Source organism: Thermobia domestica, chromosome 9 (assembly GCF_964235325.1).
Source record: "Thermobia domestica chromosome 9, izTheDome1.hap1.1, whole genome shotgun sequence".
NCBI classification, from domain to species: domain Eukaryota; kingdom Metazoa; phylum Arthropoda; class Insecta; order Zygentoma; family Lepismatidae; genus Thermobia; species Thermobia domestica.
This window is the reverse complement of record NC_137462.1, coordinates 224,254,927-225,227,660: the sequence shown is the minus strand read 5'-3', so window position 1 is coordinate 225,227,660 and position 972,734 is coordinate 224,254,927. Positions and strand designations below refer to the sequence as shown.

General features: G+C 36.1%; 1 protein-coding gene across 1 annotated transcript; it reads right to left on the bottom strand.

The window, feature by feature from the left end:
- Positions 1-374,353: 374,353 nt before the first annotated feature.
- Positions 374,354-886,201, bottom strand: LOC145660612 (trypsin-1). The gene is made up of 4 exons (XM_081725880.1): positions 886,089-886,201; positions 504,380-504,560; positions 473,427-473,868; positions 374,354-375,854 (listed from the first exon to the last, which is right to left on the bottom strand). The coding sequence occupies exons 1-4, from the start codon at positions 886,156-886,158 to the stop codon at positions 375,699-375,701; spliced, it is 849 nt and encodes a 282-aa protein (XP_081582006.1). The 5' UTR covers positions 886,159-886,201; the 3' UTR covers positions 374,354-375,698.
- Between the last annotated feature and the right edge of the window lie 86,533 nt (positions 886,202-972,734).

Here is a 972,734-nt window from a genome sequence, read left to right as displayed (position 1 = left end):
TTTTAAAAAACAAGAGTTTCTAAAGAACATTTTGGACTTAAAAACTACTACTCTTATCCTAAGTATTCTAAATTCATGTTCCAGAAAATGATCAATCATTTAAACAGTACTACATGCATGCCTTCTGAATGCCAAATTCTCCAAATTCGTGGAACCCCTACTATTATTAGAAAATCCTGCATGATCCTCGAAGAAATATTCTTTGCTTTAAGTGCTCCTAGCAATACCTCAGATAAGGTATCTCCATAGATCATAATTTATCTAAGCCAAGGGTGAAATACCTGTTTTATTTTAAAGACTCATTGACATTGTCATTTCTCAAGGAAGCCGCAAACAATAGTTTAAAGTAGACCTATTTTTAGTTATTTAATATATTTTAAGTAAATAGTAATCTTAATAATTTAAATAAAAATGCATTTCATTAATGAAATATTATTTGCTATCTGTTGCTCCAAAATTAATTTTCTCTTCTATTTCATATTCCTTCTATAGTCTATCATTTTTCAAAAGAGGCCCATAAGACCATATTTTATGAGTCAAAATCCCGTAGTTTTGCCATCCCTGGTCTAGACTATATTGCATAATTGTTAAGAATCATTGAACTGTTGATAGGTAAGGGAATGGAAAACGTTTTCTAGATGTTGCGACATAAAAAATACTCACGAAGCTGACACAATTTGTATTTGATGAGATTATACGTATGATCCACGAAATTTTCCGGATAATTTTCTCAAAAAAATGCCTTTAATTTCAAATCCTTGAGAGATTGTACGCATGTGCCATAATCCACGAAATTTTCCGGAAAATTTTCTGAAAAAGATGTTTTTAATTTGAAACCCTTGAAATTTGAAATCGTAGCGAAAAATCCATGAGAGTAAGATACCTTCAGGAAAATAAACCAATATATTATATTTGTCCTGCGATATACAATTCTCACATTTTAGTGAAATAAGGTTAGCAGAATATCTTTAATCACATAAATGCTTTTAAACAAAATTCAAATTTTGCACTTAACAGCATTTGAGAGAGAGACAGAGAAGAAGAAGCACAGCAATTATGTTTTCTTACAGAGACTGTTGCATGTAGACTCAAACGTAAGACGTTTTGTAAGCAGCACTTAAAATGTAATTAAGTATGTTTACCTATAAATACCAGCCAAACGACAACAGTTGACAACGATGTGTTTGTCGAGTCACTTGTTTTGAAAGGGTAGATGAAGAGAAGCTAATGTAAAGCAAGAGGATTGCATTTAAAAGGGCTATTCACAGTAACGTAGCGTGAAGTTTAGAAATGGGTAGACTGAAATTAGATTCGTAGCTAGAGGGTGGCTACGAGGGGCCCAGTACCCTCAAACTTGCAATTGTTTGTTGTATGTATAAATGAGTGTAAAGTGAATTCAAGTTACCGCTTCTCCTCACAAAAAAAGAAAAAAAAAAGATCCCGCCCTTATTAAAACGATCACGCCCTTATTGTCCTAACTACGGACCTGGCTGTAATGCTTAAAGAGAAATGCTAATTCATGCAATATGTTTATCATATAATGCAAGAAATAGTATAAGAGTGGCTCTGCTTCATACTCTCCCTACATATACTGTTCCAATTTATTAGACAGTCAATGGATTACTTAAAAAATCCAATCAAATATTTAAAGAATGTAAGAAATGAAGTAATAAGAATTTCATATAGTGTTTCAAAGAAACAAATAAAACCGGATATATGGCTATATTAATTGTAAATTTCCGAAATCTTACACACGAACTTAACCACTTCACCCATAACAACACACATCAACATACTACTGGAAAACAGTGGAGCAGCAGCTCACAGTTAATTGATGATTTTTACAGAGAAAGCTACTTTTAGATTGAAAATATGAAAAAGAAACTATAAATCATCTGAGGTCTTCTTCAGTATCGATCTTCGAAAAACTTACTGATAGCAACGAAACGCAAAAAAAAAAAAAAAAAAAAAAAGCAATTATAACTGCTATGGCAATCATCACCAACTAAAATGTAAATTTTACGCTGTGATAACGCAAACCAGCACGCAATAAGGTCCCTGATATATTAATACCATTCATAATAACATAACATTTTTATTCTCTCCCTCTCTCTTTTTTTTTGGGGGGGGGGGGTCAAAACTTGTTACTGAATGTGAGCTTCTAAATTTTTCATAATCTCTGTTCTATAGTTTCTTACAAGACCGCATCCTGTCGCTTTTGTTTCGCCAAACACTCGAAAGAATAGCCTTTTGTCAACATTTGTCCACTTTCGTTGCATCGTGTTGATTTGTGTATAGCTTAACCCTTTCACAGAGGAAGTCGACTTTTGTCGACAGAAACAAAATTTCCGTAACATGCGAATGTCGACTATAGTCGACGTGTTAAAATTTGTTTGTCCGTATCTTGGCTTTGTCGAGAGTAGTCGCCAAAGTTGTACCGTTCATTTTTTTTGTGTTCTATTGTTTTCGATAAACAATAGAAATCACACAGAAAACATTTGGCGACTACAATCGACAAAACCAAGATACAGACAAATTTTAACACGTCGACTATAATCGACATTCGCAGGTTAGGGAATTTTTTTTCCGTCGCCTTCCACAGTGAAAGGGTTAAATAGTTTTTGTCTGCTGAGGGTGGCGGGAAAGTGATTGTCACCGCCCCACTCTTCTAATTCCATGAGAAAAGTGGAAGGCTAGCGGCCGATAGCCTTCAATGCGTTCTTGCAGAAGCTTCGCTTCAACTCGCTTGATGTTTAAACAGCGCATTATAAAATAAATCCATTTTAATAAAATTAATTGTATCAATGTCCAAAAGCAACATTTCAGGCTGATCTATAAATAAATGGATAGGCTAAGCCTTATAGCCTTATTGGACACTACTCCCTGGCTATGAAAGCAATATTGTTTAAATAAGTGTACCTGAGGAAGATACAATACTTCTCATTTAAGAAAAGGAAAACATACTTGTTTATTAATAAAGGATAATTTCTTTGCAAATTACATTTCAGAAAACGCAAAAAATAAAAGTTGTTAGGAAAATATAATGAAGAAAATTATGTTTCTTTTTTTAAATAAATATTACATTTGAAAGGCTTAATATACTTTCTCTTTTAGTAATGAGTAGACAACGGAGGGTTATGCAGTTTAACTTTTTTAGAAAGTGTGCAAATATGCATTTAATATTCAGTGTCAGATATAAAGCATTTTACGAAGATTGCAACAAAAAGAGCAACACGTGTCTTCGAAATAAAATTTATGCCACAAATCTGTTTAATGACTACATAGAAGTGGTTACTTTACAGTTGAAACTGAAATGTCTCTAGCTTTTATAAGTCACATATACTGTAGAGACTCCACGCACTGCAAGCAGACCCCTTATATATCACGGCACCGAATCAAACAGAAGTTTAATATTTAATTAATCCTGTAATACGCAAGATGATTTTTCTGACATGGATAGTCACGCGGGCTACCACTGTAGCCATTTCTTTTTATTTTGTTATATTACCTACCTTTATTAGTCTTTCTTGAAGAGAATTGTATTTATAAACTATTTTAATATTTTTACACAATTTGAGAAACATTTTCATTTGGAATGCTATGTATACACAAAAATGCCAACACCATTCTTTTCTCAAAAGTAATACACAAATAACACTTTAAAAGTTATTTGTATTTAGCAATATATATACCCTTTCGGCGAAATATATATATAATATATATATATATATATATATATATATATATATATATATATATATATATATATATATATATATATAATATATTATATATATATATATATAATTTGTTACTATCAAAGCTTATTATGATTTTGCGTAATTATACATATGCCATTACATTTGTATATTTTTCTTTTTCTGTTTTCCTATTCATGTCCCTCTAAGCATGTTCGGCACGTAAGTGATGAGTGGTCAATGCACACTTACCTTCAAGCATTGACCACTTATCAAAAGCATCAAAATGCCAATGAAAGCACGTGTTACAGTCTCGTCCGTAGGTTTAGAATCACGGTCACATACAAATATCTTTCTAACACTGTCAATGTAAATATTCGTACAATGTGTCTCAAAATGTTTGCGTGTCAAATCAGTTTTAGACATTCAAGTTGTGACAACGCAGACCTAGCCTTTTATGTCCTGGTAAACGAAGCACCGAATTAAGGGTTCCAAAATTAGGTTCCACTTCAGATCTTATCGTCTTATTGAATCCTCAGAGTTCGGAAATATACTGTAGTTTCTTAATATAGGCGTCCAGTGCACTGTTTGGTCATTGTGGACACCTTTCAAGATCCGTACCTGAAGGCCCTTTCGGTACTTAAGAATATTTTGAGAAAAAGTGTGAATATTACGAGTAGGAGTGTCCTTTTTTATTTGAAATTGTCTTTTGATACTAAATAATTTACTTCACAACTGTCTTCACTACCAGTATCATCAACAAGCATCAGTGATCCCTGCTGGCCGGATTTTCAGTCACATTTTCTGAATTTTCACTATTTCTGCCGAAAAATGCATTTCTTCGGTCTCAAAATGTTCTTCACCATCACTATCACCTAGAAAACATTTTTCATCAGAGTTGGCATTTTCCCAACTGATTGACCATCTAATCAACACTCAAACTATGATGAAAAAACTTTTAACATTTTGGTACAGTCATGACAGCAATAGTCGCGTGTACTACAGATGTAGCCCATGAAACTTTCAAGCAGTATAGCAATTAGCTCCTTTGGATTTTACGTTCGACCACACACTAAGCGAGTAGATTGTGTGTTGAAAACATTTTATGAAAAAAGAAAAGAAATGGATATCATAATTTAAAAAGAAGTGCTTAAGTGAATTCTAAGAAAAAGCCTTAAAAAAAGGAACCATTAATATGTTTTTCTTTATTATAATAACTTGTCCTAAGGAGCAATGGAAATAGAAATTAATAAAACTTTTTAATTGTAAAAAAAAAGTCATAATCTGAAGTTAAAAACTAATAAAAGTTAGAGATGCAAAAAAGCTAGCTTTTTTGAATCGATGGTTGTTTTCTCATAAAAAGCCGGCTTTTTTGGAAAAAAAACGAGAATTTTGCAAATTTTGGCTTTTTTCATTTTCATGATTTTTCTATCTAAATAGCTTTCTTATAGTATATTCTATAGTTAGATAAGAATTCCATGACCTAAATGCCATATTTCGCTCTGAAATTCACCATTAAGATGGATGGAGCACATGTTTTACGAAATAAAGCTAACATGAAGAATGTAGTATTTGAGGGCAATTTTAGAGGTTATTTAACTTTATTTTAACTTTTGAGTTATCGACATTTTTTCTTCTCTAGATCATTTCAATTTGTCATCCGTGTTTCATTTCTAACAACTTAGTACTCTAGCTTCTAGCGCAAAAGTTGAACTTACGTTTTTCTATATTTTCATCAAAGCGTACGTTTTCAATATATCCGTCAAACCGTACTTCCACATTTCTGTTATAATGTAGCTGTGCAGTGATTTAGCAATAATTTTCCAGACACAACCTTCAATACCAATTTATACAAATAATCAGTAGCAGATTTAGAAAAGTACTTTAGGAGGGGTTTCTCTGATTGTTTTGTTTTCTAAAAAGTCCTAATTTTATTTGGGAGGTGCTTGAAGTTTATGAGTACAGGCATAACTAATATTTCGTTTTATTTATATGTTTAGCAATAATCTTCCGGATCATTTTAAACTGAGAATCAGTGGCGAATTTAGAAAAGTATTTTGGGAGGGGTTTTTCTTACTAATGTTTAGTTTTTCTAAACATTCGTAACTTTTATTTGACGGGAGCTTAAAGTTTATGAGTAAAGGCATAACTAATAGATATTTTGTTTGCTGTAGGCATTCCGTAACTTTGGGTAACAGGCTTCAGTCTAAAAGACCGCCCCCTAACCTTCGCAAAACCATCACTGCTGGTAATTAGTAATAATAACGATTTAAAAACAATAAGAAAGGAAGTCGGCCAACTCGCAGTACACGCACTATTTCTACATTCACAGATGGAATGGAGAAAAGCTTTGTCAGAATGGTCGAATGCTGGGTTGAATCCCGGACTTCCCGATAGAAGCGCAAAAGCTAACTACTCAGTCATGTTTGTTGTGCAGTTGTATTTAGCTTAATTTAAATATATTCCGTAGTCCTTTTTTTGGGGGGGGAGTTCCGTAATGATATGTTGAATCCCTCTTGTTAAAAATTAAGAAAACTTGAGGATTAGGTAAACCGTGATGGTGGTTATATAAAACTTAACTGTAGAATTTCAAGAATATACAGAACCAAACGCTCTAGATGTGCAGCCTAATATTTCTCTTATGTTTTATTTTAATTTTATTTTGTTTCAAAAAGAGGGTATGGAATATTTTGAAGTAAAAATACTACATACAATTTTGCTAGTTATTTATGTATTTTTTAAAAAGAAGTGTTAACTTTTAGGGTTAGCTGGTTTACATCAACTTTTTTTTTAATAACTGGTTTAAACCAAAAAATAAAAAGAACGAAAAATGCGAATTGTGTGAACTTCATGGGGACGTTTCCAGATATCAAACCACCTGCATTAGTTTTTTTCCCTTTCACCTTTTAATCAAGGTGTCCCATGTTCAATTCTCGGTCGAACCACAACCCTTCTTTCATGCGTAAACCAAGTAGCGGTTCGGATGTCACTTTAAGCGAAAGTCTTCACCTTGATAACCTCGGTATTACGTAAGGATGTTAAGCCTAAACATACGAAACGAAACCAAATTGTATATTTCTGCATGCCTAAATGCCTGTTGTTTTATAAAGAAGCCAAGATTGCTTAAATATATTGATAGAAAATGGCAAAATTTATTGATTGCCTACGTAGCTTCCAACATTAGCTTGGATTGGACTTTCAATGATATCTACGTACTAAATTTGTAATTTTAATACCTCAGTTTCAGCGTACTGATTATGATACGTTGACCTTTAAATTTTACATGCAAAGCAATAATATGATTTTCCCGTTATTGTTTTACATTTCAAGTAATGACGGGATTTTCCCGATGGCTAGGGTGGGAGCTTCTCAATATAAGACATTTACTGACCGGACTTCTTTAAGCTTATGGGACTTCTTCCAGCATAACCCCGCTGTTGCATAACAACACCAAGGCGAAACAAACTTATTTCTGTGAATATGTAATATAAACACATAAAGCAAAATATTTAAATCAAAAAATCTGGTTTAAATCAAAAAAGCCTGCTTTAAACCAAAAAAGCCTGATTAAACACCTAGTTTAAACATGCCCCCAAAAACGGGTTTTTGGCATTTTCAAAAACAATCATGGTTTTTGCCAACTCTGCTTACTTTTGTATATAGGAAGTTAAAAACTTTTTATTATATACATTGGTTAATTCTTTGGAATTCATAATGTAAATATGTTGAAGTAAAATTGTTTGCAATATCTTTTCGAAATTCATGGTTTATTTTCAAGGTTTTATATTATTATCAGCATCAACCACTAATTAAATGACTTTTTGTGTTATAGAGAAGCGAAACAATGTCTGCTTTATCAATTTAAAGCAGAAATTTGAAAAAAGCCCAAAATTTCCCAAGCAAAAAAGCGAAGCAGAAAAAACCGAGTTTTTTTTAAAGCCGTTTTTTTTTCGAGCCCTTGCATCTCTAATAAAAATTGAGAATATAGTGGAGATCCAGGCTGGCGAGAGGAGCAAAAGAAATGGAGGGAGCCGAGACCTCAAGAAAGATTACTTAGCCATGTGGAAAGGGAGGAACATTGGACATCGGGTGAGAGCCTATCGCATACTCCTGTGAGTTCAATTACTACCACTTCTAAAAACGTAGCTGAAGAAACAGTCTGGGCTATCAAAGTTTGGTTTCCTAACAAAAGCAGTTTTTGTGATTAGTAACTCAAATATTATACAAACAATCTCAGTATTATCATTTTATACACGTTAAAATTCTCTTGGTATAAATTAAATTGTAAATAAGCATTTTTAACGTAAATAAGTTTCTTTTACTTTACTTCTGCAAGAAAAACAAAAAAATTAAAAACTACCTCTCATGCACAGGTACAACAGCGTGGGATCCTATTTAATAGCAAATAATATAAACTAAAATCATATAACATATCTTACTCAAAATATTTTATTAATCATTTTTGCTAATCAAATGATAGTTTATAGAAAGGTTCACAGACACTCTTTGTGTTAACATCTCGAACTACTAGCCAGCAATGAAAACAAAAAATCTGGGCTAGCCCACGCGTCAATTGTAGGGTTATATAAACTCACTTTTTGGTAATCTTTTATGTTTTATTTCTTCTTTTATTTTAACTGAGACTTCAAACCACACATACTGTGTTCGTTATCAAAGTATCATGTAAACATGTGGTAAATATAAGCAGTTGAATCAGTTCGTGAAAGGTAGCCTCTTATGATATTCACAAGAATTAGGCAACTATGATGAGGACAGCGAGAATGCACATTCCAAGTTTGTTCGATGGTATAATATAATTTCCATACTCAACGCATGATATGCACTGTACTACCAAATGAGATATATCTTTTTTTGGCTGGAGAATTTAGTCAACAAGGTATTCTATTTTTGGATTAAATTTTAAACTTTTGACGCGCCGGTTAATCAATCTTACATGATAAAAACCTTGAAGTAGGTACTGCCTTCCGAAATTCATTTTATCGGGGTAATCCATTTTGCGTGTGCGATCAGAAACAACAGATAACATAGAATCCAATGTTGTAAAAAAGTATGAGTCATTGCTCCTTCCTGTCATAAAACGAAATTTTGGAAAATGCTGGGTGGTGTGTCCGCTTATTTGTGGTGAGAAGTTTTTATAGTGTTTCATTTTTCTTAATTGAGAGCTGCTGAGACGTTAATTTCATACAACCATACTTTCTTGAAAATATGATTATTCATGATTTTATGGATAACGCACGCGCTGTTTGGAGTCAGAAACCCACGTTTGATCCTTAATAGAAGACCACTCGTTTGGCTGTACATCCAAGTCTGACATTTCACACTGCTGAACTTAACATTAAACTTTAAGTAAACCCTTCTTTCAAATCAATGGTTGAAATCTTGCTTGAGGTAGGTATTACATATGTTTCAAACTTCACTTTAATGCTTTCACCCACTTTTTCGTGATGCAATCACAAACAACATACAACGTTGCTTTGAATGCGTAGAAAAGAAATATAGAATGCCTCGGGCTTCTTAATACACCAATTCTTATAAATGCAGTAACATATCCGCTTACTTTTAGTGAAGAACACATTTCTTAAATTTCTGGACAATTCTGGACACAATGTTTGAACTCTTTCAGAATCCTTAGGATATGTGTAAAAAAAATTTTTATTCATTGTTCTTATAAACAAGAAAGTTTCTGTTCAAATTTCACATTTCTAGGTATAGTATAACCCAGGCTTCTAAATAGTAAGAGTGACTCTTTTTCACTCTTTCATATAAAAATATAGATATTTCTTGATTGTTCCTGCAAAAGGGACATTTTCTAAAACGTTGAAATATTCAATTAATTATTTATATTAAGATTTATACAGGATGGAAAGTAACGACACCGAAAAATTTTCCTTATATGAAATGAAAGAAGAAAAGTTCTAATAAACATGGTTTGAAAAGCGTCTCCTTTCAGAGTTATGAACCACCGAAAATTCGAAAGATCACATTTCAAAACGCCCTGGCTTAGAAATTATAGCTCCTATCCCAAGCAGTTTAAGGATTTACACATGAACTAGTATGCGCTCTATCTAAATATCCATGTTTTACCATCCTCCGTTATCTGCGAATCGAACTTTAAAAGGGACATTCAGGTGTAGGGATACTCCTTTATGTACTAATGGTGCACTCGCTTCGCTGGTACCCGTGAATACTTAAACATGGATATTTAAACAGAGCGCAAACTAGTTCCTGTGTAATTCCTTAAACCACTTGGGATAGGTCCTATAGTATCTAAGCCAGAGAGTTTTGAAACGTGATTTTAGGAATAATCGCCAGTTCATAACTCTGAAAGAAAACTATTTCTGACTCATGTTTATTAGAATCTTTTTCTTTTATTTCATATAAGGAATCATGTCCGAAAGTTTTTCGAAATTGTTACCTTTCACCATGTATAACACATTTTACATCTCCACCTTAGATAAATCTTTACATTAAGCATTTTTTAAATAAATAGTTGGAGATCTTAATAGAGTATTATTATAGAAAGTGTTCTACTACAGAAATTCTTGAATTATAGAAATAGTCTCCTTCCTTACGATTCGAATTTTTGAAAGTGATAAACATCTTTTACCATTATTATTGATGAAGAATATAGGAACGAAGTAGTAGGTGAGCCTGAACTTTTCCACCCGAAAGGAAGAATGTTAACGGTACTTTACGTAATAATTATGTTCTAACATAGTTCTTTAATGGATGTTGTCAGAGGGGGGCGTGTATGTCATTATGGGTTGATGACCTGCTTACGTGTGTTGGAAAGTTGTTATATTTCTGTTTTTAGTTGTGCTGACATGTCTGTATTGCTGGAAAAGGTCATGTGCTCTTTTTTGAGTCTGTATGCGTGTCTGTAGAGACTTTATACTGGCTATTTTTAAAAATAATAATGGAAATTTGAATTGGTTCGATTTGAATTAAATCTGTTGATACGTCATTCTGTATCACTTACTTACGTAGTAGTGATTAAATTAATATTTATATTATCCTAATAAATTAGTCGGAACAAATAAGATGATTGAACAATATGTGGAGAGAGAGAATAAAAGATATTCTCCTAATATATTTAACGGTTCGTTTTTTATTAATTTAACCTCTCGTAATAAATTTACTCGAGCAATATGTGAGAGAATAAAAAAGATATTATACAAATGGATTTGACTAATAGAAACTTACATTGAGAAATATATATAACTTGGAAAAAATGAAATATTTGAGTCCCACCTGTTAGGCTAAAGGAGATGGTGATTATTTTATTTGTTAAAAAATAAGATGTTCGAACAATATGTGGAGAGAGAATAAAAGATGTGTAAAAGTTTATGTGATACGTACTGGGATCGAACCCGGGACCCTTAACACTATTGGTGAACGTTGCATTGTACGGGGATTGAACATGGGACTTTTAGTACAAGAGATGAATGCTGTATTGTACGGGGATTGAATATGGGACCCTTAGCACCAGAGGTGAATGCTGTATTGTACTGAAAATGAGCCTGGTACCCTTAGCACCAGAGATGAATGCTGTATTGTACGGGGATTGAACATGGGACTTTTAGCACAAGAGATGAATGCTGTATTGTACGGGGATTGAATATGGGACCCTTAACACCAGAGGTGAACGCTGTATTGTACTGAAAATGAGCCTGGTACCCTTAGCAACAGAGGTGAACGTTGCATTGTACGGGGATTGAATATGGGACCTTTAGCAACAGAGGTGAACGTTGCATTGTACGGGGGACTGAACTTGGGATTTCCAAGCACCAGAGGTGAACGCTGTATTGTACGGGGACTGAACTTGGGACCCCCCAAGCACCAGAGGTGAACGCTGTATTGTACTGAGAATTATTGCAATCCTTACATGTAAATTGGCGAGAAAAAAAAACATATGGGAAATACGAAGTGTATGTGTGTGTGTGTGTATGATTTGAATGGATTATTTATTCATCGTTTTATTGATTTGTTTATTCATTATAGTTAACTTCGTGTTTACAGCCAAGTTTGAAATACGGAGCGACTGATTGTTGTTCCGTCTTTGAGAGAAGGCGAGCTTAGAATGAACAGAGTTTTATTTTTGTAAATGCCATTACTTCCGGGTCACTGCCTTACACGCTTTCCCCTTGCTTCCGTTAGAACTATGACTTGTGACACGCATGTATAGAGTGTCAATGCACTTTCTACTTTTATTTCCGCTTGTACTGGAATAACCGTAGACGCTTTCTCCTTGACCGTGAGAAAACTGTCTGGCAACATACTGAAATATTTTTCCATTAACTATGATTGTCACTGCTATACTTATCGGCAGTGATGAAGAAGACAGATAGAAATTTTATGTTTCTTCCCTCTTTAGAAGATGTATTTTTGTGGCAATATCTGATTTTGGCAGAATATCTAATATCTGATGAAAGTTTAACATGTAAGCATTTTCCTTAATTAGATGGGAACCGTACATTGCTACAAGGCCCCAAATGTTGATACCCTGTCTGAATGAGATTTCACCAGCGGTTGACGAAATTGTAAATAAGAAATGTTTAGATTTCTTGCTGTAGTGGACATGATGACTTTAATTATTTATAATTAATGAAATCGGGTTGAAAACCCGGTGAAAACATGATGCTTGGGGGAGGGACATAATGAAATCTTTATATATATATATATATATATATATATATATATATATATATATAGTATTGAAATAAAGTTTGTTATTATTGTTTTTACACAGTTCCAAAGTGTGTGTGTGTTGAACTTTTTTCGTCAGTGATTTTAACAGAACGAACTCTGATTTTTAAGGTGAGAACTTTTTTTTAAAAATGCTAAACTGCCATGTATTATTCACTTAATTATAATGAAAGTTTTTTTGAATAATTATTGGAAAACTACACGATTTGCTTCTGAGAAACATTATCGGGGAAATAAACCTACGACCATTTTGTAATCATGCAAGAGGGACATTATTATTATTATTATTATTATCATTATTATTATTATTATTATTATTATTATTATTATTATTATTATTAGAAGCTCATTCTTATTTGCATTCTCCTAATAAATTAGTCGGAACAATATGTGTGAGAGAATAAAAAGATACTCTCCTTTCTTATCTTTTACCGATTGCTTCTTATTTTTATTGGTTTGTATGCCAAAGCATACTTCTAAAAGTAGCTACGCTGCGAACTATTAAAATATTTTATTGGTTTATTTGCTAAGCAAGCTCAGAACACTTGTAGTGTGATTATTTTATTCGTTCGTGTTATTTTATTTTATTGGTTCGATTTCTATGAAATCTCAGAACACTTGCAGTGTGAACCTACAAATAAAAGGCCTAAAGACGGACCATTTACTTGTAGAGTTTTATTTCCTTAATTATAGGATGCTTAATTACAATACGTTTGATTCATTTGTTACGATTTTTAACTGTTATACCGATCACTTTAAAATCAGTTATACCTAATATATATATATATATATATATATATATATATATATATATATATATATATATATATATATATATATATGTACGTTGTACAGATGGGACTTGAACTGTTTAAGTAAGCTCATTTGCCAATAGATGGCATAAAAGTACGCTTTGGTAACACAACTGATAATCTTTTTAGGAACGCAAATGTTTGAAGTAAGATTAGTATTTGCAGAGAGAAATGTTTTAGTCTTGGGGGAGCGCTTTCCCCCCAACATTATTGTGTTTTAATAGTAAATATTACTGAATGTTAGTTATTGCGGGGGTTTGGTAGCCACATAACACATACAATAGCTTTAATGTTAAGAAAGAAAATTTTACGGAACCCCTAAATACATTGGTTATTGAACACTGTCTTTTGATTTGAAAACCTGTTGTGTATCCGCGAAGCAAAATGAAATTATGTAGTCCTATTTGTACTATATCCCTCTAAGTGGCTTTTGCATGTCATATAGATTGCCTAGATTTTAGCAGTATTATAGCAAAAAAAAAAAAAGAATTACGTACGACTATTGTAGTATATTTCTACAAGTAACGGGAGCCCTTACCCTCCTTAGTTACAGGTGACCCGAGATTTTACCAGTATTATATTATAGCAAAAAAAAAGAGAGAATTATGTGGGGCTGTTCTTTCCGGTTGAGGGCATGTTTCCCATTAGTTAATTCCTACAATTGTGGGTTTTTCTGAATAGGTAATAACATGATGATGATTATGTTCAACTGAAGGTCCATATGTGTTGGTGGGTCCCCCTTAGGGATTTGTAATATAATGAACGTTTGGTGGTTTACTGATAGAAGAAGAAGAATCAACTATGCCCTTACAAACCATGTTTTATTAACAGAACACAACTGCGAGAAGGGTTCTTGGTACTTATTTAATGTTATTAGTAGTATTTTACGGATAAAAAAGAAATATATATCATACTGTACCTTAAAAATATAAATATATATATATTCAGGACTAATAATAAATACGTCAACACGGAACACGACGGTAAAGTAAACTAAAGTTAATTTAAAATTTCTCCGACAGATGGCATAGAACCACAATTTTCTATTATAGTTGATTTCGTATTAAAGTACTGAAAACAAATGATTGAAGAGAATTATATAATAATAATTAGTACGGGGTTATTCGATGAAAGAAAGAAAGAAAAAAAATAAGTATAGAAGAAGAAATGTAATTTTACTGTTTTAATATGGTTATTGAAAACACATACACAATCTTATTTTTGTTTCTTGTTGAAAGAATATTTATAAGTTTAAAATTGATATAGAGATGCATAAGAAAACTGATATACATTTCGTTTGTTCATTTATGACCGATTCAAGGTTTGAACTAGAGACAATGCTTATATGAAGCGAACTTAATTATATATTTTATTTTTTAATAATCACTTTGTTTGTTTGAGTTTGTCCGGGTGGAAATTTGATTTATATACAGTGAAAAAAAAACAAAAAACCTAATTTGTTTAGTCCGTCATATTTTGAGGGAAATGGCGTGAAAGATATATTCAAATATTGCAGAATACATTTGAATGTGGGAGAATATTTTATAGCTAACTGGATTGGAGTAACATTGAATAAAACCCGAGATTAAATATAATACTTATTATTGAAAATTAATTTTCAAACCTTTGCAGCGTTGTTGCTGTAGGGCATTTAAGAGTGGTTTGTTTATACGCGTAAGCGCACCTGGGATTTGAACCCGAACGCCGCTGTTAAGGTGACTTTGCTTATACGCGTAGGCCCGCCCGGAATTTGAACCCACGCACCATTGTTAGGTTTACGCGGGAATTAAACCCGCACGCCGCTGTTAAGATGACTTTGTTTATGCGCGTAGGCTTGCCCGGGATTTGAACTCGTACGTCAGTGTTAGGTTTACGCGGAAATTAAATCCGCACCCCAGTGTTAAGGTGACTTTGTTTATGCGGGTAGACCCGCACGGGAATTAAAATTGTACGTCCTAGCACAAAAGGCAATAACATTAAAAAATTATGACATGCGAAATTTGTAGATGAGATGGTAAATATGTTTGCAGTAAAGATGATGATAACTTTAGTAAATACGGTACCGTGGTTTTGTTTGCACCAAAGGCAAAAGCATTAAGGGGTTAGAACATGTCGAACCATTGGAAATTAAATTGTGATTCATTTTAACAAAATGCGTCAGCCTTAACGTGAAACTTTTAGGATACAACCGGAAATTGAATTCGTGTTCGTTAGCAGCGTTTATTAAAATATATGATCATACTGTAAGATTTAATAATAGTAGCTTAATTTCGGTTAAGCAAGGCGTTCAGCAACATTGATATATGAGACATGAACCTATTAACTAACAATTATTGGAAAATAAACTTGAAAACTTCGAGACGTATGCTATTGCCTAAGTTAAATTGATTTTAAGTTTGTTGTTTTCTTCAGTAGTATGGGTTTATGAGACGTGTACCTACATAAAGTGAATTGATTTTAAGTTGGTATCCCGTTCAGTATTATGGGTATATGAGACGTGTACCTACATAAAGTGAATTGATTTTAAGTTTGCTGTTTTGTTCAGTAGTATGGGTATATGAGACGTGTACCTACATAAAGTGAATTGATTTTAAGTTTGCTGTTTTGTTCAGTAGCATGGGTATATGAAACTAGTATTTTACCACCACCGGAAATTAAATCCGGGACAGTTTGTACCAATAGCGTAATTATTAGCGTTAATCACTATGTTAGGCTACACAGGAACACTAGACATGATTTAAGAGTGATATTTTTCTTATAGGTTTTTTCAGAACAAAAAACTGAAAATTAAACATATATTTCACACAGATTTAAAACTTTGACCCAAAAAATTCCCATCGAAAACCAAACATAACTTCTTACATAGCGGTCAAATCTTTTGTGAAGTTAACCCCTTTAAAATTATATATATAAGTTGTTCAAGTTAAACAATGTAATTGAGTTTGTGATTAGAATAATAGAATTTTATTAGTGTTGATTATAATTGATTGCATTCTGCTGAAAATAATTTGTACTAATAATACTTTTCTTTATTTTGCAGAAGAAGAAAATGAGTGAAATTGAATTTGAAGCGTACACCGCAAACGACTACTGCCGTAAAAAAATAAAAAACCGTGGTGATCGAAAATCATATTTTTTATCATATGCATGCCCACAAAATAAAAACAAAACGGAAAAATGGCATACATGTGATATGTGTGTAAACATGGAACTTTTAAAAATGTATATAGAAGAAAAAGACAGAAAGTGTAATGATGGGGAAATAATCGGGATACCATGGGACTTGGAGGGACGGGTGAGGGAAAAAGAAGAAGAAAAGCAAGACGAAGACAAGGACATGATGGAGAAGGAGGAAGAAGAAATGGAACAGGAAGAGGGAGGGGAGGTAATTTTGGGGCTTTAATTTTTTTTTGTAAATACTTGTAAATATAATGTAAATAAATCATGTTTTTGGGTGAATGGGTAAATTTTGAGTTTCCTTTCCTTTGAATTTTTAAAACCTACCTAACAAAAGTCATAAAAATGTCTAACTTTTTTTTCCGTGTCATATTGAACTTATAGATACCTTTTATTAACAGTAACGTTTCGAAGCATAGAAAAGATATTTTCAGAATAAGAATTGTTGTTAGAATTTTTAAAAAACCAGGAAAAAAATCTTTATGCTTTTCAGTACGTTGCACTATTTAGTTAACAGTTTCAATTGAAAAGATTTTAATTATGCTATCATAACTAATTTGATTTCCCTTCAATATCAAATTGTACTTGAGTTTTCCTTTTATTTATTTATTTATTTATTTTTAATCAATATACATAGTTGTAGGGTGAAACAAGCTTAATGAGATATTTGCTGGTGTCCATAAATAAGATTAAATAAGATTAAATCAACAACAACATTTTTGTTTACTAATTAGTTGTTGGTATTAAATGATAGCATACTGAAAGAAAAGTTTGAATTTTACTTTTTGATTAAATCCGTTTAAGATGAGTGAATGAATTTATTTTATTCACTCACATGTATAAGATGTTCGAAGAATATGTGGAGAGAGAATAAAAAGATACTCTCCTTTCTTATTTTTTACCGATTGCTTGGTACACAAGCTAATAGCAGCTACGCTGCGAATTATTAAAATATTTTATTGGTTCGTTTGCTAAGCAAACTCAGAACACATGAAGTGTGAACGTACAAATAATTTCGAAAATATTTTAAAAAATTGCGAACATATTAAAAAAAAGTATATGATGAGAGTGGGGAAAAAACGGGCGAATGTTGAGAAATTTTATGCAGACAAGATAGGGAATTTGAATACTTTTTTTTCTTCTGTGAACACTAAAATGTAGTTGGTGGCAGGGAACATACAATGAAATCAGTTTTTTTATTCCTTGAATAATTAACTAGGTATTTCTTTTGGGTTTGAAGCTGTGGATTTGCGAGCCACGGTATTGTATATAAAATTTTGTGCAAAAACACAATAATATCCAACTATTTAAGGTAAATATAGATAAAGGGTTTCAGTGTAGAATGACATATATGTTAATTGGCATACCATTATCTATTTGGATGAAAGAAAAAAATGAAATGGAGTCCCATACACTTAGGTCATGAAGATTTGTTGTATAAAAAACTCTTAGACACTTTATAAAAAGCGGCCCTGAAAAAACATAGATACAGAGTGTTTAACCATTACATAATTCAAAACTTGATACTTGTAATAAAAAATGTTTAAATAATTGGAGTATCCTAGGATCGACCCCCAAGCACTAAAGGTGAGCGCCTTACCACTAACCCACCGCAATCCCCAAAGAAAAAAGAACTTTAGTTCAGTTTAGATACTTAATGCTGCCATCAGAATATTTTCTTTGTGCAGCACGGAATCGAACTCTGAAGAAATGTAAAGATTAAATAGCAAATTGTTTCTTAGAAATAAAAAATTACTTACTTACTATGGTATCTGTGTACGCTTAATTATGAAATTATTTTGAATAATAAATGAAATCTGTGAGTCCCACGATTATGTCGGATCACTTTAGAAAGGTTATGAAATTGGTGGAATGAAGAACAAGTGGGAGAACACGTTGTTTGTCCAGCACAATTTATAAGAAATAAATCCAAACTTAATGTTGTCATAAAAATGTTGAAATAATTGATGCAAGCGGTAATCGAACCAAAAACCCTAAACAGTGGAAATGAACGCTTTACCACTGAGCCCTTATGGCTCCGCTATGAGAAATAAAATAATTGATGCAAGCGGTAATCAAACCAGGGACCCTAAGCAGTGGAAATGAACGCTTTACCACTGAGTCCTTATGGCTCCGCTATGACAAATGAAATAATTGATGCTAACGGTAATCGAACCAGAAATCCTAAGCAGTAAAAATGACTGCTTTACCATTAAGCCATTATAATCCTATATTGATAAATGAATACCTAATGAAGAAAAGTCTAACTGTAGAAACCAACTAGCACTGAAAAACTAAACATTGAAACTTTGTCAGCATAGTAATTTTCTAATTTTATTTTATTGGATGCTCAAGGAAATTGTATTTTCAAAAGTGTTAAAATTGAATGTGAATCATGGGACGGACCTGTTATGAAAGAATAAAAGTTTGGTCTCGATAAGAAAACAATAGTGAACTATGGCTAACGTACTTATAGATTTATTATCAAATCTTTGAAAAACTTTGAACAAATCTTTTCTGTTTTGAACAGTACATAAGTAAAATTAACGAACAACTGTGTGTCAAATAAGTAAGATTAATACATACTAAAAGATGGATGTTTTCAGGACCTTGAACTGAAAATTGTTTCTACTGGCCTTCTTTTTTTAAAAAACAAGTGGTTAAATGAAGTGATAGGAAAAGGTGGTAGTTTAGTTGACCTCCCCTTTGAACAGTAATGGGTATTTTATATAATCTCACAAAGTTAATGTTCGTGAAGAAAAGTGTAAATAAAATGATGATTTTTTACATGACTATGGTCTGTCACCACCGATAACATGTACGCTATCCGTTGAGCAAAGAGGAGGAGGGTCATGTTGGGAGATTGAATCTAATTCAATACAATAGAGATATATAACCTAACGCATCGACATAAAAACCTGTTTAAATAAGTAAATGATCTTTGAATATATGTCATATAGACATGAAAAAAGAATACAGATAAATAGGAAATAAATCAGTGATTACTTGTACAAATAAATTTTAGTTTCATGAAACTTCAGACATAAGAAGAAGAAGTTTGTGAAACAGTTTATTCTCCTTTGCCATTGCAAAGTTGGTGTTAGTTTTTTTTTCTTTCCTAAGCTTTTAACATATAGCCTACCTAATGAAAATTCACAGGAATTTCTAGCACTGATCAAATACATAATGTAGGCTTCAGTTTTAACATATAGTCACAACTTACTAGATGGATTGTTTACAAGAATCCTTAACATTTGACGAGTTTGCGATAGCATTTGTTCCTCCCTATTGTACGCAATACTTTATCTGTAAACATATTTAGCGAAAGTTCAATAACTATTGTCTTATGATAACAACAGTAATAAATTTTTTTTCAAGTATGGAGTATTCTGTAAATAAGATACCACCACTCGTTGCTAAAAGGTATCACAAGAGGAAGTAATCCACCATGTCTTAAATGTAAAATAACCAAAAGTATATTTTTAAAAAAAGATTTAAAAGCATTATTATTTATCGATACGTTGGAATCAGACAGGTTAATTAAAAACAAGCAAATACAAAGGAGCTATTGGGGGGTTTAGGTATCGTGATTTCTAATTATTGCTTTCAATGTCAGTAAATAGAAATTCAAGCGCGCGCAGTAAACGGTCTGGGTGACTTTGTCGCTTGTAAAAACTGATGCAAAGATGAAATATTCAAGCTAATTTGGATAAAAAAAGAATAGTATCTAAAACTAATAGGGGGTGGGAACTATGAGTTTCAGGTCTACCTTAAACTTGTTCAAACCTGTTTTCATTGGTTAATTCAAACATGCCATTACATCCCACGGTGAAAAGTATAAATACCGCGGTTATGAAAAGCTACATAAGAATATTCTTGTACTGGCTGTAGTCGATGAAAAGATTTCTTCTTCTTCTTCGTACGGTGGTCAATAAAGATATTTGTGGATAGTGTTTTTTTTTATTTTAGTTTGATCACTTCTTATTAATTTATCATCTCGTAATAAATTACTCGAACACTTACAGTGTGATTATTTTATTCGTTCGTGTTATTTAAAATTAGAAAATCGTAAAAGCAACTACGTTGTGAACTATTATATAATTCGTTTACTTTGTCGAACTGAAAAATGGCTAATGCTGAAAACGTATTGGTCTGTTTCTGGGATAATATTCACATAACCATTCAGTGCTTAATAAATGCTTTTCAAATGTGGGAATCTAAAAGAAGAAGTATGTTTCTTTGCAGTGGGTGTGCACGTGGATTGAAAGACGCAATAAACCATGACTGCATTCTGTTACATAAAAATATATTGAAAACGAAAGTACTAAGTGTTATTATGGATATGGACACACAAGATGAAATTTGGTACACGTTTCAAAAAATGCACGACAATACTTTTAATAAATTAGAACAGTTTTTTCATATATATGATGATGCCGTTCATAATGATACATTTGTTAATCAACTAATAGAAATATTTTTGCAGAAAGATTTTAAGAAATTCTTAATTTGGAATAAAAAAAACATAGTGATAGTGATAGTGTTTGTGATTGAAAAAATATGAAAAGTAATTGACGTATGGATGAAAATGTTATTCTTCTGTAGGTATATTACATGTACAAACTGTAAAAAGGTACAATTTGCCATGATTTTTTTTTATTTCTGTGAACGTTACAACTAAATCTTACTCAAGTAAATATCTAAGATAAAATACTTACTGTGTAGTTCAGTGCAGTGTAGTGCAGTGCTATCATACTAAACATTTCTTCAAATATTTATGTGAATGAGTTGAAAACTAATTAACACTACAAATTTTTTAAAAAAATCGTGTAAAAACCAATATAAACTAATGAAAGATGTTTCATATTGTTGAATAAATGAAGACATTATACAAGCTTCATATTGCTGAATAAATGAAGACGTTATACTAATAATAATAAATCGGAGATTTTTTTTATTGTACTTTTTGCAACAATAATAATCGCAAAAGCCTTCGGCTAGCAAAAGTTTACGTACACTAGTTATTAATTGGTAGTGATTATCTTCATATAAAATGTAAATCTGCTTACCACCCTTTATTTCTGGATATATCACATAAAATTCACGACTATTAAGTTTCTTTTCAAAGACAATGATTTGGTACTTGGGTGTCAGGTATTGTTGAAATTTTTTCACATCATTAATAGTACATCCATTTCGATGCTCAATAGTAACATTGGCATCATCACACAAATCCTTAGTCTGCTTTAACAATCGCTTAGGATTGTTTTTTTTTAAATTTATACATTTGTTTATATTTTTGATCGGCCCTAGCCTTTTCGAGGATGATAGTCTTAGAAAGACATTATATGTTCTTGTTTAATGGGATGGTACACTTTTCCAAAAGAGTTGTATATTCCTCATATTTGCCCGATCCATGGGTTCAACACCTTCCCGTGCGTGGATTAACAATGTGGATTTTACAATCCGCCTTTTTTCCTCTTCCTTTACGGAGATGTACACTATGCACCTTAAACGTGACATCACCTCCAATTAGGAACTCCTCATTGCTATTGAGGGTATTTTCCACTATGGAGAAGAGGGCCTCCGGGTTCAATTCCTTTTTTAGGACGTCATGTTATGTACATTGTTTTAACTTTAAGGTAGTGCTCTCGATAGTTATTCCTATATAGGTGTTCTTGTCAACATCCCTTTATTGTATAGGTCATTCCGAAATCAAACAGATTTCGTATATATATATTTTTTTCCTGGTCTTCTTCGATTCCATACACTTAATGATTATTTCTGTCCCTTTTAACCCAAAGTAAACATATGTTTGTGATATACTCTTTACTATTTCAAATTCTGATGCACCCATACCATCTATTATCTTAGGTACTTCTTGAAACCCAGTTTAGTTCTTAGGTTCCCCAGAACAAGCAGAACTTGGTCGTGATAAGCTTACCTATTAGTTTAGCATTGTCCTTAACAAATAAGTGAGCTGTTTTACATGCTGCTTGAACTTTTTAGAATCCTGATTTTTTATTTCACCTACTCGAAAGAACCCTGTTCGATATAAATCAGAAATATCAGCAGCGGTTTCACAGGTTGCCAAAATAACATCCTGTTTTCCTTTAAATTGTTTTAATAACTCTGTTAACATTTGATAATATTTTTCATTGGGTACACGCACACCCTTAGAATGATAACTATCCACCAAACGCTTCCAAAAAATCGTTTCTACTCAAGACTACGTGCATGCATCCATTGCTATGAAATTTATCTACTATCATTTTCCATCTGTAGTAAACAACTTCGGATGCCTCATATCCGAAACGTTCGGCCAAGGTTAACAGTTGGGTTAAATCGTTTACATTTGTAGAAGTCATCTGTAATCGAAATAATGTATTCTTCTAATGAAATAATAATAATAATAATAATAATAAAAACCTATAAATTTGTCTATTTCCCACCCCTCTTTTACTTCGTTGGTTAGTTCACCCAAGTAGGGCTCTAATGTAAGCGGAGATTTCTCATCACGGTGTTGTACAAACATTATGCTGACCGTGTCACAGTACAAAACATTTTTAAGTCCTACTAATGTCAATAGGTCATAAAGTCGAAACCTTGTCCATAACGTATTGAACGCCACAAGAACAAGGTTTGAGAATTTCCATGGTTTGTTCTTATTCTCTGTATTGTGATACGTAAGAATAAGATGTTTATCTCCAATGGTTAATACGCTTTGTACTTCGTATTGTGGTGCCCATAGATAATACAATCACGAATTGCAACAAGTCCGTTCTTTGTCCACATTTCCCATAAAGCCAATTGAGGAATATCTTGGAGATATACCTCAGTCCCGGGTTTTTCCTGATATTGCTATGATTTAATTGAATGCCTTCGTGGGCATGATACTATTTAATGTATTTTTGTTTGTCTCCTTTGGTTTTGCACCAAACAGGAAATCCTTAAGATTCCTGCTTCATTTGAAGGAAAGAATTCACATAGTCTTTAAACAAACTATCTGAATTACTAAGTTTGTAAGCACATGAATTAAAATCCAATCTTGTTTTCTCTGATATCATAATTTATTTATTTATTTATTTATTTTTCAATATATATATCGTTTGTGCCAAGATTGCTTTAGCAAACACTAAGTGTTAGTAAATGACTTACAAAGTATGAAATTGTTAATATTATTATTAATTTCATCCCTAACAAATCACGTACATGTCTATTATTACATATAAATGTTCTAATGATATAATAATGGTATGAAAAAACTTTATATAATCACACCTGTTACTTTTCACGATGTATTTAGACATAACAATATAAATTCTATGCGTATGTATACTTGTACTTGTTTTTCGCGCATGTCAGATGCGTATGTATACTTGTACTTGGTCTTCGCGCATGTCAGATGCGTATGTATACTTGTACTTGTTTTTCGCGCATGTCACAATATAATATAAAAGCGCGCATGCGTATAGCTGTAGTAAATCATATAAAGGAAGTGATACGCTGTTACAATGTACAGTCAAAAGCAATCTGTTTCCAGAGTTAAAAAGCAAAAAACAAATTCTGGTTCATCTCATAATAATAAAAAACGAAAAGGTGAAATTGAAACCAATCTTTCTTTATTGCAAAGTGAATGTGTAAAATCTAAATACATTTCACCACGTGAAAAACGTTTTCAACTTGAAAAACAAAAGAAAATTATTCTTGTACATCCAAATGATCCTGACATTCCTGAAGAAGACGCTGAAAGATATAGGATTATTTATCCAACACAGGAAATTACCATAGACGATGCTGTGTATAGACGAAATTTCAGATACCCAAATGAAATACCCTTTGAAGAGGAAGTTGTAGTAAATCAAAATACAATTTCTAATGATATTCTGATATTCAATGCTGTGAAGTGTGGCTGTACTCCTAATGAAGTAAGCGAAATATGTGTAAAACAGTTACTAGAAAAATATAAACTTTCTGAACCACTACTTTGTGAAGGCTGTGCGAATCGTAGTGAAAAAGAAACTGATCATAAATGTGTGAGTGAAAGTGATGAAGAATTAAATACTATTGTGTGGAATTTCCTAATGAAGAAATCAACACGTGATCAAATATTAAAGCAATATCTAAAGATACATGTGAAATATATAGATGTAAACATTATTCCCCATCTTATAAACAAATTTAATTATTCATATCAAGAAATCACGTTTAATGATTATCATATTTCTGACTTAAGAGAAAAATATCTTGAGCACGATAAATATGTGTATCAACAATCCAGACTGTGAGTACCAATGTCGTTTCCTAAATACATACGACAATTGCGAATATCAATGTTCTTCTTTTTCTATAAAAGAACAATGTGTATTAATGTGTATTGACCGTTGGAAACCCCCGCGAGAACTTTTATGTTATGGGTGTTTTCAAAACAGGAGCAAAATAGAAGAACACGATTGTATTACTTCGGACTATAATATGTTATGCTATAATGCATGGCGTACAATGGTAAGCGCACAAACTTTTGATGATTTATATGAAGAATTTGCAAGAGTGCATTGTGATACTGAAATTGATGATTGGGAATTTACATGGACATTATATAACATTTTATTAAACAAAGATAACATTCAGTTAATTACAGAGTTATTCTTACAAAAAGATTTACATTATAATATGCATAAGAAATAGTAATAATGGAAAATAAAAACTCTTGTGTTAATCAATTACAAAATAATAATAATAAAAACAATGTATATAAATTAACAAAACCAAGTGATAAAAGACTTTCAGCAATAAATTGGCCAGTATGTAATTGTGCATATACTAATATAAATATAGATTGTATTAAACAATATATCAAGGAATGTATGTGTATGTAAACTATATATATATATTATTGAAATTTGTAAATAAATTTTTTTCTCATTTTATATTACATGTTTTATTTATTTCCTTACACATCTTATATATTTTACTTCAACGCGAAAAATTTCAATACACTTACAGTGTAAAAGTAAATTATGTTTCAAATATGATTTACAATTTATACGTAGGGAAAAAAATTCTTTAAAAAATTTTTCATGAAATTAGAACTTTAACATGGGCATATAACAAAAATCCGTATGTTATGATTCGCCTACATAAAATTTGTTTGTGCATGCATGTGAAAAACGCTTTTCACATTTTTAGTTTACGGTTCTGCATTTTCACAATTTGCATTTTCATTTTCGTAACTTGCATTTCTAAAAATTTTTGAAAAATACATTTTCGTAACTTGCAGTTTTTTCGTTTAACAAGTTACATTTTCACGTTTGACAAGTTGCATTTTCATTTTGAAAATTACATTTTTCGTTTAACAAGTTACATTTTCACTTTTAATTTTTGTTCAATCACTTCATATTTTTACGGATCGTATCTTTTTTTTCATTGGTTCGTATCTTATTTTTATAATCTCCTTTCTTAGAGAAAGTCGTAAGAGCAGCTACGCTGTGATTATTTATTCTCTCGTCTGTTACACAAACTCGTTTTTAAAATTGGTGTTAATTATTTGTTTTTGAAAAAACACTTTTCAACATTTATATCACGTGTATGTGAAAAAACTTTCTGCATGTTAGGATTCGCGTTTGTAAAATTAGTTTCTGCATGTTATATTGCATGTATGTGAAAACTTTTTGCATTTTGTAAGATAAGTATATAAATCATACTATAATATTACTGAGTTTTTTTAAATTAGTTATTAAATCATTTTCTGTTTTATATTCTCCTCTGCCATTGCAAAGTCGGTTAATTTTTTATTCTGAATATATTAAAATATTTGTGTGGAACTCTGCTTAAGTAATGGATCGTTTCTTATTTTACGGAAAGTATGTTATACATACATACTCTGCTTATGTATTGGATCGTTTGCTGTGCAAACTCATTGTTAAAATAGATTGTGAAAATATTAAAAAGTTCATTGTTAAAATAGATTGTGAATATTTTATTCGTTCATTTACTACACAATTTCTGGTTATTTGTTTTTTCGTGTTATTTATAATACTCGTTTTTAAAATTGGAAGGTCGTAAGAGCAGCTATGCTGCGAACTATTAAAATATTTTCTTATTTTACGGATCGCTTGGTGTACAAGCTCAGAGCAGCTACGCTGTAAACTTGTAAATAATTCGTTTGCTGTGCAAACTCTTTGTTAATTTTAATTTGATCGCTTCTTATTTTTATTGGTTCGTATCTTATTTTTATAATCTCCTTTCTCAGAGAAAGTCGTAAGAGCAGCTACGCTGCGAACATTTAAATTCCTATGGAAACTCCTAAGACCAGCTACGATGTGAACTTGCAAAATAAAATCTCATAAAGAAAAACTTGTTTCGAAAATACTAAAAATTGAGAACTTGTAAATTAGTTGAACACTTCATGTGAATTTTTCGTTACATAAACTTTTCTTATTCAAGCTATGTTTGTTACACAAACTTTGAGGAACTGTTTACAAAAATCGCAAGCTTGTCAATGTAAAATACTCATCAAACTTTTAAATACTTCAAAGTATTAGTAAAAATCAAGAAAAATATAAACTCTTCTTATTCAAGCTGTTTGTTACACAAACTTTTAAATACTTCAAAGTATTAGTAAAAAATCAAGAAAAATATAAAACAGTCATCAAATACTAATTTTAAACGAGGTTCCAAAAAAAAGTACACGATAGAAAGCATAAATGAGTTTCACCTTGTAAAATGTCAATGATACCTTTTATTTAGGACAGTTTTAATATTAAATAAAAATCAAGAAATGAAATTCGTATAAATTTATTTGGATATAAAGATATATACAAACAAACAAACAAACAAACAAACAAGGATAGAAAATAATAATATATATGTACAAACATAATAACACACACAGCTATGAAAATAATATATACAGATTATATTATATACAAAAAAGAAATCACTTTGTAGTGTTTCTATCTTTTTCTAATAAGATGTTCACTAGTCCTTCAATATAATTTGGGGTCTTTAATAAGTTGTCATAATTTTCATTAAATAAATGTTCATTTCTTTTGTTAGCAGGATGTGACTTCACATATTTTTTATACACTTTGTCTCGCACATTTTTGTTGCTCATAATTTTCCATGCTTCTGCTTCAAGAGTCAATATATCTGCAAGAAGGCACCGATGCCCCAACTGATTGAAATAATTTAGGTTGCAAGCCATGCAAAGTAAAACTGTATTTGGTTCCCACTTTAAAATACTATCCTTAACACATGTTTCACTTATAAAGTCATTACCACATTTGCACTGACACTGTTTCCTCTGCTCACGCAAATCCAGTGGGGCCTTTTGGGGTGAAAATGGATAGTCCAACTGTGAAACACTTGGTGATGGCGTATTGGGTTTGCACTCTTCTATCTCACTCAATAACTTACAAATTTCTTCCTCCTCTTCCTCATTAAATAAATCGGGAGATGTTGGTCTTTCTTCTTCTTCTGCTTCTTCAGCAAGTGTCCACTTTATGGATGGAACTTGAAACTTCTGGTTTGGTGTTTCTGCTACTGGTACTGGTAAGGTTGTTCTTGATCCAACAGGGGATGTTGGGATTAATACTGGATCTTCTCTTAAATCAATGATTTCTTCCTCTATAATAACATCTGGGGAAGCCGGAAAAAAATAGCACGTTTCTTCCTCTATAATAACATCTGGAGATGCTGGAGAAAAATAGCAAGTTTCTTCATCGATAAACAAATCCGGAGATTCTCTATCGGATTTGAACTTTTTGTTCGGAGATTCAACAAACTCAAACGAAGAATTCCCAATCTAACTCTTCGCACAAGTCAATTTCTCGCCGTACTTGACTCTGAATCGACTCCATGATGATACTATACCAGTCTTCTCTTCATACCCAATATATAAGGAAAACTTTACCGATAACATCATATCACGTGATACTTTAAACATTTTCAAACAGTCGTACCACGCCAATTAAAATATTTTCGCATGTTCTTTTCCAATTCTCTATAAAATTTTTATAAATATAGAAATAGAAAACATGTTCTCATATAATCTTTTAAAATATCAACATTTGATATTTTCACTTTGGTAAAATCATTCCCCCATTTTACAACGGTATTCATAATGCGTACTATTTAATCATCTGTCGTCTATGTGCAGATCTAGATAAATCACGTATAAATAACTAGTTTACATGCTTTTAAAATAAAATCTGTTATGTACAACTTCTATTATTATTCTTGTAAACAAGACATCGACCCTACATACACCAGCATATTGTCCACGTAAAATAACGGATGCCACAAACTATCTTTGTATTTGCATTCATTCATTCATTATTATTATTACATTAATATAACAATCTTCTATTGCAATCGTATTTAACATCCATTCATGTTTCAACATGATCATCATTCAATAGGTGAATGTTCTTTTGCATTCGCGTTCAATGACCTCATATGTTCTACCATTCGTAATGTAAAACTTTCTTTGTATTCATTATTAACAAACTATCATAAAACTTGTTTTTTATTAGTCTGTCTCCAACCTGTGATGTTTATCTTTCACGTTCCCCAATCTTTCTTTTATGTTTTCGCCGACATCGCCAAAGTTATTTCTATTAGTTTGTCCCCAATTTCTAATGTTCTACGTCCGCAATCTTTCTTTTGTTCACCTACCGCGGGGCCAAAGTTATTTCTATCAGTCTGGCGGTATTCTGTAATGTTTACCAAACGTGTCAATGGTCTTCCTTTGTATTTAAATTCAAGTTTTAGCAAGCACACATCATCACTCCTACCCAACCGGTTTTCCAAAAGCGCGCGAAAAGTTCAGTTCATGTCTTAAGTTCATCAGCAACAGACGGACGAAAACCACGCTCTGTATATGTACCGGAATTACATATCATACCAAAGTATACATATTTTATACACGACGTCTTTCAGACGGAGAATCCACAATGTGTACCGCATGAATAAATATTTCCCTCCCATCATACATTGTTCACCGCCAATGCTAAGGGTCCCGGGTTCGATCCCAGTACGTATCACATAAACCTTTACACATTATAAGTGTTCTCACCTTCTTATTTTTAAAATATTTTCGAAATTATTTGTAGGTTCCCATTTTTAATATGTTCGCAAATACAATTTGCTCCGACTAATTTATTAGGAGAATATCCTTTTATTCTCTCTCCACATATTGTTCGATCATCTTATTTTTTAACAAATAAAATAATCACCATCTCCTTTAGCCTAACAGATGGGACTCAAATATTTCATTTTTTCCAAGTTATATATATATATATATATTTCTCAATGTAAGTTTCTATTAGTCAAATCCATTTGTATAATATCTTTTTATTCTCTCACATATTGCTCGAGTAAATTTATTACGAGAGGTTAAATTAATAAAAAACGAACCGTTAAATATATTAGGAGAATATCTTTTATTCTCTCTCCACATATTGCTCGAGTAAATTTATTACGAAAGGTTAAATTAACAAAAACCGAACCGTTAAATATATTAGGAGAATATAAATATTAATTTAATCACTACTACGGAAGTAAGTGATACAGAATGACGTATCAACAGATTTAATTCAAATCGAACCAATTCAAATTTCCATTATTATTTTTAAAAATAGTCAGTATAAAGTCTCTACAGACACGCATACAGACTCGAAAAAGAACACATGACCTTTTCCAGCAATACAGACATGTCAGCACAACTAAAAACAGAAATATAACAACTTTTCAACACACGTAAGCAGGTCATCAACCCATAATGACATACACGCCCTCCTCTGACAACATCCATTAAAGAACCATGTTAGAACATAATTATTACGTAAAGTACCGTTAACATTCTTCCTTTCGGGTGGAAAAGTTCAGGCTCACCTACTCGAAGTTTTATGTGTCTAACTTCAGAGATTCGTTAGATACACCATTAGTGTCAAAAGTGTGGAATAAAGAGAGGATATTTGCTCGCTACATAAACCACCCTTCTTTCCTTCTTAGGAGCTAAATTTTGGGAAAGAATTTTATATGTGTTCTGTTATTTTCTAAGAAGAGTTCATATACCAAATTTCAGAGCACGAGGTCAACATATCTGACCAGAAGTACTTTCGGCAAGAAGTACCCCTTTGTATAAATTCAATAGGCAAGAACTACCTTCCAAGAAAATATTGTTTTTTTGATAAGAGAGCTATTTCCTGCCTAGACAATTTATAGCCCGTCCCATGTTCCAAAACATAAAAATTAGCGAAAAATCAAGGTGGCTTAATATTAACACAACACAAAAAATTACACAAATTAAAAATGGAAACACGGATATCAAGGCCGACACCATTGGAAAATGAATAATTAGGAACAATACAGCTGGTCTCTTCTGTGTCTGGTTTAGCGTGAGACATGATCGCCTCATTATCTTAATTTATGATTCCACTTTTATTATCAGCACTCAGAAACTAGCAGGTCTTTACCATTTGGTTAGCTTTCTTCGTTTTAAGAATTCTTCGTACCATCTAATTGAGGGACAAGAAAAAATAATTTCATACTTGGGTACAATGACCTTGATTGTAAATCAAAATCTGGTAACTCTAAGGTGATTAGTGTACAGTTAACTCATTAAGGACTCACTATCACGCCACTGCAGATCATATTTCAGTGACTCAATTTATCGTGAGTTAGGATACGCGCTTTGGATGTTTTGCACCAAGGTTCGATTCCTGGCGGGAGTTCATGTGGTTCGGATTCCACGTTAATCAGTAGGTCAACGTCTCAATTTATCGGGACTTTTCGTATAACTCGAATGCTAACACAAATAAAAGAGCATTGAAACAAAAGGTAAGGTAAGGAGTCAGGCTCTAGGTTACCCAAATTAAATGTGCTCTTTTAGTGGGCGTGGGTAAGCGTTCAAACCTCGCACGCCCCTTAAGTTTAAAATGCAGTTGTACAGAGCTAAGTTTACCAGAATCTGTAAGGGTCGTCCTGAGAAACTCATATGTTCGTTATATAGTCAATAATGTAATATATTAATTACGATCAGAGGAGATTGGTGGTAGTATCATATACTACATACAATTCACATATAAATGTAGTAGACCTTAATATGGAATTAATATTGATTGCGTCAAAGAAAAAATGGAAGGGAGCAGAAGACAAAGGTATTTTAAAAAATCTGTCACATCTTAGACGAACCTGTAAGTTTCTGAAGACGACTCTTACGGATTCAGATAAAGCTAGTTACGGATCACTGAGTTTAAAAATTAAGGCCCCTACAAGGTTAGAACGTAGGCCCACGCTCACTGTAAAAGAGCACAAAAACTGTAAATTCGCGTAATCTCATTAGGAATTTTCTTTTGTAAAAAAAGGCAATTAAAATTTGGCTTCCTCTTACATTATCAACACTTACGGTTCAATTGGAAAGTTTTATTTAATGTATGCCGTTTGTCTGAGTTGTTTTTCAGTTGTTCTGGTTTTCTTTAATTTTCCCTTAGAAAGAAGGGTATATACTGTTAAGTGCTCAACAGATTTGTGCATGTACAATTATTTATAACTTAACTGCCTGTTCTTCTCACGGGGCAATAGGTTTATGGTAAATATTGGAATCTCATTCTCTTTGCAATATTTATTTGAATGGAAGTTTAATGAAAAATACAGAACATATTCTACTTTTCAAAACTATCGAAACACCTTACCTCCACAAAATGTGCCTTTAATTAAATTGGTGTGGTTAAAAAGACAACTTGAAATGGGTACTAGCTATTTCCAAAAGTCATTGTTAACAGATAAAAGGTTTCCTTGATCTCAAAACCTATGAATTCGACAAAAAATATCGTCATTTTTAGCATTTTATTTTCCATTTTCCCATCCCATTTTTCTGCCGATGGGGAAGAATAGTGATTTAAACGCCATTGTGAACGTCACTGTTCACTTCATCAATCTTGAAAACCATGGTAGTTTTGCATTATTTTTTACATGTCACTACTTCAAACTACCAACGTTGTAGTGTCTCACTCACATAGTATTTTTCCAGATAGAATATCATATGAAGACCAAGTTTGTTTAAAATTGGTCGAGAAGTGACGGAGTTACGCTAGAATAGACATTTATATACCCACTTCCAAATAGATCTGCGACCAACATCTTTAGCGATATCCCTGTAAATTTCCAATTCAGCAGACCTGCTTGTCTATGACTAAACTTGGGATTAACTGTCAACGCGATTGTATCTTAATTTTTAGACGAACTTGATCTATCGATTCGACACTAATATAGTCATTCCAGATATTTTAGCTTTCATCTCTTCTTAACCTCCTAACAGATGAGGGCTGAATGTGGACCTTAACGCTATCGGGATTGTAATTATTAATATTATCGACATCGAAAATTATGGATTGACACTAATATAGGATGTTTTCGATTGCTTTATATGTCAATTCCTTTCTACCACTTCAGGGATGCTAATGGAAATTATACATAGACTTAAATTATGTTGAGAGTTTCGGCAATGAACATAAAAACCCAGAAAGCTGTGGATTAGATACTAATATCGGTCGTTTTCCAATATGTTTTCGTATGTTTTCATGTCACTATTCTTCTCTCTAGATATATCAATAGGGCTGAACGTGCATTTAAGAAACAACGGAAGTGTTGCTATTCATCGGCACTATCCAGAAAACTAAACAATCTAAATTAGTATCGGTCGCTTTCGATCATTTTGTGTGTTACCCCTCCACTCTCCCTAGGTGAGCAAGGGAGTCCTACCCCTTCTGTAAGCTTAACGTAAACATAAAATTCATCGGAGCTGCTACCAATCAACTTAGGGTAATCCCTAAAGCTATGGAGTCAGCACTAATATCGGTAATATTAAATTACTTTTATATGTCATAAATTCACTCCTCTCTACGGAGAAAATTGATGTAAACTTGATATTAAATGGCATCTGAAGAGTTACTCCGTACCTCAGCAACCCCGGAAACTGTGGTTTGGCTTAATATCGATTATTTCTTAAAAAGTTTTGAGTCTAGCCCTCCCATTCCCCCTAGGATTGATTAGTGGGATCTGAGCAAATCTTCGGACTGAACTGGACTTAAACAGCATCAGAACTGCCTAAAATTAGCTTAGCGACGCAGCAAACAAATGTTTCCACACTACTATCGGTCGACTTCAATATGTGCACATGTCTCTATTTGACTTCGGGGGTGATATCCGGGGACTAAATCTTAAATTGCATTAGGAGTGAAACTAATTATCTAAACGACCACAATACTATTAAGTATTCAACAGTAATATCTGATACTCTCAATCACTCTTAAATCTGTCCCTCCTTCCAATCCCCTGGGAATGCTAACTCTAACGAGGACTTAGAGAGTACCAAAGTATCACTAACCAACTTCGGATGGCGTAAAGTATGGATTCGGCACTAATATAATTCATTTTTAAATAAGGGGGCACATTGCACAGTAAGTTGAAATCCCAGAGAGCTGGTCAAAATATGAAAACGTTTTCCAATTTTCAAGATATAATGAATATATAGGTATTCGAGGTCGCTGATAACGATTATAAGTTAAAAGTCAAAACTTCAAAATGGCAGATCCAATATGGCGGACAAATAACTTAAAATTTCCAAACAGGATGAAACAAGTATCCTCATATTTTTGACGTAGCTGGCAACGTTTATGAGATCAAAGCTCAAAATTCAAAATGGCTGGCTAATGTTATAAAAATTTACAAATAGGCTGAAAACTAATTTCGTCATATTTTTGAGGTCACTGATAACGATTATAAAGTCGGAATTACAATATTCAAAATGGTTATGGAGTAACTGAAATTAACATATATATTTATTATTGTAAACTTTGTGGTGGACAAACACCGCGTGCGTGGGTTTTCTCGGGGTTCTCCCGTTTCCTCCCACTTTCTTCATTCCACCATTTCATTCATTACTCATCATCATCGTCTCCTTTAGCCTAACCGGAATAACAGTGGGACGTAAAACTCAAATATTTCATTTTCATTTTTATATTTATTATTGCTATAGTTTGTAATCACTAATAACTGTTAAAACTTGGTATTCTTAACATCTATTGGGAAACAGGTGCATAAATTTCGCAAAGGATCTATGAATAGATTCTTTTGTGAATTCCGTTAGCTTTTAGTATTGCATGTGTCGTAAAATCAAATTGTCCACAGAGTTATACTGAATCCACAAATGTTTTTCTGCATTTATCTAGTTTTCGTTCTTAATTTTTAAATATTTTTCAATAAATTTAATGATAATTTGTGCTAACTTGAATTGTTTTCTCATCTTAAACTATTCAAATGTTAATTCTACCTACCTTCATCTAATTTATTCATTTTGAAAATAAAAGTTGAAAATTAACAATGGTATGATACTTTAAATCATGAAATAGGAAATCGTCGTGATTGGGAATATGGCTGTTTTAAATTGAATCTTTAATTCGATAATTTAGCCAAATATGAAATAAAGAAAATAAATAAATTTTCGAATTTTTACTTCATATGTATGTTTTAGGATTAACTAATTCATATCAGACTTCTGAAGAGGAAAATCAAAGCTATTTAATGACCGTGTCTCTAGCGACAACTTCTAGTCACACTTCAGTTTTATTAGAAAGAGGAAAGAAAGAAGAGAAGGAACGTAGGAGAAAGGAGGAAAATAGGAAGAGGAAAAGGAGAAAGGAAGAAGGAACTAGAGATAAAGGATTACTGGATAATTATGGAAATATGGTAAAAGAACTTGAATAGTTATTGAAAAGTGATTCATACTCAAATGTTATTATTTGTAGATCGTTTCTGAAATGATCCTGAAAAGACACGTTCCTTCATACTACCCCAAACTGGATCCAGGCAACTGCACAAGTGGGAGTTGCCCTAACCCAGCCCAGGTGATGAGAAGTTTTAATTTATCGTTTCCCTGTTATTTCCAAACGTTAAATAACCTTTTATCCAGCATCTACATATCCATGGTAGAGATCAAACATATTTGAATTAGCCAAGTGAAAGAAGAAAATTCACAGTAATGTACCTACTTTTCACAAATAGAAGTTTTGAGATTCCTGAAAAGATTGTCGTTATTTAAGCTTATCCCGTTATTTTGGCTTTCCTCACAGATCCGATTTAGACTAATTGAGAATTAGTTATCTTTCATAACCTCCGTCATACACCAATTCATATAACATGCTATTACACACTTATTATAAACACTACCATAGTAAATCAATATTAAATGCTACCACATAAAACTAAATTTATCATTCATTCACACACACGCACATACATACAGAACAGCGTATCGACATGGGTGAAAATAGTTTAAAAGAAGCCATCGAACTACAATTGATGAACATTTATTACATCTATTGAGAAATTAAACACAGAATATTATGAACATGCAATAAGTATAGATATAAGTGTATCAATCCCCATACGAAATTGAATAACAGCATTGTAATGGCGTATATATATTAACAGACAGATGAATATATATATATATATATATATATATATATATATATATATATATATATATATATATAATTATAATTATTTAACTTTTGGTAAAATATGATGTAAGTCTGTGAATATCGTTACATTCTACAATATTATGAGAAAAGAAAAAAACTTGAGATTAGGGTTACAATGAGTCTTTATCTCATATATAAAGAATTTTAATTACTTCTACGAGTCCTGTCTCGTACTTTTACACGAGCTATAATATCACATATTATCAAAGCACTCTTTCTGGTGTCCATGCATTCAACTTCATTTCATTTTAATATACACACATAAGGTTTTGTTTATTAATCATAACCGACACATATTCGGTTTGTAGAAGTATTTATCGATACATTTCTCCCATTTCCGGGATTAAGAGAACGAACTTTCGTCATAATATCACGATGACTCTATTACTTATTCGGTCGTTCCACCTATTATAACATTCACAGACTATCTTTAAATCAATATTACCTTGTATTACCAGGTACACACATTTGTCGTTAGATTCACACAGTTTATGAAGGAATGAGAATTTTCCAAGTCCAGAAGGATTTTTTCATTTGTATCGGAAGCACGATTACTGAGGTGGAAACACTGGTCAGGTTTGAGGATTCGTATAGGAGGTATGAAATTGAAATGCAATTTTACAGGATTTCAGTTCACTAATTTGAGGGTAAATTTAACAATACATTAGAGTTAGGATTACCTGTCTTAATCCCATGCTACATGCAATTACTTTAATACAGACCATGTTAATAGTTACATATGTTACTTAATAGTATTACAAAGATTAAAGAGAATATCTAACATGAGGCGGTATTTTCTAACATTCACTTTTTATATTCATCGGATATTTCGGAACTATGGCAACGAAGGACCGTTCGTGGTAGGTACCAAGACCTTTTACACATATTTGTTTACTCAATTCATCATTATACATTTTACTTTAATATCATACTTATATTCCACACGTATTAATATCTCAATATGAATATACTCAATAATCATTTAAACCTTCAAATTAATAACCCCGACAAATTAAATTTTTAGGTTGCAACACTCCACATAAGAAAATCCGACTATATGACAAATTCAACTAATCGACCGCACAGAATGAATTTATATTCTCAAGCATTCTGTTTAAAATAATGGACATTTAGTGTGGGAAACAGGCACGTAAGTACATAATATATATAAATATATGACTCTAAAATGTTAATACTACTTTTGGGCCCAAACAACTACGGCAATACTCATATTTATGGTTACAAATGGAAACAAAAGTAGAAATAACTCATAGTCTAACGGAGAATTCTGACCGGATCATGATAAAAGAAACGAAAGTAAAATTTAATCGTATACTAAACCATCGCTCGCTATGGCAGTGGGTCGAAATGTGATGGAAAATGGTCCCTTAATATTCAACATCAACGAATACCTCCACGAATCGTGTCTAGCGACATCTCAGTTGGTAATTCAGGTTCAAATGATATATGTTAAATGGTTGATATATGTGAAGTTGAAAACTGGGGGTGGGGCCAGGTTGAATTTTTTTTTTAAAAATCTCGAAGAAGAGAATTGAGGCATAGAGAAGAGAAAGAAAGAAAAACGCGATGCGCCAAAACAATAAGCAAGGACACTAAAACTACAAAGATAAGTGGTCAAATTTTGACATACAACAATCCACAGTCAAATATACCTTCGTATGCTGAAAAAGGTGGCCTACTAAAGAGCGTGGCCCAAGATAAATATCTCCAAGCCGACGAGCTAGTCTGTGGCCTGAGCGAGATTTCCACAAAGACAGTGACTTTATGAAAATCTCACTTTGCGCCGTGTCCGGCCGGGACCTTGGGGACTCCGGCCCTACCGGAAGGTCAGTGTTCTCTAAATTTAGAATTTCTTAAAAAAAAATACCCGACCCCTCAGAAACTGAGAGAAGTTTCCAGTAGAGTATGGAAAACTAGAATAAAGTCAGTAAATAGAATAATCCTAACAGTTGTTTGCCAAAATTAAAAAATAAAAAATAAAATAAATTTATTACTAGTAAGTTATCTGCCAAATCTTACTAGTCGCTACCAGTCCGCACGGGCGTTAACTTTGAGGCGTCAACAAGTTTTGAAACACTATATCTACCGGTAGTAGAAGAAGTGAAAATTCATGGACATTGGGGATTGTGAACGCTTTGGTACGGTATAACGTGATTCTGCTGTAATAATTATTCAACCCTATCCACCTCATCACCTCTGCGAACAGCAATGAACCTAGCTTTATCAGGTGACGTGAAAAGAATTCAAAGTTGCAGGGTAGTATCTCAAATAGAAATTAAACGCATATATTTAAACTGTACCAATTCTGCAAACAGCTATTGTGCTCTGTGATTAATTGGAGTGTATATATACAATCAACTGGACCGGGAAGTTCATAACTTCAAAACTAGGACTGTCCTAAACCTTGGGAAGATTAACTTTAGAGGCGAAGATCGCCAAAACTAATAGCTATTGAGATGAGGCGGCATTTTATTGTCTTAGGCTTTTAACCTGCTCTGTCTAAAAATGCATGATTCTGAATCGTTTAGTGGTGGCGTAAGTGAGTTCCCCACAGGAAGTGGGGAGTCCCAGATATTCCTTTATTATAGATGGATCCGATTCATGACATGTAAACAGCGTACTACAAAGTAACAAAAAGTAGTCGAAAGGCCATTAATATTTTGAACAGAATGAAGATGGCGAAGGATTTTTGGTTTGTTCTGCATGGTTGTGTAACTTCAGTTGGGACTGAATGTAGTGAAAAAAAGGAAATTAAATAAAATCATTACATCTGCAGGTTCATGACCCACAATCATGATCTATGTGCAGAAGGAGACAGATATTAATAATATGTAATGATTTTTGAAGAATTGATCCAATGGGGATTTGCAAGAATGTGAGTACCCCGCGAAAGAAGACGAAATTAAGAAGGATAGACACAATGTTTCTCGTCACAAACTCACTTATCGTAGATCTAAAGCGGAAGCCCTTCCCATATAAGTGCACAGTAACTCTGAGATACCATGTATCCCCTTACCCCTCCCACGTAGCGAACAACAGATTGTTTACAGCGTATGGGAGCTGATGATACATAAAATCTGCAGTACTGGTCATGTAAAAAAAGAGGAAAAAGTTGTGTTAAGGAGGTAGAAGAGTTAGTAATTTAACCTTTCACATTCGTTTGAAACAAATTAACGTTCCACAGTGTTGCCTCTTAGGCTAAATCGGCTCTTGGAGAAAAGCCAAAATAACAGGATGAGCCTGAATAACAACAGTCTTTTCAGAAATCTTGACAACTTCCATTTGTGGAAAATAAATACATTACTTTAAACTTTTTTCTTGGCTGATACAGATGTATGTTTGATCTTCATTATAAAAATTTAGATACTGGTAAGAGGTTATTTAACATTATGAAATAATAGACAAACAATTAAATTAAAACTTCTCGTCATCTGGGGTGCGTTAGGGCAACTCTCACTTGTGCAGTTGCCTGGATCCAAGTCGAGACAGTATGAGGGAACATGTGTCTCTTCAGGATCATTTCAGAAATTATTAAGTAATAACATTCGACTACGAATCACCTTTTTAATAACTATTAAAGTTCCTTTACCACATTTCCATAATTATCCTGTAATTCTTTCTCTCTAGTTCCTTCTTTCTTTCCCCTTTCCCTCTTCTTCTTTTCCTCCTTTCTTCTACCTTCTTCTCTTTATTCTCACCCTTTCTTACCTCTTTCTAATAAAAGTGAAGAGGGGTCGTGACTGGGAGTGGCCGTTATAGTCACGGTCATTAAATTCCTTTGATTTTTCTCTTCGGAATTCCGATATGAATTAGTTAACCCAAAAACGTACATGCAAAGCAAGAATTCCAAAATTCATTTATTTTTATTTCATTTATTGTATTATATTGTTATAATTTTTTTACAGTTTACCAACAAATTTATTACAATTCAAAATTATTCGACATTCAACTAAAACAACAACAGGCATAAATGAGGAATGGAACAGACTAACAGAAAAATATAATTAGAAAAAATTGTAACAATTGCATTAAATAAATCTAGGAAACATATAAGAAAAAATAATTAACTCAACAGGAAATATATTTCGATAGTCGAACCAAAGGAAGGGATAGAAAACCGCCCATCAACGACATCATATCTAGTGTTACTGTGTGCTTTTCTACGCCATCCAATGATATTACACCTTATTTGTATAGTATGTCGTCCAGTTGTATAAATGTTCAGTGTTGTCTTTTGTGGTAGAAAAGAAATACCTCACCTAGTTCTTTTCCATGTGGTAATGTGCCAAGAACCGACGACACGTTGCCACGTTGGATGGCAATAGATATGCGTTGAATTAGGAAAAATGTTGAACAAATATCTCCAGTAACGACAGAAATACGTCTGCCTACTTCTCTAATAAAATCAAGGCTTGCAGATCCCCAAGCACCACTAGTCTCGATGGCAATTGGAGCAAAAATAAATTTATCAAGGAGGTTGTTCTATTTCCTTTGCTTTTCTACTTCTCTACGACTAGCAACAGCTCCAGCATTCACAGAGGAGTGTCTAGCGTGTCTACCCATGCTCTTCATGCATGAAAGGCCATGCAGGCCACGTTGGTTAACTTGATCCCCGCAAGCTGGACAGTGATGTGGCGTACAAATATCTGCACCTAATCTTAAGGCGACAGAGATTCGAATTGCCTCATTAGTCATATGAAGACCTAAGGCTGGGGAGGGTATTGCATTCAACCATGCCCCAGCATGTAGGGATGAGGCAGCACGAATCCTGGCTTTATCCTCTAGAGCAATAACTGACTGTAAGAGAAGTTAATGAAAATGCGCTGCAATTGGTGTGTACCAAGATGCCTAAGAACCTATTTTGTTAATTTCTGGAAGATTTGTATCTGGTAATTTTTTCCATTTGGTACCCTTCTTGAACTGTACCATATGGCTCTAGGTGGTAACTTTGCTGAAGAAGAGTCTCGACTAAACGAAGAGATCCGTGGTAGGACGCTAAAAACGAAGAAATCGCCGAATACCAAGACCCCTAATCTCACAGGTAAGGATGCTTGAATCCAAGATTCGTCGCTTAAGGAGCAGTTTAAAATTAATACCAGGACCATTTTAAGGATATGATCGTATTTATCCAGTAGTGGAGTCTCATTCCAAGATGGAAAGCATCGTAAGAAGTAGTTTAAACGAGGGATCAACAAAAAGGCACTTAGAAGAAAGAAAGCTGCATGGACAGAAATCGAGACGAGTATAGACAAAAAATATTCTAACTTCGATATTTTGCTTAACAGGACATTGGTAAAAGCTTCCTTTGTGAGAGCGGCGCCTAGAAGACAAGCATCCTGGTTAGTTAAAGAGACGTATTCCTGAGGCAGTTTCGTCAAATTTTTTAAATAATAGGTAAAACTTGGCTTCGTCTGACCCAGGAAAACCAACTTCAATTTTGAAAAATTTAAATACAGGCAAAGTGCAAATGCCTTCTCATTTATTTGTGCTAGAGTTGAAAGAACTACTTCAGGTTCATCAGCGATAGTTCCATCATCCAAATACCAAATGTTTAATTCAGTGTTGATTGATTTCACTAAGGAATGAATGGTTCTAGCAAAAAGTGCTGGGCCCAGGGGATCGCCTTGTTGTACTCCTCTCTGGGATGAAATAGTGTCTTCACCTAGAATAGATCACTGGGTTGAGCGTAACATTGGTAAGCATATGGATAGATTGAAGGAAATTCATTCAACACTGTAGTGAGCATGGAGTCCCGGCGAAGCTCGTTAAATGCGTTGCGAAAATCCAGCTTTAAGATAGCCTTAGCAGCATTGTGAATGGAGGAAAAATAAACCTGGGTTGCATGTACAGGTGCTTCGGCTCCGTTCGGAGTACAAACACCAAGTAAAAAGTTCTTAAAATACTCCCGTGTTCTGAAGCATATAATTTTTGCTGATATTCTGCGCCAGACATTACCAACGGCAATAGGTCCAATTCCACCAGATTTCTTTTTTAGAGCAGTAAGTTTGGCTCCGAAAAACAATGGCCGAACTTCCAAGGGAACTTTTCCTGAAATAATTAAATTAAACAGATCGCATAATGATTTTAAGAGCTTTCCCTTCGATTCAAGTACCTGACAGGATAGGAGATCTTTGAGAATCGAAAAGCGAAGACCATCGAGACCTCCCGCGCTACCAGATGGAAAGGAATTAATAGTTACCTTAACTTCATTAATCGAAACTCCTTCACAGTTGTTTGGGTAATCTGGAAACTTCGGTAAAGTAAATTCACCAGGATGGGCTGGATGCTTCTCCAATAGAGTCTCAAACACAGAAATATCGGGGGCTGCAACAGTATCATCTTACATTAGTAGACGGAACTGCTCCACGGATGTCAACTTCTGCAAATTTGTTTTCTACAATCTTAAGATTGGAAACATTCTGCTTTGGAAGAGATTTTCTGATCTTTGTTGGATGCCAGGTTAAGGCGTCAATACCTACATCACACCAAAGACGAACTCTTTGTTTTACCCACGAGGTAAGATTTTTTATATTTTCTGATTTTTTGGGAGCTGTTAGTACAACTAATGGAAATAGAAAGATGTTGATATAATCTCTTTCGTTATTTGAAATGTTTCTTGAAGTAACACATCGGCAAGTGTATCAGCAACTGCAGCTCGAGCACCTCGAGGGACACGTCTTAAAATATGTGTTGAGAATCTTAAAGATATTAAAATTTTCCCCGAGTTAGACAATATCAAATCCTGTGTGCCTTTATTGCGGTCAGAGATGTTAGTTCTTTTAGTTTTATAATCAGGATAGCTATTATTAAAGATATGACAACACTCTTCATCCCCATTTATAACCTGATGCTTTTTACCTATGTGTATAGCTAATCCTCTGGAATTCACATAATATTTTACACAGTGAGGACATGGTAACACATTCTTAGAGTTAGTAGATAAACGGCCATTACCAGGCCTTAATGTTGGCAACTGAATCAATCTTAGATATATTAGATTCACCTGATTCGGCTGATTTAACCGATGGAACTCTTGAACTGTTACTTTATGATTCCATTAGTTCACTCTGCAATTTTTTAAAATCGTTGAAACTTATATCATTTTAAAATATATTTAAGATACTGTTCAAAACCCTTCATTGTTGAAAGTTGCAAAAAAATTACCAGTCATAACGTTCCGTTAATCCAAGATAGTTTATGGAAGTTTATTTTACTAATACTTAACGGATTTGGAAACCAATTTCACAACTTTCTCTTCTTAAATCTCATGATGACACACGTTAAAATATTTGTACACTATTTCAAGTTAATCTATCACTTTTTGATTGCAACCTCAGATCCGATCTTACCATTAACTGAATACTTCAACAATAAAAAAAATGTAAAAGTAAAAAGTTTGTTTATTTGATCGATTTCGTCGTTGTTTCTAATTTCATATTTTCTATTTCATATTCTCTAAATTATCAAATTAAAGATTTCAGTTTAAAAATAAGTCATCGGCTACATTCCCCAATCACGATGTCATTACATGTTTTCGTCCTCAGATCTCCAACATTATCACCAGACGTTTTACATGGCTCATCGTCACCTTTACTTATACAGGTGTGACATATATGTTTACAACACACACACACTCGTTCCCTTTCAACGCGCGCACTCGGTGCCTTCAACATCGTCTCTACTTCATATGCGATGTATTATCTGTCAGGAAAGTAAATGTACACCTGCTTTTTGAGCATGGCATTCCTGTGCTCCAGCCACGGAGAGTATGAGAATTAAATCAATCAAGTGTTTAGTGAGGGGCACGAAGAGAAGTCCAGTCTGAGTAAGACGTTGCAGAGGGGCACAAACTGTGAGTACGAATAGTGTATGATGTAAATAAATTACGACACCAAAAGAGAAATTCAGAAACAGCTGGTAAACGAAGAAAAAAGAGTAAAAGTTGTCGAAGTGGGAACAAAATCAAATACAAACAAATATACCATCAACTGAACACTTGCGTTTTTTGGAATCTATATTGATTAGCTGTATTACTCAGAAGTGCAGCACTTCACCCCTACACAACATCGTCTTCTCATGCAACATCATAAGCTAAATATTGCTAAGTTCAGCCCTAATGCTTGGAACGAACCGGTAATTTTCTTCCTGTAATGGCATTTCCACCGAAATTCCATGCCGAAGTTAATTTATTCGATGACCTGCAGACAATTTAGTGCCCACTAATAAACTAAATAACATACAATGGAGTAAAATTACAGAAATGATATCGTATTATCCAGTAATTTCGCCGTGCAAGTTCAAAAGTATGATAATCAGTGGCGTATTTAAGAAGGGGGCTTCCGGGTTTAACCACCCCGAAATATTACTTACTATAGTAAAGTATATGAAATATTTTGCTGAATTTTGACATTTTCAGGCAAAGCCCCCTCCGAAACAAAATCGTAAATACTCCACTGATAATAATAATAATAATAATAATAATAATAATAATAATAATAATAATAATAATAATAATATTCCTTCTGTTCTGCGCGGAGTGTGTGAGATTAAAAAAAGTTCTTAAAAGAAAATTTTCTTACGGCCGGGTTTGAACCCACGCCAAAAGCGAAATTCTTTAATAGCCTATACACTAGAACAGTCGGCTACAAACGGCGACAGAATCTAATACTTCCTTTCTGTTATATGTATGTTGCATGACGAGAAGCGGATAACACCAACCAATCAGAACCGTGTGTTTAGTTTCTACTTCTAGAGTATTACTTCTCCGAATGAGTCGTGCACATGAGACGTGGTAAAAGAGATCATATTACTCGTTTAATATGTTAAGTGAAAATGAGCTAAAAATTCCATTGACATTTATTAGAGAAGTCAAATAATGAAAACGAGGAAGCAGGTAATGTAATCAGAGGTATGTATCAGAGCACAGTGATCGGAGAAACGAAACTTCCCCGATTTGGCACATGTGATTCTCTACAATAGGAATTTCTTTAAAAAAATGTGCCTATTGCAGAGACCATCACGTCAGAAACACCGCAAAATATATATGCACTTTTGCCGAACATGACCCTCTGAGACGAAAACCATTCAACCATTCTCAGATCGAAAGTTTCGCTCTCTCTATATATATATAACGTTTTTGTGAACGCAACAACTGTCGTAACTTTCAGCGTATGGAGATTAAACTTGGCACAAACATTATTGTTGAATTATCTTGGATGAATACGTTAACCATAATAATCAGTTGTAAATATTCAAAATGGCGGCAGTTCAAACTTTTAAAAAGTTCCAAGGAACCAAATTTAGCTTATAAATGGGTATTCACGATGTTTGAGTGACTTTTCCTCTTTTATTGAGATATTGGTGTGGAGGGATTTATCTGCGTTTATTGAAGTATTGGATCCGATTAGTCACTTAAAGAAGGTTCACGTGCTACGGCCAGGCTCAGGTTTTGGGAGGGGAATATTTTCCTATCGAAACAATACGATTGTTAGTGATGATGTGAAATTACACATTGAAAGTGAAGTAAATTGTGAAACGTTTTATTTGAAAGAATAGCATAATAAATGTGCTTTCCGCTAACACAGAAAATTATAAATGAAGTATTTGATGTTCGAGAGCGTAAATTGCGTGGAATATAATTTAATTTCTTTCTTTAGTAACACATTGCATTGGAAATAGTGATAAGCAACATTAGTGATAAGTAAAATAATAATAATAATAATCACTAAAAGGTGTTGTTTATGGCAACTCCGTATCTACCTCAATTCTTTATCAAACGTAATGATTGAAACACCATATCTCCGTTACAGGAAAAATATTAATAATTTATATCTAGAGAACGGGAGATGGTAGAAGAATGGGAGCAACGATGGACACTATGCACTCATAAGGCCCATCGAAAAAAATACGTCGATGCGTTAGCCCCCCACAACTTGATTAAAAAGTAAACAAATGAAAATAAGCGATTTATGTCCAAATAATAATGAAGAGCATCGTTCGGCGCATCGTCATGTGGAGTAGTGCGGCCACAGTAGATCCCTCCACAGGCAAAATGTCAATACTTGACATCGAGAGCAGGAGGTGGTAGAGGGATGGGACCAACATTTGGCATTGTGAACCCATAAGGCGCATGAAAGAATATGAGGGGCACGCCAGCTCCCTTACTTATTTTCACATATTAATATTAAATTATATTGTGCGAAATTTACGCATGGGTCAGATAGTAATAGTTATTATTATTATAATTATTTTTATATTTATTATTATTATTATTATTATTATTATCAACAGCGTCTCTCACTACCTGCTCATGTTTGACATGGAATCAAAGAGAAGATCTATCATTCGTACAACGAATAAGAATAGACAGTTTTCTTTTTTAAAATGCAAAGGAGGACAGAAAATATGAAAAGAGTGACTACTTGTAACGAAAAGAAACAATATTTTCTCTCAACTGGATAAAAAAGCCAAAATAGATTCCAACTCGGGTGGCCGGCACGAGAAGCCAGTGCTTTGTGCATTCACCCACTGTATCGTTAGGGACTACTATGTTTAACAGCTATCATTTCCGTGGGTTGTATATTCTGATCACGTGTTCCTTTTTTGCTGGTAGTCGACAAATGGCATACATGTAGTTAAATCTACATGCTATATGTAATACATGAGATATTTAAACCTACATGCTCCCCATATAATTAGGAAGAGGTTCATGCTGAAATAAGGAACGGAATATTGATTGGACGAAACGGAAATTATTGGCATCAGAATAAATATTTATCTACAAGACATGCGCAGTAACATAAATCAGAATAAGTACTGTCTAATTCACTAAACGAAGACAAGGGTATAGAAACAAACATGTCGCGTCAACGAGATCGACCAGAGTTGACAGAGGCGGAAGCAGATGTGTAGTAATAAAACAACTTTGATTAAATTGATAATGAGTTCTGTATCCTGTAGTAGATCGTATCACAACTTTACGGGAGAGCAGAGAAAGACTTACTAACCCTATCATATAGACGCAAATGGATGCAACTGTGAATACTACAACTTGGACTTAACGAAAGCCGTTTAGACATTCACAGGTTTGCAGGGGTGTATAAGACACAAAAAGATAAGACACAATACAATTCTTCATACCTCAACTTCCAGTAGCTAGATATATTCAATTTCTGGTTAGATACTGAAACTGCTGTCGGATTTTAATACATGACGTATTGCAGGATACAAAATGCTTTGCATTACTTCTTTGTTTGTAGACAGCTATTAGTTTAGTGTTCTGAAAGGTTGTGTGTAAACTAGGGATGGCCAATTCCGGAATTTTTACTTTCCGGACTCCCGGAAGTAAAACCGGACAAATTCCGGAATTCCGAAAAATCCGGAATTTAGAAATTTCTGATTTCGTAAACATTCCCAAATTCGGAAAAATCCGGAATTTTTCCGAATTCCTGGATTTTTCTGAATTTCGGAATTTTCTAAATTCCGGATGCTTTCCGAGTTCCGGAAACTTTCTGAATTCCGGAACTTTACCGAATTCCATAAGTTTGCGAAACGTGACATTTGGAAAGAATATTTCAGTTTCGTTTAATGTTGCCCACGAGAAGAGGAATTTCTCATGAGAATTAACATTTTACATTCGACACGGGACAAGGGTAACTCAAAATTTTCGTCTTGCTTTGGAGATGAGAATCATCGTAAATATTTCTCGTCTTGTCTCTATTCTCCAAATAGTGTATGCCCATTCTTTAAATAACAATTGCTGTGTAGACTGAATCTCATAGGCTGTTTTGTTACATTGTATTTCAGAGCTCATTGAATTATGGTTTGTGTAGGTATTTTTGTAGCAAAGCTTTTATATTTACCTTTGCATATCCTAAAAATTAGTTCATTATATGCCTTACCGTTGCGTGATATTCAGTTACTTTTATTACAGTTATCCTTAAAACATACAGTAGAATACTTTCTACATGAAAGTTCAGTGGAACGCTCTAGTTTAAAATTTTTGTAGTTGCAGAGATGTGTCTTGAAAGTACTGAACCCTTTAACCGAAATCTATACGTTTAATTAAGTTTTGCGAAATTTTAGAACAAGTTTAAAACTTTTAATACCATTATTATTATTATTATTATTAATATTATTATTAAGACCGTGTATAATCTTTAAAAAATTTGCGGTTTGTATCTAAATAGTAAAAGCTAATTGACTGTCGATCTCGGTCGTGGAAAATTCTTCAGGAAATCGGTCACGTTGTGGGCTTGAGATCCGAAGGGGCAAGTTTTCGGGCTCAAGCCAAAAGTTGCTAAACGTTACCTGGGACCTGGTTTAGTCTTTTCAACGGCTCGAGTGGCTCGGCTTACAGCTCATTCACTACCGAACCGAACGGAGAAGTGAGCCGAGCCAACAGGTCAGCCAACCGAGCCGATTTGATAACTTTGGCTTACTTGAGCTGAGTCGAACCGTGCCGATGGACCAGTTTCAACTTTGCTGGCTCGAACCGGTTCACATGAGCCGAGTAGGTGACCAATCCCAACGGAAAAAGCTCTTACCATCGGTTCAATTGAGCCGAGTCGATGGCTCGTTCCTACTGAGCCGGCTCAAGTGGTCGGTTCAATTGGGCCGAGCCGACGGCTCATCCCAACCGAGCCGACTCGAGCTCCGCTCAATTAATATGAGCGGAGCCGGTTGATATCACTACCTGGGTTTATATTCTGCTTGGGCTCAAGATTTCGACCGTGCCTTGATTTTAAGAACTACAGTATATACTTATATTTGTGATTACATTTAAGGCTCTCTCGTAATAATAAAAAAACTCTTGTCCTTTCGTTATCTATACGAGACTAGATACACTAAATTGCCCCACGAGATGCATTAAAATTACGAGACGAGATTCACCTCTTTCGTGAGCAACACTAAAAGTATTCCACATTACTCCAGTCTAATCAGGCCATTATTTCAAAACGAGTTAAAACAAGCTGAGCGAACGAGCGAGGCATTATCAAACTTGACTCAACTCGAAACTCGTCCTCGAAAACAGTGACTTTGCTCGGAACTCAACTCAAGAAAATTACCTTTGATTCGACTCGAATTGAACTCGAGTCGAGTCGAATTTGGCTCGACTCGTCTTCATCCCTATTCGTATTTGTATTTTGTTTCCACTTCAACAATTTGTACTGTTTTTTTCTCCGATTACCTGCTGTTTCCGAATTTCTCTTTCGGTGTCGTCCTTTATATACACCATGCACTATTTTTATTCCCAGCTTGTGACCCGCTTCAATGTCTTATTCAGTTTAGGCTCTTATCCTTACTATGACTATACATGTGATTGATTTAGTTCTCACTTTCTGCGCAGGACCGATAAAAATTATAATAATAATAATAATAATAATAATTATTATTATTATTATTATACTATTGAATTTACACTGTATAATATTATGTCATTTCTGTAATTTTACTCCATTGTATGTTATTTAATTTATTAATGGTTCGTTCCAAACATCAGGGCTGAACTTTGCAATATTTAGCTTATGATGTTGCATGAGAAGGTAATGTAGGGGTGAAGTGCTGGACTTGTGAGTAATACGGGTAATCAATATAGCTTCAAATCCTTTTCAAGTTACTTTATTTTCATAGCAATTGTGAAAAATCAAAGAGTGACTTCTCATACTAAATGAGCAAGCCTTAAGAAAGTGGACGCAAACACTTGTATCATGATAGAGACGATTTACACATGTTAATTGGGAAAGGGCAAGGAAATTACTAGGACATTCGAAACACTTCGTTCATCTGCAGTATGCATTTTTTAATTTATCGTTCTAAGGAAAAGAACATTTGTTATTGTTAAACTAACTTTGGCTAGCGCAATCAGTGGAATATGATGGTCTCTGTAATACGCATAGTTCTGAAGAAGTTTGCCTATTGTAGAGACTCACATGTGTGAAATTCGGGAAAATTTCGTTTCATCGATCACCGCTCTCTCATTCATACCCGTAATTAGATATAGTTACTTCCTCATTTTCATTGTATCACTTCTCTAATAAATGTCAGAGGAATTTTTACCAAGTTTTCACTTAACATCTCAAACGGGTAATACGCTTTCTTTTACCACTTCTCACGTGCTGTATGCATTACTAAAAAATCATTCTACTTGTAGTGGATTCGAATTACGTCGTTTGTATTTTCAATCTGGCATCTTAGCCACTACATTCCTGCTCTCTAACCATCTAGCATATGAGAATTAAATCAATACAGAGAAAGCGGAGAAAAAGTAGAAATTGTCGAAATGCGAACATAAAACACATATGCGAACATTTTTCCAACAACAAAACGCTTACCAAACAACGATCTTCGTGTAGTGGTTAAGGCGCTAGAATACAAATCCAAGAGACGGCGGTTCGAATTGCTCCAAGTAGTATATATATAAATATATTTTTTTTAGTTTTTTAAAAATAATGCATAGAACACATGAGAGGTGGTGAAAGAGAGCGTATTATCCGTTTAATACGTTAAGTGAAAAAGAGTTTAAAATTTCGGTGAAGTTTATTAGAGAAATGAAACTATGAAAAAGAGGAAGCGGGTATATTTAATCAGGGGTATGTATCAGAATGTGGTAATGTCAAAAACTGCAAATTTTCCCGAATTTCGCACATGTGAGTCTCTACGATAGGCAAATTTCTACAAGAAGTGTGGCTATTGCAGAGACCATCTTGCCAGAAATGTCGTAAAATTTCTATGCAATTTTGCCCCTTTGTGTATCATCACCTCTGAAACGGAAAGTGAGAGAGAGAGCGAAAGAGGGAGATGTTCCCGGAACTGAGAGGGAGGTGCTTCCATTCAAATCAACGAGTTGACAAATGGACTATAAAACTATAAAACATCAAAGTGATAATTGCAAGCATTATCACCTAAGGTTCCGGAACCGTGACGGTCAACTAAACATGATTCGATGTCGGAGATCGGGAAATAATTTGATAATGAAATAAAAACAGAACTTTAGAAAACAAATTATTATGATGCACTAGACACAACATGATTGCCTGTGTCTTCTCATGTTAAATTGTCTCATTTTAGCGATGCGAGACGAAGCCTGTGACTTGTGTCATGGCTATCCCAGTGTCATCTCGTGTTTCCGAAACGAGACAAAGTGTTATCTCGTCTCCTTTCATCTAATTTTCTTTAGTAAACCTCATAATAATAGAAGTAAAATTGAAAGCCATGCGACTTCCAAATGTAACGAAGACGGATATATCACGTCTCGTCTCGGATTTAACAAACCTATATTGTCTCGCACATGCTGAATTGGAAACATCTCACCAGAATTGAAGTGGGTTTAGTGTCAAATGAGACATGTGGGTCAAGATGTGTAAGTCGGTTAGTGGGTCGTCGGTCAACAGAATGTGACCCACAGAAATCCACCACCCACCGTGACTCACCATAAACCATAACCTACAGACTCACTACGACCCATCGACACACTCTGCTTAGTGCATTGTATATAGCATCCTCTGAAGAGTGTTGAATTTGTCTACAGTTTACTTTTAGGGTCTCTGGTGGGTCGCTGGCTTATGGTGGGTCAGGGCGGATTTGGGTTGTAGTGGGTCAGGTCCTGTTGACCCACATCCCACGGTCTACTTCATCTTTGGTGAGAGGCTTCCAATTCAGCATGGGCGAGACAACATAGGCTTTGTTAAATCCGAGACGAAACGAGACAAAGCCTCTGTCTTGTCTCGTCTTCCTAGGCGAGACGTGACAGATCCTTGTCTGAAGTCGTCGCGCTTTAAATCTCTTAAAGGCATTCCATAACCCTCTCTTGTCCGATTATCAATTTTAACTTGTAAACTTCGTTATATTTCGAAGCCGCATGGCTTCTAATTTTACTTCTATTATTATGAGGTTTACGAAAGAAAATTAGACGAATGGAGACTAGATAACAATTTGTCCCTTTTCGGAAACACGAGATCACACAGGGATAGCCACGAAACCAGTGGCAGATCTAGAAGGTAAAAGCTGGTGGGCCTGCATTAATGTAGACTATTATAAGTATATCATGACCTTACTATAAATTTTCAAAACAATATAAATAATAGTTTAAAATCTTTTCGTCAATATGAAAGTAGGGTGGCTAGGCCCTCATCCGCCACTGCACAAGAAGAAACAAAGGCTTTTTCTCGCCTCTCTAAAACGAGAAGTTTTCACATGACGAGACGAAACAGGCAACCATGTTATGTCTAGCGCATCATAACCATTCCTTTTATAAAATACTGTTTTCATCTCATTATCAAGTTATTTCTCGAAATCCGGTTTCGGATCATCTTCTTTTCATGACCGTCATTGTTTCCTTCACTAACCTGTGTTCATAATTGTACTTTTTTTTAAAAAAAATCATTCTTTTTTTACGGTTTTCATTCCACTGTCAGTCTACGGTTTTCATTCTACCACTTGTGAAGTGGAATTAACATATGATAAGTTATAATTGTGTTGCGAATGTTTGTTATGTGTCTAATTGTTTGAAACCACTGTATATTTAGGCAATAGATATTGTGCGGGGTGAATTACATTCATCTGTTACTACTTAACTGTCTATGTATGGTATATCTATAAGTGCAGTGTTCTATGTTTCCCTTCGTTGAACAAAGTTGTTTGAAGGCTCTGGATTAAGTGTAATGGAATTGTATAATAGTTTACGCATGTAACTTTAATGGGGAAATGGAAGTTAGAATTACAGCATGAAGTGTGAAAAGAGGGATCTTTCTTTTTTTCTCTTGAAATGTCTGTAACGCATTGCTAGTTCCATTCACTGTATCGCTATCTGTCCTCACTGCTTCCTTCAGGCGTTATTCAGCGTGCCTCGGTGGCAAGCCTCTGCATAGCAAAACTCACGAGTGTAATATGCATGATTCACTGTGTAACGTAGTGTTGCAATATCTTCCCTTTGTCGTTAACAAATATAGTGCTTTTGCTGTCTTGAATATCAATAAAACTGGTTGTGGAAAAAAATGACTGAATATGAATCTGGTAAAAGTCTACTTATATAGTTTAATATTGCAGTCTCAATATGGTCCCTCATAACAAAACTTGTTATTGTTTTCACAGGGCATATTTGGGGAGAGGGGGAGTTGTGTAAATCACAACATTTTCACACTCGGGATATTAGTGATATGTTGTTCGGATCTTGGAACCTTAGGTGATAAAGCTTGCAATTATTGGTTGCAATTATTGCTTCTTTTATGGCTGTCTATATTCGGAATTGTTATTATGTAAGCGTCTATTTGTCATCTCACTGATTTGAATGGAAGCACCACACTCTCAGATCCGGGAGTATCTCTTTCTTTCTTTCTTTCTTTTTTTCTCTCTCTCTCTCTCTCTTTCTGCAATACGCACATTTCTGAGGAAATTTACCTATCGTAGAGACTCACATGGGTGAAATTCGGGAAAATTTCCAATTTTTTCGGTCACCACCCTCTGATGCAACCCCTGCTTAAATATATTTGGTTCCTCATTTTCATTGTCTCACTTCTCAAATAAATTTCACCGAAATTTTAAACTCGTTTCAGTTAACATATTAAACGGGTAATGCGCTCTCTTTAACCACCTTTCATGTGCTGTATGCGTTATTTAAAAATAAAAATATACTACATGGAGCAGATTCGAACCCCCGTTCTTTGGATTAGGAATCTGGCGCCTTAACCACTACACCAAGATCGCTGATTGGTAAATGATTAGTTGTTGGCATATTTGTTGTATTTGTATTTTATGTTCCCACTTCCGACAATTTTAACTCTATTTTTCTGCGTTTAGCAGCTGTTTCTGGCTTTCTCTTTCGGTTTAGCTGCTTATTTGCACTATGCAGTATTGGTATACTCAGCTTGTGCCCCTCTGCAATGTCTTATTCATATTAGACTTTTTTCTTGTCCCTCAGTAAATATTTGATCGATTTAATTCTCATACTCTCCATGGATGAAGCCCAGGAATGCAAGACTCGAAAAGTAGGTGTACATTTACTTTCCTGACAGATAATACCTAAACCTATTAGTATATACAGGCTTTTGCCTTCGTAGAAAAAATGTTTGGTTTATATCTACATGCATGCTACACGTTGAACAAAAATGATCACCACACACGTGATCAGATTTTGGACGCTTCTTATCAAAGATGACACCTCAATCAATGCAGACCTTAACATTATCAGAAACAGATCTACCTGCTTTATTACGCTTCACATGATTTTCAAAACATACACTCTCAGCAAAATCTCTATTGCATGCATCACTATTAGTTTTGTTACTAGTATAATCGCGTTCTTGAGTGTGTTTGCAAAAAAACACGGTTTCACACTTGTGTTTACATTATCATAACCTTCCAAACAATAATAACAAAACTTTCGTTTACTGAGAAAGCTTGTAATGTTACGAATAGGTTCGGAATGGCCAACAGTGTCACCTCTTTTATAATAGATTAACATCTTATTTTCTCCATACTCTGCAGGTAACGAACTATATATTCCCGGTCATTCTTTTGATGCTCCTCCTAAATTACAATTTCATACTCCCTTTTAAATACGATTGGAAAACATCAACCTATGTACAGTCACAGCCTCCCTTCGTTTTAGCGTTAACTCCTGCCATCTCGCAGAGAACTTCTGCTTAAGAAGGCATGTATCCTAATCTCTTGTTTTTAAAAGATACAAACTTTGAGCATTTGGCGCATTTTTCGTTATCCAATAAACAATCTCAACGGAACGGCACTAAATACTAATTTTCTATGCGTATTAAACTCCTTTCCAAATAATCCTGATACTTTGAATATTTTTGACAGCACTCATGGCATTATGTGTTCCCCTTCCATTGATGCTGTCGGCAATACGAAACCGAAAGAGTAGTTCATGCCCCAAAAGAAACTCCTTATTTGAATTTAATACTCGTTGAATTGAGATAAGGACTGTTTTAGCTGAAAGGTCTCCCTTTCTTCTTCATGGCGCATACACAGACTTGTTGTTTGTACTGTTACTGCTATCTATGTGTAGCCCAAAGTAATACATGGAAAATACGCCTTCGTTGGATAATACATGTTCCAACGCAAATTCAATTATAAGCCTTTCAATATAAGCCTCTTGGTTATCAATGCTTCACTCATTAAACACAGCTCTGACGGTGATTGATGGCTTGTTAAATGAAACTTACGAAACCTTATTCTGCTTTCTCTAACAACTTCGAAGTTGCTATTTCTCCGATTTTGCCCTTTATTATTATAATGATTATTATTATTATTATTATTATTACCACTTGTATTACTACTACTACTAGTATTACTTGTACTATTACTGTTATTGCTCCCATATCCAATCTATGCTGTATCAGGCGTATGACAAATGCTTATGTATGGGCCAGGCTGAGGATCAGATTGGTTTGTATAGTCATGATTACCCTGTACACAAATTTGAGGAGGGGGTTGTATACAGGATTTTGTTCCTGGACCTGTTGCGTGGATCTAATCACAGCTACGTCTACATTTTCAACCAATCTCCCCATTTCCTCTGCAACGGAATTTAGATTTCTAAATCCATCTAATTCATTTAAAAATGCATTTTCTGATTCGTTAATTGATTTATATTATTATTATTATTATTATTATTACTCAAGTTTATGATTTTCTTGAGGGATCACGACTACGGGGTTTTAAGATGGGATTAAGAGTTGTTTGGAAACAAATCCCGTCCCAAAACCGAAAAAAATATGACAGCTCCGTATCCTTTATTCAGTCTATCTGACCTTCCCCACAAGATAATAAGGGGAAAGACATCTCCTTAGCTTGGTCATAAGTTTCATATGTACGAAAAAATCCGTCAACAAACAAGTTCAAAACATCAGCGATGGATACAGAGTGCTGAAGAACTCATTTCATAACTTTCAAAGGTACGAATGGCGTGTAATAGTGCATCGAATCTCTCCGACTCCCGATGTCCAAGTAGCTACAGCTCCATTACGGGATTACAGACTCTAAAGGCTTTCGGTAATCGTTTAGACCGGGCACCAATTCCTCGAGGTAGATATCATCAATTATGTTCAGTTCTTCCGCTGGGAAAGAAATCCATCTAAAACAGACAAAAGAGAAACAACTTTTTTGAGTTATCAAGCTCACTTTAGTGATGATGTTTAAAAAAGATTAATCACTTATTATCAAGCTACAGTTAAATATTGTGTAAAAGAAGGATTAATTATTTGTTTTCAAGCTACGGTTAAATAATAACAATATAAGTAAAACAGAAAGACATCTATCAAATTAGTTTATGCAGAAGAATGATAATTAAAAAAGGACTAATCACTTATTTTCAAGTTACAGTTAAATTATGTGTGTGAGAAAGAAACCAATCAATTATTTCTCAAACAACAATTAAATATTGTGTAAAAGAAAAATCAATCACTTATTTTCAAGCTACGGTTAAATAATAATAATATAAGTCAAAGAGAAAAACACTCAAATTACTTTATGAAGAATGACTACAATTTAAAAAGGTCCCTCTCTCCTCTCTCTCTCTCTCACTGTTCATTAATAGTGGTTGAAAAATAGCCAAGGAAAAGTGCAAAAATATTTGATTTGTTTTTTTAAAAATTCAGAAACTAGATGAAATATAAAATACACATCTGTTAATCTGTACTTATTCGCTGGTAAATATCCAAACAACAATAAGATGACCTGCCCACGTCGGTAGTCCGGACGCTGAACAAACTGGTAGCCTCCCCTTAAAACTGGATTGTTTTTTCTGCTACTGCTCTCACTAATGGATTAGCAAGGATTAGCTCACTGTAATGTAATAATAATGGAGCTTAGAAAAACTTATCTCCTAAAATTTTGCACCAATCACCAAAAAACTAGTTCGATCACACTGAGTGTTCGAATAATTTAATAGCATTTTCTTACTTCACACAATATTGACCTTTCCCAACACATTCTTTTTCCCTTTCCTCTGGAAAGTTCGGGGGTACACAGCAGTTACGGTGGGTTTCCCCATGTACATATATTGAGCTTCCTTCGCCAAGGGAATCTTCATATAATTCGCATGTTCACACTTATTCATTGTTAAAAGAAATATTCTGACCTTCATATCCAAGCAGTCCGTAAATAAAGAGTATCTTTATCCGACTTTCCTGGGAAAGGGAACGGTAAATAATTACTATGCTCACACTGAGCGTTCGAATAATTATGAGTAAATAACTTTAATAAAGACGAAAGGACACATAGTGTTTGTCAAAATCATCTATTCAGAGCTTCTTTGGCGTTAAAAACTAAGTTCGAATCCGGGCGGTGACGGGACGCATTAAGACCCCGAAAATAGGGCGTATCGTTTGGACCACTAGGAATGAAACTCGACTGGTTAATGTGCGTGACTTTAAATTAAAAACCCGACTTCGAAACCCGAATTAGGCCCGAACGTGGTACCGCAAGCTGTTTACGATTTCAACGTTAAAAAACTCGCGTGCTTTAACTCATATAGTACACACTTCTAGTGTGAAATGACCCGGGTTCAAATCTTGAACATAAAAAATTATGTGGATCCGTAACCTCCCTGGACAACGAGGGCTTATGCAGTTCGCATTGTTGGTAAAATCACTAGAAACAAGCTGTTGTTAAAATGTACAAAAATATAGCTTTCTTAATTATGTAGGTAGCTATTAATGTATTGAACATTAACCAGTAAAAAACTATAGGTTCTCGTCTCATACATCCTTTGTGTTGAACAATAATTCAACACTTAGTTCCTGAATTCTACCCACTACTTTTTCAAACACTGTAAACATCGTCTTAACCCTTTATCATAAGTTAGCTCAACAACTCAATAATTTACAGTTGTACCATACAATAAGTGTGTCCGTGGGTTTTCCCCGAACTTCTCCCTTTTCCTTCCACTTTCTTCAGTCCAATATTTCATTAATTTCTCAAAGATTATAACTTAATATCGACTAGTCTTATTAGGAGTCGTTAAATATAATACACAATGTGTTTGTCGCATAGGTTTTCGCAGGGTTCACCCATTTTACCACGTTCCTATTCTACTATTTTTTCAAAGATAGTTCCTTATTACTGCATAAGTTTATGCTAGGTTGGTTTTCAACAAGCTAGGCTTGTATTAAATAATTACATTATCAGCATGGTTTTCACCGAGGTTCTCCCGTTTCCTCCCGCTTTTCGTTTTACTATTTTTCAAAGATAATACCTTATTACAGGATAAGTTTATGCTGGGTTGGTTTTCAACAAGGTAGGTTTGTACTAAATAATTACATTATAGCCATGGTTTTCCCGAGTTCTCCGATTTTCCCACATCATCATTCTACTATTTTTAAAACACTGTAAACTTCCTCTGAATCCTTTTTCATACAACTTAGCTCAACAACAGAACAACTTAGGTTTATAGTACACAGTGTGTTTGTCCCTGATTTTTCCCGGACTTCTCCCGTTCCCCTCCCACATTCATATTCGACCATTTTTTCAACAGTCTAAACAAGCTCTTAACCTCAAACAAAAAAAGAGCGCCAGAAAAGAAAAAAGCATAAAAGGAGAGGACTTACGTGTATCTTCTAAGACAAAGAAGAAAAAACAAAGCTCAAACAATGAGTCGCAAATAATCAACACACTGTACAGCACAGCTTAATATCAGAATATAACGAAAAAAGGAATGGATTTAAGATTTATATAGTCTTTATTTCCCACATTAGGAGGTCATTCATTCGGCATTACATAACATTTTTCTGGAAAAATTCATAGAAGACATTAGATTTTTCAGTGCAAATAAGAGACTGCATTACATCTTTTCTGGAAAAAAATTTCAAGATGCGATCTACATAGATTCTGGGATACTGCAGACATTTATTTCATATTACAATTGTGGTTTGCATCCGGACTTCATGTACAGCTTGTATGATAAAATTTCATTCTAATGTATGGCCATTAATTTGTGCTGATTGCAAACGGTGATAGTACTATTTTCTTAATGCCTTTAAAGACAAATGTTCTGTTCATCTTGTTCCAACAAACATTTTTTCAAGTAACCAAAATCAATTATCTCTCTACCAAGACGAAAGTTGGTTGCAACAAGGAAGCAAAAGTATGTAGGGCTGAGGTCAATGAAAACTGTTCACAAGGAAGCAGTGAGATAGCTGTCTGGATGTACATATCAAACAGTATGCAAAAGACGGAAGAGGGGTGTTTTTGGCTGCATATTATTGCTAGCAAGATTATGTCCTTACTCGTATATCAGATAGTCGCTTCCTCCTCCTCCGCCCTTCATCCTCCTAGCACGCATCAAAGTACTACTTTAATCACATAGATACTCGCTTGTTTTCCTCCTCACTCAGGTCAATCACATGCAGTATGCCGAAGAAAGCAGCGCGATCCCCAGCAAGGCGAAAGTTCATACGTATTTCCTTGTACGGAGAATGAAAACCAGCCACATTGCAATGTGATGTCAGAGATACAAATAAAAAACATTCACTTGACACAGCTGCAAGCTTTCCTCTTAGCTTCTAGTTACTCTCCTGACTTCAGCGAAGAAGGATGTATGAAGACCATGGTCTGTGTATAGTACATGAACCAGGATAAAGAATGTGAACAATAAAATAAATAAATGAATAAAAATGTTCCTTCCCTGCATATCCTGTATTCGATTCCTGTTGGATTGTCTTCCTCTACCCCACCTCACAAGTTCGCGACGTCTTTCAGACGGAGAATGCACAACATTTCTCCCTCGCAATCGACTCCTCCTTGTTAAAACACTTTCTGTGCATGCCCTTAACCTAGGAGTCCCGGGTACGATTCCCATTGTTTTATTTCTACAAAACTTAGTTTCTAATGCCATAGTTAAGCACTTACTGTGCACGCCAGTAACGTCGAAATCCCGGGTTCTATTCCCATTTTTAGTACACTCACGGGGTCTTGGGAAGCCAGGGCACTTTTTTTATATTCGAGGACCCAGGATTGTACTAAATGGAGTGGAGCTGTTCTAGAAAGATCCTAAAACCATTGAAGGGGTCCTGGAATCATTTTAACAACGAATATTATTGTAAATAATAAGAATGAAATAAAAAAGACAGAATCATTGACCTAAAAAAATTGGAGGGGTCCTGGAAGAGTAATATAGTTATTTTCTACAGGAGCAGGGTCCTAAATCCAATGGAGGGTCCACAGAGGAGTCCTGACGCATCATTCTTTACAGGGTCTATAGGTATCAAGTTTTAACAACTAATTTTTATACTCTATCTATAATCGAATCCTTAAAGTCAGGGAAGAACGAGTTTTTCAGGATCCAGGGGTTATACGAGGTCCCTAGGGGTTATACGAGGTCCCTGGAAACCCAGGGGTCATTCTCAAGCCATAGATCATGATCATGCTTGGCAACAGCAAGCGTCAAGGGTCATTCATTTTTCACAAATGGCATTAAACTTTTCCAGAAAACAGTCAGACCTACTTTCTTCTCAGGTAGCACTTAACGTTTACAGGACCTTCTATACAATATCTAGTTACTTTTACAAGATGCGGCTTTTGCTTTGATGTGGATCAATTTGTCTGACTCTACTATTGGGTGATGGGCAATATGCACAGAGTGCAGAGGACACATCTTCTGTATTTATAAAAATTATACTATGGAATGTTATAAACGATTTAGATTTAGCAGAAAGGCTATATGAGATCAGCTCTGACATTCGTAATTTAATATGTATTCTTTTCTTACATATTGACACTTCATATTTTTCCCATTCTTGCTACAGACAGAACTATTTTATATACATTTCTTAAGTATATAGGATTACGCTGGCTCATTGATAGCATTCGCTGCTGGTACGTGCGGTGTCTGCTTCGATCTCAGCTCTCGCGAAGTGGGATTTCTGATGGAGAAACAACGTGTACGTGTTTTCTTCGGGTTCTCTCTGCTTCCTCTTACCTTCTTTATTCCAGAATTGCCATCATCACCGTTTCCTTTAGCCTACCGGTCATAATTGAGGCACCTCAAACCGAAATATCTCATTATATTTTTCTTAAGTATATAAAACCTAATTCTTTAGTTCTTTAGTATAACGTTATATGACAGGAGGTAACAAATACGTTAAAATAGAAAATGCAATTTAATCAACTTATGATGTTAATGTGTTAGCAATGATGTTTTGTCTTCGTTTGTTTGCTACTTAATGTCCTTTTTTCAGCAGCAAGACCAATGAGATCTATCTCCTTCCAAACGCGAGAACACTTATCACTTATCCACAAGATTTCAAAAATATGCCTAGTAACCCTTACATTTTACATCAGGTGTGTGTGAATCTTCACAATAATAATGTCTGATAAAACCGCAATAAAAATACTGTCTGAAAATCGCGGCAAACAAACCAAAATCAAGTTGTGGCAAACGGTACCGTGGGAAACCAGCACAGCAGCCGTACACCAGCAAAGGTTCTGATGCAAAGGGAAGTAAAAACAAATCAGTCGAAAAAGAAGAGAATAAATCAAGGACTTAACGGATTTTAGCATAACAGGCAATCGTTGAAACTATTTTCCCCTGAACCTAATGCGTGTTAGACAATACGTTTTAGTCATATTTATGATGTCTTCAGAGTTCATTACAATGAAACTAAAAGGAAAAGGTGGATCTAATGGAATTCAGCATAGTTGCCCTCATTCGTAAGATATAATGCTTAAGAATTACATACCTTGTTTCACATTAAACTTATATTTCACTCTCAGGTTCTTAAAAAATTATGTGGAAATTCAACTCAAAACTTGAGTTTTCTTTTATTATTTATTAAATAAATATGCGAAGTTAAAAAATATCAGAAGTATGATTCTTAATATTTTATGATATGGATGGATTGAATCAACACAAATCACAACGTCTCCTTTTCTTTATGATTATACTTTGCACATGATTTCACGCATACGAAATATGTGTGCTGACATTACTTTCTTCATCTGCCTACTTTCTTTATTTGGGTAATATAAGAGTATGCATTATATGTATGCCAATTAAGATTATGTACCCTCATGGATTTTGTTAGTTAAACATTTCCAATGCTTCTCAAAATACATTTTCATAAATGTTAAAATTCCAACGTTAATGCACAACAATGTCATTTGCAGTAAACTAATAACATTTTAAAGAATTTTCGACGCAATGTTCTTTTAAGTATTGTTTGAATCTTTTTCGTTTCAGTATTCCTATTCCGCTGCGATGTTTGTCGCCCAGGCAAGGACGAAGGAAAATTAAAATATTATTATTTATTGTGTCCGTTTTAAACTATCAACTTGGAGGAAGTCATAAAAGTCACGTGAGTTTCAAACAACAAAAAGGTAAATGACGTGAATCACTACCTATTGTTTGCTTAACACTCTTGAAGACCATACTGGATCAGTCAGTATTATTCTGGATAGGAAAAAAGATGGAAACAACAGCATCAAATAGAGGTCAGTTGAAACCAATTATTAAGACAATTTTATATTGCGCTAGGAGTGACTTACCATTAATAGGACAAGGAGATGATAGGTCACATATATACGATATGTAGAAACACATGGAAATTGTTTATTTTTAAAGAAGGTACATACAGATAGGAGTTAGCACTCAGGTTACGTGCCGGGGACAAAATTCTCTAAAAGCATTAAGAAACAGCGAGGATAAAACTGTACACTTGGAAACAAATCTATTCAGAATAAAATAATATCGTATGTACTTGACATTATACGCTCTTGAGTTATGTAAAATGTACACTCCGCATCAAAAAATTGCAACAGCAAACGCCGTGCAGCTAGCCACCCAATATAAACCATCTAATCCCATAATCGTGTCTGGTAAACAGACCCCCACTCTCTCCTCCTTTCTTCTCTCCCATACTAAAATTAGAATACAACATGAAGGCAATTCTAATTTCAAACCACATATATTACTATCGATAAAATGAAATAACAAAACCGAGACGAAACAAGATTCATAAGTTGATTTAGGGGGAAACTAAAACACACACAATGAAAAATTCAAATCAATGGATGTCTACTACACAGAGGTTCAGAAATGAGACAGAGAGAGAGAGAGAGAGAGAGAGAGAGAGAGAGAGAGAAAAGGCGAGAGAAGAAGAAAAAGTAAAGGAAGAACAGATAAAAAAGTTCCGTTACCAGATATCCAACAGTAATATAGAAATAACGTTTGTTTCTTTAAATATTTTTCAGGACTATTTGAGTATATAGAGGGTGCTTGAAACATTCATTAAGTCACTTTCAGAAAAAGTAGCATACTCAATTTCCAGTAGAACTTTAGATCTCACGAGACACATCTAAGATAATCAGAACAGTATAACACATACTTTGTTTCCGTGTGGTTCGGTTGTAAATTCGGTAGTGTTCATTGCACGTACTGACGCAAACTAAATTATAATAAACCCAGTAGGTAACGTAGGTCATATCTTCCATTCCAGACTACTAATGCAAAATGAACAAAAGAAACCGAAAAAAAGAAGAAAGGGAGAAAGATAAAATTGAATGAGTGCTATTTAACTGGTAATTTTTTATCAGAAATACCCATGTTAAAAGTCCAAACTCTATCATAATAAAAAGTTACAAATGTTCAAATGGAAAATTGGATGTTCCTTATAGATGTAGCAGACCTTGCATGTTTCAAATTTCAACGTGAATTAATCACATTGAATTATAGGATGGAAACAAATTTGTGTCGAACTAGTATAAATAAAATTCTGTTTCCAAATAACCAAAGAGGTTGCCATTTTCTAGTCTTTTCCGAAGATTTATCTGTTCCGAACATCCAGCATCACTTTCATCTCTTGCGGATATAACGTTGTAATTTACACAGATAGAATGAACACGCTACAGATCAAACGGATCACAGTGTCTGTCGGGTAATGTTGGATAGCTTATGGACCACCACTGGATCGAGGATTCAAACCCGTAGTGACCCGGCAATTCGACTGAGACTCGGGAACCCAGATGATGAAAAAGATATTTTGCTTATTCCGTTGCTTTTAAACAGTATTTCTTTCAAAGATGACCAGGACTCTAGATGTTATCTCCAGAGCACGAAAAACTCGACGCTGAAGTTGCCAGTTAATTATATTTTGCAGACCAGGTCTATCGGTCTCTTGCTCCGTTTCAACTTTGGAACACGCACACGCACATGACGTGCGTGTGTACGTGAGAGACAGGGGAGAGAAGTGAAAAATGCAACGACAGGATAGGTAAACGTCAAGAAAGAGAGAGAGAGAGAGAGAGAAAGAGAGAAGAGAGAGAGGGAAGAATATAAATGTGAAACATACTTATCGTTACAGTGTATGATGAAGAACGCAAACACTATTCATTCGCATTCTCGCCACCGATGCTTTGTAAGTTCTCCACAAAAAGATAAATCTCTTTTTGCAACCATTATTTTATGCGGAAAAGTTATACAACCTGACAAGGAATAGAACCGAGATTTCCCACTTGAAAGTCTGGTACTTTACCACTACCAACCGATTGCCTCACCCAAACTTTCTTCAACAAATGCTGTAATATTTCTTTCCGAGAACGTTAATAGGAAAAGTGTTTACTTCAGAGCAATGAAGTATTTCGAAGGTCCTGGTAAATCCCTTGCCCTTTCCCAACCAACTTTCGTAAATCGTCTCTATCATGATAAAGGTGTTTGCTTCCACATTCTTAAGTATTGCATGTCGAATATGAGAAATCGATTCCTCACTATTACTTTGTAAAAAATGCAATATTGGCGTGAACAGGATTTGAATCCATGCTGGAGAGCCTTATTAATCGTAACTCCATTACGTTACCGGTACACTACCATTCCACCTGAAAATAGAAGCTAAATATTATTTACTTTAGCCTTGATCTTTGGAACGATGAAGCTTCTTCCTATAAGATTATTTGCACCTAAGTGCACAACGAAATTCATTTATTCTCCTAGAGAGAAATTAGTGCCCACTAATAAGGGAAACAACATAGAATCAACGAAAAAATACAGAAATAAAAACATATTATACAGTAGTTTCGCTCTGCAAGTTAAAAAATACGCTATTATTATTATTATTATTATTATTATTATTATTATTATTATTATTATTATTATTATTATTAATAATAATAATAATAATAATAATAATAATAATAATAATAGCATCAATTGGCTGCTTTGTTTAGCTAAATTGAGAATAAATAATAATATGCTCCGTTATTCAGTATGGTGGTTCAAGACTTCTTGGGGCTTATGCAGAGTCATTCTGACGCTTTATTAGTGCCATACTAAAGAGTTAGACTAACATATGATTCATGGGGTAGTGAGGCCTTTAGTATGACGTTAACCATACGTCAAAAAACTCTGCATAAGGCCCATTAAATTTTATTTATTTTTACATATCTCCTTTTCCCATTCCCCTTCTCTAAGTTCTAGCGTCAAAGTGAAATAATGTAAAAACATATCAGGCCCGAACCTCATCTATGTTAAAAATTTCATTGAGATAGGTGGCGTGGTTCAAGAATTATTAAGTTTTATTTATTTTTATATATCTTCCCCATAACTCATTAACATAGTCATTTTTATCTTTATTTACATTAATTTTTGTATATCTCCCAGTCCTCTCCCTTCCCTCCATTCCACCATCAAAGTGAAATGCTAAATGCATTCCATTCACAAGCGAAACCTACGTTGAAAATTCCATTCAGATTGCTCGTTTGATTCATGACTTATAGTTTTCTATATTTTTATATTTTTCCATCCTCCCCGTCCCCTAAGTAACACGATCAGTACGAATATATAAAAATACTCCCAGGTTTGATCATTATCAATATTGAATATTTGATCAAGATCGGTCGGGTAGTTCAAGACACTATAAGTCACAGTCGCTTTCAATTTTATAATATAGGTTACTATTATTATTATTATTATTATTATTATTATTATTATTATTATTATTATTATTATTATTATTATTATTATTATTATTATTATTATTATTATTAGCGTCCTTTTGAATTTGCACGGCGAAACTACTGCACAATACGCTTTTATTTCTGTATTTTTTTTCTGGATTGAATGTGGTTTACTTTATTAGTGGCCAGTAATTTGTTTCTAGGTCGTCGAATAAATGATTTTCGTTGTGCACTTAGGTGCAAATAACCTTACAGGAAGAAGTTTCATCGTTCCAATGACCAAGGTTAAAGTAAGTAATATTTGGCTTCTAGTTTCAGGTGGCATGGTAATGTAATGGAGTTACGACTAATAAAGCTGGCCAACATGGGTCCGAATCCTGTTCTGGCCAAAGCTGCAATTTTTACAAAGCTATACTGAAGAATCGATCTCTCATAATAGACCTGCAATGCTTAAGAATGTGGAAGCAAACACCTTTATCATGATAGAGACGATTTACCAAAGTTGGTTAGGAAAGGGCACGGGATTTACCAGGACCTTCGAAACACTTCACTGATCTGAAGTAAACACTTTTCCTATTATCGTTCTCAGAAAGAAATATCACAGCATTTGTTGGACAAAATTTGGGTAAAGCAATCGGCGGTGTAGTGGTAAAGTACCAGACTTCCAAGTGTAAAATATCGGTTCGATTTCCCGTTAGTTAGCATAACTTTTTCGCATAAAATAATGGCTGCAAGCAGAAATTTGACTTCTGTTAGAGAATTTACAAAGCATCACTGGCGAGAATTCGAATGAACAGTGTTTGCGTTCTTCATCATACACTGTAATGATAAGTATGTTGCATATTTAAATACGACCCTCTCTCTTTCTTGACGTTTCCCTATTCTGTCGTTGCATCTTTCACTTCTCCCCCTTCTCTCTCACATACACACGCACTTCATGTGCGTGTGCGTGTTCCAAAGTTAAAACGGAGCAAGAGACCGATAGACCTCTTCGGTCCGCAGAATATAATTAACTGGCAACTTCAGCGTCAAGTTTTTCGTGCTCTGGGTATAACATCTCCAGTCCTGGCCATCTCTGACATAAATACTGTTTAAACGCAAGGTAATAAGTAAAATCACTTTTTTATTTTCTGGGTTCCCGAGTCTCAGTTGAATCACCGGGTCACAGCGGATTTGAATCCTCGATCCAGTGGTGGTCCATAAGCTATCCAACATCATCCGACTGACACTATGATCCGCTTGAGCTCTAGCGTGTTTATGCTATCTGTGCAAATTACAACGTTATATTTGCAAGAGATGAAAGTGATGCTGGATGTTCGGAACAGATAAATCTTCGGCAAAGACTAGAAAATGCAACCTCTTTGGTTATTTGGAAACAGAATTTTATTTATACTAGTTCGACACAAATTTGTTTCCATCCTATAATTAATGTGATTTATTCACGTTGAAATTTGAAACATGCAAGGTCTGCTACGTCTATAAGGAACATCCAATTTTCCATTTGAACATTTGTAACGTTTTATTATGATACGGTTTGGACTTTTAACATGGGTATTTCTGATAAAACAAATTATCAGTAAAATAGCACTCATTCAATTTTATCTTTCTCTCTTTCTTCCTTTTTCTTTTCGGTTTCTATTGTTCACTTTGCATTAGATGCCTGGAATGGAAGATATGACCTACGTTACCTACTGGGTTTATTATAATGTAGTTTGCATCAGTAAGTCCAATGAACAATGCCGAATTTACTACCGAACCACGGGAAAACAAAACATGTGTTAAACTGTTCTGATTATCTTACAAGCAAGGGGCGCGATATCGAGACTCGAATTGCGCAATAAGAGTTACATATACTGAAAGAGCATCAGATAGTTAGTAAGTTACCAAATTATTAGCTGCAGTCCGCCAGTATTGAAAAAGTTATGGGACTTTAAAGTTCAGAGCCTGGCGTACGAAAACCACACCAAACTTAGCATTTGGCTTGTTCCTCTTTGTATTGACAAGAGATAATGAGCTCTAACGTATTCCCATCGCCGAACATGATGTTTGACTTAAGAAAATCTGTATGAGAAGAATTGTCAGTGTTGCCATCCATAGAAATTACAGTGTTGCCCGAATAAGAATACCGCGAAAAGCTTGGTTTGCAGCGAATGAAAGAGTGAACACAACGGTGTTTTGTGACATCATGTTTTCGTGGTTTGCACGGAACTACGTTTTACATAATACGTTATTTAGTTTGTAAGAATCAAAGTAGTTATACTTCTATTAACATTCCAGAATATTATTTCAACAGAAGTGCAAAAGCTACCAAGAGAACACTAGTATGAAGGTGCTTCACAAAGTAGACCTCATGATAAACCTGTGAAAATGTCATTCGGGTAGCATCAGTTTGTTCGTTGGGCATTTATCGTGAGGCATACCGACAGACAGACAACACAAATGAAGAGCATCGCGAATCGTAAAACTCGGTTCGTGTTGTCAGTGATATATCATCCAACGCTGTGATATATCATCCAAGCGGGATACATGGACATCGCACCGGAAGCATTCCAGACACCAATTCAGTACTGTTTTGACTCTCTTACCACAGAAATGTGTTATTACTGCGCGTCGCTGGCTATCGTCCGATGTGAATATTGTACTAACTGTTTTTGTTTGGATCACTCGATACTTTCTGCTCTTCATATCAATTGTGTGGCTTAAAACTGTCATTTACATAGCTATCTCCCCTTACCAAACAAATACTATTTGCTATTGCACACACAAACAGGTTATTCATTGTGTTTCCCACAGACTCTCATGTTAACTTTGCACCCCCATAATTTTGCCCTACTGGCGGACTGGAGCTAATAACGTGGTCACTTCATGATTGGTGCTCTTTCAGAATATACTTTATAACCCGTACTGTGCAACGAAAGTCCCGATCGCGAACTATTTCCTTGTAAGCTTTTCGAGGCATTCTTATTCGGGCAACACTGTAATTTCTATGGATGGCAACACTGACAATTCTTCTCATACAGATTTTCTTATGTCAAACATCATGTTCTGTGATGGAAATACGTTAGAGTTCACTATCTCTTGTCAATACAAAGAGGAACAAGCCAAATGCTAAGTTTTGTGTGGTTTTAGTACGCCAGGCTCTGAACTTTAAAGTCCCATAACTTTTCCCTACTGGCGGACTTCAGCTAATAATTTGGTAACTTACTAACTACCTGATGCTCTTTCAGTATATGTAACTATTATTGCGCAATTCGAGTCTCGATATCGCGCCCCTTGCTTGTTAGATGTGTCTGTGAGATCTAAAGTTCTACTGGAAATTGAGTACGCTATCCTTTTTCAAAGTGACATAATGATGTTTCAAGCATCCACTATATATTCAAATATTCCTGAAAAATATATAAAAAAAACGAACGTTAGTTCTATATTACTGTTGGATATCTGGTAACGGAACTTTATAATTTTAGGTTATTTTCTTACTAAGTTCAAAATTCCACATTTTTATCTGTTCTCCCTTTTCTTTTTCTTCTTCTCTCGCCTTCTCTCTCTCTCTCTCTCTCTCTCTCTCTCTCTCTCTCTCTCTCTCTCTCTCTATAGTAGTAATCCATTGATTTGAATTTTTCATTGTGTGTGTTTTAGTTTCTCCCTAAATCAACTTATGAATCTTGTTTCGTCTCGGTTTTGTTATTTCATTTTATCGATAGTAATATATGTGTAGTTTGAAATTAGAATTGCGTTCATGTTGTAATCTAATTTTAGTATGGGAGAGAAGAAAGGAGGACAGAGAGGGGGTCTGTTTACCAGACACGATTATGGGATTAGATGGTTTATATTGGGTGGCCTAGCTGCACGGCTTTAGCTGTCGCAATTTTTTGATGCGGACTGTACAAAGATCCAAAACGTAATCGGTTATCCATGAAGAAACAACTAACGTTAGTAATAAGTCACAAATTACTATATGTGAGATGTGTTGAATACGTGCGTGAAGCTGGCCCATCCCAATTGAGCACATTTTTAGAAAATAGTACCAAAAGTAAGCTAACAATCTGCTTCACAAAGTACAAAATTTTAAAAAATGTGCTCTTGAAATTACCAAGATATTAGAAGATTAATTTGAGCGGAACTACGCTCACGGTAGCCCCGCCCACCGAACGGACGGTTCCCATACTAGTGCCAATAATAGTGCTAAAATGTGCTCCCAGAAAAGCATCAAAACATAAAATGTTATCAATTATTTGCAGCAGAGACAGAGTTGCTAAGTGGGGGGCCTGGGTGAAGCGAGCCCCGCCCACACAACGGAGGTACCCCAAACGAGTGCCAAATAATAGAGCGAAAATGTGCTGCCAGAAAAGCATCAAAACGTAAAATGCGCTTAATTATTTACCGCAAAAACAGAGTTGCCCTTCTGGGGGCCAGGGTGAAGCTAGCCCCGCCCACTCAACGGAGGGCCAGCAAACTAGTGCCAAATAATACTGCTAAAAATGTGCTCCTAGAAAAGCATCAAAACAAAGAATGTGTTCAATTATTTACAGCAGAAACAAGGTTGAGAATTTGGGGCCACAGTTAAACTACCCCGCCCACCCAACGGAGGGCCAACAAACTAGTAAAATAATAGTGCTAAAAATGTCCTCCCAGAAAAGCATGAAAACAAAATATGTGGTCAATTGTTTACGCAGAAACAAAATTGCAAAGTTGGGGCCAGGTTGAAGCGAGCCTCACCCACCCAACGGAGGGACTCCAAACGAGTGCCAAATAATAGTGCTAAAATGTGTTCGCAGGAGAGGCATCAAAACATAAAATGTGCTCAATTATTTACCGCAGAAACAGAGTTGCCAACTTGGGGGCGAGGGTGAAGCTAGCCCCGCCAACCCAACGGAGGTCCCGAAACGGGTACCAAATAGTAGTGCTGAAAATGTGCTCCCAGAACGCATCAAAACCAGAAAACGTGGTCAATTATCTACCACAGAAACGGGGCTGTCCGGTGTTAAGTGCAGGCAACTGGAGTTATTATAGATTACTCATTCCTACTTTTCACCATGGAATATTGACACCTTTTTTTTAATTATATATAAATTATTAAAACAATTTAGATAATATTAATTAACAAACGATATCTAATAATGATTTTAGCCAAAAAGATAGTAATGTTATATAATTAGCACAGTTGCTAATATTTTTGTATTCGCCAATTTAAATTTTAAGTTGCTTTTTTTGTTAGCGATAGTTTTTGGATACATCGATTTATGACTTTGTATTAATTATCATTTTAATATTTAGGAGAGTTTTTTATCAGACAATTTCTTAGGAGATTATTTGAAACCATGGTTAGACTTTATGTTGTTTCATTTGAAAGAGAGACATTTTTATATAAATGAAGTACTTATTTAGTGGCTAGAAGAATTTGAGTACAATAGATGAAATCCTTTTATGAGATACATATACTTTTATTTAATATTGAATTATATTTGATATATTTAAGTATTTTATTTATATAGTGCCATTAATATAGATTTTTATTGCAGCAATTGAAAATTTATTAATTTAAATAAAGGTTATTAAAGTTTGTGAGGACTTAAAGTTTTAATTTTTATTTTTTAAGTGTTTTTAAGTTAAATTTTTTACTAATCCTTTACAGATTATTTAGTGTTACAGCTTTTTCCTTTTTGACGAGAGAACAATGAGTTTTTTAAAGTGGAAATTGATTAGTGTTTTTTAAAGTTTATTTGACTTTTATTAGACTATTTTCTACTATTTTTACTATTATTTGTATTAACTTTTGTTGATTAATTTTTACCGAAAGTAATTTTTTAAAATTTAAAATTTAAAAGAGAGCAGCTAACGTAAGAAGCACTAACCAGCCTTAACCAGTGGGAGGGAAGAATTTGGTGGTTAACAGAAAATGTTACATAAACTATTTATAAGAGTTGACATTGGAGAGCGGTGAGCAAGAATTACAGCGGAGGGGACAGACTCTTGCCTTTAGACACTGCGGTTAACTGCTTTTTTTATTTTTAGTTTCATAATATATACAGAAAAAGAAACTTGTAGAATAATATTTTTTTATAGTTTCTTTTCTTTTTAGTAGGCTGTTTTTAGATATCTAAAAAAAATTTAATGATATATTACAAATTAAAATTGATGTGAATAAATTATGAATATTACGTGTACCCATAAGAATGTGTACCCATAGAAAACACTAATATTGGATTATAATAATAGTTTTTAGTGATTATTAAAGAATGAAAAGTCACTTATTGAACTATACAAGATAATTAATTACTTTACAAACTAAACGAAGGGCACGGTTAAAAGTATAAAAGAACATGTAAACACTTATCAAAAATTAAGTGATAAAAAAAAGGCCGAATTAACGTCTCTTCAAATAAAACACAGATATATTTTCGATAAAAAAAAACCAGGGACTATTGTAAATTACAAACATAAGATTAAGTTAACTGTCATCACCCCTACTAAATCAAAAATATATAAATTTCCATAAAATGCCAAAATTAAGTAAAAAATAAATTAAGCGTTTGTTGGCGTCGGGGATCATTAGAAACTGCTCTTCAAAGTACAGCAACCCTCTTGTAGTTGTCCCAAAACGTAATGGCAAAATTAAACTCTATATTAATGAAAGAAAACTGTCACAAGTAACCCGTGGTAAGACGGATCAACCTATAGCACCATTAAACGTTTTGCAAAAACTGAGTAATAAGTGTTTCTATACAAAACTTGACATGGTTGAATTTTTCATTCAGAGAAAGGTCAAAGAGAAAAACCAAAAGTATTTAGATTTTGTCCACGACTGCATTTCCGATTGTTTCATAAAGTTGGTATTTGGGATGAAAACAAGCTTATCGTCCTGCATAAGGGCACTTAATCAAATACTTGGAAACAAAGTAAAGCCTTTTTGTAATACGTATGTAAACAACACCGTTGTGGTCTCACTCAGCTTTGCAAAACATCTGATGCATTTGAACAAGGTATTAACATTATCAAAACAAGAAGGAGTAACACTCAAATTAAAAAATATGAATGTGCAAGGCCTAAAATGAAAATTATTGGGTATGAGGTTTCACAGCATTGCATTGAAAAAGAAAAAAAGTAAAAAAAAAAGTTACTGAGATCCGTACCGCATGCAGAGTTATTGTGGGTCAATGAAAACTTGACGCACGGCCCACTGACCCACCATCCACTGTGACCCACCGCGAACCACGTCCCACTGTGACCCACTCTGACCCACCACCCACCATGGAACACCCTCATCCACTGTGACCTACTGTGACTAGCCAAAATCCATCATCATCAACTGTGAACACGATCCACGGCTTCTTCTGTACTGACTAAAGAGTTTACACTTGTATGAAACAAGACTGTGAAATTGTCACTAATCGGAGCTTCAATTTCCAGTCAATCGCTCAAGCACCACTCTGTTACAATAACGGGGTATCTGACTTTTACAATATCAAATGGTAAAGTGTTTGTCAGTGAGGAACTTGAAGCACTTCGAGGTGGGGGGAAAATAGTGTGTGTCTAAAATATACTTGTACTAAGAGAGTATTCTTGCAAGTGTTAATTTCTCAACGCATTCCAAAAGAAACTCCTATTCACAGGAAAATACCCCTGTACAATTTGGGAAAGGTTCACAGTATTTTTCTCACAAAAGACTTGAAAAATCAGTTTTTCATAGTGCGTAAGGTGCTCGGGTACCCTCTGTGAGAGCATCTCCATAAAGCATGCTCATAATTGTAATTTGTGTAATCATTAAAACACCACGTTAAATTGAAATTACGAATATGCATAATTGCAATTATTATGAATACTTATTCAAAGTAGTTTACTAAAGCAAAGAAGAGACTTATTAAAAATTAAGTACAAAGGTGAGTAACACAAATAAGCTATTAGTAATACAAGTATACATTTTCCATACTCGTAATTTTCCACCTTAAAACAAATCTGAAATCGGGTTTACTTCCTGTTGGCCTCCTGAATTTTTCGTGGTAAATCATCCGCAGAGGAAGGATGTCCATCCTTCAGCCAAGAAATTACTATCTCGTCTACTTTGAGCTTGTCTAGCGGTGGGCCATTAACATTGATGAACAACAAGTTAGACACTGTTTGAGCACTTAGTCTATTTCTAATATCAGTCATCTGTAAATTCATAAGGGGGAACCCCGTTCTCACACTGTCGTGGAAATTGATAATACTTCTACCCGTCTCTGCAACTTCTCATTGACAAAATGCTTGTTAGACTTAAGTCTGATAACGATTTTTCACGGTGAGTTTTGAGATACTCAGCAAGAAGTATCATCTGTCTATCACCATACATCTTTTCCATATCGACCATGTGAATTAACACTGTCGACTCATGGAGAACAGAAACTTCATCTACTACACCTTCGATAGGGAATCTTCTGCATAAATTATCATTTAAAGCCTGATAAACTGATGATTTCTTATTTATTTATAAATTTAATTTTTGTAATTACACATGAAGGTTTGATCTCATTACGAAGTTTCCTCCCCCTCTAGAAAGCGAAAGGGAACGAGGTTCCTGGAAAGAATTCAGAGGTGAATGGGAATTTCCGTCCTTCTTTCCCTCCAATCACCACGCTGCGGTTTGCCATGGGCCAAATTACGATGAATTTCAATTAAGTGATCATAGTATAATTATTTCCTTGATGAATTATCTATACTTTTCAGTGGAAAAAAGGATGAAAGTTGAAAGCCCCAAATCAAAATAAGAAGACGAACGTCAAGAAAAAAAAAAGAGTAAAATTACATAATTATGCGTACAATCCAAACTTAAAATTTCCGTGTAATTAAGCTTACAGTACAAATTTTATGTCTATTTTTCTCACAATTTTATGGGTTGATTGCCCTGTGCTGTAAGCGCTCCATATAATAAACAAGCTTCAGCAATTACTATAGTAGAAAGCAATGGATATATGAAGCAATGCACTGTATTATTGTTTCTGATTTCTTTCTTAACTAATATCGACCGTTTTCGATCATTTTTATAAACCAACTCACTACCAATTTTTCATATATAGAAAGTGCTTGTCTCCATAAAGGAGAATTTTAAAACGTGCTAGTACACAATCTGTTTATTTTCAATAAAAAGTTAATACACTAAATTTCAGCTCCATAAGTTTAACGGCTTGCGAGATCATTTTTTTTTTCGTAAATATTCGGATCCTCACTACCTCCTTAGTATATTAAATATTATAATAAAAGCAATACAACATCCCAGTTTGGACTAAGGCCTAACTATATACCAAAAGTAACTTCATTTGACTTTGCAATTTGACCGTGATGATCAAGCACACATAGTTAAATTCAATTTTTATATATTAATTTATATATTACAGTGATACAAAAATGTATTTTTTTTCAGTAGTTAGCTCATCTAAAAACTCACAGGTCTCGAAAGCCAAGTATTGCTATTATTACAATTACAAATACCAATATCAAAAGTGCTTGAAGTTGTTTTTTCAATTGGTTAGATATACTCACCTCAGGTAAATAGACAGAAACAAATGGAAAGGGAGGGGAAATGAAGGTCTTGAAAGTAAAACGAAGACAAATTTCCCAGTCTTCAGAAGATACCGTCTACAATGCAGTGAGCAGAGTGGAACGGTAGATCAGACTGAGTCCGTGGGTCGCAGTGGGTCACGGTGGATGGTGGGTCATAGTGGGTCACATACTGTTGACCCACGACCCACTAAACCATTCAGAAAACTTGACCAACTTGATCCACTGACCCACCGACCTACTGACCCACTCCACCTCTGGCCCCGTGTAATGTTAAAGAATTCCGTAGCCTAATAAAATACTTAGGATACTAGAAATGTTTTAGGACAAAGAACTCTGACGTTTTGTATCTGCTTTTTAATATGTTAAAAAGGTATTAAGTACAAACAAACAAATATACCAAACATTTAAGTACACCAAGCCGCGCTTAAGAAAATAAAATGTATTTTTTTAATTGTTCTACAGAAGCCACTTCCGAACAAAAAGATAATCTTAAAAGTAGATGCATCTAATAAGGCATGTTCGAGTTATGTATATCAAATAAATAACGACAGTTAAACGTATTATAAAAATGTCGCCTCGAGTCTTCAACCGGCCGTCAGAAAAATTATACTACCACTGAAAAAAACATGCAGCACTTATAGATGGCGTGTTAAAATTTAAATACTATTTAGTAAAAAAAAACGCTTCAAAATAAAATAGAAACATCAAGCCCTAAAATTTATCCTACTATGTGGACTTATCAACCAACAAATAACACGTTGGGTACTCGCGTTAGCAAATTTAATTTCAAATTTAAACATGTTCGCTCCAACGCTAATATGGCAAACTTTGAATGAAGCTACCCTCCAAAGAAAAATATCAATTATAAAATAAACGCTAAACCGGTTCTCAAGAAATCTCTAATGAGAATATTAAATAAAGTCCCGTGCAAGTTACGGAGTCTCATTGCAATGTTGTGAGAGCTATAAACGTCAAATAATTTTTGTAAACCACTTTTAAAAAGTTAAAAGCAATAAATTTTCAAAAAAAAAATAAAAAGAGCCACAGGTATAAAATTCTAAATAAACGTTTATGTAAACAAAACAGTAATGGTGTGCGCATATGTATCCTTAAAGTTGTAATAACACCACTATTAAATTTACATCACAACCATAGTGGTAATCTTTCAGCCAGCAAACTAGTACGACAACTTTCAAAATGCTATGTATGGCCAAAAATGAGTCAAAATATTAAAAAAAATACTGTAAAACAAGCCTAATATGTCAGCGGGCAAACCCCACTGCATGTTACACAAGTGTGCCATTAAATCCACTAGTCCCAAATAAAAAAAAGTTTTCCTATGTGCATAACAAAAATTAAAGGTGTAAAGTACATTTTAGTATTCTTAAATGCCTTTTCTAAATTAGTGAAACTTTACGCATGCAAGTGAGCAACTATAAAAACAGCCATTGAAAAATTTTTTTTAAAAAAATTAAAGCTCTGCCCAAATGCCAAATTCCTACTAACAAACAAAAGTTCACAGTTCACCTCAAAAAAGTAAACTAAACTCTTAATAAGCACACGTTATTATCCACAGGATAACATGGCAAAAACAGCTGGAAAAATACAGTACGCAAGTTGCAAAAATACAGTTACAACACTCAAAAATCTTGTCCAAAATAAAGTAAAAAAAGTCTCAATTCCGGAAAACATCTAAGCACTCAACTATTTCCTTGTAAGGTCCTCTTAAGAGTTCATTCAACCAGCAAAGTCCGCTAGTTATTAAAAATTCCAAAAGTTAAAAGACCAGCAAATGCTGAGTACTTTGTAAAACTCGCACATAAAAACCTAAGAAAAAGCAATGGCCTAAAAATATTTCAAAGCACACCATAAAACTGTACAATATAAAATTAAAAAATTGATGCTGGAGCAACTTTTTCAAGTCTAATGCATTTGCAGGCGTGTAAAAAAATTAATATTGTTATATTCAAGCCCTTAAAAACAGTCAGAAAAACAAATACAAATGTGTATACTTACATAAATCCTAATAAAAAGCTGAAAATTATCAAAAAATGCATACCTGTTTAAAATGTATACACGACTCCAAAAGTGCATTATTACCTGCAATTCTCCTTTTCCTGCAATAGCAGGCAACCCAAAAAGCTCGGCGGTTGAGTTGGTTGCAAATTCGAAAAACGTTGGATTGAATCTCAATTTTATCACAAATATATCAGTGTGGCAAACTGCAAATAAGAGAATAAAACTAATTGTTAAGAATGACAATTTTATTCTTCTGCCGGACTTGGATGAAATCAAAGTTACAAAATGACTTACTTAAACAGTTCAAACAAGATGAATGGTAAGAAACACATATAAGAAGAAAGCATTTCTCTCTTTCTCCCCTCCCCACCTAAAAAAAGAAACTCATAAAAAGGAAGTTATATAATATAAAGGTTTCATATAAAAGCCTAACAGCACAAAACAAATAGCTAAACGAAACGAAAAAACAACAAACACAGAATAGGGGACACCAGTGGCGTAGCAGACTTGCGGCACTCCCATGCAAGATAAAGAAATGGGACCCTAGTTGTAACCCCATTGTGATAATAATAATAATAATAATAATAATAATAATTATTATTATTATTATTATTATTATTATTATTATTAAAAATTCGTTTCCTTTTCATAATCTCTAACTCTGCCTATGAGCATGAATGCATATAGCGATCATGTGTGTACGTTTTGTCAATGAGCGGTACCAAAGGCCAAAAGGGGTGGAAATCTCTAAGAGAGAAAAATAAAAATCTTTCTTATGGTAAATTCTAGTTCAAAGTTCGAAGCACTTTCTTTTGCACGTGATTTTTTGTTTCTTTTTTCAGGGAACAGAAAAGTTCTGGTTCCTAAGAAATTATACCATATAATATTGCAAATTTGCAAGTGGATGTCTTTACATTGCAATTTGTGGTAATAAAGATATTATGATTAGAAAACAATATTGTAAAAAGTAAGTTTAATTTCTTCATCCATCGCAAGTCTTAGGGATCCCTTATATCTCGAACCCCCCGAGTATCGATATCGAAAATTTAGAATGATATATTCATGTCCATATATTCACGATATCGAATGTTGATATATGATAGTATAGATATCGACGATAGCGATGTATCGACATATCACAGGCCCAGGTCCGAGAAGTGATGCTGAAATATACTGGAATCAACAATCAAATTCTAAATAAGTTCTCCATTTTCGTATTCAATGTTGAGGGGGAAGGGTGTGAACCCGAATAGACATTTTAAGAAAAACAAATGTTAAGATAAAAGTAGGTTTTCCGTCACCTCTTGAATACAAAAATTAACAGAAAACTATTACTGTAATATACCTTTTACTTCTCTTTCTGATTGTTATCACAAGTCAGTGACAGTACACATACTTAACATAGTATACTAATACACTCTATAACTTGTCACAACCAAGCAAGCCGGAAGATGAATTTTCTGTGATATTAAAGTGGAATGTTCTACAAACTAGTCATAATTCAATGGCTATATTTCTATCAGTACTTTGTCACGGACTAAGAGCTACAAGACTAAGAGAACTAGAAAATAGAGATTTCATTCCTTTTTTTCTCAGACTAAAAGACCTGAGATTTTCATTTTCTTAATATAAGTCCCCTATTCTGGGCTAATTCTGGCTACCGCGGTTTCGAGATAATCGGTAAACGAAAAAGTAAAGTTTGTCGACTCTCAACTCTCGACAGTTTGTGAAAAGATATTTCACAGTTCATGTTGTTATTTCTTCGTTACAAAAACACTTCTAGTTGACTCTATTCATGGTTAATTACTGAACTGACAAACATTTACAATTATTGAAAAATGAGTAATTATTTTTAAACATAAAAAGTCGTTACAGTTCAGTAGAATGCAGTAGTAGATGGAAGACAGTGAAAATATTGTTTATTTGTTGAGATGTGCAAACTGAATGTGAATAATAAGTGTTTCCCATTTTCTTGTGCAGAAAAGGATCTACGATGTACTTCTAGGGGCTCGGTGGTTGATAATACTCCTACTTATAGCTACTTTTAAGAGCTCCAAGCTGTGGAATGGGTTTTATTTATATATAAAATAAGAACGATTCCCTTTCTGGGGGACAATCGCCATGATCGCCCCTGGATCTGCCCCTGCTCTTGTATAGCCAACTTTGAAGACAATTAGTTTGTGTATGCTTTTGACGGTGCTGATTAGGAATGGCCACATTTGGATATTTTTTTTATTCTGATATAGGATAGAAACTTATCCTTACTTGCAATATCCGGTTGACGGATAACAAAACGGATGACGGATAACGGATAATATCTTGATAACGCATGACAAATAAGACTCGGATAACGGATAATATATGGATGTCGGATAATATCCAGATAATGAATTTATCCGGATAATTTATAAAATTTAGATAACGGATAATATCTGGATGCCGAATAAAGGATTATAACCGGATAATGTATATGGTTTTAAAAAGACATAATACGAGAGGGACGTATCAGTCTTTTATGCTCATGGAGTTTTTAAAAGACGAACATCGGGTAGTGGCCTTTATCATTGAAAGATATTGCTTCTTAAAATGTTTCCTAGTAACTTTAAATTTCTTGTTCCTCTTGTTGGGCGTGGTGGATCAATGGTAGACCGCTTAGTCTGGTGTGCGGGGCCCATATTGTTTCGATCCCCGGCAACTAAGTTAGCGGTGGGCAAGATCGTATCCGTGGGTTCTGTCAGGGTACTCCCGCTTCTTCCCACTTTTCATTCCACCAATTCCTCTATTATCATTGACTTGCTTTAATCGTTGGGCGCGGTGGCTCACTCGCAGAGCGCTTGTTCTCGTGTGTGGAGTCCTTATGTTTTCGAAACCAAACCCAGTAAGTTGTATGGTGCACAGGATCGTTTCCGTGGTCTTTCTCAGGATACTCCCGCTTCTTCCCGCTTTTCATTCCACTAATCCGTCTATTATCACTGACTTACTTTAATCATTGCACGGTGGCTCAGTGGTAAAGCGCTTCCTCTGGTGGACTAATTAAGTTTGCGGTTGACAAGATCGTACCCGTGGGTTTTGTCAGGGTACTCTCGCTCCCTCCGACAATTCATTCCACCAATTCTTCTATTATCATTGACTTACTTTAATCATTGAACGCGGTATCTCAGTGGTATAGCGCTTCGTCTGGTGTGCCAACTGAGGATGTAGTGGACAAGATCGTATCTGTGTTTTTTGTCAGGGTACTCCTGCTTCTTCCTATTTTCCCTCCACAAATTCCTCTTTTATCATTGACTTCATTCAATGATTGGTCACGGTGCATCAGTGGTAGAACGCTTCCTCTGGTGCGTGGGACCTTATTGTTTCCATCCCCGGCCAAGTAAGTCTGTGGTGGACAAGATCGTATCCGTGGGTTCTCTCATGGTACTCCCGCTTGTTCCCACATTTCATTCCACCAATTCCTCTATTATCATTGACTTGTTTTATCATTGGGCGCGGTGGCTCAGTGGTAGAGCGCTTCCTCTGTTGCGTGAGGACTTAATTGTTTCCATCAGCGGCCAAGTAAGTGTGGTGTACAAGATCGTATCACTGGGTTTTCGCAGGGTATTCCCGCTTCTTCCCACTTTTCATTCCACCAATTCCTCTTTTATCATTGACTTGGTTTAATCATTGGGCGCGGAGGCTCAGTGGTAAAGCGCTTTCTCTAGTGGACTAATTAATTTTGTGGTTGACAAGATCGTATCCCTGAGTTTACTCAGGGTACTCACGTTTCTTCCCACTTTTCATTCCACCAATTGTGCTATTATCATTGGCTTGCTTTAATCATTGGGCGCAGTGGCTCAGTGGCAGAGCGCGTCATTTGGTGTGCCAAGTAAGATTGTAATGGACAAGATCGTATCCGTGGCTTTTGTTAGGGTACTCCCTCATCCTCCCACACTTCGTTCCACCAATTTCTCTATTATCATTCACTTGCTTCAATCATTGAGCGCAGTGGCTCAGCGGTAAGGTGGTTTTTCTGGTTGGCCAATCAAGTTTGTGTTGGACAAGATAGTATCCGTGGGTTTTCTCAAGGTACTGCCCCTTCTTCCAAATTCTCACTCAATCAATTCTTCTATTGTCATTCACTTCTTGTAATCATTGAGCGCGGTGTCTCATTGGTAGAGCGCTTCGTCTCGTGCGTGGGGTCCTATTTGATTCGTTCCCCAGCCAAGTAAGTTTCGTAGTGGACAGGATCGTATCCGTGGGGTTTCTCAGGGTACTTCCGTTTCCTCTCACATTTCATTCCACCAATCCCTCTATTATCACGGACTTACTTTAATCATTGAGCATGGTGGCTCAGTGGTACAGTGCTTGCTTTTGTGCGTGTGGTCCTTCTTGTTTCGACTCCGGGCCAAGTACGTTTGTGGTGAACAAGATCGTATCCGTGGGTTTTGTCAGAGTAGTCCGGCTTCGTCCCACATTTCGTTCCACCAATTCTTCCATTATTATTGACTTGCTTCAATCATTGGGCGCAGTGGCTTACTGGTAGAGCGCTAAGTCTGGTGGACTAATTAAATTTTTGGTTGACAAGATCGTATACATGGGTTTACTCAAGGTACCCCCGTTTCTTCCCACCTTTCATTCCACCAATTCCTCTATTATCAATCTCTTGCTTCAATCATTGAGCGCAGTGGCTCAGTGGTAGGGTGGCGTTTCTGGTTGGCCAAGTAAGTTTGTGATGGACAAGATCGTATCCGTGGCTTTTCTCAGCGTATTTCCGCTTCTTCCCACTTTTTATTCCATCAATTCTTCTATTACCATTCACGTCTTGTAATCATTGGGCGTGGTGTCTCATTGGTAGAGCGCTTCGTCTCGTGCGTGGGGTCCTATTTGTTTCGATCCCCAGCCAAGTAAATTGTTTGGTGGAGAGGATGGTATCCGTGGGTTTTCTCAGGGTACTCCCGTTTCCTCTCACATTTCATTCCACCAATTCCTCTATTATCACTGACTTACTCTAATCATCGGGCACGGTGGCTCAGTGGTAGAAAGCTTCCTCTTGTGTGTGCTGTCCTTATTGTTTCGATTCCGGCCAAGTACGTTTGTGGTGGACAAAATCGTATCCGCAGGTTATGACAGGGTACTCTTGCTTCCTCGAACATTTCACGCCACCAATTCTTCTATTGTTATTAACTTGCTTCAGTCATTGGGCGAGGTGGCTCAGTGGTAGAGCGCTTCCTCTGGTGGACTAATTAAGTTTGTAGTTGCCAAGATCGTATCCTTGGGTTTTGTCCTTGTACTCTCGCTTCCTGCCACATTTCATTCCACCAATTCTCTTATTATCATTGACTTACTTTAATCATTGAACGAGGTGGCTCAGTGGTAGAGCGCTTCTTCTGGTGTGCCAAGTAAGTTTGTAATGGACAAGATCGTATCTGTGGGTTTGGTCAGGGTGTTCCCGCTTCTTCCGACTTTTTACTCCACCAATTCCTCTTTTATCATTGACTTGATTCAATCATTGGTAACGTTACATCAGTGGTAGAACGCTTCCTCCGGTTCGTGAGACCTTATTGTTTCCATCCCCGGCCAAGTAAGTCTGTGGTGGACAAGATCGTATCCGTGGGTTTTCTCGGGGTACTCCCGCTTGTTCCCACATTTCATTCCACCAAATCCTCTATTATCATTGACTTGCTTTAATCATTGGACGCGGCGGCTCAGTGGTAGAGCGCCTCCTCTGGTGCTTCGAGACTTTATTGTTTCCATCAGCGGGCAAGTAAGTTTGTGGTGGACAAGATCGAGTCACTGGGTTTACTCAGGGTACTCCCGTTTCTTCCCATTTTTTCATTCCACCAATTCCTGTCTTTTCATTGAATTGGTGTAATCATTGTGCGCGGTGGCTGAGTTGTAGAGCGCTTCGTCTGGTGGGCCAAGTAAGATTGTGGTGAACAAGATCGTATCCGTATGTTTTGTCAGGGTACTCTCATTTCCTCCCACGTTTCACTCCACCAATTCTTCTATTATCATTGACTTACTTTAATCATTGAACGCGGTGGCTCAGTGATAGAGTGCGTCATCTGATGTGCCAAGTAATATTGTAATGGACAAGATCGTATCCGTGAGTTTTCTCACGGTACTCCCGCTTCTTCCTACTTTTCACTCCATCAATTCTTCTACTATCATTCATTTGCTGTAATCATAGGGCGCGGTGTCTAAGTGGTATAGCGCTTCGACTCGTGCGTGGGGTCCTTAGTGTTTCGATACCCATGCAAGTAAGTTGTGTGGTGGAGAGGATCGTATCCGTGGGTTTTATCAGGGTACTCCCGCTTCCTCCCACATTTCAATCAACCAATTCTTCTATCATCATTGACTTGCTTTAATCATTGAAGAGGTCTTGGTCCCTTGAGGATGGCAGTGATGTGAGAAATCAGATTCGGTTCCAAGCATTTGGGTTGTGATGTATTACTTTGCTGTGCTTCAATCTCAGTATTTTATTACGCGAGTTAAAACCATCCACACAGCTATAAACGTTGTTCTATCTTCCGCAACCAGGTATTGAGATTAAGCTAATTCGGAACCTCATTTCTGGCGCTTTGTGGCCAGGAACTGATTTCGGACATTACGCTGTCCTCAAACTACTAGTATCTTTCCAAATGTTATCATCCGCGTCCAACAACCCCGTTTTTAAAGGAGGATAGAAAGGGCCCGCCTCTAAAACTTCCGGACCCAGTTTCTTGAGCTTCAAGGCTAGGGATCGATTTTTGACACCACAATTGTATTTAACGGATAGAAACCTTTCAAATGCCGCCAACGCCGTCCAACAAGTTCATGTTTAATACGTGAATAGAATTGACCCGAACCCATAACGTCAGGGCCCCATTCCTTGAGCTTGGTGGCCTGTTCTTGATATCTGACATTACTAATGCACTCATGGATAGTGGTAATGTCTGAAATGATTAACCTAACTATGCGGGCGAATGGGTATCCTCCCTGCTGGTCTAGTGGCTAGCACGTGATCCTTTATTACCCCAGAGTTTTTCAATAAATGCATGTTTTACTAATTAAACTATATTTTCTTTTAGAAGGGTGCAATCAATACGTTTGTTTATTAATACGTAGTCACTGTTGAACAAAGTTCTCATTTTTATATCTGGCAATAAGACCCCCTCTCTTCTGTCTCTAGACTCAGTCATATTACACTTAATAAATGCCAAATTACGATTTTTATCAACAAAGAGAATCTGGTAAATAATAATAATAATAATAATAATAATAATAATAAAGATCATCTGAGTAATCTGAGTAATAAAGATATTTTTCACCCTTCTTTAAAATTTCTGTGGGCTTCTCTGAATCTGGATATGTTGTTCTATACTGTACAACGCAAAAAGGTTTCAAACAGCAAACCGGCAAAAAGTATTTGTGTAAAAGACACAGACGTGTTATCAGTAGTTCTCAAAGAACTAAACAACTGACCTTGCCTTTAAACACAATGATACGATTTACAAGGCACAGACAAAAGTAGAGAGCAACATGATAATTCGCCTAAGGGCAGGTTCGTTGCTAAACTGAAGACTAGCACTCTGTCAACATAATGCATAGCTATCAATAAGTCACATTAACAGGTTCTTTCCAAATGTCTTGTATAACAGGATAATCAAACTACGTTGTTGTAGTTAAGGCATGAGACTCTGAAAGACCGATAAGTGTTAGAGCTCAGAGTCGTACCTAGATATCTCGTTGCCCGGGGCAAAGTAGAATTCGGCGTTCCCCGACACTCACCTTACCAAGCTTTGACTTTTCCTTTCTGTGCTTTTATTTTTCACATATAAGCGAAACACATTTTTGTTGTTATGCTACGCTGATTTTTTTACCAAGCCGTTTCGACAAAACATCGCCACAGCCAAAAGTGATCGTTATGTATTCTTTAACAAATAAGAGCCGCTCTCAAGAAGCTTATTTTAGACCTGCTACCTTATATACAAATCCTATTGGAGAATAATTATGAAAAAAGCATGGAGTCGATTCTCCTACGTCAGAGGGACCATGTTACACATGGAGTTGGTGGACGAGAGTGGAAGCGTTGGAAATGTTCGGGTCCCCTGAGTGCGGTAGTAATGTCAGAAATCAGGCCCAGGCCACGAAGCTCAAGGAATGGGGTACTGACGTTATGGGTTCGGGTACATTCTATTCACCTATTACACATGAAGTTGTTGGACGGTGTTGGCGACATTTGAAAGGTTTTTGATCAGTTGAGTACAATTGTGATGTCAGAAATCGATCCCTAGTCTTGAACCACAAGAAACAGTGTCCGGAAGTTTTAGACGCGGGTCCATTCTATTCCCCTTTTAAACATAGGGTTGTTGGACGCGGGCGGTAACATTGGAAAGATCCTAGTCGTTTGAGGACAGGGTAATGTCCGAAATTGGTTCCTGGCCTCATAGCGCCACAAATGAGTCTCAAAATTGGCTCAGTCTCAATACCTGGTTGCGCAAGATAGAACGACATTTATAGCTGTATGGATGGTTTTATCTCCCGTAATAAAATACTGAGATTGAACCACAGCAAAGGTTTACATCACAACCCAATTGCTTGGAACCGAATCTGATTTCTGATATAGCCGCAGTGCTCTAGGGTCCAAGACTTCTCCAATGAATAAAGCAAGTCAATGATAATAGAGGATCTGATGGAATGAAAAGTGGGAAGAAATGGGAGTACCGTGACAAAACCCACGGATACGATCTTGTCCACCACAAACTTCCTTGGCCCACCAGAGGAAGCGCTGTACCAATGAGCCACTGCGCCCAATGATTGAAGCAAGTCAATAATAATAGAAGAATTGGTGGAATGAAATGTGGCAGAAATGGGGACTACCCTGAGAAAACAAACAGATACGATCTTGTCCACCACCAACTTACTTGACCCACCAGAGGGAAGGATTTACCAATGAGCTGCAGCGCCCAAGGATTGAAGGAAGTCAATAATAATAAAAGAATTGGTGGAATGAAATGCTGGAGGAAGCGGGAGTACCCTAACAAAACCCAAGGATACGATCTTGTACACCACAAACTTACTTGGCCCACCAGAAAAAACGCTATATCATTGAGCCACTAAGCCTAATGATTGAAGAGAATGAATGGTAATAGAAGAATTGGCGGAATGAAATGTGTGAGGAAGCGGAAGTGCCCTGTCAAAACCCACGTATAAGATCTCGTCCACCACAAACTTACTTGGCCCACCAGAGGAAGCGCTGTACCACTGACCAAATGCGCATAAAGATTGAAGCAAATCAATGATAATAGTGGAATTGGTGGAATAAAATTTGGGAGGGGGCGGGAGTACCATGACAAAACGAACTGATACGATCTTATCAAGCACAAACTTACTTTATCAAACAGAGAAAGGCTTTACCACTGAGCCACTGCGCCTAATGATTGAAGTAAGTCAATAATAATATAACAATCGGTGGAATGAAATGTGGGAGGAAGAGGGAGTACCCTGACAAAACCCACGGATAAGATCTTGTCCACCACTAACTTCCTTTGCCAACCAGAGGAAAGGCTTTACCACTGAGCCACTGCACCCAATGATAGAAAAGAGTGAATGATAATATAAGAATTGGTGGAAAGAAATGCGGGAGGAAACGGGAGTACCGTGACAAAAACCATGAATACGATCTTGTCCACCACAAAGTTACTTGCCCCACAAGAGGAAAGTCTTCACCACTAAACCACTGCGCCCAAGAAATGAAGCAAGTTAATAACAATAGAAGAATTGGTGTAAAGAAATGTGGGAGGAAGAGGGAGTACCCTGACCAAACCCACGGACACGATCTTGTACACCACAAACTTACATGTCTCACCAGACGAAACGCTATACCACTGAGCCACTGTGCCGAATGATTGAACAGAGTGAATGATAATAGAAGAATTGGTGGAATGAAATTTGGGAGGAAGCGGGAGTGACCTGTCATAATCCAAAGATACGATCTTGAACACCCCAAACTTACTTGGCCTACCAGAGGAAAGGCTTTACCACTCAGCCACTGCGCCCAAGAATTGAAGCAAGACAATTTCAATAGATGAATGGCTGTAATGAAATGTGGGAGGAAGCGGGAGTACCCTAACAAAAGCCACGGATACGATCTTCTCCACCACAAACTTACTTGGCCCAGAAGAGGAAAGGCTTTACCACTGAGCCACTGCGCCGAAGTATTAAAGCAAGTCAATGATAAGAGTATAATTGGTGGAATGAAATGTTGGATGAAGCAGGAGTACCCTAACAAAATCCACGAATACGACCTTGTACACCACAAACTTACTTGCCCCACCAGAAGAAACGCTAAACCACTGAGCCACTGCCCCCAATGATTGAAGAGAGTGAATGATAATATAAGAATTGGTGGAATTAAATGTGGTAGGAAGCGGTGGTACCCTGACAAAACACACGTATACGATCTTCTCCTCCACAAACATATTTGAAGACCAGAGGAAGTGCTGTACCACTGAGACAATGCGAACAATGATTGAAGCAAGTCAATCATAATAGTAGAATTTGTGGAATGAAATGTGGGAGGAAGTGGGAGTACCCTGAAAAAACCCACGGATACGATCCTCTCCACCAAAACTTATTTGGCTCACCAGGGGAAGTGGTGTGCTACTGTGCCACTTCACCTATGATTGATGTAAGTCAATGATAGTACAAGAAATAGTGGAATGAAATGTGCGAGGATACGGGAGTAACCTGACAAAACCCACGGATACGATCTTGTCCACCTCAAACTTACTTTGCCCACCAAAGGAAAGGATTTACCACTGAGCAACTGCGCCCAAGGATTGAAGCAAGTCAATTATAATAGAAGATTTGGTGGAATGAAATGTGGTAGGAAGCGGTAGTACCCTAATAAAACAAACGATTACGATCTTGTACATCACAAAATCACTTGCCCCACAAGAAGAAACGCTATACCACTAAGCTACTGCTCCCAATGCTTGAAGAGAGTAAATGATAATAGAAGAATTGGTGGAATGAAATGTGGGAGAAAGCGGGAGTACCCTGACAAAACCCACGGATACGATCTTATTCACCACAAACTTACTTTACCCACCACAAAAAAGGTTTTACCAATAAGCCGCAGCGCCCAAGGATTGAAGCAAGTCAATAATAATATAAGAATTGGTGAAATAAAAACTGGGAGGAAGCGGGAGTACCCTGACAAAACCCACGGATACGATATTGTCGACCACAAACTTACTTGGGCCAGTAGAAGAAAGGCTTTACCACTGAGCCACTGCGCCCAAGAATTGAAGCAAGTCAATTACAATAGAAGAATGGCTGTAATGAAATGTGGGAGGAAGCGGGAGTGCCCTAAAAAGAGCCACGAATACGATCTTGTACACCACAAACTTACTTGCCCCACCAGAAGAAACGCTTAATCACTGAGCCAATGCGCCCATTGATTGAAGAGCGTGAATGGTAATAGTAGAATTGGCGGAATGAAATGTGGGAGGAAGCGGGAGTACCCTGACAAAACCCACGGATACGGTCTTGTCCACCACATACTTACCTGGCCTACCAGAGGAAAGGCTTTACCACTGAGCCCTGAGCCCAAGAATTGAAGTAAGTCAATAATAATAGAAGAATTGGTGGAATGAAATGTGGGAGGAATCTCGATTACCCTGACAAAACGCACGGATACTATCTTGTCAACTAGAAACTTACTTGCCCAACCAGACGATGCGCTGTACGACTTAGCCACTGTGTGCAATGATTAAAGTAAGTCAATAATAATAGTGGAATTTCTGGAATGAAATATGGTAGGAAGCGGGAGTACCCTGACAAAACCCACGGATACGGTCTTGTCCACCACATACTTACCTGGCCTACCAGAGGAAAGGCTTTACCACTGAGCCCTGAGCCCAAGAATTGAAGTAAGTCAATAATAATAGAAGAATTGGTGGAATGAAATGTGGGAGGAATCTCGATTACCCTGTCAAAACCCACGGAGGCGATCTTGTCCACCATAAACTTACTTGGCCATCAGGGGAAAGGCTTTACCACTGAGCCACTGCGCCGAAGTATTAAAGCAAGTCAATGATAAGAGTAGAATTGTTGGATTGAAATGTGGCAGGAAGCAGGAGTACCCTAACAAAATCCACGAATACGATCTTGTCCACCACATACTTACCTGGCCTACCAGAAGAAAAGGCTTTACCACTGAGCCACTGCGCCGAAGTATTAAAGCAAATCAATGATAAGTGTAGAATTGTTGGATTGAAATGTGGGAGGAAGCAGGAGTACCCTAACAAAATCCACGAATACGATCTTGTCCACCATATACTTACCTGGCCTACCAGAAGAAAAGGCTTTATCACTGAGCCACTGCCCCGAAGTATTAAAGCAAGTCAATGATAAGAGTGGAATTGTTAGATTGAAATGTGGGAGGAAGCAGAAGTACCCTAACAAAATCCACGAATACGATCTTGTCCACCACATACTTACCTGGCCTACCAGAGGAAAGGCTTTACCACTGAGCCCTGAGCCCAAGAATTGAAGTAAGTCAATAATAACCGAAAAATTGGTAGAATGAAATGTGGGAGGAAGCGGGAGTACCCTGATAAAACCCACGGATACGATCTTGAAAATCCTCAATCTTACTTGGCCTAGCACAGGAAACGCTCTACCACTGAGCCACAGTGCCCAATGATTGAACAGAGTGAATGATAATATAAGAATTTGTGGAATGAAATGTGGGAGGAAGCGGAAGTGCCCTGTCATAATCCAAAGATACGATCTTGAACACCACAAACTTACTTGGTCTACCAGACGAAGCGCTATACCACTGACCCAATGCGCACAATCATTGCAGCAAGTCAATGATAATAGACGAATTCGTGGAATGAAATGTGGGAGGAAGCTGGAGTACCCTGATAAAACCCACGTATACGATCTTGTCCTCCACAAACATACTTGCGACCAGAGGAAATGCTGTACCACTGAGACAATGCGAAAAATGATTGAAGCAAGTCAATCATAATAGTAGAATTTGTGGAATGAAATGCGGTAGGAAGCGGTAGTACCCTAACAAAACAAACCGATACGATCTTGAACATCACAAACACACTTGCCCCACCAGAAGAAACGCTATACCACTGAGCTACTGCGCCCAATGATTGAAGAGAGTGAATGATAATAGAAGAATTGGTGGAATGAAATTTGGGAGAAAGCGAGAGTACCCTGACAAAACCCACGGATACGACTTAGAAACCTCAATCTTAGTTGGCCTAGCAGAGGAAACGCTCTCCCACTGAGCCACAGTGCCCAATGATTGAACAGAGTGAATGATAATAGAAGAATTGGTGGAATGAAATGTGGCAGGAAGCGGGAGTGACCTGTCATAATCCAAAGATACGATCTTGAACACCACAAACTTACTTGGTCTACCAGACGAAGCGCTGTACCACTGACCCAATGCGCACAATCATTGCAGCAAGTCAATGATAATAGACGAATTGGTGGAATGAAATGTGGGAGGAAGCTGGAGTACCCTGATAAAACCCACGTATACGATCTTGTCCTCCACAAACATACTTGCGACCAGAGGAAATGCTGTACCACTGAGACAATGCGAAAAATGATTGAAGCAAGTCAATCATAATAGTAGAATTTGTGGAATGAAATGCGGTAAGAAGCGGTAGTACCCTAACAAAATAAACCGATACGATCTTGAACATCACAAACACACTTGCCTCACCAGAAGAAACGCTATACCACTGAGCTACTGCGCCCAATGATTGAAGAGAGTGAATGATAATAGAAGAATTGGTGGAATGAAATGTGGGAGAAAGCGAGAGTACCCTGACAAAACCCACGAATACGATATTATCCACCCCAAACTTACTTTACCCACCACAAAAAGGTTTTACCAATAAGCCACAGCGCCCAAGGATTGAAGCAAGTCAATAATAATGTAAGAATTAGTGAAATGAAAAGTGGGAGGAAGCGGGAGTACCCTGACAAAACCCACGGATACGATCTTGTCCACCACAAACTTACCTGGGCCAGTAGAGGAAACGCTTTACCACTGAGCCACTGCGCCCAAGGATTGAAGCAAGTCAATTACAATAGAAGAAAGGCTCTAAGGAAATGTGGGTGGAAGCGGGAGTACCCTAACAAAAGCCACGGATACGACATTCACCATTAACTTACTTGGCCAACAAGAGGAAAGGCATTACCACTGAGCCGCTGCGCCGAAATATTAAAGCAAGTGAATGATAAGAGTAGAATTGGTGGAATGAAATGTGGGAGGAAGCGGGAGTACCCTAACAAAACCCACGGATACGATCTTGTACACCACAAACTTACTTGCCCCACCAGAAGAAACGCTATACCACTGAGCTGCTGCGCCCAAGGATTGAAGGAAGTCAATAATAATAAAAGAATTGGTGGAATGAAGTGCGGGAGGAAACGGGAGTACCGTGACAAAAACCATGAATACGATCTTGTCCACCACAAAGTTACTTGCCCCACAAGAGGAAAGTCTTCACCACTAAACCACTGCGCCCAAGAAATGAAGCAAGTTAATAACAATAGAAGAATTGGTGTAATGAAATGTGGGAGGAAGAGGGAGTACCCTGACCAAACCCACGGACACGATCTTGTACACCACAAACTTACATGGCCCACCAGAAGAAACGCTATACCACTGAGCCACTGTGCCGAATGATTGAACAGAGTGAATGATAATAGAAGAATTGGTGGAATGAAATTTGGGAGGAAGCGGGAGTGACCTGTCATAATCCAAAGATACGATCTTGAACACCACAAACTTACTTGGCCTAGGAAAGGTATTTTATCATTTAGCCCTTTTAGTATGTTTTTTATAAGCGTATATGTTGCCGTAGTTGTGTTTTTCCCAGTTACAAAACCGTGTTGTTCATGGCATAGTATCTGCTGTTTATTCAAGAAATTTATTAGTCTCTTTTTAATTAGTTTCTCAAATATTTTTTTTATTGGGTGTAAGAGTGATATCGGTCTGTAATTTTGTACCAATGTTCTGTCTCCCTGTTTAAAGATTGGTTTTATTTTAGCTTATTTTAATTTTGTTGGATATTTTCCTGTATTGAGACTTTCATTAAATAGGTATGTGAGTATAGGTACTAAATTCTGGCTGTTCTACTTGATTATTTCAATTGGAATTTCGTCGCTTGTTGCTTTATTTGGGTTTAATATATTTATTTCATAAGATACCTCATGTTTTATTATCGGCAAGAGGAACATAGTTTTGCATGTCCTAGGTTTAAAATTTCTTAATAGTTCAATAGCCTTTTCGCTATCTTGCATCTTATTCGTTAATTTATCTGCAATATCGATAAAGTAATCATTAAATATTTCTGCTATTTGGTCAGGATTCGTGATCTGTATCTCATTGACATAAAGACTATTATTGTTTTGTGTACGTTTATTTTGGTTCCATAATGTTTTTGTTATTTGCTGTCATTATTTTGTTTGTGTAGTAACCTTGTCTAATATTACGTATTTTTCTTTTGTATTGATTTATAAATGCTTTATTTAGTGTTTTATTTCCTGTTTGTTGGGAGTTTTTCAGTAAACGTCTTTTTATTTTGCTGAGTTCCCTAACTTCTGGTGTTACCCAACATTTTTTAGTGTTTTTTGTATTATTTTTTATGTTTATTTTCGGGAAGAATACGTCAAAAATGCAGTGAATACGATCAAAAAAGGCGTTATATTTTTCGTCAGTTGTAGATTTGTTATACACGTCCACCCAAGTTTCGTTTGTTACTAATCTCGTAAACTTCTCTTTATGCCTTAGCCTGTAGTTTCTGATTGTGCTTGTTTCGTGTGTATTGTCAAGTTTTTGTTGTGTTTCTATGTACATCATCTGGCATGTGTGATCAGATAGTCCATCAATTATATCATATTTGATGTCATCTTTTACATTAGTAAACACATTGTCAATAGCCGTTTTTGAGTGTGTGGTTATTCTAGTGGGTTCATTTATGATGTATGTTATGTTATACATGTTTAGAAGTGTAATTGCGCGTTCTTTTTCTGAGCAGTTTTTTAGGAAATATATGTTGAAATCTCCGCATATTATAATTTTTTTCTTATGTATATTCCGTATGCCCTCTAGAAACATTTTGAGTGAATTAAAGAAGGTGTCAAGAGATCCCCGTTGGCTACGATATACTACAGCAATTATTAAATTTAACTTTTCTATAGTAATGACTGCACATTCATAAGCGAACTCGGTACTTCGCGTGTCTATTTTTTTAACATCTTGTGTCAAGTTTTCTTCAACTAGGATTACTAATCCTCCCCTGCTGTTTATTTTTCTACAGAAGTGACTAACTACTTCATAGTTTTGAATTTTTATTTGTTCAATATTTTGTTTTGTTAACCAATGTTCGGTCAGGCACACGATTTGCGGTTGTTTGTCTATTGTATGTAAGAATGCTTCAAGGAAAGTTATTTATGATGTCAACCCTTGGATATTCTGGTACATTAATGTCACAATGGGTTTCTGCGTGTTTCTCCTTACCTGGATATGTGGATCGATGTCCTGTCCTCTCTGTTCTGCATTCGTTCCATCTGTTTTTCCACTCCCTTCTATTCACTTATCACTGTTGTTCACTAACACTTCACTGCCACTTTTTCCTGAAAGCTGATGTTACCCTCATATTAAAAATGCAGGTGGGGTAGTTCCGGACTGAGTCCCATAAATTTTTGCTAATGGCATATACAGTAGACTTTGAATGAAGTATTGCATTTACTGTTTGAGCAAAAATGACTACATTTACTTCTGGCAATGTGACAGTATTATTTTTAGCTACCGGTTTATCCTTAGTGTCTAAGAAATGTTTAAAAATAGCATTAGCCTCTGAAATGTTGACTTATTTAAAGAGACTTTCCTGCCATTTCTTAAAAATAATGCGAATGAATTGACATCCGGGCTAGAAGTGGTGGTATTAAAATGTTTTTTTACGTACTATTTGTTCACAAACCTTATATTTGCTTTATTTTTTATTCAGCCTGAAACTTATTACTTTTACTTCTGTTTTTCTATCATTACCACAATCAATATTACCATTATAACTATTGTAATTACAATTTACCACACACTGGGTAGAATTTACCGGCAGAAATTTTTGAACAGTTCTCTGTAAGTTTGTATCCTTTAATCTCGCAGTGCGTGCTAGAATTCCTTATTTAGTTTTTAAAGAAGAGTTCCTAGCACTCTTATTGTTTTGCGCTTGATTTCGGCTATTTGTACCCTGAGAATCATCTGGTTTGAGGATTTGTATTTGTTCCTCGTCACTGTATTCACTTTTATTGCTGTTCCGTCTGAAGCGATTTCCCTTTGACTCCCCGTTGAACCTTTTTGGGAACTTTTATTGTTATTTAGGTTATGGTTTTGGTTATTTGAATTTTTATTTTTTGTTTTCCCACGATTATTTAAGCTAGTTTTATTAGTTTCGGCATTTTGGTTTGCTCTTTTTAATTTATTTTTATGATTACGCTTATATGGATATTGAGTATGCTTGTTTCTTTTATTCACTCTACGTCGTCGAGAATTGATTGTGTGCCACGTGACACTTGCATCATATTGATGCTCCTTTTGTGTGGAAAATTGTCACGTTTTCTATGTTTCCTACTGCTTGATTGGATTTCCTGAACAATAGTAAGCAACTCACTGATAGTTTTTTGCCATGTTCTATGCATTTTCTTTTAGATTTATATAAATATATACTTAATAATAACCACTAACACAATAATAGTTGAAAACTGCTGCTAGATAAATTATATGATTTTCAAAATGCAAAGCTTACGAAATAACATGAAAATTAATTCACACATAGAGTTTTAGGCTTCAGGTGAAAGACTTTTAGTAGATTTAGATGGGAAATATAAAACCCCAATGCCACAATGATATTATGAAGATACAGAGCAAGAAATTACAGATATGAAAAAAATATAAGCTATTTATGCATTATGATCTTTTGAATCCGTTAAATAATGGATATTATATACATCAAATATTTTTCAAGAATGAGCCGCTAAAATGAATTATTTTTGAAAATTTATAAGGGAAAATTTATGTTTAATGAAGATAAAAGATTTCTTCTAACTTGTGTGAAGGGAAGGAGCTTAAGATACTAATCGCATTGCCTCTTTGTATAGCTAGGCTAATGCGTTGTACTAAAAATTGTTGGCTTCTGGCGTCGCCTGATTTAGTAATCAAATTGGAACCCAGTTCTTTCAAAAATTTGTGAGCTTCTTTGCTGAAAACCCCCATAGTTTCAGTTGCAAAAGCAACGAAAAGATGCTCTTCTTTCAGTTTAGAATATTTGCAGTGTTTTCTGTTGCAGGCCACTTCAGCTGCACTACGTGCTTCGCTTTGTGTTGATGGCAAATAAAATGGTGAAAAGGTATCCACACATGTGACATCCCATATCAACCGTTGACTCATTTTCCATGGAGTTAGGGTAATTCCATCCGGCCGCTTTCCATCTTCCCAAAACATTCCTGATGGTTCCAAAATGCTTGGAACATCAATGCTCGCCAGTATTCGTTTTATTATGTTGTTCAATTCACCATGGCGTACTAATCTTCCTCCACTTTTAGTACAACTTAGTGCGTGTAACCCTTTTTCATCCATTCTGCTTTGGCGTGTATTATCTGTCAGGAAAGTAAATGTACACCTACTTTTCGAGTCTGGCATTCCTGCGCTCCATCCGTGGAGAGTATGAGAATTAAATCAATCAAATGTTTACTGAGGGGCAAAAAGAAAATTTTAATCTGAATAAGACATTGCAGAGGGGCACAAGCTCTGAATACGAATAGTGCATGGTGTAAATAAAGGACGACACCGAAAGAGAAAGCCAGAAACAGCTGTTAAACTTAGAAAAAAGAGTAAAAATTGTCGAAGTGGGAACATAAAACACAAATACAACAAATACGCCGATAACTTAACGTTCACCATGCCATGATCTTGGTGTAGTGGTTAAGGTTCTGGCTTACAAATAAAAAGGTTCGGATCCCCGTCAAGGACATTCTTAAAAATTTTTGTTGATAATACATACAGCTCATGAGAGGGTGAAAGAGGTCATATTTAGTTTTACGTAGCAATTATTATTGGTAATGTTTAGTACTGGTAACACTTTTTGTCTTTGCGTATTGCTTTTATTCTTTTCTTCATTTCGAAAGAGAAGAATATCCGAACAAATGCCACCAAAATTTGTCTTATTTTGAATGTAAACGCCATTTGCGATTAGTGGAGAATAAAAATTGAACGTTCCGAAGTAGCTGCAAAAAGTAAAAAGAAAATATGGAAATGGACCATACTCATGGTTAATAAAAATACAATTTCTACATGCCTTACACCTCCCGACCACATTTCTACGTTAGCAAGTAAGAGGCTTGTGTTTACGTTGAGCTGGTCAATACGTTTTGCAAAGGGGCCCGGTTTAGCTTTGACGCACCACAGGTGCGAGAAGGGAGCAAAACACTTTTTCTCTCTCCCTCTGTGTGTCTATTTATCTATCTATCTGGATATATATAACGCTATTTGTGAATGCCATAACCATCCTAATTTTCAGCGGATTGAGACGAAACTTGGCACAAACATTAATTGTTGAAATATCTTGATGCGTTCGTTAACCAAAATAATCAGATGAAAATATTCAAAATGGCGGCCATTCAAACTCTTAAGAAGTTCCAAGGGAACCAAATTTCGCCCATAAATAGGTATTCAGAAAGTTTGAATAACTTTTCCTCTTTTACTGAAATATTTGTGTGCAGGGACATATCCTCTTTTATTGAAAAATTGGACCCGATTAATCGGCTAAAGAAGGTTCACGCCCTTTCGCTACGGTCAGGCTTTTCTTTACTTTTTTTTGCAGGAGAGGGTTATTTTCGTATCGGAACAAGATGGTTGTTAGTGATGATATGAAGTTACACACTGAATGTGAAGTAACTTATAAAACGTGGTATTTCAAAGAATAATATAATAAATGTTCTTTCCTTTAACACAGAGAACTGTAAATCATGTATTTCGAGTTGAGTTAAGTTGATTTTGAGTTTAACGTCCCTTTTCAGCAGCGAGGCTATATGAGACGTGGACCTACTGATTAACGTGGAATCCGAACCACATGAGCTCCCGCCGGAAATCGAATCCGGGCGTCATGTATTTCGAGTTCGGGAGCGTGAATGGCGAGGAGTGTTATTTGATTTGCTTTTTAGTAACACATTGCAATGCAAATGAAGGTAGGCAACATTAGTGGTAAGTAAAACAACAACAACAACAACAATAATAATAATAATAATAATAATAATAATAATAATAATAATAATAATAATAATAATAATAAGTGTGTTGTGTGTGTAATCTTCCTCAATTCTTCTTCAAACGTAATGGTTGTAACGCCATATCTCCCTTACAAACAAAATATTAGTAATTTATATCGAGAGAACGGGAAATTGTATAGCGATGGGAGCAACTTAGGACAGTATGCACTCATAATACTCAGAAAAATAAGCGATTTCAATGCAAAATGAACGAAGAGTCATTGTCAAGGGGAGTCATGGGGCCACAGCAGAGCCCTCTTTAGGCAAAATGTCGATATCTTATATCGAGAGAACGGGAGGTGATAGTGGGATGGGACAAACGTTGGACACCGTGGACCCATAAGGCGCATCGAAAAAATTCGGGGGGCGGACGCCAGCAAGCCTTACTTATTTCCACGTAATAATATAAAATTATAACGTGCCTGAAGTTGCCCCCCTCCCAAATTACATCAAACATTGCACATCGTTAGTGCATCGTTAGTGCACGTTAGTGCACTCAGGAAAAACGTTACTGCTATCAGCGTTTACGAGATATTGAAGATTTTTGGTGGGGGGGGGCAACTTCATATGAAGTTAGCCCCCCACCCATCTTTATGCAGACAGATTTTCACAAAACTTAGCATATCGTTAGTACATCCTTAGCGCACTTAAACACACTAAGCACTACCGTTAGTGCTAACATATTTTGGGATTTATTCAAGATTTTTGGTGGGGGGGGCCAACTTCAGAAATATCAAATTCTATACAAATAGAGGTAGACACACGAGGTTAATGGCAATCGTTAGTGCATCGTTAGTGCACCTAAACGCACTAAGCACTAACGTTAGTGCTACAATATTTTGGGATTTATTCAAGATTTTTGGTGGGGGGCTGACTTCAGAAATATCAAATTCTATACAAATAGAGGTAGAAACATAGAGTTAACGGCAATCGTTAGTGCATCTTTAGTGCACCTATAGGCACTAAGGACTAATGTCAGTTCTATAATATTTTGGTATTTATTCAAGATTGTTGGTTAGGAGTCAACGTCAGAAATATCAAATTCCATACAATTGATGTATAAATATGGGGTTAACGGCAATCGTTAGTGCATTGTTAGTGCACTTAAACGCACTAAGCACTAACGTTAGTGCTACCATATTTTGGGATTTATTCAAGATTTTTGTGGGGGACTAACTTCAGAAATATCAAATTCTATACAAATAGAGGTAGAAACATGGGGTTAACGGCAATCGTTAGTGTATCGTTAGTGCACCTAAACGCTCTAAGCACTAACGTTAGTGCTACCATATTTTGGGATTTATTCAAGATTTTTGGTGGGGGGCCAACTTCAGAAATATCAATTTCTATACAAATAGAGGTAGAAACTTAGAGTTAACGGCAATCGTTAGTGCATCGTTAGTGCACTTAAACGCACTAAGCACTAACGTTAGTGCTACAATATTTTGGGATTTATTCAAGATTTTTGTTGGGGGGGCCAACTTCAGAAATATCAAATTCTATACAAATAGAGGTAGAAACATGGGGTTAACGGCAATCGTTAGTGCATCGTTAGTGCACCTGAACGCACTAAGCACTAACGTTAGTGCTACCATATTTTGGGATTTATTCAAGATTTTGGTGGGGGGCAACTCAGAAATATCAATTGCTATACAAATAGAGGTAGAAACATAGAGTTAACGGCAATCGTTATTGCATCGTTAGTGCACTTAAACGCACTAATTACTAACGTTAGTGCTACCATATTTTGGGATTTATTCAAGATTTTTGGTGGGGGGGCCAACTTCAGAAATATCAAATTCTATACAAATAGAGGTAGAAACATAGAGTTAACGGCAATCGTTAGTGCATCTTTAGTGCACTTAACGCACTAAGGACTAATGTCAGTTCTATAATATTTTGGTATTTATTCAAGATTGTTGGTTAGGAGTCAACGTCAGAAATATCAAATTCCATACAATTGATGTATAAATATGGGGTTAACGGCAATCGTTAGTGCATTGTTAGTGCACTTAAACGCACTAAGCACTAAGTTAGTGCTACCATATTTTGGGATTTATTCAAGATCTTTGGTGGGGGCCAACTTCAGAAATATCAAATTTTATTCAAATAGAGGTAGAAACATGGGGTTAACGGCAATCGTTAGAGCGTGATTAGTGCACTTAAACGCACTAAGCACTAACGTTAGTGCTACCACATTTTGGGATTTATTCAAAATTTTTGGTGGGGGTCAACTTCAGAAATATCAAGTTTCATACAATGTGTCAGTATTTTCAGGAAGCACTAACGAATGCACCAATTACTTTGTTAGTGCTTGTAGTGGGCGCAAATTCACGCTGACCACCAAAGATATTTTACTAATATCATCTACACTAATTAAGCACTAATGTTAGGAGTTGGTGCACGAAGAAGCACTAACGATGCACTGAGGATTGTACTAGAAGTGATCATTAGTACTTTTTAATTTGGCAGAAATTTGACACAGTGAAAAACTCCCCTTAAATTTCTTATGTGAGTTTCCTGAGATGTAACTGGTCATAACTATACTAATAGTGAAGCACTAACGAAACTGAAAGTATTTTTTAGAACCACGAACGATGCACTAACGAACGGCTTTAATTTGTTGTTATTGGTTGAAGTGGAGCCGCCAAGTTCATGAAGGCTACCGAAGGGTTTTTTTTTTACTTGTAGGACCTACATTAATGAAGAACTAACGTTAGCTGTTAGTGCGGTATGAAGCACTAACGATTTCAGTAGAAGAGGTCATTAGTGCTTTTGATTTTGGCGGAAATTTGACGCAATGAAAAATTCCCCATGAATTTCTTATGGGATTTTTGTGGCATATAATTGGCCATATCTACATCAATATTTAAGCATTAACGGAACTATGGGTGTTTTGCAGAACCGCTAACGATACATTAACGAATGGACTTATTTTTCGTTAGTGCTTGAAGTGGGAACCAAGTTTACGCTGGCCTGCAAAGGTTTTTTACTTGTAGCACCTACATTAATGAAGTATTCAACTTAGGTGTTGGTGCACTAGGAAGCACTAATGTTACAAGTAAAGAAAACTTTCGAAATTAGCGTGAACTTAGTCCCCACTACAAGCACTAACGAAAAAAATAGTTTTAGTCGTTAGTGCATTGTTAGTACCTTTAGAAGATACAAGTAGTTTCGTTAGTGTTTCACCATTAGTGTGAATATGGCCAATTATAAGTCAGAAAACTCCCATAAGAAACACATGGGGAATTATTCATTGTATCAAGTTCCCATCGCATTCAAAAGCACTAATTACCTGTGTTAGTGCAATTGTTAGTGCATTCTAAGTGCTTCTTAGAGCACAAATACCTAACGTTAGTGCTTCATTAGTGTAGGTGTTACAAATAAAAAAAACTTTGGGGAAGTCAGCGTCAATTTCGCACCCACACTTTAAGCACTAACGGAAAAAATAGTGCCGTTCGTTAGTGCTTCTATAAAGCACTAACAATTTCATTAGTGCATCAGTATTAGTGTAGTTATGGCCAATTATATATCACGAGACTCACAAGAAATTTATGGCAATTATTTATTGAATCGTATTTCCGCCAAATTCAAAATCACTAATGATCTCTTCTAGAGCAATCGTTAGTGCATTGTTAGTGCTTCTAAGTGCATCTACACCAAAGGTTAGTGCTTCATTAGTATAGGTGCTACAATTAAAATACCTTTTGAGGCGAGAGTGAACTTAGCGCCCCCACTTCAAGCACTAACTAAAAACTTAGTGCCATTCGTTAGTGGATTGTTAGTGCTTCTAGAAAACACTAAAAGTTTAGTTAGTACTTCACTATTTAGTTACACTATTTAGGCTAATTACATGTTACGAAACTCACATAATAAATTTATGGGAAATTTTACATTGCATCAAATTTCCGTCAAATTCAAGAGCACTAATGATCTCTTCTAGTGCAATCGTTAGTGCTTCTAGAAAATACTAACACTTCCGTTAGTACTTCAATATTAGGGTAGCTATGGACAATTACATGTCACGAAACTCCCATAAGAAATTTTTTTGGATTTTTAATTGCATCAAATTTCCGCCAAAGTCAAAAGCACTGATGATATCTTTTAGTGCAATTGTTAGTGGTTCTTAGTGCACCAACCCCTAACGTTAGTACTTCAATAGTGTAGGTGCTACAAGTACAATATCTTTGGAGGGCACGGGAACTTGCCCCAACTTCAAGCACTAACAAAAAATTGATGCCATTCGTTAGTGGATCGTTAGTGCTTCTAGAAACCATTAAAGGTTTGTATGGACTTTGATATTTCTGAAGTTGGCCCGCCCAACAAAAATCTTGAATAAATCCCAAAATATGGTAATGCTAACGTTAGTGTTTACTGCATTAAAGTGCACAAACGAAGAACTAATGATTGCTGTTAACCCCATGTTTCTACATCAATTTGTATGGAATTTGATATTTCTAACGTTGACATCTAACCAAAAATCTTGAATAAATCCCAAAATACGGTAGAACTGACATTAGTGCTTACTGCCTTTAAGTGCACTAACGATGCACTAAAGATTGCCGTTAATCCTATGTTCCTATCTCTATTTGTATAGAAATTGATATTACTGAAGTTGCCCACTCCACCAAAAATCTAGAATAAATTCCAAAATATGGAAGCACTAACGATAGTGCTTAGTACGTTTAAGTGCACTAACGATGCACTAACGGTTGTCGTTAAAACCATGTTTCTACCTCTATTTGTAAAGAATTTGAAATTTCTGAAGTTGCCCCCCCACCAAAAATCTTGAATAAATCCCAAAATATGTTAGCACTAACGTTAGTGCTTAGTGCGTTTAGGTGCACAAACGATGCACTAACGATTGCCGTTAACTCTAAGTTTCCACCTCTATTTGTATAGAATTTGATATTTCTGAAGTTGGCCCCCCCACCAAAAATCTAGAATAAATCCCACAATATGGCAGCACTAACGTTAGTAATTAGTGCGTTTAGGTGCACTAACGATGCACTAACGATTGCCGTTAACCCCATGTTTCTACCTCTATTTGTATAGAATTTGATATTTCTGAAGTTAGCCCCCCCACCAAAAATCTTGAATAAATCCCAAAATATGGTAGCACTAACGTTAGTGCTTAGTGCAATTAAGTGCACTAACGATGCACTAACGATTGCCGTTAACTCTATGTTTCTACCTCTATTTGTATAGAATTTGATATTTCTGAAGTTGGCCCCCCCCACCACAAATCTTGAATAAATCCCAAAATATGTTAGCACTAACGTTAGTGCTTAGTGCGTTTAAGTGCATTAACGATGCACTAACGATTGCCGTTAACTCTATGTTTCTACCTCTATTTGTATAGAATTTGATATTTCTGAAGTTAGCTCCCCACCAAAAATCTTGAATAAATCCCAAAATATGTTAGCACTAACGGTGGTGCTTAGTGTGTTTAAGTGCACTAACGATGCACTAACGATGTGCTAAGTTTTGTGAAAATCTGTCCGCATAAAGATGGGTGGGGGGCTAACTTCTTATGAAGTTGGCCCCCCCACCAAAAATCCTCAATATCTCGTAAACGCTGATAGCACTAACGTTAGTTCTGAGTGCACTAACGTGCACTAACGATGTGCAATGTTTGGTGTAATTTGGGAGAGGTGGGGGGGCCAACTTCAGGCACGTAAAATTATATTGTCGAAATACACACACGAGTTAGCTACTAATATTTCATATTATTATTATTATTATTATTATTATTATTATTATTATTATTATTATTATTATTATTATTATTATTATTATTATTATTATTATCCACATCGTCTTTTCACTACGTGAGCATGTTTGACATGAAACCAAAGAGAAGATCCATCATTCGTAGAAAGAATAAGAATAGCTAGTTACTTTAAATGTGAACGATGGCGAAAAATATGAAAAGAGTGACTACCTGTAGCAAAAGGAACAATACCTTCTCTCAAATGGATAAAAAAATCAAGCCAAGATAGATTCGAATTCGCATGGACGGCGCGAAAAGCATGTGCTTTGTCCACTTTTTTTTAACTGACTCACTGAACGTGTTTCAGTAACTTACTTATTGCTAATTTTATTTGCTTCACTCGTTTAACTTGCTTTTTCTAATAACTTATAACGACAGGGACACGAACACAGAAACATCGAGAACAGTTAAAAATCATAGATTCTCTCCCGCCGGAATCGAACTCGGGACACCATACAACAAAGGCTCACGTGCTAGCCACTAGACCAGCAGGGAGGGCACAGCTCGATTAGGGATTACGACCACTGTATTGCCAGCTATCACTTCTGTGGGTTGTATACTATGATCACATGTTTCTTCTTTCCTGGAAGAGTAAAACCTACATTGTATGTAATACATGAGGTATTTAGACCTACATGCTCTTCATATAATGTAATAAAAAGGTCAAGTTGGGAATAAGAAAAAGAACATTCCTTGGAGAAAATGGAAACTATTGGCATCAGGAATATTTATCTACGAGGCATGCGCAGTAGTATATATCAGAATAGTTACTGTTTAGTTCAGTAAACGAAGAAAGGGGTATAAAAAAGCAAATATGTCGCGTCAACGAGATCGACTAGAGTTGGCAGGGACGGAAGCAGATATGTAGTTATATAAGAACTTGGTAAAATTGATAATTGGTTCTTTATTCTGTAGTAGATCGTATCACAACTTTACGGAGGAGCAAAGAAGACTTACTAACGCTGTCATGTAGTAAGCTTTAGTAACAGGATCATATAGACACAAATGGATGTAACTGTGAGTACTACAACTTGGATTTAACGAAAGCCTTTTAGATATTCAGTGGTTTGCAGGGTTGTATAAGACACAATACAATTCTTCATATCTCAACTTCCAGTAGCTAGATACATGTAATTTCTGGTTAGATGCTGAAACTGCTGTCGGATTTTAATACGTTACGTGTTGCAGGATACAAAATGCTTTGCATTACCTGTTTGTTTGTAGACAGCTACTAGCGTGTTCTGAAAGGTTGTGTATAAACTAAGGGTAGCCAATTCCGGAATTATTACTTTCCGGACTCCCGAAAGTAAAACCGGACAAATTCCGGAATTCGGAAAATTCCGATTTTGGAATAATTCCGGAATTCGGAAAAATCCGGAATTTACAAATTTCTGATTTCGTTAACATTCCGGAATTTGAAAAAATCCGGATTTTTTCTAAATCCGTAGTTTTCTCAATTCCGAAATTTTCTAAATTCCGGATTCTTCCCGAGTTCCGGAATTCTTCTGAATTAGGGAGTTTAACTGTATTCCATAATTTTCCGAAATCCGGAAAGTGAAAGTTCCGTTTCCGAGAACTTGTGAACCAACGGTTTAAGAACAACTCAAATTATTAATGTAAACTTTGCCAACATCATAAAAGAAATACGAAAGACATTTTGAATCGAGGAAATATAACATACAAGTTTGCAAACGGAGACAAAGAAACCTCATGCAAAACGACTAAAAACGAATCGTTCACCGCGTAGCGATCGCGGTTCAGTGGTCGAGGTGCTTGTGCGAATGCACGTTGCATATTTTTTAACTCTAGGAATTTTGATGGCGATTGATCAGCGATAACATACGTTTTATTATATTCAGATATTTGAATACTCGGATGTTTCATTACTTGAACTATCAAATCTTCAGGAATAATAATAGTAATAATAATAAATTAATAATAATTATTATTATCTCGTAGAAGATTAAAAGCTAGGAGCTAATTATCGCTCAGGTCATACCACTACAAGCAGAAACGTGACATTTGGAAGGAATATTTCTGTTTGGTTTAATGTTGCTCAGGAGAAGAGGAATTTCTCATCTTGTTTCTAAAATAAATAAAATAACATGAGAATTAATATTTTACATTCGAGACAGGTCAAGGCTAACTCAAAATTTTAGTATCTCTTTGGAGAAGAGAATCGAGACGAGACAAAAAGTATCGTAAACATTTCCCGTCTTGTGTCGATTATCGAAATAGTGTATGTCCATTCTTTAAGTAACAATTGCTCTGTAGACTGAATCTCATAGGCTATTTCCTTACATTCTATTTCAGAGCTCATTGAATTATGCTCTGTGTAGGTATTTTGTAGCAAAGCTTTTATATTTACCTCTGCATATCCTAAAAAATAGTTTATCATATGCCTTATTGTTGCGTGATATTCAGTTATATTTATTACAGTTATTTTCCTTAAAGCATACAGTAGAATACTTCCTACATGAAACTTCAATCGAACGTTCTAGTTTAAAATGTTAGTAGTTGCAGAGGTGTGTCTTGAAGGTACGGAACCCTTTCCCTGAAATCTCTACTTTTAAGTAAGTTTTGCCAAATTTCGGGGCGAGTTTATAACTTTTATTATTATTATTATTATTATTATTATTATTATTATTATTATTATTATTATTATTATTATTATTATTATTATTATTATATTGGCACCGTGTATAATCTTTAAAAGATATGCGGTTTGTATCTGAAGAGTATTAGCTAAGTGACGGTCGATTTCGGTCGTCGAGAAGTCTTCAGGAGGCAAGGACATCGGTCACGTTCTGGGTTTGTGTTCCAAAGGGGCAAGTATTCAGGCTCGAGCAAAAAATTGTTAAAAGTTATAGGCTTCAGCCAAACATGTTCAAAACAGCTGGGACCGGGTTTCGGCTTTTCAACGGCTCGAGCGGGTCGGCTTACAGCTCATTCACTATCGAACCGAAACGAGAAGTGAGCCGAGCCAACAGCTCACCCAACCGAGCCGATTTGAGCCATCGGCTTAGTTGAGCTGAGTTGAAACGTGCCGATGGACTAGTTTCAACTTAGGTGGCTCGAACCGGTTCACATGAGCAGAGTAGGTGACCCATCCCAACCGAGAAAGCTCGACCCATCGGCTCAATTGGGCCAAGCCGACGGCTCATCCCAACCGAGCTGACTCGAGCTGTTCGCTCAGTTGATACGAGACGAGCCGGTTGATATCACTACCCGAGTTGGTCTGCTTGGGCTCAAGAATTCGGCCGTGCTGGTCTCAGCCTTGATTTTAAGAACTACAGTATATACTTATATTGGTGATTATGACATTTGAGGCTGTCTCGTAATAATAAAAAAAACTCTTGTCTTCTTGTTATCTAGACGAGACGAGATACACTAAATTTGCCCCACGAGATGCATTAAAATTACGAGACGAGACGCACCCCTGTCGTGAGCAACACTAAAAGTATTCCACGTTACTGCTTACATTTCTCATGGCTTTCGCTTTCCAGTCTAATGCGGCCATTATTTCAAAACGAGTTAAAACGAGCTGAACGAGCGAGCGAGCCATTATCAAATTCAACTCCACTCGAAACTCGACCTCGAAAACAGCGACTTGGCCCGGAACTCAACTCAAAGAAATTATCTTTGACTCGACTCGAATTGAACTTGAGTCGAGTCGAATTTTGGCTCGACTGGTACTCATCCCTATTCATATTTGTATTTTATGTTTCCACTTCAACAATTTCTACCGTTTCTTCTCCGTTTACCTGCTGTTTTTGGATTTCTCTTTCGGTGTCGTCCTTTATTTAGACCATGCACTATTCTTATTCCCAGCTTGTGACCCGCTTCAATGCCTTATTCAGTTTAGGCTTTTCTCCTTATCTTGACTAAACATGTGATTGATTTAATTCTCACTTTCCGCGCAGGACCGATGAAAATTTATTATTATTATTATTATTATTATTATTATTATTATTATTATTATTATTATTATTATTATTATTATTATTATTATTATTATTATTATACTATTGAACTTGCGAAATTACTGTATAATACGATAATATTTCTGTAATTTTACTCTATTGTATGTTATTTAGTTTATTAATGTGCACTAAATTGTCTCTAGATCAACTAATAGATTAACTACGGCATGCAGTTTGGTGGAAATATCATTACAGAAACATTACTGGTTCGTTCCAAACATGTTCATGTAATGATATTGGCTGAAGCCTATAACTTTTAACAATTTTTAGCTCGAGCCCGAATACTTGCCCCTTCGGAACTCAAACCCAGAACGTGACCGATGTCCTTGCCTCCTGAAGACTTCTTGACGCCGAGATCGACAGCCAATTAGATTCTACTATTCAGATACAAACCGTATATCTTTTAAAGATTATGCACGGTGTTGATATAATAATAATAATAATAATAATAATAATAATAATAATAATAATAATAATAATAATAATAATAATAATCAAAGTTTTAAACGTGCCCTGAAATTTGGCAAAACTTACTTAAAGGTAGTGATTTCGGGGAAAGGGTTCCGTACCTTCAAGACACACCTCTGCAACTACCAACATTTTAAACGAGAACGTTCCATTGAAGTTTCATGTAGGAAGTATTCTACTGTACGCTTTAAGGAAAATAACTGTAATAAATATAACTGAATATCACGCAACAGTAAGGCATATGATAAACTAATTTTTAGGATATGCAGAGGTAAATATAAAAGCTTTGCTACAAAATACCTACACAGAGCATTATTCAATGAGCTCTGAAATAGAATGTAAGGAAATAGCCTATGGGATTCAGTCTACAGAGCAATTGTTACTTAAAGAATGGACATACACTATTTCGATAATCGAGACAAGACGGGAAATGTTTACGATACTTTTCGTCGCGTCTTGATTCTCATCTCCAAAGAGAGACGAAAATTTTGAGTTAGCCTTGACCCGTCTCGAATGTAAAATGTTAATTCTCATGTTATTTTATTTGTTTTAGAAACAAAGTGAGAAAATCCTCTTCTCGTGGGCAACATTAAACCAAACCGAAATATTCTTTCCAAATGTCACGTTTCTCTACAAGATAATAATAACTATTATTATTATCAATCGCCATGAAAAATCCTAAAGTTAAAAAAAATACAACGTGCATTCGCACATGCACCTCGACCACTGAACCGCGATCGCTACGCGGTAAACGATTCATTTTTAGTCAGGTTACGTTAAGTTTCTTTGTTTCCGCTTGCAAACTTGTATGTTATATTTCTTCGATTCAAAATATATTTTCGTATTTCCTTTATGAAGTCGGCAAAGTTTACATTAATTACTTGAGTTGTTCTTGAACCGTTGGTTAACAAGTTTGTTTTTTCTGTACACAAAACTACAAATATAACAGATTGAATTCTCATACTCTCCATTTCTTTCAAAGCAGTCGCCATTACCTGGTCAAAGACTTATTTCCGCCACGATTCATATTAACCAAAATAAATTTATTTTTCGGAAGCGGAACTTTCACTTTCCGGATTTCGGAAAAATATGGAATTCAGTTAAACTCCCTAATTCAGAAGAGTTTCAGAACTCGGAAAGAATCAGGAATTTAGAAAATTCCGGAATTGAGAAAAACTCCGGATTTCGGAAAAATCCGGATTTTTTAAAATTCCAGAATGTTAACGAAATCAGAAATGTGTAAATTCCGGATTTTTCCGAATTCTGGAATTATTCCAAAATCGGAATTTTCCGAATTCCGCAATTTGTCCGGTTTTACTTTCGGGAGTCCGGAAAGTAATAATTCCGGAATTGGCTATCTCTAGTTTATACACAACCTTTTAGAACACTAAGCTAGTAGCTGTCTACAAACAAACAGGTAATGCAAAGCATTTTGAAACACAAACAAACTATTTGCTGAGCAAAACAATATATTCACATAAAAAACTACATGCGTGTTACAGTTTCGCCAACTAACATTTTGGCTTTATCAGACACTATCTAGAGATAGTGTCTGATGAAGCCAAAATGTTAGTTGGGGAAACTGTAACACGCATGTAGTTTTTTATGTGAATATATTGTTTTGCTCAGCAAATAGTTTGTTTGTGTTTCAGTATATACAAAGCAAAGCTTCTACTTATGGAAAAAAGCATTTTGTATCCTGCAATACATCATGTATTAAAATCGACAGGAGTTTATGTATCTAACCAGAAATTGCATGTATCTAGTTACTGGAAGCTGAGGTATGAAGAATTGTATTGTGTCTTATACAACCCTGCAAACCACTGAATATCTAAAAGGCTTTCATTAAATCCAAGTTGTAGTACTCAAAGTTACATCCATTTGTGTCTATATGATCCTGTTACTAAAGCTTACTATATGATAGTGTTAGTAAGTCTTTCTCTGGTCTCCCGTAAAGTTGTGATACGATCTACTACAGAATAAAGAACAAATTATCAATTTAACCAAGTTGTTATATTACTACACATCTGCTTTCGCCTCTGTCAACACTGGTCGATCTCGTTGACGCGACATATTTGCTTTTTAATACCCCTTTCTTTGTTTACTGAACTAAACAGTAAATATTCTGAAATATACTACTGCGCATGCCTCGTAGATAAATATTTCTGATGCCAATAGTTTCCGTTTTGTCCAAGGAATGTTCTTTTTCTTATTCCCAGCATGACCCTTTTATTACATTTTATAAGGAGCATGTAGGTCTAAATACCTCATGTATTACATAGAATGTAGATTTAATTCTTCCAGGAAAGAAGAAACATGTGATCATAGTATACAACCCACAGAAGTGATAGCTGGCAATACAGTGATCGTAATCCCTAACGACACACAGATTGAGCTATGCCCTCCCTGCTGGTCTAGTGGCTAGCACGTGCGCCTTTGGTGTATGGTGTGTCGGGTTCGATTCCCGGCGGGAGAGAATCTATGATTTTTAACTGTTCTCGATCTTTCTGTGTTCGTGTCCCTGACGTTATAATTTATTAGAAAAACGAAGTTAAACGAGTGAAGCAAGTAATATTGGCAATACGTAAGTCACTGAAACACGTTCAGTGAGTCAGTTAAAAAAAGTGGACAAAGCACATGCTTTTCGCGCCGTCCATGCGAATTCGAATCTATCTCGGTTTGATTTTTTATCCATTTGAGAGAGTATTGTTCCTTTTCGCTACAGGTTATCACTTTTTTCGTACTTTTCGCTGTCGCTCACTGTTAAATTAACTGAGTATTCTTATTCTTTCTACGAATGATGGATCTTCTCTTTTTTTTCATGTCAAACATGCTCACGTAATGAAAAGACGCCGTCGATAATAATAATAATAATAATAATAATAATAATAATAATAATAATAATAATAATAACAATAATAATAATATGAAATATTAGTAGCTAATTCGTGTGTGTATTTCGACAATATCGTAAAACAGATCTAATTTGTAATTTCTAAAAGGAAAACAAAATAAATCAGAAAAGAGTAAAAAGGAATTAATCGAGAAACGCGATTATTCTAAATTTAATTTTACATTGCAGAGAAACGATTTCTTTTCGTGTCTCATGCAATTAGCTTGCAATCGTTCAACATTAGCCGGAAGCAAACATGCAGATAGAGCAGAAAATAGAAAAAAACATACAACGAAACTGCAGACATAAGATGGAAACACACTGAAGAGAACGTTCTCATCACAAGCAATTGATTTGCTGAGATAGGGACGCCAGATCCTTCGAACAACGCCAAGCGAAGTTACAAATAGAAGCAATAACTTGTAACACTAAGCTTTTTACCTCGGTATTTCAAACTCGCAACACCTCTCTGTGCGAGATACTCCGATTTGTCTTATTTTGTTATTCAAGCATATACGAATCTGAAGAAGAAAATACCTAAAATGAGAAAAGGACTGTCATAGACTTTTAGGGTATTTTAGAACCTTAGGAGACACCCTCGTACTCCTCCCAAAAGAGGGAAAATCACCGAAAACTTCGTCCATACAGAAAAGAAGGAAGAGATGGTTGCCTAGCAGTCTACGATGCTGGAGTCCAGATTCCTAATTGGTCGCCGCCCAGAGCTAATCTCCAAGCAATTTAGATGCTTAATGGACTAAAGACCTTCCCACCTCATTTTTCGGACTAAGACAAGTGTCACTTAACAACCTTCAGGAACTGTGTATTAGTGAAGTGTTAGTGTGAGTGTTAATACAGACTACAACGGACTGGAATGGATGGAACCAAAGCCGTAAGTAGTACTCATTTATTGACAAGTCCGAGTCAGTTGCAGTTTCTATACATATACTCTCCGTTCTGCTCTTATATCTGAATGTTTCCTTTTAGGCTGTGTTGTTTCCAATCCAACACTAACCCAAAATTTTATCGGGAATTAAATTTCAAATTAGATTCGTTTTAAGAAACAAAGGCACTCGCATTAAAGCCTCACACATTGCCTTTGCTGTGAATGAATGTTTCCTTTCTACTCGCACATTTTCTCCTCGAAAAGTATGTACCTTTCATTCACCCAAAATGCTCTCCCTAATAATATAAAAATGAAGATACGTTCTAGGTTGCAGGTACGGAAACCTCATCTAGACAAGAACGTTCAATGTGCGCTGTGCCCTGAGACCAGGTAAGACTCAGGAGCATATGCACACAACGTGGTGCCGAAACCCGTTTTACACGAACTGTGGTGCCGAAACCCGCTTGTACACTTGTGGCCGCTGGCTCACAACGTGGTGCCGAAACCCGCTCGTACACTTGTGGCCGCTGGCTCACAACGTGGTGCCGACAACCTCTCTTCTACCGCTCGGAATTGAACCAGTGGTCCTTCACACACAACGTGGTGCCGCACCCCGCTCGTACCCTTGTGGCCTCAGGCTCACAACGTATTGCCAGAAACCCGCTTTTCCCGTAGTGGTCCTGCGGACAAACAACGTGAAGCTGAAACCCGATTTAGCCACAACGTGGTACCCGTGCTTTCTATGCACCTTACTTTGGTGATACCATCACTCGGATTCGTACCTAGGGCCTTTAGTATACTTTTACGGCTCTTCGCCTTTAAGGATATTCGCTTTGTTTATGGCTGAACATCAGAGTGTTTCTTTTACTAGAACGACGCACTCCAAATGCTCTTGGATTTTGTGGCCGGGGTTCCCCGTTCATTCCCCGCCAGGGCACGAGTCCGAACCCGCTCCCCTTTTTGGCCGTTGTCGCCCTTACGCCCTAAGCGTGGTTTTGTGCGAGGTTCTGATGCTTCGTCCTCATGCTTCCCCTGGATCCCCATTTGTTGGCCGCACTAACTTTTCTATGGATCACTCGTCTCGAGTTCGACGTTCGCATACGTACGCCTTTTGTGGTGTCTGTACTTTTCCAGATATTCACTGAACTAAGGACCATGTTTAATACATTATCCATAGACAGACCCTTATAGTTCGCGTAAGTTTTATCGCGGTTGTTTACTATGCCATATTCATACCGACTACCCCATATCCTGCAATTCTCTCGTTTTGTCGTGTCAGCTTCAAGTGAGTTACGTGCAGACGCGTAGACTTTTACTTGCTTTAGGTGAATAACCTCCTTATCATCATGAAGCATGTCATCTTGCTTGTTTGTGTAATTGTCTTCATAGTTAGTAATGGTAGTTCTTTCTCAGTCCCGCTGTCCGCGCAGTATTCATTCCCATCTCTTGGAACAGTGTTTCAATCCCAGGGCTTGGCCCTTCTTTATTCGAACACCTATTTTGTACCTGTTCGTATCCATTTGGATTTTGGCTTCCAAACTTATCGATTGTCTGGTTGCCCTACTTGGAATAGACATTTGTCGTCTCATAGAGAAACTAATCGGGAATTTCGTGACAGGATTATTTCTCAAATCCCTTGTCATTTTCAACTCGCGGAAAAACAAGACGACTTAACTTGTTCCAATCGTCGTACGAAAAGGGCTGTTATTCCCTTTTTACTTGGTATTACCACCTTGGGACTATCGTCGTACAATACTTACCAAATACACAAGATAAATGGTGTGGTCAACTCCTTAGAAAAACATGATCAAATTTTAGCGTCGGAAATAGACTCTCTTAAACGTACGCTTCACAGGGAAATTTCTATCATGCATGATGTTGTCCTTACTGTTAGACGGACTTTGGCAGGAATTCAGTCTTCGTTAGGAGCCTTGTATTGTCATCTTGCGAATACAGAGGGCTTCCTTATTGCTAATTTGACTCATATTTTGACTAGAGAAGACATAATTCGTATGTTTGAAGATATATATGCCAATCATTTAACTATGCGTTTGTTGCCATCACATGTTGCTCGCCAATACATACAGGGAATCAAACAATTACGTGATACAGTATACCTTTCGGACATAGGTTTGTTTTACTCCGTTAGGAAGGTCTCCTTATTACAATATTCCCTTGACCATGATGTGATTACCATTCTATTGGAGATCCTTCTCGTATCCCACACGGATATAGCTCACCTCTATTCCATTGTTAATACCGGAGTTTTATCTAAAAACACGTTAACATCTCTAGTTTTACCACCATTTGTTTAACTGCATAACACCCATTTTTATACTGTAAATATGGCCCATTGTCAATGGCATAGTCATATCTTCCTTTGTCAGATTGATGTCGTCTCTCCAGAACGTCCTTCGCTTTGTATTACTGGTTTATTGTTGTCCAACTCTACATCCAATTGTGAATTTCGTTCCATTCATACTTCGGAGAAATTTGTGTATCGCTATACCTTGGCTGGTTTGTTATTTACGTCTCTGTTGGATGTACACATTATTAAACGCTCTCGCAATAGACCGTTTTATACGAACATGTCAGCAATGCACGGTTTGACCCGATTTCTCCCTTACGACAATTTTGCTACCCTTATGGCTGGTTCCTTTCTTTTAGAATCGAGAACCCCCTTGGACGTTAATCATACCGTCATTCCTGTTGTAATGCCGAATTTCAGCTTTTCCACTAATTTTGACGAGTTTACAGTGAAATTGGATCTTTTAAGTGACGAACTTAGTAACTTGTCAGTTAATAGTCAATTACCAACTTGGTCCAAATCTACGATCGTTACTTATCCCGCTTTAACATTGGCATTCATTTTCATAGCCATTTTAGCAGGTTTGTTGGTCTGTGCATTTATTCGCATTCGTTCCATCACTGTCGACCTTCTTCAAGTTATGAAGACTTATAATGACTCTCATCCTATGGCGGAATCGCGCGATGTAGAAGTACAATAATATCTTTCAGAATGTTCATAACCGTTCCTCCTAAATTCCCCCTTATCCTTATTGGCTTCGAAAGACTTGATTATGTGGTGAATAGATAACCCTTCTTTGGTACCACAATGCTAGCAATGGTAGTTCCTTCAGTTTTGGAGGTGAACTTTGGTTTCCTCACCCATTGTGGCGTTCCGAATCCGTTCCCGCTTGCCAAGCAAGGTCCCATTTCGAGTGTTCTCTCTTACCCACATTCGTAGTCTTTCTTAGGTTGGTCTGGTTTTCTTCGTAACGACATGGCGGTTATTCGAATAGGTTCTTAATTCCGTTATCTACAGGTTCAGCTGAAAACATTTCCATGAGAGGTTAACTTACTTTGTTTAACGACATGGCCGGTTACTTTTGTCTTTAGATCGTCTCTAGTTGTACACTTTCGAATGCTTGGTCATTCTCGTGTAGGGTGATTTTATTTAGACAATGCTTATACCAGGTTCAGCTCATGGATTTTTCGGAGGTTTTCCTACTCGTAGGTTATACGACATGACCGTAGGGAATTTACTATTTCGATTATAACACGTTCAGCCACGTTAGTATGGAGGTACATCGTTCACATTTCGTAGTGAGCGTATTCAGGCTTACTCTTGATTGTTCCTCTTTTCAAATACTTTGTGGAAGTTACGAAACTCTTCAGATCATACGCCTATTTCGAAACTCATTTCGATTTTTTTTTCGCGTTCATTTTCAATTTTTCCGATTTTTTTTTTATTGTTACGACTGACGTTCTTTTTGAACATTTCGACATTTACTAGTTTCTTCAGTACACCGTACTTTTGCCACTGTTTCGAATTTGTTCTTTTCTTTGAGTTTCTCCCTTTGTTTATTTCGAATCACATCATACGTCGTAATCTGTGATCCATTTTTTAACCCACTTTTTTTTTGATCGGTTATGTGCTCCCCTTTCTTTATACGATTCCCCCCTCCTAGGTCGTTTATGTCATCTTTGCGAATCACTTTTTTCGTTATTTAGTTCAGTCACCTGCTTTTATCCTTCGTGTTTGAAAGACTTTGGACTATTCAAAATTTGCCTTTGGGATATAAATTTCAGAGTGCACTTAGGTTGCCTTGATGGTACCGTGTACGATTTATTCCCCCTTTTTGATGTATACCACGCGTGCCCTTTGTCCGCTTTGTATACACTTATACAATTTGTCTTTGTTCTCCGTTGTCTTCCTTTCCCGACTTGTTTTGTACTTATCCCATGTGGGAATGACATAGGCACTTGCATTGTATTCTCTGGTAGGAGCAAACTGATCATGTATAGAGGTTCCATTCTCATACTTCAGTTTACTTCGTAAATATATATGTTGTCAGGTTCTTTTCCGTACCTTTCAGCATCCAGATGAATCTTACATGTCATCCTCGTGAGCACTTTTAAATAGGAATGACATGGTGATCAGTCTTACTCAAATACGCGCATCCTTTTGTTAGTACGTATGTGAGTCCTACTATGGCATTACCGAACACACCTCTAGACTGTATCACGCAAACCGGAAACTCAACTGTGCGAATATTTGTGTGTGTATTTCTCGTTTCCTCTCCTTTTGTGCACATCCCCCTTTGCCTATCGGGCTGGTCCTGTAGTCAGACTTTTCTTTCTTCTCCTTTGAGAGACCGGAATACGCAACCCTACATATACGCCAGTTTTGAAAAAAAAAGCATCTGCATAACGTAAACAGGGTGTTAGACACACTCAGTAGTCAATGCACGCCATACAGTAAACTTCCCAATCCCAATCGACGTCACCGACTTTTGATAAGTCAAACAAGTATGTTGGGAACGCAGTAGTTTCACGACACGTTAACTGGAATATTTACCCTTGGTATTTTGAACATGCCTACGCAGTCTTCTAGTTTTCGTTGCCAGTAGCCTTAGTTTAAGTTAGGTTAGTTTACAGGGATCGCACCTTCCCGCCAGTCATTTGCTCATGTCATTCTGTTCTGCTTACCACATGTGGATACTCGGACGTACTCGGTGAACTTCGTAGATCCTCGTTCTGTTGTGTTTACGTTGTTCCAGTTCTGGAATTCCGCGGATACATTTGAGTCTGTTTCTGTTGGATACGGATACTCTTTCCTTAAGGATTTTTGTTTGTATCCTTACCTTTTGTTTCCGTTCCGTATGAATAAGCTTACTTGTCTGTGGTCGTTTCCATTCAGACTCGATGTCCAATTTGCTACTCTTAGAATTTTGGTTCTTTTGTAAGCATATTCACCAGAAATTCCTATTATATATATATTTTAGCCGGCTTTTAGATAAATACTTAAGTCTCACAAGGTGCCGACTCAAATAGGTAATCTGCCGTTTTCTACGAACCCTCCTTGGTTTTTCCATACCCCTTTTAATGTTTTGCGATTGTTAGAAACTATTTAGCGTATTAATTTTACTTGTAGATTAGGTTATGATAGGAAAATCGATTCCAAGTTTAAGGGTTGTTTATTTACATATACGTTTTAATACACATCGTATACGGGAGACTAAAACGTTTGTTGCATTATGCGTTTTATTTGTTTTAGATTTACCTGGAATCCTTCCCTTACCCCTACCCTTATAATGGGGCTTTACGGAAACATTTATTTACGCTATATATATGCTCAATTTGTAGCTCCGCATGCTTTATCACAGGAAGTTGATTAGATACCCACGTGCGATGATCTGCTTGCTGTTTACACACACACATGTATCGCATTATTTTCATTCCATGCAGCACTGCCGTGCTCCTCCTCTGTTGTATGCAGCGCATGCGTATTTATTTATCTTATCATATGTTGCCCTTGACATAGTGACGGAGTGGAAACATAGTAGCTTTTAAATCCCTCCTCTCCTTATAAGAAACTGTAATATGATTTAGAGGATTCTTGTCTTTAAATGATTACTATTATGATAGTTGTTCATTCCACAAACAGATATTGAATCTACTTAATAGAGACAATCATTTCAGTGCTACAGAAATATACAAAATGACATTGATATTTTGCAATTAGCGATGAATTAATTTTACTCCATTTGTGTAGGATTCGTGTTTTTAGTGTCTTCATGAAACACAGGACTATAGAAGCGAATATGATTTCAATTTATTTACATGTTGTTTTAGATTGATTTTCAACTCATTTTGCATTTTATTTTAGTTGGTAATATTCATTATCCATAACTACGTGGTGCTTGCTAAATATTTAAGTAAGTACTCATATAATTTTCATTTCAGGTACATTGATTTAAATTTTTTATCGTACTTTTCGTATATATTTTCTGTTCATTTAATGTTTAATTTTCACTTTACTTTTGTTTATTGAATGATACACACATTATGCAATTTTAAGAAATCTTTTCCAGCTTCATACATTTTTATTTTATGAAATTTTAATAATTTTCATTACTTTGAGCTTTGATTTTATGTTCAATATTTGCATTTATGTTTTGATTTTGATTATTGTATGTTTATGTCATTGTTAGTCTTACACTTAATTTACGTGTTTACGACCTGAATGATATACAGGGATTTCCATTTTAATTCGTCCTTATTTTGAGTTTAATTTTCACATATATATACATGTTTCAATTTTGTTTCACATTCAAGATTCATTCACTTTTCTTCTGTTTAAGACACTCATTTTTTTCCGTTTTAGTCCCTATTGCATATTTTCAAGTTTTCAATTTTGTATTTGAGAAAATTGCAACTTCGCGGAGGGAGCGTAAAACATATCTAATTTGTAATTTCTAAAAGGAAAACAAAATAAATCAGAAAAGAGTAAAAAGGAAATTATCAGGAAACGCGATTATTCTAAATTTAATTTTACATTGCATAGAAACGATTTCTTTTCGTGTCTCATGCAATTAGCTTGCAATCGTTCAACATTAGCCGGAAGCAAACATGCAGATAGAGCAGAAAATAGAAAAAAACATACAATGAAACTGCAGACATAAGATGGAAACACACTGAAGAGAACGTTCTCATCACAAGCAATCGATTTGCTGAGATAGGGACGCCAGATCCTTCGAACAACGCCAAGCGAAGTTACAAATAGAAGCAATAACTTGTAACACTAAGCTTTTTACCTCGGTATTTCAAACTCGCAACACCCCTGTGTGCGAGATACTCCGATTTGTCTTATTTTGTTATTCAAGTATATACGAATCTGAAGAAGAAAATACCTAAAATGAGAAAAGGACTGTCATAGACTTTTAGGGTATTTTAGAACCTTAGGAGACACCCTCGTGGTCCTCCCAAAAGAGGGAAAATCACCGAAAACTTCGTCCATACAGAAAAGAAGGAAGAGATGGTTGCCTAGCAGTCTACGATGCTGGAGTCCAGATTCCTAATTGGTCGCCGCCCAGAGCTAATCTCCAAGCAATTTAGATGCTTAATGGACTAAAGACCTTCCCACCTCATTTTTCGGACTAAGACAAGTGTCACTTAACAACCTTCAGGAACTGTGTATTAGTGAAGTGTTAGTGTGAGTGTTAATACAGACTACAACGAACTGGGATGGATGGAACCAAAGCCGTAAGTAGTACTCATTTATTGACAAGTCCGAGTCAGTTGCAGTTTCCTATACATATACTTTCCGTTCTGCTCTTATATCTGAATCTTTCCTTTTAGGCTGTGTTGTTTCCAATCCAACACTAACCCAAAATTTTATCGGGAATTATATTTCAAATTAGATTCGTTTTAAGAAACAAAGGCACTCGCATTAAAGCCTCACACATTGCCTTTGCTGTGAATGAATGTTTCCTTTCTACTCGCACATTTCCTCCTCGAAAACTGTGTACCTTTCATTCACCCAAAATGCTCTCCCTAATAATATAAAAATGAAGATACGTTCTAGGTTGCAGGTACGGAAACCTCACCTAGACAAGAACGTTCAATGTGCGCTGTGCCCTCAGACCAGGTAAGACTCAGGAGCATATGCACACGACGATATAATTTTATATTATTACGTGGAAATAAGCAAGGCTCGCTGGCGTCCGCCCCCCGAATTTTTTCGATGCGCCTTATGGGTCCACGGTGTCCAACGTTTGTCCCATCCCACCATCACCTCCTGTTCTCTCGATATAAGTTATCGACATTTTGCCTAAAGAGGGCTCTGCTGTCGCTCCATGACTCCCCATGATAATGACTCTTCGTTCATTTTGCATTGAAATCGCTTAGTTTTCTGAGTATTATGAGTGCATACTGTCCAACGTTGCTCCCATCACTATTCAATTTCCCGTTCTCTCGATATAAATTGCTAATATTTTGTTTGTAAGGGAGATATGGCGTTACAATCATTACGTTTGAAGAAGAATTGAGGTAGATATTGCCTTGCCTAAAACACTTATTATTATTATTATTATTATTATTATTATTATTATTATTATTATTATTATTATTATTATTATTATTATTATTTACTTACCACTAATGTTACCTACCTTTATTTGCATTGCAAAGTGTTACTAAAAAGCAATTCAAATAACACTCCTCGCCATTCACGCTTACGAACTCGAAATACATGATTTACAGTTCTCTGTGTTAGAGGAATGAACATTTATTATATTATTCTTTGAAATACCACGTTTCACAAGTAACTTCACTTTCAATGTGTAATTCCATATCATCACTAATAATCATCTTGTTCCGATAGGAAATAACCCCCTGCTGCAAAAAAAAAAAAAAATCCTGACCGTGGCGAAAGGGCGTGAACCTTCTTTAGGCGATTAATCGGGTCCAATATTTCAATAAAAGAGTCCCTGAACACAAATACTTCAGTAAGAGAGGAAAAGTTTTTCAAACTTTCTGAATACCTATTTATGGGCGAAATTTTGTTCCCTTGGAACTTTTTAAGAGTTTGAAGGGCCGCCATTTAGAACATTTTCATCTGATTATTCTGGTTAACGAACTCATCAAGATATTTGAACAATTAATGTTTGTGCCAAGTTTCGTCTCAATCCGCTGAGAATTAGGGTGGTTATGGCATTCGCAAATAGCGTTATATATATCCAGATAGATAGATAAATAGACACAGAGAGGGAGAGAGAAAAAGTGTTTTGCTCCCTTCTTGCACCTGTGGTGCGTCACAGCTAAACCGGGCCCCTCTGCAAAACGTATTGACCAGCATAACTTAAACACAAGCCTCTTACTTGCTAACGTAGAAACGTGGTCGGGAGGTGTAAGGCATGTAGAAATTGTATTTTTAGTAACTATGAGTATGGTCCACTTCCATGTTTTTCTTTTTAATTTTTGCAGCTACTTCGGAACGTTCAATTTTTATTCTTGACTAATCGCAAATGGCGTTTACATTTAAAATAAGAGAAATTTTGGTGGCATTTGTTCGGATATTCTTCTCTTTTGAAATGAAGAAAAGAATAAAAGCAATACGCAAAGACAAAAAGTGTTACCAGTACTAAACATTACCAATAATAATTGCTACGAAAAACTATTTACGACCTCTTTTTTCCTCTCATGAGCTGTATGTATTATCAACAAAAATTTTTAAGAATGTCCTTGACGAAGATTCGAACTGGCGACCTTTGCATTTGTAAGCCAGCACCTTAACCACTACACCAAGATCATGGCACGGTGAACATTTGTTGTCGGCGTCTTTGTTATGTTTGTGTTTTATGTTCCCACTTCGACAATTTTTACTCTTTTTTCTAAGTTTAACAGCTGTTTCTGGCTTTCTCTTTCGGTGTCGTCCTTTATTTACACCATGCACTATTCGTATTCAGAGCTTGTGCCCCTCTGCAATGTCTTATTCAGATTAAAATTTTCTTTTCGCCAGACTCGAAAAGCCAGTTCTGCAGGCCATTCGCCAGACTGCAGGAATGCCAGACTCGAAAAATAGGTGTACATTTACTTTCATGACAGATAATAGAAGTAAATGTATGGCAGATATTTACCTCCAGATGCAAAGCTACACATATTTGAAGAACTTTATTATCTAAAAAGATTCCAATTGTTTTAGATGGCGTGGCTTGCAACCAATCACCGTCTCCTTTTTCTGTAAAGCTTTCATACGCACACTGTCAATTATACTTTCAGGAATTACTTCATTATTTATTACTTCCTGTAATAATATTGCACCTCAACTTTTTTGTAATTCTTTTGTCTCAGGAATTTTACTGTTGTAGATCCCCTTCTAAATTTCCAAAGCCTCATCCATGTGATGTAAGGAGTGCGATTTAAGTTAAGGGAACTTTGAATTTTTCTAATAACTTTTTTATTTCTTGAGAAATCACAACACATTTTAATATAATAAACAAATGATATCTGAAAAAAAAAGAAGTAGTTTACTATTTGACGCTGTAGACACCCTAGCTGCCGATTTCTCGAAGCTTGAACAGGAACTTCTGGAAAAGCGCTTGTCCACTACTTTTTGCCACTTCTTTTGATATTTCCGACCACTTTGTTTTGCATATCTTTCACATCCTTGATGAAAGTAAGATTTTAGCCATTTCGTGTTTAACTAGAGCCCAAAAGTGTTTAATGTTTCTAGCTTGAGGAAGTTCTGGCGCGTTCTCGTTTTTACCGACAAACCCGATACCAGCATCAGTAAGCGCGTCTCGCACTTTTTTTACATAATGCGAGGATGCCATACCGAGCCAAAACACAATGTCATGTCCGCTGAACTCTTTTTGTGTCCATAGAGACAAAACCGTTTCAATGTATGCAAAATACTGGTCACCGTTGATTGTCCCACTTCGAACAAGAGCAGACGAAACTTTACAGTTTGCCGCGATCGCTTGCCAGATCAAAAACTTTTTCGTATACCTTTCTTTACGTTTCACGAACTTGCTAGGATTAACTTCATGTTTACCAATGTACGATACATACTTGAAAACAGGTGCGAACGCTAAGCTTTGGTAATACTAAGTTTCATCATCTATGATCACAATCTTGTTCGCGAACTTCTTGTCGGAGAGTTTGCGGCAGTTGATCTTAGTGCGCTTCTTCTGTTCGTCTGTATAAAATAGTGCACTTTTACATGTTTTAACCTTGAATCCGTATTCTCTCTTGATCTTCCTTACACTGAATTTAGAAATTTGATATTTTCGTCCTAAAAAGACGGTTTAACAAGTTAGGGTTCTTCAAGAGTTCTCGTCTAGTCGAACTTTTCACTTTTTGTGTACATTTTGAAATTGAGCAACCAGATTTCTTCTTTCGTGATGCTTCACCAGTCTCCACATAATGTTTCAACATTCCATGCACTATAAGGATATTCACACTTAAAATGGTTTAAAGCAGTCGTAAAATCACACGTCCACTGGTTCTCGTAGAATTGGATAAGCCTCTCGCGGACAGCCTTACCCTGTTCGGCTGTCATTCACTTCCCGTTTACGTTTACGCGCTCACACTTAGCATACACTCGTGAGATGCTATGACAAACAAAAGGGGAAACTTTCATTGAGATCGAACGAGTGGTTTTCGTTTTATGCATGCTTTTTGCTAGTAACCTTAACTTAAACCGCACTCCTTATATCCACGTTGTCAACTGAACTATTTAAAATAGTTTTTGGTTTTCCTGTTATGACAATTAGGAACATCCATTGTGGCAATTGTTGAGGAAGTAATTTTAACATTGTGTTTTGATCCATGGGAAGGTCAAATACAGAATTTTGGTTTAACATTGTTAATAAATATTTAGGGGGCTTTTTGTATTATAGTGCCTTGTTAGAATATTTGCCTTCTAGGTGGCCAGTTTCTTATGATTTAAGTATGTAGATTTGAATTGCGTGATAAGCTCTTCATATGTGGTTATTTTGTTTTGCATTACCTTAAACCAACACAATGCTGAGCCCTTGAGAGTCCTTGGTATGAAAGAGAAACGTAACTTTGGAGCTACACCTGTTAACTTAAAATAATTACACTGGCCGCCATGAAAATGCACCCACGAGGGTGAAAGGATGTACCGGATAGATTTCGAGAAGCTGATTACGAATATCTCATCGAGAAAGTTCAAGCACGTAAGTTTCTTTTTCCTTTTTTTTTTTTTTTTGGCGGGGTGCTGTTTCCATAATTGACAGAAAAATCGTATTTTTCGTACTTAATATGTGTTTTCAGTGTTTAAAGTGCATAATTCTCAATTTTTATCTTAATCCAAGAACTGTTACTAGGCTATATTCCAGGAACATTCTTTTCTCTAGCTCACGACCCACTGGAAACGTACCCCTTCCCCTTGGGTTGCAAAGATTTATTGTCGTTCCACACTGCATACAATAAAACCTAGGCGTTATTGACTGAGAAAGGTTTCGTAATCAACTTGCGATCATTCGTCGGCTCCCTTTTGTCTAGACGACACACAGATTGTTGAAAAAACGGCGCCAAGACATACGCCACGTTGTCGCCTGAAACAAATATTTCAATTTCGAGTTGATCTTCGTGTTAGAAGGTGGTGTTACGCTGTGTCTGTGTATACCCTAGGTGAAAAATATTTCTGTGTGAAATATTGAGGTGTGTGTTAAACGAACATGCCGAGAACTTGCAACAACTCGACAGATTCATTCTGCTACATATGTGAGGAAGTGATTTTCAAGGGACAAAGTAGGCCATTGTCACCGTTCCTGAAGACAGCCTACCATCTGTACTTCGGATGTAAAATCAGCGACCAGGATCGCGTTTGGGCTCCGAAACAAAGTTGTAACTCGTGTGCGCGTACTCTCACAGGATTGTTAAAAGGTACACATAAATCGATGCCGTTCGCCGTAGCTATGGTTTGGCGCGAGCCCCGTGATCATGTTTCAGACTGTCACTTCTGCCTGACTAATATAAAAGGTTTATCAAAAAACATGAAGTATAAAATACAGTATCCTAACTTGGATTCCCCGAGGAGACCTATAAAACATGATCTTTGTCTGCCTATATCCGTACCACCAGACTCATACACCCAGTGCAGTGTTTCATCCATTGAAGAACCTGCTGCGTCGGAGGGTGTTGCACAATCTCCGAGTACACAGTCAGATCCCAATTACACTCCTGTGCCAGACACTAATGAACCAAATGTGATGTCAGGAACAGCTGAATGATCTGATGAGAGATTTAAACCTTTCCAAGTCTAAGGGCCTGTTGCTTGCACCACGACTTCAACAATGGAATCTACTAAACCAAGATGTGAATATATCGATGTATAGGAAAAGAGAGGTGAGCCTGGTTCCTAATTTTACAAAGGTTGGTGATTTGGTGTATTGCAGTAACATTCAATTGCTTATGGGACAACTGAAGTTGAACTACAGCACTGAAGATTTGAGGCTATTCCTAGATTCCTCTAGGATAAGTCTCAAGGCAGTGTTACTACGCAATGGCAATGAAAAGCCAGCCATCCCTATTCCTCATGCTGTACATATGAAAGAAACATACGAGAACATGCAAAAGCTAGTGGATAAAATAAAGTACGAACAGTTCCAGTGGTGTGTATGTGCTGACCTTAAGGTTATTGACATCCTCACTGGTTTAGAAGGAGGTTACACAAAGCACTGCTGCTTTTTGTGTCATTTGGATAGTCGAGCCAAAGATCAGTACACCATCACAAAATGGCCGCCAAGGAAGCAACTGGTCCCAGGGGAGATGAACGTGGCTAATAAACGTCTTGTGGATCTGGAGAAAATATTCTTACCACCCCTTCATATCAAATTAGGGCTCATGAAGGTTTTTCTCAAGGCCCTGAACCGGGATGGTGAAGCATTTAATCATCTCAGAAAACTATTCCCAAGACTCAGCGAGGCCAAGGTGAAAGAAGGCGTTTTTACGGGACCTCAAATCAGAGACGCTTTTAAGGATACTACATTTTCTTCTAAGCTTAATGAAGTGGAAAGTAAGGCTTGGGAGGCCTTTCGAGAAGTGTGCAGTAACTTTCTAGAGAATCATAAGTCATCTGATTACAAAGACATTGTGGGCAGGTTAATTACTTCATTTCGTAACATGGGATGTAATATGTCCCTAAAGTTACATTTCCAGCATTGCCAGACCCGGGTTCGATTCCCGGCGGGAGCTCATGTGGTTCGGATTCCACGTTAGTCAGTAGGCCCACGTCTCACATAGCCTCGCTGCTGAAAGGGACGCTAAACTGAAATTCAACTCAATTCAACAGTAAGAACATATAATAGCATGTGTGGAATTAAAAATATAAGTTGTTAATTAATTCCCAGTTTCAAAATAACTTTTGCAAAACAATCCTCATCTATATATTTAATGCGCGTGTCTGTCTGTCTATCTGTACCCAAAATATTCACAGACTAAAAGCTACCCACACAGCAATGAAATATTTTCAAAACGTTTTTAAAACGTGCCACCATTTTCCTTGAGAAAATGTATCCTACTTCCCTTAAGGAAATATATTCCATACGTTGTTGAAAACATTTTCCAATTAATACTGAAAATATTCTCGTAACACACTCAAAAACGTTTTAGAAATATTTTATACGCCGTTAGAAAAGTTTTCCAAAAAATGTTTTCCGTACGATTTCCAAACATTACTGAAAATGTATTTGAAACATTTTATACAATGTTAACGGAATGGTTTTTAAAATGTTTCGCATGGAATATTTTAAAATTATTTACTAATAACACAGAAAATAATTTGTCAAGAATGAAGAAAATTGTTTTGTAAATATTTTTAAAATTTATTGCGTACATTAGTTGAAATATTTTCTGAAGATTTCTAATTCATTTTTAACAAAGATTAATGATCTGTAAAATAATAATTTTAAAATGTTTTCCATACATAACAAAAAAATATTTCCTGTATATCACAGAAAATATTTAGTGAATATTTCCTGTATATCACATAAAATATTTAGAGAATATTTTCTGTATATGACAAAATATTTAGAGAATATTTTCTGTACATGACAAAAAATATTTTCTGTATATGATAGAAAATATTCAGAGAATATAGGGTAGACATATCAAAAACATTTTCAAATTAATTTCCTTGGTGTTCTGTAACAGTAGAAAATGTTTAGCAAATACTAAACTAGTTTCAGATATGAATTTGTGATAACAAAGAAAATAATTACGAATCATTTTTCAAATAGCAATTGATATGTTTTTGATTTGTTGTTGTATGTAGTTTCAGAACTTACTTAAAATATTTTTCTAACATTTTCTAGTTTTCAGAGAAAACTATTTTAAATTCTTTCTGAATATTTTTCATTACCACAATAACACCTACAGTTTGAAATACATTTCTTTCTTCAAAACTGAAGGAAATGCATATGAACAGTTTTCCAACTCTTGTGAGTTAAAATATCTGGATTTCATTTATACAAATTCATGGGGTGGTAGAAGTTTGTGTATGCTGGAACCGGTTTAGAATACACGCAAACTTCTAGCATCACATAAATTTGTGGAAATAAATTCTAGTATTTTAACTTACAGGTTGAAGAAAGAAATGTATTTCAAAATGTACGTGTTATCGTGGTAATGACGAAAAATATTCAGAATTTAAAATATTCCTCTGCGAAAACAAGGAAATGTTAGAAAAAATATTTTAAGTACGTTCTGAAACTACATACAATAATAAATCAAAAACATATAAATTGCTATTTGAAAAATGAATCGTAAATATTTTCTTTCTTAGCACAAATTCATATCTGAAACTAGTTTAATATTTTCTTAAAAGTTTCTACTGCTACAAAACACCAAGAAAACTAATTTGAAAATATTTTTGATGTGTCTACCTTATATTATCCGAATATTCTGTCATGTACCCGGGATCCCTTAATATTACAAGGCGAGAAGACAGGGAACACTGTACAGTATAAGTGGAGAAAAACTAAATCATCTTGGACAGAACACATTCTATATCTATGACAATATTCATTGAAAAATATGGAGGAACAATAACAATCGGAACAAGTCACATGCATTTTGAGAAAAGTATTTATAATGGAACATACATTATATACATTAGTACAATTTCTTACAGAAGTATTAAAATATACGAAACTTACAAACACGTGTATATAATGAGCTTTTCTTTTAAGGAGTCATTATAAAACGTGATCATACCACCATGAAACCATTTTATTGCACCATGTCTCTCAACATAAGGACGACGTGGACCACTCAGATGTTCACAGGTGGGATGTCTTCATTGTTCTCTTCGTTGTGTTTTACACAACACTAAAATAGCTATTGTAGTGCTTAAAATAAATGACTGAGCACAAGAAAGACACCCCGGGTGTCAACATGTGAGTGGTTCATGTCGTTTTTGTGGGGGGATCACCGGTGGTTAGATATATATATGATAAATGGAGAAAGTAACTGATTTTATATCATGTAAATATTTAATGTGATATACAATCGATTATTCCCTTGAGTTATCGTATATAATAAGAGAAATTAAACCGTTTATTCTTAAAAATTATCTAAATTCCAACATCCTACATTACTTAGATTGCGTAACAAATCGAAAGCCAAATAAAGGAACGAAGGTTTAAAAGACAATACATAAAATAATATCCTGTACATTTATTGAGATTAATTTCTTAATTTTACATCAAGTATGAATTTGTTGTACACAATACTGAAAACTACATACTTAATGTGAATACATAAACAAAAAGTCTATAATAAGTCTAAGTCTAGTAATTGCATACCGTATATTAAAATAGTTTGAAATGTATATACACCTCATTAGTGTAATATTAACTAGTGTTATATAACATTTTTAAAAAGCACTTACTTTGTAAGAACAGTTCGAATAGAGTTGCAGCTTATACCCATTTTGTCTTGTCCCCACATCCTAGCATTGTGGTTCAGAAGGTGGCAGTACCAATCACCGAAAACCAAGCACCAGAATCATGCGTTTACTTACGTTTCCCACTCCTTCAACACACATCCACAATATAAGTTAAACTATTTCTTGGAAAGTTCTCTGCTACCTTCTTCTAAGAATATATTTAACGATACCAAGTAGGTATATTAACATTACTTTAGCATTTGAAGTGTGATTTAACTGCCATAAATTGAAATTGAGGACAATATTCATGCAAATTAGCTTAAATGGGTACCATATACATTACACTAAACGAACTATGCCAATAAAAAAATCACAGTCAATAAGAATTAGATCTTCAGTCTAGATTTTTAAATTCCTGCTATGTTAATGCTATGAATTTTGGGCTTCCCACACCAAATGTCTCTATGCCAAACGTTTTTGGTCGAAGCTGTGAGCAAACCGCAGGCTAATGATCGGATGATGATGATAGCACACAGGCTGATGATAGTTCATCACTTATAGGAAGACAGTTCGAAGTACTAGGTGGGACAGAACACTCTTCTTTTTCCTGGGATTCATCCACACTTACCGTCAAATTTAGTACCGTCTATGTAGTATCTATGTGCGGTATACCTTGAAATCATCTCGGTTGATAGCCTCCGCAGTGCACTCCTAAAATAAAGCAATTGTTTTAGAATTATAATTTGCAGCATGTGTGGCAAAATTTAAAAACGTAATACATCTCAGAATCAAGGCTAAGTCAAACGAAGCGATATATGGGTATTTTTTTTATCTTACTACAGGCTATCCAAAACACTAAAACATTGTTTTCTATACTTTTGGAAGTTGTATACTAAATATCTTAGTAGCTGTCAATCAAATTTGGAACGCTGAATAAGTTGTAGTGAAGATATACAATTGAAGCTATGATCCAAACATAAAATAATGATATTACAAATAAATAAAATTATCTTAGGGTGGAAATGGAAGCTGTAGACGCATGAGTATTACTGAGTGAAGGAAGGAAAGTACCAGCGTTATGGCACCTTCAGCTGGGTTACGAGTTTGACGCAGTTCATACACAGAAATCGTTCGGTGGTTTATATTTCCTGCTTCGACTTAAAAGATAAAGAAAATTTGCTCGCTTTAAAAGAGTTAAAAGGTAAAAACTTTAAAAAGATTTAATGTATTGTATTTTTGTTAATGTAAATCAATAATGTAGACAACTGACACAGAGCTTGCCCGCTGGACCTTGGCGCCCTAATCCAACTGCCATTTATATGCCTGCCATAAAGTAATAAAGATATAAACTTTTTTAAAAAGTGCAGATTAAAGGTAGCTTAATATTTACATTTTTTAACGATACCTATAAATTAATAAGGTAAAAGTATATGTGGTCCTTCTCACTATGCTTGCTTATATGCCTTATATATATATATATATATATATATATATATATATATATATATATATATATATATATATCTTAAAGCCTAGTCATTAATAATACCAGCCCTCTGCTCCTATACCACCCTGTGATACCGGAGCAGGTCATTTGGACGCAAAGCCATATACCTAAATAGGTTATAATGTATTTCATAACCAGAGATGATTACGTACTAAAAGCCTTAAAAATAGGCACTAATATCACAAAAACTCTTAAAAAATAACTGCACAAGCTAAAATCAAGAAGTTCAGAAAGGTGAAATTTGATCTAAATTTTCTTTAAAATGCCATCTTCAAAACTCTTAAGTTTTCGTTATGTTACAATATGTCCTATGGTAAACAGTCACTGAAAGTCTCAGTTGCAACAAATGCTTAATTTAGTTCTGAAAAATTTTTGTGATGCAGAAAGAAAACATATGGGTCTAATTATTTTGTTTTTAGAATGATATATCCTAATTTCAGGAAAATCACAGACAATGACCTGTAGAATTTCTTTTTCAGCATGAATCTATCATGAGCTAAAATAAAACTTGCTGTAGGCATCCTATAACACCCCAAAGTAAACTTCTGCGAAGTTACCTTTATAATATCTCTAACATAAAGGATATTCATAACTTCATAGCAACTCATAACATTGCATTACTGCTTATTACTATGTATTTGCAACAGAGATACTTGGAAAGGAAACAACAGTGAAACCAGAAGTAAACAGTGAAATCTAATATACGTATTGAATAAGATATTTTGTCTTATGTTACAATTACCATGACATTATCATTCCATGACGGAATTATGGGCCAAGTCGGTCCTCGTGGCCGAGTGGGCTAGCGCTATATGCTAGTAATGAGAATCTCTTTTCTCATATGGCCTCGCTGCTGAAAGGGACGCTAAACTAAAAATCCCCCCCCAAAAAAAATCAATTATGGGGCAAATCCAGCATTATTCTACAATTTCAAAAATTTCAAAATTCTGTACGGCGAATTCTTTCATCTGCCTGAATATATTTCTTTCTTTTGAGTTGATTTTGAGATTAACGTCCCGTTCAGCAGCGAGGTTATATGAGACGTGGACCTACTGATTAACGTGGAATCCGAACCACACGAGCTCCCGCCGGGAATTTTCTTCTTTTCTTGGGCGGATCTTTTCTCGAAGCATTGCCTCGTACACTAAGTCCTGCTTTTTTTGTCCGAAATGCATCAATAAAGCGCCAAATCGACCAATATCGTTCCTTTACGTTAGATATACTATAAAGAACAGGAGTTATTTTATTTTGGGGTATCACAGGCTGCCTAAAGTAAATTTTATTTGGCCCATTCTTCGTATTTAAATGTATAGTTAGTGCCTATTTTTATCAAAATTTATTATTATAATGTCTCAACTTTCTATTAATACAATAGTCTTCACTATCTAGTCTAATGGGCATATCGAATAACAAAAAAGTGCCTTCCATTTCAATTCAGGTAGAACATGTACCATCACCATCTCAGATATTGATGAAACGTTTTTTATAGCAACTAGACATGTTTTTAAGGGACTCGTATTTTTTGTTTTGTTTTGTCGAAAAAACTTTTCCCGCCAAGTAATGGGCCATCAAAGATGGGGAGTACAATTTATGAATTTTAGAAAAAATGGAAATGGTCAATTTCGGAGCACCACCATTCAGCTATGGAGACAGATAGAGTTATAATTCTTGTTGTGGTATGTACATAAGAATATACGTAAATATATTTTATTATAGTTCGTTTGCGTATTTGTATCTTTCTGTATATAAGTTAACAAATGAAATCCAGTTTATTTGAAAAGTCGAGGTTTGCGATTTTTTCGAGCACTTCCGATTCGAATTTTAAAATTCTGTTTTCACGATTAGTGAGACCTAGTTACCCGCTTTCCGAAAAAAAAAAACATTGCATTGCTTCTGTCTGCAACCGTTTTGTCGCAAAAAATTTGAGAAATCATAAAATTTTTAAAAATTGCCAATTTTGGGTGCCATTTTCTCGAAAACACCATAATTTAAAATTCTGAAATTTTGTCAATGGTTCAACTTTACATGAATAACAAACACACCAAATAGCATTCTCGACCATTGCTTCATGAATTAACTATAGCCTTTTGAAGTTAGCGAAGATTCGTTAACTTTGATGTCACAGTTGGCAGCATTGAAAACAATGAAAGTGAAACAATTTAATGATGCTTTTGGTTCACATTCATTAAATAAAGAATAAAAAGTTTTCCTGGCTGCTTTTTATTACTTTGATCAAAATGGCTCTCTGAAATGGTAAAATGAGCCTCCAACTACTCCATCTTCTTAAATCGATCTAATCTGATATGGAAATTACGATTATGAAACACACACATTTTAAGTTTACTCTAAACGGCCATCCAATAGATCCTGATGATCTACAAACAACCTGAACTATTACCTCAATGATGAACTGGAATGCTCCAGACAAAATTCCGATAAGTGCGATGTCATTACAGTGATCGAAAATAGACAAAAAGTTAAAAAACCGAAAGATTTTCTTACGCGTACTATCAAAGATATTTACGGGCTGTTTAAACAGATCAATTCCAGCATAAGAATGGTTCACTCAAATTTTATAGTATTCGACCAAAGTGGGTCAGTCCGCAACCTGCGAGGGAGGTGTCTGTGTGTTGTGCAAATTTTAAGTTAGCTGCTACTGCGTTGCAACAAATCAAAGGAGCAGCCTGTATTGAAGCTGTCATGAGTGACCTATTTCCATTAGTAGTATGATTCGTATAAAATGACAGCTATCTTCTTCAATAATGTGGTGATTGTCATGGAGCGGAAGGAGTAAGTGTGGAGTCTTTAATTATTGATCCTGATGAAAATGAAAATATTACATATGCCATATGGGAAAATAATGATCTTGTTAAAAAAAACTGTGACACTCTGTTGCTGGTTAAAACTAAGAATTTTAAATCATGAATACATCGAGAAAATCGAAAGAGAATTAATTGCTACCGAAAAGCATCGTGTAAAATTTCAAGATACAAATTCTATTTTACTGCATGTGGACTTCGTTGAAAACTGGACTGTTATTCTGCTAAGTGAAATTCAGAGTAATCACTGAAAAACGATCAAATCTCCATCGTTACGGCAGTGGTATATTATTATGAAACAACTGACAGTTTTGCTGTAATAGGAGACGACAAAACACACGATTCCGCTCGTACTCATAGTCATGGATAAGATTCTAAAAAAATACTTGAAGAAAAGCGAAAATATAGGTTTTAGAAAAAGGTTCGAATACGTGTGTAAAATTTATCAAACCGTTTCAGTGATTTCTAATGATGCTGCATCCCACTTTAAAAATTGCTTTCAGATGTTCGAGACGCGGACAGGTCCGATAAAGAAGTGCCTTTTCAGTGAAACCGGCCACGGCAAGGGTCTCTGCGACGGTAATGGGGGTGTGGGGGGAAAGGTATAAAGAATGTGGCAACACGGCATAACCTTAGGCAAGAACAGATTCACAATATTAAAACTGCAGAAGAATTCGTGAGTATAGTGCAAGTACAAACTCAGGGTATTGTTCTCGTAATGTTGTCAAGAACCGAATTGGACAATTTTAAGAAATAGAAAAAAAAAAAACAATGGGAAAGTGTGCGACCGGTAACTGGTATTCGACGAAGTCATCTCTGGCTTTTATGGCAGTAACGGGTCACCATGGACTAACTTCGTGCTTTCCCCAAAATCGAGCTTCTGCAATTCAAAGTGTAAATTTACGAAATCTGCAAAAATGATTGCATACATGCATACATGATAACCAGTGATGGATAGGAGAAATATTATCAAAAAATCATGAATTACATGAAGTTGAAGTGTTCTTTATGTTTCCACATAGACCATCAACAGGGTACAGGTTTCCAAAAAGGCATAAGAGAAGTGAAAATAAGTGTTTTGTGACTATCGACAACGTGCTAAGCGTTGTGAGTGCACCAACACCTATTGGAGCATCTGCACGGTTAGATGCTATTAGCGAAGAAGACACTAAGCAAGCAAATAATTACTTCAGTGTGATAAAATCAGTGAAACTTTGATTTCGAAAACCATTTTAAATAAGTTAGTTTAAAATTTGTGTTTTTCGTAATCGTAATTTTTATCTCTGATTACATCGGTTTAAGAAAACGAAGGAGTAGGGGGGGTTCATTTTACCATTTCAGAGATCCATTGAGATCCATTTCAGAGAAAGTTAATGAAACTTCGGTAACTTCAAAAGGCTGTAGTTAATTCATGAAGCATTGGTGGAGAATGCTATTTGGTGTGTTTATTATCCATGTAAAGTTGAACCATTTGACAAAATTTCAGAATTTTAAATTATGGTGTTTTCGAAGAAATGGCGATTTTTAAAAATTTGACGATTTCTCGATTTTTTTTTGCGACAAAACGGTTGCACAAGAAAGCGATACATTTTTTTTTCGGAAAGCGAGTGGAAACAGAATTTTAAAATTCGAACCGGAATTGCTCGAAAAAAATCGCAAACTTCGACTTTTCAGATAAACTGACGTTCATTTGTTAACATATGTACAAAACGATACGCATGCGCGAACCATACTATAATAAAATATAGTTTATTTATATCCCTATGTACATACCACAATAAGAATTATAACTATCTGTCTCCATAGCTGAATGGGGCTGCGAAGTTGACCATTTTCCATGTTTTCTAAAATTCAGAAATTGTACTCCCCATCTTTGATGGCCCATTACTTGGTGAAAATTTTTTTTCCGACAAAACAAAATATACAGGTCATTTAAAAACATGCCTAGTTGCTATAAAAAAAAATTCAACAATATCTGACATGGTGATGGTACATTTGGGGGGGGGCTGAGAGGATGGTACAGTTTTTTTGGGCTGTTACGAATACAAAAAAATCCCTAAAATATAAAAAAAAAATATTCTCTTCTTTATAATAGCACTATCTTATTCTAGATTCCTCGCTCTACTAAATGAGGATTCGAACTTATGAAAGATCAATAAAAACTGTATTCTATAACCATAGCCGCCCGCTGCAGGGAACAGTTGCTTTCCCCATGGATTTTCAAAATACATAACAAAATTTTAAATTTTCTTATTCACACACAACAGTTAGTGTAGTGAGCAGTGAATGTAAATAATTGTTTTTTACATTAAATATTATATGGTTCTAGGTATCTGTATTCGTGACTTTCCTCGTATGACGGTCCTTTTGCCCCATCCCCCCTGTAAAATATCCTGTGGGAGTTACTATGTCTAAATTTCCCTTTAAAATTCGCTTATATACTACATATACATTTATATAGCAACTAGTTATTAAAGATGAATATATTTATGATTACACCAACCAAAACGATTAAATTAATCGAGAGCCGTAATTAGTAGACACTGCTTTACTCGGTTAGTGCATTGCATACATGACAATGACAACCAGCATATCTGATAATGTTTCATACTGTGAAGAGATAAATTTACTTCGAAATATCCCATACTACAGCTAACTTAATATTATATAAGAATTTCGATACTCGAAAAGAAAGATCAATTGAGACGTGCAAATTATCCTGAATTAATCGAGTCCTGTAACCAAAAAAGAGGGGTTAAAATAGCTAATTGTCTACAACAGCTCAAGTGCCCGGCAATAATTAAGTGCAATGAGCAATTACAAAGAAGAGACGGTTATGGTTACCGGAAAACCGTACAATTGTTATTCCTCTTGCTTAATGTAACCAGGTAAGTTGGTTAACACCTTTTGCTTCTTTCTTGGTAACTAAAGTCCAGAAGGTATAACGTCATTGACTTCCCGCACTTGGACATGCTCGTCACTGAGGGTGTGGTAAAAGGATAGCCAATCACCAGCCACAATTCACCGCACTCAGCGAGCCTTGAGTAACCGAGCTGGCAACTCCGCATAAACGTCACTACATCTTTTCGCGGGAAGCAAACTACGTTATACCTTCCGTATTATAGTAATCCAGGAAAAGGCAAAGTGTACTTTCACTGAAAAAAATGAAATATTTAAGTTTTACGTCCCACGATTATGCCGGTTAGGCTAAAGGAGACGGTGATTGAGAAATGAATGAAATGGTGGAATGAAGAAAGTAAGAGGAAACGGGAGAACCCCGAGAAAACCCACGCACACGTGTTTGCCCACTACAAAGTTCACTTGGCGGGAGCAGGATTTGAACCCGGGACCCGAAGCACCAGAGGTGAACTGTACTTTCACTGAGTACTGCTCGGTTACTATTTGGCTACACGATTTCTAGCGTAGTTTTAAACGAAAATCGACTACTAGCAGCTAAGTTTTCATTTAATTCTTACTCTGCACACGATAAAAAAAAGTCATATGCACCCGTGGTGTGAGTTATTAGTTAAAATTTATTAGTAATTTGTTACAATTTTAGACAATGCCTTTCTTTTAAAAACAAGACAATACTGCATAAATTCTAAGGGGAGAAGTGACACCAGTGCTTATAGTGTAAATCTTCGTACATATACATATAAGCTCTAAGACAGCCTTTCCCAACCTGGAGTCCGCAAGCCAATCTGAGAAAGGCACACACATACACAGTGATGAGAAATACACCATTCACACGGTGCGAGCTGGGTTCGAACCAGGGACCCCAAGCGCCGGAGATGAACGCTTTTCCACTGAGCCACCGCGACCCCCGGATTAGACTTGATGTTGAGGCGGATCGTCACTTAAAAGTTTCTTTTTTTGATCCTGACATTTCCAAGTTAGTGGCTGAAAGATAACACCACTCATCACATTAATGAAGTTGTGTATCTCGGTGAGTCATACACTTAGTGTCAGGTTAATTTGTTGAAGTTAATACATTTTATATTCTTCCAGAAAAAAATACGTTTTTCTATACTGGACGGGTAGGCTATTGTGGTTTTGTGTTGTTTACGTACTGGATTTATTTGTAACATCTTAGTCAAGATATCCGGCCTGAGATTTGAAACCAAGGACCACCTGATTACGCGATTGGCATCATACAACTCTAACATGATTATACCACTGCAAAGAAAAACAAACACACCCATATATGCACTAACATGGGAAAAAATATAAACACTAACCGTATATTATTGCAAGGAGTCCATCACATGCATTGTAGACTCTAAAGTAGGCCGCAGTGTGGAAAAGGTTGGGAAAGGCTGCTCTACGATATAAAGGGTTGCGGTGGCTCAGTGATATAGCGTTCACCTCTGGTGCACAGGGTCCTACGTTCGATCCCAGCTAACGCTATATGAACTTTGTGGTGAACAAACACTGTCTGCGTGGATTTTCTCGGGGTTTTCCTGTTTCCTCCCACTGTCTTCATTTCACCCTTTCGGTCATTTCTCATCATCGTCTCCTTTAGCGTAACCGGAATAATCATGGGACGAAAAATTTTCACAATATCAAATAAAGAATATATCAATTAAATAAATTTCCGGTATATCACATTACAATTGTTAGCGTATATAGGGAGCAAATTTTTACTTTGATTCGAACAGTGACTGCAACCAATTCACCTGACCCGGTTCCCGGAGCAGTTTAGGAATCACAGTGAAGTTGCTCCACCAGGTCGTGATGTAAGGTCATGTGGTATTATCATGAGGTAAAAGTGGAATAAAACGAGTTCTGCGGGACTTCTAATCCAATTTACTCGCTAACGCTCGCTCAGCTACGTTTCGTTGCGTAAGTAAATCACTTTTTTTAATTAAATTTGTGTTTGCAAAGTGGAGCACCAAAGGCATGAACAATTCAAACAAGTGACTGAGGCACAAAACATTTCCAGGAAGTGAGTGAACCTATAAGAACCGATTGAAGTTACTGTCTGACTCAAAGTAAAATCTTGCCTAATGGGTATACTCGAGCAGACGGTTCTAATAAATTTTGACATTTCTTGTAGCCTATTTTCAGGTTAGGTAAGCGTTCACTAAATGAGGAGCTCCATTAGTACTAGCAGATTGACTTACGGAGGGCTCATTATAAATACAATGTGAACGTATGTCATAAAAAGTACAGTTCATAAAACACGAACCAACTTATGCTATGTGGGCACTAAAAAACACAAATGCTATCTAACCGAGTCAGGGCAGGAGTGAAGCAGGGGCAAGCGTTAGCGAGGGGGTGAGTCCGTAGAGAGCAGAAGATACTGGAAGAGCACACTTACACATACAATACTTTCACTATTACTCAAAATTCATTTCAATATACTGTGCATTGACGGTAATTACTTATATACACACTCGCATCACTTCACGTGAAATGTTTCACATAGTAGTTTACCTTTAAATTTTCTATTTGCTAGAACCGTCTGCTCGAGTGAACTTTATGTTGGCTCTTTGTGGCCCAACATTTTTGGTAAAAATTGGCTAATTTTAGTTAGGTCACGTTAGTTTAGCTTAATTTAAGCCAGGTCTAGTTTGGTATTTCGTAGTAACGTAAATTTGTACAAATAGAAAATTTATAGGTAAAGTACGATGTGAAACTTTTTTTGTGAAGTAATGACCGAGTAAATATAACCAATTACTGTCAGTGCACAGCATATTGCAATGAATGTTGAGTAACAGTGAAAGCATTGTATGTGTTAGTTAGTGTGCTCTTACACTATCTTCGTTTATGCGCATAACCCCCGTTGCTGACGCGCCTGCTCCCTACGGACGCACCCTCTTGTCGCTCGGGTTTACGTGCTGCACTCCTGCCCTCACTCAGTTAGGTAGCATTCGTGCTTTTCAGTGGCCACACAAAAAACTGTTTCGTGTTTTATGCACCGTAGTTTTTATGCCCTACGTCCACACTGTACTAGTACTGACCTCTCCTGATGCCAATCTGCAAGTAGTAATGGAGCTCCTCATTTAGTGCATGCTGTTAATAGAAATACAAAACTCTACCCTAACCTGAAAATGGAAGAAATGTGTTAAAATTTCGTACAACCGATTCCTCGAGTAATGCCATTAATCTTCCCAAAAGACCAACTCTTCACTTTGTCCAACGTCGCCTATTTTCAATTGTTTGCGCGTGGATGACAGTTTAATTGTAATAGTAGAATATTTATTGTCATTAAACAACATTATTATTATTATTATTTCGGAACACCTCAGCATTGCGTTTCTATTGTATGCAGCACTTCACAAATTTTTCACACATCAATACCCTTCCAAAGCACGAACTCATTTCTCCTGTAAACAATGTTTTTTTAACCTACTTTTGGTTCCAAAAAGCCGATATTACCCAATTGACAATAAAAACAGTGGATCTTACCTTTGATGTCTTCTTTATTTTCTAAGTATGGTCAGTTCTCTCCAGTCACAAACCTCAGTTCAAAAATATACTTGTATTTAAATATATGTAACACCACACAAACCTTTGTTTCTTTTTCACCTTAAATGATGTTTTAAAAATTTCACTGCACCAACATCTATGGTTTTATGTGGAACAAATATAAACTTATTGACTTACTTATGTAAAATTGTTCTGTGTGTAAAATTGTATGTTTACTAAAAAAAAAAAAAATTACAAATGGCTAACACCGCCATTTGCAATGATTAGCCGACTTAAGAGTCGAAGTGCCTGTCATGTATAGTAGTTAATTGATATAAGTTATAAGAAAATTAAATTCAATGTGACCTGTTCATGTAAGTTGAGAAGCATAAAGTCAAAATCGGGAAAAATATAAGATTGTCATAATCAGTAAGTATTGTAGTCTAAATCGAGAAGGGGGTCCAACGGGACGAAGAGGGCCAGCTACCCAGTTTGTCAGGCTGTGATATGTTGGTACAAAGTGAAAATACGTGAATTTTTGATGAGTAGGATTATTGTGGGTGAGTGTAAATGTGTTTATGAATAACTGTAATTGTGTGAATTGTATGTATAATGAACACTTTTCACTTTAACCACTTCCTCTTCTTGATCACACTTCGGGAGATGTTATCCCTGCCAAGGTCACCGCTGAACATATATATAACACCACACAAACCTATACTTTGAAGTCACCCCACCACCACTACGACATTCATTTGTTTTCAAAACTCGCTCTGAATTCAGTGATGCCAGTTTTGTAACAGCGAAATTCCTGTCCGAAACCATAAATTTCCCGATTACATACAATATTTACCGTCAACTTCAGTAGATATAATTTACAATATCTATAGCAGGCCAAAATTTAAAAATAAATAAATAAATAAATAAAATAGAATGTACACTATTTTTGCGAACAATATGGTGTTTTCTGTGTTTTGGAAGGGATGTTATGTTCAGCAAAGCAACACTTAATTAAATTGTATTAGCCTTAACACGATTCTGGTGTTGCTTGCACACCGCTTGTTCCTTGACACAAAAATAAATAAATAATTATTTAAAACGTTTAAAAATGCAGCGATAAGTAGGGTATTTTCCAATAGTTTACATTAGCTTGATGTTTCAAGTCTTTTGTGTGTTTGTAATGTTCACTTTTACCCAGGGATAAAGTAGATCTCAGAAGGTAGGGGGACACATTACGTAAAGCCGTCTCCTGTACCTATCTTTTCCCATTGTAATTTTTAGAAGCGTGTGATACCACAGATATTTTCTGGAAGTGAGGAGACGACATCCACCTGCGTTCCCCTCACTTTTAGCTCTGCTTTTACCCAAGGGTAAAAGTGGATCTGAAAAGGTGGGGGGACGGTAGCGGCATGACGTCACGCCGTTCCCCCAGCCTATCTTTGCCCATTGTAATTTTTTTAGGAATTGAGGGGACGCCGTATCTATTTTTTTCGAGGTAGGGGGACGGCGTCAACCCGCATTCCCGCACTTTTATCTCTGCTTTTATCAAGAAAGCTCAATGTTGCAGGCTAGGTTGTTCTACGCCTAGAAAAGTTGAGAATGCAAGAATTTCCCGTTTTCAGCCTATTTAAAAAAATCTCCGCATTCCCGTCAGTGCTCAGAATTTTACGTTTTACGGGAAATTTCCCGCCAACTGGTATCACTGACTGAAGTTGAAATACTTGCTTCCTGGTGCTGCAAACTACATGTAATAGAATTAAGTGTAAAAAACATCCACATGTATCTTAACATCGTCATTTTTGTTATCATTATTTAACATAACAAATGACGTTATATTTCTTTGCCTGATGTAATTTCATGACCAACTTTTGACGTTGTTATGACGTAAGTGTGCTACTAAGGCCGAGTTCGATTCCTAGCGTGAGCTCATTTAGTTAGGATTCCACGTTAATCAGTAGGTTTCTTTAAGAAAATTTCCCTCGAGTGACAAAATTTTTCCTTTTCTTATGAATTTTCCCTGGTTTTTGAGTGTCCAATACCTATGACAGAAGTTATGTAGTAAGATTAATTTAGCTATATTAAAGGAACTACTTACCGCATTTGTTTGATTCATTTGCTTTTTGCTTCTATTTTTTCGTGTATTTTTCACGCATTTTTAAAAAAATATACACCGAAATACACCAAGCCAACAAAATGAAATGAAATCTTTCGGTTTAACGTTCAACGATTATGCCTTTAGGCTGAGAGAGACGAAGATTAAAGCAAGTGAACGTTAATGGAAGAATTGGTGGAATGAGAAAGTAGAACAAAACGAGGGTACCCCGAGACAACCCACGGATACGATGTTGTTTACAACAAGCTTACTTGGCTGAGGATGTAAAAAGGGACCCCACGAACCAGAGATAATCGCTCTACCACTGTGAAACTGTGACCCACCCATTCAGCCAACAATGGTTGCAAATTATGCTACTTTCAGCACACAAAATCTATATTTATTGTATTGGTTTAATTCTGAAGAACAAAGAAAAATTTTAAACATTGATATTTGAGAATTTCCCTGGATTTTTCACGTTTTATCGAAAATTTCCCTTTTTGTTAAATTTACCTATGAAATTTCCCTAGATTAGGGAAATTTCACTCAAACTACGAACACTGTAGGGATGCGCACGAGACAAGAATTGTGGCTGTCTCGTCTCAAAAATGTTCTGTAAAAGTGGTGTCTCGACTCGAAAAACACATTTTTCTATTGGAAGAGCCGTGTCTCGACTCGAATTTTGTCAGGAAATTCCTGTCTCGACTCGTCTCGTGCGCATCCCTAGAACACTGATCAGTAGGTCCATGCCCCGCTCCTAAAAGGAACGTTAAACTCAATATTAACTCAACAATATATATATATATATATATATATATATATATATATATATATATATATATATATATATATATATATATATATATATATATATGTGTGTGTGTGTGTGTGTGTGTGTGTGTGCTTATGTGAATTTCCTCGCGTCTGTATGGTTAGCACATACGCCTTGAGCGCGGGAGACCATGGTTCGATTTCCGCTGGGAGCTCATGTAGTTGTTATCCCACTTTAAACTGTAGATCCATGTCTCAAATAAGCACACATATATTATATACTATATATCTTTGGTACACTTATCTTCTGATTCGTCGAAAATTTCGGAACACAGTGTCCCGCAGACCGAAAAGTGAGTAGCATGGGTACAGAGAAAACTAGTCATGGAAATTTAAGCTTTTCAGGCTATGTTAATCCTTACATATAATGAACTAGCTTCACCAAGTTACAATGGAAGAAATGCAATCACCTGTAATACCTTGATAGCAGAAAATATTCTCCAGGTATCCCCCTCTCCTGCAGAATGAAAGCCCTGACGAAAACGCAGTATTATTTACATATAACTACAACCTTAAATAACTAACTAACTCTATAGCCTATGGAATCCGGAGGTTCAGTGGCGCGTTCACAAAAGCTCTACACTGACTTCTATCCTTAGTCAGTTGGATCCAGTTTCTACTTTGTATTCCTATCTCTGCGAAATCCATCTTAATATTTTCCTCCCATCTGCGGCTAGGTCTTCCTAATGGTCGTTTTCCGAGTGGTCCTCAAGTCAAGACTTTGAAAACGTTTCAACTTTCTTCCATTCTAGCTACACGACCTGCCCACCTAAGCCTTCTAGACTTGACGACCCTAACAATGTTGGGTAAACCGTATAAATTATGTAGTTCCTCGTTATGAAGCTTCCGCCATTCCCCATTCTCGTTCCTCTTGGGTCCAAATATTCGTCTCAGGATCTTGTTCTCTAATACTTTTAGTCTATGTTCTTCCCTCAGGGTAAGCGACCATGTTTCGCAACTATACAGAACAAAGGCAAGATTATCGTTTTATATATATTAAGCTTCAAATTCCTCGACAGAATTCGCGACGACAAGAGATTTTGAACCGAATAGTAACACGAATTCCCTGCTTTTAGTCGACATTTAATTTCTTCGTGAATATGTTTTCGTCTGTTAATATTGATCCTAAATATTTGAAAATATCCACTTTATCAAAAGTATTATTTAATATTTTAACGCCTCCACAATTTGCCGTATTACGGTCCCGACGCACTTCCATGTATTTAGTTTTCTCTGCATTTACTTCTAAACCCATGTCCCTGCAAGCATTTAATAAGATCTCTGCATTTATTTTTACTGTTCTTTTATCATCCCCTATTAAATTTACATCATCAGCATATGCCATAACCTGGTGAATACCTTTCAACTCTAGGTCCTGGTTGCTATCTTTGATTTTCCTTATGGCGTATTCCAGCATAAAGTTAAATAATAATGGTGACAACGCATCTACTTGTTTCAGGTCATTTTCGACGTGAAAGCTCGTGGACAAAAATTTTCCTACCCGGACTTTACTTTGGGATTCACTTAAACATATCTTAAAGTTTTTCCAGGAACACGAACTTTGTGGCGCTCTCTAAAGAGGGCAATGCCATCGCGGACTGACCGCGCACTCTGTGGCGTTTTTGAAAAGTTTTTCAAAATGTGTTAGGAGTAAAAAGCTAAGCGTTGCAATCTTGAAATCTTTGCACCAACACGGTCGAGTGACACATGCGGATTTCTGAAACAACATATATTTCGAAGTAATTTGTTTTCCCACTCCCTCTCCCGTTGTTGGGAAGGAGAACCGGAACCGGTTTCTGGTTTCAAAGCATGTGGTAAAGACTAGGAAGACTGTGTGCGGTAAAAGTATACGAATGGCATGCGAATTGTTACGAACTTATGAGTCTTGTATTGTTCCTGTGCCACCACCCTAACGAGGAGGAGAGTGAGTGAGTCCAGCATGCTGTGTCTTGTTCAGAGAATGGTGGTGACTTCAGAATTCTTTTCCATGATAAAAGTCTTTCTTCGATGCATAGTGTCTGATAAACATCGTTGCTCTGCGACAGTAGCGTAGCCAGGATGTGTGTTTGGGGGTGGGGGCAAGTGCTGTTATAGGTACATATAGAAACATTACAAACAAAAAATATATAAACATAAAAATATATAAAAAATTACAAACATCAAAGTACCAAAGTACATTGTCGGACCTCTTAGGGAGGGCCGGCCCCTCTGGGCCCCCTTCCCTACTTCGCCACTGCTCTGTGATGATGTACAACACAAAGTAGATGTTATTGGCAGTATTACTTATAAGAAATACGAAATGAAATGAAATGAAACTTTAACGTCCCACAATTATGCCGGTTAGGCTAAAGGAGACGGTGATAATGAGAAATGAGTGAAATGGTGGAATTAAGAAAGTGGGAGGAAACGGGAGAACCCCGAGAAAACCCACGAGCACGGTGTTTGTTCACTACAAAGTCCACACTGCGCGAGCTGGGATCGAACCAGGGACCCCAAGCATCGGAGGTGAACCTTCTACCACTGAGCCACCGCGCCCCTTATAAGAAAAACGAGTCATAAAAAAAACTTTCGATGCAGATAGAATTATTGCATATGGAACTAACACCAATATTTTCATCTTCCAATGTAAATCACATTACACAGAGTATCTACCTATATGTGCAATATAGGTATGCGCACGAGACAAGATTTGTGGCTGTCTCGTCTTGAAAATGTGCTGTAAAAGTGATGTCTCGACTCGAAAAATGTATATTTCTCTACTGGAAGAGCCGTGTCTTGACTCGAATTTTGTCAGGAAAATCCTGTCTCGTCTCGTCTTGTCTCGTCTCGTGCGCATCCATAGTGCAATACTTACGTCAAGGTGACAAGAATAGCAAGACCGAAATGCATGAAAGGTCCAGAGGCGTAGCCAGAAACTCGTCAAGGGGGGATTCACAAAGCATATTCCTCTCTGTCTCTCTCTCCATGTATATATATGTATATCCAAACACTGTGGGGGTAAGACACCCCAGTCATCTCTACGGGAGTTACAGGGGAATAGTAGAAGTAAAACATGTATGTGTATCTGTCTGTATGTATGTAGGGGAGACCGGGGTATTCACGAACACTTAAGCTTTGATTATAAATAACTCCTTTGTTTTTAGAGATAAAACATTAACATTTCTTGTGTATAGAAAGCTTGGAGCTTTTCCTTTCTACTAAAATGCAGAGGAAAGTCAAATTAACATTTTTCAATAAATCAGTGAGATGTTTTAAAAATGTTCCTATGTTCGGGATTGCCCCAGTGGTCGGGGTAATCCCGAACATACTGTTTACTTTAAACTTGCCTTTACGAAAGAAGGGAAATGCATTAAAATACATTAAAATTATAGTGTAATTTAGTATTTAAATCTTTAATAGGAATTATAATTACAAACATAACTCAAATTAATGAGAAACGTGTCCAGACCTCATTATCTTTGAAATTATTACACATGAAAGTCAATAAATAATAGGCTAAACAAATGCAATCTTATGAAATAAATTCAGAAATAACGGTACATTAAGGAAAATATTCATTAAAATGAGAACATTATTTTGAAATGTAGAAATCACATATATACGCATTTATGTTTTCTCCCAAAGACAGTATTCTTTATTAGTCCAGTGTTGAAATGCGGTTAATAGGCTGAACAAAACTAGCTAACTGCTAATGAATGCTACTAGGCTAAATAAATGTGTAAAACACTCTGTGAATCACACACAGAGAAAAAAATGCAGCCTATGATGAAAGATCAGATATGTAAAATAGGATTACTGACTATGAAATAATGAAGTAATCATCCTAAAAATAATAAATATAGCAAACTAGTCTAATTAACAAAGCTAATAACGCTCAATACCAAGACATGATGTATTTCCCAAACCAATTTCATTAACTTATTACTTACATTTCAATAAGGAAAAACTATTTAAAAATTTTTGATAATTTATTTCACACCAGAGATGTGCGTCTACGCGTAAAAAACGATAGTTTAGTTTACGTGTCAACTATGCGTAGACAATGTAAACAACGTAGACTATGTAGAATATGTCAACAACACGTAATTTAATATGGCGTCGTGGACAATAAAGGAGCTTTCTTTTGTCGTTACCTTGCGAAATTGCGTACAAAATAAAATGCCTAGACCAGCGAGTAGTAACTTTCGAATACTTAGTTTCGTCTTGATGAAGGAAAATGAAAAATATTATGCATTTTGTAAAATATGCAAGAAAAAATTGGCAAATACAGCAGATTCAAGACTGAAAGCCCACAGGTGAGAATTAGTTTTGTAAATTTCATTATAAAAGCAGTGCTCGAAGTGGAAAATCTAAGGAAGTGGTATGTGCAGAACAGAGTAAACATACAGATTAGATAATTCCCTCTACTTTTTATATGTTAGTCGTTTCCCTAATCTTTCGCTGCACCGAAGCAAAACAACTGAATGAGGAAATATGAACAAATGAGCAACGAAATTCTTCCTTACATTTGATAGTGGTTGTCTACATAGTCTACGGGGGAAAAGGTGTAATGTAGATTACGTATAGATTACAGTAGACAATCGCGTAGACGTAAAATTATAGTTTACGGCACATCACTGTTTCACACCATTGGGCAATCCCGAACACTCCAGGTAATGGTGAACATTCTGTATGTCGTTTCCCCGTGAGGCGTCATTTTATTGTTAAAATTGAAACTAATTGTTGACTGCATACTGGTTAGTAAGATTACAAAAAACTAATGCTCAAATATAGGGAAATATATTGCCTTATCTGTAATAATATAGATAAGAGAAGAGCCAAGTTACGTTGCGCAGATTATTGAATCAATTTCATAAGTGAATCGACAAACACAACAAAACATCTTCTTCCTGGTAATCCACTCAATTGGCTGTCATCAAATGTATGCTACACTTGTCCAGGTCCCTCCGCTAGCATGCAGCAAGATCGTCTGTATTCTTACAAGTTTCCTTCGGTGTAAACTTGGGTGTTCGACATTACCTCAGAGTTAGAGAATACCCCGGTTTCTCCTATTTAGTCATGATTTCAGGGGGTGGTCCGGGGGGAATTTCCGTTTTATTCAAGTTTCCCTCTCTATATATATACATATACGAGGGTTACTACGAAAGTTTTGAGATACGCATTGTTGTGGTACAGTATTTGAATTCCAACAATTGCGTTCGGTAATGGTATCCAGAGCAAAGTAGCGAAGCAAGTTTCAACTTGCCTCGCTTATCGACGTGGCCGTATTGCTTTCACTTGTTTGTTGATGTGAACAGTATTCGGCTGTCTAGAATGGAGCTCGAAATGGAACATTTTCGGGCAATGATCCTTTACGATTTCAAAAGTGGTTTGAACGAGACACAAAGCCTTGACCACTTGCAGGGGGCATTTGGGGACCTTGCTCCTTCCCGTGCTACAATTTTTCGGTGGTTTGGTGAATTCAGAGATGAAGAGAGAGCTGGACAACAGCTGTGTCAGATTAAAATATTGCCGCTGTGGAACAAATGATTCGAGAAAATCCTCGAACAACTTTCAAGGACATTGAATCCTGACACAATGATTGGCGCACACCATTTGGTTACATAGCGCCCGTACGGAACTCTTTCAATAATTCTTGCATCAACACTTGAGTCCCCATCCGCAATGAATTTCTTATAACGAACGCCATGCATTTCTTCGCTCTTTTGGAAAGCTTCAACTATAATGGCAGCTTCCATTGACGAGGAAGATGAAGACCAATTTTTGTAGCATTTGTGATTGCTTGGCTGTTTTTTCTTAGATTCAGCTGAAGCGCACACTGAACAATATTTTTTTTCCTCACTCCAACAAATAACAGTTGCTTCGTCGCTTGTCTAACAACTCATGCCTGAAATGTAAAAATTAATTTTCCTATATACCCTATATTGGAAATATTTTACAATATACAAAGCACAATATTACTCTTCATTACAATTTAACACAAATGTCTAAAAGAAGAAGAAAAGTATAAAGAACACAATGTGTGCGGCTATATACATATTTCTTGTTTTAAAATTATGTGAAACATATTTCACCATTTTATTGGTTATAATACTCCTTTTAGCACAGGGCTACAGAAGACACACAATTCTTTTAAAAAGCCAAACGACTGTCATTTTGGTTTGTTGGATCATGCTGATTCTCACATTTAACTCAGATATTGTACATACTCACTTTTGTGCTAAGTTTGGTTCCGGTCGGTTAAAAAAATGTGTAAATTACGATTTATAAAAAGTTCCACCCGTTGTCCAAGATATATGTAGCGTGTGCAGGAAAAACAGTATGTCAGAAAACAGTTTTTCAGAACATGCTTTTTTTCTCTCTCTGACATATAGTGAAGCACATATACTATAATTTTCAAGACTTGATTATTCAATTCAGGTTTAGAATTAACTTACAAAAATTGGACCAAAGTAGGGAACCAGTTATAGATATCAAACATCGATTTATCTCATTTTGGCGAATTTCTAACATACTCGTTTTCCTCCGTACGCGAGATGTATGCAACTAAATTTTACGCCAAATTTGGTTCTAACCCGTTAAAAATTACGGCAGTTATCTAGTTCTTAAAAAAAAGGATATATATCTCGACCCTCTCAAGAAGGTGGTATCTACTTGGAAAAAATCCTGAGAAAATACACATATTCAAGAGAAATAAATATACCTTTTGGCACACTGCAACAGCAGATGGATTTCTCAGAAAATTTTAAAAACAGACACTATTTTGAACGTTTCTCGTCAGATAGTTTGTATTTCTTAAAATAGTATGACCGGTGTGAGAATTACCAGGGAGGAAGGAGGGGGAATCTCCCTGTGCAGGATTAGATAACTTCCATAAATTTGAATTTCCCCATGTTAATTTTCTCGGATGTGCATTTTATCTCCTTTGTAAAATGTCCTCGCACACTGAGTCTGGCATGAAATAACTATGTATATAATACTGGCCCGTTTTATCGATGTCCCGTATAATTAGGCCTACAGGAAGTCAGTCACATATATATTTTTCATTGTTTTGTTAAATACCTGACAACAGTTACACATTGATGTTTTCTTTCTTCCTAATGTTGCTCATATTCAGTTATTTCCTTCATAGCTTCCTATTGCGCAGGGACAATCTAAAATGTCCCTTATAAATAAACAATAAAAAATAGTTACAGAAATTATTCTGCAAAACTGGATATCATGTTTTTCTTTGAAATGAAAATCTTTATAGGACGGATAAATAATAATAATAATAATAATAATAATAATAATAATAATAATAATAATAATAATAATAATATTTATTATTATTATTATTATTATTATTATTATTATTATTATTATTATTATTATTATTATTATTATTATTATTATTATTATTATTATTATGTCCGTGTCTCAGAAGCCCATGTAGGTAGTAAAGCTTTCCGCGTAACCCCATCACTGAGAAAATAGCTCACACTTTACTTTTCAATGTAATACCGAAGATGATGGAATCATTTATCTGACCGCGTTTGTGACAGAAACTAGAAAACAGGTCTCTGCTCTTAGATTTACTTCGTGGCAGCTGTTTGGACTTCATCGTTTTGCGAGGATCTCCTAAAAATACACAACAAAGAAACCTTTCCTTGAAAGTTACAATGTCAGTGAATAGCTTGTCAAGAGGTCAGCCACCTTCCACCCCAAAAGAGAAGACGCCCTCTTCTCCCCCTCTTCACCTCGTTGAGAAAGGACACCTCCGCAGTAGGTAATAGTTTGTGACGTCACTAAGCATTTATTCCGGGGTTGAAAACAATTTCTTTGTGTCTGACTAGGCCAGAAAAGGAGCTTGCTGTCACTATTTGTTGAGTGCTGTATATTGAGCAAAGCCTTAGCTAAAACTTTTACTGGAGTGAGGCTGTTTTTATTTGCGTAAAAACCAGCTGAAAACTTGTTTCTGTATATCAATGAAATGTTTATACCTATATTATTATTATTATTATTATTATTATTATTATTATTATTATTATTATTATTATTATTATTATTATTATTATTATTATTATTATTATAGGATCAATATTAACAGAGGAAAATCATATTCACGAAGAAATTAAATGTCGACTAAAAGCAGGGAATTCGTGTTACTATTCGGTTCAAAATCTCTTGTCCCGAATTCTGTCGAGGAATTTGAAGCTTAAAATATACAAAACTATAATTATGCCTGCTGTTCTGTATGGCTGCGAAACATGGTCACTTACTCTGAGGGAAGAACATAGACTGAAAGTATTTGAGAACAAGATCCTGAGACGAATATTCGGACCCAAGAGGAACGGGAATGGGGAATGGCGGAAACTTCATAACGATGAACTACATAATTTATATGGTTTACCCAACATTGTTAGGGTCGTCAAGTCTAGGAGGCTTAGGTGGGCGGGTCATGTAGCTAGAATGGAAGAAAGTAGAAACGCTTTCAAAGTCTTGACTGGAAGACCAATCGGAAAACGACCATTAGGAAGACCTAGGCGCAGATGGGAGGACAATATTAAGATGGATCTCGCAGAGATTGGAATACAAAGTAGAAACTGGATGCAGTTAGCTAAGGATATAAATCAGTGGAGAGCTTTTGTGAGCGCGGCATTGAACCTCCCGGTTCCATAGGCCATAGAGTTATTATTATTATTATTATTATTATTATTATTATTATTATTATTATTATTATTATTATTATTATTATTATTATTATTGACTTCTCTCTAATAGACCTCACATGGATACATTGGTATTAAAAGAATTAGGAAAGATACGAAAACTAGTCCGAAACTGGTATGTAATAAAAGTCATATAATTCTTAACTTTGCAACTTACAGCAGCATGGCGAAAATATTTGGTATTATGGTTCCATATTACAGCTCTAATGAGCAAAGAGAAAGAAAATTATGGTTCTTGTTACATACATACGGTACCATAGTATGGTGGGAACAATAATAATTCTTATAATATACCAGAATGCTATTACAAGAATTTTCGCACTAGAAGGTGATAGTACCATATATTTGTAGCACGAATCATAATTTCTTTCTTCGTACTCATATAAAGCTGTAATACCAAACTATAATACAACATATTTTCGCCAGTACTAGCGTTTTTGTTAATAATCAGAGTTTCATAATTTATTGCTAATTTAAAAATCGCTCCGAATCATGGTGGTTGGGAGTTACATCTCCGGAAATAGTTACGGATTACGTCTTCAGAAGTACATATTCTTACTTACAGGTAACTCATACTGGCTCTCTTCGCGTCAGTTGCATAATAAACTCTGCTCTCTTCTCATGGGTGCATTCTACCTCATTGAATTGCGTCGACTATTTCGCAATATTCGTACATTTAAACTTTTCCGATATCTCTTCTCGTTCTCGCTATATTCCACATAACCTCATTTTGACCCTATTTTTATGCCCCTATTTGACCCTTTCAATATGCTTGTTGGCCGATATAAAAAAATACGTGTCGCTTATTTTTTAATGTTCTTTATGTATGTGCAATCTTATCACAATTGGTGTGTTATACCTGTGTACTAGGGATGCGCACGAGACAAGATTTGATGCTGTCTCGTCTCGAAAATGTGCTGTAAAAGTGATGTCTCGATTCGAAAAATGTATTCTTTTCTATTGGAAGAGCTGTGTCTCGACTCGAATTTTGTCAGGAAAATTCTGTCTCACCCCTAAATACGTCACTGCTGTTCACCATCATCTTCAGCTTTTAAGAAAAAGTATTCTTTCAAATGTTCGAACGATAAAATATTTTCGTTCTCCATCTTTATAAAAACAACACCATTCAAAGTAAAATAGACTACCAGTACCATTGCACTCGTAGTTCACTCACTGAATGTATTGATTTGGAACTGTCAAAATCTAAGACAAAATCTTCCAGGTGCTTGCAATCAGTATAAGTGATTTCCCTGAGGCTGTCCTCATCTTCCAAAAGCAGCAAGTGGCACTATATTTTGTTATGTAAATAAACAAATCAAATTGTATCTATGAATGTATTTGCAAGCCTACCGACATAAATTTCGTAAGGCGAAACGGGAAAATGCACATCGAGATTTCCCGTTCCGCTTTGCATTAAGATGAAAAGTGATAACAGGTTTACATGCAAATTTCATTGCTAGAGGTCACAAGGCGAAACGGGAAAAGGCGAACAGTGCAGGAATTGTCGGTCAGACATAGTTCATGCTCCATTGTTCCATTCTGAGAAGTTCACTTACAGGAAAGAAAGATTTGTTTCTGAAAAAAATATACATATATTGTAGTTACTCATCCGAAATGTAACGCGAAAAAGTAACGCAAACTAGGTACGTTACTTAAAAATTTGTAACGCGTTACCGTTACAGTTACTTTGGAAAAAATGTAACGCGTTACTAGGAAACGTTACATAAAAAGTAACGCGTTACAAGTAACGCGTTACTTGCGTTACGTTACTTCCCAAGACTGGAAACAACCAGGAAATCTAACATTGATATACAAATGTTAAGATCATGTCTTGCCCCCCCCCCTTACTTTTAACGTCCAACCGCCGCCACTGACTCCAGAAGCTGCATTATGTCCATGACCATAACTCCTTTTACTCCAGCCACCATCAACGTACACTGTTATGTATGGAACACCATCGGGGTCAACATGTCCCTTCTCGATTGCAATTTTTCTTTCTTTTTCTCCATTTTGTTTCATTTGAGACCATAGACTATCAGCCCAAACCTGCAGACAATTAGAAATAGAAAAATAAGGATGACTTCCTAGCACAAACTTAGTCGAAATGTTTGTGACATAAATCCAAAATGTGTTGAAGCAATTTTGGTGTTTTTACTGAAAATGTAAAATCAACTACATATAAATAAATACAAATAAATAAATAAATAAAACAATAATTTAAACTTTGGAACTACAATTCCAGTTTTCCATTATAATTTAAGAAATGTAAGTAATACAGATCTAGAAAGACAATTGCAAACGTAGTAATTATAATAAACTTTGAATGTTCAAAGTTACAATGTTGTAGGCCCAAAATAAAGTTTAAGGAAGTATTCTAGTTTTCTCCAGAATGAGTTATTGTTAGACGGAAATTGTAAGCCTATTCTTATTGCATATCAAACAAATGTATTACTTACCGGTTCTAGGTGCTGTTCAGTTTTACTAAACAGATCATTACTCATGCATGGAATGTTCATTACACTGAGTAGCTCCTGAAGATGGGAATAACCACTTCCAATTGTTAGAGAACTGCACTTTCATTTATTGTCATAACTTTTGACCTGGAAGTTTCTTCAGTTGAATGGACTATTTCTCTGTTGCATACCCTGCACTTGAAATAACATAGAATGGTTCGGTTTCGGTACTGTGGAGAAAAAAAACTCAATATGAGAATAAGACTTTTCCAATTTTATCATAAAGACACAAAATGAAATGTCTATAAATTAATAATAGCAATTCGAAATTTAAATTTTAAAATTATTTATTTTAATTACTTAATCTGCTCTTATACCTCCCCTCCATGGGCGCCCTAAGGGGGGACGGGGGCACGGTCCTCCCTGACTCACGAAAATGTATAATGTATAGATCCAGCATTGGGACCCGGGGTTGCATTTTTCCCCATTCCACCAGCTCCAACTATACCCCCCCAGAAAATTTTCTTCGGTAGTCGTTGCTCCCCTCCCCTTGTAACAAAAACTAATCATATCGCAGACCCGCCCTCTCCCCTAACCTGATTACGTAATAACTCTTTTGTACGTACAAAAGTATTCTGTGACAGTCCTTGTATTAATCACATTTAACTTGTTCATATACAAAGTTACTTTCTTGACAGGATATAGTTCTCAAACAGATATCCGAGTCCGGTGTGATCACACCAGGAGCGTCATTTCAGATTTTGCTTGGGGCGGGACAAGACCCCTTGATATAAGTAAAATTTCGCGTTTTCCAGTGATTTACTACTATTCTATTGATAAAATCTATATACATCCCAAATTCAGGGGGGGCAAATGCCCCTCCCGGCCCCCCTAAATGACGCCTCTGGATCACACCACTGTCTACGTACGATATGTAAAACGTAGTGCTGTAATTTTACTACATAGCTGTTCTCAGTAATATAATAAGCATATTATTATTATTATTATTATTATTAATTTTAATTATTATTATTATTAGTTTCTGAAAGAACATAGTTCTACTCTGCTTTTTTTGTGTAGAAAATATATATAAACTATTAAGTAAACATCCTTACCTCATATTAAAACTATCTTCCTGTTGAAAACTTCTACAAGAGCTCGTAGATTCTTCACCGATGTCTTGGTCTGTCCGAAGGCTATTGGCTCCCTGTAGTGGAGTATCTTCCAAATTCTTTGTAACGGCATTTTCCGGTACATTATCACATTCAAGTTTTCGTAGTTTCCACGCTAGACGAAGACGACGTGCTTTAGATTGCTTATTTCTTTTTCTCGTCTTTGACAGTGGTCGTTTCTTTCTAGCCATTATCACGGATAGAAAATCACGCACCACCTTTACAATAGAAAAGAGCAGCAAGTGGTTAGTAACACTGATGCTTTCTACGCTTATGGATGAAGTATGGCTACAGTTCACATGGCGGCGCCACCGTACGACGGGAAATTCAAAATTATCGAATGTTGTCATAAATTCCCACTTTTCTCGAAATACGTACAAGTTTAAAAGTAAATAATTATTGCAAAAGAAAGGACAACAATCAGGCTATAGAACTATATATATTAATTCATAAACATATTCACTATCTTAGTGTAACGGAAAGTAAAAAAAGAGTGTTACTTTGCAGCGCGTTATTTTGCCGAGAATTGTTGTAATTGAATTGCGCACGTCTTCAAAGAAAGTCACATAAAAGTTAAGTAAACAAGAACAAAACTTTGTAAAGTTACTAGATCTCTTAGAGAAAGTGTAGGGAGTAATATGTTTTAGTTTCACTGTTCTTGCTTTATTAATTTAGTGGAAAAGTAGGAATAGCTTATCGTTAATTAATTGTTAATTATGTCATAATTAATTAATTAATCTTCGGAAAAAATATTTAGGAACGATATAAATATCATCATTGTCAGTCTTCCAATAAAAATCAGAAATATTTTCCCATTATTTTACGAAAAGCTTGAACGTCGTGTATGCCCTTAATTAATCTAATTAGCTTTCTCGGTATTCCAAGTTCTGTAAAAACGTTGTATAATGTTTCTCTCCTAAATGAGTCGTAAGCCTTTCTAAAATCAATAAATAGTTGATGTACCGGGGTATTGTATTCCCACTTTCTTTCGAGTATTTGGCGAATGGTAAATATTTGGTCGATAGTTGATCGATTTCGTCTAAATCCGCACTGATAATCTCCAATAATTTCATCTGCGTATGGGGTCAATCTTGGTAATAGAATATTTGAAAGGATTTTATAGGATGTTGACAGAAGAGAAATGCCCCGATAATTATTACAGTCAGTTTTGTCGCCTTCCTTGTGAATTGGAACAATGTAACTACAACTTTACTTTGTGTAATATACCAAACAGTGGCGGTTAGAATCCAGTCTTTCTTTTTTTCAGAGATCCTTCCGAGGGTTCGCTTCCATCTCCCCCTCCCCCAAGAACTAAAATAAATAACAATTGCGATTACTTTTTATTTTTGCACAAGGGACGCAATTAAAGTCCCAGTTAGATTTTGCCCCTGGAAGAAATTTTCTGGAAGAAAACCTATTACCATTGTTTCTTGGTTTCTCATGTGATCTCACATACATAAATAAAGTATAAGAGTGTAGAACTTCATATGCCATAGTTAATGGAAATTTTCTCCTGAAATCAGGAATTCTTACACGGATAAAATTAAAGGATGGAACATGTTTAGAGGGCTTGCTCGTGATATCTAACTATAGTTCTCAACAAATGTGTTACAAATGAAGATGTCTGACTTGCCTCTATTTTCTGGTACTTACGTTTTATTTATTTTATGTTCCTCAAATTCATTGGGAAGCAAGTAAAGACTGTGCCTGTGTGCGTGACAAAACATAAATGTACCAGATAATTATTTCTTCACTTCCTTGAAAAAAATACAAATTTAGTCCATCTCATATCTGCTAACAAAAGGAGGTAGCAGACCAAAGGTAGCCGCTGTTTATTAAAGGTCGTTATCTAGCAGAGGATTCATTCAGTCAGAGGGGAAAGAAGAATAATTGGAAGTTTCTATATTCGTTCGAACTGCAATATACAATTATTTTAAGAACCATTTCCTTGCTATTTGTCTGCATCAGGAAGGAAACGCCATAAAAATCACTAGAATGTGCAGATTTACCCGAAGTACATACTAGATCACTAGTTCAATAGCAAATCACTAAATCTATGACGAAATTACTAAATGTGGCATATATATTAGAGACATGCAAGAGCCGAAGTTTTCGCCCCGAGCCTAATCTGGCTCGAATGTAGATAGGCCCGGCCCAGCCCAACTCAGGCCCGGGAAAATTTTGGAAATTTTTGGCCCAAGCCAGACCCGGAACAAATTAATAGTGGAGCCAACCCGCCCAAGTCTGGTCACTAGGGAGAACAATTAATTCTCTATATAGCAAAAGTGGAGCCGCTGAGCAATACCAACTGTAAAAGTTGCATTGTTTTTAATACCTTTTAGTCTTTTTTTTTTCTTTTGCAATCACCATTTAACTAAAGTCAATAATTATTAAAGAACTGCAAATAATCGTCCGAGCCCGGCCTTACCTGAAGCGCAGGCCCGCCCAAGCCCGGCCTGGGGTAAGGAAACAGCATAGCTGGACTTCCCAAGCCCGACTCGTGCAATGCACACACACACGCATATATATATATATATATATATATATATATATATATATATATATATACGTTTTATTGTTGAAATATTAATAGCATACATTGTTATCATTTTACAATTAAATTATCTTATATATTTTGTTATATGTATTGTAACAACAAAGCAATTTTTGCCTAATTATTTACATTAAAATTTAACAATGAAATATTGTTAAAACCGACGGCCTCATTCAAATTTGTAACATTCAAAGTTAATTAAAATTAGAAATTAGACAACAATAAGATCCCACAATAAGTCCGCTGGCAAAACTACAATATTATATATATATATATATATATATATATATATATATATATATATATATATATATGTGTGTGTGTGTGTGTGTGTGTGTGTGTGATACTATCCAATATAATATCTAAGGATATTCAATTTAAATTAGAAAAATGTTCCAGAAACATTTCCCGTAAAATTCATTTTAGGTACAACAAGGTATATTACTTTTATGTAACTGAAGCATATATTGTGAGAATAATGTGAAAGTATTTCTTTGATATATCAGAAAATATTATTAGTTAAAAGTACAAACTATATTTCAAAAACGCGATGGTAAACAGCTTCTATTCATTAGACCCTACTAATATATGTTTTAAATGTTTAAATTAAACATTAGATAAAATATTCTGAAAATAATTCTAAAATAATGTATGAAAATATTTCATTTAAGTTACAGAAGAAGGTAATAAAAACATTTGCATACAAAATTAATAGGCGTTTTAAAAATATTTCTGGAAAATATTTCTAATATTACGAACGAATTTATTTTTAAAATACTCGAAACATTTTAAAAATTGTATTTCATACGTTTTCTCGTAACAATAGAAAAGATTGCAAATACTACATTGGGAACTATTTATAAAATATGTGGAATACATTTCCTATTCTGTTTTCTATATCATGTATGTAAAACATTTTTAGTATTACTTCGAAAACATTTTCTCTCTCAACATTGAAAACATTACATTGCATTCAACACAATATTTCTAGTACAATTTGTGGAAATTTTCCTTACATTATTTTTTCCATAAGTAGAAGCTTTGCTTTGTTATAATTAAGTATAAACTAATTATTTGCTGAGCAAAACTATATATTTTCATTAAAATTCAACATGTGTTACAGTTTCGCCAACTAACTCTTTGGCTTCATCAGACACTATGTGATACAATATAACTGTACAATCGTATATACAGTTTTGCTCAGCAAATGATTAGTTTATACATTATTTTGCTTCTAACTTTCTAAAAAATATACTTCCTTTACTTCATAATATGTTTTCTAAACATTTCTTTAAAAAATATTTCCGGTAAATATTTGGGATATTTCTCAGATATAACGAGGAATATATTTTCTCCAGTAACGGAAGAGTATATTCTGAAAACAATGTAAAAATGTTTCTATAATATATCAGAAAATCTTGGTAACTAAAAACACAAAATATTTTCCAAAACATAACGGAAAACATTTTCTATTCATTTTTAATGTGTTTAATTTTCCCTGTTTTGAAGTTTTATATTCAAAATTCGATAAAATATTCTGGAAATAATACTAAAATATTGTACGAAAATATTTTATTTAAGTTATAAGAGAAGATTACCAAAATACTTTTGTAAAAATTAGGTAAACCTTTTTAAAACATTTCTGAAAAATATTTCTTATACCACGAAAGAATTTATTTTTAAAATATTCTAAACCTTTTTAAAAATATATATTCAATATGTTTTCTCGTAAAAATAGAAAATATTGCAAATAACGTATTAGAAAACATTTTTTAAATATATGGAATATATTTTGTTTCATTGTTTTCCGTATCATATATGGAAAACATTTTTAGTATCATTTCGAAAACACTTCCCTTCTCAACAGTGAAAACATATTACATTACATCCAAAACAACATCAAAACAATTTTGAGAATATTTTCCTGGATTTACTTTCCGGCTAGCATTCTCAAAATGTACTCTAGGTAATTTCTAAAATGTTTTACAAACATTTTTGGGAAAATATTTTCGGGAAATATTCGGAATACATTGGGGAAACCAGCATGGAAATCTCCAGAGAATGAAAACCTTTTGGAAACCAAGGAAAATATTTTCTTTTGATTGAGGAAATATTCCTTGCTGTTTGGGTAAAGGGGCTACGGGTACCAAATCTTGACGCATTCGCAATTTGCATTATCACAATTCCGGCGAACTTCCATGTATTTAGTTTTATCTGCGTTTACTTCTAACCCCATTTCCCTGCAAGCGTTTAATAAAATCTCTGCATTTCGTTCTATTGTTCCTTTATCTTCCCCTATCAGATTTACATCATAGGCATATGCCATAACCTGGTGAACACCTTTTAGCTCTAGGCCCTGGTTGCTATCCTTTAATTTCCTTATAGCATACTCCAGGACAAAGTTAAATAATAATGGCGACAAAGCGTCTCCTTGCTTCAGGCCATTCTCAACTTGAAAGCTTGCGGAGTAGTATTTTCCTACGCGGACTTTGCTTTGGGATTCGCTTAAACACATCTTATTAATCTAACTAACTTTCTCGGTATACCAAATTCAGTAACAACGTTGAGCAATGAGAAACAATAGACAGTGTACTTTTATTATTGATATTGTTATATATATTAATTTCTACACTTTATTTTAAACCGTTTGCCAGCAGGATATTTTAATTGCATTATACTTAATCAGATGTTGTATAATTTTAATTGTTTTATTTTACAATTTTAAATTTTTAATATGTAACAATCAGGTATTGTTCAATTTACTAAAATCTTGAAGGTATACAGGCGACAAGGAACAACAAATTAAAACTGATTGATACAAATAGATTTGGGGATCATTCCAACTATTTGAAAATTAACAATTCTATAAGGATTTTTTTTTTTTTACATTTTTTCCCCACTATAATCACTTTATTCTGCACACATTGTTTCCAGAAATCTAAAGTCATTAAATACACAATTAATTTCTGATGTGAATGAATTGTACACTCATATTCATATTATTATTATTATTATTATTCATTTCAGTTTGCGTCTCAATCATGTCTAAAAAAGCTACTTTTTCGAACGATTGGCTGTCCAACCCAAATTTCTCATTGTGGCTTTCTGCTGTGAAGGACAACAGGAATACTGCATTCTGTAAGATTTGCAGAAATAGTTTTAGCCTCAACAACATGGGGAAACGGGCTATTATTAGCGACATGGAAGGCAAAAAAAAAACTGCAGCTGCGAAGAACTCTCTAGTAACTCGGCCGATAACAAGTTTTTGTCAGCAAAAGAATGCAGTGGAATGTAGTGGTCAGAATCCAGGTCCTTCTTGTGCCGCTGAAGAACCGGTTGTAAGTAAAGAGATGCTGGTGGCTTCTGAAGAATCTATTAAAAAACATGCTAATGTTATGAAGTCTTTTCTAGTGTCTAAACTAAACCAGTAACTAAAGTTGAAGTTCTGTGGTGTTTGCAGGCAGTAATGGAACACTTGTCATTCCGATCTGCTTCCCGACTGGCAACAAATTTTAAGCTCATGTTCCCTGATAGCGATATTTGTAGTAAGATGCAATTACAACGTACCAAGTTAGCTTATACTATCGTTCATGGTCTTGGACGACTTTTTAAAGGTGATCTTCTCAAAGAAATAGAAGCTTGCAAGCATTATGTTATTGGGTTTTGATGAAAGCGTTAACAAAGTCTCGCAAAAGCAGCAAATTGTCCTTACGATTCCGGTTTTGGGACAATGCAAGAAACCAAGTGTCAGCAAGATATTTAAATTCAGTGTTCCTCGGACATTCAACGTTACCAGACATTCAAGTTAGTTTTAAGAATGGTATCTTAGGTGGTATCGATGGATGGCCCACATGTTAACTTCAAATTTTTAAGTGACCTGCAGAAAGATCTTGCAAATTCACCTTCAGATCCAATTCTTCTTGATATTAGAAGTTGTGGGCTGCAACGATAAATTGTGCTTTTAAAGCTGCCATGCAAGCAAGAGGTTGGAAATTAGAAGAATTCCTAAGGGCGTCTTATAATTCATTCAAAGACGTTTCAGCTCGTCGTGCAGATTACATAAGATGCACAGGGTCTTCTGTGTTTCCGAAATTTTTTTTGCAGCATTAGATGGACAGAAAATTCAGACGTTGCTTCCCGGGCGATGGAAATATTACCGAACGTAATGAAATACGTACAGTGGGCTGTTGATGAGAAGAAAGTACCACAGTGCAAAAGCTTTGATACTATGAGACATTTCACAAATGATAACCTGCTTGGTGCAAAACTTGGCTTTTTCACAACATTAGCAAAAACTGTTGAACCTTTCCTGGGGAGAAGCTCCATTAGCTTCTTTCCGTTCCAGGCCATAGTATTGTCTGTTGCAGGTCGTTTTGTGAAAGATAGTGTTTTGGAGGGCCGACCATTGGTTAAGATTGATTTCAATAATAGCGAAAACTTAAAGCCAGCCAAGTTTGTAAACATTGGGTATACATCAAAGGATGCTATACGAAAAGCAAGTACCGTATCGGATAGAGAGACTCTTGAATTTCAACAAGACTGTAGCGCAGGATGTCAGAAATTCATACTGAAAATAATGGACAGGTCACCTCTAAAATTCAACCTGACAAGAGGAATTTCTTTCCTGGATCCAAGTGTGTTTGTTATGGATGACACTGTAGCTACAAAGAGATTGTCCAATTGCCTAGAAATTGTAGTATCCAAGAATTGGATTTCAGGAACATTAGCTGGTGAAATCCATAGTGAATTCAAAGATTTTGGTAAAAATCCTCTTGTATTGGAAGCAATGAGGACTTATGACAGGAAAAGTAAGAGATTAGATGACCATTGGATGGAGATGCTGCATTTAGGCGCATGCTCAATACATATGACTGATTTTCTGAAATTTCTCCTCATTTTATCTCATGGAAATGCTAGTGTGGAGAGGGGATTTTCAATCAACAAAGAATGTTTAATTGAAAATCAAAGCGAGTTGAGTATAATTGCACTCAGGCAGGTACATGATAAAATTTCAGCTGTGGGTGGTATTGATAAGTTTCCAATTACAAAGAGGGTTGTCCATGCTGCCCGCAATGCTCATCTCTGAGGAATCAAGAAGAGGAAGAGAAGAAACAGAAGAGAAATGCCATTAAGGATAAAGTTATTGAACTCGAGGCGAAGAAATTGAAGTTGTTGAATGATGTCAAGGAGAAACTGTCTGCAATTGATGATGAGCGGTCTTAAAACATTTAACTGGATGTTGTCTTAACTCAGTTTGATTTTAGTGAACTGCAAGTCTGTGATTTGAGGTTTTAAAACATTTCAGTAAAGTAGTGTTCGTTCCAGTAATTTGTGTTTTAGTAGTAGACTGTAAGTGTGTGTACTTTTGTGACTAGTATCAAGCTTACGGTTGGAAAGCGATAGGGATAGACATTCCTCTTCTCGTTCTGTGCAACAGTTGGTTACAGTGGAGTGGAAACACACAGGAGAATTGAAAATTAGGCAAGTAAGTGATTAAAATTAGACTATTTATCCTCGCTAGTGTTTTTTGTGATTCTTTTTTTAATTAGACTATTTATCCTCAACTCCACATTGCATTTCACTTGTAGCTTCTGTTTAAACTTTGTAAAACAATGATATACCAATTTTAGATCTCTCTAGAAATTTTCTGGAAACCCGGGAAAATTTCTGGAAAAGTCAGGGAATTTTGAAATTGAAAATGAGTGGCCACCCTGTGGCCAAATTATGAAATGGTCCTCCCTCGTTTATTTGAATGGTTCAAAATGATTACTTGGTTTGGACAAAAATGGTAAAAAACTGGACCAAATTCTGAGCTAGTTAAATTTCAGATTTGAAGATGTCGAACTATAACTAATTGGACCCGACATTGTGATACACCTGGACGGTTCCTGGAATCGTAAACCACAGTGCAGATTTCTAATATGAACCTGTTTCAAAGAGGCAAAGGAATAAAAGGTTTTATTTTTTCTTGATATTTGTCATATCATAAATACTCTAAAAAACAAAGAAATCGTAATTTCGTTACAAAAATGAAACAGCAGATTCAAAGTTACTTAACTTGAACGAAATCATTACATTTTTCAGGTGTTTTTGCTAAAGATTTAAGAATATCCTAGAAAAGTTCCAATCGTGTGTCCGTTTTCCAGTCGAATGGAAATATGGTTTGGTTCCTGAAATAAACCGACAGATTTGTTTAAAAGCGAAATTTCATGGAAGCATCTGTTGCGTCCTTTCCTTGCGATGTGGCTGAATAGCTAATGGAGAAACTTGGTTAAGTATGGTTCATGGTTCTACGTGTGACACAACTTTCTGTTGGCTACACATTGAAATCGTAAACAACGAACACAACGGACGCATGCATGAAAATCCGTTCTAAACCTTAAACCGAACCTAAACCGGTTAACTTGTAGTATCGGTATTTTTTATCACAATGAAACATTTCTCGAGGTATAAGAATATATTTTATTAAATCATAAGTTCTTCAGGAAAGAATATAAATTTCATTACTGCCAATTTACGATGAATTATTACAGAGCAACCAACGCAAACCGTCTAGAGCTCTTGTAAGTCACTCACGAAGTATTTTTCAGGTTCAAATTTCTTCTTCCAATAAAAGGAATTGTTCTAAGTACAGTAGAAAAAGATAACTCAGAGGCCAGTCAAACACTAAAGATAAGGGGAGGGTGAGCCGCTATGAAGGAATTGTTAAACGAAAAACCGTATTATTTTTCTCGACAATGAAGCTCAAAAGTGCGATCAGTAATTGTGTAGAAAGTTTTACGGAATATTCATTTAATGAGTTTCTGCATACACGATGTATTATCTGTCAGGAAAGTAAATGTACACCTACTTTTCGAGTCTGGCATTCCTGCGCTCCATCCGTGGAGAGTATGAGAATTAAATCAATCAAATGTTTACTGAGGAACAAAAAGAAAAGTTTAATCTGAATAAGACATTGCAGAGGGCACAAGCTGTGAATACGAATAGTGCATGGTGTAAATAAAGGACGACACCGAAAGAGAAAGCCAGAAACAGCTGTTAAACTTAGAAAAAGGAGTAACAATTGTCGAAGTGGGAACATAAAACACAAACATAACAAAGACGCCGACAACCAAACTTTCACCATGCCATGATCTTGGTAGTGGTTAAGGTGCTGGTTACACTACCTGAAAGGTAGTGGTCTTTTGCTTACAAATGCAAAGGTCGCCAGTTCGAATCTTCGGCGAGGACTTTTTAAAAAATTTTTGTTAATAATACATGCATTTCATGAGAGATGCTAAAAGAGGTCGTATTTAGTTTTTCGTAGCAATTATTATTGGTAATGTTTAGTACTGATAATACTTTTTGTCTTTGCGTACTGCTTTTATTCTTTTCTTCATTTCAAAAGAGAAGAATATCCGAACAAATGACACAAAAAATTCCTCATATTTTGAATGTAAACACCATTTGCAATTAGTAAAGAATAAAAATTGAACGTTCCGATGTAGCTGCAAAAAGTAGAAAGAAAAAAATGGAAGTGGACCATACCCATGGTTATTAAAAATACAATTTCTACATGCCTTACACCTCCCGACCACGTTTCTACGTTAGCAAGTAAGAGGTTTCTGTTTAGGTTAGTTATGTGGTTCGGATTCCACGTTAATCAGTAGGTTCACGTCTCATATAGCCTCGCTGCTGAAAGGGACGCTAAACTAAAAAACTCAACTCAACTGTTTAGGTTAGGCTGGTCAATACGTTTTGCAAAGGGGCCTGATTTAGCTCTGACCCACCACGGGTGCGAAAAGGGAGAAAAACACTTTTTCTCTCTCCCTCTGTGTGTCTATTTATCTATCTATCTGTATATATATAACGCTACTTGTGAATGCCATAACCACCCTAATTTTCAGCGGATTGAGACGAAACTTGGCACAAACATTAATTGTTCAAATATCTTGATGAGTTCGTTAACCAGAATAATCAGACGAAAATGTTCAAAATAGCGGCCCTTCAAACTCTTAAAACCTTCCAAGGGAACCAAATTTCGCCCACAAATAGGTATTCAGAAAGTTTGAATAACTTTTCCGCTTTTACTGAAATATTTGTGTGCAGAGACTTATTGAAATATTGGACTCGATTAATCGCATAAAGAAGGTTCACGCCCTTTTGCTACGGTCAGGATTTTTTTTTTTTTTTTTTTGCAGGAGGGGGTTATTTTCGTATCGGAACAAGATGATTGTTAGTGATGATATGAAATTACACATTGAAAGTGAAATAGCTTGTGAAACGTGTTATTTCAAAGCATAATATAATAAATGTGCTTTCCTCTAACATAGAGAACTGTAAATCATGTATTTCGAGTTCTGGGGCGTGAATGGCGAGGAGTGTTATTTGATTTGCTTTTTAGTAACACATTGCATTGCAAATAAAGGTAGGCAACATTAGTGGTAAGTAAAACAACAACAATAATAATAATAATAATAATAATAATAATAATAATAATAATAATAATAATAATAATAATAATAATAATAATAATAATAATAATAGGTGTTTGTGGCAAGGCAATATCTTCCTCAATTCTTCTTCAAACGTAATGATTGTAACGCCATATCTCCCTTACAAACAAAATATTAGCAATTTATATCGAACAACGGGAAATTGTAGAGTGATGGGAGCAACGTTGGATAGTAAGCACTCATAGTACTCAGAAAAATAAGCGATTTCAATGCAAAATGAATGAAGAGTCATTCTCATGGATAGTCATGGGGCCACGGCAGAGCCGTCTTTACGCAAAATGTCAATAACTTATATCGAGAGAACAGGAGGTGATAGTGAGATGGGACCAAGGTTGGACACCGTGGACCCATAAGGCGCATCGAAAACAATTAGGGGGGGCTTACTTATTAAGCCAGCCTTACTTATTTCCACACAATAATATAAAATTATATTGTCGAAACACACACACGAGTTAGCTAGCAATATTTCATATTATTATTATTGTTATTATTATCATTATTATTATTATTATTATTATTATTATTATTATTACTATCGACAGCGTCTTTTCATTACGTGTGCATGTTTGACATGAAGCCAAAGAGAAGATCCATCATTCGTAGAAAGAATAAGAATAGTCAGTTACTTTAACTGTGAACGATGCCGAAAAATACGAAAAGAGTGACTGCCTGTAGCGAAAATAAACAATACTTCCTCTCAAATGGATAAAAAATTAAGCCAAGATAGATTGGAACTCACATGGACGGCGCGAACAGCCAGTTCGTTGTACACTTTTTCTTTAACTGACTCACCGAACGTGTTTCAGTAACTTACTTGTTGCTAATTTTACTTGCTTCACTCGTTTAACTTGCTTTTTCTAATAACTTATAACGACAGGGACACGAACACAGAAATATCGACGAAAGTTAAAAATCATAGATGCTCTACCGCCGAGAATCGAACCCGGGATACCATACACCAAAGGCGCACGTGCTAGCCATTACACCAGCGGGGAGGGCACTGCTCACTCCCTGTGTCGTTAGGGATTACGACCACTGTATTGCCAGCTATCACTTCTGTGGGTTGTATACTATGATCACATGTTTCTTCTTTCCTGGAAGAGCTAAACCTACATTCTATGTAATACATGAGGTATTTAGACCTACATGCTCTTCATATAATGTAATAAAAGGGTCATGCTGGGAATAAGAAAAAGAACATTCCTCGGACAAAACGGAAACTATTGGCATCAGAAATATTTACCTACGAGGCATGCGCAGTAGTATATTTCGGAATAGTTACTGTTTAGTTCAGTAAACGAAGAAAGGGGTATAAAAAAGCAAATATTTCGCGTCAGCGAGACCGACCAGAGTTGACAGAGGCGAAAGCAGATGTGTAGTAATACAACAACTTGGTTAAATTGATATTTGGTTCTTTATTCTGTAGTAGATCGTATCACAACTTTATGGAGGAGCAAAGAAAGACTTACTAACGCTGTCGTATAGTAAGCTTTAGTAACACGATCATATAGACACAAATGGATGTAACTGTGAGTAATACAACTTGGATTTAACGAAAGCCGTTTAGATATTCAGTGGTTTTCAGGGTTGTATAAGACACAAAAAGATAAGACACAATACAATTCTTCATACCTCAGCTTCCAGTAACTAGATACATGCAATTTCTGGTTAGATACTGAAACTGTTGTAGGATTTTAATACATGACGTATTGCAGGATACAAAATGCTTTGCATTACTTGCTTGTTTGTAGACAGCTACTAGCTTAGTGTTCTGAATGGTTGTGTATAAACTAGAGATAGCCAATTCCGGAATTATTACTATTCGGACTTCCGAAGGTAAAACCGGACCAATTCCGCAATTCGGAAAATTCCGATTTGGGAATAATTCCGGACTTCGGAAAAATCCGGAATTTACAAATTTCTGATTTCGTTAACATTCCGGAATTCGGAAAGATCGGGATTTTTTTCGAAATCCGGAGTTTTTCTCAATTGCGAACTTTTCTAAATTCCGGATTCTTCCCGAGTTGCGGAATTCTTCTCAATTAGGAAGTTTAACTGAATTCCATATTTTTCCGAAATACGGAAAGCGAAAGTTCCGCTTCCAAAAAATGAATTTATTTTGGTTAATATGAAATGCGGCGGAAATAAATCTTTGACCAGGTAATGGCCACTGCTTTGAAAGAAATAGTATGAGAATTCAAACTGTCATATTTGTAGATTCGTGTGGAGAAAAAACAAACTTGTGAACCAACGGTTTAAGAAAAACTCAAGTTATTAATGAAAGCTTTGCCGACATCATAAAAGAAATACGAAAGACATTTCGAATAGAAGAAATATAACATACAAGTTTGCAAGCGGAGACAAAGAAACCTAACGTAACCAGACTGAAGATGAATCGTTTACCGCGTAGCGATCAAGGTCAGGCTGTTTTCGAGGTCGAGTTTCGAGTTGAGTCGAGTTTGATAATGGCTCGCTCACTCGTTCAGCTCGTTTTAGCTCGTTTTGAAATAATGGCCTCATTAGACTGGAAAGCGAAAGCCATGAGAAATGTAAGCAGTAATGTGGAATATTTTTAGTGTTGCTCACGACAGGGGTGCGTCTCGTCTCGTAATTTTAGTGCATCTCGTGGGGCAATTTTAGTGTATCTCGTCTCGTCTAGATAACGAGAAGACAAGATTTTTTTATTATTATTACGAGACAGCCTCAAATGTCGTAATCACCAATATAAGTATATACTGTAGTTCTTAAAATCAAGGCTGAGACCTGCACGGTCGAATTCTTGAGCCCAAGCAGAAGACCAACTCGGGTAGTGATATCAACCGGCTCGGCTCGTATCAACTGAGCGAACAGCTCGAGTCGGCTCGGTTGGGATGAGCTGATGCCCTGAGCCGGCTCAGTTGGAACGAGCCATCGTCTCAGCTCAATTGAGCCGATGGCTCGAGCTTTCTCGGTTCGGATGGGTCCCCTACTCGGCTCATGTGAACCGGTTCAAGCCAGCTAAGTTGAAACTAGACCATCGGCACGTTTCGATTCAGCTCAACTAAGCCGATAGCTCAAATCGGCTCGGTTGGGTGACCTGTTGGCTCGGCTCACTTCTCGGTTCGGTTCGATAGTGAATGAGCTGTAAGCCGAGCCGTTGAGAAGCCTAAACCCGGTCCCAGATGTTTTGAATATGTTTGGCTGAAGCCTATAACTTTTAACAATTTTTGGCTCGAGCCCAAATACTTGCCCCTTCGGAACTCAAACCCAGAACGTGACCAATGTCCTTCCCTCCTGAAGACTTCTCGACGACCGAGATCGACAGTCAATTAGCTTTTAATATTCAGATACAAACCACATATCTTTTAAAGATTATACACGGTGTTGATATAATAATAATAATAATAATAATAATAATAATAATAATAATAATAATAATAGTAATAAAAACAACAATAATAATAATTATTATTATTTTAAACTTGCCTTGAAATAACTGTAATAAATATAACTGAATATCACGCAACAGTAAGGCATATAATAAACTAATTTTTAGGATATGCAGAGTACTTACACAGAGCATAATTCAATGAGCTTTGAATTATAATGTAACGAGATAGCCTATGAGATTCAGTCTACAGAGCAATTGTTACTTAAAGAATGGACATACACTATTTCGAGAATCGAGACAAGAGGGGAAATGTTTACGATACTTTTCGTCTCGTCTCGATTCTCATCTCCAAAGAAAGACGAAAATTTTGAGTTAGCCTTGACCCGTCTCGAATGTAAAATGTTAATTCTCATGTTATTTTATTTGTTTTAGAAACGAGATGAGAAACTCCTCTTCTCGTGAGCAACATTAATCCAAACCGAAATATTCTTTCCAAATGTCACGTTTCTGCTTGTAATGGTATGACCTGAGCGACAATTAGCTCCTAGCTTTTAATCTTCTACGAGATAATAATAATTATTATTAGTTTATTACAATATACATTCGCACAAGCACCTTGACCACTGAACCGCGATCGCTACGCGGAAAAGATTCGGTTTTAGTCTGGTTACGTTAGGTTTCTTTGTCTCCGCTTGCAAACTTGTATGTTATATTTCTTCGATTCGAAATGTCTTTCATATTTCTTTTATGAAGTAGGAAAAGTTTACATTAATAACTTGAGTTGTTCTTAAAGCGCTGGTTCACAAGTTTGTTTTTTTTTCCACACGAAACTACAAATATTTCAGATTGAATTCTCATACACCCAATTTATTTCAAAGCAGTCGCAATTACCTGGACAAAGACTTATTTCCGCCACGATTCATATTAACCAAAATAAATTCATTTTTTGGAAGCGAAAATTTCACTTTCCGGATTTCGAAAAATTATGGAATTCAGTTAAGCTTTCTAATTCAGAAGGATTTCGGAACTAGGAAACAATCCGGAATTTAGAAAGTTCCGGAATTGAGAAAAACTCTGGATTTCGAAAAAAATCGGATTTTTCCGAATTCCGGAATGTTAACGAAATCAGAAATTTTTAAATTCCGGATTTTTTCGAATTCCGGAATTATTCCAGAATCGGAATTTTCCGAATTCCGGAATTTGTCCGGTTTTACTTTCGGGAGTCCGAATAGTAATAATTCCGGAATTGGCTATCTCTAGTTTATACACAACCTTTCAGAACACTAAGCTAGTAGCTGTCTACAAATAAACAAGTAATGCAAAGCATTTTGTATCCTGCATTACGTCATGTATTAAAATCCAACAGCAGTTTCAGTATCTAACCAGAAATTGCATGTATCTAGTTACTGGAAGCTGAGGTATGAAGAATTGTATTGTGTCTTATCTTTTTGTGTCTTATACAACCCTGCAAACCACTGAATACCTAAACGGCTTTCCATTTAGATCCAAGTTGTAGTACTCACAGTTACGTCCATTTGTGTCTATATGATCGTGTTACTAAAGCTTACTATACGACAGCGTTAGTAAGTCTTTCTTTGCTCCTCCATAAAGTTGTGATACGATCTACTACAGAATAAAGAACCAATTATTAATTTAACCAAGTTGTTGTATTACTACACATCTGCTTTCGCCTCTGTCAACTCTGGTCGATCTCGTTGACGCGAAATATTTGCTTTTCTATACCCCTTTCTTCGTTTACTGAACTAAACAGTAACTATTCTGAAATATACTACTGCGCATGCCTCGTAGGTAAATATTTCTGATGCCAATAGTTTCCGTTTTGTCCCAGAAATGTTCTTTTTCTTATAACCAGCATGACCCTTTTATTACATTATATAAAGAGCATGTAGGTCTAAATACCTCATGTATTACATAGAATGTAGGTTTAACTCTTCCAGGAAAGAAGAAACATGTGATCATAGTATACAACCCACAGAAGTGATAGCTGGCAATACAGTGGTCGTAATCTCAAACGACACAGAGGGTGAGCCGTGCCCTCCCTGCTGGTCTAGTGGCTAGCACATGCGCCTTTGGTGTATGGTATCCCGGGTTCGATTCCCGGCGGGAGAGCATCTATGATTTTTAATTGTTCTCGATGTTTCTGTGTTCGTGTCCCTGTCGTTATAAGTTATTAGAAAAAGCAAGTTAAAGGAGTGAAGCGAGTAAAATTAGCCATAAGTAAGTTACTGAAACACGTTCGGTGAGTCAGTTAAAATAAAAAGTGGACAATGAACTGGCTTTTCGCGCCATCCATCCGAGTTCGAATCTATCTCGGCTTAATTTTTTATCCATTTGAGAGAAAGTATTGCTTATTTTCGCTACAGGTAGACACTCTTTTCGTATTTTTCGCCGTCATTCACAGTTAAAGTAACTGACTATTCTTATTCTTTCTACGAATGATGGATCTTCTCTTTGGCTTCATGTCAAACATGTACACGTAATGAAATGACACTGTCAATAATAATAATAATAATAATAATAATAATAATAATAATAATAATATGAAATATTATTAGTAGCTAACTCGTGTGTGTGTTTCGACAATATAATTTTATATTATTGTGTGGAAATAAGTAAGGCTGGCTTAATAAGTAAGCCCCCCCCCTAATTTTTTTCGATGCGCCTTATGGGTCCACGGTGTCCAACCTTGGTCCCATCTCACTATCACCTCCTGTTCTCTCGATATAAGTTATTGACATTTTGCGTAAAGACGGCTCTGCCGTGGCTCCATGACTACCCATGACAATGACTCTTCATTCATTTTGCATTGAAATCGCTTATTTTTCTGAGTACTATGAGTGCTTACTATCCAACGTTGCTCCCATCACTCTACAATTTCCCGTTGTCTCGATATAAATTGCTAATATTTTGTTTGTAAGGGAGATATGGCGTTACAATCATTACGTTTGAAGAAGAATTGAGGAAGATATTGCCTTGCCACAAACAACACCTATTATTATTATTATTATTATTATTATTATTATTATTATTATTATTATTATTATTATTATTATTATTATTATTATTATCGTTGTTTTACTTACCACTAATGTTGCCTACCTTTATTTTAAATGCAATGTGTTACTAAAAAGCAAATCAAATAACACTCCTCGCCATTCACGCCCCAGAACTCGAAATACATGATTTACAGTTCTCTATGTTAGAGGAAAGAACATTTATTATATTATGCTTTGAAATAACACGTTTCACAAGTTACTTCACTTTCAATGTGTAATTTCACATCATCACTAACAATCATCTTGTTCCGATACGAAAATAACCCCCTCCTGAAAAAAAAAATCCTGACCGTAGCAAAAGGGCGTGAACCTTCTTCATGCGACTAATCGGGTCCAATATTTCAATAAGTCTCTCCACACAAATATTTCAGTAAAAGAGGAAAAGTTATTCAAACTTTCTGAATACCTATTTATGGGCGAAATTTGGTTCCCTTGGAAGGTTTTAAGAGTTTGAAGGGCCGCTATTTTGAACATTTTCGTCTGATTATTCTGGTTAACGAACTCATCAAGATATTTGAACAATTAATGTTTGTGCCAAGTTTCGTCTCAATCCGCTGAAAATTAGGGTGGTTATGGCATTCACAAGTAGCGTTATATATATACATATAGATAGATAGACACGCACAGAGAGAGAAAAAAAGTGTTTTTCTCCCTTTTTGCACCCGTGGTGCGTCAGAGCTAAACCGGGCCCCTTTGCAAACTGTTGATTAGCCTAACCTAAACAGAAACCTTTTAGTTGCTAACTTAGAAACGTGGTCGGAAGGTGTAAGGCATGTAGAAATTGTATGTTTAATAACCATGAATATGGTCCACTTCCATGTTTTTCTTTTTACTTTTTGCAGCTACATCGGAACGTTCAATTTTTATTCTTTACTAATTGCAAATGGTGTTTACATTCAAAATATGAGGAATTTTGGTGGCATTTGTTCGGATATTCTTCTCTTTCGAAATGAAGAAAAGAATAAAAGCAATACGCAAAGACAAAAAGTATTATCAGTACTAAACATTACCAATAATAATTGCTACGAAAAACTAAATACGACCTCTTTTAGCATCTCTCATGAACTGCATGTATTGTTAACAAAAAATTTTTAAAAAAAGTCCTCGCTGAAGATTCGAACTGGCGACCTTTGCATTTGTAAGCCAGTACCTTAACCACTACACCAAGATCATGGCACTGTGAACATTTGTTGTCGGCGTCTTTGTTATGTTTGTGTTTTATGTTCCCACTTCGACAATTTTTACTCTTTTTTCTAAGTTTAACAGCTTTTTCTGGCTTTCTCTTTCGGTGTCGTCCTTTATTTACACTATGCACTATTCGTATTCACAGCTTGTGCCCTCTGCAATGTCTTAATCAGATTAAACTTTTCTTTTTGTCCCTCAGTAAACATTTGATTGATTTAATTCTCATACTCTCCACGGATGGAGCGCAGGAATGCCAGACTCGAAAAATAGGTGTACATTTACTTTCCTGACAGATAATACAACATGCATCAAGCACGTAGCGAAGCGGGGGAGTCCGGGGGGTCCCGACCCCTCCACCGTTCGAGACCAGAAATGAAAAAAATAAGAAAGGATGAAATAAAAATGAAATGAGAAAAAGAAGGATCAGTTTTAAAAATAAACTACAGGTAGCTTTTTTCTACTCTTTCTTATGAGGAGATTTGTTTTACTTACAGTACATGGTTTCGAGGTGAGCGATATTTGCTGAAAGAGTCAGGGAATTTGAAATTTCTAGAAAAGTTGGGGAATTCTCAGAGTTTCTGCTACTAGTCAGGGAGATTTCAAGCTTCCGAAAGCATAGTGCCGTTGTGTAACAGTGTGGACATTTTTTATAATAATTTTTCGTGATTACATCCTTGTAGTGTCAAACATATTATTTCAAAAACAGTTTTCTACTATTCCTTTAACCTGTCATTTGGAACAGACAGTAGTTTACAGAATAGTAGAAACAAAAATATATGCGGAAAGAAGGTCGTGTTAACATTTAATTCAACAGAAAAAGGAACGCAGATATTGCAAAATATTTTACAAGACATTGAGTATGTACTCTTTATAATAGTGAATATGTACTTTTTATAATAGTTGAAATCACAATGAAAGGAAAATTGTTATATTTGAATAAACAGAGGAAGGATGTAAATATTTTATAATCTCTTTCAATACTTTTTATTTTTATTTTTCTCGAGATTTCTTCATAGTTTATTAAAATACTTACCAACATATCCTCAGAAACCAATATATGTTGATAATAAAGTAGTTTAGATTGATCGAGCTCCTGGGCCTTCAGAATTTCATGTCAGTTTCCCCCCCTCCGTTACGAAATCCTGGCTAAATGAACCAATATATGTTCCAGTGAAATTGTTTAGAATGACCGAGCTCCTGGTATGATGACCACAGTATTTCATGTCACGGACCCTCCCCCCTCTTCACGTAGTCCTGACTACGTGCCTGCATGCAGTTGCAAAGATGACTAACTTAACGTCTTACAGATATCACAATTAACTAGTTATTATAAACACATTATCACTGTAGCATGTATGCATTATGTTCAAGAAACGTGGTAAAAAAAATATACAATATAATAACTATGTATGCGCTACCAGTATACCCGTCCAAAACTAATTTCAGAGAACCAAAGATATCAATCTACATCTATTTTACATCAATAACATTTACCAATCCACCTATGAAATAAGATACGAGTTCAAATTATGCATACCTATATAAACTCTCAATATTTCTAGTAGAAAAATTGCCACCTAATCTCAAAGGGCATTTTAGCGTTACTATTTGGTATTAGATGGGTCGGGTCAAACTTGGCAACCCTGTTTCTGCGGTAAATAATTGAGGAGTTCTTTTGTTTTGATGTAAACAATTTAGCACTATTATTTGGCACTAGTTTAGGGGCTCTTCGTTGGGTGGGCGGGGCAAGCTTCAAGCTGGTCCCCAACTTGTCAACCCTGTTTCTGCGGTAAATAATTGAGCATATTTTTTGTTTTGATGCTTTTCTGGAAACATATTTTATCACAATTATTTGGCACTAGTTTGGGAGCCCTCCGTTCGGTGTAAGGGGCTAACTTCACGCTGGTCCCCAAATTGGCAATTCCGTTTCTGTTGTAAACAATTGATGCACAATTTTTGTTTTGATTCTTTCCTTGGAGCACATTTTAGCAATATTATTTGGCGCTAGTTTGGGGGACCTGCGTCGGGTGTGGAGCGCTAGCTTCTCGCTGGCACCCAACTTGGAAAGTCTGTTTCCGCGGTAAATAATTCAGCATATTCTTTTATGTTTTCCTGGGAGCACTATTTTAGCACTAGTTTTGGTGCTCTCGGTTGGATTGGCGGGGCTAGTTTCATCCAGTCCCCAAACTTCTGTGGTAAATACTTGAACACATTTTTTGCTTTAATGCTTTTCTGGGAGCACATTTTTGCACTAATAGTTTGCACTAGTTAAAGGGCCCTCGATTACGTGCGCGGGGCTAGCTTGACGATGGACCCCAAATTGTCAACTCTTCTTGTACGGTAAATAATTTTGCACATCTTTGTTTTGATGCTTTTCTGGGATCACATTTTTAGCACTATTGTTTGTCACTACTTTGTTGGCCATCGGTTGGAAACAAAATTGCCAACCATGTTTCTGCTGTAAATAATTGAGCTCATTTTTGGTTGCATGTTTTTCTAGGAGCACATTTTTTGCACTATTATTTGGCACTACTTTGTGGGGTCTCCATTGGGTGGGCGGGGCTAGTTTAATGCTGGTCCCCAAACTGGCAATTCCGTTTCTGCTTGCAAATAATTGATGCAGTTTATTTTTTTATGCTTTCCTGGGAGCACATTTTTAAGACTATAATTTGGCACTAGTTTAAGGGCCCTTCGTTCGGGGGAATTAACTTGCTTCGCGCTGGATCCAACTTGCGACCGTGTTTCTGCGGTAAAGAATTGAGCACATTTTTTGTTATTTAGCTTTTCTTCTAGCACATTTTTAGCACTATTATTTGGCACTAGTTTGAAGGCCCTCCGGTGGATAGAGGAGGTTAGCTTCACGCTAGCCCCCAACTTGGTAACCGTTTGTGCGGTTTTGCTCCTAATCCATCTTATGCCATAGCTGACGATATTAGAGAACAAGAGATCCAAATATGATGAAAGAGAGAGACAGTCACATGCGCAAATTTAGAATTTGAGGTAAAATGATCAGATAGCATCCATATTTTTTCGAAAATTTTGATTTTGTAAGTAGACATGTAAAACCTCACCCGAACCTGAGAGCATCCCACTACCGATTGTTGAATTCAAGTGGACAACTTAGTTCAGAGCCTCAGATGATTTCGGAGGAGAAGAAACATCTTAAGATATGTTAAACAAAGGATGAAAAAATGTCGACCCTCCTCAACGGGATTCGATCCATGAACCTCAAGATTACCAAACAAAGACTCTACTCACTCATCTATGGAGCCACACAGAACTACATCCAGTCATACGTTAGACATAAAACGTTTGTTAGTTACAAAACGTTTATTTGTAATTGGGAAAGCTAGGGAAATTCCCGTCTCTAGTTTTTCTTTCCCCGGCACTAACATTATTACTGTTGTCCCAGCCTGGTAAGAATATTTTCCACCCCTCTAGAAACTTTCATAACAATTTTCATACATTTTTAGGAACACAAAATATTTATCCATGGCTGTTCTGCATAATTATGCTTATACAAAACAATTACTTCCTGTTCTATAAATTCCAGTACCAAGTAAACAGAAATAACGGATATGGAATTCTATATCTCGCGAATAGTCTTGGAGAAAATATCCAAAATCAATTTTTCTATTTGGAACATGGGGAAGAACACGCGGGGTTTAGGGAGCAGAAATTTACATTTGCGTGAGATTTTCATTTGCGGAGACGGGGACAGAAATTTACATTTAAAATGGCAAAATCGCATGTTTAATTTAACATAATTTTATCTTTAAGAACACCAGATGCGAAGGAGAACGAATGTATTCTCATTGGCTTGAAAGAATAAAATAATGGATGAAGGTGGGAGTTAAAACAGAGTGATGTTTAGGAACAATGGATACTACAAAAAAGTGGCGTACCCAGGAGGTCTGGAACCTTGGTTGTTTGATTAAGTTGTTAAAATAAGGCCTATGGGTAGAAACATACCGAAGAGATCTCGCAATCGAGGTCGAGGCTCAAGTCACGGTCGAACCCTCGATACTGGCACAAACACATGGATTCAAATGAGTATTCTCATGCAGAAGATGCATCCCTTGTGTGAAAAAGGTTGAGCGCATTCTTTATTGCTGTTCTGAGAAAAAAAAATTCAAAGTCCAACTTCGGGTATCTTCGGAAAAAAGTAAACCAAGTTCGAACCTCGAAGCCAACCTTTGCAATCGGGAAAAATTTTGCAGATGTCTTTCTCATCTTTTAAATATAGTAGGACTTGCTACCAGTTGTATAAAAAAGCAACATTGATTGAAGTACTTAATGATACAATATTTCGAAACTTTTATTAATGTCAGCACATGCTTGTTTGTCATTTAGCTCTATATATGTAATGGAACATTTAGATACGTAAACGAATCTTTCTATATGTAAAAGAGTGCTGAAAGTTAAGACATAGAACATAAGTCTCGCCTGAGTGCTAAAATAGAAGTCAAACTAGAACAAAAACAGCGTTTGCAGTGGATATGGATGTCATAATTATCTAGATAGACGCTATGCATATTCCGAAGAGCGCTTGTGTTAACTCAGCGGTAAGCCGTTGGATTTCAGATCGTAAGGTTATGAGTTCGATTCTCATCTGAGTCAATGCTTTCTTTTATGTAATTCGATTTTCTGGAATGCATGAAAAATTATATAAAAAATTACATTAAAATACATCAGCTATATATATATTTATAACATAACCATTACAGAACATAGTAATTATTATGGTTAAAATATGATATCTGAGATTGATGTTCGCTCTACGTAGATATATATGGGAATGTTAGAGACAATTTAAGAAAATCGTTTAATAGCAATAAATAAATTGTGCAGTGTATTTATTTGCAACTATTTTTCATATGGAGGTTACTTCTCAACATTCATATTACAGCATGTCATTTATGTTCTTGCCGAGTCATAAAACGAATGTATAAACAGAGAATCCAAAGTCGGATCGCTCGCAAGAAATTCATGAACCCCATAGATCACGTAAACAGACTGGAATTGTCCTTATGAAACACGCCACAGCAGAAAGTATTTACATAGATTTCAACTCAATACCTGAGATATGCTTCTGAAAGTGACGATGCCTTAGGTCGCTCTCTGGCTCACTCTGTATTTATATTTATAAAAGTGGATGTATGTGTGTGTTTCATATAATTCTGATATGTCTAGAGCAATTTTAACCATATTTCTTACAGACTGCGAAAGAGTACTGTCGGGGCACATATCAAATATGCTAGAAAAGGACCGATATTAGTAATGAATTCATAGTTTCGTGGTCGCTTAAGTAAATAGTTCTACTTTCAATTCAAGTCCAATTAAGCTCCCATTAGCACCCAGGGTGATTACGTAGCGACATAAAAATATAGAAATCAACCGATATTACAGTCGAATCGTAAGTTTTCAGCGCCGCTAACAATGCCACATTTCGCATTAGTCCAACTAGGCTCGTGCCTAGAGGGCAACATATTTGAAGAGCTCTAAGTTCAATAATTAAATAATATTTTAATTCTTTTCGTGTGAAAACGTTAAAAAATTAAGAACAAATATACTATTTCATGAACAATCCTCTTTTACTATTCTAATATGTTTCTAAAAATAATTCAGAACATCTTTTCCATTTATTATTTTTTGTTACGTAGTTGTAGCTGTAGCATCTAGTGAGTGGTATTTAAGTGTAATAAATTCACTAATTAATCATATTCGAATTAAGTTTTGTTTTTAGTTAGAGATGAAGGGGCGGAGAAATATGTAATTATTGAAGGGCCGATAGCAAAGTGCATAGGGACGCCGAGCTTCTAAATGCAGCACTGGTCTCTAAATAAATTGGTAGAAATTTTAATGTCATTTAAGACCAAATTTAGTCCTAGCGGTGGCAGTATCCATTTGGTCTCCTAGGAGAAATGAAAGGGTCTGACCACAAAATTATAGAAAGACCACATTAGTGTCGAATCTATAATTTTGGGGGTCGCTTAGATAGAGTGGCGCTCCAGATGCCATGGAAATTAAGCTCACATTAAAACTCTGAAACAGCGTGCGCAATTATGACATGTAGAAGTAATTGAAAATGACAAAGGTTAGTGTTGAACCCATATCCTTCGGGGTCCCCAAGTTCACTGGGAGCAGTTCTGATGAACTTCAAGTTTAACTTCCAGTAGGAGTAAGATCTCCTAGCACATCTAATAAGGAGAGCGGAAGGGAGTAACATATACAATGCTTCAAAACGACCGATATTAGTGTAGAGCCCATAGTTTCGTTATCACCGAGATAACTAGCAACACTTCTGAACGAACATGTCAGATGGATTTTGAATTTACAGAGGCAGCATCGAAGGCATTGCTCGCACAGCCCTCGGTATTTTAATATTTCTGTATAAATGAATATTCCAGCTTAACTCCGGAATGTTTGGACAACTTTTACCAAACTTTGGGGACAAATTCCTTTCAACATAAGAAAATATTGTAGTAGTATGAAGTTATGGAAGTTGGGAGGTGTGACATGTAAAAATAATATAAAACGGCTGATCTTTGTGTTTTATCCATAATTTTCTCGGTCGTTGAGATGGATACTAATGTTCCCAATGGAGTTTATATCCAAATTCATCCCCACCTTCACAGGATGATGGGCTGGTAGAGCTAACAGTAAAATCTCGAAAATTACTGAAATATTTGTCGAATTCATAGTTTTCGGGGTTGAAAAAGCGTTTCTATTATCTTTGGGAGGTAGTTTGTACCCACTTCAAGATGGGCTTTTTAATCATATCAATTTCCCACCATGAGAAGAAATGACATTTCAACTATTATTAGTCCAAGAGCCCAGACATATTTATTTAACCCAACGAGGCCAAAAGGTTTGAAAGTCGATTCTAATGTGAAAAAGTCTCAGGAATTCGAAAATGTAACTCTTACAACTGTAAACCAGTCATGATACGCGCTACAGGGTGTTTAAGAAGTAAAAGTGTTAAAATTGTAAAATTTCACCTCATATAATTTAAAAAATAATAACTTCATTATCGTTCAAGATAGAAACTTCTTTCTTGCTTTATTTCCGAGAATATACTCCAGATCTCAATCTCAATAGTAAAAACTTTTTATATGGCCGCCATTTTAAAATATGGCGCCTGAAAACGGAAAAAGGTCATTTCTGAACTATAAGTCCTGTGTTTCAGGACTAATAACTAGGAAACAACTACGTTTTCGAAAACAACTTGAAGTAAATGTAATTAAGCATTTCAAAAGCTTGCAAATGACACCTATATCATTGTTATATCTTTAAAAATAATTGAGCTAATTAATTTTATGTAGTGTTATGTGTATTTGTTTTTAATTTAAATGTGAAAAGTTTTAGGAGATTTATAGCAAGAGTCCATACACATTTATTTAACCTAAGGAGGCCAAAAAGGTTTGAAAATCGAATATAATGTGAAAACGTCTTAGGAATTCAAAAATGCTACTCTTACAACTATAAACCAGCCATAATTCGTTCTACAGGGTATTTAAAAAGTTAAAATATTTTTTAAAAAAAGACGCTCTAAGAACATTTATTTAGCGCAAACTGTTACTTGAAACTGTAAAAGTAATTCCTAATAGAGTCATGTTTCAAAATGCTAATAATATTATTTTTACACAATATTTAACTTTTTGTGTTATACAGGGTGGTTCCAAAGATGCCTCGTAAAAAAGTAGTACGTACTGTACTTTAGTGAACTAAGAAATCTAATTTATACTCCCACAATGCGAAAAATATTTTTAAGATGCATCAAATTTCAAACCTTTTGGCTCATGTGGATAAAACTAATTTGTTTAGGTGTACAGTTTACTTAGCGCAATCATTTGTATATACAATGCAATGAGGCTGCTGCCAGCTCAGTTAGACACCAACTGATCCAGATCCAGCTATCCTCAGATCTAGTGAGGAATCCATTACCAATATTTTTGAGTCGTAGACAATGAGTAATTTCCTTGACAAATACGAGGAATACACTGCTAAAACAAGATCTGGTGAACATGGTGAAACAGCACAGTTCTGGTTTATGTATATTGATCTAGTTCAGCTATACTTCAATTTCAGTAGAGCATATCGAACTTGTGATGTGGACTTGTTCACTTGTTGTTTGGGCAAGATGTGCTATGTATTCTTTGCAGTTAACCGTCCAAACTATGCACGATGGATTACAAGATACTTTCTAAATCTGCTTAATATGGACACAACACACCCTGGTGTCCGTAAAATGCTGGAAGATAGTGGCTTGTCAGTTAAGAGAACAGCAAAGGGGTTTTCTCGTGTCCCAGTTGATATGGCATTAGAACAAACAGTGAATGCAGATGCCGCTTCTCGCTTCACAGGAATCATCCTTTTCACAGTACATATCTGCACGTAAAAGATGGATGGTTACAAGAGCAATGAGAACTTGTATTGCTTCAGTGTTGATGGATATGGTTGGACTGCAATGCAAGGAAGATGTTTTTCAAGAGTGCAAAAACAATAGAATACAGAGAGACCACCAAGATTTTGATAAGCTATCTGATGTTATAAACAATAGTATGAATCCTTTTTCAGAGGATAATGTAAAAGCTTTATGCAATATATCAACTGGAAAATTTGTATCTTCTGATCTCTCGAGAGACCTTCTTGGATGTATGGAAACAGGACAAAACTGGTTCGATGGCTTTACAACGGAATGTTTTGAAGATCCTTCCAGATTTGAAAAAACCCTGAAAAGAAGGAAAATTAAGAATTTCGCAACTGATTCAATGAAATGTAGATTATCAGTGAAAGATAAAAAAATCTTAGAACTCAAATGCACTCGTGACCTTCTTGGAAGATTACTTTCCCTTGCCTCAACTGCAAATATTGATCTATCCTCTGACACCAGTGCCTCTTACATTAGCCCAATGTGATGGATCATTGAACAAAACAGACAAATCAAAGTTGGTTCATTATCTTGAGAAAAAGTACGAAAGCCAGCCTCCCATCCACATTGATGTGTGTCTTGTAAATGCAATGTTTTTTATTCATTCTCAGACTAATTTACCATTAACGTATTCTAAGATTGCCAAGGTATTGTGGATTCCTCTCTGTCAATTAGCACCTTGTGTACACTTCATTTGTGACACATATCAAAGTCCTTCCCTTAAAGATGTAGAAAGAATAAATAGAGTCTTGTGCTCTTCATTATTATCTGTAAGTGGTGGACAGCAAACACGACCAAAAGATTTTCAGTGAGCTTTAAGATCACCACATTTTAAGGAATCACTGTTTACATTTCTATGTATGGAGTGGGGGAAAAATCAGTGTGTTACAATCCTTGAAAATCATATTCTCTATCTAGCAATACAAAACACATGTTACGAGTTTTTTTCCAACAATGGAGTAGTAACTAACATCATTAAGCCAACACTGTTGTGCCAACATGAAGAGGCTGATACAAGGCTTATTTGGCATGCAGTGCATGTATGCAAAGAACTACAGAAACCCAATATAATTATGCGCTCGTCAGACGCAGATGTTTGTATCCTGCTGTTGTTTCATCAAAAACATCTTGAAGGTTACATTTGGTTATATGCGGGAAACAGCAGTAACAACACAAGAAGGTACATAGATATCAGTGCCATTGCCAACATACTTGGACTTGATCTTTGTAATGCGCTTCCATCATTCCATGCTTTTACAAGATGCGACTATACTGCATTTTTTATGAGAAAAGGTAAAATTCTGCCCATGCGCATACTGGAAGCTTCAAATTGTTTTAAGCAAACTTTCGCCACTCTAGGAAATTCGCAGGACGTCAGTGATGACGTTATCAGAAATTTAGAACATTTTGTATGCTCCATGTATTCATTACCTAAGTGTACTTCTGTTAACAAAGCACGATTCGATTTATTTGTACGAAAGTATGGTCCTGACAAAGGTAAAAGCCCTCTTGGTAACATAAAAGGAGTTGATCAGAGTTCTATTCCACCATCACTACCAGTCTTAATGCACAAAATAAACAGAGCAAATTATGTTGGAAGTTTATGGAAAAATACCAACATCCAGAACCCTGTTCTCTTTAGGCCTGAGCGCAATGGTTGGTGTATAATTGAAGGAAATTATGAATTTGTATGGTTTGAGGGCAAACAAATTCCTCAAAACATACTACACCAGTTTTCAGCAGAACATGATGATTGTGACTATGATACAGACGAAGAAGTTCAGAGTGGATCTTCCAGTGAGGAAGATATTAAAAGTGAAAGTGGTGAAAATTAAGAAAAAAATTACAAGTCTGTCAATTGCTTTGACACATGTCTGTCAACAGTTTCAATATGTATACTCTTGTATGACCCTACAGTTAATTTCGGAATTTATCAGAATTTGTATTAAAATGGCCAGTTTCGAACCATCCTGTATAACACAAAAAGTTAAATATTGTGTAAAAATAATATTATTAGCATTTTGAAACATGACTCTATTAGGAATTACTTTTACAGTTTCAAGTAACAGTTTGCGCTAAATAAATGTTCTTAGAGCGTCTTTTTTTTAAAAAATATTTTAACTTTTTAAATATCCTGTAGAACGAATTATGGCTGGTTTATAGTTGTAAGAGTAACATTTTTGAATTCCTAAGACGTTTTCACATTATATTCGATTTTCAAACCTTTTTGGCCTCCTTAGGTTAAATAAATGTGTATGGACTCTTGCTATAAATCTCCTAAAACTTTTCACATTTAAGTTAAAAACAAATACACATAACACTACATAAAATTAATTAGCTCAATTATTTTTAAAGATATAACAATGATATAGGTGTCATTTGCAAGCTTTTGAAATGCTTAATTACATTTACTTCAAGTTGTTTTCGAAAACGTAGTTGTTTCCTAGTTATTAGTCCTGAAACACAAGAATTGTAGTTCAGAAATGACCTATTTCCGTTTTCAGGCGCCATATTTTAAAACGGCGGCCATATAAAAAAGTTTTTACTATTGAGATTGAGATCTGGAGTATATTCTCGGAAATAAAGCAAGAAAGAAGTTTCTATCTTGAACGATAATGAAGTTATTATTTTTTAAATTATATGAGGTGAAATTTTACAATTTTAACACTTTTACTTCTTAAACACCCTGTAGCGCGTATCATGACTGGTTTACAGTTGTAAGAGTTACATTTTCGAATTCCTGAGACTTTTTCACATTAGAATCGACTTTCAAACCTTTTGGCCTCGTTGGGTTAAATAAATATGTCTGGGCTCTTGCTCTATATATAAAGCGAACCTTCGGAATCGATGAAAAAAATATGTGGATGTGTTTAGTTTTTTAAATGAAATAAGACATGTTAAAATCAAAGATGCAGTGGGTCATTTGGTCGGTTGGTAAGTGGGTGAAATGGGTCAAGGTTTGTGAGTGGTTCAGTGGATCGTGGGTCAAAAGGGCGTGACCTACTGCGAAACACCACTCTACGTGACTCACACTGACCTACCGACCCATTCTGTTCAGTGTATTGTAGACAGCATCTTATGAACACTGGCGAGCTTGTCTACGTTTTGCTTTCAAGATCTCCATTATTATTCTTTTTTCATTTGTTTCTAATGAAAAAAGTTAAGGAACTTTTGGATTTTGATATTTGCAATTGTAAGAGTGGCAATAGCAATAGGAGTTCCATTTTTAAATGCAGCTTGTGAGCTTTTAGAGGACTCAACTGCTGGAAAAATATTATTATTAAAATATGAATTACTCTATAAAATATTTAAACTATGTCTGTGTGATAATTACGGTCAAATTGCAAAGTCAAATGAGATGACGTTTGGTATATAATCAGGGCCTCATTGCAACTGGGAAGTTATCATACGCGTATCAGTTTCATTATAATACATATTCTTAGGGTAGAGTAGGGGTTCGAAATTTTGCGAAAACTTGAGTATGTCACAAGCCGTTTAATTTAGAGAGCTGAAATTCAGTATATAACTCTTCATTAAAAATAAACAGAACGTGTCCTGGCATTTTTTAAAATATTCTTTTATGATTTCTCCTTCTTTTTCAATTATAAATTGCTTATTTCTAATTTTTTATTGAAATACTTTTTTTTATAGAATATGCGTTTTCTTCCTCTGCATGTTTCCAAGAAAACATATGACAATTTTGATCATAAGAAAGAGGGTTATCATTTACGTAATTTCTAAAGACATACTACACAAATTCTGGACAGAAATGTACCTACAGGACATGAGGAATTACAACAAGACTATGTGAACGGCAATACGCAAAAACTAAACGAAGGCGGTTTTTTATATTTTGCGGTACCACTCACGCGTCCGTATTATACACCTGAAATGGAGAAATCGGGAAAAACCCGGAATATTTTTTTGAAAATCCCACCAAAAACTTTGCCGTAGGGATCTGACCTTTTTTGTAAGTAATACGTTCTTATGTATATACATAACACGTGTGCAAAATATTTATCTTGTATCTAAAAACATAGGTTGGAAAAATTGTTGAAAGTTTGAATTTAGGCCCTATACACATACATACAAATATATATATATATATATATATATATATATATATATATATATATATATATATATATATATATATATATATATATATATATATATATATATATATATATATATATATATATATATATATATATATATATATATATATATATATAGTGGCGGATCCAGGATATGATAAAGGGAGGGGCTAAACCCTAGTTTAACTCTTTATCCAATGTAAAGCAGGATTAAAGCCCATTTTATCCAGTGTATACCTGAGCATGAAGAAGGGACTATAGCCCCCCTTGGATCCGCCACTACATATATATATATAGTAAAAATTTACTGCGTGATTACTATTAGGTCTACAGTCATGGTTCAAACGTCATTTTCTTCAGTACAACAAGCCCTTTCCAACGATACCAATCACATGTCCGTATCGTAAAATTAAACGGGAAAATCGGGAAAAACTGTATATTTTCGTTAGAAAAAACTCCTTTTAACACTTGCGCCCTTCAGATCCGACTCCATATTCGGGAAGGGGTCTCCAAAGAAAAATTGAGAAATACCCAATGGTACACACAACCCGTATGCAAAGTTTCAATCTGATATCTTGAAAACTAAAGGCGTGAAATTTTTTTGAAATTTGCCTTAAGAAAAAATAAAAAGGCATGACTCTTCACCCCCACTTGGCGCCGCCGAGTTGACCAACCGGTTCCAAAACGCAACTTGGCTATTTTGTGGTCCATCCACCATTTGACCAATTAAAAAAACGGCTTAAATACTTGTTATAGAACGTAAATAATCGACCAAAGACGATACTACGCCATGGTAAGAAAAGTTACAAAAAATCCTAAAAGGGTAATCAAACGAGTTGAATCTGAATATTACAAAAAAAAAGTAAATAAGTAGATTAATAAATAAAAAAAATAATTAAATCGAATTTTTGTCCTTTTGTAATTACGTCCATACATTCTAAGTGGGCTTAAATTTGGGTTTTATGAGGATTCATATTGTATACTTTTGATTAAGATTCATATAAGGTCACTTCCGCTTTATAGGTTTTGAATAATTAACGAGTTCAAACTGAATGTATAAAATTATTTTTATTAATAATTCTTATTTTTGTCCGTTTGTAATGACGTACCTACATTTTAAGTGGGTGTCGATTAAAGTCAGCTTCATGAGGATTAATATTGGGTAATTTGTATTACGATTCAAGTAAGGTTACTTCCCGTTTATATGTATTAAATAGTAAATAAGTCGAAACTGAGTGTATAAGATTGAAGGGCCCTCTGCAATAACAAGGTAAGTGAAATTAAGGTTTTGAGGTAGAAAGCTTATAAACTTAAAGTACAACGTACAAAATGCAAATAAATTGTGTTTTACTCACAACAGACACTTCGTATATGCACTAGAGAAGACGAAAAAGGAAGGTAAATCCACACGCCTTATTTATCTATGTTTTACTAGGAATCAAGGTAACTCGACTTCCCTTGTTATCGCAGAGGGTCCTTCGATTACTTATAACAACGCATGGTATATTTTTGTAATTATGTTCATACATTCTAAGTGGATATCAATCAGAGTGGGATTTATGAAGATTCATATTGTATACTTTGGATCAGGATTCATATAAGATCACTTCCGGTTTATGTCTTAAATGATAAATGAGTTGAAATTGAATGTAAAGAAATATTTCTTTTAAAAAATCCCTTGAATTTTTGATCTTTCGTAATGATGTCTCTATATTCTAAGTGTGTTTCAATTAGACTGGGCTTCATAATGATTAATGCTGGATAATTTGTATTATGATTCATGTAAGGTCACTTCTGGTTTAAATGTCTTAAACGATAAACGAGTTGAAGCTGAATATATAAAATTATTTTTAAAAACGCCTGGAATTTTTATACTCTTATAATGATATCCCTACATTCTAAGCGAGTGTAAATTAGACTGGGATTTATCTAGATTATTATTGTAAAATCTGAATTTGATTTTTATAAGGCCACTTCCGGTTTATAAGTCTGAGAAAAAGTCTTTTTAAAACACCTCATATTTTCGGTCTTTTGTAGTAGCGTCCCTAGATTCTTAGTGGGTGTCAATTATATAGGAATAAAGTAGATTATTACTGTATAATTTAGATTTCGATTTCTATAAGGTCACTTCCGGTTTTTGTGTTTTAGATGATATGAGAGCTGGACCAAAAAGTATACAATTATTTCTGAAACCCCTCATATTTTCAGTCTCTTGTAGTACCGTCCTTAGATTATAAGTGGGTACTAATTATAGTGGCTACTAATTACAGTGGGATATATATAGATCATTACTGTAAAAGCTGGATTTTTATTTACATAATGTTACTTTCAATTTTTGGGTCTTAAATAGTATGGGAGCTGGGCCCAAATCTATAATTTTTATTCTTTTTTTTTTTTTTAAGTATTTTCGGTCTTTCGTAGTACCGTCCCTAGATTCTAAGTGGTTGACAATTATATAAGAATCTATGTACATTATTACTGTAAAATTTAGATTTCGATTTCTATAAGGTCACTTCCGGTTTTTGGAATGTTAAATGATATGGATGCTGCACCTAAAAGTATAATGCATATTTATGTATATATATATATTTTTTTTTTACAAAAGCACCTCGAATTTTCGATCTTTTGTAGTACCGTCACTAGATTCTAAGTTGGTATCCATTATATAATAATCTAGGTAGATTATTGCTGTATAATTTAGATTTAGATTTCTATAAGGTCATTTCCGGTTTTCGGGTTTTAAATGATATGGGTGCTGCACCTAAAAGTATACATTTTTTTAAGAAAAAAGACATCGAATTTGCGGTTTCTTATAGTACCGTCCCTAGATTCTAAGTGGGTGTCAATTATATAAGAATGTACGTAGATTGTTACTGTATGACTTAGATTCCGATTTCTATATGGTCACTTCCCGCTTTTGGGTTCTTAATGATAGAGTGGTAGACATAAAAGTATATATATTTATATATTTTTTCTAGAAAAAACACCCCGTATTTTCGGTATTTTGTAGTACCGTCCCTAGATTCTAAGTGGGTGTCAGTTATATAGGAATTGAGGTAGATTAGTACTGTATAGTTTAGATTTAGATTTCTATAAGGTCATTTCCGATTTTGGGGTTTTAGAATGGGTGCCGCAACTAAAAGTATATATTATTTAGAAAAGCACCTCAAGTTTTCGGTACCGTCCCTAGATTCTAGGTGGGTGTCAATTATATAGAAATCTAGGTAGATTACTACTGTATAATTTAGATTTAGATATCTATAATATCACTTGCGGCTTTTGGGTTTTAATTTATATGGGTGCTGCACCTAAAAATATATAATTTTGTTTAGAAGAACCTCTTGTGTTTTGGTTCTTTTGTAGTACCGTCCCTAGATTTTAAGTGGGTGTTAATTATATAAGAATCTAGGCAGATTATTACTGCATAATTTATATCTCGATTTCTATAAGGTCGCTTCCGGTTTTTGTGCCTTAATTGGTATGGGAGATGAACCTAAAAGTACAAAATTATTTTTTGAAACACCTCGTATTTTCGGTCTTTTGTAGTATCGTCCCTAGATTCTAAGTGGGTAATCATTATAGTGGGATCGATGTAGATCATTATTCCATAAATTGGATTTCGACTTCTATAAGGTCACTTCCGGTTTTTGTGCCTTAATAGGTATGAAAGCTGGACCTAAAAGTAGAAAATTATTTTTTTTAAACACCTCGTATTTTCGGTTTTTGTAGTACCGTCCGTTGATTCTAGTTGGATATAAATTATAGTGGAATCGATTAAGATCATTACTTTATAATCTGTTTCAATTTCTAAACGACCACTTCCGGTTTTTCTGTCTTAATTGGTACAGGAGCTGGACTTAAAACTACAAAATTATTTTTAAAACACCTCGTATTTTCGGTCTTTAGTTCTACCGTTGCTAGATTCTAGGTGGGTATAAATTATAGTGGTATCGATATAGATCATCATTCCATAACTTGGATTTCGATTTCTATAAGGTCACTTCCGGTTTTTGTGTCTTAATTGGTATGGGAGATGAACCTAAAAGTACAACATTATTTTTTGAAACACCTCGTATTTTCGGTCTTTTTTGTAGTATCGTCCCTAGATTCTAGTTGGGTGTAAATTATAGTGGTATCGATCTAGATCATCATTCCATAACTTGGATTTCGATTTCTAAAAGGTCACTTCAGGTTTTTGTGTCTTACTTGGTATGGGAGATGAACTAAAAGTACAAAATTATTTTTTGAAACACCTCGTATTTTCGGTCTTTTGTAGTACCGTCCCTAGATTCTAGGTGGGTAAAAATTATGGCGGGATCCATGTAGATCATTACTTTATAATTTGGATTTCAATTTCTAAAATGTCTCTTCCAGTTATTGTGTCTTAATTTGTATTGGAGATGAACTTAAACTACAAAATTATTTTTTAAAACACCTCGTTTTTTCGGTCTTTTTGTACTACCGTCCCTAGATTCTAGGTGTTCATAAAGTATAGCGGGATCAATGTAGATAATTACTTTATATTCTGGATTTCAATTTCTAAAAGGTGACTTCCGGTTTTTGTGTCTTAATTGGTATTGGAGCTGGAGTTAAAAATACAAAACTATTTTTTACAACACATCGTACTTTCTGTCTTTTTTAATACAGTCCCTAGATTATAGGTGGGTATAAATTACAGTGCGATCGATTTAGATCGTTACTGCATAACTTGGATTTGTATTTCTATAAGGTCACTTCCAGTTTTTGTGTCTTAATTGGTACTGGAGTTGTACTTAAAAGTACAATATTATTTTATAAAACGCCTCGTATTTTCGGTATTTTGTAGTACCGTCCCTATATTCTAGGTGGGTGTAAATTCTATTGGGATCGATTTAGATTATTACTTTATAATCTGGACTTTAATTTATAAATGGTAACTTCCAGTTCTTGTGCCTTAATTGGTATTGGAGCTGGAGCTAAAACAAAAAAAAATATTTTTTAAAACACCTCGTACTTTCGGTCTTTAGTTCTACCCTCCGTAGATTCTAGGTGGGTGTAAATGATAGTGGTATCAATGTATATCTTTATTCCATAACTTGGATTTCGATTTGTATAAGGTCGCTTCCGGTTTTCGTGTCTTAATTGGTATTGGAGCTGGACCTAAAAGTACAAAATCATTTTTAAAACACCTCGTATTTTCGGTCTTTTGTACTACCGTCTCTAGATTCTAGGTGGGTATAAATTATAGCGGGATCGATGTAGATAATTACTTTATATTCTGGATTTCAATTTCTAAAAGGTGACTTCCGGTTTTTGTGTCTTAATTGGTATTGGAGCTGGAGTTAAAAATACAAAACTATTTTTTACAACACATCGTATTTTCGGTCTTTAGTTCTACCGTCCCTAGATTCTAGGTGGATATAAATTATAGTGCGATCGATATAGATCGTTATTGCATAACATGGATTTGTATTTCTATAAGGTTGCATGCAGTTTTTGTGTCTTAATTGGTATTGGAGTTGTACTTAAAAGTACAAAATTGTTTTTTAAAACACCTCATATTTTCGGTATTTTCTAGTTCTGTCCCCAGATTCTAGGTGGGTATAAATTCTAGTGGGATCGATTTAGATTATTATTTTATAATCTGGCATTTAATTTATAAATGGTCACTTCCGGTTCTTGTGCCTTAATTGGTATTAGAGCTGGAGCTAAAACAACAAAATTATTTTTTAAAACACCTCGTATTTTCGGTCTTTAGTTCTACCGTCCGTAGATTCTAGGTGGGTGTAAATTATAGTGGTATCAATGTATATGATTATTCCATAACTTGGATTTCGATTTGTATAAGGTCACTTCCGGTTTTTGTGTCTTACTTGGTATGGGAGGTGGGCTTAAAAGTACAAAATTATTTTTTAAAACACCTCGTATTTTCTGTCTTTTTTAATACAGTCCCTAGATTATAGGTGGGTATAAATTATAGTATAATGGATGTAGATCACTACTGCATAGCTTGGATTTCAATTTCTATAAGGACACTTCTGGTTTATAAGGTCGCTTCCGGTTTTCGTGTCTTAATTGGTATTGGAGCTGGACCTAAAAGTACAAAATCATTTTTAAAACACCTCGTATTTTCGGTCTTTTGTACTACCGTTCCTAAATTCTATGTGGGTATAAATTATAGCGGGATCGACGCAAATCATTACTTTATAATTTGGATTTTAATTTCTAAAAGGTCACTTCCGGTTTTTGTGTCTTAACTGGTATTGGAGCTCGACTTATATGTGCAAAATTATTTTTTAAACACCTCGTATTCTCGGAGTTTAGTTCTACCATCCCTAGATTCTATGTGGGTATAAATTATAGTCATATAGATGTAGATCATTATTCCATAACTTGAATTTCGGTTTCTAATAGGTCGCTTCCGGTTTTTGTGCCTTAATTGGTAATGGAGTTGGACTTAAAAGTACAAAATTATTTTTTAAAACACCTCGTACTTTTGGTCTTTCGTAGTACCGTCTTTAGATTGTAGATAGGTATAAATTATAGTGGCATCAATGTAGATCATTTTTCCATAACTTGAATTTCGATTTCTGTAAGGTCACTTCTGGTGTTGGTGTCTTAATTGGTATGGGAGCTAGACCTAAAAGTACAAAATCATTTTTAAAACACCTCGTATTTTCCGTCTTTTGTAGTACTGTTTCTAGATTCTATGTGGGTATAAATTATAGTTGGATCGATGTAGATCACTACTGGATAACTTGGATTTCGATTTCTATAAGGTCACTTCTGGTTTCTGTGTCTCAAATTGGTATTGGAGCTGGACTTAAAACTACTAAATTATTTTTCAAACACCTCTTATTTTCGGTCTTTTGTAGTACTGTTTCTAGATTCTATGTGGGTATAAATTATAGTTGGATCGATGTAGATCACTACTGGATAACTTGGATTTCGATTTCTATAAGGTCACTTCTGGTTTCTGTGTCTTAAATTGGTATTGGAGCTGGACTTAAAACTACTAAATTATTTTTCAAACACCTCTTATTTTCGGTCTTTTGTAGTACCGTCCATAGATTCTAAGTGGGTATAAATTATAATGGGATCGATGTAGATAATTACTTTATATTTTGGATTTCAATTTCTAAAAGGTCACTTCCGGTTTTAATGTTTTAATTGGTATTGGAGCTTTACTTAAAACTACAAAGTTATTTTTTAAAACGCCTTGTATTTTCGCCTTCTGTAGTACCGTCCGTAGATTCTAGGTGAGTATAAATTCTAGTGGGATCGATTTAGATCATTACTTTATAATCTGGATTTTAATTTATAAAGGTCACTTCCGGTTCTTGTGCCTTAATTGGTATTGCAGCTGGACTTAAAACTACAAAATTATTTTTTAAAACACCTCGTATTTTCGGTCTTTAGTTCTACCGTCCTCTGTATATACAAGTGTGCAGGTGGAGCATCGAGCCCGGTTCCTTAGTGTTCACCTAGCTTCATTTCCCTTGGTCAGTGGAGCTTAGTTTCTCCATTTTTCCAGCGTCCGTGTATGATGTATAGTTCTTTCATTTGTTCTTTTTTATTGTTGCTTTTGTTTCGATTTTTAGTTGTTATTATTGTTCGTTATAGTATTTTTATTCTTCGTTTTGACTTTAGGTTGGTACCACAGTTTCTAGTTCCTCATAGTTGTAGTGTCTTCCAGAGTGTCATTCCACTCCGGCAGGCCCATGTTCAGATCGTCCACCATTAGGATGTCTAATTGTTCTGCCATTTCTGCTGTTCTTCTGTTTCAGGGTTTAAAAAGATCACTGCACTATTGGGGGATTCGTACTAACAAGTACGGTTTCGATGCGGGCTTGTACTTAGTACAATTGCGGTTGTACGAACGTGTGTTTTGTACTAAAAAGTACAGTTTCTGTTTCCTCTTAGACGTTTGGACTGCAATGGTCTGCCTTGCTCCAGGATAGTAGGGCTCCAAACTATTTCGACTATTCGCCTCGTCAGCCGGGGCTTCTTGCGAGTTGCTCGCAGTCTTCTTGAGAAGTGACTGGTTTGTTTTTTTTAAATAGAAACAGAAAAGTTAAAAATAAGGACGCCCCTCGGGAAAGCCCGCGCCCTGGATAGTGGGTAAGGCATCAACCAACATTCTACATGCCTCTCCCCCATGCAATTAGTAGCCTAAAGCTGCTGTCGGTGCGTGTGTCTCGCGGTTTCCATCTTTTCGGAAGACATTTACTCGCGTATCTGTAAATAAAATGTAAATAGAAGGAAAGAAGAGTAAATCAGAAGATAGGAAAGCGCGTAAGAAGATTTAAGATCAGAAGATAGAGGGACAAAAAACCTGGAATCCAGGGAAAAAAACCCTGTATCGGTCATTCTGCATGCAATAGTATTTACATGGCAAAACCATTTGAGAAGGGTGGTGAAAATCCATGTAAAAATGTCTGTATTAATAAATTAATAAGTTATATTTTAATTTAAATTACTAATTCCTATCTGTATATGTTACACTAGCTGTGTTGTCTGTATTTGGGAGGTGTTTGGTTAGTAGGGAAGACTGTTATTTTTTAAGCATGCATATCTGTATTCATTGTCCATGGCCTCGCCAGGTCGTCATCGGTTTGCATCAGTCCCAGTTGCGTTGATTACCCCTGCTCTATACTGTTATCTCCGCACTGTTTCTTCTGCTTTAATGGTGGTCTGTCTATGGTTGGGTTTCTCTTCACAGTATCTGCATAGGTGTTGCTGATGTAGATCTGTCCTGTGGTGGTTGTGATTGCATTGACTGTATTTCCAAAGATTTTTCTAGACGCTGCTTTCATGGCTATTGTTAGGTTTCTGCGTTGTTGCTGGCTTGTGGTTGTTGTAAGTATGTATGTCGTCCAAGTTACTATTTTGTTTGTTGCTATTTCTATTGCTTCTTTTATCCATTTTTTCATTTCGCTGTTGAATTCTTCCTCATTGCTGGTTGTGGGCGTTTGTGGTGACTGGTGGTCCTGATAAGAGCCTGTGGTTGGATCTGATTTGTCTTCTATTGTTATTAGTGTTGGCGGTCGTCTTGGTTGTTGCGCTTCGGTCTTTTTGGGCAACTGCTGCTACCAGTACGGTGGGAATCGCTGATGCACGTGGCACAGAAGTTATTGTTTCTTTGTTTGTTGCACTCTTCTTTGTGCTGTTTGCCACAGCGGTTGCATACTCTCTCCTCTTTGCACCAGTACTTCAGATGCTCGTACTGTTAGCAGTTATGACATGGTATCGGCCTTGGGAGCGTCCTCGAAGTTTCTACTTTGTATAGTTTTTGTTGTATCTTCACTCCGGTTGCTAGTAGTTGGTTCACTTGCTGTGGGTCGTCAGAGAAAATTCTCAGTAATGGTGTTGGGCCTCTGTCCGTTTTGATTCTTGTGATGTTCCGGATATTGAGTTTTTGTTTCCTAAGTTCCATCTTTATTTCCTCCACATCTAAGTTAGTAGGTACACTTTTTACAACGCATGTAAAGGTGGTGCTGGTTCTTCTGCTTTGATTTGTTCTGCTCCTGAATTCTGCTGCAGCTATTGGTCCATCATGATTCTCTCTATTATTTGGCAAGGGTGAATAGTGGGTTTGGTTGCTGGCTGTTGTGGGTGGTCGGTGCTCTGTCTTCTGGTTTTCTCTGGGTGGTTGGTCCTGAAGAGGGCCGGTGTGCTTTTGTTTTTCTTCTTGTGTGGCTTCTTTCTTTTGTCTTCTTGGCTTCACCAGGGTGAAGCCGTTCGATTCTTCTGGAGATCTTCCTTCATTGGTTTCTTGGCGTATGTTGTTCTTTCCTACGGGAAGTTCGTCTTTGTGCGTTGTTGGTTTCATCCTGTCTTGATCTTGTTTGTCGTATTTCTCTTGTTGGGCTTCTTCTTCTGTGTTGTTGGCTTCTTCATCTTCCATGAAGTATGCTTGTGGGCCGAACTCGGAAGCTCTGAATAGCCGAAGGAACATCTTTCTTGTAACAAGATTGGAAAAAAGAAAAGTAATTTCCCTGTGTCCAGTTTTTCTAAACTTCACGTTTGTTAGGTCCATCTTCTTTGCTACAAGGTCCATAATGTCCCTTCCTTTCTTGAACCCTCCGCTAAAGTTGGCTACCGTTACTGGCAGGTCAAAATCTTCTGAGGCATCTGGGTTGGTGAACTCGAAGGAAGCTTCCTCTCGCTCCGTCTTGTCTTGCACGGTTGGCACTCTCCGGGTAGGAGTCATCTTTCTTGGACGCGGCATGATTGGAAACACTTTGCACTTTAGTCCTGAAAAGGGCCACCCTTTCTGAGTACACACAATGTCACTTTTTCACTATAGGGGTGGTTTGGTCCTTGAAAGGGCCCGTTAGTCTCTAATTTTTAGTGTCTTGCGCTTCTCTAAGCTGGCCCGGGGAGATAGTATTGCGTTCTCGTCAGCCGACTGTCGCCAAAGGCTGTACAACCTATATGGCCAGCGCGAAGCTTGACTCACAATAGGGGGTCCAGCCGACGGAAAACAATGCCTATTTCCACAGGAAGCGGTGTGTGTTAAATGTGTTGTGAATTTTCCTTTATTAGAACACAGTGAAACACACTTTCTCTTCTCTAATGGACTTTATCACGTTTCACCTGTGCGTTTGCGAGCGTGCTTTTGTTCTGTTGCCCGCCTGGTTCTGTTCGTTTGTTTCTCCATATACTTTGTTTTGAGTTTATTTTTGTGTGGCTTTCTTTTTTGTATCTGATTCCATGTTAAAATTTTTCCACTTATTTGAGAATGAAGTTTTTTTGAGGTTTGCCCTCTTTTCCTTCCAATCCGGAGGTTTTCAGTTTCAAAGGAAAATTTCTGTGCCTCATGTCCGCTAAGTCGTGGTTCTTGGTGTCCATAGAGAGTGAGCAGGGATCAAATAGACCTAACGATGCCCCAGTCGTCCTAGCTTGGCGACTTCCAGTACTCTGTATATACAAGTGTGCAGGTGGAGCATCGAGCCCGGTTCCTCAGTGTTCACCTAGCTTCATTTCCCTTGGTCAGTGGAGCTTAGTTTCTCCATTTTTCCAGCGTCCGTGTATGATGTATATCAATAAAGTTCAAATTTATAAGGGGTTTGTTCCCCCTGAGCTTCCTTCGTTTCTTTCATTAGTTTCTTTTCTATTGTTGTTTTTGTTTCGATTTTTTAGTTGTTGATTATTGTTCGTTATAGTATTTTTATTCTTCGTTTTATCTTTAGGTTGGTACCACAGTTTCTAGTTCCTCATAGCCTGTGTTCCTTCCCTTATTTCTTTTCTTGGTTTGTTGTTTTGGGTTTTCCTTCTTTCTTGTGTTTACATCCTAGTCGTCTGGTTTCTTTTTGTTCCGTTTTCGTTTTTTTCCGTTTTCCTTTTTCCTATGATATTTATTTCTATTTCTTTTGGTTTTGGTTTTGCTTCTTTTTTGTTGGGGTCTTCCTTTGATTGGTTTGTGGTTTGTCTCAGTTTGTGGTTTTCAGTTTGGTTTAGAGGCCTCTGGTTCTGTTTGGTGTTTGTTTTTTTCTTTTTCCATGGTTTTTCCAGTAATTTAGTTTTCTGTTTTTCTGTTTTTTTGTTTTCTGGGGTTCTCTTTTCGTTCCTATTTTCCTTTTCCCTCTTTCCTTTTTCCACTTTCTGTTTCTTTCCTTTTGCTTTCTCTTTTCTATTTTTGTCCTACTTTTTTGCTTTCTCTTTTCTATTTTTGTCCTTCTTTTTTGCTTTCTCTTTTCTTTTTCGTTTTCATTTTGTTCTGTTTTATTTTTTCTTTGTTTCATTCTGCGTTTTCTTGTTTCTTGTGTGTTTGTCTCTGTTCTCTTTTTTGTTTTCCGGTGTGGTTATTTGTTTCTTAGTGTTTCCTTTTTTAATTGGTTTATCATACGTTGCTTTTGTGAGGTATTGTTTTAGCTTTCTGCGTCTTCTGTATGCTATCATTGGGGTTTCTTGGGGCATCTTTTGCCACCAGTCTTCAGTTTTGTATTCCTTTTTTACTCTTTCCCAGAATTCTTGGATAATTGTTTTCAGTTTTTTCTCATAGTTCGGGTGGTAGAGTAGTGGGAATATTAGTCTGTCTATCCTCTGTTTTCTCTTTTCATTTTTTTGTTTTGTTAGCAGGTTCTCTATTTCGGTTTTGACGAATGCTTTATTGTAGCCTCTTATTATAAAGGTTCTGCCTAGTAGTTTTAGTCTGTATTTTAGTTTTTGTTTGTTTTCAATGACTCTTGTTAGTCTTAGTCCTTGGCTTGTTATTAGTGACTTTTTCAGTGCCATGGGGTGTGCTGAGTTTGCTCTCAGGAATTCTTGTGTTTTTTTGTGGGTTTGTAGTAGATGTCTGTCTCTAGACGGCCGAATGGCCTTTTCACTATTGTTACATCCAGGAAGTTTATTCGAGTTTGGTCTGTTTCCATGTGAATTCTAGTCCTCCTTTGTTTTTTTTCTAGGTATTCAATATATGTTTCTAGTTGTTGTTTGGTGCCTGGGAAGATTTCCATGATATCGTCTACAAATCTATATTCGTGTAAAGGTTTTATGGGGCCCGTTTCTGTCTGGGTTAGCTCCATGTGAACATAGATGTTCGCATAGGCCACCGACACCGAGGCTCCCGTGGCCTTTGCGTTGGAGAAATATTTTGTCACCAAATCTGATGTAGTTGTTGTACAGTCAGCGACAGTAATAAGTGGAGGTTGGATACATAAGAAATGATAGCTTTTTCCAGTAGCAGAATAGTTTCACTCTATGTCTGATAGTTGGACAGCAAATGCATGCCCGAAAACATAACATGCCAGGATATTCCTCCATTTGGAGGAAAAAGTATTACTATCTGAGACCATCACTTAGAGAAACAACCACGAGATAAATCTGCAGAAATTCCATTCAGTTTAAGATCAAAGAGATAGGAATTAATGCAAAGGAAACGAAAAGAATAATACGCATCATGCAGAGACCGAAAAAGTATGGAAAGCTAAACAAAATGAGAAAAGAAGAAAAGAGGGAAAGCAAAGAGCAAAAGACATGGGAATAAATTAAATTTTAACACTTAAGGATAAACAGTGTCCGTCTTTCCCACTGCTCCCATCTTGGGTTTTCTCCCTTCATAGGATAAATCTCTTTCAGTATCAAACGCGAACATCATTTATAGTGTTTAATTCCTTGATAAAAATTTAACTCAGTCCAGGCCGAGACTCGAACCCCAGACCCTTAGAATGACAGTCAGACGCTGTAACCACTTACCTACACACGCCACAGCACGTATGTTTATAAATCAGCCATTACCCGCGCTATCAAACGTCTTAAATCAGCCATTGTCGGAAGTTACCCCAGTTACACTTGAAGTTTGAATTTTATTTACGGCCTTTAGCCATCTACGGCAACAGGCCCCATGTTTTCATTAAAAGCATTTGTTCTTGTTCTGTAGACTAAGATCAAGAATAACCTAATCTATACTCTTGCTTACTGTTGTCAATATATATATATATCTATATATCTATATAGATATATATATATATATATCTAGAGAGAGAGAGAGAGAGAGAGAGAGAGAGAGAGAGACAGACAGACAGACAGGGAGAGATAGGTATATAAAAATCGGATTAATGGGGGTTAAAAGAGTGATTTCGTAACTGCAAAATGGGTCTTCCAGACGGTGATCGCACCATTACTGACATCTGGTAGCGGTATTACGTAACACACACATTAGAAATAAAGCTTCGAAACGACAGGTTGCAGGTTGTGCCGTGGAAAAGTCGGTAAGGTGTCTGTTTACTGAGTAGGCAACTCGAGTTCAAGTCTTGAGTAAACCAATTATTTTTTCCTTCAAAAGACATTTCTATATTTTTATATAATTGCTTTACTGCATTTTTTGAAAATTATCTTAAATTAGTGAAGGTTCAGTAAAATCAAGAAGGTTAAAATACATATATATGATTGTTTTATCCGTATGTACAGTCCAGAGATGGAGCGGGTCGGGGGGCCGCGGTCAACAGAACGTGACCCACTGCAACCTCCCACCCACCAGAACCCACTCTGACTTAACAACGTATTACGACCCACAGACTCATTCTGCTCAGTGCACTGTAGACAGCTTCTGAACACTGGTGAATTTGTCTACTTTCAAGGCATCCTTTTTCTTTTCATTTGTTTCTATTGACAAAAGAACTTCAGGCAATTTTAGATATTGATATTTGCAACTGTAATAATAGCAATAGGCAATAATCATGTGTAATATATGAATTATTATAGAAAAAATTGAATGTAACTATGTGTGCATGATCATCATATCCAAATTGCAAAGTCAAATGAAATGATTTTTGGTATATACTTAGGCCTCAATCTCAACTAGGAAGTTATCATACATTCGGTATCGGTTTCATTATATTACATATTCTAAGAGGGACCGAATTTTTGCGAAAAATTTAGTATCTCACAAGCCGTTCCAGTTGGAGAGCTGATATTCAGTATATTAATTCTTTATCTAATATAAATAAAATAGAGTTTGTTTGTGTCTGTCTGTCTGTCTGTGTGCGGCCTGGGAAGCAGAGAAGTGGACCGAGAGTTACCAAATTTTGGTCAAGGGTACCTAGCCCAGGCCCCAGATCAAGACGAAGCCGTTTTTTCGAACCAGGGGGACTCAGGGGGCTTTTACCGGAACCGGCTTGGGAACCAGACAAATAGACCGAGAGTTACCAAATTTTAGTCACAAATACCTTGGTCCACGCTCCAGATCAAAGTTAAACGTTTTTCTCAAAATTCGAACCAGGGGGTCTCAGGGGGGCGCTTATTGGGACATGTAAAAGTAGTAGAAAATTTCTGATATTAGTGTCGAATTCATTGTTCTCGCGGTCGCTGAAATCAATGGTGAAACTCTGATCACATTAATTTCCAAATTCACCTTATTCGAGCCGGGAGTCAGCGGGGAGGGGGGATACCGAGAAATTTAAAAGTAATCCAAAATGACCGATATTAGTGTCCAATCCATAGTTTTCGCCGTCATTGAGATCAATGGTGACACTTCCATTAGCGAAGATTTGCAAATTCAGCTACAATTGTGTGCAAGCCGAGAGTCAGCGGGAATACTGCGAAATGTAAAAATAATGCAAAATGACCGATTTTAGCGTCAGTTCCATAATTTTCGCAGTCGGTGAGATCAATGCTGACACTTTCATTAGCGATGATTTGCAAATTCAACTACCATTGTATGCGGGCCGGGAGTCAACGGGGCGGGAGGGGGTCACGGAATGCCGAGACATGTAAAAAAAATCTAAAATGACCGATATTAGAGTCAAATCCATAGTTTTCGCGACCGCTGAAATCAATGGTGACACTTCCATTAGCGATGATTTTCAAATTCAGCTACATATGTATGCGGGCCGGGAGTCAGCGGGGAATACTCAGGCATGTAAAAATAATCCAGAATGACCGATATTAGCGTCAATTCCATAATTATGGCAGTCGGTGAGATCAATGGTGATACTTTCATTAGCGATGACTTGCAAATTCAACTACAATTGTATGCGGCCGGGAGTCAGCAGGGAGGGAGAATACTGAGACATTTTAAAGTAATCCAAAATGATTGATATTAGTGTCACATCCAAAGTTTTCGCGGTCGCCGAAATGAATAGTAATACTTTCACAAGCGTTGACTTCCAAGTACTGGCCCCATGCGAAGAACGGGTATATTCAGCTGGTATATACGAAGATCATTCAATAAGTAAAGAGACAGTCTATATTTTTAACACTAATCAATTTTTTTGTTTTGTTTGTTTCACGGGTGTTAGCTGGCAACCTTGGGATATGCTCTGATCTACTGTTTCGTAATTTTATGTCAACATAACTTCAAAAATAACAATTCATCATGGCAAGTCCTCTAGAAGATTGCACCTGAGAAGAACAGCGCTCAGTCATTAGGTTTAAGTCGCAGAAGGTGTAAAACCAAGTGAAATTTTTTGTCGAATGTTGAGACAGTACGGTAACAGTTGTATGAACCGTGCGAATGTGTACAAGTGGGTTGATCGGTTTAAAAGTAGCCGAACAAGTGTAGGTGATGAACCCCGATGTGGACGTCCAGTGGAAGTTTCTGGTTCTTCGTTGGAATCGAGGATTGACGGACTTATTTGTGATAACAGAAGAATTACTGTTGAAATGATAGCTGAGGAAGTTCAAGTAAGTGTTGGAACTGTTCAGAATGTCATTAGGAACATTTTAAAGTACAGAAAAACGTGTGCCAGATGGGTTCCCAGACAGCTTACTGACGCTCATAAAGAATCAAGGCTTTCCATTTGTCAAGCCTTAACGCAACGAAGTTTGATTGAAGGAGACGCTTTTTTTGAAAGAATAGTGACTTGCGACGAGGTCTGGATCCATCCCTACGACCCTGAGACCAAAAGGCAGAGTGTGGAGTGGAAACACACTAGCTCTCCAGTTCGCAAAAAAAATCAAGGTTTAACCTTCCGCTGGTAAAGTGCTGCTGACCATCTTCTGGGACTCACAGGGTCCAATCTATTGCGATTTCCTGGAAGATCAGCGAACTATCAATAGCCGAACTATTCTGAGATGCTAGAACACAAAGTTAAACCAGCTATCAGAAGCAAACGCCGTGGACTCTTGTCAAAAGCAGTCATTCTTCAGCACGATAACGCCCGCTCTCATACAGCCCAGCTGACCCGAGATAAGCTTCAAGAATTGGGTTGGGAGGTCTTACCTCATCCTGCCTACAGCCCAGGCCTTGCCCCATCTGATTTTTACCTGTTTGGACCACTCAAAGACGCCCTACGTAAAAAAAGATTTGCTAACAATGAGGAAGTTAAGGCAGCGGTGCAAAGGTGGCTTCGGGGTAAATCGAAAGATTTCTTCGCCAAGGAAATTAGGAAGCTGCAAGAAAGATGCGACAAATGCATAACAGTAAAGGGTGATTATATTGAAAAATAGCCTTAGTTTTGAAAGATTGAAATAAATCTTTATTGAGCTATAGCAATTTGTCTCTTTACTTATTGAATGCCCCTCGTATATATATATATATATATATATATATATATATACTTCTTTAGTTCTTTAATACCAATTGTGTATGTGCTTTGCCAGTACATGCCCCATAGCGTTAGTTTTTGTTGGAATATTTTATTCCCCCCACTCAGACTACGTTAACAAAATCGTACTCGTAATTATTCGTACTAACTAACAAGAAGTAACTATAAAGTTATGTAGCTTCCTGTGTATTTATATAATCTTGGTATTTGCCTACAGTCTTCTTGTTCTATAAAATCCCTATATATTTGCTTAAAACAATTTGAGGATATATATAATTTTGTGTATATATACATTGTTACAATTTATATTAATGGTTATTAACTTCTATCTTAATATCACATTCATATTGAACCAAAATAATCAAAAATTGTAGCGAGAATTGATGAGATTAAGTAACTACGAACGTCATGATAGTACATTAACGAAAGCTACAGACACTTTCGTCGTGATCCGACTTGTTGAGTTGACTTTTGTTAGTTACTATTCATAATGGAACCTTAGCAATTCGAAGTAGCATTCAAATCAGTTAGTGTTAAATGTCTTTTCTAATGGCTGGGATGGAATTTTTATTCAGAAAAATGTGAATACAATACTCAGATAGACGACTAACAATTGTCTTTGGCGATATTTTTGTCCTCTCGTAGAAACAGAGAGTGATCATAGCAATTGTTTGCTTAGTAGCGATAGCATTAAGGGACGGGTTTTGGTTGACAGTGTGTGTGTGAACACAGAGCCAAATGTCGTTCACGCGAGTTGTTTAGATGGCTTGGCTGATAAAAATTCATTCAGGGGCTCGTGCGAATCAGCTGTTTTGAAGTCGAAGGAAAATGAAAACGAAAGTTATTTTTCTTTAGGCTTTAAACTTGGAAGAATTGCGTCTGGTAATTCACGTGTAGGGAATTCATTTATGCCTTTTAATACTAATTTAGATAAAGTAAGTGTAGGCATTGCTTCAGACAGCTTTAGTAATTTATATAAACAAATCCCTATTTGTGATGGACAAGATGATTATGTATTATTTCAATTTCTCTTGTCAGTTTATAAAATAGCTAGATTAAAAACCTTCCCTGAAGAAAGCATTCTCACGGCAGCTACAGGAAAAGTCATAGCCCATTCAGCCCTGACCCACACAATTGTGCAGGTAGAATGAATGACCAATATGCGCAATGTCGGCCGAACATACACAATTGTGCAGGTTACTTTTTCCGAAAGCTACTAGTTTAAAGAAAACACGAAATCATATTTATAAAGGGTAGTAGGTCGTACTATCTAGCGTCTCACCCTTAGATTGCAGTAAGTAGTAAATGAAAATGCTTTTCCTTACGCTCATTGTTGCCAGACTTAACCTGAATTTTAGAAATAGTATTTTACGGTGATATGGATAAATTATTGTAAAACGTTGTATTCTCTATCAAATAATGTTGTTATTATATCAAGAAGAATTTTCAAGTATTGAAAGAAATTGAAATAGTGAAATATTGCGAATGGCAAATTCTATCGTCGCGTTAAATATTCACGTCTTAAGTTGTGAATTATAAAAGATACAAATTTGAAACTTATACAGCTATTAACAACATGTTTGGTGCCAATGGTGGGAAAGTTTACGTTAAAAAAACTTTTTGAATTTTACAATAGAAAAGAAACTGTAAGAGAAAGTACGTATACTATTGCAATGCAATATCAAAAAAATTTACTAGTGAGAAACATTTTTACTTTTCAGGTTAGATGGGGCTACAAAGCGAAAAAAATATTGAGAAGTGGTTGGAATTATTTTTAAAACAATTCGCAGGTCCATATCTTTATTTAGGCTTTATAACTTCTAATGTTAAGAGTTAACTTTCCAAAGCGCGCGCATATGACCAGAAGAAAGGCAGAAACAAATTTTGCTAATGCTATTTTCCTTATAATGTTTGTTTGAAAGTTACTGATGTAGTGTGTCATGCTATACAGATGAAATATTCGAATATTCGAAAAATAGTTTTATGCATTGCAAGAGCTGTAACGTCCAAGTATTCATCGTAAATTCATAGTCTTACCGAAAGAAACAAAAGCTAGTGTAGAACAGAAAACTATTTAACACCAAAGTCAAAAGACGATCTACGAATGCATACGAAATGATCGAGCGGTTTGAGTCAATAATCTAGCAATCAGGTTTTGGTGTGTTCACACCTAGTAGGAAGTTATATTTTTTTCGAAATATGTTCCTATTTTCATCCGGAGACTGATAACCTTTGTTTAAACAGCTCTTAGCAATTACTTTTCCTTCAAATTCGATTAGAATGGACGTTATATAAATTGCAAATGTAATATCCATGGCTTAAAACAAAAGAGTGATTATACTCAATATTCCATTATTATCCTCTGATTTGTAACGAATGGGCCGCGGTGGCTCAGTGGTAGAGCGTTCACCTCTGGTGCTTGGTCCCGGGTTCGATCCCAGCCCCCGCCAAGTGAACTTTGTGGTGGACAAACACCGTGTGCGTGTGTTTTCTCGGGGTTCTCCCATTTCCTCAAACTTTCTTCATTCCACCATTTCATTCTTCACTCATCATCACCGTCTCCTTTAGCCTAACCGGCATAGCCGTGGGACGTAAAACTCAAAGATTTCATTTCATTTTCATTTGATTTGTAACGAAAAAATATTTATAAATAGTGGTGATTTCCGAAGATTCTCCCCGGAGATTGTCAATACATGAAGGAGGGAAAACAGCTTAAGCACGGATAATCAACTTTCAGCTAGATCGAATATAACACCCAGAAGGGGAATTTTGTTAGCTCGAGAGGGTCTCAAATTCTTCCTCAAGTCACCCCATTAAATCATCATTGTTTGAAAGGTTTTCTTAACAAATTGAATGTTACATTTATTTCTCGTTCCAGATTTTAAAATGGCAAAATCATAACTTAAAGAGAATTATAATATGTAAAGGCATAAAGAATTATAGTACTAATGAAGTAAACATTATCGTATAAGTTATGGATTTCTAGTCGGAATAAACCTTGAATATTCGTTTGGATTCCACTTTAAAGTAAGTTCCCAATAAAAAAAACTTACCGGAAAGGCATATTTATCGCGAATTACTTAATCAATATCGGTATTAATACATTTTTTGTAACATATTTACTATTCAATGTTGGATATACTTCATTTCCTAAAGCAAAATCTCGCAAAGGTATATTGGACTAGTGAATATTCCCAAATAAATTATCTAGTTTGTGTAAATGCTGCATTGAATAATTTTAAACTTGTACTTTAATTAATTAATTAATAAAATTTAAACTTCAAATGGAACTGGGGTGGATCGCAGACAGTGGCTAATTTAACAACACGTTTGATTATAGCGGGTGTAATGCCTAATTTAAAAGTCTACTTGATATGGCCTCTATAGCTGAGTGGACAGCATGTGTAACTGTCGTTCTGTGGGTCCTCAGTTCGAGTCTCCGACCAGACTGTTACATTTCTTTCAAGGAATTAAACACTATAAATGATCGCGTTTGATACTGAAAGAGATTTATCCTATTAAGGAATTAAAACCAAGACAAAAAAGGGGAAAGACGGACACTGTTTATCCTTAAATGTTAAAATTTGATTTATTCCGATGTCTTTTGCTCTTTCCTTTTCCTCTTTCCTTCTTTCCTCATTTTGTTTAGTTTACATACTTTTTCGATCTCTGCATGATGCCTATTGTTATTTTCGTTTTCTTTGCTTTAATTCGTATCTCTTAGAACTTAAAGTGAATGGAATTTCTACAGATTTATCTCGTGATTGTTTCCCTCGTGAGTTACCGCAGTTACACTTCAAATTTCAATTTTATTAACGACCGTTAGCCATCTACGGCAACAGGACGCATGTTTTCATTAAAAGCATTTGTTCTTGTTGTGTAGATTAAAATCAAGAATAAATTAATCTATACTCTTACTTACTGTTGTCAACATATTATATATATATATATATATATATATATATATATATATATATATATATATATCGGATTCATTGAGGATTAAAAGAGTTATTTCGGAAATTTACGAAACGGATCTTGGAGAAAGTCGTCGCAACAGTACTGACATCTGGTTGCGTTGTTACGTAACACACCCAATATAAATAAATCTTCAAAACCCACCGATCCACTCTGACTCACCGACCCATTCTGCTCAGTGCATTGTAGACAAATTCTGAGGAATGATGAAATTGTCTACGTTTTACTTTCAGGGCCTTCCTTTTTCTTCTTTTTTCATTTGTTTCTATTGAAGAAAGAACTCCAGGCAATTGACCATATTTGCAATTGGTCATATCTATTATTATTACTTTCTTTCTTGCAATTTTTTCTACATTATCTTAGATTAGAGATCACGGTCTTCAAGAGAGTGATCGCACCACAACTGACATCTGGTAGCGGTGTTACCTAACACACATATTACAAATAAAGCTTCGAAACGACAAGTTGCACGTTGTGCCGTGGATAAGTCGGTAAGGTGTCTGGTTATTGAGTAGTCAACTCGGGTTCGAGTTTCGAGTACACCAATTACTTTTTCCTTCAAAATACATTTCTATATTTTTATATGTTATTAATAATTGCTTTCTTGCATTTTTTGTAAATTATCTTAAATTAGTGAAGGTTCAATAAAATCAAGAAGGTTAAAATACATATATATGATTGTTTTATCCGTATGTACAGTTCAGAGATGGAGCGGGTCGGGGGGCCGCGGTTCAACAGAACGTGACCCACTGCAACCACCCATCCACCAGGACCCACTCTGACTTAACAACGTATTACGACCAACAGACTCATTCTGCTCAGTGAGCTCCCTCGTGGCTAAGCGGTTAGCGTACGCGCCTTTGGCGTGGGAGACCCGGGTTCGATTCCCGGCGGAAGCTCATGTGGTTCGGATTCCACGTTAATCAGTAGGTCCACGTCTCATATAGCCTCGCTGCTGAACGGGACGCTAAACTAAAATCAACTCAACTCATTCTGCTCAGTGCATTGTAGACAGCTTCTGAACACTGGTGAATTTGTCTACTTTCAAGGCATTCTTTTTCTTTTCATTCTTTTCTATTGACAAAAGAACTTCAGGCAATTTTAGATATTGATATTTGCAATTGCAATAATAGCAATAGGACTTACTTGAGACGCAGCCTGTGATTTCGTAGAGGAGCTAACTACTGGGATAAATGTTTGAATCATGTGTAATATATGAATTATTATATAACAAATTGAATGTGACTATGTGTGCATGATCATTCAAATTGCAAAGTCAAATGAAATGATTTTTGGTATATACTTAAGCCTCAATCTCAACTAGGAAGTTATCATACATGTATTGGTTTCATTATATTACATATTCTAAGAGGGTCCGAATTTTTGCGAAAAAGGACTCCGCACTTTTCTCATGGAAAGTGGCTTTCGGCTAATGTTGTTGAAACTTCGCTGGTTGATAGTTCTTAACATGTGGATCAAAAGTCTCAATGGGCACAAAGATCGAAATCCACTCCTTCCCCCCAAAACCGCCTCCAAGTAGCTGAGAGGAAGAACTGATTTCAGCATGTAAAACAATTTTTGTTTTAATCAACTCAACAAGGACCCCAAACAACCACATGTTAGACTATCAAACTACCCCACTTGACACCGCCCTTTGCCCCCACATACCCCCTCCCCGCGAATTACCTTACGAATGTTCCATATTACTGTAGTTTATAGTTGCGCGTATGTGTTGAAATACCTACAGTTTTGGTCTCACCGACGATGTAATGGGTTTCACGTATCGCTGATTACGAATCTGAGGTGAGAGTTCTAGAATTCAAGATGGAGGATCAATATGGCGGATCAAAAACACGAAACTCCTGAATGTAGCCACAAATAGCTGTTTACTAGGGTATTTTGGGTCGTTGGTTACGAATCTGAGGTCAAAATTCTTGAATTTAAGATTGCAGATCCAATATGGTGGATAAAAATGTCGAAGCCACAAACCGTAGTAGACTAGAGTAGTTTTAGATCGCTGTTTAAGTGCACAACATTCCTTGATACTTCAGCCACCATCACCTTTGCCCTTTACCAAAACCCACCACAGATATCTTAATGCTGAACGGTGTTAAAATAATTCATCAATTATCTGTTCATTATTTTCATCATTTCGGTTTGCAGCATGTAATGTGGTACTTAGCAATGAGTCATCGGGATATCTAATATTCTGTAAATGTCGTGCATGGCCTAAATACCACAAGACACTTGCAACGTGCGCACATGTACCTAATGTACGAGCACCGCTTTAACATATACAGTAGTAACCTTGAATAACATTTTGATCATAATCCTGGTCATTGTGTTAGTAGACAGAGGATACCGCGATGCAATTCCTTTACTGGAATATTTAGGAATTGATCATAGAATGCCCGCACTCCTACTACCACGTGAAAGACAACTATCAACAGAAGATGCGAATACTTCTCGACTAGTTGGATAGTCGAGGCAAGAAACGGGCATCTAAGATCTGTTTTTAAGTTTCTAGCATAAACGTTGAATCTGCAACATGCAAAGAAACTGAATAGTTTCTATCGCATCGCTGGAGCTATTTTGAACAGATACCATCCCGTTATTTTCATGCAAGATGCAACCATTGAATTAGCTAGAGAAATGAGAAATAGGTCAATCATGCCGAACGTTGTTAAAGCAAGAGTAGAGGTAGATAATCTTATTAGAAGGAACGGTCAATGGGTACCGCTGAATGATCAAGGCCTAATTGATTTCTCTGTACTTAACTTAAACTACTTACGAGATTTCACTGTAGGCACATATCAAGTAGATCTCTCATCCTCTTACGTCCAAGATAAACTAATACGAGATAAGGATGAGCAATTCCAACTTGACGAAAACGTAACTGAACCGGGATTCCTGCGCATACGTCTCTACTCAAGGTTCCGCAATGCAACTAAGCATCAAGTTTTCATAGCATATGTAGCCAATGATGAAGATGACCAGGATTATGATCAAAATGCTATTCAAGGTTACTACTGTACATGTCAAAGCGGTGCTCGTACATTAGGTACATGTGCGCACGTTATAAGTGTCTTGTGGTATTTAGGCCATGCACGACATTTACAGAATATTAGATATCCCGATGACTCATTGCTAAGTACCACATTACATGCTGCAAACCGAAATGATGAAAATAATGAACAGGTAATTGATGAATTATTTTAACAGCGTTCAGCATTAAGATATCTGTGGTGGGTTTTGGTAAAGGGCAAAGGTGATGGTGGCTGAAGTATCAAGGAATGTTGCGTACTTAAACAGCGATCTAAAACCACTCTAGTCTACTACGGTTTCCCAGACAGCACAATGCATGTACAGTATCCGTATAGTACATGTACAATTGCACGGATGCAACATGTGCATCATCTGTATAAATGCACGTATACATGCCGGGTCCTATTCAACATCTTCACGTGCACAGAACATGTGCAATGCACACGTACACGTCCTGCACAAGTGATTTACACCTACCGCGCAGGTGATTTACAAGTAGCACGTATTCGATTTACATGTAGTTCATAGGTGATTTACATGTAGGACAGCAGCGATTTACACGTAGCACACAGGTGATTTACATGTAGGACAGCGGTGATTTACACTCAGTAACCAGGTGATTTACATGTAGGACAGAGATGATTTACACGTAACACACAGGTGATTTACATGTAGGACAGAGGTGATTTACACGCAGTACCAAGATGATTTACATGTACGATAGAGGTGATTTGAAGCAGTATCCAGATGACTTACATGTAGTCCACAGATGATTTCATTGTATTACAGGGGTAATGTAAAAGCAAATTCGAGATGCAACGAAAAAAAGGAGTTTATATATTTGGTGTCTTACGCAGTAACACCATCTATAACTGCAAAGACATCACCTTCAAAGTATATAACAAGTAACTAATAATTGTCAGTGGGAATTTTAGTTTTGGAGTTTATTATTTGCAACGAGCAAAGCTTTAGCGTATCTTTGACATGTTTGCCAAGTAACAAATAACGCAACATATTCTGCTGTAATAGGTCACGAAAATAATTTTGTAAACCTATGAACTGTCTGACTGTAGTTACATCAGTGCGATGCTGCCACCTGTCGATCTTGTATCCTAGCTCAGTGGACGTTATGGAGTTTTTACAATCATTCAGCTGTTATTCGTCGAAAAGTCTCTATAACACCGCTGGAGGAAAAACGACACTTACCAAAAATTGAGGTTACTTTCTATTAATGAGAATGAGAGTAAAAGAATGAAAGTAAAAGTATAAACTTGCACGGTATTATGGACGTCTCATACGCACGTGCAGTAGCCGTGCAAATACCCATGTGCACACAACGGCTTAAGCACCGATAATTTAAATGTGCTTCATCCACGCAAATGCACATGTGCGCATGCGTGGCTCAAGCATGGGTTATGTACATGCGCTGCATCCACGCAAAAGCACATGTGTACATAATGGCTACAGCACGGGTTATATAAATGTGTGCTTCATCCATGTAAATGCACATGTGCACATAACGGCTTAAGCACGGGTTACGTACGTGCGCTGCATCCATGCAAATGCACATGCGTACATAACGGCTTAAGCACGGGTTATATAAATATGTGGTTCATCCATGCAAATGCATATGTGCACATAACGGCTCAAGCACGGGTTACGTACGTGCGCTGCATCCATGCAAATGCACATGTGTACATAACAGCTTAAGCATGGGTTATATAAATGTGTGTTTCATCCATGCAAATGCACATGTGCACATAACGGCTTAAGTTCCGGTTCTGTACGTGCGCTGCATCCATGCAAATGCACATGTGTACATAATGGCTTAAGCACGGGTTACGTGCGTGCGCTGCATCCACACAAGTGCACATGTGTATATAACGGCTACAGCACGGGTTATATAAATGTGTACTTCATCCATGCAAATGCACATGTGCACATAGCGGCATAAGCACTGGTTCTTTACTTGTGCTTCATCCACGCAAATGCACATGTGTATGTAACGGCTTAATCACGGGTTATGTAAATGCGTACTTTATCCATGCAAATGCACATGTGCACATGCACGACTTAGTCACTGGTTATGTACGTGTGAATAACCCACGTAAATGCACATGTGCACATACACGGGTTAAGTAAGTGTGCTTCATCCACGCAAATGCACGTGTACGGCTTATGCACGGGTTATGTATGTGTTCATCATCCGCACAAATGCACATGTGCAAATGTACGGCTTATGCATGAATAGTGCACATGTGTCGTACATGTACGTGTTGTCTGGGTTGTGGCTTCGACATTTTTATCCACCATATTGGATCTGCAATCTTAAATTCAAGAATTTTGACCTCAGATTCGTAACCAACGACCCAAAATACCCTAGTAAACAGCTATTTGTGGCTACATTCAGGAGTTTCGTGTTTTTGATCCGCCATATTGATCCTCCATCTTGAATTCTAGAACTCTCACCTCAGATTCGTAATCAGCGATACGTGAAACCCATTATATCGTCGGTGAGACCAAAACTGTAGGTATTTCAACACATACGCGCAACTATAAACTACAGTAATATGGAACATCCGTAAGGTAATTCGCGGGGGGGATATGTGGGGGGCAAAGGGCGGTGTCAAGTGGGGTAGCTTGATAGTCTAACATGTGGTTGTTTGGGCTCCTTGTTGAGTTGATTAAAACAACAAATTGTTTTGCATGCTGAAATCAGTTCTTCCCCCCAGCTAATTGGAGGCGGTCTTTTGGGGGGAAGGAGTGGATTTCGGTCTTTGTGCCCATTGAGACTTTTGATCCACATGTTAAGAACTATCAACCAGCGAAGAGTCAACAACATTAGCCGAAATCCACTTTCCATAAGAAAAGTGCGGGGTCCTTTAGTATCTCGAAAGCCGTTCAGTATATTAATTCTTTATCTAATATAAATAAAATAAAGAGTTTGTTTGTGTGTTTGTTTGTATGTCTGTCTTCTTGTGTGCGGCCTGGGAACCAGACGAGTGGACCGAGAGTTACCAAATTTTGGTCAGGGGTACCTAGCCCAGGCCTCAGATCAAGACAAAGCCGTTTTTCAAATTTTGAACCAGGGAGGTCTCAGGGGGCTTTTACCGGAACCGGCTTGGGAACCAGACAAATAGACCAAGAGTTACCAAATTTTAGTCACAAATACCTTGGTCCACGCTCCAGATCAAAGTTAAACGTTTTTCTCAAAACTCGAACCAGGGGGTCTCAGGGGGGCGTTTATCGGGACATGTTAAAGTAGTAGAAATTTTCCGATATTAGTGTCGAATTCATAGTTCTCGCGGTCGCTGAAATCAATAATGAAGCTCCTCTCGCAATAAACTTCCAAATTCCCGCTATTCGGCTCCTTGCCAGGGGTTACCGGGGAGGGGCTGAATATCGAAACATAAAAGTAATCGAAAATGACGAATATTAGTGTCAAATACATAGTTTTCGCGGTCGCTAGGATCAATGGTGATACTTTTATTAGCGATGACTTGCAAATTCAGCTACCATTGTATGCGGACCGAGGGTCACATGTGTGTGTGAGGGGGTGGGTACCAAGATGTAAAAATAATCCAAAATGACAGATATGAGTATCAAATCCATAGTTTTCGCGGTCGCTGAGATCAATGGTGACACTTTCATTAGCGATGACTTGCAAATTCAGGTGAAATTGTATGCGGGCCCGGGTCACATGTGGGGGGAGGTTACCGAGACATGTAACAATTATCTAAAATGACCGATATAAGTGTCAAATCCATAGCTTTCGTGGTCGCTGAGCTCAATAGTGAAACTCCGAGCGCATTCACCCCATTTGGCTAAGGGCCGGAAGTCACGGGGAGGCGACACCGAGACACGTAAAAGTAATCCAAAATGACCGATATTAGTGTCAAATCCATAGTTTTCACGGTCGCTGAGATGAATGGTGATTCTTCGAGAGGCGTTGACTTCTAAATACAACTCCCATCGCCTGGGGACCAAAGACGTTCTTTTTAAATTTCTAACAGGTGTGTCTCAGGGCGCGTTTACAGTGATATGTAAAAGTAGTAGAAAATTACCGATATTTTATCGTTTCGTTTTTCAGTTTGTTTACATAGATATTTTATCTGACCCTAGCGAAAAGTGGGTATTTCAGCTAGTTATTAATCAATGCAAGATATAAATTAATAATAATATACAGGGTGGACCAAAAATAGGTGTACAGTACCGTACTGATAAGCTCATTGCACTTTATATAACTTCTTATTGTTATCCATCAGGTAGACTTAGTTTCTATATTATTTATTTTAATGGGTTTTTACTTACATCTTGAGCTCAGAAGAGTCAAAGCAAGTAAACTCATAAACTAGAATGTTATAGTTGATCAATGCAGAGGTGTATGCCTACTTTTGGACTACGTAAACAGATAGGAATGTATCTTAAAAGGAAGAGACGAAAGTGTAAACATACATAACCGTACTTGACTTTATATAATCTATCTTAAACCGCGGTCACTAATCTAAGATAATGTAGGAAAAATTGCAAAAAAGAAAGTAATAATAATAAATATGACCAATTGCAAATATGGTCAATTGCCTGAAGTTCTTTCTTCAATAGAAACAAATGAAAAAAGAAGAAAAAGGAAGGCCCTGAAAGTAAAACGTAGACAATTTCATCATTCCTCAGAAGAATTTGTCTACAATGCACTGAGCAGAATGGGTCGGTGAGTCAGAGTGGATCGGTGGGTTTTGAAGATTTATTTATATTGGGTGTGTTACGTAACAACGCAACCAGATGTCAGTACTGTTGCGACGACTTTCTCCAAGATCCGTTTCGTAAATTTCCGAAATAACTCTTTTAATCCTCAATGAATCCGATATATATATATATATATATATATATATATATATATATATATATATATATATATATAATATGTTGACAACAGTAAGTAAGAGTATAGATTAATTTATTCTTGATTTTAATCTACACAACAAGAACAAATGCTTTTAATGAAAACATGCGTCCTGTTGCCGTAGATGGCTAAAGGTCGTTAATAAAATTGAAATTTGAAGTGTAACTGCGGTAACTCACGAGGGAAACAATCACGAGATAAATCTGTAGAAATTCCATTCACTTTAAGTTCTAAGAGATACGAATTAAAGCAAAGAAAACGAAAATAACAATAGGCATCATGCAGAGATCGAAAAAGTTTGTAAAACTAAACAAAATGAGGAAAGAAGGAAAGAGGAAAAGGAAAGAGCAAAAGACATCGGAATAAATCAAATTTTAACATTTAAGGATAAACAGTGTCCGTCTTTCCCCTTTTTTGTCTTGGTTTTAATTCCTTAATAGGATAAATCTCTTTCAGTATCAAACGCGATCATTTATAGTGTTTAATTCCTTGAAAGAAATGTAACAGTCTGGTCGGAGACTCGAACTGAGGACCCACAGAACGACAGTTACACATGCTGTCCACTCAGCTATAGAGGCCATATCAAGTAGACTTTTAAATTAGGCATTACACTCGCTATAATCAAACGTGTTGTTAAATTAGCCACTGTCTGCGATCCACCCCAGTTCCATTTGAAGTTTAAATTTTATTTACGGCATTTAGCCATCTATGGGTAGCAGTCCCCTTGCTTTCATAAAAAGCATTTGTTCTGTAGATTAAAATCAAGAATGAATTAATCTGTACTCTTGGGAGCTTACTAGTGCACCAACATACCTATATATATATATATATATATATATATATATATATATATATATATATATATATATATATATTATAGGCTGATCCAAGGGGGGCTATAGGGGATATAGTCCCCTCTTGACGCTCAGGTATATGTGGGATAAGATGAGCTTCAATCCAACTTTATACGGGATAAAGACGCAAACTATGGTTTATCGAATCCCTTCGATCATGCACTAGATAATAATCTGACACACACACACACACACACACACATATATATATATATATATATATATATATATATATATATATAGTGCTTGTCAAAAGTTCCGGAACGAATAAATATCTCGGATAGAATGAGTTTTTTTTTTAAAAAATATGACAGATACAACAGTTGCAGGATACTAACAGAACTATCGGAAGCTCGTGCCTGTCAAAATATGTGCGGCCATGTGTGGGCCTCACGGGGCCGAACTTTGATTTTTCAAATGCGAATAGAGACCAAAATAAGTATATTTATAGAAAGCATACGTAGTATATGATTTCGAAGAATCTATTTATTGACTGAGGATGACATTTTCTGAATAAGATATACTATGATATTAGTATTAATTAATTAATTAAAGTAGAAGTTTAAAATTATACAATGCAGCATTTACACAAACTAGATAATTTATTTCATTCAGCTTTTTATCTCCTTCGTGCGTCGTTCTCCATACCAAGAATAATCTATTTTTTACGCTGTTCTACTTCTTGGCGGGAAGTCGATTTACTAGAGAAGTTTGACACCGTTCTGAAATGTGGACTGGAATCGTTACTCAACTGTAACCTAAATAGCAACGCATGGATACAGGCCTCCCTTCCAGTTGATTCTGGAGGTCTTGGTATTCGTCGGGCTGTCGATTTGGCGTATCCTTCATTTTTAGCGTCGTTCTATGGCTCCCGCCATACCATTGAGATACTCCTCAACCAACTGAATGAGCCTCACATAGAATTTGACGTCCAAGACTGCATATCTGACTGGTCTAACCTAGTTGGTTTAAGCCCTCCTGAAATAACGGGCAGAAGTTCGCAATCAATTTGGGACAAGCCAATCATCAAATTACATCAATCAGTGTTATTACAAGAAGCAGACAGTCAAGAGGATAAGGCTAGACTTCTCGCCTCCTCATCAGCAATTTCAGGTGCTTGGCTACAGGCATTACCTTCACACACCCTAGGACTGCACCTTCCAAACGAAAGTTTTCGTATTGCAGTTGCACTTCGCCTAGGAGTAGACATCTGTGAATCACACAACTGCTCTAAATGTGGTGCATCAGTCAAGCAGAATGGTCTACACGGTCTGTCTTGTATAAGTAGCTCCGGAAGACATGTGAGGCATTCGAACGTGAATGACATTATCTGGAGAGCACTCACATCGGCGGAAGTTCCATCTGTCCGTGAACCTGTGGGGTGTAACAGATCTGATGGCAAAAGACCAGATGGCATGACGCTGGTACCATGGAAGAGGGGAAGGATTCTTCTCTGGGATTTCACCTGCTCTGACACTTTCGCGTCATCTAATTTGATTCTTTCTTCATCTCGAGAAGGGGCTATTGCAGCCCGCAGAGAATGCGAGAAAAGAAGAAAATATAAAGAGTTGCTCAATAGATACATGTTCGTGCCCGTAGCCATTGAATCGAGCGGCATTTGGGCCTCGAAGGGCTCAATTTCATCAAAGAAGTAGGCCAACGTATAACACACCTTACTGGTGACAAGCGGGCTACTACTTTTCTGATACAACGTATCAGCATAGCAGTTCAGCGAGGAAATGTGGCTTCCATTTTAGGTACATTACCTCCTGGAAAATTATTAGAAGAAGTTTTTCTTTTATAACTAACTGTTCAAAATTTGCTGTTTATCTTTAATTCTTTCAATTACATTTCATTTCAACATATGTCAAGAACATACACAATAAGATGTTGGTATATCTAGTAAATAAATAAAGATTGTTGCATTTATTTGGGAATATTCACTAGTCCAATATACATTTGCGAGATTTTGCTTTAGGAAATGAAGTATATCCAACATTGAATAGTAAATATGTTACAACAAATATATTAATACCGATATTGATTAAGTAATTCGAGATAAATATGCCTTTCCGGTAAGGTTTTTTATTGGGGACTTACTTTAAAGTGAAATCCAAACGAATATTTAAGGTTTATTCCGACTAGAAATCCATAACTTATACGATAATGTTTACTTCATTAGTACTATAATTCTTTATGCCTTTATGTATTATAATTCTCTTTAAGTTATGATTTTGCCATTTTAAAATCTGGAACGAGAAATAAATGTAACATTCAATTTGTTAAGAAAACCTTTCAAACAATGATGATTTAAAGGGGTGACCTGAGGAAGAATTTGACACCCTCTCGAGCTAACAAAATTCCCCCTTCTGGGTGTTATATTCGATCATGCTGAAAGTGGACTATCCGTGCTTAAGCTGTTTTCCCTCCTTCATGTATTGACAATCTCCGGGGAGAATCTTCGGAAATCACCACTATTTATAAATATTTTTTCGTTACAAATCAGAGGATAATAATGGAATATTGAGTATAATCACTCTTTTGTTTTAAGCCATGGATATTACATTTGCAATTTATATAATGTCCATTCTAATCGAATTTGAAGGAAAAGTAATTGCTAAGAGCTGTTTAAACAAAGGTTATCAATCTCCGGATGAAAATAGGAACATATTTCGAAAAAAATATAACTTTCTACTAGGTGTGAACACACCAAAACCTGATTGCTAGATTATTGACTCAAACCGCTCGATCATTTCGTATGCCTTCGTAGATCGTCTTTTGACTTTGGTGTTAAATAGTTTTCTGTTCTACACTAGCTTTTGTTTCTTTCGGTAAGACTGTGAGTTTACGATGAATACTTGGACGATACAGCTCTTGCAATGCATAAAACTATTTTTCGAATAAATAATATTCGATTTTAAGTCTTAATAACTTATATAAAACAGGTAGTATCTTTGAAATGATTGGGGTTGGAGTTATCGTAAATGTTTTCATAGTTAGGAGTAGGACATGCAAACGAAACTGGCTTAATGTGGGTACCAACGTGGGTACCAAGAAGTACTGTATTCAAAACATCACTTCATTTTCTACCTAGAATAGGGGCGAAAGGAAATTCATTACTGCTACCAGGTAAAAATATTTATTCTCCAATTTTTGGTCATAAAATGAAAGTTGTTTGCAAATCCAAAAACGTATTAATATTATTACGTTCATGTGTAAATTAAAGAAGCATCTGACATATACAGGTATCTCTTATATTCCTATCAATAGCTACGGTATGACTCTTTCTTTCCATCTTTCGTAATTACTAAAATAAAACAATACTGTTTTTGTGGAAAACTGAATTTGTGACTTGTAACGTAGCCTGAGTGGAAGATAAAATATTTCCACAAAAAGTAACGCTATAGGACAAGTACTGGTAAAGTACATAAACTATTGGTTTTAAATAACTAAAGAAATATATATATATATATATGTGTGTGTGTGTGTGTGTGTGTGTGTAATAAATAAGCTGAAACAGAAGCATTAATACTATCAACTGAGTAAATCGCTCAATAGGCTATTTGAATTATGCAATGAAATAATACATAAAGTTCGTCGGATTATAATATGTAAATTTCATTAAGGAAACAGAACATAAAATTTGACTTAAATAATTTTATAAACAATTTGATCACTCCAAAATAGATCCTACAACAAATATAAAAAATTAATAAATGTGTATTCATTGATTATCAGCACAAATATATTCAATATTCTATTAAAGTTATTTTATTTGATAATCTTCAATAATCTTCAATCAACTTAATAGGATAACTTTGAGATAAAAGAGAATTCAATTAGGAAAGTTAACATTTACCAATATTTTTCGCATATCACTACAACATCTTTCATAGCGAATATTACACTTTATACAATAAATATATGGTTTTGTTCCAAAACAAGCTAATAAGGAACCTTCAAAACAACTTTAAACACAATTCATTTATACTCATTACTCACAAGAATTTCACTAATACATACACTATAGCCGTATTCACAAAATTCATGAAAAGCAGAATAGCATTTGCCACTAATAAACTTCAACATATTTTCGGATCAATCACAGAATAAAGAATAAATCTTGAGATATTGGAAGAAATTGCTATATAACTCTACTATCCATATAGCAATAACTTGAACGTTGTTATCACAAAATTTCATACAAAACATAACTTCCCGTAATAACATACAGATTCTTGCCTTTCACGTTTCTCTTCCAGTTTCGGAATGAAATTATTACAGAAAACATTTCGTCGATATTTGATAAATAATACCTTACTCATGAATTTGTATACATTTCCATGTTTTCACTTCTGACTATGTATAACTTGTAGAAAACTAAAATGAAGACCCAGGGTCAGATACTAGGGTGCAGCGTTTTACCACTTTTTTTTCGGAACGAAATGTAATACCTGGCAAAAGTGGCCAACCCACATGGACATTACAAGTATAGATTTTTCTTCAAATCGGATAATATCTTCTGTGAGAACTATTGCCTCAAAGTTTCAAGTAAACATTTTTTGGGTTAAACACATGTTAGTTGCTTAGAAAACTGACATTCAAGTATAAAAATGCCAGTTATGTGACCTTGGGAGGATAAAGATGCCTTCTTTGGGGCCAGAAAAGGGGGCAAATTCAGTACATTTAAGCGGTTGTGCAGGTCCTGGCTCACCTGGTCATCTAGCCTGTCCAAACGTCCCAGAGTCTGCCACGTTGAGGTGGCTGCACCTAGGGCTCCTGCGTCAGCCCTACCCAACCAACAAACCATATATAGGGACGGATGAACTAATCCAATTCGTCACTGTCAGGAAAAATTGTCACAAATTGGTACTTTGATTGCAATTTAGACAGGCTTGCCTAGAAAGTAAGGTTGACCTGATTATCCCGTCCCTAGCATCACTGCCACATACTCGAGAGGCTGCTAAAGTGACTAATTTCACTATCCGTTCTACTGCCATCGTGTGGCATGGATAGACGGTATAGGACTATTCTGGCACAGTGTTGTCAGAAAGTGAAAGGTTGTCCATAAGCTATTTGTTTGATACGTCCTTAGAACTGGTGGTACAGTTATTAAAACATCAGTGCTTTCCCAAAAGATCATTTCAGTGTAGTCTTTCGCCTCAAAATTCAGTCTTTGAATGATGTTACATCTAATAGTGTTATGAAGATTCTCTGCTTCGTGTTTTTGAGCACTAAGAATCTTATGTAATGCATCTTGTCGGACAGCAAGTAGACCATCAGTCATCATGGCGAAAAGAACATTCTCTAGGAGTGCGAGAAATGCATTCGTCTGAATGGATGAACGGATTATAGCCTTTTATTCATTTGGTAAGTATCTAGACCTATGAATGGTCTCAAAGACGTGACGAGGACCATTAGCAATGGAAGACTTAAGATAAGTATCTCAGGTCTTTACTGAGTTTTCTGAGCTCTTCTGACTATGATGAGGTAAGTCACATTTTATTGGTTTGAATGACACAACTGGAAGTTTTTCACAGTCAGATAGTTTTGAACGTAGGGGACTTGTGTAATAATAGGGGCTTGAATTAGCGCCAATATGCGTGAAGAGAGCTCGGAAAGGCAGTTCATTAAAATGCAAGAGACAAATAGCCTGTTAGTTCCTTTAATCTTCGACGAATACCTCCCTTCCAACCAGTGTTAGTGTTTGTTCCATCACACCTAAGAACCTCTTCTTCATCAAAGCCACCTTCGATTTGGTTCATGATGTACTCGAAAATAGCCGTGGTCTTGTCATGGCCAGAGCCAGAGGATGGTGTCACGTCACCAACGTATTGAGAGTTAGGTTCAGCCACAAGTGATAAGTGATCTTCTCTAACGATGCCTATGTGTGTTTCAGTGTCTTACCTTTGACCATCAAAGTATAGGCTTTTAATAAGATCATCATTTCTAGAACTTACTTTTAAATTCCGAGCAACTTTAAGTTTCGCAAGCCTAACTTCTCTCCTGTCCACAATTAAAGCAGAGAGATGATGCTAGATTGTTGAGAGGTTATAATTCTAGCCTTTAAAGCTGCCTGAAGCTCAGTTGATGTTATATGTGCCACAGCCCTTTCGCTTACATTGTATCTCTGAACAATCATAGCAGTTTCAGTCAAATCTAGCTTCGGTTTAGATGTTCTGTCTCTGGGTTTGGTCTCTTCGAAAAAAGAGCTTTCCTCTGATTTCTCTTCAAGGTCTGCTTCATTGTCACTGAAGTCATTTTTGTGATATAATAAATAATATTGACTTTAAAAAAAAAGAAATAGAGAAGTTTCTGGGAAAATAGTGTTCAGCAAACTATTATCTGTAACGGCCAATTCATATAAGCTGAAGGCAAATGTAACCAAATATAGCGCTTGAGAAATGGCGCCCAATTTGAAGCGTATCCGGCCCGTTCCTGATAGTGACGCTGAGTTACGCAGATCGGGACAGGAGAAGGGCGTTGCAGTATTGTGAGGTGGAGGGGTGGGAGTGTCATGGTGAAAAATAACAATGCTCTGCTACCACTATGAACCACCAGTAGAAGAAAAAGGCAAAGACGAAAATAGCTGTAGTAACGCTGAATTGTACTGAATTTGCCCCCTTTGCCGGCCCCAGAGTAGGCACCCCTATCCCACCGGAGGGGCATATAACTGGCATTTTGAGACTTGAATGTCAGTTTTCATAGCATCTGGCATGTATAAATCCAAAAATATATTTACTTTCACATAACTAAAAATAATGAACGATTTTGGTATCTTTTGTAATTTTCAGCGGAATTTTGAAAGTTTGAGGCAATAGTTCTCACAGAAGATATTATCTGATTTGAAAAAAAAATCTATACCTGTAATGTCCATGTGGGTGGGCCACTTTTGCCAGGTATTACATTTCGTTCCGAAAAAAAAAAGTGGCAAAACGACCCACCCTAGTCAGATACTGAACCTTGAGAATTCGACTGTCCACTTCTCTATCGTAGTCGTGATTATGAACATACGGACGGCTACGGACAAATCACAGCCTAGCGCACGACTTCCAATTCTATCCACTATCACATGAGAAGTGCTATTTATACTATAAATTGACTGCCGATTTCCTCACCTTTTTAACTTCAATGAAATCGTTACACACATCCAGCAGTATATTTATAAACAAATGCAACGTATATTTCTTTCCTAATTATGAATGTAAAAGTACAATAGTCATCTGTCAAAACAAAAATCAATAATTTAATTATCTATACCCAAGTAATAATAATATTCTAACTACAAAATAAAAATCCCCAAAACTACAAATTCCCAAAATAAACTACCTAAATACAAACGAGAAGTCCCAGTCTAAACGTCAAAACGTAATCTATAGTCTTAAAAGTCCAAGTACTAAATACATTCATAAAAAAACATATAAATAACTAGAATCCTGAAATAACTATAGAAATCAAATTTTCCATAGATATGTATAAATAAATGTACCAAAATTCACAAAAGTAAATCCCCACGTTAAGCGGGTTTTCATATCCAGGCTCCTAACTATGAAAACATTTACGATCACTCCAACCCCAATCATTTCACAGATTCAAACTGTTGTATATAAGTTATTAGGACGTAAAATTGAATGTAGTTTATACGAAAAAGACTTTTATGCATTGCAACACCTGTAACGCCCAAATATTCACCACAAACTTGTAGTCGTATCGAAATAAACAAAAGAAAAAAAATGTGGAGCAGGAAACTACTTTACACAAAAGTCTAAAGAAGCTCAGTGAAAACGTACGAACTGGTCGAGCGGTTTGGGTGAATAGTGTATCAATCATAAGTGTATGTGTTCAAACCCTATAGATATCTTTAAATTTGTTTTTTTTCTTTCTTAAAAGTGTGTTCATATTTTTATCAGAGGACTGAGAACATTTCTTTGAACACATCTTTGGCAACTACTTTTCTCTCAAGTTGTCCCTATTTTCTTCTCGGTTATACAGGTTTTACGATAATTTTCTTTAAGCTTGAACGACAGGAACACGAATTCAAAAACATATAGAACAATTAAAGTTCCCCCACCGGGAATAGAACCCGTGACCCCGTACACGAATGACACACGTGCTAGCCACTAGACCAGCGGTAATAACGAATGATATATATTTTGAAGTGTTTGAAATTTATATCTATTTCACCCTGATGTAATATGTATTGATGTTTTTATGTTTAGCGTATTCGTTACTTTGCGGAATGATATGTTATTCATATAGGTTCTCTTATGTATTCGTGTATAAATATTATATAAATTATCAGAATTATTCATGATCTTTCATACAAATAAGCTGGTGCATGCACAGTAGACAGACAGTGTAATTGGAAGGTGAGTTCAAGAGAGATTTTCGCCGACATTATTTAATAGCTATATAGAAGATATAGTGAAAAGGAGTCTACCTAATAAAGATGGAATTTCGGTAGGAGATAAAATGAGGTGTATACGGTTTGGGGTTGATATGATTGTTGTTGCAGAATCTAAAAAGAAAATTGATGTAGAAAACTTGAGAAAAGCTTCTGAAGAATATGGGATGAAAATAAATGTTAGAAAGACAAAATCCATGATGATTGAAACGAAGCGATCGGTGTCAAATATGGAAGTGGGAGCGGAAGAAAACAACAAATGACTAGTTTTCGATATCTGAGTAGTATTATTAGTGATGATATGACATGTGAACGTGAAATAAAAGCAAGGATAGAAATGGCGAAAGACGCCTTTAGGATGAAGAAAATACTATTTTTTGGAATCTTGAATAGAATTGAAAAAAACTCATAAAATGCTTCGTGTACTGTATTTTACTGTATTTATAAGGCAGAATCATGGACATTATGCAAAAATGATGAGAAACAATTGAAGGCTTTCGAAATATGTGCGTGGAGAAGAGTGGAGAGAAATAGCTGGGTCGAGAGGAAAACGAATGAGAGTATGTTAGAAATGGAAGGAGAAAAATATTATTAAGAAGAGGAAGAGAAACTGGTTGGGATATTGGTTAAGAAGGAACTGTATCAGAGGGATGTGCTAGAGGGTATGATGGCAGGAAAGAGAGGGAGGGGATTAATTAGACTATATATAAACAGAATTAGGCTATTGGCGATATCAAAACAGAAAAATCGTATGTGAAGATGGAAAGGTTATCAGAAGATCGTAGAGCATGGCTGTTTCTCAGTCGCGGTAAGTGACCCGCTGGTAATGGCGGAATACTTCTTATATAATGATGCTGATGATGCACAGTAGAAACAGAAAAATCTACTTTACTGTCATTACTAATGCGAATCACAATGCAAGTTTCTACAGGCTGTCAAAATGCCTTGCTATAAAGGCTGTAGAGAACTATCTGTTACTATGCGAGGGGAAATTATAGATCGTTTAACTATGGAACAAACTGCCATTCAGATAGCTATGGGTATGGGCTGTGACAAGAAAACAGTGAAGAAATAGATTTAGTGGTATGAAGAAAGTGGTGAATATTTCACATCTCAGCCAAGAAGTGGGAGACCAATAATAATAATAATAATAATAATAATAATAATAATAATAATAATAATAATAATAATAATAATAATAATAATAATAATAATAATAATAATAATAATAATAATAATCTCAGGTATTTATATTTATTTCCAGCAAGTCTTTAGCATACCCTCCTAGTTCAGTATTATTTTTTAAACGGTCATTATAAAATTGTCAATCTAAATTATAGAGTCATTATAAGTGGTGCTTTATTTATATATTTCACAATTCATTTCTGCCAGTAGTTTTCGCCCCTTCATGCTTAACCAGGAGTAAGCTGCGCGTTCTCAGGTTGGGAACCACTGCTTTCATTAAGGAATTCTGACAGCCTGTTAGAAATTTCCATTCGGACTTATATCAATAAACTGCATTCTTCTGTTTCTACTGCGCATGCACCAGTGAATTTCCATGAAAGATCATGAATAATTCTGATAATTTATATATTATTTATAGACGAATACGTAATAGAATCCATATGAACAACATTTATCATTCCTCAAAATAACAACTACGATAAACATTAAAAATTCAATAGACAAATTACATCAGGGTGAAATGCGTATAAACGTCATACACTACAAAATAGATTTCATTCGCTCTTACAGCTGGTCTAGTTGCTAGCACGTGTGCCTTTCGTGTACGGGGTCACGGGTTCGATTCCCGGTGGGGAACTTCGGAATTTTAATTGTTCTATATGTTTTTGAATTGGTGTTCCTGTCGTTCAAGCTTAAAGGAAATGATTGTAAAACCTGTAAAACCGACTAGAAAATAGGGACAACTTACTCAGATACGTTCAGTGAATCAGTTAACTTAAAGAAAATAAACAAAGTGTCTAAGGCATTTGTCTGTAAATTGAAAGGAACTCTTAAACGTTAGTTCCAATCGCACCAAAGTAACATCTTTCTTTTACCTGTTCTCGAAGTTTCTCTTTATATTTCTATCGGATTCGAACAAATAGAACTTCGAATAGAGACCACGTTGAATTTATTTATTGAGTAAACCTGACATTTTTATAAAACATGGCTATAATTTTATTATTATTATTATTATTATTATTATTATTATTATTATTATTATTATTATTATTATTATTATTTTAGTTAAAGTACGAAGTTTGAAATCAGGCGATGCAGTATTTACGTAAACTAAATGATAATTTATTTGATAATATTTACTAGCCCAGTATACATTTGCGAGGTTTTGCTTTGGTAAATGAAGTGTATACGACATTGAATAGTAAAAATATTACAATAAAAATATATTATTACAAATATTGATTGAGTAATCGGAGTTAAACATGCTTTCCAGTAAGAATTATATAGAGAGGATTTACTTTAAAGTGCATGCAAACGAATATTCTAGTTTTAATCCGATTAGAAATCGATAACTTACACAATACTATTTACTTCATTAGTTCTATAAATATTTATGCTTATCGTATTATAATTCTCCTAAATATTATGATTTTGTCATTTCAAAATGTAGAACGAGAAATAAATGTAATAATCTACCCACGGGCGGATCCAGGACCGACTTTTTCGGGGAGCGCGGTGGGTTGTCATAATGCAACTTCTAAGGGCTCCAAATTCTGGGATAGATTTTATTTATATATATAAAGTAAGAAAGTTTCCTCTTCTGGGGAGGCGATAGCCCCGATCCCCCCTGGATCCGCCCCTGATTCTACGTAGGTATTTGTTAAGGAAACCTTTCAAACAGTGATGATTTCAGGGCATTACCTGTTCGAGAATTTGAGACCATGTTGACATAAATTTCCCCCTTGGTGGCCATATTTTCGATCATGCTCAAAGTGGACTAATAATTTTTTATCAGTTTTCTCTCATTCATATCTTGACCATTACCCGGGGAGAATCTTCTAAAATTATCAATGCTTATAATTAGTTTTTCATTACAAATCAAAGGATAATAATGAAATATTGAACATACTTAATATTTTGTTTTCAGCTTTGGATTTTAGATTTGCAATTCACATAATGTTCCTTTCTAATCGAATTTGAGAGAAAAGTAGTTGCCAAAGATTTATTCAAAAAAATGTTCTTAGTCCTCTGATAAAAATATGAACACACTTTTAAGAAAGAAAAAAAACAAATTGAATAATACATACAGGGTTTGAACACATACACTTATGATTGATACACTATTCACCCAAACCGCTCGACCAGTTCGTACGTTTTCACTGAGCTTCTTTAGACTTTTGTGTAAAGTAGTTTCCTGCTCCACATTTTTTTTTTATTTCGATACGACTACAAGTTTGTGGTGAATATTTGGGCGTTACAGGTGTTGCAATGCATAAAAGTTTTTTTCGTATAAACTACATTCAATTTTACGTCCTAATAACTTATATACAACAGTTTGAATCTGTGAAATGATTGGGGTTGGAGTGATCGTAAATGTTTTCATAGTTAGGAGCCTGGATATGAAAACCCGCTTAACGTGGGGATTTACTTTTGTGAATTTTGGTACATTTATTTATACATATCTATGGAAAATTTGATTTCTATAGTTATTTCAGGATTCTAGTTATTTATATGTTTTTTTGTGAATGTATTTAGTACTTGGACTTTTAAGACTATAGATTACGTTTTGACGTTTAGACTTGGGACTTCTCGTTTATATTTAGGTAGTTTATTTTGGGAATTTGTAGTTTTGGGGATTTTTATTTTGTAGTTAGAATATTATTATTACTTGGGTATAGATAATTAAATTATTAATTTTTGTTTTGACAGATGACTATTGTACTTTTACATTCATAATTAGGAAAGAAATATACGTTGCATTTGTTTATAAATATACTGCTGGATGTGTGTAACGATTTCATTGAAGTTAAAAATGTTAGGAAATCGGCAGTCAATTTATAGTATAAATAGCACTACTCATGTGATAGTGGATAGAATTGGAATTCGTGGTAGTGGATAGAATTGGAACAAAACCATATATTTATTGTATAAAGTGTAATATTCGCTATGAAGGATGTTGTAGTGATATGCGAAAAATATTGGTAAATGTTAACTTTCCTAATTGAATACTCTTTTACCTCAAAGTTATCCTATTAAGTTGATTGAAGATTATTGAAGATTATCAAATAAAATAACTTTAACAGAATATTGAATATATTTGTGCTGATAATCAATGAATACACAGTTATTAATTTTTTATATTTGTTGTAGGATCTATTTTTGAGTCATCAAATTGTTTATAAAATTATTTAAGTCAAATTTTATGTTCTGTTTCCTTAATGAAATTTACATATTATAATTCGACGAACTTTATGTATTATTTCATTGCATAATTCAAATAGCCTATTGAGCGATTTACTCAGTTGATAGTATTAATGCTTCTGTTTGAGCTTATTTATTACACACACACACACACACACACACACACACACATATATATATATATATATATATATATATATATATATATATATATATATATATATATATATATATATATATATATATTCTTTAGTTATTTAAAACCAATTGTGTATGTACTTTACCAGTACTTGTCCTATAGCGTTAGTTTTTGTGGAAATATTTTATCTTCCACTCAGGCTGCGTTACAAGTCACAAATCCAGTTTTCCACAAAAACAGTATTGTTTTATTTTAGTAATTACGAAAGATGGAAAGATTGGTCATTTATTCTGCGTGCACAATTGTGTGGGTCAGGGCTGAATGGGCTATGACTTTTCCTATAGGTTCCGTGAGAATGCTTTCTTCAGGGAAGGTTTTTAATCTAGTTATTTTATAAACTGACAAGAAAAATTGAAATAATACATAATCTTCTTGTCCATCACAAATAGGGATTTGTTTATATAAATTACTAAAGCTGTCTGAAGCAATGCCTACACTTACTTTATCTAAATTAGTATTAAAAGGCATAAATGAATTCCCTACACGTGAATCACCAGACGTGCCTAAAGAAAAATAACTTTCGTTTTCATTTTCCTTCGACTTCAAAACAGCTGATTCGCACGAGCCCCTGAATGATTTGTTATCAGCCAAGCCATCAAAAAAACTCGCGTGAACGACATTTGGCTCTGTGTTCACACACACACTGTCAACCAAAACCCGTCCCTTAACGCTATCGCTACTAAGCAAACAATTGCTATGATCACTCTCTGTTTCTACGAGAGGACTAAAAATATCGCCAAAAGACAATTGTTAGTCGTCTATCTGAGTATTTGTATTCATATTTTTCTGAATAAAAATTCCATGCCAGCCATTAGAAAAGACATTTAACACTAACTGATTTGAATGCTACTTCGAATTGCTCAGGTTCCATTATGAATAATAACTAACAAAAGTCAACTCAACAAGTCGGATCACGACGAAAGTGTCTGTAGCTTTCGTTAATGTACTATCATGGCGTTCGTAGTTACTTAATCTCATCAATTCTCGCTACCATTTTTGACTATTCTGGTTCAATATGAATGTGATATTAAGATAGAAGTTAACAACCATTAATATAAATTATAACAATGTAAATATACACAAAATTATATATATAAATCCTCAAATTGTTTTAAGCAGCTACATAGGGATTTTATAAAACAAGAAGACTGTAGGCAAATACCAAGATTATATAAATACAAAGGAAGCTACATAACTTTATAGTTACTTCTTGTTAGTTAGTACGAATAATTACGAGTACGATTTTGTTAACGTAGTCTGAGTGGGGGGAATAAAATATTCCAAAAGAAACTAACGCTATGGGGCATGTACTGGCAAACTACATACACATTTGGTATTAAAGAACTAAAGAAGTATATATATATATTATATACCAGCTGAATATACCCGTTCTTCGCATGGGGCCAGTACTTGGAAGTCAACGCTTGTGGAAGTATTACTATTCATTTCGGCGACCGCGAAAACTTTGGATGTGACACTAATATCGATCATTTTGGATTACTTTAAAATGTCTCGGTATCCCCTCTCCCCGCTGACTCCCGGCCGCATACAATTGTAGTTGAATTTGCAAGTCATCGCTAATTGATCTCACCATTGATCTCACCGACTGCCAAAATTATAGAATTGACGCTAATATCGGTCATTCTGGATTATCTTTACATGCCTGAGTATTCCCCCGCTGATTCCCGGTCCGCATACATATGTAGCTAAATTTGCAAATCATCGCTAATGGAAGTTTCACCATTGATCTCAGCGGCCGCGAAAACTATGGATTTGACTCTAATATCGGTCATTTTGGATTATTTTTTACATGTCTCGGCATTCCGTGTCCCCCTCCCTCCCCGTTGACTCCCGGCCCACATACAATGGTAGTTGAATTTGCAAATCATCGCTAATGAAAGTGTCAGCATTGATCTCACCGACTGCGAAAATTATGGAACTGACGCTAAAATCGGTCATTTTGGATTATTTTTACATTTCTCAGTATTCCCCGCTGACTCTCGGCTTGCATACAATTGTAGCTGATTTTGCCAATCTTCGCTAATGGAAGTGTCACCATTGATCTCAATGAGCGCGAAAACTATGGATTGGACACTAATATCGGTCATTTTAGATTACTTTTAAATTTTTCGGTATCCCCCCCCCCGCTGACTCCCGGCTCGAATAAGGTGAATTTGGAAGTTAATGTGATCAGAGTTTAACCATTGATTTCAGCGACCGCGAGAACTATGAATTTGACACTAATATCGGAAGTTTTCTACTACTTTTACATGTCCCGATAAACGCCCCCCCTGAGACCTCCTGGTTTGAATTTTGAGAAAAACGTTTAATTCTGATCTCGAGCCTGGACCAAGGTATTTGTGACTAAAATTTGGTAACTCTTGGTCTATTTGTCTGGTTCCCAAGCCGGTTCCGGTAAAAGCCCCCTGAGACCCCCCTGGTTCGAAATTTTAAGAAACGACTTCGTTTTGATCTGTTTCCTGGGCTAGGTACCCCTGACCAAAATTTGGTAACTCTCGGTCCACTCGTCTGGTTCCCAGGCCTCACACGGACAGACAGACAGACATACAGACAAACAAACTTTTTATTTTATTTATATTAGATAAAGAATTAATATACTGAATATCAGCTCTTCAACTTGAACGGCTTGTGAGATACTAAATTTTTCGCACAAATACGGTCCCTCTTAGAATATGTAATATAATGAAATCGATACCGAATGTATGATAACTTCCTAGTTGAGATTGAGGCCTAAGTATATACCAAAAATCATTTCATTTGACTTTGCAATTTGGATATGATGATCATGCACACATGGTTACATTCAATTCTTATATAATAATTTAGATATTACACATGATTGAAACATTTTTCCCAGTAGTTAGCTCCTCCAAGAAATCACAGGCTGCGTCTCAAATAAGTCTTATTGCTATTATTACAGTTGCAAATATCAATATCTAAAATTGCCTGAAGTTCTTTTGTCAATAGAAACAAATGAAAAGAAAAAGGATGTCTTGAAAGTAGACAAATTCACCAGTGTTCAGAAGCTGTCTACAATGCACTGAGCAGAATGAGTCTGTGGGTCGTAATACGTTGTTAAGTGAGAGTGGGGGGTTGCAGTGGGTCATGTTCTGTTGAACCGCGGTCCCCCGACCCGCTCCATTCCTGGACTGTACATACGGATAAAAGAATCATATATATATGTATTTTAACCTTCTTGATTTTACTGAACCTTCACTAATTTAAGATAATTTACAAAAAATGCAAGAAAGCAATTATTAATAACATTTATAAAAATATAGAAATGTATTTTGAAGGAAAAAGGAAGTGGTGTACTCAAGACTCGAACTCGAGTTGCCTATTCAATAAGCAGACACCTTACCGAATTACCCACGGCACAACGTGCAACCTGTCGTTTAGAAGCTTTATTTTTAATGTGTGTGTTACGTAATACCGCTACCAGATGTCAATAGTGGTGCGATCACCGTCTTGAAGACCCATTTCGCAGTTACAAAATCACTCTTTTAACCCCCATTAATCCCACTTTTATATACCGATCTCTCTCTCTCTCTCTCTCTCTCTATCTATCTATCTATCTATCTATCTATCTATATATATATATATATATATATATATATATATATATATATTGACAACAGTAAGCAAGAGTATAGATTAAGTTATTCTTGATCTTAATCTAAAGAACAAGAACAATTGCTTTTAATGAAAAAATGGGGCCTGTTGCCGTAGAGGGCTAAAGGACGTAAATAAAATTCAAACTGAAAGTTTAACTGGGGTAACTCCCGACAATGGCTGATTTAAGACGTTTGATAACAGCGCGGGTAATGGCTGGTTTATAAACAGCTTTGCTATAGCGTGTGTAGGTAAGTGGTTACAGCGTCTGACTGTTATGTTAAGGGTCCGGGGTTCGAGTCTCGGCCTGGACTCAGTTATATTTTTTCAAAGAGTTAAACACTATAAATGATGTTCGCGTTTGATGCTGAATGAGGTTTATCCTATGAAGGGAGAAAAACCAGGACGGATACAGTGGGCAGGAGGAAAGACGGACACTGTTTATCCTTAAGTGTTAAAATTTAATTTATTCCCATGTCTTTTGCTCTTTCCTTTCCCTCTTTCCTTCTTTTCTCATTTTGTTTAGCTTTCCATACTTTTTCGGTCTCTGCATGATGCGTATTATTCTTTTCGCTTCCTTTGCATTAATTCCTATCTCTTTGATCTTAAAGTGAATGGAATTTCTGCAGATTTATCTCGTGGTTGTTTCTCTAAGTGATGCTCTCAGATAGTAATTCTTTTTCCTCCAAATGGAGGAATATCCTGGCATGTTATGTTTTCGGGCATGTATTTGCTGTCATGTTGGTTGTCCAACTATCAGACATACAGTGAAACTATCCTGCTACTGGAAAAAGCTATCATTTCTTATGTATCCAACCTCCACTTTTTACTGTCGCTGACTGTACATCAGAATTTCCAGTCCTCTCTTTACTAGAGCAGGGGCTGGTGGTTGCAGGGTTTCTCCTTCGCATTCTTTTTTTAGCCAGTCATATCCAGAAGTGTAATAGTGTGACACAAGTTCTATGCCTCTTTTGCTTTCTATGCTTGGGTATAGGTTTTTTATGTCTGTGGTGTATAGGAGGTTCTTGGGATTCGTTTTCCTTATTTTTCTGATTCTCTGGAGGAAATCTGTGCTGTCTTTTAGCCATTCCGGCAGTGTTGGTAGGAGTTTCATAAGAAAATGTGTTAAGTATTTGTCTAGGTTTTTGGTGGGGCCGTTGCAGGCTGATACTATTGGTCTCCCTGGGGGGAAATTCGTTTCTCGTCTAGGTTGTTTATGTGTTTTTGGTAGTAGGAAGAAGCTCGGTAGTTTTGACCCTCTGTTTATTAGTCTTCCTACATGGAAGAGTTTTAGTGCTCCTGTTTTAATGAGTAGGTTCTCAAAGAAGGTTATCTTGGTTTCTATCATTTTTATGATTGCTTCTTTTGGTTATTTTATTTCTCTGAACGTGGTTTTGTCCTCCAATTGTAGGAGTGCTTCTTTTTCATAGTCTTCTTTGTTCATTATTACTATAGTGCGTCCAGTAAGAGAACGTCTCTGACAGCTCGCAGTGACATTGCCACTACTCGCTTGTCAAGGTTTTTTTCGGTGCAACTGTAGTAGCAATTTAATTAATGGTATAAGACAGAGTGATCGTGGTTGGTAACACTGGTATCAAAGTAGGGGCTGCAATGTCCCACCGTATGTTGTAAGAAACGTCAGAGACCATCTCTTGTTGGCCGTGTTATAGTCCTCCTGATTTGTCAGTGGGTTTTATAATTATATCCCTTTTTGATTTAAGTTGGTATAGTGCGTGTCTGTGGCGTCGGGATAGGTTTGATTTGTTTCTGTTTTGAAGGACTTTGAGGATTTTTTCTTGTAGCTGACCGATGTGTTCCTGAATTCAGTGTATGGTCAGGTCTGGGTCTTTGTTCTCTTTCTTTTTTAGCAGCGGGGTTTGTGGTTTGAGTTCTGTTCTGGCTCTTTCTTTTCTTATTGCTGTCTGGTAGAGTTTATTTCGTTTTTGTGTGAATTTTTTCAGGTCCTTTCTCAGGACCATTGAGTTTGTTTTATATGTTGGGCAGAAGGATAGTCCTTTCTCCAGTACTTCCAGTTGGTTTGGCTCAAGAGTTTTGTTTGAGAGGTTGTGTATGAGTGATTCTTTCTTTTTCACGTATTTGTTTCTGGGTCTGCTTTTTTCTTTTGATTTTTGGGTTTTTCTGTGGGTCTCACAGACGTGTTACGGTTTGGTTCGTTTGATTCGACTCTTTTGTAGGATTTTTGTGGCCCTGAGAAGGACCCTTGGTTTTGGTTTGGGTATAGCATATTCAGTTTTTCTCTTTCTAGAGGTTTTGGTGGTCCTAAGAAGGACCGATGGTTTTCATTTAGGGTTGGCATATTCAATTTAACTCTTTTCTGAAGTTTTGGTGGTCCTAAAAAGGATCCTTCTTTGTTTCTGATGTTATGTTTGTCTACTTTCGGAAGTTCTTCAAGAACTCCATTAGTTCTTCTATTGAGTCTCTCCTTGGTTTCCTTTGTGTGGTGTTCTGTCTTCCTCCTTGCGTGGTTTTGGTCCTCTTGTGTTGTTGGTTCGTTTTTCGTTTTTTTTTTGAGGTTGTATCTTTCTCTTGAGGAAATTCAGAGCCACTTTTTTTTACCTCTCTGGACAACCTCTTGGTTTCTCGTGGCCCAAAGCGGGATTTGCATTCTTTTAGGGCAAACTCCCATTCTTCTTCTAGTTTCGGTCTTAGTTGCTTGTAGTGTTCGATCACTTGTTTGTTTATTTCACTTTCTGCTTTTCTCAATATGCTTTGGATATTCTCTTCGAATGTGGTTGGTACTTTATCGTATTCAACCAAATTCAGGTCTGGTTTGTGAAGCCTTATCAAGGGCTTGCCAAGTTGGATCCCCTTTTTTGTGTTCGGCCTCGTAGTGCTGCGTAGTGCTGCTGTCTTTTGTATACAAGCTTGCGTAGCATTTTGAAGCAGTCTCCCCTTTCCTCACCCAACCTGTAGTTGGGCCGAGAGGTTCCGGGTTGGTTCCCCACTGCTTGCGGGAGATCCGGTCGTCTGCTGGGTCCTGGAGTGCTGCTCCTGTCCTCTCTCGCCGTGCGGTCCTGGTTTTCTCCCTCCAGCTGGATGTCTTCCAGAGTGTCATTCCACTGCGGCAGGTCCATGTTCAGATCGTTCACAATTAGGATGTCTGATTGTTCTGCCATTTCTGCTGTTCTTCTGTTTCAGGTTTTAAAAAGATCACTGCACTATTTGGGGGTTCGTACTAACAAGTACGGTTTCGATGCGGGCTTGTACTTAGTACAATTGCGGTTGTACGAACGTGTGTTTTGTACTAAAAAGTACAGTTTCTGTTTTCTCTTAGACGTTTAGACAGCTATGGTCTGCCTTGCCCCAGGATAGTAGGGCTCCAAACTATTTCGACTATTAGTCTCGTCAGCCGAGGCTTCTTGCGATGTGAGTTGCTCGCAGTCTTCTTGAGAAGTGATTTGTTTGAAACAGAAACAGAAAATTTATAAATAAGGACGCCCCTCACGATAGCCCGCGTCCTGGACAGTGAGCAAGGCATCAACCAACATTCTACATGCCTCTGCTCCATGCAGTTTGTAGCCTATAGCATCTGTCAGTGGGTAGTGTGTGTACCGCAGCCTGTATCTTAGCGGAAGACATTTACACGCGAATCTTTCATTATGTGTAGATAGGAAGAAAGAAGGGTAAACCAGAAGATAGGAAAGCGCGAGAGAAGATTTTATTGTTTTGATGGACGGACAAAAACCTAGAAGCCAGGAAAAAAAACCCTTGTCGGTCGTGCTGCATTCATAGGCAATTTACATGGCAAAACCACACTGGAAGGGGTGGTGAAAATCCATGTAAATAAGTCTGTAATTGTGTGTTTATAATACAAGTTCTGTCGTTGACTAATATTTAATCTGTTGTCATGTCTGTGTTGTCTGTAGTAGGAAAGCGTTTTGTTAGTGGGACTTTGTTATTTTTTTCATATGTCATGCAATTTTTCTGCTTGTTCCGTTGCCTCACCTGGTCGTCGTGATTTGCTCCTGAAAAGAAACTTATGTGGCTTTTGTATTAGTGGCTATTGTATGTGACTATTACTCAGTTTCGTCTACCTGTGCTATTTTTATATATATTTGTACATATATACAGATATTCAGTTACGTATACTCATGTGCTATACATATACATACTTAGGTATATATTGCCATATGAATTCATGTTTGGTTAAGTTTTGTTATATATATCTACTCATATATATATATATATATATATATATATATATATATATATATATATATATATATATATATATATATATATATATATATATATATATATATATACACTTAAACATTCGATCATGCATATAGATTTTTATTTTAAACATTTTTTCCTGTTTTTTTTATTTTTTATTTTTTTATTCATTTATTTTTCATTATTTAATTTTTTAAATATTTTTTCTTCTTCTTTTTTCTTTTTTGTTTTTTTATTATATATATACATATATATTTATATTTTGTAGACACACGCACATACATTCACACACACATACATATATATACACAACCATACATACATTCATATGCACATACCTTCACATATACACACCTTTATATACATTTAACATAAAGTTAAGGTAAATACATTTGTATCCTCTGAGTAATAGGAACTTTATGGGTTTAATATTAGGTGTAGTGGTCTCTTGTGTTTGGTGTACGAGTTTATTGTGAAGGTGCCAAGTGTGTTTATTAAATTGTTTTCAATTTCATTTTTGTTGTTGTAAAAAGTTTTTGCTTGTGTCTTTTTTTATTTCAGCAATGGGCAGGATGTTCATTCTATATTGTAATGGTTTAATCTAGTATACCTAGGACAGTTTGAGATTAATTTTATGATTTTATTTTGAAATATCTCCAATTTCTTCATATTTCCTATCAGTGCATGTCCCCAAGCAGGGGCTGCATATGTAAGTATCGGTCTTATGAGCGTTTTGTATAGAGTTGCTTTTGCATTACTACTAATGTATGCGAATAGCGGCTTTAGTTCTGTAAGCCGGCCAGTGGCCTTGCCTATTTGCAGCTTGGTGTGTTCTTTAAAATTTAGGTTTCTATCTAGGGTGACACCGAGGTATTTGGCTTTATTAGTCTAGTTTATTGGAGTATCAAAAATTTCTACCTTGGTAGTAGGGCTCTTTTTACGTTTTGTGAAATATACAGCCTCACATTTAGTACTATTTATTTTTATTTTCCATTTGTTAAACCATTCTTCAAGTGTCGGAATGTGTCTCTGAATATATTTTATTGCCTGATTTGCTTGCCAGCTATCAGAATATATACATGTGTCATCTGCAAAGAGTGCTATGTTGGTGTTTATGTTTCGGTATGTCGTTTACATAGATACTAAAGAGTACCGGGCCTAAGAGAGATCCGTGGTGGACAACTGCTTCTATTCTGCGATGGGTAGATTGAGAATTTACAACTGATACATAGAATTTACGGTTTTTAAGGTATGAAGAGATTAGTTTAATGTAAATATCTGGTAGGCCAATGTTTTTTAACTTATATAGTAGACCTGATTGCCATACTCTGTCAAAAGCTTTTTCTATGTCAAGCTTTGTCTATGTTTTCAAAAGCTTCAATATGCGGGTGGAGGGCAAACATTGGTAGTCGACATTGAGCACGATCGAATATATGGTCCTGAAGGCGGAAATTTCTTAGCTCGAGAGGGGTCTCAAATTCTTCCTCAGATCACGTCCTAAAAGCATCATTGCTCAAAAGCTTTTCGTAACAAATATAATATTACACTTGTTTCTCGTTCTACATTTAATCTGGGTCAGATTAAACTTTGGGTCATATTAAAACTCAAATATTTGTTTTCGGATTGCACTTAGAAATAACTCCTCTCTATATAATCCTGATTGGAAAGCCATGTTTAACACTAATTAATTAATCAATATTTATACGAATATTTTTTTATTTTACTGTTTTTACTATTCAATAGTATATACACTTCATTTCCAAAATCAAAATCTCGAAAATGTATATTGTACGAGTGCAGACTCGCAAATAAATGATAATTTATCATATATATTGGTCTGTATTTCAAATTCTATTTAATGGAATCCGACAGGAACACAGACAGAAATATCGAGAACAGGTGAGAAAAAGAGAGAAAAAAGCGTTGTACCCGGCGGGGACTCAAAGTAATTTCGAATGGTGCTTTACAAGCCGAACGCCTTAGACCACTTTTTTTAACAACTTTTTATTAACTAATAGAGTTGGATACATACGATCATTAACACAACTGCAGAACAATATAAATATATACAGCTAATAATGCATAATATAACTCAAGGGAACAGAAAAAAAGAACTGCTTATGGAGCATAGATACAAGATGTACATTTTGTGCGTTATTTTAAAGAACGTATGTAGCATATACACAAGTTTTATAAATGACTAAAAACTCATTGGAAGAACAAAGGAGTACAAGTTAATTACGCATATATGGTATTGTCGAGAAAACGAGCAAAAGTACAAGTTTTCATAAGGGAGCTCATTTTGTCATAATTAGTTTGAAGATATTCAATATAAAATGAAGAATTACCTGCAGTTTCCACTGAGAGTACATACGTAATTGTTTGCGCTATAAGCCAGGTAACAGCATTGTGTTTCGTTTTGGGATACAGAGAATATTCCAGTCGTAACAGGAGATTGACCTCGATTGAGCGACGAGGTTGGCGCATAATAAGACCCAAAAATCGCTGCAATTGGTACCAAATTTGTTTGCTGTTCACACAAGTTGTTAATCTATGACTTAAGGAATCAGTAGCACCGCAGAAAGAACATATTATATCGGCACTAAACCTACATTTATTTCGTTTTACTTTCGTATCTACAATGTCATTCACTACTATGTACCAAAAGGATTTATTTTCTGCTGTTAAATGTTTTGAATGTATATTACGAAATATTATATGCCAATTGTATTCTGGTTCTCTTTCTATTAATTTGCATGGTGATAACTGTTGTAGGTGGTGCATGTACCATTGTTTACTTGTTAAAGTCAAAACATCGGGAGTTCGATGACATTGATAGATATAGGCACACAAGACATTAGTTAAGTAAGAGCAACTGGAGGGGAGGGAAGTGATCGCCAACGGCAGTGTTGGATCGATCGTATCCAATAAATATCGCAGCAAGTGTCTAGTGGGAGAAGATACACCTTGTCTCAAAAAGGTTGAGTGCATTCTTTATTGGTGTTTTGAGGCAAAAATTTTCTAAGTCCAGCTTCGGGTATCTTCGGAAAAAAGTAAACCAGGTTCGAACCTCCAAGCCAGCCTTTGCAATCGGGAAAAAGTTTGCAGATGTGTTTTTCTTCTTTTAAATATAATAAGACTTGTTACCAAGTGTAGAAAAAAAGCAACATTGATTGAAATACTTAATGATACAATATTTCGAAACCTTGTATTAATGTCAGCACATTCTTGTTTGTCATTTAGCTCTCCATACGTAATGGAACATTTAGATACGTTAAAGAATCTTTCCATATGTAAAAGAATGCTCAAAGTTAAGACAGAACATAATTATCGTCTGAGTACTAAAATAAAAGACAAAGTAGAACAAAAACAGCGTTTGTACTGGATATGAGTGTCATAATTATCTTGAGAAACGTTATACATGTTTCGCTAGAAGCATGTTTCCGTAGATCCTTGTGTTAGCTCACAGGTAAGGGGTCGGATTTCAAATCTTAAGGTTACGAGTTCGATTCTGATCTCGGTGAGTGATTTTTATGTAATTGTATTTTCCGCAATGCATGAAAAATCATATAAAATAATTACATTAAAATACCTGAGTTGTATATATATCACATAATCATTGCAGAACATAGTAATTATTATGTTGAAAATATAACATCTGAGATAGGTATGTGTTCACAGTAGGTCGGTATTATATATGAGAATGTTAAATACAAGTTACGAAAATCGTTCAATAGCAATAAATAAATTATGTAGTGTATTTATTTGCAGCTATTTTTCATACAGATGTAACTTCTCAATATTCTCATTACAGCATGTTTTTACATTCGTGAAATACAGTATATTCCTACGGATATAGAAAGTGTATAAACAGAGTATCCAAAGTCGGATCCAGCTTGAAGACACATAATTTTTCCCGATCCCCTTAACGTCACGGAAAGAAACACAAATTCTCTTTAGAACGGAATGTCGTTACTTAGAGTCTCATTCGAATACGTTGAATATGCTTTTGTATATCCATCTCTCTCTCTCTCGCTTTGTTTATGTGTGTGTGTGTGTGTTGCGGAATATCCCAAGTTGAATACACCATTTGCAAAGTATATGAGCATCATTGTCATCGAATACCAGAAATTGAAAATCGTGTTTGGGTTGCGTGTTCATGTTAGCTCACTGGTAGAGTACGGGCTTGGTAATGAAGAGGTCTTAAATTCAAAGCCTGCAGCGATTTATCGTTTTTTGTTATTAGTAGAATTGCACTGAAATCGGATACAAGGAGTGGTTTACTTCTAGAAATATTTTCAGAAGCGTTTAGGTAGCCCTGAAAAGGGCTGTTTTCGGGAGTTAAGGCGGGGACATTAATATTGTGTCCAAGACCCTTCTGAATTTATTTCACGCTCCATTCTTCTGGGCATGGAATCTATTAAATGGGTGACAAATCTATCTCCTTCCCCTACCTCCAGCCATGCTCCGGAAACAAGATGCCACAAGTCATCCTGAGTTCTTGGTGGATCTGCCTCAGGCCAACTGTCCCTTAGAGTACGCTTCACTTCTGCCCACATATTTTCTATGGGATTGAGGTCTGCTCCACGAGGCGGCCAGTCAATTAAATCAATCTCAGACTGCCCTGCGAACCATTCCTGAACCACACGGGAAATAGGTATTGGCGACTGGTCTTGCTGGAACTGAATTACACCATCAGGCTGAAATACTCGTACAGATGGCACCATGATATTACTCATAATGTCTAAGTACTGAGCACTGTCCAGATGTCCTTCAATTCTGTGAAGCTGTCCTGCTCCGCGACTGGAAATCCATCCCCAACATGAAATAGATACATGGCCACTGCGATTGCAAGCAGCCACATATCCAGGGTCATATCGGGTGCCTCTCGGACGATACACAAAACGGCGTCCCTCATTTGATGTGAATATGGATTCATCTGAGAAAACTACGTTTTCCCAATTGCGGCCCACATTCGCCTGTGCAAACGCGAGACGGTAAATTTTGTGGTCGTCTGAGAGTTTTTCCTTCACGGCAGCAACACAGCCACGTAACCTAGCATGACGAAGCCTTCGCAGAGCTGTATGCTTACTACCAGGAAAGAGAGAAGCTTCCCTTAGCTCTCTAGACGTCTTTAGTGGGTCTAACCGGGCTTCGTTTACTAATCTCGAATCTTCGGCTTCGGTTGACACATGCGGACGACCAGAAGATCGTAAATTACCAGTCTGACTTGTAGCACCATATTTCCGAATCCATCGCCTTCCTGTAGGCCGAATCCATCGCGAGTAGGCCGGGACACCTACTCGCCTGCTAGCTGCAGTTGCAGAATAGCCTTCCAACTCCCATAAAGCAATTATTGCTGTACGTCTATCCATAGTTACCAATGTTCTGAGCTGTGAGCAGGAAGCAATAGGTAAAAGCTAGTACCTGACGTGTGATTGGTTACTTGCGCGACACGCCTATTGTGGGGAACGACTTGGTCAACGACTCGCAAAAGAAATCTGAAAATGGTGCGCCGTAATAATAATATTATAAACAGTTTTTATAAAGGAATATTAATACATACGAAAAGCTGTTTAAAGAATAAATTGTTATACTGACTTTATACGTATAAAAACATATACCATATACCAAACAGATTGAGCGATATGATGATAGCTGTTTTGAGACAAACACTTTCGAAGTCCAACTTCGAGTATCTTCGGAAAACAGTAAACTAAAGCTGCTAGTTCGAACCTCCAAGCCAAGCTTAGCAATCGGGAAAAAATGTAGAGATATGTTTTTCCTTCTGTTAAATATAATAAGACATGTTGAAATGGTATTATGTGTAGAAAAAAAGAACATTGATTGAAATACTTAATGATACAATATTTCGAAACTATGTATTCACACTCTTGTTTCGTCATTGTGATTTCCATACGGAAGAGAGCATTTACGTATGAGCTCAGTTATATTTCAGAAGCAGATTCCGAAAAGCGGTAATGTTAGCTCAGTGGTACACCCCGAGCGTTTAAATCGTGAGTTCGATACCCGTTCAGGTGAGATTCTTTTATGATATTCTACTTTCCCTCAATGCATGAAAATTATGTAAAATAGTTAAATTACAATTCATCGGTTATATATATATATATATATATATATATATATATATATATATATATATATATATTCATATCATTTCACGACATAATTAATACTGATCTTTAAAATATAACATCTGAGGTATTGACAGAACGTCGGTATGTTATATGTGAATATTAAATACAAATTAAGAAAATCGTGTAATAGCAATAAATAAGTTATGTAATGTATTTATTTGCAGCTATTTTCATACGCAGGTAACTTCTCAATATTCGCATTACAGCATTTAGGTAGAGCATATCGAAAATCGGATCGTGGTTCAAGACAAAAAACTAGCTAGCCCCAAACTGTCACGTAAGAAATTTACGAATTGCAAAAGTAAAGTGAAGAGATTGAGAGCGGTAATACCTTAATCGCTCTCTCTCAACCCTCTCTTATCTTTATTTATACACATAAAAGTGTATGTATGTATGTATGTTCCAACATAACTCATGTATGCCTAGAGCAGGGTTTGTCAACCTGGGAGTCGCGGCCCCTAGGGAGTCGCGAAGATAAGCGCAAGAGATAAATATAGTTAAAATCTAATACCGGGGATTATTTTTAAATATTATTTTGAATTTTGTTCTGATAGGCATACTTTTATTTTTATACATAGGCCTACTGTAAAGCACAATAAAAAATAAGTCTACTGAACATTTTCAAAGGGTGCAGAGTTGTTTAAAAATGAATTTAAATGAAAGGGGTATGATATGAAACTAATGAGAATTGTATATAGAAATGCTAGAAAAATACACAAGGAACAAAACCTGCACATTGAAATACAATTAAAATTTAAACCTAATGAGATACCTAAGCATGGTGTAATTTCACTAGTACAGCAATGCCCGAGTTAATAAATAAGCTTCGGTATCTCATTAATACGGTTAATACGGTTTCACTAGTTCAATCTTCGTGACGAACATTATCAAGCCATTTTCAACTGATAAGCGATTTCTTGTCTTTGTTTTAATGTTTACCATGAAATAAAACACACACACCCACTTTCGCACAGGTACGAAATAGCAAATGGAATTATTACTTTTAAAGCAGCAGATACCAGACCAGGATATTCTTTTATCCTCATCCGGCACAACTTGTCCAAGTCTTCGTTACAGAAAACCAGTTGCAAAGACTTGTCGCATGATCATTCGATTGATTATGTGGTCAAGAAGTTGTGGGCTTAGATCAGATACGTTAATGACCTCCTTAATGAAGGAGTTTAACATCCATCTTGAACCAACACCTTCGTCGTTGGGAATATAGATATTACAGTTACTGAATCCACTGTCAGTGCCGGGCGCCGAAAAAAGGGGGCACAAATTTCGGAGGAAGTGTGTTACTCATGTTAGGAAGGTGCATGTGCACATGTATAAAATAGAAGGAAAAAGTAATAAAATGTCCTCAAAATCAAGGAAATGCAGGGTTTACTTTTGAAAATTGTATTGAGCTTCGTGCCAACCATGGTGGCGCTTCGCAGTTAGTCTGTCGACTCACTCATATGTACGGAGACATCGTCATATACTCTCGCCCCGGGCGCTGATTTTCCATGCCACGGCTCTGTTCACTATAAACAAGAAATGGATTCTACTATTATAGAAATAGGTATGTTAAAAATCCCATACAAGCTTATTATAAAACACAATTTATAAAAGGGTCGCTGGCAAGAGGATGTGTTAAAAGGGGATAGGAATTAGATTGAGAACCACTGGCCTAGAGTAATTTTAACCACATTTCTCATAGTCTCAAAAAGAGTGCTGTTGGGTTACCTATGGTGAATGGGAGGGGGATACATATAAAAGAATGATAGAAAATGATCGATATTAGTGTCGAATTTATAGTTTTCGGGGTCGCTTAGAGAAATAGTGTGACTTTCGATTTCGCTTAACTCCGATTAGCTCTCATTAGTTGGAATGGGCACGAGCGACTTTTCTTTGAAACTCGATTCGACTCGAAACAGACATCTTTGAGGTCTACTCTAGGACCCGGCGCGAAAAATTTCCTCCAACTCGACTCGGATTAGAGTCGAGTCGAACCAAAACGAGCCAAATGCTGTGTGTAGTCCTACCGAGACAATACATAGACAATATAATTATTCTATTATCAGTTGTACTACTATTACTACAAATAATAATAATAATAATAATAATAATAATAATAACTCGGTAGTCATGAAGTCTACAAGGCAAAGACATCGTTCATTACTCTAAGCTGTAAGCGTCGGTGGACTACATATGGTCAGCTATTGACCTCTCGCCAAAAATTGGTGATCCCGCAGTGACGATCAGCTGTGGCACCAGTTCCATTTTGAAAACTTTACTACCATTGGCAGAGATGCGATGAAACGCCAACGAACCACAAAATTACTCTCCCAAAATATGTTATATTGCCTATATCTGTGATTTGTTTATACTTAGGTGAGTCAAAAAAACACTAAACAAATACTCCGGGGTGGACGCGAACTATCAATATTACGATTACTAGGCACGTGTTCTTCTGACTTCCCCACGGAAACGATCATAAAAAGCTTGCTTGTTGAAGGATAAATCATTGAGGTTTTAATTTAGCCAATCAGACAAACCCCTACATCTCGAGTTCTAGGAGGTGGTACCGTGAACCATTTCAGATTTATTGCTTTCTGGTGGGGTACTATCTATGTGCAAAATTTGAGCATAATAGCCGACATACATCTTCGGTGCCTCTTCTCTTTCGTACAATTTTAACCAGAGATGGTGTGGGTCAATGAAAATTTGATCCACGACCCACCATGACCTACTATCACCCAACACCCAAATGACCCATTAACCCACTCTGACCCCTCATCCATCGTGATCCACTCTGACCTACCCCCAACTATGAACTACCCTGAACCATTGCGACCAACTCCGAACGACCAAAACCCATCGTCATCAACTCTGCCCCATGATTCACGTCCTTCTCTCCATTGACTAAAGAGGTTACACTTGTAATAAAACAAGACTATGAAATTATCACTTATCGGAGTTTGAATTTCTACCATCAATGGCTCATTGCACCTCTCTATTACAATATTGGTGGATCTGACCTTTAAGATATACAATGGTAAAGTGTTTCTCATCTTCCGAATTAAAATGAATTTAAATTTATCATATATAATTATTTCTTTGTTGCCTTACATACACATTTCAGTAGAAAATAGGATGAAATTTAAAAGTCTCAAATCAAGGAAAATTAGACGAACGTAAAAAAGAAAGAAAAACTAATTTTCTATATAATTAAGCATGACGTACTAATTGAAAATGCCCATGTAATTAAGTTCAGAATACCAATTTTATGGCCATTTTCTCTTAACTTTATGGTATGATTGCCTTATGTTCTGAACGCTCCATATATTAAACACCAGCTTCTGCAATTATAAATAGAAAGCAGTGGGTATAAAATTCGAAGAACTGTAGTTTTCATTACTCAATTTCTTTCTCAACTAATATCAAACGTTTTCGATTATTTTTACAAATCCACCCACTACCAATTTCCAATATATAGAAAATTCCCCCCCCCCGCTCACAAAAAAATTAAAAAAATGTCAGGACATATGCTGTTTATTTTTAATAAAGAGTTATATGCTGAATTTCAGCTCTTAGTTCAACAACTTGTGAGATACTCAATTTTTCGCAAAAATTCGGACTTCTACTCCCCCCCCTAAGGATATGTATTATAATTGTTAAGTTTGTTTATTTTTGGTACCTTCAGTGAAGCAAAGTATTACTTTAATTAACTTTTCAAATCTACTAGAGTTTACAAATGAAATATAAAATTTTCTTTTCACTGTCAACCTTTAATTGACTTACACCAATACACTCAATTAAACAGGAGCCTTTCTGAATCCCAAAAACTATAACAATAACTATGATCCCACTTGGCGTTACCATAAGCCACTAAAATATCAAAAGCCACTCTTGGCTCATCAACCTACCATAACAGTGTCCACTCTCCGCTCTTCGACCTTATTATCAGCAGCCACGCTTGGCTCATAAACCCTAAAATATCAATTGCCACACTGGCTCTAACTTTCCTTAACATAAAAAAGACTTCAGCCACTTATATGGCTCCATTTCTACATCAACACGATTACACATTATTTATTTCTACATAGTAACATCCTTCATTTGTTGTTTCTATTTTCCAACACTTTGTCCGATTATTCATAATCAACACCATGTCCGGCTAACTAATATAACCCAATACTCTCCCGTGTATTGCCAAAAACAAATTGTCAAAAGCACAGTCTCATCCCAATATTCTCCCGGGGCTTACCGAAATAAAACAGCAAAAGAATTCAAGGTCTACATAACCAGGCCGGTAGCCAGCCCAAAAATTTAGGGGGGCCCGGCTGAAGTTTGGGGGGGCCGATCCAACAATTTTTATAGTTCATCACCATATTATAGTTCATTTGCAAGCCTACCGTGAAAATTTTAGAGGGGGCCAGCAAAAATTTAGGGGAGGGCAGCCCCCTAGACCCCCCTGGATACGGGCCTGTACATAACTACAACAAAAGATGATCTCTAATCCACTAAACATACGCACTTTTGCTCTCGTCGTCCCCAATAACTACATATTTCTCCGCCCCTTCATCCCTAACTTAAAAATAAAACTTAATTCTAATATGCTTAATTAGTGAATTTATTACAATTAAATACCACTCGCTAGATGCTACAGCTACAACTACGTAACAAAAAATAACAAATGTGAAACATGTTCTGAATTATTTTTAGATTTCTAACGCTAATATTAAACATATTACAATAGTAAAAGAGGATTGTTCATGAAATAGTATATTTGCTCTTGATTTTTAACTTTTTTCATAAGGAAAAAATTAAGATATTATTCAAGTTTTAAACTTCGCACGCTGCAAATATGTTGCCCTCTAGGCAATGGGACTAATGTGAAATGTGGACCAATGTGGACTAATGGAAAATTGCGGCACTGTTAGCGGCGCTGAAAATTTACGATTCGATTCTAATATCGGTTGACGTCGATACTTTTATGTCGCTACGTAACCATCCTCGGTGCTAGTGGGAGCTTAATTGGACTTTAATTGAAAGTAGAACTATTCATCTAAGGGACCACGAAACTATGGATTCGATACTAATTTCGACCCGTTTCTAGCATTTTTGATATGTATCCCGACAGTACTCTTTTCCAGACTGTAAGAAATATAGTTAAAATTGCTCTAGATATATCAGAATTATGTTGAAACACACACATACATCCACTTTTATATTCTGTATAAATAGAAAGTGAGCGAGCGAGCGAGAGAGAGCGACTCAAGGCATCACCACTTCCACATTGCAAAAGCATATATCAGAAATTGATATAGGCGGAACTAGAAAGGGTCCATTGGGTGCCGGCTCCCCCTAGAAGCAAAGCTGGCCCTCCCCAGAATTTTTATACTGGATGAAAATAATGTTATTAATTTACCTCAATTTACGCATAACAATTTTAATGATGTTTGCATTCTACATGTTTAATAGTGTCTACACTCGTCCGCCTATCGACTTTTTTTTTAATATGGGTCTATGGTCTTGTGCCTGAATGTAATAAAATATTTGGACTAATGTGATAGTGGGCAGTACAGTGACCTCTCGACTTGAGCTGTATGCGACTTTTTTTATTTGATAGCTTCATTAATGTAAATTATTTTTGTATTCTTTCAAGTAATTCACTTATTGACGTAGTACAGTAATTTTTTCTTGTTTATATATGTGTGATAAATCAGTCTTATTGTTATTATTTTATTTATGGCATACTGTAGTAATGTTTGAACAATTACGATTCTCAGAGCAAATTATTAAGGTACACTAAAAAAACAGAAAGGAAAGAAAAAAAGAAGCCGAACTCTTGAACTGCTAAACTGAAGCAATTACGCATATAATACCCATTCAAAAGTCACTATTCAATATCGTTTGTTGCTTTTCCTCCTTCTTCTTAGTATTAGTATTATTTATGAACTGAAGTTTGTAGTTACATTCTTAAGGTATAAACTGTAATCAAGTGCGCACCCAGAAAGTTTTGTTCAGAGTGTCGAAAGTTGGGAGGGGTACAATATTGCAAAACAGACATATGACGTTATTCTGCGTCCGAGTAAACCATAAATAATTTCCAAGTAGCGTAAGTTGTGCACCACATGAACAATTTTTATATTTTGCTTTGGAAAAGGGAGTGTATTTGTGCTATGCTAAAGAAAAAAATATGTTCCTGATAATTTGATATTGTAGTTTCATGCTGTAAAAGTTACATGGGTATCGCAGCAATAACAAGCAGTGTTCGTAGTTTGGGGGAAATGTCTCTAATCTAGAGAAATTCTTGCGCTTACTGATTAGCCAATATAAATATTTAAGTTTTTCTTTGTTCGTCGAAAATAAACCAATAATAATTTCACTGTTAAGTCAAGTATAGTTTTATTAAGGAAGTGCACATATGTACTCGTATGTCAAGTCACTAAGATTTAATGCGATCCAAATTGAATAGACTTTCCATGAGTGCTCCCTGGTACAGACAAAACACAATCATTAAATATATATATATATATATATATATATATATATATATATATATATATATATATATATATATATATATATATTGAGTGTTCGGGTCCGGTGGACCTCTTTGTGGGTGTCCCCTGTCTGTAATGATATTTCCCAACGGTTGACGCTTCTCTTAAAATATTGTGATCAACATTATTATCAATCAATTCTGCTGGTTGAATCTTTGTTTCATTAAATGTTTGTTTTTTTTTAATTTTTACAATCACATCTGCTTGTCCATCAGGGCCACTTATCATACGTCCTCCCGAAAATTGTAAGGTGTGTAATTTAATATTTAATTGAAAAGATAATGGGAAACATCTTTTATAGGAAAACGGGTCCCTCTAGTCCGTCTACATGTCTTCTCTCGTATTGTTGATCTGCTTCACTCTAATTGTATTTTTTTTTAAATATTTAAGTTGTTCGGGAGTTAGCCAACTATATTTCTACCACTGTTTTGTATACCATTGTTTCTGTTTTTTTAGTTAAAAATGTTTTGTGTATAAAAATTTATTGCATTTCTTTGTTCGCAAAGATTTATGTAATTAAACTGCAATATTAGTAAACGACAATGAATAGCCCATGACTGATTTTTGAAAAGTTATAACTTTAAATTATGTCACTTCTTGTATATTTATTTGTGTTTCTAAAAGATGTAAGAGCAGGAGTAAAAGTAAAGGGGAACACAGGATGACACCCTTCTCCTAGGGCTGTGCGATATCGAAATTTCGATATCGACATTCGTTATTTTTCTGATATCGATATCGAATAGATATATCGATATCGACAATATCGATATCGGATATCGACGATATCGGATATCGACAATATCGAATATCGAATATCGACAATATCGATATCGACAATATCGAATATCGATATCGATAATATTGACAACATCCAATATTGATATCGACAACATCAAATACGGATATTCAACATATTGATTGGTCTTGAATATTCATGTTGATGGGGGCCGCGGTGGCTCGGCTGTAGAGCATTTACCTCTGGTGCTTGGGTTCCGGGCTCGATCCCAGCCCCTGCCAAGTGAACTTTGTGGTGGACAAACACCGTGTGCGTGGGTTTTCTCGGGGTTCTCCCGTTTCCTCCCACTGTCTTCATTCCACCATTTCATTCATTTCTCATAACCACCGTCTCCTTTAGAATAACCGGCATAATCGTTGGACGTAAAACTCAAAAATTTCATTTTCATTTTCAGATATGGACGAATGACGTACCTGATCAACAAAAGCAAAATCGGGGAATCCCCGTTTCTCTTTTGTGCTAATCATTTGATGCCTCACTGCAACAGGAAATCGATGCATATCTTTCAGTGCCATCTACAGACAGTGGTGCTATTCAGCCGGTTCACACCGGTTCGATAGAACCGGTTGTTAATATATTTCGAGTTTGCTAAACCGTTTGTTATATCCAGGCATAACAGTAAATTTTATTCAGTTATACCCAAGAACGAGCAAGTTTCAGTTTGTTTAGCTTTGTTCTAAGAAATTCTTACAGCTACAGGGTTAGATATATGATCTCTCAGAATAAGGTATAAGCGATTTTTTCTTAATTTCAAATGGGCTGGTTAGATATCAAAAACGAAAACTGGGATCACATGAGTACAGTGGTGAGGGTTATTTACATTTGAAACGCATACATACCATTATCAATAATTGTTGATCCATTGCTGGGTTAAAGTGTTTCCAATACTTCTTGACAAACATCTATTTTGGATAATTCGTTTCCAAGATATTCGTAGTGCTACCTAATTTCGTCACAACACCTTATATTAGGGTGCTGTGTAGGTGTCTACTTGTCACTTGTGGTCCAGTGAAAAATTTGCATTTGTCTATCTTTTATGATTTGCTTCCTAAGAGAGAGGGAGAGAGACAAGGGCGTAAATAATGACCTTTATTTAATTACGTATACTACGTCAGTACGCGTGTCGATAAAACGATAATTGTTGGCGATCAAATGCGATCACACCACAATGATAAAATCTGATCCAATTCCGTACAAATTAGTTTCGATGGAGGCTAACAGGTTAACCTGTTAACCCCTCTACCTAATTACTTCTATTATGACACTACGCATGGCGATCAAACGAAAATTGTTGGCGATCGAACGCGATCAACGACAGTGAAACGATGTGAAAGAATTCCCATCAAATTTTGTTCGATAGGGAGCTAATAATAGCCATCCTAACTAATTACTTGTACTGCGTCACGACGTGTCAAACGGCTATCAAACGAACTGACCAAATTCCGGTCAAATTTGTTTAGGTGTTGCTTGTAACAGGCTAACATCTTAGCCCCCTACCTAATTACTAGTATTATGTCACTACGCGTGGCGATCAAACGATTATCGTTGGCGATCGAACGCCATTAAACTACATTCAAACTATCGGACCTATTTGCGATCAATTTTGGTTAGAGGGGCTAACAGATTACCCTTTTACCCTTTTGACCTAATTACTTATATTACGTTCCCACGCGTAACGATCAAACGATATTTGTTGGCGAGCAAACGAGATCAAATTTCAATGAAACGAACTGACCCAATTCCGTACAAATTTGGTTCGATGCGGGACCTGTTAGCCCAATATATAATTATATGTGTTACACCGCTGCTGTGGCGATCAAACGACAATTGTTGGCGACGAAAAGCATGAAACGAGTAAAACAATTTGACCCAATTTCAATCAAATTACATTCGATGGGCGAGAACAGGTTTACCTGTTAGCTCTCGTACGTAATTATTTGTATTACGCCAGAACGCGTGTTGATCAAACGATAATTTTGGCGATTGAACGTGATCAAACGACAACGAAACGATTTGATCTGATTCCGATCAAATTTGGATCGATGGGCGACTTGTTAACCCCGCATTCGTAATTACATGTGTTATGCGACTACGCGTGGCGATCAAACTATTATTGTTGGCGATGAAACGCGATTAAACTTCAATTACACGATCTCACCCAAATCCGATCGTTTCTTTCGATGGGGGCTAACAGGTTAACTTCTTAACCCCCAATAATTACTTGTATTACGTCACTACGCACGACAATCAAACGATAATTGTTGCCGATCAGACGCGATCAAACGACAATGAAACGATCAGAGAGAATTCTGATCAAATTTGATTCCATAGGTGGGCTAAGAGGTTAACTTGTTACTTCCCCTAAGTAATTAATTTATTAAGTCACTACGCGGTGCTATCAAACGCGATCAAACGAGTATAAGATGATCTGAACCAAGTCCGAGGAAATTTGGTTCGATGAAGAGATAGCAGGTTAACCTCTTATCCCCCCTAAGTACTTACTTGTATTACGTCACTAGGCGTGGCGATCAAACGCGATAAAACGACTATAAAATTATCTGACCCAATCCAGGTAAAATTTGGTTCGATCGGCCGGCTAACAGGCAAACGTGTAATTCCTCCGTACGTAATCATTTGTATTACGTCACTACCAGTGGCGAACAAACGATAATTGCCGTGATCAAACACGATCAAGCCACAATCAAACGATTTGACCCAATTCGGATCAAATTTGTTTCGTTGATGGACTTACACGTTAAGCCCCTACCTAATTTAACGTTTTACGTCAATATGCGTGGAGATTAAACGATAATTTTTGGCGATCAAATGGTATCAGAGGACAATGAAATGATCTGACCCAATTCCGATAAAATTTGGTTCGATAAGAGCGGGTTACAGGTTAACCTCTTACGCGCCTAGGTTATTAGTTGTATTACGTCACTACGCATGGCGACCAAGCGATAATTGTTGGCGACCAAACGCGATCAAGCGACTATGATACGATCTGGCCCATTTCCGAACAAATTTGATACGATTGGGGGACTAACAGGTTAACCTGCTAGCCACCATACCTAATTATTTGCAACACGTCACTACGATTGGCGATTAAACGATAATTCTTATCGATCTTACGACAGTGAAACGATCTGTCCAAATTCCGATCAGGTTTGGTTCGATTGGGAGGCTGACAGGTTACCCTGTTTGCCGCCCTAACAAATACTTTTATTACGTCACTACAGGTGGCGATCAAACGCGATCAAACGTGAATAAAACGATCTGACCCTGTTCCGCTTATTTTTTTTTCGATTAGGGGCTAACAGGTTGTTTTGTTAGCCGCCCTAATCAGTTACTTGTATTGCATCACTACGCGTGGCGCCCTAACGATAATTATTGTGATCAAACACGATTAATCGCCAATGAAACGATTTGACCCAGTTCGGATTAAATTCGGTTCGATGGTAGGCTAACAGATTAAGCACCTACGTAATTACATGTGTTACGCCTCTACGTGTAACAATCAAACTATAATAGTTGGCTATCAAACGCTGTGAGACGACAATGAAAAGATTTGACCCAATTCCGTTCAAATTCGGTTTGAATGAGGGCTAACACGTTAACTAGTTACCCCAGGTAACTAATTACTTGCATTAAGTTACTACGAGTGGCTTTCGAACGATATATGTTGGCGATCAAACACAATCAAACGACAAAGGAACGATTTGACCCAACCCCGATTAAATTTGTTTCTATTGGGGGCCTGTAAGCCCCTTGCCTAATGACTTGTATTACGCCCCTACGCGTCACGGTCAGACGTTTTTTTGGTAGCCAGACGTCATCAAAGGACTATGAAACGATCTGACCCATATCCGATTAAATTTGGTTCGATGGGAGGCTAACAGACTAACCCTCTACGTAATTACATGTGTTACACCACTACGCGTGGTGATCAAATGGTAATTGTTGGCAACTAAACGCAATCAAACGACAATGAAACCATCTCACTCAATTCCAAAAAAAATTGGTTCGATTGGGGGGCTAAAAGTTTAACTTCTTACACCCCTTAATGATTACTTGTATTATGTCACTACGCTTAGCGATCAAACGATAATTGCTGCTTAGAAACGCTATGAAACGACTATGAAACGATTTGGCCCAATTCCGATCAAATTTGGTTCGATGGGGGTCTGACAGGTTATCCTTTTCGCCCCCCAACCTTATTGTATTACTTCACTTCGGGCTGTGATCAAACGCGATCAAACGTCAATGAATCGATCTGACCCAATTCCGATCAAGTTACGTTCAATAGGGGACTAGCAGGTTAATCTGTTAGCCAGGCGCTAGAAATTACTTGTATTACGTAACAACGCGTGGCGATCTTACGATAAAATTTCGGCGGTCAAACGCGACCAAACAACAATCAAACGCTCTTACCAAATTGCGATAAAATTTGGTTCGATGTAGGGTAACAGATTAACCTTTTATCTCCCCTAGGTAATAATTTATATTACGTTACTAGGGTTTCGATAAAACGATACTTGTTGGCGAAGTAAGGGGTCAAATGACAATGGAATGATCTGACCCAATTTCGATCAAATTTGGTTCGATCAGAAACCAGTTACCCCACTACGTAATTAGATGTGTTACGCCGTTAAGCAGGCGATCAAACGCTATCAAACGACAATGAAAGGATCTGACTCAATTCCGATAACATTTGGTTTCCTTGGGGGGCTAACATTTTAACCTGTTACCCTCCCTACTTAATTACTTATGTTATGCCACTATCCGTCGCTACTAAACGATAATTATTACTGAAAAAGCACCATCAAACGACTATGACACGATCTGAATCAATTCTGATCCAATTTTATTCGATGTGGGGCTAACAGGATAAACTGTTAACCCCCTAAGTAGTTACTAGTATCACGTAACAACGCATGGCGATCAAACGCGATCAAACGACTATGAAACGATCTGACCCAATTCCGATCAAACTTGGTTCGATTGTGGAAGGTGGGTTACAAGTTAATCTCTAACCCACCCTAAATAATTACTTGTATTACGTGACTACTCCTGGTGATCATACGGTAATTTTTGGCTATCAAACAAAATGAAACGACTATGAAACGATCTGAACAAATTCGGATCAAATTTGGTTCGATAGTGCGGCTAAATGGCTAAATGGCTCACTATGCGTGGTGATCAAACAATAATTCTTGGTGATCAAACGCGACCAATCGCCTAAAAACGATTGGACCCAATTCGAAAGAAATTTAGATCGATGGCGGTAGAACAGATTAAGACCCTGCGTAATTACATGTGTTATTCCACTACGCGTGGGGATCAAACCATAATTTTTGACGATCAAATGAGATCAAATTGAAAACGAAACGATCTGACCCAATTCCGATAAAATTTGATGCGATGAGGGAGGTTAAGAGATTAACCTGTTACCCTCAGTAGCTAATTACTTATAATACGTCACTACGCGTGGCGATCAAACGCGATCAATCGATAATGAAACAATCTTACCCAATTCCAATCAAATTTTCTTCTATGGGGGACTTGTTACTCCCCCTCGTAATTACATGTGTTATGGGACTACGCGCGGCGATCAAACGATTACTGCTGGCGACCAAACGCGATCAAACTATAATGACGCTATCTCACCCAATTCCAATCAAATTTCTTTCGGTGGGGGCTAACAGGTTAACCTCTTAGAAACCACATTAATTACTTGTATTACACAATACGCATGGCGATCAAACGATAATCGTTGGAGATCAGACGCGATCAAATGACAATGAAACGATCTGACAGTATTCCAATCAAATTTGTAAAGGGGGTCTAACAGGTTAACTTGTCATTTCCCCTAAGCAATTACTTGTATTACGTAACTGCACGTGGCGATCAAACGATTATGAGACGATCTGACCCAAGTCCGATCAAATTTGGTTCGATGGCGCGCCTAAGAGGCTAACATGTTAGCTCCCCATACTTAATCAGTTGTATTACGTCACTATGCAATTCCATCAAACGCGATTAATCGCCAATGAAATAACGTTACCCTATTCGGATCAAATTTGGTACGATTGGTGGGCTGAAAGGTTAACCTGTTCGCCCCTGACCTAATTACTTGTATTACGTCACTACGGGTGGCGATCAAACGCGAAAAAACGTCAATGAATTGATCTGACCCAATTCCGAGCAAATTTCTTTCGATGGGGGCTAATAGGTTAACCTGTTAACCAGCCCCAAGAAAGTACTTGTATACGTAATAAAGCGAGGCGATAACACAATAAAATTTTGGCGATTATGAGCGACCAAATTACAATGAAGTGATCTGACCCAATTCCGATAAAATTTGGTTCTATGTAGGGTAACAGGTTAACCTCTTAACCACCCGTACGTTATAACTTACAGTACGTCACCAAGCGTCTGGATAAAACGATATTTTTTCGCAAAGAAACGTTATCGAATGACAATGGAACAATCTGACCGAATTCTGATGCAATTTGGTTCGATCGGGAACCTGTTACCCCCCTTGTAATAAGACATGTTACGCCATTAAGCCTGGCGATCAAACGACAATGAAAGGAAATTACCCAATTCGGATAAAATTTGGTTCGCTTGGGGAGCTAAGGTATTAACCTGTTACACTCGCTTCCTAATCACTTATATTACGTCACTACGCGTTCCGGTAAAACGATAATTGCTGCGTATCAAACGACAAATTAACGATCTGTACAAATTCAGATCAAATTGGGTTCCATGGGGCCTTGTAATGGTTCCTACGTAATTACATGTGTTATGCCACTACGCGTTGCTATTAAACGATAATTGTTGGCGAACAAACACGATCAAACGACTATGAGCCGATCTGTGCCAATTCTGATCAAATTTGGTTCGATGAGGGGCTAACAGAATAAACTGCTAGCCCCACTAACTAGTTACTTGTATTACGTCGCCACGCGTGGTGATCTGACGCGATCAAACTACTACGAAAAGATCTGACCCAATTCCGATCAAACTTGGTTCGATGGGGGGGGGGCTAACAAGTTGTCATCTTCCTCTCCCTAAATAATTACTTGTATTACGTCACAACGCGTGGCGACCATACGATAATTGTTAGCTATCGCGATCAAACGATCTGAACCAATTCCGATCAAATTTGGTTGGATCAGGAAGCTAACAGGTTAACCGGCTAGGCACCCTTCATAATTACTTGTATTACGTCACTACGGGTGGCGATCAAACGATAATTTAAAGCGATCAAACGCGCTCAAACGTGATTGAAACGATTTGACCAAACTCCGGGAAAACTTGGTTCCATGTCGCAGCTAGATAGCTAACTTTATAACTCCCAATACGTAATCGTTTGTATTACGTCACTATGCGTGGCGTTCCAACGATAATTGTTGGTGGTCAAACTCGATCCATCGCCAATGAAACGATTTACCCAATTCGGAACAAATTTAGATCGATGGTGGGCTAATAGGTTAAGCCCCCCATTAATTATTTGTAGTACACACTACGCATGGCGATAAAACGATAATTGTTGGCGATCAGACGCGATCATGCGACAATGAAACGATCAGCCCCAATACCGATCAAATTTGGTTCGACGCCGAACTAACAGATTAACCCGTTAGCCCGTGCGAACTAATTGCTTGTATTAAGCACTACGCGTGGCGGTCAAACGATAATTGTTTGCAATTAAACGCAATCAAACGACAATGAAACGATTTGACCCAATTCCGTATCAAATTTGGTTTGAAGGGGAGATGACAAGTTAAGCTGTTCGCCCTCCGACGTAATTACCTGTATTACATCACTACGGGTGGCGGTGAAACGCGATTAAACGTCAATGAATCGATCTCATCCAATTCCAATCAAGTCTCGTTCGATCGCGAGGTAACAGGTTAACCTGTTAACACACCCCAAGAAATTACTTGTATTACGTAATAAAGCGTGGCGATCAAACGCGACCAAATGGAAATCAAAAGATCTGACGAAATTCCAATAAAATTTGGGTCGATGTAGTTTAACATTTGAACCGCTTAGCCCCTTTACGTAATAACTTATATTACGTCACTAACGTGTTGATAAAAAGATTGTTGTTGGCGAAGGAACGTTATCAAATGAGATTGGAACGATTTGACTCAATTCCTATAAAATTTGGTTCGCTTTGGGGCTAACAGATTAACCTTTTACCCTTCCTTCCTAATTAGTTATATTACGTTACTAATCGTGTCGATAAATGTTAATTGTTCCGGATCAAACGCGATCAAACGACAAATAAACGATCTGAAAAACATTCGGATTAAGTTTTGCTCGACGGTACCTTGTAATGGTTCCTACGTAATTGCATGTCTTACACCACTACACCTCCCCGATAAACACCACCTTTACGAAGTCACTTATGTTTCGAGTGGGTAGGATTGCGTGCTACAGTGAAATTTAGAGCTGTGTCGGTGGTAGTTCACTACCAAAAGGGCCATCCCTACCGAATTGGTCTAAATGGAGTAGCCAGACGAAGAGTGTTCTGGGAGAAGGCGCAGTTCTCCAGTAGCCAAGTTGGCGGAAATCATAGTGATTTTTATGGCAACTTGGACATTAATCCCAGGCATGGTCAGGGTGGCTTTAACGGCTGGGATACTGCGGGGTGGAAGGCAACGGGAAATCACCACTCTATTTTCCCTAGTTTGCTGGCAGCAAAAAGAGAACGTATGAACAATGGTCTTTCGCAGGTCAAAATCTAGTTCAGGAGGTAAAATATCCCCCCATTCGGATCTCCTGAAGGGGGATGGCTTGGGAAGAACTATTGGACGCGAAAGTAATAATGGGGGGAAGACAAACAGAGAAAGAAAGACAAGGAAGAGCAAAAGGTTTAGGATAGGGACATGGAACGTACGTACTATGTTACAGGGAGGAAAATAAGAAAATCTTAAAGAAGAAATGAAACAAAATAATTTAGATTTGGTAAGCACTTGTGAAGTTAGATGGGAAGGTAATGGGGTATTGAACAGCGAAGGATATAGAATATTTTATTCAGGTAATGAAAAGGACGGTTATAATGGCGTAGGAATAATTCTTGGAAAGCGCTTAAAGGAGAAGGTAGTGAAAGTAGAATTTATTGATGATAGAATTATGATGTTAAGACTTAAAGGGAAAACGAATTATCTAGTGGTTATACAGACATATGCACCGACGAGTTCGCATGCAACTGAAGAAGTAGAAGAAAATTATGAGAAAATAGAAAAAATTATAGATAGGGAGAAGAAGGGTGCATGCATAATTCTAATGGGAGATTTCAATTCAGTTGTGGGAGAAAAACAGGAAGGTAGTATCGTAGGCAAATATGGTTTAGGCAAAAAAAAATGAAAGAGGAGAGGGACTGGTTAATTTCTGTAGACAGAATTCACTAGTAATTGGGAACACTTGGTTCAATCAGCACAAGAAAAGAAGATATACATGGAAATCGCCAATAGACGGCGGAAGATATCAGATAGACTATTGTCGTGCCGGACCTGTGGAAATGTGAGTAGAGAAAAAATCCCAAGAGTTAGCACAGGGGCGGCTCGGCAAAAGTAATAGAGTGGAGCAAAGTCGTTGGTCTCTTAACACTAATGAAAAGCACTTAGAGTTCTTCAAGGATCGAACTGAAACTCTCTCGGATTCCTTTTTGCTGTTTATTTCCAATAATATTTGATTATCTACAAATTTATTTACACGACGGTGATGTGTTTTAGAGAAAACTCACAAAACTACGTAGGAATCCGCAAAACCGGCGAACTAACACATAGTACCACGAATTGTTAGAAATGGGTTCGGAGTTAAAATACTTTGCAGTAGAATAGTATGGACTTAGTGCGAACTAGTACAAACTTGGTACGAACCTCGAATGTACTACGTATGAACTACAACAGAGGAAGGACTTAGTGCCCCTCAACAAACGCGATTCAGTCGGTAGCAATTTGGGATTGCAACTGAATGACGGTTTTCGCACTCCAAGTGGTTTTGTTGAAGTCTTATCTTTATCCACGTGCTACCATCACCAGTTTTGGGGATGTACATCGAGATTTTGAGAACGCGTGTGGTCAACGGTCAGTCGGCCTAAGCGCCCTGGAAACATGATCATTCAACGAGATCAACGTGATTGACGTCTTAATTTTGTGAACCCGGGGTAACCAAGGGGGCCCCGAGGTCCTTTGGTTGACGCCAGCATGGTGCTTCTAGAGGCAAAAAGACATTTAGCTTGTCAACAGACAAGGAACTAACGGTAATTTTGTACTTTATTTATTTCGTTTATTAAAGAATTATAAAGAAATAAGCCGATATGGTTTGTGTTTTTGGGTTACGAAAATAAGTGAATGCCTCATCTATGATTTTAGTATCAGAATTCTGGCACGGGTGTACTGATCTTTGCATCATCTCACATCATGATGCGTATTAGGAAGAAAAGAAAAGAACAAAAACAAATGAAGTAATTTTGATTAGCGAAACTCAGTATCATTTGTCCTATGACCTGTCCTTCTTTAATATTGATATGTTGTTGCTCGCGTTGAATGACTTAACTAAATCTTTAATTCAAAGAAAAATCTCAATTGCAATATACGACTACCTGAAAAAAAAACGAAAAATGAAAAAAAATGTCACTTGCTCCTTTCTTTAGTTGTACCCACACAGGTGAGAAGCTGAGAGGTACGACACCTCCTCTCTTATTAAAAAAATGAGAAGCACATTTTTCTCAAACAAACATGTTTACCTATCGACCCATGGCATTTGTTGCTAACGGCTTCTTACCCTAGACAATACCTTTCGTGGTTTGGCGCTGGGTTTTGTACCTGTGATTGCTACCTCCAAATCAGTCACACTACCTTGAGTGCCTAATTCAGACATAGAAATAGAAGTGAGATTAGTTTCTTCTTGGTTTGTATGTATCTTATTTATTATCATAGGTTTAAAACATATACTCTTGCAACAATTTTCTTTATTATTACACCAATTATAAATTGATTTGAGACATTTACTTCGTTTGCAACAGCACAATATTATTAAGAGTATTACGATTGCAGAACCAATATAAGCCAAAATTGATAAACCTTGGATTTTACTGGTGTGAGTTAACTTCCATTCTTGATCGGCAATTGCTTTATCGATCTCGTCTATTTTATGAGATACAAATCTTAAATCGTTTACATTATTAATTACATGTTTAACAAGTAAGTTTAATTCGATATTGTCTATTGTAATTTGTTGACCATGAATTTCGTAACAGTCATAATTTAAATTTACCTTTGGAATTACATCCTTGTTTGTAATGTTTAGTTCATATGTGTTTTCAGATTGAATTAATGTTCTAACCCCATAACCTTTACAGTTTGGTTTTAAAATTAATTTACCTGAGCCCTGAATTAGTACATCATAAGGTTCTTGTTGTTGACAAAGTATGGTTAATTTTTCCTGTTGAGGACTTACATACAACCATTCGTTATTGTCTAGTTGCGTCCATAGTGTTTCAATTAAATGTATAATTTTTTTTGTTGCAATCGTCGGGTATAGAGCGTGTATATTGTAACAGTTTCGCTTCACACTCGTCATGAACATGAGTAGACAAAATTGGAAATGATTGTTTACACACATACCATTTGTTTTTTAATCTTTTACATTTCTCGAACTCCTGATTAGTTAATTTGTCGTAATATTGTTTGGTGGTATCCATAATCAAATAATCCTTTTCCGGTTGGATGAAAATAAATTTATTTGTTGCATTTTTTATTTTAATAGGTAGTGTCAACACATGATAAATATCATAATTTACGTGTTCGGTTAATGGTAAACTGATCACATAGCCTAAAATGGTGACAAAATACTTCAAGATCTAGAATTTGTAAGAGAAAGTAGCCATTTGAAACACTTAACGGGAATGGAAGGGAGAGACCTCGTGGTGAATTTTGAATATCAGTACGGAAATGGTTAAAGATTTCGGCTGGCGAAATAATGTGTGGTTGAAGAATTCCTTTTTGAGCATTAATAATCGCCTGTAAAATTGTTTCAAAATCGGATCGGATATCTTTCAATAGCCGATCGATTTTTTGTATATGTTCATTAAGGGTGACTTTCATATCGAGAGTGAAATAATTATGAACAAGCTTTTTCTCACGTATATTGATTTCTGACGTTAAATAATCTAATCCCTTCTTTAATTCATTTCCATTCTCTTGAACATTAAATATGGTATTGTTAACTGTTTGTAAACTACTTTTGACTACTATCATTTGTTCTTTAGATAGTTTCAGAAAGTCCGCTTGTTCTTGCTCCAATTTCTGGATGTGCTCGATATAGTATCAAGCATCATCCTCGTCAAGGGTACCAGACAACGTTTTGCTAATTGCCCCGACGATATTAAGTATGCCACGTCTCTTCTCCGTAATTTGTTTAATCAGAAATTGCGTGTCTCTAATGGCCTTCACCTTCTGACTTACACCATTTTCTAAAGTGGAGGTGCAACCCGTCTTATTACTTTTTACCAAGTTGTGTTCACACATCTCTTCTGTACGTTTGATGTACATCAACACTAGTTCAAAATTTTTATCTAACCTAGTTAAATTTACATACGTTACCAAGTGCCATTTTGTATTGTACAGTTCTGCTAGTCCTTTGTACTCATAGTATAGTCCTGGACTGTCTTGAAATTTTTCAAATCGGACACTTACCCCCATACAAACGTAAAGAGTGGCGAGAAGTACAGAGAATATCATAATTTTCTTCATCTGGAAGAGAAAGAATGAATTTTAATAATACAGTTTAAATCTATTGGCGTGAACCTTCATCGCCTTCTTACGCTTAGTTTCAATAATACAGTTTACTCCATCGTCTTTTGAACTTTGTATGGTCCAATCCATTGAGAGGATAATTTCTTAGATCTACCCCTTCGGACTGTTTCGTCAAACAACAGTACTGAATCACCCTCCTTAAAAATAGTTTCATATGCGGTCTTATCATAGTGTACCTTATTCTTTTCTTTTGATTGTACTAAATTTCCTTTGGCTAATTGAAAGGCTTGTTGGAGTTTTTCTTTTCATGTTTTCACAAAATCGTCATAGTTATCATTTGGCTCCGTCACTTTACGTTGCAGAATACCAGGGATATTCGGTGGGCACCCAAACATAAGTTCATGGGGTGTGAAATTTGTCGCCGAATGTTTTGTAGTGTTAATTGCAAACACGACATACAGTAACCAAATGTCCCAGTCCAATTGGTTTTCTGAAACAAAGTGTCTTATAATTTGAATAAGATTTTGATGCATTTTTTCTATGGAACCGTTACTTTGGGGATGATAAGCAGTTATGTAGATCTTATCTATCCTGAGTAATTTTCAAGTTTTTACAAACACTTGGCTGAGGAAATTAGTTCCTCTGTCAGTAAGGAGTATTGAAGGAATTAGAAATTTCAAAATTATTTCTTCTACAAACGCCTTGCTAACGGTATCCGCATGTTGTTGTTGAATAGGTATGGCAACCACATATTTTGACAGATCGTCCTGAAAGGTAAGAATGTATCGGTTGCCTAAGGTAGTGGGTATGAGCGGCCCGACTAAATCCATTGCGCATCGTTTGAAAACGTGTTCCGGGGTCGTTGTAATTTGCATTGGCATTTTTGTTTTGTGGTACGTGATTTTATTCTTTTGGCACGAATCACATTTTTGAATGAGTTTTTCAACATCTAATCGTAAATTTGGCCAATCATCTAAAGTATAGTAATTTAATTCTAAGTGTTGCCTAATTTTATCTATTGTTCTTTTTATACCAGGGTGTCCTGCTAGGGAAGAATCATAAAATTCTTTTTAGATGTGATCTTTTATATTCTGACTTAATGACTTATTTTCAATTGTGAGATTTCTACTGAGGACATCGGCATGGCAGTTCTTTTTGCCTGGCCGGTACCTAATTTCGTAATCAAACTCCTTCAATTTAGGGTAGCTCCAATCGCAGTCCCTGATGCGTCACTACTAATTTGGAAGAGTTCAGTAAAGTCCGGATGGCGTAACACTGGATAAGATGTTATTTTAGTTTTTAGTTCTTCAAAAGCTTGCGGTTGTTTCTCTGTCCATTCAAATTTTGCGTCCTTCTTGAGCAGCAAATGAAAAGGTCGTGCAACTTTACTAAAGTTGGAAATAAACTTCCTATAGTATCCGCACAAAGATACATAACTTTTCACTTGTTTGATTGTTTCTGGGACTGGGTAATCCGTTATCTTTTCCACTCACCTAGGGTCGGGGCGAATCCAATCGGCTGAAGTAATGTGACCTAAGTATACGACTTCTTTTCTTAAACTCACATTTGGTTGGCTGCAGCTGGATGTTATGTTCCCTAAATCGTTCAAAAACCTCAATTAACCTCTGATTATGGTCCTCTAAGGTGGGACTATATAAAAGTATATCGTCCAGGTACACAAGACATTTTATATCTAAAAGACCTGCTAGAACTGTATTCATTAACCTTTGAATGGTACTTGGTGCACCTTTAAGTCCGAATATCATTCGATCAAATTCCCAATGACCGTCTGCTGCTGTGATGGCTGTCATAGGTCTGTCAGATTCTCTTATTTCGAATTGCAAATATCCATTTGCCGTATCAAGAGTCGTAAAATACTTGGCCTTATCTAGCTGATCTAGAATGTCTGAAATGTTTGGAAGTGGACAACTATCACCTACCGTTATCTGATTTAATTTTCGCAAATCTGCTACCAGCCTCCAACGGGGTTTGCCAGTAGCATCAGGTTTTTTAGGAACCATTAAAAGTGGAAAATTCCAAGGACTCCTACTTGGGCGTATTATGCCATCGTTTAGCATTTGATGTATTTGAGTTTTTATTTCTTCCTTGTGTATTTCGGGGATTCTATAATTCTTTTGAGTTACCACAGTGTGGGCATGCTCTGGGAGTAACTGTATAATATGTTCCGTTGTTTTAGTACAAGTTAATTCATCACCTGGGAGGAAAAATATATCATGAAAATTAAAACAAATATCAAGGAGACTTTGTTTTTCCTCGGATCTTAAGTGTCTTAATAGTCTTAATAGCTCTAAAAGTTTTTGTGTTCTCTCTTTCTGAGAAGTAAGGCGGGGCAGAATAGAGTTACTATCATCTTGAGTAATGACCTTGATTTGTTTACTTTCTACGTTTTCTGGAAGTGGTTCTAAAACTAAAGGTTGGACAGTTAAATTTAGAGGTACTTCATTAGTATTCGAAATACATGCTATGAATTTGTTATTTTTAGCAACCGTTATAGCTTCACCAAGGATTACATTATCAGCTAGCTCTTGTTTGTTCACTATACATATTCCGTGATTATAGGTGGGAAGTTCAACTATTTGTTCACACCTTTCTGGTATTTCAAGGGTTAATATTAATTGATCGCTACGCTTGAAATTCAGAGTGCAATTGTGCAAGGTTAAAAAATCTACGCCAATGATCCCACTATAGGGTGAAGGTATGGTAACCTCATTTGAGATTACATGAAAGTCATGTTTAAATTTATTTCCATCTACTCCTAAGGTTAATGGAATACTTCCGTAGGTGTAAGAAGTTGTCTTCTCAATTCCTTGTATTCGTGTTTTCGTATTGGGATTCACTGAATGGAGTAACTGAGGGTTCAATTCACTTTTCTTGATTAAGCTGAGTTGTGACCCAGAATCAGGAAGAAAATTTAATGTTTGGTCAAGTTCACAAATTCTTATTTTCAAACAGCTAAGGTGGCCCAATTCATTATTGCAACCAAGGTCAATGGGTTGCCACATTACCTTCCCTAGTGAGAGTTTCCCTGCCTGGCAACATTCCTGCTCGCTTGACCTTGGTCTGCAATCTCCTTGGAGCAGTTACGCGACAGACAAGTTCCACAGGTGGGAGAACCTTGTGCGGCACCTGTATGTCTGGATGCGCTAACACTCGAGATATCAGAACAGTGGCCGCTATTACCTTTACAGTGTGCACACTTAACTTCGACTGAATGGTTGCAATCCAGGGTCCCTTGTTTCTGAAATTTACGCCTAAATCTACTCTTGCTGCCGTCATTAGTAGTGGCTTGTACCACCTTTACCTGAGCCGTTTTAGGCTCGCGCCCCTTACGCAAGTAACATTTTGTGGCCCTGTTTTCCGCAATTGAAACAAATAATTTTTGTTTTATCCGCTTTTATTGTTTTCCTGGATGAGGTGGATTTATCTGATTTACTCAATTTCTCTTTCTGCAAGAGTATATGACTCTCTTCCTCCAAGGCAATCTCTACAGTTTTACTCAGAGTTGTCTGATCTTCTCCTTTACTTCTGACAATAGTTTGTATCCTATCATTAGCTAACCCTTGTATGAAACTGGCTTTCGATAAGTGCTCAATTAGTGAGATTGCTCCAGCAATTTCTTCATCGTCTAACACTCTGTTTGAAGCTTCCTTCAAATCCGACTGAAGGGAGTCGACCTGCGAAACCCAGGAAGCTGTTGTCTCTGTTATACCTTGCCGGGCATTGAACAAAGCGCATGCATGAAAATCTAACGTCCGTCGGACAGCGTAATTTTCTTCTAGAATAGCCTTAACTTGGTCCCAGCTTTCCGCGGTATTACGGACCAGTAACCTTTGCGTCACCAGTTATTTTTGCTTTTACAAACTTAAGCAATTTATCATGCTGTGCTGGGTCTACTAACTCAAATGCTGTATCTACGTTATCAATAAATTCTTTTAATTTCCTTTTATCGCCACTAAAGGGTTCAGTGATTAACTTTATAGCTTCATTTACTGTACAATAATCATTAAGTTCGCCATCAGCTGCCATGGTTTACAAGATATTTGTAAATTTAATGTATTGCACCTATTATAGCAAATTAGGCAACTAAAAATTTTTGTTGCAAAATAAACACAAATAAATTTTCAGAAGGTTATTTGCAAACGAACGTAATTACTAATATTTCGTGCAAGAAAATTTCGAATAGGAAACAACACTTACGTTGCTGTAGCACTAGGATGTTGGAACCACTAACTCTCAGAACTGCTGATCCTTACTGGAACTTCACACAGAACACTCCTTTCACTGGTTAAAACAGAAAATAGAGGTTTTCGTCAAAATGGTGACCTCGGAGACGTGGTGCGATATCCAGAACCTCCTGCGGCCAATTCGGGAACGGGAACTGGAAAACCTTGGTTGTTGGTGAGTGGTAACCAAACGCAGACTCTGTGCGCGAAATCGGCGATGTGTCGGTCAAATGTTGTGGGACGATCGTATATCCAAAAGACCAAACGGCTAGAGTCCTGGCTCGGCTCCTACCACCAGTGGCGTATTCGGAGGTGCTGCAGAAAAGTATTTCCTCGTCCTCGCAGTAGGTCTCAAGTCCAATTCCTGCGTCTGCATCGTGAAGACAGGGATTGTCTGGGTGGAAGTCTATGAGGACCTCGTCGTCAATGTTAATAGTTTCCTCCTCTTCGCACAATGGTTCCACTAGAGGTTTCATCCGGAGTATAAGATGCTTAAATTCCCTTTTCTCCTTTTCTTGCGTACACTATTGCCTCTGTTGTAGTTATACTCTTAGCGTTTGTTGAGAGCACTTGGCACAGTTACGCACTTCACTGTCAGTCACTACACTTCACTTGAAGGCACTGAAAGATAGAGAGTTATAATTCGATGTTCTATGATGAACTACTATATGCTTCGAGACCACCCCACACCTGACACCAGGACCTGTGGAAATGTTAGTAGAGAAAAAATCCCAAGAGTTCGCACAGGGGCGGCTCGACATAAGTAATAGAGTGGAGCAAAGTCGTTGGTCTCTTAAGACTAATGAAAAGCACTTAGAGTTCTTCAAGGATCGAACTGAAACTCTCTCGGATTCTTTTTGCTGTTTATTTCCAATAATATTTGACTATCTACAACGCGATTCAGCCGGTAGCAATTTGGGATTGCAACTGAATGACGGTTTTCGCACTCCAAGTGGTTTTGTTGAAGTCTTATCTTTATCCACGTGCTACCATCACCAGTTTTGGGGATGTACATCGAGATTTTGAGGACGCGTGTGGTCAACGGTCAGTTGGCCTAAGCGCCCTGGACACATGATCATTCAACATGAGCAAGGAGATTAACGTCCTAATTTTGTGAACCCGGGGTGACCATGGCGCTTCTAGAGGTAAAAAGACATTTAGCTTGTCAACAGACAAGGAACTAACGGTAATTTATTACTTTATTTATTTCGTTTGTTAAAGAATTATAAAGAAATAAGCCGATATGGTTTGTGTTTTTGGGTTACGAAAATAAGTGAATGCCTCATCTATGATTTTAGTATCAGAATTCTGGCACGGGTGTACTGATCTTTGCATCATCTCACATCATGATGCGTATTAGGAAGAAAAGAAAAGAACAAAAACAAATGAAGTAATTTTGATTAGCGAAACTCAGTATCATTTAGCCTATGACCTGTCCTTCTTTAATATTGATATGTTGTTGCTCGCGTTGAATGACTTAACTAAATCTTTTATTGAAAGAAGAATCTCAATTGCAATATACGACTACCTGAAGAAAGAAACGAAAACGAAGAAAATGTCACCTGCTCCTTTCTTTAGTTGTACCCACACAGGTGCGACACTATGTTATGATTCAGGATAGGTATCGGAATAGCTTAAAGAACGCGAAGACCCTTCCCGGGGCTGATATTTTCCCTGATCATAATCTTGTGCTGGCCGAAGTAGATATCCAACTGAAAAATGTAGGCAGAAGGAAAGTAAGTAACAAAGTGTTGAATACTGAAAAGTTGAAAAACGAGGAAATAAGAAACCTTTTGTTAAAAAATTCGAAGAAAAATGTTCAAACGAGGAAAGAATAGGTGCAGGTAGTAACGCACGTTGGGAACATATTAAACGTGGCTTACAGCAGGCTGCAGAAGAAGCAGTAGGTTACCGCGAACACAAAACTGCTAAGAAACCATGTGTTACAGAGCAGATGTTACAGAAAATAAGGGAGAGGAAGATGAAACAGAAGAGGGCAGAAAGATGTACAGAAAGTTAAATAATGAATTACGAAGAGGAACAGACAGAGCGAGGGGAGAGTTTTGTGAAATGAAAATGCGGGGACAGAAGAATTAGAAAGAGTTGGGAAATATGAGGAAATGTACAAGGAGGTGAAATCTATGGAATTTGGGAAGAAACAAGGGAGTATTATGATGGCAGTAGAAAATAAGAATGAGAAGGTAGTCAGCGAGAGAAATGAGGTCATAGGAAGGTGGAAAAAATACGTTGAAGACTTATATGAGAGTAGTGATAGACCGTACAGCCTAAATATTGAAGTAGAAAATGAAGTAGGCGAGAATGATAAAGGATTTAGTATTCTTAGGGATGAGTTTGAAAAGGCTATATCTGAGATTAGGAATGGAAAGGCAACCGGAATAGATAACATACCAATCGAATTCATTAAAAATATAGGAGACAAGGGAAAGGAAGAATTGTTCCGACTATGCAATTAAATATATGAAACGAGAGAATGGCCAAAAGACTTTCTGAAAACGATCATAATACCGATGGCTAAGAAATCGAACCCAAAGAGATGTGAGGATTATAGAAGTATTAGTCTCATACCTCATGCAGCTAAAATTCTGCTCCGAATACTGAACAGAAGGTTATATGAAAGAACAAATAAAGAAGTTGAGGAGGACCAGTTCGGGTTCAGAAGAGGCAAGGGCATAAGAGATACAATTGGATTAGTAAGGGCGATCGGTGAAAGATTTATAGAAAAAGGGAAAGAGGTGTATGTTATATTTATTGATCTAGAAAAGGCTTTTGACCGCGTGAATTGGAAATTATAGTTGGGAGTTCTAAGATAGGGTTGGAATGGAAAGATAGAAGACTCATAAAAAACTTATACATGAACCAACAAGTAAGTGTTAGGATAGGGGAAGAACTGACGGAAGAGAGTGCAATTGGAAGGGGAGTTCGACAAGGATGCTGCCTCTCGCCAACACTATTTAATGTCTACCTAGAAGAGATAGTGAAAAAGAGTTTACATGATGATGATGGCATTTCGGTAGGAGGTAGAATGGTTAGACACATAAGATTTGCAGACGACATGGCGCTTGTTGCAGAATCTGAAAAGAAAATCAATAAAATGTTAGAAAAAGTGAGAAAAGGCTTTGAAGAATATGGGATGAAAATAAATGTTAGAAAGACAAAAGCCATGGTGATTGGAAGGAAGGGGTCGGTGTCAAATATAAAAGTAGGAGGGGAGAAAATAAAACAAGTGAATAGTTTTCGATATCTGGGTAGTATTCTTAATAATAACATGAAGTGCGAACGTGAAATAAAAGCAGGGATAGGAATGGCGAAAGAAGCCTTTAGGAGGAAGCAAACTCTGTTTTGTGGGACCTTGAATAAAGAGTTGAGAAAAAGCCTCATAAATTGCTTCGTGTGGAGTGTTATACTGTGTGGGGCAGAAACGTGGAAATTACGTAAAGGTGATGAAAATCGACTGGAAGCCTTCGAAATGTGGGTGTGGAGAAGAATGGAAAGAATTAGTTGGGTCGAGGGAGAGAGTGAGAGAGTGTTAGAAATTGTGGATGAGAAAACAAGACTTCTAGATATTATTAGGAAGAGGAAGAGGAACTGGTTGGGACATTGCCTAAGAAGAGATTGTATCATGAGGAACGTCCCAGAGGGTATGGTGGCGGGAAAGAGAGGGAGGGGGCGAAGGAGACTACAATTAATGGATGATATAAAAACAGAAAGATAATACGTGAAGACGAAGAAGTTAGCGGAGGACCGTGGAGCATGGAAGCTTCTCAGCTGCGGCAAGTGACCTGCCAATAAAGGCAGAATACCTATGATGATGACACCACTACGCGTCGCTATTAAACGATAATTGTTGGCGAACAAACATGATGAAACGGCTAATAGACGATCTGACCAAATTCTGATCAAATTTGGTTCGATGAGGGGCTAAGAGGATAAACTGTTAGCCCCCCAACTAGTTGCTTGTATTACGTCACAACGCGTGGCAATTAAACGCCACCAAACGACTATGAAATGATCTGACCCAATTCCGATTAAACTTGGTTCGATAGGGGTGGGGGTTAACAGGTTAATCGCGCATCCGCCATAAATAATTATTTGTATTATGTCATTACGCGTGGCGACCATACGATAATTGTTGGCTATGAAACGCGATCAAACGACTATGAAACGATCTTAACCAATTCCGAATAAATTTGATTGGATGGGGTCTAACGGGTTAATCTGTTAATCCTCCTACATAATTACTTGTATTACGTGACTACGGGTGGCGATCAAACGATAATTTATGGCGATCAAACGCGCTCAAACGTCAATGAAACGATCTGACCAAATTCCGATCAAATTTGTTTCGATGGCGCGGCTAAATGGCTAACCTGTTAGCTCCCCATACGTAATCATTTGTATTATATCAGTATGCGTGGCGATCAAACCATACTTGTTGGTGAACAAACACGATCAATCGCGAACGAAACGATTTAACCCAATTCGGAACAAATGTAGATCGATGGTTGGCTAACAGGTTAAGCCCCTGTGAAATTACATGTGTAACTCCAACACGCGTTGCGATCAAACGATAATTTTTGACGATCAAAGCAGATCAAGCGACAACGAAACGATCTGACCCATTTCCGATTAAATTTGGTTCGATGTAGGGTAACAGGTTAACATCTTAACCACTACTACGAAATAACTTATAGTACATCACTACTCGTGTCGATAAAACGATAATTGTTGGCGAAGGAACGTTATCAAGTGATAATTGAACAATCTCACCCAATTCTGATCAAATTTGGTTGCACCGCGGACCTTTTATCCCCCTATGTAATTAGATGTGTTAGGCCATTAAACCTGGCGACCAAACGACAATGAAAGGAAATGACCCAATTCGGTTGAAATTTGGGTCGCTTTGGGAGCTTACGTATTAAGCTGTTACCATCACTACCTAATAACTTATGTAACGTCACTACGCATGGCAATCAAACGCTATCAAACTACAATGACGCGATCTCAACCAATTCCAAATTCCAATCAAATTTCGTTCTATGGGGGCTAACAGTTTAACCTCTTAGCCCACACATTAATTACTTGTAGTAAATACTACGCATGGCGATCAAACGATAATTATTGGCGATCAGAGTCGATCAAACGACAATGAAACGATCTGACAATATTCTGATCTAATTTGTAAAGGGGATCTAACAGGTTAACTTGTTTGTTCCCCTAAGTAATTACTTGTAATACGTAACTACGCGTGGCGAATAAACGATAATTATTGGCGATGAAACGCGATCAAACGACTATGAGACGATCTGACCCAAGTCCGATCAAATTTGTTTCGATGGGGGACTAACAGGTTAACGTGTTAGCCCCCAAAGTACTTAATTGTATTACGTCACTAAGCGTGGCGTTCAAACCCGATTAATGGACAATGAAACGATCTGACCCAATTCCAGTAAAATTTGGTTTGATGGCGCGGCCAAATGGCTAACCTATTAGCACACATACTTACTCATTTGTATTACATCTCTATGCGTGGTGATCAACGATAATTGTTGGGGATCAAACGCGATCAAACGCCAACGAAACGATTTGACCCACTTTGGAACAAATTTGGAACGATAGTGGGCTAACAGGTTAACCAATTACCCTCCCTCCCTATTTACTTATATTACGTCTTTACTCGTGTCGATGGAACGATGGATGGATCTGACCCAATTCCGATTAAAGAAGTTTCGATGGGAGTCTTGTTAGCCCCACCTACGTAATTACATGTGTTACGCCAGTACGTGTGGCAATCAAACAACAATTGTTGGCGATCACACTCGAAAAAACGATAATGAAACGATCTGGCAGAATTGCGATCAAATTTGTTTCGATAAAGAGGCTAGCATTTTAACTTATTACCTCCCTAAATATTTATTGTATTACATCACTACGCGTGTTGATCCCACGCGGTCAAACGACTATGAAACGATCTCACCCAATTCCGATCAAATTCGGTTCCATCGGGTGGGTAAGAGGCTAACGTGTTAGCTCAGCCTACGCAGTCATTTGTATTACGTCACTGCGCGTGGCGATCAAACGATAACTGTTGTCCATCAGACGCGAACAATTGCCAATAAAACGTTTTGACCCAATTCCGTTCAAATTTGGTTCGATGGTCGTCTAAGAGAGTAGTATACATTGGTTAATTCTGGGCCAAAATTCCAGGCCAACCCATTTTGGAAATATCTTTGACCAGCACAGATTGAGTAGTGTGAGATTGGGCAAGGTGCTCTGCACATAGGCTTTTATGACATTTAAAATCATAAAATACTTACATCTAAAACTTACATCTTAAACTAACACTCTTCTTTCTTACAATGTTCCCATTGCAGGGTATGTAATCAATCGTCCAGAACACATCTCTTATCATCTACACAACTTAAAGCTAACTTATTTACTTCTATACTGTACAAATCTTGCTTAAAACTTCTGATTAAAATCATCTTTTTATAATATTCTTTTTGATTGAACAAACAGTCTTTATAATCGTTAAATGAAAGTTCTTTACTTGTGAAATTTTTCTTAACTCCTTTTGCTTTTTTTTTACAACATTTACCTTTTTCGAACTTCATTGAATACATTTTTGATCTTAAACCAACAAATTCTTCTATGAATGCTCCTTTAAGTTCATCTTTCATCCTACCAATTTTTTTCTTATTGATCTGATGTATCTTTTACACGTTATCTTTGGAGTAATCGCTCGTCTCGAAGTAATCAATATAATTTTTCATGTACTCGTACACACTTTCTGTTTGAATATGGTATATATAGTTATCGGTATCTGTGCAACAAATTTCTATTTTGTCTTGATAGTTAGGTTTCATCACATTATAGTGAAAATCATACATTAAATGTTTTGACAAATCTAAAATTGACATACCCGCCTAAATCGGTTTATTAAATTGCACTTTAAGTTTATTCATGTGAACAGCTACTAAATTTTCCGTAAAAACGGTAGTGCTTTTATAGTTTGGTTTTTTTTATAAGCTTTCAAATGTTTTCCCATCACTTACTAGTTTAATGCTAACTCTCTTTCTAATATTTTCCATAGTCTTTCCAAAAACTGAATTGTTCATTAGCTTATAAAAGTCTTTCTCAAAATCATTTGTTGCTCTGGTTCTCATCTGTGTGTTTAAATTTATGTAATTCTTTAACCAATCTGTTTGTTGAAATTCTATAACACGATGAATTTTCTTAAGTTTTAAGCCAAGTTATAAACATTGTTTTAAGTTTCAATAGTGAATTGCATTTTTTTCTTTATCGTATAATGTTGTTAATAGTTTTGATTGTTTCGAACCAGTCGGACATATGTTTTGAGGTGCTAATGGGTAGTCTTTGTAATAGCAATGCAATTCTTTCGGATATTCAAGATCAACTTCTAAATTGTAACCTTTTTCACAAATATCAGGAACATTTGCAAAGACTGTTTCTTTTATTTCTTCTTCACTTAACCAATTAAATCCCTTAAATGGTAAGTATTGACTCATTGCCCATCCATACAAGTTGTTAGCGTCCAAGTACATTTAGTAAGAATCATCGTTATTCTCGTCGTAATTTTCCATATACTTGCTGTTTGCTTTTACATATTTTTTACTACATTGCGAAATTCCTCCTCTTATACCTTTCTCTATCATCAATACCATATCATAATCTGTTAATGTTAATCTGTTAATCTGTCTAATTCTATATTTGTCATCTTTGACATTGCATCTTAAGCTAAACCTGGTGCTGTCATATACCAAGCTGGATCAAGACCATAAGCTTTAAGACATGTTTTTCTAAAGTTCTCAAACACATCTGCTAATAACAACACATTAGTTTTTAGGTATAGATCATGATACTGTCCGAGATTATTAACTTTAAATGTGTTCCATACTTTCTTTCCATGCCCATAATCATCATCACTTATATGTGTGTTGGTAAGCTTGTTGTAGAATGCCTCCTTTGGTGGTAATTGTCTCTGTCTAAACTTATTCCAGTCACTAACATAATCGTACGGGTAAACACCTTTTCTTGTTACAAGGTTAAATTGTTCTTCATTAGGGTAGAAGTGTTGGATGTGAATCATTTCTTCTCTTGTTAGGTTTGATGTTACTTTGTCTAAACTACATGCTATAAATTTAAACGAATCTATGAATTTTAATTTGATAGTTCTAACCTTTTTACTAAATGAAATGTAGCGTTCTACGTTATTAGGTATTAAATCGATTGTTTCTTTATTCCATCCAACCTCTTTAATGAATAAATGTAAGTTGTATCCTGTTATGTATAATGACTGGTACAAACTTTGGAACTTTAACTTTTAAATTGCAATTATTACATAAAGGAGCTATAAACTTCCCTGTTATATGATCATGATGTTTAACTTTATAATTATTTTTAATATGTTTTTCTTTACTGTAATAACAAAATTTGGATTTATTAAACTCTTTTCTCTGTTTCTTTGTTAAAGGCAATTCATTGTTTTGCTTATAAAAGTTTGATATCATTTTAGCTTCTTTCTGTGATTTATTTATGAACCTTTTAGCTGCATTTTTACCTCTAAACAAAATAGGTTCGGTTTTAGTTCCATTACTTTGAACAATGTAATAACAAAATCCAGAAGGTTTATGTTGTTGATATTTTTTGTATATAGTTTATTTTCTGGATAACATTCTTCACATCCCATAACCTTATGTAATAAGCATTCAAAATCGGCATAGATTTCAAAGGGCATTCTCATTTTATATTGATAGTTCTTAAATTTAACATATGTGTTTTCTTCAGGCATTATTATTTTTATTGCTTTATTCGATGAACAATCTTCCTCATGTTGATCTAATGCACTTTGTGAGTAAAAGTATAACAAACATCGATCACACGAATATTTTCGAGCTCTCTTTTTTGTCATTTGAGAACTAACTAATCTACTCAAGTCTTTAATCCAACAATAATATGTTTTGACATTTTCTTCAACAAGTTGTTTTATATATAATAAATTCACATGTTTTTCTTTTTTGATCTGTGTGTGATGTAATATATAGATTGAATAGTCTTTACCATACTCATAGACATTTATAGAAATATTAAGTAATTTTTCGACTTTTGAAATATCGCTTAGTTTTACAGGAAAATGAATATCTTTTAGTTTAGTTTCTAAGTTTGACAATAGTTCATTATTTTTTGGCACTCGTTCAGGATGTGAATTTGTAGGATATAAGGCTCTGTATAATGAGTATAAGAGGCATTTTTCATCTTCATTCTTTACATTAATTACTGCCTTTTTGTTTTGACTCTGTTTAGGTAATTCTATGTATGATGATCCACTGTATGGTACATATTTAACGATTGCTTGTTCTAAAAAGTTAATGTTTATAAGAGCCCAGCCAGAACCTCTAGCTTGAAACTCATCCATTCTTGTCCTTAATGCTTGTTTCATATTGGTTAGTGCCTCATTTAAATTGGTTGATTGATATATTTCTCGGTTTTCAGTATTAAAATAAAACTCTTGAATTTCTTTCTCTTTCTTATATTTAGAACTTAAACATAGATTAATCTTTAATGAGCCATGGTTTTGTAAGGTGCGTTGTATTCAGTTTAATATAGCTTTAGATGTTCTTTAATATAATGTTTTAATGAATCTTCTGGTTTATATTGTGGTGTGAATCTCCATGTTTCTAATCTTGATTTAAATGTAGTATTTTGACGTTTTACATCGATTGGTATTGATTCAAGTTTGATTTTCGGATCTTCAAATATCACTTCTTTAAATGGAAACAGTTTTAAACCTCTCTTCCTACCTAATCTCTTAGGTTTTGGTTTTTCAAAGATATCTTCTTGGAACGGAAATATTTGCCTAAAGTTTAATCTGTTTTGTTCATCTTCATGTTCCTTAATACGGTCAATAAGTTCTGCTTTTCTTAATTGGAAATAGCCTTTTATCCCCTTTCCTTTACATGAGTTTTTCAATTCAACTACTGTATGTTTAATTAAATCAATCTTTATTATTATCTCGTTTTTATTATATAATAGAAACAAATTTAATCATTTTTTTTATCTATTACAACAGCTAAAGTGGGTTCTTTTTACCACGGTATGGCGCGTTCTCAGGTTGCGGATCGAGGAGACGGCCTCTAGATATAGAGGTTAGCTGCGAATGTACTGAATAAGCAGTCGCGGACAGCCGACTAGGAGTGGTCCTCCAGCTTGGGGCTTTGGGTGAGGCTAACAGCCTCATCCCGTAAAAAAAAAAGCACTTGTTCAGAAATATTCACAAAGGCCTTGGACAAGGCCTCGGACAAACTTGGCACAACCTCAGCAAAAGAAAATGGACATGAGATTTGGAACATGGAATATTAGGAGTCTTTATAAGGCAGGCGCGTTAAAATCCGTAACGAATGAGTTAGAGAAATACAGGATAGACATAGTAGGAGTTCAGAAAGTTAAGTGGGAAGTAAATGAATCTGTGAATTCCGGAAATTTTACGTTCTTTTACGGGGAAGGAAATAAAAATCACCAGTTAGGAACAAGGTTTTTCGTTCATATACGAATATTATCAGCAATTAAATGGGTTGAATTTGTTACTGACAGACTTTCTTTTATAACTCTTAAGAGACGGGGGTGTGATATTGTTTTAAACGTACACGCCCCAACTGTAGATAAGGATGACTTTATAAAAGACAATTTTTACGAAGAAGTGGAACGGATATTTAACGAACTCCGCGATACGATATGAATATTCTGTTAGGGGATTTCAATGCGAAGGTAGGACGAGAGTATATTTTCAAACCGATTATAGGGAACGAAAGTTTGCATAAGGAAAGTAATGACAACGGTGTTAGACTCGTGAACTTTGCAACATCCAAAAACCTAATCGTGAAGAGTACAAAATTCCCATATCGCAGCATTCATAAATACACTTGGATCACCAGACCGAAAAACACATAATCAAATTGATCACGTTTTAGTAGATAGAAGAAGGCAATCTAGCATAATTGATGTCCGGTCGTTTAGAGGCGCTGATTGTGACACTGATCACTCCGTGCTAGCAGCGATAATATGAGAGAGATTATCGTTGAATAAAGGTAATATTCATTGTCCGAAAACGGATAGATTCAATTTAAAGAAATTAGAAGAGATCCAGGTAACAAAGAAGTACCAGATTGAAGTTTCTAATAGATTCTCGGCTTAAGAAGATTCGGAGTGCACTATCGTTGAGGATACGTGGATTGAAATTAGAGATAGCATTAAAATTTCAGCAAAACAAAAATTGGGACACGCGGAAATACGTAGGAACAAACCATGGTTCGATCTGGTATGCATAAAACTAGCAGAGAAGAGAAAACAAGTAAAATTACGGTGGCTACAAAATCCAAATGAAATAACTACACAAAATTTCGCAGATATCAGGCGGGAAATTCCAAAACCTTTAGAACAAAGAAACGCGATTTTCTGAAAGCTGAACTTAAGGAACTTGAAGATAATAGTAAAAATAAAAACATCCGCGACATATGTAAGGGGATCAGCGAATTTAAGAAAGGCTATCAACCTCGTGCTTATATATTAAAGAAATCTGACGGTACAGTTCTCACTGATACGAAAAGCATCTTAAATAGATGGAAAGATTTCTTTGACGATTTGCTTAACACGCAACCAAAAACTAGTGTGCGTGGAGAAAAGGAAATACACACCGCAGAACCGTATATTCCAGAACCCAACCGAATAGAAGTAGAAACCGCTAAAGAACCACAAATCTCCGGTTGTAGATGAAATTCCGGCTGAGCTAATTTTAGCTGGAGGCGAAAAATTGTGGAACAAGATTTCTCTTCTGTCAACCTCCTATCCTTTCAAATATTCTATTAGCAAGACCGACCCCATAGGCAGATGAAATTATTCGAGAATATCAGTGCAGATTTAGACGAAATCGATCAAGTATCGACCAAAATTTACCATTCGCCAAATACACGAAAAAAGTGGGAATACAATACCCCGGTACATCAACTATTTATTGATTTTAGATAGACGTACGACTCGGCTAGGAGAGAAACATTATATAACGTTCTTACAGAACTTGGAATACCGAGAAAGCTAGTTACATTAATCAAGATATGTTGAAATAAATCCAAAAGTAAAGTCCGGGTAGGAAAATTTTTGTCCACGAGCTTTCACGTCGAAAATGGCCTGAAACAAGGAGATGCGTTGTCGCTATTATTATTTAACTTCGTTCTGGAATACGCTATCAAGAAAATCAAAGATAGCAACCAGGGCCTACAGTTGAACGGTATTCACCAGGTTATGGCATGTGCTGATGATCTAAATTTAATGGGGCATGATAGGAGAACAATAGATAGAAATGCAGGGATCTTATTAAAAGCTTCCAGGGACATGGGTTTAGAAGTAAATGCATAGAAAACTAATGGAAGTTCGTCGGGAACGGAATACAGCAAATTATGGATGCGTTAAAATATTAAATAATACTTTTGATAAAGTGGATAGTTTTAAATATCTAGGATCAATATTAACAGAGGAAAATTATGTTCACGGAGAAATTAAATGTCGATTAAAAGCAGGGAATTCGTGTTACTATTCGGTTCAAAATCTCTTGTCGCGAATTCTGTCGAGGAATTTGAAGCTTAAAATATACAAAACGATAATCATGCCTGTTGTTCTCTATGGGTACTAAACATGGTCACTTCCTCTGAGGGAAGAACATAGACTGAAAGTATTTGAGAACAAGATCCTGAAGCGAATATTCGGACCCAAGAGGAATGGAAATGGGGAGTGGCGGACCTTCATAACGAGGAACTACATAATTTATATGGTTTACCCATCATTGTTAGGGTCGTCAAGTCTAGAATGCTTAGGTGGGCGGGGCATTTAGCTAGAATGGAAGAAAGTAGAAATGCTTTCAAAGTCTTGAATGGAAGGCCAATCGGAAAACGACCATTAGCAAGACCTAGGCGCAAATGGGAGGACAATATTAAGATGGATCTCGGAGAGATGGGAATACGAAGTCGAAACTGGATGCAGTTAGCTAAGGATAGAAGTCAGTGGAGAGCTTTTGTGAACGCGGCATTGAACTACCGGGTTCCATAGGCCATAGAGTTAATTAGTTAGTTATACAACAGCTAATACACATGTGACGTGGGAAATGTTAATGTTTATTAGTATATTGTATTAGTATACGGCTCTCATAGGATTACCCCATCAAAGTCACTAATAATAAAATAAAAAAAATAATTCATTTTTGCTATTCTTTTTACAAATCTACCTCATCATGATCATTACTATCATTTGTTGGGTCAAGCTCTTTGTCACTATCCCAATTTGATTCTGATGTATATCTTTCTCGTGCTGCATTCTCTTTTTCTTTTAATAACATTTCCTTTTCTTTTAACAATATTTGTTTTTCCAGTAGTGTTGCTATCAGTTTAAGATCTTCATGACTAAGGTTAACTTTATTATGTATCAAATCACATTGCTTATCCATATTTATTATATACAAAATTTAACAAAAATGAATAATTATTTTTTCCGTATTATAGAAAACGAGGTTATGGAAAGGAAAACTATTCCCCAACTTACTGTAGAGAGAACAGAATACATGGTTATTCGAAACTTAGGAAGGCAGAAAAAATAGCCTTAATTAACGAGGACAGAAATAAGTCTTTAGCCACAACTGTCACAAATTCACAACAACCAAATAAACAAGATAAAACAATGACGAATAAAGATGAACTTATAAAAGACATGATTCAAAAATAAAATCCTGAGCATATTGTAAACTATTTTCAAAATCCGCTTTGTAGAAATATAGCTATAGATGCACTTAATCGTCGAAAATTCAGAGTGGAAACAAATTTCAGAAATAAAGAACTTATCCGATGACTTTCTACATACCTTCGAAAACAAGATACATTGGTATTTAGTTACATCAAACCATAAACTATCACTTTCTTTTATTGAACGTTATGAAGAACACATTGATTGGATCAGATTATCAAACAGGGAAGACTTACTTAAACACTAAGACATTATTAATAAGTATAGTGATAAACTTTTCTGAGGCAAATTGTGTGAACGAAGGTATGGGTCATGTTATTACCATCATTTAAGACCAGAATTCGTACTAAACCATACAAGAACATAAAGAACATACAAGACAACATATTCATTGGGAAGACTACACGTATGAATACGCTCAATAAATGAGTGAAGATTTTCTTAATTAATTTAAAGAAGAGGTTAATTGATTGGCTCGTGTTTAGTGAAGAAAATAACTGGGGAAAGTATTCACAAAAACAAGCTATTGAGGTTTGTACACAATTCAAAGAATATTTACATTAGGGCATACTTTCTTATCAAACAGATTTACTCAAACTTACGTTCCTAAAAACCTTTAAAGACAATCTTTATTGTTATATAGTTTCTAATAGTTGCCGCATCTCAGGAAAAGAATTAACAGCCTTCTTGAGATAATTTGGTTCTCTTATCGATTGGTACGATATTACACCACTGCTAGATGAAAAACACGTGAGAAAATATCAAAATAATGTTTATTGGCCAAAAGTTAGTTTACACGATAAAAGCGAAAAATTCATTCTCGAGTTCGAAAGCAAAGGTTAAGAATTAAACAACATAATAGACACTTGTTACGATAGAAAGTTCTCTAAAGACTTTTTAATAAAAATCAGAGGCCAGATCGATATGTTTGAATTTTTAAGAGTAAATAAGCATGTTCACGATTCACTCAAAAACAAGCTAATACTACTCTCAACAGGTTTACGCTTAATAAAAAAAACTCAGAAGAATGCCCAATATGTAAAGAAACAAAATCTCAATTGTATAAATCAACGTGTAAGCATGTGTTCTGTGTTGAGTGTATGCTTACCTTGTTAAGAGATAATAACAGTTGTCCTTTGTATAGAACAATTATTACACTTAGCAACAATAACAACAATGAATATCCTGAAGAAGATCCTGAAGAATATCTTGATTTTGATAGCCCGGTTAATTTTGATTACATTGAAGAAGAAGAAGAAGAAGAATAGAGTTCGGATAGTACATTGGAACTAAAAACAGCGAAGATTGATATTAAGCTTTTATGAATAATAATCGTAAAAGTTATATTAAAAGTTGTACATGGGATTAGATATTAACCGATCATATAAACAATCAATTTCTTTAATCCAATCTTCTTCTGATAGGGATGTCCAAAACTCATTACCCTTGCCTTTACGAATATCTAGTTCTTGTTGTATCAAGTTGAATAACTTAGTACTGTTAGGATCTCCAAACTTTTCCTATATTATTATCTCATGATTTAGATATTTTTCTTCGGCTTCATAAGACTTATAGACTTCTCTTTTGGCATCTGATTGCGTAACCTTTTCAGGACGAACGGCTCAACCCATGAGCCAGCAATTCAAACCTCTCTAACTCAGCTCCTAATTAACCTAGAGATATGATTTTGGTATGTATCTCTTCAGAAAGGACGGAACTCTCTAATCCTGTGTATATCATTCATGTAGTGGGTCCCGCCGTGAAGGAAGAGGGGGAAAAGTTGGGTGTTTATAGTTTTCCCTCTCTCCCTTCCCTCTTTCCCTAGAATTTGGGGGAGGTACCCCTTGATGGAGCTACAAGGGTAAAAAATGGCATCCGTTGAGGCAAATGAACATAATAACTCGCCATACCCAGTCCATGACTTTTGGGCTTGAAAGGGGTGAATAGGAGGGATATTGAATTTATCCTTTTTCTTATTGTATATTTTCTTATAAAGACAAAAAATATTTCAAATTTGAGGAACTGTGGCAACATTGTTATTCATCGTATGCAAGAATAAATCTCACATTTACGATAGATATTTGGGACAATGACACACAAAAGTCAAACCCATCGGTTCAATACGAATGGAAAAAGAAATTCGGAATCCCAAAAGTACGTGACACATCCTGTATATTATTCAATATCCACTGTAATGTACTCTAACGTTGACAGCTCTAGTGACATTCCTAACTATCACATGCACACACACCATACCCCGTTGAAAACCTTATTTCTTCAGAATTTGTCAGACTGTGGCAACGCTGTCATATACCGTACGCAAGCAAAAAAAATCTCAGATTTACGCCAGTCACTGGAGACGATGATATAAAAAAATGAACGGTTTACCTTCAGTAAGAATGGAGGAAAAAATTCGGAATATCCAACCTACGTGAATCATCCTGTATTTTTTTTCGAGAGGTTGTGGTATACGCTAGCATTGGCAGGCTTGGCCACGCTCCTAATTGTCACAAGCATATCACCTATACCTCGTTAGAAATCTTATGAAACAAACATTCCAACAAGGTACCTTTCGTGTCTGTCGGGCCAAACTAGTAAAACAAAAAGAAGAAAATTAAAATTTTGGGGGGAAAATCGAGTTTTTCGAAATTTGTCGGGCTATGGCAACGCTGTTGTTTGTCGTATGCAAGAAAAAATTCGCACGTTTACTCCAGACATTGGAAACAACGATGTAGAAAAATGAAGGGTTTATGTGGAACAGGAGTGAAGAAAAAAATTCGGAACGCCGACCCTACGTGAATCATCCTGTATGTTTTCGAGAGATTGTGGTATAACCTAACATTGGCAGACTTGGCCACGCTCCTAATTGTTAAAAACATATCAGCTATACCTCGTTGGAAAGCTTATAGAACAGACATTCCAACAAGGTAACTTATAGAACAGACAGACACACACACACACACACACACAGAGAGAGAGAGAGAGAGAGAGAGAGAGAGAGCAAAAGGAAAACAGTTATCACACCAGAACGCACCGTTCTATTTTTAGCCTGGTCAAGGTCAGCTGTAGCTATCAGTTGAACTTAAGGGACGTAAATATGCAACACATTTCTTTCAACTCCCTCCTTTGACAAGTTATTTAGTTTTAGAAAAAATCTTCCTTCCGAAGCAAAAGAAAAGGAAAACAATGATCTTTCGACGAACAATGTTAGGTGAGCCAATGCGAGTTTATTCTCTGGCATTAGTAAGATAATTTTTCTGCATTCCTACTGCACTTACACGGTTTATTTTTTGCACAATTGTTCACAATAACGGGGGTAAATATAACAGGGTCGGCGTTCCGAATTTTTTTCTTCACTCCTGTTCCACATAAACCCTTCATTTTTCTACATCGTTGTTTCCAATGTCTGGAGTAAACGTGAGAATTTTTTCTTGCATACGACAAACAACAGCGTTGCAATAGTCCGACAAATTTCGAAAAACTTGATTTTCCCCAAAATTTTCACTTTGTCTTTTTATTTTACTAGTTTGGCCCCACAGACACGAAAGTTACCTTGTTGGAATGTTTGTTCCATAAGCTTTCCAAAGAGGTATAACTGATATGTTTGTGCCAATTAGGAGCGTGGCCAAGCCTGCCGATGTTAGCGTATACCACAATCTATCGAAAGAAATATAGGATGATCCACGTAGATTCGGTGCTCCGAATTTTTCCCTCCATTCCTATTGCACCTACATTATTATTTTTCTTATATCATTGTCCCCAATGTCTGGCGTAAACGTGAGATTTTTTCTTGCGAACGAAAAATAACAGCGTTGCCATAGTCCGACAAATTTGTGAAAAATGGATTTTCCAACCAAAATTTTGATTTTCGTCTTCTTCTTCTTTTACTAATTTAGCCCGAGAGACACGAAAGTTACCTTGTTCGAATGTGTGTGTTATACGGATTCCAACGAGGTATAGCTGATATGTTTGTGACAATTAGGAGCGTGGCCAAACCTGCCAATGTTAGCGTATACCACAATCTCTCGAAAAAAATGCAGGATGATTAATGTAGGTTGGATGTTCCGAATTTTTTCCTCCATTCCTACTGAAACTAAACCCTTCATTTTTTGATATCATCGTCTCCAGTGTCTGGCGTAAATCTGAGATTTTTTTAACTTGCGTACGGTATATAATAGCGTTGCCACAGTCTGACAAAATCTGAAGAAATATATTTAAAAAATGACTTTCGTCTTCTTCTTTTACTAATTTGGTCCGAGAGACACGAAAGTTATTTTACTAGAATGCCTCTTCTATAAGGTTTCCAACAGGGTATGGTTTGTTTATGTGTGAAATTTAGGGGCGTCGTCAAGGCTGCCAAACTAAGGGTAGACGAAACTCTCGGGAAAATAGGAACAAGATGATTCTCTTAGATTCTATCTTCCGATTTTTTTTACCTAGCTATTGTACGTTTGCCCTTCCTTTTTTGGTATAATTATTATCAATGTCTGGCCTATAGGTCAGAGTATTTTTTCTAGCGTACGATTAGAAACAGTGTTGCCAGACTCTCACAAATTTCGACAAAAATAAATTTTTCACTTTTCTATTTCTTCTTGTTCTTCTTCTTCTGGGGGTTGGGTACGATAGCTTCAAAAGTTATCTTACTAGAATCTTTGTTTCATAAGCTTTCCAACAAGGTATAAATCATACCCATGGAAGAATTAGGAGGGGTGCTAGGGCCGCCAAAGTAAAGGTCTACGATTTTCTCGAAATCCCTGCCCGTCCTGATATCGGTAATAAGGGAAAGGTTGAAACATCATCTTTATATGGTGCCGTTATTTCACTTAAACTCTTGTTCTTAAGACATAACTTTTCCATCTGTTTTTTTATATCTTGCATTCGCGTTTGGAGTAATTCGTTGTTGTCTCTATATTGCTTAAAGTCTTGGATGTAGTCTTCGATAATAGTCTTCGATGTAGTCTCTATATTGCTTAAAGTAGTCTTCGATAATATTATAACACTTATTGTAAAAATCTTTAGATAACAAAAAGGCAACAGCTGGAAACATTTTCTTGTATACATGATTTCTAGAGATAATTGATGTTGCTTCTCTGTCTCCTCCTTTTATTAGGTATCTGGAAGGTATCTGGAAGGTATTCCTATAATTAGAGGAGTTGGTTAATTCTAGCTCATAGTAACTTATTAACTCTTGTGATTCTTTATTTTTTAACCAATTATCAAACCTCTTACCACCATCTTGACACAAATTAGTAGCATTGAGGTATCCTGTACTCTTATCTACAATCAGTTTAAAATCTCCAAAAATACCATACCAATAATTATCTTTAATCTGTTCGTAACAAATAGCGTTTAAACTAAGAGGACTATCGATAGTACCCATATTTATTGCATAGAAAATATTTTTTTAACTTTATTTTCCTCGCTATCTGCAAGTTTTTTTCGTAAGTGTCTTTAATGAAGTTTCTGCAATTAAAGGTGTTAAGTATTTCCTTGTAATAATTGATACGTTTTCTAACCAGCTATCATAGCACTTGTTAGAGAAGTCTTGTGATATCCAAAACGTAATAGAGAGAAATATCTTTTTGTATACATATGTTCCTGAGATAACAGTGTTTGTTTTTGCATCTCTGCCTTGTACTAGATACTTAGAGCGTCTCCTATAATTAGAGGAGTCGATTATTTTTAGGTCATAGTAGCTTATTAACTCTTGTGCCTCTTTATTTTTTTTAACCAGTTATCAAACCTCTTACCACCACTTGCACATAACACAGTAGCAATAGTATCCTGTGTTCTTATCTAAAATCAGTTTAAAATCACCGAAGATACCATACCAATAGTTATTTTTAATCTATTCGTAGCAAATATCGTTTAAACTATCCATAATTCTTGTATTTATTGTTTAAAAAATATTTCTAACTTTGTTTCGTTCCCAGCTAGCTTTACTGTGTATGAGTTTCTGAAATGGCCGGAATCCTGGGAACTTCGAAGTTTGTTGTAGTAATTTAATAACTCCTTTGAATGTTTATTTTCTAACCAGTGATCAATCATTTTACCGCCGCTTTGACACAATTTAGTAACGTCGAAGTAACCTGTTGATTTGTCTATAATCAATTTGAAATCGCAAAATATACCATACCAATAGTTATCATTCATCTGTTCGTAACATATCTCATTCAAACTCTGATCCATAGTAGCCATGTTTATTTAAAATGTATTTTTCCTAACCTTTTATGGTTATTATTCCATAAAAGACATCATTTATATTTACATTACATGATTGCTTTTATCTATCCAGCTATTATGTGAATCATCAAATTCTAACCATTTAACGTGTACTTTGTCACTTTTCTTTCTCACCACCTTTTCCACCAAGTATTCATCTTTATGTTTCGTCTTTAATAGTTCTGGTTCGTAAAATCTACCTTGCACATCTTCTTCTAAATCTTTAATTCTATACGTAGATGGATTAGATGGAATAACTTCCATAATAACAAATACTTCTCTTGACCAATTAGGTTTATATCGTTTCTCAAATAACTTTCAATTTACTTAAACGAACATAATCACCAACCTTATACTTCGGCTTAACATGCTTATATTCTTTGTGATACACTTTATCCAATATCATCTTTTCTATTAACTTCTATAGGTTTTAAACCAATTTTTCTATGCATACGATTATTATATCTCGTTAACTAGTGTTGATAATATTTCTATCCATTTATGATTTCCTTGTGTTGTAAATTTCTTCCACATGTTTTGTTTAAGAGTTCTATTTAATCTCTCAACAAGAGAAGCTATCTTATCACTATAAGTTGAGTAACGATTAATCTTATTTTTCTGCATCAACTTCCTAAATTCTTTATTGTAAAACTCTTTGCCTTGATCAGTTTGTAAGTTACTTGGTTTTCTCGTTGTTAATATGGATTCAAAAGCTTCTGTAACATTCTTACCACTCTTATCTTTAACAGGAACAGCAAAAGCATTTTTCGAGAATACATCTGTAATCGTGAACAAATACTTGTATCCTCTATTTAACTTGGAGGCACCTTTCAATACTCCTCAATCAATTTTTACAAGATCTGCTTGCCATAAATCATCTATACTTCTAACAATAACTCTAAACCTAGGATAATTCTTTCTGGAAGGTTTGTGAATTTCTTCTATAACGTCTTCTCTAATACCTATACTCCTTCTAGTCAATCTTTCTTTTTAACGAATTGAGATTTAGCAACAGTATATACAGAACAAATACCTTTCTTAATATATCTTCCATTCTTTGTTTGTTCTATTTTAATGGTACTTTTCTAATGGTACATCCCGTTTATTATATAGAAATTTAAAATTCATCATTACCTAATACTAAACTCCTAATATTATCATCACCACTTGATTCGTTTTCATTTTCATCTTCTCTTTCTATATACATAATAAGCAATAATAATTTGGCATGTTTTAGATGAGAATCTTTGGATGGTCTAATTGTTAACTGATAATTTATATTAAAGTGTAATGGAAAACTTTAAACTAGGTCGTCATTTAAAAATATGTCTATAAAATATGCATTGAGACTTGATTCTATATGCATTAACCTACCTCTATAAAGAAATTTGTAGGCGGCAGCTAAATTATATACAAAAAAGACTGGTTTCTTAACATCATCTTCTGCCAATCGACATGGTAGTTCTACAGTTTCTTTTCGTGTAAGTAAATTAAACACTTCTTTCGCTGATTCAAACTGTTTTAATGTTACAACATCTTGTTTATCGATAGCATTAGATACATTAACCAATCTTTTATTCTTAAAATCAACCCAGGATGTATAATTTGACGTAAAAACTTCTTTCCTACTTTTAATGTTACCAAAAATATCCATATTTATTCTTTACCAAAGTTTTTTTTTTACGAAAGGTCTCTTTCTGTGTACATTACAACAAACACTAATTGTCCTTCTTCCATAGCAGAATTTTTATTTGGTTTAGTCGTAATTATATCGTTCTTGTTAAAGCTAAAGCAACTCTTCCATTAAGGTATCGTCCAAATATATATCTAGAAAATATTTGTCAAAGCTTAACTCCATGTGCATTATATTACCATTATAGAGAAATTTGTGATCATTAGAGAGATTTAATATTCTAAAGATTGGCTCCTTAACGTTTTCAGCTCTCAGTCTTCATTACAGGGGTAGTTTCTTTTTGCATTATTAATTTTTCGGTGTCTTTCTTCAACATTTGAAAGTCTTCTTGTGTGGCATTCATCTTAGCATCAATCGCATTTTTCTTGATATATGTGTCCTGTCACGTTTTTATCATCTTCAAATGGTTTTCAATGGTTCTTCAATTGACTATTAATAACGGCTTCTAATGATTTAAGTTGTTTTACGTTAACACTATTTAAATTCTCTAAGAGTTTTAATTTATATCCACTAATATTAATACCACTTACCCCACTTTTATCATTATCAAAAATATCCATTATTTATTATATAAAAATTTATATCTGTTTAACAAGCGAGAAGAACAGTTTTACGAGCTCCACCAAAATCAATCAAATCGCCATTCTCATGTCGAATTGAAACTTTGAAATTATTAAATATATTGTAATGTATTCGGAAAAATATCCTTTCTCTAGGCTCATATATAATTGGTTCTCTAAATTCTACATTCGTTCTAAATGTTGCGATTAAATCTGTTTCTTTATGTGTTGTATCATTATGTTTTAAAATCATACCTTCTTCTAAATCACAGTGAATATTTATACTATCAAATGGATGGAACTTTGGCACCTAATCTCCGACATGTTCTGTTTTCTGCCAAGTTTTTCTCACTAAAACCTAATACGGTATTAATGGTATCTAAGATTGTTACAATGCTCTTTAAATATTTTAACTATTTTTCTCTCTGTCCTCAGTAAATTTAGTATTTTTAAAAGTATCGGTGGTGTATGGAAGATTTGATTTAATATGTTCTTCTAAATCTTTTAAATTATATTGACCAGTTTGAAGTATGAGTTGTTTTGAAAATTGAGGAAAGTTAGAAAAGTTACTACAAAATGTTAAATTATTATTTCTTTCTGTAATGTATGTTGTGTAAAATCCTGCAGGAACTATTTCTAAGGTTGCTTTCAAGTGGGTAATGCAAAGACATGTTTAATACAGATGAATAACCATTTAAATTAAATACATTCATTAATTATATAATAAATAATAAAATGGATAATTGGAATATTAAAGTAAGGTTAACAGACAAAGCCACAAAGAAAAAGGAACGGTGTGTTGTTACCTGATGATATAAGATGTTTAATAGTTGGACCTAGTGGGTGCGGAAAAACAACGTTAATGATTGATAATTTCTTGTTAGCACCTGAGTGGTTAAAATATGCAAATGTTTAATATCAATTCTAAAAGCCTACATCAACCTAAATACCAACGGCTAATACAACTTTTTCGCGATATACAATGTGATATTAAAGACACAATAGCAGTAGTAAGAGGAAAAAACGAAGCGACTATTCCATTAGATGGATGTTAGAATGATTCTGTGGTAGTGTTTGATGATTTCATTTTAGAACAGCAAATCCACGTTAGAGAATATTTAACTCGAAGTCGTCATAAGGGTTTAAAACTGTTTCTATCTGGGACAAACATATTCTAAAGTACCAAAACAATTAATTAGAGATAACTTAATCTTACTTTGTATCTTTAGACAGGACAATGTAAATCTAAAGCATATATATGATGAATTTGGTGGATCTTATATGTCGTTTGAAAAATTACAATCTTTATGCAATAAGTGTTGGGAAGAAGAGCATGGTTTCTTAACAATAGGTATGACTAGGAAAACGAATAATGGCAAACAGAAACAAAATTAAAGAGTTTCTAAAAGTATAATGGATCAAAGGTGGATGAAATGCTCCCCTTGTCAAACATACATCTTCACACAGTGATTATTAAACGAACTTCGAAAGTACTATCTCATTATGAGGTCAAATCAAACCGTAGTAAACCTTAAACGTAAAGAAGCGCAAGCGACCGTAGTTGAACTTAGATGAACGTAATTGAACGTAGATGAACTAGATGAACGTAGGTGAACGTATATGTTACGTTACGTTGTGTTGTGTTATGTTTTTTGTTTTTCTTTATATAATAAATGGATGTTAATAAAGCTAAGAAATAAATAATGTTAAAAGATTTAAGGAAATTAAACAGGCTAATCGAAATAAATATGAAAAATTAAAAGTTCAACCTGTTATCGATGCCATAAAAGATTTAGGACAAGATATATCAAAAGTAGCAGAAGAAAATAAAAATATAATTCAAGAGTTAGTTCCAGTTGTAAATAAAAGCGCGAAAGCAGATTCGAGCTTATTAGTAACACATTCTATGTATGAGAATTCTATAATTGAAAGCGATACACCTATAACAGAAGAAAGAATTCATATGAAAAAGCAAATTAAGTATAAAGGAGAAGGAATAGAAACTTTAGCAACTACCCATTTTGGTAAGATTGCTTCGAGATATTAGGCAACTAGAGATGATAAAAGTTTTGGAATACAACCATATGATAAAGATGGGAAGATCATACATATGATACGGTATACGGAAGTTTAAATTCATGGTGATGATTTAGTTATTAATAATCGACATTGTACAGGAACAGAAGATTTATGGGAATTACTAACAAAACATAATCCAAAAAATTGTAATGAAGATGATCTGGATAAATATAGACAAAAAGTCATTGATTCAAATGTAATATTTCATATCAATGTTCCAAATACAAGAAAACGACGATCTAGTAGAAGCGAAAAATATAAAGAAATTTTAAACCAACTTTGGGACCAACGCCAACAAAAAGTAAACAAGAGAGGGAATCAAAATATATATAACGAATTACCAAAAGAATATTTATGGATGGATGATGTGAGAAAGTGAATTGATCGATTAATAGTTATTGACGGAGAGGAAAAATCTGGAAATGATAACTTTTATAATGAGAAAGTAGGCATAATGGATATGATTAATTCTAAACTCTCACAATCTATTTCTAATGATCCCAAGTGTATAGGTTATTTGATAAAGATATTGAATACGTTGCCACCAAAATTTTGGAATAATGAGAAGTCTGGAAAAGGATTAATGAATAAGATTTTAAACATGAAGGGAATGCCAGAGTTACATATACCAGGTTATAAATTTTGCGCGCCTTACACGAAGCTACCAAAAGTATAGAAAGAGGAGATAAAGGTATTAAGCCCCTAGATGAGGCTTGTAGAGAACATGATATTTACTACAGAGATAATAAAGATACAGCTCCTAGACATATAGCAGACAAAGAATTAGAAAATAAAGCATGGGAAAGAGCTTTTGCTAAAGATGGAAACTTGATAACAGAACGATTACTAGCTATTGGAACTGCTTTGGCTATGAATGCAAAAATAAGGTTTGGTTTAGGTTTATAAGTATTGTGTTTAATTTTTCATGGATTTTCCATAAAAGTTTTATAATAATTATAAGTATGAAGTTAAGTAGTTTTACGTTTACAATACCTAACGAAGAACTTAAGAAATTAAATATTGATCACATTTTAACAAAGAAACAGTTAAATAATAAAGCTAAGAAGATTAAAGAAGTTTGAGAAATGGAGTTTTGACTTTCAATACCAAATTTGAAGAAAATAAACAAAGAAATGAAAACTAAAGATAATATTAATTGTGCCGGTTTTATATTTACTCCTCCAACAATTTTAGCTATAATAGGTACTCTAGGTTCTGTTGCTACCGGAGCTGCTGCTATAGCCAAAACGGTAAATGATGCGAAAAAGAATAAAAATGAATTAGAAGAAAAAAAGAGACATATCTTAGCAATGGAAGAGAAGCAAGGTGGTAAGCTTCTAAAAAATGTAAAGCCCAAAAAAGTAAAGAAATTAAGCCTTTAAGTAACTTGGATCTATTTCATCTTGTTAAACAGCTTAACATAAGAAACTTTAGAGGTGTATTTATGAGTGATGAATTACCTAAAGAGCCAGAAAAGAATGAATGTGCCATTGTTAATTTTGATACGTCTACAAATATAGGAACTCATTGGATTTGTTATTGGAAGGAAGGAAATAGAATGTATGCGTTTGATTCATTCGGAGCTAATCCACCAAAGACACTCGTAAAATACCTTGGTCATAATATGCAGTACAGTAACAATCGTATACAACATTTCAAGGAGGTAATCTGTGGACATTTATGTATTGTAGCATTAAAAATGTTTACAGATGGATATAGTTTTTCAAAAATTATGTCAGATGAATAGGAATAAGGATATTTGAAGAAGATATATTTAAGTTGTTTTTATGGGTTTAATTCATAAAACGATAAATATATTCTTTCCTTATAATAAATATGGATAAGATAGTCATATTAATTACAATCCTTTAAACCTGCTCAAAAAGCAATCGAAAATTTAAATAAAACAAACAGATCTATTGAGTTTGATATAGATGTTGGAGATGGGCTTGTTCATCCTTATTATGCTGATATTTATGTAGCTTTTGAAATTAGAGGTAGAGATGCAGATGGCGAATATACTACTGGTCAAAATATTAGACTTATTGTTAATTTCTTCCCACATCTGTTTTCTCAAAAACAAGTTAGTAAGCATGTACATATATTGGATATTATAGATTATCCTGGTTTAACTTCGACAGCTGTAAACACATGTACGATTTCAGAACCAGAAGCAAATCATGATGATGAATGTGGATGGGAAGGAATTACTTGGGGAAGAACAGACGAAGAAATAGAATTTTTACTAAGTCTTTTACCAGGATTTTGTTCTGATTATAAAAATATGTTAAAAGGAGGATTGAAATATACATTTAAAACAAGTGGTTCTGATGGTATTTGCTATTTGGAAAACAAAAAAGAGGATGGAACATATGAGAATGATCAACCACATCCAGGTGAAGTTAAGATTACAAATATGCAGTTGAGAATGCCTATTGTTAATTATGAACCTAACTATGCTACCTTGCTAAGATCTAACTTGTTAAAAGAGGTTAATATTCCTCTTTCCGTCAAATCATATGAATGTTTACAGAAATCAGTTACAGGCAAATATTTGGAATTCGATCTAACCACACAATTTAACTCAAGTGAATTTGATATGCCTAATTTCGTGATTGCATTTTTCCGAACTGATAGGAATGATAATCAAGAAAGAGATTCAAGCTATTTTGGTTATTGTAAAGTTCAGAATATCCATTTTCGTAATTTTAGAAATTAGTCTTTTTTTTAGAATTTTTATCTCAAAGCTTACGAAATGTATACAATATATGAGATACAATTGGAAACACTGAGATGTTTTATTATCCTAAAGAGTTTCTAAAAAAATAGACCAATGTTTGTAATTAACACAAGCAGGCATAAATCAGTAACTGTAAGTGTTAGAACTAATTTGAAATTGACTGTTAATTTTGAAAGCGCTGTACCAGATAAAACGATTTGTTATGTTGCAATGATCGGTAAGAAGAACCTTGGATATGATGTGCAAAAAGAAGAAAACGTCTGAGAAGACATAAATCAATTATATGTTTATTAGATTTGTTTACTTTGTGTTTTTATTGTAATATTAAAACCTTAAGAAAAGTGAATATTCCAGGTAACATTTCACGAGAGAATTTAATTGCGTTAATTGAGGATACTATATTAACACTCGAGAACTTACTAGCGAAAAATAAGACGAAATTTAAGAGATTAAAATGCATTTATATTACTCTTATTGCATTTTGGATACTGCTTTCTGCTTCAACAGTGTTTATAAATATATTTATTCCTGTTACAATCTATTCGATTATTAAAACAACATTTGCATCTACTTCTGCCGTTATCACTGGTCTATCAACACGATTTAATATAGCTTCGAAGAAACAGTATTATAAAATATGATTACTCAAATAGCAATGTTTAGGCATTAGCTTAATGTTATTAAAGTAATGAACGAAGAATTAACAGACGAACATATAAAAGACATTGTTGATAGAATAAACTGTATATATAACGAGATAAGGTCATTACAAAAATGAACAAGTTTTTAAAAGTTTTTTGTACAGTAAATAGGAAATGGCATCATATTTAAAATAGAAATACAATATTAACATTTTAAAACTTATTAAATTGAAAGATCTGGAGGAAGGAGGATCATACAAAATAACCTTATGGAAATTAATACAAACAAAATACACTGGTGGAAGAGTATTAGTACATTTAAATGAAAAATAAAAAACATATTACCCCAGAGATATAATGAAGATACTGATCAAGTTTTAAGAAATTAAAACTAAGAAACTGTTTATGAGGTATGATAAAATGAAAGAGTTTTTTAATGGTTATAAAATGAATCAACTGTTCTTCTAAAATGAATCTGAAAAGTAACAAAAATGATTTAAATTTTTTAAAGTAATAAATTGTGTAGTTAGTATGGAATCTCGCGAGAAATTCATTCTTACTAATAATTTCAATGTAATTGTAAAAAATGTGCAAAACGAAACCCAAATAATTTTCCAAATCAATGGTTGTTTATTCAGCTTGAACTATTACCAATGGACTGAGTTTCCCATACAGAACGAAGTTTGCAGAAAATTCCATTACCAGTATCCAAACTTGTAATGTTAAGTATGTTTTAACTGTTTTTATGGTTATAAACTCTTAAAAACTGTGATTTAGACATTCACAACGCATAAGGAAAAGCGGTACTTTTAAATGCCATTTGAATTTTAAAGATCCGTATATAAATGTGAGAGATATTTGAGTTTTTGTAATAATATCTTAGAGTTATGTAGCCTACAAGACCTTCAGAAGATAGTAAACTTATTTCTCTATTGATCTTCGTTTGAATTTTTAAAATCGATGAATATGTGGCAGTTATATCAAAATCAAAATTTAGGCAACATTTACGGGTTTATCTTTGAGTTTTCGGGAAAGTTTTATTCCGAAGACTTTAAAAAAGTCTTGAAGTTTTATGTAGATTATGCTAGTATTTTTATTTTTCAAATATCTCAATTTTATGATTTTGCAGTGTTGCAAACTTAGGATCGAATTTGTTGCTAGACTTGCTGATTTTCTAATATTATGGGTTGGCAGCACTTATGGGTCGGCTAAGGGCTAATTGCCAAAAATTAAATATCAGCCCTCTATATCTTATACAAACTAAGATATCCACAATTTTTATATTTTTTGTTTACAATATGCCGGCTAGATGAACATATTCAAGCAGTTTCTCACTTACTCAATATATGGCATTACATATCATTTAGTTTATCACTTTGCTAACAGATGGATCTTGCTGTTACCAAACTCTGCAAATAAATAGACGGTTATCTAACAGTTGGCTCTGTCTTTATGCATCAGTTTCCATGGCGTTACAAATCATTTAGTTTACCACTTTGCTAATAGATGGCTCATGCTGTTACCAAACTCTCGAAATAGTTATAGGCTTATCAAACAAGGGGCTCTGCTTTATGCATCAGTTTCTTCCTCTGAAGAAGAGTGAATTTTCTCACTATCCTACAGCACTAGCCAGTAGCTCAATTGGTTAGTGCGCGGTCCATAAAGCTTGTGGTTCGCAACTAACAACGTAGGTTCGAATCCTTGCCGAGGTCTTTCAAATTTATATCTGGGGCCGGGGTATAAATTTGTATTTCCCAAGGAACTATAAAGTGAATTGAGCTAACGGTTGTGTTACAATACAGATGCCTAGGATGTACTGGGCACCTCATTCTCACCTCTGACCCAGGTGTGGGATGTACTGGGCTTCTCTGATACTTGGAACCAACAAATTAAAATGAAAGGGGAAAAAACCTGGCGCCAGGGATAAGATAGAAGGAATAAGGTTGTGAGCTGTGAAGGAGAATGTTGTGACTCATATTCAGATAGGGAAAACCGAGGCTGAATGGAAAGCCACAAGAGCACTTAGAGACCTCAAAGAAAGGTAGATACAAATTGAAGAAAAACTCCTAGGATCCATATGGGGGAAAGAACAACAACAAACATCAGCGCTAACCTCTCAGATGGATCCTGGATTTCTGCGATGGCAGTTTTGCTCAAATAAACTCTGATTTTTAAAATATATTTATTTAACCTATTTCAAAATATCTAGTGTTAGGCGTTCCAGCGCTGGTACAGGAATCGCTCAAATGAATCAGTGATATATCAACTGTTTCAGAATAAATGCTATATTTATTATACATTCCTTCTCATGAATTTTTAAAGCTAATTTTTAACGGTTTTTAATTATTCAAGTGCCAAATGAAAGCTTATCAACTGGAGATTAAAATGTAGTAAATATATTTTGTATAGGATTCCACTGCAGGTAATAAGAAATAGTTTTTAGGATTTTAAATGTCATAAAAGCCTATGCGCAAAGCACAATGCCCAATCCCACCTTACTCAATCTGTGCTGCACAAAGATATTTCTAATATGGGTTGGTCTGTAATTTTGGACCAGAAGTAACCAATGTACACTACTTAAGAGGTTAAGCTCCTACGTAATTACATTTGTTACGCCACAACGCGTGGCGATCAAAGGATAATTGTTGGCGATCGATATCTAGAAGAAAATGAAACGATCTGACCCAATTCAGATCAAATTTGATACGATGGGAGGATAACATTTTAACCCCCTACATAATTACATAAATTACACCAATACGCGTGGCAATCAAACGATAATTTTTTGCTATTAGACGCGGACAAACGTCAATGAAGCGATCTGAACCAATTCCCATCAAATTTGGTTGGATCCGGAGGCTAATAGGTTAACCTGTTAGTCACCCTACATAATTACTTGTATTACGTCACTACGGGTGGCGATCAAACAATAATTTATGGCGATGAAACACACTCAAACGTGAATGAAACGATCTGACAAAATTCCGATCAAATTTGGCTCGATGGCGGGATTAACAGTCTTACCTGTTAGCTCCCCATACTTAGTCATTTGTATTACGTCACTATGTGTGGAGATCAAACGATACCTGTTGGTGATCAAACGCGATCAATCACCAATGAAACGATTTGACCCAATTCGGACCAAATTTGGATCGATGGTGGGCGAACAGGTTAATTCCCTGCTTAATTACATGTGTTACCCCATTACGCGTGGCGACCAAACGATAATAGCTCGCGATCAAGCGCTATAATGACGACAATGAAACGATTTGACTCAATTCCGATCAAAATTGGTTCAATAGCGGGCTAATAGATTAACCTGTTACCCTCCCTCAATATTTGCTTATATTACGTCTCTACGCGTGTCGATAGGATGATAAGGCAATCTAACAGGAAAAATCGATCATGAAACGATTTGACACAATTCGGATCTAATTTCATTCGATGGTGGGCTAACCGGTTAAGCCCACACGTAATTACATTTGTTACCCTACTACGCGTGGGACCAATAATTGTTGGCGATCGAAAGCTATTAGACGAAAATGTAACGATCTGATCCAATTATGAATAAATTTGGTTCGATGGGAGCTAATAGCTTACCTGTTAGCCCCCTATTTAATGACTTGTATTAGGTCACTACGCGTGGCGATCAAACATTTTTTTTCAATCAGACTTTATTAAACGACAATGAAACGATCTGACCCAATTCGGATCAAATTTCGTTCGATAGTTTACTAAGAGGTTAAGCCACTACGTAATTACATTTGTTACGCCACTGCGCAAGACGATCAGACGATAATTGTTGGCGATCGATAGCTATCAGAACCGAATGAAACGATCTAACCCAATTCAGATCAAAATTGGTTCGTTGGCGGACTAACAGGTTAACCAGTTAGTCCCCTCAAACTAATTAAATGTATTAAGACAATACGCGAGGCGATCAAACGACAATTGTTGGCGACTAAACGCGATCAAATGTCGATGAAACGATCTGTGGCAATTCCGATAAAATTTGATTCGATGGGAGGCTAATATGTTAACCCCATACGCAATTACACGTGATACACCACTACGCGTGGCGATCAAACGACAATTTTTGGCGGTTAAACGCGATCAAACGTCAATGAAACGATTTGACCTAGTTCCGATCAAATTTGGTTCGATGGGGGAGGGCTTACATGTATACCTGTTAGCCCCCTAAGTAATTACTCCTATTACTTCCATACGCGTGCCTTATCAAATGATACCATTTTGGCGATTAGACGCGACCAAACTACAATGAAATGATCAGACCCAATTCCGATAAAATTTGGTTCGATGGGAGGGGAGTAACAGCTTAACCTTTTAACCATCCCTACGTAATAACTTAAGTACGTCACTACGCGTGTCGAGAAAGCGATAATTGTTGGGGATGAAACGCGATCAAAGACACCCAAAAGATCTGATCCAATTTAGATCAAGTTTGTTTCGATGTCGGACTGAATTAAACGCAATGAAACGACAATGAAACGATTTGACCCAATTCTTATCAAATTTGGTTCGGTGGGGTTAACAGCTTAAATTGTTAGCCCCCGTATTTAATGACTTATATTATGCCACTAAGCGTGGAGATTAAACGATTTCTTTGGCAATCAGACTTCATCAGTAGGTTGTTATGCTCACTACGAGCGCAATTCCCCTCCACCCCCTAACTGCCAAAAAAAATTTATGAAGCCGCCACTGACCATTGTACTTTAACACAGAAGGATACCCCAAAGTGAGATTGAATATGATTTTATGACATTTAAAATATTACAATGGAATCCTACACAAAATATATTTATTGCATCTTAATCTCCAGTTTAAAAGCTTTCATTTGACACTTGAATCATGAAAATCCGTTAATAATTAGCTTTAAAAACTCAATGAGAAGGAATACATACAAAGAATACATACAACTCCGGAAAAGGTGATCTGTCACTGATTCATTTGAACGATTTCAGTACCAGCGCAGGACTGGCTAATCCGATTCTCTTTCCTTGTTCTCATATCAAGATACATGTATACATTAGCCTCTTCCTTTAACAGTACTTCTTGCTAGCACTTTACAGAGGGCGCTCTTGTGACGTCATTCAATCCGTGACGTAGTCTCCTTCGGAGAGAATACGCCATACATGACATCATTCAATCCGTGACGCAGTCTCCTTCGAGGAGAAAACGTAATACATGATGAAATATCTCTCTCTCTTTCCTTCCCATCAACACTCAGTGATAAACTACATGATATGAGACACCATCTATTGAGTAGGTGAGTAACTTCTTGATCATAGCCATCTAGCTGGTAAATATAGCTAAAAAATTAAAGTTCAAAAAAAGTCAGTGTCTCCAACTCAATATATTTTTTCGGAACGTTTCAGGATTTTAATTTTTCAAGATATCGCTTTAAAACATATCGGGATTAATTCACCCTATTACTAATAAATATGATAATTGTTAAACATGAGTTGGCAACACTTGCAGACCACCCCCAAATAACGTTATTATTTAATACCTCGGCCCCTAATTAACCGATTTTCAAGATTCAAACTACATTCGACAGAGAAATAAATTTGCCATCTTCCGAATGTATTGTGGGTTGCATACCTCTAAGGATACTATTCCGAATTTGTTATATCTCCGTTGTTTATTAACCGATTTTCAAAATTCAAACGACATTCGATAGAGAAATAAATTTACCATCTTCTGAATGTATTCTGGGTTGCATACCTCTAAGGATACTATTCCGAATTTGTCATATCTCCGTTGTTTATTAACCGATTTTCAAAATTCAAACGGCAATCAATAGACAAATAAATTTCCAATCTATCGAATGTCTTATAAATTGCATAATTCTAAGGATATAATTACAAAAAACTCAAATAAATCTCTTATTAATACATGTATCTTTAAAATTCGAATGACATTCAAAAGTACTGCTTCTCCTTATGCATTGTGTATGTTTAAAGATCTCAGTTTTATGGCTTTATCACCATAAAACACTTAGAACATACTTAAAATTACAAGTTCGGATACTGATAATGGAATCTTCTGTTAACCTCGTTCTCTATAGGAAACAATGACTTCTTAAACTCTGTCCACTGATCGTAATTCAAGCTGAATAGACAGCCGTTAATATCAAAAACCACTTGAACTTCGGTTTGCACATTTTTTACAATTACATTAAAGTTATTAGTAAGAATGGACTTATCTTGGGGATCCATTTCTAAACACTCCATTTTTACTTATGACAACATATTTTTGTTCATTTTCGTTCATTTTCGTTCATTTTTTGGATTTACATACAGAACTCAACAGTTGGATAATTACCTTTTAAACCAGTGTATTTGATTTTTATCCCATCTTTAACGATCTCATCAATCATTTTATCTGTTAAGTGTTTTGTAAATCTAGGTGGAAGAAAAACCTTGTACTTATCACACTCGACTAATATGCTCTTTCCAAACTTAGTTTTAATCTTTCCCATTTTTACAATCTTATATTCTGTATTTAATTCTAATTCTCTTAATCCAATAACCTGTTTTTGTTCAAGACTTCCAAGGTTGTTTAAAAAATCAACGTGTTTTGCCATCGTATTTACTATATAGAAAATCAACTGTCACTCTTCAATTTTTATCTTCACTAAAAATATTTAATCATTTTTACCAATTTCGTTTGATGGAAAAACTTCCATAAAACAATCGTTAATGAAAACAGTTTGGGGATGCAAGGATATCTTTTCGATACCCTTAAAGTAAGTCGAGGTTAAGGACAGTGAAAATTACTATCTCAAACTCTTCTACCACTTTCTCATTCTTAGGGTCATATGTAAAGTTCTTTCGCCCAATTAAAATCGCATAACATATGGTATCAGCAGCCACAGCTTCTGCAAAGTCTACAACAATCTTTATGTTTGTTCTCTCATTTACCGATACATTCTTCCTCTTACTACAATTAATCACATACATTGGTCTGTTATCTATAAACTCTTTAGGGTCATAGTACATTTCGGTGTTGCCACATGTTATTCTCTTAAATGCAGTATAATCTTCGTACATCTTAAAGTAATCCTTGTTAGCAATATCTAAATTTCTTGATTCTTTTGGAAATACCTCATTCCTCCCATTCTTAAGATAGATATTATTTACCTTACAATGATCAAACTTACTTGCGTCTGCTGTTTGTTTGCCATTTCTATCAGTTTGAAACATTACAACTACGAAATCAGGCATATCAAATTGCCTAGAATTAAATTGAGTAGTAACATCAAACTCCAAGAAAGAACCTACAACAGTCTTTTGAACACATTGATAAGTATGGAATGAAAACATGACTTTAGGTTCTTTAAGAATATTCAACTTTAACCTGTTTTCATAATTAGATTCATATTCAACAATAGGCATTCTTATCTCCATACTTTTTATTGTTATTTTTCCATCATGAGGAGCTGCTCCTGATCCAGCCCATTTGTACAAAACATCGTTATTGTTGTTAGCTTTTGCAAATGTTATTCTCAATCCACCTTTCCACATAACCTCTTTATAATCACTTAAAAAGCCTGGAATTAATCTTAATGGATACAAAACACTAAAGTCCTTTCTTAGACCAAGTTTGTCATCTGTTTCAAATCCTGCTTGTTTTAGATATTCAACTTCTGGTTTGGAAATCTTTAATGTTCCAATAGCTGTAGATGTTATTCCAGGTAGCTCAATCTTATCTATAACAACTCCATGCTTTCTAACCTCAATTTGAGAAAAGAAGAATGGGAAGAAGTTATCTACAAGTTTTATAGTATCGTTTGCACCAAATGTTCCTCCAGCTGATGCACCAACAACTTCAAAAGTCATATGACAATCTGCTTTGTGTGGATGTATGATACCATCGCCCACGTTGAAATCAAACTCAATATCTTTGTTAGCTTCATTCAAATTATTAAATGTTCTTGTGTTAGCTTTAAAACTCTGTAACCCGTAACTCTCAACACTATCCATTTATTATAACGAAAATCTTGAAACAACGCTTTTATGGGGCGTATCCATAAAAGACTCATACATAATAACAATCAAAAACTTATAATCCCCATCCCAACTTAACCTTAGCATTCATAGCAGTACCAACTCCAAAAGCAGCTAATCGTTCACCTATTGGCGCATCACTACTAAATGCTCTTTTCCATGCTTTAGTTTCTAGTTCCTTATCTGCAATATGTCTTGACTCTGTATCTTTATTGTCTCTGTAGTATATATCGTGTTCTTTACAAGCCTCATCTAATGGGTTAATGCCTTCATCACCTCTTTCTAATCTTTCTTGTAGCTTCGTAAAAGGCCCGCAAAATCTGAAGCCTGGTATATGTAACTCCGGTATCCCTTTCATGTTTAAAATCTTATTCATTAGTCCTTTCCCAAGCTTCTCATCATTCCAGAATCGTGGTGGTAATGTATTTAAGATCTTAATCAAATAACCTATACCTTTTGGATCATTAGGAGTAAATTGTGAAAGCTTGTTATTAATCATATTCACTATACCTACTTTCTCATTATAAAAGTTATCATTTCCAGCCTTTTCTTCTCCATCTATAACTATTAACCTATCTATAAGCTTTCTCACGTCATCCATCCATACATATTCTTTAGGTATCTTTGTATATTGTTTAATTCCTTCACCAGTCCTTTTAGGTGTCGTGTTCTTCTTAGGAGTTGGGGGTAAAGTTGGTTTAATATAATTATCCCAAATAGGCTTGATAATATTAATGTACTTTGAAGCTCTACTAGATGCTACCTTTTTATCTCGATTATATTTTTGGAAGGCAGCATCTGATTCTATAATTATTTCCTTGTACTGTTCAAAATCGTCATCATCATAATCTTCAATGGTTTTACTAGTATTCGTCGTTAACAATTCCCATAGACCTTCTGTTCCTTTGTAAGTTTTACCATTAATTATCAAATCATCGCCATTCACTTTAACTTCCAAATTTCCTATCTTGTTTATTATTTTTCCATCTTCTTCTACAGTTCTTATTCCAAACACAGTATCATTTCTTTTACTATAATATTTCGTTGCAATCTTACCAAATGACTGTGCTGTTGTTAAAGGTTCTACTCCTTCCACTTTGTCTTTAATTTGTTTCCTCATTTGTTTTATTTCTCCCGTTATAGGCGTATCACTACTACTTGGAGAACTATCATAAGTTATCTTTTTAGGTGTTTCTAGTAGACTGGGATCTATTGAAGCCGTCTTATGTGCAACTGGAACAAGTTCAGTTAATAGATTTTTATTTTGTTCTGCTACTTCTTTGATCTCACTTCCTAAGGTTTGAATAGCATCAATTACAGGTTGCTCTTGTGTTTTAAATTTATCATATATATCTGCTCTTTCTTTCTTCCAAGATTTGAAGCCCTTTTTCAAGAACTCCTTCAACTTAATATTCTTATCAATTTCTTTCTCGTCCATTTATTGTATAGCAAACGAACAAACGTCAATAATCGTCAATAAACGTCAAAGAACGTCAATAAACGTCAAAGAACGTCAAATGTTAAAACGTAAAACGTCAATAAACATCAAACGTTTAGGAAGTGTTTTATCTTGTTCCTATACTTACCATTGTTTACCTTACTTGTCATATCAATTACTATGAAACCATAATCTTCTTGCCAACATTTTGAACATATCTCTTTAAACTTATCATAAGACATATCTCCTCCAACAAACTCATTATACACATGTTTAAGATTAGTATCATCCTGTCTGAATATACATAGGAAGTTGACGTTATCTCTTATAAGTTGTTTAGGTACTTTTGAATATGTTTGTGCAAGATAGAAACAGTCTAAATGTCTATGCCTACCTCTTGTAAAGTAATTTCTAACAGTATCTTGATTCTCCAGAATGTAATCGTCAAACACAACAACAGAGTATTTTTCACATTCATCAATAGGTACAATAGAATCATTACCGTTTAAGAACGTTGCTATTTGCTTCTTAAACTTTAGTTCTGCCTTTTCAAATCGATCTTTTAACTGCTCATACTTTGGCTGATTCATGCTTTTAGAATATATGTAGAAGTAATTATTGTTTAACCAACCTGGCTGTAATAAGAAGTTAAATAACAAAAACGTCTTACCAGACCCAGACGAACACACTATAAGGCATCGAACATCATCAGGTATAAGCTCTCCATTTCTTTTCTTAGCTGTTGTTTCTTTTATCATCTCTTTTACATCCCAATTAATAGTTTTCTCACTCATTTATTATAGAGAAAATCATCACCTTTTATGATCTTATTTGTCTTAGAGTATTCATAACCTAGAAACAGCATCCAAGATCATGTAGACGAAGAAGATAAGAAAAATTTTTCAGAAGTTAAGAGCGGCAATTCACCGCCCACGTTGGGGTCCACCAGCATTGGACCCCTTTCAAACAATTTGAGGTTGTATGTTTGAAAGGGGGTGAGCGTTTTGCTCACCCTTAAAATCTCTATATACCCGTTGATATTTTGTTTTTACACGATCTCTGATTGCTTTTTGTTACCTGCTAATTTGACCTCATATGATGCTTGTTTAAAAACCCTCGGAATTCCGATGATTAATTTTCTGCTCATAGTACTAGTACAGACTCGGTTCGTTGATGAAGGTTGTGTGAGGTTGTTCATTTGGAAGGGTGTCCGTAATGCGTACGCCATTTGTAGTCTCCAGGTCTTACGTTGTCTTTAAGGGCTTGACTTGTATTTGCATAGCCTATCTTATATCTTTAAGTTGTTCTCTGATCTTAAGCAACGTATCTTTTATATATTCGTTATCCATTTCACCATTCAATGTTATTATCATCTCTAACTGTTCCTTAAATGAGTTAATACAAGTGACAATGGTTTTATATTCGTCTTTTCTTTTGCTTATGTTTAACTTCGAAGATAAACCTGTTATTATAGCACTTCCAGTTGCAAGAGACGTTGTTAATATCGAGTAAATTGTTACAGGTATAAAAATATTAAAAAAACCCAGTTGTTGCAGAAAGAATAACTGATAACGTGATCAAAGTGTAGTATGCATATTTAACAATTTGTAGTTTTCTCTTTTTCTTCTTTAAACTGTATTCTAACTTCTGAATGACATCTTCTATTAACTTGATTACTTTCTCTCTTGGAATATCTCTAGGTAAATCAAGCTCATTCATTTATTATATAATAAATCGCTAAGGTATTTAAGCTAACGAGTGATACTTCTGTTTTAAAGAAGAAACTCCATTACGAATTAGACAACAGGAGCAACTATTTAAGTATAGGACTAGTTGGGTTTTACAGTACATATCTGACACCAAACACAAGAACACAAAAAAACAGTTTCTCATATGGTGATAGACAAGTTTTTATACCAGAAGGGCAATACAGCTTAAACAGTCTTAATGAATATTTAAAATCTCAATCCATCAACATAACATTATCAGAAGATCATTTAAGAAATAGAGTTAAAATTGAAACTGATAGTAATGATGTTACAATTGGGAGTATAGGCACTGTCCTCGGGTTTAATGTTTTTGAAGTTTTAAAAAAGAACAAAACACATATTGGAAGTAAGTTGGAAAATTTCATCCGTTTGATACTATAAATGTTCACTGTAATATAGCAGATGGCATGTTTGTTAAAGATACAGAATACACACATAGAGAAACAGGAATTATAGCATCATTCAAAACAGATGCTGAGTTCAAACATAGTATTATTTACGAGCCTACTGATCCATTATTTTTCCATATATCCAAAGACAAGGTTGACAATTTTGAGATAAGGATAACAGATGAGAATGATTCCTTAATTGATTTTGGTGGAGCAACAATAACTGTTCTTTTGCAAACTAAGATTTTCTCTTAGATAAATAGGAAGATGTGTTCTATTAAAGGTTGTATGTTTAGTGTTCCTTATAACGAGCTAAAGGATTTAAATATCGATCATGTATTAACAAAGAAACAACTTAACGATAAAGCCAAGAAAATTAAAGAAGGTAAAGGAATGGATTTAACTTTAACTACTGCACAAATGAAAAAGATTAAGAAAGAGCATATTGGCTGTTTTATCTTTACAATTCCGGCCATTTTAGCAGCTTTAGGAGCAGTTGGCTCATTAGCAGGTGGTGCAGCAGCGATTACTAAAACTGTACTGGATGCTAAGAAGAATAAACAAGAACTTGAAGAACAAAAAAGACACAATATGGCTATGGAAGAAAAGCAGGGGGCAGGTAAACCAAAGAAGTCAAAAAACTAAAACCATTGACCAACTTCGATATAGAGAGGTTGGCTAAAGAATTAAAGATAAAACGATTTAGAGGTGTATTTATGAGTGATGAGCTTCCACAAAAACCCTATGTACATGAGTGTGGCGTAGTTAACCTTGATAAATCAGAAAACATTGGTACTCATTGGATATGCTATTGGAAAGATAACAACATAAAGTACGTTATCGATTCTTATGGTGGTGTTCCTCCTAAACAACTGGTACAATATCTTGGTACCGAAAACTTACTTTACAATGACGAACGAATACAAGACTTTAACTCAGTTATATGTGGTCATCTTTGTGTTAAGGTTTTAAATCTTCTAAATCAAGGGTATTCTTTTAGTGATGTTATGTATATGATTAAAAATGATTAAGTGCTTTTATGGTTTGTATCCATAAAAGTTTTGTTTAAGATAAATATGGAAGCTATTCACAATAGATTTTTAGATTATTTTGAGAAGCATGAGGATGAACTAGATGCACTAGATAGATATAATTTTTATCAGTATTTTCAGGATGTTAGCGAGATAGACTTAAAAGATAAAAACAACGTATACAATGTTATTGATCTATGGAAAAGGTTAATACCAAAATTTTTGTACACGGAAGAAGAGTTGGAAAAGTTACGTCCAATAATTACCTTAAAGGACGTTTGCTATATAATAAATATGGATATCTTTGGTAATGTTAAAATGACATCAGAGTTAGATAATACAGTTGTGAGAAAAGATATTGCTATGTTGAAAGAAGAGCTTAACTTCACCAAACGGAGTCATGTTATAGAGCTTCATAGTCGATTGATATCAGAAAATGTTGAAACTCCGTTCTTTTTAATACATAATCTATCTATCGCATACAAATTTCTTTATAAAGGTAGGTTAATGCATATAGAATCATCTTACAATACGTATTATATAGATATATATTTAAATGATTCTCTAGTTGAAACTTTTTCATTGCACTTTAATACAAATGATAAATTGACAGTTAGACCATCTAAAGATTCTGATCTGAAACATGGTAAATTACTATTGCTTCTTATGCATGTAGAAAGAGAAGACGAAGATAGTGATGATGATGGTGAGAATGTTGATAGCATAATATTAAACAGCGGTAGTTATTAATTTTCTATATAATAAACAGGATGTATTGTGTTAAGTGTAAGAAATTGACAGATACGAAGAAAGATACTATTAGAATTGAACAAACAAAGAATGGAAGATATCTAAAGAAAGGTATTTGTTCTGTATGTGGTGTTACTAAAACTCAATTCGTTAAAAAGCCTGATTGACTAGAAGAAGGTAAAGGTGTTAGAGAAGACATTATAGAAGAAATTCACAAACCATCTAGAAAAAACTTTGACAGATTAAGTGTAGTTATAAAAGGTATCGATGATCTTTGGCAAGCTGATCTTGTAGAAATGGATAGTGGAGTATTAAAAGGCGTTTCCAAAATCAATAAAGGTTATAAGTATTTGCTAACGATTATAGATGTGTTCTCGAAATATGCGTTTGCTGTTCCTGTTAAAGATAAGAGTGGTAAGAATGTTACAGAAGCATTCGAATCCATATTAAGAACGAGAAAACCTAGCAACTTACAAACAGATCAAGGTAAAGAGTTTTACAATAAAGAGTTTAAGAAGTTAATGGATGAAAATAAGATTAATCGCTACTCAACCTATAGTGGTAAGAAAGCTTCTGTTATTGAGAGATTTAATCGAACACTTAAGCAGAACATGTGGAAAAGGTTCACGACACAAGGAAATTATAAATGGATAGAGGTATTACCAACACTAGTTAAAGAGTATAATCATCAAATTCATAGAACAATTGGTTTAAAACCTATAGAAGTTAATAAGAAGAATGAGCGAACAATATTGGAGAAAGTGTATCAAAAAGAATATAAGCGTGTTAAGCCCAAATACAAGTTAGGTGATCATGTTCGTATAAGTAAGTCGAAAGGGTTATTTGAGAAAGGATATACACCTAATTGGTCAACAGAAGTATTTGTTATTAGCGAAGTTATTCCATCTAATCCGCCTACATATAGAATTAAAGATTTAGAAGAAGAGGATGTGCAAGGTAGATTTTACGAACCAGAACTATTAAAGACGAAGCATAAAGATGAATACTTGGTGGAAAAGGTGTTGAGAAAGAAAGGTGACAAAGTATATGTCAAATGGCTAGGGTTTGATGATTCGCATAATAGTTGGATAGATAAGAGTAATGTTGTAGTGTAAATATAGATGTTTGTCTTTTATGGTTATTATGCCATAAAAGGATAGTTTGAACGAGATAAGGGGGTAACGAAACGATACTCCCATAACATATTTCCGGGGTCGGTATTTCGACTGTGGAAATTATCAAAAAATAAGTGGACCGAATTCGGGCTACTTTGAAAATTTATCTTACACAGTAATGAAACGTTACTCTCATAACATATATTTCCAGCTCTTGTATTCTAGCTGTGGAAATTATCAAAAAAGCGATGGGAACGATTCTACCAACCGCTCTATGTACACAATCAAAGGTGGAGAAAGGCTTGATAACTGTTGAGAAATAAAGAATCAAAAGAAGTAATAGATTATATTTCAAGGACTCACATGCGAGCCGATCAAATCTTTCAAAAAATAACCGACTCCTCTAATCAATCATAGGGGTCGCTCTTCAACGCTACTAAGTTGTGTCAGAGTGCTGGTAAAAGGTTTAGAGATTGGAAATGCAGCAAACATAGCATAGGGTTGGTCTCTTACATAAATCAAAGCCGGTGCGGGATATCTGGCGCCGGCTACGAAGTAACTGAGGATAATAAAGATTCTAAAGAGTTATTAGATTACTACAACAAACTTCGAAGTTCCTCCGAATGTAGGAAATTCAGAGCTACAACTGGGGTCCACCAGCACTGGACCCCTTTCAATAGATAAGAGTAATGTTGTAGTGTAAATATAGATGTTTGTCTTTTATGGTTATTATGCCATAAAAGGATAGTTTGAACGAGATAAGGGGGTAACGAAACGAAACCCCATAACATATATTTCCAGCGCTTGTATTCGAGCTGTGGAAATTATCAAAAAATAAGCAACTCCTCATACACGAGGGATTGCTCCAAAACAAAGTTACATACAAACAAATATGAGGTCCTCGAAACGGGGACCACGTTAATCCACAACAACATACAATCTTCATTAACGAGATAAGCGGTCTAGATATAGACCACTTCAAAGAAGCGACGTATGCATGTTTGAAAGGGGTCCAGTACTGGTGGACCCCACAAAAATGAAGTTAAAAATAAAGATTTTCTATATAATAAATATGGGTACTATGGATAGTCCTCTTAGTTTAAATGATATTTGCTATGAACAGATCAAAGATAACTATTGGTATGGTATTTTTGGTGATTTCAAATTGATTATAGATAAGAATACAGGATACTTCAATGCTACTAAGCTGTGTCAGAGTGGTGGTAAGAGGTTTGACAACTGGCTTAAAAATAAAGATTCTAAAGAACTGATAGAGTATATTTCATCTACTCTCATGATAGGAGATCAAATTATCAAAACAATAACAGGAGGTAAAGGTGAAACATGGAGCGAAATAAGAGGAACATATGTATGTAAAGAGTTGATTTTAGATATATCTCGATGGGTTTCTCCTGAGTTTTACCTTAAATGCAATCAAATCATTATCGACTATTACACAAAAGACTTTAGACAATATAGAGAAAACCAAGAAGAATTGCAATCAAGAGTAGAAGAGATAGAACAAGTAATGGAAAGATTAAAAATAGAAAACGAAGAACAAGCACAAGAAATATCAAAACTCAAGTCAATAGCTGCAGAACATACAGAAGATCCAGGAAAAGTACACAAACTAATTATTATTAGAAAGAATCTATCTCCTATTCAACTACAAAACATATTAGACAAGTACGAAACAGACAAAAGAGAACAAGTAAAGAGCTATGAGAGTTACAGGTATTGGGTTGGAAGAATTCAAGAGTGCAATATAAAGACAAGATTACAATGTCTCCAAGAAAAATATCCAGATATGACTATACTGTCTAAAACCAAAGACCCAAACTCGATTATCAAAATTCGTTAACGATTCATTAACCTTCTCAATAAAGTAAAAGAAAAGTATGATTGTGTTATTTCACATGGTTGTCATGTAGATCTAAAGAATGCAGATGGAGAAGAAGATGATGAGTTTGTTATTGATTTGTTTTCAAGTATAAGAGATTTGTAGAGGTAAAGGTAATGAGTTTCGGACGTTCTTATAAGAAGAAGATTTGGTTACAACTGGGGGTCTACCAACACTGGACCCCTTTCAAACATACAACGTTTATGGTATAATAGCCACAAAAGATAATTAGTTATGCATTAACCCTCTGCTGCAACAGTGAATGCTACATTCAACATATCACCTAAATTGGGATTATTATGATATTTTCTTATTATAGCTCTCCAATCCACAAAATATTTATATGCATATATGAAGTCTATAGATAGGTCTTGATAAGTTGAAATGTTAGTCCAATGAACTCTACCTTCGAACTCTGCAATAAATTCTTCTGTTAAATTTTGAGACATTGAAATCATTTCCCAATCTACTTTGTCAGCGTAATCTCTTATAAAGTTTTCTGATAATTGACGAGTTCCAGATATGTACCACCAATTAACTTTATCTGCATGTTCTCGTATAAAGGCTTCAGAGAGTTCGTTTTTGTAAGATATAGCATCAAAATCAACTTTATCTATAAACTCATTAATAAATTCTTCAGATAGCTTTTGGTGATACGATACTTCTTTCCAATCAACTCTATCTGCAAATTCTCTTATAAAGTCTTCTGATAAGTCTTGGCTTCCTGAAATAATCTCCCAATCAACTTTATCAGCTAATTCTCTTATAAACTCTTCCGATAAATTTTTCCATAAACATATTTCACTCAAATTAACTTTCTGCAGATATTTGTGTATGAAGTCTTCTGTAATGTGATCATAGTTATATTCCTCCTCATAATCATCATAGCCTATAGATAGCCATTGTTCATCAGTCAGTGAATCTAATATTTCATCAGACAAGTTCATAACGTTCGCATAGAGAATGTTTTGTGTAAGAAATGAGTTGTTTTCTTTAGTGGCTTTCTTGAACAAATGATCTAACATACCTATGGACACGCTAAAATGTATTTTGTCTTTATCATTATAACCACCAATATCTAAATATTAACATACACAATCAAATATAGGTTTGTAAGATAATATTTCTTTAGCACTAGTCATGTTTGTTTTTATTCTTAGATTTTTAAATTTATTTCATTTTTGTTGGTTTTCTATATAACAAATATGGAGAAAGATTTTGATTTATTACATGATAGACTTGAACTAATTCATCATGATCTTAAACTCTTAGCAACACTACTAGAGAAGCAAATACTGTTGAAGGAAAAAGAGTTATTAGTAATGCAACAAAAAACATCTGATTTGAGTAGTGATGATGAATATAAATATGGTAGTGATGATTATGATGATGATGATGAGTAAGCTTACAAAAATGATTCAGTTTTAAATGTGTATATGTGACTCTGATGGGTTAATCCCATGAAAGTTCTAGACTAACACAACGAGGAAACATACGTAGGCAATGGCAGACGCGTGCAGATGTTTAAAAGATGTGTTAGAAACAATGAAAATGAGCTGAAATAACCCGGTGAAGAGTACTAACGAAGATTTTCTATATAATAAATAAGATGAGTAATTATAATAGATTTATTGTAGTAGAGTTAAGGCGCCAATGTAAAGAGAGGGGAATCAGAAGATATTCCCGATTAAGAAAAGCAGAACTAATAGACCTTCTTAAACAACATGACGATGAACAAAGCAGAAGGCAGATTAGAAATATATACCCATTTCAACAAGAAGTATTTGAAGAACCAAGAATCAAAGTTGAATCACAACCAATCGATGTAAAACGGCAGAACATTGCATTAAAATCAAGATTAGAAACATGGAGATTTACAACAGATTACAAACCACAAGATCCACTTGAACAATATATTACTGCAACATCTAAAGCTATATCAAACAGATTACAAATTAGCTTAAGTAAACATAGTTCATTGAAAGCTAATCTTTATATAAGTTGTACATATAAGAAAGGTGAAGAAACTCAAAACTTCTATTTTAACACTGAAAACCAAGAAATATATCGATCAAGTAATTTGAAAGAAGAAATAACTAAGATGAAACAAAGGTTAAGAACAAGAATGGATGAGCTCCAAGCTAGAGGTTGTGGCTGGGCTCTTATAAACATTAACTTTTTACAACTAGCAATCGTCAAATATACACCATATAAGGGATCAACATACATAGATTTACCTGATAAAATTAAAAATAAACAAGCAATCATAAATGTAAAGAACGAAGATGAAAAATGTTTCTTATATTCAATTTGTTCTGCACTATACCCAGTTAATAAAGATCCACAACGACCTTCCAAGTACAAGCAAGCTGTTAAATACTTAGAAGAAAAATTAAAAAAATATTCATTTTCCTGTAAAACTATGTGATATTCCAAGAGCTGAAAATTACTTAGTATTTCTATAAATGTTTATGCATATGATAAAGACTATTCAATCTATATACTACATCACACACAAAACAAGCAAGAAAATCATGTCAATTTATTATATATAAAAGAACAAAATGAAGACCAAGTTAAAACACACTAATGTTGGATTAAGGATTTAAGGAGACTAGTATGTGCACAGTTAACTAAATGGAGAGCTCGAAAATATTTATGTGATAGATGTTTGTTATACTTTTACTCACAAGACGCTTTAAATAAACATGAGCAAGATTGTTCGTTAAATGATCCGGTAAAAATAATAATGCCTGAAAAAGGTAAATGTGTTGAATTTAAAAACTACCAATACACAATGAAAATGCCATTTGTGATTTATGCTGATTTTGAATGTTTGTTACATAAAGTTATGGGTTGTGAAGAATGTTATCCAGATAACGAGCCATATACGAAAAAAATATCAACAACATAAACCATCTGGATTTTGTTATTATGTAGTAAAGAGTGATGGAAGTAAAACCAATCCTGTTTTGTATAGAGGTAAGAACGCTGCTAATAAATTTATAAGACTGTTAACAAAAGAAGCTAAACACATATCGAACATATACAAACAAAATAACGAATTACCATTAACAAAATGTCAGAGAAAAGAGTTCAATGAATCTAAATGTTGTTATTACTGTAAGCAGGAGTATACTAAAGAAAATCATAAAGTTAAGCATCACGATCATATAACAGGAAAATTTATAGCACCACTATGTAATAACTGCAATTTAAAAGTTAAAGTACCAAAGTTTGTACCAGTGATCATACATAACTTAACAGGATATGACTCTCACTTGTTTATAAAAGAGCTCGGATGTAATAAAGAAGAAATAGATCTAATACCCAATAACGAGGAAAGATACATATCATTCAGTAAAAAGGTTGGAACTATTAAATTGGAATTTGTAGATTCGTTTAGATTTATGGCATCTAGTCTAGACAAATTGTCATCGAACTTGAAACCTGAGCAAATGATACATACCCAACACTTTTATCCTAATCAAGAACAGTTTCAACTTGTAATAAAAAAAGGTGTTTACCCATATGATTATGTTAACAATTGGGATAGGTTTAGAGAAAGAAAATTACTACCAAAGGAAGCATTCTTCAACAAGCTTAACAACACACATATAAGCGATGAGGATTATAAGCATGCAAAGAAAGTGTGGGAAACATTTAACATTAAGAATCTCGGGCAATACCATGATTTATATTTGAAAACAGATGTATTATTGTTAGCAGATGTGTTTGAGAACTTTAGAGAAACATGTCTTAAAGCTTATGATCTTGATCCAGCTCGGTATATGACGGCACCAGGTTTAGCTTGGGATGCAATGTTAAAGATGACAAATATAAAATTAGAATTGTTGTGGGATTATGATATGGTATTAATGGTAGAGAAAGGTATAAGAGGTGGGATTAGTCAATGCTCAAAAAGATATGTGAAAGCAAACAATAAGTATATGGAAGATTACAATATGAATAAAGAAGATTCTTACTTAATGTATCTAGATGCCAATAGCTTGTATGGGTGGGCAATGAGTCAATATTTACCGTATAAGGGATTCAGATGGTTAAGTGAAGATGAGATTGAAGAAATAGATTTCGCAAATATACCTGATGATTCTGATACTGGTTACATATTAGAAGTTGATCTTGAATATCCTAAAGAATTGCATGACTATCACAAAGACTACCCATTAGCACCTCAAAACATGTGTTCACCTAGTTCAAAACAATCAAAACTCTTAACAACCCTATATGACAAGGAAAAATATGTAATTCACTATCGAAACCTAAAACAATGTCTTTCACTTGGATTAAAACTTAACAAAGTACATCGAGTAATAGAGTTCGAACAATCAGATTGGTTAAAGAAATATATTGATTTAAACACGCAGATGAGAACTAGAGCAACAAATGACTTTGAAAAAGACTTTCATAAGCTCATGAACAATTCAGTTTTTGGAAAGACTATGGAAAATATTAGAAAGAGAGTTAATATCAAACTTGTAAGTGATGAGAAAAAATACGAGAAGCTTGTAGCAAAACCGAATTATAAGAGTACTACAGTTTTTACGGAAAATTTAGTAGCAGTTCACATGAACAAGGTTAAAGTGCAATTTAACAAACCGATTTATGTTGGTATGTCAATTCTAGATTTGTCTAAATATTTAATGTACGACTTCCATTATAATGTGATGAAGCCAAAATACCAAGACAAAATAGAAGTATGTTATACAGATACCGATAGTTATATATACCATATCCAAACAGAAGATGTGTACGAGGACATGAAAAATTACATTGATTACTTCGATACGAGTGATTACCCTAAAGATAACAAATATAGAATGCCACAAATCAATAAGAAAATACTTGGTAAGATGAAGGATGAGATAAAAGGTACAATCATAGAAGAGTTTGTAGGTTTAAGAAGTAAGATGTACAGTATAAAAGCACCTCAAATAGATTTAACAGATAATGACTTTAAAGGTAAGTTCGATAAAGAAAAGTGTTGTAAGAAGGCTAAAGGTGTTAAGAAGAGTGTTGTGTATAAAGAACTTTCATTTAACGAATATAAGGACTGTTTGATTAGCCAAAAAGAATATTATAAGAAGATGAACTTGATTAGAAGTTATAAGCACGATTTGTACAGTATAGAAGTAAATAAGTTAGCTTTAAGTTGCGTGGATGATAAGAGATGTGTTTTAAAGGATGGGATCAATACCCTACCATGGGGTCATTATAAGTTAGAAGAGTAGTAGTTTTAGATGTAAGATATTTAAATTGTGAGTTTTTATGATTTTAAATGTCATAAAAGCATATGCGATCTCACTTTGGGTTATGCAACTTAGTATTAGTTTCAGAGGGATAATATAAAAATGAAATTTAAATTTAAAAATTATTATATTTTACAAACATGAATAAGACACTTTGTGAACCATGTAACAAATACTTACTAGATATAGAAAAACATAATAAGACTAAAACACATAAAGAAAATAGTAAAACTAAAATTTGTAAGAAATGTAAAAAAGAGAAATATAAAGCTCAGTTTAGATATATAGAAAAAGATTCTCTTTGTCGTGAATGTCTGTATGAAACATTACCACCCAAAACATGTTTAATGTGTCAAAAAGAATTTAAAATAGACCCAAGATGTGCAAATGCTAAAAAATGTATAGAATGTAGAAAAAATAAACCGAACTTTAAATATACTATACTTAAAGGTACTCATTTAGAAGGGCTACAAGATGTTTTTGATTATGTAATTATCAATGGAGAAATTTATGCTGTTTTATCATCTAAAGAAGAAGAAAAAGCTGTATTAAAACTACCATCTAGATACGAAAAGCATTATGAACATCTTAAAAGAAATATTAAAAACGGAAAATTACATATATACCAGAATGAATATAATCGAGTTTGTTATAGAATTATATTTATTAACTCCAAGTCTTTATGCGGTAATGAGGATTGTTTAAATTGTAAATGTATTTTCTAATCATTTAAACTTTATGGTTATAACATCATAAAGTCTTATGCTCAAAGCACCTTACTCAATCTCACTTTAGAATTATAGTTATGGGAATACTTTGCGCCCTGTAACTTTGTTTAAGTACTATGGTTAGTGGTGGGTTCATAATTTTTTGGTAGTTAGGGGGTGGAGGGGAATTGCGCTCGTAGTGAGCATAACAACCTACTTTCATCAAACGACAAGGAAACGATCTGAAACAATTCCGATCAAATTTGGTTAGATCGGGGGGCTAACAGGTCTACCTGTTATTCCCCGTACATAATTACTTATATTACGGTTTGCGGTTGTCAGTACGGGTGGCAATCAAACGCACTTAAACGTGAATGAAACGCACTGGCCAACTTGAGATCAAATCTGGTTCCATGGCGCGGCTAAATGACTAACCTGTTAGCTCAACATACATAATCATTTGTATTACGTCACTATGAGTGGCGTTAAACGATAATTTTTGACGATCAAAAGAGATAAAACACAACGAAACTATCTGGCCCAATTCCGGTAAAATTCGATGAGGGGGTTAAGAGATTAACCTGTTACCCTCACTACCTAAGTAGTTATATAACGTCACTACGCGTTTCGATCAAACGCGATCAATCGATAATGAAACAATCTTACCCAATTCCAATCAAATTTTGTTCGATGGGAGACTTGTTACAACCAATTCGTAATTACATGTGTTATGGCACTAGGCGTGCCGATCAAACTATTATTGTTGGCTATCAAAGGCGATCAAACTACAATGGGACGATTCCGCCCAATTAAAATCAAATTTCGTTCGATGGAAGCTAAGAAGTTAACCTCTTAGCCCCCTCATTAATTACTTGTATTACACACTACGCATGGCAATCAAACGATAATTGTTGGTCATCAGACATAAACGAACGACAATGAAACGATCTGACAGAATTCCGATCAAATTTGCAAAAGGGGTCTAACAGGTTAACTTCTTAGTTCCCCTAAGTAGTTACTTGTATTACGTAACTACGCCTGCCGACCAAATGATAATGTTGGTGATCAACCGCGAAAAATCGATCATGTAACGATGTGACAGATTTCCGATCAAATTTGGTTATATAGAGGGGCTAATAGGTTAACTTGTTAGCCCCCTAAATATTTACTTGTATTAATCACTGCGCGTCACGATCAAACGATTATTGTTGGCGATCAAACGCGATCGAACGCGTATGAGACGATATGACTCAATTCTGATCAAATTTGGATCGATGGGGATAACAGGTTAACGTGTTAGCCCCCCTACTTAATAACTTTTATTTGGTCACTAAACTTGGAGATCAAACGATCTTTTGGCAATCAGACTTGATCAAACGACAATGAAACGATCTAAACCAATTCCGATGAAATTCGTTTAGATCGTGGGCTAATAGGTTAGCCTGTTAGCCCCTTAAATATTTATCTGTATTACGTCACTGCGCTTGGCGGCCAATCGATAAATGTTGGTGATCAAACGCGACCAAACAAGTGAGAGACGATGTGACTCAATTCTCATCAAATTTGGATCGATGGGGCTAACAGGTTAACGTGTTAGTCCCCGTACTTAATAACTTTTATTAGGTTACCAAGCGTGGAGATCAAACGATCTTTTGGCAATCAGACTTGATCAAACGACAATGAAACGATCTGAACCAATCGTGATCAAATTTGGTTGGATGGGGGCAAAAAGGTTAACCTGTTAGCCCCCGCAAAACACTTACTTGTATTACGTCACTGCGATCAAACTCGATCAAACGACTATGAAACGATCTCACCCAATACCGATACGCGTGGCGATCTAACTATAAAATATTGGCGATTAAACGCGACAAAACCACAATGAAATGACCCAATTCCGATAAAATTTGGTTCCTAAGGGATGTTACGAATTAACGTCTAAACCACCGCTACGTAGTAACTTATAGTACGTCAATACGCGTGTCGAGAAAACTATAGCTGTTGGCTATGAAACGCAATCAAACATCAATGGATCGATCTGACCCATTTCCAATCAAATTTCGTACGATGGGGGGCTAACAGGTTAACCTGTTACGCTGGCGCAAGAAATTACTTATATTACGTAATAAAGAGTGGCGATCACACGATAAAATTTCGAAGATCAGACACGACCAAACGAGAATCAAACGATCTGACCAAATTCGGAAAAAAATTGGTTCGATGTAGGGTAACAGGAAAACCTGTTAGTACCCCAACCCAATAACATATTTTACGTTACTAGCGTGTCCATGAAATGATAATTGTGGGCAAGAAACGGGATCAAATGACAATCGAACAATCTGACCAAATTCTCATCAAATTTGCATCGCGATCAATAAACTATGAAACGATCTGACCCAATTCCGATCAAATTTGGTTCGATGGCGCGGCTAACAGGCTAACCTGTTAGCTCCCCATTCTTATTCATCTGTATTACGTCACTGTGCGTGGGGATAAAACGATAATTGTTGGTGATCAAACGCGATCAATCACCAATGAAACTATTTGACCCAATTCGGATCAAATTTGGATCGAGGCTTACAGGTATACTTGTTGGCCCCCGTAAGTAATTACTTGTATTACGTCAGTACGCGTGGCGATCAAACGACAAAATTTTGCGATTAAACGTGACCAATCTACAATGAAATGATCTGATCCAATTCCGATAAAATTTCGTTCTATGGGGGGTTATAGGTTAACTTTTGAACCACCCCTACATAATAACTTATAATACGTCACTACTCGTGTCGAGAAAACGATAGTTGTTTGCGATAAAAGGCGGTCAAATGTCAATGAATCGATCTGACCCTATTCCGATCAAATTTCGTTCGATGGTGCATAACAGGTTATCCTGTTACCCCTTACTTAGTTACTTTATTACGTCACTTTCCGTGGTGATCAAACGATAATTTTTAGCAATCGAACGGATGAAACGGCATTGAGAGGATCTGACAAAATTCCGATAAAATTTGATTCGATTGGGGACCTTTTGCCTCCTCAACGTAATGACATGTGTTACGCCAAAACGCGTCGCGATCAAACGCGATTACGACTACAATGAAACGATCTGACCCGATTCCGATCAAATTTGGTCGATGGGGTGCAAACATTTTAACCTCTTAGCCCCCCTACATAATTACTTGTACTACGCCACTATGCATGGTAAACCAACGATAATTGTTGGAGATCAAAAACGATCAAACGAAAATGAAAGGATCTGACAGAATTCCGAACAAATTTGTTTCGATTGAGCTCCTAACAGGCTAAACGTGCTAATTTCCCTACGTAATCATTTGTATTACGTCACTACGAATGTTCATCAATCGATAATTGTTGGCGATCAAACGCTATCAAAAGACACTGAAACGATAGGACCCACATCCGATTAAATTATGTTTTATAGAAGGATAGCAGGTTAACCTGTTAGCCCCATACGTAATTACTTGTATTGATTCACTGCGCGTAGTGGTCAAACGATAATTCTATGCAAATAAACGCGACCAAACACCAATGAAACGATCTCACATAATTCCGCTGAAATTGGGTTCGATGGGGGGCCTGTAACACCCCCTACGTATTTACGTGTGTCACACTAATAAGCGTGGCGATCAAACGATATTTATTTGCGATGAAACGCGACCGAACGATAATGAAACGATCTGACCCAATTCCGAAAAGTTTGTTCTTTGGGGGGCTAACACATTAACCTGTTACTATTCCTACCCAATTACTTATATTGCGTCAGTACGCGAGTCGATAAGAAGATTATTGTTCGCGGTCAAACACCATCAAACGATTATGAAACGATCTGACCCAATTCCGATCAAATTTGGTTCTATGGGGGGCTAAAAGGTTAACCTATTACCTCCTACTAATTACTTGTACTATTTCACTACGGTTGGCGATCAAACGCCACCAATCGACTATGAGACGATCTGACCCAATTCCTATCAAATTTTGTTCGATGGTGTGGCTAACAGCCTAAAATCTCAGTCACCCTACATAATTACCTATATTACGTCTCAAAGCGTAACGATCAAACGAAAATTGTTGGCGATCAAACCTGTTAGCCCGCCTACGTAGTCATTTGTATTACGTCACTACGGGTGGCAATCAAACGATAATTTTTACGATCAAACGCGATAAAACGACAGTGACACGATTTGACAGAAATTCGGATCAAATTTCGTGGCGGGGCCTACAACGTTAACCTGTTACCCTACCTACCTAATTGCTTATATTACGTACTCACGCGTAACGATCAAATGATAATTGTTGACGATAAAACGCCATCAAACGAGAAATAAAAAAATGACAAAATTCCGATCCAATTTGGTACGTTGCGGGACCTGTTAGGCCCCGTAGTAAATACATGTGTTACTCCATTACGAGTGTCGGTCAAACGATTATTGTTGGTGATCAAATTCGATCAAACGACAATGAAACGATCTCTAAAAATTCCGATAAAATTTGGTTCTATGGGGGGCTAACAGACTAACCTGTTAGACCCTTCTATGTAATTATTTCTATTACGTCACTACGCGTGGCGATCAAAGGAAAATTGTTGACTACCAAATGCCGTCGAACGAGTATGAAACGATCTGACCCAATTCACATCAAATTGTGTTCGATAGAGGACCTGTTAGCCCCCCCACCTAATTGCAGATTTTACGCACTACGCATGGCGACCAAACGATTATTGTTTCTGATCAAACGTGGTCAAACGACAATGAAACGATTTGACCCATTTCCGACCAAATTTGATACCATTGGAAGGCTAAGAAATTAACCTCTTACTTCCCCTAAGTAATTACTTTTATTAAGTTTGTACGCGTGGTGGTCAAACGACAATTATTCGCGGTCAAACACCATCAAACGACTATGAAACGATCTGACCCAATTCTGATAAAATTTGGTTGGATGAGGAAGCTAAGCGGCTAGCCTCTTAGCCCTCCCTACGTAATGATTTATATTACGCTACTACACGTGGCAAAGAAGCGATAATTCTTGGCGATTAAACGCAATAAAACGACAACGAAACTATCTGACACAATTCCGATAAAATTTGGTTCGATATGGGGCAACAGGTCAAATTTTTAGGGCCGCTGCCTAATTACTTGTATTACGTCACTACACTTGGCGATCAAATAATAATTGTTGGCGATCAAACGCGATAAAACGACAATGAAACGATCTGACCCAATTGCAACCAAATTTGGTACGATGTGGGACTTGATACCCCACTACGTAATTGGGTGTGTTACGCCAGTACGCCTGGCGATCAAACGATTATTGTTGGCGATCAAACGCGATGACAACTACAATGATACAACCTGAGCCAATTCCGATCAAATTATGTTCGATGGGGCTAACAGGTTATCCTCTTAGTCCCTGCCTAATTACCTGTATTATGTCAGTACGCACGGTGATCAAAGGTAATATATTGACGATCAAACCCCTAAGTAGTTAACTTGTTACCACCCTTAAGTAGTTACTTGTATTAGGTCGCTACGCGTCAAGCGACTATTGAACGATATGACCCAATTCCCATCAAATTTGGCTAGATGGGGCGGCTAACAGCCTAAAATCTCAGTCACCCTACATAATTACCTATATTACGTCTCAAAGCGTAACGATCAAACGAAAATTGTTGGCGATCAAACCTCATCAAACGAGAAATAAAAGATCTGACCTGATTCCGATCAAATTTCGTACGATAGGGGACCTGTTAGTCCCCCTACGTAAATACATGTGTTACGCCATTACGAGTGGCGATCAAACAATTATTGTTGGAGATCAAATTCGATCAAGCTAAAATGAAACGATCTCACCCAATTCCAATCAAATTTGGTTGGATGGAGGCAAACAAGATAACCTTTTAGCCTCATACCTAATTACTTGTGTTACGTTACTACCCATGACGACTAAACAATAATTGTTGTCGATCAAAGGACAATGAGGCGATCTGACAGGATTCCGATCAAATTTCCTTCCATCGGTGGGTAACAAGTTAAGTTGTTAGCCCCCTAAGCAATTACTTGTATTACGTCACTACACGTCAAACGACTATGAAACGATCTGAACAAATTCCGATAAATAAATTTTCGATCGGGCGGCTAACAGACGTAACGTGTTAGCTTTTCCTACGTAATCATTTGTATTCCGTCACTACGCGTGGTGATCAAACGATAATTCATGGCGAACCAACGCGATCTGTTGAAAATGAAACTGTCCGACCCAATTCCGATCAAATTTGGTTCAATGGAGGACCTGTTAGCGGCCCCTATATAATTACATGTTTTACTCCACTACGCTTGGCAATTAAACGCTTATTGCTGGTGATCAAACGCGATCAAATTACAATGAAAGGATCTCAAACAATTCCGATCAAATTTCTTTCGATGAGGGCTAACAGGCTCTTAGTCCCCGTACCTAATACTTCTATTACGTCACTACGCGTGGCGATCAACGATAATTTTGGCGTTTAATCGCGATCAAACGACAATGAAACGATCTGACAAAATTCCGAGAAAATTTGGTTCGATGGGGGTGTAGGAGTTTAACCTGTTTGCCACCCCTACGTAATTACTAATAATTACGTCGGGATTACTAATAACTAGTTGTGAGCGATCAAACGCGATCAAATGATAATGAATCTGTCCGACCCAATTCCGATCAAATTTGGTTCAATGGGAGACCTTTTATCTGCCCCTACATAATTACATGTTTTACGCCACGACGCTTGGAGATTAAACGCTTATTGCTAGTGATCAAACGCGATCAAATTACAATGAAAGGATCTGAAAAAATTCCGATCAAATTTCTTTCGATGGGGGCTATCAGGTTAACATCTTAGCCCCCGTAACTAATACTTTTATTACGTCACTACGTGTGGCGATCAAATGTTAATTGTTGACGAACCAACGCGATCAATTGACAATGAAACTCTCCGACCCAATTCCGATCAAATTTGGTTGAATGGGGGACCTGTTAGCTGCCCCTACATAATTACATGTTTTACGCCACTAGGCTTGGCGATTTAACGCTTATTGCTGGTGATCAAATTACAATGGAAGGATCTCAAACAATTCTGATCAAATTTCTTTTGGTGGTGGGTAACAGGGTAACCTCTTGGCCCCCGTACCTAATACTTGTATTACGTCACTACGCGTGGCGATCAAACGATAATTTTGGCGATTAATCGCGATCAAACGACAATGGAACGATCTAACGAAATTCCGATAAAATTTGGTTCGATGCGGGTGTAGGAGTTTAACCTGTTTACCACCCCTACGCAATTACTTATAATTCCGTAGGGATCACCAATAATTAGTTGTGGGCGATCAAACGCGATCAAATGACAATGAAACGATCTGAAACAATTCCGATCAAATTCGATTCGATGGGGGAAATGTTTTCCTTCCTACGTAATTACATGTGATACGCCACTAAGCGTGTCGATCAAAGGCTTTTTCGCGATCAAACACGATCAAAGGACAAATAATCTATTTCACTCAATTTCATTAAGATTTGGTTCTTTTGGCGCGCTAACAGATTTACCTATCAACCTCCCTACCTAATTACTTATATTACGTCAGTACGCGTTTCGAAAAAGGGATAATTTTGGCGGTCAACGCGATCAAGCGGATGAATGGACCTGACCCAATTCCCATCAAATTTGGTTCGATGGGGTGACTTGTTAGTCCGCCTACATTAATTACTTGTGTTACAGCACTACGAGTGGCGATTAAACGATAGTTGTTGGCGATCAAACGCGATCAAACCACAATGAAACGTTCTCAACAAATTACGATAAGATTTGGTTCCATGGGGGGGGGGCTAAAAGGCTAACCTGTTAGATCCCTCTACGTAATTAGTTGCATTTCGTCACTTCGCGCGGTGATCAAACGATATTTCTTGCAATCCATTGCGATCAAATGGCAATGAAAAGATTTAACCCAATTCCGATCAAATTTGGTTTGTAGGGGAACCTGTTACCTCCTACGTAATTACATGGATTACCCCACTACGCGTAGCGATCATACGATAAGTTTTGGCGATTACATGCGATTAAACGACAATAAAATCTTCTGACACAATTGCGATAAAATTTTGTTCGATGGGGAGCTAAGAGGTTAACCAGTTATCTCGCGCTACATAACTACTTGTATTAAGTCACTATGCATGGCGATCAAACGTAAATTTTGGCGATCAAAAGCGAACAAACGACAAAGATACGATTTGACACAATGCCGGTCAAATTTGGTTCGATGGGAGGTCTAACAGTTTAACCTGTTAGCCCGCCTAAGTAATTAGTTGTGTTACGTCACTACCCGTGGCGATCAAAGGATATAATATTGGGGATAAAACGAGACCAAACGACCATTAAACGATCTGACCAAATTCTGATTAAATTTGGTTCCATAGTGGACCTGTTACCAGCCTACGTGTTTGTATGTGCTTCGCCACTACGTGTTGCGATAAAACATTCGTTCTTGGCAATCAAACGCGATCAAACGACAATGATATGATTTTACCCAATTCCGATCAAATTTGCTACGATGGGGGTGGGGGTTAAAAGATTAGCATCTTATGGCCATAAGTAATTCGTTTTATTACGTCAGTACGCATGGCGATCAAACGATAATTGTTGGTGACTTAACACCATCAGGCGACTATAAAACCATCTGACCGATTTGCGATCAAATTTCAGTGCATGGGGGACTAACCGTCTAACCTCTTAGCCCTTCATACGTGATTACATGTATTTCGCTACTACGCATGGCAATCAAACGATAATTTGGCGATTAAAACCGATCAAACGACAATGAAACGATCTGACCTAATTACGATAAAATTTGGTTCGATTGTGGGGGGTAGCAGTATAGCCTGTTAGTCACCTTTATTAAAAACTAACATTACGTCACTACGCGTGTCGATAAAACGATAATTGTGGGCGATCAAACGCGATTAAATGACAATGAAACGATCTGCCCCATTTTCGATCAAATTTGATTCGATGGAGGAAATGTTTGCCTCCGTACGTAATTACGCGTATTACGCCACTACGCGTGGCGATCAAACGAGTATTGTTGGCGGTCAAACGCGATCACAATTACAATGAAACGATCAAACCCAATTCCGATCAAATTTGGTTCGATTGGGGGCAAACAGTTAATCTCTAATCTCTTAGGCTCCCTACCTAATTATTTGTATTACGTCACTACACATAGCGATCGAAGATAATTGTTGACGATCAAAGGCGATAAACCGACAATGAAACGATCTGAGAGATTTCCGATCAAATTAGGGTGGATATGGGGGACTAAACGGTTTAAATTGTTAGCCCGCAAAGTAATTATTTGTATTAAGTCACTACGCGTCAAAGACCCATTCCGATAAAATTTGGTTGGATGGGGCGGCTAACAGGCTAACCTCTTAGCCCTTATTTCCTAATTATTTGTCTTATGTCACTGCGCGTGGCGATCAAACGATTATGGTTGGCGATAAAACGCGATCAAATTACAATGTTACAATCTCACCGAATTGCGTTCAAATTAGGTTCGATGGGGCGGCTAACATATTAACTGTTCCCTCCATACCTAATTACTTATATTTCTTCGCCATGCGTAACAATCAAGAGATAAATTTTCGTGATCAAACACCATCAAAGGACAATGAAACGATCTGACCCAATTCAGATCAAATTTGATACGATGGGAGATCTGTTAGCACCCTTTATGTCATTACATGTGTTACGCCAACAAACGTGGAGATCAAACGATCAGTTCCGGCGATCAAACGCGATCAAGCTACAATGAAACGACTTCACCAAATTCCGATAAAATTTGGTTCGAAGCGGGGCAAGCACCTTAACCTCTTACCCCCCACCTAATTTTTTTATTACGTCACTACGCAAGGCGATCAAACGATAATTTTTTGGAATCAAACGCGACCAAACGACAATGAAACGATCTCGCCAAATTCCGATTAAATTTGGTTCGATGGGGCGGCTAAGAGGCTAAGTTTTCTGCCTCCCTACGTAATCATTTGTATTACTTCACTATGCGTGGCGATCAAACAATAATTGTTGGCGATGAAACGCGATCAAACGACAATGAAACAATCTGACCCAATTCCGATAAAATTTGGTTCGATGTATGGGGGCTAGAACGTAAACCTCTAGGTTCCCTAAGTAATTGCTTGTATTACTTCGGTACGAGTAGCAGTCAAACGATGATTGTTGGCGATGAAACCGATCAAACGACTATGAAACGATCTGACCCAATTCGCTTCAAATTTGGTTCGGTGGACAACCTGGTAGCCCAATACGTAATTACATGGCGATCAAAATATGATTGTTGGCGATAAAACGATTCAAACGACAATGAAACGATCTCACTCAAACCCGATCAAATTTCGTTCGTTGGAGGCATAACAGGTAAACCTGTTTGCAACTACGTCGTTACTTATATTACGTACTTTGCGTGGTGATCAAACGATAATCTTGTTTGCAATCGAACGCAATCAAGCGACAATGAAATGATTTCACATACTTCTGATAAAATTTGGTTCGTTTCGGGGTCTAACAGATTAACCTGTTACCCTCCGTACTTAATTACTTGTACTACGTCATTACGCGTGTCGATAAAACAGAAATTGTTGGCGAAAAGACGCGATCAAACGACAATGGAACGATCTTGTTAGCCCCCACACGTAGACGGATGTGTTACGCCACTACGCGTGGCAATCAAACGATTATTGTTGGCGGTCCAACGCGATCACAATTACAATGAAACGATCTCAAACAATTCCGATCAAATTTCATTAGATGGCCGATTCCGATCAAATTGGGTTCGATGGGGCTAACAGGTTAACCTCTTAGCCCTCCTGCCTAATTACTTGATATTATGTCACTGCGCATGGATATCAAACGAAAATTATTGGCGGTCAAACCCGATCCACGATAATGAAACGATCTGACAGAATTCCGACCAAATTTTTTTTCGATAGGGGAGCTAAAATATTAACTTGTTAGCCCTCCTAAGTAGTTACTTGTATTGCGTCGCTACGCGTCAAATGACTATGCAACGATCTCACCCCATTTCGATCAAATTTGGTCGATGGAGGCAAACAGGTTAACCTTTTAGACCCCTACCGATTTAGACCAAACGATTATTGTTTCTGATCAAACGTGGTCAAACGACAATGAAACGGTCTGACTCAATTCCGGTCACATTTGTTTCGATGAGGTCCTGTTAGCGGCCACTAAATAATTACATGTGTTACACCACTATGCTTGGCGATTAAAGAGTTATTGTTGGGGATCAAACACGATCAAATTACAATGAAAGGATTTCAAACAATTCCGATCAAATTTCTTTCGATGGGAATCTAACAGGTTAACCTCTTAGCTCCCGCAAATAATTACTTGTATTACGTCACTACGCGTGGCGATCAAACGGTAATTTTGGCGATTAAACGAAATCAAATGAGAATGAAGAGATCTGACGCAATTCCGATAAAATTTGGTTCGATGGGGGGGGGTAGGAGTTTAACCTGTTATCACACCTACGTGAATACTAATATTATGTTACTATGCGTGTCGATAAAACTATAATTGTGGGCGATTAAACGAGATCAAACGACAATGAAACGATCTGATTCAATTCTCATAAGATTTGGTTCGTTTGGTGCGCTAACAGATTTACCAGTTAACCTCCTTACCTAATTACTTACATTACGTCAGTACGCGTGTCGATAAAACGATAATTTTGGCGATCAACGCGACCAAACGACAATGAAAGGATCTGACCCACTTCCCATGAAATTTCGTTCGATGTGGTCTTGTTATCCTTCCCCTACGTAATTTGATGTGTTACGCCATTACGCGTGAAGATCAAACGATTCTTGTTGGCGATCAAACGCGATTACGATTACGATAGGAATATTTGACCCAATTCCGATCAAATTTGAATGATTGGGGCGGCTAAAAGATTTACCTCTTACCCTCACTCCCTAATTAATTATATTACGTCAATACGCGTGGTCATCAAACTATAATTGTTGACGATCAAACGCGATCAAGCGAATGAAACAACATGACCCAATTCCGATCAAGTTTGGTTCGATGGGGGTACCTGTTAGCCCCCCTACATAATTACATGTGTTACAGCACTACGCGTGGCGATTAAACGGTTATTGTTGGTGGTCAAACGCGATCAAATTACAATGAAACGATCTCAAATAATTTCGATCAAATTTCATTAGATGGTGGGCTAACAGGTTAACCTCTTAACCCCGTACCTAATTACTTGTATTGCTTCACTAAACGTGGCGATCAATCGATAATTGTGGACGATCAAACCCAATGAAACGAGAATGAAGCGATTCGACCAAATTTTTATCAAAATCGGTTCCTGGGGGAACCTTTTAGCCCTCATACGTAATTACATATGTTACGCCACAATGGGTGACAATCAAACGATAATTTTTGGCGACTAAACGCCGTCGAACGACTATGAAACGATATGACGTAATTCACACCAATTTTGTTCAATGTGGGACTTGTTAGGCTCTTACGTAATTACATGTGTTACGCCAATACGATTGGGAACCAAACGATAATTTTTGGCGATCAAACGTGGTCAAAGGACAGTGAAACGATCTGACAAAATTCCGATCTATTTTTTTTTTTTTTCGATAGGGGAATAGCAGGTTAACCTGTTAGCAGTCCCCTTATGTAATTAGTTGTGTTTCGTCACTGCGCGTTCTGATCAAACGGTATTTTTGCAATCCAACGCGATCGAATAGTAATGAAAAGATCTGACCAAATTCCGATCAAATTGGTTCGTTGCAAGACCTGTTACCCCCCTACGAAATTACATGTGTTAACCCACTACGCGTAGCGATCGTACGATAAGTTTTGGCGAATAAACGCGACTAAACGACAATGAAATCTTCTGACCCAATTCCGATAAAATTTTGATCGATGGGTAGCTAACAGGTCTGTATGTATGCACCACGCTTCAGGGCGCAATTTTCGGTCTTTTAACATTTAATTTTGAGGGTAGAGGCAAGAGACGTCGAAATTTGCTGTATAAATTGTGACTGCGATCCGATGTAAAATGTCAAAATTAGTGGTTCGGATTCCACTTTAAACAAACTGCCCTACCTCATTAGCCTTGCTACAGATGCAAGACTGTAATCAATCAAATTAAACAAACTAATTTTATGCGTTTCGAAGAAACTTGTGCTGCAAGATAAATTTACCTCGAACTCAGTTTTTATAAAATATTTTTAAATATGGGACGTTTAGAGCACAAGAGATCCAAGTACGTTTGCTCAGCAAAGGTAGTTTCTTCGTAGCCAAGGGTACGAAATAAATGAAAGAAATACGACGTGAAAGTGTGTGGACTAGAAATGAAATGAAATCTCTGAGTTTTACGTCCCACGGTTATGCCGGTTAAGCTAAAGGAGACGGTGATGATGAGTAATGAATGAAATGGTGGAATGAAGAAAGTGGGAGGAAACAGGAGAACCCCGAGAAAACCCACGCACACGGTGTTTGTCCACCACAAAGTTCACTTGGCGGGGGCTGGGATTGAACCCGGGACCCCAAGCACCTGAGGTGAACGCTCTATCACTGAGCCACCGCGCCCTCCGTGTGTGGACTAGAATTTCATATGACAACCGCTAGACAAGGACGTTGATGAAATGTGGGAGAAGGGCTAATTGCCTCTCCTTGCTCATAAATTTAGAATATTAATATAATATTGTGTATGCTGCAGTGTGGGAATGATTAACAAGTCAAACCCCGGATGCCATAGTCAATTATGCATAATTACGTTAAATAAACCCAGTGTTCGAAAGAATACACAGACGGAAAACGTCATATTTTCACAACTACGAATCCGAAATGAAAGAAAAGCCGCGGTAGCTCAGTAGTAGAGTGTTCATCTCTGGTGCTTTTGGTCCTGGGTTCGATCCCAGCCCCTGCCAAGTGAGCTTTGTGGTGAACAAACACCGTGTGCGTGGGTTTTCTCGGGGTTCTTCCGTTTCCTCCCACTTTCTTCATTCCACCATTTCATTCATTACTCATCATCACCGTCTCTTTTAGCCTAACCGGCATAATCGTGGGACGTAAAACTCAAAGATTTCATTTCATTTCATTTCAAGCTAATAAATTAACCTCTTGCCTATTCTAAGTAATTACTTGTACTACGTCAGTACGCTTGGCGGTCAAACGATAATTGTTGGCGATGAAACACCATCAAACGAGTATGAAACGATCTGACCCAATCCCGATCAAATTTGGTTGGACTGGGGCTAAACGGCTAACCTCTCAGTCGCCCCCACGTGAGTAATTGTATTACGTCACTACGCTTGAAGATCGGACTGTAATTTTTGGCTATCAAACGCATCTAACGACAATGAAACGATTTGATCCAATTCCAATCAAATTTGGTTCGATAGGGGGGATAACACGTTATCCTGTTAGCCCTCCTACGTAATTAGCTGCGTTACGTTACTGCGCGTGGTGATAAAGGCAATTTCTGGCAATCTAACGCGATTAAACGACAAGGAAACAACGTGACCCAATTAAAATTAAATTTGGTTCGATGGGGTACCTGTTACCCCTTACGTAATTAAAAGTGTTACGTCACTACGCGTGGCAATCAAATGATAATTTTTGGCGAGTAAACACGGTCAAATGACAATGAAACTATCTGACCAAATACCGAGAAAATTTTGGTTCGATGGGGGGTAACAGGTTAACCTGTTTGTCACCCCTACGTCATTGCTTATAGTACGTCATTACGCGTTTCGATTAAACGATAATTGTTTCCGACCAAACGTGACCAAACGACTATGTGACAATCTGACCCAATTCAGAACAAAATTGTTTCGATGGGGGGATAACAGGTTAACTTATTAGCCCCTTAAGTACTTACTTGTATTAAGTCACTACGCGTGGCGATCAAGCGCGATAAAACAACTATGAAATAATCCGACCCATTACCGATCAAATTCGGTTCGATGGGGGACTAATAGCCTAACTTTTTAGCCCCCCCCTACGAAATCATTTGTGTTAAATCACTAAGGGTGGCGAACAAATGTTAATTGTTGGTGATCAAACGCGATCATAGGACAATGATTTGACCTGATTCCGCGAAAGTTTGGTTTGATGGAAGACCCTTTAGCTTCCTACGTAATTACATGTGTTACGCCATTACGTATGGCGATCAAACGATAATATTTCGCGATCGAAAGTGATCTGAGAGAATTCGGATCAAATTTGGTTCGATGAGGGTAACAAGTTAACCTGTTAGCTCCCTTAAGCAATTACTGGTATTAAGTCACTACGCGTGGCGATCAAACGATAAGATTTTGGCGACCAAACGCGACCAAAAAACAATCAAACGATTTGACCCAATTCCACTCGAATTTGGTTCGATAGTGGACCTGTTACCCCCGACGTAATTACATGTGTTACGCCACGACGCGTGACGGTAAAACAATTGTTTCTGGCGATCAAACAACTATGAAACGATCTGACCGAATTCCGCTCAAATTTCGTTGTATGGGGAGCTAACCGGCTAACCTCTTAGCCCCTCCTACGTAATTATTTTACTATGTTACTACGCGTGGCGATCGGACGATAATTTTTCGCGATAAAACGTCATCAAAGGACTACGAAGCTATCTGATCCAATTCGCATCAAATTTGGTTCGGTGGGGGACCTGGTGGCCCAATGCAGATTTACATGTCTTGCGCCACTACGCCTGGCGAACAAAAGATAATTGTTCGCGACCAAACGTGATTAAACGACAATGAAACGATCTGATCAAATTCCGATCAAACCTGGTTCATTGGGGGGGGGGGTAACAGGTTAACCTGCTAGCCACCGCTACGTAATTACTTAAGTTACTTCACTACGCATGTGAATAGAACGATATTTTCTATATCAAACGCGATCATATGACAATGAAACCGTGTGACCGAATTCGGATCAAATTTGGTTCGATGAGGGACCTGTTACCCTCCCACGTAATTACATGTGTTAAGTCACTACACGTGTCGAAAAAACGATAATTGTTGGCGATCAAACGAAAATGAAAGGATCTGACTTAATTCTTCGAAAATTTGGTTCGGTGGGAACCACTTACCCCAATGTAATTACATGTGAAACGCCACTACGCATGGGGATCAAACGATACTATTCGGCGATCAAACGTCATCAAACGTTAATGAAACAAACTGACAGAATTCGGATCAAATTTGGTTCGATAGGGGGCTAACAGGTTAACTTGTTAGCCCCCCTACGTAATTACTTGTGTTACGTCACTGCAGGTGGTGCTCAAACCTTACTTTTTTGCAATCTAACGCGGTCAAACGACTATGAGACGATCTGACACAATTCCGATGAAATTTGGTTCGATGTGGTATAACAGATTAACTTGTTAGCCCCCCTAAGTACTTACTTGTATTACGTCACTACGCCTGGCGATCAAAAATGATAAAAACGACTATCAAACGATCTGACCCAATTCCGGTCAAATTTGGTTTGATAGAGATGTTTCACTCCCTTACGTACTTACATGTGTTACGCCACTACTCGTGTCGGTCAAACGATAATTTTCGGCGATCGAACGCGATCAAAGGACGGTGAAAGGATCTGACCCAATTCAGATCAAATTTGGTTTGATGGTGGGCTAACAGGTTAACGTTCTAGACTTCGTACCTAATTACTTGTATTTCGTCACTACGCGTGGCGATAAAACGATTGTTGTTGGCGATCAAACGCGAACAAATGACAGTCAAACTATGAGACGATCTGACCCAATTCCAATAAAATTTGGATCGATGGGAGGCTAACAAGTTAACCTGTAACCCCCTTTCTAATTACTTGTATTACGTCAGTACGCTTAGCGATGAAATGAAACTCTTTTGCGATGAAACGCGATCAAACTACAGTGAAACGACTTGACTATATTTCGACCAAATTTGGTACGATTTGGGGATAATAAATTAACCTCTTATTCCCCCTAAGTAATTACTTGTACTACGTCAGTACGCGTGGCGGTCAAACAATAATTGTTGGCGATCAAACACCATCAAACGACCTTGAAACGATGTGATCCAATTTGCATGCAATTTGGTTCGATGGACGACCTGTTAGCCCAATGCGTAATTACATGTGTTACGTCTCTACGCGTGGCGATCAAGCGATAATTCTTGGTGATCAAACGCATCTAACGACTATGAAACGATCTGATCCAATGACCAATCAAATTAGTTTCGATAGGTGGGATAACACGTTATCCTGTTAGCCCTCTTACGTATTTACTTGCTTTACGTCACTGCGAGAAGTGATGAAACGACAATTTTTGGCAGTCTAATGCGATCAAACGACAACGAGACGATCTGATCAGATTCCGATAAAATTTTAGTTCGACGGGGGGTAACAGGTTAACCTGTTTATCACCCCTACGTAATTAATTATATTACGTCATTTCGTATGTCGATAAAACGATAATTGTTGCCGATCAAACGCGATCAAACGACTATGAGACGATCTGAACTCGGATCAAATTCGTTTCAATGGGAGGATGTCAGGTTAACTTATTAGCCCGCATAAGTACTTGTATTGCGTCACTACGCGTGGTGATCAAACGCTATCAAACGACTATGATAGGATCCGACCCATTACCGATCAAATTTGGTTCGATTGGGGACTTTTTAGCACCTCCTACGAAATCATTTGTATTACGTCACTACGGGTGGCGATCAAATGTTACTTGTTGGTGATCAAACGCGATCAAACGACTATGATACGATTTGAAACAATTCCGCTCAAATTTGGTTAGATGGGGTGCTAACAAGTTAACCTATTAGCCCCTACCTCATTACTTGTATTACTTCACTACGCGTGACGATCAATCGATGATTGTTGGCGATCAAACGCACTTAACGACAATGAAACGATCAAACCCGATTCCAATCAAAGTTGGTACGATATGGGGGATAACACGATATCCTCTAAGTACTCCTACGTAATTACTTGCTTTACGTCACTGCACCTAGTGACGAAACGACAATTCTTGGCAATCTAACGCGATCAAACGACAACGAAACGAACTGACCCAATTAAAATCAAATTGGGTTCGATGGGGTACCTGTTACCCCCAACGTAATTACATGTGTTACGCCACTATGCGTGACAATCAAACTACAATTTTTGGCGAGTAAACTCCATCAAATGACAATGAAACGATCTGACCAATTTCCGAACAAATTTGGTTCGATGGAGTGCTAACAGTTTAACCTGTTAGCCTCCCTACCTAATTACTTGTATCACGTAACTACGCGTGACGATCAACCGGCAATATTCGGCAATCAATCGCGATCAAACGACTATGAAACTATCTGATCCAATTCGCATCAAATTTGGTTCGATGGGGGACCTGTTAACACAATACATAAGTATATGTGTTACGCGACTATGCGTGGCGATCAAACGATAATTGTTGGCGATCAAACGCGATGAAAGGACAATGAAACGACGTGAGCGCATTACGGTCAAATTTCGTTGGATGGGGCGATAACAGGTTAACCTGTTAACCACCGCTACGTAATTACGTATGTTACGTCACCACGCGTGTCGATAAGACGATAACTGTTGTCGAGCAAACGCTATCAATTGACAATAAAACGATCTGACCCAATTCCGATCAAATTTGGTTCGATGGGGGACCTCTTACGCTCCCACATAATTACATGTGTTACGCCACTGAGGGTGGCGATCAAAGGATATTTCTTGGCGACCAAACGCTATCACATGAAAATGAAACGATGTGACCCAATTTCCATCAAATTTGGTTCGATGGGTGGCTAACAGGTTAACCTGTTAGTCCCACTAGATAATGACTTGTATTACGTCACTACGCGTGGCGATCAAACCATTTTCTTGAGAACCAGAGGTTATCAAACGACAGTGAAACGATCTGTCCCAATTTCGATCAGATTTAGTTTGATGGGGTGCTAACATGTTAACCCCTTACGTAATTTCATGTATTACACCACTACGCGTGGTGATCAAACGATAATTATTGGCGAGCAATTGCGTTCAAACGACAATTAAACGATTTGACCCAATTTTGATCAACTTTGGTTCGATGGAGGGAGTGACAGGTTAGGCTGTTAGCCCCCCTAACTAATTACTTGTATTTCCTCACTACAGGTGGCGATCGAACGATGATTGTTGGCGATCAAACGCGATAAAACTACATACGATCTGACCGAATTCGGATGAAATTTTGTTTGATCGGGGGCTAAGAAGTTAACCTGTTAGCCCCTAAGTAATTACTGATATTAAGTCACTACGCGTGGCGAACAAACGCGACCAAACGACTATCAAACGATGTGACCCAATTCCGATCAAATTTGGTTCGATAGTGAATCTGTTACCCCTACTACGTAATTACACGTGTTACGCCACTACGCGTGGCGATAAAACGATTGGTTTTGTTGATCAAATGGGATCAAACGGCATTGAAATGATCTGACCCAATTCCGATAAAATTTCGTTCGATGAGAGGGTAACAGGTTAACTTTTTCTTCCCTATCTAAATACTTGTATTACGTCACTACGCGTAACAATCAAACGGTAATATTTGGCGATCAAACGACAATGAAACGATTTGACCCTATTCCGATGAAGTTTGGTACGATGGGTTGGCTAACAGGTTACCCTCTTACAAGTATTAGTAAGTATTAGTAAGAGCAGTGATATATTAGTAAGTATTTTAATAAGAAGCTATGAAGAAATCTCGAGTAAAAGAATATAAAAAGTATTGAAAAAGATATAGTCTTCCGAGGTCATTCGAACGGTGTCGAGAATTTTGCGTCTGGGAAATTTGCGCCCTACCTCAAGAACAGGGAAAATTGCGCTTGCGATATACCTCCACCGGGAAGCTTGAGCCCTGCGAAATAAAAGAACCTATTGGAGCTTACGCATTTGCTCGGAGGGGCTGACATTACAGCATAAGCAATCCTCCCCCCACAACCATGCCATTTGTGATTTATTTTCATTGTGGCTATATAAGGAGAGAATAAACTTCAATATAAGCCAAAAGAACACAACGGATCAACGCCATCACTGCTTCTTCCACAGATGATTTTGGGGGAACACTGGCCTCCCCAGAGCTCTCAGAGTGCCCCCTCGGAGGAGACCAAAATAATACGTCTATAATATAATAATAAATAGAATAGTAAGAGCAGTGACCCCCCTCCGGAATACTAAATGTGCCCCCTGGAACAATTTTCCTGAAAGAACGACTGAACGCAATTCTGTGTTTGAAGTGTAATTCCAGCAATTAAACACACTGTACATAGTTTTCTTGATAATATTACTGAACTGATTTTACATTCACTTTACATTTTTTTTTCTATATTTTGTGTCCTGAAAAGCCAAACAACTCGCAAGGGTTGTGAACAGAGATATCTGGGTAGAGCCAAACAGCCTTTTGTAGATTAAATTATACTCTCTGATTATATTAATAAATAATTATATATCAGTCATTTATACGTTTATTGTAAATTTTGTAGTATAATGAAAAATTGTATTTGTATGGATTACCCTTTAGTGAACTAAAATTGTATTTTTTTCATTTGTTCGAAATATTATAACGGATGGAGTAACTCACTGAGACGATGAGAGGAAGCCTAGTTCAAGTGTGAGTGGAAGTTACTTTACACAATACAAAAATAAGTTGAATTGTAGGGCGCTAACATCCCAGTGCAAATATATAGCCGGCGCATTTTCCCCTCTTTTTGGGGTAGGGCGCAAACATCCCAGTGCAAATATATTGCGAGCGCATTTTTTCCTATTTTTGTGGTAGGGCGCAAATTTCCCGGGCGGAAAATTCTCGCATTCAAGGAAAATATAATGTCCGTGAAGTTGACAAGCCACTTATGTCAGACTCCAATTTCGACTTTAAACGTCGCTAGTGCTACGTTAGTGTTCGATAGTGACGCAAATCGTTAGTACTCCACAGATAACGTGTGCTTTTTAAATAATGGACATAAATCTTTTAACTGCATGCCAACACGCCCACTTCTAAGAAACATCTCAAAAATGAGGTTAACCGTTAGAGCAAGTAAGTGCTCATTAGTGCCATTATCATTAACGTTAATGCCTTTTGAGTAATAATAACACCACGCTCTTTGCTAGTCTCAATGCGTCCCTATATTCTCGCGAACATTCTGACGTGCCCAAGTTAGTTACTTTTTTTTGGAACTATTGTTTATCTGTTATTGTTTATTGCTAGTCTGCAGAGTAGTCCTTGCATTAATATGCCATTGTCCTTGATAATCATTGCGTATTTACAAGCAGTTTGTTATTACTGTTAGAAGATAACAAAAAACAACAGATAAAATCTACTACTTAACGGTTCATATTTTTCTTTTACAGTACATAAACGATTAATAATAATAATAATAATAATAATAATAATAATAATAATAATAATAATAATAATAATAATAATAATAATAATAAGACTATTCCAGCATAAAAGTTATCAATTGCATCACACTGGCAATAAGCGACGCATATTTTAACTTCATAAAAAATCGTTTCTCACGATTTTCTGGAAAACTACGTATGATAATATCTTCATTATGTCAAGTTGTTTATCTCAGTGTGATATATGTCTTACCTCTGGACAATATCACAGTAAAACAAAAATTAAATATTAGGAGTACATCGTACTTTTGGACTACATCTCATTAACCATGGGAAGATTGAGTAGTGTATCCTTTAGGATGTAAGTTTCAGCTTAACTTGCATCATACATTCTTAGGATTACAAAAAGGAAATTTGTTCGTTTGCATTTGAACAAAATTCTTAGGATTACAAAAAGAAAAATTTTTTTTCCGAATTCCGAAATTTTTCTGAATTCCGGATTTTTTCCGAAATCCGGAATTTTTTCGAATTCCGTAATTTTTCCGAATTCCAGAATTTTTCTGAATTCCGGATTTTTTCCAAAATCCGGAATTTTTCCGATTTTACTTTCCGGATTCCAGAAAGTAAAAATTCCGGAATTGGCCATCCCTTATATATATATATATATATATATATATATATATATATATATATATACATATATATATAATCAATCGCTGATCCAGGAAATGATCAAGAGAGGGGCTAAACCATAGTTAGCTTCTTTATGCATTGTAAAGAAAGTAGGATTCAAGCCCATTCTATATTGTTTATAGCTCTATAGCCCTTTCATTGATCCGTGATACACACACACACACACACACACACACATATATATATATATATATATATATATATATATATATATATATATATATATATATATATATATATATATATATATATATTAAAAATGCTCAAATTTGTACCAAGTTGTGTGAAATATTGAAGGGGAACTTCTTCAAGATACTCTGCAATATCATTAGATAAATGAGCAGTGTTGCTAACGCAACATAAACTTGTATTTTCTCAAATCGCACTACATACGGTATTACATAGTTCTAATTTAGATGTTAAATAAAATCAGAATACCACATACATTATCAACATTTGGCATGGACAGTGCAATGTGCATCAATTGTATCTTAGCGTCAAATACTATGATAATGGTATAATGTATTCGAATGAAGGAAGGAACAAAGTTACAAGAAATGAAAAATTTAACTTTTCTAAAGATTTTACTTCGAAACTGTGCTGACATACCTCGTCTTATCATGTAGGTGCTTCCGAAAGACTCAAATAATAATAGTGCCATTTAGAACAATTATTTCAAATTGTTTCAGAGATACCAAACAAATCGGCAGTGATTGTTATACTGCTCAAAATGACGTGTTTGTTTTAAATTTTTATTCAACATTAGCAATTTCGTTCAGGTGTTTCCATTTTTCTGATCACCATCTATATATATATGTATATATATATATATATATATATATATATATATATATATATATATATATATATATATATATAGGGTTTGTCCGGAAAGTAATAGCACTGAGTCGATTTAAAAAAAATATTGAGCCAATCGTTACAATTCTTTAAAAACTTTCAAAATAGGCTCCTTCTGGGTCGATGCAGCGCTGCCAGCGCGATTTCCAAGCATTGAAGGCGTCACGGAAGTCATTCTCCGGAATAACCTTGAGAGCAGCGGTGCAACCTGCTTGGATCCCCTCTGCCGTCTCAAAATGCTTGCCTTTCATCGGGCGTTTCAGGCGAGGAAACGAAAAGAAGTCCGGGGGGCCACATCTGGGCTGTAGGGCGGCTGCGGAAGCGTTGGGATGCCAGCCTTGGTCAGGTAGCTGTTCACAAAAAGGCGGCGTGAGCCGGGGCGTTGTCGTGGTGCAGCTTCCAGTCGGCCCCGATGTCTTGTCGGACACGACTGACCCTTCGTTTGAGTCTCTTGAGCACTTCCACGTAAAAATTGGCGTTGACGGTTTGTCCAGGAGGAACAAATTCATGGTGGACGATGCCTTTGATGTCAAAAAAGACAATGAGCATCGTTTTCACTTTGGATTTGCTCATTCTTCCCTTTTTTGGGCGAGGAGACGCCGGCGTGTGCCACTCGGAAGATTGCCTCTTTGTCTCGGGATCATACTCAAAGATCCATGATTCGTCACCTGTGATTACGTTATTCAAAAATTGGGGGTCACTTTCACACATATTCAAATTTTCTTGGCACAATTCCACTCGCCGCAATTTCTGGTCGTCAGTGAGCACTTTTGGGACAATCTTCGAGCACACCTTGCACATGTTCAAATGCTCCGTCACAATTTCATCAACCACAGTTTTTGGTAAATTTAACATCTGGGCAATTAAACGAATACTTAGTCGACGGTCTGAGTTTAAAACTTCGCGCACGCGAGTCACATTGTCGGTGTTTGTCGAAGTCGAAGGTCTTCCAGGACGGTCTTCATCGGCGACCTCTTCCCGGCCCTCCGAAAAGGCCTTGTGCCACCGAAACACACCACTTCTTGCTAAAGCATCATCTGGGTAAGCCTGCTTGATCATATCAAACGTCTCTGTCGCAGATTTACCGAGTTTAACACAGAATTTAATCGCGTACCTCTGCTCTAACGAACGCTGCATTTTCGGCTTGCACCACTCACAGAAACACGTCGCGCGAAAAAGCCTGTCCTGACTCTCCGTGTACTGGGAGACACCTGACAAGCCTCTCGTTCGTCAGCTAGAAACGCCCTCTCCCGGATCCAGTCGGTGCGTGCACGCTCCGAAGTACAGTCATGGCGGAATAAAATCAGTCCTATTACTTCCCCGACAAACCCTGTATCTATCTATCTATCTATCTATCTATCTATATATATATATATATATATATATATATATATATATATATATATATATATATATATATATAAGTTTTAGATATAAACTTTGCAAACCAACTTTTTGGTCGAAATTGGTTTTAGAATACTTTTCAATAGACTATGTTCTTTCTAGTGGCATAATAATGTAAGTCTAAGAGCATCCTACTATTTTGTAACTACTTAGTATAATTTGACAAACAGTACTATTGGTCTTACTTGAGGAACTGGTTTTTCGCTTCTACTGTAAAATTACTTAATTATGACTTGGTTTTAGTTTACCTCTGAGATCCAGATATGTTAAAATCATCACCATCATCTTAATCAATCATTCTCAATCCACTGATGGATAAAAGCCTTTCCAATCCTTCTCCACAATTACCTACTTTAGGCAATTCTTTTGCAGGTTGCTCGACAGTTCCTGATTCTTTCACACCTTCTTGTATGGAGACGTTTCCTAGGCTGTTTTTTCCTCATGGTACTCAGTCGAGAATTGTTTTCGTCCATCGATCATAATTTTTTGCAATATGTCAGCACATGTTTTTATGGAAACAATGACATTCTGTTACTTTAGGTAGAACTTTAGACATTGGAATTATGTTCAGCTCGCCTATATTGTTATTATTTGTTTGTAATTACTTCAATTCAACTAGCGCTATTAAAGTTTGTGTTACTACTGGAATTTGACAATCTTGCTAGATTTCCACAACCATTTCATGTTGTTGACGCAACCTTTTCCGAAGTGTACAGAGACCACTCAGTACGGCGGAAAGGAGAAATTACCAGGGAAACCAGTGTGTTGAACTATTGCTCCTTAAGAATATTAATTTGTCAAATACACCTGAGGGAACAATGCCTCAGTAGTTAAAGTAGATGCAACTCCCCCCTTTAGGTCGGTGATAGAGAAGTGGTGCCGGTATTTATTTTGTGTCAACAATTAACACTAGCCGTAAAAATATTATTAAAAACAGACTATAACAAAGTATTTTTGAAAGTTGTATATTAAAATAGAAGTATTCTTGTGTTCTATTGCTACAAAAACAAAATTTTAAGTTAATACAGAACATTGTATGCTTTCTGTTTGCTTAAGAAATTACTTTTGGTTTATTTATCACATATATGAAGGTTATTTGTCTCTCTAGTAAGAAATATTTTCTCTTTGACTAAGAATATTGTTTGTTAACATAACGGATAAGAATACAGGTGATTTAAAAGGAGTGTTTTCTGATGATAACATAAATGTCAATGATGGCGCGCTAGAGTTAGCGGAACCGTATGAAATGGCTAGTACTCCGGAAATTAAGTCTAATATGACAATTGAGGACCTAGCTAAGATTATGTTAGCTAATTTGGGTGTTGTAAAGATCGAGGTTATTTCTTTGAAAGTGGATCTTAATTCTGAAATCAGCTCTGTCAGAAATAAAGTTAATCGTGTTAAAACGAGCATTACTGAAGACATCAACTTCGTGATATACGTAACTGCCATGGTGAATTTATTAAACATGTTAATGAAAATTTTCGAAAGGTCATTAAGCATATATCTACAGAAATTGCTAATGTGCGTGCTGAAATTTCTGAAGTCAAAGTAGCTTGCGAAAATAGTACTAGAACTCTCCAAGAGCAGTTAAATATTCAAATGGAAATTCAAGCTAAGATCAACCAATCTTTCAAGGATAATATTCATGGTTTGACGTTATCTCTTACTAATGTTCTTTATCGCGTTGACGAGACTGATCTTAAGATTGCGTATGTCGTGCAAACCACAGAAAGTTTACAAAAAGAAGTTGATAATGCTTTTAAACACATTGAAGCTTTAAGACCGAATATGAACTTGTTGACCTTACTGGACAAATTAGTACTTTAAAACAGGAAGTCGAAAAAAACCGAAAAGTTACAATTTCGTTTGTGAAAACGGAGGTAGAAGAGAAAGAACGTAGATTTACGTTCCAACTTCCTACTGTCGGTAGTGATTTTCGTTCTTCACCTGTTGGTCATAGTACGCCTAAGCATGTAAATTCTAGGAAGTCTTCACTGAATTCCAATATGCGTTGGGGGCAAGTTAATTCAGACTCTCAATATAGTTCCGATGCTAATAGTTTCTCAAACCAGAGTAGTGATGACATTTTGCCGAATATACCTTTCGCGTTCTCACAATTTCATCGAAGGAAACCTCGTAAGATTCCTCATGATCGAGATCGTCCTTCACAGAGTAGTCGACACAGTCATTCGCAATTACGCTTAAATGATTTGAAGTCTCAACAAATTTTCAGAAAATGTAATGGTGGAGAGTGCTTCCGAATTCTTACGTAAATTTCGTGCTGAAAAGGAGTTTAGTAACATTTCCGAACACGAATACTTGAGGTACATTCCTATGTTTCTTTTGATGGTGCTAATTCATGGTACCTAAGCAACTGGCTTAGTGGTTAGAAGGATTTTGAGGCAAAATTCTTGCATACCTTTGAAAATACTTGCATTGCTGCTACGGGTTTGAACAAGTTGCGTAATTCTCGCTTCAATCCCAAGGAAGAGAAATATGTCGTAGATTTTCTCTTAATCCAATAGTACAAGTGGAAGATGGCTCAGCCGAGCGAAGAAGGGGAAATGCTTATGTCTAATTTTGTAAAGTTACTTCCTTATAAAGTTCAATGTGCTTTCTTGGGACGTCGAATATCGTGTTTGTCCGAGTTAATACAAGCTGTACAAAATGTCGAAACATCTTTTCATTAAAATGGGAAATGGGAAGGGAATTAAAGCAAATCATCTGATAATGTGAAGCGTGTGAATAACGTTAATGTGCAAAGCAAACATTTTTCTGCAGAATCGAAATCTCGAGGGCGCAATAAAACACTGGTGAAGAATGAAGTTTTCAGAAGGGATACCAACAATTAAGATAGTGGATACCAAGGACAAGGTGGTGTCAGCAATCGCAGTTATTCCCAAGAGCGCAGTAAACAGGATGGCTACAGCGGCAATTATCAGAATTCCGATCAGCGCCGACGCAACTTTAATGGAAGTCACAGGGGCAAGAATTTTGGAAGAAGTCGACGAGGGCGAAGCTTTAACCGGAACAATGGGGAGATCGTCGAGATAGGGAGCCGGATAGCCAAGTAGAAGATTCTTGTAGATGCTCGGAATCAGCTGACAATTGGAGATGTTCACATAATAAGGGCGAACAAAGGGATGATCCTTTAGACATGTAGTTCCTTGTTCAGACTGTACACCGTGGGCGAGGAATGACGCTCTAAATTTCTCGGAACATTCCCAGCATACTTGTTTTAAACCAGACGAAGGGGGCACCTATTTAAATGGAAGTTGTGACAGATTATAATGGGAAAACTCTCGTGGGAATGAACCTATTTCCATACCATCAAGATAGGGGATGAAAATGGAGGTCAGAAGATACAAGTTTGTAATGCCGAGTTAGATCGATCTAGTATAGAAGGTGATCGGGAGAGTGAAGATACTTCGATCATTGCCATGGACGACGGTAGATCATCTATGGGGATTTTTGCGCATTTGAATGGCCGAAAATTAAGTCGCTTAGTTGATTCTGGATCTCAAAAATCGTTGCTACGCAAGGATCTGTACAAGTCTGTAGCCGGCCAGGTTTTCAATGCGAGTTTATCCCATAAGGAAAATTTACAACTGTGTGATTTCAGTGGAAAGGTTGCAGTCCGTAGGGTATTAGGAACTGTTATTTTACCCGTCCGTGTTGGAGAAATTGATGTCTTGACTGAGTTTGTAGTTATAGAGAGGTTAAGAGATTAAGAGGTTAAGAAATAACACTATGTAAGGTCAATGTTTGTGTTACAACCCGGATATTGCCGCCGCAGAAAGACGAATGTTCGCCTGATGTTTGTTTGGTTTGCATTAAAGAAGCTGTATCCCGTCTCCTACATTTTATCAATTCAGCGAATCTAATGTTCAAAATTAATTGAGTTAACCGCACTAGTGTCCATGATTGTCAATTAAAGTAAAGGAAAACGGAATTACAAGAAGAGTCAGATGATTTACAGTCTATTTGTGTTGAAGACTCTTGTACGGTAATTAATATTAAGAGTGAACATTTTGGCGATAAAATTTTGGTGCCTCATTCTTATCCTTGCCGTTGAATTCATGTAATGTTAATCTTTCAGATGATAAGTGTGCTCAACTTAATGATCAGTTACATTTAGGAAAACTGTTTAGTTTTAGTAGAAACCAGGTTGATACCAATGTCGAAGAGGTTTACCAAGCTGCAAAACAACTCATTATTCCTAATAAAGGAGAATTTCCGGAAGATTTATATTTTTCAATTCAAGATATACGGGAATGTGTCGGTAAAGCAGAAATGCTTAACGATGAGCAAAAACGCAGTTTATTCTCATTACTAATGAAGTTCAGACCAGAATTTGCCAAGTTTCCAGGCAAATGTAATAAGTTTAGTTACAAGATAGAGTTACCGGATGAGAAACCTATCGTTGAACAGTTGTATGGTATCCAGTGAAGTACAACGAACAAGTCCTAGAAGAACTTCGGGAAATGTAGAAATTCGGAGTCATCTGGCGTAGCTATAGTCCGTTTTTAAACCCGTTACATATAGTATCCAAAGCCAATTGTAAACTAAGGCTAGTTCTTGATTTACATGCTCATAATGAGAAGGCGTTACTTTCAAACTTGAGAGTAGAGAAAATACCCGACCTATTGCACAAATTCGCCAATAAACCCTACCTTGGACAGATTGATCTCGTCTCATCATACAGCCAAGTACCCTTAACTAAGGAGTCGAAGAAGTATATGGCATTTTCGTTTGGTGGTGATTTATTTGAATATGAACGCTATGTATTCGGACATAAAGCCGGCGGACCTGCACTTCATCTGGCACTGAATAAGATGTTTGCCGAATACCTAAACGACAAATTGATACGATACGTTGACGACGTTGGGAGTAAGAACGTTTTACGAATTCCTTGAGACAGTTGAAAAATTCTTGCCTGTTCGCTCAATGCTAATATGTCAGTTAACCTCGAAAAATCTATTTTCGGAGTAAAAGAACTAAACTTTCTGGGGAATATTGTCACACCTTATGAAACACGGAAAAATCCGTCAGCCGTGGAGACTTTAATGAAGTTACCACCACCACATAACTTGAAAATGTTGAGAAGTTTGATTAGTGCATTTCTATGGCATTCGTGGGCGATTCCATGTTTTGCAGTTATTGCTAATCCTCTGTTTTCTCTGCCCAAAAAGGGGAAGAAATGGCAGTGGCTTGAAGAGCATAAGAGGGGTTTTGAGATTCTGAAGGCTGGATTAGCCGAAAATATCTCATTGTCGCACCCGGATTTTCAGTACCCATTTTCATATACACGGATGTATCCATTTTTCGGTTGGCTACCGTCGCATATCAGATTATCGATGGACGTAAGAAGATTTTGGAATATGCGAGTAGATCTCTGTCCAAATCTGAGAAAAATTATTCCTTCGTGGAACCAGAATGTCTTTGCTTGGTGTGGTGTACACGTAAATGGCGATCATGGTTGGTTGGCAACAAGATTATTTTTCGTACCGACCATAAGAACCTCATTTATTTACACAAATTCAGGAGTTGGAATGCTAGATTACAGCGATGTGCTTTAGAAATTCAACAATTCGATTTTTCCGTTGAGTATATCAATGGGATGGATAATCTTCTCAGCGACTATCTGCCACGTGCATTTCCAGAAAGGAAGAAAACCTTACGCGTTAACCCAGTACTAGTTCTTCAAGACGATGTACTGGATATCTCTTTAGATCACTGGAAGGAAGCTCAAAGGAATCACGAAACTTACCTTGCCATCAAGTATCTGGAACAACAAAATGAGGACCAGGATCAGTCATTAAGCATTCCTGGTAGTACAAACTAACATAAATGTTTCAAAATTGAGAATGGAAAACTTGTAAACCGAGATTTCCATTTTCATGATGTTTTGAGAATTTGCGTTCCACCCAAGTTCGTACCGAAGATCTTACACGAATGACAGTTACGGACATTTTGGTGTAGATAAGACTTGGACCCTTATATCCAAATTATTTTATTGGAAGGACGTGAGAAATGACATTAAGAGATACATTACGAATTGTCTGGATTGCCACAGAACGAAGGCTGATAAACATCCTCTTCCAACTTTAATTAAATCTATTCCCACCAAGGGAATAAATTACATTATTCCGATCGATCTTATTGGGCCACTTCCTCGGTTTAAGGAAGGCTATGTCTAGATCCTATCTATCTGTGACACCTTTTCCAGGTATACCGTCATCTATCTGTTAAGGACGGCGAGATCGTATACCATCATATGCTTTGCCAAGAGATACTTTCTTCATTTTGGATTAGTTTCGCACATACTCTGTGATAATGGTAGCCAGTTTTCCAGCTGGATATTTCGTCAGGAGATGGAGCGTTATAACATCCAGATTCATTTCTGCACGCCATATCATCCTCGCAGCAACGTTGTGGGACGCATCAATGCGGAAATTATATGAATCCTTAGACTCTTGTGTCGGCAGAAGCATCAGCGGTTATGTTCAACATTGGAACTATGTTCAACTCGTCTATATTGTTACTATTTCTTTGTAATTACTTCAATTCAGCGCCATTGGCCCCAAGAAATATTGCCTGTGCCTGCGTAATATTTAAGGCGAGTTTCGGCACATTTATAAAATTAGGGGAATAACACTGAAACAGAACATTAGAAAAAATATTTTGAGAGTTTGTATGGTTTAGTGCGAGAAATTGATTCTCTAGTAATTGAAAATCCCAGAAATACTATCCGAAAACCATGGTTCCAAATCTTTTCAAGACGATAGACTAAAATACACTGTATGGTTAACAAGAAACGGAAAGAAATCAATGACGATGACGATATTCTTTTGTATGACGTACAAAAGACCAGGACAAATGCGCACGGTTACCAAGTGACAATGTTTGACTCACAATCTTCAAATGCGAATGGATGTGTGCGTGCCAGTTCGTTTTCTATGAAAATTTGCTCTTGGGTAAGTTTCGTTTTCTATGAAAACAGGAGACCTTTAATATTCTAGTCATGTTTATCTATATTTTGTTTGCTGTGCAGACTCGAGAGCTTCAAACATTCTAGTCATTTTTATTTATTTATTTTTCGTTTGCTGTGCAAATTCAAGTGCTTTTAAAATTCTCTTATAAGTGAATGTGATTAGGTGAGTGAAATATAAAACGTGAGTTCCCTATTGCTTATACAAATTTTGCAAGAGGATGGTGAAGTTTATTCATCCTTCTATCATTTTATTGTTTTTCTTAAGGACTGGTAAAGCTTGCTTTGTAAAAAGTTTATAAATGTACGTGATCAATTGTTTACTACATCATTTGTTGAAGTTGTATGGTGCTATGGTGCAGTAATACCAAACTTGGATACACGTGCAGAAATTCGAGTCGTAGATTGAATTTCAAATATTAATACTTTTCACATTAGAGAAAATTCATTATATTAGATAATTTTATCTGAGACAAATGGTGATGCTGAAAATTTATTTTAAAAATATGCACATCATAAAAATTAACTAATAATTTTAGTACTGTTATCTACTCGAGTTGCTCGAATCTGGATTAAACTTTGCACGATGATAGATTTTGGTCTTCTCTTCAAACCAGACTACTAATTTTTCCGTAGGCTTTTGGTTCCTTAGGTTTTAGACCATTCAATTGAAAAATAATTTCTTCGAACTTCATCGATTCCGAAGAAACTTTGCACGATGTTAAACATTGAGTTGTTCTAGAACCTGCTAGTATTTTTTCCGCAGTCTTTTGGTTTCCGTGTTTGTAGCCTTTGGAACTGGAAAGTTAATTCAGCCATATTTAACAGATCTCGTTGAAACTCTGGATGCTTCTAGAACCTGATTGTTGTAGCTAGCTCATTATCGTGTTAAGCAGGTTTTTGGTTCCAAGCATCGTAGCCCAAGAGTCTAAACTAATTTATGCAATGTTATCCGATTTTGGTGAAGCTTCGCGTGATGATAGATCTCGGCATGCCCTAGGAGCTAGCGTGACGTTTCTTAACGCAGGTTGTTGATTCGCAAGTTTCTAGCTCATGAAACAGAAGATAATTAAGTCGCCCTTCTTGGGTGTTGACACACATTGCACGATTGTATATCTTCACTTGCTCTACAAGCTAGGATGCTATTTTTAACGCAGACTTTCGATTACCGAGTTTATAGTCCATGAAATTGATAAACTTATTCAGTTGGAACTCATGCCCATGAATCTGAAGAACTAACTTAGTCGAACTTCAAAGATTTTGTTGAAAATTTGCATGATGATTCAAATCGTCATGCATTTCGTACAAAATAATCTTGACCTGCTCTGTAAGCTAGGCTACTATAGTGTTCCGCAGGATTTTACTTACCGAGTTTATTGCCGACGTAACTGAACAACTCATTCAGTCAAACTTCTCCGATACTGTTGAAACTTTTCATGACGATAGACCATGACCTACTCTACAAATATCGCCTAGTATTGCGTTTCGCAGGGTTTGGGTTCCCAAATGTATAACCAAATTAATCTGAGAAATAATTGAGTTGAACTTCTTCAACATCGATGAAACTTATCATGTGATATAGTAGAATGAAAGCACTCTGTAGAAACGTGAGAAATTTTTATATGGGAATGTCCCCACAGGGTCTGTAGGATGTTAGTAGTCTTTCATGCCTGATTTTTTTTATTGAAAGCCACTTTCTGGCTCAAGTATTAGAACACGAGATGTGTGATGTTACGTTCCTCAGGTAGTGAAATGTATCATTCTACAGACGTCGTAGAATGGACCATTTTGTTGTTTTTTGGTGGAAGTATGTTTGAATTTCCCTATAGAAACATAATTATCTTCAAAATAACTAAATATTTGATTTTACGTATATTGTAGTTCAGAGGTCTTATTTAAGAAGATTTACTTTGGTTAGGGTCATACACGGCGCAGATCTAATATCGGACTTTCGGTATTTTTACTTCAAAATTCATGTTATTCGATCCTTGGCCTACACACTAAATTTTAACTTGCGTAAATGAAGGGATCGAAAGTTATGTGAGGTCAAAATTTTGCAAGAAATATAGGAAGTTATAGGACTTTTAATATTTCGACTTCAAAGTTGTTATTCGATTCTACACGTTTTACTTAGTCTACACACTAAATTTTAACTTGCGCAAACGAAGGATCCAAACTTTTGCGGGATCAAAATTTTGTAATAAATATACGGTGTTATAGTACGTTTGACGTTTTGAGCTTATTCGATTCTCCACGCCCTACTTAGTCTATACACTAAATTTTAACTTGTGCAAACGAACGGATCCAAAGTTATGGGGTCTAAATTTTGATAAAAATAAAGGGAGTTATATGGCTTTTGATAATTTTACTTTAATATTGATGTTATTTGATTCTACGAGTCTTACTGAGTCTACATACTAAACTTCAACTTGCGAAAATGAAGGGATAGGAAGTTACAAGGAGTCAAAATCATACCAAAAATATAGGAAGTTATAGAGCTTTTTATATTTTGGTTTCAAAATTGATGATATTCGGATATACACGTCTTACTTAATCTACACACTAAATTTCAACTTACGCAAATAATGGCATCCAAAGTTATAGGAGCTTATAATTTTGCCAAAAATATAGGATGTTACGATTGATTTTTTGACCTCAAAGTTGTTATTCGTTTGTTCACGTCAGTATGAGTCTAGACACTAAATTTCAACTTGTGGAAACTAATGAATCCGATGAAATGGCTGGTCAAAATTTTGCAAAAACGTAGGTTTTTTTTTTTAGGTCTTATTGATTTCAAGATTTATGTTATTGGATTCTACACATCTTACTTAAACTGTACAGCAACTTGAAAGTTATGGGGGTTGGGAAATCATGCCTCCAGTATTCTTGTATGTGAGATGAGATGTCAATAGTAATGACCATGACTCGAAACGGTAATAACTAGTGACAAATGGTTTCCGGAAGTCGATTTAGGGTCTCAAGGAAACAAACCATTTCTACTCCTGTATTACTTCTGGAAAATTGACTAGTGCTTCCGGTTTGAATATTGATTTTCATACATCTGAAATGGCAAGAGCTATCGACATGCGGTCTCCGGGATTTGATTTAGCATCTCAAGAATAGGTTGCATCTCCTTCAACAATCTTATACCTAAACCGAAAGTCAGGGAAATCGATCTTTTCCAGTTTCAATAGTAATGGCTAAAACTCCAAATCAGTAATAGTTAGCAACAAATTTTCGGAACTCTATTCTGAGTTTGCATACATTTGCATAGTTTTGAAGTGCACTGTAGTTTCATACTGTGAAACAACACTCATTTTTTATCCATATATTCCAATTTTTCCTTCCTCCATTCTCTCCATAGCTAATAACGTAGTTCCTCCATGACTCATGTGCACTCGTCCCATTTCTTCTTTTCGAAATATTCTTCAATATACTCGTATATTAAACCTCCACATTCAATACTCCTACATTTGACACCTTATCCACCCATTTAGTTTTTAACATCCATTTATATCATGGCTTTGCGAAGGCTTCCAAACTCCGATTTTCTTCTTCTTCTTCTAGGGTCCATATCTTACATTAATGCAATACCACACTCAATGTATATGTTTTCTTTAGGTTCTTCTTAAATTCCCTGTTGTTTCAGGTTAGAAGATTTTAATTTTATATCTTGATTGCACCTATTATCAGTTCTTATTTTATCCCCCAGTGAAAGAATTTCTGCTCTCTTTCACCAGACAATCTCCTGTTCTTATGTTCATTGTATGTAAATTTTAATTTCATCTTAGTGCGTAGCGTTGTCATCGTACAATGTAAATTGTTCTGTCTACAGGAATGCTTTTTTTTTATTTTCTCTGAAACTATTGTCGGGTCTACAAAAATGTTTTATTGGATTTTCTCAAAAACAAACTAAATATTCACGAAAGATCTCCACTGACTTCTGTCTTGGAACTGGGTACAGTTTCTACTTTGTATTTCTATTTCTGCGAGATACATCGTATTATTGTCTTCCTATCTACGCCTAGATCTTCCTAATGATGTTTGCAATTGGGTTTCGAGTTACGGTTTTGAAAGAGTTCCTACTTTCTTCCATTCTGGCTACATGACCTGTCCACCTGAGCTTATAGATTTAATGATTTTAACACTGGCACTAGAACAGTATAAGGAAGCTTCTCGTTATGAAGTTTCCACCATTTCTCATCTCCGTGTATCTTTGGCCCTAATATTCGTTTTAGTTTTTTTCTTTTTTTTTTAATATTTTCAGTCTGCGTTCTGCCCTGAAAGTAAGTGAACGTAAAGTACAACAGTAATAGTTTGAATATTCTAAGCTGCAATTTTTTTTGACAAAATTTGCGAAGACGAAAGAGTTTAAACTGAATAATAATATGAATTTCCTATTAGTCGCATTTAATTTCTTCATGAACGTGGTTTTGGTCTTTAATATTCATTCCAGATCTCTGAAAGTGTCTACTTTCATCAAAGTAAGAGGGTTGGAACTTAAATAGTGGCAACACTGCTGTGGAAACACTATGCAATGAAATGTACTAGTGGCACTGATAGCGCACGTTGTTGACATACCTACCTACCCTCCGAGCAAATAGATTCGCTTCTCCCACGTCATCGGCAGGCGCACAGGCGAGGGAAACACAGTCACTTGTGAGCGAGCGGTGTAACGTAAAGGTGTCACTATGTTTTCGAAACAGGAACAACGGAGTTGGATCAAGATTGAATGTGCCAGAGGTCGTACAGCACGACAGTGTCATCAAGGGCTTCAAGAGGCGTGTGGGGATTCAGCATTGTCGTACAGAACAGTGGCACGGTGGGTAAAAGCCTTCAACAAAGGTCGGCAAACTGTGGCAGACATGCATCGGTCAGGTCGTCCTAGCGTCTCTGAAGAAGAAATGCAAGCTGTTGCAGCGTTAGTGGACAGTGATCGACGCCTGACGATTCGTGAGCTCGCCCACGAAATCGGATTAGAGCATACGACTGTGCTTCGCATCCTGAAGGAACGCCTGGGCATGTGCAAAATTGCAAGTGCGTCCGAGCAGCGTCGTAACGCATCCATTACTGCATTTCCGTCAACTCATACGGAACCCATCGTGATGCAATTTTCTTTTCGGAGATGCTAGGACGACCTGCCCAATGCATGTCTGCCACAGTTTGCCTACTTTCTTTGAAGGCTTTTACCTACTGTGCCCCTGTTCTGTACGACAATGCCGAATCCCCACACGCCTCTTCAAGTCCTTGATGACACTGTCGTGCTGTACTACCTCTGGCACATTCAATCTTGATCCAACTCCGTTGTTTCTGTTTCGAAAAATTAGTGACACCTTTACGTTACACCGCTCGCTCACAAGTGACTGTGTTTCCCTCGCCTGTGCGCCTGCCGGTGACGTGGGAGGAGCGAATCTATTTACTCGGAGGGTACGTAGGTATGTCAACAACGTGCGCTATCAGTGCCACTAGTACATTTCATTGCATAGTGTTTCCACAGCAGTGTTGCCACTATTTAAGTTCCAACCCTCGTATTATTTGATTTTTTAACATATTCATAATTCACAGTTCTATGGTCTCGGCGATTTTCTGCATTTACTTGTCCCTGTCCCTGTAGGCATTAAATAGAACTTCTGCATTTCTTTCTATTGTTCTCATATCATCTCTCATATGCCTAAACCTGATGCCATATGCCATTCAGTTCCAGGTCCTGGTGGCTATCTTAAATTTTTCTTATCGCGTATTCCAAAACAAACTTGAAACGGGATTTCCTCAGAAACTACGCATAAGAAAATACACTCGTAATATTTTGTTTAGCTTAATGAGCTTATCGATTGTTGTTTTATCTTTGCACATTTTCCCTAGCGAAGACTGTACTAAATTACAACTGTCTCTTAGTTAGGAGTAGAATTTGAATAATCCAAAATGTCTTCTGCACACATATTAAAGTTTGATAATAGGTTCAAAATGTATTCCATCGTAACAAATGTGTATTGAGCTATAGGCTCTCTGCTGTGAATGATATCTCACAGCCCATAGCCCGTTCCTGATCTTGTTTATTGCTTTGTGGGCAGGCAAGTCAGTGAGCAAATTTCTTGTGCCATTAATCTTCTCCCATTGAATAGATTTTCAGATTTCTATTGACAGCATCAGCGGGCATGAGGTAATTTACATTTCGACCGCACCCTGATTGGCTAACGAAAGTATAGATCTCTTATACATTCAGATAATTTATACACATTGGCGAGCAAATCATCCTTGTACAGTATTCCTGCTAATATTTTTTGTTGTTGATTGGAGTAATTATGTGGTTGTTTGTCCCATATTCTCTTAATTGTAACAAGTCGAAGAAAGCACACTGTTCATGACCGAATAAAGAATACTGATCGAGTTAAAGAGGCAGTTTCCGTTTGATGATGCGCTGTATATTTAATAAATTTTTTGATTCGAGTAAATATGTGTTTGTTTGTTATACATGCGATTAATGGTTGCAAGCCGAAGAAACTTGGCATACTGCTCATGGCCAAACAAAGCAATACTGACTGAGTTAGAGGCAGTTTCCGTTTCATGATGTGTTGTATATTTGATAAATATTATTGGAGCCTTGGAATTCTATTCTGGATCGTTTAAGAGTTGGTTGTGTTCATCATAAGGATAGCATTTTGTTCTTAAAGTAAGACAGTTACTTCGTCAACTTACGCAAGATGACGCCAATGTGAGTCAAAACATTTTTTAATCTTCCATAATCGTTAAGCACTTCGTCGTTTTGTCTTATAGTTTGCAAAGCTGTTACTGTTTTTCGCTCGAGTCTTAGTAGTTGTAAATCTATAGTTGTAGGTAGGGTCGGATGTTGAGAAGTGATAGGTTGTATGAGTGATGGCTGTTACAAAATGTCCATTTCTTTCTGATCGACTTCTTCATCGCTTTCAAATTAGTTCATTTTTCTCGGATATCTTAATCTACTCCAATCTTAACTTTTTTATGTTTATGGTGTTGAGCTTTGGCTCCAAATAGCCCAGGATATGTGACTGTGATATCCAACAGAATTTGTCGAAACTGTGCTGGCAGGTCTGGCAAGTCTCTTCCTCGGCGCTTTTTAGTGATTTGTTTGGCAGGATTATTGATGTACATATATTCATCGGCGTATGATAGGGCGAATTCAATCTCATTGCCATCCTTATCCCTATAAGCTCTAATTGACTTCAGGTTTTTACGAAGTCCCTCAAATTTTCGTTCAATGTGGTTAGCAGTGATAAGAAGATGCTTTGAGTTCTTTTCTGACCCCTTGGTTACAATGAAAAAGTTTTTTTGTCATTTATTTTGCAATACCTTCCATTGCACTCAGTTTTAATGTGATAAGTACGCGAGTAGTTTGTTATTATAATGTTTCGTGGTTCTATGTTTCGCCAGATCATGAGGCATCACGAGTTCTTGTTATTCCAATGAAAGTTCTTTTCGAACCTCTTTCGTTCTCACCAACTGCCTAGTACGATTGGCCTTTCAGAATTCTTCTTTTACTGTCTTTTCTTGTGTACAAGTGATACTCATCAATTTCAATAATACCATTTCGCTTTTCTTTCTGATTTGATTTACGACACACTTCTCTCAAAACTGACGACCAATCAGAAGGTGTACTGTCGTATATTTCAGTAAGATCAGAAATCTTACACCGTTTATAAGCCTTCTGCAACCATAAGCAGTGTTCGAAGTGGGAAAAAAAGCAGAGGCGGTATGTTTCATTATGATTTTAATTCGACATACCGGCTATCTAAATATTGAAATAGAGTGAGGGTATGTTGCCTAAAAGATTGCATTCCAATTTGCATAATGACTAAAAACCATTGGAGAGTTTCTCTTTAGTTAACGTGGGTATGCAGAGATTTTGATCCTTCGCCAAAAACTTTCTGAAAAATATAAATATCCCCTTATGTTCTATTGTAGAGAAAACATACACATACATAAGAAAGAAACAATTCAATATGGCACATCAAACTATAAACTAGATTAACTTCTTTGAAAATACACTTTTTGAAAACGAAAGGTGGGAAAAGATAACAAAAATGTCGTAGTTGTCAACTTAGAAACTATTTCTACATAAGAAATAAAATCGTTTTACGTGAAAAGCTATTCGTCAGTTACTGTGTTTTTAAATGGATTTATTAAAGTTATTTAGCATCTACTCCTCAGTGACGGTATGTCTTGATACTGAAAAGCAGAGGCGGTATGCCTTCATCATGGAAAAACCAGAGGCGGTATGGCATACCACCGCATACCGTCTCACTTCGACCACTGACCATATGAACAAAAACAACATTATTTGTTTGTATGACAGACGAGAATGTTCGTATAGTGTTCGAGAGCGGACTGATTTGATTATTACATTCCTCAGTGCAGCGTTCTCCTGCTGTTTCTTTGCACGATTTACATATTTTATGTTTTGGGCACTTCCCTTTGCTGTATATGAAAACAAAGCCAAATTTTGTAATTATCTTTATCTTTTGTGTACGTATCGGATCCACACATATTACACTTCACTTTTTTGTGTCTTCTCTTGTCAGAATAAGATTATGTTTTGCAAGGAATGCAATTGAATCTACTTCATTCTTGAAATAATCATTGAAATTGGTTTCATCAATGCCTTCTAGTCTTGGCCATCTTTCCAGGATTGGGAAAATAAACTAGGTATAATGAAAATAGAGCGCGATCGGTATATTGTTTCTCTCAGAACAATAATAGTTTTCTACAATCACACGAAAAACAACACTTCTAAGCAATCGCGTTAGCATACCTAAACGAATACAAGATAAGGACTGACGTGTTTTCTTCACTTTTCTATGCATAATTAAAGCGGCATTGCCAAATCCTGCTCATTTTCTATGCAAATTTATGTTTAATATTATACCAATTTGCAAAATGAATCTCTCTTTACTTACTAGGAATGCAATGGATATACCCGATTGCAATGAAATGAGCTGAGCGAGCTTAAACTACGTAATCATGACTTTTTCCCCATGTTAAGTCTATGCAAGCGTTTTTCGGTGATTATTCCTCGATGGTACATCGGATTTTTGATTTCGACCTATGTTCTCACTCAGCACGACATACTCTATCAGCGTGCTAAGTTTGGTTGAGATCGGCCAAACGGTCTAGGAGGAAGCGTTTTTCGGTGATTATTCCTCGATGGTACATCGGATTTTTGATTTCGACCTATGTTGTCACTCAGCACGACATACTCTAGGACGGGTTCGCGGTCTAGGAGGAGTTCGCGGACAACCAAACGGCTAACCCGAGTATAAGAGCTTCGCTTCGCTCAGCTCAATGATCGGGTGTACTTTGCACAATTCAAAATTTGATGTGAACACTGATTAACCCTCGCATACTAATGGCAGCGACTGACCCCATCACATTTTTTTTCTTTTTTCCGGTGTTATTTCAAAATACGAGAACAGCTTCTAGGATGTTTCTTGTGGATAGTTCGTGTTGAAAAACGTAATGTACGTTTTGTTCTCGGAGCTATGTTTAAATCATAAAATTGCTTAACCGGTCACTAATATCGCGGGTGCTCTTTTCTTGCAGTGTGATTTGAAATACCTTTTCCAAAACGCAACTTCGTTCCAATTTCATGAGAAACAGTCTATTGCTATTTCTTACGGTATAGAAACTATTACTGAAATCGAAACAAGTACTACTATATACTATTTTCGATTTCAGTAGAGGAAAAATAATTAAAATGAAACAGACGTACTTGATCCTGTAGAATAACTCACATTACAATTATATCTCTCTCCGGAAGTATTTTTCGCTGTTTATTACCGTTTACGTTATGAGGATTTCTATATTGAAACCGAAAGTGATAGTAAATGAGCAGCACTTCCGGTTTTAATAGCGAGATAGAGGTGTCATATTTGTCCTTTTGAATCGATCCCGAAAATCAGCTGTCGCTGTTGCGATCTCCGAAAAAAGCAGGCGATTAATGCTGTGACCGGAAACAATTGATTTTAGTATTAAATTTTTATTTTCAAAACCGTTGTTATATAAAACGTAAGGAAAAGAACAACACATAAAATCGAACATTTCACTCAAAAGAAGTAAGTAATATATTTTAATTATCATTACATCTATGCTTACAATTTATTATATTGTGTGATAATTGTGTGTAGGGGTAAAAGTAGTTCTGAAAAGGTAGGGGGACGCATGGCGTCACGCTGTCTCCCGTGCATATCCTTGCCCATTGTATTTTTTTTTTTTTTTTTTTTTAGGAAGAGTAGGGATGCGATAGATATATTTGGAAGTGAGGTAACGGCTTCCCTCGCGTTCCCCGTCACTTTTACACCTGATGTGATCCATATTAATATTAATTCTCTAGATGTTCATAAGTATTTGACAAACATGTTCTAATTATCATGGAATAAGTACTTCAATTATGTGTTTCCTTATTATATTCATTTACTAAGAAGTAAAGGATGCTTTTCTTTTGGTTTGAATCCTCACGTTAGTCATCGGGACACTTTCAGAATCCGAAGTTGTCTTTCTTACTTCAATCTTTATAACATTAATTCTTCTTAATATTTTAATATACACTACACTACACTGTGACACCATATTCGGAACACACAAAGCGAAAACAAGAAATGGTAAAAAGGGGAACAAAGACACACTCGAACACTTAGAGATTTCCGTTCCTTCAGGTCAGAGAGATTTTACGTTGTTCAACAAGTCGTCAGCAGGTCGAAATACGGACGGACTGGATCATGAAAGAATAGAAAAACAAGTCACATAACAAAGGCTTTCACTTAACCGAGCTATGAGATTGCTCAGTTTCTTCTTGTTCCACGACAGTTTATTGCCTTCGCATTATCCTAATAACAGATTCCCTATCTGCGTAGTCCGCTTTGAGGTACCCATCTCATAACCATGATTCAAGTTCATCGCTGAGAGAAGCTCTTTAGGTCCACAAGGAATGTAATACATTATTGACTCGTATTACCCTTTGCCATTAACAGTTCAACTCCAGTCAGTTACTGTAGGTAGTTCAGGATTTGCAATATGTGCTTTACGCCACATTAGGGCTTGAAAACGTGCTCTTTTTATGGCCGGATGCAGAGTATCTTGTGTTGGTGTCATACATGATACATCGACTTGCTTATTAGTGACCCTCCCCCACGAAATTCTTTCAGGTATGTTATCTTCGGGATTCTTAGGTATACAGAGCATATAAAATCTTCCAGAACTCGGAATGTTTCATCATTAAAAACATTTTTTCCCAGTAATGACAAAGTGTCAATAACTTTCTCATCAACGTTCATAAATGTATTAAAGAAACCAGTTTTCGTTTTACCATGAAATGATCCGATGGTATCAGTCCCTGAGAGAATGCAGTCCAATTAAAGCGAAAAAATGTAAGGAAATGAAATCTTTGAGTTTTACGTCCCACGATTATGACGGTTAGGCTAAAGGAGACGGTGATGATGAGTAATGAATGAAATGGTGCAATGAAGAAAGGGGGAGGAAACGGGAGAACCGCGAGGAAACCCACGCACACGATGTTTGTCCACCACAAAGTTCACTTGACTGGGGCTGGAATCGAACCCGGGACCCCATGCACCAGAGGTGAACGCTGTACCACTGAGCCACCGCGGCCCATCCAATTAAAGCATGAGCTCGGTTGTGACTTATCGCTTGATATACCATACAAACTTAAGTCTTAAACTTAAACAAACAAACTTAAGATTAAACAAAGCTGAGGCAACAAACCAGGTATCATGTGGAAGTTGAGGTTAAAACTCCTCGCTAGCATTAAGATATCAGTATTAGGAGAAAATATCTTTAGATTTCTGGTCCATTTAAACTTACTAAGAGTCTACATACTAAATTTCAACTTGCGCAAATTAAGGGATCCGAAATTATGGGGGGGTCAAAATTCCGAAAAATGTACTGGGTCACAGGTCATTTGACATTTTGACTTCAGAATTGATTTTATTCGTTTCTACACGATTTGGTTAGTCCACACACTAAATTTCAACTTCCGCAAATGAAAGGATCCAAAGTTATTGGGTTCAAAATTTTGCCAAAAATAATTCTTTTTGGAAGGTATAGGACTTTTGATATTTTCACTTCAAAATTGATGTTATTCGATTTTGAATGTCTTTTTTAGTCTACACATAAAACTTCAACTTGTGCAATTGAAGGGATCCGAAGTTATGGGGGATCAAAATTTTGGAAAAAGTAGAGGGGTATAAAACTTTTGATACTGCAACTTAAAAATTGTTGTTATTCGAAAAACAAGGTGATCAGAGCGCTCGACAACTAATCTGAACGTAATCGAATCGAATCGGATCCACGAGCGACCAGTACTTTTTTCTCACTTTAGAAGGTTTGGTTGCGATTGATCGGCGATGACTCACGTTTTATTATCTCGAGATATTTGAATATTCGGATGTTTGAATTCTTGAACTATCAAATCTTCAGGAATAATAGTAGTAATAATAATAATAATAAAATAATTATAATAATTATTATCTCATAAAAGATTAAAAGTTAGTAGCTTAATATCTCTTAGGGCATAACATTACAAACAGAAACTTAATATTCGGCAAGAATATTTCTGTTTTGTTTAGAGTTGCCCACGACAAGAGGAATTTCGCATCTCGTTTCTGAGACAGAACAAACAAAATAGGGAAGAGAATTAACATTTTACATTCACATTATCGTCTCGCTTTGGAGATGAGAATCGAGACGAGACGAAAAGTATCGTAAACATTTCTGCTTTTTCCTAGAATCTCGAAATAGCTTGTGCCCATTCTTTAAGTAAGAATTGCTTTGTAGACTCGATCTTATACACTATTTAGTTATTTTGTATTTCGGAGCTCGTTGAATTTATTACGGTCTGTGTAGGTAATTTGTTGCAGATGTTTTATAATTACTTCTGCGTATTCTAAAACTTACTTTATTATATGCCTTACTGTTCAGTGATATTCAATTATTTTTATTATAGTTATTTTCCTTAAAACGTACAATAGAATACTTTCTACACGAAACTTTGGTGGAACGCTTCCGTTTAAAATTTTGGTAGTTCCTGACGTATGTCCTGAAGGTCCGGACACCATCCCAAAACCCCGACTTACCTGTAAGTTTTGCCTAATTTTAGGGCAACTTTAGAAAGTTTAATGCTATTATTATTATTATTATTATTATTATTATTATTATTATTATTATTATTATTATTATTATTATTATAAATTTAAGACCTCAATATTACGTCCTATTGCTATGTAAATAATCATACTGAAGTTCATATGAAAAGGGAAAGAAAAAACAAGAGATGCTTTCGAAGGTGTAGTGTTCAAAATGAAACGCGGGTGCGAAAGAAGGTGCGAATCTGTTAGGTGCGAAGGTATTAGTTCCTTAAAGAAGGTTAAACATTATTAATATCGAAACTTATGGAACAGAAACTGAATAGAATTTGCCATCATCACGATACATAGTAACACGCTTTCTTTGGATAAAAGACTTTGAATTATGTATGCGTTATGTTGATATTTAAACAGAATATACATACGAATGTGAACAAGAATAGTTCCTATTTACAATTTTTTTTTCGAATGGATATGTGGAACGTGTTGGAAACGGCGAATGAAAATATTATTATTATTTCTAGCAGTAGGAGTAATAGTGAAAGACGTTCGGAATAACTGCTAGGAAACAATACCGTTACAAACACATTTATGGCTGATACTAGGCCCTATGCATGACCCGTACGTATTCATGAATTGTCTTCTAAACACGTTACGTCTTCATACAGTACGAATCAAGGTTGTAGGCAGACATGTGATGTCTTATTACTGGTATTTCCCCTATGTATTTTCCCGTTCCCACTCTAACTTGTAAGACCGAAAGAAATTGAGTTTTTTACATTTGATTACACATCAGAAGTATGAATTGATCTAGTGTACACATCTAGTTGATAAAAATTTCGTTAAATAGCGCAGCTGGAATCGAACTCGGGATCCCTGAATTACAAAACCAATGCTGACACCTCTACGCTAAGTTAGTAAGAGTCAAAAAAACACTTGTATATGTAGCAAATTGCAAACTTTTACGATAACGACGAAACACACTGATTTCGAGCACGATAAAATACGATAGTCGAGAGACTTCAAATTTAAATTAGAAAATAAAAATAGAGATACAAACACGAAGGAACATGAAGTAAACACTGGTTTCATGAGTAATTGGAACCCTTAACTGGAAGCTGGTGCCTCAGAACACTTTCTTGTCTAATTGACCGAAAGTATCCATGTCACTTGTCTCTATTATATTTACAAGGGAAGTATCAATGAGCTCATATCGAAACCTACCGTAAAATTTCACTCAGAGGAAGAAAGTCCCACGGAAAGACCACACACAAAAAAGCAGGTGCGTTTTTGAAGTGGAATTAACCAAAATAGCACATTGAAATGTCGCGTAATCCATGTCAACAGTTGCGCAATACGTTCAGTACCCAGATCCACCCCTTGTAAACTGCCTGTTAATAATAAAAAGTCAGTAAAACAATGTGGGTACACACTATAGCTAAGAGGAAGTCGTACGGTAAGGTGAACCTTGACGGCAGACATCTTGAATGCAGGTCAAGTTTTGTAAATAAGAATAGGGCAATATGATTCATTAGTTGGCGAATTATTTGGAAGAAGATAGAAAAACAATGGTAGCTATAGTTTTAAGATACGTGCATTTGATAAAAAGGTACTGGCATATTTTTTGTGTATGTTTTCATGTGCACAACTCCCGAATGAAGCAGCTGAATACAAAAAATATAGGAAATACCTTCTATATTTTCCCAATTTGTCCCAAATGTTGTTGAGCAAAGCTACACACTTGTAGGAGATTAGTCGGCAAATGTGGTCCAAAAATTGGGAAATACCATGAAATGATCCGATGGTATCAGTCCCTGAGAGAATGCAATCCAATTAAAGCGAAAAAATGAAAGGAAATGAAATCTTTGAGTTTTATGTCCCACGATTATGCCGGTTAGGCTAAAGGGGACGGTGGTGATGAGTAATGAATGAAATGGTGGAATGAAGAAAGTGGGAGGAAACGGGAGTACCCCGAGAAAACCCACGCACACGGTGTTTGTCCACCACAAAGTTCACTTGGTGGGAGCTGGGTTCGAACTAGGCACCCCAAGCACCAGAGGTAAACGCTGTACCACTGAGCCACCGCGACCCGTTCCTCGCTTAGATGTTGCTCTCGTCACTGGAAAAGTGAGATACAGTTATAAAAAAGAAATGAGCTGAAATATTTAAGTTTTACGTCCCACGATTATACCGATTACGCTCATGGAAACATCGATGCTGAGAAATGAAGGAAATCGTGGAATGAAGAAGTTTGAGGAAACGGAAGAAACCCGAGAAATCTCATGCACACGGTGTTTGTCCATAATAAAGTTTAATTGGCGCGAGAGGGGATCGAATCAAAGACCCCATGCACCATAGGTAAGGATATAAAAGAATAGGCGTCTAAACAAATACGGAACACTACTATCAATGAGAGTTAGATAAGATTAGATCTTTAGTTATTTTATTGTAAGTTAAAATTTCAACCAATCTTGTTCATCATTACTATTCGAAAACTTAAAGTTGTTGTTGCAAGGGCGTGATAAATCTTTTCAGTAGACTTCACAGTCTATAGCTCCTTCGCAACTTCTGTTTCATCTAAGGCTAAAGTAATTGCATTTTAGACATTGAGGAAAAAGTGTGAAATTATATAAAACCCTCCAAAGTGGAATTACGAAACTTCAGTGGGCCCCTTTTTGCTGTAGGCCTCCCTCACCACACTCGCGTTAGTTACGCCGGGTGCATGATACAGTTTCGCCCTCTTAGGGATATTTCCTAAGGCAGTACGAGTTTTTTTTTGTTTGTTTTTTGCTGTGTGAATTGAGTTGTATTTGTTAGAACTGCTTTTCAAAGGAGACGAAAGATACTATACTCAAACGCAAATCATGTCTTTGAAAGCTGTAATGGAAAACGAAACGAATCGTCGTATACATGGTGCGTTTTTGAAGAGCAAAAGAGCTTGAAGATCTGGAATGCACAAACTCAGTGTAGCTAAAAGAAAAACGCTACAAGAATGGACGAGATTCGAACGTAGGACCACCAGCACAAAACCCGTTCACTAACTCCTCATCTATCGAGCCAACATCTTTTATAAGTTATAAATTTGCATGCAAATGTACGTTATACGTTTGTTCAATCAATGTTTTGCTCTTTTTCTCTTCAAATACGTAACATTTAATCAAATACGATTAAATTTTATTATAGACAAACACCGTGTGCATGAGTTTCTCGGGTTTCTTCCGTTTCCTCCCACTTCTTCATTCCACGATTTCATCATTTCTCAGCATCGATGTCTCCATTAGCGTAATCGGTATAATCGTGAGACGTAAAACTTAAATATTTTTCTTTCCAATTTTCTTTTATAACTGTATCTCGCTTTTCCTCTGACAAGAGCAACATCTAAGCGAGCATTCAGTGAATTAAACCACTAAAACCTATATTCATAGCACAATTGTGCAGATGAAGTTGAGCCCTTTGCCAATTTTTTGCTTTGGCATGGAAAGCAATAAAAGCAATACATTGATATCTGAAAAGTAGTTAATGAATGCCTCTCCGAAAAAGATCAGCTGTACAGTTATTTTTCAAATGGAAATTTATAATTATACTTACGTTGGTTGAAATTTCTCCATAGTTATGGGGGAGACAATGAAATCACCCCTACGAAGACGTGAAGATGACATGTAGAAGAAATCAAATACGAACGATATTAGAACGATACGAGTCGAATTCATGTGCAAAGATGAATAGTGACACTGTGGATGCTGCGTAAGTCCAAATTAAGCCTTGGTTGGCATGGATTTGACAATGGGAGAGTGACAGGCAAAAAGAATCGGAAATATCCTTTATTGTGTCGAATGGATAGTTTTCGGGATCACTGACATAAAAGGTGATATTTTAGATGTCGATATGTCCAAGGTTGATCCTATACACTGCGGGTGAAAAGTGATAATGCACAAATACTGATGTCACATTCGGAATTATCGGAGATATGACTTCTGGGGAAGTGTCGTTGCTCCAGTGAGGTATCAGTATCTAAGCCCTCTCTAAAATCGCCACTGCTTTGCAGGAGCGTAGACAAGGCTTTTTGAGGCCATGTTTTACTAAAATGTCTATCATCATCTCTAAAATTAGATACAATTTGCAGAAAAATAGAATATTTAGCTTACTTTAATCATTTCTCTGTTAAACAAGGTACAATTTTTATTTAATTTATACATCACAACTGAGTTGAGATTTACAAAACTGAAATAAACTACAAACATTTTGTTCATATCAGCACATAAAATATGTTGTCCAAAATTGGAAACTTTCGAAGTGAATGCAACAAGAAACGGTCCTAGGGCCAATTACATTTTAAATATATGAAAATGGTTTATTCTTCGTTTATTAGCAATTGCGAGACTTTGGTGAGAGGAGAGTGATTACAAAAGGAAGATTTCGTCCAAAGCTTTCCCCGAGGGGAGAGTTCCTAGCATCGCTGCTATGTTTCCTCTTTGCACAGCCATATTTATTCTTTGTATAAGATAGGATGAAGCTCGGGTGTCACCTGTGTTAAGAGTTATGCGGTGTCCAATTTCATTAATGAAGTTTAGATCTTCCTGATCCCAGGACCCACAAGTTCAGTGGCTATGGTGACGAAGTGGTATTTGTCCAAGAGGTTGTTATATTTTCGTCTCTCTTCATATTCTCTGCGAATTGCAACTATGCCAGCTTTTGTGGAAGATGAAGGAAGATTAGACGGGGCTAGGGTATCGGTACAAGTGAAATCCCATATTAAAGCCTTTCCTCGTTTCCAAGGCACCAAAGACATCCCGTCAGGTCTCTTGCCATCAGAGCGACTACACCCCATTGACTGTCTCACGGAAGGTGTTCCAGAGGTGATGAGGGCTCTCATAATGAAATCGTTAACAGTGGAGTGTCGAGAGCATCTGCCAGCACTGTGAACACATGATAAGCCATGTATACCTTTCTTATCCACTAAACTTCCGCAAGCAGGGCACTGGTGTTGTTCACAGACATCTGTTTCCAAACGTAACGCACAAGCGATTCGAAAACTTTCGTCGAGAAGATGCAGCCCTAGGGATGAAGATGGGATAGCTTGTAACCATGCACCTGCCCTGCTTCAGGGGAAGAAGTAGCAAGAATACGTGCCTTATCTTCAGGATTGGTGAAGGACTGAAGAATAGAAGATAATCTGGAGTCTATAAGAGAAGCGTCCCATGAACATTGAAAACTTCTCTTGTCAAGATCAGGTAGATCGAGTCCGCCGTACGATATCCACTGGGAAATACAATCATTTATCTCAGCTTCTGAATCCTGATGAATATCCCGACAAAGAAGAGAAGTGATCAAAGGCATAGCTATACATGGATGAAAGGAAAGATGGAGTAGCCAAGTCAAGGGCTCCACGAATTCCTAGACCTCCGTGATCCACTGGGAGAGATGCTTGTAGCCATGAGTTATCTGTGAGAGAGCAGTTGAGAAGAGATTCTAGGTCAAGTCGGATGGATTCATCATATTGTTCCAAAAGATCTGTCTCACGCCAGGATGGAGAACTACGAAGGAAATATAACAGTCTAGGAATGGCTAGTGAGGCCCGTAGGAGATAAAAAGCTGAGTGGGTAGATATCTTAGATAGGCGAGTGAAGAAGAGATCTAATTTAGATATGTTATCCAACATCAAAATGCGTCGAGTATCAGTGTGTAGCGCTGCACCTAAAAGGGAGGCTCTGTCGGATGATATAAGTTGAATTCCAGGTGCAACTTCGTTGAAAATTGAGTAAAGGGTGTTTTCGTGGGGCAGGAGCTCTAGATTGCCAAAACCTGCATACTGTGCATCTCCCTGCCGCTTTAATTGTGATTAGCTCCCCTTCAAATGTAAAACATACAATGTAAATAAGAAACGTATAACACAAAATACAATATAAATAGAAAATATGTTATTATAAATAAGAAATACGCTACAAAATAATTATAAAACATAATGTTGAAGGACAAGCTTTTTTTTTGAACAATCATACTTGAATGCAAAATACACTTTTAAAACAATTTTGCATTTATGCAAGGCTACAAACAACTGAGGAGTGCCATCTGGTAGCCACTATTCAAACCTTCGAACCACCTCTTCGTAAGGAAACTATGAATTTGACATCAATATTTTTCGTATTCTATTACTTGTTTACTTGTAACCTTTTTCCTTCCCTGGAATGGTTTCAGTGTCTTAGGCCCCACAGTAAATTGTTGAGATGGTAATTTATACGCGTAGTAAATTCGTTTGAAATTCCTCCAAGAGTCAATGTTGCACTGTACGTTTTTTTCTATATCAAACTTCCTAAATATATATACATATATTACAGTAAGAACTGAATTTTGTATTAACGACCGACTGCCGTCGTTGTGCAAACATTCATGATGATATGCCGTAGGGAAATGAGCTACATTAATGTTGTAAGATTTAATATCAAGTTTGAAACATCGCAAGTTAAAGAAACGCATGTAATAACAAATATATTTGAAACTAATTTCGAATTAAACTGGCTGTAACTACGTTACTTCAAAATTGAACTTGTGAAATGCACAGTATGAGCGTAGCTCAAAGAAAATAATCAATAAGAATGGTCTTGATTCGAAGCTCTGACCATACACGTAGGAGTAACTTACATTCACCTAACAGACAATGACGCACAGGGTTTGGCACTACTTTATCAGATGGTTCTATCAAATGTAACCTAATTAACACAATAGTAACAAATTGTACTGCCCTAAAAACTGTTCTGAACAAGAAGTTTATTGTGCACACTGTAACTAAGTTACAAGAGGTTTATATCCTATCAGAACGGCGCATCCACCAAGTCAACTTTTGGAATATCCCATTGAGTTAGCTTTCAACGCAATTAAAGAAAACGTATGTGAATGAGTACACATAGTTCCCCGTAGCAGAATCCATAAAGTCGATAACTACAAGGTCCGTGGTTCAAAACCCGTCTCGGAACTGCAGATTATTTAAAATTCTTATTTCTCAGTTTTCAATATCTTTATCTCCATGTAATCATCTGATGCTCTAAAAAGTGTTCACCTTAATTCTACAAGTGCCTAATGTGATCCTCGCAGTTCGAAACCTTCCCTTCTTGTGTTTCACAAAATCACAATTTTCGTCATAATACGAATGCTGTCCGATCATTTTTCCGCAGTTCTAAATCTTTGTATATAAATCATTCCTCTCTCTCTCCATATTTCAATCTCTCTCTCTCTCTGTCTCTCTCAATGTCTCCCAGGAACTCATATGGCGTGTGTTCAAACCTTCGACTCTTGAAACAAAATGTAAGCTTTCTAGCAATGTGCTATCGTATAGGTTTCTTTCTAAACGCAATGTCATCTTAGATTCTATTCGGGCGGGGAGGGGGACATTCTCCGCCGACATAAGATTTTTACTTTTTTATTAGTGTATTACTATACATTTGGTCAAACAATATGTATTTATGAAGCTCAAGGGGGAGGGGAATTACACCCTCCTGTCCTGCCCAAATGACACTCTTGGAACATTTACTTGCAATTACTGACAAGAAATGATATGAATCATTAAATAACACCCATTTCTGTCTGTAGATATTCTCGAGCTCTGTGCGTGCATTACAGACTTTCGGAAGCACAAAACTTACTGCCGTTATTCGCAATTTCCATAGATTTCTTAGGGAGCATTTTACTAGCTTGCAGTCCTTAAAGAAGGGAAAGAATGAAACTAAAGGTTAAAAGATATTTCAGAACAAACGAATGAAAAAGACTGTTTTAGAGCTATAACATTGGAAAGTTGATTCCTGTTTTTTTTCGTCTGAATGGAAAGAGTGTACTACGTCACACACATTCCTTTAAAAAGGAGAGGTGGAGGAGAGGAGGAGTTGGAGTTGGATCGTACTAGAAGAACTAATCGATTGAGACTTTCTGGATGCATAAGAAAACAGGGCAAGAGTTTGTTATTAATTTGGACTTAGAATTTTTGTAACAATTTCTATGCCGCGAACTGTACAATAATACAGCTCATGGACGTGAAAGTCTTATCATGAGTGAGTCTCTCATTAGTGCGTTACGAGTAACAGAGAAGATATGTAAAAGTGCTACACCATATGTTATACTAATGCTACAACTACTACTGCTAACACTACTATTACTATTACGATTATGAATGCTAGTGCTTATTCCCCTATTGGTGCCACTACTACTACTATTAGTACTACCACTACTGCTGCTATTCATTACTATACTAATACGACAGTGAATACCACTACTGCTATTAGTAGTAATACGAAAACAAAGCAATGAAAATGAAATCTTTGAGTTTTACGTCCAACAGTTATTCCGGCTAGGCTAAAGGAGAAATAGTGAATGAATCAAGTGGGAGGAAACAGGTGATTTCTGAAAGCCCCACACCCACACGGTGTTTGTCCACCACAAAGTTCACTTGGCGAGAGCTGGGATCGAACCAGGGACCCCATGCACCAGAGGTGAACGCTCAACCACTGAGCCACCGTTCCAGGAACACCTAATCGACCCTGGCGTGTTGGTGATTTATTTAATCATTATATTTTTTTATATTTGTAGTATCATACTATAAACAATACAGGAACATACAATACCATTTGGTATTTCCCTTGCTAATTGAAGCGCTGATCACGCCAGTTCACGGTTTTGGCCTCCGTGGTCAAATGGTAGCGTACCAAATTCTACTTAGTAGGTCAACTACTTGACTTTATCATACGTTCTTTAGGTAACTACGGCTCAGGCCGTATGGATGATGACGGGATGAATTGGTGGAATGAAAACAGTGGGAGGAAGCGAGACCACTCCGGAAACTCCCACGCACACGATGTTTGTCCACCACAAAGCTCACATAGCACGAGCAGGGACTGATCCGACGACCTCTAGCACCAGATGTGAGTACTTTTCTTAATGAACCACCGTTGTCCCTCGTAGATCAAGCATCGGTTCACATTCCACGCAGACCGGCCATAGTAACTAGTATTCCTCTATTTTTTCTGTACTTAAAAAGCAAATTCGGTACCACCAGACATGTCAACTCTGACGCGAAGTCGTAGCAGTTGTAGTAGTATTAGCAGTTGTCGTGGTAATAATAATAGAAGTAGTAATAGCAGTGCTATTACAGTACTTTGCAGTCTTGAGTAAAGAGTCAGTTTCCCAAACACATTACGATTAGCATAGGCTAACATTAGTTTCCGATCCGTCTTTCAGGGTGTCCGGGTCGAGCCGGGGACATTCCGGGCCAAACCGGGCGCGCCCGGCCGTGCAGTGCTCTGAGTGTGAGTGAGAGCTTCAATAAACTTTCAAGTTGAAGGCAAGTGAGAATTAATGTGAAGAAGCCGATTGAGAGGAGTGCTCGTGATTGTTAGTGAAAATGAGGGTGAGTGAAGGTGAGTGTAAATGTGAGTGAAAGTGAGGGCGTAAATGACATGAGGGTGAGGGTGGATGAGTGTGAGCGTTAGGAAACATGCCCATCTGGTGTAAGCACAGCCAGCTGGAAGAAGTTTACTAAACATGCTATTAAAGATGCAATTTTAAGATTTTCGAAGATCTACAACAAAGAGAATGTAATAACAGAGTATGTGTCTATACAAAACATATATATATAGGAAATGGGAACAGGAACATGTAACTATGGGAGGGTGACAGATGACGCTACCATGGAGTCCAGTATGTATTACTAAAGCAAATGATTCAATCACAAATCACTATGTATGAGGAACAGGTCACGCTAAGGTGGAGTATACTTTGTATTACTAAAGCAGAAGATTCAGGCACAATGAGTATGGGGAGGTCACAGCTGATGCTACAAGACTTCCACGCACGGTAATCTGTCTTTCTAAGCATCACAATTACGCCTCCATAAAAACTCTATGATATACAAGATGTTTTATCATAAGTTATATTCAGAGTAAATTGGATTCGTAGAAATAGTAGTTCTCTTTTATACTATCATAGAAATAGTAACGGTCCATTTGTTTTCAATCCATCATATTCCTAGAAGTAACACAATCCAATCTGGTCTATTAGAGTTAACTGTTGACTCCATCATTAGGGAAATAGTTCCTCAATTTGGATTCTCATATTAACTAAATAAAAAGCAAGGAGGAGAGCGCTTATAGCTAGGGGCAGGAGTTTTTCGCAAGCTGCGAAATCGCGAAAGTTCTCCGACAAAGCCAAGAGTTGGGTTTTCAACGAACTACTTCAGATTGAGTAAGCTAATAGGTATTTTGAAGTAGCGACAAAATGCGATAACTGACATTTTGAGCGAAATATGCCGCAAAACGCGACAAATTGCGAATTTTTTAAAACGGCAATTCCAGTTGTTAAAATACAGAAATAAAAAGTACTTTTCCAAGCAACGATTTCTTTTTGCAACTGGCAACACTGATTACAACTAACTTCCGTTTCAGTTCATAGGTGATAGTTCTGGAATGTGGAACATTCAGCGTCGTGTTAAAACAGCAGAAATCCTCACTTCGGTGTTTTTGTGGAGTACGAACGCTCTTGGGTCCAAAGAATCGAGAATTTTCTTAGGGGGTTGCAGTGTAACTACAAAAATAACCAGTATGATCCGTCTGGTTGAAACTCTTCAAAGTGACATGTGACAATATTCTTTACACCTGTCAACGCTGATACATAGAACGGAGGGAGGGAGTATTTTAAAAAGGGTCAGAAATGTTGTTCTGCTCTCTTCCTGGCTTCTGTTTTCTTCCCTACTTGACAAATGTTAGATTGCTTTGCTTGATGAATTCCTTTCCCTCAACCTTCAGAAAATCAACTGAACTTATTGCTTTTGCAAAACTCCTCTTTCTTTTAAGACCCAAACGGAAACATGACGGCCGAAAGTTTCGGAAAATGTTGCTATTTTCACTGCTAGCTTCTCATTTTAGATAGTGTATATTTCCAACAAAGGGGGTGCACGTGCACCGGTGCACCCCCCTACATCCGGCCCTGCGTACGCTAAAAGAGTATATAATTTTAAAAATGGTGAATAAAAAGGGGACGGTACAAGATCGCACAAGTGAATTTGCCAGTAAAGGCTTGTACGTAAGTGATATCCAAACATTAATGTGTAAATTTTGTAATTCGCGCATTGAACGGAAAAAGAAAGATACTGTACAAAATCACATAAAGTGGGCAGGACATAAATGTAACAGAGACAGAGTTGAGTGTGGGCGAAGCAGTGCGAAGCGACAAATTACATTGGAAGGTTTTTCAAATACGCAGAAGGCAAACGTAGGAAAGACTGAATTCATAAATGAGACTACCGAGATGTAGCTGAAGTGCAACATATGCATAGATCACTTGCAAGCTCAGATTTACTTTGTTTCTGAAAACAGCAAATTTTTGGTGGATCTAATTATTTTCACCGAGACAGAAAAAAAGGCATGTACCCATCTTTTGCATGCTCGTCTAGAACACCTGACGTCTCGTTTTAATTTAATCGCAAATGAGTCGTCTGGCTCTCACACAGATACTTGTCGTACGAAGTTGTCAGAGGATGATAAGAAGAAAATGGGGAAAGATATTTAAAAGATGCGGGGAAAAGTCCCTTTTAAAGTTACATACCTTGAGGAAAGAAAAGCAGAAATTAAATGAAATGTACGAAAGCCTTTGAAAATTATTTGATGGCTTACTCGTTGGGGTCCTCTCAAATCCTGATATAAAGTCTTTGTGCAAGCTTTCCGTTTATATACCAGGATTTTCAAAGGAGACTGCAATGTATGAACCTTTGTATGGTTATTTCCGTAAGAGTTTGAAGGAAGTTGTGATGCAGAATCAAGATGGCAATATCAGTGTGATGGATGTTTTACTTGCACAGAGAACCAAAGGGGAGCAAAATTTAAATTTCAGTAAATTGTGCCTGTTTGCAATATGGCTTCCAATAACGAATACTGATTGTAAAAGGCATTTTTCGAAATACAGTTCGGTAATCAATGATAGAAGGCTGCAAATAAAAGAAGAAAATATGGAAACGTGCAACATGCTGTACTTTTCATCAGAATAATAATTTGCAGACGAGATATACAAGAAGATACTGCGCTAATGTATTGAATATATGTTTTCCCTTTTTCACATCTGTATGTGTTTTTGATGTATAGCTAAGGCAATGTATGTTGTTTTGTGATGGCAATCGTGAAGAATGTGTGCTAGTGTATTTTAAGTTTTTGGACATGTAAAAGAAGAAATAAGTAATGTGTTGTTAGTAACTGCATAAAAATAACTTCATTGTCCTAAGTAGTCCTATTGTTTATTACTTATATTGGGCAGATATTAGAGCGTGTAAAATAATTTACTTACCGACAAAATGAGAAATTTTATACCTCAAAATGCGACAATATACGAAATTTTTAATTTAAAATTCGAAATGTTTAATTTCAAATTGCGAAAAACTAATGGCCCTACTTATAGCCTGTTTAAAGTAATTTATTGCCTTTAGTTATATGAGCACAGAAAAGAAGTGGAAAGGGGAAATGATGAGGAAATGAACACACGCACCACGTACTATTATGATCATATTCTCGTTTCATACACAGACGGGTTCGTTAGTCTACAAGCATTTTCATGTTCGGGCACTGACCGCTTTATCTGTTACTGGCAAGTTGAACATAGCCAAAAAAAAAAAAAAAAAAAGACATTTTAAAAATGACAATTTGATTTTCATGCTTTAATTTTAAGTAGTATTTCAGGTATTCCGAATGTATTACCCTTAAATGTGCTCTGGTCATAAAATTCTTTCCAGAGTACATTATGGTATGAAATTATTTCCAGAAATAAAGGAACTAGAGTGTTTTTGTAAACCTTTATATATTGCAAATACGCTTACTTGTCTATACAAAATGCCCAATTGAAAAGTACTGAACAGCTACGTAAAACAACTTTCAGTATGAAAATTAAAAACATAAATTTAGGTAGCAACTTTTAATATTGAAATTGCTTCCCAGTTTTGAATTTCAAATGGATTTACCTAATTTCATTTTTTTAATTATTCGATTTCTACAATAAAATCATTAGAAGTATGATGCTTCTCTTACAGCATCATCTCTTAAACCAGATTAGTTTTATGAGGGACTAGTTGTGAAAGCATTGGTCTAAGCAGACTCTTACACCAAATCTCATTTCACCCTCATTAATGCCAAAAATCCATCATTTTTGTTGCGAGTATATTTTTTAAGAAACTACATTGATACAAGTGGATAATTGTTGGTGCCAAAAGATAGATAAATAGCGACATTCAGCAATGGAGAAACCTGTGTTTCTATTTGATTGTTTCATAAGCTGAAAAATCACAGTCTATTAAAAAAAGAAAAAGTTTACTTCAACATAATCAAAACATTACTTATGTAAATAGTATTAACATATCACTAATTAATTAAATAAATATAATTTTAAGAGTTTATTATGAAGATGCCACTTTAAAACATATATAAGTGTAATATTAAATAAATATATGATTGCAGAAAGGACTTAATTCCATCTTTTATGAATGTTGTTTATGAATATTGCCTGATTATTTAGGCGTTTACCGAATTTTCTGTATAGAATAGACTGGAGCCGAAGGTTTAACAACATTGTAAACGAAGTGTTAACAATGTTGAGTGCAGAGAGATGACCATTGAAGAGATTTGAATACATTTTGTTTAATATCTCAAAACCATACAATAATGTATTTTAATTAACATAAACGGATACATAATAATATCAAATCTTGTAAATTTAATTATGTTGAATTGAGCTAAGACTGTCGTAAGTATATATCCACAATATAACAAGAATATTTTGTCAACAGTCTTACGTGTATGAACATGCTTATAACTAATATACACCACTATGGACGCTTATAACTAATATACACCTCTAGGGATGGTTACAATTGAGGAGTTTGACGTGATACGGGCATAAGCGAGTTTACGCCCTTTTTGCATCAAACGCATTTGTGACTTTTGCCATGCTTGTTTAGCTTCCTGGTAACATTTCAATTCAATATCGGAATAAAATGCTGCATATTACATTGTTTTATGTAAGAAAAAAACACTAGTTTTCTACATAGTAGAAAAACACTGCTACAAGAATTTTCAACATCGCCTTTGCCAACTGTATGTTTCAGACTTCTGCGCTCATTGCATCAAACTCCTTAATTGATGGTAACTAATGTTTTATGTAATCAATGTTAAGTGACAGTCTGTTGAATCCAGTCTACATAATCCGAGACTCGCGTATATAGTCCTGGTAATCGCGGCCGAGCGCATCCAATGCCAGTAGACACCACTCCAACTACCATTACATTCCTAGATTCTCCAATCATCAGAGGTCCACCACTGTCAGCCTGGAAATTAAGGTAGAATAAAATTAAGAGTCGTATATATACTTCGTAGTTTTTATAATATTTCATACACAATATCATTTCATTTTTATTGTAGAATTGCAGGCGCAAGCAGTTCTGTTTAATTTGCTCCAGTACCATACCGTAAACCTTACACGTGAAGCAGACTGTTCTGTAGAAGGTGTGAGAGAGTAAGAACTTTTGCGATCATGATGCCTCGAAAAATCGATTCGTCTTGAGAGAACCAAATCGTTTTCGACATGGGCTATTGCTAGAGCCTAATTAAAAGCAGTATAAATTAGTTAATTAAGAAACGGCTGGTTTTGGAGTGTCTGATGAAGGGATACATGCAGTAATTCATCATAATCTCAACCCACTCTCAAAGGATACAATATCCTGGTAAAAAAAACAAAAAAGCCGCAAAAGTACCAAAACCTGCTACGATATACACTCAAGATGTCACTGTCAATGTACGGTGATATGAGACCGAAAAGAATCCACATCTGTAACATAAAATAACAGCACATATTGGCAGACCTACCAACTCTTCCGCATTATGCGGGAGTCTCCTAAATTTCGACGTTCACTCCTGCTCTCTCGCTAGGAAGTAGCGAACTTCCACATAATGGAAATGAGCCAGGGGGGGAAAGTAACCGCTTAACATACCTTTCCTTTTAAAAAAATACCGTTGAAATTTCCCCTAATTTATTTTTCGGCTGAAATAAAGTATACAATGAACTACAATAAGATTGGGCACTTGTTCCCATAGGCGGAAATAGAGGGGGGCCAGGGAGGGCCGGCGCCTCCAAGAAGCAAAGATGGCCCTTCCCAGAATTTTTCTACTGGACGAAAATAATGTTATTAATTTATCTGAATTTACGCATAACAATTTTAGTGATGCTTGCATTTGACATGTTTAATACTGTCTATATTAATCTGCCCTTCGATTTCTTTTTTTTTTTTTTTAATTTGGTATGGTGCTTGGATATACGAATAATAAAATCATTGGACGTTTGTGATAGTGGCAGGTATAGCGACCTCCCAATTTGTGCTATATACGTTATTTTTATTTCATAGCTTCATTACTGTAAATTATTTTTGTAATATTTCAAGTAATTAACATTATTGACATAGTAAGTTTTTCTTGTTCATATCGTATGTATGATAAACCAGTCTTAGTGTTATTATTTTATTTATAGCATAATAATATTCGAATAGTTAATATTCTCTCAGCAAATTATTAATTTACAATAAAAACAACAGAAAGTACACAAAGAAAAAGACGAATTCTTTAACTATTAAACTCAAACGATTGTTGCCTTCCACATACATGCATACAACACGCATTCAAAAGTCATGTCGTTTGTTGCTTTTCATTATTATTATTATTATTATTATTATTATTATTATTATTATTATTATTATTATCATTATTATTATTATTATTAGTATTAGTATTATTATTATTATTATTAATGAACTCAAGTTTGTGATTAGATTCTTAAGGTATAAATTGGAACCAGGCGCGCACCCAGAAATTTTTTGTGCAGGATATTGAATGGCACCTGCTATTATGAATTGCTAGGCCTTTTAAACTAACACATAATTTGTTGCAAAGCTTACAGGTAGTCTCGTTAGGCCTATTTGAAAAATCAATGCTCATGTTTTTGTATTATGGTAAAATGAATAAATCAATGTAATTATATGATATTGTTACATATTATCAATTTAAATTTTTATATGTATAAAAACAATTAAAATTATATAAATGAATATGCTAACTAACGGCTGAGGAAGATATAAGATTTGCTGTCATCTGTCGTTTCTCAATGTCTGATGAAGACACGTTAGGTCGTTGAAACTGTAACAAAACAAAAACAAAAACGTATAGTTATTAAATAATTCATTTTGTTCTGGTCAGAACTGTGTTTTAAATGTTATTGTGATTATCCAGAACCATGGAGTTTATTTATTGTAATTATTAAACAATATGTTATGATCTTTGTGTTCTTGTCTGTCTTTAAGTTGATAATAATCCTGGGATCCTGGAATCGACGTATTCTCAGTTATTCTGAAGAAGAATTGCAAACAGAAAGAAGCCAGTCAGACAGACGACAATTGCAACAAGAAAAGATATTTGCTGTTGTGAAAAATCGAAAATTCTGTGTAATACACTACGCATAAATCGAAACGGACATGAGGATGACAAATTTCATCGAAAAAAGTTTCCATGAAGACTTTCAGGTCGAAGAACTGTGGCAAGAGAGTGACACTGTAAAACTACACCGCTTAACGTTAATTTCCATCCAAATTCCTACAGATTACGACACAACAAACAAGGTCTATCGTTGGGACTACCAAATTTTTAGAAAATTACTACGGTTGAAGAGTTGGTCTTGTCAATCATGTCAGGCGGAAAATTATACACTCGTGGCGGATAATTATAATACTCTTATCTCCTTCCGTTTCTGAGATATAGTCACAGTTTTAAGTTTTCTCAGTTATTTTTCATTCAATAGCATGGGCATATATCAATATGTTCCACTCGGGGGGCGGGGATTTTAAATCACGAAATATTCGAGATTTTGAATCACGAGATCCTGACTATTCGCGATATATTTGTAATGAATCATACAATCATTTACTACCAACCGTTTTGCCTGATTTCATCGCTGACGGATTGTATAGCGTCATAATTTCAAGATGGCCGCAGAATAGATACTAATATCTATTTTCGTCTGTAACTCGTTTATGGTTAATTCTATGCAAATTTTGTAATAACATATTTTGCCCGGAATGAGAGAAGGTAGACATTAAATTAAAATTCATTATAAATATTTTGATATCTGTTAGCGTTTCAGAGATATAATCAGTTTTGTTTTCTGTTTTTTTTTTTAAATTGAAATTAAATATCTGTTCTCTTCTGTTTCTGCTTGTTTGTTTGTTTCAAACTCTGAAATGGAAATACGTATCAGTTTTCTGAGTTCTAATTAGTGAAAGAACCAAATATGGAAATTGGACTTAAAGAATTATATAGAAATCAGATATAAAAAATGTCGATGCTTCCGGATATTGAAAGTTGTTTCAAAGGAAAACTTCCCCCATCATCAACGCAAAAGAAAAGAAAGTATTTAAAAACAAACTCTGTCAAGAAAGTAAAAGATCTCCCTTGGTTAATCCAAAATGCTATGAAAAAGTGTTAGATTTGAATTAGGAAGGGAGCAAAATGGAATGATACTGAATATGTAAATATTGCTAATGTTTAAGGTGACATATCGTTCGAAGAGTTTCAAAATAAAAATTGCGTCATGGTATTCTGACTGTTATAAAAAAATTACCCATAAGTCTAATATGCGTAGGAGTTAAAGACTACGAATAGAGTTTATGTGACCCAAAGCTCCCTACTTCAAGTCGGCAAGATAAATAGAGCGGATCTACACTACAAGATCTTTAATTCCAAACTGGGATTGGAAAAGATTATTATTTTGCGATAAAGAGCAGAATAAAGAATATCTTGGTAATTATGAATTTTCGACAGTACCTCCTTCATTGTTCAACTTAGCTGCTACAATGATTTTACCTTCAATAACAATTTCATTAAAGTTGTTGAACAGCAACATTATTTAAAAACAACCAATTCGACCCACTTTTTTCCAGATGGTAGAAATGAAAAATCACTTCCGCAAGAACATATAATGCCAACACCTGCAGCAGCTATTCTTGATGGGTTGGTAGAGTTGCAAGCTCTGAATAAACTTCCATATGTCAAAATTTGCTGTGACCTTGCAGTTGAATTTAATCGGAAGATAGAACCTTACTTCCTGAAGTACAACCAAACTCACTTGGTATTTGACACTTACCTAGAAGATTCACTCAAGAACTCTACGTGGTGAAAAAAAAAAAAAAGAGCTGGGAAAGAAATGTTTGTTGAGTGCAAAATTAGAGACTCTACCAATACCCAAAGATTTCAGTAAGATCTCCCTTGTCTCATTCGAAAAGTAAGGATGCATTATCATCATCTCTTGCAAATAAAGCCCATATTGCATGCACAAAAGATTAAACAAAAACTGATAGTTAGTTGAAGGAATGAGGCAAAGTCATCAGATGGAAATGATATTAGAGAATTTCAAAACACTCAAGAGGAACCTGATACCAAATTGATTCTACATTTATTGTATACACACGAGCAAACGTGAATTCACACTTCCAATTTTCCTATCTTTCAACGTTAGACAACTAACAATAATCTTAAGATTCGTTGGTGAAGAACTACACAAACCGTTCTATAAGTACACTAGTTTGTTCGAAACATGTCAGTGTAGCAAACTCCAAAAAATAGAAAAATATCCATACCTCTGCAACGAATAAAAAGTCGGGTAGACTTCACCGTTAAGTATCTGCAGAGTGATTGAAATCATGAGAGAGTTAAAGAGAAATTTTAATTAACCTTAGATATACCAAGGAAAAATAAATGTGGACCAAACATTCATTTCATTTCAAAGGTTATAGCAGTTTGAAAAATCCCCTAATGTTTTACATTATCCCTTTCAACGTTACCTTAGGTTTGTTAGTTATCAGTTTTATTATCTCTACAAAAACTTTATGAAAAAATATCGGGTCAAGCTGTTTTGAATTCAATTTTTGTTTTCCGAGAATATTTTTTATCAGGAAAGCCATCATAGTTTTCATTTCATTATTATTATTATTATTATTATTATTATTATTATTATTATTATTATTATTATTTAATTTACACATTTACAAATTTATGAGCAAGAAAGAAGGAAATTAGACCACCTCCTCCATTTCAGCAACGCCCTTGTTTAGCAGTTGTCCTGTGAAACTGTAGTCCACGCTATTTCACGTGCTTTTAGTTAAATTTATTTCGTACCTTTGGCTACGAAGAAACTATGTTTGCTAAACAAATGTGAACTTTTCTGAAAATGGACTTGGATTGAATCCTTTTTGCTCTGAACGTCCCATATCTGAAAATATTTTATGAAAATTAAGTTCGAGCTAAATTTATCCTGCAACCCAAGTTTGTTCGAAACGCATAAAATTAGTTTGTTTAGTTTGATTGCAATCTTGGATCAGTAGGAATGGTATAGAAGTAAAGACTCTTTGTTTAAGGTGGGATCCGAACCACTAATTTTGAAATTTTACGACGGATCGCAGTCAAAATTTATATAGCAAGTTATATTTATAGTTACAGTTAAGGCATCCGAAGGTACGATTTTCATATTGTCCAGGACCTGACATCCTCCTCTTCACCATCTTTTCCTTCCAAAGTATATCTTATAAGGCACTTCATTTTCACAGAAAATCCAAAAAAATTTTTTTCACTTTTCTTAACCTGCGTATGCTAATTTGCATTGGAATAGGACGTAGTATGTATGTCTCAATATATTCAGCAATACTACTACTACTACTACTACTACTACTACTACTACAACTACTACTACTACTACTACTACAACTACTACTACTACTACTACTACTACTACTACTACTACTACTACTACTACTACTACTACTAATAATAATAATAATAATAATAATAATAATAATAATAATAATAATAATAATAATAATATAGAAAAATTCCGTATGAGGACAGATTGCATTAAAATCTGTAAAATCGCTTCTAGCGTTCAACAAAAGTTACAAAATAGTGGGGATACGAAAGGTGTCAGGACCATCGAGACATACCCTCTGCATACGTCCCCACAACTAGCTAATTTTTAACCGGAAAGTTTCGATGCAAATTTCATGTAGAAAGTAGGGCTACTAAACTCCCAAGAGCCCTAAGAAAATTTGTTTTTAAGTAATGATTATGCCGGCTAAGCTACAGAGACGTCGATGATGAGAATGAAAGAAATAAAGAAAGTGGGAGGAAGGGGAACGCGGAGAAAACGTACACACACGGGGTTTCCCCAGCACAATTCAACTAGGTGGGAGCTGGGTGGAAGAGAGTGAACCATTAAATTCACAACATTTCAGTAATACTAATTATAAGAAGAAGAAGAAGAAGAAGAAAAGAAAAAGAACAAGAACAAGAAGAACATCAAGAACAAGAAGATGAAGAAGAAGGAGAAGAATGGTATCAAAAGTTTTAAACTTGCCCTAAAATTTCGCAAAACTTACTTAAAAGTAGGGATTTTGGGGAATAGTTTCCGTACCTTCAAGATCCACTTCTGTGTGACAGTTGCATCATCACCATTTTTATTTAATTTTTCAATAAATCTTTTCAATTCAATTTTGCATATAATTATGAACGTTAGTGAATATCATTTTCATTTTCATTTTTGTGTGTTTAAAGAAGCAAAGGACATTCGTTATTTTCCTTCACTCTCCGAGAGTAAGATGTTTTCTTTTTTTATTATTCTGTATACCTGGCGTTCCGGGGAGGAGAGTTGAAAGACCCTTCTATTGTCTCTTAATACCGCTGCCTAAGCTACATGCGAAGAAGACCACACATACAGAGGACCCTGCGTGAGCCCAAGAAAGAAAAACAAAACAGCTTTTAGCATATTTTTGTGAAATTGAGAAAATTAATAATAAAGTCTGAGCACATTGAATAGAATCCAAGTGGAAAATAATCTCTGTGAATTTGTCAAAATCACATCATAGACCATATGTCGCCATGCAGTACCAAGATAAAATTTTGACACAGGTCTGTAACTTGGTTCAAAAGCATGCACGAGACTACGAGGCGCCGAATAGACCCCTACAAAAAGTTTCTATATTACATGTGAAATCTAAAAACATCACGTACGGTGGAGAGAAGACGCTCAAACAACGTATATGGGGCGGAGATAAACAACAGCAAATTTAGGACATCAAAATAATCTAACGAATAAGAAAACAGAGACGAAATCGAAGACACCGTTCGAGGCGTATCCAAAAAGATCGACAGGTTAAAAATTCAAAACTCCAAGTCAGTCGTAAAAAAATTCATCACCGGGAAACATCATATCACCACAACACAAAAACACACCCGGAACTTACACACACACTACATTGATAATCAAAAGTTAATCAACCGAGAATAATGTGCGGCTAAACTCACCGAAGCCGAGTGTACGGACTGGCAATTTTTCTAAGGCATAGGAACTTACACATTGATCTTCTTCAAATATATATATATATGTAAACTTTTAACGCTGATATATATATATATATATATATATATATATATATATATATATATATATATATCGCGAAACGCTTACAGACATTTTTTTGAGTGACAGAATTTTCGCACTTATAAACATATTCACGAGCAATTACAGACAATTAGCGATAACGGACGGCCTACATACTCACCGAAAGTACTTAGACTAGCTTCAATAATACATAATCAGTTTTGAAGTACTATAAACAACACTTAAAAACAATAAATACTATTTATCCGTGTAACACTACACTTCAGACACAAAGAGTGATGGTGGTGCAGTGTCACATTTAAAAGTGCTGTTAAGAGTAGAAGTGAAGTGCATCCTATCAGAAATGGACCAACAGAAGCCCCACTATGATGGACCAGGAGACGCCCAAGAGCGACGCCCCTTGCAGTTTAAGAGGAGGACGCAGCAGGAGTCGAAGAGAGAAACTACGGATCCAGGACACTTCTCACGGAAGAAGGAAGCCAAGAAATGCTGGGACATCTGTATGTGTGTAGTCAGCTCAGTGGTGACTACGAAAGTGGTGAGAGCAGTGTGGACGGCAAAAGGTAGGACCCATCCAAATTATTTTAGATTAGATTTTCCAATTCAAACTATAATTACTAAACATTAGAATTCTTTTTTTTCTATATTTTTTGAGCAAGGCTTATTGAAAATAGAGAGACTTTTTACAATGGTACTTTTACATATATTCTGTGACTTCAGTGAACATGTCATTGTTTTTATTAAAGAGATAGTAGTTTATGTCATTATTCTATTTGTTACTTTGGATTTTTAAATAATATATCAAGAAAGTTAATTTAAATGTAGATCAAATAACAGGTTGAAGACCTTTAACGACTCGAACTGTGAAATTTGTCATGAAAGAAGTATTTACCTTACCATATTGAAGTTTGTATGAAGCGAAAGTGCATCATCTGCGCTATGGACATGCAATATTAGAAATTTAAGATAATTTAGAACAAGGCGTAATATGTATTCCTAGAAAATATATTCAAGACATTGCTCCAATTGTCCAAAGATTATTGTGTGTGTAAAGTCATTTTGCATAGAAGTTAACGGACTAAATGGATCTATTTCGATCTATATGCTAGTAAAACTCTAATAAATAATACTGTAATGTCTCCGCAAACGTATGTTATGTAAGAGAGCTAAAAGATTAATTAGTAATTATAATATATATGCGACTAGTCTCGCCATTAAGCATTTACTTGGTTAGACATACGTAATCTGTAAATAAAGCGGAACTGACATTATTTTCAGTCAGGTAGAATACAGATGGAAAAACACAAAGTAGGCTAAGTAAAGCCGCAATTATTACGTCATTCTGATCCTCTAACAATAGAGCGATCAGAAGTCTATGCGCATAGACTAGACAAATAAGTGAAAATATACGGTCATATACCAATCTTATTGATGATACAGAGAGAAAATCACGAAAACTCGATACATTTATGTTAAAATCTCGATAGACGTCTTTGCATTTACTATTAATATTCATATGTTATTTGATTTTTATGTATGTATGCATGTCTTTACTTATGATTTTTTTATATATATCTATATATGTTTGTGTCTGTTGATTTTCTACTTGTGCTAATATGTGTATGTATATAGCCTTTATGCATAATCAAATAGTAATGCTACACTCATTGATTTTATGTATATAATGGTGTATTCTTGTTAATTAGGTCAATGTCGAATTGCATATTTAGTGTACTTATACCCCATTCTCAGTTAATAATTTCAATAATTAGAAATGGTTAGCAGTCAGGTAGTAGGTTTACTTAACTCCTTTAGATCATTCTATGTTTCTTTCATACTTCCCACGAATCTCAAATCAAAGTCATGACTTGTTTTTCGACTTATGTTTTATTTATTTATTTCAATTTACTTCAACTTATTTCCACTTATTTCAACTCGTTTCAACTTATTTTTAAATCATCCCAATATTTAGTTTTCACCCAAATAAGATGTAGGTAGTTATATTCAAATTCCGTCAAGCAATATAATAATTATCTTAATTTCGTAAATCTTGGAAAGGTCATAGTCAGAACATATCAGCTGATCAACGTAAACTATATGCTTAGCATACAATGTCAAATAATTAGGTATTTTCAAATGCAAGATTGTAATTTAACCAGTTTGGTATGATATATATATGTAAATTATGAAAGCTCTATATAAAATATAAACAATGCAAGATTGCATCTAGCACTGGTTATATACATCAATTCCATAGTTTGTTTATGTGTGTCAGGTTAATGATAGCAATTCATTCACTACATAGTTCAAGAAAGAAAGCCCAGATGTAATTTACTTAAATTGATTTCTTTTTGTGTTAAGGCCTTATGCCTTATTCTGAATATTTGTTGTCATAAAACTCAAAATTCAATGTTAATTTTCGGCCTGCTAAATTTTTTTAGAAAAACATTTTTTGTTGTTGTTTTCGTTTGCTCATTAAAACTTTTATTACATTGTTAACCCCAAATTCGTAAGCTTTTTCTTTTATAAACAAGTTGTGTCCCTAACCTTAAACATAAGATTGATTTTCAAAGGATCTGTTACGCAAATTAGGCAATATAAGCATTTCTCGATTCTACTGGGGATTAGACTGATTTTCGGAATTTTCAACTAAAATTCTAAATTGTAGATATTCGTTTATTTTCTGGTATTGTTATTATTACTACTATTATCATTCAGTCCACTTGGAAAGTGAAGGTCAGTCTAGTTCGTCCACACAAACCAAACATTAGAGCAAAATTCTCTTTCAGCGTTGCAGCATGTGAATACAGGATACGTATGCGAATAGTATCAAGTTTCATTTGCTTGCACAGTTTTAGAGGGATCTTGTTTCCCTAAAGCCCTGGGACACCGCGGGGAGATAGGATTTCCAAACCGTGAATCCAGTCCTTATCGAGTCACAAACCATTTTAGTTCGGGGAACGGAGACTTTAACGGTGGTGCAAGGGAATAAATAGTGACAGACGGAATGTGAACCCGAAACCCGCCATCTCATTTTTTTATTTTTATTATTACAAAATCTGGCGCTAGAAACGAACACCACCGGGATCTCTCTCTCGCATTTTTCAAATTTTACATCTGCAATTACCCAAATTTTAAACGAAAGCGTACCACTAAACGTACATGTGGAAAGTGTCCTACTCTACGATTTAAGGAAATTACATATAATAAAAATAAGTTAATATCATTGAACAGTAAGGCATATAATAAACTAACTTGCAGAATATGCAGATGTAATTGTAAAAGCTTTGCTACAAAAATATATACACAAACCATAACTCAGTGATCTCTGAAATACAAAGTAACAAAATACCGTGTAAGATTCAGTCTACAGAGCAACTGTTACCGAAAGAGAGTACAGTGAGGGACGCTTCTGGATGGGACAGCTATATGGAGATTTACGGCTAAAGTGCTCCACCAGTTTAGTCCGAAGCATTTGCCGGGAAGTATGCAACGGAATTAACTTTAAAAGAAGGCGGGTAGCATAATCGTCAGGCACTGAAAATTCCCGTACACTTCGGCGAAATTCCCACTATCGCTTACAGATCACTTCTCCAAAATGAGATGAACTTCAGACGTAGTTCTTAGGGCAAATATATTACTTGATATTTGTCCTATTCGTGAAGATAAACTAAAACAAAATATTAAAGTCCAACCCTGTTGCTGTTGGAATGAACACTCTTTCAGTCGTTTAATCTGAAATTACTTTGCAGAGTCTGAATAAATATTCTGTCACTTCAAGAGGATAGGAAGAGCGAATCCCCCACCTTCAGTATGAAAACACATACATTTAATCAAATGCTTAGTGAGAGTGAGCCCATTGGTACAGCGCTTTTATGATTTGAAGTTTTGCTCCCAAGCCATCTTATGTCATAGCTGATGACATTGGAGAACGAGAGATGAAAGGGAGATACAGTCATATGCGCAAATTTAGAATTTAAGACAAATGATCGGATAGCATCCATATTTTGTCGAAAAATGTTATTTGGTAAGTAGACATGTAAAAGCTTACCCGAACCTGAGAGTATCCCACTACCAATTGTTGAATTCAAGTAGAGAACTCAGTTGACAGTATCAGATGATTCCGGAGGGGGAGAAACAACTTCAGATATGGGAAACTAAGAATGAAAAAATCCGGCTGCCCTGAGCAGGAGTCGATCCACGAAACTCACGATTACCAAGCAATGACTCTACTCACTCGTCCACGGAGCCACACAGAACGATAGGCAGCCATACGTCAGACACAGAATGTTTGTTACTTACAAAACGTTTTTGTAAGCGTGAAAGCTAAGGAAATTATCCGTCTTTAGTTTTTCTTTCCCTGCCACTAACTTAATATAGCAGCACAAAACATTTGCCCATGGCTGTTCTGCACAATTATACTTACACAAAACAATTCTTCCAATTCTATTAATTCCAGTACCAAGTAAACACAAATACTGGATATGAAATTGTATATCTCGCCAACAGTCTTGCAGAAAATATCCAAATTCAATTTTTTTTTATTTGGAACAAAGGGGAGCATACACGCAAGTTGCGCCCATGAGATTTGTTTTACGGAGGAGGGGCAGAAATTTACATTGAAAATGGCAAAATCGCACGTTTAATTATAACATAATTTTACTTTTAAGAACGACAAATGCGAAGGAGAACGAATGTAATCTTTGACTTGAAAGAATAAATTTTTGGCTGAACGTGGAAGTGAACAGAGACTGATGATGTTTATGAAGAATGCATGCTACCAAGCACTTGCGGAGCCAGGAAGTCTGGAACCTCCGGCATAAGTTGTTGAAATATGGCCTAAGGATAGAAACATAGATACCGACGAGACCTCGTGATCGAAGTCGAGGTTTCAGTCGCGGTCGCAGCCTCGACACTGGCACAAGCACATGGATTCAAATAGATATGCTCATGCCGAAGATGTACGCTACATCGCGACCTAGAGATCGACCACGAGAGTGAATTAGTGGTCGCGATGGTAAACAACCGAGTATTTTTTTTTTACATCGATGTTCAGCGGAACGTCGCTGTGCGTCATGTTCTCTTTGGTTCTCCCTGAAGCACTGCACGGAATAAAGTCTTCATTTGTTGAAAATTTCGTCTGCAGAGGATTCTGCATGTGTATACTCGAGAGGTCTTATACTCTCACTAATTAATAGAACTAATGAAGAATGTTCCAGCACTATTGGATATGAAACACAAACAACATCATAATAGACACGTTGGCTGCCGTGTTGGGCCGATGCGCCCAACAGTAAACATTCCTACTGCGCCCACGTTGGTCCGATGGGACCAACATCGTAATATTGAGTTTATGACTCTATTCCCAGACGTTGGCTTACAACTAAAGCTACTTATTCGTGCTTTGGAACCAACACGGCGCACGGCAGTATACCGGAACTAATGGTCAGTGATTTTTTTGTATACTAACTTTATTTGAGGTGGATTATAGCAAGCAGTGAATATTTAAGTGAGAGTTACATAATACTGCATGAATGGCGCCTGGGGCCCAACCAGCTAATTTTTGCCGGCAGTTAACGTGTTAAATAGAGAATGAAAGAAAATAGCAATTGAAATGTGAATGTCAGGTATGTTATTCATATTTATTTGAGAATTATACTGTAGCTTATTATTATATAAGCCAGTGACGTTTACAGGAAGTGGTCTTTGGGGCTGAAGTCCGTAAATTCTGGAATTTCTAAAGAAAAAAGAAGCTACTGTTAATTATATCTATGTTTAAAAACTCCACTTCTCTCCCCCAATTCCGAGATTAATGAAAAATGGTTTCTTCTAAATTCGGTACTGATATAAGGTAAAGAAATACCCGTAAAGGCAGGCACATATCCATAGGGAGAAAATGTCGGATAATGGAATTGCAGTGACGAAACTTCATTTGCTACAGTTAATACCGCCTCCAAACCGAAACCTGAAGACAGGCCTGTTTTTTTAATTGTATTTTACTGGGAAATGATTTCCCGCCTGAGTGCTTGCAAACTTCTATATCCTTTTTCTTCGTTTCAAAACATCTTTCGTATTTCTTTCATGATGACATAAGTGAATGATCTTCGGCAAAGTTTATATTAATAACCTGAGTTGTTTTTAAAGCTTTTGTTCACGAGTTTGTTTCTTCTCCACACGAAATTACGGATATAACAGATGTAATTCTCATACTCTGTGTTTTTCAAAGCAGTCGCCATTAGGTGATGAATGACTTGTGTCCGCAACGGAACAGTCAGTCCATACGTTACGCATCCACTTCTTAATTTAATTATGTTTAACAAAGCTATTCAAGTAGCAAATATGTATATTTATTTACATTTATTTTAATGCTGAAGTTCAGACAACAAACTGTAAAAAGAAAAAATCAGAACAAATCTTCATACCTTAGCACTTAACGTTAATACAACAAAAGTATTATAACTAATCCGAGATCACATGTGTGTTACAGAAACTTGTGCTGTGTAACGGTGGGTGAGTGGTTAACGTACTTGAACAGTCAGTGTTCGATTTGTATGTGGGACGCCTGGGATATCTCACCTCTGGAAAAAACATCCCTGCTTCTGGTTTAGCTAATGTCGTCCCAACCAGGAATAGTGGTTTCCCCCTCTCTTCACATAGTTCCTTTATCATGGAATATATTTAAAATCACTCTTAGAGTATTCTGTTTTCTAAGTATGGATGACGCTTCTTATGTCTTACTTCCCCTTTCTTCTTTCCCGTACATGAGACTGTATTTGTTTGTGCTAGCTACTCGCATAAACATACAGTTTTGGGGAGTCTTAAACGAATCTCCCAAGAAAACGAAACCAAAGTTCAGTGTTGTTTCAAGGTCTCTAGTTATTTGCAAGGTCCCCTTCCTCTTTGTGAGCAAAGATGAAGATTTGATATTTAAGCTTACTATGGAAACTCGGAGCACCCGACACCAATATACCAATAATGCGTTTCTTCTTCCGCCTACAAGAAAAGAAACAATTGAGGTACTTGCAAAAGCAGAAGTGTGGCCAGAGTTTTCCCTCTTTCCCCGTGCATCACATTACAGAAGGAAGAAATGGTTATTGCTCTTGCGGTTAACTTATGTTTGAAATTGTGGATCCAACAGCCTCCCCAACCAAAGGTAAGAATGAATAAAAGTCTGTGTTGTCATGAACAGTAGTCTTCTTTTTAATAGCTAATAAAGAAATAGAACTGGAAAATTTGATATCAGGAGAACACTGGAAACCTACACTAACAGTAGAAAAGAATGGTTGCTGAGAGGAATAAAGGCAATTGGCAAAATTACAAGTACAGAGGAAATTCAAGTTACTATACATTCGCGCATGCAGGGTCAATGCCATATTAGTTTTTTGTCTATGGCTGTCGCCGTAACAGATCCGTTTGTAACATCAAGTTTTATTGCTCGTTGAGCGTAGGAAAACATAGATGCTTTCCTCTATCGGTCGTAGCCACATAGGGGGTCGGCGTTAAATTGACAACAATACACCACTTCGGTTAATGTGGATTTTCAAACAATCGAAGAGTTATATAGGTTTCACTTTGCTTTAAAGAAAAAGAAAAGAAATAGGCAGGGCCAGGACTTTAGAGTTGTTCGCAGCAAGTTAGATATTGATGAGCCCTTCAGTATTCTCTCGTGTTGGGTGGATGGTAGCTGTGCGTTCGTTCTTACCCGGAGTGCATTTTACATCGTGTAAACCGAATACCCACTTATATCGATCAATATTCTGGTAGTTTATTACACTGGCTTACAGTGGTTTTGGTGCCGGGTGTTTCTTAGCTGATTTGAAGTAGAATTGGGACGCTGAATCCAAATATGGCGTTAGTTTTCCCCTAACAGATTTAGTTTTTGAGATATAGGAATTGCAAGACTGACCTGCTACAACGTTGAAAATTGCATAGGTGCTGTTTTACTGTAAATGAAAAGAAAACTATGACATTTAAATCTGTTATTTGGAACACTTTGAAAATAATGAAAACCATATAAACACAAACATCAAGTACATAATAACTCTGTAACTACATTTTATAATAGTTTTTATGAATAAAAAATCAAATAATTTGTTCAAAACGATCTATTCAACACTTCGGAAGCTTCGTTTTCGTGACATCCTTGAATGTTTCTTTGCACAGTCTCTTTTTAGGTTCCAGCAGTAATCTGCCATCATATGGGCATCCCATCTTCCTTGGTAGCGGTCCTCCATTGTTTTAATATCTTGGTGAAATCTTTCACCTTGTTCTTCACTCAGACTGCCTACGTTGCCTGGGAAACGGTCCAAATGGCTGTGCAGGTAATGAATTTTGATACTCATATTACATCCAAGTTTTTGGAATGCATTAAGCATCTGGTTCACTAGCTCAACATAGTTATCAGCTTTATTATTGCCAAGGAAATTCTTGATAACTTCTACAAATGAGGTCCAAGCTCTACGTTCAGTCTCATTCATGGACTCCACGAAAGCCGGATCTTTCATGAGTTGTCTTATTTGGGGACCATCAAATATTCCAGCTTTTAATTTTTCTGTGCTGATCTGAGGTAGCTTGTTTCCCATGTAAGCAAAGCACGGCCCGTCCTTATTTAGCGCCTTTACAAACTGCTTCATCAAACCGAGCTTGAGATGTAGAGGTGGCAAAATGATTTTGTCACACTCAACAATAGGCATGTTAATAATATTTTTCTTACCAACAACCATGTCGTCTCTCTGCGGCCACTCTTTTTTTGACCAATGGTTTGCTTTGTCTCTGCTATCCCACAGACATAGAACACAAGGATATTTTGTGTAGCCACTTTGCTGTCCAAGAAGAAAGTTCACCATCTTTAAATCCACACAAATCACCCACTGATGGTCCTGATATTTAATTTTTTCCATAACCAAGCTTCATATTCTTCTTTCAGTCGTGTTGAATGAGCGATTGGAATTGAGCCATATTTATTGCCATTGTGTAGAAGGACGCATTTTAAACTTCGCTTGGAGCTATCAATAAACAGGCGCCAATCATCTGGATTGTATTCTGGAAGACCCATGTGTTCTAGGAGACCTCTAACATCGTGACAGAATACGAGATTTGTGTCTTCAGTGAAAAATGGTAAAAACTCCTTTTCCCTTGTTCGGTAGAATGTGATTTTAGTTCCTTGTTCTAGTACGTTTTTCTCCTTCAATCTGGAAGCAAGTAATTCAGACGATTCTTTTGAAAGATTAAGGTCCCTAACTAGATCATTTAGCTCATCTTGATTAAACTGTTGAGGAATTGTTGACATTCCCTCATAATCACTGTCACTTCCATCATCCATGTCACAAGAATGTTCACTACGTTCGTTTTCAGTCTCACAAAGCTCTGGCAAGTGGTGAAACGTTGGGATTGGTATTTCATCGGAATGAACAACTGGACGTCTTGCTGAAGGCAGATCAGGATATGTCCACTTGTTCCGGTTATTTCTATTCATACCCGTAACATTTACCAGGCAGAAATAACAGTCATCAACATGGTTTGTGGGTTCCCTCCAAACCATTGGAACACCAAACTTAAGACTTTTTCTTTTTCCAGTTGTCCACTGTCGCAAGTGTTCAGTACACATTTTACACACAATATGTGGAGCCCACGTTTTATCTTGGTCCCCTAGGCGTACACCAAAATATGCATGATATGCTTTTTTTACAAAGTCACTGATATGTTTTCTATTGTCTTTAAATGTGTACTCACCACATATGTAGCAAAACACATCAGGATGGTTAACACAACTTCTTCGACTTGAACTCATTTTATGTTCAGGCCACTAACACGGATGTTAAATATAAAGCCTTAGTATACGCGATACAAGTTATGATTTCAGAACAAAACTCACATGTTCCAACATGTCACTCCACCTGCAAGACAACAACTACGATCCACTAGCCAAGTAGAATACCAATGCAATCTAGTGGACGTTCCTGGAACTACTATATGACTAGTTTCCGTTTAGTACCGACAGATAGCAGCACTAATGAGAAAAGAGCGCCGTTCTTCCAAATAGAAATCTCTATAGAGCACAGTAGGATTTATTTGAGTTGCAGAGTTTATAAGATCATATTCAAACTTGTTATTACGAGAATATTTGTATTTCTTTTGCTTATTTTGTATACTATTGCAAGAAGCATGCAGAAATAGTGGTTACATCATTTATAATTTACATATTTATTTTGGATTGTAATATTTCTTCCACATACATTGTAACGTAAATAACACTACTGGTACAGTAGCCTGTATCTACCAAAGTAGAGCTGATAGAAAAAAACTGCTTACATTATTGGATTCAACGCCCCACACATAGTTAAAATCAGCTCTAAAATTTTAGGCACCAAGAAAAATTTTTTTTTCTGTAGGCCTGTGTTATATATACAGGGTACGGCAGCGTTCATAGTAGGATATTAAAACACACCATCAGGCAGTAACTGTAATTTATTTATTACCTCTTATGTCAATTAATAGTTAAAGGTATGCCATTTACCATTATGTAAGTCATTGTACATTGTGCGGATCACTTTTTGAATATGATTCCTGTCAAATAATGTCCCGTCTGCACAACACATTCATCTAGTCGGCGTTGGAAGCTTTCCATAACTCGGCGTAATGTATTCCCTGGGACATTGCCGACAGCAGATCTGATGCAATCCTTCAACCTAGGAATGGTGGCACAACGTGTTCGAAACACTTCTCGCTTCAGGTAGCCCCAAAGGAAAAGTTTTCACATGAAAGATCTGGTCAGCGAGGCGACCAGGAAATGTCACCAAAACGGAAAATTACTCTATCTGGAACTGTCTGTCGCAATAAATCCATGGAAATTCTGGCTGTATACGAGGTCGCTCCGCCTTGTTGAAACCATAATTGTTCCACATCCACATCAATCATACCTAATTGGGGAAGAATGAAGTCTTGCAGCATCTTTAGGTAGCGTTCACTGGTGACAGTTACAGCCACACCGCTGTCACTCTCAAAGAAGTAAGGGCCATTAATCCCAAAGGAAGCAACTCCACACCACACTGTGACACGACAACTGTGCAAGGGCTTGATGTGCAGTTCATGCGGGTTATATCACTCCAATAACGCATATTCTGTTTATTCACTAAACCACTTAACTCGAAATGAGCTTCATCTGACATCAGGATGGTGTGCAACATTTGTAGATTTTGGTGAAGGAGATCACGCATGGTTAAGCAGAATGTTTCTCGAGAAACGCAATCGCGAAGCCTAATTTCCTTAACAATCTGCAGCTTATATGGGTGTAAATGGAGATCTTCGTGCAGTATTCTCCTCAATGAGCGATCGGACATATGCACAGTTTGCCAATGACGACGAGCAGATCTTTTTGGGCTACGCAATACTGCAGCACAAACATATTCCACGGCTTTCGGTGTTCGCACAGTTCTTTAATTTCTTCCCGGTTTGCCATTGCAAACAGAAACTGTTGTTCGAAATGCACGTACCCACCTCACAATGGTCCGTTCATCTGGAACTTTCCCATGACGTCCCAAGTTGAAATGTTGCCGAAATAGACGCTGGGTAGCAATAACAGAGTCGTTATACTTGAAACAATTTTCAACAGCAAAAGGCACGATGCTGTGCACTCCACCGCTCCATATCACTGTCACACTCGAAATGGCAGTTCATTAGTACACGAACGCGGCACGAGCTGGCGCGTATTCATTCAGTACGTCATTGTACTACGCCAGTCAAATTACGCTATGAACGCTGTGGAAATTACGCTATTTTTGAACATTAAGAACGCTGTGGAAATAATATCGATATCAACGGCAGAATGTGAACGTGGGTTTAGTGATATGAATCAAGCATAGAATAATCTGAGGAATCGCATGCAGATTGTAACAGTTAGCAAACACCTTTTTGTATCTATAAATGGTCCACCTTTGCGTTTCTTTAATGCCGAAAAATATGCAACAATGTGGATAAAATTGAAGCGTCATAGTGCTAGAGACAATCCTACCGGGAAAGCAAGAAATTTTGAAGAATGTTCGCATGCATCTCGCCTTTTCAACTAAAACGTAAGTAATGTTTTTCTTTTAAAAAAAGACAACTTTAGTTTGTTGAATATACGTACTTCTTGTATTACTCTGTCTTTACTACATTTTTTGGTTATAGTTTTGTTACTTTTGATAATTGAATCTTTTGTTTAGCTAGATTTTGAATTTGAACATAAAATATTACTCTGGTTAGAGGAGACACCAGGAAATATTTTTGGCCACCTCAGAACTTTGAAGCCCCACTGCCCCTAATGTATATGCAAATGCACTACACATTGTGATTCACCTGTCCTCCCACTGGTAAATTAACAAATCGAACCCTCTTGAACAGTGTGGTAGTTATTAGGTGTCTTGCGTTCGAATCTATGCCCTAAATATTTTATGATTCCCTTTCTCTAATGTTTGTTAAAAGAAACAATCAGAAATAGAAGGCAATACTTTGCTCATTTCAATTTGGAGCTGACCATGTGATACTTGTGCTTCAATAATACGTAGGACAAACTTTTTTTAGTGGCGAATATAAGTCCTTGACCAGATAATAGCAAATGCTTTGAAACCAAATGAGGAATATGAGAATTACGTCACTCATACCTGTAGTTAGGTGTGAAGAAGAAACAAAATTGAGAACCAGAAGTTTAAGAACAACTCAATTAAAAATATAAAGTATGCGAAATTATTGAGTTTCATCATCATAAATGAAATACGAAAGACCTTTCGAAACAATTAAAAATAACGTAGAACTTTGTAATTGGAGGCGAAGAAACCTACTGTGATACACTAAGGGCGAATCTTTTACTATCTAGTGATCGTGGTTCAGTGAACAAGGCGCTCGGCCAGTAGTCTGAAGGTCATCGGATTGGATCCACGGAGAGCAAGTATACCTTCTCACTTTAGAATTTTTGGTGGCGATTGGTCGGCGATGATACACGTTTCATTATCTTCAGATATCAGAGTACTCGAATGTTTTAATACTTGAACTATCAAATCTTCACGTATAATAATAATAATAATAATAATAATAATAATAATAATAATAATAATAATAATAATAATAATAATAAAGAAATAATAATTATTATTATTTCGTAAAGGATTAAAAGTTAGGAGTATATTATCGCTCAGGCCATACCATTACAAGCAAAAACGTTACATTTGCCAAGAATATTTCGGTTTTGTTTATTGCTGCCCACAAGAAGAAGAAATTCTCATCTCATTTCTCAAACAAAACAAACAAAATCGAGACGAAAATGAACATTTTAAGTAGAGTACATATGTATGTTCTGCGGACAACATTTCCCCTCCCAATATTCTTCGGCCAGCACACAGGAAAACACAAAGCATTTTACATAAGGTCAACTAACTATGCATAGCGCACAGTATTTAGATGAGAAACGTGAATAAGATAGAAAACTTTAATCTAACACACATAACACTGAAAGAAATAAACAATCTAGAACAATTTTTATTTTCCCCCAATACAAAAAATCACCAAATCTAGTTACAAAATTACAAAAAAATCACTAAATCTAGTTACAAAATTACAAAAAAATCACTAAATCTAGTTAAAAAGAATTTTTATAAGGAATCAAATTAATTAGAACTTTACAGCACTAAACTATAAAGAACTTACATTTAAAAAATTACATCTAAAAACTTACATCTAAAACTATACTACACTACACTACTTATAATTACACTTTTACTCTATCCCATAATGACCCCAAGCTAATGTATTTACACCATCTCGCGCTATATATCTTTTATCATCTGAGGAATTTAATGCTAGCTTATGGACGGTTATACTATATATATCATGCTTATAACTTCTAATGAGGTTTATGTCTTTATATGTTTTAACATTTTTAAATACGCTTTCTTTATAATCATTAAACTGCAACTCCTTTGATATCACAGCTTTAGTTACTCCTTTAGCCTTCTCCTTTTCATTATTTTCTACTCTATAAGCATACATCTTTGATCTCAAACCAATAAACTCTGTCATTATCTTACCCTTATTCTCATCTTTCATTTTACCTATTACTTTCTTGTTTATTAGTGGTAGTCCATATATGTTATTTTTCTCGTATTCGCTCGTATCAAATTGATCAATTATTTCTGCTATATCTTTGTAAAAGTCTTCAGTCTCAATCTCATATATAAAGCTATCAGTATCCATGTAACATAAATCTATAGTGTTTCCATATTTCCGCTTCATAGTGTTATAGTGAAAATCAAATCATAGTTTTGATAGTTCTAATACACTCATACCAACATATATTGGCTTATTAAATGTCAATCGCTCTTTTTTCATATGTATAGTACACAAATTCTCCGCAAATATTGTTCTGTAATCAAAATTTGGTTTTGCAATTAATTTTTCTACTCTTTCGGGATAACATTCTGATTGTATGTGCTGTCTCTTTCGAATATTTTCCATTGTTTTTCCGAATACTGAGTTATTCATGAGCTTATAAAAATCCTTTCCAAACTCATTTTTAGCTTGTGTTCTCATACTTGTATTTAAATCAATGTATTTCTTTAACCAGTTTGATTGTTTGAATTCTAATACTCTATGCACTTGCTTTAATTTCATTCCAAGCGACATATATAGTTTTAAGTTCCTATAGTGAATTACATATCTTTCCTTGTTATAAAGTGTTGTTAGTAGTTTTGATTGTTTAGATTCTGGTGGACACATGTTTTCTGGAGCTAATGGTAAATCAGAATGTTTGTTGTGTAAGTACCTCGGATATTCTAAATCTACTTCTAATATGTAACCAGTTTCTGAGTCATCTGGAATGTTCATTATATCTGTGTAAGTTTTAACCCACTTAGAGTCTTTATAAGGCATGTATTGACTCATCGCCCATCCGTATATGTTATTTGCGTCTAGATATGCTAGGTATGTTGAACACTCATCTCTATTATAATTTGCCATGTATTTGTTGTTAGCTTTTACATATATTTTACTAAATTGTGAGATTCCTCCTCGTATACCCTTTTCTAGCATTAGTATTTTATCATAATCAGTTAACATTTCTAAGTAAATTTTAGTCATCTTTAACATTGCATCCCACGATAAGCCAGGTACTGTATACTACCATGCAGGATCTAATCCATACGCTTTTAAACACACATCTCTAAAGTTTTCAAGTATATCTGCTAATTGAAGGACATCTCTTTTGTTATAATGTTCAGTTAAGTCCTCTGTTAACTTCAGATCGAATTCTTTACAAACTCGTGCATGAAGCTTATGACATTCAGGACTCATTTTTTCTCCTGTTAATCTGTTTGTAAATTTGTCTGGAGATAATGGAACAGGTTCTTTCAATTTTTCAAATGAATCAACAAACTCAAATGGATAATCACCTTTAGTAGTAACTACATCAAGTTTATCAATCGGGAAAAACTTTAATGTTTCTCGAAATTGTTCTGGTTTTAAATTACTAGTTCATTCTGCTAAACTCTTTGACATAAATCTAAATGAATCAACAAATCTTAAATTTATTCCATCTTTTGGTCCTGCTTTTATATATTTTTCATGTTATGTACCTTTCTTCATTATTCGCGATCAGTTTAATTTTTTGTGTGCCATAAGCTAACTCCTTAATAAACAAATGCGTATCATAGCCCGTTAAGTTGTGAAGAAATACTGGAACAAAATTAGGATTTTTATAGTTTAAATTGCAATAACTGTGAGCTGCACCTCTAAACTTTCCAGTTAAATGATCATGATATTTTACTTTTGCTTTATTTTTATTTATCTTATACAAACACTTTTTTAAGTCATGCTTCCATTCTTTTATTTTTTCGCTCATATCATCTTTATCCTTGTAGAACCGTATTTCACCTTTAATATATTTATTTTTTTCTCAACGGTTGGTGGTAAGTCACTCAAGTTTTTCTCACATATATGGCAAGTATCCGAACTGTTATAAGCTTCTATTTCTTCCTCGGTAAGCGGATTCATATTAACTATCCTTTTATATATTTCCATAATTTCTATTGCTTCTCTTTGTAACATTTCAATAAATACTTTTGCAGCATCTGGACCTATATAACTAACAGGGGCTTCATAATCTCCATTTGAATATTTGACATAGTAACAAAAACTCATTGGTTCATGCTTTTGATATTTTACTGTTTTACTACAATTGTGTTCTATTTTTAACTTACATAAGATGCATTCAAAGTCAGCAAGTATCACAAATGGAACTCTTAATGATCGATTATAGTTTTGAAACTCTATTTGATTGTTATATGGTTTGGGAAGTTCTATTCTAACAGCCTCATGCTCTTTACAATATAGCTCATGGTTTTGCAACTGCTTCTGATTTCGAAAGTGTCTTGTTAAACATCTATCAAAGAAGTATAACTTCTGAGTATGTTTTGTTATTTGACTTCTTATTAATCGTGATAGGTCTTTTATCCAACAAAAATGACTATTATTTTGATCATCTTTTATATATAATAAATTAACATGTTTTTCTCGCTTGTTTTTTGTGATTTGAAGTGGGTATACATTATATTTCTTATCATAGCTGTAAACATTGATGGAAATATTACTTCTTCTTTCAAATCTTGGAATATCTTTTAATTGTACTGGAAATTCAATGCTATCACAATACTTCTTTTGCAACTTATTAACAAGCTTTTATAATGTGAAGGTCTTTGATACTGGGAACATCTATCTAAAGGTTTTATGTAACTTGCAATAGCGTATAAGGAACATTTATTGTCTTTATTTTTAATATTAATCACTGCTTTCTTGTCTTTAATTGGTTTGGGAAGTTCAATATAGGAACAAGCTCTTAATGGTATAATACATATTTGTTTAATCTGATTTGTAAGTATTTAATTTGATGTAATGTCCATCCTGATCCTCTACCTTCAAATTTTGACATTTCTCTACGAAGTTTTTGTTTTGCATTAAGATATATATTCGTTTAAGTCAGTTGATTCTAATATACTCTCGTTTGATGTTCTGAAATTGCTTTCTTGTATTTCTTTATCTTTTATATAATCACAAATGAAGACATGGTTAACTTTAACAGGGTGAAATTTTAATTCCTCTTTGATTTTGTTAATAGCAACTCTTCCACTGGTATCTAAAAATTTCATCGGATCTTTATAACCACCTGTGTTTTCAACTTTAATAGTTTGTAAACGCTTCTTGAGTGCTGTTTCTTCTAATTCTACTTTTATAGGTATACGTGTTGGTTTCGGTTTTTCAATCACAGCATCATCAAATGGGAATTTCCTTTTTAATTGTTTACTTTTTACTGTCGATTCTTGTTGTTCTAGTTTTGTATTTTGAAAAATGTCTTTATTGTTTTTCTTGTTTAGTCTTCTTATAAGTTGATCTATTCTTAACGTTCCATAGTTTCGTATATTCAATTTCTTTGCTTCTTGTTTAAGATGTACTATATTCAAGTCGCTATAATTATCTACATTGTAGAATGGTAATTGTATAAGATTGTCATATACAATAAGTTTGTTAATAAGTTCTGCTTTTCGTAATCGGGAATAACTTTTATCCCCTTTACTTTACAGCGCTGTCTTAACTCTACTACACTAAATTTACTATAGTTACTCATCTTTTATTATATAGAGAATCTTTATTATCACTCTTCATTTTTTCTTTCATCAGATTATTTCTAATCATTTTTGTACTATTTTTATTTTCATGTATCCTAATACAACACTTAACATTGTACACTCCTGCCATTGTCTACATATTACGCGGTGTACTAGAGCATGGCTTTCATGGGAATAACCTATCAAAGTTACATATACACATTTTAAATCTTTAATCATTTTTGTAAGCTTACTCATCGTCATAATCATCACTACCATATCCATATTCATCGTCACTACTCAAATCAGATGTTTTTTGTTGTATTATTCATAATTCTTTTTCCTTTAACACTATTTGCTTCTCTATTAACAGAGCTTGCTTCTCTAATAGTGTTGGTAAGAGTTTAAGATCATGATGAATTAGTTCAAGTCTATCATGTAATAAATCAAAATGTTTCTTCATATTTATTATATAGAAAATAAAAAATGAAATAAATTTTAAAAATCTAAGAATAAAAACGAGCAGGTGAATATGACTAGTACTAAGGAAATATTATCTTACAAACCTATATTTGATTGTGTATGTAAACATTTAGATATTGATGGCTATAATGATGAAGACAAAATAAATTTTAGCGTGTCCATAGGTATGTTAGATCATTTGTTCAAGAAAACTACTAAAGAAAAGAACTCGTTTCTTATACAAAACATTCTCTATGCAAACGTTATGAACTTGTCCGATGAGCTGTTTGATTCACTGACTGATGAACAATGGTTATCTATAGGTTATGATGATTATGAGGAGGAATATAACTATGACCACATTACAGAAGACTTTATATGCAAATATCAGCAGAAAGTTAATTTGAGCGAAATATGTTTGTGGAAAAAGTTATCAGAAGAGTTTATAAGAGAATTGGCTGATAAAGTTGATTGGGAGATTATTTCGGAAAGCCAAGACTTATCACAAGACTTTATAAGAGAATTTGCAGATAGAGTTCATTAGAACGAAATATCGTTAAATCAAAACCTATCTGAAGAATTTATTAATGAGTTTATAGACAAAGTTGATTTTCATGCTATATCTTATGGAACAAAACTATCTGAAGCTTTTATACGAGAACATGCAGTTAAACTTTCTTGGTGGCGCTTATGTGGGACCCAGCAATTATCAGAAAACCTTATAAGAGATTACGCTGACAAAGTAGATTGGAGAATGATTTCAATATTTCAAAATTTAACAGAAGGATTTATTGCAGAGTTCAAAGACCGTGTTCATTGGCATAACATTTAAATTTATCAAGACCTCTGTGTAGAGTTTATATATTTATTTAGATATTTCGTAGATTGGAGAGTTATAATAAGAAGATACCATAATAATTCCGATTTAGGTAGTATATTGAATTTAGCATTCGATGTTACAACAGATGGTCTGTTTAATGTTTAACTAATCACCTTTTATGGCTATTATACCATAAAAGTCATAACCTTAATTATCAGATATTAACTGATCATATAAACAATCAATTTCTTTAACCAAAACTTCTTCTGATAGTGATGTCCAAAACTCATTACCCTTACCTTTACGAATATCTAGTTCTTGCTGCATTAGGTTAAATCGCTTAATACTGTTAAGATCTCTAAACTTTTCGTATATTATTAAATGATTTGGATATTTTTCTTCTGCTTCATTAAGAGGCTTATATAGGCTTCTCTTCCGACAACGAATAGCATAATAAGGGAAAGGATCATTAGGTTTATTCTTCTTATATATGATTAGGCAATTATCTTTTGAAACATCATCTGTATATGGTGCTGCTATTTCCTTTAAGCTCTCGTTTTGAATTCTCAATCTCTCCATTGTTTGTTCTATCTTTCCTACTCTTCTTTGCAACTCTTCTTGGTCTTCTTGAATTTGTTTAAAATCTTGTGTGAAGTAATCATCTATAATATTATAACACTTATCGTAAAACTCATTCGAGATCCAAAACGAAATACTTAATATTAGTTGTTTTCTTACATATGTTCCTGTTAACTTTATATTTGTCTCTCATTCTCCACCTTTGATTGTGTACATAGAGCGGTTGGTAGAATCGTCCCCATCGCCTTTTTATTGTAATAGTCTCTTAGTTCTTTTGATTTTTGTAACTTTAACCATTCTTTGAATATTTTACCACCATCTTGACACAACTTAGTAGCATTAAAGTATCCTGTACTCTTATCTATAATCAATTTGAAATCACCAAAAACACCATACCAATAATTATCTTTAATCTGTTCGTATCAAATATCGTTTAAACTAAAAAAGACTATCAATTGTACTCATATTTATTATATAGAAAATTATGATTTTTGCTGGCTTGAATGTAAGGCAGCTAATTATGTAGAGCGCTGGAGCACTTTTGCTCCATTGCTCTTTTCCGTTGTTATTTTTTTCATTATAGATAACCATCGTGATATATCCAAAATCAATTCCTTACATACATACGTTCCTCTTAGCTTGTTCCATATTTCTCCTTTACCTCCTGATACTTTTTTAATAATTTCTACAGACGGAATGCCGACCTTGGAAATATATGCTATGAGTTCTTTCGTTTGTTTGTTTTCCATCCAATGTTTAAACTCTTTTCCACCATCTTGACATAACTTAGTAGCATTGAATTTACCTGTATTCACCTTTTATGGTTATTATTTCATAAAAGACAACATTTATATTTACACTACAACATTACTTTTATCTATCCAGCTATTATGTGAATCATCAAATCCTAGCCACTAAACGAATACTTTGTCACCTTTCTTTCTCAACACCTTTTCTACCAAGTATTCATCTAAGTTTCGTCTTTAATAGTTCTGGTTCGTAAAATCTACCTTGTACATCTTCTTCTTCTAAATCTTTAATTCTATACGTAGGTGGATTAGATAGAATAACTTCGCTAATAACAAATACTTCTGTTGACCAATTAGGTATATATCCTTTCTCAAATAACCCTTTCGATTTACTTATACGAACATGATCACCTAACTTGTATTTGGATTTAACACGCTTATATTCTTTCTTATAAACCTTCTCCAATATTGTTCTCTCATTTTTCTTGCTAACTTCTATAGGCTGTTAACCCAATCTTTCTATGTACTCTATTATTATACTCGCTAACCAATGTTGGTAATATCTCTATCCATTTGCAATTCCCTTGTGTCGTGAACCTTTTCCACATGTTTTGTTTAAGTGTTCTATTAAATCTCTCAACAACAGAAGCTATCTTACCACTATAGGTTGAGTAATGATTAATCCTATTTTCCTCCATTAACTTCTTAAATTCTTTATTGTAAAACTCTTTACCTTGATCAGTTTGTAAGTTACTAGGTTTTCTCGCTCTTAAAATGGATTCAAATGCTTCTGTAACATTCTTATCACTCTTATCTTTAACAGGAACAGCAAACGCATATTTCGAAAACACATCTATAATCGTTAGGAAATATTTATAGCCTTTATTTAATTTGGAAACACCTTTTAATACTCCGCTATCCATTTCCACAAGATCTGCTTGCCAAAGATCATCGATGCCTTTTATAACCACACTTAGTCTGTCAAAGTTTTTCTAGATGGTTTGTGAATTTCTTCTAATAATGTCTTCTCTAATAGCTTTACCTTCATATAGTCAATCTTTCTTTTTAACGAATTGAGATTTAGTAACACCGCATACAGAACATAAACCTTTCTTCAGATATCTTCCATTCTTTGTTTGTTCAATTCTAATGGTATCTTTCTTTGTATGTGTTGATTTCTTACATTTAACGCAATACATTATCATTATTTATTGCAAAGAAAATCAAGAAAAACATATAAAATTTATCATTACCTAATACTATACTTTTAACATTATCGTCATCATCACTTGATTCGTTTTCATCTTCATCTTCTTTTTCTATATACATAATAAGCAATAATAATTTACCTTCTTTCAAATTAGAATCTTTGGATGGTCTAATTGTTAACTGATCATGCATATTAAAGTGTAATGGAAAACTTTCAACTAGTCTCATTTAGAAATAGGTCTATAAGATGTTTATTAAGACTTGATTCTCTATGCATTAACCTACCTCTATAAAGAAATTTGTAGGCAGCAGCTAGATTATATAGAAAAAAAGACTGGTTTCCTAAAATCATCTTCTGCCAATCGACATGGAAATTCAACAATTTCTTTTCTTGTAAGTAAATTAAACTCTTCTTTCGCTGATTCAAGCTGTTCTAATGTTACAACATCTTGTGTATCGATAGCATTAGATACATTATTCTATCTTTTGTTCTTAAAATCAACCCAGGATTTGTAAATTGATGTAAAAACTTCTCTAGATTCTTCTTTTATACTTTTAATGTTACCAAAAATATCCATATTTATTATATAGCAAACGTCTTTACAAAAACTCTCTTTGTATGTACATTACAACAAACAATAATTGACCTTCTTCCATAGCTGAATTTTTATTTGGTTTAATTGTAATTATATCATTCTTATTAAAGCTAAAAGGCAAATTTTCAATCAAAGTATCACCCAAATATAGCTCTAGAAAGTATTTATCCAAACTTAATTCCTTGTGCATTATTTTTCCATTATAGAGAAACATATAACCATTAGAAAGATTGAATATTCTAAAGATTCGGTCTTTAACATTCTTAGTTCTCAATCGATATAATAGAGGTATGGTTTCTTTCTGCGTAATCAATTTAGTAGTATCCGTTCTAATCTTTTGAAAATCTTCTTTCTTTATGTATGTGTCTTGTAACGTTTCTAATGCATCTTCAAATCGTTTTCTATCGTTCTCTAATTGAGCTTCTATTGATCTAAGTTGACTTACGCTAACAACATCATTTAAATTCTCCAACAATTTTAATTTTTCTTCACTAATATTAACATCACCTTTTCTATCCGCAACATTACCAAATATATCCATGCTCATTTTATTACAAAGAAAATGTCCATCCTAATCTTTCAAAACATTTCTTTAACATCTCTATTTGTTAAGGTGTGTGTTTAAAATCAATATAAACATGAACATCAAGCTTTTTCAACAAATAGTACAAAACACATTTTAAGTTAATAAACAATACTCTTTTTGGATACAGTTCTTTAAAGGTCTCGTGTAAGTTTTCGAACTCGTTTATAAGTGTTTCTTCCATATGTCGTAATTTTAATGGTTTATGATCGATAATTTGACAGTGTATTAAATAGACATCATCATAATATTTTGTGTATTTTTCTTTAGTACTTCTGGAATATCTTTTGTTGATATTAAATCTTCTGGTATATCTATAAATTCTTAATTTAACACCTTGAACACATCCTCGGGGATAATTCTATCCTGTAAAGCTTGTAAACGAGATAACTGTAACTTAAATTTTTTTGTAGTATCACACCATGGTTTTCTTGCACAACCAGCTTTCATTTCTTCCTTGGTACTGTAAACCCAACAATTTTTTACATAACAATCATCACAAATGTAGTTATTCACGCCTTTTGTTAATGACTTACTACCACAATTACGGCATTCTAATGGTCTAAAGCTATAATTTGAGAACAACTCCTTTAAGGTAATTATTGGACATAACTTTTCCACCTCTTCTTCCGTGTACAAAAATTTAAGTATTAACGTTCTCCATAAATCCAATAACATTATATACGTTGTTTCTATCTTTTAAGTCTATCTCACTAACATACTCAAAATACTGATAAAAATTATATCTATCTAGTGCATCTAGTTCATCCGGATGCTTCTGAAAATAATCTAAAAATCTATTGTGTACAGCTTCCATATTTATTTTAAACAAAACTTTTATGGATATAAACCATAAAAGCACTTAATAATATTTAATCATATACATAACGTCACTAAAAGAATACCGTTGATTTAGAAGATTTAAAACCTTAACACAGAGATCACCACATATAACTGAATTGAAGTCGTGTATTCGTTCGTCATTGTAAAATAAGTTTTTGGTACCAAGATATTGTACTAGTTGCTTAGGAGAAACACCACCATAAGAATCGAACACACACTTTTCGCTGTTATCTTTCCAATAGCATATCCAATGAGTACCAATGTTTTCTGATTTATCGAAGTTAACTACATCGCACTCACTTACATAGGGTTTTTGTGAAAGTTCGTCACTCATATACACCTCTAAATCGTTTTATCTTTAATTCTTTAACCAACCTCTCTATATCGAAGTTGGTCAATGGTTTTAGTTTTTTGACTTCTTTGGTTTACCTGCTTCATGTTTTCTTCTATAGCCATATTGTGCCTTTTTGTTCTTCAAGTTCTTGTTTATTTTTCTTAGCATCAAGTACAGTTTTAGTAATCGCTGCTGCACCACCTGCTAATGAACCAACTGCTCCTAAAGCTGCTAGAATGGCTGGAATTGTAAAGATAAAACAGCCAATATGCTCTTTCTTAATCTTTTTCATTTGTGCAGTAGTTAAAGTTAAATCCATTCCTTTACCTTCTTTAATTTTCTTGGATTTTTCGTTAAGTTGTTTCTTTTGTTAATATATGATCAATATTTAAATCTCTTAGTTAATTGTAAGGAACACTAAACATACAACCTTTAATAGAACACATCTTCCTATTGATTTAAGAGAAAATCTTGGTCTGTAAAAGTACGGTTGTTGTAGCTCCACCAAAATCAATTAAGGAATCATTCTCATATGTTATTCTTATCTCAAAATTATCAATCTTGTCTTTTGATATAGGCAAAAACAATAGATAAGTAGGCTTGTAAATAATACTATGTTTAAACTCAGCATCTGTTTTAAATGATGCTATAATTCCTGTTTCTCTTATGTGTGCTCCGTATCTTTAACAAACATACCGTCTGCTATATTACAGTGAACATTAATTGTATCAAATGTTTTAAACTTTGTTAACTTACTTCCAATATGTGTTTTGTTTCTAACTAACTTCTCACTAAAACCTAATACAGTATTAATGGTATCTAAGATTATATCACAACGCTCGCTAAATATTTTAACTATTTTTTCTCTGTCCTCAGTAAATTTAATATTTTTAAAATTATCGGTGATGTATGGAAGATTTGATTTAATATATTCTTCTAATTCTTTTAAATTATATTGACCAGGTTGAACTATGAGTTGTTCTGCGAGAGTAGGATAGTTAGGTTCATCACTACAAATTGTCAACATATTATTTTTCTCTGTAATGTTTGGTGTTAAGTATGTTGTGTAAAACCCAACTAGTCCTATACTTAAATAGTTGCTACTATTGTGTAATTCATAATGGAGTTTCTTCTTTAAAACAGAAGTGTCACTCATTACTTAAATACCTTAGCCATTTATTATATAATAAATGAACAAGTTTGATTTATCTAGTGATATTCCAAGAGAGAAAGTAATCAAGTTAATAAAAGATATCATTCAAAAGTTAGAATACAGCTTAAAGAAGAAAAAGAGAAAACTGCGAATTGTTAGATATACATACTACACTTTGATCACGTTATCGGTTATACTTTCTGCAACAACTGGGTTTATTAATATTTTTATACCCGTAACAATTTGCTCAATATTAACAACGTCTCTTGCAACTTGAAGTGCTATTAAACAGGTTTGTCTTCTAAGTTAAACATAAGCAAAAGAAAAGATGAATATAAAACCATTGTCACCTGTATTAACTCATTTAAAGAACAGTTAGAAACGATAATAACATTAAATGGCGAAATGAATGAAGAATATATAAAAAATACGCTGCATAAGATCAGAGAACAACTTAAAGATATAATTACCTAACAATTTTATCAGGTCTGAACCAAAATTGTCTCTATAATAAATGAGTAAGAAAGCTATTAATTGGAATGTAAAAGAGATGATAAAAGAAACAACAGCTAAGAAAAGAAATGGAGAACTTATACCTGATGATATTCGATGTCTTATTGTGGGTGCATCTGGTTGTGGTAAAACTTTTTTGTTATTTAACTTCTTATTACAGCCAGGTTGGTTAAACAATTATTACTTTTACATATATTCTAAAAGCATGAATCAGCCAAATTATAAACAATCAAAAAATCGATTTGAAAAAGCAGAACTAAAGTTCAAGAAGCAAATAGCAACGTTCTTAAGCAGTAATGATTGTATTGTACCTATTGATGAATGTGAAAAATACTCTGTCGTCGTGTTTGATGATTACATTTTAGACAACCAAGATACTGTTAGAAATTACTTTACGAGAGGTAGACATAGACATTTAGACTGTTTCTATCTTGTACAGACATATTCAAAAGTACCTAACCCGCTTATAAGAGACAACGTTAACTTCCTATGCGTATTTAGACAAGATTATACTAATCTTAAACATGTGTATAACGAGTTTGTTGGAGGAGATATGCCTTATGATAAATTTAAAGAGATATGTTCAAAATGTTGTCGAGAAGATTATGGTTTTATAGTAATTGATATGACAAGGAAGGTAAACAATGGTAAGTATAGGAACAAGATAAAACACTTCTTAAACGTTTGTGTCTTAAAGAATAAACTTTAAACTTTTTTCTCGTTTTTCACGTTTATTGACGTTTTTTGACGTTTATTGGCGTTTGTTCATTTTCTATATAATAAATGGATGAGAAAGAAATTAATAAGAATATTACGTTAAAGGAGTACTTGATAAAGGGCTTCAAATCTTGGAAGAAAGAAAGAGCATGTATATACAATAAATTTAAGACACAAGAACAACCTGTAATTGATGCTATCCACAATTTGGAAAGTGAGATAAAAGAAGTAACAGAACAAAATAAAAATCTAATAACTGAACTTGTTCCATCTGTACATAAGACGGCTTCAATAGATCCTAGTCTACTAGAAACACCTAAAAAGATAATTTATGATGGTCCTCCAAGTAGTAGTGATACAACTATAACGGGAGAAATAAAACAAATGAGAAAACAAATTAAAGACGAAGTCGAAGGAGTAGAGCCTTTACCAAGAGCACAATCATTTGGTAAGATTGCAACAAAATATTATAGTAAAAAAATGACAGTGTGTTTGGAATAAGAGTTGAAGAAGATGGAAGAACAATAAATAAGATAGGAAATTCTGAAGTTAAAATGAGTAAAACCATTGAAGATTATGAAGATGACGATTTTGAACAGTACAAGGAAATAATAATAGAATCAGATGCTGCCTTCCAAAAATATAATCGAGATAAAAAAAAGTAGCATCTAATAGGGGTTTTAAGTACAAGAATATTAATAAACCTATTTGGGATAATTATATTAAGCCATATTTACCTCCAACACCACCAAGAAAGAAAACACCAAAGTCTGGAGAAGGAATAAAGACATACAACGAAATACCTAAAGAATATATATGGATGGACGATGTGAGAAAGTTAATTGATTGGTTAATAGTTATAGATTTAGAAGAAAAGGCTGGTAATAATAACTTTTATAATGAGAAAGTAGGTATAGTGAGAGTGATTAATAATAAGCTTTTGCAATTTATTCCTAATGATCCGAAAGTTATAGGTTATTTGATTAAGATCTTAAATACATTACCACCACGATTCTGGAATGATGAGAAACTTGGAAAACGACTAATGAATAAGATTTTAAACATGAAGGGGATACCAGAGTTGCATATTCCAGGCTACGAATTTTGCGGGCCTTTTACGAAGCTTCAAGAAAGATTAGAAAGAGGTGATAAGAGTATTAACCCATTAGATGCGACTTGTAAAGAACACGATATATACTACAGAGACAATAAAGATACAGAGTCAAGACATATTGCAGATAAGGAACAAGAAACCAAAGCATGGAATAGAGCATTTGGTATTGATGCATCAATTGGTGAACGATTAGCTGCTTTGGAGTTGGTACTGCTATGAATGCTAAGGTTAAGTTAGGATGGGGATTATAAGTTTTTAAATGTTATTATGTATAGTTCTTTTATGGGTACATTCCATAAAAGCGTTCTTTCAAGATTTTCTTTATAATAAATGGATAGTATTGAGAGTTATGAGTTACGGAGTTTTAAACCTAACACAAGAACATTTAATAATTTAAATGAAGCTAACAAAGATATTGAGTTTGATTTCGATATGGGGGATGGGTTCATACATCCACACAAAGCAGATTGTTATATGACTTTTGAAGTTGTTGGTGCATCAGCTGGAGGAACATTTGCTGCAAATGATACTATAAAACTTGTAGGTAACTTCTTACCATTCTTCATTTCTCAAATTGAGGTTAGAAAGCATGGAGTTGTTATAGGTAAGATTGAACTACTTGGAATACTATCCTCAGCTATTAGAACATTAAACATTTCCAAACCAGAAGTTGAATATCTAAAACAAGCAGGATTTGAAACAGATCATGAACTTAATCTACGAAAGGACTTTAGCGTTTTGTACCCATTAAGATTAATTCCAGGCTTTTTAAGTGATTATAAAAATGTTATGTGGAAAGGTGGATTGAGAATAACATTTACAAAAGCTAACAACAATAAGGATGTCTTGTACAAATACTGTATACTGCATTTAGGAGAATAACACGTGGTAATACAGAAATGTACTATGACCCTAAAGAGTTTATGGATAACAGACCAATGTATGTTATTAATTGTAGTAAGAGGAAGAATGTATCGGTAAATGAGAGAACAAGCATAAAGATTGTAGTAGACTTTGCAGAAGCTGTTGCTGATAATACTATATGCTATGCGATTTTAATTGGACAAAAGAACTTTACATATGATCCTAAGAATGAGAAAGTAGTAGAAGAGTTTTAGATAGTTAAATGTATTTTTTGTAATGTTTGTGGAGGTTTTCCATAAACGTTATTCTAAAATTAATAAAAATGATTAAAAAGTTTTTGGTGAAGATAAAAAATTGAAGAGTGATTATTGATTTTCTATATAGTAAATACGATGGCAAATCATATTGAGCTTTTAGATAAACTTGGAAGTCTTGAGCAAAAACAAGTTATTGGTTTAAGAGAATTAAATTAGATACACAATATAAGATTGTGAAAATGGAAAGGATTAAAACTAAGTTTGGAAAGAGCATTTTAGTTGAATGCCAAGAGTTAAAGGTATTTCTTCCACCTAGATTTACAAAACGCTTAACAGATAAAATGATTGATGAGATCATTAAAGACGGATTAAAAATCAAATACACTGGTCTGAAAGATAATTATCGAACTGTTGAGTTCTGTACGTAAATTTCAAATGGGGGAAGCGGTTTTATGAATTTTTTTCATAAAACGAACATTTTCCTTATAACAAAAAACAAGCTATGGCTAATTATTTGAATAAGAAAAATGACGTTAAAGCATTGAGATTCCTTCGCATAGATGAGTTAGAAAAAAGTAAACCGTACGAGATAACATTATGGAAATTGGTTCAAACACAGCGTTATGGTCAAAGAGTTTTAGTACATTTAGATGAGAAATATAAGACGTTATTACCACAAACATATAATGACGATACTGAGCAAGTGTTGAAAGACATGAAAAAATTAAGATGTTTGTTAAGTATGAGGGTGTGAAAGATTTAGATAATGGTTATAAAATACATAATTTTTACTTTAGAAATAAATCCATAAAATGACAAAATAACAAAAATGATTAAAAATATTTCTTCAGAAGTAAAAAATGGAGTGGTTATTATGGATCCCCAAAAATTTCATTCTTACTAATAATTTCAATGTAATTGTGAAAAATGTGCAAACCGAAGTTCAAGTATTTTTTGATATTAACGGCTGTCTATTCAGCTTGAATTACAATCAGTGGACAGAGTTTAATAAGTCATTGTTTCCTATAGAGAACAAAGTTAGCAGAAGATTCCATTATCAATATCCGAACTTGTAATTTTAAGTATGTTCTAAGTGTGTAAGTGTTTTTATGGTTTCAAGACTATAAAAACTAAGACCTTTGGACATACAGAACGCAATGCCATTTGAATTTTAAAGATACATGTATAAATAAGAGATTTATTTTTGTTTTTTGTAATAATATCCCTAGAGTTATGCAACCCAGAAGACATCCGATAAATAGTAATTTATTTCTCTATTGATTGCCGTTTGAATTTTGAAAATCGGTTGAAAAACAACGGAAATATAACGATTTAAAAAATAGTATCCCTCTAGTACGCCATTAATGACAGGGTTAGTTATCGTTTCCAAAAAATTATCGTGTTTACCTTATTTATTGGTAGCTCATTGGTAATAGTTTCAAAGCTTAATTCGTAATTATAACAATTCTGGAAAAACATGTTAAAGAGAATTAGTTTCCAACCCTGTTTTTAGAATTTTGTCTCACAACTTAGGATTTAATTCTAATATTCTGGTATCACTGAGTGTTGATGAGAAGAAAAGAGAGAGACACTAGCGCATGTATGTGGCACGTTTTAGAACTACATACTAACTCCGCTGATAAACATTATAACAGAGAACATGCATTCGCTTGAAAGCTGACCATTACGTGGGAAAAGTTGGAACAAGGGAAACCTCTCTATCGTTCAGAGCTGAGAAGGAAAGAGAGAAAGAGACCCAACAGATATTTCGTCATGGATTCAATGACGTCATATTATTACGTTGTGTCGGTTGTGGAGACTACGTCAGATATAGCGCCCTCTCGCAGCTGAAAGCTAAAAGTTTTGTTAAGCTAATGTATATATGTATGTTTGCGTGAGAGGAGAAGGAAAAGAAAATCGGATTGCATGTCGCGCTTCAAAAAAGAAAGAAGGAGAATGATCATAAATCTCGTGTACATGTATGTTATTGCTTCTCTCAACTGAATGCATGTGTGTGCGATGAGAGCAAGTGTATATACATATATACCTATAACAGCTGTATGTAATATACTAAACATTAAGCTTTTATAATGCAGCTATTTCTGAACCGATTTGCACCAAACAAAAACTATTTTTTCAATCAAAGATAGCACTATCAGTTATAAATTTTAGATGTAAGTTTTTGCGATTTTAAATGTCATAAAAGCCTATGTGCAGAAACAATACCCAATCTCACTTTGTGCTACGATTCGCTACTCCCTGTGTTAGAATATTATGTAAGGGTGTAACGATTCGTTACTCCCTGTGTTAGATGACTTAAGATAGAATGAATGTTATGTAGTTGTAATTTTGTAACTAGATTTAGTAATTTTTTGTAATTTTTGTAGCTAGATTTAGTGATTTTTTGTAATTTTGTAACTAGATTTAGTGATTTTTTGTATTGGGGGAAAATAAAAAGTGTTCTAGATTGTTTATTTCTTTCAGTGTTAGGTGTGTTAGATTAAAGGTTTCTATCTTATTCACGCTTCTCATCTAAATACTGTGCGCTATGTTTAGTTAGTTGGACCTTATGTAAAATGCTTTGTGTTTTCCTGTGTGCTGGCCAAAGAATATTGGGAGGGGGAAAGATGTCTGCAGAACATACATATGTACCCTACTATTTTACTTTCGAGACGGGAGAAGGCTAACTCATAATTAGTTTCGCTTTAGAGACGAAAGTCGAGACGAAATAGTATATGTCCAATCTTTAAGTAACAATTGTTCTGTAGACTGAATCTTTAGCGCTATTTTATTACTTTGTTTTTCTGAGCTTATTGAATTATGGTCTATGTACGTATTTTTGTACCGAAGTTTTTATAATTACTTCTGCATATCTTAAAAGTTTGTTTATTATATACTTACTTTTCAGTGATATTCAGTTAATTTTATTAGAGTTATTTTCCTTAAAACGTACAGTAGAATACTTTCTACATGAAATTTTAGTGGAACGCTTTTGAAATTTTGTTAGTTGCAGAAGTGTGTCCTGGAGTTCCGGACCCTCCTCGATTTTTCTGTAAATTTTGCCTAATTTTAAGGGAACTTCCATTATTATTATTATTATTATTATTATTATTATTATTATTATTATTATTATTATTATTATTATTATTACTGAAGTTTTGTGCATTAGATGGTTTACCCTGTTCTACAATTACTACACGCTTTCTTTAAGATTGTTTTAGTCATAGCCCGCTCACTCTGAATTTTCTGTTTCTCTATCTATCCCAGCACCCACCCAATGTGCATTGTGCTGGACAAACGGTGTGTATGTAGGTTTCTAGGGGTTCTGTTTCCTCCCACTTTCTTCATTCCACTCTTTCTTTCATTCTCGTCATCGAGGTCTCCTCTAGCTTAGCCTGCATATCCATGGAACGTAAAACTTAAAAACAATTTTTCATAAGGCTCATCTGAGTTCACTAGCACTACTTTCTACATGAAATTTGATTGGAAACCTTTCGTTTAAAACACGTTCGCTGCGTTACGACTCACCGGTGGCTCGTGCGATACTTCATTTCTGTGCGCTTCAACGAGACACACGATGAACACTGAGATACGAACTTAGTTTCACAATACCGCAGCGAACGTGTTAAAGTGTAATTTTGTTCAGTGTTAACCTAAGAATCTCTGGGGAAGGGTTCCATGCTGACTCGTATAGCACTGAGATCCAAACTCAGTTTTACATTACCGCAGCGAACGTGCTTGCTAGTTGTAGGGACGTACGCAGGGGATATGTCCTGGTGGTCTGGACGCCTCTGTCGGATCCCGACTATTTTGTATCTTTTGCCTAATGTTTCGGATGGTTTTAGATTTTAATGCAATCTGTCCTCATACGGAATATTCTTCTATATTATTATTATTATTATTATTATTATTATTATTATTATTATTATTATTATTATTATTATTATTATTATTATTATTATTATTATTATTACTGAAGATTAGACATCTCAACATTACGTCCTATTCCAACAAGATTGAGGCATTTTTCGGCTGTTTCAGTGGTATACTCCTGTTCACCTAAACTTATAAACTTATTCAAAGACTAAGTTCAAAAAATAAACATAGATTCGTCACAATTCCCGCAGATTTAAACAGAGGAATTGCATTTTCCCTCCGTTGTTTATATAGACACTAGCTGCAACCTGTATATGTGCCGCCAGTAGCCAAGCATGTTAAACCTCTTAGAATTCGTAAGGACCTTGTGAAACTTGAAGATCGAGATTTCGAAACTCGGTCTCAGATGTTTTCTTCACTTTTTAGAATGAAGATACTATGAAATAATTAAAAATTTTGTCACATATATAAGTAAACATTATACTGTAGTTACGTACGTAGATACGTAAAAGCCATGTTGGATCCAAATCTTTGGTAAACTTGCCCTGAGGAAAGCGATAGATACAGGAATAGTCAAGGTCAAAAACTTCCCGTACACGGTATTTAATATAGTTTCCGAAGGTGAGATGTTTTCAACAATTGCACGCATAGAACATGTATACCAACAAAACTTCTTAAAGGGAAGCGATCGGTCCCGGAGTTAGTCACGTCTGGTGATGCACTTCGATACACGATATTTAACACATTTTCCAGGGTAAATTGTTTCCAGCAATTACACACATGTAACATATATATCAGTCAATTCGTCTTGAAGAAAGAAAACGATTAATGAGAAAATTACTCATTTACAGTTACCAATTTTGATATACGATATCTAAAAGAATTTATTGGAGTGAAGTATTTCGAGCGATTGCACACACCCAAGATATATGTTAAACTCTTCTTGAGAAAAGAAAATGTTCGGCAACGGAATATTCACTTTTAGCGAAGTATCTCGATTTGCGCACATACAACGTATATATCATTCAACTCTTCTTCACGAAAGGAAGTCGTTGCAAACGCAGTTCCGGTCACTTCCAGTGAACCACTTCCATACGGTATATATATATATATATATATATATATATATATATATATTACAGTTTCCGAGGTGGGGTATCAAGACGAATTAATTTATATATATTTTGCGTGTGTGCAACTTCTGGAAACATATAACCGTTCGAAAGTGTATTAGATACCGAATAGTGGAAGCAATTATACCGAAGTGACCGATTCAGTAACGATCGCTATTTTTCATCAAGAAGAGTTAAACGATACATATGGTGAATGTGTGCAAATGTAGAAAAAACCTCACTCCCTGAAACTGTATTATATACCATGTACCAGAAGTGGTTAACGTGAAGTAATTGATTTTGTTACCGATCGCTTTCTTTTGCCAAGCCGACTTGATTGATGTATATGTTACATACGTTCAGTCGTAGGAAGTTCCCCACAACTCAAAACTTAATTAGGTACCGCGTACCGCAAGTGATTCACCGAAAGTGATCAATCTTGGTACCAATCACTTTTTTTCCTTCAGACTAGTTGAATGATATATGTTGCATGTGTCCACTCTTTCGAAATTTCCATACTTGAAAACTGTATTAGGTACCGTATATCAGAAGTAACCAATTTCGTACCGTTTGCTTTATTTCGTTCACACGCGTGGTTGATATATATTTTGCATATGGGAATTGGTAGAAACATCACACACCCGGAAACTGTTAATAATAATAATAATAATAATAATAATAATAATAATAATAATAATAATAATAATAATAATAATAATAATAATAATAATAATAATGTTGCTGTTTTGAAACCAAATTGATTCAGGATTCACTAAATTCATGTGGTTTTCCAAATTAATATGTCTTATTTTGCAGTATTATAAAACAATAAAAAGTAAGGTATCTATTTTTGTGATGAAAAATATTTTCGTAAAATCTTCCTTAATATCTAACTCGAAAAACAAGACAAACGAAACTCGAAACGAAAACAAGAAGCATACTTATAAAACTTTCTCCGAAGTTTCGCACAACAAAAGTATTAGGACTAGATTTATGTTTGCAGTGTATCCATGTTTGCAGTGTATCAGATGTACTTGTGCTGTGGATGGCTGTTTGAGTGGTTAGCGTGTTTGACTGTTAACTAACCGTCGTGAGTTTGAAGCTCACTTAAGCTTATTTGTTTTCTTTTTGCAGGATTTTTTTTCCCAATTACTACTTCCAAATGATTTTTTAAATATATATATATATATATATATATATATATATATATATATATATATATATATATATATATATATATATATATATATATATATATATATATGCGTATATATTTATATTCTGTGGTAAAGTTAGTTTAATAGCGTTGTATTAAAATCTGGAGAATATTATTTATAGTTTGAACATGTCGAATGATGTCGCTTTTTTTTACGCGATTGTAAAAAAATATGTCTATTTTCAACACGCGCGCACGCACGAACACACACAAAGAACAAGACACATAGAAAGGTATACGTTCTGAAGTGCAGCTCGTATTGTCTCTCAGGTTTTTCTGTAGAGAACAGCGTGTTTCCAGATCATTACAGGCAAGAACATTCCGAGGTGTAACTGGTAATTTGTTTTTCAGCAGTGAATTATCGTCGCTTGCTAGTGGAAAGATTATTGTGGCTGTGAATAATGCTGTAATGTATTTTGCAAAATAAAGGAAAACTCCATGTACTACGTACTAAAGTTTGCTTATATTTAAAATACAAGAGAAACTAAAACGTTCCTTTGACCCTTAACACATAAACAATACTTCCTCCCCTCACTTTTAATAGAAAATCATGCTGCTTGTTCTTGACTCAACTCTTGACGTGAATACCATGTCTAAAATATAAGCTCTTTAGGTTCGATACTCTCTCAGAGAGGCACATCGTCTCGCTGCTGATGAAAAATTGTATCACATTGCTATAAATCTTGGTTGTTACTGTAGAACTGTCGACGACTGATATATGGACTTTAATGTTCATAGGGTGAAAAGCATAATATATTTTACTACACTTTTAGACACTTTCATTTCATTCATATTATATATTTTACTTGATTGCAATCTTACTAAATCAGAAATTTGATATTATTTCTTATATAAACTAAATACCATAATTATGGAATTCGGATCCTACTTATTTATTCACCGATTTCCTTATTTTTTCCACTATGCAGGTCAACACCGGAAATTAGTTCTACTAGGAATCGAACAGGGAACCACGTCCGCTACAAATTTAACTAACATTTTTATACTATTTGGTAAAACTATTAAGTACTAGGAATATAGTATTGCAAATTTTGAGTGAAGCGATCTGCCTTTATTGATTATACCAGTTTTTCGGTGATTATTTCTCAATGGTATTTCCAATCGGGACACGCGCCCAGAACGACATTCAGCGCACTCGCTCAAATTACTACGGCAAATTTGGTGAAGAACGGTTCAGGCATTTCGGAGAAGTATCCGATCAACTGAACTCCTAAGTTGATTGGAAAGGACCTCGCCCTATTTCTAATGCTGAAAATTCTATTGCACATTGTTTACAACTAGGACTTGAGCACCAACCGATTTTCCAATATTGTCTATGTGCAACACGTTTTCGATGATTATTCCTCAATAGAATCTCCGATCTGCACTTACGACGTCCTACGACACTTCGAGAGTGCTCTCGAATCACCTGTCAAATTAGATAAAGAATAGTTCAGGCATCTCAGTGATCACGTTTTTCGATGATTATTCCGCAATGATATGTCCGATCAGAATATATGATCCCTTACAACACTCAGCATGTGATCTCGGATCACCATTTCAAATTTCCTTGAGAGTGGTTCAGGCCTCTCGGAGGAGTATAGGCGTAACTGAACGCCTGAAAACACTAAAGAGGAACTGCGCTACAACTATTTTAGTCACACAGAATAATTCTGAAGCTCCGATTGTATCCCTAAGTCACTAAACAAACATTATTTGACAAGGAAAGAACACCCATGCTGGAAAGCGTTCAGATTGTTCCTTAGATATTGTCTGACTTTATAAATGAAAATAGGTATTAACGAAGATTTCACAAAAATACTTTTCATCACAAAAAGTAGAATACCTCACTTTCCTCCTTTTATAATACTGCGAAATAAGACACATATTAATTTGGAAAACCACGCGAATTTAATGTTTCCTGAATCAATTTGGCTTCAAATGAGCGATATTTTCATTATTATTATTATTATTATTATTATTATTATTATTATTATTATTATTATTATTATTATTATTATTATTATTATTTCCTACGACTGAACATGTGTAATAGGGACCGCGTTGGTGCAGTGATAGAGCGTTCATCTCTGGTGCATGGGGTCCCTGGTTCGATCCCAGCTCGTGCCAAGTGAGCTTTGTGATGGACAAAAACCAGCGTGGGTTTTCTCGGATTTCGTACCATGGTCTTCATTCCACCATTACATTCATTTCTCATCACAGTCTCCTTAGCCTTGCCGGCATACCTGTGGGATGTAAAACTGGAAGAATTCATTTCATTTTTTGGACATATGTAACGTATATATCAATCAAATCGACTTGCCGAAAAAAGCGATCGGTAACGATATTACTTATTTCCGGTACATGGTATACAATACAGTTTCAGAGAGTGAGGTCTTTCCAACGATTGCACACATTCAGCATACGTATCATTTAACTCTTGTTGACGAAAAAAGGCGATCGGTACACAATCGGTCCCTTCCGTTCAATTGCTTCCACTATTCGGTGTCTAATACAGTTTTTAGAATTTCCGACGGTTGAATGTTTCCAAAGATTGCACACACGCAAAACATTCATTAACTCGTATTGACACCCCCCGTTGAAACTGTAATATATACCGTATGGAAGTGGTTCACAGGAAGTGACCGGAATTGCGTTAGCGATCACTTTCTTTCGTGAAGACGAGTTGAATGATATATAGATTGCATGTGTGGAAACCTAGAAGTTTGACCGAAAGTGAATAATTCCTTTAACGAACATTTTCTTTTTTCAAGAAGAGTTGATTAATATATACGTTGCATGTGAGCGATAGCTCAAAACACTTCACTCAAATAAATTGTTTTAGATATCGTATACCTAAAGTGGTAACCGGAAGTGAGTAATTTTGGCCTTTATCGTTTTCTTTCGTCAAGACTAATGTTGCATGTGTGGAATTGCTTAAAAGAATTTACACTGGAAACTGCGCTAAAAATCGTGTATCGAAGTGGATCAACAGAAGTGACTAACTCTGGGACAGAACGCTTCCTTTCAAGAAGAGTTGTTGATATACATGTTGTGTGGTGCAATCATTGAAAACACTTCCCCTCCGGGAACTATATTAAATACCGTGTACAGGAAATTGTTGACCGTGACTATTCCGGTACCTATCGCTTTCTTCAAGGCTAGTTTAGCAAAGATTTGAATCCAACATGGCTATTTGGTAGGCAACTATAATATTCATTCACATATGACAAAAGTGATATCTGCCAGCAAATAGCGTTCTCTTCTCTAGCTCTGCACGAAGTATTCCGAAATTTTATTACATCAAGCAAAAATACAAGTAGATGTAAACAGTTAAAAACATCCATGTCTAGGGCGAGATTTGAATGTAGGAAGTCACAGCGAGCGATACACACACCACAATACAGGAATATAGTTGCCGGCTGAAAATAAAAGAAAATTATGAGCAAACGTTTGTTGGACGTAGTATTGAGGCGTAAGGATCACGCGGTCAGGTCCAAATGGAAATTATTGAAGTGTTTCCTTTATTTGTGATTGTTTTTAAACAAGCATTAGAAAAAAGAATCATAAAATAGATGGCTAAAAATCCAATGTAAGAAACTTCATGGCTATTTCAGTGGTCAAGTACGATACTCACTCAGCCAACATTTTTATTCTTCGAAAACCTCAACCGATCATACCTCAGTTTTCTCGTATGCAAGGCTTCTTTAAATTTTACGAAATTCGACAGGGATACGAACACATACATATCCAGGACAGTTAAAATTCCAAAGGCACCGGGAATCGAAGCTTTGACACCGTACAACAAAGGCAGATGTGCTATCCACTAGACCAACGGGTAGGGCTGCCCAAAGAAATACAACAGAAGTTTCTGTAACGAACGTAATATCTGGGACTAGTTCTTGTACTTTTGTTGTAATAAGTGCTAAACTATGAAAATATGTTCTGATTTTTATTTTTTTATTGCTTTGTGATCTGCAACAGTAAAATGAATGTAAATAAATATTTTATTCATATTTGCTACTTGAATAGCTTTGTTAAACATTAATAAATACGAAGTGGATGCGTATTGTATGGACTGATTGTACATAACATAGATTTCAGGAAGGTTTAAACAATGTAGACTCGCGACAGAAATCTTTCCGGCAGATAGTAATGTATTATTTTACCACAAAAGACGCTTTTTTCTATAGATTTCAGCGTAATTAATTAAATATCTACCAAGACTCACAGGTTTCTGTGGTAGGAAAGAAATATTGTATCATACTCAAGATTTCTTTAAAAGGTTTGTCCTAACCGAGATTTGACTACTTAAGCCTTTATTCGGCAAACCGAAGTTTCTGCTTATTCTTTTATTATTTTTTAAAATCAAAGTTTTGTTTCCGTTTTCTCCCTCCGACCATCATTTTATGACAGAACTCTCAAGTTAGGAGACTTCGGCAGTAGTGAAAGAATAGTCAAGGTGTTATAGGCACTAGGTTAGAAATCCGGGGTCTTGGATTCAAATCCACTGCGCAAAGAGAAGTCAATTTAATACTTTTAAATTTAATTTGTTCTAGCAAGGTGTATGACGACTTTTCTTTCCTCAAAGTTCTCCATCTAGAAATGAAATGCGAGACTCATGCCTATGTTAACTGAGACAAAGAGAGTGGAGATGTTCCCACTTGAAATATTATCCTAAACACTCAGCGATATGCATATTTGATTATGTTTCAGTTCATTCTTGTTTATTCTTCTTTTCGAAATTACAGTTGTCGATTGCTTAGAATATAGCAAGAGATACTGAATGATATATTACGGCGTATTAAGGGGGGAACTTGTCTTCTTTTGATATCGTATATGCTTCTAATAAAAAAACATGCTTGTATTATTAATTGGGTTTTAAACTACACAAACTAAATTATAGTGCACAGGTAATATGACTATTTGTCATATTTGAGACATATGACACGTTTTCTAGTTTTGCAGTGGTTTTCGCAAATTGAACTGACACACTGCACATCTTGTTTTTACTTTCTTAGATTGTTTTTCTTTCTCTGCTGTATTTCTTTTTCTTTTTGTTTCATTTTCGGAACACATTGAAACCAGTAATATAACACCAGAAAACATTCTTGTTAGGTTTAATGTGTAAATGAATAATAATATATTTTAAAAATAAAAAGTACGATGGTTTTGCTGATAAAAAATATTTTCACGAATTAAAGTTGAGAGTTAAATCATCTCGACCTGATTTTTTAAAATAAAGTTTTAGTAGAGATATTAAAACTGGTAACTAACAAAAGTGAAGGTAACGTTGAAACGAATAATGTAAAACATTCAGAGATTTTGCAATATGCTGTAACCTACCTGGTTTTACAAAACCTGGGAGCCAGGTGGAAGCCTGTCAGTTTGAGCAAGTCTGGGGTAGAAGCAGGATCCGGTGAAGCGCACATGGGATCTCGATTGAAATGAAATGAATGTATGACCCACATTGATTTTTCCTTGGTATATCTCTGTAACTCTCTCACATCAATCGCTCTGTAGATACTAAACGGTGTCTTCTAACTGATTTTGTAATCGTTGGGAAGGCATAGATATTTTCCTGGTTTTTAGCTGTTTGTTACACTGATATTTTTCAAGCAAAGTAGAGCATTTTAGAACGCCTTGTGTAGTTCTCAACCAATAAACCTTCACAAACTTTTTGGTTGTCTAACGTTGAAAATTGGGATATGAAATTTGGGAGTGTGAATGCACTTTTGCTCGTGAACATATCTTACATCATTCTACTGCCCTGTATTTATATTCAGCAGATACAGACGTTTTCATCCTTTCAGTTCCGTTTCTGCAAGATTTTCCAAAACAAACTATGTCACAAGAGTTAGTGCTAATAAACAATTTATTGATATCAATATTGTCTATTCCAGCATAGGACCGACAAAAGTTCAGGCATTGTTAGCTCTTCATGCACTTTCGGGCAGTGATATTACTGGGTCTTTCAAGAGTAAAGGCAAGTTAACTTTTCGGAAAGCTTTTCAAACATCAGATAAAGAAGTTTGCTTCTCTTCTCAGGTATTACTTAGATCTCTAGAAAAGTTTAAACTAGAACACGAGCAACTATTCGACCGATTCATTTGCCAAGTTTAATCGCCAGGGAGAAAATATCAGACATGAGCAAATTGCGCTCGTGGATGTGTTCAAGAAAAGATGTGGAAAGTGAAAATTTACCTCCAACAAAATCCTCCCTGACACCACATATTTTAATTGTTGGAGTGGCGCAATGCTAACAGGTAACAGCCAAACCTCCCAGAATCACCATAATTTGGATGGGAGAAATCTGGAAACAAGTATCTTCCTATGATGACTTCGATGACAGCAACTGAATGGTTACTGAAATTATAGATTAGAGCTATATAAATATTATGAGAGCTATAATTATTATAATATAGTGGTTGTGGGAAAGGATGCTTTGTTGTACATTGCATGTGTAAAACACGAAGTTTACCATGCACAGAAATGGGTGTGTGGTGTCGATGAAGAGATATGAGATAAAACTGATTTTGCACACAACAATAAAGAACCCTTGGACTCGGACGATAACCTGTGCAGTTTTCTACGCATAATATTTTTATGTCTTAATTTTAAAATAAAAGAAATATATGTTTATGTGTATAAAGTAATATAGTTGAAACTCGTAAAAATTAGCTATCTCCTTAAAGTATTATATGAAAAGACAACTAACGGTAAGTAATAAATAACCCAGCAAAGAAATTTTTAGAGTTCCTATTGGGAAATTTGAATTGGTGCTAGGATTTTCACCTTCCAAAATATAGGTTAATGCAGCGAGAATAATGATCCGAACAGTTTTTAGGAGGGAAGTTGAAGGGGAATACAACATGACAAAATATTCGAAACAACGATGTTGAATCCATAGATGTTGTGCTCGCTGAGGTGTATAGCGACACTCCTGATGTCGTTAACTCCAAGCTTAAATGTTTAATTTTTTGATCATATATTTTGAAATCTTATAAAATTTGTGCATCTGGTGTGCATTTGCTGGTTTACATGTATACAATATCATCATTATTTTCTGGCAATAATAGTTTCAATGCAATTAATATTTGTGATCAGGGAAGTTTCATGAGGACACCTTATATACATACATATATACATATATATTCCTGTGGCCTATTTCAGTCTTTCCAAGAAAGTATCTCGAAAACGGTTGAAGATATTTGAACCGTACAATAACTAAATAGAAAATGCTATGGGGGACGTCGAATGGTAATGTCGCTGTGCCCTCCAGGGCCGCCCTTGATCAGAGCTCAGGGCCTAAGTTCAAAAGTTTAAATGGAAAATGGGGCGAGTTATATCTCGTTTAATACATATTTAGAAACTTAATAGTACTGTGAAAAACATTTTTCATATCGGTCAATGTTTTCAAAATGGCCGCCAAGACACGGTGCCTGTATCAGATAAAACGTCCAGTACCACTAACATGAAATCGGCTGGACGCAATTAAACAGCAAAGAAGTGAAACAGGAAAATTGCATAGGACACGTAGAATTGATGTTGCCTTGGTATCCCACAGGGTGCCTTTCATGGGGGCCCAGAGACCAACTCCGAAATTTTAAATGGAAACATTGGTCGAGTGGTCGAGTGATACCTCATTCGATAGATCTTTAAACACTTAACAGAGCTGTGACAAAATAATTATCATATGGGTAACCGTTTTCAAAGTGGTCACCAACACATGGTGCCTTATCATATACGAGTAAAACGTCCAGTACAATTAATATGAAAACGGTTGGAGATAAATTAACATTATAAAACTCGTATAGGAAATCACAGAGGATACTTAGGATTCCATTTGTCGACAATGATGCAAGAAATAAAAAGTTGATTAAATTAAAAGTGGCATAACGCAAAGGAGGAAATATAATTGTTAGAAAAGTATCTTTCCGACTTCTCCCAGTAAGTGGATGAAAGTAGAAGATAAATGTAGGTTATACGCCACCCCCTCACCGCCCCTCACTGACTATAGCACACCCGCCGCAGTACACCACTGACATTGTCCAATACGCCACTGATGATCTAATCCAAAAAATAAACTGCTCCATACTTAGGTTGCATATTGCTAAGGATAGCTTTGATGATATAACCATAAATTCTTACTTCCTAAGGTGAATGTATTATATGTTTACATGATTATAAGTTTCGATACGGATAGCGAAATCTGCTGGTCATCTCGTTCTCTATGGGAAACAATGACTTCTTAAACTCTGTCCATTGGTCATAGTTTAAAGAAAATAAGCAGCGTTTACCTCAAACACAATTTCAGTATGGTCCTGAACATTCCTGATAATTACGCCGAATGTGTTTGTAATAATATCCTTTCCCTGAGGTTCCATACTTGTAACTGACATTTTCCCTTAGATTTTCTAAAAAAATATTTTTAACGGTTAATTGTTGAAAAATATTTGATGCACTGAATAGCCATTATTTAACTGTTTCATACCTCCATAACAGATAAATAGTTTATTTTTCATATCTTTTAATACTAGCTCTGTATGCTCATTATATCTTTGTGGCAATAAAGTTTTATACTTTCCATCTAAATGTATTACAACTCTTTCACCTGTATATTGTGTTTGATCTAATTTTCATAATGTGATTTCGTAAGCTTTGCTATTCTCTAAATCTTGGAAATTTACAGGTCTTCAAACAGTAATATCAGTTTTCTTGTTTAATTAGAATGACATTATTTATTTATATTATAGAAAATTTTCTTTGACTCAAACACAGAATTCAACAGTTCGGTAATTATCTTTTAGTCCAGTATATTTAAGTTTAATCCACCTTTAACTATATCACTTATTTTATGAGTTAAGTGTTTCCTAAATCTAGGTGGAAGAGATGACTTAAAGTTAACATACTCAACTAAAACACTTCAACTGAACTTAGTATTTATTTTGTCCATTTTTAGAATCTAATATTCTACGTTTAACTCTAATTCCCGTAAACCTATAACTGGTTTCTAAGTTTTGATGCTTATTTAGAAGTTCAATGTGTTCTGACATATTTATTTACTATGAAATCTTTATTTTAAAAAAATCATTTTTGTGTACCCTTATGGGATATATTTTATAACAACTTTTATGAAAATATACTCTAAAAAGTTCTAGAAACTAAATCTAAAAACAAACTTAATCTAACCTAAAACTGTTCTACTACTTTCTCATTCTGAGGATCATAAGTAAAGTTGCTTTTATCAATTAAAATCACATAACAAATTGTGTTATTAGCTATTATTCTGCAAAATTTACTACTATTTTTATATTAGTTCTGTCATTTATAGATATATTCTTTCTCTTACTACAATCAATCACATACATTGGTCTATTTTTAATGAACTCGCCAGGATTGTAATACATTTCCCTATTTCCTCTAGTTATTCTCTTAAATGTAGAGTAATCTTCATATATCTTAAAATGATCATAATATCAATATCTAGATTTAGTGTTTCTTTTGAAAAAACCTCCTCTCTACCATTTTTAAGTAGAGATTTTTAACTTTACAGTGATCAAATTTACTAGAATCTGCAGTCTGCTTATTGCTTTTATCAGTTTGGAAAGTTACAATTACAAAACCCGGCATATCAAATTCTCTAGAGCTAAATTGAGTAGTTACATCAAATTCTAAGAAAGAATCTACTTTCTTTTGTACACGTTGATAAGTGTGAAATGAAAGCATAATTTCAAGTTGTTTAAAAATGTTTAAATTTAACTTCCTAATTTGGTTCATACTCTAAAATTGGCATTCTTACCTCCGTACTCCTTACTGGTACCTTACCATCATGAAGCGCCTTTGTAACCGCTTCTGTTCATTTATATAAAACACTATTATTATTACCAGCCTTTATAAATGTTATTCTCAATCCATCTTTCCACATAATCTCTTTATAATCACTTAAAAGGCCTGGAGTTAATCTTAGCAATAAAACTAAAACCTTTTCTCAATCCATGTTTATCATTCGTTTGGAAACCTGCTTGTTTTAAGTACTCAACTTCTGGTTTAGAAATCTTGAAAGTTCCGATAGCTGTAGATGTTATTAAAGGTAGGTCAAATTTATCTATAATTACTCCGTGCTTTCTAATTTCTATGCTAGAGAAGAAGAATGGTAAGAAATTATTTACAGGTTTTACTGTATATGTATATCCAAACGTTGAAGACCTACAACTCCAGATTTCATAAAACAGTCTGCTCTGTGAGGATGAATAAATCTCTCTCCTACATCAAAATCAAATTCAATACCTTCGTTCATTGAAATTGTTATATGCCCTTCTTTTTGCTGAAAAACTTTACAACTCTTAACTCTCAATACTCTAAATACTATTTATTATAAAGAAAATATTAAAAGAATATTACAATTCCCATCCTAACTTAACTTTAGCATTCATAGCAGTACAAACTCCAAAGGCTGCGAGTCTTTCACAAATTGACGCATATTTATTACATACTCTTTTCCAAGCTTGATTTTCTAATTCTTTGTCTGCAATATGTCTGGAAGCTGTATCTTTATTATCGCTGTACTATATATCATCTTCTCAAAAAGCTTCATCTAATGGGCTAATACGCTTATATCCTCTTTCTACTCTTTCTTCTAGGTTAGTACCTGGCAGTTTTAACCTCTTAATTTTCCCTTAAGGCTGGACTGTATCTTAATGGATTGTTGGAGTTGGTCAGACTCCTCACCACCACACCCGTTCAGTCTGTGAGACGGTTCCACTTTAGACTGACCATTATATTTCTATGATGCATAATTCTTTCCATGCAGTTTTAAGTAATTTCTCTTGACTTTTTCGTTCTTTCATTCTAAGTTTATTTCTGTTTTCTTTTTCATGCCAAATATGATCTGGTTTGGCGATGATAATGAACATCTTGATGCTCACCTCTTATCCAGATCTCTTGTTTTTTCTCTGCTAAGTGAATAAGCTCGAAGAAATCAAGTGCAATATCTTTATCAATTTTTTCAAGATCTTGTTGTAATCTAATTCTTAAGACATTTCTGGAAAAAACAGTTACTATCGTAATAGGTTCAATACAGAATTTACCTATTCCAATTTCTCATGTACTCATTAAAAACTTTAGCATTATTTTATTTTTAGCGCCATCTCTATGACCACTCGTTCTTTGAGATAATCTTTCAGTTCTACTTTCGATATAAATTTTGTCATCGACACTGTTAATAAGTTTATAGATAACACCTTTCATATTTATTTCTAAATTTATTTCAAAGTTTGATATTTCACTTTTTGCTAACCTATGAGTTCACCTGCGGATTATTTAATCCTAATCGTTTTTAGCATTGTGTTCGGTCATTACCCGAGTTCCTCTTAAACGTTTCCAAATAGAAATTCTAGATTAGGCTCTAAGGACGTCCCCACAAAAAGGTGTGAATTGCCATGCTCCTTTCAAGCACGAGAGAGGTCCACTTGACCGCAATAGCTAAATCCTGGAATATGTAATTCAAATGGCAGTTTATTAATCAAATCATTTAGCAACCCTTTACCAAGTTCCCCATCATTCGAGAATTTTGGGGCAATGTGTTTAATATATTTATCAAACAACCTATACCTTTTCGATCGTTAGGAATAAATTGTGAAAGTTCGTTATTAATCATTCTTACTATACCTACTTTCTCATTGTAAAACTTATTACCAGCTTTTTCTTCTCCATCAATAACAATTAATCTATCTATTAACTTTCGAAAATCATCCTTCCAAACATATTCTTTAGGCAGTTCATTATATTGTTTAATTCCTTCTCCCGATTTAGGAGTTAGAGGTAAGTTTGGTTTAATCTCTGTCTCCCAAATAAGTTTTATATTTTTTTTTTATTTTGCACTTCTACTAGACTCAACTTTTTTACTGTATCATAATTTTGAAACGCTAAATCTGATTTTATTAATATTTCTTTATAATTATTAAAATTATTGTTATCATAATCCTTCATATATATTAAGTGGTATTCATTAACAACTTCCATAGACCTTCTGCTCTTTTATAGGTTTTTCCATTAATTATTAGATCATCACCATTAACTTTATAATTCGAATTCCTTATTTTATTTATTATTTAACCATCTTCCTCAACACTTCTTATTCCAAATACATAATCATTTCTTTTAGGATAATATCTCATTGCAATCTTACCAAATGAGTTACTAAAGGTTCTACTCCTACTTTCTCTTTAGTTTATTTTCTCATTTGTTTTGTCTCTATAATTACTAGTAAATCATCTTCCTCTACAGAACTGGCATAAATTGGAGGTGATTCAAAATATTTCGAATCCACTCTCGCACTTTTATTTATAGCTGGAGCAAGTTCTGCTATTAAGTTTTTCTTTTGTTCTGCTACTTCTTTAGTCTCACTACCTACATTTTTAAAAGCATCAATTACAGGTTATTCTTCCTTTTTGTACTTATCATACATACATGCTCTTTTCCTTTTAATTTTTGAAACCTTAAATAAGAAACTCCTTTAACTTAAGGTTCATCACGAATTATTTCTCACCTACTTATTATAAAGAAAACGAACAAACACCTAGAAGGGGTCAAGAAACGTCGATAAACGTTCATTAAACCTCCATAAACGTCTAGAAAACGTCAAGAACGTCGATAAACATCTACAAAACGTCGATAAACGCGTAGATAACGTCAAAAAACGTAAGGAAACGCTAAGTGTTTATAAAATGTTTTATCCTGTTTCTATACTTCCTATAATTTACTTTCCTTGTTATATCGATAAAACCATAATCATCTTTCCAACAAGTAGAACATATCTCTTCAAATTTATCATAAGACATACCTCCTCCAACAAACTCATTGTACACACGCTTTAAATTAGTATCATCTTGATGAAATAAACAAGAGAAGTTAACATTATTCCTTACTAGCTGTTTAGGTACTTTGGAATATGTTTGTGCAAGATAGAAACAATCTAAACGGTTACTCCTTCCTCTTGTAAAGTATTTTCTAACACTCTTGATTCTCTAATATATAACAATCAAATACAACAATAGACTATTTTCACATTCATGAATAGATACAACCGAGTTATTACCACTTAGAAATGTTGCTATTTGTTTCTGAGATTTTTATTCTGCTCTTTCAAATCGTTCTTGTTGCTGATACTTTGGCTGATTCATGCTTGTAGAATAAATGTGGTAATAATTATTGTTTAACCAACCTGGTTGTAGTGTAAAGCTAAATAAGAGAAACATTTTTTCACAAGCAGACGGACCTACAATAAGAACGTACATCATCAGGTATAAATTCTTCATTTCTCTTAGTCGTTCTTTCTTTAATCATTTCTTGCACATGCCAAATTTTTACCCCTAATCATTTATTATATAACAAATCTTGATCCCTCGCACTCCCTTGTGTTTTTATATTTTTAAGCGTTGGTTTGATCTTATAAACAATATCTTTAATATATTCCTCGTCTAAATCACCATTCAATGTTATTATCATTTCTAATTGTTTGTTAAAGGAGTTGATACATTTTACAGTAGTCTTATATTCATCCTTCTTCTCGCTTATATTAAGCTTAGAAGACAATCCTGTAATAACTGCGCAACCTGTAGCTAAAGATGTTATAATTGAACAAACCGTCACACGGATGAATACATTAATGAAACCATTTGTTGCAGATAATAATCTGGATGAAGTTATTAAGCTCTAATACGCATATTTAACGTAACATAATTTCCTTCTTCTTCTTTAAGCCATATTCTAATTTTCTAATGACATCTACTAATTTTATCACTTTTTCTCTTGGAATATCTTTAGGCAAATCAAATTCATTAATTTATTAAACAGAAAATGGCTCAGGCGTTAAAGTTAACTGCTGATACTTCTATTTTGGAAGAGAAACTACATTACGAATTAGATAACAGTAGTAACGATTTAAGTATAGGACTAGCTGCATTTTGTAGAACTTTCTAACTCCAAATGTTGTAGATAGTACATTAGTTATATTTGGTGATAAACGAGTACTTATACCAGGTGGACAAGATACTTTAAAGAGCCTTAACGACTATTTAATGTCTCAATCTGTAAATATAACATTAAAGAAGATGAGACAAGTAATAGGGTAAAAATAGAAACATACGATAGTGATTTTGTAAAGGAAATTTAAATACTGTTCTTGAATTTCAGGATTTACCAGTATTACCAAAGAACGAAATATATATTAGAAGTAAATTACCAAAGCTTCATTCTCTCGATACAGTTAACGCTCACTTTAATGTAGCTGATGGCATGTTCGTTATAGGTGGTGATTATATTCATAGAGAAACAGGAGTAATAGCAACATTTGAAATAACTGCTGAGTTTAAACATAGTATTATATAGGAACCCGCCTGTCCTTTATTTTCTCTATAACAGGAAACAAGAAACTATAATTGATTTTGGTGGAGCAACAACAGCAATAATTTTACAAACATTTTCTATTACATAAATAGGAAGTATGTGTATTAAAGGTTGTACGTTTTTATTCCTCAAAATGAACTTGAGAATTTAGAGATTGATCATATACTTACAAAGTAACAAGTAAATGATAAAGCTAAGAAAATGAAAGAAAGAGAAGGTATGAATTAAACTCTAACCACGTCGCAAATGAAAAAGATTAAGAGTTTACCTAAACAACACATTGGTGGACTTACATTTACGATATCAGCTATTCTCACGGCAGTTGGAGATTTATGTTCTTTAGCAGGAGGATCACCAGCTATAGCTAAAGCTGTTATTGATGCGAAAAAGAGTAACCAAGAATTAAAAGAACAAAAACGATATAATTTAGCAATGGAAGCCAAACAAGTGGTGGTAGAAAGTCAAAAACTAAAACCATCAACCAACTACAACATACCGAGATTGGTGAAAGACTTAATGATAAAACACTTTTGAGCAGTGTTTACGAGTGATGAATTACATAGGTAACCTAAAGAAAATGCGTGTGGCGTTGTTAATTTACACAAATCAAAAAATCATTGGTACACATTGGATATGTTATTGGAAAGATAAAGACGTTAAGTACGTGTTTGATTCTTAAGAAGTACCACCTAAGCCGCTAATAAAATATGTTGGAAATTAAAATCTATTTTATGATGATGTTCGAATACACGATTTTAATTCTGTTATTTGCAAGCATTTATATGTTAAGGATTTTAAATTGTTAAGTGATGAATATATTTAGCGATGAAGTGTATATAATAAAAAGTGAATAAAAATATATTTTAATGAATTTGTGAGTAATCTTCATAAAATTTTGTTTAAAATAAATATGGAAGTTATACATAATAGAATTTAAGATTATTTTCAGAAGTGTGATGAGATTAATAGAGTTTTTGTTGTCATTGATATCTGGAAAGCGCGTATTCCTAAGTTTTTATATACAGATGAAGAGTATGAAAAGTTAATATCGATAATTACCTTAGAAGATTTGAAAAGAAAACTAAAAGCTAACCATCATGGCTCCAACTATATAGATGAAAGAACAAATGCTTATTATAGTGCTGCTATGAGAAAAACATGGTATGATACTCTAGAAAGATTTAACTAACAATTATCTCGTTGAAAAGCTTTACAGGATAGAGTTAAACTACAAGAGGTGTTTAGGATGTTAGACGAAGAATTCAAAAATATACCGAATGATCAAATCTCAGTGCAAGATATATTAAACATATTTAGGAAACAAAATACTCAAAATATTATGATGATGTTCATTTAATACATTTTGACATTACAGACAATAAACTTACAACATGTGATAGACTTCAATATGCATTTGAAGAATTATATTACAGCTTTTGTTAACTTTCTTATGCTAAACGAATCGTCTTTATAAATATAAAGCATGTTTTGTATTGGCTATTAAGGAAACATGATATACATATTGATATTGAATTTAAAAGATCGAGAAACAGTGACATTGTATTGAAAAGATGTTTCGAAAAGTTATGTTGGGAATTACCATTTTCTATATAATAAATAATGGATATCCTTGGTAATGTCATAGAAAGGAAAGGTGATGTTAACATTAGTGAAGAGCTATTACAGGATTACAGGATTACAGCTGATAACACATAACAGAAAAAACGTAAACAATACTATGTAAGTCGTGAAGCTTTTAAAAATGAACTCCAGGAAACCTTTACATCAAATAATGAATCATGGGTTGAATTGAAAAATAAAAGAATCGTTAATGTGGATGATTGTATTGATCAACAAGATGTAGTAACTTTGGGACAACTTGAATCAATAAATAGTCAATCAGAAAGTTATAGAAACAAATTTGAAGATGCACTAAAACATTACAAAACACATGCTTAATGAAAAATAAATAAATAATGAAAAATAAATTAAAAATAATGATCGTAATTATCATTATTAAAATTTTCGATAACAAATGGATACATATACTCCGGAGATAGACGAATGGGTTATTTACGTGATGCAATTCTAGACGGTGATGCTGTAACATTACGAAAATTTAAGTCAATGTTAGATAAATTTGTTACTAAAGATTTCCAAACATCGAAGAAGCAAATATGTTCATTATGAAGAAAGAAACTATACATTTATTATGTCGATTGAGAAGTAAAGGTGTTTAAGATCCAAGTTTCAGAATGTTAAGTCTATCTGTAAATAGTTACAGATTTCTCTATAATGGTAAACTAATGCATATAGAATCATATCCTGATAAATCTTATTTATATATATATTCAGGTGATGATAATTTGATAGAGAATTTACCTTTCAGCTTTAACAAAGATAATATAAATACGATTATAAAAGAAAATGCTGCTATGGAAGAAGAAAAATACAATTTATTTTATTGTATATAGAAAGAAAACTTAAATGATTTTCTACACAATAAATAGGGTGTATTGTGTTAAGTGTAAAAAGTCAGCAGATACAAAGAAAGATACCATTAGAACAGCGCAATCAAAGAATGGAAGATATATTAAGAAAGGTGTTTCTTCTGTATGTGATCTTACTAAAGCTCATTCGTTAAAAAGAAAGATTGAATACAAGAAGGTTAAAGGGAAGATATTATAGAAGAAATTCACAAACCTATAACAAAAGACCATCCTAGGCTAAGTGTTATTATAAAAGGCATAGATGATCTTCGGCAAGCTGATCTTGTAAAAATAGAAAGTGGAGTATTAAAAGGTGTTTCCAAATTAAACAAACGCTCTAAATATTTACTAACGATTATTGATGTACTCTCAAAATATGCGTTTGCTGTTCCTGTTAAAGATAAGAACAGTGAGAATTTTACAGAAGCGTTTGTTTCAGTATTAAAAATTAGAAAACCCAGTAACTTACAAACTGATCATGGAAAATAATTTTATAACAAAAACGTTGGGAGTTGATGAAGGAATATAATATCAATCGTTACTCAACTTATAGTGGCAAAAAGGTTTGTATCGGAGAAGGCTACAACAGAACTCTTATACAAAACATATGGAAAAGGTTTACTACGCAAGGAAATCATAAATGGACAGAGATAATATCAACATTATTTAGCGAGTATAATAATAAAATACATAGAACAATTGGTATAAAGCCTGTAGAAGGGAATAAAGAAAATAAGCAAATAATATTAGAGAAAGTATATAGGAAAGAGTATAAGCGTGTTAAACCAAACTATAAAATTAATGATTACGTTCGTATATGTAAATCTAAAGGTTTGTTTGAGAAACGATATACGTCTACCTGGTCAACAGAAGTATTTGATATTAAAGAGGTTATTCCATCCAATCCATCAACATACAGAGTAAAAGATTTGGATAACGAGGATGCACAAGGAAGGTTCAGTGAGCAAGAATTATTAATAACGAAATACAAAGACGAGTTTCTTTTTGAAAAACTATTGGGTAAGAGAGGTAATAAAGTATATGTTCAATGGCTAGGGTTCGATGATTCCTATAATAGTTGGATAGATAGATATAATGCTGTGGTGTAAGTTTAGTATGTTCTGTCTTTTTATGAGTAATAATCTTAAAAGGTTTCTAGGATTCTGTGGTAGCCTAGGATGAAAATCATTAAGAGATTTTTTCATTGGCAATCTAAAGAGCTTATAATGAAAAAAGCAGTGGCTAGGATCCCAGCCACCGCTCTAATGGCCGGCCACTTCAATATATTTAGTAAAATGGTGGTTGTTTCCGATCTCCAGGAGACCCAGCAAAATAAAATAAAACTATTATCTTCATGAAAAATAAGAGTGCTATGGACAGGTTAAACGATAATTGCTACGAACAGATTAAAGATGATAATTGGTATGGTTTATTTGGTGATTTTAAATTGATTGTAGATAAAATTACATGATATTTTAACGATTCTAAGTTATGTCATGATAAGAGATTTAAACTTTGGTTAGAAAATAAAGTCTAAAGAACTAATTGAATATTATAAGGAAAAATTAAGACCAAGCGTAATAATATATATATGATAAAACCAGGAGGTAACAAAACGAATAAGATAATATGTGGTTGATACCTTCACACATGTTTACTTCAATAAATAAAGAGATCGACCTTTGTAAAGAGAGGTAGATACATCAGGTTATGTTTATATAGCAACTACTAGACATCACAAAGAAAGGAGTATATATAAAGTGGGTTATACAAAAAAATCTTGAACAACGTCTAGGTCAGTTTAATGAGCTTAGACTTGACTGTGAACTATTTTATTATGAAGAAACTTATGACATTTAATGCTAACAGGGAACATCACCCAATTGTCCGGCCCTGATTTCAATGAATTTTTTTTGCTAATAGAGGACATGTATTCATTATTTGTGATGTCAGAAATGTTTGCCATGGTGCATGTTTTTTATATATATATATATATATATATATATATATATATATATATATATATATATATAAGTTTGAAGAGTTGTGATGTGGTTATTAGAGATTACTGCAGAAGTCCCTTAGTACCATTTGTAAACGGAATGTTAACCCGTAAGTAATATGGACCGTCTCTCAGCTCGCTGCGACATTTTGTATCATTATATTTTCTACACCCCTACCACTACAAATGGATCTTCTGTTCTATTCTCTTCTACCTTCCTGTCTAGCAAATAGTTACATATTGTGAAGTTTGTGTTGTAGTTGATCCCCTGTGCACGGGGCTGGAGGAATCGCTTGGTCTCACAGACTTACTATAGTAGTTACGTGAATGTTTTACGGTTTAGCAGTCTTTCGTAATCTGCCAATAACAGGTTGTGTCTTACTCTGTGGCTCGTCTGGCGCCATACATCAAATAATGAACCACAGACTGGAAAACCTGAAATAACCATATCTTACAACATGGCCAGTGGCGTATTTAAGGGGGGCTTCCGGGCTTAAGCAACGCCCCGAAATCTTACTTATTAGAGTAAAGTATATTAAATATCTTGCAGAATTCTCACATTTTCAGGCAGTCCCCCCCCCCGAAAGTTAGCAAAGTCCCCACCGAAACAAAATCGTAAATACGCCATTGAACATGACTAAAGGCAGAGTGGATACTCTAAACTAAACATGTACAAATTACACTTCAAGTCTTCGAACAAGACGATGGCTATTGGTAATTTTCTTTATGCTGCGCATGCTGGATGTTGCGTATGTTTTGCATCAAGTCTACGCTAAGTCCGAAGTGATGACATCAATTGATTTCATGAAAATGTTGGCAAAATGACTACTTAGGCTCGGTTCAGACGTGCAGAAAAGTCTGCTACGGGCCGCAACAACTCGTGCGGGCGTCACAGATCAAACAGTTCAGACGTGCAGAAAAGTCTGCTGCGGGCCCGCAGCAGACTCGTGCTGGCCTCTCAGCCCAACCACTTCACATAGACATAGAAAACAGCTCATTTTATTTTCAGCTGCAGTTGAATGAAGATGGAAATTGAAAGAAGAAAACGTGCTGTTTTTGTGTACTTAGCCAGTAAAATCCTAAGGAAGAAACAGAGACAATACTGGGTTCATCCGTACGCATGCTCACGACTGCTTAAAAGTGATTTTTCTTCCATGTTTATTGATTTGCGCAATGACGAATAAAAGTTCTTTTCGCTTCATTTTTGAACTTTTATCGAAAATAAGTGATAAAATTAAAGCAGAAGATACTTTCATGAGACTTGCGATACCACCAATTGAAATATTGGCTGTTACATTAATAAGTTGATTTTGAATTCAACGTCCCATTCATCAGCGAGGCTATATGAGACGTGGACCTATTGATTAACGTGGAATCCGAACCACATGAGCTCCCGACGGGAATCGAACCCGCGCCTCCCACGTCAAAGGCATGTACGCTAACCGCTTAGCCACGGAGGAGCTCTGGCTGTTACATTAAGGCAAGTTAATTATGTTAACTAATTATCGTTTGTAAGAGCACAGAAAGTTAAACATTCGGAAACCTATTCATAAACATATTGAGATATTATTAGCGGCCACTGGCGTAGTTTAGCAATTGCGTGACTAATTTCGATTTCTTGACATAGTTCATGGCTTTAAATTATAAAGGAGACATTTATTTGACACTTCCCGAATATCCCGCTCAAGAGGGGCGTTTCAACAATAGTAAACTTTCTCTTTATTTATTCACAAATTACCGAATGTGAGGATTCGCTTCAGTTAGAGATGTAAAATTGGGCGTGTAAACTCATAATAAAAATAATGGTGCACAGGTTTCAGCGTCTTTGAAAATTTTCTCTTGAAGGGGAGATTCTATAGTAGTGGGGTCCGGTGGCCCAGTGATAGAGTGTTCACCTCTGGTTCGATCCTAGCTTGCGTGAAGTTGGCTTTTTGGTGCGAGAAGCACCGTGTGCGTGAGCTTTCTCGGGGTTCTCCCGTTTCCTCCCACTTTATTCATTCCACCATTTCATTCATTTATCATCACCATTATTATTTAATTTAGCCTACCCGGTATAAGCGTGCAACGTAAAACTCAAGGATTTCATTTCATTCTTATAGTAGTGATATTTCCCGTTATATATTGAGAAAGTGTTCAATATGAGGACTCGCTTAGATTGGAGATTTGAAATTCTTAATGTATACTCTTAAATAAAAATAATGGATTTAGTGTTTCCGAATAATCCATTTCTAAGATGAGAAAAAGGAAACATTTTTATAATTGTGACATTTAACGATAGAAGGTTTTGATGAAATCCCCAATACGTGTAGCACACCACAAGGAGGCAATGCAGCAAACCGAAGCAGAAACAGATGGGCTGATTATTTTGTAAGTGACATAAGTAGAGTTCCATGGCAAGATAACTTTAAGTTGTTCTTTATGTAAGAAAACATTCAGTTGTTATCTCTAGAATAGCAACAACGTTCACAATATTATCAATTGTACGAGAAATAAAAAGCATGCTTTTTATTTTTCAACCACATGAGTACCCTAATGTTCAACAATTTTCGTGTTAACTCTATTTTCTTAAAAAATTAGTACATTAACAAATAAAGACAAGTTAGCGGAAAAACGATATTTTTTCTTTCTTTTCTGTTCTGCTATTATGTTGATGGTTATTTTGGACTTCAGCGTCCCTTTTGAGCACAGAGGCTATATAATACGTGACCTCGATTTAAAGTATAATGCAACGTACGTTATAAACAGTGGGTTCATTTCGGAGTGAGTGACAAGGAATCTCATCAAAGGAACTGCATAACAATAAAGGCAGCATATTTGTTTATTGTTATAACAAAAACGTATTTATAGCCTCGCCGCTGGAAAAGGACGCTAAACGAAAACTAAATGTAAATACTACATGAATATTAGATTTTTACATTGAAAAGTAGTAATAATACATACCAATGCTAGTTTTTTCTTCTGTATTTTCATTAAATTTCTCACATAAGGTTTCATACACATTATTCCATGAATCCCGTTTTTTATTTTTATCTCTATACATTTCGGACTTTAAATTTCATCTCTCGTAATATTTTTGTATTTCGTTAATGAATAGTTCTTCATTCAGTTCTTTGCTTTTCATTTCTGTGGGAAAGTCTGCACGTGTGGCTTGACTCATTGTCTGCAATGGTTTTCCGACCCGCCACACCTGTGCGGACTCGCTGCGAGCCAGCAGTCCCCGCAACTCAATTTTTGCCCGCTGGGGGTCCGCAGCAAAGTCATGCGGGAAAGTCTGCACGTGTGGCATGAATGATAAGAACCAATGTATTTCCGGTTCTCGCGGGTCCGCAACAGAATTTTTGGTGTGAGAAATTTAATGAAAAAACAGAAGAAGAAAAAAGCAGCATTCGTATATACTATTATTACTTTTCAATGTAAAAATCTAATATTCATGTAGTATTTACATTTGATTTTCGTTTAGCGTTCCTTTCCAGCAGCGAGGCTATGAATACTTTTTTGTGATCACAATAAACAAATACGCTTGGAGAACAAGCCTTTATTGTTAATGCAGTTTCTTTGATGAGATTTCTTGTCACTCACTCCGAAATGAACCGACAGTTTATAACGTACGTTGCATTATACTTTAGGTCGAGGTCACGTATTATACAGCCTCTGTGCTCAAAAGGGACGCTGAAGTCCAAAACAACCATCAACATAATAGCAGAACAGAAAAGAAAGAAAAGAATATCGTTTTTCGGCTGACAATTGTTGTCTTTATTTGTTAATTACTAAATTTTTAAAAAAATAAAGTTAACACGAAAATTGTTGAACATCAGGGTACTCATGTGGTTAAAAAAATAAAAAGTATGCTCGAGATGTAACAGAAATATTTTTCTTTCTCCTACAGTTGATAATATTGTGCACGTCGTTGCTATTCTAGAGATAACAACTGAATGTTTTCTTACATAAAGAACAACTTAAAATTATCTTGCCATGGAACTCTACCTATCATGGTGGAAAGACTACAAGGTGTATGCAATGCAGTTCTACATTCTTGTCGCTCTGGCGCATGACGTCATATTGGACGCAGAAGTGACCAACGAGAGTCAGGTGAACATTTAACAAGCGTTTGCTCGCTGGTATCTTACACGCAAACTTCTCTTCTATTTATAGTGATCTTCAACGAAGTAAAAATTTTAGTACAAACAATAATTATATGAACGTAATGTAATCAATGTTTAAGCTAAGTGAATTCAAAGGAAGATATTTAAAATAGCAAAAGAAACAGCAATATCAGTTCATATTAAACAACTTTGAAGCTTGAACAAGCCAATATTGCTCATTACCAAGGTATATAAAATAACGCTCATTACATTTTCTGCTTTTAATTTATTTTCTTTTCTTTCTTTCTTTCTTTTCTTTTTTAAACATCTGAAGTAATACACTCGAGTATGTATAGGCCTGAATAATCTATAACACAGTGTGTTGTTAATGCATTTCATTATTATATATTTATGTATGCTCAAGTATATTTTCGTAACATTGATCGGTTTCGATTTACTGTTATTATTATTTTGCTTGAAAGAGAATTCTTTACTGATGACCCCATATAAATTTCGAGGATATCTCAAGGGAAAATTCATCGTTTTCGTAAACACAGATGCGCGTACGTATATTTTCGTTATGCTTGGACAGTTTCTTTTTAAGAGGTTGCTCCCACGTAAGTTTCATCAGAATCTCAGGGGAGGTAAAAAACTTTATTGAGCAGGGACACACGTATTTAATATTTTAAAAATTTTTATTTTTTATTTATAAAAAGACATCTTATTTGAAATCGCTGATCGCTTATTTATAGAATTTGTATTTGAACAAGAGGATTCGTGAAATTGACAGTTTTCTGAATATTAGTGTCAAAATTTACGCCATAACAAACTGTATTATTAAACATTTGTACGAAATAGAACGTTGCATATACTATTGTGTTCCAAAAATATATAGAAATAACTATGTATATAGAAAGCACCTCAAACAAAGAAATTGCAACAACATGACTATCTCAAGCAAGAAACAAAGTACTAGGCGTGTCTTACAGCTAGACTAAAAAATATTTTTAAAAAACATAAAATTACATAATTTTCTTAATTTTCTTGATAAATTTTCTCTTTTCTGTCCCGTGGACTAAAGAAGACAAAAGATAAATGTAAGTGAATGATTATATGGAATTTGGTGGAATGAGAATGCGGGAGTGCCCCGAGAAACTCACGGACACGATGTTGTCCACCACAAACTCACTTGACCGGGAAACGGACCAGTACCCCTTGCACCAGAGGTGAGCCTTCTGCCACTGAGCCACCGTGCTTCTTTGATTGGTTGAGAATCTACTATATTTTTAAATTTACTGCAGTCATTCTTAATTTTGTAATTCTGGAGGGGGCCCCTAAATATGTATATATAATTATCCAAAGTTATGATTCAAATGAACAAAAATTTCAAAATTGGAGTGTAAAAATGTCCCGACATTGTCGCCCTGACATGGTAGGTGGATACTTTATCCTCTTGATCTAATACATTGTTATGTATCTTTGTAACCGTTAATCGTTATTACGAACCTTCCATTCGTTAGTTAATTTGAAGTGCAACGTCCCGTTTTAGCACCGAGGCTACAGGAAATGCAAACCTCCAGAACGAAATGGGATCTACGCGTTTAATGCTCTCCATATCGTGCCTCGCTTCTCGAGTTACATGCCTGCCTCAGTGGGGAAAATTTTGTCTCAATATCTTGTGTAGAAAGAAACGATGATAGAAATGATCACCTCTGTCGCTCTCCCCCTCATGATTTCGAATCCAGGTCTTGCCTCAAAGTTCGTCTTTTTAAATCGTACTATTGGAGTTTTGTATGCAGAATCAACACAAGCTACTGTAGCCCTATATACTATTATTCCATACTATTAATACTAAAAAGAAACTACATAATGAAATCGCTTTTTATAATTTCATTTAACATTGCATTTATTTATTATTTTTATGTGAAACTTACCATATTTTAGGTTTATTTTGTCCTATCGCCTTCAAGCTAAAATCCATTTCTGGAGACATTCTCCCTCTTTTTGAAGAAATCTAAAGTACTTTATATTAGTTCCTTTAGTTTTTCTGTAATAATTACCACAGCCGTACACTGCACAGTTAGGCATCCTCAATATCATTTAACAGAACAAAGTAACAAAGAATTTCCACTTGTCACTTAAAGCTGTGCCTTTTCCCGTTGTCTGTTGCAAACCAGATGACGTCACAGGCACGACAGCGCTCCAGGCGACATGCGCATGCAACCACCTTGTAGTCTTTCCACCATGCTACCTATGTCGCTTAAAAAATAATCGGCCCATCTGTTTCTGCTTCCGTTTACTGCATTGCCTCCTTGTGGTGTGCTACACGTATTGGGGATTTCTTCAAAACCTTCTATCGTTAAATGTCACAATTATAAAAATGTTTCCTTTTTCTCACCTTAGAAATGGATTATTCCGAAACACTAAAGCCGTTATTTTTATTTAAGAGTTTACATTAAGAATTTCACATCTCCAATCTAAGCGAGTCCTCATATTGAACACTTTCTCAATATACACCGGGAAATGTCACTACTATAGGAATGAAATGAAATCCTTGAGTTTTACGTTGCACGCTTATACCGGGTAGGCTAAATTAAATAATAATGGTGATGATAAATGAATGAAATGGTGGAATGAATAAAGTGGGAGGAAACGGGAGAACCCCGAGAAAACTCACGCACACGGTGCTTCTCGCACCAAAAAGCCAACTTCACGCAAGCTAGGATCGAACCAGAGGTGAACACTCTATTACTGAGCCACTATACCACATTACTATGGAAATCTCCCAACTCCCCTTCAAGAGAAGATTTTCAAAGACGCTGAAATCTGTGCTCCATTATTTTAATATGAGTTTACATGCCGAATTTTACATCTCTAACTGAAGCGAATCCTCACATTCGGTAATTTGTGAAAAAAAAAATACAAATTTTACTATTATTGAAACGCCCCATCTTGAGCGGGATATTCGGGAAGTGTCAAATAAATGTCTCCTTTATAATTTAAAGCCACCAACCATGTCAAAAAAATCCAAATTAGTCACGCAATTGTTAAACTACGCCAGTGACCGCTAATAACATCTGAAAATGAATATGAATAGGTCTCCCAATGTTTAAGTTTCTTTGCTCTTACGAACGATAATTAGTTAATATAACTAACTTACCTTAATGTAACAAACAGAGCTCTTCCGTGGCTAAGCAGTTAGCGTACATGCCTTTGACGTGGGAGGCGCGGGTTCGATTTCCGTCGGGAGCTCATGTGGTTCGGATTCCACGTTAATCAATAGGTCCACGTCCCATACAGCCTCGCTACGCAACGGGACGTTAAACTCAGAATCAAGTCATTAATGTAACAGCCAACATTTCAATTGGTGGTATCGTAAGTCTCATGAAAGTGTCTTCTGCTTTAATTTTATCACTTATTTTCGATAAGAGTTCATCAAATGAAGTGATGCTCATGAGAAAATAATTAAAGAACATTTCTTCGTCATTGCGCAAACCAATAAACATGGAAGAAAATTCACCTTTAAGCAGTCGTGATCTTATGTACGGATGAACCCAGTATCGTCTCTGTCTTTTTCCTTAGGATTTCACTGGCTAAGTATACAAAAACAGCACGTTTTCTTCTTTCAATTTCTATCTTCATTCAACTGCAGCTGAAAATAAAATGAGCTGTTTTCTATGTCTGTGTGAAGTGGTTGGGCTGAGACGTCAGCGCGAGTCTGCTGCGGGCTCGCAGCAGACTTTTCTGCTCGTCTAAACTGGTTGATCTTTGACGCCCGCACGAGTCTGCTGCGAGTCAGTTGCGGGCCCGCAACAGACTTTTCTGCACGTCTGAACCGAGGCTTAGGCATCACATAGAACGTAGTTTGTTCATCGGACATGTTCCACAAAGCCTCAGTTTTTCAATCTAGAGCATACTGCAGATTGAAAGTGATTTTTCTACCATCCCGCACGAGTTAGGAGCTCGAGAAGAGGAAATCATGGCGTTCTGTCCACTGCGTCATAAGCGGAAAGCAAGATATTCATGTCAGCGGTGTGGGGTGTAGATGTGCTTTCAGTGCAACAAAAAAAGTGCCTACCCGAAGAAAGTGCATGAAGTCAGAAAAGTTAGTACAGTGCTTCTTTACCGATAAAATGCATTTTTGTTTATTTTCCCCATCATATAAAAACGAAAAATTAGTTTTATTCATAACCTTTTCATTAAACAACATACTTTCTTCTAGGTTTGAAAAAGATACAATTCCATGTTTTTCTCCGCTTTTACTGTATTTTTTATTCTCAGTGCATCTACAAAAACATATTTTGGATTAGTGTTATTTTGACTATATAGAAACAGAGAAATTAATTGAATATTTCAACAATTAGAATTTTTTTTATATTACAAATTTAAATTTTATTTCTTCACTTATTTTTAAACTTACACTGTGACGTTTATTACAATTCAAAATTATTCGACATTCAAATAAAATGAGGAATGGAACAACAGGCATAAATGAGGAATGGAATAGTAATTGCAAACAGAATAATAGAAAAATATAATAATTTGGGGCTGGACGGAGCTTGTGAATTTGAGCTTTCTTTGGTCCTGCAGCGTGAAGTTGGCAGGACCACCTTTGACATGGACTTAGAGTTTTTAAATTGAAAGCTCAAATTCTGGGAGTTGGTTTTTCTGAGAGCTCAAGTTCTACTCAATATCTGCACGAAGTTTTAGAATTTGAGCTGTTGGTGTCCTGGTAAAATGTGTTCAAAGCTGCAGCTTTTAAGTGGACTTAGACCCTTTAAATTCAAAGCTCAAATTCCGGGAGTTGGTTTTTTTGAAAGCTCAAATTCTACTGAATATCTGGACGGAGTTTGAGAATTTGAGCTTTCGGTGGTCCTGCAGCGTGAAGTTGGCAGGACCACCTTTGACATGGACTTAGAGCCTTTAAATTGATAGCTGAAATTCTGGGAGATGGTTTTTCTGAGAGCTCAAATTCTACTCAAATTCTGCACCGAGTTTCAGAATTCGAGCTGTTAATGGTCCTGCCTATAAAATTGTAACAATTTTTTAAACCTGCGAAAATACTATCTATTACTGAAGAAATCATAACATCATGATACGATTATTTCTTGCAACTACTGGTCAAACAAGTGATAAAAATTAAATTCTAACTATTACAAGAATAAATAACATGTTTATAAACAGAACGATCCTAAAGCAAATCTCACAGTAGAGATAACTTTATATACAAATCAATTTCTTCTTCTTCAAGCATAAGAAAATCAGATAACATAAAGAAAGGTGTTTTAAAGGAGAAAAATCTCCTCTAGCTCTTTACCTGGTGGTATGGTTCCTAATATAGAGGTTACATTACCTCTTTGCACTGCCATACTTATTCTCTGAATTAGGAAGGTGCTTGCTCTATCATCACCAGATAATTGAGTGATGCGTTTACCTACTTCCTTTATAAAGCTGAGGCCTTCTTTGCCCCAGGATCCACTGGATTCAATCTCAATGGAAACAAATTGGTACTTCTCTGTTAGGTTACTGTATTTTCTTCTTTTTTCTGTTTCCTTTCGACTGGCTACATTGCCCGCTTGGAGTGAGGAGAAAGGAAGGTTGGAAGGGGCGAAAGTATCTGTGCATGTAAAATCCCAAATCAATGATTTGCCTCTCTTCCAAGGTATTAAGGTCATCCCATCTGGTCTTTTACCATCAGCTCTACTACATCCATTTGGCTCCCTTATTGCCGGTATACCTGCTGGAATGAGTGCTCTCATTATAATGTCATTGACATTCGAGTGTCGGGGATATCTACCTGTACTTTTTATGCAAGACAGTCCATGCAGTCCTTTTCTATCTACTGAATTCTTACATGACTGACATTTATGAGGTTAACATATATTTGCTCCCAACCGTAACGCAACAGCTATTCGAAAACTCTCATTACTGAGATGAAGGCCTAGAGGGGACGAAGGTAAAGCTTTAAGCCAAGCTCCTCCTTCTATGGATGATGCAGCAATTATTCTAGCCTTGTCTTCTAGGCTGTCTGAAGACCGTAGCAAAAAGGAGAAGTGTGATTTAAAGATAGGTTCTTCCCATGTGGATTGCTTTGCTCTGGTACTAAATTCAGGTAATTCAGATCCAACTAGTAGTGACCAAGTGAAAGAGCAATCTTTTATTTCAGAATCCATATGGAAGCTTATATCCTGTTGGAGAAGTGACTCTATTAGACATCGGGAACCATAGAATGATGCCAAGAAGGCGGGAATAGCCAAATCTATGGCTCGTCGGATGCCTAATCCACCAAAACCAACTGGCAGAGAAGCCTGAAGCCATGTGTTATCCTCAAGGAAGCAATTTAGGATAGATTCTAAACCAGATTTTACGGTGTTATCGAAGCGTTCTAATAAATCTTCTTCCTTCCATGAAGATGAACTTCTCAGAAAATATAGTAATCTTGGAGTAATAAATGATGTTCTTAATAAATAAAAGGCAGAATGTGCTGAGATTAGTGACAGACGTGCGAAATACATCTCCAGTTTGGTTATCTTCTCAGTTAATAATTTTTTTTCTTGATTCTGTTGAAAGGGCCGTTCCTAGGAGATATGCGTTTGAAGGAGACATTAATTGAATGCCTGGAGCTACCTCATTGTATGATGTGAGGAGTATGTGCATATGCTCTTTCGTTGTTCCAAGAAAGCTAACTTCACATTTTGAAAAATTAAGGTGTAGACCAACTGTAATTCCCTGTGTATAGATCACTTTTAATGTATTTAATATGGTATCCGGATCTCCAGCTATGGTTCCATCATCTAGGTACCAAACATTCAAATCTGTGTGTATGTTATTGACGATGGACTGTAAAGTTATTGCGAATAATGCTGGGCCTAAAGGATCTCCTTGCTGTACTCCTCTTTGTGAAAAAATGATGTGTTTACCATAATATAAATTGCTGGACTGAGCATAATTTTGGTGTACGTAGGGATAGATCGAAGGAAAATTTTCTTTTACGACTGATAACATTACGTTCCTGTCTATCTCATTAAAAGCATTCCTGAAATCAATTTTTAAGAAAGCTTTAGGTTTCTGGTGAGGATAAGAATAATGTATGCGAGCCGCATGTGCTGCTGCTTCGGCTCCATATCGAATGCCTACTCCAAGTTGGTGTGGAGAGAGAAATTGAACTAGAGGTTGTTTAATTCTCCCACAAATTATTTTGGATGAAAGTCTTCTCCACATATTCCCTATTGCAATAGGTCTAATACCTCCACTTTTCTTTGTCAGTGCAATTAGCGATGCTCCAAAGAATATTGGTCTTAATTCTTTAGGCACATCCCCTGATATAATCTTAGATAGGAATTCACATGTGATCTTAATTAGGCGATCTTTGGAATCTTGTGTATTGTAAAGTATTAAATCTTTAAGAATTGAAGGGCGCATGCTATCTATACCTCCTGCAGAACCTGAAGGGAAGGATTTAAGCGCTTTTAAGAATTCGTTGGATGACTCTATTAATATTAATATTAAAATCTGCTGTGTCCGATGGCGTAAAACCAGAAGGATGTGCAGGATGTTTCTCTTTCAGGATTTTCAATGTGGTGGCATCTGTTGAGGCTAAAGTATCTTCAGAAGTAAGAAGTCGAACATCTCCATGTACGTCTCCATCTGCAAGTTTATTCTCTATGTGCTTGATTAAGATGTCATTAGGTGATTTGTTAGCAGTTTTGTTGCGTTTGTATGTGTTCTTCAAACTTGTTAGGTTTGTTATATCGTCACAACAACTATTTGACCATAGTTGGATTCTCTGTTTCACCCATGTAAGTAAGATTAGTAACTTTCACAGAAGATGGAGGCATACAAAGTGTTATGTAGGGGAAGAATAAAAGATTCATCCAAGATTCAAGATTATTAGATATCACTATCTGTTGAAGAACTTCATATAGCGCATCTGCTATAGCATGTCTTGCTCCTCGCGGGACTCTTCGAAGCATAGCTATTGACGATTTTAATCTTACTAAAGTATTATTATATTTAGAAATTAACGCGTTTCCATCCCTATTATTGTCATTTGTGTCCAACTCTTGTGTACTAGGAAATTGATTAGCTGTATAACGACTCGCACAAGTATCGGTTAGTTTCTTATCTTTATTAGTATCATTGTGGCATTTGCTGTTATGTATGGTTAACTCTCTGGAATTGAAAAAATGTTTGTTACATATTGAACACGGGAAATCCTTGCAATTATTTCCAATATTGGTAAGGGTGTTAGATGTATGTTTTGTACATTAATTGTTTTTTTTTTAATTGTTTTGTTTCACTCATTATAAGGTTCAAAGTAAAAAGCATTGTTAATATTTTAAAAATCAAAATAACTAGCTTTAACGAACATTAACTGAAATAATGTACTTTTGATTATGATATTTCTGATATTAGATTAAAACTGAAGTTGATCTCGCTCATTAAAGCAAGATCTAATTTTATATTTATCCTCACTTGTTTCACTCCATTCTCACTTAATAAACTATCAGTATAGTCGATGATAGGAAGAAAATATGCAGTCACCAAACACCTTCGCTGAGCTCACCAACGTCTTTGAGAAAACTCAACTTCTTAAACTCGTGATACAGCATCTCCTTACATTTTGCAAAAACCAGTCACTCCTCGCTAACACCAAATTTATCCCCAAATCAAACTGAATTCACGGAGCGCACAAAAAACGTGTCAAGCTTTGTTCCTAATTCAAATTGTAACAATAATTAGAATTGTAGAATAACAATGAAAGCATTGTTGCAACTTTTGAATGCGTTTTCTTTCCCATTTACTTAAAAAAATATACAACTTTTTTACATAGTGAAATTACTTTTTTTCTATTAATAACTAAAATATGTAGGATAGCATTTTTAAAAATATTCAATAAAACTACTTTTCAGAAAATGTGAAAGAACAATACGGTCTGACGGACCGCTCCATAGTAGTTATGTGATTATTTTCGTCCATAATACTTAAGGGTTAATGAAAGAACAACCATGTGGATACATATAAGGCCTCGGAGGGAATCGTATAATAGGTATGACCTTGACGGCAGCCATCTTGAAATCTGCCATTTTGAATTAAGGTCAAGTGTTTTTAAAAAATGGGAATAGAGTAATATGGCACATAATTTCGGGCTAGAATTTAATCAGGAAGACAATGGTGAAGTTAGTTTTAAGATACGTCCATTTGGGGAAAAGTTACGGGCATATTAATTGTTTACACTTACTATGTGCGTAAGTCCCTTACCTCCACTTCTAACCCGGATATTGATGATAATAAGTGGATAAAAGCTTCGACAACATATATTATGCCTAGAAGGAAGTGATACGGTACGGGTATCCTTGACGGCAGCCATCTTGAAATCCGCCATTTTGAATTAAAGTTAAGTGTGAATAATTTAAAACCATAGCTTGTGGAACCTCATTTTAATAGTAAATTTTCCCAAAAGCCAATGGTATGCTTATTTATGTTCTATAGTTAACCAGTATGAATTTAGGACTGCTTCTAATGTGCAACAAACGTCCTTATTCGATCTTTCAAATTGGCAACACTCCTAATTTTACCTCCTGTTTTAAGATTCCAACTGGCACTTAGCAATTGTTGCCATGGCTCATGTTTTCTAGATTTATTACATTTTTTTAAGAATTGCGATTTGTCAGTCCATGAATAGTGTTGGGATTAATAACCAGCCTGACTTTTTTCTGACTTGCCATGTAATTATTTATTTCCTATGCCATGTAATTATTTATTACCTATACCTGTCCATCAAAAACTCGTTTACTGACATGTATTGTATTGTATTTACTCCATTTGTTACCAAGATACATTTGGTGTTTGGAGAGTTCAGACAGTCCTCTTTCTTTTTTCTGATACACTTTAAAAAAAGGAAACATGTTACATTATATAATACACATTATTGCAAAGATAATCTGCTATGCTGTAATATACTTTATCAGCCAGGAATCTCTTGAATTTCTTTTTAAAAAACATTTATATTTTCTTTATTTTTAATTTTTTTTTTTATTTCTCTGGGCAGCTTATTGTAAATTTGTACTTCCATATACCTTGGACCTTCCTTACTAATGTCAATTTTGTAAAATATAGTCTTCTCTCATTTTGCTCTCTGGTATTATAAATGTGACTTATTTGAGTTCCTTCTTTCAATTATGCTGCATAGATTGCAGTTTCGTATACATACATAGATGGTACGGTAAGGATGTGGTGCTGTTTAAATTTATCTTTGCATGATGTTCTAATGTGTAGACGAAATATTATCCGTATTGCTTGCTTCTGTTTCCTGAAAACTGCTTTGCTGCTTGAGGATTTGCCCCAGAAAATCATGCCGTAATTTAGTATAGGGTGTATAAGCCCGTAGTATACTTAGATCAAAGCTTTAGTGTTTAACGTTTCTCTTATTATCCTGAGTGCATAAAATCTGGAATTTAATTTTACTATTATTTCTTTTACGTGGGTTTCCCAAGTTAGATTTTCATTTATATTTAGTCCCAAAAATTTAATGTCTTGGATGAAATCTAGTTTTAGATCAGTCAATTTATTTTTGGTTTCTTTTATTTTTGTGTGAAAAAGTACGTATTTTGTTTTTGTGTTGTCTATGCATAAGCAGTTATTTTCGAACCACTTTTTGGCTTGATCTAATACTCTATAAGTGTTGTTCCTTAGCTCACGTATGGTTTTACCTTCCACAATTACGCTTGTATCATTTGCATATAAAATACTTCAAAATTTTTCAATATTCCAGGGAAATCATTTATATACAATAGGAATAGGATTGGACCTAATACTGAGCCCTGAGGCACGCCGTTGCGGACTTGTCTTGGGTTTGATAAAGATGCTTTTACATTCCCATTTTACAGTGGGTCACTTCAACTGCTTGCGTCCTACTCTGTAAATAGGATTCCATCAGCTGTAACACTTTCCCCCCTATGCCATAATGCTCAAGTTTTCGTAGGAGTATTTTGAGGTTTAGGAGATCGAAGGTTTTGCTTAAGTCATAGAAAATGCCTAAAATTAGTATTTTATCATTTAGCACTTTCAGTATGTTTTTATAAGCGTATATGTTGCCGTAGTCGTGTTTTTCCCAGTTACAAAATCGTGTTGTTCATGGCATAGTATCTGTTGTTTGTGCAAGAAATTTATTAATCTCTTTTTAATTAGTTTCTCAAATATTTTATTTATTGGGTGTAATTGTGATATCGGTCTGTAATTTTGTATCAATGTTCTGTCTCGCTGTTTAAAGATTGGTTTTATTTTAGCTTTTTTTAAATTTTGTTGGATATTTTCCTGTATTGAGACTTTCATTGAATAGGTATGTGAATATTGGTACTAAATTCCGGCTGTTCTGCTTGATTATTTCAATTGGAATTTCGTCGCTTGTAGCTTTATTTGGGGGTAGTCTATTTATTTCATAAAATACCTTATGTTCTATTATCGGCATGAGAAACATAGTTTTGCATGTCCTAGGTTTAAAATTTCTTACTAGTTCAATAGCCTTTTCGCTATCTTGCGTCTTATTTATTCGTTAATTTATCTGCAATATCGATAAAGTAGTCATTAAATATTTCTGATATTTGGTCAGGATCCGTGATCTGTGTCTGATTGACACAAAGACTAATATTGTTTTGTGTACGTTTATTTTTGCTTTGTGTATTTTCATTAACTACATTCCAAAATGATTTTGTTTTGTTATTTGCTATCATTATTTTGTTGGTGTAGTAACCTTGTCTAATATTACGTAATTTTGTTTTGTGCTTTATTTAGTGATTTTTTCCAGTTTGTTGAGAGTTTTTCAGTAAGCGTCTTTTTATTTTACTGAGTTCCCTAACTTCTGGTGTCACCCAACATTTTTTAGTGTTTTTGTATTATTTTTATCATTATTTTCGGGAAGGATGCGTCAAAAGTACAGTGAATACGATCTAAAAAGGCGTTATAGTTTTGGTCAGTTGTGGATTTGTTATACACGTCTACCCATGTTTCGTTTGTTACTAATCTCATAAACTTCTCTTTATGTCTTAGGCTGTAGTTTCTGATTGTGCGTGCTTCGTGTGTATTTTCAATTTTTAGTTGTGCTTCTATGTACATCATCTGGCATGTGTGATCAGATAGACCATCAATTATATCATATTTGATGTCATCTTTTATATTAGTAAATACATTGTCAATAGCCGTTTTTGAGTGCGTGGCTATTCTTGTGGGTTTATTTATGATATATGTTATGTTATACGTGTTTAGAAGTGTAAGTGCGCGTTCTTTTTCTGGGCAGTTTTTTAGGAAATGTATGTTGAAATCTCTGCATATTATTATTTTTCTTATGTATATTCCGTATGCCCTCTAGAAACAATTTGAGTGAATTAAAGATGTCAAGAGATCCCCGTTGGCTACGATATACTACATCAATTATTAAATTTAATTTTCTATAGTAATGACTGCACATTCATAATCATACTCGGTACTTCGCATGTCTATTTTTTTTTTAACATCTTGTGTCAAGTTTTCTACGACTAGGATTACGGATCCTCCCTTGCTGTTTATATCCCTACAGAAGTGATTAACTACTTCATAGTTTTGTATTTTTATTTGTTCAATATTGTCTTTTGTTAACCAATGTTCAGTCAGGCATACGAGAATCATTGTACAACGAAACAACTCCAACTTTGCATTCAGGTAATTGCGAAGACGTTGCTTCTAGTAGATAAGACGAGAAATCAAATGAAAATTCACTTCAAAAAGGAAAACGCAATATGATTGTTATGTAAATCAATGGTTTTTGTTTTGTTTTATACTTATTTTTATTGTATATTTATTTATTGATTTATTTTCTATGGCAATTTTTTCAGCTGGTCAGACAAGACAGTCATTCGTTTTCTAGCGATTGTTGTTGATGGTTTATGTTTAAGATTTATAATGAATATTGATCGGCAATTCGATTAATTTAAACCTCTTTATAAACAAGTTACCTGTTTTCATATTATGTTCATGGTACAAACAGCGTGTTGGGAACAATCATATTATGACTCTTTGATATTTTCTATCATTGCTGCTGTTACTTTAAAGTTGTATTTATTAAACATATTTTATTGTTTGTCGTTTGCGCGACATGTAGGCTACATTTAATGATAATTTTGTGTTCGTATAACACCAATTTGTTATAATTTCATTTGTATTTCTTTACGTCACATAGGTCCATAGGTTCCTCAAGAATTCTGGTTAAAATAAATTATTGCATTGCAAGTTTTCAAAATTCAGAAAGATTGCTGGATGCTTATCCGAACACTATTCACGAACTGAAAAATCGCAATTCTTAAAAATGTAATAAATTTAGAAAACATGAGCCATGGCAACAATTGCAAAGTGCTAGTTGGAAACTTAAAACAGGAGGTAAAAATTAGGAGTGTTGCCAATTTGAAAGATCGAATAATGAGGTTTGTTGCACATTAGAAGCAGTCCTAAATTCATACTGGTTAACTAGAAAAATAAAGCATACCATTGGGTTTTTGGAAAGATTTATTATTAAAATGAGGTGTCACATGCTGTGGTTTTCATTTTTCACACTTCACTTTAATTCAGAATGGCGGATTTCAAGGTGTCTGCTGTAAAGGATGCCCTTACCATATCATTTCCCTTTAGGCATAATATGTATTACCGAAGCTTTTATCCACTTATTATCGTTAATACGCGGGTTAGAACTGGAGGTATGTTACTTACGCACGTAGTAAGTTTAAACAATTAATATGCCTGTAAATGGGCGTATCTTAAAACTAACTCCACCATTGTCTTCCTGATTAAATTCTAGCCCGAAATTATGTATCATATTACCCTATTCCCGTTTAAAGAACTTGACCTTAATTCAAAATGGCGGATTTTAAGATGGCTGCCGTCAAGGTCATACCAACCGTACGACTTCCCTCGAGGCCTTATATGTATCAACATGGCTGTTCTTGCATTAACACTCCGTTTACAACGGGTAGTAAGGGACTTTTGCAGTAATCTCTAATAACCACATCACAACTCTTAAAAATAGAGAAAAATAGAAAACATGCACCATGGAAAAAATTTCTGTCATCACAAATATTGAATACATGTCCTCTATCAGAAAAAAAAAATCATTGAAATCGGAGCCGGACACTTGAGTGATGTCTCTTGTAAGAAATTAGAATCACTGATACATAAAGAATTAGATGAATTTAAATATAGAGGTGATTTTTTGAAGTATGAACTAAGTACTTTCAAAGAAATTATAGAAGAAATACAAAACGATGAATTAAGTGAAATGTTAAAAGGTTTAGATTTAAAAGAAGAATAGTGGTGATGGGTGCTACTAAGTTATGTAAGGATGGTGGTTAGAAAACGAAAGGTTTAAAAAAAACAATAGACTATTATAAGGAAAACAATAACTCAAAGCCTTCTAAGTCTCTGTTCTTCCAATGAATTTTATCTTTATACTTATTTATAAAACCTATTGTAACGGTTTAAATACGTAAATGAGACCGTTTATCAACGGTTAGTGTATCCAATATTTCATCTGATAAACTCATAATACATTTCTTAATAATACATTTTATAAGGAGTACACAATTCCGTTTAACAGTTTTTTAAAATAAACTATATAACATGTCAGTAGAAATGCAGAAGTTAATTATGTCATCATATGGGCTACCCTAAGCTTTAGCATAACATTTATCATTATATGGGTCATCATCAACATCTATATCATCATATGGGTCATCATCAACTATAGCGTTATCTTTTAAAAAGTAACTTCTCGTGAATATAAACCACTTAAAATTACCTCTTAATAAATATGTATCATATAGGTTATATATCAAAAGGTTACTATGGCGTCAAGCTCGAAGTCGATGCAAAGTGGTGCTCTTATTGTTTACCTTTTTTTCGTGGTTGTGTGTAGTGTTTATGTGCGTGCTCTACTGTCCTCATGTAGTATCGGTGCTGTGACTTTCCCAAGTGAAGCATTGCCAATGAAACATGGACTGAAGTGTAGTGGAAGATCATTTCATTTTATTGCTGCTGCCTTCATACCAAGAGGACCGCCATGTGCTCTCTCTGGTACTGCTAACAGTGACGGAGGAACTGTCAGTGATTTTGTGCCAAGGTATGAGTCAAAAGCAAAAAAACAGTGCATCATTCTCGTTTGTTTTCTCCTCCTTTGTGGTGATATTCACGTAAACCCTGGCCCACCCTGTCCATATTACACCAGTGCTTTCAATATATATTATCAAAATGTTCGTAGTATTAAAAACAAATTACTTGAGTGCTCATTGAACCTAGGTGAGATAAGGGAACTGGATTGTTTCGCAGTGACCGAATCGTGGCTGAATGAATCAGTGAACGACAGTGAAATGAGCTTTTCAAATAATTTCACCATTTATCGTAAAGACCGCATAACTCGTGGAGGTGGAGTGATGATTTGTGTAAATAATAAGTGGAAGAGCAAGAGAAGACTGGATCTCGAACGGGATTGTGAACTCATTTGGGTGGAAGTATTTATTCCAAAGCGTCGTTCTCTGTTTATTGGGTGCTTCTATAGGCCGCACAAGAACACCCCCCAGCACATCTTAGAAGCTTGCCATGACTCACTGTTGCATGCGTTGTCACACGGTGACGTCATCCTATTGGGTGATTTCAACCTTTCCATCACGTGGCAGGACAGCAAGCATGGCGTCACTAAAGACGGAAACGACAGTTATTTCATGGACAATTTTATTCATGGACTTGGTCTAGGTCAACATAATATGCATAATACCCGCAATAATAGCAATCTTGACTATATTCTCTCTAACTTAGAACCTCGTTGTGTTGTCCCATGCAGAAATCTTTTTCCATCGGATCACGATTCCTTGGATGTTTCTTTCGATTTCCTCCCCTCCACTACTACAAACCAGCCCCTCAAAAGTAGGTCACAACTTCTTTGGAAGAAAGCCCCCTGGGGTGACATCTGCCGGGCTATTGAACTGTTTCCTTGGTGTTTGTTAGAGGTAGGATCTGTTGACGACGCTGTGGACTTATTTACATCTGTTGTCCACTCAGCCATAAAGGACTTTGTGCCGGTGAAAGCATCAAAATCGAACAGGTTTCCGGTCTGGTACGACAATGAACTTCGTGAACTTTTTAAAAACAAAAAGCTTGTCTGGACTCTATGGAAATCACATCCGAGTGACTACACATACAAAAACTTTGCTAGAATTAGAAGTCTTGCCAAGAAGGTACAGCGGCGTAAATACTCTGAATACATGGACTCAATTGGTAATTTTACTGTTAGTAACCCTAAAGTCTTTTGGTCTGTAATTAAATCTAGAACAAAATCTCCGGGCATACCGGCAACAGTTCAAGATGAAAATACTGAAGCGAGTGATGATCAAAGACCCGACCTCTTCAATAACTACTTCTGCAAAACATTTACTTCCCTTCCCTCTACAACCCATCTTCCCCCTCTCCGCTCCATCTGTTCGGACACCTTATCCAATCTCTCTACCACCCCGGGCGAAGTTCTGGCTCTCTTGCTATCGTTATCTCCACACAGATCACTTGGACCTGATAAAATTAGTCCTCTCTTTCTCAACAAAACTGCTTCAGTTATTACGGTTCCTCTATCTATCTTATTCAATAGATGCTTCAAGGAAGGGTATTATCCCACCAGTTGGAAACTAGCTCACGTGACCCCAATATATAAATCAGGACTTAAAGATCATGTATCCTCCTATAGGCCAATATCTCTTCTTTCTGTAATATCAATTATCTGCGAAAAAATAATCAAAGACAGGCTACTTAAATTCACCTCACCTTACATCCATAGTTCTCAGCACGGCTTTCTACCGAAAAGCTCAAGTCTCTCAAACTTAAGTACTCTTCTTTCCTGTGCAGTCAAATGTATGAATAACAATACTCAATTAGATGTTATCTATTTTGATCTCTCGAAGGCCTTTGATTCTGTCAGTCACATTCATCTTCTTCATAAACTCTCAAATAGATTTAATGTACATGGCAAATTTCTCTCTCTAATCACAAGCTACTTGAAGGACCGTAAACAGAGAGTTGTTCTTTCAGGGGCGACTTCTAACCCCCAACCCGTGATCTCAGGGGTGCCTCAGGGGAGTGTACTTGGGCCTCTGCTGTTTGTCCTGTATATGGATGATCTCTACACGCAGTTATCAGCTCAACCTAGTGGCCTTCTGCTTTTTGCTGACGATTGTAAGTTATACAGAGAAATAACGTGTCTCCATGACACAACTGCTCTACAGGAAGACATAAATTACCTTACACGCTGGTGTGAAATGTGGCACTTGAAACTCAACAGTAAGAAATGTGACAGTATTACTATTACTTTGAAAAAGTCTCCTGTTCCCTCCACATACCATATCAACGATTCCCCTATCACACATTCTGCTAGTCATAATGATCTTGGTGTCATCTTTGATTCAAAACTCACATTCTCTGACCACATCTCCTCAATACTAAAGAATTCAATGCGCATGTTGGGACTTCTTTATCGATTCACCGAACTACGCACTGTTTCTTCACTAGCAACATTTTATAAGACATTAATAGCGCCCAAGATCGAATACTGCTCTCCCATATGGGCCATGGCGGCACCTACACATCTCTCCAGACTTGATTCTGTTCTCAATTTCTTCATCGCTATAGTCCGTTTTCGTGTTCCTGCACTTCGAATATTATCTAAGAAGGAACTCTTGCGACATCTTAATATTCAGACTCCTGAAGTACGCAGAACTATCTCTGACCTGAAATATCTACATAAAATAGTTAATGGAAACTTAAGATCGGAAATATTACTTCAGGAACTATCCTTACGTGTCCCTTCCCGCATCACCCGGAATACCCACCTATTCCATCTTGCCCGTCCTAGGTTGGCTGTTATACAGAGGTCTCTTTTTTATAGAATACCAAACTTTTATAATCAAGTAACAACTGATGTGGACATATTTTCGAGCTACCCAGTGTTTGAAAGAGCAATTAAACGAACTTTGACGGAATAGTTTTACTCTTACACTCTTTTTTCTATGTTGTTGTTATTGTTATCTTGTTTTTTTTCTTTCTTTTGTTAGCATGTCCCTGTGTAAAATGGCAAAGTTATGCTGTATCTGGGAATTTGTTCAATAAATAAATAAATAAATAAATATAGAGGATCATCAGATATTGAACTAGCAGATGAAATTAAAAGGAAAATGGCTGTTATTAGTGTAAAGAACAAAGATGAAAAACGTTTCTAACATTCAATTGCTTCTGCATTATATCCTGTTGAAGAAGATCCACAACGATCATCAAAGTACCAGCATGTTTTTTTAGACTTAGAGAAAAATTAAAAGAATATGCATGATGAGAAACATTACACACAACGGCAAATAGGATCTTGATTTCCCTGTAGAACTAAGTGATCTTCCAAAAGTTGAAAGAAGGCTCGATATATACATTAACGTACATACATACAACGAGAAACATGGTGTACATTTTATATAATACTCAAAACAAAAAGAAAGAACATGTTAATTTCTAATACGTAAAAGAAGAAAATAGAATTGTTGGATTAAAGACTTAAGTAGATCAGTAAATAGTCAAATTGCTAAATGGAGAGCTTGAAAATATTTATCTGATATATGTTTATTATACTTTTACTCACAAGATACAAGATACATGAGGAAGATTGTTCTACTCACGAAGCTGTTGAAATAGAAATGTCAACAGAATATACAGATAATGAATTTCAGAACTACTACGATGAATATACGATAAAATACCATTCATGATTTACGCAGATTTTGAATGTTTTCTGCATAAGATTATGTGTTGCGAAAAATGTTATCCAGTAAACGACTCATATACGAAAAAATATCATTACATAAGCTGTTCTGTTATTCTGTTATTATATTGTAAAAAGTAAAAGAACAAAAACAGGTCCTGTTGTGTATAGAGATAAAGTTGCTTCTAAAAAGTTCATAAGAATGTAAAAGAAAGAAGTCAAAGAAATATCGAATGTATATAAAGAAAGAAACGACTTACCTTTAACACGTAAAGAGAGAAGATAATTCTATGAATTTGAACATTTTTCCTACTGCAAAGCAGGATGGCCAAAAAGTTTCGGATCCGGATATCTCGGATCCGATGAGAACCGGATCACGGATCTGGATACGAAATTCGAATCTCAGATCTTGATTCACATCCATTACTACATCTGAAATTGTGATGTTAAAATTGAATATCTGAAATTCGTCGAAACGTTTTTCGGATTCACTAATATAGTAGGATGCTGTGTTTTTAAATGTTTCCACGTTTGTGCTACCTTTGTTCTTTATTTTATTTTAACCTTGCAATATTTACATGTACTTTTTGTCGAAATCTCGTTAGTAAAATGTTTCCAACTTTGACTTCTTCCCATTTCAGAGTATAGTGAACTCTCTGAAAACTTATGTGAATGGTAACAAAGTTTATTACCATTAGTCTTAGGTTTAGCTCCTTTTCAAACCTCAATGTTAGCATCCCATTGAAAATATTTATTTTATTCTTAAAAAATGAACTTTACTATTTTCTCATATACAAATTAAATAAGTTGTAGATAAGGCTCTTCTAATCGCAGGAATACAAAGTTTATTAATTGTAGTTTCTGACTCACTATAGTCCAACCATCAACAAATTTAATAATGAATATCTTTCACTTCAAAGGTACAAAAAGGTATAGGCCTAGACTGATTGACGTGGCACAACAGTAGGTTTTTAAACATACACAGAGGAATTTCAGGAGAGCGATATGGTTGTGTAGTATTATTAGTATTAATAAAAGTGTTCGCTGTATGACTTTATCATCTAACTTATGGCTTATCCTTCTGAGGTCGGGGTTTGTTGAAGGAGTAAATAAAAAAAGAGATTTCTGTTATTTTTCTTCACCCTCAAGTTTCTTTAATCATACATTACAGGACGTAACCAAAACATATTCATGCATCGTATCATTGAAGCGTTTTGTGTCTTTTATATTAAAGTGTTCAAAAATATTTAATATATTCGCATTTGTTCATGTGATATCAGGTTCAATTCTCGGTGGGAACATACATGAGACAAAAGCTAAAACAATATGAAAATATTATTTAAAAGTCAGGAAACTGATATTAAAACTTAAGCTATTTGCTGAGACTGTAAGCCTGTAGTTAAATTAACCCACACGTTTCATGAAGATATGTCATTATTGTTTATTTACTATAAGCTATCAGGTACATCCTCAGAGGCCACTTTACATGGTAGTAATCAGCAGATGAAAACAACATTGAAAAAGGAATGGAATGAATTTCTGTTGAGCTGTAGATTAAGGTACTAACCCAGCATTTGCCTGTTCCGATTCATGTTCTAGTACCTGTTCCGGTTCCCCCGGAGCAGACTACGCGCAACGAGTAGCCTTTTACGAATATTAACACCACATAGGAACACGCATGATGAGAAACATTACACACAACGGCAAAACTGGGAACATGACATTGCCGGTGGTGTTTTTCTTTCTCACCTATTATACGAGGGCTGCTATATATATTTCTGGCCTAATAATGAAAATACGAATATTTATCAACGAAAATGGTTTTATTGTTTTTCAAAATATTCTCCATCAAGATTTATACACTTTTGCATGCGCTCAAACCAATTTTCGAAGCACTTTTTCCACTCCGATTGAGACACCTCCAAAACATGGTTTTTGAATGCTTCAACAGCATTTTCTGGCGACGAAAATCGTTGACCACGCATTTTTTTCTTGATGTGTGGGAATAAAAAGAAGTCATTGGGTGCCAAGTCAGGGCTGTACGGCGGATGACCCATCACTTCGACGTTTTGGCCGGTCAAAAATGCGCTGGTTTGAGCCGATGTGTGAGAGCTCGCATTGTCATGGTGCACAATGATTCGTCTTCTCTTGTTCATTTTTCGAATTTCTCCGAAGACTTCAGGCAAACAAATGGTGGTGTACCACTCAGAATTGACCGTCCTACGTTGCTCAAGCGGAACAGTCGCCACATGACCAGTTATGCCGAAGAAACAGGCGACCATTTGCTTCGAAGTGCTTCTTCCACGAACAACTTTCGTTGGATTTGGCTCGTCTTGGAAGACCCACACGGTCGATTGCTGTTTTGTTTCGGGCTCATACGCATAGATCCATGATTCGTCACCTGTGACGATCTTATAAACGTCTTTTGAAGCACCGCGATCGTATTTTTTCAGCATTTCTTTACACCAATCCACACGAGCTTTCTTTTGAGCGATTGTCAAATTGTGCGGGATCCAACGAGAACAAACCTTTTTTACGGCCAGGTGTTCATGCAATATCGAATGTATGCTGGTGGAAGAAATGCCTAGGCATGCCTCTATCTCACGGTAAGTCACATGACGGTCTTGCATTATCAGTTCACGTACGGCATCGATGTTTTCTGGCACAACGGCTGTTTTTGGACGACCTTCACGGAATTCGTCTTTGAGCGAGCGTCGGCCACGATTGAATTCGTTGTACCAGTTTTTCACAGTGCTATAGGATGGTGCTTCGTCGCCATACAAAGATTTAAGTTCATCGATGCACTCTTGTCGTGATAATCCACGTCGAAAGTTGTGAAAAATGATCGCACGAAAATGTTCACGAGTTAATTCCATTTTTTTGCCAAGTTGATTTCTTCAAGTACCTGTAAAAGAAAAAAAAATTGTCGTAAGTCAAAAAGTTCTGAGTACATTTATGCTACAAAATGTCAAACTTTCCAATGGAAATGTCAGATTGCACCTGGCAACACTTAGTGTTGCCTAGGCCAGAAATATATATAGCAACCCTCGTATAACATCATGGATGTACTCGTTCTCTTTTACGAGCTTTTTCTTATCAATGGCAACATAATAGAGCAGAGATTTAAAAATAACAACAGCATTTAACAACACACACACACACACACACACACACACTTGGTGGTGCATGCACAGTTCTAGTTTAGTAGAAATTGCACTAATCCGCAGAAAAATTGTACTTTAACTTTTGTTTTAGTTCTACTTCCGGTTCCGATTGAACACAACAGCAGCAGCAGACTACTCAGCCCTATTTAACAGCAGAGTTTGAACATAGCATATATTCTGACCCTATGTAACACAGCAGGGTTGTATTTTTCTCTTTGACGAGAGTCAAAATTTAAATGTCAAAGTCATATTTGGCTGAGTGACAGATTTGGGGTCCTCAAATTCGTGATCAGCGTATGTGACATCGGTATTAATTTGGTGGTGTCGAATTCGAAATCTCAAACACCGTGACCGGAAGTGCGGTTTCATTGTTCAAGATGACATCGTAGCGACTCCACGGTTTCAGATTCGTGATCGGCGCACCGAGTTACATAAAAGGGCAAGATTTAGGGCTCAAAGTACTATTTGGCAGCGAGTGACAGATCTGGGGCACTGCGGTTTATGGACAACATGCCTTCTTAGTGACTCGGCGGTTTCTTAAACTTTTGGCAGAAATGGTCCGCCCCTGTCCATGGTCATAGGATGGTACGCGAGTTGTCAGACAATGTCAAATTTGAAAACCGTGTGCTTCTAGCTCTAACCACTCGAGAAATTGGCAAAAAGAATGGTCCACCCCTGTTCATAGGACAATGAGACCCTGTCGGAGTATATGCTGCGTGTCTTAGCAATGTCAAATTTGGCAATGTCTAGATATTCGCGATTATTCCTGTGGTCGTAGGCCAATGAAACACTCTCCGAGTATATGTATGTATTTTCAACCAAATTGAAAATAACTCTTATAATGGGAAAAAATTAATTATTAATTTTAAAATATCTTGTTTCGTTTTGAAGTACTGCGCATGTGCCGGACGAAATGAGGTCACCAAGAGAGTAAGGGATGCCTCAACAGCCGGTTCTTCACTCTGGAACGGGCCACCGTTTCGGCCCAGTCTCCTTCCTCCGCGGGGGAAGCCCTCCTCAGGGTGCTGGGGAGGAAAGCCGATTGCGTCCCGTAATACAAGGGTGTTTTCCTTTCTAAAAGAATGAGAGGAAATTGTCTTATGTTGGGATCCAGAATAATCCCTTTGTTTAGGCATAAATTGTAGAGCGGTGACACAACAACACAAGAGTTCTGGTTCATGTTCCAGTGCCAGCACCAGTTCTCATTCCTCCTCCGCTTCCATTCCGTTTCCGGCTTCTGTTTCGATTCAGTACAAATGCTATAAAAGCATTGTTTTCACTGTTAGGATCCAGGGTAACCTCTTTAACTAACTAACTAACTAACTCTATGGCCTATGGAACCCGGAGGTTCAGTGCCGCGTTCACAAAAGCTCTCCACTGACTTCTATCCTTAGCTAATTGCATCCAGTTTCTACCTTGTATTCCTATCTCTGCGAGATCCATCTTAATATTATCCTCCCATCTGCGCCTAGGTCTTCCTAATGGTCGTTTTCCTATGGGTCTACCAGTCAAGACTTTGAAAGCGTTTCTACTTTCTTCCATTCTAGCTACATGACCTGCCCACCTAAGCTTCCTAGACTTGACGACCCTAACAATGTTGGGTAAACCGTATAAACTATGTAGTTCCTCGTTATGAAGCTTCCGCCATTCCCCATTCTCGTTCCTCTTGGGTCCGAATATTCTTCTCAGGATCCTGTTCTCAAATACTTTCAGTCTATGTTCATCCCTCAGAGTAAGCGACCATGTTTCGCAACCATACAGAACAACAGGCATGATTATCGTTTTATATATTTTACGCTTCAAATTTCTCGACAGAATTCGCGACGACAAGAGATTTTGAACCGAGTAGTAACACGAATTCCCTGCTTTTAGTCGACATTTAATTTCTTCGTGAATATGATTTTCGTCTGTTAATATTGATCCTAAATATTTGAAAGTATCCACTTTATCAAAAGTATTATTTAATATTTTAACGCCTCCAGAATTTGCCGTATTATGGTCCCAACGCAGTTCCATGTATTTAGTTTTCTCTGCATTTACTTCTAAACCCATGTCCCTTCAAGCGTTTAATAAGATCTCTGCATTTATTTCTACTGTTCTCCTATCATCCCCTATTAAATTTACAAATTTACATATGCCATAACCTGGTGAATGCCGTTCAATTCTAGGCCCTGGTTGCTATCTTTGATTTTCCTTATGGCGTATTCCAGCACAAAGTTAAATAATAATGGCGACAACGCATCTCCTTGTTTCAGGCCATTTTCGACGTGGAAGCTCGTGGACAAAAATTTTCCTACCCAGACTTTACTTTGGGATTCACTTAAACATATCTTAATTAATCTAATTAGCTTTCTCGGTATTCCAAGTTCTGTAAGAACGTTGTATAATGTTTCTCTCCTAACCGAGTCGTACGCCTTTCTAAAATCAATAAATAGTTGATGTACCGGGGTATTGTATTCCCACTTCTTTTCGAGTATTTGGCGAATGGTAAATATTTGGTCGATAGTCGATCGATTTCGTCTAAATCCGCACTGATAATCTCCAATAATTTCATCTGCGTATGGGGTCAATCTTGCTAACAGAATATTTGAAAGGATTTTATAGGATGTTGACAGAAGAGAAATGCCTCGATAATTATTACAGTCAGTTTTGTCGCCTTTCTTGTGAATTGGAACAATGATTGACTCTTTCCACTCTTGTGGCAATTCTTCCTTGTTCCAGATAAGGAGAATGAGTTTGTGTATCTTCTTCCACAATTTTTCGCCTCCAGCTAAAATTAACTCAGCCGGAATTTCATCTACACCCGGAGATTTGTGTTTCTTTAATTTCTTTATAGCGGCTTCCACTTCTATTCGATTGGGTTCTGGAATATACGGTTCTGCGGTGTGTATCTCCTTTTCTCCACGCACATTAGTTTTTGGCTGCGTGTTCAGCAAATCGTCAAAGAAATCTTTCCATCTAATTAAGAGGCTATCCGTATCAGTGAGAACTGTTCCGTCAGATTTCTTTAATATATAAGCACGAGGTTGATAGCCTTTCTTAAATTCGCTGATCCCCTTATACATGTCCCGAATATTTTTATTTTTACTATTATCTTCAAGTTCCTTAATTTTAGCTTTCAAAAAATCCCGTTTCTTTGTTCTAAAAGTTTTGGAATTTTCCCGCCTGATATCTGCGAAATTTTGTGTAGTTATTTCATTCGGATTTTGTAGCCACCGTAATTTTGCCTGTTTTCTCTTCTCTGCTAGTTTAATGCATTCTTGGTCGAACCATGGTTTGTTCCTACGTATTTCCGCGTGTCCCAATTTTTCTATTGCTGAACTTTTAATGCTATCTCTAATTTCAATCTAAGTATCCACAACACTAGTGCACTCCGAGTCTTCTAAGACCGAGAATCTATTCGAAACTTCAATCTGGTATTCCTCTCTTACCTGGCTCTCTTCTAATTTCTTTAAATTAAATCTCTCCGTTTTCGGACATTGAATATTACCTTTATTCAACGATAATCTCTCCCGTATTATCGCTACTACCAGGTAGTGATCAGTGTCACAATCAGCCCCTCTAAACGACCGGACGTCAATTATGCTAGATTGTCTTCTTCTATCTACTAAAACGTGATCAATTTGATTATGTGTTTTTCCGTCTGGTGATGTCCAAGTGTATTTATGAACGTCGCGATGTGGGAATTTTGTACTCTTCACGATTAGGTTTTTGGATGTTGCAAAGTTCACGAGTCTAACACCGTTGTCATTATATTCCTTATGCAAACTTTCGTTCCCTATAATCGGTTTGAAAATATCCTCTCGTCCTACCTTCGCATTGAAATCCCCTAATAGAATCTTCATATGGTATCGCGGGAGTTGGTCAAATATCCATTCCACTTCTTCGTAAAAACTATCTTTTATATCGTCACCCTTATCTTCAGTTGGAGCATGTACATTTAAAACAATAATATCACACCACCGTCCCTTAAGAGTAATAAAAGAAAGTCTGTCAGTAACAAATTCAACCCGTTTAATTGCTGGTAATATTCGTTTGTGAACGAAAAACCCTGTTCCTAACTGGTGATTTTTATTTCCTTCCCCGTAAAAGAACGTAAAATTTCCGGAATTCTCAGATCCATTTCCTTCCCACCTAACTTCCTGAACTCCTACTAAGTCCATCCTGTATTTCTCTAACTCACTCGTTACAGATTTTAACGCGCCTGCCCTATAAAGACTTCTAATATTCCATGTTCCAAATCTCATGTCCATTTTCTTTTGCTGATGTCGTGCCAAGTTATCAGTCCTTGTCCGAGGCTTAGGGTAACCTCTTTATTTAGGCATAATCTGTGGAGTGGCGATACATCCGCACAAGAGTCCGGTTCATGTTCCAGTGCCAGCACCAGTTCCAATTCCTGTTCCGCTTCAATTCCGATCCGGCTTCTGTTTCGATTCAGTAGAAATGCTATAAGCATTCTTTTCAATATAGCGTTGAAAGGAGTGAGAGTTAAGAGTAATACGTTATTAGAGAAGACATTACTTGGTGTTCTATAGTGGGAAGAGACCCAATTATAGTAAAACAGCAAACATTAACGATAATATAGTATTGCAAAAAAGCACTTCTTGGTATTCTATAGTGGGAAGAGACCAAATTATTGTAAAACAGCAAATATTAACGATAATCATGATTTGAAAAGAATGGAGAGATTTAGCATAGTATGTGAATCACGTCAACATTATAGGCAATTTAAGGATAATGGTAATTTAATGCCGGTCTACTTAACTCCTCCCCCAGAGGGAGAAAACCCCTTACCTGGCTAGAAAATGGTATATATGATTTGGTAGAGCTTGTGATGAGAAGTATATTCCCCCATCATCGTGTAGGGCTGACGGCTGACGTTTATTAATCAAAATCACCCAGATAAATCGTTTTATTTGTATCAATATGAATGTAGAGCTAGTAGTAATATGAATGCTGATAATGTATGGACTGCTTTAGAAAAGGTCTCTCAAACACATCATTTCTATATCAGGACCGTTTCGTTGTCTACTTTCACCATGTTGAACTGCCTGTTGGTATGGGACGGGTGAAACAGAATTTCGCTAATATAAATGAGTATACAAAACATAACTGAGGTATTGTTGTTATTAAAATTCCCTATTATTATTGTTTTGCCAAGCCCTGGTAGTGACTATAGGCCTTCTTGAGAATGAAGATAATAGAAAGGAAAGACATAGATATCGTTATCAACGCTCAACAATTATGTTTAATAAGGTCTCTGAATTGTGTGAAAAGGCTTGTGTTAGTTTAGAGAACGGTGGTGGAATACCGGAATTAAAAAAAAAAATCAGGCTTATTTAACAGCGTATAAAATTACTGTGTATGATGGGTTGTCTGGTGAAAAAATAATTTTCGAGGGGCACGGTCAGGGTAAGCATATTCATTTACTATATATTAACAACCATCACAATGCAATCACTAGCCTAACTGCGGTATTTTCATGCTCTTACTATTGCGAAGAATGTCATAAAAAATTTCACATTAAAGACAGGCATGTGGGGAAGTGTAAAGCCTTATGTAATATATGCCGGAATAATCCACCATCCACCGTAACAGAAAGTGTAATATATTGTAAGGAAGTGTATATATTGTAGCTCAATGCTACAATAATCATAAGGCTTCATTATGCGATATTTTGAAAGTGTGCGGTCAGTATCTTAAAGCATACGTGGTTTAAAAAGGGCGGAAACCACATATCTCTGGGGAGAAGTCTTCTGCACGGGATGTAATAATACGATGCCATCCAGGCATCTATGTTATATTCAACCGAGCAGAATACGTACTCCAGAAAAGTGGTTATTAGTGTTTTATGACATTGAGTGCCGGCAAGATAAGGAAGTAGCCGGTGGTATTTTAGAGCATGAACCCAGTTTGTTATTAAGCCAGCAGATATGCTACAATTGTAAAAATAATACGTGTGGATGTTGTGGTGAATGCGGTATTAGGGAACATGTATTTTACGGAGGAAAATGTATTGTAGAATTTCTAGATTATTTGGCACAAAGGCGCTCTGATATTAACAAAATAGTAGCCATAGCTCATAAAGCAAAGGACTATGATGCTCATTTTGTTTTACGCGCAATGATGCTTCGGAAAGAGTGGACTCCTCGAATAATTATGCCTATGTGTAAAATTTTGGCCATGAAATATTTATATTTAAAATTTATCGATAGCCTAAATTTACTGCCAAGTGAAGCAGAGATTAACACATACACACAGTTTACGGAGCACTTGATGGCGCATGCTCAGTAAAATTAAAATTCTAATTTAGTAGAGAAAGTACAGTTCCAATTTCGACTCGTGTTCCAGTTCCAATAACACACATGAGGGCAGCAGTCTACGAATAAAGAAGAACGAGGAAGATATCAGCGGTCGAGTTTTTAATCTTTATAAAATACTATGACCCTAAATAATCTACAATGTCTTTCACTCTTTTACGATCACTTTTTTTGGTGTGCAAAAAGAGACTATGGCACCCTTGTTTAACATAAGAGAGCAGCACTTAAATAATAATAACGCCAAAGTCTGGGGAGAGCGGTGGCTCAGTGGCTGACTCCCAATTCCGGTTCCGGTACCGATTCCGACTCCGGTTCCAGTGCCAGTTCTGGTTTCAATTACATCTCAACTCGCTGTGGGTGTGCCTGGGTTTCATTTCCACTTTTTCATTATTACAGTCTTATTTGGCCTATTCGGCATATCTGTGAGACGTAAAACTTAAAAATTGCACATACACACACACACACACACACAAACTCACACAGACAAGTTTCAAAACTAGATAAGAGGAATAAAAATTCATAGTTTATTCGCATATTGTAATTTACTAAATAATTAGTAAATCTGATTGTAAGGGATACATTTGATATTTTGAGCCGTCTGAACAAGATAAATATACGTAAAAAAACTAGTCAATACTTTGATTAACAGTTTGTTTCCTTAACTGTCAATGAAATAGGTCTCTTGAGGAATATTAAATATTCGAGGTTTTCTTTATTCCGGCATCAAATGTATACTAGATTCAGACGTTCCAAATCCCAGGCGTGTATCTCGATCCTGGAACCAGGCGGACCTAGATTCGACATTCGAACTCTCATCCGCATCAAATCACATTTTTTAGTAAGGCAGTCATTTGATCTTTAGAATAGAATGGAGACAAATAGACTTGTCAATATTGGTCTTAATTATCTGTTTTCTTAAGGACTTCACTGTCAGGACTTCGTGAAAATACTTTAAGCGAATTTTATATATTCTAGTTTATCACAATTTGGATGGGATGTGGGTTTGTATAAGAATCAAGCTCTGAGATCTGGATTTCGGATCCAGATCCGAATTTCGGACCCACATCCGAGATTAGAATTTCGGATCCAGATCGAAGATTCGAGATCCGGATCCAAAGGATCCGGACCCAATCAAACCCGGATCTTATTTATAAAAGAGCTAGGATGTAATAAAGAAGAAATAGCTTTAATACCTAATAACGAACAACGATACATGCCATTCAGTAAAAAGGTTGGAATTATGAAAGTAAAATTCATAGATTCATTTAGATTTATGGCATGTAGTTTAGACAAATTATCATCAAACCTAACGAATGAACAAATTAATCATGCACAACAATTCTATCCGGATCAAGAACAATTCAAACTTGTAATAAGAAAAGGTGATTATCTATGTGATTATGTTAGTGACTAGAATAAGTTTAGATTTAGAAAATTACCAACAAAGAAAGCATTCTTCAACAAACTTACTAACACATATATAAGTGATGAGGACTATGAGCATGGAAAGAAAGTGTGGGAAACATTTAAAATTAATAATCTCGGATAGCACCGTGATTTATATCTAAAAACTGATGTGTTGTTACGTATTAGCAGATGCATTTTAGGATTTTAGAGAAATATGTCTTAAGGCTTATGGTCTTGATACAGCTTGGTATATGATAGCGCCAGGTTTAGCTTGGGATGTGATGTTAAAAATGACAAAATAAAATTAGAATCATTAACTTATTATGATATGCTCTTGATGATAGAGAAAGGTTGGAGTTAGACATTGTTCGAAAAAATACTTAAAAGCAATTAATAAATATATTGCGGATTACGATGAGAATAAAGAAAATTCTTACATTATGTACTAAAACGAAAATAATCTTTATGGATGGGCTATGAATCAATATCTGCAGTATAAGAGATTTAGGCAGCGCCTCCATTGCTTCCGAATGCGATTGCGAATGCGAATGTGAATTTCCCAGCACATGTAAATAAAATGGAGTGCCTCGACTAGTTCCGACCTGCGAATTGCGAAAAGCGACGAAATGATGCGAATGCGAACGATCCCAACATGCTGGGATTGTTCGTCCGAATTCGTGCGAATGGAGTCATCTGCAGAGGAATTTAGCGCTACGTGACAGAAGAAAGTTTACTTTGCGTTAAAGCAGACGATGTTGCGACGTGCGGAGATAGAGTAAATAAATAAATAAAAATAAAGATGGAAATAGATGTTGAATCTTTAATAAATTGTGTTTTTGATAAATTTCCATTGTGGAACCAAGCTCATCCAGATTATCACAAACGATACGTCGTGAACAAATTATGGGCAGATGTAAGCAAGGAACTTTGAGTGGATGAAATGTATATTTTCTTTTGTTTTGTCTTTAAAATATGAACCGCAACATTTTATTCAATTTATATTTCGTTTTTATTCCTCAAATAGTGATTTTACGAATACGTGCAATTATTGAAAAATATGTTTCAAGTAGCTAAAACGTTTTTTTTTTACTCATGGAGAAAATTTTCTTAGAAAGTAGGTTGATTTTGTTATCACTAATTTTATTTAGTTAATTTATTTTAAAGTGAAAATAGTAGTGGTTACCACAGAAGCATAATAATACCAGAAGTGACATTCACTTTATTTTGTACACAAAGGAAATTAATATATATTAGTGTTATTTAGGTTCTCAAGACTTTAAGGTACAAATTTTCAAGCAAAAATATTTGACATTGAAGCTTCGAAAGAGACATTCCAACTTGATTCGCATTCGCAAAATCTTCGGATGTAGTAGAAGCACATGAATTCGCAGTTCGCATTCGCATTCGCAATCGTATTCGGAAGCACTGAAGGCGCGGCCTTAGATGGTGAAGTGAGGGAGAAATAAAAGAAATAGAATTTACAAACATAGTAGACAATTTCGATACTGGTTATATATTAGAAGTAGATCTTGATTATCTAGAAGAATTACATGATTATCACAGACTATCCATTAGCTCCTCAAAATATAGGTCCACCTCGTTCGAAACAATCAAAGCTATTAACAACTCCATATGATAAAGAAAAATATGTGATTCACCATCGAAACCTAAATTAATGTTTATCACTTGGATTAAATTAAAGAGCATACATCAAGTAATAAGGTTTGAGCAATCAGATTAGTTGAAGAATTATACAAATTTAAACATACAGAGGAGAACTAAGGCAACAAATGATTTTGAAAAAGACTTCTATAAGCTCAGGAAAAACAATGGAAAATATTAGAAACAGATGTAAACCTGTTAAAATAGAATGTGACCCAGTAAGAGTAGAAAAACTAATTGCTCAACTGAATTTTAAAAATAGAATTGTTTATACAGAGAATCTATGTGCAATAATATTGATTAAAACCAAATTAACTTTCAATAAGCCGATATATGTCGGGATGAGTATATTAGATCTTTCAAAATATTTTATGTATGACTTCCATTATAATGTGATAAAGCCAAAATATCAAGACAAAATCGAAATATGCTATACAGACACGGATAGTTATATTTACCATGTTCATAAAATATATATACGAGTACAAAAAAATTATATTGATTACTTCGTTGGCTGTTTGCTGGTGTTTGTGCAGAAGAACGTTGTTTTGTTTACTAATATGAATGTATTTTGCAGTATTGATACAAACGTAGAAAGAATATCGGTATATTCACAAAGGAGTAACACCATACAAATTTTACACCTTTATCTGAGATTTTTGCATATTCCTTTTCCTCTTGCTAACAAGAAATGTTAAATCATTCCTCTTGAACGTTTGCCTGAGAGTTTTGTAGCATGAATATTTTTTTCAGAAAACAATGTAGGTTTTCGATTTTGGCAGATGTACGAGGATGAAGGGAAAGTAAGTGCCTGGGTCTTCGAATAGACCGCACTTCGTATTTTTTATCTTAAGCGAGAGAATATTTAAAAATAACTTCACAAGAGTCACCTGTACCACCTAGCGTACTGCCAATGGTAGACGTACTACAGGCTGAGAAGAGTATTTTACAGCTAAGAAGACAAATAGATTACAGTTTCAACTACTGTTGTAATTTTTCCGTAAATTTTACAACATGGAAAAAATCAAGTTTTTCTTTTTACAGAAAGAGTGGAAAATTGCAAAAACTGTATTATTTACGCATTATTAATTTTCCTTAATATATATATATTACGATAACACACTTTAAAATGAAGCATTTTCTGCCCTAAATACAAATAATACGATGGATGTTAATCTCCTAACCAATATTAGTGGAATTGGAAAGACAAATCTTGATTCAACTTTTAGATCCATGACTAAATCCACTGACCCATTCATTAGAAGATCTCCAAAATATTAGGAGTAAGCCTTGAAATTTAGATTATATAACTGTCCACATGTAAACTAAGCTGACAATAGGGTGTATATTCACTCAATGTGAACCCTAACGAAAGTAGTTGAGTGTTTATATAAAACAAATAAATCAAACTTGTAACATAATCATTGTGAAACCACACATTTACTTACCCAACATGCATCTCGTCCTCCATCTTCATAACCAGCGCAGATCTGAGAATCTAAGATTTTAACTTTTTTTCCTTGAGATAAATACCACTTTCGACATTTTGAATTGTCTACTACAAGAAGAGTAACCTTCTGAAGAATATTCGCTCTACTTCCTTTGGATGTACTTTCTTCTAACCAACCCCATCCAGCAGCTGTCGCCTCGAGATCAGTGAAAACATCTTTCTTACTAGGCAAACAAGCTGGCCAAACAATTTCTGACCACACTACATCACGATTTAAAAACAGAAGAGCGATGTCATGAACAAAGACAGGGCACTTGTAATCTGGATACATAATTAAATTATTTACTGCAATTTCTTCTGCTTGTGGAGTTTCTCGTTTTGTAAGATCATATTCGCCAACAGTTACTCGAATATGAGCTAGCGGTAGTTTCACTGGACCACTATAAGAAAAATATTTCAATAGAGAACGTTAACATTAGCGATTAGAGACAAAACATTATATAACAAGTAAGACAATATAATAAACATTTCAAAACATAATTTTCATGACTTAAAAAATAATTTTCTTATCAAATATATTTTCTGGAAAAACTCCAAGGTGTGATTCGTGTCCAAGGTGTGACAGTACTTAGAATCACATTAGTTTTAAATACCAAAATGCAAATTTAAGCCAACGTACAAGAATATGCTCAAGCAAATGTAGCTTAAATGAGCAACACCATCGTATTCATATAATAAATATATACTCTAAATTTTCTCACTATTATATTGGGTTGCTGCCATTCGTACATTTCGCACTTGAATAGTTTTTCTATCCGGAATAGAATCATGTTAGTCAAGTGTGCCCGACTCCGAAATACCACCATTACGAATATATTCCTTCACAACAAACGCATGATGCTCATCGTGCCACGTCATTGCGACTAGTGCAAATGGCATTCTACCGCTATTAATCGATACTTTTTCCGGCACGTTATCTGCACCACCACGTACATAGCGTCCCTTCCAAATACAGTAGGTCTTTTGCCGGACCCTCTATATGGGACTTACGAGCCATTGAAATGTGTATTTCGAAAGCTCAGAGAGATAAGTGCACTTTGAAGGTTATTCGGAGGGTTTACGAAAGCCATTATTGAGTTGCGATCATGAGACTCACTTTTCAATGTTACCTTACTATCGAAAAATATATCTACACTCGGCCATGGCGTGGGATTCGATCGTTCATAAAACACTATGAATGTTTTATGCAAATAGAAATGCAGAATGTTCCAGTTTAAACTAGTCAAGATAATTGCCACTTAATGCGTGTTGCCCATCGTACATTCACATCACTCTGTTCAACTACAGATGTTTGTTGACTGAACGAGATCGTTTTTAGAACATATACCGTGTCTCTAAAGTTGTTTGACTATTCTCTGTCCAATCTTTGGATCTGGTAAAGATTCTGGCCTCTTATCAAACCTATGAATGACAATTTCATGTACACCAATCAAGTAAATGTTTTTTTTTTTTTTTTTGTATAACGCTCCAGAGTTAACTTATTTAAGCTAAAAGAGACGTATGATTACGGATATGCATCATTACAAAAGTTAATTGTCAGTCTCTCCCAACGGGAATCTAACCCACGGCCATGTGCACGTAGCGTCACACACTAGTCACGAAGAAAACATCTTTATATATGCCTACATGGATAGAAATTATAAAAGATAGACACATAGACCAGACAGAGACTTACGGTAATAGCCAACATTACTCGTTTATTAGTAAACAGAATTATTTAAAAAGTTCAATTTTTAGTATTCCACACATGCTTTATTTATTTTGTTTCAATTTACGCTTCAAACGCACTGACAGCGTTCATCATCACAATCCAACTATATAATTCAAAACGTAAGTTGAAATATCATAGAACATGGATGGAATATATAAGCAAAATTGTTCCAATAGATTGAAAAATTATTATGTAAAAATTTTTACAAAATACATATGCTTATTTATTTTAAGCGTCATGAGATTAAATTCAGGAACGTGACAACGTTTTGTCAAGACATCGCAATTGCCCTCATTAGCAAAAACCGTTGTTGGTATAACAAATAAATGTCGGTGGTATAACAAAGAATAAGCATTGAAGAATCACTTTTCATCATGGTAGAAAACAGTGGGATATCCTTTTCACATCACTTGGATCTCTCCTTGCGATTTTATTCTACAAATAGGCCGCAGAGTTTAAATGTTGGATTTTCCAATGGATAACCAACTTCTCTTGCTCTGCAAGGCTTTCATACCAGCTGGAATTTCAGTTGTTTCTAGATAATGAAAAGTACAGAATTTGTTAGAAAAATTTACGGAAGAAGTTGAACCATTAGAATCTACGCTAACGAAGACTTTATTTAAATGTTTGCTATGGACTTATTTCGATATATAACACTGAAAACGCTACAGGACACACATCATTATTGGACCAAACTTCGTAACCCACTTCATTTTTTCAGACATCAGAGGAGCTCGTAAGGGAGAATGCTCCATCAATAATTTAGTTGTTACCAATTTCCTTTGTTCTGCTGTGGCTAGACATAGCACGACACAACGATATTTACTTCCTCCTTATTTATTATGCACTTGCAGCCATATACGTATGAAGGCTGCAAGTGCATATAAGTTGAAATTCTCTAATACAATTAATCTCATACGTATAGTTTTTGACATGTAGAATTTCTGAAGAGAGAAAACTCTTGTACTCTACAGTATTCAAGCTACTGTGAAACATCATAAAATATATTTGTACGTTTTTCCTGTCGTCAGATTTTAAAAGAAGTAACGTGAGATGTTCCTTTTTTTTTCAGAGTCCATTATCATAAGGTGCCGATCTGGGTTTAAGACACTGTGTATTTCACTAACAACTTTGAAACGATCCGTGCTGTACTGGATTAATTATCAGAAAAAGATCCTGCTTCAACTTCTAAAGTCAAAAAAGTTCGTGCTATTTAGATCTGAGTAGTGAAATTGCATTCTTTCTAGTTCATTACGGTAAGTCGACGTAATTACTGATGAAACGGATCACTGGACCACTTCGGTCAAAACTTTAGTCCGGTTGACCAGTCTTGCTTCTCAGACCACGAGTGATCCAGTGTCCTGAAACTGCGTGGAATCCTAGACAGATCTGGCAACCCGTTTCATTACAAGTGCATTCGGTAATTGCAGTTTTACTTCTTAGGATAAATTTCTGGTTTCATTGTGAAGGCCTCGTCACGACGAAAAAGGAAACATAAGGAAAGAAAAAGAAACAGACTACTCCAGAACACCATTTATTCCTTCAAAGGAATTATCTACAGAAATATCCTTACAGATAATTTAATTTTTCCTGATAATTTACACGCATGAATGGTGTAGTCTTTTGTTAGATCATGAATGTGTCTCTTTTTACGGGCCATTGTGTTTTACCTGAACGATAAGTTATACAGGTTCGCTCTATTAAACTTTGACATTAAACTTTAGCCATAAGAAAAATATACAAACCTGCCTTTTATGAGATTCTGACGCGTTTTAATGCAAAATCTTGTATGTGTGTAAAAGTATCGCACTAACAGATAACTACAAGTAAATAGAATAAACGAGAAAGAAAATTATATAATTATTGAGAAGCTAGAATGGGGCTTCTAAGAATTATTATAGCAGCCTCACACTCCCATGCTTTTGACGATGTTTCGTCGTCTACAAATCAGACCAGGTCTGTCCGAGTAACCCTAGGTCACCTCGGTACATTGGTTTGTCCAGGTGAGCGGGTCTAGTGAGTCATTGATCATAGTGGCTTCTCGTTAAAGATTACGAACTTTGTGAAGCGTTGTATCATTGTTAAATATAGTTTAGTGGTGATTTTATCTGTCAAATAATTGATAAATATAATTTAGTGGTGATTTAACCTTTATTACGTTATACTTAGCAGGATATGCAGTCGACTTATCAATATATTTTTCCTTCTTCTTTTACGTATCTTTTAGTGTTATGAACCAGTCACATTGATTTCCAGAAACCCGATTCACAATTTTAGAGCTGTATTATAGGCAGAACGAGTTTTAGACATAATAGGAGGAGTTCTGTTTGTGCTTCATGAACTGGCAAGAAGCTTTCGACCAACTCAATTGGACCAAACTTTTGAAAATACTTAAAGAAATCATAATCAACCGGAGAGGCCGACAACTAATTCGCAATCTGAGCATAGGACAACGAGTGAACTTGCGCTCAAATGATAGAGAAAAAATGGTGTGGAGATTGGAAAAGAAACCAGACAAGGATATAGTATATCGCTCCAATTATTCAACATTTAAGGTGAATCTTCAAAGAAAGAAGCACAAATGGGAAGTGGAGTTTTCTAATTGAAGTGAGTTCATCAACAAGATCATATGTGTTGATGCTACTCTTATTATAGCTAGAACTGAAGAAGGGCTAGGGATATGATTGATAAAATACGCTGATCAACAACTGCTAAGAATGAAACACATTTTCAGTCATATGTTTTGAGAATGCGACTTCGTGGGTAAGTAGTAGCATAAATATATCAGTAGTTGTACTAGTGAGCCATTGCATCCAAGAGGAGAGGCAACGGGCTATGCGAGGTTCCTCCTCAAGAATAAACACCGGACTCATTTAGAAGGTTTCATCCAAAAGACACACCTAAGAACAACAGCCGTTATTGTAAGTACAATACTATAGTGCAAGCTAATTGGGCTATTGGTAAATGGCGTAAAGGGTTCATGTCAGTGATTATGATCATGAAATAGCTGTTGGTCGTCTTGAGGCAGGTCAAAGTATTACCAGAAGTTGCACGTGAGACGGAAGTAGCACAAAACGTTACTTCCCGATGGAAGAAAACTGCTGTGACCAGGGAAACGGTTGTACACATGCATGATGTAAGGTCGTACGAGCACAACAGCTCGACAGGATCGCTACATTGAGCAATTGGCAAACGGAATAGACGTGACACTCCTGCGCAAATTGCTAGTGCTTTTACCCGAGCGTCAGATGTCACTCCGAGCAATTTCATGAGGACACAATAGTGTCAGGTTGTTTTGCGGAAGCCCATTAGGTGTGTTCCAATAACCCCCACCCACCACCGTGCGAGATTACAGTGGTGTATGGTACATCGTGATTGAGATTAGAAGAACTGGGAAGTTATGTTCTAAGATGAGTCATGGTACTCTGTCCATGATTCTGGTCATCAACTGGTGACTGGTGGTATGGGCGGGCATCATGAAAAATGGATGAACACCACTACAGATTTTTGCAGGCGGATCTGTAACTGGGGAACGGTATTGTAATGAGATTCTGGCAGGATATGTCCGTTTATTTCGTGTTGCAGTAGCCCTGGAGTTCTTGTTCGTGGATGACAACGCATGTTCACACAGAACCACCCAAGTAGAAGAGACTCTGGAGCGTGAGAATATCTACTGCGTGGACTGGTCATCTTATTCTCATGAACTTATCCCACTGAGAATTCCTTGGATGCTCTTAGACGACGAGCTGCTCAATGGAATTCATCACGTTTTATCACTCAGGACCTGAAAACTACCCTACGGGAAAATGGGACAATATTTCCGTGAAACTCATTAACTCTTTCGTGGACAGCAATGCAAATGTGCAGTATGTATAGGTACCCGAGGTGGTCATATGCCTTACTCATTTGCTCATAACTCCTTTCTATTCATGATGCCTAACATTTCATGTCATTACTCCACAGTAGTTTCCAGGACCGTATCCAGGGGATCTAGGGGGCCGACCCCCCTAAATTTTGACTGGCCCCTCCTAAAACTTTCACGGTAGGTTTGCAAATAAACTATAATATGGTTGGATCGGGCTCCTACATTTTTGGGCTGGCTACCGGCCTGGTAATTTCCATGTGTTTCTTTGGTTTTCCATGTCCTGTTGCTTCCCATGATGACAATTTCTTGCAATATTTTGTCAGTAAAGCGTGCATAACACATGTACTTGCAAATTGACCACTTACTACATCATTGCTATGTTAAAAAACGTTATAGATGAAAATGTGTTTCGTCACCAGCAATCGTCAACCAGTGTTGTTGACGCTGGGAAACCACATGGAATGGAAATCAACATTGAAATATCGAAGGTGATGAGAATATCCCGTGGAAACACGCCCTTACGGGTCAGAGTAGGACATTGAGAACTTGAAGAGGTCAATAATTTCAAGTACCTAGGAAGTATTTTGACGAGAGACGTTTACTACAGCAAAGAGATCAGGCCAAGAAGTGAAATAGCCAAAGAAGCATTGAACAAGAAAAGATCACTCTTAAATAGCAGGCTTAATATTGGATTAAGGAAGAATTTGGTTAAATGCTATGTACGGAGTTAAGGACCGTATGGTTCAGAGACTTGGACATTACGGAAGTTCGAGAAGAAATATATAGATTATATTATATTTAGAGCACGTTTCCATCACACAGAGTATATTAAATACTTATGCCCTAAATTTGGTTGTAAGATGTTGTTGGTTAAAGCCACTACTGGCTTTAAATATCAAGTAATAAGTTTTTGCTGTTTTCGTAGGCCGAACGGATGAATGTATTGGTTTTTGAATAACGTGTTAAAAGTTAATGAAATGGATTCATTATGAATTCTAATTTAGTTTGACAAGATTTTCAGTATTGTTCTCTGTAAAGAACATAGCCTACTTATTTTTTAAATAAACAAAAATTGCTCATTTTCAACCAACGAAATGAAAGTAATTTTTTACAGCAGTTAGCTATAAAATTTCGTCTGGAAGTAAGTTATTCATTGATAAAGCTACAGTGTCAATGTATCGTCTCAACAAAATATGAAAATCGTTGCACAACTGTGATAAGTCTTCTTTATGAGTTTCCTTGAAACATGTCAATTATGGCGTGTACAGAAAGATTTTATGATTTTTAATGTATTTTTAAAAATTACTTTATTGAAATTTTCATATCCATTATTTTAAGTGCCGAAAGAAAGAGAAAATTGAAATTATTCCAGTACTAATAGTAAAATTACGCACTTTTACACAAAATCACACATTATTTACCAATTTACAAATAAGTGTTAGAATAGGAGGGAAGTGCAATTGGAAGGGGAGTCCGACAGGGATCTTGTCTCTCGTCAACATTGATATCTATTTAGAGGTTATGGTGAAAAACAGTCTACATAATGAAGGGGGACTTTCGGTAGGAGGCAGAATTATTAGGTGTATATGGTTTGAAGATGATTTTGAGCTTTCTGTGGGATCTGAAAAGAAAATCAATAAGAAAACTTGACGATGAGTTGCGATGAATATGAGATGAAAATAAAGTTAAAAAGACTAGCCACGGTGATTGGAACGAAGAGGTCGGTGTCAAATATAGAAGTGGGAGGTGAGAAAGTAGAACAAGTGATTAGTTTTCGATGCTTGGGTAATGTTATGAGGATAATATGAATTGAGAACGTAAAGTGAAACAGAGGATAGGAATGGCGAAAGAAGCCTTCACGAGGAAGAAAAGTCTATTTTTGGGACCTTGAATAGAGTTGAGAAAAAGACTCATAAAATGCCTCCTGTGAAGTATTGTACTCTATGGGCCAGAAACATGACATTAGAAATAAAAATTATGAAAAACAACTGGAAGCTTTCGAAATGTAGATGTGATGAAGAATGACGACAATTAACTGGGTCGAGCCGGAAATGAATGAGGGTGTGTTAGAAATGGTGTGAGAGAAAAGAACAATTTAGATATTTTTTAAAACGTGAAGAGAAACTGGTTGGGACAATGGTTGAGAGGGAAGTGTATAATAAATGGAGGTGCTGGAAGATACGGTAGCAGAAAAGATGGGGGAGGGGGCGAAGAAAGCTACAATTAATGGACGATATCAAAACAGGAATTTCCTGCCTGAAGACGAAGAGGTTAGCTGAGAGCTTTGGAGTATGGAGGTTTCTGAGTTGCGGGATATAACCTAACAGTAATGCCAGAATATTATGGTGATGATGATGATGATGATGAATATTAAAACCATTTCTTGTGTAATTTTATTTATATTTCTATCGAATTATTTCATAACTTATGTTGATCGTTTCATATTAGCATAACTCGTTCAAAATAGAAGTTGTTTAGAAGTAATAAATGTTTCCCAATACTCAAGATTAAAACCTTATACTTAAAAATTAATATAAATTATTAGTTCACTCTTAACTTAAAACTGACTTTAATAAACCTGGTTCTAAGACTAAACGCTTTTTCAATGCAATGAATAAATTAGTCCATATTAATAAAAATAACATTTTGTGTTGAATTACTAAATAGTTCCTAATTCTCATTTTAAAAAACGTTTAAATTTCGAGATAAAATTTTTGCAATAGTGACAAAATAATCAGCGAAACAAAGATGAGAGTGAGCACCTAAAGAAAGCAACCCCTTCATCACGATAGGGTAATATGGGCTGATAACCCGTATGTTCAAAATCTTTAACAACCAAAAGAGGAGGGAAACAGAGGGCCGGTTTGGATAATCTAATAACAATAAGGCAATTATTAGGATATATGAGGATTGGAACCTGGAATTTCCAAGAATTAACAGGAAATGTACAAAAACTAACAGCAGAAGCAAAGGAGCTAAAAATGAAAATTATAGGAGTAACCGAAACCAAATAAGAAAGGACAAGGCACAAAAAACATAGAGATTGGGTACACTTTAGTTTACGCAGGAGTAGGTTGTATAGTACAACAGGACATTATAAACAGAATACAAGATTGAGAGTTTGTGAACGAAAATATAATGGCACTTACGCGTACAATGATATTAGATGAGGAAATAGATAGACTACAAGAAATAGTTATAAGGTATGGACCAAGTGAAGATGCCCCAGCAGAATAAACAGAACAATACAAGACAATAGACAACGGAACAAGAATTCTAGAGTTTTGCGTCGGAAACAACCTAGTAATAACAAATACGAAACTGAAACACAAGAATATCAATTTGTATAGAAGAGAAGAACCATCAAAGAAAGAGAAGTCTATAATATATTACATATTAGTAGCTAGAGAAAACTGGAAAGAAATCAATGGTGTAAGAGTTATGACAGGACCAGAAATAGGGAGCGATCATTATCTTTTGGCAATGGAATTAATAGAAGATACAAGAAAACCAGCCACTAGAAAAATTAAAGTTACATAGATAATAAAGATTAAGAAATTGTCAGAAGAAGGCCCTAGAAGAGCATACATACAAGAAACAGAAGTTCTCGAAAGGTTACTACAAGAAGAAGAAATAGAAGACGTAGAAGAACTTGGGAAGCAATTTAAAACAACAATCATAAAGAAGACAGAGTAGGTATGCGAGAAATCCAAAATTGGTGGAACACAAATTAAAAGAAGAATATGGTGGAATGTAGAAATGCAACAGGAAATGAAAGAGAAGAAGAAGAGATGGAAGAACTATCTATCAACGAAAACGGAGAACTACTATGAAAGATACAAAGAATAGAGGAAAAGTAATAAAAAGTAAAAAGGAAGCTTGGGAAGACTTCGGGAAAAGATTACAGGAGAATTATCAAGGAAACGTAAAGTTTTTCTATGATACACTAAAATCTATGAGAAAAGAACATAAGGAACCAATCATTAAAATAATATATGATAAAGAGGGGAAAGTATTGGTTAAGGAAGAGGAAATAACAAAAGAATGGGGAGAATACTTCGAAGAAACACTGAAAGAGAAGGAGATCCCAATATAAGAAAGAAATAGAAGGATCGAAAGTAGAAGGCAAAGGTTAAGGAAATCTGCTCATAGAGCAAATAATAAACAGACACAAGAAGACTACAGATACAAAATAGAAAAAACGGACAATAACATCCAACAAGAAGAATTAGACAGAGCAATAACGAAAATGAAAGCAGGAAGAGCATCAGGATATGATGGACTTGCTCCAGAAATGATAAAGCATCCAGGTACGTTTTGAAGAGAAATACCGCTAAAGTTACTTGATTTGGAAGAAGGAGCAAGTGCCCAACGATTGGGAAATCGCAGTGATAGTACCCATTTATAAGAAAGGAGATAAAGAGTGCTATAACTATGGAGAGATTTCGCTCCTAAGTACAGTAGCTAAAATCTTTGCTAGGATTCTTGATGAAACACTAAGGAAGGAAATCGAACTGCAATTGGAAGATTCTGAAAGCGGATCTAGACCGAATAAAAGCACACGAGGTCAAATATTTACTCTGAGACAAATCAGAGAAATTTATAAATCAAAATAAAGAAATCCATCTTTGCTTCATAGATCTAACGAAAGTATTTGATACTGTCAGAAGAGAAGAAATTTGGAAAAGCCTCAAAAAGATAAAAATAAATAGCAAGTTATCAAATGTAATTCGGAGTTATTATATACAAAAAAGAAACTACGTAGGGACTTGTAATGAAACATCTAAAGAATTTTACACTATATCAGGAGTAAGACAAGGCTGTGTATTCAACCCTATTTTGTTCAACCTTATACTAGATGACGTTATGAAAGAATGCCTCAAGAAAAACAAACGGTACGAAGTAGGCTTTTGGAAAATGAAACCAATAAAAACCGTAGAATTAGCATTTGCAGACGACGTAGTCCTAATAGCCAAGTAAAACGAGGAAATTTGAATTATAATTTAAAGCTGTGGGAAGAGCAGTTAAAAAAGAGAAATCTAAAAATAAACATAGGCAAAACATAGTCGATGATAATTTCTAAAGAAGACATAAAGCACCACATCAAAATCAGAAATGAAACAATAGAACAAGTGGATAAGTTCAAATATCTAAGAACTTGGATAAGTAAAGAAGGAAAAATAGACATAGGAATTTCTAACAGAGTAGCAGCTGCAGCAAGATGCTTTAATGGGTTAAAGACACAGCTCCTGAACACAAAGGAAGTAACAAAAAGAACAAAAACAACTATATTCAAGACGATATATAAACCAATATTAACATGTTCTTGTGAATCTTTGACCTTAAATGCAAACCAACAAAATAAACTACAAGCAACGGAGGTGAGGTTTATCGAAAAATAGAGAGTAAAACGAGAAGAGTGAAGGAAACGAATGTCAAAATAAGAGAAATGCTGAAAGTAGCTTCATTGGAAGATGAAATACAGAAGATAGAGTCGAGATGGTTTGGCCATTTAATAAGAATGGATGAAAAGAGAATAGTAAAACAAGTATACGAGGCGAAAGTTATGGCTAAGAAACCAAAAGAAAGACCGATGAAAAACATGGTTGGAATGTACTCGAGAAATCGAAAATAACAAGAAGGTTCCTTGGAAGACGGCGCAGACAACAGCACGAAACAGATATGATTGGAGAGGTCTCTGGAAACCCCTCTACACCGGAAGGTAGAAGAGGACGGCTTAAGTAATGCCACTTACGCCATTTATGGCAGTAAATCTATGCCACTTATTATATCCAAAAACGATGAGAAAGATTATAATTATTACACCTCACAGTGTAACCAAAATGTCCTTGATGTTGCGGAGGTGTTGACCATCTTTGTCCATTTGGTGTGGTAACTACATGATGTTCCAACTGAGGAATATTAACTTTCGCCACCCCAGCCGTTTTGAGAAGTGAGAAATTATTCAACTGTAGCCGTACAAAGCCGCATTGGAGCCAAGATGGTAGTGCTGGGGACCGGATTTTGTCTGGAGTTTGCATAATAGTTACAGGGCTTACTAGTCAGTTTTCTCATCCAGTATGTTTTCAAATTTGTCAATATTAATCTCTAGTTAAGTATAGTTTAGCTTCCTTTCGCGTAATACCTTAACGTCCGTGCGGCGTAATGTGCCTCTTACATTAGATATATTTTGTAAGAAGATTTCAAATTGAACGATTTTTAGATTAATGTTTGAAGGAAAATGCAAGTAATATGTTACGGTAGTATACGTAAAGTTATTGTTACGTATGGACAAATATCATGTTCTTATGTTAGTTGAGCAATAAGTCCATTTTGAGCACTGAGACTATGGGAACTAGTCGCCACATGAAAAGCTGTAATACATGAAAATTTTCATGCTCTCACATAGTCTCATGTTCTACGAGGAGTGACTGAAAAGTTTTAAGCCTAACATAGAAAATGGGAATCTAGAATATAATAATGATATGTATTACAATAGTAAAACCTTTGATATTAATGTCTATCAAGTTCTTGCTTCTAACAAGGGGACTTTCGGATTTGGTGAGTCCAATTGCTGAAAATGATTCCTAGCACTGGATACAGCACCAAAAGAAACATAGAAAAAATGTTTTTTAGTGGAAGACCGTATAAAGGGTGAGAGATAAGTGAGGGCAAAGTGCGAAGATGGATCGTAGAAAATGTTCGAAATGCCATGATAATTTTCAAATATGTTGAGGGATTGTTGGATATGAGGAATTCAAGTAGAGCTTCACTGAATAAATGTAATGTGAATCATGGGGGACATCTGAAAAACCGCCATGTTGGAATTAGCGCAAGAAGAATATACGTGAAAGGGATCATGAGACATACGGCTCTTGACGCACACCGTCTATTGAAATCAATTATGGCTACTACAGTTTGAGACATCTGTTTAATTGCAGAAGATATGGAACTTAAGAATTATTGTGTAGTTGATACAGAAATGGAGACATCAGTGTGCACATTTGAAAAACGATAAAGATGGACAATCGGGCTCCGGTATTGAAATTGAAGCAGTAGTCAAAAGCTATCATGAATGCGCCAGGTGCTGTTTGCAAATATACAGTTTCGTAGAAAGCATATCTAATCATAGCTTAGAATCTTCGTGCTCTAAACTGGAAGTGGGTGAATGACTGAAAGTTAATGAAGTTGTTCCGTTGTCATATTTTGAAGTCAGATGACAGGAAAACGGTGTGTGTTATACACTTTACGAAATTCGTATACGAAGAAGAAGAACGCATCTACGGTTCTATGAGTGACGTCCAACCATCAGGGATAAAGAGTCGGGTGAGCAACACATTGTCCAGTTTCTGCAGCAACTTTTCATCATTATTGGTTTTCTATGAGTCAACAAGGAGCAGCAGTTTTATCTGCTCTATAGAAGGCCAGAGAACGTCAGTCATGAACTCTTTAAGGTTATCCTTGGTCATATTTGCACTTTTAACAGCATATGAACGAATAGCAGACTGCAACGCTTGTCGGCAGGAAAGTGGCCTCATTGACGTTTGTGGTTGTTCCTCATTCACGTCACTTTTACGACAGTATTGCTACATTGCCGTAACGTGAAACGACTCCTGTTGCAGAAGCCTCAAGCTCTATGGAATACTATTGATTTCAATAGACGGTGTACGTCAATTGCCATATGTCACATGATCTCTTTCACGTATATTCTTCTTGCGCTAATTCCAACATGACGTCTTTTCAGATGTCCCCCAGGATTCACATTACGTCTATTCAGTGGAGCTCTACATGCATTCCTCATATCCAACATTTGATCTCAATCCCTCTACTCGCTTGAAAATAATCATGGCATTTCAAACATTTTCTACGTTCTACCTTCGCACTTCGCTATCACTTATCTCCCACCCTGTGTACGGTCTGCCACTAACACCCCTCTTTTTCTCTGTTTCTTTTGGTACTGAATCCAATGCTACCAACCATTTTCAGCAATTGAATTCACCAATTCGGAATGTTCCCTTGTAATTATTTTCCTTTGTCTTTTAGAGGCAGAAGTTGGGAAAATGAAAAAAAATCCAGTACAGGTCAGTCATCAAGTATCTGCAATTAAAAGAGATGTCGGCGTCTGAGATCCACCAGAATATGGTCAGTATAGTAGGTGAATCTGTCCCTTCATACGCCATCATCAAAAGATGGGTGCAGGAATTCAAGCCCGGTAGGCAGAGTGTTGAAGAAGAGTCGAGATCTGGGAGACCAACAAGTCTACCACCATGGAAAACATTGAACTTATATTATCTGTCAGGAAAGTAAATGTACACCTATTCTTCGAGTCTGGCATTCCTGCGCTCCATCCATGGAGAGTATGAGAATTAAATCAATCAAATGTTTACTCAGGAGCAAGAAGAAAAGTCTAATCTGAATAAGACATTGCAGAGGGGCACAAGCTGTGAATGCGAATAGTGCATAATGTAAATAAAAGACGACACCGAAAGAGAAAGCCAGAAACAGCTACTAAATGGAGCAAAAAGAGTAAAAATTGTCGAAGTGGGAACATAAAACAAATAGAACAAATACACTGACAACTTAGCGTTCACCAAACCATGATCTTGGTGTAGTGGTTAAGGTGCTGGCTTACAAATGCAGAGGACGCCAGTTCAAATCCCCGGCAAGGACAGTTTTAAATTATTTTGTTAATAATACATACAGTTCATGAGAGATGGTAAAAGGGGTCATATTTAGTCTTTCATAGCAATTATTATTGGTAATGTTTAGTACTGATAATACCTTTTGTCTTTGCATATTGCTTTTATTCTTGTCTTCATTTCAAAAGAGAAGAATATTCGAACAAATGCCACCAAAATTCCTCTTATTTTGAATGTAAACGCCATTTGCAATTAGTAAAGAATGAAAATTGAACGTTCCAACGTAACTGCAAAAAGTAAAAAAAAAACATGTAAGTAGAGGGATTCGAAACCCATCCTCATGGTTATTAAAAATAGAATCACTACATGCCTTAAACCTCTCGACCATGTGTCTACGTTAACTACTAAGAGGCTTGTGTTTAGGTTAGAGGCTCTCTCCCTCTGTGTGTCTATCTATCTATCTGTCTGTATATATATAACGCTATTTGTGAATGCCATAACCACCGTAATTTTCAGCGGATTGAGGCGAAACTTCGCACAAACATTAATTGTTGAAATATCTTGAGTTAGTTCGTTAACCAGAATAATCAGATGAAAATGTTCAAAATGGCGACCTTCAAACTCTTAAAAAGTTCCAAGGGAACCAAATTTCACCCATAAATGGGTATTCACAAAGTTTGAGTAACTTTTCCTCTTTTACTGAAATATTTGTGTGCAGGGACTTATCCTCTTTTATTGAAATATTGGACCCTATTAATCACCTAAAGAACGTGCACGCCCTTTCGCTACGGTCAGGCATTTCCTTTTGCAGGGGGGATATTTTCCTATCGAAACAAGATGATTGTTAGTTAGGATATGAAGTTACACATTGAAAGTGAAGTAACTTGTGAAACGTATTATTTGAAAAACTAATATAATAAATGTGCTTTCCCCTAACACTGAGAACTGTAAATCATGTATTTTGAGTTCGGGAGCGTGAGTGACGAGAAATGTTATTTGATTTGCTTTTAGTAACACATTGCATTGCAAATAGTGGTAGGCAACATTAGTGCTAAGTAAAACAACAATAATAATAATAATAATAATAATAATAATAATAATAATAATAATAATAATAATAATAATAATAATAATAATAATAATAATAATAATAATAAGTGTTGTTTGTGGCAAGGCAATATCTTCTTCAATTCTTCTCAAATGTAATGATTGTAACGCAATATCTCCCTTACAAACAAAATATTAGCAATTTATATCGAGAGAACGGTAAATGGTAAAGTGATGGGAGCAAGATTGGACACTATGCACTCATAGTACTCAGAAAAATAAGCGATATCAATGCAAAAAGAATGAAGAGTCATTCTCATGGGGAGTCATGGGGCAACGGCAGAGCCCTCTTTGGGCAAAATGTTGATAACTTATATCGAGAGAATAGGAGGTGATAGTGGGATGGGACCAACGTTGGACAGTGTGGACCCATAAGGCGCATCGAAAAAAATTGGGGGGGGGCGTCAGCCAGCATTACTTGTTTCCACATGATAATATAAAATTAAATTGTGCGAAATACACACACGAGTTACCTAGTAATATTTCAATTTATTATTATTATTATTATTATTATTATTATTATTATTATTATTATTATTATTATTATTATTATTATCAACAGCGTCTTTTCATTACGTGTGCATGTTTGACATGAAACCAAAGAGAAGATCCATCATTCGTAGAAAGAATAAGAATAGCCTGTCACTTTAACTGTGAACGACGGCGAAAAATACGAAAAGAGTGACTATCTGTAGCGAAAAGAAGCAATACTTTCTCTCAAATGGATAAAAAGTCAGACCAAGATAGATTCGAACTCGCATGAAAAGCCAGTGCTTTGTCCACTTTATGGTTTTTAACTGACTCACCGAACGTGTTTCAGTAACTTAATTATTGCTAATTTTACTTGCTTCACTCGTTTAACTTATAATAACTTATAACGAAAGAGACACGAACGCAGAAACATCGAGAACACTGAAAAATCATATAGACTCTCCCGCCAGGAATCGTACCTCGGGCACAGTACACCAAAGGCGCACGTGCGAGCCACTATACCAGAAGGGAGGACACCACTCACCCTTTGTGTCGTTAGGGATTACGATCACTGTATTACCAGCTACCACTTCTGTGGGTTGTATACTAAGATCACATGTTCCTTCTTTGTTGGGAGAGTTAAATCTACATTCTATGTAGTAATGAGGTATTTAGACCTACATGCTCTTCATGTAATGTAATAAAAGGGTCATGCTGGGAATAAGAAAAAGAACATTCCTTGGACAAAACGGAGACTATTGGCATCAAAAATATTTATATAAAGGGCATTGCATTAATATAATTCAGAATAGTTACTCTTTAGTTCAGTAAACGAAGAAAGGGGTATAGAAAACTAATATGTCGCGTAATGAGATCGACCAGATTTGACAGAGAAAGAAGCAGATGTGTAGTAATACAACAACTTGAATAAATTGATGATTCGTTCTGTATCCTGTAGTAGATCGCATCACAACTTTACGGGAGAGCAGAGAAAGTCTTACTAACCCTATCATATAGAAAACTTTACTAACCCGATCATATAGATACAAATGGATGTAAGTGTGATTATCATAAATTGGATTTAACGAAAGCCGTTTAGACATTCAGTGGTTTGGAGGGTTGTGTAAGACAGAAAATGATAAGACACAATACAATTCTTCATACCTCAACTTCCAGTAGCTAGATATATATTCAATTTCTGGTTAGATACTGAAACTGCTGTCGGATTTTAATACACGACGTATTGCAGGATACAGAATGCTTTGCATTACTTCTTTGTTTGTAGTCAGCTATTAGTGTTCTCAAACGGTTGTGTGTAAACTAGGAATTGCCAATTCCGGAATTTTTACTTTCCGGACTTCCGAAAGTAAAACTGGAAAAATTCTGAAATTCGGAAAAACCCGATTTTGGAAAAACTCCGGAATTCGGAAAAATCCGGAATTTAAGAATTTCTGATTATATAAACATTCCGAAATTCCGTAAAATCCGGATTTTTTCTGAATCCCGGATTTTTTCTGAATTTCGAAATTTTCTAAATTCCGGATTCTTTCCGAGTTCCGTAATTTTACCGAATTCCATAATTTCCCGAAATCCGGAAAGTGAAACTTCCGCTTCCGGAAAATGAATTTCTGTTGGTTAATCTGTAATGTGGCAGACATAACTCTTTGACCAGTTAAGGGCTACTGCTTTGAAAGAAATGCAAAGTATGAGAATTAAATCTGTGTATCTCTAGTTTCGTGTGGAGAAAAAAAACTTGTGAACCAAAGGTTTAAGAACAACTCAAGTTATTAATATAAGGTTTAGCGAAGATTATTCACTAAAGAAATACGAAAGACGTTTCGATTCGAAGAAATAAAACATACAACTTTGCAAGCGGAGACAAAGAAACCTAACGTAACCAGACTAAAGACGAATCGTTTACCGCGTAGCGATCGCGGTTCAGTGGTCATGGTGATTGTTCGAATCCACGTCGCACATTTTTCTTTTTTACTTTAGGATATTTGATGGCGATTGATCGGCGATAACATACGGTTTATTATATTCAGATATTTGAATACTGGGATGTTTCAAAACTTTAACTATCAAGTCTTCAAACATAATAATAGTAATAATAAACTAATAATAATTATTATTATCTCATAGAAGATTAAAAGCTAGAAGCTAATTATCGCTCAGGTCATACAATTTCAGGCAGTAACGTGACACATGGAATGAATATTTATGTTTGGTTTAATGTTGCCCACGATAAGAGGAATTTCTCATCTTGTTTCTAAAACAAACAAAATAACATGAGAATTAACATTTTACATTCGAGACGGGACAAGGCTAACTCAGAATTTTAATCTCGCTTTGGATATGACAATCGAGACGAGACGAAAAGTGTCGTAAACATTTCCCGTCTTGTCTCGATTCTCGAAATAGTGTCTGTCCATTCTTTAAGTAACAATTGCTCTGTAGACTGAATCTCATAGGCTATTTCGTTACATTGTATTTCAGAGCTTATTGAATTATGGTCTGTATAGGTATTTTTGTAGCAAAGCTTTTATATTTACCTCTCCATATTCTAAAAATTAGTTCATTATATGCCTTACTGTTGCGTGATATTCAGTTATTTTTATTACAGCTATTCAACATACAGTAGAATACTTTCTACATGAAACTTCAGTGGAATGCTCTAGTTTAAAATTTTGGTAGTTGCAGAGGTGTGTTTTGAAAGTACGAAAAACCCTTTCCCTGAAATATCTACTTTTAAGTAAGTTTTGCCAAATTTTAGGGCAACTTTAAAACTTTTAGTGCCATTATTATTATTATTATTATTATTATTATTATTATTATTATTATTATTATTATTATTATTATTACTATTATTACTATTATTATCATTATTATATCAACACCGTGTATAGTCTTTAAAAGATATGCGGTTTGTATCTGAATAGTAAAAGCTCTTTGACTGTCGATCTCGGTCGTCGAGAAGTCTTCAGGAGGCAAGAACATCGGTCACGTTCTTGTTTTGAGTTCCAAAGGGGCAAGTATTCGACCTCGAGCCAAACATTGTTAAAAGCTATAGGCTTATCCAAACATGTTCAAAACAGCTTGGACCAGGTTTATACTTCTCAATGGCACGAACGGCTCGGTTATTTTTATTATAACGGCTTGGCCATTATTTCTCGGAATTTTGCCGTTCTACGCCCGGCTTACAACTCATTCATTACCGAACCGAACCGAAATGTGAGCCGAGCCAACACTTCACCCAACCGAGCCGATCTGAACCATCGCTGCGCTGAGTCGAACCGTGCCGACAGACTAGTTTCAACTTAGCTGGCTCGAACCGCTTCACATGAGCCGAGTAGGTGACCATTCCGAACCGAGAAAGCTCTAGCCATCTGCTCAATTGAGCCGAGTCGATGGCTCGTTCCAACTGAGCCGGCTCAGGTGATCTGCTCAATTGGGCCGACTCGAGCTGTTCGCTCAGTTAATACGAGCCGAGCCGGTTGATATCACTACCCGTGTTGGTCTACTGCTTGAGCTCAAGAATTCGACCGTGCTGGTCTCGGCCTTGATTTTAAGAACTACACTATACACTTATATTGGTGATTATGACATTTGAGGCTGTCTCGTAATAATAAAAGAAAAAAAACTCTTGTCCTCTCGTTATCTAGCCGAGTCGAGATACACTAAAATTGCTCCACGAGATGCACTAAAATTACGAAACGAGATGCACCCGTGTCGTGAGCAACACTAAAAGTATTCCACATTACTGCTTACATTTCTCATGGCTTTCGCTTTCCAGTCTAATCAGGCCATTATTTCAAAACGACTTAGAACGAGCTGAACGAGTGAGAGCTATTATCAAAACTCGACTCAACTCGAAACACGACCTCGGAAACAGCGATTTGTCTCGAATCTCATCTCGGAATTTTAGCTCGACTCGTGCTCATTCCTATTGGTATTTGTATTTCATGTTTCCACTTCAACAAGTTCTACTCTTTTTTCCGTTTACCTGGTGTTTCTGGATTTCTCTTTCGGTGTCGTCCTTTATTTACAACATGCACTATTCTTATTCCCAGCTTGTGACCCGCTTCAATGTCTTATTCAATTTAGGCTTTTCTCCTTACCTTGACTACACATCTGATTGATTTAATTCTCACTTTCCGCGCAGGATCGATGAAAAGTTATTATTATTATTATTATTATTATTTATTATTATTATTATTATTATTATTATTATTATTATTATTATTATTATTATTATTATTATTATTATTATTCTACTATTGAACTTGCACAGCGAAATTACTGTATAATACGATATCATTTCTGTAATTTTACTCCATTGTATGTTATTTAGTTTATTAATCGGCACTAAATTGTCTCCAGATCATCGAACAAATTAACTTCAGCATGAACTTTGGTGGAAATATCATTACAGGAACATTACCGGTTCGTTCCAAACATCAGTGCTGAACTTAGCAATATTTAGCTTATGATGTTGCATGAGAAGATAATGTAGGGGTGAAGTGCTGGACTTGTGAGTAATACAGCTAATCAATATAGCTTCTAATCTTTTTCAAGTTATTTTATTTTCAAAGCAGTCGTGAAGGATTGAAGAGTGACTTATCATACTAAATGAGCAATCCTTAAGAAAGTGGACGCAAACACCTGTATCATGATAGAGACGATTTACGCATGTTAATTGGGAAAGGGCAAGGAAATTACTAGGACATTCGAAACACTTCGTTCATCTGCAGTTTGCACTTTTTAACTTATCGTGCACGAAAAAATCACTACACCATGTGTTCTTGTTATACTAACTTTGGCTAGCGCAATTGGTGAAATATGATGGTCTCTGTAATAGGTACATTTCTGAAGAAGTTTGCCTATTGTAGAGACTCACATGTGAAATTCGGAAAAATTTTGTTTTATCGATCACCGACCTCTGATTCATATCCCTGATTAGATATACTTGTTTCCTCATTTTCATTGTATCACTTCTCTAATAAATGTCAGTGGAATATTTACCAAGTTTTCACTTAAGATCTCAAACGGTAATACGCTCTTTTCTTTACCATCTCACGTGCTGTATGCATTATTAAAAAATCATTCTACTAGTAGTGGATTCGAACTTACGTCCTTTGTATTTTCAATCTAGCGTCTTAGCGACTACATTCCTGAGCTCTAACCATCTACAATATGATAATTAAATCAGCGAGAAAAAGAAAGTAGAAATTGTCGAAGTGGGAACATAAAATAGAAATGCGAACACATATTTCGACAACGGAACGTTTACCAAGCAACGAACTACGTGTAGTGGTTAAGGCGCAAGATTACAAATCCAAAGGACGGCGGTTCGAATTGCTCTAAGGAGTATATATATATATTTTTTTAGTTTTTTAAAAATAATGCATAGAGCACACGAGAGGTGGTGAAAGAGACCGTATTATCCGTTTAATACGTTAAGTGAAAAAGAGTTTAAAATTTCGGTGAAATTTATTAGAGAAGTGAAACAATGAAAACGAGGAAGCAGGTATATTTAATCAGGGGTATGCATTAAAGGGTGGTAATCTCAAAAACTGCAAATTTTTCCGAAGTTCGCACATATGAGTCTCTAGCATAGGCAAATTTCTTCAGAAATGTGCCTATTGCAGAGACCATCTTGCCAGAAATGCCGTAAAATTTCTATGCAATTTTGGCCTTTTGTCTATCATCCCCTCTGAAACGGAAAGAGAGAGAGGAAGATCGAGAAAGAGAGAAATTCCCGGAACTGAGAGTGAGGTGATTCCATTCAAATCAACGAGTTGACAAATAGACGCTTACATAATGAGAATGCGGAATACAAACAACTACAAAACATCAAAGTGATAATTGCAAGCATTATCACCTAAGGTTCCGGAACCGTGACGGTCAATGAAGCATGATCCGATGTCGGGCATCGAGAAATAATTTGATAATGAAATGAAAACAGAACTTTAGAAAAGAAATTATTATGATGCCCTAGACACAACATGATTGCCTGTTTCTTCTCCTGATGCAAAATTGTCTCATTCTAGAGATGCGAGACGAAGCCTGTGTCACCTCGTGATTCCGAAACGAGACAAATTGTTATCTAGTCTACTTTCGTCAAACCTCATAATAATAGAAATAAAATTGGAAGCCATGCGACTTCGAAATCTAACGAAGTTTACAAGTTAGAGTTGATAGATAATCGGACAAGAGAGGGCTATGGAATGCTTTAGAGACATTTAAAACGAGATGGGTCCAGACAATGAGATGTCACATCTCGTCTCGGAAAACGAGACGAGAAAGACGCTTTGTCTCGTCCCGTCCCTAATTTAACAAAGTCTATATTGTCTCGCCCATGGTGAATTGGAAACCTCTCACCAGAATTTAGGTGGGTCTTGTGTCAAGTGAGACATGTGGGGCAAGATGTGTAAGTCTGTTAGTGGGACGTGGGTCAACGCGATGTGGCCCACTGCAATCCACCACCCACCGTGAGCCACCATAAACCAGCGATTCACCATAACCTACAGACTTACTACGACCCACCGACACACTCTGCTTAGTGCATTATATATAGCATCCTTTGAACAGTGGTGAATTTGTCTACATTTTACTTTTTGGTATATATTTTCTTTTTTTTTCTTTTTAGGCATTTCTTTCTATTTACTTACCTGGAATGACTATATCTTACAAGGAAAAAGCAGACTTTGTTAAATGAACTTTCGCGAGGTAATAGTGCATATTTAAAGTGCTAATATTACAAACTGCGAGAGCTCTATAACCAGAAATAGTCCAGAAAATACGTCTTAAAGTTTCGACTCGCCGTATATATGATACGACACCTAAAATTACCAAGTGACGGTATGGCAGAGTGTGGAGCATTCACGATTCACGCGTAAAGGATCGCGAGTTCGATTTCCGCTCGAGTCAACTTGTTTTTGCTTTTACCAATAAAGTAGTCATTTATAACTACAAGTAAAATATTAATTCACCATATGTTTATAATGCATGAAACAATAAGAATTTTTAAATCAGTTGTAAAACTTTTCAATGTTTCATGTGAACTATATATAAATATAACCTATTTCGTAAAGTCGTTAAATGAAAAATATTCTTGACGATACGTGTCTATATCTGTAGACAGAGTGCGAATTGCAAGGGTGATAATTCGGAAATCCCCTTTGGCTATGGCATTCATCCAGTATTCACTACCGGATTGCCCCCTCATTCCCCTTGCAATTCGCTTACTGTCCACAGATATAGACACGAAACTTCGGACGCAACGAATGTGGTAACCGTAATACAGCTAGTGATATCAATATATTTATGAAATAGGTTTTATTTTGTATCCAGTTCGCCTAAAACATTGAAAAGTTTTACAACTGATTTGAAAATTCCTATCGTTTAGAATATATGAACATATAGTGAATTAATATTTTACTTGTAGTTATAAATGACAACTTTATTGGTAAAAAGCAAAAACAAGTTGACTCGATCGGGAATCAAACGCTGGACCCTTTACCCGGGAGTCGTGAATGCTCCACACTGAAACATATAATCCATGAATTTTATGGATTTTATGTCACTGGTTATCAAATATTTATAGAAAAGGTTCTCTAGGAATAATTTATATTATTATATTATTTTGTACCGAAAAACCTTTTTCGTTCTTGCCTATTCTTTTGTTTATGTTGGTTATGCCCTCTGGTGGGACGTACTTGCACGACGGATGCGCTCTCTTTATAGGTGGCCATAGTTGTGCTGGAACGTTCGAGGGAGGAAGTATAATGGTTGTTTCGCTTTATTATCATAATTTGTGATCCAGTTATTATATCAAAAAAGGTTCTTCAATATATATAATCTACGAGTGATATTCAAAGTATCATTCTGTTAAAGTTTAAAATTCGAATGTAATCATGAAGTTTAAAGTGGAATGCTGTAACCTCATGTCGGCTAGTTGTTCTATTCGATAGCTAGGATTGGCTTAATAAGGCAGCGAGGTACGTAAGTTTCATGGTTTTCCTTCCTTCATTATATTATTCTTACATTTAAAGGGCCGTTTGCCATTTTGTTAGTTTTAGGCACTTTGACTATAACTTTTCTACTTTTTTCTCAATTGAATTAGATTCCTGCATTATTACCAATCGGCGTGACTAATTAGAACAAGTTAGCTGTACTCATGGTGGAAAGACTACAAGGTGGTTGGATGCTCATGTCGCCTGGAGCGCTGTCGTGGCTGTGACGTCATCTGGTTTGCAACAGACAACGGGAAAAGGCGCGGCTTTAAGTGACAAGTGGAAATTCTTTGTTACTTTGTTCTGTTAAATGATATTGAGAATGCCTAACTGTGCAGTGTACGGCTGTGGTAATTATTACAGAAAAACTAAAGAAACTAATATAAAGTACTTTAGATTTCTTCAAAAAGAGGGGGAATGTCTCCAGAAATGGATTTTAGCTTGCAGGCGATAGGGCAAAATAAACCTAAAATATGGTAAGTTTCACATAAAAATAATAAATAAATGCAATGTTAAATGAAATTATAAAAAGCGATTTCATTATGTAGTTTCTTTTTAGTATTAATAGTATGGAATAATAGTATATAGAGCTACAGTAGCTTGTGTTGATTCTGTATACAAAACTCCAATAGTACGATTTAAAAAGACGAACTTTGAGGCAAGACCTGGATTCGAAATCATGAGGGGGAGAGCGACAGAGGTGATCATTTTTATCATCGTTTCTTTCTACACAAGATATTGAGACAAAATTTTTCCCACAGAGGCAGGCATGTAACTCGAGAAGGGAGGCACGATATGGATAGCATTGAACGCGTAGATCCCATTTCATTCTGGGGGTCTGCATTTCCTGTAGCCTCGGTGCTAAAACGGGACGTTGCACTTCAAATTAACTAACGAATGGAAGGTTCGTAATAACGATTAACGGTTACAAAGATACATAACAATGTATTAGATCAAGAGGATAAAGTATCCACCTACCATGTCAGGGCGACAATGTCGGAACATTTTTACACTCCAATTTTGAAATTTTTGTTCATTTGAATCATAACTTTGGATAATTATATATACATATTTAGGGGCCCCCTCCAGAATTACAAAATTAAGAATGACTGCAGTAAATTTAAAAATATAGTAGATTCTCAACCAATCAAAGAAGCACGGTGGCTCAGTGGCAGAAGGCTCACCTCTGGTGCAAGGGGTACTGGTCCGCTTCCCGGTCAAGTGAGTTTGTGGTGGACAACATCGTGTCCGTGAGTTTCTCGGGGCACTCCCGCATTCTCATTCCACCAAATTCCATATAATCATTCACTTACATTTATCTTTTGTCTTCTTTAGTCCACGGGACAGAAAAGAGAAAACTTATCAAGAAAATTAAGAAAATTATGTAATTTTATGTTTTTTTAAAATATTTTTTAGTCTAGCTGTAAGACCCTTACATCGTCTTCACCTACGCCTAGTACTTTGTTTCTTGCTTGAGATAGTCATGTTGTTGCAATTTCTTTGTTTGAGGTGCTTTCTATATACATAGTTATTTCTATATATTTTTGGAACACAATAGTATATGCAACGTTCTATTTCGTACAAATGTTTAATAATACAGTTTGTTATGGCGTAAATTTTGACACTAATATTCAGAAAACTGTCAATTTCACGAATCCTCTTGTTCAAATACAAATTCTATAAATAAGCGATCAGCGATTTCAAATAAGATGTCTTTTTATAAATAAAAAATAAAAATTTTTAAAATATTAATACGTGTGTCCCTGCTCAATAAAGTTTTTTACCTCCCCTGAGATTCTGATGAAACTTACGTGGGAGCAACCTCTTAAAAAGAAACTGTCCAAGCATAACGAAAATATACGTACGCGCATCTGTGTTTACGAAAACTATGAATTTTCCCTTGAGATATCCTCGAAATTTATATGGGGTCATCAGTAAAGAATTCTCTTTCAAGCAAAATAATAATAACAGTAAATCGAAACCGATCAATGTTACGAAAATATACTTGAGCATACGTAAATATATAATAATGACATGCATTAACAACACACTGTGTTATAGATTATTCAGGCCTATACATACTCGAGTGTATTACTTCAGATGTTTAAAAAAGAAAAGAAAGAAAGAAAGAAAAGAAAATAAATTAAAAGCAGAAAATGTAATGAGCGTTATTTTATATACCTTGGTAGTGAGCAATATTGGCTTGTTCAAGCTTCAAAGTTGTTTAATATGAACTGATATTGCTGTTTCTTTTGCTATTTTAAATATCTTCCTTTGAATTCACTTAGCTTAAACATTGATTACATTACGTTCATATAATTATTGTTTGTACTAAAATTTTTACTTCGTTGAAGATCACTATAAATAGAAGAGAAGTTTGCGTGTAAGATACCAGCGAGCAAACGCTTGTTAAATGTTCACCTGACTCTCGTTGGCCACTTCTGCGTCCAATATGACGTCATGCGCCAGAGCGACAAGAATGTAGCATTGCATTGCATCCACCTTGTAGTCTTTCCACCATGGCTGTGCTGAGGCAAATAGTTTACGCTGCTAATTGGATAATAATCTAAGATTGAATCTATTTAAATTCTCTTTCCATTATCACGAAGATCATAATGCAATACTGATTGTTGAATTATTAAATTGAATTGGGTTCTTGAAAGTTTAAATATACTGTTTGAATTTCTAAAGGAGATCGGTTGTAAGAGTATTATTTTATGAACTCAAATCCTACTACTACTATTCAGAGATTTATTTTCATAGCATTGCTTGTTAGGAGCGATAATAGATTACGTATCCTTTCTTTATTTCAGTGTGGAATTACGAAACCACTAAAATTAATATCGGGGGAACAGATCGCCCACCCATACGTATACGCTAATTTTCGAATCTGAGGTTATATATAATTTAATTGAAAATACTAAAATACCGAAATTAGCGTAATATAAGTATGGTTACAACACTCTGCCACACCGCCGCTTGATAATTTTAGGCGTCGTACGATATATACGACGAATCGAATCTTTAAGAGGCTTTTTCTAGGGTATTTCTGGCTATTGCGCTCTCCCAGTTTAAATGTGCACTACTACCTCGCGAAAGATTGCCCATAAGTTCATTTAAGAAAATCTACCTTGTCCTTGTTAGATATACTCATCTCAGGTAAGTAAATAGAAACAAATGCTAAAGAAGAACAAGAAGAAGAAGAAGAAGAAAATGGAGATCCTAAAAGTAAAATGTATACAAATTCACCACTCTTCAGACGGTGCTATATACAATGCACTAGGCAGAGTGTGTCGGTGGGTTGTACTGGGTATGTAGGTTATGGTGGATCGCTGGTTTATGGTGGGTCACGGCGGATGGTGAGTTGCAGTGGGTCACGTCCTGATGACCCACGTCCCACGATCCACTTCATCTCTGGTGAGAGGCTTCCAATTCAGCATGGGGGAGACAATATAGGCTTTGTTAAATTCGAGACGGAACGAGACAAAGCGTCTGTCTCGTCGCGTTTTCCTAGACGAGACGTGACAGGTCCTTGTGTGGACTCGTCGCGTTTTAATGTCTTGAAAGCATTCCATAGCCTTCTCTTGTCCGATTATCAATTCTAACTTGTAAACTTCGTTACATTTCAAAGCAGCATGGCTTCCAATTTTACTTCTATTATTATGAGGTTTACGAAAGAAAATTAGACGAAAGTAGACTAGATAAGAATTTGTCTCGTTTCGGAAGCACGAAATGACACCGGGGTAGCCACGAAATCAGTGGGGTACCTAGAAGGTAAAAACTGGGGGGCTGCCTGAGTTTAGACTATGATAAGTATATCATGACCTTACTATAAATTTTCAAAACTATATAAAAAATAGCTTAAATTATTTTCGTCCATGTGAAAGTGGGAGCCTAGGCCCCCGCCCCCGAGCTAGATCCAACACTGCACAAAACGAAACAGGCTTTTTCTCGCCTCTCTAAAACGAGGCATTTTCACATGACGAGACGAAACAGGCAACCATGTTGTGTCTAGCGCATCATAACCGTTTTATAAAATTCTTTTTTCATCTGGTTGTCAAGTTATTTCTCGATTCCGACCTCGGATCATCTTATCATTGACCGTCATTGTTTCCTTCACTAACTTGTGTTCATAATTCTAATTAAAAAAAAAACATTCTATTTTCTACGGTTTTCATTCCACGGTCAGTCTACGGTTTTCATTCTACCACTTGTGAAGTGGAATTAACATATGATAAGTTATAATGGTGTTGTGAATGTTTGCTATGTGTCTAATTGTTTGAAACCATTGTACATTTAGACAATCGATGTTATGTGGGGTTAATTGCATTCATGTATTACTACTTAACTGTCTATGTATAGTATATCTATAAGTGTAGTGTCCTACGTTTCCCTTCGTAGAACAAAGTTGTTTGAAGGCTCTGGATTGAGTGTAATGGAATTGTGTGTTACTCTAGGCATGTAACTTTGATGGGGAAATGGAAGTTAGAACTGCAGCATGAAGTGTGGAAAGAGGGATCTTTCTTTTTTTTCTTGAAATGTCTGTAATGCATTGCTTGTTCCATTCACTGTATCGCTATCTCTCTTCGCTGCTTCATTCAGGCGTTATTCAGCGTGCCTCGGTGGCTAGCCTCTGCATAGCAAAACTCACGAGTGTAATATGGATGATTCACTGTGTAACGCAGCGTTGCAATAACTTCGCTTTGTAGTTAACGAATATAGTGCTTTTGCTGTCTTGAATATCAATAAAACTGGTTGTGGAAAAAAATAACTGAATACGAATCTGGTAAAAGTCTACTTATATAGTTTAATATTGTAGTCTCAATATTTTCCGTCATCCCAAAACTTGTGATTGTTTTCACAGGACACATTTGGGAAGAGGGAAAGTTGTGTAAGTGACAATATTTTGACATTCGGGATATTAGTGATATGTTGTTCGGATCTTGGAACCTTAGGTGATAACGCTTGCAATTATTACTTTGCTGTTTTATGGCTGTTTGTATTCGGCATTCTTATTATGTAAGCGCCGATTTGTCATCTCATTGATTTGAATGGAAGCACCACAGTTTCAGTTCCCGGAGCCCGGGTTCGATTCCCGGCGGGAGCTTATGTGGTTCGGATTCCACGTTAATCAGTAGGTCCACGTCTCATATAGCCTCGCTGCTGAACGGGACGTTAAACTCCAAATCATCATCAACATCAGTTCCGGGAGCATCTCTCTCTCTCTCTCTCTCTCTCTCTCTCTCTATTTCTCTCTCTGCAATACGCATATTTCTGAAGAAATTTGCCTATCGTAGAGACTCGCATGTGCGAAATTCGGGAAAATTTCCACACCACCCTCTGATACAACCGCTGATTAAATATACTTGCTTCCTCAACCGCTGATTAAATATACTTGCTTCATCATTTTCATTCTCTCACTTCTCTAATAAATTTCACCGAAATTTTTAACTCGTTTTCACTTAACATATTAAACGGGTACTACGCTCTCTTTTACCACCTTTCATATGCTGTATGCGTTATATATATATATACTACCTGTAGCAGATTCGAACCGCCGTTCTTTGAATTTGTAATCTAGCGCCTTAACTACTACACCAAGATAGTTGCTTGGTAAACGCTTAGTTTGCATATTTGTTGTATTTGTGTTTTATGTTCCCACTTCGACAATTGTTACTCTTTTTTCTCCGTTTAACAGCTGCTTCTGGCTTTCTCTTTCGGTGTCGCCCTTATTTACACCCCGCACTATTCGTATTCACAGCTTGTGCCCCTCTGCAATGTCTTATTCTGATTAGACTTTTCTTCTTCTCCCTCAGTAAACATTTGATTGATTGAATTCTCATACTCTCCATGGATGGAGCGCAGGAATGCCAGACTCAAAAAAACTGGTGTACATTTACTTTCCTGACAGATAATACTTAATATAATGATAGAAGATCACCGATTGTAAACTCGATAGATAGCAGAGAGGTTGGGGCATATCGGAGGAGCGAGCAGTCGAAGAATGAGCTTTGGGTTACAAAAGTTTCTGCTCGATGGGTCCCACGTCTTCTGACTCCCGAACAAAAACGCACTCGGTACCTCCTATCTGTGGACAATTTGAAACTGTTAGAACGTGATGTGGACGATTTTCTCTGTTGATTCATCGCTATGGACGAGTGTTGGGTACACCATTACCAGCCAGAAACAAAACAACAATCCAAACAATGGATGCACTCCTCCCCCTATCCGAAAGAACGCAAAGATGATTCCCTCAGCTGGCAAAGTGACGGCCTCGTTTTGGGGGGGATTTCCAAGGTTCGATATTTTGTTATTACCTGATAAGCAGTCACAAGATCACAGGACAATACTATACTGCCTTTCTGAAAAAATCTCGAGTGCAAATTGAAGAAAGAAAGGCCACAAATGATGTCCAGAATCGTTCTCTACCATCATGAAAATGCTCTCGACCACACATCAGCAGTTGCCATTTCGACTATTCACGAATGCGAATTTGAACTTGTTGCTCACCCACCCTATTCTCCAGATCTGGCCCCCTCAGACTGCCAATTGTTCCCTAATCTAAAAACGGCTCTAACAGGACGACGTTCTGCAAGCGAGGATGACGTGCTGAGAGCCGTGGAGAAGCTTCTATGGTCATAACCTAAGGATTTTTTTACTGGGATAAGAGCATCACAGCACCGTTGGAGCAAGTGTGTTGCTGTCCAAGGAAGTTATGTTAAAAAATAAAGGTACTACCAAATCTGAACTTCTTATATTTTCGTCAAGGCTCAAAACTTTTCAGTCACCCTTCGTAGTCGCAAGACAGCATGGAAGGATCGAAATAAATATATGGATGGCTTTGCTAAGCTTAAGCACAATTAAAGCTGAGTACAATACTGAGTATCTTCAACATGATGTTAAAATGCAACAATTATTAGATACGACAACGAATACAGTTACTTGTTTTTTCTCAATTATTTCTTTCTTATACACGAATTTCTTTCTTTTTATTTTGGGATAATTATTTATGTGTTTAAGCAGCAGTCGAATACTGAAACTTGACACACGTTTATAATTTTATCACTGCATTAAAGAGCTTACCTGCACATGCAATGTGCTGCTGTGACGACCCATCGTTTGTTTACTAAAGTTCCTCCACAGAAATGACCACCTCGCCTCTTAATAGAAACAAGCCATGGGAATTCTCCATGCGTAGCTGATTCTCCTCCAACTATACGTGAATCTCTTTCCCTTAATGATCGCCCACAAGGTACGTCTGCCACTAAAAAAGAATATTAAGTTAAAATTACAGCAAACATCGTTGCCAGAGATAGGTAATCAAATTGCTGAAAGTTAACAGAGTCGAGGAGGAGGAATGATATAGAAACCACAATAGAGAAAATTAAGGAGCTTTAAGAAGTATATCTTTACTACAGATCGATCTTTGGTTGTTGGTATTGTGCATCCTCTTACGTAAAGGTTGAGCAGATTCTTTATTGCTGTTTTGCGGTAAAAAAAAAAAAAAACTTAAGTCTAACTTCAGGCATCTTCGAAAACAGCAAACCAGGATGGAACCTCCAAGCCAACCTTTGCAATCGGGAAGAATTGTGCATATGTGGTTTCTCTTATTTTAAGTAAGGCATATTCTAATGTTGTTAAATGTAAAGAACATTAACATTGATTGATATACTTAATGATACAATATTTCGAAACCATGTATTCACATGATCATTTTCTCATTTAGGTTTCCATACGTAAAAAGACATTTAAATATGTAAAGGAACTTTTGCAATGGAAGGAAAGACAGGGAACATAGTTCTCCCATCCATAGTAAAGTAAAAGGAAAGGAGAAAGAAAGCAACAGTATTTACATCGGATAAGAATGACATTGTCTTGAAAATTCAGTTATATTCCGTTAGAAGAAACTCAGTCAGAGCGATCAGTGTTAGCTCTGTGGTAAACCGCGGGTCTTCAAATAGTAAGCTCGTACATTCGAATTACATTTCGGTCAAAAGTTTCTTTTGCATTTCTCCTCCAAAGAAGTCAGGCTTTGATGCACACTAACTCAAATAAGCGGCACATTATTTTATGGTATCCCTTCTTTGATCTAATATTGATCCTATGGTACAATAGCATTGAGTCTAGGTAAACGGAAATTGAATATGGGCATGGAATCATCATATAGGTTTTCTCTTTTCTGAAGTATCTTTTTCTCACTTGGATTCTTGCTTCCTGCGTATCTCGACAACGTATTTAGTTTTGTTATCGTACATTGTCACATGTGGACTTTGAACATCTTCCGCAACAACAACTTTTCTTTCATTGAACCCCGTTTTTCTCGACTTCAGGTTCAGCAAGAACATCAATTTGGGATACGATTCGTACGCACTGTGCCTAGGGTTAGAATGCCTTTCTTCTTGAGATACAATTCTAAGGGTACACTTCTAAACCAATTTCGAAGAATATTTTGTGGTTTATATTTCGAGGTACAGACTGAGTCAACCAAACACCAAAGTTACTACTATCGCCTAAGTCCGGAGCCGCAGTAGGAGTAACATTACTTTGAGCCCCAGTAAATATTTCGAAATCATAACTGAAATCTGAAATTCCCCTCAGAACAGATGCTTTATAACCCCATTTATGAGATTTCTTTATGTTTTATTGTTTTATTGATGATCTACACTTTATGGGAATGATTTGCCTTTCCACTGCCAAGAATTCTTCTTTGCAGACATCTCACAGACACTATCGTATATGTTCAAGAAAACGCCTGATTTTATGAAGTATGCCATGGGTAAGTTCTCCTGCAGGAATAAAAGTTGAATTGGCATTGAAGTGAATAAATGATTTGATCTCTTCAAACCGATCACAACTCATCACCTGATTTACCGCATAATGGCCAAGCCTTCCGTTCCAGTAATGCATAGTAGCTGCGAACTGAATAATTGGCATGTAGAAATCAATACAATAAACTGTTCAAGTTTATTTATAGTCATACAAAATGATTTTGTTGGCCAAATTCGGGTTGAATATAGGCGTGACTGTGTAGTGAAGAATATCTTCTTTTAAAAAAGTTTCTCCTGTTTCTAGATCTCCGCTTGGTGTTTTTTGAACTGCTCGATGACGTAGACCTTCTATCCTCAGAATTATTTATGATACACAGACGAACACCATCAGCATCTGAATTCATTGCACCATCAGAATTGGGCATGATGATCCTCTCAGGGGCAGGAGAAACAGAATCTTCATTCGAGTCCGATAACAAAATATTGGTATTTCTTGGATCTAATGCTGATTCATCTTCGGATAAATCTGATAATACACTGTCTTCACCATTTGAAAGATGTCTAACAGCTACTGAGGAACGTCCATCATTAAAAAAAGCCCTGGATCAATTGCTGTAACAGAATTGCAGAACGACTATAGTAGCTATAAATTCCGCACTTGAAGGACATAAAAGTACCCGTAAACGCATGGTGTAACATATATGACACATACGTTTTCTTTCACTTTCCTGCAATACGAAGATACCATATTGTTGGAAATACATCTCAAAATACTTATCTTGAATGTCATATGTTTTGTTTGGGAAACTGAGCACAATGTGACGCCAAAAAATTTATTTTCACCGACAAAAAATCCACTGCTTCACAGAAACCACATGCCAATGTTTTCCCGTATAATACAACTCACAAAGAACCTGCCAGATGACACCAAAATCTCTTATTCATACACGTTAATATCTCACACAGCAAACGAAACAGTCATTTGACGCCTTTGATAAATCACACAAAAGCAAAAGTGAAGAAAAGGGGATGTGCCATATATGACACGGTATGCGGTAAGGGGTTAACTTGGATCCCAAATTAGTGTTTCAAATACCGTACAACAATAGGCACCATTTTTATTTCTTACTATTTGAAGCATTCATTCAAGCTTAGTGGAACAAAATCAGCTTTCTCCAAATTTTCACGTAGCTCCTTGAATGCCAAAGTTGCTATTACATTTTCCATAACTGCTTCACATTTTCTTTTTCCTAAGGAAAATTTAGGTTCAGAAAACTGTAAAATTAACTTTGAAGAGCATGCATTTGAGGTGAAACTTAGGCTCTGGTTTGCCGTATGAAAAGAAAAAATGAATTCTTTTGCGTTTATGTTTAATTCATTGTCAACAGAATTGCTACTCCTAAAGAAAGTTACTTTTGAGGACCCGGCTGCAGATAATGAATTATCTTTGTGTCTTTTTGTCTTTAAATGGTCGGTTATGTCTGAACGGTATCCATGAGATACAGAAAATTCCGATCCACAAATTTTACATTTGACCTTATCATCTGTTACCAGGCCCTTGCTGGCCCATCGGGACACCGGGACGTGTCCCGGTGCGCCCTCCGCAACATCACAGTATAAATAAATTTACAAGTTTTTAGTAATAAATTCTTATAGTTTTATTGGTAAGGAACCCGTGAAAGGTACAGTGCACCCTTTACATTAGGCGCCCTTGCGAGTCCACATCAAATATGAACGATTTTATTTACTCATCTGTATACCACGTTTGTACAATAAATACATACAGTTACTATTGGTAAAGAACCCGTGAAAAGTACAATGCGCCTTTTACTAATGCGCCCTACGAAGTATCACATTATAGATAAGTGGTTTTATTTATCCTGTGTACCAGCTTTATCTAATAATTTCAAATAATAACTGTTAATAAAGAAGCTGTGAAGAATACAATGCGCCCTTTACAATCCATACAGTTGCTATTGGCAGAGAACACGTAAAGTGTATAATCACTTACAAAAATATTATAAAGTTATGTAGCTATAAAACGAAACAATGTGATACAGCAAGAATAGTTCGGATAGTCAAACGTACGACGCATTCATGAAATACTATTTAAATACACTGACACTAATCTCTAATTTACGATTTTTACGGCATTGAAGCTTTCACAGTCTTAATATGCGTCCATATATCCGAGCATATTGATTGTTCCTGTGTGTTTCAAATCAGTGTTCGGATAATCAGTACCTATTGTAATTCTAAACTGTAGCTATATTAATTTCCATAAAATGTGGTCTTCCTGTCACCGCGGCACGGCACGTCCTCAGCTTGTGGATCGAGGAGAAGACCTCTGGGATATAGATATTAGCTGCGAATATGCTGAATAAGCAGTTGCGGACAGACAAAGATTGACCATCCAGCTTGCGGATTTGGTGTGAGGCTAACAACTCATCCTGTAAAAAGAAAAAAGGCTTGTTCAGATATATTCGCAGAAACCTCGGATCAGAACTGATAACTTGGCACGAACTCAGCAAAGTAAAATCGACATAAGAATTGGAACATGGAAGTTAAGAAGTCTCTATAATAGGGCAGGCGCGTTAAAATGTGTAACGAATGAGTTTAGAAATAGAAGATGGAACTAATGGGATGTCAGGAAGTTAGATGAGAAGGAAATGGAGGAGTCAAGTCGGGAAATTTTACATTCTTTTATGAGGAACGAATTAAAAATTACCAACAAGGATCAGGGCTTTTCGTTCACAAACGAATACGTACTATCAAAAATTACATGGGTTGAATTTGTTAATGTTGGTTTTTGTTTTACTTCTCTTAAGGGTCGGTGGTGTAATATTATTGTTTTAAATGTACATGCCCCAACAGAAAATAAGGATGACAATAAAAAAAAGTGTTTACGAAAGAATAGAACGGGTATTTGATCATCTCCTGCAATACCATATGAAAATTCTGTTAGGTGGTTTCAATGCGAAGATAGGACGAGAGGGTATTTTCAAACCGATTATAGGGAATAAATGTCTGTATAAGGAAGGTTGTGACAACGGCGTAAGACTCGAGAACTTTGCAACATCCAGAAACCTTATCGTGATGATTACAAAGTTCCCATATCGCGACGTTCATAAATATACTTGGACCTCTACAGACGGAAAAACACATAATTAAATCTATCACGTTTTAGTAGATAGAAGAAAACAGTCTAGCACAACTGATGTTCGGTCGTTCAGAGGAGTTGATTATGATAATAAGAGAGAGACTATCGTTGAATAAAGGAAATATTCAATATCTGAAAACGGAGCGGTTTAATTTAAAGTAATTAGAGGAGAGTCAGGTGAGAGGGGAACCAGATTGAAGTGTCGAATAGATTCTCGGTTTTAGAAGGTTCGGAGTACACTAGTGTTCAGGATATTTGGTTGAAATTAGAGAAAACATTAAGATTTCAGCAAAAGAAATATTGGGACAGGCAGAAATACGTAGGAACAAAGCATGGTTCAACCAGGAATGCACTAAAGTAGCAGAGAAGAGAAAACAGAAGAAATAGCGTTGGCTATGAAATCCGAACGAAATAACTACATAAAATTTCACTGTCATCTGGCGGAAAACTTCCAAAACTTTTAGAACAAAGAAACGCGATTTTTGAAAGCTAAAATTAATTAACTTCAAGAAAATAGTAAAAAATAAAAACATTCTTACATGTATAAATGCATCAACGGACTTTAAAAAGGCTATCAATTTCGTGCTTATATATTAAAGAAAGCTAAAGGAACAGTTTTCACTGATCAGGATAGATTCTTAAATAAATGGAAAGATTTCTTTGACGATTTGCTTAACACACAGCCAAAAACTAATATGCGTGGAGAAAGTGAAATGCATACAGCATAACCGTATATTCCAGAACCTAACCAGACAAAAATATATATCACTATTAAAAAAATTAAAGAAACACACATCTCCGGGTGTAGACGAAATTCTGGTTGACTTAATTTTAGCTGGGAAGGGGAGGGATTGTAGAACAAGATACACAAACTCATTCTCCTTATCTGGAGCAAGGAGGAATTATCACAAGAGTGAAAAGTTTCAATCATTGTTCCAGTTCAGAAGAAAAGCAACAACATTGATTTAATAATTATTGAGGAATTTCTCTTCTGTCAACATCCAATAAATTTTCTTAAACATTCTATTAGCAAGATTGACTCCATACGCAGATGAAATTATTGGAGATTATCATAGGGATGTAGGTAAAATCGATCAACTATTGACCAGATATTTACTATTCAACAAATACTTGAATATTCTGGCACATCAATTATTGACTTTAGGGGAAAGAGGGAAACATTGTACAACATGCTTACAGAATTTGCAATACCGAAAAAGGTAGATTAATTAAGATATGTTTAAATGAATCCCAAAGTAAGGTTCAAGTAGAGAAATTCTTGTTCACAAGCTTTCACGTTGAGAATGGCCTGAAAGGAGATGCGTTGTCGCCATTATTATTTAACTTTGTTCTGGAGAACACTGTAAGGACAATCAAAGTCAGGAATTAGGTCCTAGAGCTGAATTGTATTTACCAGGTTATGGCGTATGCTTATTATGTAAATTTAATAGTGGATGATAGAACAATTGAAAGGAATGCAGAAATCTTACTTAACGCTTGCAGAGATATGGGCTTAAAAGTAAATGCAGAGAAAACTAAATTAATGAAACTTTGTCGGGATTGTAATACTGCATTTTATGGACACGTTAAAATACCAGATAATGTTTACTTTCGACAAAGTGGTTACTTGCAAATATCTAGAATCATTATTAACAGACCAAAACTATAATTAAAAAAATGTCAACTGAAAGCAGGGATTTCGTGTTATTATTCAGTTAAAAATCTTTTGTTGTCGCGAAATCTGTTGAAAATTTTGTAGCTTAAAATATAAAACGATAATCATGCCTATTGTGCTGTATGGTTGCGAAACATTGTCACTGACTCTGAGGAAAAATCGCAGACTTATAATATTTGAAAACAAGATTCTTAAACCAATATTCGAACTCCAAGATGAACGGAATGGGGAATGGCGGAACCTCCATAACGATGAACCACATAATTTTATATCGTGTTAGGGTCATCAAGTCTAGGAGGCTCAAGCAGACAGGTTATGTAGCCAGAATGGAAGAAATGAGAAACGTTTTCAAAGTTCGAACTGGAAATCCAAATAGGAAAACGAAAATTAAGAAGACCGTGGCGCAGATGGGAGGACAATATTAAAATGGTTCTCGCAGAGATTGAAATATAAAGTAGAAACTGGGTCCAGTAGGCTCAGGACTGAAATCAATTGATAGCTTTTGTAAATGCAGAACTGAACCTCCTGTGTCCAATTCCATAGAGCTGTATCAAGTTGTTGATACATTTAGCTTCTTTTTATTTGACAGAAATGTTACTAGGGAACTAAAAAGTTTTTCTCTAGTAAAGAGGATTTCGATTCAAGATTTCCACAAATTAGCTATTTACGTTAATACTAAAACAAATTTGGTGGTGATTTTGATAAAGAAAGGTATCTATACTTTCTTTCAAAGTATACATATTGTTCATTAGTATCCCAGCACGGCCCGCATTTTTGCCGACCCCAAACGTTTCAGCATTCTTGCCTATTTGACGTCTAGAACAGAACCCAAACAACCCCTACGGGGCTTCTAACCCTTTCCTACTACTACTACTACATTAGCTGTGGATCTATATAGTACAAGGGCAAACTTACAACAACTACTACTACATTTGCTGTGGATCTATATAGTACAAGGGCAAACTTATTTTAATGAAAATTTTAAAAAAATTATCGTTAAATCACTTTTTGAATATTATTTTTAATCTTATTTTAACGAATGAGGTGTTACAAAAATTTTTAAAAGTAGTAAAAAACTGTCCGTAGGCAGGATTTGAACCCACGCCAAAAACACTTTATTAGCATGTTGCGTTAGCCCACTTTTTTAAATTTATTTCATGATGTTCTGAAATACAAAGTCCACGTTACAACACTACATAAGAACCATGGGTGTTAAGACAGTACATAATTATGAAACTAGAATCTATACATGAGAAATATATATAAATACAAAGAGTCAAGATGTTGTACTTGTAAGTTCACACTACTAGGAAAAAAAAGTCTACTAATCAAATATGATATGTAAAAAAATCGCGAAATATTTGTTTTCCTCCACCCGACGCCGTAGTTTCCACCGGCTCAATTCAATTGCTGTACAGTGAGGTCTAGTGTGAAGCAAGTAATAGAGAGTAGTGCCGAGGAGCCAGGTAACGGTTGTGTTCCGAGTTGGCGGAAACCATTGATAGTCAGGGAAAAGAAAAATGTTCGCCGTAAAATACTGTTTAGGTTTACGGCAGATGAGTGCCAGCCAAGTAATAAGTTGGTTCCAAATTGGTCTAGCATCTAAACATTTCGAAAGGCGATGGTGTAAGGTATCTCTGTGTCCACAAATAAGGCATAAGTCAGTATGACTCCGATGAATAGCGTATAAGCGTTCATTGGTGGGAATCAGATTATGAATTGCTTGTTACCACAGACTTTTCACTTCACTGGTGAGGAGAGAATGATTCAAATTCTGCCAAATCGCGGGCCAGGTGTGGTGTGGATGGTGCATGATGATAGAAGCAGTTTCAGAATTGTCGTGCTGTTGTTGAAGTATGGTGTATAAATTGCGTGTATTACGGCCTGTTCTGGGGACAAGGTGGGCAAATATGCCCAGTTTAAGATGAGGTCACGAAGATAGGATGAACAAAGATTTTCATGGCGTAAGTGAGGAGGGTTATTTCCATGAAGGCTGGCTGTCCAGCACGTTAACCACTGTGCAGTGTGTGAATGTGCATTTAAAGACTGTGCATGTATGTTTTTTTAACAGTAGTGCTTTAGCTTTCTGTCGAATATTAATCAAATTGAGACCACCGTGAGCATATGGGAGGGACAGAACCGACCGTCGTACTCGGAAAACGCATCCTTTCCATAGAAACCACCCAATGAGTCTATTTTCTTGGCATACATTTCTGTTAAAGGAAAAAATTTGTGCCACATACCAAAATTTGGAGCAAAGGTAGGCGTTAGCATACCATACCCGTTGATATAAGGGAAGTGCGAGTGGTTTATCTGCTTGACTTTGTATACGCATTTGGTTTCCATATATGCTGCTGATGATTTTTGGCATACCAAGTGAATGTAATTACCAAGAATTATAAGAACGGAGACCGACTGCACGTTCCAAGGGTTCGGCGGGGAATCCGGACATTGCCAGTTATGAAACAATAATTGCTTGGATTTATATGTATTGAGCATTTGTCCACTGAGCAAAGAATACCGCTCAATATGTTGCATTGCTTTCTGAAGATGAGAAAATTCAGTAGAGAGTAGGGTAACATCATCTGCGTATGCTTGGATATTAAGCTTGTGAAAATCATCTAATAGTGGATCTTGATTCCTCCCAATTTTTTTGTAGTAGAGGGTCAAGTCCGAGACTGAATAAATATACCGAAAGTGCGCAGCCTTGTCTGATACCACGTGTAAGGTCTATAGCAGGTGACAAATGACCATTTAAATGAATTTTGGAGGATTCATTGTTGTATAACGTAGTAATGAGGCTGATGAAGGATGGAGGAAATGCATATGCCTTAAGTACCGCGTAGATATATTGATGGGTCATACTGTCAAACGCTTTCCGAAAGTCAAATGAGACTACACAGGCTGGGAGACGTTTAAACTGGTAATATGAAATAATATCTCGCAATTTGGATATTGCTGCTTGCATATTATACGTAGGATTGAGTGCAGCTTGATAGGGGCTGATGAGCTGACTACAGATGGGTTTTAGGCGGCTAGCAATCATTTTGGTCAATATTTTAAGATCGGTATTCAGAAGCGTAATGGGACGAAAGTCCTCAAGAGAAAATCGTCCGGATTTTTTAGGAAGGAGTATCAAGATACCATCATTCTGTGGAATATTAGAGGCGTGCAATAATTCATTCATTATTTCAAGTACTGTCTGACCCACAATATCCCAATATTGCTTATAGAATAGGTACGGTAGTCCATCGGGCCCAGGGCTGGAGATATTATGAGATTTCTTCAAAACACTCATCAATTCCTGGATCGAAAAGGGGTGCATGAGGGAATCCAAGGCGTCGGGAGGGGCATGTGGTAAAGGAAAATCTATAAAGTCTTGTATGTCCATCAACGTATCCTGAGGTGTGTCATACATTTGCTGATAATAACGAACAAACTCATTTTGAATATCATCAAAATTGTAGAGGGTTTTCCCCACCTACATTACGACGATCTATATATTTGGAGGTATTACGGTACACATTGCGCATATAATGATAAAAGGTGGTCTTTTCATTTTCCAGTTGTTCAGCAAGATGTGTGCGGCTGTACAACTTAGAAAAAAGTTGATGTTCCGCTTGACGTAATTTTGCTTTAATGTGGTTCATGAGAGTAACATTTTCCGGTGTGCTCGGTTGTGTCCATATGTCCTGCAGAATTTTGTAATAATATTCCTGGGTATGGAGAAGATCGGTCTTTGTTTCGCGAGCTTGCCATTGAAAGAATGAACTAATTTTATGTTTTGCGTAAGCTACCCACCACCGATTAAGGCTGTGGTAATAGCGCTGTAGTTTACACCAATACTGCCACTTACGAAAGAACAAGTTTTTAATATCAGCGCGGTTTAAAAGTCGAGATGGCAACTTCCAATATGAGCGACCAACAGATCGACTCACAGCTTGTGGGAACTTGCAGGTAATGTAGACGGCTACATGATCAGAAAAAGAGGGGATGCGCAAGGCCGCTTCTGTAATATGTTGCCGGCGTACGTCTGATATATAGATCCTATCTAAACGTGATTGTACTCGGGCGGAGCGGTACGTCATTTGTCGTTCTGCATGACATAATAACCAAACGTCGCGTAGGTGAAGCTGTGAGATAAGAGTTTGCATAGCCTTACATGGTATATAATGTCCTGACGTGTCTAATGGTGATTCCACCGCATTCCAGTCTCCTGCCATGATACGTTTGTCTGGTACTACTGGTAACAACGGCACTATGTCTTCATTATAAAACTGTTCCCTGCGTAAGCGGTTTTGCGTCCCAGATGGTGAATAAATGTTAATAATTGTGAACCCCTCTGAGCGGCAACGAATTGCTCTCCCGGAAGGTAAACATCTTACGTCGTCCACTTGTATACCTTTCTTGTACAAAATAGCAGTTCCCCGCTGATGTTCACCTTGATTAATAATAGCAGTATATGCCGGTAAAAAGGAAAATGAGGAGAGTGCCACTTCTTGTAACAAGAAAATTGGCATCAATTTATGTTACAAATTGTTGCAGTAAGCACTGATTAGAGAAGTTGGATATAACATTTAAATTGAGGGTACAAAATGACCGCGCATTAGGCAGAGGCATATTACTGTTGGAAACAATAATACTACAACTGCACAAAAAAAGATAAAGGCAGACAAATGTCTGAGGGAAAGAAAGTACAAGGCCAAACAACATATCGATGCACAATACTTAGAAATATGCTATGGAACTGACTCTGGACCCGTAGGTAAATTCAACAGGCAACTGATTGGCATGTTTTTTCTACTGTTTCCACTGATAATACTGTTTCTACTTGGTCATTAGATGTTATGGAGGAAGTATCTAAATCATAACTAAAAGTTTCGGTTACAGTTTCACACACATCACTCGAATGGGGGGAATCAGCAATATTCGGCTTTCGTTTCTTACCTAAAGGCAGCGAATCAGCTTCCTCGTCCAATATATGCGTGGCACTTAATTGCTGTTCGTGGGTTTTACTATTCACTTTGTTTACTCGCTGGGAAGACGACTCACACATTTCACTTGTTTCAGAAGCGCGCACTGGCGAAGGTAGTTCTTGAGTAGGCCCAGAGATGGCAGAAGGCGTTACTTCACTCGCTATCGCTGGAGATGCTAGGGGCAAATGAGATGCATCAACGGGTTTGAATAAAGCCGGAAATGCAACTTCATCATTAAGAGGAGGCACACTATTATCACTTCTCAAAAGTTCATTTGGTGGGGTTCTCATTGGCGGTAGAGTCTCAGCACCTTGCGCATTCGCATATCGCCTGGTAGATGGAAGTGTTCCTTTAAATATTTCCGTCATCCGGAGTTCCTCAGCATGTTGCGATGCGGGTGGTTTTACATTTCTCTTCTTTGGGCAAAAGGAGTGGACGTGTCCGGGGGAGGCACATATCCAACACGTTGTTTGTTGCCCCTGGTACATCACCGTGGCTTTCTGGTTGTCAAAAAACACTTTGGAGGGAATGGGTTTTTTCAGTTCCATGGAAATAATACGCACTCCATTATAAATACGGTATGGGAGATATGCAGGCCATTTTTCATGAGTAACGTTATGTACAGTTCCATATTCATTTAATACATTCACTACCATCTCATCCGGCAATTCCATAGGCAAATCCAAAACGCGTACGCGAGTCAAAGCAGAGGCGGCGTCTGTAATTCGTACTTCACTTATCAGTCCATCACTGTGGCGGAAATTCACTGTTCCTGGGTTATTCGACATAAATACGTTAAACTTATGCACATCACCTATTTTCACATATATACAATATTCCTCATTATGCAGTTGTATGGCCGTTGCCTCAGTTAATAAGGGTGCGAAGTTCTCACTTAGCCATTTATGTATCTCAAGTACTAATGGCTGCCTGGATCTTGTACTCTTATCGAATTCGAATTTCACAGTATTCGTACGAATATTCTGGGACATACTGATATCAATGCAGTATCAACACAGAAACAAATCTATGTATCACTTCTATTTATCTATCTATCTATCTATCTATCTATATCTATATCTATATATCTATATCTATCTATCTATCTATATATATATATATATATATATATATATATATATATATATATATATATATATATACAGATAGTGAAAGGCACTAATAATATATCAATAACCAGTACTACGTAGTTCAAACACTCACACCACAAACACCGCACCAGCGACAAAGCACGTCCTCGCGGTATGAAGGCTCGTAGCGAACTCCCCACTCGGCTACCAGAGCCGACAACATTTGCCGTTTACTTTGTGCTATTTGTAGACCATGTCTCGTGATATCGTATCTGTATCGGCCAATCAGATCAGAGGATATCTGAAACGTTTGGGATCCGCAAATATGCGCACGGCCCTGTCTGTTACACGCATTTTTTTAAAAAGGTAATTCACTTCGAAAGCTCTGGGAAAACTTATACGATCTTTTTGGCATTCTTACATATAAAATGTAGTGACACGTGAATATATGACACAAATCTTAACTACTGTAGCAGCAAAACATGCACATTATCACAGCCATTAGGAGAACACTGAACACAGACAACAAACGCTCCCTCTTCTTCCTTTTAGGGATTGAGGCAAGATCATGGAGTTAAATATACACAGGAATAACTGCATACAGCATAGCATACATAAATTCCCTATTGTTTGTTGTACGACGCCCATGGAGATAGATGCAGTATATAACGCCGGAATAACTAGCATATATGAAGTCCCTATTTTTTGCTATGACAATTATGTAGGTAGCACGATTTGGGACCCGAAGAGATTGTTTTTATTATACAGTAAATATTATGCTATTCAGGTTACAAGCACTACTCAGAACGGCTTCCCTGCAATGACCGGGACATTCCGGCAACCGGGCGGGATGGCGGGATTACACTCTGAAACCGGGACGTATGCCAAGCTTATATATATATATATATATATATATATATATATATATATATATATATATATATATATATATATATATATATATAGGTGTGTGCATCTCAATATTTAAATGAACTAGTATCTACATTTCGGAATGTAAATATAATGGAATTTCCCTATCAATATTTAGAATTTTATTGATTGTGTAATGTTTAAATAGCATAGATGGTTGACTACGAATGACTGTACTTATTGAATTTAAATATATTGGATACACTTGTAACCTTGATTGGTATTTTGTTTTCGAACGTTCATTTTATTTGCAAGCATATAGCAGAAGAGAGCTCCTGAGGAAGACTTTTTCCAGTGGAGAACCAAGAAACACAGATATTCTTAGATTTAGTAGCCAATTTTGTGATTCTAAGTTCACCAAAGAGATGGAAAGGAGTGAATTGTTTTTCTTTCATAAGGATACAAAAATATATAATGAATAGTGCAGTAAGTTGACAGACTGTTCACTTGTCGCTGTCCCATGTAAACTGTTGTTTCTGAATACACGTTCTTTGGAGGAGGTTGAAATTACTTACAAAGGGCAGCCTTTGACGCATTTTGAAGCTGTTCCTAGTCGTTTACAGCTTGAACGTCCTTCTCAACGACAATTTGTAGCAAACCTAGCTTTTTCAACCACAAACGACGCTATGTTCAAAATTTTTGTTTTGTTGTTGTTACTCGTATTTAAAAGGCAATAGGACCTACAGCCATCTGAAGCAATTAGTACGGACCAGTGGAACTCTCAAGGCATCAACAGAACGCACTGGTGATTATGTTCATCGGGTAGCGGAAGTAGTTGAAAGCAACGATGTCAATCTGTCAGGCAGGTTACGTGAAGTAGGAAATTGGGTTGAGTAGAACGTGTGTAACGTTAATAGAACGAAAGGCCACCTAAGCAGTGTACCTCGGATAAGAAAGGAATTACGACAAGAAAATTACGTTTTGAGGAAGTGAGATCTGAATGTAACGAGAGCATTCAGAAAATCCAAGAGAAGGTAGACAGTGTTTGCTCTAAACTTCAACAGAAATTAAAGAAGTGAAAGGCGTCTGTTGAAAACGAGACAGCTGAAATTGTGGCGAGTAGGATAGCTACAATTTCTGCTGTCCCGAATCCTACTATCATGCTGTCCTTACCAGCACCCACCTTAGAACGAGAGTTGTGTACTTCTCATCCTAAGAACGTAGCAAACTCCCACTCGCAGCCCTTAGCATTTCAAAATTGTGTACATTCACGCATGGATGCCCAACTTCGAGAAATTTGTAAAGAAATTATTTGAGCAAAGAGAGAGAGACACATAATTCAAAGGGAACATAATTACCTCATAATATAATCCGAAATTACAATAGTTGCCTAAAGGCTACTTATTAGAGCTGCTACATAAGAACAGTATTCTAGAGCTGACCATTGAAGAATCAACTCTGCTTAGCATTCTTTCTTGAAAATTAAAGGCGTAACTGTTCAAAGCTATTGTTGCTTGAAAACCACGCTCAATTTCTGTTACTGAATTCACTCCAGTATGCAATGAAAGAGAGAGAAGATTACAACCAGCGGAAGAGTTTTAATATGTTTTTCGTTGAAACTGAAAGTGTAATAAATGCTGAAAACGTAGGTGAAAATACAAGTAGTCCGCGAAAATGAATCGTAGATAGAAAAATGATCAACAACCGTATTCGCACAAGATGATGGAAATAATGCCAGGCGTATCCATGATAACGAACTCGAGTGTAGGAATGCATCACGTGGACAAGAGGGACCCAGCGACACGAAACCACTAGAGGAATTGGTCAAGGTGTTGGGCATGGTACACGAATCTACAATAGCAATATTAAACACTGTAGTTACAGAAGCGAGAATCAACAGGAAGTGTTAGAAATTTATGATCATAAGTATGATCACTCGTAGGGGAACAAATGCAAATAATAGAAAAAAGATTTTGAGTTGTGTAACCTCAGGCAGGCACTGATGAATCCAGGAGACGAGAAGTTAGAAGGCAATGTGTTCACGCTCAGTGACGTTACTAAATTTAAATTTTGGTGTGTGCAAGTGTTGGTATATTAAAATGAAAAAATGATGACTTCGAAACTATAGTAGAAGAAATAGTATCAAGCGAATATAAAGTGAACACCACTTTTGACAATCTCCTAGAGACGACTAAAGACCCACTATCCATTAACAATGTCGTTACACTTTCTTTTGTTCACACAATCGGTCTGTGCCCTTCTTTTTCAGATACCATATCAGGAGAACTCAGATACCATATCAGGATAAAGTAAAAGATCGTAAACTCCCACTTTTCTTAAAGCAAGTAACATCATAGTAACATACGGACACAATACTAGGGCAAACTATGGTTGAACTAATTAATATTTAATGGTGGTATTTATACTGTAGCAGTAATGCAATCCTCAATTTTTAAAAGCGTATGCTTTAGTTAAAGAAATTGCACGAAGTTCACATCATGCTTAGAGATGTAGAAGTAGACGATGAAGATCCTATGATAAGGAACATAGAACGAGATATTAATGATGGTGATTGATGGGTTTAAGATAATGGAACGAGGATGTCGGAATATATGCTTGCGTCAAGTAATCGACGCGTTGCAGGTGAAATGTTGGCAGCCTATGAAGAAAGATATGTATCTAGAAATGAAGATCGGAACACAGAAGTTTGTTCAACAATGGTAGATGCCCATCAACCAACAACCTAGCAACCGGTACATTTGTACCTGCCCTCAGAGTAGAGTAAAGTAAAAACCCATATCACAGTTAAAAGAAATCAAAATTTAAGTATATGGTTCTTCCGAATTACATTGTGTACAGAAATGAAAACTTGAAACATTACTTATGAAACACAGAGATTCGATTTAAAAGCAGAATGTGTTCTGAGCTACAAACATTCTATTCAAGTTACTGATGATAGTCCAATAAGAGCCAAACTCTCTCATGAATCGAGTGGCTAATTAGATCAATTGCTGGTTAGCGTGGAGGGTAATAAAGGAAATACTACTCCATATTCTAATCCCTTAGTAGTAGTGTCTACGAACTTCTGTTCTGCAAGTGATAAGTCATAATATACCTCCCTAAATTGTGTTGAAATATTTTTACAAACAGCTGTAAAAGAATGCGATCAGGAATACCTAGGTTTCCTACACTAAGGTTTTTCTTATGTTTTTGTCTTTCGATTCTACGCAAAGTTTAGCATCGTGCGGTCGATATTGAATTTGTGCACGTCATATCGAATGAGAATTAGAGTGATTATCATTCAAGATATCATGCGTCCTCGGAAGAAAACATAAATAAAAAAGAAACAGGTCCTAAATGAGTCATTTATGTCTATACTGTCTGATGTATCTTGTAAACTTCGAAGATTGATTGATACCCTTTCGAAAATGCAGACCTCTGATCCCCTTAATGGGGAAATTAGGTTAACATAAAAACGAGGAAACCATTCTGAAAAGTTAAAGGTTGTGCGTCACCGTTTTGAATTAGTCAATGAGTGACTAAGTAAAAAAAAAAAAAAAAAAAAAAGATAGGTATGGCAAAACATATATATACTCGAGATCTTAATAACACCACCATTAGAATACTATCACAACGAAAGAAGACATATGTCGGCTAACAAGCTCCTACCATCATTGTCTCAATTTTCTTATGGCCAATTATGAGAGAGTGTGTTAGGAAATTTTGTGCCTTATGTGACTTGTGTCAGATGGCTATGCGGCCACACAGCTATTTAGTTAGTCCCCTTCATCCAGTTATAGTTGACAAGCCGAGACGGCTCATTTGCATAAATTGGCGCGATCAATTAAAAAGACAGTTGGAGGAGTGAAATACATTTAGATTTTTTGGATGTCTTCTTAAAACCTGCTCACCTGTATGCGCGTAGGTGTGGAACAACAAAATTGATCTTATGAAAACTCAGAGATATTAAAATTGTGTCCACTCATTGGAACTATCCTGATGGGTAGAGAGACCCAGCTCACCGCCCAGCACCAGAGACATGAATTAGAACAGTTTAATATTAGGCATATCGGGCCTTATGCAGAGTTGTTCTGACGCGTGATTAGTGCCATACTAAAGAGGTCGACCAACATATGTTTCCTGCAGTAGTCGTGCCTTTAGTATGACGCAAATCATACGGCGAAAAGAATCTGCGTAAGGCGGACCATGTCTGCTTTGTGCGACCAAACAATAGTTTATTGTTATGCACATTTAATTAAACATGGAAAGTTACTCAAAACAATAACAATTTGTTTTGCATCACTACTTAAAGAGTACTATTTTACTGTATAGATTGAATTAATAACTTATTAGAATAAAGAAAATATAATACACGAACACAGAAAAGTCACGCATACGAGTCTTCTCCACAAGAGCACAACACAACACTGCCAAAATATGAGGGAGGCGGCCTAACGGTATTTTTGAAAAGAAAGACAAGAGACCGCCAGAGAAAGAGGTTACAGATAGAAAAAAAATTAATCAGGAGAGACATGTGTTCAGCAAAACTGCCACTACATAAAACATACGTATATTTTGTTCCAAGTTTTGGAAATGCTGACAGTAGGCCCAAACTCTGCAAAACATAAGCCTCCTTTGTACTTATTTTTATGAAACAGGTAGACAGAATGACCCGAACATTGCCCCCATCTTGAAACGCTCCAGTTTCACATAACACACACATACAATGAATGATCGAGACTCATAAGGAAATGCACTAAAAACCAAATAATAATAATAATGTATAGTAATCCTTAAAGAACAAACAAGACAAATATATATCATTCATATGCAATAATGGGACATCCTTGAACAGCGAGCTGCTGACGTTTTGCATTACTTCACTTTACTTTCAAGGGTTGAAAGGCACTGGAGAATGGGGAACTTGAACTCTCGAAGGCAGTCTTTACAGTAAAGCTCGCACTAGAGCATCAGCTTCTGGATATACGCACTCAACACGCCCTAATGTCCATTGCTGGGGAGGTAGATGGGATTCCTTCTCTAGGCACTTGATTTCGGTGTGGAATTCTCTTTTCTGTACCTCATTTACCAGACACTAAATACCCTCTTCCATTTCTTCAGAGGTAAGTGCCCCCTGGCGTTTTGCACCGGATTACTGCAGTTGTAAACAAACCTGCGACACCAACCCACTACACGTTTCAATATCACTAGGGAAGAGTAACGGTTCACGATGTCATTTTCGGACTGCACACACAAAACTGTGACACATTTTTTCTTTGCTTCCAGATCTGTAGTTAAGCCAGCGGGAGGATATGGAGGCTCTTACAGCACTGCTTCCCGCAACTACTCTGGACCGCACCGCCGAAGGGGATGCTCTAAGATACCCCCTTGAAGCACAATCAGCTGCATTCTCTAGTCTGTTATTATGCGCCCATTGTGACAAAAGCAAAATTCCTTGCATTTTCGCTACACGACTGGCGACGAACGTTTTCCACTTATCAGGTGACTGGGCTAACCAGACCAACACAACAGTAGAGTCAGTGAGAGCAATTGTTTCTTGCACGTTTCAACTGATGGCACTTGCAATATGTTTTTAACAATTTGGACAGCAACAATGCGGCACACAATTCCAATGAGGATAGGGAAACTGTTTAGATGGGAGCAAATTTAGCTTTTACAGCGATGAGTCTCACGTCGACACGAACGTTAAGACGCTCAGCTCGTATATAAGCGACTGCAGAATAGGCCCGTTCACTCGCATAGCAAAAGCCTATCATTTGACAGTTTACGGCGTCAGAGAGCACAATGCATTGTTCAATCTTTATTTCTAGGAGCAAAAACAATTCATCACAGTACTCTTGAGAGGCTGGACTTGTTTCAAGGGGAAAGGGTTGTCCCAACCTAAGCTTTCCTTCCACAATGATTATAATATCATCTTGACCCTAATTGTTACTGGGGTGAGGGGATTGACAATCTTGGCAATCTCTGCTAAAACTTTTCGTTTTGTCCACGCTGCTGGGGGAGAGGGAGGCACTACGTTGAACCCAAACTCGTCGCTAACAGGTGACAACAATACACCAAGGGTTTGACGTCGTTGTCGCTTTGCAGTTGAATGCTACTTCGATTTCACACATGTGGGGAGGAACAGCTTGGAACAATTCCAGTTCTCTAGATAGCCACTTTCGAAGTTCGAAGCCTCCTTCTCGCAAAAGTTGAATAAGTTGTTGTTCTAGCTCAATTGCTTCGCCCACACTAGATGCACCTCTTAGGAAGTATTCCATGAAAAAAATCTCTTCTTGCCGATATCGCTGTTAAAGGATACTCCTCCCCTTCCTTTTCGACTACTTCGACCAAGCATCTAGTTGCTAAGAAACTAGCAGATGCAGTACCATGCGTCACTGTTAACAAACTGTAGTCTTCCATTGGTGCACATGAGGAATCTCTCCGTACAATTCTTTGGGAGTCGACTTTGTGGTGGACAAACACCGTATGTTTGGTTTCCTCGGGGTTCTCCCGTTTCCTCCCACTTTCTTCATTCCACTATTTCATTCATTACACATCATCACCGTCTCCTTTAGCCTAACCAGCATAACTGTGGGACGATTTCATTTCATTTTTCTTCGCAAGTCGACATCGTCCTTGTGCATTAACACTGCCCGGTACATTTTTGCGATGTCTGCACATAAGGGAACAGGATGTTCACGAAAACGGACAAGAATCGCGAAAATATCGTCCTGCAATTTCAGCCCCACCATGAGCTTCTGATTCAGAGATACACCCAAAGTTGTTCTTGCACTCCCATCGAAGACCACTCACACCTTAGTAGTGGAGCTGGTGGACTTCTAAACAGCGTGATGTGGTAGGTAACAACTGGTTTCAGCTGCGACGTTTCTCTCGCATGCGGGAATGAGTTCTACATGTCCGAACTAAAGATATTCCCTTATGAAGTCACGATATTGTTGTTGTAGGAAGGGCTGTTGGGATAACTTCCGTTCAGTGTTAATAGTCTCTTCACCGCGATTTCACGTGATCTGTCTAATGCAGCTGTGTTAGCCCTGAAAGGTTGTTTCACCACATAACTTATATGCGCGTCACGCTGGTGTGTAGCTGCAAACTGTTTTTCACAGCCCTTTCTTCTTTGGACGGGTATTTCGTAAGTAGGAACTCTTCTAACTCCAAAAGCTCGCGACAAGCTTCATCGATTCCGCTCATCATAAGCGATGGAAACATGTCTGCCCCCAGTAGAATGCCAATGGGGCCCACTACGTTGAAAGTGGGATCTGCTAATCTCAGTCCCTCCAAATGAGACCAGTTTGTAGCACTAGGGCACTTTTGTTTGGGTAAATCAGAGGTTAACATTCTGAACCACCACAGCACGAGTTTCGAAAGTTTCATTTCTTTCACCGGATGGCTGTAACTGTAAGTCCACCACTGCATTCGCTGTAGCCACTTCTACTCCTGTAATCCCAGAAATCACAATACTGGACTTCTTTTTCTTCAGACCTAGTTTTTGTACAAAGTTTTGGTGGTCAAACTAGATTCACTCGCGCAATCTAGCATTGCTATGAAGGAGTAATACACACCATTATTTCTCTCACTTTCACGATGGCAGTACATAATAACACCTGTGGCACACTTGCGTCCGCCGCAACATGGGCTGTGATATTTGATTCTCGAACTGGTGACAGCTCGCTCGTAGTGCAAGTGAATGTGATAATTTTTTTAAAGCATACTTGCGACACGTACTAGAAGCGCACGTATCCTTTCTACACGATTTCCGTAGACAATTAAAACACAGATATTTGTCTTCCACCAGGGTGACACGATCAGATATTTTGAGCTTTGTGAACTCCGCAAATTTATAGAGGGGGTGGTTTCCCCTGCACACTTCACGTAATATTTGATCACGCTCATTAGTGGTAACATGGGAGGATATTTGTCTTTTGTCCCGATTCTTCACTTGTTCACTACTTCCGGAAACGCGTGTATTCCCGCCGGTAGATACTGCGAGCGTATGGGATCTGTTATTGAGGAACTCTTCGTGCTGCTCAAATGATGGCTGTTCATTTCTTTTTAATGAAAGTTCCCATGGTCTACGACTTTCACTGTCCAGTTCATCCGCGATACGATAAAAAAAAGATAGCATCCTAGTGTTCGACTGGTTGCTCGAGCACCTTGAGGGACCGCGTGCACTCCATGGTGGTATCAATTAGCTTATATAAAGCGGCTGGCGATTCTTGCTGTATTGCGGGTTGCATAAGTAGGTGCATATCCTTCATATTCAAAGATTATGCACCGAACGCAAGTATGGACTTCCACATATATATAGCATTTAACAAGCAATATGTATGTACATTTGTAAAAAAAATAAATAAATGAAACCTATATCACGAATATCAACATTTTACAACTTTCTTTGTCTGTAATAAACACCCTTATACAGAGGGCAACATAGACTAGTTGAAATGTCTGTTCATTGCAAGAGGAGAATAGGTTTATGGAACATATTTGAGAATATGTTTGATTCCCTTTCTTACTCTTAGAAAACTTAATTGAATAAAAAATGAAAATATAAATTCACAGCACATAGAAGCTATAACTCTATTGTAAACTTCATTTTAAATTGTTCAACGTTTCCCCGTAATATTGAGACAGACAACGTTGATGTCATTTCTATTTATTGAGAAACATGTTACAGAAACTGCTCTTTCTTCTACTTTTTCCCGTTAGAAGAATACGTTGCGAAAATATTAGGTTTATCTACTTACGTCCAATGCGGAGTTCATATACCAAGTTTCAACTTAATATAATGGGCTCGTGAGGAAATCCACTGTCTTCTTCCCCTAATGGAAATAGCATGACAAAAACCAGGTTCAAGTCAAAAACCAGCTAGGTTCAGACATTCATTTCAAACGGTTAACATGTTTTTTTCCATAATAAGGTAACACACAACCCTAATTTCACTTGAACATCGCTAGGTAATAAGCATTTATTATCCCAGTAATCCACTCAATGGTTGTAATTGTATAGAGAAATAACTGGCCACTATGATCAATATTAATACAATGAAAGTTAGGAGTCCCATACAGTCCTCTGTTAATGGCCTTCAAGAGAGAAGCAAAATGCTCCACTGAATTAACTTGCTTTCATTTTTCTCTTTCAGTTTTTCTGTCATAGATTTATCTTCAGTCATTTGTGATTTAATTCCACTCGAGGAACTCACAGACTCACCCTATATATACAACGATAATCGTTAATCGTAAAGAGGGCACAATGACTGAGTGATAGAACACTCTTCTCTAGTGTGAGAGGTTTCTGATCTTCGGCCACGCAAGTTTGTAGTGAACAACATCATTTCCGTGGGTTTTCTGGTGGTTTTCACGTTTCCTCCCACTTTCTTATTCCATGAATTATTAATAATCATTCATTTTCATTAATCATCCGTCTTCTTTAGTTTATAGAGCATAATCGTGGGACGTCAAACTACAAATTTCGTTTAAATGTGTTAATTTCGGTTTTTTATTGAAATAATTGTGTGAACCTAATAGTCTTAAACACATCATAGAAAGTATATAATTAAAACTTCACACATTTTCATATTTTGAACACTTGATTTTCATATTTTCTTATTTTTTCCTCTTCCTTTCTCTCTCCCTAGGTATTACTTTAATTGACACTAATCACTTCATGTTAATAATTCACGATGTCTCACATCCTAATGATTTTTTTTAACTGTTCTTCAATAATGTTTTAATTGAATAGCTAAACCAAACGTAAGTAAATAGTACAGAGGATAAGATTCCTTCCCTCGTCTGCCGCGTTTCAATTCGGTACGCTAACCACTTGATTATGACGCAAACTAGTAAACATGATTCACATTAGTAACTAACATCAATTACCCGCTTCGCTGGATTAAATTTAAAAAAAAAAAAGAATAGTAATATGTTCCATTAGTCAGTCATTTTCAATTATTACTAAAGTGCTCTCTGTTGTTCATTGGGACATATAGCCTCGTTGCTGACGTCCCCATTAACCCCCTACTCACTCACTCACTGTTGTTCATTATCGATCATTTTATACTTCTCCCTCTCCTCCACCCCATGTTGCGTGACTGAATTTGGATCGGGATCGGAAGTGTCACTGTTCATCACATCGACACCAAAAACAATGAGTTTGACATTAATATTAGCAATTTAAAAAAATAATTCTGTCCCTCTCCATTCACCAAGTTGCGGGGCTGAATTCGGATGTAAACGGATTGGAAGTGTCACTGTTCAACTCAGAGACCCCGAAAACCATAAATTTGATACTAACATTGGTCATTTTCGCTCATTTTTCATTTCCCTCCCCTTCCCCAAAGTTATGGGGCTGAATTTGGATTTAAACGGCATTGCAAGTGTCACTATTCATCTCAGGGAGCCCGTAAACTATGGATTTAACACTGATAGTGGTCATTTTCGATCATTTTTAAATATATCTCCCCTCCCCTTCCCCAAGGTGCGGGGCTTAATTTGGATTAAACGGAATTGGAAATTTCACTGTTCATCTCAGCGACCCAGAAAACTATGGATTCGACACTGATATGAGTCATTTTCGATCATTTTTATGTAACTCTCCTTCCCCTTTCCCCAAGTTGCAGGGCTCAATTTGGATATAAACGGGATAGGAAATGTCATTGTTCTCTTGAGCTACTCCGAAAACTATAGATTCCACATTAATATCGGTCTTTTTCATTATTTTTTTTAAATATCTATCCTCCACCTCCTCCACTAAGTGATATGATAAGAAACATGCCAGGTAAGAACCTCATCTACGTTGAAAATTTGATCGAGATCGGTCATGTGGTTTAAGAATGATGAAGTCACAAAGACAGTCACTATCATTTTCATTTTTATATGTCTCTTTCCGCTTCCCCTCCCCTATGTTGCACCGTCAAATGAAATGATGGAAACATCCCAGATCCAAGCCTTATCTATGTTGAAAGTTTGATCGAGATCGGTCGGGTGGTTAAAAAGTTATTAAGTTTTATTCACTTTATATATTTTCCCTCCTGTCCTTCCTTTGCCCTAAGTTTTACCATCAAATTGAAATGACAAAAAAATCCCAAATTCGATTTTTATCTACACTGAGAAAAAAATTGTAGGTGGCGTACTTAAAAAAGTAGGTTACGTGATCAATTCCTGTAGTTTTTGGACAACGTAGAGCAGACGTATAACTGAAAACGCATGTTTTATAATACTTTCTGTATAAGTGTTCCATCTATACGTACTTTCCGTATGAAACAATATAGGCGGTCAGGATCTCATATACAAATGAACGTATATAACATATAGCTGAGGAATGTAACATAAGTATATTTCTATGCATATGATATACGGAAAACTGTTAGATGTCAGACATTCTATAACCGCATGATGTAATAACTAAGGGCAGTGCCTATGTAGCATACGGATAACATATGCTCCGTAGTGATTTCTGCAGTAACCAAGAGTATACCGTATATTTGTACAATATACCGCTGTCAAGAGAACAGATTTTTCTCAGTGTATGCTGTTAATTTGATTCTGATTGGTCGGGTAGTTCAAAAGCTATTAACTCACGAACATAGTCACTTTTATTTTTATATTTTTATTTTTGTGTATCTCTTCCTCCTTCCCCTCCCCTACTTTGCTCCGTCAAAGTGAAGAGATAAAAAGTATACTAAGCACGAACATCATCTATGTTAAAAATTTGATCGAGATTGCTCGTTTGTTTCAAGAGTTATTAAGTTTTATTTATTGTTTTAATATCTCTCCCTCTTCCCCTTCCTCTACGATACATCATCAAAGTGAACAGACAAAAAAGAGAATTGTCCCAGGTCCAAACCTCATCTATGTTGAAAATTTAATCGAGATCGGTCGGGTGGTTCAAGAGGCTAAGAAATATAGTCACTTTCAATTTTATAATTTAATCCTAATACTTAAAACAGTTTCAGAATAGATTTTTTTATAATTTTCAAGCTGTGTGTTATACACATATATAATTTTCAGATAGTTTCTCTTCATTGCCTAATTCTTTGATGATTGATTTTCTTTAATTCACTATGATATTCTTTGATGTATATAATTGAAATATTACGATACAATAAAAACTTTAAGAACGGTTCCATTTGCAGTATTCTTTACAAAATAAATTTGTTCTCGCATTTGAATCACGGTATGTATTCTCACAGGCCTACCAGATTTTTCCCATTGGTTGCAGTTGAAATTATAGATATAATTTAGTGACCATTTATTTTCTGACATAATATAGGTGTCCCCGTTTACAAATATTAATTGCATGGAAACTATTAGTGTCAGAGAATAACGGATTGCTGTATGTTGAAGAGCAACTCGAACAGCTTATATATATATATATATATATATATATATATATATATATGGGCCCCGTTAGTAGCTCTCAGAGTGTGAAGTCGATATTCAAACTCCCCCCATGTATTGTGTAGCATGATCAAGTTGATAGCTTCTTCAATTTTGTAACGAAGAGCAGGAATATCACGTAAAATATCTTTGTGATAGCCCCATTGGAAGAAATTCTTAGGGGTTATGTCGGAAGATCGCGGTGGTCAAGGAGTGTACCATCGTCTATTTTGTGCAAAGTTGAGATTTTTCACTTGTGTCCTTCCTGAGATATTTGATGGTGAAAATACACGATTTTCGAAGATTCGCAATGTTTAAAAACTTTCAAAAAATCAAGTAGTGTATATAGTTCTCAGCCCTGAAACTTATTTGGGACGTTGTATATTATTTGGCTTCTAAGTAGTCAAAGAATTGAAAATGAGTTTTCTTTATTTCGTTTCCAAACGTACATTCCAAAATAGCCATTTCTAGATTTCCAACCTCAATGTTTAGAGCTTTTCTCGATGTTCTAAAGTACGTCTCAGTGTGCACAGAACATAGAATGATGTCCATTTCATTTTCTTTGGACATCACGAAGCAAAGCAGGTCTCGTGGCATAGTTTTGAAAGGATATGACATAATGTTATTGGTGCTGTGATGTTCAGTACCGTAGATTAAACAGTGATAGTAAATAAATCGAGTAGCAATTGAATAGCTATTTAGCTTAGATGCCCTCCAGACGAGACTTTTTTTTTTTTTTACATGTTATTGTTATTTCTACTCTATATGAAGTATATTCTGAGGTTGTGTTTTGGAGGACGTGATAGCTCAGTGTTCACTTCTCCTGTGTGGAGTTTCTGGATCGATCCCAGCACGGCCCAAATGGGCTTTGTGTTGGACAAACACTGTGTGTGGTTTTATCGGGGTTTTCCCGTTTTCTCTCATATTTTCATTCCACTATTTCATTAATTCTAATCATATCGTCTCTTTTAGCATACCCTCTAAGGGAGGGACGTAAAACTCTAAGATTTCATTTCATTTTATTTCATATAAACTTTGGTGCAAAGTAACCCAATAGGTGAAGATACTTTGCACCACATAGAAAAAAGTAGTGTTCAACATAAGAACATAATGTGGATGTGCAATGTTTTCTCCCCTGTATTTATACATTTCACTTCCTACACAAAAGCATGCAGTCTACAAATATTGATGTTGGAATGACGGTACCGAGTATGAATCATCGATATCTGTAAAGAAAATTATGTATTTTCTAGTACCGACATAGGGATCACATTCTGATAGTTCAGTATGTCCCACAAAAATGGCAACTCAAAAATCTCCGTGAACTGATTCACCTTGGTAGCTCTTTATATCCAAGAATAATTATTATCCCAACCGTACTCAGTGGAAGATTTATGGTGTTTGCAGCTTTCAGAATGAGGCCCACCAAAATTGCAGATTTTTTTTTTTTTAAGTCTAATGTTAGTCATTTGTATGCGTACGCGCTTCAAGCCCTTCAAAAAGTCTAGTGATTTCTAAATAAATGAAGTCTTTCTGTGAGAGTTCCCTCTCAAAATACTTTTCTGAATCCGCCGCTATTCATAATTTATTTTCCAACAAGAAATCCATTCCGGTATCTGCCTTAATAGGAAATTTTCATAAAGTTAGACGGCAGGAAATACAAGTAGTAATAATTTCCTATCTAATTGGTTACGTTACGCCGGTTCAAAGTAACCCTGATAGGGCCATCGAGTGGGTTGTAAGAGCCCGGGGCGAGAATTCCCAGGCGCCCTTACTCTGTATTATGAATAGAGTGGCAGAAAGTTCCGGTTCCGGCGGAACCGGTTCAGCGAAGAACCGGTTCTTGGAGATCTGGTTTTCAGAACCGGTTCCAGACTTGGGTGCGAAAAACGGGCTCCAGAACCGAATGTTAGAAACCGTTTCCAGATCTGGATCCGACAACCCGGTTCCAGAACCAGATCTTAGTAACCTCTTCCATACCTGGATCCGAAAACCCGGTTCCAGAACTGGATCTTAGGAACCAGTTCCAGACCTGGATTCGAAACGTTCAGAGACTCGTAAAGGAAGCACAAAGTTCACCTTCAAAACATTGCAAAGAGGACCACGCGCTTTGCCCTTCCCGCCCGGACCCGCCTGTGGCTCCAAAAAAAAATTTGGTCCTCCAGTGGGTGTTTAGCCAAATGAGTTTGCCAGTTTGAATGTTTAACCAATAAGCTTGTCAGTTACCCAGTTTGTTTAGCCAAATGAAACAAGCGGCTGCCGCCTGGGCGCCTGCCAGTTGCTTCCACCATTACATCTAGCACACTGTTCACAGCCTGCTAGGCGTTCGGGTTTGGCGTAGTGATAGCTACAAAGTTCCGGTTCCGGTAGTTGGAGATCCGGTTTTCAGAACCGGTTCCAGACCTAGATCCGGAAAAACGGTTAAAATCGGATCTTGGGAACCGGTTTCAGACCTGGATCCGAAAAGCCTGTTCCGGAACCGGATCTTGGGAACTGGTTCCACACCTGGATCTGAAAAACCGGATCCGGAACCGGATCTTCTAGACCGGATCAATTCAGACCCATAAACCGGTAAAAACAACAAGAGCTTTTTCTGTACTCCTAGATTTAAATATGGAATGTAAGATCATAATATAAGACAAAAGAAGTTGGCATTATGTCAGTTGTTTTAAAGTGAATGGCTTTTGAAGTTTATGAAAACAGGTTTTTTGAATCTTTGAAATCGAGTCCTATTCTTGCTTATTTCGAACTTGATATACATCAATATAGTAATAGCGTAGAATATACAAATAACGATACAAATATTAAATTCCAAGTTTATAAAAAAATACTGGCAGAGGGCTCGAGAGAGTTCCAGTTGAATAATCCTAGACGATGTTTCACTTTGCCCGTAATTTTCAAGTTCAACACTCTTTCGGGAGTCCCTCAAGGGTCTAATCTAGGCCCGTTTTTTTCTTCTTGTTATTAATTATACTCCTCTGTGTATTAAAACTTCTCAAGTTCTTTTTGTCGACAATCTCAAATTATACTCCAAAGTAAGTTCAATTGATGACAGCGTGAAACTTGAACAGGATCTACAGAGTTCAGATACGGTGTGATAAAAATAAATTAGTCCTAAATGTATGCAAATGCAAATCTGTATCTTTCACGAGGAAAGAAATTCTAATTAACATTACCTTTACAATAAGTGGCACTTCCATGTCTACAGCAAGTACTATCAAAGATCTTGGGGTTATATTTTATAGCAAATTAACCTTTGATCAACAGATTGGTGCAATAACGAGTAGTGCATATAGATACCTGGGTTTAATTTATAGAAAAGGACAGGATTTCTACAAAGAATCAGCATCCATAGGGTTATATTTTTCGCATGTGAGGTCAAAATTAAAATACTGTTTTACCGCTTGGACACCAAATGTCACCAAATATTCTGATGCAACAGAAAATATAGAGTCTAAATTTTTAAGAAATGCTTGTATACAAGAAAACCGGTTTCTATTCCAAGTATGTCCCCTATGAAGATTTAGTTTTCAAACATTAGAAAAAAGGAGATGGGCATTTGATCTCTTGTTATATTATCAAACTGTAAAATTGATTGTCCAGAATTAGTTTCAAAAGTGTTCTTACGTGTCCCAACAGGTAGAACAAGAACAGTAAACACTAAGTCATTCTATTGTAGAAAAGCAACAACTAACATATTACATAAGTGTCGTCTGTGGAGAATATGTGCTTCATATAACGAAATGGTTAGATTCCGTGTAGTAGATGTATTTAGTTATGTCCAAAAACAAGTTCAAAACAATTGTCAGGCAATAACTTCTGCATAATTAAACGAAATGCGGTTTTTTTAACATTAATTTTAATTTTAACGGTATGTTTGTATTATATTGTATGTTAGATATGAATGTACACGACACTATAACTGGACATTAAGCCTGTTGTGTTGTCCTTATGAAATAAATAAATAAATAAAAGTTTACTATTAAAATATCTGAATTATCATTATTAAAAAACATTTCATTTAACAATATAATCTGAATTCCTTGAATTTTGTTGATTTGTGTTCCCGGCGCCACGATGGTCACATCGATTGTTGCGATTGCCCTTGTCGCCCCGCCCACGCAACGGCCCTGAACTCCGATTAGAGGCGGAAACAGTCTTCTCCCAGTTTTATTTCTTCTGTGACTTTAAAACGTTTCACACTTCAGTTTCAACTATTGCTTGAAACTCCCATTATACACAGTAGTTTTCTACGAAACCGACTTAACTTTGACGGAAATTCTTGTAGGCGATATCTTTCACATTTTGTCGGCCTTTACAGTAACTGTTTTCCATACCCTACAACAAACCCTTCAGGTAATTAGAACTGATGTTAACAGCCAACATCATAACCAAAATCCAGTTAGATGTTACATCTTACTTTGGCAGTTGAAGCTTTCTCCTTACAGTTCCCAGACAGAGGACTGTGCAACTTTTTTCGTATTTTGTGCAAAGTTAACCCTGAAGTGCAAAGTACGGTACTTACAGAAGATTAGTTAGCAATTTTTACATTAATTTTAAAGGTGGCAACAGTTGGAGCCTAGGGCTGTGCGATATTTCGATCAGGCCATTGATATTTTCAAATATCAAAATATCGAAATTTTTTATCGATATATCGATATTTTCGATCTTTTTCATATTTCTATATTTTCGATTTTCGTGTTGCTTATATTTTGATATTGCTGTATTTTTCGATATTTTAAACAAGTTTCGATAGTTTGTCGATATCGATTATCTATATCTAAATTCGGATATCGCAAAGCCCTATCGAATCCCATCTGAAATGAAGTTTTTGGCTATGGGCCTGATTAGGGATGTGCACGAAACGAGGCGAGACAGAATTTTTGTTACGAAATTCGACATAAGACAGATTTCTTCCAATAGAAACAGATACAGTTTTCGACATGAGACATAACTTTAGCGTTACCTTTCCGAGAGGAGATAGCCTCAAACCTTTTTCATGCGCAACGTTAGGCCAGATCGTGAGTTACCAAAAGAACATGTTAATGAGAAATACAACATGTAAATGCAATATAGGTAGCTAAAAACATTTTTGTTTTCATTCTTCAGTGCTTAAAGTAATGCATTATTATTAATCTCAGTATTGTATAATTAAATTTTGAATTAACTGTGCTGGCAGATGTTAGATGTATTGGCTGGAAGTTTTGGGTAAACATATATTTCTTATATTCTTAACAAATGTCAAAATACATTTTCCAAAGCTTTTAAAATTTAATCTTGGTAGACCCCATTATGTTCTAAAACCCCATGGAAATACCTAATTTCTTTAGGGTGAAATTGCTACTACTGCCTGTTAACATTCCATAACCGGAACTTTTACCACCTAACGGGAAAACCACTTAACTCTATGGATCCTCCCATTATTTGACAATATCTTGATAGCCGTTAGTCATATTTTAATTATTTTTTAAAAAAATTGTACTGTCTAGTATGCAAACTCCACACACCTATGGTGTCGGTCTTTATTTCACCATATTTTGGTAACTGTTAGGCGTACCGACTTGCGGTTTCGGTAAACGAACCTGTAACGTTCATTAAAACTTTATTTAGACACATTTTAGAATGTTTAGAAATGGGAGTTCTGCAAATCACTTGGCACCCGAAAACCCCACAAGGGCGTGTGTGTAGTGTATTGAATTAAAACTACTTTTGAGGTTGTTGTTGGCCCTCAGTAATTACGTTTTCGAAACTGTACCATCTATTGCGCAAACTCCACATTTCTATGGTGTCACTCTTTATTTTCCCATATTTCGCACTCTAAAAACGAGTAGGGTTTTGAGAACCATAAAAATATAGTTAAACATGGTATGGCCGTTGGAAACATATTTCTTGTTACATAAACAATGTTAACATTACTTGCTATGTTACCAGAATCATGTGAGGAAATTCTGTTGTGGTACATAAAACATACCATATTGTTATTGCTTTTATAGTTGCACGCATAATACGCATAGTTGCGTGAACAATATACATGGTTGTATGTATCATTCCGTGTCGCGCATGCGCTGACCAACGTCAAACACGAACAAAGACTCCATTTGCAATTTCAAGAATGAAGAGTCTTACCAATAAAAAAAAAATAGTGTGTATGTCCAAAGGAATAGCAAGACAGTTATTAAAAACACGGACTCTAAATGAACTAATAGGGAAATGTGAAGGAAAGTTTACTTACGGAAGTTTATCCATTTTCTGGCATGTAAATGACCATAACATTAATAAGGTAAACGCGCCGGATTTCGACAGGTTAAGGACCTTTTTCAAAATCAATTGCCTATTGTGGCCATAATATTGATCGGTTTTGGCCCATTTTTTTTCCTTGAAATGTACAGTCTCTACTAATACTAAAAGTCACTTCAAAGCTCAAATGCTAATGTTAAACTTTTTTATGAAACTGGAACTCGCCAATGGAACCCGAATTCGACACACTTCACTTGGTTTCGACAGTTGCGGTATCTGAATTCGACACCTTCAATTATATCCATGTAAAACATTAAGTCGGCATTATTAGTAGTAGTAATCTCTTCTCAGCTTCAAATATTGTTTTATTATTATGCAGAAATTATCAGACGGGCAAAAGAACACAACTTAAATTTTCTGAACTGAGTAGTTACTTCGATGATCCTCAATTCGACATGCAGGAACCTGATTTCGACATTCCATATCGAACTGAGGTTACAACTATCGGAGAATTATGCAACAAATAGCTTTATGAAAGACTTTGAACATACTTGTACGTTTAGATATTCAGTTAAAATTATATTTGCACTACTGAGTATGAATTCGACAACCTTGTCGAAATTCGGTTCACGTTACAAATAAAGGCTCGTGTTTTCGACAACCTCCCGTTCATGTTACATCACAACCTTTGTCCTCACAGAAGAAAACAAAACGCACTGATTGAAACTCCTTTACAACATTAAAGTACCACTATTTGCTTGAAGCAAACCTAACTTTAATAAAAGTCTTACGAAAATAACCTGCCGTCTTATGATTTTCTTAAGATTATGTGTTTTTTCTCGAAGAGTGTGTCACACACACAACAATGTACTTCTTTTCTCCATGCGTATGACTCATCTACTGTAACCGCACTTTTGACACGAGAAAAGACACTCCCATAATGTTGCCACTTCTATTCACTATCGCAGGGATAACATCTTACGCTTGTTTCACAACATTTAAGCACAGGTATGTCGAATTCGGGTGCCTGTCGAATTCAGGCGCGTTTACCTTACAAGGAGTATTTCAATTTTTTTAATACATCTTCTGAGTTGACTGTATCAACTGTGACGTACCAAACGTCAGAACAGTTGTCTTTTGAGAAACCCTTTCCCACTTTCTGGTGGAAGAAGCTTCATATGGTGTGTAACCGCTGAGAGACTCATCAAGCCAGGGGCGGATCCACGGGGGGGCGATCGGGGCGATCGCCCTCCCCAGAAGAGGAAACTTTCTTATTTTATATATATAAATAAAACCCATCCCAAAGTTTGGAGCCCTTAAAAGTAGCAGTATGACAACCCACCGCCCCCCCCAGAAGTCGGTCCTGGATCCACCCCTGCATCAAGCCCACCTCAGCTGATACCAACGCAGTTGCCAAGCGTCTTCAAGCCCACCTAGACCACTATCCGAACGGGTGGTCTTCATATTACCTTACCTTACCTACTACATCTGGCGGCTTCATAAGCTTGAGTAATGGAGGATAAAGTGCATTCGTATTAAGAACGCAAGTGGTTCTACCTATATGGTACGGGTTCTTACGAATTCCCAAGACACGATAGACAATCTTCTTAGTGACGGTGCTAATATTTATTTAAAACATCATAGAGTTGAACCCTCTCGCTCTTCCCCACCTCTGCCTGTTCGATGCGAGCGCTGTCAGTCGTATAATTCACATTCTACGTCTGAGTGTAAAAATCAATTAAAGTGCGGCTTCTGTTCAGGTCCTCACGCAACGAAGGCCTGTACGAATCTCCAAAACCCTCCTAAATGCTCGACTTGTAACGCACAGCATCCCGCTTATAGCTATAAGTGTAAGACGAAACCGGGAGCAGAACCTCTTAAACTCGAACTCGTTCTACCTATTCGTCCGCATGAATCGCCAGACAATACCCCTGTTCCAGCTTCAGCTTCTCAACCACTCACGATCAATCAATTTCTCACATTTCTCACAGTCTCTTTACAAAATATCCATCCGTTTCTCAGACAACATATCCTTCAGCAAATTCATCTCGCTGCCAAAAGCATCTTCCACATTAATTTCACTGGCACATACTCTGGCAACTATGTTCATTTTCATTTAACTACTTATGAAACTGCCGTTTAACACCTTGCTACACCCACTGCTTGTCACTGTGATTATGGCCATTAATTTCTTATTTCTAAATATTCGCTCATTAGCTAAACATAAACCCTTGTTTGAACAACTGCTCTTGGAGGAACACATTCATTGCTTCTTACTGAATGAAACCTATCTTACTATTGCCTCGCTCTGCAAAATTCTCTCATACCATCTACTGCGTCACGACTGCCTCCTGCCCTCACGTCGCGCCAACGGTGGGGTAGCTATCCGATTTCCTCCTTCAATTCGCCATAGACTCCATAGCTCTGGGATACAATCTTTGCCTGAACATCTGATCACTACTTTATATTTTCCACAATGTTATGTAACAGTGGCCACCATATACATCCGACCTGGACGTCCCATTCCTTTGCAGTTCTTCCAGTTTATTACCGACTCCTTTCGCAACTATGTTATCATGGCTGACATCAACTTCCACAGTCGATCTGACAGACAAAAATCTGACTTTCGCACATATATCCAAACCCATACTACTGGCTTTATCCATCACCTTTCAAAACCTACCCGACCTACCAGTAACACTACACCCGATATCGTTATTACTTCATCCAGCTTACTCTCCCAGATACAAGTGGCTGTCCTTGATCCCATGGGCAGCGACCACGTGCCCGTAACACTTACTATTACTCCACACGGCCAGCATCATCTAGTTCCTTCCGCCATGCCTCCCAGAATCATACCTCGTTACGACAGGGCGGATTGGCCGAACTATCGATCTTATCTCACCACTCAGTTAGAAAACATCCCTGCTCCCACCACTGAACAAGATCTATACGACAGTCTCCACACGATCACCCAAAGCATCCATCAAGCCTCCTCCAAATATATACCGCAGACGTCTCTTCATCCATACAAACCGACATTACCGCCTCAATATTTGCCTCTGATTCGTCGCTCGCGACAATTCTATAGGGACTATAAATGTACCGGTAATCTGGAATCGCTTCGATTATCTCGTCACTACCAACGAACTGTTCATAATTACATTGTAGCGTACAAGAAACGAACCTGGATCAAAACCTGTAATAACTTAGCAGAAAACACGTACCCCACAAAATTCTGGAAGCGCTTTAATCGACTAACTGGTAAATCTTCTAGCACTACTTATCCGTTACTTGAGAATAACACTCCTATCCTTACTGATACCGAGAAAGCCGATGCATTTGCACATTATCTTCAGGATGTTTTCACCCCACTCCCACCTGCCGCACCGAATCGTCTCCATCCTGCTGATCATCTTAATCTTCATGCCCCTGCCTTGCAACCAAATCTCAATCACACTCTCCCACCCAATTCACCTCTCACCGTTCCCATCACAGTTGCTGAAATTCATACCACCCTTCCTCGTAAACGCAATACAGCTCCTGGACTTGATACTATCACCTATCGACATATTAAAGAGGGTCCTTATGTTCTGCTTTATTTACTCTCCCTAATTTTCACTTTTGTTCTCCGCACAGGATTTATTCCTGCCGGCTGGAAGACTTCTAAAACCTTAATGTTTCTGAAACCCGGTAAAAAAGCATCATCTGTTTCATCCTATCGCTCTATACAACTTACTCTAGTCTTCAGCAAAATCCTTGAACGGATACTAGTCTCCCGCCCTCATATTCATCTCACTACCCATGACTCCATCCCCATTCATCAAGCAGACTTTAGACCACCCTTCAGTATTAATGATCAACTTCTTCGTCTCACTACACATATCACTAATCATTACAATCTCTCGAAACCTTCTTGTGTTGTGCTATTTGATTTAGAAAAAGCATTCGACAAAGTTTGGCACATAGGCCTCCTATATAAACTTTCTTTCTTTCACCTTCCCTATTGCTATATTCGCTTCATTTTTCACTTCCTTTTTTGCCGCTTGACATATGTTTCCATTAACAATCATCTCTCACATCCTGTCTTCATTAATTCAGGTGTTCCACAAGGCTCCGCCCTTTCACCTTTACTCTATCTCTTATACGTGGCGGACTTCCCTCGCCTACCCTCAAATGTTAGTCTCTTCCAATACGCTGATGACACAGCATTCCTAGCCACTGGTAGCACCATTCATCAGATCAACCATACTCTCCAACAGCCCATAAATTCTTTCTACTCCTGGTGTGAACACTGGCGTCTCAAAATCAATGCAGATAAGACTCAGACAATTGTTTTTCTTCCTCCACGTACTCGCAGCCGTATCCATCCTGACCCCACCAGACTCCATATCCAAGTCGATAATTCACCCATATCCGCAAGTAAAACAGTTACATATCTCGGCATAACCTTCGATTCACAGCTCAAATGGAATGCTCATCTTAAACACATTACAACCAAAGCCACAAACCGCCTTAACCTCCTCCACCGCCTCATAGGCATCACTTGGGGTCTCCAAGCAACTACCGTCTTAAATACCTACAAAGTCTTCATGCGTCCCGTCTTGACGTATGGATATACAGCTTGGGTCGATGTGCCAACTTCCTTTTACAAATGCTTACTCATTTTAGAACGCCATGCCCTACGTCTTGCTTACCGTATCAGGCTTCCTAGTCCTACACGAGATCTATATGCTCGGACCCCCTTCGCCAACTTCTGTACCACCTTGAAGACTAGCGACTTCGCTATATAACGAAGCGATTCCAGACATGCCATCCTATGCTATTCGACACCATGCATCGTGATGCTACTTTCCGCAAGACCTCTGCTCTCTTACGCATACACCGTTATCTATATTAATCACTCTTTACCATTACACTCTCCCGCCCAATAGTCCATTTCTACCCCTCATCGAAGATTACATCGCAGACTTACCTTACATTCTTCCATCATATGTCGCACAGTAATCCTTCCGTACTAACAGGGCTCCCCATGTCTCCATTATATCCAGAGCAGCCCCTGGATAAGAAGATAATCTGCATTCGTCCGACTAACATTTCCCACGTGTTGTGTCGTCAATAGCACCTCACTCTCATCTCATCACATGATCGTCATTTTCTATAGTATCGCTCATACATATATTACTTTGTATTGTATATATTAACTCGTACACATTAATTTGTATTGTATATATATGTATTGTAATAGTTGTACTCAAATCCTGGCTCACATTCCACTCCTAATGATTATGGCCAAAAGGCCATAATGACCATTCTTGATTTGGATTTATTTAAATAAGATAAGTAAATAAATAAACCCCTCTATAACCAACTTCATGTTATGTAACATCCCCAACTTCCTTCACTCCCTCATCCCGAATAAAGGGCGTAACCCTTTGTGCGGGCGCTAGTCTCGGCTAGCAAAAAAAATTTTTAAAAATATTGTTGAGCTCAGAGGTGTTGTCGCACTGTGTTTTTCACTTGTTCTTGCAGCGTTACAGTGTGTTTGAAGGGACAATACCAATCTAAACATAATTTTTGAGTTCTAATTTTATGATCAGCGCAGAACGAAATAGGTTATTATAATAGCAAGTACCGAGTACATACGATACAGCAGCCATTTTGATTATGATTAAAGCAACATGTCTTATATTGTTGGAACAGCCATAATAAATCTTGTGATGGTCTCGACAACCATTCTATATGGTATTTCCAACTATATAGGAGCTGTATAGTTGCAAGTACAATAATTAGTATAGTTGTTAATATCATAAATATGTCTAGGACAATTATAATTGTAGTTGGCCCAGCTAGAGTTTTTTAACAATATAATATTGTACTCCGAGTCATAATTCTTGCTGGCGCTATATTAACAATACCGTTTTTAGAGTACGGTATCCATAGGGCTGTGCGATATGTCGATATATCGATATCGTCGATATCGATATCAGCTTATATCGATAATCGATATCGCAAGAATATCGATGCCGATATATCGATATCGTCGATATTCGATATCGATATCCGATATCGTCGATATCTGATATCGTCGTTATTCGACATCGATATCCGATATCGTCAATATCGATATTCGATATTGGTGTTTCACACTTCCTCGAAAAAATTACGGCGGGTTTTGCTTTATATATATATATATACATATAACGCTTTTTGGCTCGCGATAGTAGCTGCATTTGCATTTCTTAGCCGAATGAAACCAAACTGCACGAGACTCGTATGAGGCAGAAAAACGCCCCGTTTCATGATTCAAATTAATGTAGGGCTTGGGGACTATGCTTCCCAACATTCCATGTTAATATTTAATTTTCTCTTTTGACTTCATTTCTTAACAGAATGAAGCCAAATTTACAGAGGATTAATATCGGTTAAAAATTTGGTTCCTTTTGAAGATAGTGCAAATCGGCGGCGGTGGGTTAGGGATGTTTCTACGTCTGCTTAATCCACCTAAATATTGTGTATTTAACTTATATTATCGGCTACACTTCTTCACCGAATCAAACCAAACGTTATGCAAAAATTGTATAGGGCAGAAATGATGTTCCTTTCGAAGATAAAGCCAAAACCAGTGCAGAGCCGGGGAGCTATGCCCTCCAAAATATTTCTCATCATTAACATGGCTGCATTCCTTAACCGAGTCAACTTGAAATCCTCACTACAATTAATGTTTGTGCTGTATTGCCATTGCGAGTGAAAAATCAAATGCCTGTGCTAAAGTTTGCTTAGATCTAAACAGACAAGGAAACAAGAATTTACTAGTTTTTTGTGCAAAGTAGTAATTTTCCGTTTATTTGTATGTGGTTACTAGATATAAGTTGAGCCACATAACTCAGCCCACTAAAACAAACAAAAGCTTCCATTCTGTCATTTCACTACACAGACTTACATATTCTGTTTAGGTAGTGTCAACACTTCCCTGTTTCTTTGGATTTGCTTAAGTATTAGAATATGCATTATTAGGTGCACTGTTATTAGGAATGATTTAGAACCTTTCTAAATTGATTTCATAAACAAAACTGAATAATGGTATAAGACGTAAGGTTTAGCCTAAATTTAATAAAAACATGAACACATTTAGATATGAGTTTGCACAAAACCAATAACAAGAAACCTCTTAAGTTCATGTGGGAGATGTCACGTCTTTGCGTAAAGCTCTTTAATACAAAAAGATTATCAATTTAATAATAACATGAAAGAGATCTCGATTGATCGCGTGCTTTCTTTTAATTGGATATTAAAATAGAGTCCAAGTGTTAAATTTGTAAAGCCAACGGATTAACTTAGAAGAACACAAACATACACATCACACATACAGAGAAAAATGAACAATAACTGTCTTGTTTAGAAATATGCCTATTAGCATTGAGTATTCAACTAGAAATGTATGATGCATTGAAGTTCATGACACTGCTATTTACGAACGAGTTCTTTTGTTCATGGAAAGAAAATCAGTTGTTTCGCATGTTCTGCACTAACTGTAAGTGAAGTATGAGCATCAGTTACGATATGGCATCCACTAAATACTCTTTCCGATAGAATGCTGGTACCTACACAATACTTACGAGCCAGAAGAGCTAATTTTCGAAATTCACTGTCATGAGATTTCCTCCAGTGAAGTAGGTTTTCTTCCATATCTGTAGGCAGTGGTGCTATTCTAACTTTTGGTGACTGGTTATATATATATGTGAGAGAGATAGTAGATGGATACATAGAAAGATAACTCTCTCCAGTGGCGTAACTAAGGGCTTGGGGGTCACCCCGCAGACAACGTGGAATGGGGCCCCTTTCCTACGTCCTACATCACAATTTGGGGGCCCCGTGATAGCCTGGGCCCCCGCAATGCGGGGTCTGTGGGGCCATTATTTACGCCCTTGTCTCTCTTTCTCTCTCTTAGGAAGCAAATCATAAAAGATAGACAAATGCAAATTTTTCACTGGATACCACAAGTGACAAGTAGAGATCTACACAGCAACCTAATATAAGGTATCTTGGAAACGAATTATCCAAAATAGATGTTTGTCAAGAAGTATTGGAAACACTTTAACCCAGCAATGGATCAACAATTATTGATAATGGTATGTATGCGTTTCAAATGTAAATAATCCTCACCACTGCACTCATGTGATCCCAGTTTTCATTTTTGATATCTAACCAGCCCATTTGAAATTAAGAAAAAATCGCTTATACCTTATTCTGAGAGATCATATATCTAACCCTGTAGCTGTAAGAATTTCTTAGAACAAAGCTAAACTAACTGAAACTTGCTCGTTCTTGGGTATAACTGAATAAAATTTACTGTTATGCCTGGATATAACAAACGGTTTAGCAAACTCGAAATATGTTAACAACCGGTTCTAGCGAACCGGTGTGAACCGGCTGAATAGCACCACTGTCTGTAGATGGCACTGAAAGATATGCATCGATTTCCTGTTGCAGTGAGGCATCAAATGATTAGCACAAAAGAGAGACGGGAATTCCCCGATTTTGCTTTTGTTGATTAGGTACGTCATTCGTCCATATCTGAAATGAAATGAAATTTTTGAGTTTTACGTCCAACGATTATGCCGGTTAGGCTAAAGGAGACGGTGATTATGAGAAATGAATGAAATGGTGGAACGAAGAAAGTGGGAGGAAACGGGAGAACCCCGAGAAAACCCACGCACACGGTGTTTGTCCACCACAAAGTTCACTTGGCAGGGGCTGGGATCGAGCCCAGAACCTCAAGCACCAGAGGTAAACGCTCTACCACCGAGCCACCTCGGCCCCCATCAACATGAATATTCAAGACCAATCAATATGTTGAATATCCGTATTTGATGTTGTCGATATCAATATTGGATGTTGTCGATATTATCGATATCGATATTCGATATTGTCGATATTCGATATTCGATATTGTCGATATCCGATATCGTCGATATCCGATATCGATATTGTCGATATCGATATCGATATTGTCGATATCGATATATCTATTCGATATCGATATCAGAAAAATATCGAATGTCGATATCGAAATTTCGATATCGCACAGCCCTATATCCATAAGGCTTACCGAGTTGCAGGTTTCGGTAAACATATATGAGTTCTTTACATTTTAGAGATATATATTTCCATATATCTAAAATTGCAGACATTAGGATCCCATGGTAAAACCGAACGCCATTGGGGTACCCACTTACGTTTGCATAGTAATACTCAGCCTGTCCAATCCATATATTACAACAAGGCAATACGTATGAGATACAGGTAAAATCCATATATTTCATATGGATAATCTATAAGCTACATACATCCAATCCATACTTTTCATATGGCCAATCTGTACGCGACATACGTATAATCTATACACTCCATGCGGACAATCTATAAGCTATATATGTGCACTCTGTGTGGTGTATACGGATATTTTGTATGCTGTATTTGGACAAGCTGTGTGCGACATAAAGAAAATCTGTATAATACATACATACAATATGTATACTGTATCTAGTCATACGTACAATATAGATGCTGTCTCGGGGTTGAACCCAAGAAACATACGTGCAGAATGTATATTGCATACTTCTTGAAGTTATGTTCCGTCCTGATAGTCAGTGTGTGTCGTCATTATTAACCCACATGCTACATACTGTCCTGACGTCACAAAGTTAGATATCACCTCCGTATATACTTGTTACTGCAGATGACGTCACACGACTGACGTCATTGCACTTATGCGGACAGTAGGTAAAATACATACTTTTTCAGCTATACGTTTGGTGACGGTTGTACGTTAAGTTCAAAAACTACAGGAATTACGAATGTAACTTACGTTTTTAAGTACCCCACCTACATTTTTCTCTCTGTGTGTGGGGGGTTAAAATGTTACATCGCTCCATGCAAGCAAAATTGATCGGAATTCGGCCAGATCATTTGATTGTGTATATTCGCTTAATAATGGGCGTTTGATCGCCATAGTACTGACATTGGCGTAACTAGGATATTTTCCTAGGGGGGAGGGCATGGATCCTTAGATCTGAAAATTGGATGAATCTTTTAGACCTTGTTACATTTTTTTTTTTTTTTTGTACTTCCTTCTGAAACCCCTCCCTACCCGCACTCACTATCATATCTTCAAGTTATTTAGTTCTAACACGACAGTCATGTAACAGTTCAGTGAAAATCTATTACATTAGAAATATGCTTAAAATTGTAATCTATTATATTCTATTGCTACTAAATAACTATCTAAAATTTACTCTAATTATGAAAACTCATAACTTTCTATTACTCTTTTACTCGTGCAATTTTGAGCGAAAACACATTATTCGTAAACGTTAACGTGTTCGTAAATGTATTATGTTCTCAGTTTATTCTTACACCTAATGGGAACAAATAAATAAACAAGCAGTGACATAACTTTACATTATAATTTAAAAAAATATATAAAATAAATAAAGTGCAAAATCTTTTCATTTTAAGTTTTACAATAAATCGTTGTTTACTAGTGTTGCAGTTTCAGCTTAATTACACAACCTTTGCGAACAAAGAAATACACTCATTTTCAACACACAAAACATTGTTAACTAAAAAGAACAAATAATGATATGTAAAACTATGGAATAGGAGAAATATAGTTGGCTAACTTCTAGTCCGGGAGCAAGTGGTGTACAATGGTGAGACATATTTTTTCTGTTTTGGTATGCATTAGCTATGACAAATTTAGATGTTGCCAAGTGAAAAAGTTCCGCAGGCCAATATGGCGAGCATTTCAAAATGGCTGCTGAGCCTCTAAAATTTCCTTTGTATTTCCTGTCTGAGTTATTTGTGAACGTATGTTGGTAACTCCATTTTTAAAATTACATGTATCTTTTAGAATATATTTATTGCCACTAGGCTATACTTTTCACTTTATAGGATTTTTTTTTTCGAATTTTAATGGGTACAGTATGCACGTTTATAGAGCAATGATCACTAATGTAACAAATACGAAGAAAACTCATAAAAATGGTAACTCATAAAGTATATCCAGTGGCGGATCTAGAAGGTAAAAACTGGGTGTGCCAGCCAGTACCCAGACAATGATAGGTATATATAACTTTCAAAAATATATAAATAATAGCTCAAATTATTTTGTAACTGAAAAAACTGGGGGTCTAGGCCCCCCGGCCCTGGCCTAGATTCACCATTGAGTATGTTTTCATATTATAAATCATATATTCATTTATTTTCAAACTCTCTACCGCAGAATATTTCAGCAAGTGTATTGCACTGCCCATATACAGCATAACTTGAGATACATTACTCAGAGGAACTAAAGCTCCTCTCCATCACACTCATCATTTGATGATTATTCAGCGCATTTACAATTCTCACAAATGTAAATGTCACCATCTCCACACACCCACAGATCAGTGCACAGAGGCATGTTTTGCCAATAGGAGCACAATTTAATCAAACATTAACTTTTATCAGACGATCATTTCACTAGTTCAAGTAGAGTAGATGAGGCAGGGGAGTTGTAGTCATCAGAGGAACGAAAACACCATTCTGAATAGTCCAGCATAATCGTTGTCAGGTGAAGGAAGTTAATTATTTGTCACAATATCATTTTTCCACACCATACATTAAAATGTGCTTGTAGTATGGCTAGATGAAGAGTTGACATTTTCTCGGATTCCAAACACTTTCTGAAAATAATCCATCGTGCATCACTAACAGTTGAATTCTTGGCACCGGAGATGTACAATATACACACAAACTTTTCCAAGGCACTGAAGGTGAATTAAGATAGTTTATGTTCCAGTCCCATTTCCATAAAAGCACTGAAACGTGTGGTGTCGCACGTTTGGAAAGTCTTACAATAAGAGATTTTGCCTTTTCCCGCAAATCCACCAGTTGTACCACAGCCAGTAAAGGCATGGAATCCTGGATGGGTATTGACTTTTTCTGATCCTAGAGCATCATACATTCTTCATTTCTTCTGATGAGTTTCAACAGCACACGTAGATTCAGGACAAAGCATAGGGTAGGGCCGTAGAGCAAGAATTACAACATCGGTATTAGGTGAGTAGGCCTCAATAGAAGTTGCACCTCGGTTTGTTGCATCAACAGCATGAATCATCTTCGTATCTGCTTCTTCCTGGGAACTAGAGAGGTGCTTTACATCACAGTGTGAACAAGCTACTTTGTCACTCCATATAACAAGTTTTTAGATTGTTCTCAATGCATTATCTTATGTGCTAAATACCCCGTCACTTCAGATTAGTTTCTTCATGTGACAAAAGCATCTTCATAGGAACGCTGTTAACCCCTTCACATATTACTTTTTTCGGAATTTTTTTGCAATGCTGTAAACATCTATGCCTATTCTGGCGCTTACTTAAATTAACAGATATTCACAAAGCACATGAAACCTGTAAGCTTCTCTCTTCTATTGACAGCAAGCGGGATACAGCCGCTCAAATATCGAAACGCGTGACACGCGTCAAAATACGGAAGTGAAAAGTGAAAAGCAACGCGTCCAGCGCGTCAAAATATGGCAAGGGGTTAATTCTGGTTGAATCAGTAATATGGTAAACGGTTCTCACACCATCAGCTAAACGCTTCACCCTTGTCTTATTCTTTAGTGACATTGGTAAATCATATCTGTCAAACACAATTTGAACTTCATCATATTTGTTGAAATAGGTCTTCACACGACTGATGAAGTGCTCAGCCAGATCTTTTCATGCCGTGATAGATGGTGGTTTATCAAGACTTTGCAGCAGTGCCATTCCATCGAATATTGCAATCCACATTCCAGAACCCAGACAACACGTACGTGTACGACACATGTGCACTATCCATGCATAAGCCGTACATTTGCACATGTGCATTTGTGTGGATGATGAACACATACATAACCCGTGCATAAGCCGTACACGTGAATTTGCGTGGATGAAGCACACATACATAACCCGTGTATGTGCACATGTGCATTTACGTGGGTTATGCACAGGTACATAACCAGTGACTAAGTCGTGCATGTGAACATGTGCATTTGCATGGATAAAGTACACATTTACATAGCCCGTGCCTAAGCCGTTACATACACATGTGCATTTGCGTGGATGAAGCACAAGTACAGAACCCGTGCTTAAAGCCGCTATGTGCACATGTGCATTTGCATGGATGAAGTACACATTTATATAACCCGTGCTGTAGCCGTTATATACACATGTGCATTTGTGTGGATGCAGCGCACGTACGTAACCCGTGCTTAAGCCGTTATGTACACATGTGCATTTGCGTGGATGCAGCGCACGTACAGAACCCGTACTTAAGCCGTTATGTGCACATGTGCATTTGCATGGATGAAGCACATATTTATATAACCCGTGCTTAAGCCGTTATATACGCATGTGCATTTGCATGGATGCAGCGCACGTACGTAACCCGTGCTTAAGCCGTTATGTGCACATGTGCATTTGCATGGATGAAGCACACATTTATATAACCCGTGCTGTAGCCGTTATGTATACATGTGCTTTTGCGTGGATGCAGCGCATGTACATAACCCATGCTTGAGCCGTGCATGTGCACATGTGCATTTGCGTGGATGAAGCACATTTAAATTACCGGTACTTAAGCCGTTGTGTGCACATGGGTATTTGCACCGCTACTGCACGTGTGTATGAGACGTCCATAATACCGTGCAAGTGTATACTTTTACTTTCATTCTTTTACTCTCATTCTCATCAACAGAAAGTAACCTCCATTTTTAGTAGGTGTCGTTTTTCCTCCAGGCGGTGTTATAGAGACTTTTCGACGAATAACAGCTGAATGATTGTAAAAACTCCATAACGTCCACTGAGCTAGGATACAAGATAAACAGGTGGCAGCATTGTACTGATGTAACTACAGTCAGGCAGTTCATAGGCTTACAAAATTATTTTCATGACCGATTAAAGCAGAATATGTTGCGTTATTTGTTACTTGGCAAACATGTCAAAGATACTACCTAAAGCTTTGCTCGTTGCAAATAATAAACTCCAAACCTAAATTCTCACTGACAATTATTAGTTACTTGTTATATACTTTGAACGTGATGTTTTTGCAGTTATAGATGGTGTTACTGCGGAAGACACCAAATATATAAACTCCTTTTTTCGTTGCATCTCGAATTTGTTCTTACATCACCTCTGTACTACGAGCAAATCACCTGTGCACTACATGTAAATCATCTGGGTACTGCTTCAAAGCACCTCTATCATACATATAAATCATCTGGGTACTGCGTGTAAATCACCTCTGTTCTACATGTAAATCACCTGTGTGTTACGTGTAAATCATCTCTGTCCTACATGTAAATCATCTGGGTACTGCGTGTAAATCACCTATGTGCTACGTGTAAATCACCTCTGTCCTACATGTAAATCACCTGGGCACTGCGTGTAAATCACCTGTGTGGTGCGTGTAAATCATATCTGTCCTATATGTAAATCATCTGGGTACTGCGTGTAAATCACCTGTGTGTTAACGTGTAAATCATCTCTGTCCTACATGTAAATCACCTGGTTACTACATGTAAATCACCTGGGTACTGCGTGTAAATCACCTGTGTGTTAACGTGTAAATCATCTCTGTCCTACATGTAAATCACCTGGTTACTACGTGTAAATCACCTGCGCGGTAGGTGTAAATCACTTGTGCATGACGTGTACGTGTGCATTGCACATGTTCTGTGCACGTGAAGATGTTGAATAGAACCTGGCATGTATATGTGCATCACATGTACAGGCGTGCATTTATACAGATGATGCACATGTTGCATCCGTGCAATTGTACATGTATTATACGGATACTGTACGTGCATTGTGCTGTCTGGGAATGAACCACAGGAGATTTGTGTTGATCTGCAGCAGTCAAAGTCCCTAGAATGCACAAAACATCGCTATTCTTTGGTGGTAACAGCATTTGACCTTCTGTGATGAAGAGAGCACGTGGAACAACACCAAGTTCGTAGTTACTGACTGCATCCTTAAGATTCACAGTTGAATCTGATGCTGTTCGTAATACATGACTTATGTTTTTAGTCCAACATGGGAGATGATATAGCACATCTATGACATGCCCATCTTCTTGGTTGATGGTTGTATTAATATTTTATTTGTAGTGTTTCGTTTCCACTTTTCTTTATTGCATCACTCAGGTTTTTCTGTGACTGATCACATGACAGTTTTCTGGGAGGATTTTCTTTGGTGTGGGATCCATTGCAAAAGAAACTCTCACTTTTATTAAATGGAACACACTGAGAACGTGTCAACCTTTTAGTCCTGGGTATATCTAATTCCATTGGCTGGGACAGAGAAGACACGCACTGTTCGTCACAGTACTGAGCGCGTTCGCTGCTATAGTTTGGCACTTGTTCATGTGAGGTTGGATTTTCAACTAATTTTTCCTTGGTACTGGTTTGGCAAATTATGCACAAACTATAGTCAGTGGATAACTTCGGATTGTTTAAAGGAAGTGTCCCTTGATCCATCGTAATTTTCTGTTTTTAAATTTCGCTTGTTTGGAAGTCCCAACGATCAACGTCTTCTTGGTGTTTACAATTATCCACAGTTTAGCGCTCAACAATTTTCTCATATTGGAAAATCTCTCTCATTATGCACTCCACTACAGGACACTCAACTGAAATGAACTGCACTGCACCACAGTCAGTACACTTCACTTTCTGCCGAGTTTTTATTAAATCAAGGACTTTAATCTTCAGTCGCTACAATAGCAATGATCTAGGAAGCGTTCATATCGACAAGATTATAAATATGAATTACCCTAAATATTATTACACCTACTAAAAGAGGATAAATACTTTAATATTCATATAAACTTAAACAATATAATGTAAATGTAAACATAAGTAACTAAAAACCAATATAGTATAAATGTTGGTCATATTTTTAATCATCAATGAGTTGGAGCATATTATATATCGAGATCTATTGTCTACATTTTTGGAAGTAAAAAATAAGAGTTTTCTTTTAAAACTGGAAAACAAATACAGGTAGTGCAATAAGTAATAACCAAAAATACACAAAAAATCCGTTATCCGAACAGCGGTATATTGTACAAATATACAGAATCCTCTTGCTTACTACAGAAATCAGTACGAAGCATACGTTATCCGTAAACTACAAAGGGACTGCCCTCAGATGTTACATCATGCCGTTGTAGGATGTCTGACATCTAACAGTTTTCCGTATATCACATGCATATATATACTTATGTTCCATTCCTCAGCTATGTGTTATATACATCTATTTATATTTCAGATCCTGATCGCCTATATTGTTTCATACGGAAAGAACGTATGGATGGAACACTTATACGAAAGTATTATAAAACATGCGTTGTCAGTTATATGTCTGTTGTACGTTAAGTCCAAAAACTACAGGAACTACGCATGTAACCTACCTTTTTAAGTACGACACCTACAATTTTTTTCTCAGTGTATTATTCCAATGTAGACTTGCAAAACATCATCCGAATCGGATGAAAAATAACCGAGAAACGAATATTTTACGGACGGACATGGCGGGCATAAGTCTTTCACCAGGTAATGGCGACTGCTTTGAAGCAAATGCAGAGTATGAGAATTAAATCTGTCATATCTGTAATTTCGTGTGGAGAAGAAACTAACTTGTGAACCAAAGCTTTAAGAACAACTCAAGCCATTAAAATAAACTTTGCCGAAGCTTATTCACTTATATCATCATAAAAGAAATACGAAAGACGTTTTGAATCGAAGCAATATAACACACTTTGCAAGCGGCGGCAAAGATACATTACGTAACCAGACTAAAGACGTATCTTTTACCTCGTAGTGATCGTGCTTCAGTGGTCAAGTCGCTTGACCAGTAATCTCTAGGTTCTTGGTTCGAATCCACGTTGGGCATTTTTTTTTTTTTACTTTAGGATTTTTGATGGCGATTGATCGGCGATGAAATACGTTTTATTATATTCAGATATTTGAATACTCGGATGTTTCAATACGTGAACTATCAAATCTTCAGGAATAATAATAGTAATAATAATAAACTAATAATAATTATTATTATCTCGTAGAAGATTAAAAGCTAGGAGCTAATTATCGCTCTGGTCATACCATTACAAGCAGAAACGTGACATTTGTAAAGAATATTTCGGTTTCGTTTAATATTGCCCACGAGAAGAGGAATTTCTCATCTCGTTTCTAAAACAAACAAAATAACATGAGAATTAACATTTTACATTCGAGACGGGACAAGGCTAACTCAAATTATCGTCTCGCTTTGGAGATGAGAATCCAGACGAGACGAAAAGTTTCGTAAACATTTCTCGTCTTGTCTCAATTCTAGAAATACTTCATGTCCATTCTTTAAGTAACAATTGCTCTGTAGACTGAATCTTATAGGATATTTTGTTCCTTTGTATTTCAGAGCTCATTGAATACTGCTCCAATGTATTCCAATGTATAGTCTGTGTAGGTATTTTTGTAGCAAACATTTTATAATTGCCTCTGCATATCCTAAAAATTAGTTTATTATATGCCTTACTGTTGAGTAATATTCAATTATTTTTATCACACTAATTTTCATTAAACCACACATTAAACCACAGTAAATCTATTCTTTCTACATGAAACTTTAGTGAAACGATTTCGTTTAAAATTTGGGTAGTTGCAGATGTGTCTTCAAGGTACGGAACCCCTTTCCCGAAATCTCTACTTTTAAGTAAGTTTTGCCAAATATTAGGGCAACTTTAAAACTTTTAACATTATTATTATTGTTGTTGTTATTGAAGTATTGTGAATTTAGTGGTTCACCTTGTTCCACCCAGCTCCTGCCTAGTGTGGGCATTGTGCTGGACTAACACCGTGTGTAGGTTTTCTCCTGGTTCCGCTTAATCGCACTTTCTTTATTCTAATATTTCTTTCATTCTCATCAAGGACGACTTCTGTAGCTTAGCCGGCATAACCATTACTTAAAAACGAATTTTGTTAGGGCTGTTGTGAGTTCAGTATCCCAGTAATCCTGCAACGCAGCAGGATTTCCAGTGAATGAGAAGGTTTTTCGCGCTAAATAAGCTTTCTGAATTTTATTTCACTAGCAATTAACAAATGGAATTTGTTTTTATGCATTCGTATTTTTAAATTGCGGTACTTATACTGAAGCAAATCAATATAATGACAATTAAAAAAAGTGATAGCAGAGTTACAAAATAAGAAAGAGAATATGTAGTAGAGCAGAAATCAAATAAAAGTAGATCCGCATTTACAAGTTAATTCTTAGCTTATATAGATAATGAAGGTTTCTTCTACACTAATTTGTGAACCAAATATTAATAAGTCAATATGCAGAATCTCCCCCCCCCCCCTCTGTGGATAGTAGTTTAGTATATACATATTTCTTTTATAAAATAACTATATTTTATGCTCTTGATAAAACTGTATGGTGGGGAACGACACATTGAATTTGGGAGTAGTTAGCAATGCTCAGAAGCGTAGCCACGAGGGGGGTCAACCGGGTCCGGACCTCCCAAAAATTTCGAAACGTGACTAACATTTGTAGACTTTCCTAACGAACTATACTTGTTTAACAGAGAAATGTTTTATATATCCTAAATAGTTTATTTTACGCCTCATCATGTACTCCTTCTCTTCTTGTAAAAATAATCGTTTTATCATTTTTTTCTAAAAATATAGATGACAGTAATTAAAAATTACTTATCGTCTTTTCGGGTGCAGTATAAGACAGGTTCGATATTACGTAGACGTATTGGACCTTCCTCAAATACTTTGGCCCCTCCCGCTAATATGTTGCTCATATATCTGGCGAGTTTCAAGGTTGCTTTCCAGAACGTAACAACCAAGACGGATGATTTGGAATGTAGTTTTTTTCTTTTACGCACATGTGTGTGTGTGTTGATGTACGAATAGGGTTGCCAACTCTGTAAAATAAAAAAAAAACGGCACTTGCCCAAAATTCTCTATGATATAGGTCTCAGCGTGAAGTATCTCTGTTCGGACATATCCATGGAAAGGAAATGTACTATAGTGAACAAAAGTGTATGTCCTTAGAACATATATTCTGTATGTCCTTAGAACATTCACTAATAAGCTTAAGAGATACATTGTGCTATAAATGAGAAACTGAAATTGATCAATCGGCATTGATCAATTTATTGTATTTACCAGTAACTATCATTTATTTAAAATTATCTAAACAGATGAACAAAAGTATAATTATCTTTACGTGACAATTTTGAATTTGGAAAATGAAATTTACTCTTTAAACATATAGTCTCTACTTCAACTATAGGAAATTGCTTTAAGAAGTCCTTTTCCAATCTTAATAAATGTATAAAATTTCTTGAAAGTAAATTTCAAATTTTTTCTAATACAGTCCCTATCATCTCTCTAAAATTTTCTAAACAGGTGAAAGGTAACAGGTTGATAGACGGTGAAAGGTAAGTTTTAAGTTTACAGAATGACAGCTAATTTTCAATATCTATACTTCGAACTAGATACAAATTAAAAAAAAAACAGTTATAAAGGGGCTGGTGAGAAGTTTGTACCCGTCACCGGCTTTAATCAAAGTAACAGCAATTTTTCCGGCCAGGCCAATGAAAAGCCGGCCAGTTGAATATGTGACATTCTTAATTCATATACCAGTATCTCTTTTGTATCAGCTGTTTTGATTATTACTTATTAGATTTAATTTTACTGTGTGTGCTTCAATTCTGTACATAACCTACAAATTCTGAATGAATTGCATAGCATGACTTCTATAAATAACTTACAAAAAATTGCCCAGTTTTCAACTGAGGAAAAACTTACAATTAAGGCTTAGACAAAACAAGCAAAGTGAAATTCAAGAGAGTGTTCAAAAAAAAAGTTTAAATTTACAGGACATCTTATGGCAGTAATGTTGTATGCACTAGATACATTTCCTCAATTTATTTTAAATTTTCCTAGATAAATTGTGAATAAAGCGTGTTCAAAGTACATTTTTATATAACATTAATCGCTGCTACGAACTCTCTTTAGTCTACACCGAAGAGGAATTCGGATCACTGTCAGGGACTGAGTTTGCTAGAATGAATTGTTCACAATAATGTGGAAAAAATATTTAGTGAATCTACAAAGCTTCTGAAATTAATATTAACTGTACCTATGGCATCAGTAAAGAAGAAAAGTTTTTTTTTTCACATCAAAAGGAATTGACACTTTCAAGAAATTGAATGTCCCAAGAAAGGCTATCACCATTGGTTATGCTCTCCATCGAAAAAGTCCTGACAATAAGAATACTAGAGTTCAACCAGCATGTATTAGGCAGATTTGTTAAAATCAAAAAGAGAAGAATGAACTTCCCAATTAAATAAGGTGATTAATTGGATTAAATGTTCTGTATTTTTTATTTTCTAAAAACAGAATTTTATTTAGTTTAACATGTCACATAGCATTTGCATCTAAAGTTATGCTGATTAGTCAATGAGTCCACTTTATATCTTCTGTCTCCGATCGTTCGTACTGCAAAACCCGAAACCACAATCCACCGGCCGCCACTGCTGGAAACATTACATTTAACATTTAGCTAGCGTAAGGAAGTATGCAGAGGGTATGTTCTGATAGTCCTGAAACTTCTCTTCAATCCCGAAAAATTTTTAACTTTTGCCTCACGCTAGGGGCGATTTTAGAGATTTTAATACAATCTGTACCCATACGGAATTTGACTTCTATATTATTATTATTATTATTATTATTATTATTATTATTATTATTATTATTATTATTATTATTATTATTATTATTATTATTATTATTATTATTATTACTGAATGTTTGAAACCTCAATATTATGTCCTATTAAAATGCAAATAAGCATACTGAAATTAAGAAAAATGAAAAGAAATCTTTAGGACCCTCTATACGGATGAATTGCCTTATAAGATACTTTGGAAGGAAAAGAAGGGGGAAAAGGTGTCAGCTCCTGAACAATCAAACCTTCGGATGTCTTAACAGAAACTAAGTAGAATTTGTCTTCATCACTATACATAGATCGTTCTTTGGGTAAAATACTTTTGATTATTTATGCATTATATTGATATTTTAACAAAATATGCATACAAATATATAAAAAAAAGATTAGTTATGTCTACAAATGTTGGTTAAACTCATATATGAAACGTGTTGGAAATGGCAAACGAAAATATTTTTATTATTTCTAGTAAATGTGGAGAAACTTAGAAACAATTCCACACTAAAACAATACTGTTTCAGAAACACTTATGACTCATATTTTATGTATTCATGAATTGTTTGCTAAACACACTAGGTTTTCGGAGAGAACGAATCGAGATTGTAGACTGTGACTTCATGTTGTCAATGTTTCCCCTGTGAAGGAAGTCGTTTGAACTCTAACTTTTAAGAAGAAGAGAAGTTGACTATTTTTGATGTTAATATACGACAGAAATATCAACGTTGTAAACGATAAATTTTTTTCTTAATTTCCTCACAGGAATCGATCCGCGGAATCCCAAGTTACGAAGCGAATGCTCAAGCCACTACCGTAAGTCTGCTGTGTTAAGTAAGAGTCAACAAACAGTCGTCTATGTAGCAAATTGCACATGTTTAGGATTCCAATATTTTATTAACGATGAAACACTGATTTCGGTGATGATAAAGTACTATAGTAGTCCAGAGAATTCAAATTTAAATTAAAAAAAGACTTACAAACATGCAAGAACATAAAGAAGAAAGTGATCTGAAGGGTAATAAGAATCCTTAATCTTGAGCCTCTGTCCACTCTTTTTTCTGATTCACCGAAAGTATCTCCGTAGCTTATCTCTATTATATTCGGTTATTCTCGGTTTACAGTTATTTCCAGTATCCTTGAATGACAGGGACACGAACACAGACATATCGAGGACATTTAATATTTCAAAGGCTCTCCCATCGGGAATCGAAACTGAGACCCTGCCTACTAAAGTATCTGATGGGTGGGGTACCAGGTTCGTTCCCCAGGCAAATAAGCTTTAGACGGACATCGTGCTCGTTTATTTTCTACGAATTCTCCCACTTTCTCATTCCACCAGTTCGTATATCATAATTCACTTAGTGTAGTCACAGTCTTCCTCCACCTAACAGGCATAATCGTGGGACATTAAACATAAATATTACATTTTCAAGCTGTTAAACCGAAGCAATCCCAACCGAAAACCTGTTATATTTTCTTTTGTTCATTAACGTGTTTTCACAAAAAGTATATAGAGAAAAAATATGGGGAATCGTAATTCCATTCAAAAGTGAAATAGTAGACTCATAATACCTTAATCTAAAGCGAAACCATTACATATCGTTTGGAACTTTTCCAAAATATATATGAATATTCTGAAAACTGGCAATATAGTGTCTGTTTTCAAACAAAACTGAACTAAATTACTGTTCGTTTTCTGAAATAAACGGACACATTCTGTTTCAAACTTAAACCAACCCAAACCAGTTAACCGAGTCATGAGTCAATGAAAACTTGACCCACGACACACTGACCAATCACCCATCGTGACTCACTCTGACCCACGACCCACCATGACCCACTCGGAACCACCAAAACGCTTCGTCATCAATTCTGACACATGATCCACGGCCTCTTCTCTACCGACTAAAGAGTTTACACTTTTAATAAAACCAGGTTGTGAAATTCTAACTAATCGGAGTTTGAATTTCTACGGTCAATCGCTCAAGCACCGCTCTGTTATAATAGTAATGGATCTGACCTTTACGATATAAAATGGTAAAGTTTTTGTCATGGATAAATTTCAATGATTTTCAATTATCATGGTCTAATTATTTCCACAGGCCTTTTAAAGTTCATTTTTCTTGTTTTCGGCATCCTATAACTCCGAAAGGAAGCATTTGTGCACCCAAGTTTGTGTATAATTTTGTGTTTTATTGGTGTCAGGGATCACCCTCCAAACTTTGTCTTTGTTGTTTTCAAACACGCAGGGTTTTGAAACACCCTGGAAATAACTGTAAAATGAGGAAAAATAAAAATATTCTTTTGACCGGGTTCGAACCCACACCGAAAGCAATTATAATTACTATCTCATTGCGCTAGTAGACTTAACCACCAAGACTACCAGTAACAGTGATTTGATTTCTGTTATATTTATGGTACGTGGCGAGAAATTGATAACTCCAGTTAACCAGAACCACGTATGAGTAGGGTCGAGCGTGATTTAAAAATATGCTTCTGAACACTGGTGAATTTGTTTAGGTTTTGCTTTCAAGGCTTCCATTTCTCTTTTTCTCTTTTTCATTTGTTTCTGTTTACTTACCGCAGATGAGTATCTCTAAGTGAAAAAATAAAAATTGAGGCATTTTCGGATATTGATAGTTGTAATTCCAAGTATAGCAATAGGACTTATACTACTATTTGGCTTTCGAGACACACTGCCTGTGAGTTTTTAGAGAAGCTAACAACTGGTAAAAAAATATACTTTTGAATCACTGTAATATATAAATTATTATATAAAAAGTTGAATGTATCTATGTGTTCCTAATCATAACGGCCAAATGGCAGTCAAATGAAATGAAGTTTGGTAAACAGTTAGGCCTTAATCCAAACTGGGATGTTACCATTTTGGTTTCATAATAATAATTTCCTAAGGGATAGTGGATATACAAATTCTTGTGAAAACATTTGACTATCCCATAAACCGTTCAACTTACGGAGCTGAAATTCAGAATATTAATTCTTTATTGAAAATGAACAGAATGTTTTCTAGAATTTTTTGAACTTCTCTTTCATGCGGAGGGGCGGTACTTTCTATATATGGTGAATTGATAGTGTGTTAGTATGTAAAAATAATCGAAAACGATAAATACTAATCGTAGTTGAGAAACAAATAATACAGTGCTTCGTATCATATATCCATATATCCTTACCATGCGCTCTCTACTATAATAATTGCTGAAGGTTGTTTATTATGTGGAGCGCTTAGAGTACAGAGCAATAACACCATAAAGTTGTGAGAAAAATAAACATAAAATTTGTAATGTAAGCTTCTGCACGTCGGTGAACTTACCTTGATTTGAGACTTTAAAAATTTCATCCGTTTATCCACTTAAAAGTATCGATAATTCAACACAGAAATAATATGACCATGATAATTGAAATTAATCGAATTTTACCTATGAGAAACACTTTACCATTTTGTATCGTAAAGGTCAAATCCATCGTTATTGTAATAGGCGGTGCTTGAGCGATTGACCGTAGAAATTTAAACTTCGATTAGTTAGAATTTCACAACTTGGTTTTATTATGTGTAAACTCTTTAGTCGGTAAAGAAGAGGCTGTGGATCAGGTGTTAGACTTGATGACGATGTGTTTTGGTGGGTCAGTGGTTCATGGTGGGTTGTGGGACAAAGTGGGTCACGGTCGGTGGTGGGTCACGGTGGGTCGAGGGTCAGAGTGAGTCACGATGTGTGGTTGGTCAGTGTGTCGTTGAAAAGTTTTCATTGACTCACGATTCGGTTAACTGGTTTGGGTTCAGTTTAAGCTTGAAACAGAATGTGTCCATTCATTTCAGAAAATGAACCGTAATTTGGTTCAGTTTTGTTTGAAAACAGAAAATTTATTGGCACTTTTCAGAATATCTGTATATATTTTGGGAAAGTTCCAAACGATATGTAATGGTTTCGTTTTAGGTTAAGGTAATATGAGTCTACTGTTTCACTTTTGAATGGAATTACGATTCCCCATTTTTCTTTCTCTATATTTTTTGTGAAAACAGGTTAATAAGCAGAAGAAAATATAACTGTTTTTCGGTTAGGATTGTTTCGGTTTAACAGCTTGAAATGTAATATTTATGCTTAATGTCCCGCTTTATGCTTTATGCTATGCCTGTTAGCTTAAGGAAGACTATGATAAAACCAAGTAAATTATGGTGTACGAATTGGTGGAATGAGAAAGTGGGAGTGTCCCGAGAAACCCCACGAGCAACATTTGTCCGTGTCAAGTTTACTAGCCTGGGGAACGAACCAGATAGCCTACCCATCAGATACTTTAGTAGGCGGGGTCTCAGTTTCCTTTCCCGGTGGGAGAGCCTTTGAAATATTAAATGTCCTCGATGTATCTGTGTTCGTGTCCATGACGTTCAAGGTTACTGGAAATAACTGTAAAACGAGATTAACCGAATATAAAAGATGCTTTCGGTAGATCAGAAAAAAGAGTGGTCTGAGGCTCAAGGTTAAGGACTCGAATTAATCTTAAGACCACTTTCTCCTTTATGTTCTAGCGTGTTTGTAAGTCTTTTTTTAATTTAAATTTGAATTCTCTGGATTATAGTACTTTATCGTCACCGAAATCCGTTTTTCCACTTAAAAGTATCGAGTGTTTCATCGTTAATAAAATATTGGAATCCTAAACGTGTACAATTTGCTACATAGACGACTGTTTGTTGACTCTTACTTAACGCAGCAGTCTTACGGTAGTGGCTTGAGCATTCGCTTCGTAACTCAGGGTTCCACGGATCGACTCCTGTGAGGAAATTAAGAAAAAATTATCGTTTACAATGATCATATTTCTGTCGTATATTAACAGGAAAAATAGTCAATTTCTTTCGTTCTTAAAAGTTAGAGTTCAAACGATTTCCTTCACATGGGAAATACTGGCAACATGACGTCACATCTACAATCTTGATTCGTACTATCTGAAAACTTAGTGTGTTTAGCAAACAATTCATGAATGCGTGAAGTATGAATCACAAATGTTTCTGAAACAGTATTGTTTTAGTGTGGAATTGTTTCTAAGTTTCTCCACACTTACTAGAAACAATAATAATGTTTTCGTACGCCATTTCCAACACGTTTCATATATCTGTTCAACCAACATTTGTAAATATAACTAATCTTTTTTATATTTGTATGCATATTTTGTTAAAATATCAATATAACGCATACGTAATCCAAAGTCATTTACCCAAAGAAAGGGAGTTACAATGTATCGTGACGAAGACAAATTCTAGTTAGTTTCTGTTAAGGCATCCGAAGATTCGATTGTTCAGGAGCTGATCTCTTTTCTCCCTTATTTTCCTTGCAAAGTATCTCTTATAAGGCAATTCTTCCTTATAGAGGGTCCAAAAAATTTCATTTCATTTTTCTTAACTTCAGTATGCTTATTTGAATTTTAATAGGACGTAATATTATGATCTGAAAAATTCAATAATAATAATAATAATAATAATAATAATAATAATAATAAATATAAATTCCGTATGAGGACAAATTGTATTAAAATCTGTAAAATCGTCTCTAGCGTTAGGCAAAAGTTACAAGATTGTCGTGATTGGAGAGAAGTGTCAGGATTATCAGGACATACCCTCTGCGTACGTCCTTGCAACTAGCTAAATGTTAAACGTAATGTTTTCAGGCAAATTTCATGTAGAAAGTAGGGATACTGAACTCACAAGAACACTAAGAAAATTTCTTTTTAAGTAACGGTTATGCTGGCTAAGCTACAGCGGACGTCAATGATGAGAATGAAAGAATTTTAGGAATAAAGCAAGTAAGAGGAAAGGGAACCCGGAGATAGCTACACATACGGTGTTTGTTCAGCACAATGCCTACTAGGTAGGAGCAGGATGGAACAGGGTGAACAATTAGAATCACAACATTTCAGTAATAATAATAATAATACTGGTATTCAAAGTTTTAAAGTTGCCCTAAAATTTGCCAAAATTTACTTAAAAGTAGAGATTTCGGGGAAGAGGTTCCGTACCTTGAAGACACACCTCCGCAACTACCCAAATTTTAAACTAAATTGTTTAAATTTAGTTTAAAATTGAATTACAAACTCAATCGTGAAGCCTTCTTAACACCGGCAAAAAAATCCAATAGTTGGTCATCTGATTGTTAAGAGTCAGGTTGTACTTGTTCCAGTACTCAGCACTATTGAATATGAGACACTTTTCATTAAATGACAGACGCATATTAGTTTTCAAAATCCCGTGTAACATGCATTCAATAAGTAATAAACATTTTAAAACAATATTTTAAGTGTTTTCGCATCATTAGGAAGCAAATGAATGCCAAATTGGACTCTCAAATTAAATATGATCCAGAATGAGTCAGACAAAATTTAGTTTTCGAAATGTCAACTGTTACATAGAGCTATTCTGTTGGCTTATCATATGGTTCATCTCAAATTCAGAAAAAAACTGTTTTAATTCATAGGAGCAAAGTTGGCTCAGAGGTAAAGCATTTCCACCAGCTCGCACGAAATGGATTTTGTGGTGAACAAACACTGTGTGTGTGAGTTTTCTCATTTCTTTCTGTTTCCTCCCACTTTCTTCATTACACTATTTTCATTCATTCTCATCATTATCATAGCCTTCAGCTTATACGGCATAAGCGTAGGACGTAAAATTGAAATATCATTTCATTTTTAAATATATAAAACCCAGTTCTTTAGTATCGTAGCATAACGAAAAACAGAACATTATATAACAGGAGATGATATGAAGAACTCTGTTAAAAGAGAAAAAGCAGTTATATCAATTTACTAAGCTATTCTGGCATTAATGATGTTTTATATTCATTTCTTTGGAGCTTAATGTTCCTTCAGCAGCAAGTCTAATGAGACCTCTCTAGTCCCAAAGGCGAGACCATATATCATTTGTTCCAGAGGATCAAAAATAGAGGTGCCTGGCAACCCTTCCTTTTACTCCAGGTGTGTGTGAATTTTCACGATAGAGAGATACAATAAGATCGGAATGCAAATACTGTGGCAAAATCGTGGCAACCAACACGAAAAACTAGTCGTGGCAAACAACACCGTGGCAAACAAGACGCCACCGCCACCTTCTACACATCGTTGGCTACGCCAATGGTATATTTTATAACAATTGGCTGAATATGCTTTTCAAGTTTCTACCTCATTTTCTTGGAAAGAGAATGAGGAAGACTCTCTAGATATATCATTGAAAGGAATGACAACGTCCCTCACGGAGCACGTATTAGCTCTCAGTCTGTTTCTTTCACAGACTCTTGTCTACATAGTAGACGGATAGATAGAGAGTAAGAAAGGCGTGAGATATGCAGATTCCCCTGAAGCCCAAACAAAATTGTAGAAATGTTTAGACCTTGTTACAAATGGAATTACTGGATAGCTAAAATAATTCTTGGGAGCTGATTATATTCATATAAAAATACCAAATGAAGCAAAGGCAAAGAACTGACAAAATATTAATAGAAGAATTGAAGATCTCAGTACAAGAACGGGACAGCTCCATTTTTTTTTTTTTTTTTTTGAGTTTGTGTTTTACACTGAAATGTATGGAGAAATATATTCTCTTTCATTCTGTACAAGACAATATATTCAGAAATGCTGGAGCCACTGACAAAATTATCTCCCCACTAAATGTTCTAATTCCATTACTTGGGGTCCAAGTCATTTGCAGTTGTGAGAACGCCTAGACAGATGCAACCCAACTTACATGTAACTTTTCTCGGCACTGACAGCAGTTGGTAGCACTGAGTCAACTCTTTTTGTAAGTAAAATTGTGAGTAGATGACGCACGAAATATTTTTCCATTCTGAGATCAATCTCTCTGGTTCAGAGCATGTTGTCCAATGAACATCATATGTTAATACCAATATTGTTGTGCATGTAATGTATTATTTCATTATATACTGTATATTCAAAGAAATAAAAACACTGATCACACATGAATCAGAAAATGCTTAAAATTAGACGAAAATATCAAATCTAGAACAACTACTGGAAATAAGTTTATAAATCACTGCCTCCATTGACAGACCTTCTCCAATTCTCCTTATTTCATTTTTTTTTTTTTTTTTTTTTTTTTTTTTTTTTTTTTTTTTTTTTAGGGAAGAGAAGATCTTACTTGTCACACTGAGCATGCATTGAAATTGAAATTGAAACAGGAACACTTGAAAAAGTTTCAGCTTGGCCGGGATAGTACCCGTGTGTACCGAATAGAAGTTCAATGCGCTGATTAAAATTTAAATTAGATAATGTTACACTATAGCCAACTGGACCCATATTTAAGGAACTTCCAATTAGGGAAATTAGGAGACATGAGTCTCATTTGGTTCTTAGTCACTAATTTTCATAGCTTTTTCTAAAATGGCTTACTGTGTGGGTTACATCAAATACAGGGGGTCATGGCTTTTCAATTCCCTCATACCAAATATAAAAACAAAAACTTTATATATAGTGCCGTTTACAAGAATATATTAGCCCTTAAACTTGGTAAATCACCGTTACACTCTCCGCGTAATCACGACAACATCACCAAAGGTCTGGCATATCTTCCGCCACGCTGCAGCGGCGTTTGACCCCCGTTTGTACTCGTACAACATACACGCCCTATGTATGAGAATATATTTTGTAGGGGATAAAAAAAGAGGAAATAGTCTTTCTTATCAAACTTCTATAAAGGTAACCAAGAAAGTTGTGTCGCTCTTCCACCCACCACTTTCGAACATCGAAATGTCACCTAAGACGTACCTGGAACATCAAAAATAGTCCCCATCAGCATCAACGACCTTCTGCCAACTTTCTGAAAGGCCATGTATTCCATCTCGGTAGAACATAGTGAGCTGTGAAGCAAAGAGTGCATCAAGTGCATTTTGCACCTCTCCTAGGAATTTGAACTGACGTTGCCCAAGGAAGGAACAGGTGATAATCGGACGGTGCAATGTCCGGGGAGTATGGCGGATGCAATAGTGTTTCTTGTTCAACACGTAGAATGGTGTGTCGGATCATCCTAGGCATCTGGGGCTTAACGATGTCCTCTAACAGTAGGACCCCTTTGCGATTCAGAAATGCTGGCTTCAGAGTTTTAATTTTTTAGGTTTTTAAGTTTAATGCTGGCTCCAGTTTAACATGGATCAACTGCTGACTGTAAACAATTGCATTGATGCTCTGTCCAGCTACTAGCTGTTTCCCATGTACAATGCCGCGAACAGTCCACCAAACGTTCAGAAGGACCTTCTTCTTGTGTATTACTGGTTTCGGGGGTTTCGGAACCGGTTCATGCGTTAACCAATGATGACGGCCCCGTGGAGCTTTGTACACAACCCACTTCTCATCACATGTCAACACCCTGTTCAAAATGGCTCCTTCCTCAGACGAGACAACAAAGAAACATAGGTGTCTGCTCGCATTGCCTTCTCGAACGGAATCAAATCTTGTGGAGACCCATCGACCCATCCTATAGAGGTTCCCAAGTGTTTGGAGGTTCTGCTAAATGGTTTCTCCACTGACACTGAATTATAGTTCCAGTTCATCACATGTTTGGCCATTGATCTTTATTTTGGAAATGATTTGGTCTTCCGGCACGTGGTGCGTTTTCGAGTAGTTCGTCACCGTCCTTAAATTAGATAATGTTACACTATAGCGAACTGGACCCATATTTAAGGAACTTCCAATTAGGGAAACTAGGAGACATAAGTCTCATTTGGTTCTTAGTCACTAATTTTCATAGCTTTTTCTAAAATGGCTTACTGTGTGGGTTACATCAAATACAGGAGATCATGGCTTTTCAATTCCCTCATGCCGAATATAAAAACCAAAACTTTATATATTGTGCCGTTTACAAGAATATATTAGCCCTTAAACTTGGTAAATCACCGTTACACTCTCCGCGTAATCACGACAACATCACCAAAGGTCTGGCATATCTTCCGCCACGCTGCAGCGGCGTTTGACCCCAGTTTGTACTCGTACAACATACACGCCCTATGATGCTCTGTGGAGGTCTCATGTTTACTCTGTCCTTACGAAAATAGACAGTGTAAGTGACCTGGCACAACCAGGTAGTGTTTTGGATATATCATACCAACAACCGACCTTCGCTTTATCTCCATTCGCATTCAACTCACGGCATGAGGATCAATTGAACACAGACCTACACAGAAGGCGACTGAACTTTCTTGGCACCTTTATACTATAATAATTAAAGGTCCAGAAGAGAGAACATATGTGATGTTTATGTGACCTCGCTGTACGATTATTTTATACTTTTCGTGTGTAATTTCTGCTCTATTAGATAAAATTATACAATGTGCCATTCCCTTAAAGGAATTGACTTGAAGTCACCGCTTTACGCACATAAACTATAAGACCTAGGTAAAGCAAATATGATATTCGTAATCAAAATATTCGAAAACCCTATATACTGAGTTTTATACAAATTGATTAAAATTTTTATAATTAAATATAATATTCGTAATCAGCGTGTTCAAAAATTTGTGTAAAATAAGGGTAGTAAATAATAAACGAAGTCTCATACTTGTTATATCTTTTTTTTTTTTTTTTGCTATGTTAAATAGGAGTTTAAAAATTGACATTAGTGATGAGAGCAAGAGTATTGGTCTTGCACTGTGTGCAAGAGTCTTGCATGCAAGACCAAGACCAAGGGGTGCAAGACCAAAACCATACCTGCAAGACCAAGACCAAGACACTTGCGCAAGAGTCTTCCACAAGTACCGATTCAGTGGTAAAGGGTTCACCTGTGGTGCATAGGGTCCCTGGTTCGATCCGAGCTTGCGCCATGGTAACTTTTTGGTGAGCAAACTGTGTGCGTGGGCTTTCTGGAGGTTTTCCTGTTTCCTCATAATTTCTTCATTCCATCGTTTCATTCATTTTTCATCATCACCGTCTCCCTTAGCCTCAGTGCATAATTCTAGAGCGTTAAACTAGATATTTCATTTCATTCCAAAACATAATAGGGGTGTACTTCTTCCAAAACCAAAGGGAACGTATTATTGGATGCACGTTCCAATAATATTTCATATACCACAGGTGCGGACTACATTGATATGGCCTCGGCTCCGAGGCTCAAGCATCCATTGGAAACTTTTAATGTGTACTCATAAAATTAATATAAAGATAACAATTTTCATGACATTGACAAATCTTAGTACATGTGATCGCTAGTTTGATTTCATGGGCGGATGCTTATAAATTGAATAATTGTTTATCAATATAACTTTTAGCCTCCTTTGGTATACGGTACATCGAGGATTGAGCGATATAACATTACACAAAAATAAATAATCCAAATTCACAGACGAGAGTGGTTTTGCAGAGTTTTATCAGATGACTTGCCGTTAATTTGTATTTCTAATATAGGTCAAAAGTGTATATATAAATTGAGTTTATACGAATGACATAGACAGTTAAGTCGTTTTCAGTTTTGACTCAAATTATTCTAAAATGTTAAGAGGTTTGATTATAATCATTATTTTTCTCTTTCTTTTGGCCAATACAGCTAAACTTTCATCATCATCATCATAGCTATTCTGCCATTATTGGCAGGTCACTTGCTGCAACTGAGAAGCTTCGATGTACGGCGGTCGTCAGTTAGTCTCTTCGTCTTGATGTAGCAATATTCTATTTTAATACCTTCTTTCAACTACAGTCTCCTTCGCCCCTCCCTCTCTTTCCTTCCACCATATCCTCTAGCACCTCCCCCATAACACAGTCCTCCTCAGTCAATGTCCCAACCAGTTCCTCTTCCTCCTCTTAATCAAATCTAAAATCCTTCTTTTCTCCCCTACTGCTACTATTTCTAACACTTCATTCGTTTTCCTTTCAGCCGAGCTAATTCTCTTCTTTTTTTCTCCATGCCCTCTTTCCGAAAGTCTCCAATATTTTTCATCGCTTTTGCGTAATGTCCATGTTTCTGTCAATTAGAGTACATATTGGAATGATTTAAAGAAAATCTCAATATTTAATAGGAAGATTGTTTAATACAAAGATTAGCTAATCGTGGATGAAAAGAAAAAAATCTGAAGCCTTTAGAGTGTAAAAATAATTTTGCAATTCATGGTATTTCAGTAATCTTTGCAATCTTGATTTTCTTTTACGTGTCTCAGGGGTAGCCTCACAAGCTTGGAAATCTGTGGAGAATTGGATCTGTTAAAATATATAAAAATATTACGAAACTTTGTGATTTATCTCATAAGTAGTGAAGCGTGGGTACCAACTGAAAAAGAATAAGGTCATCGCCTGTGTGTACACTATCATCACACTTACACGAAGGTAAACTATATTACATTTAGAAACCCATTGTATTTTCGTTACTGTTGGCGCATTGTTGAATTCATTATCCCTTATCTCCAGAGTAAAATTTACCTTTGAAAAGGATAAGATTTCTTAAAAGCAAGACTTGCAAGACTCTTGCAAACGATACCAGGACCAAGGGTTCCAGTGCAAGACCAAGACCAGGACTGGATGTGCAAGACCAAGACCAAGACCAAGACCACCCAAGTCTTGGTCTTGGTCTTGCATTTGCTCATCATTAATTGGCATAAATGTTAACGAGTCATAACCTTATTTGTGTAATCTCTGTTATATTATATTAGGGTTAGTAAAAAGGAATTGTAAAGGAGAACAAGGTACGGTAAATACATCATCTCTACTATATTAAGTAGGGTTGAAAAAAGGTGACATAGGTTTTCATTTGGTTGTAAAATGTGTTCGTAATCTTTCTTATATTAAATAGGGGTTACAAAATTTTGCGTGTAAGGGGTTCAAAGGTGAAAGTCTTTTATTAGGTTATTGTGTAATTTCTGCTATATAAGTAGGGGTAAAAATGTGTTCGTAGTCTACTGCTATAAGACTACATGTAATATATGTTGTGTTAAATAGGGGTTGCGAAAATGTAGTCATAGCATTTTGTGTGCAAGGTCTACTATGAGATTCGTATATTTTCTGCTGCTATGTTATATAGGGGTTTAAAGTAGTGCTTGTAACTTTTGGTAATGCGGGTTGCTAAAAGGGCTAAAGTCTTTTATAATCTCTGCTATGTTAATTAGGGGTTGGAATATGTGTTCGTAGTCTCATGCAATGCAGTAGTGTTTCTTGTGTAAGCTCTATATGTTAAATAGGGATTGGAATATGTTTTCATAGTCTTATGTATTTTCTTCTATGGGGTTATAAACAGTTCTTGTAGCCTTTAGTAATAGGGCTAGGTTTTTTATAGTTTCCGCAATGGTAAATGCAGGTTGAAAAAAGCAAGTTCTTATGTAATATCTGCTATGTTAAATAGAGCTGCATGTATGGGGATTAAAGGTGATCCCCCTTACGTGGAGGTTGTAATCTTTGCTATGTTAAACAGGGGTTGTAGAAAGGGATCATAAAAGAGTATGAGTACAACCCTAAATTGTGTCATAAAAGAGTTTATCTTACCTGGTCAAATCGTTGCTATATTAATTACGGCTTGGAATACGTGTTCATGATGTTAAGTATTCTCTAGTGTAAGCTTTGCTATGTTAAATAGGAGGTCGTAAAAGAGAACAAGTTCTAGACTCTGTGTGAAAACTCTCTGCTATGTTCAACAGAGGCTGGAAAAAGTTCTGAAATAGAAAAGTTACTAAAACAGGACATAGTATTTTTTAATGTTGGAAAAGTGGTCATGAAAGAGAACAAGTTCGCATATCGGGGTACAGCATTTTATCAGACCTGGACGATGGTATGAGGTACCGTACATTATACGGCGCTGAGAAATTTATGATTGATGCATTTTCCACAAGTATGCTTGATGCAGAACCCGCTTTTAAATCTACTACTAGTTATCTATGGGTGCCGCAGCACGAAGTACGCAGCGTACTAGTACGCATTGGAGAACTAAATGGCAGTGATCACAAAAAAACCTGAATTCCAAGTTTTCTGCTTGCAAAAGGTGTACCTAAGGGAATGCTTGGTAGAGCTCTACCGCAATTTGACATTTTTAAAAGTATACGCAAGGTTTATGCTTGCTTTGGGCTAAAGGGGACGGAGATAAGTATTAAGTGTATAAGTACTAAAAGAATGGAAAACTCGGAATAATACATTCGCGCAATATATGAGTTTTTTTATTAGAAAACATGCTAAAAGGTGTTGATAAGAGCACACATTTGTAAATGTTGCTGTCAGATTTGAATTACAAATTCGCTTTCAAGAATTTCAAAAATGTGAATATTTTAAAATAATTGACAACACTGCCTCGACGTTAAAGAAGCCAGAATACATAACATGGCATCGGAATGTGGAATTGAACCAGGAGGGCTTGTTCTCCGTACTTAAAAATACCTCCGTACTTAGAAAGTAATGAAGCGTTGCTCAATGCGGATACCGTTACGTTGAAGGTACACAGTGTGTATCTCCGAAATTTAGAGGAAAAAGACGTGACCCAACCATAGAGAAGTATGGAACAATAGCTGATTTTTTTAAGCACAAGATAATTCCTATACAGAAAGACGTGTACTGCCTTCCTAAGAGCGTTATTCTGCTTGGTCCTTGCCACGGAAAGCAAGGACAAAGAATAATCTTAAACAAGTGTATAAGTTAGAAAGCAACCCTGAAGGCTTACTAAAGCAAGCCATAAAGTTGTTCTACATTAGGATAAGACATAGTAGAGCAAAACGGCTGTACAGTGGAAGATACGAATACAAATTTCACCTCGTCCCCAACTACCAAGTAATTGTGTATGAGAGAAACCCTATGAATCCTAAGTACAATGTAATTTTTCAAGGAGTAAATGCAGAGTAAAAGAAATCCTCATTCTCTGCAGTTTAGGACATTATCAGTAGTATGAAATATATTATTGTATACACAGACTGCATACCATAAATCTTCAGCAGGACGAATTATAATATGAAGTTTAAAACTGTTAAACATATACATGAGTTTACTACTTGTATAGGAAAATATATTGTCTATTTATGAGTATTACTTGCAAAGAAAACTAAGACCGAATTATAACATTATGTATATAAGTTAAATACAAGTTATTTTTAGTAGTACGAAACAAAATTTCTCTTTACGAGCTTACAATTATTTAACAGTTCGCAATTTTTAATGAATCGCAAATAACATTTGCTCCGACTAATTTATTACGAGACGTTGAGTAGGAAAAGGATACACTAAAAGATACGAATTTTAATATACAGTAATTGAAACATATTGTCTCTAGTTTGCAACGAAAACGAACCAACAAGACATTTAACAATATCCACACTTAGTATATTGTAAAGTCTAATTCCAATAAGATAGTCACAATATGTAATTTGATGCAGATGCATATACTATGTATGAATGAGTGAATTTTTCACTAGTAGGCAAAACATTTTGATGGGATTGTGTATTAATCATAAATTTCATCTCTTACTATTTTATTTTATATTTATCACATCTTTTTATTTTGCTCTTATTTTAGATTTTAAATTCTTTTCTGCAGCAGTGTTTTGTCATGTTTAAAATATTGTTTTTTGAACTTTTTTTACGGCAATCGTATTGATCGTGACGGGAACAAATAGTCTGGATGCTGACGTCCCCATTAAACCTCAATGAATCAAATAAACCAAACCAAATATAGAGTGGAGTTAAACTTGCATATGTAAAATATAAGATGTCCTCCTCCGTTAATATTAAAAATTAACGTCAGCATCCAGGCTATTTGTCCCCATCACGATCATTCATCCATCGTCTCCTTTAACCTGGAAAACAATTCTGGAACCTAAAACTAAAAATTAACTTAATTTCTTCTTTTCCATATTTTTTTAAAAATTTCCAAGAGGAGCAGGTTATCCCATATTGTACGTTTTGTATAAAATATTTATTTCTGAAAGGTAATAAAACTTTTTCAAGGCAAAACAGTGGCAAAGAAAACTTGTCTCTTCCGGTACACTAACTTGTCTATGTCTTTGCCAAGAGAAATCCAGTGCTTAATAGGTGTCCATTTTCCAAGATCGATTTCGCACAGCCAAATAATCCTGATGTGTATTCTCATGTATGTACTTACTTAGTGGTTCTGTTCTCCAATAACTCTTGGCTTTAATTTCAAATACAGTTCTTGTATAAATTCCATACTTTTCATATATTGTTTATTTGCTAAAACTTATTTACATGTGTGCTATTTATGACTTACACCTAAGGTGTCAATGGCACACTGTGCGTCAAGTCTCCGCTGTTGGACTCCTGCAAGATTAAAGGAGTATTAACGAAATATAAACGAAATTTCCAAAGCCTTTCAATAGTTGTAATGACCAGCGACGTAGCTAGGGGGGGCACCGGCGTCCCCAAATCTTGGCTTGCCCCCCCAAATATGTATTTAAAATTATAAATTACAAATTGTTCTTATCCGACAATAAATGAAAAAGATATACATAGTGAACCGAAATTATACATACTTCTAAAAAAAGATTTTAAAAAATCCAATTATAGGTATTTCTTAAACGTTAAAAGTAAACGGTAATGACTTCTACACCGTCATCTTCGTTAACATTGCGAGGTTCTTCCAGCCTTACAGTCGCCTTGAAGTACTAAGCTATACAAATGCACTTTCTATAACCGACTAAGAAAAAAATGAAAAGTCGATTCGACTCAAAGGCTAGGGGAATATCTCTCTCATATTGCTGGGTTTTTCAACATAGTATCTTATATTTTAATTGTTTTACAAGAAGCGCACGTACCTTTGGCGTAGGAGACCTGGATTCGATTCCCGGCGGGAGCTCATGTGGTTCGGATTCGACGTTAATCACTATTTCCGCGTCTCATATAGCCTCGCTGCTGAAAGGGACGCTAAACTAAAATCAACTCAACTCAACTGTTTCACGAGAAAGTATTGACTGTAAATTTACTTCCTTGTTTATATGATATTTAACCGCCATTCTGGCAAAACAGAGAAGGATAGAATATGTAAAATATTTATACCCTACCGGTGCTGGCGCTGGCAACTGTGGCTGAGCGGGAAAGAATCTATTTTCTTACTGAACGTGGAATGCGCAATGTTTAAGTTTGCTATAGGGCTACATGTATTCTTGAAATTAAGTTAAATATAGAGAGATTTATAAAATCTGGATATTTTATTTTACACGTAAAAGTGATAAGCAATTGGTGAGTACCTGCAGCGAAACTGATAAGGTGCGTGTTGTTGCTTAGGAAAATATTCAGTCGCACAGTATTGATAAGGAAGTTGCTAGCATCTCACAGCAAAACATTCATGTGAATGACTGCTTCCAGAGGTTCAAAGAAACTGGAGATGTCCTGATTCTGCAAAACCATGATTCTAGAGAAGAAAAACTATCAATCGAGAGTGCTTAAAGCGTATAGTGGTGATTGTGATCCATTTGGGTCTATAGGGATTGGCTTTCCGAGGCAACGATGAAAATGACAGCAGTTTAAATAAAGGGAATTTCTTACAAATATTCGAGTTGTTACGACGTTTTGACTCTTTTTTTAAAGAATTATACAGCGCCAAGGAATATCACTTACTTATCCCCAGAAATTCAAAATGAAGTTATCTTGTGCTGCGGTGAAGAAAACATCAATATCATTGTAAATGCCGCCGGAAAATTCAGTGTTATGACTGTGAAACACGAGATGTTAATGTTTCTGAACAACTTAGTGTGTGTGAGAGATATGTGAAAAATCCTAAACTAGATCACTTTTTGAAATTTGTTGAACTTCGTGAGGTAAATGCTGAATACATATGGAAAATTATTATCGAAACTTTGGCTTCTGTACCGGTAGATGTTAATAAGGACTCAAAATGCATTGGGCAAGCTTACGATGGGCGGAGCGTTATGAGAGGCCACATAGATGGTGTGCAAAAGTAATTTCGGAAGCCTCATCCAATCGCACTGTATATATATTGCAATACACATCAGTTAAATTTATTGTAGAAGTGTGTTCGTTCGAAAAAGCAAATACCTTTTTTGATTTATTGCAGACTTTACATAAATATTTCTCCATCGTAAAAGCTCATAGACAAATACAGCAGGCTCAGACAGAGTTAGGTTTGGAGTAGCCCAGTATACCTGGTCTTTCAGGCATTCATTGTGCTTCACATGTTCATTCACTGAATGCTATGAAAAAGAATGACGGAGCTATAATCTTTGCATTAGAGGGAAAGGTTGCTAAGAAGACTACTGAAGCTGAGGGTATTGCGAACAAGCTGAAATCATTTGCAACTGTTTCATGCTTGATTGTTTTCAGTAAGATCTTGGGAATTACTTGAATAATTTTCTACAAGGAGAATATATTACCCTAGCAAACGCCCAGCTACTTATTTGTTCGGTTGTTGAAGCCATAAAAGAACTTAGAGCAGAGGAACATTCATTGTCTCTACACTGAAGCATAGGAGTTTGTCAAATAAAATTATGTTGAATGTTTTAATCAACCAAGGAGCAGAGAAAAGCGAGATAGTGGTAGTATAAAAGATTTTCTGGTTTCGGGTAGTATTCCGAAGAAAAGAACACAGGGTTATACTGAAGAGAATTTTCGTGCAGAACTCCTATATCCAGTGCTTGACAACATTGCGAACAAGTTTGACAGATGATTCTGTAAGGAAAATATATCTGTAATTCGTGGCATTCAAGCGTGTCATCCTAAATCAAAACTGTTCTTGATGAAGGAGACAACCGAAGAGTCTGCTACGCAATTTGAAATAGATTTTCCTGAACATTAATTCATTGTTATAAAAAATATGTAGAATCTCTTATGAACAAGAAAGAAATTACAAATATCTCGGACCTGCATGCTGCTCTGCTCAAGCCAATTTTCCTCCAACTACGAATTTGGTGGAAATAACCTTGATGCAACCTGTGTCATCAGCTTCTTGTGAGTGTTCTTTGAGCGTGCATAAAAGGTTCAAATCATATCTTAGTTGTAAGTCTGGTTAGGATAGAACATCAGCGTTAGCCGCACTTGAAATAGTACAGGAGATAGCCTCTAAGCATGAAGAAGATAAAATTATTGATATATTCGCAAAGTCGTTGCATAGGCGTCACAGTTTGTGTTCAGCAAGTAATTTGTAAATACAGTGTAGCAAAACGTTGTCAGATGATGCAAGAACAACATAAAAAATAGTGTTGTAATATTAGGCCAATATTTTACCAATTATTATTGTATTATAGGACTTCGTTGATTAGATTTTTTATGTTCACGGAAGTTCAAGTAATTGTAGGCCTCTTGGATATTGATTTATGTTGGAGACGCACAGAAGACTTTAACGATTTTGTGAACAATAAAATGTACTACACTATAACAATTACGGTCAGATTTATTGACCGATTACCATCAATTCTGGCTGCCAACCGAGTACCCTAAAATTTACGGTATTAGTATTAAAGTTATGGTAATATGGCATACATACGGCCTTTTTGTGGCCTATAACCATAAATTTTACAATAATACTGTAAATTTTAGGGTAATCGGTTAGCAGCCAGAATTGACGGTAATTGGTCAGCAAATGTGACCGTAATTGTTTACCGTATAATATATAAAGGGAGTCAGGATCTTTGAAAAACATGCTAAAGTTTGTGAATGTTTATTAAATGTACACGATAGCTAGTTGAAATTATAGTGAAATTTATTAGTCTAGTATATAATGTTTCTTCAACTATGTAGAATATTACATTTTAACACTAAAATATACGTCTTGATAGCCTGTGTGTTCAGTTTAGGTACCCTCATGGAACTCACAGCATTTTTTGGGTAGTGAACGTCTGTTATTATATTATTTGTAACTATTTTCTCAAGCTACAAAGTATATAAAGGTACAAGGAAAAAAGGTATGTAAATTTATCCGAAAGTATTTGTATGAAGTATTGCGTTTTATAATGTCCTTGCATACCTTCTAATCCCCGAAAGAGTAGTTTAAGTTTTTTGGTGAGTTTTCCAAACGATATTTTCCGCGAATTATCCTGAGTACTCTCTCTCTCTCTCTCTCTCACTATATAATATGGGTTATTCCATTTGTAAATATAGCGCCCCCAAAACTGAGAAATCTGGCTACGTCCCTGGTAACGACATTATCCGTACTAAACTACCACTGGGTGCTAGGAAAATATAGGATCCCTACATGTAGAAATCCAATATAAGTATTTTTTAAATATTTATTTTTCGTCTGTCTTTATATAGGAATCATGAAACGTAAATTCGTTGACATATTGAATACAGTTTCATTTTCTTCATCAGAATATTTTATTTTATTTTATTTATTTATTTATTTATTTATTATTTTTTTGCTTCTATTGCCGCTCTAAAGTTAAAAGAAACTCTAAATATTATTAGCATTTAACGAAGCAAACGTTCAAAAATGGGTGATATACGTCAAGATAATTTAGTTCAAGCAAGAATCAAGGTAAGTCAGCAGATAAGTTACGTCAAATGATATTGTTTCGATATAAACTCATTCAGACATATTATGGTATCAAGGAACTACATCCTACACATGTGTTATGGTTGTATTAGAAAGACGTTCATTTACACACGACAAGTTAGGGATGGCCACATTTTTTTCGAAGAATAGTTTTTCGAAAACGAAAAATGAAAAACAAAAGATTTTTCGAAAAACGAAAAAAATTCAAAAAATGAAAAACATATTTCGAAAAGCGAAAAAGGAAAAATGAAATTTTTTTCGGAAAACGAAAAAATCGAACCGGAAAGACAAAGTTTGGAGATGGAACACGAAAGGACTGGTGTTCATGAAAAACGAAACTGGAAAGAAATTTGAAGTTGCGAAAGAGCAACATTTCCTTCCCTAACTGGTTTGATTGAAATCATAAACAAAAGAAAAGAAATGCATCATTAGATACAGACATGGGCGGATCCAGAACGGACTTATGGGAGGCACAGTAGGTTGTAGGGGCCACTTAGAGCTACTTACAGTAGCTCCAAACTCTGGGATGGGTTTTATTTGTATATAAAATAAGAAAGTTTCCTCCTCTGGAGGAGCCATCGCCCCGATCGCTCCCCCAGGATCCGCCCCTGCATACAGATAAGCTTTACTCCTGGACTGAAATTGAATAGTATCTTATTTCGCTGATGCGGCGTGTTCTGATCGTAATAGCTATATGAGGCTGCTTCTAGCTAGCTATTTCGTACTCGCCTTTGCTGGTATGTGGTTTCATATTCGCTGTGACTGCATATTTTGGTAACAATAAAAGATAGTTGTTTAACGAAAGGACACGTGTTCTACGATATCAAAACTTCTGATATATTTATTGGCCTAGTGGGAGAAACATTAGTTCGTTATGAGGAATACTCAGCCGATGTTTATTACATCAGTTACAATGCAGAGATTGTTTCGAATTGCAATAGTCTAATTGCTTCAGGGTCTTGAGAAAACATCCGTACCATATAGGGAGAACTGCAGGAAGAGATATTTTCGGGAAGTATTAAAAATGGGGAAGTCGAATATATGAGAGCATTTCACTTATGAAAAGGGTTGTGTTTCTTCAAAATGCAATTACTGTCGAAGTATTATCCACAATCGAAATTCAACGCCTGGCTTGCGGTACCGTTTAAGATCACGACAGGTTGGTGTTATACAGGAAACATCAAGATAGCAGTCACTGGAAGACATTATTGAGGTCGAGAGAGATCCAGAGATGGAGCCACAAAAGAAACAGAGGTAAGTGATTGTACACATCCATTTGTGTCATTTGAAGCTTCTATCCCCTCCAAGACTTATATATCAGTGGCGTGGATAAGATTTATTTAGGGGGTACTCGTGTTTAACACTCTTAGGGTAAAAATGAAGAATAACGAGACACGAACACACTTAGTAGACTATTTATCTTTACACTTGTAACATTTAGACTAATGTTTAAAAAAGGCTGAAATTTCGTTACAAACTAAGGATGCTACAGTATCACGAACATTCAAAAAGATCCAAATGTTTCTGCCTTCTATAACAGTAATAAATAATGACGCAAGTAACATGGACGTGGCATGCACATCCACAGTACATTAGTGTGACATACTATGATCATGATATGATTTATTTAAAATAAATAGGTACAAAGTAATCATCATTGCTTATTTTGATGGTATTTTGCCATTGGCAATTCACTTGCCGCACCTGAGAAGCTTCCATGCTCCATAGTCTTCACGTAAGGGACCGAAAATTTGACTTTTTTTCGAAAGATTTTATTTAGAATAACTGCTTGGATGAGTATCATATCCAATAACATAGAAGGTTTTCAACGGATGTAAAGACCATAATGCAGTTTTCAGTAATTTGGTATCTCAAACTGATCTGGAGATATAATACACATTGGTAAAGTTTGCAACACTGCTTATAATTATGTAATTGTAAGCATTTATTGTAACTACAAGTATCAAAATCTGTTTCTGTAATGTTATAAAAGCAAAGAGAATGAACATAATTACAAACAATCCCCAAATACGTCATTTTTAGGAGTATTGCTATCAGTATTCACGTTTTTCATATCTGCTGAACGATTTGAGATATCAAATTGCTGTAACGGCTTCGAGAAGCTTACGTCTTTTGAGAATCACCTACGTGGTTAGACGTTATACTTATGCAAGATTTTTTTCGGAAAAATCTAATTTTCAATTTCTTGTATTCATTCGAAATAGGCCACGGTTATAATATTCGACACTAAGGTATTTCGGGTTTGCATTTCACTATCCGTCTCACTTCTATTCATAGAAAGATCCAGGGAGGAAAGGTCATTCACCTTCCTGAGTTTCACAGTCACCTGTACTGCAAAAGTGCGGTGAGAGAGAAAACAGAATCTTTCACTACCTTCTTCCCTCACCGTTGAGTCCGTCCTGAATCCGCCTTTGCTTTTATTAATACTATTATCAGGTTTCTGAAGTTTATATGCTTGTCATATTGTAGCGTACTTAATTTGCAACACTGAACAACAAATTTGTATTGTAAGTTTTCGTTTAATATTTAGATTTGCAATATGTAATAACATGGCATAGTGCCTTTAAAAATATAACTTTATATTATGTTGTCAACACTATTAAGTTGTTGGTATTGCAGAGTTTATTAGACAGTGTCCCCTTGTCGTTATTTGCGTCTTACAAAATCCCAGCCATTTTTATCAATTAGTTTTAAAATTACATAGGGGTATCAAGTTAAATGGTCCATCTCAAATTTTTATACTATGAAGTGGAGAAGTTCCATTATATATATAAGTCTAATCATTTTTCTTTCTTTCTTTAAATGTAAAATCTCAAATGATTGTTGCGTTTCCTTCTTTTAAAAAGACTCAAAATATATTTCAAGTGAAAAGAAATCATATAGATAAATAAAAGAATTGCAATCTAGTTTTATTTTAAGCTTAATAGCTTGCAAATGCGTTCCGATGATGATGAGGATATTAGTTTTAGTTTAGCGTCCTATTCAGTTAAAGAGACGTGAAATCACAGCTTAACGTGAGATACGAACCACTTGAGCTCCAGCCGGGAATCGAACATTAAATATTCTAAATATCTTGATCTATTTATTGATATTTTTTTTGCAACTAGTTTCTCTCATATTTAGTGAACTTTCTACTTAATTCATTGTAAAGAGATGTGCTTTGCTCGAATAAATTTTTTCTATCATTTGTGTGCGCCTTACAGGTACATATATACAGAAAGGGAAAATAAAACATGCCACCAAAAAGTACAGAAAGTGCTTAAGTTCAAAAGTGAACATAACAATATAGTATGGAGTTCTTGCATACTATTCATTGTTGGCGGAAAAATTTTCTTCTTTTACTTTTTTTCTTTTCTCCACATCAAAGGATTACACCGAAAAGTGTACAGAAATGAAACTAAGCTTTTCATTGTTGCATTGCTATGTTCTCAATGATTTTGCATTGTAAATATTGGTTTTAAAAAATATTAACACAGTATGTTAAACTTTCAGTTAAAGAGAATTTTCCAAGAATTGTGCTATATATTTTAAATTATGCTTTATGCTTTATTTTCTAAAATTATGCTTTTAAAACTAGTTTCTTCTGGACTCTTAGACAATCAAAATCATGTTCAAGGTACCAACCATATGTGAAAATTGCTGTTATGCTTTATATGATTTTTATGCTTTTGGGTTGCTCTATTAATTGTGTTTGGGAGGATTTTGAGTTCTCACTTTAATGTTTGCAGATCACTCCATAATGCTGGGTTATAGGCTCGACAATGTTGTAATTTAAAGAAGTTTTTACCTTTTGGATATAGAAAGGTGATTGATCTGATAATTTTGCAACATGATACAAAGCGGTTTTCCATATCAGAGATTGTCTATCAATAGTAGGGAGAAAAATGTCTTTTGGTGGATATATTATCTTTAGAAAATTCGTTTTCTGCATCCAATGAAGGAAAAGATTCATCCAAAGTGAATTTGTGATATTTCGATGACGGATGTCTAGTTCGTTTCCACGAGGAACCCCTATATTCTATTTGTTTCCGGCTCTGGAATTCGAGACCATTTTCTTTGCACGTCTCCAAACATTCTTGATAAATTTGTTCGAATATTGTTCGTTGAGAGTCACATTTACCAGACCTCATCTTGGACAGTGTTTGAAGTAGTGTATGTACAAGGATCAAACCTTCTGACATGTCTGCATCTACTTGAGATAAGGCAAAACTCAAAGTTATAGCATGGCACCAGTAATCTTAATTTTAGCAGCCCGAAAACATTCCCTCGTGTACAGATCGCACTAATTTTCCGGATGGAATGATGGAGGTAAATAAATATCAGAAGTTCCAGATTTGTTTTAATACCGCATGATAATATACTGTAATGTGTTGAAAACAGATTTTATGAAAAGGAAAGAAATAAATGGATATGATAATTTGTAAAAAAAAAAAAAAAAAAAAAAAGTGATAGTGCTTAAGCGAATTATAAGAAAAAGCCTTGAAAAGTAATCAAGAGGAACCATTAATATGTTTTTCCTTTGTTATAATAACTTGTCCTAGGGGACAACGGTGATAGAAACTAATGAGACTTTATAATTGCAAAAAAATCATAAAGCACTTAATTTGAAATTAAAGATTGATAACATTTTGTAATATAATGGGGATTCAGGCTGGCAGAGGGGAAGAGTGAAAACGGAGGCAACAGAGACGTTTTTTTTTTTTTTTTTTTTTTGTAGCCATGTGCAAAAAGATTAACCTTGGACTTCGGGTGGGAGGTTACCATATACTCATGTGAGTTTCAATTGCTACCACTTGTAAAAGTTAGCTAAGAAAGTCAGTTTGAGCATAGTTTTAGTTTCCTAGCGTAATTAGTTTTTGTGACAAGTAACTCGTATATGCAAATAGCATTGTTAATATCATTTTGTATGTTAGAATTGTCTTTGTGTAAATAAAATTGTAATTAAGCATTTCGAGGTAAAACAGGTTCTTTTACTTAACTTCTAAAAAGAAAAGATTAGAACTTACCTCTTATGCACAGATACGCCAGCGTGGGATACTGTCGGTCAGTAAATAATATAATATGAAGTCATCTACCATACGTAACTAAAAATAATTATCATACTGTATTTCTAAATTTTAAATTACAAAATTCATATTATGTATCTTCTTACGTGCAACTATATATATACTGTAAAATACGTTTTAATTACCGAGAAAGAAAAATCAAAGTGGAACGGGTCCCGAAATCATAGCAACCTATTTTGGAATGAAAGTTGAAGGGTTGGAAAAAATCACAGTTGGTCTCCCGTTTCCCCAACTTATCATTGTAGTTAAACGGTTTCCTTTTGTCTCCGCCAAGATACTCTTGCTAGAGATAGATACTCTTGCTTCCGAGAAGACCCCCTGCCGTCCGAGCAGGTAAGAACACTGACCTTGAAGAAAAATTTCGTCACATAGAACTAAAGCAAGAAAAAAAAATTCTCCCACGTCGGATATTGGTACCAGTTATAAAAAGAAATAACTAAACCTCAAAACTGCCAAATATTCATTAAGATGCATATAAAAATCCCCCGCTTGATCTAGCTAGTGGTTAACGTGTAAGACTTCGGTACACGTGGTCCGGGTTTAATTCCCAATGTGAGTGCATTTTGGCGTTCACCCAGTGTCGTGACCATAGTGCACTCAAACGGGTCGGGTTGACCCGACCCGACTCGGATCGGGTCAGTTAGGGTCGGGTTGTCGGGTCGGGTCAATCGGGTCAGCTCGGGTCGGGTTATTGGGTCAGGTCAATCAGATCGGATCACGGTTCGGATCAGTCGGGTCGGGTCAGTCAATTCGGATCACGGGTTGGGTCGGTCTTCAACCCGACCAGTTGAGAGCACTAACCAGACCCCACGCACCAGACGTCAATATTTCGCCATTAACGCACAGTGGCCCCTATATACTTAAGAAATGTATATATAATACGTTCGGGTGGTCGCAAGATATAGAAAAAAAATTCCAAAATGCCAATTGTAACGAAAGCACACATTTTAAATTACGAAGCTCAAACCTAATCTCATATATCCCTTCTTTTAATTCTAAACCGTTTTTAATATCCCGCAGCAAACATTCTACAGCGATAAAATAAAGAAGTAAAATTTATGCGCCCAGAAGCATTAAATACAAGTAGTGACTATAATATCACATCACATTTAGTTTATACTCCTAGGTGCCTATTAGAACCCCGTCCTCTATATTATGTACAAACTGCACCCCAGTTCAAATCCTTAGTAGAGGTGCAAAAGGCACTTGATACTTTCTTTGCTTCATGGCCCACCAAGTTCTACCGCGATGAAATCCATGGCCTTCCAGAACGTTGGCAGAAGATCGTCGATGCTAATGGCTACTATTTTTGGTTGAGTTGGTTTGATTTTGAGTTTAACGTCTCTTTCAGCTGCGAGGCTATGTGAGACGGGACCTACTGATTAACGTGGACCCGAACTTCATGAGGTCCCGCCGGGAATTGAACCCGGGTCTCCTACGCCAAAGGCGCGTACCCTGGATACTATTTTTGATCTTGCAAGTACGTCTTAGGTGATATATCGATGTTCGAAGGTGGTGGCTGAAAAAGCTACAGAACTATAAAGTAAATACGGTATATATGGTAAGTAGGCTATTTATCGTATAAAGTATATAAGGTACGTTTGAAATTTTACCGTGGTACCCGCTAAAATTGTTATCCCTTACAAATAAATAATACATGCAAAATTTCAGATCAATAGCTCAATATTTAGAGGTTGCGCAATCGAGTTAAAGTTTAACAAAATTAGTGCTTTATTGTCGCTATATTGACAATGGGATACATTCTGGTTTTATGCATTTATTCTCCTATATCCAGTTCATGTAATTATTTATTACAAATCAACTACTCCGTTGTAGGAGATATTGTTCCAACAATGATCAACAAAGGCTGTCTTATTTCATTTGGTGCATCCATTGCATTTTGTATTTATCATGCCATTAGAAACAATGTTAACTTCAGAATTTTAAACAATATTCACTGCAATGACGAATTTGTCGGTGAAACATTTGGTGGCCATTTGTGGCACCCGGAGCTATTCACCATACCAAGTGGGTGGCAAAGGAACTGTGCGCATTCAAAATATGGCCTCTAGAGACCAATTCAACCTAACTCATCAAGAAGAAAAAGAGTTGATTACTTATGAGTCGAAAGCGTGGTTCTTATGACCAGTTGCTGCATCTGCTCCAGGAAATGATCTCGAATTCCAGGAAAGCCTTCTTTAATATAAAACAAACAATCTAGCCGTTTACAAAGCCCAGGAAAAAAGTCATGATCATCTCTGACACTAGCGAAGAACTCATTGGATGGCATTCTTTTCTGATGAACTGTCTACAGAAACAAAGCAAGAAATGCTGAAAAACTTGAACACAGATATCAGTAATGGTGAGCCTCATAAACACCTAAACATATCTTGAGATGCTCTTGTTTCACTACAGGATGCCAAGATCGAAAATTTATAATAACGAAGAACGTGATGCAGTTTCTTGAACGTCTGAGTATTCGAACATTTCTTGCACAAAATACGGAGACATGGAAATCCAACACTGACTACTTACCTGGTTATGAAATATAAAGGTAACCAAGAAAGTTCTGTCGTTTTCTCACCCACCAACTTTGAACATCGATATGACAGCTAAGACGTTTGAAAGATCAAAAATAGTCCTCATCAGCATCGACGACCTTCTGCCAACATTCTGGGAAGCCATGGATTCCATCGCGGTAGAACTGGCTGGGCCGTGAAGCGTAGAAAGTATCAAGTGCATTTTGCACCTGTACTAGGAATTTGAACTGGCGTTCTCTAAGGTGATTGTCCAAGGAATAGAACAAGTGATAAATGGACGGTGCAATGTCCGGAGAGTATGACGAATGCAATAATATTTCCCATTCAAGGCGTAGAATGGTGACCCGGGTCATCCTAGCCACGCGTGGCTTAGCGTTGTCCTGTAATAGGAGGACCCCTTTGCGATTCAGAAGTGCTGGATCCAGTGTTTTGAATTTTTCTTGAACACGGCTCAACTGCTGACAGTACACAGTTGCATTGATGCTCTGTTCAGCTGGTAGCAGTTCCCGATGCACGATGCCGCGAGCAGTCCACCAAGCACACAGGACCTTTTTCTGGTTTCGGTTGTTTTGGAACCGGTTCATGGAATGCTAACCAAGGATGACGACGCCATGGAGCTCCGTACAGGACTCACTTCTCATCACATGTCAACACCCTGTCCAGAAATGGCTAAATGGCTCTTTCCTCAGACGAGACAGCAAAGAAACACAGGTGTCATCTCACATTGAACACAGACCCATCGACCCGACTTCCAGTTCCTCACATGTCTGGCCATTGTTCGCCTCAATTACCTCCTGAAGTTCTTCATTTTGTACATGTGTTGGTCTTCCAGCCCGTGATGCATCTTCGAGTGTTTCGTCACCGTCCTTGAACTTGTTAACCCACCGCTGTACTGCTCATGTAGACCCTCACCAAAGGTCTGGCACATCTTCCGCCCCACTGCAGCGCGTTTGATCCCAGCTTGAACTCGTACAGCATGCACGCCCTTATGATGCTCTGTGGTGGTTCCATGTTAATTGTCCTTACGCACATTCACGATGTAATTGAACTACCACAATCAGGAAATCATGTTGGATACACCCACACCAACAACTGATCTTCGCCTCATCTCCATTCGCATTCAACTCAAGCTGTGAGGGCCAATGGAACACAGACCTCCACAAAAAGGAACAGAACTTTCTTGGTTACCTTTTTAGTTAAAGTCAACGCAGAACGCGAAGCTGGTCTCATACAAGAGTATAACGGTATTGTGACAACTGGCGAGGAACAGAAACTGTACCTATTTCAAGTTGTTGCGGATCACAGGAAGCAATATCTACTGTTCAAAGAATACCCTATCTAAGTAAACTCATATGTAAAAGTGAAGTATAAAAATAGAGTGAGCAAATAAACTTCACAAAGTTTTAATAATGCAAATACAATCCGCAATAATGTGCTTTAATGTATAATTGTGTAATATGTATATAACAATGTGTATAACAAAATATATAACAATATATATGTATATGTATAACAATGTATATATATACCAATAGTATTCAAAATTTCAATCGGGTTGCGCAACCATTAAAAATTGTTCTAAAAATTTAAAAAATTACCAGAGCAACTATTTTCAGTCACGTAATAAATGTTAGAAGTGCGTGTTTTCCTAATTTTTGAACCAACGTAATATATATATTAGGGTGGTCCATAAATATCAATTTTCAGATCGGGCTGGTCTCACCCCCTAAAATGGTTCCATATGGGACTAAATTAAGCCAGGAGAAAAATTAGCTTCATTGAATAATATTAAATGGTGCCCCAAGCGACCTAAAATTTTGAATCCGATTACAGTACATAGTATATGGGAAAAGTCTGGAATAAACTCATGTAATTTAGAAACGGCTAAAGGTAATGCAAAGATACCCTGGGTAATAGAAATAGGGGAAGAAACATATCTAATTTTGTATAGTACTGGCATTGCGGCCATCTTGAAATCTTGGATTAAGGTCAAAATTTTTAAATAGAAAGAGGGTCATGTGACATATCGTTTTGAGGTATCGTTTTACCAGAAGCACAAATCTGGCACTATTTTAAATATAGCTTTAGTCATGTAAGAATTATTTCCTTGAAAAGATTTCTTCTTTTCAGATTAATAATTCTTACACGACGAAAAGTAAAGACGTGAGTTTGGCGTGAAAAGAACGAAAGGGATATGCACGGCTTCAAACAAAAGAGGAACGCGAAAGAAAATGCACTTCTGAAAATGATTTGTTTGAACTTTATACGCCAAAAGACATAGAGCAGTTCAAGTAATGAAGAGGAAAACCCAGTTGAGAATGTTAGAGAAAATGTAAATACGAATGCGTGTGTGCCCGGACCGTTCAAGAGATGTAAAAGGGAGAAAAACTAATTTTATCACTCAAAGACTGGTGTTGCTCTTAATCGATAAAAGATCACTCATAGAGCAGAAATACATATTCTGACAGCGGCATTAGGCCATAATGTAGAGGAATTAGCAATAAATGGGTCTTCCATTCACTGATGCTGAAAGAAAATCTGTAGTGAAGTTGCACAGAACTACAAGAAGCAATTTCAGAGTGCATCAAGTGCGTTAGTTGTGCATTGGAACGGAAAACTACTGTTGAATTTGACTGGCAGAGAGAAGGCCGGCAGGTTATCAATAATTATTACAGGAGATGGTCATGAGAGGCTAATTGGTGTTCCCATTTGGTCGTCATCAAGAGAAGAACATGTTGATTCTACTATAGTACATTCGCTTGAAGAATAGAACTTGGTAAAGTTCGTGCAGGCAGTTTATTATGACACTACTCCTTGAAATATGGATCTTGTCAACGGTGCTTGCATTCTGCTAGAGCAGTAGCTCCAAAATAACCTTCTATACCTTCCTTGTAGACACCACATTTATGAATTAGTTTTAAAATGTGTATTTGATAACTGTTGTGTTTCGTTTGCATCTGGACCGGACGTTTTCCTATTGAAGTGTTTTCAGAACGAGTGGTCTAGAATAGATTGCACTAACTTTATTCCAGGAATTGATTATGATGATGTAACAAACAATATTTCCAATATAAGAAATGAAGTGTTGAATTTTGCTATCAAACTTGTAGTAGCAGGACACTGCAGAGAAGATTACATTTTTAGAACTGACCATCATATTCTTGGGTGGCATACTTCCTTGAGGAGCTTTCTTTCGTTTGCCTGGAGCAATTCACCATGTAAGGTGGATGGGAAAAGCAAGCCACTATTTAAAATATTTCTCTTTCGCCAACAATTTCGTTTAACGAAGCAAATAGAAACGGGTCTTAGGAGAGTATGCACTTTCTGATCCGACTATATGTTCACAGTTGGCTTAAATGTGATCAAACATCCTATTCACCATTACAAGATCTACAATTTTTGAAAGATGTGTACAGTTAAAGTAAATAGATGCTGACTTACCTGAAGTGGCTCTTTCTACATTTTCACTCCGACTCTGGTACTTGACGGAGGAACACGTAGCATTGGGGTTTTTTGATGATGGAGTTACCATAATGGAAAAGCAAAAAATGGTTGAAAGAATTAAAAATATGAGGGGAAACCGTGAAGCAGCAAAGAGACTTGACGCAAGAGATGATACCATAAAAATTCTTGTGAAAAAAGAAATCAGTGATTTTCTTACAACAAACAAATTTTCCTCGAGAGATTTAAAATACCCAAAGGGTTTCTTGAGAGTGATCCGTTTTCATGGCCAAATAACAATGACTATCTTCAAGGAAAGACAATAGTTTAATTCATCCACGTAACAAATGGTGTGCAGAAAAGGGAGTGTAAATAATAGAAGATTACAACAACGTTCTTACGAAAAATGAGGAGCACAGTTTCTTTTGCAGATGATAATGGCCCACAGACAATCTTTTCCTATATGCGACAAAGTGAACTAAGTAGCAAATAAGATTCGTAACTTACCAAAAAGATATTACATAAATAAGGGATATTTCAATTTCTTCCAGGTTATAATTTTTCTTTTTCCTCATAATGGTCTATGAATCATTTTGATGAAAAAAAAACTTCTTCAAAGCGAAACAAGCAGTTTGTTTCAGTTTATGTAAAAGACTTCCAAAATTCTTACATATCTGTGTTCCATAATTGTAATAAAATAACATTACATGAAGCATTTTGTTTTTCACACGTAATAACTCTTACATGAATATAGGTAACTTGAAAATAATACCAGATTTGTGCATCTGGTGAAATGCTACCTGAAAAAGATATGTCACATAACCCTATTCCTATTTAAAAATTTTGACCTGAATTCAAGATGGCGGACTTCAAGATGGCCGCCATGATAACGTATACCAGATTAGGTTGGTCTCTTCCTCTACTTCCATTATCCAAGATATTTTTTTTCATTCCCTTGAACAGTTTCTAAATTACGGGAGTTTATTCCAGCTTTCCCCCATACACTATGTATTGTAAATGCAATCAAAAATTTAGGTCGTTTGGGGCACCATTTAAAATTATATAATGGATTTAATTTTTCTCCTGGCTTAATTTGGTTCCATATGGAACCATTTTAGGGTGTGAGTCCAAAGAAATTCCTAAATTTATATTTCCCTATATAAATTTGGATCACCCTAGTATATATATATATATATATATATATATATATATATATATATATATATATATATATATATATATATATATATATATATATATATATATATATATATATATATATATATATATATATATATTGTGTGAGTGTGCGTGTCTGTGAGCAGTTTTATTCACTTCGGTATATTTCTTCCTGTGCTCTTGGGTCGTCTTTCAAACTCTGAGCAGGGAGAGGCATTTGCCGCCAAAAAAATTCCTACAGAAAGTGAAAAGTATATATTCCCTCATTTTGTGTATACTCTCTCTGTATGCAGTTTTGTTCCAATACAATACTTAAGTGTTTCTGAACTACCTGAAAACGAAAAACAAAAATATTTTTGGAAAATGAAAAACAAAGATTTCTCGAAAAAGGAAATATTTTGCGAAGAACGAGAAATACGAAAACTTTTCGAAAAACGAAAAAGGGAAAAACTAAAAACATTTTTTCTTCGAAAAACGAAAAACGAATATTCCGAAAATCGGAAAACAGATTTTTCAAAAAGAAAATGCCGTCGTTACGTCAAGTGATATTCCTTCGATATAAAGTGAATATAGTCTCTTATAGTATCAAGAAACTACTACACACATGTATTATGACTGCATTGGACAGATATTCATTTCTATACATCAAGTAAAAAGTCATTCTCATCTCTTATGGTATCAAGAAACTAGATCTTACACTCATGCTTTGTGACTGCATAGGGCATATGTTAATGTCTTATCTGTCAGGAAAGTAAATGTACATCTGTTTTTTGAGCCTGGCATTCCTGTGCTTCAGCCATGGAGAGTATGAGAATCTATCTATTAAAATGCTACAATAGCAATTAAAAACGTTTTTTTACTGCTAGCAATTGCTAGCAACTACCCGAAGAGGGTTACACCCTCTGTAGGGGAAGAGAGGTAGATGTGCTATTGCAATATATTGGAAAACAATAGATGGGCTATGGGTAGTTAAAGAAGCATTTTTATTAACAATCAATTCAGGTCATTATGGTCTTAATAACCATAATCATTAGTTTGGTTTAAGGTTTAGATGTGAAGGAGCATCAAAGCAGATGGATGAGAGCAGATGAGAATGAAGTGCAGTTCACATCACAACACATAGGTTTTGTTAGTATAACAAATGTGTGTTATCTTCTCGCCTAGGGGCGACGCTAGGCATTAATGAAGACAAGGGTGCCATGTTAGAACGGTAGGTGTTACGGTGCATATGATGGCCAGATATGAGGAAGATGAGAATCTGAAGAGTATGGTTCGTAGTAACGACTGTCTGAGTGGTCAGGGGGAATAGTGTAGCGGTAGAGAGTAAGCAGTAATGAAAGCGGAGGAATGAACGCAGCAGAGGGGGAGAGCTTACGGGCGTGTTCTTCAAATTTTTGCTGTAAAAGTGGTTGATTGGACTGCAGAAGGCGGGTTATATATTTTGTGCGAAGTGTTTCCAGATGATAGGGGACGTGTGGAAATGTAAGGTGAGCATAGAGGTCCCGAGTTGGACTGGGCAACTTAATTCGAAAAGCGATGCGCAAGGCATGTCGTTCAAGAATTCGTAGTTTATCATAGTATGATGGTGGTGCAGATAACCAGACGGTGAAACCGTAGACAAGTATAGGTCGCAGAAAAACTTTATAGATGTTCAGGATAGTAGTCGCAGAGAGTCCCCAGGTTGTTCCAGCAAGACTTTTCAGCAAATTGAGACGATTATATGCCTTTTTAGAGATAGCTTGCAAAAGGGCCGACCACATAAGGCGGTGATCGAAAGTAAGGCCAAGATATTTGACAGTACGAGAAGGTTTGAGAGGTACATCTTGAACAGTAAGATTCAAGAGACTGGGATTACGGTGCACACGAGAACGGTATTTCGGTTATAGGAATACAGTAGCTTCCGTTTTCGTCGGATTTATTTTCAAGCGCCAGTGAGAGCACCAATCGACAAAGGTATTGATAGCATCTTGTAAGGCTAAATTAAGTTGATGGATAGTTTTACCAGTGGCGAGCAGTGCAGTGTCGTCTGCATACTGAAAGAATTGTACTGTAGCTGGAACAGCAGGAAAGTCGGCAACATATAGAATGTGCAGTAAGGGTGACAAAGCCGATCCTTGTGCAACCCCAGAATGAAGAAAAATTGGAAAGGATTAACTGAAATTAATATAGACGTAGGACAGGCGACAAGTGAGAAAATTAAAAATGAAGTGAAGGTGGGCAATAGGCAATCTGAGCTGCTTCAGTTAATAAATAAGAGCTGGATGCCAGACCTTATCGAATGGCTTTTACAAGTCGAACAGGACGAAGCAAGATGGGTTTCCTGTGTTAAAATGCTTGTAGATGGAATTAGTAAGGCGAAGTAGTTGGTCGTTGATGCTGAAAGAGGGTCTAAAACCAGCTTGTTCAAGAGGAAGGCTGTTGTGTAGTGCCAGATAGCAGTGAAGACGTTTGACAAGAATACGCTCCAGAATTTTGCAAAATGTTGATGTTAATTGAATGGGACGATAAGAGCTGACAGTGTGAGCAGGTTTGCTTGGTTTGAGAAACATGAGAGTTTTGAATGTTTTCCAGTCGACAGGGACATAGCCAGTACGAAGAATAAATGTACATATAAGAGAAAGCAATATAAAACAATATAGGGGCTTTCTCGAACGTGCCTTATGTAATAGAGTCTATACCAGGAGCTGTGTTACGCCTATGAGCAACAACAGAAGTAATGTCAGATATCAAGACTGGCTCAGTAAGAGGATTGTTCTCGAGAAGAATATGTTGAATATTTGGTTGTAAATGTGGAAGGTCCAGATTGAGCCTGTCGACGGGATGAGGACGATGAGGTAAACCGGGTGTCAGTGGTGTAAATATTTCCTGAAGGTACTGTGCAAAAGCATTAGCCTTGTCAGTATCGGTATGAAGAGGCGTATTATTATCAATAAGAGGGTAAGTTATTCGAGTATTTTGCCCATGAGTTACCGAAAACGCTTCCAATACTGCGTTGGATGAAAAAGAGAACCGAGATGGTTGCAAGTTTTGATCCAGCACCGTAGTTGTAAGCTCTGAGATAGTTCTGAACGGTGCGTTGAAGTTGTCGGTGGTAATGCAAGGAGTCTAGGTTGGCAGTAGCGACGAAATCCCTATAAAACTGACGAGAACGTTTTATCAACGGTAGGTATTGTGGAGGCAAAGATGGTCGAAGAGCAGAAGTAGTAGATGAGGAATGTATTTGGCAGTAGCATTTTGCATGACAGTACTCAGAGATTCGAGGCAATGAGAGAGGTCTGATTCGGTACTTGGTGGCGATAGATCAGAAAGATTTTCTGTGAGATGCGATCTGTATGCAGTCCAATTTGCCTTATCATAACGATAGGTAGTTCGTGGAGGTATATCCTGAGAAGAAGTAGCTTAACGAGTTGTAATGAGTTTGATAGGAGCATGATCGCTGCCAATGAGATCAAGTACCTCAACAGAGCTACGATGAGATATGTTGCTCGACACAATAACTATATGCGGGGTAGTCTGGCTAGAAGGCCTGGTAGGTTTCGGCAGTGGTAGTGTCACACCGGTAGTACGGCTAGTGATATAATTGAGGAACTGGTTTCGCTGAGTCGCCGGACGGCTATGTAAATTCACGTCTGCCATGATTATATAGGTGCGAAAATTATTAGCATTGTATTGGAAGAAACTGAATGGAATATCATGACCAGGACGGATATACAAAGTTGCAACTGTTACATAGAGTTCTTTATAGTATAAGGATGTGGTAAGATGTTCAGGAGTATTTTGTAAAACGGGTGAATGACTGCGAAATGGGATTGAAGGAGAAAACCCAATCGCTAGTCCCCCGTTGGCTCGCCTGGCTGCTATGGTTCTATCCTGCCGTAACAATTGAAATCGAGGTATGCGACATGTCATGTTGTGTGAGAGATGAGCCTCGTTAAGCAGAAAGGCATGGATCTTTTCTTCAAGCAAAAGCGCTTCAAAGAGCGGCTTGTGCTGTGACAGAGACCGTATGTTCAAAAACAAGAAGGAGAGCGCCATAGTGCAATGAAGAGAGACACGGTTGCTTTTGAACCTCGGTTTCCAGTACATTTGAATGATAGTAAACATTATTGCCAGAATATGTGGGAGAGATGATAACGTTGAAAATTGCCTTGGCTGCGTACTGAATTTGTTGAGCGATGTGGTTACGTAAGAACGGTTGGATGTTTTGTAAAGACAGAGTAAGAAATGTTAAAAGCTGATGGACAGTTACAGGCTGCTGAAGTGCGGGATTTGTAAATGGTTGGATTTGTTCAGGTATGCGCAGTGGCACTACTGTCTCTGGTTTTGATGGCTCAGGAGCTGGTTTGGATCGGCATTTGTAACTATATGTTGGGTGTGAATTTTCTCGACATGTGGAGCACGTCGGAGGTGATTTCAAATTGGTGCAACTACGTGTAGGATGTAGGCCCGAACAGTAACCACACTTAAATGGGTTTCTGCACTGAGATGAGGAGTGTTGTCCATAGACCTGACGGCGCTCACAGCGAAGGGGTAATGGAGAAGAAGTCCTGGACGATTCTACACGATGGCGCTGTTTGTAGATATATGCACCACGAGATAGCAGGTCATCAATGGTCTGCTGTGAATTGGTAAGGACGCGCACCAATACGTCGGACCATGGTCGCCTTTGATCCGGATGCATTTGATGATAAGGTAGTCCTCTAACGTGAGTTCTTCGAGGATCTCATCGTCGGTATAACTCGGATCTACCCCGCGAACAACAACAGAAAGAGTAGGTGATTTTTTCGGCTGTGGTGGCTGTTTGGTACGTTGGTCACTGAGCTTGGTCATTGTAGATTTTTTCCGAAAATCTCGAAACTGAACTTGTTCCGGATTATACTGAGAATCTCTGGATCAGGTGTCTTGATAATCATTCCGTTCCTGGTCTTTATGATTTGAGTGATATTGACACGAGGCAGATATTTAGTAATCTGAACGAACAGAAGTTTTGTATTAGTGAATTTCGGGTCAAAGTTCTGAAGTAAATAAGAATAGATAGCAGGTCGACCCGATGGAGGTAGATTAGAAAACTGGTTATCATCTCGAATATCGATATTCATGGAAGATTCAGAACTCGCATCACTGATCTTATGATGTCGTTCAGCAGGCGACAGTTTTGTTGATGCTACTGGTGAACGGGAACGAGCTGAAGAGCCCTGGCTAGTAGAAATCCGTTCCAATGAATGACATCTCCGGCTCACCGATTTCCCGGAAGAGCAAGAGGGTTGTGGTACAACTGGTGGTAAACCGGAGTATTGGCCACTCACAGGTTGAGATGCCATAAGGCACGTCTGGGCTTATGATATTCTCCGTACTGTAGTAAGGGATAGCGGGGATGATGATGAAGCTAAGCTTCCAAAAATTATGTACACTGGTGTGTACGGTAAGACTGTCTCCACTTGGGTGAAACCCTTAGTCTCTCTCACTCTCTCGCCCGTAACTAAGACTTACCGTGCTTGCGTCCACAAGCACGTAATAATCCTAGCCTAGACTTGACAATGCAAGCAGTGCCTCCAGTTAGAAAGCTGGAAACCAGCGAAAACGCCCGAACTCCAACGTATAACTATGGTTCTCAAACTTTCATTTACGGTTATGTGTGATTACACGTTTAACAGAGAAAAACATTTTAAGTATGAGTACTTTAAATAAATCAGTTAACTAGTTAATAAATCTTTTTCATAAAGTTTATTATATAAAATTGTTGTTAAAACCCCTTGTATTTTAATAAGCCATCTCTAAAATCAATGTACATGAATTGTGCTTCCATCTTCCGAGTTCTTTTGAACTATATGTTGTGGAAATTTATATGTTTGTGGTCAATCCTTCCGACAATGAGATCTCGTAAACTACAGGCTCTAGAAAAATGACGTTTTCACTGATCAATTGGAAATCTTGTGTAGATTGTCCAGTTCTAATTGAATATTTAAAAAACATGGCCGTTATTTCTTTATTATATTTATTTTTGGAGTGATTTGCCCAATAACCACCATATATAACTGCCATTATAATTAATTGTGTATGTAATGTATTTGATTATTACATACTGCATGCAAGAAGAAAGAAAACACTGGTCATGCATGAATTAGAAACTCCAACCGGAAGTAGGCTCAAATCTTGCAAACGGTGCGAGATATTGAGGTTCCTTTTATGATACGCCTTGTCGATTTTTTTTAAAATCAAGACTTTTTTCACTTGTGTCTGTAAAGGAACATGTAGATATGTTGTGAGTAATGAAAAGGAGATTTATGCTCATATGCGAATGATGCGCTGTGTAGAGAGCGCAGGTTCAGCTAGTTAAATCAATCAAATGTTTAGTAAAGGGCACGAAGAGAAGTCCAATCTGAATAAGACCGGCCGCTTGTTCTGTATGGCTGCGAAACATGGTCACTTACTCTGAAAGAAGAACACAGACAAAGTATTTGAGAATAAGATCCTGAGACGAATATTCGGACCTTAGAGGAACGGGAATGGGGAATGGCGGAAACTTCATAACGAGGAACTACATAATTTATATGATTTACCCAACATTGTTAGGGTCATCAAGTCTAGGAGGCTTAGGTGGGCGGGCCATGTAGCTAGAATGGAAGAAAGTAGAAAGGCTTTCAAAATCTTGACTGGAAGACCAATCGGAAAACGACCATTGGGAAGACCTAGGCGCAGATGGGAGGACAATATGAAGATGGATCTCGCAGAGATTGGAATACAAAGTAGAAACTGGATGGAGTTAGCTAAGGATAGAAGTCAGTGGAGAGGTTTTGTGAACGCGGCATTGAACCTTCGGGTTCCATAGGCCATAGAGTTAGTTAGTTAGTTAGAAAAGGCTTTGAAGCTATATTGATTAGCTGTATTACTCACAAGTCCAGCACTTCACCCCTTTATTATCTTCTCATGCAACATCATAAGCTAAATGTTGCTAAGTTCAGCCCTGATGTCTGGAACGAACCGGTAATGTTGCTGTAATGATATTTCCACCAAAGTGCATGCCGAAGTTAATTTATTTGATGATCTGGAGATAATTTAGTGCCCATTAGTAAACTGAATAACATACAATGGAGTAAAATTACAGAAATGATGTCGTATTATGCAGTAATTTCGCCGTGCAAGTCCAATAGTATACTACTACTACTACTACTACTACTACTAATAATAATAATAATAATAATAATAATAATTTTTCATCGATCCTGCGGGGAAAGTGAGAATTAAATCAATCACATCTGTAGTCAAGGTAAGGAGAAAAGCCTAAACTGAATAAGACATTGAAGCGGGTCACAAGTTGGGAATAAGAATAGTGCATGGTGTAAATAAAGGACGACACCGAAAGAGAAATCCAGAAACAGCAGGTAAACGGAGAAAAAAGAGTAGAAAGTGTTGAAGTGGACACATAAAATACAAATACGAATAGGGATGAGCACGAGTCGAGCCAAAATTCGACTCGACTCGAATTCAATTCGAGTCCAGTCAAAGGTAATTTTCTTGAGTTGCGTTCGGAGTCAAGTGGCTGTTTTCGAGGTCGAGTTTCGAGTTGAGTCGAGTTTGATAATGGCTCGCTCGCTCGCAGGTCAGCTTGTTTTAACTCGTTTTGAAATAATGGCCTGATTAGACTGGAAAGCGAAAGTCATGAAAAATGTAAGCAGTAATGTGGAATACTTTTAGTGTTGCTCTCGTGGGACAACTTTTATGTATCTCGTCTCGTCTAGATGACGAAAGGACAAGAGGTCTTTTTTATTATTTCGAGACAGACTCAAATATCGTAATCACCAATATAAGTATATAATGTAGTTCTGAAAATCAAGGCTGGGACCTGCACGGTCGAATTCTTGAGCCCAAGCAGAAGACCAACCCGGGTAGTGATATCAACCGGCTCGGCTCGTATCAACTCAGGGAACAGCTCGAGTCGGCTCGGTTGAGATGAGCCGTCTGCTCGGCCCAATTGAGCCGATAACCTGAGCTGACTCAGTTAGAACGAGCCATCACTCGGCTCAATTGCGCCGATGGCTCGAGCTTTCTCGGTTGGGATGGGTCACCTATCGGCTGATGTGAACCTGATCGAGCCAACTAAGTTGAAACTAGTCCATCGGCACGGTTCGACTCAGCTCAACTAAGCCGATGGCTCAGATCGGCTCAGTTGGGTGAACTGTTGGCTCGGCTCACTTCTCGGTTCGGTTCGGTAGTGAATGAGCTGTAAGCCGAGCCGCTTGAGCCGTTGAAAAGCCTAAACCCTGTCCCAGCTGTTTTGAACATGTTTGGCTGAAGCCTATAACTTTTAACAATTTTTGGCTCGAGGCAGAATACTTGCCCCTTCGGAACTCAAACCCAGAACGTGACCGATGTCCTTGCCTCCTGAAGACTTCTTGACGACCGAGATCGACAGTCAATTAGCTTTCACTATTCAGATACAAACCGCATATCTTTTAAAGATTATACACGGTGTTGATATAATAATAATAATAATAATAATAATAATAATAATAATAATAATAATAATAATAATAATAATAATAATAATTGTTAGCTTTCTAAAATGATATGATACTACTTCCTTAAAGGGTATTTGGCTTGTGTTGGTACATAAAATAATAATTATCTTAAACTATCTGGAATTGTACTATACATCAAACTAATGTGTTCACTCTTATGTATAACCAGAACTCTTTATTCTACCTTTTAATCGTATCCTTGTTATTAAATCTTTTCACATGAATCTCTTTTGAATCCAACTGATTCATATACTTATATAATCTTTTTACTCTATGACCTTACGACATGTATCTTCATACATCTTGTTTCTTGCTCATCTTGTTTATCTTAACCAACATGACAACTACAGACTTTAAACCTTACGCTACACAGTATGTGTAGTCTACCGTGACACTTTCTACCAACACTCTCCCCCCTTTACATTTTTGTTTTTATGTTCCAAAACTTCAACAACAATTCTTTAAGGAACATTCTGTCTGTTTCTAATCCTTTCTTTTAGCTCTCTCTTCTGAGTGCCTCTTTACCAAAAACTTCATAAATCTAGTCATTAATTCGCTCATGTTCTTCGTAGGCTTACTACTGGCAACCCTGGAAATCATGCATTCACCACTGGCAACCCTGGAAACCATGCATTCATTGTCCTCCTTCTCCTGCACGCCTTTCCTGTTAGAATTATTATCCGAAGTTGACTCATCAGGTCTAAGCTTCCTCCCGGCAGTCATCACTTCAATTTCTTTGGACTTGGGCTTAACTTCCAGTGGTATCTTCTCGATCTTCTCCGTTTCTTTCATTTGTTTGCTTCCAAAATTTACAGATGGCAATGTACCATTGACATTCAAAGATTTTTGTCTAACGTGCTTTTTGGCTTTTGGCAGCCCAACTGATTGCTGGCTTTATCTTGTAATTTCTACACTTAACTTGTTTAGATTAAGATAAGGCTTTTCCTGGGCAACTTTCGAAACTTCAGTGTTCTTGCTTGTCAGTTTGAACTCAAACTTTGGGTTCATCCTTTTTGCCATACATGCCCTTGCATAATGACCAATAAAAAGACATCTGAAACATCGCTTGGATTTTGCTGGGCATTCCTTGTTGTTCTGAAGACGTTTACATCTTTTACAGTCATTACGTTTGTGTTCAGTTGAAGTATTTGCCTCTTTACACTGTAGTTGTAGTTTTAAAAAAGATATTTCTTCTTTTAATAGAGTTATTTCCTGAGCTCGTTGTTGTAATTCCTGTGCAATCCATCTTTTAACTTTGATGTCCACCATATTCTCTATCTGTTCCCACCAAATCCAGAGCATAGAATTCGTTGTTATCGACTGCGCCAATTTGTTAGCTTTCTAAAGTGATATGATACTACTTCCTTAAAGGGAATTTGGCTAGTGTTGGTACATAAAATAATAATTATCTTAAACTATCTGGAATTGTACTATACATCAAACTAATGTGTTCACTCTTATGTATAACCAGAACTCTTTATTCTACCTATTAATCGTATCCTTGTTATTAAATCTTTTCACATGAATCTCTTTTGAATCCAACTGATTCATATACTTATATAATCTTTTTACTCTATGACCTTACGACATGTATCTTCACACATCTTGTTTCTTGCTCATCTTGTTTATCTTAACCAACATGACAACCACAGACTATAAATCTTACGCTACACAGTATGTGTAGTCTACCGTGACACTTTCTACGAATAATAATAATAATAATAATAATAATAATGGCATTAAAAGTTTTACATTTGCCCTAAAATTTGGCAAAACTTACTTAAAAGTAGAGATTTCGGGGAAAGGGCTCCGTACCTTCAAGACATACCTCTGCAACTACCAAAATTTTAAACTAGAGCATTCCACTGAACTTTCATGTAGAAAGTATTCTGCTGTATGTTTTAAGGAAAATAACTGTAATAAAAATAACTGAATATCACGCAACAGTAAGGCATAAAATAAAGTAATTTTTAGCATTTGCAGAGGTAAATATTAAAGGTTTGCCATAAAAATACCTACACAGACCATAATTCAATGAGCTCAGAAACACAATGTAACGAAATACCCTATGATATTCAGTCTACAGAGCAATTGTTACTTAAAGAATGAACATACACTATTTCGGGAATCAAGACAAGACGGGAAATGTTTACGATACTTTTCGTCTCGTCAGATTCTCATCTCCAACGCGAGACGAAAATTTTGAGTTAGCCTTGTCCCGTCTCGAATTTAACTGTTAACTCTCATGCTATTTTGTTTGTTTTAGAAACGAGTTGAGAAATTCCTCTTCTCGTGGGCAACATTAAATGAAACCGAAATATTCTTTGCAAATGTCACGTTTCTGCTTGTAATGGTATGACCAGAGCGATAATTAGCTTCTAGCTTTTAATCTTCTATGAGATAATAATAATTATTATTAATTTATAATTATTACTATTATTACTCCTGAAGATTTGATAGTTCAAGTATTGAAACATCCGAGTATTCAAATATCTGAATATAATAAACCGTATGTTATCGCCGATCAGTCGCCATCAAAAATCCTAAAGTACAATAAAAAATGTGCGACGTGGATTCGAACAAGCACCTTGACCACTCAACCGCGATCACTACGCGGTAAACGATTCGTCTTTAGTCTGGTTACGTTAGGTTTCTTTGTCTCCGCTTGCAAAGTTGTATGTTATATTTCTTCGATTCGAAACGTCTTTCGTATTTCTTTTGTGAATAATCTTCGCCAAACTCTATATTAATAACTTGAGTTGTTCTTCAACCCTTGGTTCACAAGTTTGTTTTTTTCTCCCCACGAAACTATAGATACACAGATTTAATTCTCATACTTTGCATTTGTTTCAAAGCAGTCGCCATTACCTGGTCAAAGACTTATGTCCGCCACGTTACAATTAACCAACAGAAATTCACTTTTTGGAAGCGGAAGTTTCACTCTCCGGATTTCGGGAAATTACGGAATTCGGTAGAATTCAGGAATTCAGATAAATTCCGGAACTCGGAAAGAATCCGGAATCTAGAAAATTCCGAAATTCAGAAAAATCCAGGAATTCAGCAAAATTCCGGATTTTTCCGAATTTCGGAATGTTTACGAAATCAGAAATTCCCAAATTCCGGATTTTTCCGAATTCCGGAATTTTTCGAAAATCGAGTTTTTCCGAATTCCTGGATTTTTCCGGAAAGTAAAAATTCCGGAATACGCCATCCCTAGTTTACACACAACCTTTCAGAACAATAAACTAATACCTGTCTACAAACGGAGAAGTAATGCAAAGCATTTTGTAACCTCTAATACGTCATGTATTAAAATCCGAGAGCAGTTTCAGTATCTAACCAGAAATTGAATATATCTAGCTACCGGAAGTTGAGGTATGAAGAATTATATTGTGTCTTATCTTTTTCTGTCTTACACAACCCTGCAAACCACTGAATGTCTAAACGGCTTTCGTTAATTCGAAGTTGTAGTATTCACAGTTACATCCATTTGTATCTATATGATCGGGTTAGTAAAGCTTTCTATATGACAGGGTTAGTAAATCTTTCTCTGCTCTCCCGTAAAGTTGTGATACGATCTACTACAGGATACAGAACTAATTTTCAATTTAACCAAAGTTGTTGTATTACTACACATCTGCTTCCGCCTCTGTCAACTCTGGTCGATCTCGTTGACGCGACGTGTTTGCTTTCTATACCCCTGTCTTCGTTTACTGAACTAAACAGTAACTATTCTGAATTATGTTACTGCGCATGCCTCGTAGATAAATATTTCTGATGTCAATAGTTTCCGTTTTGTCCAAGGAATGTTCTTTTTCTTATTCCCAGCATGACCCTTTTATTACATTATATGAAAAGCATGTATGTCTAAATACCTCATGTATTACATAGCATGTAGCTTTAACTACTACATGTAAGCCATTTGTAGACTTCCAGCAAAGAAGGAACACGTGATCACAATATACAACCCACGGAAATGATAGCTGTTAATACAGGGTTTATCCGGAAAGTAATAGAACTGAGTCGATTTAAAAAAAATTTATTGAGCCAATCGTTACAATTCTTTAAAAACTTTCAAAATAGGCTCCTTCTGCGTCGATGCAACGCTGCCAGCGCGATTTCCAAGCATTGGAGGTGTCCCCTCTGTCTGCTTGGATCCCCTCTGTCGTCTCAAAATGCTTGCCTTTCATCGGGCGTTTCAGGCGAGGAAACAAAAAGAAGTCCGGGGGCTACATCTGGGCTGTAGGGCGGCTGCGGAAGCGTTGAGATGCCGGGCTTGGTCAGGTAGCTGTTCACATGAAAGGCGGTGTGAGCCGGGGCGTTGTCGTGGTGCAGATTCCAGTCGGCTCCGATGTCTGGTCGAACCCGATTGACCCTTCGTTTCAGTCTCTTGAGCACTTCCACGTAAAACTTGGCGTTGACGGTTTGTCCAGGAGGAACAAATTCATGGTGGACGATGCCTTTGATGTCAGAAAAGACAATGAGCATCGTTTTCACTTTGGATTTGCTCATTCTTCCCGTTTTTGGGCGAGGAGACGCCGGCGTGGGCCACTCAGAAGATTGCCTCTTTGTCTCGGGATCATACTCAAAGATCCATGATTCGTCACCTGTGATTACGTTATTCAAAATTGGGGGTCACTTTCATACATGTTCAAATTTTCTTGGCACAATTCCACTCGCCGCAATTTCTGGTCGTCAGTGAGCACTTTTGGGACAATCTTCGCGCACACCTTGCGCATGTTCAAATGTTCCGTCACAATTTCATGAACCACAGTTTTTGGTAAATTTAACATCTGGGCAATTAAACGAACACTTAGTCGACGGTCTGAGTTCAAAACGTCGCGCACACGAGTCACATTGTCGGTGTTTGTCGAAGTCGAAGGTCTTCCAGCACGGTCTTCATCGGCGACCTCTTCCCGGCCCTCCGAAAAGGCCTTGTGCCACAGAAACACACCACTTCTTGCTAAAGCATCATCTGGGTAAGCCTGCTTGATCATATCAAACGTCTCTGTCGCAGCTTTACCGAGTATAACACAGAATTTAATCGCGTACCCCTGCTCTAACGAACACTGCATTTTCGGCTTGTACCACTCACAGAAACACGTCGCGCGAAAAAGCCTGTTCTGACTCTCCGTGTGCTCGGAGACAACTTACCAGCCGCTCGTTCGTTAGCTAGGAACGCCCTCTACCGGATCCAGTCGGTGCGCGCACGCTCCGAAGTCCAGTCATGGCTGAATAAAATCAGTCCTATTACTTCCCGGACAAACCCTGTACATAGTAATCCCCAACGATACAGTGGGTGAATGAACAAAGCACTGGCCGCTCTTCATTTACTTCTAAACCCATGTCCCAGCAAGCATTTAATAAGAGCTCTGCATTTCTTTCTATTGTTCTCCTATCCTCCCCTAATAAATCTACATCAGCATATGCCATAACCTGGTGAATACCGTCCAACTGTAGGCCCTGGTCGCTATCTTTGATTTTCGTTATAGCGTATTCCAGAACGAAGTTAAATAATAATGGCGACAACGCATCTCCTTGTTTCAGGCCATTTTCGACGTGAAAGCTCGTGGACAAAAAATTTCCTACCCGGACATTACTTTGGGATTCATTTAAATATATCTTAATTAATCTAATTAGCTTTCTCGGTATTCCAAGTTCTGTAAGAACGTTGTATAATGTTTCTCTCCTAACCGAGTCGTACGCCTTTATAAAATCAATAAATAGTTGATGTACCAGGGTATTGTATTCCCACTTTTTTTCGAGTATTTGGCGAATGGTAAATATTTGGTCGAAAGTTGATCGATTTCGTCTAAATCCGCACTGATAATCCCCAATAATTTCATTTGCGTATGGGGTCAGTCTTGCTAATACAATATTTGAAAGGATTTTATAGGATGTTTACAGAAGATAAATGTCTCGATAATTATTACAGTCACTTTTGTCGCCTTTCTTGTGAATTGGAACAATGATTGATTTTTTCCACTCTTGTGGCAATTCTTCCTTGTTCCAGATAAGGAGAATGAGTTTGTGTATCTTGTTCCACAATTTTTCGCCTCCAGCTAAAATTAACTCAGTCGGAATGTCATCTACAGCCGGAGATTCTTGTGTCTTTAATTTCTTCATAGCGGTTTCTACTTCTATTCGGTTAGGTTCTGGAATATATGGTTCTGTGGTGTGTATCTCCTTTTCTCCACGCATACTAGTTTTTGGTTGCGTGTTAAGCAAATCGCCAAATAAATCTTTCCATCTACAGTGAAACCTCTACTAACGGACACCTCTATAAAGCGGACACCTCCCGTAACGGACATATTTTGTAATCCCCAAACATTGCAATAGGAAAAAACATATTGGCAAACCTCTCTAAAGCGGACACTCTCTATTACGGACACGGACAGTCTTTTCGGTCTTTTATAGGTATTATTTACCGCCGTATTACGGACACTTTCTCTAGAAACAAGTTAAAAAATATAGAAAAAATCATTTTTAGTAATTCATATATGTGTCACCAACGAAGCAATGTGACATTTAGCTTCCTCAAGTGTCTGCTCAGCAACCCAGATGATGCGTCTCTGTTTATCAACACTCTCATGTCCTTTGCTTGCATCCCACTCCCACAGCTTTTTTAGACACAAAAGTGATTGACAATTGCTCGTCGTTTGGGATGGCATGTTATGCTACTGTCCCTCTGGAAACTCTGAGGAAGCACAAGAGAAGTTTGGTATTTTTTACCCGCGGGTACGCATATTGTTTCAAAAAAGATACTTCTGGACTGCAATTAACCCACAAATTAAAGCGACATACTGAAAACGTAGTAAGTAGTGATAAGTGTAAAGTGCTGAGAACTATAGCATCTTATTTCAATGTTGTGCCTCGAACATAGAGTATTGGATGGCGGAGAATACTGCAGGTATCGTAACATTTTGGTAATATTCGTAAATACACGATTCATACAAAAATATTTTTTTCTAATTACATATCTCCTTGATTACTAATTTAGTAAGAAAATATTGAAACCTCTTTAAGGCGGACACCTCTCTATAGCGGACAATTTTTGATTCCCCATGGCTGTCCGCTTTAGAGAGGTTTCATTGTATTTAAGACGCAATCCGTGTCAGTGAGAACTGTACCGTCAGATTTCTTTGATATATATAAGCATGACTTTGATAGCCTTCCTTAAATTCGTTGATTCCCTTTTACATATCCCGTATGTTATTATTTTTACTATTATCTTCAAGTTCCTTAATTTGTTTTCAGAAAATCGCGTTTCTTTGTTCTAAAAGTTTTGGAATTTTCCCGCCTGATATCTGCGAAATTTTGTATAGTTATTTCATTAGGATTTTGTAGCCAGCGTAATTTTGCCTGTTTTCTTTTCTCTGCTAGTTTTATGCATTCCTGGTCGAACCATGGTTTGTTCTTACGTATTTCTGCGTGTCCCCATTTTTCTGTAGCTGAAATTTAAATGCTATCTCTAATTTCATTCCAGATATCCTCAACACTAGTGTTCTCCGAATCTTCAAAAGCCGAGAATCTATTCGAAACTTCAATCTGGTATTTCTCTCTTACCTGGCTCTCTTCTAATTTCTTTAAATTGAATCTCTCCGTTTACGGAGAATGAATATTACCTTTATTGAACGATAACCTCTATCGTATTATCGCTGCTACCAGGTAGTGGTCAGTGTCACAATCAGCCCCTCTAAACAACCAGACATCAATTATGCTAGATTGCCTTCTCCTATCTACTAAAACGTGATCAATTTGATTATGTGTTTTCCCGTCTGGTGATGTTCAAGTGAATTTCTGAACGTCGCGGTGTGGGAATTTTGTGCTCTTCACGATTAGGTTTTTGGATGTTGCAAATTTCACGCGTCTACCACCGTTGTCATTACTTTTCTTATGCAGACTTTCGTTCCCTATAATCGGTTTGAAAATATCCTCTCGTCCTACCTTCGCAATGAAATCCCCTAACAGAATTTTCATATGGCATCGCGGGAGTTGGTCAAATATCCGTTCCACTTCTTCGTAAAAACTGTCTTTTATATCGTCATCCTTATCTTCAGTTGGGGCATGTACATTTAAAACAATAACATCACATAACCGTCCCTTAAGAGTAATAAAAGGAAGTCTGTCAGTAACCAATCCAACCCGTTTAATTGCTGGTAATATACGTTTATGAACGAAAAACCCTGTTCCTGACTGGTGATTTTTATTTCCTTCCCCGTAAAAGATCGTAAAATTTCCGGTATTTACAGATCCATTTCCTTCCCACCTAACTTCCTGAAGTCCTACTACGTCCTCCTGTATTTCTCTAACTCTCTCGTTACGCGCCTGCACTATAAAGACTTCTAATATTCCAGGTTCCAAATCTCATGTCCATTTTCTTTTGCTGAGGTCGTGCCAAGTTATCAGTCTTTGTCCGAGCTTTTTGTGAATATTTCTGAACAAGTACCTTTTTTTACAGGATGAGGTTGTTAGCCTTACCCAAACCCCCAAGCCGGAGGACCACTCCTAGTCGGCTGTCCGCGACTGCTTATTCAGTATATTCGCAGCTAACCTCTATATCTAGAGGCCTTCTCCTCGATTCGCAACCTGAGGACGCGCCATGCCGTGGTGACAGGAACCCACGTTACACGGTTCAAATCGTTTTCAGGTTATTTTATTTTCAAAGCAGTCGAGAAGAATCAAAGAGTGACTTCTCATACTAAATGAACAATCCTTAAGAAAGTGGACGCAAACACTTGTATCATGATAAAGACGATTTACGCATGTTAATTCGGAAAGGGCAAGGAAATTACTAGGACATTCGAAACACTTCGTTCGTCTGCAGTATGCACTTTTTAATTTATCGTTCTAGCGAAAAAACACTACACTATTTGTTATTGTTAAACTAACTTTGGCTAGCGCAATCGGTGAAATATGATGCTCTCTGTAATAGGCATATTTCTGAATAAGTTTGCCTATTGTACAGACTAACATGTGTGAAATTCGGAAAAATTTCGTTTTATCGATCACCGCCCTCTGATTCATACCCCTGATTAAATATACTTGCTTCCTAATTTTCATTGTATCACTTCTCTAATAAATGTCAGTGGAATTTTTTTACCAAGTTTTCACTTAACATTACAAACGGGTAATACGCTCTCTTTACCACCTCTCACGTGCTGCATGCGTTATTAAGAAATCATTCTACTTGTAGTGGATTCGAACTTACGTCCTATGTATTTTCAATCTAGCGTCTTAGCCACTTCATTCCTGAGCTCTAACCATCTAGAATATGAGAATTAAACCAATACAGAGAAAGAGGAGAAAAAAAAGTAGAAATTGTGAAGTGTGAACATAAAATAAAAATGCAAACATACATTCCAACAACTAAACCTTTACCAAGCAACGAACTACGTGTAGTGGTTAAGGCGCTAGATTACAAATCCAAATGACGGCGGTTCGAATTGCTCCAAGGAGTATATATTTTTCTAGTTTTTTAAAACTAATTCATAGAGCACATGAGAGGTGCGAAAGAGAGCGTATTATCCCTTTTATACGTTAAGTGAAAAAGAGTTAAAAATTTCGGCGAAATTTATTAGAGAAGTGAAACAATGAAAACGGCGAAGCAGGTACATTTAATCAGGGGTATGTATCAGAGGGTGGTAATCTCAAAAACTGCAAATTTTCCCGAATTTCGCACATGTGAGTCTCTAAGATAGGCAAATTTCTTCAGAAATGTGCCTATTGCGGAGACCATCTTGCCAGAAATGCCGCAAAATTTCAATGCAATTTTGCCTTTTTGTCTATCATCACCTATGAAACGGAAAAACACACACACACACAGAGAGAGAGAGAGAGAGAGATGTTCCCGGAACTGTGAGTGACGTGCTTCCATTCACATCATCGAGTTGACAAATAGACGCTTACGTAATGAGAATGGTGAATACAAACAACTATAAAACATCAAAGTGATAATTGCAAGCATTATCACCTAAGGTTTCGGAACCGTGACGCTCAATGAAACATGATCCGATGTCGGACGTCGACAAATAATTTCATAATGAAATGAAAACAGAACTTATGAAACAGAACAGAAATTTAGAAAAAAAATTATTATGATGCACTAGATACAACATGATTGCCTGTTTCTTCTCCTCATATTAAATTGTCTGATTTGAGCGATGCGAGAGGAAGCATTGTCTCGTCTCGTGGCAATCCCAGTGTCACCGCATGTTTCCGAAAGGAGAGAAATTATTATCTCGTCTCCTTTCGTCTAATTTTCTTTCGTAAAGCTCATAATAATAGAAGTAAAATTGAAAGCCACGCTACTTCGAAATATAACGAAGTTTACAAGTTAGAATTCATAATCGGACAAGAGACGGCTATGAAATGCTTTCGAGACATTTAAAACGCCATGAGTCCAGACAAGAACGCGTCACGTCTCGTCTCGGAAACGAGACGAGACAGACGCTTTGTCTCGTCTCGTCTCGGATTTAACAAAGCCTATATTGTCTCGCCCATGCTGAATTGGAAACCTCACACCAGTATTGAAGTGGGTCTTGTGTCAAGTGAGACATGTGGGTCAAGATGTGCAAGTCGGTTAGTGGGTCGTGGGTCAAAGGGATGTGACCCACTGCAATCCACCACCCACTGTGACCAACCATAACCAGCGATCCACCTTAACCTACAGACTCACTACGACCCACCGACACACTCTGCGTACTGCATTGTATATAGCATCCTCTGAACAGTGGTGAATTTGTCTACATTTTACTTTTAGGGTCTGTGTTTTCTTTTTTTCTTTTTGTCATTTGTTTCTATTTACTTACCTGAGGTGTCTATATCTTACAAGGAAAAAGCAGACTTTGTTAAATGAACTCTCGCGAGGTAGTAGTGCGTATTTGAAGTGTTAATGTTACAAACTGAAAGAGCGCAATAACCAGAAATAGCCTAGAAAATGCGTCTTAAAGTTTCGACTCGCCATATATATGATACGATGCCTAAAATTACCAAGTGACGGTGTGGCAGAGTGTGGAGCATTCACGATTCACGCGTGAAAGATCGCGACTTCGATTCCCGCTCGAGTCAACTTGTGTTGGCTTTTACCAATAAAGTAGTCATTTATAACTACAAGTAAAATATTAATTCAGCATATGTTTATAATGCATGAAACAATAGGAATTTTTAAATCAGTTGTAAAACTTTTCAATGTTTCATGTGAACTAGATACAAATATAACCTATTTCGTAAAGTCGTTAAATGAAAAATATTCTTGACGATTCGTGTGTATATCTGTGGACAGAGTGCGAATTGCAAGGGTGATAATTCGGAAATCCCCTTTGGCTATAACATTCATCCAGTATTCCCTAGCGGAATTCCCCCTCATCCCCCTTGCAATTCGCTTACTATCCACAGATATAGACACGAAACTTCGGACACAACGATAGTGGTAACCGTAATACAACTAGTGATATCAATATATTTATGAAATAGGTTATATTTTGTATCTAGTTCACATAAAACATTGAAAAGTTTTAAACTGATTTGAAAATTCCTATCGTTTAGAATATATGAACATATAGTGAATTAATATTTTATTTGTAGTTATAAATGACTACTTTATTGGTAAAAAGCAAAAACAAGTTGACTCGAGCGGAAATCGAACGCTGGACTTCTACACGGGAGTCGTGAATGCTCCACACTCTGCCACAACGCCACTTGATAATTTTAGGCGTCGTACCATATATACGGCGAGTTGAAACTTTAAGACGCTTTCTCTAGGGTATTTCTGGCTCTCCCAGTTTAAATGTGCACTACTACCTCGCGAAAGATGGCCCCGAAGTTCATTTAACAAAGTCTGCCTTGTCCTTGTTAGATATACTCATCTCAGGTAAGTAAATAGAAACCAATGCAATAAAAGAAGAATAAGAAAATGGAGATCCTAAAAGTAAAATGTATACAAATTCACCACTCTTCAGACGGTGTTAAATACAATGCACTAGCAGAGTGTGTGGGTGGGTCGTAGTGGGTATATATGTTATGGTGGGACACGGCGGATGGTGGGTTGCAGTGGGTCACGTCCTGTTGACCCACGGTCCACGATCCACTTCATCTCTGGTGAGAGGCATCCAATTCAGCATGAGCGAGACAATATAGGCTCTGTTAAATCCGAGACGAAACGAGACAAAGCGTCTGTCTCGTCTCGTTTTCCTAGACGAGACATGACAGGTCCTTGTCAGCACTCGTCGCGTTTTAAATGTCTTGAAAGCATTCCATTGTCCTCTCTTGTCCTATTATCAATTCTAACTTGTAAAGTTCGTTACATTTCGAAGCCGCATGGCTTCCAATTTTACTTCTACTATTATGAGGTTTACGAAAGAAAATTAGACGAAAGTAGACTAGATAACAATTTGTCTCGTTTCGGAAACACGAGATCACACAGGGGTAGGCACGAAACCAGTGGCGGATCTAAAAGAGTAAAACTGGGGGGCTACTGAATTTATACTCTGATAAGTATATCATGACCTTACTATGAATTTCCAAAATTATATAAATAATAGCTTAGATTATTTTCGTCAATCTGTAAGTGGGGGGCCTAGGCCTCCCGCCCCTAGCTAAATCCGCGACTGCACGAGACAAACACAGGATTTTCTCGCCTCTCTAAAACGAGACATTTTCATATGACGAGACGAAACAGGCAACCATGTTGTGTCTAGCACATCATAACCATTCCTTTTATAAAATTCTGTTTTCATCTCATTATCAAGTTATTTCTCGAAATCCGACCTCAGATCATCTTCTTTTCATTGACCGTCATTTTTCCTTCACTAACTTGTGTTCATAATTGTAATTTTAAAAAAAATCATTCTGTTTTCTACGGTTTTCATTCCACGGTCAATCTACGGTTTTCATTCTACCACTTGTGAAGTGGAATTAACATATGATAGGTTATAATGGTGCTGTGAATGTTTGTTATGTGCCTAATAGTTTGAAACTAGTGTATATTTAGACAATCGATATTATGTAGGGTTAATTGCATTCATCTGTTACTACTTAACTGTCTATGTATGGTATATCTATAAGTGTGGTGTCCTACGTTTCCCTTCGTAGAACAAAGTTGTTTGAAGGCACTGGATTAAGTGTAATGGAATTGTATAATATTCTAGGCATGTATCTTTGATGGGAAAATGGAAGTTAGAACTACAGCATGAAGTGTGGAAAGAGGGATCTTTCTTTTTTCTCTTGAAATGTCTGTAATGCATTGCTTGTTCCGTTCATTGCATCGCTATCTGTCCACGCTGCTTCATTCAGGCATTATTCAGCGTGCCTTGGTGGCTAGCCTCTGCATAGCAAAACTCACGAGTGTAATATGGATGATTCACTGTGTAACGCAGTGTTGCAATAACTTCGCTTTGTCTTTAACAAATATAGTGCTTTTGCTGTCTTCAATATCAATAAAACTGGTTGTGGAAAAATACGCTTAAAGTCCACTTATATAGTTTAATATTGTAGTCTCAATATGGTCCCTCATCCCAAAACTTGTGATTGTTTTCACAGGACACATTTGGGGAGAGGGGGAGTTGTGTAAGTCACAATATTTTGCCATTCGGGATATTAGTGATATGCTGTTCGGATCTTGGAATCTTAGGTAATAACGGTTGCAATTATTACTTTGCTGTTTTATGGCTGTTTGTATTCGGCATTCTTATTATGTAAGCGTCTATTTGTCATCTCGTTGATTTGAATGGAATCACCACACTCTCAGTTCTGGGAGCATCTCTCTCTCTCTCTCTTTCTCTCTCTCTCTCTCTCTCTCTCTCTCTGCATTACGCACATGTCTGAAGAAATGCGCCTATCGTACAGACTCACATGGGCGAAATTCGGGGAAATTTCCAGTTTTTCTGGTTACCACTCTCTGATACAACCCCTGATGAAATATACTTGCTTCCTCATTTTCATTGTCACTTCTCTAATAAATTTCACTGAAATTTTTAACTCTTTTTCACTTAAGATATTAAACGGGTAATACGCACTCTTTTACGACCTTTCATGTGCTGTATGCATTATTCAAAAAAATAAAATATAAGTTTTACTACTTGGAGCAGATTCGAACCGCCGTTCTTTGCATTTGTAATCTAGCGCCTTAACCACTACACCAAGATCGTTGCTTATTAAATGCTTATTTGTTGGCATATTTGTTGTATTTGTATTTTATGTTCCCACTTGGACAATTTTTACTCTTTTTTCTCCGTTTAGCAGCTGTTTCTGGCTTTCTCTTTCGGTGTCGCCCTTTATTTACACTATGCAGTATACGTATTGACAGCTTGTGCCCCTCTGTAATGTCTTATTCAGATTAGACCTTTCTTCTTGTCCCTCAGTAAACATTTGATTGATTTAATTCTCATACTCTCCATGGATGGAGCGCAGGAATGCCAGACTCAAAACACAGGTGTACATTTACTTTCCTGCCAGATAATCCATATGTAAAATAATATTCCTTCAAAATGAATTATGACGTCTTTCAGTATAAAGAAACGAAATTCTACACACATGTATTATGGCTGCTTGAACATACGAGGCGCCTAGTATTTAAAAGTCGCCTAATCCATTTTTTAAAACCGCAATTGAGTTTTATATCTATTGTTATATGCTCGGTATAAAGGAATACCATGGAAACACTATTTTGTCCTTTCGTGGGCAATGGGGAGAAGATTTCCCGCCAAGGGAACCTAAGTATGCTCTTATTTGCTCTACTGGGACGCGATATTCCCATTGGTTATGGGTCTTTTCCAGCATAGAAATAAGAATTGCACTAGAGAAATCAATTCTTTTGATTGCTTGGTTGTTTTGAGTGTGTGTTGGGTAACATGAAGGAGGTATCGCTCCATCACTTGTAGAAAAAATTAGCCCATGAAAGGATTAAAAGTTTTATATATCATACTAAAACATTAGTTCAAATATAGGGCTTTGTACACATATATGTTGAGATTTACTGCACGCTTTACAAGATTACTCGAAACTAGGCTAAATGGATGTGGTGGATTTTGATACTAGGTGCCTCATATGTTTATTTTCATAAGTCACATGACATTCGTTCAAATAAAGATATTATGTCCTTTTATATCAAAAAACTAGATCTATACATGTATTGTGGATGCATTGCAGATATGTTCATTTCCATACGTCAAGTGATTTTCCTTCCACATAAAGGCATTCTGACCTCTTAGGCCTGCTATACACTATGAGATAAATCCTAGGAAATGACTTAGGATTTACCTAAGGACATATGTTACAATACATCTCGTAGGAAATCCTACCATTTTCTGCCATACGTCTAAAAGTCTTTCGTGTTTCACGTCCTCCGAACAGTTGCCAGGTCTCACAACGCATACTCGGCAAGCAATGTTTCCCAGTGCCTTATGCCTTGCATGTCTGTTGCGATAGAGCGTTGACTTTGTATTATATAAAAATGTATGCTCGTCGTATGCATTAGAAGTGCGCAAATAACATCTTTGCTAGCAAGGAGAAAGCAATGTTTTCACTTTCTCTCACCTGATATCGCTTAAATCGAAATCTTACGTATTTTCTTTCCGAAATGGAGCGTGCTCTAAACATGAGAAAAATATCATAGGATTGTTGAGAACATAGGAAATGACACAGGATCTGATGCCATACACGTTGAGATTATGATTCTAGGAAAATCGTAAGATATTTCTTAGGATTTATCTCATAGCGTATAGATGGCCTTATAGTATCAAAAAATCTAGATCCTACACACGTATTACACATGTATAGACGGATATCATTTCACACGCCAAGTGATATTCTTTCTATATAAAGCCATTCTGCTCTTTTATAGTATCGAGAAACCATATATCAATTGATAGGTATCATTGAGGTGAGCTAAACGATATGGCTAAGTATATTTCTTCGTGCGTGAGTTTTCACAAAATTATGGAGAGGAGGGATTACTTCGTTAATTTAAATATTGATGCTGTATGATACCCACGATACCTATTAATATCAGACTGATACTGAGGTATGGATTAATCAAGATTTTGTTATGACACTAGCATGATGACAGTATACAGCATGGTCAATGAGATATACTACAAAATAGATGAATATTCCCAAAATAAAGAAAAACATTCTCCATAGAAATTTTTGTATAACTAAATATGCAATATAATTACGTCTTTGCTATTTTGGGAAATAAAGGATTTTAACATATGCTACAAATGTTTCGTACAAATATTTTTGTATAAACAACGGTATTTCCGGTAATCAATTTTATTTCGCACTTTCCGCAAGTAAGGTCTTGTAACGTGTTATTTTTCTACTCACCGATTCAATTTTTGTTAAACATTATGGGCCTTATGCAGATACGTTTTGACGCATAATTAGTGTCATACTAAAGAGTTCGACTAACATATGTTTCATGCAGTAGTCAGGCCTTTAGTATGATTAGCGGCATACTAAGGATCTGACTAACAATGGCCATCAGAATTATATTCAGAATCTCTGATTAGCATGTTAGCAGGTAGTAGTTGAATAAGATAATAACATGTAACTAATTAATTTAGAGCAGAGGGTACCCTGGCTTAGCCACAGTAAACATATCATGAGAATAAAAAGGCAATTGATTACCCGTCTTTCTTTCTTTCTTTTTTTCCTTCTTTCTTCTTTCTTTTCACCTTATAGGGTGAAATAACCATGAAATAGCTGTTTAGCCAAGGCTTCTATAGCAGCAGAAATGTTTATTAAAGTAAACAGTGAGGGCCTTATGCAGAATTGTTTTAACGTGTGATTAGACCCATACTAAAGGTCTGACTACTGCAAGAAACATATGTTAGTGGAACTCTTCAGTATGACACTAATTACGAGTCAGAACTACTCTGCATAAAGCCCTGAGAGATTAGAAAATTTACAGTTTTCTAACGGATACATACAACTGATCGATAAATTATCTTCCCTTATAATTACAACGTAATCCTTCTATTGGTCCTAATATTACTTGACCTCTACTTATTCCTGCCGTAAATACATTTCTCAGAAATGAATAAGTTAATTATAATTTGATTTCGTAACTATTTATAAGTTGTTTGATGTTAAACCACAACGGAAACCTTTCGAATTTATTATTTCACATATTTCCACTTTTATAGACTACGCATACACATGTGTACATTTCCGTAGTTGCTACATTTATTTCTCATACCCGAAGTATTGGGATTATTTTAGTTAATCATACCCAAATGAACTTTTTAGCTGAACTCAGGTAGACTCTGAATACAAAAAGCACACCCTCCTTAGTACAGAGCTAATACTACACTAACTAATAGCGTGGCTAACATTTGATTAACGAATTCTCTCTGAATACCGCCCGATATTGTTGAAAGATGAGACCTATCTATCAATACATCACAACAAGCCAACAAAATGACAGGCTTGAGCGTGAATTCTGATTATTATATTTCGAGATAAAGGAAATTTTTATAATGTTAAAAAATATGTCGTTCGTTGCCAATCTCATAGAGTGGATAGATTGGCAGCTTTCATAGCGTAACGTTAATAAAACACTATATGCAAGTACTGCTTTCTATTTACCTCTCTTTATGTTCAATACAGGGGCGGATCCAGGACCGACTTCTGGGGGGGACGGTGGGTTGTCATACTGCTACTTTTAAGGGCTCCAAACTTTGGGATGGGCTTTATTTACGTATATAAAATAAGAAAATTTCCTCTTCTGCACAATACATTAATCTGAGCGGCATTAGAAGTTGTTCATAGCTCGTCGTAACATGTACCATGGAATATGGCTGATGGCAGTTCTGAGGTGGTCCTTCAACTTAGGAATGGCGCGCAGATTGTTCGGAATACTTCTTGTTTGAGGTACTATAAAAAAAAAACTCAATATATTTGAGATCGGGTGATCGTGGCGGCCAGAAGATATCACTATAACGAGAAATTACTCTCCCGGTAAAGGCCTGCAGCAAGAAAGCCATGAAAATTCCGACTTTGTGCGAGCTCGCTCCGTCTTCTTGAAAACACAATTGTTCAATATCCACATTCAACATCCATAATTGAGGAACAACGAAGTCTTGCAGCATCCTTGGAAAGCGTTCACTGCTGACAGTTATTGCTGTACATGTATCGTCCTCGAAATAATAAATCCCAATAATCCCAAAGGAAACAACACCACACCATTTTCTGACACGAAAGCTGTGCAAGGTCTTAATGTACACTTCATGCGCATTTGCATCACTCCAGTAAGGTAAATTCTGTTTATCACAGAACCATAGCTTATTCACAGAACTCAAAATGCTCTTCATTTAACATCATTATGGTGTCTAGATTTTCACAAAGAATTTTGATATTGATTTGATTTCAGTTTAGCGCCCCTTCCAGCAGCAAGGCTACATGAACCTACAGCTTAATGTGGAATCCGAACCACATGAGCTCCCGCCGGGAATTCAACCCGGCTCTCCCACGCCAAATGTTCAAGAAGATCACGCATGATTATGCAGAACTGCTTTCGTGAAACACAATCGCGAGGCTTAATTTCATGAACAATTTACAGCTTATAAGGGTGAAAATGAAGATATTCGTGCAATATTCTCCTGAATGAAAGATCAGACTTTCGTAAATATTGCTAATATTGACGTGCAGATAATTTCGGGGTACGCAATATTGCAGCTCGAATATTGCCAATGGCTTCCGGTGTCTGTATAGTTCTTTCGCTCCTTCCTGATTTGCGATTGCAAGCAGAAGCTATTAATCCAAATGAACTTACCCACCTGACAATGGTCCGTACACGTGAAACTTTCCCTTGACTCCCCACGTTGAAGTGTTGCCTGAACGGACGCTGGGTAGCAATTAAAGAATCATTAGTCTTGAAATAAGTTTCAACGACAACGAGACGTTGCTCTACACTCCACCGATGCATGTTGAACTAACAACCGACATGTCAGCTTAGTATCTAATGGTGGTAGAGTATAGTGAGTGATATAAAGTGAAGAGAGGCGAAAGTGAAGGATGGTAATAACGGTGAGGTGTTGAATGAATTGCTAAATAATGCATTGTATCCTGGAGTAAAGGATGTCGAGTTTCGAAGCGTCTGGCGATATATGTTAGCCGCAGTTTCTCAATGTAGAATTTCAAGGTCGGAAAGGTAATTAGACGATATAGAACTTGTGTGGGACTATGTAGTTTCATATGGAACTGTTTACAGAAAGCTTGGCGTTCAAAGAATAAAAAGTTTATTGTAGAACTTTGATGGGGCAGCTAGCCAAACAGTAAATTCGTACGTGGGGATAGGTCTTAAGAAAACTGCACGTATTTAGTATGGTGTATGCTTTAAGGCTCCAGGTAGTACCAGTCAATCGTTTCAAGAGATTAGGTCTATTATCATATAGGGTTTAGCAATAATGGTTTTCAGGTGTTGGGATCAGGTAAGATGGCGGACATATGTAATTCCCAGATATGTAACAGTATTACTGAGTTGAATAGGCACCTTATCAACATGCAGAGAGATGCTTCGTGGATATCTATGAATTTTGGAAGTTCGTCTTAATGGTAATAGAACTATAGCCTGAGTTTTAGTTGCGTTGATAGTAAACCTCAATAGAGCACACCAGGTGTAGAACGATCGATAGCAGTCTGTAAGATAGTGCTGATCTGTTGGATATTTGTTCCAACTGCTAGAAAGGCCGTATTTTCCGCATATTGGAAGAGATGGACTTTATCTGGTAATCGGGGCATATGAGCTACATACTGAAGATATAGTAAAGGGGATAAAGCCGACCCTTGCTTTATTCCAGAGAATAGAAATATAGGATGTGATATACTGCTTCGTACTGAGATATAGATGATACGATTGGTAATGAAGTTGTATATGAGATAGGGAGCTGGAATTTGAGAAGTTTGTATATGAGCCAATGACAATTGTTATCTCCAAATAACACTACACAGGAAGGTTGAGCTGAATTAGAATGTTTATAATGAACATTATGAATCGGAGTAGCTGATTATTAATAGAAAAGGCTGGCCTGAAACCTAGTTGTGTGACTGGAAGTAAGTTGTGATCGACGATGAAAAGATGTAATCGTTTAACCAAAATACGATCTAAGCATAGTTCAATAGTAGAATACGCTTTGACATAGTTGTGACCTGTACGTTGAAGTTGTTTGTGATGTCGGATTGCTTCTGAATTGCCTGTGTGGAGATAGTATAGATAGAACTGGCGTGAACGTTTGATCATAGTAAGATATTGAGACGGAAGCCTAGGTTGATATGGAACGGATTGTGTTGTTGGAATGTACAAGTTGCTGGCTTCCTGAATTGAAGAGGTAACGTTGTCTACAGTCTGATATAAATCGTCGCTTGTGGTGGTTTCGGTTAGATTATAGGTGAGATGTGAAATATGTGTACGATATTGATCCCATTTAGCTCTATCATAACGCAAGCTCATTCGCAATAGTAACGAAGAACTGGTTGTAGCTACATATGGTTTATAGACTAGCTTGATGGGTGCATGATCACTGTCCACAAAGTCAAAGACTTCAACATTGCAATGTGAGACAAGGTTTGATGAGGTGATGACTATGTCAGTCATGGTGTTTGAGATGGGGCATGTAGCTTTCGGAAGATCAAGAATAATTCCAGTACTTTGAATGGGTTTAAACTTTGACACCAGGGAAATGCCGGGATGGTACTTAATATACAGGTCCTAGGCCGTTTCCATACTTCCCCTTTCTTTCCTTTCTTCCTTTCCTCTTTCCCAATATAGTGTGTTCGGCGAGGAACGTCATCCTTCATGCGTTTAAGGCCATAGATGCCGTTAATGCCCAGAAATATATACAGTATAAATAAGTAAATACATGGAATAGATACGTACAAAAAGCATGAAACGATACGAACTTGGGTGCTTGAAAACTATCTCCGTTGGTGACATTCTGTGTACTCTACTAGTGAGCAGCACAGGATGCGTCGGTTTATTAAATAATTTGTCTTTCCTGCGATCGTATTTTTGAATCCACAAATTTGTTCTTTATCATATCTCAATTTATTTACAGTGGGCGCGGTGGCTGAGTGGTAGAGCGTTCACCTCCGGTGCTTGGGGTCCCTGGATCGATTCCAGCTCGCGCCGTGTGGACTTTGTGGTGGACAAACACCGTGCTCGTGGGTTTTCTCGGGGTTCTCCCGTTTCCTCCCACTTTCTTCATTCCACCATTTCACTCATCTCTCATCATCACCGTCTCCTTTAGCCTAACCGCAGGCCCGTGCTGGCCCACCGGGACACCGGGACGTGTCCCGGTGCGCCCTCCGAAATATCACAGTATAAATAAAGGTACAAGTTTTTAGTAATAAATTATTACAGTTTTATTGGTAAAGAACCCGTGAAAGGTGCAGTGCGCCCTTTACATTAGGCGCCCTTCCGAGACCACATCAAAGATGAACGATTTTATATACTCTTCTGTTATACCACAGTTCTGTACAATAAATACATACAGTTACTATTGGTAAAGAACCCGTGAAAGGTACAGTGCGCCCTTTACATAAGGCGCCCTACGAAACATCACATTATAGATAAGTGGTTTTAGTTATTCTGTATACCAGCTTTGTTTAATAAATTCAAATATTGACTGGTAGTACAGAACCTGTGAAGAATACAAGGCGCCCTTTACATAAGATGCCCTGCGAAATATCACTTTTTATTTTATTTCATTCTTCTGTATTTCAGTTTTGTATTATAAATTCATACAGTTGCTATTGGCAGAGAACAGGTAAACAGTATAATCACTTATAAAGTTATATAGCTATAAAGCGAAACAATGTGATACATCAAGAATAATTCGGATAGTCAAACGTACGATGCATTTATATAATACTACACCGACACTAGTCTCTAATTTACGATTTTTACGGCATCGAAGCTTTCACAGTCTTAATATGCATCCATATATACGAGCATATTCATTGTTCCTGTGTGTTTTAAAGTAGTGTTCAGATAACCAGTACCTATTGTATTTCTGAACTATAGCTGTATTAATTTCCGTAAAATGTGGTCTTCCTGTCACCACGGCACGGCGCGTCCTTAGGTTGTGGATCGAGGAGAAGGCCTCTGGGATATAGAGGTTAGCTGCGAATATACTGAGTAAGCAGTCGCGGACAGACAAGGGGTGATAATCCAGCTTGAGAATTTGGTATGAGGCTAACAACCTCATCCTGTTAAAAAAAAAAATGTTCAGATAAGTTCAGAATCCTCGGATCAGAACTGATAACTTGGCACGAACTCCGCAAAGTAAAATCGACATGAGATTTGGAACATGAAATATAAGAAGTCTCTATAGGGCAGGCGCGTTAAAATTTGTAAAAAATGAGTTTAGAAATAGAGGTTGGACCTATTGGGATATCAGGAAGTTAGATGAGAAGGAAATGGAGGAGTGAAGTCGGGAAATTTTACGTTCTTTTACGGGGAACAAATTAAAAATTACCAACTAGAAACAAGGCTTTCCGTTCACAAACGAATACGTAATATCAGCAATTACATAGGTTGAATTTGTAAATGATAGATTTTCTTTTACTTCTCTTAAGAGTCAGTTGTGTAATATTATTGTTTTAAATGCACATTTCCCAACAGAAAATAAGGATGATGATTAAAAAAATACAGTTTTTATGAAAGAATGGAACGGGTATTTGATCATCTTCGCAATACCATATGAAAATTCTGTTAGGCGGTTTCAATGCGAAGGTAGGACCAGAGGGTATTTTCAAACCGATTATAGGGAATAAATGTTTGCATAAGTAAGGTTGTGACAACGGCGTTAGACTCGTGAACTGTGCAATATCCAGAAACCTTATCGTGAAGATTACAAAATTCCAACATCGCGACATTCATAAATATACTTGGACTTCATCAGATGGAAAAACACATATTCAAACTGATCATGTTTTAGTAGACAGAAAAGAACAGTCTAGCACAACTGATGTTCGGTCGTTCAGAGGAGTTGATTGTGATACTAAGAGAGAGACTATCATTGAATAAAGGAAATATTCAATATCTGAAAACGGAGCGTTTTTTTTTTAAATAGAGGAGAGTCAGGTGAGAGGGGAGCCAGATTGAAGTGTCGAGTATATTCTCGGTTTTAGAAGGTTCGGAGTGCACTAGTGTTCAAGATACTTGGTTAAAATTAGAGATAACATTAAAATTTCAGCAGAAGAAATATTGGAGTACGCAGAAATACGTAGGAACAAACCATGGTTCAACCAGGAATGTACTAAAGTAGCAGAGAAGAGAAAACAGAAGAAACTGCGTTGGCTACAAAATCCGAACGAAATAACTACATAAAATTTCATTGTCATCTGGCAGAAAACTTCTAAAACTTTTAGAACAAAGAAGCGCGACTTTTGAAGGTTAAAATTAATTAACTTGAAGATAATAGTGAAAACAAAAACATTCGGGACATGTATAAATGCATCAACGAACTTAAGAAAGGCTATTAACTTCGTGCTTATATATTAAAGAAACCTAATAGAACAGTTCTCACTGATACAGATAGCATCTTAAATAGATGGAAAGATTTCTTTGACGATTTGCTTAACACATAGCCAAAAACTAATGCGCGTGGAGAAAGTGAAATGCATGCAGCATAAATGTATATTCCAGAACCTAAGCAGACAGAAATAGAAATCGCTATTTAAAAAAGTTAAAACACACATCTCCGGATGTAGACGAAATTCTGGTGGACCTAATTTTAGCTGGAGGGGAAGAATTGTGGAGCAAGATACACAAACTCATTCCCATTATCTGGAACAAGGAGGAATTACCATAAGAGTGAAGAGAATCAATCATTGTTCCAGTTCAGAAGATAAGCAACAAAACAGATTTAATAATTATCGAGGCATTTCTCTTCTGTCAACATCCAATAAATCCTCTTAAACATTATACTGTATTAGCAAGATTGACTCCATACGCAGATGAAATTGTTGGAGATTATCAGAACGGATTTAGGTAAAATCGATCAACTATCGACCAGATATTTACCATTCGACTATTAGTTGAAAAGAAATGAGAGAATACAACATCTTGGCACATCAATTATTGACTTTAGACTCTGGTAGGAGGGAAACATTGTACAACATGCTTACAGAATTTGCAATACCGAAAAAGGTAGATTAATTAAGATACGTTTAAATGAATCCCACAGTAAGGTTCCAGTAGAGAAATTCTTGTTCACGAGCTTTCACGTTGAGAATGACCTGAAACAAGGAGATGCGTTGTCGTCATTATTATTTACTTTGTTCTGGTGAACATTGTATGGAAAATCAAAGACAGCAATCAGGTCCTAGAGCTGAATAATTGTATTTGCCAGGTTATGGCGTATGCTGATGATGTAAATTTAATAGGTAATGATAGAATAATAGAAAGGAATGCAGACATCTTAATTAACGCTTGCAGGGATATAAGCTTAAAAGTAAATGCAGAGAAAACTAAATAAATGGAAGTTTGTCGGGATCGTAATACTGCATTTTATGGATGCGTTAAAATTCCAAATAATATTTTCTTTCGACAAAGTGGATACTTTCAAATATCTAGGATCATTATTAACAGACCACAACCATAATCACTAAAAAATTTGGTGTCAACTGAAAGCAGAGATTTCGTGCTATTATTCAGTTAAAAATCTTTTGTTGTCACTATTTCTGTTGAGGAATTTGTAACTCAAAATATAAAACGATAATCATGTCTGTTGTGCTGTATGGTTGCGAAACATGGTCACTGACTCTGAGGGAAAATCGCAGACTGAAAGTATTTGAAAACAAGATTCTTAAATCAATATTCGAACTCCAAAAGGAACGGGAATGGGGAAAGGCGGAAACTTCATAAGGAGGAACTGCATAATTTTATACCGTTTACCAAACATTGTTAGGGTCATCAAGTCTAGGAGGCTCAAATGGTCAGTTTATGTAGCCAGAATGGAAGAAATTAGAAACGCTTTCGAAGTTGTAATTGGAAATCCAGATAGGAAAATGACCGTTAGGAAGACCGAGGCACAGATGGGAGGACAATATTAAATGGTTCTCGCAGAGATTGAAATATAAAGTAGAAACTGGGTTCAGTTTTCTAAGGACAGAAATCAATGGAGAGCTTTTGTAAACCGGCAATGAGCCTCCTGCGTCCATAGGCGTGCTATATTAAGTTGTTGATACATTTGGCTTCTTTTTGCCAGAAATGTTATTACAGGAACTAAAAAGTTTTTCTGTAGTAAAGAGGATTTCGATTCGAGATTAAAATGGCACCCTTACTTTCTTTCAAAGTCTCCCTCTCCCTCTCTCTCTCTCTCTCTCTCTCTCTCTCTATATATATATATATATATATATATATATATATATATATATATATATATATATATATATATATATATATATATATATATTCCCGTTTGTATGGGCGCCCTTTTAGTAGACTTGTCCACCGCCCTCATTAGTATCCCAGCACGGCCCTGCCTAACCGGCATATATGTGGGACGTAAAACTTAAAGATTTCATTTCAATTTTTTCAATTTATTTACAACATATCTTAAGAGCATGAATGGGAATGTGAAAGTACAGCTTATGTTTATGTATATGTATATATATAAAACGTTGTGTAAACTAGTAATACTATGTTTTCCGAGTTGGCAATAGTGAAAGTAATACCTATGGCTTTCTATTTTCTCCATCAAGCTAAGGACCGGGAAAAACATTCTCACCAACTGTTCGCGCCTAAAGCTTGATTTCAAACTTGTCCGCCTATAATAGTGACGCATATTCTACTCTTAGAAGAAATACGCTAGTAGTATACGAAAACTGAGCCTGTGATCATCTTGTAATATCGGATACATACCTGTAAGCAGAAAATACTTATAGGGTGACTATATGACATCAGCTGATCGGATTAGAGTCACCAAGGCTATATTAGACGTGAACCTACAATTAAAGTGGATTTCAAAGCACCGTAAACAGATCAAATTTTACAAGGTTTTCCCACCGTGAATAGAACCGTGTATCCCGCGCACCAGAGACTACAAGATCGAGGAAGAATACTACATATGAAGTGTTTCGTATAATTTCTGTTATCTGAATAATATCCGTTATCCGGATATCATTCATTATTCGTCATCCATTTTGTTTTCCGTTATCTGGATATTACAAATTCGGATACGTTTTAATTCGACATTCGAATAAAGTATATAGAAACATAGTCCTACACATTTTTCTCTGTCTAAAATCAAGGATACCAATTCCGAATCTAAAGGTACTTCTTACAAGATAGGTAGTAACGTACGTACTCCTAGGTAGATGTTTTAGTTCTCGGGATATATCACGTTCAGACAAAAAGTGTTAAATAGAAATTATAAAGGTAACCAAGAAAGTTCTGTCGCTTTTTCATCTGCCACCTACGAATATCGATATGTCACCTAAGACGTACCTGGAAGATCAAAAATAGTCCCCATCAGCATCGACGACCTTCCGTCAATGTTCTAGAATGCCATGGATTCCATCCCCTCGAACTGGGTGGGTCGTGAAGTGAAGAAGGTATCAAGTGCATTTTGAATCTCTACTAGGGATTTGAATTGGAGTCCATCCAAGGTGATTGCCCAAGAAATGGAACAGGTGATAACTAGATGGTGCAATGTCCTGGGAGTATGGCGGTTGTGGGACTCATCGACCCTACTTGTAGTGCTTCCAAAGCAGATGAAGGTGCTGCCGAATGTTTTTTTTTCACTCAGACTGAATTGTAGTTCCAGTTCCTCGCATGTCTGGCCAATGTTCGCCTCAATTGCTGCGTGAAGATCATCATTTTTGACAAGTGTTGGCCTTCAGGCGTGTGGTGCACCTTCGAGTGTTTCGTCACCGTCTTGGTAAATCACCGCTGCACTCTCCGCGTAGTCACGACACCCTCACCAAAGCCCTGGAATATCTTCCGTCCCGCGGCAGCGGCGTGAGACCCCAGTTTGAATTCGTACAGCATACAAACTTTGTCTTTACGCAAGTTCACGGTGTAACTGAACTGCCACAACCAGTTAGTATGTTGGATATACCCACACCAACAATTGACCTTCGCCTTACCCCCATTCTCATTCAACTCACGGTGTGAGGGCCATGGAACACATACCTCCACAAAAAGCAACACAAATTTCTTTGTTGCGTTTATACATACAGACAAACAGATGTAATCTTGATGTTTTCTTAGAATTTCATATTCCGTATCCCAGATAGCACAGAAAAATTTTTAAAAATGTTTAAAAATTTGCAAAGGCAAACTAAAAAGTTTGCAAAAAACTTGCCTTTTCAAATGAGAAAATTTGCTGAAAGTTCAATGCAAATATCGAAGTTGACGCTGGCTGAGTTTGCAGCAAACTTGCCTCAGAAAATGAAAACATCTGGCAATACAAACGAAATGTTTGCGACTGCAGAGCAAGAAAGTTTGCCAGGACTTTGCTGCAAATATTTTGTGCAAATTTTCATTGACAAAATTTCCGAAAATGAGCTGATAAATTTGGTGAAAATATTAAAAAGTTTGCAGCAACATTGCAGAAAGTGTTTTCACGAACGCAAGATCATGTTTGCTGCAAATGTATCAGGTAATGTTTGCTGCAAATTTATAAAGTGAAACCTAACTTTATGAAACATCAAAATTTTTATAATGTGGATCCGTCTTTTCTTAGTGGCAAGCATTAAACATCTTTAGCTACTTGCCAAAGATAAGAAACTTACGAACGATAAACGCACAGACAAAGGATATCGCAATTTATCTACTTACTCAACGATCATATCTCTCACACACATTCACAAAATAACGTCAGGCTGCCTGGGCCAATAAAAACATCTGAAAAAAGAGACCAGTGAGTTCATTCTGGAGTCCTCTGGTGCATTGGTTTTTCTCGATTCTCACTTCCTGCTTGTTTTGTCACAGTTGATGTAGCGCAGTGAATTCTCGGTAATATCATCACATATTTGTTTTCAGCAAGTTTTTCGAAACAAGTTTTTTACAGAGTTGCAAACTGTTTGCGACGGCAAACTTTCAACGCTATATTTTCAAAAAAGATGCAAGTTAATTGCAGTGGTGAATTTATTTTTACAAATCAGCGAAAATTTGCAGATCATATTGAAAGCTTTTAATAAATGTCAAGAAATTTTGCCTTCGTAAACTTTCAGATTGTTTGCTCCACTAAACGAAGCAAAACTTTGCCGCAAGTATTCGTGCTATCTGGGATACTTCAATATGGCGTCGCTCAAATTATATTTATTAATTTCTTGGTAATATTAATACTTAGTTAATGATCTGACTTTTGATACTATAGGGAATATGGCTATATTGGAGAAATACAAATCGATATTATGTAACTTAATATTCAGTACTACTACTACTAATAAATAATGGTATTATGTTTTAGTAGTAAGCAGCGTCGGAGTGACCTACCGGCCCGCTGACCGGTACACCCTCCTCAATGAATTGTTTCGACCCTTACCAGCAACGGATTTTCGGTCGAAGATAGTGAAGTACTACTTGATAGTTTTTTCTGAACATTGAATCCACAGGGATAAAGTAACTTATCTCTCTGAGCACTCAATCTCTGTAATTGTATCATATTCAACTTCTTAATTTGGATCTTAGGCCCAAATTTGTATATTTTTATATATTTTGTTCTAGAGCGATATTCTGCACGTTTTAAGGTAGTAGCGCTTCTATTAGGATGCGTAGGCCTAAATCAGAAATGTTAGTTAAAACTTTTTTTTTTTCAAACGTAAAAGTTGTTAAAACGCGCTTCTGGCAATTTTGATGATTCGGTATGGTATCCCTGATTTGACAAATGCCCAACGCTGGTAGATTCTTGTGGTATAGCTAACACTTCGCTGCGCTCATTGTGTTTTGTTTTGGAAGAATATGGTAAGACGAATACTGTATAAAGCTGTACCGGGGTGTTTGGGTTAAGGAGTAGTCGCCTTGGCTCTTAGGATTTGTGATTGTTTTAGGCTCCTGGAGGTAATGGTTTCATAGTGAAATTCAAACTCTGACGAAAGGTAAGATTCATTAAGTTTGTTTTTCCGGTTAATTAAAGTTGGGTTCTTCGCTTAATTACAGTTACTATTGGTGGGAATACAGTTACTATACTTACTTATACAGAACGTTACCATGTTCTACGTATGGATATTGTTAATTTTTTCATGTGTGTGTGTGTGTGTGTGTGTGCGGATGATACACCAATGTAAATGTACACGCATGTCCAAAATGATTGTCGGATAACTGTCTTGTAAGAATATAATTCGATAATGATTTTGCACGGCAGTTTTAATACTGACGCTATGTGTAGAATCGGGAAATGTATATTTGTGGTAAATTTCATAGGAAAAGAATTATAAAAGAAAAAATAGAATGAGTAAAACAAAATGTTAAATGGACAAGAAAATTTTATTTTCGTTTTATTGTTTTTATTTACTGCTCTTTTGACATGAAATTTCCCACATGTCTTTGCCGATTATACACATACTAACATTGTAGGTTATACCGGGCGAATTCGTTATCAAATTATATTCCTACAACAATATATTTATAGATATGCGACAATAATTTTGGACATAAGTGTACATTATTATGTTTCCCTCTTTCACTGTTTGAAAGTTAATCTTTAGATAAAATAAATTGCATATCATTGTAAAAACTAACACTGGTCATAACATTTTTCGAAGATATATAATAACTACTTTATGTAAATGGTTAATTGTCATAATGATAGGAATTATGTTTCATTTTTGTGCATTTACGATTCATGAAGTTCCTTCCATAATTAACGATTTTCGTAAATAAGTTATAGTGAAACATTTATTAGATAATTTATTGAAAATCAGTACATTTATCCTTAATGTCAGAAATAGATATTTCATGTTACTGTTAGCAACAACTACACTTTAGTTCACACTTATGATAAATTTCCTTTGTTATTGTATGCCCGCAACCATTGATTGCAGTATCCTTGTGTTCTCAGAAGCTTACGTACACTACGAATTAACTGGTAATGGTTGTACTCGTATAATACGTAAATTTAATCAGTACCCTTTATACCCGGATATAGCACATGAAATTTGCGATTATTAATATTCCTTTCATACACAATAATCTGGTACTTCGTTAGAAGCTGGTTTTGAATTTTCTTCACATCATTAATACTACACCCGCGCTGTTCTTGGATGGCAACATCCACGTCAGTGCATATTTTAAATAGCCTGCTTCAACAATCGTTCAGTAGGATTTTTTAATTCGTATACTTGTTCTTGATTATGATCGGTCCTTGGCATTCGCAGAATCACACTCTTTAAGAGATATATATTTCCTTTTGTATCGGCATGGTACTCTGTTCACGATGGATCCTTAGGTCAATGTACTCAGTACTGTTATGTGTATTACCTTTACCTTTTCTCTTTACGAAAGGCACACTATGCACCTTAAATGTCATCTCACTTCCGACTATGAACTTCTCAATACTATTGAGGGTATTGTCAACTAAGGAAGAGAGGGTCTCCGGGTTCAATTCCGCATGACGTCTCCACGAAACATAGATAGGCTTGTTCAGCTTTGAAGCCGAGCTCCAATTCTGATTCCAACTCGGACATTTTCATCAACATCTGTTAACGACTGGTGCAGTACAAAATTAAGATCTTTGTGAGCATGTTGAAATTGCGAATCTGTAAATAAATTCGAAAATTTTCACGGTTTATTTTCGTTCTCGATGTCTTTCTATGTGATAATTAGATGTTCTTCAAGGATGATTGCCAGTGTGTGCACGTCGTATTACGGTGTCCATGGATAACTTAAAAATTCCTCGACAATCACAGATTGCGACAAGTCCATTCTTTCTCAGTACTTCTCGTAGACCTAATTGAGGAATATCTTACCTATGTAGCTTAAACCAGGGTTCGTTTCAATGTTATCTTCCCTTGGTTGTATGGCTTCATGTGCAAGTACTCTTTTATATATTTGTCTATCTCCTTTATTTTTACAGTATACAGGAAAATCAGAAGTCTTCTGTTTCATTTTAGGAAGGAATTCACATAGTCTCTGAACCAAGTAGTTCGAATTGTGACATCTTCTTTATTGGAAGTATCTTGTACTCACACTGTGATGCCTTCTGCAATTCTAGGGTGCGTAATGTGTCAGTAATGGCTGGGCCCTTATCGCAATGCATTTAATTCTTGATATTTTCCTCTTGTATACATATACAACATAAACTTTAATCTACTTTTACATACCTATACCTTTAAATAAGGAAATAGAAATTTTTCGAAGGTATTTCAGTACACCATGAAAATTTTCCATATATAAAATTTCTTACCGCCTATGTATTTTTCCTTTATCTGTCCGCTTCAGTTTACACACTTTTGACTTTCAGCACTAAGGCTCTTAGAGACGGGATCTACTGATCAAACGTTAATCAATAATTGTAATTAGAGTCGAGTCGAGACGAGAAATAATGTTTTATTGTCTCGTCTCGTAAATATTTAAGGGTCTTGTCTCGATTCTCGAAATGTTTATCTTCTCGTCTCGATTCCCGAGAAACATTATCTCATTTTGACTCGAAAATTACTAGTCTACGAAAATTTCTCGTAATTCCATTGCAGTTATCTGCCATATAAAATTTTAATTTATGTTCATAATTTATTAATAATAATCTATTTTTTGATAATATTAATTATAGTATTAATAATTAGGTTGATTATAATACGCATTTACACTATTAGTAACATATAATCGTATAATACGTTTTAAAGGGGAAAAAGAGTTTCATGTGCTCTGTTGAATCACGGATACTTTATGATGAGCCGCGAGTGGAAAAAGTTTGCGGAACACTACGGTAGACAATGAAACGCACCGATAAACTAACTAACAATTGATGTTGCGTTTAAAGATATCGCGTACCTCTTAGATAGCCTCATTCAGTTCTGTCTGGAATTTTATTAGTAAGTAAATAACAATAATAATAATAATAATAATAATAATAATAATAATAATAATAATAATAATAATAATAATAATAAGAAGAAGAAGAAGAAGAAGAAGAAGAAGAAGAAGAAAAGAAATAGAAAAAACAGAAGAAGAAGAAAACTAGTGAAAAATCATACGTAGTTCACATCAGATCCTTTAGTCTAGGGTGACCAACCGTCCCGTAAAAACGGGATTGTCCCGTTTATTCACTACCTTTCCCGGTGTCCCGAAAAATACTCCCGGAACGCCAAAAGGTCCCGTATTTACGTGCATTGGGTACAATAAACCTTTCGAATCGCTAAAATTTCCTAATTTATATTATTATTTCCTAAGCTATGTGATTATATTGGAATATGTCTAATTACTGAGTAACATCATACGACGTTTGCAATATTGGATGTGGTGGCTGCACTGTTTTCCCTTCTAGGTCTTCCCACTCCGCAGACGACAGTGCAAGGGACTGAAAGTCTTATGAGGAACAAATGTAACCTGCTTTTACTCTCTGTTTCGGGCGGTGGAAGATTGAGGCACTGTCATCAGTACAGTACACTGTTTCCGTGATTTGACTAACTAGTAAGATGTAACACCCTACGAAAGGCAAGGTGACCAGACGTCCCGTTTTAGCCGGGACAGTCCCTTATTTTCAACCGTTGTTCCGTTTTTTTCTGATTCTCAAACGGGACGCGTAAATGTCCTGTTTTTAAGCAAATATGACCCAGGTATCCCGTAATTATTATTCAAAATATAAATGGTCTACACTCTTCCGTACCAACACTCATTGGGAAGGTTCAGCCGTGCCTGGAACTTCTGACTATTCAAATGAGAATTGAGTGTTCTGTGGTTGAAGTGGAAATTCTGTGGGAATTCTGAAATAGTTAAAGTAGTTAAAAGTATTTTTGGGTAGTACTTAAGTGAGAAACGCTGTGTTATCATTCTTACTAGTGTGTTTTGTGAATTGAAAACACTGCTAAGTCCCAAAATGCAATGTGGAAGTCACTCCTCCCCCCCCCCCCCCCCGCCGCTGATTCGTATGCGTCCCGTTTTTGAAAGTAAAAGTTCTGGTCACCTTGATGAAAGGGGAACAAAGGCACAGAACTGTGGAAGTAAAAAGAAAACTAGTTGTAAGTAAAATAATGTTTAAAAGTAACAAAATGCAAATAAAATGAGTTGGAATCCGATGCTGAGAGTAATTCGTTATAAATTCTGCCGGTGACAAATTTTATTGATTAACAGATATTGATGAATGTTTCATATATTTTTAGTAATGATTCCAAAATTTCATTTTTTGTTAGTTGCTGATAGTTACTTGTTATTTAATTAATTCCACAACCTTTTCAATAGGTTTTATAACAAAAAAGTGTAAATTTGCCCTTTTTGGTGAGAGATAAAAAAAGAGAGAGAAAGAACGAAGAGGTTAAAAAATATATATAGGGGAGCAACCTATCCAGAAATAAAAGGTGTCCCGTTTTTTCTAGTTGACGATTTGGTCACCCTACTTTAGTCTTAATTTATTTACACTCGATATCTGAAGCACATAACCCCTGTTTTTATACCAAATTTTCGATGATGGGGGTAAGCGATTTAGAAGCAGTGTTAGCGGAAATATTTGATCTTTATTCATATTCTAAATTTATTGTTGTTTTGTTGATTTCTATTTAAGTGCTCTTTCAGTGGTGAGGCTAATAGGATAATATTTAGAGTTTAAAGGGGGATTCAAAACTGTCATGTGAGTCTAACTGAAGTAGTGAGTTCGGTGTTCTTCCCGGGAATTAGGCTCCCTCAATACTGTATTGTTAACTTACGAACTTCTGGCGCGGAGAATTCAATTCCCTGTCGGGAGTTCAATTCCCAACAGGAACTCATTCCCAAGTTAGGTGTTGAAAAGAACGCTATACTCAAATCCAACCAACCAACAGCCATATACTGAACACGAGATCCCGTTCAACTAATGTATGGTCATTAGTATTATTTTTTCTTTATTGAAGCGAGCATTAGCGAAGCTTCTAGCATTCGACTCTGTGATAGAACACTCGTTAAACGTTAATCGTAGAGAAAGCACAACGACTCAGTGATAGAACAATTCCGTCTGATGCGAAGAGTTTCTGATTCGATCTCCGGCAACACAAGTTCGAGTTCGAGGTGGGCAACATCATGACCGTGGATCTTCTAGGCATTTGCAAGGTTTCCTCTCACATTCTTGATGCACGAATTATTTATAATTATTCATCTTCATTAATCATCCGTCTTGTTTAGCCTAAAGATCATAATTGTGGGACATCAAACTAGAAATTTCCTTTAAATGTACAGGATTAATTTCAGTTTTAATTGAAATAACTGTGTAAACCTAATTCAGAAATCTTCAAGAAAGTATATAATTAAAGTTCCATATAGTTTCATATTTTGGACTTTCGATTTCCATATTTTCTTGTTTTTTTCTTTTTCTTCTCTCTAGATATTACTTTAATTTGACACTATTTGATGTTAATAGTTGTCAACATATCGCATTCGTATCAAGCTTTCAACTGTTCTCCAACAATGTTTTAATCGAATGGCAACACCAAATGTAAAAAGAATAGTGGAGGAATTAAATTCCAATCCTCATCCGCCACGTAGCAACTCGGTACGCTAACCACTTATTAACCCACAAAGTAGTAAACATAATTGATTTTACACTGGGTGCTCACTGAATCGCGACCACCTCTCCACCCAAGAAAGTATGAACAGCAGCCGAGCTGATTACATGACCACCCCGACTGATGGTATTGCAAAAAAAGAACAAACTCGATGCTACATGTTGACAGAAAACACACTAGGCTATTACAATCGGAGGTTGGCAGGATATATCCGCATTCAAATATTGCATGATTGTGGGTACCCAATCAATAGATGCGGGTTAATAGCCCAGATAGCGATGATTGTCGGATGCGCCCGTTTCTGCGTAGTGAAGATATTCAAAGATTGTGAAGAAAATTGGGGTAATGGTCTCCAAGAGACGGAACTGCAAGGCGTACGGAAGTTCAAAATATGGGGGAAGCGTCGCGTCAAACAGCGCGTGATAGCCAAACGAATCATCAGTGTCCTGGAATTAAGTGATCAATACAATGGCACAACACCCATACCTCACGCAACTATATGGCATGAAGTTCCACAGCAGACGAACCACTCGTCAGTCACTCCGTACGACTCGTCATCGCCGACTTCGTCGTGCTTGGGTACAGGAATAGGCTAATTATACAGTGAATGTTTGGAAGAGGGTGTGTTGGTTCAATAAATCACGGTGTGTGTTACGCCTCTTGGGCGGACATGTACAAGTGTCATACCAACACAAAAAGCTATAAATCCCTCTGCGCACCCCTAGAATGGTGCGTATTCTAGAGGCAGGTAGAGGCAACTGTATGGTTTTGGGATGATTCTGTTGGCATGGACTAGGACTATTGGTGTGCATGGACAACGGTGAGACATCCATTGTGTACCTGCAGGTGTTAAGGGATTACGTACATCCTACAATGCAATACTTTGCCCACACGAAGACAGCATTTGTTAGGACGACAATGCCTTGGCTTAAAGAACATTCCACTGAACTGCAGCATATTAATTGGCCCCCCAACACACCTGCAGATCTTAACCCTATAGAACATTAATGGGATGTTGTAGAACGAGCTTTTCGCACCATGACTCCTGCACCATCTGTGGGCTCATTGAGGGATTCCATTAGGAATATACGGATCCCTGTGTAAAGGTATCAACAACTACCAGAATCCATGTCACACCGTATCCAGGCCGTCCTTTGAACAAAAGTAGACCAACAAAGTACTACGTAGGTGATCGCAATTCAGCGAGCACTCAGTGTAATTATTTTCCCCTTACTTTGTCTTCCTTGCCTTATTCTTTGATGATTATTTTCTTTAATTCACTATGATATTCTTTGGTGTTTAAAATTCTATTAGTTTTATATGATAAATCTGTTATATTGCTTTAGAAACTATTCCTTTTGTAATATTCTTTACAAGATAAATTTGTCCACGCAACTAGATTATTCCCATTGCGTTTGAAACTGTAGACTTAAGCGACCGTTTATATTTTCTTACATAATGATTCTCTTTGTGCAAAATACTGAACTAGAAGGACATTTTCTATGTTACTCTCGCTGAAGAATATACATTAGAGACTAAAAGAGAAGGGAAAAAATGAAATGAAGAAAGTGGGAGGTCCCACGAGAAAACCCACGAGCACGGTGTTTGTCCACCTCAAAGTTCACACGGCGCGAGATGGAATCGAACCAGGGACCCCAAGCACCGGAGGTGAACGCTCTACCACTAAAGGAGAAGGATTTAGATTTTTAAAAATATGTATGATGTAATATACTGTACTATATTACGTAGCTATGACATATTTATAATTTTCTTTACTCCTTGCAATAAAATGCATATTATTTGTTTAAAAAACATGATTTTTCTTAAACAGAATTCGAACCTGTGCTAAAATCAGGTTCTGCGTGCAACTGCGTTATCTGATACCAAGAAGACTTCACTTTAGAAGTTGTTCATCACCAGAAGCCAGACTTTGATTTCATTTGTCTTCTTTGTCATATTTTATGACTTTTTCGTATGTAGCAATTATATATTTAGTTGACAGTAACGTCGAGATAGTGAATATCTCCGCTTCAAGTGATCATATTACGGTATAGCAAAATAGAGGAAGAGTAGATTTATATGTAAGCACAGATATGAGGGACGTAAGGATCTAGGTTTTTCAAACTTAGTTTTTTCGCCGTCTAGCTTTCTTTGACCACAAGTGTACCTGAATACTATCTCCTTTCAGTGACGTATATGGACGCAGGATGTCCTTGACCTGCGCCATGAGAATTCCCTGAATCACTACCAAAGGTGAGCTGAAATCATGCGAGATGTCTCCCCACATCATAATGCCAGCAATAACACTGGTGTGTTCTCTCCCTTGGTGCAGTCTTACTCGCAGATGGTGGTAATTCCTGATGGTGACAAACCAATATTCATGGCTAAAAATGCAACGCCACTGTTCAGCAATCCATACTTATAGAGTATGGCATCACTCGAAATATTGCCAAATGTATTATGTTGTTAATAGCAATCTACAAATGGGAAACCAATTCAGTAGTTCGGATGCTGCCAGTCTCCAACCAAAATGTGGGATGCCACGGGTTGTTGTAGTGAGTGAAATATAGTGATCGCACCTTTTAGCAAACAAAATTCTAAATTCAGCATAAACCATTAAGTTCCCTGAACCTGTAAACTTTCAATTATATAAAAGGATTTATACGTCAATATCCTACAACGTACAAAAAACCCAAGAGTTAATTTTTCTACATGTTAAAACATGATTAATTTTTACCTACCCAATGTGTAATATGATAGGCATGTGTGTGAAGAATGCATTATATTGGCTATAAAATAATCATAGGACAACATATCACATAATAGGGAGATACATGCGATGAAAAGAACCAATGAGAAGTGATGCTACGTAATAGATGTGAAGTATAATAAAGAAAGTTCATTTAGTTGTTGTCAAGCTGGTGTCTAAAGAAGATGACTAATGTTTTACAGAGGACCAAGGCTCACGGGTATGAACCGTTAATTTAAGTATAGTTACAGATTCCTAATCATAAAAAACAAAGGACACATTCAAATTCAATGAGGAACCCAGACACAAATAAGGTCTATAAGCCATGATAGAACATCATCTTCATCAAATGAGACCATTTTCTTACAAAGTTAAACTTGTATTTCAATCACAATAACGCTGACATCATACGTTGGAACCACAAATATATCACTTCTCATTCACTATTTTCAACATATAAACCCTCCTTTCAGATTCCACAACGTAAGATTGTTGAAGGAAGTACTCTTATTAGAATGTGAAAATGTATGATATGAGCCATGTGACTCTAAACAACCAAAGAGATTTGCCTATGTGTCATGTGAGTACAACAACCACTCACTACTAACCATTCTCTTTTTGATAATTCGATTTATGAAAATGCTTACTATCATCTAATGCAGCACCCAAAGAAACCGAGAAAAACAAATTTTTAGCGGCAGACCCCAAATAGAACCGGAGATAAAGGGGTCCAAAGTTCGAATACAGGACGCAGAAAGTGCATATAAACATAATGTAATTTTGAAGCGAGTGGAGGGATTGAGATCAGATTTGGGGTGTGAGTATCGAGTGTGAAGCTCTTTGGAATACGTATGTTGCTCATCATGTCATCCATCTTAAAAGTCGCCATATTGGAGTTATCGAAAATAAAGAAACGGGAAGGAAATCATGTGGCATATCAATTTAGGCTAGCTTGTTACCAGAAATTCAAATATCAAGTTAGTTTTTACCAACTCTCCTGTGTTGAGTAGTTACGGATTCTGGAAATTTTGAACAGACGGAATTAATGGTAGTGTCTTCTGCCATTTCAGTCGATTCAATGTAAACCAAGAATAAGATCAAAATAGTGCTTGAGAACAGTTCTACAATTATTACAGTTGATAAGAAATTATTATGTTGTTAATGCAATCTTGAAAGAAGATGACATGGGAGCATGCTCGGCATGGGAGCAACCGATATAAAACCTTAAGGTGTCAAAAGTTCACAAGTAAGTAGTACTAATCTTGGATTGACAACAGATCTCATGCACGTTTAGTTGCATCTGTTGTGTATCTTAAGAATGATTGTGTGGTTAATACAAAAGTGGAAACAGCAGTGAGCACATCTGAAGAACGATAAACAATCAGGCTCATCACAGTTCTCACCAGTATTGAAATTGAAGCAGTAGTCAACAGGAGTCCGAAATGATTCAGGTGCGTCTGGAAGATATCCTGTTTTGTAAAAGGTATATCTTATCATGTCTTGGGAAATTGGAGCTGTGAACTGGAAGTGGGTGAGTGATTGCAGGTTAAAAAAGCTGTCTCGATGCCAGATTTTAAAGTCCGAAGACATGAGAATAGAGTTGGTTATATATTTTGCAAAGTTCTTATTCGGACGGAAGAAGAACACATCCAGCTGTTGTATAAGTGTCGTACAACCTTCAGGAATGAGGAGTTGTTCCATCAGTAACAAGTTGAACAGATTCTGGTTTCTGCATCAAATCTTAATTTTTATTAGTGCTCCATGGATCAACGAGAAGCAGCAGTTTAGTCTGATCAATAGAAGGCCAAAAAACGTCAGTCACAAACTCTTTCATGTTGTTCTTCTTCATGTTTGTACTTTTACCAGCATATGAGCAAATGTTAAATGGATCTGGAAGTTTGATAGCTGGAAAGTCACCACTTGGCTCGGAGCAGAGGAGATACATCGAACTTATTTTCCTTCCATGGAAACAACAGGATATATCATGTAGGAATGGGTAGTAGCTGATGCAGATCCAATTTTGACGTAGGTTTGTTTTTCACCTTCTAACGACGAAGTCCGAGCAGAATGTGGCTCTTTGTCAAAACGGCTTTGATCTGTATTGAAAATTTGCGAGGGGCTCAGCTCGAGTCGTTCAATAATTTGCTTCGTTTTAATGACGAATTTATCTGCCGCTTTTCGTCTCTGCTAGGGATGCGCACGAGACGAGTAGAGACAGGATTTTCCTGACAAAATTCGAGTCGAGACACGGCTCTTCCAATAGTAAAATATACATTTTTCGAGTCGAGACATCACTTTTACAGCACATTTTCGAGACGAGACAGCCACAAATCTTGTCTCGTGTGAATCTCTAGTCTCTGCAGGTCGTCCTGATGAGACGGCGAACCAACTTCGTGTGTGCTTGACCTAGACACAATATTGTTTCTCCTCTTAAATCTTTTTAACCACGATGTTCAAGCCTTAAAATTGATGTTTAGTCCGAGTTCTTAATTGACTTGCGATGCCCACAGTCGGATTTTACGATCGTGTACAATCGCATTTTTCTTGCGCATGGCTACAAATATATCCTTAACCCTTTCATTAATTTTCTTAATCGAACTCCATCTGTAGTTTCCGCCTCATGAGCAACTTTCTCATATAGCTGTTTCAAGGAGCATTAAGGTGCTATATTTATAGGATTGTATGCACCTTTCAAGCTTGATTTAACAACACAATTCTTCCTTATCCACAACAACTCTAACACCATGCCCACACTCACAGCTTTATTTTGATCATGTTTCTGGTTCACGTTGAATCGGTTGAAATGGCGGAAGACACTACCATTCATTTCGTCTATTTAAAATTTCCAGAATCCATAACTACTCAACATAGAAGAGTTGGTAAAAACTAACTTGATATTTGAATTTCTGGGAACAAACTAGCCTAAACTGATGTGCCACATGATTTCCTTCCCGTTTCTTTATTTTCGTTAACGCCAATATGGCGACTTTTAAGATGGACAACTTGGTGTGCAATATACCTATTCCGAAGAGCTTCACACTCGATACTCACACCTCAAATTTGATCTCAATCTGTCCACTCGTTTCAAAATTACATTATGTTTATATGCACTTTCTGCGTCCTGTATTCGAACTTTGGACCCCTTTATCTCCGGTCCTATTTGGGGTCTGCCGCTAAAAACGTGTTTTTCTCGGTTTCTTTGGGTGCTGTATCCGATGATAGTAAGCATTTTCAGAAATCGAATGATCAAAAAGAGAATGCTCCCTTGTCAGAACGAAATCATGTGTAAGAGGTCTGCTATATTTATGAGAATAATCTAAAGGTTTCTATAGATTAGATCCATAAAGTCCGATCTTGAAATATAAGAGGTACATAGTTGGCTCACCTTACGCTCATTCAATGGAACTATACGGATAGGTATCTACTTCAATAAAAGAGAGTGGCGTATCCTTCAGAAGTCAATGAACATCCGTACATGAGCATAGGACCATAAGTATCCATCTTAAAATATAGGGAGTAAAGGTTGCTCCAACTATCACCCAGTGAAAGAAACATAAGGGTCCGTATCTGATCCTAAATAGTGTGAAAGAGTGTGAAGTATCCTTTACAGCTCCATAAGTACCTATGCATAAGCATAAGATATATCCACCCATCTTAAAGCATGAGGGGCACAGGGTTGGCCCAACTTACGCCCATTCAAAGAACCGTTATTGTATATCACTGGTCATTCAGTCCCATAAAAGAGAGTGATCTACCCCTTTAGGATCAAAAACATTATAGAGAATAAATAATCAAAAACATTATAGAGAATAAATAACGTCAAAACAACTAAAATTTTCAATTTCTGCTCGTCATTTTACCAAACCAAGGAAACGAGTTAGAACCACCTGCAACAGTCACCAGAGTGGTACGTAACTGGTCCTTCATAACCACGTAAAGAGTGAGCTACCCTCTATTAGTCCACATGCACCCACGCGTAAAGTCTATAAGCACTTTACACCCATTCAAAGGTATTATAGGGATACATCGTTGATCTTTAATAGCCATAAAGCTGAGTGAAATATCCTCTATAAGTCCATAAACATCCATACATAAGCATTGGACCATAAGTATAATCTTAAACCATAAGGGGCCATATGACACCGATTCAAAGGAACCATAAGATTACAACATTAACCCTTTGGGGATTTTATGGTACAATTTGTACCATACGGGTGTTTCATGGTACATTGCGTTATAACTCTCCTATTTGAGCTTTTTCGTCCGGTTTTTTTTTTTTTTGTTTGTTTGTTTGTTTTTCAAGTCCAGAGGCATTGTAAAAAACATTACGTATGGTTTCACACCTTCCTATGTCCAGACATAGGATGTGATGACGTCATAAGTCTAAAATATATTTTTTCATTTATTAAGCCTATGTTCAATATTTTTTAGCGCGCTTATTTTTGCACGTAGAAGATTGAAATTTTGCACAAACATTTAGTCCACCGAGTAGTATTTACCAGATTTTTTTTTTTTTTTAGATTTGTGAGTTAAAATAAGGAGGGAACCAGAGGGTCAAAGGGATATTTTTACCCCCAAAATCCCTTTCTTCGGGATTTTCCCGCCTTACATACATGATAGAGACACGTGAGTCATACCGTCTGAAAGGCAATTTTATTCTGAAGAGAATGATGTGCGAAACATGACCCTAGGGTAATTAGGGATGACTCAGGGATTTTTTAAAAAATCCCTCTGTATACGGGAATATGGTACATTGTCGGTATATATATATATTTGGCGGGCTTACTTTTGTACCTAAAAGATTGAAATTGTGCACAAACATTCAGCCTACCTCGTAGTATTTATCAGATTTTTTTCAGATGTCTGCGTTAAAACAGGGGGGATCCAGAGGGGCTAAAAGTTGAAAAACGGGACATTTAGACCAAAAAATCCCTTCTTCGGGATTTTCCCGCCTTATATACATAGTGGAGACACGTGAGTCATACCGTCTGAAAGCCAGTTTTATTCTGAAGAGAATGATGTACGAAACATGCCCCTAGGGTAATTAGGGATGTGTCAGGGAATTTTTATCAAAATATACTTCTGTATAGGGGAATATGAGGCAATGTCGGTATATATACATATATATTATGGCGGGCTTATTTTTGCACCTAGAAGATTGAAATTGTGCACAAACATTCAGTCCACCAAGTAGTATTTAACAGATTTTTTTTTTCCGGATTTATGCGTTAAAACAGGGGGATCCTGAGGGGCTAAAAGTTGAAAAAAGGGATGTTTAGAAAAAAGTCCCTTTTTTCGGGAATTTCCCGTCTTAGATACACGATGGAGACATGAGAATGGCACCGCCTGAAAGGCAGTTCTATTCTGAAGAGAATGATGGGCGAAACATGACCATAGGGTAATTCGGGATGACTCAGGATTTTTTTCCCCTGAGATCATAGTGTTTTGTGGTAATTTGGGGCATTGTGGGAATTCTTCATAAAATTTCTCCCGTCCTTACTATTCAAGATAGAAACTTGAAATTTGGCACACACATTCAGTATACCAAGTACTATTTATAAGATTTTTTTTAGATGGCTACGTTCAGACAGGGCCGCTCCAGGGCGGGCCAAAGTGCGAGAAAAAAATTCCCCTCCGAAATTTTCCCTTTGACATCATTTTTCCCGCTCCTGGTATATGGTATGAGAACGCAATTAGTACAATTTGAAAGCCAGCTCTATTCTGAAGAGAATGAGGTATGAACCATGATCCTAGGGTAAATAGTGAAGATGCAGTAGCTGCTTGACTGAAAGTCAAAAAAAAAGCCCAAAAAGCCGAAATCTGGAAAGGGTTAAATCTTAAAAGATGTAAGAGCTATGGCAAAAATAGCCATGCAAGGAGTGAGGTACCTCAAAATACTCAAATAACGTTTAAAAAACTCCGAAATGTTCAATTTTTGGTAATATCTTACTCATTCAAGAGAATGAGCTAAGACCCCATCGATACACATTTCGGTCCCATAGACCCTTCCAGTCACATGACCTTGTCACGTCAAACCACGTGATAGAGGTCAATAGTCCGGAAGTCACATGACTCCATGACGCCATCCCACGTGACTGGAGACACGTGACCATTTCCCTACAACTTCAGTCAATCAGAGGAAAATGTCACATACTACCGCTCGTATTACTCATACGTTTATATTTGAAATGTCGATGTATACCTATTAATAATTTAATGTTTCATCCTCATATCTGATTGGCTGTATCACACTCAATCAACTCTACATTTACCGAGTGTGTGCGAAATTCCAAAACAGTCCTCGCAAAGACTTCCAACAAAGTGAGTTTCGTTTCATATTATAAAATTGTGCGCATCAAAACTGTGGAATTTCTTTTTACTTTGTGCTCCGAGGCTAAGGTAGATAGTAGTGATGATAATAAACAAAATGGTGGAATGAAGAAAGAGAGAGAAAACGGGAGAACACAAGGAAATAAACACACACCATAATTGTTCACTTCAAATCCAACTTGGCTTAAAAAAGATCAAAGCAGGAACCACACGTACCTACGGGAATCTAACAATGAAATAGAAACCATTAGACCTATAACTTGGACATACAAAGAGAAAATCAGAGATCCGAAGACGCTGCTGACCCCATGAAATTTCTAGTTACGCTCCGAGGAAAAGGAAGACGGGATGATGATAAGGAAATGGTGGAGTGAAGAAGGTGGAGTAGAATCTAAGATGAAATCAATTCTTCGTATCCCGAATACATATAATAAATTTCTGTCTATATTTCTACTTCCTAATATTTGAATACAAGAATAATGGCCTGTGGACGAGATATTGAAGCCATATAAAAGTTAGTTCTCGTTCTTTTACCATTTTTTTATGTGATCAATATTGAAACATGAAATGAAAGTTCATTTCTTGTACCACTTCTGAATGTATTAGATGAGTGAAGTTGAAGATGGAACCTTTCCAGGCAGTACACCGAATTAATTAAATAGAAATGTTTAAATCTTTTCGTTATATATTGAAGGCTGTTAGTGGCTAGCATGTGTATCTTTGTTGCACTTGGTTCCGAGGTTGATCCCTCGTAGGAAAACACTGAAATTAGTACGCATTTGAGTAGTCCAGATTCCACCTTAAACTGTTGGTTCACTTCTTGTAAAGGCTCGGTGCTGAAAAGAGATTTTAAAATATCGAAAGTTAATTACTTATTACTGTTCTCACTGTGATGATTGGTGTTGAAACTCGAAATTGTAGCGTTTTACTATTTCTAATTTGAACAGAGAAATGAAGGTCATATATCAATAGATATAAAATAGAGATTCTACATTAGTTTTGGTACGAATTTTTTTCTCTCCTGATTCGCTGGTTTTAGTCACATGAGCTCCGAATTAGAGTTCTTGAGTACAGAGCTAAACTGGAAGTGAACAGTAGATTACGATGGTTGTCTTTCTCCTCAGTCCCGATTGGTTGATTTCCAGTCACATAACCTTCAAAACGGTTCATCCAATCATCAAGTGTGAAAGAGATTTCCCCGCTAGATGGATAATGATTATATATGTCGAATCATGTTATGACGCGCTCACTAAGTATAGATAAAAAAAGAGAACGATGTCATAACATAACAAACAGCTGAAACATTTCATTCTGCAGCACTGAACTCTTGTGAAGAACTTCAACCCCAAAAGGGGCCCCTATCTTCGTGGAATTTTGTCTGCTTCAAATATCAGTCTTTTTAAGGATATGAATTCTGTCGTCAGCCGCCTATGGACCACATGATCATAATCTTTGCTGTGAGAGGATAGTTCACTGCATAATTTAAGTATGACTACAAATATGTTGTGTTTGTAGAAACCTAATATACTTAAAAGTAAAATTTGTGATGTCAAGACAAAATTTACATCCTTTTAAATAGTATTTTTGTAGAACTATATGTTCGGCCATGCAGTGGTATCATTCTGCCTTGGTCCACCAGCAAAAGTAAACGGAGAAACTGACCTGTAGGTCAAAATACGACGAAATGAAAGTAATATGTTTTTCTGCTTCGGACTAATAGCAGTGTCAAAATTAGCATTTGCAGTAATTGTGAAAATTCAATAAAGATATCTACATGGTTGTGAGAAGAAAAGAAATATTTTTTCCTCATGAAAGAAGAAAACCAATTTAGCGTGTGCAACATATTGTATTTCGTAAATTTTCTAATGTCACGATAATATCAACGATAATCAAAATATATTTTAGTGAAAACAAAAAAGAAAGAGAAATAAATATTACCTTATATCTATCTATCTATCTATCTATCTATATATATATATATATATATATATATATATCAATTTATTGTCTTGAGAAAGTGTTCACAAAATATTGTAAAATAAGCCATATTGGTGTAGATAAGCGCCAATGAAGTTTGCATGAAGCTATTCACCTGTTATTAAGTTCTGATGTAATAATCATTCGTTTTCGCATATCATTAGTACATAATTTTTTCTTATTTCAAATTCATATTCTATTGTAATTTCTTGAAGCCAGATAAGATACGATCGGGAATCGAACCAGGTAATTACTGGTAACAGTCTACATATGGTTCTCTCTCTTTTCCTGTTTTGAACATTTTTCGTAATTTCTAATTGTGGTTCACCGATAATTACCCAGGGGTAACTTTTGTACTCCTGATTAGCCTGCGAAGTACCGAATAATGGTATAACTTATATCCCTGTATTTCGGTTCGACTTCCAGGACATATACAGTACCGTAAGACGGGATTACTTTGCACTTCAGGGTAATTTTGCTCAAAATATGAAAAAGAGTTGCACAGTTTTCTGTCTGTAAAACCACGAACTGTAAAGAGAAAATTTCAACTGTCACCATAAGATAGGACATCTAACTGTATTTTGACTATAATGTTGGCAGTTAACATCAATTCTTATTACCCGGAGGGTTTGCTGTTATAGAGGTATGGAAAGCAGTCACTGTAAAGGTCGACAGAATTTTGAAAGATATCACCGACAAGAATTTCCATTAAAGTTAAGTCAGTTTCATAGAATTTCGTATATTATGTAACGCATTGATTCTTTGTACATCATTTTGTATATTTCGGTTAACTTTTTATCTATGACAGGTTGAGGATTTTTCTTTTAATGTTTTGCATTTCTAATTTATTTTATGTTCTTTGGTTTGTCATTTAATTTACATTTTTATATTATGTATGTCCGTTTATAAATTTCCTTTTTGTTAAATTCTAAATGTAAAATAATTCGGTTAAGTTGACTATATACGTCCATGTACTGTGTACTCGTGCAGGTTAATTATTTAACAATAAAGTTTCATAGAATACTACTGTGTATAATGGGATTTTGAAACAATAATTGAAATTGAAGTGTGAAACGTTTTAAAGTGATAGAAAAATAAAACTGGCGGAAAGCGGTGTCAGCCTCATGATCTGTGACCTGGGAAATATGTTTGCGATATTTATTCCAGTTAGCCTTATCATAACAGACGTTTAGGATGGTGTAGATGAACTACGAATGGAGGTGAAATGTGACCTTTACTGAAGAAATAATTCCTGGCGACGTGATTTTAGTAAGTCTTCTCGGGCTATCTGCCAGGTGAAGGTATTGACATCTGACGTTTTTGCGATGTTTCATTGGAACAACGAGTTCTGTATTATCTTGAATAAGTCCTGGGTTTCCTTTACACTTGTAGCTGCATGCCGATTGCAGGTTATTACAAAGTTGCAACAAGTACGAATGATATGCGGTCCCGCACAGTATCCCATTTACTCGAGCTTTTACAGTCGGTTGTATAGATTTGACGCCGTTCAAATCGAACTCGCTTAGAGCAGGTGTTATTGATGGTTTGATGCGGTGTTTATGATTGCAGATATAGATCCCTGATGTTAAAAAATCATCAATGGTGTCTTGAGGGTGGTAAGGACACACGGCTGGATCTAGAATCCTGCGAACTACGCGTTCGCAGGAGGCGTTAGGTGAAGAGGGCGCCAAACTTGAAAATTGAATTTTGTGTTTTAAATGTGAATATATATTAGAAAAAATGGTATCATGAAAAATTTTCCAAATAGCTTCAAATAAATGTTGTACAGACTAAGATACGGATAAAATATATCAAACAGACAACAAAGTCGAATCTTCGCGTGTTTGGTTTTAAAACACACATTTACAATTGAAATGGACCCGTACATCAATTGGCGTCAATGCCACACTCACAAGTGATGTTAGTTGTGGAAAATTTCTCACAGCGCAGGGCGATTTAGGAAAGATTTTAATAAAAGGAGAAACGGGAGATTTTACTAATATGAGATCAAATGTAGGGAAATGTAGCTTTTCACTAGATGTAGTATTAAGCACTACGTAAGTACGACCAAAGACAGTGGCATTCTTTCCACGGGCCTACTATATGCACAAAATACAAATATAACAAACTCTTCATTCCTCTCCCTGCAACTCTTCCGTGACCTTGCTCGAGACTATACTTGCCAAATATGTCTTTCAAATGGGAATGTATCAACAAACAAAATGAAGTCAACTGCACGTGTTGCTTATGGATAGAGTGGCATTATTACAGTAGAAAGAAATGTCTTCAAGGGTTCTCTATCTTGTTATAAACAGTGTCCCCGCGTATTGCTTCGTTCAATGACTACAGTAATGGTTGACAAAGATCAGCGTAGAGGAAATGCACATTATTGAAGTTCAAGTGATTAGGCTTTTGTTGTCCATTGGTCCAGGGAAGGGGGCGAATACTAAGAAAAGACGGGCGGTATAATTGGAATTTTTGATCATTTCTGAAGGAAATTTCAACTTCAGTTCCTAATATTACTAGCTCGCAATCACTCACCACTGCTTAATGTTCACTTTGTTAATGTGTATTGATCCACTTGTCACTCGTCAACATTTTCATTTTTACCCTGATTCGTTTTGTTACTGTATTTTTTTAAAAATATTTATAATGGTGTATTTATTTCACTTTTCAATAGTACTTAGTTTTTCATATAATAATAATGGCCGACGATAAAAAACAAGTGGACAATTCCGTATAGAAAGCTACGGAATTTGAAAGAAGATGAGAGGTAAACGAAGGTTATAAGAAAGTGTCTTTCGACTTTTGAACAAAACTTCGAATGTGATAATCATACAAATGTTCAGGTGGGGGACTTGTCAATATCAGTTACAATTAACGAAGCATCTGCATGTCGACAAACTTTTAAAACTGTAAGTTTATTTTGCTTGATTGCAGTATTTAATTGTTAAATTAAAATGGAATGGGTACGGCCTCTTCGGTTACACGTTTGAGTTACATTTAATGTATTTCAAAATTTCTTTGAATTAGTTTTCACTTAGTATATTCGTATATAAAACTCGAAAGGGTAACTGTAATCGAAATCGAAACTGTAATCGAAAAATTATTAGGATTATAAGTAACACTTTTTCTTAGAACTCACAGCAGATCATACTTATGCTTGTTGTATCATAACAGTGCAACAATCATTATCAACCCATTCTCTCATATTAAATTCAGATGGAACAATATATGTAAACATTTAGTAATAGTCATAATGGAAAGCAGAGTTTTGATTATTAGTTACTTGTGCTCAGGGGCTCCGGCGGAGATGGTCCGAGAGTCTGGATCCCTCACAACTGTTAATTTTAAAGAAAATTAGCACAATCCCATAGGGCAAATACAAAAAATTATTTGCATTTTGTAGGCTACTTCGAAAAATCCTCGGGCCCAAGAGAAATCTTGGGTGCGCCACTGCTTGTGTTTACATTGTGTTGCTCACTGCTTGATCTCGAATGTTTGTGTTGGAAAGAGATATGAAAGAACTGAATTTCTTTGACAAAATCTTCGGAAGTTCATGTTTGTTTTTTCCTTATAGTCCCAAGTATAAGTGTTTTTTTTTTTTTTTTTTTTTTCAAGAAGCTGCGGTTCTAAAGTGAATGTGGTGGAAAAATTATCACAAGTAACATTATGGTTCCTTAGTTAGGAACAATATCACTTACAACACACAAACCTTGGTTTCTCTTAGGCTGTGCACCGCATTCTTTACCTATTGCTTGAGTACGTAAAATGTTTTGCTATCACATACAGTCCAGATTTTTATACCGTTTTTTGCCAGCTTAGTGGATATATATTGCTAGAAAGGGCAACGTTCTCTAAATCCTACCAATTGTTCATCAACAGTGACGTTTTCATCAGGATAATATAGATTAGGAAGAACTTCCACCTACTTTTTCCCCACATCACGAATTGCTGCAATTTTATCCACTTGTCTTCTTTCTTGTCGAGTAGATTTATTGTTAGATCGAAGTACACGTGATATAGTAAAGAATGTTTAAAGTGACATAGTTGCACGAAAGATTGGTCTTCCAGTTTCCTTGTCCGAAAGACTCTTGGTGGATTCCCCATACGATTTGTACACAAATGCTAGAATCAAAAGTCCAATATAAGCCTGAAAAGCTATATTATCAATATATTTCCACTTGTCACCATACAACCGTTTTCCTTCAATGTTGGTCATGAAAAAAGTAGACGCATTTGTTTTGCGAGAAATATAAGATACCAGTTGAAAATTCACTTGTACAGCACAGAAAAACTTCTTCGGGTCATATTGACCCGAACAGTACATCGGTAATATATAGAAAATTAACGAAAACCGTTAATATTAAAAGTATATGATTTTTAGAAAACATAATTTGGATTGAATAAAACAAAATCACAACCCTGATCCACGCCATGGGAATAATGATAAATTTTACGAGAAATCAAAGTCCACTTCGGGTCAAATAGACACAGAGTAACAGGTTGGGTTAATAATAATAATAAAAAAAAACTTGGTGCAGCTTTTATACAGTATTCATCTTACCTTATTCTTCCAAAACAAAACGCAGTGAAGTGTTTCCCCTGGTCCCTGGTTCCCATAATAAGCTACCAGGGTTGAACACTTGGTGAATCACAGATACCGTACAGAATCATCAAAATTGCCAGTAGTGCATTGTATAGCTTACGTTTGAAAAGAAATGTTTCAACTAATATGATTAAGATATTAATTTAATAGTGGGTTTTATAGTGGTCTCGTGCGCAATTTAATGGTAGAGTACTGTGGATGGTATCATTTTGTTCCTTATAAGTAGACTTCGGATCGATATGCACTAAGAAACGGCAAAATATGCATGCAAATATGCGCTAAAAATCACGAAAATATGCACTGAAAATATGCAAATATGCACTAAAAAGGATAAATATGCACCAATCAAAAGCTAAAGTTAAACGAGAAATTTTATTATCTTTAGAGAAAAAAGTTGTATTACTTGAACTACATATACTTGGTGTACAACTATGATGCATTCATGCTACAATAGACAACTATGTAGTTTTCGGTATTTTCTGGCAAACCTGTATTTGTCAGTCAAAACATTACTGTACATCGAAAATGTTCCTTCCGTATCACAGGTAGTTAAGGAACAGTATTTCAAAGAAGTAATGTTACTTGACGATAAATGTGTAACTCGTGCGTCGTTGTTCCCAGGAACACTTTATTTGCATTAGACAAGAATTTTATGCCAGGTTTTTTCGCGTCTATTTAGTGTGCTTTTCGAAAAAATGTTTGTCCAATTGGTCTTGGCGGAGCCTGTTTCGTTATTGAATCAAACAGCTCAAATGCACTACAAAGTCCTAATCATCGGTCTTCTCATCTCTTTATGATCTTTGAAAATGAACTGAAATGAGTGTTGATAAACGCAAGTTCGCTTTTAATGTTTTTAGTATCCACGACTTCTTGAATATGTTTGGTTTCTTCAGGTTCAAACAGCTCAGTATATAAAATTGAAATACATCTACCCCCATATATACAGGAATAAAAAAGAATGCGCCAAGTATTTGTGAATAAAGAATAAATATACTTAGAGAAGTAAATAAACATTTCTGGCATAAGCATATAGTAAAACCTGACTAGCGAAATTGAACAGGACTCGTAAAAATTTCCCTTAAAGGTTTTGAAGTTAACGGAGATAGATCTATGCAATAAATAAGTACATAAATAAAATAAATAAATAATGGACATTGGGAGATAAAATAAAATATTATACATATCGTATTAAATTAAGTATTTAGTTATGCACACGTAAAACTTACAGTGAACTAAAAAAAAAAAAAAAAAAAAAAGCCTACATACATTTTCCAAGGCCGACAAAAAGTAGATGCTATACCCTTTTCAGCGCTCCTCCCTCTACTTTTGGCTCCCTTTGATCTATTGTGTATATTATGCTCCTTGTTCCATGTCTCTAGACCAGCTAGAGAAATAGTTATTGGTTTGGAAATTACTATATAAATTGCACTTCGTTCAACAAGTTGCATGGTATTTAGGGCCTTATATGGCAGTGGACTAAAGGTTAAATATGTAGAGTAACAAGTAAACGGAGACCTTTACAGTCAACGTAGTTCATGTACCTAACCTCTCACAGAATGTCTAAAAATTTTCTAAACGCTGCATTCCGGAACTTGAAAATTTCCGTTACAAAGTATATTTTAACATCCGTTGTTCGCAACACAGGTTCCGACTAATCAGGAGAATTTTACATTTTTTTTTTTTTTTTTACCTTTAAATTCATGGGACCGTGAAATATTTCCGTTTAGTAAGGAGATTTTTTTTACTGTATTAAAACCCTGTATTCAAAACCTTATATTCTTGTTTAAAAGAAAATAAATCCACTTCAAATTACTTTTTCTACCCAAGTAAGTGTTAATCTTAGAATATTTTCTTCTAGCGTTGTAACGGTATGGATTGGCATGAATTTTTAAATCAACCCTCGTATTTCTCCAACGCCAGTTCTTAGAAAGACAACGCAGTCAGTCAACAGTTTGCGGAGAATAATGCTCAGGAATTTTGTTACCCAAAAGGTGCCTCACTTTTCCAGACAGTCTTGCTTCCTCTCGTCAGTCCATATATGGTTGAGGTATTTAGCTACCCTCGAAAGAAACGCCCACGCAGTGAACTCTCATGACGATGACAGAGTTTTACGTGACAATGTGAAGTCTATCAATAATCGTCGATTATACAACTTATTCGAACAATCAGTGTTTTTAATGTGATTTTATTAATTTATGAACCGTTTATTATATATTATTAAGAATATAATAACGTAAAAACTTAATGTTCTCTACGAACTATATTTTAGTTTAGTCAGTGTATTCTTGCGCTGTGAACTGGCAACTGTGCCACGCAGGAAAAGACCGGGGAGAGGACTTTTAGTCTCCCTCAAAATGTGAAACAGCAAGTGTATATACCCTGATAGGGGACAGAAAAGTATTTATCATAATATGAAAGAGAGCGTCGACACCTGTCAAATAACTTGGACATATTGAACATTCGCTCTCGCATATGTGCAAACCACCTTCACAACATGGAATATAAAACGCCGATAGTTATTTTATAACTTTTGCGATTTCAAATTAGTGAAATATTTTCAATAATCGTAGTTGACAAGTTTGACTGAAGAAACCCATGGAAGAATGTGCTTGAAAATTGAAGACGACGCACAAACTGATCATTATTCAACGATACATTCGTAAATCTAATTTCGTATGTTCCGGCGTGGTCATCGCGTGCGTTCTTATATCGCATCGAAATCATTCTAAAAAGGGCCAAGTGAAAAAATTATCAATCCTTTGAAAATATTAGTATTGTTTTATATTATACGTGGTCGATGTAATCAAAGTGAAGTGAATTTTAATATAAAATCATTTACAATTCTTGTTATCATTTCTTAAAATGACGATAGTGTTACTCAGATGCATTTAGTCAGTTATTTTTTCTTTTCTTTTCTTAGTGATTGAAATGTGTACAGGTTAGAGCGTATGTGACATAAAGTGTTTATCAGAAGGTAAGGTACTCATCAACAGAGAAGTTCAAACATTACTTTCGTCTCTCACTATCCATCTGGCGTAGATCATGCATTGCTGTCCCACTTTGTATTCTCTTACAGGCAGCGAGCAGCATATCTTGGAGCTGACGCAACAGCGATGGTGGGTAAACGGCAAATGTCTCTAGTTAGTGCTACGCTCGTATCCTAGGACCGTGGAGGAGTGAAGATGCTTGTTTATTGCCAGTCTTTTACGTCATTTTACTAATTTGTGCATTTGAATGATGTTATAAAGGAGACTTTGAGAGATCCAAGGTTCGAATCCCAATATTATTATTATAAGTCGGTCTTCTCGAACTGGAACCAGCAAGTATCGAACCCCACTCCCATTATATCTGGCGCCCGAACAGGGACAGATGCTTTAGTGGGAAGAAAGCGAATATTTGAACTTCACAATTTTGTATTCAATGCCTGGTGTGTTGTGTTTTGTAGTGTAATATTTTACAATGTCAACGCTCAATGAAATGGAAACACTGCTTGAAGCGGTGAAACAATTATCCGCAGATTTGGCTGCAACTAACCAAATACTAAATGCAAATCAAAAAGAGTTGACTGAACTATTTGAAAGTTTAAGAGCAGATGTGGTTGAATTACGCGAAAAGGTTGAAAGTAATTCTCATGAGCTGTTAAATCAGCCAAACACTGCTGTACGAACGCAGGTAGGTCCTGGTTTATGCATACAAGAATGCGAAACAATTACTGAAAATGCAAATTGTGAATCTAGCAATTAATGTTCTGCGAAAGAAATATATCCTTGCATTCTTTCACATGTAGTGTTACTTACATTTTTATATTTTTGTGTTCATTTTAGAATATATAATTCATAAATCCACGTACAAAATGCTAGCGCTGAATTTAATGAATGTAAGAGCACAGATAGAATTACAGTACGCTAATGTAATAAATGAATATAAATATAGTACTGTTCCATTTTGTTTAGAAGAGTTTCAAAATGTTTTAGGCCTCGATGCAGAAACTCATAGATTCAGTAGAGCAGCGAAAATCGCTATTTGTGAACATGTATTTAATTTTAATTGTGAATATAGGAAAAACGTAGAAAAGGAGGTCAATCTCCGTGTACGTGGTATACGTAGAAGTAAGCAATACGAAAAATTGAAAGAGAAATGTGCTCGCGGCAAAAATGTATATTTTCAGTATGTAGCAAAAAAGTTGAAACTTCAATGTGATGACGTTAATGTCAAGAATAAAGTCATTGAAATAATAGTTGAACGGCTACAGAAAAAGTATCCTAATGATGTTAGTTCTTGTAGTGATCAGGATAGTACGTTCAATGAAAAGGAGAAAGAATTATTTTCAAGCAATGTTGAAAATTCTCCTGAAAGTGTGGTTAGTAGTATTAAATCTATACTCAAAAAGCGTAGCAAGGATGTCAATTTACATACTATGTTATGTAATGTGGGTCAAACCGATAAGGAAAACAGAATTCCGAAAAAAGTTAAATTTGCAGATGAATTTAACGTGTACCCGTTAGCACATGTTCGTCATAGTTGTCCTTCTGAGGTTAGAACTAAAAGTTGTAAGAGAAAATTGGAAAATGTTGCCGATGATATTGATTTTTATTCAAACCCTGTCAAGAAAGGTAGGTTATTTGAAGTCCAAGAGTCGTATTTTGTCCAAATTAATGAAAGTGAAACTGGTAGGTGGAATGAATTATTTCAGTTGTTGGATAATAATTCCGTACAATTACAAAGCATCAAAAGCCAATTGGAAAATATGTCTGTTCTACAGAGTAGTAATGTCTTCGTTCAGGGAAATGAAATAAGTAATGAAAATGTCAGTGTAAATGTTGACACCGTACAGGTTGACTTCATGGAGGCTACCTCCAATAGTAGTACGAGCGTGGTTAACGTAACCACCACTAGGGAAATAAAAGGTGATACTGTTGTAGTATTTTCAGACGAGATTAATGTCTGCACTTGTCCCTTATGTGATAGGAAGTGGGTGGATCAGCTGTTTCCCCCCTCCAGCTCAATGCTACGTGTTCATAAGAAATGTTTGTCTTTAAGTCCTGTAATTTTTGTGGTGTATACACGGCATGTTACGAGTTTTCCCACAGTAAGCTGCATTAAGCAACCAATTCAGATTGGCGAGTTGCGTTATTTTTCCAGTGGTAATATATTTTTAGTGTTGCTAGAAGGTACAGTATATACACTTGTAATTGTGTGTCTTAATAGAAATGAAACCATTCCATGTTCACTTGGCATACATCGTGCAACTCGTAAAACTATGAAATTTAGATTTAGAAAAGGTAAGGAAAAATGTATTGAACTAAGTCAAAACGTTCAGATTGATTATACACCAACCAACCTTTTGTACTCAACTCGAAATGTTATTGAGAAAATTAGTAACAGAAATTTTTGTTTGGAAAGTAAACAAGGTAAGCAACGGTTTTTCCACCGTGCGAAAATGAAAAATAACCTGAAGATTCGCAAAAAGGTGTGTAAAGTAAGTAAGGCATTACGCCTACGCAGAAAGTGTAAATTCTTCGCTGCCAACATTAGCAATGACACTCAATGCATAAATGTTCCGAGTGTACAAACTATTCGTAAGGTAACTGCTAGTTCTCATGTTAAGGTAGTACATAAATCCACTGCTTACAGAATGTTGTGTTTTCATATTAACAAAAACAAGTGGATGCCTAGTATGGAAGTTAAACTCAAAATTTTTGAATGCATGAGAATTTTACTCTACGATGTTGTACTAAATCCAATACGAAAAGGAATTGGGTAAACGAAATTAATACATAGCCGGATTGCCCATTTTCCATATTTTGACCTTGCAATGAAAAATAAATTTTGGTCATATCCATTGCAAAACATTTTATACAAATTTCTTTTGTTGTTAGTAACTATTTCTCATGCTATAAATATTTTTCAACACTGTTAGTGTTTTACAAAATTTTGAATGCTCAAATAAAATAAATAAGATTTTATTGTGTGTATTACGTTAACGGCTATAGCCGATAAATTCAGGAAAATTTTGAATATTAATTTTTTCGTTCCAAATATTGTTGCACCTTATAAGATATTCAAAATGTTGGATAAGAGATACCATTTTTGAAATCTTGATGTTTTAAATACGTAATACGAAATTACCTGTAATCGCATATTTTTTCGTCAACCCATTCACAACGAAACTTTATTTTCGAATCATGAAAAATATAGTGTTCCTTTTCGAAGTGCAAGAGTACATTTGCGTAATGAAAATTTTCAAATATAGTGAAATGAAATAAGTTTAAAGTGTGAAGATGTGGGAAATCTTTACAGAATATTCCATCACAGTGTTGCATTTTTACAAAATTAAAAATGTTTTGAATCACAAATTTAAATATTCTGGTGAGAAACCATTCGGTAATAAATCTAAATAAGCACATTTTAAATTAATGCAGTAAAGATTTCAACTTTTAAACAACATCCATGCGTCAATTAATAGTAATGTATATTTACGATGTGTTATATCAATTTATTCGTTTTAACCAATCAGTATGCCTCTGGGATTACTAATCAGCTGAGGATACTTGAATTTTGGTGTGGTAAGTTATGGTAGTTATCTGTACCCACCTTCAGGCGCGTTGTTAAGTTGAAAAGAATATACAATGAGACATCTTACTATAAATAAGTATCAAGTAAGTTGTGTACATGCCAATTGTTAGCAACCATTGTTGCATTTACTATGTATTAATCTTTTCGTTGAATACGAAAACACGTCAAGTTTTAACTTGAAGACATTGAAGCAAAGGTTCCTCCAAGATTATGGGTTATTCATATTATGTAATGCCCGGAGTAGGCAATTTTCTTATTAGTCCCCTCTGTATTATTTTTAAATTTTAACCCAACATTCTATCTTTTCACTTTGCTTCGGGGATGGAAATATATTCACTAATAAATGGGATAGGGTCTTGTCAATGTTATGCAGGCAGTATATTTTTATATACTTTGAGCGTGACGAGCTCACATGTGCCTAGTCTTTCATTTTAAATAAGTGAAATATTTTTAGTGTTATATTTACACATGTGCTTTTAATGTGTAATCTTAATAAAAATGAACCAATTGTGTGTATTATATTGTATGTTTTAGTTGCGTTGAATTATTTTGAATATTCTTGATAAATATTTTGTGTTGATATGTCAAAGAACATATACTTTTGAATTTTACGAATAATATTGGTGTTTTAAATATAATAAATTTTTATGCATTTAGGCGTAAGGAATATTTTATCTTTATGAAAAGTAAAATCATAATAAATTGAATTACTTAGTGATATATGCTATTTTTAAGTAATATTATGTGCTTATCCGAGAATTAAGAAGTATTATTGCAGAATTTTAAGTAATTTTACTATTTCAAATTTATTGGTATATATTTAGTTTGTGTTACTGTGTATTCTTAAATATGGCATTGAATACGATACCTTACCAAACTTAACACGTTATTAAATATAAAACTTTATTGAATATGTTTTATTGACTATAGTGTACTGAATATATTAATGTGTTTGTGTAATTTGTTTTGAGTTTTGAAAAACATTATGAAATATGATGTTGAATAGTATCTTGAATTAGAAATAACTATTGATTTAGATTCAACCATTGAAATTATCTTTGTATTTATATTAAAAAAAAAAAAAAGGACTTAAAAGACATTTACGAAATGGCCCTCGCGTTATCATAAATGGCCCTCGCGTTCGTTATTCTTCGAATTTCGCGATCATGTGCATTCGAGTGAAGCTACAAACTGTTATTCTTCAGTGAAAACGAACTTAAAATGACATTAACCCTTTACGGACTAATGGAGTGTTGTGATTGCTGTTGTGTTGCAGTATGGTTATGAAGATTTGGATTCCAGGGTTCTTGCCCACTTCTGTAATACCTTCAGTGGACAGTCCGTTCGCCGCCAGTTGTAACGGTATGGATTGGCATGAATTTTTAAATCAACCCTCGTATTTCTCCAACGCCAGTTCTTAGAAAGACACCGCAGTCAGTCAACAGTTTGCGGAGAATAATGCTCAGGAATTTTGTTACCCAAAAGGTGCCTCACTTTTCCAGACAGTCTTGCTTCCTCTCGTCAGTCCATATATGGTTGAGGTATTTAGCTACCCTCGAAAGAAACGCCCACGCAGTGAACTCTCATGACGATGACAGAGTTTTACGTGACAATGTGAAGTCTATCAATAATCGTCGATTATACAACTTATTCGAACAATCAGTGTTTTTAATGTGATTTTATTAATTTATGAACCGTTTATTATATATTATTAAGAATATAATAACGTAAAAACTTAATGTTCTCTACGAACTATATTTTAGTTTAGTCAGTGTATTCTTGCGCTGTGAACTGGCAACTGTGCCACGCAGGAAAAGACCGGGGAGAGGACTTTTAGTCTCCCTCAAAATGTGAAACAGCAAGTGTATATACCCTGATAGGGGACAGAAAAGTATTTATCATAATATGAAAGAGAGCGTCGACACCTGTCAAATAACTTGGACATATTGAACATTCGCTCTCGCATATGTGCAAACCACCTTCACAACATGGAATATAAAACGCCGATAGTTATTTTATAACTTTTGCGATTTCAAATTAGTGAAATATTTTCAATAATCGTAGTTGACAAGTTTGACTGAAGAAACCCATGGAAGAATGTGCTTGAAAATTGAAGACGACGCACAAACTGATCATTATTCAACGATACATTCGTAAATCTAATTTCGTATGTTCCGGCGTGGTCATCGCGTGCGTTCTTATATCGCATCGAAATCATTCTAAAAAGGGCCAAGTGAAAAAATTATCAATCCTTTGAAAATATTAGTATTGTTTTATATTATACGTGGTCGATGTAATCAAAGTGAAGTGAATTTTAATATAAAATCATTTACAATTCTTGTTATCATTTCTTAAAATGACGATAGTGTTACTCAGATGCATTTAGTCAGTTATTTTTTCTTTTCTTTTCTTAGTGATTGAAATGTGTACAGGTTAGAGCGTATGTGACATAAAGTGTTTATCAGAAGGTAAGGTACTCATCAACAGAGAAGTTCAAACATTACTTTCGTCTCTCACTATCCATCTGGCGTAGATCATGCATTGCTGTCCCACTTTGTATTCTCTTACAGGCAGCGAGCAGCATATCTTGGAGCTGACGCAACAGCGATGGTGGGTAAACGGCAAATGTCTCTAGTTAGTGCTACGCTCGTATCCTAGGACCGTGGAGGAGTGAAGATGCTTGTTTATTGCCAGTCTTTTACGTCATTTTACTAATTTGTGCATTTGAATGATGTTATAAAGGAGACTTTGAGAGATCCAAGGTTCGAATCCCAATATTATTATTATAAGTCGGTCTTCTCGAACTGGAACCAGCAAGTATCGAACCCCACTCCCATTATAGCGTAATATTGTCCGTTTAAAAACAGTAACAATTTACAATGTATAATATCGATACTTTAAATGGAATAAAGTGATTTGAACGAAACATGGAGCATGAATGGGAAGAAGGTAAAGTTATCGAAAACATCACAGAAGACTTAGTAGGAAAGTTACGTTTCGAGAGACTGAGGTGCATATCAAAGCAACACAAGCTTGTATTTAAATAATCTCACAAACCCCTTAAAAGAAAAACTCGGAAACTTTTCCAAAAAAAAAAAAATGCTGCGACAAGTTTTAGATTTTGTAAAGCAAATATTTTAATTAATTGTAGAGCATATCTTCAAAAGGGTTGTTCATTTCTTCCAGAAATACATTTTTAAAGGGTTTCTTTGGAATGATCTCTGTCGAGTATATATATGGGTTGTTTCATACTTGTAGAACTCCTTACCAGACTTGAAACTGCTATATAAGAAGGCAAAAAAAAAAAAAAAAAATAGCGCGCTGCTGAAGTATAAGCTTTTGCTGTCGAACAAAATGGAAATGTGCTCTTCTGAAAAACAAGCATATTTAGTTTGAAAATATTACTTGTTTAGCACACATTTTGCAAAATACATTTTCTCTTTGAATTGTTAACGTCTCTCGACCTTAATCCATTGTTTCAGAGGGTTCATTAATTGTAGTGCTATACCTTCAAATTTCAATTTTAACTAGCTCATAATTATCCATTTTTGTCCATTCAAGAAAACTCGGAACGAAGACAGATTAACAGTTCCACAGGAAAATAGAGCAGACGTAAGTTGAACATTTTGTTTACTGGCAATTGCGTCCGAATATCCTATATCAACGCTTTAATAGTAGATGCGTCTAAAAGATGTCTAGCTTCTATTTTATATTTATTTATTTAGCTGCTAGTATTAAACTTACTATGTTTCACTGGTTTTTGATGAAGCATATACAGAATTTCTGACTTTTCTTTTAGTTTAATCTAAACGGATATTGTAGATGGAACTAGTAATTTCGACCGATTTCCAGATATCATATAATTTAAGTAACTTCTATTGTTGCAAATAAGGAAGCAATAGATCTGATTAGAGACTTTTCATCCTGATCAGACTCTGCTATGTATTCGAAAGAACATACAATCGTGGTTTGAACTTTCAAACCACCTGCAGTCAGGTAAAACAATTGACGCTGAAAACCAACTACTTATTCGCAATGAAACGGGCGAGAAATGAAGATAAAAGGAAGAGTTCTTGATATAGCTGAAGATCATCAATATCGCAGTGATCTTTGTCTGTTAAGGATCGTGGTAAGTCCTTACAGCCCTTCAGTAAATACTCTTTGTCTGTTACGGGATGAATGTCAGCTAAAAAACTCGAATATTTCGCTGTGGTCTTTCAGTTTTTGAAATCTTTCATCCAAAATAAACAAATAATCGTGTCTATTGTACAGAAGAGAAGTTATATTTAAACACAAAATATGGATCACTAATCGTATTCGTCTTCAGAAGTCTTATATACGTACGAAACCTGCATCAATTTATTTGTTTATTTTCTCAATTTACTAAATTTATTTTTCTCTTTCTCTATTCATTTTATTTATTTTTCACCGTCATCGCGAGCTAGTGGGTATTTCGCCATTCTAAGCTTTGTGTTGCTCCCCGGCTATTCTAGTGAACAGCCACCTTAAATCCCCCTACCTTCTCTCCGTTGCAAACTACATGAGTTTTGCAGCTGTGTGTAGAGCTACGTGAGTTTTATCATCCTTTAAAAATTGGATGGCCATGTGTGCTAGAACGTAGAATAAAAGTAGGTTTTGAGTAATCGCATAGATAAATGGAACGTATGGTTACTTATGGACACGATAAACAAACTCATGCCGCATATTGAGAAACCAATCAAGAATTATTCGCAGTGCCACAAAAGAAATATTGATTCTGAACAAAAATGTCACATTATCTCCATTTACCAAAAAAAAAAAAAAAAAAGTTGAGTTACTTCGTTCTAGCATGTGACCTTCCAATTATGAACACAATTTTAAAAATTCCACGCAGGTTTCAGTTAGTTAAGAAGACAATGTTTTATATAAAATATTATTTTCTATTGACCGAACTTTTTTTTTATTTGTTGCAGGTATGAGAATTACAATCAATGGATCTTGATGATCCAGGAAATTGGCCAGAACATATTACAGACAAAGTACGTCAAATTCTTGTTATACGAGGTCCAATTCTGCAAGCAAGAGTCCGCAGTTAACAACGAGGGACGGCGATTTACTACAAGTAACTGCAAAAGACATTTGCATAATGGAGGTAAAGTTGCTTGTACTTCGCTTTATTCAATGAGTAAGGATACAATATTTTATTCTTGTTGCAATCTTTTTTAGTGCTACTACAATATCACTCTCTTCTTGTGAAGGTTTTTCAGATTGGAAGCATATGTCCAAACTGTTGTCAGAATATGATAAATCTTTGACTCACATGAAGGCTTTCCAATCGTGGTTTGAACTTTCGAACCAACGGCAGTCAGGTAAAGCAATGGACGTTGACTACTTATTCTCAATGAAACGGACGAGAAATGAAGATAAAAGGAAGAGTTCTTGATATAGCTGAAGACCATCAATATCACAGTGATCTTTGTCTGTTAAGGATAGTTGTTAAGTCCTTACAACCCTTCAGTAAATACTCTTTGTCTGTTACGGGATGGATGTTGTACAAAAACTTGAATATTTCGCTGTGCTGCTTCAATTGTTGAAATCTCTCATCCAGGGAACAAATAATCCTGTCTAATGTACAGAAAAATAAGTTATATTTAAACACAAAATATGGATCACTAATTGACTCGTCTTCAGATTCATATAGGAACCGTCGTTTTACTTTTCTGGGGTCGGTGATTTGATTCATTCTCGAATTGCAGTTGAATCTCTAGATCATCCGCAACTACTTTGCCATCAACTAAAAACAAAACTGTCACATTATCTCCATTTACAAAAAAATGTAGTTGAGTTAGTCCGTTCTAGCATGTGACCCTCCAATTATGAACGCAATTTTAAAAATTCCACGCAGGTTGCAGTTAGTTAAGAAGACAATGTTTCATATAAAATATTATTTTCTATTGACCGAACATTTTTTTATTTGTTGCAGGTATGGGAATCACAATCAATCGATCTTGATGATAGAGGAAATTGCCCAGAACATATTACAGACAAAGTAAGTCCAATTCTTGCTATGCGAGGTCCAGTTCAAGTCTGCAAGCGAGAGCTTCCAATTAACAACGAGGGACGGCGATTTGCTACAAGTAACTGCAAAAGATGTTTGCGCAATGGAGTTGCTCGTACTTTGCTTATTTATTCAGTGAGCAAGGATACAATATTTTGTTTTTATTGCCATCTTTTTAGTCGTATTATAATGTCAGTCTCTTCTTACGAAGGCTTTTCAGATTGGAAGTTTATGTCCAAACTGTTGTCAGAACATGATAAATCTTTGACTCATGACTCGTGTGTTAAACGAGTGTTGTGTATAATTAAGTTTCCTGTATCCCAAAATTTAGCATTTTGTGAACAAAACGACACTATTTACTCAAGAAACAATGACAATTTCCTCAAACTTGTTGAGTGTATTGCAGAGTTTGATGTTCCTATGGCTGAACATTTACGACGAAGAACACGTATAGAGATACATGTACATTATTTAAACCACGACATTCAAAACGAAATAATCGAACTAATTGGTTCAGAAATAAAGGAAAGAATTCTGAATGAAGCAATGAAGGCACCATATTATTCCATAATCTTAGATTGTATACCAGACGTAAGTCATATAGACCCTAATTGTTCATTTCGTAAAGATAGAAGAACCAGGCAAGAAACCATTCATGGGATTTTTGTGCATAAACAATTCTTCAGGACTGTTGTGGAAGAATTTAAAAAATTGAAAATTCCTCTCTCAAATATGCGTGGCTGAGGGTATGATAACAGTACTAAGATGAAAAGAAAGCACTCAGGTGTTCAAGAAAGAATACTAGACATAAACAGTCAAGCATTCTTCATACCTTGTAGCGCCCTTTCATTAAATTTGGTTGTAAATGATTCTGCAATGTGTTGTAGTGAAGCTGTGAAATTCTTCGTCCTATTGCAAGAAGTGTACAATTATTTTTCTAGCTCCACATATCATTGGTATCTTCTGCAGAAACACATATCCAATTTTACGGTAAAATCCCTTAGTGATACCAGGTGGAAGAGTTCTATTGATGCCGTCAAACCATTTCGCTAGCAGTTAGGGGAAATCTACAATGCTCTTTTAGAATCATCAAACGACTCAAAGATAGACTTTTTTTTTTGTTTTTTTTTTTTTTTTTTTTCGTTGGAAAGTATGCTCTTGAAGTTTAAGTTCGTCTGTGCTGTAGTGTTTTGGTATGAGCTTCTCTCTTGTGTTAGTATTGTTAGCCATGTTTTCCAACAAGAATTAGTAGACATTCAGCAGGCAGTTGATCTAGTTAAGAAGGCCAAGTGTCATCTAGAGAAAATGCTAAGTGATGAGTTTTTCCAGAATATTTTAGTTGATGCCAAAGTAGTTACGAATGATCTGGACATTCAGCCGCAATTCGAGAATTAATCAAATCTCCGACCCAGAAAATAAAACGGCTGTTTCTATATGAATCTGAAGACGAGTCAATTAGTGATCCATATTTTGTGTTCAAATATAACTATTTTTCTGTAGATTAGACACGATTATTTGTTCCTGGATGAAAGATTTCAACAACTGAAGCAGCACAGTGAAATATTCGAGTTTTTGTAGCCGACACCCATCCCGTAACAAAGAGTATTCACTGAAGGGTTGTAAGGACTTACAACTATTCTTAACAGACAAAGATCACTGCGATATTGATGGTCTTCAGTTATATCAAAACTCTTACTTTTCTCTTCATTTCTCGGTTCTGAAAGTGGGAGCAAACCATTGTAAGTACTTACATATATTTGCAAGAACTCCCTTATAGGACTATTTCCAAATGTAACTATTGCCCTAAGAATTTTGCTAACTATATCTATAAAGTGTATCTTTAGCAGATAGGAGTTTCTCAAAGTTGAAGCTTATAAAGAATGACGCGGAAGCGTCTGAGTCCTGGGACTACGATCAACAATGACGCAGGAACGTCTTGTAATTCTTTCTGTGATGTCTATTGAATGTGATGTTCTACATTCTATGTTGATACTGATACTTTGATTAAAGACTTTGCAGAAAAAAGGGCACGAGAAGTTAATTTAGTTAACACATGACAACTTGTTTTAAAGCTCTATAAAGGTATAAATTATGTTACTGGTTGAATTAGTTTATGTACTTTTGTTATTAAGTTATTTGTTCCTTTCTGGAGTTAACAAGATTATTTTGCTATATAGATATTTGTTAACAAATGTTGTGTACAATCCATCTTGTAAGCTTACGTAACAAAATATAAATATAATTCATTGTTTGTTAAACCGTTCTATTCTGTAAGTTTGTAATATTGTAAATAATACAGAATATTTTGCTTGTTCATGTGTATATAATTATGTGTTTCGTATATCGTTAACCAGAAATTTTTCTAAGTATTAACTGCAAAAGTCAAGTTCTTACTCAGTTTCGTAAGTGATTATTGGGTTGAATTTATGAAGTTCAAGAAGTTACTTTCAAAAACAGATTTCTGTAAGGCAGCATAACAAGTGAAAGCTCACTAATACTAACGGGGTTACAGAGCATGTCATATGGATTCCTTGCCCGGATGATATTTTCCTCTTGCCGGCCCTCTATAAAACATACGTATTGTACGTACATTTTATACAGACAGGTCATATAAAACACGTACTGTACATACATTTCATACAGACTTGCAGTGTAAATCATAGTCCTCTACGTACATTTTATATAGATTGGCAGCATAAAGCATACGTCCTGTACTTATATTTGATATAGACAGGCAGTATAAAACATTTCTATTGTATTTACATTTCATACAGACTGGCAGTACAAAACATACGTACTGTACGTACATTGAAACAGACAAGCAGTATAAAATATACAAACTGTACATACATTTGATACGGACCGGCAAAATAAAACAAAGGTATAGTACGTACATTTCATACAGAGTGCCAGCGCAAAACACGTGGCCAGGAGGTAAAGAATATACGTACGTACATACTCTCACATACAATTGACACATGATGTCACGCTAAACAAATGACGTTATTTCTTTTATACGTACAGTACGTCCATTTCCCACTACTGAAGCTTGTAAGTGCGCTGCGGTACAAAGTATACGGACAGCGCCCAAGTCAGAAAGTAATAAAGAAAAACTAACGCCAATGAACTTCTTATTTTTGTATATTTTGAACTGCCATTTTTTTCAGTGTACAGTCTGCAGTTTTCCCTCGGAGTAACCGACTATGTTTTACTACCATACAGCACAATATGTATTGATTATCGCTTTATACTTTTTAAGCTTACTCTCCATAAGGATACTTTGACGCATCCGTAATTTGCAGTATTACGATCCCGGTGAATTTCCATGTGTTTAGTCTTCTCTTCATTTATTTCCAAACCCATGTCCCTGCAAGCGTTTAACAAGATCTCCGCATTTCTTCCCTATCATTTCCTATTATATTTACACCAGCTTACGTCTTAACGTGGTAAATACAATTTAGCTCTGGACTCTGGGGTTGTCGTCTTTGATTTTTCTTATAGTATAGCCCAGAACAAAGTTGAATAATAACAGCGACAATATATGTCCGTGCTTCAAGCCATACTCGACGTGAAACCTCGTGCTTGGACTTTACTTGTGATTCACTTAAAGACATCTTAATTAATATATATATATATATATATATATATATATATATATATATATATATATATATTTTTTTTTTTTTTTTGGTATTCCAGATTCTGTAAAAATGTACAATGTTTGCCTTCTAACTGAGTCATAGGCATTTGCAAAGTCGATAACCGGGACAGTCTATTCCCATTTCTTTTCGAGTACTTTTCGAGTAGTAAATATCTAGTCGATATTTAATAGATTTTGACAAATCAGTACTGATAATCTCCATTAATTTTATCTGCGTACAGGCTCAATCTTACTAATAGGATGTTTGAGAGGATTTTATAGCATGTTGACAGAAGAGAAATGTCTCGATAATAAAATCAATTTTATCGCCTGTCTTGTGAATTGATTCTTTCACTCTTGTGGCAATTTCAACATGCACGGCAGTACATGACAGCCAAGTTCCGCGAAGAAAATGAAAACTGGCCTGCACTGCAGTAATCCTATTACACACGAACAAGAGTTTTCGATAAAATTGTCGAATTCGAGGCTTTGTAAAGACGATTCTATTAAGGGTAGAAACATGAAATTTAGAATTTAAGGAGATATCCTTGAGTTGTACTCACATGCCAAATCTCACATTCCCACCTTTAACCATATTCGAGTACTTTACCCCTAAAATATGTAATTTCAGGCTCACTGATTCACTGACTCACTCATCAAATTGATTAGGTACTTCCCAATGAGATATAGACGTGAAACTTTGCATAAAGATATGGAAACAGTCCGAAATCTGATGAATGTTCTGTGGGAAATGTATTCTGGACAAAAGAGTGTCCTTAGCAAAGCAAGAAATCGTTTCACTCACTCACTCATCAAATTGATTAGGTACTTGACGTACTTCCCAATCAGATAGAGACGTAAAACTTGGCATACAGGTACCCTATAATGACTTGAGTCTGGAAAATGTCCGAAATGGGAGGAATGTGCTATGGGAAATTTTCTATGTGCAAAAAAAAAAAAGGTCCTTAGCCAGGAAAATATCGTTTCACTTATTCGCTCATCACGTTCATTAGGTACTTACCAATGACACAGAAGCGTGAAACTCTGCACAAAGATACCTTATAATGACTTGAGTATGGAAAAAGTCCGAGATCTCAGGAACATACTACGAAAATTCTTTTATGGGCAAAAAACTGTCCTTAGTCAAGCAAGAAATTGTTTCATTGACTCACTCACCAAATTCATTAGGTGATTCTCAATGACATATAGACGTGAAACTGCATAAAGGTACCCTATAATGACTTGAGTATGGAAAAGTCCGAAATCTGATGAATGTTCTGTGGGAAACTTTTTTATGGACAAAGAACTGTCCTCAGCCAAGCAAGAAATCGTTTCACTCACTCACTCATCAAATCGATTAGGTACTTCCCAATGAGATAGAGACGTGAAACTTTGCATAGATACCCTATAATGACAATAGTATGGAAAAAGGTCCGAAATGTGAGGAATATTCTGTGGGAAATTTTCTATGGGCAAAAAAATGTCCTTAGCCAAGCAAGAAATCGTTTCACTGACTTATCACATTGATTAGGTATTTTCCAATGAGATAGAGACGTGAAACTTTGCATAAAGGTACTCTATAATGAGTTAAGTGTGGAAAAAGTCCGAAATGTGTGGAATGTGCTATCGGAAATTTTTTATGGGGAAAAACTGTCCTTAGCCAAGCAAGAAATCGTTTCACTGATTCACTCATCAAATTGATTAGATACTTCCCAATGAGATAGAGACGTAAAGCTTTGCATAAAGGTACCCTATAATGACTTGAGTATGGAGAAAGTCCGAAATGTGAGGAATGGGCTATGGGAAATTTTCTGTGGGCAAAAAACTGTCCTTAGCCAGGAAAAAAAATCGTTTCACTCACTCACTCATCACATTCATTAGGTACTTACCAATGACACAGAGACGTCAAACTCTTCATAAAGGTACCTTATAAAGACTTAAATATGGAAAACGTCCGAGATCTCAGGAACATACTATGGGAAGTTTTATATTTGCAAAAAACTGTCCTTAGCCAAGCAAGAAATCGATTCATTCACTCAGTCATCAAATTGATTAGGTACTTCCCAATGAGATAGAGACGTGGCACTTTCCATAAAGGTACCCTATAATGACTTGAGTATAGAAAAAGTCCGAAATCTGAAGAATGTGCTATGAGAAATTTTTTGTAGGCAAAAAACTGTCCTTAACCAAGCAAGAAATCGTTTCATTCACTCACTCATCAAATTGATTAGGTACATCCCAATGACATATAGATGTGAAACTTTCCATAGTGGCACCCTATAATGATTCGAGTACAGAAAAAAGTGTAAAATGTGATTATTGTGCTATGGGATTTTTTTATGGGCGAGAAACTGTACGTAGCCAAACATAAATAGGTTCGTCCTTTCACTCATCAAATTTATCACGTGCTTCCCAGTGAGATAGAGATAGAGGCAGAGCCTTGTCAGACATTATACTGAGTTCGAAGTTCTTTTTCATTCCGTTGAGAACTTGCATGCAATATTAGTTTCCGAGACTTGGTTAAAGCCAACTCTTTCTAATTATCTGGTGTTGTTAAATAACTTCAAAATTATCCGAAACGATCGCATTAACAAAGGTGGTGGTGGGGTTGCTATCTTCCTGCGAAATGACATTGACGCAAAAATTCTTTGTCAATCAGGTGGTCATTATAGCTTAGAATCTGAGTACTTCATATTTGAGATATGTATTGAGAACCAAAAATTACTTTTGGCTTGTGTGTACCGCCCACCAGGAGCATCATTTAAGAATTTCGAAGATATTTCTCATATCTCACCACTTTATATGCATAGTCTGATACTTGGAAACATGAACTTTGATTTATTGTCCTCTAAAGGTGAAGTAGAATCATTCCGCGGGATTACTACATCCTTAAATTTTCCCATCTGTCTGCTCGAAGCTACGTTTCACACTACTACCTCAGATTCACTTCTTGACTTAATCTTAACTTCCGACATTGATAGAGTTCTTCATTTCGGTCAATTTTCAGTACCTGGCATTTCGCGTCATGATCTTATTGATGATATACGTTCTGCTTTGGACAAGAGAGAGATAACCATACTTACCTTACTGGATTATAGCAAAGTATTCCAGTCAGTAAACCACGACATTTTGCTACAGAAACTACAAAAATTTAGTTTCTCTACTTTAGCTGCTAAGTGGGTCCAAAATTACTTATGCGACCGAAAACAGTATGTGGTGGTTGCCAACTTAGTTTCTGGTCAGCGTAACCTCCCTTGTGGCGTTCCTCAAAGTAGTGTTTTAGGGCCTCTTCTTTTCTGCCTTTATGTTAATGACTTACCACAATCTCTAAAACACTGTAAGTATCACATGTATGCGGATGATGTTCAATTGTATCTATCTTCTTCTCCAAGGCAAATAGATACTTGTATAACAAAGATGAACGAAGACTTGAGTAATTTGGCTAAATGGTCAACAAATAATTGTTTGATTATAAATCCAGTCAAATCAAAGTCAATTTTAATTACTTCCAAACGTGCAACGACGTTAATAGATGCTTCACTTGTTCCCAATATAACTTTAGAAGGCGTAAATATTCCCTTCTCTTCCTCTGTGAGAAATCTTGGCGTCATACTTAAATATTTAACTTGGTCCGATCAAATTAACGCATCATGCAAGAAGGCTTTTGGAATTCTTCATTCTCTCAGCAAATTAAAAAACTTTTTACCAACACAGTTGAAAAAAACTCTTGTTCAAACCCTAGTGGTACCACATTTGGAGTACTGTGACACTGTCTTCACTGACGCTGATATAAATTTACAAAAGCGTTTGCAGCGAGTACAAAATGCTTCTATACGTTTTATTTTTAACTTAAAATTCTCTTATCATGTAACGCCATTCTTTAAAAAGCTGTCATGGCTGAAGATGCAGCAACGGCGAAAATTGCACTCGTTTGTACTGCTGTATAAAACACTTACTTTTACAGAACCTTCCTATCTTCTAAAACACCTTAATTTTTAAAGCGATTTCCATGAGAGGGACACAAGATCACGATTTAATAGCCAACTTGCAATTCCTATTCATAGATTAACTTACTCCTCGAAATCGTATATAATTTCAAGGTGTCGTGATTGGAATACTTTGCCAACCTCTTTACGTGAGTCAAACTCTCTAGCATCTTTTAAAAGAGCAGTTTATAATTTATTGTTATCGGAGCAGGGTTGAATGGACAAAGAGACAGAAGCTGTAATAGAGAAACTTGTTATAAAGTTATAAAATTCAACATTCATTACATATTGTAACATGTATTATACCTTCGTGTAGCACTATATTATATTTGTGTTATGTGTGTGTGTGTGTGTGTGTGTGTGTGTGTGTGTGTGTGTGTGTGTGTGGGTGTGTGTGTTCAAGTGACCGTCTGTTTCTTGTATGTTTTTTTATTATTATTATTTTCTAACTTTTTTCTTTTGCTATTGTTAACTATATTCTTTGATTTTTCAATGTTGTATCATGTTTAGGTGTTAGATAAGGCTTCATATAGCCTTAAACTCGACATGTAAAATAAGTCAAAATAAATAAATAAATAAAACTCTGCATAAAGGTACCTTATAATAGTTTAAGTGTGAACAAATTCCGAAATGTGAGGAATGTGTTATGGGAAATTTTTCATGGGATAAAAACTGTCCTTAGCAAAGCAGAAAACGGTTCATTCACTTACTCATCACATTGATTTGCTAGTTCTCAATGAGATAGTGACGTGAAGCTGTGCATAAAGGTACCATATAATGACTTGAGTGTGAAAAAAGTCCGAAATTGACGAATGTGCTATGGGAAATTTCTTATATGCGAAAAATTGTCCGTAGCCATTAGGTACTTCCCAATGAGATGAAGATGTGAATGTTTGCACAAAGGTAGCTTATAACGGCTTGAATATGAAAAATGTCCGAAATTTAATGAATGTGCTAGGGAATTATCTATGTCCTTAGTCAAACAGAAATCGGTTCATTTCCCCACTCATCATTGATTAGGTGCTTCCAAATGAAATAGAGGTATTAATCTCTGTATAAATGTACCTTATAATGATTTGAGTATGGAAAAAATCCGAAATTTAAGGAAGTGCCATGGAAAAATTCTATGGGTGAGAACTGTCCTTCGTCAAGCCGAAATCGGTTCACTCACTCACTCATCACATTGATTTCGTACTTCCCAATGAGATATGACGTGAAACTCTGCATATCTTATAATGACCTGAGTACCGAAAAAGTCCGAGATTGACGAATGTGCTATGGGAAATTTCTTATAGGCAAAAAAATTGTCCGTAGCCATTAGGTACTTCGCAATGAGATGAAGATGTGAATGTCTGCACAAAGCTTATAATGGCTTGAATATGAAAAATGTCCGAAATTTAAGGAATGTACTATGGAATTTTCTATGGGCGAAAAACTGTCCTTACTGAAACAGATATCGGTTCATTTACTCACTCATCATTGATTAGGTGCTTCCAAATGAGATAAAGATTTGAAACTGCACAATGGTACCTACCTTACCTAATGACTTGTGTAAGTAAAAGGTTCTACATTTAAGGAATGTACTATAGGAATTTCTATGAGCGAAAAACTCTCAATAGCCATTAGGTACTTCTTAATGTGATAAAGATGCGAAACTCTCCATGAAGGTACCTTATAACAGCTTGAGAATGAAATTTGAGGAATTTGCTATGGAAAATTTTTCATTGGCAAAAAAACTGTCCTTACAATAAGAAATCGGGAACGATTCCGTTATTCAACACATCATGTACATAGTGATAATGTTGTCAATCGTCCAAGTGGTAGAGTTTGTGCCCTCCTCGCTGCTCTATTGGCTATCACGTGCGCTTTTGGTGTATGGCGTCCTAGGTTCGATCATCGGTGGAAGAACCTTTGGAATCTTAACTCTTCTCGATGTTTCTGTGTTCATGTTCCTGTCGTTCTAGGTTAATAGAAAAATGAGCTAAGGTCACTGAGAAAAATCCGTTATCCGGACAGCGGTATAGTGTACAAATATACGGCATCCTTATGTTTACTACAGAAATCAATACTTAACATACATTATCCATTTTCTACATACGTACTGCTCTTTTTCCCGCTTAGATGTTACACAATGTCGTTAAAGGATGTCTGACATCTAACAGTCTTCCGTACATTACGTACGTTAACTATAAGTTACATACGGTCATCTGTAGGTGAGATCCTGACCGCCTACATACAGTTCTTTCGTTCGTGAGGGAAGTACGTTTATTTGGAACACTTATACGGAAAGTATGTTTATTTTTTCAGTTATACTTTTAGTATACGTTAAGTCCAAAAACTACAGGATTTACACACGTAACCTACTTTTTACGTACGCCACATACATTTTTCTTAGTGTGCGAGTAAAATAAGTGAAAGCTAGTAATAAGTAGTTAAGCAAGTTAATGAGGCACGTTCTGTGAATCAGTTAACTTTTAAAAGCGTGGGCTAAGACACGTACATACTCCCGTAAATTTCGTGGTTGGAAACCCAGACAAGAAAAGCCAATATTGTTTTCTTTTTCCGGTGAAGATTTTTCCTTTATTGCAGTTATTGGTATTAAATAGATATTGAAATTAATTTGATAAGTAAGAGAATGTAGAGGTATGAGGTGGGGTTATTTAGAATTATCGAGTTTATGTGAGACTAGTAACAAAATATAACCAATTTCGTAAATATATTGGTACCACGAGTTATATTATGGTTACCACAGTCATTATGTAAAAATGTTCTTGATGCTTCGTGTCTCTATCTGTGAACAGTGTGCGAATCTCTCACGTACCAGCATTTTTATCAACAGTGAATTTCGTGCCTTTGCTCTTCATATTTCCTGGATTTGCTCACCTGGGGTTCACCACTACACCCCCGCCTTTGCTCGGCCTAATTCCTCACACCTCTTAGCCTACGGTCACAGTGCATCTGATTTTTCACTCTGGCGATTACGGCCGACCGCATCTGCCGACTGCTTGGTCATACTGCAACATATCAGTCGTCAGTCTGGCTTGTGAGATACAGTATGAACGAGGAATTGCTGCTATTAGAAAATCCTGTGTTAAAAATATTACTTTTAGAGGAAGATAGGGGCGAATATGTAAATACTATTTTTCAAGAAAGACAGAAATATGGCGTTTCACATGCTATTTCCAAAGTTGGTGGAGCAGCCACAGAAGTTTTTTTCAGAACTTCAGAATGGAACAGGATACATTTTGACACATCTTATACAAGATCCGAGGACGTATAGAGAAGAAAAGTAATTTTCGAACATGTATATCAGCAGAAGAACGGCTTGCTGTAACATGTGAATGGGAGTCTCAATACCTGAGATGAGTTGTAAACTACTCGCTAGTCTGGCGTAGTCTGACGACAAAAACAAAATAATTTGTTTGCTATCGGTGGTCGGTAGAAGTCGGCCGTAGTCGCCAGATCATATCGGCGCCAATCTGACCACGTACACTTCTTTCAATGCATTTGTGTATTTCACCGATGTCGTCAGAGTATGTCAGACTAAAAAATCGGTGAAAGTCGAATCCACTGTGACCATAGGTTTAAGCTCACAATTCTACCGAATTTCAAGTTTCTTTTCCTATTTCAACTATCTAAAATATAACATTTTGTATTCGAGGAAAACGCCTATTTAAATAACATGGGAATTTCTTCATCCCCCTTTAGACTCCTTAAAAATTAAAAATATTCACTTTTAGCAATTTTCCTGTAGGTTAGTGCCGGGAAGCTACAATCATGCCGAATTTCATCATTCTAATCCTGCAGGAAGTGCTTAAACATTTTGGGGTGTAGAAGACGTCCAATATAAATCACATGGAAAAGGTTTTTCTGTTCCCCATAAAACTACTCTACATTTGCAAATTTTTATTTCTACTGATTTACTTAGGTAATACTTACGAAAATGTTCAAGCATACCGAATTTCACGTTTGTATTCCAATTTCAAGTACCTAAATTTTGAGATTATAAGTCAAAAAAGGCACATTTAAATAGCATGAGAAATTTCTTCATCTCCCCTTTAGACTCCCTAAAAATTAAAAATATTCACTTTTGGCAATTTTTCTGTCAGTTAGTTCCGAAAAGCTACAATCATGTCAAATTTAATCATTGTAGCCCTAAAGGAAGTGCCCTATAATTTTGGTCCCATATAAATAACATATGGGACCAAAATTAGGGACCAAAAAGGTGTCCCATATAAATAACATGGGAAAGATTTTTCAGTTCCCCATAAAACCACTCTAAAGTTGGAATTGTTTATTTTTACTGATTTACTTAGATAATACTAACGAAAACGTACAAGCATACCGAATTTCAAGTTTTTATTCTAATTCCAAGTTCCTAAAACATGAGATTATAGGTCCAAAAAGACCCATTAAAATAACATGGGGAAATTCTTAATCACCCTTCTCATCATTTCAACTTTCCACGTCAACCGGAAGCACCCCTTTAATTTATGTCAGTTCATGTAGTTTTATATACAGTTAGGATATGTTGGTGGCAAATATAATTAAGATTACAAGCTATTTGAAAAGTGTATATCATTGGAGGGAAAACCCGAGGCAGTATGAAACTGTGCAACATGCGCGTCATGTAATGATCTCCGTAATTTCGCAATGTGGAAAGGTAGAGAACAACTAAGTATATTGAAACACCAGCCATGTCCAGTGATGTAGCAGCGAGGATTCAGCATCAAGAGTTTTGGGCTCTGTTGATACTCTTCGTACTTAGGTAATGAAAAATGAGATGTTAGCGATCGTGATTTTGTAGTTCGGGTAAATGAATTAGAATCTCGTTTGGATAACTCTCTGACAGATATTTAATAGAATAAATAATCCACGCTGTTCTAGTGGCTAGGATCTGCCTTTCTTGTACAAGGTCTTGGATTCGATTCCCGGTGGGAGAGCCCTTGGGAACTAATGTTGCATGTGACACATTATGACTCCTTTAAAAATGTACAATTTTAAATTTCAATCCAACAATATGTTCCAAATTGAGAATCCCAATATACGATATTGACGTGCTGAACTGCCAAAAGAAGTGAAATATGAACAAAAACACCAGAGGTGTAAAAAGTGCAGTCAAATTCGTCAGTTTCAAAAAGTGTTGAGATGAGGATGGATGAGCCAAGTTCCTTGGCCCTGCATCTGAAACGAACACTGGAACTTGGTGCGAGGTGTCAAGGGAAATGATTAAGGAACCTTAGGGATAGTAGTGGTGGGCGTGGTGGGTTTGGGACCACCACCAACCTTATGAGTATCAACTTCGCTAAGTCGCTAAGACACATTTGTACAGTATACTGCATTAAGATTGGTGGTTCGGAACCCATACAGGAAAACTTATATTCCTCCACGAAGTGTCAACGTAAATGATGTTGACGGGCCTTAGCGTTTGTGAGCGTGGTGGATTTGGGGGTCACCACTAGCCTTAGAGCTGAAATGTCCCGGCCATGAAACTAGGAACAGACATCTTAATGTATTCGAATATGTTAGACACCTCGCGCCAAGTTCCAGTGTTCGTTTCAGAGGCAGTGGCCAAGGAACTTGGCTCACCCATCCTCATCTCAACACTTTTTGAGGCTGACGAACTTGGCTGCACTTTTTGCACCTCTGGTGTTTTTGTTCATATCCCCTTATTCCAGATAAGGAGACTGAATCTGCCAAATGTGTTATCTTCTGTTATGTTTTTCTCTCTCAATGGCCCTTAGTTCGCATATTGCCGTAATCAGATATGATAATGCTTTGGGCGCAAACTCCCCCTTACGCCTTTTAGTAAAATAAATGTTAATCAAACCAGTAGTGATTTCAGGAGGTTGCTCAGCAGGAATATTCCACCACAAACATATCTCTTATCATGTTCACCGTGAGTTACCAGTATTTTTGCTACTTTCATCCTCCGTGTATTCAAAAACTTCCGGGGTAGTATTACCATAATTTCTGGACCCCAATCCCGGACATTTTTTAATTTTTAAATTTTTTTTTTTAGAATGGTGTGTGTTTACTGAGAAGTTAAAAAAAAAGTGTAGCCTTAAGTTCCAAAAATGCTTATGCTCATTTTCTTTACTTAAAATATATTTTTATTTCAGTGTTAGTTATATTTCTGTGTAAGTATTCTTCCGAAGAACATCTTATTGCTATTGATTTTTCATAAATATCAGCACAAGACAGGTTTGCATGCCAACCACTTAACCATACACAGCGGAATTTCTCGGCCTTCTATTTTTCCTAAAATTTCAGACAATTTTCCGGAAGCAGGCTTGAATCTATGACGTATGGTAACCCTATCCGTGGAAAACTTTGAAATCATCACTGAGTTTAATAAAGATGAAAAAGAAATAAACTTACTAACTCGACAGTGAATATACAGCGTATGTTCTAAACTGTCGGTCTGCACATTATGATGAATCTACACACTAGCGGGTCCAGAAGCGTCGTTTGGTGGGGGAAGATTGCTTCCTGGATGTATAATGTAGGCTTAAAATACGTAAGTTTTACATCAATTCACAATTACATGGTGCATTAATATATATATTATCAAAGTTTCGGATGTTTGAAAGTTTCAGTGTTATCAATAAAAACCGGGTAATTTTGAAAATTTGATTATTACAGAAATTTTGGGTATGCTCGAAACTTCTAATATTGAAAAAATTTCTGGTATTCTCGAAACTTTGGGTATTAGCGAAATTTCTAGCATTATCCAAGCTTTTAATATTACTGACATTTCGGTTATTGTCGAACCATTACGAAACTTCATTAGTTGAGTATTCAAAAGTTTTCGAATGTCACCAAATTTTGTCAACCATGATTTCTTTTTTTGATGTGGTTTTAGGCCCGTTTCTTATGCGAATGGCTAATGATGCCAAAAAAATATACGTACATGCCTCACTGGCATTCGAATCAAGGACCCCTAGCTTCGGAGTGCAGCAAGCAAACCCCCTTTGCCAGCAAGGTTGGCAATGAAATCGTAAGTGCCAATAATAATTATGTCACGTATGAAGGAAAAAAGTGCTTATTAATTCTTGATATTTTACCTGTAATTTGAAAGGTTTAGAATTTATCAATGTCGCCCCGTAGAGAGGGGATGGATACTACTAGATGTTAACATGGCTTTCCAAAAAGTTAATTCTGGCCCATTTCTCTCTCCTTTTTAGGCCACCCTATAAGGAGACGGGCTAAAATAACAGCTCCCACCGTGAATATGTGGGTTTGTGCCACGCAAAGGGCACCAGATAAAGCGATGCGCTTTTGCAGGCACTAACACTGTAATTTTGTGCCTTACAGACAACAAAACCGGCACGTTAAAAGTTGTCAGTCGCACTATTTCATTTCAACATGGTGGCCAAAAGAAAATTGAGGCGTGACGAAGTATAATCACGCTAACATTCTAAATGATGAACCGAATCGAGTGATTCTTTGCACGATTACTGACTTTAGTTACCTACAGGTTACAGGCTTATAACTTCATGATGGGCTGACTCCGGCGGGTGCCAAAACAAAATGTTCGAAAATGGCCAAAATGACGGTTCTTCTGCGAACCTTCTTATCGCAGGGGGAATGGGTCCGATTACTACGGTACGTAGTCATAGGCATTTCAAGATGGCGGCAAAACTGAAATTTTGGTCATAGAAAGGCACGCTAAAGTAGAACGGCGGTCTCAAGTCCCGATTTCTAATCGTTACATATTAATGCAGTACGTGATCGTAGGCATTTCAAAATGGCAGCAGAGAAGAAAGTGGAGGGCAACAAGATGGTGATAAAAAAGAACAAAAAAGGCGAACACTGGCGGAAAGGGCGGATCTAGCTTGTTTATCATTCTCTTTTCAAAAGTATTTGATGAAAAGAGATCTTTCGTAATGCAATGAAATTTAGTTTTCTATTACCAAAGCAGTATTCGCCTTTTTTCTTTTTTTTGATTGTAGTTAAAATTTAATGGGGTTGTATAACTTTAAACTATTTTAAAACATATCAATAATTTGGTGTAAAATCTACCTACTTCACATAACCTACAGGTAACTTGTAATACCAGGAGTCTACAAAGAAGAAAGGAAAAAGGCTGAAATGTACTACTGAAACGTATGAAATGCAGTAACGTAGCGTGAAGTTTTGAAATGGGTAGGCTGAAATTAGATTCGTAGGTAGAGGGTGGGTAGGGGGGGCCCAATCCCCTGAAACTTGCAGTTTTTGTTGTATGTATATATGAGTGTAAAGTGAATTTAAGTTACCCCCCCCAAAAAAAAACTATCCCACCATTATTTCAACGATCACGTCTTAGTGTTATGACTACGCTGTAATGCTTGATAGAAAAATGCTAATTCATGCAATATATTTTTCATACAATGCAAGAAAAAGTATGAGTGGTTCTGCTTCATATTTCCCTTACACATACGGTTTCCTTAAATATGCAATACTCGCATATCACACATAAACTGTATTACTGTTTCGAAGAAACAAATAAAAACGGATAGCTAATGTTATAGGACGATCTTAAGTGTAACTTCCCCAAATCATAGACAAAATTAAGCACTTCACCACAACAACACATATCAGCATCCTAATGGAAAACAGTGAAGCAGTAGCTCACAGTCAATTGATGATTTTTACAGAAAAAGCTATTTTTAGATTAAAAGTATGAAAATGAGAAACTATAAATCATCTGAGGTCTTCAGTATCGATCTTCGAAAACCTTGCGGATAGCAACGCAACGCAAAAAATACAACATAACTGCTATGTCAGTTATCGAAAACTAAAATGTAAATTTTACGCTGTGATAACGCAAACCAGTACGCAATAAGCTCCCTGATGAATTAATACTATACATAATAACATAACATTTTTATTCTCTCTGGCTCTCTCTCTCTCTCTCTTTTTTTTCTTTCTTGGTCAAAACTCGTTACTGAATGTGAGCTTCTAAATTTCTCATAGTCTCTGTTCTATACTTTCTTCCAAGACCGCATCCAGTCGCTTTTGTTTCCCCAAACACCCGAAAGGCTAGCCTTCGTCAACATTCGGCCACTTTCGTTGCATCATGTTGAATTTGTGTATAGCTCAAGAAGTTTTCGTCTGCTGAGGGTGGCGGGAAAGCGATTGGCACCGCCCCATTCTCCTAATTCCATGAGAGAAGGGGAAGCCTAGCTGCCGATAGCCTTCAATGCTTTCTTGCAGAAGCTTCGCTTCAACTCGCTTGATGTTTAAACAGCGTATTATATAAAATAAATCCATTTTAATAAAATTAATTGTATCAATATCCAAAAGCAACATTTCAGGCTGATGTATAAATAAATGGATAGGCTAAGCCTTATAGCCTTAATGGACACTACGTCCCTGATGAAACGTCAGATCCAAAAATGTCAGTAAAAGATTCATTTTAGCGGCTCATTCTTGAAAAATATTTGATGTATAGAATATCCATTATTTAACGGATTCATAAGATCATAATGTATAAATAGCTTATATTTTTCATATCTGTAATTTCTTGCTCTGGATCATCATAATATCATTGTGGCATTGGAGTTTTATATTTTCCATCTAAATGTACTAAAAGTCTTTCACAGTAAAAGATTATTTATTTACTTATTGAAACAGAGCACAATAGGTATTATACCCAATTACAGTGTTCATCTTTCATGAAATAATATAGGGTCTATTTACAATTTCATAGTAATAGAAGTAGCAGTAATATTAATATTGAGAAAACCGTAATACTAATAATAGTCATAAAATCACGATTACGCTCAAAGTAAGAACAAAAGCTCGAGTTCAAGCGAGTTTCCCTTGCCGTAAGGCAACCAAAAATAACAGGTGTATGATGAGAGCAAAGAGGAACATTTTAAAGTTCTATCAAAATCGTACAATCTGTTCGGAAGTTATCGTCGAACATCACATACAAACAGACAGCACGATCTATAGGGAGCTTCGCACCCAAAATTCCCAGTTTGTTTCAATAATACTCGAAGTTCAGATATTACACGAAATTTAGACAATCTGAAATACTCGAAGGGTTTCAAGTACCGGATAATAAATTCTCAAAACCAAAGCTCGATAAGTCTTCAGCCCTATCGAACTTCCTTACCTCTATGTATATCAGTAGCTGTCTCCATCCAAACTTTAATTAAATCCTCGAAACCAGATACATGTTTTCCATTCTCTTCCTACCCTGTTGTTGACGCAATCAGTAAAGTGGTAGTTTGTAGACTAAAGGAGCCTTATGCAGAGTCGTTTTGACGTATGATTAGCGCCATACTAAATGCCTGACTACTGCAGGAAACATATGTCAGTCGAACTCTTTAGTATGTCATTAATCACGGGTCAGAACGACTCTGCATAAGGTTCATGGTGTCTTGGTTTCCAATCCTGTTCGGGGGATGCATGTTTTATCTTCCTTTCTTTCTCCTTCTCTCTCTCTCACTCTCTCCCTTCCTTGACATATTGCTTAATCCTTGTACACATGGGTAGATTCTCTTCTTTCACTCTATTTCAAGGGAGGCAACTTTTGAAATGAACACACTGCGTGTATGTAGTACATATGTAGGCCTACACCTATGATAACATCGATTGCATTGTTTCTTACAGATCTTTCAGTATTTGCTGCTTTCAATCAATTCGAGTCACTCAAACTCGTTGTATGTTTCTAACATTTCAAGTGTCTCAAACATTTCGAGAGTCTCAAACATTTCGAGAGTCTCAAACATCTCGAGAGTCTCAAACATCTCGAGAGTCTCAAACAATTCGAGAGTCTCGAAAGTTCGATAATTCGATAAAATTAAAAAATTCTTTATCGACGAAACGGTTTTGAAATTTTATCGAATTATTATCGATTACTCGTTTATCGGAACAGCCCTAACTGCAGGCTTGCGAAAGCAGCAAGTACCTGAATGTCAACTCCTTACCGTTCCATGGAGCAAGCACCGTCGGTGTTGGAGAAGGCATGTGGCACGTGCGAATCGTTTTAGTGTTGTCGCTCTAGTTTTCGACGTCTATTGCAACATCAACAGAAACAAAGTTCAAGATAAGTCAAATAAGAATGCACAGAATGCTGAAGTTTCGGAGTATCATAGTTGTTGCATGTTTTAGTGACTATAGTATGTAATATTTGCCACGTAGTTATAGATTACACCATATGAAGCACCAACATGTGTATCTAGGCGGAACGGGGTGGGGATACTGATATCACATTTCAACCAACAGAAGAGACCCAGAACAGCGAGGAAAGTCCACAAATTGTTCCAGGAATTTGTTCCCTTACAGAACCGAAACCAGGACCTTCGATGTCAACCACACAACCACATCTCCCAGATGTGACCACTGTTTTAGGAAACAGACCTCTTGATGAGCCGATTCCAGGACCTTCGACGCCAACTACAGGAACAAACATTCCGGACGTGACAACATATTTACACATATCTCCGAAGAACATTTTACCTTTTCCCAGAGTTAAGGCTGGTGGCAGGAGACTGACCAGAAGACGAGGGAAAACAGCAATATTGACATCATCTCGTATAAAGCAGCTTTGGAACCAAGAGCTAAGGAAAAGGGGGCAAAAGTTGGAAGAAGGAAGAGGAAGCAGCAGGGCAAGGAGAAGCTGGCGAAGAGGACAGATGGCGCAATTGAGTATGCACGAGGGCTGACAGTAGCAAAAAGGAATAAGAAATTGAGCGCTAGTTCATTAGAGGACGCTGAATGCCTTTATTTTCCTGGGTGGTATTTCCAATCAACGAGGGATAGACTGCGTGTATGCTGTGCAAACTGTGGTCACATAATTCATGTCCAGGTATAGATAGTGACGACAAAGAAGACGTTTACGTTTGTAAGTACTACCAGCCGTAATTCAGTGTACCCCATTGTGCCCCGTGTGTTCATGTGCATGCGAAAAAAGATTACTTTCGATAAACACGTGTAGGTCCTTAGGTTTGGACACATATTAACCATATCCTTCATATCTTCAGTGCTAGAAAGGCTAAATATACTCTAAACCGTTCTAGCTACCGTTCCATTTCTCCTGTAGAAGAGACAATAAATAATAGCTAATATATATGAAATGAGCTCATACGTGAAATATAGACAATTATCTTTGTTCACTAATGTTCTTAAAAAAACTGAAAATATTCCGAAATCAATTCTGCAGTTATCATAAATTCATAGTTACTAATTCTAAAATAAATTACTCAAACTGTTCCCTGTAATTCAGTTATATCGCAGTTCTTGTGAACAATTATTTACGTATCTCTCTATGAAAACAGATTCCCTGGCTATAATTGAATATACTACAAATATTTTCATTATGATCAAATACATGGAAATTATCCATAACAGCTATACTCCATCTTAATGTGTCAATCAGAGTTTTCTAATTTAGATTCTATAAATAAAAAATTATACAGCTTAACTGTACAAAATATAGTACCTAGTTATATATAAATAAAATAAATTTATGTAACTCATCACTAAATCTCGGTTCAAGTGCTTCTCAACGGAGTGACTATTTATGCTGCTTTCGTAATCCCAATTGACGCTGTGAGCTCTGTAGAGAAAATGAATAGAAAGGTGTCAGGTATTTCAACTTTCATTAAGTCTAACTTTTAAGAGAGACCATCAATTCTTTTTTAAAATTGCCCAAAATAGTATGGACATGTATCATGTCAACAATACAGGAATTCTACAGCTTCAATAATGTGGGATTAGCATCAAAACAATAATCTTACACTTAGAAATTTTCTCATTAATAATTGCTTACTGAAACGATGTTCGCTACCTCATAATTCGGCGTTCCGTATTAGTATATGCCTATCATAATTCCTGCCCCATTCTGTCAATATTGAAGTAGTTCAAGTGATGGAGCGTTGGTTTCTCATTCGGGAGGTTGCGGGTTCGATTCCCGCTGCCGATCATCCTGACTGGGGTTATTCAGAGTTTTCCTCAGTCCAGGCAAATGTTGGGATGGTATCTACTAAACAGGCCCTGGTCGATATCTTCCAAATCCTTTCCATTGTTATTGTTGTTAGATATCCAGTATAAAATGGCCTCTGGCGTGTATGTGGTGATTGTTTATTTAACAATCGCCACATACACCTCAGAGGCCATTTTATACTGGATATCTAACAATCATTTATACTGGATAAATAATCATTTTCAACTTCTTTTTGCAATTCGTTTCAAGAAAGTCTTAATGAATGAATGAATAAATACATTGACTAAGACGAAAAAATCAAATCATACGTGGTCTGCGCACTTCCTTCATATCTCTGTTGCTTTATTTATTACCAACTATAGTTATTGGATCCAATAATGAACTACTTTTCAATGTAAAATTTTTGTTACATCTATAAAATAATGTGGTCAACACATACTTTCCTTCCGTCCGTTTCTTACCTTAACGTTTCCTTGCCTCATAACCACCATAAATTAATTTTCATGTGTTAATAACGTTAGTTTCTACATCAATATGTTTAATTTAGTTTTGTGAACGAACATGTCAATAGGATAGACTGAATTTGATAAAATAACTCAGTATTACTTAATGTTGTTTCAATTCTTTAGTAATAAAAGTCAAGACAGAGAACGCTTAGAAATATTATAATTGCTATAAAGTATATTACGAGGTGTTCATCCTATTACAAGGTTAAATCCTGTAGACAGTGGCGTATTTACGATTTTCTTTCGGGGGGGGGGCTTTGCTAACTTTCGGGGAGGGCTTTGCCTGAAAATGTGAAAATTCTGCAAGATATTTCATATACTTTACTATAGTAAGTAAGATTTCGGGGGGGGGGCTTAAGCCCGGAAGCCCCCCCCTAAATACGCCACTGCCTGTAGATAATATAGGCGCCTCTATTAGATCTGTTTTACAGAATTTTTATTCAAATATCCAGATACACATGTTTAATACAGTTCCGTTCCAACAACATATAATAAACCATTTACAAAAACTTTGTTCATAATTGATGCGTACATGACGTAAGTAAAGAAGATTAACCTATAAAATATATTATGAAGGTCTTATCACAAAAGACATCTTGTAGGTTCTTTTAGAGTTTTCCAATTTCCTCCTATATTCTCGTTTTACTAGGCAAGTAGCATACCGTTTATATTAATGTACTCTCCTCCAAAATATAGTTGCGCGTATAAAGTTTTAAATCCCTTAAAATTGTCAGTCTGGCAACAACGCACTCTAAGGGAAAATATTCAGAGTAGTGAAGCATTCCCAATACATCTTGTTTACTGTTTTAAATACTCGGCTCCTATTTTATTCCTTAACACAATGTTAGTTTCAGAACAAAATAGTAGCACGCCAAATGCAGAATATTTTGTGCAGTTAATGAAAACACATTTTTGCCCCCCGCCCCCTCAAAGAAAATCGTCAAATCCAAGAAAGGTATTTAAGGAGTTCCTGAGCTACCAATACAATTAAAAGGTAGTTCTACAGTTATTTGGATAGCTGTGAGTATAAAGTTCTTTCTTGATGTTAGGATTCAGAATTTTTGAACCTGGTTCGAAATCCACTCGCTGCTTTTATTTATTTAAAAAGAACTTTTTAGCTGATCTTTGTTTACAGTTTCTCATTTTATGATTTACTTCCTTCTTTCTTTCTTTAGAACAAATCATGGCTTAGAATGTCACTAACTGATCATCGTTTGTATCCGACGACTTTCCAAATACCAACAACAAGTACTCTGAACAATTATATATATATATATACAGAGTGACCGCGTGACTATGTTACAAAATGTCAGAGATGATTCCTGACATGGAAACAAGAGAAAAAGTTCAAATAAACTTCTGTGCAACGTACATAATTTCGGAGCTACAAGGTGCCGAAAGCGTGGGAAAATGACATTCAAAGCTCTATAGCTCGACTATGGTGAATGATAGAGCTAATGCGGCATGGTCACGTCAAAGACACCGAAGCTGCTGTATTCAAAAATGCTTAGGTCGAGATCGTACAATTCGTGTACAAGGGATTCCCCAAATGAGCGTAGGGATTCCCGGATAATCTGTCAAGAAAGATGGGTCGAAAAGGATACGGATGAATAGCTGTCCCAACTGCGTCTGTACTAAGTCGATATCTCGCACAAGCACAAAATAGCGAATAGTTTTATACGTGCCATGTGTGGTTGCATAACGCGTACTAAATAAGAGTGGGAAACATGAAAGGAAAATTTGAATAATTTGGTACAAATGGTAAATACATGATATTACGCTGTCCTATCATTGAACAGACGCTTTTAATAAAAGGTAATAGTCATGAAACGTACTAAAATGTTGTAAAAGGATCACACTATTAAATTCTTTCTTCCATGTCTTGTTGTCATTGAAAACAAATAAACAAAACTGAGCAAAACAACCATAATGCAAAAGAGGCTGTGTCCTAAAAACAAAAGTCACAAGAATGGGAATAATGTCTTCAATCAACATTTTACAGCAGGATTGAATGCAGCCAAGAACATCATCAACTACCTGCAAACGAGACAAATCTCCCAATTATCCTACAATAGGTGATGGACATGGCTCATGGACACCGGATGATGGACATGGTCCCTCTACTTCAACACAGGCGTTACAGCGTCGAAGTAAGTTGTGACGCATCCGCTGTAACAACCCAGGATCTGTTCTTATAGTATCACAGGCAGCGAGTATTCGTGCTAATAGTTCTTCTGCGTTGTCTATGGACGTTTCATAGACAAGTGTTTTGACATGACCCCACAAAGAAAAATCAAGTGCAAACAAATCTGGGGAACGTGCAGGCCAATTACAAGGACCGCTTGTTCCAATCCATCTGTCAGAAACGTTTGATTCAAATACTCTCGAGCACTAGCTGAAAAGTGGGCTGGGGCGCCATCATGTTGAAACCACATCCATTTACGAACAGCGAGCGGGACATCCTCTAATAACTCTGGAAGTATGTCTCGCAGGAATCTCGTATACACTGGTGCAGTTAATCGTGGTGGTAATAAATATGGACCTATTATCTGATCACTGATAATACCCGCCCACATATTTATGGCGAATCCATCTTGGTGGAATCTTTAAACAATTGCATAAGGATTTTCGTCTGCCCATACATGACTATTGTGACTATTAAATATCCCGTCTTTTGTAAAACAAGCTTCGTCGGTGAAAACCACGTAGGAAGTAAACTGCGAATCAATTACAGAGCGTTGGAGAAACCACTCACAAAACCGAACGAAAGTCAGTTGGACGTAAGGCCTGAACCCTCTTCGGATGATAGGAGTGTAACTGTTGCTCGTGTACTACTTTCCAAACAGTATCTTGTGCTACTCCCTTTTCACGTGCTACTTTCCGGGTACTTACTGTTGGGTCTTGGGCGAAACGATCAAGCATTTGTTCTTCGAAGTCCGGAGTCCTTGTGGTTCTTCGTCTTTCTTGGTCGTAGTATTGAGGTTGTAAATTCCCCGTGTCTCGTAAGCGTTGAAAAAGTCTGGCAAACGTAGTATGGGCTGGATGTCTCTTTGTGGATACTTCAGTCGATATAACCTATCGGATTCTCTACTGTTGCCATTTGCTTGACCGTATACAAATATCATGTCCGCAAGTTCTGCTATCGAATATTCCATTTGATCACACATTCGAACAAGCAAAGCACAAACTGCACTAAGGAACTCGTACGCTACGAACAAACCACATGAAGAATGACCTTCCACCTTCCACAACGCCTTCTAGTAGGGTTGTCTTATACTTTCCTTACCTTCGATTGTTTTCTATGACAGAAGGAAGAACAAATGCTTGTGATCGAACCTGCAAACTGTGGCGTACTTCAGGTGATAACACCGTCTGTGAAAACAAAATATCATCTAAACGATAACAATATGACGACATGTTAAGCATTCTTGACAAAATCTCGGAATCAGTCCTGCAAAACAGAGGAACCAGCGACTAAAACAAACGTCCTGATAAATTGTTTTTCCTTGTTCTTTTTCAATGTTCGGGTAACGCAAATTACGGCTAATAATAAGAAACGGATATTTTACTGTTGTTCTCTGGCAGTGATCAAATTAACATGGGATGGCGAAAAAACCCCTCTCGTAAAAAGTATCCTCGGCTCGTATCATCAAATAAAATAAGATTTCTGCCTGGAAGAAAGCACCCATATTCCCCGGTTTTTCCCCTTAGTTTTACTCGCTTTCAATGACAACAAGACATGGAAGAAAGAATTTAATAGTGTGATCCTTTTACAACATTTTAGTACGTTTCATGACTATTACCTTTTATTAAAAGCGTCTGTTCAATGATAGGACAGCGTAATATCATGTATTTACCATTTGTACCAAATTATTCAAATTTTCCTTTCATGTTTCCCACTCTTATTTAGTGCGCGTTATGCAACCACACATGGCACGTATAAAACTGTTCGCCATTTTGTGCTTGTGCGAGATATCGACTTAGTACAGACGCAGTTGGGACAGCTATTCATCCGTATCCTTTTCGACCCATCTTTCTTGACAGATTATCCGGGAATCCCTACGCTCATTTGGGGAATCCCTTGTACACGAATTGCACGATCTCGACCTAAGCATTTTTGAATACAGCAGCTTCGGTGTCTTTGACGTGACCATGCCGCATTAGCTCTATCATTCACCATAGTCGAGCTATAGAGCTTTGAATGTCATTTTCCCACGCTTTCGGCACCTTGTAGCTCCGAAATTATGTACGTTGGACAGAAGTTTATTTGAACTTTTTCTCTTGTTTCCGTGTCAGGGATCATCCCTTACATTTTGTAACATAGTCACGCGGTCACCCTGTATATATATATGCTACTAAACTGATGTTAAAATGGGTTAAAGCGTTTATTCTTCCCATTTTGCGAATTGACGGGAGATGCCATTAGATTTCCACTCTGACAAAAATGTATGCCTCCTTGAAGAAGAAAATTCTAAGAATGATCCATCTTCTCACTGAACTCCGCATTCAAAGCAGAAGTTTCTGTATAAATAGCTTTTTGGATTTAAAGTTGATCGCCATAGTATAAAACTGCAATAGAAAACGAGAAAAGATGTCCTATGGCAGAAAAATGGACACTTCCGGTTTTAACCCATACCAAACCAAAGCAACTCATATTATACACTAGTAGACTATGCGCTGGCATTATCTTAGATCAGTTATCAAGGACGCCGATATCCTTAATATAGTGACTAGCGTGTATGTAGAAAGATTTAATATACGAATAACGAACCTATTTTGATTTCTAGGTCACAATCAAACGAAATCATTTGCAGTACTAGACGGATCATGATTTGGAAGAGATTGTACCAAATATTGAATAAGTTACATCCATGAATAGTGTTTTACAGGTCCTGAAAGATTGATATATGAACAAAAACACCAGGGGTGTAAAAAGTGCTGCCAAGTTCGTCAGCCTCAAAAAGTGTTGAGATGAGGATGGATGAGCCAAGTTCCTTTGCCCTGCATATGAAACGAACACTGAAACTTGGCGCGAGGTGTCTAACACATTTGAATATATTAAGATGCCTGTTCCTAGTTTCACGGTCGGGATATTTCAGCCCTAAGGCTAGTGGTGACCCCCAAATCCACCACCTCACAAACACCATCCTTAAGGCTCGTCAACATAATTTACCTTGACACTTCGTAGAGAAATATAAGTTTTCCTTTATGGGTTTCGAACCACCAATCTTAATGCAATATACTGTATATGTGCCTTAGCGCTTATATTGATATTCCTAAGGTTGGTGGTGGTCACAAACCCACCACGCTCACCATTACTATCCCTAAGATTCCTTAACATCATTTTCCTTGACACCTCGCTCCAAGTTCCAGTGTTCCTTTCAGATGCATGGCCAAGGAACTTGGCTCATCCATCCTCATCTCAACACTTTTTGAGACTGACGAACTTTTGCACCTCTGGTGTTTTCCTTCATATTTCACTTCTTTTTGTAGTTCACCATGTCAATATCGTATATTGGGGTTCTCAATTGTGGCACATTGTTGAATTTAAATTTAAAATTGTACATTTTTAAAGGAGTCATAATGTGTCACATGTAACATTAGTTCCCAAGGGATCTCCCACCAGGAATCGAACCCAGGACTCCGTACAAGAAAGGCTAACATACTGACCACTAGAACAGCGGGGAGGATTTATTCTATTAAATATCTGTCAGAGAGTAATGTCCAAAGGAGATTCTAATTCATTTACCCGAACTAGAAAATCACGATCGCTAACATCTCATTTTTCATTACCTAAATACGAAGAGTATCAACAGAGCCCAAAACTCTTGATGCTGAATCCTCGCTGCTACTAGACATGGCTGGTGTTTCAATACACTTAATTGTTCTCTACCTTTATACATTGCGAAAATACGGAGTTCATTACATGACGCGCATGTTGCACAGTTTCATACTGCCTCGGGTTTTCCTTCCAATGATATACACCTTTTAAATAGCTTGTAATCTTAATTATATTTGCCACCAACTGTATCCTAACTGTATATAAAACTACATGAACTGACAAATTAAAGGAGTGCTTCCGGTTGACGTGGAAAGTTGAAATGATGGGGGATGAAGAATTTCCATATGTTATTTAAATGGGTCCTTTTTGGATCTATAATTTCATGTTTTAGGAACTTGGAGTTGGAAAAGAAACTTGAAATTCGGATGCTTCTACGTTTTCGTTAGTATTACCTAAGTAATCAGTAAAAATAAACAATTCCAACTTTAGGGTGGTTTTATGGGGAAGAGAAAAACCTTTCCCATCTTATTTATATTGGACGTCTTCTACACCGTTGCTAGTGTCACATAAACTCGAACAATTAAATTTCTCATTTCTTCGGAAACTTCATTAATTCTAAATATCCTCACGTCTACATTCTCTTACTTATCAAATTAATTTCAATATATATTTAATACCAATGACTGCAATAAAGGAAAAATCTTCAGCGAAAAAAGGAAAATATAGGCTTTCCTTGTCTGGGTTTCCAACCACGAATTTCACGATAGTATGTACGTGTCTTAGCCCACGTTTTTAAAAGTTAACTTATTCTCAGAATGTGCCTCATTAACTTGCTTAACTACTTATTACTAGCTTTCATTTATTTTATTCGTACACTAAGAAAAATGTATGTGGCGTACGTAGGTTACATGTGTAAATCCTGTAGTTTTTGGACTTAACGTATACTAAACGTATAACTGAAAAAGTATATTTTAAAAATACTTTTCGTATAAGTGTTCCGAATAAACGTACTTTCCGCACGAATTAAAGAACTGTATGTAGACAGTCAGGATCTCACATACAGATGGCTGTTTGCCACTTATAGTTGACGTAGTAATGTACGGAAGACTGTTAGATGTCAGACATCCTTTAACGACATTGTGTAACATCTAAGCGGGAAAAAGAGCAGTACGTATGTAGAAAATGGATAATGTATGTTAAGTATTGATTTCTGTAGTAAACATAAGGATGCCGTATATTTGTACACTATACCGCTGTCCGGATAACGGATTTTTCTCAGTGACCTTAGCTTGTTTTTCTATTAACCTAGAACGACAGGGACACGAAGACAGAAACATCGAAAAGAGTTAAGATTCCAAAGGCTCTTCCATCGGGAATCGAATCCGGGACCCCATGCTCAAAAGGCGCACGTAATAGCCAATAGAGCAGCGAGGAGGGCACAAACTCTACCACTTGGACGATTGACAACATTATCACTATGCACATGATGTGTTGAATAACGGAATCATTCCCGATTTCTGATTTATTTTTTTCTTTTCTTTTTCTTTCTTTCTTTCTTTCTTTCTTTCTTTTTTTTTTTTTTTTTTGCCAGTGAAAAGTTTTCCATACCAAATTCCTCAAATTTCATTCTCAAGCCATTACAGGGTACCTTCATGAAAAGTTTCGCATCTTTTTCTTAGTAAGAAGTACCTAATGGCTATTGACAGTTTTTCGCCCATAAAAAATCCCAGAGGACATTACTTAAATTTGGAACCTTTTACTTACACAAGTCATTACATAAAGTAGATACTATTATGGAGAGTTTCAAATCTTTTTCTCTTTGGAAGCACCTAATCAATGATGAGTGAGTAAATGAACCGATATCTGTTTGAGTGAGGACAGTTTTTCGCCCATAGAAAATTCCATAGTACATTCCTTAAATTTCGGACATTTTTCATATTCAAGCCATTATAAGCTACCTTTGTGTAGACATTCACATCTTCATCTCATTCGGAAGTACCTAATGGCTACAGACAATTTTTCTCCTATAACAAATTTCTCATAGCACATTCCTCACATTTCGGACTTTTTCCATACCTTTATGCAGAGTTTCACATCTTATCTCATTGGGAAGTACCAAATGAATGTGATGAGTGAGTAAATGAACCGATATCTGTTTGAGTGAGGACAGTTTTCACCCATAAAAAATTTCCATAGCACATTCCTTAAATTTCGGACATTTCCCCATACTCAAGTCATTATAAGATAGATTTATGCGGACATTCATGCCCCTATCTCATTGGGAAGTGCCTAATGAATGTTATGAGTGAGTCAGTCAGTGAGTGAACAGGTTTCTGCTTGGCTAAGGACAGTTTTCACTCTTAAAAACTTTCCTTTAGCACATTAGTTAAATTACAGACCTTTTCCATACTCAAGTCATTATATGGTACCAATATACAGACTTTAACGTCAATATTTCATAAACAAATACCTAAGCAATTTGACGAGTTAGTGAATGAACCGATTTCTGCTTGGCTAAAATCAGCTTTTCACCCATAAAAAATTGCCATAGCACATTCCTCTCATTTCGGACTTTTTCACACTCAAGTCATTATAAGGTACCTTTATGCAGAGTTTCATGTCTCTATCTCATTTGAAACTAGCAAATCAATGTGATGAGTGAGTGAATGAACCGATTTCTATTTTTGCTAAAGACAGTCTTGTTGTCAAAGTCCCGAAGACTAGAGAAGAATTTGAGATTATTAAATTCTAAATCTGGTTGTCCTGTATTCAATAAAGAACACTGCATATCAAAAAGTTTCCGGCAATAAAATATTTTATAATCCAATCAATGCTAATAACTGACAACTTTAAATTCTGTGGCACCGAGCATGAAACCCGTAATCCACAGAATTTTAAATCTGGAGATAATGGTATCCGTGCAGGGCTAGACCTTTAACACATCATTCCTTCAGTCGTTAATGTTGCATATGCAGTAATATGAAAGAAACAGAGACAGTAGCATAGTCTAGAAACCTTGAATAAAGACATTTTCGTGCATTTAGATTTGATTTTCTGTAAATTTTTCTTGTGTGGGTTATGGGTTACATGCACGATACCACAGAATTATTATTCAGTTCAACTTTAAGTTTCAGAGAACAAGTGAATAGTGTGGGGTATTACGCAAGAACGTTAGATTTCCAAGCTATGGTCTTTAATAAAATCAGGAACTCAGGAAATCAGGAAGATGGAAGAAGGAACTTGTTCTTCAGATCCTGAATCCATAAGAAAACACTCTATCTATTGTAGTGTAATGCTTCATCCAAGAGGATCAGAATTTAAATCTGAAGTTCAATAGATAGGAAGCTTCCAGTTTCCTAGAAATATAAAGGCGGAAACAGAACATTTCCTACGATGCTGTATCTACATAAAGTAACTACTTTTAGCTATCTAGTATCACCTTTTTTACATTGTGATCAGTATGGAAACTAAAAAATAAAATATTACTCACTAATGAGTTTGAGTTTAACGTCCCTTTCAGCAGCGAGGCTACATCAGACGTGGATCTACTGATTAATGTGGAATCTGAAACACAGAAGCTTGGGATTGGGATATGGGATGCAGAACTGATTTCAAGAAGTATTTTTTCACTATCTATTATAGCTTTAATTTTATAGTGTTCGACGTTGAACCCGAACTGGTTGATTTATACCATTTTTGTTGTGAATAGAGACTTAAGGAAGGAGATTAATCTACTCTTGAGCACTGAATTCATATTTTAAAGAAGTTTTTAGAAATATCTTACAGACTTTGCTATGATATCCGTCGACAGATGATGCAAAAGGACGGAAGTATATGGTCGTTGTATAAGGCTTTCCATTCTTAGGAATAACATAGTTGGGAAGTGCAGATGAGCTCTCCTATGAAGAATGCATTCTGCTTTGCTTTGAGTGGATTTGATGCCATATAGAAGGTAGCGAAAGCTGTTTAAAATATACCAGATACTGTATTGTATTGTTATGGACTAGATATTATTATTACTTACTTATTATTTTTATGTGACGTTTTAAATTTAGTGAAATATCATTCTGATTGATATGGATACCACAAGCTAATAAAAATACTAATAAATCATTTTTATTCACAGTGGATTGAAATTCTCACCTATATCACTCACTCCACAATTTACTTTTGCTTCAGTCCCTGCAAATCAACAGAATCCTGTGAATAGGCGTGATTAAGAACAGCGGGCGAACAACCGTGCAGAATCAAAGACATATTATAGAAACGGTAACTCAGTGGTAGAGTGTTTACCTCTAGTTTAAGGGGTACTCCCGATCGCCGGGCAAATAAGTTTGTAGTGGACAACATCGTGTCCATAGGTTGTTTGAGGGGTACTCCCGCTTAGTACACATTCTCATTCACAAATTTACTTGCCTTAATCATCTATCTTCCTTATCTTAAAGGGTATAATCGTAGTTCATTAAACTGAAAGATTTCATTTTCGTATGCATAATTACGATGCGTCTGGAGCATTTAAAGCCATTCCACAGCTGTTGCTGATAAACAGCGCCCTGCCTACTACTTTTCTTTGGATTCTTTAGCTTTCTCCCATATTTTCTTTTCGATATTTTTTTAATAAGTAGCCAGACCCAATTATAGTACATAAAACTAAAATATACAAGAACCACACTGTCTTAATGAAAACAATGCCATCACTGCCAAAACATGCCATTGGTTCAACGGTAGAACACTCATCTCTAGTGCAGGAGGTTTATAATTCGATCCCCGACAATCTGTGCTTGCGGCAGACATAATCTTATCCTTGGATTTATCTAGGAATTTCCCGTTTCCTCCCACATTCATAATGGTTAAACTATATATGTTAAACCGTAACTATAACACATAAAAGCTTAAAATTTCATTTTTAATGTACCATAGCCAATAGTATTCAAAATGTTAGAAAAATAGCCATATATCAAGTTCACAAGTAATTGTTCATCACTGCAAATGACATGTTAATATGAATAAAACGACTCCTCTTTTCTAAAATATGCATGTAAATTGAATAGAATGCCTTATGTAAAAGAAGTAAATTCAATAATATTGCATAAAATACTTATAGTAATGGGGGTAATGGAGGAAAGAAGAAGCTCTAGATAGGTTTAAATCTAGTATATTCATATTCAGCAGCCGACTTGTGTTCCACATAAGAGTCCCTCTCTCGTGGATTGCAAGTGTAGAATTACTAGTGTAATATCATTACAAGTGCTTTACGACGGTTAAAATAAGTAAGTGAATAGGAAAAGTTATTCTATCAGATAATATTTTCCCCCGTGGTTTATATCTGCACTAAGAAAGCTGTATTTTGTATTGACAAATGTAGCGTTACCAGTATGAAACCATTGCAAGTTCAATAGAACTCGTACGACTCAGAGAACCTATGTTTTTACACTACTGTGTCTTTACTTACGCACATACCTACGATCGCTAATTTGCATGCTCCTTTCGGAACGAGCCGCATGCTACTCTGCAGACCAACCAGCTTTACCGTGCTGTATTGGGTTCGATACCATTCGTAATTTCTAGTGGCTAGTGGCTACCTAGCAGAGGATATTTGTTTTCAATCGTAGTCATTATGACCAGTTACGTAGCCAGGATTTTTTATATATATATATATATATATGCGTTGTTGCACCAGAATGTTTAGAGTATAGAGTAAGAAATTTTCTGGATGCGTCGACGCCGAGGTCTTTTTGCACCCATACAAAGTCAGGACTTAAAACGAAAACAAATTGAACACAAAATCTAGTTTTAATAATAATACTTCGATCTTTATCTGAATTGCTGACTTCTTTAGGTATTACTTCGTTGTTTCTCGATTGATGTTTTTGCACTTTTTCTTCACCAAAATTAACATCACTACTGTGTTTCTTCGTACTAGCCATTTTTCTAAAACATTTTACGTGTCTTTATCTGATCCGTAGTAGACTCTCTCCCCGCCGACAGTGCAGTTTCCGTGCGTGAACTGCAAGCTGTGTTTTGTGACCACAAGATGTATTTTTTGCTTGCGTACATTACAAGCAATTTTGGTTGGCTTACGGAGAGCATCAAGAAATTGAAAACTTCTGAACTTTCGCTTCAGGAATCCCTGAGTGTCCTGGTATGGAGGGTGCGAGAAAGAAGTTAGATGTTGTTCGACGAGAAGCTGGTGGGAATGTTGCTGCTAAGTACTAGAGGGTGCTGAAAAGGAACCCTGGGTTCGTCACATTTCTCAGTGTGTGTAAAATCCTGAGTACAGAAGTTATAGAAGATCTGCGTGGTATTTCCTCCGAGAAAATTCACTTCATGAAATACGCCCTAGTGACATCATGTGACGTAAAAAGGTCATTCTCTTCCTATAAAAATGAAAGGTCAGACAAGCGTCTTTCTATGACTTGAATACGTCGCAAAATATACCGTGGTGCATTGTTTTTCTAAATAAGTGCCTCAGATAGTGTTTGGATTGTATTTGAATATTGCAAAAATTGTAACATTTCTTAAACTGTCATACAACAAGTGATTGTTTAGAAGTAAACACCGAACTGCTTTAACTGAGTGCAGTGTATATATTAGTGCTATGTTTCTAAATACATGCAACAATAGTTTTGGTAAGTACATTGTGAAACTTTCTATCATACTTGTATTTGATATGCCCTCTACTATTATTCCAAAATATATTTTTTCGAGTTGAACTGCGTTTTGTTTCATGTTTAATAAATGACCTAATTATTGGGAAGCTTAGCAAATTTATTTCCAAATTTGCTTAATTAAATTAAATATCACACATGCAATATATGTATACAATATGAAGTATTTAAATTGCATAAAAATCTAAATTATATAGGAAAACATATATTTAGCGATATTTTGATATTACATATTTGAGTGATGTTACATATTTCACTACATACAATTAGCTATTTTCCGTACATATTTGGCAAAATGATATTACATATAATCCGGGCACTAGTGATTATGTAGAGAAGTGAAGGAAACTTTAGGTATGTAGCAGAATTGTTTCTTTTCAATAAATACGATGTTTTTGATTTTGAATAACTAAATGGTCTTTATTTTCTGGATGAACCTAGTATGCGCCCGTTCCGCATGCTCTCCACAGAAATAATAAGAATTAAATGAAAGGGTTAATTAAATGAAATACTTATGTACATTTCATTCAATGTATCCTGTGTATAAAGTTGTTATTTTAGCAATGCAAATAGATATGCGTAATTACAGTTAATAGCTTAAAAGGAGGTGCAAGTAGTAATTCGCAAATAGAGTGCAAGTACATTCATTACATTCTAAGTGAAATTCAATTATCACTATTGTAAATATTTCTTACATTACATAGTTACATTACTTCTTACATTACATTATTTCTTACATTACGCCGCTTCAACAGAGTATGGCAACACTGAAAACATGGCAAATACAGTTCGTGTACGATATTGTTACCAAAAATTTGGTTAGTTTATTATGTAAATTAGCTAAAATAATGTGTCAAGTCCCGAAATTACAACAAAACACGTAAGTATACATTACGTCTCAAGTCCACTAAAATCACTAGCAAACTCTCGTAATAATACGTACTAAGCCGTATAACATAGTAGTTACTCTTTATATTGTAAAACTTTGTCTCCTATAGGTTATAGGTAGTCATCATCATCATAGGTATTCTGCCTTTATTGGAAGGTCACTTGCCGCAGCTGAGAAGCTTGCATGCTCCACGGTCCTCCGCTACCTTCTTCGTCTTCGCGTATGATCTTTCTGTTTTTATATCATCCATTAATTGTAGTCTCCTTCGCCCCCTCCCTCTCTTTCCCCCCACCATACCTTCTAGGACATCCCTCATGATACAATCTCTTCTTAGGCAATGTCCCAACCAGTTTCCCTTCCTCTTCCTAATAATATCTAAAAGTGTTCTTTTCTCATCCACCATTTCTAACACTCTCTCATTCGTTTTCCGCTCGACCCAACTAATTCTTTCCATTCTTCTCCACAACCACATTTCGAAGGCTTCCAGTAGATTTTCATCACCTTTACGTAATGTCCACGTTTCCGCCCCATACAGTACAACACTCCACACGAAGCATTTTATGAGTCTTTTTCTCAACTCTTTATTCAAGGTCCCAGAAAACAGACTTTTCTTCCTCCTAAAGGCTTCTTTCGCCATTCCTATCCTTGCTTTTATTTCACGTTCGCACTTCATGTTATTACTAAGAATACAGGTAGAACATTTAATAAAAAGAGCGTCCGGATTCGACTACCACTACCAATTTTATTATAAAACTTCCACTATAAAAGTATTTTTACAAAATACTATAGAAAATAATCTCTCTAATATCAAAGGTTAGAAATAGGCAGTCTTTGACCGTAAGGTCGCAGACAGGATCTCCACAGAGCCCCATAGCAGGTTAAGCATAGAGGAATTAAGGAACCAATGCTCCATAGCAAGCAGAGGCGGGTTAAGTGACCAACAGAGCCCCATAGCAGGCTAAACGGCTGAGGTTAGGATTCCCAGACAGCCCCGTAGCAGGTTAAGCCAGGAGATAGAATAGGCTAGGATAGAATAGATAGGATAGACTAGAGGCCTGGGGTTAGGTTACTCCAAAAGTCCTGTAGCAGACTAGAGGAGGGTCACCAGAAAACTTGTCTTGAGTTGCCTTCGTCCATCCAATTTATAGGGTTCCTTGGGTGGCGGTGGCGCTGCTGCTCCGATGCCGTGTTCTGCTCTGTGGGAGGGGCCAGAAGCCGTCGTCTGCGTGTGACCGTAGATCCATCTGGTGGGAGATCCTCTTGCCGAACCACGTGGTGGTGTTTGTAAACACTGATGCGTGGAATTGTTTGTTTACAACATCACATAGGATATTACAGTATATATAGGATATTTCGGAGCAGTAATAAGGTAGCGGAAAAAAGCACTAAACAGTTAGTCCTTAATCACAGCCAGGATCGGCGCATAGTATATGCCACCTCATTTCCCTCGAGGTAGGGCTGTTTTAAGCTTTGGCTTAATACACATGTATTAGTTCACTTATAGTGAGTGGCGTTGGAGCCTGTAATGTCGGTTGCTCCTCAGTCATATTATTCGTATTAAATGTGTCCATCGGAATTGGAGGAGATATTTCTAAGCGAGGCGTTTTGAATATTTTTGGTATTGAGCGAAGACGGTGATATAATATGTATAAAATAATAAGAGTTATAAATACTAAAAAAAGTTGCAATTAACACAGGGATATAAATACAATTTATACTGGAAAATTCGTTATGCGAACGGCGTGATTTCTTGGTCACCCGTATAAGGAGTAAACTTTCTAAAATATTTGTACTAAAGATAGGTATTTCAATAAAATAATCCAATTTTAAATAGCAATGGTGATGATAATGATAGTCCTAAATTCCTGGTCATCCTGTATAATATGAGTATGGTCCTGACTTTTGGAACATCCTGTATAATATTCAACTTGCATAATGTCGTTGACAATATGTAGTTCACAGAGGAAAAGAAAAAAAATATCGATGAAAATGTAGAATTATAGGTCAGCTGTCCTTGTCAAGATCAGTTGCCTTTTAAATGCGGAAATGCAGATCACAGCATTCTTTCATTCAGTTACAAAATAAACGAATCACCTTTTGGTAAAGTAAAGAGGAAATGAATGTTTGTATCGTAATGAAAAGTGCTTTTATCTGTCTGAAGTGTTGTTTTCGTATTTTCTTCTTCCTAGTGGTGAGTACTTTAATTTTTTTTTATTTAAGAAGTGAGAGTGATTAAAAATGTTTTATGCTATTTAATGTTCTTTGCCAATTGAGTTAAATAATTTAGATGCGTTTATTTAGTTATCTTGTTCTTTCTTTTCGAGCTGCAAATTGAAAGAAGAGAAAGATGTAAAAGATTAGATATTCCAGATCATATATCTTGCGCTAAGATTAGTATCAAGTTGGCCCCACCACTTTTGGACGGAGAAAAATAAATAATGCTATTCGTTTGTGCTACGTTAGTGCTGGTTAGTGCCCAAATTTCAGCGTTTGTGCAATCAAAATAACAAAGTTATGAACAATTTAAATTTCGGGGCCAACTTGACTTCAAGTTGGCACCGATTTTTTCCCTAACTGAGATAGAATGGGTTTTCTAACGTCAAATGTTTGTGTTACGTTAGTGCTGGTTAGTGCCCAAATTTCATCGTTAGTGCTGTTCAAATAACGCAGTTATAACGAATTAATTAGCGTCAAGTTGGCCCCGCCTTTTTTCCCTAATTGAGATAGAATAAATTTTCTAAAATCAAACGTTAGTGCTTCGTTAGTGCTGGTTAGTGCCCAAATTTCACCGTTAGTACTGTTCAAATAACGTCGTTATAACGAATTAATTAGCGTCAAGTTGGCCCCGCCTTTTTTCCCTAATTGAGAATGAATGGATTTTATAATGCCAAATGTTACTGCTACGTTAGTGCTGGTTAGTGCCCAAATTTCACCGTTAGTGCTGTTCAAATAACGCCGTTATAACGAATTAATTAGCGTCAAGTTGGCCCCGCCTTTTTTCCCTAATTGAGATAGAATAAATTTTTTAATGTGAAACGTTAGTGCTTCGTTAGTGCTGGTTAGTGCCCAAATTTCATCGTTAGTGCTGTTCAAATAACGCCGTTATAACGAATTAGTTAGCGTCAAGTTGGCCCCGCCTTTTTTCCCTAATTGAGATAGAATGGATTTTCTAACATCAAATGTTTGCGCTACGTTAGTGCTGGTTACTGCCCAAATTTCATCGTTAGTGCTGTTCAAATAACGCCGTTATAACGAAATAGTTAGCGTCAAGTTGGTCCCGCCTTTTTTCCCTAATTGAGATAGAATGGATTTTCTAACGTGAAATTTATGTGCTACGTTAGTGCTGGTTAGTGCCAAAATTTCACCGTTAGTGCTGTTCAAATAACGCCGTTATAATGAAATTAATAAGCGTGAAAATGGCCCCGCCTTTTTTCCTAACTGAGATAGAATGGATTTTCTAACGTCAAACGTTAGTGCTACGTTAGTGCTGGTTAGTGCCCAAATTTCACCGTTAGTGCTGTTCAAATAACGCCGCTATAACGAATTAATTAGCGTCAAATTGGCCCCGCCTTTTTCCCTAATTGCGATAGAATGGATTTTCTAAAGCCAAACGTTAGTGCTACGTTAGTGCTGGTTAGTGCCCAAATTTCACCCTTAGTGCTGTTCAAATAACGCCGTTATAACGAATTAATTAGTGTCAAGTTGGCCCCGCCTTTTTCCCTAATTGAGATAGAATGGATTTTCTAACGTCAAACGTTAGTGCTATGTTAGTGCTGGTTAGTGCCCAAATTTCAACGTTAGTGCTGTTCAAATAACGACGTTATAACGAATTAATTAGTGTCAAGTTGGCCCCGCCTTTTTTCCTAATTGAGATAGAATGGATTTTCTAACGTCAATCGTTAGTGCTGGTTAGTGCCCAAATTTCATCGTTAGTGCTGTTCAAATAACGCCGTTATAATGAATTAATTACCGTCAACTTGACCCCGCCTTTTTCCCTAATTGAGATAGAATGGATTTTCTAACGTCAAACGTTAGTGCTACATTAGTGCTGGTTAGTGCCCAAATTTCACCGTTAGTGGTGTTCAAAAAAACGCCGTTATAATGAAATTAATTAGCGTCAAATTGGTCCCGCCTTTTTTCCCTAATTGAGATAGAAAGGATTTTCTAACTCCAAACTTTAGTGCTACGTTAGTGCTGGTTAGTGCTGTTCAAATAGCGCCGTCATAACGAAATTAGCGTCAAATTAGCCCCACCTTTTTCCCTTAATTGAGATAGAATGGATTTTCTAATGCCAAACGCTAGTGCTACGTTAGTTCTGGTAAGTGCCCAAATTTAAACGTTAATGCTGTTCAAATAACGCCGTTATAACGAATTAATTAGCATCAAGTTGGCCCCGCCTTTTTCCGCTAATTGAGATAGAATTGATTTTCTAATGCCAAACGTTAGTACTGGTTTGTGCCCAAATTTCGCCGTTAGTGCTCTTCAAATAACGCGGTTATAACAAAATTAATTAGCGTCAAATTGGCACCGCCTTTTTTTCCTGATTGAGATAGAATGGCTTTTCTAATGTTAAACGCTAGTGCTACGTTAGTGCTGGTTAGTGCCCAAATTTAAACGTTAGTGCTGTTCAAATAACGCAGTTATAACGAAATTAATTAGCGTCAAGTTGGCCCTGCCTTTTTTCCTAATAGAGATAGAATGGATTTTCTAATGCCAAACGTTTGTGCTGCGTTAGTGATGGTTAGTGGCCAAATTTCGCCGTTAGTGCTCTTCAAGTAACGCCGATATAACGAAATTAATTAGCGTCAAGTTGGCCCCTATTTTTCTCTTTAATTGAGATAGAATTGATTTTCTAATATCAAACGTTAGTGCTATGTTAGTGCTGGTTAGTGCCCAAATTTCGCCTTTAGTGCTGTTAAAATAAGATTGTTATAACGAATTAATTAACGTCAAGTTGGCCCCTTCTTTTTTCCCTAATTGAGATAAAATAAATTTTCTAATGTGAAACGTTAGTGCTGGTTAGTGCCCGAAAATAACGTCGTTATAACGAATTAATTAGCGTCAAGTTGGCCCCATGTTTTTCTCTAATTGAGATAGAATGGATTTTTTAATGCCAAATGTCAGTGCTACTTTAGAGCTGGTTAATGTCCAAATGTAATGGTTAGTGCTGTTGAAATAACGCCGTTATAACGAAATTAATTAACGTTAAGTTGGTCCGGTTTTGTTCCTTATTTGAGGTAGAATTTTTATAATGCCAAACGTTTGTGCTATGTTAGAACTTGGTCGTGCTTCCATATGTTCTATAGTTGTGATGAAATTTCACGTCAGTGAACTTGGCCCCCACCTGAGGCATTAACAATAAAATTAGTGTCAATCGTTGGTTCATCTTAGTGTACAACCCCTAACGTTAGTTCTTCATTAGTGTACATGCTACAAGTAAAAGAAAACCTTCATGGCTCCAACTTCCCGCTAGCCTCCACTTCAAGCACTAGCTGAATAATCAGTCATTAGTTCATGCATTGTCAGTGCGTGTAGAAAATACTAATCGTTTCGTAATGTTTCAATATTAGTGTTGTTATGGGAATCACATTTCAGGAAACTTCCCTAAAGAAATACATGAGTAATTTTTCATTTTGTCAAATTCCCGGTAAAATCAAAAGCACTTATGATCTATTCTAGTGCAATCGTTAGTGCTTCTTAGTGTACGAACCCCCAATGTTAGTTCTTCATTAGTGTAGGTTGTACAAGTAAAGCATCTCTGGAGGGCTAGCGTGAACTTGGCCCCCATTTTAGGAACTAACGAAGAAATTAATGACATTCGTTAGTGCATCGTTAATGCTTCTAGAAAACTGTGATATTTTCGTTAGTGCTCACTATTAGTGAGGTTATGGCTAATTACATGTCACGAAACTTCCATAAGAAATACATGGGTAATTTCTGATTACGTCAAACTCCCGCCAAATTCGAGAGCACTAATGCTCTGTTCTAGTGCGATTATTAGTACATCATTGGTGCGTTTTGGTGCATCAACACGTAACGTTAGTTGTTCATTAGTGTAGGTGCTACAAGTAAAACATATTTGGAGGGCCAGTGTGAACTTAGCCTCCCATTTAAGCACTAACGAATAAATTATTGTCATTCATTAGTGCATCGTTAGTGTTCCTTGAAATCTCTGATAGTTTCGTTAGTACTGCATTATTAGTGTAGTTATGGATAATTTCTGATTGCAACAAATTCCCGCCAAATTCAAGAGCGCTAATGATCTCCTTTTGTGTAATCGTCAGTGCATCGTTAGTGCTTCTTTGTACAGCAACCCTTAACGTTAGTGCTCATTTGTGTATGTAGGTGGTACAAGTAAAAACCCTTTGGGATCAAGTTGACACTGTCCCCAGTTCAAGCACAAACGAAAAAATACTGCCGTTTGTAGTGCATCGTTAGTGCTTATTAATGCACCAAACACTAACGTAAGTGCTTGTGAATGTAAGCTCTAGAACCAAAACAATAGTAGGGATTAGTGGGGCTAAAACCTTCTGCCCCACTTCTAGCACTAAGAAAAAGGTAGTGCCATTCGTTAGTGGATTGTTCCTGTTTTTTAGTGCAAAAACTCCTAACGTTAGTGGAGGCTCTAAAGCCAAAACATGATAGTATGTAATTACACTCTGGTCGCCACTTCAAACACTAACGAAAAAATTAGCGCCATTTGTTATTGCATCGTTGGTGCTTCTAGGAAACACTAGTAGTTTCGCTAGTACTTCACTATTAGAGCAGATATGGCCAATTGCATGTCACGAAACTCCCATAAGAAATACATTGGGAATTTTTCATTGGCTCAAATTTTGATCAAATTTAAAAGCACTGATGATCTCTTTTAGTGCAATTGTTATTGCTTCGTTAGTGCTTCTTAGAGCACCAACTCTCAACATTAATGCTTCAATAGGTTGGACGCTAGAAGCGAAAAACGTTAGCCCTTAAGAAAGCACTAACGATGAAACCTAGTGAAATCGATAGTGCATCGTTAGTATTTCTAGAAAACTCTAATAGTTCCATTAGTGCTGCGCTATTACTGTAGATATGGCCAATTTTATGTCTCGAAGCTCCCATAACAAATACATGGGCAATTTTTTATTGTCTCAAACTTCCACCAAATTCAAATGCACTAATAATCTCTTCTAGTAAAATCGCTAATGTTTCGTTAGTGCTTCTTGGAGCATTAACTCCCAACATTAATGGTTCAATAGTTTGAATGCCAGAAGGAAAACACTTTGGGAGGTCTAAATACATGTTAGTTTCTCGAGAAAGCACTAACAATGAAACCCAGTGCATCGGTCGTGCTTCTAGAAAACATTAATAGTTTCGTTAGTGCTTCACTAGTAGCTAGTGTAGAATGGCAAATTATATCATGAAACTCCCATAAAAAATACATGGGGAATTTTTCATTGAGTCAAATTATCACCAAATTCAAAAGTAGTAATAATCTCTTCTAGTGTAATCGTTTGTGTTTGCTAGTGCACCAATTCCGAACACTAGTGGTTCTTGTCGTGAATGCTTTTGTGCGGAGGGGCTAGTCCTAGCGTGTAGTTAGCTTCCCCCAAGTTTCACCTTTTAGCATCCATACAATTGGAGTACTAATATTAGGAGTTCTGCAATAAAACCTCCTAATGTAATAGTTACCATTACACTATATATGTTCATTAGTGCTTTTAAATTTGGCGGGGATTTTACAAACTGGAAAATGCCACTTGTCTAAATTTAGATTCGCACGCATCTGAAATACTACCAAAACAGTTCACATGGCTAGTGCTTCGTTCACTAAACACTAACATTAGTGCTATGTGAGTTTAGGAGTTATTAGTGAATACCTCTCGTGGGACTAAATTGAAATTTATTGAACTCTACAATAATTGTCCTTGAAAGGTGGGATAAACATCAAAAGTTAGTGCATCGTTATTGCTTGCCGAAACATCAAGCACTAACGTTAGTGCTCTCATAGTTTAGGAATTATAAGTGAATAACTCGCTCGGGACTAATTCAGTTTTATCGAATTTTACAATAATCGTCCCATACAGGTGCAGTAAACGTCAAAGGTTAGTGCATCGTTAGTGCTCCAAAAGATACTAAACATTACCTTTACTGCTATCGTAGTTTACAAGTTATTAATGAACAACTCGGGCGGGGCTAACTTTAAGTCTTTCAATTTTTATACAATTTTACACTAATTGTCAGACAGAAATGAGACAAAACCAGAGGTTAGTGCTCCATAAACTAAGCACTAACGTTAGTGCTATCTCAATTTAGAAGTTATTAATGAATAACTCGCGCGAGACTAAATTTAAATTTATCGAATTTTACAATAATTGTCAATCAAAAGGTAGTGTAATCGCTAAATATTAGTGTTTTGTTAGTGCTCTAAACATAGTAAGCACTGACGATAACGATATCATAGTTTAAAAGCTATTAGTGAATAACTCGAACGAAATTAAATTAAAATTTATTGAATTTTACATTAATTGTGTAAAAGTTTAAAACCTGATTTTATCCCTGCCGAGTTATTTATTAATAACTCCTAAACTGTGATGGCACTGACGTTAGTGATTAGTGTATTATGGAGCACCAACAGTGCACTAAGCTTTGGTGGTTATCCACCTTTGTGGAACAATTAGAGTAAAATTCGATAAATTTAAATTCAGTCCTGCCTGAAGTATTCATGAAATTACAACGATAGTGCTAAGTGTTTTATAGAGCTCTAGAAATGCACTAAGCCCTGGTATTAGTCCCACTTTTGTGGGACAATTAGTGTAAAATTGTGTAAATGAGAAATCTAATGTGAATCTAAATTAGTGTAAAATGAATAGCCTCGCTTGAGTTCTTCATTAACAACCACTAAAATGAGATAGTACAACGTTAGTACCTAGTTTTTTTTTTTTTTTTTTTTTGACTGCTAAGGATGCGCTAACCTTCAGTTTTTGTCCTACCTTTGTGAAACAATTAGAGTAAAATTCGATAATTTTAAATTCTGTTATTCATTGGTATCTCCTAAACTATGATAGCACTAACGTTAGTGTTTTGAGTTGTATGTAGCACTAACAATGTACTCACCTTTAGAGTTTGTCCTATCTTTATGGGGAAATTAGTGTAAACTTCAGTAAGTTTCAATACTGTACCATCCGTGTAATTCAATAACTCCTAAATTATGACAACACTAACGTTAGTGCTTACTGTTTAATGGAGGTCCAACAATACACTGACTAATGTTGTTGATGTTGTTTCTATCTGACAATAAATGTAAAATTCTACAAAAAACTGAAAGATCTAAAGTTAGCCCCGCACGAGTTATTCATCAGTAACTCCCAAACTATGATAGCACTAACTTTACAGATTAAATATCACTACCGTTAGAACTTTTTGGAGTACTAACGATGTACAAAAATTCGACGTTTATTCTACCTTTGCGAGACAATCATTGTAAAATTCGATAAATTTAAATTTAGTCCTGAGTGAGTTATGCACTTATAACTCCTAAATTATGCTAGCACTAACTTTAGGGCTTACTGTGTCATAGAGCTCTAACAATGCACTAACCGCTGCTGTTAGTTCCACTTTTGTGGCACAATTACTATAAAATTGTGCGTGAGTTGAAAAATCTAAACTTAGAACTGCCCTAGTTATTCATTAATAACTTTTAAAGTACTATGGTACTAAGGTAAGTGTTTAGTGCACTAATGTGCACTAAAAAAGCTGTAAATATGTAAAAAAAAAAATAGTAGCATTTGAGAACCGTGCGGGGCTAACTTTACGGACGTAGCATTTTTCATTTTGTAAAATTAAGACCAAATTTAAAAGCACTAATGACGACGTGTATTGTAATGGTTACTACTTCGTTAATAGGTCTTATTGCAGAACTCCCAACATTAGTGCTTCAACAGTATGGACGCTATAAAATAAAACTTAGAGAATGCTAACTACACGCTAGCTCTTCCCTACAAAAACATTCACAATGAGAGGCTCTAATGTTCGGACTTGGTGCACTAGCTACCATTAACGATTGCACTAGAAGAGATCATTACTGCTTTTGAACTTGGCGAGAATTTGAGTAGTAAAAAAATTAACGTTTTTCTTTTGGGAGTTTCATGACATATAAATGGCTTTATCTACAACAATAACGAAGTACTAATGAAACTATTAGCGTTTTTAGAAGCACTAACGATGCACTAAGAAATTCCACTATTTTTTCCGTTAGTGCTTAAAGTGGGGCTTATAGGGTAATTACTCCCTATCATTGATTTGGTTCTAGAGAATACACTAATGAAGCACTAACGTCATTGGTTGGCGCACTAAGAAGCAATAACGATGCACTAATGAAGGCACTGATTTTTCGTTACTGCTTGAAGTGGAAGCAGCGTGAACTTAGCTCCCCAAAGGTTTTTTACTTGTAGCATCTACACTGAAAAAGCACTAACGTTATTGGTTGGTTCACTAAGAAGCACTAACGATTCACTAACGAGTACAATAAAAGATGTCATTAGTGTTTTTGAATTTGGCGGGAATTTCACGCAATTAGAAAATTGTCCATGCATTTTATATGGGAGTTTTGGAACTTATAATTTGCTACATCTACACTAATAGTGAACCATTCACGAAACAATCAGTGTTTTCCAGAAGCCTAATGATGCACGGACGAAAAGCACTGATTTCTTCGTCAGTGCTTAAAGTAGGGATCAAGATCACGCTGATCACAAAGGTTTTCCACTTGTTGGAGCGACACTGATGAAGAACAAACGTAGGGGATGGTGCACTAAGAAGCACTAACGATTGCACTAGAAGAAGTCATTAGTGCTTTTAAATTTGCAATGAATTTCACGCAATGAAAAATTCCCCATATATTTCTTAAGAGAGTTTCGTGACACATAATTGGCTATATCTACACGAGTAGTAAAGCATTTACGAAACTATTAGTGTTTACTAAAAGCACTAACGATGCACAAACGAATGGCACGATTTTTTCATTAATGCATAGTGTGGAGAGATCAGCGAGGACCATTGCTTTGGCTCGAAAAACCTACACTAATGAAACACTAACGTTAGTGGTTAGTGCAGTAAGAAGCACTGAGGATGCACAAATGAATGCACTAATTATTTCGTTAGTCCTTAAAGTGAGGCCCAGCGCCAATTTGAAACCCTAAAGTTGTTTTACTTGTAGCATGTACACTAACGAAGCACTAACGTTAGAGGTTGCTGCACTAAGTATCATTAACGATGCAATAATGATTGACACTAATTTTATCGTTAATGCGTTAAGTGTAGACGCAAAGTTCATGGATGTGTAATTTCAACACCACTAACGGACAAATTGAAGCACGACCAAGCATCAACGATCAAGCACAAACTGTTTGCATTAAATAAAAAATTCTACCTCAATTAGTGAAAAATAGCGGAGCAAACTTGACGCTAATTAAATTCGTTATAACGGCGTTATTTGAAGAACACTAACGGTGGAATATGGGCACTAATTAGCACTAACGTAGCACAAACGTTTGGCATTATAAAATCCATTCTATCTCAATTAGGGAAGAAAAGCGAGACCAACTTGTCGCTAATTACGTTCGTTATAACGGCGTTATTTGAAGAGCACTAACCGTGAAATCAGGGCACTAACGTAGCACTAACGTTTGGCATTAGAATATCTATTCTATCTTAATTAGCGGAAAAAGACGGAGCCAACTTGACGCTAGTTAACTCGTTGTACCGGCGTTATTTGAATAGCACTAACGCTCAAATTTGGGCAATAACCTGAACTAACGTAGCACTAACGGTTGGCATTAGAAAATCCATTCTATCTCAATTAGGGAAAAAAGCAGGACCAGCTGGACGCAAATTAATTTCGTTATAAAGACGTTATTTGAATAGTACTAACCCTAAAATTAGGGCACTAATCAGCACTAACGTAGCACAAACGTTTGACGTTAGAAAATCCATTCTATCTCAACTAGGGAAAAAAGGCGGGGCCAAGTTGACGCTAAATAATTCGTTATGCAGGCGTTATTTGAATAGTACTAACCCTAAAATCAGGGCACTAATCAGCACTAACGTAGCACAAACGTTTGAAGTTAGAAAATCCATTCTATCTCAACTAGGGAAAAAAGGCGGGGCCAAGTTGACGCTAATTAATTCGTAATAACGGCGTTATTTGAACAGCACTAACGGTGAAATTTGAGCACTAACCAGCACTAACGTTTGGCATTAGAAACTCCATTCTATCTCAATTAGGGAAAAAAGGTGGGGCCAACTTGACGCTAATTAATTTCATTATAACGGCGTTATTTGAACAGCACTAACGGTGAAATTTCAGCACTAACCAGCACTAACATAGCACTAACGTTTAGCATTAGAAAATCCATTCTATCTCAATTAGAGAAAAAAGGCGGGGCCAACTTGACGCTAATTAATTCGCTATAACGGCGTTATTTGAACAGCACTAACGGTGAAATTTGAGCACTAACCAGCACTAACGTTTGGCATTAGAAACTCCATTCTATCTCAATTAGGGAAAAAAGGTGGGGCCAACTTGACGCTAATTAATTTCATTATAACGGCGTTATTTGAACAGCACTAACGGTGAAATTTCAGCACTAACATAGCACTAACGTTTAGCATTAGAAAATCCATTCTATCTCAATTAGAGAAAAAAGGCGGGGCCAACTTGACGCTAATTAATTCGCTATAACGGCGTTATTTGAACAGCACTAACGGTGAAATTTGTGCACTAATCAGCACTAACGTTTGACGTTAGAAAATCCATTCTATCTCAATTATGGAAAAAAGGCAGGGCCAACTTGACGCTAATTAATTTGTTATAACGGCGTTATTTGAACAGCACTAACAGTGAAATTTGCGCACTAACCAGCACTAACGTTTGACGTTAGAAAATCCATTCTATCTCAATAGGTAAAAAAGGCGGGGCCAAGTTGACGCTAATTAATTCGTTATAACGGCGTTATTTGAACAGCACTAACGGTGAAATTTGGGCACTAACGTTTGACGTTAGAAAATCCATTCTATTTCAATTAGGTAAAAAAAAAGGCGGGGCCAAGTTGACGCTAATTAATTTGTTATAACGGCGTTATTTGAACAGCACTAACAGTGAAATTTGCGCACTAACCAGCACTAACGTTTGACGTTAAAAAATCCATTCTATCTCAATTAGGGAATAAAGGCGGGGCCAACTTGACGCTAATTAATTCGTTATAACGGCGTTATTTGAAAAGCACTAACGGTGAAATTTGGGCACTAACCAGCACTAACGTTTGGCATTAGAAAATCCATTCTATCTCAATTAGGGAAAAAAGGCGGGGCCAACTTGACGCTAATTAATTCGTTATAACGGCGTTATTTGAACAGCACTAATGGTGAAATTTTGGCACTAATCAGCACTAACGTAGCACTAACGTTTAGCATTAGAAAATCCATTCTATCTCAATTAGGGAAAAAAGGCGGGGCCAACTTGACGCTAATTAATTCGTTATAACGGCGTTATTTGAACAGCACTAACGATGAAATTTGGGCACTAATCAGCACTATCGTAGCACTAACTTTCGACGTTAGAAAATCCATTCTATCTCGATTAGGGAAAAAAGGCGGGGCCAATTTGACGCTAATCAATTCGTTATAACGGCGTTATTTGAACAGCACTAACGATGAAGTTTGGGCACTAACCAGCACTAACGTAGCGCAAACATTTGACGTTAGAAAATGCATTCTATCTGAATTAGGGAAAAAAGGCGGGGCCAACTTGACGCTAATTAATTCGTTATAACGGCGTTATTTGAACAGCACTAACGGTGACATTTGGGCACTAACCAGAACAACACTAAGGTTTGACGTTAGAAAATCCATTCTATCTCAATTAGGGAAAAAAGGCGGGGCCAACTTGACGCTAATTAACTCGTTATAACGGCGTTATTTGAACAGCACTAACGGTGAAATTTGTGCACTAATCAGCACTAACGTTTAGCATTAGAAAATCCATTCTATCTCAATTAGGGAAAAAAGGCGGGGCCAACTTGACGCTTATTAATTCGTTTTAACGGCGTTATTTGAACAGCACTAACGATGAAATTTGGGCGCTAATCAGCACTATCGTAGCACTAACTGTTGACGTTAGAAAATCCATTCTATCTCGATTAGGGAAAAAAGGCGGGGCCAACTTGACGCTAATTAATTCGTTATAACGGCGTTATTTGAACAGCACTAACGATGAAATTTGGGCACTAACCAGCACTAACGTAGCACAAACATTTGACCTTAGAAAATCCATTCTATCGCAATTAGGGAAAAAAGGTGGGGCCAAGTTGACGCTAATTAATTCATTATAACGGCGTTATTTGAACAGCACTAACGGTGAAATTTGGGCACTAACCAGCACTAACGTAGCACTAAGGTTTGACGTTAGAAAATCCATTCTATCTCAATTAGGGAAAAAAGGCGGGGCCAACTTGACGCTAATTAATTCGTTATAACGGCGTTATTTGAACAGTACTAACGGTGAAATTTGGGCACTAATCAGCACTAACGTTTAGCATTAGAAAATTTATTCTATCTCAATTAGGGAAAAAGGGCGGGTCCAACTTGACGCTAATTAATTCGTTATAAGTGCGTTATTTGAACAGCACTAACGATGAAATTTGGGCACTAACCAGCACTAACGTAGCACAAACATTTGACGTTAGAAAATACATTCTATCTCTGTTAGGGAAAAAAGCGGGGCCAACTTGACGTCAAGTTGGCCCCGAAATTTAAATTGTTCATAACTTTGTTATATTGATTGCACAAACGCTGAAATTTGGGCACTAACCAGCACTAACGTAGCACAAACGAATAGCATTATTTATTTTTCTCCGTCCAAAAGTGGTGGGGCCAACTTGATACTAATTGCGCTAAGCCCTGGCTATTATGTACATTTTTATGATTATTTTCATTATTATTTCTTTAAAGTCCTGGCTCTTGTAGAAAATAAAAAGATGTTATTTATTCTTGCTCTATTCTTCTTTATCTTCATAAAGGGCTTAATTCTGTCTACTGAAATCTCCTATATTGTTTGACGATATGAGTCTGGAAATTTGATCTTATAAAGATTAGGGTTAACAATTTCGATATTTCTAGAGGTCCAATATATCTAGATGAGAAGGATTCTGGTATTCTAATTTGACGATTGGGAAAAAATACAAGTACTTTTTGACCCTTATCAAAATTAGTTTGTTGATGCCTGCGGTCAAAATATCTTTTCTGTTTATTAACTTGTGATTAAATTATTCTGTACGATCCCTCATATCTTAATCAAATGTTCTTTGTTGACGCATAACGTCGGAGTTGATGTTAATGCTATATCAGAGATGGTCCAAGGCTCGTGTCCATACATAAGAAAAAACTTGAATATTTAGTTCCAGCTTGTACGAATGTATTAATTGCGAATGTTATGCATGGAATTAGTTTTGGCCAATGAGTTTGATTTTCCTGTACAAAAAAGTTTAAGAGCGTTCTGTATGATTCTGTGGAATGTTTCCACTACACCCAGATTTTTGTGGTGATACGCTGGACAAAATTTAAATTCAAAATTGTAGATTTTTTCTAGTTTCTGTAACCTCTTAGCGTTATGTACAGGTATGAGAAAGCTCCGTATTTAAGAATAATGTCATATATAAGACATTGTTCAATTTCTTCTGCTGTGATGTTGCCTACAACCCTGGTTACACAGTATCGCGTGGACATTTCAATAGTAACTAGTATGTGTTTGAATTTTCCGTCTCCGATCGGCACTCGCCCAAGTAATTCGTACTGCCAGGCAGTGGTAATCGGCTTGGGAGGATGATGAAGCAATTAGCCCGCCGGCTTAACTTCTTGAGTCTTTGGCAGAGATTGCAGGTCTTTATTGTATTTGCTATGTAAGCTGTCGTATTAGGAAAATAGTATTCTCTGAGTGCCGACTGGTATGATTTAGTATACCCAAAATGTAGAGCCATTGGGTTGTTATGTATAACCTCAAACCACTTGCCTAGTAAAGATTTCGCTACACAAAGTAAATAAAGCAGTCCTAATTGAAGGTGTTTCTGAGTCCTATATAACAATCCATTTTTAAGAGAATAGTATTTTGCCGCACGGAGTGTAGATAATATGTTAGGTTCTTTATTTTCCAATACAGTAATGATGTCCAAAAATGAAAATGTCCTTTGTTCATCTGCTAAATGCTTGGGTAATGTCATAGGCTGGTCAATTTGAAAGGGGTGTTCCAATGAGTGGGAAGCAAAGACTTTAGCGTCTTCTGTGTCGGAGAAGTTATCAACTTCTTGATTCTTGTCCTGTTGTTTATCTTGTTTGTCTTCTAAGCGGCTAAAAATGTCTGCAGGATGATGCTGACTTTTAATGTGTTGAATTTCAAAATTGTAATCCGCTAAGAATATCTTATAGCGACTAAATGTCCCGACTTCGTCCGGCTGGGTGTTGAGTGAAACCAAGCATTTAGCATCTATAAATAATTTAAATTTTCTATTTAGTAAGAAATATCCAAATTTTCTAAGGACATATATCAAGTGCATATAGCTCTTTTTGCCATGTTGACGCTCTTCTCTCAATTTCGGTAAAACGGCGACTACAATAGAAAACAACACGTTCCTGATTGGTTTGACTATCATAACAAGCCAATATTGTATGCAAGTCCGGCGAGTATGCAAGTCATGCAATGCACATAATCGCTTTGCTCTTCAGTGGGCGGGCATTGTCATCCATAAACAGGAAATCCGGACCAAATGGTCAACGGAAATTGCGTACTTGTGTATGGAGAATTTCATCTCGATAACGTTGTGCCGTCAAAATGCCATGTTCCACGGACGACCTCCTCCATTACGTCTTCTGAATGTATGCCCATTTTGGAAGCGACGTCACAGCTTTGACACAACACTTTCCTTCACATCGAATTCCTGCACCCTTCCACTTGGGATCAACCTAGTATCAAACGCTCAATTATTCGCCCACAATCAACGTCACTCAAATGCTGTCTGCTAGCTATTGCAAAGTGCCTATGCTTGATATCCCACAAAGGAACTACCAACTCACTGCTTGCAGCCTCAGACACATCTAGGCTGTTGTGTACGCTTCGTGGCAAAAATCTGTTCTTCGCTGTTACGCAGGCGCTACGCTCGCGCCATACCGGGCTCTCGCATTCCCTGTGCGTCGCTTTGTAGGTGAATACCTTCTACCAGTGTTCAATGGGCTCCACACGTTGCTTATCCCAGGTTCTCTCTGGTTGCTTAAGATTTGTGGAGCAGTGTACAACAGTGGTATACATTAGGAGAGACACTCTCTGTACAAGTTGTTGTGGTAAGTGTAAATGTACTAATTACGGTATAATTCCATTATTGTATTTTAGGGATTATCCTATTCCCCGTGTTGAATATATATTTTATGGCGTAATATGGCAGCATCAGAATTTAATTTTGTGTGAGTAATCTGATCAGCCTTTCTGGATTAAATTAGTTTTGCTAATTTCCCTCTATTACGTTATTGATTCGCGATAGATCACTGTATTTTATGTCTCAAATGCGCACGGAATGAAACTATGACATTACTGGTATTTCTGTGTAATGACTATTGGATGCTACAATACCAATGGTTTAGTTGGATTGGCATGAAAGTGAACGCCGACCTCGGGAATATTTGTCTTAGATATTCTGCAGTTCAGTAACAAATTGACTCGTGATTGTACACATTATTATAGCCGCTCTGGTATATACTGTATATTTCGTAATACACTTGGTAGAAATTATAGTAAAAACAAATTAAACTTAATCTATATTCAAATTTTACACAAATATTCATATTCAAAATTTACAATTACTAGGGCTAGACTACACTGTTCAACAAATTTTGATCGAGAGTATGTAAATTCTTTGAAATTGCGATTTTTACATTCATTTAAGCATAATATAAAAGGAAATGATAATAGAAGAATTTTCTTAGCTCAGGTTGTGAAAAAAACGCCGTTGTACAACAGTAGCTGTATATATACAAATGTATTAATATTTATAGAACATTTAAGCAAAATCCTTGTAAAAATCTACATTTCACTTTTTTTTATCTATTTCACTGTGATGTGATAAGCTGGGGAGTTAAGAAGTACCCTAAACTATAGCTTTCTATACCCTTGTACTTCCTTTTTCAAAATTGCGCAAATACCAGTTTCACAGCGATACAGAAAATAAAGTAACCGTGGTCAAGTTAAACACTAACAATTCCGTAATAAAAATCAGTATTAACATCAAAACATGAAAAATATGTACAAATACCTTTTTGTGCAAGAACTACACTGTAATGTAGACAAAAGTTTCAAGTGATCCCTTGTACAGGATTATGCTTATTTTATTTTGAGCGTCTTCGGTTGGCTTGCCTTTTGTAGGTTACATCTGGAGCATCCCTTGCAATAGTCCAACAGTAGTCGGTCAATATGTTAGAACTCCACTTTCCCTCATATCTCTTCTCCATGGCTGCAATATCTTGATGGAAACGCTCACCATGTTCATCACTTACTGCTCCACAATATTCGGGAAAGAAGTCTAGATGTGAATGAAGAAAGTGGAGTTTCAGAGACATATTGCAACCAAGATTTTCGTAGCACAATAACAACTTTGCTACCAGTTGTTTGTAATTTGTTGCTCGGTGTCTTCCCAAGAACTGTGAACAAACACTCTTCAAGCTTTCCCACCCAGCTTTCTCCTCACCTTGGAGAATTTCGTCGAACTTGTGATCTTTGAATAGTTGCCTAATCTGTGGCCCTATGAAAACACCCTCTTTAACATTGGCATCACTTAATCGAGGGAATTGTCCTCTTCGGTACTTATGGGCCTCATCCTCTTGCTTCATGCTCTTAACAAAACTTCATAAGACCTAATTTAATGTGTAGAGGGGGAAGCAAAATTCGGTTACAATCTACCAGTGGTTCATGCTGCACATTTTTCACTCCCGGCTGAAGAGTTTCTCTGGTACTCCAATCACTTTTGCGGTAATGAGATCCACGATCTCTACTGCCCCATTCACATATAAAGCAACAATACTTTGTATACCCTAACTGCATACCTAGCAACAGCGCTATTACTTTAAGATTACCACAAATGAGCCACTGAAAATCGTAATATTTAATGGCTTGAAGTAAACGTTTCAAGTTTTCATAAGATTCCTTCATATGAACTGCGTAACCTACAGGAATTGAAGGAAGTTCATTTCCAATATGTAAAAGCACTGCCTTTAAACTCACCTTGGACGAATCTATAAAGAGCCTCCACTCCGTAGGTTCGTAATTAATTTTAAGTGCCCTCATGAGACCATTTACATCTGTACATGCCACAAGTGTGTCTTCCATAGTAAAAAATGTAGTGAACATCTTCTCCCTATTCCGATACACTGAAATATTTACTTTTTTCCTGCAATAAATTCCATTCCTTTAAGCATGACGCTAAAATTTCGGCTTTGCTTTTCGAGAGGTCCAAGTCTCTGATTAGATCACTTAGTTCCTCTTGAGTAAGTCTATGTGGTTCACATGGAGGTTCTTCTACAACAAACGTAGGGTCCTTCGAAGTACTTGATTCAGGAGCTTCAACTTCTTGAACATCATCAGAAAAAAGATCGTATTCTTTAGGTGGGTCAGGAACAGGTAGTCCTTCTCCATGTGGAACAGGGCGCATTTCAGAAGGAATGTTAGGATAGATCAAGGCCCGCTTCTTCTTCGTGGAAATTCCCTTCTTGACGGAAGGAACCATACAAAAATAAGAGTCTCTGATGTGGTCTCTTAGCTCCCTCCAAATCATGGGCACTGCAAAAGGTTTGAGCGCCCCTTCCAATTAATCCAATTTCTTAGATTGCTGGCACAAGTGTTACACACAATGTGGGGTGCCCAAGATTTATCTTAGTCTCCAATTTTACAACCAAAGTAATATTGATAGGCTTTTCTTATTAGTGGTGTTATAGTCTGCTTTTGTGAGGAAAATGTCACTTCCCCACACACGTAGCAGAAGCTATCCGCACTGTTTACATAATTTCGCGGCATTTTTGTTTATTGAAATCTTCAAAATGTCACTTGAAATAGTTCCGACAACTATTTAAAAATATACATTCGAAATACCAGTATTTTTGCGTACTTGTAATTGTATTTTTATGTCCTGCACTACACAAACGTCACACCCAAAACGCTGATAACTGCACTAAACCTGTCTTTTTTAACAATAGCAGAACACTACTGAGATAAGGAACAATATGAAACCAAGCGTTCATATAGTTTCTGCAGTGTTGCCGGATCAGTGTAACATTTTACCCCAAACGAAGCGAATATATTTATTTTTAAAGCGTTATTATTAGACATGCCTGTAAAACGAAAAGTACAGCTAATATTCAAAAATAACTTTCAAATTCGTGATCAGCACCACAAAATCAATAAGAATTAGCCAGTAGCGTACCGTGATATTCCGAAATGGGGATGCCAAAGTTAGTCATTTGTGCGATATAGTACAACTGCAATAGGGATGCATTCGAGACGAGTCGAGACAGAATTTTTCTGACAAAATTCGAGTCGAGACACAGCTCTTCCAATAGAGAAATATACATTTTTCGAGTCGAGACATAGCTTCTACAGCACATTTTCGAGACGAGACAGCCTCAAAACTTGTCTCGTGCGCATCCTTAAACTGCAAGCAGTAATACATAGCTATTCCGAATGGAAATATAGGGTTATACAAAATTTAGGAGGAAGCCCCCCTAATTGGAGGTCTAGTGGGGCATAGGGAAGCGAATGCGTAGATTACGTTAGAATTTAATAACCAATTGTCTCAGCTCCTTCTTGCCACTACCGTTGTGACGAGAAAACTAGGCCCCACTTTTGTATGAACATTGTTTCCAGTATCGTTCCCTTCATTTCTTTCTCGTGGGCGGCTTTTTTCTCCACATACCACACGTCAATCTCGTTCTTTCAAAAAAATATATATATATATATATATATATATATATATATATATATATATATATATATATATATATATATATATATATATATATATATATCGCCCCTAGAAATTTGTCATCTTGGGTCCGGAACTGAGACGCCCGTTCGTGAATATGGGCCTGAGTGTATATATCATTTGAAGATGTAAATACAAAGCACTTAAACCAACTCTGGGGGCCTGTTTCTGTATCCAGATACTGAAGTCAAGGGCGCAAATCTGTCTTCAACGTTCGTGGGATGGGTAAGACTGTTCCCATAATCCTTTCCTTTTTTTTAACGATGTTCAAAATATTTATGAAGTTGAAAAAATGCTGTGGAGGATTAGGGGAGCAGAGTTGTCTATAACATCGGCAGAAGGGCACATTTTAAGGCTTATTGTGGGGGGAGGGGAGAAGAGACTTATATTACAGTAGATGAATCAGATTTCTGAGGTAAACCTGTTGTACTCGTATATTATATACCAAATGATGTGGACGAAATAGTGATACATATCATTATTACAATTCAGTGCCGTGAGCACATTCTGAAATTTGAATATATGCATAATAATAATTGACATGTTTCTACTTACGCATCCACAATGATCCACATTAAAATTTTAGGACATTTGTTTTATAACAATACAAATAATGACTTCCCCAAAACTATGAAAGAAAGTCAATCAGGCCTATATTTGGCGCAACAATACTCTTATCTGAGCAAAATTATGATTACCACAATAGCATTATAGGAATTGTTACAGGAATTAAACAAATAGTTGAAAATAGACTACTAATAATTAATGACAATGAAATATTAAAGAATACGATTCTTTTTTAAAATGAAACAAGTCAAAGGACATCAGTTTCCTTTGTGGCAGTCGGATAGAAATCATCATCATCACAATCTCAAATCGGATTATTGGGGGGGGACAAGATTGTAGGGAACATGTTCCCCTTATGTTCCCGAGATTTGTGCCAGTGACTGAAGGGCTCTGGCACAATCTTTGCGAGTGACGGGGAGTGGTGGCTCTCTTGTCCTACCAGATCGGTGACCGTAATTCTACAGAATGCTTTAAATTTATGCCTGTGTCTGTGAGCTCCTTTACGATGAACATTACAATTACGATGCATTTAGTTACGATTAAGGCATAACTATTTTAATATTATTATTTACATAACCGGCATGCTTCAAAAATGCGTTGAACTAACCATTTCCGTTTTGTTCTATTTCCTTTATATTAGGGCTCGTACGTTCTGTTCAGAAACTATAGCTTAGTTCAAAATATATACAGTTGGAAATACTTGAATATGCCAGCGTATATCTAAAGCAAATGTTGGGTTGCAAGGGATGAGGAGGAGTGAGAAGGGAAGTATTGCGCATGCGCATTCAACAGAAAGCAGACGAAAACCCCGATGCTTTCAATAGGCCTGGAAGCCCGAGGAAAATAGCATATGACAGGAGGAAAACAGAAAATGTTCATCTGAGCGACGCGCATGCGTAGGTTCCTCTTGTCAAAGTAAGTCGAGAGAGCGCGCCAGAAGATTGCAGTGGAAATAATTGTGATAATTACAAGCAAACAATTTATATATAATGAAATACGTACTTTTCCTTATTAACAGGGGATGCCGGGCATACCGGCATTCCCTTACGCTACGCCGCTGGAATTAGCTGATTTTGTTCAATTTACATTTTCGTTGTTGAACAGTGCTATTGATATAGTTGTTTTGATGTTAATGTTGATTTTGAGTTTAACGTCCCTTTCAGCACCGAGACTATATGAGACGGGACCTACTGATTAACGTGGAATCCGAACCACATGATATAGTTGTTTCAAGAAAATCCTCTGCTTTAATATAGGCTAATGGAGGCGATCAATATGCAAGTAACTGATGATGGAGAAGCGGGAGAGAAGGGTTTGATTTCCGGGAAAATCTGATGTGGTTCTCATACAACATCAAGACCTTTAGATTCACATCTTTTGTAGCTTCCATGAGCTCTTTCTTATGGGTGTGCTACGTGCTAATATACCTTCTTCGATGGATGTGCATTATTTCTCTCTTTCATGCATTCATGATATATATATATATATATATATATATATATATATATATATATATATATATATATATATATATATATATATATAGGGTAACTGGCTACAATAAGGCCATTTGTTTTTCAACTGTTTACAGCACTCTACAATATGACAATGCATAGGAAGCACATCTGTTGTTTTCAAGCGAGAGTTGATTTCCTGTGTTTTGACGTGTGATAGGCGGTTTTTGTGTTATCAATTCAGATCAGAGAATTGAGAACAGAAAACATAGTAAAGTTTTTGAAGTCCTTTGTATTAATATCACTACAGGCATGTAATATGTAAGAATTAAAACGTTATTCTTTTTTTTATAAAACACAATGGTAAATAACTAGTATACCGACTGTGTTGACATGAGTCAATTGTTAGCAGAGAGCAGTGGAAGGATAGTGTGTTCATTATGTAGTAAGGCTGCAATAACGCCGAACGCGGTGAATGGAATGGCGTTACTGTCTGGGTTAAAGCTGCCACACCTCAGAATGCAATATCTGCTTTTCAAGCTATTGGCATATACCCATTCAATCCTTTAGTACTCCCAGAAACAACCCTTGCACCAAGTACCATCTCTTCAGTGTTTCCGACACAAACTCCTACTGGAACTGCACTGGACAACAATAACCAGCCATCCCCTGAAAATATCAAGAGTCCCCAGCCGTCAACATCATCTCCATATATCCGTGATCCTGTAGCTAATGCTTCGTCTCCAGGCCCATATTTATATATTGTGCGCCCCCTCTGCTCTAAATAATTTGCCGCCCCCACTCGAAAACGACCAACATTAGAGTTAAATTCATAGTTTTTGCAAATTCAAGGTCATACTCCACTCTCCAGAGAGTGGGGGAGAGATTTTAAAAGTATCGCTGTGTTTAAGATTTTAAAAGTAGTTTTCGAGATCGCTGAGTTTAACGGCACCAGTTTTCATGATGTTAAAATTTATTCTCACCCCGTTGGATGGGCGTGGGAGAGGATGACTTTTTTAAAAAAATAATCAGATAAGCTAGCTAATTAGTAGCTACTGTAATTACACCGGGACTCTGAGGGTGGCTAGTTTTAAATAATATTACTTTATTTATCACTGTATTGCGAGCGGTCATAATAATTAGAAATAATGTAAGTAAAAGGCTAATAGTCACCGCAAGAAACAAACCACATCACTAGGAAGTACTTTCGAAGAGCATCGTCTTCATCTTCTTCCAAAGTACTTCGTGGGAAGAAAGAAATATATATTACAAATTATAAATCATTCTTTACTGATCCTCAACAAAGCAGCGGCGTCTATCGGGTTAAATGTCAATGTGATCAAATCTACATAAGTCAAACAAAAAGGATTTGTACCAGAATCGCAGAGCACATTCGCACATCAAAAACTCGTAGTTTACAACAGTTATCTGGATTGGCATCACATCTCAAAGACAATAACCACAACATTGCTAATTCATGTTTTATCGAAAAAGCAAAAACAGCAACTGAACGGAAAATTAAAGAAGCTTATTGCGTTCATAAGGAGAAACTAATACTCAATTTAGATCTTTGCTTCTCAAATTTAAAATTCTTTTTAACCAATTTTATCTATCCATAAAAAAATTCTATGGTTTAAATCCTTTTCGAAGTGTGCCTATACTGAAGATGAAGACGATGTTCCTGGAAAGTACTTCCTAGTAATGTGGTTTGTTTCTTGAGGTGACTATTAGCATTTTACTTACATTATTTCTAAATACTACTTTACTGTGAATCTTAAAAAAAAAAAAAAAATCAGTGGTAGAGCATTCACCTTTGATGCATGGGGTCTTTGGTTCTATCCCAGCTCGCGCCAAGTATGTTTTGTGGTGAACAAACACCATGTATGTGGGATTTCTCGGGGTTCTCCCGTTTCCTCGCACTTTCTTCATTCTATCATTTCATTCATCCTCATCATCACTGTCTCCTTTAGCCTCGCCGGCATAATCGTAGGACGTAAACTTAAAGATTTCATTTCATTTCATTAAAAAAATCCATAATTTTGTCCCCCCCTAAATTCTGCCGCCCTGTGCTGGACCACAGAATAGCACTTACCTAAATACGGGCCTGTTCGTCTCAGTCTTTTCACTCTACATCGTCTAGTGACAGTTATTTCACTGAACTTATTCCAACTCCAAAAATTAACAGATCTCTTCCTGGAAAGTACAGATCAAAAAACGTCCAAGCAATGGTAGTGACGAACTGTTGCAGTCTGTTTAACGAACGTCCTAACGTGAAGGATAAAGGGTAAACTTTGCAAGTGGGTGGACGAAAAAAAGGGGGTACTTATAAAAATAATGGCGAAGGTAAAACTTCAAAAACATGTATGTCATCGCAAAGATAGCTGTTAAAACTATTGGTTAGTTGCAATGTGCGGCCTGTAAGGGGTGGTATGACGAAACTTGTGATGACATGTAACATACCCTGTCTGTTATAGATTTGATAAAGTATGCTGATTGCGAATTCTATACATATATTTCTAATATTTTATTAACTAATCAAAATTCTAATTTATTATGCTTTAATGTTTTGTATTAATTATTACTCGTTTGTAGTAATTGAGTTGCGTTAAGTTGTTTTGATTATTTCGTTCTTCGTCATCTATTCAAGTCGATAAATCGCATAGTTCGAGAATTCGAATGCGTAGAAAGTACGGAATGAGAATGTCTAAAAAGGAATGTGGCTAGATTTTAGAATGGTGTATTTCTTTTTTGTCGTTATTTTCTTTCTTTATATTTTCTGTCATTTGTATTTTGTACTCAATTCATGAGTATTTTCCTTTATTTAGTTTTCATTCATATGTCTATTGCGTTTTCACCGAATTATCCGTCGATGAGAAAGAGTCGCCATTAATTGCATTCGATTTCGATAGGATAGTCGTACTTGGAATTATTCTGTGGTTAGACTACAACAGAAATATTCGCACTTCCGCTTCCCGTCATGCGTTCGGGTGAGATGTAGTGATTGATCCTGTTTGATATTTAATATGTATGTGACGTTATAAGTAAAGTATAAGGTTTCATGGTGTTCAGTTTAAATATGTAAACAATTGAAAGGTAAATAGGTAGCCGATTATAACAACGAATTCTGGAACTACAAAATTGAGTGATCATTTGGAAAGATAGTCAGTGATAAGTCAACAAAATTATACCTTCGTCAACCAACTGTCTGAATTAAATGGGAACTACTTTGGTTTGATTAATATCTCGTTTTGGAGGAAGAGGCATTGAACCGAATTAAACAAGCGAAACTTGTGCAAGCATATTAAATTTTAATAATTGCCATTTTTTTTTTCATTTGGACGCTTGACATTATATATGTTGGACATTCTGTAATAACTAGTTCTTTGATAAGTTCTTAGTGTGATACTGGATATTAAATGTTTCCGTAATAAATGTCTACTTCGAAGGATATTGATAAAATCATTTAAAGGTTAACACTACATTATTATTTAGATTATAAGGTAATCTAAATAATAATAAGCAAAGTAAATGTGTTCTTAATTTTTATTTCTTTTGCTCTTCTAACCGCGCTGCATCCTCTGGGGGTAAGATCTTGGTTTCTGAAATCATTTTTTTTTCTTTCCTTTAACTTTAGTCTTAAAGAAATTCCGTTGCGCACATCACCATCTTCTCAGCTCCTGTCGGGATTGCTGGGATCCCGAGCCAGGAGTTGATAAGAGTGGGCTGGTCGTTACGTAGTAGCGTAGTGAGCATTACAATTTTGCCATCAGTAGGAGTGTGGTAGGAAATGTAACATAAAAAAGAAGAGAGAGAGAGTGAGAGTGAAATGGATAATTCGGTACCAGGTGCTGGTTTCGTTTCTTAGTATTGGTTTCCTCTCATGGAAGTTTGGTTTTGTGTTTGATATATATATTAATTTATATATATTTCTTTGTGATATTGTTGGATTGTTACAGTACAAAATGTCAACGTCTGAGCGCGCTTCTGGACGAGGAAATGTGACTAGTAGTCCAGTCAAGACAGGATTGAGAAAGGAACAAATTAGTAACAAGCTGAAAATTGGTATGCAAGTAGGGGGATGTGTCAGGAATAACATACTAAAAGTCCCCTAAATTACCACTGTAGCTTTTCCCGCAATTTTGAAAAATGTCCGTCACCTTTAGACGACGACAAGGAATTTATGGAAATCATCACCCTTTATGTTTATTCCTCTAGCCACCGTTCTAATTATCACAAAGCCAGGAATCATATACGGTTGGAAAGCTTGAAATACAGAAAATATAAGTAAATAGCATATATGCCCATCGTACTAAATTTTTAGAAGAAGAGGAAGAAGAAAACAGCTTTTTTACTTAAAAAAGACATATTTTCAGATATCATGAGAAGTTTGCAACACTGACAGTTATTGCACACCAACGAAACAACACCAACAGATGTCCTTAATATTTATCTCAATGATAGCCAACAACGACACAAATCGGTGCAATACAAGCCGAGAAAAGAAATTCAACTAATGTTACTTTCTGACCTCTTTGTACAAAAGTGCATAAGGTGACATATACTTTCACAGTTCTAGTCACCTTCTTTTATCACATAGGGCCAAGAGTTATATATCATTGGAAATCTTAAGAAACGTAAATTTGAACGAGGTAACACTCAGTGGCGGAACTATAGGCTTGGAGGCCCCACGGCAGACAGCGAGGAATGGGGCCCCGTCTCTACATCCCACTTCACGATTTGGGGCCCCCTGGTGTCCTGGGCCCTCCGCAGTGCGGGGTCTGCGGTGCAGTTATTTACGACCCTGGTAACACTTATATTAATCAAGCCCAATTTGTGTAAGAAGCACAAAACCCAAAATTTCAGAACAAAACGTGATTTTCACATAAATTCTTTAAAACTTGCAACGCTGACAATTATCATATGTTAACAAAACTCAGCCACCGTTTTCACTATCAGCATTATTAATTTACTTTTAAAATGACCAGCGTTTTTCCCCAATGGAGTAAGCTTTTATGACAAAGTTTTACATCACTTAAATATAGCACAACAATTATTTATTGACAGCATTAGAAAGTAGCAGAAATTGGTAGTCTCCTTTTATTGAAAAATCGTAATTCACACACTTAAATTCAAAACACTCTGTACGTTATAGATGGAGGCTGGCTTCTACATCATGTTTGGCCACAACATGGGGCATACCTTGACGTGTACAACTCGTATGTGTCCTATGTACTCACAAACTCAGGAACGAAAGCAACAATTATTTTTATGGATATTGCACTGAAAACTGTACAAAAGCCGCTGAGCGGGAGCAACGTGAGTCAAAGGTTCAATCAGCTTTGATGTTATTCACAAATGAAACTGCATTATTAACAAAAAAAAAAAAAGATAAATTCTTAGGTAATTTAAAAAATAAGAATTGTTTCACCCGTGAGTTGATGATTCATTTGACACAAGCTGGAATTTAAACCCAGCAAACAAGAAGTTATCATGACGCACTTATAGCTAAAACTGCTGTAGCCAAGTCTTTAAATCCTTGTAGGCATGTCGTAGTAATTGGCGAGAATGTTGACATTTTAATCATTTTGCTTGAACAAGGTAATAATCAGTACACCATCACATTTCGAAAGCTTGGACGTGGACAAAACGTGAGTAAAGAATTTAGTACTAAGAAGTTGTAAGATATACAGACAAATATACTAACTGTTTTGCTCAGTTATTATGCTTTAACTAGATGCGACACATCATGTGGTTTGTATCGACAGGAAAAGAAAAAGCCATTGCGATTACTCAAAAACGGGAAGATTTATGCCGATCACTTGAAGTTTTGAACCATGATAATGCTAGTGTACAATCTATGAAGCTGGCACTCATTTCTACTAACACACTACAATTCTCCAGCAATAGTAACCTTACTGGATGAATTCCAGTATCATTCATACATCCTTGAGTAAGTCGTTTCCCTTTCAGAACGAAATACAATTGGCAACATTGCCACCCGCCAGTGATGCTGCGAAACACCATATCATCAGGTTCAATTGTATCATGAAAATGATTTGCGAGCGACTGAATATGGATGGACAACATTAGGAGGTATCCTCGTACCAGTAAGAATGACCAAGGAACCCGCTCCGTGTAATATTCTGTAACTGTAAAAAGGGCTGTGAAAGTATGTACGGCTGTCAGAAAGCAGGAATTGTGTGCTCTGATTTATGTCATTGTCGAGGAATTGAATGTATGAATGCAAAACTAATTGATGAAGATCATAAAGATGAACGAGATAATAATAACCTCATTGATTTCTAATAAAATAAGCCCGAATGGACTAGTTACAAAATGTTCATAAAGTGCATAGTAACGTCTAATGTAAATAGTAAGTTGATTTGAAGAATACTAGGAGCAACATTGCATTCTAGTTTAAACAAGACATTTTTTAAAAATTACATTCAAATGACTATTGTAATTGAGAGTGATTTTAAGTGTGTGAATTATGATTTTCCTATGAATAGGAGACTACCAATTTCTGCTACTTTCTAATGCTGTCAATAAATAATTGTTGTGCTATATTTAAGTGATGTAAAACTTTATGTCACAAAAGCTTACTCCATTGGGGAAAAACGTTGGTCATTTTAAAAGTAAATTAATAATGATGATAGTGAAAACGGTGGCTGAGTTTTGTTAACATACGATAATTGTCAGTGTTGCAAGTTTTAAAGAATCTATGCGAAAGTCACGTTTTGTCCCGAAATTTTGGGTTTTGTGCTTCTCACACAAATTGGGCTTGATTAGTATAAATGTTACCTCGTTCGAATTTACGTTTCTTAAGATTTCCAATGATATATAACTCTTGGCCCTATGTGATAAAAGAAGGTGACTAGAACTGTGAAAGTGTATGTCACCTTATGCACTTTTGTACAAAGAGGTCAGAAAGTAACATTAGTTGAATTTTTTCTCGGTTTGTGTTGCACCAATTTGTGTCATTTTTGGCTATCATTGAGATAATTATTAAGGACATTTGTTAGTGTTGTTTCGTTGGTGTGCAATAACTGTCAGTGTTGCAAACTTCTCATGATTTCTGAAAATATATCTTTTTTAAGTAAAAAAGCTGTTTTCTTCTTCCTCTTGTTCTAGAAATTTAGTACAATGGGCATATATGTTATTTACTTATATTTTCTGTATTTCAAGCTTTCCAACCATATATGGTTCATGGCTTTGTGATAATTAGAACGGTGGCTAGAGGAATAAACATAAAAGGTGATGATTTCCATAAATTCCTTGTCGTCGTCTAAAGGTGGCAGACATTTTTCAAAATTGCGGGAAAAGCTACAGTGGGATTTTAGGGAACTTTTAGTATGTTATTCCTGACACATCCCCCTACTTGCATACCAATTTTCAGCTTGTTACTAATTTATTCCTTTCTTGGCAGAAAAATGGGATATCTTTACTGGACTATAGTTCCGACTCTGATAGAGAGTACGCCTGTTGTAATCAAAGCTTCAGGTCTGTAATTTCAGAAAGTACTGAACGTAAGGATTCAGTAATGTATGAAAAGTGTACCCAATGGTATCACTTCCGTTGTTTCGAGATAAAAGAATCCGATAGCATGTTTGAGTTGATAAGCCGAGATTCGTACCACTGTATTTGTCAGGGTTGCCAAGTACTAAAAGAAAATGAAAAGATTATGCTAGAGGCACACAAGGAAATAGTTGAAGCATCGAATAAGTTACCTGAGCAAATCAATATGGTAGGAGCGTCGCTGTTAGACCAAGAGGCTCGACTGCAAAATGTCGAAAGCGACCTCTTGAAAGTAAACTAAAAGGCAGAACAACTGGAGAGTAAACTGCGAAAGTTACCCGAGATGGTAAATGCTAACAGTAAGGAGGTAGCTTCAATCAAAGACGGTTATGAAGTACGGCTACCATTCTTGAATCGGTTTGTGATGAACATGTTTTCTCGGGGTTCTCTCGTTTCCTCCCACTTTCTTCATTCCATCATTTCATTCATCACTCATCATCACCGTCTCCTTTAGCCTAACCAGCATGACCGTGGGACGTAAAACTTAAAGATTTCATTTATTTTTTTAAATAAACAATGCCCAGTGTGTAAAATAAAGAACGTCGCCGAAGTTCTACACCACTGATCGCCAAACCGTCGATCGCGAGCTACTAGTAGCTCACGGGGACATTTTCGGTAGCCGTGATAACGCTCCGGTTGGATAACCTTGAAACGTAAGTTTGTAGGCTATAAGCATATGTAACAGTTATCTTTTAAAAACTAGTAGTTCTTTTGGTTGGTAGATTACAGTAGGATTGTAAACTGTATGGTAATTCAGAAACTTCATAGGTTTGGCAACCACTGCTATACATTTTATATCTTAAAGTCACGGGTTTCTGACGAAAATAATCTATTTATTATTATTATTATTATTATTATTATTATTATTATTATTGACAAAAGAAGGAAAAAAGTCACATAGTCGAAGCTATTAATAGGAACAGAAGATACATATATCTCAGATATTTCTTAGGTTTACACATGAACGTAATAATATTATTAAGTTTTTGGATTTACAGATAGAATTATCATTTTGTGACAATGAGAAATCAGATACAACTATTAGTTAGGTGGTGACAGTAATGAATTAGTTTCACCCTTCTTCTAGATAGAAAGCTGAGGTGACATCTTAAACAGAATTATTCTTGTGACTAAAGTTCTAAATTCGATTACTATTTAAATTTGTGTCGTTTCTTTAATACTTTATGAAATCTGTATGAAGCATTAAAGGTAATAATAATTTATTGACGAATCTACGAGTAAAATTCTAACACTGAGTCAGTTGTGTAAATTCTGACATAATACACGAATGGAACTAACGAGGCCAAAGTAAATGCATGTCTCCCGAAAGAAATAATACCTTTCTTGACTATCGTCCCTCGTGAAGTTATAACATTAAATGATAACTCTTTTATTATTAGTTAATTTTTTTTAACTTTCTAAGTAAACCTCGTATAAAGGCAGTTCTGAGAAATTTCTCTTCCCAAACAGGCAAAAGAGTATATGTATGTGTGCGTCTTTGCGACGCAGAAAATCCTTTCGCTTCTACAAATATGGTTATAAAATTTACTCCCTCTGCATTCTTAACCACAGTGCTTCATGGTTATCTTTAACGATTACGTTATCCATTGTGTTGTGTTGATGGTTGGAGCACCTTTGTGAGAAGGGTCTGGCAACAGTGCATTCATTCGACAATAGGATGTAGAACGAAAAACTTCGGCAATTATTTCGTGCCTTGAATTACGAAATTTATAAGTTTATCACTACTAATAATTTTGAATAAGAATATTATATCTAAAGTGAAACATTTTAAAGAAGAGAAAATATTTGGAACAATGTGATTTGGTGAAAAGAAGATGGAACAAACTTTCATATACAGATAAGTTAAAACTTAAAGAGTTTTTCCCTCTAAAAAGATGTTTCTTTAATCGTGAATCGAAAATAAAAACATGGCCTTAGGTAAAGATATAATCGTACGATTAGAATACAAATAATTACACAAGTGTTAACAATGTTTAGTTGAATTATATATAAAATTTCTAGATATGCATGATATTTTTGCGTTTTCTTTGATCTCCTGTATGCATGAAAATGAAGCGTTTTAAGTAAGCTAGTGTTGGGCGTCGCCAATCTCTTAGGCCTATACAAACTCTACCTTAGACTGCCTGGACAAACTCTACCTTTCATCTAAACATTGTTTTATTACTTCATCCGGCTTAACTTATACATTTATACCGAATTGCTCCTTTAAACCACAAACCATAATCTTCACGAAAACTTACTCAATTCTTAAATTAGCAACTGCCAACTTTACATAAACACACACTATGAAAATCTACCTCAATTATACAAACAATCTACCTCGCAACGCACTTGAGTTTCTTTTTCAGTATGTGCACTAACTTTTAACACTTTCTGCCCATATGCTCCCAACAACTAGTAACTCCCTGTTCCGTTCATAAGTGTAATTAAATACTTAGTGTTAACGTTGTAAATACAGCTTAATATTGTGCCCTTACACTGGGTTACACGAGCACATTCTAGTCTTCGAATTCTGGGTAAGTGGGTTGGAAGTGATGGTTGTGACAGGTTAACTTTGTGGGTACCACTAGGTGTATCTGTGCGCGGGTCCGGTATACAATAAAGACGGTACTATTGCATGGTGGATCCGAGCGGGCTGCAGCTGGGGGGACCCGCGAAGTAAACAATAGTGCAAGGCTATTATGACGGTAATGTTCCTAACCACTGAAACAAAAGCACTGTATTATCACTCACCCACCCACTTATATTTTAACAATAAAGTAGCGGAACGCATCAGTGCGTAATAAACGAAATACCGTCACAAAATGACGCCCGTTAACGGAACTGATGTAATCTTTAGTTTCATATATTGTGTTTATGTGTAGCTTCGTGTGGGTGAAATATTGAGTTGGTTTAGTATGCACCAACGGTATTTTTAGTATTAGTATTATTTTTCCATAATTGTGTGAATTTAAGAATTTAAATTGTCAACATGTCTGAGAGTGAAAACCTCAATTTACAAACATTGCTTCAGGCAATTAAAGAATTGCCAGTGAATGTAGATAAAAAATTTGAAAAATCAAACACAGATTTGACAGAAAAATTTGAAAGATCTAACGCGGAATTACACGACAGGTTAGATAGAATTACAGAAGAAAATAGAGTCGGTTTCGTTTCTAGTAATAAGAAAGTTACGGAGGAGATAGAGAATGTACGTGTTGACTTTGAGGAAAAGTTGCAAATCGAGGTAGGTAAAGTGAGACGTTCTTGCGAAGAAAATTTTGCGAAACACACAGAACAAATACAGTTCGAAATCAATAAATGTAACGTAGAATTAGAGTCTGTTGTCGAAAAGTTAAACGTTACGGAAAAACAAAACGAAGAGTTTTCAAAATGTAAGAACGCTTTTGATGACTCTTTAATTGCGCTTAATCAAAGACAAAATAAGTGTGAGATCAAAATTTGTACCGTACATTGAATGGTCAACTAGAATCTTTAGAAAGTCAGGTAGATCGTGTGCATAGTGAACTAGTTGAAAAGACGGATAAATGTGAAAATTGGATGTCAAAACTTCAGTTGGTAGTTGAATCTAGTATTACTGCATGCGAAACTACGGTAATATCGCAGAAATCAGTGGAAGAAACCCAGGCTGATATTAGTAGCAGAGTTGAGGCTATTGTTAACGATGTAGAACAAATAAAACAATCTCTTGTAGAATAAAAAAAAACTTCCCATATTCTAATCACGTTTTTCCGAACGTTCGAGTTAAAAAAGAATGAATAGATGAACACATCGACAAAGATATTCATAGAAGTACTTCAATGTATTCTGATTCTGGTAGTAGTACTCTTGAACCTAATAGTTCTAATGAGGAAGGTAAATCACGTTCTTTCCAAAACCGGCGGAAAAGAAAAAAGAACAGAATTAGATAGGAAAGTTTATGTGAACCTTAGAGATTTAGAAGGATTTGAAAAGTTTTCCGGTCATGAGAACAGGCTTTCAGGCGTTCAAAGATCAGGCTTCAATTATGAATATTCCAAGTACCCAATACTTAGGTATTATAAAGTTTTTACTTACGGGATCCGCGCACAATTGGTATATTAACAATTGTTCCTCTTTTGATACGTTCAAAAAGTTCAAGAAGAAATTTAAGGCTGAATTTGAGAATGAACAAGTGCAAGCAAGTAAGTTAATGGTGCTTCAAAATAAACCGTATGATCCGAAAACAGATGGAAGTGTGTACAACTTTGTCTCTTATAAATGTAATAAAATACAGGAAATCAATCCTGATATTAGAGAACCACTTGCTATCAGCATGGTGCTGAATTTAATTCCACCTTATTTCAGACATCAACTTACTCCTCTTACCACTTTAACTTTGTCGACCGTGTTACAAGCTATTTAGAAACTGGAAGGGATTCCTAGATCTGATACTAGTGGGGGATCTAACTACAAGTTCGCGAAAATTAATCATGTGACATCCACTAATAGTAATTATAATGAGAATCAAAAGAAACGCAGGAATAATGAAAACGGTAATAAATTTCCACACGAAAATACTCAGCAAAATAAAAACAAGCGTAAACGCGGATTTAAGAAAAACAAACGCGATTACAATAATAATGATGAAGTGCATTCTGATGCGCATTCTTGCAGTTGTAGTCAGGAAATCCCACCTAGAGTGAATTCCCCAGTAGGTAATCAGTTTTATCAGTCCTCAAATGGGAACAATCAACCTGTAAATACGAATGGTAATGTTAGAATGCATTCTCCTAATGGCCAAATGCCTGGAAATTCACCTGGTTTTCCAAATTTTGTAAATCAAGGAAATTTTAGGTCTCCAAGCCCTCCTTTCGTAAATTCTACTCCTTTTAATTCAAACGGACAAGTTCGTTTTCCACACCCAAACTAAATTCTCCCTATGTGGAGGGTGCTTATCACAGGGAAGCCAGTGAAAGTTCTGGTAACAACGTAAATGCCTCACTAATGGATGTCATACTGTGTATGTTACTATTGAAAGGAAACTTTTAAATGTTGTACAATAGGACAGTGATGAAAGTTCATCCGAGGATGGAGGGGAAAGTAATAGAAATTGTAAACAAATTGTTTCGTCACAGCCTACTGCAGAAATAAAGGTAAAAATGTTTAATGAAGAATTTTACGCTTTGTGCGACTCTGGAGCATCTGCTAGCCTGCTCAGCTTTAAATTGTGGAAATCTATTTCTGCCATTGTTTCTAATGCTCAATTAAAAACTGCTTCCCGTATTGTACTTGTTGATTATTCTGGTAAAAGAATGAAATCAGTAAAAGGTGAAATTATCCTCTGTTTAGAAATAGGGCCTTTGATGTATGACGTAAGGTTTCTGGTTCTAAATGATTTAAATTGTTCTTGTTTGTTAGGCCGAGAGTTTCTTTAGCAAATGCAAAGATAGATTTTGCTGAGAAAATCGTTTTGTTAGGCCACGGCCAGAATGTCGTTAGGGTACCTATGAAAAAAGGAAATGACAGAGTCGATTGTAATTCGCCTTCTTCTGGGAATAGTAACCAAGTTAAAATTTTGACAAGGCAAAAGGGAGAAAGTCAGGAGTTTGAGTTAGTAAACAATGTAAAAGTCACTAATTTTGATTATTCAGAAATTTCTTGTGAAAGTGAGTCTGAAGATGTTAGCCAGCCTTTGGAAAGTAAATGTCCCGTAATAAAGAATTTGCTTAAGCAAAAACAACAATGTATGACGAATGGTTAAACGAAATTAATGAAAGAGATAAAATATATGAGCATTTACGTGAAAGATACCAAAATCCAGTTGTAAATAATGAATCTTTGAAAGAATTAAATTTCGATTTAGTACAGGAATCAACATTTTTGTATGAGTTGTATGGAAAACAGATTAGCGATATTGAAAATGAAATAAAAGAATCTCATGGTATTTACAAAATCAATTTTCTAAATCAAACCAATCCAGGAACTGTAGTAGAAAATAATAGTCCAGAAACTGAACATTTTCCTTCTGTAGGTGACATTAAAAAAATGTAAATGAAATTATTGATATTGATGACCAACAAAAACAACAACTTTATAATTTGTTAATTAATCGTAGATGTGTGTTCAGTGATGTGCCAGGTAAATGTAATCGTTTCGAATACACTATCGAAGTTGACACTGACAAACCTATTGTTAAGAGACAATATCTATTACCATTTAAATTTAAAGATAACATAGAAAAACAAATAAAAGAATGGCTTGAAAACGGAGTTGTAGAAGAGTGTGTGTCTATTCACGCTCATCCGTTGTTATGAGTAGCAAAAAAGGATACATCAAAACTACGTAGTGTAGTCGATTTGACTTCCTTGAATAATCATGTAAAACTTAAACAAGTTAAAAGTAAACAAGATTAATGAACTATTGTTAAAATTTCAAGGTGTTCAATTTGTTAGTTGTTTTGATTTTGTTGGATCCTACTTCCAAGTCAGTCTTTCTGATAAATGTAGCAGAGATGTTCACCCTCGCGAGGGTGGCCCTCTCGAGGGTATCCTCACCCTCAAGTTCCCTCGCCCACAGTGACGCGAGGGCGAGGACAAGTTTTGGCCGCGAGGGCGAGGGCGAGGACAAGCTTCGATGGCGAGGGTGAGGGTGCGCGAGGGCGAGGACAAGTTTTGGCCGCGAGGGTGAGGGTCCGCGAGGGCGAGGACAAGCTTCGATGGCGAGTGTGAGGGTGCGCGAGGGCCAGGAAAAGCTTCGACGAAGAGATTGAGGGTGCGCGAGGGCGAGGACAAGTTTCGGCAGCGAGGGCGAGGAAAAGCTTCGACGAAGAGGACGAGGGTGCGCGAGGGCGAGGACAAGTTTCGGCAGCGAGGGCGAGGACAAGCTTCGATGGCGAGGGTCAGGGTGTGCGAGGGCGAGGAAAAGCTTCGACGAAGAGGAGGGCAAGCTTCCTTAAAAGCAACTGTTTTGGAGTTTGCTGTTTGACCTCTTTTGGAGAGAGACAAAATTTAAAATATCTGCCATGTCCCCTAGATGAAAAGTTAGTGTCATAGCAAGGTTATACATTAATGGTATTTTTCCTTTCAATTAATTGCAGTAGACAATTTCTCGTGTGTACGTACATAATTATTAAAAATAATAATGCAAATAAGAATAATATTTGATTTTTTCCATGAAAGTTTCCGGGTAGAAATAGCGCTACATTAAGAAGTAAGTGTGCCTCATTGTTGCTCTCCCTGTGCTGGAGACGTTTTAGGTAAGAAGTGTCTACTACACTGTCACGTTTAAAGAGTGTTGGTAGACAGACAGACAGTCACTCACGTCATTCAGCAGTAAATGACAAGAGCGCTGATATCTGAACAAACACAATCAATGAGAGAACCATGAGAATGCAGTAGATCAGATGAAAAAAGACTTGGTGGAATGTCTTTGGTTCATAGATGGCCATTTTGCTCTGGACTCTCTCGGACTCGGGCTCATTTTTTTCAACTGGGCTCTCGCTCATTTATTCCTTTGAGAATCGTGCTCGGGCTCACTTCCCTCAGTTAGACTCGCGCTGACTTATTTCATTGGCGCTCGAGGTAGCGCTTAATTATTGAACCCGAGAACGGTTGAGAGCGAATGCCGAGCTAGCGAGCGTTGGGCTCGTGAGTTTGGATGCCCATGAAATGGGCTGATTAATAGCATACATCCTCCTCCAATGTCCAACACTGATGAAGTTGTTACAATTAATCGGAATTATTAACTTTTCATAGTTTTGTGACAGCCCAAACTATTATCTGAATCGGATTTTGTTAAAATAATGTCAGTCACTATTGTATCGATTTTCATTGTTTCTGCTTTTATAACTTACGTGGGTAGAGCTATCATTTAGTTACAAAATAAATAATATGTTTTCTTGTCACCGGCCTAAGGATCATTTTCCCTAAATTTAAAAGAGATATTGGAAAAACAGACCTAATTTAAACTTTATTAACCAACCCTCGTATACTTCCAAACGTTCTAGAAACTCTTCTCTCATCACTTTGGAATGTCTCTTCGTCTGTGTTGGTGAGCTTCCGTCAGATTTCGTAACCAAATATGGACATACGATGCAGAGACAATGACTTCCTTTGTGAACGTTCTCTTGAGTCCGGAAAACGGGAAAGTTGCAAGAGCATCTTACTTCTTGTTATCGCCCAACGCTGATTCGATTATTTAAAATGTCCGCACTTCTTCAGCCAAAGAGTGTGAACTTGGTATTATACGTCATCACCTGGGGCCTCCGGCCCCGAAAACATGTACAGAATAGTGAACTGGACAAAGGAGGCAGTCCGCAGCAAGCAGTATGAGGGAGTCTTCCTGCCCCTAATTTCCGCGCGTAGCGCGCTTGTACAAGAGCAGCGTTCACCGCTGCCAAAAACATAACGTGCTCATCTTCAAGCATGACGCCTGCATTAGTGAATAGATATATATTATTCATTACAAAAGGCTTGAATTCGTGAACCAGTTAAGCAGTTAATTAAGTAACAATGCCACCCAGGCTCAAATACTAAAGTGTTGAAAATTGAACATAATAGTTTTATTTACGAAAACGTTTCAATACGATTAGTCAATCGGAGTTATTTATTATCGGAGAAAGCACGGGTCGGCCGAGACCACGGATTCGATATTATACTCAAAGCACCACTTGGGATACTTACTGAGGAAAGAGCAGTCAGGACTCAAACCTAGGACTTCAACCCCTGAAACAGCGCACACATTTGGATACAGGACGTCGAGGGAGCAACTCGTAAGGCTAGCCGAAGAATCACGTGAGTCAACTTTTAGTTAAGCCACGCCACCTCATCGTAATTAATAATCAATTGTTAATTATGGGTATATTTGAAACTTGAATGCATGTAACATTTGTGCTTACACAGTAACATTATATTCTTGCTATAAAAAGGAGTGATTTTATCATTTGTTGCATAGTTAATATTTAGTTTTATTATATGTGTAGCTTAGCAAATATTTTTACGTTGTCTACATTTTCGTCTGCCGTGTTTCTAGTCACCGCAAGTCGGAATTGTAGGCATGGACAGTGACCATGACCGTCGTAGCGTAACTGGAAATTAAGATTAAGAAAAGGGGAAATATATGAGAACAAAAAAAGTTAGTCCGAACCACGACGCATACATTGGTCACACCTGAAATGGCGACCGTGACAGGACATACTTCAATCTTCGGGATAGAGTTGTATTTAAATAGTTTAGCATTCATTTATTAAAACATGATAATAGCAAAAACTTGAATCACGTAGTCACAAGTAGCTAACTTGGTGCAGAATCACGCGTAGATTGTCTTAACCCGTGAAAAGAAAAGAGGAAAAGGGAAGAAAATAATAGGTAGTGTTTAAAAACAGAAAGTAAATCCAAGTATCACAGAAATATCATTAGTATAATTTGTTTCGTGAGAAACTAAAACATTTTATTTGTTCGCGAACTTTTTTCCGTCAACTTTTTATAGCACATATAAACGAAAACACTGAACAGCTGATCATAACCACACACACACACACTCACAGTACTTTATGTACCTTTATAAAATACTGAATGAATAACCATTTGTTTGTTTATGTTAATTGTCTATCGAAACACTTCGCAAAATGAAATTTTAAAGCAAAATAAAAACTTTGTGTAAATGAAATGGTGAAATAGTTTCAGAAAGTGTATTTACATTTGGCTCTTGAAATCAAGTGTTTATTTCTGCATGTTTTATATTGTGATTTAATTACTTGTAATTTAAGTAAATATGCGTTTGAGTTTCGTAAATGCATGCAGACGGCACGGCTTAACCTAACGAAGTGCAAGGCGTAAGTGAAATCGTAAACACTCTTGAATCCGCGCAGGCTCACATCGCGGAAGATAGATGCCTAATAAGTCAGAAAGTTAGCTACAGTCAGGAAAAGGAAATATGTAGTGTGGAAGTAGCAGTAAGCAGAAGATCGTTATGTGTGCGTACAGACAATTACGTTTCTAGTGTATTTAGTGTCATTGATTTATCGGCAAGGAACGCCAAAGTTTCACACATAATGAACGGTAGCGTTGGGAATGCGCGTACCCATCCTCTCCGAGAAGCCAGGGAAGGCTTGAGAGTTGAATTATTGTTTTTGTGTGATGATTTAGTTACAGTGTTGTCGTTTTTACGTCGCGGGCAAGTGGTCTTGCGCGACCTAACAGATTCAAATTTGTCTTTGGTACCATACATATCCAACGTAAATTGCCTTTTTGTGCTGAAAAATCCATTCCGACTTTACTAACTTCGAGTACGGTAGTGAGAAACAGCTCCAGATTAATAGTTCAAAGTGTAGTCCTATCCAGCGAATTGTGTTTTTCGTGGCAAGCGCTTTGTTTGTAAACAATCGGTCAGAAATGTTTACGGTAACTGAGCCTAAAGGTAACATTCCCATTCAAGTGCATGCAAACAAAGGGAAATGGCCATCAGTGAAAAAGTTTAAATGTAGCACCGAGATCAAGAAGGAAAATGAGATAGTCCATGATAACCAATCGGGTTTTGCTAACACTGTGGTTTATAGGCATTCGGTCTCAAGGCGTACCAACAGTAAACTTAAAGGGAGTAAACTTGAGCATAGTATTGTCACCTTTTACCAAACTAGTGCGTCATCATTGCGAAATTCTAGAAAACGAAGGTTCAAACGCAGATCTACTCGAAAACAACTGATAGTCCGTGATCATGTCAATGCTCGTCGATTTCAATGCAAAGTGTATTTACAGCGCGTACAACCATGCATCAGGTGCACGGCAAAAGGTGGAGTAAGAGTAAAGGAAAAACGTTTTCAAAAACGAAAGTTAGCACCAAGCGATCGTGAGAGAAAAAGACCTAAGCGTAAATCGAACCTGATGTATCAGCAAACTTGTGAGAAAGTCAAGACGCGAAAAAATTGTACGTCGACTTCGAAGAATGCTAAAAGGCGGAAGCGTAAATACGTGCGAGTATTGTGCAGCAAATTACATGGCGAATACAGTGACAGAATGTGTAAACGTAAAAGGAAATCTGTGCATGAATCCATAATGCATCGTAAATTTAAGCGCCGTAAACGAAAGCGTCTCATCGCGTGGAAGTTTAGTAAATGCGCTGCAAAAGGAGAAAAGCCCCGCATATCATAAAAAGCAATTGGAAAAGTACTCGTAAGCGTATGAAATTACAGGCGTACAAGTGTAATCGGCACCGGTGGAAAATGAAAGTTGTAGCGTAACCAAAGCGCAAACTTGGACTGAATTCCCGAAGGAGACGAAAAATTAACACAGAATATGACTTTTAAGCTTTTATAGAGAATGAAAATAAAGATTATTACTCTTTTACTTCAATTATTCCCCATCGAATCTCGAAAGTTAGGAATTTGTTTTTCAGCTTCAAGTGTGTGCATACCGTCACCGACGCGCCCATCCTGAGGAACCACCAGTATCCATTTATAATCAGGTATGTTCATTTAAATGCCATGTTTTATCGTTTCTTTACAGCTTTTGGAGATGAGAGATGAATGTGGAAAGCAGAGGAAGGACGGCATTGGAAATTTTAAATAGGTAATCAACTTAGATCGCGATTTTGGACTTTGAAATTTTAATAATGCCCCTCCACTTTTGAAAACTATGGTTATCCCGTTTTGGGTACGGAATTTCTGTATCAAATTCTTGTTAGGATGTTTATGTTTTGTATGTCTTGTTTCTTTTCAGGTGCTTCCAGTTTTGAGAACCAAATGCCATTAATAAAATTTTACCATTCCATTTTCTTTTGAGTTTTTATTCACTCACCTTTATGTTTATATAAACATTTAGCTGTCCCCATACCATTAGGCATTTAGAGAAATGTTAGGTAATTAGAGATATTTGAAAATTTAATTAGAGAAATACTTATGAATATCACAATAATTATGAAATTTGGATTTCTGGGCAATTAAAAAAAATGTGTTCTTCAGTTAATGGATCTGTTCATCTGACTTTGTCATTAAGAATGTGTAAAAGTATATTGAATTCATAACATCAGACTGGTTAGGCGTCGAAATATTGAAAATTAAATATTACTTGGTATAATTTTGAAAGTAATTGGAAATAATGCTGAATCTAATAAATCTGTTTATGAATCTATTCACGTATGGTGTTCGTTATGTAAAGTTAATGGGTATCTGCCATGATGTTAATAAAATTTGAAATTTAGTTGAGTTTAGAAACGAGTGCATTATGAATCAAGAAGAGCTAAAAGGTTGAAAAATATAATTCAACCCTTAGAGGCGTCACTATTATCTTTCTAAATTAAAGTGACGAAATCGGGATAGCGTCCGATTGGGCCTCAGCTAGTGTGTGATTTTGGTTATTGGATACACACACTTCTAAATTCTATTTCGGTTTTTGACGTTTGATGTTTAAAAAAATATGTTTAATTGACTCTTAAAATTTTATATTTTATTAGATATTTATCTTTAAGTGACTTAAAAGGGATAGTGAAATTGCATTTATTTCCGACTTCAGTAAACAATCTTTTCTCTTCTTTTCCTTTGGCGGCACTGTGTTGACAAGATAAAATAATAAGAGGTGCATGAAATATTGTTAGAAAATATGGTTATGATTTAAGTTTGTAAGTCTTGTTATAGTATCATGTCAACACGGTACAGCCAACAACAACCGATACAATTTGGTATCGACGTATAAAGTGTATTTGTTTTAATTAGGTAGCGATTACCTATAACAAAATTTGAATTAGAAAATGGAAGATATATAAAATATAAATTAGAGATAAACACTATGGAAATTTGATAATTAAATTTATCATCAGTTGAATTCATTAACATTATTGGTCTGATTTTGGATAAAATTCGATAAATGTTGTTTTAAATTTTGGAACGAGTCTATTCTCGAAATTGAGAAACGTGAATAATGAGTTTAAATAATAATATTATCGATTTGTTTAGGTCCCAACTAAAACATTGCTATAAGCTTACAGTTAATGTTAGTTTTGTTCAATTTGAAATGCTTTGAAATGAAAAAACAAAAAGAACGTATAGTGGCAGTGAGTAACTGGGATATGCAAGGCAACAGGCCAGTTGTAACTTAAGAACTATAATTGGGCAAGAATGGATTAGGCTAATAAGTAGTTCCCATGTTGCGGGTTAATGCCGGTGTCAAAGGCTAATTGAAAAGCGGCACCGATGTCGAGTTTCGGGATTTTAGCGATAATATTCGCATAGAGGGCGATCATAGCGTATAAGGCCTATGAAGAGGCAAACGCTTGTATTGAGGACCACATATATATTGCGAAGTGTACACGATGCAAAGGGCAATGAAAGGCCGCATCTGTGTTTTTCGAGGTTGATGTTTCCCTCGTTGTTGTTAAGTTCCTAGTCATGAGTGTTGGAGGAGGCAAGAAGCCTATATTTTTGTGCGTTTATGCTACTAAATGGCAATGGTCCATAAGGTTGATATGTATATCCCCTTTATGTTCGATGTTGTGAATGCGTAGGAAATATTTCTAGAAACGCCCATGCTTTGAGGTGAATTTATCCCTCTTATGTTGTGTAAATTGTCTTTTTAAAGACAACCGGGATATGAATTATTTTAGCCCAGTTTTGTAAATGCCCATAACCCAGTTAGTTAGTAAAACGTCTATCACAAAATTGTTGTTAATAAATTGTTATAGCCAGGTTAAAATAAATTAATAAAAAACTTAAGATGTTAAGTTGGGATTTCAGGCAATGTTTTTCAGAATTAAAATTATGTTATGAGAATATATCAACTTTATTATGTAACAGTAGATGCTAAATTGTATTAATGTTTAATGAACAAGTTATAAAACATTATGGAAATTTGATAATTAAATTTATCATCAATTTTGAATTCATTAACATTATTGGTTTAATTTTGGATAAAAGTCAATAAATATTGTTTTAAATTTTGAAATGAGCGTATTTTAGAAATTGAGGGAATGTGAATAATAATTATTAAAGTAAAATTAATTGAATAACGAATATGACATTCTGATTGTAAGTGATATGATCACAGCCCGATATGGTCAAATGTAATGATTTATTCTCGATTGTGACCTTAACCTCGGATGTGACGATATACCTTGAGTTGATAAGTGCACTTTGCCAGATAGGCCGCACATTTTCGTATCGGCTAGCGCTCTTTAAAAGAATACTTTGTAAACCTACTAATTTTGTAGGTATGAGCGAGCCTAAAATAATTTATAGTTAATGAGTGATGATGATCTAGATGCAGGGCTGTAGTATCGAATGTCCTCCCCCCCAGGGTATTCTTGTCCTGTTCATATATTTATTTTTTCTAAGCACCTCCTTTAGGTCTGGATACTGACAACCCAATTGTGGTTGTAAAAAATTTACCCGATTGTGTCATAGCTGTAATGCGTGAAGCATTCAGCTGGGTGGAATAAGGATTTAGTGCAGAAGCGATTTTATTCGAATCGTCGGGAAGATTGGCGATCCCGCACACTTCGAGCTGTAAGAAAATCGTAAGTCAGCGCTCATTGATCTTCGGGATCAACTTATTAACCTATATTTTTGTTTAATTGATGACTTGTGTTGTCAATCAATGACTCGCAGGACGGCGCTTCGAAAGGCTTCACCGCCGTCTAACTCATTTATATATTGAAATGTTTAAAAGATTTTAGTTATGTTATGTGATGCAAGTATATAAATAAACAGTTTAACTATTTTGCATATAATGATATAATACGTAAAAATGTTAGTATATAGGCAAATTTTGTTTAGTTTTGAACTTCATTAGTTTTATGAATAGATTTTGCATATTTAGTGAGAAAATGTAATTAGAATTTGAATTTCTTTCATATATCGTATTACGTTTATATTATGTTCGTATATTTGAATCATTATTTTGAAAGATAGATATTTAGAAATGAAGGAGTAATCTTAATGTGGAAAGCATGTTAAAAAAAAGTTTCGTTTTCATAATTTTTCGCAAGTTTATCTATTGCTCAACGACTCACACAAAGGAGAGAATACCTAATTTTGTTTCGTTTTGTGTCAAATAACTCATACAGGTGGAAATTTTTGTTTCATTCACTTTGTTAAAGTTTTTATTCATTTCAATATAAGAAAAGCATTAGTTGAAACTTTCGCCACATAATTCATTTGGATCATAACTACGAATTATTTTGTTGTTTAACTGATTGTTTTCATGTTTATTAGTTTGAAAGGAGAAAACATTGTTTTAAATTAGAACTTGTTAATAAACTCTCACAACAGTAACAATATGTGATAAAATTTAAATCAAATTTGAAAATTTGGAAAGAAATTGATTCGTTGTACAATTTGACGGAAACTGATAGATTCCATTGCTTATGGTATGTTGAGGGAATCAGGCTTAAATCTATTCGGCACGTTGATATTGATAAAGGTTATCAAGCGAACAGAATGAGTGCGTATGAAATATTATTGGGCTGTATATGATTGAGTTCGACCTAATGGCAATTGAGCATTATGAATAAGTTAGGGCTATTTTCGAGATGCCAAAGGCTGTATAAGGCGGCATAGTTATGTGAATTTGTTGTTATGTACGCGTATTTTAACGTGAAACCAAAGGCCATTAGAGGGCGGTTCACGTTTGAAGACAGATCCTCCTTGTCACTCCTTGAATACCTAGCTTGGGAATGCTAGAAGAGTAGAGAGAGTTTATTCTAAGTGTTTAATGTGTTTAGAGGTGGATTGGAGATCCCTCTTGTTATGTGATAGGTGTTTGCGATTAATGCCCGTAGAATCGAGTTGTAGTTTGCCTTTGCCAATAAGATGTTTGTTGAAAATGAGATTAGGTAATAATTGTGTCAGCCAAAAGTCGTGAGTTCGCTAATATTACTAAAATCCGTGCATTAAGGATGATGCCTACATACCTGTTGCAATTGGTAATTTGATAAAAGTAAAAGTTTACGTGTGTTGTGAGTAAAGTTGATAATTTAAAAAAAAATGTGAGTTGACATTTGATTCTAAATTCATTTGAAGTAATCTGATAGAGCTTCTGTTTGTTGTTTGAGCAATACGATTATTGAAACTTGATAGTATACTTGATTTTGAATTCTTTTAGTAGTTTTGACATTTAGTAAATTAAAAATATAGTATTTTTGATAATTAGTATGAGATTAATGTTATAATTGTTTTACGAAATGCTTGTTTTGAATATTATTGTGTTTCATTAGTGTGTTATGTGAATGAATCTGAATATTATTAATATAATTGTGTTCTTTAATACCATATTATATTGTATGTTTACATTTCGCAGTTGAATATTATACAATATCTTGGATGTTTAAGTATTGATTAAGTTTGTTGTAAAAAGGTGCATATATACACACACCATACTACACAAAATACAGATATTAGAAATTCCGATATTATCGTTCATTCCGTTGTTAGGCTACACTTCCGAAACCGGTATACATATTGTTGTTATTGTTTAGTAGTTAAGTATTTTCTGTGTCAAATGTTTATTCGTACATTTATTTGGCTTAACATGTTTGAGTATATCATGTGTTTAGTAAAAGATGATCGAAAAATGAACTAAAGTACATTTAATTATGATGAGAAACCAGTTATTGGAAATAAATAAATAGACAAATAAATAAAAGGAACTAAAAACTGAAAATAATGAACAATTAATAACGAACAATTTATTAATGATGGCATAAAAGTGGCTTAATTAGAACTTAAAGGTGGCTTTATATAAATAAAAAGTGGCTTTATAAATATAATAGGTGGCTTTAATAAAAGTGGCTTGTTGTCATACAGGGTGAATTACCTTGCAGTTACGAAGTGAAGTGTGATATATACAGTACAGTCCCGATACACCGAATTTTTATAGCGAGTCCCCAACGATCTTTGATTCATGTACAGGGTGTTCCACAATATAGTGAATTTTAGTAATACTTCAGTGAACCAGTGAAATATATTACCTACAGTGCAGTCCTGATATACCGAATCTTTATGGTGAATTCCCAGTGATAGTTTATTCATATATAGAACGTTTCACGATATAATAGCCCTCAAATGACATTTTAGTATGGACCATTAACCCTTCAACGGCCAGGGTTCTCTTCACAAATTGAATCAATTTGCTCGGACACTGTTCAGGCCCCAATAGGATGTCACCGGCCTACGGCTCATTTTCCCTAAATTTAAAAGAGATATTGGAAAAACAGACCTAATTTAAACTTTATTAACCAACCCTCGTATACTTCCAAACGTTCTAGAAACTCTTCTCTCATCACTTTGGAATGTCTCTTCGTCTGTGTTGGTGAGCTTCCGTCAGATTTCGTAACCAAATATGGACATACGATGCAGAGACAATGACTTCCTTTGTGAACGTTCTCTTGAGTCCGGAAAACGGGAAAGTTGCAAGAGCATCTTACTTCTTGTTATCGCCCAACGCTGATTCGATTATTTAAAATGTTCGCACTTCTTCAGCCAAAGAGTGTGAACTTGGTATTATACGTCATCACCGGGGGCCTCCGGCCCCGAAAACATGTACAGAATAGTGAACTGGACAAAGGAGGCAGTCCGCAGCAAGCAGTATGAGGGAGTCTTCCTGCTCCTAATTTCCGCGCGTAGCGCGCTTGTACAAGAGCAGCGTTCACCGCTGCCAAAAACATAACGTGCTCATCTTCAAGTATGACGTCTGCATTAGTGAATAGATATATATTATTCATTACAAAAGGCTTGAAATCGTGAACCAGTTAAGCAGTTAATTAAGTAACAGTGCGACCCAGGGTCTAATACTAAAGTGTTGGAAGTTGAACATAATAGTTTTATTTACGAAAACGTTTCAATACGATTAGTTAATCGGAGTTATTTATCATAACGAATGTAAGCTAAGTCCCAAAGCACGGGTCGGCCGAGACTACGGATTCGATATTATACTCAAAGCACCACTTGGGATACTTACTGAGGAAAGAGCAGTCGGGACTCAAACCTAGGACTTCAACCCCTGAAACAGCGCACACATTTGGATACAGGACGTCGAGGGAGCAACTCGTAAGGCTAGCCGAAGAATCACGTGAGTCAACTTTTAGTTAAGCCACGCCACCTCATCGTAATTAATAATCAATTGTTAATTATGGGTATATTTGAAACTTGAATGCATGTAACATTTGTGCTTACACAGTAACATTATATTCTTGCTATAAAAAGGAGTGATTTTATCATTTGTTGCATAGTTAATATTTAGTTTTATTATATGTATAGCTTAACAAATATTTTTACGTTGTCTACATTTTCGTCTGTCGTGTTTCCAGTCACTGCAAGTCGGAATTGTAGGCATGGACAGTGACCATGACCGTCGTAGCGTAACTGGAAATTAAGATTAAGAAAAGGGGAAATATATGAGAACAAAAAAAGTTAAACCGAACCACGACGCATACATTGGTCACATTCTCTTGTCCTTAAATAGAAATATCTGACACGTTAATACTGAAATTTTGTTAAAAGAGCTGCTTTAACAAAATAAATTTAATAAGTTCCACAAGACATAAGTTGTTAATGCAGCCGAAATTTGCAACTGTTGACTGATTGCCGTTTAGCGTCGTCTTTCGTCGGCCGTTTAGCGTCGTTATAAATGGCCCTTGCGTTTTTAATCGTATTTCCAAGTGAACTTTAAAAACTTCTATACGTCACCCGAAATAGAAGACTAGGGACTAACCCTTTGAAAACCAACGAATAAATGGTTTTTAAGAATTGTTTAACTACCTCGCACACTAGTGCAGTGAAGTGATCAGTGTTGCAGGGTTCTGTTTATTTTTCAGTCCCTTCAAAACAAACGTCTTGTCGAGCGCCTATATAACATAGAAGGATAACTCATTTATTATTAGTTAAAATTTTTTTTAACTTTCTAAGTAAATCTCGTATAAAGGCAGTTCTGAGAAATTTCCCTTCGCAAACAGACGAAAGTGTATATGTATGTGTGCGTCTTTGCGACGCAGAAAATCCTTTCGCTTCTACAAATATGGTTATAAAATTTACTCCCTCTGCATTCTTAACCACAGTGCTTCATGGTTATTTTTAACGATTACGTTATCCATTGTGTTGTGTTGGTGGTTGGAGCACCTTTGTGAGAAGGGTCTGGCAACAGTGCATTCATTCGACAACAGGATGTAGAACGAAAAACTTCGGCAATTATTTCGTGCCTTGAATTACGAAATTTATAAGGTTATCACTACTAATAACTTTAAATCAGAAGATTATATCTAAAGTGAAACGTTTTAAAGAAGAGAAAATATTTGGAACGATGTGATTTGGTGAAAAGAAGATGGAACAAACTTTCATATACAGATAAGTTAAAACCTAAAGGGTTTTTCCCTCTAAGAAGATGTTTCCTTAATCGTGAATTCGAAAAAAAACAGGGCCTTAGGTAAAGATATAATCGTACGATTAGAATACAAATAATTACACAAGTGTTAACAATGTTTAGTTGAATTATATATATAAATTTCTAGATATGCATGATATTTTTGCGTTTTCTTTGATCTCCTGTATGCATGAAAATGAAGCGTTTTAAGTAAACTAGTAACTCCATGTTCCGTTTATAAGTGTAATTAAATATTTAGTGTTAACATTGTAAATACAGCTTAATATTGTGCACTTACACTGGGTTACACGAGCACATTCTAGTCTCCGAATTCTGAGTAAGTGGTTTGGAAGTGATGGTTGTGACAGGTTAACTTTGTGGGTAACACTAGGTGTATCTGTGCGCGGGTCCGGTATACGATAAAGACAGTACTATTGCATGGCGGGCGGGGTGTAGCTGGGGGGACCTGCAAAGTAAACAATAGTGCAAGGCTATTATGACGGTAATGTTCCTAACCACTGAAACAAAAGCACTGTATTATCACTCACCCACACACTTATATTTTAACAATAAAGTAGCGGAATGCATCAGTGCGTAATAAACGAAATACCGCCACAAAGTATCGGATAGCAAGTTAATCTAAAGATCTTCTGTTCCGTGGATCAATCCCCATGCATACCGAACAATTTTTATTCCTTGAGCTCAAGTAAAAAGGAGAAAATGAGCTTCCGTGTCACATGAAATCCAGAGCCAAGACTAAAGCAAAGTTATGGATCATTAGATGACTTGTTTAAAGAAAGAATAAAATGAAGGAAAGATGTGTTCTCTGTGTCTAGGATTCCGAGTATAAATGAAAGAAGAAACTACAATAGCTATGTCCTGTAGGAACACAAGAGGATTGCCCTCACTCTTAATAGAAAGAAGAATAAAATATAACACATTAAAGTAACTTCTTTGAATGTGTATGATAATGAAAGGTAATTTTCTCCTGCGTTAGAAACATCAGCAGAAAGTAATGAAACAAACTGAAACATCTCTCTTTGAGATATTGAGGTAATAGTTACTTAACTATTGAAATATCATAAAAACGCATGAATAGGAAATTACGTAAAAAAAACGTCTTCTATATAGGAAAAGCAACTTCACTCTTATCAGAATTTCTACTGGAATTTATAGTAATACGTAGGGCCCGGAAGTTGAGGAATAATCCTCTTTTTATACGAGTGACCGAAGACGAGCCTTTACATATGTTCATTTTGTGTTCTTGTAGGCCAAAAATGCAGGATTTTATTTCTCCTTTTTGGCCATTTGTGGCGGTTTTTTTGTTTAGTGGTCCTTTTTATAGCTTTTTATAGGTCTTATCGCCTTTTTTTTGCACTTCATCATTCGATAATGCATTTACTGGTCATTAACTCGAATCACCACAACCTCCTTAACATCTTTTCTTTAGTAAACAAAGTTCAAAAGATAAAACATTATTCAACAACTGGACTGATAAGACCAGATCTGCAATAATCACAAGTCAGATAAGGAGGGGCAACAATGTCCTCCAGTTGAGGTGAGGGTGAGGAAGTTTTCTTATTTTAGTTTGGACATCAGTTTGTGGAAGAAGGAAAGACCGTTAACATACCAAAAACTAAGCCTAGTAAAACTTACTTTTTGCGTCAACTTGTGTCTGAATTTGAATGGAAGGTTTTTCTACGGATGGAAATATTCTTTTCTGCAAATATTGCGAAGTGAAAGTGAAGCAGAAAAAAATTCCATGTCAAATAGCACATTGGAGTGAGACTCACGTGAAAGTAGCTTCCCGGGCCGCAGAGAAAAAGGAAAAATACCTTCTGTTAGGACAAAGTACAAGTGGATATTCTAAGTCGTCTCCGTTTTACAAAGATGTTTGCAGTGCCTGAGTTGGAGCAAATACCCCTTTGGCAAAGCTAAACTACGGAACTTTCAAAATGTTTTTGAAGCAGTATACAAATCGGAACATTCCTGACGAATCGAACCTCCGAAAGGGGTATACGCACCGCTGCTATTAAGGCACTATTGAAAACATTCGAGCCTATGTCGAGAGTAAGTCTATTTTTGCGTCAATTGACAAAATAAGTGATGCAGTTAGTTGCTCCGTTGTAAATATGATTGTTGGTACGTTAGAGAAAGAAAAAACCTGGGAAAATATTTCTCCTCGCAATGGAGATCTTGGAAAAAGTGAATCACTAAATCATTTGTCAGCTGCTTGACAAGTCCCTTTCTGTTGTGTCCACAAAGGATAATGTATGACAATAATCTGCTTTTTCTTACCATGCAGCAACATACATGGTAAAGCAACAAATGGCAATTAAGGCGTTTTATCCCGAATTGGTTCATGTAATGTTTCTCGCACATGCACGTACGAAAAAATTCAGATGTTGACAAACTAGTGTCCAATATCAAGAAAATTTTCTCAAAATCCCCGCCTAGAGAGCGTTTTTTTTTTCTTCAGAATGCCGGGGAGATACCTCTACCTCAGGAACCAATTCTAACGTGATGGGGAACTTGGTTAAGTGCTTGTATGTATTACTGCAATCATTGTGACGTGGTTAAATCCGTGATTTACAGCTTGAATAGGGTAGATGCTGCTTCCGTAGCCATGTCTCAAGATCTAATGGCATATCCTCTTCAAGGGCAGTTTAGCGTACATTAACAGTATTTTTCTTACTTAGTGATATCGTTAAACTACCTTGAAAAACGAAATGAAACCATTCATTCGGTGCTTTCAAAGGTCAGTGATGTACAGCAACAATTAGAACAATATGAAGGTGAAATTGGAAAAGCCGTTAGCGAGAAACTTAAAGTAATCGTTGAAAAAAAGAAAGGAGTGTCATATTATGTGCAATTGAGAGGAGATTGAAATATTGAGAGGAGAAACTTTTGATGTGAGTGTTTTTGAAGGAGATTTTTCACCACGAGATCTTGCTTGCTTCAAGTATGCACCCTTAACAACTGTTGATGTGAAGACAAGTTTCTCAATGTATCACAACGTGCTGCCAGAAAACCGACAATCTTTTACACCTAAGAACCTGGAAATTACTACTGTGATAAACTGCAATTGCAATGCAGTATGTTTAACCAAAATATGATTCTTGTTACACTATAATTTCAAAATTCTGAGTTGACTCGCTAAATTTATTCTTACTGGTAGGCCTACATATCGTTCATCCTACATTCCGCAAGTATTTTCACTTGCATTTTTAAACAACTACAGACATCTTCAAATTGTGGATAGATAGATAGATAGATAGATAGATAGATAGATAGATAGATAGATAGATAGATAGATAGATAGATAGATAGATAGATAGATAGATAGATAGATAGATAATGTTTTATACGGAAAGGCCAGTGTGGCCCAATGGTAGGCGGTTGCAGAGGCGGATCCAGGGGGGCAATCGCCCCTCCCAGAAGAGGAAACTTTCTTATTTTATATATATAAATAAAACTCATCCCAGAGTTTGGGTGTCTTAAAGGTAGCTCTAAGTAGCAGTATTCCAACCCACCGACCCCCAGAAGTCCGTCCTGGATCCGCCTCTGGGCAGTTACCTGGGACGCCCTCGTCAGAGCGGAAGGAACAAAAAATCAAAAACTTTTGTACTTTTTCTGAACAGTTGCTGATGTTTGTCGACCACAGCAATAGGGAATTTCGGAGCACTAATGGTATGTTAGAGCTGAATGGCGGGAACATCGCGCAGACGGTAACGGCTGTTTGGAATTTCATATGTAGATGACTGTCTCGCTAAATACGCTGAAGCCCTTTTCGAATTACTTTTCTTTTTTATCATTTTCTCGCATCTGAAAATGGAGATTTTGTGCCCTGTGTATTGCATATCTCCCGAAACAAAATTTTAAATACGCCACTGGCTGCTTGAGACTGTATTACAACTGAGAATCGCACTAGCACTCGCCCTATCTCCTTCTGAAAAATGGCTTCTAAATTATTAAAATCTAACGTGGGTTCCTGTCACCACGGCATGGCGCGTCCTCAGGTTGCAGATCGAGGAGAAGGCCTCTAGATATAGAGGTTAGCTGCGAATATACTGAATAAGCAGTCGCGGACAGACGACAAGAAATGGTCCTCCAGCTTGGGGTTTGGGTAGGGCTAGCAACCTAATCCGGTAAAAAAAAAACGCACTTGCTCATAAACATTCACAGAAGCCTCGGAGAAGGACTGATAACTTGGCACGACCTCAGCAAAAGAAAATGGACATGAGATTTGGAACATGGAATATTAGAAGTCTTTATAGGGCAGGCGCGTTAAAATTCGTAACGAGTGAGTTAAAGAAATAAAGGATGGATCTAGTAGAAGTTCAGGAAGTTAGGTGCGAAGGAAATGGAACTGTTAATTCCGGAAATTTTACGATCTTTGACGAGGAAGGATACAAAAATCACCAATTGTAACAGGTTTTTTCGTTCACAAACGAATAATATCAGCAATTAAGCGGGTTGAATTTGTTACTGACAGATTTTCTTTTATTACTATTAAGGGTCAGTGGTGTGATATTTTTGTTTTAAACGTACATGCCCCAACAGAAGATAAGGACGACGATATAAAAGACAATTTTTACGAAGAAGTGGAACGAATATTTGACCAACTCCCGGAAATACGTAGGAACAAACCATGGTTCGACCAGGAATGCGTTAAACTAGGAGAGAAGACAAAACAGGCAAAATTAAGTTGGCTACAAAATCCGAATGAAATAACTACACAAAATTTCGTAAACATCAGGTGGGAAACTTCCAAAACTTTTAGAACAAAGAAACGCGATTTTCTGAAAACTAAAATTAAGGAACTTGAAGATAATAGTAAAAATAAAAACACTCGGGACATGTATCAGCAATCAATGAATTTAAGAAAGGCTATAAACCTCGTGCTTATATATTAAAGAAAGCTGACAGAACAGTTCTTACGAATACAAATAGCATCTTAAATAGATGGAAAGATTTCTTGGACGTTTTACTTAACACGCAGCCAGAAACTAATATGCGTGGAGAAAAGGAGGTACACACCGCAGAACCGCATATTCTACAACCCAACTTAATAGAAATAGAAAACGCTATAAATAATTTAAATAAACATAAATCTCCGGATGTAGACGAAATTCCGGCTGAGTTAGTTTTAGCTGGAGGCGAAAAATTGTGGAACAAGATACACAAACTCATTCTTCTTATCTGGAACAAGGAAGAATTGCCACAAAAGTTGAAAGAATCACTTATTGTTCCAATTCACAAGAAAGGCGACAAAAGTGACTGTAATAATTATCGAGGCATTTCCCTTGTGTCAACATCTTAAAATCCTGTCAAACATTATATTAGCAAGATTGACCCCATACGCAGGTGAAATTATTATCAGTGCGGATTTAGACCAAATATCTACCATTCGCCAAATACTCGAAAAGAAGTCAGAATACAATACCCCGGTACATCAATTATTTATTGATATTAGAAAGGCAAACGACTCGGTTTGGAGAGAAACATTGTACAACGTCCTTACAGAATTTGGAATACCGAAAATCCCATTAGATTAATTAAGGCATGTTTAAATGAATCCCAAAATAAAGTTCGGGTAGAAAATTTTTTCCACCAGCTTTCACGTCGAGAATGGCCTGAAACAAGGAGATGCGTTGTCGCCACTATTATTCAACGTTGTCCTGGAATATGCTATAGGAAAAGCAAAGTTAGCAACCAGGGCCTCGAACGGTGGTCACCAAGTTATGGCGTATGCCGATGATGTAAATTGAATAGGGGATGATAGGAGAACAATAGAAAGAAATGCAGAGGTCCTATTAAACGCTTGCAGGGACAAGGGTTTAGAAGTAAATGTAGAGAAAACTAAATATATGGAAGTGCGTTGGAACCGTAATACGGCAAGTTATGGATGCGTTAAAATATTAAATAATACAATTGATGCAGTGGGTATTTTCAAATATTTAGGATCAATATTAACAGATGAAAATCATATTCACAAAGAAATTAAATGTCGATTAAAAGCAGGGGATTCGTGTTATTATTCAGTTCAAAATATCTTGTCGTCGCCAATTCTGTCGAGGTATTTGAAGCGTAATATATATAAAACGATAATCATGCCTGTTGTTCTATATGGTTGCAAAACATGGTCGCTTACTTTGAGGGAAGAACATATACTGAAAGTATTTGAGAACAAGATCCTGAGACGAATATTCGGACCAAGAGGAACAGGAATGGGGAATGGCGGAAACTTCATAATGAGGAATTACATAATTTATACGGTTTACCAAACATTGTTAGGATCATCAAGTCTAGGAGGCTTAGGTGGACAGGTCATGTAGCTAGGACAGGCATGTAAACGATAGGTTAGGACTAAGCAAGGAGCAATAAACCCCTTTGTCCAGGTGGAAATTTTGCCATGAGCCGCTCCTGGAAAAGGCCTAATAAAAATTTATTTCCGTACGTCTTGTTGCTCAGGGCTTCCAAATTGACGTCCGGGGAGGTAATTTCGTTTCTTTTACCTACAATTCAAGACATAAAATATTTAAATATTTTTTATTACGTGCCAACAAATACACAGATTAATTATAATTTCAGCGTGTTATGGGCCAGTGTGGTTGTCCTGGCCTTTTCAAAAAGTGTCCGACTTCTAGTTGTCCTCCACAAGTGTTCAAAATGTAGAATTTAACTAGGACAACAGAAACAATATAACATAAATGCAAATTGAACGACAAAGCAAAGCATTTCGTTGATAAAGTTTCTTTCGACTTCATATTAAATAATATCAAAAGCTTGTATTTCTTGGGCATTATATTCATTCAATATGTAATTCTAATTCAATTGGGTCTTATTTCTACGTCTTGTTCTCCAGTTTTTTAGGTCGTTTTTTTAAAAATATTTTAGGTCTTTTTATAGGTCCTTTTTAGGCAATTTTTAGGTCCTCAACTTCCGAGCATAACAAAGAATTTAATTTGCCTGAGAGCTGTGAATGTGAATAAAGAAGAAAAATGAACGAAATAAAATATCCACATACGACTAAAATAGCAAAGAAATGAAATCAAATTTTGAGCTCTCCACAATTGTGCTGGCTAGGGCACAGAGGCGATGAAGAATGATGTAAATAATTTTTAACAGAATTGGTGGAATATATAATGTGAGATGAAACGGGAGAACTCCGAGGAAACCCATGAGCGTGATATTGCCCACCACAACCTCACATGATGGGACCCTTAGAGCCAGAAGTGAGCGCTCTACCACCGATTCACCATTCCCCTACGATTATTCCGGAAAGGGAAACAATTATAGGAATCACTTCGTGCTTCGTATGGAGACATTAAAACTTGCTATAATACCCATTTGCGGCAATGTCATGAGACAGGTATTTCCTCATGTTGCCAATCAGATTGAAATGAAATGAAAAATGAAATCTTTGTGTTTTACGTCCCACGGTTATGCCGGTTAGGCTAAAGGAGACGGTGATGATGAGGAATGAATGAAATGGTGGAATGAAGAAAGTGGGAGGAAACGGGAGAACCCCGAGAAAACCCACGCACACGGTGTTTGTCCACCACAAAGTTCACTTGGCGGGGGCTGGGATCGAACCCGGGACCCCTAGTACCAGAGGTGAACGCTCTACCACTGAGCCACCGCGGCCCCTCCAATCAGATTGAAGAACATTGCCGAATGCAGTCGGAAATGATCCCAGAGTTCCATGACTTGAGTCTGAATAAGTTCCTGGTCCCGGTCCTGTCGATGTATTTCCCTCTTTGAACAGTACAACCCTAAAGATGTCCTATGGGGTTAAGACTAGGAGATTTTGAAGGCCAACCTAGGCAGATCAGTTCAGGACGATCATTGAACCAGTCCATCGTCTGTTATGTTGCATGAACAGTATTATTGACATGCATAAAAATAAACCCATCTTGTTCCGGGAAATGTCTCCGGAGGGATATCAGTAGCGTGATCTCTAGTAATTGAATATAAGTGGCATTGGTAATCTTTACAGAATCTGACACGAGCTCACTCGGGCTAGCAGTTGTAATAATTACATATAATACCAGAATTGAGCAGAGTTTCTTCCAGTGTGCGTGTTCGAACAACATGCTGTAATTAGAATCATGTGGTTGGTATAGTAGTGTAAACCTCAATTTGTTTGCGGTTAGCAACAGTATACACAGATGGTCCCTATTAGATGACTGTTGTCATACACAGGTTCACAGCTACATAGCTGCTTTATCATGTGCGTTATTATCTGCATATCGGTAACGATTCTTCTCGTTCTCTTAGAGGATCACTGAAGTTCGACTGAGATCTCTTGTAACTCGGAAATGAAGCGCTCTCGCAAAACGTATGTTTGGTTATTTTTCAGTTCCTTGATGTGAGAAATGTTTTCCCAAAATACTGATACGCAATATTTTACTCCCTACATAAGAACCTTCGACAATCCAATTAAAGTAGTGCCCATACTATTGTACTTGCTTTGTATTGTTGATTATTACGAGAAAAAATAACAATTATGATTACGTGGGATTTGAGCTCATGGCATCAGATTTATTCTCATGCATAATCCAGCTTCTTCACATGCCACACAAGCGTTTAATTGCGACAAAGCCAGCATAAAATGCTGAATCTTACTTTAGAATTAACAATCCATGTTTGATTGACGATTTCATATTTTCCGATTATGTTCTAATCTGATATAACTTACAAGATTATGTTTTCAAATATAGGTGGTTCAATTTTGATAACATTGTGTCAAAAAGATATGATCGTGTTGTAGACACAATGCAAAATATTGATCGTTCTCACATAAAATGACAGTAAGTCAAGGTACGGTAAATCAATGTCAGAAATGGCTAGATATAATGTCGCATAGCTAGTGAGTAGCGGTAGCTTATATTTTTAAGGCATAGACTGCAACCTAGAGAACCTGTATTCAAATCTCGACCAGGGTTTTTTTAAAAATATGTCGACGTGGTCGCGTTTAGTTGTTACATACAGTGTTTTCACTTTTGACAGTAAAATGTTTAACTTTCCAAATACCTCTTCAGATATAGTTTTTACATCCTTTTGCTAAGAGAATCACGTTTGTTTTAAAATTCATGTTCATTTAATATAGTTATAATGATTTCTAGCTGATGCAGAGTTTTATTAACACATTCATAAAACATGAACATTTGTGGAACAGCATGATATATCAATAATATTTGCATTAGTTAGAGGCCATTTTAATTATATTCAATGAATATTAATAAAATCGTTTCAGATTGTAAGTAGAATGATTGGAAAGACATGTGTCAAGAGTTATTAATTCAAAAGTTAACACTACGAACAAAAGTAAATAAATGACTATCTAGCAATTAACTCGTGACTACTATGAAACATTTTAATTATTGACCACAACGAGATTCGAACACGGGCTCTCTTGATAGTAATCCATTGTTTTTACCGAATGAGTTATGGCTAGTTGCTTATCTTTGTACGGTATATCAATGCATTTCTGGCATTGCTTTCAGCGTACTTTCTCACTGTCCTTTTTAATACGAGTATGTACTGTTGGACGAGCATGCCCAATATTTTGCATGGTATGTTAAATGCCAATTTCTTCCTAATCAGATTATCCAAATTGAACCACCCACATATTATAGCATTTCCTAGTTAGCATATACAGCAAGCGTAATACACATGTTTATCATGTATTCGTGCACTTTGTGCATATTTTAGCTTCACTTAAACCTGATAGCTTGTCCTATCTTAAAGAAGTAAGACAATTTTCCTACATTATTGGGATTTCTGACCTTTTGGCTTATGGGAGCACCTATCGGTAAAAGTGATTCACAGGTGTAGAAATTAGGGTATCTACCTTAATATAGTTTTGAACTACAATATAGTTATAGTTTTTAATACAGTATCTACCTTTTGACAAATACGCTTACCGTTGAATAGTATTTATTTACGCAGTTGTTGAGAGTGAAAGAGGATACTACAGAGTGAATAAAGGAGAGGTGCTCAAGGCGTTTTGGTGGAATGAAACAAACATAAGATAGTAAATAACTTGTTTCGTGTCTCCTTAACTGAAAACAAACAATAAATCAGATGTTAAAGAGACAGCAAACTTAGCTTTCGCTAAGCTAAACCAACAAATTATTCATTGATGAAGATAAACTTAATAGCATGGGTGCATGCGATAAACATAACAAAATTAAATATATTTATTCCGAGGCACTATTCTATCACTATAGCTATCGAATCAGGTGGTTCCTGGGGTCCCGAAGGTCTTAACTTTATAAAAGAAGTCGGATACCGCATTTATTTATCGTCAGGAGACGCTAGAGCAACCTCTTTTCTACTGCAACGCATCAGTATAGCAGTACAAAGAGGGAACGTTGCAACAGTTTTGGGAACGCTACCATCTATTAAGGAACTGGAGGAGATCTTTTTTCTGTAACCATTTCGGCGAAAGTTTGAAAGTGCTGTTCTTTTAAAGTTTCTCGACAATTGTTAATCATTTTAAATTAACCTATATATGTTTTTCTTGTAATTATGTTCATTTGCTCATTCTTTTATATATCACACCAATTGTTCCATAGGTGTTGTCAATTTCCAACATTATTGTTCTCATAGTCTATGTTTCTACACATATATTGTCAAATTGTCTTGCATTATTAAATTTGTCTACATGCTTGTGTTGAATAATAGCTTAATTTTTTTAATTTGTACATTATATTTAATGTAAATCACAGTGTATATATATTAAATGTTTTTCTTAATAAATTCCAGATATTTAAAAAAATTAAAATGTATGAATATAAGAAATAAGTAAAATATAATTAAAAAAATATTTCTTAATTTACTTATTTCTTTTCTGTAATACAACACATAGGCCTAACCTTGCAGACAGCATTCCCGTGTAGTTCATTGTGCAAAAAGTTTCTGTGGCGTACTCAGGCACAGACGGAGTGAGTCAGTAGGTCAAGCGGGTTAAAGTTTTGTGAGCAGGTCAGTGAGTCGTGAGTCAAGGAGTCGTGACCCACTGCGACTCACCACCCAACCTGTCCCACAGTCACACTCTGATCTACCGAACCAATATGACCCACCAATCCACCATGAGCCACTCTGACACACGGACCCACTACGACCCACCGATCCATTCTGCTCAGTGCATTTTATTCAGCAACTTCTCAACACTCATGAATTTGACTACATTATACTTTTAAGGCTTCTATTTTTCTGGCTTTTTCATTTGTTTCAATTTACTTACCTGAGATAAGTATATCTAGGTGAAAAAAAACCTCAGACCCTTTTCGATATTGATATTTGTACTTGTATTATAATAACAGCAATATGACTTGCTACTTGGTTTTCTAGACGCCGACCACCTATACGTTTTTAGAGGGGCTCACTACTGAAAAATATTTTTTGAATCGCATGTGACATATGAATTATTATACAAAATTGAATGTAGCTATGTGTACTTGTTCATCACGGCCAAAAAGGAAAGCCAAATAAAATAACTTTTAGTATATAGATAGACTTCAATCCCAACTGAGGTGTTGTCATATCATTATAATACATACAGAGGTTGTTCAGCATACGTTTGGCCGATTTCGTTCCTTCCCCCTCCCGGGCAGAATGGACTCACCCGACCTGGCTCTTGGCGTCCTGCAGTGTTGTGCAGTGGCTTCCTGGGAACGGAGTTCTTTTTCCGCGCGGACGACAATAACGTACAAAACAGGGCCATTGTTGTGAGTGTTGTGTTAAATTTGTTTCCAAGTGTATGGGTTTCCGCTCTGTGACCAAAATGTCGCCCAAACTAAGCCGGTTTTGGGAAGGGTATGTTGCGGCTCTTTATGACGCCCACTTAAAAAGTACAAGGGCAACAAAGCTCCACTATTTGGATCACCAACGAAGTTGCCTAGGAAGGGGGAATACACCAAGGCCACCTCCACCATGCAGAGGAAACTTCGCAAAATGGCAATGCAAGAAAATCCGCCAACACAAAGGTGTATGGCTAATCGTCTTGACGTGTCTTTGCGGACTGTGAGCCGGACGTTAATCATCAAATCAAGCTGGAAAAAGTCTTAAAAGCTCGCGGCCATCTTCTCACGGATGCCCACCAAAAGGAACGAAAGTGTAACGCCCGGAAGCTGTACGAACGGCATCCGGCAAAACAAAGGTGGATGTACGTAGTAACGCTCGATGAAGCATGGATTTACCTTTCTGACTGCGGCAAACCGAGAGCCATCATGTACCGAGAGAAAGGCGCCAAGAACTTCAGAAGGTGCGTTCGTGTCTGTAAAGAATCCTTCCCAAAAGGGTTCATGGTCGTTACTGGCTACTGTTACCGAGGTAAACTGAAGATTCGTAGGGTGAACTGCAAAATAAATTCGCAGTATTTTCAGGAGCAGATCATACGGCCGATCTACGAGCATGAGATTCCAACAATGTACAGAAATGACGACAATCTGGTGCGCATTCACATGAACAAGGCCTCACCACATACCTCACGATCGTCCCTACGGGGAGATGGAGGAGGCAAGTGGTATACAAGTGATACCTTTCAGTAAGGTACCTGTTAAATTTCCAGAGGCAAGTCCTATGGACTATTGTGGATTTGGATTGCTGAAGCGGGCTTTGGGCAAACGGCCTGTGACAGCTGTGGAAGGATTGTGGAAAGCTGTGCAAAGGAAATGGGACAAGATTTCTGTCCCAGTTCTTCAGAGAAGCCTATTACAGTGGAAATTACACTGTCGGGCTATTGTTAGGAACCAAAGGAAACACATCGAGCACTTACGGACCTGGCGCGACGGATTCTTCTGTATTTTTAGGTAAGTCGAAACTGGCCAAATGTAGACTGAACAACTTCTGTATCCTAAAAGGGCAGTGGGGGTTCGAATTGATGATAAAGATTGAATTTCTCACGCGCCGTTCAAGTTAGGGAGGTGGAAATCAGTATAACCCTTTATTAAAAAGAAACAGAACGTGCCCTAGCATTTTCAAATATCTTTTTATTGGAGGGCCAGTTTCTATATATTGGACATTGGTAGTGGGTTGATTAATCGAAAGTGATCGATATTAGTAAGCAAACTTTTAGAATCTAGCAAGCGATTCTAGTAAGCAGTGTTATAGAATCGAACTGTTACTTGTCTGGGATGCTTATGTGATAATAATCGGAGCAATACAATGCACCTTTTCGTAAGTTCGTAATATTGTATGATACACGAGCCAGGTAGTCTCGTTTTGAAATGGCTTGTTTCGGAGCAGGGTGAGAATTAATAGGAGAAACACTCCCCACACCAAACGGGTTCATTTGCTATTGTAAATGAAATTATCATCATTAATTTTATAGATATATATATATATATATATATATATATATATATATATATATATATATATATATATATATATATATATATATATATATATATATATGTTCAGAGAAACAGTTATCAGGGCATATTTAGTAAATACCAACTCTGGGAAAAGTGACTACAACTGGCTCTAAGTCTTCCATAAAGTGAAATAGTGAGTGAAGAATATTGAAGCTAAAAGCAAAGTGGAAAAGAAATTTAAATTATTGTTAAAGAAATTATTGTTATTATTATTATTATTATTTCTAGCATGAGTAGTAATAGTAGAAGAAGTAGAAAGTTAGGAACAATTACAAATTCCTAGTAAACAATATCGTTTGTTCTTGATCAATCACTTTTGAATCATTCTGAGGATGAACCTTATGTATTCATCAATTGTTGGCTAAACACGTTACGTTCCCAGACAGTGCGAATCAAAGTTAATACGGATGACGTCATTTTTTATTGCTAGTATTTATCTTTTGATGAAGGTCTTTTCAGCTCTAAGACAAAGAGAAATTTAATAATTTTTCATGTTAGTATACATCAATGCAAGTATCAATATTGCAAATGATAAAAATATTTACTAATTACCTTACTGAGAATCGAACCCAGGACCCCAAATTTGTGACGCATAAGTTTCTACTCTAAGATATCACTGTTGAGAAATAGGTAAAAAGACTCGATTGCTGTGAATTCAGCAAAGTGCACACTTTTTAGGATTCCAATGTTGTAATAATGATGAAACACTCTGATTTCAGTTATGATAATAATAATGATAAAATGTTGTGTACAAGGAATTGTCAAGAAAATTCAATTTTAAATTGAAAAGGGAAAAGACATAAAAACACACGAGGACATGAAGAAGAAACTTGTCTTTAGAGGGCTTCAAACATTTAACAGGCAATCCTCTTGACTAGAATCTGGTGTTTCAGAGCGCTGGATTATTTTTTTTAAATAAGTTAACTAATTTAGCGAACCTTTCCCAGCATCTTAAGTTTCTATTTTTACTCGTTTTAATTTTACTCGTTTCGCTCACTTTTAGAGTTTTCCAGTAACTCTTTAAAGAACAAGGATAAAAGAACAGAAACATCGTACACCAAACAACGGAACAGACATAAATATATATCGTAGTAAGTCGATGAGACGCAAATGTTCCACCAGAATTATCAAACAGAAAAATATCCATAGAAAGCAACTACTAACACGTATATTACTTCGATATTATTATTATTATTATTATTATTACTATTATTATTATTATTAGTAGTAGTAGTTGTTGTTGTTTTGTAATTGGGGCTGTTGACATATGTGTGGTGTCAGCAGTATTAGTGTATGTTGTTGCAGCATGTAGATAATAGGAATCTTAACGTCCTCCTTGAGCATCGAGGCTATATGTTACGTGAAACTACTTTTAAAACATCATTTTGTGCATTTCTTTATATTTATTTTTTGTGTTTAGTGTTTTATCTTACCACCATGATATTGGGGGAATAGAACTCCCAAGAGCTGTCATGTCTAAATGTGGGACCGCTGTTGGCCCGCGAAGCCGTGATGTGTAGCCCCGCGCCCTCAAATGTACGGTTTATAGACACGTCCTGTTTATTACATTATTTTGTATGGACTTTTTAGTAAAATATAAAAAACGAGGAGCTATAAAGTAAATAAACTGTAACTAAAGCCATTGGCTTTTACACCCCAAGGAAGGCTAAAATAGTTTTGAAATAAATAATATCCGTAATATTTGTTTTCCATAATCTCTATCATTTGAAAAATAAACGTTAAAGCACAAGGATATTTTCAAAGTTGCCGTTTTTCCATATAAATGCAAAAGGAGTAAAGTTTTAAATACGTATTATATACTTTTAAAATTTAGTGTACATATACAACAACAAAAATCAATGTTTGGTATCTAACTCTTACAAAAAGGCTGGCGAGTTTTTAAACATGGATTTTGTAAATGACACTGCTTTTGTTGTTTTTCATTGTGGCATGCAACATGATGCTAAAGTGCCAAAGTGACCCATGAATTCAAAATAAAGTTGGGCATCCCTGATCTGCAGAGGGAAAAACCATATTCATTCCCGTATGTATATGTGCGGATCTAGGGTATGGTCAAAGGAGTGGCTAGTAAAGCTGGACGGTTCGAGGAGTCGTAGACCTAAGTTTGTAATATGAACCGGTTTCAAACCGTTAACCGAATATAAAACGGTTCTATTTTGAAGTAATTATTAATGTGTTTCCCAAAACTACTAACAAGGAACCCTTTGGGTGCGAGGTCGCAGGTGCAATCTCTAGTAAGGCTAATTTGAAAGTGTAGTGTGAACAATTATGACGGGAAAAATATTAGCTGCTAATAACTCACCATGCGTATCAGAAGGGCGACAGAAAATGCTTGGCCGGGAGGTGTAGAGCTCAATATTGTATGAGATGTATGTATTATATTTCACAAAATAGACATCGTTGATATTCACGAAATGTTTAAAACAAACGATTAAATTGCACCATGAACACCGAATGAAAAATAACACGCCACAGTGATCACAAACGTTCGCACCATCAAGATCGAAGGCGAACTCCTTGTAAGTTACAAACCGTTCATGGCGTTTAGCTAAGTATCCACTCTGAAAGAATGCATATGAAATCATATTGCTGTAACGACGAGATGAGAACTGATGGAATGTAATGGTATGCAACCGAATGCGAAGCAACCTGTAATGGAGCTTATCGTGAAACTGGCTATTCTTTAAGGCGTAAGCAGATAGCGAGATAATATGTTATATAAAATCAAATTCCAGAGGTTGAATTTGTCCAGTAATTCCAGATGGTATGAATTGCAATGATAAACACTTATCACAAGGGATAGTTTGCTCTAAAAGAGTATTTTATACGGAAACCAAAAATTAAATTAAAGTAAGTTATTTTGACCAGGTATTGTCCAAAAGCGATGTTCATACCATAGTTGTAGTTCCCTTACGCTCATTTACCCACTCTTTCTTGCTGTGTCGTAAATATTCCCTACTGCCGTCGCAAGATCATTCACATGAGAAAAAATAGTAGAGGTAGAGCACCTCCAACTTCCCGCATCACAATTAATAACTTTCCAGCCAATTTACCATCCAGATTAACAGCCGACATAATTGTGCACGAATGCGTTAAGGCACTAATATTAGTTGATCTTTCATTTTCTCCTCAAATCTCGATTGGTCGGAGTTGAAAACGAATTCCTTACTGAACGATGGGATAAGTTTCTTCATCTCAAGTACAAATTTTCGGACCGATTTCGCAGTTTGCTGTGCATCATCCAGTTGACACATTGCTTGAAATTTCGTAATCTCACGTCTTCTAATTCTGTAGCATTGTTTGAAGTTATGCAACCAGCCACTATTTCCTTTGAAATCACTGTAACCTATGTCTGACGCAATTTGATGTCCATAACATAGTAGGTCATTATCATGCACATGCTGTAAATTGTATCGAGCATTCTTGAAACACCAGTCTTTGTAACAAGTGCGCCTTCTACTCACTTGAATAATCGTAGTTTATTGCGTATATTGCTGCGGACTTACTCGAAGTCTGTTAATAATTGTTTTTTTTTTTTTTTTACTATTCTGCGGATGATTATCCATGTACGTAACTATGTTTTGTACTCGCTCCTTGGACAACGATTGTCCTTTACTACGTTTCACTCGAGACGGGATTTGTGACTTGCTGTCCGGCAAGGATGATGAACTACATGGCTCGACACGTGTTTCACGATTACTTTCACTTAAGCACTATCGTCATCATTGTACTCCTCATGTACATTATCCCTACAGTCGAGAGTATACGACCCAACACATACCACTTGCGTCTTGCAGAAGCGCTAATATTTTATTTCCCATTTCTTTCTCACTCTGCAAAATTTTTTGGGTTCCTTTCTGACGAAATGCAAACCTCGGCAACTCTTGTTCTACATATAATGCAATGTTTGCTTTGTTTATTGTTGCAATTGCTCTGCTGTATATCAACACCACTAACACTGCAGCACTGTTGTGCGTTACACGTCGACTAAGTAGTCTCGTGCTGTGCTAACTGTTGGATACTCCAGTCGCGCCCCCTGTTGTCATTAGCAGCCAATATTGTGGTTGCAGGGTAGCCAATATGTGGAGCGTGAAATGCCGTAAACATCATTGGCCGTTTGCGATATCGCACTTAAGGGGTTCTTTGTAAATGGAAGACATGGGAAATCGTAATTCTGTTCAAAAGTAAAACAGCAGATCCACAATTACATAATCTAAAACGAAATCAATACATACCTTTCGTACTTTTTCCAAAATATGTAAGAATATTCTGAAAAGTGGCAATTTTGTATTTGTTTACAAACCCAACCGAATCAAATTACGGTTCGAGTTCTGAATCAAACTGACACTTTATGTTTGAACTTTAAGCGAATCAAAATAGCCCCTATATATATATATATATATATATATATATATATTGCACGGAAGAATAAATGTCGAAGTACGAACAAGTGACGCATGTCTTGCAACTAGCAGACGATTTTCTCCATATCAAACTATGAGTAAGGGAATCAGAGCATTTCCTCCTTTATGTCGTTGCGCGTTTTTGTATTTTTGTTATTGAATTTAAATTTTAATTATCTGGAATATTGTTCCTACATCACACTTTTCTTTTTTAACATGACTGAAATCACAGTGTTTCCTCATTATTATAACAATGGAGTCGTAGAACAATGAAGTTTGCTGAATTCATTGCACATTGAGTCTTTTCCCTCTTCTTCGACAGTGTTGTTTTAGAGCAGTGACTTGGTTTCACAAGGGTAGGGTCGTGGATCGATTTCCATTTAGGTAACACTTGTCAACAAGGTTTTATTCACAACGAAACTGAATAATGTTCTAAGGTAACTCGAGGGTGTTAAGTTGGAGAAAGTGAGATAAAATCATGCAAGCAATTCCGATGTATGCCCCTAAGATCAAGGAACACACTCCAGGAAATGAGTTACATTTGCCAACATTGCCGAAGAGTCATATTTAAACACATAGTATTGCATTGTGTTTCTTGTCACCTCTGTCGCAGCATTGTGAGTTCTGATAGCGTGGGAATGGTTGCATTTTTTCTAAGTTAGTGAAATTTCAGTATTATGGTCATTCAGATGAAGAAAATACTTGGTATCTATGTTAATAGTGCAAATTGTTTTTGTTATATCTGTGGAGAAGTAACTCTCAAGTCGCAAAAACGACAATTGACCATGCTCGTATAGAAGTGCTACGAACTTGATTTCGGGTGTAAGGTTAGCGGCCAAGACAAGAAATGGGCCCCGCACATATGCTTCTTGACATGTGTTAAACCTGACATGACATGTGACAGGCTGGGCAAAAGGTTTACGACATATACCGTTCACTGTTCCCATGATTTGGTGGGGCCAACGGATCACACAACAGACTGTTATTTTTGTCTAACAAAAACAGCTGGAATCACGTCGAAAAGAAAGAGTGTGCAATACTCAAATTTATCATCTGCTGTATTCCAAAGTCAGGAATTACCAGTACCAGTGCCTCCAGAAAATGTGGTAGTGAGTGATGATGAATCTGGTAACGAACTTGAAGAAAGTTCAGAAGATGGGGGATTCACTCATGCCGACCCAACATTTGAATTGCTCTGTAAATCAATTACTCCACACATTTTGACACAAGGTGATCTCAACGAAATTGTTTGTGATTTAAATTTGTCTTAGCAGAAATCTGAGCATTTAGATTCACGATTGAAAGGATGGTATATTCTTTCTCCCGATGCAAAAGTGAGTGTCTTTCGTGACAGTCATCCTGTTTTTCTTTTTTTAAATATTTCTCGAAGGAAGGTGACGTGGGTTTATTGTAAAAATATTGAATCCGTTATGGAGATTCTTAGCCATGCATACGTGTAAATGAGTGGCGTTTGCTCATAGATTCTAGTAAATTGAGTTTCAAAGCAGTTCACAACGGGAACAAATTTCCTTCTTCCGATTGCTCGCACAGTTAACCTTAAGGAGACTTATGAGGTAATTGCTATTCTATTTGGCATGCAGGCAGGTTCACAAAGTACTTCTGCTTTCTGTGCGAGTGGGACAACAGGGACAGAAAAAATAACTATTGTGGAATAACGGTCTACAATGAACTGCTGCCTGGATATAAAAATTTGGCGAACACTCATTTTGTTGACCTTAAAGATGTGTATTTACCTCCACTGCACATTAAATTGAAACTTATCTAAAACTTTGTGCAATGTATGGACCAAACATCATGTGCATTCATGTAGTTGCGAGAGGAGTTCTCGAAAATCGGTGATGCTAAAATAAAGGAATTAATATTTATAGAACTGCAAATTAGGGAATTAATGAATGATGAGAATTCTGTTGACTTGTTGAGTAATCTTGAGAAAATAATATGTCTGTCATTTGTAAGTGTGTGCAAGAACCTTTTAGATAAGCATAAGAAAGAGAATTATTGTGATATTGCACATGAACTAGCTAGATCATATCACCGTATGGGACGTAACATGTGACTTCAACTGCATTTTCTGAACGACAATTTGAACTTCTTCCTAGATAACTTTGGTGCCATTAGTGACGAACATGGCGGAAGCTTTCACCAGGATATTACACAAGTGGACAGGCGTTATCGAAGGAAGTGGAGTACTGCAATGTTGTCTGACTATTGATGGAGCTTACGACGGGACTTTCCTGAGCAAAGTTTCGTAGGAAATCGGGTTGAAAATATTTTTAGGTAAGTTTCTTAACTTTTACTTACCTCTATGCTGCTCATTCCTTTGATTTCTTTGTGTACTAACACGGACTTTTAAAAACTTTATGAAAAAAGCTATTGTTGCGAGACCCTGTCTTTATAGCTAATACATATGATACGTAAGCTGCCATAGCCATGCACAAAAAGCGTTAACATGAAAACTGAGGCCGATGGAGAAATTTTGCAATTTGATATGGATTCAAGGCCAAATTATCTTCCAGAAGCAGTTGGCTTTGTTCTTATGACGGAACCTTTATGTTTAGCATACCAGTGAAGGAAATTTTTATCATTTGCAATATTGATAATTCAGACGTATAATAACATGAAACATATTCAATTTCTCTCGGTCTTAGAGGTGAAACGACTTTCTTCACAAATAAAATACCAACAACAAAAATGCCGTCAGCCGTATCAACTTTGATTCGTACTGTCTATGAACGTAAGTGTTAAGCCAATAAGAGAAAAGTACAAAATACACTGTCAATATGGGTCAAAATGTGACTGATCAAGAACAAACGTTATTGTTTCCTAGCAATTCAGGAATTGTTCTTAGCTTTCTATTTCTTCTTGTAGTACTACTGTTCCTGCTAGAAATTATAACAATATTTTCATTCACCATTTCCAGTTCGTTGCATATATCAAGCAAAATATTAAAATGGGAACAACCATAAATAATCCTAATTCTTTTACCCAAAGAAAGAGCGTAACTGTGTATGGTGATGCAGACAACAAATCCTACATATTTTATTATGAGCATGACGATAATGTCATAACTACTACTATATCATCATTAGTGTTCTGCCGCATTGATAGGTCCTGACAGCAAATCAATCTTTTATTTCTATTCTGAGCCTTTATTTGTGTAAAGGATTCAGAATTTTCAATTAATCTGACACCTTCTTCTTTCCCTTGTTCTTCTTCCAGACACTAATCCTTAAAATGTTATCTCTTATAAGGCAATTCATCCTTAGAAAGTGTCCAAGCCAAATTCTTTTCCTTTTTACTATCAACTTCAGTATTCTTCTTTCTTCATTCATTCTTCTCAGAACGTTATATCTTATTTTCTCATACAACATTTACAATTTAACTAAGATGTGATTTTCTTGTTCCGTTCGTTAACACATAAGCACCCCAGACAAGTAACATTTCGATTCTATAAATTTGCTTATTAGTATGGTTTAATAATATATATGTCCCACTTATTTTCTTGAACTGTTCAAAAAATATTGAAAGAAAGTTGACAATCTCAACGACAAAGACCTGGGGTTCTTCTTTCTGGCAGTCGTTTTTTTCGTAAAGTTTGATGATCAGTTTATATTCTTAACGGTTGTCTCAAGTTTTCTATTAACACGTTAGACCACAGGAGAGATCTATTGTTTCTTAGCTGTGCACATTTTGTATCACTTTTCATTAGCAAATTGCCAAATATTTTAATTTTTTTAAGTAGAAATATATATTTAGTAGGAATTCAAGAGATTACAGAATTGTTTATACTATGAAAAGGAACTCAACAAGCATATAGGCAAATTTAACAATGCAAGAATTTAGCAGTATATGTGTAGAAACATACTATGAGAACAATAGTATTGAAAATTGACAACACCTGCGGAACAATTGTTGCGATATATAAATGAATAAGCAAATGAACATAATTACAAGAAAAACATATGTAGGTTAGTTTAAAATGATTAACAATTGTCGAGAAACTTTAAAACAACAGCACGTTCAAACTTTCGCTGAGATGATTACAGAAAAAAGATCTCCAGTTCCTTACCACTGGGTAGTGTTCCCAAAACTGATGCAACGTTCCCTCTCTGTATTGCCATACTGATGCGTTGCAGTAGAAAAGAGGCTGCTCTAGCGTCTCCTGACGACAAATAAATGCGGTGTCCGACTTCTTTTACAAAGTTAAGACCATCGGGACCCAGGAACCACTCGATTCGATAGCCATAGTGACAAAATGATATTTGTCAAGTAAATTGCTGTACTTTTTTGCGTTTTTCTGTTTCACGGTGATCAGTCACGTTGCCAGCTTGTGCTGAAGAAGAATGTAGCTTTGATGGGGCGAAGGTATCGGAACAAGTAAAATCCCATAGAAGTGCTTTTCCTTTCTTCCACGGGATTAGGGTCAAACCATCTAGCCTCTTACCGTCTGCACGACTGAATCCCAACGGTTTGCGTATAAAAGGAACGCCTGCTGAAATTATAGTGTCGTTCACTATGGAGTGGCGTGAATATCTGCCTGCGCTATTTTCACAGGAGAGTCCGTGAAGGCCCTTCTTGTTTACGACTGTTCTACAAGCAGGACATCTATGTTGCTCGCAAACATCTGCTCCGAAACTCAGTGCACTGGCAATTCGAAACCTGTCATTGTGGAGATGCAGTCCTCAAGAAGGTGATGGGATAGCATGGAGCCAAGCCCCTGCTTCAGGAGATGATGTAGCTACGTGTCTGGCCTTGCCTTCTGGGTTATCGGATAACTGAAGTAGAGAAGAAAGGTGATGATTTATAATGGGATCATCCCAAGAGGATTGTAATCCTCTCTTCTCAAAATCAGGGGAATCTGATCCCACGATAATTGACCACTTAGAAATGCTGTCGTTGACATCTGAATCCGTTACAAGGCTAAGATCTTGTTCGAGAATGGTCTCGATCAATGGCTTAGCGCCATAGAATGAAGACAGAAAGGATGAAATAGCACGGCGCGGTCCATGCTGCGGCTAATGCTGAGATCTCCGTGGTTAACAGGGAGGGAGGCCTGCAACCAAGAGTTAGTGTTAAGAGAGCAATTCAGGATAGATTCTAGACCAGTTTTTAAGGTGTTGTCATAGCATTCCGGAAGATCAGCATCCAGTGAAGATGGAGCACAGCGAAGAAAGTATAACAGCCTTGGCATGGGCAATGAGGCGCGTAGTAGGTAAAAGGCACAATGTGCTTAAATCAAGGAAAGACGTGTAAAGAAGAATTCTAATTTAGAAATTTTGTCTTTTAATATTGTAAGGTTCCGCATGTCTACACGTCATGCAATAACCACGTGTGAACTACATGTGTTAGTAATAAATAAAAACAAACAGACGACGGTCCCGAAGAGGAGTCGATCACCGTCGCCAACTGTCGGAAGGACGAGAATCAACGAAGGAAGCCGACAATACAGGATAAAAAGGACCTGCACGCCTCGACCAACATCAATCTTCCCGGATTGATCGAAACACCTAAAACCCCTCTCACGACGCTTGGTCACCGAGAGGTACCCATTCTTATACCCACGACGCTTGGTCACCGGGTTCCTTTCCTCTTTCTCACGACGCACGGTCACCGAGAGAGAGATACCTAATCTACACCCCTCTCACGACGCTTGGTCACCGAGAGTACCTTACCTCAAAGACCACGACGCTTGGTCACGGGGCTCCTATCTAATCTTACCTAAATATTAGTGGAATTTCTTATTATAATTTGTGTACATAAACTTTTATAATAAAAAGGTGAAGGGAAAAGTCCAAATCCCAAGCACATTTTATTGCTCTACCCAAGAAATTTTACATGGTAGATGCGTCGGCGTCTATTTACAGACATTAAAAGGACTTTCCTACGGGACGCTCTTTTTATTAACGAAAAAACGGACTTGGAAACTTTTTAACAATACAGTGTAAGTATTACTAAAAGCAGGAACATATAAAAGATAGTTCCGTATTGTTATAAATACTCTCATTACTCTTAACGGTAGATTGATTTGTTACAGGCGGGCAGGCATTTATGCCGACAACTAAATCTGGGAAAAATACATATAAAGAAGGTGATAACAATATGGCAGAATCAGGCTCCTGTATACCTCAATATTCCTCACTTAACTAGGTATTCTGGTCGTAGTAGAGACGACCCAGATCGATTTTCATGCTGTTCGATCATTTGGCTTTACTTCAGGCATGGACCCCCGAAAAGAAGAAAGAAATTCTTCTAATGTATCTGCAGGACGTAGCTCACGACTTTGTTTTACAATTGCAAAATCAGAACCAATTCGACACACTAAGCTAAGAACAACTGAAAACCAAATTAATTTCTCTGTCCCGCCCAAATTTACCAGCGTATAAGGCGGAATTAGAAATTTTTCAAATACAACAGAACGAAAATGAATCGGTCGATTCATATTTCTTAAGAAAATTAAGGGCCATCAGACAGCTAAAGCCAGAAGCTTCAAAGGAACAGAAAATTCATGTTCTTTCGTTAGGACTACAAAGAAATTTGCTGCAACAGATAGCGTTAGAATCCTTTCCAACAATCCAGGGCTGCAGGATCGACTTCATGAATTGGAAAAAGTTCAGTATCTCATGTAGAAGAGGAATTATGTAGAATTGTGACAGGCAATTCATTCTTTAATCGGCCAACCTAACCACCCCTCATCACTCCCTTTGTACGACCATTATAGCCAAACGAATCCTAATTCATACTTACCAACCTATATGCAAGAGCCAACTCCCCAATCGTTGCCTTCCGCACCTCCATTACAGAATATTTCCCCTCTACAAACAACTTCCTCTGCACCTGAAGTTTCAAATCCGCACCCCCACCAAAGTCAAAACCCGTCCTCACAACCTCCTCACACGGACGTTACCAAATTAGCTAATGAAATGGTGGCACAGAATGCCGTGAAGACCAATTATAAGCGTAACAACTGACGAAAAGCGGATGCGAAGAATACCAATAAAGGAAATAACGGTGGTAGAAAAAAAGAACAATTTTGCAAAATGCGATAAAATATCAGTCTGCTCAATTTGTTACAAGAAGAACAGCGGAGCATCCACGTGTTGGAATTATCCAAAAAATTCCAACCAGGGAAACGCATAGATGGGCTCGCAGGTTAAAGTCAAGCCTCGCGGGCCATTTCAGAAAAGTCGGCGCGGGCCACACAGACACAACCACAATTAAAATGTAATGGTATTCAAGAAGAGCAGGCAACAGCGGAAACTTTTAAGGGCACGGACAACAACTTTTTCACCCAGACAATCTATAATGAACATCGAGAACATGTTAAACTGGGAATAGAAAATAATAAATTATTGCTTAATATTAATGTGAATGCAAGCAGTATACTAGCTATAATAGATAGGGTTCTAGTCTTAGTCTATGGCCAAGACGGGACGTACCCCCAAAATGTACGCTAATACCATTTCAAACTCGTATCAAGGGCATTGCTAACAAAGTTCTAACTTTAAAAGATATAGCTTTAATTAAATTTAAAATTGGCACCACCACCTGCTCACATTACTTCCGCATCATAGATGCTGACTTTAATCCGATTTTTGGGAATGACATTCTCACAAGACTTTTCTCTCAAATAGACTTGGAGAATAATTCCATATCATTATGTAGAAAATCTAAGGAACCTACGTTTCCAGTGGAAAAACAAGAATCGGAAGAAATGTCACGAGACACTACTCACTCTTTGCACTTGCAAAGGAATGCAAACGTCATCACAGCAAGTAAAATTACGGTTCCGGTGAAATCACATTTCTACTTCCCTGTGTCGATTCAAAGAGAAACAATTCATGACGCTGCATTTTATATTATTCCACTACAATCATTATTAGACCGATACGGCTTACAGGCAATGACTATGAGAGTACCGAGTATCGACCTTACGTTACTAATTTCCAATCCTACGGCACGAATAATAACGCTTAATAAAGGTACACCAGTGCCGTATACAGAGGAGGGCGTGAAAGAATTTTCATTTAGAATAGATTAAGACAAAAAAAGAGATTATCATCATCCCGGCATATATGAACGTGCGATATGCGAAGCGCACTCTTCATGTTTCAGAGGCAGACAAAAAAGCGAGACAAGAAATAAAACATGGAATAGAAGAAAACAAGATACACCATCTGATACAGCTAACTATTTGAAGTGACCAAATCTAGTACCTACCTTAGTATTCAAATCGCAAGCGATCCCTTGTCTTTTTTCACTCTTATAATTCATAACCAATATGCATTCTGTCATATAAACAAGCATCCATACATATAATTTCCTTCAGTGAACAAAATTGCATGCCAGCATTTTCTTTCGATTTCGAACAAACGAACGAACAACATTTTTATATTCGCTTCCCCGCTGCGTATCATGTAACTGTCACTAACATATTGACCCAGATATACAGAGTGTTCAGAAAACCAGGACTTTTGATTGGCAAACTTTTTTCCGGGGTGACTACATTTGTCAAAGTAATGAATTTAACCGTTTTCTAAGTGTGTTCTGTCATCTATTAACTAGTACCAGCCAGAACTAGACCAATATTAGAAACTTTTCTATAATAGCACTCTTTGACGTGCGAACTTCATAAAATATACTACGGACATTACCATCATTACCATCATAACTATTAACTGTATTCACCACAGCTTCGACATCCTCTCCTTTGAGGGAGATGACGTAATATACGGATCCTGCTTAGATTAAGAGGACAAACTGTCAGTGCTCCTATTTTCATTTTAAACTTTCTTTGTGTGATAGTGTCTCAAACAGTGATATCAGTGACCAGTGCTTTTAACTTTACTTTGTGTTTCAGTGTTAGAGCGCATTTACGGTGTGTCCTGTGCCCAATATGCATATTCCACATGAGGGCACAAATGAAAAAAATAATCCAGTGGCTTATTTTTTTGTACGCCCCGGAGGTGTAAGGTTACGCATGTCTACACGTCATGCAATAACCACGTGTGAACTACATGTGTTAGTAATAAATAAAAACAAACAGACGACGGTCCCGAAGAGGAGTCGGTCACCGTCTCCAACAGTCGGAAGGACGAGAATCAACGAAGAAAGCCGACAATACAGGATAAAAAGGACCTGCACGCCTCGACCAATATCAATCTTCCCGGATTGATCGAAACACCTAAAACCCCTCTCACGACGCTTGGTCACCGAGAGGTACCCATTCTTATACCCACGACGCTTGGTCACCGGGTTCCTTTCCTCTTTCTCACGACGCACGGTCACCGAGAGAGAGATACCTAATCTACACCCCTCTCACGACGCTTGGTCACCGAGAGTACTTCACCTCAAAGCCCACGACGCTTGGTCACGGGGCTCCTACCTAATCTTACCTAAATACTATTGGAATTTCTTATTATAATTTGTGTACATAAACTTTTATAATAAAAAGGTGAAGGAAAAGTCCAAATCCCGAGTACATTTTATTGCTCTGCCCAAGAAATTTTACAATATTGTTCGTCTTGCCTCATTAGATAATGCTGCTCCTCAGTAGCGTAGCGTGGTATTCCGAAATGGGGATGCCAAAGTTAGTCACTTGTCTGATATAATACAATACAATGCAATGCATGTTCAATGTTTATTTTCCTTAACAAGTGAAAAGATTCACTATGCAGCAAATGTTTCGATGACTCATGTTTTAGAGCTTTCTTCATGAAATTACTCAAATCAGAAATACCGTTTGAACACCACTCCGACTCCTTTGCCCCAAACATAATGCAGACGAAACATAACATTTTATGCCCTACAGAACACCCAGAATGCCAAGAAAACCTATCATCATACCACGAAGACTGAAATATTTGCGACTGATTGCTAGTTGTCGTTTTTATGGAAAGCTTTGGGGTAGGTCGTATCCCTTTCAGAGAGCAGCGCTGCTCGTAAGTCAACCGAGATATGGTAGTTGTTAACAAAAAATAAATAAATAAAAAAAATTTATTAAATTATTAAATTTGTGTCTGGTATTGTTATCGTAGTCATCATTTGCTAAAAGTTAGTAAGGTGCTATACCTTGTAGCAGCCGAAGACTTTCCACAGCTTTGTCTCTTAGTTATAAATGTAATTTTCTTCATACTAGAGTAAAAAAATAAAACAAATATTCATTTCAAATCACAAGGCAAAAAAATATTATACCGACAATTTTTCTTGACCACCAACGATCAATGTTGCTAATTAAAAGCATAAATCTAGTACAGAACGCAAGGGCATAGCCAGGGAGAGGTGAGCCAATAATTTATCACAAGAAAGGAGTGTAAAGCCACGTTCATTAAACAACTTGCAGAAGCTTTATATTTAGCACGGCATAATTTGAAACCATCTCATACGATTACACAACACAAATAGAAGATTAACAGGATGAGTCTGCTCATTAAGGCCCGCAACCAGCCATTAAAGTTCAGGAGAGAGGCACAAATATGCTAGGGGGTCCAATCGTCACAATTCTGGATCTCTTTTATCAATAACTACTCTTAATAATTAGGAGGCCAAAACATTTAGGGGCCCAGGCTCCCGTAATTGCACGCCTGGTGGGGCATACAGTAGCAAATGCGTAGATTACGTTAGAATCCAATAAGCAATTGTCTCAGCTCCTTTTCTGCCACTAGCATTGTGACGAGAAAAACCGGCTCCACTTTTGTATAAATATTGTTTTCAGTATAATTTCCTTTATTTCTTTCTCGTGGGCAGCTTCTTTCTCCGCATACCATACTTCAATCTTGTTTTTTTTTTTTTAATGTCACCCCTAGAAATTTGTCATCTTGGGTCCGGACCTCAGGTGCCCGTTCGTGAATATGGGCCTGAGTGTTTATATCGTTTGAAGATACAAATAGAAAGCACTTAAAGCAACTCTGAAGGCCTATTTCTGTGTATCTACTTCATTGTCAGATATCCAGATACGGAAGAGCACAAGTAAATTTTGCGAAGGGCAGAGGGTGGCCTACCGGATCGGTGACCGTGATTCTACAGAATGCATTATAGTTATGCTTGTGTATGTGAGTCCTCTCAACGAATATCTGGCTACATTCTGGGACACGATATGTATTTATGATGTAGATTATTAGTTTGCCTTTAATTACTATTACAATTAAAAATGCATTTAATTACGATTAAAGCATAACTATTTTTATACTATCACTTACATAAGCGACATGCTTCATAATGGCGTTGAACTATTTTTTTTATGTTTTGTTCTATTTCCTTGACAGCGGTCGTACGTTCTATACAGAAACCATAGCTTAGTTCAAAATATATAGAGTTGGCAGTACTTGAGCATACGCCAGCTTATATCTAAAGCAAATGTTGGGTTGCAAAGGGATGGCGGGGAGTAGTTGGGCATGCGCATTCGACAGAAAGCAGACGAAAACCCCGATGCTTGCAGTAGGCCTGGATGCCCGAGAAACATAGCATACAACAAGAGGAAAGAGAGAAAATGTGCATCTGAGTGATGTGCATGCGTAGGTTCCGCTTGCCAAAGTAAAGCGAGAGAGCGCATCCACAAGATTGCAGTGGAAATAATTGTGACAATTATAAGCAAACAATTTATAAATATAATGAAATACGTACTTTTTTCTTATTAACAGGGGATGCCGGGCATACAGGCGTTCCCTTACGCTACGCCGCTGCTGCTCCTAGTAAGCTGACGTTATCTGTCGAAATTCTTTGAATCCCAGGGGCGGGTTCGTCAAACAGCTTGAAGAGGTTATTACCCTGCTCATTGGAGACTCCGAGAAAGCTGACTTCACATTTGGAGAAATTCATTTGCAATCCGATCTTCTTAGCCTGTCTACGGATCATTTCTAATGTCTCTAGTACTGTATCCATGTCTTCAGCTACAGTCCCGTCATCCAAATACCATATGTTCAGTTACGTATTGATACTGTTAACGATGACTTGTAAAGTTAGTGCGAACAAACCAGGGCCAAGAGGGTCGCCTTGTCGTACGCCACGCTGAGAGATGATTATTTCGTCTTCTAAGTATAAATTGCTCGGTTGCGAGTAACACTGATGGACGTATCGATAAATTGACGGAAAATTGTTTTTTACCTGTATGAGCATAGAATCACGATTCAACTCGTTAAATGCGTTTCTAAAGTCTATCTTCAGAAACACTTTCTCGTGATGGTGTGGAAAAGAGTAGTACATACGAGCAACGTGGACTGCTGCTTCTCCTCCATTTGGGACGCAAACTCCAAGTTGGTGTGGGGATAGAAAATGTGTTAGAGATTCTCTAATTCTATGGCAAATGATTTTGGCTGACAATCTCCTCCAGACATTGTCTACTGCAATGGGACGAATGCCGCCTCTTTTCGTCCTCAAAGCTATTAGTGATGCTCCAAAGAAAATAGGTCTAATTTCCATGGGCACATCACCCGAGATAATCAGGTGGAGAAAATCACAGATGGCGTTAGTCAGTTGGTCTTTAGCTTTGCAGTCTTGGGATTGTAGGAGGTCCTTTAATATTGAAGGACGGAGACTGTCCATACCTCCTGATGACCCGGAGGGAAAGGATTTAAGTGCCTTTGTAAACTCGTCAGCTGATACTCTAGGCGCAACAATGCTTTGCTCAATGAGATCGAGAGATTCAAAAGGGTGGCTGTGAGCCGGGTGTTCCTCTTTTAATGCTTCTAATACAGTTCCATTCGGAGAAGCTATAGTATCTTCTGAGATGAGAAGCCGTACTGCGCTGCGGACATCACCGTGTACTAATTTGTTCTCGACACTCTTGATGTTAAAAGTTTAATTTGCTGGTCGTCGAGCTTAAAAGGATTTTTTATTGTGGTTAGGAAGGGCTTCGCAGCGAGAATCAGAAGAACATTGCACTCGTGCACCCATGATATTAAATTATTCACTTTGTCAGCTTTTGATGGAACGCACAGTGTTACGTAAGGAAAAAAGAAGAGATCCATCCAAGCTTTTGAGTCGTTTTTATGTACTATCTGTCTCAATACCTTGCACAGAGAGTTTGCCACTATAGTTCTAGCCCCTCGAGGTACTTTGCGTAACATCGGGGTAGAAGACTTTAATTTGCTAGTAGCTTACTGCATTTGGAGATCATCTTTCTTGGGTAATCGACATTATCAATGGATGATTGTGATTGTGAAAGCGAGCATGTTTTGATTTTATTGATTTCATAATAGCATATGCTATTGTGAATTGCTAGGGCTTTTAAACTAACACACAATTTTTTACAAAGTTTGCAGGTAGTCTCGTTAGGCCTGTTTGAAAAATTATATTGGACAGTTATTTACTAAAAAAGAAAAGGAGATGGAGATTCTTTATAAAGCTGGAAGCATAAGTCTTCGTTTTGCAGTAAGTGATCAGTTTGTAGAATTTTATTTTCATACTGTCGATAGCAACAAGAACAGTCGATACTATCGTGCGAAAAACTTGCATTTTGTTGTTTGACAGATAGTACACGATCCACTTTTATCTCCAATTATCAATCGCTTAAAAAGGATCGTTTTCATCACGTTTAATGAGTATGTTTAATATGTTTATCCGTGCCATCAAATGTACTTTGAACTCACGAGGAACCCACAAATAGAGCTTGCTTTTGTATCTGTTTCTTTAGATGAACGTGTAACGATAGTTTAAATCAATTAATGCCTTTATTTGGTCGTCCTTAACATCAGTTGGCTTTCTTGACTGAGGCATCGTTGAGATAAAAAAAAAAAAAACAGCACGGAATTTCATGAATCTGTGTCCCATAAGCTTTCCAACGACATATGGCTTATATCTCTGTAACAATTAGGGACAAGTTCCTCACCCCAAATACTAAGGGGAAGAGGAAAGTAAAAACATCCCATTTTTCCCCTTACCCTTCCGCTGCAGGACCCCCGATGTGGATGAAATACACACCGCTGAAAAGTTTAATTCCTTATAAAGAGATAGACACCTAAATCATCTCTTTAGGTTAATTAAAAGCTGAGCTAGGGAAGTTTAAGCTGCTGGCTCAGCCCCCAGTTAGGAGTGTTCGATAAGGCTAAAGATATATCGAACTGGCGGAATCAAAAGTTATTGAGTTGTCATCGGTTACTCGAAAATCGTTCCAATATTTAAAATTATCAGAGTTTCCGGTATTATCGATAGTTCGAATATTATCAAAGTTTCGGGTAATATCGAAAGTTTGAATATTACCAAAATTTCGAGCATTATAGAAGGTTCGAATTTTATTGAATTTTCGGGTATTTTAAAGTTCTAGCATGATCAAAATTTCGGGTAATATTGAAAATTTGATTATTGCAGAAATTTCAGGTGTACTCGAAACTTCGAATATTAACAAATTTCTGGTATTCTCGAAACTTTGGGTTATCAAAACTTCGAGCACTTGTAAACTTTCAATATTACTGACATTTCAGTTATTGTCGAATCATTATGAAACTTCATTGGTCGAATATTGAAAAGTTTTCGAATGTTGTCAAATTTTGTCAACCATAATTTCTTTTTGAAGGGGTGTTAGGCCCGCGTCTTATGTGCAAAGCTAATGGAGGCAAAAAAAAATGTGCATGCCTAACATTCGAATCAAGGTCTCTCAGCTTCGGAGTGCAGAAAATTAACCCCTTTTGCTATCAATATCGGCATAAAATCTTAAGTGTTTGTAACAGTGCGGAACTTAATAATATGTCAGGTATGAAGGAAAAAAATGTTTATTAATGTTTGATATTTCACCTGTAATTTGAAAGGCTTAGAATTTATCAATGTAGCTCGATATGAGCGGGGGTGAATGCTAGATGTTAACATGGCTTTCCAAAAAATTGGATTGTTCAGATTCAAACCTTATAGCCGTCGAGCCGTCCATGCTGACTCATTTTTTTCGTCCTTTTTAGCCCGCCCTATAAGAAGAGTTGGGGTAACATAACGGCTTGCGCCGTGTATGTGTGTGTGTCTGTCTGTCTGTGCTATGCGGAGGGTACCAGATAGAGCGATGAGCTTTTGCACACACACTCTAAGTTAGTGTCACAGAGAACAGAACAGAAGTTATCAGTTGCACTATTTCATTTCATGATGGTCGCCATTATTATCGTCGTTATTATCCTTGCATTTGTATCACTTCGCACTTCATGTAATTACCAAGAACACTACCCGAATACTACCCAGGTATTGCAAACTATTTACTTAATTTATTTTCTCCCTTCCCACTTATATATTTAACACTGACTACCTCGTTCCAATCATCATGGATTTTCTCTTATAACATTTATTTTCATCCCATATTCTTCACAGCCCTTCCTCAAGTTTTCTAATATCTTATTGATTTTCTTTTTAGATTCCTCAACAAGCGGCATATCATCTACAAATCTTATACATCTAATCATTCTACCTCCTACCGAACTGCCGTCTTCATCATGTGAGCTCTTTTCACTATCTCTTCTAAATATATACAGTATATTAAATAATGAGAAATAGCATCCTTGTCGAACTCGCATTCCAATGTGCACACTCCTCTGTTTGATTTTCTCCTGTCCTAACACTTACTAGTTGATTCATATATAAGTTTCTTATGAGTCTTCGGTCTTTCCATTCATACTCAAAATTCTTTAGAACTCCCAAATCACGTGGTCAAAAGCCTTTTCTAGATCAATAAATACAATATACCCCTCTGTCCCTTTTTCCATAAACCTTTCACCGATCGCCCTTAATAATCCAATTGCATCTCTTGTGTTCGTACCTCTCCTGAACCCGAACTGTTCCTCCTGGACTTTTTAAATTTGTTCTTCCATACAACCTTCCGTTAGAATTCGGAGCAGAATTTTAGCTGTTTAAGATATGAGACTAATAGTTCTATAATCCTCCCATCTCTTTGGGTTCGATTTCTTAGCCATTGGTATAAGGGTCGTCTTCAGGAAGTATTTTGACCACTCTTTTGTTTTATATATGTCATTGCATAATCGGAACAATTCTTTTTGCCCTTGTCTCCCATTATCTTAATAAATTCGATTGGTATATTATCTATCCCGGTTGCCTTTCCATTTCTAATCTCAGATATAGCTTTTTCAAACTCATTCCGAAGAATACTAAAACCTTTATAACTTCATGGGACGCGGGCTCCAGCAGTTGCCAAAAGGAATGTACGAAAACAGCAAAAATGGGGGTTCTACAACCTTCTTATTGGAGAGGGGAATAGATCCCATTACTGCGATACATTGTCATAGGCGTTTCACGATGGCAGAAGAAAGAAAGTTTCGGCCATAGAAAAGGGCGCTAAAAATAGAAGGGCGTTCTCAAGTTCCCATTTCTAATCTTTACGTGTTACTGTAGTACGTGACCGTAGGGATTTCAAAATGGCAGCAAAGGAGAAAATGGTGAGCAACAAGATGGAGGTAGAAAAGAAAGTACGAACACTGGCAGAAGGGAAGGCTTAGCTTCTTTTTCATTCACATGCAGCAAGTATTTAGTGGAAAGACATCTTTGGTAATCTAATGAAATTTAGTTTTCATTTACTATCCCCGTATTCACGTTTTGTGATTGTAATTAAAATTTAATTGGGTTGTACAACTTTAAACTATTCTAAAACATATCAGTATTTTGGTATACAATCTACCTACTTCACATAGCCTACATAATACCATAAGTTCACAAGTAAGGAAAAGAAAAGGCTAAAATACACTACTGAAACGTACTAAACGTCTAATGCAAAAATATTATAGTGATAGTAGTAATAGAAGTAGCAGTAATATTAATAGTGAGGAAACAGTATTATTAAAATAGTCGAAACATCACGAATACGCTCAAAGTAGAGATAAATACTACTTTAGGGGAGGTCCTCTTGTCGAAAGGCAACCAAAAGCAAGAGGTGTATGACGAAAGGAAATGGGAATATTTTAAAGTAAATTCCATTAAAATCGGACAACCTGTTAGAAAGTTATCGTCGGACGTCACATACAAACAGACAGACAATAGGATCTATAGAGCTACAGACCCAAAATTCTCAAGATTTGTTTCAATGATATTCGAAGTTCAGATATTAATCGAAATTTCGATAATCTCAAATACTCGAAGGATTTCTTTCGAGTTGTGGATAATACATTTTCAAAACTGCAGTTCGATAAGTCTACAGCCTTACCAAACTTCCTTCAGCTTTTTCTATATCAGAAGTTGCCTCCATCCTGAACTTTAGTTTAAACCCTCGAAACCAGATGCAGAATTCTCCTTTTTCTTCCTGCTCTTTTGGCTGAATCGGTAAATTGACGGTTTGTAGACTAATGATGACTTGGATTCCAATCCCGTTCATGTGATGCATATTTTCTCTTTCTTTCTCCCTCTTTCTCTCTCTCTCTATTTATTTCTTTCTTCTTTTCCTGACAGACTACTTAAGCCTTGTATGCACGACTCCAAAAGGCATTCCCACCTACAATTCGCCCTTTCCTGCTATAGCAGACAACCCAAAACAGGGTCGTTGGGGTGGTTGGATCAAACCTCAATTTTATTACAAATATATCAATATGGCAAACTGCAAATAAGAGAATAAAATAAATTATTAGGAACAACGATTGTAGTATCATGAGAGCAATGGATGACATAAGAAGTTACAAAAAGATCTTACTTAAGCATTTCAAACAAGATGACTTGAAAGATATAGATATCAGAGAAAAGCGGTTTCTCTTCCTTTTTCAAAAAAAATATTCGTAAAAAAAGAAGAAGGTTACATAATGTAAAGGTTTAATATAGAAGCCTAACAGCACAAAAACAAACATCCACACGAAACGGAAAGACAGACAAACACAGAACAAATGACACTAGTTTCGTAGCAGACTTGTGGGTCTCCCATGCAAGATAAACAGATGGGGCCCTAGTTGTAAACCAAATTGTTATAATAATAATAATAATAATAATAATAATAATAATTATTATTATTATTATTATTATTATTATTATTATTATTATTATTATTATTATTATTATTATTATTATTATTATTATTATTATTATTATTATTATTAAGAACCCGTTTCCCTTTAAAGATTTCTGATATTGCTTAAACAGCATGTATGCACATAGCGGTCATGTGTGCATTTTTTGTCAATGACCGGTCCCAAAGGCCAAAAAGGATAGAATTCTGCGAGAGAGAGGAACAAGACACTTTCTTATGATGCGTTCTAGGTCAAACTTCGAAGCACTTGCTTCTGACAGGTGCTTTTTTGTTTCATTTTTCGGAAACAGAAAAGTATTTGCAGCTAAGAATTTGCAGTATATAATATTGCAAATTTGCAAGTAGCTTTATTTACATTGCAACTTGAGGTAATAAAGAAATTGTCACTAGAAGACATTATTGTAAAAATTAAGTTTTATTTCTTCATCCACTGCAAGTCTTAGGGGTCATTTATACCTCGCCCGCCCGAATATTTATATCGAAAATTTAGGATGTTGATATATCGATGTCGATATATTTGCGATATCGAATGTTGATATATGTCAATATGTCGATATATCGATACATCGACATATCGCACAGGTTTAGATCCGAGAAATAACGCTTGAAATATATTAGAATCAACAATCAAAATCTAAATATATTCTTCCATTTCTGTACCCAACTTTGATGGTTAAGGGGGTGGACCCGAACCAAAATTTTAAGCCAAAAATGTGTTAAAATAAAAGTAGGTATACTTTCCACTTAATAGAAACTAATACTGTAATTTACCTTTTACTTCTGTTTCTGACTGTTATCATAAGTCAGCGACAGTTTACATACTTTACATAGAATAGCAATATATTCTATAATTTTTCACAACTAAACAAACCAGAAGATGAAATTCCTGTGATATTAAAGTGGAATGTTCTACATAATAATCATAATTCATTGCCCTTATTCTATCAGTACTTTTGCCACAGACTGAGAACTGCAAGACTAATAGAACTAGAAATGAGAGATTTCATTCCTTTTTCTCTCAGACTAAAAGACTTCTGCATTTTGCTGTGATTGTGACTTTTTAAAAAATATAAGTCCCCTAACCTGGGCTAATTCTAGCTACTGCGGTTTCGAGGTAATCGTTACCTGAAAGTCGACCTTTTCGAAACCTGTTTCTTGACAGTGCGTAAATTTAACACCACAGCTTGTGAGAAATGTACGAATAATTTAGTCATATGAAATCGGAAACTGTTGATGCAAGTTCATTTGTTCGATTGTGTTTACCTTCTGTATTCTTATATAAAAGAGTAAAGGAAAGTGACTTTCTGGACATACTACTACAAGTAGTGTTGTTAAATTCACTATTTGTTCATTTAATTAAAGGTTTTCGACGGTTACTGATATGTAAAGATAGCCTAAGACAAAAATTACCTAATTTAATAGTGTTGCCACGGGACAAAACGAGACGAAATTGTAGGCTGGCTCGTCTGGTCTCGTACAAATTCATCTCGTCTCATATGGAAGTCTACGCTCGTTATCTAGACGACAGACGAGATTAATCTTTTCTCGTAGCATCACTGCTGTATGCATTTTTTCACTTCGATATCGTGATGAGTTTTAACCCTTTGGGGATTCTATGGTACAATTTGTACCATACGGGTGATTCATGGTACATTGCGTTATAACTCCTCTATTTGAACATTTTCGTCCGTTTTTTTTTTTTTTTTTTTTTTTTTTTTTTTTTGTTTCGTTTGTCAAGTCCAGAGGCATTGTATAAGACGTTACGTATGGCTTCACACCTTTCTGCGTCCAGACATAGGAGGTGATGACGTCATAATTTTAAAATATATATTTTCCCTTATGAAGCCTATGTTCATTATTTTTGGCGGGCTTATTTTTGCACATAGAAGATGGAAATTTTGCACAAACATTCAGTCAACCGAGTGGTATTTACCAGATTTTTTTCAGATTTCTGCGTTAAAACAGGGGGAATCCGAAGGGGCAAAGGGTTGAAAAAAGGGATATTTTGACCTCAAAAATCCCTTTTTTCGGGATTTTCCCACCTTAGATACATGATGGAGACATGAGAATGGTACCGCCTGAAATGCAGTTTTATTCTGAAGAAAATGATGTGCAAAACATGATTCTAGGGCAATTAGGGATGTCTCAGGGAATTTTTACAAAACATCCGTCTGTATACGGGAATATGGTACATTGTCGGTATATATATATTTTTGGCGGGCTTACTTTTGCACCTAGAAGATTGAAATTGTGCATAAGCATTCAGCCCACCTAGTACTATTTATCAGATTTTTTCAGATCTCTGCGTTAAAACAGGGGGGGTTCAGAGGGGCTAAAAGTTGAAAAAGGGATATTTAGACCAAAAATCCCGCTTTTTGGGATTTCCCCGCCTTAGATACATGATGGAGACACGTGAGTCATACCGTCTGAAAGGCAGTTCTATTCTGAAGAGAATGATGGGCGAAACATAACCCTAAGGTAATTAGGCATGTGTCAGGGATTTTTTATCAAAATATACTTCTGTACAGGGGAATATGGGACATTTTCGGTATTTTTGGCGGGCTTATTTTTGCACCTAGAAGATTGAAATTGTGCACAAACATTCAGTCCACCGAGTAGTATTTACCAGATTTTTTCAGATTTCTGCGTTAAAAGAGGGGGGTCCAGAGAGGCTAAAAGTTGAAAAAAGGGATATTTAGACCAAAATATCCCTTTTTCGGGATTTTCCCGCCTTAGATACATGATGGAGACATGTAGATGGTACCGCCTGAAAGGCAGTTCTATTCTGAAGAGAATCATTGGCGGATTAGGGTCCTAGGGTAAATAGAGATGTCTCAAGAAATTTTTTACCTGAGATCATGGTGTTTCGCGGTAATTTGGGGCATTGTGGGGATTCTTGATAAAATTTCTCTCGTCCTTAGTATTCAAGATAAAAACTTGAAATTTGGCAAACCCATTCAGTCCACTAAGTACTATTTATCAGATTTTTTTGAGATCTCTACCTTCACACAGGGCCGCTCCAGAAGGGCCCAAAGTGTGAAAAAATTCCCTCCGAAATTTTCCCTTTGACATCAATTTTCCCTTTTCTGGTATATGATATGGGGATGCAAGTGGTACCATTTGAAAGTCAGCTTCATTCTGAAGAGAATGAGGTATGAACCATGATCCTAGGATAAATAGTGACGATGCGTCTAAAGCTCTGTTATTAGACTCATTAGCTCTGTCATTGACTGAAAGTCTAAAAAATACCTCAAAAGCCTCCAATCCCTAAAGGGTTAAACATATGTGGTAGTTTAATTTTTTCACATAAAAAACGAAAAAATTGACAATTGTAATAGTAAAAAGAATTCCGTGTACAAGACTCAAACCACTTTCAATCACATTTACTGATTGATTTTCTGTTGTCGCAGTAATCAACTACGCTACCGATTTCCTACGTGCTGTACGTCTATTCTACTAGAAGACATAAGTTTAATTTATGATCGTGTTCCAATTTATCCCTTTTGATAGACAATGGGACATTCCGTGTGAAATGAACCAATGAAATGACAAAATCTGACCTGACGATCTTAGATTTTTTAAAAATTGGTGCACAGCTTTATTACAGTGGGAGATGAAAAATCCCAAATATTACCCCTTTTATCCTGAAAGTGTCTCCATACAGGGTGTTCAAAAATTTCAGAAAAAGGCAATCTTTCAGTTACACTCATTATTAAAAATTGTTAATACGCGCACTAGGGACATGCAGCAAATATCATTGAAAAGCTCAAAGATTGGTCTACAAGCTGTACTATATTGAAAACCTGTATAGTGTAAAATAACACTTCAAAAATTCAAATTCAAATTTGAATTTTGAATTTCGTACAGAAATGCCCCTATGAATTTGTTTAAAATTGTCCAGATTGTAGTCTCACATGTGTACTAAAACACCACAAAGTTGCATTTTGGGCACACAATGGGATCTGATTCAAAATTCAACATTAATCAACCATTACAAGATATTGACAATGTGAATATCTGAGTTCAGATCGATAACCATTTGCCTGTATCTATTTACCTGCAGCATCAAAGGAATTTATATTCAACTTCATTTGTTTTTTGATATATTCATTTGAATTTACACAATTATACACCTTTCGACTTATTTAGACAGATGTTACGTTTCCGAACATTACTAAATAGAAGTCATTATTCTTGTTAGTCAGTATGTATGTTTCTAATTTTATGTTGGCTACATTGATACATGTTATTTTCATTCCTGTGTTTTAGGATTGCTGATACAGAACTTATTATGAAAGAGAGAGAGGCATATTTGCCTCCCTTTCACAATATTTGTATCAAATGTGTTATGAAACACAGTGGCAATCTTCACAATCACTTCACACACTTTCAGCACAATTAGTCAATAAATCCTTTTTCCTATTACAATGATGTACTTCCACATGTCTGTAACAGCAATCCTGAAACAAAGAAACAAAAATAACATGTATCATTGTAACCAATATAAATTTGGAAACATCCATACTGACTAACAAGAATAATGACCTCTATTGAGTAGTTTGGAAACGTAATACCTGTCTAAATAAGTCCAAAGATGGATAATTGTGTAAATTCAAATACATCAAGAAACAAATGAAGTTGAATATAAATTCCTTTGATGCTGCAGGTAAATAGATACAGGCAAATGGTTATCGATCGGCACCCAGATATTCACATTGTCAATATCTTGCAATGTTTGGTTTATGTTGAATCTTGAATCGAATCCCTTTTAGTGCCAAAAATGCAACTTTGTGGTGTTTTAGTACACATGTGAGACACAGATGTGTACACATCTGGACAATTTTGAACAAATTCATAGGGACATTTCTGTACGAAATTCAAAATTCAAATTTGAATTTGAATTTTTGAAGTGTTACTTTTCATTATACAGATTTCTTCAATATAGCACAGCTTGTAGTGCAATCCGTAAGCTTTCCTATAGTGTTTGTTCCATGTCTCTAGTGTACATATAAACCATTTTATGATAGTTTTTAATAATCAGTGTAACTGAAAAAAAAATGCACTTTTTAGAACTTTTTTGAACACCCTGTATAGAGACACTTTCAGGATAAAAGGGGTAATATTTGGGATTTTTTCACCTCCCACTGTTTTAAAGCTGAGCACCAATTTTTTTTAAAAAAAATTGAGATGGTCAAGTCAGATGACTTGTTGGAATGCCCCAGTATTACTTTTTGCTTTATTTGTATGGATTCTGCAGATATAAGAAATATTAGAAATATTCGATTAAATGTTTTGTTTGTGGATATGAATCCACATTGTACTGTCACTGGCATGGATGTCTCAGATCTAGTTAACTACTGAACCCCCTCCCGGCCTTTAAAAAAAAAAAAAAAAAACGATTTCCAACAGTTTTGGTAATTTTCGTAATTTCGGCCAAATTGAGTTTTCTTTTTAATTTCGTTATTTTAAAATAATATTGAAGACAAACATTAAAAATATGTTTGTCATTAACCTTTCCTGTTGTGGAAATCTTCAAAAATGTCGAACATAGAGGGTTATTACCAGGATGGAAAAAAATCTTGATTTTTTTTTTAAAAAATCATTTTTGTTGATTTTTTTTATTTAAATCGATTTTTTTTTATTTAAATCAAATCTTTCTCCTCGTAAATTACAAGTCGTGAACTGAAGAGAAAGCATTAGGAATTAGTATTAAATGCTAATTATGCCATTTATGCCACTTAAGTGAAAGTATTAGGGTTGAAGTTTGAATTAATCCCCAACTGTTAACCTATATCAATCCCAAACAATGTTAACCCTTTTAAATTATGACTTTTTTTTAAAAGGAAAAGTATAGACTTTCAGTCAAGCAGCTACAACATCATCCCTATTTATGGTAGGATCATGGTTCATACCTCATTCTCTTCAGAATAGAACAGCCTTTGAAACGGCAACATTCACATTTCCCTATCATGTCCCTGAAGCGGAAAATTTTGAAATTTTGGGAGAAAATGGGATTTTTCTTATTTTTTTTTTTCAAATTTTGATCGCCTCTGGACTCCCTTGTGTTAACGCACATATCTCAAAATCAACTGGGAAGTACTAAGGGGTGTACTAAACGTGTATATAAAATTTCAAGCTATCTTGAATAGTAAGGGCGGGAAAATATTTAACAATTAGCTAAAAACATTCCCACAATGCCCCAAATAACCCGCATGTAATATAAAAATTTTCTCAGACATCTCTGTTTATCCTAGGGTCGTGATTTGTACATCATTCTCTTCAGAATAAAAAACATTTTCAATTGTACCATTCAAATGTCTCCATCGTGTATCTGGGGCGGAAAAATCACGAGAAAAGGCATTTTCTGTTAAAAATATCCGTTTTTACTTTCTACCCCTCTGGACCAACCCCCTGTTTTAACGTGGAGATCTGAAACACTGAAAAATACTAAGGGTGCATTGAATAAATGTGCAAAATTTCAATCTTTTAAGTGCAAAAGTAGGCCCGTGAAAAATAATATTCCCCAAATACCCCAGATTCCCGTATAAAACAGGATCTCAGGGAAAAGTTTCCTGAGACATCCCTATTTATCCTAGGAGCATAGTACGTACATCATTCTCTTCAGAATATAATAGCCTTTCAAATGATACCATTCATATGTCTCCATCTGAATCGCGAAGAAAGCTATTTTGTTAAAAATATCCTCTTTTATTTAACATTTTCCCCTCTGGACGCCCCTGTTTTCACGCAGAGATCTGAAAACATCTGAAAAATACTAAGGGTGCAGTGAGTGTGCAAAATTTCAATCTTTTGAATGCAAATTGTAAGCCTGCCAAAAAATAAGAATAATAGGCATAACAAAAAATATCTTTTTAAATTTATGATATCATCACACACTATGACTCGACGCAGAACGGGGTGAAAGCATATGTAACATGTTCCACAATGCCTTCAGTCTTGAAAAAAACGAAGTAAAAAGGTTTACTGGTACTTTTTTAATCGAATAATGAAGATTCAATTTTTAATAGAGTAAAAATAGGTAATATAATTTAAAAGGATAAGCATTAAGGAAAAAGTAACCAACGTTTATCAAAATGTCACTTTTTTTTCACAAAAGTTACTGATATTTGGTACGGGCATATCTTTTTTTTTTTTTAAATGGAACTAGCTTGAGGCACGAAATACACAAATTTCGCCTAAAGTTATAAATCTTAAAAAAAAATCGGAGAGGGGATAGGACCCCTCTAAATACGCCCTATTATCTGGGAACAAACAAGCAGACGCGCACGCGAAAGAATTTTCATCTTAAATGTCGATGGTGATTTCCCCGTTGCAATAGTTAACGATTTATAAACCCAAACTCATTGTTACGAAGAGAAGAAAGCAAGATTGCTCCGTTACCCGTTCAAAACGGGATTTTTCCTAATCATCCTGTGCATGACACTTGTTTTTATACTATACTGTACATTTGAGTCTCACTGTATTATGATTATTAGCTTCCATAACCGAAATAACAGAACAGAAACGGGATTTTACTTATTTTCACTTTAAATTATTTTATTTCGGAATTTGATTTAAATCAACGATTTTTATTTAAAAAATCAAGTGATTTAAATCTTGATTTAAATCGTGATTTAAATCAGACTGATTTAAATCAATCCACCCTGGTTATTACCAATGATTCATTGGGTTTTGTATGAATGTATTTCACAAAATATTAAATGCAAAATAATGATTGATACGTCATTTGAAAAAGCACGTTTTCAAGTTTCATACACATCATTACAAATGTTCTATGTGCGCTCCTCGTGTTACACGACACACATGTATGCAGTAGACAAGCTCAGCCCATACACGTTCGAGCTCTCCACTGTTTCCCCCGAGACAGGTGGTCGCCCGGCGCTTTTTTCTTTACAGGGGCAGCCTGTGTCAATCTGTCGATATCACCGCAAAATGCTTTGGTGAGTTGGTGGTTGTACCTTGTACTGTCTTCGAAACGCACGCTGCACGGTGGTGACGGATTCTGTCTTCACATATTCCATCACACAAAATGCTTAATTATTTGCCATTTTGCAAACTGTTATTACTCTGCCACCTGGTGAATCACAACGGAATCTGCAATGACATAACAAAGCTTTAAATTATGCTCTTTCGATTGGTTATTAGTACAAATAGGTAGGCATTAAATATTTGAAGTCATAAGACTTTAAAACCTGATTAATCATTTGTAATAACCCTGTATAAAGAAAACAAAGATATTTTCAAAACATATCAGATTAAAAAGACGCGTCAATTATTTTGCTCATACCTGTATTTTTAATTAAGAGTTCCCAAAATGTGCCCTTCTCCAACTATTGGCAATTGAAGAATCATGTTCTTTACCACTTCATGTATTTTTTAAGAAATTCGATATAAAAAAGCTCGATATAATTCCATGACATTTTAGAGAATATCACCAATAGTCAAAGCATCGTCGTCCACACCAGAGACATACCTACCATAAATCTACTGAGCTCTTAATACCTTATTCAGTACGGTGTGCCACTTAATTGTAATGTAACATTACAATTTAATGTAATGATATTTCTGATGGGAGGGTGCCAGAAATTTTTTGCACCGACTGTTCTTTCTATTTAGCAAAAATTCCTTTCGGTCCATATAAGTTATTTAATTGTTCGTTATTTTATTCCAAATTAACATGGAAGACGGTAAAAAATTTATTAGGAATCATATTTTTGGGGATTCATATCTTTATTTATATATTGACTAATTATAAATCTCATATATGCATATTTTAAATGGACGATTACAAATCTCACGGTGTCAGTGCTATTCGGAAATATAGGCCCACCATTGGATGGAAGTTTTAGAATAATTAACCAATCTAAATTTGGCACAATATTTCAGACTCTCCTCACCCCTCTTTTTGGTACCAATGTTCCTCTAAAGATCCGGTTCAATCCAGATTTTAACATCTTTTATTCGTTTTAAATACTCCACCGCCAAAAAAGCTTTACTTTGATTGGTGCAGTTACCCACGCTACATATTAAGGCGCGATCATCTTCAATTCCACCTCAAGAACAGGAAGAGTATAGATCCGTATCTAATCAGCCCAGCAGATTGAGAGGATTTTCACCAGAAAAGCCGGGTAAACCAGGTAATTTATATTGCAAAGTCAAAACTACACTAACCCGGAAGTACAGGAGCTAAAAGTTACTAAATCTTCATAGTAAAAACGGACTAAAATTGGGTGAGATGTAGCTGTCAATACAGGACGCCATGATGGCTGTAAACAATTAATGTGGACAGGTTCGGCATTTAAGTGCATTTAGTTTGATGTGATAAACTCTTCAGTTATTTGACCCAGTAACTTCAATACAGTGATTATCTTTTTCACCCCTCCCAATATCATATAAAGTGAAGACCTGTCCGTGTAGCAACTTGTTGATGTAGATAGCAAGTAATTTTTTTTTGTTACTAACCCACATGGCGGTACTTTAAGTTTAGCATAGTCTCTTTAACATTTAGAATGATCGCTTAAGTAAACTTTAAGGGCTCCTGTTTTAATCCCGAATTGGGGTATATCTTTCAATAGGGATGGGCTAAATATTTAATTTTCTAGGTTTCCTTTTCCTTTTAGGTAGGGGAACCTCTAAATTAAGATCTTTGGTATGTCCCTTTGGGACACGTTTTGATCATTATCTTTCAGTTAGTCAGGACCAATTGGTTCAGTTTTCCCTGTCCATTTCCTTCCTCTAAATTAACTAGAGCCGATTTAAAAAAAGATGGTAAACTCTAATGAATTTTATTCGTGTTATATAGATAACAAAATTAATGGTAATGATGATTAGTATGTATTAGCATAATATGTCTTGTAGTTTAAGTAGTATGTGTGTATTTGTAATGTAGTAAATATTTTCTTGTAGTAGTAGTTGTAGTAGTGAGTGATTGGGAGCGTGAGATAATTAAATATGGACAGTGTGATATTTACTATTTGATTTTCTTATTCCGCCAGTAAATGAACTCATTATAACCCATATCTGAAAGTGAGAGTAATATAGTACAATAATTCAGTGTACAAGGTCACATTTCGTGGTTTACAGTTCGATCAACTAGTTACTAGCGTCTTTGTGTCGGAATTCAGTACTATCAGTCGTGCATATTTTACCATTGAACCCAGTTAGTAATTTAAGTTCTACAAAATTGACCCTTATTTTCGAATGAAAACCGAGTAAACATAATTTCCAGCCCATATGAACAGATAGTTGGATAATGTGATTTGACACTCTAATATTCTGAAAACTGCGACATTCTGCGTAGTCCAGTAATGAAAATATTTAAGTAAATAAACTATGCATAGATTCTTAACAGAAGTCAGCCAATGTGATGCTATTTCCGTTCTGAAATTACGATATTGAATTCTAAATTTTTTTCCTTGTGGTTGCAGAATAATTTTCATTGTTGCTGTCAGAATTTCTTCACATTCAGCAATATTATCGCGGATCTTCTATTTTTTGTGAATATATCTATATAGAGATTTGTTTTAAAACAGCTGCGAAGTAAGATATAGGATGGTTTGTGTGGCAAAGAAGTCTTGGGTTCGAGTAATGTTTTTTGCGTGTTGGTTGGAACGCGATTTATAGATTTTCAAAGTATATGATGAAATGAATGTATAGTCTGGGCATAGATAGAAGAAACAGGGTGTCTAAAAAATACTGCGTTGTCAGAAATGAATAAATATATGAATAAAATTATAATATAAGTCAAATATAAATGTAGTGTAGTAAAAGAGAATAGATGATAGGACTCCCGTATAGTGTATACATGGGCCCAGTGTATTTTAGCCATATGTTGATACATAGATGAAACGTAAATGCGTGGTGAGAATCGTTTCGAGTTCTGACCCCCACGCCAAGACATCACTCGACAAGGTAGGCGAGTTATATGTCAGAATATATTATTACTTCGTAGTTGAGCATGCTATAACAGTAGTATCTATTTATAACAATCTCGTCTGACAGCAGGGTAGGGATAGCATCATATAATGGCTAACTAAATGTAATTGCTAATCAATCATGATACCAAATAGTTGGTGTTTTGGGCTGTTGTGAATTATGTTTTCGGTCGGTTTTGAAAGAGAAGATCCTATGACTCTGAGATTTTTTTTCTTTCTCACATTACGTGTTTGTAGAGTGAATAGGACAGACGGGGTAAATCAAATTAAATTAACCGCTACTAAAATTTTTTTTAGGTTCATTGCGTACCCGGATGTCGACCCCTGGTCCTCTAAAGTATTTTCGTTTCTTTTCTTAGTTTAATTAGATGATGGAAATTAACGACATCCCAGACCTTGGCATGTCTGCGCAGGGTACCCATCGGTGATGTTTGGTCACTGAAATCACCGATCCAAAATTTAGATTATTTTTTATTTTTTTTAAATTTTGGCAAATTACTAGTTAGGGATATCTTAGCTATTATTTACTCTAGTTTCATTACTATTCTGGACTTTCTTAGTTTTCTGAGAGGTCGGATGATTTTTTTTTCTGAAATTCTAAATTAGAGGCTACACCAACCTTCCGGTGATTCCGGGGTTTTCAATGGCGTTGACCGGATACGGTGAGTGGTGGGATTTCCCTAAAGCCTTTGTCTTTCCGAAAATCCCATTGAGGGCACAGACTCGTCTCGTTGTTGAAGATATTTGTTTTTTCGGCTATTTATTTGGTAAGCCGAACCCCTTTTGGCATAAAAGAAAATATTTGTTACAGTATGTTGTATACGTAAATTTGACCACTTATCTTTCGTGGTTGTAGTGTTCTGTCTCCTCTCTTTTTACCTATTATTTCTTCTACTCCTTCTCTAAAGGTTTTTTTCTTTTTTTTTCTTTTCCAACCTCCCCCCTTCCGATTTTGAAAGTATTAGATATCAATGAATTAATGTATAATTTTTTAAACCGAAATGACCAGCTGAGATGTCTCGGGACACGATTCGTTTGATGAAATATTTAGGGACTGGGTTTACATTATATTTGACCCATTACCGAAGATTCAGTACACCGTAATTTCCACTTTCATTCCTTCACCATGGTCCGTCTGGGATTCTCTTCTGATCCAGTGGTCAGTTTCCATTTATTTGATTTCCGTGAATATTGTTGTAATCCTGGGCCCAAAGTTAAGATAAAATTTTTTTGGTTTATATATGTTCATGTATTTATGAATATTCTGTGTTACGTGCCTCCCACAATAGTTCTTTTTTTTTATTTATTTTATGACCTACTCTTGAAATACATGTGTAAAATCTAAAGTTTATAATCACGCGGTATAAAAAAGGGGGAATTTTGTTTCTCTGTACAATGCTGCAACCTTGAATATTTTGTTGGGGTTATTGAGTTATATGTGTGCGCGTTTATTGAATATATATGTATGTGTCGAAATGTAAATATATATTAAATATGAACAGAATATTAAACTGAAATACCAAATGTTAAATTGATTGAAAGGATATATGTAAGGACGTCCAATTTACCCCGAACGCTAATTGGTTCCCGTGGGTTTTTTAAAAAGTAATTTGAATGTAGAGATGTAGAGGTTAAGAATACCGCCACGTAATAAATATTTTGTTCCAATGAATGTAACTAGTATTTCCAAAAGTAATAGTGTTACTAACACGTATGGCGGAATAACGGCAGGTCTGAAACATAAGCTAAACTCATCAACCTGTTTAATATCTGTTCGACGATGACAGGTTACTTGGAAAGTGTACCCTTACACCACCCTTCACCTACATATCCTAAATCCTAATTAGTGGTGTTTTCCTGGATCCCAGCCATCTTCATCCTAATACTTGTGAAAATGTCGCTCCGAACTGGAATACTCTATATCAATTTTCTACATAATCAATTAAATAAAATGAAAGAATGTGTCCCGACAAAGAACAAGTGACTTAGATTTGGTAAATTAACCAACTAGTAATCGGACCGACCCGAGCAAAGATATCCTAAGTTTGATATAAACAAAATTTCGTCTTTTAGAGTCCCAAGGTGGGAGAACTATTCAAAATGTGAGTGTACTTATAAAAGTTGTGTAGCATCTGCTCGATGAGCTATTCTTATGACTATATATATAAAGATGAAACAAAGTAGAGCGAAATAGTTGAACGCTATGAATAGTGCCTGATAATTGTGATTTCAACGCTTCGTTTGATCAGCATGCACGGCAATGGATGGCAGCCAAGTTTCGCGAAGAAAATGAAAACTGGCTGCACTGCCTTAAGCATATTATACACGAACAAGAGTTTTGGGTAAAATCACCGATTTCGAGGCTTAAAAAAACGATTCTATTAAGGGAATAAACATGAAATTTAGAATGTAAGGAGGTATCTCACAGGTGTACTCATATGCCAAATCTCACATTCCTAACTTCAACCATATTTCAGTACTGGACCCCCAAAATATGCAGTTTTCCGGCTCACTGACTCACTCATCAAATTGATTAGGTACTTCCCAATGAGGAGGAAACCTGAAACTTTGCATAAAGGTACCCTATAACAATTTGAGTATGCAAAAACTCCAAAATCTGAGGAATGTGTTATGGGAATTTTTTTATGAGCAAAAAACTGTCCTTAGCCAGGAAAAAATTCGTTTCACTCACTCACTCAACAAATTGATTATGTACTTCCCAATGAGATAGAAACCTGAAACTTTGCATAAAGGTATCCTACAATAACTTGAATATGGAAGAAGTCCGAAATCTGAATAATGTGCTATGGGAAATTTTTATAGGCAAAAAACTGTCCTTAGCCAGGGAAAAAATCGTTTCACTCACTAACTCATCAAATTGATTAGGTACTTCCCAATGAGATAGAAACTTGAAACTTTGCATAAAGGTACCCTACAATAACTTGAATATGGAAAGAGTCCCAAATCTGAGGAATGTCCTATGAGAAATTTTTATGCACAAAAAACTGTCCTTAGCCAAGCAAGAAATCGATTCACTCACTGACTCATCAAATTGATTAGGTACTTCCCAATGAGATAGAAATTTGAAACTTTGCATAAACGTACCCTATAACGTCTTAAGTATGGAAAAAGTCCAAAATCTGAGGAATGTGTTATGGGAATTTTTTTCTGAGCAAAAAACTGTCCTTAGCCAGGAAAAAATTCGTTTCACTCACTCACTCAACAAATTGATTATGTACTTCCCAATGAGATAGAAACTTGAAACTTTGCATAAACGTACCCTATAACGTCTTAAGTATGGAAAAAGTCCGAAATCTGAGGAATGTGCTATAAGAAATCTTTTATGGGCAATAACTGTCCTTAGCCAGGAAAAAAATCGTTTCACTCACTCACTCATCAAATTGATTAGGTACTTCGCAATGAGATAGAAACTTGAAACTTTGCATAAAGGTACCCTACAATAACTTGAATATGGAAAGAGTCCCAAATCTGAGGAATGTCCTATGAGAAATTTTTATGCACAAAAAACTGTCCTTTGCCAAGCAAGAAATCGATTCACTCACTGACTCATCAAATTGATTAGGTACTTCCCAATGAGATAGAAACTTGAAACTTTGCATAAAGGTACCTTATAATGACCCAAGTATGGAAAAAGTTCGAAATCTGAGGAATGTACTATGAGATATTTTTATGAGCAAAAAACTGTCCTTAGCCAAGCAAGAAATCGATTCACTCACTCACTCATCAAAGTGATGAGGTACTTCCAAATGAGATAGAAACCTGAATCTGTGCATAAAGGTACCCTATAACGACTTGAGTATGGAAAAAGTCCGAAATCTGGGGAATGTGCTATGGAAAATCTTTTATGGGCAAAAACCTGTCCTTAGCCAGGAAAAAAATCGTTTCACCCACTCACTCATCAAATTGATTAGGTACTTCTCAATGAGATAGAAACTTGAATCTTTACATAAAAGTACCCTACAATAACTTGAGTATAGAAAGAGTCCGAAATCTGAGGAATGTGCTATGGGAATTTTTTATGGGCAAAAAACTGTCCTTAGCCAAGCAAGAAATCGATTCACTCACTCAATCATCAAATTGATTAGGTACTTCCCAATGAGATAGAAACGTGAAACTTTGCATAAAGGTACCCTATAACGACTTGAATATGGAAAAAGTCCGAAATTTGAGGAATGTACTATGGGAAATTTTTATGAGCAAAAAATGTCCTTAGCCAGGAAAAAAATCGTTTCACTCACTCACTCATCAAATTGATTAGGTACTTCCTAATGAGACAGAGACGTGAAACTCTGCACAATGGTACATTATAATGACCTGAGTATGAAAAAATGCGAAATTTAAGGAATGTACAATGGGAAAGTTTTAATAGGCAAACAACTGTCCTTAGCCAAGCAAGAAATCGGTTCATTCCCTCCTTCATCAAATTGATTAGATACTTCCCAATGAGATAGAAACGTGAAACTTTGCATAGAGGTACCCTATAATGACTTGAGCATAGAAAAATTCCGAAATGTGTGGCATGTGTTATAAGAATTTTTTTTATTGGCGAAACACTGTTCTTAGCCAAGTAGAAATCGTTTCATTCTCTCAATCATCAAATTGATTAAGTACTTCCCAATGAGGTATAGACGTGAAACTTTGCATAAAAGCACCGTATAATGACTAGAGTACAGAAAAAGTCCGAAATGTGATTAATGTACTATGGGAATTTCTATACTCGTCACATTGATTAAGTACTTATTTATGAAATATTGACGTAAAAGTCTATATATTGGTACCTTATAATGACTTGAGTATGGAAAAGGTTTGAAATTTAAGTAATGTACTAAAGGAAATTTTTATGGGTGAAAACTGTCCGTAGCCAAGCAGAAATCGGTTCACACACTGATTGACTCATTCATAGCATTAATTAGGTACTTCCCAATGAGATAGAAGGATGAATCTCTGCATAAAGATACCTTATAATGATTTGAGTAAGGAAAATGTCCGAAATTTAAGGAAGTGCTATGGAAAAATTTTAAGGGTGAAAACTGTCCTTAGTCAAGCAGAAATCGGTTCATTCACTCGCTCATCACATTGATTTTGTATTTCCAATGAGATAAGTCGTGAAACTCTGCATAAAGGTATCTTATAATGACATTGAGTATGGAAAAAGTCCGAAACGTGACGAATGTGCTATGGGAAATTTTTTATAGACAAAAAAATGTCCGTAGCCATTAGGTACTTCCCAATGAGATGAAGATGTGAATGTCTACACGAAGGTAGCTTATAATGGCTTGAATATTCAAGCTACATCGAAATTTATATCGACGCATAAAATATGAATATTACATTGATAACTGATTTTTTTCTTGGCTAATTTATATGTGTGGTCGATTTCAAAGTCTGAACTTCCAAGAATGGATATTAGTTGAGTACTTCAGAAACAGACATACAGTCACTGGAAAGTGGCTGCTAATATACCCTTTATAAATCAATATTTATACACAGTAACTGACGAATTTCTTTGTCCGTCAGAGATTTTATTTATATGCAAATAATTTATAAGTTGGCAACAGCAACATTTTTGTTATATTTTTCCTATCTTTCGTTTTTGGATCAAAAGATCCAATATAGGGCTATTTCAATAAAAAAATTTCTTGTAGGCCTTATATCTGGAGAAGTATATATAGTGTAGCCAAACCCAAACTATCACTCTACTCAGTATGATATGCTTATTCCATAGAAAATACGAAAACTCGATTTAGAGGTCGTTCAAAACTTTTGTGGCACCTAATCAAAAAACTAATTATTGGCCAAGATCACAATTTTTGATCCATTTTTGGTTTTCCTAATTTTCTTACTAAAAAGAGTTGTCTACAAAGAAGTTCACCTCTTGCTCCTACGCATACGCAAGAACTCGTGTTGGTTGTATTGGTTGCAGGTAAGGGTAACATTGCAGAAAGAAATCACTCATGGGCCCAATCCAAACAAAAGATAGTGTATGAGGCGACTCGTTTAAACTGAAATCGAAAAGTTTTGTTATGAGTTCGCCGGAACTACTTTTGTCTACAATGGTATAGAAATACATAACTGAGTTCGGGATTTAGATTCCTGGGCTTTCAGCATCTAAGGCCATTTAGCCCTAACATTTGAGGGATTATGTTCCTCGGTGAGCACACTATCCGGGGAAAGAGAAGAAAGAAAGTACTGGGGAAGGAAAGAAAACGGTCTGGAACATTTTTGTTAGGTACCATCCCAGCATTTGCCTGGTGTGAATGAGGAAAACCCAGGAAAACCGAGTGCCCCTACTGGAAATTGAACCCGGGACAGCTCGCACCGAAGGCGAGAGTGTTAGCGACTACACTACACACGGCCACGAACTGAGTTCGGTATTTACGAGGGAAAAAATATATAGTTTATTCAATCAAACAAAATTTTTAGCTTGCTTAAGTGTTTGGTTATTGTTTGTGTGTCAAGAATATTAAATTGATGGTACTTTCATTAAAACGTAGGCCTATTTTTGCGTCTTTTTAATAATTGGATAACAACCTTCCGGTGGTCTGGAGTACCTCAGTCGAATGGGGAGTCTGGGATTTTACCCGCGAGAAAATGTTTTAAAATTCTTAATAAAAGAAATCCGTGCTAGAGCATTTTCATATACAATTCTCTATAATACAACATATGGGTTAGCAGATACAACCCTTCCGGAGATTAACAAAAAGTGGTATCAGTCATCTTGGTATACACCAATTGTATGTCAATTACATAATCATTTGTTACAACCTGTTGTTGTTCCGGAAGATAAAGCCAGGCTTCTTGCTGCCTCGTCTTCCGAAGCGGGTGCATGGTTGATGGCGATACCTTCTCCGCCTTTAGGCCTTCATTTGTCAGATGAAAGCTTTCGAATTGCTGCAGCCTTACGTTTAGGCTTAGCAGTTTGTGAGCCTCATCGCTGTCCAGCTTGTGGGGATGAGGTTAACCAACGTAGCCTGCATGGCCTTTCATGCATGAAGAGCGCTGGTAGATTCGCCCGACATTCCTCTGTAGATGATATAATACTACGAGCCCTCAACACAGCTGGATTTCCTTCAATACGGGAACCTTCTGGTTGCTGTCGTTCGGATGGAAGGCGACCGGATGGGATGACACTGGTTCCATGGATGAGAGGTAAATATTTATTGTGGGACTTCACATGCGCTGATACATACGCTCATTCAAGTCTCCCTCTGTCAGTAATGAACGCTGGAGCTGTTGCTAATCAAATCACAGATAAGCTGAAAAGCAAAGAAAATACAACAACCTTCTCGAAAAGTTTGTTTTCACTCCAATCGCTATTGAAACCAGTGGTGCTTGGGGTGCAAGAAGTCTTGAATTCATTAGGGAGGTAGGAAGACACATTTCTTGTGTTTCCGGGGAAGTTCGCTCCATATCTTATCTAATACAGCGCATATCCGTTTCTATCCAACGTGGTAACGTCTCGTCGGTCCGTGGTACTTTACCACCTGCCAAGGAACTGGATGAGGTGTTTATACTCTGAGAAGAATTGTTTTATATATAACAGTTCCTGGACAATAGTTTTTCTTTTGACGTTATAATTACATAATTATTTCTGATTTAATATTTCTTGTTTCCGACCATGAATCGACATTAATATGTTCTTTAACTTTCAAATATTTAATTGTTAAATGTTCAAGTTGCTATAATAAAAAGTTGTCAACAATATATTTTCATGATCAGTATTACAATACTACAATATATTATTTCAATACAGTTTTGATAATTATAATTTATTCATCGTTGGGTCAGAGCAGTAGCTGAGGGAACCCGTAGTTCTTTTACTCGCACATAGGCCTACTTATTTCATTATACATATCACAATACACTAAACACTAATCTGGAAATTTACTTTTGACAGGAATATACAACAAATCCTGAGTATTACTAGTTAGTAACCTGTATTCACTTTAACGACGTTTGTCTATAAATTCTATCGTTCGTCGCTACACAATTAAATTTCATACATCTTCATCTTTTAATCAACAACAACTATTTTATATTATTTTTTCTTTTTCTTCTAACAAGTTACTTCCTAAGACTAATATCATAAATGAGAGGAGAGTGATTACAAAAGGAAAATTTCGTCCAAAGCTTTTCCCGGAGGGAGAGTTCCTAGCATCGCTGCTACGTTCCCTCTTTGCACAGCGATACTTATTCTTTGTATAAGATAGGATGAAGCTCGGGTGTCTCCTGTGTTAATAGTTATGCGGTGTCCAATTTCATTAATAAAGTTTAGACCTTCCTGACCCCAGGACCCACAAGTTTCGATGGCTATGGTGACGAAGTGGTATTTGTCCAAGAGGTTGTTATATTTTCGTCTCTTATCATATTCCCCGCGAGTTGCAACCGGCCCAGCTTTTGTGGAAGATGAAAGAAGATTAGAGGGGGCTAGGGTATCGGTACAAGTAAAATCCCATATTAAAGCCTTCCCTCGTGTCCAAGGCACCAAAGACATTCCGTCAGGTCTCTTGCCATCAGAGCGACTACACCCCATTGGCTCTCTCACGGAAGGCGTTCCCGAGAAGATGAGGGCTCTCATAATGAGATCGTTAACAGTGGAGTGTCAAGAGTATCTGCCAGCACTGTGAACACATGATAGGCTATGTATACCTTTCTTATCCACTAAACTTCCGCAAGCCGGGCACTGGTGTTGTTCACAGACATCTGCTCCCAAACGTAACGCACAAGCGATTCGAAAACTTTCGTCGGGAAGATGTAGCCCTAGGGATGAAGATGGGGTAGCTTGTAACCAGGCACCTGCTTCAGGAGAAGAAGTAGCAAGAAGACGTGCCTTATCTTCAGGATTGGTGGAGGACTGAAGAATAGAAGATAATCTGGAGTCTGTAAGAGGAGCGTCCCGTGAAGTTTGAAAACTTCTCTTATCAAAATCTGGTAGATTGAGTCCGCCGCACGATATCCACTGGGAGATACAATCATTTATCTCAGCTTCTGAATCCTGATGAACATCCTGGCGAAGAAGAGAAGTGATCAAAGGCATAGAGCTATACATGGATGAAAGGAAAGATGGAGTGGCCAAGTCAAGGGCTCGACGAATTCCTAGACCTCCGTGATCCACAGGGAGAGATGCTTGTAGCCATGAGTTGTCTGTGAGAGAACAGTTGAGAAGAGATTCTAGGCCAAGTCGGATAGATTCATCATATTGTTCCAGAAGATCTGTCTCATGCCAGGATGGAGAACTACGAAGGAAATATAACATTCTAGGAATGGCTAACGAGGCCCGTAGGAGATAAAAAGCTGAGTGGGTAGATATCTTAGATAGGCGAGTGAAGAAGAGATCTAATTTAGATATCTTGTCCAATAACAAAATGCGTCGAGTATCAGTGTGTAGTGCGGCACCTAAAAGGGAGGCACTGTCGGATGATATAGGTTGAATTCCTGGTGCAACTTCGTTGAAAAGGGAGTAAAGGGTGTTAGCCTGCTCGTTTGAGACTCCCAAGAAACCGACTTTACATTTGCAGAAATTGAGCTGTAATCCAATGTCACGAGATTGAGTACGAATCTTTGACAAAGCTTCGAGGACATCTTCCTTGTCTCCAGCCATAGTCCCATCGTCGAGGTACCAAATGTTTAATTCAGTATTGATATTTCTGACAATAGATTGAAGTGTTAGCGCAAATAAAGCAGGTTCTAGGAGGTCGCCTTGTCGAACACCTCGCTGGGAGAGTATGATATCTTCACCAAAAAATAGATGGCTAGCTGTGAGTAACACTGATGTATGAAGTTGTATATATAAGGGAAGTGCGTTTTTACGGCTGTAAGCATAGAGTCTCTGTTGATTTCGTTGAATGCATTCCGGAAATCTAGTTTCAAGAAAATTTTCTCTTGTTTGTGGGGATGAGAATAATACAGTCGGGCGACATGGGCTGTAACCTCTGAGCCATGAGGAACGCACACTCCCAACTGATGTGGTGACAAGAAAGTAGATAACGGTTCCCTAATTCTTTGGCATACTATCTTAGCTGAAAGCCGTCTCCAAACGTTACCGACAGCGATGGGGCGTATATCACCACCTTTCTTCCTTAACGCTATAAGCGACGCTCCGAAAAATAGCGGTCCAATTTCTGTAGGTACTTTTCCAGTGAGGATTATGTGAAGAAAATCACTGATAGTGCTTAACAGACGGTCTCTAGAATCGATGTCTTGGCACATCAAAAGGTCCCGGAGAATGGAAGGGCGTAAACTGTCCATGCCTCATGCAGAGTCGGAAGAGAAGGGTCGAACAGCTTTCTGTACTTCTTTGACAGAAACTCTAGGGACGGCTGGAGCGTTGTCGATGAGTGCAGGGGGTGTGAAAGTATGACTGTGTGCAGGGTGTTTGTTGCGTAATGCTGGAGGCGCCAAAATGTAGCTTTCTGCAGGCGCCAAAATGTCATCAGAGATGAGGAGTCTGACTGCTCCATGCACATCGCCATCGGAAAGTTTGTTCTCGATAACCTTGATGTTGAAGGAGATTGGGCCTGTCACACGGCGATGTTTGGAGGGTATTTGGTGGCGATAAAGAAGGGCATCGCAGCGAGAATTAGTCCAACTTGTGATTCTTTGTTTCACCCATGTAGTGAGATTGGACACTTTGTTCGTTCTTGTTGGTAACCAAAGTGTTACGTAGGGGAAGAAGAAGAGTTCCTTCCACGATTGCAAGTTATTACTAGATATAATATTCTGCAGAACTTGACAGAGGGAGTCAGCCAACGCTGGTCTAGCTCCTCGAGGAACTCTACGAAGAATAGGAGTTATGGACTTGAGTTTTACGAGGAGGTTATTGCATGCTTCAATTGACATCTCGTTGGAGCTAGAATTACAGTTGTTCAAGGCAGTGCGTGAAGTAGAATTGTTGAGTTGAGTTGATTTTGAGTTTAACGTCCCTTTTCAGCAGCGAGGCTATATGAGACGTGGACCTACTGATTAACGTGGAATCCGAACCACATGAGCTCCCGCCGGGAGAAGTAGAATTGTGTGAAGAAGGTGAAAGCATGGTAGTGACATTGGACAATGAGGGTTTGGCTTTGGCACTAGTGAGATGGCACTTACTGTTGTGGATTGCTAGGCCTCTTGCATTGAGTAATTGTTTGTTGCACTGAGAACACACTGAATCATTATGTACAGATGCACCAGCAGTATTGAAATTATGAATGCCCGGGTCATCATTATAGTTCAATGACACAGAGTGGTCGACATTGTCGGGCATGGCGCTAGTATCGTGTCCGGTCGACATATTCATTATTTATTATTTATTATATTGAATATTATTTATTATATTGAATACTTATAATTGATAATTAATTCTACTTTTCTGTATAAACTCAATCAACTAAAGATTAAACTCATAGGTTTATTTCAGAGAACTGCTGTAAGGCCTTCTGAACTCACGTAAAAAATAAATTAGACATATGGGGATATTTTATTATTATTATTATTATTTGCAGAAATTTCAGGCGGGGACAGAGCTTCTCCATACTCCACCAGTAAGTACGAAAAGTTCTCCCGTGGTTTTGATTCATTATGGAAATAGAAATGCAATCTTTACGGCAACATACCATCACTGAATTTCAGTATTTAGATAGAAGATATGTCGAGTCAAAATTGTATAAAACATACCACCTCTGCTTTTTTCCACTTCGAACACTGATCGGGAACAGTAAATTCCCGGAAGGTTGGTGAGATATTACCCTGCTACACATAATTCGTTCCGTCTTATTCATGATACAATAATCTCAACATGGAAATCTTCAGAATATTGGTAAATCACTTGGATGATGAGAAAAATACCTTTAGATGTTTGCATCACAATGAAGCGACATCACATGCCAGCGTGGTTGAAATTAATTTCTGTTTCGGTTACTACATAGTTGTGAAAAGATTGCCCGCTACTGTGGGCAATGTTTTGCGCTATTTCTTCCAGGTCTCTCATATAGAAATCGTCTGAGCTCGAAGTCTCGCACGAAAATTCGAACTCTTAGTCAGCATCTTAGTGGGCCATCCCTATCATTTTTTATTTCCTTCTTGCTCAACTATCAAAGAACGCTAAACCAAGTTTTTAATAAATTTAAACGAAAAGTTTATTTACTAAATTTCATGTTTCTAATCTTTATAGGTAGGACAGCTTATGATAATAATTGTAATTCTCCACCTCTTCTTCTTCCCGTCCCTTCCCTTCTAAATCAAATACCAAACAACGCTGAAATACGAATCTAATTGTTTTAAATGAAAAGTTTAAATATAAAATTCCATACCTCTAACCTTCAGAGATTCCGAGATATGGACATCTGATAAAAATTATAATTCCTACAACTTTTTTCTTCCCATCCCGTGTTCTTCTCTTCTAGGTCAAATATCAAAAAACGCTAACGCGTTAGTGGTAACTTAGGCCACAACACTATGTACTGTTCAAATTTCAAGTTTCTATCTCAAGTGGTCTAGTCTAAGCGTTGATCAGTAGGGTGGAATGAACAAATAAAATTTTCGAGTATAGAATTCTAATAGAGCATAAAAGTTGCGTATTCGCGTGCTAATCAATGGGAAAATAATGGAAAAATCACACTTAGTGCGCAAACGGCCTATTTTTTTTAAAGGCAAAACACACCAAAATTTACCTTTACGCAAAAAAATAAGATTTTCGAGTATCAAATTCTAATAGGGCTCAAAAGTTGCATATTCATGTGATAATCAACGGGAAAATAATGAAAATATCACACGTTTGATTCTCAGCTCGCGAAAACGACCTAAAATTTTGAAAAAAAGTGACACACCAAAATTTACCTTTACGCAAGAAATGCACAGATTACTTTCTTTTATTTCTATAGCATCCAAGTACTTTATTTTAGTTGTGTGAGGTCAGTATACGTTCGGTTAGTTGCTAAGATTAGTAGATAGTTACATAGTTATAAGGATTAATAATTTCAGATTTTATTCGGCTGGGGAGTTGAGGAACTTTCATTCATGAGGAGTAAAAGCAGTGCTGCGAAAATAGCCCAAGTGGAGCAAAATTGGAATAGGTCTACGCTGATGAAAATATATCCTGCACTACAGTCTGTAGTCATCACTGACTGCAAGTGTTAGAAGTGATGGTGGTAGAGACATGAAAAAAATAGTTTTAAATTTCGGTTCCCAATTACATATATGTTGGTGGCTTCCGGTTTTATGTTCAGTTCAGTCGGATCCTTCCTTCGTAATCACAACGTTGTATATAAGGACGCAAAACTCAGAAACTTAAAAAATATATATATATATCAGCTATTGCTTCAACACTATTTCAATAGTTCGTACTTCAATACATCTCTTCCCCAACCATGGTTGCGGCCTTGATTAAAGTAATGTTCTTATATTAATTAAATTTATTTTAAAAACTGTATATCTAAGTTTCTCATAAATTTAATTTAAGTTGCTTTTCAAAGATCCTCTATAATTTTAGTGACGTACTATGGGCTATAAGATATTAACTTCTGTGGGCACCCCTCCTACAAACTACAGATTTAAAGATTCGATAAAGCATTTCAGTAGTAAGTAGTTGCCACGATACTGTTATGTACGTATTTAATTCCAACTATGTTACTAATACTAAAATTATTATCAATAATGATAACGAGTACGAAGCAGTTAATTACGAGTATAACAAATATTTGCTATGGAAAGACTTGAATACAATGAATATGTGTAAAAATAATTTATTTCAAATCAGCACAAAGAAAGCAAAATTTATGACATATAACTAAAACACAATATTATGTTACTAACATAAGGTCAATTGTGTGAAAATAGAAAAAAAAGCAGACATTATGAAAAATCTGGCAATCACATTTGATTAGCACTTAAAATTTTGTCACCATAAAAATGCTATCATGAAAAGAGCAAGAAAGGACAATAAGGTTTATTTATTTATTTTTATTTCAGAACGATAGAATATTTACTTATAAAAATTACTTATAAAAACTAAGCTAGAATCTGGTTCTGTAATATGAAAGAGTATATCTAAAACGTTGAGTAACAGATTAACAGTATTCATGGCACGGACGCGATGGTAGCATGAAGAGATGGTTAGGTCTAGTGCCATTTAGGACTTGTGTCACGAAATGATTTTTAGGTCTTGTGCCGCTTAGGTTTTCTGCCGTTTAGGACTTTGCTGCGAAATGATTTTTGGATGTTGCGCCGTTTAGCACTTGTGCTGCGTCCCCATATAACCTAAGTAGCGTTACATTTGATTTCTCTGGAATTGTTTAATACATATGTATATAGAGCATTTTTTTAATTGAAATTAGCTTTATTGGAAGCAGTTCAACTAGGTTTGCAAGTTTGAAAGAGCTTTACAAAAAGCCTCTTCACCTAAAGTCCATATCAACAAGACGAACTCAGACTCCCTTGAGAATGGTTGAGATTGATGAGTGAATTCTAATTAGTGACGCTGATCAGTCGAAAACCGATAATCGATTTTTGAGAAAGTTGAAATTTAGAAAAGAAAATCGATTTTCGGTTTTTAAAATCCTATTTTCGGGTTCGGTTTTCAAAACCGATTTTCAGTTTATGATTTTCAGAACTGGTTTTTGGTTTCGGTTTTCAAATTTGATTTAGGGTTTCTGTCATCAAAACTAAAATTTGATTTTTGGTGTCCTTTCTTTACTGTGCAAACGTTGTCTAAGGTGCATGTGAACGGAAACCATGAAACGGAGTGTGAGTGACAAACAGAAATAGTACACTCACATGTATGTACTCCTATGCGAAAAAAAAATGCGCGTATACTGTAACTCACGCTTTTTCGCAATTATTCCATTTTCCTTATGTTTATGGGTAAAATTCAGTTATTAGTAAGTGGAGATAATAGAAGGCAATCCATCTAAGGAGATATTTCCAAAAAAAATATAATAAAATAATAAAAATATCAGTAAAAAACAAAGATACGCCAGAAGTTCCTAAAGAGTATGGAGAATTGCAACGAAACTTCGTATAGGAACAATTTGCAAAACAATAAATGAAATGTGTTTTAGTTTGTACTGGAAAACGGTGTTGGGGCCTAGAGCCCCTCCGCAAAAGAAGTAAATATTACCGTAAAAGTGCAGGGAGGTGTGGACCGAAGCAAATAAAATTGTGTGTAGATATTGTATAGACTGTATGTAAAATAAGGACTTTCGTGTTTTTAAGATGTCCCTATCAATTTTGGCACATCAACAGCAAAGAGGAAATTAACCGGCACATGTTTTTGTTTATGCGGGAAAACATTGTAAGGGTTAAAGTTGCCTCGTGAAATACTATAAAATACGCTATACTGTTTGTGCTTGTTGTTGATCTGCCAAATTTGAAGAAATCTGATGGAGACACTTGCGAAACACGAGAGGCTTAATTTTCATATCCAATATCTACAGACAATTTCATTCGCTTCGGCCCACTCCTTCCGACACTCAACGCCTTGGTCCACTCAGCAGTTTTTTTTTCTTTTCAGGAAAATACGAAACACGTATTCCCTCATCTTACCTCTACAACATTAGAGAACAATTTCATTCACTTCGGTCCATTTCTTCTTGCCTTTCGGGCGTCAAATTTGAAAATTATGGGTGGGACCTTTTGCTCCCTAAAACGGTTTTTTTCGCAGGAAAGAAAAAAGCCGTATTTGTTTATTTTTTACTTATTGTCCTAACACAAAGTTTTGTTCCAATTCTTCATGTAAATTTAGGCACTTCTGACATACTGTTATTAGCACTTTTGATATTTCATGATCAAAGGTTTGGAGGAGTCCGTACCCCACCTAACCGTTTTTTCCAGGAAAATACGAAGCCCGAATTCCCTCATTTTTCGTCTACAATATCTATGCACAATTTCATTCACTTCGGTTCCCTTTTTCTTGCCTTTCAGGTGTCAACTTTCAAAATTTTCTGTTGCGACTTTTGCCCCCTAGAACCGTTTTTCCGCAGAAAATAAACAAAAACCGTATTTGTTTTTTTTTTTTGTGTGTGTGTATTGTTCATACACAAAGTGTCGTTGCAATTCTTCATGTCCTTTACACACATCTGACATATTGTTACTAGCACTTTTGATATTTCATGATCAAAGGTTTGGAGGGGTCTGCGCTCTAACTAACCGTTTTTTCCAAGAAAATACAAAACATGTATTTCCTAATTTTAAGTCTGCAATATATGTGCACAATTTCGTTCACTTTGGTTCACTTGTTTTTGCCTTTCGGGCGTCAACTTTCAAAATTTTGGATGGGGGCTTTTGCCCCCTAAAACCGTTTTCTCGCAAAAAAAAATAAAAAAATTAATTTGTTTATTTTATGTGTAGTATCTACCTGCCAAATTTTATCAAAATCGGAGTGTTACACTTGGAAAGTGTTACTTGTTAGAATTATAACAACAACGCATTGCCCACAGTTTGGACACTGACTCAAAGTAATCTGATATAAAAGAACCTCAAAAGGAAAAAATTAGGTTTATTAACAAGTGCTTGAGGTTTAGAAAGGCACAGCTTGCATGACCTCACGCTGGATACGTCCCTGAGTCAATGCATTATATCTAGCATATCTGGCATCTTGCGTGCGATTTTGCCATATCGTCATATTTATACTATGATCTATCACCCAAACAAGCCCCCTGAGGTTAAATATCATACGATATTTCCCTCTTCTTTTTATTTGTAGCATCATCCCCATTGGCGTAACTACGATATTTTCCTAGCGGGGCAATGGCCACTTAGTTCTGAAAATTGGAAGAATCTTTTAGAAGACCTTGTTATGATGTTATATATATTATATCAGAAATTGGCAGAAAATTGTATTTTCCCTATATTCTGTTGCTACTAAATAACTACCTAAAATCTACTCTAATTATGAAAACTCATAATTTTCTATTACTGTTTAACTCGTACAAGTCTGAGCGAAAATACATCATTCGTAAACGTTAACTATCATGCTCTCACTTTACTCGTACACAGGGATAAAAGTGGATCTGAAAAGGTAGGGGAACGGATGACGTCACGCCGTCCCCCGTTCCTATCTTTGCCCATTTTTTAGGAAGTGGTGGGACGCAGTAGATAGTTTTGGAAGTGGGAGAACGGTGTCCTCCCGCGTTCCCCTTTACTTTTAGCCCTGCTAATAGAAACACAAATAAATATACAAGTAATGATATAATTTAAAATTATAACTTTTTAAAAATCAGTCATGGGCTAATAATTATTCATTTCTGTATTTAAAGTGTGGTTATTAGTTTTGCAGCATAATTACACAAACCTTTGCCAACAAAGAAATACAATCAATTTTTATATACAAAATATTTTTAACTAAAAATGGTATATAAAACTACCGAATTGGAGAAATATAGTTGGCTAACTTCCCGTTCGAATTAAATTTTTAAAAATAAAAAATACAATTAGAGAGAAGCAGATCAACAATACGGGAGAAGGCTTGTAGACAGACTTGAGGGACTCGTTTTCCTATAAAAGATGTTTCAGTGGAATACCCGCTGGATAGATGGCTGAGTCAGCAAAAAATTGTCTTGTTTTCCTAGAATTTGAAGGCAAGTTTCAACAGGCCTTTAGTTGTTATGCTCATAGCCTTTTAGGTCTACCACCAGCAGCCCCGTGGGAAAATTTTGGTTGTGGGATGTATTTGCCATGCTCATAGTCTTGGACGTCTACCAGTTATAGAAACAAGATGAAACATGCCTTTTTCGTGTTCTTGTCGTGTTTGGCTAGTAATTTGAATCCCCAAACCCCCACTTCTCCTGCGAAGAGCGTAAGCGGAACGTATGTGCTTGTGTAGATCATTCTGTTAGCAGCTGTTGCAAAGGAAGAAACATCAAATTTAAAGATGTCATCGTCAATGAGTTTATTAGATAAGCTTAATAAGTTATCAATGGTACACTTTACAAAAATGCGAGATTCGGAGATTGGAGTACCATTTCGTATTGTAAACTGCAAGATAATTACAACGGTATATGGTAGGAAGGCATGTGTGGCATTTGAAGGAGGCGAAAAAGTGATTTTACCAGGATGTTGTACTGAGAAATTGGAAGCAGATAATGGCGCATTATTAACGTATTTACAAAGTGGAAATGTCTGTTTAATATATAAAGGAATGAAGATTAATGTATCTGGGCGTAACATGCACGATCTTGAATTTACTGAACTGGTATACTCATCGTAAGTGTATAGTGGCATGTACAAACAAGATGAAACATGAATTTTCCTCTTCACCCCACCTCTTCATGCATGCGCAGTCATCTGTATGCATAGTGTCGTTATTCTGCGTTGACCAGCTACTGGAGTAACATGTCTTTGAGTACTTGTGCTTCAACTATGGATACCAAGAAAGAGTACTTGTTAAATGTGGAATATGGCCTTAATTCAATGAAAACCAAATTAATTTGTATTGGACTGGATAGTGATACATTTGAGCCTGCGATTTGTGTTGGTGAAGGACTTGTGTTTGGAGTGGAGTTAAATTTGGCAGAATGGGAGAAACTTTTACATTTGACCCCGTTTGTTACGGACTATTTAAATTCTCAAGTGAAAATTACATTTATAAAATCTCTTGGTCGAAAAAACGAACTGGTGGTGCGAAAACTAATGGGTGAAAAATTAGTGATGTTAGAGAAGAAAGGAACACTTCATGCTCCTCGAAACACTGTGTACTTAACTTCAAGTGATTGGCTTTATTTCTTGGAAACATTACCGTGTATTGAACATGCTGTGAAAAACAGTAAAGTATACAGTGTTGTGCTACTTGAATATTTTGACTTGTATACAGATACTATTCGCGTTCATGTACAATCGCAGTGTCTTACATGGAGAGGACTTGCCGGAATCCACACCTGTGTAGATGAACAGAGTATTATTAATGGTATGAACTTCAGTTTTCCAAGTGTCTCTCTTGATAAGAACAGTGATGTGAACATTGATGGTGAAAGATTAAAATTGGAAATGAAAGTACTTTGCAAACAAAAAATCATAGATTCAATTATGGCTCATTTATTTGATAGTGTACAGACACAGCCATGGTGGGGAAAACCGATACTCAACCTTCGGAGGGTATCAATAAAGTGAACGTCTCTTCATAAAGAAGAGGAAAATTGATTTGTTTTTCATGTACACTAAACAAAGTAATAACAAATGTAATAAAAAATATAAGTGAAAGTTAAATGTTTTATTTGTGTGTGTTTTGTGTTCTCTTCATACACCTCATTATGATAGGATTTTTAATTAGTGTACGATTTTTTTATGAGAAGAAAAAATCCTAACATATTTTCCCTCGTATACTATAAAAGATATGTATAGTAACAATAATATCAATGAATTCAAATTCTTGAAATGAATGTTAAAATAAAAGTTAGTATTTGAAGTTATTATTATTATTATTATTATTATTATTATTATTATTATTATTATTATTATTATTATTATACAACTCTTCTTAAATACGATAGGACTTTTATTTTTTTAAAGGAACTAAAATAAATAATACTAAATTTTTAAAAAGAAAGTCCTATCATAATATTGAATTCACATACCTGGTTTAATTTACGAAATAATAAATGATTAAATATATGAATTCATTATTATTATTATTATTATTATTATTATTTAGTTATGCGATTACATCATTGAATTAAAAATCAGTTTTAGATTCTTCTTTAAAAAGTATGAAAATCCTTAATTCAATGAGTTAAAAATATGTTTTATGATATTTGTATTTAATTACATAATTGATCATAAAACCTTTATTTATTAGGAAATTGAAAAAGTAAGAAATAAAACGTGTTTTCAAAGAGAAAAAATACAAAGTATTTATTGACGTTGATGATATTTACAAAATTAAAACGACGGTAAGTATAATACATTTTTAAGAGAGTACGTTAGATTTTTCCATTCTCCAGTTGATGATAACTTCACAGTTGTCATATACTGTTCACTGATGCTGTCCATACACATGTACACAGTTGTGTTGTTTTTACACATTCACAGTTCAATTAATGACAACTTCACAGATGATGCTACTGCTGTTGATGATGGTGAAGAAAAGATAAACATTATTACTTACAATGATGTTGTCCATACACACGTTGACGATCTTTTATTCTCTGAAATGAAAAAAATGAAAAACATAACTTAAAATTTATTTTATCTATAATCATGAACAAATAAAAAAACAACAAATATTAATTTTAACCAAAGAGACACTGACCAAAGCTTGAAACCCACTTTATTTTAAATTATAATTTGTAACTGTTTCGGATGTCTAGCATATCCTTCTTCAGACACTATCGAAAATAAATGAAAATACAGACACATATATAAATATTGTTATGGCAAAGTTATAAAGGCCTCAGTAGATAAGAGGAAAAGGAAAAATAACAATAAAAATAAAAAATAAATAAATAAATAAAAATAAAAAAGTACAACAATGACTAAATATATGTCTGTTAAAAGAATTTAAACTTTTTCATAATAATGACTATATATGTGACGGTTAAATAATTTAAACTTTTTCATATTAATGACTATAAATGTGACGGTTAAATAATTTAAACTTTGTCATAACAATATTTATATATGTGTCTGTATTTTCATTTATTTTCGATAGTGTCTGAAGAAGGATATGCTAGATATCCGAAACAGTTACAAATTATAATTTAAAATAAAGTGTGATTCAAGCTTTGGTCAGTGTCTCTTTTGTTAAAATAATCAATCCAAAGCCATAAATAGTCTTACTAACAAATATTAATATATACAAACACATTATAATATAGAAGAAAAAGAAGGAGAAATGACTACCTGCAATAATAATTGCTAGAATTTTATCTATAATAACAAAAAGTATTCAAAACAAACGAAGAAGAATAATAAAGACATGATAAATACACAGGAGAAATGATTAGTCAGTGTCTCTTTTGTTAAAATAATCAATCCAAAGCCATAAATAGTCTTACTAACAAATATTAATATATACAAACACATTATAATATAGAAGAAAAAGAAGGAGAAATGACTACCTGCAATAATAATTGCTAGAATTTTATCTATAATAACAAAAAGTATTCAAAACAAACGAAGAATAATAATAAAGACATGATATATACACAGGAGAAATGATTACCTGTAAAAGTAAATAAAGCAAGCGGCGATCATTTTTTGGGAGTTGATGAGAAAGTGTAATGAAATTCATTTAAGGACTTTCCTTTAGCTTTGAAGCAAAGGAAAAGGTATGAATAATGTCCACACAGGGACGATTTCTCTCTTTGAATTTGTTTGTTATTAAATGTATAAGAAATGGAACTTCTACGTAGAAATTGAATACGTTGCATTACATATGGAGGAAATCCAAATGTATCGAAGTAGTGGGCACGTCCATCAGTATGAATATATACGGAAATCCAGTGTATGCCAAGTTTGTTCGAGGGATCTGTATTTATGATGATAGCTGCATGTAATGGAACATGTGTTGGTAATTGATTGGCTGCAATCACGCCAACGAAATGATTGTGAAATAAAGAATTTGTTTGCAAAGCGTTCAATAAATCTAGTGTAGAGGACATCATGTATAAAAATGCAGACATGTACATATATGATACGGTATTCAAATAACGTACCTTTAAAAATCCATGATGATGTTCCTCTGATGATCCACTTCTAAGAGAGATTGGAACTCGCCATATGTGATGCATGAGACAGGTGCTGGTAGAAGATTCTTAAAATGAACTACCAGACGAACACATCCATATTTGATGAGATTCCAATGCTGCACAGCGCTGGCTTCTCTATCTTGAGTAATGTCGAAAACAAAGATAGTGTATCCCTGAGGAAAAGCAAGGCGAGAAATATTGTTGCCATGATTGGAAAAGTGAATACCAGATCTACAGAATAAGGTATGATATGAGGAAACATAGAGGTTGTTTTCGAAATTCGGTTGTAAAGGTTTTGAAGGTACAGGTTTTCCATCAATGTATAGAGAGAAGAAATTGGTGTTAAAATGTTTGAAATGAAATGGATTTGAAGTTATTGTTCCTGTATAGGCATCATTTTGAGTAAACGGCACAATCACTCGATTTGGTAATACTCCCATAAATAAATTATCAATTGTTTTTGATTGAAGATCCTTTGGGATGACGAATGACTTCATTTGCACTCTTAGCCTCAACAGATGAATCACTAGCGATGGGACAAAAGTTTGCCTTTGCAGGAATTAACTTGATGCGTAATTCTACTCCTTCGAATAAAAAAATTATCCTGATTAGAAATATCACAATGAAGATGTCCAAGCATGTCGAATTTTGCACTTTTTTGTTAATTCATAACGTTGTTGAAATCCTCTATTACCTCTAGATGTTGCATCCATATGTCCAGCAGTATCTTGAAACCAGAATGCACATTGAAGATTAGTATTTTTAGCAGAGTCATCATAATTTAACAGTTTTTCGATGTATGATCGATATGGATGATTATGAGATGAAAATGAAATCAGTTTGTTATTTAAATACACTTCCACATCACTCAACAAAGAATTTAAAAAGTCATAAATAGGAGCCACAGCTTTATCACTTTCAACAAATGCTGATCCATCAGGCTTAACGATTTGAGCTTCAATGTAAAGAAGAGTATGTGGTAGATCTATGTACTCATCAGTTCTTCCTGGGATGAGAAATTCTATGGGAGCATTATCAGCTAGTGAACTGATTGGTTTGTATATAAGAACATGATTATCCAATATACTGGTTTGCGTTGGTTTTGTAGAAAAAATATCTAGTTCACTTTTTACACACTCGCAGGTTTGATGATGTAAGAAAGCCATGATGGTGATGATTTAATCAAAGATATCGTGTGATACTTTCCTCTTCTTGTACGACTGATTTTTCTTTGTTTTCTGCGTACGTTTTCTCTTGCTCTTCTTCTTCCTCTTGGGCTTGATGATGTGTAATGATGAAGGGTTAAAGATAGAATGATGTGTAATTCTTCTTTTCCTTCGTTGATATCCAGATCCTAACATAGATTTCAGTTTATGTTTGCTTTGTCTTGCAAGACAGATCTCGCTTCACCCATTCGTTGACGAAAGGATTCGTTAATAAGTTGTTTATCGACGATGACATCAGTAATAACGTTTGCTCCAGATTTTAATAATTCCTTTCCTACTGTTTTAGCTCCTTGTTTTACTAATGGCATGACAGAACGAAATAATCCTACAAGAAAACTTCCAATACCATGTCCAACTTGATAAGGGGATCCAACATAAATGTTTCCAGTCCCAGAAAGAGCTTGTTTTTGATAATATTGTGAATATGGATTATTCATATTTGTTGGTGTTGACGCACTTGTCGAAAATGTAGTTTAATGCATACAGTTACGAAAGTGAATGCCAGTGGAGAGTCTGTACTATCTCTTATATCTATTTTGATGTGTTCGAAATACATCTTCTCTATAGGCACATAATGTGGAGAATTCATAATTTCTATAACCCACAAATAGAGATGCAAGGGCTCGGAAAAAACCGGCTTTTTTGGAAAAAAACTCGGTTTTTTCTGCTTCGCTTTTTTGCTTGGGAAATTTTGGGCTTTTTTCAAAATTCTGCTATAAATTGATAAAGCAGACTTGGTTTCGCTTCTCTCTAACGCAAAAAGTCATTTAATTAGTGGTTGATACCGATAATAATATAAAACCTCGAAAATAAACCATGAATTTCAAAAAGATGTTTTAAACAATTTTACTTCAACATTTTTACATTATGAATTCCAAAGGATTAACCAATGTATATAATAAAAAAAAACCTCTTATATACAAAAGTAAGCAGAGTTGGCAAGAACCATGGTTGTTTCTGAAAATGCCAAAAGCCCGTTTTGGGGGGCAGTTTAAACCAGGTTTTCTTGGGGTTTAAACCAGGATTTTTGATTTAGATATTTTGCTTTATGTATTTATATTACATATTCACAGAAATAAGTTTGTTTCGCCTTGGTGTTATTATGCAACAACGGGGTTATGCTGGAAGAGGTCCCATAAGCTTAAAGAAGTCCGGTCAGTAAATTTCTTAAATTGAGAAACTCCCGCCTTAGCTATCGGAAAAATCCCGTCATTCTTTTAAATGTAAAACAATAACGAGAAAATCCTGTTATTAATTTCCATGTAAAATTTAAAGGTCAACGTATTATAATCGGTACGCTAAAACTGAGGTATTAAATTACAAATTTAGTATGTAGATATATATTTAAGCAACCTTGGCTTCTTTATAAAACAACAGGCATACAGAAATATATAATTTGGTTTCGTTTCATATGTTTAGGCTTAACATCCTTACGTAATACCGAGGTTATCAAGGAGAAGACTTTCGCTTAAAATGACATCCGAACCGCTACTTGGTTCACACATGGAAGAAGGGCTGTGGTTCGACCAAGAATTGAACATAGGATACCTTGATTAAAAGGTGAAAAGGAAATAAGACTAATGCAGATGGTTTGACATGTGGAAACGTCACCATGAAGTTCACACGATTCGCATTTTTGTTCTTTTTATTTTTTTTAGTTTAAACCAGTTATTTAAAAAAAATAGCTGGTGTAAACGAGCCAATCCTAAAAGTAAAACCTTCTTTTTAAAAAATACTAGCAGCGTTCACCCCGCTTCGCTGCGGTCACCCCGGAACGCAATAAACTTTGTTACTTAGATAATTTTTACTTTTTCGCTTTCAAGTGATATGATAAAAACCATAGAAGATTGCAGTAAATGTTAACATTATATCGCCTGTCATTTATGTTAACCCGCCCCGCTTCGCTGCGGTCACCCCCGAACGCAATAAACTTTGTTACTTAGATAATTTTTACTTTTTCGCTTTCAAGTGATATGATAAAAACCATTATAACGCCTGTCATTTATGTTAACCCGCCGAGTGACACGGTCATGCGGGTTGCATATAAATACGTTTATTTTTATACCTATGATGAACTAACAAAGGATTTGTACGTAATGGACACCTGAATGGTCAATTATCTCAAGACACTGGTAATTGAAAATTAAAGTGATATGATAAAAACCATCTAGGGTCCAAATCCTAATAACCCCCCAAAAATAAAAGAAATTGGTTCAGCCGTATTAGCGTGATGAGCGGACAAAGGATTTGTACGTTCTCTTTTATATATATAGAAGATACAAATAACTAGCAAAATTGTATGTAGTATTTTTACTGCAAAATATTCCATAGCCTCTTTTTGAAACAAAATAAAATTAAAATAAAACATAAGAGAAATACTTAGATTTATAAGATACAATTAAAGGCTGCACATCTGGAACTTTTGGTTCTGTATATTCTTGAAATTCTACAGTCAAGTTTTTTATAACCACCATCAAGGGCGCCCATCAGGAAGGGGGCAAGGGGGCGCTTGCCCCCTAGAGGAAAATGTACTTCAGAATATTGAAAATCCAATAAAATTTTTACATTAGTTACAGCGAAATTTGAAAGTATTTTTGAAACGTCGCTTATAATTGCCGCTCCATGAAAACCACAACATGGGCGCCCTTGACCACATCACGGTTTACCCAGTCCTCAAGTTTTCTGATTTTTTAACAAGAGGGATTCAAGATATCATCAGGGAACTCCCCCCCCCCAAAAAAAAAGGACTACGGAATATATTTAAGTTAAGCTAAATACAACTGGACAACAAACATGACTGAGTGGTTGGCTTTTGCGCTTCTATCGGGAAGTCCGGGATTCAACCCAGCATTCGACCATTCTGACAAAGCCTTCCTTCATTCCATCTGTGAATGTAGAAATAGTGCGTGTACTGGCCGACTAGGAGTGTACGAGTTGGCCGACTTCCTTTCTTATTGTTTTTAAATCGTTATTATTACTAATTACCAGCAGTGACGGTTTTGTGAAGGTTAGGGGATCGGTCTTTCGGACTGAAGCCTGTTCCCCAGTTGCGGAATGTCTAAAACGAACGAAATATCTATTAGTTATGCCTTTACCCATAAACTTTAAGCTCCCGTCAAATATAAATTACGAATGTTTAGAAAAACTAAACATTACTAGTAAGAAAACCCCTCCTAAAACACTTTTTTTAATTCGCCACTGATTCTCAGTATAAAAGATCTTCAAGGTTGTATCCGGAAGATTATTGCTAAACATATAAACGAAACGAAATATTAGTTATGCCTGTACTCATAAACTTCAAGCACCTCCCAAATAAAATTAGGACTTTTTAGAAAACGAAACAACCAGAGAAACCCCTCCCAAAGTACTTTTCTAAATCCGCTACTGATTATTTGTATAAATTGGTATTCAAGGTTGTATCTCGAAAATTATTGCTAAATCATTGCACAACTACAGTATAACAGAAATGTGGAAGTACGGTTTGACGGACATATTTAAAAACGTATACTTTGACGGATATATAGAAAAACGTAAGTTTAACTTTTGTGCTAGAAGCTAGAATACTAAGCTCTTAGAAATGAAACACGGATGACAAACTAAAATGATCTAGGGAAGAAAAAAATGTCGATAACTCAAAAGTTAAAATAAAGTTAAATAGCCTGTAAAATTGTCCTCAAATACTACATTCTTCGTGTTAGCTTTAATTCGTAAAATATGTACTCCATCCATCTTGATGGTGAATTACACAGCTAAATATGGCATTTAGGTCGTGGAGTTCTTATCTAACTATAGAATATACTATAAGAAAGCTATTTGGATAGAAAAATCATGAAAATGAAAAAAGCCAAAATTTCCAAAATTCTCGTTTTTCCCCAAAAAAGCCGGATTTTTATGTGAAAAAAACAATCGATTCAAAAAAGCCGGCTTTTTTGCATCTCTACTTCCAAATGTATGATTCACAGGATTCATATTTATGATACGTAATAATGGTGCTACTGTATCTCCAACAAATACAGATTGAATTATATCACAATACACATACTTTGTAGATGGAAGTCCTAAACGTAAATTTGGAATGGTTTGGCCTTGTTGCATATACTTTAAATCAACGTTTGGATCAAATCCCAACATAGCACTAACACATGGTGATAATGCAACGTCTACATCTATGTCTTTATGAACACGTCGTATAAAACATGTATTACTCTCACGAGTATAGGAAATATGTAAATTTGCGAATCTGTTGTACGTATTAATTATCTTTATCAATTCTGATATGTCAGTGTAATAACGTACATTAATAGTTATAAATTCCCATTCATCACTTTTTACAGGTTTGTAAAAAAATTATTATTTACTTCATTAATATTTAATATTGAATGTGGATAATGAATTTCAACAATAGCCACTTCCCACTTTTCACGGAATTCCATTCTTTGTTGAAGTTTAGTAGTGTGTGATGTTAAGGTGTTGTTAGAAAAATATTCCATAGAACTATTACTGGGAAGCGTAACGTAAAAATCTCTGTCAGGCTCCATTGTACTTCTCAATCTTCTTTACGTATGACGCAGGTATGCAGGAATCAAAAGAAGAAGGATATCCTTTCCAATGAACAAGACATTCTTTTCTGCTGCCTTTTCTTCTTGTACGTATGATTTTATCTATGTAACACGTCTTTGATAACGCCACAGGTTGTAATTCCTCTCTATAAAATAATCCATCCAGTGGTTCCTTGTTTAAATCTTCAATTTCATAAACCGATGGATATCTTGCTATTATCTTCTTCACTTTAAATATTTCGCAAGTCCAGTTTTGCATGTATCTTTTATCAAATGTACGTTTAGTTTTACTAGTTCGTACTGTATCACCAATCTTAAGATGTTTAGAGAAATTTGGATTCTTCTTCTTTATTTTATTATCATACTGATTATGCCATACTTGTAATAGGTAATTTTGAGAAACATTTGCAGGTGACATCTTTATGCTTGAATGATATCCTTTATTGTATGATTTCACAAGAAGAGGTAATACATTTAAATAATTATACGTTTAATACTTTGTATAACACTTCCACATTTTTTCTTCTAGAGTTCTGTTACAACGTTCTACAATACCAGCTTTTATATCAGGATTTTTAGTTGTACTATGTTTTATTTTGTTGTCCTCTAAGTACTTCTGTATTGTTTTATTAGTAAACTCACTCCCTTTATCTGTTGGGAATGTAATTGGCTTTCTGTCTTTGAACACAATTTTCAATGCTTTTAAGACATCATTTGTACTTTTAGATTTTAATGGCACAGCCCAGGCATATCAACTGAACACATCTATCACTGTAAGAATATAACGATATCCATCATTAAATTTATGAAGAGATTGAAGATCATTAATATCACTTTCCCACTCATCATCAATGTTATTCACTACATAGAAATCTCTTAAAACGACGACGTACAGGTTTGTGTAACGTATATGTTGTTTGTTGTAGTAACCACTTTCTTATACAATGTATAGGAATTTTCTTCTCTGTAGCTATCCACAATTTTTAACAGTTGAAAACGATGCAGGATGTGGAGGATTGTAGTAAATCCTGCTTAACTGTTTGTTTATGGTTTCCATCTTGATCATACTGGACGTTTACAGACGCGTTTCCTTTTCTTATAGGAGATGCTACTTTTTCCTTTTTCTTCTTCTTCTGATTCTTCGTCGTCTTCTGTAGACGATTTCAGAGGTATTTTTTCCCTTGACGATGATGCTGATGATGATGCTTTAGTTCGTCGTAAAATATATGATAAACGTTTTGGATTTCCAAAAAAGTTCTTGAGGTGTGTTATTAGAAGATAAATAATTACAAAATTTCTCCCATCCCGGTGGATTTGGTGTTTCCGGGGTCGCGACACATCAGAAATTAAATTTACAATGTGAGATCTTTCTAGTTTATCACCTCTGATGAAAGGAGTTCCTTTATTTTCCCACGTGATGTTATCATCATGTTTCATTCTATGTAGTAGTAATTCAGCTCTTTTGCGAAACATTTTGGGTATAGATAACAATATTTCTTCTTCTACTTCAGGCTTCTCTGATTTAGTTGACGTAATCGAAAGTGTCTCAGGTTCTTGTTTTCGTATTAAATGTAAATATTTTTGAAGAATATTATTATATTGATTCCACTTTTCTTCACCACTAAGTGATGATAACATAAAATCTCTTGCATTTCTTGATCCAAATTATGTTCACGTTTCTCCAGGGCTGATGATGATGATGCTGGTGTTTGTATACCATTAAGAACTTCAGGTGGAACTAAAATCATCTTCTCTGCGTATTCCATTGCACTAACGGAATAGTAAACTTGATAATGCACCAGTTAAAATAGGAGCTAACAATGCCGGTAGGAATCCACCCTGCTGCTGCATTAATAAATGCTTCTTCTTCTTTTGGATGGAGTTTGCTTTCTTCACAAGATATCGAAGCGTCCTCTTGTATCGCTTTAATATTGCTTTCTGTGCCTTTATAAGAGGTACATTCCCTTTTAATACATTATAACATTCGCAAATACTTCGAATCACTGAAGAGTCTGCATTGACCACTATAGCTTTACGTAATTTAAGAATTGCTTTGCTCAGCGTACGAAGAATATCTCCGTGTTTTACTCTTGGTGACATATTGTTAGAGTGAACAAACACGGTTTAAAACTAACATTATGAACACGTCTTCTTCTATTTCGTTGGAACATAAACGTAATGATAAATATCATCAGGAAAGATATTTGTTTGAAAACGAAGTTCATCTGGCCTATCCTGTTTTAAATAAATAAATAAATAAATATCCATATGGTAAATTTGTTGCGTCGTTGAAACTTTCTTGCAGAAATTTTGGATTCTCAGGAGTTAGTTGATAACTCAAAGGTTTAATTTGTGATTTCTCTTGGATTTTTAAATAACACGAGATAAGAACAATTCAAGCTCATATCTCAGCTTCCTTTTCACTGATGAAATATGTTTTGTGTAATAAATACTACACTAAGATTTCTATGATGAGAACCCTTTGTAAAGAAATCAACTATATTTCGGTTCACTTCACACATTGATCATCAATAATAATAAGATGTGGTCCAGTTTCAGGTAAAAAGTCTTTCGTTCGAGGCAATCCTTCAATAAATTGTACTTTTGTCGAAATTTCTCTGTATGCATTTTGCCATTCTGCATAGTACCAATAAATATGACGAAACGATATATTAACCATACGTGATAAATTGGACAGGAATCGTATTACAAAAGAAAGTTTTTCCACATCCACTTGGTCCGGCAACAATACATGAAAAGGGATGTTTCCACGTCCTATCCATGATAAAGAGTAGGATCATTTTTTCTTCATACGTATATTTATAAAGGGCCTTACTACATTCCTCTTCTTCTTTTGTTGGAAGTAGTGTAGCCATATGCAAGAGTATCATATGAATTCGGTATTCTACGTCGTTTTATATAATTTATCTTATAAACTTTTGTTTCGGGCATGCTGACGATAGTATGGTCTTTCCTGCGGCAATTTTTTTCTCATTGGGAATTTTGACTTCAGTGGCACGGGATTCTTCTTCCTCCTCCTCTTCATTATCTACTATCATTTTTTTCATTACATCAAAATTCAGATGTTTTGAAGATTAATGAAAAACCCCGTATCTTGCATACTTGAAATTCCTTCTCTGTACTGGGAACAAAAATACGTAACCCATAGTTCTTGGGTCCAGCCGAGACGTATTCTGAAATATAGGCCTCTTTACCATACTCGAGTACTTCATTTGTTAAATCGCCTAAAAAGTCACAAGTTGGAATTGTACTTTCACCAGGCTTTTGGGTATAAATGACTGAATCAGTATCAAAATACAAAACTCTTTTTTTGTAGGTGATCTAAATACTTGTACAATTCTAATCTTGCTTGTGTTGTTATGTATGCGGGTATGATAACGTTTATGGTAGTGAAACAGAAACTTCATCTGTGTATTGCCAATATACATATATCATATTATTTACTGGAAATATTTGATGAACGTCTATATCATGAGATGACAATTTCTCATATAATTCCTTTGGATCATTAATAATGCTTACATGACCCATGTTCTTACGTTGCCCAAATTTTCTCCAAAATGAATTTAGCATTAATTTAGCTAAACTCCTAAGTGCTGGGTTATGTTGAATTTTCTTTTCATCTAGACGTATTCCTTCCTTTTCATAAAATTGCTGAATGTACTTCTCCTGTAACTCATGTGTTTCACACCACGATGGCCATCCACTAGCTTCCGTTTTTGCTTTCAGGAAGGTGTTTATGTACTCTGCAAATAAGCCGCCACTTTTTGTTTCTTCATCATATTGAACAACATCATATGCCCAGATTTCATGAATATCTATTATTTTGTATCTTTTTTCTAATGCTTTTCTTACTTCATCTGCTACCCATGTACCATGTAGAACTCGCTCTTCATCGCTGTGATTACAAGATGACTGATTTAATTCATCACAACATGTACGAGAAAGTTGAAACATCAATCTATCATGTGATTTGTAAGGGAGTACAGGATGTAAGAGATTTTTTGCAGGTAGAATACTTGGTTTAACTAATCCTTCTACTTCTTCAATGCTAGGAATGTTTGAATCTCCAGGCAGATAGATATTAGGATGGCGAATTGGAAATTTCTTAGTCTTACAAATATATGGTTACAGCGAAATAACATCCTTGTAATCGATTGTTTCTCCTTCAGATTCTTGTGCTTTGATACAAACGTATGGCATTCACACGTCCTCCATGAAAAGCGTCACGAGGATTTAATGTTTTTTTGTATATGGATGATTACTAACATACTTCTTTATCTCTTCATTTCCTGCCAATCGTTTTTTAAATTCAGAGCCCCATATTTCGTACACTTCACAGCCAAAATCTTTTAATTTTTGAATTTTCTTCTTTGTTGCTTCATATCGAAATTCCATGGTATCTGTAGCATTGTTATAGATGGGTTTATCTCTTTCGTTAGGGTAACAGAAAATACAGCCATGGGTCCGATTGCCCTCATATTCCCACATGTGTATTCTTCCTGTGTTGGGATCTGTCCATATACCATCTACTTTCATTGATGCTATTCGTTTTTCCTTACTACGAGCAGCATTGGTAATTTGTATGTTTCTTTTTCTACTTCCCAAGCTATCCATTGTATTGCTTCAACTGATTGGACATCTCTCCATCGATACCCATTCTTTGGTATGATACCAATCGTATTTTCCTTTAAGAAATTTTTTCGATACACCAAATTACATGCACTGGCGATTGTAATGCATTTAAGTCAGGGATTTACATTTGTTTCAGATTCAAATGTATTCATAAAGGAAATACATGCTTGGCGTAATACTTCAACATCCTGTACACAATATTTGATGAGTTCTTCTTTCATTTTAAAGGTGTCGTTTCGATGTTCAGTATACCATTGGAGAAACTTGCGTCTTTCGTCTACTTTCATGGTATCTGTTCCATAATACCTAATGTCTGGAAGTGTACTTCATATGTTTGATTCTCACGTCGATTGAAGAAGTGTGGGAAATATCCTTTGCACTATTGAAGACCAAATGCACCACTTAATTTACTTACGGGCATAGGAAGAAAGCTTAGTGAATCAATAAATGTTACGTTCCCTATTTTAAGAGATAGAATCTTCGCCCCATTCATGATTACTTCTGGAGTCCAGTTCATCTTCTCAACCATGGTCTTAATGGTGAAATGTGCATCATAGCCCTTATAATTATGGGCCACACATGTTACTGATTTAATGCTTGGACGACGTTGTTGAAGATGTTTTAGAATGTCTTCTTTTACATTTCCTCCGTCAAATATATTTTCTCGTTTTCCACAAACGATACAATCATTTTGTATGTTTTTATCTTCATAACAATGGTAACATATATGTTGACTAACCAAGACATTAGGTATACGTTCATATATGTTTGCGTCCTCTTCTATTTTCATATCTTGTGTACATTCAATATCATAAAACACAATCAGAGCTTTCTTCTCCATGATAATTTTTTCATTGGCTTTTTTCGATTTTCTTCTTTCATTCACTTTCATGTAACATTCATGATTGGATGGTACTATAGCATAGCAAATGTTGCAATACGTTTCTCCACACACGTTAGATCCTTTTTCTTTTACTACATAAATTTTCAAACACTGGGCACAGCATTTCACAATGGAACATAAAGGGCTGACTTGTGATAGTCATAGCGTGACTGGCCATAAAATTCTCGATTACAATCATTGCAAGTAATATGGGTTTCTTTAAAGTCACATGGTGGCTTCTGATAACATTGATAACATACAGCTGTACAATGTTTCAAATGTTCATGCTTTTTTCATATTTCTTATGACAAGTTTCGCATTAAAAATTACAGCTAAAACACGCTGTCAAGCTTTGAATGACGTTGTAATGATTACCTATGAAGAGTAAGTTTAAAGGTGTTCTTTCATTATCATTTAGTGGTGCTTCAAAGATAACATCACTTCCTGAAAATCCCCTATACACTGTAATTTTATAATCCTTTAAATATTCCTGAAATTTACGAGTTTCAGGAATTCCACCACCATGACTAAGATCTACACCGGCAGCTTCACACAGGTCTTCTGCTTTTTTCTATGATATATTTATTCTGATTTTCTACATATCTATTGTATTCAGTTTGATTTCTTCCTTTGTATTCTTCCAGTCCTATGGCAACGACGATTGCATGTGCTAAACATCTTGTGCCTTTATCCTTAATTGTGATAATACCACGTTTTGCCTTTACATATTACTCAGTATTCATAACATGTTGTTTTAATCCCCCTTTTCCTCTTGGCGTACGTACATGATGAAAATTCACGATGCAATCTTCATTTATAAGAAAAGCCGGATTACTTTGCAGTCCTTTTTCATAACTTGTCCATAGAACTTCTGCTGAGAGATTTCTTGCTTCTCTCAACGATAACCAAAAAGGGCGGGGTCCTTCTTTTTCATTTGTGATTATTTTCCTACGTAATCATGCTGGTCCACCACATTACGTAGCAAATAATCTATTAGAGCCCGTAGAGTGTTTCAATTGCAGTAAAAGGATTTTCATCTGCACGCACGGGGGATAGACGGAATCTTAACATTGTACTCTCCATATTGTATCTTCTGTATTGTCTTTTGCGTTCTTCTATTATATGAAATCCATTGTTTCCATCATTACTCCTGTTATTTCCAAATCCTACTTGTACATTTGAGTTTCGTTCTGCTCCAAATACGAATAGCAATTCGTCCATTCGTTTTTCTATTTCCTATAAATCGATTTTTATTTCTGTATGTTCTGTATTAGTCTCTGTTAATATTTCCATAATTGATGGATATATTAATTCTTGTTTTTCTTTTTCAGGATTAGGAAATAAATTGTTAATCCATTTTTCTAGCTCAGTTTCGTATAACTCATCTTCTTCTCTCTTCTTCTCTTCCTCATTGTAAGTCTCTCGTATTATTTGGGAGAACGTTAGATTTAGCAACTCTTGTTCTTCTTCATTTGTCCTTTCTTCGACGTCTTCTTCTTTTGCTCCTTCTTGTAACCATTTTTTAATTTGTTTAATACGGTCTCATGCTTCCTCTTCTTCTTCTTCGGTTATCAATCTATTACTTGCACTTTCCAATGCTGATGTGAGGTGGAAAACTTTAGGCGGGAAATTTTCCGTTCTAAACAAACATCATTAATCAAGTAACAATTAATCAGGAATCATGAAATTCATTGATTTCATGTATAGAAATGTTAAAAAGTGAAAGATCGCTTAAAGAATCTGAAAATTTTAATGGCTCAGACAATTTTCAGTACTATGTAGGAACAAGTTAAACAATTTTTCATGAATCGAAATATGTTCTGCCTTATATGGAAAAATTGGAGAACTTTTTTATGATTCGGAATTTTCATCACTTTGAAGCAAGAGGTAAAACAACTTTTTTGTGAATCGGAATGTTTTATTGCTCTGTGGATACAAGTGAGAGGAATTTTCATAGATCGTAAAATTTTCATCACTATGTAGAAACAAGTGGAAAACACTTTTCATAGGCCTGATAATTTTGGACATTATGTATAGTGATGTTAGGTGGAAAATTATCTACTATATTTAACTATACATAGAGCTACAAAATTGAATTTCAGTAGAGGAAAGTTAGTCAGCAACAAATTATAATTTTCCAATTACCTTTTGGGAACCGGAAAATTTTCTATTTCAAGTTGAGAAATAAAATTTTACAGTGTTTCTCTCTCTCTCTCTTGCTCTGCGAGCTCGTTCGTTGCTAATCAGTTAGCATACGTGGCTTTGGGATGGAAAACCTGGCTTCGATTCCCAGCGAGAGCTCATGTAGTTCGGATTTCACGTTAATCAGTTGGTACCGTTTTACATAGTCTCGCTATTGAAAGGGACGTTAAACTCAAAATCAACTCAATTCAACTACTCTATCTCTCTCTGTGTGTGTGTGTGTGTGTGTATATATATATAAGTGCAGAGAACATACCTCGAGTTCGTAAAGTACAAATATCCCATTCTATTATTTAAAATTTTAATTTATTAAAAGTCATGAATATTTTTCGATTCATAAAAACATACACCACTTATTCATTCGATTCATGAAAAATTGTTCCACTTGTTCCTACATAGTACTGAAAATTGTCTAAGCCATGAAGATTTTCAAATTCTTTAAACGATCATTCACTTTTTAACATTTCTATATATGAATTCAATCGATTTTATGAATACTGACGAATTGTTACTTGATCATTGATGTTTGTTAAGAACGGAAAATTTTCCGGAAAATATACAAGAAAAGTTTCCACCTCACATCACGCCTAAAAAACGGTGTAGGAAAAGTGGAGTATGTTTTTATGAATCGGAAAATTTTCCGGAAAATTTTCATCGCTGAACGGGACAGACAATTTTTCGATTCATGAAAAATTGTTCCACTTGTTCCTACATAGTACTGAAAATTGTGTAAGAGATGGAAATTTTCAGATTCTTTAAACGATCATTCACTTTTTAACATTTCTATATATTAATTCAGTCAATTTTATGAATACTGACGAATTGTTGCTTAATCACTGATATTTGTTAAGAGCGGAAAATTTTCCGGAAAAATATGGAAGAAAATTTTCCACCTCACATCTCCACTAAACAACGATGTAGGAATATGTGGAGTATGTTTTTATGAATCGGAAAATTTTCATCGCTGCTTTCCAATATTTCTAATAGTTCTTCTTCCTCAAATTCTTCTTTTCTTCTGCAATTTGAATTTCATTAGCTGCATCTCTTTCTTCTTCTTCGGTATTGATGGTCATCTCTTCTACTTTTTCTTCTTCTTCTAAGTGTTCTTCTTCCTTTTGTATTCCTTTCTTCCTTTCATCTTCTTCTTCCTTCCTTTCATGGTGATCTTCCTCTTCTATTCCGATTACGGCATCTATTTCTCTTAGAAGAACTTGCGTCTCTTTATTTACTACGATCTCCTCCTCTTCTTCTTCTTCTATGCCATTAATAAATGCGGTAATCTCTTTTAAGAAATCTTGTGTACACTTGTTTTCCATTTTTACCCCTCTTCCCAGATGTATATACGTACTGCAATAAATATATATATTCCAATATGTATATGTAAATAGTAAGTAGAGAATATATAAGCATTATTTAAAATGGAATATAAATAAAAGTGTTTTAAAAGAATATACGAATAAATAGAAAGGGCTATATAGAAGTATACAACAAGTATTAACAAAGGAATAATAATATCAGTAAGGATAAGGAAAGTATTATACGTATTATACACGTATCTTTGTTTGTATTCAACTTAAAATAAAAAAGAAATGCATTTCGTTACTTATAAATATATTTCAAATAAATATAAACAGTATATATACACATAGATTTAAAATCGTTATGCGGAAAAAGCTGAAGTTTCAAGGGAAAAAATAGCATACCTTTTAAGTAGTTAAAATGATTTGTAACTTTTTTCGTATTCCATAGGAGTGAAACAAATGTATGTTCACACTTTGTTCACACTTTGTGTTGTCTAATGTATAAAAATTCTGTACGTGAATTTTATACTTATTCTTTCAGAGTTTCAACGTCCACAAAAAATATGTATTTGACACTAATATCGTCCGTTTTACAACATAAGGAGCATATTTGTGGGACGTTAGTGAAATATCCCTCTCTTTCTCTCTCTCTCCCTTACAAGGGTATGATGTCGGAATGATTACGAAAGCTATCACTTAACTCAGTATGATATTTTTATTCCGTAGCAAATACGGAAACTCAATTTAAAGGGACTTTCAACCCTCTTATATGATGTGTTATTGAGTTCAGAGTATCATCATTGAACACAGCATCCCCGAAAACTATGAATTTGACATTAATATCGTTCATTTTAAATTATTTTAACGTGTCTAGATACCAACCCTGGAGACCTCAACTTCAACCCCTTAGATGGTATACTAACGAGTTCAGAGTGTCATCATTGAACACAACGGCACTGCCTGAGTGTTGTGGTTTGATTTCTCTCTCTCGTTTTATGGGTCTGGGTTGCTCGGTAATAGAGCGTTTACCTCTGATGTATGAGTCACAGGCTAAAAATCCTGTACCCACCAAGTGAACTTTGTGTCGGACAAACACCGTGTAAGTTGTGGACAAACACCGTGTACGTGGAATTCCTCTGGGTTCTCCCGTTTTCCCCCACTTTCTTCATTCCAACATTTCATTCATTTCTCATCATCACCGTCTACATTAACCTAGCAGGCATAAGTGTGGGACGTAAAACTCAAAGATTTCCAACCATGGAACGTAAAACTCAAAGATTTCCCATTAGCCTTGCTGGCATAATCGTGGTACGTAAAACTGAAAGATTTCATTTCATTGTTCGCGTCTTTAATGTTTGCTGGCCCCGAGCACATACTACAGACAGCTAGACATGATATTATCAAAACTAAAACACATAATATACCTCTTCTTTTTATAATATTATTTTAATATTAGACTAAGTGATACGACTTTACGTTCACTAGCTGCCTTATAAAAGCCTCGAGACATTTCTTACGTCAGCTGTAATCTACTTGCAATACAAGTCAGAAAACATTCAAAAATTTCATCTTATCATTTTCTCAGAATTCAACGTGCAACGAGCAGAAGCATCATACAATTAATATTCGCTTATATGTATGTGATTTTTAACGTTAGAATTTCATCTCATTATCAAATACGGAAACACAAAGTAAATAAACTGGCTGGAGTGCATCTTAGCCCGGCGCCGCGTTTCTGATCATATTTTGATACCTCTTCATCAGGGGGTCTCGGTGGCTCAGTGGTAGAGCGTTCACTTCTGGTGCATGGGGATCACAGGTTCAAAATCCTGTTCCCACCAGGTGAACTTTATGGTGGACAAACACCGTGTACGTGGATTTCCTCTGGGTTCTCCCCGAGCGTTCACCTGTGATGCACGAGACACCATGTTCAAATTCCGCTCCAGACAAGTGAACTTTATGGTGGACAAACACTGTATGAATGGATTTTCTTGGGTGTTCTCCCGTTTCCCCCACTTTCTTCACTTCATCATTTCTCATCATCACTTTCCCTCTACTAGTCTAGTAGGCATAACCGTGGGACGTAAAACCCATTTTGTTTGATAGCTTTTCGGCTCTTTTTCTCTATTAGCCTCGTGGGCATAACCGTGGGACGTAAAACCCATTTTGTTTGGTAACTTTTTCGACTCCCTCCATTACCCTCGTAGGCATAATCGTGGGACGTAAAATTCATTTTGTTTGATAGCTTCTCGGCTCCCTACCTCTATTAGCCTAGTAGACATAACCATGGGACGTAAAACCCAATTGTTTAATACATTTTCGGCTCCCTTCCTCTATTAGTCTAGTAGACATAACCGTGGGACTTAAAACCCATTTTGTTTGATAGTTTTTCGGCTCCCTTCCTCCATTAGTCTAGTAGACATAAGAGTGGGACGTAAAACCCATTTTATTTGATAGCTTTTTCGGCTCCCTTCCTCTATTAGCCTCGTAGGCATAACCGTGGGACGTAAAACCCATTTTGTTTGATAGCTTTTCGGCTCCCTTCTCCATTAGCCTCGTAGGCATAATCGTGGGACGTAAAACCCATTTTGTTTGATAACTTTTCGGCTCCCTTCCTCCATTAACCTAGTAGGCATAACCGTGGGACGTAAAACACATTTGTTTGATAGCTTCTCGACTCCCTTCCTCCATTAGTCTAGTAGGCATAATCGTGGGACGTAAAACCCCTTTTGTTTGATAGCTTTTCGGCCCCTTTCCTCCAGTATCCACGTAGTCATAACTGTGGGACGTAAAACTCGTAGATTTCATTTCTTTTTTCTCTCGTTCAACATTTTTTATTCTATTATCATTACTTAAAGATAAAGTGATTCGATGTTCCAGGGAGCTCTCCCAAGCACATACTACAGACACATATTATAACATTTAAGACAGATAATATTATTTAACATACAATTAAAAGTACTCTATCTTTTAACGTCCGATGTTCACTAACGTTTCTCACGGCAGATGTTATCATTCGTTTAGGAGGGCTGTAGGTCAGTTTGTTAACTAGATGCAGTACGAATCATCAAAACATTTGGAAATGTTATCTTATCTGTTGCTCTTGAAACTAAACACTTTTAAGATGGAATTCAATGTGCTAGCAAACAGACAGTCACATATATGTATGTATGTGTCTGTGTTTTTTTTATGTTAGAAACTGAACTTATACGAACTGAGCTATGAATAAATACACTTGTTCTTTCAACTGCCTCTATAACTAAATGAAGAAATAACATACATATATATTTTTACTTACCTATTTTAATAAGAACGACACGTATCACACTTTGTTCACAGTTCACAAAATACACTAAAAGTTTTTAGGCAGAAAGGACGGTAATCACACTATTTTTACAGTTAGTTGATCACCAATGTTTTTACGTGGAAGAGGATGTAATCCACACACGTTTACTCTGTCAAATCTGAATCACAAATGTTCTCTGTATATAGACACACACACACACAGAGATACGTGTTTGCCTTCGAGAATCATATCAGAACAAGTTCGATCATGCCTACCATAATCGAGGTCGCATACTAGTCATCGAAAACATATCTCCTCACGGGTCAATACAGACATAAGATAATACCTTTCACATCAAGACTTGGGAAAGTCGTTTCATTTTGTTTGTACAGGCATCTCTATGGGTATATGACAGATTTTCATCCTACGTTGTGAAAACATTATCAAATGATATGGGAAGCTTCCGTTATTAGATTATGTTCAATCAATGGAATCCAATACGTTTTAAAACATTCATATTCATCTTAGCAACCCAGGGAACGTTCCCAAGGCTAAAATTTTCTCACACGTGGTCCTAACAGTTAGCAACACGATTTTGTATGGGTATGTATTTCGTTATGAGACTCATATATTGTTTCTCACCTCACGTATTTAAAAATCATGAAATACAATATTTATCATAGCAACTAAGACCAATTTCATACAATCTGCTGAGAAGCCTCGATCATCAATATCACGCCTTCAGTTCATAACCTACAGGCATTTCGTGGGAATAGGATCAAGGGGCTAAATAGCTTATGCTCTTTGGCTTTCCAGGAGGAGCAGGAGTGGCGGGGGTTCAAATAACTAGACAATATAAGACGAGAACACTTATGTTTCATCTTGTTTCTATAACTGGTAGGCGTCCAAGACTATGAGCATAGCAACAGCGGGTTCCTACAACAAAAATTTTCCCACGGGACTCCTGGTGGTAGCCATAAAAGGCTATGAGCATAACAACTAAAGGCCTGTTGAAACTTGCCTTCGAATTCTAGGAAAACAATTTTTTACTGACTCAGCCATCTATCCAGCGGGTATTCTACTGTTTCCCATTATCTTTTCAACGAAACATTAAGTTACACCTTACAATTTAAATTTTCGGGAGGACGTATGATTAGTGGCCCTGATGGGCAAGCAGAAGTGATTGTAAAATTTAAAATTACAAACATTTAATGAAACAGATTCAACCAGCAGAAGTGATTGATATTAATGTTGATCACAATATTTTAACAGAAAGAGAGAGAAGAGACTGAGAATATATGTCAGCTCTTGTATTATTCCTGAAATACATATGAGCTTCTTAGCGTATTGTTGTTGTTATATCGTTAGCGTCAACCGTTGGGAAATATGATTACAGCCAGGGAACACCCACGAAGGGGTCCACGAGACTCGGACCCTCAAAAAATCTTATTTTTTAAAATAATGATTGTGTATTGTCTATACCAGGGAACACTCATAGAGAGTTCATCCGATTGAGACCGCATGAAATCAGTAACATGACAGGTGCACTTCCTTAATAAAACTATACTTGATTTAACAGTGAAATTAGTATTGGTTTATTCCTGAAGAATTACTCCAAATTCCGTCTTTTCTTGCGTCTTTCTATGGTGCAATTAATTAATTAGCTCTCTTCTTCAATAGGATAACGACGAAATCACCAATCCAGATTTTCTGGACTGCATAGCTAAATGGACAAGTTTATTTGGGTTAGACCCTACGGCTCTCGAAAATCGTAACAATCAGTCGGCCTGGGACGAGCCCATTGTTAATTACCGTGTAGCTTTTTTTTTGCAGACTACAAATAACATTGAAGATAAGGCCAGGCTTCTCGCGGTCATGTCCCCTGAAAACGGTGCATGGCTGACCATCATCTTCTCTGGGCCTACATCTATCCAAAAAGAGCTTCCGAGTATCCGTCACTCTACGGTTGGGAGCAGATATATGTGAATCACACCACTGCCTCAATTGCAACACTTTAGTAGATAAAAAGATTACACGATTTGTCGTGCAAAAGCAGCGCCGGCAGACATCCACGTCACTCAAGTGTGAATGATATAATATTAAGATCTTTAATATCTGCGGGGCTCCCAGCAGTGAGGAAACCGAATGGATGTAGCCGATCAGACGGAAAAAGACCTGATGGTATGACATTATGCCTTTCCATGGAAGAAAGGAAAGGCATTGATTTGGAATTTCACATGTTCAGACACTTATGCCCCATCCAACCTTCAATATTCCTCAGTACAAGCTGGACTCTTAGCTGCTCGAAGAGCAAAAGAAAAGAGGAATAAATATAGTAATCTACTCGATAACTATTGTTTTGTTGCAATAGCAATTGAGTCTAGCGGTTGTTAGGAAGAAGGCGGCCTCAAATTTATAAATGAAATCGGCCACCGTCTATCAATTAAATCAGGAGATACTCGAGCAAAATCTTTCCTGATTCAACGCATTAGCATAGCCATTCAACGTGGGAACGTGTCGGCTATTATGGGAACGTCACCCACCGGTAAAGAGCTAGAAGAGGTCTTCCTTCCGTGATTGCAGAGCAGGGAGGATTTGAGTAAAAACAAATCATTGGTGCAACAATTTATGTAACGACCGAGCAAGGAGTATGGCGAGACAGCTCACAGTCCATAAGTTTATATGAACAATTATGGTAGAATGCTGTACCGTACGTCAAGACAGTGACATAACATGACCTGTTGGAGCCATTGAAAGCAGAAAATTTAGTATTATCTGCCAAACAGTATGGGAACAAAGGTGTGTATGCGAGCTGTAGTTTCTTGGAAAATATCTCCGATCATGCTGAACGGGTAGCAATTCGAGGAGTCATGTATGTTAGGAAGCTTTCTGAGGCCAGCAAAGCGAAACAAGAGGCACGTAGAACAGGCGAATAAGAAAGTAAAGAGACAGAGAAGAGTTTAAGCGTTCTTGATGTTAGTAAAATTGTAAATCATTAAAATTTTGTAAAATGTTTCCAATATTATTGTTCTCATAGTCTATGTTTCTACTCATATAATGTTAAATTGTCTTGCATTGTTAAATTTGTCTACATGCTTGTGTTCAGTTCCTTTTTCTAATATAAACAATTCTTTATTTTAAAATTTTATTTCCTAATATTGTTTCGGGAAGCCATGACTTGAATAAGATAATAGTTTATCGTAAAATAAATGTTCCTGAAGAACAAAGAAAAACTTAAGTATTTATATTGGCCAAACAGTAACAGAATTTCCCTGGATTTTCACGTTGTTTCAAAAAATTCCCCTTTTGTCTTTCTGTTAAATTTACCTAGAAAGGGCCTGTGACACATCCATAAGGTGTCTGGGCCACAACAACCGATTTTGATGAAACTTGGCAGACTAATAGGACAATTTGCAAAAGTAATGTAAAAATGAAATGAAAAATGAAATCTTTGAGTTTTACGTCCCACGGTTATGCCGGTTAGGCTAAAGGAGACGGTGATGATGAGAGATGAGTGAAATGGTGGAATGAAGAAAGTGGGAGGAAACGGGAGCACCCCGAGAAAACCCACGAGCACGGTGTTTGTCCACCACAAAGTTCACTTGGCGGGGGCTGGGATCGAACCCGGGACCCCAAGCACCAGAGGTGAACGCTCTACCACTGAGCCATCGCGCCCCCCAAAAGTAATGTAATTAGCAGGAATTTGTCGAAAAAGCTGTAGTTTCTGAGATACAGTTGATTCATTAAAGACGACATTTGTCGTGATATTTCGGGAACGGCTCCTCGGAAAACAAGCAAACTTTGCAAGCCATAGTAGATACATGATAGCTTGAAAACGGAATTAAAACGAATTGTCAGCACCTGCGCAGAACTGCGCATAATACGCAAATAATTGTACGCATGCGCATATCTCGAAAACGTGAACATGCCAAAATCATAGCCCATAGGGTCACCTATATATAGTTAGTGTGCCCATGAGATGAAACCTTTGGTGTTGCCTCATCTTGTCGCGTGATACAGTCTCGTCGCAAACATGAGATGCTGGTGTCGTCTCGTTTCTTTGTCTCGAAGCCTGTGACTAATGTCCTGTCGTCTCGTAGATCATTACGAGACAAAACTCGTGATAAAAATTATGGGAAAACCGACTATATGCTAGTCGTTACCCGAACAAGCCTGCGTAACTACCGCATGGATTTCTTACGTTAGCCTTTGCTTTATACAACTGGGTAGTATTGCTACGAGACGAGAAGGGATATTGAAGCTGTCGCATCTCGTCTCCTTACAACACTGTCGCGTGTCTCGTCTCGCAAATAATAGACAAGTTTCGTCTCGAAGTGTTTGGTTGTTGTCGAGACGAGACGAGACATGAGATAGGGCTCGTCTCGTGGCAACACTAACTATATAGGTAACCCTATGGGCTATGATTTTGGCATGTTTCTTTGATGCATAGATGCCTGCATCACACTGATGTGTTCCAATAGACCGCGATCATAGGCCGGATAGTGTATCCTTACGCTCTCTTAATACTGTGTTACTGTTGTGTAACATTGATGACTTACAGTACCTGATATCACTACGCCCCGAATATGGCGACTATTAACTTTAACTATATGACTTCTACACAGGCGTAATGGAAATGTATGACTGAGAAGCCAGGCAGAGTGCGTAACTAAAGGCGGGTGTCCGGGGGCAGAAAACCCAACATCTTCTCACCTCAGTTGCTTGAAAACGCTCACCTTTGAGTCTAGTTTTTGTTTCTTGCATTATGTTATACTTGTCATGTAGTTCAAACTAAGCAAGAGATAAATATATCGCAGTCTTCACGTTTTCGAGATATGCGCACGCGCACAATTATTTGCGCAGGTGCAGACAATTCGTTTTAATTTTGTTTTAAACCTATCATGTATCTACTATGGCTTGCAAAGTTTGCTTGTTCTCGGTGGAGCCGTTCCCGAGATATCCCGAGATGTCATTTTTAATGAATCGACTGTATCTCAGAAACTACAGTTTTTTCGCCGAATTCCTGCTAGTTACATTAGTTTTGCAAAGTGTCCTATTAGTCTACCAAGTTTAATCAAAATCGGTTGTTGTGGCCCAGACACCTTATGGATGTATCACAGGCCCTGTCTCTAGGTTAGAGAAATTTCACTCAACTGCGAACTCTGTTATTGCTGCGATACCCATGTAACTTTTACAGCATGAAACTAAAATATCAGGAACATGTTTTTTTCTTTAGCATAGCACAATTATACTCCCTTTTCGAAGGCAAAATATAAAAATTGATCCTGGGGTGCACAACTTCCGCTACTTGGAAATTACTTATCGTTTACTCGGATGCAGAATAACGTCGTGTCTGTGTCTTGCAATATAATGTACCCCTCCCAACTTTCGACACTCTCCACAAAAATTTCTGAGTGCACGCCTGATTACAGTTTATACCTTAAGAATGTAAGTACAAACTTCAGTTCATAAATAAAGAGAAGAAGAAGAAGGAAAAGAAACAAACGATATTGAATAGTGACTTTTGAATGGGTATTATATGCATGTATGTAGAAGGTACTGTAATTACTTGAGTTTAGCAGTTCAAGAGTTTACTTCTTTTTTCTTTCCTTGTTTTTCTTTGTGTGTGTGTGTGTGTGTGTGTGTGTGTGTGTATGTGTGTGTGTATGTGTGTGTGTGTGTGTGTGTGTACCTTAATTATTTGCTCTAAGAATCTTAACTATTCAAACATTATTGTGTTATAAATAAAATAATAATAATAAGACTGCAGACTGGTTTATCATACTTATGTAAACAAGAAAAACTTACTACTTCAATACAAAAATAATTTACATAATAAAGCTATCAATTAAAAAAAAACGCATATAGTGCAAATTGAGAGATCACTATACTACCCATTATCACATTGGTCCATGGATTTTATTACATTCAGGCACCAGAACATATTTTTTTAAAAAAAAAGTCGATGGGCGGACGAGTATAGACACTATTAAACATGTCAAATACAAGCATCATTAAAATTGTTATGCGTAAATTGAGGTAAATTAATAACATTATTTCCGTCCAATAGAAAAATTCTGAGGAGGGCCAGCTTTGATTCTAGGGGGGCGGCTCCCTGGCCCCCTTCTAGTTCCGCCTATGATCATCCCTCGTTGAGCATGAGCGCAACTTTTAAACATTCGATGTATATCTAACTAGGTATATAATAGAACTCTGTCACTTTGCCTGAAAACCCTAATGTTAAGTTAATGATGTATCAACTAAACCACGGTCGCTATGTTATGGTATTTTTCTTTATTTAGGAAAGAGCATTAAACACGAACGACCCCCGAAAATTTTAATGATCCTCTTACTGCCTTCTGAAAACAATCTCAACTACACTACACTCCTGCTTGTAGGATTTTTCTCTTCTTTAATGTACAATATGGAAATAGTAAAATGTAAAAATGTCAGCTGGAATTAAGTTAACGGTTCGATTATCGATTATTCTTACTTGAAGTAGGTTATACGAATATAAAAAGGAATAAATTAGAAATAAGGTTCTAGAAAATATCCATGGAGTTATTGTACACTCACCGGTGTACTGATGTCACGACACAAAGCTACAATTTGATAAATTTGGTTTGAGCGAAAAGAATTGAATTGTTTTTGGACACTAATGTCCAAAATGATTGTCGCATATCTATAACTGTATTCTTGTAGGAATATAATTTAATAATGATTTTGCAGGATACTTTTAATACTGATACTATGTGTATGATCGGGAAATGTATATTTGTGGTAAATTTCCTAGGAAAAGAATTATAAATACGAAAATTAGATTGAGTAAAACAAAATATTTCTAAATGGACAAGAAAGTTTTAATTTCCTTTTATTGTTCTTATTTACTGCTCCTTTGATGTGAGATTTGCCCCATACATGTCATTGTCGATTATACACATACTAATTATAACACGAACTACATATACATGAAATAAAAGCAAGGATAGGAATGGCGAAAGAAGCCTTTAGGAGGAAGAAAAGTCTGTTTTGTGGGACCTTGAGTAAAGAGTTGAGAAAAGGCTCATAAAATGCTTCGTGTGGAGTGTTGTACTATATGGGGCGGAAACGATGACATTACGTAAGGGTGATGAAAATCGACTGGAAGCCTTCGAAATGTGGGTGTGGAGAAGAATGGAAAGAATTAGTTGGGTCGAGCGGAAAACGAATGAGAGACTGTTAGAAATGGTGGGTGAGAAAAGAATACTTTTAGATATTATTAGGAAGAGGAAGAGAAACTGGTTGGGGCATTGCCTAAGAAGAGATTGTATCATGAGAGACGTCCTAGAGGGTATGGTGGCGGGAAAGAGAGGGAGGGGGCGAAGGAGATTACAATTAATGGATGATATAAAAACAGAAAGATCATACCCGAAGACGAAGAAGTTAGCGGAGGACCGTGGAGCATGGAAGCTTCTCAGCTGCGGCAAGTGACCTGCCAATAAAGGCAGAATACCTATGATGATGAATTATAACAAATACCGGGCGTAATCGTTCTCAAATTATATTCCTACAACAACATATTTATAGACATGCCAAAATAATTTTGGACATGATCGTACATGTTAAGCGTAAAGGTATTTACATGATCTAGACCATACACCAAAATCGCACTCCAATCCAAAATTACTAGTCTAGGAGCTGGTTCGCGTCTTTGGTGTTCGTTGACGTGTTCCGATTTCCGTTGGCGACAAGGTGGAAGAAGAAAAAAAGTCTTATTCTTTGTACTTCCTTTTCCGTTCGTTTTATCCATTCATTCGGAATATCCAGAAGTTATCAACCAATAGTAAAAGTAAGTTCAGTGCTTCAGAGACGTAACAATCAGTGACGCAAGCGATGGAGCGCACCGGGGCCCCGGAAGAAGGGATCCCAACCCGCTTGGGAAGCACTATTTAAAGCTCATATTACATTTTGAATATCTAAATCGCTCTCTATTCATTTTGTATGAGAGTTGTGCATTTTAAAGTTTCATATTAATAGCAAACTTGTTTTGATTCCCTCCCCTATTGTCAACACAGCTTGTATTGTACAATACTCTCATCTTTCAGGTAGCCAGATTATACAGGTTTCTTGAATGCAGAATAGGAAATTTGTTACTGAAACGAGGCGACAAAAAAATCAATTCTACTATAGTAAATTGTAAGTAAATGTATTACACACTTTATGCGTAATATGTTTTTGTTGAAATCAAAAGATCTAGTAGCCTGACTTACATCTTCCGTGGCTGTCAGGAGAAAGCTAGGGGCCTAGAAAAATGAAGGCATCGCAGAATCAACCGGGAACCACATACATATTGTAGTGATGAGCGCAAGAGTCTTGGTCTTGCAAGACCAAGGGGTGCAAGACCAAGACCATACCTGAAAGACCAAGACTCTTGCGCAAGAGTTTTGCACAAGCGCCGGTGCTACTTGAACTCATTTATACAATATAAAATGGAAGAGGAAAAATCATTACAGCTAACTTGGATAACATTTCAGATAACTTGGAGTTTGGTGCCGTTATTTTGTATTTCTTATATAGGTCAAAAGTATTTATATAGGGTCTAAATAGAATTTACACAAAAGACATAAACAGTCCAGACGTTTTCTATTTTCACTTAAATTATTCTAAAATATTAAGAGGTTTGATTATAATCATTATTATTTTAATTTTTTTCTCTCGTTTTCTGCCAATATTGCTAAACTTATCATTATCATAGCTATTCTTCCATTATTCGTAGGTCATCCACGTGCTGCAACTGAGAAGCTTCGATGTACGGTGGTTGTGTGATCGGAGAACCTGATTCTATAATGGATTGTGTTCATAGGTTAAACTCAATCCACAGATTCACGTCGGAACGTTCGGTTGACATAATATATATTTAACACTAAGCAAATCTATTATATAAAATTTAACTATTTATAGCACACAAGTTTGTCGAGTTATTATGATAACTGCGTTGATTTAATATAGTTCAATAACACTTGATATTGATTGATAATGTCGCGCCACGATATGATATTAATGAACGATAATTAACTTGAATTGAATGCAGTATTTTGGTTCATCCTTTGATTTTCGTCAGAGAATACGCTGTAGTGGCGTATCATCAGGGTGCACTCTGATTGCCCTATACATTTTCTCGATGTCCGCTGTAAAAACCACTGGATGTGTGCGAAACCTCAATATGATGGAAAACAGATCTTCTTGTATGTATTGTTGGGCCATTCATAAGAATGTCATTTAATGATGTCCTACTGCTAGATTTTGCCGAGGCATCAAAAGCCACGCACAATTTTGTGGTGCTGCTCGTAGGCTTCAGCACCGCATGATAAGAGAGATAGTACGTTGTTCCTCTCTCTTCTTGTTGTTGTTCATTGATCTTCTCCATGTGGCTAAGTTGTTCATATTCCTCCATGGAACTTACATACGATTAATGTAAATTCAATTGACGTTACAGCTTACGCTCTACTTGATGGAATCTAGTCGTTGCTTGCTGTAGTGAATCTCCCAGCACCTTCCAATCTTTATGAAGAGGTAGGCGCACGGTAAATTGGAGTGTTTCATTCCGCGTAGTATTTTCTTTAAAATGCTTTTCGCAAGCTGTTTCCCCCGATGACTATGGTTTCGTAGCAAACTCCTCTAATTTCCAGAAACGGCGAAGCTAATGGTGAGGATTGTCTTCTGTTCTCGTGAAACATGACGTCACTGGTGAGTGTGTGGGGCGCTGTTGTGAAATTTGACCTGCTATTAACCATCCAAACTTCATATTCTGCAACACAAGAAATGCTCCTTGGCGCGTCTTCTGTTTTGGTTTCAGAATTTCAAAGAGTAAGCATCCACCCAATAACAGATCAACCTTCCCAGGCACGTTGAAGGTAGGATCAGCCAATGCGATGTTTTTAGGGATGTTCGATAAACCGGTTTTGGTTTTCGAAAAAATGGCTTCGGTTTTCGAAACGGAAACCAAAACTCGATTTTAAGGTATTCGATTTTTTAAAAGACCGAAAACCGAAAATGTTATGAAATGCATTTTCACTAATGCACTTAAAGCAACGGGAACACACACGAATTTTTGTGAAGTCCTCAAAATGTTTTGTATTATTTCTTTGACAAATTGTTTGTATGAGTGTTCTGAAAAGTGAAACATGTGAAAATTAAAAAAAGACTAAACTGATCAATAACATCGGATATGCGTTTACATTACTCTATGTTGAACAAGATCTTGGCGCATAGCTTTCTGTCAATTACATAATTAAGACATTTAAAACTCTGTTGCAATTGAACGAGAACTAATATTGTAGGATAGGGTATTTTCGTGAGAAAGTAGACATTCAGTCTAGTACTGGACCAAAAGGTTACACATACTATCCAATACTTGTAAATATGTGTACTACTACTTCGTAACGGAGAATGCGTATGTGTGTATAGTGATAGTTTTACTTTAAGAAGAGTTGTGTATTTTTAAAAATCGGCTTTTCTTTACATGTTACGTAAATAAGAGTTCCATTTCTATAATTCAAGTCACTCGATACTCTTAATTATTGCCTCCTATTACATTGATGTAACTCTAAAATAACTACAAAAATTACAAATGTTCAAATCTATCATATGTGGCATTCTTGGAAAATGGGCATTGTCAATATGGACTGTTAAGAAAAGAGGTTTCACATCGCTGAGTATAAAAGTAGGGGAACTACACAATTACTGCCGAAAAGCATGTGCAATATAATCATGCACGTTGTTTACTACATATCGTCCAAAATATTCATTCTGAGTAGCAAAGCAATGCTGCAATGAAATATACCCGCTACACAGGCCCATAACCAGAAGGGTCAAGGGCCACGTAGCCCTTTAAATTATGCATGACCCAACCTAAAATTGCTGTTATTTGGGATAAATCTTAGTAATTCGGTTCGGTCCATTCCTTTCTAACATCCCTTTACACGTTACGTCCAGTGACAAAAAAAATTCCGATTCATGAAAACAAACTCCACTTAATCCTACATCGGAAAGGAGAAGAGATATCGGAAAAGTTTAAATGTCGAAATATTACCCATAGTCGACGCAATTCAATGAGGTAGAACGTACCCAGAAATGTGCGAAATGAACGAAATGTTACGGAAATGAGCGAAAAGTGAGATAAGGAGCAGGAAGAAAGAAGAAACGAAAACAGAAAATACGTGTTTTTGCTTTAGGTGCATATGTTGCCCGTATGCGAAAGATTTATCTCAATGTCCGAAGATGGAATAACCTCAGGAAGGATGCAAACGCCGTTCGTATAGACAGCCAGCGAGACAGCACTGAGCGGTGGGTTGCATATGTCTTGTAATGAGAACAACGAGGAGATGGGTGTTGGAAACGAGAAGGTGTGTAGGCAGTAGTAACACAAAAACAAAATTGTTACTATTACTGTTATGTTGTACGCATATTTTCATAGTGATATAATGTTGATACTCATGTATGGTACTGATATTAATGTTGCTGTTTATCTTACGTATGTGGACCACCTGCTATTACATTCTACTGAGCTATGAATTTTTGTTCCCATTACCCTTTTCGCTCTAACACATTGTGACAATGTTGTACACGTGATTGGTCCATTTCCGGATGTTCTGCTCTCTTCTCGTGGGTAAGTTCTACCTCATTGAATTATGTCGACTATTGGTAATATTTCGTACATTTAACTTTTTCGATATCTCTCCTTGTTCTTGCTATATTCCACACAATCTAATTTTGACCCCATTTTTATGCCCCTATTTGACCCTTTCAATGCGCTTGTTGGACGATATAAAAAAATACGTGTTGTTTCTTTCTCAATGTTCTTTATGTCTGTGCAATCTTATCACAATCGGTGTGTTACACCTGGGTACCCAACTTTGTGAGTAGCAAAGCAATGCTGCGTCGTGTGATCATCAAATCTTGATAATAGCTCAGATTGGTGGAATTCGGGTCGTGCATCATAAGGCCAGCATGCATCTCAAATCGCCAAATCGGCTTATTTTCCAGACTATTGTTTCAGTTTCATTTTTGCTTGTATCTAGATGAATGTTCCTTTTTCGCTTGGGGAGAATAGGTATATGGAAAATATCCTCTCTTTCCCTTTTATGATACGTATCAGAATAAAAGTATAATGACAAAAAAAAAACCTCGAAATGTCACTCCTTTTCCACCTATCACCTCCACGCCTACGGAGGCTGAACTTGAACTTGACTTGCAACTCCAAGGAGATGCATGTATCGCATGAAGAGGATTAAAACACTGTTTTTTTTTTTTTTTAATTCTAAAACACCACAGATTTATGTCCCCTACCAAAATCTTTGAGTTTTACGTCCCACGGTTATGCCGGTTAGGCTAAAGGAGACGGTGATGATGAATGAAATGGTGGAATGAAGAAAGTGGGAGGAAACGGGAGAACCCCGAGAAAACCCACGCACACGATGTTTGTCCACCACAAAGTTCACTTGGCGGGGGCTGGGATCGAACCCGGGACCCCAAGCACCAGAGGTGAACGCTCTCCCACTGAGCCACCGCGGCCCCCTGTCCCCTACCACATTAAAAGAACATAACCAATCGTGATCAGCTTCTAATGACCATATATAACATAAATATCACAAATATATATATATATATATATATATATATATATATATATATATATATATAAATCTAATCTCACATTTACAAAAAATGGTAGTTCAAAGAACGGGATCGAGTGTCACTAGTCATCTCAGTAACCTCGAAAATTATGGATTGGACTAATATCGGTAGTTTTCTATTATTTTTACATGGCATCACTCAATGTTTCGTATAAATTTGACGCACGCCCCCCTTAGGATATGCTTTTTAATCAATATTCAATATCGTAATTCTCGGGGGTCCTAAAGTTGATAATCATGCCAAGTATCATTTTAATTGTTTTAGTATTTATTTCGTGATCGATATGTCTGGATCATTCACTTTTGATTCTGTTCCATTCATGTTTCGGTAGCCCTTTATGTTATTTGACTCATATATTTACATTTTCACGTTAAGGTATCTTAAATACAGAGATTTCCAGAGATGAACATACATTTCAGAAATAAATATGTATCATTCCAAATTTCATCAGAGAAATAGATTTTCATTCACTTTTATTAACGATGGTAACACGCATATTACTTGTATCAAAAATACGGTATAATTGCACGTAGAGAATAGACATAAGGAATGGTATGAAAAGAAGGTAAAAATAAAAAGTTCGGGTATTGCATCCAGATGATCCAAGTATTGGCGTATTATCATCAAGACAGAAAGCAAATGCAACTTCTGTAACAGGTAGCGTATCAAACTTACACATATATGTTTCTTTTTTGAAAACGGGTTCGAATTCCACCTACGAAAGAAACAGTGTAAGGAACTTATGCTTTTTTTTAATGAATCAATAAACATAAAAAGATTGGAACAAGACGTGGCCTTTGATATAGTAAATAAAAGCATATACAGTATTTTACATAAGTATATGTATTGCTGCCTTATGATGTGAAATTTAAGGAGCTTGCTTTCTCATAACTGACTAGTAAGAGCATCAAACCAAGATTAATCTTTTCCAATAATTCAAATGAAATGAAATTAAATCTTTGAGTTCAATTTAAAAATTGAAATATTACAACTCTACGCTAAAGTTCCCAAATTGAATTCTCTCCTTGTAAGTTACCTTATTTTCTTGAGAAAGAACGAAGATCAAAATATATTTTTTATATAACACTGTTCTACACACATTTTGTGACATAAATGAAAATATCCACCTGTAACTGATTTTGAGGTGCTGAATAAGAAAATGAAATTTAAGAAGTTCGATTGGCCCTCGTTTCGGCGTAACAGAGGGAGGTGATATCCAAGCGACCAACACGTTCTTATTTATGTGGCAAACACTGTTGAAGGTCTGGCAACGTCGTATTCCAATATATTACGTCAACATTGGTGGCGAAATACCCGCAACACAGGCCCATAACCAGAAGGGTCAAGGGGCACGTAGCCCCTTAAATTATGCAAGACCCAACCTAAAATTGCTTTTATTTGGGTTAAATCTTAGTAATTCGGTTCGGTCCATTCCTTTCTAACATCCCCTTACACTTTACGTCCAGGGATAAAAATTTTCCGATTCATGAAAACAAACTCCACTTATTCCTACATCGTTGTTTAGCCGTAAAATTTATTGATAATAGTGATGTGAGGTGGAAAAATTTCCCCACATTTTCCGGGAAATGTTTCCATTCTAAACAAATATCAGTGATCAAGTAACAATTGAGGAGTTTGATGCAATAAAGGCGTAAGCCTGAAACGTGCAGTTAGAGAAAAACGATGTTGAAAATTTAAGTAGTGTTTTTTTCTTACATAAAGCAATGTAATATGCAGCATATTATTCCGATATTGAATTGAAATGTTACCAGGTGGCTAAATAAGCATGGCAAAAGCCATAAATACCTCGCTTACGCCCTTATTACATCAAACTCCTAATTCATCATTAATCATAAAATTGATTGAATTCATGTATAGAAGTGTTAAAAAGTGAAAGATCGTTTAAATAATCTGAAAATTTTAATCGCTCAAACAATTTCCAGTACTAATATGTAAGTAGGAAAAAGTGAAACATTTATTCATGAATCGAAAAATTTTCTGTCGTGTATGGAAAAATTGGACTTTTTATGAGTCGGAAAATTTTCAGCAAATTTTAAAGCAAGAAAGTAAAACAACTTTTTGTGAATCGGAAAGTTTTATGCTCTGTAGAAAGATGTGAAAAGAATTTTCAAGGATCGGAAAATTTCAATTGCGATGTACAAATACATGCAAAAAACTATTCAGAATCCGGACAGTTTTGAATATTATGTATAGTGATGTTAGGTGGAAATTTTCCACTATATTTAACTGTACATTGAGCTATAAAATTGAATTCAAGTTGGCAAGTAAAAACTTACATAATGTTTCTGTCTCTCTGTCTCTGCAAGCTGCTTATTGGCTAAGCGGTTAGCGTACATGCCTTTGGCGGACAGACTTGGGTTCGATTCTCGGCGGGAGCTCATGTTCGGATTCCACGTTAATCAGCAGGTCCCGTCTCATATAACCTCGCTGCTGAAAGGGAAGTTAAATTCAAAATCATGTCCTGTGTGGGGGGGAAGGAATGTATGTGTGAAGCGCAGGGAACATACATCGAGTTCGTAGAGTACAAATATTCCATACCATTGTTTAAAATGTAAGAAGAAAGCCAAAAGAAACCTTTTTGAACTTATCAATTATTTCAAAAACAGAAAGTTCCACAATTTTTCACATATAGGCTTGCCTATGTAGTGAAATAGCTACATAAAAGTTTCTAGTTCCTTATGAAGATTATTTTTGTAACAGAAAATAAGAAGAAATGCTTTGATTTTATTGTGTTTAACACTCGTAACATAACTTCAATATTGGAACTTTGTATAATCGATATCTTAGAGCAGATATTTTGTATTGTAATACTACCATTATTATGTATAAAAATGTATTAGAAATAATAACTATTTAATAGAACAAGTACATATATAACAAAAAAGAAATATATTTTTTTTTATTATTTTGTAAATTAAAATGAAATTACTTGTTGGTTTTAGAACGCAACGCTAATAGTGGAGCTTTTTACGTTTCTTTTATTATTTTATTGTAAGAACAACTACACAGTCAGCTTGCTTATTAGTTACATTTTACTTTCTTTTCTGAGTGAATATGTGAATAAATAAACGTTTATTTCCAGAAAATGATCAGTATTTGATTTTATGAGTTGCTTAAACTGGAATTTTGGGTAGTCAGAAATTTACAGTAGGCACTTTATATTATCTCTAAATATTTATATTTGTTGCAAATATGTAAATTCAGAAAAATAATAAAGCGATGAGAAAACTTCGTCTTAGGAGTATTAAACTGACGAAAAATTATTTTGTGAGATCAAAGGTGAATTTTGAGTGAGTGCACATTGAAGTTTTTGAAACATTTTTGCCGGAACGAATTATCGTTAGAACTTCACTTCATGAAAATTTATCTAGACAATATTTATTCCCAGTGATGAAAATTTTCCGATTCATGAAAACACTCCACTTATTCCTACATCGTTGTTTAGCTGTAAAATTTATTGGTTATTATTGGTAATACAAAACTCCAATATTGAAGTTATAATTTACAAGTGTTAAACGCAATAAAATCAAAGGATTTCCTTTGATTTTCTGTTACAAAAATAATTTTCATAAGGAACTTTATGTAGTTGTGTTATCACATAGGCAAACCTATATGTGAAGAAATAGTGGAATCTTCTGCTTTGAAATAATTGATAAATTTATAAAGGTTTCTTGTTACATTTTAAATAATTTAATTGAATATTTGTACTTTCCGAACTTGATGTATATTCCCTGCCCTTTACACACAAACACACACACACACACACACACGCACACAGAGAGAGACAGAGAGAGAGGGAGGGTTGTGTTGAGTTGATTTTGAGTTTAGCATCCCTTTCAGCAGCGAGGCTATTGAGATGGGACCTACTGATTAATGTGGAATCCATACGACATGAATTCTAACCAGGAATCGAACCCAGGTCTCCCACGGCAAAGGCGCGTACGCTAACCGCTTAGCCACGAAGGAGCTCGTAGAGAGAGAGAGAAACACTATGTAAGTTTTTACTTAATAACTTGTAATATTAGAAAATTCCCGAAAGCTAATTGGAAAATTACAATTTTTTGCTGTCTGACTTTCCTCTACAGGAATTCAATTTTGTAATTCAATGTGCAGTTAAATATAGTTGAAAATTTTGCACCTAACATCACTATGCATAATATTCAAAATTGTCAGGATTATGAAGTTTTCCCGCTTGTTTCTACATCGTAATGAAAATTTTACGATCCTTGAAAATTCCTTTCACTTGTTTCTACAGACCAATAAATTTTTCCGATTCAAGTAGTTGTTTTACTTTCTGCTTCAAAATGAAAATTTTCCGACTCATAAAAAGTTTTTCAATTTTTCCATACAGAACAGAAAATTTTCCGATTCATAAAAAAATGTTTCAGTTGTTCCTACATAGTGCTGAAAATTGCCTGAGCCATGAAAAGTTTCAGATTCTTTGAACGATCTTTCACTTTTTTAACGTTTCTATATATCAATTCAATCAATTTTATGATTTATGAGGAATTTATACTTAATCACTGATATTTGTTTAGAACAGAAAATTTTCCGGAAAATTTTCCACATCACATCAATAGTAACGGCTGGCATACTTGGTTTGTTGTACAGGAGAGATTAGGTTTTTTCTTACTGAAATAGAGCCTTTAAACGTTAAAAAAAACAAAAAACACTACAAATATTGAATTACTAGACTTACCGTTTTTAACGCCTGGATTTTTTAGCTTGCCATTTGTAACTAACTGTTCCTTCATTCCTAATACTCCAACAGAAATAAGCTAACTTCGCTGCACTCCACTTCTCTTTGTATTTTTTTTCCATTGTTGCAATTTGCTGATGTTCGTCGCTGACATCACCACATTGTCAGTACAGAAATTCAAATGAGAATGGATAACATGCAATTTCAATTACATTCTACGTACACCCAATCTTCTCGTAAGATGACAGAAGATTCGCCACAAGTTCTTAGTAGTTCTCTGCTCTCCTGTTTCCCAGAAAAGTATGACACACTTGTCGGAATGCATTCCATGCTGCTTGCTCCTCAACATTATGTGCCTGTTCAAATTAGTGCTCTCAACGGGTGTGTTGAAGACAGACCCGACTCGACCCGTGACCCGACCCGATGACCCGACCCGATGACCCGACCCGATGACCCGACCCGACCCGAGTGACCCGACCCGTGATCCGATCCGATTGACCTGACCCGACAACCCGACCCGAGCTGACCCGATTGACCCGACCCGACAACCCGACCCGAGTTGACCCGACCCATTTCAGAGCACTATGGTTGAGACACTGGGTGAACGACTCCAAAATGCACTCCCATTGGGAATTAAACCCGGACCACGTGTACCGAAGTCTTACACGTTAACCACTAGCTAGATCAAGCGGGGGATTTGTATTGCATCTTAATGAATATTTGGTACTTTTGAGGTTTGGTTATTTGTTTTTATAACTGATACCAGTGTCCGACGTGGGAGAAATTTATTTTTTCTTGCTTTAGTTCTATGTGACGATTTATTCTATATTTATTCAAGGCTAGTGTTCTCGCCTGCTCGGACGGCAGGGGGTCTTCTCGGAAGGCAGTAGCAAGAGTCTCTTGGCGGAGACAAAAGGAAATCGTTTAACTACAATGATATAGGGTTGAGGAAACAGGAGAACACCTGTGATTTTTTCCAACCCTTCAACTTCCATTTCAAAATAGGTTCTCATGATTCCGGGACCCGCGCCACTTTGATTTTTCTTTCTCGGTAATTAAAACGTATTTTGCAGTACATATAGTTGCAAGTAAGAACATACATAATATGAATTTTGTAATTTAAAATTTAAAAATACAATATGATAATTAATTATAAAGTACTAATTTTATTTCATCACTTTCAGCTCAACAAATGAAATTCAAACAATTCGCACCCTGGTACTGCGTCTTATTCTTTGTCTTGCACAATCAAGTCTTGGTCCTGCATTTCGTAGTCTTACTGGTCTATCATGCTATACAAGAGCCAAGAATGCTCGCCTCATCGGTACAAATGAAGACCAAGTGTGATTTTGATTATGGTGTTTCATACTGTACGGAAAGCAAAAAAAAAAAAAAAAAAAAAAAAAAAAAAAAAAAAAAAAAAAAAAAATGCTCATCGCTACTTCCTGATCACCAAAACAAGGCCAAGAGCAAGATTACTATGCACTTCGTCTTGCATATCCAATCTTTATCTTAGTCTTGTATCGTTGTTCTTGGGCTTGGTGAAACAAAATGAAATATTCAGTTTAAGGTTCTTCGATTCAGCTTCTGCACCGAGGCTAAGGGATATGTTGACCATGAGAAATGAATGCAATGGTGGAATGAAGAAAGTGGGAGGAAACAGGAGAACGTCGAGAAAACCCACTACACGCCGTTTCTCCATCACAAAACCACTTAGCACAGGCTGGGATCGAACCATTGACACCATACACCAGAGATGAATTCTCTGCCACTGAGCTACCGCGGCCCTGCTTGGGCTTGGTCGTCCATATCCAATCTTTCTTTTGGCCTTGCTTAAACAACTTCTAGTTTTGTTCTAAATCCAGACTCCATATTAATATTACAGTCGATTGATAAAATCAATCTTCCACATTTAAAAAGTACACACAAGTACAAAAATAAGCATTTACCAGAAAAACACTAGCTGCAAGTGTTCAAAATAGATTTATGGCTTCTATAAAATCAATTGAAAATTGCTATTTTTAATTAGGCAGCTAGTGAAAAACAGCAGCTTTCGACTCCAGCCGAGTTTAAGCTCAACTAAACTCAGTTGACCAAAGTGAACTGACCCGACTGACCCGACCCGATAACCCGACCCAAGCTGACCCGATTGACCCGACCCGACTCGAGCTGACCCGACAACCCGACCCGACTCGAGCTGACCCGACCCGATATAATCTTGTGGGACGTAAAACTCAATGGTTTCATTTCATAACAATAATCTTGAAATCACCGCAAAGAATGGGCCAAGATAAGGGCTAGTTTCGGCCTAGCAATGGATTTTTATGAAAGTTTATACTACAAGCTATTTCACGTCAAATATCGTTTATTTTACGTTCCGACCATTTCCTGTTGCCCTTGTAGAGCGTAGGGAAATTACTTCTGACTCCAACCTTCGAAAATTCAAAGTGCGTTCGTGATAAACGAATTCGCGTTGAAAGCGCCAACACGACGGGAAAGTTCGTAATAATGATTTGTTCCGCTGATAAAAGCACATAAAATAACCAAATAGCACGACAACAGGTATATTTGTAACATTATGAGAGCAATTTGTTTAGGAAAAAGCGTGTGTGGTTAATCTGTATTTCGCCAACAATATTCGTGTTTGGAGTTGTAACAATAAAGCGGAAACTCAGAACAACACCAAAACTATGCCAAACTGTAGTCTATGTCTGCTTGAACTCAGATTGTTCTGAAAATCCGCTATATATAAGAAAACAAAAGTTGCACTTTAAGTCAGATTGTTCTGAAAATCCGCTACATATAAGAAAACAAAAGTTGCACTTTAAGTCGCTTGTATGATATGTATCCACAATGAAGCAGAAAAGCAATTATTTGTGTGTTATTGTAGCAACAATAAACTATCAAAGAAAAATATGTGAAGACATCAGGGTTAAATATCGTCCTGAAGAATGCTTAACCGTCTTCTGCATCATCAGTCCAGTCATCATCCACCTTACTCTGGAAATTTTCGACGTAATAATCATACGATGCAGGGCCCTGTAATGTGGTTGGGTCGTGCCTGCGAAACTCAAAGTACAACATGACCAAATGTACGTAAGCATAGCAACCTATCACCCTGGCACCGGCCTTGCACTGGCAGTACGATCTCAGGATATCAGCAACATCGTATTTTATCCAGAGAGTATAGGTGCGGGAACCCGTGTGACAGGACTGGATTTTATTACGAATGACATCATCTTCTTGCTGATTAAGATATAATTCATAGGCAACTCCAGTGCTCACATGCTTCCCAGGATAGCTTTTTGCTTGTTTGAGCTAGTATACGCCGATAGTTCACGCAGCATCTCTTCGAACAATACAGGGAAGTTCGGGAGATCTGCCGCATCCATCGGAGCCCATTTTATTTTCCTTCTTTCGCCGTCCAACCTTTCTCGTTTACGGTTGTTTGGGGTTCGTTTTCTTTGTGAAGAAGAGGCCGCATCCCTCGTGCAATGCACCCGTCGTGGGAGGTGTCAAGCATGAGTGGAGGCCGAAATATATTGCAAAACGAATAAACAATTCGCATATAATCCCCAATAAATGGAATTTGGGTTTAGGCATAATGTCTTCAGGGCCTTCCATCTCTTCATTCTAGAATTGGCGGATTCGACAAACCGTCTTATTTTTGAAACAATACGAGATTGGTTGACTTTCATTATTGTATAATTTTATTGCTTCTGAGTTTTTGGAAGGAAGCACGGCATTTGACTATGGAATTCGTCTTCCAGTAGCTTCAGTAAGTCTTTGAAATGCCGGCCTACGATGAATACATCTTCTTTTACCCAGGCACGCTCAACATCAGCACGGAGCATTTTGTCTGTAATTCCTGCATCGGAATATTAAGCACAGTAAGGAAGAGAGCACAGAGAGCACATACCCGTCACTGCCGACGATCATAGGTTTGGCACGAGGACGAGTTTGTACGTACTAAACGAGCGCCTCTGGACAACATAATTCGAGCTCTTCTCAAAGTATATGTACGTTCCATCGACCACAATAACTGCCACATCTTTCCCGTCCGCCATAATGCCTTTGGCCAACGCTCTGATGTTCTCTCGAATGAAGTCGTCCCATGTCGCATGTTTGAATCCGAGATATAAGGGAACAAAATACGGCAATAGAGATTTCCTGGCTATGTGAATCGTTCGCTAGCACTGTTCTTTGTGATTCCGAAAAGAGTTCCAATGATGCCCAACGACAGTCCTGTTTTCAATTTAACCAAGAGCAGTTCTCGCCGAACGTATCTGGATATTGCGTAAACAAACAGCGCATTGAACTGGACAGACTTTAAGCATATCAGGTTGTAACAGTCGGCATCCTTCTCTGTCGTGTCGAAATTCAAATTCCTGTTTGCAAACGTGTACTCCCAAACGCTGTCAGCAGCTGCACAGGTTCAGATCGATTGACGTTAGATTCATTTTGTGTTACGTTTACATCGGTCACGTCTGGCTTCACGTTCTTGCCATCGTGATGATCTATGCAACACATGAAGCAGTCTGGAACTATGGCATTGAACTTAATATACATCTGCGCTTTTGCCTGAGCAGAAAGTACAATCAACTATGAGCTGTTGGAGCAGATAATGCACAGGAGAGCACTTGTGAGCAGAAGAGGTCCTCCTCAGGGGAAGTGTTATTGTTTCTGGTCTTTTTACACACTTCTGTTTTGCTCCTGGAATAAACTCTGGATCCTGATCCGTGCCTCTTATGAAACGTCGCGACATTTCGTGCACTGTTTACCGTGACCTCCCGCTGGTCTCTCTGATAAGTGTTGAGAGTGGATCTGTTGGTTGATCATGGGTTGACGTTGAGGGTTGGCTTGATGGTTTGTCTTTGTTTGGCGTTGTGGTATAGACTGGTGCAGTGATGCCACATTGGGCTACATTGGGCCACATTGGGATTGGGCGAATTTTTAAGTGTTCTCGCTACCAAAATTTCAAACTGGGCGACACGCACCTTTTTGGGCTACTTTTAATAATCGGCAGGCTATAACTCTTAAGAATACACTACTTTCTTATTTTCATAATAAGATCACATATTGTTAGTTTTATATTCTTATATACTTATATACAATAAGAGGTTTGATTGTTGAGTATTATATTCACAATAAACAACTTAGTTTTATTAGATATTCGATACCAGACCAGCTCTTGTTTTAGTACTTTTTAATTCCAAGATCTGACAACACTATACTTTGTTGAATTTGCGCTGTTACAATATTACTGACGGTGTTCCTGTCACAATTAATGTCTAGGCTTATAGTTGTATGGAGCTGTATAAATGTGAAGATCGCAAATTTAATTGTGTTACTCTATTATCCTTATTAACATAATGAGTAAGTAGAGTTAGAATAAATACTTCCAAAATTCACGGCTACCAGATAAAGAATTTAGCCTATGAATTAAAGAAATGAGGAAAAACTGTGAAACGACATATTGTTAACTTTGTGAAGTGTATTTCAGAGCCCACAAAACAGACTTAAGGAAACATGTCTCCTAGGAAATCAGAAAGGTTGCTCATTTTATTTTAACATCGTCTACCCAATTCATTGCACATTGAAGTTCTACTACCCCTGGGGTACTATGGAATTTGCTTTAAAACATCATCGCGGCCAACCCAGACAGCAGACATAATTCCAACTCGATGTATTCCAAATCAATAAGGATATATATATATATATATATATATATATATATATATATATGATTCGTAAAAGTGTATATATATGCAGCGGCGTAGCGTAAGGGAACGCCGGTATGCCCGGCATCCCCTATTAATAAGAAAAAATACGTATTTCATTATATACAAATTGTTTGCTTGTAATTATCACAATTATTTCCACTGCAATCTTCTGGATGTGTTCTCTCGCCTTACTTTGATAAATGGAACCTACACATGCGCGTCACTCAGATGCACATTTTCTATCTTTCCTCTTGTCGTATGCTATGTTCCTTGGGCATCCAGGCCTACTGCAAGAAACGGGGTTTTCGTCTGCTTTCTGTGGAGTGCGCATGCGCAACTACTTGCTTTCTTAACTCCCTTCATCCCTTGCAACTCTACATTTTGCTTTAGATATACGCTGGCATATCTTCAAGTATTTCCAACTCTATCTATTTTGAACTGAGCTATAGTTGCTGTACAGAACGTACGAGCGCTAACGTCAAGGAAAGAGAACAAAACAGAAATGGCTAGTTCAATGCCTTTTTGAAGCATGTCGGTTATGTAAATAATAGTATAAAAATAGTTATACTTTAATCGTAATTAAATGCATCGTAATTGTAATCGTAATTAAAGGCAAACTATTAATCTTCATCATAAATACATAGTATGTCCAGTGGCGTGGACAGAAACTCTTTGAGGGAGCTCACACACACAAGCATAAATATAAAGCATTCTGTAGAATCACGGTCACCGATCTGGTAGACCAATAGAGCCAGCATTCTCGCCCCTCGCAAAGATTGCTTGGGCCCTTCAGTCATTAGCACATATCCCGAGGAGATGAGGGGGACATGTCCCCTCTATCCGATTTGAAATTGTGATGATTTGTATCCGAATGCCACAAAGGAAAGTGGGATCAAATTGTTTCCCTTGACTTGTTTCATTTTAGAAAAGGAATCGTGTTTTTTAATATTTCATTATCATTTATTATTGTTAGTCTGTTTTCAAATATTTGTTTAATTCCTGTAACGATTCCTATAATGCTATTGTGATCATCATAATTTTGCTCAAATAAGAGTATTGTTGCGCCATACATAATTGATTTTCTTTCATAGTTTTGGGGAAGTCATTATTTATATTATTACAAAACAAGTGTCCTAAAATTTTTATGTGGATCATTGTGGATGCGTAAATAGAAACATATCAATTATAAATATGCATGTATTCAGATTTCAGAATGTGTTCACGACATTGATACGTATCACAATTTTATCTACATCGCCTGGTATATAATATTCAACAGGTTCACCTCAGAAATCAGATTCATCTACCGTAATATGAGTTTCATGAATTAGTCCCAGAAGCGACAGTCCTATTAGCGACAGGAACTGTTATCTGTCCTATGAGCGACCGATTCATTTACATTGAGATGATGGAAGATGATATGATTCCATCTCGTAAAATATGTTTGGCGTTATTAGCGCCCGAACAACCTTGGTATGAAATATGTATGTTCCAGTGATACTGTTCGTCAAATATATTTTTCCTATACTGTGAGTGCAAATAAAACTTATTTTAATTTTGAGTTAGATTTGACATAAAACATATCAAATAAATGAACGAGACAACAGGGATATTTCCATGAAAAGTATATTCCTATGTAATTATTGAAAATCCAGTTGTAATATCCCCTTTCTTGAAAAGCTCTGTTTTCTGTACTTAATTTGATTCGAATCTAATTACTCACTAAGCACAGTAATATATTTTATTTTGAAAAACTTAAACGTGTAACAGTTTCGCCAACTATCTACTTTTTATACTTTCTAAGACTCTATGAATAAAATTTAAAAAAAATGTCAATGATAAAAGACAGCTTTTGAGATCCCCTACATCTGATTGGCTATTCTCAACCAATCCCACCAATTACAATGCAGTTCACTCTAAACAATCCAAAAGGTAAACAAACTCTTTAAACTACCTTCCCCCCTATTGTAAGCTACTAAAACGTAAACTAAGTGCTTAATTTGCCTTCCTCCCTTGTTTTGACTTATATATAAAAGCTTTTCGTGTAGCAATCTGAAATAATCCTTTATAACTAGACGAACTGTTAAGTCCTGCGAGAGATTTGTAATTTGTGTAATAATTTCTTCGAATACACCGTGCTTTAGATTTCTTTGATATCCTCAAATGGTGAACACCTTTTTTCCATAGGCGCCAGATGGGAAGGCAGGGGTCGCCCCCCTGGCTCACAAAAATGTATAGCAAGCCACGTATATTAAATACCAGATATACCAGACGTGATACAGCAACCATGGAGATGCCCCTTCCTAGAAAATTTTCTTCGGGCGCCCCTACCTCTTTCTGATTTCTTTCTTATGCCATAAACATATTCAATCTAAACTTATGCTCCGTATCATTTTAACATGAAATTTTTAATTATATTATAATCATAGACAAATTTTAATTATATTATAATCATTTTAATTATATTATATTATAATATTTAATCATACTCTAAATATTTAATTAGTTTTCCCCTTGATAGAGTCAATGTATTCATAGAAATTAATTCAAAAATATAATATTAGGAAAAACATCTAAAAGATTGTTAATGTAATGAGAGCATTCCTACGTATTAAATTCAGGTACAACGAAATTTTTCATAGTACATTTTGTTAGGTTCTAAATCACATTAGTATAAAACAAGTTAAAGAAGAGAGAATCTTATCTTCTTCCATTATCTTAGTATGAACTAATCGGTGACTCATAGGACAATTAACAGATCGAATCGGTCGCTCATAGGACAGTTAACAGTTCCTGTCGCTAATAGGACTGTCGCAAGTGGGAAGACCCCAGTTTCATCACCCCTCCCCCCAGAGTAAGCCGCAAATATGCCCTCCTCCCTCAAATCTGCCCTCCTCCAAATGTTGAAGACAACTGTGATCCTTCACAGCATTGTTTTTCAACTTCATAAATATTTTGAACATCGCTTTAAAAAATGGGAACGGTCTTACCCGTTCCCCGAATGTTGAAGACAGATTTGCGCCCCTGCCTTCAGTATCTGGATATCTGACAACGAAATACATACTCAGAAACAGGCCCCCAGAGTTGGTTTAAGTGTTTTCTATTTACATCTTCAAATGATATACGTATACACTCAGGCCCATATTCACGAATGGGCGTCTGAGTTTCGGACTCAAGATGATAAATTTCTAGGGGCGACTTTTTAAAGAACGAGATTGAAGTATGGTATGCGGAGAAAGAAGCTGCCCACGAGAAAGAAATAAAGGGAACTATACTGGAAACAATGTTCATACAACAGCGGGGCCGAGTTTTCTTGTCACACGGTAGTGGTAAGAAGAAGCTGAGACAATTGCTTATTGGCTTCAGACGTAATCCACGCATTTGCTTCTGTATGCCCCACTGGGCCACCAATTAGGGGGCCTCCCCCCTAAATTTTTTACAAACCTATATTTCCCATCGGTATAGCTATGTATTGCTGATTTTAGTAGTATTGTATCGCAGAAGTGACTAACTTTGGCATTCCCATTTCGGAATACCACGCTACGCTACTGTATATATGATTCGTAAAATTAATTCATTTTTACATTTGGGCTACAAATAATTCAAATTCGCTATGTTTGGAGCACAACCTTGGTACTTTTCCATATTCAGACCTAGCAACACTTGACTGGTGGCTGCTTTTGGGCCGAGGCTGCACGCATTTTTGCCGATCCCAAACGTTTCAGCATTCTTGCCAATTTGATGTCGAGAACACAACCCAAACAACCCCTGCGGGGCTTCTAACCCGTTCCTACTACTACTACTACTACTACTACAACTACTACTACTACATTAGCTGTAGATCTATATAATACAAGAGCAAACGTACTACTACATTTGCTGTGGATATATATAGCACAAGGGCAAACTTATTTTAATGAAAGAAGTTCAATGAAAATTTTTAAAAAAATGATCGTTAAATCACATTTTGAATATTATTTTTAATCTTATTTTAACGAAAGAAGTGTTATAAAAAATTTTAAAAGTGGTAAAAGCAACTGTCTGTAGGCATGATTTGAACCCACGCCAAAAACATTTTCTTTACTAGCATGTTGCGCTAGCCCACCCGGCTACCAGGGCCGACAATATTTGCCGTTTATTTAGACCATGTCTCGTGATATCGTATCTGTATCGACCAATCAGATCAGAGGATATCTGAAACGTTTGGGATCCGCAAATATGCTGGTCGGACGTTGTATTCCGTGTAGCAGCTTTGGTCGTTTTGGATTTCTTTGGTATCTTGTTGTAACAGCGAAGGCTTCTTCAAATGCTTACTGAACGTACATATTTCACTGTCTTCGATTTTGAGGGCATTGTATCTAACAGTATTATTTATATAGGGGTAGACAAAAAATCTGAAAACACTTCATACAGAATACGTAAGTTTGGCCCTCCACTGTACAACACGTGTTGCGGTTGCTGATAGTTTTTTGTTTTCAATGTGTCATGTGGACCTTCCTCTTCCGTCAGCAGTAACACGTTCACCTGTGAGTGTCGTGGTGTTAAAGTGGTGAGGTAAAATGGGCAACCTAACAGACTTCCAAAAAGGCATGATCATTGGTGCCCGTCTGGTTGAAGCTTCAGTGGCAACAGTGGTGAACATTGTGCGGGTATCGAAAGGCACTGCATCCAATGTCACGAGGGCATACACAATCCATGGGCAAACGGCGTCTGTAAAGCACAACAGTGGTTGAAAGACAATCCTGTCAGATAGGAACCGGAGGACATTAAAACGGATTGTAGCAGCTAAAAAGAAGACCAATGCTATTAAAATTACGTCTGAACTCAATTCCGGCCTACAGAACCCGATTTCATCGAAAACAGTGCGACGGGAACTTCATAAAATTCATGGCAGGGATGCTATCGACAAACCCCTGGTCACAGCAGTAAATGCGAAGAGGCGTATCCAGTGGTGCAAGAACCACAAGGCGTGGATTCATCAGCAGTGGAAACACGTAATGTGGTCCGATGAATTGACCTTCACCCTGTTTCCAACAACCGGTCGTTTGGAGAACACCGTCGCAGGTCTATGATACAGACTGTCTGCTCCCAACTGTAAAGTATGGGGCTGGTTCTGTTGCAGTATGGGTAATGATATCGTGGTTTTCCGCAGGTCCCATCATAGCCCTGCATGGAATGATGAATGCTAAGGCGTATGAGGCTATTTTGGGGGACCAGGTTCTACCTATGGCCCAAATATTGTTCCCTAATGGTGATGGCATCTACCAAGATGATTTGGCACCCTGTCACACTACAAAAACGGTGAAATCATGGTTTGAGGAGCATGTGCACGAGCTATCACACCTTCCCTGGGTCCCACAATCACCAGATCTGAACATCATTGAGCCTTTGTGGTCTGATTTAGAAAGGCGTGTTCGGTCTCATTACCCTCCACCAACTCCCTTAAGGAATTGGAACATATATATACATATATATACATGCATATATACATACATATATATATACAGATTTCCTACATGCGGATTTCCAGAACAGTCAGAGTGTTGTATGTTCAAATAGACATAACAGGAACAGTTTGGCATAGTTTTGGTATTCTTCTGAGTTTCCGCTTTGTTTTTACTACAACTCCGAAAACGAGTATTGTTGGCGAAATACAGGTTAACCACACATGCTTTTTCCTAAACAATTTGCTCTCATAATGTAACAAAACACACCTGTGATCTTGCTATTTGGTGATTTTATTGATTTTATCAGCGGGACAAAACATTAATACGTATTTTCCCGCCATGTTCTCGCTTTCCACGCAAATTTGTTTATGACGCACCCACCCCGACGTTTTGAAGATTGGAGTCAAAGTTGACTACCGGACGCTCTACCGGGACAACAGGAAATTATCTGAACATAATCTAAACGACCTTTGACGTAAAATGTCGTGTAGGTTACAGGTATAAACTTTCATAATACCGGTAATCTATTTTTAAGCAGAAGCTGGCGCTTATCGTGAACCATCCAAATCTATATTCCAGGTACCAAGGAATTTCTTTCATGTTTCCATAAGTTTCTTTAACAGAAACTGCATACACAACAGGAATTGAATGAAGGACATTACCATTGTGCAGTAAAATTGCTTGAAGAGAAAATTCGGAGGTATCAATGAAAAGTCTGCATTCCGTGGTCGTGTATGATATATTCATTGCTGCAAAGAGTTCTTCAATATCATGGCACAGAGCCAGATGCCCTTGTGTTTTGAAAAATGAAACAAATTCTTTATGTCTGTAGCGAAAAGTTGTTACCTTCACATCATCCACGAGGTGACTCCATTGTTGGAACCGTGAGGCCAACAATTCGGCCTTGTTCTTGGGAAGTTATAAGTCCCTGATTAGTTCATTTAATTCGGTCTATGTTATCTTATGCGGCTCCCAGGCAGGGGAAGTTGTGGAAAAGCCTGGATCCTGAGATGTTGAGGGCTGTTGTCTATCCTGCATATCATCTTCATCTACATCCATGTTAAAATTTTCTGGTGGATCTGGTATTGGCACGTCGAGAAAGTGTGAATAGGATGTCTGGCTGAACGCAGATCCGGATATACCTAAGTCTCCTTTTTCTTTTTGGAATAGCCATTCCAAATAGATGGGACCAACCAGAAATAGCAGTCAGTTGTATGTCCAGTAGGTTCTAGCCACTCCAAACTTAATACGGCGACGTTTCCCATGCGCCCATGCATTAAGAGCATGTAGTACAACAAACGTGAGAGGCTTAGGTTCTGTCTTGGTCTCCTACTTTGCATCCGAAGTACAAGAAGTAGGCTTTCCTTGTTACGGGCGTTAAAGCACGTTTTCTTGACTTGAACGTAATTTCACCACATATGTAACAAAAATTATCTGGTCTGTTCATACACTTCGGAGGCATGATTAGCACCTTTACAAATCAAATCACTTCCCTACACATCACAAAATACTTGACACACACACACACACACACACACACACACATATATATATATATATATATATATATATATATATATATATATATATACTTGGTACACACGCACACGATTCTAGAAACTGACACAAAAAGAAAGAAAACAACTGCACGCTGACTGAAGCGAAATACTTCCTTGAACACGTGGCATGTCTCAAGTGAGTGTTATTGATAAACATGCTCCATTGCCAAACAACCAACAATGTTGCCAAGTTGCTGCAAAGCCAGCATATATGAAATATTTCCTAAGGTTCTGAATGCACACTGCACAACTGAATGCATACTAAATCGTCCAAAAAGGGACGTAGCCAGACTTTCTTTTCGGAAAGGAGCAGCACATAACCTTATTTATGAAAAGTGTTATAAGCCTTATTTATAAGTGTTCGAAGACCGTAAATATAAATATTTGTGAAGCCCGACCCAACCAGATTACTAAGATTTTTCGCCAAATAACAACAATTTTAGGTAGGAACATCAATAATTTAGGGGGAATAGGCACTCCTTTATCCTTCTGGTTATTGGCCTGTGTTGCGAGTATATTTCGCCATCAATGCTAATATATTGCAATGTGACGTTGCCAGACCTTCAACTGTGCTGCTACATAAATAAAAACGTGTGGGGGCGCTCGGATATACCCTCGTCTGTTACGATGAAACGAGAGCCAACTGAAATTTTTAAATGTCATTTTCGTATTCAGCACCTCCAAATTAGGTAATATATTGCAATGTGACGTTGCCAGACCTTCAACAGTGCTGCTACATAAATAAAAACGTGTGGGGGCGCTCGAATATACCCCCGTCTGTTACGATGAAACGAGAGCCAACTGAAATTTTTTAATGTCATTTTCGTATTCAGCACCTCCAAATTAGCTAAATGTGGGTGTTTTCATTTATGTAACAAAAAAAGTTAAAATTTGTGGGGGGATGTACGGCTTTTGGCATTGTCTGACTCTAGTAGCCATATTCTGTTTTGGTTTCCCGGTACACATCCAAGTTTTAGGCTATGAATGCATAGTGAACTATACTACATTTTTACACGTTTTCTGGCCATACGCTTCTCTACTCTGTGTATAACATGCTAGTTAAATTACGAAAACGGAAGAATATATATATATATATATATATATATATATATATATATATATATATATATATACCTTTTTCCCGGAAACTTTATACTGAATTTTCTGGAAACTTGAACCACTCTTTTTAGTAGTTAATGTGATTGCTGTGATACAAAATCATTAATCTAGTTTAAACAGTTTGCTTGTGGTAGATTTATGAAATTTTGTTGTTTTTTGTATACCTTTTACTGATGATATATCAGACTGTATAATAAACAATTACAGGAGTATCGTAATAATTTTGATTCATAAAATAGAACTAAATATAAGCAACGTTTGTGCAAAGTTTCATTGCATTACAAAGAATAGTTTTTCAGAAAAAGGTACATTAATATTACAGTATTACAGTAGTTTTGAGAAAATTCAAAATGAAAATACACAACGCAGTCTGCACTTAGGAACATTTCTATGTACTTAAAACGCTCCATATCCAGAAATTTCGTCATCTTGTGTATCCTCTTCTGCTCTTTTAAGTCTCCTTTTCTTAATTTTTGTTTGCTTTAAGAGCTCATTCATTGACATTTCATCTTTGGTTAGATTCATTTTATTCATATTCTTTAAATTTTCCACAGTGAACTTTCTCGTCGTTATTCCTAGTTGTTGCAGCATATTAATTCGCGTTAAACAACTACGTTTGGAATATAAAGCAGCATCATACACAGCTATTTGTAGAACTTTTGAACTTATGAAAGCTGTTTTGGGGCAAAGTTGCCAGATTAAGGAATTAAAGCTTTCATTTGGAAAATGTTTTAAAAGTAGTCTTCAACGTATTCATCACTGCAGCTGGTAGGGGGTGTCTGTGACTATACACTTCTCCAGTTTCTTGTCCTCTGTTGTATTCACACCACGACTATTTGCCCTTTGGGCACTACATGTGCATTGGATTTTCGTTAGTTGAAAACTTATGGAAAAATATAGCCCACACTACCTTTTTCACACTTTATAGATTCTTTACATTCTCTCTTATTGTCTTGCCATAATATACTTGTAAAATAAGTAGTAGTAATTTCCTTGTTTGTTAGGACAACCATACGAACTCAATGTGTGACTCATATGTGAACTCAATGTGTGACTCATATGTGAACTCAATGTGTGACTTTATGTATTACATAATATTAATTACTCCTAACGGCAAAAAATACTAATAATGGTGAAAAATTTCGCAGGAAAACCGCGGCTACAGTGAACAATGAAAAATTACACACACAGTTGGAGAATGTAGATAAAAACACTTAATATCAACGTAAATTGGATTGAAATATAACTAATATCAAAAAAGTAACGGAAAAATTTTAACACATATCTGCATACAAATAAGGTTTTAAGAAGGTTTCCGGAGACATACGCACTTCAAAATCACAGGAAATATTCTAGAAGTATCCTGTATTTAAAAACCGTATAAATCAAAAAATCGAAAAATTTGACCCCAAAGACGTACATCCCAGCACCTCGCCACCTCCAAATTAGTTGAAAGCGGGAGTTTTAATTCATGTAACAAAAGAAGTTAATATTTGTAGAACAGTGTATCATGTAACCCAGCAAAACTAACTAGCGTATCGGTCTCCGTGACTGAAATGGTTACTGCGTTTGTCTATTGTCTTGAATGTTGAAGGCTCAATTTTGTAGTAAGCTTGCTTTACTTTTCTTATTTCTAATGTAACGAAAGCTTGATTATGTTTCCCACTTCATGCTATTAATAGAAGTTCGAAGAATGACTCCAAATAATGGCTTTAGGGTGTAAGTCTCTGTTCAGTTAGCCTTTAGTGCTATGTTGACACATTCACAAGGACACATAATAAAAGAGCGCTGTTATGAACTAGTTTATTTGTTCGTTTTGAATCAAAATTGAGGCTGTTTTTTTTTTTTTTTCTCCACTCTGTTTCAAAGAAAATATTTCTTATAAGGAGAGAAACCAGTTTGAAATTATAGTTCAGAATGATCCGAGATATGAAGGTGATGTGAATTCTGAAGTATCTAAACTTATGAGCGGCCAAGGCGAACATAATGGTAGGCACAATTTCCGTTGAAATTAAGTTATTAGGTGGAATGGGTTGGGAATTAATCGCAAAGTAGTACGTAGGTAATTTAATTTCGAAAGTATACCTGCAGATGGCTGGAGAAACTTATTTGGTGTGTGTCATTGCATTGAATTGCATGGGAACGTTGAATTCGGCCTATCAAGATTTTCCGGGAAAAGTCATTTTGTATGATGTACGTTAGATTTGGTATCCTTAAGTAAAAAATAACACCAGTTGTTTCGTATCACGTACAGATTTGTCAGAAGTCCTTCTCATGTTTATGCTAATGGAGCATGCTTAGTTTATGCTTCGTTTTTCTAATTAAGGTATAGGTGTATGGAATGCAGGTATGAACATGTCTGAGATAAAATATTGTATTTCCTCTGTTTTGGAGGTGATTAAGTAATTATCAAGTAACACTTGAACAACAAATATAACAGTTGTAGTTCGCACATGCGCAGAGCCAGACAAGGTCAATACGCCAAGTTCTTTTGTCTGAGAGGGATTCTGGGAACGTGTATCACGCCTTTGTCTATTAGTTACAACGTGCACTTGATTGAAATCGATCAGTGAGTGAGTTTGTGCTAAAAATGGCAAGTGGCAGTGATGTTCGGAGGTGAAAATATGTGAACAATCCAAACTATTTCTGTTATATATGTGGCTATTATGCAATTAAAGGCCAGAAGCCAAATATTACGCTATTTATATATATATAAAAAAAAACTTGTACTTGGCATATTTTAACATGAAGTTAGGTGATCAGGACAAGAATTTCGCACCTCATATTATGTGTAAAGCGTGTGTAGAAAACCTGCGGCAATGATATAAAAGGTTGTTGCCATCGATGCCATTTGGAATTTTAATGGTTTGGCGGGAACAAAGAAATCATGTTGACGACTTTTACTTTTGTGTATGTAAAATGTCCGGTTTCAATACGAAAAACAAAAACTACATTGTGTATCCGAGCCTTCCATCAGCTATAACCCCCGTACCACATGGACCCGATACTCCTGTCCCAAAACCACCAATACAGTTACCAGAGAGGAATGTCTATGTCATCTCCAAGTGCGGAGGATGGTGATGATGATATCTTTAAACCGGATGTTGAAGATAAAACTCCACTTCTTTATAATCAATGTGACTGAAATGATTTGGGGTAATAGTATACAACAGTTCCTCATCGTGTTCCGTACTCGAGGATAGTTCTTACTCTTGCACCACGTACAGCAATGGTGGTATGTCATGTACAACTGTAATAGAACACATAAGAAACTCAGATTATGTTGTACTCACACTGGAATATGCAGTATGAGTACATCGTGATCTGCGTTTCTTATGTGTGCTATTACAACTTCTACATGAAATACCATCACGTTTGTACGTAATGCAACAGTAAAAACTATCCACGAGCACGAGACATGCAATATGCGTTCAAGTCCCCCCCCCCCACATACACACATACTGAAATATAAAGTACAAGGGCACTACAGAGGCGTACATAAAGTGCACCGTACTCGAGGATAGTTCTAACTCTTGCACCACGTACAGAAATGGTGGTATGTCATGTACAAGTTTCAGTCGATAAGTAAATGAAAGTCGCTTTGTTACCCCATTTTCAAGTTCCTAGATCCTCAATGAATAATCCGTAAAAGACTGAACTTCGTGAGTCCTCGGGAAATAATGAGGAACTGTTGTATACTATAACCTGATTTGGTATGTGACCTAGGCCTCACTAAAGAAAAGAGTGACCTTTTAGGATCAAGATTAAAAGAGAGAAATCTTTTACTTCCTGGGACAAATTCATATTGTTACAGAAATCGGGAGGAAGAATTCAGGCAGTTTTTTGTTCAAGAAGAATTTTATTTTGCTGTGATATCCCTGGCTTGATTCGTCGTCTTGGAATAGTTTACCATGCAAAGGACTGGTGTCTATTTATTGATTCGAGTAAAAGAAGTCTCAAAGGTGTTCTTCTTCACAATAGGAATAAACTTGCTTTAGTGCTAGTGGTCCATTCAACATCTCTTCGTGAAAACTATCTCAATTTATGTATGACTTTGCAGAAACTGAAATACAGTGATTACAGATGATTACTTTGCTGTGATTTAAAAGTGTGCGTTATCATATTCGGACAGCAAGCAGGTTATACAAACTTCCCGTGTTCTCTGTGTGAGTGGGAATCTCGGGACAAGGAAAGACACTGGTTGGTTTCTGAGTGGCCTAAAGGGAAACAGTTCGTGCCAGGAGCAAAAAACATTGTAAATTGTCCAATAATTGATCCTCAAAATATGTTATTGCCACCCTTACATATGAAATTGGGAATTATGAAGCAGTACGTTAATAGTTTGGATAGAAGTAGTCCCTTCTTTCGATACCTCTGTCAGAAATTTCCAGGATTGTCGGTTGGCCAAATTAAGGAAGAAGTTTCTGACGACCTCCAAATTCGGAAGCTTACGAAATAGCCTACATTCACTACGACTATGAACGAAACACAGCTTCAGGAACAGCAAATTCTTGGGCAATGTTAAAGATGACAACTACTAACAGATTGTCGAAACCATGCTGTACAACTTCCAGAAATTAGGTTGCCACATGAGCTTAAAATTACATTTTCTGGACAGTTATCTGAACTATTTTCCTGCAAATTTAAGAACATTCAGCGAGGAACATGGGGAGCGGTTCCATAAACACATAAAAGAAATGGAACGAAGATATCAGGGGCGACGCGACGTCTCAATGATATTGGATTACTGTTGGTGTCTAGTGGGAGATAACCCTACTCAGGAACACAATCGCAAATCAGCACAGAGTTCATTCACATCAAAGCGCAGCAAAAAGTAGTGTTCTTATAGTGAGATTCATATATTCTAGCAATGAACATGTTACATTAAGTAGTGCTTTTTTTGTGTATTCGTTATAATTTGATCATGTCCTATTCACAATGCAGATATTGCCTATTATGGTGAACTGTGTGTTGAAATACAACAGTATGAAAAAAAATGATTTCATATAGTAGCAAACTGTATGTGATAGGCAAAAATATAGTGTTCTTGTGGTGAGATTTATACCCTTCACAAATGAACCTACTATAAAGTAGTGTTAAGCCTATGTATATTCGTTGCAATTTGATCATGTCCCATTCAAATTACATATATTCTCTATTATGGTGTTTTCTATCGAAATTATGACAGTATAAAAAATTTCGATTGCAAATAGCAACAAAACTACGTGATAGGAAAAACGGTTTCGATATTTGAAATCAGCACACCTAAATTAGGTTAAATCACCTCTTCAAGCTTTTGCCGGAGAAAAAAGTTTTATTTCGCAGGCCGGTGTTTTCTTTTCCATTTTATTCGAAAGTTAGAAAATGTGACTTACTGTTATGTTTCCCCAAGCCGCTCATATGACGCCTTATATATGTGCGATAGGCGACTAATTACGAAAGAACAAATCTCGAAGTTTATTCACTTAAAATACATTATTGGATTGGATTTGAGTTTTGCGTTCAATCCAGTCCAGGCTAAATGAGACGTGAACCTACAGTTTGAAATGATGTCTGAACCACATGAGTTCCCGCTGAAAGTTGAACTCTCATGCCAAAGGCGAGTACGCTATTTACATAGACATGAGAAATAGACGAAACAGATTTCTTTGGGTCAGCCGAGGGCATTACAAAACAAAATCGGTAACGTTTTGAATGAATTGAATTTGGGCCTTCTGATTTTCATGTTTTTCCTAAAATAACCTTTAATATAATTGTATTATGAGTATCGGTTAAAATATGCAGGAAAACTGGAAATCCCAGCCCGAGCTAATCAACGGGCAATGAATAATAACCTACTCTATATTTGCCCCTAGTTTGCAGGTAATTTTAATTTCACTTTAAACTAACTGTATGTTACTCTGTGAATATGATGTCCATCCATTTTTTCATTAAAATTTTAAATTAAATTACGAAAATTATCACAACTCCTTATGGACTTTCATGATGTGTAAAACACTTTTCGATCTGTCAAGTAGTTTATGCAAAGTTTTCCTTAAATCATATTTTGTAAATCGTTGCTTGCCATAGTTGGTGCGCCAGGCTCTATGTTCGATCCAGAAGGCGCCGAATATCTACCTTGCTTTAGCGTAAAATATTAAAATGTTTGACATTGTCTATCAAGCACCGCAAAAATTACACGTAAAAGAAAATAACTATGAATTCAAACTGCTGCTCTTTGGAGCAGAAGTATTGCTTTAATCTTTAGATTATGAACACTTAGCCGTCAAGGTATTATCACACGTCTTTACAAGAAGTCTAATCTATGCCACTACTTCTAATCTTTTACGAAAGTTTTCTTTCTTTCATAGTTTTTTCATATCTCTTTCATATTATTGTAAGTTATCTCTAGAATACATCATTTATATTTACCACTTCTGCCTCTCGTAAGCATTTACTTCAGACTTCCGTTGCATCTTCCCACCAAAATACAATTTTAACTGATTTAGTTACAATATTCTCCATACCAATGGGTATAGGGATGAGAGACTTACAAACAGGTGAGTTTAGTTGTTTAACAGATAGTACGTATGTAATTTATTCATATTGCTCTACTTTCAACAATGGGTGGCTATGAAATACTTTGTGTATATAGTTTTAGTGTACAGATTCCACTAGTCGTTATTTTACTAATTAGTAGTTAATTTTTCGATTGCGGGAAAAATTCATCCTTCATTAATTTTAGTAAATCTTTCTTTTAAGTACGCTGCATATTACATAAAATGAGATTTTAATTTAACGTTCCGCGTTTATGCGCTTGACGCTAAAGGAGACGAATGGTTAATTGAAGTGAACAATCGGAAAACTTTTGTTGTGCTCTCCCAACGGGAATCGACCGCAGGACTACGAGCACAAAACCCACACGTGCTAGGCACTAGACAATGCTAGCTAGCTAGGACTATGCTAGCTAGGACAATGCTAGCTAGGACTATGTTTTACTTAACAAACATAATACATGTATTTTCCAGTAATTCCGGTCCTTAAAAGCATTAATGAAATATTTGCAAAAAATTGACTGTCCAAAGAGGATGTGTTATTACCAATAACTCGGGAGCCAAAGGTTTGCAAGAAAAAAGCTTACTATGCAACTCAGAATGCACCTCCATGCCCAGTTTGGTCAAGATCAAATGGATTCTGTAGATTACAAACGGCAACGCTTAGAAATAAAATCTGACCTAGGTAACAGTTCTGAAAGCCAGGTGCCACAATAATGTAAATCAAAGTTGATATATAGCAGGGATGTAGCCAGCACGTTTATGTAGGAGGGTCCCGTCGTTTTTAAGGGGGTACCAGCTACAATGTACACAGTCAAAAGAAATTGTGAAATTGTCAAAAGAAACTTATTATTATTATTATTATTATTATTATTATTATTATTATTATTATTATTATTATTATTATTATTATTCGCTATTTCTCATTTTCTTTAAAATTTCACTTAATTTCTTTAAGATTTCCTTACAAAAATATTTATTTGTTATCCGTGACTTTAAAAAAATACTATTTTATTAACAGCTATATCTCTTTTCCTGTTTTAGGGGCCGTCCACTTATTATATAACGTTATTTTAGCCAATTTTTATCCCCTTCCTCCTCCTTGTAACACTTCGTAATGCAAGGCCGATCACCTTCCCCTTTATTACGTAACACTTTTTGATTTTTTCCCCATTTTTGATTATTTTGGTGGTTACTACATTAAAAAGAAACTATTTTTAATGGTAGAATTTTTTATTACAAAATGCTTATATTATTGTGAATGTATTTCTAGCGTTTTTCGCCAACAAATCAAAGTATTAGAAAATGGTAGACCCGTAATATAATATTTTAAACCCATAAGGCTGTTTAAGTAACCAATCCTAATTCTTCAAAACTGTCGTTTCACCAAAGAGATCGCACCCAGCATTTTAGGTCACTGGTGATAGGGAAGGAGAAAGTATTGCGTAAGATGCAATTAAAACAGAATCTAAAGATATAACATCAACCTTTTCTTCCGGGATCCAGGATGCTTCGCGCATTTGAAGTTCGCCAGTGTAGAGGACTCAAAGTTCTGTTCCTCGTCGACCACAGATTCGAAGTGGATACACACGTGAAGGAACTGGGACATCTTGTTTGTGAACAAGTTTTAGAGCAGCATCTTTGGACTTGGGACTTCAGTTTACCACTTTACAAATTCTTCTTGTCCTAAATTAGTGTGAGAACGCAAATAAACTCGATTTCTTCCAATCCAAAAATTAAAAAAAAATAGTACGACATTAATATCCGACGAATTAGATTTTTAATATCTTTTGATCTGCAAATCGTGGATCGTTCCATCGCGAAAAATATTTCACGAAAAAGAGTTTCTTCTGTTTCACATGCGAAACCTCTTAGAATAAAAGAGTGGGTAATGATTCGAATCAAAAGTTTTAAATAATATTCTCAGAAATAGTGATACGAGTGGGAATGCGAAGGAATTTCAAAGCGGATCACTAACAACTAACTCCAGAAAATCGTGTGCCGTAAATGCAATGCTTCGACAGCCACAAAACGGAGTTCTATTGTATTGTAATATACACAGGGTTTCTCACCAGTCATGCTGTTGTCTAGTGCGTCTTCGAACACCTTCGGTATGATTCAATTTATATAAGCTATAGTTCGCAACTTTCCAATATATATATTCTCTGTATAATAAGCATATATATACTCTGTAAAAAAATAGCGACACTTGCTCAGATATGGTTTTCACAACATACATTAACCAATATGAGTTTTTACATGAATTTCTGATAGTACGTATTACAATACATATTCTTAATGAGCAGTTCATTCTTAATACTTGCGCCGCAGTTTCAGGTTTTTTATATGCATATAACGAATTTATGTGCATATATTAGTAGCTATGTGTGTTTTAAGCAAAAACGGCTGTGGGAAGAATTATACATAAAAGTATGAAAGATCAACAATAATAGCACAAAACAAAAAAAAAAAATAAGAGTAAGATATATTGTGTACGAACATTGAGAAGTACAATACATCAAACTAGATTTCGTATGTGGACCATGGGCTTTAGGAAGTGCAGGGAGTCGTCGAGGGCTTTTGGTGACAAGGCTATTGCATTATGCAACTTTCATTTCATGGAATTACTTCCGGATTATCTGTTCCGTGAGTTCCATTCTATCCGAGATAGTTGTCTATTGAATCTTCTGCTCACATTGACCCAAACTTTAGAATTGGATTCATGTCAGGTGAGTTGGGAGGCCACATGAGTCTTTGAATAATCATATTCTTGCACCACGTATTAACGATTTTCGCTAGATGATGTGAAGCATTATCGTCCTGGAAAAGGAAGTAGTCCGTATTTTCTTCAGGAAAGTTATCTTTAGCTGTTGTAAGAATTTTACGTACCAGAATTTGAAGACGATTTTGTGCATCAAATGACTCTTCACATATATCCATTGTTCTGACGTCTTTGGCGCTGAAGCAAGCCCATATCATCACTCAGTAACTGAATATTTTCATCTCTTAAACAAAATCCGTATCAAGTTTCTCGCTCATTCGTATCCAGAACTTCACACCACTATCGTTTTCCACTATTTTAAACTTTTGTCAACGGAGAAAAGAACATGCTTCCAGTTGTCATAAGTCCAAGTATCATATCGCCTCACAAACCTACGTGTTGAAGTTTTCTGTGCTTTTGTCAGTTTTGACTTTCCAAGCGGCTTTTAATTCGTAATATCCTCTTCATACAGTTAAGACAATACAGTCGTACGAGTAACTGCAGTTCCAAGATCATCTCAAATTATAGAAACGATTTTTGGGGAAGTCATTCCTTAATTCTGCTGTGCTATTGATTTTACTTGGCGATCTGCTCTGGGTGATGCTTTCTTTTTTTCTATCACACTGTTGACGAAGGAATGATTTCTTATAGTATTTCTGCTTGTGAATTACTCTTTCTGCCGTCGAATGGTGGATTTTGAGTATTCCAGCCATCTCTCTTAGAGATGTAACTTAGCTGTGCAAGGCAAGAATTATGTCTTGTTCACGTGGAAACAAGTCACATTTCTTACCCATCATACAGGGTTTGTCCGGAAAGTAATAGGACTGAGTCGATTAAAAAAAAAATATTGAGACAATCGTTACAATTCTTTAAAAACTTTCAAAATAGGCTTTTTCTGCGTCGATGCAGCGCTGCCAGCGCGATTTCAAAGCATTGAAGGCGTCACGGAAGTCATTCTCCGGAATAGCCTTGAGAGCCGCGGTGAAAGCTGCTTGGATCCCCTCTGTCGTCTCAAAATGCTTGTCTTTCATCAGGCGTTTCAGGCGAGGAAACAAAAAGAAGTCCGGGGGCCATATCTGGGCTGTAGGGCGGCTGTGGAAGCGTTGGGATGCCGGCCTTGGTTACGTAGCTGTTCACAAGAAAGGCGGTGTGAGCCGGGGCGTTGTCGTGATGCAGCTTCCAGTCGGCTCCGATGTCTGGTCGGACCCGATTGACCCTTCGTTTGAGTCTCTTGAGCACTTCCACGTAAAACTTGGCGTTGACGGTTTGTCCAGGAGGAACAAATTCATGGTGGACGATGCCTTTGATGTCAAAAAACACAATGAGCATCGTTTTCACTTTGGATTTGCTCATTCTTCCCTTTTTTGGGCGAGGAGACGCCGGCGTGTGCCACTCGGAAGATTGCCTCTTTGTCTCGGGATCATACTCAAAGATCCATGATTCGTCACCTGTGATTACGTTATTCAAAAATTGGGGGTCACTTTCACACATGTTCAAATTTTTTTGGCACAATTCCACTCGCCGCAATTTCTGGTCGTCAGTGAGCACTTTTGGGACAATCTTCGCGCACACCTTGCGCATGTTCAAATGCTCCGTCACAATTTCATGAACCACAGTTTTTGGTAAATTTAACATCTGGGCAATTAAACGAACACTTAGTCGACGGTCTGAGTTCAAAATTTCGCGCACACGAGTCACATTGTCGGTGTTTGTCGAAGTCGAAGGTCTTCCAGCACGGTCTTCATCGGCGACCTCTTCCCGGCCCTCCGAAAAGGCCTTGTGCCACCGAAACACACCACTTCTTGCTAAAGCATCATTCGGGTAAGCCTGCTTGATCATATCAAACGTCTCTGTCGCAGATTTACCGAGTTTAGCAGAGAATTTAATCGCGTACCTCTGCTCTAACGAACGTTGCATTTTCGGCTTGCACCACTCACAGAAACACGACGCGCGAAAAAGCCTGTCCTGACTCTCCGTGTGCTCGGAGACAACTGACCAGCCGCTCGTTCGTTAGCTAGGAACGCCCTCTACCGGATCCAGTCGGTGCGCCCACGCTCCGAAGTACAGTCATGGCGGAATAAAATCAGCTATTACTTCCCGGACAAACCCTGTACTTGTTTACAGTCCACATGTAGAAAAACATTCATACAAAAACAACGCTGCACAACAACAATATTGTCACTTGACACTGTTCAAATAATGACAAAGCAGAGAACAATCACAAAATGCTAATTACCTGGGCCTACACATCAAAATTGCAACATAGATGAGGTTCGGGCCTGGGATGTTTTTATCGTTTCACTTCGAAGGTGCACTTTGAAGAGAAGGGGAAGATATATACAAATGATCGAAAATGACCTAAATTAATGTCGAATTCATAGTTTTCGGGGTGGCTGATATGTACAGTGACATTTCCGATGCCATTTAAATCCAAGTTCAGTCCCCATTAGTACTCCGAAGGGGGATGGCGACACGTAAAAAGAATTCAAAATTACCGATTAATTGAAATCCAAACTGAAAAACCGAATAACGTCGTTTTTCACCAAATTTTCCACCTAATATAAATATGTTTTTTTTTTAAAAAAAACACTAGTTACAGCATATAAAAAATGTATATACTTACAAATAAGTTTACTACCAATGTTTTATGGTAGTATTTATAGTACCTTGGTAAAACGTTTGTCTTCAAACTGTCAAATAAAAATCACAGTAAATTGTGTAATCTGCTGTCAAAAAAAGTATACCATACTATTTTCCGATCGGTATAAGGAAAATGATACCATACTATTTTTCGATTGGTATGGTAAAATAGTATTTTTCCATACTTTTTTACCGTAAATTATTAATTATATGTAAACTTTGTTTTTTAAGTGACTGAAGCGAGGTAATTTTACGATGATGTTTTAAAAGCTGGTCATTTGGGGGGGGGGGGGGCAGGAAATCATTTGCGGGTCCTGGTTCCGATGGGCCTCCCATTGGCTACACCCCTGATTTATAGTCCTACATGCTTTGGTCTTAAATTAACTACGCCAGATGTTTTTTCCACACGTCATGGTGATCTCGTGCCCGCGGCTTTTCTAGCCATGGGGTATAATATACATATCGTTCCTAAAATGCATTTTAAAAGGGAGAAATCAAAAGAACTAGAAGGGTTAGAATTGTAATTCAGAAAGCTTTAAATTATAGAATATTCGTCGTATTGAGTGTGGTAGACGATATAAATATTTTGATTTCGGACGAATAATTCGTACCTGCCGTATCATATTCCCAATTAGTCCAAGTTATGAAGTAATAACTGGAAGGTCCTTCTTCGCACAAGAAGAATAAGACTTATATTTGAAAGATAAGTGCAGTTTTTTGTGTCTCAGAATAGCTGCTGATGCAAGTCCGATATTATAAAAATAATTTCGTTTCCTCTCTTACGTATCACATCTCGTAAAACTTCATCTTCTCGTCAGCCTAGAGTACTTAGGAAATATTTATACAAAATTTCAAAGTTTTACATGTAATAGGTTCGCGTATCTGAAGAGCAGCAAAAATAACTTCTAATATAAGACTACCCATTCCTCTTTTAGGTGATGAATCTCTTGTCTGCATTTCAGGGTACAAAGGGATTATTTGTACAAAATTTCAAGGACCTACTCCTAACAGTTCTAGTAATGAATGAGTCAGTAGGTTTACCTTTAGGTCTGAAAGTTGAAATCAAGATTATCTTTTTTCATTCAATGCCATTACTATTGTCTAAGAGCATTTCATCTATCATAATAGTCCTATCTGAAACAGGAACTATTAAATTTTAAAGTTCGTTAATTGTAATATATATTGAAAGAAGTGCTATACAAACATAACTATCTGTTATTTAATTTGCCAATTTTTCCGAAAAAAGGAGGAAAATTGTCGATTCAAAAATTCAGAAAATTTATAACGCTATGCTCAATACATATGATTGGTTTCCAATAACCTTTGAGCTTGGTTTCTCCCTATATGCTTTGCAACGTCAACTTAAGCGAAAGATAAGTACTGTCAGTTAAATAGGTGCATTTTCAAAGTTCTATTTCTTTTCGCAGTTGATGGATTTCTTTCGCAATATCGAGTCTAGGTTTTGGGTTTCCTATTCTCGGTTCCGGAACCGAGTACTTGGTTCTCGATTCTGGAACCGAGTAGCCGATTCTCGGTTCTGGATCCTGGTATCCAGGGGTAAAAGTGGATCTGAAAAGGTGGGGGGACGGTAGGTAGCGGCATGACGCCACACCGTTCCCCCTGCCTACTTTGCCCATTGCGATTTTTTTAGGAACTGGGGGACGCCGTACATATCTTTTTGAGGTGGGGGGACGGCCTTCCCCGCGTTCCCCCGCACTTTTACCCCTGCTGGTATCCTATTTAGGCTCTGAAACCGGACAATTAATTCTTAGTTCTTGAACCGGAACCAATTTTCACACGATCGGGAATCGGATATTCTTGGCAGCGTGTAACTTGGATCCGAAGTTTCCTGGTCATCTCTAGTTCTAATCCTATGGCTTAAATATATTTACTATGATGATAATATTCCTATCAGCCTGTCGTATTGCAATGTGTCACGGTTTTTTACTGTAGCTTTCAATACTCATTTTCGTATAGTGTTTTCTGTTATATGATTTCATAATCATAAATTACTATTGCACAGAACAGTAATCTCTACATTCATTGTACCTGATATACTGTTACAAAACTATTATATAAATAGTCTGTTTAAATACTCTTGTCTTATTCGTGGTTTAACTCTTTAATGTGCTATACACGCAAAGTTACATAACGTAGACTGAGAAAGTACGGTTACGTTGAGAGCGAGAGTAGTGACAGTGAAATCTTCCGTCGAAAATGAAAGCGCTACTCAATAGCCTCTACCTGCATTTTCTTTCCTGCTTAATTGAAGTGTTTTAACAACATGTGATTTTACTGCACGAACCATTATCATATTGTGTTAAAGTAAGCTTATATTGTCTTATTAATACATTAATAAGTTCTGTTCTATATTTTCTGTCTAAAAATCATATTACAGTGTATTCAAGAAATTTTTGACATCTATACAATACGTATAAAATAGTAGCATATAGTTTTATTTTATAAAATAAATTGATGTTGAGAATTAATAAACATTTCTAAAGTAAATATGAAATTAATATATCAAAGTTCGCTTTTTATCTTATGTTATTCATTAGAACCTGCCTTAGGTGATGCAGGGCCCGATTGAGAACATTTTGCGGGGCCCCAGGTTTACAACTAACTTGAACCAAGGTCTGTAGAACCATTATATATATACAGTGGTGCCCACCCCCCCTCATGTCCATGACGCACCCCCCCTCAGTTGTCTATCCGTAGGTGTTCTTCCATGAAAAAAAAATCTTTTCGATTAATTTTTGCACCCCCTCAAACATATTTATATAGATTTTTACCCCCCCCCAAATATTTCAATGACGCAGTTTGCGTCATAACCCCCCTTGTGGGCACCCCTGATATATATAATTTATATTGCACTCTCCCTGCTGGTCTAGTGGTTTTACCCATTTCCCTTTATAACGTTTTTCCACCTGCAAAATGTCCTGGTAAAAATGCTCACCCCTATTCGTTGCTTATAGCAGCTAATTTTTCAGAGAAATAACTCAAATAGAAACGCAGACAGTGAATGAATTTTAAAACACATATTTCTCCCTTGTACCTCGCCATCTTTTAAGAAGGTTCTGTACCAGTATTTCATAGTTTTCTTTTCTTACAAGTAAACCCAGGGATAAAAGTAGATCTGAAAAGGTAGAGGCACGCATCACCTCAAGCCGTCCCCCGTGCCTATCTTTGCCCATTGTAAATTTTTAGGAAGTGGGGACGGCTTGAAGTAGATATTTTTTGGAAGTAGGGGAAAGGTGTCCGCCCGCGTTCCCTGTCATTTTTACCCTTGAGTAAGCTTATCGATATCGAAATCTAATTTCTTGACCGAACTTGGCAGAGAAGTGTGAAATATCAAGAAACGAGCGTAAGCAAAATTTAAAATGCTTCCGTCCATAAAGAAGCTGTAGTGGCAAAAAGCCTGATTGATTAGATTAAGTCTTAACTAGGGCCCGGATAATTATTTAATTACATATTTTTGTAAGGGTTATATGTTTACATCAAATCAGTGTAATATTGTCATTTGTGACCCATAGTGCCTAAAAACACCCATTTGAAAGTACATACGTATATTTACATATTTTACACTCATGTACATATAATTGCATATTTTACTCATGAGCACATAATTTTACATATTTCTTGATATTTTCATGTTTTATAGGGATTTTTCATACAAAAACTGTTCAACAATAGACTTTGAAAAGAAGAAAACACTCACCTCTCTTTGAATTTAAAGTGCTTGCTTTATTTTTTAATTTTTATTTATTTATTTATTTATTGTTTCACTGCGTTACACCCTTTTAAAATAGTATTGAAGCGTAGTTTGGCAGATTGGTAAGGGAGAGTTGGACACAACCTGATTTGATTAGCAATCGTACACTCTCGGTCGCGGTAGTAGCGCTCACATCCTTACGTGAGATTAATAATTCAATCGAATTACTATCGCGACGCGGTTTTACCATTGCCTATTGTGTTGTTGTCGCAAACTCCTTCGGCGAAATATATTAAATCAGATGGGGAAGTTTGCATTCACGCAATTGGTAACACTGAACTCTTGATTTACAAAAGTGAAGCGCCTGCCGCCACAGCGTATGCCGTAGGGAAAGTGTGAGCTATTTTATCGAATATTTAATCTCCTGTGCTGTCAGCAAATCCTGTTTCCAAGATGCCAAAGGACAAAACCCCGTTGTCAATAAGACTTACACATTTCACGGAAGAGTTTGAGTATTTTTCCACCGATGGAAAAGTGCTTTATTGCCAGGTTTGTGAGAAGGGTGTCTAATGTGCTCAACGTTCCCAAGTTGTGCAACACATATCCACATCACGCCATCAGACCCGAGCTTCAAAACCTAAACCACAAAAGCAGTTGCTAGTAACTGAATCTCAAGCTCAAAGTAGTCCAGGGTCACGGAAGTCTCAGTTTTCAAGTGATATGTGCCGTGCTATGGTATGTGCTGATATCCCTATTTGGAAACTAAACAATACAGAACTTCGTGAATTTCTGCAACAAAACACACACGAAACAGTTCCAGATGAATCTACAATCAGAAAGCATTACGTGCCTGATTTATATGTAGAAACAATGAACTCTATTCGTGGGGAAATCGTGATGGTCCTATTTGGGTGTCAATTGACGAAACAACTGATGTAGAGGGGCGACATGTTGGTAATATTGTAATAGGTTTGTTGAAAGATAATGAAGTCAGCAAGCCTATTATGTTAACTAGTGATTTGTTTTCGCGATGCAACCATCAAGCCATTGCAAAACTTTAATGAAGCTATGGGACTTTTGTGGCCTGATGGTATCAAGCATAACAATGTCTTCCTTCTAGTGACTGATGCAGCACCTTACATGTGCAAAACTGCAGAAGCTTTGCAAGTATTGTATCCAAAGCTGTTACATCTAATTTGTCTTGCCCACGCATTTCATCGTGTTGCAGAATGTGTTCGTTCTAGATTTTCACATGTGGATGCATTAATTTCAAATACAAAGAAGGTATTTTTGAAGGCTCCCAGTAGAGTTGAGAAATTTAAAGAACTGTTCCCTTAACTACCTCTTCCTCCTCAGGCGGTACTAACGAGGTGGGGAAGCTGGACTTATGCTGTGTGTTACGAACTTTGATGCAGTAAAAGAAGATGTTGCAACATTTTGATTCTGAAGATGCATCTTCCATAGAAATAGCGAAACAAATGTTTGATGACGGGAAGTTGAAGCATGATATTGCCTACATTCAGTGCAATTTTTCGTGTCTCTGTAGTAATATTGAATCCTTGGAGAAATTACCATCTAGCCTTTCAGACAATCTTGAAATTGTTCGCTCAACAGTTGCTTCTCTGGTAGGTGTGAAAGGATCGGTTGGGGATGCAGTGAATAAGAAGATAGCTTTCGTTTTGGAGAGAGATCCAGGCTATAAGACAATCTGTGCTATTAGTGAAGCGAAATTCGATGTCGTGGCTATTGAATACACACCTGATTTGTGCAAGTTTAAGTATGCACCATTACTTCGTGTGATGTTGAACGATAGTTTAGTCAATACAAAGCTCTGTTGCGTGATAACAGGAGAGGTTTTGTGTTTGAAAATTTGAAACACATTCTCGTTCCTTACTGTTACGGAGATCGTCTGTTGAAACAGTGAAAAGACTAATTAAGAATTTGTTCTTCACGATATTTTTTACTAAAATGTTTTGAGTGTGTAATGTACCGGAAGGTTCTATAACGCTGAACGCCCATTAGAAGTACAATGGCATAAACAAAGTTTTCGTAAAAATTCCTTCCTAAATAAGGTCAATTAAGATTAATTAGAGATTAGAGAGGTTAGGCAATGTTAGGTTAGGTTAGTATCCGTTGTAAAGGGAGGCGGGTCAGTGTTCTAGAATTCTCCCGTAATTTACAGTTGAACGATCTTTGGATGATTTCTGAAAGTATAAATACTTTGTGTGCAGAAAGACTTTGTGTGAACTGAAACGACCGTTTAGTGCATAGAAACTCTTTTGTACGCTATAACAAGAAGTTTTCTGACTGAAAATTTGAAACTCATTCTGTTAGTGTTGCGGAGATCATGCTGGAAAAGTAACAGGTAGTAAACATTGTAATTGAATGAATATTGTATTTACCACATTAAATGTAGAAAACGTAATAGAAAATGGTGGTATTTTCATTTTACATATTTTGCTTTTTTGGAAGGGTTTTATTACATATTTTTGAGATTTTATATGCATATATATGTACATATTTTCATTGTTTTAGTACATAATTATCCGGGCCTAATCATAACAATGGGTTTCAAGTTTGGATATTTCATTTTATTTGTAAAACGGGTAAAGGGAAGAAAAGCATAAACCCATTAACCGACACCGGGAGGAAGTATACTACATGTATTTGAGAATATGCTTATCTTGGCCGCCATCTTGTATCTCGTTCGACTTTTTTTAAAATAGGAAGGGGGTCATGTAATCTATCAGATTGGGCTAGAATTTTACGAGAAATACAATGGTGAAGTCTATATATCCATAAGTTTATATTTGTAAGACATAATGAAATGCACATTGATATGAATTTGTTGGTTCGAAGATTTCTCAACAGCTATATCTTTTTGAAAAGAATTCACGCTAGGAAAACCTAATGCACGCTAGTGAGAATATCGTAGGTAGCTACTTATGAAACGTATTATCAGCTTGAAATCGTTATCGACTGCAGACAAAATGAAATGGTAATGAGACGATTACAAATCTAAGGAACTGATGGAAGGTGGATGACATATTTTCCATTGGATTATTCGAGTTAGAAGACAAACCTTCATCAGCAACCACCTATTCAGTACGCACTAGTACTTCATTCGGTCTTCCTGAGGATTAGAAAAATACATCCACGGGATTTTTTGCAGGAGAGGAAAAAGTTTGTCCTTTGGCTTTGTATGTTTAGTACAGCTATAATAAGAGAAAGGATATGCAAAGAAGTTGCACTCCGGCTAATTTATTTGATACTATCCCGGTATTCGCGGTAGTATCACATGACAATCAGTAAGAACGCCAGGAACTTTTACTTATTGGGGTGTTCAAAATAAAATAGGGTGTACACCCAGAATAATGATATACATCTTTACACAAACTCAAAGAAAACAATATTTTTACGCCCAGGGGTGTGTGTAAGGAAATTTGGAGGAATATTAGGGGTATTGGGAGTGTGTGGAATACTCCCTAAACATAATATATATTTTTAGAACAGAAGTTGTAAACTTAAACAAATAAAGAAACTACTGCAGCATTAAATTCTAAAAATATTTGGTTATGACCGGAAACAATACAAACTATTCATTTAGGTTGTTAAGGATGTTGTGGAGTCCATAGATGTACCTGTATTGCAATATGTTGTTGTGTGTACTTGACAACGGAGAGTAGCAGAGCCATGTTAACGGTACCATAGCCACTTGGCCGGGGGCCCCGCAAGCATTGGGGGGCCCGCGAGTAGAATGACATTATTAGGAGGAAAATACACACACACCCATTCTTGTTTGCTCTGCAGCCTAATATGCTATTACAACGGCACTGGAGAGTAGATTAGACTGGACAGTAGGGTAGAGGGTACTAGCGCGGGGTCCCGTTAGGCGCGAGGCCCGATTGGGAGCAATCGGTCCAATCGGCTTAAGGCCGGTCCTGTCATTCATTTGATTTGATTTGATTTTAATTTCGTTTTAGCAACGAGGCTATATGAGACGTAGACCTACAGCTTAACGTGAGATCCGAACCACATGAGCTCCTGCCAGGGCATTCGCTTGCAGCAAATATGCTAGATGAAAGCTCAAGATATAAAATTTAAATCTAAATTGATAAATTAAAAATATCTCAATTATTTTAAACGCTATTCGTGTTGAAGTTTACAGTTGTTCATTAATGATTAATCATGAAATAAGATTGTAGCAATAATTTTAAAAATATTAGCGGCTAAATAGATAATGTACATTCTATTTATGCATCTAATTCCAAACATTGTTCTCGGTTGTCGGATAGAAGACCATGATTTCATTGTCTTCTATTGAAAAATACATTTCTTACAAGATCAATCAACCAAACTCCATACTTACAGAATTTCCCTTGTAATTTTTAAACTAACAATGTTGGTTTCATGCTTACTTATACCACTAAATAAAGAGTAATCTAGCATAAAGTTGTATATTTTTTTCAAAAGAGAATAATATTTCAAATCTATATATAAAATGAAACCTCACAATACCAAATTACTATTCACTGTCACAAAGTAAGAATGTATACAATTTTATGACACTACTACAATGGTAATAACGCAAGCGAGATGAATAGGGTAATGCACACTCAAAATACGTAATGTGGAACTATGGTAATCATATGACGTATTTCAAATAAATAAGAACAATACTACAAAGGAAAGAAAACATGAGATTTTAAGTTGTATTTGAGAAACTGACTAGATAACGAAATATTTAAGTTTTATGTCCTACAGTGATGCCAGTTAGGCTAAAGGAGATGGTGATGATGAGAAATGAATGAAATGAAAAAAGTGGGAGGAAACGAGTGAACTCCACGGAAACCCACGCACACGGTGTTTGTCCAGCACAAAGTTCACTTGGCGCGATCTGGAATCGAACCAGGGACCCCATGCACCAGAGGTGAACGCTCTACCACTGAGTCACCGCAGCTCCGACTGCCTAATAAGTATAACATGCAATTACACAGATGGTTTCCAATACACGTAAAACAATAATAATAATAATAATAATAATAATAATAATAATAATAATAATAATAATAATAATAATAATAATAATAATAATAATAATAATAATAATAACAATACCGTTTACAGCAATTTGGAATCTCAAACTCTTCCGGAAATATTTAACCATTTGTAGTTTGAAACAGTGCTTAAAATTATATAATCAGTGGCGTATTTAAGGGGGCTTCCGGGTTAAGCCCCCCGAAATCTTACTTACTATAGTAAAGTATATGAAATATCTTGTAGAATTTTCACATTTTCAGGCAAAGCCCCCCGAAACCAAATCGTAAATACGCCACTGTATATAATTGATATATTTTTAAATTATATAAAAAAAATGTAATCTCATAAAAGTAAATAAAAATCACAAGCACTGGGAAAAAATCCTACAGCAACATATTTTTAGGAGTATTGCAGTCTCTACGAACGTTTTTGAGATCTCCGGAATGATTTGAAACATCACATACAGGTAGTGGTAAACGACATAATGATGTTTGCAAGGTTTGAAAACCATTTGGTATTATACTTAGCGAAGCACTTTATCGAAATACTTGAAGCCTCTCGTAATTCTCAAATTTTCAGTTCCCTGTTTTGTTTCTATTCATCTGAAATACATCACATCACGATCATAATATTCGAAACTAAGGTAGTTTTGATATGTATTCATTCATTAGTCCCACTTGCGTTACTACTAACGTAGAGCCGTCCAAAATATTGAGCGTTGTTAATTTGTAACGCAGTAATAATTGTGTTATTGTAAACTTTCATTTTACATATAGATTTCGAACATAATAATGTGGTGAAATCCCGTTTCAAAACATAACACGTTATATTAGGCTGGCAACACTGTCAATCTAACATCACAGAGTATGTCAGAAATTTCCTGCTGTCTATAGTTGCATCGTTCAAGATTTCAACGCTTTATATTTGTTGGTTTAAAGTTATAAAGACATTTGTGGAAAAATCATCTATGCTAATATAAATTCTACCTCACTAATATTCATTCTCCCTTACATATAACTAAATATTGTACGAGATCATTCCAAAATAAAATAAAATACAATGCGGGGTCGTTTTATTTCTTCATCTCTTTTTCTTTTTGTAAACCTATGGATCAAAACCTTATTACTACTGATCACAATGAGTAAAAGACTTGTAAAAGAAAATTTTGTCTTCGTTTTACAATAACACGAGTGTATTGCATTACATACAATTTTGTAAATCAGGTTTATTATTTTCGATATGATAATAATCAAACTAAAATTGTATAGGTTACAACCCTACTATCACCCCACCCCCTACTTACATCTATTTAAACGTTTACTTTAGTGGATTGCTTTAAACTTATGACACCCTCCTGTATTGTTTGTTTAAATTATAGCCAGTGGCGGATCTAGAAAGTAAAAACTGGGCCGGCCAGCCAGAATCCAGACTATGATAGGTATATATGAGTTTACTATATACTTTCAAAAATATATAAATAATAGCTTAAATTATTTTTGTCACTCAAAAAACTGAGGGGGGGCCTAGGCCTCCGGCCATGTCCTAGATCCGCCACTGATTGTAGCTTAAATATAATGTTGCAATGAGCGGAGATAGAAGCTTCATTAGATTTGGGCAAGCGTTGGTACTCCTATTGTTGATTAATACGTGTTTCCTTCAAACTGTTTTCAGTACTTTTATATACACAATGCATATTCAACATAATCTTCGTTTGTGACGAATCTTACAGCTCTAATTTTCTTTTCGCGATGTGAAATATTGTTTCGTGTTTGAAATATTGGTTTTGTATCCATAGTATTGTTGTACATATTATGTTGCTTCTACAATTTAATCGTGTTTGTTATTGAATGTAAACTTTTTTGCTATTTGTACTTACGGTTGATTACAGTTGCTGCGCGATGCACTAATGTAAAGAATTGTGTAATTAGAAAGATAAAGGTAAACATCACTGAAACACTGTATACAAACTTATTCGTAAATCTGTCGTCATAAACACTGCTCAACGATGCGTTACGCACCTTATTTAAGGGTTGTTTCAGCATCCTGCCCAAGGACGATGGAATTACTGTCGTTCAACGTTCACGAGAGCGAAAGTGAAGTTTATAGGTCTAGTTCAAAACAAATTGTCGTATGGAAACATGTAAGAGGAAAAACAACCTAAGTACTGATCACGCAGTTTCCTTCATTATTTTCTTCTTAAATAGCATGTTTCATTAATGTCAATTACGTTGTCTTTCAAGCTTTACGGATTTCAAGGACATTTGGAACCCTTACCACTTCAATAATGAATGAAGGAAACAAGTGTCACTGTTACTAATTTGAATTGCTCATAGAGGGCAGAAATGCAATAACAATTATTTTATATTGTTATTTGAGTAACCACAAAATAAGAGTGAGCTAAAGGCTCTCTGGGAGAATGGTTGGGAGATAACATGAAAATACATGTTTCTACTATGAATATGTTAGTAACATATAAAGTTTTGTGATGTTTTCTTGTTCAATTAATACGTAAAAAACACTCATCAGATACAACTAAGGCATATTACACCGATAACGAAACGAAATGAAATGGAATTTTAGTTTACGTACCCCAGTTATGTCCTTTGAGGTAAAGAAGACTTTTCTTTAATGAAAGTGAAATTTAATTTTTGTGCTCAGCCACCGAAAATCGAACTTCGGACCATGTAAACCAAAGGCGTATGCATCAGCCATGGGACTAGCGAAGAGGGCAACAATAATGAATTTGTTAAGCAAATTAGAGAGGTTATAGTCTGGAGGAAAAACCCTACTTTTGGACCAAACTAAAAATTTCAGTATGTCTAATGTTTTTCAGCGGTTTTTAGCTCATTTGAGGGTGCTGAATCTGAATCTGCCGGGTGTACAAATGTAAACCTTGAGCGTTTCGAGTAATTCAAGATGGCGGTCAATATGGCGGCTGTAAAAGTGACAATAATATTTTTGTATATTTTATCAAGATGGGTATCAAATTATATGTTTTTTGGGTTGCAGATTCCAATAATAAAGTCAAAAATGTTATGAAATTGATACAAATCGAGATATTCAATACGGCGTCCAATATGGCGGCTGCAAAAGAAGTTTATGTTGTTATTTCTGAAACCTATTTTTGAAAAAAAATATTTACTGACATGAGTAAAAATAAATCGTAAAATCTTAATTTTGTGCTCACATATGGCAGTATTTTCATAGAATTTAGGAAAATATCTCAGAAACAAAATAAGAGATACTTCCAAGTGAAATACTAGAACGATTTATGAAAGGCGATCATTTTCTGCTTCACAAACCAGGTGTCTGGAATGCTATATGGTCAGACATGTTCATTGAGAATACATTTATGCGTCATGGCCATGGACCAGGAGGAATAATCGGACTTACACTAAATCCATCAGCAGTGAAACAATGGGCTTTCAGCCTTCACACCTGCAGTCGTTTAGTAAATGACATTTATGTCATGAGAGATGCTGGACGAGATATGGAAATAACTAAGCATAAGGAAGGAATGCCATCTCGAGTAAAAGGAGATGCTGCAGACCGAATTAATTTAAAGGAAAAGGTGTCCCATTGTATAGATCCTCTGAAGACCGATAATCACCCAAAAACTATTGTGAATATTGTGACAGGTAAAATTTGTTCCCAGAAAGTGAATGTTGATAATGCTGTTGAGATAGGTGAGAAGGCGTTGTGTTCTTACGAAGAAAAACTACCAACTGGTTTTCACGATCCAATCTAAACAACGGTTCGTAATGTTTCCTGCGATGACGTCAAAAGAACAGCTAGTATTGGTGTCATTGATACAGAACTCTTGTACACGCGTGCAATGTGTCTCACATCTACAAGAGATATTGATGCTAAAGGAGTGATTTCATATGAGCTTGCCGCTGTCCTCACATCTTTGTTTGATGAATATAGGACTCCCAGGTTCTGCAAAAGTAAGTCAAAACTGAAACAAATATTACAGGAAGAGAAGTCTATGAGATCGTATAAGCACGAAGGTGATATCATACTTGATGGTTGTGCTGTTTTGTGGGTGATCAACTGGCCATCTAACGGAACTGTTCTTGACTTCAAAAAATTGTATCCGTCATATCTGCTTGAAAAATTGAACAAAAGCAACGTGTACCTGATATTTGACTAATATAAGGAGTACAGCACCAAAGGAGGAATAAGAAACGTCAGAACAGGATCAACATGTAGCAGGTATCATAAATTGTCTTTCAACACGTCCTTGCCCTCCCAACAAGTTGTGCTGAATTTTACGAAGAATAAGGTACAACTAGTACAGCTGATCTGCAAGTATCTAATGACAGAAGGGTTGCCATCAGATTCCACCAAAAGCCTATTCATCACTGGACCAGAAGATGTTACAACAGAAATAACTGCTGATTGTATCAAGGAACGTCCAGATATGAAAAACACTCACGAAGAGGCTGATGTCATAATTATCACACAAGTAGTGATGGTAGCCAATCAGCTGGACAGAAATTGTACAATAAATGTAATTAGTGATGACACGGATGTTCTTCTCCTCCTGATGCACCACTACCACACACAAAAAATTACTTGTAACACTTTTATGGAGGCAACTCAAAGTCATAGACGAGTTATTGACATTGGATTGTCTGTGTCCAAACACCGTGATATTGTTTCAAACTTATTAGCACTTCATTCTCTTTCTGGCTGCGATACAGTTCCTACTCTTTATGGCATTGGAAAGCAGAAGGCAATAAAAGTACTACAAAGTGGAAAGGAGCTTCAAAAGCTTGGAAATAAGACATCACTACTTGCAGATATGATTCAGGAGGCAACTGAGTTTATAGCTTCTTGCTATGGTAGTAGGATAACTGGCCCTACAATGTCTGATGTCAAAAGAGATGTCTGGCTGAAGGAATTGTCAAAGAAGTCTGCCGTACATATCACGAAATTGAAGAGCTTGCCACCAACTACGGAGGCATTCTCTGAAAATGTAAAAGGAGCTCATTTCCAAGCTTGTATTTGGAAGCAAGCAGATAAACCAGACCCAGCAGACATGGATCCGACACATTTTGGGTGGTATCGTGATGAGTTGAACAAAACATTGGAACCAGTTACTGTACCTCCAAGAACAGTGATGGCACCGAAAGACATCTTGAATATGTTGAGTTGCGGCTGTTCTTCTGAAAACATGTGTAAAGGACGTTGTGGCTGTGTGAAAAATCATAATAGCTGCGCTGACTTCTGCAATTGTCAGCCTCTAAACGATGGTGAAGCCTCTAAACGATGCCAGAATATCTTCACACGTCAAAATACTAGGAATCTAGAAGACGAAAACATGGATACTTCTTCTGACGAAGACTGACAAGTGACTGATCTGTGATATTTATTATTTTGTTGCGGAGTAACATAGAAACATCGGTATTTTGTATTGTAAATGTACATATTTCGCATTAATGTGGCCAGCAACATAATTCTTGATTTAGAAAACGTCCAGGAAAAAAAATATAAGAAAATCTTCAAACCTAAGCTTGTGTTGTTTGTTTTCTTTTGCACACAGAAAGGAATGGTTTTGTAAATAAATATAGAGAAAAAGAAAATGGGGAAAAATATTCTGGAGCGCAAACAAGGTGAGTTGAGGTGACGGAGAAAGCATCAACAACCAATCCAAAATTTCAGTGTATCAGATATTGTTCTAAGTATGTACCTAGCTCGTGGGTGGCGGATTTGAATATTCCATATTAAATATATCGATTTCTATCAATTTCATAAGGTTTTTGAAGTCACTATTGAAATCTGCAACCCAAAAAGCATATAATTCGATACCCATGTCGATACAATACTCCAAAAATATTCTTGTCAATTTTACGGCCGCCATATTGGGTGCCATATTGAATACCTCGATTTGTATCAATTTCAAAACATTTTTGACATTATTATTGGAATCTGCAACCCAAAATACATATAATTTGATACGCATCTTGATAAAATATACAAAAATATTCCTATCAATTTTACAGCCGCCATCTTGGCCGCCATCTTGAATTACTCGAAACGCTCAAGGTGTACATTTGTACACCCGGCAGATTCAGATTCAGCACTCTTAAATTAGGTAAAAGCCACCGAGAAACATTAGACATACTGAAAATTTTAGTTTTGATGGATTTCCTCCAGACTATTATGAATGTTACAACTTTTATCAATATATCCGAGAAGAAGTAGTAAATAAAGAAAAATAAATGAACGTCCTACGGTTACGGCCTTTGTTCTAAAGCGGGTTTTCTCGACCTGGGGGTCGCGAAGGGAGTAGAACCTAGTAGAGAGTAAATATTGTTTTCAAGACTCTTTTCGTAGACATATTCATATTTCTGTGCTTATTATTATCAAATAAGGGAAAGAATATAAAATTAAATTTTAAAAAATAGAAAATCGCTTTAAAAAGTTGGAATAAAAGAGAAATGAAACTGGTAAAAGAAATACAATTCAAATAGAAAAAGTCTTATAATATAAGCGACAGGTACCAGTAATACAAGTTTTATGATATGAAATAGGATAAGAAAGCGTGGGCTAATGAGAATGTATGTGTTCTCTCACCAAGAATCGAATTCGGGCCACGTTCACCAAAAGCGTATATGCTATCCACTGGAAAACGGGGCCTAACAAAGAAAACAAATAGTTTTGTACAGATTATTTGTGATATAAAAAATAATAACTAGATGTATTATTATTATTATTATTATTATTATTATTATTATTATTATTATTATTATTATTATTATTATTATTATTATTATTATTATTATTATTATTATTGTTGTTGTTTTTCTTCCACGTTTCTCCATCTTCAACTTCCTCTTTTAACTCCCAACATTATCTTCTATTCTTCAAATCGTCGATCAGTTCTGTACTTTTTCTTCCCATTCCTCGCTTTCCTTCCATCTTTACCCCAGACAAATAACCCCATTTTTGGCGAAAAGTTTAAACAAATTAAGGGCAAGCTGATTTTTACATATGCTTTAGTACTACTTTGTATATGTATCCGCTGAAAAGTCCCCACGAATCCGAGTGTCGGAATATACTCAAAATGGCTGCTTCCATACTTGTTAAAAACAAAGTTTCTGTCTTACCATCAGTCGTAGCCAGCGGCGTCTCTGGCATGTAAAATTTGGGGGGACATCGAAGAAAGTGATTTAAATGGTGCTACCTAGCCCAACCTAATTATTATCTTCGATTCCACTTGTTACCTTTCTGCTTACCTTCACGGATCCCCTAAGGTATATCAAGAACTCTGAAATAATCGTTCCACAGCCTGAATAATATATTCCAAATAAATATAATTATTATTATTTATTTATTTTTTATTCTGTCGTTACTAAATAAATTAAATTAGAATGAAATATTCAATATTTTTACTTCAAAATATTGGGCGGACGCGACCCCCTCTTCCCCCCGCCAGAGACGCCTATGGCTGTAGCTGCATGACATAAAAACAGATATGCGTGAAATGAAAAGTTATGAAGGATATTGATTCTCTCATGCATATATTTTTAATGTTTGCTTAAGTAGTAGAAGTTAATTATATTTTTTAGGTAGTAAGATTGTATTTATGAAACAACTAAACCAGCATATTTCAATCTTCTCAGGTAGCCGTGGCATAGATTAGTTTTCAATTCCCGTTACGGTAACTGCTTGTTGAAAACAGTTTAAACCACAACGGATGTAAAAAGTGTCTTACCTGTAGTGAACTTATTTCTAGTGACAGTGAATGCAGTTCGCTGGGATCGAAAGGACTAGAAACGTTAGTGCAGTATAGCAAGAATCACGAAGATAATATGTGGAAAACTTGGAATCATCTTACTGAACAGTTTATTCATAAAACATGTCGAAAAGAATATGCACGGAAATCAACAATTATGGATGTAAAAAGAAAGTGCAATGATCAACTAACTTCCGAATTTTCTGGGTCTTCCAGGTTAACGAAAAATGAGTCACCGTCGTTTGATTTTAAAAGCGTCATGTACAGTGGGCCACAGAGATTCTTGAGATACAAATTCCGTTAGTTAGGCAACCCAACTAACGCTCGCTCCAACATTAATAACGCCTGGTAGAGCAGCTAGAACAGCAGCATCAAGCTGCCCCCACCTATTAAAAAAGCAAATCGTAGAGTGTTTTTGTGCAGGAGTGAGGCAAAACGCTGGCTGACGAAATAACAAAAAGGAGTCTCTGCATACTTGTACTCACAGTACACAGCACAGTAACAGAGAAAATATACGGACACCAGAGGCGATGATGATACTTAAATAATTTTATAATTAACTCAAATAAACAAGTTAACTTACTTCAAATGACTATACATATATCGATATCAAATAATATAAGGATAGTTTATGCGGTATATGTATCAGTTTATTTCTTTAAAGTAAACACAAAGCCTTGCGCTGAGTTTTAAAACTATTAACAGTAGTTTTAAAATCAATTAAAACCACCACCACCACCTGCAAATCAATTAAAGTATGGATTGATCATTCAGGGAAAGAACCCAGCCTCTAATGAAAATTTTGGAGGTCTAACAGGGTTCCGGCGCCACTGATTGATACCTAAGGTTACTTCGAAAGAACTTGTCTGATTTCATTATTCGTTAAATGACTTTTGAAAATGCTAAATATTGTTATGCAGTAATTTATTTGCGAATATTAAAAATGCAAAATTCGATAACACGTAAACGAGTTGGAGAACTTATCCGTACTAAGCTTATTTCCCCTTAGGTTGCAAATATGACTGAGGGTTCGTGATTTGTTTAATATTTGTGCAAATTTACACATTGAGACACAAGGAGAAAAGAGGATAATATAGTGTCAGTAAACAACAATTTACAACGCACGAAATTAACATTTAATATCAAATATGGAACCATTAACAGAATTAACTCTGTAACTCGTTTTCTCTATTCATTTTTCTTCCTTTATTTTCAGGATTACATAATCACTGAATTTCTCCACTGGAAATTATCTTTCATTTAGCAGCATCCAACTGGAGCTTAGCCTTGTAAATGAAAGATTTTAAAAAGTGTAAACGGCGAATTCGACAATCGAACACGGATTGCCGGATTACGAACAGGGGCGCCGGAACCGGGGGGGCAAGGGGGGCAGTTGCCCCTCCTGAAATTTTCAAAGGGGGCAAGATACCCTTTTTGCCCCCTCACTTTCAGACTGTAGAAACATCACACAACACTGATTATATGAACTAAATTTTGCTTTTTATAGTAATGTGAAACAAATTCTCTATTCCTGATTCATCTTTCTCTTTGAAACAAGAGACCGGGCGCTTTTTTTGCCCTCATGTTAGACTGAAAGAGTTAGGAAAAAGAATTGAATATTCTCTTTATTTCCATTGGTGTACATTCTCAAAACACTGTAAGTTCTTTTAAAATTGTTGTTTAAGTAATCGTAGGTCTGCAATATGAAACGAGTCGTCGAGCAGATTTTAAAGTTTGAAAAATATAACAGTTTAAATGAGTAACCGGACATTTAGGGCCTAAATACGTTTTCCATAAAGTTAAATTAATGTTCTTACAAACAATATGCAGAGTGCAGTAAGTTTTATAGTGAGGAGGAAAAATGTATAAGATAGGATTAATAATTCAGAGCATATGAAAAATGCGAACTCTATTGTCGTTCCGTTCGTTTAATCCTTTCACTACCATTTTTTTCGGGGTGAGAAACATTAATATATGGCTATTTTAAGTTGTTTTCAAACGTATAAATATATATAAAAAACATTTTCCACCGTTTCGTTTTTCGATGTGGGAAGGGTGACATTATGCATCCCTCTAATATTTTTACGTGGGACCTATATGTCCAGTGGTATTGACATGAATGATCATCTTGTATTTTCAATTATGAAACGTATATTGTCAGAAAAACAATTGGATCGTATTTATGATTACAAATATTTTATATTTCGGAATCCTTTTCCAAATGACAGAACATGCAACCACTGCTTTATCACTAGCACATTATTCCTCACTTTCATTGTTCACGTCCACTTCCAGTACTGTCTATTTGATAATGTTCAGAACAATTCTATGAACCATTAGCAGGCTTGTCTTTACTAGTGGAACATCGATTCATAGCAATAACATGCGGTAAATTAGCACGGGTCCTCTGGGAATGTATCGTGGGACACATATGTCCCAGTGGTAGTGAAAGGGTTAAGATATGAGTGCAGAAAGAGAACACCTGTTTCAGCTCTCCTTTCAGACCAAGTTCGTAAACAAGAATAAGGAAGTACGCGCCTTTGGCGTGGGAGACCCGGGTTCGATTCCCGGTGGGAGCTCATGTGGTTCGGATTACACGTTAATCAGTAGGTCCACGGCTCGTATAGCCTCGGTGCGTAACGGGTATAGAACGGGACGTAAAACTCAAAATCAAATCAAATCAAGAATAAGGAAGACAGTCACTGCTTAAAATAACTAGTAGTGTTAGATATTTAGCTCGCAGTGATCAAGCAATCAGTGGACATTTGCATAGTACGGGTAATTTGATGTCACTCCTGAATGAAAGAAAAATGGGTGTGCCTGTTCTCAACCAATGGATTAATCGACCGGATAACTGGCTTAGTGCTGATTGAAAAAATGAAATTTTAAAGATTATGGGACATGCAATATAGAGAGACTTGGTAGCAGAAGTTAGTCTCTCCATTTTATGCAATCATAGCCGACTCCACGACTGATATTTCAAAGAAAGAACAGTTGTCTTTATGTGCGCTGTATTGACTCTGATTCATCAAACCCAACAAAATATTTATGGAAATGATCACCCCACATGGCACAAAATCGGAAACACAATTCACGATCAAAGATATTCTAACGAAACCTAACCTGAATGCAGAAAATATGATGGTGCAGCTATCATGTCAGGACGAGTGAAAGGTGTGCAGAAGATAACTTCGACTCAGCATCCGAAAGCTGTATACATTCATTGCAGTAATCATGCATTAGATCTTCCATTGCAGGAAGTAGCATGAAAATACGAATCTTTGTGTGACGTGCGGGCCATAGTGAAAGACGTTTGAAACATCAGCCTGGATTCTGCAAAACGATAGACAACATACGCACGCCGACATTGTTCTTGAAGCCTGTAAAACTATCAACGAAAGTAATCCTAAACATTTGTTGCCTGTTTGTCCTACTCGCTGGTGTGTTAGGCGAGAATCTGTAGTCAGATTTCAATCTACTACAAACGAATTCAAATCACGTTCGAAAAGAATCATCAGTAATACAAGTGGTCCAAACGATGATCAAAAAGTAATTAAAAAAGGGCATTTGAAAAGAATGAACAAATTCGGAATGATATTTTTTCTGATAGGCAGTATACGTGCTTTTGTACCTTGCGGACAACTGACGAAAGTGCTTCAAAATTCTGAAGCTTCTGCTTCTGGAGCTAAAAGAGCAGCAACACTCTGAGAAACCTACGAACGGACAGTGCATTTGAAAACATCTATAAGGAAGCAAAGGAAAATGCAGACATACTACACTTAAAATTGCCCACTTCATGAAGATCAAAGAGAACACTAATTAGGTTGGAGGAGACTGATAATCCTTCTATAGCAGCTACCCTAGAACCTGTATCAAATCTTCGAAAACTGTACTTCGAAATCATTGACTATTTGTTGAATGAAGTGCAGCGTCGTTTCAATCAGCTAGGCCTCAAACAACTCATAAAACTCTAGAAGATACTTTCTGAAGGAGCTATATGTGCTGGTGGGCCTCTTTCAAGAGAATATTTGAATCAGGAATTGGGAGTTCACTCGTCGGATTTTAACCTGGATAGATTATGAGCTCAGCTCAGGCTACTTCCACCTACTTTCATGACGACTGAGTCGCTGACGATCATCAGAATTTTAAAAACTATTAGTGCTGAAACCCAAACTGTTCGCAGCCTTCTCGACCAAGTTGTTCGTCTAGGGGCTTTCGTTCTCACTATGCCAGCTTCTTGAGCATTTGCGAAAGATCATTCAGCTATTTGCGTTAGTCTAAAGACATATTTGAGGACGTCCATGACGCAGGAAAGATTGGCTCATCTGCTTTTGTTGCATATGTGTAGCGACCAAACTTAAACACCATTGCAAGAGAATTCATATCAAAGACAAGCGAAAGAAAAGATACTATTGGCCAATTTTGAATAGAAATAAATGTAGAATTACGTAAGTGAAAAGATTATGCGTATTATAACCAATTATTTAAATTACAAAATAGCACTTAAAATTCAATAAACTAAACTAACTAACTAACTAACTCTATGGCCTATGAAACCCGGAGGTTCAATGCCGCGCTCACAAAAGCTCTCCACTGACTTCTATCCTTAGCTAACTGCATCCAGTTTCTACTTTGTATTCCAATCTCTGCGAGATCCATCTTAATATTGTCCTCCCATCTGCGTGTCGTACTTTATCAGTGGGAAGTGAAGTGAATATAGTGAGATTAGGAAGAGAGGTGAATGTAATAACAAACTGGATATACTGAAGTAAGTGTAGTAAAAAATACAAATAACTCTGGATAATTAGTGTAATTGAATTTTCTATATAAATTTTATGAAGTCTTTAGTGAAAATTCCATTTTTCCATTTCTGGTACGAAGTCAAGTAGGTAGAAAAAATATTTTTTCTTATTTTTTACTTAATTATGTAGCCTGTTTTATAATGTACAAGTTACTTTCTACCACAAAGTGTTACAAAGTTTGTAGTTCTAAATAGCAATTCCTAATATTACAGTGTACTGCAACACCAGAACTGGATTTTTAAAAATATAATTTTAATTTCCTCATTTCCAAGTGATTTAGGTAGCTTTAAGATTCTTTAATAGTGTCCGTGTGACCATATCCAATACAGTTAAAAATATGTACCAGTATATAAAATGGTAAAATTTGTACTTACAAACTGTCATTGTGAGCAGTACAAAATTTACAATTTTATATGTTTTTAATTCTGATTTCAGTGGTTGAAAATTTCTACACCAGACGAAAATCCAGCACAAAACTGACACGGGATTAATTAATCTAAAGATGTAAACTAAGATGCCTCTAATAGATGGAAATTTCACTCTTACGAAACTGTTTACAGCTTCATTATATTATTATTATTATTATTATTATTATTATTATTATTATTATTATTATTATTACTATTATTAACCAATCAAATCAAATGATTGTTACATTACAAACATATATTCGTATTATCTTACCTGTGTTACATTCCCATGTCTATTTTCTAGACAGCAGTTTGCCCCCCCAGCTGAAAAATACTTCCGACGCCACTGATTACGAAAGTACAACGCTAACCGCTCATATCAAGCGTTACTTCTTCCGGTTCTCCTAAATAAAGAGTCTTTTCTGGTCGCTCAAGACAATAGCTTGTTAATGGTCAGATTGCTTGCCAAAACACTGGAATATGTAACTGAGGACTCGGAGGGCTCACTGTACTCACTAAATTATCAATATTACAGATTTTTTAAAAAAACAAAATACAAAACTCCTTTATTTTGCACCAAATACTCGTGTATTATACTCGTAAACAAATTAAAGATGAAACACTTGCTGCTTAGTAGGGGTGTTCCGGATTCCGGAATTCCGGAATACTTCGGAATGAAAATCTTAATTCCGGAATCGGAATTAAAATTTTAGTTATTCCGGAATTCCGAAATCTCGGAATTCCGTAATTTCGGAATCTTAGAATTCCGGAATCTCGGAATTTCGGAATCCCGGAAGTTCATTTCGAAATTTCGAAATCTGTAAATTCCGGAATTTCAGAATTCCGAAAGTTCACCTCGAAATATCGGAATTCAGGAATTTCGGAATTCCGGAACTTCAGTAAGAAATTTCGGAATTTCTGAAACTCGGAATTCCGTAATCTCGGAACTTCAGCTAAAAATTTCGGAATTTCGAAAACCCGAAACTCCGGAATCTTGAAACTTCAGCTAGAAATTTCCGAATTGCAAAATATGAGGACTTCGGTTCAGCACTTCTGAATCTTTGAAATTCGAAATTCCCAATAACGGTACGTCGATCCAGCATATCGGAATCTCGGAATGCCGAAATGTCAGAATCTGAAATCTTCAAGTATCATGATTATGAGATAGACATCAACATTCAGACAATGTAATGATGAAACTCACTCCCTTTTACTCATTGTCAGTGGCGGCAATACTCCGTCTTTCTGCAGAACGAAAAGTGCTGAGCAGAAGGACTCATTGAACATAGTGTAAAGACTTCATTTACTGATTCTTGTCTTGTTCTAATGTTCTACCGAAGGGCAGGCTCTAACATTGCTAGCTGGATCACTAGTGCAATACGGATAGAGTATCGACCAGTTTCTTCCCTGCGTGGCTTCAAAATGACACAGAAAATGAAAAACTTAGAAACAGGGCGAAGCCATAGATTGCGAATTTCGTATTCATTACCTATATATTTACTTGCACACTTGAGCCGATATTCCTCTGCTATTATATCATCCTCGTACTCCTTAATGTTTAGAACCCAGGTTCTAGCTGAAATGCTCGTTCTGCGCACGAAGAGATTAAGTTTATCAAAAATATTTGAACCTCCAACTTCCCTTATGATACACATTTCAACGATTGATTTCACGGTTTATCTCGAAAACTATGGATTCGGCACTAATATCGATAGTTTCCAATTATTGTTACATGCCACCTCTTTCTACTCCAACCATAGTTGCTAGGGGGTCTTGAGAGCTAAACTTCAACTTATATGGAATCGAGAGTGTCAGTGTTCATCTCAGCGGTAGAAAAAACTATGAATTCCGAATTAATACCAGTCGTTTCTAACTATTTTTACATGTCACCCTCTTTCAATCTACCTCCTTGTGGAGCTAGGGGGTCTTACAGTCACACTTTGTTTCCAACTTGGTCATATGTGTACCAAGTTTGGTTGCAGTTGCTTCAGGTGTTCCAGAATTATGCTGGAACAAACATACATCCATTTTATAAGACAAAACATGTAGCTCTTCTCCCTCATAATTTTCTTAGTTTTTAATTTCTTGTATTAGGAAAACAACTTTTCAACGAAACATGTGGTTCGGAGTTCACATACGTAGTTGGTCCCGTAACTAACTGATAGCAAATAGTTTTTCATAACGCAGGTTTTGCATAATGCTGTACCATAATTATGTAATATTTGTAGATAGCATGGCACAAAAATTAATTCAATTATACCATGATATTACATAATTACTAATTAATATACAAACTGAAAACTTTCCTTAATGTCAAATGTATTTTGGTTAATATACAGAAGAAATAAAAATATGATAGATCTAAACTGCGGAAAATTGAAAATACAATGTAATATATTTATAATAACTGTATTTAATATTTGTAAAAACAGTGGAAAAATATACAATCAATCTAGATTTCAACATAAAGTAATAATGAAATGCCATATTAATAGAATGTTAATCATCTCATATTTCTTTAATTTAAAGGAAACCTATAATTATAGTTTCTATCGTATTTTTTTTCTATCAGAGCTTTACATAATAGCGGATTCTTACTCTTATAAGTTAGGCTACTGTTTATAAGATCAATATAATAAACAAACAAAAAAATACCTTATTGTGTTTAAAGACGTTGGTTAATGCAATATAAATTTCGTATAAATTTTCATAGATTAGAATATACATTATTACAATTAATTTACAAAAACTAAAAAAAAATACAGATTACCTCAAATCCAATACTATCATTGTACAACATATTAATACTTTTCTGAACACGGTACTCGCGGTTATAGAACAACCTTTATATCGTCGGACTTTGATGTATAAAATCAGTTCTTCGATCCCGACTCGTGAGAGGATAGTTATGTTCGCGACAATTTTCAAAACAATAAATGTTTTAAAGTATGTGTAAATTATTTCTACTACAAAATTTTACTTTTGAAAATTCTTTTATCCTTTCATAGCGTTTTCAGTCTGGTTAGTTTTACTAGGACATATAAAAAAGACAGTATGAAAATGTACATTAACTACAAATTAAAATAAAAAGTACTTATCATGATGAAACATAAGGAAATGTTTTACAAATAACATAATAACATACGCATATTTAATACGTAGCACTAGAAAACTAAGAAAATGTTATACAGTACAAACAACATTTTAAATACGAAATATTATGAAACTTAAGAAATGTATTAATTGAAATATTATATTGAAATAATATATTAACGTTATGAAATCTAAGGAAATGTTATTTGAATAATATACAGATACATCTATGCAGTGATAATGACACTGGTAACTATACCCTTCTCAATAGCTTACATTTACGTACCTTTGAAAATAAGAAAAAAACAGATACAGAGACCGACAGAAGTATTGGAATAATATAATTAATACTTTATTTACATTGTATGTATTATAAACAACATACATCATATTTGCTTAGTAGTGTTGAATTTGTAAACATATAAACGTTACCATTATGTGTCTCCGAAACTATATTTAAAATATCACAATGCATGTATTTAGCACACAATATATAGAGTCTACTATATTTCTCCTGCGGTCTCACTTATAGGACGACATAACGTCTCCAAACGAGTAGATACATGACTGAATGCATGATTTATGCTCCCACCACACAGTCGTTGTATTCATACTGTGCCTCGCAACAGCAGCTCGCAATTATAGTGTAGAGCTAAGCATTCACAAGTGACATAGGGTGTAAAGGTAAGGAGACAACAGTCGAAGAGAGAAATGTTGTAATTAATCTGTACAAACAACACAAACCTCTCTCCGAAATTGATCGTACAGTCAACAGAAGCAAAATCGTGGTGTTCTCCATCATTCACCGCTTCAAACAGACTAATAGTGTTGTGAATAAGCCGAGATATGCCGCTCCTTCTAAACTTACTATTAGAGACAGGAGCCAAACAAGCAGAATCCGGCATCTGAGATTAGAGGAAGCCTTGAACAATATTCTGGCACTGTGATGCACACAGGAACAGTTGCCGGGTTTTACATAGTGCCGGTTACAATGCCAGTTTTCCTACGAGGAAACCATATGTCAATTGTATGGATCTGAAAAAGGGTCTAAAATTTGTTAACCTGTATAGGGGAAGCCAACAGAATTCTGGGATCACGTTCTCTGGTCGGATAAAAACAAATTCTGCTTATACAAGGGTGGTGGACGTGTTACAGTGTGGAGGCTATCAAATACAGCTAAGAACATGGTAGCTACAGTGAAACATGGAGGCGACAGTGTGATGGTATGGGGATGTATGGCTTCATCAGGCGTTGGGGAACTGGTGCTCATAGATGGAATCATGGACAAGTTTGAATACAAGAGAATTCTTGAAAACAATCTTAAGAGGAGTGCACAGAAGCTAGAATTGGGAAATGGTTATTACTTCCATCAGGACAATGATCCAAAGTATACTGCGGAAATTATGAGGCTTTGGATGGTGCATAACACTCCTCACACTTTGAAGATACCGACCAAATCACCAGATTTAAATCCTACAGAGAACACATGTAACGAGCTCGAAGATCGTGTTAGGAAACATCACATTAGAAGTAAGAACCATCTGAAAGAACTTCTTCAGAGTGGAGAAATATGAACTCTGCTGTCACCACAAAAATAGTAGTCATTTTAAAAAAATTATCGTAGTAATCCATAGAAAGAGGAACATAACTAATTACTAGCTGTTCTCTGTTGAATGCTGATATCCAGATGTAAACAAACTATTTTCATCCTTTTTGGTAGTGGAAATAAGTATCCGATGCTTTTCATGAGTTTATATATTTAGTAGAAGACTCAACTTTATTTTGTAGCAGTTGTATTTTTGTCTACTTTTTTTGCATACCTATAGAAATGACAAATCTAGTAAAAATGTTTGTTAGAATAATTATGCCGGACTCTGTACTTCGTGTTGATTTATAAATCACCTGTTATACTAAGCCAGCGATGTGAAACAATGAGAAAATTTAGCTTATTTTCAATAGTATTTTAAAATGTTTTTGGGACAATAGCTTTGTTCATGGACAGAAATATTAACTGTCCAGCATGCTCAGCGGTAAGATTATTTGTGTACACAAATATTTTCTCGCTAATTTTGTTAATCTTGAAAGATGGTGGGAATGATTATTTCACCAAAGTAGTGGCTCTTCCTCCAAATCTGCATCCCTAAGACTTAGGTACAGGTTCAACTATTCTATTTGACTGCCTTCTTTATCCTGTCACCAAATGTCCTTCGTTTTAGGCAACTGTCTAATCTTTTAGTACCAACATTCCCTGGATTATCTTTTTTAGGATTTCCTGCTGGAATAAGTCTCAACTTAAACAGTACTCTACCTTTTGTTATCTCAATATTTTTACCCAAATTTTCTTTAAACCTGAGATCTAAGAAAGCACAAATTTTCAACAGAATTCTGCTTCCTTCATCCTTCTCGAATCGCGATTTCAGAAGAGACAAAATTTCCATTTTCATGCTTCTTTCATCTTCTTTGAGTGCTGCTTCTAAGATCTGTTCACTATCTCCATCTTCAGTCAAAGAGTCATAGAGTGAAAGACGTGTTTCCTGCGTACTTGCTTCATCTTGTTCTGATATATCGTCTATCAATTGAGATTCTTCGGCTTGAAAATCTTTTGAAATTTGTTCATATGACGGCCATATGTCCGACGATGTAACAGATGTTTCTGCTGACATACTGTCACAAAGCATTTGTAAGGACGATAATAGTTAATAATTCTAATTAATAATCATAGTTAATAATTCTGTTTCTTCGTTCTGAAGGATAAGATTTTTATGTATTGTTTGAGACAGAACTTTTGCTATTTCTTCTTGGTGTGTTAAAACTACCAGCATCAAAAGGGGAGTAAACAATCATCTTGTTGGCGTGCATGACGGAAGTATTTTAGGCAGGAGGTCTAATGCATCTTACTCTTCTTGCAGCGCATGTTTCATTTTCCTGCTTTGACTCATAATTGTCTGTTTCCGAAGGTCCCTGTAGCTCAAGGGCTTTGTTTACTCTAATATTCAAAGTATGGCCGAAACAGCTCAAATGTTGGAAATCGCTCAAGTCAATAATGGCCTTTACAATATTGGCACTACTGTTGTTACACAACGAACATTTTCAGTTGGTATTTCCCACATATTTATACTAAAATATAAAGCCTCTAATAGATTTGATTTCGGAAAATCGGAATTCCGGAACTTCATCGCAAATATCGGAAGTTCGGAATTCCGTATTCTTGGAACACGATCCGAAATTTCGGAAGATCGGAATTCCAGAATCTCTAAACATGATCTGAAATTTCGGGAGATCGGAATTCCGGAATCCAGAACACGATACTAAATTTCGGAAGGTCGGAATTCCGGAATCTTAAAACTCCATCGGAAATTTCTGAAGATCGGAATTCCGGAATTTTCGGAATTCCGGGATCTCGGAATTTCAAAATTCCGGAATTCCGAGATTCCGAAAAGCGGAATTCCGAAAAATTTCGGAATTATCGACATTCCGAATTCCGGAATTGAAATCTCAATTCCGAACACCCCTAGTCACGCCTAATCATGAAATTATTTTAATGCAGCAATGAATTGCCCGGCCTATAAGAAAAATTTGGTCCCAAAATTTCCAGGGTCAAAATTAGGCCTACTGTCGCCCATGCTTAACACAATAAACTTGCAACATCCCTATTTTTTCTGGTATCTGGTAATTGCTATACAACATTAGTAGCTCTACTTTCTACTAAGTTATTAGGTCTATATACAATTACAGTCAAAGGAAAGATTTTAATATCCAGGGCATATTATTAAGTTCCTCAAAGTCTGCCCTCTTTTAATACTACGCAACTCCGCAACATCCTTATTATATATATATATATATATATATATATATATATATAGATATAGATAGATAGATAGATATAGATAGATAGATAGATAGATAGATAGATAGATAGATAGATAGATAGATAGATAGATAGATGCATGAGGTTTATTCATGCCAAAAAAGTCCTGCTAAGACCGGTTTTTCCAAGCACTCAAATACCTATGAGGTCTATGCCGAACTTCACTGGTCTATTTCGGTCCTCGTGAGGTCTAACCCGGTCCTCGCGAGGTCTAAGTAGGTCCTTTGAGGTCTAAATGTGACTTCAGGCCTGCCAACATAAAACAACTTCAAGAATCAAAATAAAGATATTGTGTAAAATGCAACATATTAAATTATTTTGCATTTTAAACAAACAAAAATCGCTGAAATTTCGTACCATGGAAATATTAACAGGGAGATATTTTTTGATGTATTATTTAGTGCAACAAAATTAACAGTTTTGCCATCCCAATAACATGATTTTTCAAATAACACTAAGCAATGTTTTTCTATATTTCAAATTTGCATGTTAAACGAAAACTTACTGCCTTTATTGTTTAATGATGTAAACCGAAGGCGTTGCAGTATCAAAAACATTCAAATTTCAAAGGTCTCTACTACAATAATATGGCAAGTGAATTGCAAGGAAAAATGCATATTGGAAGTACCTTAGTGTCGAATACTACGATGACAATACGACTTATTTCGAAGAAATGGAAACAATGATACATCAAATTCTTTATTTTGAAAAAGGTACTAACTATAACAACAAACCGCATAATAGTTTTTTAATAGACACAAAGATTATAATGCCATTTACAACAATTTGATAAATCAATCCGTACTTACATATGAAAAAACGTTAAAGATTGTTGTAGTGCATAAAATGAAATATCTGTTGGAACCATTTAAAACACTGTTGGTTTCCTTTGCTTCCATGACATTATATCGATTGTTTTTGAAAATTGTATTTATAACAAATTGAGGAAGAAGATGATGGTCGCCAGATTAGTACACGAGCTTAAAAACTCACAGTTTTTAAAGATTTTTATAGTTTCTAACTATTTCAATTTTAGATATTTTTTTTTACTTTGGTATGATCTTTATGTTATTTTAAAAAATTTCAATTTATCTGGCGTCATCGATAACGTTTATTTACCACAGTTTCTTATTTTAAACTTAAGACCAAGCTATTCGGATCCATGTCCAGGCAATTTTGTTAACAGTTTATGTTGTAGCTATTGAAGCTCTTATATTATAAGCAATTACATCATAACAATCTTAGTGATAAACTGTACTTGGCTATAAGGCTTCGACTATTATTATTATTATTATTATTATTATTATTATTATTATTATTATTATTATTATTATTATTATTATTATTATTATTAACACGAATTGATGAAAAGGAACTACAGAAAATTTTCGGAATTACATAATTTTTAGCATTTTTGCAAGCTTATCTCCATTGTTTATCACATCTCCGGAACAATGTCAGATATCAAATTGCTCTATACTACATTATGATCTTTATATCCATTAAAAAGAATATATGATTGAACGTAGTATTTTCCAAAGCGGCTTTAAGAAATAAAACATGTTTGATATAATATCGTACGATACTGTACTTTGAGCATGAATTCCCTTCATTTAATAGTTTTAACGCATTAATGAAACGATACGGCAATTCGTAATTTTCCATCGACTTCATTTTCTACGAAGTAAACAAAATAAACGTTTCAATTATTGGTTGAAACCAGCATTCGATCCAGTTCTTCCAAAACATCGATGTTAGAAAAAAGTTACAAGTCAGAAACACATTTAATACAAACTGCAAAAACTTTTTTGTATTTTCATGTAGCATAGGCTTCAAGAACAAAATGAAATGTAGAAAAAGACAGATGAAATCAACACTTGGAGAATATATTATCTATTCTTGTACAGTCGTGCATTTGTCTCTTTTTAAAAAAAATAATGTATCTTCCTTTTACCCTTCCCTGTAACTTGTTTTTATTTTAGAGTTGACTGCATGATAAGAGTTAAAGCTGTCTCGTCTCTAGAAGGTGTTGTGGAAAGGATGTCTTGTTTCGGAAAATGTAATATTTCCATTTGGAGGAGTGCTGTCTCGTCTCGTATCACGTCACGAATACTCTGTATCGTCCCGTCTCGTGAGTAACCCTAGTTGCATGAAGATACAAGTTAAAAGGTGTTAACACATACATAATTGAGTGTTTCAGCACAAACCTAAAATTTTGTATATTCAACCAAAGTCAGTGACGAGGCCCTCAATGGTAGGTGATAGATCGCTCACTTTCGGTGTACGAGATTCCAAGTTCGATCCTAGTTCCTACCCAAGTGGGAATTGTGGAGGGAAAGTTTTGTGTATGAGCTTTCTCGGTGTTCTTCCGTTTTCTGCTAATTTCTTCATTTCACAAGTTTGTTCGGTCTCGTCACCACTGTCTCCTTTAGACTCGTCTGGGACGTTCAAGCCAGAAAGAAGGAAAAGAACTTCAAAGATCCTGCGGCATTTAAGACGTATATCATAATTATACTTAGGAAACATCACTACTTTTGCTCAGCGATTGAAATTGAGCACCCTATTCAACACCGATCCTGTTTAAGACGGAGATCTACCGTTCAACGTAGACTCTGAACCTCAAGAGCTCCCGCCGGGGCTTTTCCGTCGCAAAGACTCGTATGCTAACTATATACCACAAGGGAGCTCGTTCGTGGTTATATACAATGCTTGAATTCGTTTGTCGACATTGCGGGTAAGTAAAATAACGATCAACATGACACATACTTCTAAAGATGCAATAATTCAAAAGGATACATCGTTTTCTTAACCTCTCCCACTGTGGTAACAGTCGTGGAAATAAAACTTTTAAATTAATAATTTTGACAACAACTAAATTAACGACGTATTTTGTGAGATACCTACAAGTAATCTTTCCGAACGTTCGAGTAAAGTATTGAATGTGTCTAACAAGATATGTACAATGTCAGACATCTGCCAATCCATCAACGACTTCGTTAAAAGAGTTAATATAACATCGTCATACAAATTCACTTAGGATGACAAACTGAGGGATTTAAGAACACAGTTACAAGTGACAACTATAGGGACTATACAATACTTCAAGTGGGCAACGATTAAAAAAAAATAGAAAATATAATAAATTGTAGTTAGTTTTGAGTTAAAATTAGAAGTCAAAAGTTTACATATTCCGTTCTGAAATACAACTATCAGATTAAAATTATATGAAAAAAAAAAAAAACAACAAATCCAGTGGAATATTTTCGAACTTGAAACCACTAAACACGGTTTGAGGCGGGAAGAAAGCAAATATTCCCTGAAGGGATGTTTCAGTTAGTTTCTTTGGAGATCATTCAAATGGGATTGAGGGTGAATATCTCTCTCGTTCTCCAGTAATTCGCACCCTGGTTGTAAGTATTAGGGTACTCTTTATTTTTCGACTTCTGTTTTTTTTTCTTTTTTTTTTTAAATCTCACCGCGGATGGTTCCATATCAGACCAAAACAACTCATGAGAAAAATTAGTTCAGTTAAATAATATTAAATGGTTCTAAAACCGACCTCAAGTTTCGAATGTATTAACAACACACAATATGAGGCAAAAGTAGCCTACCTTATAAATTTGGAAAGACTAATGTAAGTTAACAACCACATATTATGAAAGTAATACGTATTAAATATTTATAGATAAGAAGGAAATAACATCAGAGTGTCTTCTGGTTAAACGCACCCCAAAACATATCATATGGCACTTTTCAATTAAAAATTTTGCACTTGAACCTAAGATGGAGGACTTCGAGATGGCAACCATCATGGTGCTATACAGTAATAAATGCGATTCTACCTTAATTATCCTTATTCAAGATATGATATCACTTCTTCTAACCGTTAGAAACTTACAAGGTATTTTTGCCTCGCATTGTATATTGTAAATCATTGAAAACTTGCGGTCATTTTGGGCACCATTTAATATTATTCAATTGAGCTTATTTTCCTCATGGGTTACTTTGGTATAACATAATATGAAACCATTTTAGGAGGTGAGATTCAAAGAACCTCGGAAGTTAAAAAGTAAGGACCACCCAATGTGAATACAGGGTATTAATGAACTACACCGACAAACTGTAAGAGGTGATTCCTCAGATAAAAAAAAAAAAGACAAAAAGTTCCTATGGACCTCTGGGAAAAGCGCATAGTTTCAGAGATAGAGCTGTCCAAAAAGCGAAAAAGCCAAATTTGAAGAAGCCCTATTTCGAATTCGAGAAATCGTGGAGTGGTGGTCTTCATCAGCATAAAGGAAGTCATGCATATGCAATCCAAAATGCATAATTCATTAACGTTCAATGGGTGTGTAGAGTATTCTCTAAAGGATGAAATTCCCAGATATGATATCAACCAAATATGATCTGATTTATGATTGGTCCAAAGTAGGCAAATCATCAGCCTTTACAGCAGTGAACACGAAATCCTTTGGCGCGATACGGAAGTGTTAAGAATCGTCAACAACACGGACTCTCGTACTCGAGAAAAAGCATGCTGTGATGTTTTTCAGGTCCAGGAAGTCAAAAAATATGTAGAACTCTTGGTATTACGAGTAGGGTAATGTAATATCTGCAGGTACATTCTCAAACACGTAGGAAAACAATCCATTTATCATGTGGACCGAAAGCGTTCAATTAAAAATTGACAAATATGGTTCACCCCAGAAAGTGGGCATTAAAGAAATAACGATCATGTCAATAGTGTAAAATACCCAGGTTTGGAAAACTTTCTAATTATGTTTTTTTTTTTAAACTAATTTCATGATGGGGGCCGCGGTGGCTCAGTGGTAGAGCGTTCACCTCTGGTGCTTGGGGTCCCGGATTCGATCCCAGTGAACTTTGTGGTGGACTAACACCGTGTGCGTTGGTTTTCTCGGGGTTCTCCCGTTTCCTCCCACTTTCTTCATTCCACCATTTAATTCATTACTCATCATCACCGTCTCCTTTAGCCTAACCGGCATAACCGTGGGACGTAAAACTCAAAGATTTCATTTCATTTTTTTTAATTTCATGATGCTGAGTCCAATTATGCTATTTAAAAAAAATAAATGTAAAAAAATACCTCCAGTCACCTATAGACCTTATGGTATTTGAATGCCTTGGAAAAGAGGTCTAAGCGGGCCTATAACGTCCCGTCTAGACCTCATGTGGGTATTTATCTACATCTATTTACGAACCAGACTTAAAATTTGACATTTTTCGGTTACCCATAAACCTTTAGTTGAGGGCAGGGATACACCTACGGAGACAAATTGGGGCTCGACTTCCCACATTACTTCCTGTTCCCCAAATGAAGTTCGACTGTTAGGTCTTTACTTCAACATGTTTATTAAAGCAAATGAATGCTTATAATAGAACAAATAGAAGTGCCCATTCTTCACATGGGAAGAATAAGGTTTAAACGAACATAAAAGTGGAAATTTGAATGTTATAGACACTGCCCCACTTATAGAAACTGCCGAAGTTTTGGAAAGGCTGAAATACGTTTTTGATTAATTTCAATTAAAAGCTTATGTACCAGACTTCTTACCTCTAACTTTAACAAATACTCACATAAAGTTTTATTAGTAAAACATTTGAAATTTGAATATTATAGAAATTATTCCCTTTCCCCAATGTAACCTGAACACTCAAAACATGTATTCTCCTATTTTTGATTAAAAGTTTAAATATCGAATCCCTCTCCTCTATCTCACATTTAGCAGTTTCACAATAAAGAGTCGAAGTTCGTAAGATAGAATTTACCCTACTTTCGCTATTTCAGAGCGGAATTTTCTGAAAGCACGGAAATTCAACTTCAGTTAATTTTAATGGAGAGCTCAAATGCCAGGTTTTGTTTTCCTAATGTCAGATACTTCATTCTTTGAAAAAGATTTGAACCCCTTATATACATAATTTTAAAAATGCCTTCTTATGATTTGTTTTCGTGGCGGAGTCACCTGTCCAAATTTTGTTTCTACCTATAAGTATTCCTTTGTGTTTATGAGTGAATTACTTATACTACCGTATTTAATAATATTGATCTGAAGAAAAAAAATCTAAACAACGTCAACTCATAACAATTATGAATTTCCTAAATTCAATAATTAGTACAACACTGATCAGTGGCATAGCCATAAATATACTACACCAAAGAAAGTACTAATTATTGCGTAACGAAAAAAAACGCTTACACACACACAGACGTACATGTACACATACAACAAACATTATGTGACGTTATTGGTTGAAATGTGGGACATATGGTCATCCAGAGTGCTTCATGGGCTTTTGTGACACGAATTTTAGTATTGTATTTCATCATATAGAGGTGAGGCGAACTTCAGGTGAGACAGATAAGAAAGAAGTTAAATTGTTTCCAGTTTTCTGTAGTTACACAGTATTGAAATAGTTACACAGTACTGACTAGCCACATGGCTCACATTCAACTGAGTGAGGAGTGACAGTGCATCGGTTCCCAGGCGCCATTATATGTGTCTTTCTAGATCACAGTTCGCCACCTCTTAATTCACTAACAATGAGGTTAAACTAGATCTAAATAATAATATTATTTTTAAAGAAAAATAAACATCCACCTTCTTTTTAAGTGGTAGCTACTCGTATCTGCAGATGGTAAATTTTGATGGCTATTGTAACGAAACATTGTTTTAAAAAATTAAGACTGTTATATATAACACTGAAATCTTATGTAGGGTTTAAAATATAGCTTATGAGAAGTAAGTTTTTCTTTAAACATCTCATGTAGAACTTGTTTCTCATGACAAATTATCTGCATAAAAGAGTCTTAACAATTCTAAATAAAAGAGTCAGAAATGAAACACACTACATGAAAGCAGAATCTATTTCAGTATCACTGTACTAAATGGGAGTGGATTTGGGCCAAACCAACTCTCTGCCTACGTCTTTGATACTGATTATTCATGGATTTTGTTGCCCTCCTGTACCTAACTGGATGCAGACAGTTTACTATCGCATAACTATATGAGAGCGATCTTATCCTTTTCTTCGATTTTTCTCCATTTTTACTTACAAGTGTCGATAGGAGAAAAGAAAGTATGGTGATCGTAAAACGACTAAGATTTTGTTTATATGTCATTTATAACTCTACAATGTTGTACTAATCATTCGTTAGGAAAATGTTTAACATGGTTTCTATTTATTGTTAATATTTACTATATCGTCAAATATGACACATGCGATTTTACTGACATTACATTAACAAATTCCATAAATAACTCTACTATTGCTAATCATTTGTAATTACAAAGTCTACATACGGTAGTCTGTTTTCAGTCTGTTTTCTTCGAACAAAGTTTTGATAAAAAAAAGAAAGAAAGAAAAGGAAAGAAAGAAATGTATATTTCACAAATGTTTCAATAATACCTGTAGTATAATATATTTTTGTTTAAGAAATCAGAGCGAAAAAGTTCAGTACGGTGGTCCGTAAGCACTAAATATATACCATGGGAGTGATTGGGTGTAAATAAAGAAAACTAAAGCTTTCCTTTGGTGTAAATAACTTGTATTCCACTTAAAAACTAATAGTTTTATGTGGCTTAGAAAAAAATACACCTTTGTTTACGCAAAATAAGAAGTAACTTATTTCTAAATCTCAATGATATTTGAGTGCCTTTTCAAGCCTTCCAGTTATTGTTTATAGCATAGCAGATTGTCCTGTGAATTTAATCCAAAGTGTATCACATACGAATAGCCGAAAATGTAATATATATATATATATAAAGCCAAGAGATCAGGCCCTGATATTCAAACAAACATAGGAGAAGGTGATAAGACTAACACTATATAACTATAAACTATTGCAATAGAACAAGTGTTGGAACTCTCGATAAATAAACAGATCCTATTTACAGCATCAACACTATTGGCATACGCAACGGCCACTGAGGACTTAAGTTGAACAAAATAGCTTAATAAACAAATAAACACAATGCACTATGAAACAAAAGTGTACACCATAAAAGACAATGATAGCACAGCATTTAAATGAATTCTAAGCAAAAAAAAATGTTCACTTAAGGCATTCCACCCATTTACCCCCGCACCATGCGCCCAATTACCCCGTGGAGGTATTTGGAAGGAACAAATTTTAACAAAATTTTAACTGCCTCACAGTGTGGATTCAAGATTGCTGCTCTTCACGGCACCATCCTTATGATGTTTTTCAGCAGCACGAAAAATTCTGGCTCAAAACATTAATAGATGAGCAATTTATTGTAACTCAAACCAAAACACATACACACCTGAAACTGGGTTTCAAATACGTCATTTCTCAATCAAATCAGGTTTTGGTTTTTTGTCACTATTACACCCTCTCAAAATTCACCTAAGCTTTTTTTTTTCTAATCAACATCTACCTACCCAAAATTTGTGTGTTATTAAATTCCATAGAAATATACTGAAATGCAAAATATTTATATAAATTTTTAAAAAGTTTTTCGCCCAATACCCCCTTCTACTCTCTCTCTCTTTCTCTCTTTCCAAAATATATACCAAAATGATTATTAATATTTAAAAGTATGTTTTAGTATACCATTGTACAAAAATGACATATACCTAACTAGTTATATGTATGAATCAATATAATGCATTGAGCTGAACAAAACCACATATTTGAAGGTAAATTCTTATGCGTAGTATCGAGAAAATCGAGAAAAATGCTTTTGTAGGAATGAAAACTATGCGGTTCTTTAACCAATAATAACAGACAGTGTTTAATTTTACTGAAAGAGATAGTTATTGGCTTACGTAATGTATGAGTAGTTTAATGCACTGTTAACTAGCAAATTGTAGATCTTTGTCTTTTTCGAAGTGACACACACGCTCCTTTACACACATAGGATTACTACTTATAACTTCACCTTACAATTCAACTACCGTGTGCCATATGCTTTTATTTTCTATAATACTTGCTCATTCTTTAGATTATAATCCAGTTCCCGAAAACGATACTGGGATACTAGTTTCTGATATTCTTTCTAATGTGTTGATTTTAGCCAATCTGAATCAAGGACGTGCATCTTTTAAATTCCAGACAAGACGAAACAGTTGTCTCCCAAACAGAGAAAATAAATTAATGGCATCTCCAATCAATCAATAGACGTGGGAGATTCGAGTTCGATCTCCGGTGGGGGGCTGCGATGGCTCAGTGGTAGAGCGTTCACCTCTGGTGCATGGGGTCACGGGTTCAAATTCTGCTCTCGCTAAGTAAACTTTGTGGTGGACAAACACCGTGTGCATGGTTTTTCTCGGGGTTCTCCCGTTTCCTCCCACTTTCTTCATTCCACCATTTCATTCATTTCTCACAATCACCGTCCCCTTTTGCCTAACCGGCATAACCGTGGGACGTAAAACTCAAAGATTTCGTTCTTTTTGATCCCCGGTGGAAGTTCATGTGGTTTGGATCCCACAATAAGTTCACGTTTTATGTAGCCTCGATACTGAAAGAGACGCTAAACACAAATCATATCAAACCAAATCGATAATAGCAGTATCGCGTTTCCTCTAAAATAAGATCGAACCTATTTTTAGGTAACCAAAGGACGCATTCCGGTTTTTATCTATTTATACAAATATCGAGGCTTTTATATATCCAAAAGATAAATTCGGGTTTTTATCTATTTATACAAATATAAATATAGCATCTTTCTACATGTATTATGAGTAAATCAACCATTTTGAGGTCTGCAACTACTGGGCCAGAGTATGGCTTAGCGTGTTTGCACACGATACCGACAAAATAGGAGGAAGCCCCGATAATATCGTTGCCGGTGATGAGTGAAGTAAGCGACACACACAATATATTCTGCACTGTTTCTATAAATCTTCTCCATATATGAAAACAAATAAAAGCAATAATAATCGGGAAAATTATTTTTTAAAACAAGGATTACAAAAACTGTTTTGAAGAGGTGTGGAGAACGGTACAAAACTTAGAAAAAATAGGCCTATGCCTAAACATGTTTAGATTTAACAGTGCCGTTTTAAATATAAGTCGTAAACATACTATTTTTGTTTCGATGAGAATTGATGCTGCGGTACATTGCAAACTATATTAGTTTTTAATTTTTGTTGAAACACTGTTACATATTGTATGTATGTATATTATTTTGTTTTCCATGCAATTAACACTAATGTCATAGTAGATTAAATTATAAGATTCGAATTAGTGATTTTGTTTTACATTGCTCCATACATACACTGGCGCAAATCCCGGGGGGATGAAGGAAACGTGTCCCCTCCAATCTTGGAACTGGGGAGGTTTCCCCCCAATAATCCGATTTGAAATGTGTTTTTTTGGGGGAGAAATTTGATTATTTGTGTCCGGTCGCCAGAAAGGAAAGTGAGATGACATTAATGTCCACTCAGAATAAGCCTCGAAAGTGCCCGCCTCCCAATGTTGAAGACAACTCTGCTCCCCTGATCCTCCACAGCATTGTTTCTCGACTGATCTTACCCGTCCCCCTCCCCAATGTTGAAGACAGATTTGCGCTGTTGCATACATACCTGTCGTTCCTCGTTTCTTTTTGTCCATGAACTCAAAATCCTGGGCAAGGCTTGCATAAACTTCTCGCCATGGTTTTTGTTTTCCAATTCTGTCCTTGAAAGAGTCTGTTATCTTATCCCATATGCAAGGTCTACATTACACAAGTTCAATGTGGGTTAAAATATGGAATGGAAAAATTCTTGCCATCTCTACCAGTCACTGTAGCTAAATTGCAGAACTCTATGAGGGAGTTGATCCCGGTACAAAGAGAAGTGGATACATAGTTTTGGTCTTTGTTTTCAATTGCCCTTCCACAAATTCTTTTTAAAAATGGGGAATTTGGGATAGTTTTGGGAGTGAGAAAAAACATTTGCAACAAGTGAAGCATGAAGTCACATCCCTGTTGTTGAGATCGCAATCAAGAAAATGCCAAATGAGTCACTTGTCCTTGAAGCTTTGCAAAGAGTGTTTGATTGTGCTGGTTTCGTTACAAAATAATAATAATCCTATTTTGACTTGTCAACAAATATTCTATTCAATCATTGCTTATTGAGTGGGACCGGGTAAAGTGATCTTGCACACAATTCTGATGAAAATAAAAGGAAGTAATAATAATCAGGATTTTTTCCATATGCTTATGTTCACACAGGCACGTAGCCAGGATTTCGTGAAGAGGGAGGGGGGCGTCCGCGACAGGCCCGTAGCCAGTCCAAAAATTTAGGGGGGGGCCCGGTCGAAGTTAGGGGGGGCCCGACCCAATCATATTATACTTCATCACTATATTATAGTTCATTTGCAGGCCTACCGTGAAACTTTTATTGGGGCCAGCCAAAGTTTAGGGGGGGGCCGGCCCCCCTAGCCCCCCGTGGATACGGGCTTGGTCCGCGACATGAAATACAGTGGTCATCACACCGGGGGCTTGATCATTCTAAACTATTTTCTGGAACATATATTGGTTCTTTTAGCCAGGATTTCGTAACAGGGGAGGGGAGGATATGAAATTCTGAAGGCCCAGGAGATCGATCAATCTAAACTACTTTATTATCAACATGTATTGGTTTGTTAGAACAATAAAATGATGATATGTTGGTAAGTATTTTAATAACAAACTATGAAGAAATCTCGAGTAAAATAATAATAAAAAACGTATTGAAAAAGATTTTACAATATATACGTCCTTCCTCTGTTTATTCAAATATAACAATTTTCCTTTCATTATGACCTCAACTATTATAAAAAGTACATACTCAACAATGTCTTATAAACTATTTTACAATATCTGCATTCCTTTCTCTGTTGAATTAAATTCTAACAGAGATTTCTTTCCACATAATTTTTTGTTTGTATTATTCCGTCAACTACTGTTGGTTCCAAATGACAGGTTATTAAAGGAGCAGTAGAAAATTGTTCTTGAAATAACATGTTTGATACTGCAAGGATGCGATGACGAAAAATTATGATAAAAAAATGGCCACACTGTTACACAACGGCACTATGCTTTTGGAAGCTTAAAATCTCCCTGACTAGTAGCAGAATCTGAGAATTCCGTAACTTTTCTTGAAATTTCAAATTCCCTGACTCTTCCAGGATATCTCGCTTACCTCGCCACCAAGTATTGCAAGTAATACAAATCTCCTAATAAGAAAGAGTAACCAAAAGCTTCCTGTAGTTTTTTTTTAACGCTGATCCTTCTTTTTCTCATTTCATTTTGTTTCATCCTTCCTTATTTTTTTTTCATTTCCGGTCTCGAAGGGGGGGTTCGGACCCTTCGGAACCCCCTTGGCTACGTGCCTGGTTCACAGTGTATCAAACTTTGAAAATTACGCTTAAATTAATTTCCAAAATGTATTAAAATTTAAATGCATTAATAGATTTAAAAATATACCATCAAAGAGTGTGTGTGTGAGAGAGAAAGAGAGAGAGAAAAAAAGAGTGGAAAATAATCAAGAAATTGGTTATCTAAATTTCCTATATTCTATTTGGTAATAGCTATTTAGAGGGAAACCAGTACTCTTCAGACTTCCCACATTTTATACTTATTTAATAAAAGGAATTAGCTACTCCAAAATAGAGACTGTAAAATATAAAAAGCTGTTCCGAAGTTGTTTATAGGACAAGATAATAATAATATTATTATACAATTGTAATAGAAAAAAATGGAAACAACAAAATTCCAAAGATAAGAACGAAACAAGAATACACAGCGCCTTGTCACTCACTCTCTTCATCTAACCCACTGGCCGGTCGACATTATCGGCCGCATGTGCATCCAATCATAAGAAAACATTGCCCCCGACAAAATCGGGGGCTTGGCCGACAGCATCTACGTGTTAGAGGATCGGTCGATAATGTCGGTGGCGTGTGCACCCTACGATTTGAGTACATTGAAGTCGATTTCACCGCCGACATTATCGGCGCTTCCACCGATATTATCGTTGCTGTGTGCCGTATTCTTGGAGAAGGGTATATATTACTAGCAATCTGACAAGTTATGCCAGGGCTTATTTTCTAGTTGGTTCTTATTTTTATAGAAACACAGTAACAGGAAGAAAAAGGATCCTTATGTGACTTTCTTAATAAAGCCGAAAAGACGTTACCATGTAGGAGCACTTTGTTTTCGGAAGTTTGGTTTCAACAGTTTATAAGACTATGTAAATAAGTTAGGCATATTCAACATATCTTTAAAGATTTATTACTCAATAACCTAGATTTACCTTTATTTACTATGTATAAAATTATAATATTCAAATATGCACCACTATACATTTCGTAAACTTACATGTTATTACGAAGTATTTTTTTTAAAAATATGATTGTCTTAATTTGAATAATTGGCAACTCTAAGAAAGGGTACTATGATGAGAAATTCTGTAGTCACTGGAGCATGAGCAAGCTTAACCACTTCAAAATGAATCATCTATATATTGTGCGTAGGGTACGAGACGCAACGATTTAAAAAAAAAAAAAAAACTAACTAACTTTATTCTTTATGGAATCCGGAGGCTGAATACCGATAAGCAGTCGAAATTTGATTAGACGCAATGAAAGGTTAGGAGGTAGTACTGAAACATAGATGATTGAGAAAAACGAATAGATGAAGTTTACATTTAAAAAATGCATAAATTAAACAAAAGTCAAATGAAGGGCCAGGGGGAAGAACGCTGTCAGTCCAAAAAAAATCGATATCTCCAACACCAATTTTCTAATTTGCTGTAAAAATAAGTTTTTCTTTACATATATACATACAATATTTACCTTGATATAAACTTACAACTATTTTTCTAATAATGTAATTACAATGGTTATTTAATGAATAACTTGCTTTTTTTCCTCTCCTGAAAAATTTCATTAAATGGACTGAAAGCGTTCTTCCCCCTGACCCTTCAAATATTTCAATCTATGCCTTACCTAGAAAGAAGAGGAGATGTAATATTTTCTTGCTTGTAGAACATGTACTCGTGAGACTTATTACAGTATTCAATATAATTTGGAGTAGATACGTTCACCACCCACTTAGGTTCTTGATACAGCCCTAAATTCTCTTCGTTCCCTCCTATCTCATCGGTATTGAAAGTCATTGCTAGTTTTTTTTTTCTTCTTTCTTGTAGTATGACGCGAGAATTCAGGGGTGCATGATGGGCCTAACAGAGAGACAGGTTACCCTGCTATAAGCGTTTCGAATCCTAGATCTTGCGGATACAGGTTCAACATGGCAACAAAATATTACAATGAAGGGTAAGGGGGAAATAGAAGGAATGTCACAAAACTGCATTTTCGAGAAAACGGCGTTTTAATATTGCAAACCGCGTAAGAAGAATAGGGTTAGTTAAATCTTTTGCCCATTTTATATGGACATTTTCTACATCTACGCATGCATGGCATATACAGTCAAATAGAACCAAGAGTCACCATCAGATAGGGCAAAGCACCCGAAAAAGCACATACATAGACATTCCTTGTTTTTTCCCCTTACCCTTCAACTTAATTATAATTATTCTATTTTAGCTTCTCACTAATAAGTAAGTTGGGCTTAATTTTACATAAGTGTACTGTAACTACAAAAATTACAGTCTCTACACTAATTCAATTTGTTTAGCTTTACATAGTTTTCAGATTTTTATGTACACAATAGTAATAAAAATAATCAACACTTTAAAAGCAATCAATTTTATACAGATAGATACAATACAGATATTTAAAAATAGAATAAAATGAAATTTCCAGTTTAAAATTCGATAATTTGAAAGTGAATTTTTATGAAAGCTGGAAGGAAACGGGGAAAGCTATGGGAAAACGATGTTGCCCACCAGAAATTCATACGATTTGGGATCGAAGGGCCTCTCGGACCAGATGTGAGCATTTTACCACTGAGCTACCGCGTTCTCTCCTCCTCCTTCTTAGGTTTGAGCTTATGATGCACTTTGGCGGTACCTACAAGACCATCGATTTTCTTATGACCGATAGGTTGCTTCTGATGAAATACGTGTACCCGTTTACACGCATCCAATTCTAATAGTTTTCAGAGCTTAACTCATCAACGGTACCTCTTTTTGTGCCTCTACTTTTTATCTGGAAGGAAGACTTCGATTCTTTCTTCATTTCGTGGATTTATTTTCTTTCTTTTTTTTTTTCAACTTGTGAATTTGTCAAATGATATTCTGCGTTAATGATGATTTGCAATTAAATTTAATTTTTTTGTAGACAATATTTTTCTAACAAGGTCAGGAAAGGGGGAAACGAAACTCACCTAAACAATTTATATCTATCCCAATATAATTAATATTATCGTCCGATTTTTTTTTAGAGATGATCGCAGAAATGTTAACTGAAGTTTATTACTATTGTTATTTTATGAAATAAACTATTCCGATAAATATAGCGAAATAATAACAAATAAGATTTTCTCTGAATCTATCATATATTATTACTATTAATGTACAAATTGTTAACAGTGAGCTTGATTATCAACAGTTATTAAGATTCTACATTTCGCCTTTCGTGAAAATTCTACCCAAAAACCCAAATGCAGGCTTCAATTTATTTACCTAATGTAAGTAGGAGCGAATATAGCAAAAGCGGGATAGACATTTTGTTCCTGACTTTTCAATGTTTTATGGAAAATAGAAATTACTCTAGCGTATTAATATACTGTTGTTAGCAAATTTTAGAATATATTTTCCTCATTAGAAGATATAAAGTTTTTAGAGCAAATGTGGATACAATTTTTCTTTTTCAATGTCACAATTTTATGCACCAAATCTAAGGGAGACGGTGATGATGAGATAGATAATAATGGTGGAGTTGTCCCGCGTAGCGTAGTTGCTAATGCTCTCAGCTTTGTCGCCAGAGGTCCCGAGTTCGATGCCTTGCGGGTGCACTCGATCGAAAATGTGTAAGAGCTTTCTCAGATGAGTCCTGAGTGAAGTATTTCCTCATTCACATCAAACCGGGATAGTACCTAACTTCCGAGTCCCAGGCCGCTTCCTTCCTACCTTCCTTATTTCTTCGGATAATGTGCTCGCCGAGGGACGTTATCCCCACATGTGATGGGTTTAAGGCGTTAGATACCGGTGATGTGGGGAATATGTATAAAGAAATAAATAAATAATAGAATGACAAATGTGAATAAAAACACGAAAACCCTAAAGAACCACGCATGAGGTGTCTGTATACCACAAAGCCCACTTGGAAGAGCTAGGATCAAACCACGGACTAGAAGCACCAAAGGTGAGCGCTCTACCAATAAGCCACTGCGGCCGCAATGCGACAAATGTAAAGCCTAACATTTGCAAACCTTCATGTACATCAAAAATGATCATGGTGCCCTCGCATCTTAGAGTTTGTCTCTGAAAAGATTATCACTTACTCATCAACGCCGAGGGTATACTTCTTGCTCTTAATTTATGTTAATTAAAACTTGTTTTTAATTTATGTTAGTGAGTGGAGTAAGATTGTTTATTTCAGTTTCTTTTTTCTCGTATTATAATTATGGAGATCTTTACTATTTATTAGATATAAATTACTACGTATATTACGTCTATGTACATTGTGCACATACATACAAGAATGAAATGAAATCTTTGAGTTTTACGTCCCACGGTTATGCCGGTTAGGCTAAAGGAGACGGTGATAATGAGTAATGAATGAAATGGTGGAATGAAGAAAGTGGGAGGAAACGGGACAACCCCGAGGAAACCCACGCACACGGTGTTTGTCCACCACAAAATCCACTTGGCGGGGGCTGGGATCGAACCCAGGATCCCAAGCACCAGAGGTGAACGCTCTTTCACTGAGCCACCGCGGCCCTACATACAAGAATGAATTATTATTAGTGACTCAAACAGCAGTAGAGCTCCTTCGTGGTTAAGCGGTTAGCGTACGCGCCCTTGGCGTGGAAGACCCGGGTTCGATTCCCTGCGGTAGCCCATGTGGTTCGGATTCCACGTTAATCAGTAGGTCCCGTCTCATATAGCTTCGCTGCTGAAAGGAACGTTTAACTCAAAGTCAACTCAACTCAACTCAAATAGCAGTATATTTGATTCCACAAACTAACCCTTTATTTCCTTAGTACATAGCTATTATGGCTTTCTTTTGCAATATTGAGATTGAGAATGCTAGATATTATAATTATACAGATATTAGTATTATACATCTACTCGCCAGTTACCATGTTATTTAAAGCGCATACATTTATTATTTTTCATTGTTGCTTCTGCGTAATTGATGAATCGTCATATGAAAACTACTTTTTGGATGATTCTTCATTTATTTTCCCTTCAACTTTTGGAGACGGTTACACTGTCTCTTCAGTAAAGACGTTCTTCATAGTATTTACTTTCCAATATCGTAGATACTCTATGCTATTTTTTAATAGGCTGTATTCTCATTCAAATGAAGACCAAACAAGAAAAGAAACAAATGAATTATCCAAAGTTGAATACATACTACCGAGCAGTTGGTGAACACAATATTTTCTAATGAAAAGAGTCTATAAAATTAGAACAGACTGTTCTATTAAGAAATTTGGTTTTCCAACATTCCTTCATACGTATACCCTGTTCGTTTGTGCGTTCATCCGTACGGAAGACGAAAAGAATGAATAAAAATAAGAATAAAAAATAAAAACTCATTTGCTACTTGATGGATCACCAGGAACTTTGGTCGGGATGTAGAGGTTCGAAAATTAGCAATCAAGTTCGTTGAGGTGATGGTTAAACCGAAAATGATAGAGATTAGTCAGTTTCGATTTTAACATTGATCACTATAGGGCTAAAAAAGGGAATAGATGGCTAGAAACAGTTCCCTGCAACCGATAAAGTGTCTCAAGAATGCATTTTATCTCCCTCCTTAAGTCTCTACTAAAACCAAAAGTGATATAAATACATATATGACAATGTCCGTTTCAATATTGATAAACATTGAGCAACGGATAAGATATAGCGAGAAGTGGTTTCTGAAATAGATTTAGTGTTCTAAGAATAGGTACTGTTTTCTGTCTTAACCCTCTTTTCTAACAAGAAGTGGCAGAAGTCAACCACGTCCGGTTTTAACGCTGATCGCTATGGAGTAAAAACATAAAAGAGGGCGAGAAGCAGTTCCCAGTAGTTTCCTTAATTAAGCGTCCTAATAATATATTTCATTTCCACTCTTAATTTCTCTGTTTCAGCCGAAAGTGGTACATATCTACTACCACTTCGAGTTTCAATATTAATTGAAAAAATCACGCTATAAAATCCAAATTCCTTTACGTTGTGTACACGTGACAGTGCTACTTGTTTTTATGTACTATACACAGGCCTGCAAGGTAAGATATTGAATGTGAAAGATAGTACAATTTTTAATAACTGTATGTGAGAAAATTCCGTTATGTGGAATACAGTGTCGCCCTTCGCATCTTACTTCCTCCATGCAACGCAGACGTATGCAAAGGAAAACAAATGACGTATTTGATTTAATGGTTCATTTTAAAAAGAAAATACTACTGGTTTCTGATTTCTATAAATATAAAATTATAAGAAAGGAACAAATAACACAGAACTGGATAATACTAAAAAAAAAAAAAAGTTGGTTAGATATATCCGTGATAAATGCAGTTCGATTCTCACATGGAGTCTTTTCAAGTATTCCTAAAAATGTAAGAAATATTCAAATTTTACATAATGGAGTTTACCATATATGAGAAGTTATTTTCTTTTCTTTTTTTTTTTTTTTAACACGATTACTCGGAGAAAGATGTGACACATACGTAGCTTGGGATCCCCAGTACTATACTCTAAAGCAAGCAATTATTAATTGGCGTTACCTTTTAAATTTGATCTAGAAAATAGTCCTATCGTTTTTCATTAAATCTGGTGAAAACTTGCCTTTGAGTAAACGAAGAAAAATGGGTTAAGAGGTTCAGGAGCCTCATACGAAATAAATAAATAAAAATAGGAGCAAGAGCGTCATAATTGAAGTGACCTCGTAGAATTATGGATTTCCGAAATACTGTTTACTTAGTATTTGAAAATACAATATAATTTTATTTTAATACTTATGCAATCTGCAAAATATCTTACACTAAACATTAAATAAAAAAGTTTTCCATGGATTCGGATTGTAAAAAATTTAAGACGCAATTCTATTATTAGTAGCAAATGTTTTTATTATTATTATTATTATTTGCTATGGATCAAGTAAGTAAGTGTTGTATTGACGTAAACTTCAATATAGATTACATGCATATTATAAAAGTGGCTTCAAAATATGCTTTCATTAGTAAATGGCTTTATTTATAGAAGAACTTATAGGCAAGTTCTACATATTCAGTTTTCAGTGACTGATAGATCCTTTTCAATCAGAGAATTAAGACTACATATTACGTGAGACTAAATTAAGTTCTCTTTTAAAATTTTATTTTGGTGTAGGTAGCTGTGAAAATAGTTAGAACTTATGCAGTTTGTTTCAAGCTTCATATGTATGAAATGCTAGATTAATTGCTTTTTATTTAACTCGAGAAATACTCTTCTATAGTTTCTATTTTCTTTCTTAAAAGAAAAATCTCCCTTTGTATGTAGCATCGTTACAAAGTAAACAGTCTTCTAAAGAAATTAAATAAGAGATAGATCTCCAAATAAAACTTATGATGATCATATCTCCTTAGTTACCTGTCTTACGAGATAATTCAGAGATACAAGAGAGAGAGAGAGAGAGAGTTCTACGTATGTGTGGCGCAAGTGGACATAGACTTTTCATTTATTGCGTATAAGCAATTTCTACTTTATGTTGATAATGACAGAGAATTAACGTCGAAGAAAATTGAAAATTAGCTTACAAACGTGTATCCCCTTCTTTATAGGATTGCTAGACATCTGGATTTTTAGCACGATCATCAATTTTGAACGAATTATATATCAGCTGTATGATTTCCAACCGAATGTATTATCAGTGTCGTCTTCAAACTCATTTACAATGAATCTTTACATTTCGTTTCCCGTCAAATTTCGACTTCTAATCGTTGCATCTCCTACCTTACGTTTAACATATTTACTGTATGATTCATCGTAAAGTGGTTACGCTTGATCATGGTCTACTAAATCCCGAAATTATCTTTACAGTACGCTTTCTAGGGTTTCCAAATCCACAGTTATATATACACAGTTTGTAATAACATGTAGGATTACGAAATGCACAGTACATATTTGAATATTATAATTTTATATATAGTAAATAAATGGGAACTTATTTCAAACCATTGAATACAGGGATGTACGCATAAACTTATTTCAGAAAGGGTCCAAATTCAATATGACTATAAATTACATTAAAAGTTATCAAGTCACTCCTAAATTTAGACTAAATTTTCGAAAAGTGGGGATTTCGGAGGAATCAGAACTCCAGGAACCACTCGCTGCGAATGCCCCTATTTGGGTAGTAAATCTTTTCAATATACTGATTATTCGAACAACCTTGTAAATTATTGATTTCATTTGAGTTAAGCTACCCTTTCAGCAGCAAGGCTATATGAGACGTGGACCTACCGCTTAACGTGAGATCCGAACTACATGAATTACCATCAGGAATCAAACTCGGATCAACCGCGCCTATTGACTGAGGATGTTATTCAGCTATCTGTTGGCATTAGAAGACAGTTCTTTGGCCTTCTCAGAAATAAATTTAAAAAATGGCTGCCATTGGCTCAGATTGGTTTAAATCAACAAACGCGGAAGAATATCAGAAACTATGGAAAGACAATATTCTTGTCAGGAACTGGATACTGAAGAATGAACAATTATAATAAAAAATAAGAACATGTGACACAGTTGAATTGTAAGGTTGAGTTGCAAGTAATATATGCGTAAAGGAGTGTCTGTGTTACTGTTTGTAAAAGACAAACATTAATAAATAGATCTATAATTTCTTAATTAACCCCTTCAGTGTGGGTGGCGAGTTAACTCGTGTTTTCAAAACGCACCTGCTGTGCGGATGGCGTATTATGCTTTCATTTTGCTTTGGCTATTTTGTATTGTGCTTGGCGAATATACTTGGACACAGTATGAGTAATGTTATTCCCGACAATATTTAGCGAGTTTGCGCTCACCTAGGAACCCCAAGAGACCAGACAGAAAAATTGGGCTTGATCTGTTGAGGCATTCCCAAATTTTGTGTAACCTAACCATATTATTATTATTATTATTATTATTATTATTATTATTATTATTATTATTATTATTATTATTATTATTATTATTATTATTATTATTATTATTATGATAACCATAAATACGACAATGACAAGTTATAGTAGCTAATTACGCACTGAAGGGGTTAAGAGTTCATTTTACTACTCATGTAATAAGTAATTCCATAACAATTTCTGTCAGAAAATAAAAATCAGTTGTTATTGGAAATAAACGACACAATTTCTAGAGTCGTATATCCTCTTTTCGTTTACCTTGAAAACTACGAATGAGAACTTATCTTTGACATGTGATTTTATTTAGGTCGATATAGTCTATTGATTCATATATTTTATATGAAATACACAATATTACAAAGAAATATATGTTAAAGTTCATGTTAATAATAATTTTGGGATATAAATCTCATTAATCATACTATATACTGTCATCTTGCTAAGGTCGTTATGAAGAGTTTAATAAATGTATATTTCCGTATCACATTCATCTCAATAAGTATCATGTTTCTCCTATATCAATTTGTAAGTTTACGAAGTTTCTTTTACAAAAAAAAAAAAAAAAAAACTAAGTATGAGCTTTTTACTTTAGACATACTATTTTGCCCAGTTCCATTAGATTTTTCGATTGATACTTTACCTTTGGAAACTTTTTTTTTTTTAAAAAAAAGGGGGGGTATTAATATTTTAAAATTTTGAAGAAAGACACTATTTTGTGCTTCCGTAACAGAGGCGAGCACTAAAAACGGGAGCCAGTGCATCCGAATCCCCATCCGAAACTTCAGAATTATACACATACAGATGGTGATCAGAAAAATGGAAACACCTGAACGAAATTGCAACTTACCAGATTAATACGGTGTCGGGCCACCTTTCGCCTTCAGAACAGCCTTGATGCGACGTGGAATGGAGGCATAGAGGTCGTGAATGGTAGCAAATCGAATTTTACACCATTCCTCGTGCAGGGCATCGGCCAGTTCTGTGAGAGAGGATGGAGGTGGAAATCGTCGCCGGAGTCGTGTTTCCAAGACGGACCACAGATGTTCAATTATGTTGAGATCTGGGGATTGGGCGGGCCAGGGGAGGTGTTGAACTTCATCCTGATGTTCCTCAAACCACGCTACTACAACGCCAGCTGTGTGAATGGGTGCATTATCATCCTGGAAGATAGCGTCATTGTCCGGGAACAACATCCGGATCATAGGTTGCAAGTGGTCTCCTAAAATTGCGACATAACCGTTGGCAGTGATTCGTCCGCTAAGTGTGACCATAGGACCCAATGAAAACCATGATATGGCGGCCCACAGCATCACCAAGCCGCCGCCATGTTTCACAGTTGGGCGGAGACACTGCAGATCATAAGCTTCTTTGGGCGTTATCCACACATAAACACGGCCCGTGGTTGGGAATAGAGTGAGGATGACTCATCCGACCATATCACACGTTTCCAGTCCTCGACTGTCCAAGTTGCATGGTCGTGGCACCATTTGCGGCGTGCGAAAGCGTTACGGTCCCTGATGAGCGGTTTGGCCCGTGCAACATTATCCCGTAAGTTCATGTCATGTAATTCGCGGCGGACTGTGATTGTCGAAACAGGGTGGGGGAGGTGCTGATTGAGTTCCTCCGTCACTTGCTCCGCAGTGGCACGACGGTTCTGCGTGACAATGCGCTTTAATACCCGGCGTGACCTGTCACTCATAATTTTCTTTCGCCCACTGTTCCGCTTCCTCGATGTGGTTTTCCTGTGTGTTGTGTAGGCCGTCATCACCTTCGACACTGTCCCACGCGACACACCTAACACAGTAGCCACTGCCGTCACACTCACTCCACATAACCGCGCATCAACAACTTGCCCTCTTTGAAAATCTGAGAGGTCTCCCATTTTACACCTCCGTCTGCTGCAGCCACTGGATACTGCTGTTCCACTGCGCCTGACGTAGTATGGAGACCGACCTAACACACCACCACCAGCGGTCCGGCGCTGCGGGCGCCACGACACCACTGCCAACCCATACATCTGACGTGTTGCCAACTACAGGTGTTTCCATTTTTCTGATCACCATCTGTATTTGCGAGACTGTTGAATACTATGCTCAATAAACGTACGAAGGGAGAAATAAATTTATCAGAGAAATCTAACAAACGGTTTTCTCATAGTTTCCATTTTTCAGATTGTGTAAAATCACAATTGTCAAATTCAATTATTCAGATTAAAACAGTATTTACACAACACAGCGCTATAATATAAACTTTTGGTATCCATCTTGCTATCAATCGTTATGCAATGGGAAGTTGCATCCAGGGTCTAGCCTAACATCCCGTAGGAAACTATATAATACGGAGTTCTACATATTGACGTGAAATATGAATCTTATGAGTTATCACAGAAGACAAGATTTCTTCTTAGTTAACCACAATTAAATTCTAATTAGTGTGTTATTTAGGTGCGTGAACTTGCCTCCCCCACACACTTGACGCACTAACGATAAAATTAATGTCAATCGTTAGTGCATCGTTAGTGCTTCTTAGTGCACCAATCCCTAACGTTAGTGCTTCATTAGTCTAGGAGCTATAAGTAAAAACTTTTGGGAGGCCAAGTTCACGATGCCCCCCACTTCAAGCACTAACGAAATACCTAGTGCCATTCATTAGTGCATCGTTAGTGCTTCCTAGTGCACTAACCTCTGACGTTAGTGCTTCATTAGTGTAGGCTCTAGAGCCAAAACAATGGTACACGCTGCCTCTCCCACTTCAAGCAATAAGGAAAGAAATAGTGTCGTTCGTTAGTGTATCGTTAGTGCTTCTAGAAAATACTAATAGTTTCGTTAGTGCTTCACTATTAGAGTAGATATAGCCAATTGTAAGTAATGAAACTTCCATAAGAAATGCATGGGGAATTTTTCACTCCGTCAAATTACCGCCAAATTCAAAAGCACAAATGATTTCTATTAGTGCAATCGTGAATGCATCGCTAGTGCTTCTTAGTGCACCAACACTAACGTTAGTGCTTCATTAGTGTACGAACTACAAGTAAAAAACCCTTTGGGCCTAGCGTGAACTTGACCCCCACTTTGAGCACTAACGAAAAGATTAATGCCATTCGTTAGCTCATCGTTAGTACTTCTAGAAAATACTAATAGGAAATACTAGAAAAATACTAATACTAAAATACTAGGGTTCGTTAGTGCTTCACTATTAATGTAGATATAGCCAATTATAAATTACGAAACTCCCATAAGAAATGCATGGGGAATTTTTCATTGCGTTAAATTACCATGTAGCCACGAGGGAGCTCATATATGAGAATGTGATCAGACTATGGTTCTTCTTATACTCAGGTAAATCCCCAACAGAAATGGTTTTCAGGACCCTGGTGGTTCACTGGTAGAGCGTTCTCTGCTTTGATCCGAGCTCAAACTCAGCCAAGTGGGCCTTGTAGTGAACAAATACCATGCGAGTGGGTTTTCTCGAGGTATCCTGTTTCCTCCTACTTCCATCATTATTGATTTTATGATCACCGTCTCCTTTGCCTTCGGCGCATAAACGTGGTACGTTAAACTAAAAAGAAAAAGATAGTGATTCTTCTTAACTCCATTCTCATCCGAAACACATAATATATAGCTAGCTAATTTATTTTTTATTTATTTTTATACGATAAAGCCTATTTTTATTTAAATAATTGGGTTTGTTGCAATGTTCAAAAGTTTGTTGTAGTCTCTGTTACGAATTACCATCGAGGCAGAAACCTAGAATTCAGTCCCAATAGCTATCGCCTAAATTATTTAATTGTAAATTGCATCCTTCTATTAGCTGGTAATTCATAGATGTAGATTTATATGAATCATTTATGCACATAGTATAAATCAATTTTCTTTTTTTTTAAAAAAAAAATACTTATCAAAGCGTATCGTGATAAGCACACAACACAATGCATATAGACTTATAAGCCCACAGTAAATCAAATATAGCCACAGAAAACTATTTACAATTTAATTATAAATACGTGCTCAGTGACGCGTGACCATGGTTAAAAATGAATTTAATATCCTGCGACGGATAGTGGTAAGATAATGCATGAAATACTCTAGGTGTTCAAACAGATTCAGGGGATGAAATGAAACTATCTTCTGCCAGGTTACGAAATGAGAGCGCAACTTTACTGCCTAAAGTCTTAGTAAAGACTAAGAGAAAGTTTAGGTTAGTATTGAAAAAAGAAGCGTCCCTCTTCAGTGCAGATACCGTATGATGTGAACCCAAAGTTTAATGTGGCTCCACCGTCAAATTCAAATCACCGTAATGCTTTCAACGTTCAGGCACAGGAAATCGAACCCACAACCAAGCTCATCAAAGTCGAGTGCGATAACCACTAGGCAAGCGAGGAGGTAAAATTGATATTTTTGTATATTATTGTTCATCCTTCTTTATTGAAACAATTGTGGAGTGCCTAACTAGGGACTTGTATTTACAGTACATTATATATGGAACAGTAGTGTAGTAATGACTGATATGTCATGCTAGATAGTATATCTATTTTCATTCACTCATAGTTGATTTTGTATCAATGAGAAAAACCTTTTCTTTTCGGGCGAATGCCAGGACGACAATCTTCTTAAAAAAAAAATCACAAAGAGGGAATAAGCACGTAGCCAAAGGGTTAGATTAAGAAAAGCGATACCACGTATGCTGTTAATCAGTACCTAAGGCTTCGTTGTGCAGGTATTCTGCTATACACCCAATTAATATTTTTAGTATACGCAACAGGTTCTGAAGAAAGACTGTAAATAATAAGTAAAACAAGAAAAATTGAACAAAAATGAAATGTGAATAATAATGTATTTTTGAATGACAATATTGGAGCAATTAATGCATTGAAATTTCGCGACCTATGATTTACTAAAGCAATGAAGAGTTGAAAATGAAATATACATCCATATTGGCATAGATATGTGGAAGCAATATACAAGGTGTTTCAAAACAACACCAACAACGTTTGGGAGTTGACTAGGGATGCGCACGAGACAAGATTTGAGGATGTCTCGTCTCGAGAATGTGCTGTAAAAGTAGTGTCTCGACTCGAAAAACGTATTCTTCTCTATTGGAAGAGCTGTGTCTCGACTCGAATTTTGTCAGGAAATTTCTGTCTCGACTCGTCTCGTGCGCATCCCCAGAGATGACTCCTGACACCAAGATAAGACATAAAGTATAGACAAAACTGGGTGCACAAATGCTTCTTGTCGGAGTTATAAGCTGCCGAAAACATGAAAAATTGAACTTTAAAGGTTCATAGCTCCAAAACTATTTGACCTAACTTAGTCGGGTCCAGACTTCACTTAGGAACTAATATGTACACTAACCAAAAATACGTGTTTCAGAATCATAGGTACTCACGTAGCAATTTTTGCAGAGGGAGTTTGGTTACGGGCGTATGAGTTGAAGTACTCACCAACTACATCTATAAAACTTGTTGCGGAACTTCCGCAGGATTCTGAAGTATGGATATTTGGATAGGGTACATATTAGTTCCTAAGTGAAGTCTTTACTAGACTACGGTAGGTCCCATAGTATTGGAGCTTTGAACCTTTAAAGTTCAATTTTTCATGTTTTCGACTGCCTATAACTCCGAAAGGAAGCATTTGTGCACCCAGGTTGGTCTATTTTTTGGCTTATCTTGGGGTCAGAAACCATCTCCCAAACGTTGTCAGTGTTGTTTTGAAACACCCTGTATAGACATATCCAATTGTTTCACGATGCTAGGGTTGAACCGAAAAATCTGAGGATATAATCAAGAATCGAATCCAGAACCATGCGCACGCACGCTAACCACTTGGCTAGAGGACATTATATAAGCCACTTCGTTGCGAATGTTACTATTCCTTTTTAATTATCCGTAAGTCTATTATGGTTAAAAATTACGAATCTTTTCTTATAGTTGACTGTAAGAACGTTTCCTACATTCCTTAATTTAAACATTTTTCCTTTTTTGATAATTTATTTTCATGTTGTCAGCCATTATAAGCAGTGTATGAGGTAATAATTCTCTCCAGAAAGGAAACCTAGCCATCACACACACAAACAATAGCTATAGGGTCTACATATTATTATTATTATTTTTCATATTTAAACAATTGCTGAATGTGGTGGCTCAGTGATAGAGCGTTCACCTGTGGTGCAAGCGGTCCTTGGTTCGATTCCAGCTAGCGTCAAGTGAGTTTTGTGGTATTCCACCATTTCATTCGTTACTCATCATAATCGTTGGACGTAAAACTTAAATATTCCAATTTATTTTTTTTCTTTCCACCTTCTTCGAGGCATTCTAGCTTGCTCATGGTAAAAATAATGCATTTTCTTCATAAGGAGATAAATATTTCAAGAAACAAAAATGCATGATTCTAATGATTACAAGAATGTTGAGAAGTGAGATGTTTCACAAACTGCTAAAATAAAAGTGTGTTTTTTTTTTCAGTTTGGCTAGACAAAATAAAAGTTGTTCCCTGTGTCTATATTTATGATCATTCAACAAAAATCTAGAAAAGGGAGAGGTTATTCCTGTCAAGGATTAAAATTTAGTTCTCCAGGGGGATGAAATTTTTTGTGAAGGGGTAAGTCCCTAAGATCCCTCCGTCAGTTCACAAACTGATTATAAGTGAATAATAATAATAATAATAATAATAATAATAATAATAATAATAATAATAATAATAATAATAATAATAATAATAATAGATAATCTTTCGCTTACTTCGTTAGAGTTTTGCACTTGTAATGTGATATAATCCTTGGTTAATCCTACTGCCCGGTTGATAATACGGTCGCATCGCTTGGTTTGAGATTGCTCATAGTTGCCGAACTTTTCAATACTCAGGTCTAACGTCTGTTTTCGCTACTGGAGCCACATAAGACGTTGACATAACGCAGTTTATACTAGAATCCAACCTCAGGGCTACCAAATGTCCCGATTTTGTCGGGACAGTCTTCTATTTTTATTCTACTTCTGCCTTTTTAATCTGAAACCGGGACGAGTATATGCATATTAATTCCAACAGTTATACCTTAATACGATGGCTACTCTGTGCTGCTGGTAAAGAAAATTAAAGGAAATTAAAAGGAAACCATAGTTTATTATATTGTATCCAAAGAATACCTACCACAACAATAGGTTACTTTTGAGAGTTGAGTATGCGAGTTTGGCATAGGAGACCCAGTTTCGATTCCCGGTGCGAACTTATGCTTTCCGAAAATTAGTGTAAGTACCAACCGAATTTTCGAACTTCAGATGGCACTTCAAGATAACTCTCTCTCTTCTCAAACGTGTCAGTTCGAAGTCCGATTTCGGACCGAAACAAGCTACTATGAATAATTTATGTAACAGGGGCATTTTTCCTTAGATATAGTATTTTCGGTCTAACCAGCTCAGAAGTAGTTGATGTAATGAATTAATATATGTGAGAGTTTTCTTTTTTCCTTGAAAATTTCTTTCGTAAGTTTCTCTTTTCTTTTTGTCTTCTTTGTTTAATCTCTTTTTCTAATCCTTCTTGCATTTATATTATAGGAAATTTTTCATTAGGTATTACTTTTTTTGGGGACAGCACAGACTTAATTTTTTAATACATAAAGATAAATAACTGTTTTCTGCTGTTAAGTGCTTTATTATTATTATTATTATTATTATTATTATTATTATTATTATTATTATTATTATTATTATTATTATTATTATTATTATTATTATTATTATCTCTTTTTAGTGCTTTGATGAAGTTGGTTAATATTGTTTTTTTAAAGTTTTTATCAATGATTTTTCTCCTCCTCCCTCTAGCATAAAATTCCAATGACTCATAGGGTGGCTCAGTGGTAGAACGCTTACCTCTCGTGAGCGAGATTCACTGGGGACAATATCGTGTCCGTAGTATTTCTGCAGGTACTCCCGTTTCCTTCCACAATTTCATTCTACCAGTTCTTTCATCGTCATTCGCTTGCCTTAATCGTAGTCTCCCTTAGCCTAAAGGACATAATTGTGTTACGTTAAACGGAAAGATTTCACTTCATTTCTGACTCAACTGCGTCATAACCCTCTTGTAGGTATGTATCTCTGGTTTGGAGGATCTATGTGCATAGATCTGAAGTCACTTAGTTGTCTTTTATAATATTGTTATAAATTTTAATTTACTTATTTTTAAAAACTAATTTATGTAGAATTCAGCCTGCACTAAGTAAGTTGATTCTTTATGTCAATATTTAGAAGTAGTCAAGAGAAATATAAATTAACAAATACCTTTTCTTTTTAAGGAGAAATAAGATCGGAAAGAACCCATACTAATTTTAGGTCAATTATGGTAAACTAGTTAACATTCAGCTCGATCTCCTAAAGGAGTTTCAAATGCCATTCCAGAACAATTTAAATTAAATTTTCTGAAATGGGAATATACATACTGTAATTCATTACGAAAAAACAAGTCATGGAGTCATGTTCAGAAACTTTACTTCCCATAAGCTCTATCTTTAACATAAGCCTCCCGTGGAAGAACACCCTCAATACTGTTTATTGAACATAAATTTTGCAGTAAAAACAATCTTAATGAGTCGTATAGTATGGTGCAGTACCTATAGTGTGCTATGAGTGTATAATAAATCTAGACTTTGCTTTATTTCAAATTCTACTATATTGTCGTATACCAACTCATATTCAGTAAGATTTTTCTCATGGCTTATGTCTCTCAGTTTATTCATTTTATGACCATTAAGTAGAAAACTATAGCATTACAAACCTTTTTCTTATATATGACTATCAACAAAAAGGCAAATTCTATTTGCTATGCAACTAAATTTGCATGTACTTTATTATGGAAAGCCATTTAAAAAGTAATGGCCTATTATTTATAAAATAGCTCCGATTAAATCATATAATATAAATAATTCAATTTTTGTAGCGTTTGGCAGCTAGTACAACTGAAACTAAGGCCTACAATGCCTCTTATTTGAAATAAACAATTTAGGTTTCAATATGGAAAAATGATTGGCCAATTACTTTCAAGGATGAGTTGATATCTAGTTTCGGCCAATCAGAAACAAGTATTTGTTGCTGTTTAGAGCTACTCCGGCGAGTAAACTGAATGTCAACGAATTCTTGCATGTAATAGGCCAGATATTCCTCCACATTTTATATTAGAACTGATCTATAAATTACGTAGAATTCTAATGGCTTTCCACTATGACATGTACACCATTTACTCTGAATTTCAAACATAATTTACTGTCCTTGGTGTTAGTAACGTAAGGGAAATATGTATAGTCCATTATAAGTATTGCATCATAGTGTACGACTCCTTAGGATTGCTTTTACTTGGAAGCTAATGTTACAACTAATAGTTTAGCGAGTGGTTTTCTTCGAAACAAACGCATTTCTTCAAGTTCGATATTTTAATACTCCTTGAAAAATAACCTTCCACAAAAATACCATCCTTATTACAATAAAGTACATTCAACTTGTGTAATTCAGGATTAATCGAATGGAATCGAATCGAGTCTAACAGTTCCACACGGCCGCAAATAACGTGTCTATCTAAAGAACTTTTGGACGCAACTATCAATAGCCGCATCTGAAGCCCTTGAACAGTTTTTTTTTTTTTTTTTCATGGGCGCAAATCACACTCAACCATACACTAAGGCTGATTATCAAGATAATTATTGAATAGATTTCTAATACTGGAATAGACTCTGAAGAAAGTATGTCATCCATCACGTAATCATGTCAATCATACTCAATAATATGGAGTAGGACACGGCTGTTTCAGTGTAGGGCGTTTCGATGTAACATATTTCGATCCTCGCAACCAGAAGGATAAGATCTCCTAGCGGACAAAAGATATCACGTAGATATATTCGTAGTAAAATAATGGTAGCCTATGATTGCTAATTTACTTTCAGAGAAGCTGAAATGATATAAGAAAATCAAGAGGTCCTGAAAGCAACTGGAATTGTAGGGAAAATAATTAGTATTAAATTTCCCGTAAACCTAAATATCCCTTATTGCGTTAGTTAGGCAGAACAGGAACTCCTGTTATACCTAAAGATTAGATCAAAAATGCCTTACAAAGTGCTGGAGGGTCATAGGCAGAACAGGATTTAGGCATAACAAGAAGACACCGATAAGTTCATCTCCTTTTCACTGATTTAGAGATCAATCAAAAAATAAGTACATAAATACTGTATTGTGTAAAAATCAAATATTATTTACGGAAGCTTTCTCGGGAGTTCTTTCTAAACAATAGACCCTAACGGAAGGGGGATTAATTCAATCCCTTATTCTTGATTGACTTTAAGGTGGTGATTATGAAGTTACTGCAACGAATTTTCAACATGTTTACATATTTTTTAGCTTTTTTTTTTTTTTTTTTTTAATAACTGCATATGAATTTCGAACAACACTTATGTGCATATTTATCTTCCCAACTTACTATTCAGTTTTGCAGTGACATTCAAAGTATGTGGTTTTACCTTTAAAATAGTATTTTCCTTTTAAAATGTACCACCAAACCAAATATTGCTTTTTTTCTTTTGTTAAAAGTTCAGTACTAAGCTAAAATTCACAAAAACGTCGAAGTTGTATACTAATAACCCAATATGGGATGCAAAATGAACTAACATCCTATGTGTTTGTATGTTTCTTTCGTTGTTAAAGAGTGTAGTGTTAAAGAGTGAGGCATGTAAATTTTTCATAGTATATTCTGTTCGGTTGGAAATTGTACTTCGAGCTGGCAGGTTTGAAAAGAGAGATAAGTTATGTTGATGTGCCATTTGAGTGTAAAGAAATTCGAACGAAGAAAGGACTGATAAGACAGTCGGTCGGAGATAGGAAGTTGAAGACACCCTTTTGGGATCCCACGTTGTATATCCACGTCCCACATATCCTCGGTGCTGGACGGGACGCTAAACTGCAAATGAACCAACCTACTCAGAGTTGAATGAAAAGTGTAAACAAGCTCTTCCCAGTAGATTAAGCGGTATGTTTTCTGAGTAAATGTCGAAAATTAATAACGGTTTGAAATATAAACATATAATAATAATAATAATAATAATAATAATAATAATAATAATAATAATAATAATAATAATAATAATAATAATAATAATAATAAACTAAAGAAGCGTCCAGATGTTCCTAAGAGATAGGTGTTGCATAGGGACGAAGATCCGACAAGACACTAATTTGCTTGAACGACATACCGGTGCGTCCAGCCTACTGTATTTTAAGTCTTGTTATTGTGGCTGAAGTTTCATGTTGAATTAAATTGCCAATAATTGACATGCTTTCTTTATTTCCTATCATACAGTTGGTAAGTTTAAGTTTCAGAAACATGAAACGATTTCGCGCTTTGAACACATGGTAGACTTATCTTACAGAGAAAATCGAATGTGCTAAAAAGAATTAAGGAAATTGTAGAGTGGAAATATGAATATCAAAGTTAAGCGAAGATTTCGTGCTGATATTCTTGCCTGATCCGTATATTTCAACAGCAACTAAGAATAGGATAGAAAAGAAGGTGAAGAGACATTTTTATTGGAATCAACTCAATTAAATGAGTAAATAAATAAATAAGTTTAAACTAAACAAAAGTTCTGCTATATACGCCTTGATTCAGAAGGTATATTTTAACGACTAAGATTAAACAGAAAGTGTATAGCGTATACCGCCTACAGCCCTATATGTAAGTACATGGAAAAGTCAATATTATTATTATTATTATTATTATTATTATTATTATTATTATTATTATTATTATTATTATTATAGCTATATATAACATTTGGAAAAGATTCCTTTAAGCTCTGAAAGGAGCTTCAAGTAGATATCTCATATACGAAATATGTCCAAAATGACTAGAAATAGACTTGATTTCCTCGTGCACTGCTTCTATCACTGGCCATAGAGACGGCATAACCGTCTGCGGCCCGCCCATCCACGGATGGGAATGAAAGCCTTGTGAAAAAAAAAAATCGTGCACTGAACGCATTATATTGAAGAATTACTGTTCAACATAAATTGCTTCTAAACAAAAGCTTTACTTCGACCTTATTATACACAAGTTGAATGAGATATATCATATACTGCAAGGCATAAAATGTATTGTTACGTGTGCTTCATCGTATTTAAGGACTGGAAACCAGTCGAACAATCTCTTGGCATACTAGTAATGAAATAAGATATAAATTTATGGTATCGATTGAAACAAATTCCGCATATATTAAACAGCATCCTCCTTGTCCTCGTGCAAAAAACTCGAATACTATTGTATACACCACCATCATGCTCATACTTGTGTATTTTTGTAAAACGTTTCTGTCAGCTTGTAACTCTCCCCTTTCTTCTCACTCTTCCGTCACTCGCAGGAGATAAAAATATTTGAGTCAAACACTTTTAAATGGATATATTCGTAAGCATTAACAACACCAAAGGGGTTAAGAAGAGCGAGTGCACCACGCCCCTCGTTGTTACACCTGTCCCACGGCTCATTTCCCAGATATGTATTGTAATGTAGGTCTAGAAGTATACAATATCCTTTTTTGTATTTAGACAAGTAACTAATACCCTCAAACTTCTTTGTTTTACTGACCCCTCCCCCCTAGAAAAAATAGAAATATGTAAATAAAGAGCAAGCATGCGCCTCACTGTTTGTAACTACAGTATTATGGAAGTATACTGCTTGGGATTGTGAAGTGGACTCCAACAACTTGAAAACAATGGGAGAAGGTAGAAGAGCCACAAAAATAAATGGGCTTATTCATGTTAAGAAATTGAAACTCTCTGCCGTATACTCAATATTACAGCATACAATTGCTGCACTCATCTTCCAAAAACGTAAACTGTACTTTCTTTTTCAGTTTTATTTATATTAATATTTGAAACAAATTTGCGCTCGAAAGCATATATTTATCATTTACACAAACACGTTAAAAGCATGTTTATGGTTAAAAATAAGTGGTTGCACAATCATTTAACATATAGGAGTAGTGTTGTCCATGAGACGAGAGATACACGATGTTCTTGATGACATATAAGTCGAGAAAAAGGTCTTCCAATAGACAAAGGTATATTTTTCGAGACGAAAAACATTTTAAGGACACCACTTCGACTCAAGACTATCCCAAATCGCTTCTCGTGGTCAGTACAATGTAGCAACAGCCACGCCTGGATTGATCTAGGATAAAAAAAATGTAGAAGGCTCAAATGTTAATCTCTATATCGTTCTATACTTTTTCTAGTTCAAATATAACATTCTGGTAATAATAATAATAATAATAATAATAATAATAATAATAATAATAATAATAATAATAATAATAATAATAATAATAATAATAATGATAATAATAATAATAATACACTACTTCCACATGAGCTCTTCCTTTTTAGCCATATGGGTAGCGTACACGCTTTTGGCACGGAACGTCCTGGTTCGATTTATGGTGAGAGCTCATGTGGTATGGATACCACAATAAGCTATGGATCCACGTTTGTTGCTAAAATGAGACGCTAAACTTTAATCCAACCTCGGAAGTTAAAAGTGTTTCTAGTATGTAATTTCAAAATCCATTTCCACACATTTCGAGATACTGACACTTTTTTATTTAACATGAAGATTTTCGTCATCACATTTGTTTCTTGAGTATAAGCGTCGATTTTTATTATACTTCCAAACTATGCTAAACGTAAGTGTCGGAAGACTTATAGAACGACTTTCTCCGTCTGACCGTCTGTCAACAGGAATCAGGTCAAGAACAGTAAGAGATATCGAGCTGCGCTTTGTCGAAATCGAATCAGTGTCTCAAGAATAGCTACTATCTCCTCCATTAACTATCTATTGAACTGGTTCAAATTAATCATTCCATGTTTCAACGTTTATTTAGAACGAAAACGGGCAACATACAATAACTATCCCAAACCAGAAGTTGTTCCAAGTTACTATTGCTTCGATTTCAATACTGATTTCCATAGAGAAAAAAATGTTAGAAGATATCGAGATGCGGTTTTCTGAATCGATTTATTGTACAAAGAATAGGTCTCACCTTCTTCATTAAAACTCTACTCAAATCGGAAGTGGTTCAAATCATCATTTCCGGTTTTAAAATTTAGTCATACAACAAAAGTGGTAATAGATAACGGTATATGGTGCTCTGCAATAGATTCAGTGTCTCACTAAAGCATATATTCGCAACCCGCAACACTACCAAAACCGGAAGTGGTTCAAATTTACTATTATTTCTGGTTTGAGTACAGATTTTCATAGGACAAAAACTGTAAGAGATATGAAGATGCTCTTTGTTGCAATTGATTCATCATCCCAAGAATAGGTCCTATCTCCATCATTAACCATGTATTCAAACCGGAAGTGATTCAAATTAACCACTTCTAGTTTCAACATTGATCGCCATAGAATAAAAATGGTACTAGGTCTATGCAAACTGTTTTCTACAAACGATTCAGGGCGTCAAGAGAACATATCTTCATAGCCCACAACACTCTACCAAAGCCGGAATTTACTACTACTTCCCGTTCCAATACTGATTTCCGTAGAGGAAAAACGATAAGAGATATATATCTAGATGCAGAGTTCTGCAACAGATTCAGCTCCCTAAGAGTATGTTCTATCTTCTCCAATAACCGGCTGCTCAATCCGAAAGTGGTTCAAATTAACGATTTCCAGTTTCAACTATTCCCCAAGCACAACGAGTAATGACTTTTTGATATGGATTCAGTGTCCAAGGAATATATTCTATCTGTGATCGTATTAATTAATCTATTAGGACCGGTAGTTAGAGATGTACTACTTCAAGTTTGAGTACTGAATTCCTAGAGTTTGGAAGTCTACCGTACTTTCGCATTATGAAACGAAACTCGCTCAATATTGTTTTCAGTGGGTGCTCATCTGCGGTTTTTGAAGAAAAGTTACAACGTTTTTCATTTTAATTTTTTCAACAGATTCAATAGATAAGTGGTTATCAATCTAAGGTTCCCCTTTGAGATGCATGAAAGACTATCAACGGAGGGACACTGGCCTCTGAAATCAAATGAACTGTGAAATTAGTTTCAAACTGCAAAGTCGTCAATTTTTTTTCATACCACCATTGCCTATTTTTTTTTTTTTTTTATTAAATTTGGACTGAACATTAAAATTTTATTTTCCCATATTAAATGTGTAAGCAGCATTGGTCATTGTCTTAACTTTTAAAATTGTAACGTGTAATTAGATGAATTATACTCACTGCTGAAGCTCATTTTATATTACCTAATTATTTTATTGGTATAAAAAAAAACATTCGATATTAATTTCAACGCAGAAATCCAATTTGTGCTAAGTACCCATTAAGAATCTTAAATGGGCGCTGAGTCCTGGAACATCCACGTATTGACGCCTATGGTCCCGAGTGGAGCATTTCGTGTCAATGCAAATATAAATTAAGAATTTTTCATACAGACAGTTTCGGATTGTGATAGAATTTATCCTTCTATAGCAATCACTTTTAACTGGATGCTCTGCGACGTCACAGTTTGTTGCTCGTGTTCCCAGCAAATCACACGTAGAAAGCAAGAAAGCAGCAAACATACTGTTGATAAAATACAGTCAAACAAGACGAAGTCGATAGTTTTGCAGATGCACTGTTCGTGTATTGGTGATTAATCGAATACTGCCAGGTTTTTTTCTACTCAATTTCATTCACATCATTCCCTCCGTTTCTCTTCTCAACCTATTCTAAGGGGGACATGGTGGCCCAGTAATAGAGCGCTTCCTTATGGTGCGAGGGGCCCTTGGTTCGATCCCCGGCCAAGTAAGATTTTGATGAACATCATGTCTGTGGGTTTTCTCGGGATACCCCCGTTTCCTTCGAAATCTCATCTCATTAAATCATCATTCACTTGCCTTAGTCATTGTCTACCTTAGCCTAAAGGGCATAATCGTGGGACATTAAACTGAAAGATTTCATTTCACTTTTTTTAAAAAAAACTTGCTCTCATTCTCTCTCTCCTGGCTCTGATCGTAAAAGCTTGTTCCTATTGTATATAGACAAGTAGGAAATGATTGCTCTGTAGGTATAACAGCAATATGATTTTCACGAGATTATTAAATATCTTAAAAGGATTTTGCTTAATATATTTATATAATTTGAGTGTCATGGATATACAAACGCTAATATAGACCTAACTGCTGTAACGACTCCTAAAATTCTTACCAGATACACTTTCCCCGAGAGATTTCTTTCTACCTTTCTTTTTTATTTTAATTGCTCGAAGTGCCAAAAGTGAAATTATATTTTCGGTTAAAAAATAATGTTAATGTCTGTTCCTGACTTTACTTGTACTAACAAATAAAAAGAAAAAAGTGTAAGGTTTCTTTGGTGAAAATTTGAAGAAATTCGGTTGGGTACTAAGGAAGTTACGACAAAAAGAATGTAGCAGAAAATATATGTTTATAAGGTTAACTCCTCGTTGTACCGCCCACGAGGTGATGTTTTAAACTCTAGTCTCAGTTCTTTTGTTTACTAATACACGCACATCATCACAGCACTAAACCACTTTCTCTGTCATTGTGTATTGAACTGTCAATCAACCATTCAACCGAGATATGAATGGTACGCGGCAGTTTGGCCAGTTCGTAAAGAAACTAATACTCGCCCTCTTCTCCGTACGGCCTCCCCTCTCCTCTGCTCATCCGACGAAAAGATTACAACAAGAAGCGTGTGGTTTGTCTATTGTCTCTTTATGTCAAAATGTTATCCATAATGTTGGTAGCCATGACAAACTTCAATGTTCCAACTACAATATTTAAGAAATGTTTAAGCGGAGACAACCTTCATATGGTAGTGGTACGATTTGCTTTGGTTAAGTTCTTAAGTATGAAATTTAATGAGTTGTAATACTATGAAATAACTAGAAAAAGTTCACACTAGACCTCATGACCAAAAAAAAATAATTGCGTATTAATTCTTTATTTTTCGTTTATTTACTATGTTACTTTGTAATAACATTTCTATGAACGGTTAGCGTAAATTGATAAAATTTTACTTAAATTCGATCAAAAACCTATCAATTATTAAATATTTTTCGAAAATTATCTGGAAATGAGGACCGTAATAAACCTTCCAAACCGATAGATATGGTATAGATATAACATTTTTAAATAATAAATTAACGAAATTCTCTATGATAATACATCTTGTAATATATTATTATTCTGAACCGGAATTGACCCAAAACAAAAACTTTTTTTGTTCTTCGATTTTTTGACTTCACAGAAAGAAGCTTTGGTGGGTTTTACTGATTCAAAGAGACTTTATTGTTCAAAAAACGCAAAATTCTTTATTTGTGAATCGATAATATAGTAGATAAACCTTTTTATAACTATTTTAATGTAAAATGGTGGAATCAAATCTCACTCCCTTTGAAATAAGAGCCATTTTACAGAAAATACGTAAACTCTGTAAATATTTCATGAAGCAAAATGTTTTAACAAAGAGCGTATATGAAAAGTATTATATTGTTTTATTAATTTTTACTTTTAATCATAAGTAGAATCTTATGATAGACTCAAAATTACAGCTAAATGTCGAATATCTGAAAAGAAAAGCAATATCTATTATTGGGACCGAAATAGACCTCGAGCAGCTATAGATAGATAGATAGATAGATAGATAGATAGATAGATAGATAGATAGATAGATAGATATGTTGGTGCACCAGTATGCTCCCAAGAGTGCAGATTAATTCATTCTTGATTTTAATCTACAGAACAAATGCTTTTTATGAAAGCAAGGGGACTGCTACCCATAGATGGCTAAGTGAGGTAAATAAAATTTAAACTTCAAATGGAACTGGGGTGGCTCACCGACAATGGCTGATTTAACACGTTTGATAACAGCGCGGGTAATAGCTGATTTATAGATAGAGCCTGTGTAGGTAAGTGGATACCGCGTGAGACTGTCATTCTAAGGGTCTGGGGTTCGAGTCTTGGCCTAGACTGAGTTAAAATTTCTTCAAGGAATTCAACACTATAAATGATGTTCGCGTTTGATACTGAAAGAGATTTATCCTATGAAGGGAGAAAAACCAAGGCGGGGGAAAGACGGACACTGTTTATCCTTAAGTGCTAAAATTTAATTTATTCCCATGTCTTTTGCTCTTTCCTTTCCCTCTTTCCTTCTTTTCTCATTTTGTTTAGCTTTCCGTACTTTTTCGGTTTCTGCATGAAACGTATTATTCTTTTCGTTTTCTTTGCATTAATTCCTATCTCTTTGAATTTAATGTGAATGAAATTTCTGCAGATTTATCTCGTGGTTGTTTCTCTAAGTGATGCTCTCAGATAGTAATACTTTTTCCTCCAAATGGAGGAATATCATGGCATGTTATGTTTTCGGGCATGTATTTGCTGTCATGTTGGTTGTCCAACTATCAGACATCGAGTGAAACTATTCTGCTACTGGAAAAAGCTATCACTTCTTATGTATCCAACCTCCAGTTATTACTGTCGCTGACTGTACTAGGAAGAATGGCCAAGGAATCCACTGCGTGTAATGTCATACATTTAATATCCTGTAACTGTAGAAAGGGCTGTAATCGTATGTGTGGTTACCGGAAATTAGGAATTGTGTGCTCTACTTTATGCCAGTGTCAAGGAATTGGATGTATGAATACACAACCAAATGATGAAGACCATGGAGATGAACGAGATAACAATGATAATGTCATTGATTTCTAATAAAACAAGTCTGAATAGAATAGTTACAAAAATGTTCTTAAAGTGCATACTAACTCCGACTGTAAACATTAAGTTTTATTCCAAGAATACTAATTTAGTTTTTAACAAACAAATTTATATACTCTGATCAAAACAAGACATTTAAACAATAAAATTACACTCAAGTGACCATTGTAGCTGAGAGTGATTTTAAGTGTGTGAATTACAGTTTTCCTATGCAAATGGGACTACGTATTTCTGCTACTTTCTAATACTCTTAATAAATAATTTTGGTGCTACATTTACGTCGTGTAAAACTATGTGTCAAAAGAACCTACTCTTAATAATTATAATAGTGAAAACGGTTGAGGAGTTTTGTTAACATACTATAATTGTCAATGTTGCAAATTTTTTAAAAAATTATGATTTATAAAAATCACATTTTGTTCCGAAATTTTAGGTTTTGTGCTTCTTCCACAGATAGTACTGGATTATTATAAGTATTGCCTCGTTCGAATTTACTTTCTTTAAGATTTCCATTGATATATAATACTTGGTCCTATGTAATAACAGAAGGTGACTAGAGTCGTGAATGAGAATATTATCTTATGCAATTTTGTACAGAGAGGTAGAAAGTAATATCGGTTATCATTTTTTTCGCACCTTGTATTGCTCCGATTTGTGTCATTCTTAGCTATATTTCAGATAAATATCAAGAACATTTGTTGGTGTCGTTTTGTTGATGTGCACTAACTGTCAGTGTTGAAAAGTGCCCATGGTTTCTCAAAATACAATTTTAAAAATAATAAAAAGCTGTTTTCTTCTTCTATAAATTTAGTGCCATGGGCGTATATGTTACTTACTTATATTTGGTGTCTTTCAAGCTTTCCAACCATACATAATCCATGGCTTTGTGATAATTAGAACGGCGACAAGAGAAATAAATAGAAAGGGTAACGATTTCCATAAATTCCTTGTCGTCGTATAAACATGGCAGTCCTTTTTCAAAATTGCGGGAAAAGCTACAGTGGGATTTTAGGGGACTTTTAGTATATTGTTCCTGATACATTCCTCTACTTCCATACCAATTTTCAGCTTGTTACTAATTTGTTTCTTGGCAGAAGAATTAGCTATCTTTACTGGACTAAATGTAATCTGCTGATATTGTTACACTGGACCCTACGGTTATGACGTCACACAATGTCCTTGTTTATGGACAAAGTGACTCAATGGAAAAAAAAATCTTAGGCTTTAGAGGACGAACGGCTCAGGGGTGAGCGAGCAGTTTAAACCTCCATCGCTCCGCTCCTAATTAACCTAGAAAGATGATTTAGGTGTCTATCTTTTCAGGAAGAACGAAACTTTCCAACGGTGTGCTTTCCAATTCAGTAGTTCTTTCAGAAAAAGTGTTCCGGGGAGGCACATGTAGTATTCCGGGAAGCACTGCTGGTACTATTTTATCTATTATTATATTATAGACGTATTATTTTGGTCTCGTCCGGGGGGGATGCCTCCCTGGAGCACTGAGACTATATTTACAAAAAAGATGTCTGAAAGAAACACTGTGTGCATTTTGTCCACATCGGAAGAGTAGGGGGAAAATTTAGATGTCTTTGGTTCCCCTCCCCTTCAGCATTTGTGGGAAGAAAACTCTCCCCCTATAAGGAGCTGCAAGCATAAAAAGTGGCATCAATAAAGATAAATAAACACTCTAAGTAATGATACTCTGTGTATGGCCATTCTTGCGCACGACAAATAACAGTGTTGCCAAGTTCGAGAAAATGTGTTATTTTTTCAAATTTTTTCTTCTTTTACGGGTTTTGCACGGGAGCACAAAAGTTACCTCGTTGGAATCTGTGCCCCATAAGCTTTCCAACGAGATATGGCGCATATCACTGTAATGATTAGGTGTTGTCAGAGTAGACCAAAATATTTCGAAAAATACAGGGTGATTCTCGTACGAAACATGTTTTTAAACTTGGTATTGAACTTTCGCCCTTCATGTTCTTACATGATTGTACCCAATGTCTGGCGTACACGTGAACATACTTTTTCCAGCGTACGACAAATAAGAATGTTGCCATAGTCACAGAAGCTTCAAAAAATGTATTTTTTTATAAAATAATTTTCATCGCCATTATCTTTTTCTTCTTTTACGAGATGGGCACGGAGATTACAAGTTACCTATTTCAAATTCGTGTCACATAAGCTTTTCAACAAGGCGTGGCTTATATCTCTAACAAGGTGCGCCAATTTGGGGCGTCAGGGTATATGTTGCATACAACGCACATTTTGAATAAAATTACCTATAATCACAACATTGTATATATAAAATGGGAAAACATGCCTTGAGTCACAATATCCAAGATTAAGGATACCCGATTTCAAAAACATATTGTAGCAGCTGTTGTCAATTTTTAATACGAGTTGTCTTTTTGGACATTATATATGTTGATTTCTTAAAATCACAAGTAAAGAAGTAGGAGAAATAAGAAAAATAATGAATATGATATTTATCTTCACTACTATCCGCGTGCTTCTCCATCGCCCAACTATGACATCACTACACCATCAATGTTGCACAAATGGGGACATATTTTGAATGCAAATGAAAAATTAAGTGTCCAAACATGAGTACAAAATGTCACAACGGCTGCAGTGTAAGAATTTGTTTCACAGCAATGCTCTGAAATGAATGTGGACACGATGATCGAAAGAGTTAATTGCATAAGCCTAATGATAAAATCAGAATTTTAGTATGGGAGTCTCAAGTTATAAATTTAAATGTGGTTTTAAAATTCTTCCGAAAGAACGGTCCGATAAACATCGTTATATAGTATATTTACAAAGTTAGGCCCGAAAAGACACGAGAAATATGGCTGTATATTTAAAAATTTACATCCCGTGTTCGGCCACAGCACAAAGTAATCTATGCTTTGTACGCCCGAACTCGGCCCACCAGTCGGGTCGGGCCTAAGCCCGCGGACTCAACCCGAGCCCGTACAGACCTCCACTTCGATCATCTGTAGTGCGACATCTTCAAATTTTAATTTTAGCTATCTCAGAATTTTGTCTAATTTTTGTCCATTTTTGTCCTCCCAAGATAAAATTGTTTACTATTCTAATAAATATGGGTGGGCCATTTCAAAATATGGTCAGTTCGATCACTTGTAGCGTAACATGTTCAAAATTCGAATTTAAACTTGCTCATAATTTTGTTTAACTTTTGTACATTTTTGTCCACCCAAGAAAAATGTGTACTATTCAAATAAACGATTGAGGATAATTTCCAATTTTTACTACTTCGAACAATTGTAGTGGGGCATTTTTAAATTCGAATTTTAACTACCTCAGAATTTTGTTCCATTTTTGTCCAACCAAAAAAATGTACCATTCAAATAAACGAGGGAGAGCCATTTCAAAATTTTGGCTACTTCGATCAGCAGTAGTGTGTCATCTTCAAATTCAAATTTTAACTAGCTTAGAACGTTCTTCACTGTTTGCATATTTTTGTACAGTTCGCGGCATAGAAAATCTTAGTTTAGTCGAATTTAGGAACGAACTCTTGCGCCGTGTATTTCTCCATCGACTACTTCTGGTAATCAATACAACTTACCTTCCTTCCAGGCCCGTAGCCAGCCCAAAAATGTAGAGGGGGCCCGGTAGAAGTTAGGGGGGGCCGAGCCAACCATATTATAGTTCATCAAATAGTAACGTCAGCAATACATCATATCTGCTCTTGAATGTTTAAGTATTTTACTTCTACTTAATTCTATTATCCCCTCTACACACACACACACATAAAGTTAACATTCTGTAATCTACATGATTAGAATTAAAATATAAATGTTTTAACACTCCCACATGTAATACTAACATTAAGATCAAGAACGAGAGATGATCTACTGTGAAATAAGGAAATTCAACTTTACTTAGGCTCTTGTTTAGGGTTAACTTGCGAAGTTGTCATTCCGTTTTTATCAAATTTTTGAAAATTTGCCTAGAAGAATTTGATAATTTGATTGCTTGTGTGCTTGATAACATGTAAGTGAAGCGTAATTTATGTGTAATACCTTTTGATAAGCGGTTATAAAGACGGGACTAATTCGCAAGTAGAGGGAACTACTTGTCTCTAGCCGTCTCCTTTAGCCTAACCGGCATAACCGTGGTACGTTAAACTTAAAGATTTCTTTTAGCAAAAGAGACACTGACCAAAGCTTAAAACCCACTTTATTTTAAATTATAATTTGTAACTGTTTCGGATATCTAGCATATCCTTCTTCAGACACTATCGAAATTAATGAAAATACAGACATATATATAAATGTTGTTATATCAAAGTTTAAATTCTTTAACCGTCATATATATAGTCATTTATATATATGTCTGTATTTTCATTAATTTCGATAGTGTCTGAAGAAGGATATGCTAGATATCCGAAACAGTTACAAATTATAATTTAAAATAAAGTGGGTTTTAAGCTTTGGTCAGTGCCTCTTTTGCTAAAACAATCAATCCAAAGCCATGAATAGTCTTACTATTAAAGATTTCATTCATTTTTTACTTGTCTCTAGGTTCAGGACGGTTGGATTGTGGATAATTTTCGAGTAAATATGCCTTCAAGTGTACAGTGTCTGTGAATTGACAGGATGTGAATTGACTGTACTAACATTTGTAAAACATGACGTTATCCGGGCAAGCGGGGCCCCCCAGGCCCTGTAGCTTCATATATTTTTCTCGAATTTCTCAATAACCATAAATGTTTCGATGACATAAAATTCTGAATTCTTCTATCTTTAGTCGAAGTTAAAGTTATGAACATATCGAGTTGGTAAGGCTCCAGTTGCCCGTCTACGTTACAGAAATATCTTGCCCGGACAAGGGTTAATCTTTTGAATATTCATGGCTTAATGAATGAAAGAACAAAAACCACCAACAATCGGTCACGAGTTTCTGCTTGAGAAGGGGAGAGCTCTGCAAACTTCAGTGCGTACTAAGGTAAGTACGAAGTGGACATAAGTAACTAGTAGTGCGTTATCCCGCCTTACTTCGGCTTCTCGCTTCTCTCGTTCTTCCCTCTCAACTCCGCACTCCCCAATAAAAACCCATAACTGTGCTCCGCGCGGCCCGCCAGTCTCCCCTTTAGGTTAAAAATGGATTTCCATATGTGATTGTGGTTCCTCCCCCGTACTCACACCCTCGAGGTAACGTAACAGAACATAAAATGAGTAAAGTTTAAGTAGAAATTGATGATTGTAGATTTTATTGTGGTTTTTGTTGAAAATTAGATGGACGGGTAACTTTGAAGTAATTCGCTTGTTTACAATTACAGTTGTATTTTTATTTTTTAAATATTTATACTAAGTTCTTGTTTAAAATCTTAAATTAAACTCGTTTTATATAAATGAACCACCTGCACACTATACCAAGAAGACACATGCCAAAACAGCTTAAAAAATACTATAATGTTATTCAAATCTACACTGAGAAACAAATGTATGCGGCATACGTAATATCGTAGATTACATTTGTAAATCCTGTAGCTTTTGGACTTAACGTACAGCAAGCGTATAACTGAAAATGCATGTTTTATAATACTTTCTGTATAAGTGCTTGATCCATACATATTTTCCGTATGAAACAATATAGGCGGTCAGGATCTCACATACAAATGGACGTATATAACATATAGCTGACGAAGGTAACATACATATATGTATGTACTGTTAGACATCAAACATTCTGCAACGGCATGATGTAACACATAAGGGCAGTGCCTATGTAGCATAAGGATAACGTATGCGCCGTTCTAATTTTTGTAGTAAGGAAAAGGTTCCGTATATTTGTACACTCCGCATCAAAAAAATTGCGACAGCTAACGCCGTGCAGATAGACCACCCAATATACACCTTCTTATCCCATAATCATGTCTGGTAAAGAGACCCCCTCTCTTTCCTCCTTCCTTCTCTCCCATACTAAAATTAGCTAACAACATGAACATAATTCTAAGTTTAAACTACACATGTATCAGTATCGATAAAATGAAATAACAAAACCGAGACGAAACAAGATTGAAAAGTTGATTTAGGGAGAAACTGAAACACAGACAATGAAAAATTGAAACCAATGGATGCATATTACAGAGAGGTTCAGAAATGAGGCAGAGAGAGAGAGAGAGAGAGAGAGAAGGCGAGAGAAGAAGAAAAAGAAAAGGAAGAACAGATAAATATGTGGAATTTTAAACTTAATAAGAAAAGAACCTAACATTATAAAGTTACGTTACTACAAATCCAACAGTAATATAGAAATTACGTTTGTTTACATATATTTTTTTCAGGACTGTTCGAATATATAGAGGATGCTTGAAACATTCATTAAGTCTCTTTTATAAAGGATAGCATACTCAATTTCGAGTAGACCTGTAGATCACACAGACATATCTAAGATAATGTCAACAGTTTAACACATGCTTTGTTTTCGCGTGGTTCGGTTGTAAATTCGGTAGTGTTCATTGGACGTACCGATGCAAACTGCATTCTAATAAACCCAGTAGGTAGCGTAGGTCATATCTTCCATTCCAGACTACTAATACAAAGTGAACAAAAAAAACGAAAAGAAAAAGTAAGGAAAAAAGAAAGATAGAATTGAATGAGTGCTATTTTACTGGTAAATTATCAGAAATCCTATATTAAAAGTCCAAGAGATGACCAGAACTGAAGATGTTATCCCCAGAGCACGAGAAACTCGAAGCTGAAGTTGCCAGTTAATTACATTTTTCAGACCAGGTCTATCGGTCTCTTTCTCCGTTTTAACTTTGGAACACGCACAAGCACATGAAGTGCATGTGTATGCAAGAGAGAGGGGGAGAAGTAAAAGATGCAACGACAGGATAGGGAAACGTCAAGAAAGAGAGAGAGAGAGAGAGAGACGAATATAAATATGAAACATACTTATCATTACAGCGTATGATGAAGAATATACACACTGTTTATTCGAATTCTCGCTAGTGATGCTTTGTAAGTTCTCCAACAGAAGATAAATCTTTGTTTGCAGCCATTATTTTATGCGAAAAAGTTATACTACGTGACGAGGAATCGAACGCAGGTTTTTCCCTTGGAAGTCTGGTACTTCACCACTACACCACCGATTGCTTTACCCAAGCTCTGTTCAACAAATGCTGTAATATTTCTTTCTGAGAACGATAACACGAAAAGTGTTTACTGCAGATCAATGAAGTGTTTCGAATGTCCTGGTAAATTCCTTGCTCTTTCCCAACCAACATTCGTAAATTGTCTCTATCATGATAATGGTGTTTGCTTCCACAGTCTTAAGTATTGCATGTCAAATATGAGAAATCGATTCTTCACTATCACTTTGTAAAAAAATTCAAGGTTGTCGTGAACAGGATTTGAACCTATGCTGGACAGGTCTATTAATCGTAACTCCATTACGCTACCACTACACTATCTACCCACCTGAAACTAGAAGCCAAATATTACTTACTTTAGCCTTGATCTTTGGAACGATCAAGCTTCTTCCTGTAAAGTTATTTGCACCTAAGTGCACAACGAAATTCATTTATACGACGACCTGGAAAGAAATTAGTGCCCACTAATAAAGGAAACGACATACAATCCAGGAACAAAATACAGAAATAAAAACATATTATGCTGTAATTTTGCCGTGCAAATTCAAAAGTACACGAATAATAATAATAATAATAATAATAATAATAATAATAATAATAATAATAATAATAATAATAATAATAATAATAATAATAACCTATAAAATTGAAAGTGACTGTGACTTACAGTCTCTTGAACCACCCGACAGATCTCGAACAAATATTCAACATTGATAATGTTCGTAAATGGGAGTATTTTTATCTATTCGTTTTGATGGTGTTACTTAGGGGAAGAGGAGGATGGAAAAATATAAAAAATAAAGAAAACTTAATAAGTCTTGAATCAAACAACAAATCTGGATGAAACTTTCAACATAGATTGCGCTTGTGCAGTGGGATGCTTTTAATCATTTCACTTTGATGGTGGAATGTAGAGAAGGGGGAGGACGGGGAGATATACAAAGATCAATGTAAATAAAAATAAAAGCGACTATGTTAATGAGTTAATAAGTCTTGAACCACCGGACAGATCTGCATCAAATTTTCAACATGGATGAAGTTGGAGCCTGGAGTGGTTTTCATCATGTCACTTTGACGGTAAAACGTATGGGAGTGGAGTGGAGGGGAAAGATATATAAAAATAAATAAAACTTAATAACTCTTGAAAAACGCGACCTATCTCGATCACATTTTTAACATAGATGAGGTTCGGGCCTGATATGGTTTTTATTATTTCACTTTGACGCTAGAACTTAGAGAAGGGGAATGGGAAAGGGAGATATCTAAACATAAATAAAATTTAATAAGTCTTGAACACCATATCAATCTCGATAAAATTTTCAACCTAAATGAAGTACGAACCCGAGATGGTTTTCCTCATATCATTTTGATGGTGTAACTAAAGGAAGGGGTAAGGATAGCAACATTTAAAAGAGAACGAAAAATGACCAATATTAGTATCGAATCTATAATTTTTGAAGTCGCTGAGATGGACAGTGACACATCTGATGCCATTTAAATCCAAATTCAGCCCGCAACATGGAGGAGGGGGAGACATATAAAAATGATCAAAATAACCAATATCATTGTGGAATTCATAGTTTTCCGGCTGGCTCACAAGGACAAGGCACACTTTGGTAAGTGAACTTCGGGGCAATTTTTTGTGAGGTAGTAGTGCACATTTAAAGAGTTAATATTACAAACTGGGAGAGCGCAATGGGCAAAAATGACGGAGAAAAACCGTCTTAAAGTTTTCTACTCGATGCATATATCGTACGACGCGCAAATTTATCAAGTGACTGCGTGGCAGAGTGAGAAGAATCAGCGACTCAAATGCAAAGTGTCCCAGGTGCGATTCTCGTTCGAGTCAAACATATTTTCTTGTTTTTTCTTCAACCAATAAAGTAGGTATTTGTAACTAAAGTAAAATATTAATTCACCATATGTTTATAATGGATAAAACAATAGAAATTTTCAATCACTTGTAAATTCTTTTCATGTTCTATGTTAACTAGGAACAAAATTTAATCTCTTCCGTAAATATCATTGTTACTGCAATCGTTGTGTAAAACATGTTCTAGAAGCTTCATGTCTACATCTGTTGACAGTGCGAGAATTACAAGGGAAATGAGGGGAAAATCTGCTTTGGTTATAGCAACATCCGGTATTAGCAAAGGGGATTTCCCCCTTCAACTCCTTTGTAAATCACACACTGTCAACAGATGCAGACACAAAGCGTCAAGAACATTTATTACACAACGACTGTCGTCAAGGACGCCGATCATGGGGGGCGGGGGCCCATCGCCCCAAGCTCATGTGAGCCCCATGTATTTTTTGAATATGTATTTTCATATATATTTTTATTGTTACTTGTCTTGTTGTATGATTTTTTATGAATGCCCCCCCCTAAATTTACAGAGAAATCGGCACCGTTGACTGTCGTAACCATAATACAACTCGTAATATCAGTATATTTACGGAATAGATTGAATTTTCTTGCTGGTTAACATGGAACATTGAAAGATTTTACAAGTGATTTTAAAATTTCTATTGTTTATTCCTTATAAACATATGGTGAATTAATATTTTATTTTAGTTTCAAATGGTTACTTTATTAGTTGAAGCAAAAAACAAAACAAAGATTAACTCGAAAGGCAATTGAGCCCATGACCCTTTGCATATGAGTCGCACACTTTACTCCCATTCCATGCCGTCACTTGATAAATTCGCGCGTCGAACAGTATATGTGGCGAGTAGAAAACTTTTGAAAACGGTTTCTCTCCCTTATTTTTGCCCATTGCGCTCTCCCAGTTCGTAATATTAACTCTTTAAATGTGCACTACCTCCTCGCAAAAAATGGCTAAGAAGTTCACTTACCAAAGTCTGCCTTCTCCTGTGAGATGAACAATGACACTGTAGATGCCATGCACCGCAACATGGGAGGGGGAGAGGTTATATAAAACTCATAAAAATAACCGATATCAAAGAGCGCTTTAGGAATAGTAAAAAGTGACTGAATAAGGGACCATATTATTTTTTCTCAATTTAGCCCAGCAAAGCGGGCAGTTGATGCTAGTAATAATAATAATAATAATAATAATAATAATAATAATAATAATAATTATTATTATTATTATTATTATTATTATTATTATTATTATTATTATTATTATTATTATTATTATTATTATTATTATTATTATTATTATTATTATTATTGGCGTACTTTTCAACTTGCAGAGAGAAATTAATTCATAAAATGTTTTTATTTCTGTAATTTTTCTGGATTGTATGTCGTTTCTTTTGTTAGTGGGCACTAATTTCTCTCCAGGTCGTCGTATAAATGAATTTCGTTGTGCACTCAGGTGCAAATAACCTTGCAGGAAGAAGCTTGATCGTTCCAAAGATCAAGGCTAAAGTATGTAATATTTGGTTTCTAGTTTCAGGTGGCATGATAGTTACAAAAGTATCCACACGTAGATTGGCCGCAGGTGTGGTCTAATATCTCAAACCCTGTCATACCTGAATACATGAAGGTTTTGTGGTTTCAGGAAGTACATCAACTTTTCCCGACACGGGCGCGTCTTTATGAGAATCAACGAGCCCCAGATGCTTTGTGCGAGCACTGCCAGCAAGAGGACACATTAGCCCATCGATATACACAATGTGTTGGCTCGCCATTAATTTGGCACACCATGCAGGAGGTGTTGGGCCGCATTACCCGTCGCCCGCCTTCATACTTCACGGTGCAATTTATGTTATTCCCAGATTTTCATTTTTATCCCCCCCACTAAACATCGAGCGGTGCTGTTTCTTGTTGCCAGCACTCTCCTATATTTTCAGCGCTTCACAACCTTGTTAGATGCACGCACGTATTTTGAATTTTTGAAACGTACACGTCGAAAGTTGTACACCCCAGACAGGGACCGGCAACTTTTCAGCCGGTTTTTGGAAGTGGTTTTGCAATAACGCACATCCCTCTCTTTAGGAATAGTTTTTTTTTTTTTTTTTAATATCATAGAATATTCCATTGTGATGTTTAGTATAAGTATTATTATGTAATACAGTAAACAGGCTTCCGCCTCCTTTAGTACAATCTTTTTCCTTTTTTTTTCTTTTTTCTTTAATTTTCTTTTGTGATGTATAGTATATGTGTTATGATGTAATATAGTCAACAGGCTACAGCCTCCTTTTGTACTTAATTATGTTTGGCTCCTGTGGTTGAGTTCTCAGCTTGTAATTTCTGTACGGAAATAATAAAACTTATAGTGTAGCGGTAACGTAATGGACTTACGATTAATGGAGCTGTCCAGCATAGGTTCAAATCCAACGCTGCATTTTTTACCAAGTGATAGTGAAGAATCGATTTCTCATATTCGAAATGCAATGCTTAAGACTGTGGAAGCAAACACCATTATCATGATAGAGACGATTTACGAATGTTGGTTGGGAAAGAGCAAGGAATTTACCAGGACATTCGAAACACTTCATTGATCTGCAGTAAACACTTTTCGTGTTATCATTCTCAGAAAGAAATATTACAGCATTTGTTGAACAAAGTTTGGGTAAAGAAATCGGTGGTGTAGTGGTAAAGTACCAGAGTTTCAAGCGAATAACCTGCGTTCGATTCCTTGTCAGGTAGTATAACATTTTCGGATAAAATAATGGCTGCAAACAGAGGTTTATCTTCTGTTGGAGAAGTTACAAAGCATCACGACCGAGAATTCAAATAAACAATGCGTGCATTCTTTATCATACGCTGTGATGATAGTATGTTTCATATTTATATTCGTCTCTCTCTCTCTCTCTCTTTCTTTCTTGACGTTTCCCTATCCTGTCGTTGCATCTTTCACTTCTCCGCCTCTCTCTCAATACACTCGAACTTCATGTGCGTGTGAATGTTCCAAAGTTAAAACGGAGCAAGAGACCGATACACCTGGTCTGGAGAATGTAATTAACTGGCAACTTCAGCGTCGAGTTTTTCGTGGTCTGGGCATAACATCTCCAGTCCTTGTCATCTCTGAAAGAAATACTGGTTAAACGCAAGGGAATAAGCAAAATATGTTTTTAATCATCTGGATTGCCGAGTATCAGTCGAATTACCGGAACACTACCGGTTTGAATCCTCGACCCAGTGGTGGTCCATAAACTAACCAACATCATTTGTTTGAGCTCTAGCGTGTTCACTCTCTCTGTGCAAATTACAACATTATATTCGCAGGAGATGAAAGTTTTGCTGGATGTTCGGAACAAATAACTCTTCAGACGACTAGAAAATGGCAACCTCTTTGGTTATTTGGAAACAAAAATTTATTTATACTAGTTCGACACAAATTTGTTTCCATCTTATAATTCAATGTGATTTATTCACATTGAAATTTGAAACATGCAAGGTCTGCTACATCTATAAGAAACATCCAATTTTCCATTTGAACATTTGTAACTTTTCATTATGATACGGTTTGGACTTTTAATATAGGATATTTCTGATAATTTACCAGTGAAATAGCATTCATTCAATTTTATCTTTCTTTCTTTCTTTCTTCCTTTTTCTTCTTTTTTTTTGGTTCACTTTGCATTAGTAGTCTGGAATGGAAGATATGACCTACGCTATCTACTTTTTTTTTTTTTAATTATTAGAATGTAGTTTGCATCGGTAAGCCAATGCACACTACCGAATTTACAACCGAACCACGCGGAAACAAAGCATGTGTGTTAAACTTGAAAGAGACTTAATGTATTAAACTTGAAAGAGACATCCTTTATGAAAGAGATTTAATGAATGTTTCAAGCATCCTCTACATATTCGAACAGTCCTGAAAAAAAGATATAAAAACCAACGTTATTTCTATATTACTGTTGGATTTCTGGTAACTGAACTTTATAATGTTAGGTTCTTTTCTTACTAAGTTTAAAATTCCACATTTTTATGTGTTCTCCCTTTTCTTTTTCTTTTTCTCTTGTCTTCTGTCTGTCTGTCTCTCTCTCTCTCTCTCTCTCTCTCTCTCTCTCTCTCTCTCTATCTCTGCCTCATTTCTGAACCTCTCTGTAATAGACATCCATTGGTTTCAATTTTTCATTGTGTGTGTTTCAGTTTCTCTCTAAACAAACTTACTAATCTTGTTTCGTCTCGGTTTTGTTATTTCATTTTATCGATGTTAATACACGTGTAGTTTGAAATTAGAATTGCGTTCATGTTGTTAGCTAATTTTAGTATGGGAGAGAAGAAAGGATGAGAGAGAGGGAGTCTCTTTATCAGACACGATTATGGGATAAGGTGTATATTGGGTGGCCTTGCTGCACGGCGTTAGTTGTCGCAATTTTTTGATGCGGTGTGTACAATACAAAACAATTTGCTACGTAATTTCTCCTCTAAATCTTGCAAATTTTTACTAGTCCTGGCTCCACAACCCGTAATTTAATCCTTAAACTTAAACGTTAAATATGTTCACTTGCTCAGTTACTCATCTAATTAAGGTAATTTAGCTTAACTTTATTCTTCTACGAGAATAAACATATGAAAGTCTTTGCAACCATTACTATCTCGGTGAATGTTCCACCACAGTTCTTGTTTTACATATCACACCACAATAATTTGGACCTTACTAGAATCAATCGCCCTTATCGGAACTTGGAGCTCTTAATTCAATTCACATCTAATTGTTCCACAGTTAATCTAAGGTTTGCTGTTGACGAGGATTTTGCAATGCATGTATGTATGATCTGTCAGGAAAGTAAATGTACACCTATTTTTCGAGTCTGGCATTCCTGCGCTCCATCCGTGGAGAGTATGAGAATTAAATCAATCAAATGTTTACTGAGAGGCAAAAAGAAAAGCTTAATCTGAATAAGACATTGCAGAGGGGCACAAGCTATGAATACGAATAGTGCATTGTGTAAATAAAGGACGACACCGAAAGAGAAAGCCAGAAACAGCTGTTAAACTTACAAAAAAAGAGTAAAAATTGTCGAAGTGGGAACATAAAACACAAATACAACAAATACGCCGACTACTAAATAATCACCATGCCATGATCTTGGTGTAGTGGTTAAGGTGCTGGCTTACAAATGCAAAGGTCGCCAGTTCGAATCTTAAGCGAGGACATTTTAAAAATTTTTGTTAATAATACATACAACTCATGAGAGATGGTAAAAGAGGTCGTATTTAGTTTTTCGTAGCAATTATTATTGGTAATGTTTAGTACTGATAATACTTTGTCTTTGCGTATTGCTTTTATTCTTTTCTTCATTTCCAAAGAGAAGAATATCCGAACAAATGCCACCAAAATTCCTCATATTTTGAATGTAAACGCCATTTGCAATTAGTGAAGAATAAAAATTGAACGTTCCGAAGTAGCTGCAAAAAGTAAAAAGAAAAACATGGAAGTCGACCATACTCATGGTTATTAAAAATACAATTTCTACATGCCTTACACCTCCCGACCACGTTTCTACGTTAGCAAGTAAGAGGCTTGTGTTTAGGTTAGGCTCGTCAATACGTTTTGCAAAGGGGCCCGGTTTAGCTCTGACGCACCACAGGTGCGAGAAGGGAGAAAAACACTTTTTCTCTCTCCCTCTGTGTGTCTATTTATCTGTCTATTTGTATATATATAACGCTATTTGTGAATGCCATAACCACCCTAATTTTCAGCGGATTGAAACGAAACTTGGCCCAAACATTAATTGTTGAAATATCTTGATGAGTTCGTTAACCAGAATAATCAGATGAAAATGTTCAAAATGGGGCCCTTCAAACTCTTAAAAAGTTCCAAGGGAACCAAATTTCGCCCATAAATAGGTATTCAGAAAGTTTGAATAAATTTTCCTCTTTTACTGAAATATTTGTGTGCAGAAACTTATTGAAATATTGGACCTGATTAATCGCCTAAAGAAGGTTCACGCCCTTTCGCTACTGTCAGTTTTTTTTTTTTTTTTTTTTTTTGCAGGAGGGGGGTATTTTCCTATTGGAACAAGATGATTGTTAGTGATGATATGAAATTACACATTGAAAGTGAAGTAACTTGTGTAACGTGTTATTTGAAAGAATAATATAATAAATGTGCATTCCTCTAACACAGAGAACTGTAAATCATGTATTTCGAGTTCGGGAGCCTGAATGACGAGGAGTGTTATTTGATTTGCTTTTTAGTAACACATTGCATTGCAAATAAAGGTAGGCAACATTAGTGGTAAGTAAAACAACAACAATAATAATAATAATAATAATAATAATAATAATAATAATAATAATAATAATAATAATAATAATAATAATAATAATAGGTGTTGTTTGTGGCAGGGCAATATCTTCCTCAGTTCTTCTTCAAACGTAATGATTGTAACGCCATATCTCCCTTACAAGCAAAATATTATTAGCAATTTATATCGAGAGAACGGGAAACTGTAGAGCGATGGGACCAACGTTGGACAGTATGCACTCATAGTACTTAGAAAAGTAAGCGATTTCAATGCAAAATGAACGAAGAGTCAATTTCATGGGTACTCATGGGGCCACGGCAGAGCCCTCTTTAGGCAAAGTGTCAATAACTTATATCGAGAGGTGATACTGGGATGGGACCAACTTTGGACACCGTGGACCCATAAAGCGCATCGAAAAAAATAGGGGGGGGGGCGCCAGCCAGCCTTACTTATTTCCACATAATAATATAAAATTATGTTGTCGAAATACACACACGAGTTAGCTACTAATATTTCATATTATTATTATTATTATTATCAACAACGTCTTTTCATTACGTGTGCGTGTTTGACATGAAGCCAAAGAGAAGATCCATCATTCGTAGAAAGAATAATAGTCAGTTACTTTAACTGTGAACGACAGCGAAAAATACGAAAAGAGTGGACTACCTGTAGCGTAAAGAAGCAATATTTTCTCTCAAATGGATAAAAAATCAAGCCGAGATTGATTCGAACTCGCATGGACGGCGCGAAAAGCCAGTGCTTTGTCCATTTTTTTTTAACTGACTCACTGAACGTGTTTCAGTAACTTACTTATTGCTAATTTTAGTTGCTTCACTCGTTTAACTTGCTTTTTCTAATAACTTATAACGACAGGGTCACGAACACAGAAACATCGAGAACAGTTAAAAATCATAGATGCTCTCCCGCCGGGAATCGAACCCGGAACTCCATACACCAAAGGCGCACGTGCTAGCGACTAGACCAGCGGGAAGGGCACCACTCTCTCCCTGTGTCGTTAGGGATTACGACCACTGTCTTGCCAGCTATCACTTCTGTGGGTTGTATACTATGATCACATGTTTCTTCTCTGCTGGAAGAGTAAAACCTACATTATATGTAATACATGAGGTATTTAGACCTACATGCTCTTCATATAATGTAATAAAAGGGTCATGCTGGGAATAAGAAAAAGAACATTCCTTGGACAAAACGGAAACTATTGGCATCAGAAATATTTATCTACGAGGCATGCGCAGTAGTATATTTCAGAATAGTTAGTTTTGTTCAGTAAACGAAGAAAGGGGTATAAAAAAGCAAATATGTCGCGTCAACGAGATCGACCAGATTTGACAGGGGCGGAAGCAGATGTATAGTAATACAACAACTTCGCTCAGTTGATACGAGCCGAGCCGGTTGATATCACTACCCGAGTTGGTCTTCTGCTTGGGCTCAAGAATTCGACCGTGCAGGTCTCAGCCTTGATTTTAAGAACTACAGTATATACTTATATTGGTGATTACGACATTTGAGGCTGTCTCGTAATAATAATAAAAAAACTCTTGTCTTCTCGTTATCTAGACGAGACGAGATACACTAAAATTGCCCCACGAGATGCACCAAAATTACGAGAGGAGACGCACCCTTGCCGTGAGCAACACTAAAAGTATCCCACATTACTGCCTACATTTCTCATGGCTTTCGGTTTCCAGTCTAATCAGGCCATTATTTCAAAACGAGCTAAAACGAGCTGAACGAGCGAGAGAGCCATTATAAAACTCGACTCAACTCGAAACTCGACCTCGAAAACAGCGCCTTGGCTTGGAACTCAACTCAAGAAAAATATCTTTGACTCGACTCGGATTGAACTCGAGTCGAGTCGAATTTTGGCTCGACTCCTGCTCATCCCTATTCGTATTTGTATTTAGTTTCCACTTCAACAATTTCTACTATTTTTTTTCTTCGTTTACCTATTGTTTCTGGATTTCTCTGTCGGTGTCGTCCTTTATTAACACCATGCACTATTCTTATTCCCAGCTTGTGACCCGCTTCAATGTCTTATTCAGTTTAGGCTTTTCTCCTTACATTGACTTCACATGTGATTGATTTAATTCTCACTTTCCGCGCACGACCGATGAAAATGTTTTATTATTATTATTATTATTATTATTATTATTATTATTATTATTATTATTATTATTATTATTATTATTATTATTATTATACTATTGAACTTGCACGGCGAAATTACTGTATAATACGATATCATTTCAGTAATTTTATTCCATTGTATGTTATTCAATTTATTAATGGGCACTAAATTGTCTCCAGATCAACGAATAAATTAACTACGGCATGCACTTTGGTGGAAATATCATTACATGAACATGTTTGGAACGAACCAATAATCTTATTGCAATGATATTTCCACCAAAGTGCATGCCGTAGTTAATTTATTCGTTGATCTGGAGACAATTTAGTGCCCATTAATGAACTAAATAACATACAATGGAGTAAAATTACAGAAATGGTATCGTATTATACAGTAATTTCGCCGTGCAAGTTCAATAGTATAATAATAATAATAATAATAATAATAATAATAATAATAATAATAATAATAATAATAATAATAATAATAAAACATTTTCATCGGTCGTGCGCGGAAAGTGAGAATTAAATCAATCACATGTGAAGTCAATGTAAGAAGAAAAGCCTAAACTGAATAAGACATTGAAGCGGGTCACAAGCTGGGAATAAGAATAGTGCACGGTGTAAATAAAGGACGACACCGAAAGAGAAATCCAGAAACAGCAGGTAAAAGGAGAAAAAAGGGTAGACATTGTTGAAGTGGAAACATAAAATACAAACACGAATAGGGATGAGCAGGAGTCGAGCCAAAATTCAATTCGACTCGAGTACAATTTGAGTCGAGTCAAAGGTAATTTTCTTGAATTGAGTTCCGAGCCAAGTCGCTGTTTTCGAGGTCGAGTTTCGAGTTGAGTTGAGTTTGATAATGGCTCTCTCGCTCGTTCAGCTCGTTTTAACTCGTTTTGAAATATTGGCCTGATCAGACTGGAAAGCAAAAGCCATGAGAAATGTAAGCAGTAATGTGGAATACTTTTAGTGTTGCTCACGACAGAGGTGCGTCTCATCTCGTAATTTTAGTGCATCTCGTGGGGCAATTTTAGTGTATCTCGTCTCGTCTAGATAACGAGAAGACAAGAGTTTATAATTATTATTATTATTACGAGACAGCCTTAAATGTCGTAATCACCAATATAAGTATATACTGTAGTTCTTAAAATCAAGGCTGAGATCTGCACGGCCGAATTCTTGAGCCCAAGCAGAAGACCAACTCGGGTAGTGATATCAACCGGCTCGGCTCGTATCAACTGAGCGAACAGCTCGAGTCGGCTCGGTTGGGATGAGCCGATGACCCGAGCCGGCTTAGTTGGAACAAGCCATCGACTCAGCTCAATTGAGCCGATGGCTCGAGCTTTCTCGGTTGGGATGGGTCACCTACTCGGCTCATGTGAACCGGTTCGAGCCAGCTAAGTTGAAACTAGTTCATCAGCACGTTTCGACTCAGCTCAACTAAGCCGATGGCTCAAATCGGCTCGGTGTGGTGAGCTGTTGGCTCGGCTCACTTCTCGATTCGGTTCGATATTGAATGAGCTGTAAGCCGAGCCGCTCGAGCCGTTGAGAAGCCCAAACCCGGTCCCAGCTGTTTTGAATATGTTTGGATGAAGCCTATAACTTTTAACAATTTTTTGCTCGAGCACGAATACTTGCCCCTTCGGAACTCAAACCCAGAACGTGACCGATGTCCTTGCCTCCTGAAGACTTCCAGACGACCGAGATCGACAGTCAATTAGCTTTTACTATTCAGATACAAACCGTATATCTTTTAAAGATTATACATGGAGTTGATATAATAATAATAATAATAATAATAATAATAATAATAATAATAATAATAATAATAATAATAATAATAATAATAATAATAATAATAATAATAATAGTTTTAAACTTGCCCTGAAATTTGGCAAAATTTACTTAAAAGTAGAGATTTCGGGGAAAGGGTTCCGTACCTTCAAGACACACCTCTGCAACTACCAACATTTTAAACTAGAACCTTTTATTGAAGTTTCATGTAGAAAGTATGTTTTGAGGAAAATAACTGTAATAAATATAACTGAATATCACGCGACAGTAAGGCATATAATAAACTAATTTTTAGAATATGCAGAGGTAAATATAAAAGCTTTGCTACAAAAATACCTACACAGAGCATAATTCAATGAGCTCTGAAATACAATGTAACGAAATAGCCTATGAGATTCAGTCTATAGAGCAATTGTTACTTAAAGAATGGGCATACACTATTTCGAGAATCGAGACAAGACGGGAAATGTTTACGATACTTTTCGTCTCGTCTCGATTCTCATCTCCAAAGAGAGACGAAAATTTTGATTTAGCCCTGACCCGTCTCGAATGTAAAATGTTAATTCTCATGTTATTTTATTTGTTTTAGAAACGAGATGAGAAACTCCTCTTCTCGTGAGCAACATTAAACCAAACCGAAATATTCTTTCCAAATGTCACGTTTCTCCTTGTAATGGTATGACCTGAGCGATAATTTAGCTTCTAGCTTTTAATCTTCTACGAGATAATAATAATAATTATTATTACTATTATTATTCCTGAAGATTTGATAGTTCAAGTATTGAAACATCCGAGTATTCAAATATCTGAATATAATAAAACGTGTGTTATCGCTGATCAATCGCCATCAAAAATTCTAAAGTAAGAAAAAAAATTGCAACGTGCATTCGCAGAAGCACCTTGACCACTGAACCGCGATCGCTACGCGGTAAACGATCCGTCTTTAGTCTGGTTACGGTAGGTTTCTTTGTCTCCGCTTGCAAACTTGTATGTTATTTTTTTATAGTGTACAAATTTTACAATATCGGCATTTGAAAGCATCTGTTTACATTCATGTAAATAAGTTAATCCAATAATCGAGATTTGAAAGCAATTAGATACAACCATAAGTAATTACATAAGAATTGTAAAATAACAATGATTATTAAAAAAACTGTTATAATGAAAATTTCAAATGAAACAGTAAATATCTATTCTTCGGTACTTTGTTCCCATGATGTTCGGCAGGTACTACTAAATCTTCTGCTTTCAAAGGCTCCAACCTGTCATGTTATGTCACTGTCTTGACGTACGGTACAGCATTCATGCTGTTTTTTTATATATATATAAACTTATGGACTGTGAGCTGTCTCTTCATACTCCTTGCTCGGTTGCTACATAAATTGATGCACCAATGATGTTTGTTTTTTCTCTTAACCTCCCTTCTCCACAATTACAGAAGAAAGACTTCTTCTAGCTCTTTACTAGTGGGTAACGTTCCCATTATAGCCGACACGTTCCCACGTTGAATGGCTATGCTTATGCGTTGAATCAGGAAACTTTTTGCTCGATTATCTCCTGATTTAATTGATAGGCGGTGGCCGATTTCTTTTATACATTTGAGGCCTCCTTCTTCCCAAGAACCGCTAGACTCAATTGCTATTGCGACAAAGCAATAGTTATCGAGTAGATTGCTATATTTATTCCTTTTTTCTTTCGCTCTTCGAGCAGCTACGAGTCCAGCTTGTACTGAGGCAAATTGTAGGTTGGAGGGGGCATAGGTGTCTGAACATGTGAAGTCCCAAATCAATGCCTTTCCTTTCTTCCAAGGTACTAATGTCATACCATCGGGTCTTTTTCCGTCAGATCGGCTGCATCCAATCGGTTCCCTCACTGCTGGGATCCCTGCTGATATTAATGCTCTTAATATTATATCATTTACACTTGAATGACGTGGGTGTCTGCGTGCGCTGCTTTTGCACGACAAACCGTGTAATCCTTTTTTATCTACAAAGGTGTTACAAATGGGGCAGTGGTGTGGTTCACATATATCTGCTCCCAACCGTAGTGCAACTGATACTCGGAAGCTCTCATTGGATAGGTGTAGGCCCAGAGATGGTGATGGTAGAGCTTGAAGCCATGCTCCGTTTTCTGGGGACATGACCGCTAAAAGTCTGACTTTATCTTCGATGTTATTTGTAGTCTGCAATAAAGAAGCTGCATGGCAATTAACGATGGGCTCGTCCCAAGCCGACTGATTGTTACGTTTTTCGAGAGCCGGAGGGTCTAACCCAACTAAATTTGTCCATTTAGCTATGCAGTCCATCACATCTGGATTGGTGATTTCGTCGTTATCCCATTGAAGAAGTGAACTAACTATTTGACTTGCACCGTAGAAAGACGACTTGTATGTTATATTTTTCGATTCAAAATGTCTTTCGTATTTCTTTTATGAAGTCGGCAAAGTTTATATTAATAACTTGAGTTTTTCTTAAACCACTGGTTCACAAGTTCGTTCTTTCTCCACACGAAACTACAAATATGACAGATTGAATTCTCATACTCCGCATTTCTTTCAAAGCAGTCGCCATTACCTGGTCAAAGACTTATATCCGCCACGATTGATATTAACCAAAATAAATTCATTTTTCGGAAGCGGAACTTTCACTTTCCGGATTTCGCAAAATTATGGAATTCAGTTATACTCCGGAATTCAGAAGAATTTCGGAACTCGGAAAGAATCCGGAATTTAGAAAATTCCGGAATTGAGAAAAACTCCGACTTTCGAAAAAATCCGGATTTTCCGAATTCCGGAATGTTAACGAAATCAGAAATTTCTAAATTCCGGATTTTTCCGAATTCCGAAATTATTACAAAATTGGAATTTTCCGAATTCCGGAATTTGTCCGGCTTTACTTTCGGGAGTCCGAAAACTAATAATTCCGGAACGGGATATCCCTAGTTTATACACAACCTTTCAGAACACTAAGCTAGTAGCTGTCTACAAACAAACAAGTAGTGCAAAGCATGTTGTATACTGCAATACGTCATGTATTAAAATCCGACACCATGACCCTTTTATTACATTATATGAAGAGCATGTAGGTCTAAATACCTCATGTATTACGTATAATGTAGATTTTACTCTTCCAGCAAAGAAGAAACATGTGATCATAGTATACAACCCACAGAAGTGATAGCTGGCAATACAGTGGTCGTAATCCCTAACGACACAGGAAGTGAGCGTTGCCATCGCCGCTGGTCTAGAGGCTAGCACGTGAGCCTTGGGTGTATGGAGTCTCGGGTTCGATTCTCGGCGGGAGAGCATCTATCATTTTTAACTGTTCTCGATGTTTCTGTGTTCGTGTCCCTGTCGTTATAAGTTATTAGAAAAAGCAAGTTAAACGAGTGAAGCAAGTAAAATTAGCAATAAGTAAGTTACTGAAACGCGTTCGGTGAGTCAGTTAAAAAAATAGTGGACAAAGCACTGGCTTTTCGCGCCGTCCATGTGAGTTCGAATCAATCTCGGCTTGATATTTTATCCATTTGAGAGAAAGTATTGTTTCTTTTCGCTACAGGATGGATTTTCTCTTTGGTTTCATGCCAAACATACTCACGTAATGAAAAGACGCTGTAGATGATAATAAGAATAAGAATAAGAATAAGAATAAGAATAAGAATAAGAATATGAAATATTAGTAGCTAACTCGTGTGTGTATTTCGAAAATATAATTTTATATTATTATGTGGAAATAAGTAAGGCTGGCTGGCGCCCGCCTCCCTAATTTTTTCGATACGTCTTATGGGTCCACGGTGTCCAACGTTGGTCCCATCATAGTATCACCTCCTGTTTTCTCGATATAAGCTATCGACATTTTGCCTAAAGAGGGCTCTGCCGTGGCCCCATGAGTACCCATGAAATTGACTCTTCGTTCATTTTGCATTGAAATCGCTTACTTTTCTAAGTACTATGAGTGCATACTGTCCAACGTTGGTCCCATCGCTCTACAGTTTCCCGTTCTCTCGATATAAATTGCTAATAATATTTTGCTTGTAAGGGAGATATGGCGTTACAATCATTACGTTTGAAGAAGAACTGAGGAAGATATTGCCTTGCCACAAACAACACCTATTATTATTATTATTATTATTATTATTATTATTATTATTATTATTATTATTATTATTATTATTATTATTATTATTATTATTGTTTTACTTACCACTAATGTTGCCTACCTTTATTTGCAATGCAATGTGTTACTAAAAAGCAAATCAAATAACACTCCTCGTCATTCAGGCTCCCGAACTCGAAATACATGATTTACAGTTCTCTGTGTTAGAGGAATGCACATTTATTATATTATTCTTTCAAATAACACGTTACACAAGTTACTTCACTTTCAATGTGTAATTTCATATCATCACTAACAATCATCTTGTTCCAATAGGAAAATACCCCCCTCCTGCAAAAAAAAAAAACTGACCGTAGCGAAAGGGCGTGAACCTTCTTTAGGCGATTAATCAGGTCCAATATTTCAATAAGTTTCTGCACACAAATATTTCAGTAAAAGAGGAAAATTTATTCAAACTTTCTGAATACCTATTTATGGGCGAAATTTGGTTCCCTTGGAACTTTTTAAGAGTTTGAAGGGCTCCATTTTGAACATTTTCATCTGATTATTCTGGTTAACGAACTCATCAAGATATTTCAACAATTAATGTTTGGGCCAAGTTTCGTTTCAATCCGCTGAAAATTAGGGTGGTTATGGCATTCACAAATAGCGTTATATATATATACAAATAGACAGATAAATAGACACACAGAGGGAGAGAGAAAAAGTGTTTTTCTCCCTTCTCGCACCTGTGGTGCGTCAGAGCTAAACCGGGCCCCTTTGCAAAACGTATTGACGAGCCTAACCTAAACACAAGCCTCTTACTTGCTAACGTAGAAACGTGGTCGGGAGGTGTAAGGCATGTAGAAATTGTATTTTTAATAACCATGAGTATGGTCGACTTCCATGTTTTTCCTTTTGCTTTTTGCAGCTACTTCGGAACGTTCAATTTTTATTCTTTACTAATTGCAAACGGCGTTAACATTCAAAATATGAGAAATTTTGGTGGCATTTGTTCGGATATTCTTCTCTTTCGAAATGAAGACAAGAACAAAAGCAATACGCAAAGACAAAAAGTATTATCAGTACTAAACATTACCAATAATAATTGCTACGAAAAACTAAATACGACCTCTTTTACCATCTCTCATGAGTTGTATGTATTATTAACAAAAATTTTTAAAAATGTCCTTGCCGAGGATTCGAACTTGCGTCCTTTGCATTTGTAAGCCAGCACCTTAACCACTACACCAAGATCATGGCATGGTGACTGTGTAGTTGTCGGCGTATTTGTTGTATTTGTGTTTTATGTTCCCACTTCGACAATTTTTACTCTTTTTTTGTAAGTTTAACAGCTGTTTCTGGCTTTCTCTTTCGGTGTCGTCCTTTATTTACACAATGCACTATTCGTATTCATAGCTTGTGCCCCTCTGCAATGTCTTATTCAGATTAAGCATTTCTTTTTGCCCCTCAGTAAACATTTGATTGATTTAATTCTCATACTCTCCACGGATGGAGCGCAGGAATGCCAGACTCGAAAAGTAGGTGTACATTTACTTTCCTGACAGATCATACTACAACTACACAATAGAATAGCAATAACCTACCGCCGTTACTGCAATCGACAAAAGATAAACGCTTTTTCCCTGCTCCTGTTTTATGATTTGGCTTGCAGCAAGAACTTCACACTTTGTCTCCTACCATCCAGATTGCTATTACAACTGTGGCATGAAGTATTATGAACATATCCCTTGTTTTCGTAAAAACTTGCTTTAATATGTATTTTGTCATTTCATTCGAGAAGACTCATAAACTTTACTTTAACTCCTTTAAAATATGTTTAGAAGTGTTCATCAAATAGTTAAAATGGAAAAATTCTTGGAATAATCTCTTTTATATTGCATTTTTTCTCATTGTTTACACATAGAATTAATCGAGTTTTTTTTGCAAGCCTTCCATGAAAATTTTAGAAGGGCTAAGAAAAATTTAGGGGGGGCCGGCCCCCTCTTGTCCCCCCGTGGATACGGGCCTGCTTCCTTCTCATCTCTACTTGACTAAAGCAATGTGTGACGTAATATATTTTTTCCATTCAGACGAAAATAACAGTAAGCAGTTTACTAGGTTTATAGCTCTAAAACGGTATCTCTCATGCATTTGTTCTGAAATGCCCTTTAGAGTCTGAATTTAAAAAACTGTCCCAAAATGTTCCCATAGCTACATAAACGCCTTAATCTGCATTCTTTGCCTTCTTCAAAGAGTGCGAGCTAGGAAAGACGCTCCTTGTGAAACCTATGGAAATTGTTAATCAATGCAGTATGTTCTGTCGTTCCCAAGGTTTGTTATGCGGGCGCAAAGCTCTAAAAACTACTGACAGAAATGAGTGTTATTCACTTCTTTTCAGTAACTGCAAGCAAATGTTCCAGGCACGTCATTTGGTCAGGACAGGAGGGTGTAATTCCCCCCTCCTTTGAGCTTGATAAATACACATTGTTTGACCACGTGTATAGTATTACACTAATAAAACAAAATGAAAATATTGTCAGCGGAAAATCACAGCCTGCCCCCCCTCCGCCCCAAAGGCAAAATCTAAAATGACCAATTTATACAAAATAACATTTTGTATTTTATATTTTAAATACAAAATATAAAAACTATTTCAAAAACTATTTTTTATTTTATATTTGAAATAGGTTATGTAGTGTATTTTGTTATTTTCCATAATATTCAAAATACAAAATAGGTCTGATTTTGGCAATAAAATATCAGATATTTTACGAACCTGCACACAATATACTACAAACTAACAGTTATAAACATTACGTGGCGGCACCTTTGTAGATTGCCTGCTGGGTATGTCCACGGAAATAGGGACAAAAATTCATGAAAGAACTATAGTTATAATTTTTAGTCAAGTTGTTCTTTTGATAAAAAAAATATACTTGTATGTAGCTGGCATCATTAAATTTTTTTCAGAGAATTACTATTTTTCCCATAGGTTACCTTTCATCTACCAAGTTTTAATGTTGATTATACTATACAAGCCTTATTTATTATTATATAGGTCTTACTTTTTTCTGTCGATATCCCAAGTAAAATTTCATATAGCTGATGAAACCTTTTCTTAAAGTAAAGTTCAATGTTCAACTTAATTAACCTGTGCTTATTTCAAATTATTATAAATGTATGTTGCTTATATACTTAATAATAAAAGACCGTTGACAAATGTAGCGTGAGTTACCCAATTCTGTGCATATTCCACTAAAATAAGTAGTGATAAAATGTAAATAAAAAATTAATATTTTTGTCATAATTAAATTGTGTCCCTATTTTACATACTAATTTCATGCACATAGTTATGCCAGGACAAAAGAAAATGTACTAAAATATCACAGGTTCTGAATGTAGGGGAAAAAATTGTAACGTGAGTTACTATAGTATTTTCTTTTCTCCTAGGTTTGCTGTATCATATAAAATAATGATATTTGGTAATTATCTGTATAAATATGATAGTTTTCCTTTTTTTTAAAAAAAGGAGCTCTTAAGTTTATTGTGATTAGTATCCTTCAAAATATACGTCATTACGTAACGTGAGTTACCATTGACATACCTTGCTGGTGTCGAACTTGCAGTCGAAATCCCCATCCCTGAAATCATGCAAAGTTTTCAAAGATATTGATGGCGTCCCCCACAATACCTTGTCGTACAAGGTGGAATTCTTATTTTCATAGTTTAACGAAGCTTCAAAACGTAAAAAGTAAGATAAATGATGCATGCCTTGCTCAGATCACATCAGAAGTGAACGCTTTACCGGTAAGCCACCGTGTCCCGAAGGTCAAATTAAAAAATCGTAGGGAAAATCTAAACAAATTCATAGTTAGCTTTTTAGGGTAGTTGATTCCGAATCTAAGGTTGGTGTTAATCGAATTGACCATTAATATTGTTCATTTCGTTTTCCAGTCAGTGATTTTCAATGTCGTCTTCTCCAATAAAGATTTGTTCTGCATCTCACATCTCATCATTCTTGAACTTCAACCTCCAGTATTTCACCTTCATTCCATCGTTGTTCACATTATGATTACCAGCATGTTGTATGTATTCCAGTAGAGCTCGACTAGGTATTTGATTTGCTTTGATGTCAAGAACATCCTAAAACCATACGACACTGGCTACGTGTGCACAACCTAATATCTTATCTCCCAACTTAAAAGTTCAATAATATCCTAATATCGGACCATCTTCTACTTCCATGGCCGGCAATTCGTCATTTTCTCAGCTACCTTAAAACTCTATCTATGAATGTTTTCAGATTTTTCCGACGGTTTTTCATCTTTGACCTTTAAATGACCTTGACATGACCTTGTGAGTCAAGAAAATTACATAATTGCGTCCAGCGACTCGAAAAACATTTATATACTTTTTGTTCTGGTTTCTGCAACGTTCTCTCTCGATTTGACCTTTAAATGACCTTGAACCTGACGTGATGGAGGTTAACCGACCTCGGATTCGAAATCAGCTACCCTAAACACCCTAGTGTACCCTAGTGGATTGGTTTATACTTCATAGATAAAATATCGACCTAATTATTATTTTCAGTTTACGTGGGAGTGTATGCCTTTAAGTGACGATAATAATCAGCGGATATCCCAAAAAGGTGGGGTTTTCGGGCTTCGTGCCCATTGAGTCTTTTAACCAGAGGACCGAAATACACAACATACTGCAATACTAGTCAATTTAACGGAAACCGGATTTCCATCACCTCTGACCGGGGTCCTTTTTGGACTATTGCCCCTGTTCTCCTTCATATGTATATATAAAAGTTCTTTTTCCTTCCTTTTTGGTTTTTAATCGTAGACCAAAGAGCTATAGGTACTGTAAGTTGGGTTCTAATCGTCCCAGTCTTTCTAGGTTAGATCCAAGGGCCGGAAATATAACCGAAACTCGCCGGCGCCAATCGAAAGATGGTGCCCAAAAGAGATACGTTAAAATCACACACTCTGTTTTGCATGAAAACTTTTTTTTTTTTTTTTTTTTTTTTTTGCACAGACTTGCATGAACGATTGAGAATATTTTGGCATCAATCGGCGTTGGTAGGAGGCTTACATCTAAACTAGACACGCAAATATCTCACTTCCTGTTGTGCATAAATGATGTACTAACGATTGAGACCATTTCGGTGCCAAAGAAAGGATGGGGCTGCCGTTTAAATAGCCTCCAAATTAATTTTGAATACACTAAAATCACATTGTGCACAAACGCCAGCTTTGTGTGTACAAACGTTTGATACGATTT

Bases quoted from the DNA above. Each gene is read 5' to 3' on its own strand.
- LOC145660612 (XM_081725880.1), bottom strand. From the start codon at position 886,158: ATGTTTACCTTTATCTTTCTAATTACACAATTCTTTACATTAGTGCAT. The intron at 473,869-504,379 runs GTAAGCTCTTTA...TTTTTCTTATAG, and splicing joins GCAGCACATTGCATGTGCAG to TGGTCCAGTGAAACTACCGC. The intron at 375,855-473,426 runs GTAAGTAAATGT...CTTAATTTCCAG, and splicing joins GAGGACGAGATGCATGTTGG to GCTGACAGTGGTGGACCTCT.